We start from the raw sequence: 1,153,433 nt of genomic DNA on the forward strand, positions 1-1,153,433 counted from the left end.
CAGCAGGATGATTTCAGAAAGGCCTGGAAAGACATGAACTAAAGATGAGTGAAATGAGCAGGACCAGGAGATCATTATACACTTCAACAACAATACTATATGATGATCAATTCCAATGGACGTGGCTTTCTTCAACAATAAGATGAACAAAATCAGTTGCATTTGTTCAATAATGAATAGAACCAGCTACACCCAGCTAAAGAACTCTGGGAAATGAGTGTGAACCACTACATGGAATTTCTAATCCCTCTGTTTTTGTTCTCTTGCATTTTTTATTTCCTCCACAGGTTAAATGTACATTATTTCAAAGTCTGATTCTTCTTGTGCAGCAAAATAACTTTATGGATATGTATACATAAATTGTACTTAATATATACTTTAACATATTTAACATGTATTGGTCTACCTGCCATCTGAGGGAGGGGGTGGGGGGAAGGAGGGGAAAAATTGGAACAAAAGGTTTTGCAATTGTCAATGCTGAAAAATTACCCATGCATATAATGCACGTAAATTGTAAATAAAATTTATTGCAAATAAATTTTACAATAATTGTAAATAGCTATTTGTAATTATTGTAAATAATTAGTAAATAATTGTAAATATTGTAAATATTTGTATTTTTGTAAATAAAAAGCTATAAAATACTTTATAAATGTATTTAGTTATGTTTTAACTATAAAGTTCACACTACAAAATTATTTTCTACTATTTACATAGAAATATAATATTGCCTCCATCCCCTTTTGTAATAAATAATTGTTTTACATGGTAATTGGAAAGTGTGACAACTCAATCACCTACTCTCTTGAACAAGAAAACTTCCTGTTCCCCAGATCTGATCAAGAGACTCCTAAACTGAAGGCACACATTCTTATATGTAATTTAAAGCTCTTTATGCTTTGATTTCAAACTACTATATTTGAATGTTTGACTTTGCTGCCATTCATTAGGTCTACATTCCAGAAAAGATGGACTAATCATTATTCCCCAATCCTACCAACCTATTCATGTCTTTGCATTTTGTCATTTATATTATGTTTAATTCCTAAAATACAATTCATCGATATCGATGAATTGTATTTTAGAAATTCCTTTAGAGCCCATCTTAATCACCTGTCCCAAATAACTTTTAATTTTATCTTATTACTTCACTTTTTTCATAAGATACTTTGATTATAGGTCAAGAGCTAAAAATATCCCCAGAAGTCATCCACTCTTTAATTTAATTGATCAGGAAACAGTTACAAAGAGCCTTGTCCAGTGTTATAAAAGTAATATGTATCAAAGGATGGATTTCATCCACCCTTTCTGATTCCAGGAATAGTGCTGTTTTCACTCTACTCAACAGTGAAGGGCCAATTTTAAGCAAAGTAATGTGATACTTTGGAGGTATCTAAAGATGAATATATACCTTTCTTTTCTAGGAGGTTCACATCACAATTTCACAGGAAAATCAGCAGAGAGATTGGCAGGGATAGGCAAATTAGAAAATAATCTGCATAGAGATGATTCATTAGAAATGGATTTGATGAATTCCCTTTTTAATGTCCATTAAGGTTATTCACTTCAATTTATCATGCAAATATTTTGTTTCTCCCATTAATCTGTGAGATGGCTCAGCAAGGTAGGGAGGAAGAAACAGAAGGCGGAAGGGAGAGAAATAGAGAGGAAGGAAAGGAAGGAAGGAATGAAAGTTAAAATTTTTCAATTTCAATATGAAAAAATTGAAACCTAAAAAGATGAAAAGGAGTGGTCAAAATCATAGAAACCATGACCAATACAGTAGAATTTGAAACTAGACCCTCCCATTTTAAATTCAATCTTCTTTATATAACAAAACATTGCCGCTCTCTAACATATATGGATAAATCATAAATATATAGAAAGAAAAATGAACAAAGCCTAGGTAAAATTATTATTTTGTTTTTCTAAATTTGATTTTCCAATACATAAATGTACAATATGCCATGTGTCACTAAGTTTTCAAAGGAATATGAAATATTTGGAACTCTTATTAGACATCATTTTACCATGCACTATTACTATTACACTTTTACTATTTTATTTCTGCCTATGCAATACATCAGTGACCAGTTATCATTATTCCAAGCTCTTAATTAATAACCCTCTTCCTTATGATCTTTATCCTCCTTCTATCCATTTCTTGTTCAATATAGGCTTGTTCTCAATTTCTGAAATCTCCCAGTCATTATGATGAAGTTGCCACTTCATAAACCCTTCTTCTGTAACCAAATCTTGGTGTTTCAAATTCTGGAGTAGCTGGTTTATCTGCTGTGGATGGATGAAAGTGTGAAATGAATGTCTCTTTAGGATGAATTTAAATTCAATCTTCAGCATGAAATGTGAAGGATATAATTATCAGAGAAAAATAACAGATAAGTAGAAATCCCCCTTTAAGGAATTCAATAATATTTTGTCATCAGACTATATCAAGCATAATCCTGAATAAAATATAGTGGAAAAAGTAATTTCTGAATACATTTTGAAACTTAAAACATCCTTTAACTAGAAAAAATAATAATCCAATAGTCCCATGAAAAGAAAATTCTACATGAACAATCTCAACATGTAAAGTTGACAAGTATCTTTTTTTTTTTTAACTTTGAAACCGTAATGGATTAGTGATAGCAATATTTATTTTTATCTAGGACATTAAGTAGTGAGAGTGTCTCTGAAGAGATATATCAAAAGAATGTAAAGATTAACAAAATTCAAGAGTGAGAAAGGCTATCTTCAAATTTTAACAAAAACCCTTCTTACCTGATTAACCCTAGAAAATTAACAATGCACAATGAATGCATACAGGAAATCATATTTCATTTAGTTTTCTTTACTACCATGATCTTTATTTGTAAATTAAAGAAACTGATAAAGCACAGTTTATTTTACAAAGAAGAATTTATTTTTTATTTTTTGTTTCAATACAGTTAAAAGCATTTCCAAATCATTGTATCAAATCAAGACATAAAAACTGCTAATGTGGGCTTTAACTTGAAATAGAAAAGCCATTTGTTAGTTTTAACGATTTTGCTTTCATTTTGCTATTTTAGCCCTATTGTTTACCAAATTCTGATTAATTAGCCATTTTCCTAGTAATTTCAAAATATATTTTATTTCTTTTTAATTTTTTACTTTCCTTAGTTACATATAGAAATATTTTTAGGGAGTTAGACCAGTTATACATGCACATTCTTTTTATTTCTTTTTTAATTTTTAATTTCAAAAATATGTTCCTTTATGAATCATGGTAGGGTAGAAAAACCAAAAAAAAAAAAAAGGGAAAGAGAAAAAAAAAAAAGAAGAAAAAAATGAATTTAGCATGCACTGATTTACATTCAGTCTCCATAGTTCTCTTTCTCCATTTAGATATTTTTCATCCAAAGTTTTTTGGGGTTTGCCTTGGATCACTGAACTGTAGACAAGAAGTACGTCCATGAAGTTGATAATCACACATTCTTGTTGTTGCCATGTACAATGTTTTCCTAGTTCTGCTTGTTTTGTTCAGCATTAATTCATGTAAATCTTTCCAGGCCTTTCTAAAATCAGGCTGTCTACAATTGTTATAGAGTAATAGTATGCTTTTACTTTTGTATATTATAACTTATTCAGCCATTCCCCAATTGATGGGAATCTGCTCATTTTCCAATCCTTTGCTACCACATAAAAAGACTTGCTACAAACATATTTAATATGTAGGTCCTTTCCCCTCGATTATGATTTCTTTGAGTTACAGACCCAGTAGTGGCATTGCTAAATCAAAGGGTATGAACAGTTTGGGCATAATCCTCAATTGATCTCCACAATGACTGGATCATTTCAAAACTCCAGAAACAATGCTTTAATGTCCCAGTTTTCCTACATCTTCTTCAACATTTATCAATATCTTTTCCTGTCATCTTATTCAATCTGAGAGGTGTGAAGTGGTACCTCAGAGGTCTCTTAATTTGTATTTCTCTAGCATTTTTCATATGACTATAAATGGCTTTAATTTCTTTGTCTGAAAATTGTTTGCATCCTTTGACCATTTATCAATTGGGGAATCAAAACATGTTTTCAAAAATATTCATTCTATTTTCTATTTAATATCATTTTGGGAACCCCAATACAAATCAACATATATTTATTGTGTCCACTTTAAGTAGATTGTTATGTTATGTAGTTTAATAAAATAAATAAACATATAGAGTTTGGAAAGGCATAATACCTGTCTTCATGAAGATTAGTAGGAAAGAATATAATAATTGCATATAATTATATTGCAAAGTAATATATGAGAAAGTCATAAAAGAAATTCAAAATAGTTTTATGTGAAATTCAAGGGAGAAAACATCTTTATTCACTGAGAAAAGAAAAAATTTCATGAAATATGGGATTAAGTGATCTGAGAATTGTCAGCAAAAAGATGTTTTTGAATCTTTGAATGCTAATGAGATCATCCATTATAAATGCACATAAATTGTATGGGGGTAAATGAGAAAGCCCAGGATAGGGACATAAAAGTGCACTCAGGGTTTCTAGCTGTGACTAGGTTAAAGTATAGCAAAGAAGACTGAAAAGTGGTAGGTAGTCCAATAGGTATGAGAAGATTTAAGAAATGAAAGTGTCATCAAAATTAGAAACAAGAGAATATCAAGAAGAAGATTATGAGCTTTTCTGCAAAAAGCAGCACAGAGGTTAAGAAAGATATGAATTATTTTTAAAAGATCATTAGATTTGACAATTATAAGATTAAAGGAAATTTATAGAAAGCAAATTTTTGAATGATGAAACTTAAAAGAACAGAGAAAAATGAAAGAAAATGGAAGCATTGACTATAAATAGCCTTCTGAAGAGTTTAATCACTAACAGGAGGTGAAATCGAGTGACTGACAATAAGGATAGTTGGAACAAAGAAAAGATTTTTCATGTTGGTAGAGACATTGCCATATTTGTGGGCAAATAACAGTAAGAGATTGAAGATAAGTGAGAGAGTGGAGGTGATAGCTGGAAATATGAATGAAATCACTTTCCAGCGCAAAATAAATTATAAAACTTCAAGAAAGGTGAGTCTCATGGGGGTGAACTGGGTGTTCAGCCCATTTCAGACAGAGTCTAGGAAAGACAATGAGAGGTTTTTAATCACAGAAAATCAGCAACTGAGATGATCTGTCCTAGTTTAATAGCAGAGGACACCAGTGGGGCAGCCTCCAATCACAGCTCTGAAGGCAAGTTTTTTTGGAAACTAGACTGTTTTCTGAAAAGAGCAGGGAAATCTATCCCCTGCAAACACAAGGGACTTCTCTGTTAAAAAGCCATGGCTAAGAGTTACATGGGAAGCTTGGGATAGCATCCCCTTTTCCCTAGGAGCACAGCTCAACCAAAAAAGTCACAAAAGAGGAAATACAAAAAGAAATGGAAAGAAAAATAACATTGATCACAGAAACCTAGTATGGTAATAGGGAAGACTAAAACACCAATTAAGATGAGAACAACATTTCCACAAAGAAAATCTCAAAGAGTGATATAAATTGGTATCAAACCCAAAGAAGCTTCTTGGAAGTGTTCATAAAATACTTTAAAAGGTAAATAAGAGAAGGAGAAGAAAAAATTAAAAAAAGAAAAGAGTTTGCAAGAGAGAAATAACAACTTGTAAAAGGAAGGCAATTCCTTAAAAAATAAAATTGGCCAAGTGAAAAAAATCCATTGAAGAAAACACCTTTAACAGTTGAATTAATCAAATGGGAAAAGAGAGACAAAAGCCAACTGAAGAAAATAACATATTAAAAATGGGACAAATGGAAGCTAATAACATTAAGAGGCAGCAAGAATCAGTCAAACAAATAAAAAAGAATTAAAAAATGGGGACGAAAAGTAAAATATCTCATTGGAAAAACAGCTGATCTACAAAAAAGATCAAGGAGAAACAATTTAAAAATCAGTGGCCATGATCAAAAAAGAGTCTAGATAGCATTCTTCAAGAGATCATCAAGGAAAACTGTCCTGAGATACTAGTAGCAGAGGAGGGAAGAGTTATTGAAAGAATCCATCAATTCCCTCCAGAAGGAGATCCCACAATGAAAACTGTAATACCCAGACTAACTTTCTGGAGTATCTCTGGATGAGCCTTAGTCTTAGGTGGAGAAGTGATGAAGGTAGGAGAGCCACCACAAGAATGGTCAAGGATGGAGTCTGGAATCTGGGTCTGAGATTGAGCTTGAGCACACAAACTTAAGAATAAGAATAATCAATAATCAAATAATCAATATAATCAAATAATCAATAGCACCTATTTAAACCATCAGTAAGCATCATATGTAATGGGGACAGACTGCAACCATTCTCAGTAAGATCAGGAGTGAAACAAGATTGCCCACTATCACTGTTACTATTTAATATTGTATTAGAAATGCTAGCTTTGGCAATAAGAGTTGAGAAAGAGATTAAAGGAATAAGAATAGGCAATGACGAAACCAAATTATCACTCTTTGCTGATGATATGATGGTATATTTAGAGAACCTAAGAGATTCTACTAAAAAGTTATTAGAAATAATGCACACCTTTATCAAAGTTGCAGGATACAAAATAAACCCACATAAGTTATCAGCATTCTTATATATCATTAACAAAACCCAACAGTTTGAGTTACAAAGATAAATTCCATTTTAAGTAACTACTGATTGTATAAAATATGTTGGAATCTATCTGACAAGGGAAAATCAGAAACTTTATGAGCAAAACTACAAAACACTTTCCACACAAATTAAGTTTGATCTAACCAACTGGAAAATTATTAAATGCTCTTGGATTGGGCAAGCAAATATAATAAAGATGAGAATACTACCTAAACTAATCTATTTATTTAGCATTATACCAATCAGACTCCCAAAAAACTATTTTGATTACTTAGAAAAAATAACAACAAAGTTCATATGGAAAAACAAAAGATCAAGAATTTCAAGAGAATTAATGAAAAAAAAAATCAAATGAAGGTGGCCTAGCTGTACCAGATCTAAAATTATATTATAAAGCAGCGGTTACTAAAACCATCTGTTATTGCTAAGAAATAGACTACTTGATCAATGGAATAGGTTAGATTCAAATGACAAAACAGCCAATAACTTTACTAATCTAGTGTTTGACAAACCGAAAGACTTTTAGGATAAGAATGCATTATTTGACAAAAATTGCTGGGGAAATTGGAAATTAGGATGGTAGAAACTAGGCATTGACCCATACTTAACACCATACACCAAGATAAGGTCAAAATGGATTCATGACCTAGGCATAAAGAATGAGATTATAAATAAATTGGAAGAGCATAATATAGTTTACCTCTCAGACCTGTGGAAGAAAAAGGAATTTATGACCAAAGAAGAACTAGAGATCACTATTGACTACAAAATAGAAAATTTTTATTATATCAAATTGAAAGGTTATTGTACAAACAAAACTAATGCAGACAAGATTAGAAGGGAAACAATAAACTGGGAAAACATTTTTATGGTCAAAGGTTCTGATAAAGGTCTCATTTCCAAAATATATAGAGAATTGATTCTAAATTATAAGAAATCAAGCCATTCTCCAATTCATAAATGGTCAAAGGATATGAACAGAAAATTCTCAGATGAAGAAATTGAAACTATTTCTAGCCATAAGAAAATATGCTCCAAATCATTATTAATCAGAGAAATGCAAATTAAGACAACTCTAAGATACACGCCTGTCCGATTGGCTAGAATGACAGGGAAAAATAATGCAGAATGTTGGAAGGGATGTGGGAAAACAGGGACACTAATACATTGTTGGTGGAACTGTGAATACATCCAACCATTCTGGAGAGCAATTTGGAACTATGCTCAAAAAGTTATCAAACTGTGCATACCCTTTGATCCAGCAGTGTTACTACTGGGATTATATCCCAAAGAGATTATAAAGAAGGGAAAGAGACCTGTATGTGCACGAATGTTTGTGGCAGCCCTCTTTGTAGTGGCTAGAAACTGGAAACTGAGTGGATGTTCATCAGTTGGAAAATGGCTGAATAAATTGTGGTATATGAATATTATGGAATATTATTGTTCTGTAAGAAATGACCAACATGATGATTTCAGAAAGGCATGGAGAGACTTACACGAACTGATGCTGAGTGAAACAAGCAGGGCCAAGAGATCATTATATACTTCAACAACAATACTATATGATGACCATTTCTGATGGACTTGGCCATCCTCAGCAATGAGATCAACCAAATCATTTCCAATGGAGCAATAATGAACTGAATGAAGAGATCCATTCTACAGTCTGGCTCCCGTATCACAACAGATTTTGATGACTGCTGCGTTATAATTAGTTTTAGGTCTGGTACAGGTAAGTCACCTTCATTTGCATTTTCTCTATTAATTCTCTTGACATTCTGGACCTTTTGTTCTTCCAGATGAACTTAGTTATTATTTTCTCTAGCTCCGTAAAATAATTTCTTGGGAGTCTGTGGCACTGGATTGGTAGATTGGTATGGCACTGGATATGTAGATTAATTTAGGCATAATTGTCATTTTTATTGTATTAGCTCCATGTACTTATGGGCAATTGATGTTCTTCCAATTGATTAGATTTGCATTTATTTGTGTGGAAATTGTTTTGTAATAACGTTCAATTCTGATGGAATTCTGACTTTTTCTTTGGTAGGTAACCAACTTTTTATATTATTTAGATTAATTTCAGATAGAATTTCTCTTCGTTTATCTAGCTGACAGACTTTGTTAGTAACATAGAAATGCTGGTGATTTCTCTGAATTCATTTTGTATCATGAAACTTTGGTAAAGTTGTAAATTCTTTCTAGAAGTTATATATATATATATATATATATATATATATATAATAGTATATAATAACATCTACAAAGAGTAGTAATTTGATTTCCTCATTATCTACTCTAATTCCTTTAATTTCCTTTTCTTCTCTTATTGCTAATCCTAGCATTTCTGATACAATATTGAATAGTAAAGGTGATAGTGGTCAACCTCCTTTCATCCTTGTTCTTATTGTGAATGTTTCTAGGTTATCCCCATTACTTATGATGCTTCCTGTTGGTTTTAAATAGATGCCACTGATCATTTTAAGGAAAACTAAATTTATTCCTATGCTGCCTAGTGTTTCATAGGAAAGGGTGCTGGATTTTTTCAAATGTTTTTTTTGCATCTATTTACATGATCATATGATTTTTGTTAGTTGGGTTATAGATGTAGTCAATTATATTAATAGTTTTCTTAACAATGGATCAGCCCCACACTCCTGGTATAAATCATACTAGATCTCATTTTATGCTGGTATTTGAATAACTATTTCACCCTCAGGTTCTAGCACATCTAGCACAATCCTTGATAATTTATTGAAAGATATTGTGTAGGCACTTTTTGCATTATGCTTTTCAAATAGTCCAATAATTCTTACACTGTCTTTCCTAGATCTATTTTCCAGGTGAATTGCTTTTTCATTTTTATTTTTTTGTTGTGTTTGACTGACTCTTCTTGTGTTATCAAGTCATTCACTTCCATTTGTTCATTTCTAATTTTTAGTGAATTATTTCTTCAGTTAGCTTTTATCTCGTTTTTTCATTTGGCCAATTGAACTTTTAAATTAGGTACTTTGTTTATTGGGTTTTTATCCATTTCACAAATTTTGTTTTTCAAGGAGTTGTTTTCTTTTTCCATTTCAGCAAATCTATTTTAAGGAGTTATATTTCTTTTCCCTTTTGTTATATCTATTTTAAGGAATTTTCTTCAGATAATTTTTGTTTCCTTTTCCAAACTCTCTTGCAAAAGTCATATTTTAATGAACAATTTTTCTTCTAATTCTTTTAAAATCCTTTTTGAATTCTTCTAAGAGAGCCTTGTGAGAGGAGACCAGTTTATATCATTCTTTGAGAGTTCATCTGGAGATTTTTTTTGTCTCTAGTGTCCTTAGGGTTTGAGGTCTGTTCTTCCTTGACTCAATAAATGCTATATATGGTCAGAGCTCTTTTTGCTTTCTTTACTTATTTTTTAATGTTGAGGTTTGCTCTTAGAGCAAAGGGTAGATTGCCACAAGGTTGCTTAACAGATGATAGCAGCTTCATGCTGCCCTTGGGCCAATGCTATTGCCTTCCTTTCTGTGCTGGTTGGGATTTTTATGGCCAAGTCTCACATTAGGTTGATGTGCAAGGGCTCACTATTTGCCATCTGTAGTTGTGTTGGATATCTCAAAGCTAGTCTGCTGATCCACTGCTTTCTGAATCAGGAAAGAATAACAAACACTGCTATATTTTGGCTAAGAACCCCCTCAGTAGGTTTCGCCCAATTCAAGAAGGCCACTGTATTCTGGGTCCCTGCCCTGAACCCATGCTTGTATCACCTTGAATTAGACCTTGTTTAAAGTTCTTTCAAAATATCTTCTGCTGGGTCTGTGGAGAAGGAAGGAATTTATGGTCAAAGAAGTACTAGAGTACATTATAAAATGCAAAATGGATAGTTTTGATTATACAAAGTTAAAAAGTTTTTTTAAATTATTTTATTTTATTTTATTTTTTTACAAACAATACCAATGCAAACAAGATTATAAAGGAAGCAGTAAATTTGGGGGAAAATTACATCCAAGGGTTCAGATAAAAGCCTCATTTCCAAAATATGTAGAGACTTGCCTCAATTTTATAAGAATAGAAGCTATTCTCCAATTTATAAATGATCAAAAGATATGAAGACTATTCTCAGATGAATAAATTAAAACTTATTTCTAGCTATATGAAAAGTGCTTTAAATCACTATTGATTAGAGAAATGTAAATTAATACAACTTTGAGGTACCACCACACACCTCTAAGACTGGCTAAGATGGCAGGAAAAGATAATGAGAATGTAGGAAGGGATGTGGGAAAACTGAGTCACTAATACAATTTTGGTGGAGTTGTAAACTGATCCAACAATTCTGGAGAGGAATTTGGAACTATGCCTAAAGGGCTATCAAACTGTGCTTATCCTTTGATCCATCAGTGGGCTTGATACAAGCTCTAGGCTTGTATCCTAAAGAGAACCTAAAAGAGGGGAAAATGTGCAAAAATTTGGCAAATTTGGCAGCCCTTTTTGTAGTAGCAAAAAATTGAAAACTGAGTGGATGCCCATCTATTTGAGAAAGGCTAATAAGTTATAAGTTATATAAATGTTATGGAATATCATTGTTCTGTAAGAAATGATTAGCAGGATGATTTCAGAAATTCCTGGGGCTACTTATAAGAACTGATGCTAAGTGAAATGAGCAGAACCAGGATCATTATATGCAGCAACAGCAAGATTATATGATGAGCAATTCTGATGGACATAACTTTTATCAACGAGAGATGATACAGGCCAGTTCCAACTGTCTTGTGATAGAGAGAGCCATTTGCACCCAGACAGAGGATTGTAGGGCCTGAGTATGAATCACAACATAGTATTTTCACATAGCATTTTGTTTTCTTTACCATTTTTTCCCCATTTGATCTGATTTTTGTTGTGCAGAATAACAATTGTGGAAATATGTATAGAAAAGTTGCCCATGTTTAACATACATTCAATTACTTGTTGTCTGGTGGAGGGGATGAGGAGAAGGAAGGGAGAAGACAATTTGAAACACAAAGTTTCCAAGAATGAATGTTGCAAAATATCTATGCATATGTTTTGAAAATAAAAAGCTGTAAAAATATCTTTGGCTGCAAATTTGTTTCACACTAAATATTTGTGAGTTCTGTCTGTTCAAAACCAGTTCAGAGAGATACATACCCTTTTTTGTTTTTTAAAAGAAACTCATTTTCAGTTTTTTAGTGAGTGAGTAAAAGCACTCTTTTCTGCTCTGGAACTGTGATGAAGTTTCTTGTATCACTGAACCCACAAGTTCTGGTATTCCAATATTCTTCTTTGCCTCAGGATTGCCTCACAGAACTGTAATCTGTGTCAAAGTATGGGCAAAGTAGACGAGTCCTATTACTACTGCTGGCAAAGAGGCCCTTGTAATCTCCATTTGGCCAGTTATTTGGCACCACTCTCCTTTCTCTCTCTGGATCAAGAGCTCTGGAAGCAGTCAATGCTGATGCTGATTTTTCAGTCTTTCCCAGAGCCTTCTGCTTGTTTGCTAGGTCCCTGGTCTGTGTTGGGACAACGTGCTCTGAACTGTTTTCTCAGTCTGGTGAAAGAGACCTTGTCTATTGAGCTTTTAAGTTGTCATTGGCTGAAAAATTATTTACTCCATACTTTTGTGGGTTTTGCCATTCTAAAATTTGTTTTAAAATATTATTTAAAGGTCTTTGAAGAGTGGAAGGCAAACTCAGCCAACTCCTCTTTTCTCCATTATCTTGATGTTTTTCTTTGTTATTTCTTATTTAACTTGTATGTAGCTGATTTATACAACTTTTTGTTATCTTCCACATTAGGTTGTTAGCTCCTTTTAATATTGATTATTTTTTCTTCTTTGTATCCCTATGCTTTTTCTTCAGCAATTAACACTGCATTTGGCTTATATTAAATACTTAATAAATGTTGGTTGAGTGTCTGTTTACTACAATTAGTTTTCTCTAGTCAGTTCTCTGGTCAAAACTAGAACTAATAATTTTAGTGCCTGGGGCAGGCAAGAACTTTGATATGTTCACTCAAATCAGTTCCTGACATGAACATAATATGAGAAATAACTAAGATAAATTCATCTGTGCAGCAGAAGAAATTAGTTATAATATTTTCCATGCTGCTGAAGATAAGCACAAGTTTAATTTTTGTCTTATAAAAGTTGGCAGCTCCTCTGTAATTTATAGTCTAAACATTGAGAAGTCTAGTTTTGTTTATGTTAACATAGATAGTTTGTGTCAGTGAATGGACTTGATTACAGTACTTGACTCTAAAGCTTGTCTTCTTTACATTGTTGGGTCATACTTTTCTGAATTGGTCACAGAAATAAGATGCTTTTTGATAGAGATAGTAACTTTTCCTGTGCTTTTCTCCTAGTAGGACTTTTTTGTTATAAAATGATTTAAGCCTACCTCCATTTCTATATGGGGCCTGCTTTGTCTCTGCAGCAATGTATGTCTCCTTGGTAAATGAGTGATTCAGGTGGTCAGAAAAACCTGCAGTTTTTTTTCCTTTTTCTTTTCTAAAATGCTGAACAAACTCCCACACAGTTGCTTATATACGGTGAGCATCTGGCTTAATATGTCATATTTGTCATAATATTATTTATAATTTATATGCTCTTTGGCGAATAGGAGTGCTATACAATTGTTACTTTTTATACTATCCTATGAAAAAGATAAATAATATTTTGCTGTCTAGCACATAAGGAATCCACGAAACAGGGAGATTAATTGACTTATGTAACTTTGACAGCAAGCAGCAAAACATACTGATAGAGTAGAAGGGGTTGTAATAGTTACAGTTCTCCTGAGGAGTTGGTTCTCTGTCTGGATAGAAATTACCAGGCATGAACACCTTTAGATCCCAGATCTACTCTGCAAAGAAAATATGCATTTTCTGTAATTATTTATAAATATTTCTATACTCAATTAATCATATATAAAACCAGGGAACACAGACTCATTAAAGTATCAACACTCAGACTCATGGTCTACTACATGGTCCCAATAGACCTTATATATTCTAAAATATTTCTACAACTTTCTGTAATTTACACTCTTGTCTAATTTCATACCAAAGTTCCTGGAACCTGAAGCTGTTTATAGATTGATATGGTCCATCTGCCTATGCCCTACTTTCTTATATTCATTTCTGGACATTTGCTTGACTTAACTGCTTGGATCCTATATTTTGACATTTTACCCTATGACTAAAAATTTCAGAGTCAGCAAATACAATATGGAGAAAGTTGCTATTCATGGTGCTGATACAACTGACACAAAAGGCATTTTAGCACCTGGAAGCTACAATCAGACCAATTACAGTTACGGCTACTAAAGAATATTGAAGTGGGGCAATTATTTCATTAGTCATGGCAGTGATATAAACATATATCAGACTATATGAAGCCATAAAAGAACTCTGCCCAAGTCTAGCTGTGATATTTTCATCTACCTTTAGAATGAACATGATTTCTTTGGAGTCTTATTGATGTCTGAGGATAGGTTGTTACTGGATTTATTTCTATGAGGTTTCTACATATGTAAACTCTAATGATGTGGATACCTCTTTTAGTCGCCTAGTATTTTGAAGTTAGTGGTGATAATTGCTGTAATTTTTGTTTACCATTGAAGAAGTATCCTCAAAAATAATCCTCTACTGGTCTGTTTGTGTGTGTATTACTGGGGGATAGACAAAACTGGGATCTGGTTTTAATTTGGTGAGGTTGAATTAGAAGTTCGTATGCATCATATTTTATTCCCTCAATAATGCATACATGTATACACAAATGCATATGTGTATATAGAAACATATATGTATACACCCACCCATATATTATATGTAATATACTAAGCAACATTTATATAACTTATAGAATACATATAATTATAATGTAATAAAATAAATAAATTTTTCAAAATAATTTAAAATTGCCTGAAATTTCTTAATTAAAAAATATTGACTTAAGATTCAGTGATACAAGGACTACCAATATTAATTGAGGCATAACTTGTAACAAAGGCTGGATGATCAAATGAGGTGAGGTTATCAATTAGTTTTCAAAAGAAGAAACTTGAGCTATCAAGAACAACTTTAAATTGCATCAGTTCACTAAGAATAAGGCAAATGGAATTTAAAACTATTCTGTTTCTCTCATACAATCATCAGATCAGCAGTGATCATAAAAGAGAAAGTCTAAATGTTTAATGGGCTATGTGAAAGCAAGCATATAATGTAGGATTGTTAGAGCTGAGTTGTTCCAAATTAAAAAAAATTACTTTGAGCTATATCCCCAAAATCACTAAAACATGTATAATCTTTGTTACAACAATACCCCTTTTAAACCTTTACAACAAAGTGGATACAAAAAGAATAATATAAACTATATGTATGTGTCTCTGTGTATATGTGTGTGTATGTATAATGTACAAATATGGTTTTGAAAGACTGCTGATGAAGCCTGTTTCTTGTAAGTTGGCAATGATGCATTGGAGAAGGGATGCAGAATTAGACATACATTTGAGATATTTCTTTATTATGAATTTAATATAACATGCACAAATGATTTAAAATGTTTGATGTATACTATTGTACACTATTTACATACACTTCAAAGATACTTTGTTAAAGTTTACTGCTTCATAAAAATGTCATCTCTTCTTTGTATCTGGAAATATTCTTGTTTTTTAAATTATATAAGCTAGGGGGGCGGAGCCAAGATGGCAGAGAAGGCACATGCGACTTTCTAAGCTCTCTCTATCAATATTATATGGAGCTTCAAAAATAGTCTTGACTGCTACAATTCGTAAAGATAAGAAGTAGAACAACTCACCAGCCAAAGAAAATCTGTAGTCTCGCCAAAAACGGTTTGTTCCGGGGCCAGGGGGGAGATCAGCACAGACTGGGAGAGAAATTAGGTTCCAAGGAGAGTCTCAAACCAAAAGTGAAAGCTCAGATTTCAGCAGAAGCTTGCAGCCCCAACCAGCAGTATGGGACTTTTCCTTGGGGCAGTTGTGATCCTACACGGCAGGAGGACTCAGCCGGTTAGCCTCCAATCTGCGCAGTGGGGGCTCTGCTTGGGGCCATAGAGCTTTCCCAGGGTTGATTTGTCCAGCAGAGACGCTGGGGCAGAGTTCCGGCAGAGTTCAGTAGAATCGGAGGTCTGCCGTCAGCTGCTAATACTCACAATCCCACAAGAGGCTCTGGCCTGGGGCAGTGACACTTTCACCCTTAGTCTCTAGCCTAGGGCAATCGCTAACCCACACAGACCAACTGGGCACTTCCATAGCTCTGCCAGTGCTGAATCCACCTCCTGTTGGGGAAGGGAAAACTCTCACTCAGAGCACTCCCAAACCTCGGAGCCGGAAATCAGTTTACAACTCTCCCTGCTCTGCAGAGGAAGCTGGTAGCCCCTTACCTAGGAGACATACCGTAAAGGCTTTAAAACATGAATAAAAAGATGAAAAGAACGATTGACAGCTTCTATGCAGAAAAAGAGCAGGTCAGCAAACCTGAAGAGACCACAAATAGCAAAAATGCACCCAGATTGTCCTCCTTTACATGATGCTCTCATAGAAGACACCATTAAAACTCTCAAAAGAGAGTTAGAAGATAAATGGGAAAGGAAGAGAAGCCTTACAAGAGAGCAACAACTTCCTGAAATACGAATTGGAAGAGATAAAAAATTCCCAGGAAGTGCAGGAAACAAAATTTGTGAAATGGAAAAAATTAAAAATCTCAGGAAAGTAAGAATTGTGAATTGGAAAAATAAAGAATTCTCTAGAAAGTAGGATTTGTGAATTTGAAAAGACAAAGAACTAGCAAGAAAGTAGGCTCTCTGAATTGGAAAAGAAAAATAATTCACTAAAAAAATTAGTGAAATGGAAAAAATTCCACAGATCAAAACAATACATTTAAAAACACAATTGGACATATACAGAAAGAAGTAAAAAAGCTAATGAAGAAAATAATTCTTTAAAATTAGAACTGAACAAATAGAAACTAATGATTCATTGAGACAGCAAGAATCAGTCAACAAAAACAAAAAATGACAAACTGGAAAAACCATTAATTATCTACTTGCAAAAATGACAGACTTGGAAAATAGATCTAGGAGAAAATCTGAGGATTATTGGACTTTCAAAAGCTTGTGAAAAAAAGAGCCTAGATACAATTTTACGAAATCATCAAAAAACTGCCCAGATGTAATAGTATCAGAAGGAAAATAGGCATTGAAAGGAATTATCGAACACCTTCTGAAAGAAACCAAAATAAAATCCCAAAATATTGTAAATTTCAGAACTATCAGATTAAGGAAAAATTTTACAAGCACCAAAAAAAAAATTTTAAATGGGTTCCAAAAAAGGATCACCCAAGATCGGCTGCCTCCCATTAAAGGACCAAAGGGCCTGGAATCTGATATTCAAAGGCACAAGAACGGATACAAAAAATAAACTACCCAGCTAAGCTGAGCATTTCTTCAGGGAAGAAGAAGCATTTAATGAAACAAATGAATTCCATTTTTTTTTTTAATTTAATAGTCTTTTTTTACAGGATATATGTGGGTAACTTTGTAGCATTAACTTCCAAACCTCTTGTTCCAATTTTTCAACTCTTCCCCCACCCCTCCCCTAGATGGCGGATGATCAGTGATTTTAAATATATGAAAATATAAATTAGATACAAATAAGTATACATGACCAAAACGTTATTTTTTGCTGACAAAAGAATCAGACTCTGAAATATTGTACCATTCGTGGAAAAAAAAATGCAGGTGTGCATAAATATAGGGATTGAATTCAAAGTAATGGTTTTTAGTCAACTCCCAGAGTTCTTTTTCTGGGCATGCTGGTTCAGTTCATTACTCCCATTGGAAATGATTTGGTTGATCTCGTTCTGAGGATGGCCTTCCGTCAGAACTGGTCATCATATAGTTGTTGAAGTATATAATGATCTCCCTGGCCCGCCATTTCCTCAATCAGTTCGTGTAAGTCTCCAGGCCTTTCTGAAATTATCCTTCGGTCATTTCTTGAACAGTAATATTCCATTATTCATATACCACAATTTATTCAGCCATTCTCCAACGTGGACATCCATTCAGTTTCAGTTTTCCACTACAAAGGGCTGCCACAAACATTTCGTGCACATACATCCTTTCCCTTCTTTATAAGGATATAATCCCAGTAAAACCTGCTGGATCAAAGGGTATCCGTTTGATAACTTTTTGAGCATAGTTAAACACTCTCCCAAAATGGTTGGATTCGTTACCTCCACCAACAATGCATCAATGTCCCGATATCCATCCCCTCAACAATCATCATTATTTTTCCTGTCATCTTAGCCAATCTGACAGGTGTGTAGTTATTTTGGTTGTCTTAATTTGCATTTTTTGATTAATTGACTTGAAGCATCTTTTCATATGACTAGAAATAGTTTCAATTTCTTCATCTGAGAATTGTCTGTTCATTTCCTTTGACCATTTTTCAATTGGAAATGGCTTGTTTTTTTATAAATTAGGTTAATTCTCTATATTTTAAATGAGGCCTTTATCAGAACCTTTGCTTAAAATATTTTCCCAGTTTATTCCCTTCAAATCTTGTTGTTAGTTTTGTTTGTACAAAAACTTTTCAGTTTGGTATAATTGGGAAACTATTTTGTGATCAGTAATGATCTCTAGTTTTCTTTGGTCATAAGCCTTCCCTTCCCCGGTCTGAGGGGTAAACTTTCCTTTTCCTTAATTTTTTAATTTCATTCTTTTGTAGGCGAACCCATTTTATTATCTTGGTTATGGCATTAAATATGGATCAATCTAGTTTCTGCCATATTAGTTTCCAATTTTCCCAGCAATTTTTTATCAAACAGTAAGTTCTTTAAAGCGGGATCTTTGGGTTTCTCAAAGACTAGGTTGCTATATTTATTGACTGTTTTATCCCTTGAACCTAATCTATTCCACTGATCAATTAATCTATTCCTTAGCCAATACTAAATAGTTTTGGTAACTGCTGCTCTATGATATAATTTTAGATCTGGTTTTTTAAACCTTCATTTGATTTGTTTTCATTAATTCCTTAAAATTCTTGACCTTTTGTTTTCCTAGAACTTTTTATTATTTTTTTAAGGTCAAAAATAGTTTTCGGTCTGTTGGTATGGCCTAAATAAATAGTTAGTTTAGGTAATATTGTCATCTTTATTATATTTGCTCCTATCCAAGGCATTTAATATTTTCAATTGGTTAGATCAGACTTAATTTTTTAAAATGGCGTGTAATTTTGCTCATAAAGTTTCTGATTTTCCCTTGCGAAGATTCCTAAATATTTTTATATTATCAGTAATTTTACTTTAATTAATTTCTCTTCGTAACTCGACTGTTGGTTTTGTTAGTAATATAAAGAATCGTGACTTATGTGGGTTTATTTTATAATAGCAACTTTGCTAAAGTTGTGGATTATTTCTAATAACTTTTTGCAGAATCTGGGTTTCTGTGGTATACCATTGTCGTCACAAAAAGGTATAATTTGGTTTCCTCTTCCTATTCTTATTTTAATCTCTTTCTCAGCTCATTGCTAAAGCTCGTTTCTAATACAATTTAAATAGTAACGCTGATAGTGGAAACCTTGTTTCCTCAGATCTTATTGGGAAGGTTGCGTTTCTCTTCATTACATGTGATACTTCTGATGGTTGTAAATAGATTGCTGATTGTTTTTAGGAAAATCCATTTTTCCTATACTCTCAAGTGTTTTAATAGGAATGGATGTTGGATTTTATCAAATATTTTACTGCATCTATTGAGATGATCATATGGTTTTATTAATTTGGTTATTAACATAATTATATTGATAGTTTTCTAATATTGAACCACCCCATTCCTTATAAATCCTACTTGATCATAGGTATTATCTTGTAATGATTTTCTGTTTTTGCTAATATCTTATTTAAAGATTTGAATCAATATTCATTAGGGAAATTGGTCTATAATTTTTTTTCTCTGTTTTCAGCCACCTGGTTTGGTATCGTACCATGTCTGTGTCATGAAGGAATTTGGTGGTCCTTCATTTCCCTATTTTTATCAAATAATTTATATAGCATTGGGCCAATTGTTCTTTAAATGTTTGGTAAAATTCACATAAATATCTGGTCGGATTTTTCTTAGGGAGTTGTTTAATTGCCTGTTCTATTTCTTTTTCTGAAATGGGACTACAACAATTCTTCCTCCTCTGTTAGTCTGGGAAGTCTATATTTTTGGAGGTAGTCATCATTTCATTAGGTTATCAAATTTATTGGCATAAAGTTGGCAAAATAACTCCTTAGTATTTCTCTAATTTCCTCTTCATTGGTGGAAAGTTTCCTTTTCATTTTTTAAGACTACTAATTTCATTTCCTCCCTCCTTGTTTTAATCAGATTTTCAAACTGATCTTTTTTTGCTTTTCTAGAACCAACTCTTGTTTTATTAATTAGTTCAATAGTTTTTTTACTTTAATATTTTTAATTTCTCCAATTTTAAATTTCCAATTTAGTATTTGATTGGGGGTTTTAATTTGGTCTTGTTTTTAGTTTTTTTTTGTTTAAAGAATTCATTAATCTTTTCTTTCTCTGTTTTTATTCAAGTAAGCCTCTGGGATATAAAATTCCCTCTTATTACCCTTTGGCTGCATCCCAAATTTTGGTATGATGTCTCATCATGTCTTATCTTAAGGAAATTTTTGTATCTATAATTTTGCTTCACCCAATCATTCTTTAAAGATGAAATTGTTTAATTTCAATTACTTTTTGGTCTATTTCCTCCTAATTTTTTTTGTTTGTTTTATTGCATCATGATCTGAAAAAAGCATTTTACTATTTCTGCTTTCTTCCATTTAATTTTAGTCTTTATGTCCTAATATATGGTCAATTTTTTGAATGGTTCCATGAACTGGAAAAATTATTCCTGGGGGGGAGCCAAGATGGGAGAAGAACCTGGACTTTCTAAGCTCTTCTCTTACCCTCTTTAATCAATATTATATGAGCCTCAAAAAAATAGTCTTGACTGCTACAATTCGTAAAGATAAAAGAGAACAATTCACTGGCCGAAGAAAATCTGCAGTCTCAAAAAAAATGGTTCGGGGCCGGGGGAGATCGGCCAGACAGGGAGAAATGGGTTCCAGGAGAGTCTCAAACCGAGGTGAAGGCAAAGATCTCAGCACATGCGGAGCCCCAACCCCGTCGGGGCTTCTCCTTGGGGGGTTGTGATTCTGCACGACAGGAGGACCAGCCCAGGTTGTCCCTTCTCGGGGGCTGGGGGGCGATGAAACTTTTCAGGGGCTGTTTGCATTGAGCAGAAACTGGGGCGGTTGGGGGGTCTGATCAGCGGTCTGCGGTCTGCGGTCTTTGGTCTGCGTCGCTGTTCCCGTCCCACCAGTGGCTCCAGCCTGGGGCAGTACACTTTCACCCCTTTGTCTCTAGCCTAGGGCTTCAACCCACTCAGCCCTAAACAGTTTGATAGCTCGGCCAATGCTGAATCCACTTCCTGTTGGGGAAAAAACTCTCCCCAACACTCCCATACCTTGGGCCAAATCGGTTTACATCTTTCCCTGCTCTGGAGGAAGATGGCCCTTTGCCAGGAGACATACCCCTAAAGGCTTTAAAACATGAATAAAAGAGATGAAAAGAATGATGACACTTCTATGCAGAAAAAGAGCAGGTCAAAAACCCAAGGGACCTCAAACAGAAAAAATGTATTAGACTGTCCTCCTTTTACATGTGCTCTCATAGAAGAGACCATTAAAAGTCTCAAAAAGAGTGAAAGATAAATGGGAAAGGAAAGAAATAAAAGGGCAACAACTTCCTGAAATACTTGGAAAAGTTAAAATTCCCAGGAAGTGAGGGAAACAAAATTGGGAATTGGAAAAAATAAAAAATCTCGGAAACTAAGAACTGTGAATTGGAAAAAATAAAGAATTCATTAAAAGTAGGTTTGTGAATTGGAAAAGAAAAGAACTCCAAAGAAAGTAGGATCCATAATTGGAAAAAGACAAAAAAACACCAAGAAAGTAGGATCTATGAATTGGAAAAGAAAATAATTCACTAAAAAAAAAAATTATGAAATGGAAAAAAAATTCCACAGACCAAAACAATACATTCAAAAACTCAATTGGACATTATACAGAAAAAAGTAAAAAAAGCTAATGAAAAAATAATTTTTAAAAATTAGAACGAAAAAAAGAAACTAATGATTCTTGAGACACAAGAAATCAGTCAACAAAAAAAAAAAAATGACAAACTGGAAAAAACCATGAATTATCTACTTAAAACGACAGACTTGGAAAATAGATCTAGGAGGTAATATGAGGATTATTGGACTTTCTGAAAAACTATGATGAAAAAAAGAGCCTAAATACTATTTTACAAGAAATCATCAAAGAGAACTCCAGATTAATAGAATCAGAAGGTAAAATAGCATTGAAAAAATTCATGAACACCTTCGAAAGACACCCTAAAATAAAACCCCAAGGAATAGTGGCAAAATTTCAAAACATCAGATTACGGAAAAAAATTTTACAACAGCCAAAAAAACCATTTGAAACCAGGTCCACAATAAGGATCCCCAAATCGGCTGCCTCTAATTAAAGGAAAGAAGGGCCTGGAAAGTTTCCGTGGCAAAGAACTTGGGATGGCCAAGAATAAATTCGTTGGGCTTTTCCGGGAAGAAGATGGAATTTAATGAAACAAATGAATTCCATTTGTTTCTGAAGAAAAACCAAAAAACAAAAATTTGATCTCAAGCATGAACTCAAGAGATGCAGAAAAAGGTAAAATAACTCTTGGAATTGTATTTTGTTTGGATATACAAAAGAATACATTAAATTTGTTTACTATATAACAAAAAAAAGTAGATATGGAAAACGGATGATAGCAGAATAAGGTGGGAAGGAGGGATAAAGAAACCACATCCCACAAAAGAGGCTAAGGAAACTTATCATACGGGGAATTTAGAGAGGGGAGGAACACTGTGGAATCTTACTCTCATCAGGTTGGCTAAAGAAAAAATAATTGACATTTGTTTTAGTTCCTCTCACCCATTAAAAAAGGGAGGGGGAAAAAAAAAAGGTAATAAGGGAAGGAAGGGGAAAGACTCAAAGGGGGGAGGGGTTATAAAGAGGATAAGTATCGGATACAAGAAAAAAGTTTAAAAAGGAAAAGAGGGTTGGGGAGGCAGAATAAGTAAAAGCCAATCTGGGGTTTTGGATGGCGGAAATACAGATTTAATAATTCCCTTTAAATGGAATGGGATGAACTCCCCATAAAGAGGGGCAGATAGAACTGGACAAAAGTCAGAACCCCTACAATATGTTGTTTACAAAACACATTTAAACGGGGAAAATATGATAAGGTAAAAGGCTGGAGCAAAATCTTTATGTTGGTGAAGTCAAAAAAAGGGGATCCTTATCTCAGATCAACCAATAGTAAAAATTGTCTAATTAAAAGAGAAAGGAAACTACATCCTGCTAAATAATAAACAACGGCAATATTAAACATATTGCCCAAGTGGTATGGCACCAATTCCTAAAGGAGAAGTTAAAGAGTTGCAAGAAGAAATAACAAAAAACTGTAATAGTAGGAGATCTCAACCTTGCACTCTCAGAATTAGACAAATCAAACCAAAAACAAATAAGAAAGAAATTAAAGAAATAGAATATTGAAAAATTGGTATTTGGATCTTTGGAGAAAATTGAATGGAATAGAAGGAATATACTTTCCTCAACATTGAACCTATTCAAAAATTAATATATTGGGACTAAAGACCCAAAATTAAATGCAAGAAAGCAGAAATAAAATGCTTTCTTTTCAGATCATGTAATAAAAGACATTCCAAAAAATTGGGGGAAATAGACCAAAAAGTAATTGGAAACTAAACAATCCATCTTAAAGAATGATTGGGTGAAGCAGCAAATTAAGATACATTAAAATTTCCTCAATATAATGACAATGATGAGACATCATAAAAATTTGGGATGCAGCCAAAAGGTAATAAGAGAATTTTTATCCTTGACTTATTAAAAAAGAAAGAAAAAGTTAATAATTGGGCTTTTAACTCAAAAAAGTAAAAAGACCAAATTAAAAACCCCAATAAAATTAAATTGGAAATTTAAATTAAAAAGGGAAATTAAAATATTGAAATAAAAAACTATTGAACTAATTAATAAACTAAAGTTGGTTCTATGAAAAGCCAATAAAATAGTCACCTTTTAAATCCCATTAAAAAAGGAGGGGAGAAAATGAAATTAGTAGTCTTAAAAATAAAAGGGAGAACTTTCCACCAATAAGAGGAAATTAGAAATACTAAGGGGTTATTTTTCTCAACTTTTGTTTTTATAACCTAAGGAAAGGATGACTACCTCCAAAAATATAGACTTCCCAGACTAACAGGGAAAAAAATTGCTTGAATAGTCCCATTTCAGAAAAAGAAATAGAACAGCAATTAAACAATCCCTAGAAAAAATCCCCGGAAGATGGTTTAAGAATTTTCCAAACATTTAAAGAACAATTGGCCCCAATGCTATATAAATTATTTGTAAAATAGGGAATGAAGAGTCCCACCAAATTCCTTCTATGCCAGACATGGTCATCCTAAACCAGGTAGGCTGAAAACAGAAAAGAAAATTATAGACCAATCTCTAATGAATATTGATGTAAAAATCTTAAATAAGATATTAGCAAAAAGATGAAAATCATCTCCAAGATAATACTATGATCAAGTAGGATTTATCCAGGAATGAAGGGTTGGTTCAATTTGGAAAACTATCAATAAATTGGATAAAACCAAATTAACAAAAATAGATATCTCTAGATGCAGAAAAGCATTTGATAAAATCCAACATCCATTCCTTTAAAAAACACTTGAGAGTATGGGAAAAATGGACTTTTCCTTAAAATAATCAGCAGCATCTATTTACAACCATGTAAGCATCATATGTAAGGAGACAAACCAACCATTCCCAAAAGATCTGGAGTGAAAAAAGTTTGCCCCTATCACCGTTACTTTTAATATTGTATTGAAACGCAGCTATAAATAAGAGCTGAGAAAAGAATTAAAGAATAAAATAGGCTGAGGAAAAAATTACCTCTTTGCCGATAACATGATTATACTTGAGAACCCCAGAGATTCTGCAAAAAAGTTAAAATAATCCACAACGAAAGTTGTGGTTATAAAAAAAATAAGTCATCACATTCTTATATCACTAACAAAATCCAACAGTCAAGTTACAAAGAAAATTCCATTTGTAACTACGATAATATAAAATATTTAGGAATCTATCTGCCAAGGGAAAATCAAAACTTTATGAGCAAAATTGAACTTTTCACACAAATTAAGTCTGATCTAACCCAATTGGGAAAAATATTAAATGCTCTTGGATAGGGCGAGCAGATATAATAAAGATGACAATATTACCTAAACTAATCTTTTATTTGCTATACCAATCAGACTCCCAAAAACTATTTTAATGACCTGGAAAAATAACAAAAAGTTCATATGGAAAACAAAGGTAATTTCAAGGGGAATTAATGGAAAAAAAATCAAATGATGGGGCACACCAGATCTAAAATTATATTATAGAGCAGGTTACCAAAACTATTTTTTGGCTGGAATAGATTGGCAGAATGAATTGGGTTCAAGGGATAAAACAGTCAAAATATAGCAACCTAGTCTTTGAAAACCCAAAGATCCCACTTTTTGGGATAAGAACTTATTGTTTGAAAAATTGCGGGAAAATTGGAAACAAAGGCGAAACTGCTTGATCCATTTTAATGTACAAAAAAGGTCAAAATGGGTTCATGACCGGCATAAAGAATGAAATTATTAATAAATTAGGGACCCGGATAGATTACCTTCAGACCTGTGGAAGCGGAAGGTCTTATGACCAAAGCAAAACTAGAGATCATTACTGATCAAAAAAATAGAAAAATTTCGATTATACCAAACTGAAAAGTTTTGCAAACAAAACTAATGAGACAAGATTAGAAGGGAATAAACTGGGAAAATATTTTCATCAAAGGTTCTGATAAAGGCCTCATTTAAAAATATATAAATTAACTCTAATTTATAAAAATCAAGCCATTCTCAATTGAAAAATGGTCAAAGGAAGAACAGACAATTCTCAGATGAAAAATTGAAACTATTTCTAGTCATATGAAAAAGATGTTCCAAGTCATTATTAATCAGAAAATCAAATTGAGACAACCTAAATACCACTACACCCCTTCAGATTGGCTAAAAACAGGAAAAAATAATATGATTGTTGGAGGGATGGGAAAACTGGGACATTGATGCATTGTTGGTGGAGTTGTGGAATCCAACCATTTTGGTGTTTGGAACTTGTCAAAAAACAAATTTTTTGGGTCAAAGGTGTTACTTGGGCATATCCCAAAAGTTAAAAGAAGGAAAGGGACCTGTTGTGCCGAATGTTTGTGGCAGCCCTTTTGTGGTAAAACTGGAAACTGAATGGATGTCCTCAGTTGGAGAATGGTTGAATAAATTTGGTATATGAAAATTATGAATATTACTGTTCTTGAAATGCCAAAGGATGATTTCAGAAAGGCCTGGAGACTTTAATGAACTTTGAGGAAATGAAGGCCGGGAGATCTTTATACGTCAACATCAATATATTGATGACCAGTTCTGATGGATCAGGCCATCCCAGCAACAGATCAACCAAATCATTTCTAATGGAAGGTAATGACAAAGCTTCCGAAAAAGAATTCTGGAGATAAAACCATTACATTAAATTCCCAATCCCTGTATTTTACCCTCATTTTTGATTTCCTTCAAACTAATTGTAAAATTTCAGGTCTGATTCTTTTCACACAAAATAATTTTGGTCGGTATTTATTGTGTATCTAATTTATTTTTAATATATTTAAATCTAGGTCATCCTGCCATCTAGGGGAGGGTGGGGGCGTAAGAGGTGAAAAAATTGGAAAAGGGTTTTGAATTGTTAATGTGTAAAATTACCCATGTTTTATCATGTAAATAAAGGCTATTAAAATAAAAAAAAAAAAAAGTTTTCATAACATTCTCTAACTAGGTTACTTTGAGAATCAAAGAATAATTTTAAAAGTATTTGTAAATCTTGAAAAAAACCCTCAAGAGACAGATGGTTCAAATTGTGTTGGAGGGGAACAGCTGTAATAGACCGTTCTCCAAACCATTCGAGGCTTCAATTTATATAATCAAGGGATCGAATAGCCTTCAAAGTCGAAACTATAACTCTGGATACCGATCTAAGCCAAATCATACCTTTTTTAAACAACTCATGGATCATTATATTTCAACAACAATACAGAAGTTTCAAAGAAAGATCTAACCGGTCCCAATTGATCAACGATGGATAAACAGCACACCCAAGAAGGAACACTGGAAAATGAGTTAAAGCTGTTTGCTTTTTGTTTTCTTCCTGGGTTATTTTTACCCTCCCGAATCCAATTCTTCTTCTGCAACAAGAAACGTTCTTACGCAAATAATTTTTATCTAGAATATCTGTGACATATTTAACTCGTATGGACTGTTGCCATCTGGGGGAGGGGTGGAGGGAGGGGGGGAAAAATGGAAAGAATGAATCAAGAGATAATTTTTAAAAAATTACCCTATGGTTCTGTCAATAAAAGTTTTATTAAAAAAAAAAAATTATTCTTTCTATTCCATTCAATTTTCTCAAAGATCCAACCCTAATTTTCTTATTCTATTTTTCTTTTAATTTCTTTCTTTGTTTTGTGGTTTGAGTTAATTCTGAGAGTTAAGGTTGAGACTCCCACTATTACAGTTTTGTTATCTATTTTCTTGCAACTTCTTTTCTCCTTTAGGGGTTGGATTCACTTGGTGCATTTTTTTAATGATTTGCTTCGTTGTTTATGCATTTGGGATGGACCCTTCCTTATCTTTAATTAGACAATTTTTAATTTTGGTGATCTGGGTAAGGATGGCATCCTTCTTTTTGACTTCACCAAACATAATAGATTTTTCCCAGCCTTTTACCTTTATTTAATGTATCCCCCTCTTTAAATGTTTTCTTGTAAACAACATTTGAAGGGTTCTGACACCAGTCACTACTTCCTCCTTTTTGGGGGAGTTCATCCCATTCACATTTCGGTTAGTTACTAAGTCTGTTTCCTACCATCCAATAACCCCAGATTTTTTATTTTTCTTGTCCCTCCCCCTCTTTTTTTAAACTTATTTCTTGTATCAGATTTACCCTTTTTAACCCTCCTCCCCCTTTGGGTCTCTTCCCTTCCCTTCCCTTCCTTTTTTTCCCTTTCCTCCCCGTTTTAATGAGGGAGAAAATTTTCTCTAAAACAAATGTAATTCTTTTCTTTCAAACTCTGATGAGGTAAGATTCAACAGTGTTCCTCCCCCTCTAAGTTCCCCAGATATGATAACCTTTTCTTTTGGGGATGTGGTTTCCCTTTTTCCCCCTCCCCCTTTTTTCCAATCAACCCTTTTCCATATCTACTTTTTTTTTTTATATCAGTAACCTAAATTATAATTATTCTTTTTATATCCCAACGAAATAAATTTCAAGGTTATTTTTACCTTTCTGCATCTCGCTTTGGTTGGAATCAAATTTTTTTTTAGTTCTGGTTTTTTCCGAAACAAAATAATTCATTTGTTTCATTAAATTCCATCTTCTTCCCTGGAAGAAAATGCTCAACTTACTGGGTAGTTTTTCTTGTGCATCCCAAGTTCTTGTGCTTTTCGGGTATCAGATTAGCCCTTCTTTTCCTTTTGTGAGGCAGCCAGATCTTGGGTGATCCTTATTTGGCACCTTATTTAAATGGTTTTTTTTTGCTTGTTTTTTCCCTTAATTAATAGTTCTGAAATTTGGCCCAAATTTTCCTTGGGGTTTATATTTTAGGGTTTCTTTCAGAAGGTGTTCGATGAATTCTTTCAATCCTATTTTCCTTCTGATTCTTTCATTCGGTTCTCTTTGATGATTTCTTGTAAAAATAGTATCTAGGCCTTTTTTCATCAAGTCTTAAAGTCCAATAATCCTCATATTATCTCTCCTAGATCTATTTTCCAAGTCTGTCGTTTTGCAATAGATAATTTGGTTTTCCAGTTTGTCATTTTTTTTTTTGTTGTTGATTCTTGCTGTCTCAATGAATCATTAGTTTCTATTTTTCATTCTAATTTTTAAAAATTTTTTCTTCATTAGCTTTTTTACCCTTTCTGTATATGTCCAATTGGTTTTTAAATGTATTGTTTTGGTCTTGGGAATTTTTTTTTTCATAATTTTTTTCTAGTGAATTTTTTCTTTTTCCAATTCACTCCTACTTTCGTGAATTCTTTATTTTTCAATTCACCAATTTTATTTCCCTGATTTCCTGGGAATTTTTAACTTTTCAATTGGTATTTCAGGGTTGTTGCTCTCTTGAGGGCTTTTTTCCTTTCCCATTTATCTTCTCTTCTTTTGGTTTTAATGTTTCTTCTATGAGAGCATCATGTAAGGAGGAATCTGATGCATTTTTTGTGTTTGCTGTCTCTTCAGGTTTGCTGACCTGTCTTTTTTTGTATGAAGCTGTCCATCATTCTTTTCATCTTTTATTCATGTTTAAAAACCTTTATTTCTCCTAGGCAAGGGGTTCCAGCCCTCTGCAGAACAGGGGAGATGTAAACCTATTTCAGGCTCCAAGGTATGGGGTGCCTGAGGGAGTTTTCCTTCCCCAACAGGAAGTGGATTCAGCACTGGCCCAGCTATGGAAGGCCCAGTTGTCTTTGGGGGGGCCCTCATTGGAGACTAAGGGTGAAATGTCACTGCCCCGGCTGGGCCTCTTTGAGGCTGTGGTTTGGCGACCCGACCCCCGAACCTGAGTGTCTTGCCTGATGCAAATTGGCCCTGGAAAAGCTCTCGGCCCGCCAGGCCCCACTGGCAGATTGGGTAACCTGGGCCGTCCCTCTTGCCAGGCGGATCACAGCTGCCCCAAGGAAAACCCCTTACTGTGGGTTGGGGCGGCTTTGCTGAATCTGGCTTTCACTTTCAGTTTTGGGTTCTCCGAACCTTTTCTCCCACTCTGCTGTCCCCCCTGGACCCCGGAACCAACCTTTTTGGGAGATGCGATTTTCTTGCTGGTGGGTTTTCTACCTTATCTTTAAAATTGTAGATCAATATTTTTGGGCTCGATATAATATTGATAAAGAGGTAAAGAAAGCTTGAAAGTCACTGTCTTCTCTTCTGCCCCTCCCTCCATTTTTTTCTGGAAAAACCAGAACAAAACAAAATTTCATTCCAACCATGGGAACTGGAAAAAAGGAAAATAACTCTTTAGAAATTTTTTGTGTGGAATACAAAGAAACATGAAATTTGATCACTGATATAACATAAAAAGGGAAAGAGATATGGAAAAGGGATGATGGGAATAAGGTGGGAAGGAGGGATAAAAAGGAAAACATCCCCAAAAGGCAAAAGGCTTATCATATCTGGGGAAATTTAGAGGGGAGGAACATTTTGTGAATCTTACCTCATCAGGTTGGCTCAAAAAAAAATAATTGACATTTGTTTTAAAGAAAATTTTCCTCGCCTCATTAAAAACGGGGTAGAGGAAGGGAAAAAAAAAAAGTAATGAGGGAAGGAAGGGGAAAAATTAAAGGGGTGGGAGGATCATAAAGAGGTAACATCTTGATAAAAGTGGGGTACAAAGTTCAAAAAAGGGGAAAAGAGGGTTGGGGAGGCAAGAAAAAGTAAAAGCAAAAGGGGTTATTGGATGGCGTACAGATTTATAATTTAACTTAAATGTGAAGGATGAACTCCCTTTAAAAGAGAGGCAGATAAAATTGGATAAAAGCGAACCCTAAAATATTTGTTTACAAAAACCATTTAAAGCAGGGGAGACACATATAAAAAAGGTAAAGGCTGGGAAAATCTAAAATCTGGGTGAAGTCAAAAACAGGGGCCATTATCGGATCAAGCAAAAGCAAAATTTGTCTAATTAAAGATAAAAGGTAACTATTCCTGTAAAGGGCAGCATAAACAAGGGGATATAATTTAAACTTATATGCCCAAGTGATATGGCATCCAACTTCCTAAAGGAAGTTAAAGAGTTGCAAAAAAAAGACAACAAAACTTTGGTGGTTAACCTTGCCCTCAAATTGAAACAAACCCCAAAACAAACAAGAAAGAAATTAAAAAGTAAATGAATATTAGAAAATTAGGAAAGATCTTTGGAAAATTGAATGGAGATAGAAAGGAAATACTTTCTTCTCAACGTTCATGGAACCTATTCAAAAATTGACCAATATTAGGACTAAAGACTAAAATTAAACAAAGAAAGCAGAAATTTAAAGCCTTTTCAGATCATGACAATAAAACTACATTCAACAAAAGTTAGGGAAATAGAAAAAAGTAATTGGAAATTAAACAATTTCATCAAAAGAATGATTGGGGAAGGCAAATTATAGATACAATTAATAATTTCCACAAGTAAGACAATGATGGAGCAGGAAAGCGGTAATGAAATTTTATTCCAGAGGCTTTTAAATAAAACAAGAAAGAAAAGATTAATGTTGGGCTTGCAAACTAAAAAACTAAAAAAAGACCAAATTAAACCCCAATCAAATACTAAATTGGACATTCTAAGAAAAGGAGAAATTAAAATTATTGAAATAAAAAATATTGAATTAATTAATAAAACAAGAGTTGGTTCTATGAAAAAGCCAATAAAAAGATAATCCTTTGGTAAATCTGATTTAGAAAAAGGAGGGGAAAATAAATTGTGTCTTAAAAAATGAAAAGGAGAACTTTCCCCAATGAAAGAAATTAGAAATACTAAAGGTTTTTTTCAACTTTTCCTAAATTTGTCCTAATTGAAATGGATGACTACCTCCAAAATATAGACTTCCCCAGACTAACAGAGGAGGAAGTAAATTGCTGAATAGTCCTTTTCAAAAAAAAAATGAAAGGCAATTAAACAACTTCCCAAGAAAAAATCAGGACAGATGGTTTTAATGTGAATTTTCCAAACATTTAAAGCAATTTTTAATGCTATAAATTATTTGATAAAATAGGGAATGAAGGAGTCCTACCAAATTCCTTCTATGACACAGACATGGTACTGATACCTAAACCAGGTAGGTTGAAAACAGAGAATGAAAATTATAAATAATATACAAATTAATTATTAATAATTAATTATGTATTAATATATAATTATATATGTAATTATAATAATAATAAATTATATAAATTATTGTAAATAATAAATAAAATCTCCCTAATGAATATTGATGCTAAAATCTTAAATAAGATATTAGCAAAAAGACTACAAAAATCATCTCCAGGATAATACACTATGATCAAGTCGCATTTATACCAGGAATTCAGGGCTATTCAATATTAGGAAAACTATCAATAAATTGGCCTATTAATAACCAAATTAACAAAAACCATATGATCATCTCAATAGATGCAGAAAAACTTTGACAATCCCTGTTCCTTAAAAACACTTGAATATGGGAATAAATGGACTTTTCTTAAAAATAATCAGTAGCATCTATTTAAAACCATCAGTAAGCATCAATTAATGGAGACAAACTAACCCATTCCCAATAAATATGGGGTTAAACAATTGCCCACTATCACTATTCCTTTAATATTGTATTAAAACGCTAGCTTTTCAATAAGAGTGGAAAGGATTGGAATAAGAATAGGCAATGAGAAACCAAATTTCACTCTTTTTGCGACATGATGGTATTTTAGAACTCCCAGAGATTCTCTAAAAGTTATTAAAATAATCCACAACTTTAAGGTGGTTATAAAATAAACCCACATAATTCTCCCAATTCTTTATATCACTAACAAAATCCAACAGGTTACAAAGAAATTTTTAAAGTAACCGATAAATAAAAATTTAGGTATCTATTTGCCAAGGAAAATTGAAACTTTATAAGCAAAATTGAAACCCTTTTCACACAAATTAAGTCGTCTAACCAATTGGAAAAATATTAAATTCTTGGATGGGACGACAAATATTATAAAGATGACAATATTACCTAAACTAATCTATTTATTTAGCGCTATACCAATCAGACTCCCAAAAAACTATTTTAATTACCTAGAAATATAACAACAAAATTCATATGGAAAAACAAAAGGTCAAGAATTTCAAGGGAATTAATGAAATAAAAAATCAAATGAAGGTGACTTAGCTGTACCAGATCTAAAATTTATATTATGACGCGTTCAAAACCATTTGGAATTCGCTAAGGAAAGATTGTTGATCAGTGGAATAGGTTAGGTTCAAGGAATAAAACAGTCAACAAATATAGGAACCTAGTCTTTGACAAACACAAAGACCCCAGCTTTTGGTATAAGAACTTACTGTTTGATAAAAATGCTGGGAAAATTGGAAACAAAGGTGAAACGGCATTGATCCCCAACACTGTAACCAAGATAAGGTCAAAAATGGGTTATACCTAGGAAAAGAATGAAATATTAATAAAATTAGAGGAACACAGGATGTTTACCTTTCAGACCTCTGGAAGGGGAAGGACTTTATGACCAAAGAAAACAAGACTTTGTCATAAAATAGAAAATTTCGTTATACCAAACGAAAAGTTTTTTGGACAAACAAAACTAATGCAGACAAGATTGAAGGAAGCAATAAACTGGGAAATTTTTTAAAAGGTTCTATGGTTTTCAAAATAAGGATTAACCAAATAATAAATCAAGCTTTCTCCAATTGAAATATGGTCAAGGTATAAAGACAATTCCTGATGAAGAAATTGAAACTATTTCTATTATATGAAAAGGCCCATTCATTTTAATTGGAAATCAAATTAAGACAACTCTAAGATACCCACACACCTTCAGATTGGCTAAGACGACAGGAAAAAAATAATATGATTGTTGGAGGGGTGGGAAAACTGGGGTTGATGCATTTTGGGAGTTTTGGGGAACAACCATTTTGGAGAGTAGTTTGGAACTATCTGAAAAAGTTATCAAACTTGCATACCCTTTGATCCGGGGTTACTACCGGGCTTATATCCCAAAGAGATTTAAAGAAGGAAAGGTACCTGTATGTGCACGAATGTTTGGGCAGCCCTTTTTGTAGTTAGAAACTGGAAAATGAATGGATGTCCATCGTTGGAGAATGGCGAATAAATTGTGGTATATAATATTATGGTTTACTGTTCTGTAAGAAATGACCAACAGGAAATTTCAGAAAAGGCCTGGAGGACTTACACCAACTGATGCTGAGTGAAATAGGCAGGACCAGGAGATCTTTATACTTCCAACAAACTATATGATGACCAGTTCTGATGGACCTGGCCTCCTCAGCAATGAGATCACCAATCATTTCCAATGGATCAGTATGAACTGAACCAGCTATCCCAAGAAAGAACCTGGGAGATGACTAAAACCCCAAATTGAATTCCCAATCCCTATATTTTCCCACCTATTTTTGATATCCTTCACAATAATTCTTTTAAAGTCTATTCTTTTTTGTAACAAAATAACGTTTTGGTCATTATACTTATTTTATCTAATTTATATTTTAATGTATTTAAATCTATGGTCTCCCTGCATCTAGGGAGGGTGTGGGGGAAAGGGCGAAAAAATTGGAACAAGAGGTTTGGCAGTTGTTAATGCTGTAAAGTTACCCATGCATATAACCTGTAAATAAAAGGCTCTTAAATAAAAAAAAATATATATAGGCTCATAATAAAAAAAGATGCAGAAATGTATGAAGAATTTGCATCATGTCAGTTATGGTAAACAGGTAGACTAGCCATTGTATTCATCAATTAGCAAATTTAGGCATTGAAAATGGACAACATTCTAGTATACATCAGATTGAATAGAAAGAGGATAATAGGGAGAAAGAATGTGGTTTGACATATTGCACCATAATTTTTAATAAAGGAAAAAACAGCAAAAAAAATTTGCTATTAGAAAGACCATGGCATAGTGTATAGAAAGTTAGCTTCAGAGTCAGGAAGATGAGTTTAAATTTCTTATTTACATATGCTGACTTTATGAGTTTATGCAAGGCATTTAATCCTTGAATGTTTTAACTAGCTCTCTAAAGACTACAAAGGGAAAAGGTGTTGATCTATAATGGTGGTGAGAATTTGTTCATTGAATAGTTAGTAATACAGACTAAATTATAGGTAGAATCCCTATGTCCTATATAGAGATATATTTTTAAAATGAGGTTTGTAAAGTGTTTAAATTACTCTTAAATTAATTTTAATAGATCTACGACATGACTACACTTATGTAACATTACTTCCCCATAGATATTATTAAACCAATTTTAAATATCAACAAAATTAAATTCAATGATGAAAATACCTTGTATATGATAACTTGGCTGGAAATTTCAAAAGTCAGATGTGAAGCATGATGTTTCTTTTTAGACTCCAGCAATTCTTTATACCAAAAAGTTCATTCCAAGTTGTTCTATGCTGAAAGTTTATCTCTCTTATACAATATTCCTTAAAGTACTTACTAAAATTCATGAAATACCATGCTTTTTAAAGAATTCAAATCTTGGATCTCATAAAGAAGTTCTGGGAGATGGAAAATATAACATTAAAAGGTTAAATATATATCGATAAGACAATAGTCTTATTAGTAGACAATAGTCTTATGTACAAAAATGTCATAGAATATATTGCCAAGGTAACAAATGAACAGCAGGAATGCTGTTAATTGACTAAAATATATAGCAGATGATTAAATATCTAAAAGGGTTCCCAATAGTGTTGAGCACATAATAGGGATTGGGGTGGGTAGGACATGGACAAGAGTCTCAAAGAATCATAAAGTATATATGGAATATGTTCCATACTACTAGATAGGATAATCACATCTGTGAAGTCTTTGATCCAAAATAGCCTCAAAATATATTTCCCCTATAGCAATGAATGGCAAAATTTATTAATAAGTCTAAGAAGGTATATGTTATTTTTAGATCAAGCAATTGGAACAAAGGAGAACATATTCACCTTCTCTTACAGGAAAAATAGAAGAAATTAAGAGAGATTATGAAATACATTTTGATGTACAGTTCATTAACCTAACATATCTTTATACTTATTCATCTGTGGACACTACAGATACATATTATGTATGTATACAGAAATAAAAGGGGAACTGATTGCATTTTGGAAATTAGACTGCAAATAACACTGAAAATAAGAGGATATAGTACTTTGTGATTTGTGAAATGCTTTGCTTACTGTATATCATTTAATCTTCAAAATATATCAGATGTAGGAGAAAGTAAATGAAAATCTTTCTGAGGAACGGAAAAGAAACTATTTCATAGGTATGCTAATTTACATAGGACACATTTTGTAACATGCATTAAGTTAGCCAAAGAAGTGATTATAATTATATTATTGTTATATTTATAATAATTTTAATTTTAAAATGTCATGTCATTAATCTTTCATTTTATATTTGTAAACATAGATGTTATGAATTTCTGAATTATTTGCAGAACCAAAGGAGGTAAATGTATATAATTTTGATATGGGACACATTTAAGTTTATTATAAAAGATTAATTTTCAGATATGTCATATTCCAGATCATTCTCAAGAAGTTATTTCCATAAATTTAACTTTTTGTTAACTTCAATCAGAATTGAATCGACAATCAGAATTAATCAAATTAATTCAAATTTAATCAGATTGATCTAACATTCTCATACTTGTGATCTAGGAATGTAATTTTTTTTTGTCACATTAAGACCTTTCAAGATTTATTAGAGCAATATATTTTAATTGGTAGAGTTTCATTTGTTTCATGAATTCATATGCTTTTGGATCTAAAAGGGACTTTACTATAAATAAAACACAAAATATAACCTATTCATTTTACAGGTGAATAAACTGATATCCTGAAATATAGTTTACACAAGTTTAGTGAGTGACAAATCCAAAACTCAACCCCAGTTCTTCTGACTCTTAAATCCAGCACTGCATTGAAATGAACACTTTAAAAATATTAAAATAAATGTTATATTAGGAAAATTATTTCTATAATTGAGTGAAGAATATCCCAAAGTAAGGAGTTATGGGAAAAGTGGATACATTATAGAGGACAATGTAGCTTGAATGGCATTGATCATAAAAGTCTGACAGAGTTTGCCATGATGTAAAAATGTGTTGAGGGTAAAATAAAAATCAGGAAAAATCCCATGGAAGAGAAACTCCTGTAAAAGACATTGTATTTTGAATTGCTGAATGAGTAACTTCTGAATAAAGGTCAGTAAGGACATATCTCTTAGTGAATGTTAAGAGATGGGAGAATTTATCTCTCATTCTCAAATGAATGAAAAGAACAGTATAGTCATTAATGCTGACCAATAAACATTTCTCCAATACTCTACCATGAGTAATGTAATTATGCCAGCATATGCTGTCACCTTAATTTCTTTTAGGTTATGTTAGTTAGGGCATATCTGAAAAACTCTTTTTCCTTGATGTAATTAGCTAACATAGCTTGATGACTGAAGTAAAAACAAACAAACAAAAAAACAAACAAACAAAAAACTAAGCTACTTATTCTCTATCTGTATGTGTGTGCAAGTATATTTTCTTTTTCAACTAAATAAAGTCCAGAATCAGCAATCTTATTACCAGTTATTAACAAAAAAGGAATCTGAATGAAAGAAGAAGCTGTAACTTAATCAGAATAAATATAAAGAGAAAAAGATCCAAAATTGTGGGTAACTCAAAGGGCAATGGAGATATACAAGATAATTACAACTAGGGGATGAAACATCATCAATTATGACTGGTGCATAAGATATGGTTTAAACATATATTTTTTATGAAAAGATGAGCTGCTTATGAATGAGTGAGATATTTAAAATAAAGCATAATACATCACTCTATACTTGCAATATTGCAATAAAAAGCTGTCTAGTTTTGCCTCCCTGTTTCAAGTCTCTCTCCATTCAGTTGGCAAAGTGATACTCCTAAAGTATAGGCTTGACTCTTGCCACTCTCTCTTGCATAAATTCCAATGGGTCACTTATTTCTAGGACTGGATATAAATCTTCAATTTGACTTTTAAATCTCTTTATAACTAGGAGCCTATCTTTTCAGTATTCTAACAATTCACTCACTTGGACCTTTAATTTAGAGACATTATCCTCCTTGCTATTCCTCACAAAAGGGATGGGATTACTAATCTTCATACATTTTCACTAATTTTTGAATTAGTAAACTGGAATTCTTGATTTCCTCCTTCCTGATTCCTGGTGTCCATCATGTCTTAACTAAAATCCTACCTTTTGAAAACAAACTCTAGTGCCTTTAATCTATGATTATCTCTAATTTGTTCTGTGCAATCTTGTTTCTACAATTTTATTGCATTAGATTATGAGCACCTTCAGAATAGGGACTGTTTTTGCCTTTCTTTATAACCCTATTACTTAGTACAGTGTCTGGCACCTAAATTCTCCCAGGATTTAGAGTCATCTCTTCAAGGAATTTACGTGTATAATGAAAATAATAAAAAGATGTGGGCTGCTTATTTTATACATTACATTAATTGGTACAATGCCATAAGTTGGATTCCAAGTTATTCCCCGGAATAATAATCAAATTCAGAAAAAAAAACAACTTGAATTATGTGCTTATATCAGAGATTAGGGAAAGAATAAAGGCAAGAGTTTTATTTTTCCCTCTGTTAAATATAGGTGACACAGAAAAAAGGTTGAGAAAAAAAGGTGATGGCAGGAAAAACAAAAAGTTTTAGAAGTGACAGAAAAGATAGAGAGGAGACAATTCTCAAATATATACACAGAAATTCTCACACATGAAACATCTAAAATAATTTCTTCATTTTAAGGGACATGTTATTTTGTCTATGTGGTTACTCTCTTCACTGACACACACTGATTCTTTTCATTGTTAATGACTTGTATCACAACAAACAAAATAATAAGTAAACAATCTATCTGGCTCTAATCATATGATATAGATAAATCTCTAAATTTAGCTACACTGGTCTTCAGTAGAAATTCTGTCTATCACCAGGTCTAAATTTCACTTTTTGAAGTTTGGTGAAATTATTGGTGTTTGTATTCTACTTGCATAGCCTTTCTGAATCAAAACAATTCTTATTATGTGATATTAGTATTGTTGTTATTATAACAATAATGATAATAGGATTTGTATAGTGTTATGGGCCAGAACTTCGAACTTTGTTCAAAGGATTCTTACAAGATGCTAATTCTGTGGAATTGATAAAGACCATGGTTGTCTAGCTTAGCATGGTGATTAATAAGTACTCTAAGTTCAGAATGATTGATTTAATATTACAACAAACAATGGTTTCCTAGAAATATAGTGATTGGTTTATACTTAGTGTGAAGCATATAAGCAGGGATTGAGAGCCATAGAGAAGAAACTTTCAGAGGGCAGAGAAGACGGGCAGGAGCTCAAGTTCTCAGAACCAAGGACAGACATGCATTCGATCTTCAGTCAGGCCACTGGTGGCAGGCTCTCCTCCTGCATTTCTCCACTGAGACCAAGGCTGGTCTGAAAGGCTCTCCAGAAAGCTACCCAGCCCCAGGAAGGAGATAATAAAGAATCTGGACTATAAGAAAGCTAACCGGGCCCCAGAAAAGGAGACAAGACTTTGAAAGAGATAATAAAGGATTTGGACTTTAATCCCTGGCTACTCTTATTGTGATTACTGAACTGAAAAGAAGGCTGCTCCCAGAAACACCCAAAAAACTGAACGAGAAAATATTTCAGTATATCACTTTAATGTTTGCAATGTACCTTACAAATATTTTAGGATTTTTCATCATATGTCCTTCAGAGTAGTCGTGAATCATACTCCTGAGAATAGCAAGGTCATTTATAGTTGATCATCTAAGAATGTAACTATTACTTTGTTCCAGTACGTTTCATTTTGCTTGAGTTCAGGGAGGACTTTCCAGGTTTTTCTGAGAGTATTCTGATCATCATTTCCCATAGAACAATAATATCCTATCTTAAATTACATACCACATTTTATTCAGTGATTTCTCAGTTGATGGGCATCCCCTTAGTTTCAAATTATTTTGACTTGAGAAGAAAGCTGCTATAAATATTTTTATACACATAAGTCCTTTTCATTTTCTTTTGGGATTCATGCCTAGCAGTGGCATTGTTAGGTCAAATGATAGGCATGATTTTATTAGTTCATATCTTTTGATAATTTATAAATTGGAACATGGCTTTTTATATAAATTTGACTCAATTTTCTTTATGTTTAAGAAATGATGCTTTAAAGAAACTTGATTCCAAATTATTTTTATAATTGTTTTTATTTTTAAAATTATTATTGATAACTGCATTTCCTCTCTTTATTCTATTCTTTTGCTCCTTTCAATCTGTCCCTCCTCAAAAGTGTTTTGTTACAGACCACTTCTTTCCCCATTTATCCTCTCCTCTCTTACCCTCCCCCGTCCCCTATACCATCCATCTATTTCTATATTTTCTAGATCCCACTGCTCTATTTTATTGAATTTCAACCTTTTTTGTCTGAAGGATTATAATCAGTTTTGCAGAGCAGGTGATTCTTCATTGTAAAACTAGTTCCATTCCTCTCTGGAATACCATGTTCCAAGACTTATTATCGTTTAATGTAGAAACTGCTAAATCTTGTGTTAAATTTACTGTGACTCCACTCTACTTGAATAGTTTCTATGTGAATGCTTGTATTATTTTCTCTTTGACCTGGTAGTTGTGGAGAAATCAAGTGAGTTCCTGCCTTTAATCCATCATCTTGGCTTTTCCTCCTCTTTAGATTTTTCTATCTATCTTTTTATTTGGTCAATTCTGCTTTAAAAAAAAGTTATTTTTATAAGAGAAATTTTGTACCTCTTTTACCATTTAACCAATTCTATTTTCATGTTGTTCCTGGAATGAGATGGTAAGGATCACTGTTGCAAACTTCAGCATCTTTTACATTGCTGATCAATCTCTAGGCTTTGAAGTTTTTGATGCTTCCACAATGATGTGATTCTGTTAAAATATAGTCACTCTCTTGGTCTACCTTCAGTCTTAACTTAGGAAGGAATTGATCCTTTGGGAGTGAAATTGTTACTACTCCTTAGGAACTCTCCTCTTTTATTGCAATATTCTTCTCTAAAGTGTAATGTTCTCTCGGAGCAGGTTTCTTGGGGGGCTTCTGGAGACAGCCTTTGTTTCACTTCAATAAATACCCCCAAATGCAGCCAGGAGTTAAAAATCCAAATCCTTTAATGTTTCCTGCAAAGTCTTGTCTCTTTTCCTGGGGCCTGGTTAGCTTTCTTAGAGGCCTATGTCTCTCCTCAGTCCCAAGAGCTGAAGCTGCCTTCTCTTGCTTGTGAATCTCCTTGACTGAATGTTGGCTGAGGCTCCGAAAGCTTCTAGTGGGCTTCTATTCTTTGTCCCTGAGAGCTCCTCTTTATATATGCTCTATTAAAGATGTGAATCTTGTGGAATTCTAGTAAGTACTGAGTACATTACTGAACTAGAGAACTGTTAAGTACCATGCTAAATTAGATAATTATTGTCTCTATCAATTCCACTGTCTTAATACTTTGTAAGAATCCTAACACTTTATAACCAAAAATACTCCTCTTTTCCCTTAAATTTTATCCTGAAAGTAAAGATAGGAAATTGACTTTCCAGACAGTATGTACCCATTTGTACAACCAGTGCTAACATAGAAGTCCACTATAATTGCTTTTTGACTAGTTGCCAGTTTCCTCACATATTGTATGACTATGTTTCTCCAGAGTTTGATTTGAGGCATTATTTTAAAATTTTTTTAATGATTATTAGGAGAGCTTAGCTCAATGCTGTATTTACTCTACAATCTTTCACATACATTAGATGTCAACATTAATAAAATATAAAGAGTTTTCAAGAACTCTTCTCTTCATTTAAATACACATTGCTTTATTAATCATGTTAGGAGAGAAAGGTCAGAGCCAAAGGGGGGAGGGGGGAAACAATGGAAGAGATTTTAAAAAAACAGAAAAAAAGAAGTGAACATTGCATGTGTTGATTTATATTCATTCTCCTTATTTTTTTTTAATGCAAATGGAATTTTCTGTCCAAAATTTATTGGAACTCTTTTGGGTCACTGAACCACTGAGAAGAACCAAGTCTTTCATAGTTGATCATCATACATTCTTGCTGTTATTGGGTACAATATATTTCTCCTTCTGCTTCATTCACTTAGAATCAGTTCCTGAAAAATCTTTCCAAGTCTTTCTATTATTTTGATGAAAGTTTTTATTTTCAAAACATATGCATAGGTAATTTCATCTTTGTAAAACCTTTTGTTTTAATTTTTCCTTCTCTTTCCCCCATCACCTCCCCTAAACAGCAAGTAATCCAGTGTGCTAAATGTGTATTTCTTCTACATATATTTTCATAATTATTATTCTGCAAGAGAAAAATAAGATCAAAAGGAAAAAAATGAGAAAGAAAACCAAATGCAAAGAAGCAACAATAAAAAAAGATGAAAAATACTATGTTGTGATCCACATTCAGTCCCCACAGTACTCTCTCTTGGTGAACATGGTTCTCTTCATCACAAGACCATTATAACTGTCCAGACATTTGTGCAAAAACTTTTAAATTTGGTTTATTTAAAGTTGTCAATTTTTCCTTTTATAATGTTCTCTAGTTTTTGTTTGGTCATGAATTCCCTCTTTCTCCAAAGATCTGATAGGTAAATTATCCCTTGTTCTAATTTATTTATGCTATCATCCTTTATGTCCAAATCGTATACCCATTTTGACTTGACTTTGGTATTGGATGTGAGATGGAGATCTATGCTGAGTTTGTGACATATAATTTCCCAGTTTTCCCAGCAATTTTTATCAAATGATTTTTTATTCTAGAAGCTGGAATTTGGGAGTTTATCAAAAATTAGATTATCATAGGCCTTAACTATTGTGTTGTGCCTAATCTATTCCAGTGATCCACCACTATATTTCTTAGCCAGTACCAAATAGTTTTGATGATTGATACTTTATAATATAGTTTTAGATTTGTTAATGCTAAGTCACCATAATTTGTATTTTTTCTTTACTTCCTTGATATTATTGAGCTTTTGTTTTCCAGATGAATTTTGTTCTTTTTTCTAGTTCTATGAAATAATTTTTTTGGAAGTTTGGTTGGAATGGCACTGAACAAGTAGACAAATGTAGGCAGAATTATCATTTTTATTATACTAGCTGAGCCTACCCATTGGCATTTATTTATTACCAATTATTTAGTTCTTTATTTGTTTGAGAAATGTTTTATAAGTGTGTTCATATGGTTCTTCTGTATGTCATGGTAAGCTGACTCCCAAGTATTTTCTTTTGTCAACAGTAATTTAAAATGGAATTTCCCTTTCTATCTCTTGCTGTTTGGCTTTGACAGTAATAAATATAAATGCTGATGACTTATGTGGGTTTATTTTATATTCTGCAACTTTGCTGAAGCTTTTAATTGTTTCTGGTAAGTTTACATATTATTTTCTAGGATTTTCTAAATATATCATCACATTACTTGCAAAGAGTGTTAGTTTTATTTCCTCATTGTCTATTCTAATTTCTTTTTTTTTTTCTTTTCTTATGGTGAATAATAGTGGTGACAATGGACAAATTTGTTTCACTCCTGATCTTATTGAAAATGTGTTCAGCTTCTCTTCATTACAAATAATGATTGCTGTTGGTTTTAGATAGATATTACTTACTATTTTAAGGAAAGCTCCCATTATCCCTATGCTCTATAGTGTTTTTCATAAGAATGGGTGTTGTATTTCATCAAATGATTTTTGAAATAATCATGTAATTTTTGTTAATTTGGTTATCCATATAGTCAACTATGCTAAAAGTTTTTCTGATATTAAACCAGCCCAGTATTCTTGGTATAAATCACATTTGGTCATAGTATATTATCCTACTGATAAAATGCTGTAATCTCTTTGCTAATATTTTACTTAAAATTTTTGCATCAATATTTACTAGGGAGATTGGTCTGTAATATTCTTTCTCTGTTTTGCCTCTTCCTGGGTTAGGTATTTAAACTAGTTTAGATCATATGATTTGTGTCATAAAAAGTTTGGCAGGACTCTTCTTTTTTTTTTTTTTTTTTTTTTTTTACCTATTTTCCAAGTACTATATATAGTATTGGAATTTATTGTACTTCAAATGTTTGACAGAATTCACTTGTGTATCTATCTGGCCCTGGAGATTTATTATTAGCTTTTTTAGTAGTATGTCCAATCTATGGATCTCCTATTTCTCTATTTTATTCACGTACTAATTTATTAGCACATGAATTCTTTCATTGGATATTTTACCTTCTGATTTTAGAACATCAGGGAAGTTTTCTTTGATGATTTCCTGAAAAATAGCGTCTAGGCTCTTTCTTTCATCATGGTTTTAAGGAAGTTCAACAATCCTTAGATTGTCTCTCCTAGATCTATTTTCTAGGTCAGTTGTTTTCTCAAATAGGTATTTTGTATTTTCTTCTGTTTTTTTTCTTTTTTCTTTTTTGTTTTTGGTTTTGCTTGACTGATTCTTGATGTCTCATTAAGTCATTCATTTCCATTTGTTCAGTTCTCATTTGTAATGAATTATTTTTTTTTTCATTTACTTTTTCAGTTCTTTTGTATTTTCCAACTGAATTTTTAAATGAGTTACTTTTTTTTCCTATGGATTTTTTTTTTTTTGCAATTCACAAATTTTGTTTTTTAAAGTGTTATTTTCTTTTTCCATTTCACAAATTCTGTTTTTCAAGGAATTGTTTTCTTTTTCCATTTTGTCAAATCTGTATTTTAAGGAGTTATATGCTTTTTCCATTTCACTAAATCTATTTTGCAGTGAATTTTCTTCAGATAATTTCTGTGTTGTCTTTTCCAAACCCTCTTGCAAAATTTTCATTTCTTTTCCCCATTTTTTTTTCTTTTAGTTCTCTTTTTAATTTATTCTAGAAGAGTCTTGTGTAATGGGAACTGATTTATGTCACCTTTTGGGCCTTCATCTGGAGACAACCTGTCTTTAGTCTTCTCAGGGTTTGATATTTGTTCTCTTTCACCGTAAAAGCTGTCTATCATCAAAGTTCTGTTTACTTTTTACTCATTTTTTTAAAAGTAAGGTCTGCTTTTAGGGTAGGGGAGGTTTTTCAAGCTTCTTCGACAAGCAGTGGCTTCCTCTATAAGCAGTTGGGTCAGTGTTGACTTACTCACAGTGCTGGATGGAAGGGACCAGGTCCCATGAAATTCAGGTGTTTAATGTTTTACTATTTACCTTTTGTGTTTGTGTTGGATGTTTTCTAACTTCTTATCTACTGTCTTGCAGCCAGGGCAGAGTAGCCAACATTGTTGCTGTAGATTGCTTTCTGTATATTCTCGCCCATGTGGAGTATGCACCACCCAAGGCCTCCACATCACCCACAAAGTCACTCTGGGACTCTTTGATGTCTGGGCTGGTGTTGATGGGCTGATGTCTGCTCCTTTTTTGAAATCTTCAAAAAAAGCCTTGTAAAATAGGAATAAGCTCATATATGTTTTTTGGACTTCATCTGGATTTGATTGACTTTTAGGCATCTGAGGGCTTGAGGTATGTTCGTTGTCTCTCTCTTTCTCTCTCTCTCTCTCTCTCTCTCTCTCTCTCTCTCTCTCTCTCTCTCCATAAAAGTTTTCTATAGTCAGAATTATTTTTAATTTTTTTGTTCATTTTTAGGGGCTGAGATCTGCTCTTAAGGCAAAGGAGTGATAGCTGTTTTAGTTTGCCCTGGGGCCAGTGTTTCTGACTGACTTCTGGTGCTGTGTGATCCCAGCCAGGTGTTGAGTTCTTTGTGAGTCAGCTGCTTACAATGTGCCTTTTGTAATTACTTTTGGGTGATTTTACAGCAAATGTGCTAACACCTACTTGCAACCAGGACAAAGTGGCATAAGAACTTCACAAAAGATTTCCTGGTATGTGAAAGCTGCAGTGCTCTGGCTCCCCACCCCAGCTCCTTGCTCAAGAGTCCCTGTGCTGCAGACTGGGTGCAGCAGTCTGTCTCCCTGGCCATTTGAAACAGACCTGTTCTGAAGTTCTTCCAAAATATCTTCTTCTGGGAATATGTTATACTCCAGATATTTGTGGGTTCTGTTACTTCAAAATCAATTTACAAGCTTAATCTACTATTGGTTTGAAAGATGGTCAGAGGAGGTCACAGAAAGTCATGTCTTGTATACATATATCATATTTAGTTTATACTTTAACATATTTAACATGTATTGGTCAATTTGCCATCTGGGGGAAGGGGTCAGGAGAAAGGGAAAAAATGGAACAAAAGGTTTTGCAATTGTCAATGCTGAAAAATTACCCGTGCATATATCTTGTAAATAAAAAGCTATAATAAAAAAAGAAAGTCATGTCTGCTTTCAATCAACTTGGCTCTGCCCCCTCCTCCTGGGATCAATACATATACAAAATAAATTACATATAATCACAGATGAAAAACAATGAAATTTAGGGAGACTAAAGAAAAATCATCTTGTATAATGTAGACTTTGATTTGCCATTTAAAATTAAACAAATCTGGGTCTGGTATAAGAATTGATCAGGAGGATGATCTTAGAAAGGGCTGGAAAGACTTACATGAACTGATGCTAAGTGAAATGAGCAGAACAAGGGGTTATTGTACATGACATTATCAATATTACACAGTATCAATTCTGATGAACATGACTTTTTCCAACAAGATGACTGATATCAATCCCAATGATCTTGCAATGAAGAGAGCCATCTACACCCAGAGAGAGGACTGTAGCAACTGAATGTGGATCACAATATAACATTCTAACTCTTTTTGTTGTTGTTTGCTTGCATTTTGCTTTCTTACTCATTTACTTTCTCTTTTTTTGGATCTGATTTCTCTTGTGCAGCAAGAAAATTGTACAAATATGTTTATACATATTGGATTTAACATGTTTAACATATATTTAACTGCTTGCCATCTGGAGGAGGGAGGAAAGGAGAAAATTTGAAACAACAAGGCTATGCAAGGGTCAATGTTGTCAAATTATCCTTGCACAGTTTTTGAAAATAAAATGCTTTATTAAAAAAAAAAAAAGCTGAGTCTGGGACTACAGTTGTGAACCTGGCTTTGAACCCAGCCTGAACTCTGACTCAATAGCACTACTGGTGACTTCCATCAAAGGGGATTGAGAAGGACAGCAGAAAAGATCTGTTGGACCAGGTTGTAAACTCAGCATGCAAACCCATTGTTGGCCACACCAGTGCAGCCCCAGCCCAGACCCCATTATTAACAAGGTAGGACATCTGAATCTGTCTGCAGCCTTGATGTAGGCTTCTGAATCTCTTGGCCTGGGGACATGGGGAAGACTGGGAATGTCAGCAAAGAGAGTATGTGGCACAAGGATGGAGTCCTGTGTGCAATCCCAGCACAGGCCATATTGATACAGTCGTGATCAGTACAGCCCTCTTCAGCACAAGCCTAATCCCCGTCATCATATTAGGTTTTGCAGATACTGTGAAGAAGGGAGACTACTAACAGCTCCATGACAGAAAAGAATGTTTGTGGTCATGTTTCTGGAAATAGCTGCTTAAAACCTTTGAAGCTTGGGACAATGCACCCTCTGGAAGCAGAAACTACTTTAACAAAATTAGAAGCCAAGTAATAAGCAAGGGAAAAAAATCCTGACCATTGAAAGTTATTATACAGATAAGAAAGATCAAAACACATACTCACAAGATGATGACAAAGTCAAAGTGCCTACATCCACTGCCTCCAAGAAAAATAAAAATTTGGCATAGGCCATGGAAAGCTCAAAGAGGATTTTGTAAATCAAATAAGAGAGATAAAAGAAAAAATAGGAAAAGAATTGAGAATGATACAAAAGGAAATAGAAAAAGCTTTAAAAAGCAAAATTGGTCAATTGGGAATGGAGGCATAAAAACTCACTGAGGAAAATAATTCCTTTAAAATTAGAATAGAGTGAATGGAAGCTAATGACTTTATGATAAATCAAGATAGAATAAAGAAAAATTAAAATAAATGAAAAAAAATGTGAAAAATATCATTGAAAAAACAGCTGGAAAGTAAATCTAGGAGAGAGAATTTGAAAATTATCGTCATGATAAACAAAAGAGTCTGGGCATAATCTTTCAAGATGTTTTCAAGAAAAACTTTTCTGATATTTTAGAACAAGACAGTAAAATAGAAATTGAAGGAATCCACTGAAGACCTTCTGAAAGAGATTTTAAAATGAAAACTCTCAGGAATATTATATTCAAATACAGAAGTGCCAGGTCAAGGGGAAAATACTGCAAGCATCCAGAAAGAAAGAATGCAAGTGTGGCAGAACTACAGGCGGAACACAAGATGTGGCAGATTCTTCATTAAAGGACTGGAGGGCTTAAAATATGATATTTCAAAGAGCAATAGAATTAGGATTACAAACAAGTCTCACCTACTTAACAAAACTGAGTATAATCCTTCAGAAAAAAGTAGTCATTCAATGAAATAGAAGATATCCAAGCATTTTTGATGAAAATGAGGGGTAAATCTGATTTTTAAATATAACATTCTGCAGAAGCATAAGAAGGCAAGCAAGAAAATGATATAATAAGGGATTTAATAAGATTTATCAGGTTACATTTCTACATGGGAATCTGATACATGTACATCATTGAAACTTTCTCATTATTATGGCAATTAGGAGTTTATATAGAAAGAGGTTACTAGTATGAGTTCAATACAAAAGGATAATATTTTTAATGATGAAATTAAGGGGTAAGTAAGGAATGTACTGGGAGAAAGGGAAAGGAAGAAGTGGAATGGTGGAAATCATCTGACATAAAAATACAAGAAAAACCTTTTATAGTGGAGGAGAATATGGGGAAGAAGATAGGGTGAGTGAATGAATCTTGCTCTCATCAGAATTGGCTTAAAGAGGAAATAACATATATACTAAATATAGGTATAGAAATCAACTTTACCCTTCAGGAAAATAGGAGGGGAATAGGATATAGGAAGGAGAGAGGGTGATAAAAAGAGGGCATTTCAGGGGAGGGAGTAGTCAGTACCAAACATTTTTGAGGAGGCACAGGGTGAATAGAGACAATAAATAGGGGATATGCAGGTAGCGATAGTAATCATAAAAATAATTTCAAAACAAGGTTCTCTGTTAAGGCCTCATTTTTTCAAACATAGAAGGAACTGAATCAACTTTATAAAAAGTGATCCAAGATGGTGGAGAGCAGACAGAACTTTCTGTGACCTCCTCTGACCTTTTCTCAAACCAACAGTATATTAAGTCGCTAACATGGTTTTGGAGTCAAAGAACCCACAAATATTTGTAGTACAACACATTTCCAAAAGATACCTTGGAAGACCTTCAGAATAAGTCTGTTTCAAATAGGCAGGGGGACAGTCTGCCAACCCTAGACCACAGCTCAGAAAGATCAGGACAAGAAGCTGGGGTAGGGAGTCAGAGTGTTGCAGCTTCCACACATCTGAAATCTTGAAAATTATTGTCATGGTAAACAAAAGAGCCTGGGCATAATCTTTCAAGACATTTTCAAGAAAAACTTTTCTGATATTTTAGAACCAGACAGTAAAATACCATTGACAGCTTTTACGGAGGCAGAGAACAGACATTAAATCCTAAGGTTCCTAAAGGCAAATCAAGTCCAGATGAAGCCCCAAAGGGAGATATGAACTGGTCTCCAATTCACCAGGCTTAGAAGACTGTATAAAGTATCTTAAAAGAAAGTTAGAAGAAAAATGGAAAAAGAAAATGAGATCTTTGCAAAAAGGAATTGGGAAAGCATATAACTTCCTACAAAAATAGATTTGATGAGATGGGAAAAGCATATAATTATTCAAAAAATAGATAAGAAAAATACTAATTCATTGAAAAACAAAATTTGTAAACTGGAAAAAAAATCAATGAAGAAAACAATTCAATTGTCAAAATATAAAAGGAGTTAAAAGGTACTTGAAGAAAATAATATGCTAAAAATTAAAATTGAGCAAATGTAAGTGAATGACTAAATAAGACTTCAAAAATCAGTCAAACAAAATAGGAAAAACAAAAAAAAATAGAAGAAAATATAAAATGCCTCCTAGGAAAAACAACTGATTTGGAAAATAGATCTAGTAGAGGCAATCTAAGGATTATTGGATTTCCTGAAAGCCATAATGGAAAAAAAAAAGAACCTAGACATTATCTTATAGGAAATCATAAAGGAAAACTACCTAGATGTCTTAGAACCAGAAGTTAAATATCCAATGAAAGAATTCACCAATCACCTACTGAAAGAGATGCCAAAATGAAAACCCCAATGAATATCATGTCTAATTTTCAGAAGTATCATCCCAAGGGAAAAAAAAAAGATTGCAAGAAGGCAGAAAGAAATAATTTAAAAATTGAAGAGCCACAATTAGGATTACCCAGGTCCTAGCAGCTTCCTCCTTAAAGGATTGAAGGACTTGGAATCTGACATTCCAAATGACAAAGGAACTTGGATTACATCCAAGAATAATCTCCACAGCTAAAATGAGCATTATCTTTCAGGGAAGAAGATGGACATTCAATAATATAGGTAATTTTCACCTATTTCTTTTTTTTTTTTTTGTGGGTTTTTCTGGTTTATTTTGTTTTTGAAAACACATAGGTAAATTTAAGAATCTTTTCTTTCTTCCAGAATCAAGTTTTTTTTTTTATTATAAATTATTCAAATGCAGTCTTATTTTATTTTATTATTATTATTATTTTATTTAATAGCCTTTTATTTACAGGATATATGCATGGGTAACTTTACAGCATTAACAATTGCCAAACCTCTTGTTCCAATTTTTCAACTCTTACCCCCACCCCTCCCTAGATGGCAGGATGACCAGTAGATGTTAAATATATTAAAATATAAATTAGATACACAATAAGTATACATGACCAAAACGTTATTTTGCTGTACAAAAAGAAACAGACTCTGAAATATTGTACAATTAGCTTGTGAAGGAAATCAAAAATGCAGGTGTGTATAAATATAGGGATTGGGAATTCAATGTAATGGTTTTAGTCATCTCCCAGAGTACTTTTTCTAGGCATAGCTAGGTTCAGTTCATTACTGCTCCATTAGAAATGATTTGGTTGATCTCGTTGCTGAGGATGGCCTGGTCCATCAGAACTGGTCATCATATAGTATTTTTTGAAGTATATAATGATCTCCTGGTCCTGCTCATTTCACTCAGCATCAGTTGGTGTAAGTCTCTCCAGGCCTTTCTGAAATTGTCCTGTTGGTCATTTCTTACAGAACAGTAATATTCCATAATATTCATATACCACAGTTTATTCAGCGATTCTCAACTGATGGACATCCATTCAGTTTCAGTTTTAGCCACTACAAAAGGGCTGCCACAAACATTCGTGCACATACAGGTCCCTTTCCCTTCTTTATAATCTCTTTGGGATATAATCCGTAGTAACACTGCTGGATCAAAGGGTATGCACAGTTTGATAACTTATTGAGCATAGTTCAAACTACTCTCAAAATGATTGGATTCTTCACAACTCCACCAAGAAGTCATCAATGTCCCAGTTTTCCCGCATTCCCTCAACAATCATCATTATTTTTTCCTGTCATCTTAGCCAATCATGACAGGTGTGTAGTGGTATCTTAGAGTTGTCTTAATTTGCATTTTCTCTGATTAATAATGACTTGGAGCATATTTTCATTATGGCTAGAAATAGTTTCAATTTCTTCATCTGAGAACTGTCTGTTCATATCCTTTGACCATTTTCAATTGGAGAATAGCTTGATTTTTATAAATTAGAGTTAATTCTCTATATATTTTTAGAAATGAGGCCTTTATCAGAACCTTTGACTGTAAAATATTTTCCCAGTTTATTGCTTCCCTTCTAATCTTGTCTGCATTAGTTTTGTTTGTACAAAAACTTTTCAGTTTGGTATAATCGAAATTTTCTATTTTGTGATCAGTAATGATCTCTAGTTCTGCTTTGGTCAAAAAGACCTTCCCCTTCCACAGGTCTGAGAGGTAAACTATCCTGTGTTACTCTAATTTATTAATAATTTCATTCTTTATGCCTAGGTCATGAACCCATTTTGACCTTATCTTGGTGTACCTTGGTGTTGCCTAGTTTCTGCCATATTAGTTTCCAATTTTCCCAGCAATTTTTATCAAACAGTAAGTTCTTATCCCAAAAGCTGGGATCTTTGGGTTTGTCAAAGACTAGGTTGCTATATTTGTTGACTGTTTTATCCCTTGAACCTAATCTATTCCACTGATCAACTAATCTGTTCCTTAGCCAATACCAAATAGTTTTGGTAACTGCTGCTCTATAATATAATTTTAGATCTGGTAGAGCTAAGCCACTTTCATTTGATTTTTTTTTCATTAATTCCCTTGAAATTCTTGACCTTTTGTTTTTCCATATGAACTTTGTTGTTATTTTTTCTAGGTCATTAAAATAGTTTTCTGGGACTTTGATTGGTATAGCACTAAATAAATAGATTAGTTTAGGTAATATTGTCATCTTTATTATATTTGCTCGCCCTATCCAAGAGCATTTAATATTTTTCCAATTGGTTAGATCAGACTTAATTTTTGTGAAAAGTGGTCTGTAATTTTGGTCATAAAGTTTCTGATTTTCTCTTGGCAGATGGATTCCTAAATATTTTATATTATCAGTAGTTACTTTAATTGGAATTTCTCTTTGTAACTCTGACTGTTGGATTTTGTTAGTGATATATAAGAATGCTGATGACTTATGTGGGTTTATTTTATAACCAGCAACTTTGCTAAAGTTGTGGATTATTTTTAACAACTTTTTAGCAGAATCTCTGGGGTTCTCTAAGTATACCATCATGTCATCGGCAAAGAGTGATAATTTGGTTTCCTCATTAGCTATTCTTATTCCTTTAATCTCTTTCTCAGCTCTTATTGCTAAAGCTAGCATTTCTAATACAATATTAAATAGTAACGGTGATACTGGGCAATCTTGTTTCACTCCAGATTTTATTGGGAATGGTTGCAGTTTGTCTCCATTACATATGATGCTTACTGATAGTTTTAAATAGATGCTGCTGATTATTTTAAGAAAAAGTCCATTTATTCCTATACTCTCAAGTGTTTTTATTAGGAATGGATGTTGGATTTTATCAAATGCTTTTTCTGCATCTATTGAGATGATCATATGGTTTTTGTTAATTTGGTTATTAACATGGCCAATTATATTGATAGTTTTCCTAATATTTAACCAACCCTGCATTCCTGGTATAAATCCTACTTGATCACAGTGTATTATCTTGGAGATGATTTTCTGTAGTCTTTTTGCTAATATCTTATTTAAGATTTTAGCATCAATATTCATTAGGGAGATTGGTCTATAATTTTCTTTCTCTGTTTTCAGCCTACCTGGTTTAGGTATCAGTACCATGTCTGTGTCATAGAAGAATTTGGTAGGACTCCTTCATTTCCCTATTTTATCAAATAATTTATATAGCATTAGGGGCCAATTGTTCTTTAAATGTTTGGTAAAATTCACATTAAATCCATCTGGTCCTGGGGATTTTTTCTTAGGGAGTTGTTTAATTGCCTGTTCTATTTCTTTTTCTGAAATGGGACTATTCAAGCAATTTACTTCCTCTGTTAGACTGGGAAGTCTATATTTTTGGAGGTAGTCATCCATTTCACTTAGGTTATCAAATTTATTGGCATAAAGTTGAGCAAAATAACTCCTTAGTATTTCTCTAATTTCCTCTTCATTGGTGGAAAGTTCTCCCTTTTCATTTTTAAGACTACTAATTTCATTTTCCTCCCTCCTTTTTCTAATCAAATTTATCAAAGGCTTATCTATTTTGTTGGCTTTTTCATAGAACCAACTCTTAGTTTTATTAATTAGTTCAATAGTTTTTTTACTTTCAATATTTTTAATTTCTCCTTTTAATTTTAGAATTTCCAATTTAGTATTTGATTGGGGGTTTTTAATTTGGTCTTTTTTTAGTTTTTTGAGTTGCAAGCCCAATTCATTAATCTTTTCTTTCTCTGTTTTATTCAAGTAAGCCTCTAAGAATATAAAATTCCCTCTTATTACCGCTTTGGCTGCATCCCACAAATTTTGGTATGATGTCTCATCATTGTCATTATCTTGAGTGAAATTATTAATTGTATCAATAATTTGCTGCTTCTTCACCCAATCATTTGAATGTAGTTTTTATTGCATCATGATCTGAAAAGAAAGCATTTACTATTTCTGCTTTCTTGCATTTAATTTTGAGGTCTTTAATGTCCTAATATATGGTCAATTTTTGAATAGATTCCATGAACTGCTGAGAAGAAAGTATATTCCTTTCTATCTCCATTCAATTTTCTCCAAAGATCCAACATATCTAATTTTTCTAATATTCTATTTACTTCTTTAATTTCTTTCTTATTTGTTTTGTGGTTTGATTTGTCTAATTCTGAAAGTGCAAGGTTGAGATCTCCTACTATTACAGTTTTGTTGTATATTTCTTCTTGCAACTTTCTTAACTTCTCCTTTAGGAATTTGGATGCCATACCACTTGGTGCATATATGTTTAATATTGATATTGCTTCGTTGTTTATGCTACCCTTTAGTAGGATGTAGTTTCCTTCCTTATCTCTTTTAATTAGGTCAATTTTTACTTTTTCTTGATGGGAGATAAGGATGGCTACCCCTGCTTTTTTGACTTCACCTGAAGCATAATAGATTTTGCTCCAGCCATTTACCTTTACTCTATATGTATCTCCCTGCTTTAAATGTGTTTCTTGTAAACAACATATTGTAGGGTTCTGACTTTGATCCAGTCTGCTATCTGCCTCCTCTTTATGGGGGAGTTCATCCCATTCACATTTACGGTTAGAATTACTAAATCTGTATTTCCTGCCATCCTAATAAGCCCAGATTATGCTTTACTTATTCTTGCCTCCCCAACCCTCTTTCCCCTTTTAAACTTATGTACCCCTCTTGTATCACGATGCTTACCCTCTTTATAATCCCTCCCTGCCCCCCTTTGAGTCTTTCCCCTTCCTTCCCTTATTACTCTTTTTCTTTTCCCTTTTCTTCTCCCCTGTTTTTAATGAGGCGAGAAGAATTTTCTCTAAAACAAATGTCAATTATTTTTTCTTTGAGCCAACTCTGATGAGAGTAAGATTCACACAATGTTCCTCCCCCTCTCTAAATTCCCTCAGATATGATAAGTTTCCTTTGCCTCTTTGTGGGATGTGGTTCCCCCTTTTTATCCCTCCTTCCCACCTTATTCTGCCATCATCCCTTTTCCATATCTACTTCCCTTTTTTATGTTATATCAGTACAATCAAATTATACATGTATTCTTTTTGTATATCCACAACAGAAATACAATTCTCAAGAGTTATTTTACCTTTCTGCATCTCTTGAATTCTATGGTTGGAGATCAAATTTTTGTTTAGTTCTGGTTTTTTCTTCAGAAACAAATGGAATTCGTTTGTTTCATTAAATGTCCATCTTCTTCCCTGGAAGAAAATGCTCAGCTTAGCTGGGTAGTTTATTCTTGGCTGCATCCCAAGTTCTTCTGCCTTTAGGAATATCATATTCCAGGCCCTTCTTTCCTTTAATGTAGAGGCAGCCAGATCTTGGGTGATCCTTACTGTGGCACCTCGGTATTTAAATGGTTTTTTTTTTGTTGCTTGTAAAATTTTTTACTTAATCTGATAGTTCTGAAATTTGGCCACAATTTTCCTTGGGGTTTTATTTTAGGGTTTCTTTCAGAAGGTGTTCGATGAATTCTTTCAATGCCTATTTTACCTTCTGATTCTATTACATCTGGGCAGTTCTCTTTGATGATTTCTTGTAAAATAGTATCTAGGCTCTTTTTTGCATCATAGTTTTCGGAAAGTCCAATAATCCTCAGATTATCTCTCCTAGATCTATTTTCCAAATCTGTCGTTTTTGCAAGTAGATTATTCATGGGTTTTTCCAATTTGTCATTTTTTTGTTTTTGCTTGATTGATTCTTGCTGTCTCAATGAATCATTAGTTTCTATTTGTTCAGTTCTATTTTTTAAAGAATTATTTTCTTCATTAGCTTTTTTTACTTCTTTCTGTATATGTCCAATTGAGTTTTAAATGTATTGTTTTGGTCTGTGGAATTTTTTCCATTTCACTAATTTTTTTTAGTGAATTATTTTCTTTTTCCAATTCACAGATCCTACTTTCTTGCGAGTTCTTTATCTTTTACAATTCGCAAATCCTACTTTCTTGCGAGATCTTTATTTTTTCCAATTCACCAATTTTTTTTCCCTGCACTTCCTGGGAATTTTTTAACTTTTCCAATTCGTATTTCAGGAAGTTGTTGCTCTCTTGTAAGGCTTCTCTTTCCTTTCCCATTTATCTTCTAACTCTCTTTTGAGACTTTTAATGTTCTCTTCTATGAGAGCATCATGTAACGGAGGACAGTCTGATGCATTTTTGCTGTTTGCTGTCTCTTCAGGTTTGCTCTCCTGCTCTTTTTCTGTATAGAAGCTGTCCATCATTCTTTTCATCTTTTTATTCATGTTTTAAAACCTTTAGGGTATGTCTCCTAGGCAAGGGGGTTACCAGCTTCCTCTGCAGAAGAGGGAGAGATGTAAACCTATTTCCGGCTCCGAGGTATGGGAGTGCTCTGAGTGAGAGTTTTCCCTTCCCCCAATAGGAAGTGGATTCAGCACTGGCTGAGCTATGGAAGTGCCCAGTTGGGCTGTGTGGGTTAGGGATTGCCCTCATGTAGAGACTAAGGGGTGAAAGTGTCACTGCCCCAGGCTGGAGCCTCTTGTGAGGCTGTGGGTATTAGCAGCTGACTGCAGACTGCAGACTGCCCGAACTCTGCCCCAGTGTCTCTGCCTGATGCAAATTGGCCCTGGAAAAGCTCTACGGCCCCAAGCCGAGCCCCCCACTGCGCAGATTGGAGGCTAACCTGGGCTGCGTCCTCTTGCCGGGCAGGATCACAGCTGCCCCAAGGAAAAGCCCCGTACTGCGGGTTGGGGCTGAGTGCTTGTGCTGAGATCTGTGCTTTCACTTTCGGTTTGAGGCTCTCCTCAGAACCTAATTTCTCTCCCAGTCTGCCCTGATCTCCCCCCTGGCCCCAGAACCAACCTTTTTTGGCGAGACTGCAGATTTTCTTCGGCAGGTGAGTTGTTCTACTTCTTATCTTTACAAATTGTAGCAGTCAAGACTATTTTTGAGGCTCGATATAATATTGATAACGAGGGTAAGAGAAGAGTTTAGAAAGTCGAGTGTGTCTTCTCAGCCATCTTGGCTCTGCCCCAATTTTCACCTATTTCTAATGAAAAGACCAGAGCTGACAAAAAAATTCTTCTCCATGTACAGAATTCAAGAGAAGCATAAAAATGCAAAAAGGAAAGAACTCTTGAGAACTATATTTCTGTACAAGGATACTTAGAGAATGTAGATATAATTTGATTTTATTATGATAATATGAAAAAGAAAGCTTTAGAAAGGTGATTGTTCTGGAAAAAAAGAGGAAAAAGATAAAATAAGAGAAATTACATCTCATGAAAAAGCAAAGAAGACCTTTTTTAATTGAGGGACAGAAGGGAGGGAGGGTGAGCATTGTGTGAATTTTATTGTCATCAGATTTGGCTCAAAGAGATAATTTCAGCTGTATCTGGTTTCACAGAGTAACATTTCACTTTATAGGGATGTGGGAGGGGAAAGAAAAAGAGAAAGGGAAAAAACTCATAAAAGAGAAAAAAGAAGTAGTAGGGGTAATAAAGGGGGAGGAGGTATAAAGGGGAAGGGTTGTTAGAGAGAGATGGTTATCATAAGCAGGAGGAAAGGGGGAAAGGGGGAAAAAGTACAATTTGGGGTAAATATGATGGTGGGAAATACAGAATTAGTTATTTTAAGTGTTAATGTTAATGGAATAAACTCTCGATAAAAAAGAAGAAAATTGCAGACTGGATTGAAAGCCAGAATACTACAATATATATTTTTCCAAGAAACACATGTAAAGTAGAGTGATATATAAAGAGTGAAGGTAAAGGGATGCGCTAGAATTTATTATGCTTCAGGTGAAGAAAAAAAAAAACAGGGGTAGCAATCCTAATCTCAGATTAAGTAAAAGCAAAAAGAGATCTAATTAAAAAAAAAAAAGTAAGGAAACTAAAGGGAATCATAGATAACGAAACAATATCAATACAAATCACATATGTACCAAGTGGTGTAGCATGCAAATTCCTAGAGGAGAAGTTAAAAGAGATGCAAGAAGAAATAAACACCAAAATTATAGTAGTGGGAGATCTTAACCTGGTTCTCTCAAAACTAGACAAATCCAATCAAAAAATAAATAAGAAACATCTTAAGGAGGTAAGTAGAATTTTAGAAAATTTAGATATAATAGATCTTAGGAAAAAATTGAATGGAGTCAGAAAGAAGTTTACTTTTTTCTCATCGGTTTGTGAAATCTAGACAAAAAATGACCATGTATTAGGACATAAAGACCTCAAAATCAAATGCAGAAAAGCAGAAATAGTAAATTAATTTTTTCAGATCATGATGCAATAAAAATCACATGCAGTATGAGGGCAGGAGAAAACAAACCAAAAATTAATTGGAAATTAAATAATCTAATTCTAAAGAATGAATGCTTAAATCAGCAAATTATAGACAGAATCAACAACTTCAACTGAGAAAATGACAATAATGAGACAACATACCAAAATTTGTGGGATGCAGGCAAAACAGCTATAAGGAGAAATTTTATATCTCTAGATGCTTACCTGCATAAAATAGAGAAATAGAAGATCCAATAACTTGAGCTTACAACTAAAAGAACAAATTTAAAAAGCCTCAATTAAATACCAAATTTTAAATTCTGAAAATGAAAAGGGAGATTAATAACAATGAAAATAAGAAAACCATTTAATTAACAAATAAAAGTAATACTTAGTATTATGAAAAAATCCAACAAAATTGATAAAGCTTTAGTTAATATGATTAGAAAAAGGAAAGAGTAAAATCAAATTGTTAGTTTCAAAAATGAAAAGGGATAGCTTTTCACCAATGAAGAGGAAATTAGAGAAATAATTAGGAGTTGTTTTGTCAAACCAAATGCCAAGAAAGTTGATAAACTAAATGAAATGGAAGAATATATACAAAAATAAAGATTATGTAGTTAACAGAAGAGGAAATAAAATGTTTAAGAATCCCAATTCAGAAAAAAAGAAATAGAACAAGCTATTAATTAACTCCCTAAGAAAAAATTCTCAGGGCTAGATGGATTTACTTATGAATTCTACCAAACATTTAAAGAACAATTAACTCCAATACTATATATACTATTTGAAAAAATAAAAAAGGGGTCCTAACAAATTCCTTTCGTGATGCAAATATGGTGCTGATAGCTAAACCAGCTATGGTGAAAACAGAGAAAAAAAGCATAGAAAAATTTTCCTAATGAATATTGATGAAAAAATCTGAAACAAAATAATAGCAAAAAGATTAGAGAAAGTTATCCTCAGCATGATAATGCATGACTAAGGGGGATTTATACCAGGAATGTAGGGCTGGTGCAATATTAAGAAAACTATTAGCTTAATTGACTATATCAATAACCAAATTAACAAAAACATATGATCATCTCAATAGATACAGAAAAAGCATTTGATAAAATCCAACATCCATTCCTATTAAAAACACTTGAAAGTATAGAAATTAATGGACTTCTCCTTGAAATAATCAGTAGCATCTATTTAAAACCACCAGTAAACATCATATGGGTAATGGGGACAAACTGCAACCATTCCCAATAAGATCAGGAGTGAAACAAAGTTGCCCAGTATCACCATTATTATTCAATAATGTATTAGAAATGCTAGCTTTGGCAATATGAGTTGAGAAAGAAATTAAAGGAATCAGAGTAGGTGATGAGGAAACCAAATTATCACTTTGCTGATGATATAATGGTATATTTAGAGAAAGAACCCCAGAGATTCTACTAAAAAGCTATTAGAAATAATCCACACCTTTAGCAAAGTTGCAGGATACAAAATAAACCCACATAAGTCATCAGCATTTTTATATATCACTAACAAAATGTAACAGTTAGAGTTACAAAGAGGAATTCTATTTAAAGTAACTACTGATAGTATAAAATATTGAGTACTTTACTATATGATGATCAATTCTGATGGATGTGGCCCTCTTCATTTAATTGATCAAATCAGTTCCAATAGCACAGTAATGAATTGAACCAGTTACACTCAGCAAAATAACTCTAGGAGATGACTATGAACCACTCTATAGAATTCTCAAACCCTCTATTTTTGTCCACCTGCATTTTGGATTTTCTTCACATGTTAATTGTACAATATTTAAAAATTGGATTCTTTTTGTACAGCAAAATAATTGTTTGGACATGTATACATATAATGTATATAATTTATACTTTAACATATTTAACACATATTGATTGACCTGCCATCTGGGGGAAGGGGAGGGAGGAAGGCGGGAAAAAGTTGGAACAAAAGGTTTTACAATTGTCAATGCTGAAAAATTCATGCATATATTTTGTAAAAAAAAAAAAAAAAAAAAAAGCTACAATAATAAAAAAAGAAAAAGAAAGAAAAAATATTTAGGAATCTATCTGCCAAGGAAAAATCAAGAACTATATGAGCAAAACTACAAAACACTTTCCACACAAATAAAGTCAGATCTAACCAATTAGAAAAATGTTAAATGTTCTTGAATAGGGCAAGCAAATATAGTAAAGATGACAATGCTACCTAAATTAATCTATTTATTTAGCCCTATACCAAACTCCCAAAAAACTATTTTAATGACCTAGAAAAAATAACAACAAAGTTCATATAGAAAAACAAAAGAATTTTAAGGGAATTAATAAAATAAATCAAATGAAGGTGGTCTGGCTGTACTATATTATCTATATCTACATTATACCTATATATACTTCTAAAAACTATATTATAAAGCAGCAGTTACCAAAACTATTTGGCATTGTTTAAGAAATAAACTAGTTGATCAGTGGAATAAGTTAGGTTCAAAGGACAAAACAGTCAATAATTTTAATAATCTAGTGGTTGACAAACCCAAAGATCCCAGCTTTTGGGATAAGAACTCATTATTTGACAAAAATTTCTGGGAAAATTGGAAATTAATATGGCAGAAAATAGGCATTGATGCACACTTAACACTGTACACCAAAATAAGGTCATGACCTAGGCATAAAGAATAAAATTATAAATAAATTAAAAGAACATAGAATGGTTTACTGCTCAGACCGGTGGAAGAGGAAGGAATTTATGACCAAAGAAGAATTAGAGATCATTATTGATCATAAAAAAAATTTGATTATATCAAATAGAAAAAAAATTTATTTATTTCATATATATATATATGTATGTATATATATATAAAACTTTTTATTGACAGAACCCATGGCAGGGTAATTGTTTTTTACAACATTATCTCTTGCACTCACTTCTGTTCCGATTTTTCCCTCCCACCCTCCACAACTTCCCCTAGATGGCAAGCAGTCCTATATATGTTGAATATGTTGTAGTATATCCTAGATACAATGTATGTGTGCAGAATCAAACAGTTTTCTTATTGCACAGGGAGAATTGGATTCAGAAGGTAAAAATAACCTAGGAAGAAAAACAAGAATGCAAACAGTTAACATTCATTTCCCAGTGTTTTTTTCTTTGGGTGTAGATGCTCCTGTCCATCATTGATCAACTGAAGCTGAATTAGGTCTCTTTGTCAAAGAAATCCACTTCAATCAGATTGCATCTTCATACAGTATCATTGTTGACATATATAATGATCTCCTGGTTCTGCTCATTTCACTTAGCATCAGTTCATGTAAGTCTTTGCAAGCCTCTCTGTATTCATCCTGCTGGTCATTTCTTACAGAACAATAATATTCCATAACATTCATATGCCACAATGTACCCAACCATTCTGCAATTGATGGGCATCCATTCATTTTCCAGTTTCTAGCCACTACAAACAGGGCTGCCACAAACATTTTGGCACATACAGGTGCCTTTCCCTTCTTTAGTATCTCTTTGGGATATAAGCCCAGTAGAAACACTGCTGGGTCAAAAGGTATGCACAGTTTGGTAACTTTTTGGGCATAATTCCAGATTGCTCTCCAGAAAGGTTGGAATCGTTCACAACTCCACCAACAATGTATCAGTGTCCCAGTTTTCCCGCATCCCCTCCAACAATCATCATTATTTTTTCCTGTCATCTTAGCCAATCTGACAGGTGTGTAGTGGTATCTCAGAGTTGTCTTAATTTGCATTTCTCTGATTAATAATGATTTGGAACACTCTTTCATATGAGTGGAATAGTTTCAATTTTATCATCTGAAAATTGTGTGCTCATATCCTTTGACCATTTGTCAATTGGAGAATGACTTAGTTTCTTATAAATTACAGTCAGTTTTCTATATATTTTGGAAATGAGGCCTTTATCAGATTTTTAACTGTGAAGATGTTTTCCAAGTTTGTTGCTTCCCTTCTAATCTTGTTTGCATTACTTTTGTTTGTACAGAAGCTTTTTAATTTGATGTATTCAAAATTTTCTATTTTGTGATCAATAGTGGTCTCTAGTTCGTCTTTGGTCACAAATTTCTTCCTCCTCCACAAGTCTGAGAGATAAACTGTCCTATGGTCCTCCAATTTGTTTATAATCTCATTCTTTCTATCTAAATTATGGACCCATTTTTATCTTATCTTGGTATATGGTGTTAAGTGTGGGTCCATGCCTAATTTCTGCCATACTAATTTCCAGTTATCCCAGCAGGTTTTGTCAAATAATGAATTCTTATCACAAAAGTTAGGATCTTTGGGTTTGTCAAACACTAGATTGCTATAGTTGACTATTCTGTCTTGTGAACCTAAGCTGTTCCACTTATCAAATAATCTATTTCTTAGCCAATACCAAATGGTTTTGGTGACTGCTGCTTTATAATATAGTTGTAGATCAGGTACAACTAGGCCACCTTTATTTGATTTTTTTTTCATTAATTCTTTTGAGATTCTAGACCTTTTATTATTCCATATGAATTTTGTTGTTATTTTTTCTAGATCATTAAATATATTTAATTTCTTGGAAGTCTGATTGGTATAGGGCTAAATAAATAGATTAGTTTAGGGAGTATTGTTATCTTTATTATATTTGCTCGGCCTACCCAGGAGCACTTAATATTTTTCCAATTATTTAAGTCTGACTTTTTTTGTGTGGAAAGTTTTTTGTAATTTTGCTCATATAATTCCTGACTTTCCTTTGGTAGATAGATTCCCAAATATTTTATTCTGTCGACAGTTATTTTGAATGGAATTTCTCTTTGTATCTCTTGCTGTTGGATTTTGTTGGTGATGTATAAACATGCTGAGGATTTATGGGGATTTATTTTATAGCCTGCAACTTTGGTAAAGTTATGAATTATTTCTAATAGCTTTTTAGTAGAATCTCTGTGGTTCTCTAAATATACCATCTTATATCTGCAAAGAGTGATAGTTGGTTTCCTCATTGCCTATTCTAATTCCTTTAATCTCTTTCTTGGCTCATTGCCGCGGCTAGTGTTTCTAATACAATATTCAATAATAATGGTGATAGTGGGCAACCTTGCTTCACTCCAGATCTTACTCGGAAAGGTTCCAGTTTTTCCCCATTGCATATGATGCTTACTGATGCTTTTAAATATATGTTCCTCACTATTTTAAGAAAAAGTCCATTTATTCCTAAACTCTCAGGTGTTTTTATTAGGAATGGATGTTGGATTTTATCAAATGCTTTTTCTGCATCTATTGAGATGATCATATGTTTTTTGTTAGTTTGGTTATTGATATAGTCAATTATGCTAATAGTTTTCCTAATATTGAACCAGCCCTGCATTCCTGGTATAAATCCTACTTGGTCATAGTGTATTATCCTGGGGATGATTTTATGTAATCTTATTGCTAATATTTTATTTAAGATTTTAGCATCCATATTCATTAAGGAGATTGGTCTATAATTTTCTTTCTCTGTTTTCAGCCTACCTGGTTTAGGTATCAATACCATGTCTGTGTTGTAAAAGGAGTTTGGTAGGATTCCTACAATCCCTATTTTTTTCATATAGTTTATATAGCATTGGAGTTAATTGTTATTAAATGTCTGGTAGAATTCACATGTAAATCCATCTGGTCCTGGGGATTTTTTCTTAGGGAGTTGGTTAATAGCTCGTTCTATTTCATTTTCTAAGATGGGACTGTTTAGGATATTTATTTCTTCCTCTGTTAATCTAAACAAGCTATATTTTTGAAGGTATTCTTCCATTTTATTTAAGTTGTAGAATTTATTGCCATAAAGTTGGGCAAAATAATTCCTAATTATTGCTCTAATTTCATCTTCGTTAGTAGCGAATTCTCCCTTTTCATTTTTAAGACTAACAATTTGATTTTCCTCTTTCCTTTTTTTAATCAGATTTACTATGTCTATATGTCTATGTCTTGTACTATGTCTATGACATATGTACTATGTCAAATATATGTCTATGATTTGCTGTTTCACCCAATCATTCTTTAGTATGAAATTATTTAGTTTCCAATTATTTTTTGGTCTACTTTCCCCTGGCTTTTTGTTGAGTGTAAATTTATTGCATTGTGGTCTGAAAAGGATGCATTTACTATTTCTGCCTTACTGCATTTGAGTTTGAGGTTTTTATGTCCTAATATATGGTCTACGTATGTATAGGTTCCATGAACTGCTGAAAAGAAAGTGTACTCCTTTCTCTCTCCATTTCATTTTCTCCAGAGATCTATCATATCTAAGTTTTCTAGTATTCTATTTACCTCTCTCACTTCTTTCTTATTTATTTTGTGGTTTGATTTATCTAATTCTGAGAGTGCAAGGTGGAGATCTCCCAGTATTATAGTTTTGCTGTCTATTTCTTCTTGCAGCTCTCTTAATTTCTCTTTTAAGAATTTAGATGCTACACCACTTGGTGCATATATGTTTAATATTGATATTGCTTCATTATCTATGCTACCCTTTAGCAAGATATAGTGCCCTTCCTTATCTCTTTTAATTAGATCAATTTTTGTTTTTGCTTGATCTGAGATCAGGATGGCTACCCCTGCTTTTTTTACTTCACCTGAAGTATAGTAGATTTTGCTCCAACCTTTTACCTTTATTCTGCATGTATCTCCCTGCTTCAGATGTGTTTCCTGTAAACAACATATTGTAGGATTCTGGCTTTTTAATCCATTCTGCTAACTGCTTCCTCTTTATGTTACCCCGTTAACATTCATGGTTAAAATTACCAATTCTGTATTACTTGCCATCTTGTTACCCCCTGTTTTTGCTTTTCTCCCTTCTCTCCCCCTTAACCCCTTCCCAGTATTAAACTTGTGAGCACCACTTGCTTCTCACAGCCCTCCCCTTTTAGTATCCCTCCTCCCCACCTTAAAGTTCCTCCCCCTATCTTACTCCTTTCCCTCACAGTTTCTGTATTCCCTTCTGCTTAGCTTATTCCTTCCCTTTTCACTTTTCCTTTCTCACTTTTCAATGAGATGGGAGAAGTTTCTCAATAAATTGAATATCTAAAATTTTTTCTCTTAAAGCCAATTCTGATGGCAGTAAAATACCCACTGTCTTCATCCCCCTCCATTCTTTCTCTCAGATATAATAGGTTTCCTTTGCCTCTTTGTGAGATGTAGTACCCCCACTTTACCCTTTTTCTGGTCCAATGTCCTTTCCACCTCTATTTTCTAGAACAGGGTAAAGATGTATTCTTTATACATCTTTACAGAAGGAATATAGTTCCCAAGATTTATTTTACCTTTTTAGGTTTCTCTTGAGTTCTATATTTGTAGATCAAACTTCTTGTTAAGTTCTGGTTTTTTCATCAAAAATAGGTGAAATTCACTTATTTTGTTGAATGATCATCTTCTTCCCTGGAAAAAGACACTCATTCTGGCTGGGTAAGTTATTTTTGGTTGCATACCAAGTTCCTTAACCTTTTGGAATACCATATTCCAGGCCCTTCGATCTTTTAATGTCGATGCTGCTAGATCTTGCGTGATCCTCATTGTGGCTCCTCTATATTTGAATTGGGTTTTTCTAGCCGCTTGGAGCATTTTTTCCTTTGTTTGAGGGTTCTGGCATTTGGCCACAATATTTCTTGGCGTTTTGATTTTAGGATCCCTTTCAGTAGGTGATCGATAAATCCTTTCAATGTCTATTTTACCCTCTGTTTCTATGACTTCTGGGCAGTTCTCTTTGATAATTTCCTGGAAAATAGTGTCCAAGCTCTTTTTTTCATCATATTTTTCTACGAGTCCAGTAATTCTCAGATTGTTTCTCCTACATCTATTTTCTAGGTCTGTTGTTTTCCCAAGAAGGTATTTCACATTTTTCTCCATTTTTTCCTTGGTTTTGCTTGACTGATTCTTTTTGTCTCCTTGAGTCATGCAATTCCATTTGCTCGAATCTGATTTCCAGTGAAGTATTTTCTTCATTCAGTTTTTTTATATCTTTTTCTAATTGTTCAATTTGTTCTGTGGAATGTTTTTCCATTTCACCCATTTTGTTTTTTAGAGAGCCATTTTCTGTTTCCAGTTCACTAATCCTACTTTTCAAGGATTTGATTTCTTTATCCACTCTGTCTTTAAATGAGTGGGATGATTTCCCCAGACTCTCTTGCCAAGCCTCCCTCTCCTTTTCCCATTTTTTTCTAGCTCTCTTGTGAGAGCCTTTTTAATTTCTTCTATGAGATTCATCTGTGCTGAGGAACAGATGATCTCCTCCTTTGGGGATTCACCTGGAGACAGTCTGCTTTTAGTCTCCTCAGGTTTTAGAGTCTGCTCTCTGTCCATATAAAAGCTGTCAATCGTTAACGTCCTTTTCAGTTTTTTGCTCATTTTGTCAGAGAAGAATCAGAGACAAACTAGGAAAGAAAAAAAGTAAAAAACCCAAATGGAATCTGCTTTTTTGGGGGGAGGGGCTGGGTGTTGTTACTGAGCTTCCTCTACAGACTGTGGGGGCAGCAGCGAGGCACTAGCAGGACTGTGCTGGGCCTGAGCTCTGAGACTCCGAGAGCATGCTGAGACACTGTGGGGGAGGGGTGGCCAGGTCCTGAGAAACTTCAGCTGTTTGGGGTTGTATTCTTCACCCCTGGTGTTTTTAACTTCTCTGCTGGGCTACTGACTTGCTGCCAGGGCAAAGTATCCAAGCCTGTAGCAAGGCTCTCCCCACAGAGACGGCTGAGATCACACCCCAACCCCCTCCAGTCTGCTCAGCTGTGAGCTGCCTGTGGAGCTCTTGCTGCCATTGCTGTCAGCCTGTGCCTGATCTAAAATCATCCCACCCTCAAGCAAAAACAGACCTTTCCTGGCGAATCTCAAGGATATCTTCTCTTGGTAATTATTTGTGGGTTTTTTTTTTTCAGTCAGGCATTAATTCAGAGGCTTATAATGAGATGGCTTCTGAGAGAAAATGTGGAGCTTATACAGCTATGTGCCTCCTCGCCACCATCTTGGCCGGAAGTCAAATTGAAAAATTTTTGTACAAATAAAACTAATGCAAACAAGATTGGATGGGAAGCAATAAACTGGGAAAATATTTTTATAGTCAAAGGTTCCAATTAAGGTCTCATTTCCAAAATATATAGAGAATTGAGTCTAATTTGTGAGAAATCAAGCCATTCTCCAATTGATAAATGTTCAAAAGATATGAACAGATAATTCCCAGATGAAGAAATTGAAACTATTTTTAAGCATATGAAAAGATATTCCAAGTCATTATTAATCAGAAAAATGCAAATTAAGAAAACTCTGAGATAACACTACACACCGGTCAGATTGGCTAGAATGACAGGGAAAGATATTGAGGAATGTTGGAGGGAATGTGGAAAAACTGGGAGACTGATACATTGTTGGTGGAATTGTGGATACATTCAGCCATTCTGGAAAGTGATTTGGCATTATGCTCAAAATGTTATCAGACTGTGCATACCCCCTTTGATCCAGCAGGGTTACTATTCAGATTATATCCCAAAGAGATCTTAAAGAAGGGGAGGGAACCTTTATGTGCAAGAATGTTTGTGGTAGCTCTCTTTGTATTGGGCAGAAACTGGAAACTGAGTGGATGCCCATCAATTGGAGAATGGCTGAATAAATTGTGGTATATGAATGTTATGGAATATTGTTGTTCTCTAAGAAATCACCAGAAGGATGATTTCACAAAGGCCTTGAGAGACTTACATGAACTGATGCTGAGTGAAATGAGCAGGATCAGGAGATCATTATATATTTCAACAACAATACTATATGATGATCAATTCTGATGGACGTGGCCCTCTTCAACAATGAGATAAACTGAATCAGTTCCAATATAGCAGTAATGAATTGAACCAAGTACACACAATGAAAGAACTGTGGGAAATGAGTATGAACCACTTCATAGAATTCCCCATTCCTCTTATATTTTTAACATATTTAACATATATTGGTCAACCTGCCATCTGGGGGAGGAAGAGAGAGAAAGGAGGGAAAAAAATTGGAACAAATGGTTTTGCAATTGTCAATGCTGAAATAATACCCATGCATATACCTTGTAAATAAAAAGCTATAATAATAAAGAAAAGAATGAGATTATAAATAAATTAGAAGAAATAAATGGCCAGAAACTGAGAACTGAGTGCATGCCCATCAGTTGGAGAATGGCAGAATAAATTGTGATATATGACTGTTATGGGATATTATTTTTCTGTAAGAAATGACCAGAAAGATGATTTCACAAAGGCCTGGAGATCCTTCCATGAACTGATGCTGAGTGAAATGAGTAAGACAGGAGATCATTATATACTTCAACAACAATACTATGTGATGATCAATTCTGATGGATGTAGCTCTCTTCAGTAATGAGATGAACCAAATCAGTTCCATTTGTTGAATAGAACCAGCTACACCCAGCAAAAGAACTCTGGGAAATAAGTGTGAACCACTACATAGCATTCCCAATCCCTCTATTTTTGTCCACCTGTATTTTTGATTTCCTTCATAGGTTAATTGTACATTATTTAATGTCTGATTTTTCTTGTATTTAACATATACTTTAATATATTTAACATGTATTGGTCTACCTGCCATCTGGGGGAAGGGTGGCAGGAAGAAGGGGAAAAATTGAAACAAAAGATTTTGCAGTTGTCAGTGCTGAAAAATTTCCCATGCATGTATCTTGTCAATAAAAAGCTATAATAAAATGAAAAAAAATATCAGTAGCATCTATTTAAAGCCATCAGAAAGGACCATATATAATTGAGACAAACTAGAACCATTCCCAATAAGTTTAGGAGTGAAGCAAGGTTTCCCACCATTACTATTAATAATATTATATGAGAAATATTAGCTTTGCTAGTAAGATAATCAAAAGATATTAAAGGTATTAAACTAGGTAATGAAGAAACCAAATTATTACTCTTTGTAGCTCATATGATGGTATAGTTAAAAAATCCTAAAGAATCAACTAAAAAACTAGAAAAAAATCCCATTCAAAATTCATAGTATAAAATGTTTATTAGTTCATATTATTATAATATTATAATATATAATATATATAATATATATATAATATATAATATAATATAATATAATTATATAATATATTATTATAATATTAGTTCATAGTATAAAATATTTGATAATCTATCTCCCACAGGAAAGTCAGGATCTATATGAACATAACTACAAGCCACTTTCCACAGAAATAAAGTTAGATCCAATCAGTTGGAAAATATCAAGTGCCCACAAGTAGGCTGAGTGAATATAATAAAAAATGACAATACTAAATTTATCTACTTATTTATTGTCATACCAATCAAACTCCCACGAAATTATTTTAGAGAACTATAAAAAATAATAACAAAGTTCATCTGGAAGAACAGATGGTCAAGAATTTCAAGGGAATTAATGAACAAAAATGCCAATGAATGTGGCCTAGCTGAGCCAGACCTAAACTATCATAAAGCAATAATCATTAAATCCATTTTGTACTGGCTAACAAATAGAATAGTCTGTCAGTCGAATAGATTAGATTCACAGGAAAAAATAATCAATAACTATAGCCATCTAGCATTTGACAAACCCCAAAACTCTGGCTTTTGTGGTAAGAACTCACTATTTGACAAAAACTGTTGGGAACATTGGAAACTAGTATGGAAGAAATTAGGTATTCACTCACACCTAAAACCACATACCAAGACAAGTTCAAAATGGGATCATAATTTAGACATAGAGTGATATTATAAGCAAATTAGAAAAAAAAAACACACAATATTTTTTTACCTCTTAAATCTGTGGAGAAGGACAGAATTTGTGTATGAAGAAAAACTGGAGATCATCACTGATCACAAAATAGATAATTTTGATTATAAACTTAAAAGATTATGTACAAACAAAAATAAGAAATACACTTCTATCAAAATACATCTTCATACAATATCATTGTTGATGTATATAATGATCTCTTGGTTCTGCTCATTTCATTTAGCATCAGTTCATGTAAGTCTCTCCAAGCCTCTCTGTATTCATCCTGCTGGTAAATTTTTACAGAACAATAATATTCCATAACATTCATATACCACAATTTACCTAACCATTCTCCAATTGATGGACATCCATTCATTTTCCAGTTCTAGCCACTACAAATAGGGCTGCCACAAACATTTTGGCACATACAGGTCCCTTCCCTTCTTTAATATCTCCTTGGGGTATAAGCCCAGTAGTAGCACTGCTGGGTCAAAAGGTATGCACAGTTTGGTAACTTTTTGGGCATAATTCCAGATTGCTCTCCAGAATGGTTGGATTTGTTCACACCTCCACCAACAATGTATCAGTGTCCCAGTTTTCCCACATCCCCTCCAACAATCATCATTATTTTTTCCTGTCATCTTAGTCAATCTGACAGGTGTGTAGTGGTATCTCAGAGTTGTCTTAATTTGCATTTCTCTGATTAATAGTGAGCTTTTTATTTTTCAAAACTTAAGTTTTCCCTCCTTTCGCCCACGACCTCCCCTAAATGGCAAGTAGTATAATATATGTTAAATATAGTAGAAATATATGTTAAATACAATATGTGTATACATATTTATACAATTTATACAATTAACTAACAATTTTTCTTGAGAGTTTTTATTTTTATTAGATTGAGAGATCTGTTTTATTTTCCAACTTGACTTTTAAGGAAATGTTTTGCAAGGAAACTATATCAACCAAGATGTTTCCTCAATTCTCCTGCAACTTAAATGAATAAAGAAATGAATGATAAAAAGTAATAAAGTAAAAAAAGGAAATCAGAAAGTAGAGAGCAGGAGAGAGAGAATTCCAGGCATGAGGTACAGATAGTGAAGAATCATAGAATTGGGAGTTCGTTTAAGGACAACCAAGGCCATAACACTGTCACAGAGGACATGAAGGGAAGCAATGTATAAAATAACTAGAAATATTGGTAGGGAACAAGTAATAAAGGAGGGACTTTAAAACCCAACATAGAAGTTTTTAATTAATACTAGAAGAAACACAAATACACTGGAATTTATTCTGTGGGGAAAATGTCTAATATGATCAAACATGTGCTTTATCTGAAAGTTATAAAGCAGAAAATGTTCTGGAGTTGGGAGAAACTTGAAGCAAGTACACCAACAAGAAGATTATTGCAATAATCTAGGGCCTGTATGAAGAGTATTAAGAGCATATGTTATTATTAGTAGTAATTTCTTATAGTCTGATAATGTTGCAGTGTACTTACATGTGGTATTCTTCTTCTTTGTCTATAATATAATCGTTCTCTCTGGGAGCAGGTTTCTTGGCATGGTTTTCTGGAGGCAGTCTTAGTTTCAGTTAAAAGTAATAATCACCTCAAATACAGCCAGCTGATAAAATCCAAACGTTTATTTTCTCCAAGAGCTCTTGCAGCTTATCCTTTGCCTCTGTTTTCTTCAGCCTCCAGCCAGCACAAAAGTGGAAGATGGAATGAATCTGACTGCACCTCTGAGAGTAGGCTTGTGGGCTTCCTCCCAGAGTGCTCCTCTCTGACTCCTGGCAATGTTCCGAACTGACTAACTGACTGAAGCTCCAAGAGTTTCTTATATGTGATCTCTTAAAGGAGGTGACTCCTCCTCTGAGGAAGGGATTAAGCAAGGTGTGAATTCACAAAGTTACAAAGTTAACTTTGTGAATCTCCCATACTTGTGGATTCCAATGAGTACTTATATACATTAGTGAGTTAGAGAATTTGCTAAGTAGCATGCTAAATTAGGCAACTGATTTATCACTTTGTAAGGATTCACTCTAAGGTGTGAACCAATAAGCATTGTATCCAATTCCATTGAGTTAACACTAGGATTCTAATATCTCCCTTGATTTATCACCTTGTTTCAAGTTCTGGCTCATAACACTTACATACCACAATATTTTCCCTTTACTATGATTTTATGAAGTTATGATTTTATTTATTAATTCCCCATGCAATTTTTAATATTTGGAATGTGTCATAATGTTTTGAAACCTCTGTATACTCTTGATAGTCCTCAAGAAATGCTAAGTATAATCAATAAATTAAGTTAGAACCATTCAAGCCCTTTTCAAAATTAAAAAAAAAATAAGAGCCTATGCTGATACCTCAGCATGACATGGGCATGACTTAGAATTTCATATTTCACTTTAATGCAATCTCAGCCATATATTGTGGAGTTTCCATTGGTGGATCAGCCTAATTAAATCCATGGAAGATCATTAGTTTCTTCTACATCTAATTTCTTCTAGTTCCACAGAACTAGAAGTTTAGTCACAAAGTGAAGCTTTTGGCCACAATTCATGGAGAGCATCTACTAATGAGAATAAGGGTCGCAAAGTGTATGATTCAAGGAAACATTCACATTATTGAGATGATTCTTGAAATAGTATACATTGACAATACATTGACAACTAAACTGTTTTATGATCTAAATGTACACTTCATCATGGAAAAGAAGGTTGTGAATATATAATGTAATTGTGACTATAAGTTAGAATAATATAATTAAGATATCTGCATCATTTTAATTTATGAAATTTAGTTTTGCTTATCTCTCTGTCAAATGTTTCATTAGTCTTTGGGTAATATATATTGTAAAATGTGAAATCAATCATTCTACAGCAAAATGGCTATGTATTCCCATTTATAATTCCCTATTCCACATTTTTAACAAATGATAGCTCTGTTTCTTACCTTTAGCTCTCTTCAACCACTGCAGTAATTGCCAGCAACTGTCTTATCAAGTAGGAATTGCTCTATTGGTAATTTGCTTCAGGGTCAGGACCATGGACAGAAAACATTATAAAGGAATTTCTTAGGACTGGTCTTTTCCAGCTGTTGATCATGCAATACATCTGTGTGTACTCATTCCTAAATTACAATAATATTCAGAAGAAGTTAAAAGGTACAAAGAGATGACCACAGATTCATGAATAATATGGTTTAGAAACGAATAAAAGGGAATATGATATAGAGAGTGGGAAGTCAATTGACCTAGTTTTGTGGATTAGCACTAGAAGTACTCAAGTAACTCAAGTGACTCACGTCACTGTCTGTCATTATTTATATATTTAGCTTTATGTTTGTCACTGAAGCTCTCTGAGACTCAGTTTACAAATTCAAATCTGTAAATTGAGGCAGTTGACCCATAAAACTCTTTCTAACTATAAATTTGTAGTCCAGATTTACCCAATTAAGAAATTAATAACACATTCTATGTACCTCACTTTTCTTCTATAAAAAGGTAGCTATCATATCTGCTTTATGTGCTTCATAGGCCTGGAAGGATGAAAGGAGCATACATTTGAAGGTGTTCTGGTAGTTTTAATATTATGAAAAAATAAATTTGTTAGGAAGAGAGAATAGTTATTTAAATAGTATGTATTTTCTTGTTATATAATAGTAATACTTGTTATTATTCATGGAAAAAGGAGTATTGCAATTCCAAAAATGAACAGGATATTACTAGTATAAGACATTGTTTTTAAATGAGTTAATTCAGTTCTAAATGTATGTATTTTATTGTCAAGATGGCCTGAAAAGTTAAATAATATTACCTGACATGTATTTTGTACTTTACATTTTGCAAAGCAGCTTCATATAAATATTTCAATTGATCCCCACAGGTACTTTCTATTACTGAGAAGCATTTTCTCTTACTTCCCCATTTTACAGATGAGTAAACAGGTTCAGAAAGATTGTGTGAGTTTTGAGAAGGAAGGAAAGAAGGAAGGAAGGAAAAGGAAGGAAGAAAGGAAGGAAAAAAAACTATAGAAAAATATTTCTGGGTGAGAAGTCACCTCAATGACTATATATATATATATATATATATATATATATATATATATATATAACTTACTAATAATCTGCATAGAATAATCAGATTTTACCGTATTGCTTAAGTTGTGCAAATGGAACTCTTGTGCTTTCTAAGCTACTAGTCCAGCAGTACAGATGATATCTGAACTCTGAAGTCACTTTGTTTTGGAGTATAGAGAGATAAAAAGTGGACCAACGTTGCTCTGTCATAAAATGCTATGTATCTTTAGAAGAAGGCAAGAACTAAGTGGTTTTGTGTCCTTTTCTTGAAATTCTTTTTTTTTTTTTTAAATTCCTTCTGGAACTGTTTAGCCAAGTCCTTGAATTTAGCTTCTAAAGAATTGAAGCTGGACAGAAAAGGAAAGAAAAATAAAAGAAACCCAAGCTTTGTTCTATTTATTGTACTCTACTGGAGTGTCACATTAATACCTTTAAGTTGTTGACTCTCCACCCCTCCACCCCCCCACCCCGCCTTTAGTGAAGTTCCTAAGATATCTGAATAATGCTCTTCTCAAGTCAGTGTTTTTATGCCTCTAGCTTGTGTGTTGCTGGAGAAGGCATTTGTATTTTAATTATTTCACAGTTTCGGAAGGCATTTACTATAGAAGACATTTGTGTTCTTAGAGACACAGATGAAGTCGAATCCGCCTTTGAGAGACTTTCTATAGACGTTATCTACTTTTCATCACTAAATCTTTCCCCCTCCCCAGGTTCTAGTCCCTGCATCTTATCTGGGTTGGGCCAGAATCCTTTTCTCTGTCAACATCGGGCCAGGTGGAAGGTATTGAGAGCTCTCTTAATAGAAATCGTCAGGCTCACTAGGCAGGGTAGGTCGTGGTGGTAAGAAGACTGCTTTTGCTTTTCGTTGTTGGACTCCCTCCCCCGCCAGCGGCCGCTCTGGTCTGCCCGTCAGGCGGTCAGACTAAGCTATCAGCCCAATCGCGGGACCAGAACCTTCTTTGGGTTCTCCGCCTCCCCGAGCGTTGTGGCCAATAGGCAGTCCGAAGAGGTGGGGGGGGGGGGGACCCCTTCCTCCCGCCTTGCTAGTTAAGGCCGCTGCTATTAGATCAAGCTCAGAAAGAGGACGAGGGGAGAGCTGGAGGGGTCTATGTCTGCGCCGGGCAGAGGCGGCAGAAGAAGGTAGTGCATAGACAGCCAAACAGCTGCATGGGCCAGTGAGAGCCCTCGCAACCAGCTCCGCGCCAAAGGCTAGGCGGCGGCAGCAGTGGCAGTAGCAGCGGCAGTTCCGTGGAGGAGGCGGCTCTAGAGCAGGAGGACCGCGAGGAGGAGGAAGGGGAGAAGGAGGAGGGGAGAGGCGTCAGGCGCTACAGACATTTGAGCAGCGCCTTTTTTTAGCTTTTGCGCGCTGACCGCCGCTCCGGAGTGCCCGCTATGGAACAGGAGAAATATCTGCCTGAGCTGATGGCAGAGAAAGATAGCTTGGATCCGTCCTTCGTGCATGCAACGCGCCTCCTGGCCGAAGGTAGGTAAGACTCCAGTCTGGCGCGTGATGGACAGGCATCAACTGGCTGGCCGGCTCTTGCCTGGCTGGTGTGGTGGTAGGGAAGTGAAGTTAGGGAAGGAGACCTATCTCCTCTTGGCTGCCCAGTACTGGCTTACCTCAAATCATAGGAAGATTAGAGTCATGGTTTGGGAGCATGCAGATGTTTCCCCACCCTCCTCTTCTTCCTTTGCGTTTATATTTTAAACTGGGACTCAACCCAGGAGAGTAAAGCTACCGAGATTGTGACCTGTCAGGATAATGGGTAAGAAGGAAACTGAAAAAGGTTCAAGGATTGTCAGTGGAAGAAGCCTAAAGTGGAAAGGCGGTCTGCAGAAATCAAGGCACTTGGGGAGTGAGAGAAATAGATGGATGATCAGTTGGGAAGTCATTTATGTTCCCAGTAGGATTCCACCCCTGATCTTTAACGAACCTCGTTGCTACCGACCAGCATTTCCGCAGCATTTTGGAAATGATCTGCTGTCCTTTAAGCCAATCAGACAGTCTTTATCATAGCCAATCTAAGTCATGTTACTAACTAAGCTAGATGAGACCACCCATATGTATGTATTTACATGTCGGGAAACATAAGATGGGATGCTGGTAAATCTATTTCAAGGGTGATGATTAGGTGCTGGGCAAGATGTACCCAGACACACTTTCGCCAATTGAACAGCTGTTTTACAAAGTATGCGTTTTCTTTTGTGAACCTATATCGTGAAAGACATTACATTCCCAGGGATGCATGAGGAATATTCCTTAAGGAAGGCTCTTGTACACTGATAAGATTAAAGAAATGGATAAATTTAGTTTCACATAAGGCTTTTCAATTACAACTTATACCCCACAGTGATTAGTAAATCTTATTATAGTGACAATATATTTTAAAACAAGTACAATGGGGGTAATCAGTTATTATTAATTTCTTCATTATTAAATTAGCTAAAACGCAGTTGGGTAGTTTGGGCTGCTGGGGACTAGTGTCACTAACATAAGTGAAAAGTTGTTTATGCTTTTTTATGAAACATGAAAATACATTTATTTTGTTTGTATGGATAATTTACTTTCTATAGAAAATATGCATTCTGCTGTTTCATGCACAATTAAGTCTATTTTTAAAGGCATTTATTTTAAATTATAGATGGATAGAAAGGTAGGTAAAAGTTTGATTAATGCTTGTACTTTCAAAAGTAAAAACAAAACTATTTCTTCATACTTTTACTGTATAAGTTTATTATATTCATAAAGTATATTATGTACATAGACATAAGTAAATATTATATACTATATTAAAAGAAATTTTTGTAATAGTTAATATATATAATTTTAGTAATTTAATTGTCTGAAGAACTAATCTATGAGAAGAATTTGGGAAAGGAATGCTTACATTCATGGTTTCCACAATCCTGGTTATTGAATGAAAGGTTTGAACAAATAAAAGTTGAAAAGGTAATTATTTCTATCCTCTTTCACTCTCCTGTTTAAAAAAAAAAAATCAGGAACAAATAAGGGGGAGGAGTAGAAATAGGACTATGACAAAATATCATTAAATAACTTTAGTGCTTTTATAGTAAACATATTAAGTAATGAAAACCCTCATTTTCATACTTCTTAGATGGAGTAATACAGAATACAGAACTGGCTTAGTTGTCTGTTTCTTGTCCATTTTCTTTTTATAAACTCAGTTTTTATCTGATCTATAATTAAGGGTTCTCTTTGGACAATAGGTTTTATCATTTATGATGTTTTCAAATATAAAGGATCAATTGTAGTTTGACAGTTTATAAGACACACACTTTAAAAACAGATGATTAATTCTACTATGCATGGTAAGATAAGCAAAATACTTAGGGTACGTTATTAGGAATCTTGTCTTGTTTTACCATGTAATTTAATCTTCTCCCAGCAGGGGGAAGCATCTACTGCTTCTCCAAAGGAGTTAGGGGAGAAAAAGCACTGGGAAAAAAATACCAAAAGAAAGAAACAAAAGAGTGAGGCCCAAACCAAATTCAGATTGTAAAGGAAATTGATAGAGTGTATGATTTATTTTTTTCAGTTTCTCAACCTTTGGGCAATGCATATTGTACACATGTATATGTATATACGTTGGGCAATGTATATATACACATATATGTAAAGTGAATGAATGCCATTGTGATATACTCTGAGTTTACTTAGGACCAATGAATATTAAAAACTGGCTAAGGTGAACTATTTTTGGAGTCACTAGGGAATGTTAACATAGATTTCATTCAATATACCTCAAATTATTCTACAAATTGCCATCTGTCAAATTTTCTGGAGATGATTTCAGTCCTTCATAGAGAGTCATTTATGAATGTGACAAAGTTGCTAGTAAAATGTAGTACAGAAAAAAAAAAAAATCTTCCTTCTGACTGTAAAAAAAAAATACACTGACAAAGATTTTCAATGAACAGGAAAGTAAGCTTTCCTGTTCATTTCAGTATTTTGATAGTAAACATATAACAGTGAGATCAATAAAAATGACACAGAAAACCTGTTTCAAAAAATGTTTTTCCTGGATCCAAGTCCTAAATACGGGATGGGGGGGGAATACTTGTTTAAAGTTTGTAATGGAAATTAACTAGCATTCTTTGTTATTTCCATATAATATATGATTGCATATTGGTAATCTATTGCCAAAAAATGAGTTTTCATATTTACATGGCTAGTCCATGAAATTGTTGTGATTTTTTTCCCCCTTATATTACTTATGAATGTTGACACCAGAAAGAATTCTGGGGAAACTCTTGGAGGGATTCAAGCAATACATAAATTTACCCAATACGTAGAAGTGATTTCATATGATTTGTTTTGAAAAGATTGATGTTTTGTTATTTATATACTTTAGGGAAATGATAGTTTACAATACAGTCATTTGACTTAACCATTTTGTTGTTGTGAGCGTATTATTTATCCATTGTTTTAGAAGATAATTTAGTGAACATTGCAAAATGCCAACACAGCATCCTTCCAGTTGAACCTACTGATAAGCTGACTTTGCTTGTTAATTAAGATTTTTCATTTTCCTTATCTGGAGTTTCATATATTTGTTGTATCCTAGCTCTGAAGAAAAAAAAATGAGAGGCACAAATTGCTATACGAGTGTTGAGATATGATACCTCGCTCATACTGGAGAATTCGATTTTGAAGAAAGTGTATGATTTTGATAGGTAATCAAAATTTTGATAGGTAATAATCTACTTTAGGACACATCATTTTAAACATAAGAAACTTCATAAATAGACATAAATATGATAAAGCCTTACTTATAATGGATGGGTGGTGGATAAGTTTGCTGAGTATAAGTTAAAACTAGAAGGGTAAATTTCAGTCATATTGCAAGGGCCTTTGAATAGCAGGAATTGAATTTAGTAATTTATTTCATAGGCAAGAAGTAGACATTGAATATATTTTTTTTAAATAAGGGAGTAATGAGTAGATCAGTATATTACAAAAATTAATCTCCCCAAAATAACAGGAAGTAGAATGAACAAAATGTATCTTAAATATATAGATATTTAAAGTTTTATAATTATATTTAGTATGTATACATTTGTATGTATGCATATATATGCATACATACATATATATTTGAAATAGTGCAAATATATTGTTGAAGCCAGTATTCAAACTTTTGCCTCCCAGTTTAACTGAGTATATCTTTCAACAGAATATAAGATTCTTCAATGCAGGACCTGTTTTGCTTTCATCTTTGAATCCCAAGATTCAGCATATTAATCAATGCTTGTTGAAAGGAGTTGAAATTAATTGTATATGTTATCACCACTGGGCATTATTTATTTCTTTTATGAGCAAAGCACCACCTTGCCAGGGTGCTGAAGATAGAAGGTATATGTTCTATATGTTAGTTTTTTTTTATGTTGGGTTTTTTTTTTTTGGGGGGGTTGTTTTCCCCTCAAGTTGTTTGCTGTCTATTTGTGAAGAGTGAAACATGCTCAAAGACTCCAAAGGATCTAAAATCTCAGTGATTTGTAATTTCTATCCAATGTTGTGAAAAACAAACTTTCCTTATCTTTCTCTACCATGTGACTCTCATCCACAGCCTCCTAAATTAAATTATAAAGGGTTTACTCAGTGTTCTATAAGTCTTTGTCACTTTTCCTCGATATCAAAATGATGTTAATAGAGGCCTCTGCTTGGCATATCAGTTAGGAATTCCAACAGGAATAGAAAAAGATATAGCAATGTTAGGAGTGTACCAAAATTTAGTTGATAGAGTACCAGACTTGGAATTAAGAGGACCCATCCTATCTCTGACACTTATAATTATTAAAAGCAAAGATTAGTTTCATATCCTCTCAAAGTCTCAGAGACTTCTTTAAGACTATAAATTGATAAAAAAGTTTTATATAAATATAACTGTCAATGCACGTATGCATAGACATAAATAAGAACATGATGCCTTAGCACAAATGATTCCACATATTTAGAATGCACTTCCTTTTCACCTTTACTTCTTGAAAAATCTCAGTTCCTTCATGATATATACTCTGTTGGCACCTTCTTCATGGCATTTTTTTTCCAGGTGTCCCTGTTGTTAATGTTCTCTTGAAATTATTTTGTAATTCCTTGTATTTACTTAAATATTTACATAATATATGCCTTCATCACACATAAAATTCTTGGTGACAAAAAACTATCTTATTTCAGTATTAGTTTTAATGTATAAATGTGTAGTAATTAGTTCCACATACTGGGTTGTTGAATTTTGTATGAGATATAAACTTGGTATGTCAAATGAATGGTAAAAAAGTGATGATATCTAAAGAGACAAAAGATTGCCTTACAACAAAATGAAATAAATTGAATCCTGAATGTGAATAGAGGAACCAAATTTGATAATAATTTATCTGTGTGACAGTGAACAATTATAGTAACTTGCTCTAGAGTTAGGGGTGCTATACATTTATAAAATTTCATACAATTATATTGATAAGAAAATAATTAAGCAGAAAGAAGGAAGAGCTATATTTCAAGTTAACCAATATTGATTAAGTGTGATTGACCCTGGTCATATAAAGATTTAGGTATTTTAAGTGAAAATAAAAATTAAAAGTTTTAGTCTAGTAACCACAATAAAGACCTAATGATAGTCACATATTTTATTAAGTTCTGGAAGAGATATGAAACTTTAAAAGTTACCAGTTATTTTCTCATTGGTTATTGACCAATACAGTGAGAAAAAAAAGACATCACATGCCTATTTAAGTGTATCTAAATATAACACAGATAACATTAAAATATATTATAAATAAAAAGTGTATTACAGAAGAACAAAGCAACGTTTCATGTAAAATTCAAGAAGAAAGGTTATCGTTAATGGGGAATAAGAGGGAATTGCTATTGTTGTTGTTGTTGAGAAGATAGTTGAGTTTTTATGGTGAGATGGAAAAGTTCCTGTATTGAAGCAAAATGACCTAAGTTTTAATCTTGACTGATGTTTCTTAACTATGTGATTTTGGGCAAGCCATTTAATAATATTGTGATTCATTTATCTTATTTATAAAATGAAGAATTGACATAGATGCTAAATCTTTTCTTAAGCTTTAAAGCTGTAGTCCTATGAAAGCATCTGAATCTAAAAGAAAGAGGGAGTGAAAGGAAATCATTCAAGGGATAAGAAACAATATAAGCAAAGGCACAAGCTAAGAAATTGTGGTGTTCTTTTTCTTTAAAATAATAGTTTTCACCTTGTTTCAAGTTGAGTTGACACTAGGATTCCAACAAGAAATCATAGGACATATTTGGGAGTAAACAAATTTAGTAGGAGCACAGTAAGAACAGAGATATATAAATAGCAAAATGAGGTTGCTAGTGAAGAAATTAAGGCAATGGGTAATGACTAGTACAAAAGAGAAACAAAGACATGGAGAATTAGAGGAGAGGAGTTGAGGAAGCACACACTGGATAGCTTCAATTTTCTCCCTTCAGATTGTAGTTTTGGAGTTTTGAAAGAATGATTGTTGGGGTTTTCCTTATAAGATTTCCTTCCGAAGGTAATGGATGGATTCTTTCAATCAGTATTCCCCCCTCTGTTTCTAGAATACTGGGGCAGTTTTCATCAATGATCTCTTGTAGAATGCTATCCAGGCTCTTTCTTGGGTCATGGTCTGCAGGTAGGCCAATAATTTTAAATTGTCTCTTCTGGATCCGTTTTCCCAATTGGCTGTTTTTGCAATGAGGTATTTCACATTTTCTTCCATATTTTCATTCTTTTAGTTTGTCTGACTGATTCTTGCTGTCTCACAAAGTCATTAGCTTCCATTTGCTCTGTTCTAGTTTTTAATGTGTGATTTTTTTTCACTTAGCTTTTGTATCTTTTTTCCATTTGGTTAATTCTACTGTTTAAAGAGTTGTTTCCTTCAGACTATTCTTTCCTTTTTCAACTTGTTGACTCTCACATGCATACCTCTCATTTCCTTTCTCATTTTTCTTCAACCTCTCTTATTTGCCTTTTAAAGTCTTTTATGAGCACTTCCAAGAAGCTTCTTTGGCCTTGAGACCAATTCATATCACCATTTCTGATTTCTTTTGTACACCTTCTGTCTTTCTGTTGGTGTTTTGGTCTACCCCGAGACCATCATAGCTTTCTATAGTCAAGGTGCTTTTCTGTTTCTTGCTAAAATTTTGCCTTTTCCTTTGATATTTACTCATTTTTTATGGTTGAGCTCTGCTCTTTCCCAAGCTTCCTGTGCAGTTTGAGTCTTGGCTTTCAACACAGAGACCCCTGTGTTAGCTATGGGTAGGTTTGCCCATTCTTTTCAAGAAACAGCCTCATTTCCCAGAGTTTGCCTTCTGAGCTGGGACTGAAAGTTGTCCCACTGGTTTGCTCCTTTGTTGAAACAGGACTGAAGATCTTCATCGTTGATTTGATGAGATTAAGTGCCTCTCATTGGCTTTCCCAGATTCTGGCCTCAATCTTCTTATTGAAGTAAGTCATATGCTTTTACATTTTAGGAAGTGGAGGGGTGGGAGCTTCAAGGATGAATAAAATATTTCAGTAAAGTAGCTGTACAGAATGTGAAAACAAGATAGTTATTTCATATTAAAAGTATAGGTAAAGTAATTGAAGATGAAATAAAGATGAAGAATATTTTTATGTAAATTATTGGGAATAGTCAAATAACCAAAGGTCACAGATCAAAGAATTTCAGCTTTAGAATCAGAAGGTAAAAGTTGGACATTACCTACTTCAACTAATTAATTTTCATATAGGGAAATTGAAACTAAGAAAAGTTCCCAAGGTCACACAAAAAAGAAGCAGCAGATTCTGAATATGAATCTGGGTAATCAGACTTTAAATTTAATATTATTTTTGCTACATTACTCTTCCCTTTATTGGAATGTGAAATTTCATACTTTAGGATTTTGGAACAAATAAAGTTCTGATAGATATCGAGCTATAAGGTGTAATCTGAGAAATGGCATAGTTCCTTCCTCAACAAAATTATAATCTGAGAAGGCTGGTAATAGGAAGCATATTTCTGTTATAAGGAAGGAATTATTGTCAGGTATTCAAGGAAACAATGGATTTGGATACAGTGGTGAATAGCATTCTATTTTGACATGTACCAGTTTTAGTATAAAAAAAACTGCAGCACAACAGTAAAAGAATTTAACAGCCTTGGTGAGTTTGTATGTACAAGATATACTCTTGTGATTATAGAGTTAATGTGTTAAGTGAAGTGGCATATATTAAATGGTAGTTCAAGGGCATCAAAAAGTCTAATTGAACCTTTTCAAATTTGGAGGGTTTTGTAGCATAAGGATCTTATTCCAAAGTTAATATTTTTTCATGGAGTAAAATAAGAGTGGCCAGTAATTACAATTTTTTTTTCAAATTAGGAATAACTAAATTGGAAATAAGATACAATAAAGGCCATATCAAGAAAAATCTATTTCTGGTGAAATATTAAATTAGGAGTAAAAGTTGAACTTTGTGGTAAATTCATGCTCAATATTAATAGTATGTATTCTTCAATACCTATATGGAATTTCTAGACACTGTTTTAGTAGCAGAAGCCTCATTGTTTCCAAAGCAGAATTTAGTTCAATTCAATAAAAACATGTCATTTGCGTCTACTATAATCAAAACATTGTCCAAGAGATAGGGATACAAGGAGCTTTCCTTACATAATATGGATGCAGAGACATACTTGAAAACAATATGTGAAGAGGGAGAAAACAGACAGAGAGAGCTACACAAAGAGAAAGAGTACTGGAGAAAGACAGAGATAGGTACAAAAAGTCTGAAGGACAATTAATCTCTGAAGAGATCATGGAGTGATAATGCCCAATTTATGTTCTAAGAAAGTTAGGAATTTAAAGAAATGGTAATCAGACCTATTTGATATCCTATGCAAAAACAGAGAAAGATGAAATCAAGTTTTAGGAGCTTATAGTAAGTCAATTTTTTCTGGACCATAGAATAGAATGTAATATCATATAAGTATTGAAAGGAAGACAAGGGCCATAATGTAAAGACTTATAAATACTAGATAAATATTGGTTTGCATTTTATTGAAGGAAAGAAGAAATCATCGAAGTTTGTTTGTTTGTTTGTTTGTTTGTTTTTTGAGATAGGCAGTGATCTGATTAGACCAGTACCTTAAGAATAGTGAGTTAGCAACTAAGAGAAGGTCGGATATAGGGAGAACTAAGAGAAGAGAGATGATAATCATGGAAATGATTAGAGAAAATGTACATTAATATAGACAGGGTTGGTGAATTGGAAAAAAAAGATGGAATCAAAAGGTGCTGAGGGTGGCATCAACAAACTTAACAACTTATTGGATGTAAAGGGTGAAAGACAGTTGATTTAAGGATGATTTTAAAGTTGTATATATCAGTAATGTACAGATACCACTTCAATGGAAATGGAAAGCTTAGAAAATGAGTGTTTCTGCATATTGAGTTCCATTTTGAAAGATAACTTGTGATGGTTAAATAGAAGGTGGATTTAGAATGGGAAATAAGTTCCATTTTCAGTATATTGAATTTGAGATTAAATGTGAGACATATGGTTGAAGATGATCAGTTGGCAATTGTTGAAGAAAGATTTGAAATTAAGAGGAAAATTGGAGTTGGATATATGGAAGTTATTTATCTTTATATAAATGATATTTGACCTCATGAGAGCTATTGAGATTGCTTACTATACATAGAGAGAAAAGAGAACACAAAACAGAATCCTGAAAATAGCCCAATTTTATTAGGTAGGCGTTATATAATGATACATCCAAGTATGTTAATGAGTAAAAGTAATTTAGGCAGGAGGAAACTCTATTATATCACAATAGAAGTCAAAAGGAGATAGCATCTTCTGCAGAAGGTGAGTAGGTTTTTACTAATATCAAAAATAAAGGGGAATTAAACAATAATGAGAACCAAGAGGAAGGATATTAAATTTGGCAGGTTAGACAGCACAGATTCTTTTGTAATGTTTTGTATAATGGGCACCAACTTTAAATGTTAACTTTTATTTTTATAGAACCTACCTCCAAATGCAACAACCATGTTTACCCATACCCCTAGATAGTTTCTTTACAGCTAGGTCAATGCTGAAAAGTTCAAAGAGAACAAATTCAGTGTAGTGACAGTATTGGAAGTTATTTTACAAAGGAGCAGAAAAATAAGTTGGGAGGTATGAAGTAGAATCAATAATGGAAGGCAACTTCAGAAGTTATAATGTAACAAGGAAAAGAAATATAGATTTATTGCTTTTAAAATGTCAATATCATATATAGTTTCTGCCATAAAGATGAGGAAAACCTATGTCCATAGGGAACAGAGAAGGAACAGTAACCAGTGAACTTGAAAGAAATGAAGACAACAAAAGCAAAAGAGGATGAGTGAAGGGTAAATTTCTATAAAATAAAATAAGAGATGAGTTTAAGAATACTAGTCATAGAGGAGTAAGTCTAAAAAAGGAGAAAGACTATTTCTTTTCAAAGATTTCAACATCAGATAAAATAAATGATACAGTGAGTTTTGAAGGGTGAAATAAGGAAGAAGTTAGAACTAATCACAGATGTCTCCATTTCCTCAGTAAAATAGAAGATGAGATCATCATCTAATAGAGATGTGGAAGCAGATAGTTTAGGGGATTGAAGAGAGAAAAGAAGGTTTGAAATAGGTATTGTGAGACATGAGGTAAAGAATCAATCAGGGAAGAATAAAGAAGTTGCCTGCATCAGTAAGGGTCCAGTTGAAATTAGATAACATCATTTTCTAGTTAACACAGTTGTCATGGTTATGAATTCCCCTAGTAACATCCAAGAGAACAAGAATAGAGCAGAGGAGATACAGTTGTTGGGGTAAACCTGTTTTGGAGTTTGGAATGGTGTGGAAGAGGAAGGGCATTTAAGAATAGAGTATAGTGTTTAATTTGTTAACTATATGATCAAAAATATAAAAAGAGAAGAATGAGGCAAAAGTTGAGGTTATTGGAAGAAAGGGGAGTTTTGGAAGGAAAGAAAGTTATAGTGAATATAAGTAACATGGCATTAGTACAGTGATGTGTGATTTTAGCACCTAAGCTGTGACCATGCATGTGGGTGGCTGAGGGAGATGTAAGTCAATGGAGTCGAGTTAACAAACAGAGAGGTGATTTTTTAAGAGGATAGCAAATATAGTGAAGTATAGACAGAAAGCATATCTTGAGGCTCAAGATCATAACAATAACATAGTAATGTGGAGTTGTAGGATCTCAGCATTCATGTGGGTAGAATCTGTGGAGTCAAGATGTAAATCATGGGAGATAATGAATTAGAAGATAAGTTTTCTGAAGGCATATGAAGAGTATGGTAAAGTCCCCAAGGTGGAAGGCAGTGCTTGTGAACAATCAGAAGATTGAAAATTAAGGAATTAATTGGAGGATGGTATATGAATAAAACTATGATAATGGACTTGGTGGTGTCATCAGATGACATGAAACTCAAAGCAAGATGAGTTACTTAGTGATAGTGGCACAAGTTTAGCATGGAATTCTGCATTAGGAGCAAGGAACACAGTTATTCTTTCTCTTGATTCTATTGGTTTTGGAGCAGTAGAGAAGCCTCTTCAGTTTTGGAGAGGACAAAAGACTTAGTGAGATGTAGAATACTTGTTTTATATTTGTTTTCATCTTGGGAACATGCATTTACTTAGTCTGCAATCTCAGGCATAATTCTCCTTTCAGAATGGGTGCTATTGGACTGTCCAAATGCAAAAGAGTCCTTAGAGCAGTATACTTATGATCACAATGCTGTCTGCAAACCAATTCAAACAATTTATCTTAGCACTATCCTTCCTATAGGGAATGACTTTTGATGAAGCAACAAGTATTATTTTCTATAAGTTAATAACTTTAAACTGTTAATGAAATTCAAGAAATACTTCATTTCATTAGAAATAGGCTTTGGGATTTTAAAAAAAAGTATTTATTTTTATTATTATGTTGGCTGAGGCAATTGAGGTAAAGTGACTTGTCCAGGGTTACACAACTAGGAAATGTCAAGTGTCTGAGACAAGATTTGAACTCAGGTCCTCCTGAATTCAGGGCTGGTGCTCTATCCACTGCACCAACTAGTTGCCCCTAAATTAAATTTTCTTTTTTTTTTTCTTTTGATTATATCAATCATCAGCAAAATAATTTTAATATATGAAAAAATGATTCTATGAAAACAACTTCTAAGTGTTCTTTGTTCTTCCTTTCTTTACTCACTCCCACCCTCCTTCCTTCCCTCCTTTCCTGCTTCCTTCCTCCCTTAACTCCTTCCTTCCTCTCCCTTCTTCATTTCTTCCTTCTTCTTCCTTCCTTGTTTCCTTTCTTTTCGCTCCTTCCTTCACTGCTTCCCTTTCTTCCTTCTTTCCTTCCTTCCTTCCTTTCTTCCTTCCTTCCTTCCTTCCTTCCTTCCTTCCTTCCTTCCTTCCTTCCTTCCTTCCTTCCTCCCTTAACTCCTTCCTTCCTTGTTTCCTTTCTTTTCCTCCTTCCTTCACTGCTTCCCTTCCTTCCTTCCTTCCTTTCTCCCTTAACTCCTTCCTTCCTCCCTTCATTCCTTCCTCCCTCTCCCTTCCTCATTCCTTCCCTTCTCTTCCTTCCTTGTTTCCTTTCTTTTTCCTCCTTCCTTCACTGCTTCCCTTCCTTCCTTCCTTCCTCCCTCCCTTAACTCCTTCCTTCCTCCTTCATTCCTTCCTCCCTCTCCCTTCCTCATTCCTTCTCTCCTCTTCTTTCTTTTTACCATTTGCTTGTCCTACAACTCCTATACAAACATAGTTCTCAACTTCCTTCACTAAAATACAATTCTACTTCACTTGTCTTCTTCTAGCCATTAACTATACTATATATCATATCCATTATTTATTTATTTCTCTCTTCTTCTGATTAAAAATACATGTGTTTGTTCGACAATCAATAACATATGCTATAAAGATTACATATATTATACTAATATATGATATATATAGAATATACTTATAACATTTTATTCTTTGATTGATACAGTCATACATACACATAATACAAAGAACCTATTGATTTATAATTATTGACATGATCAGTTCTATATTAATAAAGAGAACTTGAATGATATTTTTCATGTAGACAGAATAAGTGACTATTGCTATACTGAGTCAAGTGTCATACTACTATTTACTATATATATATGAATATATAATATAAGCATAATAAAGATGATAGATCTAAGCTCATTGACATACTTTTACTATCATCTGAAATCTGAAAAAACTATTTGTATTTCAGATCTATATCAATTTATTCTCAATATTATGAAATGAACCATTGAATAGATGCTTTTGATAGTCTACTGAAGTATAATGTGACTGTATGACTTTGATTATCCTAAAGTGCAAGTTCAAACTCATATTCTAATTGAATTGAATATGTATCTTCAATACCATTCAAATAATAATAGGAATGGAAGATTCCAACTTACTTATAGAAATGTTTATATATAGATACTAAATTTAAGAAGAGAGTGCTATCTTGAGTCAGATTGCTATATATCAATTGATCATATGACCTCTAAGACTTTATACATGAAGAAGTTATACTTTCATATCAATACATAGATGTAAATTTCATGGTTTCATTATTTGTCTGAATGTTGTTGTGTATTTGGTTGCCTCAAGTATGTACACATATTTACCCATTGGGACTCCTTACAGCAGAAAGTAGATATCTTCAATGACACAATAGATATTTAAAATTGGTAGTTTTATCATTGCTAATGAAAGAATTGTCTAGTAATGATTATAAAATCCTATAGTACTATGAAGAATATCTAGAATTCTAAGAGAAGAGTTGTATTAAGAGTCAAATTCTGAATCAACCTATGATCAAACTGGACCTCTTGAAGATTTTAAGTAGATGACCAAGGACAGATTTCTTTACCCTTTAAGACTCCAATAACTTGCCAAAGATATAAACTTGACATGAGTGGTTCATTTTGCTTGACAAAAGTTGTTTGTATTCTGAGTTCCTCAAATGAGTACAATCACATATTTACCCACTGCACCTCCCCTCTTTACAGCCAAAATGGATAACTCAAGAAAAATAATTTTTAAAAAGTGTGGTAGTTTTTTTATCCAGTTTTGCCTCAATGAAGAGAATTGGATCAGAGGATTATAAGAGGATCCTTTCTTCTTGTGATATTATCATTTCTTCAGTTAGTTATTGGTTGCCAAACTTATTTTTATTACTAGAAATTATGTCTCTGTGTATATTTCAGTAATGTATTCTAAAATGGATCTATTTTTCTGTGCATCCTGTTCCAATTACAAGTAAGATTTAATGCAATTGCCAAAGACAAAATTTATTAGATATAATGAGCTTTTATATGGTTTCCATGAAAATTATACTATTTTTACAAATATAAACTATATCATATTGCCTGCTGTCTTGGAGATGGGGAAGATAAGGGAGGGAAAAAGAACACATTTGGAACAAAAAATCATAGAAAAATGAATGTTTTAAAACTATTTCTGGTATTTAGAAAAATAAAATAGTATTAAAATAAAAAGTATAATACATTAATAAATGCAAAGAAAAAGTTAATTTTTCCAGGAAAACAATAACTAAACATTGTCAGAATTCCTTGGGGAAGCATATCTGAATCATGATTCACAGATAAACATAAGTCATGAACTGAAACTAAATTAATATGAAAAAGTTAATTCAATACCACATTTTAAAAGTCCATAATATGTCAAAGATGCTGTTTTAAATGATAGAAATTCCAAGACAAAAATTAAATAATCCCTGTCCTCAAATAGCTGACACTTTAATAGAAATAATTAGACTTCCAGTTGGGATAGGATAATACAAAGTTCAGGAGGGAAAATAATTAGGGATGTGAAAATATGAGAACTGTCATATAATTCAACTATCAACTGATACAGATAATTCCCCAGTCTATAAAACTAGTCTTTTTTATTGTCTGAAGTCTAATTCTATATCCTCTATTAGCCTGTTAAAATATTTACCAGGATGTTGTACCAATAGCTCAAATTTGACATATACAAAATTGATTTTTAATTTTTTTTCCCTTCTCTTCTTTTTAAATGCCCTAATTCCATGGAAGATACTATAATTCTTCTTGTCTCCTAGAATAACATTGGAATCATCCTATTTTCTACACATTTATTTCCTCCTCATATTTAATCAGTTTTCAATCTTGTTAATATAGTGTATCCCTTATCCTTCTTTTTTTCTCTCAAGTCATATTACAATGCTCTTAGGACCTGCTCACCTTTCCTCTTACCTGAATTATTGTAGTGGCCTCTTAATTGTTCTCCATCTGTCTAGTGTCACTAACCTAATCCATTGTTTAGCTCAAAATTCTTATTTCCCAAACATAGATCTCATTATGTCATTATTTTTCTCAAGAAGCTTCAGTGATTATCCAAAACCTTTTGCAGAGAGTTTGCAGTGAGGATGCACATTATGGTCTATTTAACACTTTAATTCTTCTAATATGGTTTACATTTTAGTTGAACTGATTTTTTTATTTATACAAGGCATTCTTTCTTTTACAATGCTGACTTTCATAGTTTGTCATGACTGAAATTCCTTCCTTTCTAACTTTTGTCTCATGTAACTCCAACTTTCTTCAAATCTCAAGTATCTTGGAGAAGAAGGATGTCCATATTACCATTGTTTCTAGTGCTGCCAATCACTAAAGTCACTCTTCTTAAACTCTGTACAGAGCCTATATTTATATATCCAACATTATATCTTCTTGAATATAAACTTCTTGAAAGCAGACACTGTCTCACTTTGTATCTTTATCTCTAGGGCACAGGCTAATGTCTGAAACATAGAAGATATTTAGTCACACACACACAAATCAGTAGCATAAATTAAAACTCATTAAATTAATTGCATGTATTACTACCTTATGAAAAGAAAGCATAAATTGGTATTCTCTTCATTCATGGTGTTTCTACTATGGGATCTTTCAGATCCTCTTTCACACCTCCTTCCACATGAACCATACTTACAGTGGTATAATAACAACATTGTCAAAAAATTTCATTTGTCATTGCAGGAGAAATTCTGAAGAATAAATCTATGTTGTAAAGCCATTTTATCTTATCATTATGTTATTATTGGGCTTCAAAGAAAAATTGCCAGGTCCAAAATTTGGAAAGTCAGAAATTCCTTTGAAGTAATCATGAATTATCTTCTTCAGTAAAAAGGGTGACAGTAAAAAATGGGAAAAAAAATTTTCTGCCTGTTATAAATAACCCCTGTTACCATACTATGCTCAATAATAGCATAGTAATCACCCTATATTTATTGAACACTTTGCTGGGGAAGCACACACTTTGTCATATTCTCTGAAAGTGGAAAGACTCTATTTACTTGTATTACCATTTCTAGGTTACATCCTCAAATCACACTTGTACTTGGTCACTTAGTTGCCAAGGGTGGCCATCATCTCAAGATTTAAAAGGTGCACAACCACAAAAGATGGATAATTCATAAGACCTCACCTTCTCATAGCATTTTTCTAGTAGACAACATATAGTCTCGTGCAAAGCTAGAGGAGCCACCCCAAATGTTCATTTGAACTATTTGCATCTGAGCTGTTCCAGAGAATTCTGAACTTGTATTGATCTAATCAGCCACAGTAGATACACTGTAACCCCATTTTAACATAGTGATGTCATTTTGGCCTTCTTCAAGAATAAAAGACAACAACCAACCAATTGAGCAGACAAAACATCATCTTAACAAAAGTATTAAAATACATATGAAAACGAGTAGCTAGTAAATACCCCCACCTATTAACCTAGTTTATATATTCTTATACAAATACTATGAGAAGAATGAGAACAAACTTAAGAGTTCTATCATAGTGAAACATTTTCTATTTTCAGAGTCTTTATATACTTTCTCCCAGATTATGTCTCTCAGAAGTAACTGGTTCATGTGAATTCCCAATGCTTCCTCTTGTCTGTGGCTCAATTCTTTATTGCAAATGATAGTTTGCTTTGAATAGTCAGGTTATTTTTTGCTGCCAGATTTTCCATTCCTTGAAGTTTCTTCTGGCCTTAAATTCATACTTCTTCTTATCTCCTATCAATGTGAGTTTTGTGTCTATTTCCTGTCAACTTGTGTTTTTAGAGTCAGCTTCACTAGATTGGGCTCAAGATGTTTGATTTTTCAACTAGCCAACATAATGTTATTTTTATTTGTTTGTTGTTTTAATGAGGCAATTAAGTTAAGTAACTGCCCAAGGAAGAGCAGCCAATGAGTGTTTTGTCTGAGGTCAGTTTTGAATTCAAGTCCTAGGTTCAGCATTCTATCTACTGTACCACCTAGGTTGATGAGGTGATCCCTCATCAGGGTTCCCGGTCAAGGAACAAAAAATATGATGAGGTTTAGGTTTAGGGCTTCCCTTTCATAGAAAACCAAATGATAAGGTCTAGATTTAGGGAACCAAAATGAGATTAGGATTTCTGGTGGTCAGGGAGTTAAATGATAGTGGCAAGTTTGGGGTTCAGAGAACCAAATGGAGAGGTTTGACCCCCCTGTATCTGTTATGGACCATAACTCTGAACTTGAAACAAAGGATTCTTACAAGGTGCTAAGTCAGTGGAATTGATAGAGACAATGGTTGTTTAGCAGGGTGTTTAACAGTTCTCTAGTTCAGTATATACTTAATATAGTTCCACATGATTCACACCTATGATAAGAGAGCATATAAGCTTGGACAGACTCAGAGAGAGACAGAACTGGATGACAAAAACTGTGATGGCAGTCCTCCTGCCTCTCCCACAGAAACCAAGACACATTCAGGAGGACCTCAAGAAACTGGCAGAGGCAGAGAACACAAAGGACTGGCAACAGGAGCTCAAGCTCTCAGAACCAAGGAGAGAGAGAGAGGCCTCTAAGAAAGTTAACGGGGCCCCAGGAAAGGAGACAAGACTTTGAGGGAGATAATAAAGGATTTGGACTTTACCCCTGGCTACTCATGTGGTGATTACTGAACTGAAATGAAGGCTGTTCCCAGAGACCCCAGGAAAACTGAAACAGAGAACATAGTATGTACCCTCTTGGGATTTGGCGCTAGGGTTGGGAGTTTGGGGAACCCCCTTCTTGTAGCACAGGGATTCTCTGTAAAGGAATTTATAAAACCAAAAACCTAGATTGATAAAAGAGGCTTATTATAGCAATTGGGAAGTAAGGTTAGAAATTCTGACAGAGAGGCATAACGTCTCATTAGGGAAATAGGTGAGGGTAAAGAAAAAGTAACACTGGAAAAAAAATATTACTCCAGTGAGCAGAGGCCTTTTGGCATAGCATGGCATGTTTAGAACCTTTGCAAAGAAAGGATTTTAGATTGGTTCTTTTATAATAGGAGCTTTGGCTACAGGCTGTAAGGGGCTAGTGAGTGGAGTTCCAAGTTGGCTCTATCTACACACTGCATTTCAACTTGAGCTGGAATTTGAATAGAATTGAATAAGTTTCTTTAATTGAATAGGGTTGGAATTCTTTTAGCTCAGGACTGAACCAACCCCACCTAGATAACAGAATGAAGCTGTTTACTTTTTTTTTTTCCTGAGGCAAGGTCCCTCACTGAGGCAGAGTTCAATTAGAATTTCTCCTTCAAGGAGTTTTAGAGTTTCAGGGTCCCTTCTTCAAGGTGACCTTCAAAATAACTTTAAACATATGTTTTATTTCTATATTTTCATTTTATATGACCTATAGTTCCAAATCAAATTTTTCTCTCTATTTTTCTGTTAGTCAATAAGTCTTATTTTATAATAAAGAATGAAAAGAAAAAAAAAACTCAGCAAAAAATGCAAAAAATAACATAATATGTAGCATTTCACACTCTTAATTTAATATGTTTGCCCCCAAAATGGTGAAGGGATAGCCTCTTTTCCCTCCTATTTGGGGCTAATCTTGAAGCATCTGGTTTCAATTGATTTGTTGTTATTCTTTCTATTTGCATTGTACTAAGTCATTGTATTTATACATTTATACATTATACATTTATAAATTTACCATACTTTTTAAAGAAATTCTATTGAAGTATTTAAGTAAGGCACTGATTTACTTTAGTTCTGGATTAAAATTAGTATTAGAAAAGGACATATACTAAGGATTACTCATCAATTTAAATAAAGTTCTGGGTTAGTGAAATTAAAATAGGGTGGCATATATGGTTATCCAGTTTCCTTTCCTTTTATATAACTTTAGTGAGATCAAGTCTAACATACATAAGCAATGTGAGAGACAGGCAATGACTATCCCAAGATGTGAATGTATTTGTGTGTGTGTGTGTGTGTGTGTGTGTGTGTGTGTGTGTGTTTTATGTTTGAAGGAAGTGAGAGATGACTTTATTTCCAGAAGGTAAATGACACTTCATGCCTCATCCTCCTGAGAAAATTGAAACGGGGAAGTGGATAAGTGGACATGAAACTGATCTTAAGAGGCCTTTCCCAATAGGGTTTCTAAATGCATAGACCCTCAGAATAATGTTGTTTTAGATCTAGCTGAGGCAGAATATGTTAGCTGTCTGATAACAGCCTGCCACATTACAAATCTCCACTTGCAAGGTTATACAAGGTGCCTTTAGAAAAAGCTAAATGAATTACCTGAAATAGTATGTTTGTATTCAAAAGGAAATAGCTGGTAGTTTGGGAGTGACAGTCTTTTCTTTTGGTTTCAAAAGGCCCATTGCCATGGTTTACCATTTCATTTGCTGCTGGGAACTGAGTGTCTGCACTGAAAAGGTGAATAGAAGATGTATCCTAATTGAGAAAGAAAGTAACAGAAAGGAGTCTGTGTGAATTATTCACAAGGTCCCTAGTTTTACTATTGCAACATTCATAGATTTTCAGGTTGGTTAAGCTAAAAGCATTTGAAAGTGATGATCTTTAGTTAACTTTTTTTTTTTTTCCTCTCAGCCCACTTCACTCAATTTCCCTTTTCTGTTTATAAGATCAATAGAACATAATTTTTTTGCTGGAAGGAACTTCAGATGTCATCTATTTCAGCCCCTTCATTTTATGATTGTGGAAATTGGGACCTAGAGAAATGTACTGACTTTCTTAAAGAGACACAGCTAGTAAATTTTGGAACTGGCTTTTCTATTTAGATCCTCTGATTTCAAATCTTATGAACTTTTCACTATACTGTACTGCCATGTCTTGCAATACCATGCCTTCCCAAATCTAGCATTCTCTTCATTATACTATACCATAGTCATTTCCCTTTTTTTCTATAATTTGGGATGATCAAATACTTTATGCCAAGTAAATCACTTTGAAATAACAAAAAAGAACAAAAACATTTCCCTGCCTTTCTTCTTGAAGATAGGTACTCTCTTTGTTCCAAGGAGTCACTCAATTAATTTGATGAAATGAATGAAAAAAAAAAAAAAAAAAACAGCTGTCCTTCTGACCAACACCCTTCTTTCCTTCAGTTTATATGGTCCTTTTTGGACTGACCTTTTTAGAGACAATGCTATTGCTACCTTAAATCAAGTTACTACTCACATTTATTAATAAATTTATGGTCAAAGGAAGTACTTCAAAGAAATATTTTTATAAGGTAATTATTGATTGAATAGTGCTCTCTCAACTAAAGTTTTCAAAGTTTCCTGCTACATATTAAAATTTCTTGTTTAAGAACATTGCTTAAGCAAAACTTTATTGGTTCATTTAAGAGTTTTGCAATCTTACTTATAAAAATAAAGGGATTATTTGGAAATTAAAATAGTTGCCGTTTTTTCTGATTTAGTAATTCTAGATTTTCACATTTTTATATGTAATATGTATATGTTTGAATTGAGAAAACAGTTTTTCAAGTGGTGTATGTAACCTGAGGGTATGCTAATGTTAAGTAACAATTTTTAAAGGGATTTGATATTTCATTTAAAAAATGAACCTTGAGTTAAATAATTTGGATTATATTTAGAATATATAGCACGTTTTAGACTAACAAATGTTTATTTTTAAGAAGTTACAATCACCAAATTAAGCCTTTTGTTCAGTGAATCTAGGCTTATGTAGTCCAGGGTAAATATTAACAAAAAGGGTAACTTTTTTTAAGCTCTTGAAAAAATCAGAATTGAAGAATTTGATTTATATCATAAGGATCTGTATTCAAATTCCAGCTATAGCTTATTCATTTGTGTGACTCTGGGCCATATATATATATATATATATATAAATTCTGAATATTTATGCATGTATTTATATATAATAATAAGGTTCAAATATATATATCATCCTACATTTGGAAATACACTCAGGAAACATATTTGCTTATATATGTAAACTCATATGTTACTATATGAATATACATATACATATATGTGTGTATATGTATGTTTTGTACATACATATGTATGTGTATATATAGATTTTTTTTTCTAAGAAAGGCATGTATATTTACGGTCTTAGGAATATATAACTTTATGTGGATATGTATGTGCATATATAAATATATTCACATATATATGTGTATATATATATATATATATACATTATTCATATGTGAATTATCTTGTGTATTAAAACTGGTCCATATTTAGATAATGTTACCCATTTAATAAAACTTCTTTTTCTGACAATAATCAGACCAAATATTTTAATCTTTATTTTACAAAAAAGAAAGTAGTAAAAGAGTTGACCCTCAGAATCCAGTTCTCTTACTTCACAATTAAATACTCATTGTACTAGGTTTTGTTTTGTATAATGCAATAATATTAACTTTAAACATGTACTGATGCTTTTTAACCCTATCCAGTAGGGGCGTGGTAACAGAACTTTCCATGGGTTGTGGGTTGGCTTGTCAAAGTCATTTTTTTTTTCAATAGGATTATTGAGTTGGAGGTCAGTGAACAGGGACTAAGACTGAAGGAAGTGGGAAACAGATAAGAAGTAGAAGAATGTACTAGGATCAACAGAGTTTAAGAAGAGTGACAACATAATAAAAGGGAAAATGTGATGGATTTCAAATCAAAAGACTTGAGTTTCACTTGCACATTCTATGTAATAAGTGTGTCATTTTGTGAAATTCACTTAAATTTTCTCAGCCACAGTTCTTCATTTTAAAATTAATAATTTGGACTAGAAGACTTCTGTGCTTCCTTTTGTTCCTAAATATGACCTTAGCAGTACTGAACAACTATATGGCCAAAAGCAGATAGAAGGAAAAAGTTGAATTCAGATGACCATAGGTTCAAGGTCAGCAAAAAAATCTAAAATCACTCATCCCTGTCCACTTTCTTAAAGTCCCTGTGATTTTGACTGTTGAAACTATTCTGTTCTTCTTTCTTCCTGTGAACACATTTCACTTGGAAAACTTCCAACTACCTCTAATAACATTTCACTTGGGAAATGTCTGAGGAAAAGCAGTTATCTTGTAATATTTTAGAGAGAGCATGTCACACCCATCAGTCAAACTTTAAACAGCTTTCACACTAGACACTTTTAATTGTGTTGCTGATTTGCTTTATCCTCCTTCCTTTTAAATTATGTACATATACTAAGTGATGCATAGTGTTTTATTAATATTGTTTATTACATTTACTGGGAACATTTTAATAAAGTGTCTTATCATGTTAAATATTACCATCTACTAAGCAAATCATAATTCAAGATTGCATTTCTTTACAGTTAAATATCAAGAATGTCTATATTCAAATTTAAGTCAATACTTCCTAGGAATTTCATTTCTTGTGTGAATAACAAATAATGAAATTCTTAGGAAATCCACTACAAATTGATTTAAATACTATATGAATATATATGTGTATGTATATATATATATATATATATATATATATATATATATATATATATATATGCATACACATATACCTAAGTGGTGACTTGATTATTGCCATATGCTCATTATTTGTCAGAGGCATGCTTCAAGGCTTATCTTCTATCTGCTGTACTTCATAGTCTTACAGTGATATATGCCAATTTAAATTTGAGACTTCAGACCTGTTCTAAAGCACAAAAAAAATTATAGATATGGTTTGCATGTGGACATGTGAGAAAAATGATAACTCTCAAAGTATTTCCCATACTTAGTATCTCTCCTGTTTGGAGTAATATCTCTTATATGTATACTTACACACACACACACACACACACACACATATATATAAATATATATATATATATATGAATATGCTGTGGCGTGTTATTATCCCTTATATATTAAAATACCTATATACTTACATGTATTTATGCAAATGCATATATACTTACATGAACACGGTCTATGTATGTATGTATGTATTGTGCAGACATCAACAAATTTCTTCATTTTTATTTTTAATTTTCTCTCTTGTAAGATGTGGGGTTTGGATATACCAATCTCTAAGGTCTTTCTACCTCAATATTTATGATCTTCTTAGTCATTTTTAATATCTTAGTAATAATTTTGTAACTTATTTTAGCAAGAAAAAATATTATCTGGGATTTCAACCTTTAGGTAATGATATGTTTAGAACTCATGCATTTTAGTCTTTCTATTAGAGATATGACTAGGCTCTTTTTCCAAGTCATGTCCCTTTTCTATGGTGGATCTGTCAGTGCCTCATTTCACTGGTATAGTTTTTGAGAATTCAGGACCAGTTTCAAAGCAATATCAAAATAGAACTTGATCAATAGATGCATACATACATACACATACATAGATGCATAGATACAAAGAGGTATCTGTTAATTATATTTCATTACATAAAAATAAAAGCTCAATGTCTTCATTGGTAATTTATTTTTATGTGGTACCACAGTGATGGAGATCAAAACCTTAGTAAATGATTTTCAGGAACTGGTGACATAACACATTTATCCCCTGTTGGTCAATATTTTAGTGACAATATTTTCTGAGCTCAGAAATATTAGTTCTCAGATGATTATAGGGCTGTAGCCTAGAATTGAGCTAAGAAGAATTAACTAATTTTTTTTTGATTTTTAATTGGTTTATCAGTTTATTGGCTTATTAATTCTGATTTAGGAAACTTATCTTCATTCCTCAAAATTCACCTTTTAGAGTACTTCCATATTACCATAACGTTATACTATTCAGCCTCATCACTAGACATCATGGTAAGGCACCAAAGCTCACAAGCACCTTTGAGGTGTGCTGGCTCCCTAATTGCAGTGATTTAAAGTCTTTTGTATCACATAAGCACTAATTACATACCAGTTTTCCTCTGCCATATCTAGTACATATACCATACCAGTCTTAGCATCCATCAGCCTCTCATCTTTCTTTTTCAATCTGTACACACTTCAGGCCAAAGTGGTGCATTTTATATTACATATTTATAAGATTGAAGATGATAAATATTTTCAAAAATAATACCACAGAGTAAAGAGATAAAACAGAAACCTAACTAGTCCAAGCCAATCTTTAACATAATTATTAAAATATAGATACAAATGTTTGAATTCATATTGCTACTTCTTGGCCCTAGTGAAGAAAGAAAATCTTTATTCACAGAGCCCCTTCTTACAGATTTTGCAATTGAGTTCTGTAGCCTCTCAAAATTTATCTTATTCAGTCTTTTAGTAGGAGATTCATACACAGCAAATCAATAATTGTTCTGATGGAATAGTGAATTTGTAGCTAACAATATTTTGTATAACTTAACTCCAAAGAGTTTTGAGTCTTTGGATCTGATCCAGCAGTACTTATATTTTGGAAAGACATGACAGATGGATCACCAGTGTGATCCATAAGTAACAAGGAAGAAGAAAATGGCATATATGGCATATCAGAAACAGTTCAGTATTGACACACACTTAACACCAAACACCAAGATAAGGTCAAAATGGGTTCATGACCTAGGCAATAAAGAATGAGATTATAAATAAATTAGAGGAACACAGGATAGTTTACCTCTCAGACCTGTGGAAGAAAAAGGAATTTATGACCAAAGAACTAGAGATCATTACTGATCACAAAATAATAAAAAAAATTGATTATATCAAATTGAAAAGTTTTTGTACAAACAAAACTAATGCAGACAAGATTAGAAGGGAAACAATAAACTAGGAAAACATTTTTGCAGTCAAAGGTTTGGATAAAGGCCTCATCTCCAAAATATATAGAGAATTGACTCTAATTTATAAGAAATTAAGCCATTCTCCAGTTGATAAATGGTCAAAGGATATGGACATTCAATTCTCAGATAAAGAAATTGAAACTATTTCTAGCCATATGAAAAGATGCTCCAAGTCATTACTAATCAGAGAAATGCAAATTAAGACAACGCTGAGATATCACTACACACCTGTCAGATTGGCTAGAATGACAGGGATAGATAATGTAGAATGCTGGAGAGGATGTGAGAAAACAGGGACACTAATACATCATTGGTGGAATTGTGAATACATCCAACCATTCTGGAGAGCAATTTGGAACTATGCTCAAAAAGTTATCAAACTGTGCATACCCTTTGATTCAGCAGTGTTACTACTGAGCTTATATCCCAAAGAGATCTTAAAGAAGGGAAAGGGACCTGTATGTGCAAGAATGTTTGCGGCAGCCCTCTTTGTAGTGGTCAGAAATTGGAAACTGAGTAGATGTCCCTTAATTGGAGAATGCCTGAATAAATTGTGGTATATGAATATTATGGAATATTATTGTTCGGTAAGAAATGACCAACAGGATGATTTCAGAAAGGCCTGGAGAGACTTACACGAACTGATGTTGAGTGAAGTGAGCAGGGCCAAGAGATCATTATATACTTCAACAACAATACTATATGATGATCAATTCTGATGGACCTGGCCATCTTCAGCAATGAGATGAACCAAATCAGTTCCAATGGAGCAGTAATGAACTGAACCAGCTACACCCAGTGAAAGAACTCTGGGAGGTGACTAAGAACCATTACATAGAATTCCCAATCCCTCCATTTTTATCCACCTGCATTTTTTATTTCCTTCACAGGCTAATTGTACATTATTTCAGAGTCTGATCCTTTTTGTACAGCAAAATAATGGTTTGGACATGTATATTTATTTTTTTTTTTTGGCAGCCCTTTTTGTAGTGGCTAAAAACTGGAAACTGAATGGATGTCCATCAGTTGGAGAATGGCTAAATAAATTGTGGTATATGAATATTATGGAATATTACTGTTCTGTAAGAAATGACCAACAGGATGATTTCAGAAAGGCCTGGAGAGACTTACACGAACTGATGCTGAGTGAAATGAGCAGGACCAGGAGATCATTATATACCTCAACAACAATACTATATGATGACCAGTTCTGATGGACCAGGCCATCCTCAGCAACAAGATCAACCAAATCATTTCCAATGGAGCAGTAATGAACTGAACCAGCTATGCCCTGGTTTATACTTTAACATATTTAACATGTATTGGTTATCCTGCCATCTAAGGGAGGAGGTGGGAAGAAGGAGGGGAAAAATTGGAACAAAAGATTTGGCAATGTCAATGCTGTAAAATTACTCATGCATATAACTTGTAAATAAAAAGCTATTAATAAAAAAAGAAACTGTTCAGGATTTCTGTGATGTCAACTGCTACGTATGTTAAGACCAAACCAAACCAAATTGAAACCAAAACCCTGAGAATTTAGCTAAGAATCTCTGAAGAATAAAAAAAAAAATTCCAATTAGGGCAAAAGAGAATTTTATAGTGGATCCAGAGAAGGTATAACATATTGCTTATAGGCATGATTAGCCATGAAATAATCTAGATTTGCAAATGAGAAAAAAGAAACATCATATAGTGAGAGCAAGGGCAATACATATAAATATATAGACATTATGATACACTATTAGCCATGCAATATCAATAAGTCAAGAGAAAAGTCTCCAGGGTATTAATTCACCATGGATGAAATGTGGATACATATAGACAATAACAATAACAATATCTAACATTCAAATAGCACTTAGGATGTGCCAAACACTGTGCTAAATACTTTTCAGTTGTTAGCTTATTTGATTCTCCTGACAATCCCATGGAAGTTAAAAGCTATTAGTATCTTCATTTTACAGATAGGAAAACTGAAGCAAACACAGGTTAAGTGATTTATCTAAGGTCTCACAGCTTGTGAATATCTAATACCAGATTTGAACTTAGTTGTACCTGACTCTTAACCTAGTTTTCTATCCACTGTACCCCTAGTTTGACAAAAATCACACATAATCAGAAAACATTTCTGGCTTTCTGATCTTCCTTGGTGCAGTGAGGAGGCATTGTTGAGTTAACTAATCTATTAATTATGTGTATAAATATCTGTGTATAGACACTTATATAGATATTAAAATATAGATGCATTGATTTATTTGAATTTTAAAAATATTTATCTTAATTAAAAATTTCTTGGAGATTTAAAAAAAGATAAGCTAGGAGTCATGCATTTCAGGGGAAGATAACATCAAGAAACCTATTACATTTTTTAGATAGTTTAAATTTCTGTTGGAATATAGATCTATAAAAAAAGTTTGGTAAGGAAAAGAGTTTGGATTGTCAAAATTATGAAACATCTGGCTTATGGATTTTATGGTTTCTTTTACAGACCAGAAATATTCATTAAATGCATATTTTCAAACTATTTATTATATGTAGACTACTACCATAGATATTGGGAATGATATAAAATTTAGATAGATCACAGCTCCTGTCCCCCTGGATCTTACATCTAGGTGTGGAAAAGACATAAAGTTAGCTAACTGACACAGAATATTGCATAAATGTATTAGGGAGGGGCAGAGCAAAATGCTTTCAGAGATCCAAAGGGAATACAATAAGAAAAGGAAATCAGCAAAGTGTTCATTGGTAATTTACTGAGAGATTGTGTGTGCACTGAATTTTGTAGGTTTAGCAGGAATTCAGGGACTAGCAGAGAATGGATAGGAGTACATTATAGGCAGAAGGCAAGATTGGATAATGGAGGTAAGTTTAGATAACTCTAATTCACTATATTCCTGTAGGAAGAAAGCAATATGAAATAAAGTTGGTCAAATGAATGGTGTCTGATGATGATGATGATGATGATGGATGATGATGATGGAGACGACAACAATAACGCCATTGGTAGTGATTGTAATCATAATAATGATGAATATGATCTAGCTTGAAATAGCAACAGAAGAATCTGAACTTTATTTATTTATTTATTTTTTATTTAATAGCGTTTTATTCACAGGATATATGCATGGGTCACTTTACAGCATTAACAATTGCCAAACCTCTTGTTCCAATTTTTCACCTCTTACCCCCCCACCCCCTCCCCTAGATGGCAGGATGACCAGTAGATGTTAAATATATTAAAATATAAATTAGATACACAATAAGTATACATGTCCAAAACGTTATTTTGCTGTACAAAAAGAATCAGACTCTGAAATATTGTACAATTAGCTTGTGAAGGAAATCAAAAATGCAGGTGTGCATAAATATAGGGATTGGGAATTCAATGTAATGGTTTTTAGTCATCTCCCAGAGTTCTTTTTCTGGGCATAGCTGGTTCAGTTCATTACTGCTCCATTAGAAATGATTTGGTTGATCTCGTTGCTGAGGATGGCCTGGTCCATCAGAACTGGTCATCATATAGTATTGTTGTTGAAGTATATAATGATCTCCTGGTCCTGCTCATTTCACTCAGCATCAGTTCGTGTAAGTCTCTCCAGGCCTTTCTGAAATCATCCTGTTGGTCATTTCTTACAGAACAGTAATATTCCATAATTTTCATATACCACAATTTATTCAGCCATTCTCCAACTGATGGACATCCATTCAGTTTCCAGTTTCTAGCCACTACAAAAAGGGCTGCCACAAACATTCGTGCACATACAGGTCCCTTTCCCTTCTTTATAATCTCTTTGGGATATAATCCCAGTAGTAACACTGCTGGATCAAAGGGTATGCACAGTTTGATAACTTTTTGAGCATAGTTCCAAACTACTCTCCAAAATGGTTGGATTCGTTCACAACTCCACCAACAATGCATCAATGTCCCAGTTTTCCCGCATCCCCTCCAACAATCATCATTATTTTTTCCTGTCATCTTAGCCAATCTGACAGGTGTGTAGTGGTATCTTAGAGTTGTCTTAATTTGCATTTCTCTGATTAATAATGACTTGGAGCATCTTTTCATATGACTAGAAATAGTTTCAATTTCTTCATCTGAGAATTGTCTGTTCATATCCTTTGACCATTTTTCAATTGGAGAATGGCTTGATTTTTTATAAATTAGAGTTAATTCTCTATATATTTTGGAAATGAGGCCTTTATCAGAACCTTTGACTGTAAAAATATTTTCCCAGTTTATTGCTTCCCTTCTAATCTTGTCTGCATTAGTTTTGTTTGTACAAAAACTTTTCAGTTTGGTATAATCGAAATTTTCTATTTTGTGATCAGTAATGATCTCTAGTTCTGCTTTGGTCATAAAGACCTTCCCCTTCCACAGGTCTGAGAGGTAAACTATCCTATGTTCCTCTAATTTATTAATAATTTCATTCTTTATGCCTAGGTCATGAACCCATTTTGACCTTATCTTGGTGTACGGCGTTAAGTATGGATCAATGCCTAGTTTCTGCCATATTAGTTTCCAATTTTCCCAGCAATTTTTATCAAACAGTAAGTTCTTATCCCAAAAGCTGGGATCTTTGGGTTTGTCAAAGACTAGGTTGCTATATTTGTTGACTGTTTTATCCCTTGAACCTAATCTATTCCACTGATCAACTAATCTATTCCTTAGCCAATACCAAATAGTTTTGGTAACTGCTGCTCTATAATATAATTTTAGATCTGGTACAGCTAAGCCACCTTCATTTGATTTTTTTTTCATTAATTCCCTTGAAATTCTTGACCTTTTGTTTTTCCATATGAACTTTGTTGTTATTTTTTCTAGGTCATTAAAATAGTTTTTTGGGAGTCTGATTGGTATAGCGCTAAATAAATAGATTAGTTTAGGTAATATTATCATCTTTATTATATTTGCTCGCCCTATCCAAGAGCATCTGAACTTTATTTTAATAGCAATAGAGAGCCGCTGGTGGGTTTTGAGTTGATGAATTTGGAAACAATTTAATCTGTCCCTAAATAATTATGTGATTTTACAGGCAATACTTCACCTCTCTCATCATAAGTTTACTCATCAGAAAAATAAAGGTAATAACGTATCTTTTATAATCTTGACCTTATTCAAATTAAAAGTGAAGATACTAATATAAGGTAAAGTGTTCCAAGACACAGAGTCACCCAATGAATAAAGCCATCTTATAGTAAGGAAGATCTGCATTGTAGTCCTGTCTCAGTTACATAGTAACTGTGTAACTCTGAGAAAATTATTTAACTTCTCAGTGCTCCAAATAAATGAATAGAATAATAAATTGTAGAGAAGCTACAGTTTTTCTTTCATAGAGGTCACTTCCTTATTGATTGTTTCTCCTGTTCTGAAATCACAGCTTTGGTTTTATCCTATAGTTTCTCAACTGAAATGTCCATTTCTGAAAATAAATTTTGAAATAGAAAATTTTATGCTGGTGCTATCACTTTTACTAACTCATTAAAACTGACCAAGTCATATCCCTTTCTGGTCCTTAGTTTTCTGATCACTAAAATGATAGATTAGACTGAATGACCATTTTATCTTGCAGCTATAAACCTATGTTCCTATGATTCTACAGGGATTGGGGAAGAAAGAATTATTAGGAAAAGCATAAATCTTTCAGATTTGAAGATATGAAGAAAAATGAATTATTTTAAGCCTTCTTTTAGCTTCCATAACATGTTTGGTGTGCTTGTATGATTGCCTTTCTATTAGTTTAGAAGAACACACAGACATATTTACATGATAACACTAGGATTATCTTTCTTTCTTTCCTTCCTTTCTTGTAAACAAAATTAAGTGCCTCCATAAGTAATGGTTCTAATTTCACATATTATGTGATTCTAGGAGAAGACTATTTCCTATCTAATTTCTCATCCCATGCAATACAATGATAAACTTTCATAAGATAATGTGGGATATTAATCTGGGCATGAATTTTCCATCTCCTGAAAATATAAAAAGCACCATTTCTAATATTTGAAGTAAGTGATCATAAGAATAAACACATTTGATTTCTTTTCTGTGTCCAGAATAGATTCAAACCTGACAAATGAAGCTTTATTTTCTGAGTACAAAATTACAGCCAGTAAATTTATTGCATAAAAGAAGGCATTTTTATGTTGCTCACTGTTCAGTAAAAGGGAAACCCAAAAACAGTGACTCAATCACTTCTTTTCCAAGTTTCCTCTATTTGCAAGAGGTGGTAATGATTTTTTTTTGTTTCACTTTATGAAGTGATAGTGTAATTAATATATCATCACATTTATCTACATAGTTCTCACTTTTGAAAATTGGTACAGAATAATTCGGTGCATATGAAAAAGGCTTTTGATATATACATATTTAAATTGTTATCAAATAAAGATATTGTCTCATGTATAGACCATAAGTATAGAAATTTCTATCTTCACCTTTCAATGGAATTTTAAAAGTTACTTACTTTTAAATAGTAAAAGTAGTATCATAACAAAAAAATGAATATTAGCTAAATTCTGGTCCCCTTAAAGACTAATAACACAACTTTTCTTTGCTTGCTGATACCTTATGATAGGCGCTTTTCCTGTTTCCTGCAGAAAAATATGAATACATAATTTTGCTTGTGGTCATTTAATGAACTTTAGGTATTCATGTATATCAGTGTTGTCTGTTAAGTCTGTAAATTTTCTAGGTTACAGAGTAAAAAATTTGCGCGATACGGTACATAATGAATGAACAATGAGAATATTTGAGAAATGTAATGAATATTTCTTGTCACCACATTAAAAATATTTGGTGAAGATCACAGCAAACTTTCTTGTTTCTATTTTTGGAAAAAAATAACTTCCATTGTTTCGGAGAGAAACATGAAACAGTAAGTGGTCTTTTGCATATGAAAAATATAAGCTTTTTAGGGCAAAAGTTGTTTTATTTTTGTCTTTTCATTAGTAACACGTGGGACATTGCCTATACTGTTGTAGGTGCTTAGTAAATACTTATTTTCTTGACCAAAAACTGTTAATAAATAGGAGTTCCTAGGTTATATTAAAGAGTGTCCTATACCTAGAGATAGAAGTCTTAATTTGAGTTATATCACTTCATAATTGTGTAACTATGAACAAATTGCATTAATCATTTTAGGTTTTGGTTAAAATGAATGATCCAGTAAAATTACCTCTAAGAACCTTTCCAGTTTCAATATCCTGTAGTTTGTATTCAATAATCAACAAACATTTATTAAGTATGTGCTATATACTGGAGGCATTATGCTAAGCAGAGAGATTATAAACATGAATAAGAGAAAAAGTTTTTGTCTTAAAGGAGCTTGCGATGTAATAAGGAAAGAAAATATAAAAAAGAAAGCTAAAATGTGAAAAACGGGTAGGGAAGGTACCTGGTGTAGTATAATGGAGAAGTGAAAGAAATGCAAAAAGTAGTCAGCTGGTGTTAAATGGGTAGATAACTGTTCTGTGCCTCTCCTTCAATGAAGGTTGAAGATTTTGTGTGTCTGCAATACAATCAGAGAAGTAGGAGGTATGAACAAGTTGGGAATACCAAGAATTTTTGGATCTTCCAGGATAATGATGAGATATAGACAGATCATATCTTATGACCTTAAAGAGTTATTTATTTTGGAGAGAATCAATATTAGGCAATCTAGGTTCCTTCAGGAACTACACAAATTAACATTTTTACCTAAACATTTTACCTATGTTTGCTAGTATGATAGCTAATCAGTATACCTGAGAAGCTAGAGGCAGCTTACTTATTTTCTCATATGTGAATTTCTTTTTCAAATCAAATCACAAAACTTGTCATTATATTATCTATTTAAATAACATAAGCCAATTAGCCTGTGGGAATGGTGTTATTAGAATGACAAGATGCATTTTTCTAATGATGATGAAAAGCAGAGATAAGTCATTTGACCAATTATAAGTTGAAATTTGAATTATGCAGTATTATTTAATGGATTTAACATTTACAAATGTGCATGTTAAAAATGAGATAGTCTAAATTACATAGAACTCCAGAATCTTATTAGGGCAACCTTCACTACAGGGAATAGTTTATCTGTTTTTTTTTTTTTTTTTTTCCCCTTCCTATGTGCATCTCATAAAATCCATACTATTTTGAAATGCATGGCCTTATATAGGTAATAGCAAATCATTTATAGACAAATTTCTACTTCTAAAAATAAAAGATAAAAAATGTTAGCTTTTTTCTGATATTGAACTCAAGTGTCAGAACAGTGTATAATTGTTAATTAAAAAATAAGAATGACAATGTGGAGAATGGCTATATCCATGATTATTTCACACATTGGAGAAACCTGTTTTCAAACATGAGTCATTGACTAAATAACTAAATGTTTTGGTAAGGTGAAACAATCTGGACATTTTCCTGAAAATATACTGTATAGTTTTAATTATGGCCTCAAATTTCCAGTATTGACATAAATTTATGTTTTTTTTTTTCACTTTAATGGTATTTTGTTTGCTTTTACTTTCCATATTCAGACAAGAGAAATAAGCCATTTCAGGTAACAATGAAAAGGAGACACTATAATCAACTTTCAGTTACCTAATAATCTTCATTAATTCACTAAACATTTATTAGGAGCCTATTATATTTTAGATACTATTCTAGGTAGTGGATATTCAAAGATGCCAAGGTCTTAATTCCATAAAAGAAAAGTTGTTAAAGTGGGAAAACATTTTTATGAGATGCACATAGGATTGATTAGAAAGGGTAAAAACACTGACAAACTATTGTGTAAGAAATGACCAGCAGGATGATTTCAGAGAGTCCTGGAGAGACTTACCTGAACTGATGCTAAATGATATGAGCAGAACCAGGAGATCATTATACACTTCAACAATACTATATGATGATCAATTCTAATGGACATGGCTCTCTTCAACAATGAGATGATTCAAACCTGTTCCAGTTGTTCAATAATGAAGAGAATCAGCTACACCCAGAAAGAGAACTATTGGAAATGAGTGTGGACCATAACATAGAATTTCTACTCTTTCTGTTATTGTTTGCTTGCATTTTTGTTTTCCTTTTCAGGTTTTTTTTTTTAAACTTTCTTTCTAGATCCAATTTTTCTTGTACAGCAAGATACCTATATAAATATGTATACATATATTGTTTTTAACATATACTTTGACATATTTCACATGTATTGGACTACTTGCCATTTAGGGGAAGGGGTGGGGGGAAGGAGGGGAAAAGTTGGAACAGAAGGTTTTGCGAGGGTCAGTATTGAAAAACCAATGCATATGTTTTGTAAATAAAAAAGTATAATAAAAAAAAAAAGAGAGAAGTTGGAGGTTTAGGTCCAGTTCTGTTGGGTTATAAAGTTGGTCCACTTTACAGGGAATATACTTCCAAGTAAAGGAAAGTATATGTATCCTCCAATTGTATGTTTTTAATAATATAATTCGTTATCATTTATACTGTTTGCACCTTTTTTTATGGAAGTAGAAATTATATAGAGTTTGAAAGTATGGTTACAGTTTATCTCAAAATGTTATAAAGATTTTAATGAATGACAGAGTCAATATGAGTCAAGCCTATGATATGGCAGCTTTTCCTGAATTAAGAAAGACATTACTTTCCCAAAGAATAAGGTAGTTATATTTATTTTTCTATATTTTGATCAGGCTAGATCACATTGGAACTGTCCAGAAGTAGAATGAGATGACTCTGAAAGTATTGTTTTTCTTTCCATTATTTTAAATATCTAATATTTCTTTCCATTGATTTGGAGTCTGGATGACTACTTGTTACATATGGTTTAATGATCATTCTTTTTTATTTTATGAGTTGCATAAGTGAATACTGAAATTATAAGAGATTAAAAGGGGAAATGTGTAAAATTTTAAAAGTATATTATACTTTTAAAAATCACATATTACAAATGTTATAATATTTGAAAAATCAAGTTATTTGTTACCCAGTCAATTATTTAAATAATGTATAGTATTAGATATACACAGTTAATGTATAGGATGCTACAGAGAACAAAAGTATGTTTGTATGGGAAGAGAAAGTATAAAAAGTATTCATTTTGGCTTAACTGTCCAAAAGAATAGCTTTTAGCTAAAACACTTTTTTGACTTTCAAATATTTTCAAATGTACTTTACACTAAAGAACAAAATAGTCATTCATAATCCATTGTGTAAGTATAATTAATTTTATGTACCAATTAACATTTTAGTTTTATAATAGTTTGTATTTCTTACTGAAAATACTATTCAATATTATTCACCTCCTAAGATGCATCATTCATATACTAAAATTCATTCAGTCCTTCCAAATAGTTTGATACTGATATGAAAAACAATCATAAATTTTACTAGTATGATCATTTTTATACATTTTTTTCTTTTTTTTCTAATAGCCTCCTGAGAATACTATCAATAGTAAAGTCAATGAATTACAATAATAATTTATTTAGGGAATGTTCTTATGTAATTACAAAATGTTTTGGAGAAGGGCTAAAACATTTTATGAATTTCTTTGGTATAGAATTTGCAAGCTTATCTTTTAATGGCTTCAGCAAAATTAGGCTTCCTCTGTTTGTATTTTTTCTTTGGAGAACCATATTTTTATAACTTTTTTTAATTTTTAAAAATTTTTATTTATTTTCTTGCTGCTGAGGTAGTTGGGACTAAATGACTTGTCCAGGATTACACAGCTAAAAAGTGTTGTGTCTGAGGCCAAATTTGAACTCAGGTCCTTCTGACTTCAGAGCTGGTACTCTATCCACTGAGCTACCTATCTGCCCCTATTTTTATATCTTTTAATGTCAAATGAAAAAAAAATAATTTTTGTTCACTAAGGTTATTTTTTCCTCTATTTTTGGTAATCTTGTTATTTTTTTTGTAATTATTTAGATGTGTATACCTATTCAATATTCATATGATTTCATGAAAATTTGTACCTTTAAGTGTTATATTTTATTGTTTATGCAACTTGATTATCTCTTTTTATCATTAATATTCTCTGTGATTATGATTGGCATGGCTGGTAAGTTCTCTCTCATATATTAAATCTGTATGAAACTTCATTTTTTTTCTTGCATATAGCAATTTGATGAGTTTTCATTTTTCATTCATTGTTACTCTCTTTCATGCATAGCTAATTTAGCTTAGATTATGTTTTTTCTCAATAAAATGATTTCATTCATTATTTTAATTAACCAAAATAAATAATAACTTCTGCAATGCATAATGGTTGGAACAATATAATTTTGCTCTACTCTTTTTTTTTCCCTCTCTCAGATCAAACCCGAATTTCTGAGTCACTGCACTTTTGATTCCATGAGTTAGGAATAAGGTACAGTGCTAATGAAACTCCTAAAATCTAGAGTGTGTTTTATTTGAAATAATCCCTTCCATTTCTTGGACCTCCTACTCACAAACTTTTCCCCTTTATCCTTCTTATTCATTGTCTTCTACTTTTACTACTATAATATTTTTTGAAAAATACCTTCCTTTGCTGTGCTGACTTGAGATGATAAATAGGACACCATACATTTGTGTTTAAATAGCTTTCATTTATTTCAGCCCTATTTTAAGAATTAGTGAATTCATCTCTTCACCCCTTCCTTTGTTCTTCTCTAAAGTACTTCTTTGCCTCTATTAGTATAGCCTTAAAGTTTTCATTGCATTCTCAACGATTACTAAACTATTTGCAATGTCCACTAGTGTTATTCCTTTATAAACATGAAGTCCAAAATATAATTAAATTTGAAAATGCTTCACCTTTCTCATGTTCCTCTTGTATGCTGCATGTTTATTTTTGATATTGATCAACTCTGGTTTTCTCAAAAAACAATCCTGAGAAGTCAAATCTCATGCTAATTAAGACAACTGAGATTCCATTACACATCTTTCAGATTGGCTAAGATGATGGAAAAGATAATTACTAATGTTGGAGGAAATGTGGGAAAATCGGGAGGCTAATATCCTGTTGGTACAATTGTAAACAGGCCCAGCCATGCCTGAGAGTAATTTGGAACTATGCTTAAAAAGTTATCAAACTGTCTATATCCTTTGATCCAGCAGTGTTTCTACTGGGATTATATCCCAAAGAGATCTTAAAGGAGAAAAAGATACTCACGTGTGCAAAAATGTTTGTGGTAGCCCTTTTTGTGGTGGCAAGGAACTGGAAACTGAGTGCATGTCCATCAGTTGGGGAATGGTTGAATAAAATATGGAATATGAATGTTATGGAATATTGTTGTTGTATAAGAAATGATCAGCAGGATGATTTTAGAGAAGCCTGTAGTGACTTATATGAACTGATGGTAAAGGAAATGAGCAGAACCAACAGATCTTTATACATGGCAACAAGATTATATGATGATGAATTTTAATGGATGTGGCTCTTTTCAAGAATGAGATGATTTAAGCCAGTTCCAATGCTCTTGTGATGAAGAGAGCCTTCTACATCCAGAGAGAGGGGAAACTCTGAGTGAGATATAAGACCCTTCAGCCCAGAAGAAACTTGCTAAAAATATCTGGTTTGCCTCCATTTCCCTTTGGAGTTTCTTACCTCCCTTCCTGAAAAGTCAGAGAGGAAGTGACCACCTGTGTTCTACTTGAAGCAAGGATACTTAAAGCAGGGTTCTTACTCAGTGTGATTGATAAGATAATGGTTCTCTAGTTCACATATACTTAGTATGATATAATGATGTAATCACTGCAGTATGTCAAGTCAAAATGTTTCTACAAATGTAAAATATGACTAAAAAAGCTAAATGGAGTAGAGGAAGCTAATTGCTCCAAAGTTTGTTGGAGTACAACTGTCTGAAGAAGAGTTGTGGAAGAACTTACTCATTTCAGAGCATCAGATTAAATAAAAATGATGGTAGAATAGCATTTTATTTGATAAGTATAAAAATAAATTGAGGGAATAAGAATAATCAAGGAAGAAACAAAATAATTATTTTTGGAGAAGATATGAAAATGCCTTTATGGAAATTGAGTCAACTAAAATTAATTGAAATAATTGAAAATCAGCATAATTGCAAGGTGACACCTATCATCAGTGCTTTTGTATATTACCAACAATTCCAGTAGAAAAAAATCAAAAATGAAATTCCATTTGTATTTAGTATACTTATTTTTTTATTTTTACATACATATTTTATAGTATATGAATAAATTCTTGTTGAATATTTTATATCTGATTCTTATGTATGTATTTTTCCTCCTTGGGAAATATATTTATAATTTATTCAATTCATTTTTATCTGATACTATTTTAAGCTTCTTCCTTCTTGATCTCTTAACCTGGGTATCATATTTTGATAAATATAATTTTGTTTATTTTGCTAAAATTTAGTTGGCCAAAATAATTCTTAATAATATTTTTATATCTTCTCCAACATGGGAGAATTAGTAGGAAAACAATTTTAATTGCTTCAACCATTGAGGTAAGACACCTAAAATATGCCAAGAAACATTTCTGCTGATTTATACTATGTAAGAGTAAAAGAAAAAGGTCCTACACCTTTACCTACCTTTACCTACATGGTAAAAAATAATGCAACAAAATGAAATAAAACAAAAACAATTTATATAAACTCTTCTTAAATGGTAGAGAACTGAAAACTAGGCAGAGCACTCATCAACTGAGGAATAGTTAATGAATGCAATTGAATTCTATTGTTTTATGAGAAAATTTAGAAAGACTTTTATGAATTATTTCAGAGTGAAGTGAAAAGTACTATGAGAATAATTTGCCCCATAAAATTAGAAAAATTAACACTTTGAATACATAAGACCTCTCATCATAATGATTATGATCAATCAAAAAACTGATTATAAGGATTTTTTAACTGACAGACTTGAGAATATAGACATAATTTTGGACATGGTCAATATAGCTTTCTGTTTTGACTATATACGTCTTACAATTTTTTCTATTTATTTTTAAATGATGAAAGTTGGAAGAAAAATACTTGATAATTGAACAAAATAAAAGTAATTATTTCAAAAATAAAAAATAACAGGAAATAATGAAAGAGTCAAAAAATCAGTTATTTCTTGCCGTTATCACAGGGTTGAAATATCTATGTCATGGTCTCATTTGTTATCACCACACAATTTTCATATGAAAAACTTTCTATATATTATCAATAGTCAAATCAATTTTTTTTCAAAAAAATACTGTTTAGCTTCCTGAGAGTCTCCTTTTGATTTTTAGCTGCACATTGAAAATTCCTTGTAAGGCCATATTCAACTGAAAGCTGAGTGAAATATGAGAAAGCATATACTTGATTGAGGAGGTAACAGAATTACTCAAAACTAGAATAGTTGATAAGCATAAATAAAAGTTAATATGATCTTGCAAATAATACACATTGTTGATATGTTTATTGATTTTGCCAATTGTTTTGTTTCCTCTTTATCTTTGTTACTTTTGATAAGATTTTACATATCCCAGTGATTCTGCATGCTGGTAGATCATCATCCAAACCCCATTTCCCTTTTTTTACTACCCTCTTTTTTATTGTCAAACTCCTCATCAACCCACCTCAAAGTTCCAATAATATGCTACCCACCCCTGCTACTATTCTTTCTGGTGAAATATTAGTTTCTTTAACATAACCTCCTAATTCAAGAGTAACTCACACCAACATTTCATTTGTTGAATCCCTTCTGTATATGCATGCTGCAAAATGTAAACTGTTCATGTTTATTGCTTTTGTAACATTCCTTTAAGTATAAGAAGACTACTTTCTAGGAATTGGAGTAGAATCTGTAAGAATGTAAGGTGATATAAGAAAATCTGAAAACAAATAAAGGATCTGTGTTAGCCTTGGACAAGTTTCCAAAGTTTCCTTTCAACTTTTGCCAGTAAATGGAAGCTAGTTTATAAAAGAAGCCTTATTTTAAAATTTATGTCAAAATTTAGCTGGTGAAAATAATTTCTTTACTGCAGCTGTTTTACCTGTAAAATGAAGGTGACTATATGAATTAGGTCAAATGCTTTTTGTATGACTAGTCAATTATTAACATTATTCATTCAACAAAATGTTTGAACATGAGTTTGGAAGAAAGTGAAATTTTGGAAATAGGGAAAACCATTAAACATGGGTTGAGTTATTTTTAAAATATAGAATTAGTAATTCCTTCCCTTTCTTCATTTCTCCCCCAAACCTGCATCAAATTATCTTATTTTAATCAGTTCCTGCAAAAATGGGAGCCTGAATTATAAAGATAATTGACAAAGAACAACCTCTTTAAAAATTTCAACTCATATCATATAGTTTGCCTCATGTGGTTACTTTGTCAATTATTCTTGTTCAAATATTTTCTTTGTTAAAAGGTGGGACTCCACAGGAATAGGTAGGAGTATATTACAAAATTATTGAAAAAGTTTATCAATATGTTAAAGAATCTATTCAATATTGTGTGGCTAGTCAAAGGGAGGAAAAAATGGTTCAGCATGCTTCCATAATAGCTAATCCAAAGGTCATATTTACCTAATTCCGAGTTTATATCTTAGATTTTTTGCATATATTATTTTGTATGATCAGTTATTACTTATTTTTGAACTAGCATTCTTTTTCATATTCTTTCACAGGCAGATTCAAATGTACACACTGCAGTTACAATTGAATAATGCCTAGAGATAAACTTGGAGTCTGGAAGACCTAGGTTAAAGTTCTACCACTTACATGCTTGTTTATGATAATGTGAGGAAGGGACAAAGCTAAGTGACAGTTGTAACCTTTTAAAATCAGTTATTGACTAATAATTGACATCCATGATAAAGAATTCCAAAACATGACTACCAATATTGATAAAGCTATATATCTTTCTTTCCCCAAAAAATAAAAATACTAATAAATGTTAACTTATTTCTATAAAGGAATTTCAAAACTATGTATGATTGGGTTGCAGTATATGAAGGCAAAACTCTATGTAATATCTTACTTTTTAAGTTATAGGCACATTTTTATCAACACAAAATCAGAAAAGCAATATTAGTATGGAAAATATTTAAGAAAAATCATATGTATTTATTGCAAAGAATCAGAGACTATAGTGTGTGTAATATATGGTTGAATTGCCATTTATAAAATAGAAAATGTCTTTTTGTAGTGGTAAATGGAAGAGTTATGTTCATGAACAAAGTTTGAAGTAGAACCTGTTAAAATCATGTTTCACTTAAATTAATTCTTTTTTTTAATAGCCTTTTATTTACAGGTTATATGTATCGGGTAACTTTACAGCATTGACAATTGCCAAATCTCTTGTTTCAATTTTTCCCCTCTTACCCCCTACCCCCTTCCCCCAATGGCAGGATGACCAGTAGATGTTAAATATATTAAAATATAAATTAGATACACAATAAGTATTCATGACCAAACCGTTATTTTGCTGTACAAATAGAATCAGACTCTGAATTATTGTACAATTAGCTTGTGAAGGGAATCAAAAAATGCAGGTGGGCAAAAATATAGGGATTGGGAATTCAATGTAATGGTTTTTAGTCATCTCCCAGAGTTCTTTCTCTGGGCGTAGCTGGTTCAGTTCATTACTGCTCCATTGGAAATTATTTGGTTCATCTCATTGCTGAGGATGGCCAGGTCCATCAGAACTGGTCATCATCTAGTATTATTGTTGAAGTATATAATGATCTCTTGGCCCTGCTCGTTTCACTCAGCATCAGTTCGTGTAAGTCTCTCCAGACCTTTCTGAAATCATCCTGCTGGTCATTTCTAACAGAACGATAATATTCCATAATATTCATATACCACAATTTATTCAGCCATTCTCCAACTGATGGACATCCACTCAGTTTCCAGCTTCTAGCCACTACAAAAAGGGCTGCCACAGACATTCGTGCACATACAGGTCCCTTTCCCTTCTTTATGATCTCTTTGGGACATAAGCCCAGTTTACTTAAATTAATTCAACTATATTCTTTAAGCTCAACAGCATTTGAATAGCCTTCAAAAGCCCTTCCTCCCAAAGAATACAAATAAAAATGGGTTTTAAATTTTAAATTTTTTAAAAAATAATTTTGAAAAAGTTAGTGAAATTTTCTTTCTAATTTTAGAGGATGTGTGATTAATCACAAATTCTCCATTTGTTAGTATTTGGATTTTCATATTAGAAAGAATTATCTTTGAAATATTAAATCAGATAACAGTATTTTCCTCTGGGGAAAAAACCTCTTAATATATACAAATAGATTCATTGCTTTTACTTTTCCCACTTCTGGAAAATTTGCAAATGGTTTTATGTTTTCCTTTTGAAAATTGTTTTAGGTTATAACTACCTGGATCCTGTGTCTCTACCAGACCTATTATTCTCTACTTCTTTAAAGATGAAGATTTAGAGGATTTGTGGAGATCAGAGGAAGTACCATAAACCTTCATTTAACATACTCCTGCAGTCTAACTGATAAAGAATTGTGGGTGCTTATGCTGCTGAAAAAGGAGGTATTAACAATGTAAAGAAAAAAGTATCTTAAAGTGGTATCCTTAGATCATTTTAGGGGCAAAATTTAATTTTTCTGATTACAAAGGAATATAATTTCAGTTAGCCTTTATATCTTGCTGAATGATTCAATAAGCTCTTTTAACAGCACACAACTCCACCCTTGTCCAAATATATAATCATTCACCCTTGCCTGCTTTTTCTCTTGCCCTCCCTCACTTCTCATTTGAAAGCAGCTAGCTGCCAACTGCTACATTATTTAAGCATCTTTTTCTTCTTTGATGCATATCTTCCCCAGATTTAGCAACACCAATATTAGCCCTATATGCGTAATTTTTTGACACTACAATTTATAAAACTATATATAGAATTTACTAGCCAAGAATATAACCTTGTTTGGCATGTCTTTTCATCTATGTTTTTAAGCTGACATATCAATTGTTTTATTTTGATATGCTTTGGGGTCTATGTGTCTAAAAAGTGATAAGACAGAATGTCCCCTATAGTTATTTTTTAATCTTTTTAAGTAAAATGTGTTCCAAGCTTTGGTTAAAGTCATTTATTGGTGTATGTAAAGGATCTTGTGGGGACTTTCTTCATTAAGGTATATTACACCCAGTATATGAAATAGTTCATACATCCTTGGGAGATGCCTGAGGAAAACTAGAGGTTAAATGATTTTCTTAGTGTCATAAATCTGATAAAAGACCTCATTTGAACCCAAGTTTTTCAATTTCAAAACTCAGATTTTGCTATCAACAATGCCTCTTTAAACTATTACACACTAGATGATGTTTCTCAAATCATTTACGAATTTAAGTTGACTGTGTTACTGAATCTATGTTAGAAAACAAAAAAAATCAAATATAATTATCTGATACCAATAAATGAGGCTCATGGAACTTTACCTTGTAAATCATTCCACTCTTATTTCAGGATTCTGAAGAGTTAAAGTAATTGAATGTAAACCAAGAATTACAATGTGTTTTCTAGGATGTAAGTACTAAACAGCTACTTTAAGCTGTAACATTAATTCTTTAGAAAATGAAAAAAAATTGTGAATTAGACTGAACTTTAGAAAAGCAATTGGAAATTTAACCAATATTACTATGACAGAGAAGTGTTTTTTTTTTCTTGGACACATGCATATGATTAACAGGTAGTATGAATATTTATTTTCATATCATAACATTTTGGTTGTCATTAGCAAAACTTGAGAATATTTCTGAATCTCATTTTCAATCTTATGTGGTAATTTTATCCAATAGTTAATGAAAATGCTTGTAGTTATATGGGCAGTTCTTAGTTATATTTTCAGTTTACCAATAGATGTTAGCTTTGGAAATATATTTTGTAAGATAGATCATGATATAGTTCTTTAACATTTCTCCATTGAAGATTCTACCTCCTTGAAAGAATTAGTTGATCTCACTTCTATAGCACAAGTGTCTTATGGCCTGAAGGCCTACTAGATAAAGATGCCTATTTAGAAGGCAGAACCTATTAATTTATTTAATATTCATAAAATGCAGTGATGCTTCTGGTGAAATCATACCAAAAAGGAAAATTGTTCTATCCCAATGAGATTTACAATTCAACAGCAAGAGATTCACATCCAACAAGAATTTACATTTCAAAACTCTTAGATGAAAAAGTAAATAGATATAAGATAATATGATGGATAATCCAACAATCAGTGAATAAAGAAAATGAGGAAGATGATAATGGAACTCTTGTTGAAGCAAATGTTTGATAGATACTTCAAGGTTAAACAAATTAAAAAGAAACAAGATTATTCTAGAAAAAATATGAGGAAAAGATTAGAGTTATTTTTCATATTTTACTTAATGCATTGTTGAATAAAAGAATGAATGGAGCATAAGTCCTTGCTTTGTGCAAAACATTATACTAAATGATAGGAATAAAAATTTAAAAAAAATTAGGAAAGAGTTTGCTCTCAAGAAACTCACATTCTTATGAGGAGACAATCCATGTGTCCCAGTGCTTGTTGGAAAATATGGTGCAGCCTGATTCTTTAGCTTCTTCCAGGATTAAGTAATTTCATATTCTAATATAAAGCCACTACTTAGTCTCTTTATGCCATATTTTCCAAATCTATAATAAACCTTACTATTCTCTAGTACAAATTTTTTTGAGCTTTTTTTTTTGTTGTTGTTGTTGGCCCATAAGACAGGAATTTTAGAACTGGTGAATGAATGGTCATTATAGAGAGAATAATTTCGATACAATTTGAAGAAAAGCATCTCAACAAATAGGGTTGACCAAAAATTGGAATGGGGGCTTTTTAATTATTGAACTCCCAATTATTGGAAGTATTCAAGGAGATTGGATTACAATGCGAGTAACAGTTTTACAATTACCACAATTCCTAGCACAAAGCATTTAATAAGTGTTTGTGGACTTCTGTGGTGGGAATCAATATGAGATGACCAAGAAAAGTAGGGTGCAAAAGTTTAAGGGATTTTACTTAGTAATAAAGACACTGCAGGTTTTGAGCAGAAGAGTGATAGCAGATTCATACAGTAGTATGATTACGCTAGAAACAATATAAGGGAAAGATTAGAGTCATGGCTTAGAAGATGTAAACTATTAAATTTTTTTTTTATTTAATAGCCTTTTATTTACAGGATATATACATGGGTAACTTTACAGCATTAACAATTGCCAAACCTCTTGTTCCAATTTTTCACCTCTTATCCCCCCACTCCCTCCCCTAGATGGCAGGATGACCAGTAGATGTTAAATATATTAAAATATAAATTAGATACACAATAAGTATACATGACCAAAACATTATTTTGCTGTACAAAAAGAATCAGACTCTGAAATATTGTATAATTAGCTTGTGAAGGAAATCAAAAATGCAGGTGTGCATAAATATAGGGATTGGGAATTCAATGTAATGGTTTTTAGTCATCTCCCAGAGTTCTTTTTCTGGGCATGGCTAGTTCAGTTCATTACTGCTCCATTAGAAATGATTTGGTTGATCTCGTTGCTGAGGATGGCCTGGTCCATCAGAACTGGTCATCATATAGTATTGTTGTTGAAGTATATAATGATCTCCTGGTCCTGCTCATTTCACTCAGCATCAGTTCGTGTAAGTCTCTCCAGGCCTTTCTGAAATCATCCTGTTGGTCATTTCTTACAGAACAGTAATATTCCATAATTTTCATATACCACAATTTATTCAGCCATTCTCCAACTGATGGACATCCATTCAGTTTCCAGTTTTTAGCCACTACGAAAAGGGCTGCCACAAACATTCGTGCACATACAGGTCCCTTTCCCTTCTTTATAATCTCTTTGGGATATAATCCCAGTAGTAACACTGCTGGATCAAAGGGTATGCACAGTTTGATAATGTAAACTATTAAATTAATTTATATATATATGGTCAGGGAAAACTTACTAGGGTAATAGGAGTTGATCTAGATGTTTTGTAATGATTGTGATGAATCTATTCATTGGTTAGGAAATTGGGAGCAATTTCCCAGTACTTCTCTAGGAAGTAGTAGATTTCTTTCATGTATGTTTTTTAGAAAGAGATCGTATGGTCTAGACCTAAGATGTCTTACCAAAGATTCAGTAGCTGTTTTTGAGTTTTTTTAAAAATTTATACAAAATATAAAACTTCTTTAGTACAGGAGCTATCATATTTTTATATTGTATCTTAAACACATAACAATGTTTTACTCAAAGTGGACAATAAATGTCTATTGATTTATTGACTAAACAGAATAAGACTCTTTTTGAAAAATAATTGGATATAAAACACCAGAGAGATGAGTAGAAAATAACCCCTAAATCATGGAATTCCCAATTATAGTAAAAAATGCTTAATGGCGATCTTTGAGGAAATATTTTTTTAGAAAAAGAGACTGAACTTGAATTAAAGGGGATAAGTTATTTTTTTTTGGATGCATTGAATTTGAGACCCTAGATTACTGTTTCTCTTATTTACTTATTTGCTTATCGATCTAGCTATCTATGTAGTAAGTTATACATTCAGTCTTACATATTTCATATAGGAAAGAAAAATCAGAACACAATGAAAAATTACAAGAAAAATTATAGAGAAAAGGTGAAAATAGTATGATTTGATCTACATTCAGTCTCTATAGTTGTCTCTCTGGAAGAGAGTGGCATTTTCTATTTAAATGTTATTGGAATTGCATTGATTAACTCAATTACTAAGAAACAAATTTATCGTAATTGATCACACAATTTTGTTGTTGCTGTGTACAATGTTTTCCTGGTTCTGCTTGCTTTCTGTCTTTCCAGACTTTTCTAAAATCATCTAGTTCATCATTTCTTATTGAAAAATAAAATAATATTCCATTACTTTCATATATCATAATATTCATCTATTACTCAATTCATAGGCATCCACTCATTTTCCAATTCTTTGCTAACACAAAAAGAGCTGACAAACTTTTTTGTGCATGTGCATCCTTTCCCTTCTTTTATGATCTTTTCTGGAATATAGATTCCACAAGCAAAGGATATATAGAGTTTAACAATCTTTTCTGAATACATTCAAATAACTCTCTAAAATTATTGGATCAGTTCACAAATCCACCAATAATTCATTAGTGTCCCAGTTTTTCCACATCCCCTTCAACATTTATCATTATCTTTTCCTGACATCTTAGACAATCTAATAGTGCGAGATGGCACCTTAGAGTTGTTTAAATTTGCATTTTTCTAATAAATCAAGTGATTTAGAACATTTTATATGACTATAGATGCCTTTAATTTTTTCATCTGAAAACTATCTTATCATATCCTTTGATTATCAATTAGGGAATGACTTGTATTTTTATACATGTGACTCAGTTCTCTACATATGTTAAAAATGAAGCTTTTATCAGAAACACTGCCTATAAAAATCGTTTCTCAACTTCTTCCCTTTCCATTTTGGTTGCTTTGGTTTTATTTGTGCAAAATATTTTAACTTAATATAATCAAAATTATCCTTTTTGCATTTCATGATGTTCTATATTTCTTGTTTGGCCATGGATTTCTCCCTTCTGCAAAAGTGTGATAGACAAATTGTTCCCTGTTTTCATACTTTGCTTATAGTATCACACTTTGACCTTATTTTAGTATAGGGTATGAAATATAGGTCTATGTCCAGCATCTGGCATACTATTTTCCAGTGTTACAGTAGAAAAATTCTACTGGGCATTTGGTAATCAGAGATGGTATGGTAAAGAGATGTTTGTTTAATGTTTGGAACTAATCTAATGAATATTAAAATGATAGTTAAATCTATGGGAGCAGATCATCCAGAAGGTGAGTATATAGAAAAAAGAAAAGAAGGGTAAAACAAGAATCATGAGGTAAGAATAGTGTAATTAATTTTAAAAATGAGGGCATGGAATTTGATCCAGAAAAGAAGCCTTAAATTGGAGGAATAGTGTGTTTAGGCACAGATTGTGCCAAAGAATTTCTGAGATCATTTCTGATTCTGAGATTTTGGTATTTTATTTTAAGATGGAATTGGCAATAATACTAACTATGGGTGGAATTAGGGATCAAAGGTCATCCCATACTTATCATTTTGAGAAGCAGAATAATGGTGGTTCCACAAAGGAATATGCATAAGTCATTTGAAGCAGATTTAGAGGTAAATATAAGAAACTTGCCTCAAGTTTTGTTTTATTTGAAGTAGCAGTTGATGATGTTCAGTACGCCTTTCAAATGGTGATTCTAGAGATCAGAAGAGTGGTCAAGTTTGAAGGAAAATATTTGGAATACACACACACAGAGATTTTAAAGATATGGAAATGAATAACTTTGTTAAGGAAAAGAGAGATGGTTGGGGGGAAGGGAAAAGAAAGAAGTCAAAAGAAAGGAGAATGAAAAGGAAAAGGAAGAGGGAAATGGAGAAGAAAGAAAAGAGAAGAGTTGGAGAAGAAGCAATGAGAAGAGAAAGGAGTAGATAAGGAGAGAGAGAGGACAAAGGGAAAAGACAGAAGAGTACTGAGGAAGGCAGAACAGAACTAAAAAAAAATGATGCTTGATAAATGTTTTGGTGACAAGAAAAAGAAGAAAATAATTTGAATTTTTTTTATTTTTCAAAACATATGCATTCTGCAACATTGTCTTTGCGACACCTTGTGTTTCAGCTTCCCACCCCCTTCTCCCATCCTTCTATCCTACATGGCAAGTAGTCCAATATATGTTAAAGACAGTAGAAATATATGATAAAGCTAATATATGTTTGCAAATTTATACAATTATCTTGCTGTACAAGAAAAATCAAATCAAACTAGAAAAGAAAATGATGAAGACAATTAAATACAAGCAAACAACAACAAAAAGACTGAGAATACTCTGTTGTGAACCACACTCATTTTGCATAGACCTTTCTCTTAGTGTTGCTCCAAGCCTCACTTGAAAACATCCTGCTTATTGTTTCTTATAAAAATAATATTCCATCACACTCATAGACAATAACTTATTCAACCATTCTCCAAGTGATGTACATTCACTTAGTTTCCAGTTTCTTGCCAATACAAAAAGGGCTGCCACAGCCCTTTTTGTACATGTAGGTTCCATTCCCTCCTTTAAGATCTCTTTGGGATATAAGGCCAGTAAAAGCATGGTTGGGTCAAAGGTATGCACAGTTTGATAACTCTTTGGCATAGTTCCTAATTGCTCTCCAAAATGATCACATCCATTCATAATTCCACCAACAATGTATTAATGTCTCAGTTTTCCCATATCCCCTCTAACATTCGACATTATCTTTTCCTGTCATCTTAGCCCATCCTATAGATGTGTAGTGGTATCTCAGAGTTGTCTTAATTTGCAAGTCCCTGGTCAATAATGATTTCGAGCACCTTTTCATATGACTAGAGATGGTTTCAATTTCTTCATCTGAAAAATGCCCGTTTATATCCTTTGACCATTAATCAATTGGAGAATAGCTTGAATTCTTACAAATTTGGGCCATTTCTCTATATATTTTAGAAATAAAGCCCTTATCAGAATCCTTGAATGTAAAAAAAAAAAATGTTTCCCAGTTTATTACTTCAATGCTAATCTTGTCTGCATTAGTTTTGTTTGTACAAAAAACTTTTTTTAACTTTAATAATCAAAATTATACACTTTGTGATCAATAATAATCTCTAGTTCTTATTTGGCAACAATTTCCCTCTTCCTCTACAGTACTGAGAGGTAAATTATCCTATATTCTTCTAATTTACTTATAATATCATTCTTTATGTCTAGATCATGAACACATTTTGACCTTATCTTCTTATATGGTGTTGGGTTTAGGTCCTGGCTAGTTTCTGCTATACTACTTTCCAATTTTCCCAGCAGTTATTGTAAAATAACTATTAAGCTAACTATCAAGAAATGTTTATTTCTTAAAAGAGAATTACTATCCCAAAAGCTGGGGTCTTTGGGTTTGTCAAACACTAGATTACTATAGTCATTGACCATTTTGTCCTGTGAGCCTAACCTATTCCACTGATTGACTATTCTATTTCTTAGCTAGTACCAAATGATTTTGATGACCATTGCTTTATAATATAGTTTTAGATCTGGTGAAACTAGGTCATCTTTCTTTGCCTTTTTTCATTAATTCCCTTGATATCCTTGACTTTTGTTCGTCCATATGAATTTTGTTATTATTTTTTCTAGGTCTATAAAATAATTCCTGAGGAGTTTGATTGGTATACCATTAAATAAATAGATTAATTTAGGCAGTATTGTAATTTTATTTGCTTGACCTATCCAAAAGCATTTCATATTTTTCCAACTGTTTAGATCTGACATTTTTGTTGAAAGTGTTTGTAGTTGTGTTCATATAGTTCCCGACTTTCCCTGGGATGATAAGTTTTTAAATATTTTATACTATCAATAGTTATTTCCAATAAATTTTCTCTTTGTATCTCTTGCTGTTGGATTTTGTTTATGATGTATAAAAATGCTGATGATTTAAGTGGATTTATTTTGTATCCTGCAACATTGTTAAAGTTGTGGATTATTTCTAATAGTTTTCTAGTTGATTCTCTAAGGTTCTCTACATATACCATCATATCATCTACAAAATGTGATAATTTGATTTCCTCATTACCTTCTCTAATTTCTTTCATCTCCATTACTTCTCTTATTGCCAAAGCTAACATTTCTTAAAAAAATATATATTGAATAATAATGGTGATAGTGGACAACCATGTTTCACCCCTAATCTTACTGGCAATAGTCCTAGTTTATCTCCATTACATATGATGCTTGTTGATGCTTTTAAATAGATGCTACTGATTATTTTAAAGAAAAGTCCACTTATTCCTATACTCTGTATTGTTTTAAATAGGAATTGGCATTGGATTTTATCAAATGATTTTTCTGCATCTATTGAGATAATCATATGATTTTATTATTTTGGTTATTTATATAGCCAATTATGCTAATAACTTTCTAATATTGAACCAACCCTGCATTCCTACTATAAATCCTACTTAGGCATGGTGTATTGTCCTGGGGATGACTTTCTATAATATTTTTGCTATTATTTATGATTTTTTTCCATCTATATTCATTAGGGAAACTGTTATATATATTTTTTCTCTGTTTGCATCCTACCTGATTTAGTTATCACTGTCATGCCTGTAAAATGAAATTATACATGTACTCTCTATGTAGTTCTCAAGATTCTTTTCTTTTTACCTTTTTTTCCTCTATTGAGTTCTAGATTTGGAGGTCACATTTTTTGTTCAGCTTGTGTCTTTTCATCAGAAATTAATGATATTGACCTATTTCATTAAATGTCCATCTTCTTGCCTGAATTGTCTGCATTCCAAGTTCCTTTGCCTTTTGGAATATCAAATTCCAAGACCTTTGATCCTTTAAGGTAGAAGCTGTTAGGTCCTGGAATCCTCAGTATTTTCTGGCTGCTTGTAATATTTTTTCCTTGGCTTGTTAGTTCAAAACTTTAGCCACAATATTTCTTGGAATTTTCATTTTGGGATCTCTTTCAAGAGGTGATCAGTAAATTCTTTCAATGTTTATTTTACCTTCTGATTCTAAAACATTGGGGCAATTCTCTTTGATAATTTCCCGTAGGATAATGTCTAGGTTATTTTTTTCATTGTGGTTTTCAGGAAGTTCAATAATCCTTAGATTGTCTCTCCTAGAGAGATCTATTTTCCAGGTCAGTTGTTTTCCCAATGAGGTATTTTACATTTTCTTTTATTTTTTCATTTTTTCATTTTTTTTTTTTTTTGGTTTTCCTAGACGGATTCCTGATTTCATCACTCCTGATGGAATAAATCATTTCCACTTATTCAGTTCTAGCGAATTATTTTTTTCATATAATTTTTTTAGTTTTTTTTTTAAATATTTTTCCCATTGAATTTTTAGATAAGTTGTTTTGTTCTGATTTTTTTTTCAATTTCACAAATGCTGTTTTTCAGGGAGTTGTTTTCTTTTTCCTTTTCCATTTTCCAATAGTCAAATCTATTTTTATTTTATTTCTTATTAAAGCTTTTTATTTGCAAAACATATGCATAGGTAATTTTTCAACATTGACCCTTGCAAAACTTTCTGTTCCAAATTATCCCCTCCTTTCTCCTAACTCTCCCCCTAAATGTCAGTTGGTCCAATACATGTTAAATATTAAAAAAATATGTTAAATTTAATATAATACATATATTTACACAATTATCTTTCTGCATAAAACAACTGAATCAAGAATGGAAAAAAAACTGAGAACAAAACCAAAATGCAAGCAAACAACAAGAGACTTAGAATGCCTTGCTGTGGTCCACACTCAGTTCATAAAATCAATTTTTAAAGTGTTATATGATTTTTCCATTTCACTAAATCTATTTTGTAAGAAGTTTTCTTCAGATAACTTTTGTGTTTAATTTTCCAAACCCTTTTGCAAAGTTCTCATTTCTTTTCCCCATTTTTCTTCTAGTTTTCTTTTAAGATCCTTTTGAATTTCTTCTAAGAGAGCCATGTACGATTGGAACCAATTTATATCACAGTTTTGGGCTTCATCTGGAGAAGATCTACTTTTATTGACCTCAGAGCTTGAAGTCTGTTCTTCTCTTTTATCATAAAAGCTATCTATGTTCAGAGTGCTTTTTGCTTTTTTGCTCATTTGTTTAAAAAAATGTTAAGATCTGCTTTTAGAGCAAGAAAGATTGTCCAAGCTTTTTCTACAAGTGGCAGCGGGTGTGCTAAGTCAGTGGTGACTGAATTCTGGTGCTGGGTGGGGAAGGCCAGATCCAGTGAAAATTTAGCATTTGGGGGTTGAATTTTACTTTTTGTGTTTTTGTTGCATGTTTTATAACTTTTGTGCTGATATACTGGATGGCAACAAGGGCAGAGTAGCCAACAATGCTGTACATTACTTTCCATAGATTCTCTGGAGCACTGAGCCCACACCATCCTAAGACTGTGTACTGCCTCCACTCTGTGGCATATGTGCTTGTCCTGCTTTCACTTGGCCCACCCCCCCCTCTATGCCAGATTAAAACAGACATTTTCTGGAGATCTTTGAAATTATCTTCTTCTGGTAATTTGTTATACTCCCAATATTCTTGGATTCTGTCTGTTCAGAGCTATGTCAGAGACTGGATTTGCTATTTAGTTGGAGGGTCATTGTAAGAATTCAGAAAAAAAGATACGTGTTCTTTCTGCCATCTTGACTCTGCCCTTACAGAAGAAAAACACAGTTAAGAAAGCATATAAATATTTCAGAAAATAAGTAGAGGACAAGTAGATTATAGTGTTTTAGAAGACAGGAGACAGGAAACTAGTTTTAGTGGAACAAAATCATTTTTTTTTTATCAAATGATACATAGTAAAGATACTAAGGACTCAAGAAAATCAATAGATTTTAAATTTTAAGGGGAGAGTGATCTTTTTCACAAGGCTATTGTGGTGAAGTGTCTAAATCACAAAGGTCTTTGTAGAAACTGGATAGTGATGAAATGAATGCATTGGGTGTTGATGTTTTTAAGGAATTTAGTAGTGAACAGACATTAGCTAAGAAAAGCATTGAAACATTAATATTTTTCATAGAAGAAGTAAGTAGGGAGAGGTTGAAGACTCATAGAAGAGGAGGAACTAAGTACTGGAGTAAATAGATAAAATAGACACTATAATGTATTATATTATAACATGTGTAATCATATAATATCAGAGATCTCATATCAACATTATGAAAGCTGAAAAGCTTAAAATGGAGAGTTGAAAGTGATTTGAGATCCACCTCAAATATATCCTGGTGATATGACTAAAAATATAAAAAGGAAAATATTTTTCTATTTCTTCTCTATTTTTAATACTCTCATGTATATTAGATTGCATATCTTTTTTTTTTTTTAATGGTGGAAGCAATTGGGATTAATGACTTACTTAGGTTTGCATAGTTAAAGATCTGAGTCTACAATTTCACTAAGATAACTCCAGTGTTGGTACTCTATACAATCAGCTATTTAGCTGCCCTACATGGAATATACATATTAGCTTATTTTAATATGTAGCAAAGCATGAGATCATTTATTTATTTTCCAAAAATTTCCAATTTTCCTCACCATTCCTTTTGAAATATACAATCATTATGTGAGGAATTTATATTCTTATTGAATTATGTACTTATTGAACATGGAGCTACTTGGTCAGTTGTATCTTAGTTTTACAAATGCAATCTTTTCTGCTACCTACTTAAAAAACAATGCTAAATTTTATTAACGTCTGATGACATTTGTTGCCATCATTAGGGATCTGGCTTTATCAAGATTCTTTCATTCTTTTTCTTAATACTTATCATTTAAAATATTTTATTATTGTTAGATTTCAACTAACACACATTTTTATAGAATCATTGTTAATGAAGGTATTCATCAGTTTTAAAGTTATTCAGATATTGTCTTTAAATGTAATGATTATTGTAAAATTTTCCCAGTTCTGTTCCCTTTGCATAATTTAAAAAATGTTTTCTTGGAATTTTTCTATTTCATCATTCTAATTTATAATGATATTCCATTAACAATAATTTGTTTAGCCATTTTCTAAAAGGAAGATAAATCATTAGTTTCTTGTTTTTGTTTTTCATGATAATAGCTACTATACAAAATTTTGTGCATAGATGCCTTATTCATTTTTTATGATTTCTTTGGGAGTAAAAATCTAGTATTAATAAATGTATTCAACTTTACACACCTTAGTAATATTCTGGACAAAGCTAGAAATTGCCTTCTAATGTGACTATTTCATAGCTCTTATATTGTACTTTTTTTCTAACAATTTTTAACATTTGTCATTTTTTTCTTTATTATCTTTATCAATTTGATAGGAATGAGGTGGAAACTCAAAGATTGTTAACTTGCATTTCCCAAATTATTATTGATGTAGAATTTAAAAAAATCTTGTTAAATTGGATTCTTTGAACATGTCTAGTGAGGAATAACTTTAATTTTATAAGTTTTAATTAGCTTATACTTAACTTGTATTTGAATTATTATAGGGAGAACTTGAAAAGTTTTCTGATTTACTGATTGCCTTTCTGATTTTTACTGCATTATATTTTTTGTATAAAACTTTTAAGCAGAGACAAAATGGGGGAATGTAAGGTTGCAACTTCTAAATCTCTCCCAAAACATCTTTTATAAAATAATCATACCAAACTCTAAACCCAAAGATCTCTCAGCTTCTGGGATAAGAACTAGCTATTTGACAAAATTGCTGGGAAAATTGGGAAATTGTATAGCAGAAACTAAGTATTGACAAATATCTAACATCTTATACCAAGATCAGTTCAAAATGGGTTCATGATTTAGACAAAAAGAGTGATACTATAAGCAAATTAGGAGAACAAGGGATAATTCATCTCTCATATCTTGGAGAAGAAAGGAATTTATAACCAAAGAAGAACTAGAGAACCTTATGAAGAGCAAAATGGAAAATGTTGATTATATTAAGTTAAAAATTATCTGTACAAACAAAACCAATGAAGCCAACATTATAAGGGAAGTGCAGAAATGGGGAAAATTTTTATTTCAAAGAGTTCAAATAAAGGCCTTATTTCTAAAAGCTATAGAATTATATAAAAAAGGGATAGAGATCCACATGTGCAAACATGGTTACAGTAACCCTTTTTGTAGTGGCAAGTAACTGGAAACTGAGCAAATGCCTATCAGTTGGGAAATGACTGAATAAGTTATGGTATATGTATATTATAGAATCTTATTGTTCTTCAAAAAATGATCAGCAAGATAATTTCAGAAAGGCCTGAAGAGATTTACATGAACTGATGCTAAGTGAAATGAGCATAAACAAGAGAACATTTTATATAGGAACAACAAGAATGTTGGTAAAGGGTCCACTCTGATGGACATGGCTCTTTTCAACAATAGGGTGATTCAGGCCAATTCCAATAGACTTGTAATGGAGATAGCCATCTGCATCCAGAAAGAGGACTGGGAGAACTGATTGTGGATCACAACATAGTATTTTCATTTTTTGATGTTGTTTCCTTGCTTTTTTTTTCTTTCTCATTTTTTCCCTTTTCAATTAAAACTTTTCTTGTGCACCATGATAAATGTGCAAATGTGCATTAAAAAAGACCATGCATTATAACTTTGTTGGATTTATACAGGAAAAAGTTGCTGGTGAAATTTTAGGAAGACTGTAATAATAATTGTCCGTAATAATACAAAATATATGATTATATAAACAGATGCAGAAAAATCTTTTGATAAAATACAAGAGCTATTTCTCTTAAAATAGTAGGAAGTATAAAATTAAAGTATGTTTTATTTGCCATGAGGATAAATTAAAAATTACCCCAGTAAGATTCAAGTGTAAAGAAAGAATGTCCATTATCACCATTGGTATTTCAATATTGTACTATAAATTTTAACCATAGAAATAAATTAATGGAATAAGTATAAACAACAAGAAAACCAAATTATTGCTTTATTCAATTGATATGGTAGGATGCCTAGAGAATCCAAGAGAATTAACTTAAAAAGTAGTCAAAACAATTAAGAACTTTAGCAAAGTTGAAAGATCTATAAGTCCCCACACATTAGCTTTATATATTATGAATAAAGTCTAGAAGGAAGAGATAGAAAATGAAAATAGATTTACATACACTGCAAATTTTATAAAACACATAGAAGTGTTAAAAAAAATTAGAACTAGAGAACATTATGATAGCTGAATGAATTGAAAACCAGAATCCTACAAAATTCTGTTTGCAAGGAACACACTTGAAGAGATGTAGAGAGAAACATGCAGAGTAATGGTAAAAGTTTTGAGGACAAAATATTATTTTTCAGCTGAAAGAAAAAAAATAGGGGCAGAAATCCTGGTTTGAGATAAAAAAAAAAACAAAACAAATTAATTAAAATAGAAAAGGAAGGAAAATGCATCTTGCTAAAGGATTCCATAAATAACTAATATCAGTACAAAACAAATATGCACCAAGAGGAATAATATCTAGATTCGTTGTGGAAAAGCTAAGCGAGTTGCAGGAAAAAATAGATAACAAAATTATAAGAGTGGGGAAATCTCACCCTCCCTCTGTCAGAACTAGATAAGTCTAGCCTCAAAAGAAAAAAAAAAAGTTAAGAAATAAAGAATTTCAGAAAAGTTAACAATGGTAGACCTCTAGAGAAAATTGAATGGGGTTAAAAAGGAATATGCTTTTTTCTCAATAATACATGAAACCTACACAAAAACTGACCATGAATTAGGATATAAAAACTTCACGATCAAATGCAGAAAGTCAGAAATAATAAATGTATCCTTTTCATATTTTGATGCAATAAAAATCACATATAATAAAGAGACATAGGAAATAGCCTAAAATTAATCAGAAATTATGTGATTGAATATTTAAAAAATAAGAGGGTAAAAAAGCAACAAATCATAGAAACTATCAATGATTTCATGCAAGAGAATGACAATAATGAGACAAGCACCAAAATTTGTGGGATGGATCCAAAGTAGTTCTTAGGAGAAATTTTATATCTATAAGATGCTTGCATAAATAAAATAGAGAAAGTGAAGATCAATCAATTGAAGATGCAAACAAAAAAGTGAGAAAAGGAATAAATTAAATAAATAAAAATAAATAAAATATAAAAATAATATAAATAATATAAATTAAAATCTCCAATTAAGCAACAAATTTGAAGTTCTGAAAACAAAAAAAAATTAAAAGGAGTAATTAATAAAGTTGAAAGGAATAAGATTATTGAATTAATAAACAAAACTAAGTTGATTTTATGAAAAAAATAAAATAGATAAATCTTTGGCTAATTTGATTAGAAAATGAAAGAAGAAAACTAACTTACCAGTATCAAAAATGAAAAGGATAAACTTGCCACCAAGGAAGAGGAAATTAAATCAATAATTAGTTGCTATTTTGCCCAATGGTATTCCAATAAATATGATAATCTATGTGAAATGGATGAATACTTACAAAAATATAGCTTGCACAGATTAACAGATGTGAAAATAAACTATTTAAATAGTCTCATTTTAGAAAAAGTAACTTAGCAAGTTATTAATGAAATCCCAAGTAAAAATTTTCCAAAGCCAGATTTAAAAATGAACTCTCCCAAAAGATTAAAGAAAAATTCATTCCAATATTATAATTTGTTTGGGGAAATAGGGAAAGAAGACATCCTATGAAATTCACTTTATGGTCGGAAATTGTGCTGATATCTAAACAATTTGGGGGGCAAAACAAAGAAAGAAAATTATAGACCAGTTTTCCTAATGAATATTGATAAAAATCTTAAATAAAATATTAGTAAAGAGAATACAGTAACTTATCATCAGGATAACACACTTTGACCGACTGGCATTTATACCAGGAATGCAGGACTGTTTCAATTCTGAAAAAAACTATTAGCATAACTGACTATATCAGAAACCAAACTAACAGAAAACATAAGATTATATCAATAGATACAAAAAACATTTGACAAAATACAACACCCATTCACATTAAAAACACTAGGACCATAGAAATAAATGGAATTTTCCTTAAAATAAAAGTAGTATCTATGTAATACCATCAGCGATATTTCACATCCTGGGAATAAATAAGAAGCATTCCCAGTAAGATCAGGGGTGAAAAAGATTGCTCACTATCACCACTAGTATTAAATATTGTACTAGAAGTGTTTTAGCAATAAGACAAGAAAGAAAAATTCAAGTAAATAGAGTAGTTAATTAGAAAAAAAATTATCCCTCAGCATATAATAAGTTGGTATATCCTATATGTATACACACACACACAAAAATTGGTATACACATACACACACACACACACACACACATATATATATAAGTTTTTAGTATCCTAGAGAATCAACTAAAAAGCTACCAGAAACAATTTACAACTTCAGTAAAGTTGAAGGATGTAAAATAAATCCACATAAATCATCAGCATTTTGATTTGTTATCAACAGTGTCCAGCAGCAAAATACAAAGAGCAATTCCATTTAAAATAACTACAGATGATATAAAATATTTGGGAGTCTATCTGCCAAGAAAAAATCAGGAACTATGTGAAAATTATTACAAAGTGCTTTTCACACAAATAAGGTTACATGTAAGCAAGTAAAAGAATATCAAGTGCTCATTAGCCAAGGTAATATAATCAAAATGACAATTATACCTAAATTAATATATTTATTCAATGCCATACCACTCAAACTAACAAGTAATTACTAACTCATCTTGAAGAACAAAAGGTCAAGAATTTTAAAAGGATTAATGATAAAAGCAAATGAAGGTGGCTTGAGCCAGGCCTAAAACTATATTATAAAGCAGCAGTCATCAGAATCATTTGGTACAGCCCAAGAAATCATGCAGTGGATTAGTGGAATTTATTAGGTTCACAAGAAACATTAGTTAATCTAGTACTTTATAAAGCCAAAGATTCTAGCTTCTGGGGGAAAGAACCTATTATTTAACAAAAATTGCTGGAAAAGTAGACAATGGTATGGCAGAAACTAGCCACTGATCAACACTTATAGCATGTAAGATTAAATGAGTTCATAATTTAAAGATAAAGGATGATACTATAAGCAATTTAGAAGAACAAAGTATTTCCTACCTCTCAGATCTATGGAGAAGGAAGTAATTAATGGCAAAAGAAGAAGTAGGGAATATTATGAAATGCAAAGTGAATAATTTTTTATTATATTAAATAAAAAAAGTTTTTGCACAAAAAACCAATGCAATCAAGATTAGAAGGAAAGCAGAAAACTGGAAAAATATCAATGTTTCTGATAAAGGCCCCTTTTCTAAAAGATATAGGGAAATGACTCAAATTTATAAGAGTAAAAGCCATTCCACAATTGAGAAATGATCAAAAGAGACGAGCAGACAATTTTCTGATGAAGACATTAATTCCATTTCTAGATATATGAAAAAAAATGCTCTAAATCACTATTGATTAGAGAAATGCATATTAGGACTGCTTTGAGGTAACACTACACATCTCAGATTGGCTAAAATGACAGGAAAAGATAATGATAAATGTTGGGGAGGTTTGGGAAAACTGGGACACTACTGCATTATTGGTGGAGTTGTGAGCTGATTCTACTATTCTGGAGAAGAATTTGGAACTATGCCCAAAGAGCTATAAAATTGTGCATAACCTTTGATCCAGTAGTGTTTGTGATGAGTCTATATTCCAAAGAGATCATAAAAAATGGAAAAGAACTCACATTTGCAAAAATGTTAGTAGCAGCCCTTTTTTAGTGGCAAGGAACTGGAAGTTGAGTGGATTCCCATCAGTTGGGGGGAATGGCTGAATAAATTAGGGTATATGAATGTAATGCAATATTATTGTTCTATACAAAATGATCAGCAGGCTGATTTCAGAAGTCAGGTGACTAGAACTAAGGGAATATTCTACACAGAAATAACAAGATCATATGATGATTAATTGTGATAGATGTGGCTCTTTTCAACAATGAGGATATTCAAGCTAATTCTAATAGGCTAGTGATAAAAAGAGCCATCTGCATCCAAAGAGAAGACTATAAAGAGTGAATGTGGATCATAGTATAGTATTTTTTGCCTTTTTGTTGTTTCCTTTATTTATTTTTTGCCTTTTGAGCTTAATTTTCTTGTGCAGTAAGATATATGTGGAAATATGTTTAGAATACATGCATATATTTAACCAGTATTGGATTATTTGTTGTCCAGGAGAGGAGAAGTTAGGGAGAAAATTCAGAACACCAGGTTTTGAAAGATGAATATTGAAAATTATCTTTGCATGCATTTTGAAAAATGAAAAGCTATTATTATTTTTTAAAAAAAGAAAATTGTAAAGGATGTTCATGGAAATTAAGTATACACAATTATCTCACACTTTAAAGCATGACTATCTCCGTGTGGCTACTTAATTTAGACATAAAGAGTGACAATTCAATCAAATTTCATGAACCTAGAAATAAATCCTATATATATATATATATATATATATATATATATATATGTATATGTATATATATATATGGAAGAGTTCATCACCAAACAATAGAGAACTCCACAGAAAGTAATATGAATAATTTTGATTATAGCAAATAAAGAAAAATCTTCAAACAAAAGCAAGATAGCCATATTAGGAATAAAGCTGGAAACTGGGAATTTTTAACAGAATTTTTTCTGATAAAATTCTCATTTTTCAAATATATTGGTTAAGATGGCAAAAAAGGAAAAGTATAAATGCTAGGAAAGATGTGGACAAATAAGTGCAGTTGTGTATTGTTGGTAGATCCGTGACTGGTGTAAACTATTAAGGACAACAATTTGGAACAATACTTAAAGAACTATAAAAGTTAGCACATACCATTTAATCCCCAAATACTGCTATATAGTGATTAAAAACATTAAAATAACCATAAGCCCAAAAGTATTTATAGAATTCTTTTTTCTGGGTTGGAAAAAATTTCAAACTAATATGTTTTCTATCAAGTTGAGAATAGCTGAAACAGTTATAAAAGTATTGTTCATTTTTTGAGGTGGACCAGTGACATTATGGGATATCTTGTGTATGAATTAGATTTAAGTGAGGCACGTTATTTTTTTAAGAGTCATTAAAGTCCAGTGGCACGACAAATGTCAGGATGACTGGTGATGATTCTCAGTCTGGTTTAGTATATCTGCTGAGATTATTTAATTGGGTGTAGCCACTGCACATGATAAAGCTTCTTGGACCCATCAATGAGAGTTGGATAAAGGTGGACACCATTGGTGGATGAAGAACCATTTTTGACAATATATGACTGATGGAATACCATTACAATGTAATTCATAATGAAATGAATAATTTCACAAAAAGTTAGGAAAACTTATTTGAACTGATGGGAAGAGAAGTGAATAGAACCAGAATGTACATAGTAATAGAACTATTTTAATGATACATAAATGTAAAAGACTAGCAAATCTGATCAAAATTTTCTACCATAACAAAATAATTCTAATGAGAAATATGATCTCCATAGAAAGAACTAAATGATTCTTGAAGTACATTGAATTATATATGTTTTTGTTTTTTCTTCTGACATGTGTCTAATGTAGACATATGTTTTGTATGGTTTTATATGTATAAAGGGCATTGCAAGTATTGCCTTTTTCAGTGAGTGAGCAAAAGGGTGAAGGGAAAGAGAAAATTTAGAATTAAAAAAAATTAAAATTCTAAAAATTAAAAAAAACACAGAATAGTATAGAGACCAGCTTGACTGAAGCAAAGGTTATATGAATATAGTAGTCAGTTAGTAGTCATCAGTAAGGAGAGTTAAACTCAAACTATAAGTTGCAAGTAGATAATTTTAAAATGCTAGATAACATAAAATACAAGAAGAGAAATTATTTTATTTTTGAATTTGCATTATTTTAAAAGATTTATGCTCTTGATTTTTTCTTAACCTTTTAATGAATGCTTAAGAGCATTGCATAAAGTACATGAGGAAACACTTGGGAGCAAAGGAAAAATATTAAACAGTGAGATAATAGGAGGATAACAGTGAGGATAATAGGAGGAATACTTCTGTATTTATTTAACATACTTATGTGAATTATACAGGGCAAAGAAGCGACCAGAGAGAAACTTTTACATATTACTAGAGAAGATACAAATTAGGGTAGCAGTGGAAATGGAGAGAACTTAGATACTAGAAATAATGAAGAAGGATCATTATACATTTGTGTAGTGGATTAAGAAGAATAACTTTAAAATGGGGAAGTTATAAACATTATTTACTTGAGAATGGTCTTTGGAAATAAATGTTTTGATATCCCAAAACATACCAAGAAACAAAATTTTGAAGACAATTTCCATTTCATCAGATATGGTCATCTCTATCACTCTTTCAGTTTTTCCTATTTTAAATATCTAGTCTATTTTCCTAGAAACTAAAAATTCCCACCTTTTATTTGCATTTTATCTCATGCATGAATCAGATTTCTCTTTCGTATTTTTCTCTTATTTCTATTTGTAAAGCATTGTCTATATTTCCCTATATCTATTCTTCCTTAGAGACCTTTCTTTACTTCATCATCAACCAGTCTTCCATTGATATCTTCTTATTGCCACAATACTTAAAATCATTATCCCTAGCAATGACAACAATATTAAACAATCTTCCTTTGTGCAGACAAGATTGAGATTCATATGATGCCTGTGTAATCTTTCTTATGAATGCTATGTTTTTGTATTCTTCTGTAGACATGTTTGTTTTTGTCCTTTTAATATATGTCTGTGCTCTTCAGTAGAACATGACCTCCTGTTTCTTTCTCTGTGATGGGTCTTGTCAAATGGAGAACAGAATGGAGAGAGAAAAGTGAAATTAAATTGCAAGACCAATTATGTTGAATCTATTAACTTGAAAATGCTTTGAATGAAAATAGATTTAGAAACATTTTAGATATAATCCAATGTAATCCAATTAAGTTTCTATGTGAATGTTAACTGTTATAATGACTTAATATGTTATTCCTATGCATGTGTGCAATAAACACATATGGTGGGGGGCCAATAAAAATCATACAAGCCCACTAGTTTTATGAATTTTCCTTCTGTATCTTATGTACTATCGTTCTTTAAAAACGAATGAATGGTTCCTTAACTAGATGTTCATTTTAATGGCAAACTTTGAGTTATAGCTATCTATTCTCTGTACTGATTATATTAAAAGCTATATATTCTTTACTCTTTACCTGAACAGTTATTGACCACCCCAATGTAAAATTCACAGGGGAAAGGAGGGTTTTGAAAAAGAGGTCCATGTTTCATGCATTGTTCCTTCTATCTCTTTTGTTAGTCTCTGAGGGTGATGTCTGTGGGATCTGACCAAATATATAAAAGGAGAAAGACTTGTCCTACATGAACAACCTGCAGGCCATCTTTTGATTGCATTTTAAATTGTGTCAGTGCCATAAGGGCAGATGTCTTTAAGGAAACAACAAAAGGATTGGTTCTGAGAAAGATTACATTGTTCAGCACACTACTTGTGAAGATGTGGTATATAAAAGAAAATCATTTTTCTTTTCCCTTTCTGGTCACTGAGTATTTTTGAAATACAATTTAGTGGTTTAAGTTCTGGAAAATTGTAAGCATGTGCATGCCTGTGTATTTAACTAGCACTTTTCACAGCATACTGTGTTTTCAAAAGAGAACTACCTCCTTATATATATGAAACTAATCTCCAAAAAAATTTTTTTATTTTTTTCTCTTTTCTTGTTGTGGAATGAAGAAATTAGTTGTTACTATTTTTTCCAGCAGATTTGTTAGTAAGTTTATTATGTGTGTTAGAATTATGCTACTAAAGATAAAAGAAATTTTAGAGGTTATCAAGTTTAATCCCTTAATTTTACAAATGAGAAAACTGAATGCAAAGATGTGAAATTACTTTGCCCAAAGTCACACAGTAGTCAGTGGAATCAGGATTTAAACACAGTTATATAACTTATGTAAAATCTATTGCACTTAGTCAATCATCTTCTTTTGGTATTTATAATTGTTGTAACCTGTCTTCTTTTGTTTCAGATGTCTCTACCTAATCATTTCAATAAAAAGTGTGATAGCTATTTTTGGTGAATTTTTCCCAATATTTTGATGATCCCCTAGTCATTGATTTTGAGAAAAAACTTAAATAGTGTTGCAAGAAATAATGTTACAAGATGGCAAAAGATGGTGGTCTTATGGGAAGATAGGCACATTACTGTATTAGTAGTAGACTTACCTATTACAAAGTGCTGTTATGAAAATAAAGGGGATTAAAATATCCCTACTCTTTGACTCAGAGACTCTACTGAATTTGTATGTCAAAGGTCATATATAGCAAAATATTTATGACATCAGTTTTTTGTAATCCTTAGTAATGAAGTAGGTACTGGGTATGAATAAGCAGAATTAGACATACAAATGCATTGAATTACTGTACTGTAAGAAATTATGAGTTATGATGAAGGCTGAGAAACATTTAAAAATATATATGAACTGATGAAGAATCAAACAGACCCAGGAAGACAATATACAGAAATACAACAATGTAAATGGAAAGAACATTCACAAAACAACAAATCGAAAGTGAATGTCATAAAACTATGAAGAATAAGCATGATTCAGAAGAATTCCCATGAGGAGACATTCCTATTCCACCCCAGTCTTGAGGGAAGAGTGTCCATAAGTATTATATTTCGCATATATTTTTGGGAAATTTTAAATCTATACTTTACCAATTATTTGTTTTCTTTTAGTAGTAGTATTAACAGTGTAGTTTGCTGAATGGTTCTTTGGTATAGGTAAGTAGAGAAATGCTGGAAAAATTATGATGATACAATAAAAAGACAAATTGATAAAATATTACTTTAATAGATTTCTAGGGTGGAAACGATGTCAAAGTAAAGCCAGGAAATTGCTTAAGCTCTCCCAGTTTCCCTCAAATATCGCATAAAACCAAGCCTCTGAATAGAGTCTGAAACTGAAAATCCTCTCCAACTCAAGTTAGACTAAAAACTTCAAGAAAAGTCAGTCTCAGTGAGGTGAAATGGGTGCTCATCCCAACTTAGATAGACATTGATAAAATCAGTGAAGAGCTCAGACCTTCAGTCCTGGTTCAGTAGAGGAGCAAATCATTGGAGTAGCTACCAGTGCCAGCTCAGAAAGCAAATTCTGTTAAACCAGGTTTTTTCCTGAAAAATCCAAGAAAAGCTACCCCACTTTTGAGGGCCTCTATGCATAAAGCAAGGCTCTGAGATTCAGAGATGCACAGGAAGCTTGGGGCAGTGCCACCTTAACCTTAGCAGCAGAGCTCAGACATAAAAGTAAAAAGGAAAAAAAAAAAGAGGAAATATAAAAAGAAAAGGAAAGAAAATGAGCAAGAACAGGAAAGAATCATAGAAAGCTATTATGTTGACCTGACAGATGAAAACAACAACTCAGATCAGGACAAAATGTCCACAGAAGAAATTCCAGAGTGATATGAATTGGTCTCAAGGCCAAAGAGGATTCTTGGAACTGCTCATAAAAGACTTTATGGCAAATAAAATCAAATAAGACAAATAGAAATAGAAGAGAAGTAGAAGTAGAAGAAAGAGAAGTAGAAGTAGAAGTAGAAGAAAAAATGAGAAAGAAAATGACAGGTATTAATGAGAGGGTCAACAGTTTATGAAAAGAAGAAATAAATTGCCTGAATAAAACAAGTCATTAAAAAGTAAAATTAACCAATTGGAAAAAGAAATAAAAAAGCCAACTGAAGAAAATCACATATTAAAAACTATTAAAAACAGGACAAATGGAAGCTAACTGTGAAACAACTAGAATCAGTCAAACTAAAAATATTGAAAAAAATGGAGGAAAATGTGACATATATCATTGGAAAAAAAGCCTACCTGGAAAACAGTTTTAGAAGACATAATTTAAAACTTATTGGCCTACCTGAAAGCTAGGACCAAAAAAAAAAAAAAAAAAAAAAAAAAAAAAAAAAAAAGATCTTGCATGGCATTCTTCAAGAGATAATGAAGGAATACTCCCCAGCATTCTAGAAACAGAGGTGGGAAACCTTCATTGAAAGAATCCACCATTCACCTTTGGAAAGAGATCCCACAAGGAAAGCCCCAAAGGATATCGTTGCAAAGCTCCAGAACTATTATCTCAAGGAAAAAGTACTGCAAGCTGCCAGACAAAAATAATTTAGCTATCAAGGAGCAAAGGCCAGGGTGACAAAATATCTGACAGCTTCTAGAATAAATGATGAGAGGGCCTGGAATACTATATTCCCAGAGGCAAAGGGCCTAAAATTGCAACCAATAATTAATTGCCCAGTGAGACTCAGTATCATCTTTCAAGGAAGGCAATGGAACATCAATGATATGAGACGTTCAGTCATTTCTATTGGAAAAAGCAGAACTAAAGAAAAAATAATAATCTTGAAACAAAGGATTCAAAAGAAGCATAGAAAGGTAAACAGGAGGAAATATAGATTATCTAAATATTAAATTCTTTAGATGGGAAAACAATATGTTTAAAGTATCTGTTACTGAGACAAACAGAGCAGAGAATCACATGGACTGAAAGTGTGGTTGTGAATGGACTCTGATGTGAGGACATAAAAGAAAAAGACATTGAAAGTTGGGAAGGGGTCTGTATTGAAAAAAGAGGAAAGGGGAGATATAATAGGACAATTATTCATATGAAGGCATGCAAAAGACCTATTATAATGGAGGAAAAAAATGGAAGGGGATGAGCATTGTTTGAAACTTGACTTCATCAGTTTTGATTCTAAGAGGAAATAAATCAAATAGTTGGGTATTCAATTTATCTAACCCTATAAAGAATTGGGAGGAAGAAGATGAAAGAAAAGGGAGGTGCAGCATAGAAGGCAGGGCAAAAACACTGGGGAAAATGGTAAGAGTAAAAAGGGGAAGGAATGATAGGACATAAAATAGTTTTTGGAATGGGTTAAAAAAACACTACTAAGAAAAGGGGGTGTGGTGATGTAGAGCAATGGCACTTGGAAAAGGTGTATTTGAATCTAAAACAGCAGAGCACTTAAGGCTAATTACTTATTCAAAATATGATAATGGTTTTATAAACATGATGATGTGATGGCTCTCCTCATGACTGGTGCTTGCTGAATATGTTGTGATGAAGTGATCAGAGGCAAGGATTGAAGGGCTGAGGGAGAGGTCAGACTCTCTGCCACAGCACATTGAGGAGAGAGGACTTCAGGTTCCAGACTCCAGAGTTCAGGATTCATCTTTGGCAAGCTGTGTGCCAGCTTGCCTGCCTCCTTCACTTCTCCTCCTAAAGACCAAGGACTTTGGCTTATCCTGAGGCCCTCCAGAGAGCTACCCTGGACATTATAGGGTGACATGAGATAAGGCAGTGGGTGGAGTTGGTAAAAAATATGATAGCACAGATTGGAAAGAACAAATGTATATACATGAGAGAATATAGGAGGGAGGGAAATGTAGAGGTAGTAATCATAACAGTAAATGTGAATGGGATGAAATCTCTCACAAAACAGTACTAAATAACAGAGTGGATTAAAAAACAATTTCACAATATTGTGAAGAAACATATTTGACATAGAAACACACATACAGAGGAAAAGTAAAAGGCTTGAAAAGAATTTAATATGCTTTACTTGAAATTAAAAAAAAGCAGGGGTAGCAATACTGACAGACAAAGCAAACAAAGCAGACAAAGCAAAAGTAAAATTAGATCTTATTAAAAGATAAAGAAGGGAAGTACTTCTTGATAAAATAATATTATGAACAATTAACTAGCAATGATACCAAATGTGTATGTACTAAGCTGTATTACATCCAAATTCCCAGAGAAAATTTTAAGCCAGTTATAGGAAGAAATATTGAACAAAACCATCCCCTCTCAGAATCAGATAACTCTAACTATAAAATAAACAGAAAATAAACCAGGGAAGTTAACAAAATCTTAGAAAACCTAGATATGATAGACCTCTGGAGAAAATTAAATAAGGACAGAAGAGAATACATATTTTTCTTGGCTGAATATGTAACCTATATAAAAATTGACCATGTGTTAGTGCATAAAAACTCACAATCAAATTCTGAAAGGTAGATTACTAAATGATTCCTTTTCAGAATACAGTAAAAAATGCATTCAATAAATGGCCAGGTAAAGTTAGATTAAAAACCAATTGAAAATAAAATAATTTAATTCTAAAGAATGAGTGGGTAAAACAACAAATCATAGAAACAATTCATAATTTTATCCAAGAAAATTAATATAATGAGAAAACAAAATATATGAGCTTCAGCCAAGCCACTTCTTAGGAGAAATTTTGTCTCTATATAACTTCATAAATAAAACAAAGAGGAGATCAATGAATTAGGAATTCAACTAAAATAAATAGAAAAAGAAGAAACTAAAAATGGCAAATTAAATGCCAATTTAAAAATTTTGAAACTCAATGGAGAGATTAATGAAATAGAAACTAAGAAAATTATTAAACTAATAAATAAAATTGAGCTGGTTTTATGAAAAAATTGACAGAATAGATAAATGTAGAGGGCTCCAGATAATGGAGGAACTCTTGGTAAGGTACAAGACCCTGCAGCCCCAAGAAAATCTTCTGACAATGTCTGGTTTGGCTCCTGTCTCTCTTTGGTGTCTCTCACCCTTCCTGAGAAGTCAAGGAGGGTGTGACTACCTGTGTTCTATTTGAAGCAAGGGATACTTACATTAAAGAGGAATTTACATTTCTATAGTAGGGTGCTTATAGTTAGTACTTGCCCAAAGTACTGTGGTTATGAAGTGATGTAATGGTTCTACCCTTGGCACATACTCAGTGCGCTGTAGTGATGTAATCATACTAGGTATTTGGAGGCTGAGAGGACTTGAAATAAATGGTCTCCATCTTTGACCATCCTCATGGGTCTCCTGGCCTTCATCATTCCTCCACTAAGAACAAAGACTCAGGCTGGTTCCAAAATCCTCCAGAGAGCTAGTTCGGATGGTACATTTTGGCACCCCAATTTGGGGGCTCTAGAAAGCACACTACAGATAAACCTTTGGCCCATTTGATCAAAATAAGGGGATAAAAAAACCAAATCACCAGCATCGGAAATGAAAGGGGTAAATCACCACCAATGAAAAAGAAATTAAAGCAGTAATTAGGAATTATTTTGTCCAATTCTATGGCAGCAAATTTGTTGCTCTAACTGAAATGTATGAATGTTTTAAATGTACATATAAATTGCCCAGTTAATAGAAGAGGAAATAAAATATTTAAATAGTCCCATTTTAGAAAAAAAAAGAAATTAAACAAGTCATTAATGAATTCCCTAAGACAAAATTTCCACTGCAAATGATTTCACAGTTGTACCAAACATTTAAAGGACAATTAATTCCAATACTATGTAAACTATTTGGAAAAATAGATAAAGGAGTACTGCCAAATTCCTTTTATGACACAAATATGGCACTGATACCTCAATTAGGAAGAAGCAAAACAAACAAAGAAAAATTTACAACTAATCTACCTAATGAATATTAATGTACAAATTTTAAATAAAATATTAGCAAAGAGATTTCAACAATTTCTAAGTAGGATAATACACTAGTGCAATTTATATCAGAAATGCAAGGTTGGTTCTACATCAGGTCAAATATTAGCATAAGTGATTATATCAATAACCTAAGTAAGAAAAAGTACATAATTATCTCAATGGATACAGATAAAGCTTTTGAGAAAATACAGCACCTATTTCTAGATAGCAAAGGGATAAAGGGAGCTTACCTTAAAATAATAAGCAGTATCTACCTAAAACCAACAGTAAGTATTATTTGCAATGAAGAGGAGCTTGACACATTTCCAATAAGATCAGGGTTTAAACAAGAAATGTCCATGATCATTAATATTATTCACCATTGTACTAGTAATGTTGACTTTAGCAATAAGAAAAAAAGAGATCAAAGGAATTAGAACAGGCAATGTGGAAATAAATTTATTACTCCTTGCAGATGATGTGATGACATACTTGGAGAATTCTTAAAAATCATCCTTAATGCTACTGGAAACAATTAACAGCTTCAGCAGAGTTACAGGATATAAAACAAACCCACATAAATCATCAGTGTTTCTATATATTACTGACAAGACCCAAGAGCAAGAGATAGAAAGAGAGATTGTATTTAAAATTACTGTAGACAAAATAAAATAATTGGGCTATCTACCTGTGAAGACAAAGCAAAGAACTATCTGAACACAATTACAAAACTCTTTTTACACAAATAGAGTCAGATCTAAACAATTGGAAAAACATCAATTGTTCATGGGTAGGTGGAGATAATATAATAAAAATGTCAATTTTGCCTAAATTGGTTTACTACTACTACTGCTACTACAATGCCATATCAATCAAATTGTCAGTTTTTTTATTATTATTTTAGAATTTATTTAGAAAAAATAAAATTCAACTGGAAGAATAAAGGTCAAGAATATCAGTGGAATTAATGAAAAAAAAAATCCAAAGAATGGTGTCTTAGCAATACCAAATCTAAAACTTATTACAAAGCAGCAGTCATCAAAACTATTTGGTACTGGCTAATAAATCGATTGGTGGATCAGTGAAGTAGATTAAATACACACAACACAACAATCAAGATTACAATAGCGATCTAGTATTTGATAAACCCTCAAACTCAAGCTTCTGGAAGAAAAACTCACCATTTGACAAAAATTGCTGGGAAAACTGGAAAATACTATGTCAGAAACTTGGCATAGACCTACACCTCACACCCCCTACCAAAATCAGGTCAAAATGGATACATTAGATGAGATCATAAACAAATTAAGAGAATAAGGGAGGGATTTATGATCAAAGAATTAGAGAAGAGTATGATGTAAAATGGACAATTTTGATTACATTAAATTAAAGAGGTTTTGCACACATTAAACCAACAGAAACAAGGTTAAAAGGGAAGTACAAAACTAAGGAAAAATCTTAACAGCAGTGCTTCTGATAAAGTTTTCATTTCTAAAATATATAAATAACTATTTTAAATTTATAAGAATACAAGACATTCTGCAATTTATAAATGGTCACAGCATATGAACAGAAAATTTTCAGATGACAAAATTAAGCCATCTATGTTATATGAATTAAAACGCTGTCACTCTTTTTATTATAGCTTTTTCTTTAAAAGATACAGGCAAAGCTAATTTTTCAGCATTGACCCTTGCAAAACCTTCTATTCCAACTCTTCCCCTCCCTATCCCTACCTCCTCCCCTAGGTGGCATATAGACCAATATGTGCTAAATATGTTAAAGTATATGTTAAATACAATATATGTATGCATATCTATACAGTTATTTTGCTGCCTGCCCAAGAAGAACTGGATTTTGAAATAACGGAAAATTAACCTGAGAAGTAAATAAAAAATGCAAGCAGACAAAAACAGAGGGTTTGGAAAAGCTATGTGGTGGTTCACACTCATTTCCCAGAGTTGTTTCACTGGGTGTAGTTGGTTCTATTCATTATTGAACAAATGGAACTGATTTGGTTCATCTCATTGTTGAAGAGAGCCATGTCCATCAGAATTGATCATATAGTATTGCTGTTGAGGTATATAATGATCGGGTACTGCTCATTTCACTCAGCATCAGTTCATGTAACTTTCTTCAGGCCTTTCTGAAATTTCCTGGTGGTCATTTCTTACATAACAATAATATTTCAAAATATTCATATATCACAATTTATACAGCCATTCTCCAATTGATGGGCATCCATTCAATTTCCAGTTTCTGGTTACTACAAAGATGGTTGCCAAAAACCCTTTTTTTCACATGTGGGTCCCTTCTTTAAGATCTCTTTGGGATATAAGCCTAGTAATAACACCACTGGGTAAAAGGGTATACACAGTTTGATAACTTTTTGAGCATAGTTCCAAATTGCTCTTCAGAATGGTTGGATGTATCCACGATTCCACCAACCCTTCCAGTATTCAGCATTATCTTTTCCTGTCATACTAGACAATCTGAGAGGTGTGTAGTGGTATCTCAGAGTTGTCTTAATTTTCATTTTTCTGATTAATATTAACTTGGAGCATCTTTTCATATGGCTAGAAATAGTTTCAATTTCTTCATCTGAAAATTGCTGTTCATATCCTTTAACCAATAATCAAGTGGAAAATGGCTTGATTTCTTATAAATTAGAGTCAATTCTCTATGTATTTTGGAAATGAGGCCTTTATCAGAACTGTTGACTGTAAAAATGTTTTCCCAGTTTATTGGTTCCCTTCTAATCTTGTTTGCATTAGTTTTGTTGTAGAGAAGCTTTTTAATGTGATATAATCAAAATTTTCTATTTTTTTGATCAATAATGAACTCGTCACAAATCTTTCCTCCTCCACAGGTCTGAGAAGTAAACTCTCCTGTGTTCTTCTAATTTATTTATAATCTCATTCTTTATGCCTAGATCACAAACTCATTTTGACCTTATCTTGGTGTATAGTGTTAAGTGTGGGTCAATGCTTAGTTTCTGCCATACTAATTTCCACTTTTCCCAGCAGTTTTTGTCGAACAATGAATTCTTATTCCAAAAGCTGGGGTCTTAGGGGTTTGTCAAAAATTAGATTATTATAGTTATTGACTATTTTGTCCTGTGAACCTAACCTACTCCACTGATCAACTAGTCTATTTCTTAGCCAATACCAAATGATTTTGGATGACTGCTGCTTTATAATATAGTTTTAGATCTGGTATAGCTAGGCCACCTTCATTTGATTTTTTTTTTTCATTAGTTCCCTTAAAAGTCTTGACCTTTTGTTCTTCCAGATGAATTTTGTTATTTTTTCTAGGTCATTAAAATAATTTTTGGGGAGTCTGATTGGTATAGCACTAAATAAATAGATTAATTTAGGCAGTATTGTCATTTTTATTATATTTGCTCAACATAGTTTTCCAGTTTCAAATAAAGATCTGACTTTATTTGAGTGGAAAGTGTTTTGTAGTTTTGTTCATATAGTTCCTGATTTTTCCTTGGCAGATAGATTCCCAAATATTTTTTATTATCAATAGTTACTTTAAATGGAATTTCTCTTCGTAACTCTAACTGTTGGATTTTATTGGTGATGTATAAAAATCCTGCAACTTTGCTAAATTTTTAAATTAATTCTAGTAGCTTTTTACTAGAATATCTAGGGTTTTCTAAGTATACCATCATATCATCTGCAAAGAGTGATAATTTAGTTTCCTCATTACCTACTCTAATCCCTTTAATCTCTTTCTCAACTTTTTTTTTTAAATAACTTTTTATTGACAGAAGATATGTCTGGGTAATTTTTTACAACATTATCCCCTGCACTCACTTCTGTTCCAACTTTTCCCTTCCCCCCGCTTCACCTCCTAGCCTATGTGGCAAGCAGTCTTATACATGTTAAATATGTTGCAGAACATCCTAGATACAATATATGTGTGCAGAACTGAACAGTTCTCTTTTGCACAGGGAGAATTGGATTCAAAAGGTAAAAATAACCTGGGACAAAAAAGAAAAATGCAAACAGTTTGCATTCATTTCCCAGTGTTCCTTCTCTGGGTGTAGTTGCTTCTGTCCATCATTAATCAATTGGAACTGAGTTAGATCTTCTCTTTGTAGAAGATACCCACTTCCATCAGAATTCATCCTCATACAGCATTGTTGTTGAAGTATATAATGATATCCTGGCTCTGCTCATTTCACTTAGCATCATTTCATGTAAATATGCTCTGACTGATGACCTATGTATATTATTTTAATTTGTTGGAAAAATATAAAGAGAAAATAAGAACAATTTAATCAGGTATGTTTTATGCTAAAAACAACATTGAGATTTTATTTTAGTTATTAAAAACAACAAAACTAAGCACAAAAGGCATATGAAAGAAGATACTATGTGCATTCATAAAAACCAACAGAAATATGTATAGAATGATTTACATATATATACAGATTTATTTATAAATAAAAATACATATCTGTATATGCTAGTATATATATGTGTGTATACATATACACTCATGCATATATATTCATGTTTATACATATGTGTGTGTAATAAAGCATGGATTTGATTTTAGCAAGGTAAAATTCATCATTTTATAAGTACAGGCTATTATTAGGGTGAATCCCCATTTTTTATGGAAAATAAACATGCATATATATGTATGAATGTATTCTATACATATTTCTGTTTGTTGGTTTTTATGAATGCACATAGTATCTTCTTTCATATGCCTGTTGTACTTAATTTTGTTGTTTTTAATCTTACTTTCAGTTGGCAATGGAGCTTTGTATTTCCAGGGCATCTAAAAAGTGTAATTTATCATTTAAAAATGCTCCTGGATACATTCAGAAAGGTACATTGGAGAATATATTGCATAAAGTTATTCTTTCAAAAACTGTAGCCAAAAAAAGTGCTACATTTTTTATCTCACATATGTTTTAATTCCTTCATAAAATTCTTAACACTGATACCACATTCTAGTTTGGAGATGTTTCCAGTCTTTCACAGACTATGATTGTAGACAACAGGCTTCTGGTAGGCTTTATCAATATGGGAATCATTCAGGTAGTTGTGAAGTAATAGATTAAGTTTCCATTGCCTGAGAAAATGTCTAGGTAATGACAGAGAGTTTGGCTTTTTAGGGTTTTTAATATTTTTGGCTACAGCAAGTCATGAAAATTGTCTGCTAAGCTGTAAAGAGTTTCTGATCAGTACTGGAAGAGAGAATCCAGGATGATGAAATCATTGGCTTTTCTAGTGTGTTTTAGTTATGTAGTTTTCTGAACTATGATTGTACCTTATACTAAAAATATATCCACATTGCAACATTTACACTTTTGAATACAAAATCCAATAATTTACTCAATGAGGGGCAGGGATTGGTAATTGATTTTTAAGATTTTCATGAAATTAAATTTTTTTTCAATATGCAGAAAGACTGCATTCCTTTTAAAGCAGTAAAAAACTATCTACAGGAAAAGCATTGTAAAGATATATGTTGGGTAGAAGTTAGTACATTGCCTGTTATAACTTGATTATGACATTTTTTTCCTTCTTTTAGAAAGAAGAAAAATCCTTATATGTAAACTATTATACTTTCAAGTTTAAATACAAAATATATTTTTGAAAAGAACTAGATTATAGTTTGTCTGAGGCCATTATCTTATTTATTCTTCAAAATATTCAATATGGTGAAGCACCTAACTTTCATAAGATGGATAAGGTATATTTTATTTTATAAACATACACATATAATCAGAACCCCAAAGGAACTTTCATTCAGTTCCCTGAATTCAACTCCCTCTTTTTACAGTTCAGGAAATTGAAGTCAGAAGAGAGTAATTCAGTTCTCATAGATCATGAAGCTAAAAAGTATGTATGGAAAGATTTCATTCCAGACAGATCTTCATAAATTAGTATTTAGAGACATTTCCTTAAATCTTTCTTTTCATGCTGTACTTAGTTCCTGAAACAATCATTCACTTATGGGTTATGCTATTGTCCCATGAGAGTAAAATTAGACTGTACATTTATTTCTAAAACTCTCTTTTGATGTGTAATACTTTACTCATTTTTTTTTCAAATATGAGGTCAAATGGTCATTAATCTCACACTAGAAACCTACTCAGAATTTCAACGTTTGCCCTATTTTTCTTCGTTTATTATTTTTTATTTTGTGATTTGTGGAATAAAAAAATCATCTTTTATAGTTAAACTTTAGAAAAATATACCTGACTTTGTTAGAGTTGAAAGTGAAGTGCTTGGCTACCCGTGGTAGCACTTGCAATTGAATTCAACTCAAATGGCAATTAATGATTGATATGTGCCAGAAATGTGAAATAAGCATTTCCTTAATATTTGTTTACAAGCTCTGATATTCTAATGAAAATAAAACCCTCCTGCTTACCATGTTGTAAAGCAGTTATGTAGAAATTAGTTTCTAGACTAAGGGAATATTAACATGACTACATCAAATTTAAAAATAGCCTTCCATAGCACCTGATAACAAATAGAGCTTGCTAAATGATTACTGAATGAATGAAACCATAAGTTAATGAATTAATCTATTATATGAATTAATTATAGGAAAATCATAAGAAATTATAGGAAATTTGTTTTCCCCTGTCTACACAGAAGACAATTTTAAATGATGCATTAATCAATCAACTAATTTAGTACTTACTTTTGGCCAGGCACTGTGCTAGACAATAAAGATATTTATTTTATTCATATAAATTCTCTTTGGTATCAAATATGTTAGGATATTGAACCATTTTAATAATTGTTTTGAAATATAGTAGAATTATCTTTTTAGGAATCAGGAAATCTTTTGATAATATATTAAATAATCATTGAATTTGTTACTCATAAGGCTATTTAATTTTTAGTCATTTAGTCCAAACTCTCTGAAAATCTCTATATTTTCTGGAAAGAAAAAACTTATCTAATAGTGTTTGTACTGTATGTCTTTTTATTTTGAAAGATAGTATGGGTACTCCCTGTACTGATATTTAGTCTTTCATCTCTCTGCATCTCATTTGGTATTTCAAATCAATTCAATAAAAATTTATTAAATACTAATTGTGTGCCAGGAATTTCTCTAGACTATTAAAATACAAACACAAATATGGAAAAGTCCATGGCTAGAGGAATCATATATTCTATTGGTGGGCTACACATGCTGGGTAACTATTATAAATGCATGTTGTCTCTTTAGTCCTCCACAAAGAATCTCTCTCTCATGTGTTTAATATTTAAGTGTTCCACTGAACTTACTACTTAGACTTCTTAGATCTGTCACTTGATTATAATTCACAATACATGATCAAGTCACCTTTTTTTTTTCAGTCATAGATATACCCAACTATGACTTTCCCACAATGTATCACAATCACATCATAATAGGCAATGTACTAATTTCTACCCAGCATGTATCTTTACAATGCTCTTCTGGTAGATTGTTCTTTTAATTCTTTTGAGATTTTGTTGTAGTGTGACTTCTAGTCAATCATAGAACTACCATCCCTGTATTCATCTTAAAGGGATAAGTTTTCATAGGATGAAAGTTTGGACATTATCGAAAAAAGACACCATTTCTTTCATACATCACAGATTTATCATTTTTTTCCCTCTTGTTTCATTCGTGGCCCAGTAGCACTTGACCAAGGTACAAATATTGATGGACTAATAATGTGCTGCCCATACAGCTCATTTTTTAATCTGGATAATGTGCTTGCTTCATTTACTTAGCTTTTCCAATAAGATTGGATGCATTGAAATCTCTGAAACAATGTGGAATTTCATTGAAGAGTTTTGTGATCTTCCGAAACTTGATTAAATTAATATAATGTCATCTGCCATTAGCATAAGAATTCTTCTTATCTTTGAAATATTTAGAGCATCAATGACTGATTCCATTTAAGTTGGTTACTTCTAGCAGGATTATAGGATTTTTAGTTTTAATTTGATCCATTTAGTCAGTATTCCAGACAATTTACTGAAATGCCATTAACAATAAAACAATAACAACAACAGCCACAAACAGCTTTATATGGCACTTATGTCTCAGAAAATACAATATGTTAAGTAAACTAATGATTTACAAAGAATGATAAGAAACAGGAATTTTCTGAAGCTTACATTTTAGTATAATTTCTTCACATAGTATATTGGTTTAAAAGTTGATAGTGTATTATTGTTGCAGTTTCATAGCTACTAACAGGAAAATCAAAACTTTCTGTTTTGTTTGTTTCTGTGTTACCCATAAATAATCTTGAGGTAATATATTTAACTATATTTCTATAGGCTTATATTTACCTTTCAAACATTTTAGTCTTTTTAAAAGATAGTATTGCCTATAATTTTTTATCTTTTCTTGTAGTGTTTTATATTAGTTTGTTCTCCAAACAAAAGCTGGCCATCTTTTACTCTGTTTAATGAATATTTAAATATTTGGAATATAGAATAGTTTTATATTAGCTAACAATGATTTTGTAAACAGAGTCAACATATTCCTGTTTATCCATTTCCCATTTGTCTTTATTTACACAATTGTGTGTATTTGCACACAATGCTGTCTCATTTAATTTTCTTTAACCATGAGGTGGTCTGATTCCATCCCTGAAACTTTTGCAATTATCTGGCCTTTAGGACATTACCTTGAAGAACAGTACCACCATTATGGAATACTACTACTTGTGTTATATTAACTCTCAAAAATTGGTTTACTGAGAAAAATCAAAATGTCTTGATGGTGTAGAGAATTTTGTATTTTGTTTTTAAAGGGAAATGAAGTTGCATTGATATTTCAAGTTAACTAAATTTTGGCATTAAAATGGGATTATATACTGTCCTATTCTCTCTTTAAACTAGATATGTATCTTCATTCCTGTAGAGAGAGATCAGTAAAATCTGTTTTCTCCTCTAAGCATCCAAATTTGAATTTGTTTTTTAAGTTACAATTTTAAAGAAGCACTTAGAAATTAAGTGACATGCACAATGTCACATAGCCACCATATGGGGCAGATAAATTTGAACTTAGGTCTTTTTTAATCTTAAGACAAGATTTATATCTAATATGCAATATTGCCTTTCCTTCCAAACTGCATTCCAAATCTTTTATTACTGTTTTTCATAATAGCTTTTCTTAAAAAAAAATTCATTTGAGTCACTAAGTTGCTACTTTAAAAAAATACTTATTGCAGAAATACAACTAAGAATTTATGTACATTGGGCAAGGAAGAATATGGAAGTTCAGTTGGGTTGTAGTCAGTTGATTAACCGATGCCTTTTACAAACAAGTTTTCCACACTGCTGAATTCTGACTGCTGCTGGGAGGATGAGTACCAGAGATATTCTGTGTATAAATAGACTTAAACTGGAAGGATATTGTGAAATTGGGGATTAGTGAGAAGAATCCCACCTGTAATATATCTGCTGAGTATAGACAACATATAACAGGCTCCATCTAAGTTTTAGTAAAATAGAGAAAAGCCTTGGTTTTGCCAATTTTGTTGTGATACTGCTCATGTATCATTTCTAAACCTCATTTCTATAGATTGCTTTTCAATCAAAGGCTATAGCACAATTTTAACTAATGCATTTGCTAAACTGAATCAATATTTATGTTTTCCTTAGGCTAGTCCTTTGAAACTCCAATTTTGCTTTTGTTTTAGTTCTTTTCACTACATTATTTTATTGCAATTGTTTCGCTATTTTTTTTCAGAGCCTGAAAAATTAATCTGAATAAATAAAGAAACTAAAGACTTTGTAAATGATATGACTATCTACATTCAACTTTATATTCTTAGGGCTTGCTAGCTTTTTCTAGGATACCTCAATGATTGATTCTTCAGAAAGACAATTTAAAAAACATTTTTCCATACAATTTTCTAGGACCAAGATGCCCATCCTTTGACAGAAGAATTACTACTTTCAATTCCCTTTTCCAACTTATAGATCATCAGGAGTTAATAGGTGGGTCACATTATTGACAAAATATGAAGAGGGAGCTGAGGCAGGTTCTGGGCTCTTTGATCTAAAAGTCAGATTTGTGTGTCAATCAGTCACTTGGATGAACACATTGAGGTACTTTGTTCTGTGTTAAAAATTGGAGAATTGATTTCTTCTACCTTTCTTTTAAAGCTTTGAAGATATACCCATTTCTTTTGTTTTTTTAATTACTTTTTTTCAAAAGATAAGATGCTCTTCCAAATTTTGAGACAGTAATTCATGAGATATTTCTTCAGATTTTTAATTAAAATAACAAAGAAGTCATTGGTGACTTTGGAATAAATTGATATTTACATTTAGTAGTTCAGGGAAGAAATTATTAGTAGCTAATTATTTAAATATGACTTTCATCTTAGAAACAATATATTTTACTCAGTCTTCCCTGGCTTCCTCAAAAATCAGATAAAATCCTATGTTTTATAGAAAACCTTTACTAAATCATTCTTAATTCTGATGTTTTTTCCTTTATTGATCATTTTCTCTTTATCTTGTGTATAACCTAACAATAAATCATTTTATGTTATCTTTCTCATTATATAGTGAACTCCTCAAAGGCAGGGACTGTTTTTTACTTTTCTTTGCAATGTCATTGTGAGGATAATATGGACAATTAATTAATACTATTCCTAGCCATAGTAAACACTTACTAAATATTTATTTCTTCTTATTATTCAGAGGCTGCTTAAAGCATTATAGTATTATTAGGAGAACTTACATAATTTAAGGGACATAATCATAATTCACATTTCTATGTCACTTTAAAGTTAATAAATATGTAGCTATTGTTTAATCATTTATTGTATCTGAGTCTTTCTGATCTCATGGACTATGGAGGAACTAATAAAGTTTTTTGGCATACTTCAGTGATTTCACTTAATGTTCACTAAAATGTTTTGCCTAGGATCTTTAAACTCAATGTTCTAATTACTGAGCAACCGAAATGTTTCTTATATTTATAAATATATCGTTTGCTACCTTCTACGAAATTGCATAGAATTTTTGTCTCCATTTCACAAGTGAAGAACTGAAACCTCAGAGGTTTTGAATGACTTGCAGGAACAAAATGATAGTTTCTTATCATCAAACACTTAGAAGTTGTTTGTAAAACAATGCCCCATTTATCATATAATACTTCTTCTGGACACATGATTAGCTTATGTCATTGTTCTTTCTTGTTTTATTTTTCCTTTCTAATAGAACATTTTCCTTGTCTTGTTTTATATAGTTTTCATTTAAAAATATTTTAATACTACATTTTAGAGTAATTGTCATTTATAATTTTTTCTTTACCTCACTTCCCTTCATTTGTATCTTCATAGTTTCTCTAGGTCACATTGACTAGACGTCATTAAGTTTCTATTTTAGTAATATAATCATTTGTGTTTCAGGTATTCATAAAGCTCCAATTTAACTCTTTACTCATGACCAAGATATTATGCCAACTGTTCTTGTTCAAAGACAGAACAATGATGAAACAATGCCAACTTGCAGAAGTGCTGAGCATTTTTAACCTTTAATTTCTCATTGCCCCAGAGCCACAACTGATAGTTTTACTAAGGATTCTGACATTTCTGTGCAACTTTTTTGGTGAAATCTTTATGATTTAGGGCTTCTTCTCAAACTGGTGACCTGACATCAATTCAAATTTAACAGGGAATTCTTCAGACTAATAAAGGAAGAAATCTCTCTCACCCTTTCTTACTGCCTCTGCTCCATTTCCTTTTCTTCTCAATGAGATAGTTTTATTAGTCTTCAGTTAAAAAAACACAAGTCTTTTTTTTTTTATTTAATAGCCTTTTATTTACAGGTTATATGCATGGGTAACTTTACAGCATTAACAATTGCCAAACCTCTTGTTCCAATTTTTCACCTCTTACCCCCACACCCCCTCCCCTAGATGGCAGGATGACCAGTAGATGTTAAACACATTAAAATATAAATTAGATACACAATAAGTATACATAACCAAAACATTATTTTGCTGTACAAAAAGAATTAGACTCTGAAATATTGTACCATTAGCTTGTGAAGGAAATCAAAAATGCAGGTGGGCATAAATATAGGGATTGGGAATTGAATGTAATGGTTTTTAGTCATCTCCCAGAGTTCTTTCTCTGGGCGTAGCTGGTTCAGTTCATTACTGCTCCATTGGAAATAATTTGGTTGATTCTTTGCTGGGGATAAATCCATCAGTTGGTCATAATAATATTGTTGTTGAATTATAATATCTCCTGGTCCTCTCATTTCACTCAGATCAGTTCGTTAAGTCCTAGACCTTTTAAAATCCCTTTATCATTTTTTTTTTTTTTTTATTTAATACCTTTTATTTACAGGTTATTGATGGGTAACTTTACGCTTAATTGCCAAACCTCTTGTTCCAATTTTCCCTCACCCCCACCTCCCGTAGATGGCAGGAAAATGATGTTAAATACATTAAAATATAAATTAGATACACAATAAATATAAGGAAAAACATTTTTTGTGATAAAAAATTAGACTTGAAATATTGTACCATTACTTTAAGAAATAAAAGAGGTGGGCAAAATTTGGGTTAATGAATGTAATGGTTTTTAGTCATCTCCCAGAGTTCTTTCTCTGGGCGTAGCTGGTTCAGTTCATTACTGCTCCATTGGAAATAATTTGGTTGATCTCATTGCTGAGGATGGCCAGGTCTATCAGAACTGGTCATCATATAGTATTGTTCTTGAAGTATATAATGATCTCCTGGTCCTACTCATTTCACTCAGCATCAGTTCGTGTAAGTCTCTCCAGGCCTTTCTGAAATCATCCTGTTGGTCATTTCTTACAGAACAGTAATATTCCATAATATTCATATACCACAATTTATTCAGCCATTCTCCAACTGATGGACATCCATTCAGTTTCCAGTTTCTAGCCACTACAAAAAGGGCTGCCACAAACATTCATGCACATACAGGTCCCTTTCCCTTCTTTATATTCTCTTTGGGATATAAGCCCAGTAGTAACACTGCTGGATCAAAGGGTATGCACAGTTTGATAACTTTTTGAGCATAGTTCCAAACTACTCTCCAGAATGGTTGGATTCGTTCATAACTCCACCAACAATGCATCAATGTCCCAGTTTTCCCACATCCCCTCCAAGAATCATCATTATTTTTCCTGTCATCTTAGTCAAACTGACAGGTGTGTAGTGGTATCTTAGAGTTGTCTTAATTTGCATTTCTCTGATTAATAATGACTTGGAGCATCTTTTCATATGACTAGAAATAGTTTCAATTTCTTCATCTGAGAATTGTCTGTTCATATCCTTTGACCATTTTTCAATTGAAGAATGGCTTGATTTTTTATAAATTAGAGTTAATTCTCTATATATTTTGGAAATGAGGCCTTTATCAGAATCTTTGACTGTAAAAATATTTTCCCAGTTTATTGCTTCCCTTCTAATCTTGTCTGCATTAGTTTTGTTTGTACAAAAACTTTTCAGTTTGGTATAATCGAAATTTTCTATTTTGTGATCAGTAATGATCTCTGGTTCTGCTTTGGTCATAAAGTCCTTCCCCTTCCACAGGTCTGAGAGGTAAACTATCCTGTGTTCCTCTAATTTATTAATAATTTCATTCTTTATACCTAGGTCATAAACCCATTTTGACCTTATCTTGGTGTACGGTGTTAAGTGTGGATCAATGCCTAGTTTCTGCCATATTAGTTTCCAATTTTCCCAGCAATTTTTATCAAACAGTAAGTTCTTATGCCAAAAGCTGGGGTCTTTGGGTTTGTCAAAGACTAGGTTGCTATATTTGTTGACGGTTTTGTCCCTTGAACCTAACCTATTCCACTGATCAACTAATCTGTTCCTTAGCCAATACCAAATGGTTTTGGTAACTGCTGCTCTATAATATAATTTTAGATCTGGTACATCTAAGCCACCTTCATTTGATTTTTTTTTCATTAATTCCCTTGAAATTCTTGACCTTTTGTTTTTCCACATGAATTTTTTTGTTATTTTTTCTAGGTCATTAAAATAGTTTTTTTGGGAGTCTGATTGGTATAGCACTAAATAAATAGATTAGTTTAGGTAATATTGTCATCTTTATTATATTTGCTCGCCCTATCCAAGAGCATTTAATATTTTTCCAATTGGTTAGATCAGACTTAATTTGTGTGAAAAGTGGTCTGTAATTTTGCTCATCAAGTTTCTGATTTTCCCTTGGCAGATAGATTCCTAAATATTTTATATTATCAGTAGTTACTTTAAATGGAATTTCTCTTTGTAACTCTGACTGTTGGATTTTGTTAGTGATATATAAGAATGCTGATGACTTATGTGGGTTTATTTTATAACCATCAACTTTGCTAAAGTTGTGGATTATTTCTAATAACTTTCTAGCAGAATCTCTGGGGTTCTCTAAATATACCATCATGTCATCGGCAAAGAGTGATAATTTGGTTTCCTCATTGCCTATTCTTATTCCTTTAATCTCTTTCTCAGCTCTTATTGCCAAAGCTAGCATTTCTAATACAATATTAAATAGTAACGGTGATAGTGGGCAACCTTGTTTTACTCCAGATCTTATTGGGAATGGTTGCAGTTTGTCTTCATTACATATGATGCTTACAAACACAAGTCTTCAGTGATTCATTTGGGAAAGGAACTGTAGTTATATTTCCTTACCACTAATCCAAAATATATATGTACTAATTAAAAATAGTTTATTACAAAAGATCATTTAAAAACAACAACAAAAACAAGTAGACACCTATATATTTTAGAGTGTCTTAGAATGTTTTTTTTCATCCAGTGCTTCATTTTTTCAATGCAATACAATACTCCTTTTTCTTCCAGTCTCAATGGTTTGCAATGCTTATAATACAAAAGGTAAATGGATCAAGATCAATATTTTAAATATTTCAACATTATCACAATATACTGATATTGGAAAAGTAAAGTTTTAATACCTTTAGTCACTTAATGATTTTTATTTAGTGTATTCATTTATTCTATGGACTCATAAGAAAATCTTTAGTTTTGACAAAATTCCTTCAAATAATCAAATTTAGAAATCCAAATACCTTACATATGATATTTGGCATCCTAATTTATACAGAACATAAATGACAATTGGAAAATAGGTAAAAAAATTCCTCAAAAGTTAAAACATTACAAATGTTATATAAAAATATTGTGATCAGATTCCTTCAAGAAACTAAATATATGTAAATATCTTAACCATCCAATATTCACTAGCCTGTACTCATCATAACCTATGTAGAACATAGCTGAAAATTAGGATTTGGAGAGTATAGTTTGAGAAAATAAAATATTTGCTGCAAAATTTATGAACCAAAAACTAGGTATTTTGCTTGGAAAAAAAAGGGTGTCATTATCAATTCACAACTTTTACACATAAACTGGATTATATTTTTCCCTATCCCACAGCAAATTAAAAAAACAACAATTTAGAAGGAGAAAGATGATCAGCTACAAGCAAGAAAAATAATAGAAACAAACACAAAAAATCTGAGAGTCCAAAAACAAGTGAGGAAAAGAGAAATTATATAAATCTATAACAATTCAGAAGACATAGCTATATGGGGTCATTAAGGATATTGGAACCAGCCTCAACTTTGCTTATAGAGTCCTATAGAAATCACTGTATGTTGCTGATTTAAAAAAAAGATATAATGTTCAAAATACTATATTATTAAATCTAGTGGTATAATTTTTTGAGTTTCTATGTAAAATTAAAAATTTGTTAAATTAAAAAAGATTGTAACTCAAGTAGGTAAACCTTAACTGTCTAAATAATTCAGCTCTTTGGAGAAAAAAAAAACTCCTTACCTTAGAATTCCAAAAAGCTGAGTTTTCACTTTAATAGTTACTCAATAAATTACTATTTCTGTGTGTCTGATATTACTAAACAGTGTCATCACTTCTTACTGGAAGGCAGTAAATGTCTACATCTCATTATTGTTTCTCATTAATAATAATTTGAGGGAAAATATTCTGAGATGAGGTTAAGATTTCTTTCCTTAAATGAAGTCATTGTAGACAACATGTACAGTGTTTTGAGCTAGAAGACTTTGGTTTGAAACCTGAATTTTTTTCTTTTTGTTTTTTTTCATTAGGTTTTGTGATTTCATTTATGTTCAGAGTTGCTAGTATGGAAACTGTTTCTATTAATGCAAAAGGAGAGCTTCATTGTATTTTGTAGTTACCTAGAACACTGAGAGGTGACATTATTAGCCACCTCTCATATAGATAGTATGTGGCACAGGCAGGAGCCAAGCAGTCTTCCAAGTTATTAAATTGAATATACATAAATATATATTTAGCTAATTCTCTGACCTTGGATAGGTCACTTAACCTTACTGAGTTTCAACTGCTACAGCAATAAAATGATGGGAGTATGCTAGCTAATCAACTCTAGATCTGTGATCCCTTCATATTTTCTGGTATCTTAAATTTATTAGGGTCACCAGAAAAAACTTTCATGGTAGTTAAATTCTTGATGCCAAAAATATAAAAGTTATATATTAAGAAAAAAAAATGTTCAAATCATAAAATTTATGTCCTATTGCATGGCTTTCTCTGACTCTGTGTCTTTTTCTCTTTTTGTCCCTTTCTATCTGTCTCTTAGCCTTTTCATTAGTTATTAGTGACAAATTTTGTTCATGCAACCAAACACTTGGGAAAAATCTCATATCTTAGAAAGTGTGCTATGGATGTTATGCATTCATTTCTGAAAGAATCAGAAAAAATAGAGTGTTAGATGAGAATATTACTAAAGTATTATGAGTACCATCTTCAGTGGTATCTCAGGAAGAGAGAGGAAAGATGTGTTAGCACTTGGGCAGATTGAGAGGAGTTGGCAGGGAAGCCAGTTGCTGGCTGAGCAGATACTAAGTTTTAGGAAGCTAAGGGAAAATGCAAAAGAGCAGGAACAGAAGCCAAGGTTAATATGAAACTATGTAAGGGGAAAAAAAAATCATCAGCATTTCTTACACCATTTATCACTGAAAATATGTCAGAAATATGAGGTCATCTTTCACTTGCAAACATAAAACAGAAATGGATCATAAGGGAGGCAGCATTATTAATCCCACATGACTATTGATGAATATTTGGTTCTGGGGCTATGTCAGATTTGAAATGAATGAAAATTTTCTAATTGGCAAGCTAGTGAGCATCCCACAAATACAGAGATTAGTTAAAAAAAAAACTTAAGAAAAATTCTTAATGTTCCTAATTTAATCAGCTAAACTTATTAATTTTTATAGTATTGCCTAATTCAGTAGTTAGAAGAGAAGTATTTTCCATAAAGTAGAATGACCTTTCTTGCTTTTAGAGTGCAATTTTTGGCAGTTTCCCACATAGCTGTGCTCTAATTTGCATTGCTTTTATTTTCATTATATCCATTTAGCTTTTGAACCATATGGTATACTGGAAGCTGGACTGAGCTTTCTAGCAGCCCATAAGCTCCTTGAAGGCAGGGATTAAATCATTTATATTTTTGCAGCCCTTGCACTCTCCAAGCTCTTGACTTATTAACTTATGAATCATTCTCTGAGTCAACTTTAATTTTCCTCTTTCCCAATTCCTTCTTCTTGTCTCTTTAACTTTCAAATAGAAAGGATGCATGATGTGATTGAAACAGTACTGCACTGGAAATCAGAATACTTGGCTCTAATTCTACCTTTGACACAACAGATCATTGGATTACCTGAGTTGGAATCCTACCTCTTCAATATAGATTTATGATCTAGAGTAAGTTATCTGAATTTTTTTCTTATTTCAATTTTTAAAAAATCTGAAGAATTTGAGCACATTAATCTCAAAATTAATTTTTAACTTGAAATTCACTGAGCCTACAGGTATTACTTTGGATAAGTCAATTAATTTGCTGTGGTCTTGATTCCCTCATGTATTTGTGCAGTGAGGATTTGTTCTACTCTGAACATTTTGCATTTCAAATAGAGAAAAAAATCCTCTCTTATTGGTCTGTCCCCACACAAGCTTGAAATTAGCTTATATCAAAAGATATTTCCCCCTTTATGTAGTGTCTTCCTGTATTAGAATGTAAGTTGCTTGAGAGCAGAAACTGCATTTCTTTCTGCTTGTATTTGTATTTTCAACATTTAGCAGGGTTCTTGAAACATAATAACTTCTTAATATAATCTTGTTGACTGACTGACTGATAAATGAACCAGTTATTCACTCAACAGTCTGTCAACAAGTGCCAGGTAAGGAATAGCACTGGATTATTTAATCACATCTGAATGATTAAGAAAAAAAACAACAGAACATGTCTCAACCTTCTTCTTGAATAAGTATAATATAATTTCCTTTCAACACTGAACTAATTTAAGTAGTTCTTTTAAAAAATACTTGTGATGAAATTATAGCAAGGTTTTGGTGTAGTGTTTCTGAAACTAAGATGAATGGGAAGAAATTTTCCTATAAAACATTGCATCTCTTTTGGAATCATCAGATTGCTCTCTCTCTAAGCTGGAATAAAAGGCATGAAAACTTAACATTGTAAATCTAAGAGGCTCAGCTTGAAATAGTCTCTGGTATCTATTTTTCATGCTTAATATTGTCGATCTTTTGTGTCACTTCATTATTTCATCTACTTGGTGAGAAAAAAAATCCCCAGGAAAAAGATGGGATAAAGTCAGTGATTTGGAGAGAAAATGTCTTCCCTCTCCGTCTAGGCTTCTGTAACTCCCATTGCAAAGATCAGAACGAACTCTACACAGGTTTCAAATACACACTCTGTGAAGCTGACAGTTACTTAGAAAAAGAAAGATTAGCAATAGAGAATCTTTTTCACTTCTAAAGATTCTAAAATTTGTTGACACAACAATTCTTGTTTCTTTTCTTCTGCACTTATATGAATTTAAAGTTGTATTTTGACTTATTATGCTAATATTATCTGGCCAACTCATGCATCTTATTGCTTCCCAGGATCATAAGTACATTGGAGGAATGAGTCCTCACTACCACTGTCTTTTTTTCCTATGAGAATATTTTTTATGATAAGATGTATTGTCTTTTTCTTAATGCTATATTAAGGCATGAAACTGTCGCTGTGAAATCTAAAATCATATCAGTTCTGATATTCTATAATTTTTATAATTTATATAATTTATAAGAAGAATATAGTGAAGGTGGGGCAGCTAGGTAGGGTAGCAGATAGAGCACCAGCCTTGAAGTCAGGAAAATCTGAGTTCAAATCTAGCCTCATATACGTAACACTTCCTAGCTGTGTGACCCTGGGTAAGTCATTTAACCCTAATTGCCTCAACAAATTATAAATTTTATATATATATATATATATATATATATATATATAGAAAGAGAGAGAGAGAAGGTGAAAAAGAAAAAAAATTAAAAAGTAGACAGTAAATGTAATGAGAAGAGAGGAGAGCATAGATCATGTTGTAAGGGGATGGTTATAAAATTAAATCACTTTTTGTAAAGGAATAATTCAATATAAAATTTCTAGTTTGGAGAGGGAGATGATCTAGAGTGGAGGAAGTACTACCATTGACTATCTATCCTTTTCTTGTATCTACCCATTCTATCCAATGGTGTTGGCAGAAAGAATGATAAAGAAAAAAAGTTTCATTATTTATTGATAAAATTTTGTATTTTAAAACCTCCATGAATAATGGAATAATGCCAAAAATCTCCAAATGCATGTGTGAGGGAAAGCAAATAATCTCTTCCTTTACACAACCATTTAGTTCAACAAATCTTTTGTTTCAGTACTGAAAATACCAATGTAACCATGATTTAATACTTTTCTTATTGAACATAGCAACTGGACGCATGAGAAAGAAAAACAATTTTAAAATTTTTAATCTAGTCAATCATGAATCTATTCATTATTATAAAAATGATAAGCTAATATTTATATGAAATATTTTTAATGCTGCATCATAAGGCATTCATCAGAATGCATGCAATCAAGACAGATTAGTGTCACTTAAGGTATATTAAAACTAGTAATGCTCTTTATTTCACTTTATCACAAGTAAATACATAAAATAAATGCTTTCTGCAAAAGCATATCCTTCAGTGAGCAAGTGCATAAGGAGGAATAAGAATATAAAGGTGTGCATTAGAATTTAAGAGACAAAATGAGTGTGGGTTTCATGTTTTTGGTAATTTGGTTAAAATGAACAACATAATTCATAAATTTTAATGAAATGTTTTACTTAAGAATCTTGCCTTTTTTAGTTTAGAAATTCTGGTTGGTACTTTTTGTTTTTATCTTATTTTATTTTAATATTTTATTATTTTTCCATTTATAAAGGTTTTCAACATTCATTTTTATAAAGTTTTGAGTATTCACTTAGTCCTCCATAATCTTCTCTTCTCCAAGACAATAAGGGATCTGATATAGATTATATGTGTACAAGTAAAATAGCTATATGGACATGTATACTAATATTATATTTAATTTATACTTTAACATATCTAACGTGTATTGGTCAACCTGCCATCTGGGAGAGAGAGTGAGGGGAAGGAGGAGAAAAATTGTTAGAAAAGGTTTTGCAATTGTCAATGCTGAAAAATTACCCATGCATATATCTTGCAAATAAAAAGCTATAATAATAATAATAAATAATAATAATAATAACTTTCATCAGGTACAGGTGAAACTAAATGGGGTCTGAGGCCTCTTTCAACTGTGAGATTCTGTGATTCTTCAATGCAATATTATGTCACAAAATTTAGAATAATAAAATTTTATTATTTCAAGGGAAAAAATAGATTATATGTGTACACTCATTTTTTAAAAAAATTCCATATGATTCATGTTGGGGAAGAAAAATCAGAACAAAATGGAAAGCGTACCAGAAAGAAAAATAAATAAATAAAACAAAACAAAAAAGGTGAAAGTAGTATGCTTTGATCTACATTCAGTTTCCATAGCTCTTTCTCTGGGTGTGGATATCATTTTTTTCATCCAAATTCTATTGGAATTTTCTTGGATCACTGTGTTGCTGAGAAGAGCTAAATCTATTAGAGTTATCACATAATCTTGCTATTTCTCTGTACAATGTTTTCATGATTCTGCTTATTTCACTCAGCATTTGTTCATGTTTTCTGAAATCATACTGTTCATTTCTTATAAAATAGTATTCCATTTTATTCATTTACCATAACTTAACTAAGCCATTCCCCCACTGATGAATATCTACTCAATTTTCAACTCCTTGCCACCACAAAAAGAGTTACTATAAACATGTTTACTCATGTGGGTCCTTTTTTCCTTTTTTTATGATCTTATGATACAGACCCAGTAATGGTAACACTGGATCAGAATATCCACAGTTTCATAATGCATTTCAGATGATACTTTTAAAATAGTTTGCTCTTTTTTATAGGAAACATTGAAATATTTGGAAATCATTGGCTCTACTTTTTTCATAAATCAATTACATCTTTAAAATATCAATAGGAATCTTAAGGAGAAAATTTGAGAATATATCAATATTGATTGATAAAAATATTTAGTTAAAAGCTTTCTTTAGCTTCCAAAATAAAACTAAAACCCAAAAAAAACTAAAACAAAACTAAGATAAAATGTAGTGTTCTGTCTAGGCTAAGAATGTTCAACTTAGGATCCATGTACCCATCAACAACAACTTTCAGGGAGTCCATATCTATGGATTGACAAAAAGAGTAGAACTTTATTTTTACTTGCCTGAAAACTAGCATTTTCTTTAATTTCTTTAATTATTTAAAAACCTGTACTTATATATTCCTAGGATTCACTAGATTACTAAAGGGGTCGCTTATATGTATAGAAAATGTTAAGAGGCTTTGTTATAGCCTCTTTTAAGAGTAGAAAATAATAAATCCAGGCACATTAATTTTGAAAATGTTGTGTAGTTCACAAACATACTGGCAACTGATAGCACAATCTCTGCTGAAATACTTAGGGCTTACTTATGTCAATATATTACTTATCCAAGGAATGAATAGCATTCTGCATTGATAATGATACACCTGCAAAGCTGCTCCAACCACATAATTTGTGCAGGTGTTCTGCTTTCAAATAAATCATTAAGAATGATGAGATCATTTCCCCATCCCAAACTGGAACTACCAAACATCTCCAGTGATATATTCTGGAGTTTTAATTCCAGAGTAATTTTCTTAAGTTTTAAACCCAATACCTTACCACCAATTAAGAGATTTCAGTGATTTAATTAACTTAAAAGTAAAAGAACACCTGGAGAGTCAATCTTCTTGAACTTCTAGTTTTCATGCTATATTTATCATCCAGACTCCTACTGAAACTCATAAGGGATATACACATTCACAATAAATAAGCCTAATAAAATTATTATGTATACATAATTATATATAATAAAACATATATAAATATAAAGTTACAATTGTAAGACATCATTTTTCTTCAAATACCTTCCCCACACAAGAAAGCAAATATTTAAAAACTTCTGAATGTACCTTTGTGAAAAAAAAGATAATGTATATTTGCTTCAAGAACATTTTTCTTCATTTCAATAACACACTGTACATAGTTGGTATTTTGTAATTTACAATAATAAAATTAAAAATCACATGCTGGTTTTGAAAGTAGCAATTAATTGAAATCTAGAACCCCACCATATATTTGTCAATAAATAGTCTGGCATCTTGTAGGTGACAATAGTTCAGAATTTTGCTAATAAAAGTTTCTTAAGCAATTAGCTTTGTAGTACAGGTTAATAAATGTTGATTCTGAGGAACTGTGTCCAAATATCGTCTCTGAAATATGGTACCTGTGTGATGCAATTGACACTTCTCTGGGCTTCAGTATCCTCAAATGCATCATGGGGTACATTGTCTCATTGACATTGTAAACAACTTCTATAATCTAGTAAGCTTATATTTAGACTACACACACACACACACACACACACACACACATAATAGTATCTATGTAATTTTTGTGGATTGAATTACATGCATCTTTTTTTATTTTTTATTATTAATGATTCATTATTTATGACAAAAATATTATCTCACTTACCTTTTACTCCTCTATTTTCTTATTTCTATGTTGCTGTCTGATAAAATAATTGTAGATTTATAATCCCAGAAGTTATGTACTGTCTGATTTAAGAATTGATTTATTCTAGTCCCTAGAAAAGTTCTTTTCATATAGTAGTCCTAATAAATGTTGATGTGGTTGAGTTGAGTTTCATTTGTCCTTCATAATATTGGAATTTTTTGGTCTACAATATTTAATTTCTTCTTTCATCATCAAATTTTGTGCTCTTATCATTTTACTCAGAGTCTGCTGTATTTGTCTCATAACAAGTTTCCATTCCAGTCTTTTTCCCTTGAGGACCATTACTAAATAAAATCATCATATAATTTTATTATATTCTTCTCTTAAACAACCTTCAATAGCTCCTCATTGCTTGCAGATTTCTTTGGTGGTCAAGGCTTCTATAAATTGTCACTAACATATTACTCTCACATGGTAACTTTATTGTTCACTATAGTTTTCATAATGTTTTCAACCAACTTTCTTGTAATATACTTATTCCCCTTTTGCCCATATTTAAACTTTTTCCATACTTCAAGAACCAGGTTGAAGTTTACATCTTTATTTTTTTTCTTTTGAAGTCTTCATTAACTACTCTAGGCTTAAGTAAAAAATTGTTACTCTAAACCTGATTCTTTGCATTATTAATTTGATGTCTTATATAATACTATGCATTGCTAACTATCTTTTAAAATAGTTTTAAATAGATTCATTAAAATTTTATTGAGGACTTTTGGTTTTACATTGTTGTAGTTTCTAAGTCCAACATCTCCATGGATGTACCCCATTATGAAGAAAAATTGTTTATTGAAACTATAAGATAGAAAGACATTAATACAGAAAATCATTAATCAAGTTGAAAGCATATTGATAGATAGGTAGATATAGATATAGATTGAAATCTATAGATAAATGATTGCAACTGTTAAGGGGTAAAATAATTCACTTCATTTGTTTCCTTGGAAAAGTAGTTGACTGCTCCAGAAATGGTGTATGTAGCTAGCTAAGTAGATATAGGTATAGATATAGAAATAGATAAAGATAGATATCCACAGATTTCTATCTGCAATTGGGACAGTTGCAGATAATTCATATTGTTGTTTTTGTTGAGATGTTTCACTTGTGTCCAACTCTTGATAACCTCACTTGGAGTTTTCTTGGCAAAGATATTGGAATGGTTTGCCATTCTGTTCCCAGCTCATCATACAGATGAAGAACTGAGGCAAACAGGATAAAGTGCCTTGTCCCAAGGCACATAGCAAATAAGTGTCCAAGGCCAGATACAGACTCATAAATATAAATGTTATTGATTCCAGACCCATCACTCTATCTCCTTTAACATCTATTATGTCCTATTATTACTTTTTCACACATCTTAATATGCATTTTATGCTTAATCATATATCTTAGTATTTACATTATCATAATTTTTTAAATTTTACTTTTTTATTTTTTCATAATTATAACTTTTTTATTGACAGAACCCATGCCTGGGTAATTTTTTACAACATTATCCCTTGCACTCACTTCTGTTCCAACTTTTCCCCTCCCTTCCTTCACCCCCTCTCCCAGATGGCAAGTAGTCCTATACATGTGTTAAATATGTCACAGTATATCCTAGATACAATATATGTGTGCAGAAACAAACAGTTCTCTTGTTGCACAGGAAGAATTGGATTCAGAAGGTAAAAATAACCCAGGAAGAAAAACAAAAATGCAAACAATTTACATTCATTTTCCAGTGTTCTTTCTTTGGGTGTAGCTGCTTCTGTCCATCATTGATCGATTGAAACTGAGTTAGATCTCGGTCGAAGAAATTCACTTCCCTCAGAATACATCCTCATACAGTATCGCTGTTGAGGTATATAATGATCTTCTGGTTCTGCTCATTTCACTTAGTATCAGTTCAGGTAAGTCTCTCCAAGCCTCTCTGTATTCGTCCTGCTGGTCATTTCTTAGAGAACAATAATATTCCATAACATTCATATAGCACAATTTACCCAACCATTCTCCAATTGATGGGGCTCTATTCATTTTCCAGTTTCTAGCCACTGCAAACAGGGTTGCTACAAACATTTTGGCACATACAGGTCCCTTTCCCTTTGTTATTATCTCTTTGGAGTATAAGCCCAGTAGTACTACTGCTGGATCAAAGGGTATGCATACTTTGATAACTTTTTGGGCATAGTTCCAAATTGCTTTCCAGAATGGCTGGATGTATTTACAATTCCACTAACAGTGTATTAGTGTCCTTGTTTTCCTACATCTCCTCCAACATTCTGCATTATCTTTCCCTGTCATTCTATCCAATCTGACAGGTGTGTAGTGGTACCTCAGAGTTGTCATAATTTGCATTTCTCTGATTAATAGTGACTTGGAGCATCTTTCCATATGGCTAGAAATGTTTTCAATTTCTTCATCTGAGAATTGTCTGTTCATATATTTTGACCATTTATCAATTGGAGAATGGCTTGATTTCTTATAAATTAGAATCAATTCTCTATATATTTTGGAAATGAGGCCTTAATCAGTACCTTTAACTATAAAAATGTTTTACCAGTTTATTACTTCCCTTCTAATCTTGTCTGCACTAGTTTTGTGTGTACAAAACCTTTTAAATTTAATATAATCAAAATTTTCTATTTTGTAATCAATAATGATCTCTAGTTCTTCTTTGGTCATAAATTTCTTCCTCTTCCACAAATCTGAGAAATAAACTATCCTATCCTCTTCCAATTTATTTATATTCTCATTCTTTATGCCTAGGTCATGAACCTATTTTGATTTTATCTTGGTGTATGGTGTTAAGTGTGGGTCAATGTCCAGTTTCTGCCATACTAATTTCCAATTTTCCCAGCAATTTTTGTCAAATAGTGAGTTCTCATACCAAAAACTGGGATGGGTTTGTCAAACGCTAGATTATTAAAGTTATTGGCTGTTTTACCCTTTGAACCTAACCTATTCCATTGATCAACTAGTCTATTTCTTAGCCAATACCAAATTGTTTGGGTAACTGCTGCTTTATAATATAATTTTAGATTTGGTACAGCTAAGCCACTGTCATTTGATTTTTTTTCATTAATATGAAATTCTTGACCTTTTCTTTTTCCATATGAACTTTGTTATTATTTTTTCTAGGTCATTAAAATAGTTTTTTGGGAGTCTGATTGGCATAGCGCTAAATAAATAGATTAGTTTAGGTAGTATTGTCATCTTTATTATATTTCCTCGACCAAAGAGAACTTAATAGTTTTCTAGTTGGTTAGATGAGACTTAATTTGTGTGGAAAGTGTTTTGTAGCTTTGCTCATAAAGTTTCTGATTCTCTCTTGGCAGATAGATTCCTAAATATTTTATACTATCTGTAGTTACTTTAAATGGAATGTCTCTTTGTAATGCTAGCTGTTGGATTTTGTTGGTCATATATAAGAATGCTGATGACTTATGTGTGTTTATTTTGTATCCTGTAAATTTGCTAAAGGTGTGGATTATTTCTAAAAACTTTTTAGTAGAATCTCTAGGGTTCTCTAAGTATACCATCATATCATCAACAGAGAGTGATAATTTGGTTTCCTCACTGCATACTCTAATTCCTTTAATCTCTTTCTCAACTCTTATTGCCAAAGGTAGCATTTCTAAAACAATATTGAATAGTAATGGTGATAGTGGGCAACCTTGTTTCACTCCTGATCTTATTGGGACTGGATGCAGTTTGTCCCCATTGCATATGATGCTTACTGATGGTTTTAAATAGATGCTACTGATTATTTTAAGGAAAAGTCCACTTATTCCTATACTCTCAAGTGTTTTTAATAGGAATGGATGTTGGATTTTATCAAATGCTTTTTCTGCATCTATTGAGATGATCATATGTTTTTGTTAATTTCGTTATAAATATGGCCAATTATATTGATAGTTTTCCTGATAGTGAACCACCTTGCATTCCTAGTATAAATCCTACTTGATCGTGATGTATTATGCTGGAGATGATTTTCTGTATTCTGTTTACTAATATCTTATGTAAGATTTTAGAATCAATATTCATTAGATTGATCTATAATTTTCTTTCTCTGTTTTCAACCTACCTGGTTTAGGTATCAGTACCATGTCTGTGTCATAAAAGGAGTTTGGTAGGACTCCTTCATTCGCTATTTCTTCAAATAATTTATATAACATTGGGGCTAATTGTTCTTTGAATGTTTGGTGGAATTCACATGTAAAGTCATCTGGTCTTGGGGATTTTTTATTTAGGGAGTTGATTAATAGCTTGTTCTATTTCTTTTTCTAAAATGGGACTATTAAAGCAATTTACTTCCTCCTCTGTTAATCTGGGAAGGCTATATTTTTGGAGGTAGTCATCCATTTAACTTAGGTTATCAAATTTATTGGCATAAAATTGGGCAAAGTAACCCCTTATTGTTTCTTTAATTTCCTCTTCATTGGTGGAAAGTTCTTCCTTTTCATTTTTAAGACTTCTAATTTGATTTTCCTCTCTCCATTTTCTAATCAGATTTACCAGAGGTTTATCAATTTTATTGTTTTTTTTCACAAAACCAATTCTTAATTTTATTTATTGGTTCAATAGTTTTTTAATTTTAATATTATTAATTTCTTTTTTTAATTTTAGAATTTCAAATTTAGTATTTGATTGGGGGGTTTTAATTAATCTTTTTCTAGCTTTTTTAGTTGCAAGCCAAATTCATTGATCTTCTCTTTCTCTATTTTATTCATGTAAGACTCTAAGGATATAAATTTTCCCCTTATTACTGCTTTGGCTGCATACCACAAATTTTGTTATGATTTCTCATCATTGTCATTATCTTGAGTGAAATTATTAATTGTGTCTATAATTTGCTGTTTCACCCAATCATTCTTTAAGATGAGATTATTTAGTTTCAAATTACTTTTTGGTCTGTTTACCCCTAACTTTTGTTGAATGTTTTATTGCATCGTGATCTGAAAAGAAAGCATTTACTATTTCTGTCTTCCTGCATGTAATTTTGAGGTTTTTATGCCCTAATATATGGTCAGTTTTGTGTAGGTTCCATAACTTCTGAAGAAATTACTCCTTCTGTCACCATTCAGTTTTCTCCAAAGATCTATCATACCTAATTTTTCTAATATTCTATTTACGTCTTTGATTTCTTTCTTATTTGTTTTGTGCTTTGATTTATCTAATTCTGAGAGTGCAATATTGAGATCTCCCACTATTATAGTTTTGCTGTATATTTCTTCTTGCAACTCTCTCTCTCTCTTTTTTTTTTTTTAATAGCCTTTTATTTACAGGATATATACATGGGTAACTTTACAGCATTAACAATTGCCAAACCTCTTGTTCCAATTTTTCACCTCTTACCCCACCCCTCCCTAAATGCGGATGAAGTAGATGTTAAATTATTAAAATTAACTTAGATACACAATAAGTATACATACCAAAACATTATTTTTGCTGTACAAAAAGAATCAGACTCTGAATTATTACAATTAGCTTGTGAAGGAAATCAAAAATGCAGGTTGTGCATAAATAGGGATTAGAATTCAATGTAATGGTTTTAGTCATCTCCCAGAGTTCGTTTTCTGGGTATAGTAGTTCAGTTCATTACTGCTCCAATTAGAAATGATTTGGTTGGTCTCGTTGCTGGAGGATGGCCTGATCCATCAAACTGGTCATCATCTAATATTGTTTTGAAGTTATAATGATCTCCTGGTCCTGCTCATTTCACTCAGCATCAGTTCGTTAAGTCTCCAGGCCTTTCAAAATCATCCTGTTGGTCATTTCACAGAACAGTAATATTCCATAATTTTCATATACCACAATTTATTCAGCCATTCTCAACTGATGGACATCCATTCAGTTTCAGTTTCTAGCCACTACAAAAGGCTGCCAAACATTCGTGCACTACAGGTCCCTTTCCTTCTTTATAATCTCTTTGGGATATAATCCCAGTAGTAACACTGCTGGATCAAAGTATGCACAGTTTGATAACTTTTTGAGCATGGTTCAAACTACTCTCAAAATGGTTGGATTCGTTCACAACTCCACCAACAAGATCAATGTCCACTTTTCCCATCCCCTCAACAATCATCATTATTTTTCCTGTATCTTAGCCAATCACAGGGTGTGTATGGTATCTTAGGTTGTCTTAATTTGCATTTCTCTGATTAATAATGACTTGGAGCATCTTTTCATATGACCAGAAATAGTTTCAATTTCTTCATCTGAGGAATTGTCTTTTCATATCCTTTGACCATTTTTTCAATTGGAGAAGCGATTTTTATAAATTAGAGTTAATTCTCTATATATTTTGGAAATGAGGCCTTTATCAGAACCTTTGACTGTAAAATATTTTTCCAGTTTATTTCCCTTCTAATCTTGTCTGCATGTTTTGTTTGTACAAAACTTTCAGTTTGGTATAATCAATTTTCTATTTTGTGATCAGAATGGATCTCTAGTTCTCTTTAGTTAAAGACCTTCCCCTTCCACAGGTCTGAGGTAAACTATCCTATGTTCCTCTAATTTATTAATAATTTCATTCTTTATGCCTAGGTCCTGAACCCATTTTGACCTTATCTTGGTGTACGGCGTTAAGTATGGATCAATGCCTAGTTTCTGCCATATTAGTTTCCAATTTTCCCAGCAATTTTTATCAAACAGTAAGTTCTTATCCCAAAAGCTGGGACCTCTTAACTTCTCCTTTAGGAAGTTAGATGCTATACCACTTGGTGGATATATGTCTCGTATTGATATTGCTTCATTGTACCCTTAGCAAGATATAGGTTCCTTCCTTACCTCTTTTAATTAGATCAATTTTTGCTTTTGCTTGATCTGAGATAAGGATGGCTACCCCTGCTTTTTTGACTTCACCTGAAGCATGATAGATTGTGCTCCAGCCTTTTACCTTTACTCTGTATGTATTTCCCTGTTTTAAATGTGTTTCCTGTAAACAACATATTGTAGGGTTCTGACTTTTGATCCAGTCTCCTATATGCCTCCCCTTTATGGGAGAGTTCATCCTATTCACATTTACAGTTAAAATTACTAATTCCTGCCATCCTAATATCCCCAAATTATGCTTTTTTTTCTTACTCCCCTTACCCCCTTCCCTAGTACTAAACTTATGGGTCCCACTTGCGTCATGTCATGCAGCTTTCCCTCTTTAGGATCCCTCCCCCCTCCCTTTGAATCCCTTTCCCTTTATTGTACCCTTTTTTATTACTCCATTTCCTCTTCCCTTTTCCTCTCTCATTTTTTATAAGATGAGTGAATATTTTTCTGTAAAACAAATATGTCAATTATTTCCTTTTTGAGCCAACTCTGATGAGAATAAGATTCACACAATATTCCTCCCACTCTCTAATCCCTCAGATATAATAGGTTTCCTTTGCTTCATTGTGGTATGTAGTTGCCCTCATTTTATCTCTCTTTTCCCTTTTTCTGATACTATCCCCTTTCCATTCCTACTTCCCTTTTTATGTTTTATCATTAAAATCAAATTATACATGTAGTTTTTATGTATATCCACAACAGAAATACAGTTCTCAAGAGTTCCTTTTACCTTTTTCTACTTGTCTTGAGTCCTATAGTTGGAGATCAATTTTTTGTTTAAATCTGTTTTTTTCATTAGAAACAAATGGAATTCCTGTTTCATTAAGTGAACCCCTTTTTCCATAAAAAAAAAAATGCTCAGCTTAGCTAATTGCTAAGCTGAGAGTTTATTCTTGGCTGCAATCCAAGGTCCTTTGCCTTTCAGAATATCAGATTCTAGGCCCTTCTATCCTTTAATGTTGAGGCAGCCAGATCTTGGGTGACCGTTATTGTAGCACCTCAGTATTTGAATTGTTTTTTCTCCTGGTTGCTTGTAATATTTTTTATTTAGTCAATAATTCTGAAATTTGGACACAATATTCTTTGGAGTTTTTATTTTAGGATCTTTTTTAGAAGGTGTTCAATGAATTCTTTCAATGCCTATTATCCCTTTCCATTCTATTACTTCTGGGCATTCTATTCCTAATCTCTTTGATGATTTCCTGTAAAATAGTATCTAGGCTCTTTTTTCTTCAAAATTTTTGGGTAGTCCAATGATCCTCAGGTTATCTCTCCTAGAGCTATTTTCCAGGTCTGTTGTATTTCCAAGTAAATATTTGACTTTTTTTTTGTAATCTTTTTTTTTTTTTTTTTTTTGTGCTTGACTGATTCTTCCTGTCTCAATGAATCAGTCATTTCTATTTGGTCAGTTCTGGCTTTCTTTTCTTCAATAGCTTTTTTTTTTTTACTTCTTTTTTGTATATTTCCAATTGAATTTTTAAATGAGTTGTTTTGCTCTATGGAATTTTTTTCCATTTCACTATTTTTTTTAGTGAGTTATTTTCTTTTTCGAATTCACAAATTCTGTTTCCTTGCACTTCTTGGGAGTTTTTTTCCCTTTTCCAATTCACATTTCAAGAAATTGTTGCTCTCTTGCATATCTTCTCTTTCTTTTCTAGTTCTCTTTTAAGGTTTTTAATAGTCTCTTCTAGGAGAGCCTTTTGTGTTGGGGACCAACAATTGTCTGGAGACTGTCTGCTATTAGTCTCTTCAGGGTTGAAAAGCTGTTCTCGTTCTGTATAGAAGCTATTGATATGCCTTTTGATTTTTTACTCATTTTTTAAAGTCTGTAGGGTCTGCCTTCAGGGCCAGGAGTTTACCAGCTTCCTCTGCAGAGATTACAATAAACTTGTAAATAACCATTGTTATATGGAGGGGTAGCTGCCCTGCTAACTGGCTACAAAAAGCAGTGAGGTACTGGAGTGCTCTGTAAAAGAGTTCCCCACCTGGAAGTAACTCAGGCCTGCAGGGCAGAGCTGGGAAAGTGCCCTGCAAAGAACCCTGCTGTGTTGGTTAATGACTGCCCTGGAACTAGACACCGAGCATTGAAAGTTTAACTACCCCAAGCCAAATTCTGCCCTTTGGCTATGGGTATTAGTGGCTGACCAGTGAATAGCCCTGCAGGGACCAGAAGTGTCTTTGCCCTAGGAAGCACAGTCTGCTGGCTGAGTTCTATTGCCCCAGACTGAGCCCCCCTGCCATGCAGATTTGTACCTGCCTCTGCAAAAGCTCCATACTGCATGCATGAATGTTTGTGGCAGCCCTCTTTGTAGTGGCCAGAAACTGGAAACTGAGTAGGTGCCCATCAATTGGAGAATCGTTGAATAAATTGTGGTATATGAATATTATGGAATATTATTCTTCAGTAAGAAATGACCAACAGGATGATTTCAGAAAGGCCTGGAGACACTTACAGAACTGATGCTGAGTGAAACAACCAGAGCCAGGAAATCATTATATACTTCAACAATACTATATGATGACCAATTCTGATGGACCTAGCCATCCTCAGCAATGAGATGAACCAAACCAGTTCCAATGTAGCACTAAGAACCATTACATTGAATTCCCAACCCCTGTATTTTTGCCTGCCAGCATTTTGGATTTCCTTCACTGGCTAATTGTACAATATTTCAGAGTCCAATTCTTTTTGTACAGCAAAATAACGGTTTGATCATGTATATTTATTGTGTTTCTAATTTATACTTTAATATATTTAACATCTATTGGTCATCCTGCCATCTGGGAGATGGGGTGCGGGGAAGGAGGGGAAAAATTGGAACAAAAGGTTTGGCAATTGTCAATGTTGTAAAGCTACCCATACATATAACTTGTAAATAAAAGGCTATTTTAAAAAAAGCCCCATACTGCTGGATGTCACTGCAGGGCTGTGTTAAGGTCTGCCCGAGTCACTTCTGAGTTTGAGTGTTTAAAGCCAGATATTGTTAGGTTCTGACATTTTTTAGAATACCCTCTGTTTTAGGCTTTAATTTAATTTCTCTGCCAGTTTACTGCTTTGTAATCAAGGCAGAGCAGATTTTATCATAGCTATTTCAGTGATACATCATCCCAAATGGAAGGTTTTTCTTTCTATTAAATATTGTTCAGGGTTTTTTTTTTCAATTTTATGTGTCCTAAATTGACTATTTCTTCTTAATGATATATTCTAATGATAATAATTCTCTTCATATTCTTAGTTGTGAATCATACTTCTTTCTATAATTTAATATTTAGACACTTTAGTCTTTTATATTTACATGTGGTTTTGAAAATTATTTGGGGATATTATAAAAAAGTTACTTTGTCTCTTTACAATACAATGCTTTAAAGTTTCTTATCAAGTTATTCCCCCTCCCAGTATTTTATATTTTAGGGTTTCTTGAACCCTATATTTTTGAGTTCTATTGATTCTGATTCTTACTTATATGATCTAATTAACTGATCTTGTTGATAATCTTTATTAGACTCTAAGATCCATAAAGAAAAGCATTCTTAACCATTTCTCTACCTCCTACAATCCCTAGCCATTTCAATTATATGTTATAAATACTTAGTAATTTTTATTTAGTGCAACTAAACAAACATTAAGTATTTTCAATTTATGAGAATACACTATTGTGTTCTGAAAGACAAAATTCAGACATAATGCATTTCCTACTACATGGATTTTATGGTGAAAGAAAGGACACAAACACTTAATTGCAATGTATAGGACTGACAGAAAAAATGAAAAAGTACTATGAAAGTTCAAGGAGAACATTGTTATGGAATGAATGCTGCAATATGTCTCATGTATTTGTAGCAGTATTTGAGTGTGTGTATGTTTGTGTTTATTGAGAGACAAGAATTTATAAAAAAAAAAACGCTAGAACTATGTGATATTGCAAAAATAAAAGCATAGAGGGAATGGCATAGATAACTGAGGAAAATGATAGTCCATCATGTTGAGAGTATTAATTGCATTGAAGAAAACAATATTAGAATTGGATGGAAATATGGGATAACCTGATGTTATAGATAGACTCAAATACCAGGAATTCTTATCAAGAAAAAATGAGTCCAATCCTCAGTCAGGACAAAAGTTTTAGGCCTCCCTGAAATTCATTCTGTATATAATGTCATGATGTGATATCAAAAACATCTTATTTATGATTTGATATTGAAAACAAGTCCTAACTTTTAAATTCTAATTAAATGGCCTTTTTCTCTTCTACTATCACTCCAGAGAATTTTTAGGCTACTTAATTATCATTGTGAAATTGAAAAATTATTTAATTCAAATCTCAATTGATTTAGCCTCTGAAAACTTATTTTTTACAGAATTGTACTTAAGATTATATCTTGAGAATATAAAATACAATTCTTATTAGGCATGGACCCACACTTAACACTCTACCAAAATAAGATCAAAATAGTTCCATGATTTAAACATAAAGAGTGAGATTATAAATAAATTGGAGGAACATAGGATAGTTTACCTCTCAGACTTGTGTAGGAGGAAGCAATTTGTGACCAAAGATAAACTAGAGACCATTATTGATCACAAAATAGAAAATTTTGAACATATCAAATTGAAAACCTTTGTACAAACACAACTAACACAAATAAGATTAGAAGGGAAGCAACAAATTGGGAAAACATTTTCACAGTTAAAGTTCTGATAAAGGCCTCATTTCCAAAATGTATAGAGAATTGACTCTAATTTATAAGAAATCAAGCCATTCTCCAATTGATAAATGGTCAAAGGATATGAACAGACAATTTTCAGATGATGAAATTGAAACTATTACCACTCATATGAAAGAGTGTTCCAAATCACTATTGATCAGAGAAAAGCAAATTAAGACAACTCTAATAACTATGAATGTTGGAGGGGATGTGGGAAAACTGGGACATTGATACATTATTGGTGGAGTTGTGAACAAAGCCAACCATTCTGGAGAGCAATCTGTAATTATGCCCAAAAAGTTATCAAACTGTGCATACCCTTTGATCCATCGATGCTATATCCCAAAGAGATACTAAAGAAGGGAAAGGGACCTGTATGTGCCAAAATGTTTGTGGCAGCCCTGTTTGTGGTGACTAGAAACTGGAAATGAATGGATGCCCATCAATTGGAGAATGGTTGGGTAAATTGTGGTATATTAATGTTATGGAATATTATTGTTCTGTAAGAAATGATCATCAGGAGAAATATAGAGAGGCTTGGAGAGACTTACATGAACTGATGCTAAATGAAATGAGCAGAACCAGGAGATCATCATATACCTCAACAACGATACTGTATGACGATGTATTCTGATGGAAGTGCATTTCTTTGACAAAGAGAAGGTCTAACTCAGTTTCAATTGATCAATGATGGACAGAAGCAGCTACACTCAAAGAATGAACACTGGGAAATGAATGTAAACTGTTTGCATTTTTGTTTTTCTTCCCGGGTTATTTTTACCTTCTGAATCCAATTCTTCCTTCTGCAACAAGAGAACTGTTCGGTTCTGCACACATATATTGTACCTAGGATATACTGTGACATATATAACATGTATAGGACTCCTTGCCATCTGGGGGAAGGGGTGGAGGGAGGAAGGGGAAAAGTCTGAACAGAAGTGAGTGCAAGGGATAATGTTGTAAAAAATTACCCAGGCATGGGTTCTGTCAATAAAAAGTTATAATTAAAAAATAAATAAAATAAAATGAAATGAAAACAACAACAAAAAATAAAATACAATTCTTAACTATGTAGTTTAGTCAAATATTAAAAAACAAATTAAAATTAAGATTGACTATGGATTTTAAAGAGGAAAAGAAATGAGCTTTATTCATAAATATCTTATGCTATTTGTATGTTTTTCTTAATGCTTTATCCCCCTGTGGCTTCTGACCTTGTGTTTTGTAAACTCAAATTCTTTACTTCTTACATCTTCTGGGTTGACAAGTCTTCATAATATTATGACAGTTGGATTTTATACCACAACTAAAATAAACAAGCTTCCTGAAGAGGTTGATTAGGTAGATAGTCATATTCATATATATATATATATATATATATATATGTAATTTGCACTTTGCAGGATCTATTAATCTAGTTTAACTACCAATTACCTAATTCATAATACTCCCAATTGATTATTTATTTTGAGTTTTTTTTTCTATTTTACATAAGACTCAAAGCAGGCTGTTTCTGAGATTTGTTTCTTTTCCAAACCAGTATGTTATTGAAAATTCTCAGTAACCTTGAATGTGAAGTTGTCACTTCATTTGATGGAGATAATAACTCCAAAAATGCCTTTTAATATTCTATCTTGTGACAGTCCTCATTTAGGATAAGCTTCTGTGACTTGCAGGGGAAAAGGTTAGTCAAGCATTGTAGCTCTTAGAAGAATATGACCTTGGGTCCCTTCCATAACTTACAGGAATATTTATTCAGAATACTCTCTTTAGTTGTGTAGATGTGACCTTTAAAATGCCACAAATTTGACCATGGAACAGTGATTCATAGCTTTAGTTTTTCAACAAATCAATATACATAAAAGGATCTTAAAGGAAATTCTTGAAATTTTCAAAATAAAATAATTTGGGTCATTTTAATATAAGAAAATTAGAGAAAAACACTATGATTTTTTAATTATTTGTTCATTGTGGGAGGGTTCTTATTGTCTTCTAATAGTCAACCTTGAGTACAATGCCTATCTAGCATATTGTTAGAAGTTCAATAAACACTACTTTTTTAATGACTGATTAGCTCAATCAAATTTTGCCCTTTGGGAAAGGTAAATAGTCTCAGAAATAGGATCAGATACATAGAATTTGCTAAACCTGAGTTGAAGTCACCATGGGATGAAACTGATGGTCTTAAATAAGCTTCCTTGAAATAGCTTGTCATATAGGGGGCAAATCTATGAGAGAATCTTTCCTAAGTAATATTTGAAAGCAGGAAGTGAAGAAACAAGACTCAGTGATAAATCAATAATAATAATAACAATAATAATAGCAATAATATAACCACATAAGGACACTATGCTATTGCAGCCATGCTTATCAAATATAGAGAAAAAAATAAAAGAAGAAAATCTTTCCCATTATATATTCTATCTATTTTCACATGAATCATAGAATAATCAGTTTTGCCTGCTGCACAAATATGATAGCTAATTCCATCTCTACCCATTGTAGGAAATGCTGTACAGTCTCTTGACAGTAAGACTATATTCAATCCATTTCCATTTTTGAATTTCAGTTTTATTATATTCCCTACTAAAATAACATTGTAAAACTCCTTCTTAGAAGAAAAAAAAAAGATAGGTGTTCAGCAGGTGCTTAATATATTTTCAAATAAATTATTTTTAAGTAGCTTTAAAGAAAAGAATATATCTAATTGAATTTAATTACTTTAATTTGTAATGCTTATTACAGCATTTTTCAGGGATTTTAGTTTTAGAGCTAGAAAGAATATTATAATTTTTTCTAATTTTATAATTTTTCACATGAATAAATTAAAGTTCAGAGATATTAACCTTAAATGGTGATCTGCATCATTCAACCCTCTCTGTCATTACTAATGGTAGTGTTTCTACCAAAGGGACTATATCAATTTATATGGAAATTTTAGCCTCAAAAGTAAGAAGTAATAAGAAGTACATTACCTATGACCAGGGATATGCAACCATGCCAAAAGGATGAACAAAGGCTCGTGTATTAGTGTAGTTGTCAGACTATATAGGAGCAGAATCTTAAAAAGACTAGCTAAATCATGTTTAATGTATAAATTAATAAACAGGTTAATGACTCTGAGTTAGGCAATAAACCTTCAGAACATGAAGTTCATTGAGTTTAGTGAATCTGACAATTGGATGCTCCATGTAAATCAATGTCTGTAGGAATCTCTTTTAACTGTGTACTGGTTGATGATAATAGGTAGATCCCAATAGTTGATAAGACAGGGGGGCTGAGCAACCAGTTAGTCTAAAGTCTTTATACTGTTCTGAATTTCACAAAATTGTTTTTCTTCAAAAAATTATACCATTCAAATTTTTTACCAATTTATATCATCATTTTCTTCTAGCAGGCATTTTCATATAAAACATAACCCTATGTAATATCATGTTAATGGAAAGGGAGCAACATTGAGATAATGGTAATTTTCATTTCCTTAAACTTAGAATGGTTTTGCTACTGTAATTTTTAAAAGACTACATTAGTGTCTTTCTCTTACTGGTCTTTCTAATAGGTGTTTTGGTAGATAAAGATGATTAGCTTCTCTAAAGTTCTGTATTTTTAAGCTAAAATGAATATCTGTCTGATACTTTTCCCAACCTTCATGCTAGTTTTAATCAGAAAACAAATGGCTTCTGAGAACAGCCAAGTGGGAGAAAAAGCTAACTTTTAAATTGCATGTAAAAATAATTTATAAACTATAAATGTCCAGGCGGAAGAGGTAATCAATCTACCAAATGTCATATGGGGAAAAATAATGTGCCTAAAATTTTTTTTAAAATGCTAACATGACAGATTTGTTTTGGCTCATTTTGTCCATATTTTGATTCATCCTTATGTTTCAAGGTTGAATGATTGGCAATAAGTTTTGTTTCACAAATATTTGGGGTTAGATAGGTTAGAGAAGTCTTACAAATCATCTTCCCTATGAGAAAGAAATACTAGGTCTTTCTTCTCTTGCATTAATTATCTATTTGTATTAATCTTAGGGAATTGATTCTATGTCCAGTGTCATTATGAGTAGGAGGAGCACTGTAGTTTGTGTTACCTGGGATTTGTGGTGAGGACAATGTCAGTTAAAATATCTGAAATTTATTGCTTAATTTTCCAATTAAGACTTTCTTCTTTCAAATTTCTGTTATCATTTGACCTAAAATCATATTGGACTTAATCCTGTTAAGAAAATAACTACTACTAATTTCTCTATATAAAATTATTCTCAAACTCTAATATTTACTCTTCTTCTCTTTCAAACATTGATCAATAAAACCAATTTTCTATTTTAACAGAATAATTTGAATTTGTCCTTCATGTTGTGATCTATACAAAAATATTATTTGGAGAGAAAATGCTTTCCATTGTTAGGTACCAAGAGTGGGAGTGAAATGGGAACAGCTGAATTTTACAAAGAGGGTTTATATACTTCTATATTTCATTTCAAATAATTTTAATGACAAAATAAATTCTGTCCTAAAAAAAAAACACAAAGTTATGACAAAATTGTTTTTCTCCCTCTAAACATCTTAGGAAATAAGGACTTCTTGGTTCTGCTGCCATGGGGCAGTAGCAGCTGGCATGGGGTAAAGAGCAGTACCCACAGTAGATTTTAGAGACTAGCCACTACAAAAGCACATTCTGGAGGTTTCAGGATAAAAATCATAAGGGATTTGAATGACTTGTCAGGAAGATATTAGAGGGGACTCAGTTGGCATTAGCTACAACTGAGAACTGCTTGGTCTATTGCTTAAACACAGTTCAAAGTTCTAGTTACAGGGTGAAGAAGAACACTACATACAGCCTGTATTGCAGTGAAACAGGGGACCTCATCATACTTCCAGGGGCAGTACTTCTCTAGCAAGAGATCAGGAATATTTCCAAGGTATAGAAGAGAAGGCAAACCAGGAAAACAATGGCCATACATTTTCCCTGTTCACACCCCCATTAAAACACTAAAGTGTTTAGTCTCTCAGAATGAACTCCAAAAATAACAGCAAACAAACAAACAAACAAACTCAAAAAAAAAAAACAAAAAAACCGAAAGAAAACAATGACTTCACAGCACAAAGCTCAAAAAAACAAACTTTAATATAAAGTTTAAAATGAAAAAAAAATGGAATGGAAAAACGAACAAACTGCAGCAAAAAAGAACTTAAACATAAAAGCTACTATTGTGGCAGGAAAAAAAAACAAGACACAAATTAAGAGGAAGATAATAAAAAACAGCTACAAAAAAAGAATCAAGTAAAAATAAATTGGACACAAATCCAATATAAATTCCTCAAAAAAGCTAAAGAAAGAGATAAGGCTAGGAAGAAAAATGGAGTAAAATGAATGCTACAAGAAAATTATATTAAAAAGAGAATTAAGAACAGTAAAAGAGATGCAAAAAAATCAAAAGAAAAGGTTAAACAAAGTCATTACATAGCAGAATTGGCCAAATGGGGTGAAAGAGGTACAAAGGTTCACTGAAGAAAATAATTTCAAAAAAATTACAATTGAGCAAGTGTAAAAAATGAAAAAATAGAACAAATGAATTATATCATTTGAAAAAATAATTGGTATGGAAAATAGTTTGAGGAGAGATAATTTCATAATTATTTGGCTAGCCAAAATATCCTTTGTTGAGCAGAGCTTAACTACAAAAGACATAAAATGGGAAAGTGGAAACCAATGACTCTATGAGACATCAAGGATCAGGAAAACAAAATCAAAAGAATGAATAAAACAGAAAAAAATGAAAATACCTAATTGGAAAAACAACTGACTTGTAAAATGCATGCACAAGAGATAACACAAGAAATATTACACTAAAAAGTCATGACCAAAAGTAGAGCATGGGCAGCTTTTTTCAAGGCTCTGTCAAAAGAAAATTGCCCTGATATCTTAAAACCAGAGGCAAAAAAGCCGTTGATAGCATCCATGGATCATCTCCTGAAAGAAATACTAAAATCAAAACTCTAAGGAATATGGAATCCAAATTCCAGAATTGTCAAGTAAAGGAGAAAATACTGCAAGCAACTAGGAAGAAACAAATAAGATATCAAGGAGTCATAATAAGGTTACAGGGAACTTGGCAACTTCTACATTAAAGAGTCAGAGATGTTGGAATAGAATATTCTGGAAAACAAAAACACTTCAATTACAAAAAAAGCAAGTGCCCCAAAAATTGACCACAATCTTTCAAGAGAAAATATGAGTATTCATTGAAATAAGGAATTTCCAAACTTTCCTGATGAAGGGACAAAAGCTGAACAGAAAATTCAGTGTTCAAAAACAAGACTCAAGAAAAGCATAGAAAAGTAAAGCAGGAAAAAAGAAAACACAGAGCTAAACTGTTTACATTTTTCTTCTAAACAACAATACATGTAACTCTTAATAATAGCTTTTTATTTTCAAAATATGCAAAGATAATTTTCAAAATTCAGCATTGCAAAACTTTGTGTTCCAAATTTTTCTCCTTCCCTTCCCTCCCTAGGCAGTAAGCAATCCAATATATGTTCAACATGTGCAATTCTTTTTTTAATTAAAGCTTTTTAGGGGAAAAAAAAAACATGTACAGATAATTTTGTGCATTGATTTTTGCATAGTCTTGTGTTCCAAATTTTCCCCTCCCTCTCCCAACCCCTCCCAAGGTGGAAAGCTTCCAATATATGTTATACATATTAAAATATATGTAAATCAAAAATATATAAACATATTTATGCAATTATCTTGCTGCACAAGAAAAGTCAGATCAAAAAGGAAAGAAAATTAATAAGAAAACAAAATGCAAGTGAATAACAAGAAAAAGAGTGATAATATTATATTGTGATCTACATTCAGTTCCTACAGGTCTCTCTCTGAATATAGATGACTTTCTTCATCCCTGAACAATTGGGACTGGTTTGAATCATCTCACTGTTGGAAAGAGTCATGTTCATCAGAATTATCATTGTACAATCTTGCCATTGCTGTGTTCAATGATTTCCTGGTTCTGCTCATTTCACTTAGCATTAGTTCATGAAAGTCTCTCCAGGCCTCTCTGAAATCATCCTGCTGATTCTTTTGTATAGAACAATAATATTACATAACATTCATATACCATAACTTATTCAGCCAATTCCCCAACTAATGGGCATCCACTTACTTAGTTTCCATTTTCTTGGTATTACAAATAGGACTGCCATAAATATTTTTGATGTGCAACTCTTCTATACATATTCCCACACTTAAATGCTTGTAATGCTTCAGAACTGCGCCTTTCAGAAGAAATACATAAACAGAAAGGGTTGGTGTAAGTTAACTTTATTGTGATGATATGGAAAAAATAAAGAGTGGGGGAAAAGTAGGATTGTACTGGGAGAAAAGGAAGGCTAGAGGTAGAATGTGTTAAATTCCATCACATGAAGAGGCATAAAAGAGCTATTACTACAGAGCAAAAGAAGGAATCCAGAAAGCATTGTTTTAACCTTATTCTCTTTGGATTTTGCACAATATACACTGATAGAATTTTGTCTTTATAAGGAAGTATGAGGGAAAGAGGGATTAAAAGGAGGGAGTGGCTAATAGGAAGGCAGATTGATGGAGGTGTTGATGAGAAGCAAAACACTGGTGAGGAAGGACAGGATGAAGGCAGAAAGAGAGCAAGAGAGAGAAAGATTCACACACACACACACACACACACACAAGTATCAACAGGGGGAAATAGGATAAAGGTAAATAGAGGTTAATAGTCATAATTCTGAATATGAATATAATGACCTCTCCTCTAAAATGGAAGCAAATTGTAGGGTGTATTAAAAAAAAAAAACAACATATAATCCTACAATATCTTGCTTAAAAGAAGCGACAGAGAAATGCTCATGGAGTAAAGGTAAAAAGCTGAGGCAAAATCTATTATGCTTTAGCAGAAGTTAAATAAAAAAAAAAGTGTAGCAATCTGATCTCAGACAAAGCATAACCAACTCAATTTTATTATGAAATAGAAGTCATTTCCCAATTTACATATAGTCAAAGGATATTAATAGGTAAGGTTCAAAGGAGGGAATTAAAGCTGTACATAGTCTTTTTAAAAATCCTCCAAATCACTATTCATTAGAGAAATGCAAATCAAAATACCTTTGACATATCACTTAACACTTATCAGATTAATTAATATGACAGAAAAGAAAAATAAACATTGGAGAAGATGTGAGGAAATACTAATGCATTGTTGGTAGAGTTGTGAACTGACACATCCATTATGGAGAGCAAAGTAGAGTTATGGTCAAAGTAACTAAACTTTGTACACACTTTAATCTACTATAATATTATTTCGATACTATAGTTAGTACTAATACAATATTACTAGAAGACCAGTGTCCCCAAAAATGTCATGTACAAAAGTATTTATAGCAAGTCTTTTGTGAAGACAAAGAATTGGAAATTGAGGAGATACCAATCAATTGGGGAGTGACATAACACATTGTGGAGTATAAATATAATGGGGTACTATTTTGCTAAAATAAACAATGGGCAAACAAACTTCAGAAAATCCTATAAAGATTTCCATGAAGTTATGTTGAGTGAAATGAAATGAACTGGGAGTCCATTTGCAACATCATTGTGCAGTGATCAAATATGATAGACTTAGATCTTATTAGCAATAAAATGATGTAAGATAATTTCTAAAGGATCATGATGGAAAATGCTATCCATATCCAGAGAATGATTTATGCAATCTTAATGTAGATCAGAGCATACTATTATCATTTTTTTTATTTCTTGTTTTTCTCTTTTGAACTGACTCTTCTTTCACAACACAATTAATGTGAGAAAATGTTTAGCATATTTATAAATATCCATCCTATATCAAATTATTTGCTTTCTTAGGAAGGGGGAAGTAGAGTGTGAGTGAAAAATTTTGAATACAAAATCTTATAAGAATAAATGTTGAAAATTATCTTTAAATGTAATTTAAAAAATAAAATATTATTAAGTTGGGTAAAAAAATAAACATATCCACATCTGCAAAAAATGTTTATAGCAGCCCTTTTTGCATTGGTAAAGAATTGGAAATTGAAAGAATGCTCATCAATTAGGGAATATCTGAACAACTTGTGAAATTAAAATGTATTGGAATACTACTATGCTCTAAGAAATGATGGCCAGATTTTAGTAAAACCTGGAAATAGTTAAATGAAATTTTGCAAAGTTAATTTTTAGTGGTAGCAAGAAAGTGCAATAATGAACCATGAATGACTTATCTTTTCTCAGTAATACTATGATCTAAGATAATTCTAAAGTATTGATGATGGAATACCACATTTAGAAAACAAATTGATGAAGTCTTAATGCAAGTAGAAACAGAGTATTATCACTTTTTATGCATTTTTTTCCCTTTCGGTTTGTTTCTTCTTTCACAAGGTATACATAATTGCACATATTGTGATTCATCAAATTCTTACTGTTTTAAGAAGGGATAAAGAGAGAAAAAATTAGAAATCAATTTTAAATGTTTAAAATTTTCTTTATATGTAATTGGAAAAAATAAAATATTATTTTACAAAAGAAGTCCCTAAAATGTTATCACATTATAATTGTGTCTATACAAAGGTATTTTATCCTATGATTGTTTAATTCTTAACTTCAAGTTTCCTGTTTTGATATAGTTTAAATGAAGCTGTCAAATAAATATGAACACTATTTTTAAAATTTTAGTTTTAAATGTCAAACATTTCTTAAGTTTGATTTTGGGGGGATCTTAAATATCCATTGGAATAAAAATTTAAATCTTGTACATAAAGTATTAAATGACATTTCAGTCTCATTTGTAACTATCAGTTCAACAAACAAAATAAAATGAAAACTTAAATAATACTTCTCAGTAGAATTCATGACACAGTGATTTATTTGTAGGCCTTGAAAGACTCATGGCAAGACCTACCAAGTCTCTCTGTTTGAAACAGGGAATATAAAAATCCTTATGAAGTGCATAAAAAATTTACTATCTTGTAAAAGATAATAGACTTTCCAAAAGATGGAGTAATATGAAAATAGCACTAATGAATGATTATAGAGTATTATGAATACTGACAACTAAAAATGTATTTTCTTATTTTTGAATGTATTTATTTAACTTTTACATTTAAAAACATTGAGTTCGAAATTTGGTCCCTCTTTTACTCTTCTCTCTTATCTATGGAAAAGACGATTCTGCAGTAATTATAAATATTATATCATGTAAAATATTAGCATATTCCCCTATTAGCAATTGCTATATAAATGATAAAATCTATAAAGAGAAAAAGAACTATACTTTAATCTACACTCAGTGTTTATTATTTGTCTCTCTAGAGATGGATAATATTTTTCATGATAAATCCAGCGTTATTTTGGGTCATTTTATTGAGTAAAGAAGAGAAGGCCTATCATAGGGACTTCATCAAATCAATATTTCTGATGTCATATGTAATAGTCTCTTGATAGTGCTTACTTTACTCTGCATAAATTCTTATATGTGTTCCCAGATTTTTTGGAAAACACCCTGCTTGTCATGTTTTATAACACAGTAGTATTCCACCACAATCATACTCTAGAATTGGTTCAGTCATTCCCAATTGATGGATATTTCTTCAATATCCATTTTTTTGCCAAAACAAAAAGAGCTTCTTTAAATATATTTGTATGTATGGGCATATATATAATTTCTTGAACTATTTTCTTTGATATCTTTGGGATTATAGGCTGGGTAGTTTTATTGCTTATTTAAATGACATGCATAGTTTTATAAACCATTTGGAAGAATTCCAAATTATTTTACAGAAGGGTTGGAACAATTTAGTACTCCACTAATGGTGAATTATTGTCCCTATTTTCCTTTATCCTTTCCAGGATTCATCATTTTAATATTCTGTCATGTTAACTAATCTGAAAGTTGTGAAGGGATGCTTCACATTGTTTTAATTTGCATTTCTCTAATCAATAATTATTTTTACATTTTTTCATATTACTTTTATAGCTTTGATTTATCTATTAGGGAATGATTATTCAGGAATTTTTGTGTAAATACACACATACATGTATATATGTGTATATATATAACTCATTTTAAAGATATCTTTAAGAAAAAATTAAAGTCCTCTAATTATTTTTAATTTAGTCAAATTTTACCATTGCTTGACTGACATTATGATTGCAACTGTTACATTTTTTATATCAGTACAATATTATATCTTCCCAAGCTTTTTATATTAACTCTGTGCATGTTGTGTTCTGTTTTGTGGCTGCCTCTTAAAAATAACAAATTTTCACATTCTGGATGATGCTCCATTTTACAATCCACTACCATTTTATGAATCAGTAAATCCAATTCAAATTTACAGTTATGATTACTAATTGTATGTTTTCCTTTTCCTGTTTAATTCTATGTATCATTCTCCCTTTCTTTTTTTCAAATGAAAAAAAAGTTTATTTTCCCCTCAACAATATAATATTTTTCCAGATACACATAAAGATAGTTTCCAACATTCATTTTGTATGATTTTGAGTTCCATTGTTTTCCCTCCCTCTCTTATCTCTCCTAAGACAACAACGTGATGTAGGTTTAACATGTATTCTACTTTTAAACATATTTCTTGTTTAATTACAAAAATAAAACAGAACAATAAAAGAAAAAAATAAAACAAGAGAAAATAAAGATAAACAAAAAAGTGTTGAAAATATTAAACTTCAATCCACATTTAGTCTCAATAGTTCTTTTTCAGGATTTAGATGATATTTTTCCATCCCAAATCTATTTAGAATCACTGCAAGTCTATCACAGTTGGCCATCATATAATCTTGCAGTTACTATATACAATGATGTCTTGAGATCAAAAGATATGCTCAAACCTCTCCATGTTTATCATCATCTTTCTTTATCATTTTAGCCAGTCTGAGAGATATGAAGTAATACTTCAGTGGTCTTAATTTGTATTTCTCTAATCAATATTTATTTAGAGCATTTTTATATGATTACAGATGGAATTAATTTCTTCATCTGAAAATTTTCTTTTCATATTTTTTATCCACTGATCAGTTGGGGAATGACTTGTATTATTTTTGCCTCATCATGTTTATTTAATAATAGTTTTTTTCTTATTTTGAAAATGCATGCAAATATAATATTCATCATTTATCCTTCCAAAACCTTGTGTCCCAACTTTTTCTCCCTCCCTTCCCCTCACCATCCTCCCCTAGACAAGTAATACGATATAGTTTAAATATGTGTAATTCTTTTAAGTGTATTTCCACATTTATCAAACTGAACAAGAAATAAATATCAAATCAAAAAGGGAAACAATGCGAAAGAAAAAAAAAGCAAGCAAATGAACACCAAAAGGTTAAAATATTATATTGTGATCCACATTCAGTCCCCATGGTCCTCTTTCTGGATGCAAATGGCTCTGTCCATCATAAGTCTGTTGGGATTGTCCTGAATAACCTAAGTATTGAAAAGAAGCAAGTCCATTACCATTGATTGACATAATCTTGTTGCTGTGAACAATGTTCTTTGGTTTTATTCATTTCACTTAGTATCACTTCATATAAGTCTCTCCAAGTATTTTTGAAATTAGCATGCTGATCATTTCTTATAAAACAATAAAGTTCCATTACATTCATATACCATAATTTATTCAGCCAGTCCCCAATTGATTAGTATCCACTCAATTTCTAGCTTCTTGCTACCACACAAAGGGCCACTACAAATATTTTTCCACATGTGGGTTCTTTTTCCCTTTTTTATGATTTCATTAGCTTTTGAATCAAAATGTATACACCATTTGATAGTCCCTTTAGGTATAATTCCAAATTGCTTTCTGGAATGATTGAATCAGTTCAAAACTCCACCAACAATATATTATTGTCTCATTTTTCCCAATCCCCTCCAACATTCATTGAGCATTATCTTTTCCTGTCACCTTAGCCAATCTGAAAAATGTGTAGTGGTGCCTTTGAGTTGTCTTCATTTGAACTTCTCTAATCAACAGTAATTTAGAATATTTTTTTCATATAATTAGAGATGAATATAATTTCTTCATCTGAAAATTGTCTGTATCCTTTGTAGTCTTATAAATGTAAGTCAAGCCTCTATATATTTTAAAAATGAGGTCTTTATCAGAGCCCTTGAATGTAAAAATTTCCCTAGTTTTCTGTTTCCCTTCTGATCTTGTCTGTATTGCTTTTGTTTGTATAAAAAACTTTTTTAATTTAATGTAATTAAGGGAGCAGAGCCAAGATATAGAAAAATAGACAGGTCTTCATATGAACTCTTCTTGGCCTCCCTCTCATTAGTACCATATCTGAACAGGTTTTCAAGTGACAGAACCCACAAAAATTTAGAGTGCAACAAATTTCCAGAAGAAGATATTTTGGAAGAACTTCAGGAACAGTCTGTCAACCTGGTAGGGAGAAAAGTGGCTCAATGCAGGTACAGCACAGGTATTCAAGACAGAAAGACCTCCATATCATGCAAATCCAGTGGAAGATTCTTAGCCAAAAGACAAGAGCATTGGCTACTCTGTCTTCATTCAAAAGCCAGTGGATCAGTAGACTATCTGTTAGACCTCCAATGCAATTCTAATAGGCAAATAGTGAGCCCCTGAAATTCATCAAAATGTGGGACATGTCCCTGCCCACCCTGCACAAGAAGAAAGCCTCCAGCCCTGGACCCAGGGTAGTGTGAAACTACTGTTACCTGGAGAGGAAGCTTGGGAAAATCTTCCTTTTGCACTATGAACAAACCTCAATCTTTAAAAATGAACAAAAAGCAAAAAAGACCTCTGGACATAGATAGCTTTTATGGAAAAAGAGACAGACTTCAAACCCTGAAGACACTAAGAACAAAATGTGTTCAGATGAAATCTCAAAGGGTGATATGATTTTGTCTCCAATGCAAAAAGGCTTCTTGGAAGAATTCAAAAAAGATCTTAAAGTAGGGTAAGAAGAAAAGGGGGAAGGAAATGAGAGCTTTGCAGAAAAGTATGGAAAAGAAGCATGGAAATTATCTAAAGAACACTCTTAAAATATATTTGAGGGGAGGGCGGGGGCTGAAGTCAAGATAATAAAGTGAAACCAGGAAGCTTTTCAAGTTTTCCCATTTTCGCTTGAAAACCAAGCCTCTGATCAGAGTCTGATGGAATGAAAACACTCTTCAGTTCAAGATAGACCAGAAAAAGTCCAAGAAATGTCTCTCACATTGGGCTGAAAAGGGTGTCTGAGCTCAGCTCAGACAAACTCTAGAAACAAAAGTAGATGAAGAAAAGAGATGAGAAAGAGGAAAGGGGCTATAAAACTGGAGGTTGATTGAGGGAAGTGGTGTTCAGAAGCAGAACACTGAGGGTGACAAAGAGAAGGAAAGGACAGAGAAAAGTATAACTTGGGGTAAATAAGATCACAGACAATATAGAATTAGTAATTTTAACTGTAAATGTAAAAAGGATCAATTCCCCCATGAAATGGAGGCAGATAACAGACTGGATTAAAAGCCAGAATCATAAAATATGTTGTTTACAAGAAACATGGAGTAAAGATAAAGGTCTGGAGCAGAATCCATTGCACTTCATCTGATGTCAAAAAAATAAATAAATAAAAGTAGGAGTAGCAATTCAGCAATCCTGAACTCAGGTCAGGTAAAAAAGGCAAAAAAAAAAAAAAAAAGTAGATCTAATTAAAAGAGATAAGGAAGGAAACCACATTTTGCTAAAAAGTACCATAGAAAATGAAGCAATATCAATACTAAACATATATGCACCAAGTGGTATAGTGGTATGCATTCTAAATATCTAGAGGACAAGTGAAGAGAGAGGCAAAAAAAAATTAAACGGAAAACATAGTAGTGGGAGAGTTCAAACTTGCTGTATCTGAACTAGGTAAACCAAGCCACAAAATAAGAAAGAAGTTAAGGAGGTAAATAGAATTTCAGAAAATTTATGTATTAAAGATCTTTGGAGAAAATGGAGTGGAGGTAGAAAATATATATTTTTTTCTCACTAGTACTTGGAGCCTACACAAAAATAGATAATTTAGTAGGGCACAAAAACCTCAAATTCAAATGCAAAAAGATAGAAATAATAAATGTATCATTTTCAGATCACGTTGCAATAAAACTAAATGTAATAAAGGGCCAGAGAAAAATAGACAAAAAAAATTAATCTGAATTTAACTAATCTAATACTAAATAATGAATGGGTGAAACAACAAATCTGTAATTTCATCAAAAAGAATGACAATAATTGAAAGACATACAAAAATTATCATGGGAAGCAGCTGAAGCAGTTCTTAGGGGAAGATTTATATATCTAGATACATAAAATAAAAAAAGATCAATGCATTGGGCATAAAATTTTAAAAGTTAGAAAAAGAACAAATTAAAAACTCCCAATTAAGTGTCAAATTTGAAATTCTGAAAATGAAAGGAGATTTTAATGAAATTGAAAGTAAGAAAAATATTGAATTAATAAATAAAACTGAGTTGGTTCTATGAAAAAATGAACAAAATAGATGAACATTTAGTTTATTTGATTAAAAAAGGAAAGAAAATCAAATTGAACTTTCAACCAAGGAAATGGAAATTAAAACAATAATAAGGAGATATTTTACCAAACTGTATACCAACAAATTTGAAAATTTTTTTATAAAAGCTTTTTTAGAGGGGGCGGAGCCAAGATGGCGGAGAAGGCACATGCGGCTTTCTAAGCTCTTCTCTTACCCTCTCTATCAATATTATATCAAGCCTCAAAAATAGTCTTGACTGCTACAATTCGTAAAGATAAGAAGTAGAACAATTCACCAGCCGAAGAAAATTTGCAGTCTCGCCAAAAAAGGTTTGTTCCAGGGACGGGGGGAGATCAGCGTAGACTGGGAAAGAAATTAGGTTCTGAGGACAGCCTTAAAATGAAAGTTTGAGATTTCAGCACAAGCTTGCAGCCCCAACCCGTAGTACAGGGCTTTTCCTTGGGGCAGTTGTGATCCTGCACGGCAGGAGGACACAGCCTAGGTTAGCCTCCAATCTGCGCAGTGGGGGGCTAGGCTTGGGGCCATAGAGCTTTCCCAGGGTTGATTTGTCGGGCAGAATTGCAGGGGCAGAGTTCTGGGCAGAGTTCGGTAGAATTGGCGGTCTGTGGTCAGCTGCTAATACTCACAGTCCCACAAGAGGCTCTGGCCTGGGGCAGTGACACTTTCACACCTTAGTCTCTAGCCTAGGGCAATCGCTAACCCACACAGCCCAACTGGGCACTTCCATAGCTCGGCCAGTGCTGAATCTACCTCCTGTTGGGGGAAGGGAAAACTCTCACTCAGAGCACTCCCAAACGTCGGAGCCGGAAATGGGTTTACATCTCTCCCTGTTCTGCAGAGGAAGCTGGTAACCCCTTTGCCTAGGAGACATACCCTAAAGGCTTTAAAACATGAATAAAAAGATGAAAAGAACGATCTACAGCTTCTATGCAGAAAAAGAGAGGGTCAGCAAACCTGAAGAGACAGCAAACAGCAAAAATGCATCAGACTGTCCTCCTTTACATGATGTTCTCATAGAAGAGACCATTAAAAGTCTCAAAAGAGAGTTAGAAGATAAATGGGGAAAGGAAAGAGAAGCCTTACAAGAGAGCAACAACTTCCTGAAATACGAATTGGAAAAGATAAAAAATTACCAGGAAGTGCAGGGAAACAAAATTTGTGAACTGGAAAAAATAAAAATAATCTCAGGAAAGTAAGATGGTGAATTGGAAAAAATAAAGAATTCACTAGAAAGTAGGATTTGTGAATTGGAAAAGACAAAGAACTCGCAAGAAAGTAGGACTTGTGAATTGGAAAAAGAAAATAATTCACTAAAAAAAAAATTAGTGAAATGGAAAAAAAAATTCCACAGACCAAAACAATACATTTTAAAACTCAATTGGACATATACAGAAAGAAGTAAAAAAAGCTAATGAAGAAAATAATTCTTTAAAAATTAGAACTGAACAAATAGAAACTAATGATTCATTGAGACAGCAAGAATCAGTCAAGCAAAACAAAAAATGACAAACTGGAAAAAACCATGAATTATCTACTTGCAAAAATGACAGACTTGGAAAATAGATCTAGGAGAGATAATGGGAGATTATTGGACTTTCCGAAAACTATGATGAAAAAAAGAGCCTAGATACTATTTTACAAGAAATCATCAAAGAGAACTGCCCAGATGTAATAGAATCAGAAGGTAAAATAGGCATTGAAAGAATTCATCGAACACATTCTGAAAGAAACTCTAAAATAAAAACCCCAAGGAATATTGTGGACAAATTTCAGAACTATCAGATTAAGGAAAAAATTTTACAAGCAGCTAAAAAAAAAAAAAAAAAACACAATATAAATACCGAGGTGCCACAATAAGGATCACCCAAGATCTGGCTGCCTCCACATTAAAGGAACGAAGGGCCTGGAATATGATATTCTGAAAAGCACAAGAACTTGGGATGCAGCCAAAAATAAACTACCCAGCTGAGCTGAGCATTTTCTTCGAGGAAAGAAGATGGACATTTAATGAAACAAATGAATTCCATTTGTTTCTAAGGAAAAAACCAGAACTAAACACAAAATTTGGTCTCCAACCATAGAACTCAAGAGATGCAGAAAAGATAAAAATAACTCTTGAGAATTGTATTTCTGTTGTGGATATACAAAAAGAATACAGGTATAATTTAATTGTACTGATATAACATAAAAAAGGGAAGTAGATATGGAAAAGGGATGATGGCAGAATAAGGTGGGAAGGAGGGATAAAAAGAGGGAAACCACATCCCATAAAGAGGCAAAGGAAACTTATCATATCTGAGGGAATTTAGAGAGGGTGAGGAACATTGTGTGAATCTTACTCTCATCAGAGTTGGCTCAAAGAAAAAATAATTGACATTTGTTTTAGAGAAAATTCTCTCACCCTCATTAAAACGGGGAGAGGAAAAGGAAAGAAAAAGGTAATAAGGGAAGGAAGGGAAAAGATTCAAAGGGGAGGGAGGGATTCTAAAGAGGGTGCTATCAGGATACAAGTGGGGTACATAAGTTCAAAAAGGGTAAAGAGGGTTGGAGGAGGCAAGAAAGTAAAGCATAATCTGGGGTTATTAGGATGGCAGGAAACACAGATTTAGTAATTCTAACTAAATGGAATGGGATGAACTCCCCATAAAGAGGGAGGCAGATAGCAGACTGGATCAAAAGTCAGAACCCTACAAATGTTGTTTACAAGAAACACATTTAAAGCAGGGAGATACATATAGAGTAAAGGTAAAGGCTGAGCAAAATCTATTATGCTTCAGGTGAAGTCTAAAAGTAGGGCAGCATCCTTATCTCAGATCAAGCAAAAGCAAAAATTGATCTGATTAAAAGAGATAAGGAAGGAAACTACATCCTGCTAAAGGGTAGCATAAACAACGAAGCAATATCAATATTAAACATATATGTACCAAGTAGTATGGCATCCAACTTCCTAAAGGAGAAGTTAAGAGAGTTGCAAGAAGAAATAGACAACAAAACTGTAATAGTGGAGATCTCAACCTGACTCCTCAGAATTAGACAAATCAAACCACAAAACAAATAAGAAAGAAATTAAAGAAGTAAATAGAATATTAGAAAAATTAGATATGTTAGATCTTTGGAGAAAATTGACTGGAGAGAGAAAAGAATATACTTTCTTCTCAGCAGTTCATGGAACCTATTCAAAATTGACCATATATAGGACATAAAGACTCTAAAATTAAATGCAAGTAAGCGGAAATAGTAAATGCTTTTTCAGATCATGATGCAATAAAAATACATTCAACAAAAGTTAGGGGAAATAGACCAAAAGTAATTGAAACTAAACAATCTCATCTTAAAGAATGATTGGTGAAGCAGCAAATTAGAGATACAATTAATAATTTCACTCAAGATAATGACAATGATGAGACGTCATACCAAAATTTGTGGGATGCAGCCAAAGTGGTAATAAGAGGGAATTTTATATCCTTAGAGGCTTACTTAAATAAAACAGAGAAAGAAAAGATTAATGAATTGGTCTTGCGAATAAAAAAACTAAAAAAAGACCAAATTAAAAACCCCCAATCAAATACTAAATTGAAAATTCTAAAATTAAAAGAAATTTAAAATATTGAAAGTAAAAACAAAAACTATTGAACTAATTAATAAAACTAAGAGTTGGTTCTATGAAAAAGCCAATAAAATAGATAAACCTTTGGTAAATCTGATTAGAAAAAGGAGGGAGGAAAATGAAATTAGTAGTCTTAAAAATGAAAAGGGAGAACTTTTCACCAATGAAGAGGAAATTAGAGAAATAATAAAGAGTTATTTTGTTCAACTTTATGCTAATAAATTTGATAACCTAAATGAAATGGATGACTACCTCCAAAAATATAGACTTCCCAGACTAACAGAGGAGGAAGTAAATTGTTGAATAGTCCCATTTCAGAAAAGAAATAGAACAGGCAAAACAACTCCTATGAAAAATCCCCAGGACCAGATGGATTTAATGTGAATTTTACCAAACATTTAAAGAACAATTGACCCTAATGCTATATAAATTATTTGATAAAATAGGGAATGAAGGAGTCCTACCAACTTCCTTCTATCACACAGACATGGTACTGATACCTAAACCAAGTAGGTTGAAAACAGAGGAAGACAATTATAGACCAATCTCCCTAATGAATATTGATGCTAAAATCTTAAATAAGATATTAGCAAAAAGACTACAGAATATCATCTCCAGGATAATACACTATGATCAAGTAGGATTTATACCAGGAATGCAGGGCTGGTTCAATATTAGGAAAACTATCAATATAATTGGCCACATTAACAACCAAATTAACAAAAGCCATATGATCATCTCAATAGATGCAGAAAAGCATTTGACAAAATCCAACATCCATTCCTATTAAAAAACACTTGAGAATATAGGAATAAATGGACTTTTCCTTAAAATAATCAGCAGCATCTATTTAAAAGTATCGTAAGCATCATATGTAATGGGCACAAACTGCAACCATTCTCCAAAGATCTGAGGAAACAAGGTTGTTACTATCACCTATTATTTAATATTGTATTAGAAACACTAGCTTTGGCAATAAGAGCTGAGAAAGAGATAAAAGGAATAAGAATAGGCAATGAGGAAGCCAAATTATCACTCTTTGCCGACGACATGATGGTATATTTAGAGAACCCCAGAGATTCTACTAAAAAGTTATTAGGAATAATCCACAAGTTTAGCAAAGTCGCTGGTTATAAAATAAACCCACATAAGTCATCAGCATTCTTATATATCACTAACAAAATCCAACAGTTAGAGTTACAAAGAGAAATTCCATTTAAAGTAACTACTGATAATATAAAATATTTAGGAATCTATCTGCCAAGGGAAAATCAGAAACTTTATGAGCAAAATTACAGAGCACTTTTCACACAAATTAAGTCTGATCTAACCAATTGGAAAAATATTAAATGCTCTTGGATAGGGCGAGCAAATATAATAAAGATGACAATATTACCTGAACTAATCTATTTATTTAGCTCTATACCAATCAGACTCCCAAAAAACTATTTTAATGACCTAGAAAAAATAACAACAAAATTTATTTGGAAAAACAAAAAGTCAAGAATTTCAAGGGAATTAATGAAAAAAAAATCAAATGAAGGTGACTTAGCTGTACCAGATCTAAAATTATATTATAGAGCAGCAGTTACCAAAACCATTTGGCATTGGCTAAGGAATAGATTAGTTGATCAGTGGAATAGGTTAGGTTCAAGGGATAAAACAGTCAACAAATATAGCAACCTAGTCTTTGACAAACCCAAATACCCCAGCTTTTGGGATAAGAACTTACTTTTTGATGAAAATTGTTTGGAAAATTGGAAACTAATATGGCAGAAACTAGGCATTGATCCACACTTAACACCATACACCAAGATAAGGTCAAAATGGGTTTATTACCTAGGCATAAAGAATGAAATTATTAATAATTTAGAGGAACACAGGATAGTTTACCTCTCAGACCTGTGGAAGGGGAAGGATTTTATGACCAAAGGAGAACTAGAGATCATTTCTGATCACAAAATAGAAAATTTCAATTATACCAAACTGAAAAGTTTTTGTACAAACAAAACTAATGCAGACAAGATTAGAAGGGAAGCAATAAACTGGGAAAATATTTTTATAGTCAAAGGTTCTGATAAAGGCCTCATTTCCAAAATATATATAGAATTAACTCTAATTTATAAAAAATCTAGCCATTCTCCAATTGAAATATGGTTAAAGGATATGAATAGACAATTCTGAGATGAAGAAATTGAAATTATTTCTAGTCATATGAAAAGATACTCCAAGTCATTATTAATCAGAGAAATGCAAATTAAGACAACTCTAAGATACCACTACACACCTGTCAGATTGACTAGATGACAGGAAAAAATAATGATGATTGTTAGAGGGGATGTGGGAAAACTGGGACATTGATGCATTGTTATTGGAGTTGTGAACAAATCCAACTGTGAAAGTGAAAAGCACCCCACTCTTTAAGCTTCTCAGCATGGTACTTAAGATCCAACTCTCCATGCCTTTCAACTGCTTTGTCAGTACCATCCACCTCCTCCTCTTTCTCCTCATACTTCCATGTCTGGCTGTTCTCCTCAAAACTTTTCCTTTTTTTAGAATTTGTGGGATTCTTTAAAGCCAATTGTATTATATTGAACAAAAGGAATGTTTCTTCAGTAATTAAATCAGGACTCATAGCTTCATAATATTCAATTAGTTCCTCTCCCACTAGTTCTGGCTCTATTTTTTTTTTCTGGCTGTATTTTTTTTTCTTTTTTAGATAGCCAAGGAGGCATGCACTCTAATATATTTATGAGCCCAGTGATCTGCCTCTGAGTTATCAACAAACCTTTCTTTTTTATTAGCCTAACTATACATTCTGCATATTTCCCAAATAGGTTCTTTTTTTTAGTATTTACCCCATTTCATGTGAAAAACTAAAGTGACTAGTTTACCCCTTACCATAATTTTCTGCTAATTTATTTTTATATTCACCCTATTTCAGGGTCATAGGGACTTCTTCAATGAACTCGGCTGATCATATCAGTCGAGGTGATTTGTGCCCTGCTTTGCAATGACCTGAGTTTCTAGGGCCCCATGTTTGGCCACTAAAATGTCATGTCTGGACTAGCTTTCTGGGCGACCTCAGAATCAACTCCAATCCTTGATGTTAGTGGAGGAGTGAAGAAGGGCAGCAGGGTCACCACAAGCCTGGCCAAACATGGATCCTCAAATTTTCTCTGTGTCTGTGTCTAAGAGAGCCTTCTGTGTCTGAGACTCCCTTAAATACTTCAGTAAGATTACATCACTACAGCATGCTGACCACTGGCCAAGTGTTGCCAATACATCACCATATTACACTAAATATTTGCTTAACTATAGAATCAATCCCACTGAGTAGGTGCTTAACTATAAGTACTCTGCTGTCCTTGATTCAAGTATACCTTTTCAGAGTTATGGCACTCTACACACCACCACACTCTCCATCCATATGATGCCCTTTTTTGTCTCCTTCACAGTTCTCAACAATTGCAGATATCATTTTCCCATCTTGGCTTATAAATAGTTTAATCTTTAAATATGTATATGTCTGTGTGTGTGTGTGTGTGTGTGTGTGTGTGTGTGTATTCCCTCTGTTTATCTTTCTATATTTCTCTTGAGTACTGGGTTTGTTGGGTAAAAATTTCTGTCTGTTTTTTTTTTTTTCAATAGAAATGATTGAAACTCATTTCTTTTAAGATCCATCTTCTCCTCTGACATATGATGCTGAGTCTTAGTTAATGGTTGGTTGTATTTCCAGGTCATCTGCCTCCTAGAAAATGGTATTCCAGGTGCTTCAATCTCTTATTGTAAAAGCTGCCCAATCCTGGGTAATTCTAATCATCGCTCCTTGATATTTGAATTGTTTTTGTCTGGCAGCTTGCATTTTTTATCTTGAGATTATAGTTTTGTAGTTTTGCTAAACTATTCCTCGGGTTTTTCCTTGTGGGATCTCTTTCCAGAGATGATTCCATGGATTCTTTCAATGAGTTCTTCCCCTCTGTTTCTGGAATATTGGACCAGTTTTCCTTAATGTCCTATTTGTAGAAGCCTATTCAGTCTCTCTCTCTCTCTCTCTTTTTTTTTTTTTTTTTTTTTTTGGTCATAGCCTTCATGTAAATCAATAATTATTAAATTTTCTCTTCTGAATATATTTTTTCAGGCCAGGCTATTTTGCCACTGAGATATTTCAAATTTTCTTCCATTTTTTTCATTCTTTTTAGTTTGATTGATTCTTGATGTCTCATAGATTCACTATCTGAGCTGAGCTGAACACCTTTTTCACTCCATTGAGATTGACCTTTTTTGAAGTTTTTTTTTTTTATTATTCTATTTTGAGATGGAGTATGGATTCATTCCTTCAGATTCTGTTTAGAGGCTTGATTTCATGTACTTTTCTAGGGAAACTGGGAGCAGCTTTCTGACTTATTCAGCCCTCTTGGCTCCCCACCAGAAACTCTCCAGAAGTTTCACTAATAGGTGAATTCTTTCAATGGCTATTTTACACTCTGGTTCTAGGACATCAGTGCAATTTTCCTTGATGATTATGTGAAAGATAATTTATAGTGAATTTATGTGAAAGATAATTACTTGAAATCATAGATTTCAAGTAATCCAATAATTCTTAGATGACATCTACTGCATCTATTTTGCAAGTCAGTTGTTGTTCCAATGAGATATTTTACATTTTCTTCAATTTTTTTTCATTATTTTTGTTTTGTTTGCTTAATTCTTAATGTCTCATTAAGTCACACACTTCCATTTGTTAAATTTTAATTTTTGGTGAATTATTTTCTTTGGTTAGTTTTTTATCTCCTTTTTCACCTGGCCAATTGAACTTCAAAATGAGTTATTTTGTTCATTGGACTTTTTTTCCATTTCACAAATTCTGTTTTTTAATGAGCTTGTTTCTTTTTCTATTTTGTCAAATCTATTTTGTAAGGACTATGTTTTTTTTTTCCATTTCATTAAATCTATTTTTAAGGATTTTTCTCCAGATAATTTCTGTATTTCCTTTTCTAAACTCTCCTGCAATATTTGATTTTTTTCCCATTTTTCTTCTAACTCTCTTTTAAGATCCTTTAAAAATTCTTCCAAGAGAGCCTTTGAGATGGGGCCCAACTCACATAACCCTTTATGGCTTCATCCACAGGCATTTTGCCTTTACATTCCTCAGGGTTTGAGATTTGTTTTTCTCTGTCTCCATAAACCTATCTATGGTAAGAATTTTTTTTTGCCTTTTTCACTTATTTTTAAAGGTTGAAGCTTCTCTTAGTGCAAAGAAAAGATTATTCTAAGATTTTTCTACATAGTGCCTTTACCTGGGACCACTGGAGTTGATTTCCTTCCCTTGATGGGTGTTTGTGGTCAAGTGCCATGTTATTCTGGACTTCAGGGACTCACTATTTGCCTTTTGTAGTTGCCTTGGATGTCTCACAGATAGTCGATTGATGCACTGACTTCTGAACCAGGACAAAGTAGCCAATACTGCTGGATTTTGGCTAACAGCCTCCTGGTAGATTCCGCTTATATGAAGCTGCCACACCACCCTGAGTTTCTGCTCTGTGATTGTGTTCTACCACCTTCCCCTGTGTCCAATTGAAATAGATCATTTCTGAAGTTGTTTCAAAATATCTTCTCTCAAAATTTCTTACACTCCAAATATTGGATGGTTCTGTCACTCCAAAACCTTTTGAAGTGTGATCTGATGTTGATCTGAGGGAAATCAGGAAGATCTCAGACAAAGACCCGTCGATTCTCTGCCATCTTGACTTCAATCAACATTATTCTTTATGTTCAGAAGGCCTTGGGTTTCTAAAATTATTTTCTTTATTTCTCCTTATATTTAAACATATCCCTACTCATTGCATTTGATGGTTTCTTTTCATTCTTGGTCTACCTGGGACTAGATAATCTGATCTAGTATCCTTGGCATTACAGCAAAATAGGTCATACATTGAAAAATGATGATATCAGTAGTTATTATTTCAATTTTTGTGTGTATTTATTTTTAATTTTTTTATCTTTAACCTTATTCTGAATCTCCTATTCTTTTTGGTGGTCCTGACTCCTTTCTCCATGGAACAAAGCAATATGTAAACAGGGATTCCTGTTTACAGGAATGCAAAATGTCAAAAAATTCAAGGGCATTGATAAAAATACTTAACTTCACAGAAAATCATAATTTTTATGAAGCCATACTGAGGAAGAACATTAAGTGTGATATGAACTCTCACCATATTGAATGTGAATCAGCATATTGAGGTGGCTAGAATAATAGTACTTGCAACAGGGTAACCTGAGTTCATACACATTAGCTACCTTTTACATTAAGCAAGTGTTTACATTTTTTGATCTACCCTTCATATCTTTCTTTTAAAAAGAAAATTATTTTTCCCTTATTTTAGGGAAAAAAAACCAGTTTTTTAAAATTTTTGAGATTAAAATTAACTCACACTTTTCCTTTTTTTCTCTTCCCCCAAATTGAGAAGACAAGCTATTAGATATACATATGAAAATATGTTAAACATTTTCATATTAGTTATGTAGTGAAAGAAAATAGATTAAAAATAAAAATAAACAAAACAAAGAAAAATTATCCTTTGATCTGGATTAAGACTATAATATTTCTTTTTCTAGAGATGGATATAATTTTTTATCTAAAGTCCTTCACATTTTTATTAGATTATTCTATTGCTGAGAATAGCTACGATATTTGTTTTTCATCATTACACAAGATTGTTGTTCTGTGAACAAAATTCTCCTATTTTTTTCTTATTTCACTTTACATTACTTCATTTAAGTTTTTTAGAGTTCTTTCTTTCTTTATTGGTTATTTGTTAATTGTTATTTAATAAAACACAACAGTATTTCATCATCACTTGTTCAGTCATTGCTAACTTGATGAGCATCCTTGTAATTTCTAAACCTATAATATGATTATACAAGTTGCTATACATATATTTGGTAGACATTTCTTTTCACGTTTGGTTTTTTTTTTTTATTTTTTCTGATACATACCTATTAGTGGCATTGCTATTCAAAAGGTATGCATGGTTTTATAGCCTTGGTGGCATAATTCCACATTGTTCTACCCAATGGTTTCATCAGCATACAGCCTGTGCTGCCAACAGTGTAGCAGTGATTCAATTTTTCCTGATCTACTCCAACATTTGTCATTTTTTTTTTATTCAGTAGTGATTTATAAGATTTTCCCACAATTGTAGAGAACTTTGATTGCTTCATCTAAGACTGCCTCTTCATATCCTTTGACCATTTATCAATTGAGGAATGGCTCTTTTTTAAAAATATGATCTAGATCTCTATATATTTGAGAAGTGAGGTCTTTAGCAAAAAACAACAAAAACTTTATTACAAGTTGCTGTTCATATTTATGATTCCTCCACTTGATTTTTCCCTCCTTATTCTACTCTCTCTCTTTTAACCCTATTCATCCTCAACAATGTGTTATGTTTTTTTCCTACCCCAATCTACCCTCCCTTCTATCACCCCAACTTCTCATCCATTTTCTCTTCTCTTTTCTGTTACGGTAATACTGGTTTCTGTACCTAACTTAGAATGTTTATTATTTGTCCTTTGAGCTAATTCTGTTGAGAATAAGTTTCATATACTCTGTCCCCACTACTGCCCCCATATTCTCCTCCACTCTAACTACTCTTTTATGCCTCTTTAATGCATGATATTTTATTTCATTTTCCCCCTTTCCCACTACTATTTCTCAGCCTTTAACTTTATTTTTATGTAATCATCCCATAATATCCAAATCACCCTGTGTCTTTGTATATTTCTTCTAAATGCCCTATTATTGAGAAGTGTTTTTTTTTCCCTTTTGGAAGTTCAGGAATATAAAGAGTTAAAGTTCATTAAAACCCTTATGATTTTTCCTTACTATTTTCTTTTTAAAAGGGGATGCCAAAAAGTTGTTAGCATTTTTAAACTTATTTATTATTTTCTTTCTCCCCCAGAAACATGTAAAAATAATGTTAAAACTCTGAGATTCAAATTCTTTCCTTTCCTCTCTTCCCATCCTCCTTATTGAGAAAGCAAGAAATTCCATATAAGATATACATGTGTAGTCATGCACCAAAAAGCAAGCAAACTAAAAAAGAAAAAAAGAAAAAGAAAGAAAATAAGCATGTGTGTTTTGATCTATATTTTCAGATACCATCAATTTTGAGATAGATAGCAATTTATATCATAAGTCCTTAAGAGTTGTCTTAGATCATTAGTTGCTGAGAATAGCTAAATTACACATAGCTGATTATCTCACGTTATTATTTTTACTTTGCATACATTACAGTTAGTTTCATATTAGTTCATTCAAGTCTTTCCAAGTTTTTCTGAGAGCATCCTGCTAATCATTTCTTTTTGCACAATAATCACATGTCACTATTTGTTTACCCATTGCCAAAATGATGGGCATGCCCTCATTTCTAATTCGTTGCCTTTTCTTTGTTACTAAATTCACTTTTTCATTTTTTGATAGTAGATTTTTGTACCTTTTCTTTAATGTAGCTTATTCCGCTTTTTAAATGAGTTCTTCTCTTTGATGATTTTTTTTATATTTCCTCATTTGTCCAATTCTGCTTTTAAGTCATTCTTCTTCTCATTGGATATGCGTACCTATTTTGCCTTTTTTTTCTTTATTTTTAGATTTTGTTTTCTTCTGAATTTTTGTAAATACTTTACTAATCTGCTGTCTCTCTCCCCACATTTCTCTTCCCATTTTTTCCTCTAGTTCTTTTACTTGATTTTTAAAAATCCTTTTTAAGCAGTTCCATGGTCTGAAACAAAATAATATATTTAAGGATATCTTTGGATATCAGGATATAAATTTGTCATCTTCTTTTTGTATAATAAGAGATTTTTATTTTCAAAATACATAGATTGTTTTCAACATTCACCATTTAAAAACCTTATTTCAATTTTTCTCCCTCTCTCTCCAACATCTCCTTCCCCTAGACAACAAATAATTCAAATTATGTTAAATGTGCAATTATTTTAAACATTTTTCCATATTTATCATGTTGCACGAAAAACATTATGTCCAAGGAGAAAAAATAATAACAAACAAAGCAAGCAAAGTACAACAAAAAAGGTGAAAATACTATTTTGTTCTCCATATTTAGGCCCCATTGTCTTCTCTCTCGATGCACAAGGCTATTAAAATTGCCTTCAAACATCTCATTCTTGGAAAGAATCTCATCTATACCAGTGTATCATCACAAAATTTTGTTGTTGCTGTGTATAATTCTCTTGGTTTTATTTACTTTAATTAGCATCAATTCATCCAAGTCTCTCCAGGCATTTCTGAAATCAGCCTGCTGATCATTTGTTATAGAAAAATAATCCATCAAATCTATATGATACTTGTTCAGCCATTCCCCAACTGATGGGCATCCACTCAATTTCCAATTCTTTGCCACTACAAACATTTTTCTGCTTTTTTATTATTTCTTTGGGATATAGATCCAGTAGAGATAATGATGGATCTAAATGTATTTACAGTTTGAAAGCCCTTTGAGGATTGTTCCAAAGTACTCTCCAGAATGGTTGAATCAGTTCACAGTTTGGCCCACAATGTATCAGTGTCTCCGTTTTCTCACACCCCCTCCAACATTTATTATTATCTTTTCCTGTCCTCTTAGCCAATCTTAGAAGTGTGATGTGGTACCTCAAAATTGTCTTAATTTAAGACAACTCTGAGATACCACTACATACCTGTTAGATTGGCTAGAATGAGAGAGAAAGGTAATGCAGAATGTTGGAGGGAATGTGGGAAAACAGGGACACTTATACATTGTTGGTGGAATTGTGAATACATCCAGCCATTCTGGAGAGCAATTTGGAACTATGCTCAAAAAGTTATCAGACTGTGTATATCCTTTGATCCAGGAGTGTTTCTACTGGGCTTATATCCCAAAGAGATACTAAAGAAGGGAAACTGACTTGTATGTGCCAAAATGTTTGTGGCAGCCCTGTTTGTAGTGGCTAGAAACTGGAAAATAAAGGGATACCCATCAATTGGAGAATGGTTGGGTAAATTGTGGTATATGAATGTTATGAAACATTATTGTTCTGTAAGAAACGACAAGCAGGAGGAATACAGAGAGGCTTGGAGAGACTTACATGAATTGATGCTAAGTGAAACGAGCGGAACCATGAGATCATTATATACCTCAACAATGATACTGTATGACAATGTATTCTGATGGAAGTAAATTTCTTCAACAAAGAGATCTAACTCAGTTTCAATTGATCAAGGATGGACAGAAGTAGCTACACCCAAAGAAAGAACACTGGGAAATGAATGTAAACTGTTTGCATTTTTGTTTTTCTTCCCAAGTTACTTTTTACCTTCTGAATCCAATTCTACCTGTGCAACAAGAGAACTGTTCGGTTCTGCACACATATATTGTATCTAAGCTATACAGTGACATATTCAACATGTATAGGACTGCTTGCCATCTGGGGAAGGGGGTAAAGGGAGGGAGGGGAAAAGTCGGAACAGAAGTGAATGCAAGGGATAATGTTGTAAAACAAAATTACCCAGGCATGGGTTCTGTCAATAAAAAGTTATAGTAAAAAAAATAGAGAAAAAAATTGTCTTAATTTACATTTTTCTAATCAATATTTATTTAAAGCTTTTTTAATATATGACTAGAAATGGCTTTATTTTCTTCATCTGAAAATTATCTGTTCATATCTTTTGACCATTTATCAATTAAGAACATATTATATTATTATAAATTTGAGTCAATTCTCTATATATTTTAGAAATGAGATCTTTATCAGAATCTGTGGATGTAAATTTTCCCCAGTTTTCTTCTTCCATTCCAATCTTAGCTGCATTGGTTTTGTTTGTACAAAATTATTTTTTTTAAATAACTTTTTATTGACAGAACCAGTGCCAGGGTAATTTTTTACAACATTATCCCCTTGCACTCACTTCTGTTCTGATTTTTCCCCCACTTCCCTTCACCCCCTTCCCCAGATGGCAAGCTGTCCTATACATGCTAAATAGGTTACAGTAGATCTTGGATACAATATATGTGTGAAGAACCGAACAGTTCTCTTGTTGCTCAGGGGGAATTGGATTTAGAAGGTATAAATAACCTGGGAAGAAGAACAAAAATGCAAGCAGTTTACATTCATTTCCTAGTGTTCTTTCTTTCGGTGTAGCTGCTTCTGTCCATCATTGATCAATTGAAACTAAGTTAGATCTTCTCTTTGTCAAAGAAATCCACTTCCATCAGAATACATCCTCATACAGTATCATTGTTGAGGTATATAATGATCTGGTTCTGCTCATTTCACTCAGCATCAGTTCATGTAATTCTCGCCAATCCTCTCTGTATTCATCCTGCTGGTTGTTTCTTACAGAACAATAATATTCCATAACATTCATATACCACAATTTACTCAACCATTCTCCAATTGATGGACATCCATTCATTTTCCAGCCTCTAGCCACTACAAACAGGGCTGCCACAAGCATTTTGGCACATGCAGGTCCCTTTCCCTTTTTTAGTATCTCTTTGGGGTATAAGCCCAGTAGAAACACTGCTGGATCAAAGGGTATGCACAGTTTGATAACTTTTTGAGCATACAAGATTATTAATTAGCATAAGCAAAATTATTCATTTTGCATTTTGTAATGTCCTCTAGTTCTTCTTTGACCATAAAATTTTTTCTTTTTCACAGATCTGAGAAGTAGGCTATCCTTGTTTTCCTAATTTGCTTATAGTATCACTCTTTATGTCTAAATCATAACCCCATTTTGACTTTATGTCGGTATATAATGTTAGGTGATGGCTACTGTCTAGTTACTGCCATATTATTTTCCAATTTTCCAGCAATTTTGGTCAAATCAGTGAATTCTTATCCCAGAAGCTAGTCTTTGGATTTATCAAACATTAGATTAATATAATCATTGTAAACCATTCTTGTGAACCCAGTGTGTACCCTTGCTCCACTACACTGTTTCTTAGTTAGTACCACATGGTCTTGATGGCCATTGCTTTATAATCCAGATTTAGGTCTGGTACCAACTTTTTACCTCCAATTCATAGTAACTTTATGTATTTAGGAACTTTTTCTGTTTTCTCCTAATTTTTCTAAACTACTTTTTGACCTCTAATTCTCTGTCAAAGTGTGACTGTGCTTTCAGAGGCAGGATGTACTATGTCTTACAATTCAGCATTTTTGTGGGGTTATTTTCAGAACTTGTTCTAGTGGTCTATAACATATCATTTCTTGCAATACAGTTTGTTTTAAGAAGAGCCATTTTTATAGTTCTTTTAGTCTATGATCTCATCTGTGAATGACATACACACATGTATATACATATATGCATGGGAGCACAATTAAAGCTGAGTTCAGGGTTGACATAGACAGCAGAGACTACAAAGACAAAAATTGTGAAATATTATTTAAAGGTATTTGCTGGGATTTGGAAGGAGGAGAAAGAGGGAAGTGGTGAATGTAAAACAAGAATCTCTTTTGATTTTCCTCTAAAGTCCTTTGTGTCTGTATGTGAGCAAATATATGAACCTCTCTTCTTCAACCTAGAAACCTTCAGCCTTCAACCCTTGCATTCCATCTTGCCTCAGCTTACCAGTTCACATATCCCTCTTTATTAGGAGCCAAATCCACCTCCGATCACAGAATATATAACAAGGAGGAGCAAATGAGAAAGAGAATACAAACACAAAAGCTCAATGTTCCCTTCTCAGCTATCTAATCCAACTACATTTTCCTTTTTGTATTAGCTCTCACTTCAAACTTTACTTCAAGATTTGAGTTATCCTAAAAATTCTGATCTCTCGTTAGATGAAGAAGTGTTAAGACAAAAATATGGAAATGTTTCCCAAAATTGGCACTTACAAGAAAGACTATGATGTCATGCATAAATAATCCTTTCCTCACGTTACCTTCTAGGGTCAGCCTTACATAATATATAATGGTCTGATTTAATTCTTCTTTCATTAGAATCCAAGTTCCTTTAATTATTTTCATTGTCTTTACTTTTTCAATCAATAAGAATTTTATATGTTTGCACATACATTTGTGTATAAATTTACATGTGCATATTGCAGTATGCATATATTATGTTATTCATGCATTATGTGTGAACGTGTCTATGGGAACATGTGTTTATGTGAGTTTATATGTATGCATGCATGTATGTATATATGCATGTGTATAAGGATAGACAATAAGGATAAAATGACTCTGGGCTCACTTTATCCCAATTCCACTGGCAGGGCATGTTCCCACAGTAATCTTATCTTTTATCAGCATTCTAGAGGTACCCTTGAAAAATGGCAGATATATTTCTCTAAAAATTTTTCATAAGTCTCTATCTACTATATTTCTCCCAATATCTTTATCAGCTAACATTTGTTTAAAACCTTCAAAGCAGTGATTAATGCACCACATTTATTTATTTTAAAAAAAAATTTTTATTATACTAACTTTTTATAAATAGAATCCATTCCAGGGTAATTTTTTTAAAACATTATTCCTTGCACTCACTTCTGTTCCGATTTTTCCCTCCTACCCTCCAACCTCTCCCCTAGATGGCAAGCAGTCCTATATATATTGAATATGTCCTAGTATATCCTAGATACAATATATGTGTGCAGATCCAAACAGTTTTCTTGTTGCACAGGGAGATTTGGATTTAGAATGTAAAAATAACCCGGGAAGAAAAATGAAAATGCATATAGTTTACATTCATTTCCCAGTGTTTTTTCTTTGGGTGTAGCTGCTTCTGTCCATCATTGATCAAATGAAACTGAATTAGGTCTCTTTGTCAAAGAAATCCACTTCCATCAGAATACATCCTCATACAGTATTGTTGTTGAGGTACAGAATGATCTCCTGGTTCTGCTCATTTCACTTAGCATCAGTTCATGTAAGTCTCTCCATGCCTTTCTGAAATCATCCTGTTGGTCATTTCTTACGGAACAATAATATTCCGTAACATTCATTTACCACAATTTACCCAACCATTCTCCAATTGATGGGCATCCACTCAGTTTCCAGCTTCTAGCCACTACAAACAGGGCTGCCACAAACATTTTGGCACATACAGGTCCCTTTCCCTTCTTTAGTATCTCCTTGGGGTATAAGCCCAGTAGAAACACTGCTGGATCAAAGGGTATGCACAGTTTGATAACTTTTTGGGTATAATTCCAGATTGCTCTCCAGAATGGTTGGATTCGTTCACAACTCCACCAACAATGTATCAGTGTCCCAGTTTTCCCGCATCTCCTCCAACAATCATCATTATTTTTTTCCTGTCATCTTAGCCAATCTGACAAGTATGTAGTGGTATCTAGAGTTTTCTTAATTTGCATTTCTCTGATTAATAATGATTTGGAACACTCTTTCATATGAATGGTAATAGTTTCAATTTCATCATCTGAAAATTGTCTGCTCATATCCTTTAACCATTTGTCAATTGGAGAATGGTTTGGTTTCTTATAAATTAGAGTCAGTTCTCTATATATTTTGGAAATGAGACCTTTATCAGAACCTTCAACTGTGAAGATGTTTTCCCAGTTTGTTGTTTCCCTTCTAATCTTGTTTATGTTAGTTTGGTTTGTACAGAAACTTTTTAATTTGATGTAATCAAAATTTAATATTTTGTGATCAATAATGGTCTCTAGTTCGTCTTTAGTCACAAATTTCTTCCTCCTCCACAAATCTGAGAGATACACTATCCTATGTTCCTCCAATTTGTTTATAATCTCGTTCTTTATGTCTAAATCATGGATCAATTTTGATCTAATCTTGGTATACGGTGTTAAGTGTGGGTCCATGCCTAATTTCTGCCATACTAATTTGCAGTTATTTGTCAGCAGTTTTTGTCAAATAATGAATTCTTATTCCAAAAGTTAGGATCTCTGGGTTTGTCAAACACTAAATTGCTATAGTTGACTATTCTGTCTTGTGAACCTAACCTGTTCCACTGATCAACTAATCTATTTCTTAGCCAATACCGAATGGTTTTGGTGACTGCTGCTTTATAATATAGTTTTAGATCAGGTACAGCTAAGCCACCTTCATTTGATTTTTTTTCATTAATTCTTTTGAGATTCTTGACCTTTTATTATTCCATATGAATTTTGTTGTTATTTTTTCTAGATCATTAAAATATTTTCTTGGAAATCTGATTGGTATAGCACTAAATAGATTAGTTTAGGGAGTATTGTCATCTTTATTATATTCACTCGACCTATCCAGGAGCACTTAATATTTTTCCAATTGTTTAAGTCTGACTTTATTTGTGTGGAAAGTTTTTTTGTAATTTTTCTCATATAATTGCTGACTTTCCTTTGGTAGATAGATTCCCAAATATTTTATTCTGTCGACAGTTATTCTTAATGGAATTTTTCTTTGTATTTCTTGCTGTTGGATTTTGTTGGTGATGTCTAAAAATGCTGAGGATTTATGGGGATTTATTTTATAACCTGCAACTTTGCTAAAGTTATGGATTATTTCTAATAGCTTTTTAGTAAAATCTCTGGGGTTCTCTAAATATACCATCATATCATCTGCAAAGAGTGATAGTTGGTTTTCCTCACTGCTATTTTATTCCTTTAACTCTTTCTCAACTCTTATTGCCGAGGCTAGTGTTTCCTAATCAATATTGAATAATAATGGTGACAGTGGCAACCTTGCTTCACTCCAGATCTTACTGGGAAAGATTCAGTTTTTCCCATTGCATATGATGCTTACTGATGGTTTTAAATATATGCTCCTGACTATTTTAAAGAAAAAGTCCATTTATTCCTTACCTCTAAGTGTTTTTTATTAGGAATTGATGTTGGATTTTATCAAATGCTTTTTCTGCATCTATTGAGATGATCATATGGTTTTTGTTAGTTTGCTTATTGATATAGTTAATTATGCTAATAGTTTTCCTAATATTGAACCATCCCTGCATTTCTGGTATAAAGCCTACTTGGTCATAGTGTATTATCCTGGGAATGATTTTCTGTAATCTTTTTGCTAATATTTTATTTAAGATTTTAGCATCGATATTCATTAGAGAGATTGGTCTATAATTTTCTTTCTCTGTTTTCAGTCTACCTGGTTTAGGTATCAGTACCATGTCTGTGTCGTAAAAGGAGTTTGGTAGGACTCCTTCAATCCCTATTTTTTCAAATAGTTTCTATAGCATTGTGGTTAATTATTCTTTAAATGTTTGGTAGAATTCACATGTAAATCCATCTGGTCCTGGGGATTTTTTCTTAGGGAGTTGGTTAATAGCTTGTTCTATTTCTTTTTCTAAGATGGGACTGTTTAGGATATTTACTTCTTCCTCTGTTAATCTGGGCAAGCTATATTTTTGAAGGTATTCTTCCATTTCATTTAAGTTGTCGAATTTATTGCCATAAAGTTGGGTAATTCCTAATTATTGCTCTAATTTCCTCTTCATTAGTGGCGTGTTCTCCCTTTTCATTTTTAAGACTAACAATTTGATTTTCCTCTTTCCTTTTTTAAATCAGATTTACTAAGGGTTTGTCTATTTTGTTGTTTTTTTCATAGAACCAACTCCTAGTTTTATTAATTAATTTAATAGTTTTTTTTTTTACTTTCAATTTTATTGATCTCTCCTTTTATTTTTAGAATTTCAAGTTTAGTGTTTGACTGGGGGTTTTTAATTTGTTCCTTTTCTAACATTTTGGTTGCAAGCCCAATTGTTGATCATCTCTTTCTCTATTTTATGCAAGTAGCCCTCTAGAAGTAAAAATTTCCCCTTATTACCACTTTGGCTGCATCCCAACATTTGGTATGATGTCTCATTATTTGTCATTACTTGGGTGAAGTTATTAATTATGTCTATGATTTGCTGTTTCACCTAATCTTCTTTAGTATGAGATTATTTAGTTTCCAATTATTTTTTGGTCTACTTTCCCTTGGCTTTTTGTTGAGTGTAATTTTTATTGCATCATGGTCTGAAAAGGATGCATTTGATATTTCTGCCTTACTGCATTTGAGTTTGAAGTTTTTATGTCCTAATATATGGTCTATGTTTGTATAGGTTCCATGAACTGCTGAAAAGAAAGTGTACTCCTTTCTGTCTCCATTTTGTTTTCTCCAGAGGTCTATCATATCTAACTTTTCTAGTATTCTATTTACCTCTTTGACTTCTTTCTTATTTATTTTGTGGATTGATTTTTCTAATTCTGAGAGTGCAAGGTTGAGATCTCCCAGTATTATAGTTTTGCTATCTATTTTTTCTTGTAGCTCTCTTAATTTCTCTTTTAAGAATTTAGATGCTACACCACTTGGTGCATATATGTTTAATATTGACATTGCTTCATTATTTATGCTACCCTTTAGCAAGATATAGTGCCCTTCCTTATCTCTTTAATTAGATCAATTTTTTGTTTTTGCTTGATCTGAGATCAGGATGGCTACCCCTGCTTTTTTTGCTTCATCTGAAGCATAGTAGATTTTGCTCAATCCTTTTACCTTTATTCTTCATGTATCTTCCTGCTTCAGGTGTGTTTCCTGTAAACAACTTATTGTAGGATTCTGGCTTTTAATCCATTCTGCTAATAGCTTCCTCATTATAGGGGAGTTTACCCAGTTCACATTTATGGTTAAAATTACCAATTCTGTATTACTTGCCATCTTGGTTAACCCTGTTTATACTTTTCCCCTTCTTTTCCCCTATCCCTTCCAGTATTAAACTTGAGGCACCACTTGCTTCTCACAGCCCTCCCTTTTAGTGTTCCTCCCACCTTAGGTTCCTCCCTATCTTACTCCTTTCCCTCACAGTTTCCTATCCCTTCTGTTAGCTTATTCCTGCCTTTTCACTTTTCCTTCTCACTTTTTCAATAGGGGAGATGTTTCCCTTACTTGAACATTCTAAAATTTTTTTCTTAAAGTCAATTCTTATGGCATAAAATACCCTATATTCATCCCCTCCATTTTTCTCTCAGATATAATGGTTTCCTTTGCCCTCTTTGGGTAAGTACCCCACTTTACCCTTTTTCGTCAAGCTTTCCACCTCTAATTTTCAGAACAAAGGGATCATGTATTTTTAACATCTTTAAGCAGTATGTTCAAGATTTCTTTTTACCTTTTGGTTTTCTTGAGTTCTTTTTCAGATCAAATTTCTTTTAATTGTTTTTACAAAAAGGTAAATTTTTATTTCATTGGTGACCATCTCCCCCTGGAAAAAGATGCTCATTCTGGCTGGGTAAGTTATTTGGTTCTACCAGGCCGCCCTTTCGGAAATCATTTCAGGCCCTTTGATCTTTTAATGTGGATGCTGCTAGATTTGGGTGATCCTTTTTTGAGCTCCTCTATATTTTGAATTGGTTTTTCTGCCTTGGATATTTTTTCCTTCGTTTTGGGGATTCTGGCATTTGGACTATATTTCTTGGTGTTTTGTTTTTGGATCCCTTTCAGTGGGTGATCATAATCCTTTCAATTCTATTTTTCCCTCTGTTTCTATGACTTCTGGGCCGTTCTCTTTATAATTTCCTGGAAAATTTGTCCAAAGCTCTTTTTTTTCATATATTTTTGGGTCCAATAATTCTCAGTTTCTCTCCTAGACCAATTTTCCAGGTCTGTTCTTTTCCCAAAGGTATTTCACATTTTTCTCCATTGTTTGTTTTTTGGTTTTGTTATTCTTTTGTCTCCTCAGTCATTCAATTTCCATTTTGTTCTTTTGATTTTCAATGAAGTGTTTTCTTCCTCACTTTTTAATTTTTTCTAATTGTCCAATTTGTTCTTGGAATGTTTTTCCATTTCCCTTTTATTCTGCAGGAGCTATTTTCTGTTTTTCAATCCCTTTTTTTCAAGGATTTGTTTTTTTTCCACTCTGTCTTTAAATAGTGGGATGCTTCTCAGACTCTCTTGAAGCCTCCCTCCTTTTCCCATTTTTCTTCTAGCTCTCTTGTGAGAGTCTTTTTAATTTCTCCTATGAGATTCATCTGTGCTGAAGAACAGATGATCTCCTCCTGTGGGGATTCACCTGGAGATAATCTCTTTTTCTCAGGGTTTAGAGTCTGCTCTCTCTCTGTATAAAAGCTGTCAATTGTTAAGGTCCTTTTCAACTTTTTGCTCATTTTGTCAGAGAAGAATCAGAGACAAACTAGCAAAGAAAAAAAAAAAAGGAAAAAAAAAAAAACCAAATGGAATCTGCTTTTTTTGGGGGGGGGAGGGGCTGGATGGTGTTACTGAGTTTCCTCTACAGACTGTGGGGGCAGCAACAAGGTACTAGCAGGACTGTTCTGGGCCTGCACTTTGAGCACTGTGGGGATGGTGTGGCCAGGTCCCAAGGAACTACAGCTGTTTGGGGTTGAATTCTTCACCCCTGGTGTTTTTAGCTTCTCTGCTGGGCTACTGACTTGCTGCCAGGGCAAAGTATCCAATCCTGTAGCGAAGCTCTGCCCACAGAAACAGCTGAGATCACACATCAACCCCCACCGGTCTGCTTGGCTGTGAGCTGCCTGCCGAGCTCTTGCTGCCGCTGCCCTCAGCCTGTGCCCTATCTAAAACCGTCCCGCCTTCAAGCAAAAACAGACCTTTCCTGGCGAATCTCAAGGATGTCTTCTCTTAGTAACTATTTGTGGATTTTTTTTTCAGTCAGGCATTAATTCAGAGGCTTGTAATGAGATGGATTCTGAGAGAAAATGCGGAGCTTACACAGCTGTGTATCTCCTCGCTGCCATCTTGGCCGGAAGTCCTACCACATTTATTTTTATGATTAATAAATTAATTTAAATTATTCTTTAGAAATGGATATTGAGTGAGGAAATATATCAAGACATGAAATAAAAAAGAGACCCCATCTCCAAACATTAGCTCACTGTTCCCTCTATACCTTGATCCCTGAAGAGAATGAGTTTGATCTTAAACCATTTTTCACATCAGTTTTACTTCTACATGCAGCATACCCAAAGGACAAGTTATTCCTTTGTTGCATGGCATATTGTTTCTTCTATCCAGTTTTATCTGCTGCTGTCCTAGTTCCCACAGATTATACTTCATGGCTTTGTTGGCTCATTAGGCTTAGCTCTTAGAATAAAGAATATTCTATGATGGAATTTAGTTGTTGGATTTTTGGTCACTCATCTGATATTTCAAAAGATTACAAGTTCTTTCCACCTTTGATACTCTTTCTTCTTCTTCACTCAAAATTAATGAGGAAGATCAAAGTACATAAATTTATTATGTTAGAGCTTTACCATGCACTCACAATTCCAATTTAGCAGTGAACAGAAGATTAATCATCACCATAAAGTTAACAGAAAGAAAAAAAAAATCACACAGCACCTAGTATACTTTGAAGAGGACAGTTCTTTGAGGAAATGGATGCAACCCCAGCCCTGGAATCAGGAGAATTTGAGTTCAAATATTTCCTCAGACACTTACTAGCACTCTCATTCTGGACAAATCACTTAATCCTATTTGCCTCAGTTTCATATATATATATATATATATATATATATATATATATATATATATATATATATATATATATATATATATATATTGAGCTGGAGGAGAAAATGGCAAAACAATCTAATATTTTTGCCAAAAAACAAACATCCAAAATAGGGTCAGGAAGAGTAAGACAAAACTGAAACAACTCTTCAACAACACACTAAAGTGGAGGTCAGAGGTCTATGTATTTTTAGTAGAAAGCTGACAAAATCATAATTTGGAACAGGTTAGTAGTTAGAACATCTTCTACAAAAAAACAGGTAGGATGGAATATATAGTACAGTGGAGGGAGGAACAATGTGAAATTATACCTAGAAATTTTAGATAAAATATTTTCTATTTTTCTCCTTTTGGGCTACTTCTGTTTAGGGAAATTGACAGAGGACAGAATAAGCCAAAGTGACCAGGACTTTTAAGTTATACGTTATAGGCTAGACTCATATATCCTTTTGTGACATGAAAGAAAGACATGAGCCTGAGATTTATTTGTTTTCTTTTATTTAAGTGAGTATTTTTTCTTTGTTTTAATATCTTCCTCTTTTGTATGGAAAACACACACACGAAAACAGATGAACAAAAAGTTATATGGTCTTTTTTTGTACAATGTACATATTCATATTTTACCTTTGATTTTTTAAAATGTTAAAATATTTTCCATTGGCAGATTCTTAAAAGATATCTGAAAGTCAATGACTGAAAGTGAACTGATATAATATTCTATTCAGCTTTTACCAAAAGACTTTAATCTTTTCATGTATGTGACATCTAATTTACTATCTATGACATTCTCACCTGGCAGGCCTTTATTTTGGCTTCTCGGCTTTTGCAAATTACTGCTACTCAGCAACTACATTTGACAATTTAATCAAAAAGTTATTCACAAGTAGCTTTAGTCACTTGCTTTTCTAATGCTACCCCCAAACCACCCACCTTCTAAATTCTTCAATGTTAATTAATTTATGCACCAAATACCCACCTATCTATTCTTCTATCCATCTATCCATTCATATATTTATCCATTCAACAATTAACGATTGATCTCTTTCTGTATGCATAGAACTGTGTTGTCAATGAGAGATACCATTCAATTATTGACATATTTTCTGTACACCAGAATTTCTTTTTTTATTATAGCTTTTTATTTACAAGATATATGCATGGGTAATTTTTCAGCATTGACAATTGTAAAACCTTCTTGTACACCAGAATTTCATAATTTTGTTATAATCTTATGAAAATCTAAACACTACAAAAATATTCATGAGATGACCTAGTAATGGAATCAAATGTTGATGGTACATTAGAATGGCCCTCAAGAGAGAGAATCAATACCAGCTCTGCCTTCAGAGAGATAGATTTAGATTGGGTATTATTATTTTTGTTTCATAATTGAAGCAATAGAGGCCCCAAAATGCTATATAGGATTTATTTCCAAATATAACATGTCATATATATTGGTTTAGAGCATGCAGGATATTAAAGCTTATTTATCTTGGGAAGCCTTCTTAGGCTGAACTTTGAATAATGTATAGTAATATGTGCAATAAAATAAAGAATTAAATTTTCTCAGTTATTCTATTTCCTTTTTGTTATTCACTCAGGACATATAAAGTATTTATTATAAGTTGGATATTTTGTTATGCATATATTATGGCAAAGATCATAAAATCAGGCTCCTATCACCTGGGCAATTAACTTAACCTCGCTGTACCTCAGTTTCCTCATTTGAAAAATGACAGCTAGTATCAATGACTTCTAAGATTCCTTTCATTTATAATTCTGTGACTTTGCATTATGAATTCTCACTTAAATTGTTACAAAACCTTCTTAATTGTCTTCCCACTTTCAAACTTCTGCTTAATCCAATCCAATGTCCTTACTACCAAAAGTGATTTCCCCCAAAAAAGATAGGTATAACCGTATTCAAGAAATTTGATTGTCTTGCTATCACCTTATGATCAAAGTTCAAATTCTTCTGTTTGGAATTTAACTTCATATATCATTCTCAGCATAGCTTTGCAAATTTATTGCACATTACTCCCATATAAGAATTCTATTATCTTGCCAAATGGGCCTTTTTGCTTTTCCTCACATACAGCATTTCAAGCCCCTAATTTGTGCTTTTGCACAAGATGTCTCTAGCATTTGGAATTAGACTACTAAACTATCTTTCATAGGTTCTTGAAGTTCAATTTAAATACTATCTCTACATGAGACTATCATAGGCTTAGCCTTAATTGCTAGTCTTTCTAAACTCTATGAAAATTACTCTGTATTTACTGTTTGCACCATACACACACACACACATACATATAATTTATAGTATTAAATACATGTAACATGGGTAATTACGTAGCACAAGACAGAGTACTGAATCTAGAATCAAGAAAACTAATTTTCCTGAATTTGGACCTTGCCTCAGACACTTATTAGTTGTGTAATCCTGAGCAATTCAGTTAACCCCCTGTTTTCCTCAGTTTTCTCAACTGTAAAATAAGCTAGAGAAGGAAATGATCAACCATTCCAGTATTTGCCAAGAAAACCCCAAGTGGGATCAAAAAGAATTGGAAACAACTGAAAAACAATTGAACTGAACACATATACAATGGGTATATATGTTTTAAAATGTATATTTTATTTTATACGCAAAATTATATATTATCCTGCTTTCATTTTTAAAAGATGAGGAGCCTAAAACTCATAAAGATACAGCAATGTGAACAAGGTCACAGGTCATAAGTAGCAAATGAACCTTTATCTTATGACTCCAAATACTAGCTCCTTTTATCATACATCATTGGCAATTATTAGTAGTATTGTCATTCATTAGTTAGTTAAGAAGATATTAATGTATTTCACAATCACTTATATCATAAAAGTATCCATATGGTGATTATATTTGAAGCGTAATTTCTACTTCAGAAAATATAATTTAATGAAATTCAACTTTAGCGCAGATTAGTATGTCAAAAAATTAAAAATTAATGTAAATAGCCTCAGTTCAGTCATACTTCTTGAAACACAAATATGTTTAATAGAAATGCTTTTAAAAACAGATATTATTATATAAGAAAAATTTATTTTCATGCTTTATTTTTCTCTTTTAAAACTTAAAATTTATTCCTTCTTTGAAGATATTGAAATTGTCATTCTTCCATTTACTTTTAAATATTACACATTTGTTATCATAATCTTTAAAATATTTTTATTCACTGTAAGAATTTTTTAAAGTATACTTGAGATGTATAATTCATTCATCTTTACAGTCTGAGATTCATTAAGGACAATTGAAAAACTATTGTAATGAAAGAATTGTCATATGAAAAAATTATTGAGGGAAAAACATTCCCTCATATTCATAGATATGGATTCAAATTGCAGGTCTTCACTTATTATGTGAGCTTAAGTCATATGTATGGCAGCATATTCACAAGGACTCCTGATCCCTGAATTATATTTTGGGTGATCTTGGAATTTAATTCTTGGTATTCAGTGTTTTCTTATGAAATGCAGCATAAAATACTTTTGGTAGTTGTAAGCTAATAGGGTTTAATTTGAGAAAGGAATTTTCTTTTCTAAGAGTATAACCTTTTCTCTGGCATATATTGTCTCCATATTATCTGGTTTTACACCATCTGTAATAAGGATTTCTAGCAGAAATGCATTTAAGCATCATTTGTAGGTAGCTAAAGATGGCTTTTTATGAAGTTTAGTAAATACAATTTAGGGTTTTCCACAGATTTTATTGGATTTTCATTTTCAATGAGGACAAGTTTGCAAAGAGCTGAATAGTAGGCATCCTTCCGTGTTGTAAACTTTAAAGGTCATTTACATTTTATTGACAAATAAGTCTTTTCCTTCCAAGACTAATACCAAGTGTTCCTCCTTTTAATGTGTTCTAAAATTATAGCTTGCACAAAAACATTAATTTTTATTATATTGCATTTTAGGAAATTTATTTTCAAAAGCTGCTTGGTAATTAAATGAATCATTTTGACTACTTGGAGTCCCTTCTTGAACTGGAAATTAAGTATGTATATATTTTTTAAAGTTTGTCCTTGCATATTTTATAAAGACTTTATAGATTTTTGTTTCTTGTAGGTTCCTTTCAAGATCATCTAGTTCAAGATTCTCATTTTAATGATTAGTAGAGTAAGACCCTTTATTTATGAATTGCTTGAAGTTTGTCTAACACAGTATATGTCAATCACTCCATTAACATGCACACAACTGCTAAAACTTAAAATAACAAAAACATATATTAACATCTTAAGGAAAATTTACATAAGTAACAGTACCATTCATGACAAATGGCAACATGTGCTCATTAACAGCTTCTACCAAAAACATTTATAGATTCAACCTCTTATAGTCATGCCTCAGATAGGGTTCTTTTAATTATGATGGACAAGTATGGAGGTGGCAGCTAAGCTATGTTGTATGTTTACTGTCTCTAGTACAGAGTTAAGACCTAAGAAATCATCAAAGTAGGTGTTAATGCTACCAAAATAAAATTTATTTTTTTGTGGAAAGTGTGGAAAGAAAACAAGCAACTAATAAGTTTTAATAAGGAAACATTAGTGAAGGGATGATCATGGAATCAGTAACTGGGTTGCTTCTGACAAATTGCTTCAGACAAATATTAGATGTTTGTTCCTGGCTAAGTCAGATCACCTGACAGTGTCCCAGGCTACTCTCCTAGAATTTAAGATGCAGAAATGTTATCATTCTATTTTGGTGGCAGAATTTTGCCCCTTATGGAATTGTCTCCCCAGAATAAACTGGAGATCTGCACAAAAATAAATGGATTGTAAATATAGTTGAGTATCTAAGGAATTTCTTCAAAAAACTTTGTTTTATACTTATTTTATAATATTTCCAACAAGGATAGTTATGACAGTAATTATTCATAATTTCCTGTATTTACAAATTGTCCTCTTCACAATAAACGTGAAAAGTATGTCATATGTTGTTTTTACTTAACAATTAAGGAAACTGTTATTCAGGATGATTAAGCAACTTGCCCAGGATCTCTCAAGTAGGAAATGTCTAAGTTGTGAATCAAATCTAAGACTCTACTTAAGTTTAATGTTCTTAAAGTACAACTCATTACCTGTTGATTTCCAAGTTATGGGGTTATACGTGTTAGAAAGGACAGTGATATAGTAACCAAGGATGCTGACAATAAGGAAAAAGACCAATTTAGTCAGATTCAGAAGACTTATGGTCTAGTTTTGAGTTTCCCATTAATTGTTTGTTTGACCATTTTGTATAAATCTTGATATATTCATATATACATACACATTTGTACATGTGTATTATATGTATAGATACATATGCATATATATTTATAAATCTAGATAAATATATATAAAATTATGCGTGTGTATATGTATAAGCATGTATATGCATATCTCAATGGTTTTGAATCATCCAGAAAATTTGCTTTAATCAATATACTTTAAGAAAATATGATATAACCAATATACTCTGTTGAAGAAAGAAACTAGGACATATTAAAATTTAGAAGGAATACCATGAATAATTTTTTAAATTGATCTGAAGAGGAAAGAAAATTTATTTGTAGATGAAATAAATTTCTTCCCAACAAATCTAAGTATGTGTGTGAATAAGTTTATTTATAAAAAATGTGTTATCTATCTATCAATTTATCCATTCAAATCCAAATATTTCCTCAAATATTTTCTGAGGTGTGGAATTGAACAAACCCACAATATACTTTCTGAATTCTTTGGCAGACCAACAAACAACACAGTTTATCACTATTTTTTATCAGCTTTAACTTCTTCTATCATTGATTTTAATGTGTTTTTTGTTCACTTATTTTAAAATATTGTCAGGGTGAATGAATGGTACTGGGGAAAATAGCTGAATGGAAGTTTGTGAGTGAACATGATGCCTTTTTGTACATGGTTGTTTGTATATGGTTTGCCTCATTAGACTGTGATGTCCTTAAGAGTAATTGCTTTCAAATTGAAACTATTTCTAGCCATATGAAAAGATGCTCCAAGTTATTATTAATCAGAGAAATGCAAATTAAGACAACTCTGAGCTACCACTATACACCTGTCAGACTGGCTTGAATGAAAGGGAAAGATAATGCACAATGTTGGAGAGGATGTGGGAAAACAGGGACACTGATACATTATTGGAGGAATTGTGAATACATCGTGCCATTCTGGAAAACAATTTGGAACTATGCTCAAAAAGTTATCAAACTGTGCATACCCTTTGATCCAGCAATCTTACTACTGGGCTTATGTCCCAAAGAGATTTTTTTTATTATAATAACTTTGTATTGACAGAACCCACGCCAGGGTAATTTTTTTACAACATTATCCCTTGCACTCACTTCTGTTCCGATTTTTCCCTTCCACCCTCCACCCCCTCCCCTAGATGGCAAGCAGTCCTATATATGTTGAATATGTCCTAGTATATCCTAGATACAATGTATGTGTGCAGAACCAAACAGTTTTCTTGTTGCACAGGGAGAATTGGATTCAGAAGGTAAAAATAACCCAGAAGAAAAACAAAAGTGCCAACAGTTTACATTCATTTCTCAGTGTTTTTTCTTTGGGTGTAGCTGCTTCTGTCCATCATTGATCAATTGAAACTGAATTAGGTCTTTTTACCAAAGAAATCCACTTCCATCAGAATATATCTTCTTAGAGTATTGTTGTTGATGTATATAATGATCTCTTGGTTCTGCTCATTTCACTTAGCATCAGTTCATGCAAGTCTCTCCAAACCTCTCTGTATTCATTCTGCTGGTCATTTCTTACAGAACAATAATATTCCATAACATTCATATACCACAATTTGCCCAACTATTCTCCAATTGATGGGCATCCATTCCTTTTCCAGTTTCTAGCCACTACAAACAGGGCTGCCACAAACATTTTGGCACATACAGGTCCCTTTCCCTTCTTTAGTATCTCATTGGGGTATAAGTCCAGTAGAAACACTGCTGGGTCAAAGGGTATGCACAGTTTGATAACTTTTTGGGCATAATTCCAGATTGCTCTCCAGAATGGTTGGATTCGTTCACAACTCCACCAACAATGTATCAGTGTCCCAGTTTTCCCGCATCCCCTCCAACAATCATCATTATTTTTTCCTGTCATCTTAGCCAGTCTGACAGGTATGTAGGGTATCTCAGAGTTGTCTTAATTTGCATTTCTCTGATTAATAATGATTTGGAACACTCTTTCATATGAATGGTAATAGTTTCAATTTCATCATCTGAAAATTGTCTGCTCATATCCTTTAACCATTTGTCAATTGGAGAATGGTTTGGTTTCTTATAAATTAGAATCAGTTCTCTATATATTTTGGAAATGAGACCTTTATCAGAACCTTCAACTGTGAAGATGTTTTCCCAGTTTGTTGCTTCCCTTCTAATCTTGTTTACATTAGTTTTGTTTGTACAGAAACTTTTTAATTTGATGTAATCAAAATTTTCTATTTTGTGATCAATAATGGTTTCTAGTTCATCTTTAGTCACAAATTTCTTCCTCTTCCACAAGTCTGAGAGATAAACTATCCTATGTTCCTCCAATTTGTTTATAATCTCGTTCTTTATGTCTAAATTATGGACCCATTTTGATCTTATCTTGGTATACGGTGTGGTTCCATGCCTAATTTCTGCCATACTAATTTCCAGTTATTTGTCAGCAGTTTTTGTCAAATAATGAATTCTTATCCCAAAAGTTAGGATCTTTGGGTTTGTCAAACACTAAATTGCTATAGTTGACTATTCTGTCTTGTGAACCTAACCTGTTCCACTGATCAACTAATCTATTTCTTAGTCAATACCAAATGGTTTTGGTGACTGCTGCTTTATAATATAGTTTTAGATCAGGTACAGCTAGGCCACCTTCATTTGATTTTTTTTCATTAATTCTTTTGAGATTTTCGACCTTTTATTATTCCATATGAATTTTGTTGTTATTTTTTCTAGATAAAGAGATTTTAAAGAAGGGAAAGAGATCTGTATGTGCAAGGATGTTTGTGGCTGCCCTCTTTGTAGTGGCCAGATACTGGAAACTGAGTGGATGTCCATCAGTTGAAGAATGGTTGAATAAATTGTGGTATATGAATATTATGGAATATTATTGTTCAATAAGAAATGACCAGCAGAATGATTTCAGAAAGGTCTGGAGAGACTTGCATGAACTGATGCTGAGTCAAATAAGCAGGATCAGGAGACCATTATATATTTCCATAACAATACTATATGATGATCAATTCTGATGGACATGGCCATCTTCAACAATTAAATGAACCAAATCAGTTCCAATAGAGCAGTGATGAATTGAACCAGCTACACCCAGCAAAAGAACTCTGGGAGATGACTATAAACCACTACATAGAATTCCCAATCCCTCTATTTTTGTCTGCCTGCATTTTTATTTCCTTCATAGGCTAATTGTACACTATTTCAAAGTCCGATTATTTTGGTGCAGCAAAATAACTGTTTGGACATGTATACATATATCATATTTAATTTATACTTTAACATATTTAACATGTATTAGTCAACCTGCAATCTGAGTAAGTGGTGGGGATAAGGAGACAAAGAGTTGGAACAAAAGGTTTTGCAATTGTCAATGCTGAAAAATTACCCATGCATAGATCTTGTAAATAAAAAGCTATAATAAAAAAAAAAAAGAATAAGGGCTTTCTCCTTCTTTTCTTCATATTCTTAACAGCACAGTGTTGAGACGTAAAGTTCTAAATAAATGTTTTCTTTTCCATCTTTGTTCCTTATGACAGCCTTTCAAATACTGAAAGTTATCATTTCTTCTCAAAATCTTCTGTTCTTCATGCCAAATGTTCCTAGTCCATTTGATTCATTCTCATGTTATATGGTCTTGAGTATCTAACCATCATTGTTGACAGCATATCATATTCACCATGAATGTTATTCCTAAATTGTGGTGCTCAGGTGTTAATAGTACAATAGCTGATGGTCATATGTAGTTGAACTATCACAACTTTCCTATGTAATGCAACAGACAGAGTACTGGTTAGAGTATTATAAAGACTTTCAATTCTTACTTCAAGACACTATTTGAGTTACTCTGTGAAGTCATTTAACCTCTTCTTTCTGCTTGCCTTAATTTCCTTATGTGTAAAATGGGACCAGCAATAACACCAACCTCTTAGAATTGCTATGGGGATAAAATGATATGTGTAAATCTCTGCCAATTTTAAATTGCTATGTAAATACAGAAGACCTAGCTGATTTTTTGGATGCCATATTCCACAGTGTGCGCGTGTGTGTGTACACATGTGTGTGAGAGAGACAGAGACAGACAGTAAAAGATAGACAGACAGTAAGTAAATGCTGTTTTTTTTTTTTCACATGTGGAACCACAGTCTCACAGGTAGAATCAGTTGCATAGATATTCAGCCTAAACACAAGCATTTCAAATCTACTCTTTGTGTAAATTCCCTTGATACTGAAATTCACACCATCCCCTGATTTTCTTCATATATTAAAGGTTCTTTGGCAGCAAGTGTAATGTTGTACATTATCTAGCATTATCATTGTTGTTAGAACACACAGCCATTTGTAGCTAGCCCGAGGCTAAGCTCAGATGCTTAGGATAATCAATCAGCAAGTATTTATTTTTTCTAGTAAATGTATTTATTTTTCCTACTCATTACTTTATGAATGATATTATCAGAGAAAAATCAGAACAAAAGAGAAAAAATCATGGGAAAGATAAAAAATTATAGAAAAAAGAAGTAAACATAGCATGTGGTGATTTACATTCCTTAGTTTTTTGGATTTTTTTTTTGGGGGGGGTTGTTGTTGTTGTTGTTTTTTCTGGAGGCAGATGGCAATTTCTGTCTAAAGTCTATTAGAATTGCTTTGGATCATTGAACCACTGATAAGAAGCAAGTCTTTCATAGTTGATAAGCACACATTCTTGCTGTTATTGTGTACAATATATTTCTGGTTCTGCTTGTTTTACTCCTTATCAGTTCATGTAAATCTTTTCAGGTCTTTCTAAAATCAGCTTGTTCATCATCTTTATTTGAATAATAGTATTCCATTACCTTTATATACCGCAACTTGTCAGTTATTCCCCAAATGATGGACATCTACTCCTTTTCTAATTCTTTACTACCTCAAACAAAGCTGCTAAAACATTTTTGCTAATGTGAATCTTTTTTTAATTTTTATAATTTCTTTTATAATTTCCTTGGCATACAGACCCAGGCACTGTTGGGTCAAAGGGTATGGATAGTTTTATGGTCCTTTGGGCATAGTTAAAATCACTCTCCAGAACGGTTGCATCATTTCATAACCCCACCAAAAATGCATTAGTGAACAGTTTTTCCACATCCTCTCCAACATTTATCATTATCTTTTTCTGTCATCTTAGCTAATCTAAGAGTTGTGAGGTGGATTCTCAGAGTTTTTACATTTCTCTAATCAATAACGATTTAGAGCATTTGTTCATACAACTATAGATGGCTTTTCAACATATTAAAATTATCTGTTCATATTCTTTGACCATTTATCAATTGGGGAATGACTTGTATTCTTATAAATTTGACACAATTCTTTAAATATTTTAGAAATAAGATGTTTTTCAATCATCCATTTTGTATTTTTATAATGTTCTCTAGTACTTTTTCTGTCATAAATTTCTTCCTTTTCCAAAAATATGATAGGTAAATCAACTCTTGCTCTCCGAATTTGTTTATGGTGTCATCCTTTATGCCCAAATCACATACCATTTATACCTTATTTTGATATGGTGTGTGAGTCGTAGTTCTTTGCCAAGATTCTGACATGTTATTTTCCTGTTTCCCCAGCATTTTTTTTTTTGTTAAATAGTGAGTTTTTACTGTAGAAGTTGGACTTTGAGGATTTATCATATATTAGATTGCTATAGGTCTTAATTATTATGTTGTTGGTATCTAATCCATTCCACGGATCCACCAGTGTATTTCTTAACCAGTGGTTTTGATGACTGCTGCTTTGCAATATAGTTTTAGGCTTGGTGCTGCTAATATACCATCCTTTGTATTTTTTCCTTATTAATTCCCCTAATATTCTTGATCTTTTCTTCTTCCAAATGAATTTTCTTATTATTTTTTCTAGTTCTGCAAAATGATTTTTAGCAGTTTGATTGGTATGGCTCTGAGCAAAATAGAACAATGTACTCAGAAATGTCATTTTTATTATCTTAGCTTGGCCTACCCATGAGCAATTGATATTTTTCCAATTGTTTAGATTTGACTTTCATTGTGCGAAAAGTGTTTTGTAGTAATATTCATATAGTTTGTGAGTTTCTTTTGGTAGGTAGACCCCCAAATATTTTATTTTGTCATCAATAATTTTAAATGGAATTTCTTTTTCTATCTCTTGCTGATGAGTTTTGTCAGTAATGTGTAGAAATGATTATGGTTTGTGTGAGATTATTGCATATCCTATAACTTTGCTAAAGTTGTGGATTTTTTCCAGTAGGTTTTTGGATGATTTTCTAGGATTTTCTAATTATAACATCATATCATCTGCAAAGAGTAAACATTTTTATCTTCATTGCCTATTCTAATTCTTTTAATTTCTTTTTTTTTTCTTATTGCTAAAGTCAACATTTCTAGTGCAGTATTGAAAAATACTGGTAATAATGTACACCATTATTTAATCCCTAATTTTATTGGGAATGCACCCAACTTTTCTCCAGTACAAATAATGCTTTCTATTGGTTTTAGATAGATAACTGCTTTTTATTTTAAGGAAAGGTCCCTTTATTCCTATGCTTCTCTAGTTTTTGTTTTTGTTTTAAGGAACGGGTGCTGCATTTTGTCAAAAGCTTTTTCTGTATCTATTGAGATTGTCATACCTTTTTTTCTGTTGGTTTTATTATTGACATAATTGGTTATGGTAATAGTTTTCCTGTTATTGAACCAGCCATGCATTCCTTATATAAATCCCACTTGGTCATAGTGTATTATCTGACTGATAAGATCCTGTAATCTCTTTGTTAATATTTCATTTACAATTCTTGCATCAGTATTCATTAGAGCAATTCAGTGTAATACTTTTTTTTTTCTGTTTTAGATCTTCCTGCTTTATGTATCAGTGTCATATTTTTGTCATGGAAGGAATTTGGCAGAACTTCTTTGCCAATTTTTCAAAAATGTTTACATAATTTTGGAATTCATTATTTTTTAAATGTTTGGTAGAATTCAATTGTGGATCCATCTGGCACTGGAGTTTTTTCTTAGGGAGTTAATTAATGACTTGTTCAATTTATTTTTCTAAAATGGGTCTATTTAAGTCATTTATTTCCTCTTCTGTTAATTGAGCAATTTATATTTTTGGAAATGCTATCATACAAACGGGCAAAATAGCTCCAAATTCTTACTTTAATGTCTTTTTTATTGGTAGTAAGTTCACTCTTTTCATTTTTGATGCTGGTGATTTGTTTTTGTTTTTTTTTTTTCTTTCCTGATCAAATTAACCAAAGATTTATCTATTTTTTTTCATAAAATCAATTCATGGTTTCATATATTAGATTAATAGTCTTATTAGTTTCAATTTTATTAATCTATTTTGAGTTTCCAAATTTTTAATTTGCTATTTAATTGGGAACTTTTCATTTTTTTCTTTTTTAGTTGCATGCACAATTCATTGATCTCCTCTTTATCTTATTCATGTAACTATTTATAGATACATAATTTCCCCGAAGAACTGTGCTGGCTGTATCCCATAATTTTGATTTTGATTTTGTTTTCTCATTATTGTCATTCTCTTAGATGAAATAGTGGATTATTTCTGTGATATTTTGTTTGATTCACTAATTTTTTAGAATTAGATCATGAATATTCCAATTCGTTTTTAGTCTATGTTTCCATGGATCTCTATTGAATATAATTTTTATTGCCATGTGGTCTGAAAGGGAAAGATTTACTATTTCTGCCTTTCTGCATTTGATTGTGATCTAATGCATGATCAATTTTTGTGTAGATGCCATGTACTGCCAAGAAAAAGATGTATTCCTTTCTGTCCCTATTCAAATTTCTCCAGAGATCTATCTATCATATTGAGGTTTTCTAGAATTCTATTAACCTCCCTAGTTTCTTTCCTGTTTATTTTGTGATTAGATTTATCTGATTCTAAGTTGAGGTCTCCCACTAGTTTAGTTTTGCTATCTATTTCTTCCTGAAGCTGGCTAAAAACCTTCTCTGGTAATTTGGCTCCTTTACCATTTGGTGCATACACATTTAGTAGTGTGACTACTACATTGTTTATGGCAATGTTTATCAAGATGTACTTTTCTTCTATATCTGCTTTAATGAGATCTATTTTTACTTTTGCTTTTGCTTTAAGTTCAGAATTGCTACTCCTGACTTTTTTACATCAACTGAAGCATAATTATTTCTGTTCCATCCTTTTACCTTTACTCTGTATATGTCTCTCTGTCAAATGTATTTCTTATAAACAACGTATTGTAGGATTTTATTTTTTAAATTTACTCTGCTATTGCAGAATGAGAGTTCATTCCATTCAACATTCATAGTTATGATTCTCAGTTCTGTATTTCCCATCATCTTATTTTCTGCCTTGTATTTACTTTTTTCTCTCATTCTACCCTCTCCTTAATCAAATTATTTTTTTTAACTCACCCCATCCACTACCTTACTTCTATCATCCCTTTTCCCCTTGTCTTACCCTAGTGTTTCTGTCCTCCCTTCTATCCTTCCCCTCTGTTTTCTTTCCTCTTTCTCCTCTTACTTCTTTAAAGAGTTAGATAAATTTCTATACCCAACTGAATAATTAAGTTATTCCCTCTTTGAGCCAAAACTGATGAGATAAAACTTCAGATAAAATCATTCCCCTGCCTTATTTTCCTAGATTGTGATAGGTCTTTTTCACCTCCTCATGTGAACTAATTGTTCCATTATATCTTCCCTTTCCTCTTTTTTCTCCATACAAATCTTTTTCCCACCACTTCATGTATGTTTCTTCGATGTTATCACATCAGTGTCCATTCATACACATCCTTAATCCATGTGATGCACCTCTGTTTCTGCCCCATTGACAGATACAGTTCTCAAGAATTACAAATACCATTTTCCCATTTAGGGATATAAAAAGTTTAACCTTTATATAATATACATTTTTCTCAGCAATTATTTATCAAATTCCTAATATATATCTGATACTGTATAATGACACTGTATTATGTCTATTTATTTGTCTCTCCTTCTGCCTTTGTCTCTCTGTCTCTTTCTATCTCTCTGTGTGTCTCTGTCTCTGTGTGTCTCTGTCTCTGTGTCTGTCTGTCTCTATCCCCCTATCTCTATTTCTTTCCCTGTCTCTTTGGCTCTCTGTATCTCTTGCTGTATTCTTATCTCTTTCTGTCTCTCTCTCATACACACACACAAACACACACAAACACATGCATGCACACATGGACATCCCATACAAATCTATTTTGTATTATGACCATGGCAAAATCTCTCCTTTATTTCTAATCATGAACAAACCTTTCTTAAAATATTTATGATGTCTTTGCTCCCTAAAGACTGACCTGATTCATAAATATTTAACAATTAAAGCCTGGAAAAATATCTGACTCCAATGTACATATTCAATATTTACCAACCATTTTTCTTTTACTGCCTACTTTAATCCTTCCAATCAAGGTTCACTAGACACTCTTTTCTACCATGATCATCCAAATTAAAGTCTTTTACTTCTCTAAACTTTTACAAAGAATGGACAGAATCCAGAATTCTGAGTAGTACCTAGCTGAGTTCCCATTTATAAAACTCTTGACACCTATGATAATCCTCATGAGAAAATGCAGAAAAAGTCAAAGCATCTAGCTGAGGGTTTCAAAGGAAGACAGGTACTTTTGTGGTACACTGGACAGTGGTTCAGGACAGAACTTGGGTGATGTAGTGCACCAAAGCAAAAAGAGGTCTCAGACCCATACCATACCAGGGCACTCCTAGATCCATTCTGGAATAATATGGGAGCAAATTGTCAACATTGCCATGTACTACCCAACTCTAGGTCACAAATCCAGAATAGATTCAAAAGGAGTTATTACCATAGAGTTGATAGACTAAGAAGGGTGATCGTGAGGTTTATATAGAGAAAAAATACATGTTAAAAAGGTGGCAAAAGTAGTAGTGTCACTCATAGTCATACTCACAAGAGTGGAATGTCATTAGTATTCAGCACAACCTGCAGAGAAATAATGAGGGCTGTAACAGTGAATCAAAAGTAACACCACAGTTTTGTTAATCTAAACCAGCAGAGCTTCCTGACTGACTGGTAGGAAGTGAATCCATCAATATTTTACTGTTACTCTAAACAAAATTTAGGGCAGGATGTTATAGAGCTCTGACTGGAGAGAGGAAGGGGAAAAACTCTTTACCACGAGTCTGATCACTTTGTATTTGTAAACACTGAAAACCTACATACAGGACCCCAGCCTCTTCATAAAATCCTGGAGTAACATACTACTCAATACTCCAAAAAATAGCAAAAGAACTCAACAAGATCTTCCCTCCAGTAGTATCACAGAACCTACTCTTAATATCAAATTCAAAAGTAGGATATAACCTGGAAGAATGGTAAAATAAACATCAAAAAGAGCCCCACCATAAAGAGCTAATATTGTGGCCAAAATACATAACGCAAAACCAGAAGAGAATGATTCCAAAATATCTATAAGCAATAACTCAGAAAAATGTAGTTTGAGGAAAAAAACTCAAATTAAATTTGTGGAAAAGATGAAGTAAATGTTTAAGGAAGAGTTGAAACAAATTTTAAATAAAATGGGTACTTTAGGAAAGTAGTCCCAGAAGAAATGAGAGCTATGGAAGAAATAATTGGAAAAGTAATTAAAATGCTAATGTAAGGAGTTATAAAAAAAGAAATAAATGTGTAACAATCTATTTTAAGATAAGAAAGGATCAAACAGAATGTTAAAACCAAATTAAAAGATTAACAAATTAGAAAAAATAACCTATCTCACAGCAAAAATAGAAAGAAAAAGATTTTGGAGAAAAAAATTAAGAATCGTTGGAAAATTTGAAGGCCATGATCATAAAATGAACTACAGCATCCTATTTGAAGAAATCTTCATATAATCCCACCTAGATATCTTAGAAGTAGAGGAAAAAGTGAAAATAAGAATCTACTACCCACCTCAAGGAAACTGTAAATGGAAAAACTCCTATAAACATAAGAGCCAAGATACAGATATTCAAGACAAAATAAAATAAAATACTCCGAGTAGTTATAAAGAATTCAAATCTTGAGGCTTCACAACCAAGATGATACATGATTTGATATTCTTCATTAAATAAAAGATCTTGGAATATGATAATATAATAAGCAAAAGAAGTGGACTTCTAATATCTTACGCAGAAAAACAAAAACAAAACAAAATCAAAATTAATGTTTCTAGAAAAAAAGCTCCTTTTAAGAATTTCTACTGCCAAATCCAGAACAGAACTGCATAGAAACTTTGATATTCAAAATTAGGAATTGAGAAACAAACAAAAAAAAATTAATAAGAAAATGATAATTAAGTAAACAAAGATAAATTACTCATATTCAGTGTTCTCTTACATATATGTACATATATATGAATTTGTACATGCATATAGGTATATATGAGACATATATACATACATACATGTACAAATACATATGAAAATATATGCAAATATAATATTTATATGATATGGTCAATATGGAATATGTTTAAATTAATTATCCAAGTTTGTGACAAAGTTTCTTGTTCTTTTGCTCTCAAATTGGGCCAGGGTTAAATTTTGCTAATTAAAAAAAGTATATTTTAAAAATAATATTTTAGTCTTTAATATTGTTTTTCATCATTTATTTCTACTTCTTCATGATACTTTCTTCTGTATAGATAATTTATTTCTTTATAAGCCTATCTGGATTTGACAAGTAGAGTAGAACCTGAATCCCATTTGGTCAGGGATTTGTTTTAAAATTTCTTTGTATCTTTCATTGAATCTATTGTAGCCATGAGAATTTAATAGGTACTTATTAAATACATGGAAAAACAATAAAAAGCAGAAAAGGAAGGATGCATTTTCTGCTTTCCCCTTTTTTTGATCAAACACTTGACTGATTAAAAGAACAGAACACATTCTAATAATCTTGGGAAAAGAAAAATGTTGGAATAGAACATGAAGAAAAATTTGACTAAGATTTCCAAAAGCAGACATTCAAATTAGATAGTTCTTGGAATCTGTCCCAGCATGCTTATGCAATTGGCAAATGTAGTTACAGGGTCATTTCTCATGTGAAAGATTTATTGAAGGTGAACAATTTTATGAAAATAGGGGAAAATAATGTATATATATTTAAGCAAAATAAAAGAGGAATGGAAACCTTTGGAAAGCATATTTTGCTCAGCTTAAAAAATGTCTGCAGAGTTACTGAAATCTATCATTAAACAATGGAATTTCAAATACCAAATGCCAAAGGAGAAAAGTTTGTGAAGAAAACATTCCGTTATAATCCTAAGGTGGCAGGGTGATAATGAAGAACCAATGTGTACAGCAGATCTAGAATGTAATGGGCTTTTCTAACTCTTCCATGTTACAAACTCTTCCAAAAGTAAGAAAATGATTCTATGGATACAAATATCTAAGTAAGAAATTTAGGCACCTTTCAGTGTCAATGAATTCAAGGAAGAATAAGGCCTTAGTAATCCCTGAATTTTCTATTTAAAGATTTTTTTATGGGTGATGTAGATGATAGTTTAGTAGATTAATATAGATTACTATCAAAATAGAGTTATGAGGCAGAATTCTTAGTATCTTGTTGAAAAGTAAGAATCTCATTTCATCTTAACTACAGGGAGACTTTGTTTTATTTTCTGGGGGAAAATTAAGAATATTACAAAACATATTGCTCTGCAAGATTATCTAAAATTACACAAAAAGTAAAATTGTTCATCAAAACAATTTATTTAGGAACAAAATGAGAGACTGGATTAGAAGGTACCTTCTAGCTAAAAATCTTGGAATTAGAAATATTTTAGATTTAGAGCTAGAAAGATCCTTAGACATTTAAAAGTTCATTTTTTTTTATTTATTTAATACCACAAAAATAGGGAAATGGATAAATCAGGCTTTGAGGTCAAATCACCAAATTCCAAATCCAGGACTCATTTCAATGTAACCTGCTGCTTTGCCATCACAGTATCATACTAAAGTGTCAAAATAAATTTGGAAGGTTAAGTAACTGGTGGTTAAAATTACTATAATTCCTTTGTAGGTATAGTTGTAGAATTGCCCTCTTGGCCTAACTTAGGAGATTTAGAGCTAGAAAGATCCTTAGATGTTTAAAAGTTCATTTTTTAAATTTATTTAATGCCACAAAAATAGGGAAATGGATAAATCAGGATTTGAGGTCAAATCACCAAATTCCAAATCCAGGACTCATTCCAATGTAACCCACTGCTTTACCATCATAGTATCATACTAAAGTATCTAAATAAATTTGGAAGGTTATGTAACTGATGGGTAAAAATAACTATAATCCCTTTGCAGGCATAGTTGTAGAATTGCCCTCTTGGCCTAACTTAGGTCATCTTGATCTAGCCAAATTAGACCATGATGTGACTGCTACCATGCATCTCTGTTAACAGGCTGCTGTTAACAGGCAGTTGAATCAAGCTTTTGTCTTAAAACAAAGCAAAACACTGATTTCATTTTGAATTTATGTTCTCCAAATTCATCTGGTTTCTATTTAGTAATATAATCCTTTTATTTCACCATTATTGCTTCCATAGCTCACTCCCTCAGAAGCTTTTTCAAAATTTCTGTTTTTCCTTTCCAAGGTTCCTGTACTTTTCCCAGATATAATTTCATTTGAAAAACTTGACTCTTTATTGAGAAAAAATGAAACTATTCAACATTTTCATCTTTTTCAATTCTGTTGATTAAAGGAAATTTTGACATTACTTCCCACCTTTTTTTCCTTTTTTAATCTGCTGTCACAACAGTGAGGTAGAACTTCTTCCCAAGACATTGAAAAGACATTTTCTTTCTGAATCTACATTCCATTAAATGCCCTCATACCTTCTCAGGATCTTAAAAGTAACTTATTTTATAAAATATTCTCCTTTTCTCTATCACTGCTTTCTTAGATGCCTGAGTTTCCCACTCCTCACAAAAATCAAAAACAACAACAACCCTTTCCCTGGGCTCTACTATCCCCTCTAGCTTTAATCTCACATTCTTACTCTCTTTGTCAGCCAGATTGCTTAGTAAAGTTTTCTATACTCACTGTCTCCACTTTTTTCATTTCCTGTTCTTATTGGTTTTCAGACTTCCAAAATAATCACCATATATATGAAATTACTCTCTGTAAAGTTACCAAAGAGTTCTTAGTTTTGAAATATAGTGTGCTCTTGGTCCTGATCTTTATTTACAGAATTAGACACTAGTGTCCACTTCCTTCATCCACTTCATAGCCTTTATGTCTGACAGCTCATTTTCAATCTTTTTTTTTAATTTTCTGATTCATCACCATTATTGTAATTTTAAATTGTAGATGTTCTCCAAAGTTTTTTCACTGATACTTCTAATACTCTGTCTTTTTTTAAATAATTATAACTTTTTATTGATAGAACCCATGCCTGGGTAATTTTTCACAACATTATCCTTTGCACTCACTTCTGTTCCAACTTTTCCCTATCCTCCCTCTACCTCCTCCCTTAGATGGCAAGCAGTCTTATACATGTTAAATATGTCACAGCATACCCTAGATTTAATATATGTGTGCAGAACAAAACAGTTCTCTTGTTGCACAGGAAGAGTTAGATTCAAAAGGTAAAAATAACCCAGGAAGAAAAAGCAAACAGTATACATTCGTTTCCCAGTGTTCTTTCTGTGGGTGTAGCTGCTTTTGTCCATCATTGATCAATTGAAACTGAGTTAGATCTTCTCTTTGTAAAAGAAATCCACTTTCATCAAAATATATCCTCATACAGTATCATTGTTGAAGTATATAATGATCTCCTGGTTCTGCTCATTTCACTTAGCATCAGTTCATGTAAGTCTAAGCCTCTCTGTATTTCTTCTGCTGGTCATTTCTTATAGAACAATAATATTCCATAACATTCATATACCACAATTTACCCAACCATTCTCCAATTGATGGGCATCTATTCATTTTCTAGTTTCTAGCCACTACAAACAGGGCTGTCACAAACATTTTGGCACATACAGGTCTCTTTCCCTTCTTTAGTAACCCTAACCCTAACCCTAAATTCACGCCCTATAGTAGCACTGCTGGATCAAAGGGTATGCATAGTTCGATAACTTTTGGGGCATAATTCCAAATTGCTCTCCAGAATGGTTGGATTCATTCACAACTCCACCAACAATGCATCAGTATCCCAGTTTTCCCGCATCCCCTCCAACATTCATCATTATTTTTTCCTGTCATCTTAGCCAATCTGACAGGTGTGTACATATTCTGTATTTTTATCTGTAACTCTCTGCATCTCTATTTTTTCTCTCTTTGTCTCTTTGTGTCTCTCCCTCTGTCTGTCTTCCACAAATTTATCAATGTCTGTCAGTTTTATTATCATTTCAATGCATATAACCTTCAAATTGATGTAATCAATTTTTCCTCTTCTGAGATTGAGTACAATTTTCTATTGTTTGTGTCAATCTAGATGTATTGGATATAGCTTAACCTTATCATGTTCAAAAAAGTTATCTCCCTAAACTTCCAATTTTCCAAAATTCTTTATTTCTATAAACAGAACTTCCATACGTCTGTCTTCCAAGTTCATAACATTCTCATTATCCTAGACTTCTCCCTCATTTTACATACCCAATCAGTTACCACATTCTGTTTTTTTCCACTTTAACAATATTTTTTTTCTCATCTGATTTCTGCCCTCTTCTCTTTGTCTACTATCTTACTACTAAAATTTATCACTTCTAATATGGATTTATGAAGATAGTTTGCTAATTGATCATCTTGACTCAAGTTTTTCCTCTTCTTTGGGCCATCTACATAATGCTGTTCTATGTAATTTTTCCTAAACTTGTACTTAAATCTATGACTTTCCTCCTCAACCAATTTTAATCATTTTATATTTCCTGTGGGATAAAATTAAAAACAAACAGACCAACAAAACAAAACAACATCCATTTCTGGTCAGCTTTTAAAATATTTAATTAAATTATTTATATATAAATTTAACTTATTTTTTTAATTTTTAATTTTATTTTATATATAATTATTGTTATAATTATGTTACATACATTTATAATAATATAATTATAAAATAATAATAATAAAGTATGATTATTTAAATTAAATTAAAATTTAAAATATTTGTAACCTGTTCCCAGTTTGGATTTTTAAGCATCATTGAATTTTATTCTTCATCCCAGCCTGTGATTCAACCAAACTGGCTTTCTCACCATTCTTCACACAGAAAATTCCACCTATCATTTCCATTCATGATTTCTACTTGCATTTCCCATTCCTGTAATGTAGTCTCTCCTTATCTCTGCCTTACACAGTTATTTCCTTCCAGATACAGCTTAAGCACCATCTTTTCCTGATGAATTTCCTAATCCCTATCTGCTCAGGCCTTTAAACTCCCACCAAAAGTCCCTCTATTGTATATTTAATTTCACTATGTACATTTTAACTTATTACTTTTATATTTATGCTTGCTCTGTTTAATAAATGTATACATGCATATGTATACATATTGTTTTTCAATTCTCCCTCATTATGAAATTCATGATTAGTGCTTGTTTCATTCTTTGTACTTGAATCTCGAGGTCATGTACCAGTTCCTGACAAATTTGAGGTTCTTAATAAATATAGATTTAAAAATTTTATCAATATATTTCCATAATTAACATTTTTAAAATATGTTGTTACATAGGAAATGCCATATAAGAAAGCACATTGGTCTCACAATTAGGAACCCCAAATTTAAATCTTGTCTTTGATACTTATTATCTGGGTTATAATGGTACTGTCAATTCATCTAAGACTCAGACTCCTTGCCTATGATGTAAATCCTTGTAATTACCTAATCTTTGAGTTTGCTCAGATGAAAGCACTTTGTTTCCTTTACAATGATATTTTAAAGTGTTCTCCATAGACAGGTTCTGTTTCCAGAGCTTATACTACTTACCAGCATATTATCAAAATATCACTGGAAAGCACACATCCCATTATATGCTAGTAGACAGTTAAATGGTGAGATGAATACCCTTCTCATATCACCCATAAAAGGCCTTCAACATAAAAACTGCTGATTATGTCTCTAGTAATCACTATAGGGAAACTTCTTAACATATGCCCTCCTTTAAGATTTGATCTCAGCATTTCTAATGAGTAACAGATATTCCTGCAAATGGTTTGGGAGAAAGGCAAAAATGAAGACTTTTGCTTCCATTTACACTAATATACACAAAGGAGCATTTTGAGGAAACCCAGGCCTTTTCCTTATTTTATATGGAGACAGAAATAAAGTTAAACATGAAAGTAAGGTGTAATATAATTCTACTGCTAGTTCCAGATCACTTTTTTTTTTTTTCCTAAACTTTCCTTTGCTGTGCATAGAAATAATTGAAAAGGAAGGAATAGGGCACAGAAGCCATGTGAGACCTATTCATAGTTGAGCAATGTGTTTCTAGCTAATTTGTTTACATTCAAAACTTAGTCTGTGTTTTCTTCACACACTGTAGTCATTTATTAGGTATTTCAAGCTACCAGGTTCCCTGGGCCTTAAACTCTATTCTAATAGGTTTAGACAATAGTGACCAATAGTAACTCTAGCATCAATGCGGGAATAGTGATATCTTTGGAAACTACATTCCAACTGTTCTAGAAATTAATTTAGAACTGTGCCCAAAAGACTGTATATATATGTGTGTGTGTGTATGTATGTGTGTGTGTGTGTGTATATATATATATATATTATCTCTCTCCCACAACATATACATACACACACACACACACATATATATATATATATATATATGTATATATATACATATGCATATATAATGTCCTTTTTTGGTCGCAAAGAACTGGAAATTATGGGTATGTCCATCAATTGAGGAATAACAGAAAAAGCTGGTATATGTGATTATATCAAATTGTGATTTTGTTATAATAAATGACAAACAGGATGATTTTAGAAAAACTTGGGAATATAAATTCATGCAAAATAAAGTGAGCAGAACCAGGAGAACATTGTACACAATAACACTGGAAGGATGATGAACTGTGAAAGATTAAGCTATTCTGCTCAAGACAATGATCCAAGATAACTCCAAAGGATTCATGATGAAAAATACTTGCCTCCTCAAGAGAGAGATATAGAGATAAATGAATGTAAATTAAATCATATTTTAAAACTTTTTTTCTTTATTTTCAACATAGCTAATTTGGAACTATATTTTACATGGCATGCATAATTATATCAGATTACTTGCTTTCTCAAGGAGGAATGGAAGGTAGAACATTTGGAACAACTTTTAAAAAAGTAAATGTAAAAAGTTATATATCACCTATATGTCTGCCTATTTATCTAAATATATTTCAAATAGATGGAAAAGAATGTAAATTTTATCTTCCCCTAGAAATTTGAATAAACACCACCTCAAATTGGTCAAAAAAAAAGGAAAAAAAAACAATTCTGAACTTTTTTTCCTATTGGGATAAAGGGAATAGAGAATAAGCCTTTGTTACACAAGTTGTAGGATGCTTGCTGTCAGTGATCACAATACCTTAATTGAAATATACACCTATCCATCTATAAATATATACATAAATATTCATATAGGTTTGTATATATATATATGTGTATGTGTATATGTGGTGTGTATGGATATATATGGAAATATGTTTATAACTTAACCTAAAATTATATGCAAAAATGCATATTTTTCAGATAACACCATAGTTATGAAATTGTAGCTCATATTTGAATATCTTTAAAATGTAGAAGCCTAGTAACATGATGGATTTGGTGTCCTCTTTCCACAAACTTTCTACTCCCCCAAATAGATAACTAAACTTTTCAGGAATAGACATGTTTGATATGTATAGGAAAAGAAAGGTCCATAATGTGAAATAGAAAAAACCTGGCAGAAAAGAAGATCCAAAATTTTTACAAACCAATTTTATGCTCAATATCTATTTGATCCCATTATAGCCATTTCACTCAATTCTTTCCTTAGCAATCCATCAATATGGGGAAAATATATTACAAGTATACCTAAAGCTGGCTGTTAATATGAATTTAATCAGAATTTAATTCTTTTGTGGGCTTCAGTTTCCTCTGCCTCAAAATAAAAAGATTTGAAAACATTGATGCTATAGAATATTATGCTTATCTTTTTTTAATTGGTCAGCCTTATTCAAAATCTTATCTAAATTCATAGGAATCATCAATATTACTTCATGTAACTATTGAATTCTCCAATAAAGACTACAATCTATATTAGAAAAAGCCCAGAGAAAAAGAGTCTAGCTTCTATTCTTCAGAAGCTGTTATAATATCTCAAACATTTGGGTTAGTGAAATTATTGTTTCCAAAATATATTTAATCTTCTAACACATCACTGGAGTTTTGATTCAGGGATAACAATGCTATATCAATCAACTACTATGAGATATGTGTAACAGTCATTTAAATTTTATGACAGGATACAAAGTAAGAATGTTTAGCTCCTTCTAGAGAAGAACCACCACCTAGAGCCATCAATGAACCATCATTTAAAGGGAATTTGTCATTAATTAGAATTGTCAATTTGGAGCTGGGATTTCTAAGTTCAAAACAAGGCCATCAAGGATAGGGATGGCGGTTAAGAAGGGGAAAAAAATTGGAACACAAGGTTTTGCAAGGATGAATGTTGTAAATTATCCATGTATATGCTTTGAAAGTAGAGATTTAATAAAAATGAAAATTGACATATAATTAGATCTAAAAATATATAATAAATTAGAAAAAATAAAACAAGGCTCATATATTTAATGACTGTGTGACCCTAGGAAAATCACTTTAAAGTTTCTCTATAACAATTTCCTCATTTGTAAAATGAGGACAATAATAATAAATATCTCCTGGGCTTTGGGAGACAATAAAATAAGGTAATATTCAGAAAGTACCATGAAGTACTCATTGCCATTATACTTACTTACAATGTTTGATTGACAAGAGAAAAATCTCACCCTTCCAAGAGAAAGGAGAAGAAAAAAAGACAAGAGTAAAAAAATAAATTGCTTATTTAAAATTAAGATTTGTCTAAATATACAATTGGTGTAGCAAAGGATAATATCACCATGTTTTGCAACCTCCGAGTCATCTTCAACTTCAAATCATAATACATTTTCCTTTAGTTGCCAAATCTTCTTGAGTCTTTCTCTTTGTTATCATCTTCTGAGGATGTGTTTTGATCTTCCTTGTCATCATAATAACTTTCAATGGTAAGAAAATATTTTTTCTATTGTCTGCTCATTTTCCTACCCTATTACCTGGCTTTTAACTCTTTCTTAGAGTAGGGTTCTGTTTCCAGGTGGAGAGAGGACTGTTCCAAGCTTCAGAGGTTTTGTGCAGCTGTTTTCAGAGATCCTTCAAAGATGTGACCACAAGCCCTTTTTTCTGTCCTGGAACTATTGGGAGAGTGTCCATCCCACTGCAGCTGTAAGATCTAGTTTGCTAAAGCAACAGCGCCCTGCTCTGCTGATGCAAGGCCCAGGCTGGGGCTGTTGCCTGTACAGAGACTGCACACTATCTTCCAGCTTTCAGATGGAAAATGTTTTACTCTGTCTTTTTTGGGTATTGTGTTGCTCTGAAAAAAATTAGAGGCATTATTTAAGGGAATTTGAAACAGTTTGGGGGTGAAATCCTGCCTTTACTCCACCATCTTGACTCTGCCTTATTGCTTGTATCTTAACAATATATCTTGCATTTATCTTGTCTTCAACCAACCAACTTAAGTCAAGAAAGCATCACTTCTCACGTGTAAATTTCCTAATGACCTTCATCCAAGTTATCCACTACCTTTTTTTTTCCTTCTCCACAGCCACCCTTGACATAGTTACCAAAGTGATATGCCTAAAAAAGATTTCAATAGGCTGAACCCCTACTCCAGAGCCTCATTCCCTCCCTAGTAACTCCATAATGAAAAACTCTGTCAGTTAGTTAAAACTCTTAATAACCTGTTCCATTTTTAAAATTAGTATATATTATGGCCAGACCTCAACATATGTGCACACAGACACACAACACACACACACACACACACACACACCCATACACACACACACATACACACACACATTCTGTGACCTATTTTGCTGATCCCCTACAGAGAATTCTATTCCTCATCTCATTACCATGCCATAAACTATCACCTGTGTTTTGTACTATTTGCTTTCTCACTGTTATCACTCAGTTATCTCATTATGCCTTATCTCAAATTGTTGTTCAGTTATTCATTTATGCCCTACTCTTTCTGACTCCATGGATCTTATTGGCCAAGGGATTTTCTTAGCAAAATACTAGAATGGTTTGTCATGTTGTTTTCCAGTGGATTAAACTAAAAAGAGGTTATGTTACTTCAGGATCACATAGCTAAGAAGTGTTTAAGGCTGAATTTGAAATCAGGCCTTCTTGACTCTAGGTCCAGTGCTCTATCACCTGAGGCACTAAACTGCCTCATATCAGGTACTACCTTCTATAAAATATCTTTTTTTTTTTCCATATGCTACAATTGTTCCTCTTTCCCTAATATTATTTTGTATTTATTTTTTATACTTTAAATTTCTGTTTTATTTTTGTTTAATTATCCCCAATATCTGGCACACTGTTTACCACATAATAAGAATGTGATAAATATTTATTGAATTCAATTTAATTGAACAAAATTAACTTGATGACCTGTAAGATCACTTCCATGTCTAAATTTATGCTTCAGTTGATCATTATTACTTTCTCCCAACATTTACAATATTCAAGGTAATATTCATCTATAGAAGGCAATATTGCAAGTGTTTCAAATGAATACTCAAACCAATGTATTGTCGTATTTATAAACATTGTATAATCTAAATCTATTCCCTTTATGGCAGTTCTTGGTTAATGAGAAAATAGCTATTAATGAGGAAGACTTAGTGCTTTAAAATTTGCAGATCACTTTATAGCTCTTCTATTTAAGACCCACAACCACTCTATGAGATACTGTAGGTAACATTATCCACATATTCAAGACGACAAAATGGACATACAGGAAGATTAAATCACTTTTACAGAATTACTCAGACAATACCAAAAACAAATTTTGAGCCCAGTTTTCTTAAATACTGGTTTAGCATTCTAAATATCACCCACCCAACACTGTAAATACTGTAACTTTTCTAAGCAATGCCTTGGTCATGGGTTTATAGCATCTTGTTTTCTTATAGTCACATTATGTAAAAATTGGAAACATATATGAAATGAATACTTATTTCCATACAAAAAAGTAAAATATATAATGTCATGGCAATTTTTTTAATACAAGCAAATAAGGTACATGAGTAAAACAAATTTCCTAAAAGACTCAGAAAGGATTTTTAGATGAACTTGAAATTGTGAAATTGGCTTTATCAAGTTACATAGTTAAATGGCATGCAGTACATTTGATCAATGCTGTTTAATTTTTAAACTGTGTGTGTGTATATATACACACATATGTATGTGCATATATGTATATATGTATGTGTATATATATATATATATATATAATTTTAAGACATACAGAATATAAAGTTAATTGCTTGTTGTTGATTTTGCCAGCATATTTCAATATGTTTCCTAATTAATACTAATACTAATAATATCTAAAATTTTAATTATTTTCTTTGTTATTTCTAACTATGCATTGGCACCTCCATAGAATAGAGATGTCATTATTACCCACGTTTAAAAGTTCATAAAATATCTTGTAATATCGCTCCACAATATTGGTTTTGTTTTATCTAAATAAATTCTATATATCATTCAGCAATTCTTTAAACTATTGAACGAACTTTATTTCAGTGTGAATCATTCAATTCATGTCTCTTTGGATTTTTGTCATTCTAGACTATAATCCTTGGTCAAATTGGTCAGAGAGAACAAAAATATTAATATTTATTTTCCCTTTAATGATAAGCACAACATATAAAATCATCCAATGAAATTATTCAGTGAATGAATGAAACAATTTCCTTTTATTTTCTCAATAGAATTTTTGAAAGAAAATGCAATTTCCTTTAAAATTCCTTGATTTTTCTCTCTCATGCTTAGAATAGTAGAATATGCTGGGAAATTTTCAGTACTCTTAAGAATTTATTCTTTCTTTTATAATGTTTGGATGTTTATTGGACTTTTTGTTTGACGGAAACTACTCTGCCAGGTATCCTTTTATTATTGCTTAGTCCTTGGAGACTGAAATCTCTTTAGAAATAGTGTGATTCTCTACTGAAATCATTCAGTACTATTTTTAGAAACAGATAATCCAATAGTATTTCTGTATGTATGTCACATTTTCTCCTAGCCCTCATCTCAGTTGATTATATTAGGCAGTTTAATAAATGTTTATCAACATTAAATTAGAAAGATAAACATAACCAATGTATCTATTTCAATAATACTATTTTTTAATTTTTTTTTCCTTTTTGTTCCATTTTCAGAAATTGAAAAGTTTCAGGGTTCTGATGGGAAAAAAGAAGATGAAGAAAAGAAATACCTTGATGTCATCAGCAACAAAAATATAAAACTGTCAGAACGTGTACTGATTCCTGTCAAACAGTATCCAAAGGTAATCTAACTAAATTTTACTCTGATTGCTTAAAATATATATATATATATATATATATATATATATATATTTAATGATAAGATGACTTCACTTACACTATATATTAGAAAAGAAATATTTATCATAATTTATCTATGTATGAAAATCTATTTTAATACAAACAGAACAGAAAAGTGGAAATGTTATTTTTGTGGGAAATAGAAAGTAGCTACATTTTCATTTCAGCATTAAGGAACTCATCCTATATGAGATGAGAAAACATAGACACTTGAGGACCAATGCTTAAAATTAATAACATTTCTTTTTATCAATTTGTATAAACTTTCATTTAATTTCTTATGTCTTAGACTACCTTAAAATGCATAAGCATGTGAAATTAAGGTGCATAATTCATAGTAGACAAAGAATAAACAATGATAATGCCTAATGGAAATATCAACATAATATTCACAGGGTCATGTAAAATAGTAGGACATTTTTGGTTGGCAGGTTTAATTTTCCATCAACAATTCTGACAACATTTTCTGGATGATGACAGACTTCTCCATTTAATTTTTTGTAATTTTTTTTGTTATAAAATATGTTGTCATGTATCATTTGCTTCACCATGAGCCTTGATTTTGCCTTTCCCATTTCACTGTGTGCTTTTAGCAGGAGTAGGAAAAAAGTTCAGAGAATGAAAAGTTTATAATAAATGGTAATTCAATGATTTGAATCAATATTTTTTCCTAATAAACCTACAGAACCAAGAACTTAAAATCACATGCCATATATATTATATTACTATACTATGTTTACTTATTATATATTATTGTTTTGTAATTATATGTTATATAGTATATGATGATGTTTATTATATAAATGTATTTTACATATACTACAATATTTCTATGTGTACATGTCTATCGGCATGTATGTATTTTACATAAATTCTTACATATCATAGGTACTATATAAATGGTAGTTAGTGATACTTATGTATATGTATATATTATCATTAATTTATATGTTTTATAGTATTAATATATATCTAAAACATCAAATCTCAAATTATATCCATAAGATATTTCTTCAGTTTCAGATAAATTTTGTGATTACCATAACCCTAACAGGAGAGTGCTTCCTGCACAAAAATACCTTTTATTATATATAACATATACATATATACATGCATGCATATATGAATACATATAAACACACATAGAGATTGAGAGAGAAAAGGAGAAAGAGAGAGAGACAAAGAGACAAAGAGGGAAAGTTGAATGTCCCTATAAATTGTGATTTTCCCCCCCTTGGCACCATAAACTTATAATATTTTGATAGATTATCTAAGTATAATATGTTGGAAAATTCACTGGTAAGCTAGTAACATTAATTAACAAGACTGTACCCCTTGTCTAGAGAACTTAGCCTATTGACCAATATGCAGCATTACAATCAGAGCTCTAGAGTCAGATATATTCAACTATATTGCAATGGTCTGATTTCTCAGAATACCTTCTTGTAATACCCTGAAAGACTTAGTGTAGCTGCAAAATAAAAATTAAATCTATTATCTCTGATAAAATTATCTTGACAAGATAAAACAGGTTTCTAAAGTCTTGCTCATTCTTCAAGTTGTAGTATATGTGGTTTTATATTGATTGTAGATAAAAGTTTATAGTTGATTCCTCAAATTGTGAGTTGAAATAAGACTTAATAATATCGTTTTGAAGCCAAAGTGAAAAAAAAAAAGCTTTTTTGCATTTACTTTACAAATGGAAAGAAAGGTGACCAAAGTATATAGCAGAATTTTGATAAATTTATCAAGCTCACTAAATTCCTTACCAATAAAAAATTTGTTTTTTCTAGCACCATATTATTGAATGTTATTTGTAGAATTTACCTTAGGGATAAATTTGTCAAAATCATTCATTTTCTAGAAGAGAATTTTTGCAAAAATTTAAATAAAATACTAAACAATTGGTTACAACATATGACAAAGATAACATACTATCACTAAACTAAATTTATAGTAAAAATTCAGAACTGGTTCAATATCATTACACCTGTAAACACAAGTGTGCACATTAATATTAAACAATATAAATTATTTGATTATTTTAAAGGAGGCAGAAAAATATTTTTCCTTATTAAAATTTATTTATTTTAATACACATTTCATTATGAATTATGTTGGGAGAGAAAAATTAGAGCAGAAAAGAAAAACCATGGGAGAGAAAAAATACAGAAAAATGAAGTGAATTTAGGATATGTTGATTTATATTCAATCTCCATGGTTCTTTTTCTGAATGCAGATGGCATTTTCTGTTCAAAGCCTATTCAGATTGCTTTGGTTCAATGAACCATTGAGAAGAACTGAATTTTTCTTCATAGTTGATCATTGCAGATTCTTGCTGTTATTGTGTACAATGTGTTGCTGGTTCTGATTTTTTCATTTAACATCAGTTCATGTAAATCTTTTCAAGCAATTCTAAAATCATCTTGTTCATCATTCTTTATAGAACAATAATATTCAATGGTCTTTATGTACCACAACTTGTTCAGCTATTCATTAAATTGATTGGCATATAACTTATTTTCCAATTGTTTGTTATCACAAAAAAGAGCTGTTACAAACATTTTTGCACATGTGGATCCTTTTCCTTCTTTTATGATTTTCTTAGAATACAGAACCAATAGTGGGATTTGATATCAAACTGGTAGACAGTTTGATAGCCCTTTGGGCATAACTTTAGATTGCTTTACAAAATGGTTGGATCATTTCATAACTCCACCAACAATGCATTAGTGTCCCAGTTTTCTCACATCCCCTCCAATATTTATAATTGTCTTTTCCTCTCATTTTAGTCAATCTGAGAGATGAGAAGTGGTACTTTAGAGTTCTTTTGATTTGTATTTCTCAAATCAATAGTGAATTAAAACATTTTCCATATGACCATAGTTGACTTTAGTTTTGTTCATATACTTTGGCCATTTGTCAGTTGGGAAATGACTTGTATTCTTGTAAATTTCACACAGTTCTTTATATATTTTAGCAATGAGACATTTATCAGAAACACTAGCTGTAAAAATACCCCCCAGTTTCTTTCTGATAGTTTTGTTTGTGCATAAAATGTTTTAATTTAATATAATCAAAGTTGTCTATTTTGTTTTTCATAATGTTCTCTTTGATTTTTGATCATTAATTCTCCCTTCTCCAAAGATCTGATAGGTAAATTATTTCTTGCTGTTCTACTTTGTCTATGGTATCATCCTTTATCCCCAAATCATATACCCATTTTGACCTTACTGTGGTATGGGGTATATGGTATATGAGATATAGGTCTATGCAAGTTTCTGAATTAGTTTTCAGTTTTCCCAACAAATTTTGTCAAATAATGAAGTAATACAGAAGCTGAATTATGGGGTTTTATCAAATCCTAGATTACCATAGACCTTGATTATTTTGTTATGTATATCTAATCTATTCCACTGATCTGCTACTCTATTTCTTAACCAGTATTAAATGGCTTTGATGACTGATGATTTATAATAAAATTTTAGGTCTGGTACCAATGGCCATTAATTTTCTTGGTATTTTTGATGTTTTCTTCTTCCAGATGAATTTTGTTATTATTTTTCTAGTTTTATAAAATAATTTTTGGTAGTTTGTTTGGTATGGTACTCAACAAGTAGACCAATTTCAGCAGAATTTTTATTTTTCTTATATTAGTTCAACCTACCCATGAACAATTGATATGTTTTCCAATTGTTTAGATCTAAATTTATTTCTCTCAGAACTGTTTTGTAGATGTATTCATATAATTTTGGGGTTTCTTTTGTCATGTAAACCCCCAAATATTTTGTCTACAGTCATTTTAAATGGAATTTCTCTATCTTTTGCTGATGGACTTTGACAATAATATATAGAAATGCTGATGATTTGTGCGGAATTATTTTATATCCTGCAACCTTGAAAAGTTGTGCATTGTTTCCAGTAGGTTTTTACATGGTTTTCTAGGATCCTCTAAGTATATCATCATGTCACCTGTGAAGAGTGATAATGTTATTTTCTAATAGCCTAGTCTAATACATTTAATTTCTTTTTCTTTTCTTAATCGTAAAGCCAAAATTTCTGGTACGATGTTGAATAATAGTGGTGATAAGGGGTATTCTTGTTTCACCCCTGGTCATATTGACAATGTATCCAATTTCTCTCCATTACAAATAATGCTTGCTGTTGGTTTTAAATAGAAAATTGTTTATTCTTTCAAGAAAAGCTCCATGAGGAGCCAAGATGGCAGAGAGTAAATACATCTTTTTCTGAGTCCCAAAGATCAACAACAGATCAAGCCTCTGAACTGATTTTGGAGTAACAGAACCCACAAACATTGGGAGTGTTAACAATTTTCCAGCAGAAGATACATTAGAATAACTTCAGAAAATTCTATTTCAATCAGGTAAGGAGGTAGCTGAGCATGGACACAACACAGGGACCCATGATGATGTGGTGTCAAGATACCAGGGAATCTACTGGGAGGCTCTTAATCTACTCTGTCTTAGTTATAAGCCAGCAGATCAGCAGATTAACTGGAAGACAGCCAATGCAAATACAAAAGGCAAATTGTGAGCCTTTGAATCCCAGAAAATTAATGGACATAGCTATGTCTACTCTAACATAGTAGACTGGTCAGCACTGACAGCACTGGTCCCAGGGCAACCTAACATAGATGTCACCCCTTTGTCCTAAGAGTAGACCTCAGCCTTTAAAAAATGAGCAAAAAAAAGTGAAAAAGAACTCTGACCATAGATAGTTTTTATGGAGAAGAGAATAATGGATCTCAAATCCTGAAAATCCTAAATGCAAATCATCCCCAGAATAAACCCTAAAGTTGATATGAGTTGGTCCCCATTTCACAAGTCTCTCTTGGAAGAATTAAAAAAGGATCTTAAAAGAGAGAGGAAAAATGGGGAAAGAAATGAGAACTTTGCAAGAGAGTTTGGAAAGGGAAAAACAAATTATCTGAGGAAAACTCCTTAAAAATAGATTTGGATGAAATGGAAAATAGAAGATAAATCCTTACAAAATAGATATGAAAAAGAAATTAATTTGTTAAAAAAAACAGAATTTGTGAATTGAGAATTAAATAAATGGAAATGAATCACTCAATGAGACTTTAAGAATAAATCAAACAAAATAAAAAATAGAAGACAATATAAAATACCTCATTGGAAAAAACAACTGACCTGGAAATAGATCTATGAAAGACAATCTAAGAATTATTGAAATTTCTGAAATCCATGATGAAAAAAAAAAAAAGCCTAGACATCATCTTTCAGAAAATCATGAAGGAAAACTGTTCTGATGCTCTAAAACCAGAAGGTAAAATACACATTGAAAGAATTCACAGATCACCTCCTGAAAGAGACAGCAAAATATAAACCCCAAGAAACATCATGGCTAAATTTCACAATTAGCAAATCAGGGGAAAATTTTGTAAGAAGCCAGAAGGAAACAATACAAATATCGAGGAGACACAATGAGGATTGCCCAGGACATAGCAGCTTCCACTTTAAAGGATCAAAAGGCACGGAATATGATATTCTGAAAGGCCAAAGACCTTGGATTGCAGACATGAATCAATGATCCAGCAAAAATTGAGAATTATCTTTCAGGGAAAATGGTGGTCATTGAATGAAATAGGTGAATTTTATTCATTTCTGATGAAAAAAGAATAGGAAATATAATATTCAAATACAGAACTCAACAGTAGTACAAAAAGGTATAAAGGAAAGAAAAAAACAACTTTCTTTTAAAAGTTAAAAAGCTTATATTCTTATATGAAAGATGATACGTTTAATTTTTGAAATCTGTATCTCTGTTATGGGTATACTTAGAGGGTGTAGGTATAATTAAATTTTATTGTGATGATATAAAAAAAGAAACTGGAGAAGGAATGGTGATTCTACTGAAAGAAGAAAATGGAGTTAAAATGGGATAAATTACATCTCATGAAGAGACAAAAAAGACCTATTGAAATTGAGGGAAAGAAGGGAAAGGGTTGAACATTGTGCAAATCTTACTCTCATCAGATTTGGCACAAAGAGAGAATATCAGACACATTTATCTTTACAGAGAAGTTAGTCTCACCCTATAGGGAAGTAGGGGGAGAGAAGGAATAGGAAGGGGAAGGAATTGTAAAAGGAGAAGTCTGGCTGAGGGAGAAAGTGGTCAAATAAAACTGGGGAAAACAAAATGGCAGGAAATAAAATTAGTAATTTTAACTGTGAATGTAAGTGGAATGAACCATCCAAAAAAACAGAAACATCTAGCAGTCTGGATTAAAAGCCAAAATCCTACATTTTTTTCACAAGAAATACATTTAAAGCAGAGTGATATATTCAGAGTAAAAGTAAAAGACTGGAGCAGAATCCATTATATTTCACCTGAAGTAAAAAAAAAAAAAAAAAATCAGAGGTAGCAAGCCTGATCTCAATCAAGCAAAAGCAAAACAGACCTAATTAAAAGAGGTAATGAAGGAAATTACACCCTTTTAAAAGGTACCATAGATAATGAAGTAATATCAATATGAACTATATATTCACCAAGTGGAATAGCATCCAAATTCCTACAGGAGAAGTTAAGAGAGCTGCAAGGAGAATTAGACAGCAAAACTATACTAGTGGGAAATCTGAACCTTGCTCATTCATAACTAGATAAATTGGACCACAAAAAAAAATAAGAAAGAAGTTAAAAAGTTAAACAGAATTCTAGAAAAGTTAGCTATGATAGGTCTTTGGAGAAAATTGAATGGTGAGAAAAAGGAATGTGCTTTTTTTTCTTGAAATTACATGGAACCTATACAAAAATTGACCATGGATTGGGACATAAAATCCTCAAAATCAAATCCTGAAAAGTAGAAATAGTAAATACACTTTTTCAGATCATGATGCAATAAAAATTTCATGAAACAAAAGACCAGGGGAAAGCAGACCAAAATTTAATAGGAAATTAAATAATCTATTCCTAAAGAGTGAGTGGGTGAAACAATAAATCATAATTGATAATTTCATATAAGAGAATGACAATAATGAGACAACATACCAAAATTTATGGGATGCAGCCAAAGCAATTATTAGGGGGAAGTTTATATCTCTAGAGGCTTATTTCAATAAAATGGAGAAAAAGAAGATCAATGAATTAGGCTTGCAACTAAAAAGCTAGAAAAAGAACAAATTAAAAACACTCAGTTAAAAGAGGAGATTAATAAAATGAAAATAAGAAAACTAGTGGGTTAATAAATAAAACTGAATTGGGTTTTCTGAAAAAATGAACAAAATAGATAACCTTCATTTAATTAGATTAGAAAAAGGAAAAAAAAAAGAAAATCAAATGGATAGTATCAAAAATGAAAAGGGAGAATGCCACCAATCAAAAGGAAATTAGATCAATAATTAGGAACTATTTTGCCCAACTATACCAGTCAATATGATAATATAAGTGAAAGGGAGGAATACCTACAAAAATATAGATTGTCCAGATTAACAGAAGAGAAAATAAATTACTAAATATTCCTATTTTTGAAAAAGAAATAGATCAAGCTATTAATCACTTCCCTAAGAAAAAATCACCAGGGCTAGATGGATTTACATGTGAATTCTACCAAATATTCAAAAATATTTAATTCAAATACAATGCAAAGAATTTGAAATAATAGGGAAAAGACAAGTCCTACCAAGTTTTTTATATGACATAGACATGGTGCTGATACCAAAGCAAGGTAGGGTCAAAACAGAGAAAGAAAATTATGGACCAATTTCCCTCCTGAATATTGATGGAAAAATCTTAAATAAAATTTTAGGAAAGAGATTACAGCAAGTCATACCCAGGATTATGCACCATGACCAAGTCTAATTTATTCTAGCAATACAGGACTGGTTCAATATTAGGAAAACTATTAACATAATTGACTATATCCACAACCAAACTAATGATTATCTCAATAGATGCAGAAAATTCATTTGATAAAATTCAACATCCAATCCTACTAAAAACACTAGAGATATAGGAATGGATTAGTAATGGAATAGTCTTTAAAATTAACTTTAAAAAACCATCAGCATGCATCATATGTAATGGGAACAAATTAGAACCATCCCCAATAAGATACAGGATGAAACAAGGCTACCCATTATCAACATTGTATTAGAAATATTAGCATTGCCAATAAGAAAAGAAAAAGAGATCAAATGAATTAGAGTAGGTAATGAGGAAACCAATTTATAACTCTTCGCTGATGTTATGAAGTTATACTTAGAGAATTCTAGGGCGGAGCCAAGATGGCGGAGAAGTCACACTCGACTTTCTAAGCTCTTCTCTTACCCTCTTTATCAATATTATATCGAGCCTCAAAAATAGTCTTGACTGCTACAATTCATAAAGATAAGAAGTAGAACAACTCACCGTCAAGAAAATCTGCAGTCCCACCAAAAAGGTTGGTTCCGGGGCCATGGGGGAGATCGGCAGACGGGAGAGAAATTAGGTTCCTGAGGAGAGTCTCAAACCGAGGGTGAAGGCACAGATCTCAGCACAAGTGCGCAGCCCCAACCCGCAGTACGGGGCTCTTCTTGGGCAGTCTGTGATCCTGCACGGCAGGAGGACGCAGCCCGGGTTAGCCTCCAATCTGCACAGTGGGAGCCTGGCTTGGAGGCTCATAGAGCTTTCCAGGGCCGATTTGCATCAGGCAGAGACTCTAGGCAGAGTTTGTGGAGGTCTGCTTTCTGCAGTCAGCTGCTAATACTCACAGTCCCACAAGAGGCTCCGGCCTGGGGCGGTGACACTTTCACCACTTAGTCTCTAGCCAAGGGCAATCGATAATCCACTCAGCCCTACTAAGCAGTTTAATAGCTCGGCCAGTGCTGAATCCACTTCCTGTTGGGGGAAGGGAAAACTCTCACCCAGAGCACTCCCATACCTCCGAGCCAGAAATCGGTTTACATCTTTCCCTGCTCTGCAGAGGAAGCTGGTAACCCCCTTGCCTAGGAGACCTACCCTAAAGGCTTTAAAACATGAATAAAAAGATGAAAAGAACAATCTACAGCTTCTATGCAGAAAAAGAGCAGGTCAGCAAACCTGAAGAGACCTCAAACAGCAAAAATGCATCAGACTGTCCTCCTTTACATAATGCTCTCATAGAAGAGACCATTAAAAGTCTCAAAAAGAGAGTTAGAAGATAAATGGGGAAAGGAAAGAGAAGCTTTACTAAGAGAGCAACAACTTCCTGAAATACGAATTGAAAAAGTAAAAAATCTCAGGAAAGTAAGAATTGTGAATTGAAAAATAAAGAATTCACTAGAAAGTAGGATTTGTGAATTGAAAAGACAAAGAACTGCAAGAAAGTAGGATCCGTGAATTGGAAAAGACAAAGAACACGCAAGAAAGTAGGATCTGTGAATTGAAAAAGAAAATAATTCACTAAAAAAAAATTAGTGAAATGGAAAAAATTCCACAGACCAAAACAATACATTCAAAACCTAATTGACATATACAGAAAGAAGTAAAAAAGCTATTGAAGAAAATAATTTTTAAAAATTAGAACTGAACAAATTGAAACTAATGATTCATTGAGACAGCAAGAATCAGTCAAGCAAAACAAAAAAATGACAAACTGGAAAAAAACACGAATTATCTACTCACAAAAACGACAGACTTGGAAAATAGATCTAGGAGAGATAATCTGAGGATTATTGAACTTTCTGAAAACTATGATGAAAAAAAGAGCCTAGATACTATTTTAAAAGAAATCATCAAAGAGAACTGCCCAGATGTAATAGAATCAGAAGGTAAAATAGGCATTGAAAGAATTCATCGAACACCTTCTGAAAGAAACCCTAAAATAAAAACCCAAGGAATATTGTGGCAAAATTTCAGAACTATCAGATTAAGGAAAAATTTTACAAGCAGCCAAAACCATTTAAATACCGAGGTGCCACAATAAGGATCACCCAAGATCTGGCTGCCTCTACATTAAAGGAAAGAAGGGCCTGAATATGATATTCCAAAAGGCACAAGAACTTGAGATGCAGCCAAGAATAAACTACCCAGCTTGAGTGAGCATTTTCTTCCAGGGAAGAAGATGGATATTTAATGAAACAAATGAATTCCATTTGTTTCTGAAGAAAAACCAGAACTAAACAAAAATTTGATCTCCAAGAATAGAACTCAAAAGATGCAGAAAAGGTAAAAATAACTCTTGAGAATTGTATTTCTGTTGTGGATATACAAAAAGAATACATGTATAATTTGATTGTAATGATATAACATAAAAAGGGAAGTAGATATGGAAAAGGGATGATGGCAGAATAAGGTGGAAGAGGGATAAAAGAGGGAAACCACATCCCACAAAGAGGCTAAGGAAACTTATCATATCTGAGGGAATTTAGAGAGGGGAGGAACATTGTGTAATCTTACTCTCATCAGAGTTGGCTCAAAGAAAAATAATTGACATTTGTTTTAGAGAAAATTCTCTCTCGCCTCATTAAAAACGGGGAGAGAGAAAAGGAAAAGAAAAAGAGAATAAGGGAAGGAAGGGGAAAGACTCAAAGGGGGGAGGGAGGGATTATAAAGAGGATAAGCTATCGTGATACAAGAGGGGTACATAAGTTTAAAAGGGGAAAGAGGGTTGGGGGAGGAAGAAAAGAGCACAATCTGAGGTTATTAGGATGGCAGGAAATAGAGATTTAGTAATTCTAACTGTAAATGTAAATGGGATGAACTCCCCATAAAGAGGGAGGCAGATAGCAGACTGGATCAAAGTCAGAACCCTACAATATGTTGTTTACAAGAAACACATCTAAAGCAGGGGATGCATATAGAGTAAAAGTAAAAGGCTGGAGCAAAATCTATTATGCTTCAGGTGAAGTCAAAAAGAGGGTAGCCATCCTTATCTCAGATCAAGCAAAAGTAAAAATTGATCTAATTAAAAGAGATAGGGAAGGTAACTATATCCTGCTAAAGGTAGCATAAACAACGAAGCAATATCAATATTAAAACATATATGCACCAAGTGGTATGGCACTCAACTTCCTAAAGGAGAAGTTAAGAGAGCTGCAAGAAGAAATAGACAACAAAACTGTAATAGTAGGAGATCTCAACCTTGCACTCTCAGAATTAGACAAATCAAACCAGAAAACAAATAAGAAAGAAATTAAAGAAGTAAATAGAATATTAGAAAATTTAGGTATATTGGATCTTTGGAGAAAATTGAATGGAGATAGAAGGAATATACTTTCTTCTCAGCAGATCATGGAACCTATTCAAAATTGACCTATATTAGGACATAAAGACCTCAAAATTAAATGCAAGAAAGCAGAAATAGTAAATGCTTTCTTTCAGATCATGATGCAATAAAAACTACATTCAACAAAAAGTTAGGGAAATAGACCAAAAAGTAATTGAAACTAAACAATCTCATCTTAAAAATGATTGGGTGAAGCAGCAAATTATAGATACAATTAATAATTTCACCCAAGATAATGACAATGATGAGACATCATACCAAAATTTGTGGGATGCAGCCAAAGCGGTAATAAGAGGGAATTTTATATCCTTAGAGGCTTACTTGAATAAAACAGAGAAAGAAAAGATTAATGAATTGGGCTTGCAACTAAAAAACTAAAAAGACCAAATTAAAACCCCAATCAAATACTAAATTGGAAATTCTAAAATTAAAAGGAGAAATTAAAAATATTGAAAGTAAAAAACTATTGAACTAATTAATAAAACTAAGTGTTGGTTCTATGAAAAGCCAATAAAATAGATGTCTTTGGTAAATCTGATTAGAAAAAGGAGGGAGGAAAATAAAATTAGTAGTCTTAAAAATGAAAAGGGAGAACTTTCCACCAATGAAGAGGAAATTAGAGAAATAATAAGGAATTATTTTGCTCAACTTTATGCCAATAAATTTGATAACCTAAGTGAAATGGATGACTACCTCCAAAAATACAGACTTCCCAGACTAACAGAGGAAGAAGTAAATTGTTTGAATAGTCCCATTTCAGAAAAAGAAATAGAACAGGCAATTAAACAACTCCCTAAGAAAAATCCCAGGACCAGATGGATTTACATGTGAATTTTACCAAACATTTAAAGAACAATTGGCCCCAATGCTATATAAATTATTTGATAAAATAGGGAATGAAGGAGTCCTACCAAATTCCTTCTATGACACAGACATGGTACTGATACCTAAACCAGGTAGGATGAAAACAGAGAAAGAAAATTATAGACCAATCTCCCTAATGAATATTGATGCTAAAATCTTAAATAAGATATTAGCAAAAAGACTACAGAAAATCATCTCCAAGATAATACACTATGATCAAGTAGGATTTATACCAGGAATGCAGGGCTGGTTCAATATTAAGAAAACTATCAGTATAATTGGCCATGTTAATAACCAAATTAACAAAACCATATGATCATCTCAATAGATGCAGAAAAGCATTTGATAAAATCAAACATCCATTCCTATTAAAAACACTTGAGAGTATAGGAATAAATGGACTTTTCCTTAAAATAATAGCAGCATCTATTTAAAACCATCAGTAAGCATCATATGTAATGGAGACAAACTGCAACCATTCCAATAAGATCTGGAGTGAAACAAGGCTGCCTACTATCACCGTTACTATTTAATATTGTATTAGAAACGCTGGCTATAGCAATAAGAGCTGAGAAAGAGATTAAAGGAATAAGAATAGGCAATGAGGAAGCCAAATTATCACCTTTGCGATGACATGATGGTATACTTAGAGAACCCCAGAGATTCTGCTAAAAGTTATTAGAAATAATCCACAACTTTAGCAAAGTTGCTGGTTATAAAATAAACCCACATAAGTCATCAGCATTCTTATATATCACTAACAAAATCCAACAGTCAGAGTTACAAAGAGAAATTCCATTTAAAGTAACTGCTGATAATATAAAATATTTAGGAATCTATCTGCCAAGGGAAATTCAGAAACTTTATGAGCAAAATTACAGACCACTTTTCACACAAATTAAGTCTGATCTAACCAATTGGAAAAATATTAAATGCTCTTGGATAGGGCGAGCAAATATAATAAAGATGACAATATTACCTAAACTAATCTATTTATTTAGCGCTATACCAATCAGACTCCCAAAAAACTATTTTAGTGACCTAGAAAAAATAACAACAAAGTTCATGTGGAAAAACAAAAGGTCAAGAATTTCAAGGGAATTAATGAAAAAAAATCAAATGATGGTGTCTTAGCTGTACCAGATCTAAAATTATATTATAGAGCAGCAGTTACCAAAACTATTTGGTATTGGCTAAGGAATAGATTAGTTGATCAGTGGAATAGATTAGGTTCAAGGGATAAAACAGTCAACAAATATAGCAACCTAGTCTTTGACTAAACCCAAAGATCCCAGCTTTTGGGATAAGAACTTACTGTTTGATAAAAATTGCTGGGAAAATTGGAAACTAATATGGCAGAAACTAGGCATTGATCCATACTTAACGCCGTACACCAAGATAAGGTCAAAATGGGTTCATGACCTAGGCATAAAGAATGAAATTATTAATAAATTAGAGGAACATAGGATAGTTTACCTCTCAGACCTGTGGAAGGGAAGGTCTTATGACCAAAGCAGAACTAGAGATCATTACTGATCACAAAATAGAAAATTTCGATTATACTAAACTGAAAAGTTTTTGTACAAACAAAACTAATGCAGACAAGATTAGAAGGGAAGCAATAAACTGGGAAAATATTTTACAGTCAAAGGTTCTGATAAAGGCCTCATTTCCAAAATATATAGAGAATTAACCTAATTTATAAAAATCGCCATTCTCCAATTGAAAAATGGTCAAAGGATATGAACAGACAATTCTCAGATGAAGAAATTGAAACTATTTCTAGTCATATGAAAAGATGCTCCAAGTCATTATTAATCAGAGAAATGCAAATTAAGACAACTCTAAGATACTACACACACCTGTCAGATTGGCTAAGATGACAGGAAAAATAATGATGATTGTTGGAGGGGATGTGGAAAACTGGGACATTGATTCATTGCTTGGTGGAGTTGTGAACGAATCCAACCATTTTGGAGAGTAGTTTGATCTATGCTCAAAAGTTATCAAACTGTGCATACCCTTTGATCCAGCAGTGTTACTACTGGGATTATATCCCAAAGAGATTATAAAGAAGGGAAAGGGACCTGTATGTGCACGAATGTTTGTGGCAGCCCTTTTGTAGTGGCTAGAAACTGAAACTGAATGGATGTCCATCAGTTGGAGAATGGCTGAATAAATTGTGGATATGAAAATTATGGAATATTACTGTTCTGTAAGAAATGACCAACAGGATGATTTCAGAAAGGCCTGGAGAGACTTACACGAACTGATGCTGAGTGAAATGAGCAGGACCAGGAGATCATTATATACCCTACAACAATACTAGATGATGACCAGTTCTGATGGATCAGGCCATCCTCAGCAACGAGATCAACCAAATCATTTCTAATGGAGCAGTAATGAACTGAACTAGCTATACCCAGAAAAAGAACTCTGGGAGATGACTAAAACCATTACATTGAATTCTAATCCCTATATTTATGCACACCTGCATTTTTGATTTCTTCACAAGCTAATTGTACAATAATTTAGAGTCTGATCTTTTGTACAGCAAAATAATGTTTTGGTCATGTATACTTATTGTGTATCTAAGTTATATTTTAATATATTTTAACATCTACTGGTCATCCTGACATTTAGGGAGGGGTGGGGGGTAAGAGGTGAAAATTGGAACAAGAGGTTTGGCAATTGTTAATGCTGTAAAGTTACCTATGTATATATCCTGTAAATAAAAGGCTATTAAATAAAAAAAATTAAAAAAAAATAAATAAAAGAGAATTCTAAGGATTCAACTAAAAAACTACTCGAAAAAATTCACAGCATTGCAAAGTTGCAGAATACAAATAAATCCACATAAATCATCAGGATATTTATATATTACCAACAAAGTCCAACAGCAAAAAAAAAAAAAATTAAATTATATATAAAATAACTGTAGATATTTGGCAGTCTACCTGTCAAGGCAAATTCAGGAACTGTATGAAAACAATTATAAAGCACTTTCCACACAAATAAAGTCAGATCTGATCAGTTGGGAAAATACAAAATGCTCTTGGGTAGGCTGAGCAAATATAATAAAAGCACCATATATCCCTATTTTCTCTAGTGTTTTTAATAAGCTTTTTCTGCATCCATTAAGATTATCATATGATTTCAGTTATAGCTTGTGTATGTAGCACACACGAGATCTGAGATTGCAAGGAACCATTGCTCATAGAAAAGCAATGAAATTTTGTGCCTTTCAGATTTCAGATTTCAGGCCCTTCGATCATTTAAGGTGGAAGCAGTTAGGTCCTAGGTAATCCTTATTGTGACTTCTTGGTATTTTAATTGTTTCTTTCTGGCTGATTATAATATTTTTCTTTGGTCTGTTAGTTCTGAAATTTAGCCATGATATTCCTTGGAGTTATAGTAATATAGTGTTTGACAAACCCAAAGACTCCGACTTTTGGATATGAATTCATATGTGACAAAAACTACTGGGAAAATTGGAAACGAATATGGAAGAAACTAGGCATTGACCCGCACCTAACACTTACATACCAAGATAAGTTCAAAATGGGTTCATGATCTAAACATAAAGATTGATTTCATAAACAAATTTAAAAAGGATAATTTACCTCTCAGATCTATATGGAGCAGGAAGGAATTTGTGACCAAAGAAGAACGGATCATTATTGATCACAAAATGGATATTTTTATTACATTAAGTTTTTACAAACACAACTAATGTAGACAAAATTAGAAGGGAGGCAATAAACTTGAAAAACATTTTTACATTCCAGGGTTCTAATAAAGATTCATTTCTAAAATATATAGAGAATTAACTCAAATTTATCAGAATTCAAACCATTCTCCAATTGGTAGTCAAATGATATGAACAGGTAATTTTCAGATGAAGAAATTGAAACTAGTTCTATTGTCACATGACTAAAAGCCCTCTAAATCACTATTGATCAGAGAAATGCAAATTAAGGCAACTCTGAGATACCACTACACTCCTCTCAGATTGGCTAAGATGACAAAACAGATAAAGGCAAATGTTGGTGGGGATGTAGGGAAGCTGAGATACTGATACATTGTTGGTGGAACTGTGAATGGATTCAACCATTCTGGTGAGCAATTTGGAACTATGCCCAAAGAATTATCAAACTGTTCATACCCTTGGATCCACCAGTGTTTTTACTGAACTTTTATCCCAAAGAGATCTTAAAGGAGGGAAAGGGATCCAGAGGTACTAAAATGTTTGTGGCAGCCCTTTTTCTAGTAGCAAGAAACTGAAAACTGAATGGATGATCATCAGTTGGAGAATGGCTAAATAAGTTATGATATATTGATATTATGAAATATTATTGTTCTATAAGAAATGACCAGGAGGATGATTTCAGAAAGACCCAGAGAGACTTACATGAACTGATGCTGAGTAAAATGAGCAGAACCAGGAAATCATTGTACACAGCAATAGCAAGATTATATAATGATCAATTCTGATGGATGTGGCTCTCTTCAACAAAGATCACTAAGACCATTTGCAAGGGTCTTGTGATGAAGAGATCCATTTAATTTTGAAAGAGGAAATTGAGTGTGGTTCACAGCATAGCATTTTTACTTGTTTTGTTTTTGTTTGCTTGCATTTTGTTTTCTTTCTCATTTTTTCTGGTTTGATTTGATTTTTCTTGTACAGCAAGATAATTTTATAAATTTATATGCATATATTGGATTTAATATATATTTACCATGTTTAACATATATTGGACCATTTGTCTTCTAAGGAAGGGACTGGAGGAATGGTAGAGGAAATCGGTACATATGGTTTTGCAAGAGTTAATGTTGAATCCCAAAGAGGTCTTAAAGAAGGGAAAGGGACCTGTATGTGCAAGAATGTTTGTGGCAGCCCTCTTTATAGTGGCCAGAAACTGGAAACTGAGTAGATGCCCATCAATGAGAATGGCTGAATAAATTGTGGCATATAAATATTATGGAATATTATTGTTCAGTAAGAACTGACCAACAGGATGATTTCAGAAAGGCCTGGAGAGACTTACACGAACTGATACTGAGTGAAGTGAGCAGGACCAGGAGATCACTATATACTTCAACAACAATACTATATGATGATCAATTCTGATGGACCTGGCCATCTTCAGCAATGAGATGAACCAAGTCAGTTCAAATGGAGCAGTAATGAACTGAACCACTGAACCAGCTACACCCAGCGAAAGAACTCTGGGAGATGACTAACTACCATTACATTGAATTCCCATACTCTATATTTGTGCCTGCATTTTTGATTTCCGTCACAGGCTAATTGTACAATATTTCAGAGTCTAATTCAGAGTCCGGTTTGGACATATATACTTATTTTGTATTTAATTTATACTTTAACATATTTAACACGTATTGGTCATCCTGCCATCTAGGGGAGGGGGTGGGGGGAAGGAGGGGAAAATTGGAACAAAAGGTTTGGCAATTGTCAAAGCTGTAAAATTACTCATGCATATAACTAGTAAATAAAAAGCTATTAATTTTTTTAAAAAAAAAGAGTTAATGTTGAAGAATTATCTATGCATATGTTTTGAAAAATAAAAAGCTTTAATAAAGAACAAAATAAAATGAAACAAAAACAAAAACAAACAACAGAAACAAAAAGAAATGAAACTGCCAGTGAGAAAATAGTGAGTTTGATTTGGAAAGAAACTCATAAATGAACTAATCTTGCCTTCCATTCTAAGCAGAAATGACTTTCACAATTAAAATGTAAAATGACAAATGCCTATTTGAGAATAGTATTGTATTGCATCTATAAATGATAAAGTATCTTTGGGTATAATGGAGAAGTACAAGTAAAAATAAATTTCATGTTATAGGGACATATTTGATCTGTTTCTCTTTCATCATGTGTTTAAGGAACAGGTTTTAAACTTCATAATCTCAACAATCTATACTACCTCTTTGATTTTATGATATACTTTCTTTTGAGGTAGAATATGATAATGAAGATATCACCTGTCATGCAGTAAGGAAAACTGAATTTGAATCTGAATCAAATTTTCAGCTATGTTAACTTGAACAAGTATTTAACCTCAAAAAGTTTCAGTTTACTCATTCCAAAATGAGATAATAATAACATTTACATTTGTGATGTTTTTGAGGACCAAATAAAATATTATTTGTAAAGTCCTTAGAAAACCTTTAAAAAATGGTATCAGTTATTATTAAGTAACAAATGTTCTTTTGTCCTCCAGATGAATATACCTTGAGAAAGAGATTTATAAATTTGCATTTATCTATTTAGGTAGACCTTTTATTAGAAAATTCTGTATTAAATTGATCAAAATCCTCTTTTAATATCTTCAAATTACTTCTCTAAGTTCTGCCTTCTGCCTTCTGACAAAAATTAGGTTATTCTTCCACTTTATATGTAATATTCCAAATATTTTTATTTACAGTACAATGGAAACTTTGTGACATATGGAGACAAAATAATTCAATTCAAATTCCAGCTTTGCTAAATTCTATGTGACTGGGTAAATAACCCCAATTCTTTTGGTCTCAGTTTCCTCTTCTGTAAAATTAAGATGGTGGTAATAGGTGACCTACTTCTAAGATCCTTTCTCAAATTCTGATGAATCTATATATTTTAATGTTTCACATATTAACAAATTAACATTAATTTTTAAAACTTTGAGTTCAAAATTCTCTTTTCTGTTCTTACTCTACATTGAGAAAGAAAGCAAGATGAGAAGTGTAAATAACTGTATGCTCTTTCCCCAGAAATAGCAAACAGAGAATTCTGGGGCTAGCAGGCTTACAGGGAGCCTCAGAAGCCAACACATGAATTTTCTCATTCTTGACACTGGGGAATCAGGGGTCTGAGTACATCAAGACCAAGGGATCTTTTGTTGATTAGAATGAAAGAAAAGAAGAAAATATTGAGGGAAAAATTAACTATGAAAAGTGATATAAGGTCTTAAAGTAAAAATTTATCTTGGGCAAGTAGAAGGTATGAGACAAAAAAAATTAGAAAGATTGAAAAAAGTAGAACAGAATTTGAAACTTCTTACAAGAAAAAAAATAGATCTGAAGAATAGATCAAGAAGAAAAAAAAATTATGAATAATTGGATTAGTGAAGCAATGACCCCCAAAAAACAACTTTCATACAATAATGAAAGAATTTTTTTTTTAAAAAAAGTCCCAACGTGTTTTATATTAGGGGAAAGTAGAAATAAAAAAATACAATTAACAATTCAAAGAAATCATTTGTGGAAAACATATAAGAATAGTATTACTAAATTTGGAAACCTCCAGATCAAAAAGAAAATTCTCTCAAAAACAAAACAAAAAAACAATTCAAATATGCTGAAAGTACAATTAAAATTCTAAAGACTTTATCAGTTGGATGTATCTCTCTTCAACAATGAGATGATTCAAACCAGTTCCAATAGTCTGGTGATGATGAGGTCCATCTACACCCAGAGAGAGGACTGTGGAAATTGAGTGTGACTCACAACATATCATTTTTCACTCTTTTTATTGTTGTTTACTTGCATTTTATCTTTTCTAATTTTTTCCTGTTTGATTTGATTATTCTTGTGCAGCACAATTAATATGTATGAATATAACATATTGCATTTAACATATATTTCTACATTTTTAATATATATACTGGACTATTTGCCATCAAGAGGGGGAATTGAAACAAAAGGTATTGCAAGGATTAATGTTGAAAAAATTGTTCATGCATATATTTTGAAAATAAAAAATTTAATAAAAAAAAGATTTTATCAGTAGCAATAATATGATACCACATGTCCTGAAATAATACATATCAACAATCAAAAAAACTAGACCAGCAGCCAAATATATAATATCCAGCAAAACTAATTATACTATTATAATGAGGAAAATGGACATTCAAGGAACTTGCAGATTTTCAGGACTTTCAGGACTAAACTTTACAGAAAATTGAACATATAACTACCAACATCAAGAATTAATTTCTTTTTTTTTAATTTTTCAGCTTTGTCTCTCTTTTTTTATTTATTTAATACCCTCTTATTTACAGGATATATACATGGGTAACTTTACAGCATTAACAATTGCCAAACCTCTTGTTCCAATTTTTCACGTCTTACCCCCCGCACCCCCTCCCCTAGATGGCAGGATGACCATTAGATGTTAAATATATTAAAATATAAATTAGATACACAATACGTATACATGACCAAAACGTTATTTTGCTGTACAAAAAGAATCAGACTCTGAAATATTGTACAATTACCTTGTGAAGGAAATCAAAAATGCAGGTGTGCATAAATATAGGGATTGAGAATTCAATGAAATGGTTTTTAGTCATCTCCCAGAGTTCTTTTTCTGGGCATAGCTAGTTCAGTTCATTACTGCTCCATTAGAAATGATTTGGTTGATCTCGTTGCTGAGGATGGCCTGGTCCATCAGAACTGGTCATCATATAGTATTGTTCTTGAAGTATATAATGATCTCCTGGCCCTGCTCATTTCACTCAGCATCAGTTCTTGTAAGTCTCTCCAGGCCTTTCTGAAATTATCCTGTTGGTCATTTTTTACAGAACAGTAATATTCCATAATATTCATATACCATAATTTATTCAGCCATTCTCCAACTGATGGACATCCATTCAGTTTCCAGTTTTTAGCCACTATGAAAAGGGCTGCCACAAACATTCTTTTTTTTTTTTTTTTTTTTTTTATTTAATAGCCTTTTATTTACAGGATATATACATAGGTAACTTTACAGCATTAACAATTGCCAAACCTCTTGTTCCAATTTTTCACCTCTTACCCCACCCCTCCCTAAATGTCAGGATGACCAGTAGATGTTAAAATATATTAAAATATAACTTAGATACACAATAAGTATACATGACCAAAAATTATTTTGCTGTACAAAAGAATCAGACTCTGAATTATTGCAATTAGCTTGTGAAGGAAATCAAAAATGCAGGTGTGATAATATAGGGATTGGGAATTCAATGTAATGGTTTTTAGTCATCTCCCAGAGTTCTTTTTCTGGGTATAGCTAATTCAGTTCATTACTGCTCCATTAGAAATGATTTGGTTGATCTCGTTGCTGAGGATGGCCTGATCCATCAGAACTGGTCATCATCTAGTATTGTGTAAAGAAGTATGATTCCTGGTCCTGCTCATTTCACTCAAGCATAGTTCATGTAAGTCTCTCAGGCCTTTCTGAAATCATCCAGTTGGTCATTTCTTACAGAACAGTAATATTCCATAATTTTCATATACACATTTATTCAGCCATTCTCAACTGATGGACATCCATTCGGTTTCCAGTTTCTAGCCACTCAAAAGGGCTGCCACAAACATTCGTGCACATACAGAGTCCTTTTCCTTCTTTATAATCTCTTTGGGATATAATCCCAGTAGTAACACTGCTGGATCAAAGAGGTATGCACAGTTTGATAACTTTTGAGCATAGATCAAACTACTTCACAAAATGGTTGGATTCGTTCCAACTCCACCAACAATGAATCAATGTCCCAGTTTTTCCACATCCCCTCAACAATCTCATTATTTTTTCCTGTCATCTTTAGCCAATCTGACAGGTGTGTATGTATCTTAGAGTTGTCTTTAATTTGCATTTCTCTGATTAATAATGACTTGGAGCATCTTTCATATGACTGAAATAGTTTCAATTTCTTCATCTGAGAATTGTCTGTCATATCCTTTGACCATTTTTCAATGGAGAATGAGCTGATTTTTTATAAATTAGAGTTAATTCTCTATATATTTTGGAAATGAGGCCTTTATCAGAACTTTGACTGTAAAAATATTTTCCCAGTTTATTGCTTCCCTTCTAATCTTGTCTGCATTAGTTTTGTTTTGTACAAAACTTTTCAGTTTGGTATAATCGAAATTTTCTATTTTGTGATCAGTATGATCTCTAGTTCTGCTTTGGTCATAAAGACTCTTCCTTCCACAGGTCTGAGAGGTAAACTATCCTATGTTCCTCTAATTTATTAATAATTTCATTCTTTTATGCCTAGGTCATGAACCATTTGACCTTATCTTGGTGTACGTGTTAATATGGATCAATGCCTAGTTTCTGCCATATTGTTTCAATTTTCCCAGCAATTTTTATCAAACAGTAAGTTCTTATCCCAAAACCTAGGATCTTTGGGTTTGTGAAAGACTAGGTTGCTATATTTGTTGACTGTTTTATATCTTGAACCTAATCTATTCCACTGATCAACTAATCTATTCCTTAGTAATACCAAATAGTTTTGTACTGCTGCTCTATAATATAATTTTAGATCTGGTACAGCTAAGCTACCATCATTTGATTTTTTTTCATTAATTCTTGAAATTCTTGACCTTTGTTTTTCCATATGAACTTTGTTGTTATTTTTTCTAGGTCATTAAAATGTTTTTGGGAGTCTGATTGGTATAGCGCTAAATAAATAGATTAGTTTAGGTAATATTGTCATCTTTATTATATTTGCTCGCCCTATCCAAGAGCATTTAATATTTTTCAATTGGTTAGATCAGACTTAATTTGTGTGAAAGTGGTCTGTAACTTTTGCTCATAAAGTTTCTGATTTCCCTTGCAGATAGATTCCTAAATATTTTATATTATCAGTAGTTCTTTTTAAATGGAATTTCTTTGTAACTCTGACTGTTGGATTTTATTAGTGATATATAAGAATGTTGATGACTTATGTGGATTTATTTTATAATCAGCAACTTTGCTAAGTTGTGGATTATTTCTAATACTTTTTTATGAGAATTCTGGGGTTCTCAAGTATCCATCATGTCATTGGTCAAAGAGTATAATTTGGCTTCTCATTGCCTATTCTTATATCCTTAATCTCTTTCTCAGCTCTTATTGCTATAGCTAAGCGTTTCTAATACAATATTAAATCAGTAACGGTGATAGTGGGCAACTTGTTTATCAGATCTTTATTGGAATGGTTGCAGTTTGTCTCATTACATATGATGTTACTGATGGCTTTAAGATGCCATGCTTGCTTTGGAAAAGTCCATTTATTCCTATCTTTCAAGTTTTTTAATAGAATGGATGTGGATTTTGTCAAATGCTTTTTCTGCATCTATTAGAGGATCCATATGGTTTTTGTAATTGTGTTATTAATATGGACAATTATATTGCATGTTTTCCAATATTAGAATAGCCCTGCATTCTGGTATAAATCTATTTGATCATAGTGTATTATCCTGGAGATGATTTTTGTAGTCTTTTTGCTAATATCTTATTAAGATTTTAGCATCAATATTCATTAGGAAGATTGGTCTGATAATTGTCTTTCTCTGTTTTCAAACATACCTGTTTTGGGTATCAGTACCATGTTCTGTGTAATAGAAGGAATTTGGTAGGACTCTTCATTCCCTATTTTATACAAATAATATTTTTTATTAGCTATTGGAGGCCAATTATTCTTTAAATGTTTGGTTAAAATTCACATTAAATCCAATCTGGTCCTGGGGTTTTCTTAGGGAGTTGTTTAATTGTTCTGTTTCTATTTCTTTTTCTTAAATGGGACTATTCAAATGGAATTTATGCTTACCGTCTCTGTTATCTGGCATCTATATTTTTGGGGTAATCATCCATTTCACTTAGGGTTATCAAATTTATTGGCATAAAGTTGGCAAAGATAACCATATTATTTTCTAATTTCCTTTCATTCGGTGGCAAGTTCTCCCTTTTCATTTTAAATGAGCTAATTTCATTTTTCCTCCCTCCTTTTTCTAATCAGATTTACAAAAGGCTTATTCTATTTATTGGGTTTTCTATAGAACCAACTCTTAGTTTTATGTAATTAGTCATAGAAGTTTTTACTTTCAATATTTTTAATTTCTCCTTTTAATTTTAAGATTTCAACATTTAAGTATTTGATTAGGGTTTTAATTTGGTCTTTTTTCAGTTTTTTGAGTTACAATAGCCAGATCTCATTAAGTCTTTTCTTATTCTGTTTTAATTTAATAATGCTCTAAGTGATATAAAATTCTTGTATTACCGCTTTATTGCATCACAAATTTTGGTATGACGTCTCATATTGATCATTATCTTCTGGTGAAATTATTAATTGTATCATAATTTGTATCTTCAAATGCATTGCTTTAAGATGATTGTTTAGTCCAGAATTACTTTTGGTCTACTTCCCTAACTTTTGTTGAATGTAGTTCTTTTTCAATTGATCTAAAGAAAGCATTTAGGTCTATTATCGCAGCTTCTTCTATGGGACATTTAATTTTAAGAGGTCTTTATGTCCTAATATATGGCAATTTTGAATAAGGTTCCATAACTGCTGAAAGAAAGTATATCCTTTCATCTCCATTCAAATTTTGTCAAGATCTAACATACTCAAATTTTCTAATATTCTATTTATCTTTAATTGATCTTATCTTATTTTTTTGATGGATTTGTTTGCTAATTCTGAGAATAGCAAGTTGAATCTCCCATATTACAGTTTGTGTCTATTTTCTTGCAACTCTCTAACTTCTCCTTTAGGAAGTTGGATGCTCCACTTGGTGCATATATGTTTAATATTGATATTGCTTACGTTGTTTATGCCTTTGAGGATTAATACCTTCATATCTCTTTTAATTAGATCAATTTTCTTGCTGATCTGAGATAAGGATGGCTACCCTACTTTTTGACTTCACCTGAAGCATAATAGATTTTGCTCCAGCCTTTTACCTTTACGCTATATGTATCTCCCTGCTTTAAATGTGTTTCTTATAAACAACATATTGTAGGGGTCTGACTTTTGATCCAGTCTGCTATCTGCCTCCTCTTTATGGGGGAAAGAATTAATTTCAAGGGACTCAACAAGGACAAATTATTTATGTTTATTACATGGAAACATATACCATATGTTTAGAATTGTTGTCAGCAATTCGGTTACTCAAAAAAAAAGGTAGGGCAGAGTCGAGTTGAATCTAACTGTAAAAAGGAAAACTTGTCTAGAAAAAAGTTAAAAATACAAGATGGCAAGTAATATAGAATTGGTCATTTTAACCATAAATGTGAATGGGGTAAACTCCCCCATAAAGAGGAAGCATTTAGCAGAATGGATTAAAAGCCAGAATCCTACAATATGTTGTTTACAGGAAACACACCTGAAGCAGGGAGATAAATACAGAATAAAGGTAAAACGTTGGAGCAGAATCTACTGTGCTTCAGGTGAAGTCAAAACAAAACAAAACAAAACAAAAAAAACAAAACAGGCATAGCCATCCTGATCTCAAAGCAAGCAAAAGCAAAAATTGATCTAATTATAAGAGATAAGGAAAGGCACTATATCTTGCTAAAGGATAGCATAGATAATGAAGCAATATCAATATTAAACATATATGCACAAAGTGGTGTAGCATCTAAATTCTCAAAAGAGAAATTAAGAGAACTGCAAGAAGAAATAGGCAGCAAAATTATAATAGTGGGAGATCTCAACCTTGCACTCTCAGAATTAGAAAAATCAATCCACAAAATAAGTAAGAAAGAAGTCAAAGAGGTAAATAGAATACTAGAGAAGTTAGATATGATAGATCTTTGGAGAAAACTAAATGGAGACAGAAAGGAGTATACTTTCTTCTTAGCAGTTCATGGAATCTATACAAAAATTGACTATATATTAGGACATAAAAACTTCAAACTCAAATGCAGTAAGGCAGAAGTAGTAAATGCATCCTTTTCAGACCATGATGCAATGAAAATTACATTCAATAAAAAGCCAGGGGAAAATAGACCAAAAATAATTGGAAACTAAATAATCTTATACTAAAGAATGATTGGGTGAAACAGCAAATCATAGGCATAATTAACAACTTCACCCAAGAAAATGACAATTATGAGATGTCATATCAAAATATGTGGGATGCAGCCAAAGTGGTAATAAAGGGAAATCTCATATTTCTAGAGGCCTATTTACATAAAATAGACAAAGAGATGGTCAATGAATTGGGCTAGCAACTAAAAATGCTAGAAAAGGAACAAATTTAAAAATCCCAGTCAAACACTAAATTTGAAATTCTAAAAATAAAAGGAGAGATCAATAAAATTGAAAGTTAAAAAAATTGAATCAATTAATAAAACTAAGAGTTGGTTCTATGAAAAAACCAACAAAATAGAAAAACCCTTAATAAACCTGATTAAAAAAAGAAAGAGAAAAATCAAAGTGTCAATCTTAAAAATGAAAAGGAAGAACTCATCACTAATGAAGAGGAAATTAGAGCAATAATTAGGAGTTATTTCACCCAACTTGATGCCAATAAATTCGACAACTTAAATCAAATGGAAGAATACCTTCAAAAATATAGCTTGACCAGATTAACAGAGGAAGAAGTAAATAGACTAAACAGTCCCATTTTAGAAAAAGAAACAAAACAAGCTAATAACCAACTCCCTAAGAAAAAATCCCCAAGACCAGATGGATTTACATATGAATTCTGCCAAACATTTAAAGAACAATCTACTCCAATGCTATATAAACTATTAGAAAAAATAGGGAATGAAGGAGTCCTACCAAATTCCTTTTATGACACAGACATGGTACTGATACCTAAATCAGGTAGGTTGAAAACAAAGAAAGAAAATTATAGACCAATCTCCGTAATGAATTTGGATGCTAAAATCTTAAATAGAATATTAGCAAAAAGATTACAGAAAATCATCCCCAGGATAATACACTATGACCAAGTAGGATTTGTATCAGGAATGCAGGGCTGGTTCAATATTAGGAAAACTATCAGTATAATTGGCCATGTTAATAACCAAATTAGCAAAAACCATATGATCGTCTCAATAGATGCAGAAAAAGCATTTGATAATATCCAACATCAATTCCTAATAAAAAGACTTGAGAGGATAGGAATAAATGAACTTTTCCTTAAAATAGTCAGGATCATATATTTAAAACTGTCAGTAAGCATCATATGCAATGGGGAAAAACTGGAACCTTTCCCAGTAAGATCAGGAGTGAAATAAGGTTGCCCACTATCACCATTATTATTCAATATTGTATGAGAAACATTAGTCTCAGCAATAAGAGTTGAGAAAGAGATGAAAGAATTTAGAATAGGTATCACTCTTTGGAGATCATATGATGGTATATTTAGAGAACCACAGAGATTCTACTAAAAAGCTATTAGAAATAATTCATAAATTTAGCAAAGTTGCAGGATGCAAAATAAATCCCCATAAATCTTCAGCATTTTTATATATCACCAACAAAATCCAACATGAAGAGATACAAAGAGAAATTCCATTCAAAATAGCTGTTGATACCATAAAATATTTGGGAATCTGTATACCAAAGGAAAGTCAGGAATTATATGAGCAAAATTACAAAATACTTTCCACACACATAAAATCAGATTTAAATAATTGGAAAAATATTAAGTGCTCTTGGATAGGCCAGGCAAATACAATAAAAATGACAATACTTCCTAAACTAATCTATTTATTTAGTGCTATAACAATCATACTCCCAAGAAAATATTGTAATGACTTAGAAAAAATAACAACAAAATTCATTTGGAAGAACAAAAGGTAGAGAATCTCAAGGGAATTGATGAAAAAAAAAAATTAAATGAAGGTGGCCTAGCTGTACCTGATCTAAAACTATATTATAAAGCATCAGTCACCAAAACTATTTGGTATTGGCTAAGAAGTAGATTAGTTGATTAGTGGAATAGGGTAGGTTCACAAGATAAAATAGTCAACTATAGCAATCTAGTGTTTGACAAACCCAAAAACCCTAACTTTGGGGATAAGAATTCATTATTTGACAAAAATGGCTGGGAAAACTGCAAATTAGTAAAGCAGAAATTAGGCCTGGACCCACACTTAACACCGTACACCAAGATAAGATCAAAATGGGTCCATGATTTAGGCATAAAGAACAAGATTATAAATAGATTAGAGGGACTTAGCGTAGTTTACCTCTCAGACTCGTGGAGGAGGAAGCAATTTGTGACCAAAGATGAACTAGAGATCATTATGGATCACAAAATAGAAAATTTTGATTATATCAAAGTAAAAAGCCTTTGTACAAACAAAACTAATGCAACTAAGATTAGAAGGGAAGCAATAAACTGGGAAAACATCTTCACAGTTAAAGGTTCTGATGAAGGCTTCATTTCCAAAATATATAGAGAATTGACTCTGATTTAAAAGAAATCAAGCTATTCTTCAATTGATAAATGGTCAAAGGATATGAACAGACAATTTTCAGATGATGAAATTGAAACTATTTCCCTCATATAAAAGAGTGTTCCAAATCACTGTTGATCAGAGAAATGCAAATTAAGACAACTCTGAGATACCACTACACACCTGTCAGATTGGCTAAGATGACAGGAAAAAATAATCATGATTGTTGAAGGGAATGTGGGAAAACTGGAACACTGATGCATTGTTGGTGGAGTTGTGAATGAATCCAACCATTCTGGAGAGCAATCTGGAATTATGCCCCAAAAGTTATCAAACTGTGCATACTGTTTGATCCAGCAGTGATACTACTGGGCTTATATCCCAAAGAGATACTAAAGAAGGGAAAGGGACCCATATGTGCCAAAATGTTTGTGGCAGCCCTGTTTGTAGTGGCTAGAAACTGGGAAATGAATACAGGCCCATCAATTGGAGAATGGTTGGGTAAATTGTGGCATATGAATGTTAGGGAATATTATTTTTCTGTAAGAAATGACCAGCAGGAGGAATACAGAGAGGCTTGGAGAGACGTACATGAACTGATTCTAAGTGAAATGAGCAGAACCAGGAGATCATTATATACCTCAACAACAATACTGTGCGAGAATATATTCTGATGGACGTGAATTTCCTTGACAAAGAGACCTAATTCAGTTTCAATTGGTCAGTGATGGACAGAAGCGGCTACACCCAAAGAAAGAACACTGGGAAATAAATGTAGACTGTTTGCATTTTTGTTTTCCTTCCTGGGTTATTTTTACCTTCTGAATCCAATTCTCCCTGTGCAACAAGAGAATTGTTTGGTTCTACTCAGATATATTGTACCTAGACCACATATATTGTACCTGACCTGAAATTCAAATCCATCTCTGGCTGTGTGACATTCGTTAATTCAGTAAAACCTTTCTTGAAGAAAATTTCTTTGTTTCAAAATAAAAGAATTGCATTTGATGATCTCTAAAGGCCATTTCAGATTTAAATGGGAGATGCCAATCTACTAGTTCACAAAAACATATAGATAAAAATTGATAAGAGGGAAAATGAAATAAATGCTTATTTTATTGGGTATTTGTTAAGTTTGTGGTGAAAAATAAAATTGAAAAGAAAGAAAAAATAAGTGAAAAACAAGGGAATTGGCTTAAAAAATGATAAAGACTGTAAGGATAAAATCAGTACATTAATCTGGGAGGAAATAAATGGGAAAAAAAACAAAACAGAATGATTGCAGTGAAACTTGAGAAGAGAGAATAAATGTGAGAGTATTGAGAAAGTAGAATCAATAGCAACTAAGTGACTGTTGGACATGAGGGAAAGAACAGAGGCAAAGGTTATTTCAAAGTTATGAGCCTATCTGACTAGGAGAATGCTAGTGAGAACAAAACAGGAAGAGAAATTAACAGGGAAGAAGATTATAAAAATGATGAAAAATATACATATATGATATAATGAGTGAAATGACAGTGGAATGGATATCAGGTGCAAATAAAACAACAGGCATTTGGGGGGGACAAAACAAGAAAAAATAAACAAAAATTTAGCACCACTAATGTGATGTTAGAGAAAAATGGAAGTCAGAGCTAAGAACTGAGTATTATCTACAGAATGGATCATGAATCTCATAAGAATTTATAAGGTCATCACAAAGGGATGGTGTATAGAAAGGGTCAAAGAGCAGTAGTTTAGAGGACCCATGTTGAAGAAATAAAAGAAAAGAAAAGACATCATTCCTAAGATGGAATTGCAAAATCTTTATTTTTTTGGCATAACCTAAATATATTTTGTTCCAAAATTAATGCATTTTTAAAATTTAATCATTTAGAGAGAAAGGCTGTACATTAGTATAATTGTAGCTGGAATGATCAGAATAGGAGGGTGGAGCCAAAAGGTTTGGCAAGAAAATGGCAGGAACGTGTCCAAGTTCTCCCCCAAACTGCTTCCAATTCTTTTAAATAACAATTAAAATTTTTTGGAGTGTCAGAACACCAAAAAAGACATAGTAGAACATTTTGCAGCCAAAGACCACTTAGAAGATCTCCAGAAAAAATCTCTGGAACCAGGGTGGGAGCCCAGCATGCAATCCCGGTCCAGTTCACCACAGCACAGTCCTGGCCCCAAACCTGGGCCCAGTCCTGACCCCAACTTCAGCAAAATAGAATGTCTGAATCACTGGCAGTACTGGTTGACTTCCAGACCTCTTAGTCATCTTCTGAAAGAAATAACAAAATGAAAACCTCCAGGAATATTGTAATCAAATTCTGAAATTCACAGGTCAAGGAAAAAAAAAATAAAATGGTGAAATTAAAGGATGAGAGAGAAATATATTGGGAGAAGGGAAAGGGAGAAGTACAGTAGTGTAAATTATCTGTCATAGAAAGAAGCCAGAAAAAACTTTTACTGTGGAGGGAAAAAGGGAGAGCAGATGGGAAGAAGTGATCCTTGCTCTCATCAGAATTGATTCAAAGAGCAACTGAAATGCACATTCAAAAGGAGTGTACAAATCTATCTTATTCTATAGGAAAGTAAAAGGGGAATGGGATTTGGAAAAAGAGGAAGGTGATAAAAGAGAAGGCATAATGAGGGAGGGAGTAGTCCATAGCAAAATACTTTTCCGGAAGGACAGAATGTAAGGAAAGAAAGAATAAATGGGGGAAATAACAATAGTGATTGTAATAATAATTTTGAAGTAAGATTTTCTGATAAGGCCTTATTTTTCCAACATAGAGGGAACTGTTTCAAATTTATAAAAAGAAGAGCCAATTGATACATATCAAAAGATAGGATCAGTATCCAAAGGGCTATAAATTCATGGATATCCTTTGACCAAATGACAACAACTAGGCAAGAATAACAAGATATTTACAAATAAGGAAAGTGACCTATATATCCAAAAATTATTCATAGCAGGTTTCTTCTTAGGGCAAAAACAATGGAAATTAATGGTACACTCATCAGTTGGGGAATGGCTGAACAAAGTGTGGTATGTGTTTGGGATGGAATATTATTATTCCAAAGGAAATTATGTCCAGGATGCTCTCAGAAAAAAAAAATCCTAGACAGTCCTCAAAAGTGAAATGTACAGCATATAATGTAATAGCAATGTTCTGACATAACCAGTTTTAAAAGTCTGCTGTTCTCAAGCAGTAGAGTGATCTACAACTCCTCTGAAGGACTTATGATGAAAAATCTTATCCAAACTCAGAGAAGGAACTGATTGTGTCTCAATAGAGTGAAGATTTCTCTGTCTCTGTCTCTGTCTCTGTCTCTCTCTTTCTCTGTCTCTTGCATGCTCTTACTCTCGCGCTCTCTTGCTCTCGCTTTCTGTGTCTCTGTCTCTCTTTGGTTTATTTTAAGTAGGTGGGAGATCTGTTTCCTTTCACAACATGACTTTTATAGAAGTGTTTTACAGCATTTGAACATGGTTTCTTAACTGGGGTGGGAATAAGGAAAAGAAACGAACTTAAAAGTTTTAAAAAGGAATTTAAAATATTTTTAAATGTAATAGGGGTAAAATTAAAAAAAAAAAAAGAATGATCAGAATCACTAATTTGCCTTTTGGGGGCATTTTCCAAGAAGGTGGATAATGCTCACTAGATCTTCCTGGAGATACCTGTGCATTTCTGGGACAATAAAAGAGGTTCTGATTGGTGCCAAATAAATATGACTGTGATTTAAATCATTGACAAAAAAATGAGTGAAAGGAAAGGATTGTTTTGGGGAAAAACCTACTCCTCACATACAAAGATAGAGGAGAAATAGTTCCATTCTTTTGGGGGATTCTTTTCTTACTTACATTTGCTTTCTTGCCCTTGGGGAAAGGGGGTAATTTTGGCAAAAATTGGATCTGATATAAAAAATATTTGGAATGTGCATATGCAAATAAGTGGTTACTTTACTGAACTAGGAAGGATATCATTTTTAAAAAGTGGTGTAAAGTTAAGTGGTTATTATTTCTTCCTTTGTGTGTTCATGTTTCCATCCTAAAAACTGCTTAGTGACCACAAATATGAATCTTAGGCAATTTACCTGAGGGAATTTCCTTTTTGGTTTGAACTAATTGCATTATGTTTCCAATTTCCTTGTTTTAAAATTCTGCCTTTGCCATATCCCAGATCATTGTAAAGATGATTTTTTCTCTCTCTCTCCTTCCTCTAAGTGACATTGGGAAAGTGGAAAAGAAGCACACAGAAGTGTATCACAGGATGTCATGTTCTTAGCTCCCTTCTTAACTTTTGTCCCTTTTTTTTCTGAGCACAGATCAGAAAGCAGTGAATCTGATAATTGGCCATTTTTTGCTTTGAGGTTAATTTTTCATTGGAATCTTAGTTTTAATATTCCTGAGATTCTGAGTTATATCAAGGATCATATCATGTGAAATTTACTTGCTAAATCATTTCGTGCAGGAGAACAGCACTGCTATCAGAGCCATTCTGTAACTGAAGGACTAAAGAATGCCTTTCTCAGGTGTTTAGGAGTTCTGTACCATATAAAGTTTCTTAGAAAGTGCAGATCTAAAATTAATGTACTATCCATCAGTTCCACAGAATTTTCCTTATTTCCAGAGTGAATATAATGTTTATGGTGTTATTTTTTCTTTAATTGTTCATACAAGAATTTTAATGTTACAAAACATATAAAAATATTAAGCATTTTCTTCAGAATGAAGAATATACCTAATACCTAAATTATATATTATATTTTGTGTACCCTTTAAGGATTTAAACCTGTTGGTAATGTTTGGGGGACTTTTAGACATAAACCATACCTAAGTTTTATTTTAGAAATTTTCCTGAAGTTTTATTCTCTGAGGACAGAGCTAGAGGGAGAACTTTACCCACCTTATAGTCAGTGCTCCCAGAATGACCATGTCCAAGTGATACTTAAATCAAGTGTTTATATCTGGGCTACAAATAATATAATTCCTTGAGAATTGGGAGACAGTGGTGTGTTTATTTAATCTTGTATGATTCAGAATAAGTAAATCCAATTCTTCCTCTGCTTTACTTCTGTGTGCTACTTTGTCTTTTGATTATTTAACTTACCCCAATTCAAAGGATCCTTCTCTTCTCCCCATCTCACCCTTTCCCCATTCCAATTAATCTACATATCTTATCTACCTCCTCTTAATCTACACATGCTACAATTCTTCCATATTATTCCCTCTTCCTCTAATTAATTTATAGATCTCAGACTTTTATTCCAATACATAAAATTTTTGTACACACACATAGATAGATATAGACATAGATATATATGTCCATATGCATGTATGCATACTTAGGTCTTTAACCCATTCCCTGTGTAAGTAGGATTTCAGAACTACCAATCCTTCTCCCCATCTAATAATTCCTGTTACAATTCTTCCTTTTATACCAAATTTGTATAACAATTACTCATTTTACTATTGCCTATATGGTTTTTATTTTTAGAATCACATTATACACAACTCTACCCCATTCTTTCTGTTGAACTAGTTAATTATCAATGCCTTATACATATGTTTTACATATTCACATAAAAATGTTGGTCCTTATTGAGTCCCTTGAAGTTAGATTTGATATTTCCTTTGACATTTCTTTTTTGATAATACCTTTTTTTATTTTTCAAATTGCTTTCAAAGATAGCAACATTCGCCCTTGGAAATATATTTTCATTTTTGGAAATAAAAAATGTTTCCAAATTTCTCCCCACTCTTCTCCCCTAGACAGTATCACTTTATATTTCTTTTAGATCTTATATGTCACATTTTCTATTAAGTGCAGGTCTTTTTGCAACAAATCTTCAACATCCGGTTATTCAGTGAATTAGTTTTGTTTTTCCTTTTAGCATTACATTTGACTTTGGTGGGTAAAATATATTTTTTTAATTTTAATATCTTTTTATTTACAAATTATATGCATAGTGAAACAAGGTTGCCCACTATCACCGTTACTATTTAATATTGTATTAGAAACGCTAGCTTTAACAATAAGAGCTGAGAAAGAGATTAAAGGAATAAGAATAGGTAATGAGGAAACCAAATTATCACTCTTTGCCGATGACATGATGGTATACTTAGAGAACCCCAGAGATTCTGCTAAAAAGTTATTAGAAATAATCCACAACTTTAGCAAAGTTGCTGGTTATAAAATAAACCCACATAAGTCATCAGCATTCTTGTATATCACTACCAAAATCCAACAGTCAGAGTTACAAACAGAAATTCCATTTAAAGTAACTACTGATAATATAAAATATTTAGGAATCTATCTGCCAAGGGAAAATCAGAAACTTTATGAGCAAAATTACAGACCACTTTTCACACAAATTAAGTCTGATCTAACCAATTGGAAAAATATTAAATGCTCTTGGATAGGGCAAGCAAATATAATAAAGATGACAATATTACCTAAACTAATCTATTTATTTAGCGCTATACCAATCAGAGTCCCAAAAAACTATTTTAATGACCTAGAAAAAATAACAACAAAGTTCATATGGAAAAACAAAAGGTCAAGAATTTCAAGGAATTAATGAAAAAAAAAATCAAATGATGGTGGCTTAGCTGTACCAGATCTAAAATTATATTATAGAGCAGCAGTTACCAAAACTATTTGGTATTGGCTATGGAATAGATTAGTTGATCAGTGGAATAGATTAGGAATATAGCAACCTAGTCTTTGACAAACCCAAAGATCCCAGCTTTTGGGATAAGAACTTACTGTTTGATAAAAATTGCTGGGAAAATTGGAAACTAATATGGCAGAAACTAGGCATTGATCCATACTTAATGCCGTACACCAAGATAAGGTCAAAATGGGTTCATGACCTAGGCATAAAGAATGAAATTATTAATAAATTAGAGGAACACAGGATAGTTTACCTCTCAGACCTGTGGAAGGGGAAGGTCTTTATGACCAAAGCAGAACTAGAGATCATTACTAATCACAAAATAGAAAATTTCGATTATACCAAACTGAAAAGTTTTTGTACAAACAAAACTAATGCAGACAAGATTAGAAGGGAAGCAATAAACTGGAAAAATATTTTTACAGTCAAAGGTTCTTTTAAAGGCCTCATTTCCAGAATATATAGAGAATTAACTCTAATTTATAAAAAATCAAGCCATTCTCCAATTGAAAATTGGTCAAAGGATATGAACAGACAGTTCTCAGATGAAGAAATTGAAACTATTTCTAGTCATATGAAAAGATACTGCAAGTCATTATTAATCAGAGAAATGCAAATTAAGACAACTCTAAGATACCACTACACACCTGTCAGATTGGCTAAGATGACAGGAAAAAATAATGATGATTGTTGGAAGGGATGCGGGAAAACTAGGACGTTGATGCATTGTTGGTGGAGTTGTGAACGAATCCAACCATTTTGGAGAGTAGTTTGGAACTATGCTCAAAAAGTTATCAAACTGTGCATACCCTTTGATGCAGCAGTGTTACTACTGGGATTATATCCCAAAGAGATTATAAAGAAGGGAAAGGGACCTGTATGTGCACGAATGTTTGTGGCAGTCCTTTTTGTAGTGGCTAAAAACTGGAAACTGAATGGATGTCCATCAGTTGGAGAATGGCTGAATAAACTGTGGTATATGAATATTATGGAATATTACTGTTCTGTAAGTAATGACCAACAGGATAATTTCAGAAAGGCTTGGAGAGACTTACATGAACTGATGCTGAGTGAAATGAGCAGGACCAGGAGATCATTATATACTTCAAGAACAATACTATATGATGACCAGTTCTGATGGACCAGGCCATCCTCAGCAACGAGATCAACCAAATCATTTCCAATGGAGCAGTAATGAACTGAACCAGCTATGCCCAGAAAAAGAACTCTGGGAGATGACTGAAAACCATTACAATAAATTCCCAATCCCTATATTTATGCCCACCTGCATTTTTGATTTCCTTCACAAGCTAATTGTACAATATTTCAGAGTCTGATTCTTTTCGTACAGCAAAATAACGTTTTGGTCATGTATACTTATTGTGTATCTAATTTATATTTTAATATATTTAACATCTACTGGTCATCCTGCCATCTAGGGGAGGGGGTGGGGGGGTAAGAGGTGAAAAATTGGAACAAGAGGTTTGGCAATTGTTAATGCTGTAAAGTTACCCATGCATATGTCCTGTAAATAAAAGGCTATTAAATTAAAAAAAAAATTATATGCATGGATAATTTTACAACATTGACAATTGCCAAACCTTTTCTTCCAATTTTTCTCCTCCTTTCTCCCACCCCCTTCCCTGGATGGCAGGATGACCAATACATGTTAAATATATTAAAGTATAAATTAAAGACAAAATAAGTATACATGTCCAAACAAAGTATACAAAAACAATCGGAGTCTGAAATATTGTACAATTAACCTGTAAAGGAAATCCAAAATGCAGGCAGGCAAAAATATAGAGATTGGGAATTCAATGTAATGGTTCTTAGTCATCCCCTAGAGTTCTCTGGCTGGGTGTAGCTTGTTTGGTTCATTACTGCTCCATTCGAACTGATTTGTTTCATCTCATTGCTGAAGATGGCCAGGTCCATCAGAATTGATGATCATATAGTATTGTTGTTGAAGTATATAATGATCTCTTGGCCCTATTCACTTCACTCAACATCAGTTCGTGTAAATCTCTCCAGGACTTTCTGAAATCATCCTGTTGGTCATTTCTTATCGAACAATAATATTCCATAATATTCATATACTACAATTTATTCAGCCATTCTCCAATTGATGGGAATCCATTCCTTTTCCAGTTTCTAGCCACTACAAACAGGGCTGCCACAAACATTCTTGCATATACAGGTCCCTTTCCGTTCTTTAAGATCTCTTTGGGATATGGGTATAATATTTTTGACTACAACCACAGTTTGGTGATTTTCTATATATATAGGGAACACATATATTCTAATCTCTGTTTTAAAGATAGATAATTGAAGCATAGAGAGGCAACAATACATATCTAAGTTCACACAGTAAGTGATAAAGCCATATTTGAAGCCTGAATCTCTTAATTGAAACCTATCCCACTTCCCACTCTTCTATACTGCCTCTTTTCATGTTACTTCTTTTATTTATCCTTTTATTAATTTTGAAAAACATCTTGAATTTTGTTCTTATAATCTCACCTAATTTTGTGTCAATTATAAAAAGTTCATAATAGGAATCTTCTGTTATAAGTTCTTGCTAGTGAGTCACAAATTTTTACCATAGTGTTCCTAGAAACTGGTCAATTTATTTCATAAGTTGAAGTTGCAATGTTTACCCAAGGTTCAACATAAATATCTTTAAATATGATTAAACATTATGTCGTTAAAAGCAACAGTAAAGTAACTTCAAGCCTATATAATAATTTATGGGGAAATGAGTCTCTAAGGCTAATAGCAATAAACGGGCATTATACATTGATTAAACAAAAAAAGCCCCATTGTCCTCTACAGTATACATGTAACATATAAAAACACAACTCTACTGTATCATAAATTTCTATTAAAAGTAATATGCTATAGATTTAAAACCACCAGTAAGCATCATATGTAATGAGGATAAACTGCAATCATTCCCAATAAGATTAGGAGTGAAACAAGGTTGCCCACTATCACCGTTACTATTTAATATTGTATTAGAAATGCTAGGTTTGGCAATAAGAGTTGAGAAAGAGATTAAAGAAATTAGAGTAGGTAATGAGGAAACCAAATTATCGCTCTTTGCTGATGATAGGATGGTATACGTAGAGAACCCCAGAGATTCTACTAAAAAGTTATTAGAAATAATCCATACCTTTAGCAAAGTTGCAGGATACAAAATAAACCCACATAAGTCATCAGCATTCTTCTATATCACTAACAAAATACAACAGTTACAGTTACAAAGAGAAATTCCATTTAAAGTAACTACTGATAGTATAAAATACTTAGGAATCTATCTGCCAAGGGAAAATTAGAAAATTTATGAGCAAAACTACAAAACATTTTCCACACAAATTAAGTCTGATCTAACCAATTGGAAAAAGATTAAATGCTCTTGGATAGGGCGAGCAAATATAATAAAGATGACAATACTACATAAACTAATCTATTTATTTAACGCTATACAAATCAGACTCCCAAAAAACTGTTTTAATGACCTAGAAAAAATAACAACAAAGCTTATATGGAAAAACAAAAGGTCAACAATTTCAAGGGAATTAATAAAAAAAAAAAAATCAAATGAAGGTAGCCTAGCTGTACCAGATCTAAAATTATATTATAAAGCAGGAGTTACCAAACCAATTTGGTATTGATTAAGAAATAGACGAGTTGATCAGTGGAATAGGTTAGATGCAAAGGACAAAACAGTCAATAACTTTAATACTCTAGTGTTTGACAAATATTATTGTTCTCTAAAAAAATGACCAACAGGATGATTTCAGAAAGGCCTGGACAGACTTAAATGAGCTGATGCTGAGTGAAATGAGCAGGACCAGGAGATCATTATATACTTCAATAATAATACTATATGATGATCAATTCTGATGGACCTGGCCATCTTCAGCAATGAGATGAAACAAATCAGTTCCAATGGAGCAGTAATAAATTGAATCAGCTACACCTAGCAAAAGAACTCTGGGAGATGACTAAGAACCATTACATTGAATTCCCAATCCCTATATTTTTGCCCGTCTGCATTTTTGATTTCCTTCACATCTTAATTGTACACTATTTCAAAGTCCAATTCTTTTTGTACAGCAAAATAACTTTTTGGACATGTGTACTTATTTTGTATTTAATTTATACTTTAGCATATTTAACATGTATTGGTCAACCTGCTATCTGGGGGAGGGGGTGGGGGAAAGGAGGGAAAAAATTGGAGCAAAAGTTTTGGCAATTGTCAGTGCTGTAAAATTACCCATGCATATAACTTGTAAATAAAAAGCTATAATAAAAAAGTAATTTGCTAGCTACAATAAGTAACACACATTAATAACAATTTCAACTGCTGCATTACAATTTAAAAGAACTTTGGGGAGATGATGTAGATAGCCTGACCTTTACAAAAGAAAAGCTCTCCAGAGAAGTTTGAACTGATGCCTTATTTTCCACACCATTAATTTCCTTGTACAAAGCACAGACAAAAACAAAACAAAATAAAACAAACAAAAATCATTAACCTGACGCTATGCCTAATTAAAGATTATCCTTTTAAAAGATTCTTTAAAATACTTAAATATTGGGATTTTCACCGAAAAAAATGTATTTTGATTTTTGGGAGATGAGTCCCTTTAATTTCTCTTTGTTCTTTTCACTTTCCATATTCACTAGCAAATGAAACAAAGTTGATCTGAAAGCAGGAATAAATCATAAAATGGTAGCCTGATGGGCACACTTAAAAAGTAGTGATATTATTGCACTTTTTTATTATAACTTTTTATTGACAGAACCTATGCCAGGGTAATTTTTTACAACATTTTCCCTTGCACTCGCTTCTGTTCCGATTTTTCCCCTCCCTCCTTCCACCCCCTCCCCTAGATGGCAAGCAGTCCTATATATGTTAAATATGTCGCAGTATATCCTAGATACAATATATGTGTGCAGAACCAAACAATTCTTTTGTTGCACAGGGAGAATTGGATTCAGAAGGTAAAAATAACTCGGGAAGAAAAACAAAAATGCAAACAGTTTACATTCATTTCCCAGTATTCTTTCTTTGGGTGTAGCTGCTTCTGTCCATCATTGATCAATTGAAACTGAATTAGGTTTCTTTGTCAAGGAAATCCACGTCCATCAGAATACATCTTCATACAGTATCGTTGTTGAAGTGTATATAATGATCTCCTGGTTCTGCTCATTTCACTTAGCATCAGTTCATGTACGTCTCTCCAAGCCTCTCTGTATTCGTCCTGCTGGTCATTTCTTACAGAACAATAATATTCCATAATATTCATATACCACAATTTACCCAACCGTTCTCCAATTGATGGGAATCCATTCCTTTTCCAGTTTCTAGCCACTACAAACAGGGCTGCCACAAACATTTTGGCACATACAGGTCCCTTTCCCTTCTTTAGTATCTCTTTGGGATATAAGCCCTGTAGTAGCACTGCTGGGTCAAAGGGTATGCACAGTTTGATAACTTTTTGGGCATAATTCCAGATTGCTCTCCAGAATGGTTGGATTCGTTCACAAGTCCACCAACAGTATTGCACTTTTTTCTTGCTGAAAGTTGTTTGAATTGTGGAGATTTTTTGATTGTAATTCTGGTTCTTGATTTCTCCATATCATATGACAAACCCTCCACTCCTTTAACGTGAAAGCTATTATTTTATATGATCTCAACTATGGTTCCATGATATTTTACTTGTTTCTTTCTGAATGCTTTAAGCAACATTCCTTTGACCTAGGAGCTCTAGAATTTGGCTATGAATTTTGTGAGGAGTTTTCATATTGAGATTTCATTCAGGAAATGATTGCTGGATTCTTTCACTTTCTGTTTTCCATTCTAGATATTAATGTCAGGGTAGTTTTATTTAATAATTTATTGATTGGTCTGGGCTCTTTTGTTATAATGAATTTCAAGAAGACTACTAATTTTTAAATGATCTATCTTTAATTTATTTTCCAGGTAACTTATTTTTACCAGGATATTTCCCAATTTCATCTTTTTGCTTCATTGTTTTGACTTTGTTTTAGGGTTTCTTGAAGTCTCATATGATTGATTTCCACTTATCAAATACCAGTTTTTAAGGAATTATTTTCTTTTTTCTAGTAAATTTATTTATTCTTAATACACATTGCTTTATGAATCATGATGAGAAAGAAAATCAGAGCAAAAGGAAAAAACAATGGGAGAGATTAAAAAAAATAGAAAAAAGAAGGAAGGAAGGACGATGGAGAAAATTTAAGACTGTGTCCATGCCTCAAGGGTTCAAAAGGAAGCACAAATTCAGATTCTATCTATTAAAAATAAAATTCATATTAAACAAAATCTACCTACTCATCCAATTTTAAAGTTTGTATTTTATTTTTCTTGAAAATTTCTTTTTCGGGGAAGCTAGGTGGTGCAGTGGATAGAACACTAGCCCTGAAGTCAAGAGAACCTGATTACAAATCTGGTCTCAAACATTTAACACTTCCTTGCTGTGGGAGCCTGGGCAGGTCTCTTCAGCCCAATTGCCTCCAAAAAAAAGGAAAAGGAAATTCCTTTTTCTCTCAATAAGGAACTTTATCTATCAATGAAGATCAGAACGTATTTCTCCAGTCACATAGTCATATGTGTAGGACAGAATATTGTTAATGCAGAGAAATACCTCTTCATTTACTATGCCATACTGAATATCATCTTTAAATACCATCTTATCCTTTTTTGGGGGATTATTGCAATGCCTATTCAAATGTTTTGCAAGTCTCATTGCTCTTTTAAAGTGTGGTTTCTTTTCTTCATATTCTATATTTTTAATATTCCTAAAGAGTTCTTTTATGAACTCCAATCAAGAACAAACCTAAGATTGTTAAGGTGGCAGATTTAGATAGGGCTAATTTTATGCACATCAATGAATGAGACTATATTTGTTTCCTTAGATTTTCTCATTGTTAAAGAAAAAGAGAAGATATATAAATAGGTATGTTTATATGCATACACACAAATATCTATAAAGTGTTAACTATGTGAAGAACTATAGTAAGTGCTTTACAAAATTTATTCAATATTCACAACAACCTTGTAAAATAGATGCTATTATTATATTATGTTATATTAAGTTTAAAATTTGGGAAACTGAGGCAAACAAGGTCATATAGCTGATAAATTTCTGAAGCCTAGTTGAACTCAAGTGCTGGATATTAAACATAGATATTAATACATTGTTGGTAGAGTTGTGAACCAATCCAACCATTCTGTAGAACAATTTAAAACATCAGTGTATATACTTTGACCCAGAAGTGCCACTAGTGGGTCTATATTCCAAAGAAATTATAAAAATGAGAAAAAGACCCACTAGTGCAAAAATATTTGTAGCAGCTCTTTTTATAGTGGCAAGGAAGTGGAAACTGAATGGATGTCCTTCACAAGTAGAATGCTAATATATTCTGTAAGAACAGCAGTATAATTTCAACGATGCCTGGAGAAACTTATATTAACTGATGCTAAGTGAAGTGAGTAACAACCAAAAGAACATTGTATTCAACAAGATTATGTGATGATCAATTCTGATGGATGTGGATCTTTTAAACAAGGCAATTCCAATAAACTTGTGATGGAGAGCCATCAGCATCCAGAAAGAGGACTGTGGAAATTGAATGACTATCACAATATAGTATTTTCACTTTTTTGTTTTTGTTTGCTTGCTTTTTTTCTTACAAATGTTTCCTTGTGATCTGATTTTTCTTGTGCAGTATGATAAATATGGAAATATGTATAGAAGAATTCCACATTTTTCAAATATATTGGAATACTTGTTATCTAAGAGAGAAGGAAGGAGGGAGAGACGAAGAAACATTTGGAACACATGGTTTTGCAAGGATGAATGTTAAAAACCATCTTTGCATGTATTTTGAAAATAGAAAGCTAATATATATTATTCTTATTTTCCCATCCTACACAGCTTTATTCTCTAAACTATAGAAGAAATAATACTATGCAATCAAAGTATTTCCTATTTATATGCCCTCCTGGATCTCAGTTTCCACACCTATAAAATGACAGAATTGTCAATGATGACCTTCTAGCACCAAATCTATGATTCTATGAATCTTTAATCATAGATAATTAGCCTTGTGGAGGGGGGTAGGAAATCACTTTTAGTATTTTTATTTTTCAGCCTTTATGAAATGCCAATGTTTGAAAAACAGTGAACTTTTCTATTCTGCTCATCTATTAAAGACTTAATGTTAAAAATCTTATCTAGAAGATAATAAATATCACCTGTTCAAAATTGGAAATTGAATGAAATTCTGTACATTTTATGTAATGAGACAAATGATTTCTTTGCATTTATTTTTAAAATATTTCTCTCCCTTTATTACTTCCACCAGTTCCTCAATCATTTACTTGATTAATTTTGCTGTTATACCATTCAGGACAAAGAATACATGAGCAGAAAGAGAGGTAGGAATAGGATAATTAAAGGTAAAATAAAGAAGTTACAGGGAGAAAATTCCAGGTTCATACTGTGGTCAGTTGGTTTTTAACAATTTTTCCTGATATTCAGCCATATCATATTCTATAAGCAGACCTAATTTCTTACCTTCATACACTCATTCCCAACAGGGACAAAATAGAAAGAGACATTTTTAGGGTAGGTTTGACTTATAGTTCTCCTCATTTCACACCATATAACTGTTGAAATATGCCTTTGGCTAGCTTTTTCAAAATTATGTGATGGCAAGTTCAGTTCTTATCTCTTTCATAAAGCTTTCCTTATTCTAGTCCATATTAAATTGTTGCTATATGAAAAAAACACATTTTATTGTTCCTCTGTATTGTTCTTTTTATTACTTTTTAAAGTTTTGAGCTTCAAATTTTATTTTCCCTTGCTTCCTTCCCTCCCATCCTGAGATGGTAGGCAATCAGATATAAATTATATATGTACATTCCCCTATTAGTCCTTTTTTTTTTTTTTACAAGAAGTCTAATAAAAAAAAAAAGAATGAGAAAAGAAAGTGAAAAGTAGCGTGCTTCAGTCTATGTTGAAGTAATATCAATTTTTCCTCTGGAGGTAGATAACATGCAATGGCATTAGTTCTTTGGAATTGTCTCAGACCATTGTATTTCTGAGAATAGCTAAGTCATTCATAGTTCTTCATCATACTTTATTGTTGTTATTGTGTATAATGGTATCCTAGTCAGCTCACTTTACTTTAGTTCATATAAGATTTTCAAGTCTGTTTGTTTGTTTGTTTTTAAATAACCATGCTTGTCATTTTTTATAGCACAATAATGTTCCATCACAATAGTATACCATAGCAGTTTAGCCATCCCCCAGTTGATGGACATCCCTTTGATTTCCAATTCTTAGTCACCACAAAAAGAGCTGCTTCCCCCTTTTTTGGATACCTTTGAGATATACACCTAGTAGTGCTATTACTAGATCAATGTACATGCACAGTTTTATAGTCTTTTGGGGCATAGTTCCAAATTGCTTTCCAAAAATGATTGGATTAGAAGTTGGTATTTTTTAAAAATTGGTTTACCTGATGATGAAATCAACTTGTGTGAAATCTTTCTTTCTCCAATGGAAATTAGTAATTCATCTGTAATTTATAATCTTAAAGAGCTGTTTAAGACATATGGAGATTTGCATCATGAATATACAACTAGAGTTAAGGCAGCATATGTCCATGGACATTTCCATAATGCTTAAGAAACTCCTCATGGAATTTTATTGTGAACAGTCAATAAATCAATAAGCAATCATTAGATTCTTACTATGTGCCAGAAACTGTGCCATAAGCTTCCAATATAAAAGCTCTGTCCTCAAAGAGTTTTCAGTCTTAAAAGAAGTATAAAATATAAATAAGGTAATTTGAGAGGGTGAGTAATAGTAACTCCAGGCATCAGATAAGGGTATATCATGTGAATCTGTGTTTTAAGGGAAGCTCAGGCTTTTATGAGATGAAGGTAAGAAGGAAAATAATTGTAGACATACGAATTTTATTCTCAAAACCACAGAAATAGCAAATATAATGTGTTGCACAGGGCACAGCAATTAGGCAGTTTGACTGGAACAGAGACCATGAAGGGAAGTGATATATAATAAGGCTAGTAAGAAAGGCTGGAGTTAGATTGTGAAAGAATATCAATGACAGACAGAAGAGTTAGTCTTTCTTCCTAGAGGTGATGAGAAACTGGAGTTATCTAAGCCGAAAAGTGACTTGGCCAGACCAACACTTTTCATAGAATATTGCCTTGGCATTATCTCCAATGAGATAATGTATATAAAGCATTATGTAAATGTAAGCTACCATTAGAACCCCCCAACATCTAGTACAGTGCTGAGCCCATAGAAGTATTCAATAAATCCTGTTGGTTGCTTGATAGCAGCAGTGGGAGAGCAATGTCTTCTCACAGTGGGATCAGTTCATGAACCTGCAGTGACTGCCATCTTCCTCTTCACTAGATCCTCGGCTTGGTCTGATTGAAAAACAGTGGCATGATTTTATTATTGTTTCTCATTTTCAAAGCACGTCCACAAGTGTAATAAAAAAATAAGTATTAAGATCTATTATCATTTGATTTGGAATGAACACATAACATTTTAATAAAGTAGGGACACTTGTTAATTTAGTTAAGAAGAACAGTTTAGGGGGGCGGAGCCAAGATGGCGGAGAAGACACACTCGACTTTCTAAGCTCTTCTCTTACCCTCTTTATCAATATTATATCGAGCCTCAAAAATAGTCTTGACTGCTACAATTCGTAAAGATAAGAAGTAGAACAACTCACCGGCCGAAGAAAATCTGCAGTCTCGCCAAAAAAGGTTGGTTCCGGGGCCAGGGGAGATCGGCCAGACTGGGAGAGAAATAGGTTCCGAGGAGGTCTCAAACCGAGGGTGAAGGCACGATCTCAGCACGCGCAGCCCCAACCCGCAGTAAGGGCTTTTCCTGGGGCAGGGATCCTGCACGGGCAGGGACGCAGCCCGGTTAGCCTCCAATCTGCGCAGGGGAGCTCGGTTGGGCCATAGAGCTTTTCCAGGGCTGATTGCATTGGGCAGAGACGCTGGGCAGGTTTGTGGCTGTCTGCGTTTCCGCGGTCTGCGTCAGCTGCTAATACTCACAGTCCCACAAGAGGTCGGCCTGGGCGGTGACACTTCACCACTTAGTCTAGCCGAGGGCAATCGATAATCCACTCAGCCCCTCAAGCAAGTTTGATAGCTCGGCCAGTGTGAATCCACTTCCTGTTGGGGGAAGGGAAAACTCTCACCCAGAGACTCCCATACCTCGGAGCCGGAAATCGGTTTACATCTTCCCTGCTCTGCAGAGGAAGCTGGTAACCCTTGCCTAGGAGACCCACCCTAAAGGCTTTAAAACATGAATAAAAAGATGAAAAGAACAATTGACAGCTTCATGCAGAAAAGAGCAGGTCAGCAAACCTGAAGAGACCTCAAACAGCAAAATGATCAGACTGTCCTCCTTACATAATGCTCTCATAGAAGAGACCATTAAAAGTCTCAAAAGAGAGTTAGAAGATAAATGGGGAAAAGGAAAGAGGCCTTACAAGAGGCAACAACTTCCTGAAATACGAATTGAAAAGTTAAAAATTCCAGGAAGTGAGGGAAACAAAATTGGTGAATTGGAAAAATAAAAATCTCAGGAAAGTAAGAATTGTGAATTGAAAATAAAGAATCTACTAGAAAGTAGGATCTGTGAATTGGAAAAGACAAAGAACCTGCAAGAAAGTAGGATCCGTGAATTGGAAAAGACAAAGAACACCAAGAAAGTAGGATCTGTGGAATTGAAAAAGAAAATAATCACTAAAAAAAAAATTAGTGAAATGGAAAAATTCACAGACCAAAACAATACATTCAAAAACTCAATTGGACATATACAGAAAGAAGTAAAAAAGCTATTGAAGAAAATAATTCTTTAAAATTAGAACTGAACAAATTGAAACTTAATGATTCATTGAGACAGCAAAGAATCAGTCAAGCAAAACAAAAATGACAAACTGGAAAAACCACGAATTATCTATTGCAAAACGACAGACTTGAAAATAGATCTAGGAGAGATAATCTGAGGATTATTGGACTTTCTGAAACTATGATGAAAAAAAGGCTTTAGATACTATTTACAAGAAATCATCAAAGAGAACTGCCCAGATGTAAGAATCAGAAGGTAAAATAGGCATTGAAAGAATTCATCGAACACCTTCTGAAAGAAACCTAAAATAAAACCCCAAGGAATATTGTAAAAATTTCAGAACTATAAGATTAAGGAAAAATTTAAAGACCAAAAACCATTTAAATACTGAGGTGCCACAATAAGGATCACCAAGATCTGGCTGCCTCTACATTAAAGGAAAGAAGGGCCTGGAATATGATATCCGAAAGGCACAAGAACTTGAGATGCAGCCAAGAATAAACTACCCAGCTAATTGAGCATTTTCTTCCAGGGAAGAAGATGGATCATTTAATGAAACAAATGAATTCCATTTGTTTCTGAAGAAAAACCAGAACTAAACAAAATTTGATCTCCAAGAATAGAACTCAAGAGATGCAGAAAAGGTAAAAATAACTCCTGAGAATTGTATTTCGTTGTGGATATACAAAAGAATACATGTATAATTTGATTGTACTGATATAACATAAAAAGGAAGTAGATATGGAAAAGGGATGATGGCAGAAGAAGGTGGGAAGGAGGGATAAAAGAGGGAAACCACATCCCACAAAGAGGCTAAGGAAACTTATCATATCTGAGGGAATTTAGAGAGGGGAGGAACATTGTGTGAATCTTACCTCATCAGAGTTGGCTAAAGAAAAATAATTGACATTTGTTTTGAGAAATTTCTCCTCGCCCCATTAAAACGGGGAGAGGAAAAGGGAAAAGAAAAAGAGTAATAAGGGAAGGAAGGAAAAGGCCCAAAGGGGGGGGAGGGATTACAAAGAGGATAAGATCGTGATACAAGAGGGTACATAAGTTTAAAAGGGGAAAAGAGGGTTGGGAGGCAGATAAGTAAAGACAATCTGGGGTTATTAGGATGGCAGGAAAACAGATTTGAATTCTAACTCAATGTAAATGGGATGAACTCCATAAAGAGGAGGCAGATACAGATGGATCAAAAGTCAGAACCCACAATATGTTGTTTACAAGAAACACATTTAAAGCAGGGGATGGCATATAGTAAAAGTAAAGGCTGAGAAACTTTATGCTTCAGGTGAGTCAAAGAGGGTAGCATCCTTATCTCAGATCAACAAAAGTAAAATTGATCTAATTAAAAGAGATAAGGAAGGTAACTTACATCCTGCTAAAGGGTAAATAAACAACGAAGCAATATCAATATTAAACATATATGCACCAAGTGGTATGGCACTCCAACTTCCTAAAGGAGAAGTTAAGAGGTTGCAAGAAGAAATAGACAACAAAACTGTAATAGTAGGAGATCTCAACCTTGCACCTCAGAATTAGACAAATCAAACCACAAAACAAATAAGAAAGAAATTAAAGAAGTAAATATTATTAGAAAATTAGGTATGTTGGATCTTTGGAAAAATTGAATGGAGATAGAAGGGAATATACTTTCTTCTAGCAGTTCATGGAACCTTTCAAAAATTGACCATATATTAGGACATAAAGACCTCAAAATTAAATGCAAGAAAGCAGAAATAGTAAATGCTTTCTTTTCAGATCATGATGGAATAAAACTCATTCAACAAAAAAGTTAGGGAAATAGACCAAAAAGTAATTGAAACTAAAAATCTCATCTTAAAGAATGATTAGGTGAAGCAAATTATAGATACAATTAATAATTTCACTCAAGATAATGACAATGATGAACATCATACCAAAATTTGTGGGATGAGCCAAAGCGGTAATAAGAGGGAATTTTATATCCTTAGAGGTACTTGAATAAACAGAGAAAGAAAGATTAATGAATTCTTTAAATTAAAAAAACTAAAAGACCAAATTAAAAACCCCAATCAAATACTAAATTGGAAATTTAAAATTAAAAGGAGAAATTAAAAATATTGAAAGAAAAACTATTGAACTAATTAATAAAACTAAGAGTTGGTTCTATGAAAAGCCAAAAAATAGATAAGCCTTTGAAATCTGATTAGAAAAGGAGGGAGGAAAATGAAATTAGTAGTCTTAAAATGAAAAGGGAGAACTTCCACCAATGAAGAGGAAATTGAGAAATAATAAGGAGTTATTTGCTAACTTTATGCCAATAAATTTGATAACCTAAGGAAATGGATGACTACCTCCAAAAATACGGACTTCCAGACTAAAGAGGAAGAAGTAAATTCTTGAATAGTCCCATTTCAGAAAAAGAAATAGAACAGGAATTAAACAACTCCTAAGAAAAAATCCCCAGGACCAGATGAAGTTCATGAATTTTACCAAACATTTAAAGAACAATTCCCAATGTTATATAAATTATTTGATAAAATAGGGAAGAAGGAGTCCTACCAAACCTTCTATGACACAGACATGGTACTGATACCTAAAACCAGGTAGGCTGAAAACAGAGAAAGAAAATTATAGACCAATCTCCTAATGATATTGATGCTAAAATCTTAAATAAGATATTAGCAAAAAGACTACAGAAAATCATCTCCAAGATAATACACTATGATCAAGTAGGATTTATACCAGAATGCAGGGCTTTCAATATTAGGAAAACTATCAATATAATTGGCCATGTCAATAACAAATTAACAAAACCATATGATCCTCTCAATAGATGAGAAAAGCATTTGATAAAATTCACATCCATTCCTATTAAAAACACTTGAGAGTATAGGAATAAATGGACTTTTCCTAAAATAATCAGCAGCATCTATTTAAAACCATCAGTAAGCACATATGTAATGGAGACAAACTGCAACCATTCCAATAAGATCTGGAGGAAACAAGGTTGCCCACTATCACCGTTACTATTTAATATTGTATTAGAAACGCTAGCTTATAGCAATAAGAGCTGAGAAAGAGATTAAAGAATAAGAATAGGCAATGAGGAAGCCAAATTATCACCTTTGCCGATGACATGATGGTATACTTAGAGAACCCCAGAGATTCTGCTAAAAAGTTATTAGAAATAATCCACAACTTTAGCAAAGTTGTTGGTTATAAAATAAACCCACAATAAGTCATCAGCATTCTTATATATCACTAACAAAATCCAACAGTCAGAGTTACAAAGAGAAATTCCATTTAAAGTAACTATGATAATATAAAATATTTAGGAATCTATCTGCCAAGGGAAAATCAGAAAACTTTATGAGCAAAATTACAGACCACTTTTCACACAAATTAAGTCTGATCTAACCAATTGAAAAATATTAATGCCTGGATAGGGCGAGCAAATATAATAAAGATGACAAATTACCTAAACTAATCTATTTATTTAGCGCTATACCAATCAGACTCCCAAAAACTATTTTAATGACCTAGAAAAATAACAACAAAGTTCATATGGAAAAAAAAAAAGGTCAAGAATTTCCAAGGGAATTAATAAAAAAAATCAAATGATGGTGGCTTAGCTGTACCAGATCTAAACTATACTATAGAGCAGCAGTTACCAAAACTATTTGGTATTGGCTAAGGAATAGATTAGTGATCAGTGGAATAGATTAGGTTCAAGGGATAAAACAGTCAACAAATATAGCAACCTAGTCTTTGACAAACCCAAAGATCCCAGATTTTGGGATAAGAACTTACTGTTTGATAAAAATTGCTGGAAATATTGGAAACTAATATGGCAGAAACTAGGCATTGATCCATACTTAACGCTGCAACCAAGATAAGGTCAAAATGGGTTCATGACCTAGGCATAAAGAATGAAATTATTAATAAATTAGAGGAACACAGGATTTTACCTCCAGACCTGTGGAAGGGGAGGTGTTTATGACTTGAGAACTAGAGATCATTACTGATCACAAAATAGAAAATTTCGATTATACCAAACTGAAAAGTTTTGTACAAACAAAACTAATGCAGACAAGATTAGAAGGGAAGCAATAAACTGGAAATATTTTTACAGTCAAGGTTCTGATAAAGGCCTCATTTCCAAAATATATAGAGAATTAACCTAATTTATAAAAATCAAGCTATTCTCCAATTGAAAAATGGTTAAAGGATATGAACAGACAATTCTCAGATGAAGAAATTGAAACTATTTCTAGTCATATGAAAAGTTGCTCCAAGTCATTATTAATCAGAGAAACAAATTAAGACAACTCTAAGATACCATTTACACACCTGTCAGATTGGCTAAGAATGGGGAAAAATAATATGATTGTTGGAGGGGATTGGGAAAACTGGGACATTGATTCATTGTTGGTGGAGTTGGAACGAATCCAACCATTTTGGAGAGTAGTTTGGAACTATGCTCAAAAAGTTATCAAACTGTGCATACCTTGATCCAGAGTGTTACTACTGGGATTATCCAAAGAGATTATAAAGAAGGGAAAGGGACCTTTGCACGAATGTTTGTGGCAGCCCTTTTGTAGTGGCTAGAAACTGAAACTGAATGGATGTCCATCAGTTGGAGAATGGCTGAATAAATTTGGTATATGAAAATTATGGAATATTACTGTTCTGTAAGAAATGACCAACAGGATGATTTCAGAAAGGCCTGGGAGACTTACACGAACTGATGCTATGAAAGAGCAGGACCAGGAGATCATTATATACTTCACAACAATTAGATGATGACCAGTCCTGATGGATCAGGCCATCCTCACAACGAGATCAACCAAATCATTTCTAATGGAGCAGAATGAACTGAACTAGCTTATACCCAGAAAGAACTCTGGGAGATGACTAAAAACCATTACATTGAATTCCTAGTCCCTATATTTATGCACACCTGCATCTTTGATTTCCTTCACAAGCTAATTGTACAATAATTCAGAGTCTGATTCTTTTGTACAGCAAAATAATGTTTTGGTATGTATACTATTTGTATCTAAGTTATATTTTAATATATTTAACATCTACTGGTCATCCTGCCATTTAGGGAGGGGTGGGGGGTAAGAGGTGAAAAATTGGAACAAGAGGTTTGGCAATTGTTAATGCTGTAAAGTTACCCATGTATATATCCTGTAAATTAAAGGTATAAATAAATAAAAAAAAAAAAAAAAAGAACAGTTTATAATTCTGCACATTTTAATGAAGCGTGAGAATATTTTAAATAGAAACATAAAGTCAAATACTCATTGCAGCAAATATTCTAATGATAAGATCTTTTTTTTTCTTTTCATTTTCTACACTGACAGTATGAAGATTAAGAGACCTATTATCCTCTAAGGGTTGATACATCATCTTTCTCTACTTTATCGTACTTAGTATGGTGCTATTAGCATAGAAGATACTCAAATATTTGTTGAGGGAGCCATTCTCCAATTGAAAAATGGTCAAAGGATATGAACAGACAATTCTCAGATGAAGAAATTGAAACTATTTCTAGTCATATGAAAAGATGCTCCAAGTCATTATTAATCAGAGAAATGCAAATTAAGACAATCTAAGATACTACTACACACCTGTCAGATTGGCTAAGATGACAGGAAAAATAAGATGATTGTTGGAGGGATGGGGAAAACTGGGACATTGATGCATTGTTGGTGGAGTTGTGAACGAATCCACCATTTTGGAGAGTAGTTTGGAACTATGCTCAAAAGTTATCAAACTGTGCATACCCTTTGATCCAGCAGTGTTACTACTGGGATTATATCCCAAAGAGATTATAAAGAAGGGAAAGGGACCTGTATATGCACGAATGTTTGTGGCAGCCCTTTTGTAGTGGCTAGAAACTGGAAACTGAATGGATGTCCATCAGTTGGAGAATGGCTGAATAAATTTGGATATGATTATTATGGAATATTACTGTTCTGTAAGAAATGACCAACAGGATGATTTCAGAAAGGCCTGGAGAGACTTAACGAACTGATGCTGAGTGAAATGAGCAGGACCAGGAGATCATCATATACTTCAACAAAATACTATATGATGACAGTTCTGATGGACCTGGCCATCCTCAGCAATGAGATCAACCAAATTCTTCCAATGGAGCAGTAATGAACTGAACCAGCTATGCCAGAGAAAGAACTTTTGGGAGATAACTAAAAACCATTACATTGAATTCCCAATCCCTATATTTATGCCCACCTACATTTTTGATTTCCTTCACAAACTAATTGTACAATCTTTCAGAGTCTGATTCTTTTTGTACAGCAAAATAACGTTTTGGTCATGTATACTATTGTGTATCTAATTTATCTTTTAATGTACTTAACATCTACTGGTCATCCTGCCATCTGGGAAGTGGTGGGGGGTAAGAGGTGAAAAATTGGAACAAGGGGTTTGGCAATTGTTAATGCTGTAAAGTTACCCATGCATATATCCTGTAAATAAAAGGCTATTAAATAAAAAAATATATATATTTGTTGAGGGAATGAAAGGGAGTCATGCAAAATTCCAATAAATAGTCTTTTCTGAATCAGGGATTTAAATATATAACATAAAGTCACAATGAAAAATAATTTTTCCTTCCATTTTATTTGATGGTGTTAAATTTTTTTTGTCAGTTTTGGTTTATTAGTAGAGATGAGATCTAACATGTGTTAATAACAATTGATTATGTGTTATGTGGATATGATTTTTTTCTCTTCTATGCATAAAATAGAAGTAACTTTGTTTTTGATATCTGGATACAATGATGGGTTGCAAGTATTCAGAAAGTTATAATTCACTAATAATCCATCCATTGAACATTTATGATGATGATTTATCTTAGAAAACTTTGAAACAAACTTTTGAAATATGGTCTTAAAATATGTAGTTGAGTGTTTATTCTATCAAGCAAATTATAAAATTTGAAATATTTCAATTTTTTAAAAATCTATACCAAAAATCATTTTGACCCTTGCAGCCATCATGTGTTTCTCCTACTTTAAGTGACAATGGAATGTCATAGGTGAGCATCATTATTTCCCTAACCCAGAACATTAAGTGAAAGTGAAATATTTAACTTAAAAAAACCAGTCAGATTGCCAATGCTATTTTTATCTTGTGACCTGATTGATGTTCTCATGGATTGTTTATCATGCCTAAGTTGCTTCTTAGTTATTCCTAAAAATTAAGACTGTTGGTGAAAAGCAGAAATAAAGAAAGAACATTTTTGTCAGCCTTCTCTACAGAGCAATCAGGTGACAAAGATACAAATGAACCATAGAGCAGTATAGAAGATATTAAATCCTTGATTATTGATTTTCATGTTCTTGATAAACTTATTAATTATTCTGTAGAATATGGATGAATTATTTCTTCTGCCTATTATAGCCCATTGAGGTATATGTCAATCCTTTTATTTGTGTATGTGAATACTCCAACATTTAGAGAACATAGTGGAGTTTAATATAAATTAAAACCCTATTACGCAGTGTCTTTACAATCAAAGTTGATGAATTTCAATCTGCCTTTTTTTTCTATCATTTTGATCCAGCACTGCATTCAATGGATACTTGGTATGATGTAGATGGTACACTGTACATGGTCTCTCAATTGTCAGCAGATTTGCTATTTTGCTTTTTGAACCATATGTAATTGCTGTTTCAACTGGACCATATGTTATAAAAGAAAAACCAGTTCCATATCATAAATAAAGTGACTCTATTTCTGAGCATTTTAATTATTTACTTTTTTATTCATTTTAGTCAGATTTACTATCATTATCATTAAATGATATTAAAGAAAAGCTTCTCTCTTTCAATGAAGATCAGCACTTTCTCTTAAATATACTTGCCTAAGACAAAAAGACTTTAAATAACTTGTCCAGGGAAATAGAGACATCATGAATGTGTGCCATTTTGTGCTCTGTAGCTATGGTGTTTTAACTAAATTATACTTAGCTGTATCTTCAAATCTTCATTTTATTTCATTAAGTGGATGCCCATCAGTTGGAGAATGCCAGAATAAGTTATGGCATATGAATGTTATGGAATATTATTGTTTAATAAGAAATAATCAACAGGATGTTTTCAGAAAAGCCTGGAGAGATTTACATGAACTGAAGCGAAGTGAAGAGAACACTGTACACAGCAACAATAAGATCATGCGATGATCAATTCTGATGGATTTGGCTCTTTTCAAAAATGAGGTGATACAGGACAACTCTAATATATTTGTGATAGAGAGCTGTCTACAGCCAGAAAGAGGACTGTGGGGACTGAATGTGGATCACAATATAGTTTTTCACTTTTTGTTGTTGTTTGGTTGTTTTTGTTTTCTTTATTATTTTTTGTCCTTTTTGATCTGATTTTTCTTATATAGCATGATTAATGATAATATACATAGAGGAATTGCACATGTTTAACATATATTGGATTACTTGCTGTCTAGGGAACAGGGCAAGGGGAAGGGAGAGAGGAAAATTTAGAACACAAGATTTTGCTAGGGAAATGTTGAAAAGTACTTTTTGCATATATTTTGAAAATTAAAAAAAAAACTTATTAAAAAAAAACTGTTGCACATGTTTAACATATGTTGGATCACTTGCCAATTTGGAGAGCAGATGGAGGAAGGGAGGGAAAAATTAGAATACAGGTTTTTGTAGAGGTGGATGTCAAAATTTATCAATGTATATATTTTGAAAATAAAAAGCTTTAATTAAAAAAACAATCCTTCACATATAAAAATAAATAAATAAATGGATGAATGAATGAATAAGTGATTAAAAAGAATCTGGTGGAATCAGGTCTCCACCAATAAATACCTCACTTTTACATTGCTTTCACCATTTGGCATTCTCCTTCTTGTCCTATTAAACAATATAACAGGGATGAAGTAGTACCTCGGAATTGTTTTAATTTTTACAGCATCCTCCAATCAACTTTTACAGCATCTTCTCATACAACTACAAATAACTTTTATTACTTCATTTGAAAACTTTACCCATCCTTAATCATTCAATAATTGGAAAATGGCTCTTTTATTTTATATAAATATGCCTCAGTTCTCATATCTGAGAAGTGAGGGCATTATCAGGGAAGTTTGGTTCAATTTTTTTCAAACTTATGAACCAGTTCTGTTGGGTTTGAATTGCTCATTTCTGTACATATGCCCCATTTTCCCCTCTACTGCAAAAGCTTTTAACTTTCTCTTTTTTGTAAGATAATTTACCCTATTCTACCCTTCCTTTTCTATTTCTCCCAGTGCATTTTTATTTTTCACCCCTTAATTTCAACCTCAAACCCTCAATTTACTTTAGATACCATTCCTTTATATTCAACTCACATCCTATATACTCCCAAGTGTCCAAATAATAAGAAAATTTTATGGGTTATAGGTAACATCTTCCCAAGTAGGAATGTAGAAAGTTTAACTTTATTAGGTCCCTTATGATTTCTATTTCCTATTTCCTTTCATGCTTTTCTTGATTCTTGAATTTGAAAGTTAAATGTTCTATTTAGCTCTGGTCTTTTCATCAAACATGCTTGAAAATTTTTTATTTCATTGAATATCCTTTTTTTCCATTGAAGGAATATATTTAGTTTTACTGGCTAGGTGATTCTTAATTGTAATCCTAATTTCTTTGGTCTCCAAAATATCATATTTCAAGCCCTCCAGTCCTTTAATGTATGGGGTGCTAAATCTTGTGTTATCCTGACTTTGGCCTCAGAATACTTAAATTGCTTGGTTCTCGTTCTTGTTTTTGTTTCATATTTGGCTGCAATATTCCTGAGATTTTTTTCTTTGAATATTTATCAGGAGGTGATTGGTTGATTTTTTTCATTATGTTTTTTCCCTCTAGTTCTGGAATATCATATACCTGATATTCTTTTTTGGATAGTTTCTTGACAGATTACTTTTAGGCTCCTTTTTTGATTATGAATATTAGGTAATCCAGTTATTTAAAATTTTTTCTCCTGAATTTATTTTCCAAATCAATGACCTTTCCAATGAGATATTTCACAATGCATTTTATTTTTTCCAGTCCTTTAGATTTTTTTTTTGTGGTTTGTTTGTTTCTTTGTTTCTTGATTTCTCATAAAGACATTAGCTTCAATTTGTTCTATTCTAATTTTTAAAAAATACTTCAGTGAACTTTTATATCTCCTTTCCATTTGGCTAATTCTACTTTTTAAGAAGATTTTTTTTTTCTTTTTAGTTTTTTGTCTCTCTCAATTTAACCAATTTAGCTTTTCAAAGTATTCTTTTTTTTCATTTTTTATATTTCCTTTACCATTTATCCTGTATTAATTTTTTTCAATATTTTATTTTCCTCAATATTTTATTTCCTCCAAAAATTTCCTTATTTTTGGTGTCTCCTTTACTAAGTTTATTTGTTTTTCATGATATTCTTGCATCAATCACATTTGTCTTATCAATTTTCTTCTGCCTCTCACAGTTGATCTTCAAAATCTTTTCTGAACTTTTCCATTGCTTGAGACCAATTTATATTTCTCTTGCAGTCTTTGGATTTTGTAATTTTGAGTTTTATACATTCTTCTGAGTGTACGATTTCATCTTGTTTGTTGATTGCTCATTTTTCCAGTCTAATTTTTTTTTTTTTTTACTTTTAACTCTTTTTTTAAGATGTGGTTTTGCTTCCAGGTTGAAGAGTGCACTTTTCCAAGTTTCAGGGGTTTTCTGCAGCTGTTTTCTAAGATACTTCTAGGGATCTATAAGTTTACATTTCATACAAGGTTGTATGATCTAAGGAATGATGTGTTTACAACTTCCTGACTTGTGTTCTGTTCTTTGAGTGATCAAAAGCTCTCTTTTGTGCCCTGAAACTTCAAGGAGGGTCCCTGTTTCACTGTAGCTGCAAGCTGTTGAGTGCTTGTTCTCCTCTTCTTACCAGGATTGTCTCCCAAGTCTGTGACCCCCATTGAGTATGGACAAAGCAACAAAGTTTTGCCCTTAGTGCCTACAAAGAGACCCTTGTATCTCTTTTTGATCAGTTGTTCAAGCTCCTTATCATCTGTGGCTGAGGGCCCTGGAAGCAGTTGCTGCTGCTGATGATTCATTGGCTCCAAGGCCTGCTACTGGTTTTTTGGGACCAAGTCTGTGTTGGCATGTTCTAAGTTGGACTATGTGCCACTCTCACTCATACATTTCTTGTATGTATACAACATCAAAGTTGTCTTTGGCTAGAAAATTATTTAGCCCTGGCTTTTGTGGGTTCTGCCAATCCAGAAATTGTTTTATGGCATTATTTAAAGGTATTTGAGGAGTCGGTGGGAGATCTCAAGAAATTATCTTACTTCTCTGCCATCTTAATTCTACTCTGCAAAATCATTTTTAAAGAACTTATTAATATAAAAAATACCAGATCAAATTCTAGGGATACAAATAAAGGTTTAAGACAGCCCAAGTTGTTGAGGACTTTACATTTTATTGTGGAAAACAAAACATTTGCAGGACTTCAGCTTAAAAGTCATTTGAAAAAAAAATTATGGTCCCTAGAGGATCATATATATTCCTTAATGTAATTTCCACTTATTAAATTTTATCAGTTTCTGATGTCAAACCACTTGACATTATCAAGGACTTTATTAGCAATAACATTCTTTTCTGAGTCATCACAGGTTATGGCTGTTTTACAAGTGGGAACAAATGCTGCATTTCTACAGCAGTTACTTCCAAGGATGATAACAACTAAGATTATGTTCTCAGAAGATTACTTTGGAAGCTTGCTGTCACATGTTTTTTAAATATAAGAGATATGTATATAGGTAGATAGATATTTTTAAAAAAGGAGAATCAATTAAAAAAGAGATGAAAAATATAAGATGACTTTTTCTTCCAATCTATATAGGTGACATTGTAGGCATTTATTAAATGTTTATTGACTAAGTGGAATTGTCATCAGAAGAATTAGGACAAGAAAAACTTCAGAGAAATTTATGGAAGAAATGGAATTGGGGCAAAATTTCAAAAACTTTTATCACTTAAAAAAGAATAGGAACATAATAATAATGGTAATGCAGCTTCATATATCATAAATTATTAAGACATACATAAATACTATAATAAACGATGACCACATCCATAGCCTGGTGCTGCTGAGCTTCTGATTCATATTACAAGAATAATTTGGACAAGTAACAACTCTAGGACCTGATTCATGAGGTAATGAAAGAAGGCTTTGGGTAGAAAAAAATGTGGGGAAGCCCTTCTCTGTCTACATACTCTACTAGGTCTACATATATTATTCATGTAGTTTATGTGTATTTATGCATGTATATATCTGATTCTATGTATTATATATGTATGTATATGCATATGTTTATATAAATATATGTATATATGTACATGTATATTTGTGTATGTATAAAACTTCACCTTGACAAACACCTGGATTTGGTTGGTGAAAGTGAGTGTCATAAGGGTTGTAGTGTGAATGTTATTGTGAATTGGTTCAGTTTACTACATTTTCACTGTTTTAGGACAGCAGCAGAAGTAAAACAAAATTATCATTATGCTCAAATTTTTCACTAATACGTTAGTAACATTGACTTTAACCATCATAGGCAGGCAATGATGAATGGAAGATCTTATAGAAGTCTTAAAATAGAGCTGAGGATGATTGACAGACCATGTAGAAAATTAAGACTTCTTGCTTTTTTATTTTTAAAGATTATGTACCTTGAATGTCTATTATTTTAACCCTTGAATAAAGTAGTCTGTCTTCTGACTTCATATAATCATAAGGTCATATATATATTTAATATAATCTAATTTTCCAGATAGGGAAAGTGAGGTCCAGCGGGATTAAGTAACAGGGTCAAATGGTTAGTAAGTGTCATAATTGAAATTCTCTATATTTTCTATGCTTTCTCTATGCTATGTTTTCTAACTCCAATTCCAGCTAATTTCTAGATAAAGTTTTCATTTATTTCTATGCCAACCTAGTAATGGAAAAGTGAAATTATACTCTTGTTATATTTGTAATCATCAATTACCATGTATTAAGCAATTTATAGCACTATATGAGGAACTATTAAAAAGATACCAAATTAAAACCAATAATAGAGACATGAGTGAAAATTAAGTATAGTTTCCTCTGAAAGATTATTTTTCTCCTTTAAAACCTCAAAGTATTTTGTCAAATCACAAATATTGAATCAAAATGAATCAAAATATGAGTAATCATAGCCATTTTTAAAAAACATCTATATATCTTCTACCTTCTTGGCTTACAGTATCTCATTATTTTTCTTTTGAAAATTTTGAAGTGTTTGTAAAGAAAATAAATTTGAGACACATCTTAAGAGATTATTTACTTCTACTGTACAAATTAAAAATCCGTCTCTAGAATCTTAGAGTTATCTGAGGGCAGTGAGGAGTTTTCAATCAATTATTAAACACTGATATGTGCCGGGACATATATTAATTACAGAAATTTTTTAAAAAGAAGAAACAAAAATGTAGATAGCCTGTGCTCTCAAGAATTTTACATTCTAAAGGAGAAAGACAACACATAAAGTATCTTCAAAGGTGGTGGGATATATGAAGAAAGCACCATGTGAGGGGCTATTTTAGAGAAAATCCTATGCAAAGAAGTCAATGGCAAAGCTTAAAAAGGGATGAAGAAATCTTTGAGCTGGATCTTAATTTTAATTTCTGGAAAGAACTATCCAATTAAAAAATAAAACCAGAAGGGTAAAGAGTATTTAAGAGGTGAAAGGTATTTTAACTGTAGAGTGAAATTCCAGGGTGAAGAATTTTCTTCAGCATAGCAAATAAAGTTCAGTGCCAGGCCTGTAACTTGAACCTAGGATATAGGTAAGATAGCATATATAGAACTTCAAAGTACTTTTGAGTGCTTCTTGACCAATAATTTTGTGCTACAGGAGAGAAAACAGGCTTAGAGGAATTACATGTAATATCCAAGAAAATAATTGTTAAGTTGTTAGAGGCAGAATTTGAACGCAGGTTTTTCAGGCCCTACTGCTATTCTATCTATTGCAACATGATATTTTCATTCAAATTGATCACAGCTTACGTTTTTACAAAGTATTATTTTTTAATCGAATAAAGAAATGTATTTCTTCACACTTATCCATTCATTACATGGACACATTATGATGTTGCACTATCACTCTAGCAATGTAAAGAAAAGGAACATTAAAAATTCAAGTACAATTAACTGTATTTAATGTATAACATATATTGTGTTGGGTAAACAATGCCCACACTCAATGATTTCATTCCTATTTTTCTTTAAATTTTATTCAATGATCAACTCAATAGCCAATGTCTGTAGAGTTTAATGGGTTTTTAATTTCAGTTTACAAGCAATTCCATACTGAAACATTTCTAAGTTTAATCAACCTCTTCAATGATCTCAACAAGCTTCAGTTATTCAGTTATTCCCATTGTCTTTCAACAGATGTGATATTTTAAGATTATGTGTAAAAAATGCAAAGCCTCACTGTAAAAGCATAGCTTTTGTAAGTTAAGTTATAAAAATTTAAAATGGATCACAGTGATAACAACACAGTGGTCTGTGTGGTACTTATTAGACTAGTAGACTTGGAGAGGAATGCTTGATTTATAAATGTCAAAGATGTGAAAGATCTGTACATTTGTGGTTGGAGTGGTCTATAATTTTTTTCTGTGTGTTTGTGGCAGGAGGTGGGGTGTATTGTGGAGATACCTCTGTTTTAACTCACCTATTAGAGAGTTGTCTTAAGGACACAAAAGTCAAATAACTTTTTTCAGAATTTCATAGCTACTGTCACAGGCAAATTTGTTCCCAGAAATTTCTGTCTTCAAGTCTAACACTTCAAGTGATCCCCTAGTCCACACTCACTCTCTTTACAGATAATTAAAATAAATACACATAAATCATATTTAACAGTATTTACCCAGAAATGAAAGTAATTTGAAAAAATAAAGCTGTACTTTAAAATTAAAGATTTTTATCTGGAATATGCTTTATAAGTTATAAAGTCTAACCTTTTAATTTTAGAAATGATAAAACAGATTCAAAGAGATAAGATTATTTGTCCAGGATTACCCAGGTAGTCAGTGGCAGAAGCAAGCTTTCAACTGATACTATTTGACTTCAAATCTCATAGGCATTGTGTTACATATTGAAGTTATTTCTTTAGCAAGGTTAGAAGAGTCAAAATGTGTGTGAGTGGAAAAAATATATAAGAAAAATAAGACTAACGATACCTAAGATCTTGTAAGCAACAGAACTGAAATCTAGTTAGTTCATCACAGATACATTCAAATATATCACAGTAAAATAAAAAGAAAGAAATGGGGGGTGATCATTTTCTGCACTTAGTGTGACTCCAAGTTATGTGTAGAATATAGTGATCAATCATGATAGGAAATGATAGACTAAAGAGTCTACCAGCATGCCAGTTATTAAAATGTTTTCTGTGAATAAGGATAATGAATAAGTAGAGGTAGTGAACAAAGGAACTGTATTGTCAGCTGCAGGCAACCACTAGACAAACATAGACAGAAAACACATTCATTTTCTTTTGATGACTAATCCCAGAATCACAGCTCTATTTGTACAAGATATACAATTTGAGAACTCTATGAGGAAATTTATATTCATCCAATGTTAGAACCATCAAAGTGCAAGCTGGTTGACTCTATTTTTGAAATTTTCTGAGTGGTTCATCTTTAACTCAAATGATTTATGATCTCATCAGTTTGAGTTGCTTCTCATATACAGATCCCAACCCTGACAGTCTCTTGTTCATGTTCTCTATTCAATGTTTATGAGAGTGTCCACCCAAGATACAGGAAAATCTTAATTTTTCTGGATATCCAGAAGATACCTGGGAAGCACTCTGGTCATCAGTCTAAAATCATTCTTCCTCAAAAAGTGATCCTTCCATTTTCTATTTTTTCAAGTATAGTAATAATGATAACAATAAAATGTTTGTCTGCCCAATAATATATACCCTCATTTGTTATGGAACAGTAATTTCATATGAAGACTACCAATACTGAAATTAAATTTTGTTTAAAAAAATTAAAAATTGTGTAATTCTTAACACTGTTTCTTTTTAGCAATGCTGCTTCAAAGGTGCAAAAAAATTAGTAGTAATAGTAATAGTAGTAGTAATAGTAGTAGTAGTACTAGTAGTAGTAGTAATTATGCTAAGTATGACTGAATGTTTAAAGCCAAAATTTTGGAGAAATCTTTGATCTTATGAGATTTGTATTATCTCAAAATTAACCTTGAAAATACATTGGTTTTCAATACTCTGATTTTACTTTATACAACTCAAATAATTTTTTTGTTTCTTCTTCCTTGTCATTAGTATATAAAAAGACTGAAGAACCATAAATATCCATATGAATAGGGGTAATCCAGATTGCAAGCATAAAAGCCTATTTTCTAGCATTCTGTGGTCAGGATATTGCATGTACTTCTTTAATAAGGGAATTACATATAATATTGAAGATATTATCTTCTTATTTCCAATGATGATACTTGAAAAATGAGGAGAGTAGGTTAGCTTAAATTTTGAGTTCAGAGTCTGTTTTTTTTTTTCTTTCATGCCAGGAAATAGCACATAGGAGACCAATAATTGAAAATAATTAAAAGTTAACTGATTCAGACAAAGCAAAAAATAATAAACAGATAAAAGAAAAGTATCATTGATTTAGATCTGGAGGTACAAAGAGCAAGTTTTAAATTGCAAGACCTTTGAAGGACTAACCCAGATGTTCATCTATGAAGTTACGACCACTTCTAATCATCATCATCATCATTTGATAGTAGATTTTAATTTGGAAGTAACCAAAAAGTCAAACATTTAATTTTATTGTATTTTTTCTAGTTATACATATATAATATATATGAACTTTTATTTATGTTAGCAGGGTTAAATCAGAGCAAAAAGTAAAAACCACGAGAGAAAAGCAAATAAAAAATAAATGAACATAGCATGTGTTGATTTACATTCAATAATCATAGTTCTTTTTTCTGATGCACATGACATTTTCTATTCAAAGTTTATTAAGATTGCCTTGGACAACTGAAGCACTGAGAAGAACCAAATCTTCCATAATTGAACACTGCACAATCTTCTTGTTATTGTGCACAATGTATTCCTGATTCTTCTTGTTTCACTCAGCATCAGTTCATATGAATCTTCCCAAGCCTTTATAAAATCAACTTATTCATCATACTTTGTAGAACAATAATATTCCATTACTTTTACATACCACAACTTGTTAGCCATTCCTCAAGTGATGGGCATTAACTTATTTTCCAAATATTTGGTACCACAAAAAGATCTGCTAAAAACATTTTGCCTGTGGGTCTTTTTTCCCCTCCTTTATGATTATCTTGCAATACAAACCCAGTAGTAGTATTGCTGTATTAAATGATATACACAGTTTTATATTCCTTTGAGCATAGTTCCAAATTTTTTTCCAGAATGGTTGGATCATTTCACAATTCCACCACAATACAATAGTGTCCCAGTTTTCCCACATCCCCTCCAAAATTTAGCATTATCTTTTACTATCATTTTAGCTGATCTGAGAGATGTGAGGGGGTATCTCAGAGATGTTTTAATTTTGTCATCTGAAAATGGTCTGTTCCTATCCTTTCACCACATTTCAGTTGGGGAATGACTTGTAATCTTTATATTTTATATAGTTTTCTAATATATTTTTAAAATGAATTTTTTTCAGAAACTTTCAGAAACACAGAAACTATAAATTTTCCCCCAGCTTTGTGGCTCCCTTTTAATCTTGTATGTGTTAGCTTTTGTTTGTACAAAAATGTTTTAATTTAATGTAATCAAAATGCTCCATTTTGCATTTCATAATGCTTTCTATTACATCTTTTGTCATAAATTCCTCTCTTCTCCAAAGATCTGATAGGTAAAACTCTCCTAATTTACTTATGGTATCAGCTTTTACACCAAAATTATGTATTCATTTTAATCTTATTTTGGGATGAGATATGAGATGTGGGTGTAGGGTGAGTTTATCATATTTTATTTATTAAATAGCACATTTGAATCCCAGAAACTGAAGTCTGGGGATTTATCAAATAGTAGGTGACTGTTGTAATTGTTTATTGTGTCATATATTCCATTAATCCAGTAATCTATGTTTCAGCCAATACCTCTGCTGCTTTATGATATAATTTTAAGTCTGGCACTGTTGAAAAACCATACTTTGCTAAACTTTTTTTTCATTAATTCTCTTGATATTCTTAACCTTTTGTTCTTAATTTTAGCTCTATAAAATAATTTTTGGTGGTTCAATTGGCATGGCATTGAACATGTAGACCAATTTAGGTAGAATTATCATTTTTATTATATTAATTTGGCCTATCCATGAGTAAGTGATATTTTTTCAATTGTTTAGATCTGACTTTATTTGTGTGACAAGTGTTTTGTAATTGTGTTCATACAGTTCCTACATTTGTCTTGGCATGTGGACACAAATATTTTATTTTGTCTACAGTTATTTTAAAAGGAAAGTCTATCTCTTGCTGCTGGGCTTTTGTCAGTAATACCTAGAAATGCTGGTGATTTCTGTGAGTCTATTTTATATCCTTAAACTTTGCTAAAGATATTGTTTCAAGTAGGTTTCGGGATGATTTTTAGGATTCTAAGTATATCATTATATCATCTGTCAAGAGAGATAGTTGTATCTCATCACCTATTCTAGATGCTTTAATTTCCTTTTGTATTGTTAAGGCCAATGTTTCTCATACAATATTGAATAATAGTGGTTATAATGGGCATCATTGTTTCACCCCTGATTTTATTACAAATGCATCCAGCTTCTCTCCATTACAAATAATGCTTGCTGTGGTTTTAGATACATAGTGCTTATTATTTTAAATAAAGCTCCCTTTATCCTATGCTCTCTAGTGTTTTTAATAGGACTGGGTGCTATATATTTTCAAATGCTTTTCCTGCATCTATTGAGATTACCATATATTATGTGTTGATTTTGTTATTGCTATGGTTGCTTATGGCAATATTTTGCTGATATTGAGCCTGCCCTGTATTTTTTATATAAATCCTACTTAGTCATAGTGTATTATCCTGCTGATGAGTTGTGCTCTCTGTGTTAATATTTTATTGACAAATTTTTGCACCAAATTTATTGGAGAGATTGGTTGATAATTTTCATTCTCTGTTTTGGTTCTTTCTGATTTAGGTGTTAGTACCATATTTGTGTCACAGAAGGAATTTTTAGGGCTTTTTTATTCATTTTTCTAAATACTTTACCTAGCATTGTAATTAATTGTTCCTTAAAATGTTTGGTAGAAAGAATTCACTTGGTCCTGGAAATATTTCTTAGGCAGTTCTTTGATGGCTTGTTCAATTTCTTTTTTTCTAAAATGGAATAATATGAGTATGAGTAATTTATTTCCTCTTTTATTAATCTGGGCAATTTATATTTCTGTAAATATTATCATTTCTATTAGATTGTCAATTTTGCTGACATACAGGTGGGCAAAATAGCTCCTAATTATTGATTTACTTTCCTTTTCATCAGTGGTAAGTTCAACTTTTTCATTTTTGATGCTGATGATTTGGGTTTTTTCTTTCCTTTTTCTTATTAAATTGACCAAATGGTTATCTATTTTGTTTTGATGTTCTCCTTGTGAGTTCTTTTCAGTGATGATGGATGGATTCTTTCTGTTATGGGCCAGAACTTGAAACAAGGTGCTAACTCACTGGAATTGATAGAAACAATGTTTATGTACTTAAGTTCACATCTTTAAAAGTTGACACATTAGTTCACACATTAGCATTCAAGATTCACAAGTCAGGATTCAGTCAGGAGATTCACAATTCAGGAACCCACAATCCCAGTCTCTCAGAGGAGGAGTCAACCTTTGAGTTCATACCTTTAAGAGATCATATATAAAAAGCTCTTGAAGCCTCAGCGAGGAGTCAGTGAAGGAGATTGAGAAGCCAGAGACTGCAGTTGGGCAGAACTGAGGCTGAAGCTGGCAGAGGCAGAGGCAAAGGCAAAGGACTAGCAACAAGAGCTCTCGAATCCAAGGAAAGCTTACCAGGCTATTTTGGAAGAGACAACAAAGGACTGTACTTTAACAGCTGGCTGCATTTGAGATGATTGTTGATCTGAACTGAAACTAAGGCTGCCTCCAGAAGCCCACAAGAAATCTGCTCCCAGAGAAGAATTATATTTTAGAAAAGAAGAAAACAACTATCTAGTAACATCTTAACATGAGATGATATAGCCCCATGAAGAGTGCAACTCTTTTTCAAATCCTTAATTTTTTTCCAAATTAAAAGGAGTGTATCTTCTCCTTTTTTGACCTGAAGAGTCAATCTCTTCAATCACAAGGTATGGATTTGTAAAATCAGATACATCCTGTCCTTCATTCCTTTTCTAATCTTGTCACAGGCTGCTTCATAGGTGGAGCTGATTGCATTAGTGCCTCTCCCTGTCCTCCTTCTCCCTCCACCCATGAAGGGTTAATTGAGAGAATTTCTCCCTCTGTTTCTACAATATCAGTAAAGTTTTCCTTGATGATCTCTTGAAGAATGGTATCCAGCTTATTTTTTTTGTTGTTGTTGTTCATAGTCTTCATGTAGACCAATAATTTTTACACTGTCTTTTCTAGATCTATTTCCAGGTTGGTTGTTTTACCAGTGAGATAATTTACATTTTCTTACATTTTTTCATTCTTTTCAGTTTGACTGATTTTTTGGTGTCCTATAGTCATTAACTTCCATTTACCTCATTCTAGTTTTTAATATGTGATTTTCTTCAGTTAACTTTTGTATCTCTTTTTCAATTTGATTAATTCCGCTTTAGAAGGTGTTTTCTTCTACTTTTGTATTCGGCCAATTATAGTTTTTTTAAACAATTGCCGTCCATGCTGTTGATTCTCTCTTCCATACCTCTCATTTCCTTTCTTATTTTTTTTTCTACCTCTCTAATTTGACTTTTAAAATATTTTATGAGCACTTTTTATTAAAGCTTTTTAATTCTCAAGAAATATACATGGACAAGTTTTCAACAATCACCCTTGCAAAACCCTGTGTTCCAATTTCCCTTCCTCTGCCCACATCCCCAAATAGCAAGCAATCCAATATATCCCAAACATGGTAAAAATATAAGTCAAATACATGCATACATATCTACAGAATTATCTTACTATACAAGAAAAATTAAATCAAAAAGAAAAAATGGGAAAGAAAAATAAAATGAAACCAAAAAACAACGAAAAGAGTGAGAATGCCATGTTGTGATCCACATTCAATTCCCATAGTCCTCTCTCTGGCCAGAGATGGCTCTCTTCATCACAAGATCATTGGAACTGGTCTGAATCATCTAATTGTTGAGAAGTGCCATGTCCATCAGAATTGATCATTGTATAATCTTGCTGTTGCCATGTACAAGATATCCTGGTTCTGCTCATTTCACTTAGCATCAATTCATTCAAGTCTCTCCAGGTTTCTCTGAAACCATCCTGCTGTTTGTTTCTCATAAAACAATAATATTCCATAACATTTATATACTATAACTTATTCAGATATTCTCCAACTGTTATGCATCCACTCAATTTCCAATTTGTTGCCACTATAAAAAGGTCTTCCATAAACATTTTTGCACATGTAGGTCCCTTTCCTTCCTTTAAGATCTGTTTGGGATGTAACCTCAGTAGAACTACTGCTGGATCACAAGTTATGCATAGTTTGATATCCTTAGGGCATAGTTCCAAATTGCTCTCCAGAATGGTTGGATCTGTTCACAATTCCACCAGCAATTTATTAGTGTCCCAGTTTTCCCACAGCCCTTCCAACATTCATGTTGTCATTTCCTGTCATCTAGCCAATCTGATAGGTGTGTACTGGTATCTCAAAGGTGTCTTAATTTTCATTTCTTTGATCAATAATCATTTACAGTACCTTTTCATGTGACTAGAAATGGTTTTATTTTCTTCATTTGAAAATTGTTCATATCCTTTATTAATCAATTGCAGAGTGGCTTGAATTCTTGTAAATTGGAGTCAATTCTCTATTTATTTTGGAAGTGAGGCATTTATCAGAACTTCTGAAAGTAAAAATGTTTTCCCAATTTATTGTTTCCCTTCTAATCTTGTCTGCATCAGTTTTGTTTGTACAAAACCTTTTTAACTTAATATAATTTAAATTGTCTATTTTGTGTTCAATAACGATTTCCACTTCTTCTTTGGCCACAAATTAATTTCTTCTCCACAAATCTGAAATGTTCTTTTAATTTGTTTATAATATCACTCTTTATGTCTAAATCATGAACTATTTCAATCTTATCTTAGCCTAGGATATTAGGTGTGGATCAATGCATAGTTTGTCCCATATTAGTTACCAATTTCCCCAGAAGTTTTATCAAATATTAAATTTTTATCCCAAAAGCTGTGGTATTGTGGTTTGGCAAACACTACTTTATTATAGTCAATGACTTTTTTGTTCTGTAGACCCAACCTATTCCACTGATCAGTTACTCTATTTCTTAGCCAGTGTCAAATGGTTTTGATGACTGCTGCTTTTAATATAGTTTTAGATCTGGTATAGCAAAGCTACCTTCATTTGCATATTTTTTATTAATTCCCTTGAAATTCTTGACCATTTCTTCTTCTGGAAGAATGTTGTTATTATTTTTTTCTAGATCTGTAAAATGATTTCTTGGGAGTTTGATTGCTATGGCACTGAATAAGTAGGTTAATTTAGGTATTATTGTCATTTTTATTATATCAGCTCGGCCTACCCATGAGTACTTGATATTTTTCAATTTAAATAGATCTTACTTTATTTGTGTGGAAAGTGTTTTGTAGTTGTGTTCATAAAGTTCCTAACTTTGCCTTGGCAGGTAGACTCACAAATACTTTATATTATCATTAGTTATTTTAAATGTAATTACTCTTTGTATCTCTTGCTGTTGACTTTGTTGGTAATATATTAAATGCCAATGATTTATGTGGATTTATTCTATATCTTGCAACTTTGCTAAAACTGTATATTGTTTCTATTATTTTTTAATTGATTCATTAGAGTTCTTTAAGAATATCATCATATCATTTGCAAAGAGTGATAATTTGATTTCCTTATTGCCTATTCTTATTACTTTAATTTCTTTTTTTCTCTTATTGCCAAATCTAATGTTTCCAATACAATACTGAATAGTAATAGGGATGGTGGGCAACCTTGTTTCACCCTTAATCTTATAGGGAATGGTTCTAGTATGTTCCCATTACTTATAATCCTTTCTGATGGTTTTTAAAAGATGCTACTGATCATTTTAAGGCAAACTCCATTTATTCCTATACTCTCTAGTGTATTAAATAGCAATAAGTGTTGGATTTTATCAAATGCTTTTTCTGCATCTTGATTTAATCATATGACTTCTGTTAGTTTTGTTATTGATATAGTTGTTATTGATAATAGTTTTCCTAATATCGAACTATCGCTGCAGTCCTGGTAAAAATCCTACTTGGTCATGGTGTATTATCCTGGGATGACTTGCTGTAATCTCTTTGCTAATATTTTCTTTAAGATTTTTGCATCAGTATGCATTAGCAAGATTAGTCTATCATTTTTTTCCTCTGTTTTCATCCTACCTGGTTTAGGTATCAGCACCATGTCTGTGTCATAAAAGGAATTTGGTAAAATTCTTTCATTCCCTATTTTTTCAAATAGTTTGCATGGTATTGGAATTAATTGTTCTTTAAATATTTGGTAGAATTCACATGTAAGTACAATAGGCACTGGAGTTTTTTTCTTAGGCAGTTGAATTATACCTTGTTCTATTTCTTTTTGTAAAATGGGACTATTTAGTAATTTATTTCCTCTTTCATTAATCTGGGCAATCTATATTTTTGTGGGTATTCCTCCATTTCACTTAGATCATCATATTTATTGACATAGTTGGGCAAAATAATTTCTAATTATTGCCCTATTTTCTTCTTTATTGGTGGGAAGTTTTTCCTTTTCATTTTTGAGAACAACAATTTGATTTTTTTTTCTTTCCTTTTTCTAATCGAATTTACTAGAGGTTTATCTATTTTCTTGTTGGTTTGTTTTTTCATAAAACCAACTTTTGTTTTTATTTATTAATTCACTAGTTTTCTTGCTTTCAATTTTGTTAATCTCCCCCCCCCCCTTTATTTTCAGAATTTCAAATGAGGTATTTAATTGGGGGTTTTCAATTTGTTCTTTTTCTTGCTTTTTTTAGTTGCAATTCCAATTCATTGATCTTTTTCTGTATTTCATGCAAGTAAGCATCTAGAGATACAAAATTTCTTCTAATAACCACTTTGGCTTCATCCCACAAATTTTGGTATGTTGTCTCATTGATATCATTCTCTTGTATGAAATTGTTAATTGTATCTATGATTTGTTGTTTCACCCACTCATTATTAAGAATTAGATTGTGTAGTTTCCAATTAATTTTTGGTCTATTTTCCCTTGGCCTTTTATTGCATGTGATTTTTATTGTATTATGATATGAGAAAAATGTATCTAATATTTCTGCCTTTTTGCATTTGATTTTGAAGTGTGGGGCCCTAATACATAGTCAATTTTTGTATAGGTTCCATGTACTGATCAGAAAAAAATGGTATATTCCTTTCTGTCTCCATTAAATTTTCTCCAAAGGTTTATCAAAGCTAACTTTTCTAGGATTCTATTTACCTCCTTAACTTCTTTCTTACTTATTTTTTGGTTTGATTTTCTAGTTTTGAGAGAGCAAGATTAAGATCCCTTACTATTATAGTTATGCTGTTTAATTCTTCTTGAACTTCTCTTAACTTCTCTAGGAATTTGGATGATAGCACCACTTGGTGCATATATGTTTAGTATTAATAACGAAAAATACTTCATTATTTATGGTACTTTTAAGCAGAATGTAGTTTCCTTTCTTTTCTCTTTTAATTATATGTTCTTTTTTTTTATTTGATCTTAGATCAGAATTGCTACTACTGTCTTTTTTTTTTACCTCAGCTGACACATAATAGATTCTGCTCAGCCTTTTACCTTTACTCTAAATGTATCATTCTGCTTTAAATGAGTTTCTTGTAAACAACATATTATAGAATTCTGGATTTTAATCTAGTCTGCTATGTACTTCTGTTTTATGGAAGAGTTCATCCCATTCATGTTCACAGATAAAATTACAATCTCTGTATTTACTGCCATCTTGTTTACCCCCAGTTATATTTTTCTCTTCTGTTTCCTCCTTTCTCTCTTCCCCAGTATTTTGTCATTATCACCACCTCCCTCAAACAGCCCTCATTTTTGCAGCCTCCTTTTTTATAAGTTTTCCCTTTTATTTCACTTCTTTCTATTAGCCTCCCTCTTTTCTTTCCCCCTTCCCATCATACTTCCCTATAGGATGAAACAAACTTCTTTGTGAAGCTAAATCTGTCTGATTATCTCTCTTTGAGCCAAATAGGATGAGAGTAAGATTTGCACAATGCTCTCCCTCATGAGATTTAATGTATCCTATTTTAACTCAATTTTCCTCTTCTTCAAGTAGAACTTATAATAGACATTCAGATCTCAAGAGTTAAACATATCATCTTACCATATAGGCATATAAGCTTTTTAACTTTTAAAAGAAAGTATTTTTTTTTTCCTTTCTACCTGGCTCCCCACTTGGGCTTCCTGACCCAGAGTGTGTGCTGCAGTCTGGGCTTGGCAGCTTCTCTCCCAGCCAGATTTTAACAAGCTTTTTCTGAAATTCTTCCACAGTATCTTCTTCAGAAATTTGTTGTGCTCCAAGTATTTGTGGGTTCTGTCTGTCACTTCAAAACCAACTTAGGGGCTTAATCTGCTTTTAATTTGAGGGAAGCTTGGAAAAGGTCAGAGAAAGCTGTGTCTGCTCTTCACCATATTGGCTCTGCCTCCTTTATGAACACTTTCAAGAAACCTCTGTGGGTTTGAGTCCAATTCATATCACTCTTTGAGATTTCCTCTGTGGACATTTCATCCTTATCTGAGTTGGTGTTTTGGTCTTCCCTGTCACCATAGTAGCTGTTTAGAGTCATTTTTTCTGTTTCTTACTGATTGTCTTTCCTTTTCTTTTTGTATTTCTTCTTTTGTGACTTTTATGGTCCTAGGCTAAACGTGGTGCTGTCCCAAGGTTTTTGTGCAGTTCTGAGCCTTGGTTTGAGCACAGGGGCCCCTTGTGTTTATAGGAGGTAGCTTTGCCTGCTCTTTTTCAGGAAACAGCTTAGTTTCCAAGAGTTTGCCTTCTGAACTGAGACTAGAAGTTTTCCCACTGATCTGTTTCTCACCTGAACCAGGGCTGAGGGAGGGTCTTAGTTGCTGATTTGCTGTGATTAAGATCCTCTCACCTGATTTCTCAGAGTCTGTCTGAGCTGGACTGCATACCTTTTTCAACCTAGCAAGACTGACCATTCCTAAGTTTTTTCAGTCTATCTTGAGTTAGAGAGTGGTTTTATTCTATAAGACTCGCCTTAGAGGCTTGGTTTCATGTGGTTTTTGAAGGAAACTGGGAAACAATTTTTTGTCCTGATTTTATGTGCCTTGAGTGTAGTCAGACAAAGGTTATTGGCAAGTGTTTGTTCTCAGCTGGAGAAAGACAAGGTTCCCCAAATGACCATAACTGTTCATTGTAATGGAGAGGATAGACTGATCTCACGATGAATGTGTGCCCACACATTTTCATGTGTCTGCCATATGCACTGCTAGTATTTCTTGTTATTATCAAACTTTATACAAACCTTTTATTCCTAGAGGAAAACAGGAGAATGAATCATTTCACAACCTCATTTTTTAAAAAAGTCAAACAAACAACAGTTTAAGTGGGGCGATTAGATGGCACAGTTGGTAGAAAACCTGCTCTGAAATTGTGACTATCAGAGGTAAAATCTGGTCATAGATTTTACTTATACTTATTAGCTATGTGACTCTGGGCAAGTCACTTAACCCTACCTGCCTTGAAAAAAAAAAAGAGCTAAACTAATCTCACTCTATAGCAATGTATTTATTATAGGATTAAGCAGGGAATTAACTCAATAAGGAGTAACAGCAAATATATATATATATATATATATATATATATATATATATATATATATATATAAAGACATTAAAAGAAGAATTAGTACTTTTAAGAATTCGTTATATTGAAGGGATAATAACATTAATCCATTAAAATCAATTGATGAAGAAGTACTTTGTTGCTTATTATGTGTTTATGTTTGAAATGATTGTTTTTGTTTTGCTTTATTTTGTTTTACTAAATTGTCAGCCTCATTGGTGTAGAACATTCACCATGAGGGACACCTTCTACCTAAGCAGGTAACTACCTGCTTTACTTTTTATGGACTTAAAGAATTCTGTGGCCCCCTAATGACTATATGTCACAGCTGGGACTTGATCTCAAGTCTTTTTCACATTAATAGCAGTTTTGTACGCCTTATGCTACACTCATTTTCTGTCTGAAATAGCATATATTATATTATATATATATATATATATATATATATATATATATATATATATATATTATATAGTATATATTATTATTTTTTATAAAACCCACAAAATATCAAATCAGCAAATTCCTGAATATTGTATACTGGATATCACAGAATCTTAAGAGCAACTACAACAATATTATTAATAATAATTGTTGCCATTTATTCAGCACAAGTTAAATAGTCCATTACATAAATTATCATTAGAAAAAGTGGTTTTCAAAATAAACAATATTATTTTGTTTTGTATTTATGTCTCCAACATTAGACAAGTGCTATATTCATAAGTGTTTACTGGATTTTGGAAAAAATGCCTTCCAGTTCTCTTGTCATCTTTGAAGAACATACTGCTCACTTGGAGAGAAGACATAAGAAAGTTAAAAGAAAGATTTATGGGCAAGCTCTGCAATTTTAATACCTATGTGACCTCAACAATTGACTTCTCCTTCATAAATCCCCTTTTCCTAATTTGCAAAATCTGGGAGTGGTATTAGACTTTATAGTCACTTCTCATTCTATAATTTTATGATTTTTTTTAAAAAGGTGATCACAGTGTTAGTTATGATAGCTTTATTAGATGAGTTGTTCAAATAATAATTACTGAGAATTTCAAAGTAACTCCACATCATTATGGATTAGAGTGGTCAGGGAAAGTTTTTGTGGAAGAAGTGAGTGGAGAATCAGAAAGAAAAATTCTTCAGACACAACTAAAATTTTGATATCTATATGACTGTTTTTATATGTCCCATTTATAGTTTAAGTGACTAAAAAATGGATATTTTAATTATTTTGCTTGTCTTTTATGTAAATACTTAAGCTCTATTAAAGTTGAATGTTCATGGTATTTTCAAATTATTGTGTATATTTTTTCACTGCTTTCAACGAGGAAACTAGATGTGTAGCTCAAAAATGTTTTCTCCTTTCTGAATCCCTGCAATAATATTTCCAGTTGTTTCAGTAATGATAGTCTCTTCTATCCAGTTTTTACCTCCTCTAGGAAAAGGTCTGTGTCTGTTGTTGTACCTTAGAGTTAGGTTCACTACACCTGCTTAGAAAATACATTTTTATTTGACTAGTAACTTCAAAAAATTTCACTTAACAAATATTGATAGGATATAATATACTTATAGCTCCTGATAATTTGTGTAAGCTCTTTCATACATCTATATTTAATGCATTGAATTCCTACAATTAGAATGCTTATTTAATTTGAGGTCTGAATATAATAATGCAAAAAACAAAAACAAAAACAAAAAACAAAACAACTAACAACACAAACTAGACTGTGAGTCAAGAGACCTGGGTTCCAGTATGAGCTTCTTTCTTGGAATCAGTTGTTATAAAGAGAACATTTCTTTCTTCCTTTCTTTTTGGCAAGGGAATTGGGAATAAATGGCTTACCCAAGGTTACACATTCAGTAACTATTCTTCTGAGTCCAAGGAGGATGTTTTATCTACTGTACCATCTAACTGCCCCCATTTATTATTTTGAATGATTTTTAAAGTAAGTTTTTTTTTTTTCCCAAATAACATGGAAGTCTTAACTTTTGAATTTGCTAATATTTGAAAACCTTCTTGATTTGGTAAATGTTTCCACTAATACAGTTTTGCAACTTTTCTAACTCATTATCTTAGAGAGTTTTCTGAGAAATGAAGTGACTCCCCCATAATCATATCACTAGGATTTATTACAGACAATACCTTGAATCAAATATTTTTGAAACAGAGGTCTTCCCCTTCTCTACTCTAAATTGCTGTTTTTCTAAAGTCTTAAATGTATTTTAATAACATTTTAGATATACTTTTAATTTTTCAGTTGTTCTCTCAGTATTGATGTGATATTTAGACAATGGTATTTCTTGTATTTCTTTAAAATATAATTTATACATCACTCTAAGTCACTATTCCAAAGTTCAATATATCCCTACTTTCACCTTAGAATTATGATTTAGAGGTGAAGGCTAAAAAAGATATATTCATTTTTTTGGATGAAGAGACTCAGGTCCAGAAAATTAAAGTGATGACTTAAGGTTACACAGTTAACATAGAATTATTGAAAGTTCTTAATCTGTTTTGTTTTTCCCCCATTAAATTTTATCAAACTTATGTTCATGAATGTAATTTGTACCTTAATACTTCTACTGCTACTTGTTTTTTTTTTTTTTTTTTTCCTTTCTTACCATAGCAGACTATTGTTACAATTTGGATTTTATTTTTCTTTATCAGCTATGAGATATTGCCATTGTACCCTGATACTTGAACAATCACATGGCACATTCCTATTAAAACACAGACTAGCATGTCTTCAATAAATGCTTAATCTACTAAAGAATTTGATGGAGGGCCTTAATAAAGTTGTAAACACAGAGAATGTAAAGTCACCATTTAACATGCACGATTTTCATTTGTAAAACAGCAAAAAGTGGTTGTTATCATATCCATCTGCAGCAATAGAGAGTAATTCTAACAAGCTTTAGAATAAATACATTAACTATGATGCACATTTTTCATTTGAGTCTGACATCTAACTTCATGAATAAAAAAGGTGCCATTTATCATACTGTGATAGTGACACACATCGTATTCATCATGCTTCTAAAGGAATGAGTTGTTTCCTGATACCATTTTGAGGTATTGCTTAGTAATTATGCCATACAAATATGTCAAGATAATGTTGCTTTGTATGGTGTAGAACACAACTACTTGCAAATTATCTTTTATTTTATATTAACTTTTATGCTGGCTGGAATGTGATAAAGAATGTTGATATGTTGTATGCACATTTAAAGTGGATTTTATACTGGATGTAGAAAGAGTCCAAGTTATTATTGATTTTGCAGGTAGTAGGTATGTCTTTTAAATTTGACATCTGGGACACCTCATAATTGTTTGTATTTTTAATAAAACCCAACTTTGAGTATATATTAGAAATGTTTTTATACTGTTTATACGGAAACTAAAGAAGTCATAAACAGGCTAATGAAATTAAATTATTCAGTAAAAATCTAATGACTTTCTTTTTCCTATGTAATACAGGACTTGAATGGGGAATTATTAATTTAATAATAAGTTTTGCTGCCATCTCCTCCATCACTTACATCTAATACAGGATGGGGGATACCTGAGATTACAGTTATTGGGTTTTTGTTTGCTGTTGTGTTTTATTTTTATTTAGTAGTGCAAATTTATATTTTCTCCCACTTAACAATATTTTATTTTTTGAATTACATGTAAAAATATTTTAAATTTTATTTTATAAGATTTTATATTCCAGCTACACCCACAGAAGGAACACTGGGAAATGAGTGTGAACTGTTTGCATTTTTGTTTTTCTTCCCAAGTTATTTTAACCTTCTGAATCCAATTCTTCTTGTGCAACAAGAGAACTGTATGGTTCTGCACACTTATATGATATCTAGAATATGCTATAACATATTTAACATTATAAAACTGCCTGCCATCTAGGGAAGGGAATGCAGGGAAGGAAGGGAAAAGTCGGAAGAGAGTGACTTCAAGGGATAATGTTGTAAAAATTACCCAGGCATATGTTCTGTCAACAAAAAGTTATCATAATAATAATAATGAAGAAACAACCAGCAGGATAATTTCAGAGAGACCAGAGAGACTGATAGGAACTGATGCTGAGTGAAATGAACAGAACCAGGAGATCATTATGTATAGCAACAACAATACTATACGACAATCAATTCTTATGAAAATGGATATCTTCAACAATAAGATGATTCAGGCCAATCCTAGATGGCTTGTGATGGAGAAAGCCATCTGCACCCAGAGAGAGGACTGTGGGGACAGAGTGTGGATCACAACATAGCATTCTCACTCTTTTTGTTGTTGTTCATTTGCATTTTGTTTTCTTACTCATTTAATTTCCTTTTTTGATCTGATTTTTCTTGTGCAGCAAGAGAATTGTATAATTATGTTTATACATATTGGATTTAACATATATTTTAATATGTTTAACATATATTGGATTGCTTGCCATCTAGGGGAGGGGGTGGGGGGAAGGAGGAGAAAACCTGAAACACAAAGCTGTGCAAAGGTCAGTGTTATCAAATTATCTATGTATGTTTTGGAAATAAAAAGCTTTATTTAAAAAAAGATTTTAAATTCCAAATTTTCTCTCATTTCCTTGCTTCCCCCTTCCCTAAGAGAGCAAATAACATGATATAAGTTATACATGTACAACCATGTTAATCATATTTCCACATTAGTCATGTTTGAAAGAAGAATAAAAACAAAAGAAAAAAACACTAGAAAGAAAACCAAAAAACAAAAAAGTGAAAATATAAGCTTTGATCTGTATTCAGATTCCATGGTTCTTTATCTGGACTTGGACATCATGTTTTCTCCTCTTGGAATTGTCTTAGATTATTGCATTAATGAGAAGAGTTAAGTCTAGCATAGTTAATCAACACAATGTTGTGACCATGCACAATGTGCTCCTGGTTCTTCTCCCTGCAAGGAAACCTTTCCAGGTTTTTTCAGAAATCTGCATGCTCATCATTTCTTAGAACACAACAGTATTGCATTATCTTTATATACTACAAATTTTTTCAGCCATTCCCCAATTGATGGAAATTCCCTCAATTTTTAATTTTTTGCTACTATAAAAAGAGCTGCTATGAATATTTTTGTGCATATGAGTCCTTTGCCCTTTGTTATAATCCCTTTTGGATAAAAACTTAGTGGAGATGTTGCTTAATTAAAGTTTATGGACAATTTAGTTGCTCTCTGAGCATAATTCCAAATTGATCTCCAGAATCATTTATCAGTTTACAAATTTATCAACAATGCATTAGTCTTCCAGTTTCCCCATATTTTCTCTAACATTTATCATTTTTTTTCTTTCTGTCATATTAGCCAATCTGATAATTGTGGTTATGGAATGTGGTTCTTCAGAATTGTTTAAATTTATGTCTTTACTCAATAGTGATTTAGAGCACTTTTTCACATGACTATAGTGTTTTAATTCCTTCAACTTCAAATTACCTGTTCATATCCTTTAATTATTTATCAATGAGGGAATGATTTGTATTTTTATAAATTTGACTCAGTTCTCTATATATTGAGAAATGAGGCCATTATCAGAAACACTGACTATAAAAATTTTCCTCAACTTTCTGCTTTCCTTCTAATCTTGTATACAGTGGCTTTGTTTGTAAATGCATTTTGCGTTTCATAATTCTCTAATTCTAGTTTAATTTTTTTTCCTTTTTCATAGATCTGACAGATAAAGTCTTCATTACTCCCTTAATTTGCTCATGGTATTATCCTTTCTGTCTAAAGCATATACCCGAGCTTATTTTGTGAAGATGATAAAGTATATCAGAAAATTCCAGGCTCTCCAAAATTTCCCCCAAAGCAAGAAAAAAAATGCACATCAATGAGAATATAGAATAGTTAAAAACAATTAAGAGTTGGGGCAGAAGAGTGCTACTCCTGGGACAATTATAGAAGATTTGTAGAAAGATACTTGATATAGGTTATACATGTACAACTACATTAATCATATTTCCACATTAGTCATGTTTGAAAGAAGAATCAAGACAAAAGAAAAAACCACTAGAAAGAAAAACAAAAAACAAAAAAAGTGAAAATGTAAGCTTTGATCTGTATTCAGATTTCATAGTTCTTTCTCTGGACTTCTCTGGTACAGAAAGGTTCAGTCTTTCTGAAGTATAAACAAACACCTCCAGTCTAGTTTTTCTGAAATAGCAAGAAGCAAACCGTAAGTTTAGCTTAGTTGAGAGATAGCCTAAGTCCCAACCACAGGTGTTTCATCTCCCAAACAGAGTGAAAAGTCAGGCATATGAGTTAGAGAAGATTGAGGAAAAGTTTACTAATAAATAATGTCAATCACAGCGCTGCTGCTGCGATGTGGCCTAGAACAAGAAAGAATCTCCCTTGAAATTGTAGTTCTGGAACATCACAAAAATGTTCCCTGGAGTTTTCCATCTTGGATCTCTTTCTAAAGGTGATCATTGGATTCTCCCAATCAGTGTTTCCCACTCTGTTTCTAGAATACCAGGACACTTTTCCCTGATGGTCTCTTGAAGAGTGATATCCATGTTGTTTTGGGTCATGGCCTTCAGGTAGTCCAATCATGTCTCTTCTGAATCTATTTTCAAGGCTATCTGTTTTTCTAATGAGATATTTCATATTTTCTTCCATTTTTTTCATTCTTTTTAGTTTGTTTAATTGATTCTTGCTGTATCACAAAGTAATCAGCTTCTATTTCCCTGTTCAAGTTTTAATGTGTAATTTCCTTCAGTTAATTTTGTATATCTTTTTTTCTTATTTGGTTAATTCCACTGTTTAAGGAGTTGTTTTCTTCATAGAATTTGTTTTATTTTTTTCTTTCCTTTTACAAGATGTTGACTCTCTCATGCATACTTCTCATTTCTTTTCTCATTTTTTTCTTCTTCCTCTGTTATTTCTCTTTTAAAGTCTGTTATAAGTACTTCGAAGAAGCTTCTTAGGGCTTGAGACAAATTCATATCACTCTTTGAGATTTCCTTTGTGGACATTTTGTCACCATAGTAGCTTTATATGGTCAAGATACTTTTCTGTTTCTTGCTCATTGTCTTTTTTTTTCTTTTTTTTTTCTTTTCTTGCTTTTTTCTTTTTTCTTTCTTTCTTTTAAGGTGGAACTCTGCTCCTGGAGTAAAGGGAACTCTGTCCCAAGCTTCCTGTGCAGTTCTGAGCCTTGGCTTTGAGCACAGCACTTCCTTGTGGTTGCAGGGGGTAGCTTTGCCTGCTGTACCCCCTGCTGCGCTCTTCTACTAAAACAGGATTGAAGGTCTTAGTTGCTGATTTACTGTAATTAAGAGCCTTTCACAAGTTTTCGGAGAATCTGTCTGAACAGGGCTGAACACCCTTTTTACCCCAGTGAGACTAACCTTTCTTGAAGTTTTTCCAGTCTATCTTGTGATAGAGAGAGGTTTCATTCTTTCATACTCTGTTCAGAGGCTCAGTTTCATGTGATTTTCAAGGAAAACTGGGAGAGCTCAAGTAGCTTCCTGGCTTTACTCTGCCATCTTGTCTCCACCCCCAGAAGTTCTAATCCTATTTTCTGGATATGTAATCTATGTGTAATGATGTTCCTAAAGTGCCCAAGTATAAGCAGTCATTATTTCTTTGTAATTTTTTTTCTGAGGCAATTGGGGTTAAGTAACTTGTCCAGAGTCACACAGCTAGGGAGTGTTAAGTGTCTGAGGTCAAATTTGAACTCAAGTCCTCATGACTGAAGGGCTGGCATTCTATCCACTGTACCATATAGCTACCTTATAATGTTTTTTTTTTTTTTTTTTAGTGTGGAAAATTCAATTATAATTTATGATTGGTAGTTTTGAGACCTTTTTTATTTGATTCACTGGCCTATGCTCTTAGTTTTCCCCCAAATTAATTTTTATATGTTTTATCTTCCTATTTATACACACTGTGCCCTTTTCTCAATTAGTAGAATATAAACCCCTTTAAGGCAAAGACTTTTATCTTTAATGTCCAATACAATCGTGACTTGTGAGAGATACTTAACAAATAAATGTTCATTTGAAATTGATATGAATTGAATTTCCCTTATATACATGATGTCTTAAGATTGAAAAAAGGTCACTAAAATAATTTCTTTCCTAATAATTTTCATTCAAAAGTTCATTCCATTTTTTTTTTTGCTACAGGAAACACTGCAACATCTTTTCTGCATGCTCAAAATCCCCACTTCCCACCAGGGTTTGCCTTTTTGCTCTAATAAATACCAAATGAATTTACCAAAAAATAGGGTTTTCTAGAATTAGAAGTATTCATAGTTAGCCTTTCAAAATTCTCAAAAATAATACCTATATTTTCAGAATATTATTGACCCTATTATTATAGTTCTTATATATTTCTTTGTATTCAAATTTGTATCACTAATTGTTTATATTCATATTTATGTTTTAATATTTACAAAGAAGATTATTTAACACCACTATTTAAAGAAACATATCACTTCGAAATTAGTATAGCAGAAACTAGGTATTGAACCACACTTAATGCAGTACACCAAGATAAGATCAAAATGAATTCATGATCTAGGCATAAAGAATGAGATTATAAATAAATTAGAAGATAAAATATTTTATCTCTCAGACCTGTGGAGAAGGAAAGAATTTGTGACCAAAGAAGAACTGGACATCATTATTTATCACAAAATAGAAAATGTTTATTATATCAAGTTAAAAAGTTTTTGTACAAACAAAATTAATGCAGACAAGATTAGAAGGGAAACAATAAACTGGGAAAATATTTTTACAGCTAAAGTTCTGCTAAAGGCCTCATTTCTAAAATATATAAAGAATTGACTCTAATTTATAAGAAATCAAGCCATTTTCCAATTGACAAATGGTCAAAGGATATAAACAGACAATTTTCAAGTGATAAAATTAAAACTATTTCTACCCATATGAAAAGATGTTCCAAATCACTACTGGTCAGAGAAATGCAAATTAAAACAACTCCGAAATACCACTACATACCTGTCAGATTAGCTAAAATGACAGGAAAAGATTATGATGAATGTTGGAGGGGATTCGGGAAACTGGGACATTGATGCATTGTTGGTGGAGTTGTGAATGGATCCAACCATTCTGGAGAGCAATTTGGAATTATACTCAAAAATTTATCAAACTATGCATACCCTTTGATCCAGCAGTGTTACTATACTGGACTTATATCCGAAAGAGATATTAAAGAAGGGAAAGGGACCTGTATATGCAAAACTGATTGTGACAGCTCTTTTCATAGTGGCTAGAAACTGGAAACTGAATGGATGTTCATCAATTGGAAAATGGCTGAGTAAATTGTGGTATATGAATGTTATGGAATATTATTGTTCTGTAAGAAATGACCAGCAGGGGGGCGGAGCCAAGATGGCGGAGAAGACACACTCGACTTTCTAAGCTCTTCTCTTACCCTCTTTATCAATATTATATCGAGCCTCAAAAATAGTCTTGACTGCTACAATTTGTAAAGATAAGAAGTAGAACAACTCACCGGCCGAAGAAAATCTGCAGTCTCGCCAAAAAAGGTTGGTACCGGGGCCAGGGGGGAGATCGGCGCAGACTGGGAGAGAAATTAGGTTCCGAGGAGAGTCTCAAACCGAGGGTGAAGGCACAGATCTCAGCACAAGCGTAGCCCAACCCGCAGTACGGGCTTTCGTTGGGTCAGTTGTGATCCTGCACAGCAGGAGGAGCAGCCAGGTTAGCCTCCAATCTGCGCAGTGGGGACTCGGCTGGGGCCATAGAGCTTTTCCGGGCCTTTGCATCAGGCAGAGACACTTGGCAGAGTTGTGCGTCTGCGTTCTGCAGTGCTGACTAATACTCACAGTCCCACAAGGCTCAGGCCTGGGGCGGTGACACTTTCACACGAGTCTCAGCCGAGGGCAATCAATAATCCACTCAGCCCTGCTAAGCAGTTTGATAGCTCGGCCAGTGCTGAATCCACTTCCTCTTGGGAAAGGAAAACTCTCACCCAGAGCACTCCCATGACCCTTGGGCGGAAATCAGGTTTACATCTTTCCCATTCTCAGAGAAGCTGGAACCTGCCTGGGAGACCTACCCTAAAGGCTTTACAACATGAATAAAAGATGAAAGAACAATCGACAGCTCTATGCAGAAAAAGGCAGTCAAGCAAACCTGAACAGACCTCAAACACAAAAATGCATCAGACTGTCCTCTTTACATAATGCTCTCATAGAAGAGACCATTAAAAGTCTCAAAGAGATTAGAAGAAAAATGGGGAAAGGAAGAAGCCTTACAAAGAGGCAACAACTTCCTGAAATACGAATTGGAAAAGTTAAAAAATTCCCAGGAAGTGCAGGGAAACTAAAATAGGTGAGTGGAAAAATAAAAAATCTCAGGAAAGTAAGAATTGTGAATTGGAAAAATAAAAATTCACTAGAAAGTAGGATTTGTGGTGGAAAAGACAAAGAACTCGCAAGAAAGTAGGATCCTGAATTGGAAAAGACACAAGAACACGCAGAAAGTAGGAACTGTAATTGGAAAAGAAATAATTCACTAAAAAAAATTAGTGAAATGGAAAAATTCACAGACAAACAATACATTCAAAACTCAATTGGACATATACAGAAAGAAGTAAAAAGCTATTGAAGAAAATAATTCTTAAAATTAGAACTGAACAAATTGAAACTAATGATTCATTGAGACAGCAAAGAATCAGTCAAGCAAAAACAAAAAAAATGACAAACTAGAAAAAAACCACGAATATTCTACTTGCAAAACGACAGACTTGGAAAATAGATCTAGGAGATAATCTGAGGATTATGGACTTTCTGAAAACTATGATGAAAAAGAGCCTGAATACTATTTACAAGAAATCATCAAAGAGAACTGCCAGATAGCTAATAGAATCAGAAGGTAAAATAGGCATTGAAAGAATTCATCAACACCTTCTGAAAGAAACCTAAATAAAAACCCAAAGGAATATTGTGCAAAATTTCAGAACTATCAGATTAAGGAAAAATTTTACAAGCAGCCAAAAAAACCATTTAAATACAGGTGCACAATAAGGATCACCCAAGATCTAGCTGCCTCTACATTAAGGAAAGAAGGGCCTGAATATGAATTCAAAAAGGCACAAGAACTTGAGATACAGCCAAGAATAAACTACCAAGCTAAGCTGAGCATTTTTTCAGGAAGAAGATGGACATTTAATGAAACAAATGAATTCATTTGCTTTCTGAAGAAAAACCAGAACTAAACAAAAATTTGATCTCAAGAATAGAACTCAGAGATGCAGAAAGGTAAAAATAACTTTGAGAATTGTATTTCTGTTGTGGATATACAAAAGAATACATGTATAATTTGATTGTACTGATATAACATAAAAAGGGAAGTAGATATGGAAAAGGGATGATGGCAGAACAAGGTGGAAGGAGGGATAAAAACCACATCCCACAAAGAGGCTAAGGAAACTTATCATATCTGAGGAATTTAGAGAGGGAGGAACATTGTGTGAATCTTAGTCTCATCAGAGTTGGCTCAAAGAAAAAATAATTGACATTTGTTTTAGAAAATTCTCTCGCCTTATTAAAAAGGGGGAGAGGAAAAGGAAAAGAAAAAGAGTAATAAAGGAAGGAAGGGGAAAGACTCAAGGGGAGGAGGATTATAAAGAGGATAAGTATCTGATACAAGAGGTAATAAGTTTAAAGGGAAAGAGGGTTGGGGAGGCAAGAATAAGTAAAGCACAATCGAGGGTTATTAGGATGCAGGAAATACAGATTTAGTAATTCTAACCGTAATGTAAATGGGATGAACTCCCCCATAAGAGGAGGCAGATAGAGACTGGATCAAAGTCAGAACCCTACAATATTTGTTTACAAGAACAACATTTAACAGAGGGATACATATAGAGTAAAAGTAAAGGCTGGAGCAAAATCTATTATGCTTCAGGTGAAGTCAAAAAAACAGGTAGCCATCCTTATCTCAGATCAAGCAAAAGTAAAAATTGATCTAATTAAAAGAGATAAGGAAGGTAACTACATCCTGCTAAAGGGTACATAAACAACAAGCTAATATCAATATTAAACATATATGCACCAAGTGGTATGGCACTCAACTTCCTAAAGGAGAAGTTAAGAGAGTTGCAAGAAGAATAGACAACAAAACTGTAATAGTAGGAGATCTCAACCTTGCACTCTCAGAATTAGACAAATCAAACCACAAAACAAATAAGAAAGAAATTAAAGAAGTAAATAGAATATTAGAAAAATTAGGTATGTTGGATCTTGGAGAAAATTGAATGGAGATAGAAGGAATATACTTTCTTCTCAGCAGTTCATGGAACCTATTCAAAATTGACCATATATTAGGGACATAAAGACCTCAAATTAAATGCAAGAAAGCAGAAATAGTGAATGCTTTCTTTTCAGATCATGATGCAATAAAAACTACATTCAACAAAAAGTTAGGGGAAATAGACCAAAAAGTAATTGGAACTAAACAATCTCATCTTAAAAATGATTGGGTGAAGCAGCAAATTATAGATACAATTAATAATTTCACTCAAGATAATGACAATGATGAGACATCATACCAAAATTTGTGGGATGCAAGCCAAAGTGGTAATAGAGGAATTTTATATCCTTAGAGGCTTACTTGAATAAAACAGAGAAAGAAAAAGATTAATGAATTGGGCTTGCAACTAAAAAAACTAAAAAAGACCAAATTAAAACCCCAATCAAATACTAAATTGAAATTCTAAAATTAAAAGGAGAAATTAAAAATATTGAAAGTAAAAAAATATTGAACTAATTAATAAAACTAAGAGTTGGTTCTATGAAAAAGCCAATAAAATAGATAAGCCTTTGGTAAATCTGATTAGAAAAAGGAGGGAGGAAAATGAAATTTGTAGTCTTAAAAATGAAAAGGAGAACTTTCCACCAATGAAGAGGAAATTAGAGAAATAATAAGGTTATTTTGCTCAACTTTATGCCAATAAATTTGATAACCCTAAGTGAAATGGATGACTACCTCCAAAATACAGACTTCCCAGACTAACAGAGGAAGAAGTAAATTGTGAATAGTCCCATTTCAGAAAGAAATAGAACAGGTAATTAAACAACTCCCTAAGAAAAATCCCCAGGACCAGATGGATTTACATGATTTACCAAACATTTAAAGAACAATTGGCCCCAATGCTATATAAATTATTTGATAAAATAGGGAATGAAGGAGTCCTACCAAATTCCTTCTATGACACAGACATGGTACTGATACCTAAACAGGTAGGCTGAAAACAGAGAAAGAAAATTATAGACCAATCTCCTAATGAATATTGATGCTAAAATCTTAAATAAGATATTAGCAAAAGACTACAGAAAATCATCTCCAAGATAATACACTATGATCAAGTAGGTTTATACACCAGGAATGCAGGGCTGGTTCAATATTAGAAAACTATCAATATAATTGGCCATGTAATAACCAAATTAACAAAACCATATGATCATCTCAATAGATGCAGAAAAGCATTTGATAAAATCCAACATCCATTCCTATTAAAAACACTTGAGAGTATAGGAATAAATGGACTTTTCCTTAAAATAATCAGCAGCATCTATTTAAAACCATCAGTAAGCATCATATGTAATGGACAAACTGCAACCATTCAATAAGATCTGGAGTGAAACAAGGTTGCCCACTATCACCGTTACTATTTAATATTGTATTAGAAACGCTAGCTATAGCAATAAGAGCTGAGAAGAGATTAAAGGAATAAGAATAGCAAATGAGGAAGCCAAATTATCACTCTTTGCCGATGACATGATAGATACTTAGAGAATCCCAGAGATTCTACTAAAAAAGTTATTAGAAATAATCCACAACTTTAGCAAAGTTGCTGGTTATAAAATAAACCCACATAGGTCATCAGCATTCTTATATATCACCTAACAAAATCCAACAGTCAGAGTTACAAGAGAATTCCATTTAAAGTAACTACTGATAATATAAAATATTTAGGAATCTATCTGCCAAGGGAAAATCAGAAACTTTATGAGCAAAATACAGACCACTTTTCACACAAATTAAGTCTGATCTAACCAATTGGAAAAATATTAAATGCTCTTGGATAGGGCAACAAAATAATAAAGATGACAATATTACCTAAACAATCTATTTATTTAGCGCTATACCAATCAGACTCCCAAAAACTATTTTAATGACCTAGAAAAAATAACAACAAAGTTCATATGGAAAAACAAAGGTCAAGAATTTCAAGGGAATTAATGACAAAAAATCAAATGATGGTGGCTTAGCTGTACCAGATCTAAAATTATATTATAGAGCAGCAGTTACCAAAACTATTTGGTATTGGCTGGAATAGATTAGTTGATCAGTGGAATAGATTGGGTTCAAGGGATAAAACAGTCAACAAATATAGCAACCTAGTCTTTGACAAACCCAAAGATCCCAGCTTTTGGGATAAGAACTTACTGTTTGATAAAATTGCTGGGAAAATTGGAAACTAATATGGCAGAAACTAGGCATTGATCCATACTTAACGCATGACACCAAGATAAGGTCAAAATGGGTTCATGACCTAGGCATAAAGAATGAAATTATTAATAAATTAGAGGAACATAGGATAGTTTACCTCCCAGACCTGTGGAAGGGAAGGTCTTTATGACCAAAGCAAACTGAGATCATTACTGATCACAAAATAGAAAATTTCGATTATACCAAACTGAAAAGTTTTTGTACAAACAAAACTAATGCAGACAAGATTAGAAGGAAGCAATAAACTGGGAAAATATTTTACAGTCAAAGGTTCTGATAAAGGCCTCATTTCTAAAATATATGAGAGATTAACTCTAATTTATAAAAAATCAAGCCATTCTCCAATTGAAAAATGGTCAAAGGATATGAACAGACACTCAGATGAAGAAATTGAAACTATTTCTAGTCATATGAAAAGATGCTCCAAGTCATTATTAATCAGAGAAATGCAATTAAGACAACTCTAAGATACCACTACACACCTGTCAGATTGGCTAAGATGACAGGAAAAATAATGATGATTGTTGGAGGGGATGTGGGAAAACTGGGACATTGATTCATTGTTGGTGGAGTTGTGAACGAATCAACCATTTTGGAGAGTAGTTTGGAACTATGCTCAAAAGTTATCAAACTGTGCATACCTTTGATCCAGCAGTGTTACTAGTGGATTATATCCCAAAGAGATTATAAAGAAGGGAAAGGACCTGTATGTGCACGAATGTTTGTGGCAGCCCTTTTGTAGTGGTTAGAAACTGGAACTGAATGGATGTCCATCAGTTGGAGAATGGATGAATAAATTGTGGTATATGAAAATTATGGAATATTACTGTTCTGTAAGAAATGACCAACAGGATGATTTCAGAAAGGCCTGAGAGACTTACACGAACTGATGCTGAGGAATGAGCAGGACAGGAGATCATTATTACTTCAATAACAATACTAGATGATGACCAGTTCTGATGGATCAGGCCATCCTCAGCAACGAGATCAACCAAATCATTTCTAATGGAGCAGTAATGAACTGAACTAGCTATACCAGAAAAAGAACTCTGGGAGATGACTAAAACCATTACATTGAATTCTAATCCCTATAGTTATGCACCTGCATTTTTGATTTCTTACAAGCTAATTGTACAATAATTCAAGTCTGATTCTTTTGTACAACAAAATAATGTTTTGGTCATGTATACTTATTATGTATCTAAGTTATATTTTAATATATTTAACATCTACTTGGTCATCCTGCCATTTAGGGAGGGGGGAGGTAGAGGTGAAAAATTAGAACAAGAGGTTTGGCAATTGTTAATGCTGTAAAGTTACCATGTATATATCCTGTAAATAAAAGACTATTAAATAAAAAAAATAAAAAAAAAAAAAGAAATGACCAGCAGGATGAATACAAAGAGGCTTGGAGAGAGTTACATAAACTGATGCTTAGTGAAATGAGCAGAACCAGAAGATCATTATACACTTCAACAACAATACTATATAACGATCAATTCTGATGGAAGTGGCTATCTTCAAAAATAAGAGGATCCAAATGAGTTCCAATTGATCAATAATGAACATAGAACCAGCTACACCCAGCGAAAGAACACTGGGAAATGAGTATGGCCCACAACATAGCAATACATTCTTTCTGTTATTATCTGCTTGCATTATTGTTTTTCTTCCCAGGTTATTTTTACTTTCTTTCTAAATCTAATTTTTCTTGTGCAGCAAGATATAAATATGTATACATATATTGTATTTAACATATATTTTAACAGATTTAACATGTATGGGACTACTTGTCATCTTGGGGAATAGGTGGAGGGAAGGAGGGAAAAAGTTGGAACAAAAGTTTTTGCAAGGGTTAATGTTGAAAAACTATCCATGCATATATTTTATCAATAAAAAGCTGTATAAATTAAAAATTAAAAAAGCATATCATATATCATACTTTACTGATCCCATATGTTTTTTTTTTTACTTAAAGATCTCCAAATTGAAAAGCCTAGTTTTCAATTCAATAAGCCATCATATTTTCCTCACCTGTGCAATTAGAAGGCAGAAGTATGTTTTGAAAAATGTCCTGTATTTGAAATCAGAAGAAATAGGTTCAAGTGTGTGATATTCCCTGGAATTCAGTTTTATGATAAATACTTTGAAAGGCTTAGATAACATAATTTCTAAGGTCACATTTAATTGTAACAGTTTGTGATTATTTCAATTTGTATCCTGGAACTACCACTTTAGATCATAATATTATATATAGAAAACTACAAATGAACTATGAGGTCATCTAGTTTAATTCCTCATTTTACAATAAAATATATAGGTTCAAGGGGGTAACATTATTTGCCCAAGGGCAAATACATAATAAGAATCAGAAAACTCAAGAAACAATGTTTTTTTTTCCCCAGTAACACAGGTATGTGATCTTTAGGCAAGTTACTTAAACTGTCTCTGAGTCTCTGTTTCCACACTAATAAAGTTCCAGATGACAGATCTTTCTACCTCAAGCAATTAATATGAAATTAAAATCGTTGTTATATTTTGTAATGTCTAAGGTTACTAAGTAAATGTCAGTACTCAAATAATACATCATATTTTCTCATATAAGCAATGTACTTAGTACAAGAATGATCTCATTTTTGTGGAAACTGGGGTGAAAGACCTTCAGCAATTACACTATAGAAAGTCCTAGATTTTAAGATCAAGCCTTATGGCTATCAAACCAGTCATCTCTTTCCTTTACGATGTTTCCTTTTAAAACAATAGTTAAGGATGTTAAACTTCCTCTTCCCAAGAATATTTCATGTCTTGCTTACTGCATGAAAACCAATTGAGTTAAGAAAAACTATGAAAAACTTATTCAGAATTTCTACAGGTAAGATTTAAAATGATAAGCAAGTATTCCTGAGTTGCAGTAAGGAAACACATGTGCATGTCTTCTTGATTCATTTAGCATGCTTCTAACAATGTAGGTCCTCAACTTTCATCTGCTCTGATTCCCAGTTATTTGCCAATAATCAATCTCTATTAGATTCCATAAAAAAGAATTCATTGAGAAATATCAGTAAAAAACAAATTCCTTCTAACTTAGTCTAATTTCTCTTTTCACACATAAGTTTCCCAGGAAGAGAGTGGTTAACTATAAAATGCAAAATGGTAATGAAGCACATATATAGAGAAAAATGAATTAATGCTTGGTGAACAGTCATTTTAAAACAGAAGTCTTACCGATGCAGTTATTTATATTATGTTAATTGCCTCATCATGCAAGCTGGTCTTTCTCAGTGCCAACCAAGGCATAAATTTTAGTCATAGTATTATTCAGGAATATTAATCTCAGCTGAAGAGCATGTTCTTTTCATCTTTTATGTAGACTCTAATGATCTTAGACAGCTGCCACTCCTTCAGGACACAGTTATATTTATATGAAATATTAAAAATTAGTCACATTAGACCAATCTTTTTCAACATCTAATATGTAATATCATCAGGTCCAAAAGCTGCATTGTTGCAGCACTTCAAGAACCCCTGTTTTAGTACGAGTGAATGATTTCTGGAATGGGATTCATATAACAGCTGTGGTAACATAACTTTGAACCAGCCATGTAAAAGTGTGGGAAATTGATATTCTGGTCAAAAACTTCTTTAGAATATATATTTGTATGCATATATATATATATATACATAAATATATGCATGTGTTTAATAGTTATGATCGATCTGACATGCTCTTTAGATCTCATGGGTTATTTCTAACAAAACATGAGGCCAGTCAGTGCTATACAAAGAACTAGGCTTTTTTCTTCTCAAGGGATTGATATTTATGCTTGAAATTTATCTAGATATCATCACTGTTAAAGTCCTTCTACTCATTCTTGATAAAATCTGATAGAATATTTTGAAATTCTGGTTATTTTTATAATTCTTATAATCTACAATCCATTATTTAAATTAATATGTATATGTACATATATATGCATATATACCTATACATATTGCACACAGATGGAAGCACATTTATGTACATATGTGATATATATATGTGTGTGTGTCATATCACATATGCACATGTGAATGCTTTCTTGAATGGGTATTGAATGTTTTTATATATACACATACATACATACATATATCTAGTTTCCAGGAAGACATTCATGGTATGAGAAATCAAAAAGATGAATGGAACAGAATAGTCCATTTTGTACATCAATTTCAAGATCAATGACATTGATAATTCAAGTATAGTTACCTACTCAGACAAGATATGAAATGGTTGAGAGAAGTATATAAGATCACAAGCTATATCTAGCACAGCTATTTACATTCTCCAAAATATGGTACCTAGTAGATTTAATTTGAGGGTGGAACAGCAGTAGCATCAAAAGAACCAAGAGCAACTGACTTTATTGTCAGGCAGTACTAGGATGAAGCCATTATCTTCTCAAAAGTTCTAATTCCTATCTTGAATTATACCTCATTACTAGTCTCATCTTATCATAAGCTCCTATCTTTATTATCCCTTTCTTACAAGCACCTTTGGATTGCTTTCTGTGTCTGCTTTATTCTGTTCTGGGTCACAGTCTTGTCTTACCATCTTTGATTTTCTTCTCTGCTACCATCACTAAGGATAAGCCTCAATTCCCAAATGATATCATATTTTTGTTAATGGTCCTATTTAATGTAGTATTGTTATGGAATTAGAAGTGTCTAAAAATATACCAGACAACTCTTTTCATTTAATTGATAATATTATTCTTACTTCACTTCAACAAATAGGCATCTGTTATTACTTAGGGTTTCAGTGATAAAAAACAAACCAGACTTTGCTTTCAAGAAATTTAGTTTTACTTAAACTCATATCATTATTTTTTTGGTTTTGAATTGGATAATATATCTTAATTAACAGTTAATTTCTGTAACCATGATGAGGAAAAAAAGAACAACAAAACCAATGAAGAGGAGTAGCAAGAAAAGGAGGGAGAGGAAGAGTTGTTATTTCTCTCTTCTTAGATGTTGACTAATTGTAATATCCATTTTCATTTTTAAAAAAATTTTAATGAACATACTGTTTTCTTTTCTTTTTTTTTCTATTTTCCCCAGTTACATGTAAAAACAGTTCTAACTACCTATTCTCTACTTGTAGAGAAAACAGCAATTGTATATAGGTTATACATGTGTAGTCATGCAAAACATTTTTATGATAGTCATTTTGTGAAAGAAAAGATACATCAGAAAGAAACTGAAAAAATAAAAGAAGGGGTAGTATGTTTCAGTTTCTATTCAGATTGAATACTATCAGCTTTTTCTCTCGGTATGTATATATATATATATATATATATATATATATATATATATATATTTGTATATATATATATATATTTGTATATATATATATATATAGATTGTATATATATGTATATATATAGAGATTAGATATAGATATAGATATGTATATGTATGTGTGTGTGTGTTTAATTTCATTGTCTAGAATAACTATTATGCTTAATAATGGCAATTGAGATGGAAAGCTGGTTGCGTCTAAGTGAAGTTGTTGTGTTGCTTAAGGAACATTACTTCATTATATATTTATCCCAAACTAGAGAATTATCCTTTTTATTCATATACATTTTAATAGTACATATAATAAATCATCACAAGTAAGCATTTGGATATTTTTGAACATGAATTTAAAAACAAAGAGGTACAATAAATCATATAGATGTTATTTATTCTTTTCTTTTCAAATTATAGTTTCCATATAGTATATGATGCTGCACTATCATAATTTCTAATCAGAGATATCATTAATTGTGTGCACTATAATTCTTGGGATTACATAATATTTGAGGGGGTAAATTTACAATTTAGGAGTGTCTCATTACTCCTGTTGAAAAGGTTTTAATTAGTTACAGTGAATCTTTGGAATTCTGGAATCAACTTCTTTATAAAGCCTGGTGTTGAAGCAGCTACAGATCTAGAAGTAGCTAAAAAAGAAAATGGTGAAGAGAGATTCCGGTGAAAATCAATACTTCTAAATATAACAACAAATGAATATAGCTGAAAGCTAAAAAAGCCAATTCTACTTCAGAACTTTAGAGATTCTGATGTTAAATTAATTCTTTGAGATCGGTTCTAGTTTCAAAAGGAAACAAGTGGGTGCACTAAGACCTAGTAATGTGATAGTGAATTGACTCTAGAAGGAGAGTTCTTGGGTTGGATTTCTAGCTAAGCTTCTTATATCGATATGGCTTTTAGCAAATCACTTTATCTTAATGGTGTCTCATCCTAAAATCTAAGAGGTATAGAATCTGGCAAACCAGCCTGTCCAATCTACCTGCCTGAAGGCAGCCTCTGGTTTAACAAATGTAAACACCCTTTGAAGCAATTCTAAAAAAAAGAAGACAAAAATAACTTCTGTCTGATGTGCTGGATCAAAAATTCTGGACTTAATTAAGACCTGGTCTTCAAAGAAAGCAATTTGATGTTAAGCAAGAAAACTTTTTTCTTAACTTTGTTATTTTCAAGCTGAGAGGTTTGAGAAATTAGAACGGGTTTATAAAGGGAACTATGTCAAGATAATGAAGTACAGGAATGAAGACAATGGAAAAAATAGTGGCTATCAAGAACTTTTTGAAGAGTCAATATGATAAAAATGTATAAATCTGACAAAAAATTAAATTAAAAAAATTAAAGCAATTGAGGCAAAATAATTTGATGAATCTCTGGAAGTGGATAAGAAAAAGGAACAAAGGTATATTGCATATATGAACCGTATTATGAACCATATTTTTCTCAGTAACTTAGACAAATTTCTAAATGGACTGGGAAAATTAGTAGTTCAAAATGATATGTTTTAGAATTTGTCACAATAACAATATTATACACAAAGTCAGAGAAAAACTGATGTCCCAGTCATAATTGGTGAAACTGAGTGGCTTTGGATTTCCTTAGCTGTTAGGAGCATCTGGGATATATATGTTGATTATGTGGCACCAAGTGATTCAAAGCTTTAGAGCTTTTAGTTGTAAATATCATGTGTGGCATGGCTGTTGATGTATGGATAATTGTTTGTTGAATGAAATTTTCAGAGTGATCTAATTTTCCTGGGAATTTTGGTATTTTCAGTGTTTTGCATAATGAAATGTTTGGATAACAATTCTAAGGCATCAAGAATTGTTCTATGAGAACCCAGTCTTAGTGTGAAATTGGATGAAGTCAAAGAAGCTGAGTCTCTTGAAAGCTGTTGTTCTACACTCCTATTAATGGTGATCAATATGGCAAAGAAATATTTACAGATTGTTCCTGACAAAAGGCTCTTCTTTGATGCATTCCTGCTCCATGACTTCTTTAATCAGAATTGATTTGCTGAGAGGTTTTTTTCAGAAGCCAAAACTAAAGATTCAAAAATATACAAGAGAACTTTCTTTATCAAAAATATCTAAAGTCAGTAAAAAAAGGAAAAAGGATGATTCTTGAAGTGAAGAAAGAAAAGCACTTGTTATACAGATTGTCAAAGCTGGGGTTTCTAAAGTCAGCAAAATCTGCTAGTGAAAATATTGAACAATCTACCTAAGTTTTTGAACTGGATTGTCAGAAGATTTTCTCCAGTCACTTTTGCAATCATCCAGAACAATACTGTGAATCATCCTACAAATCCCAGAATAGAGATTTTTTTTTCAATTATACAAAATGTTTCTGGCATTGATTCCAATGTAAATTCAGAAGCGGGGATGATGGCAATAAATCATTTTTTCAGGGTCGATGAACTATATTCCATTTTTATATTCCATCCAGGTAGATATAATCTAACCAATCATTGTAATTATAACCTGATCTCTTCAGTCTCTAATAAAAAGAACATTCTTCAAGCAAACAAAAAAATTCAGAATTCTTTAAGACATTTATTTGCCTGAACTAAATTATAATTATTTCCCTGAAGTCAAAGGAATTAAAAGTATTGTTCAAAATTCTAGACTGCTAAAGAAAGAATCTGATTTTCTTTCTGGCTGCTTTTGAGTTGTACCAACTCAGTATGGTCTTACATAAGGTACCAAAGTCCTACCCGCCAGATGTCCTAGAGGACAATTTCCCTTAAATAGGCTACCCAAATTGAAGAACACTGGGTATTTGTATCATGATTGTACTCAAAAATTCAGGAGAAAAGATTTAGGATTAAGATTTTTGACATCCTGGGAGAAAATTGACATACTGTAGAACTCATTTAATTGCCCTTTTTTTCTGGAAATAACATTGTGGAAATAAAAATGAAAGAAAAAAAAAAACAAACAAACAAAAAACCCACAATATTTTTCTAGTGTATACAACAGAAGTTCAACATTTCTTCATGATCGCAGAATACTTTCCCCACATACTTTCCACCTTGGTATTTGTATTTCATAATACATCTGAATAGAAAGGACAGCTTCTACATGCATGAATAAATGATCATTTGCTAGCAATGAAGAAGTAACTTAAAATTAATAAATAACATCGGGATTGGAGAGAGTGAGAATAAATGGGGATATGTGAAGAAAAAATATGTATTTCTAAAGTAAATGTTACTAATGTGTTGAAGTCTAAATATTGTCAGAATAAATGTATGTATTTGTTTGCTGTAAGATTGGTGGAATGATATCAAAGAGTGAAAGGTTATATTGGAAAATGCCTTCCTACCTTTGTTCTATCTATATATAAATTGATCTCAATACCAAAGAGTATTCTTGGAAAAGTTCATAAAAATTTTTAAAGTTAAATGAGAGAGGTAGAAAAAAATTGGGAAAAGAAATTAAAGGCATGTAAGAGAGAGTCAACAAATTGGAAAAGGAAAATAATTCCTTAAAAAATACAGTTGGCCAAATTAAAAAAAAAAAAAATCTGCTGAAATAAACAGCATCTTTAGAAGTAGAATTAATAAAATAGAAAAGGAGAAATAAACTCTAATTAAAGAAAGTTGTAAAGTAAAAACTAGAATTTGCCAAATGAAAGCTAATGACTGATACATCAAGAATCACTTAAACAAACTAAATATAGTGAAAAATAGAAGAAAATGTAAACTACCTCATTGGAAAAACAAGTGACTTGGAAAATAGATATGTCAGAGATAAATTTTAGAATTAGTGAACTACCTGAAAGTGATTATTTTTCAAAAGTCATTCTGTACTGTGGAATAATAGATAGAATAATTTTTTAAGGAATAATAATAGAATAAATATTTGAGGTTTATAATGCTCTCACATGTGATTGATTTTTTGAGTAGGTGCTATATACCAGTGGGAAAAAATGGTATATTTCTTTCTATGGTATCTTTTCTTGCTACCTTCAATTTCAGCAGGCTGCATTTGAAGTGATCATTACTCTGAACGGAAACCAAGGCAGCCTCCTGAAAACCTCCCCAAGAAACCTGCTCTCACAGAGAACCATCTTATATTATACAAAAAGAAGAGAACACCACAAAGGAGGCAAATGGGTAGTTATCATAATGCGAATGAGAATGAGATGAACTCTTCCCCGAAATTGAAGGTAGCAAGAAGATTGAATTAAAAAACCCAATCCAACAATACATTGATTATAACATGTTTGAAACAGAGAAACACATGCAGAGTAAGAGTAAAAGACTGGAGCAAAATATATCATGCGTTAGCTGAAGCAAAAAAAGCATGTATACCAAATACTGATCTCAAACAAAGCAAAAGCCAAAAAAAAATTAATTTAAAGAGATAAGGAAGCTGCATCTTCTAAAAGATACCATAGATAATGAAGTGATATCAACAATAAACACACATGCACCAAGTGGTACAGCATCCAAATTCTTATAGATGAAATAAAGTCAATTACAGGAAGCTATACACAGTAAAACTATACTAGTGGGGGGGTCTCAACCTCCCCTTATAAGTGGATTAAGATAACCACAAAATTAACAAGAAAGAAGTTAAGGAAGTTAATAGAATCTTAGAAAACTCATATATGAGAGACTTCTGGAGGAAGCTGAATGGGGATAGAAAGAAATATACCATTTTTTCCCACTGGTATATAGCACCTACTCAAAAAATCAATCACATGTGAGAGCATTAAAAACCTCAGAATCAAATGCATATGCATTAAAATAGCATACAATAAAGGACCAGGGAAGGAGAGACTAAAAACTAATTGGAAATTAAGCAATTTAATCATAAAAATGATTGGGTCAAACAACAAATAATAGAAACAACAATTTCATCCAAAATGATGACAATACAAGACAATATGCCAAAATTATGGAATGCAGCCAAAGCAGTTCTTGGGTAAATTTTATATTTCTAAATGCTTACATAAATAAAATAGAGGAGTACAATGAATTAGGCATACATTTTAAAAATCTAGAAAGAGAAAAATAAGAAAGTAAAAATTCTTAATTAAATACCAGATTAGAAATTCTGAAAATCAAAGGAGACATTAATATAATTGGAAATCAGAAAATTATTGAACTAATAAATAAAATTAGATTTTGTTTTAAAATAGTATGATTGAAGCTCGACATTGACCAAAATTTAACATCCTTTACCAAAATAAGGTCGAAATGAGTTCATGATTTAAACATAAAGAATGATACCATAAACAAACTAAAAGAACAAAGGATAATTTAACTCTTAAATCTGGAAAAGAAAGGGATTTGTGGCTAAAGAAGAACTACATCAAGAAATGCCAAATGCATACTTTTGATTACATTAAGTTTAAAACTTTTTGTACAAATAAAACCAATGCAGACAAAATCAGATAAGAAGCAGAAAGCTGGGGGGAATTTTTTTTACAACTAAGGGTTCTAATAAAAGCCTCATTTCTAAAATATATAGAGAATTGACTCAAATTTCTAAGGATACAAGTCATTCTCTAATTGATAAATGATCAAAAGATATAAACAGATCATTTTCAGAAGAAAAAGTTGAAACCACTTCTAGTCATATGAAAAAATGTTCTAAATCACTATTCATCAGAGAAATGCAAATTAAGACTACTCTGAGGTAACACTACACACCTCTCAGATCTGCTAAGATGACAAGAAAAGATAATAATGATGTTGTAGGGGATGTAGGAAAACTGGGGCACTAATACATTGTTGGTGGAGTGGTGGAGTTGTGAATTAATTCAACCATTCTGGAGAGAAATTTGGAACTGTGCCCAAAGGGGTGTCATACTGTACATACTCTTTGATCCAGCAATGTCTCTATTGGGCTTGTATCCCAAAGAGATCATAAAAAGGAGAAAATAACTCACCTGTGCAAAACAATTTGTAGCAGCCCTTTTTTGTGGCAAGGAAATGGAAACTGAGTAAATGCCCCATCAGTTAGAGAATGATTAAATAAGTTATGGTATATGAATATTATGAAATATTATTTTTCTATAAGAAACAATCATCAAAATGATTTCAGAAAGGCCTGGGGAGACGTGCATAAATTTATGCTAAGTGAAGTGAGTAGAACCACATATATATTGTACATAGCAACAACAAGATTATATGAAGATCAATTCTGATGGACATGGCTCTTTTCAATGCAAGATGGTTCAGTCCAGTTTCAATGGTCTTGTGATGGAGAATCATTTGCACAGAGAAAGAAAACAGTGGGTACTGAATATGGATTATAATATGGCATTTTCACCTTTTCTGTTGTTATTTGCTTTCTTTCTGTTTTTTTTTTCTCATTTTCTTATTGATCTGATTTTTCTTGTGTTGTGTGATAATTGTGGAAATATATGTAGAAGAATTATATGTTTGACATATATTGAATTACTTGCAATCTAAGGGAAGGGGTTGCAGGAAGAGGAGAAAAATTTTGGAACACATGGTTTTGCAAGAGCGAATGTTGAAAACTATGCATATAGTTTGAAAATTTAAAAAAAGGTTTGATTTTATAAAAAACAATATAGATAAACCTTTGGTTAATTTGATTAGAAAAGAAAAGAAGAAAATTAAATTACTAGTATCAAAAAGGACAAGGGTATAATTATCAATAGTAACAAAGAAATTAAAATGATTAGAAGCTATTTTGTTCAATCATCTTGCAACAAATATGAAAAGTAAAATGGATTAATATTTACAAAAATTATAAATTGTCCAGATTAACAGAACAGGAAACAAAATATTAAATAATCCTATTTTTAGTAAAGGAAATTGAACAAGCCATCAATGAGATTCCTAAGGAAAAAAAATCATTATTGATTAGAAAAATTAAGATTAAATAATTTTAGAATATAATTTTATACTCAGCAGATTGGCTAAAATGATAGAAAGGGAAAGTGACACATATTTGAGAAGATTTGGAAAAATTCATTGTTGGTGGAATTGTGAACTTATCTGACCATTTTGGAGACCAATTTTGGACTCATGCCAGAGTTATAAAATGATCTATACCCTTTTACCTAACAACAGCACAAATTGTTCTATTTCCAAAGATGATTAGGGAAAAAGGAAAAGTTGCAATATATTATTGTGATAGAATACCACTATGCTTTAATAGATGATGAGCAGTACACAATACAACAGTTAATTACTATAGTAATTTACTGCTTTATAAAACTAAAGACTTCAGCTTCTGGGATAAAGCATTATTATTTGACAATACCTACTAGAAAAACTGAAAAATAGTATGGCAAAAACTGGAAATTGACTAACATCTTAAAGTAAAATAGGTACATGATTTAAATCAAAAGGGTAATACCATAAGCATATTAGGAGAGCAAGGGACAGTTTACCTGCCAGATGTATAAAAAGGGAAGAATATATGACTAAACAGGAGATAGAAAATGTGATGAAATAAAAAATAGATAAGTTTGATTACATTAAATTAAAAAGAGTTTTCACAAACAGAGCCAAAGAAACTAAAAATGGAAGAGAAGCAGAAAACTTATGGAGGTGGAATTTAAAGTCAATGTTTCTGATAAAAGTCCACATTTGTAGAATATATAGAGAACTGAGTCAATTTTATAAGAATACAATTTTTATAAAAATTGATCAGTGGTCAAAGAATATGAACAGGCAGTTTTCAGATGAATTCAAAGCTATCTATAATGCACTAAATAACTTTTTATTAGAGAAATGCAAATTAAATTAACTCTGAAGTACCAACTCATAGCTATCATTTTGGCTCATATGACATAAAAGGAATATGAGGGTAGCTAGGTGGCACAGTGGATAGAGCACCAGCCTTGAAGTCAGGAGGACCTGAGTTCAAATATGGCTTCAGACACTTAACACTTCCTAGCTGTGTGATCCTGGGCAAATCACTTAGCCCCACTTGCTTCAGAAGAAAAAAAGTGAATCAATCCGTGTTGAAAAGAATGTAGGAAAATTGGAATGCATTATTAATGGAGTTGTGAACTGATTTGGAGAGCAATTCAGAATTTTGCCAAAGGGCTATAAAACTGTGTGTGTACCCTTTGATTCAGCAACATCACTACTAGGTCTATATCTAAAAAATATCATAAAAAGGGGGAAAGTCTCACATGTACAAAAATGTTTACAGCAATTTTGAAGAAAAATATTGGAAATTGTCTGTGTGGGTTTGCCCATCAGTTGAAGAGTGGCTAAACAATTTGTGGCATATAAATTTAATGGAATACTATTGTTCCATATGACATGATGAGCATGCAGATTTCAGAAAAACCAGGAAAGTCTTACATGAACTAATGATGACTGAAGTGTTAAAGCAGATTGAAGTATACTGTTTTCACTTTTTTTCTTTCTTTTGTTTTTTTTTCTTATGTAATGATTCTTTTGCAACAAGATGATCAGTACTTGTATCAAGAACTGAGAGAAACAAGGTAAAACTAGACAAGTCAAGCAGTGTTAGCTTTAGTACTTTAAAAAAGGTACAGATACTTTAAGTACAGTCAAAAGATACAGCTAAGGAAAACTTCATTAGGATCCTGTAATGAGAGAATAAAGAACTTCTAGTAACCAATAACTATGAAATAAACTATAAGGATGTTTGTTCTCTAAGTTTAAGCATAATCTATTCAAAAACCTTTTATCTGGGAGAGTATGTCACTGCTTTGGGAGGATTTTTTTTATTTAATTACACATAATTTTCTTAAAGCCATTTAATTATGTATGGTAAAGTGATAAACAATGACCAGAACACAAGGGAGAGCTCATGAATAATAATATTTTTTAAAAAACTACAGCCAATTAAAAGTTTACCTATAGAAATCTGAAGAGACAAATAGCTTTCTAATGGAGACACAGGCTGCCTGTGCAAGTGAAAGTTAAAAGAATAATTAAGATAGCTATTTGGAAAAGTGGATAGAATGTTAACCTATGAATAAAAAAAAAAAAACTCAAGTTCAATTCTGCCTCAGATTAATTGTAAAACATAAAGTGGTATAGAAATGCTAGTTGTTGTTTGGCAAGAACATTGTTTTATTTATTCTTTAAATTAACCTACCCTCTCATTCCAAGCACTATATTCAAGATTCACCAAATCAAAACCTCCCTTCTTTGGCCCCTATTTACTTAGAAATATCAAATTTCACTATTAGAATGTAAACTATTTGAAGACATAGACAAACTCACTTTTTATTTATATCCTCCTGTATAAATAGCATTTAAGTAACTTATGTCCATTCACTCATTGATTCATTTATTTTTGTATTCTTGATCACTAACAATAATCCTTTGCAAATAATTTTGAAAATCAGTCATTTCTGCTTTTTTGACTCTCATTTGGGGTTTTCTTGCCAAAGATACTGGAGTTATTTTCCAATTTCTATTTCTAGTCTATTATACAGATCAGGAAACTGAGACAAACAAGGTTAAGTGACTTCCCTACCTTCCATAGCTAGTAAGAATCTCCAGCCAGATTTGAACACAGGAAGATATCTTTTTTACTACAGGACCAGTTCTCTACCCACTGTGCCATTTTGCTACCTTTTGCAAATAATTATATTATAATAAATATTTGTTATATAAAATTAGAAGGGAATTTATACTAGATATATCTATACAGACTGCTGGAAATTTTTCTGTGCTACCATGGATAGGTTTTAAATAACTCAGTGAATGTGCATGCTTTCAGTCCACATAAAGAACAAACCTTTTGAAATATGTTCTCACAATTATATCTGGGATTGCAGATCAAGTTTCTACCAAGGAATTCAAATAATGAGAACAGAATTCAAAGTATTTTCTTTTTCTGACAGTCTAAAATGGTATTATTTGGTTGTTTGTGCTCATTCTTTTGGTTGCTTTTTTTTCCTTTTTTTTTTTTTTTTTTATTAAAGCTTTTATTTACAAACCATATGCCTAGGTAATTTTTCAACATTAACCCTTGTAAAAGCTTCTGTTTCAAATTTTCCCTTCCTTTCCCCCACTCCCTCCCCTAGATAGCAGGTAATCTAATACATGTTAAATATGTTAAATTAAATATATGTATACATATTTATACAGGTGTCTTGCAGTACAAGAAAAATCAGAGCAAGAAGGGAAAAAATACCTGAAAAAGAAAACAAAATGCAAGCAAACAACAAAAGAGTGAAAATGCTATGTTGTGGTCCACACTCAGTTCCCACAGTCCTCTCTCTGGGCATAGATGGCTTTCTTCATCACTGAACAATTGGAACTAGTTTGAATCATCTCATTGCTGAAGACAGCCACATCCATCAGAATTGATCATCATATAGTTTTGTTGTTGCCATGTATAATGACCTGCCATGTATAATGGTTCGGCTTATTTCACTTAGCATCAGTTTATGTAAGTCTCTCCAGGCCTCTCTGAAATAATCCTACTGGTTGTTTCTTATAGAATAATAATATTCCATAACATTCATATACCATAATTTATTCAGCCATTCTCCAATTGATGGACATCTTTTCAGTTTCCAGTTTCTTGCCACTGCAAAAGGGTTGCCACAAACATTTTTGTACATGTGGGTCCCTTTCCCTCCTTTAAGATCTCTTTGGAATATAAGCCCAGTAGAAACACTGCTGGATCAAAGGATATGCAGAGTTTGATAACTTTTTGAGCATAGTTCCAAATTGCTCTCCAAAATGTTTGGATCTGTTCACAGTTCCACTGACAATGTATCAGTGTTTTTGCACATTACCTCCAATATTCAGCATTATCATTTTCTGTCATCTTAGCCAATCTGAGAGGTATGTAGTGGTATCTCAGAGTTGTCTTAATTTGCATTTCTCAGATACATACTGATTTGAAGCACCTTTTCATATGGCTAGAAATAGTTTCAAATTCTTCATCTGAAAATTGTCTGTTTATATCCTTTGACCACCTATCAATTGAAAAATGGATTGAGTTCTTATAAATTTGAGTCAATCCTCTATATATTTTAGAAATGAGACCTTTATCAGAAGCTTTGAATGTAAAAATGTTTTCCCAGTTTATTGCTTCCCTTCTAATCTTGCCTGCATTAGTTTTATTTGTACAAAACTTTTTTAACTTAATATAATCAAAATTATCTATTTTGTGATCAATAATGATCTCTAATTCTTCTTTGGTCACAAATTCCTTCCTTCTCCACAGGTCTGAGAGGTAAACTATCCTATGTTCTTCTAATTTGTTTATAATAGATTCTTTATATCTAGATCAAGAACTCATTTCAACAAAAATAGAAATAGAAATGGAAAGCTGACTATTTGTCTCTTCAGATTTCTATAGGTAAACTTAATTGGCTATAGTTTCTCTAATACTATTACTCATGAATTTGATTAATATATGATATTAGGTGTGGTTTAGTTAAAGCCTAGTTTCTGTCATACTAGTTTCCAATTTTCCCAGAAGTTTTTGTCAAATAATGAATTCTTATCCCCAAAGCTGGGGTCTTTGGGTTTGTCAAACACTAGATTGCTATAGTTGTTGACTGTTTTGTCCTGTGAACCTAACCTATTCCACTGATCAACTACTCTATTTCTTAACCAGTACCAAATGATTTTGGTCACCGTTGGAAAAAAAAAAAAAAAAAAAAAAAAAAAAAGCTTTAGATCTGGTACAATTAAGCCACCCTCATTTCCTTTTTTTTTCTTTCATTAATTCCCTTGAAATTCTTGACCTTTTGTTCTTCCAGATGAATTTTGTTGCTATTTTTTCTAGGTCAGTAAAATAGTTTCTTGGGAGATTTATTGGTATAGTATTAAATAAATCAATTAGTTTAGGTAGTAGTGTCATATTTATTATATTCACTCGACCTATCCAAGAGCACTTGATATTTTATCAATTGTTTATATCTGATTTTATTTGTGTGGAAAATGTTTTGTAGTTTTGCTTATATAATTCCTGACTTTTTCTTGGCAAATAGATTCCTAATATTTTATATTATCAATTCTTATTTTAAATGCAATTTTTCTTTGTACCTCTTGCTATTGCATTTTGTTAGTGATGTATGACATTGCTGATGATTTCTGAGGATTTATTTTGTATACTGCAGCTTTGCTTAAGATGTGATTTGTTTCTAGTAGTGTTTTAGTTGATTCTTTAGGAATTTCTAAGTATACCATCATGTCATCTGCAAAGAGTGATAATTTGGTTTCCTCATTACCTGCTCTAATTCCTTTAATCTCTTTTTTCTTATCTTATTGATAAAACTAGCATCTCTAACACCATACTGAATAGTAATGGTGATAGTGGGCAACCTTGTTTCACCCCTGATTTTATTGTGAATGGTTCTACTTTATGCCCATTACATATGATGCTTACTGACAATTTTAAATAGATGCTACTGACTATTTTAAGGAAATCAATGTATTCGTATACTCTCAAGTGGTTTTAATGGGAATGGATGTTGGATTTTGTCAAATGCTTTTTCTGCATCTATTGACATAATCATATGTTTTTTTTCTTACTTTGGTTGTTGATATAGTCAATTATGCTAATACTTTCCCTAATATTGAACCAGCCCTGCCTTCCTGATATAAATCCTACTTGATCATGGTGTATTATCTTGGGGATGGTTTTCTATAATCTCTTTGCTAATATTTTATTTAAGATTTTTCCATCAATATTCATTAGGGAGATTGGTCTATAATTTTCTTTCTTTGTTTTCTTCCTACATGGTTTAAGTATTAGTACCCTGTCTACATTGTAAAATGAATTTGGTAGAAGTTCTTCATTTCCTATTTTTTTTTCAAATAGTGTATATAGTATTAGAATTAATTGTTCTTTAAATGTTTGGTAGAATTCACATGTAAATCCTGGGGATTTTTTCTTAATGAGTTAATCAATGGCTTGCTTTATTTCTTTTTATAAAATGGGAGTATTTAAGTAATTTATTTCCTCTTCTGTTAATCTGGGAACTTTATATTTTTGTAGAAATTCCTACATTTCACTTAAGTTATCATATTTATTGACATATATTTGGGCAAAATGACTCCTAATTGTTGCTCTAATTTTCTCTTCATTGGTGGAAAGTTCTCCTCTTTCATTTTTGAGAATAACAATTTGATTTTCCTCTTTCCTTTTTCTAATTGATTTAACTAAATGATTATTTCTTTTGTTGGTTTTTTCATGGGACCAACTCTTAGTTTTATTTATTGATTCAATTTTTTTTACTTTCAATTTTATTAATCTCTCCTTTTATTTTTAGAATTTCCAGTTTGTTATTTGATTGGGGTTTTTAACTTGTTCTTTTTCTAGCTTTTTTAATTGCAAACCCAATTCATTGATCTTTTTTTCTCTATTTTATGCAAATAAGCACCTAGAGATATAAAATTTCCCCTTATTACCTCCTTGGCTGCATCCTACAAATTTTGGTATGTTGTCTCATTATTGTCATTGTCATGGATGAAATTATTAATTGTGTCTATGATTTGCTTTATCACCCATTAGTCTTTAGGATGAGATTATTAAATTTCCAATTACTTTTTGGTCTATTTTCCCCTGGCCTTTTTTTGAATGTATTTTTTATTGCATCATGATCTGAAAAAAATGCATTTACTATTTCTGCCTTTCTGTATTTGATTTTGAGGTTTTTATGTCCTAATATATGGTCAATTTTTGTATAGATTCCATAAACTGTCAAGAAGAACATGTACTTTTTTCTGTCTCCATTCAATTTTCTCCAAAGGCCTACCATACCTAACTTTTCTAGTACTTTATTTACCTCTTTGACTTCTTATTTATTTTGTGGTTTGATTTATCTACTTCAGAGAAAATAAGATTGGGATCTCCCACTATTATAATTTTTCTGTCTATTTCTTTTTTTGGGTCTCTTAACTTCTCTTTTAGGAATTTTCATGCCATACCTCTTGGTGCATATGTATTTAGTACTGATATTGTTTCATTATCTATGGTACCTATTAGCAAGATATAATTTTCTGTCTTATCTGTTTTAATTAGATCAATTTTTGCTTTTGATTGATCTGAGATCAGGATGGCTACCCCTGCTTTTTTTTTTTTTTTTTTTTAACTTTACCTGAAGCATAATAGAGATTTTGCTTCAGCCTTTTACTTTTTCTCTGTACATATTGCTTTACTTTAAATGTGTTTCTTGTAAAAACATATTATAGGATTCTGGTTTATAAGCCAGTCTACTATCTGCTTTTGCTTTCTGGGAGAATTCACATTTACAGTTAATACTACTAATCCTGTATCTTCTGACATCTTATTCACCCCAAATTATACTTTTCTCCTTCCTTTTCCACTTTCTGTCCTCCCCAGTATTTTACTTATGAGCACCACTTGCCTCAAGTAGCTCTCCCCCTTACATCCTCCTCCTTTTTTATATCTTTCCCCTACTATTTCTGTTTTCTCTTTTATTTAGCCTACTCCTTCCCTTTTCTCCTTTCCCCTCTCACTTTTCTAAAAGGTGAGAGAAGTTTCTCTGTGAAACCAAATATGTCTAATATTTTCTCTTTGAGCCTAATCTGATGAGAATAAGATTCACACAATGTTCATCCCCCTCCCTTCTTTCCCTCAATTATAATAGGTTTCCTTTGCCTCTTCATAAGATGTAATTTCCCTCATTTTACTTCCACTTTCCCCCTTTTCTGGCACAATCCCATGTCCACCTCTAGTTTCTTTTTTTATAGTATAACAGTAAAATCAGATTACACATGTACTCTCTATGTATACCCTTAACAGAAATACAGTTCTCAAGAGTTCTTTTCTTTTTACTTTTTTATGCTTCTCTTGAGTTCTATGTTTGGAAGTCAAATTTTTTGTTCTGCTCTGGTATTTTCATCAGGAATAAAATTTACCTGTTTCATTGATTGTCCATCTTCTTCCTTGGTAGAAAATTCTCAGTGTATTGGAGTGGTTTATTCTTAGCTGCATTCCAAATTCCTTTGCTTTTCAGAATATCAGATTCCAAGCTTTTCAGTCCTTTTTAAGGTAGAAGCTGCTAGGTCCTGAGCAATCTTTTTTTGGTGACTCCTGGTTACTTGAATTTTTTTTTCTGGCTGCTTATCATATTTTTTTCCTTTGCAGGTAGCTCTGAAATTTAGCCACAATAGTCTTTGTACTTTTAATTTTTGGGTCTCTTTCAGGAAGTGTCTAGTAAATTCTTTCAATGGCTATTTTACTTTCTGATTCTATGATATCTGGGCAGTTCTCTTTGATGATTTCCTGAAAGATAGTTTTTAAGCTCTTTTTTTCATCGTGTTTTTCAGGAAGTCCAATAATCATTAAATTGTATCTTCTAGATCTATTTTCTAGGTCAGTTGTTTTCCCAGGTACATATTTTATATTTTTTCTATTGTTTATTTCATTTTTTTATTTTGCTTAATTGATTCTTGATGTCTTATTGAGTCTTTCATTTACATTAATTCAGTTCAGATTTTTAGTGAATTATGTGATGCATTTACTTTTTTTTTTACTTCTTTTTGCATTTGTCCAGTAGGATTTTTAAATGAGTTGTTTTGTTCTATGTTTTTTTTCCCATTTCACAAATTCTGTTTTTCAGGGAGTTGTTTTCTTTTTCAATTTTGTCAACTCTATTTTTAAAGAAGTTATATAATTCCATTTCACTATCTATTTTGTAGTGAATTTTCTTCAGCTAATTTCTATGCTTTCTTTTCCAAACACTCTTATAAAGTTTTCATTTCCTTTCCCCATTTTTCTTCCAACTCACTTTTAATATCTTTCATAATTTCTTCTAGGAGAGTCTTGTGTGATGGGGACCAATTTATATTTACTTTTGGGACTTCATCTGGAGATGATCTGCTTTAAATCTCCTCAGGGTTTGAAATCTGTTTTTCTCTTTCACCATAAAAACTATTTATGGTCAGAGTTATTTTTGCTTTTTTACTCATTAAAAAAAAAAAAAAAAAAAAAAAGTTGAGATCTGCTTTTAGGGTAAGGTATGTTGCCCAAGCTTCCTTGACAAGTGGCAGTGGTTGTGCTGAGTTTGTGCTCACTCCCCTTGCAGCTAGGCATGGCCAGATTCTGAGAGATTCTGGCATTTAGGTGTTCATTATTTATTTTTTGTGTTTGTTTTGGATGTTTTATAACTTCTCTGCTGAGCTACAGGATTTCATCCAGGGCAGAGTAGCCAACACTGTTGTAGATTTCTCCCCGTAAGATCCTCTACCCTGTGGAGTCAACACCACCCCAGATCTGTGCTGTCTGCACTGGCATCTGTGCTCAGCCTGCTTGTACATGGACCACCACCCTCTGCGCTTGATTGAAACAGACCTTTTTTTGGCAATTTTAAAAACACTCTTCTGCTGGTAATGTGCTGCACTCTCAATATTCATGGATTCTGCCCATCCAGAGATGATTCAAAGGCTGATTTTGCTAATTAGTCTGCAGGTAATGGGAGAAGGTCAGAAAGAAGTGTGTGTCCTTCACCTTTCCCATTGTTTTTTTTTTCATAATGTTTTCTCTTCCCCTCATATTACCAAATTCTAAATTGCCATAGAGTGTTGCATGCAGGTTAAAATAATTCATTTTGTAGTTCAAGGTATCTGAGTAGTCCCTACTATGCTAGTTTTCCTCTTAGAAATTTGACTAGGGACACTGAGAGGTTAAGTGACTGACCTAAGTGTATTTCCAGTTTGTGTGTCATACAACCCAGATTTTGCTCTGAGGCTAGATCTATTTCTTTTAGATTTAGGGATTGTTTTTTATGCAATTCCTACAAATATACACTCATGATAAGCTGTGATTTCTAAAAACTGAGGAGGAATGAGATGACTTCCAAAGACTCAGTCCAAAATTCTACCATGCTTGTATCCTTTGGAACAAGGCTTTTATTTCAGTTTTCAATGTGTAATTTCTGTAATTGTTTAAAAATAATTAGTCCCATTCAATTTGTAAGATTCAAGATGAAAAATTCATATTCAGTAAATATAATTTAATGCAGCATTATGTGGATTTACAGTCACTATCTTGAGTTTCTCAAATAATTCCTCAGCTGAAATACAGTACTCTAAGTACTAAGTAGTTCATTAAATTTATTTCCTCCATTAAGGGAAAATGACTTTCATGAAAAATTAGATTACAATTGTTTGTCTATTCTTTCAAGAAAGATAAGTGGTCCAATGAATTCCAGAATCTCACAGCCCATTCAGATGATATTGAAGGCCTATAAAAATAATTATGTTAAAGAATTTTGTATAGGGAATTGAAAAACATTTCTAGCAGTGCAATAGTGCTAGAAGTTGGCATCAACCTTAAATTCCTTGAAAAAAAATGCTTTATCCTTTAACTTCCTACAAGTGTACTGAATTGTTAAGTAATATAAATACACCCTTTGTTTAAAGGATAACAGTAGTAAATAGTCTGGCAAAAGCAATACATTACTCAAGAATGTTGTCCCTGAAAGGTTAGGAGTAATTTTTATATGAGGCCACATCATATTTTTTTTTTCCGACAATGGCTATTATGGCACATCAGAAGTGGTTGCAACCAAAGATAGATATTGCTCAGTGATCTCACAGGTAAGCAAAAAATATGTGGGCAGAAATGGCTCATGATCATCAGCAAATAATATTTATTGAACAATCATTATGAGCTTGGCAACATTCTCTGAATTACACAAACTCATTATTCCATTGCAAAGCTAAATCCCTAGTGACATAGTAATTGTATCATAGAACAGATGCAACGTATTTGCCAATAATTCACTGTGATTTTAGGGGTATTGGTGATTCATGTTTATTGAGCACTAGCCATGTATAAAGTGCCAAAGAGAACAAAATGTTCTTATGTGTCAGACAGAACATAGCTCTCCTTTTTACTCTCCAAGATCATCAGAATTTGACAGAATTGCAAGTTTCTAAAATAAAAATGGGTCAAAATAATTATTTTTGTATGCAATATTTTGCCAGGCTGAAAACCTGAGGTCCAGAGAGATGAAATAATAGGTTCAATTTCACACAGCTAGAACAAAAATTGGGATCTATCATTCTGCTCCCTAACCCAATGCTTATAAATATATGTTGTTCAATCATTTCATTCATGACTGACTTTTCAGGATACCGTGTAAGATTTTCTTGGCAAAGATACTGATTTGCCATTTTCTTTTCCCACCTTATTTACAAATGAAAAAACTGAAGCAAACAATTTAAGTGATTTTGTTGCCCTGGTTCACACAGCTAGTAAGTGTCTGAGGCTAGTTTTTCATTGTACCAATTAATTGCTCTAAATAAATGAAAATATTTACAACAGGAAGAAATCTCAGAAATTAGATAGATGAAGCATTTATTGAGCATTTACTATGCATTAGGCAATATACTAAACATTAGGCAGACAATGGCATAATCAGTGCTTTAAAGGAGTTTACATTCTAATAAAATAATAAAAATAATAAATTAATACATAAATGAGAGGTAGAAAGAAGAGGGTATAATCTTATTTACTTCTTAGATGAATTTATGTCACTTCTTGGATACATGAGCACATAAAAATGTTCATCCACATACAGTGATAACCTTAAAAGTTGTGGTGTCCCAGTACTATATAGGTCACCATATTCTGTCCAACTAGCTAAATTCTTTAATATTCAGAGACAAGAGAGGCCATGTCATCCAAAATTAATTTTGCCAGTACCTTTGTTAATATTCTTTTTATGCTATATGTAAGCAAGCCTTTTTTAGCTGTTGACTGTCCTCTAAGTATATATTTCAGTACAATATTAAATCTAAATAAGCAGAAGACTGACAAGCCAAGCTTGCCCATTATACAGGTCCTATAGTTTTCTCTTTCTCCCTTTATTTTTCAGATGAGGAAAGTAAGGCACAGAAAGGTTCCTGGACATACTTGCAGGCATCCAGAGTAAATAGTAGAACAGGTGTTTTAATCTAGGTCTTCTAACTTCAAACCCAATATTCTTTCTTTGAGAGAGTATGACTATATGATTGGTAGATTAAGTTAAAATTCCTTTAAAGGTAAGTGCAAATTCTGAATATAATTAAAATCCCACATTTTCTAATACACGGTCCTAATAAGTAAGTCATATTGACTTTTAAAATTAATATTATTATTATTCAGTTCAATAGACATTTATTAAATTCATTTGTTATGCTTGAAGCCTATGCCAGCTCAGGACCCAAAATTTATGATTTCAGGGTTTTTACATAACATCTGCAATGGAACCAAATTTCATAATAAAAATAATATAATACAGAGTATCATGATGAACTTCATTAAATCATCACAAATCTTATATAGTTAATATCTCATTGGAAATCATCATTTTTCAACATTTCTCCATTAAATTAGTAATTTTATATTGTACACAAATAAAACTAATTCCATATTAATAATATGTTAAATAATTTGAATAAAAAATTCCTTACTTCAATAAAATCATTCCTATTGTTAAATAAATAAATGGGTAATTTTTGTTTATTTTTATTCTTAATTTTTGAAACTGTCGACTCCCCCCAACTTTTATTTAAAAAGTAGTAGAAGAACAATCAATAATTTACAATATTATAAATCCATTTGTATCTAGAACACTAAAGTAAACAATGATCATAGCTACTGAATCATGTAGTTCAGGCAATGTTTTCATTTTTAAAGGAATATCAAAAGAATATTTAATTGGGTAGACAATTAACTACAAATATGATGACTTATTTAAGTCCCAAAACTTGAGAAGAATAACTAAGGTCATTTTGAGTTTCAAGTCTGCAGCTCTATTGTTAGAAAGATGAAAGAAAGAACATAGTAGTGTAGATGACTGAAGGGTGTTGTTTTTTTTAAATTGAATCGATGGAAGACTTCTGTTAAATATATTACAAACACAAATCCCTACTATCTTAATTCATTCATTAAATAATTCTATATACAGTCTTCTCTGGATTAAAAAACAAACAAGCAAAACACAAAATAAGTAGTACTCCTGACATAACTTCAGATGTTCTGTTTTGACTCTCTCCTAGTAATATAAAAATTTGCCATACTTGAAGAAATATCGTTCATAATCCTCATAGCATTTCTAGCATCCATCCTTTCTCTTTACTTATGCAGATATCATTCTAGTTCAAAATATTACTACTTCCATATGAGAAGTATGAACTTCTCATATGGACTTTTGCAATAGTTTCCAAAATAGATAAACAGCCTCAAGTTTTTTTCCTCTCCAATCTATATTCTAAATAACTGCTGAAGTGATATTCCAAAAATCCACTGATCAACAAACTCCAGTGCTTTCCTTTAGAATATGATCCAGCCAAATCTGTATGTTTGCTGTAATATGGTATTGCATTTTAGGCCTCTCAGAATATGTAATTTCCTTCAAAGTTCAGCCAAAGTACCACCACCTATGTAAAACTTCTTTTCTGGTCCTTCAGCTACAACTAATCTCACACTCATAATTATCATGTCTATATTTTGTATGTATTTTTATTTCCTGATCTGTGTACATATTGTTTTTCTGGTAGAATGTGAGATCTTTGAGAGCAGGAAAGATTGGGTTGTTATCTATGTACTCACAAGAACTAGAACAGTGACTAAATCATAATAAGCACATAATTAATACATATTGATTGACTGACTAATTGAGCAATTGCTTTTCTTCTGTTTTTTTTTCATTTTTTCAATCAATAAAACAATAAACATTTATCAAGTACTTATAAATAATCATAACAAGACTTTGGCCAAGTCATAAAACAAAGCAGTTCAGGCAAATTAGGACACTGTTGATTATACATCTCATTTCTCTATTCAGTTGCTTCCATCAACACTGAATCTTTTCCATACCCCTACCTCCTCTACTTCTTCCCTCTTTGTGACTGTATTTCAGATTCTAAAGGAAAAATTAACATCCCTAACATCAATTTCACTCCTTTTCTGAATCCCATTTTTAAAAATCCTTACTCTTTATACCTTCCACTCTCTATACTAGTATAGTCCTTCTACTGAACTTATTTGGAAATAAAGTGTTCCTGCTTTGAGGATGTGGGGTAATAAGATATAAACCACATACTGATTTTACTTTATATCTGCTTGGAACTTCTCTGCCCTCTGAAAACCCTTTTTCATAATTAACAAACTGATTTTCCTTTGAAACTTCATATTTTCTAACTCTTTGCATATCCTGGTATTCTTTGAAATCTTAATCCTGTTTGATCACATTACATCCCTGGCCACATTATGTTTATTATTATCAATAAGCATTTATTAAGCACCTACTATGTTCCAGGTATCAAGGTAGTAGAATGGATAGAGGGCCTAGCGTCAAGAAGATGCTTCTTCCTGAATTCAAATTTGACTTTAGATATTTACAATTGTGTGACCTGGGCAAGTCACTTAATCCTGCCTGCCTCAGTTTCCTCAGCTGTGAAATGAACTGGAGAAGGAAACAGTAAACTACTCCAGTTTGTTTGTTTTTTTTTTGTTTTGTTTTTTTGTTTGTTTGTTTTGTTGTGTTTTGGCCAGGAAAACCCCAAGTGGAGTCATGAGAGTTTTGATTTTATTGAAGATGATTTAACAACAAATTGCAGGAGCTGTGCTTAGACTAGGGATATGAAAACATGCAAAAGACAAGATGAGGAGGCAATTTTAGGCATAGGGAGATAGCCAGAGATGATTTAAAAATTATGGTTTATACTAGAATTGAGCTATGTCTTAGTTATGGAACAATAAAGATATGATTATCATTTGATCAGAAAGTTTTGAGCATGGAGTAAGGCATAAGAAGATTTGAAAAGGTAGTGTAAGAAATACTTCTTACCTCCCAGTACCATTTTCAGCATTTCCTTCTATTGTCCTTAATTTAGAAATTTTCCTCCTTTGAGATTCATCAAAACAACATTGTCTTCCCTAACCATTTTTGTTAGCAAATAATTACTAACCCAAAACGCACTCTACTTCTTTTCCAGTGAGTTCAGTGATTGAATAAATCGTCCTCCTCACATTTTCTTCCTCTGTCATTCTAGAGAATTTCAGCATTCTTACAGATTATATCTAAAATTCTTAAAATTATTTCTTTAAAGATCAATTTATTTTCAGCTTCAGATTTGCAATGTTTTTCAACACATTGAGAAGGCAAAAAATGCACAAATTGTAATAAATTTTTATTAATAAAAAAGTAATTTCTTCATTAATCAAAATATGATTCAGTTTGCACTCTGAGTTCATGGAGAAGGAGAGTACTTTTCTCCATGACTGTTTTAGGAATTATAGTAGTTTATTATGTTGATCACAGTTAATAAGTTTCACACAGTTAATGACACAATATTGCTGCTATCTTGTATGTTGTACTATTCTACTCTCTTTACGTTGCATTAGATAATGTAAATCTTTCTAAGTTTTTTTTTATTCCCTTGATAATTTCTTAGATCATAGTAGTATTCTATCACATTCATATAGCATAACTGGTATAAATATTTATGTATTTGTTCATCAGTTTGAAAATGGTTTTTAGTCTTATACATTAGGCTCACTTCCCCATATATTTTATAAATGAGCTTTTTGTAAAATAAAACATAATAAACAACTTGCTGCAAGGAGTTTTTTTTTTTTTTTCATTCCCTGCTTTCTTCTAATTTTAGCTGCATTGGTATTGTTTGTGCAAAAACTTCTCCCCTATGTAAAGTACTTCATTTTGTTAAGTAGGTTATTGTTGGTTGCAATGCTAGGTACTTTATTTTCTAGAATATCATATTCCAAACTCTCAACTCCTTTAAAGGAATGATTATTAATTTCATGATGCTAAATTTCATTCCATGTTAGAGAAGACTTTCTTGCTATTTGCTTACAGTATTTTCTCCAAACTGGAAGTTTAGGATTTTGGTTTTACTGTTGCTGGGAGTTTTCAAGATTTTTTTAAGGAGGTAAATGATGGATTCTTTTCATTTCTACTTTGATCTCTGGATACAAGATATCTGGTTATAAAATATTAAAGTTTTATTTATATTTATTTAAATATAATGTATATTCTCTTTTTGTAATGGCTGTTTTTTGCAGATGTAAGATGATTCAGTGAAACTTAATTTCTCTCTCTTCTGTCTATTTTTCAGGTCAGTTGTTTTTCCTATGAGATATTTTAATTTAATTTTAATTTTAGTTATGTGGCTTTCTCTTACTTTTTCTTGCTGTTTCATGGAATTATTAGGTTTTACTTGTCCAATTCTAAGTAAAATTTTTTTATTGTAGCAAGTTAATTTATTGATTGATTGATTGATTGATAGTTTTCATATGACTTTTCTTTTTTTCTTCTTTTTTTTTTTTTCTTATACCTTTTTATTTACAAGTTATATGCATGGCTAATTTTACAGCACTGACAATTACCAAACCTTTTGTTCCAATTTTTCCCCTCCTTCCCCCCACCCCTCCCACAGGATGACCAGTACATGTTAAATATATTAAAGTATAAATTAAATACAAAATAAGTTTACATGTCCAAACCATTATTTTGCTGTACAAAAAGAATCAGATTCTGAAATATTGTACAATTAGCCTATGAAGGAAATTTAAAAAAAATTATGCAGGCAGGCAAAATTATAGGGATTGGGAATTCAATGTAATGGTTCTTAGTCATCTCTCAGAGTTTTTGCGCTGAGTGTAGCAGGTTCAGTTCATTACTGCTACCTTGGAACTGATTTGGTTCATCTCATTGCTGAAGATGGCCAGGTCCATCAGAAATGATCATCATATAGTATTGTTGTTGAAGTATATAATGATCTCCTGGTCCTGCTCATTTCACTCAGCATCAGTTGATGTTAAGTCTCTTCAGGCCTTTCTGAAATTATCCTGTTGGTCATTTCTTACCAAACAATAATATTCCATAATATTAATATACAATTTATTCAGCCATTCTCCAATTTATGGGCATCTACTCAATTTCGAATTTCTGGACTCTACAAAGAGACCTGCCAAAAACATTTTTGCACATACAGGTCCCTTTCCCTTCTTTAAGATCTCTTTGGGATATAAGCCCCGTAGTAACACTACTAGATAAAAGGATATACAAAGTTTGATAACTTTTTGAGCATACTTCCAAATTGCTCTCCAGAATGGTTGGATGTATTCACAATTCCACCAACAATGTATTAATGTCCCTGTTTTCCCACATCCCTTCCAACATTCCGTATTATCTTTCCCTGTTATTCTAGCCAGTCTAACAGATATGTAGTGGTATCTCAGGGTTGTCTTAATTTGCATTTCTCTGATTAATAATGACTTGAAGCATCTATTCATATATGGCTAGAAATAGTTTCAATTTCTTCATCTGAGAATTGTCTGTTCATATACTATGACCATTTATCAATTGGAGAATGGCTTGATTTCTTATAAATTAGAGTCAATTCTCTATATATATTTGAGATGAGGCCTTTATCAGAACCTTTCACTGTTAAAAATGTTTTCCCAGTTTATTGTTTCCCTTCTAATCTTGTCTGCATTAGTTTTGTTTCTACAAAAACTTTTCAATTTGATATAATCAAAATTTTCTATTTTGTGATCAATAATGATCTCTGGTTCTTCTTTGGTCATAAATTCCTTCCTCTTCCACAGGTCTGAGAAGTAAACTATCCTGTGTTCCTCTAATTTATTTGTAATCTCATTCTTTATGCCTAGGTCATGAACCCATTTTGACTTTATTTTGGTGTACTTTGTTAAGTGTGGGTCAATGCCTAGTTATTGCCATACTAGTTTCCAATTTTCTCAGCATTTTTAATCAAAAACTGAGTTCTCATTTCAAAAGCTAGGGTCTTTGGGTTTGTCAAACACTAGAGTATTAAGGTTATTGACTGTTTTTTCCTTTGAACCTAACTTATTTCACTGATCAACTAATCTATTTCTTTTTTTTTATTTTTTTTTATTTAATAGCCTTTTATTTACAGGATATATGCATGGGTAACTTTACAGCATTAACAATTGCCAAACCTCTTATTCCAATTTTTCACCTCTCACCCCCCACCCCCTCCCCCAGATGGCAGGATGACCAGTAGATGTTAAAAATATTAAATATAAATTAGATACACATTAAGTATACATGACCAAAACGTTATTTTGCTGTACAAAAAGAATCAGACTCTGAAATATTGTACAATTAGCTTGTGAAGGAAATCAAAAATGCAGGTGTGCATAAATATAGGGATTGGGAATTCAATGTAATGGTTTTTAGTCATCTCCCAGAGTTCTTTTTCTGGGCATAGCTAGTTCAGTTCATTACTGCTCCATTAGAAATGATTTGGTTGATCTCGTTGCTGAGGATGGCCTGATCCATCAGAACTGGTCATCATCTAGTATTGTTGTTGAAGTATATAATGATCTCCTGGTCCTGCTCATTTCACTCAGCATCAGTTCGTGTAAGTCTCTCCAGGCCTTTCTGAAATCATCCTGTTGGTCATTTCTTACAGAACAGTAATATTCCATAATTTTCATATACCACAATTTATTCAGCCATTCTCCAACTGATGGACATCCATTCAGTTTCCAGTTTCTAGCCACTACAAAAAGGGCTGCCACAAACATTCGTGCACATACAGGTCCCTTTCCCTTCTTTATAATCTCTTTGGGATATAATCCCAGTAGTAACACTGCTGGATCAAAGGGTATGCACAGTTTGATAACTTTTTGAGCATAGTTCCAAACTACTCTCCAAAATGGTTGGATTCGTTCACAACTCCACCAACAATGCATCAATGTCCCAGTTTTCCCGCATCCCCTCCAACAATCATCATTATTTTTTCCTGTCATCTTAGCCAATCTGACAGGTGTGTAGTGGTATCTTAGAGTTGTCTTAATTTGCATTTCTCTGATTAATAATGACTTGGAGCATCTTTTCATATGACTAGAAATAGTTTCAATTTCTTCATCTGAGAATTGTCTGTTCATATCCTTTGACCATTTTTCAATTGGAGAATGGCTTGATTTTTTATAAATTAGAGTTAATTCTCTATATATTTTGGAAATGAGGCCTTTATCAGAACCTTTGACTGTAAAAATATTTTCCCAGTTTATTGCTTCCCTTCTAATCTTGTCTGCATTAGTTTTGTTTGTACAAAAACTTTTCAGTTTGGTATAATCGAAATTTTCTATTTTGTGATCAGTAATGATCTCTAGTTCTGCTTTGGTCATAAAGACCTTCCCCTTCCACAGGTCTGAGAGGTAAACTATCCTATGTTCCTCTAATTTATTAATAATTTCATTCTTTATGCCTAGGTCATGAACCCATTTTGACCTTATCTTGGTGTACGGCGTTAAGTATGGATCAATGCCTAGTTTCTGCCATATTAGTTTCCAATTTTCCCAGCAATTTTTATCAAACAGTAAGTTCTTATCCCAAAAGCTGGGATCTTTGGGTTTGTCAAAGACTAGGTTGCTATATTTGTTGACTGTTTTATCCCTTGAACCTAATCTATTCCACTGATCAACTAATCTATTCCTTAGCCAATACCAAATGGTTTTGGTAACTGCTGCTCTAGAATATAATTTTAGATCTGGTACAGCTAAGCCACCTTCATTTGATTTTTTTTTCATTAATTCCCTTGAAATTCTTGACCTTTTGTTTTTCCATATGAACTTTGTTGTTATTTTTTCTAGGTAACTAATCTATTTCTTAGCCAATACCAAATGATTTTGGTAACAGCTGCTTTATAATAAAATTTTAGATCTGGTGCAGCTAGGCAGCCTTCATTTGATATTTTTTTTCATTAATTCCCTAGAAATTCTTGAACTTTTGTTTTTCCATATGAACTTTTTTGTTATTTTTTCTAGGTCATTAAAATAGTTTTGGGGAGTCTGATTGGTATAGCGCTAAATAAATAGAGTAGTTTAGGTAATATTGTCATCTTTATTATATTTGCTCGCCCTATCCAAGAGCATTGAATATTTTCCCAATTGGTTAGACCTGACATTATTTGTATGGAAAGTGTTTTGTAGTTTTGCTCATAAAGTTTCTGATTTTCCTTTGGCAGATAGATTCTTAAGTATTTTATACTATCAGTAGTTACTTTAAAGGGAATTTCTCTTTGTAACTCTGACTGTTGGATTTTGTTAGTGATATATAAGAATGCTGATGACTTGTGTGGGTTTATTTTGTATCCTGCAACTTTGTTAAAGATGTGGATTATTTCTAATAACTTTTTACTAGAATCTCTAGGATTCTCTAAGTATACCATCATATCATCAGCAAAGAGTGGTAATTTGGTTTCCTCATTGCCTACTGTAATTCCATTAATCTCTGTCTCAAGGACAACCTTGTTTGACTTCTGATCTTATTGGGAATGGTTGTAGTTTGTCCCCATTACATATGATGCCTATGATGGTTTTAAATAGAAGCTACTGATTATTTTAAGGAAAAGTCCATTTTTTCCTATACTCTCAAGTGGTTTTAGTTGAAATGGATGTTGGATTTTATCAAATGCTTTTTCAGCATCTATTGAGATGATTATATGGTTTTTGTTAATTTGGTTATTAATATGGCCAATTATACTGATAGTTTTCCTAATATTGAACCAGCCCTGCATTCCTGGTATAAATCCTACTTGATCATGGTGTATTATCCTGCGGATGATTTTCTGTAGTCCTTTTGCTAATATCTTATTTAAGATTTTATCATCAATATTCATTAGGGAGATTGGTCTATAGTTTTCTTTCTCTGTTTTCAACCTACCTGGTTTAGGTATCAGTACTATATCTGTGTCATAAAAGGAATTTGGTAGGACTCGTTCATTACCTATTTTATCAAATAGTTTATATGTTATTGGGGCTAATTGTTCTTTAAATGTTTGGTAGAATTCACATGTAAATCCATCTAGTCCTAGGGATTTTTTCTTAGGGAGTTGATTAATAGCTTGTTCTATTTCTTTTTCTGAAATGGGACTATTCAAGCAATTTACTTCCTTCTCTGTTAATCTGGTAAGCCTATATTTTTGGAAGTAGTCATCCATTTCACTTAAGTTATCAAATTTATTGGCATAAAGTTGGGCAAAGTAACTCCTTATTATTTCTCTAATTTCCTCTTCATTGGTGAAAGTTCTCCCTTTTCATTTTTAAGACTAACAATTTGATTTTCCTCTTTCTTTTTTGTAATCAGATTTACTAAGGGTTTGTCTATTTTGTTGTTTTTTATTCATAGAACACACTCTTAGTTTTATTAATTAATTCAATAGTTTTTTGGGTTTTTTTTTTACTTTCAATTTTATTGATCTCTCCTTTGATTTTTAGAATTTCAAGTTTAGTATTTGACTGGGGGTTTTTAATTTGTTCCTTTTCTAGCATTTTTAGTTGAAGTCCAATTCCTTGATCTTCTCTTTCTGTATTTTATTCAAGTGAGCCTCTAAGCATATAAAATTTCTTCTCATTACTGCTTTGGCTGCATCCCACAAATTTTGGTATGATGTCCCATCGCTGTCATTATCTTGAGTGAAATTATTAATTTTGTGTATAATTTGCTGTTTCACCCAATCATTCTTTAAGATGAGATTATTTAGTTTCCAACTACTTTTTGGTCTATTTACTCCCAAGTTTTTGTTGAATGTAGTTTTATTACATCATGACCTGAAAAGAAAGCATTTACTATTTCTGCCTTCTTGCATTTAATTTTGAGGTCTTTATGTCCTAATATATGGTCAAATTTGAATATGTTCCATGAACTGCTGAGAAGAAAGTATATTCCTTTCTGTCTCCATTCAGTTTTTTCCAAAAATCCATCATTATCTAATTTTTCTAATATTCTGTTTACCTCTTTGATTTCTTTCTTATTTGTTTTGTTGTTTGATTTGTCTAATTCTGAGAGTGCAAGGTTGAATTCTCCCACTAACACAGTTTTGCTGTCTATTTCTTCTTGCAACTCTCTTAACTTCTCCTTGAGGAAGTTAGATGCTATACCATTTGATGCATATATGTTTAGTATTGATATTGCTTCTTTGTCTATGCTCCCGTTTAGCAAGATATAGTTTCCTTCCTTATCTCTTTTAATTAGATCAATTTTTCCTTTTGCTTGATCTGAGATAAGGATGGCTTCCCCTGCTTTTTTGACTTCACCTGAAGCATAATAGATTTTGCTCCAGCCTTTTACCTTTACTCTGTATGTATCTCCCTATTTTAAATGTGTTTCCTGTAAACAACATATTGTAGGGTTCTGACTTTTGATCCAGTCTGCTTTTCGCCTCCTTTATGGGAAAATTCATCCCATTTCACATTTATGGTTAAAATGATTAATTCTGTATTTTCTGCCGTCTTGCTATCCCCAGATTATGTTTTTCTGTAACTTTCCCTCCTAACCCTCTTTCCCAGTTTTAAACTTATGTGCCCCACTTGTGTCACACCACTCACCCTCTTTAGGATACTTCCCTCTCCTCCTTTGAATCTCTTCCCCTTTCTTGTACCCTTCCCTTATTACTCTTTTTTCTTTTCCCTTTTCCTCTCCCTCTTTTAGATGAGGTAAGAGAAGATTTTCTGTAAAACAAGAATGTCAATTATTTTCTCTTTGAGCAAACTGATGAGAGTAACTTTCACATAATGTTCCTCCCCCTCTCTGAGTTTCCTCAGATATGATATGTTTCCTTTGCCTCTTCATGAGATGTAGTTTCCCTCTTTTTATCCCCCCTTTCCCCCTTTTCTGACATTTTACCTTTTCCATTTCTACTTCCCTTTTTTATGTTATATCAGTAAAATCAAATTATATATGTAATCCTTTTGTATATCCACAACAGAAATACAATCCTCAAGAGTTCCTTTTACCTTTTCTGCTTGTCTTGAGTCCTATGGTTGGAGATCAAATTTTTTGTTTAGTTCTGGTTTTTCCCTTAGAAACAGATGGAATTCATCTATTTCATTAAATATCCATCTTCCTCCCTGGAAGAAAATGATCAGCTTGGCTGGGTAGTTTATTCTAGGCTGCATTCCAAGTTCTTTTATCTTTCGGAATATCAGATTCCAGGACCTTCGATCCTTTAATGTGGAGGCAGCCAGATCTTGTGTGATCCTTATTGTGGCACCTCAGTATTTAAATTGTTTTTTTCTGGCTGCTTGTAATATTTTTTCCTTACTTTGATAGTTCTGAAATTTGGCCACAATATTCCTTGGAGTTTTTATTTTAGGGTCTTTTTCAGAAGGTGTTCAATGAATTCTTTCAATGCCTATTTTACCTTCTCTCTATTACCTCTTTGATGATTTCTTGTAAAATAGTATCTAGGCTCTTTTTTTTCATCATAATTTTCGGAAAGTCCAATAATCCTCAGATTATCTCTCCTAAATCTATTTTCCATGTCTGTCATTTTTCCAAGTAGATATTTCATGGTTTTTTCCAATTTATCTTTTTTTTTTTTTTTTTTTTTTGGTTTTGCTTGACTGATTCTTGCTGTCTCAGTGAATCATTAGTTTCTATTTTTTCAGTTCTGATTTTTAATGAATTATTTTCTTCATTAGCTTTTTTACTTCTTTTTGTATATGTCCAAGTAAGTTTTTAAATGAATTGTTTTGCTCTATGGAATTTTTTTTTCCATTTCACTAATTTTTTTAGTGAATTATTTTCTTTTTCCAATTCACAGACCCTACTTTCTTGCGAGTTATTTGTCTTTTCCAATTCACAAATCTTACTTTCCAGAAAAAAATGTTTTTTACTTTTTTCAATTCACAAATTCTGTTTCCCTGTACTTTCTGGGAATTTTTTACCTTTTCCAATTCATATTTCAAAGCTTCTCTTTCTTTTCCCCATTTTTCTTCTAACTCTCTTTTGAGACTTTTAATGGTCTCTTCTATGAGAGTATTATGTAAAGAGGGACAGGTAACATTCCCCTTTTGGGGTATTGTCTGGAGACTGTTTCCTATTAGTCTCCTCAGGGTTGCAAACCTGCTCTTTTTCTGGATAGAAGCTACTGATTGTCTTTTTAAATTTTTAATCATTTTTAAAACCTTTATGGTCTGCCTTCAGGGCAAGGGGGTTACCAGCTTCCTTTGCAAAGCAGGGAGAGATGCAAACAGGCTTCAAGCAGTGACGTGTGGGAGTGCTCTGGGCAAAAGTTCCCTCTCCCTCAACCAGAAGTGATTCAGCACAGACAAGCTATGGAAGTGCCCAGTGGAGAACCCCACTGTGGGGTTTAGCAACTGCCCTAAGGTTAGAGACTAAGCAGTGAAAGTGTCACTACCCAAGACCAAAGCCCTCTGTGGGGCTGGGGCTGTTAGCAACTGACCAGCAAATAATCCATCTCAGACCATAAGTGTCTCTGCCTAGAAGCAAATTGCCCTGCAAAAGTTCTTTTGCCCCAAGCTGAGCCCCCCCCCCACTGTGCAGATTAGAGGCTGCCCCGGACTGTTCCCCCCACCATGAAAGTTTGCAACTGCCCCACGGAAAAGCCCCATACTTTGGGTTGGGGCTGCAAGCTTGTGTTGTGATCTGTGCTGTCACTTCCAGTTTGGGGTGCCGGTCAGCACAATATGTTAGCCTCTAGTTCTCTCCCTGCCTGTGCTGATCTTCTCCCTGGGCCATCAGGACGAACCTTTTCTGATGAAATTCCAGATTATCTTCAGCTGGTGAGTTGTTGTACTTCTAATATTTATGAATTTTAGCAGTCAAGCTATATTTTTGAGGCTGAATATAATGTTGGTTGTGAGGGTAAGAGAGGAGCTTAGAAAGTCGAGTGTGCCTTCTCCTCCATCTTGGCTCTGCCTCCCAAGTTTATTTATTTTTAATACGCAAAAGTTTACTTTTTATTGGTGTTTTATGTCTGTTTCCTCATTTGGACAATTCTAATTTGAAGCCATTATTTTTATTTTCATTGGTTTTTAATCTCTTTTTATGAAGTGATTACTCCTATTTTCAAAATCTTGTATAGCTTTGATTTTTTTTCTTACATTTTTCTACCACTTTTATTTCATTCTAAATTTTTTTATTCTTTTTATCTATTTAACTCTTCTAAGAATTCTTTGGTTAAATAGTATTTTATTTTTTCCATTGTTACATGTTAAAAGAAATAGCATTAATTTTTATAAGATTTTGAGTACTGAATGTTTCTTCCTTTTCTCACTTCCAAAGATGGTAAGCAATTTGATATAGTACATAAATATGCTACCTTGTATAGCATTTACTTTTTAGTCATAATTGTGATAGAAGAAACTGATAAAAGGGAAAAACAGAAGAAGAATAAATTAAGTGAAATAAATCAAGTTTTGATCTGCACTCAAAGTTCATCAGTTGTTTCTTTTATTTTGTTTTGTTTTGTTTTTGGTCGTTCTTGTTTTAATCTGATTATGGAGAGGATTTTTCTTCATGACTTCTTCATATTTGTCTTGGATCATTGTATTGCTAAGGAGAGCTGAGTCAAAAATAATTGATAATCACATAATACTGCTGATACTAAGTACAATGGTTTCCTGAATCTTCTCATTTCTCTGAGGTTCATTTGCATCTTACAAGTTTTTCCTTTGTTTTCTTCTGAAATCTGCCTGTTTGGAAGACAAAGGCAAGATGATGGAGAGAAGCCAGAAAATTGTTTGAGCTCTTCACAGTTTTCTTTACAAGCAACATTTACTCAAACCTCTGAACAAATTCTGAAGACAGAATTTGAGATACTTTCAAAGGAAATATCTATCTCATTTGGGTGAGGGAAGCAAAGGGAAGCAAAACCCAGCAGAGATGCTGTTCAGGAAAACCAGCCAATGTTTAGAAGTTCTGAGCCACAGCAGAGATCAGGAACTGAAATCCCTTAATCATTGCTCAACAGAATATGGATACATATTATATATGATTATATTAAGTTAAAAAAAAACTTTTGTACAAACAAAATCAATGCATAAAAGATTAAAATGGGAGAAAAAATTGCATTCAAAAGTTCTGATAAAGACCTTATTTTGAAAATATATAGTTAACTTAAATTTATAATAATTAAAGCCATTCTCCAATTGATAAATGGTCAAAGGATATAAACAGGCAGTTTTTTGATAAAGAAATTGAAACTATGTCTAGTTATATGAATAAGGATTCTAAATCACTATTGATAAGCAAAATGCAAATTAAAACAACTCTGAGGTACTACTACATACCTCTCAGATTGGCTAAGATGACAGGAAATGATAATGATGAATGTTGGAGGTAATGTGTGAAAACTGGGACATGGATGGATACATTGTTGATGGAGTTGTGAACTGATTCAGCCATTCTGGAGAGCAATTTGGAACTATGCCCAAAGGGCTACAAAACTGTGCATACCCTTTGGTTCATCAATACCACTACTAGGTCCATATTCCAAAGATATTTTAAAAATGGGAACAGGACCCATATTTACAAAAGTATTTATGGCAGCCCTTTTTCTCTTTGCAAAGAAGTGGAAATTGAAACCATGCTCATAAATTGTGGGATAACTGAGCAAATTATGGTATATTAATATATTGGAATGCTGTTGTTCCATAGGAACTAATGAGTATTACAAAAAGCAATAATGAGCATAAGGATTTCAGAACCTTTGAAAGATATATATAAACTAAAATTGAGTTAAGTGAGCAAAAAAAGAAAAACATTATGCAAAGTAATAGCAACATTTTGCAACTGCCAACTGTGATATATTTAGTTCTTCTCAGATATACAAAAGATAATTCCAAGAGATTCGTAATGAAAAATACTGTTGACATCCAAGGAGATAACCATAGGGTCTGAATGAAGATCAAAGCATACTATTTTTCTTTATTTTGTTATTTTGTTTTGCTTGGCCTTGCAGTTTTTCTATTTTGTTTTGATTTTTCTTTCACAATGCGACTATTGTGGAAATATGTTTAATATGGTTGTAAATGTATAACCTTTATCAAATTTCTTTCTCTCTTTCCATTTTGGTGGGGAGAATGGGAAAAGAGGGAAGAGAAAATGCAAATCAAAAGCTTATAAAAACAAAAGATTAAACTCTCTTTGAAAATAATTGAGAAAAAATGCCACTAAGTTGAAAAAGTGAAATTAACTAATAAAAAATATGTCTGCTCCTCATCTCTTATTGTACGAGTAGTACAGTTTATTCAACCATTCCCTAATTGATGGGAATACTGTCAATTTCCATTATATTGCCATTACAAAAAAGGGCTTCTATAAATATCTTTGCACCTATTGGTTTTTGTAACTTACTTGTAATCGTTTTTAGATATAGGTTTTGTACTGCTATTGCTGGCTCAAAGGATGTGAACAGGATTGTTACCCTTAGTGCATATTTTAAAATTACTCTTCAGAAGGAATGAATTAGTTCACAGTGCGAATTTAGGGTTAGGGTTAGGGTTACCATAGTTTTAATTTGCATTTCTCTGATCAAAATTGATTTAGACCTCTTCTCCATATGCCTTTATATATCGTTGATTTTTTTCATCTGAAAACTGTATACTTATATCCTTTGGCTATTTATCAATTCAGAAATCGCTTGTACATTATTTGATTCAGTTATAAATATATCTGAAAATAAGACCTCTATGAGAGACACTAAAGATTGCTTCCCCACTTTCTGCTTTCCTTCTAATCTTGATTGCATTTATTTCATTTCTTCAAAAATATTTAAATTTAATATAAGCAAAATTATCTATTTTGCATTTGAAATGTTCCCTATTTCTTGTTTGGCCATGAATATTTCCCTTTCCCAAAGATCTTAACAGATTATTCCTTGCTCTTGTAATTTACTTATTGTGTCTAATATTCCTATAACTCATTTATCTTCTCCTTTAACAATTTAATTACAAATGGTCAAAGGATATGAACAGTTTTCAGATCAAGAAATTGAAACTATTTCTAATCATATGAAAAAGTTCTTTGTAATGTTCAATGTTTCAGTTTCCTTGGGGGTCTCTGGAGTTAACCTTCATTTCAGTTCAGTAATCACCACAAGAGTAGCCAGGGATTAAAAGTCCAAATCCTTTATTATCTCTTTCAAAGTCTGGTCTCCTTTCCTGAGGCTCTGTTAGCTTTCTTATAGTACAGATCCTTTATTATCTCCTTCCCAGGGTTGGGCAGCTTTCTGGAGAGCCTTTCAGGCCAGTGTTGGTCTCAGTAGAGAAATGCAGGAGGAAAGTCTCCACCAGTATGCTGTGAGATGGATGAGTCCAAGGGCTTGTGCTCCGTCCTCCAATCTTCTGTCCACTTCTCTTCTTTGGCTCTGTCTCTGAGGGCTTTCTGAGTCCCAGCTTTTATATTACACTGAGTATAAACCAATCATTATATCACTAGGAAATCATTATTGTAAGTTTAAATCAATCATACTTTTTATGGTCAGATTCCTGTTTTGGTTGTATTTTAATTTTTCCAGACACTTTTTGGCTTTAAATTTTATGTTAATGTTTAGGTCTTATCATTTCTGAGAATAGGAGTTGTCTGGTATAAGATTATGTCTTTTATATCCTACTATTTTTTTAATTTATTTTTCCTCACAGCTTAGTCTGGAATAGGATCACTATGTGTGTGCTGGGGAGAAAACATGTGGAATGAGAGGAACAATTGGAAGAGAAGGAAAAGATGAAATTGGGGGAGTTATTTTGTCCTATGAAATTGAGATTTACAGTGTCATAGGGATAGGGAGATTTTTTTTTTTTGGAAAAGAGAACATACAAATCACTAGAAAATGATTAGAGAAAGAGTACCAATAAGGTCTGCTGAAGAAGGGAGAGAAATCAAATTATAAGGGTTTGCAACTTGTGGTGGTAGAGATCTTGTTTTCTGATCTGGTCTCTTGCTATGATTTAACAAATTCTCAACTTATGATTCTGGTCTCATTTTACCCTTGGATTGGTCTAAAATCAAATGTAGATTGTTGGAGTAGTTTGCTAATAGGCCAGATCTATCAAGTAAAAGCAGGTCTAGGTGAGTTTTATTGTTATGGTGATGATATTGTTTGTTTGATGTATATATTTGTGCATGTATGTGTGTATGCATATGTATATGTGCTTTTTTGAATAAACAGAAGTGCACTAGGGACAAGCCACATATTTATTTACTAGAAACAGCAAAACAGAAGACTAACAAAACTCTGATTCATGAATTTACTAATTATTTTTCTATGCCTTGGGCACCATCCAAAATTTCAGTGTTATACACACAGAGAAGTCATTGATTGTGACAAATGGATGTCTCTAGAAGGTATAAAATTAAAAATCTCAGAGTTAAAAGTGACTTCAGAGGTTTTCTAGGGCACAGCCTACCAAACATAGGAATATTCTCAGGATGGGGAAGATGAATCTTTTTATGTGTCTATGAATAAATACAGTTTCTATAGAAAGTATTGATCTCTCCAGGTTTTTGTGTGGAAAGTGCTTTGAAAAAACTTCAAATTTTATCTTTTTTATTGTTCTTCCCACATTTTATTTTTTTCATACACTGCAATATGATGTATTTGAAAGAGTTCTAGACTTAGGGTCAAAAGACCTAACTTTGAATCCAGACTTTTATTCTTGCTTTCTCAGTGACTTTAAGGAAATTGTTTTCTTTCTTAAAAATAATTCCCTTTCCTGTTGAAATGACTGGATTGAACTAGATAATCTCTAAAATGGCTTTGAGCCCTAAAATTTTGTAATTTCCTGAATATTAATTTTGCTTTTCACTTACCAATTTAACTCTGAACAATTTACTTGTCTTATTTAATGTTTAGTTTACTCATCTATTAAATGGGGGTAATAATAGTTGTAACATCCATTTTAGAAGAGTAGTGTATGACTTGAGAGTATAGGAATAAATGGACTTTTCCTTAAAATAATCAGCAGCATCTATTTAAAACCATCAGTAAGCATCATATGTAATGGAGACAAACTGCAACCATTCCCAATAAGATCTGGAGTGAAACAAGGTTGCCCACTATCACCATTACTATTTAATATTGTATTAGAAACGCTAGCTATAGCAATAAGAGCTGAGAAAGAGATTAAAGGAATAAGAATAGGCAATGAGGAAGCCAAATTATCACTCTTTGCCGATGACATGATGGTATACTTAGAGAAACCCAGAGATTCTGCTAAAAAGTTATTAGAAATAATCCACAACTTTAGCAAAGTTGCTGGTTATAAAATAAACCCACATAGGTCATCAGCATTCTTATATATCACTAACAAAATCCAACAGTCAGAGTTACAAAGAGAAATTCCATTTAAAGTAACTACTGATAATATAAAATATTTAGAATCTATCTGCCAAGGAAAATCAGAAACTTTATGAGCAAAATTACAGACCACTTTTCACACAAATTAAGTCTGATCTAACCAATTGGAAAATATTAAATGCTCTTGGATAGGGCGAGCAAATATAATAAAGATGACAATATTACCTAAACTAATCTATTTATTTAGCGCTATACCAATCAGACTCCCAAAAACTATTTTAATGACCTAGAAAAATAACAACAAAGTTCATATGGAAAAACAAAAGGTCAAGAATTTCAAGGAATTAATGAAAAAAATCAAATGATGGTGGCTTAGCTGTACCAGATCTAAAATTATATTATAGAGCAGCAGTTACCAAAACTATTTGGTATTGGCTAAGGAATAGATTAATTGATCAGTGGAATAGATTAAGTTCAAGGGATAAAACAGTCAACAAATATAGCAACCTAGTCTTTGACAAACCCAAAGATCCCAGCTTTTGGGATAAGAACTTACTGTTTGATAAAAATTGCTGGGAAAATTGGAAACTAATATGGCAGAAACTAGGCATTGATCCATACTTAACGCCGTACACCAAGATAAGGTCAAAATGGGTTCATGACCTAGGCATAAAGAATGAAATTATTAATAAATTAGAGGAACATAGGATAGTTTACCTCTCAGACCTGTGGAAGGGGAAGGTCTTTATGACCAAAGCAGAACTAGAGATCATTACTGATCACAAAATTGAAAATACTCCAATTGAAAAATGGTCAAAGGATATGAACAGACAATTCTCAGATGAAGAAATTGAAACTATTTCTAGTCATATGAAAAGATGCTCCAAGTCATTATTAATCAGAGAAATGCAAATTAAGACAACTCTAAGATACCACTACACACCTGTCAGATTGGCTAAGATGACAGGAAAAATAATGATGATTTTTGGAGGGATGCGGAAAACTGGGACATTGATGCATTGTTGGTGGAGTTGTGAACGAATCCAACCATTTTGGAGAGTAGTTTGGAACTATGCTCAAAAAGTTATCAAACTGTGCATACCCTTTGATCCAGCAGTGTTACTAGTGGGATTATATCCCAAAGAGATTATAAAGAAGGAAAGGGACCTGTATGTGCACGAATGTTTGTGGCAGCCCTTTTGTAGTGGCTAAAAACTGGAAACTGAATGGATGTCCATCAGTTGGAGAATGGTTGAATAAATTGTGGTATATGAAAATTATGGAATATTACTGTTCTGTAAGAAATGACCAACAGGATAATTTCAGAAAGGACTGGAGAGACTTACATGAACTGATGCTGAGTGAAATGAGCAGGACCAGGAGATCATTATATACTTCAACAACAATACTATATGATGACCAGTTCTGATGGATCAGGCCACCCTCAGCAACGAGATCAACCAAATCATTTCTAATGGAGCAGTAATGAACTGAACTAGCTTTGCCCAGAAAAAGAACTCTGGGAGATGACTAAAACCATTACATTGAATTCCCAATCCCTATATTTATGCACACCTGCATTTTGATTTCCTTCACAAGCTAATTGTACAATATTTCAGAGTCTGATTCTTTTCTACAGCAAAATAACGTTTTGGTCAGGTATACTTATTGTGTATCTAATTTATATTTTAATATATTTAACATCTACTGGTCATCCTGCCATCTAGGGAAGGGGTGGGGGTAAGAGGTGAAAAATTGGAACAAGAGGTTTGGCAATTGTTAATGCTGTAAAGTTACCCATGTATATATCCTGTAAATAAAAGGCTATTAAATAAAAAAAAAAGAGTAGTGTATGATCCAGTTGGATAGAATATATATAGTGCTGTGTATAGATCACACACACACACATATATATATATATATATATATATATATATATATATATATATATATACACACACACACACACACATACTGAAAGCACTACTATTTAAATGGCATTAAGATGCTTTGATATATTGTAATCTCTTTAATAAATGAGGAAACAATATCTGAGAAAATAATTGCTATGTTAACACAATTAAAACATGACTTGTTGGGGAGCTGGAAATTAATCCTATTTTCTCTGATTCTAAATTGCCTTTCTTAAATGATCAATCCATACTACACAAACTGGGGAAACTGGAATTAAATATTTACGTTGCTACTTTAGTTATAACATTATTTCAGATATTCAAAAGAATTTGTTAGGCAGAAAATCCAAATAGATTTGTCTATGGGTCTTGGTTCAGATAATGTAACTTGCAAGAGGCAGTGACTTATACTCTGTTAGAAAATGTGTTCCATTTCTTTTAAATATGGAAAGCAACAGTCATAAATTAATAGGAAACAAATGTTGAGTTACAGCAAAGAGTTTCTTAACTACCTCTTTATAGCAGATTTAACAATCATTATTTGGTTACTAGCATTTTACAATTACATAGAATTTAATTATACATTATAACTCCTTAATGGTAGAAATAGTTTCAATTTCAACTTTGTAGCAAAAACAGTGCCTTATACAATACGTTATTAATAAATTCTTGTTCTTTGATTATTTATAATAGGCACCCTTAATTGGTTAGGAATTGAAACCAAAGAGTTACTGATAATAAAGCAATAATGGTGATGATAATAGCTGGCATTTATACAGCATTTTAAAATTTGCAAAGTGCTATAATAAATTATTTTATTTAATCTTTATTATATTCATGGGAAGTAAGTGTTTTTATTAGCCCTACTTTGGAGATGAATAATAAAGAAGAGTGTAAATGATTTTCCTAAGAAACGTCTAAAGTAGGATTTGAAGTTGGGTCTTCCTAATTCCAGCTTCAAAAAAATCTAACATTTCACCAAAGCTATCTAGACGTTTAAATGATATGTATGTGTTTCTCTGTGGTGTCTCTTGTGAAGCACCATGATAAAGTGATTTTTATTTTTATAATATACAAAATTAAAAATAATTATCACTAATAGTATAGTATTCCCAAGGTAATAATCAACAATATTTAGTTGAGAACTGAAAGATTTATTATCATTTTCTAAATTTTATAAGAAGCCCCTCTATAACATCCAAAATGTTCATTTATTCTCTGATTAAAAATTTCAATCAAGGAAAAATTCACAATAAATCTCATCCCATTTTCTTTTTAAACAATTCAATACATTCACATTATAACTTAGAAAAAAACTACCCCCCCATAACTTCTACCCATTTGGTCTTAATGATGTGGCTGATGTAGCAAATGATGTGGCACCAGATGATGTCCCTTAGAAGCAGTACCAAATGTTGGGATTTGATCATGAAGAATTCATAATGTCCATTCTCTTTGCCACAAGATAAGTTTATTTAGTACAAGAGATTATAGAAAAATGAAAAGATACAATAAACACTAGGATTGGTAAATATGAAATAATGTGGGAGAGCATATAGCTAACAAGAAATGAATTTTATAATGATGATTGTTGGAGGGGATGCGTGAAAACTGGGACATTGATGCATTGTTGGTGGAGTTGTGAACGAATCCAACCATTTTGGAGAGTAGTTTGGAACTATGTTCAGAAAGTTATCAAACTGTGCATACCCTTTGATCCAGCAGTGTTACTACTGGGCTTATATCCAAAAGAGATTATAAAGAAGGGAAAGGGACCTGTATGTGCACGAATGTTTGTGGCAGCCCTCTTTGTAGTAGCTAGAAACTGGAAACTGAATGGATGCCCATCATTTGGAGAATGACTGAATAAATTGTGGTATATGAATATTATGGAATATTATTGTTCTGTAAAAAATGACCAACAGGATGATTTCAGAAAGGTCTGGAGAGACTTACACGAACTGATGCTGAGTGAAATGAGCAGGACCAGGAGATCATTATGTACTTCAACAACAACACTATATGATGACCAGTTCTGATGGACCTGGCCATCCTCAGCAACGAGATCAACCAAATCATTTCCAATGGAGCAGTAATGAACTGAACCAGCTATGCCCAGAAAAAGAACTCTGGGAGATGACTAAAAACCATTACATTGAACTCCCAATCCCTATATTTATGCCCACCTGCATTTTTGATTTCCTTCACAAGCTAATTGTACAATATTTCAGAGTCTGATTCTTTTTGTACAGCAAAATAATGTTTTGGTCATGTATACTTATTGTGTATCTAATTTATATTTAATATATTTAACATCTACTGGTCATCCTGCCATCTGGGGGAGGGTGTGGGGGGTGAGAGGTGAAAAATTGGAACAAGAGGTTTGGCAATTGTTAATGCTGTAAAGTTACCCATGCATATATCCTGTAAATAAAAGGCTATTAAATAAAAAAAAAGAAATGAATTTTAATAATTAATGATGGAAAGGGAAGTTCCCTAATGGAACCCACAATAAGCCAGGGAAAGAAAACACCCCATGAAATTGGGGCATGCACTTAATTGGTAAGCCAAATCAAATAGGGAATTAGCACCCTAAAATTGTTAGCTATAAGGAGAAAGATACCATAAGATATAGTGGAATTTGAGAGGAGAGACACCACATGAGATGAAGAGGGGATGAAGGGAAAGACACTGTGGGGCAGAATGTCATGGTGGACAGACCCAGGGGGTTCAGCAAAAATGATAAGAGCCATGGAAAGATTGTATAGGGAAAATTTAACTCACGGACATAAGTGGGATTTCTGTCTGGACCTAGTTGGACAGCTCACAACTTCCACAGAGGGTGTGCCTCAGAAATTTGACATAATTTGCATATATTGGCTGAATACAGTAAAGTGAGATTATAAAAATAACCCCCATCAGTGCTCTTCCCTGTTTGCCTCAGGGCAATACTTCAGTCTTTCTTTGCCAATCTCACTCAGACATCTAGAACCTCATTACTAGTTATGAATTAATGTGTTTTATAACATTAAATTAATCTATATTACATATGAAAGGCTTTCAATGTTAAAAGTCAGGCATTGTGGCCAATTAATTTCTCTGTTTTTAAGCTAAACATAACAAGTTCCTATACTTCTTTTTTTATGTTCATGAGATCAAGAATTTGGAACCAAAAAAGAATATCAAAAGCATCAAGATTTACATTTCAACTTTGAGGAAATAGAGTTGAAAAAAGTTAAATAATTAGCTCAAGTCACACAACTGGAGATTATGAAAGGCAGTATTTGAACTCAGGCACTCTCCCCTACAATCCATTTTCACATTAATGTCTCCTCTAACTTTGATCAGTCTCATCTACCCATTATTGGCATACCTTAAATTCCCTTCCATGTAATCTTTGAGCCGCTGACTCTGGTTTCTTTGCTATAACTTGTACGAGACATTCCAACTCCTTACATTGTTTTACTGGCCATCCCCATGCCTGGAATTCTCTCTCTATATCACTGACTCTTGGGTTTCTTGTTTTCTCAGCTTCTTGAAACTTTATCTAAAATTTCATCTTATGCAAGAAGTCTTTTTTGTTTTGTTCCCCTTAATAATAATCTTTTACTTCTCAAATTATTTACAATTCGTCTTGTATATTTGTAAGTGGTTTTTCCAAATTCCCCTCACTAAATTAGATCATGATTTCCTTGAGATTGGGGACTTTTAAAATACTATTCTTTATAGCCCTATCACTTATTATAGTGTCTGGCACAAAGTAAGGCTTAACAAATACTTGTTAAATTTACACCAAATGCAACACTTTTTCCTGTGTTCCTTGCTACCTCTGCATCTTTGTCAACTTCTGTATAATTTTTCAATATTAATTCTAAAGTGGGATGCCCAGAAATGAATTGATTTGACCAAGACAGTGTAAAATACTAATGCAATCCTTGACTATGAAACAAAAGACTATTGACATTTGGGGAATATTTTCACACATTGAGTTTAATGATCGTTGAAAGTCCTTTGCATTTCTTTTTTTCTTTCAAATAAGCAAATATTCCTCCATTCTCCATCCTTTTGAACAATGTATCTATAAATTTTTATCATATCTATGTATCCATATCCAAATAATTTAAATTAGTTTGAGATTTTACACTAATACCAATTATGTTATATTTTGCTAGACTAGGTCCATTGTTTTATCCTATTAACAGCTCTTGGGATCATAATTTTACCATTTAAAATATCAACAATTTATCTCTGTTTTATGTTGTCCACATATTTGATGAACATATTATTTATATAATAAAATTAAATGACAAAAATGTATAACAGATAAGGGACAAAGACAAAACTATCATCCTGAAACAACATCTTGCCAATATAATACTGGCTCATTTATCAAATATTTTTGAATATCAGCATTAAATGAAATATAAATCTACTTCACTAAACTACAAAGCTATTATAAAAGAATTAGCTACATAAATTGCTGAAGTTCAGAAAACAAGAATGATCCTAGTTCCTTGTCATCCCCTATAACTAATATGTAACCCCCCCCTCATTCTTCCCTCTTTGACTTCCTCTTTTCCCTCAAATTTCATCTCTTACAAAAGAATTTATTTTACCTTTCAAGTTTCCATTGTTTAATCATCAAAATTGCTTTACGTATATTTTGTATACATTGATATAGGTATGGGGTCCTTTCCCTGATCAAATGTAAGCCTTTTGAGATCCAGGACTATTTAATTTTTGCCTTTATAACTGCTGTATTTGCATTGTTGGTGGAACTGTGAATACATCCAACCATTCTGGAGAGCAATTTGGAACTATGCTCAAAAAGTTATCAAACTGTGATCCAGCAGTGTTACTATTGGGCTTATATCCCAAAGAGATAATAAAGAAGGGAAAGGGACCTGTATGTGCAGAAATGTTTGTGGTAGCCCTTTTTGTAGTGGCTAGAAACTGGAAACTGAGTGTATGCCCATCAGTTGGAGAATGGCTGAATAAATTGTGGTATATGAATATTATGGAATATTATTATTCTGTTAGAAATGACCAACAGGATGATTTCAGAAAGGCCTGGAGAGACTTACATGAACTGATGCTGAGTGAAACGAGCAGGGCCAAGAGATCATTATATACTTCAACAATAATACTAGATGATGACCAGTTCTGATGAAACTGGCCATCCTCAGCAATGAGATCAACCAAATCTTTTCCAATGGAGCAGTAATGAACTGAACCAGCTATGCCCAGCGAAACAACTCTGGGAGATGACTAAAAACCATTACATTGAATTCCCAATCCCTATATTTTTTGCCCACCTGCATTTTTGATTTCCTTCACAAGCTATTTAATTGTACAATATTTCAGAGTCTGATTCTATTTGTACAGCAAAATAACGGTTTGGTCATGAATACTTATTGTGTATCTAATTTATATTTTAATATATTTAACATCTACTGATCATCCTGCCATCTGGGGGAGGGGGTGGGGGGTAAGAGGGGAAAAATTGAAAGAAGAGATTTGGCAATAGTCAATGCTGTAAAGTTACCCATACATATAACCTGTAATAAAAGGCTATTAAATAAAAAAAAATAACTGCAGTATTTGATATATAGTAGGACTTAATAAATACTTTTTTAGATGTTTACTTAATGATATGGTACTCTTATCAAAATGTTAATTGAGGTTCATTTAAATTATAGGTTTGGTATCTGGAAAGGACCTTTAAGATTACATGATGCTACCCTACCATTTTAAAAATTAGGAAATTGGTATCCTATACTTAAGTAACTTAATATTAAATAATATAAACATCATTTAAATTTTAGTCCTTTCATTCAAAGTCTAATGCTTTTTTCCAATCCACAAGGACATTTGAAACCTGCTAATGATCAATTCTTCGCCATATGATATAGAAAGAAAGCATAGAAAAATCACTTAATCCATTTTGGAAAAGAAAATAAATATGATAATTGCATCTGGATTACTCTCTGCTTTTTTAAAGCAATCAGAGGAATCAAAGATAGAAAGAAACATTTTATACATGGTGGACAGTTATGTATAATTATGTGATAGTTTCTACTTATCCCATGTTTTATTGTATGCTTTCAGACATGCTACACTATTTTTTTTCCAGGAAGTTTTTTTTTTTTTTTTTTTTTTCAGATTGCTTACTTTAATTTTCAAGGCAAAAAGGACTGTGATTTGCTTTTGAAAAACTGAAGCATTACAGTAAAGTTTCAGGAATAGAGATCACTTTAAACTAGAGAACATTTCTTTTCAAACAAATCTTTCAACAATGACACATGATCACATTTCCTTTTAGTAGCAAATGTAAAAAATATTGATTGTCTCTAAAGCATGTCATTTGGCATTTTGTATCAAAGCACTTTAGAACCTTTTAACACCACAGAAGTAGAAAGCAGAGTAAATGTTTTCTTTCCCTTCCTTTTTTAGAATATTAAAGGGTCTTTTATGCAGAATCTAAATAATTGTTACATTTAACTCAGATTCATACAATTTAAGAACCATATTTCTAAAACCTTGTCATGTGTTCTATGGTATAATTAGCCTTTTCTACTCTGAGATGTGGAAAAGTCAGTTATATATCACCTTATTCCCCTCCTATAAAAAAGTTACATAAGAATTTTGGTAACATGAGGTTGAAATCTTATTGTTTTGGAAATCTTATTAGTTAAATAAACAAATGAATTTTAGAAAGCTAAAATTTTAAATGTATATTTTTTTCCTGTCAAAAGAGGATTGTTAAAAACACAGATAATACCCTAAGGGAAATAGTATAGCTAAATAGAAGAGATGTTAGTATTGCTTGATAAGAAAAAGATGGGTACTTTTAACACACATCACTGATTTCATTTTTGTATTTATATATAAATTTTAAGCCATAATGATAAGGTTCATTCAGAATTTTCTCAATACCTCATTTACTTATAAATTGCATTTTGAAATATATTGTATCTTCAAAGTTTTATGTATTTAAATATACTTTTAAAACATTTATTAAGCACATCTTATGTTTAAGGTATTGAAGCTATATAGACAAAAATAATCTCTTACCTTAAAGAGATTATGTCCTATGGAGTTGAGGACCTGGTGTTGGAATATAACATATGCAGTACTAAATATAGTACAAATGGTATTAAGAAACAAGAGAACATTAAAAGGAAAAATATATGAAGGAAATAATTTAGAAAACAGAATCACATAATAGCTCAAGAAAAAGTAATTTGTGATTGAAATGTGGAAGAATAGGAACTATTGAATCTAGGAGATGGCTGGTTGTCTATCCCAACTCAAAAAGTAAAGTTCATTAGCATAAACAGTATAATATTAAAAAATTACATTGTGAAAGAAGAGGAAGAATTGGAAATTTCCTTCTTGGTACTTTCCATAACCATATATCACTGGATTCATCTTTGGACTTTTTTTTCATCACAGTTGATTTTATTGTAGTGGGGGATTTCTGGAATATATACTTTTCTGCAACTTATTAGTCTTAGAAGCTTCCCTGGAATGCTAAGAGATTGAGTGCTTTGATTGTGCTTACATAGAAAGTATGTGGCAATCAGATGAAGGCCTGAATACAAGTTTTCATCATGTCTTTCCTTTATATCTACTACATCCCCAAGCACCTAACCTGCTTTAAATAAATGAGGAAAAGTTAAGATGAGAAAACTTCAGAAGTTTTTTTATTCTTTTGTCCTCTCAGTTCTTTATCTTATGTGATTTAGAACCATTTGAATTATTTTTGTTTCAAAATACATAGTATGTCATTCTTTGGTTGTAATGTTGAATTTGAAATGTGAAATTAATGTTGAAAATGTAACATGGTGAATAAAGGTAGAGACTCACCTAAACTTTCCCCCAAACCTCTCCAAATACCTTTACAAATGACCATAAACAAATTCTAAAGCACAAAAGTACATAAAAGGAAGTGAAACATTTTTCCAGCCCAAGACAACTTAGAAGATCAGAAAAAAAGTCTGAGAATGAAGCTTAGTCTATTACAGGCCCTGCCAGCATAGCCACAGCCTTAGCAAACTAGGATCAGGCCTATGGAGTGCCCAGAAATCAATGGAAACAGAGGTAGTTTCCAGACCTCTCAGCCAACAAACACGAAAAATAACTAACAAAGTCAGCAGAAAAGCTTTATTATACCTGGGTAAAAGCAAAATGCAGTCCAATGCAAGTCTCACCAACACAGACCCAGCCCGAGAAAAAAGAGCAGACTTTGGGAGCCACTAAATCAGCAGTAGCAGCAGCTGCTTCTGAAGCTAACAACTCACAGATAACTGATCCCAAGGAAATTATAGGGGGTCTCTTTTCTAATACTGAGACAGGACTCTGTTGCTTTGCTCATATGTGAATCCAGCTCACAATCTTGGGTGGTATTCCCAGGGTAAAGAGGAACACTAGCACAGCAGATCTCACAGCCACAGTGTAAAGAAACTCTTCACAGTTCCATGGCAGAAAAGAATGCTTGTGGTTACTCACAGAGCAATGTACAGGCAAGGAGAGCAGTAAATAAACCTTTCCTTAGATCATACCACCTTGGAACAACTTACAACTTATAAGTGTCTAAAAGTATCTTTGAAAATAGCAGCACAAAGCTCCAGGAGACTTCACCCTAGAAGCAAAGTCTTACATTATCAAAAAGTTAAAGTCAAATAATATGCTAGGGAAATAAGCAAATAACAGAAAAACATTCTGACTATAGAAAGTTACTATGGTGACAACGAAGCTCAAAATACATACTCAGAGGCTTGCAAAATTAATTATCCTATACCTAATTTTTCAGGAAATTGTCAAGGAAAATCGCCTCGGTCTAGAACCACAGAGTAAAATGGAAAGAATTCACCAATTGTCCCTTGAAAGAGATGCCAGAATGAAAACTCCCAGGAATGTTGTAGCCTAATTGTAGAGCTCTCAAGGGGAAAATATTGCAAGCAGCCAGAAAGAAGCAATTCAAATATCATAGAGTTATGGTCAGTATAACAAAAGTTTAACAGCTTCCATATTTAAGAATCAGAGGGCTTGGAATATGATGTTCTAGATGATAAGGGAGCTAGAATTACAACCTATTATCACCTACCTAGTAAAATTGAGTATAATTCTTCACGGGGAAAAAGGAAATTCAAATTCATGAAATAAAAATTTTTCGAGCATTTTGGATGAAAAGACAAAAGATGAATGGAAGATGTGACTATCAAATTCAAGACCCTAGAGAAAGAAAAAAAGGTAAACAAGAAAAGAATATCATGGGAATGTAATAAGGCATTATTATGTTTACATTCTTACATGGGAAGATGATACTTGTAACTCAAAAGAACTTTCTCATTATTGGGGCAATTAGAAGGAATATGTATAGACACAGGGCACAGGTGTTAGTTAAATGTGAAAATGATATCTTAAAAATAAAACTAAGGGATAAGAGAAGAATGTGCTAGGAGGAAGGGAAAGTAAGAGGTAGAATGCATAAAATATCACAGATGAAAGAGGCAAAAAAGGCTTTTATAGTGAGGAAAAGTAAGAAGTATGTGAACATTATTCTAATCAGAATTGACTCAGAGGGGGAACAACATATACATTCAATAGGGAATAAAAATCTATCTTGTCCTATAGGATGGTAAGAGAGGAAGAAGATGAGGGGATGCTAATGGAAGGGAGGGCAGATTATGAGAGGGTGGTGGTCAGAAGTATAACATTATTGAGGGGGGTAAGATGAAAGAAAAGAGAGAATAGAACAAACAAAAAGAAATACAGTTAGCAAGAATGATTATGGAAAAAAAAGTTGAAACAATTTTATCTGATAAAGTCCTTTTTTCTCAAACATATAGGGAACTGAATGAAATTTACAAAAAATAAGAGCCATTCCCCAATCATCAAAAGATATGAGCAATTTTCAGATGAAGTGATCATAGTTATCTATAGCAACATGAAAAAATGCTGTAACTCACAAATGATTGGAAATATGCAAATTAAATCAATTCTGAAGTTGCAAATTAAAACAATTCTGAAGTATCTATTTGCCCAATAGATGGCTTAATAGGATAGAAAACGAAAATGACAAATGTTGGAGATGTATGGAAAAAATAAGAGAATGCACTATTGGTAGAGTTGTGAACTGATTTAGCAGTTCTGTGGAGCAATTTGGAACTATATCCAAAAGGTTATAAAACCATGCATACTCTTTGACTTAACAATACCTCTACTAAGCCTATATCCCAAAATAGATTTGAAAAGGGAAAAAGAACTTTCTGTACCAAATATATATATATATATATATATATATATATATATATATATCAGCCCTTTCCAGAGGGAATGACTTGGAAACTGAGAGGATAAGCATCAATTGGAGAATGGCTGAATAAATTATGGTGTGTTTTTATGGTAGGATGTTACACTATAAGAAATTATGAACAGGATCCTTGCAGAAAAACCTGGAAAGACTTCCATGAGCTGGTGAAAAGTCAAATAAACTTTGTACAAAGTAACGGCAATATTATAAGATAATCAGATATGAATGATTTGGCTATCCTCAACAATACAATGATCCAAGGTAACTCTGAAGGACCTATGATTAAAATTCTATCTATACCCAAAGAAAGAATTAATTATGTATGAAAATAAATTGAAGCATGCTTTTTTTTTCTTTTTTACATTAATTTTTTTGGGGGGAAGTTTTTGACGGGGTTTATATTTTCTTTCACAACATGACTTTTATGGAAATGTTTTCCATGAATATATTTATATAATGGATAGTGAATTGCCTGCATTCTCAATGCGGGTAGGGTTGGGGAGGGAAGAAGGGAAAGAAAATGGAATTCCAAGTTTTAAAAAGAAATGTTAAAATTTGTTTTTACATATAATTGTGGAATATAAAATGAAGAGGGCTATTGCTTTTAAAATGACAGTCTACTGTTATTTTTGCTTCACCATTTTAATTTGTTATAAGAAATTTGTAATGGGGTATGGGTCATCTAGTAATGTTTGTAATGTAACAACAAAACAAGTCAATAAAACTTATCATTTCACCATTCTGTTTTTTCTGCTCTTCTTGTTCTTTACCTTAGCAATAGCATTCTTAAAGTGGGTTACTCAGAAATGAATTTTAAAAAAATAGGGACAGATAGTTGGTGTAATGGATAGAGAGCAACATCCCTGAAGTCAGGAGCACCTGAGTTCAAATTTGACCTCAAATAACTAACACTTCCTATCTGTGTGACCCTGGGCAAGTCACTTAACCCCAATTGTCTTCATCTGAGAATTGTCTGTTCATATCCTTTGACCATTATCAACTGGAGAATGGCTTGATTTCTTATAAATTAGAGCCAATTCTATATATATTTTGGAAATGGGGCCTTATCAGAACCTTTGCTAATAGATCTTTATAGACTAGAAAATACTGATGGATATCATAAGATGAAATTAAATGTATAAATGTAAAGTTCACAATTAAAAAATTAACTTCCCAAGTGTTAGCCCAACCTCTAGGTTAGCAAGACTTGCTAATAGTCATCAGGCGCAAATTAGTGGAAGAATTATTTGGAGTCCTCGAGTTAGGATCAGGGTTTGGCTGTGAATGCATTCGTAGTTGGTATTGGCTAGACAAAAAAGTATTGAGGAAGTGAGTCCGTGGGTGATTATTAGTACGGTGGCTCCTATGAAGCCTATAGAGGATTGTATGAGGGCTACAATGATTACTAGTCTTATATGACTGACAGAGGAGTATGTGATAAGTGATTTGAGGTCTGTTTGTCATAGGCAGATAGAGCTTGTTATAATTATGCCTCAGAGAGAGAGGATTATAAATGGATAGCATAAGGTTGTTGTGTTCGGTTCGGTGAAAGCTGTGATTCGCATAATGCCATAGCCTCCTAGTTTTAGTAGAATGGCGACTAAGACTATGGAGCCCTAAATAGGGGCCTCTACATGTGCTTTCGGCAGTCAAAGGTGGAGGCCATATTGTGGTATTTTTACTATGAATGCTGTTATGCAGGCATCTCGGAGTAGGGAGGTTGATATAGAGGTGTCTAGGGTGGATGAGACTAGTGATATGTACTTAAGTGAAGCAGTGGTTAGGCAGAAATGTGTCTAAAATAAAATTTTATTTTAATGCAAACTTGGGGTGCCATTAATGTGATATGGCAATCAAAAAAGTCAGTTTAATGTTGCATTACCTTAAGAGGGTTATATAGAATTTATAAGAAATCAAGCCATTCTCCAGTTGATAAAGGTCAAAGGATATGAACAGACAATTCTCAGAAGAAGAAATTGAAATTAATTCTAGCCATATGAAAAGATGCTCCAAGTCATTATTAATCATAGAAATGCAAATTAAGACAACTCTGAAATACCACTATACACCTGTCAAGATTGGCTAGAATAAAAAGGAAAGATAATGAGCAAGGTTAGAGGGGATGTGAGAAAACAGGCACACTGATAAATTGTTGGTGGAATTGTGAATACCTCTAGCCATTCTGGAGAGCAATTTTGAACTATGCTCAAAAAGTTATCAAACTGTGCATACCCTTTGATCTAGCAGTATTACTACTAGGCTTATATCCCAAAGAGATCTTAAAGAAGGGAAAGGGACCTGTATGTGCAAGAATGTTTGTGGTAGCCCTCTTTGTAGTGGCCAGAAACTGGAAACTGAGTGGATGCCCATCAATTAGAGAATGGCTGAATAAATTGTGGTATATGAATATTATGGAATATTATTGTTCTGTAAGAAATGACCAACAAGATGATTTCAGAAAGGCCTAAAGAGACTTACATGAACTGATGCTGAGTGAAATGAGCAGGACCAGGAGATCATTATATACTTCAACAACAATACTATATGATGATCAATTCTGATGGATGTGGCCCTCTTCAACAATGAGATAAACCAAGTCAGTTCCAATAGAGCAGTAATGAATTGAACCAGCTACACCCAGGGAAAGAACTCTGGGAGAAGACTAAGAACCATTACATTGAATTCCCAATCTCTCTATTTTTGTCTGCCTCCATTTTTGATCTCCTTCACAGGCTAATTGTACACTTTCAAAGTCTGATTCTTTTTGTACAGCAAAATAACTTGTTTGGACATGTATACTAATATTGTATTTAATTTATACTTTAGCATATTTAACATGTATTGGTCAACATGCCATCTGGGGGAGAGGGTGGGGAGAAGGAGGGGAAAAATTGGAACAATTGGCAATTTTCAATGCTGTAAAATTACCCATGCATATAACTTGTAAATAAAAAGCTATGATAAAAAAAGATTTATTGGAATCCTGAAATTATTCAAAGTAATATCAATCTCTCCCCAGTTTGAATCATCAGAAAATTGAGGAAAATGTTTTCTATGCCTTTATTGATATTATCAGTAAAAATCTCAAACAACAAAAACCCAAGCATATATTCTTGGAGTGTGATACTAGATATCCCCCATGAAGCTGACATTAACCACTGAAGAATTCTTTTTAAGTATCCCAGTTCAACCAATTCCATATCAATATATCTGTGTTGTCACCTAGTCCCCTATCCCCTTGTCCTCAATTTTTTTCTTTAAAAAATCATATACTCATTATATACTTTACATCAACAATGCTATATGCAAAGAACATAAAAAGTATATGGCAGTCAACTTCTAAAATAGACATTTTCCATATGTGTTTTTCTACATGTATGTATGTGTGTATGTATCAGTACTTTTTGGGTAGTAAGTAATAAAAATCTTAATAGAAAACTAAAAGGATACCTATCAATTGGGGAATGACTGTCGAAGTTTGGGGTATATGAATATGATAGAGGATTAATGTCCTATAAGAAATGATAAAATAGATATATTTTTAAAAATAAAATTACCTGGGAACTTATTGAGGGGTTTAAATAAAACAAAAATGATTTAGACTGCAAATTTAATATTTTTAAAATTAATAATTTTAAGACTTTATTAACTGATAGCAAATTGATTGAGAAACCAAAACAGTTTATGCATTAACAACATTGTTAAGACAAATATCTTTGAAAGTTGTAAGAACTATGATCAATAAGAAGACTATTCAAAATTCCAAAGGGCTGATGATGAATCTTACTATTAATTACAAAATGTTTTGGATTTGGAGTACAGAATAAGACATGACATAGATTTAGGGTGTATAATATGTCTATGTGTATATAGATACATATATTCATGTGTACATATATATTTATATATGTAAAATCACATGTATATATATGTGTAGGGTGGGAACATCTGGCCTATGAGCCATATAAGGCCCACACAGTCATTTGTGGAGGCAAATTCAGGCAATGATGAGCTGAAACTAAGTTACAACAACCTCCCACTGCTTGAGTTTTATAAGCTGATAATTTTGTATGATGTTATGAGTATACAAAGGGCCCTTGGCAGGAAAAAAATGTTCCCCACCCTGATATATAGATATAAACACACCCATACATGTTTGTATGTGTGTGTGTGTTTGTGTATAGCTAGATCAATAGATAAATTGATTGATGTAGAGTTGGAAATATATATATAGGGATTAAAACATTCAAAGAGTATGTTTCATGTAATTAGGCATGTTACAAGAAATTGATTTTCTTTTTTAGCGAAGTAGAAGATTATGAAGGAGAGAATAATTTCTATTATAATTAATACTTTTTAAAAATGTTTTTAATTTTAAAAAAACACAAGTAGTATTATAGATGTGAAGTATGAAAAGTTGTATACACTTTCATTTGAGATCATTGCAACATTGGATTTACTTAAGTAATTTACATCTCAAGGAGGTGGAGCCGAAGTGGAGGAGTGAAAGTAGGGACTCTCCTGAGTTCTCCCAGACTTCTCCAAATACCTTTAAATATTGATTGTAAACAAATTTTAGAGTATCAGAACCCACAAGAAGATAGAATGGGACAATTTTTGAGCCAAAGCCAGCTTGGAAGGTCAACAGGAGGAGACTGTTGCATTACAGTGAGTCTGTAGTGGAATTGCATTGCAGGCCATATTAGCACAGCCAGGTTCACAGGAAATTAGGAAGGAGAAACAACCTCCAGACCTCTGAGCCCATAGAGGTCAATTCAGCAAAACATGTTTGGCATTTGGTTGTGTGGGACCCCCATCCCAGGACTGGGCTTTGGAATGCACTAAATCAACAGCAGTGGAAATAGCACTGCAGTAGAAGCAGCAACCTCTGCAATTACAGTGCCAGTGGTGGCTTCAGATCTCAGTTTATAGGCCATGGTGGAGGAGGTCAGAACGTTTCCTTTATCTGAGATCAGAGTTGGTAGGCCTCCTTTTGGTGCTTTGGCTGAAGTGTAATAAATTCTGCTCCAGCCTTATACCTTTATTCTCTATGTATCTTTCTGTTTCAAATGTGTTTCTTGTAAACAAAATATTGTAAGATTCTGTTTTTTAATTCACTCTGCCATCTGCTCCCATTCACATGCTCTATATTTCTCTTCATCCTATATTCTCCTTTTTATATGTTTTTGTTCTTTCTTTCTCCCCTGTCCCTCCTTAGTAGTTTGTTTTTAATCCAGCTAGACCTCAACCTCCTCTCCCTTCTATCACTCCTTCTCCCTTTTCTTACCCCTTCCTCTTAGTGTTTCTGCCCTCCCTTCTATCCAGTCCCTTTTTCTTTCCCCTTTTTCTTCCTATTTTCTTATAGGTTAAGATGCATTTCTTTACCCAACTGAGTGAATGTGATTCTCTCTTAGAACTAAAACTGATGAGATTAAGCTTCAGAAAATGCTCATACCTTTTCCTTCTCTCTATTCTGTTGTAATAGACCTTTTGGCCTCTTTGGGTGATCTTATTTATCCCATTTACCTCCCCTTTCCTCTTGTCCCAGTACAATTATTTTTTCATCCCTTAATGTCTTTTTCTTATTCTATAATCACATCAGAATAAATTCATACTCACACCTTCCATTCATGTGTGTCTTCTTTTGCTGTCCCAATAAGAGATACAGTTCTCAAGTGAAAAGTATCATTTCCCTATCTATGGATACAAACAGTTTAACCTTTAAATAATATGTATTTTCCCCCTATTTACCATTCTATGCTTCTTTTGAATCCTGTGTTTGAATATCAAATTTTCTGTTCAATTATATTTTTTTTAACAAAAATGATTTAAAGTCTCTTACTTTATTGAAGACCCATCTCTTCCCTTGAAAAATGATGCTCAGTTGAATTGGGTAGTTTGTAAAACCAGTCCTTTGCCTTTGGGAATATGATATCCCAGATCTTCCAATCTTTTACTGTAGAAGCTACCAGATCCTGGGTAATTCTGACTGTTACTCCTCAATACTTGAATTGTTTTTGTCTGGCAGCTTGTAGTATTTTTGAATTGAGATTATGATTCTGGAGTTTTGCAATAATGTTCCTTGGAGATTTCCTTGTGAGTTCTCTTTCTGGAAGTGATCAATGGATTCTTTCAATGATTCTAGTTTAGCAGCAGGCCAATTTTCTGTTATGATGTCTTGAAGAAGGCTATTTGGTCATAGCGTTTAGATAGATCAATATTTTTTTTGAGTTGTCTCTCCTGGATCTATTTTCCAGATCAGCTATTTTCCAATGAGGTATTTTACATTTTCTTCTATTTTTTCATTCTTTTTTTTTTAACTTTCTTTGACTGATTCTTGAGGTCTTCTAGAGTCAGTAGCTTCCATTTGCCTGGTTCTAGTATTTAATGTGATTCTTTTCAGATAGCTTGTATATCTCTTATTTCCATTTGATTAATTCTACCTTTCAGTCTTACTTCAGTGGGGTTTTTTGCATTTGTCCAATTGCATTTTTTAAGGATTTGTTTTCCTTTTCTAACCTGTTGATTATCTCTTGCATACCTCTCATTTCTTGAGAGGTTTTTCAATTTTTCTTTTACTTCTCTTTTGAAATCTTTTATGAGCTATTCCAAGAAGCCTCTTTTGACTTGAGATCAATTCACATCTCTCTTTGAGATTTTCCATGTGGGTATTTTGTCCTCATCTGAGTTAGTGTTTTAATCTTCTCTGTCACCATAGTAGCTTTTGGTAATTAAGGTTCTTTTCTGTTTCTTATTTTCTTTCTTTCTTTTCTTATTGTTTCTTACTTTTATGATTGAGCTCTGCTTTTGGGATTCAGGGATTGCTACCCCAAGCTTCTTGTGCAGCTCTGAACCTTTGGCTTTGAGCACAGGCCCACTTGTGTTGGTTACTTAGTCACAGCAGAGAATAGCCCTATCTGTTCTCTTCAGGCAATATCCTGATTTCCCTGGTTGCCAAATTGCCTTCTGGGCTGAAACTAGCGGCTGTACCACTAGTCTGTTCTGCTACTGAACCAGGACAGAGAGTCTTAGTACTTAATATGCTGTGATTAACATCTTCTCACTAGCCTTTCCATACATTGTCTGAGTTGGGCTAAACATCCCTCTCACTCCAGTGAGATGATCTTTCTTTCTTTTTTTTTTATTTAATAGCCTTTTATTTACAGGATATATACATGGGTAATTTTACAGCATTAACAATTGCCAAACCTCTTGTTCCAATTTTTCATCTCTTACCCCCCCTACCCCCTCCCCTAGATGGCAGGATGACCAGTAGATGTTAAATATGTTAAAATATAAATTAGATACACAATAAGTTTACCCGACCAAAACGTTATTTTGCTGTAGAAAAAGAATCACACTCTGAAATATTGTACAATTAGCTTGTGAAGGAAATCAAAAATATAGGGATTGGGAATTCAATGTAATGGTTTTTAGTCATCTCCCAGAGTTCTTTTTCTGGGCATAGCTAGTTCAGTTCATTACTGCTCCATTAGAAATGATTTGGTTGATCTCGTTGCTGAGGATGGCCTGATCCATCAGAACTGGTCATCATATAGTATTGTTGTTGAATTATATAATGATCTCCTGGTCCTGCTCATTTCACTCAGCATCAGTTCATGTAAGTCTCTCCAGGCCTTTCTGAAATTATCCTGTTGGTCATTCTTACAGAACAGTAATATTCCATAATTTTCATATACCACAATTTATTCAACCATTCTCCAACTGATGGACATCCATTCAGTTTCCAGTTTCTAGCCACTACAAAAGGGCTGCCACAAACATTCGTGCACATACAGGTCCCTTTCCCTTCTTTTGTAATCTCTTTGGGATATAATCCAGTAGTAACACTGCTTGGATCAAAGGGTATGCACAGTTTGATAACTTTTGAGCATAGTTCAAACTACTCTCAAAATGGTTGGATTCGTTCACAACTCCACCAACAATGCATCAATGTCCCAGTTTTCCCGCATCCCTCCAAAATCATTATTATTTTTTCCTGTCATCTTAGCCAATCTGACAGGTGTGTAGTGAGTATCTTAGAGTTGTCTTAATTTGCATTTCTCTGATTAATAATGACTTGGAGCATCTTTTCATATGACTAGAAATAGTTTCAATTTCTTCATCTGAGAATTGTCTGTTCATATCACTTTGACCATTTTTCAATTGGAGAATGGCTTGATTTTTTATAAATTAGAGTTAATTCTCTTATATATTTTGAAATGAGGCCTTTATCAGAACCTTTGACTGTAAAAATATTTTCCCAGTTTATTGCTTCCTTCTAATCTTGTCTGCATTAGTTTTGTTTGTACAAAAACTTTTCAGTTTGATATAATCAAAATTTTTCTATTTTGTGATCAGTAATGATCTCTAGTTCTGCTTTGGTCATAAAAGACCTTCCCTTCCACAGGACTGGGAGGTAAACTATCCTATGTTCCTCTAATTTATTAATAATTTCATTCTTTATCCAAGGTCTGAACCCATTTTGACCTTATCTTGGTGTACGGCGTTAAGTATGGATCAATGCCTAGTTTCTTCCATATTAGTTTCCAATTTTACCAGCAATTTTATCAAACAGTACGTTCTTATCCCAAAAGCTGGGATCTTTGGGTTTATCAAAGACTAGGTTGCTATTTTGTTGACTGTTTTATCCCTTGAACCTAATCTATTCCACTGATCAACTAATCTATTCCTTAGCCAATACCAAATAGTTTTGGTAACTGCTGCTCTATAATATAATTTTAGATCTGGTACAGCTAAGCCACCATCATTTGATTTTTTCTATTAATTCCTTGAAATTCTTGACCTTTTGTTTTTCCATATGAACTTTGTTGTTATTTTTCTAGGTCATTAAAATAGTTTTTTGGGAGTCTGATTGGTATAGCGCTAAATAAATAGATTAGTTTAGGTAATATTGTCATCTTTATTATATTTGCTCGCCCTATCCAAGAGCATTTAATATTTTTCAATTGGTTAGATCAGACTTAATTTGTGTGAAAAGTGGTCTGTAATTTTGCCTCATAAAGTTTCTGATTTTCCCTTGGCAGATAGATTCCTAAATATTTTATATTATCAGTAGTTACTTTAAATGAATTTCTCTTTGTAACTCTGACTGTTGGATTTTGTTAGTGATATATAAGAATGCTGATGACTTATGTGGGTTTATTTTATAACCAACAACTTTGCTAAAGTTGTGGATTATTTCTAATAACTTTTTAGCAGAATCTCTGGGGTTCTCTAAGTATACCATCATGTCATCGGCAAAGGTGATAATTTGGTTTCCTCATTGCCTATTCTTATTCCTTTAATCTCTTTCTCAGCTCTTATTGCTATAGCTAGCGTTTCTAATACAATATTAAATAGTAATGGTGATAGTGGGCAACCTTGTTTCCTCAGATCTTATTAGGGAATGGTTGCAGTTTGTCTCCATTACATATGATGCTTACTGATGGTTTTAAATAGATGCTGCTGATTATTTTTAAGGGAAAAGTCCATTTATTCCTATACTCTCAAGTGTTTTTATAGGAATGGATGTTGGATTTTATCAAATGCTTTTTCTGCATCTATTGAGATGATCATATGGTTTTTGTTAATTTGGTTTTAACATGGCCAATTATATTGATAGTTTTCCCTAATATTGTACCAGCCCTGCATTCCTGGTATAAATCCTACTTGATCATAGTGTATTATCTTGGAGATGATTTTCTGTAGTCTTTTTGCTAATATCTTATTTAAGATTTTAGCATCAATTCATTAGGGAGATTGGTCTATAATTTTCTTTCTCTGTTTTCAGCCTACCTGGTTTGGTATCAATTACCATGTCTGTGTCATAGAAGATTTGGTAGGACTCTTCATTCCCTATTTTATCAAATAATTTATATAGCATTGGGGCCAATTGTTCTTTAAATGTTTGGTAAAATTCAGATGTGAATCCATCTGGTCCTGGGGATTTTTTCTTAGGGAGTTGTTTAATTGCCAGTTCTATTTCTTTTTCTGAAATGGGACTATTCAAGCAATTTACTTCCTCTTTTGTTAGTCTGGGAAGTCTATATTTTTGGAGGTAGTCATCCATTTCCCTTAGGTTATCAAATTTATTGGCATAAAGTTGAGCAAAATAACTCCTTATTATTTCTCTAATTTCATCTTCATTGGTGGAAAGTTCTCCCTTTTCATTTTTAAGACTACTAATTTCATTTTCCTCCCTCCTTTTTCTAATCAGATTTATCAAAGGCTTATCTATTTTATTGGCATTTTCATAGAACCAACTCTTAGTTTTATTAATTAGTTGAATAGTTTTTTTACTTTCAATATTTTTAATTTATCCTTTTAATTTTAGAATTTCCAATTTAGTATTTGATTGGGGGTTTTTAATTTGGTCTTTTTTTAGTTTTTTGAGTTGCAAGCCCAATTCATTAATCTTTTCTTTCTCTGTTTTATTCAAGTAAGCCTCTAAGGATATAAAATTCCCCCTTATTACCGCTTTGGCTGCATCCCACAAATTTTGGTATGATGTCTCATCATTGTCATTATCTTGAGTGAAATTATTAATTGTATCTATAATTTGTTGCTTCACCCAATCATTCTTTAAGATGAGATTGTTTAGTTTCCAATTACTTTTTGGTCTATTTCCCCCTAACATTTTGTTGAATGTAGTTTTTATTGCATCATGATCTGAAAAGAAAGCATTTACTATTTCTGCTTTCTTGCATTTAACTTTGAGGTTTTATGTCCTAATATATGGTCAATTTTTGAATAGGTTCCATGAACTGCTGAGGAAGAAAGTATATTCCTTCTATCTCCATTCAATTTTCTCCAAAGATCCAACATACCTAGTTTTTCTAATATTCTATTTACTTCTTTAATTTCTTTCTTATTTGTTTTGTGGTTTGATTTGTCTAATTCTGAGAGTGCAAGGTTGAGATCTCCTACTATTACAGTTTTTCTTGTCTATTTCTTCTTGCAACTCTCTTAACTTCTCCTTTAGGAAGTTGAGTGCCATACCACTTGGTGCATATATGTTTAAATTGATATTGCTTCATTGTTTATGCTCCCTTTAGCAGGATGTAGTTTCCTTTCTTATCTCTTTTAATTGAGATCAATTTTTACTTTTTGCTTGATCTGAGATAAGGATGGCTACCCTCTTTTTTTGACTTTCACCTGAAGCATAATAGATTTTGCTCCAGCCTTTTACCTTTACTCTATATGTTTCCCCCTGCTTTAAATGTGTTTCTTGTAAACAACATATTGTAGGGTTCTGACTTTTGATCCAGTCTGTATCTGCCTCCTCTTTATGGGGAGTTCATCCCATTCACATTTACGGTTAGAATTACTAAATCTGTATTTCCTGTCATCCTAATAACCCCAGATTGTGCTTTACTTATTCTTGCCTCCCCAACCCTCTTTTCCCTTTAAACCCATTATGTACCTCTTGTATCATGATACTTATCCTCTTTCTAATCCCTCCCTCCCCTCTTTGAGTCTTTCCCCCTTCCTTCCCTTATTACTCTTTTTCTTTTCCCTTTTCCACTCCCCCGTTTTTAATGAGGCGAGAGAGAATTTTCTCTAATACAAATGTCAATTATTTTTCTTTGAGCCAACTCTGATGGAGAGTAAGATTCACACAATAGTTCCTCCCCCTCTCTAAATTCCCTCAGATATGATAAGTTTCCTTAGCCTCTTTGTGGGATGTGGTTTCCCTCTTTTATCCCTCCTTCCCACCTTATTCTTCCATCATCCCTTTTCCATATCTACTTCCCTTTTTTATGTTATATCAGTACAATCAAATTTTACATGTATTCTTTTGTATATCCACAACAGAAATACAATTCTCAAGAGTTATTTTTACCTTTTCTGCATCTCTTGAGTTCTATGCTTGGAGATCAATTTTTTTGTTTAGTTCTGGTTTTTTCTTCAGAAACAAATGGAATTCATTTGTTTCATTAAATGTCCATCTTCTTCCCTGGAAGAAAATGCTCAGCTAAGCTGGGTAGTTTATTCTTGGCTGCATCTCAAGTTCTTGTGCCTTTCGGAATATCATATTCCAGGCCCTTCTTTCCTTTAATGTAGAGGCAGCCAGATCTTGGGTGATCCTTATGGTGGCAGCTCGGTATTTAAATGGTTTTTTTTTTGGCTGCTAGTAAAATTTTTTCCTTAATCTGATAGTTTTGAAATTTTGCCACAATATTCCTTGGGTTTTTATTTTAGGGTTTCTTTCAGAAGGTGTTCGATGAATTCTTTCAATCCTATTTTACCTTCTGATTCTATTACATCTGGGCAGTTCTCTTTGATGATTTCTTGTAAAATAGTATCTAGGCTGTTTTTTTCATCATAGTTTTCAGAAAGTCCAATAATCCTCAGATTATCTCTCCTAGATCTATTTTCCAAGTCTGTCGTTTTTGCAAGTAGATAATTCATGGTTTTCAGTTTGTCATTTTTTTGTTTTTGCTTGACTGATTCTTTGCTGTCTCAATGAATCATTAGTTTCTATTGTTCAGTTCTAATTTTTAAAGAATTATTTTCTTCATTAGCTTTTTTACTTCTTTCTGTATATGTCCAATTGAGTTTTGAATGTATTGTTTTGATCTGTGGAATTTTTTCCATTTCATAATTTTTTTTTTTTTTTTTTTTTTTAGTGAATTATTTTCTTTTCAATTCACAGATCCTACTTTCTTGCGTGTTCTTTGTCTTTTCAATTCACTGGATCCTACTTTCTTGCAGAGTTCTTTGTCTTTTCAATTCACAAATCCTACTTTCTAGTAATTCTTCATTTTTTCAATTCACAATTCTTACTTTCCTGAGATTTTTTATTTTTCCAATTCACCAATTTTGTTTCCCTGCACTTCCTGAGAATTTTTAACTTTTCAATTCGTATTTCAGGAAGTTGTTGCTCTCTTGTAAGGCTTCTCTTTCCTTTCCCATTTATCTTCTAACTCTCTTTTGAGACTTTTAATGGTCTCTTCTATGAGGAAGCATCATGTAAAGGAGGACAGTCTGATGCATTTTGCTGTTTGAGGGTCTCTTCAGGTTTGCTGACCTGCTCTTTTTCTGCATAGAAGCTGTCCATCGTTCTTTTCATCTTTTTATTCATGTTTTAAAGCCTTTAGGGTAGGTCTCCTAGGCAAGGGGGTTATCAGCTTCCTCTGCAGAGCAGGGAAATATGTAAACCGATTTCCGGCTCCAAGGTATGGGAGTGCTCTGAGTGAGAGTTTTCCCTTCCCACAACAGGAAGTGGATTCAGCACTGGCCGAGCTATCAAACTGCTTAGTAGGGCTGAGTGGGTTAGCGAATGCCCTGGGCTAGAGACTAAGGGGTGAAAGTGTCACTGCCCCAGGCCGGAGCCTCTTGTGGGACTGTGAGTATTAGCAGCTGACCACAAACCGCAGACCGCAGACCGCCCGGAACTCTGCCCTAGTGTCTCTGCCCAATGCAAATCGGCCCTGGAAAAGCTCTATGGCCCCAAGCCGAGCTCCTCACTGTGCAGATTGGAGGCTAACCCGGGCTGTGTCCTCCTGCAGTGCAGGATCACAACTGCCCCAAGGAGAAGCCCCGTACTGCGGGTTGGAGCTGCGGGCTTGTGCTGAGATCTGTGCCTTCACCCTCGGTTTGAGACTCTCCTCGGAACCTAATTTCTCTCCTCTCTGCACCGATCTCCCCTGGCCCCGGAACCAACCTTTTTTTGGCGAGGACTGCAGATTGTCTTCGGCCGGTGAGTTGTTCTACTTCTTATCTTTACGAATTGTAGCAGTCAAGACTATTTTTGAGGCTCGATATAATATTGATAAAGAGGGTAAGAGAAGAGCTTAGAAAGTGGCGTGTGTCTTCTCCGCCATCTTGGCTCCGCCCCCCGAGATGATCTTTCTTGAAGCCTTCCTAATCTTGAGTTTGATTTCATCAGGCTCTGTTCAAAGATTTGATTTTCTGTGATTTTTAAGGGAAACTTTTAAACCTCAAACAGATTCTTGGCTTCATTCTACCATCTTGTCCTTGATATCTACGTTTTCTTTTTGCAACATGACTTTTATGGAAATATTTTGCACAACTTCACATCAGTCTTTTCAGTGGGAGGTGGAATGAGAAGAAAAAGGAGAATCTAGAACTCAGAATTTTAAAAACAAATTTAAAATAATTGTTTTACATATAACTGGAGAAGTTGTTTTTAAAGAGTCATCCCATAAAGTCAGAGTAATCTGTAAATATTTCTGAGTCTAATAAATCAATATAAAGTTTTATAATTATTTGTTAAATTTAAAATGATAGAAACTTACATTCTCTATGGAATTTTTCAAAGAGGTGTAATATTTGATAAAAGAATCTACATATACAAAAATAATCATGATAACACTTTTTTTTTTGTTTTAGCAAAGAGTTGGAAACCAAGTGAGTGACCATCAGCTAGGGACTAGGCAATCAAATTAGGGCATATGATTCCTCAGAAATAATTTTTTTGATATAAGAAATTGATGCTCTCTTTGTATTTCTTAGAAATTTTTTCTTTTCTTTTTTTGCATCACTTTTATTATCTCTTAATGCGTTCTTCTAAATGAAAGATCTCCCCATTAAGAAGTAAATAGTAAAGCAAAACAAATTGGCACATAAGCTGTGTCTGAAAATTTATGTCATTGTACCTCCAATTGGCCAGTTCTCTGCCCAGAAGAGAAAAAGTACTTTTTACATTATCAATTTTCTGAAGTCATGATGAAATATGAATTGCATTTTAAAGACTTAAGATACATTAAGTTCTTTTGCCTAACTTCATAATAATTATTACATAAATATTTCTCATGATTCTGTTCAATTCACCAATCATTACTTCGTACAAGGCTTTCCAAGTTTCTCTGAATCCATTATTTTTGTATTTCTTACAACACAATAATGTTCCATTATATTCACATGCTTTAATTTATCACCCATTCTCAATTAATGATAATCCATTAGCCCCAATTATTTGCTACAACTATAATTGCTACTGTAAATATTTGTTTATGTATGAATTCTTTCCCTGTATCTTCTATAACATTTTTCTATATTTTCATTCACAGTATCACTGGGTCAAAAGTTCTTTAATTTTTCAGAGTTTAGTTCCAAATTTGTTCATCACTTATCTCTCAATCATTTTCAAAGATGCTAAAATTTTGGGTAAATGATCCTCAATATGTGCAGAAAAAGTAAATACAACTAATCTGCTATGTTTTCTCTTTTTAATTACCACTTTCTTTACTAAATTTTCACTGCTTCTCTTTAATCAACTGTCCTATAATTTTCACAGGAATTGATAGTAAGCTAATGTATCTATAGTTTGCAGGGTCTACTCTCTTCCTGTTATTGAAAATGGCTCCTCAGTGGTCCTGTGGTACCTTTTCTCTTTTCCATAACGTTTCATATTTCAACGAAAGTGACAGATTTTTTAAAAATCACATCTATCAGTTTTTCAATATTTTATGATATAGTTCATCTGGATCAAGTTACTTTCAATTCATCAAAGAGAGTTACACATGTTCTTATTATAGTCTATTTTTTCTTCTTCACCAACTAATTTTTAAGCTTTCTTTTTGTTGTCATTTATGCTGGAAATATATGGTATATGGGTTCAAATAATGCCTGCAATGGTTGCCAGTTGTCATTTTCAACAGCTTAAGCTAATGGAGCCCTAAATTCCTTATGTATAAAATGGGGATAAAAGTAACTCTGTATAAGCTTATTGTGTAGATTAAGTAATTCTTAAGGTTCATTAAGTGTTATTAAATGTGCTACATAAATGACTACTATTATTATTACATTAATGATCATTCATTTTAAAATTAGCTCACCAAACATTAAAATCTATATTGGATAAGTCATTTCATTAATATAGGGAACTTCCTAATTGAGGAAATTTCCTCTTCTAAAGCTGGTTGACACTTTTTTTTTTCTTGTCAGTTGGTCAGGATACTGAAAAATTAACTGACTTGCTTAGTCAAGTTGTGAGGATTGTCAATGGTAGAATATCATTGTCCACCTTTTAAAGATTTTTAAAATTGTTACTCTTATTTTGTTATTTAACTATTCTTTTATTTAACTATTCTTTTTTCATATTTATGTTTCCTCTTACTAAATAAATTGCAAATTCGTTGAGATTGAAGTTGTGCCTTATGGTTCTTTGCATTCTTAATAACGAGCAGGGGTTGAGGTGTGGGAAGAGAGATTTATTGACTTTAATTTCATTTGAAGGGAAAAGAAAAGGGAAAACTCTTAAATAAATAAAGGGGGGGGGCGAGGAAAGAATCACAGCTGGTAGTCAAAACTAATAGTAAATTATTCTCCTGTATATAGAATTAATCCTGTTTTACTTGGATTTTTGTATACCCAGTGACAAGTTGCCTAGCACATATTAGGTGCTTAATATGTGCTCCTTGGTGGATTGACTGTATCACAATTCATTAACTTTGTCATGGTCATATCTGACCATTGTTAGGAGCCTTTACAGTAGATTTAGTGATTCATCTCTTTAATCAATGAAAAATATTTTTCAGTAATACTTTCAGCTTAATGCTTTCCATGACAACTAATATTCAAGTTGTAACTACATTATTTTACAAAAAGATCAGTAATTTAAGCTTCTTCATTTGATTATATTCAACAAGTATATACTAAATAACTACTTTGTTCTAGGCATTGGATATAGTACTAGGAATAGAAAGATGAAAAAGAAGAAAAAAATAGTTCTTTCCTTCAAGGAACTTACTTTGTTTTGGGATAGGGAGCCCCTGAACACAGGTAAAAAAATACAAAGAGGAATTGAGAAAAACCTCATATAAAGGATATGTTGAACTGTGGAATTCTAGAGACTATACAAATATAAGAACGACTGTTTCTTTATCTTTTTTTATCTCCAATACCTTGTATATAGCTAAGTAATATTTAAGAAATGTTTGTTATATACAATAAAACTTAATTAGGAAAATCCTGCCATATTCATTTCCTAATGTATTTACATTTGTTAACATTCACTTACATCACTGCTTGAGAAAGTCAATCATGTAAAAAGTCTGGGTTACATACATAGTTGTAATTTTCCTTTGTTTTTGAAGCATACCAGTATTGAACACTTTTAATATATATCATGAAACCTTAATTAGATTCAAGTTAGAATTCTTCCAGAAATTAGCATCAAATAAACTTAGAGAAATTATGTCAAGTATACTGTCAAGGGAATTCCTAGCCTCCCCAAATTAACTGTAAATCCTTCATTTAAACATTTCTTCTAATCTTGTGAAACAAGTTAATATTTGCAAATTAAATGAGTTTCTTTTTAAACTTATATAACATTTTGTAACTTTGAAGTTTTAAAAAATGTTCCTTTTAACTAATTTTAGCTGTGTCCTTTTCTTTACTATTATCATTTTCATGAGAGAAGTGAATGGATTGAAAAATCAAGTGTAGTGAAGAGAATCACAGTGAACAATATTTTTGAAATCAGGGTTTGATTTCCAGTGTCAATTCTGCCATTCACTTCTTAATGTGACTTTGGGTAACTCATTTGGGGCTTATATCTTATTTTGCCTAGATTCAGTTCTCTATCTTGCTTTCTTGCCATCTCCTATCTGTCTTGCATCTATTCCCTCCCAATTTCCTCAGGAAGCTTGGACTCTGAACCTAAATTAGGCTTTGAATCTTATAGGTTAATTTTTATCTTATCTTTTCCAGATTTAGGCCTTCACTTTACTTATCCATCATTAAATCATTGCTCCTCTTTTTTGTTGTCTTTAAGTTTTTTGAATTTAAGTTCTTCACCTGTGTGTGTTACTACTTGTTTTTTTATCCTTAGATTTTAAGGTAGTGCCTGGAATGAATAACTGCTTAATTAATGTGGCTCAGTGGATAGAGCACCAGCACTGAAGTCAGGAAGACCTGAGTTCAAATCTGATCCCAGACACATAAACTTCCTGGCTGTGTGACCCTGAGCAAGACACATAACTCCAATTGCCTCAGCAAAACAAAGTATTGTCTTTGGTACATGGGATGATCCATGATTACTGCCTTCAAGTGTTTAAATAACTGTCAAGTAGATTTGTTCTGCTTAATTGTAGAGGACAGAACTGTCACTCAATGGGAAGAAATTTTCAAAGATTGTCAAATTAAGCTTGATAGGACAGAAAAATTCTTTACCATTAGAATATGTTTTGTCATAAAGGAAAGATTTTCCCTTTCTTCATAGAGTCCTTAAAAGAAAGGCAGATTAAGTATTACCAGTTGTGCTGTAGAGATGTTGTTTTTCTAAATGTTTCTTGGATTTATACCAATCTCTGATAAATCTTTGAAATTTAAAAGTATATGATTCTTGATATAAATACAAATATAAAAACCTCTTGCCTTTAACCAACTTAGATTTTATTGAGAGTATACATTATATTCACAAGCAAATAAATATCATGATACTTTTAAATTAATTGAACAGAAAGTTGTTTTTTCAGATGTTGAGTTTCTAAAGGCAGGGTGAATATTGAATATACATTAGTGTCATAATGTAGATGATAATGATCAGTGACAAAAAAAAGTGCCTTATAGGAATAAAATCTTAATGGTTGTTTTTACTACTTCTACTACTTCTCTTAATTTAATAATGTTTGAAATTTAGAACTCAAAAGTTCCCAACCTGGTTATTTAAGTACCCTTTGTCCATTATTTGCTGAAGTTTAGAATTAGCTATATTAAAAGTATCTCTTAAATTTTTCTGCTCAGTTTGAAATGATGTGAAATTGTGTTATGTATTTGCTTTTTCTGGGAAATATGCTTTCCTACCTTTAGAATTCCCCTGAATATATTATTTGATTTTTTTTATTCTTGGCAAAATATGAAAATCCATTTTTAGAAAAAAGACTGATTAAAATTTCTCAAAAGGCTTCTTGATGTAAAACAGTTATTACAAAATCACCTTTCATTGATTTCTATCTAAATGAAGCTAACACATGGGTGAAACTTTTTAAAATTAATTTAAGAAACTTAAAAACTGAAAACAGCTGGATGTGCTTTTTTAAAAGCATAAAAAAACTTGAAATTTCTAAGTTTCTCATTTGTGGAAGAATGTACAGTAAGTTTCTGTTTAATTGTTTGAACAATTTGTGAAATATTCTGTTATGTTTAAAAGAAAAAGGTTAAAACTTTTGGTGTAGTTAGGTTAAAATTTAACTTACAGAATTTCCCATTATTTAAAAAATAGCTTAAAATAGCTCTTGCTTTCTTTATGGGTATATGAGATATTTGAAACAAAAACTTAAGAATGGCATACTTCATTCTCATGTGAAAATACCCTTTTTTGAGGAAAGGATAAATGAGAAATTTGGGGGCCTAGAGTAATAAACACTCTTTATGTCTATTGATTTCAGATTTATTTGGAATTAACCATGTATTAGAGAACATGATTTGCCACATTAAGATCCACAATGTAAAATGTTCTAAACCTGGAGTCAAGAAGACTCCTCTTCCTGAGTTCAAATTTAACCTAAAACACTTAAAAGATATGTGACTCTGGACAAGCTACTTAATTCTGTTTTCCTTAGTTTCCTCATTTGTAAAATAAGCTGGAGAAGTATATCAAGAAGTACTCTAGTATCTTTGCCAAGATTATACAAAACGGGATCACAAAAATTTGAATATGACTGAAATAATTGAACAACAAGAATTGAACATGCTCACCTAAAATCATGCTAACTAATCATAAGTTTGATAAATTAAAAAACACATAAAAAAGTCATACTTATCTTTGATGCTTTCAATCTCAAGCTGCCCTATATTGCTGAGCCTACAGATAAAACTGTTGGATGCTGAGTTGAATTTGCATAAATAGATTAGAAAATTAAAGAAAGGGTGCAAATCGGTTTGAAAATATAAAGTATGCCCAAATATAGCTGGTTTGACAAAATAACAATTGTAATTAGTGTATTTTGGACACAGAAAATATTAAAAGTACATAGATTTTTATTGGTTTAAAATTGTCCTCTAATTCATCATCAAATCCAGGCAAATTATTATATACATTAGAGATACATAATGGGAAGAATTCTGGATTTTTAGTCAAAAGATTTGTTTTTTATACCAGTTTTCTTATTCTCCTTATTTCCTAAATATGTCACTTTACATCAGTCAATCTGTCTTACCTATAAGTGTTTCAGTCAAAAAAGATATATAAGATATAAGCATTAAGGTCCTTGCCAATTAAATTCCAAAATATTTTTACTATTATTACTTTCAAATAAAATGTCATATTATTATGTCTTTGTTTTCATGTGTGTATTGGTTACATAATTGGGGTTAAGTAACTTATTCTCAAGCTACACAGTTCATAATTCTTAAGTGTCTATAGTCGGATTTGAACTCAAGTATTTTTGACTTCACAACCAATATCCTATCCTCTGCTTCATCTGTCTTCCCTTGCTTTTGTTTTGTTTTGTTTTTAATACATGTGGTTTTACATCTCTTAATCACTTTAACAGTCCCCCATTTTGGATTTCCATTTACTTAAGGACAAATTCTAGATATCTTTAGTTATGTGTGTAACTGGCCTTCTGTGTACCTTTGGACAGATATCTTGTCTTTTTCACTTGAATCACTCTCCTATCTGTGTTAAAGTCTTTGAATGTCAATTGACCAGGATGAGGTTAAGAATGACTATAGATCATTAAAATGTTATACATTACTCTCACATGAGCAATCACAATGATTTGGGGATTAAAGTATTCTTGTTAATATAAAACAGCTAACTGAAAATAAGGCTGAAGTCACAAAAGAAACCACTTACAAAGTGACTTTGGAAATGACACTGGAAAAGAAGGAAGGAGTAATCTGACTTCCTAACTGGGAACAATTAGGCCAAGGGAGATTAAGCCCAAAGTCATGCAGATATTATGTTGCCAAAGTCCCAAAATAGTTCAGTGTAATAGAAAGAATGACTATTGCTATAATAATATTAAGATTTGGTATGAAAATATGATCTATTTTCAAAACACAACTGTAAATCTAACTACATAAACAATGAGTCTCAGTTTTACTTTCTGTAAGAGGGGGATAATAATGGCATCTTTCTCACAGTATTATTATAAGGGTCTAATGGGATTATATGCCTTATCTTTAGGCAGAAATTTATGCTATTTATATGTTAAATTATAAATTAATATGTGATTTAAAATATCTTCTATTTTATGTAACCAATGATGATATATGATATAATTATAAATATTTTATTAAATTTATTATTATTATTATAGTTTTATTTTTTATTAGTGTCCAAATAGTCATAACTATATAGAGTTAGAGTCTAGACTTTTTATTTCATGATACAGAGGACCCCTGAAAGAAGATCTTTCCCAGCATCATCTCTCCCATTTATTATTAAATTGTCTAAAATCCAATGAGAATAAGTGACTTTCTTAGGATCTTAAAATCATTTCATGTAATAGAATGTGAAGCAAGGTTCTTTTCATTCCAAATCTGGCACTAATCACTAAATCAATGCTATCCCATGTTTTGTTACAGTGGATTTTAAAAACAGCTTTCTACTATAAGATTCTGTACTTGAATATTTGAAGTTCTCATAGCTTCTCAGAATTGATGTAATTAAATTCTTGATTAAACATTTTCAACTTTTTTTTCTTTAAGAAATGAGAATATTTTCTCTTTTGAGATTTTGTGGCAAAACAGTTCCATCTAGTGGAATATTCTTCAAATAACAGACATCAGGACCCTTGGACTGAGGAATAATTTGTAAGGGGCTTCGCCGATAGTCTCAAACTATTTGTATGTTCAAACAGTACTCCATTTTATAATTCTTTTACATTTTTGCTTTTGCATCATCATATAGAAAATATGTTAAGATTTTGTCATAAGACAATAGGTTAGACATCATTTTTGAAGGGCACCAAAGTAGATTTTTTTTCTTTTTATTAATAATTATCAATTTGGAAATAGCTCCCTATGTATGCCTTTATTTATGTTTTGAAATTTATACAGTAGGGAATCTTAATAAAGGAGTAACACAGGTGTAATGTACAGCTTAATTCCATTATAAAATAAATAATTCCAATATAAAATAAAATATTAAATTATAATAAATTTAATCTATGGAAGTTACAATATCTCATAAAAATGTATTTAAAACACAAAAGCCAATAAACATTTAGCAGACTTTTTAAATCTTCACTGACCTAGAAAAAATTATTTATAGTTTATTTGAACATATTAAGAGTCCTCATGGGTTTTTCATATAGCACAGAAAACATCTTAGTTCTATAATGAATATGCAAAATTTTGCATAACTTCACAAATGCAGGAAACAGATGCTCAGTGACTTTAGACAAGTATCTTTCACAGTTGAAATCTTTGAGGAGATTGAAATTATTCTCCATGTTTCATTAAGTCAATTATGTTAGAATAGTAAAAGCTTTTGTCATTTAGATAAGATAATTTAAATGTCTTATAGTATGAAAATAAATTTTCAGATAAATTCAAATAATTGTTCTTAGTCTCCAATGCACTTTGGCTTAACTTAATTAAATATGATTTTTCTAAACAATGAACCTATATTTCCAGTATTATTGAACACATTAAATATATAAAACTCAATTGTTTCTTTTACTTCATATTGTCAGTTACCAAATCTTATCAGTTCTTTCACATTTTTCCTATTCTTTTTTCCATTACTGACTCCTTGGTTCAAGACAACAATATCTAAATCAAGTACTGTTGCAAACTACATCTATCTGTTTGGCTCTTTGCTTCCTCTCTGCTCTAATTCATAAATGCCAAACAGCCAATATTTATTTTGTTTTAAACACAATTTGGATCATACAACTCCACTGTTCAAAATATTTCACAGGCTCTTTATGAGCAACTGAATAAGGCTTAAATTCTTTAGACTGACATTTATAGCCTTTCACAAAATGTGCATCCAATCCATTTTGGAAAGAAATAAAGAAATATGTGCAAAATCTCATTAAATTGTATCATTTGATCTGGTGATTCCATTGCTCAACCTAATCAAATAGATATAGAAGAATTAAAAAAAAAATTTAAAAATATGTTAATAGTAGTATTTTTTGTTATATCAAAGAACTGAAAATTAAGAGGCTGCCTAATCATTTGAGAAATTGCTGAAAAGCATACATATATCTTATGAATTTAATGAAAGATTATTACACCATAAGAAATTATGAAATTTGAGGTTTAAAATCAAATTAGGAAAACCTAAATTAAAGGAGGCAGAGTGAAGCAAATAGTCTTAGAAAACAACCTCTGCTCAATGCAGTGACAATGCAAGATCAAAAGGACCAATGAGATAATATAACTAACCCATATGATGACAGAGATATGATGGACTTCAAGTGAAGAATGAATCAGGCATTACATGATTGATGTGGGAATATGCTATTGGCCATGAATGTTTGTTATGAGTTGTTTTTCTTTTTTTCTTTTTAAATTTATGAAGGATAAGATAGATATCTATGTGTTGGTTTCCTCACAAATGAAATAAAAATACTAATAGGAGATTATTACTGAACCATATTTTAAAGTTCAGAACAAAGTAGCAGAAAAGTCATAAAAATACAGAGAAACATAAAAATTTTAATTCCACATTGAAATTATTACATGTGTAAAGAATGACTTCTTTTTACACCACAATTAAATTAATCAAGCAACCAAGGGATTAGATAAAGTTTTAAGCATCAAAACCAACTGATTTTCATTGCATTATATTTTCAGAGTATGAAGATCTTTCACTTGGTCAAGAAAATTTGATTGGCTGAAACAATAAACCATGATAATTAAGGCTATATAAAGGTAATGATAATCCCAAACTATTCAAGTCAAATATGTGTGTGGGGAAAGAATTTAGAATTCTAGTTTGAACCAAATCCTTGAGAAGTCCCTGCTGTTGAACATTTCCTTATGATTTTTATGTGAAACTTCTCATTCATCATTCTCTAGGATGTGAGCTTCTTGAGAGTAAGAACTGTTTTATTCTTCTATTTAATTCCCCAGAACTGAACACACAGCTTTGTACATTAATAAACTTGATAGTTTGTAAATTTACATTTTCCCTTTCCCCATCTACCTTTTCTTCTTTTTTGTATATCTACCCCATCTCTTCAAGTTAATATTCAGTGATACAACCCCAAAGTGCTTAACCTAATGATTTGCATTGTTTAATAAATGCTTAAAAAGTCATTTTAATAAATGAAAAGATGAACAAATGAATGTGTGTGTGTGTGTGTACATATTTAGTACCAGGCTTTAGACAGGATTTGCAGCTGAGTCCAAAGTGAGTGTGTATCTGCATCAGTTTTCATTCTGAATCCAACATAATTTTATTTATCCATTTATGACTCAGACAAGCAGGAATTTTTTTTCCCTAGACATGAATTCAGAAAAATGAAAATAGACTATGATGAGAAATAGGCATATATTTACATGAGTGATTATATTTTCACCTAAGCAACAAGTTATACTATTGTGGGAACAAATAATAAAGTTTTTTGACTTTTAATGTAGGAGAATAAAAAAAAAGAAAGAAAATATTCTAGGACATAAAATTCTCAGTTACTAACAAAAAATTTAATCCTACTGTGGACACCAGTAAATCAATCTGTTGACATAATCTTAGAGAGTCTTCTAAAACTCAAGAAAGGTAGCATGACATACAGTTATAGAGCTAATAAATGCTAGAAATGGGTTAAGTAACTGACACATTGGAGGATTTAATAATTTTTTAAATTATTAATTGTTTGATTCTAAGGCTATTTCTAAAAAATGAGAGTTTTCCAATAGTAAACACTATATAAGCATGATGGGAATTTTCATTAGATTTTGATTATCACCAGTAAAAGGATATGGATATGATCAATCCCTTGACTCTTTCTTGATATGAAGAAACATTCTATTTACATTTATATGGGGGAAAATATAATTTCATTTTATTTTACATGATCATTAACTTAATTTTATTTTAAGAAGCATGGATTTAGTGTCCACAATATGTTAGTCATTATCCTAGGTTTTGAGGATAAAGAGAAAATCAAAAATAGTTCAGGCTATCATAATTGAAGGAAAGAGAGATAATTACCAGAAGAATCAGGAAAGAGTTCTCCAATGAAGGGGATCATAAGTAAAGCCTTGAAGGAAATTCAGGTTTCTGGGAGATAAATGTTAAGATTGAATTTATATCAGCCATAGAAAACAGTTTGCACAAAAGATTAGCGACAAGGGATGTAAGTGAAAATGGCCTACAGAACTGATTATAAGTCTTAGAGATGACATCCTTAATGTTCAATTACTCTTGCATAATTTTCCATTGAGGATTATGCTACAGCTTGTTCATACCCACAATGAAGTCATCGATTTCATTTTGAGTGACCTGAAGCCTTAACTCTTTGGTTCATAGTCTTATGGTTCATAGGTCTTAGTTCATAGCCATTAAATAATTCACAGGCATGTCATTTGGCATCACTGGTAGACTACTGATCTTTTGTATCACCCCCACCTTGCTTTATACACATTCATCCTATTTGAATATAAGCTCCTTACATGCAAGGATAATATTTATTAATCATATAACCTTAACACAATGTTTATCACATATTAGGCACATATTAGCCCTATGTTTAGCACATATTAGGCACTTAATATATATTTACTAGGTTGGATGGAATATTTTAAAAATGTACTTTTTTGAAAGGATAAATTAAATGCACTATAAACCTTATATAATTCTTCCATTCTTTTAGTACCCCCAAATAAGGAGAGATCCAGACTGTATAATCTATCCTCTTTTATTCTGAACATAGTTTGTTGTTTGTCTACAGTTTTGGTAGAATATAAATATACTAATGTATGAGTTCTATGGATTGACTATCCAAGTTCACATCAAAATCTGAATAATAGGCATTTATTCTCTGTTTTTCTGTATAGAAAGATCTAACAATTTTATGTATAAAAATAACTCTAGTAAGATATCATTAAATAATTTGATATAAATAATATAAACAAGTGATATAGAGCATTGAAATTAAGTACTCCAAAATAAAAATAAATGCTTTGCAATACATTGGCCTCAATTTGTGGGATTTGCCTTCCAGTTATAATTAATTGTCTTCCGGTCAGTAATACAATGAGTTTAGGTCCTTTGAACATATACTCAATAAAGCTCAATAAACTTGACTTTATACTGAAAGAGTAAATTGTCTAATAGTGAGAAAGTGTCTTGAAATGTGCTAGGTATCAAAGGAAAGCTAACCTTGGTTGTATATCATCCATAAACTAAACAAAATTAAGACTGACTTAAGATCATAGTTAAAGCTCCTATATGAACAGCAAATTAAAAGATTAGAGAGATTAATTTGTCCTTGACTACCTGCTTATTGATTTTGTTTTCTCACTAGAGACTTTAGATACATCAAGGAAAAAAAATAACCAAGAGTTAGGTTTTTGTTTTGTTTTGTTTTCACAATTAAAATTTTTCTCATAATTTTCTACTGAATTTCTCCCCACATTTTATTCCAGAATATTCTCCCTTATATGAAAGAATACAAAAAGATGGAGAAAAAAAGTTTGGCAAAATCATTCAACATATTGATAAAGAGTGATGTTCATCATAAGCAGTGTTTCAAATCCATGATTCCTCACTTCCATAAAGAAACAAATAGAAATGTATTCCAAGAGTAAGTTTTTAGAGTAAAAGCTAGATTACAAGTATAATTAATCCCTGACTTATATTTCAACAAAAGTCATTTAGATATACTATAAAGCTTGTAATATAGGCAGTCATCACACAGATTTTGGGACTGTCAAGCATATATTAATATCTTATATCGAGAATTGGGGAAGGTAGAAGTTAATTATCAAATGAGTAGATGCTAGAGCCATGAGTAGTGATAAAGAGCAGGGCTTCTTAAACTTTTTTTCTATTTATAGCAACAACACAACACATATCTGATTCTCCTTCACTATTGTATCACAATTATTTATATTGTCTTTTTAAGTAATCAATATGCATGGTCTTGCTAAATACTTAAAAGGAAGATATTTATCTGCTCATATAAGAAATTTAATTAGACATAGGATGAATAATAACTCAAAAAGTTTCATCTAAGATCCAGAATTCTGACAGTTGAAAAAAACAAATAATTTACCAATCATGCATTAAAACAGTTGAGGAGAATTCGTGAACAATATATATTTTAATTGAAGAATGAAAAGAAAGATGTTTGCCTAATAGGTGGGAGTGTGAAGATAAACACATTTTTAAAAATATATTAGAATAATTATGGTGAAAAATTGCTGCAGTCATCAATATATTTGCATAGTTTAGGGATATTGACTGCCCAAAATGCAAATGGTGGGAAAACAAATTCATCTCATTGATAATGTGATTTTTAGGATGTTAATGCAACTATAGAAAATATAATTCTAAGTGCTAGTAAAGAAAAACTGAGTTAGACTGAAGTATTTTAAATTGTAGAATGTAAAACATATAAGGAGTTATTAATGACTAGAAATTTATTTAAAAAACAAAATATTGATTTTAATGTTATAAAGTATCTAAGAAAGACTCTCACTGAGGGAGTATGATACAATGATGATCAGTTAGACTGGTCTAGAAAATTCCAAGAGAAGTTATGTCATGAAACAAAAGAAGAAAAAATAAAAGGAAGGGATGCCTCTCTTTAAAACAAAGAAACCTGGTTTCATGCTTGATAAGGTTGCTTAGGCTCCAAAATGTAGATCTGTGCATAAATACTGATAAGATTTGATTATAAATTGTAAGTGAATATTATTCTTTGTCTGTCTTGGGTCCAGGCAATTCAAAACTTGTGGGGTATGTTCCTGAAATGGAGTCAAGCTATGATGAATCAGATTTTAAAACAAACAAAAAAGAATGAAAATAGAAAATGATATTTCCAACCAGATGACTGACAACAAACTTTCTTTTTCCCACAGAACTGATGACAAAACTATATTTAACCAATTATATATGATATTCCTGTGCATTCCATAATATCAAACTTTCTAAGTTGCATAAAAATAATCAGGATAACATGATATAAAAGCACATCTAATTGCATTTTATACTAACTTTGAAGAATTTTCGTTTCAATAGTATAGCCTACCCTCCCAACAAATGCCCCTGTATGATTTGTTAAGACATCTTTGTGTTTTGCTATAATGGAAAACTTCATCACTCTGTGACCAAATTGTTGATGATACTCACACATGCAAAAAAAAAATCTACTTCTCATAAATTTAACTACACTTACCATTGGATGGCAGAAACAAAATTCATTACTAGATGCATATCTGAAACATTTCCATCTCTTTATGAATAAGAATTTTAAAGCCTTCTTACTATTTAATATAAAGTTGTTGTCTAGCCATGCTTCTAATATATTTTATTTTTGCAATTCATTAAACCAAAGGACTTTAGAACTGATTGGTCAGTTATATACAGGAGGCTACAAAACTTGGAATTAAAAGAAATTAATTCCAATTCAGATATTGACATTTACTAATTTTGTGACATGAAAAACATCAATGAGTTTCTCTTGTCTTCAGTTTTCTTATCTGTATGATTACGATAAGGAAATATTATTGCTACATATATAACAGGAAAATTTGAGTAAATTGCTTTGTAATTTTTATGACTAACTATCCTATATGATATGACTATGACTATTCATATATAAACACATATATATGTACTTATACAAATATATGTATTTAAATATAAATAAATGCACACACATACACAAATACAAATACATATACAGTAATCCTGACTCTTTTCCAAATTTGATTATTCATTTAAATTCTGTGCAATCTACAAATCTGAGAAGATTTTGATTTGCTTTCTAGTTAGTGATGAAACTTTTGCCAACATAGAGCCAAAGACTGTTTCCTGGATCATTCCACTAGAAAACTTCTTCCAAGTCAAAAGATTCATTTTTTGTTCTTCTTTCAGTCTAGTTTTTGAAGTAACTCCAGAATGTACCTAGCTGATTTAGCTTGCTGTCCGCAGCTCCATATTTTATCATGAGGATTTCATGATAGATATTCTTGATAGCTATCTGGTATGGACTTTGTCAACAGCTTTGATAAAATGCAGGTATGCCATGTCTATGGCATTGTCCTAATCTTCACATTCTGTGAAAATATTAATATAAAATGCACTATCAGGGAATTGTATTAATATTAAATTAGTCTACAAGAATTTATTTTATTTTATTTTCTGCATGCTCTATACTTTGATACATTTTTGTTTTAGGTTTTATTATATTATTAGTATAATAAATCTATTTTGATGCAAAGTTTAACCAAATTTTAAATATCATATTTTCTTATAATTTCATTTTGTCTTAAAAAGATTTTTAATTTATAATTTGTAAATGTCCATTTCTCCCTTTGAGAAAGAAATTGATCTTTTTTTTTTTTAATTTGCTCCATCATATTACAAGGATACCATTTAATGCACAGGAAGTTGTGTTTTACTGAATACACCTCAGAGACCTAAAAAGATCAAATAACCTCCCTAACAAAATAAGTATCTTCACAGTGATGTAGAGCTTTTTTTTTTAATTCTTACTGCACATTGTCTCTTTACTCCATCTTAAAACGGACTTTTTATTGATTTTGTTTCCTAGTTCAATTTTGTGGGGAAATTGCTTGGACCAAGAGGAAACTCCTTGAAGAGACTACAGGAAGAGACAGGTGCTAAAATGTCTATCCTGGGGAAAGGATCAATGAGAGATAAAGCAAAGGTACTGAACTTTGGGTTTTGTTATTTAACACCTACAGAAGATTAAATGTCATGTGGATTGCCAAATTTACATTGCTGCTGTGAGCTTCTCACTTTCAGTCTCTCATTCTTCCTCCTGAGCCTAGTCTCTGTGCTCTCTAATGTCTCCTTTGCCCACAACTCAATTATTCATCCCACTTCCCCAGATATCTTTCCCTCCATTTTTTCTTGTTCTGTGTATAGATTACAATTGGACCGTTGTGTCCTTTTTTTTTTTTTTTCTGTTTCCTGCAGTGTTTCTCCTAGTGTTCATTTTCTCTAATGCCCTAAATAGAAATTATATATCACATAACGATTTTCATTGTAGTCTTCTCCCATTTTCATGTCTTTGTTTTATTTCCACTTTGATCCTCTCATCTAAAATATTTTTCCTACCTATGTACAAATCCAAAAGAAACTGACTTTTTTCTTGAAATATTTGAGCCAAAATGACACCTCCTTGACCCCCCAAAAATTAATCCAAGAAATATGACAACCTTTATAGATTTTTCTATATAGTATCTATATTTTTCCTCATTATATTGATTCCCAAAGTAGTAGGATCTTTCTGTTGTTTCTATTTAATTCAAACCCTTCAATAAATAGCTTATCTTGAGAAAATTTTCTCTTATTAACATTTTCAGAAATTGATTATAATCCATTGTAAAAACTGATCTTTAATTATAGTATCAAAGTATTTATTTTTTATTATAGAGGAATTTAAAAGAAATTTAATGATTTTTTTTACCTTGAATCATTAGTAAATAAAATGGAATTGAGGTAAAGTTGGGGTTTTTTTGTTTGTGTTTCCCTATTCAGTTGTCATTAAAGAGATGAACATCCCCTACAGTAAACATTTTATTTATATTATCAAAAAAAAATAAGGATTTGAAATTAGACCAAGGAAATGCACAGGGACAAATCAATTTAAAATTTAGTCAGCAGTCATTCATATGTAATTTGGGAAGAAGGATGTTTGTTGAGTAAAGTTTCAATTTATATGGTTTCTTTGTCATTCTATTCTTATACATATTTTACTTTTTGATTACTTCTTTGCCAGTTTTTCCCATCTTCTCCCTTCTAGTAATGCCTCTTCAAATGGTGATTAGTATCTTTGCCCATCCCATTGAACACTCTTTGTTTAATAATTAGTGAAAAATTATTACATAGGAATACCTTATATTCATTTTTTAATATTCTGTTGTATATCATTTTATGCTTCATTTTCTACTCATGGAAGGAGAATGTACCAATTTCTTTCATGTATCCCAAAAATAGAATTGGGAATATTCCTTTGTTCCTTTATATAAATAGAAATGTGACTACTGGGATTTATACAAATTAATTTGAGAGTTTTATTAAGTTTGTAATACATGAATTGTAATTCTTGTCTCTCTAAGAATACATTAGGTGTATGAATAAATATTTGCTTATCTAGCAAGTTAAAAAAGCTGTTTTATTGAAATTATGTTATTTGTAATTTACTATTATCTCTTATTTCTTCTAACCCTACTACAGCTAATTATCTTGTACTTGGTTTACATTCCAGTTGGCTATGATTTTAATGACTGGATTTTCACTTTCTACAACATAAAGGAATACCAAATAAGCTGTTAAAAACTATAATTCATGATGATATCATATGTTTCTTAGAAAGCAAACAGACAAAAATATCAACATAATATCCTATGAAGAATTATGAAGAGATGGATTAGTAAAAGAAATCACTTGTGTTGGCTAAAGTTTAGACCTCCGTGCTCAATCCACTTCTAGTGACATGTGTTCTCGCCTCATCTGTCTTTTTATACCACTATAATTCTGATATCTATATTCAAAAACTATCACCTCTCTGCATTTAGGTCATGCTGAAATAAAATATTCTGTTGAGCTAAAGCATAAAATAAGAAGTTGCTGAACCCCCTTGAGAGAGAGTGCTAAGGGAATGTCTTGCTTTTACAAAAAAAAAAAAAAGTCCAAAATTATACCATTTCCCAAGGGGGAAAAATGAATCCTTGAGAAATTGTCAGAATATTTCATGCTAAAATGAATCAGTTAGCAGATATTCTGCATATACTTACATTGTGCCAAAAACAGTGTTAAGCACTATGAGGAAATTTTAAAAAATAAGCCCTAGAAGTGATTTATAGTCTCAAACTAATTATACTTTATTTCAGCTATGCTTTTTTTTTTTTTTTACCTCACTTGTCTGGATAATCAAAGAAAGTATGATTGCAAGGTAAAGCAATAATAGGAAAAACCCAATATCTGGTCAATTCTGACTTGTGTAGGCAGCCATAAAATTCTGAATATCATGTTTTAGCAAGAAAAAATGACAATTAAGGAAAGAAAAGTTTTAGGTAGTTGATAGCATAATGCAATCTTAGGCCTTAAAATCCAAGAGTTTAACAAGTTGTTTTTTTTTCCCTTTAATTATTTTGTTTGTCTGTTTCCCTTCTATTTCTTAACAGTAAAACTATTCAAGTAGCCTATAAGCAGAGATAAAAATACAAAAACAAAAACATGATATAACTAATAGTAATAGTTCCTTCATCAGAATCCTTATATTCTTTGTTCCATATACATCCACAGTCTTGACAAAGTTAATATCCAACTCTGGTTGTTTTCCATTTATGTGATGATGTGTCTCTCATCATATTATCAATGATCAAATCTTTTAAGTTTGTTTTATGGAGAGGAGTCAGTCCTGGAGAATAGTAAGGAGGAAAATGTAAAGGAAAATATAAAAATACAAAGCAAAATATTAGACCATTTTTAATTAAAATAAACTTTTTAGGTACATCAGGAAGTGAAATGGCAGCAGAAAGATAGCTTCAAAATTCAGGTTCATTGTGTACCATATGGTCAGTTCCTTTGAAAGAACCACACAGCTTGCATATTTCACTGGCAGTTAGCTCCTCAGGAGTCTTTGGGGTAGCTTACAGTAGTTTCAGATACAGTGTTGCTATTTTTAGTGGTGCTAATGGCAAAATTTGGTGAGGGAGAACAGGGAAGGTGCTGATTCTATGGGCTTCTTTTTGAAGGAAATATATAAGACTTGCATCATGCTATCCTAAGCCACTGCATAGAGATATAGAGGGAAATGATGAGTGTCTCTGGCATGTTGAATTAAGATAATACCTATCATATAAACTACTAATATGGAATATATTAAGAAAAGGCATGACATAGAGGAAAGTGAGCTGGATGCTCTGAGGACCTGGTATGATCTGATGGCCTTGGCCCAAACACAATCTCTCTGTACCTAAGTTTCCTCATGGATTTGGACTGCATGATGCTAGAAATGACTTCTGGTCCTTAATTTGTGTTTTTTTTTATTTCAGTTCAATTAAAGACTTAATGCTTTAATATGTCTGTGATTTTCAGTGAATCAATCAACTACCCTAGGATTCAATTTCTTCATCTATAAAATGAGACTATTAAACCAGAAGACATCTAAGATTCTTCCCACTAAATCTGTCTTCCTATCAAAGTAAAACTAACTAATGTTATTACTATCATTATAGGCAAAAAGTAATATTCACACTTTGATTATTGATCCTGATTCATCAAATAAGAGGATGTTGCCTTGAACTATGAAAATATTTTTAAATTTTTGGTTGTGCTAATAGAGAATTTTGTTTTAAAAGTCAAGTGAAGAGTTCTCCCATCATTTATATGCAATTGCATATGTATAATTCTGTTTGTAATAATAATTGTCATATTTCTCCAGCATTTAAGTTTTGAAAAGATCTTTATTCACAAATGCCTTATAAAATAGGTAATATTGTCAGCCTCATCTCTCATATTAGAAAATTGAGATACTGCAAGACTCAGAAACTTGTTTATTATGATAGAGGTGATGTTTCTCCAAAATGTTGTAATGCTTCTCAATTTATATTTATTCCTACATTAGATGTGTATATATAATTCGCATGCATATATAAATATATCTGTGCATGTCTTTCTACATTAAGACATATACATATATCTCCTGCTCCAGTCTCTCCCATGATCTTCATTCTTAAATCAACAGTTATTGTCTTTTTTAGTATTTCAAAACATGTTCTGGGGGCAACTTGAACTTCATATATTCATAATTGAATTTATTATCTTTCCACCAAAATTCATTCTTCTTCCAATTTTTCCTTTTTTGTAAGAGACATCAGTTTTTTCTTAATTCCCAGATTTGTAACTTCAAAAGTAGTATCATACAGTCTTCACTTTTTCTGACAGCACACATCTAAGAAGTTGTCAAATATTGACATTTAAGTTTTCATAATATCATTTCCATTGCTTCCTTTTCTTCATACAGATGCCACTTTCATTCAGGCCATCATCCCCTCTTTCTTATAAAGTTGCCTCTTGCACTTTTTTACCCTACACATGCTACTTCCAAAACAATTTTCCTTAAGTTTAAATTTGATCATATGACCCTCCTACTCAATTAATTACAGTAACTTCCCCTTGCCTCTAAGATAAAACTTAAATATATCTATTTAAATTTAAAACACTATACAACTTATCCTCATTCCCTCCTTTATAGTCTTACTGGACATTATTCCCTCTTTCACTGTATGATCCAGCCAAACTGACTTTTTATCTGTTCTTTATTCATCATACTGTTACCTTTCTCAGTGCCTTTATATGGATTTCCATACATGCCTAGAATATCCTCATCCCTTGCCTTGTCCTCCTAGCTTCCCTCTTCTTTAAGATGCAGTCCAAGGACCATCTTCTCTCTTAAATATTTCATGATTCCTCCACTTTGTAAAGTCTTCCTTGCCAAAATAATTTGAATTTAAGCATGTTATAATTTAGATTTATGCTACACTTACTTATACTTGTCTCTCCCATTGAACAGGATGGGGAATCTTTTTTTTTTTTTTTTTTTTTTTTTTTGCGCCAAGAGCCTTTTGAATATTTGTAACATCATTCACAGGTCATACAAAGTTATCAACTTAAAAATTAGTCTGCTATATTTGGTCAAAAAATTCAATTAACTCATGCACAATTTAATGGGATGGCTGTAACTGCTTCTTTTTTTTTTTGTAAAGCATGTGATGGTATTGATGCTCTTGCTATTCACAACAGCCTGTCCAGATTTGGGTTGATCAGTCTGTAGCATAGTTAACATTTGCAATGTTAAAAAAAAAAAAAAAAGCTGCTTGCAGCAGTTTGTTGTTCCAAATACAGGTGCATATTTCAATGCATGTTTCCTCAAAGTGGCAAATTATGTAACATTTATAGAACTCAAGAGGTTGTTTTACCTAGCTTTCAACTCATTGTTGCTTTACAGCTGAATGATTTCATATTGTAGGTTATCAAGCATATCAGCTGGTTCTACATTGAATGGTGCAGCAAAGATGTTCAATTCCATTTGTTTAATTTTCATTCTTAAATCTTTCATTAAATGCTTCAATTAGTTTCACATATTCAACAGAATATTCAAGTATCATAGAGGATTTTGTCTTTTCAGAGTGGAGAAATGAACTGTTATTCCTTTTAAGTTGTACTTTCTACAGTCTTAATTTAGCTTCAAATGATTCACATTTAAAAGACTCCTTGGGGTCTTGCAGCTTGAAATTCAACTCTGAAAGATACTTGGTAATGTCCACCATGAATGCTAGATCACACGCAGCAACTTTCTATTGTTGAATTTCCTGGCAGGTTTTCCGTTCATCTCCATGAACTGCTTGGCTTCATCCTGCACTTTGCAAAACCTCATGAGCATGTTCTCATCACTCAGCCATCACACTTCACAGTGATAAACAAGATCACTGTACTCCAAATCAAGATCAATCAGTAATTCCTTAAACCCTCTTAAACTCTCTTAAAGCTCTTAAATCCTCTGCTTTTGACAAAATTTACAAATTGCACTACTGCTTACATCACATTGTTGAGCTGCAAAGACAGTGCACAGAGACTTCCTTGGTATATGATGCATTCCCATAGCATTAAATCTCTTGAATTAAGTATAAGATGATTCAGTTCTTTCTTGTTTCATCATCACTGCATCTCCATAGTTTCTTAATGTGTATACTCCCACTTTAGTTGACACTGACTGTCCTCTCAGTCACTGATATACAATAATTGGCAGCCAACAAGGAGTATATGTGTCTGTCCCATCATGTACTAATAAACTCTTGTTTATCCTGTAATGTACATTGGAGAAAAATTGAAACACAAATCCTTATAAAAATGAATATTGAAAACAATATCCCCATGTATTTATTAAAAAGACTATTGAGAAAAAGGCCAGTAAAAAAGTTCTCCTATTTCATAAAAAGACCTTCCCTTCACCCTCCTTTGAAAGTCTGACCCACAGGGGGCGGAGCCAAGATGGCAGAGAAGGCACACCTCAACCTTCTAAGCTCTTCTCTACCCTCTCTATCAATATTATATCGAGCCTCAAAAATAGTCTTGACTGCTACAATTCGTAAAGATAAGAAGTAGAACAACTCACCAGCCAAAGAAAATCTGCAGTCTCGCCAAAAAAAAAGGTTGGTTCCGGGGCCAGGGGGGAGATCAGCATAGAGAGAGAGAAATTAGGTTCCGAGGAGAGCCTCAAACCAAAAGTGAAAGTACAGATCTCAGCACAAGCGTGCAGCCCCAACCTGCAGTATGGGGCTTTTCCTTGGGGCAGTTGCGATCCTGCACAGCAGGAGGACACAGCCCGGGTTAGCCTCCAATCTGCACAGTGGGGGGCTCGGCTTGGGGCCATAGAGCTTTCCCAGGGCCGATTTGCATCAGGCAGAGACGCTGGGGCAGAGTAGAGTTCCGGGCAGAGTAGGGTAGAATCGGCGGTCTGCAGTCAGCTGCTAATACTCACAGTCCCACAAGAGGCTCCGGCCTGGGGCAGTGACACTTTCACCCCTTAGTCTCTAGCCTAGGGCAATCGCTAACCCACACAGCCTTACTGGGCACTTCGATAGCTCGGCCAGTGCTGAATATACCTCCTGTTGGGGGAAGGGAAAACTCTCACTCAGAGCACTCCCAAACCTCGGAGCCGGAAATCGGTTTACATCTCTCCCTGTTCTGCAGAGGAAGCTGGTAACCCCCTTGCCTAGGAGACCTACCCTAAAGGCTTTAAAACATGAATAAAAAGATGAAAAGAAAGATGGACAGCTTCTATGCAGAAAAAGAGCAGGTCAGCAAACCTGAAGAGACAGCAAACAGCAAAAATGCATCAGACTGTCCTCCTTTACCTGATGCTCTCATAGAAGAGACCATTAAAAGTCTCAAAAGAGAGTTAGAAGATAAATGGGGAAAGGAAAGAGAAGCCTTACTAGAGAGCAACAACTTCCTGAAATACGAACTGGAAAAGATAAAAAATTCCCATGAAGTGCAGGGAAACAAAATTTGTGAACTGGAAAAAATAAAAAAATCTCAGGAAAGTAAGAATTGTGAATTGGAAAAAAATAAAGAATTCACTAGAAAGTAGGATTTGTGAATTGGAAAAAATAAAGAATTCACTAGAAAGTAGGATTTGTGAATTGGAAAAGACAAAAAACTCGCAAGAAAGTAGGATCTGTGAATTGGAAAAAGAAAATAATTCACTAAAAAAAAAAAATTAGTGAAATGGAAAAAAATTCCACAGACCAAAACAATACATTTAAAAACTCAATTGGACATATACAGAAAGAAGTAAAAAAAGCTAATGAAGAAAATAATTCTTTAAAAATTAGAACTGAACAAATAGAAACTAATGATTCGTTGAGACAGCAAGAATCAGTCAAGCAAAAACAAAAAAATGACAAACTGGAAAAAACCATGAATTATCTACTTGCAAAACTGACAGACTTGGAAAATAGATCTAGGAGAGATAATCTGAGGATTATTGGACTTTCTGAAAGCTATGATGAAAAAAAGAGCCTAGATACTATTTTACAAGAAATCATCAAAGAGAACTGCCCAGATGTAATAGAATCAGAAGGTAAAATAGGCATTGAAAGAATTCATCAAACACCTTCGGAAAGAAACCCTAAAATAAAAACCCCAAGGAATATTGTGGCCAAATTTCAGAACTATCAGATTAAGGAAAAATTTTACAAGCAGCCAAAGAAAGTCTGACCCACAATTGAACGTAATGTGAATAATCTAGAATATAGCAGAACTGTTGTAAGAGTCCTTTTATGAGTGAAGCCCAGTGCAATAGGAGGTTTAAGTGGCCTGAAAGTAATTTCTGTGGCTAGGGACTGCCCCATGGGTGGGATGCTGGCCATATCCAGGTAGCTTCGTAACAGGAGACAGCTCCCTCTGTGATTGGCTGTGTGTGACCTCACAGACCGTTTTTAAGCCCACCACAGCAGGAGGTTGCTCTCTTTATCCTGGGGTTACTGAGCCAGATGGATGTATAGCTGAGAGAAGTAAAGAGCTTGATAGTGAACACATGGGTCTCTCTCTTTTTTTTTTTTTTTAATTTAATAGCCTTTTATTTACAGGTTATATGCAAGGGTAACTTTACAGCATTAACAATTGCCAAACCTCTTGTTCCAATTTTTCACCTCTTACCCCCCACCCACTCCCCTAGATGGCAGGATGACCAGTAGATGTTAAATACATTAAAATATAAATTAGATACACAATAAGTATACATGACCAAAACATTATTTTGCTGTATAAAAAGAATCAGACTCTGAAATATTGTACAATTAGCTTGTGAAGGAAATCAAAAATGCAGGTGGGCATAAATATAGGGATTGGGAATTCAATGTAATGGTTTTTAGTCATCTCCCAAAGTTCTTTCTCTGGGCGTAGTTGGTTCAGTTCATTACTGCTCCATTGGAAATGATTTGGTTGATCTCGTTGCTGAGGATGGGCAGGTCCATCAGAACTGGTCATCATATAGTATTGTTGTTGAAGTATATAATGATCTCCTGGTCCTGCTCATTTCACTCAGCATCAGTTCGGAACACATGGGTCTCTTACAGACCAGGTGTTCACTTTAACAAGTCAGGGCATTATGTGAGCAAGTACAATAAAGACTTTAAGTGTGCACATGGCTTTTCTTGAGCATGCTATTGGTTATTAAACTATGATTCAAGAAATCATAGCCAGAGACCTCTGAAGGCCTCAGAGGAGGTGAGTTGGGTAAAATTAGTTGACTCTGCAAAGATTAGTTGCCAGAGAATTCTCTGATCCTCTAGGAATTAGGAGAGCTTGGCAATGTAAAATACCGAGTAATGCTAGCTAGGTCATTGGCAAATGAAGTGACTGCCCAGGGTTAAGTAATAAATGGTATTTTACAAACTATTACTTTTTTCTTCTGAAACTGACTACCTTCCCAATGTAACCCCTTATCATAATAGTTATTTTTGACTTATGTCACACATTTGTTTCATATTGAGCTTTCAGTCCATTAAAATATTCAGTTTTTTTTTTTTAATTTTCAAACTAACTAGGAACAGAAGACATGGTTCAGACAAATAGCTAAGAAGTGGATTGAAATATTTTAATACAGTGGAACTATGTATAAATTAGTTATTGATTCCTTTGTCATTTTCATTGAATTTCAAATTTGAAAGATTCATAGAAACAGATAGATGACAATTGATAGATCCTGGGCTATTCCACTAGAGACTCCATTCTCTATTGACATCCAGCCCTTTTGGTTTATGTCAAAGAAGATGACTGAATCCCTATAATGCACCATCATCTAATCCATATTCTCAATCTTATTCACAAAAATAACATGAAAACCTTTGTTGTATATTTTGAGAAATTATAGTTAAGCTGTTTTTAAATCTACAATTCCATTTTCCCCATCAGAATGATAAATTCAATTAGTTTGACATGACTTGTCTTATGAAGTTTTGCTGTCTCTTTGTGACCACTGTCTTGTTTTTACTAAATGATCATTTAGCTTTTCTTTTATTTGGGAGACAAAAAGCAAGAGAAAAATAGAGTTAATGTATTTTCTTTCTTTAATCAATTTTCATTATTCCCTTCACATCAATTGTGGTCCTATTCTTTCTCTGAACTATTCATTATCTAGTTAACTGCTTTTCTCTAATCTGACTTTTAAGAAAAATACAGATTCTTGTCAATATTGCACCTCATATTTCTCAATAGAAACAGTTTATTCTACCATTTAGCTCTTTTACTACCATTTTTACAGATATTGCAATCTTTTATATTCATCCTGTGTTGCTTGTTATTACTTCTATGTTTTAGGCATATAGTTTAAAAACCAGGTTGACTGATAAGATCCCAATTAGCCCCATTAGTCTCACTATAGATCTATCCTTTTCTGCCTTACTAAAGTGTTTTCTTACATACTCAAAAATTCATTCATGAGACAGACTTGTCTTTTCTGGTTTGACCTCTATATCAATGGTACATTACCTGCTATTTATCTGATACCTTTGAAATCTCCCACATAATCTCAAATGCATGTTATTCTCTGCTCAGTTTTCCTTTCCTTTGTCACTAATGTTAAGATGAAGCATTCACTTGCCACAAATGCCTTCCACTACTTATACTACAGTAGTTAATTCCTTTCTTTTTAAGTAGAATCAAGACTAGAAGGCCAGTTCTTTCATGATTTCCATTATCTTTGAAGGATAAAATTATCATTCATTAAGACCAGTAAAACACCCTTGTCAAAGAGAGATATTTCCTTACATTTTTGTTTTGATAAAGCAGAACTTATATTTGGTATGTCTTTTTCCTGCATTGATAATACAATCATATTTCAGTAGTTTTTTCTCCCTTTAATTCAATTTTTTCTCATTTACCTATAAGCCAAGAATAGAATGGAAGGATTATATGCCAATGGTATAATTTTTTTTGTTTTGAATGTGCATACCATGCAATGGAAAAAAAAAACTGTTCATATGTCTACATTTAATTACTTTATACCATTCATGTTTACTATGGTAATAATAATTTTTACACCAAAAGTTATTTAGATATTAAATTTTTAATGGATAAGATAAAGGTGAAAAAAATCTTAAAGTAAATGGGGAGTTATTAGAGTTTATTGAGTAAAGAAATTATGTGGTCAGACCTTTGTTTTAGGGGGGGGAGCATTTTGGTAGTTCTTTGATGAATAAAATGGGTAAAGAAAAAGATACGAGAGATTTGGAATGTTATTATTATAGTTCAAGTGAGGTGATAACTGTCTGAACTAGGTGATGTATGTTTCATTGTAGAGAAGAGAACTGATGCAAAAGACATTGTAGAAGAAGAAATTATAGTGTTTGGCTATAGACTAGTTATGGGGTGAAAGAAAGTGAGAAGTTTAGGAAGGCACCTAGGTTAGGAAACTAGTGCCCTAGATGGTAATAAGGAGGATTTTTTAAAGGGGGTAAACATAATGACAAAGGTAATGTAAAGATATTTTTTAAATGTAGAATGCTATTCATCTGTGCATGTTCATCCTATGCAACTCGTGTTCTACCCAACATTTTAAAAGTGTCTTTGTACAATGAGAAAATTCTTAATTATTAGTCACTTCCCTAGAACATAAGTTCTACCTTTTGAACGTTGTAGCCCTAAGGTAATGTCAGGAATAGAAGGTGAATATGCTATGTGGAATGGAGTGGGAAAAGATGATATATATATATATATATATATATATATATATATTCATGAAATATACATATATGTGTGTAAATTAAAAATATAAAAATGTAAACTAAATTAAGGCATATAATTTTTATATTTGTATATAGATAGATATAAATTTAAAAGGATGAGAGATATACCAATAGTAACTTTTTGTTTCCTGATTAGAATTTGAGAAATGCAATCATTTAATTCAAGTATCTGAGTGGATTTTCTGATATTTAGAAAATGAAATGAAACATGAAGATTTTCTTGATTTCCATCTCTTAAATTACCATTCCTATCAAAATTAGCTGTAGGTTTTGCAAATATTTGTACGGAAATGAAGACATGCATGTTGTATATTTATGTAAAGAATAAACTACTATTTTTTTTTATTTAATAGCCTTTTATTTACAGGTTATATGCATGGGTAACTTTACAGCATTAACAATTGCCAAACCTCTTGTTCCAATTTTTCACCTCTTACCCCTCCACCCCCTCCCCCAGATGGCAGGATGACCAGTAGATGTTAAATATATTAAAATATAAATTAGATACGCAATAAGTATACATGACCAAACCATTATTTTGCTGTACAAAAAGAATCAGACTCTGAAATATTGTACAATTAGCTTGTGAAGGAAATCAAAAATGCAGGTGGGCATAAATATAGGGATTGGAAGTTCAATGTAAAGGTTTTTAGTCATCACCCAGAGTTCTTTCTCTGGGCGTAGCTGGTTCAGTTCATTACTGCTCCATTGGAAATGATTTGGTTGATCTCGTTGCTGAGGATGGGCAGGTCCATCAGAACTGGTCATCATATAGTATTGTTGTTGAAGTATATAATGATCTCCTGGTCCTGCTCATTTCACTCAGCATCAGTTCGTGTAAGTCTCTCCAGGCCTTTCTGAAATCATCCTGTTGGTCATTTCTTACAGAACAATAATATTCCATAATATTCATATACCACAATTTAAGGAATAAACTACTATTGAAACTATTTCTCGTCATATGAAAAGATGCTCCAAGTCATTATTAATCAGAGAAATGCGAATTAAGACAACTCTAAGATACCACTGCACACCTGTCAGATTGGCTAAGATGACAGGAAAAAATAATGATGATTGTTGGAGGGGATGCAGGAAAACTGGGACATTGATGCATTGTTGGTGGAGTTGTGAATGAATCCAACCATTCTGGAGAGTAGTTTGGAACTATGCTCAAAAAGTTATCAAACTGTGCATACCCTTTGAAGCAGCAGTGTTACTACTGGGCTTATATCCCAAAGAGATCATAAAGAAGGGAAAGGGACCTGTATGTGCACGAATGTTTGTGGCAGCCCTCTTTGTAGTGGCTAGAATCTGAAAACTGAGTGGATGCCCATCAGTTGGAGAAGTATATGAATATTATGGAATATTATTGTTCTGTAAGAAATGACCAACAGGATGATTTCAGAAAGGTCTGGAGAGACTTACACGAACTGATGCTGAGTGAAATGAGCAGGACCAGGAGATTATTATATATTTCAACAATACTATATGATGACCAGTTCTGATGGACCTGGCCATCCTCAGAAACGAGATCAACCAAATCATTTCCAATGGAGCAGTAATGAACTGAACCAGCTATGCCCAGAGAAAGAACTCTGGGAGATGACTAAAAACCATTACATTGAATTCCCAATCCCTATATTTATGCCCACCTGCATTTTGGATTTCCTTCGCAAGCTAATTGTACAATATTTCAGAGTCTGATTCTTTTTGTACAGCAAAATAACAGTTTGGTCATGTATACTTATTGTGTATCTAATTTACATTTTAATATATTTAACATCTACTGGTCATCCTGCCATCTGGGGGAGTGGGTGGGGGGTAAAAGGTAAAAAATTGGAACAAGAGGTTTGGCAATTGTTAATGCTGTAAAGTTACCCATACATATAATCTATAAATAAAAGGCTATTGAATAAAAAAAAAAGAAAGAAATGATGAAAAAAATTTAAAAAAAAAGAATAAACTACTTAAGAAGAAGAATTATTTTAGTCTTATAAACGTATCCCCTAACCCTAATATCATGTTTGACAGATGATAAATGCTTCATTAATCATTATTTATTAATATGGAATATATTTTAATAATTCATCCATATTAGCAATAATTGATTTGAATAATATTTTACTTTAATAGTGATGTATTTATGTGTATGTATATATATGTATACATATATGAGTATGTTTGTGTGTAGACAAATACACACACATAATTTAATTTGATCCCTACTTTAATTCTGTGAAGTAAAAGCCACATCCTCATTTTACAGAAGAACAGAGTCAGAGAGGTGACCTGATTTATCATTGGTTATATAACTGGTAGATATCAGAATCAGGATTTCAACTCACTATTCTTCCATTCATCAGTCTATCCATTTATTCATCCTCTCATTTATCCTTATATAAAAGATATCATCTAAGAAAATTAAGAATATTTTTTGGTGTGGTGAACATAAGAGCATAGCGTTCAGAAGGAAAGTGGTAGTAGCTAGAGATAGTAAATTTGTTATGAAAATGAATCTCTCTATACAACTCTAAATATTTCCTACCAATGGATTCCTGAAGTGGGCTAATATTTCCATGTAATTAACAGTGGCATTTTCAAAATGGAATAACTAAAAGGCTAATTTAACCTTCTTTGAAGAATTGCATTCTCTGGGGCAGCTACTTTAGACAATTACATTGTTCTGAGGGGCCACTCACCAAAGAATGACATCAGGCTTTGAACAGATGCTGCAACAACCCTGTTTTATTGCTGGTGCACCGCAGTGGTGATATTAAAATCTTCATCTCCTCCCTCGCATCTGATGTTAAAACAGACTTTCACATTTCTCAGCTCTGACAGTTTAGTGGTAAGCCTCATGTTACTGTTCAAAGAAATTTAAAAACACATCAAGACAACTGTTTTCCTTCTTTTTTTTCTTACTGTAAAAATTAAAGTAACTCATTAAGTTAATTTTTTATAAGCACTATAAGGAGTCTTCACCTCTAATGGTTGGTAAAGGACTAATTCCAGTGGATGTATTTTTCTTTTTATTTCTCCTAACATGAAAAAAATAAAAACTTAGTCATTTTAAATTTTTCAGCAGGCAAAATCTAACACCTGTTTACAGGTCTAATTCGCTTTTATCTGTGTTATTAGTAATCCATTAGTATTATGCCTCATATACTCATTGCTTTATTTGGGATTTATTCAGAAAGTTCACAATACTCTTAATAAGCCATATTCTCTTTTTATTTAACTTCTCCTCACTTATCTCTGATTTTTTTTGTGTAGTATTGATAGTATTGAAAGCTGATGAGACCCTAAAGAATATAAGGGAAGCCAGACATGTTTACATAAATAGATATTTGTCTCCCATTGTTGATTAAATATTTCACAATCCCACTTTTTCCTATATAATCTTCAAGACAGATGATATGTTTGCTTAAAAATAAAATACTTTGATCTTTTTGGTAAAGCACTGTTCTTATGAACCACAACACATAAGCCATGAATTTGTTGAAATGTTCACAAGATGTAGAATGCTAATATTTAGGCAAGAGCGCAGGATCTCTATGAGAACAGATTTAAATTTCTAGGAACAGAATAATATTTGTTGTAATGTAATATGACAATAATTTTTAATTTTGTGTGTTTGTGTGTTAAATGTTCACTTCAGTATTTATTATTTGGAAGAAAGTATCTGGTTTATTATTCTGTATGAGAAAAAGGAAAATAACCAATGAATATGGCTTGTGGTCTGAGAAAAACATTGCAAATGTGAAAAAGAAAATTTTATTTTGTGCAACAATTGCCTAGAGAAGATTCTGGGAAGATGGTGAACTAAGTCAAAAAATTCTAAACTACCCAAATTTCCTCCAGATAAAATAAAATTATACCTCATTGTGAACACAGAGCATTAAAAAATACAAACAAATGAAACAGGCAGAATAGGGGTATTCCTAGGACCTGAAGAAAGATTCTAGGATCTAGGTACAATCGAGGTAAAGCATAAGTATTTCCAGGAAAGCCCTGCTGAAACAGCAAGTGGGGGCCCTAGGAATAGCTGGGTTCAAAGGTAGGCTCAGCCCCATCTCCCAAGACTGGAGGGACTTGGGAGTCTGAATATGAGAAGACTGAGAATACACTAACAAAAATAAGATGCTTGATGAGGATTAAGATACCTGATAAAGAACCCCACGAACAGTTTGCTGCAGAGATAGGACTTGGGCAAAAAGAAGAAGCAATTCAAGTAACTTCAGAAGCAGTGGGGTGGGAAAACTGCTGGTTGTGGTAACTTATAGGATGGTAGAATTATTCATTGAGGTTCCAGGCCAGAAGTGAAAAATAAAGTAGAGCCAGACTCACTATACCCCTTACCCCAGAACTAGAGGTGATTGCACTAATAAATTATCATTTTAAAAAATGAGCAGGTAAAGGAGAAAGATCTCAACCATAGAAAGTCATTTTGGGAATTGGGAAGATCAGGATTCATCTTCAAAGGAAGATTTTGAAGTAAAAATAGCTTTCCTACCCCAAAGACATAAATAAAGTTAAATATTTACCTGTTCAGAAAGAATTTATTAGAAGAACTTTTGCATTTGCTTTGGATGCCTCACAGCTAATATGATGATCCACTGACTTATAATCAGTATAGAATACCCTAAGAGTCTCCCAGTAGATTCCCTAGTGCTGAACTTCACAATGTCCTAGCTTCCTGCCCTGGCTCCCTGAGCCGCATCTATGCTCACCCATCTCCCACCCTGCCCAATTGAAACAGACCTTTTCTGAAGTTCTTCCAAAATACCTTCTTCTGTAAATGTATTATACTCCAATATTTGTGGATTCCATCACTCCAAAACTAGTTTTGCTGTTGATCTGAGGGACACTAGGAGGAACTCAGATAAAGACATGTCTATTATCTGCCATTTTGGCTCCATCACCTCAATTCAGAGTCTTAAAGAAGAAAATGATACTTTGAAAATTAGGATGAAGAAAGGGGAAAGCAGTGAAGCTATAAGAAACCAAGAAATGACAAAACAAAATATAAAGAAGGAAAAACAGGAGAGAATATGAAACATAAGGAAAACAAAAACCTGGAGAACAGATCAAGAAGAGAAAATATAAGAACAATTGGATTACCCTGAATGCTATGACCAAAAAAAAAGAAGAAGAAGAAGAAGAAGAAGAAGAAGAAGAAGAAGAAGAAGAAGAAGAAGAACCTTGACATAATAATGCAAAAATAATCAAAGAAAATTGTTCTGAAGTGATAGAAGAAAAAGGGAAAGAAGAAATAGAAAAGAGACTACTAATTACTACCTCCAAGAGATCCTATAAGGAAAACATATATGAACATTATTGATAAATCTCAAAACCCCCAAATCAAAGGTTAATCAAAGAGAAATAAACAAACAAATAAAAAACAACCACATAATTCAAATATATTAGAGCAATAATTAGAATTGTACAGGATTTATGATCAGCTACAATAAAAGACCACAGATCCTGCAATATTATATATTGACAAGGTCTGCAGCTGATATTATATGTTGCATAATTAAGTAAAATATTGAATGAAAAAAATAAACATTCAGTGAACTGTCAAATTTTTAGGATTTTGTCTCAAACACACCTGAATTCAAATAAAATTTTGACATTTAAAAGCCAACATCAAAGATTAATTTCAAGAGACTCATCAAAGACAAAATGTTTATGTTTTATATATAGAAATATAAACCATATTTTTCAAATTGACACTAGTAATTGAATAGAACAAAAGAAAGATTGGGACAGAACTGAATGTGAGTTGACTCTCAAAAGCAAAATCTTTAGAAAACATTAATGAATTTTATTAAAGAATTAATAATCAATAGTAATTATACTATATAAATGAGAGGCAGAGGAAGAGTGGGCACACAGTAATTAGATGAGAGAATAAGGAACAATATACATATACACATACATATCTATATTATATAATATTAGGGCAAAACACCTCCAAAATATATAAAAATAAGGGAAAAGGAATAAGATAACGTGGAGTATAGAAAGGTGTGTAAATATATAGGAATGACATAAGTTGAGATTATTTGGAATGGAATAAAGAAGGAGGAAAAAAGTAGAGGAAAAAAATAAGGGAATGATCAATGGTGTAGGAGAAGCATAAATAATAAGGTAAGTTAAGGAATAGAATTAAAATGAAAGTGTTATCTGTGTTAAAAAAAAATGATATATACAACTACAATAACAATGATCAGAAGTAGAATTTATTAGGAAAAAAGTCTGAGTATAACAATTGATCTCAGACAAAGTCAAAGTTATTCAAGAGAGAAAAATATATTTTATGTCAGTAATATTAATATTATCTTACATACATATCTGTGTATGTATATACCCATTGGTGCATAGTATACTGTATGTATGTTTGTTTATGTATGTTTGTTTATGTATGTGTGTATGTTGATATATGTGTTCATGGGTGGGTGTACAGGGGTATATGTGTCTGTGTGCCTGTATGTATAAGTGCTTCATTTTAGCCTGCTTGGGAAAGTTGGGGGGGATGAAAGAGGAAACAAAAGAATAAAGTAAAAAATGCACAGCATAGAATAAAAGGAAACTTATAAGAAAACAAAGAAAAGATAGACAGTCATGAATATCTTCTATTATTATATATGCTTCCTTGAAATGGAAACCTCTCATTACATGTTTTGAATTCTCCCTGATGTTTTGGTATCTTTACATGGAAATTTTATTGTTGTTGTTGTTGTTTTTCCCTTTTTATGTCTTTCTTTTTCTATTTTTTCCTCATTTTGTATTTTTTAAGTTAAAAAAAAAACAATTGCATACAAAGACATAAAATTCTGTATTGATTACATATTTATGAAAGTATACATGAATGTTCTACTATATTACACAGAGATAAATGATAAAAAGATAGATTATGCACAGATACATAGATAAATTTAAGAAAGAATTTAAGTTATTTTACAATCAAATCCCCTTATTTTACAAATGAGGAAATTGAGAACTTTAAGAAATTAAGTGACTTATCCAAGATCTTACATGGAGGAAATGAAAGAACTAGAATTTAAGACCGATTAATTCTAAATTCAGGATTGTTTTTTTTTTTCCAATCTAAATGTGGATATTGTAGAAAAATATCACTCATGTAAATATAGCCCCTTCTGCACTTCCATCAAGAAATTATAAAAAGGAAATTAAAAGGTCTATTGACTCCTAGGTCAAAAGCAGAATGGAAGATAGAATTTTTTATATTTATATTTATGCTATATTGTCCAGGAATCCCAAAGTATTGAGGTTTAGAAAGGGCATGTGTCACATAATATTGTATCCCTGCACTTCCAGAATTTTGTGCAATGATCAGAATATAATAGATTCTCAATAAATGATTGTTGAAATCAGACTGAAATGAAGAATGTCTATTTATTAAAATTAAGGTTTTAACATATTAACACATTATTATTATTATTATATTTGATGTTTGCGATAGCACCCACCACAGTTATACACACTCAGGATGTTTGATAAATTTGTTAAATTTGTTAAATAAATACAATTCAGAATGTGAGAATATCTTTAATTAATGAAAATAATAAAGTTTGACATTGAGATCAAAAGTAAAAGTCATATTTAGAAAACATCAAAGTTAACATCTGAAGGATCCTTAAAAATATATGTATTAATTAAAAACACTTGAGAGTATAGGAATAAATGGACTTTTCCTTAAAATAATCAGCAGCATCTATTTAAAACCATCAGTAAGCATCATATGTAATGGAGACAAACTGCAACCATTCCCAATAAGATCCGGAGTGAAACAAGGTTGCCCACTATCACCGTTACTATTTAATATTGTATTAGAAACGCTAGCTTTAGCAATAAGAGCTGAGAAAGAGATTAAAGGAATAAGAATAGGCAATGAGGAAACCAAATTATCACTCTTTGCCGATGACATGATGGTATACTTAGAGAACCCCAGAGATTCTACTAAAAAGTTATTAGAAATAATCCACAACTTTAGCAAAGTTGCTGGTTATAAAATAAACACACATAAGTCATCAGCATTCTTATATATCACTAACAAAATCCAACAGTCAGAGTTACAAAGAGAAATTCCATTTAAAGTAACTACTGATAATTTAAAATATTTAGGAATCTATCTGCCAAGGGAAAATCAGAAACTTTATGAGCAAAATTACAGACCACTTTTCACACAAATTAAGTCTGATCTAACCAATTGGAAAAATATTAAATGCTCTTGAATAGGGCGAGCAAATATAATAAAGATGACAATATTACCTAAACTAATCTATTTATTTAGCGCTATACCAATCAGACTCCCAAAAAACTATTTTAATGACCTAGAAAAAATAACAACAAAATTCATATGGAAAAACAAAAGGTCAAGAATTTCAAGGAATTAATGAAAAAAAATCAAATGAAGGTGGCTTAGCTGTAACCAGATCTAAAATTATATTATAGAGCAGCAGTTACCAAAACTATTTGGTATTGGCTAAGGAATAGATTAGTTGATCAGTGGAATAGATTAGGTTCAAAGGATAAAACAGTCAACAAATATAGCAACCTAGTCTTTGACAAACCCAAAGACCCCAGCTTTTGGGATAAGAACTTACTGTTTGATAAAAATTGCTGGAAAATTGGAAACTAATATGGCAGAAACTAGGCATTGATTCATACTTAACACCGTACACCAAGATAAGGTCAAAATGGGTTCATGACCTAGGCATAAAGAATGAAATTATTAATAAATTAGAGGAACACAGGATAGTTTACCTCTCAGACCTGTGGAAGGGGAAGGTCTTTATGACCAAAGAAGAACTAGAAATCATTACTGATCACAAAATAGAAAAATTTCTGATTATACCAAACTGAAAAGTTTTGTACAAACAAAACTAATGCAGACAAGATTAGAAGGGAACCAATAAACTGGGAAAATATTTTTACAGTCAAAGGTTCTGATGAAGGCCTCATTTCCAAAATATATAGAGAATTAACTCTAATTTATAAAAAATCAAGCCATTCTCCAATTGAAAAATGGTCAAAGGATATGAACAGACAATTCTCAGATGAAGAAATTGAAACTATTTCTAGTCATATGAAAAGATGCTCCAAGTCATTATTAATCAGAAAATGCAAATTAAGACAACTCTAAGATACCACTACACACCTGTCAGATTGGCTAAGATGACAGGAAAAATAATGATGATTTTGAGGGATGCGGAAAACTGGGACATTGATGCATTGTTGGTGGAGTTGTGAACGAATCCAACCATTTTGGAGAGTAGTTTGGAACTATGCTCAAAAAGTTATCAAACTGTGCATATCCTTTGATCCAGCAGTGTTACTACTGGGATTATATCCCAAATAGATTATAAAGAAGGAAAGGGACCTGTATGTGCACAAATGTTTGTGGCAGCCTTTTTTGTAGTGGCTAAAAACTGGAAATTGAATGGATGTCCATCAGTTGGAGAATGGCGGAATAAATTGTGGTATATGAATATTATGGAATATTACTGTTCTGTAAGAAATGACCAACAGGATGATTTCAGAAAGGCCTGGAGAGACTTACACAAACTGATGCTGAGTGAAATGAACAGGACTAGAGATCATTATATACTTCAACAACAATACTATAAGATGACCAGTTCTGATGGACCAGGCCATCCTCAGCAACGAGATCAACCAAACCATTTCCAATGGAGCAGTAATGAACTGAACCAGCTATGCCCAGAAAAAGAACTCTGGGAGATGACTAAAACCATTACATTGAATTCCCAATCCCTATATTTATGCACACATGCATTTTTGATTTCCTTCACAAGCTAATTGTACAATATTTCAGAGTCTGATTCTTTTTGTTCAACAAAATAACATTTTGGTCATGTATACTTATTGTGTGTCTAATTTACATTTTAATGTACTTAATATCTACTGGTCATCCTGCCATCTAGGGAGGGGGGAGGGGAGGGTAAGAGGTGAAAAAATGGAACAAGAGGTTTGGCAATTGTTAATGCTGTAAAGTTACCCATGCATATATCCTGTAAATAAAAGGCTATTAAATAATATATATATATATATATGTATATATATATATACATATATATATATATATATATATATATATATATGTATGTATGTATGTATTAGGGCAAATAAGTGGTACAATGGAAAGAGCACAAGCCCTGAAGCCAGGAATAACTGAGTTCAAATCTAACCTTAGACACTTAACACTTTCTAACTGTGTGACCCTAGGGAAGTCACTAAACCTCAACAAAAACATTAAAAAATGTATCCTAAGTAACTGAACATCTGAGTAGCTAGTTATATATTCAAGATAATAAAGAATCAGAGTAGTTAGTGAATGTTTGCAAAAGAGATATTATGAAAAATCTCAAAGGCAGAGAAATGTAACTATGAAAAGCTCTTCTATGCCTGCCAATCTCTTTATCAATCTATGTCTTAGTTGCACAGTCCTTTGAATAATATTCTGCTTAGTTTTACAAAACTTCCTATATATGAGAGGAGAGGAGAGGAAAAGGGAGAGGAGAAAAGGAGAGATGGTAAAAGGTGGGGGGGAGGGAAAAGAAGGAAGGGGAAGAAAAGAGAGAAACATCGAGAAAAGGGAAGGAAGGAAGGAAGGGGGGAGGAAAGAAGAGAGGGAGGAGGGAGGAAAGAACGATAGAGAGAAGGAGGGAGGGAGGGAGGACACAAGAAAGGAGAAAAGGAGAGAAGGAGGAATTCTAATCACACAAATGCTGATTTAGTTCTAAGATCATGTATTAGGCAAACAAGATTAGTTTGTGAGAATTAGTCTATATTATTCTCTGGTGTGATTTTTCGATTGATTTTTCAACTTCAGAAAAGGGAGGTTTTGTTTTTGTTTTTTGTCGCAAGAATTTTATTGACTTGTTTTGAATTATGTAAAAATGAGTTATTTTCCTCTTTGAGTGTAGCTATTATTCTTGCTATTTTACATACAGATAAATGCAGAAAGCTTATTTGAATTATTTTTACCAATTATGTTAAATCTCAGTTTTCCATTTGTTGTGGTGCTCTTTCTCCAGAGGATCATGATAAATACTTTTAATATATTTTAATGGGCCACTGTTACAGAAAATTTTGCATAGCCACAATAGTATTAGATGCCATTTACATTAAATTAAATTATAATGCAAACAATTAAATTGAATGCTGAAAAAAATCAGACTTAAAACAACAGCATTTTGGAGACTTGGAAAATTGGATTCCTTGATAAACTGTATGAGAAGACAGTGTAGAAAATGTAGATAGCTAAACTAGATATTATTTTGCTTGCAATATCTCTATCAGGAATTAATATTTTTTCACTAAGAGACAGTGATTAGTTTCTAGGTTATTTTTCTTCTGACTAATTACAATTCTATTGCAATGTCCTTTTTTCATATATCAAATAAGAATCAATATGACTTGATAGCTATAACTTCATCTTGGCACAATTATGGTGCAATCTACATTAATTTGTGCCTTCTCAGTTGCATTTTTAAAAGATAAATTTTATAGTCTGTTACTCCACTTTGTCACCATAGGTTGATGAGAAAGTATTCTCTCTACTTCACTCTCTTCAGATGAGAACAAAATCTTTATGTAGACTAGTAATGTCAATCTTTCCAATAGAAAAAAAAATGAAAAAACTTAAAATTTAACGGAAGATTAAACAACTTTGATTTTGCTGTTATACTGAGAAAACTGCTTAAAATTTAATTTCTTTGTGTATTGTTATGATGAATGTCATTCGTTTTATTTAAACTAAGATGGGAAAATTCAGGACATCACTTGTGTTTCCAATTCTTTCCTAAAATTCTTTTTTAACACAAATGGTTATTTCATTTTGTCAAAAGATTTTTCTACATATACATGTACTATCTGTGTGTGTGTTTGTGAGTATGTACAAAGTGATTCTTTTATTAGCACATACTTATATTCTGAATATGGATTTTGAGTCAGGATGATGGTATAAACTAAAAGGTGAGGTCCTTTGTAGTCTTACCATCATTTCCTGTAATTATTTAAAGCTGTATTCTTCAAACACATTAGGGGCAAATAGTTGTAAATTTTTAGGGCCTTAAGTGATCTGATCTAGTGAGAAATCTAATTATTGCTTTTCCAGTATTAACTTTTCAGGCTCTCCACCTTAATCTGGCATTATGAAATACTGGTAAAATCTTGTCCTTCATTGATATTCCAATTGACAGTGACTGATTCCCATGCTTTTCACCATGTAAAAGGCTTCAAGGGTGAGAACAAGAGAATTTCAAACTCTCTATTTGTTCTTGTTTCCTGCCAAGATACAATGTTACAGATTGCAAAATACCTTCACTGGAAAGATCTGCAAATCCTATGGAGACTAAGAACAACTCCATTCTTTACCAATGTCAGAGTTCCATGTCATTGTTATATGGTTATAGATGATAGCCCCAGTCTTCATACTATCAGACAAGAAAGCAAGCACTTGTTGGATGTTTTTTCACATACCCACAGGAGTCTGTCTAGCTGTTATGACCTGATCTAGGCCAAAAAAGGTACAAGTTGTAATGTCTCCCTAGAATTTATGATTACCACTGATCTTATATACTACTACAGCTTTTGCTGGAATATTTTTTGGGGACAAAGTTTAGTTATGTTGCTTCTTAGTGTGTCATCCTTGTTGGTCTCATTTTTGAAAGAATATGTGTAGCTAATTCTAATGAAGTACATTTTTTAGAATGAAGAAATAAAAAGAATAATGTTTCCATGTGAAATTTATTAGTTCAAAATCATTGTCATTTAATTATATAAGCATAATATCCTTTTAATGAATTTAGTGAGGAATAGTTTGCAGTATATCATTAGAAATGTTAATCCTTAGGATTCTTTTATGATGCTAAAAAACAGTTTCCCTATGAATCTCCCAAGGTATCCTAAATTCTCATTTGCCTGGATGTGTGGTATTCCCATTCTTTCATATAAGTAAAGGATTTGCTTGGTTCCTGTTAAAACAGTTATGCTGTCATCAGATTATGTCAACTATCATTTTCCTGCCATACAAGAAAAAAAAGACGTCATTGCAATATGTCATATACTATTAAAATCAGATTTTTTAAAAGTTCCTTTGTGTCCACTGCCCAATGATTTTTACTTTCATCCTATATGACTTGTAGAACTATGATCTCCTCAACAAGGGAAGATTATAGTATGGAAGCTTACTTTTTCATTGTCTATAGGCAACTCTTTTATAATTCATTGTCTTAGAGAAATTCTGAGACTTCTCTGTGATGACAAAGTTAGTACACATGTAATGAAGAATTAAAGTGATCTCTACCATTTCATGTATTGCTACAAAATCAATAAATAAATCTCAGAATCTAATTGTGAATTACTAAATAGATATTTAATTCCTCCAAACTTTACAAACACAATGAGGTCTTAATGTATAAATGGCATTTTTCTATGCTTTGAAACTTTTATAAAATAAAGACTCCTCTCAGTTGCTTAAAGGAGATAAAGTGACTTACTGAGTAAATCATTATCCATTAAAGCATTGAAATTTCAAGCTTGGAAGTATTTTGCCTATAACATGAGTCAGCAAAGGGAGAGGGTAGAGGTGAAATTTTTCTTCTCTCTGCCTATATAAATAACATCCTTGGGATTGCCAGAGCAGAAGGAGACAGTGTTTCCAACCAGGAGAAACTTATCTGAATACAGACACAGATGTGGAAAGAAAATGATCTCAGGGAAGAGAAATGTAAATTAGTACTCAAACTATCAAACATTCAAGAAAGCTTCACTATGAAAAGTGGAAATCAGCATAAGAAATCAGGGAACCAGATCAAAACCAAGGAGACTTAAACATCTCATTCAGAGGAGGGAGCCAAGCTGGCAGAGAAGGCACACGGGACTTTCTAAGCTCTTCTCTTACCCTCTTTATCAATATTATATCGAGCCTCAAAAATAGTCTTGACTGCTACAATTCGTAAAGATAATTAGTGTAACAATTCACCAGCCGAAGAAAATCTGCAGTCTCGCCAAAAAAGGTGGGTTCCGGGGCCAGGGGGGAGATCAGCATAGACTTGGAGAGAAATTAGGTTCCAAGGAGTCTCAAACTGAAAGTAAAAGCACAGATCTCAGCACAAGCTCGGAGCCCCAACCTGCAGTACGGGGCTTTTCCTTGGGGCAGTTGCGAACCTGAACGGCAGGAGGGCACAGCCCGGGTTAGCCTCTAATCTGCCGAGTGGGGGACTCGGCTTGGGGCCATAGAGCTTTCACAGGGTCGATTTGCAATTGGGCAGAGACTGGGGCAGAGACATTGGAGCAGAGAATGCTGGGCAGAATTCCTATAGAATCGGAGGTTTACGGTCAATGGCTAATACCCACAGCCCAACAAGAGGCTCTGGCCTGGGGCAGTGACACTTTCACCCCTTAGTCTAGCCTAGGGCAATCGCTAACCCACACATCCCTACTGGGCAGATCAACAGCTCGGCCAGTGTGGAATCCATCTCCTGTTGGGGGAAGGGAAAACTCTCACTCAGAGCACTCCCATGCCTCGAGCCGGAAATAGATTTACATCTGTCCCTGCTCTGCAGAGGAAGCTGGTAACCCCCTTGCCTAGGAGGCATACCCTAAAGGCTTTAAAACATGAATAAAAAGATGAAAACAACATGGACAGCTTCTATGCAGAAAAAGAGCAGGTCAGCAAACATGAAGAGACTGCAAACAGCAAAAGTGCACCAGACTGTCTTCTTTTACATGATGCTCTCATAGAAGAGACCATTAAAAGTCTCAAAAGAGAGTTAGAAGATAAATGGGGAAAGGAAAGAGAAGCCTTACAAGAGAGCAACAACTTCCTGAAATACGAATTGGAAAAAGTAAAACAATCTTAGGAAAGTAAGAATTGTGAATTGGAAAAAATAAAGAATTCATTAGAAAGTAGGGATTTGTGAATTGGAAAAGACAAAGAACTCGCAAGAAAGTAGGATCTGTGAATTGGAAAAAAAGAAAATAATTCACTAAAAAAAAAAAAAATTAGTGAAATGGAAAAAAATTCCACAGACCAAAACAATACATTCAAAAACTCAATTGGACATATACAGAAAGAAGTAAAAAAAGCTAATGAAGAAAATAATTCTTTAAAAATTAGAACTGAACAAATAGAAACTAATGATTCATTGAGACAGCAAGAATCAGTCAAGCAAAAACAAAAAAAAATGACAAACTAGAAAAAACCATGAATTATCTACTTGCAAAAACGACAGACTTGGAAAATAGATCTAGGAGAGATAATCTGAGGATTATTGGACTTTCCGAAAACTATGATGAACAAAAGAGCCTAGATACTATTTTACAAGAAATCATCAAAGAGAATTGCCCAGATGTAATCAAATCAGAAGGTAAAACAGACATTGAAAGAATTCATCAAACACCTTCGGAAAGAAACCCTAAAATAAAAACCCCAAGGAATATTGTGGTCAAATTTCAGAACTATCAGATTAAGGAAAAAAATTTTACAAGCAGACAAAAAAAAAAAAAGAATTTAAATACCGAGGGGCCACAATAAGGATTACCCAAGATCTGGCTGCCTCCACATTAAAGGGCCTAGAATCTGATATTCCGAAAGGCACAAGAACTTGGGATGCAGCCAAGAATATACTACCCAGCTAAGCTGAGCATTTTCTTCCAGGGAAAAAATGGCATTTAATGAAACAAATGAATTCCATTTGTTTCTAAGGAAAAAAACAGAACTAAACACAAAATTTGATCTCCAACCATAGAACTCAAGAGATGCAGAAAAGGTAAAAATAACTCTTGCGAATTGTATTTCTGTTGTGGATATACAAAAAGAATACATGTATAATTTGATTGTACTGATATAACATAAAAAAGGGAAGTAGATATGGAAAAGGGATGATGGCAGAATAAGGTGGGAAGGAGGGATAAAAAGAGGGAAACCACATACCAAAAAGAGGCAAAGGAAACTTATCATATCTGAGGGAATTTAGAGAAGGGGAGGAACATTGTGTGAATCTTACTCTCATCAGAGTTGGCTCAAAGAAAAAATAATTGACATTTGTTTTAGAGAAAATTCTCTCTCGCCTCATTAAAAACGGGGGGAGAGGAAAAGGGAAAAGAAAAAGAGTAATAAGGGAAGGAAGGGGAAAAGATTCAAAGGGGGTTAGGGAGGGATTATAAAGAGGGTAAGCATTTTGATACAAGTGGGGTACATAAGTTCAAAAAGGGGAAAGAGGGTTGGGGGAGGCAAGAAAAAGTAAAGCATAATCTGGGGTTATTAGGATGGCAGGAAATACAGATTTAGTAATTCCAACGGTAAATGTGAATGGGATGAACTCCCCCATAAAGAGGAGGCAGATAGCAGACTGGATCAAAAGTCAGAACCCTACAATATGTTGTTTACAAGAAACACATTTAAAGCAGGGAGATTAAAAGGCTGGAGCAAAATCTGTTATGCTTCAGGTGAAGTCAAAAAAGCAGAGGTAGATATCCTTATCTCAGGTCAAGCAAAAGCAAAAATTGATCTAATTAAAAGAAATAAGGAAGGAAACTACATCCTGCTAAAGGGTAGCATAAACAACAAAGCAATATCAATATTAAACATATATGCACCAAGTGGTATGGCATCCAACTTCCTAAAGGAGAAGTTAAGAGAGTTGCAAAAAGAAATAGACAACAAAACTGTAATAGTGGGAGATCTCAACCTTGCAATCTCAGAATTAGACAAATCAAACCATAAAACAAATAAGAAAGAAATTAAAGAAGTAAATAGAATATTAGAAAAATTAGGTATGTTAGATCTTTGGAGAAAATTGAATGGAGATAGAAAGGAATATACTTTACTCTCAACAGTTCATGGAACCTATTCAAAAACTGACCATAAATTAAGACATAAAGACCTCAAGATTAAATGCAAGAAAGCAGAAATAGTAAATGCTTTCTTTTCAGATCATGATGCAATAAAACTACATTCAACAAAAAGTTAGGGGAAATAGACCAAAAAGTAATTGAAACTAAACAATCTCATCTTAAAGAATGATTGGGTGAAGCAGCAAATTATAGATACAATTAATAATTTCACTCAAGATAATGACAATGATGAGACATCATACCAAAATTTGTGGGATGCAGCCAAAGCAGTAATAAGAGGGAATTTTATATCCTTAGAGGCTTACGTGAATAAAACAGAGAAAGAAAAGATTAATGAATTGGGCTCACAAGTAAAAAAAGCTAAAAAAAGAACAAATTAAAAACCCCCAATCAAATACTAAATTTGAAATTCTAAAGTTAAAAGGAGAAATTAAAAATATTGAAAGTAAAAAAACTATTGAACTAATTAATAAAACTAAGAATTGGTTCTGTGAAAAAGCCAATAAAATAGATAAGCCTTTGGTAAATCTGATTAGAAAAGGAGGGAGGAAATGAATTTAGTAGTCTTAAAATGAAAAGGAGAACTTTCCACCAATGAAGAAGAAATTAGAGAAATAATGAGTTATTTTGCTCAACTTTATGCCAATAAATTTGATAACCTAAGTGAAATGGATGACTACCTCCAAAAAATATAGACTTCCCAGACTAACAGAGGAGGAAGTAAATTGCTTGAATAGTCCCATTTCAGAAAAAGAAATAGAACAGGCAATTAACAACTCCCTAAGAAAAATCCCCAGGACCAGATGGATTTATATGTGAATTCTACCAAACGTTTAAAGAACAATTGGCCCCAATTTATATAAATTATTTGATAAAATAGGAATGAAGGAGTCCTACCAAATTCTTCTATGACACAGACATAGTACTGATACCTAAACCAGGTAGGCTGAAAACAGAGAAAGAAAATTATAGACCAATCTCCTAATGAATATTGATGCTAAAATCTTAAATAAGATATTAGGAAAAGACTACAGAAAATCATCTCCAAGATAATACACTATGATCAAGTAGGATTTATACCAGGAATGCAGGGTTGGTTCAATATTAGAAAACTATCAATATAATTGGCCATGTTAATAACCAAATTAACAAAAATCATATGATCATCTCAATAGATGCAGAAAAGCATTTGATAAAATCCAACATCCATTCCTATTAAAACACTTGAGAGTATAGAATAAATGGACTTTCCTTAAAATAATCAACAGCATCTATTTAAAACCATCAGTAAGCATCATATGTAATGGAGACAAACTGCAACCATTCCCAATAAGATCTGGAGTGAAAGAAGGTTGCCCACTATCACCGTTACTATTTAATATTGTATTAGAAACACTAGCTATAACAATAAGAGCTGAGAAAAGATTAAAGGAATAAGAATAGGCAATGAGGAAGCCAAATTATCACTCTTGCCGATGACATGATGGTATACTTAGAGAACCCCGAGATTTGCTAAAAAGTTATTAGAAATAATCTACAACTTTAGCAAAGTTGCTGGTTATAAATAAACCCACATAGGTCATCAGCATTCTTATATATCACTAACAAAATCCAACAGTCAGAGTTACAAACAGAAATTCTATTTAAAGTAACTACTGATAATATAAAATATTTAAGAATCTATCTGCCAAGGGAAAATCAGAAACTTTATGAGCAAAATTACAGACCACTTTTCACACAAATTAAGTCTGATCTAACCAATTGGAAAAATATTAAATGCTCTTGGATAGGGCGAGCAAATATAATAAAGATGACAATATTACCTAAACTAATCTATTTATTTAGCGCTATACCAATCAGAATCCCAAAAAACTAGTTTAATGACCTAGAAAAATAACAACAAAAGTTCATATGGAAAAACAAAAGGTCAAGAATTTCAAGGGAATTAATGAAAAAAAAATCAAATGAAGGTGGCTTACCTGTACCAGATCTAAAATTATATTATAGAGCAGCAGTTACCAAAACCATTTGGTATTGGCTAAGGAATGGATTAGTTGATCAGTGGAATAGATTAGGTTCAAGGGATAAAACAGTCAACAAATATAGCAACCTAGTCTTTGACAAACCCAAAGACCCCAGCTTTTGGGATAAGAACTTACTGTTTGATAAAAATTACTGGGAAAATTGGAAACTAATATGGCAGAAACTAGGCATTGATCCACACTTAACGCCGTACACCAAGATAAGGTCAAAATGGGTTCATGACCTAGGCATAAAGAATAAAATTATTAATAAATTAGAGGAACACAGGATAGTTTACCTCTCAGACCTGTGGAAGGGGAAGGACTTTATGACCAAAGCAGAACTAGAGATCAGTACTGATCACAAAATAGAAAATTTCGATTATACCAAACTGAAAAGTTTTTGTACAAACAAAACGAATGCAGACAAGATTAGAAGGGAAGCAATAAACTGGGAAAATATTTTTACAATCAAAGGTTCTGATAAAGGCCTCATTTCCAAAATATATAGAGAATTGACTCTAATTTATAAAAAATCAAGCTTATTCTCCAATTGAAAATGGTCAAAGGATATGAACAGACAATCTCAGATGAAGAAATTGAAACTATTTCTAGTCATATGAAAAGATGCTCCAAGTCATTATTAATCAGAGAAATGCAAATTAAGACAACTCTAAGATACACTACACACCTGTCAGATTGGCTAAGATGACAGGGAAAAATAATGATGATTGTTGAGGGGATGGGAAAACTGGGACATTGATGCATTGCTGGTGGAGTTGTGAACGAATCCAACCATTTTGGAGAGTAGTTTGGAACTATGCTCAAAAAGTTATCAAACTGTGCATACCCTTTGATCCAGCAGTGTTACTACTGGGATTATATCCCAAAGAGATTATAAAGAAGGGAAAGGGACCTGTATGTGCACGAATGTTTGTGCAGCCCTCTTTGTAGTGGCTAGAAACTGGAAACTGAATGGATACCCATCAGTTGGAGAATAGCTGAATAAATTGTGGTATATGAATATTATGGAATATTATTGTTCTGTAAGAAATGACCAACAGGATGGTTTCAGAAAGGCCTGGAGAGACTTTACACGAACTGATGTTGAGTGAAATGAGCAGGACCAGGAGATCATTATATACTTCAAGAACAATACTATATGATGACCAGTTCTGATGGACCTGGCCATCCTCAGCAACGAGATCAACCAAATCATTTCCAATGGAGCAGTAATGAACTGAACCAGCTACGCCCAGAGAAATAACTCTGGTTGATGACTAAAAACCATTTCATTGAACTCCCAATCCCGATATTTATGCCCACCTGCAGTTTTGATTTACTTCACAAGCTAATTGTACAATATTTCAGAGTCTGATTCTTTTTGTACAGCAAAATAATGGTTTGGTCATATAAACTTATTGTGTAACTAATTTATATTTTAATATATTTAACATCTACTGGTTATCCTGCCATCTGGGGGAGGGGGTAGGGGATAAGAGGTGAAAAATTGGAACAAGAGGTTTGGCAATTGTTAATGCTGTAAGGTTACCCATGCATATAACCTGTAAATAAAAGGCTATTAAATAAATAAATAAAACATCTCAACCAGAAGTACAACAAAGTACAAAATTTTCAGTTGAAGAAAGCTCCAATTGAAGCTGGAGAGATGAGTAATACAAAGAAAATACTATTCAGTATAAAAATCAGCACAAATGTAGAGATTCTGCCAAAAGAAGATAATTCCACAACTACAAAGACACAAATTAAAATGGATATTCAACAGTGTCCACATGAAAAAAATAAGATAAAATATAGTAGAAACACTAGCAGAAAGCATTAGGAGAATAAGTATTTTCAGAAATAAAGTAATAAAATTTACCAAGAAATTAATTCCCTGAAAATCAGAATAAATCAAATAAAAAATAAATGTTCTATGGCACAGCTAGAAATACTAGTCAAATGATTAAAAAGGATAAAAGAAAAATGCCATTATCAGATTTTTAAATGACCTATGTAATGAATCAAGAAGCATTAAAAATTAATGGGCTACAATAAGATCAGGAGTGAAATGCTAGCTTTGGCAATAAGAGTTGAGAAACAGATTAAAGGAATTAGAGAAGTCAATGAGGAAGCCAAATTATCACTCTTTGCTGATGATATAATGATATACTTAGAGAACCCCAGAGATTTTACTAAAGAGTTATTAGAAATAATCCACACCTTTAGCAAAGTTGCAGGATACAAAATAAACCCACATAAGTCATCAGCATTCTTATATTTCACTAACAAAATCCAACAGTTAGAGTTAGAAAGAGAAATTCCATTTAAAGTAACTACTGATAGTATAAAATACTTAGGAATCTATTTGCCAAGGGAAAATCAGAAACTCTATGAGCAAAACTACAAAACACTTTCTACACAAATTAAGTCTGATCTAACCAACTAGAAAAATATTAAATGCTCTTGGATAGGGAAAGCAAATATAATAAAGATGATCATACCACCTAAACTAATGTATTTATTTAGCAGTATACCAATCAGACTCCCAAAAAACTATTTTAACGACTTAGAAAAAAATAACAAAGTTCATATGGAAAAAAAAAAAGATCAAGAATTTCAAGGGAATTAATGAAAAAAAAATCAAATGAATGGGGCCTAGCTGTACCAGATCTAAAATTATATTATAAAGCAGTGGTTACCAAAACCATTTTGTATTGGCTAAGAAATAGACTAGTTGATCAGTGGAATAGGTTAGGTTCAAAGGACAAAACAGTCAAAAACTTTAATAATCTAGTGTTTGACAAACCCAAAGATCCCAGCTCTTAGGATAAGAACTCACTGTTTCACAAAAATTGCTGGGAAAATTGGAAATTAGTATGGCAGAAACTAGGCATTGACCCATATTTAACACAGTACACCAAAATAAGGTCAAAATGGGTTCATGACCTAAGCATAAAGAATGAGATTATAAATAAATTGGAAGAATATAGGATAGTTTACCTCTCAGACCTGTGAAAGAGGGAAGAATTTATGACAAAAGAAGAACTAGAGATCATTATTGATCACAAAAATAGAACAATTTGATTATATCAAGTTGAAAAGTTTTTGTACAAACAAAACTACTGCAGACAAGATTAGAAGGGAAGCAATAAACTGGGGAAACATTTTTACAGTCAAAGGTTCTTTTTTTTATTTTTTTGATAATAACTTTTGATTGACAGAACCCATGCCAGGGTAATTTTTTACATTATCTCTTGCACTCACTTCTGTTCCGATTTTTTCCCTCCCTCCCTTCTTCCCTCCCCCAGATAGCAAGCAGTCCCATACATGTTAAATAGGTTACAGTAGATCTTAGATACAATATATTTGTGCAGAGCTGAATAGTTCTCTTGTTGCTCAGGGAGAATTGGATTTAGAAGGTATAAATAACCCGGGAAGAAGAACAAAAATGCAAGCAGTTTACATTCATTTCCTAGTGTTCTTTCTTTGGGAGTAGCTGCATCCTTGATCAATTGAAACTGAGCTAGATCTTCTCTTTGTTGAAGAAATCCACTTCCATCAGAATACATCCTCATACAGTATCGTTATTGAGGTATATAATGATCTCCTGGTTCTGCTCATTTCACTCAGCATCAGTTCATGTAGGTCTCACCAATCCTCTCTGTATTCATCCGGATGGTCATTTCTTACAGAACAATAATATTCCATAACATCCATATACCACAATTTACTCAACCATTCTCCAATTTATGGCCATCCATTCATTTTCCAGCTTCCAGCCACTACAAACAGGGCTTCCACAAACATTTTTCACATACAGGTCCCTTTGCCTTCTTTAGTATCTCTTTGGGGTATAAACCCAGTAGAAACACTGCTGGATCAAAGGGTATGCACAGTTTGATAACTTTTTGACAGTCAAAGGTTCTGATAAAGGCTTCATCTCCACAATATATAGAGAATTGACTCTAATTTATAAGAAATCAAGACATTCTTCAATTGATAAATGGTCAAAGGATATGAACAGACAATTCTCAGATAAAGAAATTAAAACTATTTCTAGCCATATGAAAAGAAGCTCCAAGTCATTATTAATCAGAGAAATGCAAATTAAGACAACTCTGAGATACCACTGCACAAAAAGTCAGATTGGCTAGAATGACAGGGAAAGATAATGCACAATGTTGGGAGGGGATGTGGGAAAGCAGGGACACTAATACATTATTGGTGGAATTGTGGATATATCCAGCCATTCTGGAGAGCAATTTGGAATTATGCTCAAAAAGTTATCAAACTGTGCATACCCTTTGATCCAGCAGTGTTACTATTGGGCTTGTATCCCAAAGAAATCATAAAGAATGGAAAGGGACCTGTATGTGCAAGAATGTTTGTGGCAGGTTTCTTTGTAGTGGTCAGAAATTGGAAACTGAGTGGATGCCCATCAATTGGAGAATGGCTGAATAAATTATAGTATATGAATATTATGGCACATTATTATTCGGTAAGAAATGATCAGCAGGTCATTTCAGAAAGGCCTGGAGAGACTTAGATGATGCTGATGCTGAGTGAAATGAGCAGGACCAGGAGATCATTACATACTTCAACAACAATATTATATGATGATCAATTCTGATGGACCTGGTCATCTCCAGCAATGTGATGAACCCAATCAGTTCCAATAGAGCAGTAATGAATTGAACCAGCTACACCCAGCAAAAAAACTCTGGGAGATGACTATGAACTATTACATAGAATTTCCAATCCCTCTATTTTTGTCCACCTGCATTTTTTATTTCCTTCACAGGCTAATTGTACACTATTTCAAAGTCCGATTCTTTTTGTACAGCAAAATAACTGTTTGGACATGTATACTTATATTGCATTTAATTTATACTTTAACATATTTAACATGTATTGATTATCCTGCCATCTGGGGGAGGGGATGGAGGAAGGAGGGGAAACATTGGGACAAAAGGTTTGGCAATTGTAAATGCTGTAAAATTATCCATGCATATAACTTGTAAATAAAAAGGTATAATAAAAAAATAAAAACAAATAAATAAATAAAAGGAATTAATGGCTACATGAAAACCATGTTGAAAAAAATAAAACCCAAAATATTCAGTTTCAAGAAGTTATATATGAATGCTGGCTAGCTCTATTGGAACTATAGGGCAAAGCAAAAATAAAAAGAATACTTTGATCCTTTTTTGAAAAGAACCTCAAAAGTACAGTCCAAGTCCAGACATTATGTCAAGAAAAATAATGTTGTGGAAAGAAGTGTTTCAAGTTCCAAGGATCTATCTTCAGCAGGACATGAAGGAAAGTATTGAGGAATGGTAATAACAGTAAAGTAATACTCATCACTAAAGTTCAAAGAGATGAAATAAGAAAAACAAAGATCTTTAATCTAATAGTAAAAGTCTGTTTCAATATCCAGTATGAGACAGGGCAGAGCCAAGATAGTATAGAGTAGATAGGTCTTTATCTCAGCTCTTCCTCGTGTTCCCCACATCTGTTAACACCAAATCAAGTCTCTGAACTGGTTTTGGAGTGACAGAGCCCACAAATATTGGAGTGTAACAAATTTCCAGCAGAAGATATTTTGGAGAAACTTTATAAAAGGTCTCTTTTATTTCAGCATGGAAGAGTTTTTATTCCAGCATAGGGCAGAGCACAGGGACCTAGGGCAGTGTGCTATCCACATACCAAGGAATTTACTGGGAGACTCACAGCCAAAATACCAAAGTATTGTTTATTCCCCTGATTCAAAAGACATTAAATCAGCAGATTATCTGTGAGACATCAAACACAAATATAAAATGAAAATAGTGAGTTTCTCAACTCTGGATATGTGGGACTTGCCCACACCCACCCAGCAAAGGAAAGAAGTCAGCATCACCAGGCCAGGGCAGCCACTGTTGCCTGTAGATGAAACTTGGGACAATCTTCCCTTGCCCTAAGAGCAGACCCCAACATTTAAAAATTGAACAAAAAAAGCAAAAAGAACTCTGATCATAAATAGCTTAGATAAAATAGATAGAAAAAGAATAGACCTGAAACCCTGAGGACACTAAAGGCAAAACATTTCTAGATGAAGATCCAACTGGTAATATGAATTAGTCCCCATCTCACAAGAATCTCTTAGAAGAAGTCAAAAAGAATCTTAAAAGAGAAGTAGAAGAAAAATGGGGAAAGGAAATGAGAACATTACAGGAGAGTTCGGAAAATAAAATACAAATTATATGAAGAAAACTCCTTACAAAATAGATTTAGCAAAAACATATAACTCCTTACAAAATTGATTTGACAAAATGGAAAAAGAAAACAACTACTGAAAAACAGATTATGTGAAATGGGAAAAAATTCCATTGAACAAAACAACTCATTTACAAATTAAATTGGCTAAATGTAAAAGGAGCTAAAAAAAAAAACTGAGGAAAATAATTTATTAAAAATTAGAATTGAATAAATGGAACTGAATGACTCAAAGAGATTTCAAGAATCAATCAAACAACTCCCCCCCCCAAATAAAAGAAGAAGAAAATGTAAAATATATCACTGAGGAAACAACTCACCTGGAAAATAGATCTAGGAGAGGCAATCTAAGAATTATTGGACATCCTAACAACCATGATGAAAAAAGGACCTAGACATCATCTTTCAGGAAATCATCAAGGAAAAATGCCCTGATGTCCTAAAACTAAAAGGTAAAAGAGCCATTGAAAGAATTCACCAAGAGCAATAAGAATTCACCAAAGAATTAACTTTCTGAAAGAAACCCCAAAATGAAAACCCTAAGGAACATCATAGCTAAGTTTCAGAATTATCAAATCAAGGAGAAAATATTGCAAGTAAAAAGAAACAATTCAAATATTGAAGAGTCACAATCAGAATTGCACAGGACCTAGCAGCTTCCATTTTAAAGGATCAATGCACCTGGAAACTGATATTGTGAAAGGTAAAGGAACTTGGATTGAAAGCAAGAATCAGCTGTCCAGCAAAATTAAGCATTATCCCTCAGGGGGGAAAATGGACATTCAATGATACAGGAAATTTGCATATTTCTTATGAAGAAATCAGAGATGAACTGAAAATTTGATTTTCAGGTACAGAATTTAGGAAAGAACACACTTCAGAGAAACCCAAGCAGTATAAGCTACTAAGCTAGGTCTTAGTATTATTCATTTGAAAAAATAGGGGGTTGAAGTAGCTGGTTATTTTTTCCCCCTTATTCTACATACAATTCAATAAACTCAGTGTGATATGGCCCTTTTTGGTGTGAGGATTGAAAAATGATTTCAAATAAAAATATTAATTTCACAAAATTCTTCTATTGCCAAGATTAAATTCCTATCACAAATGAAGTTATTAGATTTCTTTTCTCCTTTGAGTGAGATGGAAACTCTCAACTCATGTAGAATCAGCTCCTTGCCTATAAATAGTCTGTAATGATGTAAATGGTATCACTAAAGGTCCACCAAAATTTTACTCTTAGCTCCTCAATGAGAAAAGTAATTGTATTTTGATTTCTCTAATGGACAAGGCCAAAGCCAAGATAATCTTTCCGTTTCAACCAAAAGAAGGTTGTTTCTTCAAAGATTTCAATTCTATTTCTGTTAGAATTTTAATTAGAAAAAAGAACCCACTGATCAATTAGAAATCAACAAAAGAGCATTAAGAGAATAAAATGAAGAGAATAAAAAAGAAAGAGAAAAACAAAATGAATGATAGAGTGGAGGTGCAAATTCTGAGAAATAATTACCAAAAAATGTAATAAATAAATACTGTGAGTACTTTAATAATGAAGAAAGACAGCTTATACAAGAAAAATTGTGCTTCTGCTATTTATTTATTATATTTATCTATTTTAACACACATTACTTTATGTGTCATGTTGAGATAGAAAAATCAGAGCAAAACAGAAAAACCATGGGAAAGATAATGTTTTTTAATTAAAAAAAAAAAAAAAAACAGAAAAAAAGAAGTGAACATAGCATGTTCTTATTTACATTCAGTCCCCTTAGTTCCTTTTCTGGATGCAAATGGCTTTTTCTGTCCAAAGTCTATTGGATCCAAAGTCTTTGGATCACTGAACCGTTGGGAAGAACTAAGCCTTTCATAGTTGATCATCACATATTCTTGCAGTTATTGTATACAATATATTCTTGGTTCTGCTTGTTTCTCTCAGTAGCAGTTCATATAAATCTTTCCAGGCTTTTTGAAAGTCAGCTTGTTCACATTTTTGTACAATAATATTTCATTACCTTTATATATCACAACTTGTTCAGACATTCTGCAATACATGGTGTTTATTCATTTTCCTATTCTTTGCTACCACAACAGAACTGTTATAAACATTTTTGAACATATGGGTCCTTTTCCTTCCCTTATGATTTCTTTGGGATGCAGACCCAGTAAAGGCACTGCTGGGTTAAAGGTATGCATAGTTTTACAGCCCTTTGGGTATAGTTACAGATTGCTCTCCAGAATGGTTGGATCATTTTACAACTTCACCAACAATGCATTAGTGTTCCAGTTTTCCCACATCCCCTCCAACATTTATCACTATCCTTTCCTGTCATCTTAACCAATCTCAGAGGTATGAAGTGGTGCCTCAGAATTCTTTTAATTTCCACTTCTCTAATCAATAATTTTAGAGCATTTTTTTCATATAACTATAGATGACTTTAATTTCATCATCTGAAAATTGTCTGTTCATATCCATGCTTCTGGTATTTCAATTCAGCAAGCATTGAAGTGTCTATTATTTCAAGGAATAGACACAAGGGATAAAAGGGAAGAAAAAAGAAACATTTGCTGCCCTTGTGGAATTTATATTCTTCTAAACTAATCTAATATTTATATGGATAGATATAACAGTAGACCCCAACTTTTCGAGAAGGATAGGTGTGGCCTTTTCCATTGAGGATCCTCTCAGTTGTGTGCTAATTGTTATTTTCGAATTTGCTAAGAGGATAGTTTGGTCTCTAAAGAAATGGGTTAATATTTTTTGGTTATCTCTACTGATACTCCATCCTGTAGTCACATAGAGAATTGCTTAAAGGTAAGAACAGTTGTTTTTTTGTTTTTTTTGTTTTGTTTTGTTTTGTTTTTGCCTTTTCTTTGTATGATCATCACTAAACAGTTGTTGGTACCTGATAAGTTTTTAAATGCATTTGTTGATAAATGATAAAGAATAGTCTATGTTTAATGGGTTGTGGGCAGATAGGTTCAGTCGTGCAGTAGTCCAACAGGGCTAACAACACTCCTGAATGGTTTTCTAAGTCAATATGCTCTTCCCAGAAACTTCACATACAGTGTAGTTGCCAACATTTCTCTCTGAGCTTGACACCACTGCTACATTATATCATCAGTATAGGTGTGAATTAGTACAATTATGAGAGAAAAAAATGTAAGGTTATAAAAATAAAATAGGTAGTTGAAGAGAATTAAAGTGTTTATATGCTTGTATTTGCACATTCCACAAATGATATATTTTCCAAAGAAATCCTTAATAAAAAGAAAGTCCACACATACACTATAATCTTTTCTAGTAGTACTCATTTTGTAAAGCCAAGAGCTAGCAACCAATTTCATGCTTATTTATTTGGGGAATGACTAAAAATAGTTAAAATATGAATATAATGGAATATTATAATACTATAAGCAACTACAAATATGATGAAATATGATGTATTTATATGAAGTAACATACAGAAATAGGCAGAGCCAAGAATATAGAAAATAATTATTACAATTTAAATGGAAAGAAAAAGTCACCATAAAAACAATCCAAACTGAATTTTGTAGAATTATGAAGAATAAGTTATTCAGTTTAGGGGTTATCCTGGCAAAGACACAAAGTGTTATTTCCTTCTCTAGCTTGTTTTACACTTGTGTAAAATGAGGCAAAAAGTGATTTCACAAGGGTCACAAAGCTAGTAACTGTCTGGGACCAGATTTAAACTTGCAGAGATGAGTCTTCCTGACTTTAAACTTAATTACCTAGGTGACATTATATAGACATATGAGAAGACATCTCCACCAATTTCTTTTCTAGAGAGTTGTCCATGGATATGGAGTATTGCATACATTCTTAGACTTTTTTGATGTACAGTTTTATTAATTTTTCCTTGTTATCCTTTTTTATCTTTAAAAGTAATCTGTGGTAGGGGATATGTCTTTGGGAGGAAAAAAGGGAAAAGATACTGAAAGATGTTAGGTGATGTAAAAACAAAGATATTTATTAAAATGTGTTTTTAAATCTTTTTTGAATGAACAATGAGATCAGCCTAGGGTTTCTTTGAACAATATTACAAAGGTACTAATTTAAATAAGGATAAATTTAAATAAAGATAGGATGGTTACATATATGTTAATGCTTTTTATCTTAAGAGGATTAATGATATCACAATGTTGGCCTCAAGATACAGTGTCTTTGACTGTGGCAAGTCAGTCGAATTTGAGCTCAGAAGACTTTACCACAGATTGATTCAAGTAATACATTAGAGCATTTAGGATGGAGATGACTCTGGCCTTGCACATCTCATGTTTCCTTTGTGCTACTGCAATTTTGTTTTGCTAATGGAGCACAATGACTCCATGCACAATGATGTGAGTATGCCATGCTGGGTGGTCCTGTTCCAGGAGTTTTATACCTCACAGTTGATAATAAAATTCTTCAGAAAGATCTTGAGAATATCCTCATACAGCTTCTTCTGACTTCCATAGGAGCATATTCCTTCTGCTAGTTCTCATCAAATAGACTTTTAGGTAAATAATTGTTTGGCATTTTAGTTATCTGATCAGCCCATTGGAGTTGAATTGTCTAGAGTAAAGTTTGAATGCTAGGCATTAAAGAGAGGACCTCAGTATCTGCTACCTTATCTTTCAAGGTCTTCAAAATCTTCCTAAGACAATTCAAATGGAAGAAGTTTGATTTTCTAGCAGGGTGCTGGGAGACTTTGTACATAAAGAAAAATTGACTGAAAAAATTGCTTAATACATAAAAGAGCCCTAAGTTCATTTTGACAAAAATTTAAAATATGAAACAGTACCTATGACTCTGGTTAACTCTCTTAAGTTATTAATGGTTGAAATATTGAAAGGAAGCATTTTATGTCACTACTGGAAAAAATAATTTCACCTTCATTTTGGAGCTATGCTTGCTAAACAATTCCCTGAATTTTTCAAATGGGAAGCCAGACTAAAGCTTGGACTCATCCTTGTGATAGTATTTTTATTCTATGAGAAAGGATTGGGAAAAGCCTCTTACTATAGTCATCTCCAAATAAGGAATGTAGAAAGTCTTATTTTCTTAAAGTCACAAGTTAGTCTCCAAGGCTGGAAGTGACCCTTTCAGAATTGTTGTTACATCATATAAGTTCATGGAAAGAAAGAAAAAAACAGAAGAAGCAACAAGGACCCTGAGTTTTAGCATTAAGTTGTCTAGACAGCACGTGTCTATTATCATGTGTGACTAGCCACCATACCTAAAAGGAGAAATGGGACTTCATTTCAATTTACATCAGGGGAAGACCAAAAGGAAGCCTCTCAAGTATCTCCACATTTGGAAGATGGGAAGAGAAGGATCACCAGTGGGATTTTATTTCTACAAGTCAGCCATTCTTCCTGAATCAGCAGTCTTTAATTTTCACACAAAAACCCATCATGAAATGGGAAGAGGTCAATAAGATAGTAAGACTAATGACCCCTAATAGGGTGATTGTTTCATCGTCCCAAAGCACAGATTTATTATTGATCACATATACCTCCTATGTGTCACAAGTGCTCAGGAGGACTCAATGTGTATTCCTAAGGATGACAAATTCAGACCATCCCTGCAAATGTTCTCATGTATGATGTCTGAAATGAAAAAAAAATATGCAAACTCCTCTAGAATTATATGACAAGGAAAAGAACATAGAACCTTCATGGTAAATTGAAAAAAATATTCATGACTCATAATACCTGAACAGATCCTTGAAGGAAGGTAGCCATCTAGAAAGTGAAAGTGAAGAGCAATTTCATTTGTACTTTAGTTGTATTTTTTAAACTTACTGAGATAGAAAATAGCATTTTGAGACAGTGGTTGGAATTGGAGGAGGGAGGGGAGTGTGTGTGGAGGGGGTGGGGAAGGTGTTGATCCATTTTAGCTGAAATATAAAAAAAGAATGTGATATAAGTATAAATATTGTAGCTTGAAGAAAATCAGAAAGAACCTCAAATGACAAACTGAGTAATTTAGGTTTTCTGCTAGAAAAAATAAAGAACAAATAAAAAGGTTTAAAAAATAGAATGAAATGTTCATATCTGTATTATACAAAGATCATTTGGCAACTGTCTGAAAGAAGGTTTGGAAAGCTAAGAGATATAGGAAGTAAAATTAGGATGGTATGAAACTAGTCTCGATAAGATGAGTAATGAAAGACTTTGGAGTAGAATAATGATAAGATGAGTTGGGAAAGGACAAAATGCAATAGATTCACAAAAAAAAATTAATTTGAGGTATGATTTAGACTTCTAAGAGCAAACCAATAAACAACTGGAAATGAGGACCTAGAATTCAGTAAAGAGATTGATCTGGGTATATAGATTTGAGAATTACTTATAAAAAAATGAACAATGAACAGAGGAATGGTAATTTTGATGATAGGTTTAACCAAATTATGAATTTGGATAAAGATTGTAAAAGATATTTAACATTAAAAGTCATATTTAAATAGACATGATATGATTTGGTAACGTACTATGCACTATAACACTAAGTACTTAGATTGAAAGGATAAATCAAATGATGTCATTTCTTGTCAGTCATACAATAGGCACAATGAGAAGAGATATTAGAAAATGAGATGTCCTTCTGACCCAGATGATTAACTTTGTTTAGCACACTGCCTTTGGCAAACCATGAATGCTTTAGAAGAAGTGGAAACCATGCTGTTATTGCCTAATTATGCTTTTTTTTTTTCATTTCATAGAAGTAAAATTCTTTCCAAACTCTGTGGGCAATTATCCATTTCATGAAACATAACAATTGATCTCATTTTTCAAATTTATTGATCTAAGTTTGGAGCAAATATTATTCTTTGTAGTGCATGTATCTAATATTTTTTCTAAATATAACTCAACTGTTTGTCTCAAGGATTTCTTTTGCAAATAGATATTGTGGTTTGAATTCTTGTTATTTTCTCTTTACCCAGTTTTAAAATATTGCCTTTCATTTCACAGAATTTGACCTTGTTTTTGTTCTAGTGACAGTAGCCCCTTATCAATCTTGAAAGGCTTGTTTTCTGCCCTGTTGTGATCTACTACATTTAATTCTTTCTCTTGTTCACACAGTACATTTTTAATTTCAATTCAAAAGCCTAGCAGAGATGTTAGGTATATTTGCCTAAGATCAGAATTTGATGACATTAATAGTATAAATGCTTCTTCCATTTAACAGAATAGATAATAAGTATTGGTCATGATTATCCTGTCAAAAAATATGGCATGGCAATTGATTGAAGACCAAATGTCTTTTGTGTATAAGGATAATGTTATACACACATACATAGAAACACATACATTCACAATTCATTTTACTTGTTTTATTCAGGGTGTTTGATATCATGAATTTAGAGAAATGATAGGGTAAAGAGAATTTGAATATAACTGTACTTCTTTTTACATGGCGTATTTTTAGATTTCTCCTGGTCAAGAATTATTTTGATAGATCTTACACATTATTAAAATATTTACATTTAAAAAAAATATTTACATTTATTATTGTTGGAATGCTTTAAGATCACTCACTTTTTTCTTCCTTCTTTTTCCCCCTCCCAACATAACCATCTTTACATTAATGAAAAGTGAAAGAAATATTTTAAAAAGCATATAAAAATCATATTTTATTTTTTTCTTAAAGAATTAAGCTAAGAATACAATAGAAGACATACACAAATTTTTTCTGACTAGGAAAAAGTGTAAAGAAGAAGAGATAACTTTTGTTCTATTAAGAGGCAACAAGGTATAATGAATAGAAATCTTTCTCATCCTGTATAATTGTCACCTCCTAAGTGCTTCTGGGCAAATTCTTAAGGTTATGTGTCAGAATTTCTGTTAATCTGGATAAAGGGATGTGCTAACTTAACATCTCCCCATCGAAATTGAAGCTCTAGTCCAAAATAAATAAATAAAACAAAAAGAGATGGGGAGGGAGAAATCTAACAATATTTTCTTAAGACTTTAATCCACATTTTATTAACAAATATGTTTTGCCTATTCTAATGGTAATTTGAGAAATTAATATCTAAAAATATGATTCAGTGCTATTAGAAAAAGGTAAGATAAACCAATAATTATCCTGATAGGCATAAAATTGTGCTGTAATTCAGCTATCAAACATATGAATTTCATTATACTTCAATATATAATTTGTTCCATGATCTGCATGGAAGCTACCTTTGTGCTAATTGAAGCCATTTAGGCTTCATCAACCTATGTGATTCTCTTCTGTATATCTCCCATAAAATCTCTGCAGGAAATCTTTTTGTTGTTCAGTCATTTCAATTATGTCAGACTCTTTTTGACTCCATTTGGGGTTTTATTGGTAAAGACAGTGGAATGATTTGCTATTGCCTTCTTCAGTTCATTTTACAAATGAAGATTAAATGACTTGTCCAGGGTCACAGAGCTAGTAAGTATCTGAGGCCACATTTCAACTAAGGTCTTCCTGACTCCAAGACCAGCACTCTATGCATTGTACCATGTAGATGTCCCCACAAGAGATCTTACTGACATAATACAGATCTTGTCTATTTCTGTTAACTTTTCATGTACAGCAGCATATTATAAGACAACCTAGCTTCTTTTATTAATTGAATTTTTCTTATGATCCAAATTTATTTCTCCCAACTCCCCCCCTCAAAGTAAAACAGCTGCCTTCAAGAAATGTACATGTTAATGAGGGGAACAATATGTAAACATACATATATATATACACATATATATATATATATATATATATATAATATTCAAAGTAGATATGAAATAACCTTAGAAGGAAAGGTAAGAGCAACCGTGGAACTTGAAAGGCAAGGAGGCACAAGTAGAAGGTAGCAAGGATAGCATTTCAGGCCTAGGGGACAGCCAATGAATAAGCAAGAAGATAGAAGATGGATTGTAATGTGGAAAGAACAACAATTCTAGAAATAGCTTAATAATATGATTAAGATGGAACAGTAAAGTAGAATGCAGTGACATAGAACCTAAGCCATTCATCAATTAGTATAACTTGTGCTATTTTAATATTTTGGAATCACTATCTCATTTGCCACTTGTACCACAGTTTCTTCCAGCTTTTACGTCTTACCACCTTTCTAAAAAAAGATATTAGACTACATTTTGTCTTCATATCCACTTCCCATTGGCAGCTCTGCTGGATTTGTACTCCAGAAAACAAGATGCCCCTTCAAGGATAAGCTAATTACTTCAGATATGATCACTGGGTTGCTGACTCTGGAGAGCTCAACACCTTCCACCTGCTATAGGATCCCTTACTTTTAGATAGGAGGACTCCTAAGGTGGAGTACTAAGCACCACCCAAAGTTGTTCTTAACAGAAGGCTTTGATGAATGTGACTAACTCTTGAATTAGCATTCCCTTCAGGGCAGGAGTCTTCTTTCTTTGTTACTTTTTTTCTTTTTCTTTTTCTTTTTTTTTTTTTAATATCCAGCATTTAGTGCCTGACATATAGTAGGCATGCAATTAGTAAAGCAGTCTTTGCTTTATCATAAATACTCCAAATCTGCTTCCACTCATATGGGGAAACATGTTTCTCTCTTTTTTTTTTCCTCTGTGTGTGTGTCTGTGTGTCTGTGTGTCTGTGTATGTGTGTGTGTGTGTGTGAAAGAGAGAGAGAGAGACAGACAGACAGACAGACAGACACAGACAGACAGACACAAAGCACAAAGATGGAGAGAAAAAGAGACAATAAAGAATAATCCTTTTAGTGTATGAAATAAATACAAAGGCTTACAAAGAAAAATCAATATTTACATTGAAAACAGGTCCTTTTTTTAATTATTTATATATTTGTTTTTGTTTTGGGTGGCTTTTTGGCGGGTTCACAAAACTTAGCTAGAAGATATTCTGGATTAAGAACATTGTAAATAGATGTCAATTCATCTCTTTTAATGGTGCTTAATTAAATTCTAAAGAATATAACTAGTATATACCTATGTTGAGTTAGCACCAGTCATTTAAATTGTGCATTATAAGCATTGTCCTGAGAGTCAACATTGGAGAGCTTAAGCCAAAATTAATAAAAGCTGGATAACAAAAAAATCCAAAAATAATCTGTGTTCTTTTTATTACTGGTATCCAAGAATGAGTACAATGTTAGAGTGAAACAATGGAGATTGTGTAAAACTTTGAATGTCATATCAGCACAATATTTTTATGAGAGATTTTTAAACTTTTTATGAAACAAAAATTGAGAAATATACACATTTTCAGAATATTTCCCCCCTTTTTTGTCTACTATAAATGTTTTCAATCAATTTAAAAATATAAAGGCACTAATTTTATTCTCTTAAAAGTAGTTAATAGACTGTGATGAAAGTTGATATTGCAAAAGGCATTCCAGAGAACTAATATGTTTTATGCTAAATAGTGAATTATATATTGTATGCTCTGAATTCTACCATAAACCTTTCTTCTTAGTTATGGACACCTTTGGCATTCTAATGAAGCACATCAGTCTCTGTTCAAGATACTGTTTGCTGCCTATATTCATTATTGAAAGAAATGTTAAATTTCAGTTAGAAGTTAATGAAAACAAAGATGTCATCTTTCTACATTTCATTTTACAAATCCCCTGAAATCTATCTTAGAAGAGTCAGTGGACTAACATCTGGTTAAAATGTCTGACATAAAGGTTTATGCTTTTTGTGGAAACATGAGACATAATAATACTAGTTAGAAAACCTGGGCCTTAGAAATGAATTTATCATTTATTACACAGATGACTAACTTTTCCTAGAACATGTAATGTCTTTGGTCCAGGATTTTTCCTATTACAAATTGAAGAGATTTTATTGGATAAGATAAATTTTCTCCAAAATAATAAAAAAAGAAATAACTACCTTAGGTGAAAATGCCAAAATAACATCAAGAAATCAGAAATATTCAGAATACAACCAAGGCTTAACCAAGAAATTATCTACATACTATGACATAGTAGAGAAAGCACTCAGCTGAGTTATCTCAATCTTCCCCTCCAAACAACTTTAAAAAACATATCAAATCAAATTCTAGAGTGGCAGAGTCAACAAAATGTCAGAGTATGATATTCTTCTAAACCAAGATAGGATAGGTAGCTAGAAAGAGAAGTGGGAGGTGAAGTCTGACTGGTAGTTTATTTGAATGAAATACCAGTGGTGAGACTAAGTGGTAATTATGTTATCCTTACACTAGCATTGACTGATAAATAGAAGCTTTTTGCAACTACATTGCCTATTGTCATTTCAGAGTCGTAGGTCAAAAGCAGAGAGCACTTTCATTAGGTTTGAAGGGTTAGTGTTTGGCAATTGCATCTCCTCTACCTACTTTTGGGTCATAGTACAAGGGAAGACAGGAACATTTTGGTCAAGAAGGAATGGGAGCCATGAGGGCAATATCACTTCTTGTCCATAGGGAGAGAGCCCCTGAGAAGCATTATTCATTAAGATAACAAGGAAACAGGGACCCTTCTTGGATGAGGACCAGGGTGGAAACTAAGAGAGCAAAGAACACATATTTCCCCAGATCCCTAGAAGTGCTGAAACTTCCCCACCCTGAGAAGTAGCTCTGAAAACATCAATGCAAACAAATCTGAAGCTTGAACAGTGCCTTTCTTATCCACGTGCCCAAAACAGAGCCTAACATTAATGTAGTGTGCTAAATAAAGAAATAATGAGGAAATAGAAGCACTATCCCCTCTCCTGAACCTTCCAAAAATCTGATTGTAAAAAGTTACTATGATGAAAGTGAAGACCAGGATGCAAACTCAGAAGAAAACAACTAAATCAAAACAGCTACAAGCAGGGCTTTAAAGAAAAAGAGAAACTGGATACAAGCCAAACAAAAATTCCTGGAAGTAGTAAACAATAATTTTCAAAATCAAATAAGATTGGCTAAGGAAAACTGCTGTAATAATTATAAAGTTTTTAGAACATACATATAGATATAGATATAAAAAACATTCTCATATTGAAAGATGAACAGTTTAATATTATTGAGCTGCTAATTATTTTTCTTTCATGTTTTCATGTAGGTAAATAGCAAAATAAATGAGTAACCAGAATTCAACAATATGTTTATAAGAAACACATTAGAAATAATGAGGCACATACAGAGAATAAAAATAAAAATCTAGAGTAGAATCAGTTGAAATTTCAAAATTACAGCTTTGCAAAAATGATCTCAAAAAAGGAAAACCAAAGTAGACTTAATTAAAAGAAAAAATTGGAAAATCACAGCTTTCTAGAAGACACTATAAACAATGAAGTAAAATTAATCCTAAACATACATGTGCCACATGACATAATTCTTAAAGGAAAAGATAAATAAATTATGGTAAGAAATAGACAATAGAAGTATACCAGTGGGAAGAAAAAGGACAAAAACTTTCCACCCTCAAAGATAGACAAATCTAACACACAAAACAAAATAAAGGAGAAAAACAAGAAGATAGAATTTTAGAAAAGTTAGCTATATTACATTTCTAGAGAAAACTGGGAACAGTGAGGAATGTATCATTTTCTAAGCTATACATGACACCCACACAAGCATTGACCACCAATCAGGGGATAAATACTTCACAACCAAATATAGAAAAGCAGAAATAACAAATTATTGCTTTTCAGATCATAATGAAATAAAATTATATCCCCTATGGAAGGGGAACTTACATTAATTCTAAAGAATGAGCAAGTCAAAGAAACTATCAATTATTTCATTAAAATGCAAAAGAAATATGAAACTATATTCCAAAAATTCAGGGATGTACACAATTCAGTTCTTTTAAAGACACAAATATGGTTTAGGTATCTAAACCAGAGGAGGAAAAAACAGAAAGAAAATTATGTGCCAATTTCCTTAACAAATATTTTTTTAATTAAATAAAATACTGTCAGGAATTACAGAAATATATCACAAAGGTCATATAATATGAACAGGTGGGAGTTATATTAGGACAGGAGGACTAGTTCAATATTAGGAAAACCACTGGCATCTTTGATTATATTATTTTACTGAAATGCAGAAAAAGCCTTTGATATAATGAAACATGTATTCCTACTCAAAACACTATAAAATATAGGAATCAATAGAATTTTTCTTAAAATGAGAAGTAATATTTATCTAAAATCAAGAGTAAGTTTTAAAGCCTTCCCATGAAGAACAAAAGTGAAGCAAATGTGTTAATTATAACCATTATCCAATATTGTACTAGAAATGCATCTACAGCAATGACAAGAAAAAGTAATTGAAGAAAAATAGGAAATTGGGAAATAAAATCATCACACTCTTTGCAGATGTTCTGATGGTATACAGAGAGAACCCTACAGAGTCAACATAAAAAAATATTTGAAATAATGAGCAACTTCAGCAAATTTATAGGATATATAAGTAAACTCATACAAATCATCAATATTTCTATATATTATCAGCAAAGTCCAGCAAAAAGCCATATAAAGAGAAATTCCATTTAAAATAACTGTGGCGGAGCCAAGATGGCGGAGAAGGCACACGCTACTTTCTAAGCTCTTCTCTTACTCTCTCTATCAATATTATATCGAGCCTCAAAAATAGTCTTGACTGCTACAATTCATAAAGATAAGAAGTAGAACAACTCACCAGCCAAAGAAAATCTGCAGTCTCGCCAAAAAAGGTTGGTTCCGGGGCCAGGGGGGAGATCAGCACAGACTGGGAGAGAAATTAGGTTCCAAGGAGAGTCTCAAACCGAAACTGAAAGCACAGATCTCAGCACAAGTGCGCAGCCCCAACCTGCAGTACGGGGCTTTTCCTTGGGGCAGTTGTGATCCTGCACTGCAGGAGGACAGAGCCCCGGGTAGCCTCCAATCTTCCCAGTGGGGGGCTCAGCTTGGGCCATAATGCTTTCCCAGGGCCGATTTGCATCAGAGACGCTGGGGCAGAGTTCAGTGGAATCGGCAGTCTGCTTAGTCTCTAGCCGAGGGCAATCCCTAACCCACACAGCCCTACTGGGCACTTCCATAGCTCGGCCAGTGCTGAATCCACTTGTTGGGGAAAGGGAAAACTCTCACTCAGAGCACTCCCATACCTCGGAGCCAGAAATAGGTTTACATCTCCCTGTCTGCAGAGGAAGCTGGTAACCCCCTTGCCTAGGAGACATACCCTAAAGGTTTTAAAACATGAATAAAAAGTTGAAAAGAACGATGGACAGCTTCTATGCAGAAAAAGAGCAAGTCAGCAAACCTGAAGAGACAGCAAACAGCAAAATGCATCAGACTGTCCTCCTTACATGATGCTCTCATAGAAGAGACCATAAAAGTCCTCAAAGAGAGTTAGAAGATAAATGGGAAAGGAAAGAGAAGTCTTATAGAGAGCAACAACTTCCTGAAATACGAATTAGAAAAGTTAAAAATTCCCAGGAAGTGCAGGAAACAAAATTGGTGAATTGAAAAATAAAGAATTCACTAGAAGTAGGATTTGCAAATTGAAAAGACAAAGAACTCAAGAAAGTAGGATCTGTGAATTGAAAAGAAAATAATTCACTAAAAAAATTAGTAAATGGAAAAAATTCCATAGACCAAAACAAACATTTAAAACCAATTGACATATACAGAAAGAAGTAAAAAGCCAATGAAGAAAATAATTTTAAAAATTAGAACTGAACAAATAGAAACAATGATTCATTGAAACAGCTAGAATCAGTCAAGCAAAACAAAAAATGACAAATTGAAAACCATGAATTATCTACTGGTAAAACAGCAGACTTGAAAATAGATCTTAGAGAGATAATCTGAGGATTATTGGACTTCTGAAAACAATGATGAAAAAAGAGCCTAGATACTATTTTACAAGAAATCATCAAAGAGAACGCCCAGATGTAATAGAATCAGAAGGTAAAATAGGTATTGAAAGAATCTATCGAACACCTTCTGAAAGAAACCCTAAAATAAAAACCCAAGGAACATTGTGGCCAAATTCAGAACCATCAGATTAAGGAAAATTTTTACAAGCAGCCAAAAACCATTTAAATACTGAGGTGCCACAATAAGGATCACCCAAGATCGCTGTTCCACATTAAAGGAACGAAGGCCTGGAATATGATATTCCAAAAGGCACAAGAACTTGGATGCAGGCAAGAATAAACCACCCAGCTAAGCTGGAGCATTTTCTCCAGGAAGAAGATGCATTAATGAAACAAATGAATTCCATTTTCTGAAGAAAACAGAACTAAAAAAATTTGATCTCCATAAGAACTCAAGAGATGCAGAAAAGGTAAAAATAACTCTTGAGAATTGTATTTCTGTGGATATACAAAAAGAATAATGTAATTTGATTGTACTTATATAAAACAAAAAAGGAAGTAGATAGGAAAAGGGATGATGGCAGAATAAGGTGGAAGGAGGATAAAAAGACGGAAACCACATCCCACAAAGAGGCAAGGGAAACTATCATATCTGAGGAAATGAAAGAGGGGAGGAACATTGTGTGAATCTTACTCATCAGAGTTGGCTCAAAGAAAAATAATTGACATTGTATTAGAGAAAATTCTCGCTTCATTAAAATGGGGAGAGGAAAGGAAAAGAAAAAGAGACAAGGGAAGGAAGGAGAAAAGATTTAAAGGGGAGGGAGGGATTATAAAGAGGGAAGCATCGGATACAAGTGGGCACATAGTCAAAAGGGAAAGAGGGTCAGGGAGGCAAGAAAAGTAAAGCATAATCTGGTATTAGGATGCAGGAAATACAGATTAGTAATTCTAACCGTAAATGTGAATGGATGAATTCCATAAAGAGGAGGAATAGCAGACTGGATCAAAAGTCAGAACCCTACAATATAGTTTATAAGAAACACATTTAAAGCAGGAGATACATATAGTGTAAAGGTAAAAGGCTGAGCTAAATCTATTATGCTTCAGGTGAAGTCAAAAAGAGGGGTAGCTATCCTTATCTCAGATCGCCAAAAGCAAAATTGATCTAAAAAAGAGATAGGAAGGTAACTCACATCCCTGCTAAAGGCACTAAACAACGAAGTGATATCAATATTAAACATATATGCACCTAGTGAGTATGGCATCCAACTTCCTAAAGGAGAAGTAAGAGTTGCAAGAGAAATAGACAACAAACTGTAATAGTGGGAGATCTCAACCCTGACTCTCAGAATTAGACAAACTCAAACCACAAAACAAATAAGAAAGAAATTAAAGAAGAAATAGAATATTAGAAAAATTAGGTATGTTAGATCTTGAGAAAATTGAATGGAGATAGAAAGGAATATATTTTCTTCCTCAGCAGTTCATGTAACCTATCTCAAAATTGACCATATTAGGACATAAAGACTCAAAATTAAAATGCAAGAAAGCAGAAATAGTAAATGCTTTCTTTTCAGATCATGATGCAAAAAACTACATTCAACAAAAGTTAGGGGAAATGGACCAAAAAGTAATTAGAAACTAAACAATCTCATCTTAAAGAATGAGGTGAAGCAGCAAATTATAGATACATAATACCAACCAAGATAATGACAATGATGAGACATCATACCAAAATTTATGGGATGCAGCCAAAGCGGTAATAAGAGGGAATTTTATATCCTTAGAGGCTTACGTGAATAAAACAAAGAAAGAAAAGATTAATGAATTGGCTTGCAACTCAAAAAACTAAAAAAAAGACCAAATTAAAAACCCCCAATCAAATACTAAATTGGAAATTCTAAATTAAAAAGGAGAAATTAAAAATATTGAAAGTAAAAAACCATTGAACTAATTAATAAACTAAGAGTTGGTTCTTGAAAAAGCTAATCAAAATAGATCAGCCTTTGCAAATCTGATTAGAAAAGGAGGGAGGAAATGAAATTAGTAGTCTTAAAAAAAAAGGGAGAACTTCCACCAATGAAGAGGAAATTAGAGAAATAATAAGGAGTTATTTTGCTCAACATTATGCCAATAAATTTGATAACCTAAGTGAAATGGATGACTACCTCCAAAAATATAGACTTCCCAGACTAACAAAAGAGGAAGTAAATTGCTTGAATAGTCCCATTTCAGAAAAAGAAATAGAACAGGCAATTAAGCAACTGCCTAAGAAAAAATCCGCAGGATTTTTATTTAATATTGTATTAGAAATGCTAACTTTAGCAATAAGAGCTGAGAAAGAGATTAAAGGAATAAGAATAGGCAATGAGGAAACCAAATTATCACTCTTCGCCGATGACATGATAGTATATTTAGAGAACCCCAGAGATTCTACTAAAAAGTTATTAGAAATAATCCACAACTTTAGCAAAGTTGTGTTATAAAATAAACCCACATAAGTCATCAGCATTCTTATATATTACTAACAGAAATCCAACAGTCAGAGTTACAAAGAGAAATTCCATTTAAAGTAACTACTGATAATATAAAATATTTAGAATCTATCTGCCAAGGGAAAATCAGAAACTTTATGAGCAAAAATTACAGACCACTTTCACACAAATTAAGTCTGATCTAACCAATTGAAAATATTAAATGCTCTTGGATAGGGCGAGCAAATATAATAAAGATGACAATATTACCTAAACTAATCTATTTATTTAGGCCATACCAATCACACCCCAAAAAACTATTTTAATGACCTAGAAAAATAACAACAAAATTCATATGGAAAAACAAAAGGTCAAGAATTTCAAGGGAATTAATGAAAAAAAATCAAATGAAGGTGGCTTATCTGTACCAGATCTAAAACTATATTATAGAGCAGCAGTTACCAAAACCATTTGTATATGGCTAAGGAATAGATTAGTTGATCAGTGAATAGTTAGGTTCAAGGATAAAACAGTCAACAAATATAGCAACCTAGTTCTTTGACAAACCCAAAGACCCCAGCTTTTGGATAAGAACCTTACTTTTGATAAAAATTGCTGGGAAAATTGGAAACTAATATGGCAGAAACTAGGCATTGATCCACACTTAACACCGTACACCAAGATAAGGTCAAAATGGGTTCATGACCTAGGCATAAAGAATAAAATTATTAATAAATTAGAGGAACACAGGATAAGTAAACTATCCTGAGAGGTAAACTATCTCTCAGACCTGTGGAAAGGGAAGGACTTTATGACCAAAGCAGAACTAGAGATCATTACTGATCACAAAATAGAAAATTTCGATTATACCAACTGAAAAGTTTTTGTACAAACAAAACGAATGCAGACAAGATTAGAAGGGAAGCAATAAACTGGGAAAATATTTACAATCAAAGGTTCTGATAAAGGCCCTATTTCCAAAATATATAGAGAATTAACTCTAATTTATAAAAATCAATCCATTCTCCAATTGAAAATGGTCAAAGGATATAAACAGACAATTCTCGATGAAGAAATTGAAACTATTTCTAGTTCATATGAAAAGATGCTCCAAGTCATTATTAATCAGAGAAATGCAAATTAAGACAACTCTAAGATACTCACTACACACCTGTCAGATTTGGCTAAGATGACATGGAAAAATAATGATGATTGTTGGAGGGGATGTGGGAAAATTGGGATATTGATGCATTGCTGGTAGAGTTGTGAACGAATCCAACCATTTTGGAGAGTAGTTTGGAAGTATGCTCAAAAAGTTAACAAATTGTGCATACCCTTTGATCCAGCAGTGTTACTACTGGGCTTATATCCCAAAGAGATTATAAAGAAGGGAAAGGGACCTGTATGTGCACGAATGTTTGTGGCAGCCCTTTTGTAGTGGCTAGAAACTGGAAACTGAATGGATGTCCATCAATTGGAGAATGGCTGAATAAACTGTGGTATATGAATATTATGGAATATTACTGTTCTGTAAGAAATGACCAACAGGATGATTTCAGAAAGGCCTGGAGAGATTTACACGAACTGATGCTGAGTGAAATGAGCAGGACCAGGAGATCATTATATACTTCAACAACAATACTATATGATGACCAGTTCTGATGGACCTGCCCATCCTCAGCAACGAGATCAACCAAATCATTTCCAGTGGAGCAGTAATGAACTGAATCAACTATGCCCAGAGAATGAACTTTGGGAGATAACTAAAAACCATTACATTGAATTCCCAATCCCTATATTTATGCCCACCTGCATTTTTGATTTCCTTCACAAGCTAATTGTACAATATTTCAGAGTCTGATTCTTTTTATACAGCAAAATAATGTTTTGGTTATGTATACTTATTGTGTATCTAATTTATATTTTAATGTATTTAACATCTACTGGTCATCCTGCCATCTAGGGGAGGGGGTGGGGGGTAAGAGGTGAAAAATTGGAACAAGAGTTTTGGCAATTGTTAACGCTGTAAAGTTATCCATGCATATAACCTGCAAATAAAAGGCTATTAAATAAAAAAATAAAATAAAATAACTGCAGACAATATAACATACTTAGAACTCTACTTGTCAGGATAAACCCAGAAATTGTGGATCAATTTATAAAATATTTTTCACAATAATAAAAATAAACCTAAATAATTAGAGAAATGTGAATTGATCATGATTAAGTTGAGTCAATATAATAAAAATGACAATTGTACCTAAGTCATTTTGCTTATTTATTGCTGCACCAATTAAGCTACCAAATAATTATGTTGTACAATTAAAAAGAAAAAAAATAAAATTTATCTTTAACACAAGATCAAAAATATAAAGAGAATTAATGAAAAAAATGTTATGGAAAGCACTTTATGTTTACAGTTTGAAATCTAGAACTTTTAAGTTTTCAAATAAAGATGAAATGAACTTTTGTTGAGACTATTACAGTAGAGATTTTAAAGTGATTTTGAACCTGTTCTCTTCAGGTACTTTAACATTTCTTGGTTCTGTGATTCTGTATGATTCCCCACAAGAAGCCTATAATTTAGGTACTATGAACAAAAATAGCTTCATTTTGCAGAAAGAAAAACTGGTGAGAAATTTAAATATCGTGCTTATGGATATAGCTTTTCACAATTAAACAAACATTTAACTGCCATCTCCATCCTTATAACTCTTAACTCAAAAAAATTAATCAGATTGTAACCCAGGCATCCTGATTTCAAATTTTCGACCTTTCATACCAGTCCAGTTTCTAAATAGTCTTTTCTCTTAAAAGCAAGTATACTGTGGAGAATGTTGAGATTAATATATGAATTCATGAATAACTAAGCAATAAAATACTCAAAAGAAACCCAATTTGTCTTGATTAATATTATTTTATATGTGTGACAACAAAAACAGAAATGGCCAAAGTATCACTTCCTCAAGAGGAAATATAAATAACGGGCTCTATCAGAGATGTTCAGGCCAAACTATTCTGAAAAATATTTGAATTTATTTCAAGGTGACAATAGCGAAAGATTATGTACAAGGCTGGATATAGGAGTTCACTTGAAATATTTATTGGTCTTTTCTTTAAAGTTCTGGATAAAAAATGTCATCTTATATTATACTAAACCAAAGTGGTCTAAATCTCATGATTTAGCTTAACTTGACTTAGTATGTAGATTTTTAGACCAGCTCTTATGTATATGGTGAAGACCCTTATTTAGCAATCATTAATCTAGTTTATAGATGTTCCTTTTCATAGTCAATGATTACAAATTCCTTCTTCCTTGTAATGACTGTATAAGGAAATAAGCTATGAATCAAAGATAGTTTTATCTGAGACAGTGTTAATTTAATCAGAAGTTTATTATATAGCACCTCTTTTGTCAAGAAAGAGAAAAAATACATTTATTTGAAACTTACTTCAATTAATTTAGGCTTCAGATTATATTTTTAAATGATGACTATTATAAAATATTAATTTGTGGAAATGTGTCTACTACAAACCTTCAGCAAACTGTATATATGACTGTACTAACCTCTGACTATATATATTTTCCCAGACCATCTTCCCATACATTAATTAAAGAAGAATGATAGTAGGAAAGAATCTCTAACCTCCAGGGACCCTAAAAGAATATATGTTACTATAGAATACTTTTTTCCTCAGCTTTCTTTATTTTTTTTTCCTTTTTTTTTTTTTTGTTTCAACTAATCCAAGAATTTCTCCCTAATACCTGACATTAACTTTTGTTGAAATATTTCAAAAAGGTAGTTTTCACAACTTGGTTGAAATGTTCCACTAGAGACAAAAAGGAAGAAAAATGTCATAGAGAAAAAAAGAAAGATGAAAACTGTAGTTAGAATTAATTGAAAATTAATAAGCAAGTCTTAGTTGCAATTTGAGCTCTAAAGATGATCCAAGGCATGCATATTTATGAATGTTAATGCAAGTCTAAACTCAGTATCCATCCATACAGCCTTATATAACAAAATATATAAAATGGCTTGGAACTCCACTTAAAAGTATTATTTCTCCGATTATCAACATTGATGGCATAGAAAATCATTAACATTCAGGTTTAATTATGCTAGAATTATTTTTTCCTTTCCTTTTCAAAATTATAAAAGAATAATCCCCAAATAGAGTATGTTTCTTTGTGCATCATGGACAGAGAAGTTAGATTTGGCAAAAAACCAAAATTTGTTCTCAACAAGTTCTACTAAGAGATATATGCTAATTAGGCATGTATTACAATAAATTAAAATTTATAGTGTTTAGTACAATATTCTGTGTTGATTAAATTTTTATGCAAGAAAATGCTTCACATCCCACATCACCTTCTTCTAGTCAATTTGGAACTATCTACACATCTTTTCGTATTTGCCACTTCTGCCCTCACCCCTTCTTTATCCCTCTTTTTTCTAGGAATATCATTCAAATCAATATTCCCTTTTATTTTTTAGTGGAAAGATCATGGTCATCAATTGCCATATGACTTCTGAAACTAGATAGAAGTTAAGATTCTTTATCTTCAAGTAGGAATATTTGTACCAGCAATCCTTTTTTATACTTCTGAACAAAACTCGTTGTAAACTTAGATCACTAAGAAAATGTGATATTAACATCATTTTTATATTTTTTTGTTGAGCTTCCCATGGAAATGATCAAATGCTTGATTACCATTCTACTGTTATTCAATAATCTGTGAGCTGATATTCAATCAGAGAAGCTAAGGAAAAGGAGATAAATATTTGTGTAGTATCTACTATGTTCCAGGTACTTGTACTAAGCAAAAGTTTTGTGCTATCATTATCTCCATTTTACAGTTGTAGAAACTGAACCAAATAGAAGTTAAATGACTTGCTTTGAAAATACATAGCTAGTATTTAAACTCATGTTTTCCAGACTTTGTGCCCAGTGTCTTAGCCACTTCACCACCAATATTTCAAGTGAATGTTTTTTTTTTTTAAAAGAAAACACCCAAAGGGTTATAAAACTGTGCATATCCTTCAACCCAGCAGTGCCATTAATGGGTCTGTATCCCAAGGAAATCATAAAGGAGGAAAAAAGGACCCACATGTGCAAAAATATTTGTAGCAGCTCTTTAAGAGTTAGCAAAGAATTACAGGAGTGGATGCCCATCGATAGGTTAAATCCTGAACAAGTTGTGGTACATGAAGATAATGGAATATTATTGTTCTATAAAAAATGATGAACAAGCTGAAAGATTTATGTGAACTGATGGTGAGTGAAGCAAGCAGAACCATGAATACATTGGTCACAATAACAGCAAGAATATATGATAATCAACTAAAAAAGTTTTGGTTCTTCTCAGTAGTTCAGTGATCCAAAGCAATCCCAATAGACCTGGGGCAGAAAATGCCATCTGCATCCAGAAAAAGAACTAAGGAGACTGGATATGAATCAGCACATGCTATGTTCACTTATTTTTTCTGGGTTTTTATAATCTTTCCTATCATTTTTCTGTTTTGCTTTGATTTTTATCTCCCAACATGATTCATAAAGCAATGTATATTTAAAATAAACTTCCTACAACAAAAATAAAGGAAAGAAAACAAGTAAATTCAACTTCTTCCCAAGCATATTTATAACATACTTGCAGTAAATAAAATGTCAGGAATTAGGTGTTTTTACTATTTTTTTTCCTTTCTACCAGATCTCTATATTTTAAAAATCTTCCATGCTTTGGAATTTGGAAATTAAGAATGTTCATCATGACAATATATCAAAAGTTTTGTGAACATTTTTCTTTTAATATGTTAGTGATTATAGGTAGCAATTCTGTCTGTTCTTCTCTACTAAAACTAATTTTTTACTTCTTCAGGATTTAGGAGAAAGAGTGCATAATGTCTTTGTTTATAAATAGTAGAAAGAATCTAGTGTATAATTGTAGTCACATATTCTTTCCAGGTATACAGTACATAATATATATTTAAAAAATAATTTCTCTGATTCATTGTATGATCTATATTGATAAATAAATTTTAACTCAGTAGACTATGAAAGAGGTTCCCAGAAGACAACTTTCTCAATAGAGGTTCCGATGGCTGCCATGGATACTCAGAAGAACTTCTATTACCAGTATCTACTCATAACTGCATTCTGTATGCTGGAATCCTAGGAGAGGACTGTTGATTTCCCTTGTTGGAATGACATTTTACACTAGATACATTTTCATGCTTCAACTTGGCTTGGTAATATTATACTACTTTAAAATTGTATAGTCAACACAATTTACTCAAGAAGCAACTGACCAGAGATCCATTAAAGGGAAGAAGCAACTTTTTTTGATGAAATGAAACTTCAGCAGATTCTATACATATGTTATTAACATAAAATTCCATATTAATAGGACAAACAATCCTAATTCATGTATTGTATTCCTTATTCAAATATTCTCTTCTATGACAGATCCCTTTTAGAGTTAAAATAAAGGAATACATAACCTTTTAATAGCTGACCCTATTTCATGGATTTCTCATTGACAAAAACTTTGGAAAAGTAATTAACTTAATTAACATCATTAATTATGGAATGTTGACCTAAAATACTAGTTTCATTAAAGTACTAAAAGATTTCCCTAAAGGGAATTGCTTTAAAAAAAACTAAGCAAACAAACAAATAAATAAATCTTAGCTCACTAAGAATCACTTTTCCACAATTAATCTTAGCAGTTACCTACTCCCCATTATATTAAATGCTTCAATTTCTATAGACAAATATTCATGATCAGACATTTGTTAGATACCTCTTTTTCATCATAGTATTAGTTGACATCTTGAGGTTATAGAACATGGATCTCTGTCTTTTGATTCTATCTTCACATCTTCATGGGAATCTATCCAGAGAGAAAGGATTTTCATTTATATTCAATAAATCCAGTGATGTATTTTGGCTAGAAATCTTTACCCCATACTTTGTGAAAACTGTGTATTTGTTCCAAGAGTATTTCCAAACATTTGTTATCTATTATTGGGTCCTCTTAGTATATCTAGCAACTCTGTTCTTTTTGGTAAGGAAGTATTATTCTTATTACTTTACATTTCATATTGGGGTAGTGAGTCCTGTTTTACAATAAAAATGTGAGAGCTTTTATTTTGACAGATTCTAAATCTGTTTTTTTTTTACCAAGTAAAAAATATATAATGACATGAATATTATATGCATGCAAAATGTTCTAAATGAATTATTCCCTATAAGTTTTGATGTAGGGATGCCAGTTAGTCTTAATCAAAATGTATAGAATCATATGATTTTCTTTCTCCTTACTTTTTTGTTTCCTGATTGGATGAAGAACAAGATTTTTATAATTATTTATTTGATTCATCCAATCAATTTGACATCTAGATTTAACCTAAAACTTTAAATTTCATATTTAAGATTTTGAGAAAACCTTAAAACTTCATCTTTAACTAGACATAGCATTTTGATATCATTGGGGAAAAAAGTTTCCTTGAAATGAAATACTTGTTTTATTACTTTTTAGTGGTCATAATTTTGTCTTTCCCACATATCAAATAATTACTACATTTTTTTGCATGTACCTTTATCTTGCACATTACATTTTCTTCTATTCAGCAACAATAGCAACAGAGTTAAGGCTAGCACAACCGTAGGAAATTTTTTTTTTTAAAAACACCATGATTTATATAAATTGATCTGGCTATAATTTTGTTGGTAGAATTTCTTCTTAAACTGATTTTTTTCCAATGTGGACATCAAATAGTCTAATATTCTCATCATGCTTAGACCTATTATTTTAAGAACTTAACCAAGAAACTGAGTCAAAATCGTTTTTAAAAATCAACTAAAGCAATGTATACATTTTAGAGTTTTTGAATAGCTTATTTAGCAATAACTATCTATAATGAGCTATTTTTTGATCCCTTTATTTGTTGCATATCTTGCTCCTTTAGCAATGTGTCATTTTCTTTTAGATGTTTAAACCACAACTATGTACTTTTAAATTAGGCTTCCCTCAAATGTACTAATTTAGAGACTTTAATTTTTAAAAAATATTTTATATAAAAAGCAAAAATAAAAAGAGAAAAGCAATACAAAGCAAAATGAAACAAAACAAAAAAGAACTTCATATATGCCCAGCAGAACATGAGGGAAATTTCAAAATATATGACAACAAATATAAATATTGAAATATCTTAAAAGAAAAAACAAGATCTCCAGATCTGTTGTTTTTTCTTATAAAATATTTCATATTCTGTTCTATTTTCTCATTCTTTATAATCAGTTTTATAATTGGTTGTTTTTTTTTTCATAAACTTATTTTTCTTGGATGGTTTTAATTTTTTCTTTGGTTTTTCCTCAATGTCTCTCATTTGATTTTGGAATTCTTTTTTGAGATTTTTTTTTAATAAATGCTCTCTGGGCAGAGAGCCACTTCTCATTATTCTTTGGGGTAGAAGTTTTTTTTCTTTTTTTTTTTTAATAAAGTGTTCTCTGAAGATGAATCCCAGTCTTCTGTATTCTCATAATATATTTCAATGGTGGGGTTCTTTGTTCTTTGCTGGTTCATTGTTTTAATAAGAAGTATTGGTATATCCTTTGATCCAGCAGTGTTACTACTGGTCTTATATCCCAAAGAGATCATAAAGAAGGGAAAGGGACCTGTATGTGCATGAATGTTTGTGGCAGCCCTCTTTGTAGTGGCTAGAAACTGGAAACTGAATGGATGCCAATCAGTTGGAGAATGGCTGAATAAATTGTGGTATATGAATATTATGGAATATTATTGTTCTGTAAGAAATGACCAACAGGATGATTTCAGAAAGGCCTGGAGAGACTTACACGAACTGATGCTGAGTGAAATGAGCAGGACCAGGAGATCATTATATACTTCAAGAACAATACTATATGATGACCAGTTCTGATGGACCTGCCCATCCTCAGCAAGGAGATCAACCAAATCATTTCCAATGGAGCACTAATTAACTGAAGCAGCTACGCCCAGAGAAAGAACTCTGGGTGATGACTAAAAACCATTACATTGAATTCCCAATCCCTATATTCATGCCCACCTGCATTTTTGATTTCCTTCACAAGCTAATTGTACAATATCTCAGAGTCTGATTCTTTTTGTACAGCAAAATAACGGTTTGGTCATGTATACTTTTTGTGTGCCTAATTTATATTTTAATATATTTAACATCTACTGGTCATCCTGCCATCTGGGGGAGAGGGTGGGGAGTAAGAGGTGAAAAATTGGAACAAGAGGTTTGGCAATTGTTAATGCTGTAAAGTAACCCATACATATAACCTGTAAATAAAAGACTATCAAAAAAATAAAATAAAAGTATCCCAGTAGTACATCAAAAAAAAAAAGTATTGGTATAAGCATCTATAATTGTGGGGTAATGTCTCAAGCTTCTCTACAGTTCTCCACTCTGATCAGGAACCCCAAATCAAAGGCTCCATCACCCTGCAAGTACCCACAGACAAGTGCCCACTGCTTTTGCACTGACTACATGTTTATTAATTCTCACCCAGTGTTGCATCTCAGCAGCACTATTGGATCTGGTGTTCCCAATCAGCTGTGGTTCACTCTGTCTTCCCAGATTCAAACCCCACTTCACAAGCAGTTCTGAAAGTGAAAGTGCCTAGTTCCTGGAGAGGCTCCAGCCAGACACAGCTAGTTTAAGGGACCTTCACTTAATGTTTCTGAAGATCTAGCCTAGAGATGTTTGCACTTCAGACAGGTTAATTCCTGCCAAGGATCTATCTTCTTTTCTGGTTGAATTGTATTTGAAGGTCCCTTGTTCTGCTGGAAGTCTTCTTGGTTTTTCACCAGTTTATGTTCATAATGGGGAGCAAATTTGTTCTATTTGTGGGGGAAATTGGGAGAGCTTTAAATTTACTAATCTACTCTGCCATTTTCCCAGAATTCTCTCCTTAATTTAGAGACTTAATTCTGTTCACTATGGCCACAAAAAAAAAAAAAAAAAAAAAAGAATTTGTGATGGGAATTTCAAATATTGCAATCCTGGAGTTTTCTGGTTAAAAATGTGTCAAATAGCAACACACTGAAAATATGGATGTACTGTTTCTTTTTATCTTATTGGCCAACAATAAATTCAAACAAATAATAATTGTCCATAAACTTTTACAAAATGGATTATAGAGGTTCACGTTCAACCTCTTTGTTGTATTTCATTGTTTTTCAGCAAATCAGTCTTTCACACACCATTCAAGCATCTAGCCAAGAAATATTACCAGTTAAAAAACATGCATTTGAAAAAAATATATAATTTCTGTTTTGATGACCATGTCATGGTTTATGCACATACTTTTTCAAGTGTCTAGGCTATGATGTTTAAATACATTTTACATCGCATTTTCATTGTTACCAATCAAATACACACACACCCATTCACACACAGACACAGTTACAGATAGATACATAAATATATAGAGAGATGATCTAAAGATACAGATTGACATAGATCTGTATCTGCTCTCTCTCTCTCTCATATATATATTTGACACCGCTCATTATCTCTGATGCCACTGCAGTAACTCTAAATACAGGCACAATTAGCTAATTTCTTAAAAAATAAAGTTTAACAAATTAACTTTTTAAAGGTAAACAGATAATGTCCCTTTTAAAGTTATTGATCTGTAATTTTTTTTAACATTCAGTAGCTATAACTTTGATGCTGCCAGCAGAAACTGATTAACGGAATTTTTGATAGATTCATTTTTATGATTAGTAAGTAATGAAATGGAATTGTGCTTTTTCATTTAATTTCAATGAAGGGATTGGGTTTTCAATAATAGTTCTCAAAGGCAAATTTGTTTTTCAAACAAAATCAGCTACAACTTCTCCTTCTCCTACCTCATTACTAAGGAAACAAAGTTGCTTTTTTGAGTAGTCACATAATGACAAAATTATTTGACATATTTTCTTTCTTTACTAATTTATCTTTTACTAGAAAAAAACTATAAACTAATATATTATTAACAATTTATTGTAACCACTGAATCAAGTTTTAAGCCATGTAATAAGAAATATGAACCTAGTCCTGCCATTTGACATTAAATAAGATGAAGTTTATGTTGGCTTAGATAAAAAAATTAACATGGATTACTTCTAAAATTCTTTCCAATTCAAAATATATCATGCCATTTTCTAAAGTCCAGCTATATCCTTAATATCAAATATGTAAATTTATTTGTTATTTCTTCAATTTTGATATTCCCTCCAGTAATATAGTCCACCATCCAAGTCTACAAATCCTGTAGTACTTTTGTCCATGTCCTTTCATACATTTATTATAGAAGGTTCATCTAAATTTATGTTATTTAAAGAAATAAAAAAAAGAAAAATAGAAAAGGAATACAAAACAAAATGAAACAAAATAAGGGAACGTGGTCATGATGCCGTTCTAGTGGAGTGGGAATCCCCTTTTGGTCAGAGGTGCAGGTCCTTCATGAAAGAATTCCCGAAATCTTAATGCCAAAAAGGAAGTTTTAGTGGCACTACAGAAGTCAGCTTTGCTAGTAGACTGACTTCCTCAGTGGCAGAGAAATAACAAAAGGTTTTTTGCTGAGAAGAGGGTCTCTTCATAGTGGGCAGGAGTCCTGACAGGCAACCATGCCAAGAAGTTCCTTGACAAGGCATAGTCCTACTTTGGACATTCTAGAAAAATATGGAGTTTAGAATCATCCTTCATAGGAGTCTGAGGCTCAGGTTCAAGTTGAAAAGAAAGCCAATATCCCCAGTCCTAGATACATATCAATATCAGATCCAAATCTCCCAATTGAATGAAAATCACTTTGAAGGCTTAAGAGAATTTGCAATTTCCTGAAAAGGGTAGGAATCCCCAAAAGATCAATTGGGGGCAGTGATTTACTTTAGAAAATCCCAGTTGAATGATGCTACTTAACTTGTTTTGGGGAGATATGCTTCCCCAGGAGGGCCTGAGACTCGAATCTCCCTTTTTTACAGAACAAAGGGTACACAATTTAGAGGACACAGTTTCACCCCTATCAGTTATACCCAATATAACATCGGGAGAATTCAAAATATAGAACAACATATACTAGTTCAAGAAAGTGTGTGTGTGTGTAGAAGAAATTTTATTCATGAGTGTCCATCTTTACTTACTTGTAAATTCTGCTTTTATTCTTTCCTGTGCATCTTTTTACTTTATTTTTTTTCCCCTTTCCATCCCCCTGACCACCCCCAAGCAGACTATAGTTAAGAAAGGATATATTTAGATATACATATGTAGATATATACATAGACATACATACACACACACACACACACCCATACTCCCACACAAAGAAATACACATATCTTTCCTATCTCTGCCAACGCTTTGCTTTAATTTTGCTTCTAATTTGCCTTGCTATTATTTAATCTCTGCCCACCCATGGGTCCCCAGCCTCGTCTTCTTCCCTCACCCTCTGCTTCCCTCCTCACCTATCTCTAACCCCTTATTTCTTTATAGATTTTGGAGTATGCTTTATGTTTCCTAGTATATATGTAGTTTTTTCCTATTTAATCCATATCCAATGTGAGTAGCTTTTCAGAATTAAAATCCCTCTTCTTCCCTTTAATGCTTCTGTGTCTGTTCTTCCTCTGCTCCTCATTTGTATGACAAAATCACTATTTTTACCTTGATTCTGCCCAATCTTTCTTTTGAGCTGTCATATTGTTGATGACAATCTTAAACATACTATAAATTTCCCATGTAAAAAACAAAAGCAAAACAATTAAATTTAGCTTTTATATTGATTCTTATATGTTAAATTTTCTAATAAGTTCAGATTTGGTTGATAGAAAGTTCTGAAAATCTGCAAGTTCATTGAATGTTCATTTTTTCCATTCAATATTATAGATAATTTTGCTGGATATTATATTATTGGCCACAAGCCTAATTCTTTTGGTTGTCAGTAGATTTGCTTCCAAGATCTGCTGTCTTTTATTATGGCTGCTGACAAATTCCTGTACAATTCTAATTGTAGCTCCAGCATATTTTTAATTTTTTTTCTTGTTTATTGCAAAATTTTCTCATTGATCTGGGGGTTTTGCAATTTGGCAAAAATGTTCCTATGTGTTTTCCACAAAGTATCTTGTTGAAATGGTTATTGGTTAATTTTTTTTCTATTTCTACTTTCCTTTCATGTTCTATCAGTATATGATAAGTTTCTAGGATCATTTCTTGCATTCAAGCTTCTTTATTTGGTCACAACTTTCAGGCAGTCCAATTATTCTTATATTTTCTCTTCTTGATCTATTCTCAAAATCCATAATTTTTCTTATGTTTCACATTCTATTCTATTTTTTTTTCATTCTTTATAATCTGTTTTGTTATTTTTTTGGTCTCTCATAGCTTCACTGGCTTCCCCTTTCCCAATTCTAATTTTCCAGAGTTATTTTTGTCTTTGAGATTCTGTATTTCCTTTTCTAGTTGGTCAAGTTTTTCTTCCCATGAGCTTCTTGTTTTGTTTTGTTTTGTTTTGTTTTGGATATTTTTACTTTTTCCTCAATATTTCTCATTTGATTTTTAAATATTTTTGAGTTCTTTGATAAATTCTCTCAGGACAGGGAACCATTTCACATTATTCTTTGGGGTAGAAGCTCTTTTTTTATTTTAGTGTTCTTCTCTGAAAAATGAACCCCACTTCCCTGTTCCCATAATATGTTTCTAGGATAGGGTTCTTTCTTCTTTGCCAATTCATTTTTTTTAAATAAGAGGTATTAGTGTAAGCACTTCTAATCCTGGGATGGGGTGATGATGTCTGGCTTCACTTCAGCTCGTCCCTCTGACTAGGAGTCCCAAACCAAAAGCTTCATCCTCCAGCAAGTGCCCAAAATCAGCAGTGTATCTGCCCAACTGCCTCTGCACTCACCCAGTGCTAGTTCCTTCTCACCCAGGGTGGGTCTCTCAGAATAGCTGAGCCTGGTGTTCCTAATCAGCTGAGGGTCCCTCAGGCTTTCCAGACACAGACTAGGATTCCACAAACAATATGGGAAGTGAAAGTTTCTGTGTTTCTTGCTGAGGCTCCAGCCACACCTAGATTGCCCCATTAGATTGCTCTCTATTAGATGCTTCTGCCAGTCTAGGGCAGAAGTATTTGCAGTTCATTCAGGTTAATCTGAGCCATGGATCTTTCTTCAGATCTTGTTGAGTTGTTTCAAGAATATTCCTGTTCTACCCCAAGTCTTCTTGATTTTTTCACAAGTCTATGCTCACCCTAAGGCACAAATTTGTTCTGTTAGTGAGGGAAATAGAGAGAGCTTGATATTTACTAACCTAATCTGCCCTCTTCCCAAAATCCTACCCTAGAAGGTCCATCTAACATACTTCATGACTTTATTTTCTCCTAATATGCAGAAGAATATAGTGGCATTGTTCTACTGTTCATCTGCCATACCTTGCTCTCTCCACATGACTAGTTCATCTTATCATTTTCATCATTATGTAACATTAAAAGATCATTATTCTAGCAAACAATGATTACTGGAGACAAATTTGTTGGGCAAAATTACTATTTTATGCTTTTATAGATGATTGTGTGAAACAATGTCATTATTGTGCATGCTTTAGAGCTGATATCAAATAATAGAGAGTTCTGGAGTCTTTTAATGTCTTAATAGTCTTGAATATCTTATCTTTCCACTTGTCATTTTTATGCCCACCCCCAAAAAAAAGCTGTTTGGTATTTTACCAAGTTTGGTATTTTACCATGGTTCATCAACATGGAATTTAATAAATATCACTATTTGTTGTGCATAGAGGAAAATATATTGAAATCCATGTTTCCTAGTTGTCCATGATGATTTTCCACTTGGGAATAAAATTTAGCTTTTTAGGAAGTTCTTGCATTTTTCTTTTTTCCCTTATCTCCTTCCTCATTAAGACAGCAAGCAATGTGATATAGGTTATATGTGTGTAATCATGGAAAACATATTTCCATCTTAGTCATCTTGTGAGAGAAGAAATTCAAAATTTAAAAAAAAACAATTATCTTTTATTTGCGATATTCTATGACTGGAAAATTTGTAATAGGAAATGAAGTTTTCTTCCATTGATACTTTATATTCCTTCAATATTATGCGAATTAGAGGTATGTTATCACTGAGATCCAGTCAAGAATAAATAGGAAAATAGGTACAAGCAAATATTAGAGGAAAAAGGAACAATCAAAGGACAGTGTTTTATAATAGTAATCACTTTTTAAAAAATTATTTGTGAATTTCTATTGTTGAAGCATCTTTCACAAAGGAAGCACTTAGTTCTAAGCATTGTCTCACTCAACTTGTGTTCAGTTATCAAATTATGATAATTGTTTCTAATTAGAAAAAAGTGGAAAAAAGAAACTTGAGAAAAGGAATGTGAAGTGTTTAAAATATTGTAGTTGGAAGGACAAATGCAGAAGGAACATCTATGGAAAATGGGAAAAAAAATGCTCTCCTCTCTTTTTCACATTTCAAAAAATATATAACTAAGTTCTGTTTTTTATTTTTCCTTAGTGGTCAGCAAGCATAAACGAATAAGCACTTATTAAGTACCTAATATATGTCAAGCAATGGACAAAGTCTCAGGGTGCAAAAATTAAGGAAAACTGTCTCTGCCCTCAAGAACTTATATTCTAAAAAATTATGCATACACACACATACACACATGTAATAGCATCATAAGAATGCAGTTTTTCCTTGAAGCAAGAAAAGGAAGAAAGATTGAACTTCATGGGTCTATGATTTTGGCATTTTAAAAGCCTTTTCAAAGCTTATTCTATGATATCAAAATAAAACCAAATTATTACTGTTTCCCTTTGTAGTGTGACCACCTGTTAAAAATAATTTCATTCAAAAACTAAATAAATGATAATATTTCTCAAATTGTTTGGCTATTGATTGATCTATACAAGCTAGCTTCTTATTTGTGAGGGAAAATAAATAAAAATATTAAGGTCCCAATAAAGTTTTTACTATTACTTAAGACTGAGATATTATTCAACTAAATTTTATTTTAGAAAGAAAAAATATCTAACTTTTATTTTGTTTAAATGACAATGTTATGCCTCTTCAGTGCTAGTAAGTCTGAATTATCTTTCTTATTCTTTTTCTGACTCACAGTTTGTCTAGTCAATAATGTTATAAAAACATTTGTTATGTCTAGACTTCTAGGTAACTTAAATGTCATTTAGTTATTTATAGACCAATTTGAATTTTGCAATTTGACACATCAGAATAGCCACTTGATAAAGCTAAAATCTTAATTAAAAAGAAAAGTGATAAGAATAGAAAGAAAACCTTTTTTCAGTTGACTCTAGAGAAGGCAGATTTCTACCATATTTATTTTTTTGTGAATAACCTTTAAAAAAAGAATGAGCCTTTGTAAATACAAATGATCTTTTTAATTTTAGAAAATCAGAAACAAGTGTTACCAAGGTATTAGATATAGATAGATAGAAAGATAGATAGATAGATATTTTCTATAGATAGATGTAAATTTATGTAAAGATTTCACTTTAGGAGACCAAAATGAGATGGAAAAATTCCATTTTTATCTACAAACATATATTATGGAATAGTACTGATTAAGCAACTATTCCTAGATTTTAAAAGCTTCCTTTAAAAAGGACAAAACTGACTGCTAATGGCACATAATCTGACTGTGGCTTGCCTCTTTAAGATCTAGTATCTTTTGAGATCATGAAAAATGGACAGAGAATTGACCTTAAAGTACAGAAGACCTATGTTCAAGTCATTACTTTGGTCCACTGTGACTATGGGCAAGCAATTCAATCTCTCCCTTATCCAGGGTAGTTTCAGACTATAAATTGCAAGTGAATTTTAAATTGATTTCTGAGGAATGGAGTACTTAAGAATAGAAATATTTGTTCATGGCTACTCAGCTAATGTTTATCTCAATTCTTTTTTTTTTTTCATTTTAAAACCAGATATTTTTGTGACATTTTCATGTCTTTCAGTGACTCCCTCCACATTTCTTCACCAAACACATCTTATCTGATGCCACAAATGACAAAATGACTTGCCAACCTCAATTTCCCCTCCTATTAAATGAATGATTGACAGAATGTTCAATTTATAAATGTTTACTACAATGAGCTCCCAAACTAGAAATTTGTACCTACTCAAGGGAAAAAAATGCCTCTTTCTAAAAATTCTCTTACATTTGCCACCCATATCACCTTTATGCCATTGTTTTCAACTAATAGGTTAAGGGTTGAAAATAAAGTTAGGTGGCATGGTAAATAATAGAGCTCTGCGTCTTTGGTTATCACAGGTCTTCCTCAATCTCTCCAAACGCACCTCTCAAAAAAAAAATAAAATAAAACTAATCAGCCTTACCTATGTGACCTGAACAAACCACTTATTTTTTTGTTCGTTTTTTAATTCATCATTTATAAAATAATAAGGTTGTGCTGAGCTCTCTCTAATTATCCCTTGACTTGATGTGGATTTAAAAGTGAAAAAAAAATTCTTAATCTTTTTTGTGTATCGTGGTTCTCTTTGACAGTCTGGTAAATTCCTCAAAATAATAATACTTAAATAATACAAAATAATAAATAATTATATAATAATTTGTTTGGTTTATAATAGGATATACAAATATATACAATTTATATAATAAGTAATTAATGAATACTCAAAATAATAAGTACTTAAGGTAAATTCATGTGATTATAATGGATATCAATTGTATTAAAATATAAAGATATTTTTAGAAGATCATGGATCCACAGCTCATAAACCCCTGCTTTGAGAAAGAAATAGCAAAGACACACGCACTCACCTTAATTTTTTTTATATTTCAAAATCTTAAAATGCTCTACCAGGCTTTTAATTATGGTTTTTTTTTAAGTGCAAAAAAGTGAAGACATTTTAGGTTCTGAAACATATTATGAACATATCTATGTTTTGTGGTGTTAAGAATTCATGAATACTCATATTGTAGCTAAAAAGTGCTGTTTGAAATTTCAAGGTATGTAATCATATCCTGGGCCATAATTTTATCCCTGAATATATAATATATTAGTTTATATAATATAATATAATTTATATAATAATAATTCATGATTTGATCTAGAGCCAAATAGGTTTCAAATGCTGAGTTCCAAAGTATGCACATTTCTGAAACTCAGTGTGTCCTTAAAACATATGTACTCTGTTAAAACTGCAGTAGCAGGGGTCTGTGATGGCTAATTCAAATTAATTCAGGAAATGCTCAAAGCTTTTAATTTGCATTAAAGTTCAATATGAATAGTAATGAGGCAGACAAATCCTTCCCAGATGATACTTTTGTAAACATTAGCATAAAGGTCAAATAATTGAAGTAGAGATTACTTCTAGAAATTTGAGAATTGTGTCTCTTGACAGGAAGGAAGGAAGGAAAGAATAAATGGAAAATTAAATGTTTTAAGGTGTTAGATTTTGTGATGATGTTGATGGCAATGACACTGATATCTGGTATATAGAACTTTAACATTGGTAAAATCTTACACGAACTGACACTAAGTGAAGTGAGTAGGACCAAGAGAACATTGTACACAGAAACAACAAGATTATAGTATGATCACCTTTGATGGATATGGCTCTTTTTGACAATAAAGTGATTCAGACCAAATCTAACAGACTTGTGATAGAGAGAGGCATCTGCATCCAGAGGGAGGATTGTGGTGACTGAATATGGATAATAACATATTTCACTTTTTCTCTTGTTTGATTGTTTTTTTTTCTTTCTCTTTTTTTTTCCTTTTTGATATGATTTTTCTTGTGTAACATGATATATGTGGAAATATGTATAGAAAAATTGCATATGTTCAAAATATATTGGAGTGTGTGTTGTCTAGGGGAGGGAATGAAGGAAAGGGTCATAGAAAATTTTCAAATACAGAGTTTTGCAAGGGTGAATATTGAAAACTATTTTTGCATATATTTTGAAAATAAAAAAAGCTATTATTAAAATAATAATTTGTCATCATCACTAGCTTTAGTATCATTGCATGGTTCTGTTTTCACTCAATGTTTAGGTAATAGCTTAATGTTGTACCTAGGTATCATAATGAATAACAGAACTTTGTGTCTAAAGTGTAGAAGATTTGTAATCAAATCATGGGAAAAAAATTATTTTCTGTGTGATTCTGAAAAAGTCATTTAGCTCATGTTTGCTTCAATTTCCTCAACTGTGAAATGGGAATCATAATAACATCTACTTCCTAAGGTGGTTGTGAATATCAAATGAGATATATTTATAAATCATTAAACATAGTGGCACTTTAAAATACTTAGTTCCTTCTTTTTCATGCTTCCATTTGTGAAGAGGGTGGCTTTCAAAAGCCAATTTCACTGTTGACATTTTATCACATTTAAAAATAATGAGGAAAATAGAGGGAAACATCCTAATCTCCACAAGATTGAAGTGATAAAAGTGAAGAAGTATGGGAATGCTGGATTTAGAGCTTGAAGGAACCCTGGATAGACCGTGGTCTACCCCTTGTGTTTTATAGATGAGGAAACATACCTGGAGAAATGACAAGTATTGCCATCATTAAAATGTAGACAACAAATATGAATTTTTTTCATTTCTTTCTTTCATTAATACACATTATTTTGTGAATCATGTTGGGAGAGAAAAATCAGAACAAAAGAGAAAAATCATGGGAAAGAAAAAAAAAAACAGGAAAAAGAAGTGAACATAGAATGTGCTGGTTTACATTCAGTCTCCTTAGTTCTTTTTCTAGATGCGGATGGCATTTTTTCCCCAAAGCCTATTGAAGCCCAAAGCCTGAGAATAACCAAGTCTTTGATAGTTGACTATCACACATTCTTATTGTTTTTGTGTACAATGTTTTTCCTGGTTCTGCTAATTTCGCTCAGCAGCAACTAAGGTAAATCTTTCTAGGCCTTTCTAAAATCAGCTTGCTCATCATTTTTTAAGAACAATAATATTCCATTACTTTTATATACTATAACTTCTTCAGCCATTCACCAATTGATGGGCATATACTCATTTTCCAATTCTTTGCTCCCACAAAAAGAGCAGCCATAAATATATTTTGCACATGTGGGTTCTTTTCCCTTTTTTATGATTTCCTTAGGATACAAACCCAGTAATGGCACTGCTGGGTCAAAGAGTATGCACAGCTTTAGGCAATCTGAAAGTTGTGAAGTGGTACCTTAGAGTTGTCTTAATTTGCATTTCTCTAATCAAAAGAGATTTAGAGCATTTTTTCATGTGAGTCTAGATATGGCTTTAATCGCATCATGTGAAAATTGTCTGTTCTTAGACTTTTAGTATTTCTCAATTGTGGAATGACTTATTTTCTTATAAATTCAACACAGTTCTTTATATATTTTAAAAGGGAAACTTTTATCAGAAACACTGTAAAATTTTTCCCCAGCTTTGTACTTTCCTTTTAATCTTATTTCTCTTGATTTTCTTTGTAAGAAAGGCAAAATCTTTTTTAATTTAATGTAATCAAACTTATCAATTTTATATTTTATAATATTCTCTAGTTCATTTTTAGTCATAAATTCTTCCCTTCTCCAAAGATCTGAGAGTAAAGTATCCCTTTAAACGTATCCCTTGCTCTCCAAATTTGCTTATGGTCTCACCCTTTATGTCAAACTCTTGTTTTCACTTTGACTTTATTTTTGTATAGGAAGTTAAGGACTATGCCTAAGTGAAGGAGCAGGTCAATTCTCTGAGAGAAGGAGCTGCAAACCAGCCTTTACTGACACAGGTGTTGCTTGTGGACTGGGGATGACATAAACTGGAGACAGAGGGAAGAGGAAAGAGGTCAGACAATGCAACTACCCCTCAGTGGAGAGCTCAGAGAACAGCAACTGCCACTCAGTCTCCTTGTATCATCTCATCCTCTCACATGAAGAGATCCATTCTAGGTCTGAGTTAGACCTCCAGCAGCCACTGGCAGGTGGCTCCCAAATCAGAACAATGGGATTTAAGATGTAGGTCTATGCCAAGTTACTGATATATTATTTTCCAGTTTTCCCAGCAATTTTTATGAAATAGTGAGTTCTTATTACAGAAGCTGGAGTTCGGGGTTTCATCAAATAGTAGATTACTGTAGGCCTTCATTATTAGGTCACGTGTATCTAATCTATTTCACTGATGCACCACTCTTAGCCAGTACCAAATAGTTTTGATGATTGCCGATTTATAACATACTTTTAGGTTTGGCATTGCTAAATCACCATCCTTTGTATTTTTTTCTTTAATTCCCTTGATATTCACCTTTTGCTCTTCCAGATGAATTTTATTATTTTTTTCTAGATTTATTTTCTATAAAATAATTTTATGACAATTTGATTGGCATGTCATTTTTTTATAGAGCTTTTTATTTGCATGATACATACATGGGTAATGTTTCACCATTGACAATTGCAAAACCTTTTGCTCCAATTTTTCCCCTCCTTCCGTCCACCCCCTCCCCAGATGGCAGGTAGACCAATACATGTTAAATATGTTAAAGTATATGTTAAATGCAATATATGTATACATGTCCATACAGTTATTTTGCTACACAAAAAGAATCGGACTTTGAAATAGTGTACAATTAGCCTGTGAAGGAAATCAAAAATGCAGGTGGACAAAAATAGAGGGATTGGGAATTCAATGTAGTGTATAGTTCTTTATCTATGTAATGGTGCATATTCATTTCCCAGAGTTCTTCCACTGGGTATAGCTGGTTCAATTCATTACTGCTCTATTGGAACTGATTTGGTTCATCTCATTGTTAAAGATGGCCAGGTCCATCAAAATTGAGCATCATATACTATTGTTGTTGAAATGATCTTCTGATTCTGCTTATTTCACTCAGCATCAGTTAATGTAAGTCTTTCCAGGCCTTTCTGAAATCATACTGCCGGTCATTTCTTACAGAACTATAATATTCCATAACATTCATATACCACATTTTATTCAGCCATTCTCCAATTGATGGGCAGCTATTCAGTTTCCAGTTTCTGGCCACTAGAATGAGGGCTGCCACAAACATTCTTGCACGTACAGGTCCCTTTCCCTTCTTTAAGATCTCTATGGGATATAAGTCCAGTAGTAGCATTGCTGGATCAAAGGGTATGCACAGTTTGATAACTTTTTGAGCATAGTTCCTAATTGCTCTCCAGAATGACTGGATGTATTCACAATTCCACCAACATACCTAGAGAAATGAGAAATATTCCCATCATTAAAATGTAGACAACAAATATGGATTGTTTTTCCATTTCTTTCTTTCTTTAATACACATTGCTTTAATACAATGTATCAGTGTCCCAGTTTTCCCACATCCCCTCCAAAATTCAGCATTATCTTTCCCTGTCATTCTAGTCAATCTGACAGGTATATAGTGGTATCTCAGAGTTGTCTTAATTTGTATTTCTCTGATTAATAATGACTTGGAGCATCTTTTCATATGGCTAGAAATAGTTTCAATTTCTTCATCTGAGAATTCTCTGTTTGTATCTTTTGACCATTTATTAATTGGAGAATAGCTTGATTTCTTTTAAGTTAGAGTCAATTCTCTATATATTTTGGAAATGAGGATTTTAACAGAACCTTTAACTGTAAAAATGTTTTCCCAGTTTATTGTTTCCTTCTAATCTTGTCTGCAGTAGTTTTGTTTGTACAAAAACTTTTCAATTTTATATAATCAAAATTTTCTATTTTGTAGTCAATAGTGATCTCTAGTTCTTCTTTGGTCATGAATTCCTTCCTCTTCCACAGGTCTGAGAGGTAAACTATCTTATGTTCTTCTAATCTATTTATAATCTTTATGCCTAGGTCATGAACCCATTTTGACCTTATCTTGGTAAGTGTGTGTCAATGCCTAGTTTCTAACATACTAATTTCCAATTTTCCCAGCAGTTTTTGTCAAACAGTGAATTATTATCCCAAAACTGGGATCTTTGTGCTTGTTAAACACTGGATTATTAAAGTTATTGACTATTTCGTCCTTTGAACCTAACCTATTCCACTGATCAACTACTCTATTTCTACCATGGCATTTTTTCAATTGTTTAGATTTCAATTTAATTGTTCAGATTTAGATTAGATTGTTCAATTGTTCTAAGTTTATTTGTTTCAGAAGTATCTTGTAATTATGTTCATATACTGTTTGGGTTTGTCTTGGCAGGTAGATCACCCAAAGTATTCTATTTTGTCTACAGTAATTTTAAATGGAATTTCTCTTTCTATCTCTTGCTGATGGGCTTTTTCTGTAATATATAGACATGCCAATGATTTGAGTGGGTTTACTTTATATCCTGCAACTTTGTAAAAACTGTGAATTGTTTCCAATGGGTTTTTAGAGGTTTTTTCTAGATTTCTCTAAGTATATCATCATATCATCTGCAAAGAATGATAATTTTACTTCCTCGATGTCTATTCTAATTCCTTTGATTTCTTTTTATTTTCTTATTGTTAAAGACAACATTTCCAATACAGTGTTGAACAACAATAGTGAAATTGGGCATTCTTGTTTCATTCCTGATCTTATTGGGAATGTGTTCAGCTTTTCTCCATTACAAATAATGCTTGCTGTTGGTTGTAGAGGGATATTTATTATTTTAAGGGAAAATCTCTTTATCCCTGTGCTCTCTAGTGTTTTTAGTAGGAATGGATGCTGCACTTTGTCAAAAATTATTCTGCATCTATTGAGATTATCATATAATTTATTATTGATATGGTCAATGATGGTAATAGTTTTCCTGATATTGAATTAGCCCTGCGTGCCTGATATAAATCCTACTTGGTCATAGTGTGTTATTCTGCTGAGGAAGTTGCTACATTCTCTTTGCTAATATTTTGGTTAAAATGTTTGCATCAATTTTTTGCATTCATTAGGGAGATTGGTCTGTAAATTTTTTTTCTCTCTTTTGGTTTGTCTTGGTTTAGGTATCAGTACAATCTTTGTCACAAAAGAAAATTGGAAGTGCTCCTTATTTACTTATTTTTAAAAATAATTTACATAATATTAGAATTTATTGCTCTTTATATATTGAGTAGAATTCACTTGTGAATTCATCTGTACTAGAAGTTTTTTCTTAGGGAGTTCATTAATGGCTTTTTCAGTCTCTTTCTCAAATAGGACTATTTAAGTCACTTATTTCCTCTTTTGTTAATCTGGGCAATTCATATTTTTGTAACTATTCATACATTCCAGTTAGATTGCCAGACTTGCTGCCATCAGTTGGGTAAAATAGCTCCTAATCATTGCTTTAATTTCTTAGTCATTGGTGGTAAGTTCACCCTTTTCATGTTTGATCCTGGTGATTTGTTTTTTCTTTCCCTTTTCTAATCAAAATAACAAAAGTTTATGTATTTTGTTAGTTTTTTCATAAACCAATTTTTAGTTTTATTTATTGGTTTAATAACTTCCTTGGTTTCTATTTTATTAATTTCTCACTTTATTTTCAGAACTTCTAATATGGTATTTAATTGAGATTTTTAATTTGCTATTTTTCTAGCTTTTTTAGTTGCATACTCAATTTATTGATCTCTTCTTTCTCTATTTTATTCATGTGTATGTTTGAGCTCAGACTCAGACTGCAGACTGAAGACTCCAGAGTCCATTCTTGACCATCCTTGTGGTGGCTAGTGCAGACATTACATTTTGGCATCCAAAATGCGGGGCACTGAAAGAAGCACACACCCTCTCACTCATTCTCTCTCCTCTCACTCTTCCTGTCTCCAGTTATCTCAGCCCTTAAATACCTTAGTACAATTACATCACTACAGCACACTAAGCATGTGCCAATTGTAGAATCATCACATCATCATACTAAGTACGAAGTATATGTGAACTAGACAACCATTATCTCATCAATCTCACTGAGTAAACACCCTGCTGTAAGTATCTTTGCTTCAAGTAGAACACAGGTAGTCAAGCCCTTCTTGACTTTTCAGGAAAAGGTGGGAATACCAAGGGAAATGGGGAGCCAAACCAGATATTGTCAGCAGTTTTCCTCTGGGTTAAAGGTTCTTATATCTTACCCAGAGTTCCCACACTATCTGCAGCCCTCTACGCTTAACCAAAAGCATTTCGATAAGGATTTAAAAACAAAAATTGATAGATCTTAGCAATGTTGCTGTACAAGTTTTATGATAGAATTGAAAATCTCATGAGGATGAGATATTGTCCTAAATTGTTTTCTTTTTTATGGTCTGTTACAATTCTTTTTTATTATTCATATATTTTTTATTAAAGCTTTTTATTTTCAAAACATATGCATGGGTAATTTTTCAATATAAATCTTGTAAAATCTTGTTTTTCAAATTTCCCTCCCTTGAATGCATCCCGTCCTTTAGATGGTAAGTAATCCAATATGTGTTAAACATGTTAAAATATGTCAAACCCAACATATGTATATATATACACATAATTATACAATTATCATGCTGCACAAGAAAAATCAGATCAAAAAGGAAAAAAATAAGAAAACAAAATACAAAAACAACAAAAACAGCAAAAATGCTATAGTGTGAGTCACACTAAGTTCTCACAGGCTTTTTTCTGTGAGTAAATGGCTCTCTTCATCAAAAGGTCATTGGAACTGGCCTCAATCATCTCCTTGTTAAAAAGAGCCACATCCATCATAATTGTTTATCATACTATCTTGTTGTTGCCTTATACAATGACTCCTCATTCTGCTTATTCCACTTAGCATCAGTTCATGTAAATCTTTCCAGGCCTCTCTACAATCATCCAGTTGATCATTTCTTATAGAACAATGATATTCCATAACATTCATATACTATAATTTATTCAGCCATTCTCCAACTTATTGGCATCCACTCAGTTTTCAGTTTCTTGCCACTACAAAAAGAGCTGCCCCAAACATTTTTGCACATGTATTCTCTTTCCCTCCTTTATGATGTCTTTGGGATATAGGCCCAGTAGAAAAACTGCTGGATCACAGGATATGCACAGTTTGATAGTCCTTTGGGCATAGTACCAAATTGCTGGATCAGTTCAAATGGTTGGATCGATTCACAACTCCAACAACAATGTATTAGTGTGCCAGTTTTCTCACATCACATCCAAAATTTATCATTATCTTTTTCTGTCATCTTAACCAATCTGGCTGGTGTGTATTGATGCTTCAGAGTTGTCTTAATTTGAATTTTTTTGATCAATAGTGATTTAGAACACCTTTTCATATGACAAGAAATGATTTAAATTTCTTCATCTGAAAATTGTTCGTTCATATCCTTTGACCAATTGTAAAATGACTTGAATTCATATAAATTTGAGCCAATTCTCTATATATTTTAGAAATGAGGCCTTTATCAAAACCCTTGAATGTAATGGGGTTTTTTTTTTCAATTTACTGTTTCCCTTCAAATCTTGTTTGCATTGGTTTTGTTTGTACAAAAAATTTTAACTTAATATATTCAAAATTAAATATTTTGTGTTCAATAGTGTACTCCAGTTCTTTGGTCACAAATTCCTTCCTTCTCCACAGATCTGAGAAATAAACTATTCTTTATTCTTCTAATTTGCTTATAGTATTACTCTTTATGTCTAAAGTGTGGACACATTTCAACCTTGTCTTGGTATTCAATGTCAGATGTGGATCAAGGCTTAGTTTTTGTCATAATGTTTTCCAATTTTCCCAGCAGTTTTTATAGTGAATTTTATCCCAAAAGCTGGAGTCTTTGGGTATCTCAAACACTAGATTATTATAGTCATTGACTATTTTGTCCTCTGACCTGATCCATTCCACTGATCAACTATTCTATTTCTTAGCCAGTACCAAATGCTTTATAATATATTTATAGATATGGTACAACTAGACCACCTTTATTTGGATTTTTTCATTAATTTTAATTTTTCATTAATTCTCTTGAAATTCTTGACCTTTTGTTGTTCCACGTGAACTTTATTATTATTTTTTTTCTAGCTCTGTAAAATAATTTCTTGTGAGTTTGGTTTGGCACTGAATAAGTAGAATAATTTAGGTAGTATTGTCATTTTTATTGTATTAGCTTTGCCTACCCATAAGCACTTAATATTTTTCCAGTTGATTAGATCTGATATTATTTCTGTTTACATTGTGTTCATATAGTTCCTGACATCGTTCCAGGTAGACTACCAAATATTTCATATCATCTACAGTTATTTTAAATGGAATTTCTTTGTATTTCTTACTCCTGGACTTCATTGGTAATATATAAAAATGATGATTTATGTGGATTTATTTTGTATCTTGCAACTTATCTAAAGTTGTGAATTGTTTCTAGTAGTTTTTTTTAATTGATTCTCTAGTATTCTCAAAGTATTCTCAATCATAACATCTGCAAAGAGTGATAAGTTTTCTCATTACCTACTCTGATTCCTTTAAATTCTTTTTCTTTTTTTATTTCTGAAGCTAACACTTCTAATACAATATTGAATGGTACTGGTGATAGTGGGCAACTTTGTTTTATTCATGATCTTATTGAGCATGTTTCTAATTTGTCGCCATTATATATGATGCTTGCTGATAGTTTTAAATAGATGTTACTGATAATTTTAAGGAAAATTCCACTTATTCCTATATTCTCTAGTATTTTAAATAGGAATGAATGTTGGATTTTGTCAAATGCTTTTTCTGCATCTATTGAGATAATCTTATTTTTTTGTTAGTTTGCTTATTGACATAGCCAATTACGCTAATAATTTTCCTAATATTGAACCAGGCCTGCATTCTTCATATAAATTCTATTTGGTCACAGTGTATTATGCTGGGGATGACTTGCTGTAATCTCTGCCAATATTTTATATAAGATTTTTGCCTCAATATTCATTAGGAAAAATGGTCTATAAATGTCTTTCTCTCTTTTGACCCTACCTGGTTTCAGTATCAGTATTATATGTGTGTCACAAAAAGAATTTTGTAGGTCTCCTTCTTTTCCTATTTTTCCAAAGAGTTTGTATAATATTGGAATTAATTGTTCTTTAAATGTTTGTTAGAATTCACATGTAAATCCATCTCGCCCTGGAGATTTTTTCTTAAGGAGTTGATTAATAGCTTCTATTTATTTTACTAAAATGGGACTATTTAAATAATTTATTTCTTGTTCTGCTAATCTGCACAATCTATATTTTTGTAAGTATTCCTCCATTTCACTAATATTATCAGATTGCTTGACAGAGAGTTAGGCAAAATAGCTCCTAATTATTTCAATAATTTCCTTTTCACTGGTTGAAAGGTCTCCTTCATTTTTTATAGTAAAATTTGATTTTCTTCTTTCCTTTTTCTAATAAAATTAATCAAAGGTTTGTCTATTTTGTTATTTTTTCATAAAATCAACTCTTAGATTTGTTTACAAATTCAATAGTTTTGTTACTTTCTATTTTGATAGTCTCCTCTTTTATTTTCAGAATTTCAAATTGGGATTTTTATTGGGACTTTTTAATTTATTTTTTCCTTAGCTCTTTTAGTTGCAAACTCAAGTAAGCATCTAGGGATATAGAACTTCCTCTAAGAACTACTTTGGCTTCATTATATAAATTTTGGTAGGTTTTTTCATTATTGTCATTCTCTTGGATGAAATTATCAATTTTGTTTAGTTGGTGTTTCAGCCATTTATCTTTAGGATTAGATTATTCGGTTTCCTATTAATTTTTGTTCTATTTTCCCCTGGCCTTTTATTGAATGTGTTTTTATTGCATTATGATTTGAAAAAAAATGCATTTACTATTTCTGCCTTTCTGCATTTGACTTTGATACTTTTTATGCCCTATTACATGTTCAATTTTTGTATAGCTTTCATGTACTGCCAAGAAAAAGTATATTCCTTTCTGTCTCCAAAGGTTTATCACATCTAACTTTTCTAGAATTCTATTTACCTCTTTAACTTCTTTTTTATATATTTTCTGTTTGTATTTATCCAGTTCTGAGAGAGCAAGTTTGAGATCCCTCACTAGTATAGTTTTGCTGTCTATTTCTTCTTACATCTCTCTTAACTTCTCCTCTAGGAATCTCCATGCTATACCATTTGGTACATATATGTTTGGTATCAATATTACTTCATTATCCATGGTACTCTTTAGCAAAACATAATTTCCTTCCTTATTTCTTTCAATTAGATCTGTTTTTGCTTTAGATTGTTGCAAGATCAGGATTGCTACCCTGTCTTTTTTATTACTTCAGCTGAAGCATAATAGATTCTGCTCCACTTTACTCTGAATGTATCACTCTACTTTAAATCTGTTTCTTGTAAATAATAAGTTGTAGGATTCTGGCTTTTAAACCAATCTTCTTTCTGCCCCCATTTTATGGAAGAGTTCATCCCATTCACATTCACAGTTAAAATTACTAACTTGCTTTTCCTGCCATCTTGTTTTCCCCCACATTATATTTTTGTTTTTTCTTTCCCCCTTTATCTCCTCTCCAGTATTTTTCTTCTGGCCAGCACCTCCCTCAAACAGCCTTCCTATTTTACAGCCTCTACCCCTTTTTTATACCATTCCCCTACTCCTTATGGTCTTCCTTCTTTTTGCCTCCCCCTTTCCTTTCCTCTTTCTCCTCCTACTTCCCTTTAAGGGAGACAACCTTCTCTGTGAAGCTAAATGAAGCTAGGTCCTGGATAATCCTGATTGTGGCTTTTTGATATTTAAATTAGTTCCTTCTCACTGCTTGCATTTTTTTTTTCCTTTATTTGATAATTTTGAAATTTAACTATGATGTTCCCTAGAGTTTTAATTTTGGACTTCTTTTAGGAGGTGGTTGGTGAATTCGTTCAATGGTTATTTTAATCTCTGGTTCTATGGTATCAAGGCAGTATTCCTTGATGATTTCCTGGAAAATGATGACTAGGCTTTATTTTCATCACAGTTTTCAGGAAGTCCAATAATTCTTAGATTGTCTCTCCTAGATTTACTTTACAGATCAGTTATTTTTCCAATGAGGTATATTAAATTTTCTTCTTTTTTTTTTTTTTTTTTTTTCATTTTTTGATTCTATTTGATGGATTCTTGAAGTCTCCTTGAGCCATTCAATTCCATTTGGCCAATTTTAATTTTTAGTGAATTATTTTTTCTAATTAGCTTTTTATCTCCTTTTGCATTTGACCAATTGAACTTTTAAATGAGGTGTTTTGTTCACTGCATTTTTTCCATTTCACAAATTTTATTTTTCAGAGAATTGGTTTCTTTTTCATATCTATTTTATAAATATTTAGATGCTTTTTTTTCCATTTCTTCAAATCTATTTTTAAGGAGTTTTCTTTAAATAATTTGTTTTTCCTTTTCCAAATTTCCCTGCAGTGTTCTCATTTCCTTTCGCCATTTTTATTTTAATTCTCTTTTAAAATCCTTTTAAGAAAGCCTTGTGAAATAGAGACCAACTAATATCACTTCATCTGGAGATGATTTCCCTTTAGGATCCTTAGGATTTAAGGTCTGTTCTTATCTTTCTGCATAAAAGCTCTTTATGGTCAGAGTTATTTTTGCTTTTTTTGCTCATTTTTTTCAAAGGTTGACTGTTTTTAGGACAAAAAGGTGACAGCCGCTTTAGGTTGCTCTAGGCCAGTGCTACTGACTGACTTCTAGTACTGGGTTTTTCTGGGTTTAAGAGGCTCAATATTTGTCTTTTGTATTTCCTTTGTATGTGTCACAACTAATTTTCTGATGCACTGACTTGTAACCAGGATAGAGTAGCCTAAGGGCCTCCCAGTACATTTCCATTGTATGGAAGCTGCAACATTCCCTGCCATATCTCCCTGCTCTGTGTCTGTCTTTAGTGACCTTCCCCCATGTCTGATTGAAGTAGATGTTTTCTGAAATTCTTCCAGAGTATCATCTGCTTGAAATTTGTTACTCTCCAAATGTTTGTGGGTTCTGTCACTCCAAAACCAGTTCAGAGGCTTGATTGTGTGTTGATCTGAGGATCACTAGAAGGAGATCAGATAAAGACTTGTCTACTTTCTATTTTCTTGGCTTGACCCCCTGCTGTATTATTTTCAATAATATTTAATTTTTAAAAATTCACAGATAAATAAAGTGATAACATATGGTTATAGTACATAGAAAATTTTGTATAGCAGTACTCACACCTCATCAGATAATATATAAATGAGTCATTCTGATGAATGAAGCTTAATCTTTTTAGCAATGATTTTTACAGCATAATTTTACCCATTGTATTTCATCCATTCATTTGTAAGCCACAAATCTTTTTCAAACATAGTCTTCTTTGTCTTGCCTTACAAAAATAAAGTGTAGTGAATATAATGTAACATTTTCTTTAAGACTTAGGGTCAGGAAAATATTATTTTATTAAATGGTCAGTTTTCCTTCCTGCTCTAGGAGTCAGAACCCTAAGATCTGAATCCTTTCTAAGCTGTTTATGATCAGTGTGACATCAGAGAAATAATTTGTTCCCTAATGAGCCTCAATTTCTTCATTAATGTAATGAAGGATTTTTAATAGAAGACCTCTGTTTACTTCACTCTAAATGATATAACCCTAAATGGCCTCCAAATTCAATAATATAACATGTATTTATTTTTTAATTTCTTTTTCCCCTCTCTGAATGATTTTTACAATCAATATTCCATCATTTATAGCCTTCTTTCCCTACTCTCACTTTTAACATTTATATATCACAATGTATCCAACTATTCTCCAATTGATGGGCATTCATTCATTTTCCAGTTTCTAGCCACTACAAACAGGGCTGCCACAAACATTTTGGCACATACAGGTCCCTATCCCTTCTTTAGTATCTCCTTGGGGTATAAGCCCAGTAGTAGCACTGCTGGGTAAAAGGGTATGCACAGTTTGATAACTTTTTGGGCATAATTCCAGATTACTCTCCAGAATGGTTGGATTCGTTCACAACTCCACCAACAATGCATCAGTGTCCCAGTTTTCCCGCATCCCCTCCAACATTCACCATTATTTTTTCCTGTCATCTTAGCCAATCTGACAGGTGTGTAGTAGGTATCTCAGAGTTGTCTTAATTTACATTTCTCTGATCAATAGTGATTTGGAACACTCTTTCACATGCCTACTCTCACTTTTAAACACTGAGTACTTATTTAAAATAGACGGGGGAAAGATATAGCTGAGATTATAAAAGAATAATGTCAAATTAAGTCCTCTTCTACTCAAAATGTATCACAGGTTTTTCAGTAATTCAGATTCTTCTAGAATTTCAGGGTTTTTTTTCTGTAAAGGTAAGTCTGCTAGTATGGAAGAAACAATTTGCTTTGTTTTCTTTTCCTTTCTTTTCACTTCCTTTTTTCCCCTTCCTTTCCTTTTCTTTCCCTTCCTTTCCATTCCCTTCTTTTCCTATCCCTTCCCTTTCTTTCTCTTCCTTTCCCCTCCTTTCTTCATTTCTTCTATTCCTTTTTTCTTGCCCACTTATTTTCCTTTCTTCTTTCTTTGTGTTTTCCTTCCTTTCTGCCCATAATCCTCAATTTTTCTTGCATTCCTTCCTTCCTGTTTTCCTTCTAGTAGGTGATAGGTTCCAGAGCTATAAAGGTAAAAGGCAAAATAATATCTACTTCCTAAATAAATATATTTAAATTCATAAATGTAATTAACTGCTTGATATAATCTAGCAGTTGTCAAATTCATAGTACAATATTATTCTTTGCTCTGAAGAATCTTTGCATACCAAATATGATCATAAGTATGGCAAATCTGTTGGAAGTATAATATGTGTATGGTATTGCAAGTGTTAAGTTCCAACCAATTTTAACATACCCAGTAAATCTTATAACTTAAAGAGTAGCTGGCATATAGTAGGTGCTTAATAATGTTTATTGACTGATTCATTTGGGAGAAATTGTAATTTTGTAGGGTGGAGCACACCATTTGTGAAAATATACCTACTTTACAAATTGCAATTTTTAAAGTTTTCTTGAGACAGTGGAGGTAAAATGACTTGACCAAGATCACCCAACCAGTATGTATTAGAGGCTGGATATGAACTTGACAGGTCTTACTGTCTCCAAAGCTGATTATTTTCTTAGCCACTAGATAATATTTTATTCTAAAATAAAATAAGCAAGTTTACAAGTGAGCTAAACTGAGGTTCAGGGAGGCTAATAATATGACCAATATCACATAACCATCAAGGAGTAGAGCTAAAATTAACCTATGCTTTTTTTCAGAATTGCAATATGCTGCTTCAAATAACAGCAATGCACTTGCTTTCTTTTGTTCAGTCTTGTTCAGTCATGTTCAGTCATTTCCAACTTTCTGTGGCCCCATTTGGAGTTTTCTTGACAGAAATACTGAAGTAGTTTGCCATTTCTTTCTCTAGCTCATTTTACAGATGAGAAAATTGAAACAGAGGGTTAAGTGACTTCTCAAGGATCATACAGCTATTAAATGTCTGAGCCAAGATTTGAACTCAGTAAAATGGATCTTCCTGACACCAGGCCCAGTACTTGGTCCCCAGAACCATCTAGATACTCTATTTATTTTTTTCCCTTCAGCATGAATTTAGCTTGTGTGCATTCAGCATCATTTACTTTTATTTGCTCAACAGGTCTATCTCAATTTAAGTAAGACAATTATTGGATAATCACAAATCTCAACAATGTGAATTTTTATTCCAGGGGAGCAAATTACTGGCCATCCACATCTTCTTATCCTTTGTGGCTCTATTCATGACTTCCCATAAATCCTTCATAAAAAGCTAACTCATCATTCTAGAAACTATCTAATAGATCTTTATCATGATGGTGTCTTTTATGTCACTTCCTTTGTGCACTTTATCAATGTGAATTTTCAGGTGCCTACTTATTCCTGCCATGTAAACCTTTGTCCTTTGGGTCACTCATATTCTAATTCATCAGAGACTCTAATGTTCCATGATCCACAGCCATATGGCATCCCTGAGAGAATATTGGTGTTAGAAAGATGGGTTTTTATTTTATGGAGCAGCTTGGGACCATTAAAATATGCAAATTAGGCAAGTATGATCCAGTCTGCTCCCTTTCTCCTCTACAATTCTGGGCCAACTCATTCCCATCTGTGCTATTTATCCAAAATATGCATACTGGTGGGAAAAAGAAACCCACTAATACTCTTTCTATTATATTGTTTACCATCCTACTTGGTACACTCCTATTGGATCACTCCTAATATGATACTCAATTTTTTTTTTTTTAAATAGGGAATTTCTTTGAGAAGAACACTCATCATAGGGTATTTCAAGTGTTTCCTTATTACCTTTTTTTGTATTTTGTTTATATGTAAATAATCAAATCATACACTGGCATTTATAATATATGTATGTATATATATATATATATATGTTTGTATATGTATATACACAAATACACATAGACATATCATATGGAAGAAATATACCACTAAAGTCTTGATATTTTTTTATTGTTAACTTTATAGTTAAAATGTCTGACATTATGTCTTAAGGAATGAGTGATATCAGTCAGATTGTAAACCTTCAATATTTAGAGATGCTATATAGATCACTATCATTATGTACCTCAATCCTCTGTGATTTAGATAAGCCTGCAGGATATCTGAAAGAATATAAATGGAACAACATAGTTTAGGCAAAAAGGAATGGATTCTAGTTCCAGCTGATGTGACTTCAGATAAGTAAGATCTCTTAAGTCATTTTTCTCCTCTCCAAAATAAGGAACTCATTTGATATCACTAACTGTTTTCATCTCTATTATTATATTATTCTTCAAATTCATGACTTTTCTAAAAAATACGAATATGGACTAAAATGCTTCTCCCAAGTGCACTAAGCAATGTGACTATGCCTCATCTAATTTATTCCATGTCTACTTGCTTCTAGTATAGCTAAGAATGGTAGGCACAATTCACTATCAAATTTTTAAAAATACTTATAAGATAAATTCTACTTAATGTGCAGCATGAATGCAAATGCAAATGAATATACTTTTAATCTAAAAAGAGCACATTTTCTATAAACTCTATTCTGTTATTAAGTTTTTTTCTATGGCTGAATGTCACTATGTTTGGATAATTGTTTACTTTGGGGTATTCATTTTCATGGTACATAAACAATGTCTTATTGCTTTGAAATGTTGATTCTTAGAATAGTATTCATGTTTGTAAATAATGACATTTGGTTTTAATTTCATGACAGGTTTTTGGGAGCATTATATGGAAGAATTATAGAATATATTTCTACCTGGTTCATTCTGCATTCCAAGATCCTGTTGAGTTCAGCATTTGTGATTCAGAACAGATGGTACAATGCTGTTAAGATCAATTCTAATAATTTCCTTCACACTAGCATATTAAGATTCTAAAAGGAAAGGAAATTTTAGATTGCACATTTTTAGTAGAAAATGAAAATTATATCCAAATGGCACTCTTGTTATATGCCTGATTATTATTTAATCTAAAAAAAAAACTGCTGCTTAAGGCATATAAACTTGAGCCTTATAGAGGAAATTTGAAAGACAGTTTGCTAAAATCAGAATTGGAGAAAAAGGGCAACAATGTGAACTTTCTTTTCAAAGTATCATATTGTCTTATTTTTTTTAATATAATTTTTTACAAAATTAGATTTCCAAAAAACACACATTTAAAATGACAAATCTAGAATTGGGTTGCATAATCAAAATATTATGAGAATATTTTAATTTAATATTTTATTATTAATTATTATATATTACACATATGTTATATATTGCATATAATTATTAAAATTAATATTTAAGCCTTTTTGAGGCCTCTGTTATATTTCTCAATAATGACTGATAGTTTTAAGAGCATTTTATAATGCTAATCTCTTGTCAATAACATATACATATATAGAGATTGAAAAACATTTTTATTTAATTGGTGTGGTTGAAGTTTTTTGCCTCTCACATAGCAGCTGCATGATCTTGTGCCAATTCATATTTAACCTCTAGTTCCTTCCACCATCCAGACAACTTTATAAAATTAAAAAGAAGACATTCTTGACTTCTTTTGGTGTATAGAATTTCCAAACCAAGAATTACTACCCTCTCCTCTATCCAAAAAACAAACAACAAACAACAATAACAACAACTAATAAATAACCTTACCTTATAGAAATGAGTAGAGAGTCCAATCTTATGATATTTGAAGTTTACTAGTTATTTTTGTTTTATGAGATCATATGGATTAGTTTCATAGAGAATTAATGGGCAGCTATGTGGCACAGTGTCTAGAGTGTGGAACCAAGAGTCAGGAAAAGTCATTTCAATGAGTTCAAATCTGACATCAGACCCTTACTAGCTATGTGACCCTGGGTAATTCAATTAACCCTGTTTGCTTCAGTTCCTCGTCTGTAAAATGAGCAAGAAAAGGAAATGAAAAATTCCTCAAGAGTATCTTTGTCAAGAAAACCCCCAAAATGGTTACAAAGAATTGGACATGACCAAAAGATAATTAAATAAGGAGAAAATGAATGTAGAAATAACATTATTAAGTGAACTGCTACTATAAAAAAAATCCATTTTATTGTTTTGTGAAACCATATATTTTCATTGTAAAAAATGATTGACAAAACTGATTTGAGCATTTGTTTTGGAAAAATATGTGATCAACAGTACTTCAAAATAATGTTGGCAAATTTGAAATATAGTTAGCAATTTCTATATTTTAACTTTCCTCATATAATTCCTATTGCTTAAAAAGTCATTATCTGGTCATGAAAATGTCATTTTCTCAAAAACTCTCTACCTGAGTCCTACAGGGACTCACTCATATAATAAGTCCTCCATGTAGTCTTCTCTGACTATTCCATTGATTTTTCTTCCTTTGATTTTCATTAGTATGTCAGTAGTATATTGTGTACTATGTTGTATTTTTAAAGTATTATTTAACATACTTGCTTCTATCATTATTTAATTATCTTATTATTACTTTTCTGTGATTATCTCTAATCAGGGTTTGGACTTTGCTTTTTAAATGTGCGTACTCTATTTTGTTAATTTCTTCCATAAGTGTTCAAACCCCAGGGAAATAAATTCATAATAATCAAACATATAAAAGTCTGAGTGATAAAATTTAGTATCAGGATATATTACCTTGAAATATAAGACTACCAGGTAGATATTAAGGACTTGTCCCTTCCTTGAACTTTACTAGGGAAATAAGTGTTTGTCTTTATTTAAACTTCCTTCAGGCCACTAATCTGAATTTAGGTTTGTGAGATTGGATATATTTCCAAGATTACAGTTTATTTGTTAATGCCTAAAGTAAATGAAGACCAGTATTTCTGTTTCTATTTCTCTTTCATAATTTTTCCAGGTTACAAATTCCTTTTTTTATACTTACTTTGATTTTTTTTCTCTGATAGGATTTGTGAGACATCACGGGTTTATCTACAAAATATTTTCTAGAATCTTTACATTTGCTTATGAATTATCTTTTTATGTTAAGCCTTATTAGTTTTAATTATAGAGTATACTGTTTAACCTTGTCCCAAATTCTAAACACATATTATTTTGGACTGGCATCCTTCTGTCTCAATAAAAATCCTATGTGAATACCTTTTCATGTCACAAGATAGAGATAACATTGCTTTCTAGAGGAATGTGCATGCATTGCCTAAACTGTGGCAGGTACTATCATCAGCTTGAAGTAGAGGAAAATGATCAATAATATTCTATTTTACAATGACTATACCTATCTATAATCTACTCCTCTAGCTCTCACAGTACTGATCCTAAAGAAATGTTCCCTTATAGGTTTTTGTTGTGTGTTTTTTAACCTTTCAATTTTATTATCTATATCTGCCATTCTCTGTTTAGAGATATTATTGTCATAAAGTGTTAAGTCCAAACTAGTTCCCTGGAGGTCTCAAGATCAGCCAGAATCAGGATAAGTAAAAGCCCTTGGTCTTTAGGGAGAGAAGTTAAAGAAGCAGGCAAACTGCCAGGAATTTTGCTAAAGATCTCTTCTTGATTCTGGAGTCCAGAATCTCCATCTTTCTCCTCCTTGTCCTGCCGTCAAGTGAGTCTGGCTTGTTTCACCCCACCCTCTAATCCTTGCCTATGATTACCTTAATCCCAAACATTGAGCCAGCACCAATGGTGAGAAGGGCCATTTTTCCAAACATATGCTAATAGAGTCATTGTTTAATGTTAAATAGGTAATTGGCCTTAAGTGCTCAGCTGTCTGATTCAAATATAGCTTTTAAGAGTTTCAGCGCTTTACAATGAAGACTTACTATATAAGCTATACTGCACTGTCATGGAGACTTGCAACAAAGAGACAAGGCCATGGAGACAATGCGATATAGGTATATCTATTTAATTCTTTCTAATTCCTATGTAGAAAAATATAGCTACAGATGTATAGCTATAGATAAAGATATAGATACAGATAGATATAGATTAAATACTGGTATTGATAAATGTATTTTATATATATATATATATATATATATATATATATATATATAATTTTAAAGAAATTTGATAAATCTGTGATATATATCAAAACATGTGTATATACATGTATAAGTACATATTCACATATGCATATGTGTATATATGCATACTATGAAAACATACATATAAATTCTCAAAGAACAGACACTATGTGATTTTGATCTTGCTTTCTCCTCAGTGACTAGTATAGTTTTATAGGTAGTAGATAGTAAATAAAAACATATTAAATCAAATCGATAGGGACATGTATATGTAAAAGTATGTCTTTTTCAAAATGTAATTTTGCTTATTTTAATAAACTTACTGAATGAATTTTTATTTCAAATTCTTAGTAATTTCGATAATTTAAATCAAGAGCCATTTGGATTATATTAATAAAACAAAAACATTTTTAGTTCTATAATTTTATTATTGTCAGGAAGTTTTAGTAAGGAAATTCCCTATACCATAACAAATTGGCAACTGATATCTAGACAATAAAAATAAAGTTATAAAACTAAATGAAAACCTTTTCTTAATCTTTTTTTCCAATTTTTTTATTCATTTTTTTTCTTTGTTGACACTTTGTTTTTCTTTTTTTGTTTTCTTTGGGGGTTGTAGGTGAGAAAATTGGACTACATTTTGTTACAGTAATATGTATAAGGATATTTTTAGGATAGCCATTAATCCATAATTTTCTTACCATTAAAGTAGTTTTATTTTAAGAGTGATGAGTATATTTTTCCCAGTTCTCATATATATTTTTGTCTACAAAAAATTATTAGTATATTGGAAAAAATAGAATGAACCAAAATGGACAAAGCTGAATAACATGTGCTGTGTTCTTCTCTAACTTGAGTTGATTTAAACAAACAAAAAAAAAAAAAACTATGTTTACAACTTTACCTAATGAAAATAAAGGTGAATATCCTATGGCAAATATCTAAGGGTTTCAGTATATTTCACTTTCTTATTGTTTAAAGAAACTGCCTGAGAACTCTTAAGCAAAGAACTTTTTTTTCTGGTTTAACAAGAACAGGGTAAAAACCTACTTTGGATGTTTCATTTGAAGTAAATGTGGTATCATATTATATTGAAATTTAATTTCCTCTTTGACGTCCTTTTTCAAATGTTTTCTCTAATACCTCTCCAGCATCAGAACCTCTGTTAGGTAATCCACATCTGTACAACAGAAGAATGATTTGAATATGTCAGAAGAAAGAACAGGGGAAAAAAAAAGAAAACAAAATCCAGTAATCTAATATCATATTTTTCCACGTTTGTATGTTGTTTTGTTTTATTTTTGTGATTCACTATCTGAGTGTGTTATAGATATTTTCAAGACTTATGTTTTTTTTTTTTTTCCATCAGGGTATGCATTCACTGATGCAAAGACCTAATTATGTAAGTGACTCAATAAATCCAATAAATAAAGTCAACACAACTTTGAAATAATGTACTCTCGACTGATGTTCACTAGCTTGGAAGGACTTAGGATCTGATTGGAACTTTATTTTTTAGCCAACTTCGAATTAGTATTTTTGAAAAATCACTCCTCCTTAGTTTATTGATAAGACTGTTATTTTTCCAAAATCTACATATCTTTCCTAAATTCTCAAAAATAATAAAGGATTATTTAAGTACTTGTTTGATGATCTACTGGTGTTTCTTCTTTCTGTTATTGCTTTAAAATAAGTTCTTTTGCCATCTTTACAAAAACATTCATCAACATTCTCATAATCTTGGCTAGACCTCCTATAGACAATTTGTGAGCAGGCATGTCAAAAGTTTTGGATGATAGACAAGCATAATATAGTTACTTTCTGAATAACTAGAAATACTATATCACTGAAATCACAAATCAATTTTGAATAATTAAATTAGGCCATAGTTGTGTTGAGTGAACATTTAATGATGAACTTATTGTAGTACATGATAGAAGATTGAACAAGATGAGAAGATATGGACAGGTTGTAATTCTTATTGTTGGACGAAATAATCACACTAATGAAATTATGGATGATATTAATTACTGGTCTATTGATATTAAACCTCTACTCACTTCAATGTAATTTGATTCATTACTATCAAAGTAATAAGATAGTCTATAATGATAATTTGGTCATTGGGGTTATTGACAAAACTTTGCAATTCCATTCAACTGGCCATTTAGATGTCTATTAATCTTATCCTAAATCCTACAAATGAATAGATGGGGCAGGGTTAAATATAGTCTATTACTCCAGAAATGTAAAGCCTAGGAGAAGATTAAAATAAAAACATAAATTACTACAATTCATGTTATAAAATCTCCTTAGAGAAAATTCTTAGAGAAATTTCAACATAATGCATGACATTAATGAGAGAATATCTAAATTGTATTAAATAAATACATTACAACATTACTGTGTTCTAATAAAGAATAAATATGATAGATACAAACAAATCTAGGAAAGACATGTGAACTGATGTTCAGTAAGGAGAACCAGGAGTAAAATAAACAAAGGCTATCAAATTTCATATGAAAGAAAAACAACAAAAATGGGGAAAATAATAACACCTATCTCCCAGAGTTGTTGAGAGGATCCAACATAGAAAGTACTAATAAATACTTGTTTATTTGTATCCTATTGAGATATTTTAAAGTAAAATATAAAATATTGCAGTGAATAATATAATAAAGATTTCATTCACATTATCTTCCTTGAACTGCCATGTGTTAATAAAGACAAATTTGAGGAAAAATGCATGATCCTGTCACATTGATAAATACAACCTTAAAAACAGAGAAGATTATGTAACTAGAGAAGATATATAAATAGAGAGGAAATGAAGAAAACCATAATTTTGTAAAGAACAGCCTAATTGCTGAGAGGTTTATTTAAAATTGAGATAAACTCTGTCACTAATTATATCATTATCTTATAATCTTTTTGACTCTCACCAGGTAATAGTGTATTATCCCAGTGATAGATTTCTGCAATTTCTTTGTTATTTATTTTATTTAAAAATTTTGCACAAATATTCATGGGAGAAATTGGTGTATAACTTTTTTTTTCTGCTTTAATTCTTCCTGGCTCAGGTATCAACACCATTTTTATGTCATGCCAGGAATTTTATTGGACTCCAACTATTTTCACAAATAATTTATGTAGTATTGGGATTAATTGCTCTTTAAATGTTTTGTAGAACTCATCTGTAAATCCATTTGGCCCTGGAAACTTTTTCTTAGGGAGTTCATTGATGGCTTATATAATTTATTTTCCTAAAATGGGCTCAAGTATTTTAATACCTTTTCTATTAATCTGTGTGATTTATGTGTTTAAATATTTATCTGTTTCAATGAGATTGTCAGATTTATTTGCATAGTTGGGCAAAATAACTCCTAATTATTCCTTTTGTTTCCTCTTCATTGGTGGTTAATTCACTCTTTTTCATGTTTTATAAAAATATCATTATTTTTAAATGAAATAAGCCAAAAGTTTATTTTGTTATTTTTAATAAAATCAGCTCTTATATTTATTAGTTCAATTTTTTTTACAATTTTATTAATCTCTCCTTTGGCTTTCATAATTTCTAATTTGGCATTTAATTGGGAATTTTTAATTTGTTCTCTTTTTAGGTTTTTTTAGTTGATCGCCCAATTCATTGATCTTCTCTTTCTCTATTTTTCATCTAAGTATTTAGAAATATAAAGTTTCCTTTTAGAACTACTTTGAGAGTGTATCATAGGCTTTACTATATTGTTTCATTATTGTCATTCTCTTTGATGAAATTAATGATTGTTTCTATGATTTGTTTGGCCGACTCATTCTTTAAAATTATATTATTTAGTTTCCAATTAATGTTAGTCTCTTTCCATGGCCCTTAATTATTATTATTATTCATAATTTTATTGCATCATCATCTGAAAAGGATGCAATTAGTATTTGTGCCTTTCTTCATTTGATTATGATATTAATATACCCTAAAACATGGTCATTCTTTCTGGAGATGCCATTTACTGCTTTCTATTTTGTCTATCATATCAAAATTTTCTAAAATTCTATTCCCCTCCTTAACTTAATCTTTACAAAAGTTTTTTTTTTTAAATTTCTTACTTATTTTGTGCTTAGATTTATCTAGGTCTGAGAGGAAGAACTTGAGGTTTCCCAACTCACCTAATTTTATTGTCTATTTCTTCTTGTAACTCACTTAACTTCTCTTAGAATTTGAAGTTATACCACTTGTTGAATGTATTTTTAGTATCATTTATGGTACCTTTTAGCAAGATTTAATTTTCTTACTTAGTTCTTTTATTAATATCTATGCTTTTTTCTTTGTCTGAGAACAGAATTGTTACCACTGTTTTTTGTGTTTTTTTTTTTAATTTCACCTGAAGCATAAGATATAGGGCTGTGTTCTTTCATCTTTACTATGTGTATATCTCTGCTTCAAATGTGTTCTTGTAAGTAACATACTGTAGGTTTTATATATATATATATATATATATATATATATATATATATATATATATATTTAAATCTATTCTGCTATTTTCTTCCATTTTATGGGAGATATCATCCCATTCACCTTTACAGTTTTGATTATTAACTATATTTTCCTCCTTTCTATTTCCCCCCCATATTTATACCTTGCTTTCTTCTTTCACTCTGTGCCTCCTCACCAGTGTTTTGCTTCTCACTACTTTCCTTAAACTGATGTTCTTTCTATCAGCACCTCTTTTTTTCCTTTTCTTGTCCCACTTTGGTTCTCATTCTATTAGCTCCCTCCCAGTCTTTTCTTTCTTTCTTTTTTTTTTCTTTCTCTATAGGGTAAGATATTTCTATATGTAAATGAATATATATGTTATTCTTTCTTTGAAACCAAGCCTGGCTCCATTGTAGCTGTTATACCAGGGTTCTAGAACTGGAAGTTTGCATTTTGTGCTGAGACTGGAGGCATCTCAGATTGCCTCTTTTGCCAGTGGTGTGTTGAGCCAGGAAGAAGAGGCTTCAATTGCCTATCTGCACTTTGGCTAAAAGCTTCCTGGTAACTTATCTTGACAATATCTGCATTGGGCTTCACTCCCCTTTTACCCAAGTGAGCCAGACACTAAATAATCCTAAAACAGAAAATTTCTAAATGGATTCTTGTTATGAGGCAGAACTTGAAACAAGGTGTTAACTCACTGGAATTGATAGAAACAATGTTTAAGTTTACGCCTTTGAGAGTTCACACATTAGAGTTCACAAGTCCAGAAGATTCACAGTTACATCTCCTACAATCCCACTCTTGGAGGAGGAGTCAACCTTTGAGTTTACACCAGATTCTGGAGCAACATAACCCACAAACTAAGTAGGGAAGCAACAAGCATCTGAGGTCACAAAACAGAAAGTCGGGAGAAATAGTAAAATGATCACAGTCCCCTTGTTCCCCTATCATAGTCAATGTCATTTTCGTGAGAGTAGACAAATATCATACATTTGCGATTTCCAGGGTATAATTGGTGTCTCTCTACATGTTGAAATTTCAGAGATCAATAGGTATATTAGTCAGGTCCTACATTAAGATCCTCAGGTCAGTGGAACCATTAATTTTTAATTTTTAAATCCTGTTCAGCTACACAGCTTCATCTATGTTAATTATCAATTGATTAAACAGTACTCTCCAATTCCATTTGTTTTCCACTTATGCACTGGAAACTGAGAGGTTTCTTATAAAACATTGTATTTCCAAATAGTTTCTTGGAGCTCAGTAGCCTAAAATTCATGGAAACAGACTTCAGTTTGAAAGGAGAGAGAGTGATTTGAGGAATTGGGACTGAGTATTTGAAATGTGACACACTGTATGATGATTTTATATTGCTTTTTATATTTAATCAAATTTTTACTCATTTAAATAAACTATTGCTTAACCATTAAAGTATAAATGACTGAAATAAACACTGGATTTATAAAAAGAAGAGAATATGGTAAGGAATCATTGAATCAATCATGTCTTTTTTGTGACTCATAGATAGTTTTTGATTTAGAGGTCTGTACATAATAAGTGTCAAAGTGCTGGGTAACAGAAAGCCAACTGCCCTGTGAAAAATAACTGCTAAATGGAAAAAAATAATTAATCTTCCTCCTCCAAACTTTGATTATTGAAATCCTATCTTGCCCATAGGGTAGCTAGGTGGTACAGCAGATAGAGTGCTGGCTCTGGAGACAGGAACATCTGACTTCAAAATCTGGCTTCAGACACTTATTATCTGTACAACCCTAAGCAAGTCACTAAACCCTCAGTTTTCTCCTCAACAAAATGACCTTGAGAAGGAAATGGCAAATCAATTGGTATATTTGCAAAGAAAACTTGAAATGGTATCATGAAGAATTAGATATGACTGAAATTACAAAAAAAAATTCCTTCTTTAATGTGAAGTTAAATCTTTCAAATTTAGGCTAGCTTTCTTACAATATCTGTAAATTTAGTTAAGTGAATTATCCAGTTACACAGACTTTATGTGTCAGAGGCAAAACTTGAACCTATGTCCTCCTAGCTTAGACTGTCTCTGGATCCACAAAATTTCAGTCCTATATGACATGCTGCAATACATAGATATCTTTGCAATGCACAGAAAATAGATGTAGATATTTGGTAGAGAGGGGATCTTATAAGTCTTACAAAAACAAAGAGTCAGCAATTACTTCTTCACACATATACTCACACTGTGGGCAAGTAACTCACCCCAGGCTTCATTTTCCTCATCTGTTAAACAAAGATATAAGACTAGGTCATTCTAAGATCTCATCTGACTCTAGACCCCTGATTCAAGGATCCTTGAAATTTCTAAGTAAATATTTTTCACTATAACAAATAGCTCAATATACTGTTTCCTGGTTTCAAGTACTTTCTGTCCATAAGTCAGACATTTTAGAAAAAAAATATTTACTGTTCTCCTTCTTTATCCCAGGAAAAGAGCCTTTATTTTGAGTGAACCCCTTCATCACAGATCCTATAATTGTGTACTATATTGATCTTTCTGTTACTTTTGTTTCCTAGTAGGCAATAGCAATAATATACTGTTTGACTATTTCCAGCAAGCTTTATGGGATGTTTTCCTTGTGTTCCCTCTCATTTCCTCTTTCTTCTATTTATTCTCCTATCCATCTTTTTACTTTCATGCACAAAATAAGAACTATTTGAGTTGCTCCTTTTTATCACTTCCAAATATTCAGTTCATTAAACCTTGCCCTCCACAATTAAATCCCCAGCTCTTATTTTTCTTTTATTGCTCAATGTCTTCTTGATCTTTGGAATATATATGTGTTTACTTTCCTCTTATTAGCAAGCAGTGACAACTTGATCTTCCTTTGCCATGGGCTTTAGAGGCTAGACTAGAAGTTTGCTGGACTAAAGATGATCATACTGAGCTTCTTTCATTTATCTTATTGGCTTCCTTTACTTTCTAATTGGCTCTTCAGTTTTTCTACATTTTCTCCTTTTCCCTTTGTCTTATTCTAGTCACAAAATGCATTTGTCAGATTTCTCTAATGCTTCCTTTCCTTAGGAGTAGTTCTTGAATAGGAAAATTGAAAGTATATGTTCCTAACAGGAATACATTTTGGTAAGTGTTTATGAAACTATTTCATCTTCCATTTTTTCTTTGTGTCTATTTTGTATTTACTTTTATTCTCACATATTTATGTGCAATTTCTCCCTTTATTGGGTAAGAATATTGAAGGCATGAACTACTTCATTTATGTCTGTCTATTCTCAATGCCTAGAATACTGCATGGCATACAGTACAGTAAGACATTAATTAAAGCTTTGTGATTGATTGACTTCTTTGACCAAAAACTTTAATTTAATTTATTGTGGTTTTTTTTGCTTAAAAACATTGATGTGCAATGATGATCCATTCAAAAACAGAAACACTTCTTAAAAGATTGACTTATTCTTCCATGTGAATTAAAAGTCTTCCTCCTAAAAGATAGCTTACAAAAATATCCCCAATAATCTAAAATTTGATTTATTGAAGAAATATAATTGGCTTAACAATTTGGAGTAATATAGATAAATTATGCAATATCCTTTGTTCCAAAATATGATGCACCAGTCTTTCTAAGTCCTACTGACCACATGATAGCAAATAACAATTTATATTATTGAAATAAAGGAATTAAATTAGCTCTCCCTTAGAAGTTAACTATCCTTAGGAAGGAAATTAAATCTCACTAAAAGGTGCCATAGATAATGAAGTAATGTCAATATTAATGTATATGTGCACCAAGTGATAGAACATCCAAAGTCTTAAATGAGAAGTAAAGTGAGTTCAAGGAAGAAATAGAAAACAAAACTATACTAGTGAGGAACCTCAACCTTCCTCTCTCAGAAACAAATGAATCTAACCACAAAATAAACAAAAAAGAAATTAAGGAAGTGAGTAGAATTTTAGAAAAGTTAGGTATGGATAGCACCTAGAGAAAACTGAATAAGTATAGAAAGGAATATACCTTTTTATCATTAGTATATTGCACTTTTATAAAAACAGAACATATATTAGCACATAAAATGCTCATGATAAAAAGTAGAAAGGCAGACATATTAAATGTATACTTTTCAGGTCATTATTCAATAAAAATTGCCTGTAATTAAGGCCCACAGAAAATAGACCATAATTCATTAGAAACTAAATAATTTAATACTAAAGAATGAGTGGGTCAATCAGAAAATCAGAAACAATACATAATTTCACCAAAAAGAATGACAATAATGAGACTATATATAAAAAATCATGAGATGTTGCCACAGTAGCTCTTAGAGGAAATTTGATATCGCTAAATGCTTATAGGAAGAAAATAAAGAGAAAATCAATGAATTGACCATGCAACTAAACAAGATGTGAAATAACAAATTAAAAAAAAAAAACAATTAAATACCAAATTAAAAATTCTGAAACCAGAAAGGTAAGAAAATTGAACAAATAAAATTAAAAGTTGATTTTATGGAAAAAAAAAAACAAAAATATATCATACTTTGGTTAATTTGAATAGAAAAAGCAAAGATTAAAAACAAATTAGCAATATCAAAAATGATAAGCATGAACTGACCATCAATGAAAGTAAAATTAAAGCAAAAATTAGGAATTATTTTCCTTAACTGTATGCCAATAAATCTGACAAGTTAATTGTAAAGATTGAATATTGATAACAATGTAAACTGCCCAGATTAACAGAAGAGAACATTAAATACTTAATTCCATTTTTGAAAAGGAAATTGAACAACTTGTCAATGAACTCCTAACAAATAAACAAAAACAAGCAAAAATCCATTCTACAGATGGATTTACCAGTGAATTTTACCAAATATTTAAAAAACAATTAGTTTCAATACTATGTGAATGATTTTGAAAAATAGGGAAAGGAGTCATATAAATTCCTTTTATGACACAGATTTGGCACTGATACCTAAACCAGGAAAAGCCAAAACAGAAAAAAAAATTTATATACCAATTTATTAAATTAATATTGATGCAAAATTTTAAAATAAAGTATTAGCAAAGAGAGTACAGCAACTTATCACCAAGAAAATACACTATGAGTAAGTGGAATTTATTCCAGGAATGCAAGACTGGTCCAATATAAAGAAAACTATTATCATAATTGACCATATTAACAAAGATTAACGGATATCATATCATTGTCTCAATAGATGCAAAAAATTGACAAAATGTAATATTTATTCTTAATAAAATACTAGAGAGCACAAGAATAAGTGAAGTTTTCCTTAAAGTGAAAAGTAGCACCTACCAAAAACCATCAGCAAATATTATGTGTAATGTAGATAAGTAGAAGCATTCCCAATAAAATCATTATCACCACTATACTGTACAACAAATGTTAACTTTAGCAATAAGAGAAGAAAAAGAAATTGAAAGAATCAAAACTGTCACTCTTTGCAGATGATATTATGCTATATTTAGAGAATCCTAGAAAATCAATTAAAAACATTTAGAAACAATTAACAATTTTAGTAATGTTGTAGGATATAAAATAAACCCACATAAATCATCTGCATTTCTATTTATTACCAACAAAGCTCAGAAGCAAGAGATAGAAAGAGAAATCTGTTCTAAAATAACTGTAGACAATATAAAGTATTTGGGAATCTGCTTGTCATGACAGACATAGAAACTATATAAACAAAATTATAAAGCAATTTTTGTACAAATAAAGTTAGATCTAAAAATTGGAAAAAGATATTAATTGTTCTTGGGTAGACTGAAAAAATAAAAATGACAATTCAACCTAAATTAATCTACATATTCAGTGCCTTCTTAATTAATCTATTAAAAATACTTTATAGAGCAAGAAAAATATAATAATAAAATTTATCTGGAAAAAATTGGTCAGGATGTCAAGAAAATTATTTTTATAAATGCAAAGGAAGGTATCCTAACCACAACTTACTGAAAATTGTACTATAAAGATGCAGTCATCAAAATCACTTGATATTGGCTAAGAAATAGAATGCTATATCAGTGAAACACGTTAGGTACATAAAACACAATAATCAAAGACTATAATAATCTAATGCTTGATAAATCCAAAGACTTGGGGAATAAGAAGTCACTATTTGACAAAAACCTCTAAGAGAACTGGAAAATCATATTGCAGAAACAAAGCACAGAACAACACTTCACACCCTTTACAAAGATAAGGTTGAAATGAGTTCATGATTTAGACATGAAGTTGATAATGTAAGCAAGTTATGAGATTAAGGGATAGGTTATCTGTCAAATCTTTGGAGAAGGGAGGAATCTATGACAAAAGAAGAATTACAAAACAAAATGAAGTTCAAAGTGAATTATAATGATTACATTAAATTAAAAACAAAGCATTAGAAGGAATTCAGATTAGAAAGAAATCAGAAAATTAGGAAACAATCTTTAAAGTCAATGTTTCTGATAAAGCCCTCATGTCTAAATTATGTAAAGATGTTTATATGTAAAGAAATTTATAAGAATATGCATCATTTCTCAACTGGTAAATGGTCAAAGGATACGAACAGAAAATATTCAAATGGAGAAATTAAATCTATTTAGAATCATAGGGAAAAAATTCTCTATATCTTTATTGATTAAAGAAATGCAAATTAAAACAACTCTGAGGTACCATCTCACATCTATCAGATTGCCTAAGCTGATAGATGTGAAGACCACGTATTTTAAAATCAGCCGGAGTCAGGAATTCAGGTTAGGGAAAAATTGTCAATCTTTATTCTCAGTGAAGAAAGATTGGAGGTGGAAGAGAATGGGTGATAACAATGAGTGCAGCTGACTCAAGAAGCTAGCTAGACCAGCAGTCACATGATCAGCAGCTACAAGCATCAAATCCAGGCCAATCTCTCCCAGCCTCTCTTCCCCTCTCTCTCTGCCTCCACCCACCAAAATCATCATTTCCTATACAACACATCAGAACTTGCACAGAGAGTGGGCGGGAGCCATTCTTTATCCAAGCATGTATATTTATATAGTCCAATTACTATTTAGCCTCACGTGCTTGGGACTTCAGTGCATCAACTCAAGCCTCAGCCCATTACAGATAAGGAAATTTTAATAATAAATATTGGAAGGAATGTGGGGAAATGATGACACTAATATATTGTTCTTGGAGTTTTGAACTGATCCAGCATTCTAGAAAGCAATTTGGAACTACGCCCAAAAGGCTATCAAACTGTTCATACTCTTTGATCCAGGAGTGTCACTACTGGTTCCATATTTCAAAGAGACTATAAGACAAAAGGACCTACATGTGAAAAAATATTTGTAGCAGCTCTTTTTTGTGATGGTGGCTAGAAATCAGCCCATCAAGTAGGATATGACTGGACAAATTATGGTATATGAATATAATGGAATATTATTCTTCTATAAGAAATGATGAGCAGGTTGATTTTTGAAAAGTTTGGATGGACTTACATAAACTGATTCTAAGTGAAGTGAATAGAACCTGGAGAATATTGTGCATAGTAACACCAAAATACATAGCAGTTCTCAGCAATGTAGTGGTCCAATACAAATTTGGGATGAAAAATGTCATCCACATCCAGAGGGAGAACTATGGAGACTGAATGAAGATGAAATCATAATATTTTCAACCTTTTTTATTGTTGTTGTTTTGCTTTTTCTTTCTTATTTTTTTCCCTTTCTTCTGATTATTCTTTCACAACATGAAAAAATATGGAAATAAATTTAAAATTATTGTACATATACAATCTAAATCAGATTGCCTCCTTTCCTAGGGAGGGAGAAAGTAAGAAGTAAGAAGAAAAAAGATGAAACTCAAAATTTCACAAAAATGAATGTTGAAAACTAAAAAATACAACAGTTTATATAGCTGTCTCTTTGTTCATTTTGTTTTGTTGAAGTTATTTGGAAGTATCTTCTTTTTAAAAATATTTCCCTAATAACTGGAACAATCACTAGTAGTTCATATTTCTATAGTGTCTTGAGGTTTTCAACCTGATTCTCTCATGTTCACCTCATGGTACAGGAAATTAAGTGTTTTGTCCATTTTTTTTTAAATATGAGGAAACTAAGATTCAGGGAAGTGTGGTTGAAATAAGATAACACAATTAAAGAGTTTCATGAACCTAAAAAAATAAAAAAGTTAAATATGTAAGTATTAAAATGAAATAAATAATTGTTTGTAAGATTACAGCAATTTATACCCAGGACAGTACACCATTATCAATTACCAGGAATGCAGAGCTGGTTCAATATTAGGGAAATCATTAGCATAATCGACTATATCAGTAACCAAAGAAACAAAAATCATATGATTATCTTAATAGATGCAGAAAAAACATTTAATAAAATCCAACATCCAGAGAATATAAGAATAAACTAAACACTAGAGAGTAGAGGAATAAATGGAGTTTTCTATAAAATGATCAGTAGCATCTATTTAAAACTATCAAAAAGCATCATCTGAATTGGGGATAAACTAGAACTCTTCCCAATAAGATCATGGATGAAACAAGGTTGCCCACTACTACTGTTACTATTCAGTATTGTATTAGAAAAGTTAACTTTGGAATTAAGAGAAGAAAAAGATTAAAGGAATTAGAATAAGTAATAAGGAACCAAATTATCACTTTTTGCAGATGATATAATGATATAGTTAGAAAATCCTAGAGAATCAACTAAAAAACTACTAAAAATAATTCACAACTTTAGGAAAGTTGCAAGATACAAAATAAATCCACATAAATTGTCAACATTTTTATATGTTACTAACAAAGTCTAACAGCAAGAGATACAAAGAGAAATTCCATTTAAAATAACTGTACACAATATAAAATATTTAGAAGTCCGCCTGCCAAGATAAAGTCAGGAACTATATGAACATCATTACAAAACACTTTCCACATGAATAAAATCAAATCTAGTCAATTGAAAACATATCAGGTGCTCATGGGTAGGCCAAGTTAATGTAATAAAAATGACAATATTATTTAAATTAATCTATTTATTCAGTGTCATACCCATCAAACTTCCAAGTAGTTATTTTACAGAGCTAGAAAAGAATAATGACAATATTCATCTCAAAGAACAAAAGGTCAAGAATTTCAAGATAATTAATGAAAAAATGCAAATGGAGGTGTCCTATCTGTACCAGATCTGAAACTATTATAAAGCAGCAGTCATCAAAACCATTTGGTACTGGCTAAGAAATAGAATAGTCAATCAGTGGAATAGGTTAGGTTCACAGGACAAAATAGTCATTAATTATAGTAATCTAATGTTTGAGAATCCCAAAGATTTAGGAATAAGAACTCACTGACAAAAACTACTGAGAAAAATGGAAATTAATATGGTAAAAATTAGGCATGGCTTCACACCTAATATCCTATACTAAGATAATATGAAATGGGTTCATGATTTAAACCTAAAGAGTGATATTACAACCAAATTAGAAGAACAAAGGAAATTTTCCCTCTCAGATCTGTGGAGAAGAAAGGAATTTGTGGCCAAAGAACTGGAATACATTATTGAATACAAAATGGATAATTTTGATTACATTAAGTTAAAAACTTTTTTGAACAAACAAAACCAATGCAGACAAGATGAGGAAGGAAGCAGTAAACTGCAAAAAAAAAAAAAAAAAAAAATTACTTTCAAGGGATCTGATAAAGGTCTCATTTCTAAAATATATGGAGAAAATTGACTCTAATTTTTAAGAAATCAAGCCATTCTCCATTTGATAAATGGTCAAAGGATATGAAGACACAATTTCCAGGTGAAGAAATTAAAAATTTTCTATCCATATGAAAAGATGCTCCAAGTCATTATTAATCAGAGAAATGCAAATTAAGACAACTCTGAGATACCTCTACATACCTCTCAGATTGGCTAGGATGACAGAAAAAGATAATGTTGAATGTTGGAGGGGATATGGGAAAACTGGGACACTGATACATTATTGGTGGAATTGTGAATATATCCAGGCATTCTGGTAAGAGACCATATTATTTCAATGATGAGGAAACTGAAATCCAGGGAGAAGAGATGACAAAGAAAAAATATAAAGACAAAGATGCAAGAAATGTTTCTAAGCCATTTGAAGGAGACATTCAACTATTCAATCTCTAAGTACAATCTAGTGTAAGTTTTGTCTTTGTTATATGCAAAAATATGCACGTGTATTTTTAAAATTCCTAATTGAAAAGATCCTCCTAAAACCTTCCACCACCACAAATTTCATTTCAAGGGTCTACTCCGTCTCTCTCCAATGGACAAGGTGAATATGGCTCATTGGCACCCATCTGATTCCTTCTCCATTTGTGGAGATACAAGCAAACCCTCTCCCCCAAGCAATTAACCTATCTGGTCCCTTCCATTCACCACTTTCTGATTATCTTCACATCATCTGGCGATTATCTAATGATAGTGGAGCTACTTGCACTGGACATTACCCTTCCAGGGTTATAAAACTTATCTGCCGGACCCAGTGCATCTTTGTCAAAAATCAAGAAGTTAATTGTATAAAGAGCTAAATTTAGAAGTTCTCTAGGATTACCTGTGGCTTTCTCTTTCTTTTGTTTTTGGAGGAGTGTCTTAATGTCTCTCTTTCTCCTCCCTACTATTGCCTGTCCTTGAGGATTAAAAGGCATGCCAGTGGTGTGTAAAATCTTATACTGTGCATAAAAGTGTGCAAAATGTTTAGAAGTACATGCAGGTCCATTATCTGTTTTATTGCTTGTGGCACACCCATATTTGCAAATGCTTGTATAAGGAATTCAGTGACCACTTGGGCTGTCTTTGCTGCTGATATTGCAAAAATGAATCCTGAAAAAGTGTCTACCACAACATGGATAAAAGACAGACGACCAAAAGATTTATAATGAGTCGCATCCATTTGACAAATTTTATTGGGTCTCAAACCCAATTGGGTCTCATGAGGGTTCTTCTCTGGAGGGAGTATAGGAATGTGGAAATGAACGCAAGATGTACAGGCTTGCTCCTAGCTCCTCTCTTGTTATTCTAAATTGTAAATGTAAAGCTTGAGAAGCCTGATGATATTTAGAATGAGATTCTTGGGCTTCTTGAAATAAATGAGTATTGGCCAATATAGTTAGAAGGCTATTTGCCTTTGAATTACCATCAAAAATAGGACCTGGAAGTCCACTATGAGAATGGACATGCAAGATATAAATCTTACCTGGATGCTTTCTCACTTGCTCTTGAAGTTCCTTAAAGAGCTGATATATATTGGAAGCTACAAATTTTATTTGGGCTGTGGCAATTCTTTGTATCACACCGTCTGAATAGGCCAAATCAGATATTATATTTATATCTCCTGGATAATAAGTAAGAGCTAGAATGATTGCATACAATTCATTCTGCTGAGTGGCCTGAAAAGGAGTTCTGACTACTCTTTTTATAGTTATGTCATGAGAGTATACAGCACAAATATTATTTTTGGATGCATCTGTAAAGATAGTTTGTTCTTTAAGAGGAACTTTAGAACCTTTTCTTCAAGAATCCATGGCCAATTATGTAATAGTCTGATTATATTTAATGGAGACCTGTGTGTAAAATTTGGAGCCGTGGCTAATAAAATTTGGCACTCTGTGATAGTTTCACAGCATACATTAATTTGTGCATTCATATAAAAGGTGTATATCTGGTCAGGTCTTATCCCGGATAATTGTACTACTCACTTTATGGCCTTTAGTAAAATTCTCCAGAAGCACTGGGTAAGGAGTAAAGCTTTGTTCTGGTTGTACTAGGAGGTTCACCCACTCTATCACATTGTCTCCTTGATAAAGGATTGCTGTGGGTGCCTCTTTTGTAGCAAAAAACTGATATTTCCAAGGGTTTTGGAGTCACTCTTTCAACCACATTGGATAAAGCCAGTTCAACTTCTCTCAAAGCCTCTTGAGCTTCTTTTGTAAGCTGGCATGGTGAGTTTAAAGCACTGTCTCCCCTTAAAATGTCATATAATGATTGCAATTGATAGGTAATAAAGCCTAACACTGGACACATTGGATATCTCCTATCAATTTCTGAAAGCCATTTAAGGTGTTTAGCTTCTCTGTTCTTAAGGAAAGTTTTTGTACTTAAGCACCTTAGGGTATATTTCATATCCTAAATATTGAAAAGGAGAATGTCTTTGAATTTTTTCTGGAGCTATATGCAATTTGTAGTTCCTTAGTGTTTCTATGGTCTTTTGTAGACATGCTTCTAACATTTGTTCTTCAGGTGCACATCGCAATATATCATACATGTAATGTAATAACATTACTTTTGGAAATACTTTTCTTACTGTAGTAAGAGCAGCAGCAACATACAATTGACACATAGTAGGGCTGTTTTTCATTCTCTGTGGCAAAACTGTCCATTCATATCTTTTATAAGGCTCAACTAAGTTAATGCCAGGCACTGAAAAGGAAAACCTTTTCATATCCTCCTTATCTGGAGGGATAGAATAGAAACAATCCTTAATGTCTATAACCCCAAAAGGCCATTCTCTAGGCAATGGAGTAGGAGTTGGAAGTCTAGGCTGAAGAGTTCCCACAGTTTCCATTTGTTCATTTACCTTTCTTAAATCAGTCAACATCCTCCATCTCCCAGATTTCTTTCTTACAACAAATACAGGGGAATTCCCAGGACGTAGAGAAGGTTGTAACTATCCTTGGTCAAATTGCTCCTGTACTATATCTAATAAGGCCTGAATTTTATCTTTGGCTAAAGGTCACTGTTCTATCCACACTGATGGATAAGTTTTCCACTGAATAGGAACAGGTGAGAGTGTTGGCAGGTCTTCAACAGCAGCCTTGCCTAAAAAAAAAAGTACTCATTTGTAATCCTAATTATTGTAAAATGTCTTTCCCACAGATTGATGGGAATTTTTTCAACTATAAATAGAATAAAAACTCCTGTTTCGCCTTCAAAAGTCCATCTCAAAGGGGTAGCACTAACTTCAGCTGCTATTGATCCTCCTACACCAGATATATAGGTGTCTGCCTTAATCTTTGGCCAGTGACTGGGCCAGTTGGCACTTCTAGTGACTATCTGCACCTGTATCTACTAATCCTTCTAATGGTATGCCATTTATATAGATAATGAGCACAGGTTGGTCAGCTGTAATTGCTGCAGTCCAGAATATTCCTGGATTCTGTTACTTGGAGTCAGAATCTGGACAGTTATCACCAGATTGCTTATTAGGAGTCTGTATCAGTAAACCTGATGCTACTACTTCTCCTGGTTGATAAGTCATACATTGTCTACTTGTATTAGGGACTGGGATATTAGCTACACATTGCCCAGTTTCCCACATCAGTGTATGGATGAATACTGTTTTATAAGTACTCTCAGGAAGTGAAATGGTCAAGCCCACTGTGCCTGGAGGCAAAGGATCCATAGGCTGGAGAGGAACAGATTTCACCTCTCCAGGGGGTATCTCAGTTGTCCCAGCTGCATACAACTCTCTTCTTCCCAATTGTAATCCCTTTTTCCCATCATGTTGCTTCCTGGCTGATTGATTATATAATCCCTTTCTCCCATCAGATTGTTTCCTGGCTGATTGGTCATGTCTGGGTATTGAACTTCTAAAGGCTCTCTGGGTGCAGCATTAGCTGCCATCATGCCCCTAATATTTTTGGTTTGGGGCCTTGGGATTGGGCCCCCTCATCCCGTTTCCCTCAATCAGTCTACATTCTGATGCCCAATGGAAGCCTCTGTTGCTTTTGGACATGGGAATTTGGGTCTTGTTCTCCCACCTTGTTTTTCATTCTGTCTCTGTGCCAACATTGTACTTTCAGATGCCCTACTTTACCACATTGAAAGCATTGATGAGTCTCTCTAGAAATCCCTTGCCAAAAGGGACCTATCTTGCCATGTTTGGATCTTGGGAAGCCTATATCATAGCCTGGCTATAGAAGGTATTTGTGCCCACTGTGGCACAGCGTCTTATGATCTCCTCCAAAGGAGCATGCTTGTGTAGTTCTAGTATAATTCTTCTGCAAACCTCATTAGCATTTTCTTTAGCAAGTTGCCGTATCATAATTTCTGTTGCTGCATTTTCACCAATAGTTTGTATGACAGCTGTCTGCAAATATCCCACAAAATCAGCAGAGTACATTTGGCTTTTGTGTTATTTTTGTGAAGGCCTCTCCTTTGTCCTGTTTACATGGGATAAAACCCATGCTTTGATAGCAGCAGAAGCAATTTGCTCATATGCTGCTATGGGTAATTAATCTGTATTGAAGTGTCTGCATAAGAACCTACACCTGTTAGTTGATCATTGGTGCTGGAGTATTAATTCCACTCTGACTATTTTGTTGGGCTTGTATCCTGCAGAGCTCACTATTTTCAAAGAGCCACAAGTTTTGTCCAGGTTCTAAGCATGTCCTTGCTATAGATTTCCAGTTAGTAGGGGTTAAAATTTCATAAGCCAAATTCTGTAATAACATCTTAACATAAGATGATGTAGCTCCATAAAGAATGCAAGCCTTTTTCTTTTTTTTTTTTTCTTTTTTTTTTTTTTTATTTAATAGCCTTTTATTTACAGGATATATTCATGGGTAACTTTACAGAATTAACAATTGCCAAACCTCTTGTTCCAATTTTTCACTTCTTACCCCCCCCACCCCCTCCCCTAGATGGCAGGATGACCAGTAGATGTTAAATATATTAAAATATAAATTAGATACACAATAAGTATACCTGACCAAAACGTTATTTTGCCGTAGAAAAAGAATCAGACTCTGAAATATTGTACAATTAGCTTGTGAAGGAAATCAAAAATGCAGGTGTGCATAAATATAGGGATCGGGAATTCAATGTAATGGTTTTTAGTCATCTCCCAGAGTTCTTTTTCTGGGCATAGCTAGTTCAGTTCATTACTGCTCCATTAGAAATGATTTGGTTGATCTCGTTGCTGAGGATGGCCTGATCCATCAGAACTGGTCATCATCTAGTATTGTTGTTGAAGTATATAATGATCTCCTGGTCCTGCTCATTTCACTCAGCATCAGTTCGTGTAAGTCTCTCCAGGCCTTTCTGAAATCATCCTGTTGGTCATTTCTTACAGAACAGTAATATTCCATAATTTTCATATACCACAATTTATTCAGCCATTCTCCAACTGATGGACATCCATTCAGTTTCCAGTTTTTAGCCACTACAAAAAGGGCTGCCACAAACATTCGTGCACATACAGGTCCCTTTCCCTTCTTTATAATCTCTTTGGGATATAATCCCAGTAGTAACACTGCTGGATCAAAGGGTATGCACAGTTTGATAACTTTTTGAGCATAGTTCCAAACTACTCTCCAAAATGGTTGGATTCGTTCACAACTCCACCAACAATGCATCAATGTCCCAGTTTTCCCGCATCCCCTCCAACAATCATCATTATTTTTTCCTGTCATCTTAGCCAATCTGACAGGTGTGTAGTGGTATCTTAGAGTTGTCTTAATTTGCATTTCTCTGATTAATAATCTTGGAGCATCTTTTCATATGACTAGAAATAGTTTCAATTTCTTCATCTGAGAATTGTCTGTTCATATCCTTTGACCATTTTTCAATTGGAGAATGGCTTGATTTTTTATAAATTAGAGTTAATTCTCTATATATTTTGGAAATGAGGCCTTTATCAGCACCTTTGACTGTAAAAATATTTTCCAAGTTTATTGCTTCCCTTCTAATCTTGTCTGCATTAGTTTTGTTTGTACAAAAACTTTTCAGTTTGGTATAATCGAAATTTTCTATTTTGTGATCAGTAATGATCTCTAGTTCTGCTTTGGTCATAAAGACCTTCCCCTTCCACAGGTCTGAGAGGTAAACTATCCTATGTTCCTCTAATTTATTAATAATTTGAATGCAAGCCTTTTTCAAGTCTTTGATGACTTCTAGATCAAAAGGAGTGTATCTTTTTTCTTTCTTCATCTGAAGAGTTAAACTGTTGAATTACAGGATACGTTTCTATTCTCAAATCAGCTGTATTCTGCCCTTCCTCTGTGGCTTTAAGTAGTGCCTTTTGCAATGAAATCATAAGAGGGAGTGATTTTGGGGAGAAGGGGAAACTGGTTATATCACTGCCCCTCCCACTCCTCCTCCTCCCTCCTTCCAGGAAGAAGAAATTGATGGGGGTGGGGAGGGATGGGGGAGGGGGAAGGTCGAGAGTCTGCTCTAGTGTAGGTGGAGTTGAAGCTGGGCTATGAGAGTGAGAATCACCATACCCTTCAAGTTCACTTAATTCCTCATGCCCTCTGGCAATATTACTTTTAATCTGTCCTTTGTCTTCCTCTTTTCCCTCACATTCCTCATCTGGCTGTTCTTAAAACTTTTCTTTTTTGTATAACTTGTGAGATTCTTTAAGGCCAATTATATTAAGTTGTACATATAGAATATCTCCTTGGAAATTGAATCAGGACCATTATCATTGTAATATTCACATAGTTGATCTCCTATTAGTTTCTAATTATCTGCCTCTATTTCTTCTTCCTTGAAGAACCAAGGAGACATGCATTCTAATGTATCCACGAGTCCATCAATCTGCTCCCAAAGCTACAATCAAATCAAACCCTGTCTCTTTATCAGTCTGAATCATTCTGAGTATGCTTTCTGTAGATCTCCTTCGGGGTGGGGTTGGGAGTGGGGGTGTGGATAGGGGAGAATTTTTTCCTAATATCTGCCATTTCAGCTAGAAAATGAGAGTTAGTAGTTTAGCTTTTAACAAAGTAAGTTCCCTGTTTGTCTATTAAAATACTCACCCTATTTCCTGGTCACCTGGGACTTCTTCAGTGAAATTAGGGTCCTTAGTTCACATGTTGGGCGCCAAAATGTTAAGTTAGGGTTAGCTCCATGGAGTCCTCAGGAACAGCTAGAGTCAGGATAAGTAAAAGTCCTTGGTGTTTAGGGGGAAAAGTGAGGGAGATAGGCAAACCACCATGAGGCTTGCCACCAACCTTTCTTCTTGTCATCCTGCCTAAAAGTGAAGTCTGCCTTGTTTCACTCCATCCTCTAATGCTTGCCTATGATTATCTGTATACTTCAAACACCAAGCCAGCACAGAACAGTGAGAAGGGCCATTTTTCCAAACATATGCTAATAGAATCATTGTCCAATAGGTAATTAGCCTTAAGTGCTCAGTTATCTGATTCGAGCACACCTTTTAAGAGTTTCAGCCCTTTACAATGTGTATGTCCTTTAGGCATATAGTTACAAATTGTTCTCCAGAATCATTGGACCAATTCACAATCTTACCAAAAATTTATTAATGTACCTATTTTTTAGCATACTTTCCAGCATTTGTCATTTCTGATTGGTGAGGTGACATCTCATAATTGATTTAAATGACATTCCTCTAATCAAATCAGGTTCTTGCCCTAACTTCCCCATTTCTATTAATGACCACAGCATATTCCCATTCATTTAGTCATGTAAATTTGATGTTATATTTGAGTTCAAGAAACATTTATTAAATATTCACTATATGTGTTCAATTTATACCATATAATTATTTACTAAATTCTCAGTATGTATATTGTGCAGTGTTGAAAATACAATTACCACAACAAATAACAGTCCTTGTCATCAAGGAGCTTATATTTGAACTAAATAATAATATGTATATAAATAGGTATTAAATATTTGCAAAGAAAATTGAAGGAATCAGGTATGTGCTGAAGTCAGTTCTAGTAGGACAACTCATTAATAAATGTTTGGTGTGAGAATTTCCATTTTGAAAATCTGCAAGTGCTAAAAGTCAGGACCTGATTTAGTTTTAATTTATTTTCTAGGCCTCAGAAATTAATAGAAAAAATTAACAATAAAAATTAAACAAATGGATTTCATGGGAATTTTTTTCTTTCTCTTCCTTTATTTCTCCTTTTGTTCTTTCTATGGCTAAGTATTTAAAAACAATATTTCATTTTTTTTCTTTTTATTCTCCTCTTTTTTCTAGGTTTCATTGATCTACTTATCAACTTTCAGGTACCTCCCTGCCTTTTTTCCTTTCTTCCTTTCTTTCTCTTCCCTTTTCCCTTTTTTCTTCTTTTTTTATTTATTTCTCTTCCTTCCTTCTTTCTTTCTTCCTTCCTTTCTAGATATGGTCATGCTATTCTTCTATTCAAAAGTTTCCATCACCTTTGAATTACCTGGCAAGTAGAGAACAAAATATTTTATCTATCACTAAAGGTCATACCTGGCACACAACCTTTCAGGAAATTTCATATTGTTTCCATTCATATACTTTATATTCCAGTCAAACCAAACAGTACTATATCTGAAATACACATTGGACTCTCATTCATGTCTGTGCCTTTTTTTTAAGGGGAGTTGGCTGTACTTGTCCTCTATCACCTTGTTCACCTGTTAAATCTCTATTCTTTAAAGTCCAATGCTTCCTTCAACAAATCCTCCCTGATCCCTCCAAAAGGGAAACGTATCTACCATTTTTGTAAGTCTCCAATACACTAATAGTGGATTATTTTGCCTTATCATGTACTCTTTGTTGGTATCTTATTCTAGGTTGTAAGCACCTTGAAAGCAGGGACTATTTCATATCTAAACTTCATGTCTCTCTTAGTACTTTGCACAATTCCTTGTATACCATAAATACCTGATATTCATTTGCTGTGTTAAAAATGAAAATAAATAAATACTGCCTACTTCCCCCCAAAGAAAGTTATTTTCTACTCTGATGCTACTGTTGAGTTGCCTTGACTTATATAAACAGAGGAGCAACTCAGTTCCCTAATATTAGCATATTCAAGTTTAAATCATTTATTTTTCTGGAGTTCATCTTTAACAACAAACATGCAGCATGTCTACTTTGTAAAAATCACTATGCCAGGTCAAGGGATACAGAAAAATAAAAAGCAAGATGCTCAATTTCAGGGGATTTAAAGTCTAAATAAGGAGTTAATAAATAATTGCTGAAGTGAATTACACTGAGTTAAAATAAGAGAGTAAGGGACTTAACAGGATGAAGACCATTCTCCACAATAGAGATTTGAACCCATTATACTTCTCAACTTCTTTTTCATCACCTAACATATAGGTGAGGGGAAGCAGAATCTTCTAGATCTCTTGACATTATATGAGTGTCAGCAAGTCACAGTAGCTACCCTTCAGTTGTTCCCTTTCCTACTACATGACTAGCTCATCTCTTTCCCTTGTACATCTTTTCAATTATGTCTTGTGTCAGAATTCTTCATTGGTGTTATGTGTGTGTGTTTGTATATATATATATTCCTGCTATTCATTTCTCCATTGCCCTTTGGAGAACCGACAACTGCAATTCACTAGCAACTTTGATATCTCATGATTTGCAACCATTTAACATCAATGGAAAATTATTGGAGAACTCTGCACATTTTCCATAATGAAATATATTATTTTTTTCTCATCCTTGCCCCTGCCCTTATTCCATTCTTAACATAGTTCATCATCAGCCTTTGGTGTAAGAAATACCCACACGCACGCAATCATATATATATGTAAATATATAAACACATATATTCATAGATAAATATAAATTCACACACACATACATATATTTATATATACACATGTGTTTTGTTGTGTATAAATATAGAAACATATATACACAGACATATATTGTAAATGATTATATGTTATTCAAAAATTCTTAGTGCGATTTTAATAACTAAAATATTTTTAATAATTGAAGACAATACTAAGATTTTTTGAAAACTTTGATATATATATATATATATATATATATATATATAGTATAGTATAGATAAAATATACACAGATAAATTGATCACTAGATAGAAAGGGAGAGAGAGGGAGAGATTCTGTGTATTCCACTACATATAGTAGTCCAGGCAATAGCAATTTATCATCCTCTTTGTCTTTCCAATGTGCATCGTTAAGCCAAAATAAACTATATGTCTCAAGGCTTGAGACAATCCATGCAATGTAATATATAAATCAGAACATCAAGAAGAACATGTAGTTTATACAAAGAGCACTGGGAAATGTAGTTGGGGGAGCTAAGCACATATCCTTATTAACTGTGTAACCTTGGGCAAATCAATGAACTTTTATATGCCTCAATTACCTCATCTTTGAAATGAGGGATTTGGAGTAGATGACTTCCAAAGTCTCTCGGCTTTAAATCTTCAAAAAATATGAAGTCACAATCTGTAAGTAATATATTCTTATATAATACACTTATGTAAGCTGTTATACTGGCTGATATGTATAGAAAGTACTTTATGTGGATGATTTTGGACAACTAACTTGTAGTGGCTAAAAAGATTTTCTCTTATGCCTTTTAAACAGAATTCAGACAAATTCCATTCAAACCTAAGTATAAATAATATATGTGTGTTTATTTGAATTTCTTGATGCTGAAAGCTATGCAGACAATAGATATTTATTTCTGAAGAGGATTTATGTTAAAATGAGGGTTCCCTGGGGCATTAAGAAGAAAAAAGCACACAAAAAGCACTCTACTAAATTATAACTCTGAACATAAAATATGACAATTATAATTGCTAAAGTGTACCCAATGTGTGAAAGTTGAATATATTTCATGTCATGGTTTTGTAACTTTTTCATCACTTATTTAAACTGTTCTTATCTGAGAAAGATCCTGTTCAAATGGAAACCAGTCATTTCAATCTCACTCTTTTTTTCCTTGCCATGAATTATTTAGGATAATGAATCACTATCATTTAGTGCATGGTCAGGTAGACCTGAGATCAAGGCTCTTACTTGTTACAAGTACTGTTTGGTTTACCAAAGCTCTCTGGTTTCCAAATAAATCTCCAAAATTATAACAGCAAATCTGCTGTAGTATAGAGAGTTAGATTCCCAGGGAAATTCATACACCAAAGGAATTATAGATGAAATAATGATGAAAAAGACTGTGGAATTTATAGTAACTGCAAATTTAATAAACTACTATCATGCCTATTTTTTATTATAGCTTTTTTTATTGACAGAACATATGCATGGGTAATTTTTAACACTGTCCCTTGCAATCACTTCTGTTCCAACTTTTCCCTTCCTTCCCTCCACCCTCTCCCCTAGATGGCAGGCAGTCTCATACATATTAAACATGTTAAAGTATATCTTAAATACAATGTGTATGTACACATCCATATAGTTCTCTTGTTGCACAAGGAAAAATTGGATTCAGAAAGCTAAAATTAACTTGGGAAGAAAAACAAACATTCAAGTAGTCCACATTCATTTCCCAGTGTTCTTTCTTTGGGTGTAGCTGGTTCTCCCCATCATTGATCAATTGGAACTAAATTGGATCTTCTCATTGTCGAAGATATCCACTTCCATTAGAATATATCCTCATATAGTATTGTTGTTGAAGTGTATAATGATCTCCTGGTTCTGCTCATTTCACTTAGCATCAGTTCATGTAAGTCTCTCCAAGCTTTCTGTATTCATCCTGCTGATCATTTCTTACAGAACAATAATTTCCATAATATTCATACACCACAATTTACCCAACCATTCTCCAATTGATGGATATCCATTCAATTTCCAGTTTCTAGCGACTACAAAAAGGGCTGCCACAAACATTTTTGTACATACAGGTCTCTTTCCTTCTTTAATAATTCTTTGGGTTATAAGCCCAGTAGTAACATTTCTGGATCAAAGGGTATGCACAGTTTGATAACTTTTTGAGCTTAGTTCCAAATTATTCTCCAGAATGGTTGTATCCATTCACAACTCCACCAACAATGTATCAGTGTCCCAGTTTTCCCACATCACCTCCAACATTTGACATTAACTTTTCCTGTCATCTTAGCCTTTCTGACAGGTGTGTAGTGGTATCACAGAGTTGTCCTAATTTGCATTTCTCTGATCAATAGTGATTTGGAACACCCTTTCATATAAGTAGAAATAGTTTCAATTTCATCATCTGAAAATTCTCATATCCTTTGACCATTTAGCAATTGGAGAATGCATGCCTATTTTTAATGGAAAAAATAAACTTTATAATTTAACCTCATAATCATTCTTGACTTTTCTCACAGTGCTTCAGCTCGAGTATCATCTCTTCTTTGAAATTATACTTTGTGTACCAAATGCAACGGTTTTTTCTGCAGTTTTATATATTATTACTCTCTGTATGATTCTCTTTTGATTTTGTCACAATATATCTTTCATAACAATTTGTGTAGTGATTGCTGTCCCCCATTAGATTGTAATTTTCTGCAGATAGAAACACTTTCCATGTCTTTTTGTTTTCAATCTAAAATATAAGAAGGCATTTAATAAGCTAGCTTATTTTACTATTGCAAAGGCATCACCTTTTCATTATATTTAAAGTAAAAACCTGGAATATTAACTTAATAACAACTGAATTGCCTGATAATATTGTCATTCAGTCTCTTATTAAATCAGGAGCATATTGAAGCATTTTGGATGCATTTTCTTTTAAATTTTACTTAGAAGAAAATATTTGCTTCCAATATACTTCCATATTTTGCAGAGATATTGCTTTTTAAATTTAATTAACTTTTAGTTGCTTTAAAATACAGTGTGTGATTTCTTCTGGAAAAGAAAATGTCAGAAAATTTTCTTTATCAATGCAGAAATTCTAATATAACATATAGCTTTGTAGTATAAAGAAATTACTCCAATTTCCATATTGAATATTTTGTCAGACTTTATCTGTATTTTCTAATACATGAACTAGATTTGTGAATTATTATTATTATCTAAATTAGCAATGATCAATAAGATATGAATTCAGTCACCCTACATTTGTTTAGTAAAGGAAAATTGGAAGATGGAATATAATTGTAGACCAGTTCTGAAAAACCTCACTGATTAAGTCATTATTGTGGAACTTTTGAACTAGAGGGGACTTTGGAGAACAGTTAGTCTAGTATCTTTTTTTGTTGATCAGGAAACTGAGCTTAAAATCATATACTTCATAGGATCAGAGGCTGAATTATGACTTTAAAATTCTACTTAGGAGAACTTTCTGTTATGCCAGACTTTCTGTAGGAGTTTAAAGGAAGCCACTGGTTTAAATATTTCCCTCAGTATATTGTTAAGGTTTATTAATGCCAGAGTAATTGATAGCTTTAGGAAACAAATTTCCAATTAGGATAAAATCATACTAAAATGCTGACTTTGGAGTTAAAGGACTTGGGTACAAATCCTGAGGGGAGACAAGAGTAATAAAAGAAAAAAATTTTCCTTGATTACTCTCAGTTTCTTTTGTGTAAAATGTCAGCTATGTAAGTACGAGAAGTGCTTTTAATTATTTGTTTTCATATTAGATATGTTCCTATAGCCTAGTAGTGTATTTCTCTCATATTCTTCTCACTTATTTAATAAGTAGTTCTTAAATCTAATTAAAATGTCTGATGTTTTAGAATTAGAGTTTGGGAATTCTTAGGTTAGGTTATAGTCACTTTAGGTCTAATATTGTTTTTACATATCCATTAATAAATTAACAAAGGGGCGATAGAGCCAAGGTGGTAGAATAAAGGCAAGAATTCACCTGAGCTCCAATCCAAACAGCTTTGAATATTTTAAAATAATGTTTCTAAAAATATTAGAGGAATATATTGGGAAAATAAAAGATGGAGTGAAGCAATTTTCCAGACCAAAACAACTTCAGCTGGCAGGACAGGTCTGTTTACCCAAGTGAAAAAACTGTACAGTCTGGGCCTCAATAAACCAAAAATAGGCATCTAGGTGACTGTTGCAGCAGTTGTAGTTTCCATCCCTCTTAATCCACAGAATGTAAGGTGGATAGCACAATGCACAAGGGGATTTTCAATGTTGGATTCCTGGGTCTTAGTCCAAGTAAGAGGAGCAACACTAGCAAGTTCCAGGGTTGAAACTAGTGTTTTTGGTTGTTCATAAATCAGTGAACAGTTCAGGAGAGGGCCTTTCCCTAGATCATACAACCAAGAGAGAGTAAAAATCTTACAGATCCCCAAGATTACTTCTGAAAAAAGTTGCACAAAAATCATGAAGTTTGGGACAGTGCCCCCGTCTTGGGAAGCAGAAACCAACTTTACCATAAAGTTAAAAAGTCAAGAAATAGACTCTAAAATGAGTGCAACAGAAAAAAAAATAATTCTGTTCAGAGAAAGTTACTACAATGATAAGGAAGATCAAAAGAAACTCAGAAGAAGATAACAAAGCCAAAATTCCTGCATTCAAAGCTTCAAATAAAAATATTAATTAGTCTCAGGCAATGAAAGAACTCAAAATTGCTTTTAAAAATCAACTAAGACACGTAGAGAAAAACTGAGAAGAGAAATTAGAGTAATGCAAGAAAATCATGAAAAAAAGTCAAAAACTTGATAAAGGAAGCAAAAAAAAAAAAAAACAGAATTCAACAAATGGTAGAAAAGAGGCACAAAAATTAAATGAAAAGAAGAATGACTTGTAAAGGAGAACTGGCCAAATGGGTAAGGAGGTATAAAAAGTGATTAAAGAAAATAATTCCATAAAAGTTAGAATTGAACAAATGGAAACTAATGACTATGAGATATTGAAAAACATTTAAACAGAATTTAAAAAAAAATGAAAAAAAGAGAAAAACAACTGACCTGTAAAGTAGAACCAGGAGAGATAATTTAAGACTTAATGGAATAGCCTGCATTTCTTCTGCAGATATTTCCACAATTATCATACAATATAAGAAATATCAGATAAAAAAAAAAAACATGAGAAAGCAATGCAAACAACAAAATGCAAACAAACAACAAGAAAAGTGAAAACACTATATTGTGGTCGACACTCTATTTCCACAGTCCTCTCTCTGCATGCAAATGGCTCTTTTCATCATAAGATTATTGGAACGTACCTAAATCATCTCATTGTTGAGAAGAACCATATCCATCAGAATTGATAATCATATAATATTGTTGTTATCACAGACAATGATCCCCTGGTTCTGCTCTACTCTTAGCATCAGTTCATGTAAGACTCTTCAGGTCTCTGTGAAAACATCCTGTTGATTGTTTCATATCCAGCAATAAAATTCCATAACATTCATATACCAAAACTTATTCAACCATTCTGCAACTGATGGGCATCAACTCAGTTTCTAATTTCTTGGTATTACAAAGGGCTGCTACAAACAGGTTTGTGCATGTGGGTGCTTTTCCCTCCTTTAAGATCTTGACCTTATCTTGGTATATGATGTTAGGTGTGGATCAAGGCCTAGTTTCTGCCATAATTTCCAATTTTCCCAGCAGTTTTTTGTCAAATAGTGAGTTCTTATCCCAAAAGCTGGGGTCTTTGTGTTTGTCAAACACTAGATTATTATACTCATTGACTATTTTGTCCTGTAAACCGAACCTAATCCACTAATCGACTACTCTATTTCTTAGCCAGTCCCAAAAGGTTTTGATGACAACTTCTTTATAATATATTTCTATATCTGATACAACTAGGCAACCTCCTAGTTGGCATTTTTTTTTCATTAATTCACTTGAAACTTTTGACCTTTTGTTCTTTCAGATGAATTTTATTGTTATTTTTTTCTAACTCTGTGAAATAATTTTTTGGAAGTTTGATTGGTATGGCACTGGATAAGTATATTAATTTAGGTAGTATTATCATTTTTTATTATATTAGCTTAATGTACCCATGAGCATTTGGTATTTTTTTCACTTGGTTAGATCTGACTTTATTTGTGTGTAAAGCATTTTGTAATTGTGTTCATATTTTTTCATGACTTTACCTTGACAGGCAATCTCCCAAATAGTTTATATTATAATTGCTTTTTGTATCTCTCACTGGTGAACATTGCTGATAACATATAAAAATGCTGACAATTTATATGGATATATTTTGTATCCTTCAACTTTGCTAACATTGTGAATTGTTTCTAGTAATTTTTTTATTTAATTCTCTAGGTTTTTCTATACCATCCTATCATCTGCAAAGAGTGATGATCTGGTTTCTCCATTATGTATTGTAATTCCTTTAATCACTTTTTCTTTTCTTATTGCCAAACCTAACATTTGTAATATAATATTGAATAGTAATGGTGATAATGGACAACCTTGTTTCATCCCTGATCTTACTGGGAATGGTTCTAGTTTATCCCCATTACATCTATATTTGTGAATGGCTTTAAGAAGATGTTACTTATAATTTTTAAAATCTCCATTTATTACTATAATCTCTATTGTTTTAATAGGAATGGGTGTTAGATTTTGTCAAATGCTTTTTTTATATTTATTGAGATAATCATGTGCTTTTTTTGTTTGGTTATTGATATATTCAGTAATGCTAACAGTTTTCCTAGTATTGAAACAGCCCTGCATTCCTGGTATAAATCTTACTTGGTCATGTGTAATGTTCTTGGTGGTTTTCTGGAGGTCTCTGGGGCAGCCTTCTTTGCAATAAATTAATCACCACAAGAATAGCCAAGTGTCCAAAAGTCTTTATTGTCTCCTTCATCTGGTGCTCAGCTAGGTTTCTTGTAGCCTTCAGAGGGAACTTGGTTTCAATGGAGAAAATGCAGAAGGACAGGCCTGTCACTACAGGGTGTGAGATGGGATGAATGAATGTGTCTCTCAGTCCCCCAGCTGAGCCACCAGGAGCCTGACTGAAAAATGATGGAATGAATCTTATCCAGTCCTTGCTGGCTATTATAAACTCCCTTATGATAGGTGTGAAACTTGTAGAACACTATTAAGTACTAAGTACATGTACTGAACTAGAGAACTATTAAGCACCATGCTAAACTGAGTAACCTTTGTCTTTATCAATTCTACTGACTTAACACCTTGTAAGAACCCTTGTTTCAGAGTTCTGGTCCATAACATCTCCCACTTTCTTTCGTTTTAGAACATAAGGGTCACACCCTCCTTGATTTCTCAAGGAGATGAGAACCCCAAAAAGGAGGTGATCATGCCTTCCCTGACGTCTCAGGGAGATAAAAACACCAAAGGTAATAGAGAATTAAATCAGGTTAGTGGGTTTCTGAAGGGTCTCACTTGAAACAGATATACATAAATCCATCAACATGAGAGGTATTACATAACAAACAACATTAATCAACATGAGGAATCATACATGTCCATAAATCCTAGAAATAGTCCCAAACCAATGTATTGTCCATCACTTCATGTGTCAGGAAATCCGATAATTCCTGCAAATTTCAGGGAATCCAATGATTTCTGCAGATCTTGAAATCTTGCATTAGTCTTATCAACAATTTTTCATCTCAGGGAATCCAATGATTCCTGTGGGTTTTGAAGTTCTGTAACAGTTTTATTATCAGCCATGCTCTTTCAGTGTCAGATGTTTCTTAGGTCTTCTCCTTTGTTTTGAGATTTCTCTCTTTTTCTTTCTCTCTCTGATAGACAAGGTGAATATGACTCATTGGCACCCATCTGATTCCTTCTCCATCTGTAGAGATACAAGCAAACCCTCTTCCCCAACCAGTTAACCTATCTAGTTCCTTCCATTCACCACTTTCTGGATCGCACCATATCACCTGATGATTATCTAAGTTTAGTGGAGCTGTTTGCACTGGACAGTGCCCTTCCAGTGGATTATAAAATCTGTCTGCTGGAGCTAATGCATCTTTATCAAAAACTAAAAACATTAATGGTATAGAGAGCTAAATTTAGAAGTTCTCTAGGGTTACTTGTGGCTCCCCCATTCTTTTGTTTTTGGAGGAGCATCTTAATGTCTCTGTTTCTCCTCTCTACTATTGCCTGACCTTGAGAATTAAAAGATATGCCAGTGGTGTGTAAAATCTGATATGTGCCCCAAAATGTGCAAAATGTTTAGAAGTATATGCAGGTCTATTGTCTGCTTTTATTTCTTGTGGCGCACCCCTGATTGCAAAAGCTTGTATAAGGAATTCAGTGACCACTCGGACTGTCTCTGGCTGCTGATATATAATGTTCTTGGTTGGTTTTCCGGGAGTTCCAGGAGCAGCCTTCTTTTCAGCAGAACAATCAACCACAAGAATACCCAGGTGTTAAACTCCAAAAATCTTTATTGTCTCCTTCTCTTGGTGGTCAGCTAGCTTTCTCATGGCCTTCAAAGGGGACTTGGTTTCAGGGGAGAAAATTCGGGAGGACAGGCCAGCGACCACAAGGCTGATGAAGATGCAAAGGAATCTCTCTCTCTCTCTTTGGCTCCATGAGCTTGAATTCCTGTTTCCAGTCCTTTGTCTTCTCTGGCTCTAATTCTGAGTTCAAGGGCTTTTGCTTCAGCTTCCAGCCACCACAATGGTGGATGAAGGAATGAATCTGTCTCTGCTTCCTTAGGCTGAGTTGTCTCAGCTTACATGCTCTACACTGAGTATAAACCAATCATTATGTCACTAAGAAACCATTATTTGTTGTAAGATTAAATCAATCATACAGAGAACTATTAAGCACCATACTAAACTAGATAATCATTGTATCATCAATTCCACTGACTTAACATCTTGTAATAATCCTTATTTCAGAGTTCTGGGCCATAACAGTCATGGTGTATTATTCTGGGAATAACTTACTGGAATACATTTGCTAATATTTTATTTTAATATTTGCATCAGTATCCATTAAGGAAATTGGCCTATAATTTTCTTTCTTTGTTTTGACTCTATCTGGTTTAGGTATTAGCACAATATCTGTTTCATTTTTTAAAAAATTGATAGGATTCCTTCTTTCCAATTTTCCAAATAATTTGCATAATATTGCAATTAATTATTCTTTAAATATTTGGTAGAATTCACATATAAATCTTCTGGCCCTGGAGATTTTTTTCTTAGGGAGTTGATTAATAGCCTGTTCTATTTTCTTTTCCAAAATGGAACAATTTAAGTAATTTATTTCTCACTCTGTTAATCTGGGAAATCTATATTTTTGTAAATATTCATCCATTTCACTTAAATTATCACATTTATTGGCATACAGTTGGGCAAAATAGCTCCTAATTATTGCTCTAATTTCCTCTTTGTGGAAAGTTCACCCTTTTCAAATTTGATACTAACAATTTGATTTACTTCTTTTTTTCTAAATAAATTAACTAAGATTTATCTATATTGTTTCTTTTTTTAATAAAACTAGCTCTTAGTTTTGCTTTTTAGTTTAATAGTTTTTGGGGTTTTTTTACTTTCAATTTTATTAATATCCCCTTTTATTAGAACTTCAAATTTGGTATTTACTTGGGGTTTTTAATTTGATGTTTTTGTAGTTTTTTTTTTCTTAGTGGCATGTCCAATTCATTGATCTCCTCTTTCTCCATTTTATGCAAGTAAGCATCTAGGGATGTAAAACTTCCCATGAATTTTGGTAGGCTGTCTCATTATTATCATTCTCTTGGATGAAATTATCATTTGTGTCCATGATTTGTTGTTTCACCCACTCATTCTTTAGGAATAGATTATTTGTTTCTAATAATTTTTCATCTATTTTCCCTTTATTACATGTAATTTTTATTGCATCGTGATCTGAAAAAGATGCATTTACTTTTATTGCTTTTCTGCATTTCATTTTGAGGATTTTATGCCCTAATATATGGTCAATTTTTGTATAGTTTCCATGTACTGCCAAGAAAAAGTATATTCTTTCTTACTCCTTTCAATTTTCTCCAAAAGTCTATCACACCTATCTTTTCTAAAATTCTCTTTATCTTCTTAACTTCTTTCTTATTTATTTTGTGGTTGGATTTATCTACTTCTGAGAGAGAAAGTTTGAGATCCTCCACTATTATAGTTTTGCTGCCTATTTCTTCTTATAGCTCTCTTAACTTCTCCTTTAGAAATTTAGATGCTATATCATTTGGTGCATATATGTTTAGTATTGATATTACTTCACTATCTATGATACCCTTTAGCAAGATATAGTTTCTTTCCTTATCTCTTTTAATTAGATCTATTTTTACTTGTGCTTGCTCTGAGATCAAGATTACTACCCCTGGTATACTTAGAGAACCCCAGAGATTCTGCTAAAAAGTTATTAGAAATAATCCACAACTTTAGCAAAGTTGCTGGTTATAAAATAAACCCACATAAGTCATCAGCATTCTTATATATCACTAACAAAATCCAACAGTCAGAGTTACAAAGAGAAATTCCATTTAAAGTAACTACTGATAATATAAAATATTTAGGAATCTATCTGCCAAGGGAAAATCAGAAACTTTATGAGCAAAATTACAGACCACTTTTCACACAAATTAAGTCTGATCTAACCAATTGGAAAAATATTAAATGCTCTTGGATAGGGCGAGCAAATATAATAAAGATGACAATATTACCTAAACTAATCTATTTATTTAGCGCTATACCAATCAGACTCCCAAAAAACTATTTTAATGACCTAGAAAAAATAACAAACAAAGTTCATATGGAAAAACAAAAGGTCAAGAATTTCAAGGGAATTAATGAAAAAAAAATCAAATGATGGTGGCTTAGCTGTACCAGATCTAAAATTATATTATAGAGCAGCAGTTACCAAAACTATTTGGTATTGGCTAAGGAATAGATTAGTTGATCAGTGGAATAGATTAGGTTCAAGGGATAAAACAGTCAACAAATATAGCAACCTAGTCTTTGACAAACCCAAAGATCCCAGCTTTTGGGATAAGAACTTACTGTTTGATAAAAATTGCTGGGAAAATTGGAAACTAATATGGCAGAAACTAGGCATTGATCCATACTTAACGCCGTACACCAAGATAAGGTCAAAATGGGTTCATGACCTAGGCATAAAGAATGAAATTATTAATAAATTAGAGGAACATAGGATAGTTTACCTCTCAGACCTGTGGAAGGGGAAGGTCTTTATGACCAAAGCAGAACTAGAGATCATTACTGATCACAAAATAGAAAATTTCGATTATACCAAACTGAAAAGTTTTTGTACAAACAAAACTAATGCAGACAAGATTAGAAGGGAAGCAATAAACTGGGAAAATATTTTTACAGTCAAAGGTTCTGATAAAGGCCTCATTTCCAAAATATATAGAGAATTAACTCTAATTTATAAAAAATCAAGCCATTCTCCAATTGAAAAATGGTCAAAGGATATGAACAGACAATTCTCAGATGAAGAAATTGAAACTATTTCTAGTCATATGAAAAGATGCTCCAAGTCATTATTAATCAGAGAAATGCAAATTAAGACAACTCTAAGATACCACTACACACCTGTCAGATTGGCTAAGATGACAGGAAAAAATAATGATGATTGTTGGAGGGGATGTGGGAAAACTGGGACATTGATGCATTGTTGGTGGAGTTGTGAACGAATCCAACCATTTTGGAGAGTAGTTTGGAACTATGCTCAAAAAGTTATCAAACTGTGCATACCCTTTGATCCAGCAGTGTTACTACTGGGATTATATCCCAAAGAGATTATAAAGAAGGGAAAGGGACCTGTATGTGCACGAATGTTTGTGGCAGCCCTTTTTGTAGTGGCTAGAAACTGGAAACTGAATGGATGTCCATCAGTTGGAGAATGGCTGAATAAATTGTGGTATATGAAAATTATGGAATATTACTGTTCTGTAAGAAATGACCAACAGGATGATTTCAGAAAGGCCTGGAGAGACTTACACGAACTGATGCTGAGTGAAATGAGCAGGACCAGGAGATCATTATATACTTCAACAACAATACTATATGATGACCAGTTCTGATGGATCAGGCCATCCTCAGCAACGAGATCAACCAAATCATTTCTAATGGAGCAGTAATGAACTGAACTAGCTATGCCCAGAAAAAGTACTCTGGGAGATGACTAAAAACCATTACATTGAATTCCCAATCCCTATATTTATGCACACCTGCATTATTTTTGATTTCCTTCACAAGCTAATTGTACAATATTTCAGAGTCTGATTCTTTTTCTACAGCAAAATAACGTTTTGGTCGGGTATACTTATTGTGTATCTAATTTATATTTTAATATATTTAACATCTACTGGTCATCCTGCCATCTAGGGGAGGGGGTGGGGGGGGTAAGAGGTGAAAAATTGGAACAAGAGGTTTGGCAATTGTTAATGCTGTAAAGTTACCCATGTTTATATCCTGTAAATAAAAGGCTATTAAATTAAAAAAAAAAAAAAAGATTACTACCCCTGCTTTTTACACTTCAGCTAAAGCATAATAAATTCTACTCCAGCCTTTTATCTTTACTCTGTATATATGATTCTGCTTTAAATGTGTTTCTTCTAAACAGTTGTAGGATTCTGGGTTTCAACCAGTCTGCCATCTGCTTCTGTTTTATGGAAAAGTTCATCCCATTCACATTTATTTACTAATTTTTGTTTCTCCCAAATTATACTTTTTTTCCCTTTCTTTTCTTCTTTGTTGCTTCTGACCACCACCTCCCTCAAACAGTCTTCCCCTTTTACAGACCCTTCACCTTTCTTATACCTTTCCCCTACAACTTTTGTTTTCCTTTCTATTATCCTTCCCCTTTCTTCTCCTTCTTTACCATAGGGTGAGACAAGTTGTTCTGTGAAGGTAAATATCTATGAAATTCTCTTTTTGAGCCAAATCTGATGAGAGTAAGATTGATTGTTCATCTTCCTTTATTCTTTCCCTCAGTTGTAATAGGTTTTTTTTTGTCTCTTCATGAGATATAATTTACCTCATTTTACCTCCATTTTCCTCTTCTTCTTATACAATCTCCTTTCTACTACTAATTTCTTTTTTATATTATCACAATAAAATGATATTATATCTTCACCCTCTTAAGTATGCCCATAACAGAAATACAGTTTTCAAAAGTTCTTTCCAGTTTACCTTTTTATGCTTCTCTTGACTTCTGTTTTTGGAATCACATTTTCTGTTCAGCTCTGGTCTTTTCATAAGAAATAAATGAAATTCACTTTTATCATTGAAGGTCCATCTTATTTTCTGAAAGGTATTCCTCAGTTTTGCTGAATCGTTGATTTTTGCTGCAGTCCAAGTTCCTTTGCCTTTCAGAATATCAGATTTCAGGCCCTTTATTCCTTTAAAGTGCAAGCAATTAGGTCCTAGGTAACCCTAATTGTGGCTTCTCAATATTTGACTTGTTTCTTTTGGCTACTTGCAATATTTTCTCCTTGATTCAATAATTCTGAAATTTAGATACAGTATTCCTTGGAGTTTTCATTTGGGGCTCTTTATTATTTCCTTTTCCAAATTTTCCTGCAGTGTTCTTATGTCTTTTCCCCATTTTTGTTCTAGCTAGTTCTCTTTTAATATTCTTTTTGAATTCTTTAAAGAGAGTCTTGTGAGATGTGAACCAATTCATATCACCCTTTGGGGCTTCCTCTGGAGATAATTTGCTATTAGTGTCCTCAGGATTTGAGATCTGATTGTCTCTTTCTCCATATGGTCAGAGTTCTTTTTTGCTTTTTTTTGCTCTTTTTTTAAAGGTTGCTCTTAGGGCAAAGGAGAGATTGTCCCAAGATTTCTCTACAGGCAACTGTAGCTGCACTAGGACAATGCTGCTAACTTCTGCTGCTGGGTGGAAGTGGTCAAGTCATATAATATTCTGGTGTTCAGAAGCTTACTATTTTCTTTTTGTATATTGTGATGGATGTCTTCCTGCTAATCTGCTGATCCTATGGCTTGTAACTAGGACAGAATAGCCAATGCTGATGTAATTTAGTTAATAACCTCTAGTTTCCCAGCACATGAACACCACACTGCCCTCCTCTCTGTGCTTCACCTTTCCTTGGTCATTTCTCCCAGTCCACCTCCCCCCCACTTCTTCAGCTTTACTGAAATATACCTTTTCTGGATTTCTTCCAAAAATATGTTCTGCATTAAATTCTTTACACTCCAAATATTTGCGGGTTCTGTCACTCCAAAATCACCACACAGGTTTGATTTGGTGTTGATCAGAGGGATGTCAGGAAGAACTCAAATTAAGATGTGTCTCCACTCCACCATCTTAGCTCTATCCTGTATTTCTGATTGTAGGTCTTGAAATGTAACATTCTGGAGGGCAAAATAAGTAGAACTATTCAAAAATTACCTACCAATTGAAACTAAGTATAATCCTTCATGGTGGAAATGGATATTTAATTAAATAGAAGACGTTTAAATATTCCTGATGAAAAGACCAAAGCTGAATAAAAAAACTTGACTTTCAAATACAAGAAGCAAAAGAAGCATAAAAACATAAAAGAAGCCTGAAAGAGCTTTTGCAGTGGAGGGGCAAAAGAGGAAAAAGGGAAAAAAGTACATGAATCTTACTCTCATCAGAATTGGCACAGAGGGAGAATAATATACATGCTCATTTGAATGTAAAATTGTATCTTGCCATATCAGAAAGTAGAAAGGGAAGAAGATAAGAAAGGAAAGTGGAGCTGGTAGAAGAAAAGCAGGTTAGAGAAGATAAAGTCTGAAGCAAAACATTTTTTGAGAATGGACAGGGTAAAAGGAAAGAGAGACAGAGATATAGACAGAGACAGACTGAAAGACAGAGAGAGAGAGAGAGAGAGAGAGAGAGAGAGAGAGAGAGAAGGATAAATGATGGAAATAGGATTGTGGAAAATATTAATGATCTCACACTTGTCAGACTGGCTAATATGACCAAAAAAAAAAAGAAAATTATAAATGTTAGCTTTTTACTTAATATTTTAAAATATATATTTCTTTATGAATCATCTTGAAAGAGAAAAATTAGAACAAAAGGGAAAACCACAGGAAAGAGAAAAAACAGAAAAAAGAAACAAACATAGCATGTGTTGATAAAATTTGGTTCTGATATGAAAAACTGAAAACACTAATGCATTTTTGGTTGAGTTGTGAACTAATCAAACTAGTCTAGAGGACTTATACAACTAAGCCATCCTACTAGCCTCTGTATCCCAGAGATAAAAAGTCAAAGAGCAAAAGGACTTACATCTACAAAAAAAAAAAAAAATAGCCACTCTTTAAGTAATGATGAAGAATTGGAAATTGAGGGAATGTCCTTCAATTGAGTAATGTCTGAACACATCATTGTATATGATTTTAGTGGAATACTATTGTATTTTAAGAAATGGTGAGCAGCATACTCAGAAAAAGCATAGAAAGACATGAACTGATGCAAAATGAAGTTGAACCAGAATAAAATTGTAAAAATTAGCAGCAATATTGTATGATGATTTACTATGAAAAACTTAGTTAATTTTAGCAATACAGCAATCCAAGACAATTTTGTCAAACATATTCTCTCCATCCCCAGAGAAAGAATTTCTAGATCCTGAATGCCAATCAAAGATACTTTTTCTTAACTATTTTCTTTTTCTTTTTTGGATAGGGGAGAGAGGTCTATGATTTCTTTTACAGAATGATTTCTATGGAAATGGATTTTACATGACTACAAATGTATAACCTATGTCAAATTGCTTGCATTCTCAATGTGGGGAGGGAAGGAAGAAAAAGAATTTAAAACTCAAAATTTGAAAAAGAAAAGGAATGTTAAAATCATGGTACATGTAATTGAAAATAAAATATTAAATTAGATAGAAAAAAATTAATACAAATGACAAAGGAAAATACGAGGTAGAATAAAATATCCTTGATAAGTTTCACAAGAGGTAAGAAATAAAGGAAGGAAAATGAAAAAAAGAAGAAAGGAAAAAAGAAAGTAGGAAAGAGGGAAGGAGGGAAGAAAAAAGGAAGGAAGGGAGGGAGGTGGTAAGGGAAGAAAGAAGGAAGGAGAGAAGGAATGGAGGAATGAAGGGAAGTAAGGAGGGAGGAAGAAATTTTGTAAAAGTATACCCTGACATGTTATCTTTGTCCTTGAAAAGAAATACTATGAAGATGGTAAACTGTTGGTTTCACATTTATGTTGGTGCTAAATGAAATTAGAAAGATCTATGTATTGCTCTAAAAATTATTCATTTCTCCCCTCTGTTCACTGAATGCTTTAGCATTCAGCAGATGTCCTAATCAAACACTAAAGCACTTGTGATGTCTTTGTTACTGAATATAGCACCTTCTATTCCCAAGTGCTCAGTACCTTAACATTCAATCATTAACATTTAAAGACTAGTTATAGTACACTCATCACAGTGCTAGGTACACTCTGGGAAGAGAAAAATATAAGATATGATCTTCATTCATATTCTACCTAGAAAGGCAATATATGAATTGGATAGAAAATAATCAAAAGTCACATAAGGTTATTTAAAATGAGGCAGTTGGACTTTCAGAAGTGGAACCACGATGGCAGAATGAAACCAAGAAATTCCTCAAGCTCAACCAGCTTCCCTTGAAAACCACATGAAACCAAAGCTCTGAACAGAGATGGACAGAATGATACCACTCTCCAGTTCAAGCTATACTCAAAAAACTTCAAGAAAGGTCAGTCTTCTTACTGGGGTGAAAAGGGTGTCCAGACTATTTCAGATAGACTCTGTCTACACCTTCTAATGACAACTCAGAAGGCAAATTCTGGGAAATAAGACTATTTTATGAAAAAGAACAGGCAAAACTACCTCCCTGAAAATACAAGGGTTCCCTGTGCTCAAAGCCAAGACTCAGAGTTGCACAAGAAGCTTGGGAAAGCACCTTCTTAATTCAGGAACAGACCTCAACCATAAAAGTAAGTAAAGAGGAAATGCCAAAAGCAATGAAAAAAAAATTTAGCAAAACCATAAAAGAACCTTAACTATAGAAAGCTACTATGGAGTAGACCAAAATACCAACTCAGACTAGGACAAAATGTCCACAAAAGAAATCTCAAAGGATGATATGAATTGGTCTCAAGCCTGAAGAGGCTTCTTGGAAGTGCTTATAAAAGACTTAAAAAGGCAAATAAAAGAGGTTAAAAAAAATGAAAAAGGAAATAGAGGTATGCCTGAGAGAATCAACAGCTTGGAAGAGGAAGGGAAAAAATTGTCGAAGAAAACAACTCCTTAAAAAGTAGAATTAACCAAATGGACAAAAACATAAAAAAATTAACTAAAGAAAATTATACATTAAAGAAAAATATACATAGAATTGGACAATTGGAAATTTATGACTATGAGAAAGTAAAAATCAGTCAAATAAATGAAGAAATGGAAGAAAGTGTGAAATACTTCATTGGAAAAAAGAGCCAATCTGGAATATAGACCTGAAAGAGACCATTTAAAAATGAGTGGTCTACCTTCCTGACCCAAAAACGAGACTGAATAGCATTCTCCAAGAGATGATTAAGGAAAACTGCTCCAATATTCTAGAAACAAAGGGGGAAATTTCAGGTAATATCTGGTTTCTCTTATCCATCTTGGTCCTGCTTCCATCTATTTATCTTTTTATGTTTCTTATGAGTGTTGGAATGTCAACTTTTCTAATCAATTCTGGTCTTTTTTATTTAATAAGTTTATTTACTTTTAATACACATTGCTTTATGAATCATGTTGGGAGAGAAAAATCAGTGCAAAAGGAAAAAAAAACATGGGAGAGATTAAAAGAAGAAGAAGAAGAAGAAGTGAACATAGCGTGTGTTGATTAACATCCAGGCTCCTTAGTTCCTTTAATGAATACAGATGGTATTTTCTGTCAAAAGTCTATTGGGATTGCTTTGGATCACTGAACTATTAAGAAGAACCAAGCCTTTCATAGTTTATCATCACACATTTGTGCTGTTACTGTGTACAGTGTATTCTTGCCTCTGCTTATTTCACTCAGCATCAGTTCATGTAAATCTTTCCAGGCTTTTCTATAATCAGTTTGTTTATAGCTTTTCATAGAACAATAATATTCCATTATCTTCACCATAACCAGTCATTCACCAATTGATGGGCATCCACTCCTTTTCCAATTCTTTGCTACCACAAAAAAAGACACTACCAAACATTTTTGCACATGTGAGTCCTTTTCCCTACTTTATGATTTTCTTGGGATATAGACCCAATAGTGGCATTGAAAAGGGGTATGCACAGATTGATAGCCCCTTGGGTATAGTTCCAAATTGCTCTCTGGAATGGTTGGCATTTCACAACTTCACCAACAATACATTAGTGTCCCAGTTTTTCCACACTTCCTCTAACATTTTATCATTATCTTTTCCTGTCATTTTAGCCAATCTGAGTGCTGTGAGGTGGTACCTTGGAGTTGTTTTAATTTGTATTTCTCTTATCAATAATAATTTAGAGCATTTTTCATATGCCTTATTGATGACTTTAATTTCATCATCTGAAAATTGTCTGTTCATATCTTTTGAACATTTATCAATTGAAGAATGACACAATTCTTTAAATATTTTAGAGATCTTTGTCATAAAGACTAGCTGCAAAAATTTTTTCCTAGTTTTCTACTTCCCACTTAATCTTGTTTCTGTTGGTTTTGTTTATGCAAAAAAATTATTTTGTTTAATATAAACAAAGTTATCCATTTTGCCTTTCACAATGTACTCTAATTTTTCTTTGGCCATAAATTCCTCCCTTCTCCAAAGATCTCTATAAATCGCTTGCTCTTCTAATTTGCTTATGATATTGCTCTTAATGCTCTTAATGGTATGGGGTATGAGATGCAGGTCTATGCCAAATTTCTGGTTTATTGTTTTTCAGTTTTACCAGCAATTTTCATCAAATTGTGAATTCTTATCCCAGAACTGGAATTTGAGGAATTATCAAATACTAGATTATTATAAGCCTTGATTATTTTGCCATATCTACCATTGTATTTTGTAGCCAATACAAAATGGTTTTGATTATTGCTGTTTTATAATATAGTTGTAGGTTGGTACTGCTAAACCACCAACCTTTGTATTTTTTTGTTAATTCCCTTGATATTTTTAACTTTGTTTTCTTCCAGATTAATTTTGTTATTATTTTTCCTAGTCCTATAAAATGTTTTTAAGTCATTTGATTTGTATGATACTGAACAAGTAGACCAATTTAGACAGAATTGTCCTTTTTGTTGTATTAACTCAACCTACCCATGAGTAATTGATATTTTTCCAATTGTTTAGATCAGACTTTATTTGTGGGAAGTGTTGTTTTTTTTTTTTTGGGGGGGGGGTTCATAGAGTTCTTGGGTTTGTCTTGGCAGATAGACCCCTAAGTATTTTATTTTTGTCTACAGTTATTTTAAATGTAATTTCTCTTTCAATCTCTTGGTGATGGGTTTTGTCAATCATATATAGAAATGTTGATGATTTGGTTTTGAGCATAGCTCCTTGTTTTTGTAGGGAACAGCTTAATCTATTCCTTCCAGGAAACAGCCTGGTTTCCCAGATTTTGTCTACTAAGCTGGAACTGAAAGCTGCCCCCTGGTCTCCTCTACTGAATCAGAACTGAGGGTTTCAGTTGCTGATCTTCTGTGGTTAAGATGCTCTCACTGGCTTTCCCAGCCTTTGTCTGAGATGGGATGAACCTGCTTTTCACCCTAGTGAGACTAACATTTCTTGAAGTTTTTTTTTTCCAATCTGACTTGAGCAGGAGAATGGTATCATTCCATCTTACTTTGTTCAAAATCTTGGTTTCATATGGCTTTCAAGGGAAACAGAGAGCTCAAGTAGCTTCCTAACTTCCCTCTACCATCTTAGCTAAATTATTTCTTTTTAAAATAGCAATAAGTTTTTTTTTCAAAACATGCAAAGATAGCTTGCAACATTTTTGCAAAACCTTGTGTTCCAATTTTTTCTCTCTCCAGCCATACCTTTTCTCTCCTCTAAACAGCACATAATTGAGTATAGGTTGGACATGTACAATTCTAAACATATTTCCACATTTTTCATAAACAGGAAAAATCAGATTAAAAGGCGAGAAGAAAGAAAAATTAAGCAAGCAAACAACAGTGACAAAAAAGGTGAAAATACTATGTTGTGATTCACATTCAGTCCCTACAGTCCATTCTGAATGGAGATGGCTTTCTTGATCACAAATCTATTGAAATTGCCCTGAATCATCTAAATTATTGAAAAGAGCCAAATCCATCACAATTAATTATCACATAATTTTCTTCTTGCTGTGTAAAATGTTCTCCTAGTTCTACTTACTTCACTTAATATCAGTTAATATAAGTCTCTCCAGGCCTTTCTGAAATCAGCTTTCTAATCTTTTCTTAGAACAATAATATTTCATTACATTCATATACCATAATTTTTTCAGCCATTCTCCAACTGATGGACATCCACTCAGTTTCCAGTTTCTTACCACTACAAAAAATACTGCTACAAAAAACCTAGTCCACTGATCCATTACTCTATTTTTTAGCCAGTACCAAATGGTTTTGATGCCTCCTGCTTTATAATAGTTTTAGGTTTAGTAATGCTGTGCTACTATCATTTGTATTTTTTCATTAATTCCCCTAATATTTTTGCACATTTGTTCTTCCAGATGAATTTTGTTATTATTTTTTCTAGTGCTACAAAATAATTTTATGGCTTTTTTATTGGTATAGAACTGAACAAATGCTATTTCCAATGCAATATTGAATAGTAATGGGGATAGTGGGTAGCCTTCTTTTGCCCCTCATCTTATTGGGAATGATTCTACGATTCTACTTTATCCCTGTTACAGTTAATGCTTGGTGATGGTTTTAGATAGTTGCTATTTATCATTTTAATGAAAATTCCATTGATTTCTATGTTGTCTAGTGTTTTAAATAGGAATGGGTATTGTATTTTGTCAAATGTTTTTTCCACATCTATTGGTATAACCATATGATTTCAGTTAGTTTTGGTTATTGATATAATCAATTATGCTGCTAGTTTTCCTGATGTTGAACCAATCCTCCATTTCTAGTATAAATTTACTTGGTCATAGCATGTTATCCTATTGATAAATTGATGTAATCTCTTTCTTAATATTTTATTTAAGATTTTTGCATCAATATTTCTTAGAGAAATGGGTCTATAAATTTCTGTCTCTGTTTTGGCCTTTTCTGGTTTAGGTATCCACATCATCTTTGTCACAAAAGGAATTTGGTAGGCCATCTTCCCCTATATTTCCAAATAGTTTGTATAGTATTGGAATTAATTGTTCATTAAATGTTTCATAAATTCACTTGTCAATCCATCTGGCTCTGGAGATTTTTTCTTACAGAGTTCATTAATATCTTATTGAATTTCTTTTTCTAAATTGGGACTCCTTAAGTAATTCATTTTTTTCCTCTTTTAATGTGGGTAACATATTTTTAAAGTATTTTTCCATTTCCTTTAGATTATAAAATTTATTGACAGTTTGGTAAAATAGCTCCTAATTATTGTTTTAATTTCCTCTTCATTGGTGGTAAATTCACCTTTTCATTTTTGATACTGGTAATTTGTTTTTCTTTTTTTAATCATATTAACAAAAGGTTTATCAATGTTATTGCTTACCCCCAAATAAAAAAATAAAGTAATTCTTAGTTTTGTTATTAGTTCAAAAGTTGTTTTTTTTTTAACTTTCAATTTCCCATTTTGTTAATCTTTACTTTTATTTTCAGAATTTTCAAATCTGGTATTTAGTTTGGGGTTTTTGATTTGTTCTTTTTCTAGCATTTTTAGTTGCATGCCCAATTCATTGGTCTTCTTTTTTCTATATTTTATTTATGTTAGCATCAAGAGATAAAAATTTTCCCCAAGAATTTCCCCTAAGAACTGTTTTAGCTGCATCCCATAAATTTTGATATCTTGTCTCATTATTGTCATTCTCTTGGATGAAATTATCAATTGTTTCTATGGTTGTTTCATCCACTCATTCTTTAGAATTAACTTATTTAGTTTCTAATAAACGTTTAGTCTATTTTTCCCTGAACCTTTATTACATGTAAATGTACTGCATCATGATCTGAAAAAGAAGCATTTACAAGTTCTGCCTTTCTGCATTTGATTTTAAGGTTTTTATGACCTAATACATAGTCAATTTTAGTGCAGGTTCCATGTACCACATGTACCAGAGAAAGAAGTATATTGTTTTGTATTCCCATTTAATTTTCTCCAAATAGAATTTTAGAAAGATTAGATATGATGAACCAAGGTCTATTTTTTGTATCAATTTATCTAATTCTGATAGGACGAGGTTGAGATCTCCCACTAGTGTAGTGTTGCTGTCTATTTCATCTTGCACCTCTCTCAACATCTCCTCCAGCAACTTGGTACATATATATTTAGTATTAATATTACTTCATTATCTATGGTAGCATTTATCAAGATGTAGTTTCCTTCCTTTTTTCTTTTAATTAGATCTGTTTTTGCTTTTGTTTGATCTGAGCTCACAATTCCTAACCTTGCTTTTTTTTTTTAACTTCAGCTGAAGCATAATAGATTCTGCTCCAGACCTTTACCTTTTCTCTGTATGTATCTGTCTATTTCAAATGTATTTCTTGTAAACAACATATTATAATATTCTGGCTGTTAATCCACTCTGCTGTGAACTTCCATTTTATGGGAGAATTTGTCCCATTCACATTCAAATTCAAAATTAATAATTTAGTATTTTCTTCCATCCATTTTCCCTTAGTTATACTTTTCTCTCTCCTTTCCCCTTTTCCTCTGATGTTTTCCTTATATCATCACATTAAAATCAGCTTATATCTATGTTCTCTTATATACCCCTGACAAAGATACAATTCTCAAGAGTTATATGTATCATCTTACCTAAATTTTTACTTTCTAGGAATTTGCAACATTCCTTGATGTGGGAATTCTGGGTTTTGATGGTAATATCCTTGAATTGTTTTATCTGAAGTTTTCTTTCAGGAGGTGATCATTGGATTTTTTTTTTCAATTTCTATTTTGCTTTCTGGTTCTAAGATATTGGGGGTACTTTTCCTTTATAATTTCTTGGAAGTAAATGATGTGTAGAATCTTTTTTTAAAAAAAATCATGGCTTTCAGATGATCCAATAATTCTTAAATTATATCACTTTGAGCCAATTTTTTCTGATCAGAGTTTTTATTTTTATTTCCCCTTTTCACTTTCTTTTAATTTTTCAGTCTTTTGATTTTGTTTTATTGAAACAATTTATATCTAATAAAACCAATCACCTTCACCTGATTAATTCTTACTTTTAAGGAATTATTTTCTTCAAAGAAATTTTTTATCTCTTTTAACAAGTTGTCATTTCTTCTATCATTTCTTTTCCTCATTTCTTTTCCCATTTTTTCCACTGATTATATTATTTGATTTTTTAAATCATTTTTTTAGAAGTATCTTTCACTCTGCCACTCTGCCATCAACATTAATGAAAAAGAAATGGAGAAGAAATCTTAGGATCCACTTTTTTAAAACTCATCTGGATTCTTGTCGGACTTGTTTCTACTCTTCATTTTCTCTTGTAATAATTTATTACAAATATTTAAAAAATAGTAGTCACCTGAATTCCTATCTTGAGCTTGCCTGTCATCATTATAAAATTTTTTAACATTAGCTTCTTTTTTGTTTGAGGTTTTTTCCCTGCTTATTTCTTCATTTAAAATTGTAATGTTAGAGTTGGGGTCTCCTCTTCTCCATAAGTAGTGTTGAGAATATCTGGTCTGAATTTCTGTCTTTTATGAACTTTTCCTTCTTTATCAACTCAGTGGGTGTCATTAAATTTTTGATGCTTCCAAAATCATATAATCTGGAGAAAGGTGTCATCTCTGACCTTAAGGTCTGCCATATAATGCTTACACAGACAGAACTCCTGCTTCCTCATGTCTTCAATCATTCCTTTCTACCCTGGAACTATGACCTGAAATTGGATAATTGGTTATAGAGCTTCCAAAAGGCAATTTATCCTGCATTTAGTGGTTGTCCAAAGGTTCTCTGTGGCCTCTTTCTTATGAGGTATTCAACTAACTCACTATCTTTGGGAATTTGATGCTTCTACTACTGCCAGCCCATAGCTGGTATGAGAAGTCTGCTTCTCATACATTGCTCCTGGACATTCCCCAGTCCAGAATGAACAAACTCTCTTTCTATTTTCCTAAGTTGTTTTGTGCTAAAACAAACAAACAAACAAACAAAAAACAAGCTCATGCTGAATTTTTTCTTAATTTTTCTTGGAAGAATTTGGTTCTAGACAATTTAAGCTATTGTATATGGATGTATTGTATTGAGAAAGATCAAAAGATATTTATTTCATTCTGCCATCTAAGCTCTCTCTCCAATTCCCCAATTCCCTAAAAAAAAAAAAAATTTGGTAATTTTTTTGTAAATAGACAGCTGACTGGAATAATTCTAATTTGTAACAAGTCAGTACTGATCTGTTGAAGTATAATCAACTTCTGCATGTTTATTTCTGTGTGTATGAATGCACACATGTGTGTTTGCATGTGTTTTTCATGCTAAGTATCTTCTAATTCCATCATGGGAGGAAATATTGATGATGAGTAGACATCAAACATCCATCTCATTGCTTTTTTCTTTCCTTACTCCTATACTGCATTTTCATATTAATCTTCATGTTCCCCTTTAAGTAGATGTCATCAAGAATGGAATGACTTATATAAAGTACTTTGTCACCCTGGAAGTATTATATAAATGCAACTGCTAAGTCAAAACAATTTGAAAAATGTTTGTTTTTTTTTTTCATTTTCTTTCTAAAAGAAACTTTAGGAATAGCTATAATTGCATATGTTACAATTCTTTTCATATTTTTTAATGAGTCATCTATACTGCAATATCAAATGTTCCATGGATCAGTGTTTCTCATTATCATTAGATGCAGAATAAAGACATGTCCCCAAATTTGTTTATTAATTTCTCCAATGTGAACCTGTGTGTTCTATTTCCATTTTGTTGTAACTTCCTCCTCATTTTATTTATAATGATAGCAATGTAAAATGATATGATTTTGGTTCATTAAATAGTATGTATACTGATTAATCATTAGACATGGATTTTAATGTAGAGTTATAATAGCAAAATTAAAAGTTTACATTTTTTAAAAATAAGTGTTAGTACCCTTCATTCTATTTTTCCATCACTAGCATCATTAAAGAAAAAGAAAGGGAGAAGAAAAGAGATACTGGATGCTACTCTTGGAGTAAACTTGAGAAAAATTATCAAAACCTGAAAAGTCAAGAAGGATTAGGATTCAGTAAATGTTATTAGATTTGGTAATTAAGAGATGATTGGCAACATGGAAAGAATAGTTTCAGTCAAATTATGTAGTAGAAAGCCAGACAACAGATGATTTAGAGAAAGTAAGAGAAGGAAAGGAAATGGAGTCTCAGTATGTAAGCTATTCCCAAAGAGCTGAAAGTTCCAGAATGATATCTAGCATGGACAGACAAATCAGATGAAGACACTTTTTAGGTATGCAGAAAGACATGGGTGTGTCTACAGACAGCAGAAAAAGTAACAAGAAAATAGTGAGAAATTTCAGCTTACTGTGGGAATGTAGATAACATGGGGCAATATTTGGAGAAGATTATATGGAATTAGATCAATAATGCAAATAGAAGTGTTCTCCATGGCAAGAAGTGGGGCTATTTAATAATGATAATAATAGTAATAATAAAAAAAATTAGACTACTGGTGATATAATAGATTACTGGGACTAGAGACAAAAAAAAAAGATCTGAGTTTAATTCAGACTTCAGATACCTACCTTTGTGTTTTTTTGTTTGTTTGTTTGTTTTGTTTTGGGCTTTTTGCTGTGGCAAATGGGGTTAAGTGACTTGACCAGGGTCACACAGCTAAGAAATGATAAATGTCTGAGACCAGATTTGAACTCAGGTTCTGAATTCAGGCCTGGTGCTCTATCCACTGTGCCACCTAGTTGCCCCTTAGCTGTATGATCTTGCACAAGTCATTTAACAACTGTTTTCCTCAGTTTCCTAAATTGTAAAAGGGATAAAAATGTTTCTTATTTTTATTATGATCAAGAAATGAGATAATATTTATAAAAAAAAATTACATTTAACATGGTTCCTGGCACAAGAAAAGAGTTTTATAAATGCAATAAAACCAGTAATGGGTAATATACATTTAAATAGCACTTTAAAATTTGCAAAACATTATATACATATATATATATATATAATTTCTTTTGAAATTTAAATAACCTTGTTAAGTAGGTAATATTGTTACTTATATTTTAAAGACGAGGAAACTCAAACTGAGATATATTGCCTTTACAAGGACCACACAATACATAATTGTCTGTGGAAAGATTTGAACTCAGATCTTCCTGTCTCCAACTCAGTAAGCCAAACTATCCTGTTTGGTCTAATGAGTCTTAATGTTAGCAGCAAATTCTAATTCTTCTAAAAGAAAGACAAAAGGAACAGATCATAATTCTTCTACTTTTAAAAATAAAATTGTAAATGAATATTCTTTTTGTGTGTTGATATCTGAGAGAAGTAGGTCAAACTGTTGATTATTCTTTCAGAGAAAGATTGGAGTTCTAGTGCAGATACTTAAGATATATTGACAGCTAAGGAAGTAACAGTGATGTCAAATAGGCATGTGGCTGGAACCAGGAATTCCAGCTTTTAGGTAGGAGGAGGGGCTTGCAAGAAGGCAAAAACAAACAAACAAACACAAACAAAAAAACAAAAACAGATATGGCACAGAAAGTGGGGAATGGATAGTCCCTACTAAAAGAAAATAATTTGAAATAAAGAAGTTAAACTTTTCCTATGACCAGATACATGCTCTTTTTTCCTATAATATTCAATCCTGTCATACTTTTGTAAGTATACAGGTACATCTTTAATATGGCTTCACATTCAAATTTCCTTATAGTTCTTTCTAAGGACATCAGATGGTTTCTTCTTTATAACATAATGAACTGGTTTATAATTACTTAATGGATACTGTCATGTTACTGAGATTTTTTAAAGCTTATTATATGCCTATTTTCTTTGAGGTGGGAGGCTCTTAAAACGTATAGATAAACACGTAGACATACTGACACTCAGATTGTCACTTTTTCATGAATATATAAACTTAGCCTTATTCCCTCCCCAAATAGAAATTGCATAATAAAGATACAATGATATTTCTGTAATCATTTTGAGATATTTTGAATTTATAGAGTGCTGATTAAAATCTGTTGCAGATGATAATTGTGCCAGATTTATCACTCAAACACTCAAAAAATGATTTAAAAAGATCTTTAAGAGGCTTGTACCAGATTTTATTTCTCAAAGATCTTCCATTTATGGAACATTTGATTAAATTATGCCCTTTTGTCACATTCTCTGTAAATGAAAAATCACTGGAAAAAAAAAAGTAGATTTTTAGTTCTAAAAATAACCTATTTCACAGGAAGAAGAACTAAGGAAGAGTGGGGAAGCCAAATATGCCCACTTGAGTGATGAACTTCATGTGTTAATCGAAGTCTTTGCTCCACCTGGGGAAGCTTATTCACGTATGAGTCATGCATTGGAAGAGATCAAAAAGTTCCTTGTTCCAGTAAGTGCTGTTGCTCTTTCCTTACAATTGAATGTTATTTTGATATTACCTTACATTTACAAAACAACTACCATCCATCAACATTAGAGTAAGTCTGATTAAAAGGAAGAAAAACTAAAATTGAAGTGAGAGAACTTAGGTTTGTATCCCAATTCTGACATTATTATGTGTGACCTTAGCCAAACATAAAAGTTTTTATAGGCTTCAGTTTCTTAATGTGCACAATTGAAGGGCTTGCATTTAACTCTCTGAAGATCTTCCAGCTCTAAGTTAGTTATCCTTTGGTTTATATTTAGTTTTAATTTCCAGGTGTCCTAAAAGGTTTAGGTATTTAGTAAATTATTTTAAACAAATGTTTGTTGAATAAAATGGAATTGTATTCCTAGGATCATAGATTTTAAACTAGAAAAGGAAGTTTAGAGAGAGGAAACTGAGGCTCATAGAAATAAAATGTTTTACTCAGAATTACAATTAATAAATGTCTGAAGTTGGGTTTCAACCCAGTGGAGTTCCACACTAGGCTGAGTTAAATGAATTGATTTTATGTGATTATATCAAGTATGGAAACACATGCATATGTGAGAAACTGGGAAGAGGGAAAGAGAGAAGATTATCAAGGTTTGGTACTCATTCTTTTTTGTAATGGACTCAGCAATATACTGTTTTTTTTGAACTTCGAGCACTTGACAAGGAATGTAAATCTAAAATAAATTTCATTGATGATTTTATCTGTGGAAGTCTATTGATTGCTGTGTGGTTATTCTGCTTGTTTGTTTGTTTTACATTGAACATTGTCAGCACTTGAATTCAGTCTCAGCTTGATGGGAAATTTCAATCTTTCTTCAAGATTTTCTTAGAAAAATTGGGCTAGAGCATCATGGGAAATTGACACATCTTCTTTTCAGAGGTGTCCATCTGTTTTACCATCAATCCCAAATATTCTGGGGCATAATCAATGCTTTAAGTTCCTTTTAAGGCTTTTATGAAAGATGCCATCAATAAATCCCAATAATATACTCAAAATATATATTGACAGTATTTTTATTAAATAAGAGTGTTAAGCAATAAGGACTTATAAAGTAACATATTCATAAGCATTGTACTGGATTTTTCTGAGGATATAGTCATAATTTCTGGTCTCTAATTCTGTTTTCTTATATGAAAGATGAGGCTTTTTAATATGTTATTTGATTATTTTCATTGGCTCCATCTCATGTATTGACATCTATTATAGTTTGGATCTAGGTATTAAGTAGAAAATTGAAACAATCCTTTAGATAATTAAAACACAAATTTCACAGAGTCCTTAATTATTCCCTATATTTACTAATGCAATTCCAATGAAAATCTCTATAGTAAGTAATTTAGGTTAATACATTATGAAGTTCTTTTTCACTCATAGTCTACAACTGCCCTATACAACTGCCCTAATTTCTTTTCACAATGTTATTGAAAAACTAGTCATGTAGAATGATATTATATTGCAGAAAAAAATATCTTGTTATTTGAGTCACAAATAGGCTTATAGTTCATAAATGTCATCTTATAATATTTCAAATTCAACAAAATTTATATGATATGCTACATACTAACCCATACACATTAGAGGGGTTAATGTTATCATAGGTTAGCTCTACTATAGAAGTATATTACAGAAGTCATTTATTCATTCATTCTATTAGCTATCAAGCAACCCAAAAATATGTGCTGGGGTTGTTTTAGCATAATTGAGAAAATATTTGTGAGTCTAGATAGAAATGAAGAAGCTAGATCTGAAGGGAAAAAATATAACAAATGCATTATTATTTATTGAAATTTATTATGAAGGGTATATCAAACTATTTGTCCTGCATTACTAGAGTTTATGGCTTCTAATGGATACTGTTAGTATACAGAAAAAAATAAATTAAAAAGGAAACTTTAATCAAGTGTATATTATCTCTAAACAACCAGTTAAACAGATTTAATTTGGTAATAGACAGATTAGAAATTATATGTTAAGGCAACTTTCTAATCATTTTCCAATAGAGGGGTCACATTTCAAAGGGTTTTTGAATAACAAAGGAAAATAATTTGGCAATTAAGGGCATGAATTGAGACAAATTTTCTAGAAAGAGATAAGTTATGTGTATGAAATCATGGAGAATTACATTGTCTAGGGTCATTTCTTAAACTGTGGTTCATGAATTGCTATGAGTTCCTGTAATTCAATGTGGAAGTTGAGAAATTATTATATATTATCAGTAAATATTTAGAGTCCCTGATCTAGGGTACTTAGATAGAAAACTTGAATGTAGATAATTCAGTTATGATCCATGTGATCAAAAATTATTTGAGGAATGTAAATAAAGGAACAAAAGTATAAGAATAGAAATGGCAATTCTAATACTTGAGCAAAAGCATGGAAAAGTGATCAAAGGAAGAACATTAAATTGATGGCTTGGATAGGAGAGGAGTCCAATTGAGAGTGATGCTTTCATTTTCACAGTATTTCCTTAAATATTTTTTTTCTTTCACATTCTTGTAAATCGCTCTGAAAGGAAAAGTATCACATTAAATTTGCATAATGGGATCAAATCTTGCATATTTTAATATTTCTTCTCAGAATAATAATATCCAACTCTATTCCATTACTCCAACTCTTCTCATCAATTATTGAAACATAATAATAATGAAGATGCCTTACATTATATATCATTTATAACATATAGTATTTTATAGTTTACCAAATCCATTGTCTCATTTGAACCTCATAGAAATCATTTAACTTTCCAAAATTTCCAAATTTGCTAACCAAAGTGTTTTTTGTGGTTAAACATAGAATAAATGTTCAGTCATTGTTAACTGAAAGATTAAATGAAAGGATTAAATTTCTCCTATGGAAAGCAAGTGCTATGAAGATACTGTCTATAATCATGTATAGCTTTGAGATGTTAACTAATATAAAAGCTCAAAAAAAATAATGTAATGTAATGGATAGCCTAGATGTTATCCTCTACTCCATCTCTTTCATCCTCATATTCAATCATTTTTAAAGGTCTTTCAATTTTAACTTGGTAACATCTCTATCATATGTACTCTTCTCTTTTCTGGCACTTCTTTAGCCATTGTGTAGGTTTTTATTACCTCATGTCTGAACTATTGTAATAGCCTGCTAGTTGGTCTGCCAGGTTTATAAGTCTCTCTCCATTTCAGTACATTATCCAGTCAACTGTCTAAGTGATCTTTCAAAAGGGCACATTTGACTACATTAGTGCTTATTTAAACTCTGAAGGCTCCCTGTGACTTTAAGAATTATTTATAAAAATCTCTATTTGAAGTTTAAAGTACTTCATAACCTCTTCCCTAACCTTTCCAAGTTATTCATACTATCCATAGTGCTGACTTCTCCATTCTAACATACTCAAGCAATGTGATCCAATGACATTGTACTTTTTTTCTCCCCTCAAACACTGTACTCCATTTTCCCACTCTAGGTATTTCCCCATGCCTGGAATTTTTGGTCTCCCAGCTAAAATTCAACCATTTATAGTAATTCTGTCCTGATTACTCTTACTTCCAACAACCTGATTATTTTCAATTTACCATGTATGCAGCTTATTTGATATAATTATTTGCATATTTCTTCTCCATTAAGTAGTAAGCTCCTTGAGAATATAAGTGCTATTGGGGCAGGCCCAAGATGTCAGAGAGGACATACCTGCCCCTCTAAGCTCCCCTTCTACCTTCATTACTAATTACCAAATTCAGCCTCAAAAATAATGCTTGATTGGTAAAATCCATGAATATTTGGAGTACAACCTGCTGAAGATAATCTGGAAGATTTCCAGCAAAGGTTTGTCCTGATAGAGCAGGAGGAGGCCAGCACAGGTAGAAAACCAGAGGCTAGCACACTGAGTGGACCAGGGGTGGGGGCAGTCTCTATGTGGAGAATTTGCAGTAAGGATTCTCCCACAGGTTGGCTGCTCTACTTTGGTTGCAAAGTAGTAGATCAGCAGAGAAGTTACATAAACACCAAAGGTAGAGTGCACTCCAAAAAATGCCAGTATTTAACAGGACCTGGCTACATCCACCCAGCACCTGAAGTGACTCAGCACAGATCACAGTACAGCTCTGCAGCCCCATTCTGCAGCCACAGGGCTTTTGCCCAGGGCAGCCACACTTCTGCGGGGGAAAGGGGGAGGGCTCTGCCTGGGGTACTTCCGCAGTTCAGCCACTTTTTGCAGCCTATTTGAAAGACAGCTACTGTCCATCTATCTATCCCTGTTCTGTAGAGGAAGCTGGTAACCTCCTTGCTCTGAAGGCAGACCCTAAGGGTTTTTTAAAAAATGAGTAAAAAAGCCAAGCAAACTCTAACTATAGATAGCTTCTATACAGAAAGAGAGCAGGTTTTCAACCCTGAGGAGACAAATAGCAAACAGTCTCCAGACAAAACCCCAAAGGGGGATGTAACCTGGTCCCTATCACACAAGGCTCTCCTAGAAGAAATTATAAAAGATCTTAAAAGAGAGCTAGAAGAAAAATGAGGAAAGAAAAGAGAAGCTCTGCAAGAGAGTGTGGAAAAGGCATATAATTAACTAAAAGAAAATTTTGATAAAGTAGAAAAAGAAAAACAACTTCCTGAAATGTGAGTTGGAAAAGGTTTCCCAGGGAAACAGAATTTGTAAATTGGAAAAGATAAAGAACTCCCAGGAAAGTAGGATTTGTGCTTTGGAAAAGATAAAGAACTCCCAGGAAAGTAGGATTTGTGAATTAGAAAAAGAAAATAACTCAGTTAAAAAAAAAAATTAGTGAAATGGAAAAAAATTCCATAGAGCAAGACAACTCATTTAAAAACTCAATTGACATATATAAAAAGAAATAAAAAAGCTAATGAAGAAAATAACTCATTGAAAATCAGAACTGAACAAATAGAAATGAATGATTCATTGAGACATCAAAAATTGGTCAAAGAAAACCAAAAAAAAAAAAAAAAAAGAAAAAGAAAGAAAGAAAGAAAAAATATCTACTTGAAAAACAACACAGACCTGGAAAAGAGATCTAGGAAAGATAATCTGAGGATTATTAGACTTCCTGAAAATTATGATGAAAAAAAGAGCCTAGACACTATTTTACAGGAAATCATCAAAGAGAACTGCCCAGATGTAACAGAATCAGAAGGTAAAATAGGCATTGAAAGAATTCATCGAACACCTTTTGAAAGAGACCCTAAAATAAAAACTCCGAGGAATATTGTGGCTAAATTTCAGAACTATCAGATCAAGGAAAAAATATTACAAGCAGCCAGAAAAACAAAACAAAACAAAACAACCAAAAAAAAAAAAAACAATTTAAATACCGAGGAGCCACAATAAGGATCACTCAGGATCTAGCTGCTTCCACATTAAAGGATCAAAGGGCCTGGAATCTGAGATTCTGAAAGGCAAAAGAACTTGGAATGCAGCCAAGAATAAACTACCCAGCTAAGCTGAGCATTTTCTTCCAGGGAAGAAGATGAACATTTAATGAAACAGAACAATTCCATTTGTTTCTAATGAAAAAAACAGAGCTAAATAAAAAATTTGATCTCCAACTATAGGACTCAAGAGAAGCAGAAAAAGGTAAAAAGAACTCTTGAGAACTGCATTTCTGTTATGGATATACATAAAGAGTGCATATATAATTTGATTTTATTGATACAAAATAAAAAAGGGAAGTAGAAGTGGAAAGGGGATAGTATCAGAAAAAAGGAAAAGGGGAGATAAAAAGAGGGAAACTACATCCCACAAAGAGGCAAAAGAAACATATCATATCTGAGGGAATTTAGGAAGGGGGAGGAATATTGTGTGAATCTTACTCTCATCAGATTTGACTCAAAGAGAAAATAATAGACCTATTTGGTTTATGGAGAAACTTCTCTCGCCTCATAAAAAAGTGGGAAAGGAAAAGGGAAAAGGAAAGGAGTAATAAGGGAAAGGTATAAGAAAGGGGAAGGGACTCAAAGAGGGTGGGAGGGATTCTAATGAGAGAGAACATATAGCACTGGGGAGTGGGATAAGGGAGGAAAGGAAAAGAAAAGCATAATCTGGGGATAATAAGAGGGCAGGAAATACAGAATTAGTAGTTTTAACCATAAATGTCAATGGGGTGAACTCTCCCATAAAGCAGAGGGGGATACACTAGATCAAAAGCCAGAATCCTACAATATATTGTTTACAGGAAACACACCTGAAACAGGGAGATACATACAGAGTAAAGGTTGGAGCAAAATCTACTATGCTTCAGGTGAAGTCAAAAAAATAGGGGTAGACATCCTAATCTCAGATCAAGCAAAAGCAAAAATTGATCTAATTAAAAGAGATAAGGAAAGGCACTATATCTTGCTAAAGGGTAGCATAGATAATGAAGCAATATCAGTATCAAACATACATGCACCAAGTGGTGTAGCATCTAAATTCTTAAAAGAGAAATTAAGAGAGCTGCAACAAGTAATAGACAGCAAAACTATAATAGTGGAAGATCTCAACCTTGCACTCTCTGAATTAGATAAATCAAACCACAAAATAAATAAGAAAAAAGTCAAAGAGGTAAATAGAATACTAGAAAAGTTAGATATGATAGCTCTCTGGAGAAAATGAAATGGAGACAGAAAGGAGTACACTTTCTTTTCAGCAGTTCATGGAACCTATACAAAAAGAGACCATATATTAGGACATAAAAACCTCAAACTCAAATGCAGTGAGGCAGAAATAGTAAATGCATCCTTTTCAGACCACAATGTGATGAAAATTACATTCAACAAAAAGCCAGGAGAAAATAGAGTAAAAAATAATTGGAAACTAAATAATCTCATACTAAAGAATGATTGGGTGAAACAGAAATCATAGACATAATTAATAGCTTCACCCAAGAAAATGACAATAATGAGACTTCATACCAAAATGTGCAGGATGTAGCCAAAGCGGTTATAAGGGGAAATTTCATATTTCTAAAGGCCTAATTGCAAAAAATAGAGAAAGAGAAAGTCAATGAATTGGGCTTGCAACTAAAAATGCTAGAAAAGGAACAAATTAAAAACCCCCAGTCAAACACTAAACTTGAAATTCTAAAAATAAAAGGTGAGATCAATAAAATTGAAAGTAAAAAAAAAAACCTATTGAATTAATTAATAAAACTAAGAGTTGGTTCTATGAAAAACCCAACAAAATAGACAAACCCTTAGTAAATCTAATTAAAAAAGGAAAAGGAAAATCAAATTGTTAGTCTTAAAAATGAAAAGGGAGAACTCGCCATTAACGAAGAGGAAATTAAAGCAATAATTAGGAGTTACTTTGCCCAACTTTATGCCAATAAATTCAACAACTTAAATGAAATGGAAGAATACCTTCAAAAATATAGCTTGCCCAGATTAACAGAGGAAGAAGTAAATATCCTAAACAGTCCCATTTTAGAAAAAGAAATAGGACAAGCGATTAACCAACTCCCTAAGAAAAAATCCCCAGGACCAGATGGATTTACATGTGAATTCTACCAAGCATCTAAATTCTTTTTTTTTTTTTAATTTAATAGCCTTTTATTTACAGGATATATACATGGGTAACTTTACAGCATTAACAATTGCCAAACCTCTTGTTCCAATTTTTCACCTCTTACCCCCCCCACCCCCTCCCCTAGATGGCAGGATGACCACTAGATGTTAAATATATTAAAATATAAATTAGATACACAATAAGTATACCTGACAAAAACGTTATTTTGCTGTAGAAAAAGAATCAGACTCTGAAATATTGTACAATTAGCTTGTGAAGGAAATCAAAAATGCAGGTGTGCATAAATATAGGGATTGGGAATTCAATGTAATGGTTTTTAGTCATCTCCCAGAATTCTTTTTCTGGGCATATCTGGTTCAGTTCATTACTGCTCCATTGGAAATGATTTGGTTGATCTCGTTGCTGAGGATGGCCAGGTCCATCAGAACTGGTCATCATATAGTATTGTTGTTGAAGTATATAATGATCTCCTGATCCTGCTCATTTCAATCAGCATCAGTTCGTAAGTCTCTCCAGGCCTTCTCTGAAATCATCCTGTTGGTCATTTCTTACAGAACAGTAATATTCCATAATATTCATATACCACAATTTATTCAGCCATTCTCCAACTGATGGACATCCATTCAGTTTCCAGTTTTTAGCCACTACACAAAGGGCTGCCACAAACATTCGTGCACATACAGGTCCCTTTCCCTCCTTTATAATCTCTTTTGGATATAATCCCAGTAGTAACACTGCTGGATCAAAGGGTAAAGCATCTAAATTCTTAAAAGAGAAACGAAGAGAGCTGCAAGAAGAAATAGACAGAACAACGAGATTAGTGGGAGATCTCCACCTTGCACTTTCAGAATTACATCAATCGGACCACTAAAAACGTAAGAAAGAAGTCAAAGAGGTAAATAGAAGCCTAGAAGAGTGAGGTACCATAGATCTTTGGAGAACATTAAATGAAGACAGAAAGGGGTACACTTTCTTCGCAGCAGGTCATGGAATCTATACAAAAATTGACCATATATTAGGACTTAAAGACCTCAAAATTAAATGCAAAAAGGCAGAAATAGTAAATGCATTCTTTTCAGCTCACAATACAATAAAAATTACATTCAACAAAAAGCTAGGGGTAGATAGACCAAAAAGTAATTGGAAACTAAATAATCTCATTCTAAAGAATGAATGTGTGAAACAACAAATCATAGACACAATTAATAATTTCACCCAAGAAAATGATAACAATAAGACATCATACCAAAATCTGTGGGATTCAGCCAAAGCAGTAATAAGGAGAAATTTTATATCTTTAGAGGCTTACTTGAATAAATAAAGTCAGATCTAAGCAATTTGAAAAATATTAAGTGCTCTTGGATAGGTTGAGCAAATATAATAAAGATGACAATAGCACCTAAGCTAATCTATTTATTTAGTGCTATACCAATCAGACTCCCAAAAAACTATCTTAATGACCTAGAAAAAATAACAACAAAATTCATCTGGAAGAACAAAAGGTCAAGATTTTCAAGGGAACTAATGGGAAAAAAAAATTCAAATGAAGGTGGCCTAGATGTACCAGATCTAAAATTATTATAAACCAGCGGTCACCAAAACCATTTGGTATTGGATAAGTAAAAAAGACTAGTTGATCAGTAGAATAGGTTAGGTTCACAGGATAAAATAATCAATAACTTTAATAATCTAATGTTTGACAAACCCAACGACCCCAGCTTTTGGGATAAGAATTCACTCTTTGACAAAAATTGCTGGGAAAATTGGAAATTAGTATGGCAGAAACTAGGCATTGACTCACACTTAACACTGTAACACCAAGATAAAGTCAAAATGGCTTCATGATCTAGGCATAAAGAATGAGATTATAAATTAATTAGAAGAACATAGGATAGTTTATCTCTCAGATCTGTGGAGGAGGAAGGAATTTGTGATCAAGAAGAACTAGAGATCATTATTGATCACAAAATAGAAAATTTGATTATATCAAATTAAAAAGCTTTTGTACAACCAAAACTAATGCAGACAAGATTAGAAAGGAAACAATAAACTGGGAAAACATTTTTACAGTCAAAGGTTCTGATAAAGGCCTCATTTCTAAAATACATAGAGAATTGACTCAATTTATAAAAAAAAAAAAGCCAAAGGATATGAAGACAATTTTCAGATGAAGAAATTGAAACTATTTTTAGCCATGTGAAAAGATGCTCCAAGTCATTATTAATCAGAGAAATACAAATTAAGACAACCTGAGATACCATTATACACCTCTCAAATTGGCTAGAATGACAGGAAAACTGGGACACTAATACATTGTTAGTGGAATAGTGAATACATCCAGCCATTCTGGAGAACAGTTTGGAACTATGCTCAAAAAGTTATCAAACTGTGCATACCCATTGATCCAGCAGTGTTACTACTGGGCTTATATCCCAAAGAGATCTTAAAGAAGGGAAAGGAACTTCTATGTGCAAAAATGTGTGTGGCAGCCCTTTTTGTAGTTTTGTAGTTTCTAGAAACTGGAAATTGAATGGATGCCCATCAATTGGAGAATGGCTGAATAAATTGTGGTATATAAATATTATAGAATATTATTGTTCTGTGAGAAATGACCAGCAGGATGATTTCAGAGAGGTCTGGGGAGACTTATATTAACTGATGTGAAGTAAAATGTGCAGAACCAGGAGATCATTATACACTTCAACAACAATACTATATGGTGATCAATTCTGATGGACGTGGCTCTCTTCAACAATGAGATGATCCAAACTAGTTCTAATTGTTCAGTAATGAAGAGAATCAGCTACACCCAGAGGGAGAACTATGAGAAAAGAGTATGGACTACAACATAGCATTTCTACTTTCTGTTATTGTTTGCTTGCATTTTTTTTCCTTATCAGGTGTTTTTTACCTTCTTTCTAGATCCAATCTTTCTTGAGTAGCAAGATAACTATATAAATATGTATACATATATTGTATTTAACATATTATTTAACATATTTAACATGTATTGGACTACCTGCCATCTAGAGTAGGGGGTGGAAGGAAGGAGTGGAAAAGCTGGAACAGAAAGTTTTGCAAGAGTCAATGTTGAAAAACTGTCCATACATATGTTTTGTAAAGAAATAAAAAATAAGCTATAATAATAAAAAAAATCACTTACCTCATCATTATAGGACAATACCTTTCCTTCACCATCATATACCACAACTTGGTCAGTCATTCTCCAGTTGATGGGCATCCCTATAATGTCTAGTTCTTTGCCACCACAAAGAAAAATTCTATAAATATTTTTAGAATATATGGGTTCCTTTCCTTTTTCCCAATTATTTTTTGAAATTAACCAAATAGTGATATTACTGGGTCAACTGGTATATGTAATTTAATAACTCTTTGGGCATAATTCCAAATCATTCTCTAAAGTAATTAGATCATTTTACAATTCCACCAATCATGAATTTAGTGTCCCAATATTTGCACATTTCCTCCAATATTTGTCACTTTCCCCTTCTATATATCTTGTCTATATATTATCATCAGTCCTTTACAGGAGTTTATTCCAACATTCTTGGGATTTTCCTTTAGATCCCTTGACCCTATATGTAAATCAATGGATGTGTAATGGATATTTACACAATTTGTAAACCAATTTATAGAATATTCATAGGTTATCTTATAGAATCTCTACATTTCTTTTTCCAGGTGAAATCTTTGTCATAAAGAGCAGTTTAATGGGTAGTAGAGCTGGGAAGAATACATGCTGGAATTAGAATCTGGAAGACATAATTTCAAAGACTGGTTTAGGAACATTTTTTCTCTGTGACTCTTGACAAGTGATAACATCTGTCTCATTTTCTTCATCTGCAAAAATGAGAGTTTTAGACTAGGTAACCCCTAATGTTCTTTCAAACTCTAAAACTGTGACCCTATGATGCATTCAGAAACAAAGAGGATATAAAAACAAAAGGAATCAATATTTACTAAAAAAGAATGACTTTGAGAGCAGCTAGGTGGCGCAATGGATTGAACACCAGACCTAAAGTCAGGAGGACCTGAATTCAAATCTGGTCTCAAACACTTAATGCTTCCTAGCTGTGTGACCCTGGGCAAGTCACAATTCCCTCAGCAAAAAAAAAAAAAAAATAATAATAATAATAATAATAATAATTACTTGTACCCAGTAATTTGAATATCTCTATAGCTGTCATGATGCCACATTGATATTATTGACAAAATTTTATTAACAAGTCTTGCATACTTTGTAGAGAGAGTTCATGTTATTTAGAATATTGTTCTAGAAAACTATCTAGAAATAGATATTTAGAATATCTATTAGAAAAATATAGGTAGTACCTTTGCTTTATTTGTCTAATCTATAGCTAATGCCAACCAAATTCTTCCTTAGTCCTGCATGTTAAACTCCTGCTGTTAACTTCCTGTATCCACCTTGGTAGCAATGCTATTTACTTATCTGCTGGTGCATATTTGGCTATTTTATTATTGTTTTTTTCTCTCTCAATTGCATCTACAACAGTGAGAAACAATATAAAGAACTGTGACCAAAGTATTTTTGCTACCTACTGAGAAGTTCAGTGAGGAATTTTCAGCTTTCATCTTTAGCTAGCCTTCTTTGGGAATGAGTATCAATGATTGAATCACATAATGCTTGGACTTTTCTGAAAAAGAAGAGGGGGAAAAACCCATAAAAACTTTACTATGAGCAAAAAGACACTGATTTCCCCCCCCCCTTTTTTTTTTTCTCCCTTTCATTACTTACTTTTTATCTTATTTGCAGTCCTAATTCTCTCTTTTCAGATATTCAGGGACTAGCATCATACCCACTGAAAGTTGAAAGGGAGGCAAGGAGTCCATCTGTCGCTGTCACAAGGTGAAGGATTCTCTTTCATTGATAGACATTCAGTAGCTTTTTCTTTATTGCTTTCCAGCATCCCAAATTTAATACACTGAGCATTGGCAAAGAGAGGTGATCTGATTATACTTAACATAATATACTTAAGTGTATTATTGTTAATTTAAAAGTCCCTCAAATAAGAGGATAATATGTATCAAAATCAAAGATTATATCTAGATTCATCCATCCTAGAGCTCTTTGTTATGGCTGAAATCCATATACCCTAGCGCTCCCTGTTATGGTTGAAAAACAATAAAGTATGCTCTGAAAGTTTTTTTTAGGAATATTTTTGGAGGAATAGAAATAGAACAGGAAAATATGGGTGAAAGGCAATTAGTTATAAGTTAAGTGAGCAGGGTTCAAGTATCAGCTCTGTCATGTGAACATTGTGTTACAGAAGCTTTTCTCTAGTAACTTTAATTTGTCAAAAGTACCATCTGTTATCAATCCTTCTTACAAGATGATTTTTTTTTGATATTGACAAATTATATGGTCAGATTGAATTTATTCTTCTCCTAAAAGGGAAGGAAAATATATCCAAGATTTTACTGTCCCAGAGAACTGAGAGTTGAGGATGGCTTTCTTAACTTTGATGAAAAGAATTAGCCTAGCCTACACAGCCTATTTGTACTTTAGTAGATATTGTCATTCAAATGATGGCAAAAGTCCCTGAGTGTGATGTTAGAGGATAGAGAAAAAAGGAATACCTTGAGCATGAGCTGCATCATTAAAAAAGTCTGTTTGGGTAGATCTGATAGAAGAGCAAACAAGGATGGGAAAGAGATTGCGTGGGCTTTAAATTAGTTCAGAATTTAGGGATGATACTATATACATGGCCTGGAAGGGCAGTAATAAGCAAGATACATGTCTATCCATCTTCCTACTCCTGAAAGTCAGTAAGGAGGAAGAAAGGAACAGGTTGTAAGGAATATGGTATCTGTCAGAGAAGTGTGTGTTCTCTGAAAGCAAGATGGAAGGAAAGTTTTTTGAATTGTAAAAGCTATAAGAAAGTGTTATGGGTATAAAGCAGGTGTTCCAAAAGGGACAGTGGACAGTGAGAGCAAATTATAAAGGTAGAAATAGGAAGGGGCAAACCAATTAGAAGTGAGATTATGACAAGAAGTAGTATAGGACATCTTGCTGGAATGTAAGAGAGGGATGCTGATTGATTAAGATTGAATTGCCAGTAAAAAGGAAGTAAGATGTGTATGGTGTACTCAGCAGCTGAAAGATATATATAGTTAATCCATCTTTGAATTGCAAATAAAATGAGGAGTGAATGGTAATATTTGAGTATGTGTCCCCATGAGGTTTCTTTCTCAGCTGTGCCTGGATACTTGATAGAGGGAACTGAGCTGGGCAGGGAAACAGGAAGTAGGGAAGTATTGCCTAACTGGTTTTAGTTCTCCTATTTTCTCTATCTGTAATATGGGCAGAGACTGCTTGTGCCTTTAATTTAAGTATTCAAGCCAGCTTCAGTTGCTCTTTAGAGAAAGCTCCAGGACATGAGATTCCCAGAGTATTTTGCACCTGGACATGGGTTTGCATCAGGCAGATATGAACAGAAAAGTGAAAGCAGCTGTGTGGAGGAAAGCCAAGAGAATGTGAATAGGGAAGAAGAGAACAGCCATGTGGAGGAAGAGCAGCAGGGATACCCTGAAAAGAATAGATGGCAGCTGCCTAGAGAGAGATAACAGTCACTGGAGACAAAGCAGGCAAGCACAGATCTGGAAGAAGTAGATACCAGCCACATTGAGCAGTGATTATAAGAGATAATAAGAGCTGATCAGCAAAAGAACTTGTGGGTGCAAGCAACTGCACTGCAATATCCACTGGGAAAACAAGAGACCATGAAGCCTGGCAGTACTGTAATGTTTCAGATGCTTCAGTGAATGTCAACTGGCTATAAGGCTATACTTTCAACTCCAGAAGCATTAAACATGTGGCCCATACAACCTTAATGAAATGAAAATATAATAGTGAAATATTAGTCAAAATAAATAATAATAAAATAAAACATAGATAATGTTAATGTGTATGTGTGTTTTTTTAACATCAATATCTGTGCAGCAGGGATTTTTTTTTTTTTTTTTTTTTTTTTTTTGCTGAGGCAATTGGGGTTAAATTATTTGCTCAGGGTCACACAGCCAGGAAGTATTAAATATATGAGGCTAGATTGCAGCAGTCTTTTATGGACAGTTTAGTGGCCTTTATTTCTATCTGAGTTTAACACCACTGATACAGACTACATAACTGGGAATAGAGAAAGAAATTCAACAGGGATGTGGGATTGGAGCATATGCTTCACCAGTGAGGATGTGATTCTAAACTACCTACATCTTACTATGATGAGGGGAGCAGAAGGATACAATGAAAAGCTCAGATACATAATACTCATTTGGTGCAAGAATATAACAAACCAAAACTGGGATTCATGTCCCTATGATTCATTTCCCTATTCTACTTCAATTAAATGATGCTAGCATTTAAGTGCTGTTCATATATTATGACTTAGAGATATATTAGTAAGGACAAAAAGCTTTTTTTTTTTTTTTTTTTTTTTTTTTTTTTGCTGAGGCAATTGAGAGTTAAGTGATTTGCCCAAGGTCATACAGCCAGGAAGTGTTAAATGTCTAAGACCAGACTTGAATTCAGGTCCTCCTGACTTCAGGGCTGCTGCTCTATCCACTGTGCCATCTATCTGCCCCAAGACATAAGCATTTTAAAAAATCAGTAATAATGCATAATTACATACAGAACCTGGAAAGTCACAAAATTTCTGAGATCACTGGGGTATAGATTTAATGTTGGAAAAGCTAGAATGGATGCTATAAGTTATCTACTTTAATCCTCATTCTATAAAGGAGGTCCAGAAAGGTTAATATAATTATGCCCAAGGCAGAAAAGCCCAGGTAATCTGACTTCAAACCTAGTGTTTTTCTTCCTGTGTCATGTGGAAACTCTTGGAGATCCAAGTCTATATATTATAGTCCTTCTCACTCTTAATTCTGCCCATCTTTTTATTTATATCCCAGAAATAATATAAATAATGTAGTCAAATATCTCCTCATGGCTAAACATATAGCTTATATGTTTCTGCAACTAAACCTTTAATAATACCATTCTGGCTTCCCAGAATGAACTCTAGGGAATCTATGCCTAATTAAGTCATTTTCATCCTTTAAAACACAGCTTAAATACCATCTTTCCCATGATGACTTCATTTTACATCTTTGCAACTGTCATACCACTTGTGTAATATCATACCATCTAGCGGTACTTTCAACATAACAAGGACTCCAGAAATATTTCTGAATAAAAATGAATAAATGAAATAATAAAAATTAGTAGTACTTTTTTCTCTACTGTTAGAATCCTTACAAAGTGTTAATTCAGTGGAATTGATAGAAACAATGCTTATGTTTACACCTTTGAGAGTTCACACATTAGCTCACACATTAGTTCACAAGTTTGAGAGATTTCAGGATTCAGTATGAGATTCACAAGTTTACACCTCCCACAATCCCACTCTCTCAGAGGAGGAGTCAACCTTTGGGTTCACATCTTTAAGAGATCATATATCAGGAGCTCCTGGAGTCAGTTGAGGAATAGAACCAAGATTCAGAGAGAGCTGGAGGCTAAAGCTGGCAGACAAGCTGCAAGACCTCTTGAAACCAAGGAGTGAAATAGGCCTCTAAGAAAACTAACCAGGCTATTTTGAAGGAGACAATAAAGGATTTAAACTTTTAGCACCTGGCTGCATTTGAGGTGATTATTACTCTGAACTGAAACTAAGGCTGCCTCCAGAAGCCCCCTGAGAAACCTGCTCCCAGAGAACCACAGTAATTTAGAAAAAGAAGAGAACACCACACTATACCACCTATTTTCTTTTATCAAAATAATTTGTAAGTTCATCTTATTAAACATCTTGGGACAGTAAAATCTTCATCCTAATTGCAAGTTGTAAATGGCAAGTGTTCACAATTAATTCAGTGTTAACAAAACTTATTTTAAATTATTATTGGATTTATATTTACTCAAGATTCCTTAAATATTAAATATGTGTTTTCTTCTGGTTTCATATAGTTTTCACATTCCTCTGGAGTGAGAGGTCAGTAAGAAATAGAGGCATAATTTTGGGTTATAAGTACCATTACTTTAAAAGGTGGCTGACAAGAAAATCAGTTATTATCACTGATAGTGATCCTTAGCCCTATCTAGTAATATAGATGATAAAAAAGATTATCAATAAAATGGACCTGAAGTTCAGAATACCGAGTTTAAATCTGGCCTCATATACTTACTAGTAGAGTGAACCTGGACAAGTCACTTTACCTCTGTCTTTTCTCATCTGTATAGTGGGAAACTGTTTTGCAATCTTTAAAATGCTATATAAACAGTAACTATTACTATTAAATTTTTTTAAAATAGGGCAGCAGAAATGACTCATGATTTGCAAAAATTTCCACTGCCCCTTTTTATACACCATAATTTAATAGAAAGGAAGTCTCTGAGACAAATGGGAATCAATTATTTAAAGTCACAAAATACAAAAACAAAAACAAAAAACAAACAAACAAACAAAAAGATTGTATTAGTGTTTATTTGCCAAACTTATTTCTTCTAGTCTTTTAGGCTCATTGTCTCAAAGAAAAGAAAAGAGAGGAGAGGAGAGAATAGGAGAGGAGAGTAAAAGAAAGCAAGAAAATCCAGACATCACCTACTTTCCACATTATACATGATCAAGAAAAGCTGCTGAACCTATTTTTTTCTGAAATCAAACTATTAATTGGGGAAAACTTAACAAAGGGAACACTAGGTGTCACTGTGCAGTTCTTGGTAGTCTGGATGACATTTTTCCTTAAAAGAAGAAAATTCAAGGTTGAAGTTTCCATTGACCCAGAGTACTGAGTTTCTCAGAGGGGAGACTCTCTTTTGGTCCCTCTTCCTCCTCCTTTCTTTCTTTTATTTTTCTTCAGGATCAAGGACAAGGACAAGGAAAGTATTTAGTTCAAGGACACTTCTTCTTGTAACCTTCTCCTTAGTAAATCACCAATGAAAATGAGACTGTTTAATCTTAAGGAATGAAAGTTTCTAAATTCTTTAAACATTTCTAATTTTGAAAGTTTGTAAGAAAAAAAATACATAACTGGTAAAATCTGATCTGATTTAGAGGGTTATTCTCTAACATAAGTCAGGATTTAGAGTCCTGGTCCTGAACTAAAGAGTCATTTATTTGTTTTTCTAGTCAAATTTTTGTATCATTAGAACTGTCCAATCATGCGCATATTTCTTGAAGAAAAAAAAAAACACTGTTGTTTATGAGAAACAAAAATAAGTCAGTTAAACATATACAACACATAGATACAGCACAGTAAAGGAACATGTTTTAAAATGGATTCTGATCCAAGGTAATCCCAATAAACTTTGGATAGAAAACTCCATCTGCATTCAGAAAGAGAGCTATGGAAATTGAATATAAATAAACATGTTGCTATGTTTACTTCTTTTTTCTGTTTTTTTTTTTCTCTATTTTTTCCCTTTTGTTCTGATTTTTCTTTCCCAACATGATTCATACAGAAATGTGTATTAAAAAGTTAATATACATGTTTAACTAAAAAAAATAAATAAATAAAAAAATTGATAAGTGGGATGGTTTTAGAAAATCTGAAGACTTATATTAACTGATACAAAGTGAAGTGAAAAGTACTGAGAACACAGTACACAGGAACAATATTGCAGCACTACCCTGTTCTGTGATTTGTAATCTTAGAATATGCTTTAAGTATATTGATAAGTTAAAGGTTATTTGCCTAATAATACAGAAATTTTATTTCAAAAGTATGATATAAATTCTTTCTAATGCAAGGCTATTTTGCTGTCCACAAAACCTTGTTGCCAAATAAATCTGAAAAGACATAAAAATAAATAAATAAAATGGGTTCTGGCTGCATTTAGATGAAAGAAATGGGGTAGTTTAATAATCCTTCAGGCATTTGCTTGTAAGCTTCAGCTAAATGGGAAAGTTGCTAAGATAGATCAGAGCATATTATGCATTTCTTGTAACTCTTTCTGTCTTCTCTGGTACACCTCATGGGCTTAGGAAAGTGAATTATATTTTAACTTTTGCATTTTATGCAGAAATTTTTAAATTGCTTTAGTCACTTTCCTTCCATCTTTGTTGCTTCCACCTTCTGAGAGGATAGTCTCACCCTCTTATTTGCTCCCTAAGAGATGAGAGTGTTCAACTGGAGTTGTACAGAAAATAAGAGCAGCACATTTCCCCAGTATACTCTTAAAGACAAAGGGTTCCCCCCCCTTATCGAGAAAATAATTGATTATTATCAATCAATCAATCAATCTTGATGACAATGTCATTATGGTTAAGTTTTCCACCATGTCCTTTATTTTAATAGACCTATGAATTTTTTGGTTTGGGTTGTCTCTCTACAAATGCAGAGTGCAACCCTCTATACCTTTTTATTTATCAGATTCTTAACCATATATATATATATATATATATATATATATATATATATTTTGTTTGTGTTTTGTCATAAGTCCTCTATAGAACATGTTAAATTTCTGGAATACTTTTGTTCATAATTCAAGAGTAGCATTCAGTCTCTTTATAGATTACCTCATAGTTTTGCTATAATATCCTCTTCCCTGACACCCCCTAATCCTTATCCTAAAAAAGAAAAAGTTCTTTATGACAAATCATGCATCACTAGTAAAATGGTATATTTTAGGTTATTTGTAATTGTAATTTCTTTTAAATTTCATTTTTTGATGATTCTGAGACATGTAGTATATAATCAAGAAGACAGCTGGGTGGTACAGTAGATAAAACATTGTACTTAGAATCAGAGAGTCATTTTCATTAATTCAAATCTGGCTAGAAATTTGCTAGTTGTGTGACCCTGGGCAAGTCACTTTATTCCTCAGTTCCTCATATGTAAAATGAGCTAAGGAAGAAAATGATTTCTTTGCCTGGAAAACTCTAAAAAATGGGGTCGCAAAAAGTCAGACAACTGAACAACATAATCAGGAGAGTAGTGATATTAATGAGGTAATATTTGTTTGCTGTGGATATTCAAGATCACTGAAAAAACTGAACATTTTTCCAAAAGCCATCCAGGTTGCTTGGCTATCACGCAATTCCAGATGCAGTTTGTTGTCCATTTGGAATACCTATCTAAAATAGTATCTCTTGATGTGAATTGGGAACATTTTCAAATATCTTTACTTTTTTTTGTTGTTTTGTTTTTTTAACAGACATTGACCAATCTCTCTCATAAATCAAGTATGTTCTATTTAATTGTAAATGAAAAAGAAATTAAAAACTATGTCATCAACAAGAATTCTTTATTTTATTTTAAAACGTATCCTTAATTCTGTTTCTCAATTCATTTGATGTCAATAATTAATTCACCATTTAATAGCATTCTGTTTATATTCACATCTGTCATAAACATATGCTTTTGATGTATATGAAGCAATGATCTTAAAGGGGATTTTTAAGGTTCAATCTTGCTCTTTCTTTTTTTAATCAATGAATAGTAAACAGAGTAGAAACTTACATTCTACATTTCTCATTCAAATATAGAAAATCACTTAAAAAAAAACTTGTTTCCTTTTCATGTTTTCATAAAGTGAATCTGGATGAAGAATTAGAAGATCCCCAATTTTTATAGGAATAAAAGCATAAACATATTGTTCCATTTTTAACTTTCTACATACTTAGAAAAAAGTTCAAGCCACAATCTATATCTATATTTTTTTAGAAATATGTCTCCTTTCTTTAAAGACTTTGAAATTATTCAGTAACTTTACCATTAAATATTTCAAGCAAAAACTTTTGTGCATATTTTGACAACAATTTCTGATGTCAACATTTTAACTATTTTTTTTTTAGTTATTTTGCTAATATAGCAAATATAATCTTGACGTAGCTCCCCTACTCTTCCTATAAAGAAGACATTATTGCTGAAACTGAAATTAAGTTGATTCAAATTGAATCTATTACCTTTCTTCTGACTTATACTGTAAATATTTTGGAGATGATTTCATATTGCTGAATCTCACACTAAAATCTCTCTCTCTCTCTCTCTCTGTGGCATGTTCCATAATGCTTTTAAATCAGATTATAGTCTAAATAAGCTACCAATGGCTGAATTTCATCTCTGAGTGTTACATAAATTATATATTTGTGAGTTCATCTGGTTTCTTCTCAGTCTATTCATTTTGACAATTATTTTTACATTGCAGTAACTTCTCTTAAACTGTCAGTGCCCTAGGCAGCTTTCTCAGATTGTAATGTGTATAGAAGATGCAGATATGTATTGAGAAAATCCAAAGGAGGAGTCCTAAACCAGTAAAATTTCAGACCTGATTAACAAAGAGACAAATGAAAATCTCTTTAGGAAATGGTAATAGCTTGAATTGATGTTGTTGCTTTTATCTATACCTCACTTTTTGTAGTTTACACTTTTAAAATTTTTGCCTCCACAAGAGCTGTTGTAAATTTATATATTTATTCACACATACATTACATATATATGTATGTATGAAGCCTTTTCCTTTCTTTGATCTTTTTGGGGTATGGAATTAGTGGTGGTATTGGTTAATCAAAGGCCATGCATAGAACTTTTTTAAAAAGTGTATTTCCTACATTAATGCAATTATTTTCCCACATCTCTTTAACATTTGCATTTGCATTTTCCATCATTTTAGCTAATATGATGGGCACAAAATAGTACTTTTGAGTTTTAGTTTATATTTTGCTATTATTGTTATAAGAATGTTTTTATATTATTATCTGTATCTTTAATTTCTTCCTCTGAAAACTATCTACCCATATATTTTGATTATTTATCATTTGGGGAATGATTCTTATTCTTATAAATTTGACTCAGTGACATATATAAAAGTGAGACTATTATGAGAAAAAAATAGACAATTTTTCCAGTTTCCTTTTAAAAAAAAAAATATTAGCTCACCTGGTTTGTGCAAAATCATTTAACTTGGCATAATCAGGGGGGCAGAGCCAAGATGGCGGAGAAGGCACACTCAACTTTCTAAGCTCTTCTCTTACCCTCTTTATCAATATTATATCGAGCCTCAAAATGTCTTGACTCAAATTCAAAGATAAGAAGAGAAAACCACCGGGAAAAAAAATCCAGTCTCCCAAAAAAAGGTTTTCCCCAGGGGGAGATGCACAGATAGAGAAATTAGATTCCGATGGAGAGCCTCAAACCGAAAGGAAAGCAAGATCCGATAAACTTGCAGCCCCAACCCGCAGTACTGGGCTTTTCCTTGGGGTAGTTGTGATCCCAGCAGGAGGCACAGCCCGGTTTCCCTAACTGCAGTGGGGGCCGGTTTGGGGCCATAGAGCTTTGCAGGGCCAATTTGCATCAGGCAGAGACACTGGGGGAGTTCGGTAGAATGCTGGTCGTTGTCAGTCCACCAAATAAAAGGCCCGGCCTGGGGCAGGACACTTTCCCCCTTGTCTCTAGCTGAGGGCAACGCTAACCCACAGCCCAACGGGCCTTTGATAGCCCCAGTGCTGAACCACTTTGTTGGGGGAAGGGAAAACCTCACCAGATAGTCCCAAACCTGGAGCGGAATTGTTTACATCTCCTGCTCTGGAGGAAGTTGAACCCCTTTGTTAGGGAGACATACCCAAAGGCTTTAAAAATGAATAAAAAAAGATGAAAAGAAAGATTGACAGTTTATGAAAAAAGACAGGTCAGCAAACCAAGAGACCACAAACAAAAATGCACCAATTGTCCCCTTACATGATGTTTCCAGAAGAGACTGAAAAGTCCAAAGAAGAAATAAATGGGAAAAGGAAAAGAAGTTTTAAGAGAGACAATTCCTGAAATACGAATTGGAAAAAAGTAAAAAATCTCCAGGAAAGTAAGAATTTGGAATTAGAAAATAAAGAATTACTAGAAAGAGGATCGGAATTAGAAAAGACAAAGAACCTAAAAGAGGATCTTAATTGGAAAAGACAAAGAACCCCCAAGAAAGAGGATTATGAATTGGAAAAAGAAAAAAACTAAAAAAAAAAAAAAATTAGTGAAATGAAAATAAATTCCACAGACCAAAACAATACATTTAAAACCAATTGGACATATACAAAAGAAGTAAAAAAAGCAAATGAAGAAAAATAATTCTTAAAATTAGAACTGAAAAATAGAAACTAATGATTCAGTGAGAAGCAAGAACACAAGCAAAACAGAAAAAATGACAAATGGAAAACCATGAATTTCTATTGCAAAAAACGACAGACTTGAAAAATAGATTAGGAGAGATAATCTGAGGATTATTGGACTTTCCAAAACTATGATGAAAAAAAAAGCCTAGATACTATTTTTTTACAAGAAATCACGAGAACTGCCCGATGGGTAGAACAGAAGGTAAAAATAGGCATTGAAAGAATTCACGAACATCTTCTGAAAGAAACCCTAAAATAAAACCCCAAGGAATATTTGGCCAAATTTAGAACTTTCAGATTAAGGAAAAATTTTAAACAGCCAAAAAAACAATTTAAATACCAAGGTGCCAATAAGGATTACCAAGACTCGCCACATTAAAGGACTGGGACCTGAATCGATATTCCGAAAGGCAAAGAACTTGGGATGCAGCCAAGAATAAACTACCCAGTGTTGACATTTTCTTCCAGGGAAGAAATGGAATTTAAGAAACAAATGAATTCCATTTTTTCTAAGGAAAACCAGAACTAAACAAAAATTTTGATTCCAACCATAGAACTCAAGAGATTCAGAAAAGGTAAAAAATAACTTTTGAGAATTGTATTTTGTTGTGGATATACAAAAGAATACATGTATAATTTGATTTTACTGATATAAATAAAAAAGGGAAAGATATGGGGGATGATTAGAATAAGGGGAAGGAGGGAAAAAAGGGAAACCACATCCCACAAAGAGGAAAGGAAACTTATCAATTAGGGAATTTAGAGAGGGGAGGAACATTGTGTGAATCTTATCACAGAGTTCTAAAAAAATAAGACATTTGTTTTGAGAATTTTCTCCCTCATTAAAAGGGAGGAAAAGGGAAAAGAGTAAGGGAAGGAAGGGGGTTTAAAGGGGGGGGAGGGTTTTAAAGAGGGTAATTGATACAAGGGGTTTTCAAAAGGGGAAAGAGGGGTTGGGGAGGCAAGAATAAGTAAAGCATAATTAAAAGGATGGCAGGAAAACAGATTTAGTAATTCTAACTGTAAATGTGAATGGGATGAACTCCCTAAAGAGGAGGGAAGGGGACTGGATCAAAAGTCAGAACCCTACAAATGTTGTTTACAAGAAACACATTTAAAGCAGGAGAAAGATAAAGGTAAAAAGGCTGGAGCAAAATCTATTATGCTTCAGGTGAAGTCAAAAAGGGTAGCATCCTTATCTCAGATCCAAAAGCAAAATTGATCAATTAAAAGATAAGGAAGAAAACTACATCCGCAAAGGGACATAAACAACAAAGCAAATCAATATTAAACATATATACCGTTAGCATCCAACTTCCCAAAGGAGAAGAAGAGAGGCAAAAGAAATGACAACAAAACAGTTAGTGGGAGATCCAACCTTCAATTTAGAATTAGACAAATCAAACCAAAACAAAAAAAGGAAAGTAAAGAAGAAAAATATTAGAAAAATTAGGGTATGTTGATCTTTTGAGAAAATTGAATGGAGAAGAAAGGAAAACTTTTCAGGTTATGGTACCATTCAAAATTGAAATTTGGAATAAAGACCCAAAATTAAAGCAAGAAAGTGAAATAGTAAATGCTTTTTTCAGATCGATGCAATAAAAACAATCAACAAAAGTTAGGGTAGACCAAAAGTAATTGAAACAAAAACTTATCTTAAAGAATGATTGGGTGAAAGCAAATTATAGAACAATTAAATCACCAAGATAATGACAAATGATGAGAATCATACCAAAATTTGTGGGATGCAACCAAAGGGTAAAAGAGGGAATCTTATATCCTTAGAGGCTTACTTGAATAAAACAAGAAAGAAAAGATTAATGAATTGGGCTTACAACAAAAAAACCAAAAAAAGACCAAATTAAAAACCCCAACAAATACTAAATTGGAAATTGTAAAATTAAAAGGAGAAATTTAAAAATTGAAAGTAAAAAAACATTGAACTAATTAATAAAACTAAGAGTTGGTTCTATGAAAAAGCCAATAAAAATGATAAACCTTGGTAAATGTGAAGAAAAGGAGGGAAAAAAATTAGTAGTTTAAAAATGAAAAGGGAGAACTTTCCACTAATGAAGAGGAAATTAGAGAAAAAGGAGTTATTTTGCTCAACTTTTAATAAATTTGAAAACCAAGTGAAATGGATGATTACCCCAAAAATATAGACTTCCCAGACAATAGAGGAGGAATTAATTGTTTGAATATCCCATTTAGAAAAAGAAAAGAACAGGCAACAACTCCCAAGAAAAATCCCAGGACCAGATGGATTTTTAATGAATTTTACCAAACATTTAAAGAACAATTGGCCCCAATGCTATATAAAATTATTGATAAAATAGGGAATGAAGGAGTCCACCAAATTTTTAGAACAGAATGGTACTGATACCCAAACCAGGTAGGCTGAACACAGAGAAAAAAAAATTATAGACCAATCTCCCTAATGAATATTGAGTAAAAACTTTAAAAAGATATTAGCAAAAGACTACAGAAAATCATCTCCAAGATAATAATGATCGTAGGATTTATACCAGGAATGCAGGGCTGGTTCAATATTAGGAAAACATCAATATAATTGACTATGTTAAACCAAATTAACAAAACCATATGATCATCTTCCAATAGATGCAGAAAAAGCATTTGATAAAATCCAACATCCATTCCATTAAAAACACTTAAGTTAGGAATAAATGGACTTTTCCTTAAAATAATCAGCAGCATCTATTTAAAACCATCAGTAAGCATCATATGTAATGGAGAAAACTGCAACCATTCTAAGATCTGAATGAAACAATGGTATTATCACCGTTATTTTAATATTGTATTAGAAATGCTAATTTAGCAAAAGATGAGAAAGAGATTAAGGAATAAGAATAGGCAATGAGGAAACCAAATTTACTCTTGCCGATGACATGATGGTATACTTAGAGAACCCCAGAGATTCTACTAAAACGTTATTAGAAATAACACAACTTTAGCAAAGTTTGGAAAAAAAACACAAAGTCATCAGATTTTATATATCACTAACAAAACCAACAGCGAGTTCAAGGAGAAATTCCATTTAAAGTAACTACTGATAATATAAAATATTTAGGAATCTATCTGCCAAGGGAAAATGAAACTTTATGAACAAAAATTACAGACCACTTTTCCCAACAAATTAAGTCGATCTAACCAATTGAAAATATTAAATGCTCTTTATAGGGGCAGCAAATATAATAAAGATGCAAAATACTTAAACTAATCATTTATTTAGCGCTATACTAATAAGAGTCCCAAAACATTTTAATGACCAGAAAAATAAAACAAAAATTCATATGGAAAACAAAAGGTCAAGAATTTCAAGGGAATTAATGAAAAAAAATCAAATGAAGGTGGCTTATAAAAAGATCAAAAATTATATTTAGAGCCAGTTACCAAAACTATTTGGTATTGAAAGGAAAGATTAGTTGATCAGTGGAATGATTAGGTTCAAGGGATAAAACAGTCAACAAATATAAACCTAGCCCACAACCCAAAGACCCCAGCTTTTGGGATAAAACTTACGTTTGATAAAATTGGGAAAATTGGAAACTAATATGGAGAAACTAGGATTGATCCATACTTAACACGACACCAAGATAAGGTCTGGGTTCATGACCTAGGTAAAGAATGAAATTATTAAAAATTAGAGGAACAAGGATATTTACCCTCTCAGGCCTTGGGAAGGGAAGGTCTTTATGACCAAAGAAGAACTAGAGATCATTACGATACAAAATAGAAAATTTCGATTATACCAAATGAAAAGTTTTTAAAAAAAACTAATGCAGACAAGATTAGAAGGGAAGCAAAAACTGGGAAAATATTTTTACAGTCGGTTCTGATAAAGCCCTCTTTTTCCAAAAAATATATAGAGAATTAACTCTAATTTATAAAAATCGCCATCTCCAATTGAAAATGGCGGGGATATGAACAGCAATTTCGATATAAATTGAAACTATTTTAGTCATAGAAAAGATGCCCAAGTCATTATTAATCGAGAAATGAAAATTAAGAAACTTAAGATACCACCACAACCCTCAGATTGGCTAAGAGACGAAAAAATAAGATTGTTGAGGATGTGGGAAAACTGGAACATTGATGCATTGTTTGGGGAGTTGTGATCGAATCCAACCATTTTGAGAGAGTTTGAACATGTCAAAAAGTTACAAACTGTGATATTTGATTCCCAGTGTTACTACTGGAATTATTCCCAAAAGATTATAAAGAAGGGAAAGGGAGTTAGGGCACGAAGTTTTGGCAGCCCTTTGAGGGTTAAAACTGGAAACTGAATGGATGTCCATCAGGAGAATGCTGAAAAATTTGGTATATGAATATTAAATATTATTGTTCTGTAAGAAATGACCAACAGGATGATTTCAGAAAGGCCTAGAGACTTACAGAACTGATGCTGAGGAAATGAGCAGGACCAGGAGATCATTTATACTTCAAAAAATACTATATGATAAAGTTCTGATGGACCTGGCCATCCTCAGCAACGAGACAACCAAATCATTTCCAATGGAGCAGAATGAACTGAACAGCATGCCCAGAGAAAGAACTTGGGAGATGATAAAACCATTACATTGAATTCCAACCCTATATTTGTGCCCACCTGCATTTTTGATTTCCAAGTAATTGACAATATTTCATTGATTTTTTGTACAGTAAAATAACGTTTTCGTCATGTTCATTTGATCTAATTTATATTTTAATGTACTTAACATGCATTGGTCATCCTGCCATCTGGGGGAAGGGGTGGGGGCTAAGAGGTGAAAAATTGGAACAAGAGGTTTGGCAATTGTTAATGCTGTAAAGTTTCCCATGCATATATCCTGTAAATAAAAGGCTATTAAATTAAAAAAAAAAAAAAACTTGGCATAATTAGCATTATATACATCACCTAATGTGAACCTCACTATCTCTCATTTGGTTATGAATTCTACCCTTAACTATAATATGGCAAATATTTCTTATGTCCTCCCCTATTTTGCCTATGGAGTTACCATTTAAGTCTAAATCATTTAGAATATTTTGGTACATGGTACGAGATGTTGGTCTGTATCAAAATTTTGCCAGATTGCTGTCCAATTCTCCTAGTAATTTTTGTCAAATAGTAAGTTCTTACCATAATAGTTGGCACTGTTGGACTTAATAGTTTGCTTTGTTCATTTGCTTTTGTATAATGTGTACCTAACTTGTTCTTTTGATCAATCATTCTATTTTTTTATCCAATTATCTTGAGGATTTTTATTTCATAATATAAGATTCATTACTGCTAGGGTCCCTTCCCATACCTTTTCCATTATTTTCTTTTATTCTTGATCTTTTCCTCTCTCTAATTTGTGGGGGGTTTTGTTTGTTTGTTTCATTGTTGGTTTTTAGTTCTATAAAGTATTAAGCAATTTGAGTAGTTTAGTACTGGATAAATTAAATAGAATAGTCCTTTTTATTATATTATCTTGACCTATTGATGAACAATACATATTTCTCCAGCATGTAGTTCTGTCTTTATTTTTAGAAAAAGGCTCATATTGAACAAAAAATGGTGATGATGATTATAAGGACATTTACCCTTTATCTTATTGAAAAGGTTACCAGCCTTTCCCCATTAAAGATAGTGTTTGTTGCTTGTTTGCTTTTGCTTTATCTGAGATAAAGTTGTACTTCCTCTCTTTTTCAACCTGATGCTAGTAGATTCTATTCTCCTTATTTTAACTCTTTTTATATCTTTCTGTTTCAAGTGTGTTTTTTGTAAACAATCGTATTATCTTATCTATATTCATCTCATTCTTATCCATTGTCCTTGTCAATGATAAGTTTTTCTTCTAACCACTTTCTTTCTTAATCTATTCTCTCTCTTTTTTACCTCAAACTCTCCCTTCCCTTAACTCCTTTTCCTCCACTTTCCCTATTGGAAAAGATGAGTTTCTCTAACTGTGTGAACTGTATTCTTCACTTCTTGAATCAGTTCATATGAGTGGTTCAAGCACTGCTGCCCCCCTCATTTTTCCCTTCACTGTGGAAATTCTTTACATGTTCCATTTATATGAGATAATTTCCCTCATTCTTCTTCACTCTTTACTCCCTCCCAGTTGATTTCCTTTTCTCATCCTTCTATTCTTCTTTTGAGATATTTTCAATAATAGGATCATACCCAAATCTTTTATCTAATTAAACTCTATGATCCTTGTTGATGACATAGTTCTGAGAGATTTCTGGTATCACCTTCCTATTTATAAACAATTTATCCTTGATTTTTATTTACATTTTTATATTTTTCTTGATCCTTAAGTTTAAATGTCATGGTTATTTTATTAGGAATGTTGGAAAATGCTATATTTTATTAAATGTCCACCCATCCCACCCCCCTTGGATTGTATTCATATTGTATTCTGTATTGTAAGTGAGCAGATTATTCTCAGTTGCTTTCTGGAATATCATATTCTGAGCTCTCCACACCTCTATAGGAGTAGGTGCCATATCTTGTGTGATCCTAACTATGTCCCTATGCTCTCTTAATTTTTTTTTTTTTGGCTATTTGTAGTATTTATTCCTTGACCTTAGAGTTTTCAATTTTTATTATACTATTCCTAAAAGTTATGTGGAGTGTTTTTTAGGAGCTAACATGCATTCTTTCAATTTTTATACTTCCTTCTAATTCAAAGATATTTAGACAGTTTTCCTTTCTTATTTCTTGAAACATGATGTCTAGGCTCTTTTTTTGTTTCTTTGTTCATGACTTTAGAAATTAGTTCCACCAAGTTCAGATCCACAAGTCTCTGGAACTTGCATCTTGCTCTTTTTATTGGGGGAGGAGGGGGAAAGGAGGAGAAGGGAGGGGTTGCTCCCTCATGACCACTTCTCTATACTTTAGAACTCTGATCCGGGACTCGAAAATGTGCAAAGAAATGAACCATTTCTGCTCCTCTGGATCTCTTTCTGTCCAGATGCCTTTAGATCTCATTTTCAGTCCCCTTTTTGTTCCTGAGCATTGAATAGGTTCTCTCTCTCTCTCTGTATCTTTCTCCCTCCCTCTGTATCTTCAGATTTGATTCTGTTTCTAAGAAATCTTGAACAGGAAAAATGACTTTTTTCTTGGCTTTCCTAATCAGAATTCAATCTAGTACAATTTTCATGTTATTGTAAAGGACATTGAAGGGGAGCTAAGGCAAAAATGGTACCTCTCACTTTCCCAATCTTAACCTGCTCTAGGACAGAGTGCCATAAAACTCAAAGCTGTGAACTTCAAGTGTCTCCATCTGAATGCTGTTTTGCTGTTTCCAGACTGTTACCATTTTTGTATCTCTTCTGAGATCTATGCTATATTTTTTATTTGTTTGTTTTATCACCTCAGAAGTTTATGGTATTCTTGAATCTTGCTTCCCGGTTATAGATTCTTGAAAGCTAAAACTTTCACTGGTCAATTTCTGCATTTACTGCTGGTGGTCTTTGTGATTGGCCTCCTTTTCTACTGTCCATGACATTCTTGCTATCTTTGTGTATTTGGGAGCTGAATAAAATCCATGTATCATCATTTTTCATTGAATATTCTTTTGGTCTATATTTCAGTTTCTACTGTCCAAGGTATGTGGGAGCTGGATTGCCTGCCTCCTTGCAAATGTGGCTCCATTTTCCCCCTCCATGGTGGTTAGTTTCCCTCTAAATGAATTTTACAAATATATCTAAAATGGATATAGATCTAAGAATACACGGAAGATATAGAATTGAAATTGAACTTAGAAGCTAAATATCCCAAACCTTTCATTTAAAATAAGCTGAGTACTAATGATATTAAATGATCTGCTTATGCTGAGCATTTAGTGAAATAAGAGAACTAGGATTCAGGCTCTGCTTCCTTGCTTACAAATCTACTCCAAACACACTCCTCATACTTGCATTTTACATCCCTGGCTTCCTTTAAGACAAAACTGAGCTGCTACCTTGACAGGTGAATTTTCACAGTCCCAACTTAGCTTTTATTACTTTCCTCTATAAAATTGCCTTTCACTTTTCTCTATATTTATGTGCATGTAGTCTTAGAATATAAGAATAGAATATAAGCTAGAATAGAATATAAGTTTCTTGAGGGCAATGATTGCTTTGACTTTTTTTTTAATTTCTAGCATGTAACATAGCACTTGTACATTATAATTACTTAATAAATATTTCTGATTAATAGACACTCTTTCACCCCACCAACTGCCTTTGAATGTCTGCCACAAAGAGTATACACATATAAAGCTTCTTCATTTTGTCCTAATAGAACCTGTGCTTTACTGGCATAGTCTTTGAAAGCCAAAGTCACATCTGTCCCACAATAAGATATCTGAATAGGCCTTTAGTGGATTTCTATGCACTGTGTCAGCACATTAAAAGAAATTTCAGTTTTGTGATTTGGTTGCTGAGAGAAAAAAAAAAAATCTCAACGGGTTTTATTGCTCCCTATTTCTCTCAAGGTCAGCAATAATAACAATAAACAAGCTACTACTGCCTTAGCCTCCAGTCAATCAGCTTTTGGGAGATGTGCTCAAAAGTGGCCTTCAGATCACTCATCTAAGTCTAGCATAATACATCTTTTTATCATGGGGAAAGCTCTTATTTTTTAATGACTTGTCTATCTCCCTTTAAGACCCTATCTCATTATTCTCAATTTATATATTTATGGCTGGATTCCAGAGTACTCCTGGTCCCAAAAAGCAATGCTAGCAGTTTTGAAATACTTGAACTTCCATATCTAGATAATGGATCATGATTATTTAGTATCTCTATTTTGTTATCTTATTGAATAGTTGAATTTCCACAAATTTAATTCCATAGTATTTACAACCATAAAGTCAAAGTACATATGTAAAATCTAAAGCCTAGTTATTCAGCTCATGTTTATATGTTTATATGTCGTTGTATAAACAACTACCATTATTAATATTTAATGGATGGGAAAACTGAGACTAAAAGATAAACTAAGTTAAATTTCCAATGCTATTAAATAGAAGTGGCAATATTCAAACTAATTTCTTCTGTTTCTAACTCAAATATCCTATGGCTACTTCTTGGCCACATAAAGATCTATCTTCATCTGACTATATATTTTTGTTCTTAATTATCTTTGACTTAGTATTTATTCATGTTTTATTTTACATAGTCCATTAATTCGTTCACTTTTCTTAAGTTTTTGTTTACAATCATCAATTATATTGATTTTTTTTTTTTTGGGGGGGGGGAAGAGGGAGGGCTGGACCTACCTGAGATTTCTTTGATATAAGGCAATTTTTGTTGAGGTATGAGAAATGAGAGTTGAGAGATACCCTGGCCAGTGTCACAGGGTTTTTTTCAAAAGAATTTGCAATTCTAATTTATCAAAGTTTGTGGGTTTATTAAACTGAGAAAAGTACCTCCTCTACTCCTAGGATTTAAATGTGTGATAAATGCACAATAAAGACATGAGTTGAAAGCATACATGAAATCTTTATGATTAATATTCAAAATAAAGAAGATAGTATTTTACCTCTGATAGTTACTGCATGAGTGGCAGGGAACATGTCAGTAAACAGGGTTAGCTTCTGTTCAGTGAGGTTTCTTCCAAATCTCAACAAATGATTCTATGTTTTAAAAGTCAAATATGGATTATAATTCTTTATTTATTTATTTATTTTTTTGCCTTACTCATTCTTTTTAATTTTTTTTAATAGCCTTTTATTTACAGGTTATATGTATGGGTAGCTTTACAGCATTAACAATTGCCAAACCTCTTGTTCCAATTTTTCACCTCTTAACCCCCGCCCCCTCCCCAAGATGGCAGGATGACCAGTAGATGTTAAATATATTAAAATATAAATTAGATACACAATAAATATACGTGACCAAACCATTATTTTGCTGTACAAAAAGAATCAGACTCTGAAATATTGTACAATTAGCTTGTGAAGAAAATCAAAAATGCAGGTGGGCATAAATATAGGGATTGGGAATTCAGTGTAATGGTTTTTAGTCATCACCCAGAGTTTTTTCTCTGGGCATAGCTGGTTCAGTTCATTACTGCTCCATTGGAAATGATTTGGTTGATCTCATTGCTGAGGTTGGCCAGGTCCATCAGAACTGGTCGTCATATAGTATTGTTGTTGAAGTATATAATGATCTCCTGGTCCTGCTCATTTCACTCAGCATCAGTTCGTGTAAGTCTCTCCAGCCCTTTCTGAAATCATCCTGTTGGTCATTTCTTACAGAACAATAATATTCCATAATATTCATATGCCACAATTTATTCAGCCATTCTCCAACTGTTGGGCATCCACTCAATTTCCAGTTTCTAGCCACTACAAAAAGGGCTGCCACAAACATTCATGCACATACAGGTCCCTTTCTATGGATTATAATTCAATCATTGACATGGATGAACAAGATCTTGGGCATGATTTTTATAATTAGTTTATTCTTGTAAATTGAAATTTTGTGTGTGTGTGTGTGTGTGTGTGTGTGTCTGTACTTATATGTATATATTCTCTATTATTCTTTAATGGTTTAAAGAGTAATGGTGTTGGAGTAGTTAGATGGCTTTGGAGTAGTTAGATGACACAGTGGATTAAGCACTGGCCTTGGAGTCAGAAAGTCCTAAATTCAAATCTGGCCTTAGACATTTAACATTTGCTAGCTGTGTGACTCTGGGCAAGTCATCTAATCCCAAATTGTCTCACCAAAACAAACAATGAAGAGTAATAGTGTAGTTCTTATATGTCTTCAAAAATTTAAAGAATAACATCACTGGTTGACAATAGTGGAAAAAGTCATTATTTTCCCCATGCCATCTTGAGAAACTATAATAATTTACATATTCAGCTAAATTTTGAAAAATCTATTCTTTTCCATAGCATCAGATTAGCTATAAAAGGGAAACTATACATGGAAACTGTGCTAATGTTACAAATTTCACAATTTGGAGAAGGTATACATGTCAGCCAATAGTCAATAAACATTTTTAAAGCAACTACTTTGTACCAGGTACAAATATTGGAAACAATAAGAAAAATAAGAGATAATCCCTGCCCTCAAGGAGCTCACATTGCAGTAGATAAATTAATACTGTCTTCCTATCCCAAGAGTACGACAATTAATTAATCCCTAATTAATTAAGGGATAGAAAAGCCAGGTCTGTAGTCAGGAAGACAAGATTAAATCCAGCTTCATACATCTACTAATTAGGTGATACTAGGTAAGTCACTTAACTTTTTTTTTTTCATTTTCCTCATCTCTAAAATGAACTGAAAAATGAAATGGCAAACCACTCTAGCATCTTTAGCAAGAAAAACCTAAATGAGGTCACAAAGATATGACTGAAAAATCACTGAAATCAGAATCATCCTAAGAGAGTTTATTTAAATTAAGATAACTAGATATTTGACAAAGCACTCAACCACAATGAATGAGATCTGCCCCTCCCCCCTCATTTACTTGGAGTTACTCTAGTCTTTTCATTTTGATTAGAAAAGAATTTGCTCTCTCATCACTCTAAAACAATTTACTTTCCAGGGAAAAACTAAATGCTTTGATAAATCCTATAGATCTTATTATATTCCTTCCAGGGCTAAAATTTTCAATTCATGAGATTGTATTAGTTTGCCTTCCTAGCTATGTGGTTTGTTTCTCTTCTAGGGGAGTCCAAACCACAGAGGAATTTTATAAATCTAGAGAAGTATTTAGATATGGAGGTTAGGAAATGAGACTCACCAAGGAAAGGAAGAATTGTATTGATGATTTTTTTTTTTGGCCTTGTCCTACCAGAGATTTCTTTGCCATAGGGAACATTTTTTAGGTGTGAGAAATGAGGATTGAGTGATCTCCTGGCCCTTGTCACAGGGTTTTTGGGAAAGAATTCATAATTTTGATTCAGTGAAATTGATTACATTGAAAAATAATTTCCTCAGTGGGCTAAATCCTGTTAGGATTTTTAGCAAAGGTAGATTTTTTAGCAAAGATGGATTTACACTGAGAAATAACTTCCTCAGTGAGCTTTCCTGATTAGGAATCAGCAAAGGTTTGGGATTCAGCCTTTGATTATATATATATATATTTTTTTTTGTGGCCCGAAGCTAGGGAGTGATCTCCAGATCATTCCCAGGGACTAATTTTCAATTCAATAAAGGGTATTTATTATGCCTCAGGCCAAGATCTCCATTAAATTGCAGGTGGAAATCATCATCTGGATGCTTCCCCTAAGAACAGGAGGGTAAGGAGGGTAGGGCCCCTCCCAGAGGCCAGAAGGGGTTGAGATTTTAGGGTTTCTACAACCCAGGTCCACCCTGCTCAAACATCACATTCAGTGAGGAAATTAACTTTGCTAGTGAAGATCTGTGAATGTTATGCATCTTTCTGTCTTTGGAAATCTGAATAGGTGTGAAGTTTATGAAAGAAAGTGGAGGAATTGGGGTTAAATAATCCATTAATTCCCTTGCTTTTGTTAAATTTAAATTGTTTTTGTTAAGATAGTAGGGACTGAGAACAAATTATGTAAAAATGAGGGAATAAAAAGTGAAAATGTATTCAAAGAAAGAATTAGGATGGCCTGCAATTGTAGACAGTCTATATAAAAGAGGATCTGGTTTTATTGGTCTAATTCTTTATCCTGTTTTTTATTTTGTTTTGTTTTGATTTTCTGTCATTCTTTGGCAGATTTCCCATCTTTCTGTAGTATGATGGCAGGAGATATTATACCCAGCCTTTCCCTGCCCTTGGCTCTTTAGAACTCTTTCCCAAACAAACTGTAATACCATTCATGGTATGTATGATTTTTATATTCAAGTTACTGCACCTTATGTTCCATATAACATAATGTTATGCCAATAAATATTGGCATTTGTTTTCCCATTTTGTTTCTGCAAATCAAAATGAAGTATGGCAGTCAAATAAATGACAGATCCTCATTCACTCTGTAAAAATCAGACCTAAGAATGAAGAAAAAAATAGATAAATTTAATTTATTTCTTTATTGTCTATTTCTCTATATCTTTGTCTCTATCTCTCTATTTCTGTCTCTATTTCTCTATTTCTGTCGTTTTGTGTCTTTGACTTCATTTCTGTCTGTCTATTCCTTTCTGTGTCTTTCTGTCTCTTTGTACATGAGAGTGTCTCTGTTTCTTTCTCTCTCTCATTTGCTAAAAGCAATGAACTCTAACACTTTCAAGGTAAGTAGTCATCTATTGATTTCACCTCCCTATTGTTAGAGATGAAAAGATTGAAGCTTAAGAAGATGAAGGCATTTGTCCCCATTATTTTGTTGCAGTCAGAAATCAGATTTCTCCTGCCTAAGAAGTGATCCTCTGCTACACTGGTGTCAAACTTAAATAGAAATGGCATACACACTCTAAACCATATATAAGGTTTTCTTGGAGTAGCTAATTGACTTAGAAAACTCCATATTTTTATGTATTTCTTTTTTTGTTGTTTATTTATTTTGTTAATATTTCCCAATATATTTTAATATTGTTTGGACTTCACTTAGGAGTTTTATCCACTAGTTTTTTGTTTGATCTCTCTATATTACTCGTTCCTTTCTTCTTATTCTGACTGTTTTAGAAGTGGATAAGCTGTGACTTTTTTAAAGAATGTTCAATTAACATCAATAACATAATCACAAAACACAATAGTATGATATAAGGTTTACAATGTATTGTCTTCAACATAATTTATGAGTCAGGTTATATTTTTATACCTACTTTGCAGATAAGGGAACTGAGGCTCATATGCCACTCTAATAAGTGTATAAAACACAACTTGAGCCATCTCCTATTTCTAAGTTCACCCCTTTATCCTCTATAAACATGCTATATTTTCACACTTGATACTGTTAATATATCAAATAATCCAGGAATGAAAAATTACAATCAGAAACAAGCATTAATTAAACAAAAAACAACAACAACCAACAAAAACCCTAAAAAATAAAGGAGTAACTATGATTAACTTTGTATAGCGACATAATTATTTGCTTTCATTTTTGACCTATCCCAAAGCTAGATGCCAAAAATATATTTTAATTTTGGCTGCTGAAATTAAGCATGACAGGCAGCAATGATGGACTGAGTTTCATAAAGACCAGTGTTCAAGTCCCATCTCTCACAATTACTAAATGGGTGATCTAGCCAAGTTACTGTGACTCCAGTGACTCCTCAGTTCTTACCTTAAGCCAATAAGTTATTTTCCAGGCAACAACTTTGTTCCAGATGTCTTCTCTTTCTTCAAGGAGCTCACATTCTATCAAAGATAATGACATACAATCATTTCTTTTTGTCTATTAAAATCTATCATAATCTGACTTTGCTCTATCTTTCTTCACTTATTAGTCTTCTTCATGAATTTGATCTCGGAGCTCATGTAATTGGTCCCTCACCATAGCATTTTATCTGACTTTTCATTGTTTTGTTTTTCATTTGTTTTCATTGTTGTTAATTTATTTTTTCTTGTTGCAGGCATTCAGCTACAATGGATGAAATCTGGCCCTTCTCTATTACTTTGATTATTCTAGTCATTCTATTTTCATCAGAAGGAAATTTTTTCCATCCTTCCCACATTGCATGTATGTAGAACACATTTAGACATATGTATATATTTATACATACATACATATATATATATATATATATATATATATATATACATGTATATGTACAACACCTACAGATATACATGTATGCTTGTTTGTCTGTGGATATTCAGAAGTCATATTGATGAGGTCTAGATTTGGAGTACCTAAATGAAATTAGGGTTTAATTGAGGTCTAGTGACAGGTTCAGGGTACAGGGAGTCAAATAGAGCTCCCCTGCAACCCCATTAGATTTGGCACAAGGGTGGAGAGTTAAATAAGGTCTTGTAGCAGCACAAGAGTCCCCTGTAAAGGAATTTACAGACCCAAAAACCTAGAGTGATAAAAGAGGTTTATTGTGGGGTTTGGAAGTAAGGTTAAAGTCTAATTAAGGAAATAGGTGAGGATAAAGAGAAAAGGGCACTGGAAACAGGGTTCCAGTGGACAAAGGCTCCTTGGCATGCCAGGTGTAAGGCTGGCATGTTTGGAACCTCTGCAAAGAGAGGACTCCAGCTTGGCTCTTTTATAATGAGAGATTTAGCTTAAGGGGCCTGTGGGTGGGGTCCCAAGTTGGCTCAGATCCAATGGGGCCTGGGGCAGGCCTGGATATCCTATTGAAATTCAAAGGGATGCTTTTGACCAGAATTTGTGAATCAAAGGTCCTAGCTTCCTGAATTGGTAATGCCTCAGCTAGGAGGGGTTGGGAATCAGAAAGGAATAAATCAATCTGAAAGGACTAGTTTCTTAAAGGGATCTATATAAACATACACATACACACACACACACACACACACACACACACACATACACATATGCAAATTACCTATCTAGATATCTATTACCTGTTTCTTGATACTCTAACCCTTGCATCTCTCAGAAAATGGATAACATTTTTCATCATTAGTCATGTGAAAATTTTGTTTTTCACGATACTACTCAAAGTTGATGTTTTTCAATTTTTTAAAACTTACTAATATTGTTCTCGTCATATAAATTCTATTTCTTTTTTTTCCCCATTTTATCCTGCTTCAGTTCATAGGGGTCTTCCAAAGTTTCTCTAAAACCATTTTCTTAATGATTTCTAATAGCGCAGTAGCTTTCTATTAGACTTATATGTCATCATGGTCCTGTTGTTGAGGTGTGAGAGTTGAGGGTTGAGAGATTTCTTAAAAGCAATGGGATTCCTCCTTGGCAGGTAGCAGGTTTTGTGAAAGAATTCGCAAATCCAATGAATACAGGCTTGGAGGTTTGTGGCAAGAATGGGTTTATTTAAGCTAAGAAAACAGTATGATAAGAAGACAGCTTTCTTAGCAGCCAAGATCCTGTTAGGACTATTGCAAAGATGGACTTACACTGAGAAAGACCCAGTAGGCTAAATCCATAAGGGCATTAGCAAAGATTCGGGGTTCAGAGTTGTTTTATTAGTTTTCTGAGGTTTGAGGCTGAGGAGATTAAGGGCTAATTTTTTTTTTTTTTTTTTTTTGATTCAATGGATGGCTGTGATTATGCCCCAGGCAAAGATATCCAATTAAATGGGATTACTTATCTGGGAGTTTCCCTTATGGATAGATAGGTCCCTCCCCTTTCCAGAGGCGGAAGGATTTGAAAGCCTGTAGCACCTTTCCTCCAAAGATTTCTTTCTGACCCTTCTGCCAAAGATTAAAGGGGACACAGTTTACATCACTGTGTTCTTCTTAAATTATTGGTAAGTCTTTTCTTCCTCCCTCCCTTCCTTCCTGGAATGGATGGGCATTTTTGTTTGTTTCCACAGTTGTGAAGGTGGAATTGAAGAAAGGGACTGGAATTGGAAGATTGAAATCCACAGGGACATCAAAGTATAATGGGGGTTGGAGACTATTCCCCAAAAAAATGTAAACTCCTCAGGGCCAGGACTGGGTTTTATAATCAGAATTGGTCTGAGATTTGAAAAGAAGCTTTTGTTCTTTGTCCTTCTGCTTTCCACTGTTATCTTCCCTTTCTAGAATGAAAGCTCCTTGGGGATAGGGACTGGATTGAATGGAAAGTACCCTGCCTTGTTAGATATTTGATAGACCCTGGCTTTTTTATCTCACATTTTTAGAAACCTTGCTTTAGAAATCCCAGCAAATGGAGAAAGGGGGTTAAGGTAGGAGAACTCACCATAGGGAATAAAAAGGGACTGCCCCTTGCTTTTGCATATATGTCTATCTTTCTCTCAAACCATGCTTTGCCTATCAGAGACTGCACACAGTTTCTCATGAAAAAGAAATAAATGTTTTCCTGTACTCAGACTCCTGATTATATTAGTGGTAGCTACCTCCCACACTCTCCCTTCCCTCCTTCCTTTCTTCTCTCCCTTCTCTCCCTCCCTCCCTCTCACCTTTTTTCCTCCCTCTTTCCTTCCTTTTCTCCCTCCCTTTCTCCCTCTTTTCTTCTGTCCAGATAAGAAATCATACCCTTATCCACAGATGCTCTTAAAAGCACTGTTTTTCTCTTGCACTTCTGAAGCCTTCCAAGGTATCTTGGGGTTTAGTAGCTAGGTTTCTTTGTTAAGGACTATGCCTTAAACCAAAACCAGTCACATTCTAATTGGCCACCTAGGTCCTAGGCCAAGTAATTATTTGGGTTCTGATTGAATCAAATTGAATAAAAATAGTAGTCATTTCTAATTTGGCCAGAAACTTTGAGGATCTTCCCCTCCCAGATTTATTTATTTATTCATTTGATTTTTTTTTTTTTTTGGACTAGGTGAAAGAGAAGATTCTTTGCCTCAATTGCTACCTTGTCTTAATAACTAAACGGGTACAGCTTCAGTCAAACTGAACCTGTTGGTTTCATCCAGGGCCATCTCTGGTCATTCTGATCTACATCTGGCCACTGCACCCAGATGGTTCTTGAGGAACAAGTGAGGCAGATGACCTTTCACAGTCCTCCTTCACTTAAATCCAATGCTCTTGCATATTATGGCATCTCCTCCTTGATGTGATGGTTCTCTTCAAGAGTGAAGGACAGCAATTACCCAATTTCTGGGCATCCTCTCAATTTCCATTAGAGTTTGTTTTGTTTAGGACTATTCCCTCCCTTAATCTTCATTTTAATTCCCTCTTTTCTTTTCTACCTTTTTTTTCCTCTTTCCCTATTCAGTGAAGTGAATGTTTTTGGATCCAATTTTGTATATGCATACTCCTTTCCTTTTGTCAGTTTAGAGAAGAGTAATGTTTCATTGCCAGCTGTTTCCCCATCCCTTCCTCCTTATTTGTATAGACTTTTATTTTTGCACCTTGACTATATGAAATAAATTTACCTAATCCATCCCTATACTCGTGTATTCCATTTCTCTTCCCATTCTGTTTTTCAAGATCATTAACAGAATTATTTTTAGACCTTTTTAAAATAATTTCCTCTTTAACGCCTGATAATGATAGAGGCCAGAAGACATATATCTATCATCTTTCCAAATTAAAATATAAGTACTTTATCTTCATCTAGTTTCTCATATGATCATGGATTAATGTTTATCTTTGAATATTTCTATTGTCTCCTGTTTTTGAATTTGAAAATTTCTATATAGCTTTGGTCTTTTCATCAAGACTGTTTGGAAATTCCCTATTTCTTGGGAGACACATTTACAACCCTGTAGGGTTATACACAGTTTTGGAGGGTAAATTTTTCTTATTTATAATCCTATATTTTTTTCCTTCTAGAATATCACATGCTAAGATCTCCATGTCTTTGTAATGCTATCTGCTTTCTCAAGTGTGATCCTGACTCCTCAATACTTGAATTCTTTTTTTTCTCTTAATGAATGTTTACAATATTTTCTTCTTTGACTGAAAGTTCTGTATTTAAATTATAATATTCCCGAGATCTTTTATTTTGGAGTTCACCAATGGATTCTTTCATTTTCCATTCTGGTTCTAAGAAACCTGGAAAATTTTCTTGTAAGATTTCCTGAAATATTATGTTTATGTCTTTTTTTTTTTTTTTATCATGAGATCCAACTAGTTCAGTGATCTTCAAATTTTCTTTCTTCACTCTGTTTTACAAGTTAATTACTTTTACTATAAACTGCTTCTATTTTTCAGTGCTTTGAGATTTTTTAAAAAAATATTTCTTTCTGTCTAGCATAGTTATTAGTTTTTAATTGGTTTTTACATTTTCAAGAATTTTATTGAACAGGCAAAGTACAAAATGTTGGATGAAGCAGTTAATTCCCTCTCTAACTCATTCTTTCATTTTTTTCTCATTTCCTTTCCATATTTCCTCTAACCAGAGGAAAATCATTTAATCATTAAATTATTTTGTTAACTATTGGGCTCTTTGGTTTTGGCAAATAAAAGTCCATTTGTTTTTGGTTTTGTTTTGTTGTTTGTTTTTGGTTTGTTATACAGATTATTCTTATAGATATTCTGAAGTCATTCTCTTCTTGGTTTGTGTGTTGAGCATCCTTGTCATAATAGATTTTATGATGATGAAGATGATCATAATAATGATGGTGACAATAATTTGCTTATTCCCAGTGTAGATATTTGTGTAAAGACAGACTCTTGTAGCCAGCTCAAGCTGGGGATTTGAAAGCTTTCCATGTTTCCAAGAACCTCGGATTCAGGAGAAGTCTGATGAGTGCTCCATTGGATTAAACTCTGTGAGTTACTAACCAGAGTTTGGACCTGAGCAAAAGTTTATGGTCTTGCCTCCTTTGGAGTTTCACTTGGCTGATTCAACCACTATAAACCATCTGGAATGTTGTATTGCTTCAAAGCAACAGTCTCCAGTTATAGTCTTCACTTTGCTTTGAGATTCTTTCATTAGATAGTCCTCTGTAGAATGCAATTTGAAATAGTTTAACTGAGTTATGTCCCATATTTGAGGTCACAGTCATATAATAAATCTTTTCTTCTAAACTTTCTTGTTCACTGTACACATAGGTACAGATCACCTCAATTAACCATGCATTTGTGACCTGGAACTGAGAAGTAAACAACAAAGTTGCTAGTTGGAACCTGTTCCTACAACTGAAAGGAGGTTGTGGTATTTAGGTATGGATTTAGGGTCTCACCTTGTTCCAGTACACAGTCTCCACTTTTGTACTGAAATGCTAAATACAATCCTGTCCAGATATCACCCCCTCTATCCAAAAAAGTATTTTCTTTATCTTCTAATCAACTAGAAAATTACTTATTACTTCTTTTTCTTGTATTTTTCTATTGGAATTCAGTCTGATGTATTTTATAGATCTTTCTAAAGCACTATTCTTTCTTTTTTTTTTTTTCTTTCTCTTCCATTCTTTCTTCTTTGCTTCATTTCTTTTCCTTTCTTCCTTCCTTTATCCTCTTTCTCTTTTACTCTTCTGACTTATTCTCACAATTGTTAGTATTTTCCCTCCCCTGGAAATAACTGTTGATATTTGAATCTAATTTTCTATTTAGATATGTTTTTTTCCCCAATATATATATAAAGTTCTTGAAAGTAGGGCTTTTTATTTTTGTATCCAGAACTCCTAGAATAACATCTCACCTTTTGAAGGCTTTTGAATGAGTACATATTGAATTGAAGTGAAGTTCAAACTCTGTTGGTAAAAAGAATTTTTACATCAAAAACTCACCACAAAGCCAGAGGCACAGTCTTCTTAAGGTCCTTCAAGGAAGACTGTAAATTCTGAAATCAAAAGATTTCATTGTGGTTTAATTACTAGACTATCTTGGCCCCATTTTCTTTAAAAGCATTTTAAATCACCACAAGGGATCACAGCCTATAAAATTTCATCCTTAAAGATATCATATTGAAAGACTCTAAAGACCGGTGGCTCATAGTGGCCAGGTCCCAGCTCTAAAAATTAGAGCAGGTATCTCAGATTTAAGGATCCCCAGATACATTTCTGACATCCACACAGAGTTCCTATGACTCTCAGGGCCCAAGATTAATTGTCAATGAAATATATCACTCACTGTTATGTGTCTCATTTCTTCTTTAATTATTGATAAAAGATAATTTGAAAAGTCTCACATTCTCTACTCTTGTGGATTTTCTGGTCATAAAGATTATGTTTGCATTCAGCATTTGTACTCACAGACAAAAACCAATTTGCAGAGATTAATAGTATTCAGTGTCACAGAGAAAACGAAGGGAAATATTTCCAATGGCCATTTACAACTGAGTTTTTAGTTCCTTTAAGGACATGTATCGCCTTTCATTGAGGTGGTACAAATACAATCTTTTGCATTTGTTTCATATATAGGCCATCAATATAAAGGAAAAATGTTGCCATTGTTCTGAGATTGCATGCATCTGTTGCTTCTGAAATAGATAATTATATCGTCAGATATGGCATTGTGAAAGTTTTAATGCCTTAACATTATTGTTTACATTAATATCTGTTTAGGTATTTGTAATATAAAAATCATTTTATTTTTATCTTTTGATCTACATTTCCTACTATGCTTCATCACAAACAAGAAATATGCATGGAAAAAATGCTTTCATTGATTAGTAGTTTAAATTGATATACCAATAAAGTGACAAAATTTGATGATATATTTAATATACTTCTTCCATAATGGATGTATATATGTGTATGGATTCTGTTTATTTTATTATTATTTATAACAATCCTACTTTCAAATTCATAAAATCATGATTTATTTATTGTAATGATGTCCATTCAACATAGCACATGTGAGAATAAACCTATGACATATGCATTACAGATTTAATAAAAAATTATATATAATCTTTTAATTGAATGACAATTAAAAATCACAATAAATGATGATGCTGTTTCTTGAAATCAATCATTGAAGAGATGGCATGTGGTAATATTTAGAGAGTTACCCTCAAAGATGAGAAAATTTAGGTTTAAGATCTGCTTATGACACATTCTCATTATGTGATCCTAAGCAAGTCACTTAACTTCCCATTGCACTATGCTACTATACAAAACTTGTAGAAAAATTGCAGTAATATTGCAAAACAGTTACTGATTGACTAGGATAAAGGATTTTTCTCATAGCAGAATTCTTACAGAAATAAAATCAAAGATTCAGAACAAAAGACAGAGAGGTTAGCCATATATATTAGCTTTTTCAACATTAACATAATTTACATATATATGAGATAGATGTCTATGTAATAGATATATTGTTATTGTTTATAGTGTTTAAAAATATTTAAAGATTCATTGATAAAGACTTTTAAATATTATTATTAGAGAGAGTAATCACCAGTTTCCCTAATTGGTTAACTGATAATTACAATTGTTAGCAATAAAAATTGTTGACTAAGACTAGGTCCAGATGTGAAATTCTCAAATAAAGTAAATTCAATCACATTTTCATTCATTTTAGGCATTGATGACTATTATTAACAGATCCTCTTAAATTAAATTAGTCTTTTCATTAGATTTAAAACAAATCCTAAATTACAAACTTTGTAATTGTATTCTCCTACAGTAGATTTTAGATAGCATTCTAAGACAAGCTGCCATTGCTCTGGGTTTTAGGCAGCAACAAGATGACTGGCCAGATGATTAGACCGAAGAGGTACTTTTATGGGCAAAGATCATGACTAACAGATCAAATAAGAGAGAAAGGACATGTAAATATCAAAAGTTGAGGAAATCAAGGGGATCCCATATTCCAGAGTATAGCATGGGTAAGGAAGAAACAGATTCAGGAAGGTAGACAAAAATAACCTTGACACATTTTCACTGTCTCTTATGGTCTTTTTTAGCCTTAGAAATGGATGAGTTTAGCTCATAAGTGCTTGCAAATAGGTATACCTGATTGCAGGAGCAAAGTGTAAGGGTGTGATACTGTCAGTAGAATACTAACTTTAAATATTTTGCATCAGGGCTAAGAGGAAATTATGACAAAATAATAGGAAAATATCTTGAACCACTTTGTAAGTTTATGTTTAAAGTGTATAATACAACTCCATCAGAATTTAAGGATTTTGGGGGTGCTGTATTTATTAGTATGCTTCTTACTATAGCCTACAATTAATTGAATATATGAATATAGAAGCAGTGAATCCTGTGATGCATCTCATGCCTTTATTTTTCCCTTACTGTAACTATAAAACTACACTTTATTTTTTTCTTGTGCTAAAAATAAAAGCGGGGGGGAAACTAGTTTTCTATTATTTTTATATCCTCTTTTGTGCCTGATCTTATAATTAAGAATAGTAGAAGTACCTAGGAACCTCATGGCAGAAACTCATGAAACCCTTAATGGACTTTCCTATTAACTTTTCCAATTTCACTACAGAAATTATTTCTATCGATATTTTAATTTCATGTGAGTTGAATGGCAGGAAGTAAAGAGATTTCAGCAGATGGCTGCCACAACTACAGACTGCATTTCAGAATTAGTCTACAAAACTCGGAGGCTTGGCACACTGTGGCAGAACATTTTACTGCCTGTTAATGCCAAAAGAAATCTGGCTGAAATGTGTGTGTTTTCCCAGTTTAATTTATTTCCAGACTTTATTAAGGACCAACAAACTTGATTTACTTATGTTTTGTTTTTCCATAAATTCATATTTATAAAGTTTATTGATCACTAAGTCAATGTTTCCATTCAACATTAAATCAAGTTTCATAACCTAAAATATAAAGTATATTTATAAATTTTATAATTTTATATAATTTTATAAATTATCAAAAGTTTTAAAAGACATGTTTATTTTAAAGAATTTTTTCAGTAGATAGTACATGAATATAAGCGATAACAAATAGTAAAATACAAATTGCGATAATATATTGTAATGCTCGGACTAGATTTCTGGAGGTCCTTCGGATGGGCCTTGGTCTCAGCAGGATAGACACCACGAGAATGGTCAGGAATAGAGTTTAGAGTCTTTATTATGGCCCAGACTTAATCTTAGTGGAGGAGTGCAGCAGGCAGGAGAGCCACCAAGAGGATGGTCAAAAGTAGAATATCTCATTTCTAGTCCTTCTCAGCCCTTAAATACCTTAGTATGATTATATCATTACAGCATACTGAATATGTGTAAACTAGAGAACCATTATATCACTATACTAAGTACTAAGTATATGTATAATAGAAAACCATCATCTCATTAATTCCACCTTGTTGTAAGTATCCTTGTTTCAAGTATATTTTTCCAGAGTTTGGCCCTCTACAATATATCATATTATATGTCATGTCTTTTTTTTTTTTTATTTGAAATAGCATTTATCTTCTAAAGTGATTTTGGGTACACTACCTGCACTATTAGCTATCAGATATTGGGATTCCTCTGAGTAATTTGTCTTCCACAACTTTAGAATAAGCAAAAAAGAGACTTCTTATATTATTTATCATTACTCCTTACTCAAATTAATATCAAGTACTGGTATAATAGGAATCTACTACTATTACCAATGAGATTAGAATGCTGCAGAAATGTTGTCAGATCTGATCTATTTGATATCAATTTGTTGCCTTTCAGTTCAGTCAATAAAGGTTAAAGATATATTATAGGAAATATTGATTTATCCTTTACTGGAAGATTTTTAAGCAGTTAAAGAATACTTTTCTGGTGGTAGGGAATATTATTGTAGAAGGAAGTCTATATGATACAGAAGAAAAAATGGATTTGTAGACTTGTATTTCTGGCTAAACTATTTATCTGTATCATTTCAAGCTATTTACTTAGTCTCTCTAAACTTCAGTTAATTCAACTATAAAATAAGGAAATAAGATTAGATAATCTCTGAGAAATATTCTATTTCCAATCCATAATCTGACGTACAGATTAGATTATATGATTTGAGACACTAAGATTCTTTGATTGTGTCCAGAAAATTTGGCATTTAACTAATGAGGTTTCTTAAACATGATTTTAAGTATGTATTCATTAATTATGACCCAATAATTATTATTATAGTCCAAGTCCAAATGATGGTAATGACTAAATTGATATAGAGATGATGTTTATCTTTCTGTTGTGAAATGTGTGTTTTAGCATGCATAAGTTTTTGTTCTCTAAGAACATAATTATAAATAAAAGTAAAATTTGAGACAGAAAATGTTGTTAAGTTTAGATAGCTTCATGAAGCATCTATGTGATGCGGTAGAGAGAACACTAGCCCTAGAGGGCTAGGGTTAGGGTTAGGGTTAGGGTACTTAATACTTAACACTTACTAGCTCTGTGATTCTGGGTAAGTCACTTAACTCAGATTGACTTGCAAAAAAATATTCAAATGTAATATTCTTCATATGGAAATTCAGTGTTATAATTTATGTATCTGCTTTAACATCATTAATTGGGGAAAGCATCTTATTTTTAAAAAATCAAATAGTCTCTTACATGAACTGATGTTAAGTGAAATGAGCAGAACCAGGAAATCATTATACACTTCAAAAACAATACCATATGAGGATCACTTCTGATGAAAGTGGCTATCCTCAACAATGAGAGGATCCAAATTAGTCCCAATTGATAAGTAATGAATAGAACCAGCTACACCCAGTGAAAGAACATTGGGAAATGAGTGTGGATCATAACATAGCATTTACACTCTTTCTGTTATTGTTTGCTTGCATTTTTGTTTTTCTTACCAGATTATTTTTACCTTCTTTCTAAATCTGATTTTTCTTGTGCAGCAAGATAACTGTATAAATATGTATACATATATTGTATTTAACATATACTTTAACATATTTAACATGTATGGGAATACCTGCCATCTAGAAAAGGGGATGGAGGGAAGGAGGGAAAAGTTGGAACAGAAGTTTTTGCAAGGGTCAATGTTGAAAAATTACTCATGCATATATGTTTTTTCAATAAAAAGCTATAATAAAAAATAATAAATGATAAAACTAAAAAAATCAATTAGTCTCTTTACAACTCAAGACTTTTTTTGGGGAAAAGTAATTATAAAGTAATAAAAAATGTTACTCTCACGTCACTTTCAGTCTGCAGGGATTGAAAATCAACATAATTGATACTGAAATTTAGTATTATTAAAGTTCAGGGAATAATACTAATGTACCTTGGGTTCATGGAAGAATTGGATTTTGAACTTCACATTTAAAAATGAGAAGAAATTTGGTAGGTGGGAAGAATAGTAGAAGTATTCAAGGAAAAATATGCTATTTTGGATTACTGTAACATTTGCTTAGGAATATTGTTGGAAACTCTTTTATTAGGATTTGGGAGTTTTCTTATAAGGGATTTCCTATACCAATGAAACCACAGATTCAGTCCCTATTTATCTATCTATCTATCCCACATATAAACATAATAGATATCCTAAAACACAGAAATTTTATAATGAAAGACATAGGCCCTGAAGATAATGAGAGAACTTGACAGGGGATTGGTAATAAGAAAAGAACCATTTAAATAAAATAGAATTATTAAAAGATAATGATTAACTTGTTAGAATTTTTTTTTGATAGGAAGAATCAACATTGAAATGTTTGCAAGTGATTGGGCACACATTTATACTTATTCAGTTACTACATGTAGATATAATATATACTACACCACACTATTTTAATTCCAGATGTGAAATTATTATTAATTATATAATAAATATAATAAAGGTGATGAAAGACCTTAGTAAAGCACAGAAATGCAAAGAAATGAGACAAACGATTGTATCGCATTCTTCTGTGCTTTATAGTATATCTCAAATAAATTGCTATTTCTTTGTATGATATCTTCATAGGGGAAACATGATGATGAATTAATCAGTACTTAACCAAATGAGGGAAGACTATTATATAATGGCCAATATAATGGCTTTGGACTCAGGACTAGCATTCATGTCTTTCCTATGATATAATAACTATGAACAAAACTGTAAGATCATGAATTAAGACCAGTTATTTTTCTACTTCAATGGAGGAAGTTGCTTAATGTTCATTCATTCAATAAACATTTATTAAATGAATACTGAGTGCCATCCCAGGGAAACTAGTTGGCACATTGGGTAGAGTTCCAGATTTGGAGTCAGGAAGACCTGAGCTCATATATGATCTCAGATATTCACTAGCTGTGTGATCCTTGACAAATCACTTAACCCTATTTGCCTTGGTTTGCTCATCTCTAAAATGAGATGGAGAAGGAAATGGTGAACTACTATACCATCTTTGCCAAGAAAGTCCAAAAAAGGAGTCACAGAGAGTCAAAAAACAGCTAGAAACAGCTAAATAATAGCAATGTGCCAAAAACTATAATATATACTTGAGATACAGAAACAAAAACTAAATAGCCCTTACATTCATTGAGCTTAGCTGTTACTGGGGGTTGGTGAGTACCAATTTCCATCTCTAGATAAAATCACAGATCCAAGTCATCCTGCATATTATATTTATTTTTGTTTATTTTTTCATGCATTTGGAATGTTCTATGTTCCCCTTCATTTATCTATGATTTATATCCTAGTGTGGCACAATGTATCAAGAGTTGAACTCAAAGGCAGGAAAACTTGGTCTGAAATCCTCTCTCTGAGTTAAAATAGCTATGTAACCCTCAGCCTGTCCTTCAACCACTCAGAACCCATGGCAATTCTCTTAAGACTATACATTGCAATTAGGTAAATATTAACACTAATAACAACAGTTTTTCAGCAGTATTCTATATTGATGGGGAAAAATAGTTCCATACTTACTGCCCCCCCCAAAAAAATCTACTATTTTTACTAAAAGCATCATGAACTAATCTTGATTTATGTCTTTCCTATTTCCTTGCTTAGTTCTGTGCTTGATGTAAATGTTTAATAATTATTCGCAAAAAGGTAATTAATTATGTATTGATGTGAGAGCATTCTGCAGAATGTACAGAGAGTTGTTTTTGTACTAGATGAACTAAGCTTATACACTGTGACACAGAGACTGTGTGATCCTGGGCAAATTACTCAGCCCTTTTATGGTCTAGTGACCCGGCAGGGGTCCTCAAACTTTTTAAAAAGGGGGCCAGTTCATTGTCCCTCAGACTGTTGGAGGGCCGGACTATAGTAAAAACAAAAACTTTGTTTTGTGGGCCTTTAAATAAAGACACTTCATAGTCCTGGGTGAGGGGGATTATTGTCCTCAGCTGCTGCATCTGGCCCGCGGCTGTAGTTTGAGGACCCTGGCAGTTCTCTTAGATTACAAGTTGCAAAGAAAGTGTTAACCTACATTGGTAATGGGAATTTTCTCACATTATTTCCTATACCATTGAAACCACACATTCAGTCCCTATATAACTACCTACCTACCTACCTATCTATCTATTCCCACATATAAACATAATACATATTCTAATACACAGAAATTTCATAATGAAAGGCAAAGGCCCTAAAGATAGTGAGAGAACTTGGCAGGTGTTCCATGGAACAGTGACATACCACCAAAGCATATTCCTCAACATTATGCCTGATGGCATTTGAAGAAGCCTGTAGAGTCTCACTCTGCCAGAATATTTCTCTGTTCTTATTTGACAGAACTTAATTTTGTGGCAACTTTATACCTTATGTCTTGTTTATTCACTTGTAGTATTGTGAATGCCATCTGTTTCCCTTCTCAGTTCTATCCCCGCTTTTACCCCTTTCTCAATCCATAAACTTATCTTAAGTCTTCTTTAACTTAAATGTGCTTAGTGGTTTCTTTTTGTGCTCTCCTGGCTGTAAAGTTAACTATGCTGTCTGGCTTTGGTTTCCCTTTTTTCTGACATATGCCCTTATTCGAGCTTTTTGTGAGTCATTATCTAAATTTGTTCTCTCTCAGGCAACACTTATATCCTTAAGTAGACAGAAGGACAACAGCATCCACATCATTTCAAACAACATCAGCAAACTGTTTGTGCTACTGGAGCATGTCTGGGTCATATGTTTTAGGGTTTTTTTTTTTCCTTTCTTATCTTTTTTCCTGTAGAAGACATGGATTCTACAGAAAATAAAAGAGAAAAATGCATCTTTTTACAATAATGTTCTTGAAAGTAGTACTTAATAGTTCTAATAGCCAGCTCTTTAAATAAGATGCTGAAGAACATCATTGTGTTGTTGGACATAGAAAGTAGTAGCCAAGAGCAGAAGTTAGGCAATCTGGGTGCATTTTTTTCCCAGCAGAGTTGGCATAATTGCTAGCAATATTGTTGCATTGGAATTCTTGTTTTCTTGGGCTAATTCAGTTGAGAAGGGAATTAGAATGTTAGAATGCTGATCAAGTCCATTTCCTAACAGAAGCTATCACAATAACTAAGTACATAATAAAAGGCATATTTAAGTCTAAAATTAATGCCTAGTGAGCTTTCAGTTAATGAGTCAGTAAGAAACCTACGGACCAACATCAGAAAAAGATCTTTTAAAAATTATGCTGATCATGCTTGTGTATACTTTCCTCCAAACCACTCTGGCCACGTGTCAAAAAATGATCTTTAGTAGTGAGAAAAGAGAGGTATCACAGTGATCGAAACAACAAATTGGAGTCCTAGAGCCAGGAGAAGGAGTAGGGATGTAATGAATAATGGCATAAACTGATTGAGGTGACTATAATACTATGATTTTGGAGGAATAGTGATCCTGAGGATGGCTTTATGGAGAAAATATGTCCTCATCCCACTAGATTGGTAGAATGGATCAAAAATGAACTCCATCTGTCTTAGTTATGACTATATTTTCCTCAAATAGGTAAGACTAAGAAAAGTAATGACTTTAGTGACATACTTTCTGTTTATATTTGATTGTATTCTGTTTTCCTAAGTGCATGGCAATGGTGGGAGCATCAGTCCATAAACAGAATGATGTCAGAATGATGCGAATTAACACATTCTCTTCCACTTTTTAGTTTATTAGATGAAAAATTTGAAGGGAATGTTTGTTTTATAACATTCTTGAACCCCTCAAAATTTAAAAAAAAAAGTGTTTCAAATTTGTATTGGGAAGTCAGTGGCATGAGAAAATTCAAATAATATTCTATCTATATAACTGTCTTATTTCTTTTGAAAATAATATATGCCAAAGATAAAGAAAGACTTTTTTCACTCCTGTCTCCTACAAGATCTCCATTTCTTCATTTGCCAAGTGGGGTTATAATAGTTAAAAAACCCAAAGCAGAGATTTATTTGTGTGTGTGTGTGTATGTATATGTATGTGTTTATAAAGATATATACCCATATACTATACACACAAGCACTCAAATATACATGTATATGTGTACATATGTGTATATCTGTACCTATATACAAACATCTCTCTGTGTGTATGATTATAATTCATGCTTGTGGTTTTATTGGGGTGAGCAATACTCATTTTTTAAATACTCTCCACCATTACAATTATCTGGGGCAATGAGGAATCAAGTAATTTGACCATTCCATAAACTAGCATATTTCCAAGGAAGAACTTGAAGTTATATCTTCCTAATTCCAAGCTCAGCCTTCTATTTATTAGCTCACACTATCTTTTAAATGTTGTATAAAAATTACTGGATTATTTTATTAGGTTACTTATCTTTGTGCTCAGTCATCATTCTAGCAAAGTCTTCTACACATTGAGTGCTTAACATATTTACTGGAAAAAGGATTGACTTTAATGTATTCAAGAGTGTAGGCCAGCCCAACTTTTGAAGATTTTCCATACTGAATTCTGCCTAATACTTTTAACACACTCTTGGACACCACATTGCATATCTTTGCAGCAGGAGTTCATGCTACACAATCAATTACATTATAATATACTAGGCATATATGTAAATATATGTCTGTACGTATATTTGTAATATCCAGACCTTTAATTTCAGTGGTATAGGGAAATCCCAATGAGATTTTCCAATGAAGATCAGTAACCTTTTTACAACTTAATACCTTAAAGATTTACCTAAAGAAATGAGAGATAAAGTGGCTTGGCCAGTGTTACAGACAATATAGCTTAGAACACAACTTCAATCTAACTATTTTCAACATTAAAGCCAGCTCTCTATCCAGTATAAATGCTATCTCTATGTGTAATCATATTACATTGCATATATTTTTTATTCATTCATTTATTTATAACTAGCATTCACTTCCAAATATAATGCCTGAGAATAGTCTTCTAAAATGCACAAATAAATATGATCATTCAAAATATGAAAAATTAAATTAAATTAAAGACGTTAATGTTCATTTATTTTTAAGTGAACCAGGTGAAATAAACTTTAAACTATTTAGAATATAGTTGATCTGTATATTCTGATTTTGTTCTGAATACTATTTATTTATCTATCCAAATAAATGCATATATGTACTCATATATGGGTATATACATGCATATTTATATGTATACATATGTACATAAAACATATATCTATAACTTTTTCATTTGCATATATTGGGCCTCGATAGAAAAACATTTTGGTCACTTGACCAAAGGAAGATGCATCTTCCTTGTAGATCAAAGAAGATACATCTTTGATGATAAAGATAATGCTTTGCCTCACTTTAGCAAGCCAGTTGGAACTGCAATAATGTTAATTATAGAGCCTTCTGTGATGACTTTGTGAACTTTCCTTAGAGAATGCCAAAAACATACAGCCCCAACAACAACAACAACAACAAAATCTGATTTGTGCAGATGATGATGGGATAAATGCCTTTTATCCACTTAAAGTTAAATTGAACATTTTAAGCATGACAGTAAATAGCTCAGTCAGGGTCACTTTATGGCAACTAACCCAGCAGAAATGTTCATTATGTGAAAGTGATCAGTTACACTGTATGTGAATTTTTATAATCCTATTTTTGAACACCTAAAGCCTATGAGGCTAATCTACTTAAGATATCTGGATGAGAGACTCATCTACACATGTGAGAGAAGTAGAGTCTTACATTATCTAAATTAAAATGAATTCCTTTAGCTTTGGATATGTTAAAAATAAAGATAATAAAATAATAAAACTCATTCAAGCATAATTCTAGTACAGCACATATTGACAAAATCTATGTGGATTTTTTGAGAGGTTATTTATCTCATATTATACATGTCACAATACCTCTTGGAATTCAATGTCATTAGAGTTTCTGTGGCTGAAAACTTCATCATGATAAGACCAAGCTGATAATGGCCCTAGCTAAGGATTTAATTAAAGCCTTTTTCCATTTGGTAAGAGGCAGTACAATAAAATGGGACCCCACCAAGTATATTGTATTACTCCAAAGTGGGGTCAAGGGAATCACATGGGAAAGAGTTTGCAAAGTGTGAAAAGATATAGATTTGTGTTATAACCTACACCATTGACTGAAATCTTCCACATCTTTGATCCAACAGATTCAATGGAATTTTGAGGAAATAAATGTCACTGAAATGGATATGGGGACACAAAACAAATACAAAAGCCTTTAATAATGAAAAAGTTCAAAAAATGTAACAAAATAAAAACAAAATGATAGATTTTTTAGCATCATTAGGTTATTTGAAAAGATGTGTGACATTCAACTTTACCTAAAAGAAAATCAAGGAAAAGGATAATAGCACTTAAAAATCTCAGTGGATGGCATACTTTTCTATTGTTTGAAAAGACAAATGATCCTGCTTCAGGGAAGGAGAGAAAAAAAAACATAAACAAAAATCCCTAGAAACACTTCAGATCAGAAACAAATAAAATAATCTAGAAAGAAAAAGACTGAGCCATTTTTTTTTCATATTCAGTTGAAGTATGTTTACACAAGATAATCCAGATGATCATATGAAGACTTCAGACTGCTCTGGGAAACAGAAGGCAGCTTACAGATAACTCTATCTATATCTGAAAGAAGCAAGAAGGCTTAGGATTAAAAGAGTATTGAACATCTGGAATGTTAACTTTTAATGAGTGCTTCAATACTCGACTATCTTAATTCAGGAAATTCATTTCCCAACATCTGTTTCAGAAAGAAGCTGGTGATAGCAGTAGTGATTACTATACAATTGTTTGCACCAGAGTAATATATTGAAATTTCCACATCAGCACTTACTGTTAAATAGCAAACCATTCAAATCTTGGAGCTGTACAGTACCCAGGGAGGGAGAATTAAAATGTAACAAAATAGCAGTTTCACACATAGAGTACTTCTGCTAGTGTATCAGCTGTCACCTGAAAAGCTTGCCAAAGACATCTATTCCCTGCCATGGAAAAAGAGCTACAGACACCCAGGTATCTACCCCCTGCCATACAATGTTCCTGGCTTTCTATGAAAACAAGGGAATATTTGATGTCCAGACATGTTATCACTTTTCTTCTGATTTAATGAGTCTAATAGAATACAACATTATAGTATTGAACTTCATACAAATGGACTTTCTGCTGTCACATGGAGTACATTTAATTTTTAAAAAGTGAATTGATGTTAACTATACTTATTTCCATTTACAAGTCTGTAAAAGTAGGTAAGAAACTAGTGAAGAAAAGACAGGAATGACAATGATTTTTTCTATGAGAAATATTCTATTGGATCTTGAAGAAAATTTATATTCGAGGATCTAATGAAAGGTGTGTTTGCTAGATTGGCCAGCCATTTAGTAAAACTGTGTTGATAAAATAGGATAGAAGAGAATGGTAACTAGAATGGTGATTTCATTAACATAGGGAAATTATGGATGAATAAATTTCTTCTATCAATGCAGGTTGGCATCTTCTTTTCAATTTATATTCTTAGAGAGTTGGCTAAAATATTGAGGTGCTAGGCGACCTAGGGTCACATATACACAATGTGCCTTTCAGCATTAAGACTTGAAGTACAATCTTGCTGCTTTGAAAGCCAATTTCCTTCACTATGACCAGTTGGTTATTCTATAGACAGTTATAGATTAAAAACACCTCTCTTTATCACTGTACCTTAAAACCATGAATTAAAAAAAATAGTAAGATTAATAATCCTCATATGCTTTCACTAGAAATTTTCTTTTCAAGATAGATTCAAGATAGATTATGTTTATGGACACAGAGACACAGTGGATATGTGCTGACTTTGATTCAGGAAGATCTGAGTTTAAATCCCTATCTTGAGTGCATATGAGCTCCATGGTCTTCAGCAAGTCACAAAACTGCCCTTAACCTGTTTCTTCATCTTTGAATGAGATTAATAAATAGCACCTATTTCCCAGAGTTATTTTGAGTCTTTCACAACACTATACTTCTAAAGTGTTTGCCAACCTGAAAATTCTATATAAATGATAGCTGCATTATTTTTACTAGCTTAAGAGTATTCCAGAAACCCAAACAGCATGGTAGAGTAGTAAGGATGTTACATTTGGAGTCAAAAGACCTTGTTTCAAATCCTACATCTTTTCCTTAATATATGTGTGACATTAAGTAATGCACTTAATATTTCCCAGCCACAGATTTCTCATCCATAATTCTTATGACTCAAGCAAAAGTAGTTATTGCTCAAAATATATGGTCAAGCAGTGGCATTCATTCCCAAATTGACCTTATTTCATGTGTAAAGTTAACCTAGAATTAGATAATTTGGTCAAACCACAGCCAATGGTACACTGATTATTGCTCCTTTAGTCATCTTTATGCTTAACTCATATTTAGAACTTGAGTTTCCATTACATGAAGGTTGTACAAGTCAGCCACATCTACAGGAACAACTTGTGTAATGATCTTAGCAAAAGACAAATCAGAAGAAGTGGTTTGACATACATATCCTGTAAGTGTGTATGGGTTGAATCCAGTGTGTAAGAATGCCTGACACATAGTAATGGGTGCTTCATTGATGCTTTATGATAGTTCAATTCATCCATACAGATCTTGCTAAGTTGCTGAGACCTTGCTTGTTTAGCTTGTGGGAGGTATCACTAGATGGCACACTTGGATTTTTGATAGCATATACCAAAATTCTGTTTCTCTTTGTGTTGGTGGCTATAGCCAAACCAATATTTTATGTTAGATTTTAATGTAATTAATCATTACGCAAATATAACTCATACAACTACTTTTCTAGGACAATTTATGTAGTAGCAAAGGAATTAAATTAAAATAGATGCCTGGGAAAGCCTTAAACACATTAAAGTACAGAAATGTAATGAAATCTTAAGGTACTATGAGAAATAATGAAAATTAAAAATACAGAGAAGCAAAGAAAGATATATAAACGACTGCAAAATAAAGTAGTGGAATCAAAAACCAATACTCATAATGATTAAAAAATTTGAATAGAATGACTAATAATAACAAAATAATCAAAATTAAATGTTATGAGGAAAAAAGACATATTAGTACATTCTTGGTAAAGCTGTGAATTTGTCCAATTTTGTAAAAAAAAAAAAAAAAAAAAAAAAAACAATTTGGTATTATGCCCAGGAGGTTACTAAACTGGGTAAAATATCCTTTGACTCAGCAATATTACTACTATTACATTCAAAGAAAGAGGAAAATTATCTATAAGTATGAAAATATTTGTATCAGCTCTTTTTTTTTTTTTTACAGTGTCAAAGAATTGGAAAATAAGAAGGTTCCTATCATTTATGGAATGACTGAAAAAGTCACAATATAAAAATGTAATTGTACCCTGAGCATTGACAATAGGAGTGTCTTGGGGACCCCCAAGAAGATTTATATGAGTTGATATAAAATGAAGTGAGTAGAACAAGAAGAACAATTTATACAATAACAATATTTTAAATGTATAAAAACTTTGCTCAATGAAATAAACAACTAATGATAATATACAACTAATGATAATGCATATTATTGCCCTCCTAACAGCAAGATAATATGCTCAAAAAGCAAGATTATGCCCACACAGAAATACAAATTTGCAAACATGCACACACACATATATGTGTGTGTGTTTGTGTGTGTGAACATAGTAAGTGTGGGAATTCACTTTGCTAAAGTATACATATAATCGATTTTGGTGAAAATGCAAACAGAATTTTTTAAGACACAGAGTAATATTTCATTGCAGTATTTTTACAAAAATAATTTGCTTTTGCATTTGTATTATTTTAAAACATATATCCTTTAATCCTCTTTTCATGTTTTTAAGATAGGACAAAGCTATTCTGTCTAAAGACAGTTGGTGCAAATCTTTTTGAAAGGTATTGAAGTATTTAAAAATAATTAATGCTGTATCTTTAAGTGGGTCCAAGGAAATGAAATTCATTTTAAATTAAAAAGTCCAATGTGAAAGAGCATGTAATAGTGAAAAGAGTGACTTTGGAGTCAAAGGATATGGATTTTGCTAATTATACATTGTGTGGACTTGGCCAAATCATTTAAATCAGCCTAGAGCTAAATTTCCTAATCTGTAAATTGGGAAGATTCGGATGCATGATCTGAGTTCCGTTTTAGTTCTCAAGCTATAAGTCTATATTTAATACCCATTTGTTAAATTGCTAAACAAAAACAGCTGGATAACCATTTTACCAGTAATGCTCTCTTCTCCACTCCACCTACTGATGTCACTAGCTTCCTATAAATCCCGTTTAAGATACCTTCTACTACTTCTAATACCTGGCTACTATATCTACCTATTTCTATTTATCTCTCTATGTCTCTATAGCTCTATCTATCTATCTATCTATCTATACATATATAGAAATATATCCAAGATATATGTGTGCATGTATATGTGTATCTAGAGAAAATCTAATTTGTGGTTCACTCATGTCAGACTCTTCATGACTCCATTGCCCATGGCATGTCAGGTTCTTTTATTCTCCACTATCTCTCAAAATCTGCCCATGTTCATGTTTGTGATTTCAATGACACTATCTCATTCTCTATAATTCACTTTTCCCTTATCCTTCAATCTTTTCCAATATCATAGGCCTTTCTAATGAGTTCTGTCTTATTATGTTGTACCTGGGCAAAGCATTTAAGCTTCAACTTCAGTATTTGACCTTTCACTGAATAGTCTAAACTAATTAATTTAATGATTAATGATGTACAGAATTTAACTATTCTGGATAGAACTATAAATGAGGTCATTGAATCAGTAATGCATAGACAAATTTGATGATTTAATCAATAAACATTTATTTGGCATCCACCGTATGTCAGGTACTATAAGATCTGTAAATACAAAAATAGATAGAAAGCACTTGACTTCAACAAATACCCAATTAAAGGGGAAAAACATCAAACAAACAAATATACCCTTTTTTTCTTATTCCTCTGGCTTGAAATTTGACCTCCCTAAATTATTTCCTATTAACTAAGCAAAAAGATTTGCCCATAGTGCCTTTTGGGGGAATTACATGTAGTGAAAACCTTATTTAATTGTCAATTTTTAGGAAGATTTGTCAACTTTCATTTTTATTTGAACTGTGGCGGTTTGGGTGTTCTCTCTCTCCCACCTCCTAAGATTATCATTTTACATGAATAATTCCCTTTGGTGAATTGATGAAATTATTCCACAAATTCTTACACATCATTTCATGTGTTGCACCTGATTTTCCTTATTCTCTTTAATTATATCTAACACATCCTGATTACTTTTAATAGGATTTGATTTTTTTAATGTAGAAATAATAGCAAAAAATGAAAATCAGGAAAAGATTTATGAAATTAAAGCCATAGAAATATGATTTCTATGAAATAAGGAGCAATACATTGCAAAGATAATAATTTTAAATAAATCAAAATTACTTATAAATGCAAATATTTCTACTGTGTAATTATGTATTTAATTCTGTTAAATGAAGATGTGTTTGAATTTTGCATTTTTTTTCATAATTATAACTTTTATTGACAGAACCCATGCCTTGGTAATTTTTTACAACATTATCCCTTGCACTCTCTTCTGTTCCGATTTTTCCCCTCCCTCCCTCCACCTGCTCCCCCAGATGGCAAGCAGTCCTATACATGTTAAATATATTACAGTATATCCTAGATACAATATGTGTGTGCAGAACCAAACAGTTCTCTTGTTGCATAGGAAGAATTGGATTCAGAAGGTAAAAATAACCCAGGAAGAAAAACAAAAATGCAAACAGTTTATATTCATTTCTCAGTGTTCTTTCTTTGGGTGTAGCTGCTTCTGTCCATCATTGATCAATTGAAACTGAGTTGGATCTCTTTGTCAAAGAAATCCACTTCCGTAAGAATACATCTTCATACAGTACCGTTATTGAAGTATATAATGATCTCCTGGTTCTACTCATTTCACTTAGCATCAGTTCATGTAAGTCTCTCCAAGCCTCTCTGTATTCATCCTGCTGGTCATTTCTTACAGAACAATAATATTCCATAACATTCATATATCACAATTTACCCAACCATTCTCCAATTGATGGGAATCCATTCATTTTCCAGTTTCTAGCCACTACAAATAGGGCTGCCACAAACATTTTGGCACATACAGGTCCCTTTCCCTTTTTTAGTATCTCCTTGGGGTATAAGCCCAGTAGCAGCACTGCTGGATCAAAGGGTATGCACAGTTTGATAATTTTTTGAGCATAGTTCCAAAATGCTCTCCAGAATGGCTGGATGTATTCACATGAATTTTGCTTTCTTGACTGATACTTTTTTTTAAAAAAAAATTGTTCTCCAAATTCTAAATGCAAGTAAGGAAATCACTTCTGGTTTCTTAATCTATCACATTCTGTGCTGCATTTTAACCACAATTAGAAATTTTATAGGAGTATAAGATGATGGAAATAGGAAAGTTCTCTAAATCTAAATATGCATTTTCCAAATAATCCTCCTGCCAATTCCAGGTGTACCACATTAAGTACACTCAATTTTATATAATTTCCTAAGTGCTTTTGGAGCATTTACTCTGCAGAAAACTATGGTCAAGGCATTAGAGGAGATAGAGAGAAGAGTAAGATGCAGAGACACAGGTCTATTTGTGTTCATAACTGTGAAAATTTGACATTAAGCTAATGCAGGAGTTATTAACCTGAGGGTCTATTTACTTAAAAAGAAATATTTGAAAACCAACTAATAATATTCCTTTGCAATTCTATATATTCTATTTCATGCATTTAAAAATATCATGATGAGAAAGTTTCTATAGGCTTTACCAAATGACTACAGGGTCTCTCTCTCTCTCTCTCTCTCTCTCTCTCTCTGTTTTTCGCACACACACATGCACACACACACACATACACACACACATTGATAAGAACCTCTGACTAGTGAGACATGTTCTATCAAAATCATTTTGAATTTTGTTTATGGTTGAGAAGTCTAAGAATGGAGGTAGAAAGTAGAAGAGGAATTAACATGATAGGCTTGCACTAGATTGCTTTATTAGACTGGATTTGTTTGTTTTTTCTTTTTTTGATATAGATAATTGAACTTGTGAAATCACCTACATTCTAATGCCAATTTTTGAGGCCATTCATTGTTCATTAGTACCTTTAAGGTCATTAGATTTCTTCTTATCACTGAATAAATTGCCTTTCTAAAGTGCAATATCTTAATTGCACCAGGAAAGTCATTTTCATGTGATTTAGCAAAACAACAAAGTTTAACCCCATTCTTCAAAGCTTATAAGGACAGGAATCAGTCACACCACCTTACTTTGTCCATATAATTTTTATCTTCTAGAGGGTGGGGTCATTCCAAAGAATGACTGGTTGATGGGAGAGGGAGATTGGTTGACTTAATTCCCACCCTTACACCTGTTAAAAAAATCTAGAAGTTTTGCAAGCAGACTTAAGGAGCCTGGTGGAAATGTGTTTAGAGGTAGAGATGAGTAATTTCACATACACAGACAAAGAAAGGTTAATGTAGATTTGCATTATTTCTGAATATACAAATACTAAATTTTAATAGTTCACTGTGATATCTCTTTAGAAAAGGTCACCTTGCTGGGACTATTTTTTTTTTCTTTCAATTTTAAACAGTAAGATTAAATAAAAGGGAAATTTTGCATAGTAGCTTTTGAGTAGAATTTTTTCATAGACAAAAGTGACTGCTTGAGGCCACACCACTGTGAAGAAGTTAGCTATTCTGAGATGGAGGAAAATTCTTTGTATACGAATTGATTTGCGTAGAAGACACACACACACACACACACACACACACACACACACACACACCTATATATTAGAAAATCTTCATAGTTTCTAGTGATTCCTTCCATATAACTTCTTACAATGAACCCTAATTTCCATCTAGTTAACTTTAAAATAAATGGAGTATTCAAATCCTCCCACCTTCCATAGGAAAAAAACTGAAACAGAAGTGTCAAACCACCTACTGATTGATTATGATCCACAACAATCCCAAATAAGGCTATAACAGACTAAAATATAATTGGAAAAAATTAACAAAATAAATAAATATGCAGCAAACAAAAATCACATTAACATGTGAACCTCAGGAATTCTTATGCACAGTTTAGTGGCTCCTATTTCTATTTGTGTTTGACATCACTGATATAATGGACAACCCTCAACAACTTGGGTTCAAGTGTTTCCTCTGTAACATACACATTGTGTGACATGGGTCAGATCACTTAAACTCTCCAATTCTCCAACAAACAGATTGACCTGCATTGATAGAGGCATTTCTCATAGCAGTAATATGAAAGATTACGTCCCTATTTCTATTCTCAGAAAATTTTTCCTGTAGTGTATTTAATTTTTATTTTTCCTACACATAACAAACAAGCAGATATTGTAAATAACTGGTCTTTTACCACTTTATTTTTAAGTAATAAACATCCCCTTTGTGGTTTAATAGTTGTTAAAGTATCTTATAAATTACATCTTATTTTTTTATATTTGTTTGAAGTATCAGAATAAAGAAATATATGCTGCTGATTCCTTCCATTTCATCTTGAATCATAGATTTAGAACTGGAAAAATGTTAGAGAATATTTTACCTACTTTTTAAATTTATGGTTAAGGAAATAGAAAACGTCCCACCCCCACTTCCAGAGTTAGAATGACTTGCATAAGATCACCAAGCTATTCATTAGGCAAGCAAGGATTTGAATTCAAGTTCACTGACTCCAAACCTAGGTTTCCCATACTGCTGCCTTCTTTATAATTGATTCTTTAGTCTTAGTGTGTCTATCTTTACTGTACTAAAATGGAAAAAATAGAATCATGAGGGAAATTATCATCACCCCCTTGAGCATTCTCCTTCCTTCATTCATGTCACATGCTGTATTTTTTCTGTCTCTAAATAGTATTAGAGTCCATGCTGCCACATTTGAGTGAAGTCTAAATCTAATTTTAATTCTCACTTTCACCCCGGGTCATCCCTTTTCAAAGATGACAGATGCTCAGACCCTCTTGAATTTAAATAGTGACTTACTTGTTTCCTTCCTACAAACATTTCAATTCATGACAAACATATATTTAGGAATAGAACTCTATCTGAATAATTGATGATTTTCCAGGATTTTGTTTGCTACTGAATTTTAAGTCTCATAAACTATCAACTGAAATGCTAAATAGAATAATTGTTATTTCCACTTCAAATTAGGTCTTAATATAAAAGATTTTTCTTTTATTTGAATCTGCAGAGTTTAGCCCAGGACTTGATACAAAGTAGATACATAATAAATACTTTGCCCATTTTTTTCAAATGTGAAATGAATGAATTATCAATTGACTTAAAATTACCTCCATTTAACAAACATTTACTGTAGGTAAGGCATTATGCCAGGCATTGGGTGATGTTTCTGAAATGAAATTTTATAATTTCATTGTTGTAAATTTAAAATCCATGTTCTTAAGGTATTCATAATTTATCTCATTGACTTTATCTCCTCTTCTTGGATACTGATTCATCTTTGAAATTCAATACTACTTTAACATCCTGAATTGTCAGTTATGAGCATCCTACTTATTCCAACATATGCACTTTTTCAGTTTCTCTCTGTGTCTTCTCCCCATTGGATTATAAAAATATAGTAATGATGATAACTTTTAAGTGTTAGTTTTAGAAAGTGTCTTACAAATATTTACAAATATTCTTGCAATAAAGCCAGAAGATAACATCATCATTTTATACATGAAGGATCTGAGGTAGATATATATTTGCCTAGGATCACATAGCTAACAAATATCTAAAACTGGATTTGAACATGGGTCTTCCTAATTATAGATTCAGTGGTTGTCTTTCTTTTTTCTTATTTGTATTCTAAGAATTTACCATAGTGCCTAGAACTCAATAGGCATTTAATATATGATTATTGACCATTTACTATTAAGAGATAATATAATTCACATAAAAAGCAATACACACATGGAGAAGTGGACAAAATGCTAAGTCTGGAATCAAACTGACCTGAGTTCAAATCTGATCTCAGACATTTACTAGCTGTGTGATTTGGGGAGCTTAACATCTATCTGCCTCATTTTCCCCATCTGGAAAACATGAATAATAATAACATTTACCACTTACCCTTGTAAAGTATTTAGCACACAATAGGTGTTATATAAATATTATCTATTATTAATACTGTTATCCTATCTCAGAACTTGTTAATTATGTGTATTCTGAAAGCCATTTAAGTTCTCTATACCTTGTTGTAAATATTACTGATTCTTAAAACTGTTTGGGCATTGTTGTTAATTTTTATTATCAATTTATGATCCTGTGATCCTAGGTTTGTGATATCGTATAGAATTTGATAAGTGCAATGAAAATACATAGAGTTGCATGAGAAATTAGGGATGAGAAACTTTTTTTTTTTTATTTTGGAATACAATGGAAGCCTTTATGGAAAAGATAACAAGGTCCAGAGAGGGACCTTAAAAAAAGAAGACATTTCAATAGAAGAATAAGTGGATTGTTTACATATTACAGACTTAAAGAATAGCTTGCTTTAATGAACAAAGGCAGGAAAATGCAAAAGAAAATAGCTATTAGTACAGGTTGGTTAACATTCAGGATACATGATGGGAAAAGTGTATGAAATATGGCTAGAAAAGGTAATTGGATTAGTTGAAATGTCAGTCAAACTAAATAATACAAAAATCATTAGTGAATATTCATTGTATGCAGCATAAAAATAGTTTATTAATTTAGACAAATCTTTTTTTTTTAATTTAGTCATCAATTTTCACATAGCCAGTATTGGGAGAGAGACATTTCTGTTTAGTATAGAGCAGTACTTAACATAGTGTCTAGCACATAAGAGTACTTTATAGATACTAGCTGACTGACAAATGGAATTGGAAAGTCATGGATATAGATTCCAATTCTTACATATACTGGCTGTGTGATCTCTGTGGCACAAGCAACTATTTAAGATTGTTAAGTTGCAGAGTTGGTATTGATCTGCAAAAAGTCACTCTTTTGGAGTTCCTTACTCTGGTGATATCTGAATTCTATACCAAAACAATAGCAATCGAAAAATATTAGAAAGGCTGGCCACATTTTGATTCTTTGAGAGACAACTTAAAAAATTGAAGGGAATAGATACAGACAGTGACAGCATTTTTTCCATCATTTCAGGCAATTTGCAAATATTAGGCAGAGTAAAGAGTCAAAAGAACTGAAGAAGGAACCTATTTCTTTCATAGAGGAGCTGACTATCCTATTTTTGTTAACCTCCTCATCATTCTCCCAGCTGGAAGTGTTGAGAAGTTTCTTTTTCTCTAGACCTTATATTCAATGGATCAGTAGGTCCTGTTAATTCTTCCCATCTATTTTATATTCCTACCTCTTTACATATTTTTTAATTACCACTATTCTAGACCAGACTTTAATTAACACAAATCTTTTTCTACAGTATACTCTTTCCTTGAAATATTCCCTTTCCTAAAACATAGTTTTATTTAGTTACTGCCAGTACTCAAAATATCTTGCATAGCAGACAATAAAAATTATATAGAGGAAAAAATTCAAATTCCTTATCATAGCATTAAACAGCAATCATAGTCCTGATAAAGTACATGTTTACAAATCTATTTCACTAGCCCTCCTCACCTTTGTCAATAGAAACACTCTAATTGATAGAACTTATCCATATTTACCTAATTTGGGATGTTTCTTTACTCATATCTACTTGACAAAGCAGCTAGGCACTACAGAGTAATAAAACATAAATTGAGAAACAGGAATATAATTTTGAATACATTCTTCACCACTATTCATATAACACTGAGCAAATCACTTAATCTATGTCTGCCTTAGTTTCCTTAACTGTAAGATAGTGATAATAATAGCACCCACCTCCCAGGGCTATGAGGATTAAATAAGATATTTGTAATACTTAGCACAGTGTCTGTTACAAAGTTACCTATGTTAGAAATATTTATTCCCTTACCTCCATTACCTATGATATTTATACATAAATATCAACATATAGGTATGGTCACATACTTAAGCTAAATACTTCATAATGATTTGGGTTACACTTCTAAAGCTAGCTAACACAGGAATTTCCTTGGGACTACATCATCCTTTGGTTACACAATTATTTTTCCCCCTTGGGACTGTCTTTGTACTATAAATCACACAGCTATTTTTTATCCAAATGATTGTAGCTAATAAAAGATTAGCAAGACAATACAGAGTAAAGCATTCAGTGTATTAATTATTGACTTTTTCCCTTTCAGTTGATCAAAATGACTAATAACTGAACATTTATAAAGTGTTTACTATGCACCAAACACTTTTTCAAACATTTTACTATTATCTCATTTGATCCTTAAAACAACCCCTGGAAAGAGGTATTATTATTATTACCCTCAACTCATTGTTGAGGAAACTGAAGGAAAAAATTTAAGAGACTTGCTCTATACAGCTAATAAGGATACAAGGTTGGATTTAAATTCAGATCTGATTCCAGCCATATCCACTGTACCACCAAGTTACATCATATCTTCACAGTCACATACTGGATTTTTTTTTTTTTTTTACTTTTTGCTGAGGCAACTGGAGTTATTTGACTTGCCCAGGGTCAGGGTCACACATTTAGGAAGTGTTAAGTGTCTGAGATCAGATTTGAACTCAAGTCCCCCTGACTTCAGGGCTGGTGCTCTATCCACTGTGCCACCTACTTGCCCCCATACTAGATTTTAAAGGACAAAAGAAACATAAGTTTTTACTTTCTTGATTATTTGGCATATAATACATTGAAATACATTTACTGAACTGGAACACCATATGGTTTTGGTGGCCCTTCTCTAACAGAATGAGTCATAGTTAAGCATATTTGAATAAGAGCATTAGATTTTGAGTCAGCAAGATGTGAAATAAAATCCTATGGCAGACACTAACTAGTTGTGAGAGTTTAAGCTAGTCCCTTCACTTTTCTCAGATTATTTCCTCATCTGTAAAACAGGGATAATAATATTCACTTCATGTTTTTTTTTTTTTATGAAGGTCAATTGATATAGTTTAGTTTGCAAACCTTAAAGAATAATATAACTATCAGCTGTTATTTTTATTACTACTATATTGCATAAAATTTTTATTTATTAGATTGCTTTAATTAAGTATCCTACAATTGAAGATATATTCCACTAGTAATTTTATTTGAGAACACATACTTAATGTGATAAGAAATTGCCTATTTAATTTTATTAAATTAAGTGAGCATTTCAATGTGTACCTACTATGTGTAATAAAATGTCAGTGCCTTTGGAACAGGGACTTTATCGTGTTTTATTTTTATATCTCAATGACTAGATATACAAAAGGTAATTAATAAATGCCAAATGAATGAATTGCTGGATGGATAGTTGAATACAAGACTCTGTGATTACGCTTCCACCTATTAAGGAGCTTAATGTCTAATATTAGGCAAAAACAAATATACAAATTAAGTATTTGGTAGCATGGGATAAGTGAAAACTGCTCTAGACAAAATTCTATTAGATATCTAAAGAGGTAGAAATATGATTCAGCTAGCAGGCTTTGTGGACTAAATCACTACCTTACCTAGCTCTTAAAGGAAGAAAAGGATTGCAATGGATGTAGAGCTCAAAAAATAAATGTAGTCATAAAAGATAGATGGCCTCTCCCAAAGCTTGGAGTCCTAAGAAGGTAAATTAGGTTAAAGTCCTCCTAGTGGTGAATAGCTACATACTATGTATGTAGCCAGATGATACAGTGGATAGAATATAAGGCCTAGAGTCAGGAAAACTACCTTAGATATTCCTTTAGCTCAGGGACCTTGGGAAAATCACTTAGTCTTAATTTGTCTCAATTTCCTCAACTGTAAAGTAGACATGATAATAGTACTTAATTCCCAGGAATGTGGGAGGTCAAGTGAATTAATATTTTAATTAATATTGGCTCTCAGCATAGTGAATGGCATATAGTAGATAATAAAGGGGGTAAAATGCCAGGTATTATAATTATTAATACTGAAGTTTTAACCTGGGGTCCATGACTTTTAACAGAGTATACACACACAAACATACATATGTGTGTGTATGTGTATAGTATATGTATGTATATAGTATTTATAGATATATACTATGTTTATAGCATATATATAAAGAGTATATATATATATATATATATATATATATATACGTATATGTGTGTATATGTATATGTATATGTCTGATATATTTATATATGTATATCTGTGTATGTGTAAATATGTATATATAAACCTACATACATACAAATATAATATATACATACACACACATATATATATATATGTGTATTAGCTATATTTTGATATAATTTATTACCTTCATAATCCATTATATACTCTGGCATGCATTTAAAAACTTAACTGAGAAATGGTTGATAGGTTTCATTAGATTGCTGAAGGGGCTAGTGTAATTTCTTGTTTGGTTTTCTGGAGGTCATGGGAACAGCCTTCTTTTCAGCAGATTAATCACTAGGAAAATAGCCAGGTGTTAAAGTCCAAATTTTTTATTGTCTTCTTGCCTGGGGCTTCAGCTAGCTTTCTGGAGGTCCTTCAGACAGGCCTTGGTCTCAGTGGAGGAAATTCAGGAGGATAGTCCAGCCACCACAGTGGTATGAGATGAAGTGAATGAATCTGTCTCTGAGTCCGAGGGCTTGTGCTTCAGCCTCTAGCCACCACAAAGGTGGATGATGGGATGAATCTCTCTCTCAGTCCCTTGGTGGCTGTTATATACTCTATTATAATTACATTATCATAGGTGTGAATCTTGTGGAACTATATTAAGTGCTAAGTACATGTACTGAACTAGAGAACTAAACTAGATAACCATTGTAATTCTGCTGACTTAACACCTTGTAAGAATCCTTGTTTCAAATTACAGAATTCTGGCCTATAATAGGCTGGACCATTACACCAAGCAAATTAAAAAGCTCTAATGAATCTACTTCTGAGAATATAAACAATTAAGTTATTTGGCTCACCTATTTTATGGTCATTCTTTAGTGTAACATGAGGCCCCACTCTAACTCCTTATAGGATTATCAACACATTGTACCATTGTTATCCAATTAACATCTGTTTCTTAGTTCAGAAAAAGAAAAGCAAATCCTTGTTTGGTATAATTTTCTCATAAGTCTTGCTGGTTCATTGAACTTTAGTAATTTTCCAGCACTATAAACTTATAACAATCAAGCATTTATTATGCTCCTACTATGTTCCAGGTTCTATCGTAGATAATGATATGAAAATAGAGAAACCAGATGTAAAAATCATATAAAATATGAAAAAAATTATTAATACATTACAGTTGTAAATACACTACCATGTAATTTGGTTGGGGAGAAAACACATGCATCTGAACGGCATCAGGACTATAAATATTATGAATAATCAACATAGTTTAATCAACTCTATTAACAGAAGTAAGTTCATTCTGAAAAGAACAAAATGCTATTAGCTTGATGGCCTTTTACTTTGAGTTCTACTTCTGATATAAACTGTGGTGTCCATTAAATATCTTTTGAACAAGATTTAGAATTGTTGGTGGCACAAGGGAATTCTTTCTCTGCATAACACTGGAATTTCTTAATAAATGTTAGGCATTAATGTCTTTTCACTAAGCAATTTTCTGTCTCCCCATGATACTTCTCCAAATTGCTAATATTGTTCTGTATGTGAGGAAATTTTTCTCTTCTTTGTAAGCTGAACATGAACCAATGAAGTGGTCTTAAAAATCCTTAGCTATCCAGATGGCACAGAAAGCATGTAAGCTGCATTTGATTATAATGTTATTAAGATGGCTAAGTAATGGAATTTACATCAAAAAATATCCTTAGGCCAAAATCATCACTGTTAGAGGAGCTGATATAGTTTCCTTTTGATCTGTTTCCTTATTTATCTAAGGATAATTATAATTGACAAATCTGAAGGTTTGCACCATATATCATAAAAAATAGTTACACTAATATGGTTTTATTTGATATAATTTATTTTACATCCAGGTCATTTCTAATTTGGAAGGATGTCCAAGAGGTCTAATACTCTAATTTGAAAAAGAAAAAATATATTTCATTTTATAACCTGGATTAACATTTTAACATAGAGCAATCAAGTGATGCTCTCAGTATTTCCTGGACCACTCCCCTCATTCATTCAAGTGATCAAATCCCTTCCATTGATGTTTTAATCCTTCCTTAATGTAGAAGGGTAGTTTCTATTTCCAATTACTTTTACTGAGTGGATAAAAATATTACTAGTAATGAATACAATAATGAAATCAGTTTTCAGACTCCAAATACAGCAGTATTCCTGCTGCACCACATTGATGCCTCATATTCAGAGATTAATGGTGGCAATCACTGCTGAATTAAATATCTAAATAGGACTATTTTAGCAACCACAACTTGAAAACAAGATACATTCAGCAAGGTACATTTTGATGGCAGATAGCAAAGTAATCTATGTTCTCTGCCAAGAAACTGGCCCTTGTTCCCATAAAATGAAAAAATTATGAGTTCCAATTTCTAATTCCAGATAACTGGTAATTTTTTAGTTTAGCACATTTACACTTCTTCACATTCTTTCTTTCCCCTCTCACCCCACCCTGAATTATTGGAAATGAAAAAGACTGAATGTGCAACATATTCAACATTGTTGAGAATTTTTTGTTGTTTTTAATAAAATGGGATTCTTTCTTTCTTGTGTGCATTATTTGGAACTCTTGTCAGCCTGCTTTAAGAGCAAGAGTATTGTTTCTAAAAGAGGTAATAAAAAAAAATGTTTCTATTAGATGGCATTTGGTATAAGGGCAACATTTGGTTTCCTGTTTTAGTACCAGAAAACTGCCAAGAGAATTTAGAAATAATAGCAAACAATATAACTATAAGAATGAGAAAGAGAAGCAGCTAATTTTACCATAGGATCGATGTACACAATAACAGTGAAAAATTCAGATCCCACCTCCATCCACAAAATGAAGCCCCAATAGCCTTCCTGTACTTCAGTAGTAGGAGAATTATTCTAACTGCCTCATCTTTCCTCTTTATTTAACTTGTTTCCACACAGCTATTCTATCACTTTATCTATGAAAACAATGTTTTTCTCCTCTGGGGGCAGGAGAAGTGTAAATTAGAGAGTGGAATAAGGGATGTTTTCCTCTTGAGTTGGTTTACATTCCACATATTTTACACAAAGTAATCTTAAATGACTGTAATTTCTAAGAAAGAATAAGCATATGTAGGAAAGAAAAAGGACTTGTTTAGTTGCTAAACGATGAATAAACTCAAACAAACATAAAATGGATTCATAGGATAAATTTCCAGCTACAAAAGACTTAAAGAGTTAGATAATTAAATTCTATATTTTATAGATGGGGCAACCAACATCAAGAGTAGGCAATTAACTTAGCTAAGGAACAAGTTAGTAAGAGCAATTATGAGCTAATATTTATGTAACACCTTAAGATTTATAAAACAGGGGTTTCTCATATCATCCTCACAATAGTCCTAGGAGATAAGTGTTATTGTTTTCCCAATTTTATGCATGTGGAAACTGAGGCAGACAGAAATGAAGTGATTTGTCCACAATTTCACAGGGGGTAAATGACTGAGGCAGGATTTCAAGTCTAGTAATTTGTCTATTAAGACCTATAGCCCCTGGGTCCACCCGTCTTTTGTAGTCATGCATCTTCATTTACTTTTTATTTTGTATCATTTTTGTCATTTTTTTTTCCTTATGAAAACTGGGCAAGTGATTTAAACCATTTTGTTCTTTTCTAAAATGAATTGAAAAAGAAATTATCAAACTACTTCAATACCTTTGTAAAGAAAACCACAAATAGGGTCACAAAAAGTCATACATAACTGAAAAATAACAAAACAATAACATAATACATTGTAACTGATTTTACTTAAATATGTGTCAAAAGTTCTTAACCTTTTAAATAGACATCCATTGTACAATATAGATATAAACCAATCTTTATTTCATTATATAGAAAATCCCTAAGATGCAAAGAAGTAACAGGAACCATTGAACAAATATATAAACATAAAGCTTTAACAAAACCAGTTATAACTCTTTTTCGATGGTAAAAGCACTTTGGGATTCTGCTGAACAATATTTATTCCCCATTTACCATAGACATGTAACTTCTGGAGAAAGTCATAAACAGAACATGGTTGTAAAGGTCCATATCACTTTCCTATATTAAATTTAATCATTCAGTTGCAACACTTGAAGGCAGTTGAAGAAATTTTCACCTAAAAGATAACTGAAATTCTTGGAAGTACTTGGTTCCTTGGGAATTCTAGAATTTGCAGGGAAGACTGTTCTTAGAGTTTAATTTCTATCTGTGCACAAACGAGGAAAGAGAAAGCATAAGAAGAAAGCCAGGAATCAGATGACCAAGAAGTTTACTTCTTGAGGGAAAAACTCTCTTTTTACTCTTTGTTTCACTTCAGTTTGGAAGGTGGAGGGACAGAAATCATGGGAAAAGGAAAAAGGTGGAGAGATATCACAGATTATTTTATAAACCACAGGGAAAGGGGACCACTTTAGAAAGGGGATCTATTTTCTCTGATTCTCTTACTAGTTAGCTCGGTAACAATCCTACTTACTGAAGAATAATATGTAGGAGTTCTATGAGTCTTCAGATCAAGGTAGTAGGATACTTAGGTGTCTTTACTATCAAAGTCTATGTTTTAGAATTCTTATCAAGATTAGTGGGGAACAGTCATCAAGTTAGTCAGCTATCTCCTAATCACTTTTTACACTAAGATCTCTTCTATTTACCAATTATAAATCTATTAATGGCTAGACTTTGAAAATGAAAACATTACGCCCACATTTTTTCTAATGCAGTCTAAGGAAAGCATATTTTATTGCATGCATTACAGTTAACTTCCTGGAAAATCATAATAAAATAAATTCATACATGTCTTCAAAGAGCTGAGTTCAGAATCTAATGATTTAGAAGAAACCCTGGAATTAAATCTCTGTTCTGCTACTTGCTTTATATGTCCCCTTTAATATGTCACTTAATTTTGTTGGATTTTAGTATCTATTTGATCCCAAATTTATAATTGAAAAGGAAATTAAAAGTTAATTAATCCAAACAATGTACTTTCCACTTGAGGAATCTGAGACTTAGAGAGTTTTGCAGGGACATGCCCAATCTCTCACATATTATAATAGCGGCATCAATATTAGAGTTGTCTTTTCATGGTACCATTCTTCCTTCTTAGAATGGGATAAAATGAGGAATTTGCACTAGATGATTACTAAGATCCCTTCGAACTCTAAAGTCTATGTAGGATTCTCCTTCCTTATACACACAGGCTGATTTGAGAGGTTAATCTGTTTCAAGACAGGTGCTTGGTTGGGGACATTAGGTAAAAATGATCTTTGTCAAAATTTTTAGAAATAAGGAGTCTCCCTAGTAAGCCTAAGGGATTTGGAAATCAGTTAGGCTTTCCTGATTTGGATAATATTCTAATTAACTGGCTTCTGAATCATTCAGTGTTTAAGGAACATGCCATAATGGGTCAGTGCTTGATTTGATAATCAATGACTATAAATTTTAACCTAGCATTTTATTTTGTGTTTTAAAAGAAATTAGTTAACATTAATCTAGTAGATATTCCCAGGAAGAAGAAATCAAGAAGGTTTGGGATCAGAAGTACTGGAACATTTATTGTTAAATAAATGTCAAATTTTCACTAGTATTTTTTATATTATCTGTCTGGGTACCCCTTCAAAGCAAATCACAACTCAACCACACCTTCCCATCCTGTGTGACTTCTTACATGTCCCCCAATATGTTCAACCTTGGAGTTTTGTCCAGAATGCTTTTCCCCTAATGTCTTGAAATCTGAAGGCTCCAAAAAGAGCAGAATGATTGTTCATAGGCCAGGCCTTAATGTTTCTAATATAGTCAATCCTTTTTCTTTATTCTCATGCATTTCTTTAGTTGTATCTTTTGCTGTATCTCTTCTTCAAAATTTGTATTTGTAATATATTATAATACATTATAGTCTAATCCTTCCATCCACTACAAATATTTTTGTTACTCTCTTAGTATATCTACTTTCATTGTTTCACAGGCTATAGTGTTCCATCTGCTACAGTTATATAGAAATACTGGCAGAATATTTTTATTAAAAATATGAGGATCTACTTCAGGAAGAAGTTCAGAATAATTAATAAAACTGTAATTTCCCAAAGCCAGAGAGTTCTTAAGTGAAAGCAGAGTCAAATATTTCTGTATCTAGGCTAATCTTCAATGAGAAAAGTCATCATCTTATTGCCTTAATCTTTATATCTTGCAAAGTACTTCCAATAGTCTATCTGATCAAAAACACCTCTCACTTTACATATTCCCTTATATGTATTTTCTTCCTTATTGAAAGTAAACTGTTTGAAGGTAGGAGCTATTTTGTTTTGTATTTTTATCCCCAATACTTAGCATGGTGATTTGCAAGCAGTAAGATGTAGATAGATAGATAGATAGATAGATCACACATATACTGCTTTTTCTTAAAAATCTCATGCTCTTTCTTATAGGAAGTTATTCTTTCATTTATTATTATTAGTCACTGATCTTTTAAACATACTCTTTTCCATTTAAGGTAATTGTGATTGTTTTCAGACAATTGGGGAAAATATTGAATAGCTCATCACTGAGAATAAAATGGTCAAACCTAAACCAGTGACCATGATTGTTGATATTTTATCTGAAAAATGATTGAACAGAAATCACATTCATTGCCAGCTGTCAAATCCAAATGAGAAATTTATAATTTTCTTTTTTTTTTTTAATTTAATAGCCTTTTATTTACAGGATATAAACATGGGTAACTTTACAACATTAACAATTGCCAAACCTCTTGTTCCAGTTTTTCACCTCTTACCCCCCCCCTCCCCTAGATGGCAGGATGACCAGTAGATGTTAAATATATTAAAATATAAATTAGATACACAATAAGTATACCTGACCAAAACGTTATTTTGCTGTAGAAAAGAATCAGACTCTGAAATATTGTACAATTAGCTTGTGAAGGAAATCAAAAATGCAGGTGTGCATAAATATAGGGATTGGGAATTCAATGTAATGGTTTTAGTCATCTCCCAGAGTTCTTTTCTGGGCATAGCTAGTTCAGTTCATTACTGCTCCATTAGAAATGATTTGGTTGATCTCGTTGCTGAGGATGGCCTGATCCATCAGAACTGGTCATCATATAGTATTGTTGTTGAAGTATATAATGATCTCCTGGTCCTGCTCATTTCACTCAGCATCAGTTCGTGTAAGTCTCTCCAGGCCTTTCTGAAATCATCCTGTTGGTCATTTCTTACAGAACAGTAATATTCCATAATTTTCATATACCACAATTTATTCAACCATTCTCCAACTGATGGACATCCATTCAGTTTCCAGTTTTAGCCACTACAAAAGGGCTGCCACAAACATTCGTGCACATACAGGTCCCTTTCCCTTCTTTATAATCTCTTTGGGATATAATCCCAGTAGTAACACTGCTGGATCAAAGGGTATGCACAGTTTGATAACTTTTTGAGCATAGTTCTAAACTACTCTCCAAAATGGTTGGATTCGTTCACAACTCCACCAACAATGCATCAATGTCCCAGTTTTCCCACATCCCCTCCAACAATCATCATTATTTTTTCCTGTCATCTTAGCCAATCTGACAGGTGTGTAGTGGTATCTTAGAGTTGTCTTAATTTGCATTTCTCTGATTAATAATGACTTGGAGCATCTTTTCATATGACTAGAAATAGTTTCAATTTCTTCATCTGAGAATTGTCTGTTCATATCCTTTGACCATTTGAGAAATTTATAATTTTCAATAGAAATAACTGATTATGGAATAAGTTTAAAATTATTTCAATTTTATTCTTAGGGGGAGAGGGGTGTTTTATATCTCTAGTTCCCTGGGTATTTGTTTAATAAGATCCAAAAAAATTAAAATATCTTCTGGGTGAAGAAAAGAAAATAGGTCTTAGTAAATGCTAACCTAATTACAAAATACTTGGTTTGGTTGGAAAGGTTATAGTAACTGTGATTAAACTTTGTTAACAATACCTGAAGATCAGCTTAAACATGGTTAAAGTAAATTTTTGAATTTCACATAAATCTTGTGATTTATGAAAAAATAGTAAAAACAATCTAATTAAACAAAAGAGAATGAAGAATTTTTATGACCTTTTCTATATCAAGATATTCATGAAAGTATTTTACAGTAGCAAATATTGGAAACAATGTAGATGTACATTGCTTAGGGAAAACCTAAGTAGTTATAATATCAACTAATAGAAAAATATTGTAAATGAATTGAAATGGAGAAATGAGAAATTATGATGACCAAGTTAACTCCCCCAAAAAAGACATATTTATCACCACTTAAATGTGATAGCAGAGGACAAAAATTATTTTAAACAGAATTCCTATGGTCTATTTGCACTGTTATCATAGAGATTCACATAAAAATGCTAATCTGAAAAACCAAAAGATTCTTAGGAAAAGGACTTGTACAATGGAATGGGGCTAGATTTGGAATCCCCAAAACTTGAATTTCATATCTTGCCATTGGCATTAACCAGTAGTATGACCATTCCCAAGTCCCTCAACTTTTCTCTTCCTCAGATGATCACCAAACATCTATTAAGTGCCTTTCATGAGCTATACATACAGATATAAAAACTTGGTAATTTCTGCTTCTAGAGAGAGCTTGTAGTCTGCTGCTTTTATTTCTTTCTCTTTAAAATGAGAACTATAATTCTTGATGTGCAATGATTAAAACTACATGCCTAGAATCAGGCAGATCTGAGTTCAAATATGGCTTCAGACATTTACCAACTGTTCACTCTGGAAAAATAATTTCATCTCTATTTATCTCAATTTCCTCAATTTTATAGTAAGGATAATTATAGTACCTATTTTTCAGAAAGATGTAAGGGACAAATGAAATAATACTTTTTAAAGTGCTTAACAGAAAGGCTAAAACATGGTAGGTACTATATGAATGTATGTTCTCTTCTCTTTTTTATTACCTGATTTTTGAATATATTGTGTGGAGTACTATGTAAATGTAAATTGCCATTAAAGAAATTCTGTGAAGAAGCCAAGTATTCCATTAAATTCATGAATTTATCATGAGAGCTAGATAAAACTGGAAAGGGTCGGTGCATGTGTGTATGTATTTACACATAAACATATATACATACATAATATATATACATGATATATATTATATATATACACACACACGTGCATACACACAAGCAATATACTTATTGTGTTCTTCACCCTATGATCTTGTCTTGAAATTTAAAGTTACCACAAGCTAAAGAAAACAAAAGTTATAAATTTTATGGACTAATGAGCTTATTTTTTTATTCTTTCCATTATTTTTACATCTTTCATGAATTAAATGACCTTTATATTATATTCTTTTTTATTTTTTCAATTTTTGTATTTTTTTTTTACTTTTCAAATTTTCTTTGAATTTCTTTTCCTTGGAAAATAATTATGGTTTATATTCCATGTTAACTCCTTTGGCTTATGTTGCCTTTTTCCTATTTTTATTTTTTAGGAATACATTTCCAAAGTAGGCTCTTCTTTGTCACAAGCTTTCCATTTTGCTTTTTTCAAACTGCTAATCTACAAATTCTCCTCCTTAAAAGTTCAATATATTTTTTTTTACTGCCCATTCTTTGAACCTTCATCAACATTTTATACCCTGGAATATTATGATCTCTAAATCTAAAATATTCTTTGGCATCAAATATCCTCAAGATTGGCTTCTTTCCAGTTTCCCAGCCCAGAATAGCTTCAGACTTGGCTGAATGTTAAATAGACTGGTCTAAGAAGCAAACCTAGACTAATATATGGACATAACTGTTTGTTTCTTTTTCTCTGAATTTTTAAAATCACTTTGACTGAAATATAATCTCAATGATATTCTTAGCCCATCTGTCAAGAATAATAGCTAAAGATTTTTTTTATACTTTATAATCGCTTTTAATCCAAAAAGGCATGTTTGAAAATTAAACTTCAATTAAATATAAATTCCTTGAGGACAAAGTGTTTTTTTTTTAATCTTTACAGTAGAACTATATTGAAACATGCATTTGTAGCACACCATCCAAACCTTCTCAGACTAGAAATTCAGGTCTCCCAAAAAGGATAGTTATATTTCTCATCAGGGTTCTAGGCATTTCACTCAAAAGCTCCCATCAAGTGTAACCAACAGAATTAATCACCAATAATTACGTCCCAATATCATCTTGATCTAGTGAAATCTTTTGATTGCCAATCAATAAGTTAACATGTACTGCAAAGACATAAGATAAATCAAGGTATAAAACTTCTCAAACCAGGAGTTCACTCTTCTTTCTTACTTCAGCCCCTGAGATAAGCTCCAAGTTACATTGATGATTTACCCAAACACTCTCTACATTGAGCTTTATTAAAAAGTTTTCTTCTCAGTATGGCATAGCTGACAGATGAGTAGCTCCCTTATTCTCAGAGGCATGATTAATTTCTGTACACAATAATTAAAGCCTATGTAATATTTTCCTAAATCCCCAAACTCTAACCACTGGTATAAGGGCTCACTATTTGAAAAAGTTGCTTAGAAAAATGGAAAATAGAATGTCAGAAACTCGGCATAGATCTACATCTCAAACCCCATTGCGCAAAATAAGGTCAGAATGGGTACATGATTTGGACATAAAGTATGATACCATAAAGAAATTAGGAGAACAACGGGTAATTTACCTATTAGATCATTAGAGAAGGGCGGAATTTATTACCAAAGAAGAACTAGAGAACATTATGAAAGGCAAAATGGACAACTTTGATTACATGAAATTAAAAAGCTTTTGCACAAACAGAAACAACACAAACAAGATTAAAAGGAAAGTATAAAGCTGAGGGGGGGAATGTAAAGATAAAGATCTCATTCAAAGGTAAAGATCTCATTCTAAAACATCTAAAGAACTCTGTCAAACATATAAAAATACAAGTTATTCTCCAATTGATAAATGGTCAGAGGATATGAACAGACAATTTTCAGATGACAAAATTAAAGCCATTTATAATTATATGAAAAAATGTTCTAAATCACTGGTAATTAGAGAAATGCAAGTTAAAACAGTTCTGAGATAGCACCTCATGCCTCTCAGATTGGCTAAGATGACAGGAAAAGATAATGATAAATGTTGAAGGGGATGTGGGAAAACTGGGACAATAATACATTGTTAATGAAGTTGTGAAATGATCCAACCATTTTGGAGAGAAATCTGGAACTATGCCCAAAGGGTTATAAAACTGTGCATACCCTTTGACTTAGCAGTGCCACTACTGGGTCTGTATCCCAAGGAAATCATGAAGGAATGAAAAGGACCGACATGTAAAAATGTTTGCAGTGGCTCTTTTTATGGTAACAAAGAATTGGAAAATGAGTAGATTACTTTTTTTAAAAAAATTTTTAATAGCTTTTTATTTACAGGTTATATGTATGGGTAACTTTACAGCATTGACAATTGCCAAACCTCTTGTTCCAATTTTTCCCCTCCTTCTCCCCACCCCCTCCCCCAGATAGCAGGATGACCAGTAGATGTTAAATATATTAAAATATAAATTAGATATACAATAAGTATACATGACCAAACCATTATTTTGCTGTACAAAAAAAAAATCGGACTCTGAAATATTGTACAATTAGCCTGTGAAGGAAATCAACAATGCAGGTGGGCAAAAATATAGGGATTGGGAATTCAATGTAATGGTTTTTAGTCATCTACTAGAGTTCTTTCGCTGGGTGTAGCTGGTTCAGTTCATTACTGCTCCATTGGAACTGATTTGGTTCATCTCATTGCTGTGGATGGCCAGGTCCATCAGAATTTGTCATCATATAGTATTGTTGTTGAAGTATATAATGATCTCCTGGTCCTGCTCATTTCAAATGAGTAGATTCCCATAAATTGGGGAATGTATGGAAACGTTGTAGTATTTGAAGGTAATGGAATATTATTGTTCTATAAAAAATGATGAACAAGTTGATTTAAGAAAGGCTTGGTAAGATTTAAACTATCTGATGCCGAGTGAAACGAGCCCGACCAAGAATACATTGTACACAATAATAGCAAGAATGTGCAATAATCTATTAAGGAAGGCTTGTTTTTTTCTCAGTGATTCAGTGATTCAAAGCAATCCCAACAGACTTTGGACAGCATCCAGAAAAAAGAACTATGGAGATTGAATGTAAAGCAACACATGCTATGTTTACTTCCTTTTTCTGTTTGGTTTTTTTTTTCTTTCCCATGTTTTTTCCCTTTTGTTCTGGTTTTTCTCTCCCAACATGATTCATAAAGTAATGTATATTAAAGTAAATTAATTAAATTTTAAAAATCTATTTCTTTGACATGTCAAGTTGCTCCTCAATGCTGACTCACCAGACTCAGTTCCTGTATCTAAAGGCATATTCTACTATAAGCTCCAATTGTAGAAAATTTTCTGATATTTTGAAGCTGACATGCACACCAGGAAGAGTTTTTGGGGGAGGCCCACAGTTAGTGTGCCTGGCAATAATTAAGAACCAGCAAAAGAGATTTCAATATACCAGTGCAACAAGTGAAAAAAACAAGGGAAAAGAGTGCCATGAAAGCATAGAGAGATATATAGGAATATGTGAGTAGCAATGTCAAATGCTACAGAGATATCAAGAAGAATGATCAGTCTACAGTAATATTTTAAAGTCAGGTTAGGTCAAATCAAGTCAACAAGTATTTATTCAATGCCTGCTAGCCAGTTACTATGCTAATCACTGGTCATAGCAAAAAAGGTAAAAATTGGAGGAGGGGAACTGATCTCAGAATTGAGAGTAATGGAAAAAAACAATATAAAATCACTATGTCTTTTTCTTGTTTTGTTTTTGTTTTTGTTTTTGTATTTTGCTCAGAATTCAGTTTGCACATCTTTTACGATGTTGGGTAAGGGAATGAGTTAGAAAAGTTTGACAAAGATGCCGACTTTACTACATAATCTTGTCTCTAAAATAACTTTCTTACACCACATAAAACTAGCTCCTATAGATCCTAACCCTAAGATTCTTAGTAGACTGCATTAATTTCTTGAGCTATTTTCCATGTAGTTTTATTTTGTTTTGTTTGTTTGCCTTTAATGCCAGCATTAGTTAGAGAAAAATCTACAAATCTCATTATGTTTAATATCAAATGCCTCGATACATAATCTTACTAGTTAAGTTAAGAATTCTAGGATAATACAAATACTTTAGGACTGGAGAAATAAACAATTGTCACAAAAGGCTGATCAAACCGGATATATTATAACTTATCCTTCATGCACTCATCTTTTGCTGTGATACAGTTTTAATCTTATAGTCAAAATCCCTATTCTAGAAGCTGGATTTCTGACTTTTTCTTTGTCTCTTACATTTTAGCACTTTATAGGAATTCTGGTAATCCCTTGATCGAGCCATTAGAATTACACATGAGCAAATACTTGTTCAAATCCCTCATTTCTCTGCAAGGAGGGCCTGCTGTTCTTTTAGCCCAGAAATTGTCTAATAACCAATAAATACCCAGAATTTCCCCTGCTGAACACAATGCTGAAAAAAATGTGCTCTGTTATAATAGTTCTGCTAAGAAAGCAGCAATAATTCAAAAAATATATCGCTCCTTTCAGTAATCATATTTCTTGACTAATATGTGTAAGGTAGAACTGAGGATAACAGACTTTACCAGTACCACTGCTTTCTAGACAAGGTTGCGATTAACTGCAGTCAAAGAACATTGAGGAAACAAATATCTTTAACTGAATTAGAGATGAGCTATCCAAGGCAGTTTCAAAATGTATTTTTACTACTCAATTCCTGCTTACAAATTGTCTTACGTATATCACTTAACCTCTAAGTATGTAAATGGGTTTAAAATCCTTGTTCCCTTCATCATTCACAGAGGTGCCAGCAACATGAAGTTTGATAATGTTTGTAATGCACATAAGACTCTTTGGAGATCCTGTGTTTCTTTTATATCAGGTTTTAGGATTTTGATAATTTTGACAAAAAGAAAGGCTCCCCCTTGTTCAGCATTATGGATATATATATTTGGAGAAGAAAAAAAAACTTATTTGATATTTCATTTTAAATACAAATTTAATCTAGCATGAATGTTCTTTAAACATTATTGGTATGTGAGACGTTAATAGTTATAATCCATAATTTCATAGTTATTGGAAACTCTTAAATAACAAAGCTTCCTGAACCAATGAAGTTTAGCAAACTCTCTAGAACCCACAGTTTTAGAAAGTCTCCTGGAGTACTAAAATATTAAAGATTGGAAAATAGTTTTTATAAAGTGTTTTAAGCTTCTCCTCCTCCTCCTCCTCCTCTTCCTCCTCCTCCTTTTCCTTCTTCTTCTTCCTTTTCTTATTTTCATCTTTCTTCTTCTTCCCCCTTTGTGCCTTGAAGGGAGAAAAAAAATAGATATTTCTTACATCTTCCTTCCATCCTTCTCTAAAGAAGACTTTTATTCGTGCCAAGAAAAAAAGCAAGAGATTAATTCCTGAGACGTGCACACAAATGCACATACACACACACATACTTACACTTAAACACACAGAGTCCCTTTAATATAATTCATCTAGGGGATTAATCAGATTGTATTTAATTTTGGATTATTTTGTCATTTGGAGGAAAGGAGAACCTCAAGCAATTTGTTTCTAAATTTAGAAAAATTTTTCCCATCTGATATAATTTATACAATAAATGCACCGACTAAATACCAAAGAAACCTATTTATACAAAACATAGCAAAAACTGAAATCAAAAAAGTTTAACAAAGGATTATGTATATCAGATAATCTGGAGTGAAAGAGCTCTTACATTGGGAGAGAAGGTCCATTTAGTTTAGGATTTAAAGTCTATCACATTTGACTCCAGACAAAAGTAAATCCTTATTTCTCATTATCTTCTCTTCCCCTGATATCTGCTTGTGAGTTTGTATGCGGGCATGCATACATGCACACACACACACACACACACACACACACATGCCCCCCACACACACACACAATTTTAGCCAAAATTATCTTTTAAACTATTCCTCATTTGCCTTTTTTGGACTAAGACCAAGAATTATCTCCTTCAAATTCTTCCCCAATTATATTAGTTTTCTTCCTGCCCAAATTGTTTTATTTAGTGTGTATCTGTGTGTTTTTGTGTGTGTGCATGTGTGCGTGTGTGCGTGCATGTGTGTGTGTGTGTGTGTGTGTGTGTGTGAGACTATCACTGATTTGAGCAGAATATTCTGTGATGGTAGGGACTTTTCATCTTTGTCCTCATATCCTCATCCTTATCACAGTGCCTTGAACTTAGACAATTAATAAATGCTTGTGGATATTAATGACATTTAATTGGATGAACTAGAATAATTTTAGATTTTTACATTTTAATATGCATATTATTCCTAATAGAAAAATTTATTTTCTATATTATCCCCCCAAATATCTCCTATGCATAAATTTCTAACCTATAAATTACCTTGAAGATGAGAGAGAAGAAAGAACCATAGATCTCTGCTATACTTAAAGACATTGTGCAAGCAATGCTTACAGTAGTGGAGAAGATAGTCAATTAAAGGTTTTTGAGGTTCACTAAATGCCTGAATAAAGTTGAGATATTTAATAACCACAAAAACCATTTATTACAAGTAGTCTCCTAATACCCTGATCATGATTTCTATTAACAAAACATTACATAAATTTCTTTTTTAACAGATTTGTTTTCTTCTAGATAATTTGTTGTTTTCAGAATTATTTGTCTATAATATTTCTCCTTTTCTCCCAGTAACTCTGCATCTAAAGAATAACAATAAATGGGTGGAATGACAAAGTAAATCTATCTTTTACAATATGATTATCTTAGAAAAAAGAGAATCAAGGAAAGCAAACTTTGCTTCCTATTTTTGTAGTCAAATAAGGCTGGAGAGAAAAAGAAAGGAATAGAACAAGAAAAATTGAATCCCTGGATTTTGGATTTTATCCTTACAATTTACAATCTCTCTCTCTCTCTCTCTCTCTCTCTCTCTCTGTCGCTATCTTTCTCAACACCTTACTATGTAATAGGCTTTGTGCTAGGCTTTGGGATACAAATTGATAATGAAATAATTCTTATTCACAAAAGTTGAGGAAACAAAAAGCATATTCAGTTGTTTTAAATAAAACTAGTAAAATAAAAATAAACTGTACAAAAACTAGATTATTATCACAGACATAGCTATTATTCACTGTTCACTGATCACTCAAAGGAGTGATCTACTCTTTTTTTGTCTTGTAAACATTTATTTTTAATGCACATTACTTTAGGAATCATATTGGGAAAGAAAAAGGAAAAAGCATGGGAGAGATAAAAAAGAGAAAAAAGAAGTAAACATAACATATATTGATTTGCATTCAGTCTTCTTGGTTCTTTTTCTGGATGCAGATGGCATTTTCTGTTTAAAGTCCATTGGAATTGCTATAGATCACTGAACCACTGAGAAGAATCAAGCCTTTCATAGCTGATCATCACATGTTCTTGCTGTTGTTGTATACAATGTATTCCTGGTTCTATTTGTTTCATTCAGTATCAGATCATGTAAATCTTCCCAGGCCTTTCGAAAATCAGCTTGTTCATGTTTATAGGACAATAATATTCCATTACTTTCATTTACCACAACTTGTTCAGCCATTCGTTAACTGGTGAATTATCTATTCATTTTCCAATTATTTGACCACAAAAAGAGCTGCAATAAACATTTACGCACATGGGACTCCTTTTCCCTCCTTTATAATCTCCTAGGGATGCAGACTCAGTAGTGTCACTGATGAGCCAAAGGGTATGGACAGTCATATAGTCCCTTGGGCATAGTTCCAAATTGCTTTCCAAAATGATTGTATCATTTCACAACTCCACCAATAATGCATTAGTGTCTCATTTTCCCCACATCCCTTCAAATGTTTATCATCTTTTCTTGTCATCTTAGCCAATGTAAGAGGTGTAAGGTGGCAATGCAGAGTTGTTTTAATTTGCATTTCTTTAATAGTGTTTAGAACATTTTTTCATGTAATTATAGATGGCTTTAATTTTGTCATCTGAAAATTGTCTGTTCACATCCTTTGACCATCCATCAGTTGAGGAATGACTTGTATTCTTAGACATTTGACACCCTTCTTTATATATTTTGGAAATGAGTTTTATCAGAAACAGTAGCTATAAGATTTTCCTCCAGTTTTGTATTTCCTTTTTAATATTGTTTCTGTTGGTTTTGTTTGTGCAAAAACTTTTTAATTTAATGTAATCAAAGTTGTCCATCTTACTTTATATAATGCTCTATAGTTTTTCTTTGGTCATAGATCCCTCCCTTTTCCAAATACCTGGGTAAATTATTCCTTCTCTTCTAATTTGTTTATAGCGTCATTCTTTATGCCCAAACCATATACCCATTTTGACCTTATTTTGGTATGAGGTAAGTCTATGCCGAGTTTCTGACATATTATTTTCCAGTTCTCCCAGCATTTTTTTTTCCCAAATAGTGAGTTCTTATTCCAGAAGATGCAGTTTGGGGGCTTATCAAATACTTGATTGCTATAGGCTTTGATTATTGTATCATGTTTATCTAATCTATTTCACTTTTCCACTACTCTATTTCTTAACCAATAACAAATAGTTTTGATAACTGCTGCATTAAAATATAGTTTTTGCTTTGATATTGTTAAGCCACCATCTTTTCTACTTTTTTTTTCATTAATTCCTTTGATATTCTTGACCTTTTGTTTTTCCAGATGAGTGGTCTATTCTTTATAGATTATAATCATATTAGATGTGCATAATCTCCAAGCTGTGTAAAATGAAAAGTTTTCAGAATGTAAAGATTTAGTAAAAGAAATCAAGTAATGTGGGAATAATATCCCACATAGTAGCCTGTCTGTTACCATAATAGTCTCAAATATGCTTTCAGTATGACTACAGAAAATGAGCTTGCACCTCAATATTTTAATTATGAAAAGCAATATTTTGTTGTCCAATATAATAGTCAATTTAATATCAATTTTGAATAAATTCTAGAAGGATAGAAACTCATCTTAGAGTGATTTTTATTGAAATTGCTGAAGATGAAATGAATAATTATAACAACAGAAGCAAGAGAAGCAGCAACAACTCCCTCAAAGTTCAATCTATTGTCCATGGGGATTGAGGGGATTTCAATGGTAGCTTACAAGTGATCTGAAACCAATAACTTCATGTGCCCCAAAATAACTGTAATAAATTTATGCCTTGGTAGGAACCCCATTAATGAAAAAGTCAAATGTGATAATGAACTGATTCAATTAATGCTACAGTTAGTACAATATATATTCTTCTGAGAGTCCAGTGGAAAAGACATACTAATGCTGTATGCTGGCCCTAATTGCAACGTTCAGGGTGATATGGAGATCAACACAACAAGTAGTGTTCCTTTTTCTATTATCAAAAGAAGCCAAACTATAAATATATATATATATATATATGCATATATATATATTTTTTTAATGCCAATATCCCATGTACTAGAAGTGCTTCAACAAAGATTGTCCTGATCACTAAGGTAGGCAAGAACTTGGGGGAAAAAAAAAACTTGAAAATGAAAAAAAATAATAAAATTTAGAAATTAGAAATCTTCATTTGATCTAAATTCTATAAATGTTACGTGATAACAAAGAAATGACTCAAATAATCCCAATGTCACAAATGATTTTCAAGAGAAGACAGCCATATAGGAATATTAAAAATTCATTTTTCAAGTTAGTATAAATCCATCTAGCAGATCAGTTATACTAAAACAGCATTCAAGTGAGATAACATTTGCTAGAACACCATGCCCAAATGTATTTCCCATAATATTTGAAACTACAACAATCAAGTGTGTTATTTTATATACAATTTAATTTTTAAATAATTTACAATCATTTTTCTGTCATAATGAACTTTAAATACAAAAAAATTCAAGCAAACACTATAATTTTACTTTGAAATAAATATTTCCCCCATACTATGTCTATTTCCTTTGCCTTTTGGATAGAATATTGGATGACATGAGTTTATGACACTTAATCCTTTGAAGTATTCTTAAGATTTTGTCCTTATGTTGACAGAATATGTAAAATAGTCCAGACTTTACATGAACCAATGTATCCATGGTGTTTCTTCTATATACTTTTCTTGTCATGATGTAACTTTTCCTTGGTGTCAGGAACTATAGTCACTTCATTAAATATGTGTAGATCCAGTAAATATTCCAGTCACAAAGGAAGGTATTCTCACAGAAAGAAAGGGAAAAAAATGGTCACTCACTGTATTGAATAGACCATCTAACTAAACCTGTCCTTATCTGGCACCTATGCACAAATGAAATAAGCTTCCCATTTTGTATGTGGGCATAATGCCATTGTAACAGATGGACATGAGTGTAGGTAACTGGGAAATTATGCATATACATTAAATATGGGTACTAAGAGCATGAATCCTATCTAGGAACATGAAAACATCTGTTGGTTCTGAGACATTGTGTATACCGTTAGTACCATATGCCATCTCAGTGGGAGGCTCATGTAAGATTGGCAAAAATGAGTTCTCATGAATTTCATGTAAATTGTTTCACTGGGTGCATTTTCCTCACCACAGGCAAAAGGAGTATGGAACAAGTATTATGAATAAATTACATATGATTGAAAAGTAATACAAACAAAGGAAAAAAAAGGAATAATTTTAGAAATTACAAATTAAGTACGCTGTGATATCCTGGAATACATAAAGGAATTTTACATGTTATGTCTATTTGATTATTTCTGTATGTAATCCATAATATTACGTATAATACATACCCATATTCATTAACATTAAATTCTATACATTCAAATATTTTGTTTTTACAGATGAATATACATTTTAATATTTTATCCCATGTCACCTACTAGATTAATATTATTTTATGTTTATAGTTTTATTGTCACAATTTTAAACAAAATTTGAAGAAGTAAACTATTTCAGGGACTTCTTTATTGATTTATTTTTACTGGATGATTTTTTTTTACATTAGAAGCAATTTCTCTGTTATTTGAAGGTTTTTTTTTTCCAGTATGGTGATATTCATTTTATTTTATTTTTTTATTATAACTTTTTATTGACAGAACATATGGATGGGTAATTTTTCAACGTTGACCCCTGCAAACACTTCTGTTCCAAATTTTCCCTTCCTTCTCTCCACCCCCTACCCTAGATGGCAGGCAGTCTCATACCTGTTCAACATGTTAAAGTATAACTTAAATATGATATATGTGTATATATTTATACAGTTCTCTTGTTGCACAAGAAAAATCAGATTTAGAAAGGTAAAAATAACCTGGGAAATGAAACAAAAATGCAAGCAAACAACAATAGAAGGAGTGTAAATGCTATATTGTGGTCCACACTCATTTCCCAGTGTTCTTTTGCTGGGTGTAGCTGGTTCTGTTCATCACTAATCAATTGGAATTGAATTGGATCCTCTCATTGTTGAAGATATCCACTTCCATCAGAATTGATCCTCATATAGTATTGTTGCTGAAGTGTATAATGATCTCTGGTTCTGCTCATTTCACTTAGCATCAGTTCATGTAAGTCTCTCTAAGCCTCTCTGTCATTTCTTACAGAACAATAATATTCCATAACATTCATATACTAAAATTTACTCAGCCATTTCCCAGTTTCCATTCAGTTTCCAGTTTCTAGCCACTACAAAAAAGGGTTACCACCAACATTTTTGCACATACGGGTCCCTTTCCCTTCTTTAATATCTCTTTTGGATCTAAGCCCAGTAGTAACACTTCTGGATCAAAGGGTATGCACAGATTGATAACTTTTTGAGCATAATTCCAAATGGTTGGGTCCATTCCCAACTCCACCAACAAAGCATCAGTGTCCCAGTTTTCTCACATCCCCTCCAACATTCATCCGTATCTTTTCCTGTCATCTTAGCCAATCTGCCAGGTGTGTAGTAGTAGGAGATATTCATTTTAAAGAAATAATAAGTTAATCTATTAACATGTTTCATTTTACCATTTTATGATTCTTGTTACCATTCGATTAGAAGTGTTTCACCTTCACAAACATTTTATCTTTAACAATGCTTAGCAATAATGAAATTTCGGGAGAAATGTATAAAAATTGTATGGATAAGAGTTATTTCACATATATATATGTATATATATATATATATATATCTTTAGCAGTCTGGTGAAATCAATAAATTTTTCAAAATAATATTTTAAAAGAATAAAATAAAATGCATAGATTTACAAATAAAATGAATTAAGTGTAATTCTAACAAGAAATCTTTATTAAAAGTTTATGCACCTCAATTTGAGAATTTCTGGTATAGAAGCAATATAACAAAATAGAGTTTGGGACTTAGGCTCAATCCCAACCTCATATACTTATTAATTGGCTGTGTGACCCTGGAAAAGTTTGTTAATTTCTCTTGACCTATTTCCTCAGCTATAATAGGTGGGTTTAGACTTGATGACCTTTAAAGTTCCCTTTGCTCTAAATCTATAATTTGTAAATATTTACAAATCAAAATACATTTCCCCTTAAATTTGCCAGATAATAGCAAGCATAATATGACTTCATTTCTAATAAATTTTTGAACAGACTTAAAATGTTAGCATTAAATTTTTTTCCCAGTAACTAATTGACCATTTAGATTACTGGATATACATGCCTAAACTTAGGAATGTAACTATAGGGAGTGACCATTTCTCCAAGTCTAGACTTGATGTGTATGTGCACACATGCATTCAATATTAACACAGAGATATCTATACATGTACACATATAGGCACACAAAAGGTCTGCATCAGAACAAATAATCACTTTATATAATTTATCTAAATATATATGTATTTTTATCTATCTATATACATACACACACATATATATGTATTTACACATACACACACATATGTATGTGTGCAAGTAAACATATATAGTGGATTATTACCAAATTTACATCTACATTAGTAAGTTTGATTTATGAAAATAACATAGTTGATGAAACCATAATTAAATACTACAGTATAATTAATGAATGACAGAACTATTTGGAAATACCAGGCTATTCAACAATCATTTAAATATGGGGAATCTAGTTTCATCAGATGTTCTATCCAATCAAGAATACTGCCTTTGTAGTCATGTCTTATATTTATTTTCACATATACTTCAGGATTTGGTATATCTGAATTATCAACAACTTCTTTTTAAATATTAAATATGATACCTAAAACTGACAGAATTAAATATCCAATAGGATGTTCTGTCTTCAACTAAGCAATGTAATAGTTATAAAAGATTAATTCATTGCTAGCTTAATGAAAAAAATTAAGTAAGCACTGCAATATAAAATTACAAAATTGTTTTAGATTATATTTTTGGTATCTGAGAGAATTTATTTACAGAATGTATACAAAGAAAACTTTATATATGTGTGTGTATGTGCAATGTGCATAATTTATATCTCTATGCCATCTATTTATGTAATCTATGATCTGGTCATAGATTTAATCAGCCCAGAAGTTTTAAGTGAGGATTTTGTGTGTGTAAATATATGTGTATTTATATGAATATATATAATATAATAATATACCTACAATGCCTACATATATAGGCATTTACATATATACATATACATAAGAACATATGCATTGTTGTTAAAATAATTTGTTGAAATCTTGAATCTTCTCATTAAAGATCCATAATCATGTAAAAAAGCATCATTCCATAGTAAAGAAAAAAAAAAAGACAAGGGAACCATATAGCCAATGTATGACATGCACTTTAGTAAGCAGCCTAATCCATTATTGTATATATCATTAGTACTACAGAATGACAACGAAAAAGGTTCAGAATTGAATAATGAGAGGATTGGGCTGAGTTTCATTTGAGTAATTGGTCAGCATTCCAGTGGTCTCATGCTGTTCTTTTTGTTTCTTTCTGTATATTTGAGTAGGCAAAAACTCTTGTAATTATCTCTACTAATGCAGGTTTTAGCTTTTTTGTGTATATTTGAGTTGGCATATAATTTTGTCACTATCATCACTAATGTAGAGTAGAGCACATTCATTTCTTATAAGCCTGAAGGATTCTTTCTGTAAGTTTACCATTGAAGATACTCAATAATATGGAGGCCTTCCTTAAATTCATTAAGCATTTGCTGTCACAACCTTTAAATTATTTAGCTGTTAGTATTTTCAGGATAATGATAGTACCTTTTTACTTCTTTTTTTTCCCCATTCCTACATACTTTCTTTCATTTTTCATATTCTGGTTGTTGGCAATATACTGAAACTTCCCTAGCCCAAATATGCGTATTTTGGCTGCTTCTTATGCTACATATGGTTCATATTTTTTTGCTTAATTGTGATAGCTCATAATCTGTAGCCATGTGTCACCATAAGCAGATGATTAATGTTAAAAAAGATGAACTTTTGTGGCATAGGAGCACTGAAAATGCTGCCCATTTTCTCAAATGAAATCCAGCTTCATCCTGTCTTGTTATTCAACTCTGAACCTTTTTCCTTGTCCATCTGCAATACATGCTTGTGATATGCATAATAATAGACTAGGCTACCGATCAAAGTATATGTCATAAAGTTGGCAATATGTTTTACTCATCTATTTTTAATATGGATTGCTATATGGAGCTGTTTTGCATGACCATGAATCTTCAATGAGGAGATTCTATTTTACTCAGGTTTCTAACCAAAATGACAATAATGACAATATTAATGATATAATATTACATACTAGTAAATTATTATATCATGTTTTAAAGTTTTCAAAATGCTTTACATGGATTATCTTACTTGATCATATAACAATCCTAGAAGGCAGGAATTATTTTTATGACCCTTATTTTATAGATGAGGAAACTGAGTCTGACAAATATTCATTGACTTCTCCAGAGTTACAGAGTAAGTTTCTGAGTCAAATCCAGTGTACTAGTCAATCTAGGCAATGTCTCATATTTGATATAATTAAAATAATAGTAACACAGAAAGAAACTCATCATTCATAGTCAATCTGTAATTTGTTTGTGTTACACAGGACATCCTTCCTGATACTAGCAGATACTATTTTGGTAAATCTTATTAGTATGATTAACACTAACATTTTCTATAGACATTATTTCTTTTCTATTTCTTCCTTTCCTTATTTATTCTTCAAATTTGATATTGATTTTGACCTATATTTTGACATATGTGTGCAAAATAATATATTTACATACTTATCTGATTCTGACCTATCCTGATAGTAGCTTGTCATTTCCTATCTATTAAGATGTAGCTAATTTTTTCTTTTGGTGATAGAGTCCTATACTTACCATGTCAAGCAGCTTTTGATTTATGACTATTAGTCTATGATAGTCTCTGTAATCTTAAAACTTTGTTCTTCTTCACTTTCTTCTTTATTACATTTTAATGTGTTTTTGCCCTCTTCTTGGTATAGTTGAACCAGTTTGAACCAGTTTAGAAGAGCCAACTGTCAAATTTTCAGTCTTAGCATTTATACCTTGAAAATAAACACAAGATACAAATCAGTGTTTGATGTATTTTATAGTCCATGTGTTCACCCTTCATTCTTGAGGAGGATCAATTACATAATAAGTATGAATTCTTGACTTGTAAATGAATTGAGTTTGAGTGAGGCAGAACTACAGTTCTTCCTCTGCTCTTCCTCCAGAATCATTAGGGCCCACTAAAAAGACAAAAGTCAAGAAGTCTGGTGATGGTCCAGGATGCAGTAGGTGTAAGAAAACAGTGGAGGAAATGTTAGTATTGTAGTTTTGTACTTTTTCCAGAAAATCAGTTCTTAAACATTTACCAGAACATCATTGTGTGCACTCTTATATATATCCTAACCTTAAATATTGAAGATGTTAACTGACTTGGTTTGGAGGAGTTTGTCACGTTCTTTAGAGAATTTCTATCTTTCTTCATTCCCTGCAACAAATTTGGGCACATAAGCTACCATTATCTTTTTGGGAGGCTTTTTTCTTAGGTCTTTTATGGGAATTACAAGGCATTATGACTGAATATCCCATAGATTGTTTTATAATTGCCCTATGACATATGAGAAGCTAATTCATTTCTGAAAGAAAAACAGAAAACTGTGATAATTTATTTCCCTCTTCATTCAATTTATAAGAATGTCAACATGATTGTTGCCATTCTGTGAGTAGTGCTCCAGCTTTGACTGAAGGAATAAAAATTTAACATTAATAACAAAAGAAGTTAAATCAATAGTTATAGATGATAGGAAAGGTTATTCTGTCCCATTTTACTCCATATACTAGTATCCCTGTAAAGGTGAACTATATGTTCCTGAGAGCCAATTTGTGTAATTCATCACACAGAGACCAATCTTCTGGTGATGAACATCTGTGTACTTATACTAGTTCCTAAACATCAGTGTATTATTCTATTCTAACCTTTCCAGTTTGGCAGAAACCACCAAGCATTTTGTTCTTTTGGCATAGCCTTGAAAAGCCTAGAGTAGAATTTGGCAAATTACATCTTGAGGGTTAAATCCAACTTGATGCCTATTTTTGTAAGATTCAGAAGCAAAGATATGTATTTTTTGACATTTGTTTGTAAAAATGTACAAAAACAGGTAGGAATCTGTATTTGGTTTGTGGGCTGTCATTTACTGAATCCTGCTCTTCACCATGCCTCTGAGAAGAATGTAAATAAGGACTTTTGTGATAGAATGCAACTTAATAAATATGCAGAGTATATATATATTATGACAGCTATTTTTGGACAACCTCATTGTTGGCAAACCGATTTTTATTAACATTTAGGTATTGAATTTGGTATATCAGTTTTTTTCTGATTAAATTGAAGACCATAAAATTAAATTTCTAAAAGTATTTAGAGCTTTGTCACCTGTAAACATTATATTTCTGTTCAAAAAAAATCAAACAAATGAAAGAATTTCAGCTTACTTATAGAGATATTGAGATTGCAGTGCCTCTAGGGAAAATATATAAACAAATTATCAATAAATATTGCTTAATAACCATTCTTAACCAGAGGTTACAGTTGGTTTCCCTATTTTTTTCTCATCCTGCACTTATTAGATAAAACAAATATATAAACTGAACTTTTCTGCTTTTTATGAAGCTCCAGGGAGAAGGAACCATTTGTCTATTTATTGGTCCTCGACAGTCACAGTCTTATTTCTTTTACCTTTTTAGCTTTGCTTTTATATACTCTCTTACATTTCATTGTTCCAGATGAATTATGCTACTTAGTATCATTTAAAAATGCTTTATTCTCTCCCATATCCATGATTTTGTTCATGATCTTCCTTATAACACATAGTTTATAGAAGCTCTGAATTGGAAGTGACCACAGTGGCCATCTGTTCTAAACTGAATTCAAACCAAAAATGCCATCTATAATACTTTCAAAAATGGTAGTGATGACTTTGCTTAATAATCTCCAACAAAAGGGAATCTAATACTTCTAAACTACTCTATTTAACTTTTAGATAAATTGAATTAGTATATTTTGTACTAAAACCTAATGCAAATTTATCTCTTTACATCTTCTACCCTTTGCTTCTATTTTATCCTCTTGAATCCAGCAAAACATGCCTAATACAGATTCCACATGACAGTTTGTCAAATGGCAGCTATCATTTGCCCATTCTAAAATTTAATCTCTTCAGATGAAATCTTTTCCATTCATTTAGATGAAATATGTGTGACATGATCTTAAGATGCTTTACCATCCTCTTGGCCCATATGTAGTTATCCCCCAGCTTGCTTATACCTTCCTAAAGTTTAGTGCCCAGAACTGAACTCAATACTTCAAATATAGTCTGACCAAAGCAAAGTAGAACAACACTGTTATTTACTTGATCCTAGACATGAAGTTTTTTCTTAATGTAGTTTAATTCAATTAAATATGCATTAAATCTATCATATGATAGGCATGTATTCAATGTTGCAGAAGCAACAACAAAACAAAAGGATGCTTGCTCACAAGGAGACTGAATTTCTTCCAAGGAACACGTTGACAGTAAAACAAACATGTGTAAAGTGATTTGCTGGAAGGGAACATAACTGGAAGGATATCCAGGGTCTCATATAATTGAGGTCATTTGCTTGAGCCTAATATCTCATTACCTTAAATGGCTAATATATCACATTATTGACTTGTTAGTCTCACAATCTACTAGACATACCCAGGTTTTTCAGACGAGAAAACTGCTACCCAACCATGCATCACCCATCATGTTTTTAATGTAATTATTACAACCTGCTAGTTCTGGCTTTTTATATCATCACTACTTTAGATAACCATTTTATCCATGCATTTGTTTGAGCTACTAGTAAAAATGTTATACAACATAGAATCAAGTGCAGATTCCTTTGCATGTATACTAAATACTATTCTCCATTAGTAAATGCTCATTAAATCTGGTTTTTCAGTTAGGTTGAAATGGACCTAATTGAACTGTGCTCTAGGAATGATAATTCTTTACATTGTTTATAAGGCTAACATGACAGTTGGTGGCAATTGCTTTATAAAAGTGTATTCATGGCAATCCTCAAATGTAGTTTTGTAACCTTGTCCAGAAAGAAAACAGGAAAAAATAGAAGTCAGTGAGGCACAACCTTTTTTTTTTTTTTGAAAAAAATTCTTTACAACATTATCCCTTGTACTCACTTCTGTTCTGACTTTTACCCTTCCTCCTTCCACTCCTCCCCCAGATGGCAAACAGTCCTATACATGTTAAATATATCACAGTATATCCTAGATACAATATATGTGTGCAGAACTGAACAGTTCTCTTGTTGCACAAGAAGAATTGGATTCAGAAGGTAAAAATAACCCGGGAAGAAAAACAAAAATCCAAACAGTTTACATTCATTTCCCAGTGTTCTTTCTTTGGGTGTAGCTGCTTCTGTCCATCATTGATCAATTGAAACTGAGTTAAATTTTCTCTTTGTCAAAGAAATCCACTTCCATCAGAAGATATCCTGATATAGTATCATTGTTGAAATATATAATGATCTCCTGGTTTGGCATTTTCACTTAGCATCAGTTCATGTAAGTCTCTCCAAGCCTCTCTGTATTCATCCTGCTGGTCATTTCTTACAGAACAATAATATTCCATAACATTCATATACCAAATTTACCCAACCATTCTCCAATTGATGAGCACCCATTCATTTTCCAGTTTCTAGCCACTATAAACAGGGCTGCCACAAACATTTTGACACATACAGGTCCTTTTCCCTTCTTTAGTATCTCTTTGGAGTATAAGCCCAGCAGTACGACTGCTGGATCAAAGGGAATGCACAGTTTGATAACTTTGGGGTATAATTCCAGATTGCTCTCCAGAATGGTTGGATTCATTCACAACTCCACCAACAATGCATCAGTGTCCCAGTTTTCCCGCATCCCCTCCAATATTCATCATTATTTTTTCCTGTCATCTTAGACAATTGACAGATGTGTAGTGGTATCTCAGAGTTGTCTTAATGTGCATTTCTCTGATCAACAGTGATTTGGTACACTCTTTTATATTAGTGGAAATAGTTTCAATTTCATCATCTGAAAATTGTCTGTTCATATCCTTTGACCATTTATCAATTGGAGAATGGCTTGATTTCTTATAAATTAGAGTCAATTTTCTCTATATTTTGGAAATGAAGCCTTTATCAGAACCTTTAACTCTGAAAATGTTTTCCCAGTTTGTTGCTTCCCTTCTAATCTTATTTGCATTAGTTTTGTTTGTACAAAGGCTTTTTAATTTGATATAATCAAAATTTTCTATTTTGTGATCAATAATGATCTCTAATTCATCTTTGATCACAAATTTCTTCCTTCTCCACAAGTCTGAGAGGTAAACTATCCTATGTTCCTCTAATTTATTTATAATCTCATTCTTTATGAGGCACAACCTTTTGAAAAAGAAAGTATTCTGAGACTGAAATCTTCAGTGACTGCTTCTGACAAAATATGAAATATTTTGCTGTAATAGTCCCATGTATCTTAGCCGTAAAATAAGAAATGGCTTATTATCTTTAAGGCAAGGTCATCATGATTTTTAGGCACTACTTTCTAGTTTGCTTTCTGGAAGTCTTGTACCAGCCTTCATTTCAGCTTAGTAATCACCAGGAGAATAGCCAGAGATAAAGTCCAAAAGTCTTTATTGTCTCCTTCTCAGTCTGTCTCCTTGCCTGGGGCTTGGATAGCTTTCAGGAGGCCATTCAGACAGGCCTTGGTTTCAGTGAAGGAATGAAGGACAGGCCAGCCACCACCGGTGATGGAAGATGGAGTGTCTCTCCTTAGCTTCGAGCTTGAGGTTCAGTCTCCAGTCCTCTGTCTTCTCCAAGTCTGTCTCTAGGTCTGACTCTGACTTCTTAAATATTCTATTACAATTAAATCCATTCATCATAGTGAATATCAACCAATCATTATATCACTAGGGAACCATTATTCCTTGTAAGATTAATTCAATCATACTGAAGTAAAGAACTATTAATCACCATGCTAAACTAGATAATCATCATCTCATCAATTCCACTGAGTTAACACCTTGTTGTAAGAATCCTTGCTTCAAGTACACTTCTGCTGAGTTCTGGCCCTTTTAAATGATATTTTCAAGCACATTCTATATTATATTATTTTCATTCTTTGCTTTATTCTCCCTATATTAGTCATAAAGATTATCTCTCAAAATTCCTCATACTCCTCAATTTTTGCCAACCAATAATATTCCCTTACATTCACCAAAAATATTTTTAAAGCCATTCCCCAGTCATTGAACATTCACTTTTTTTTTCTAACTTTTTGGTAACAAAGAGTATTGCTATGGATGTTTTGTTGAATATTGGACTTTGAGGTATACTCATCAAGGATAAGCACCTGATAAAGATATACCTGGATGAAATAGTATAAACAATTTTATCACTCTTTTTTCATAGTTCAAAATTCACAGTCAAAATATCTAGAACAAATTAATAGTTTTGTCAAAAATGCATTATTGTATATTTCTTCCCACCATTCAACTAACTTTCTTTAAAAAAAAAAAACTATTACTTTTATTTTGTTTGTTTGTTTTTCAAAACATATGCATGGACAATTCTTCAACATTTACCTTGCAAAACCTTGTGTTCCAATTTTCTCTCCCTTCCCTAAACTAACTTTCAATGTTCCTCTTTTTTATTATTGTTTAAATTTTAAGCATTTAATAAAACTAAATTTTAGCATGAGGCAAGGCTTCAGAAATATTTTAAATTGTATTTTTCTTACTGGTAGATATTTTGAATAGGTTTCAAATAAGCAGTTATAATATGTAATTATTCTTTTGAAAATTATTCAAATTCTTTAAATATATTGCTACTAGAAACAGGCTCTTTATCACATATTTCTGTTAATTCTCTATGTATCCTGGATATCAGATTTTTAAAGGAAAAAGATAATAAATATTTCCTCATTTGAAGATTTCTTGCCTTGCAGTTTTCATTTAATTTATTAGTAAAAGTTATTTTTTTATTTTCTTAAAGTTGGTTGTTACATGCTTTCATCAATGTTCCTTGCAACAGAATGGCTCTTATAATCATCTTTGTTCTTCCTAATTCTCCGTTTTTTTTTCAAAGTCAGTGAATTTTTATATTCAGACAATATATCTAATTTAAGTTGACTGTGATAGATGGTGTAAAATGATAATCTCAACTTGATTTCTATCAAAATACTTTCCTTTTTTCTCCCAGGCAGTTATTTTAAAAGGAATGTATGTACTTGGCTAAGTATGACTACTGGTTTTAATTGATTTTATTTCTTTCTAATAAATATAGTCTGATCCAGTTTTCCATTTTTAAGCCAATGCAATGTATTGCAATACCTACAGCTTTATGATATATTTTGATGTCTATAAACACTGCCCATTTCATTCATACTTTTATGTTTTTAATTCTTTTGAAGTTTTACTTAGGCTTTTATTGCACCAATTGAATTGTTCTTCTTTCTTTCTATTTCTATTAAATATCCATTTAGTAATTTCTTTGACATATGCCAAATCTATAAATTAATTCAGATAATATAATAATTTTCTTTATATTAGAGCAATACTCAATCATACCTCTATTAAATCTTCCTTGGACATGGGAAGGGAGGAGAAATAGTGTTTTCTACAAACATTTATAAAAATCTTTCATTGTAATTTCAATGAAACCTAAGCTATCTGAAAATATAGTGTTTTGGTGGGTAAACAAAAGAAATACTTTATTCATCCTGTGGTAATTTCTAATGTAGTATTATTATTATCTCCCTTTTTTATTTGTTTTTCTCCTTGTTATTTATATAAATAAACATTAATTATTATTGTAGATTTATTTTGGTTTCCTGCTAATATGATGAACCTGTTAATTCATTGAGATTTTCTAAGTATGTAGTAATGTCCTACAAAATACAATCATTTTGTCCTATCTTTGCCAATGTTTCACTATTCCAATTTTGGTTACTTGTCCTATAATGGATTTCCTAGCATATTCTGGATGTTCCAGAACTCTCTCTCTCTGTTTATATATATATATGTGGGTGTGTGTAAGTATGTAGATATGTATGTATAAAACAAACTATGGGGAGTTTTATTTAATCAATTTTTATGAAAAAATTAAATGTAATATTTCTCTCTTGCATAGAATGGTAGTGTTAATATTAGATATTGTATAGGATTTTGATTATAGTACAGAAGGAACACTCCATCCCTGTTTTTTAGAGTTTTAATGTGAGTATTTTATTCTTTTAAAATATTTTTATAACTATGGCACTATGACAAATACTTTACAAATATCATTTTATGTGATTCTAGTATCTTCATTCATTCCCCTCAGCTCACAAGTTGAATTTGGGCAGTCTCCATACTTCTTGCTTTCCATTGCTACTTTAAAGTTCTTCCCTCACCTCCATTACTCATTAATCTTTCTTATTTTAAGGTTCACATACAGTTAATATCTACCACCCAGTCTAATCTTAGTAGCTATCATCTACAGACCTCCATTATCATTCTCCTTCTTTATTGAGTTTGCTATCTGGATTACAATTTTCCCCTTCTTAACTTTTGCCCTTATACTTGGGGACTTCAAGATACAAACTATCTCTTTCAAACATGCTAACAATTAACTTAACCTACTAACCCCCCATGAATTGCTATTCCACCCTATTCACACACAAAGGTAGTCAAAGCCTTGATTTTGACATGACCCATAAATGCATCCATTTCCATGTTTAAGAATTCCATAATTCACTCATCTGATCATAATCTACTAGATTTCAAGTCTCCCCCCAATTTCTCTTACCATAGCATATTGTTTATTTTCACCATAACCTTTAATCTCTCAACCCCCTCAATTCTCACCCACATTGCCAACCTTGAACTAGTCATTGTCTCTTTTTTTCCCTATCTTGAGTTATTGATGAACCAATTCAACTTTACAGCATCTTCCTTTGATTCACTACTCTATTATCAAACAGTTGATTGTATTTTTCCAGGCCTTATTTTGGATCACTTATATCATCCACTACTTTCGTGATCACACACATGCTCTTGAATAAAAGCAGAGCAAATCATATAACTGTTCTGATAGGTCTAGCAAAAATGGGTGTTACATTATCTGAGGTAGACCCTCATTGCTGCTAGGAAATCCTATTATTCTTTCCTTATCAATTCACTTTAGAGGAGAAAAGGAAATCATCTTTCAAGAGCTCCCTCTTCTACCCTCTTTTATCTCATATCATTTATGTGCCTTCTTCACCATCTTCTTCTTCATCTGCATCCCACTAAAGAAGTTGTCTTACACATTTACAAAGGCTAACACTCCTACCTGCAGAAGTGGATCCTGCTTGAGCCTATCTCTTTCTACTAATTGCCTCCTCTGTTACACCATTTTATCACTTATTTTTAATTTCTTCCTTTCTACTGATTGCTTTCCTACTGCCTACAAACATACTCATACTTCCTCATTATCAAAAAAATCATCATTTGATTACTCACTTATTATTTTTCTATATCTCTTCTGACTTTGTGGCTGAACTTATTGAAAAAGCTATTTAAGGGACTCCATTTTCCTTTTTTTTTACACTCTCTTTTAATCTTGTAACAATGTTATTTCTGACCCCATCTTTCCACTGAAACTTTCTCCAAAGTTAACAGTGATATCTTAATTGCTAAATACAAGGGCCATTTCTAAATCCTTATTTTCCTTGATTCTCTCAGCCTTTGACACCATAGTTCATCTTCCTCTTCTAGAAACCTTTAATTCTCTAGTTTTCAGGATACCATTCTCTCTTTGTTCTCTTTTCTATCAGATTATTGCTTCTCAAGATCCTTTGGTGGATCCTTGCCAATACCATACTCTCTAAATAAAGATATCCCACAGGGTCCTATACTAGGTTCTCTTCCCAACTCTGCATTGTTTCAATTGGTGATTTCATTATTTCCCATCATTTTAATTACTGTCTTTTTGCTGATGATCCACAAATCTGTCTATCCTGCCATAACCTTTGTACTCACCTTCAAACTTGCATATCCAACTACCTTTTCAGATATATCAAACTATATTCTAGTAGACATATTTAATTCAACATGTCCAAAACTCAATTCATTATCTTTCCTCCTATATCCTCCCCCATTTACGTCTCTATTTATGTTCACAGCAACATTCTCCTCCTAGGCCTTCATACTCTCAACTGAAATGTTATGCTCTATTCCTCAATACCTTTCATACCCATATGCAATTCATTTCACCTGTCAATTTCACCTTTGCAAGATTTCTTGAATCTTCCCCTTTTTCTCCTTTGACATTAATACCATTCTGGTACAATCTTTCATCACCTCTTGCCTGGACTATTTTAAGTCCTAATAAATAGATAATAATAATAATAAAGTTCTAATAAAAGTACAAATTTCTACAAGAAGCCTTTTACAGCTCCTCTTGATTCCAGTTCCTTCCCTTTTAAATTACACACACACACACATTTGTAACACATAAGTATTACATATATACTCAGAGTCAATTTACTTATATTTCTTTGTTTATGGTCTTCTCTGTTAGATTGTAAATTTCTTGAGAACAAGAATTTTCTTTTGCCTCTTTTTGTATCCCCAAATCTTGCCAAAATGCCTAGTATACAGTAGAATTTTAATAAATATCTGTTGACTGGCACTATCCTCACAACAGTCTTGGAAATTTGGTGCTATTATTAGCTCCATTTCACAGTTGGGGAAATTGAGGCAGGTAAAGTTTAAATGACTTATTCAGGGTCATATAGCTAATACATATCTGACACTATTTGAACTCAGGAAATCCTTACTCCATGGGCAGCAATCTATCCACTGTTATCATCTAATTGTCTATATATATATACATATATATATATGTATATATATATATGAATATGATTAATTGTTATAGGATGTTGGTTATAAACCATTGATAGACCTATTTTTGATTTGAATTCCTCTTATTATATCCTGATATGATCATCAGTTCCCTCAATAAAGAAGCTTTAATAATGTCTTTGCAGAAATCTTTCTAATACATCTTTTCTAATTAATCATTGTAAGTGGTTTGTGGGCTTAAAATTCCATTTTTGTGTTCAATCATTCCACTGTGATAATTCTACCTAGTTCCTACTCCTAACAGATTAATATAAATGCTTCCCTTTTTAAACAAATTCAATTACTGTTTAAGTGTAAAAACTAGACATAAAAGTGAATAATATTTGACTTAATTAGAAATACTAATTATCTAGTGTATGGGCCTACAGTCAATTGTGTAAAAGTCTATTTTTTATCATCAGATACTACAGACAGTAAATAAAAAAGCAATGTTGTGATTCAGAATAAATAAGTAAATCATGTGAAGCAAGATTTATTTTGAAGAAAAAACTATTTCTGGAAGACAGGTTTAAGAAACATGGTGACAAAACTTAATTTTGAACCCCTTGAAAAGCAAAAGAAAGACAAATATTAATATTTATATATGTGTACCTATCTGTTCATGGTACCTTATATCACTCTTTAGAGGCAATGAGTATAAACTTATAAGATGCCTCAGTATTCACATACACACTCACACACACACACACACACACACACGCACGCACACACACTATGTTCTTCAAAATATAAAATTCATAGCTTTAAATCCAGAGGGAGCTTTGAAGTTCATATAAATGCCCTCATTCTACAGATGAGGAAATTGAGGCAAAGTGACTCTAGTATCATACAACTGGTAAATATCTACTATCATTGTTGTGAAAAATAATGGTGATATATAGGCAGCATTTTGATACTTATTACTTCTTTTTTTTAATGAAAAAGGTAACTCAAACACTATGAATGCATGCATTGATTGATTATGCTACTTTACAAATTTCTTAAAAACCAAGATACCAAGCATACTAAACATATCTTTAATAAGCCTATTTCTATTATATAGCATTAAATTTCCCCTGTTTCTTAAACTTCTTTAGCTAATGATGATAAGAGCTATAACTAAAGTGGGACAAGCAGTGTCTTGCATAAATAAAATCATAAATCTAATCTCAATCTTACATCCATCCATACAAAGATGTTCTAAGCTGTGTCAGGTTGAAATTTGCCAATAAGAGATAGAAAAAAGAATCCAAAAGCCATAGACTAAGGATCTTCCTTGCACTTTACAAAGCATTTTTTATCTTCAGGAATTCCATATCATAATGAGGAGTGAAAAAATATGTATTAAGTGATTATGACATGTTTTTAAAAAGGTGATACATTGGATAAAGCCCTGAACTTGGAATTCGGAAGATTTATCTTCAAGGTTTCAATCTAACCAAAATTGAAAGCATACAAAAGCAAAGCAAAACAAAAAAAGAAACCAGAATTTTAAATTTTGTACAATTTTAGCATATAACACTGTTTCTGACACATAGTCAATGCATAAAAAGGGTTTATTTACTTGAAATGCTTGTAAGTTTTTTTTTTTTTAATAGAACTTCTTTGTTTTCCCTTTGCTATCATTTTTCTTGCTTTGACAGCAAAAGAAAAATTTAGCAAGCAAAAATCTCTACCATTTGCTTATGAATGCTGTGCTATGGCAAGTGTCAAAAAATATTCCCAGGTTTTTCAATTTTTTAAAAAAATTTGTACTTTTAAATAAAATTTATTTGTTAATTAAAATAGTCTATATTATTTAGTAACTGTTTTCATTTTAAAAAATAAAGTAAAATTCTGTCAGTGCACTTCTTAATCTGAGTGTTTATTTTTGCTTGCTAGCTACATGACAAATGATAAATGACCTCCCTGGATCTCAGTTTCTTCATCTATAAAATGAAGATCTCTATGATTTCAATAACCTAGAAGAGCACTTGTAGGTCAGCTAGTCCAAATCAGAATCAAAAACTGAAAGCCTGAGAATTTTAATTGCCTTGATCCATGTGTAGTATGTGCTAGAGCACAAATATTAACCCAAATTCAACGCTCTGTCCACTGTACCACTACACAGTCACAAAACTGTTATTCTTATTGTAAGGTATTTTAGAACAAAAAAGTTTAGGAAATGTACAAATTATTTCTATTATGGTTTATGTTTAAAACTCTAAGACCTTCACATCAAAATTTTTAATTTTGTTGTCTTTTTTTTTCTTTTCTTTTTTTTTTTTTTTTTTTTTTTTTTTTTTTTTTTTTTTTTTTTTTTTTTTTTTTTTTTTTTTTTTTTTTTTTTTTTTTTTTTAGGATTACAATGATGAAATTCGCCAGGAACAATTGCGTGAGTTATCTTATTTGAATGGCTCAGAGGACTCAAGTCGTGGAAGAGGTATTAGAGGAAGAGGAATCCGAATACCTCCTACAGCTCCTTCAAGGTACTTTTGTTCATTTTGCAATCAAAAATGAATTTAAAGATTGACATATATAATTTGACTCTGGACAAATCCCTAAGATTATAAATTACAGTCTGTGGTATCAATTGCAGAAAAGGTAGCAACCTGAATAAGGAGGAGTTATCTGATTCAAGATTTTCCTATATAAATGAAATTTCACTCTTATAATCTTGATTGCAAAGATGTTCCAATCTGTCAGGTTGAGGTTTGCAGATGAGAGCTAGAAACAAGATTCAAAATCCATAGTCTGAGTATTCTCCTTGCATTTCACAAACCATTTCCCATCTTTGGGATTTCCACAAAACATTGAGGAGTGAAAAAAAATTTATTAAGTGATAACCAAATGTTAGGAAAAGAGCAGCCAGATGATACAGCGGATAAAGCCATGAACAGATTCAAGAAGACTTATTTTCAAATCTGACTTTAGACACTGACTAGTAGTATGACCCTAGATCAGTCCTTAAAAACCTATTTGCCTAAAATTCCTTATGTGTAAAATGACCTGGAAAATGAAATGACAAACCATTTCAGTGTCTTTGCCAAGAAAACCTTCTAAGGGATCATGAAGATTCAGATATGATTGAAAGGTTACTCAACATTCAACTATTAAGATGCTAAGAGCTTGGTAGATATCTCATATAATTTTCAAACAATTTTGTGTACTATTATTCCCATTTTACAATTGAGGAAATTGAGATAGAAAAAAGTTAAGTGAGTTGACCAACCTGGCCAGGTCACAGTTTATAAGTATACAAGGCCAGATTTATATTTTAGTTCTTCTTTAGTCAAGTCTCATTACTCTACCCCACTGCCCAGTATATCCACTTAACATCATCATTGGTAACATGAGAAAGAAAATTATTGCTGTGACATGAATTACTATGCCAAGAGTATCTAACAATAAAAATGTGTTAGTGGAAAGAATACTGAATATGCTTGTATTTGAAAATGTTACTGAATCGGTATAGATTAAATAAATATATTGACAGAAACAAGGTCAAAAAGTCAGAAGAAATGCTCTTTTCATATATTGTTGCTAAAACTCATTGGAAATTCAGATATATTTCATCTTGTAAAATTATCAACAATCAAGCAGATACTATGGATATTATAATATTGATATTATACTACTGTGTTTGGGTGTTCAGGGAAAGCTAATAACTCTAATGTAGGGATTGCCAAGCCCAAGAATGCTAAGCAGACACACTTAAATAAACCATTTCAACAGATGAGCTAAACCAGCTTGAGGAAACCAAGGGGATGTTAAACCTATTGGTGAGCATTATTTCTAATGGAGAGAAACTAGATATATTCCCAGTAAGATCAGGGGTGAAACAAGGATGCCTGCTATAACCACTGTTATTCAGCATTGTACTAGAAAGTTGGCTTTAGCAATAAGAAAAAAAAAGAAATTAAAGGAACTAAAATAGGCAATGGAGAAATAAAGCTATCACTCTTTGCAGATGGTATGATGATATACTTAGAGAATCCTGGAAAATCATCCATAAACGTACTTGAAACAATTCAAAACTTTAGCAAAGTTTTGAATAACCCACACAAATCATCAGCATTTCTATATATTACTGACATAGTCCACCAGCAAGAGATAGAAAGAGAAATTTCATTTAAAATTATTGTAGACAAAATAAAATACTTGGGAGGGTCTATCTGCCAAGACAAAATCTATAGGAACATAATTACAAAGCACTTCTCACACAAAGTCAGTCTAAACAGTTGAAAAATATCAATTACTCATGGGTAGGCCAAGCTAATATAATAAAAATGACAATTTGGACTAAATTGGTCTACTTGTTCAGTGCCATACCAATCGATTACAAAAATTATTTTATAGAACTAGAAAAAATGATAATAAAATCCATCTGGAAAAAGAAAAAAGTCAAGAATATCAATTGAATTAATAAGAAAAAATGCAAAGGATGGTGGCTTAGCAGTAGCAAACTCTTTTATAAAGCAGTGGCCATCAAAGCCATTTGATACTGACTAAGAAATAATATGGTGGATAAGTGTTTGATTAGACAATAAAGAGACCAAGGACATCCACTGTATTGTTATTAATGGCAAGAGTCTTGACTTTCCACTGACTCATTGATTCTGATCTCCAATAATTCAGAAAGAGGGAGTGAGGCCAACAATTCATGCAGCTTTGTCACATTTAATTCCAATATATGGACAAGTAAGAAGACATTCCCTTAGCATTTTACAATTTTTACTTACCTCAAAGATCTAAGGTGGTGGACAAGTTAAAAAGCAGAGGTGTATATGTGTTATGAAGACATGAAGTTCTTCATCATCAAAATGCCAAAAGAAGACAAGCTTGTAATAGGGTAACAAACATCAGAGTAGACATAGATTATCAGATTATCAGACATGGCAGGGAGTCCTTGTGAGAAATGAAGTCAAAAACCACAATAACATTGATTATTTATTGGTAAAGATTTGTGTCTCATGAACTTTCATCATCAACATTATTTTTCCTTTATCTAAATGCAATAAAATTTGAATACACCCTCACAACAAAAATTGACATTTACTGGACTATGTCATTATAAAAAGAAACATACAGCATGTGAACAAAGGTGATTATATGATGCAAGTGAACCAATCATAGGTTTAGATTCCATAAGCTAAATATTCACATTCAAGAAAAAGAGTAGTACCAAAGTAAGATGACTACCAAAAGATATAATGTCAAATGATTAGAGTGCTTCTCCCTAGGAGAAAAATGTTGCTAACTTGGAAGAAAAAGTAAGTGAACATATGGCTGGCAACAGTGGAGCAGAAAAGGAAGAGGCAGATCTTAGATATTTGGTATATAGACTTGCGTTTATTTACCTGGGCAAGGACACACAAATATCAAGATTTGTTTGACCAAAAAAAAAAAAAAATGGGAAAAATTCAGAAGATGCTAAATGAAACTGGAAAATGAATTTGGAATAAGCAAAAAACAGAAATCAACCTTGACCATAGAAAGTACTGTGATGGCAGGGAAGACCAAAACACCAACTCAGACAAAGACAAAATGTCGACACAGGAAATTTCTTTTTTTTTTAAAGCTTTTTATTTACAAAACAAATTGTGTGGGTGATTTTTCAACATTGACCCTTGCAAAACCTTATGTTCCAAAATTTTCCCCTTCTTCCCCCAACCTCCTCCCCTAGATGGCAGGTAATCCAATACATATTAAATATGTTAAAATTTATGTTAAATCCAATATATGTATACATATTTATACAGTTATCATGCTACACAAGAAAAATTGGATCAAGAAGGGAAAAAAAGGTGAGAAAGAAAACCAAAAATGCAAGCGAACAACAACAGAGTGAAAATGCTGTTGTAGTTCATACAGTTCCCACACTCCTCTCTGACAAAGGAAATCTCAAAGAATGATATGAATTGCACTCAAGCCCAGAGAGCTTTTTTGGAACTGCTCATAAAAAATTTCAAAAGGAAAATGAGAAAGATAGAAGAAAAAAAATGAGAAAAGAAAGGAGAGCTATGCAGATAGTCAACAGCTGGGAAAAGGAAGGCATTTTCTTAAAAAATACAATTGGCCAAATGCCAAAAAAAAAAAAAAAAAAAAAATCCACTGAACAAAACACCTTCAAAAGTAAAACTTGATCAAACAGAAAAAGAAATACAAAAGCTAACTGAAGAAAACCATACAATAAAACTAGAACAGAGCAAATGGAAGCTAATTATTCTATGAGACATCAAGAATAAGTCAAACCAAAAAAAGGAAAAAAAAAAAAGGAAAATACTTCATTGGAAAAAAACAGCAGTCCTGGAAAATAGAGTTGGGAGAAACAATTTATTATTGGTCTACATTCTGGAGAGCAATTTGGAACTATGCTCAAAAAGTTATAAAACAGTGCATACCTTTTGATCCAGCAGTGTTCTACTGGACTTATATCCCAAAAAGATCTTAAAGAAGGGAAAGGGACCTGTATGTGCAAGAATGTTTGTGGTAGCCCTCTTTGTAATGGCCAAAAACTGGAAACAATTGGTGAATGGCTGAATAAATTGTGGTATATGAATATTATGGGATATTATTATTATTATTCTGTAAGAAATGACCAACAGGATGATTTCAGAAAGGCCTGGAGAGACTTACATGAACTGATGCTGAGTGAAATGAGCAAGACCAGGAGAGATCATTATACACTTCAACAACAATACTATATGATGATCAATTCTGATGGACCTGGCCATCTTCAGCAATGAGATGAACCAAATCAGTTCCAATGGAGCAATAATGAATTGAACCAGCTACACCCAGCGAAAGAACTCTGGGAGATGATTAAGAACCATTGCATTGAATTCCCAGTCCCTATATTTTTGCCTGCCTGCATTTTTGATTTCCTTCACAGGCTCATTGTACAATATTTCAGAGTCCGATTCTTTTTGTACAGCAAAATAATGATTTGGTCATGTATACTTATTTTGTATTTAATTTATACTTTAATATATTTAACATGTATTGGTCATCCTGCCATCTAGGGGAGGGGGTGGGGGGAAGGAGGGGAAACATTGGAACAAAAGGTTTGGCAATTGTAAAATTACCCATGAATATAACTTGTAAATAAAAAGCTATTAAAAATTTAAAAAAATTATTGGTCTACCTGAAGGCCATGAACAAAGAAAGAGCCTGGATAACTTTCTTTAAGAGATCATCAAGGAAAACTGTCCTGATATTTTGACAATACAGGGGGTAATGATCATTGAAAGAATCCATTGATCACCTTTGCAAAGAGCTCCCACAAGAAAAACCAAAAGAAACATTGTTGCAAAACATCTACAATCTCAAGGAAAAAGTACTGCAAGGTGCCAGACAAAAGCAATTCAAGTATCAAGAAACAGCAGTCAGAACTATCTAAGATCTTACAGCTTTTACAATAAAGAAGGGGAGGACCTGGATTATCATATTCCATAAGGCAAAGGACAGGACCTGGGATTACAAGAATGAATTAACTATCCAGTGATATTGAGCATTATCTTTATCAATAAAGTAAGAGACTTTCAATTATTTCTATTTAAAAAAAAAAAAAGCAGAACTAAACAGAAAATTTAATCTTTAAACATAGAAATTAAGAGAAACAAAGATAAAGAAGGGAAAATATAAATTATTTTCCCATGTTTATATCACTAGATGGGAAAATAATATCTGTAACTCTTGAGTATTATATCTCTTATTGGGGCAGTTAGAGGGGGATATCCATGTGAATGGTCTCTGGTGTGATGATATCAAAGAAAAAGACATTGAGGAATGAAAAAGAACTGTACTGAGAGAAGAAAAAGAGGTATAATGGGACAAATTAAATCACATGAAGAGGCACAAAAGACCTATTACAATCCAGGGAAAGAAGGGAGGGGTGTGAATACTGTATGGAACTTAATCTCATCAGTTTTGGTTCAAAAAGAGAATAGCATAATTATTTAATTGGGTAAAGAAATTTATCTTAATCTGTGAAGAAATAGAAGGAACAAAAGGAAATGTTGGATAGAAAGGAGGGCAGAAACACTAGGAGATAGGGGTAAAAGAAGGGGGAAAGAGAGATAGAAATAGGGCAGGTAGTGGACAAGGTGCATTAAAACACTACTAAGGAAGGATGGTGGAAAGAAAGAACAAAGGTATATAAAGCGGAGAAAATAGAATGGAGGGAAAGACAGAGCTGGTAACCTGTGAATGTGAGTGGGATGAACTCTTCCATAAAACAAGAAGATAGAAGAATGGGTAATAATAGAACAGTGTATTTAAAAAAAAAAAAAAGAATCCTACAATATGTTGTTTACAAGAAACACATTTGAAAAAGAGAGAGAGTGAAGTTAAAAGGGTGGAGCAGAATATGTTATGTTTCAACTAAAGCCAGAAAAGTAGGGGTAGCCATTCTGATCACAGATAAAGCAAAAGTAATAATCAATTTAATTAAAAGAAATAAGGTAGGAAAGTGGTGTGTGTGTGTGTATATATATACATATATATTTGTTTCTAGTGAATGTATTTATTTTTAATATGCATTGCTTTATGAATCATATTGGGAGAGAAAAATCAGCACAAAAGGGAAAAACCTAGGGAGAGATAAAAAAAAAAAAAAAAAAGAAAAGAAAACAAGTAGAGAATATAGCATGTATTGATTTACATTCAGTCTCCTTAGTTCTTTTTTTTTAATGCTGATGGCATTTTCTGTCCAAGGTCTATTGGAATTGTTTTCAATCACTGAACCACTAAAAAGAACCAAGTCTTTCATAGTTGATCATCACACATTCTTGCTATTATTGTATACAATATATTCCTGCTTCTTCTTGTTTCACTCACCATTAGTTCTTGTAAACCTTTCCAGGCCTTTATAAAATCAGCTTATCATTTTTACAGAAAATAATATCCCTTTACCTTCATTTGCCATTTATTCAGTCATTCCCCAATTGATGGACATATACTCATTTTTCAGTTCTTTGCTACTACAAAAAGAGCTGCTATAAAAGTTTTATGAAATCGGGAACCTTTTCCCTTTATTATGGTTTCCTTGGGATATAGACTATTTTTACTTTGCTGAAGCATAATAAATTCTGTTCCAGGCTTTCTTTTGCCCTTATTCTATATGTGCCTCTCTCTTTCAAATGTGGTGTGTGTTTTAAAAAACATATTGTAGGACTCTGGTTTTTTTAATCAACTCTACTCTTTGTTTCCATTTTTTGGGAGAGTTCTTCCGATTCACATTCATGATTATGATTACCAAATCTGTATTTTCCCAATTTTCTCTCCTGTATATATATATTTGTTCTCTTTTTGCACCCTGTCCTTAATCATGTTTTTTTTTATTCATCCCACCCACTGTCTTACTTCCTTTCACCTCTCTCCCCTTCTCTTATTAGTGTTTTTTTTTACCTACCCTACCCACAACCTTGTCATCTATAAACATTTCCCCCTTCCTTTATCTTTTTCCCTAGTGCTTCTGTCCTCCCTTCTATCCTGCCCTTCACTCTTTTTCCTCCTCTTACTTCTTTATAGGGTTAGATAAATTTCTATACCCAACTGAATGATTAAATTATTCACTCTTAGAGCCAAAACTAATGAGATCAAGCTTTACACAATGTTCATCCCAATTGCTTCTTTCCCTGGATTGTAATAGGTCTTTTGCACTTCTTCAGGTGAACTAATTGTCCCATTATACCTCCCTGTTGGTGCCTTTGTTCTTTAAAAGGTGGTGTTCTTTTTCCAAAACACAGCCAGGTGATAAAAGTTCAGATTTTTTATTATGTCCTTCAATATAGCCCAGTTAGCTCAGAGGCCTATCTCTCTGCTTGGTTCTAAGAGCTCCGCCTGAATGTCTCCAAATCCAAAGGTTTGTCCTTCCGACTCCAGCCAGCACCAAGGTAGAAGATACAATGAATCTCTGTTGCCTCGAAGATGGGGCTTGTGGGCTTCCTCACAGAGTGCTCCTCTCAGACCCCTGGGAATGTTCCCAAATAACCCTCCCAAGCTCTAAGAGCTTCCTATATATATATGATCTCCCAAAGGTTAACTCCTTCTGGAGAGAGAAGGATTCTGGGTTATCTCCCAGAGTGCTCTCTGGCCCTAAAAACTTCAAGGGAGGTGTGAATTCGGATATCTCATGCTAATCCCTGAAATCTCCCAAACATGTGAACTCCATTGAGTACTTAGATACTTATGAGCTCTCTAAACATGTGAACACAAGCATCATTTCTATTAGTTGTACTTAGTACCTCGTTTCAAGTTCTGGCCCAAAATATCTCCTTCTAATATCAAATCAATCATATTGAACCATGCCAAATTAGATAATTATTGTCTCTATCAACTCCAATGGCTTAACAGTTTGTAAATATTTCAACACCGCCCTTTTCTTCTTTTTCCAGTACAAACCTTCTTTAACCCTTTAATGTCTTTTTCTTTGATGTTATCACATCAGAGTCCATTCACAACCATACCCTCCATCCATATGATGCTTCTCACAGTGTGTCTCATTAACAAATACAATTCTCAATAGTTACAAATATTGTTTTCCTATCTAGGAATGTTAAATAATAACTTTAATATATATTTTCCCCCTGTTTACCTTTCTATGTTTCTCTTGAATCCTATGTTTAAAGATTAAATTTTCTATTTAGCTCTGGGTTTTTTCAATAAAAAATGATTAAAAGTTTGTTACTTCATTGAAGATCCATCACCTCCCCTGAAATATGAATGCTGAGTCTTGCTGGATGGTTAATTCTTGATTGTAACTATAGATCTTTTGCCTACCAGAATATGGTATTCTAGGCCCACCTAATCTTTATTTAAGAAGCTGCCAAATCCTGGGTAATCCTGACTGTTGCTCCTTGCTCCTTGGTATTTCAATTCTCTTTGTCTGGCAGCTTGCATTATTTTTTCCTTGAGATTGTAGTTCTAAGTTTTGCAACAATGTTTCTTGTGGTTTTCCTTGTGGAATCTCTTTTCAAAGCTGATTGATAGATTCTTTCAATGACTTTCCCCGCCTCCATTTCTAGAATATTGGAGTTTTCCTTAATGATCTCTTGAAGAGTACTACCTGGGTTTTTTGTTTTTTTATTTTTTTGGTTATAGCCTTCAGGTAGGCCAATAATTTTTAAATTGTCTCATCTGTATCTGTTTTCCAGATTGGCTGTTTGTCCAATGATAGATTTCACATTTTCTTCCATTTTTTTTAGTTTGTTTGACTGATTCTTGCTGTCTCCCAGTGTCATTAGCTTCCATTTGCACTGTTGTAGTTTTTAATTTGTGATTTTTTTCAGTTAGTTTTTGTATATTATTTCCCATTTGATAAATTCTACTTTTTTAGGAGTTTTCTTCATACAATTTATTTCCTTCCTTTTCCAAGCTGTTGACTAATGTTGACATACATATCATTTCCTTTCTCATTTTTTTCTATCGCTCTTATTTGTCTTTTAAAGTGTTTTATGAGCATTTCCAAGAAGCATCTTTGCACTTGAGACCCATACACACCATTCTTTGAGATTTCTTCTGTGAACATTTTGTCCCCGTCTGAGTTTGTTTTAATTTTCCCTATCATCATAGTAGCTTTCTATGGTCATGGTTCTTTTCTGTTTATTTCTCTTTTTTTTTCCTTTTCTTTTGGCATTTCTTCTTTTATTATTTTTATGGTTATGTTCTGTACTTAGGATAAAAGGGGTACTGTCTTAGGCTTCCTGTCCAGCTCTCAGTCTTGGTTTTGAGTACAGGGGCCTTTTGTTTTACAGTATCTTCTTGAGCTTTTCAGGAAACAGTCCGGTTTCACAGTTTGCCTGAGCTGAGACTGGAAGCTTACTCACTGATTTGCTCCTCTACTGAACCAGGATTGAGCATCTTGTTGATTTGCTGTGATTAAGATCCTTTCACCAGCTTTCCCAGAATCTACATGATCTACATGGAGAGTGGTTTCATTCCCCAAGACTCTGTTCAGAGGTTTGGTTTCATATGGTTTTTGAGGGAAACTGAGAGAGCTTGAGCAGCTTTCAGCTTTATTCTTCTATCTTGGCCCTAACTTCAAAAGTCAGGAAAGTATATTTTATTAAAGGGTATTAAAAACAATGAAGTAGTAACAACACTAAATGTATATACAAGTAGAGAAGCAAAATATCAAAAGAAGATATTTAAATCATTTACAGCATGAGAGAGCAAAAATATATTGGTGAAGCACCTCAACTTTCCCCTCTCAGAATTAGACAAATTTAACCACAAAATAAATAAGAAAGTAACTAGGGAGTTACTAGAAAATCTAGATATGATAGATTTCTACAGAAAATTGAATAGTGACATAAAAGAATATACTTTTTTTTTTGCTATCCTACATTTTTAATTAAAGCTTTTTTATTTACAAAACATATGCATGGGTAATTTTTCCAACATTGACCCTTGCAAAACCTTTTGTTCCAAATTTTCCCTTCCTTTCCCCCAACCCCTCCCCTAATTGGAAAATAGTTTAATACATGTTAAATGTTGAAATACATGTTAGATCCAATATATGTATACATATTTATACAGTTACCTTGTTGTACAAGAAAAATAAAGTCAAGAAGGAAAAACTGAGAAAGAAAACAAAATGGAACCAACTAACAACAAAAAGAGTGAAAATGCTATGTTGTGTTCCACACTCAGTTCCCACAGTCCTCTCTCTGGATAAAGATGGCTCTCTTTATCACTGAACAAGTGGAACTGGTTTGAATCAACTCACTGTTGAAGAGAACCATGTCCATCAGAACTGATCATTGAATACTCTTGTTGCTGCTGTGTATTTTCACTTAGCTCATTTCATTTAGCATCAATTCATGTAGGTCTCTCCAAGCTTCTCTGAAATCATCCTGTAGGTCATTTCTTACAGAACAATAGTATTCCATAGTTTTCATATAGTATAATTTATTCAGTGATTCTCCAGTTCATGGGCATCCATTCAGTTTCCAATTTCATGCTACTTCAAAGAGGGCTGCCACAAACATATTTTGCACATGTGGGTCCCTTTACCTCCTTTAAGATCTCTTTGGTGTATAATTCCAATAGAAACAATGCTGGATCAAAGGGTATTCACAGTTTGATAACTTTTTGAGCATAGTTCCAAATTGCTCTCCAGAATAGTTAGATTCTTTCACAATTCCACTAACAATGTATCAGTGTCCCAGTTTTCCCACATCCCCTCCAACATTCATCATTATCTTTTCCTGTCATCTTACACAATCTGACAGGTATATAGTGGTATCTCAGAGTTGTCTTAATTTGCATTTCTCTGATCAATAGTGATTTGGAACACCTTTTCATGTGGCTATAAAGTTTCAATTTCTTCATCTGAAAATTGTCTGTTCATATCCTTTGATCATTTATCAATTGGAGAAAGGCTTGAACTATTATAAATTTGAGTCAATTCTTTATATATTTTAGATATAAGGCCTTTATCAGATGCTTTGAATGTAAAAATGTTTTCCCAGTTTATTGATTCCCTTCTAATTTTGTGTGCATTAATTTTGTTTGTACAAAAACAATTTAACTTAATGATCTGTAGTTCTTCTTTGGTCACAGATTCCTTCCTCCTTCACAAATCTGAAAGGTAAACTATCCTATATTCTTCTAATTTGTTTATAATATCATTCTTTATGTCTAGATCATAAAGCCATTTCAACCTTATCTTGATATACAGTATTAGATGTCAGTCTATGCCTACTTTCTGCCATACTAGTTTCCAATTTTCCCAGAAGTTTTTGTCAAATAGTGAATTCTTATCCCAAAAACTGGGTCCTTTGGGTTTGTCAAATACTAGATTGTTATAGTGATTGGATATTTTGTTCTGTGAACCTAACCTATTCCACTGATAAGTTTCTCTATTTCTTAGCTAGTACCAAATGGTTTTGATGACAACTGCTTTATAATATAGTTTTAGATCTGGTACAGCTAGGCCACCTTCATTTACTTTTCCCTTCACTAATAAGGAATATATCTTTTTTTCTCAGCAGTACATGGAACCTACACAAAAACTGGCCTTATATTAGGGCATAAAAACCTCACAGTCAAATTCAGAAAGGTAGAAATTGTAAAAGTTTCCTTTTCAGACCAAGATGCAACAAAAATTATATTCAATAAAGGACCAGGGAAAGATCAACTAAAAAACAAAAATTAAATAATCTAATTCTAAAAAATGAATTAGTTAAAAAACAAATCAAAGAAACAATCCATAATTTCGTCCAAGTGAATGGCAATAATGAGACAACATACCAAAATGTATGAGATGCAGTTATTAAGGGAAATTTTATATCTCTATAGAACTATATGAATAAAATAGAAAAAGAAGATGAATTGGGTATGCAACTGAAAAAAGCTTTAAAAAGAACAAATTAAATAGTGATTCATACCAAGAATATAGGACTGGTTTAATATCAGAAAAACTACTGCCACAATCAATCATATCAATAACACCAACAGAATTCATCTGACAATTTCAATAAATGCAGACAAATTACAGCACCCATTCCTATTAACTGGAGAGCATAGGAATAAAGGGAGTTTTCCTTGAAATAATAAGCAATTTGTAAGTAAAACCAACAATAAGCATTATTTGTAATGAAAAGAAACTGGATGCATTCCCAATAAGATTGGGGTGAAACAAGGATTACCATTTATCACCATTATTGTTCAAGAAATAAATTAAAGGAATTAGAATAGGAAATGAGGAAATAAAACTATCGCTCTTTGCAGATGATATGATTGTATACTTAGAGAATGCCAAAAAATTATTCCAAAACCTACTTGAACCAATTACCAGTTTAGCAAAGTTACAGGATATAAAATAAAACCACACAAATCATCAGAATTTTTCCATATTATTGACAAAGCCTAGCAGGAAGACATAGAAAGAGAAATTCCATTTAAAATAACTGCAGACAAAATAAAATATTTGGGTGTCTAATTGTCAAAGCAAACCTAGGAACTATATGAATACAATTACAAACCAATTCTCATGCAAATAAAGTTTCATCCAAACAATTGGAAAAATATCAACTGCTCATGGGTTGGCCAAATTAAAATAATAAAAATGACAATTCTTCCTAAATTGCTCTACTTGGTTAGTACCATACCAATTAAACTGCTAAAAAGAGCATTTCATAGAGCTGGAAAAAGTAATAACAAAATTCACCTGGAACAATAAAAGGTCAACAATATAAAGGGAAATGATGAAAAAAATATATACAAAGAATGGTAACCTAGCAATACCAGACTAAAACTCTATTATAAGGCAGCAGTCAACAAAATCACTTGATACTAACTAAAAATATAATTGTGGATCTGCGGAATAGGTCAGATATACATGACACAATAATCAGTGCCTATAGTAAAGTAGTATTTGATAAAGCTCCAAACTCAGCTTCTAGTTTAAGAACCCATTATTTGATTAAAAAAAAAAGATTTCCTGGGAAAACTGGAAAACAGTATGTCAGAAACTTGGAATAGATCTACCTCTCACACCCCATACCAAAATAAAGTCAAAATAGGTAAATGATTTGGGCATAAAGATGTCCATCTCTATAATGAAAAAGGAAATAGCTTGTCCAGTGAAAATCATAGGCAAAGAAGGATGAAAGTAGAGGTTCTCTCTCTTAGTAATTGCTGACATGATTCTTGGCAGAGACTTTCTTAAAGGCTAATTCTTCATCTGGATGATGATCATTTACCAAAGAGCCAATGGAGCTTCAGTAAGGACCTAGGAATAGTCAATATAATATTTGCTGCCTGACAACTACAGGAAAAAATTTTCAGGAGCAGAAGAGAGTTCTGTGAAAAAAAAATTTTTTTTCAATCTTATCAAGGCCTTTGATATTTTTGGTAATGATGGTTTGCAGAAAATCATAGCAAAATGTAGTTGCCCAGAGTTCATCAATATTGTTCACCAATTTCAACAACTGGATAATGCATGATACTATTGCATTTTCCCAGTCCTCAGTGGAGTGAAGGAGGGATGTGTGTGCTTACTTCCATGCTTTTTAGTATGATATTTTCAGTGGAGTTGTCAGAAATCTTCAACGAAGAGGGAAAAAAAAATGTCATCAAGGTCAGCTACCACATGAATGGTAATTTATTTAACTTTAAAAGGCTGCAAGCCAAGACAAAAATGGAGGGAGAGTTGGTGAATGACTTATTGGCAAACAACTGTGCACTCAGTGCAGTCATTGAATATGGATCAATTCTCTGGATCTTGTGCTAATTTTGAACTAATTTTGAACAGCCAGAAATACACCGTCCATATGTAGAACCTTCAATTACAGCAGAGAAATTTTGAATGCCATGGATAAGTTCATTTTCTTTGGCAGTACACTTTACAAAATTTCATACACAGATGACAAGATTGATGCATGTTTTGTTTGATGAAACACTAAGTGGAAGGCAAGTATGGGAGAGAAGACATATTGGGCTGCCTATCAAACTGAAGATCTTACAATGCCATTGTGCTAACCTCATTGCAGTAAGTTTGTGAAATCTGAACAATACACTAGTGTCATGCTAGGAAACTGAATTGCTTCCATTTGAACTGTTTAGAGATTCTGAAGATGACCTGATAAGATAACATACTGACCGTTGAGGTCCTTTCTGCGCTAAATTGCCTAGCGTTCAAACTCTATTGCAGGGAAGGTAGTTCTGATAATCTGGACACATAAACTGAATGCCAAATGTATGCTTGCCTAAAAGATTATTTTACAGGGAACTCCCACAAGGAAAACTTCACATGGAGGTCAGAGGATACAAGGACCTAGTCAAGGTTTCTCTGAAGAGCTTTGGAACCAATGGGAACCAAAAGAGCTTTGGAACCAATGGGAACCAATTTGGAAACATGGGAGACATTGGCACAGGATGACCCATCATGACATATCCACAATAAAGAAGGCTGAGTATTCTATGAGTAATACAGAATTACAATAGCCCAAAAGAATCACAAGATGCACAAATTTAGAAAAATCGCCACTCTTAATGTTCATACAGACTATTTGTGCCTGATCTGTGGTAGACTCTTTTGAGCTCATATGAATTGGTATGATCAGTCATAGTCAAATGCTGTACATAGTGATATCATTTTGGTCCTTGAAAGAAGGATAACCAATTGTTCTTGGAGAGTGAAATCTCTTATGGTTTGTAGGATTATTTTTTAAAAGATTTTTTTAAAAATCACTTTTTTAGAGAATCAGAATATCAAGTATATCTCTTCACAGACAACATTCGCAGAAAAAAAGCATATTACATGTATTCTTCCAACAAATGGCTTTGAAATCCATGAAGATGGATATATAATAAATTATTTTGCATATTATGTAGAAAAACCCCTCAAAATATATTAACATAATATGCAGGTTTAATCCAATATTCAAATTTTCTCCAAGAATATTTTTACTTAACTCTTAACAGCTTGTATAATTTCCTTGTAATAGTGTAAGTTTCTAATTTAAACATCATTAAAGTTTAAGAAATACAAAGGAAAAATTTGACATTTGGGCAACTTAGAGCTGACCAATGTGAAGTTTTCCTGAAATATTCTGCATTTCAATTTTGTATTTCATCTGAATAAAAAAAAATGGGGGAAAAAAAGACAACCGCTGTTTGTTCTCCCTGTACAGAACTGATATATTAATAAGTCAGTGGCAACTGTAACCTGAGGAAGGGTATATTATATATAACTCCAGAAAATCTGGGTTAAATTTCATGCTGTGCCACTTATTCATTTTGTAACCTTTCACATGGCATTTCACCTGGCTGAGCCTTTTCTTCATTTGAAATTTTTTGTTTTTTTACTTACTGCAATCTATTTCAAAGATTCATGTGCTATGAGAAAAATTTCTTAAGCCTTAAAACACTATGTGAATGTGAATAATTCTGGCACAAAGTAAGGGTCAGGAAGTAGATGTGCATTACTTGAAAAAAGACCAAACAAATTGTAGAATATAGGTTTAATGGAAAAATCATTGAACTACAGGAAATGATGAATATGAAAAATACAGAGATGTGGGAAGTCAAATGAACTGATAATATATACAAGTTTTACAATAAGAAATAGACATTTCTCTATAGAAAATAGAAATAGAAAAGAATGAAAATAATAACAAAAACTGGTACTGAATACTGTGCCATCATTCTAACGACTAACCTTGGCCTTAAAGAAGAGATATAAAAATTTAACACCCTATTTTTTTGCAGAGACAGTGAACTGTAGGTGTGGAACAATGTATAACCTGCCAGACCTAACTGATGTGTTAGTTGTGCTTAATTTGTTTTGTTTAATAGAATGGATTCTGACTGAGAGATAATGTGAAAAAATGGAAAATGAAGGTGATATAACAACAAAAGTTATCAGTCCTCCCTTGCTTTCCAAAGAGTAAGAGCAATTAACAGAGAGAACTTACTTAGGAACATCTAAACATACAGTTGTACTATAGATTCATTCATAGCAATATTTATTAAATACTTGCTTGTGTGAAGTCTCTGAGTTAAAGGACTTTATAATCTGATGAAAGAAAACAAAGTGCAAGAGGAAGTTGAACTTGGAAAGGTGTGTGGGAAAGAGAGAAGGGTGTAGAAGTTGGTTAGAAAAGTCCCAAAATAGTACATCCCAATAGAAAATGAGCTGCTTTATTTTGGCTTTCACAAGTTAGAGGTTTGTAATTCATGACCCCACTCTCTAATTAGAGAACTAGAGGGTAATCAAGAGAAAGAATTCAAAGGCCAACGTGATCTTACTAGATGATGGGGTTACGAACTTTCTGAGGAATAGTGGATAAATCTTAAAGTAGTATAATCAGATGAAAAATCATATGCACTCAAGTGAATAACTGCTAAATTCAACATAACTTTAACAATTTAGGAAGAGAATACACCCAGATATGATATTTTCTTTCTGAAATAGATGGCTTTGTATTGGGAGTAACAGAAGAAAAGACTTTTGTCCATGAATTTCTGCTTTTACACTTTATTTCTTAGAAACAGAATTACAATTTTTCAATATTATATTTTTCTAGCTCATTGAAAATGTTGTCAATATATGAATACATATTGCTACCTTAATGGTGCTCTTTAATTTAAATATCACTACAGATTGAAGTGAATTACATAATTGCTTTAAAATAAGTAAGTTAATTTTCTCTCTGAATCTGACAAATTCCAAATTTGGTTAGCAATATCTCAATGAATTTTCATTTTTAAATATTTTCCTAAACAACAATTTTCTTGCAAATGTTTTTGTTTGCTTATTTGTCAAATAATTGTATAACATCTACTTACTTGCCAATAAGAAAAGGGACTCAAAGTTAAATATTTTGAAGAAAGTTTCATTAAAAAAAGAGAAGCAATATAATATTTTACAACAATTATCTTAGAGTGATCCAGGGTCCCCTAAAAGTTTTCTGTGTCTATTTTTCAAGTTCATTTTCAGTCCTCAGGTGAGGAGCAATTTTATAGAAGGCAATTCCACTGCTCACATAAACAGAAATGTGTATATGTGCCATATGTGTATTTTTCTTCTTTTTCAGTGTTTTTGCAACATTGTCCTCTTTATCAGCTGATGTTTTCTTCTAGTAAATATGTCTTGGGAATGAATATCAAAATTTCCCTTTTGAGATTTCCAAGATGGTAGAGTCAAGAATGAATCCCCTGAAGCTTTTAAAAATTCCCCTCCAAACAAATAGAAAATTACATTAGAATTGATCTAGAAGCAAAGAAGCAAAATGCCAGCACAGCAGGAAAAATCCATCTCACTGAAATTAGTAGGGGGAAAGATCTAAGAAGAGCAGCAGCAGCCAGCCAGCCAGCCTCAAAGCAGAAGGCCTTCAGCAAAGCTCCAAGTCTGGGACAATCCACCAAAGAAGCCCTATCCTCCTAAAAACCAACAGCCTGCAAGCAAATGAGCAGTCTGTGCAGCAGCAACTAATTCCTACACCAGTAACCCCACCCCCAGCAAGACCACCAACAAAGCCTTAATTTAAATTCTGACCAGTAGTAAAACCTTTCCCCAAAAGTAGCCAACAGTAATACCCTGCCTTTGGAATGTACAAACAGGGAGATCCTGTTTCTAGCTGCATTATTGCAGCTCTGGGACTGACAAACAACACAATTTCAACTAAAATGAGCCCTATTACCCCTTAGTGCAAGCTAGGAGCATGATCTTCCCTCCAGTAAAAGCAAATAGCTAAATTTGGAAGCTTAGCAAAGCCAGAACTAAGACTTTGAGTTCCAGCAAAAAACAAAAACAAAACACCTTGGGATAATGCAGGGCCAGAATCCAACTCTCACATAAAAACATTGTCACAAAATAGTAGGGAAAAAATGAAGTAAAAAAAGAAAGAAAGAAAAGAAAAGAAATTGACTATAAAAAGGTATTATTGTAACAAGGAGAATCAAGGCACACACTTAGAAGAGAACAATAGTATCAAACTACATGTGAAACTTCTAAGAAAAATGTCATTTGATCTCAGGCTCAAGAAGATTTCCTGGAAGAGATGAAAAAGAAAATTTAAAAGCAAATTAGAGAATTAGAAGAAAAATGGGGAAAGAAGTGAGAGTAATGCAAGAAAGTTATGAGAAAAGAGTCAGCAGTATGGGAAAAGATTCAAAAATTTATTGAAGAAAATAACTCTCTAAAAAAAATTAAATTCACCAAATAAAAAAGGAAGCACAAAAGCTCACTAACGAAAAGAATTCCTCAAAAATTAGATTTGAGCAAATGGAAGCTGATTACTCCATGAGGCATCAAAATACAACAAAACAGTCAAAAATGTTTTTTAAAAAGTAAAATAAAATTTGAAATATTTCATTGGAAAAACAACCAACCTCAAAAATAGATCCAGGAGAGACAATATAAGCTTTATTGGACTATATGAAAGTCATGATTAACAAAAAATTAAAAAACAAAATAAAACAAAGCAAAAATCCTGGACACCTTTTAAGAAATTATCAAAGACCAACCTGATGCATATGAACCACATGACAAAATAGAAATTAAATGAAACCACTGATGACCACTTAAAAGAGATTATAAAATAAAGCTCCCAGGAACATCAACACCAAGTTCTGAAGCATATATTAAAGGAAAAGAACTGTAACCAAACAAAAAGTCAGGATTGCATAATATTTGGAAATGTAAAGATCAAATGGGCTTGAAATATAATATACCAGAAAACAAAGAATTAGGATTACAACCAAGAATCACCTACCCAGAAAAGCTAAAGATAATTTTCAGAAGCAAAGTATTATTTAACAAGATAGAGAACTTACAAGCATTAAAAGACCAGAGATGTATAAAATTGTTTATGTTCTCTAAACATAAGACTAACGGGAATCATGAAAAGGTAAAACAAGGAAACAGTAAAGAGAAAACATAAGAAATTCAATATGCTTAAAGTGTTTCTGTTTCTACATGGCAAGATAATAAATATGTCTAAGTCTTAAGAACTTTATTACTACAACAGTTAGAAGGAGTATATATAGACAAAGGTTGTGGATGTAAAATGATTTTGATGAGGTAAGAAAAATTATATTGAGAGGAGTGGAAGAGATTGAATGGGGCAAATTATCTGAGGAAAAAAGAGGCATGAAAGAGCTATCATAATAGAGAAGATGAGCAAAATTTAAATCTTAATTTCATAAAAATGGGCTCAAAATATACCCAAAAATAGGTACAAAGAGTTTATATACTCAAAGTAACATATACACTCAGTTGGATATAGAAATTGATCTTACTTTTTTAAGAGTAAGATCCCTTATTCCAGAAGCAGAGATCAACCATAAAAGTCACAAAAGAAAAAATATCAAAAGAAAAGAAAAAATGAGCAAGAAACAGAAAAGAATCTTGACCATAGAAAGAAACTAGGAAAGAATAAAACACCAATTCAGATGAGGACAAAATGTCCACAGAGGAAACCTCAAAGACCAGTATGTATTGGACTTAAGCCCCAAAAGCCTTCTTGGAAATGCTCATAAAAGACTTTAAAAGGCAAATAAGATATCCCAAAGAGATTATAAAGAAGGGAAAGGGACCTGTATGTGCACAAATGTTTGTGGCAGCCCTTTTTGTAGTGGCTAGAAACTGGAAACTGAATGGATGTCCATCAGTTGGAGAATGGCTGAATAAATTGTGGTATATGAATATTATGGAATATTACTGTTCTGTAAGAAATGCCCAACAGGATGATTTCAGAAAGGCCTGGAGAGACTTACATGGACTGATGCTGAGTGAAATGAGTAGGACCAGGAGATCATTATATACTTCAACAACAATACTATATGATGACCAGTTCTGATGGACCTGGCCATGCTCAGCAACGAGATCAACCAAATCATTTCCAATGGAGCAGTAATGAACTGAACCAGCTGTGCCCAGAGAAAGAACTCTGGGAGATGACTAAAAACCATTACATTGAATTCCCAATCCCTATATTTATGCCCACCTGCATTTTTGATTTCCTTCACAAGCTAATTGTACAATATTTCAGAGTCTGATTCTTTTTATACAGCAAATAATGTTTTGGTCATGTATACTTATTGTGTATCTAATTTATATTTTAATATATTTAACATCTACTGGTCATCCTGCCATCTAGGAGAGGGGGTAGGGGGTAAGAGGTGAAAAATTGGAACAAGAGGTTTGGCAATTGTTAATGCTGTAAAGTTACCCATGCATATAACCTGTAAATAAAAGGCTATTAAAAAAAGGCAAATAAGAGAAGTAAGAAAAGAACTGAGAAATATGCAAGAGGGAATCAACAGCGTGGAAAAGGAAGACAATTCTTTAAAAAATATAATTGGCCAAATGCAAAAAAAAAAAAAAATAGAAAAAAACAACACCTTCAAAAGTAGAATTATCAAATGGAAAAAAAGATACAAAAGCTAACTGAAGAAAAACATACCATAGAAACTAGAATGGAGAAATGGAAGCTAATGACTCTATGAGACATCAAGAAGCAAACTAACTAAAAAGTATTAGAAAAAATATAAGAAAATGGAAAATAGCTCACCAGAAAAATAACTGATCTCAAAAATATATCCAGAAGAGACAATTTAAAAATTGGTCTACCTGAAAATTATGACCAAAAAAAAAAAAAAGAGCTTGGGTAGCACTTTTCAAGAGATCATGAAGAAAATCTGTCCTAATATTCTAGAAATAGAGGGGAATATAGTCATTGAAAGATAGACTGATAACCTTCAGAAAGGGATCCTACAAGAAATATTGCTACAAAATTTCAGAGCTACAATCTCAAGTTAAAAATACTGCAAGCTGCCAGACAAAAACAATTCAAATATCAAGGAGTAAAAGTCAGGATTACCCAGTATCTGACAGCTTCTACAATAAAGGATCAGTGAGTCTGGAATACCATATTTTGGAAGGCAAAGGACCTGGAGTTACAACCAAAAATTCACTACCCAAAGAGAATAAGTCTCAGCTTTCAGGGGAGGCAATGGATCCTCAATGAAGTAAAACACTTTCAATCATTTCTATTGAAAAAAAAAAAGTTACTAAACAAGAAAAAAAGCCAAAACAGAAAAAGAAAATTAGAATCAACTAAGATGCTACGTGAAATTATTAACATTGGGACATAAAATAATACCTTATAATTTATCAGCATGTCTGTTACCAAAAGTACAGCAATAGAACATAGAAAGAGAAATTCCATTTAAAATAAAAATAGATAATATAAAATACTTGGGAGTCTGCCTTATAAGACAAAATCGGGAACTATATAAACACAAATATAAAACACTTTGCATGCAAATAAAGTTTGACCTAAAGAATTAAAAAAAATATTAATTTTTGGTAGATATTCCAAACTAATATAATAAAAATGATGATTGTACCTTAATTAATCCATTTAATTAGTTACACACATATCAAATTGTCAAAATTCAAAATAGAAGTAGAAAAAAATAAAATGCATCTGGGAAAGCAAAACTTCAAGGATATCAAGGGAACCAAGAAAAAATGCAAAATCTCAAACTGTCTTTCAAAGAAATAATCATCAGAACAATCTGGTAGTGACTAAAAATAAAGTGGTGGAATTGTGGAATAGATTAAGTACAAATTATAATATAGACCATAGTAATTCAAAGGAAATAATAAACCTTCAAACTTTTGGAACAGAAATTCATTATTTGACAAAATCTTCTGGTATAACTGGAAAACAGTATTAGAAAAATTAGGTATAGTCTAATATTACACACCATACACCAAGATAAGTATGGAGATATGAGTTACACATAAAGGATGATGATATAATCAAACTAAGAAAGCATAGATTAGTTTCTAATCTATTAGATTTATGGACAAGGGACAAATTTAGCATCATAGAAAATATATTACATTACAAAATGTAATTATTTAAAATGATCATATAAAGTTTTAAGTTTTTGCTCTAACAAAACAACTGCAACCAAAATTCTAAGGAAAGAAGGGCATTTGCAACAAATATGTAAGATAAAATGCTCATTTCTCAAATATATAAAGAACAGCATTAAAAATATCAATCATTCCCTGTAATGTCTGGACTAGCTCTCTGGAGGACCTTGGGATCAGCCCAAGTCCTTGGTCTCAGTGGAGGAGTAAAGGAGGCAGGAGGGCCACAACTAGTCAAAGATGGAGTCTGGAGTCTAGCATCTTCTCTTGTGTCTGTGGCTGAGAGCTGTAGTTGAGAGTGGTGGCTGAGAGAGCTCTGTATCCTCACTCAGCCCTTAAATACTTCAGTATGATTATGTCACTATACCATACTGAGCATGAGCCAGCTGTAGAGCATTACATCATTACATCACATTAATATCACACTAAGTATGTATTTAGCTAGAGAATCATTTATCTCATCAATCATACTGAGTCTTAAGTATACCTTTTCAGAGTTTCGGCTCTCTACAATTCGCAAATTATTAAATGGCCAATTTGTGGTTTGAGGTCTTCCCTGTCTCCAAAAAAATCTATCTAGAGTCAGAGGTTATTTTTTGTTGTTGCTTTTGATTTTTTGCTCATTTTTAAAGATTGAGGTCCGCTCTTAGGGCAAAGGGGAGATTGTCCAAACTTCCTCTATAGGTGACAGTGGCTTCACACTACCCTGGGGCCTTGCTGATGGATTCCTTCTTGTGTTGGGTGGATGTGGCCAAGTCCCACTTTTTATGCTAGCATTCAAGGATTCTCCATTTGCCTTCTGTAATTTCATTGTAGTTGTTACAACTAGTCTGCTCATGCACTGGCTTCTTATCAAAATAGATTTGCAAGCACCACTCTGGTTTGGCTATGAGACTCCCACTAGATTTTCCCAGGGTATTAAAGCCTCTCAGTTCTGAGTGTTTTGGCACTGTGCTGTGCTGCTCTTCACCTGGGCTAGGCTGCAGATTGCTCCTTCTACCCCCTTAACCATTCTCCCCTTGCCCCATCTGATTGAGTAGACCTTTCCTGAAGCTCTTCCAAAATATCTTCTGCTGGAATATTTTTTTCTGGACAGAACTCCAAATATTTTTGAATTCTGTAATTCCAAAACCCATTCAGAGATTGATCTGGTGTTGATCTGAAGTTAGCCAGGAAGAGTTTAGACAAAGACTTGTCTGCTTTCCACCATTTTGGCTCCATCCCATAGTCAAAGTTTATGTATAGGCAGATTGCAAAAGAAATAAAAGCTCTTTATGATCTTATGAAAATGCTCTACATAAGTATCAAATAAAAAATGCAAATTAAAAAACTGAAATGCAATGGCACACCTATCAGATTGGTTAATATGACAAAAAAGGGAAGAAAAATATTGGATTTGGGAGGGTATGTGGGAAAACTTGTTCATTAATGTATTTCTGATGAAGTTGTAAAATGATCCAACCATTCTGGACAGCAGTTTTGAATTATGCTCAAAGAGATGTTAAACTGTGCAAATCATTTTACTCCCCTACTAGGTCTATACTTGATAAACATCCCATAAAAGGGAAAAGAACTTATTTCTATGAAAAATATTTAGCAGCTCTTTTTATGGTGGTTAACAATTGGAAATTGAAGAAATACCCATCAATTGGGGAATGACTGAACAAGTTGTGCTATAAGGTGCAATGAAATATTATTGTATTATAAGAAATAGCAAGCAGGATTATTTCAGGAAAACCTCAAAAAAGGCTTAAATGAACTGATACATAGGGAAGGAAACAGAGCCAGGAAAACATTGTATATAGTAACAGCGATATTGTTTGATGAAGAATTATAAATGACTTAACTATTCTTGGTTGTACAATGATCCAAGACAACTATTAAGGACTAATGCTAAAGCACATTATCTCCAGAGGAAGAACTAATATTATTTGTATAGAGATTGAAGCATGCTATTTTTCTTTTTCTTTCATTTTTTTCTTATTTTCAAATCTTTTGTCCAAAATGCTATACTTAATTGCACATTTATGGCTTTTATCTATTTGCTGACCATCTCAGCTAGGAGTGATTTGAGAAAAATAAAGAGAGGAATAGAATTTAGAACTCAAAACTTTAAATAAAAATGTCCAAAAATTGACAATAAGTATGGGATGTTTCAAAAGTGTCATCTCACAGTAGGTCTTTTGGTACCAACACAGCTTTTAGGAACACTCTCTATAAATGACTAAATTGCATTGTTGTATTTGGAAGAAGAAACAATATAGAAAATACTTATATTGTTTAATAATGTGTCTTATTTTACAAGTGGAAATGTAAAGAGAATAGATGTAAATTTTTATTGAAATATTTTGTTATTTTTGATTTGTTTTATTGGTTATGTTATTAAATTTATAATGCAATAAAAAAGAATTTTTAAAAATTTGCTTTCAATGTAGATATCACATCACCAATGCTATTTACATATCAACAAGGAAGCAAATGGAGTAGAACCATGTTCTTTTGCAAAACAAAACAAAATAAAAGATTTCTGATTATTGAAAATGAGAAATAAAAAAATATCATCTTCATGCTTCAAGCCAAATATTAGAAAAAATAGATATTACAAAATACCATATATCATTCAACAATGCAAAATAATATTTTAAAATATTAGTTTAAACATTTACTAAATCATTTCTTAAATATCATTTATCTTACAGCATTTTTTATAGTATTCCATATAAAAAGTCTAATATTTATTAATGCTGCCCAAGAGACAACCAAGTGTGGACTACATATGTTAAGGTAATATGTACTACATAGTTGATAAAACCATAATTTGACAACTCTTCAAATAACTTTTAAACACATTTCTCAAAGTATTTTTCATCAAATGAAAAATGCACTATTGCTAGGTGAAGAGGTTTGTAACTTTACTCAGCATATAGCACTTCAAAAGCATATTTATATTTTGCAATTGGAAAGATAAAGCATGATGGATAAGGTAAGACAAGTGAATCAAACACATGGAATTTTAGCATGAAGTATTCTGACATTTTCTAAGTCACTGAACTTTCCACAGCTTGAAAGAACCATTTATATCAGCTCATCAAACTCCATTCTTTTTACATATAAGAAAATGGAAGCCATCTTTTGAAAAACAATGAAAAGAAAAATTATCCAAGTCCTCCCATATGTTTTAGAGGAATGCTGAACCTTTCCAGAGGCATCTGAATGTCACAGAATTTTGCTGATTTCATTTGATCATCTGCATAGCTTTTGTGTTAATTCCCATGGCAAAAAAAAAAAAAAAAAAGCATTTAGTCATTTTCTTTACCTCTTATGTTGATGAATTTCTTCAACACTTCGATTATAAAATGAGCTGTGGTTCAGGTTATGTCTTTAGATGGCAAGTGACAACAGAGAAAGCCCCTAGGAGAGAGTTATATTAAATAGAATTTCAGATAATTAGAAATATATTGCAAAACAATGTAAGTAATTTTTACTGATTGATCATTAGAAACTTTTATAATTTTTTTTAAAAAAATTTATTAAATTAAAGGTAGTAAAAAAATGTTAAGTTTTATAAAATTAAGGCTAGTAAAATGTGAAAGGCATTGTGGTAGAGTAGATAGCCTCAGAGTCTAGAATACAACTTGAATTCACGTTATATATGAATTATCTATTTATTCCTAAGTAATCTGATTAACCTTTCCAGATTCCAGGAAATTTCCTTAAATTATAAATTGCATGTATATCGGACTGCTTACTGAGGAAGGGTGAATGGAGGAAGGAAGGGAGAAAAAATAGATGTCAAAATCGTTTAAATGTTATAAGTAAAAAAAAAAAAAAACCAAAGCGGGGATGGGGAGTTGGATCATTCAATCTGGCCACATTACAAAAGGAACAGATTAAAAATCCCATATTGATCAGCATTTAGATTGGGATCATCTACTTCCAGCCTTGGGAAGATATTGCAGATTCTGAAGAATAAAAGGTGGAGGAAAAACATGAAGAGGGGAAAGAAAAAGAACAGGGGAAGAGGAAAATGGAAATAAGGAGGAGGAGAGAAAGGAGGGAAATAAGAGAAAGAGGGGTGAAAAGGAGGAGGATAAAAAAAAAAGAAAAATATTGAAATAAGAAGTACAGGGCCTGAGTTCTCTCAACTCTGATATTTAGTACTTGAATGACCATGAGCAAGTCACTTCATCTGTAATGCTGTTGATTACATTTTTATCTGATTGGACTAGATTGATGGGTATCTTCCAGCTCTAGACCTATCCTAGACATGTTATTTAATAGTTTTTATCATGTATAGTCTTTGCTTACTCTTATGTATAATGAATTTTATTTCCTAGGGGCCGTGGGGGTGCAATTCCTCCTCCCCTACCACCTGGAAGAGGTGTTCCAACACCCAGGGGGACAACTGTGACACGTGGTGCTCTTCCAGTACCCCCAGTAGCAAGAGGGGTTCCAACTCCTAGAGCAAGGGGGGCTCCAGCTGTTCCAGGATATCGGCCACCCCCTCCCCCAACTCATGAAGCTTATGAAGAATATGTAAGTACCATTAAGGCCCTGACCATTATTGTCAGTTAAATTTATTGAATAGTAATGAAATAACTTGGATATTCAAGTTAAGAATAGATCATTTAATGTCTATATTTAAACCTGATTTGCATTGCTTAGGGTTTATATGATATTTAAAGCAATATAATCTAAAAGGTTGTGATTTAAATGATTAGAGTATTTTAAAATAAGCTTTATTTTTCCAAGTATTCATGTGCTTCACACCTATCTTAGGCATAAACACCTAGTTTAATAGTATTAGATGGCATTATTAAGCACTAGATAGCAAAATTCTTATTATGTGCAGCAGAAAGTGTGATGTTTCAAAGTAGTAAGAATGAAGCAAGGCATAACTGTGAAGCATTCTTTTCTTTTCTCATGTCTTCTCTTATTTTCTTTCTCTTCTTTCTGTGTATGTCTTGTCTCTATCCTATTCTGTCTGTCTCTCTGCATATCTGTCTAAAGACTGTTTCTCTGACTGTCTGTCTCTGTCTCTGTTTGGTCTCTCTGTGTCTGTCTCTCTGGCTTTCTATCTTTCTCTGTCACATATTAATACGTTAATTTATACAGCTTCTTTTTTATTTAAATACTTTTGATAGCTTTACCTTTATTTATGCACAGAGCAGAAAGAGCTTTAACATTCCTAATGGTGAAAGTTTATATGTAAATAATGCCACAGGTAAGATTTTACGGTGAAAAAAAGTCTTGAGTTTCTATTGCTTTCTAGAAAACAAAAATTTCCCAAAGACTGAAATGATAGGAAATCCACATTTCATTAATTCTAAGCCATTTGTAGGGGGTGTTTATATTAGATTCTATGTGAGAGATTTTGAAAGAAATATAAAAGATATTTTGTGTCTATCTTTGAGAAGATTTCTCTAACAGTGGTCTCCCAGACATCTCTTATACTGCTTCAACACTGTATAATAGCCTTTATTTTCCATCAATTCTTCCATGGGCTCTTCATTTCAGCTGGATAAAGTATCTGGTCATTCTCTAAAACAAAGAATATTTCTCTTTGAGAACTTCATCTAATAGCTTAAAAAATAAGAAACAGAACTTTTTTTATTCACTGATCCTCCCTCAAAACATTACCAGAAAAGTTTATTTTGTCTATGCAATTGTCCTGAATAAAAATGATACAGATGATTTATTTTGCTACTTCTTTTAACTACTGTGCTCCTTTATTTCCCCTAACACCAAGTGTACATTTTGACCCAATAAAAATAGCTGACATTTATATTAGTACTTTAAAAATTTCAAAGCACTTTTATTATGGCATTTACTTTGATCTACCAACAACTAACTGGCATAAAGGTTAGAGGTATCATCATGGTCATTTTACATAGGAATCTTAGAGAGACAGCTGCTGGTTCAGTGGACACACTGGACCTGAAAGGAAGATTTGAGTTCAAATCTAGCTTCATCTCCTTCTTAGCTTTATTACCCTGGAGAAGTTACTTATGTTTGCTCAGTATTCTCAACCATAAAATGATACTAATAATACCTACCTTGTAGAGTTTTTGTTAGTATCAAAAAAGATATTTGTAAAAAAAAAAAAAAAAAAAAAAAAAGGATTTGCACAGTATATAGTAGATACTATATAACTGTTTATCCCCTTTCCTTTGTCTGACTTGCCCGAGGTCACAAAGCCAGTAATTTAGTCATATGGACCAAGTTCTTCCTGACACCAAAAAAAGATTATTTAAAAAATCATATTTACATCACTGATTAACACATCTGTATTATCCACTTTTTGTGAATGTTCTCAATATGTTTGTTATAAATATTTATAATAATAACAGTTTCATATGTCCAAAGCACTTTCCTTAGAATAGTCTTTTGAGGTAGTAGTACTTATATTCAAATGAAAAAACAGATGTTTAGATTGGCAAATAGCCACATTTATACATCATCTTCTAGTGAATAATAAAGCTATAATTAAAATTGATCTAGTCAATCACCAAGTCCCAAATTCTTTCAACTATGTTTATATTTATTAACATTAAAACACAATGTTAATTTTACAAAGGAGTTGGCAAACTACCACTAACAGACCAAATCAGTTCCATTTCTTGTGCTGGTATTACTTAAAAATTAGAATGACTTTATGTGACAGGTCCTACAAAAACAGACCATTGCCCAGATTTGACCTTCAAGCTATGAGTTTGTTGACCTTTGAATTAATTTGCAAAAATAAAAAACTTACTAATGTTAGCACATATATCTATATATGTATATATATATATATATATATATAGTGTGGGTGTCTATACATATATACACATCTATCTATATATGTAAATATTCATGTTTATATATAAAGACTCATATATTTAGGAATTCAGATATGTTCAATATGAAGTTAAATTTATAACTGATATGTAAATAGAAAATTATATTGGAAAGGATTTTTACATTGTTTAACCCTTTTATTGGTGCTAAGGGTGATTTTTATGTTACATTTATAATAAATATTTATCTTGTTTTTAACATTCTGTCATGATATGCTTTATTGAATAGTGAATTCATTAAAATGATGGATCTTATCATCTTATATTTTAATAACTCCTACAGAATTGTCAGTGTCATATATGTAGTAGGTTATTAGTTGGTACTAAAGGATCATTAATAAATAAAAACAACTAACATTTTTGCTGTAAGAGACCAGAGTGTGCAGACATTAATAAAGCATATTTGTCCTCCAAAAAATAAACTGATAGAAGGAAAAAATCCTGATCAAAAATTCCTAAATGTTTAGCATTTAGGAAAGATCCTGAAGAAGATCATGTAGCAATTAAGAATAAAATACAATAATTCCTTATTACTAGAACTATTCTTACACTATTATCTCTGTAAGAATTAAGAAAAGCAAAATAACATCAAACATACTGAGTTAAGAAGAAAGTATCACAGATATTCTTTATTTTACAATAAAGTCACTAGGAAAGTTCCCTTTATTTTAACTAACATCACCAACCAATTTCCATCTTAGATTTTTTCATTCTCCCCAGTTGGACCTCAGAATTAAGTTTCTGACCACATTGCAAGTATACAGATAATCAAATCCATGCTTTCCTGGGCAAGAAAACATCTTACTGTAATTGTGGCTCTTTGGAAAAAAAGAAGTTTAGTGTCTGAGACTCAAAAATTGTGAAATTTAGTTTGAATTAGTTAAATTTAACAAGCATTTTTAAATACCTATTAAATATAGGGCAATATACTAAGTGCCAGGTAATATAAAGGTGAATAATTACATAGTAGATATTTGTTGTGTCAAAGAGATTTCAATTTAGAACACAAATATGATACACAATGAGAAAGGTGGAAAGGAGATGCCAGTAAACATGAGGGTTTTGGAGAGGGAGGATCTTTTCTAAGTAGGCAGATCCTAGGAGACCTCATGAAGAAGCAGTGAATTCCCAACCTATGTTTTCAAATGGGATAGGAATTTTTAAAAGTGGATGTATGTGTCCTAGAATATGAGCAGGGAGAAAAAACAACAACAACAACAACAACAACAAACGTGAGGAGACAAATTATTCTAGAGATGAATGATGACATACAAACCCACAAAGTAGGATAAGGCACTAAGAGGCCCAGAATAACTTAGCAGTCTATATTGCCTGGAATGTAGACTCCAGAAAATTGATCATATAAAATAAATCCAGAGTTTAATTAAAGCAGAGCCTTAGAGATGATCTATGGTAGGACAAATAATATACTAAAAAACACAGGCCACATTAGTATGCTTGATACATTTGGAAAACAACAGATATTACACTTTTTTGGAGGTAGAGAGTTTGGATATTGACTTGAAAAGTGGCTATATAGCATATTTATCAAATTTACAGATGAAATGAAGTTTATAGAGAAAATTAACACATTAAACTATAAAATCAAGATCTTAAAAGATCTTTGTATTTTTTAGGGTTTTCTAACTTTGACTTTCTGTGATATTCTTGAGTAAAACAAAAAAAAGTTAAGATGAAATTTAATTGTGATAAATATAAACTCTTCCTTGGATTAAAAAAATAAATCTGAAAGTAAACAATGAGATAGGGATCACTCCACAATATTTAGTTTTATAAAGTTTTTTAGGTATTTTAGTGGATTGTAAAAACCAATCCAAATAAAAATCTGCGATGGCAAATAGAAAAGGAATATAATCTTGAATTGCATGGGGAGAAGAAGCAGATCATATTCTTGCTATAACCTCTCTTGATCAGATTTTGTCTAGAATACTGTGTTTTGTACCCTTGTTTTACCATGTTTTAGGAAAGGAGAGAATTCACAGGAGAATGAACCATAGCAATGGATCTTAGAATAAGATCCCATGAAGACTGGTTGAAAGAAATGCATGTGTATAGCCTAGAAAAAAAAAAAAAGAAAATGGGTAAACTGAGAGATAATATAAAATATTTTAAAGGCTATATTGAGGGTAAGGGATTATTTAGATCTGCCTTTATTTAAGATCCAAAAGATTCCTAATTCAGTGATGGATATATGAAGTTGAGCAAAAAATATGATTCTGATGAAAGGACAAAACTAAAATAATTAGATTTATCAAAAACTGGAATTAGCAGATTCTGTGTTTTCTTACTGGGAAGGGCCAGAGTGTCTACTTCCCAGAGTATGAAGAAATCTTAATTGCACAATGAACTACAATCTTAGATAACTGGGGTCCCTTAACACTTAGATTCCATGATTCTGTTTTTAAAGAAGGAGAAAGAGACTGGATTGTGGAAAGCTTTGAGTGCTATGTTAAGAAATTTTCTTTCATCCTTTTTTTAAAAATTATAATAACTATTTATTGACAGAACCCAGGCCAGGGTAATTTTTTACAACATTATCCCTTGCACTCACTTCTGTTCCGATTTTTCCCCTCTGTCCTTCCACTCCCTCCCCTAGGTGGCAAGCAGTCCTATATATATTAAATATGTCACAGTATATCCTAGATACAATATATGTGTGCAAAACCAAACAATTCTCTTGTTGCACAGGGAGAATTGGATTCAGAAGACAAAAATAACCCAGGAAGAAAAACAAAAATGCAAACAGTTTATATTCATTTCCCTGTTCTTTCTTTTGGGTGACTTTTCTGTCCATCTTGATCAACTAAAAGAAATTAGGTCCTTTTCAAAGAAATCCCTTCCATCAGAATAATCTTCCCACAGTATCGTTGTTGGTATAAATTATCTCCTGGTTCATATTTCATTTAGTATCAGTTCTTAAAGTCTCCAAGCCTCTCTGTATTCATCCTTCTGCCAAATTTTCTTACTGCCAAATAATATTCCATAACATTCATAACCAAATTTACCCAACCATTTCCTTATGGGCATCCGTTCTTTTCCAGTTTCTAGCCCTACAAACGGGGTCCAAAACATTTTCAATAAGGCACCTTACCCTTCTTTAGTATCTCCGGATATGATAGTACCTGCTGGATCAAAAGTATACAGTTTGAAAACTTTTTTGGGCAAATTCCAGATTGGTCTCCAGAAATGATTCATTCAAAACCACCGACAATCATCAGTGTCCCATTTCCCCATCCTCTCCAACATTCATCATTATTTTTCCTGTCATCTTGACAATCGCAGGTGTATAGTGTATCTCAATTGTCTTAATTTATTCTCTGATCAATAGTGATTTGGAACCTTTTCATATGGTGATAATAGTTTCAATTTCATTTTTGAAAAGTCTGTTCATATCCTTTGACCATTTATCAATTGGAGAATGGCTTGGTTTTTATAAATTGGTGAATTCTCTATATATTTTGGGAAAGAGGTCTTTATCAGAACCTTTAACTGTGAAGATGTTTTCCCAGTTTGGCCTTCCCTTCTAATCTTGTTTGCATTAGTTTTGTTTGTCAAAGCCTTTTTAAATTTGATGTAATCAAAATTTTCTATTTTGGATCAATTGGTCTTAGTTCATCTTTGGTACAAATTTCTTCCCCTCCCCACAGGTCTGAGAGAAAAACTAGCCTATGTTCCTCTAATTTATTTATAATCTCATTCTTTATCCAAATTATGGAATTTTATCTTATCTTAGTATACGGTGTTAAGTGTGGTTATGCCTAATTTTCTGATACTAATTTCCAATTATCCCCAGTTTTTTGTCAAAATAATTCTTATCCCAAAAGTTAGGATCTTTGGGTTTGTCAAGTACTAGATTGTGTAGTTGCTGTTTGTCTTGTGAACCTAACCTGTTCCACTGATCAACCCAATCTATTTCTTAGCCAATCCAAATGGTTTTGGTGACTTCTTTATAATATAGTTTTAGATCAGGTACAGCTAGGCCACCTTCATTTGATTTTTTTTTTCATTAATTCCCTTGAGATTCTTGACCTTTTATTATTCCATAATATTCCATATTCCATTCTGTTGTTATTTTTTAGATCATTAAAATATTTTCTTGGAAGTCTGATTGGTATGATAAATAAAAATTTAGTTTAGAATATTGTCATCTTTATTATATTCGCTCGCCTATCCAAGAGCACTTTATTTTTCCAATTATTTTAAATCATTTTTATTTGTGGGGAAAGTTTGTAATTTTGCTCACATAATTTTACTTTCCTTTTGATAGATTTCCAAATATTTTATCTGTCGACAGTTATTTTAATGAATTTCTCTTTGTATTTTTTGCTGTTGGTTTTGTTGGTGATGTAAAAAAATGTAGGATTTTGGGATTTATTTTATATCCTGCAACTTGCTAAAGTTATGAATTATTTCTAATAGCTTTTTAGTAGAATATCTGGGGTTCTCTAAGTATACCATAATATCATCTGCAAAAAGTGATAGTTTGGTTTCCTCATTGCCTACTCTTATCTCTTTCTCAGCTCTTATTGCTGAAGCTAGTGTTTCTAATACAATATTGAATAATAATGGTGATAGTGGGCAACCTTGCTTCACTCCAGATCTTATTGGGAAAGGTTCCAGTTTTTCTCCATTGCATATATGTTTTGACAGTTTTAAATATAGTCTGACGATTTTAAGAAAAAGTTCATTATTCCTAACTTTCAAGTGTTTTTTATTAGGAATGGATTTGGATTTATCAAATGCTTTTCTGTATCTTTGAGATGATCATATGGTTTTTTAGTTTGGTTATTGATATATCAATGATGCTAATAGTTTTCTAATATTGAATCAGCCCTGCATTCCTGGTATAAATCCTACTTGGTCATAGTGTATTATCCGGGATGATTTTCTTAATCTTTTGCTTATTTTATTTAATATCTTGCATCAATATTCATTAAGGAGTTGGTCTATAATTTTCTTTCTCTGTTTTAGCCTACCTGGTTTAGGATCGTACCATGTCTTTGTGTCATAAAAAGGGTTTGGTGGATCCTTCAATCCCTATTTTTTTCCAATAGTTTTATAGCATTAGTTAATTGTTCTTTAAATGTTTGGTAGAATTCCAATAAACCATCTGTTCCTGGGGTTTTTTAGGGAGTTAGTTAATAGATTGTTCTATTTCTTTTTCTAAGATGGGACTTTTAGGATATTTACTTCTTCCTCAATTGGGCAAGCTATATTTTGAAGGTATCTTCCATTTCATTAAGTTTTAATTTAGGCATAAAGTTGGGCAAATTCCTAATTATTTCTAATTTCTTCTTATTAGTGGCAGGTTCTCCCTTTTCTTTTAAGACTAACAATTTGATTTTCCCTTTCCTTTTTAATCAGATTTACTAAGGGTTTTCTATTTTGTTGTTTTTTTCATGAACCAACCTTAGTTTTTTAATTAATTCAATAGTTTTTTTTACTTTCAATTTTATTGATCTCTCCTTTTTATTTTTAAATTTCAAGTTTAGTGTTTGCTGGGGGTTTTAATTTGTTCCTTTTCTGCATTTTTAATTTACAAGCCCAATTCTTTAACTTCTCTTTTTATGCAAATAGGCCTCTAGAGATTAAATTTCCCCTTACCACTTTCCATCCCCACATTTTGATATGTGTCTCATTATTGTCGTTTTCTTGGGGAAGTTATTAATTATGTCTATGATTTGCTTTTCAAATCATTCTTTATAATTATTTAGTTTAATTATTTTTTTGAACTTTCCCGGCTTTTTATTAATTAATTTTTTATTATCATGGTCTGAAAAGGATGCATTTTTTTCTGCCTTCTGCATTTTTTAGTTTGAGGTTTTTATGTTCAAATATGGTCTATTTTTGTATAGGTTCCATGAACTGCTGAAAGAAAATGACTCCTTTCTTCTCCATTTCGTTTTCTTCAGAGATCTATCTATCTAACTTTTTCTAGATTCTATTTAGCCTTTGACTTCTTTCATTTATTTTGTGGTTTGATTTATCTAATTCAAGAAAGTTTGAGATCTCCGTATTTAGTTTTGTTTTTTCTTTTGCAGTTCTCTTTAGAATATCCTTTTTAAAATTTAGATGCTAACCATTGGTGCATATTTTTTTTATATTGCTTCATTATCATGCCCCCTTTGAAAGATAGTTTCCCTTCCCTTACTCTTTTAATTAGATCAATTTTTTGCTTTTGTTATCTAGATGGATGTCTCCCCTCTTTTTTTACCACCGGAAGCATGGGTAGATTTTTCTCCCATCTTTTATCTTTCTCTGCATGCACCTCCCGTTAGTGTGTTTTTTAAATAAATATTTAGAATTCTGACTTTTAATCCATTCTGATAACCTTCCTCTTTTGGGGGGTTTACTCCATTCAATTTATGGTTAAAATTACCAATTTGTTTCGCCATCTTGTTAATCCCTGTTTTGGCCCTTCCCTTCTTTCCCTTACCCCTTTCCAGTATTAAACTTTGGAGCACACTTGCTTCTACAGCCCTCCTTAGTAGCCCTCCCCCAGAGGTTCCTCCCCTACTTACTCCTTTCTCTCACAGTTTCCTTTTCCCCTTCTGCTTGCTTTTTTCCCTTTTCCTTTTCCCTTTCCTTTTCAATGAGGTGGGGAACGTTTCCCATAAATTGAATATTCTAAAATTTTTCTCTTAAAGCAATTCTGATGGCGTAAGATACAATATTATCCCCTCCATTCTTTCTCTCAGATATAATGGGTTTCCGTTCCTCTTCAGGAGATGTAGTCCCCCACTTTACTCTTTTTCTGGTACAATTCCTTTCCACCCTAGTTTCTTAACAAGGGTATAATTTTCTTTATACATTTTATAGCAGAAATATAGTTCCCAAGATTTCTTTTTACCTTTTTAGGTTTCTCTTGAGTTCTATATTTGTAGATCAAACTTTTTGTTAAGTCCTGATCTTTCATCAAAAATAGGTGAAATTCGCTTATTTTGTTGAATGACCATCTTCTTCCCTGGAAAAAGATGCTCATTCTGGCTGGGTAAGTTATTTTTGGTTGCATACTGATTTCCTTAGCCTTTTGGAATATCATATTCCAGGCCCTTTCATCTTTTAATGTGGATGATGCTAGATCCTGGGTAGTCCTTATTGTGGCTCCTCTATATTTTAATTGGGTTTTTCTAGCTGCTTGCAGCATTTTTTTCCCTTCCTTTGAGGGTTCTGGCATTTGGCCACTATATTTCTTGGTGTTTTGATTTTAGGATTCCTTTCAGTAGGTGATCAATGAATTATTTCAATGTCTATTTTATCTTCTGTTTCTATGACTTCTGGGCAGTTCTCTTTGATAATTTCCTGGAAAATAGTCTCCAGGCTCTTTTTTCTTCATATTTTTCTGGGAGTCCAATAATTCTCAAATTGTCTGTCCTAGACCTATTTTCCAGGTCTGTTGTTTTCCCAAGAAGGCATTTCACTTTTTTTTTTCCCCATTGTTTCTTTTTTTTTTTTTTTTTTTTTTTTGGTTTTGCTTGACTGATTCTTGTTGTCTCCTTGAGTCATTCAATTCCCATTTGTTCGATTTTGATTTTGAATTCAAAAATAAACTCACTTTTTTTATATCTTTTTCTAATTGTCCAATTGAGTTGTTTTGTTCTATGGATTTTTTTTTTCCATTTTGCCAGTTTTATTTTTTAGAGAGCTATTTTCTGTTTCCAGTTCACTAATCCTATTTTTTAAGGATTTGATTTATTTATCCACTCTGTCTTTAAGTGAGTACTATAACTTTTCCAGACTCTCTTGCCAAGTCTCCCTCTCCTTTTCCCATCTTTCTTCTAGCTCTCTTGTGAGAGCCTTTTTAATTTCTTCTATGAGATTCATCTGTGCTGAGGAACAGACATATCCTCCTTTGGGGATTCACCTGGAGACAGTTTGTTTTTAGTCTCCTCAGTCTGCTCTCTATCCATATAGAAGCTGCCAATGGTTAAGGTCCTTTTCAATTTTTTGCTCATTTTGTCAGAGAAGAATCAGAGACAAACTAGCAAAGAAAAAAAGGAAAAAAAAACCCAAATGGAATCTGCTTTTTTTTGGGGGGAGGGGCTGGGTGGTGTTACTGAGCTTCCTTTACAGACTTTGGGAGGGAGAAGGGGGGGGGGGCAGCAGCGAGGCACTAGCAGGACTGTGCTGCACCTGCGCTCTGAGACTCTGAGAGCATGCTGAGATGATGTGGGGGAGGGGTGGCCAGGTCTTGGAGAGACTCCAGTTGTTTGGAGTTGTATTCTTCACCCCTGGTGTTTTTAGCTTCTCTGCTGGGCTACTGACTTGCTGCCAGGGCAAAGTATCCAGTCCTGTAGCAAAGTTGTCCCCACAGAGACAGCTGAGATCACACCCCACCCCCCTCTGGTCTGCTCGGCTGTGGCCATGAGCTGCCTCCCGTGCTCTTGCTGCCCCTGCCTGCCCTTAGCCTGTGACCAATCTAAAACCATCCCTGCCCTCGAGCAAAACAGACCTTTCCTGGCAAATTTCAGGATGTCTTCTCTTGGTAACTATTTGTGGGATTTTTTTCTCAGTCAAGAATTAATTCAGAGGCTTGTCATGAAATGAATTCTGAGAGAAAACTCGGAGCTTACACAGCTGTGTGCCTCCTCTCCACCATCTTGACCGGAAGTCCCTCTTTCATCTTTTACATTAATCAGTCATTGAAACTCATGAGGCAAATCCGGTTTTGAGCAGCAAGAATTGCTTTAGGAAAATTATGCATTGTCAGTACTAATGCAAATGAACAAGAAAGACCAGAACAAGAATATCAAAATGGAGACTATCAAAAAAGATAGCTTTTGGGAGATGAGGGTCTGAATTAGTGTAATTACAGTGGACATGGAGAAAAAACATAGTTATTAGAGATGTAATTTAAAATAATTTTTGAAAATTAATAATACATGCTGTTTGAATATGTGAGAGATGATAGGAAGAAGCTGAAGATAATTCAAATATTTTGAGGTCAGGAAACTATTTGGTACCATTAATTCATCAAGCGGGATTAAGATAAGATTAGGAGAATAGATAATGATTGGCTTAGGACATATTGATACATTTAGTGAATGCTCAATGTACCTGTGGATATGTGACTCTTTAATTTTATGACTGAATGGGAGGATTAAATATATTATTATAAGTAGAATATGTTTTAATGTAGAGGTTTACAATTTGATTTCATTCCTTACAAAATGTTTTTTGGGAAAAATTATCTATACAATGACAATTTCCTTTGACTAACATGCCAGTATATCACAAAACAAAATAAATAAATAATAATAAATGTAATGGAAGAAGCTGAGCTTTTAACTTTTCTAAAAAATGTGCCTGTGATTTTTTTTTTGTATTTTCACCTTCAGGTAATATAAAGATATCAATAAAATATACTGATATACAACTATACATTCAGAAAAGGAAATGATTAAAGTTCATTTCAACCCAACATAAGAAACTCTGGCTTAGTATAATCACTCATGCTAACCTAAAATTCATTCTGACAAATTTATAAGGAGCTTTTCTTCTCATTAGTCATAACAGCCTGTTGGTATTCCACCCCATCCTATCATCTAATTCAGGCTCAGCAGCCTCCTTCCCAGAACACTATAAGAACTCTGCAATTCACTGATAAATCAATAGCCTTTAAAAGTTTTGTACATGAGTACAGGCATGCCAAATTTCAGTTTCATTATGAAATGAAATAAAGTGAAGTGAAGTGAAGTAAAATTCAGTATGATTTTTAGATAGGAGAAGGAACTACATATTAAATGATAGTTGAAATAAATTCTTCTGTCTTTTTTTGTGAAAGGAAATATTATGATTTTAAGCTATAATATATTTTGTGGAGTGCCATAATTTGTGGCTTTTTTATGAAATAGCCACTTAGCTCCAGAGGACAGAGTTTTAATTAGGCTGGATTATATCTGTTGACTGTGTATATTATTTCCTTTGAGAGTTTTACAAATTTGTTTTTCTTCATGTATACTTTTATGTTCATGAAAACTTAAATTACCATTAAAATATATCCATATTACTCAATATCTGTATGGCAACCTCATTGTAAGCTATATCATGATGATAGTGGATATAAGTAGGCCTATGAATTTAAGACTATTCGAGTTATTTTGAAGAGTATGAAGATGTATTATGATATAATGAAAAAAATGTCCTCAGATCCAGGAAGATTTGGGTTATTACACTGCATCTATAATATGGCAAATAGATCAGATGGCCCTCAACAAGGCACTTAAATTCTCAGTGTTCTATACACTCACTAAAACTATAAGCTACAGAGATGGTGAATGTATTGATAGAGGGAATTTCTTTATGCTAGAAATCTGAATACCAATGAAATAAAAAAACTATTACTATTACTAAGGATCATTTCTCCAAAATAGCATGTCTTGCCATCTTTTGAGGCAGCAAGATAGTACAGTGAATAGAATACTTGGTCTAGAGTCAGAAAGACTAGAGCTCAAACTTAGTCTCAGAGCCTTATTAGAGGTGTGATCTCAAGGAACTCATTTAACATCTATTTGCCTCAGTTTATTCAACTGTAAAATGAAGAGAATAGCAATACCTACCTTGCACAGTTATTGTAAGAATCAAATAAAATAATGAATAAAATGTTTAACACAATGCCTGGCTCATAATAGTGTAGTATAAATGTTTATCTGTTTCCCCTTGAAAATATGTTCATTCTTCTTGTTTCTTTTTAATTTGAAGACACTGTTAAAGAAAATTCTCTTCATCAAACATCATTTCTCTCAGAGCTAATATTTCATTAGCACAGAGGCATTTGATTCTTTTACACAGCACTCATAATTGAAAGTAAAACTGGCCCCTTTGCTCTTACCCACTTTGCTGACCCATTGCCATTTTTCATTACAGAAATAATATCAATTTATTGTCTCTGGCTCAAGGAATTAATACAAAGGTTACTAATAAAGTATAGTTTGATTTATTTTTTACAGTAAAACTCTCTAAAATATTTTGTGTAAAATAATTTGTTGTGTCAAATTATTTTTCCATGTGAATTTTTATTCTTAATTTCAGACATTCCCAGCAAAAGAAAATCTGTCCTTCTATAGATATAATTTGGCCTGACTTTTTTTTTCACTTGAGACAATATAGTTTAACTTGTCTTATCATCTCCTTATAATTTTTACTAATATGAGTCAATTTGGGGGAAGGGAATAGAATACATCTTTACCTTATCAGAAACTTTTGTTTTAATACAATTCAAAGTTGGAGACTAAATTAAAGCCCTTTAGTGACACTCTCACAACTTCCTATCCAAAAGAGGATTATGGAACCTTACTGCTCAAAAGAATTTTCTCTAGTTCAATCCTCACATTAAATAATTCCTTCCTTCTGTTTTTATGCTACTTTCATTTCTGAGTGTGTATGTTTACATACTCACATGCATCCATATGTATATACATGTAGACACATACGTGCATGTGTGTGAATGTTTGTATATGTGGATGTACACATATATACTTCTCCCTTCCCAGTGAACCATATCTTTGACAAAAATTTACAAGATACTTTAGTAAATATAATCAATATAACAACTATTACTGATGTTATTTACAATGTTTCCATAGTGAATCATTACTTTTACCTCTACCAAAAAAGGAAAGGAGGTACATTTTCTCAACTATTGCCTTAGACTAAATTTAAAATTGCAAAGATTCTAGTTTTATCTATTTAGAAAAATTTGTACCATTGTATTTATTATCCTGCTTCTACTAGCTTTCTACTGCTTGTTTTCCCATCTTTCCATACTTCTATAAATTTTTCCATGTTCATTGTTTCTTATAAATTATTATTCTACTTCATTCATATATCACAAGTGGTTTCTCTCTACCCCATATAATTAGTATCCATTTTCCTTCAATTCTTTGGTACCTCAAAAAAGTGCTACTATGAATATTTGGTATATATTGAACCCTTTGACCCTTTGAGTTATCCATAGCAAGGACACCTTGGAGTGAAAAAGGATCGACATTTTAGTAGTTTTCTTTGCATAATTTCAAATTGCTTTGTCAAATGGTTGCACTAATTCACAGATCCCTTAGGAGTGTATTGGTGAGAATCTTTCTAGAATACTTCCAATGCTGATATTCTTATCTTTATAGATTTTCTAGGTGTGTCATGAAGTCAAAAGGATATAAAATCATGCATACCCTTTGACCTAACTATGTCACTACTAGGTAGGTATCCCAAATGAAATTTTCTTTAAAAAAAAAATGGATCTATATGTACAAAAATACTTATAGCAGTTCTTTTCTCAGGGCAAAGAATTGGAAATTTAGGGAATATTCAGCAAATGGGGAATGACTGAAAAAATTATGTTTTTTGATTATGATGAAATTTTATTGTTCTATAAAAATGATAAGCAGAATAGCTTCAGAGAAATATGGAAAGTTCTCCATAAGCTCATGCAAAATAAAATGTACTGTGTACAAAATAATAGCAATGTTGTGGGATGAGCTATGAATGACTGCTTTTTTCAGCAATACAATGATCCAAGACTACTCTGAAGGGTCAATGATGAAACATGCTATCTTATATCCAGACAAAGAACTGATTGTTTCTGAATAGAGAATGAGCATAATGTTTTTGATATTTTGTTTTACTTGATGTGTTTTTTTCTCTTTTTTGGATGGAAGTCTATATTTTTTTTTTGCAACATGATATCTATGGAAATATTTCACATGTGCCTTCTCAATTAGGGCAGGGTGTGAGGATGGAGGAAGAAAGAGAATCTGGAACTCAATTTTAAAAGCAAATGTAAGAAATTACTTTACATGTAATTGGGGAAAATAAAATATTAAGTCAAAAATAAAACAAAATATGAATGCCTTGGATGTATAGTTTGAAAGTAGGTGGACCAACCTAAAGATCAGTATTTTCTTTTTTTTAATGTTATTTCTTGGCCCAGAACTGTATAAATATGGCTTTTGAAATTTTTTCTTCTTTTTAGAGTACGCAGTGGCAAAAGGAAAAAATATGCCATATAAAGATATTAATGCTTTTCATTCACATGATTCAGTACCAGAGATATAGATTGCACTACTGTAACAGAGAAAGATCTTTAGAATCAGTATTAAAGTCCTGTTTCTGATATACAATTAAAAAATGACCTTGGTCAAGTAATTTAAACTCTCATTGTACCTAGTTAACTCTCTAAGATAATGGTTTTGAATCTTATGGTCTTAAATTTAAAAAAAAAAAAATTGGAGAACACTCTACAAAGAACTTTTGTTTATCTATCAGAAATACAAACTAAAACATCTTAGTATTGTGAAAATAGTTCTGGCCTCCCTGAAAGAATCTCAAGGTAAGTTAAGGCTCCCCGAACTGCACTTTGAGAACAATAATTTCCACATTGATAGTCATTTTCTACATTAAATAATCTGTATAAAAAGGAGTTTTCTTTACAAACTTCCCTATATTGTTGAAATCATTGCTCTATACCAAATTTACTTCTCACTCTGTATTGTAATATTACATGATGACAACATATCTTGTGTTTATCTGTATTTCCAGTAGTTTCTGTGTTAAATAAAGCATTTGGATAATATCTTCTTTGTAGAAAAATCACTACTCAAAAACCAGGGCTGTTTCACTTTTGCACTGGTAAAAACATAGTTCAAATACTTAGGAAAAGAAATTTCTGCCAATTAATTAAATTCAGTTCCAAGTTAGTCTCCATGGAAAATACTTTCTCACTAAAGCAGATGTTTGAGTCAGAGGGTGGCATCATATCCCAACTTCAGTCTGCCACAATTTTATTTGCAAACGCTATCACTCCAGCATTTCCAGTTCTCATGCTGCTAATTCTACTGTGTTCACAATCTCTCTAACTTTCTACCCACCTCTATGAAGATGGTGAGAAATAATATGGCTGCCATTATTTTATCATCCTTTTGTCTTTAGTATGAAACAACAAATAACAAAAATCAATCAAAACTTTCTGTTCAAAAAATCATATGACCAGTGATGGAAGGAACTTCAGAAGTTACCTAGGTCAAGATGTCTTCAAACTTTTTGATCATGAAACTTTAGCATTAAAAATGTACACAAATCTTCAATAATTGTATTTTACTTTTAACACATTATATAATGTAGTATTATACTAAGCATAGCATGAAACTTAGGAAACAGAGAATTATTTTTTCCTGATGCATTCGGGGTTAAGTGGCTTGTCCAGGGTTACATAGCTAAGACATGTTAAGTGTCTGAGATAAGATTTGAACTCAGGTCCTCCTGACTTAAGGGCTGTCCTGAATCTCTATCCACTATACCACCTAGCTGCCCCAACATAGAAATTTTTTAAATGAGTTATTTATATTTGATCTTCAAGTCAGTAGTGAGACTTAGAAGCTTATCTAATGGGGGAATAACATGGTTAGACATATGCCTTAAGAAAATTATTTTAGATGTTGTATGGGAAATGGTTTGGAGAGGGTGGGGGAGATATAAAGCAGAGAGCTTTTGTAATACTCTTTGACAAGAATTCTCATATGTTTTTATTTCAGGCAGGACCTTATATTCTTAAGATTTATTGAGGACAATCTAAACAGATTTTGTTTAAGTGACTTGTAGCTATCTATATCTGGACCCTTCGAAGTTAAAATATCTTAGTATTATTGTGAAAACAGTTTTAACTTCATGCACCCCTTGAAAAGGTCTTAAAGACCACAAGTTCCCTGTACCACATTTTAAGATTTGTTGACCTAGGCAAGAAGTTTTGAGGGAACTAGCAAGTGGCTATGTAAGAAAGAGCCAAATGTAAAAGATATCATGTAAAAAAAAAATGACAAAATTTAGTAACCAATTTTACATGTTGGAGTAAGAGAGCAAGAAGTCTGAGATAACAATGAGATTGCAAATTGGGATAACTAGAAAGATACAGTGTTCTCAACAGTAACAAGGTATCTGGAGGAAATGATGATGTAATGATATCTGCAATCTATACTTGCTCATCTAGGATGACTCACTTTATCACACCAAAATAAAAAAATCATATATATATATATATATAGTGTGGAAGAATAGGACAATCTTTAATATGCAGGTCTTCCATACAGGGACACTTACAAATTTTTATGTGGGGTCAGGGAGGATGACTCATGGCAATGGAGTAGGGGATTTTGTTTATATAGCTCTCAGAAAATCTGGGTCCTAATTAGGTGATAACCACCTAGAACAGTCAATACATAGATCATTAATGTAAAGTGGAAAGGTGTAGAGTAAGAGAATGTTGTGTGGTAATGAGTAAAGGAATGGCATAATCATGTTGTATAGAAGGTGTCACTGAACTATTGAAGGGATAGTAGTATGCAGTTTTTGTTTATTTCTTCTGATTGGTTGATCATACCCCCTAAATTTGGACTCATTTTATGGCATCTTTTGTGTTCAACTGGATTAGATGACTAAAGGTCACTTTCCACTCTAAATAATTCAATAAAATAAAGGTAAGTTTTCTGTCAAGTAAAATTTAAAATGTAGGCAATAGAGCAAAATTAGTTAAACATGATATATAGACTATTTAGTTCCCTGAACTTCAGTTCAGTACCTGGCATCTAATAAATGTTTAACAAATTGTCATTAATTGAGTAATTGAAAAACTCCACCAAATCTTCTTCAAAGGAATCTGCCCTGAGGTCACCATCCTTAAAGAATTTATATTCTAATTGACAGATAAGACATGTAACCCAAAATATGATATAAGATAAACTATATTAAGAGTAAAAGATGGTTTAACATATTCTAAGAAAATTTGAAAAGGGAAGGATCATTACGGTACCATAAATTAAGGAAGTCTTAAAGAAATAGCTTGTAAATAAACTGAACTCTGAGATCTCAATTAGTGTATATGTAGAGGGAAAAAATGTTCCGCATTTGAACAAATGCATGTAAGTGGGATAAGTTGGGACAAGATTTAAAACAGATAGACAGAGAGACAGATATGGAGAAAGAGAGAAAGAGAGATGGAGGAAGAGATAGAGAGAGAGAGAGAGAGAGAGAGAGAGAGAGAGAGAGAATATATCAACAATTATTAATTGTCTAAATATTCCTGTTGCTGGGGAAACAAAGAAAAGAGAAAAAAAAATATGGTCTTGCAGAATTCATGATGTAATGGAAGAAATGATAAACAAACAAATATATACAAACCAGCTATATAAAGGATAAATAAGAAATAATTAACAGAAGGATGACACTAGAATTAAGAATGATTGGAGTAGGCTTTCTGTAGAAGGTAAAATTTTAGCTTGGATTTGAAGGAAGCCAATTAATCTAGAAGGAAGAGAAAAAAGAAAAAAATAAAGGCATGAGTGACAATGTTAGTTATAAAATAGCAAAAAGGACAGTGTCACTGTAACACAGAGAACAATTAATTCAGTTGAGCTGTAAAATATAACGTGAGAATAGGATTAGAGGGAAACAAAGCAAGAAAGATAAATTAGAGTGAGTTTTAAATAGCAAATTAGAAATTTTTACTATAACTTCTAAGCAATTAAAAAGCATTATATTTTGGCAAATATTTTGATATCTCACTTTAAAAGTTTAGAAAGCAACATGGTCTAGATAGAAGGCTTGGGTTCTGGTCCCACCTCTAACACCAACTAATGATGGGAACCTCTCATAGTTGTTACCTTATCAGTTCTCAGGCCAACTCTTTGAAACCTTTAAGGGTGTTAGTTTGAGTAAAGAGAAAGGTTTGAATATAGGAAATATTTTGGAGATAAAATTCAGTGATACTTGGCCACTTATTGGATAGAGAAGGGTAGAATGATGAAGGAGTCAAAGTTTACTGCCAATGAAACTAGAAGTAGGATAGTTTTTAATCACAAAAAACAGGAATCTTGAAAGTTAAAAAGGGAGATAGTGAATTTAATTGTGGACATATTTAATTATAAATTCTTGAGGAACATCCAGATGGAGATAATCAGCAGGTACTTGGAGTTGGAGGAATAGAGATCAGGGGAGGGATTGTAGCTATATAAAAAAATTTGGAAATCATCTGTACAGAGGTAATAACTGAAGCTATAGTTGCTGATAAGAATCAGCAGGGGATAGAGTTTACAAAGAGAGTAAAAGATCTCAGAGAACAGAGTGATGAGAAATATTCTCAAGGCATAACAAGATAAGAATAAATGGAAGAGATTTAAAGGAATAGAATGGTTTTCTTTTAAAAATGTATCACACATATATGAAAAATGTATATATATATATATATATATATATACTCATATATACATGTATATATTTAGATATATAGATATTATCTGTGGATGTATGGATGTATATACATATGTGTATTTTCCTATGTATATAATAGAGAGTTTGGGAAATTGGCTTATCTAATTTTTGACCGGGTATCAAACATACATTATTGACCATGTTAGGCAAATATCAAATCCTTGGGCCTGTCTGTAGATTGACCTAGGTTATTGCTGGGCAAAAAGAATATTTAAAATATTGCTAATTTTCAGTTACAGAAATCAGAACTCATTGTTTTTTTTAGCCAGGACATTTTCTCAGTAACAAATTTTGCTTCAAAATCAACTATGCTTAATAACCTAGAAACAACTTAGTATAGTGAAAAGCAAACTGAATTTTGCATGAGATCCTGGGTTTAAATTTCCTTTCTGTCACTATGTACTTGTAGCAACTGAGAGATCTTTTTAACCATCCTGTTCTTTGTTTCCTGATTTATAAAATTATGAGTTTGGCTTTATAAAATTATGAATTTGGCCTGGATAACTTCTAAGTGCCCTTCTAACTCTAAACCTATTGTGATTCATTGTGGATTCATTTTCCTAGTTTGGCCATGGTTGAAAAAAATCTCAGTTCTTTTTGGAATGGGCAATTAGAAAGCAAATTAGGTTTTTCATCAGGCTTTCCTTAATCATTTTTTTTTCCCTTTGATGATTGATTTTATAGGACATTGGAGAGAAAAGAGAAAAATTTATCCACTCATCTTCTTAGATAGTGTTCACAGATGTTTCTGATTATCAAATTCAATGATTTTACATGGGGTAAAGAGAGGTATTTTGTCTTTGGAACATTAGTTATTATCACTCTGACCTCTAGCTTCCATATTTTTGGAGCAGCAATTAAAAAAAAATGTCTTCTTCTCAGGTTTGTTGTAAAGATCAAATGAAATAGTATATGTATGGGCTTTGCAAACTATTAAGGACTCCAGAAATATAACATAATAAATTATAGCAAGACAGGTCTAGAATCAGGAAGATATGAGTTCAATATGGCTTCAAACATTTACTAGCTATATGATCCTGGGCAAGTTACTTAAGCTCCATTTGCCTCAGTTTTCTCTTCTGTAAAATGGGGTAATATCTACTTTGCAAAGTTATTGTGAGGATTAAGAGATAATAATTGTAAAGTCTCTGTCTCATAATAAATGCTTTATAAATATATAGTGATAAGAAGAATAAGAATATGTTAAGGAAAGTATTCTACATTTATGAATGATACATTTATCTGTTTTGAATAAGAAGATACTTGAGAGGTGATGGCATTCCATTCTATTGCCTACTTGTGTGACATGAGGTATGTCATTTAACATCTCTAGGTGTTAGTTTTTTCATCTGTGAGAATGAGGATGGCTTCTAAGGTGACTTTCAGCCTCAAATATGTCATCTAATAATGCTAGTCCAACCCTAAAATTTTTAATTTGGGAATTGACATGTAAGGATGTGAGAATCAGGATTAAAACCTAAGTTCTCTGACTTAAAATCCATCATACTTTCTAATATATCTATTTTTTATTGTATATGCTTATAAATATATATAGCATTTATGTAAATAAAGTATATGTATGTGTTTATATGTGCAGATCTAAATATATAAATTCATTGATACATATGCATGTATATATCTTTTATTTGCATCTGCTTGTATTATGTAAATATATATGTAGATTAACACATGTTTATGTTCCTCTATCTAGTAAATAGACAATCATCTTTGAGGTATATATGCACACACATATATATATATATAAATATACATTATTTGTGTCTATTAATATAGATTAAATACATACCTCAGAAATCATTTTACTTTATTTATGCAAATCTAAGAATATACATAGTTTATATATTTCAAATGAAAATAAATTGTATATAACAAACTTAAAAGCTACTTTGTGCCATTGAATAATGAAATGTAAATCCTCATTTTCATCCCAATATTAGTAGCCCTTTTGCAATTTTGAAAATTATAGTATCATTGTGTAGTTACATTTTCAATTAAATGCATACATTTAAAGTGAAATGTCAAATAGTCCAAGGTGACTCATTACCACGTCCATTGTGATCTTATGGATAGATTACTAAAATGAGAGTCAGAAAGATCTGGATTCACATCTTGCCTCTGATTCCTACTAATGAAATGAGCACAGTCAAATCACTGACCTTCTCAGAATCTCAGGTTTCTTATCTGAAACATGGAGATAATAATGCCAGTAATGATATCTCCCTTACAAAAGACTCAGAAGGATTAGTCTATGCATTGGCAAGAGTAAATTTCAAAGTCTCTATAACTGTCAACTACAATTTTTTCCCTTATCCTTGTATGGAGAATTATAAAATAATGAGTCATTTTTAAAAGTATCAGAACCATCTTCCTTTTGAAATAAGTACTGCCTTTCAAAGCTATAAGGGGACAATGGCAATATTTCTATAATTATTCTAGGAATGTTCTGGTTATTCAAAGTACTTTTGACATTTGAGGAGCCAATAAAGTTAGGTATAAAATAAATAATTTGGGGGCAGCTAGGTGGTGCAGTGGATAGAGCACCAGCCCTGAAGTCAGAAGAACCTGAGTTCAAATCTGACCTCGGACACTTAACACTTCCTAGCTGAGTGGCCCTAGGCAAGTCACTTAACTCCAATTGCCTTAACCAAAAAAAAAAAAAAAAAAAAAGGATAACTTTTTTTTTCATTAAATTAAAAGGATTGTGTACAAATACAACCAAAATTACAGGGGAAACAGAATGTTTGGGTGAGAGGAGGATTTTATAGACTTTATCAGTTAAAGATCATATATCTAAAATAAATATTAAAACTGTCAAATCTCTAAGAACACAAGTCATTATCCAACTGAAAGTGGTCAAAGGATATGAGCAGGCAGTTTTCTAATAGAAAAAAATATCAAAACAATTTATAATCATATATGAAAGTCTCTAAATCATTGATTAGAGAAATTCAGATTAAAACAACCTTGGGATTCTCATTTTACACCTGCCAGATGGGCTAAAATGATAGGACGGTAAAGTGGCAAATGTTGGACAGAATGTGGGAAAGTGGAACACTAATTCATTGTTAGTGGCATTGTGAACTGGGAAATCTGGAATTATGCCAAAGAATAATTAAACAACCTATACTTTTTGACACATCAATATCACAACTTGCTCTATTTCAAAAAAAAAAAAAATGTTTATAGGAAAAGGAAAAGGAATTATATTGTCTGAAATGTTTATAGCAGCTCTCTTGGTGGTAGTAGAGAATTGGAAATTACAGAAATGCCCATCAATTAGAGAATAGCTGAACAAATTGTGGTACACAATTACAGTGTGATGAGAATGATGAGCTCAGGGACAGAGCCAAGATAGTTGAGAGGAGATAGGAAGTTGCTTGAATTCTACTCAGTTTCCCTCAGAAACAACATTAAAACAAGCTTCTAAATAGATTTTGTAATGACAGAATTTATAAAAAGATAGAGTAAAACAACTTTTCAGCTTAAGACAACCTAGAATGAATTCAGGAAAAGTCTATCTCACATGTAAAAGTGAAACCCAACCCAGTACAGCTACAATGTGAACAAGCCAGGGAGAGGCTTTTAGACATAGCCTAGATCAACAGCTGAGACTCCATGTCTTGGTTTGACAAAACGGTGGTATAGTAGGGCAGTGATGGAGCCTTTAGCCCAAATGCAAAAGGCAAATTGCCAGCTGCAGAAACCATTCAACAACAGACACAAATAAGTGGGCTATCCCAATGCACTAAGAGAGTTTCCAGTTCCTGATGCCCTAAAATTTAAAGTCAATGACCCTACCTGTGGCTCTCAGTACAAGAAGCTTGGGAAAGAGCCTTTCCAAACTAGGAGCATGCCTCAGATTTAAAAAGCCACAAAATTCTCCAAAAAAAAGAAAGAAAGAAAGAAAAGAAACAAACAAACAAAAAAGAACTTTGACCATAGAAAGCTACTATGGTGAAAGGGAAGATCAAAATGCCAACTCAGAGAAGGAAATATACCTACGTGTGAAACATCAAATGATGGATAAAAATTGCTCTCAAGCCCAAAAAGCTTTTTGAAAATAGCTCAAAAAATTTTAAAGTCAAATAAGAGAGGTAGAAAAACAATTGGAAAAAAATTGAAAGTATGCAAGAGAGAGTCAAAGTTTGGAAAAGGAAGGACAAAAATCCACTGAAGAAAATGACCCCTTAAAAAGTAGAATTAGCTAAATGGAAAATGAGGGTACAAAAGCTGGCTGAACAAAATCATTCCTTAAAAATTAGAATTGGGCAAATAGAAACCAATACTCTATGAGACATCAAGAATTAGTCAAACAAAATCAGATGAAGGAAAAAATAGAAGAAAACATGAAATATAGAAAAACAACTGACCTTGAAGACAGATCCCGAAGAGATAATTAAGAATTAGATTTCAAAAGAATGGCCAAGGAAAACTGCCCTGATATCCTAGAATCAGAAAGTAAAATAGTCATTTATAGAAACCACTGAATACCTTTTGAAAGAGATCTCAAAAGAAAAACTCCAGGGAATATTGTAGTCAAATTCAAGAATTAACAGGTCAAAGAGAAAATATTACAAGCAATCAAAAAAAAAAAAACAATTCAAATATCAAGAATACACAGTTATGATTACCTAGATCTTAGCAGGTTTTACGTGAAAGAATTGGAGGGCCTGAATAATAATATAATATTTCAGAAGACAAAAGAGAATGAACTACAACCAATAATCAATTACCCAGCAAAACTGAGACTAAACTTTTAAGAGGATAAGAGAGATACTCTTTGAATTCTGAACTGAACAACATCTCAGGTGAGTATAGAGATTTTTTTTTCTTATTAGTAGGGAAGTAGAGGAGAAAGTGCTAAGAAAGGGGAGAGGTTGGATAGAGGGGAAAGCAGAAGTAGTAGAGGAAAAAGAAAAGAAAAAAAAAAAGGAGAGGGGAGCTCAAGGGGACAGAGCCAAGATAGTGAAGTGAAGCCAGGAACATGCTCAAGCTCTCCCACTTTCCCTAGAAAACCACACGAAACCAAGCCTCTGAGCAGAATCTGATAGAATGAAACCACTTTCCTACTCAAGATAGATTATCAGGACTTCAAGAAAAGTCAGTCTCACTGGGGTGAAAGTTGTTCAGTTGAGCTCAGAAGTAATATGAGAAAGGCAGTGAGATCTTAAATTAGCAACTAAGCCTCACAGTCTTGGTTCAGTATTATAAGATTCTTTATCAGAAACACTGGCTATAATTTCCCTCCCCCCCCCCCAACTTTCTACTTCCCTTCTAATTTGGGCTACATTCATTTTGTTTTGGGAAAAAAACTGTGTAATTTAATATAATCAAAATTATTAATTTTGCATTTCATAATGTTCTCTAGTTCTTCTTTGGCCATAAATTCCTTCTTTTCCCACAGATCTAAGAGGTAAACTTTCTCTTGTTCTCTTATTTTGTTCATAGAATAACCCTTTATGCTTAAATAATGAACTTTTTTTTGACTTGATCTTGGTATAGGGTCTTAGGTGTTGGTCAATGCCTAGTTTCTGCCATACTATTTTACAGTTTTTCCAGCAATTTTTATCAAATAATGAGTTCTTATCCTAGAAGCTGGAGTCTTTGGGCTTCCCAAACATTAAATCGCTGTAGTCATTGACTATTGTGTTTTATGAACCTAACCTATTCAACTTATCAACTATTTTATTTCTTAGCCAGTACCAAATAGTTTTGATGACCACTGCTTAATAATATAGCTTTAGTTCTGAAAAAGTTAAGTAACTTCATTTGCAGTTTTTTTTCATTACTTCCCCTGAAATTCTTGACCTTTTGTTCTTCTAGGTGAATTTTGTTGTTTTTCCTAGCTCTATAAAGTAATTTCTTTGCAGTCTGATCGGTATGGCACTGAATAAGTAGATTAATTTAATAGAAATGTCATTTCTGTTGTATTAGCTCACCTTAACCATAAGGACTTCATACATATTTTTCTAGTTCTTTAAATATAACTTTATTTATGTGAAAAGTGTTTGTAATTGTGTTCATGTAGTTCCTGGCTTTGTCTTGGTAGTAGACTCGCAAAATATTTTATAGTATCTATTGTTATTTAAAATGGGATTTCTCTTCAAATTAAGACAACTCTGAGATACCACTATACACCTGTCAGATTGGCTAAGATGACAGGAAAAAATAATGATGAATGTTGGAGGGGATGTGGGAAAACTGGAACACTGATGCATTGTTGGTGGAGTGGTGAACAAATCCAACCATTTTGGAGAGCAATCTGGAATTATGTCCAAAAAGTTATCAAACTGTGCATAATCTTTGATCCAGCAGTGCTACTACTGGGCTTATAACCAAAGAGATACTAAAGAAGGGAAAGGGACCTGTATGTGCCAAAATATTTGTGGCAGCCCTGTTTGTAGTGACTAGAAACTGGAAAATGAATGGATGCCCTTCAATTGGAGAATGGTTGGGTAAATTGTGGTAAATGAATGTTATGGAATATTATTGTTCTGTAAGAAATAGCCAGCAGGATGAATACAAAGAGGCTTGGAGAGACTTACATGAACTGATGCTAAATAAAATGAGCAGAACCAGAGATCATTATATACTTCAACAACAATACTATATGAGGATGTATTCTGATGGAAGTGGATTTCTTCTACAGAGAGAAGATCTAACTCAGTTTCAATTGATCAATGATGGACAGAAGCAGCTACACCCAAAGAAAGAACACTGGGAAATGAATGTAAACTGTATGCATTTTTGTTTTTCTTCCTGGGTGTATTTTTACCTTCTGAATCCAATTCTTTCTGTGCAACAAGAGAACTGTTTGGTAATGTACACATATATTGTATCTAGGATATACTATAATATATTTAACATGTATAAGACTGCTTGCCATCTGGGAGGGCGGTGGAGGGAGGGAGGGGAAAAGTTGGAAAATTATTTTTAAAAAAAAGTAGTTTCTTTCCATTTTTCAATTAGTTTAACATTATAAAAATGTTGGCCTTGTTAAATATCATTTTTAAAAGTCTGCTTGCTCTGTATTAACATACTCTCATCAGATGTGTCCTTAATTTGCATATGAATGATGGTTTTAAATATTTTATATAAATGGGAAAGTTGTCATAAATAAATAAAAATAAATAAAATTATATTTCTCTTTCATTTGTTGCTGGTCTTTGCTGAAACGTATAGAAATGCTGAAGATTTATATGGGTTTATTTTATATTCTGCAACTTTGCTAGAGTTATTTGTTTCTAGTAGTTTTTCGTTAATTCTCTAAGATTCTTTAAATATACCATCATATCATCTGCAAACAGTGAGAATTCTGTTTCACCCTTGATCTTACTGGGAATAGTTCTAGCTTATCCCCATTACATATAAAGCTTGCTGATAGTTTTAGATAGATGCTACTTTTCATTTTAAGGAAAATGCCATATATTCCTATGCTCTCTAATGTTTTAATAGGAATGGATATTCTATTTTGTCAAATGCTTTTTGTCATATTCACCCTTATTTACTAACTATATCCCACTTAATTTCTGTCTGCCTCAATTTTTATGACTGTAAAATGACATAATATTTATCACCTACTGCCCATGTTGCTGTGAGGATCAATGAGAACATTTGTTAGGCAATGTCAGGAAATAAGAGGTTCCTAATAGATGTTTATTCCTCTTTCCATTTTCTCTGAAATAATCTTTTTTTTACATATTGATAATTACTTACTAATAAATGGGCCTGATCCTACCTCTTCTCAAGGGGGCAGAGAGGGCAAGCCTTTACAAGCCTCAGTTTTGATTTTAAAGCCATATAAGAAAATCAGTCAACTTAATTTACACTTAGAGCTTTTTCATTCCCAAATAGTGTATTATTCACTTTTATCAGTTCCCCGCCTTCACAATTCATTATACTTTGCTTCAAAAGTATTTTTTTTGCTCTTTTAAATATTTATTTCATCCTCTCTGAAAAAGATTCTCCATCAGTAGCAATACATCTAGATCCACATCTATCATATCCAATCTACATTTATATCTATCTGCATCTATATTTACATCTATATCTATATATTTGTTTGCATATGTATGTTCATGTGCATGCATAATTATACTTTGGCCCTTAAGACAGTTATTTTGAGTTCTGAAGATGCTTTAAGCAGTATTAGAACTGGATATCCAGCTCTAAGAGGTGCCTAGTTTATAAAGTGGCATTCCTGATGTGTTTTTGTGGAAAATTAATTTCACTAATTTTTAATTGAGGCACCTACAGTATTTCTACATCTTCCTTTAATCAGTGACCTCCAATAAGTCCTTGCAGAATGTACCTTAGTATCTCAGCATGGTTTCTGTCCTTCTATTAGACCTTCTTCTCAAAGGAAAGCAGAATCTATCGTTGCTCTGTGGCGTGGTATGGTGACATTGTTTTTATATGTATGCTAATTGAAAGACTCTAAATGCCAAAAACTTTAATGATTCTTCCTTTCTCACTTGAAATGGAGGTCTTGATTCTTCTTATGTTTTCTTCTATGCTGTTCTTATGTCAATTAATGCTGCTTTCACTCCATTGAAGTTAAGGCTTTAGATGGCTTGCATTCATTATCTTGAAAAGCCAGCTGAGAGATGAATAATGACTTTGTGCTACAAAATTAAACCTTCAGTTCAGTTCAATTCAGTAAACATTATGTGGAAGTGGCTTGATATCATGGAATGTGAACTGACTATAAAAATGCAAGAATCTGGGTTCCAACTCTCCCTCTAATGTACACCATAGTAACTTGCTTCCCTTCTCTAGACCTCATTTTCTTAGTATACGAAATGGGAATGATAATTATAAGAACACCCATTTGACATGTATTTTTTTGTTTGAGAGTCTCCCTGATTGTCTATCTCTAAGGAATTATGCACATAGATTAGCAATGCAATGTGTAAACATGTTTACATACACACATTATTATATTCATCATACATGTACATATATTTGACCAAATAAATAGAAAGGCAATAAACTTTCATAAAAGAAAAAGTATGGAGGAGCCAGCTATTATTATAAAAAATTCACCGGTACCCCATAAACACCCAAAATATTTTTGACCCATATAAGAAAGTGGGGATGAAATGTATAGAAAACATGTTTTTGGATGTTAAAGAATTAAAGAGAAGATTGACAATATAGCTGTTTAATTTGGGAACAAATTCAGATTTTATTTGCTTAGTCCCACAACACAGAACTGCAAGAGATAGATGGAAAGTCTGAAAAGGCAAATTTCTGTTCCATGTTATTATATTTACCTAATAGTCTCAACAAAAAGTAAAATGAGCTTTCTTGAAATATCTATGCTCTCAAACAATATAGACCTTGAAGCAAAACTAAATAACCATGATATCTTGTTGGTGTGCTACAAATGAGATTTGCATTCAGGAATACATAGGCTAGACAAGACAACCTCTCAAGTTCTTTTCATTCTGGCTTCTGAGATTATAAATGGTATCAAGAATAATGGCATTTCCTCATACAAGTTTTATTTTGGTTCCTTGTAACTTTCTATTAAAAGTTACATATAATAAGGAAGGTGGTTATGAATTCTAAAAAAATCCATGATAAAACCAGATTTAGTTCTCAGATTTAGTCATTTCAAATAGATTATTTTCCTATCAAACCATATTTGCTTTCTTTTTAATTAGAAGGAACACATTGTAGAATGCATTGTTCAAGTGGAAATAGAAGCATGTTATTTTCAAACAGGACCAATGAATGGTGATTGACATACATATTGTACAGGTGAATATTTGACTAAATGATAAATGATCTTTCTAATATTTTTCAGCAGATTTCAGGTACAGGAATAATAAAATTTTACAAAAGCTACTAGTGCTGATGACAGATTCTCTAATGTCACTACTCTAGAATTCCTCAATCTATGACATTTTCAGTAATATGGTATTTTCAGTTCACAGATACTTATAGAAGTACATGACTTGTTTCCTTCTGAAACATTCTGTGAGCCATTATGTGTTATAAAACCACAAAATTTAATGCACTTTTTTCAAAATATGTTTTTCATTATAACAAAAAGGTTGTGGAAATTGCTCATGATCTAAAATTTAGCACATTAGATTCAACATTAAGGCCACTTAGAGAATTTAGTAATCAGTAAATCAGAAAGAGAATAACTGAATTTAAAGGCAGAGGTCATACAATGAGAAATCCAAACATGTTTCAGAAGCTGATAATTCCCTGTGATAATTGTCAAATTGTCTTGTTCTAGGATGGTAGACAACAATAAAGTAAAACAAAATATCAGAACTTTCCTTTCTATAGTTTGAATTTGGGAGAATCAGCAAGCACTATGAATCTTTTGCCTAAGTATCCAAGTTTCCCCGAGAGGAAAAATCAAACCAAAAGAAATAAATTACAAAAAGAAACAAACACATTAAAAACCAAAGTAAGCCACCTGGCTTTACACCTCTTCTCATACTGAGCATTCTACTCAAACTAACTTAGTTTTTGTTCCTCCAATCTTCAGTTTTCTCTTTCACTTCTATACCTTAGCTGAGGCTATCTTCCCATGTTTAGAATCCCTCTAGGTTCAGTGGAGAGGTACCACTTTCTAAAGGAAATTTTAACTAGTTCCACATTTTGGTAGTATTTCCTAATACTTTGTGTTTATTTATTTATGAATATATTATATTTTTTCCCCAGCACACACACATAGACACCACACAAACACATAAATGTAGGTTCCTTGAGGACAGGAATTTTTAAAATTTGTTTTATTATTGATTCCTTTGAATGTAATTGAGGCTTCAATAGATGGCTGCAGAATCTTAGGGGTCCATACAGGACAATCTGCACTAAATCATGATAAATGCATATACTTCAAAGAGATGATTTCTTTTGACTTGAGGAATGAAAAAGCTCAGAAATGCAAGCTGAGAATTTGGGATTAAAAGAATGTATATGAAGAATTGAATTAACTACCATACTGACAAGAGGGGAAGAGGTTAAAAAATTAACTTTGCAGTTTCTATTTTTGAAAGTGAGACTACAATGAGCATGGTTAAAGCAAAAAACATCATTTATTTTTCTATTTTCTAACTATATATATTTTATCTTGGAATAGGATTGTATTTTCATTGGCATAGAGAATTCCCATTCAAAAAACTGCATCTCCCATTGCATATTGACACTCTCTTTAATAACTGATAGTCTGAAAAGAAGGGGCTCTCAATGCAAGTCTATGATGTCATATATGCTTATATACACATACACATAGACATACACATGTATAATGTATATGATAGTATTTAAATTAATTTCCTTTATGATCATGTATTTTATTATATATTTTCTTAGAGGGGTTCATAGACTTAACTTTACTGTCAAAAGGTCCAAGATAAAGAAAAACTTAAGAAACTATGTTTTAAAAAGTTACCTAGGTCCTGAAAGGTCAAGTGGCATATATAATATATGTATGAATATATAGATATATAAATGTGTGTACATATACACATATTGCATATATACATATATAATACATGTATATGTAAACACAGACACAGTCAGTACATATCAAAAGCAGATTTTAATCCAGCTTTTCCTTACTCTAAGGTCAATTTTCTATCTATCACATCCTGTTGCCTTTCAGTATATTACAAAGCTATAAAAACCCAAGTAATTCCTCATTAGCCCTTGATTGAGAACAGATAGCACAATGAAAATTAATGATTTAAAAGTCCAATAAACCAATATATTCTTCAGAGTAAAGTAAAAATTATTCTTGACAAAGCAATAAGTATGGTTTCAGGATCAGACCATGATCAGATGATATTCAGTTCAATTCAAGAAGGATTTATTAAGTTCCCACTCTGAGTCATGTACTAAGTACAAAAATAAAGCATAAACCCAAAAAAATTACCTGCCTTCAAGGATCTTATAATCAATAACATTTTCCTGAATCTAAAATTCAGACTTAAGTAAAGCAGTTTTCATTGACTGGTCAGTTATCCTAGCTTCTTAGGGAATTTGAAGACTCATCCAATGTGGATAAAAACAATTCCTTCTCCTCTGAGACCATTTTGAGCTTAGATGAAAACTTGCACTCTAAGCATATATTATTCAACTTAGAATTATTCTCCCAACATTCTTAATCATGATATATTGCCTTGAAAGAGAGTAAGATCAAGTAAAAAGAACTACCCTTATCAGTCAGACTGGAGTCAGGTAGCTAGAAATGTCCTGCATCCTTTTCTCTGGATCTCTCTTCCCTTTTTCCTTGTTCTCTGCTTTCCTCTCTACTATAAATTGCCAAATCTCTACCATAAACTTCCAAATCTCTTAGAAACTCAAGATGAGAAGGCAAAGACAAGATGGCACAGAAAAGGCAGGTACCCTCCAAAGTTCTCCTTCAGATCCCTCCAAATACTTTTAAAAATTCTGCAGTGACAGAAATTTAAAAGATTCAATGAAACAGTTTTCTTCCCAATGACAACTTGGAAGATCTGCAGTGAGAATGGAGTATGATCCACCACAGACAATCCTGACCCTAGAAGATCAGGAACAGGCCTTGAGAACTATTGAATCAGAATGGCAATGGCTGCTTCCAGAGCTCTTAGATCACAGACAGTAAGTTAATTGGAAAAAGATTACTGAAGGTTTTTTTTGCTAGCACTGTGCATGCTTTGCCTATACTCAGAATCAAATTTATTAAAATAAGAGCCATTACCAAATAGATAAAGATAAAATATACAAACCATTTTAAATGAAGTAATCAAAATTATCCATAGCTATATGCAAGCAAACAACAACAACAAAAAGGTGAAAATATTATGCTGTGATTCATAATTAATTCCTATAGTTCTCTTTCTGGATGCAGATGACTTTCTCTATCATGAGTCTTTCGACTTGCCCTGAATCATCTTGTTGAAAAGAGTCACATCCATCAGAATTGATCCTCACATTATCTTGTTGCTGCTATGTATAATGTTCTCTTGGTTCTACTCACTTTATTTAGCATAAGTTCATATAATTCTCTCCAGGTCTTTCTGATGTCATCCTGCTGATTATTTCTTTTTTTTTTTTTTTTTTTTTTATTTAATAGCCTTTAATTTACAGGATATATATACATGGGTAACTTTACAGCATTAACAATTGCCAAACCTCTTGTTCCAATTTTTCACCTCTTACCTCACCCCCCCCCTCCCTAAATGGCAGGATGACCAGTAGATGTTAAATATATTAAAATATAACTTAGATACACAATAAGTATACATGACCACAACATTATTTTGCTGTACAAAAAGAATCAGACTCTGAATTATTGTACAATTAGCTTGTGAAGGAAATCAAAGATGCAGGTGTGCATAAATATAGGGACTGGGAATTCAATGTAGTGGTTTTTAGTCATCTCCCAGAGTTCTTTTTCTGGGTATAGCTAGTTCAGTTCATTACTGCTCCATTAGAAATGATTTGGTTGATCTCGTTGCTGAGGATGGCCTGATCCATCAGGACTGGTCATCATCTCTGCTGATTATTTCTTATAAAACAATAATATTGTATAGCATTCATATCCCATAAATTATTCAGCCATTCATTAACTGCAGGGCATCCACTCAGTTTCCAGTTCCTTGTCACTACAAAAGGGCAACTATAAACATATGTGCACATATAGGTCCTTTTCCTTTTTTATGATTTCATTGGCATAGAAAGCCCATTAGAAACATCAATTCAAATTTATAAGAATACAAGTCATTCTGCAACTGATAAATGGTAAAATTTATATGAACAGACAATTTTCATATGAAGAAATTAAAATTTTTTCTAATCATATGAAAAAATGCTCCAAATTACTGTGAATTAGAGAAATGCAAATCAAGAAACTCTGAGCTACCACTGCATACCTCTCATATAGACTAAGATGACAGGAAAAGAAAATGATAATATTTGTGGGAAAACTTGGACATGAATACATTGTTGGTGGAGTTGTGAACTGATGCAAACATTCTGGAGAGGAATTTGGAAATATGCCCAAATAGCTGTCAAACTGTGCATACCTGTTGATTTAGCAGTGCTTCATATTCCAGGAATATTCATATTCCTTTTGATCCTTTAAAGTGGAAAGTACTAGACCCTGGGTAATCCTGAATGTGGCTCCTTAATATTTGAATTGTTTCTTTCTAGCTGCTTGCAGTATTTTCTCCCTGGCCTGATAATTCTGGAATTTTGCCAAAATATTCCTTGGAGATTTGATTTTGGGGTCTCTTTCAGGAGGTGTTTGGTGGATTCTTTCAATGACTATTTTACCTTCTGGTTATAGAACATCAGGACAGTTATCCTTGATGATTTCTTGAAAGATCTTGTCTATGCTCTCTTTTTCATCTTGGTTTTCAAGTATTCCAGTAATTTTTAGATTGTCTCTCCTAGATCTATTTTTCAGATCAATTGTTTTTCCTATAAGATATTTTATATTTTCTTCCATTTTTTCCATTTTTTGGCTTTGTTTGACTGATTTTTGATATCATGTTGAGTAATTCACTTACATTTGTTCAATTCTAATTTTTAGTGATTTTTTTCAGTTAATTTTTTTACTTCCTTTTGCAATTAGCCAATTGAACTTTTAGATAAGTTGTTTTGTTCATTGGATTTTTTTTCCATTTCATTAATCTACTTTTTAGGAAGTTGTTCTTTTTTTCAATTTAACCAATTCTGTTTTTCAAGTTGTTTTCTTTTTCCATTTCACCGAATCTATTTTTAAGCAATGGTTTTCTTCAGATAATTTTTGTGTTTCCTTTTCCAAAGATCTCATTCCTTTCCCCATTTTTCTTCTAACTATTTAAAAATCCTTTTTTTAATTCTCCCAAGAGCTTTTTCAATTGGAGACCAACTCATAGCAATCTTTCAGGCTGTATCTAGAGATGTTTAACATCCTTCAGGTTTGAGGTCTGTTCTTCCCTGTCAGTATAATAGTTAGCTATGGGCAGAGCTCTTTTTGCTTTTTTGCTCATTTGAAAAGATTGAGGTCTACTCTTAGGGAAAACAGAAGACAGGCCCAGGCTTTTTCTACAGAAAGAGAAAAAGGGCCTCATATTGACCTGGGGCCCAGCACTGCTAGCATCCTACTTATAGTGGGTAGGTGTGAGCAAGTCCCATTCATTATGCTGGGGTTCACTATTTGCCTTCTGTAGTTGCATGGGAGGTCTCACAGCTAGTCTGGTGATCCACTCGCTTCTGAACCAGGACAGAATAGCCAATAGTGCTGTATTTTTTCTAAGAGCCTCCCACTAGATTCCCCTAGCAAAGAGGTCTACTCTGGGCCTCTCTGCACTGTGTCTGTGTTTGGCCAGGTTCTCCACTGCCTAATTGAGACAAACATTCCCTGAAGTTCTTTCCAAATATCTTCTGCTAGAAAGTTGTACACTCCAAATATTTATGGATTCTGTCATTCCAAAACCCATTCAGAAGCTTGATCTGGTATTGATTCTGAGGGTTGCTAGGAAGAGCTCAGGAAAAGATCTGCCTATTTTCTGCCATATTGGCTCTGCCCCCACCAAAACACATTGTAAAATACGTATTTATTTAAAACTAGAAAATAAGAAAAAATCAAAAAAGAAAGAAAGAAAAAGGAAAAAGCAGAACATCAGTGAAGATTCAAAATATGTAACAATAATTTTCCATTTTAAAAAAGCATATAATATAATAGAAGACATTATATTCATCATTGTCCATTTTTCCTTTCTTCTGGTTATCCTTTTGTTCTTTTCTGTGCACTTTTTACTTTATTATTTTTTTACATTTTTACCCCTCCCATTTTTCAAACAAGCTACAGCTAAGCAAGGATATATTTATACATACATATATATTTAGATTTTTATACTCACACATGGAAATATATATATAATAGATTTCTCTCCTGATTGAATCTTCAAGTTTAACTTTGACATCAATGATTAGTAGCTCTACTTTTTTTCCTAATAATTTCAACTCCTGATCCTTGTGTATAGCATTTATTTCCTAGTGCTGCTAGGCAGAGAGGCCTGGAAAGACTTACATGAACTGATGTTGAGTGAAATGAGCAGAACCAAGAGATCATTATACACTTCACCAACAATACTATATGATGATCAGTTCTGATGAACATGGCTCTCTTCAACAATGAGATGAACCAAATCAGTTCCAACTATTCAATAATGAAGAAAACCAGCTACACCCAGCGAAAGAACACTGGGAAATAAGTGTGGACCACAACATAGCATTTTCACTCCTTCTGTTTTTGTCCACTTGCATTTTTGTTTTCCTTCTTAAGTTATTTTTTACCTTATTTCTAAATCTGATTTTTCTTGCGCAGCAGGATAACTGTATAAATATGTATACTTACATCATAATTAACATATACTTTAACATATTTAACATGTGTTGGACTACCTGCCATCTAGGGGAGGGGGGGCAAGGAAGGGAAAAATTGGAACAGAATATTTTGCAAGGATCAATGGTGAAAAATTACCCATGCATATGTCTTGTAAATAAAAAGCTATAATAATAATAATAAAAAAGAATGTAAATTTCTGGAGAGCAGAACTGTTTTACTTGCTTGATTTGTATGCCTAGCCCTTAGCAGAATGTCTATCACATAGTAAGTGCTTAATAAATACTTTTCCATTAAATCATTTATGTGTATATGGAAGGGGGAGGAGTCTATGCATAAAATTACATGGAGTCTCCTTAAAATAATAATAAAAAAGATTAATCATAGTTCCAAGGAGTAATTCAAATATAGGAATTCAGAGAATAATGATGATAAAGAATTACTACTAGACTATTGTTGACCCATTTTACAGAAGACATAATTTAACAAAAGAAAGATGTAAGACTGTTGCCCTTAGATTTGTTCATTCATCCTTTCATCCCCCAGGTCTATTCATATGTGTAGATTTCCATGGCAATGGCTGATGTACTATAGGAACATAATTTAAATGTATAATTTTAATAGGGTAGTCAATTAAATAAAATATGTATAAATACCCCACATACACACACACCCCACATACACATATACTCACACAAAAATAAAAAAATGCCATTTATCTTTGCTTAAAAGGGAAAAAAAAACTTCATGTTGTACTCAATCTTTTAGGGAAATGGTTTATTGGACATCTGAGCTTCCAGAGGTTTTTGAGAGCAGACAATTTAAAGTGGTGTCAGAATCACCCTCCTTGAGGTTTATGCAATGCTATTTTTCCATCAGTTCTGAGACTTTCTAGGTTGTGGCTCTCAATGTTGCTTAAAGACATAATGATCACCTGTGAAGATCGTGTATTTTTAAATCAGCAGGAGTCAGGAATTCAGGTTAGGGGAAAATCGTCAGTCTTTATTCTCAGTGAAGAAGGATAGGAGGTAGAAGAGAATCAGTGATAGCAATGTGTGTAGCTGAGTCAAGAAGCTAGCTCGACCAGCAGCCACACAACCAGCAGCTCGGAGTCTCGAACCCAGGCCCAATCTCTCCCAGCTTCTCTTCCTGTCTCTCTCTCTCTGCCTCCACCCACCAAAATCGTCATTTCCTATACAACACATCAGGACTTGCACGGTGAGTGGGCAGGGACCATTTTTTATCCAATCATGTATATTAATAGAGTATAGCCCAATTACTATTTAGCCTCACATACTTGGGACCTCAGTGCATCAACTCAAACCTCAGCCCATTACAATCACCCAACAGTATTTCTTTTTTCTTTTTCTTTACATGACCAAACCATTATTTTGCTGTATAAAAATAATCGGATTCTGAAATATTGTACAATTAGCCTGTGTAGGAAATCCAAAATGCCAGCAGGCAAAAATATAGGGATTGGGAATTCATTGTAATGGTTCATAGTCATCTCCCAGAGTTCTTTCGCTTGGTGTAGCTGGCTCAGTTCATTACTGCTCCATTGGAACTGATTTGATTCATCTCATTGCTGAAGATGGCCAGGTCCATCAGAATTGATCATCATATAGTATTCCAACAGTATTTCTGATGGGTTTGAATATTATTGTTCTGTAAGAAATGATCAGCAGGATGACTTCAGAGAGGCTTGGAGAGACTTACATGAACTAATTCTAAGTGAAATGAGCAGAACCAGGAGATCATTGTACACAGCAACAAGATCATTATATACAATGATCATTTCTGATGAACATGACTCTCTTTAACAATTAGATGATGCAAATCATTTCCAATTGTTCAGTGATAAAGAGAGCCATTTATACCCATAGAGAGAACAATGGGAACAGAGTGTGGAACACAACATAGCATTCTCACTCTCTCTGTTGTTGTTTGCTTGCATTTTGTTTTCCTTCTCAGATTTTTTTTTCTTTTTAGAACCAATTTTTCTTGTGCAGCAAGATAACTGTATAAATTTTGGATTTAACATATATTTTAACATATTTAACATGTATTGGACTACCTGCCATCTAGGAAAGAGAGTAGGGCAAAGGAGGGAAAAATTTGAAACAGAAAGTTTTGCGAGGATCAGTGTTAAAAAATTACCCATGCATATGTTTTGTAAATAAAAAGCTTTAATAATAATAATAATAATAAAAGACAGAGAGACCAAAAAAATGAAAAAAAAAAGACATAATGATCCCATTTCAAATGGTACCCACTAAATAGTGAATGAATAATACTATTGTCTAGCAACCCTTAAAAGACTGAATTTTTAAGTTCCTACTAAGTTTCAGATACTTTGTCTAGCACATTGTAGGCACTGAAATTACAAAGTAAAACAACATACAGCTCTTGTTTTCAAGAAGCTTATTGTCAGAACTTGGAATCAGGTTAACTCCTCATTCTCTAGTTATTTCCAAACCATATGACTGCCCTAACATCTGTCAATCAAGACTCAGGGAAAATATTTGTGAAAAAAAAATTTAAAAGGTATTTAATGCTATTGAACAAACATTTATTGTGTATTTTATGTTTTATACATGTAAGACTGGAGGTATCCTGGAATAATGAATAACAATAAGGAAAACATTGAAAGTGAAGTCTGAAAAAATATGCATTATAATTGTGTCTCAGATTTTTGCTAATTGTCTGATCCTGACTCCATATAACCTCATTGTTCAATTTCCTCAGCGATAAAATAGGGTAATAATAATATCTGTATCACAGGGTTATAATAAGGATAATATTAGTATATATATATATATATGATAATATTAGTATATATATATATATATGTGTGTGTGTGTATATATTATATATATAATGTGTCATTATTAGTCATTTTAGTTATTACATGTGATACTTATACATAATATGTTAGTTAAGATATATAGGTATATATGTGTATACTGTGTATGTGAAAACATAAAGCACTGTAGCTATCAATATGTTGTATGATTTAGAGAGTTAGACTTGAAGCCAACAAAACCTGGCTTTAAGTTTGGAATCATACTGGCTCTGTTACCCTGGGCAAATTACTTAACCATTCAGTATTCTGTATGGTTAACTATTCAGTATAATTCTGTTACACCTCTGTTTCAGAGCTGAAAACAACTTGTTTTATTAAAATAGTATCTCCTCACCTGGGAGTTCCTGACCTCTGAAATCACAATTTTAGTCCCTATCCCTAAAGCACTACAAAAATGTGAACTATTTCAATTATTATAGTCCACCAGACTTTTAGAAATCAGAAGATGTGGGTTCATTTTCTGCCTTTGATAAATCCTGGTTGTGTGAAGAAGTTATTTAACTTTTCTGTGTTCCCATGTAGCACTTTACAAGAATAAATTACCAAATAGATTTTCTGTTCTGTATAACTGGAGGAGTTTCCAAACCAATTGATTAAATCAGTTTGGATCCAAGTACTAAGTATTGATTTGTTCTACCCTACTCAAATCTGCAAAGCAATGTGCTAGACCCTAGGTATATATAATTTCTAGGTAAATATCATTTGCCATTTATATATTTACCATGTTTATTTGGTTTTGTTTTACATATGATATTTTATAATATATCATGAATGTATGTGGATGACTCATGATATTTTCAAAGATAAGAATGTAATTTTCTATATTGCATAAAATTACCTTAAAAAGCTAAAGGGTTGTTAAACAGTTTCCCCCTAGACTGCAAGACACATTTTAATGGACTACATGGAAAATTCATAGCATACTAGTTATTGAAAAGTTCTGCTAGGAATATATTTGGGTATGCTGCTCAATCTTTCAGTCAACTTGTTATGTCCTAGGAAATCAGTGACCCATTTTGGTGTTCTGTATAGTACAATTAGTACAATATGATTAATATAAATAATTAAATGCCTAAGTAGAACCAGTACTAAAATTTACTTTGCTTCTTCCCTTTGGGATGTAACTAATAACCATATTTTATATAATTATAAGTTTGAAGAGTATAGATTTAAATTCATGTACTACTTCAAGAGAATTCATTATTTGTACTAATCAGAACCTAGGTATAAAGAAATATTATCAGATCATAACATTCTAAAAAGTGAAAAGTCATTAATCCCTCTCATTCTCAGACTGAAACTATAAACAGGCAAAGAAGGACTAAAAAAGTTCATTCATTATATCTCTAGCTATAGGATAGATATATCCTATATATGCCAACCCCTCCCTCCCACAAAATAGAATTTGACCCTTTTCAGAGCCTGAAAATTTCACTTGGTTTTTGCCTTTGACGTCTTAGAAAGGTCAACACACCAGAACAAGAAAGCATACCATAAAAAAATAATAAAAAAGAATGGGGGGGAAGGAGTGGGAGAACAGAGCAAATTTTAAAAAAGAGAGAAAGAACGGTGATTACTCCCCACCATGTGACAAAGAAATATAGATACAGTGACCTTAGAAAGTAGGATAACTCTTTAATATTCTGAATCTACCTTCTTCCAAAACTTAGTGAGGAAAAACAAAAATCTTTAAAAAATGAAAAAAAAAAAGTTAGGTTTTGCACTGAATAGAAGGAATAGGCTATAATCACAACAATTTTTAGCATATTTGGAGACTAATTGGTTATCAACAACCTATTAAATCTTTAACTATCTATCAGTCTTAACAGAACTTTAACATCCTTCAAATACAGCCATTTCCTTAGTCCAAAATTAAATTGACAAATGACTACTGTCAAGAAACACAGATGTATTCAAGTTGTTTAATCAGCTTGGCAGAGTATCCAGCTATGATTCAGATAAAAATCATGAAACTTTTACTTTCTCAAATCCCATTTTCTTATAGTAGATCTTGAAAAGTATAATAGAACAAATGGATGTAATTCCATATAGATAATGATCTCTACTACTGGGTATAGAAAGAAGTCATGTAGCAGCAATAGAGAAGAACCAAGTGAAGAAGGCTGAAAGTAGGACACTGACATTGAGATTCAAAAAGCTACAAGACATGTGAATAAGAATATATTGATATAAATTTATACGTAGTTTTTAAAAGACATCAAACAAGAAACGTAAAGTTCATGTTACAAGGTGAACATATACAGAGGGTGAGAACATATGTCACTGTGCTACACGAAGAATGAAGAAAGCTTGTGAACCAGGAAAATCTCTGTATTTGACATGTGAATCTCTTGTATTCATTGAGAATGCATATAGTGAAAAATGTATTGCACCAGCAGTCAAGAGACATGGATTTTAACACTACATCTTACACTGACAAATTGTTTCATTATGAGAAGGCATATATTTTCTCTGAGGCTCATTTTATCCATCTGTAATATTTTAAATATTGGAGAACTGGTTATTATTTAACCTGGAAAAGAAAAAACTGGAAAATGCTTTTTAAATAGTTAAAACAAAATAACAAAACAAACATAACTTCTTGTGAGTGTAGTAGTAGTAGGAATATATATCTGTGTATATGCATACATACACAAAAAACACATATTTTTAAAAAATCAGTCTTTAGTAGAAAATAGAGGGAGATCGGTGAAAAGAAAAGGAGGAAAAGGATTTTTTTTTCCCCAAAGGAAATAAGTAAATAACATAGTACTCTCAAAATTTATTTGTGTATACAAAGATGTCTTGATTCTTAATGATATTTACAGTTTTTTTCAAGGAATCTGGATGAAATTTTTTTTAGTGACTTTGCAAGACTACATGATGAGTAGTTAACTGGTACAATGGATAAAGTTAGGAAGACATTAGTTCAAATCCAGTCTTAGACTCTTAGTAGCTATGTGACCCTAGGCAAGTCATTTAATTCTTTTTGCCTTAGTTTCCTTAACTGTAAAATGAGCTAGAGAAAAAAATGGCAAATTGCTCTGGTATCTTTGCATATATACACAATATAGGGGGTGTAGTTATGGGTGGTATATGGATATGGCAGTATATTTACCTTAATTTTGCAGAAGAGGGTGATATAAGTTAAATGATTTATCTGGGGTCACACTTCTAATAAGTGTCTGATAGGGGATTCAGATTCAATTATTTTTGACTCCATACTCTATATGCAGTACTACCTTGCCTCCTATGAACTTAATGTTTTATAAATAAGGAGGCTAAGACCTAGAGAGTTTAAATGACTTATTCAAGTTTACCAAAAATCAGGATTCAAACTTGAGTTCTCTAACTCGAATCCAATGTTCTTTCTGCTGTGCTGTACTAGTTTCTGGCAACCACAGCTTTGAACATATAATGTAGACTACACCAATATGTTGTGCTTGAACATTTTGGAATTGAAAGAAAAATGTGCACTCATTGCTAAAATCTTCAAATTTAAACTCATATTAGCTTTCATTTGGGAAAAAATCCAAATGGGAGACTAAATGGAAGATTAACAGAAGAATGTCATCATTATCTAAGTATAGGATGTATTGATAAGTCATGTAGTTTTAATGGAACTTTGAACATTCATTTTTCACCAGCATCAACCTTCTGTCTCCAAAGCTATGCATTATGATTGAAAACATCATTCATCTTGTCATTACATAAGATTGATTCTTGACTGTAGTAGATGCAACTCCTAGAAATACAATTGATGATATGGCAATTATCTCTAAAAGATGGACACATCAATATCATCCAGGCAGATGCAGTCAGAGTGAAGTGTTGTTGGGGAATTGTTTTCTATCATATCCTCAAACACAATGTCATTACAAGAAGTCTAAAGGGAAAGAAAAAAATGCTGATTTGGTAAATATTTGAAAGATATTCAAACAAAATTTAAGAAGTTTGATCAATGAAAATATTGAATTTTGTGCTTGATTTGATAAAACATAATTTTTCAGAAGAAAAAAATCCCAAGTATATATATATATATATATATATATATATATATATATATAATGACCTTATCATAAATTGAGTCAATGCTACTCCACTGAATTCAATCTTTGTTTTTAGAATCATCTTCTCAGGGATTGTATACCCAGGTACTAACTTTAACCATATCTTTTCATTTGCCTACCACATGAAAATATCAATATTTTTCCCAATTATTATACTCACAAATCTTATCTTTAAAGCTTTTTGTCTGTGCACAGACTTTAGCAAACAATGTCTTTGGTCCAGGTAACACATATGAGGTAAAGGAACCTTAGTTTGCTTCAGCCAATCTATTCAATTTATATTTCAGGGCTAAAGGTAAATATATTGTTATAATGACAAATACTGAACCATGGAGGTAATATTGTATAGAAGGTAGTGGACCTAATCATGGAGTCAAGAAGATGTGTGTTAAAGTCCTATCATTTATGCATGCTTACTATAACACTCTATGACCATGAAGCCATGGATAAATAATATCTCAGTGACCCACTCAAAAGTTATAGACAAGTTGTCATTATTCATAAGTGGAGGAAATTTTTAAATACAGATATAAAGATGAAGATTTCATTGACTTTTTTCCTATGTATAGTTACTTTTAGTTAATTACAAATAGACTATCTAAATGATAATTAGTTGAAATTCTGTGTTCTTCCCCAGATCCTCCGACTTGATTTTGATTTATTCATCCAAAGAAACAATGGAAATTTAGCCTTAGGCTGCAGTCATCTAAGGTGAATAATGTGATTCTTTAGCAATGCAAACTCTTTGTATGGTAGAGAGTTTTCTATTCGAGCCATAAGGTTAATATTAGTTCTATTAAACCTTTTAGCACAAGGGACACTTTAAGAGTTCTTTATCCTCTATAAAAATTCTAAAGAGGTTTAATCATGGCCTATGATTCATATTTATAATACTTTAGAGCCTTCATTGAAATCTCCTTCTGTGTCTTTGGAAAGGATTTAGGTTTTTTTTCTTTCTTTTTTTAAAAATGTCATTTTTGTGAGGGCATTTCTTGTCAGCACATTTATAATCCAAAGTCAATGTTAAGGACAATTATAATCTCTTAGTGGCTATAAGTTTACAGGAAAAAAAAATATTTTTTTTCTCATTGATAATTAGTAGAAAAGTACTAGGTGATAGTGTTTTCTGTTTTAAGGTTTGTTTTTTATACCTTGTATATATAAAGTATATAAGCACTTGGTTATATTGCCTTCTTCTTTATAATATAATCATCTTAAAGACTGGGACTATATTTCTTTTTCTTTATAATCCAAATTCTTAGCACATTGTCTTACACACTGAGGGATCTTAAAAAATGCTGTTAATTGAATGACCCTTAATTTTTATTTGTGCCTAAGAGTATTTTAATCTACCACATCTACTCAAAAAAGATACCCAGTCTAGAAGTAATTATGGGAGGGCAAAGTCAAGATGGCAGAGAGTACATAGGTCTTTATCTGAGCTTCTCCTGATGTTTTTTAGATTAACAATAGATCAAGCCTCTGAACTGGTTTTGGAGTGATAGAATCCACAAATACTTGGAGTAAAACAAATTTATAGCAGAAGATATTTTGGAAGAATTTCAGAAAAGGTCTATTTCAATCAAGAAGGTAGGGGGAAGACCGCTGAGTGCAGACACAGAACAAGGAGCCAGGGTGGTTTGATGTCTGCATGCTAGGGAAACTCCTGCAAGGCTCTTAGTCAAAACACAGCAGTGTTGGCTACTATGTCCTGGTTACAAGCCAATGGATCAGCAGATTAGCTGAGAGATATCCAACACAAATACAAAAAGCAAATAATGAGCCTCTGGCCCCAGAATAATGTGGGACCTAACCACACCCACTCCACACTAGAAGTCAGTTAGCCCCAGCTCAGGACAGCCTAAAACCACTATGTCCTGTAGAGAAAGCTTGGGACAAATCTCCCCTTTGCCCTAAGAGAAAACCTTAACTTTTTTAAAAAAACGAGCAAAAATGCAAAAAGAATTCTGACCATAGGTAGCTTTTATGGAAAAAGAGAAAAAAGACCACAAATCCTGAGGATCCTAAAGGCTTTTTCCAGATGAAGCCCCAAACTGTGATATGAGTTGATCTCCATCTCACTAGGCTCTCTTTGAAGAATTAAAAAAGAATCTTAAAAGAGAGGGGGAAAAAAAGGAAAGGAAATGAGAACTTTGCAAGAGGGTTTGGAAAAGAAAAAATAGAAATTTTGAATTCCTTAAAAATATATTTAGAGAAGTGGAAAAAAAGCATATAACTCCTTAGTAGATTTGATGAAATTGAAAAAAAATACTGAGGGATAGGGTAAGTATATGAAATAAAAATATAAGTTCAAGATTGAACAAAGTTCAACTTAAAATAAGCAAATTTGCTTAAGTGTGGGAATAAAAATAAAATTCATTTCAAAAGTCACCAAATTATTTTGCATTTTTTTAAAACAGAATGGCAGAAATTGTCATTGCATTTTAGGGCCATTAATTCATTAGTTCATTCAACAAGTGACCTATATGAAAGACGTGATACCAGTTAGTATGCCACGTGCTGCTCCCAGTCAAAAATCACTTATTCTAGTATGAAAGAAAGATGTACTTTTAAAAATCTACAAATTCTAGGCAGAATATGAAAGACAAAAAAGAGCAAAAACAAAAGAAAAAAAAAATGAAAGCCCAGAGGAGGGAGAAAAGAATTATGGCAGGGTCAAAATGGAAAACTTCAGAGAAAAGTTTAATTTAAAGATTTGACAGGATTTCAAAGAATGCAAATTGTAGGAATGTTTTTCAGGTGGAAATAGTGTAAACAAAGGTGGGGAATGGAAAGTATAAGTAATCTCAAGGGATAGTAGGGAGCTATGGAAGGTTATTGAGAGGAGGAAATGGCATGATCCAAGTATCTCCATGAAAAATTAATCATAATCTTAAAGCTGTTAAGAACAGCATTAGGGGCTACATAGTTGAACCCATATCTGAACAAAAATTCACTCTTTAGCACACTTAACAAGTGATCATCCAGTATTTATTGAAGACCTCTTCGTGAAGGGAAGTCACTGCCTTCTGAGGTAGCCCATTCCATTTTGTGAATTGTAACATAAAGCCAAAATGTACTTCTTCACAACTTATTGCGATTCTCCTACCTCTGCTCTTTTAGACCAAATAATGTTGATCTTTCTTATATGTGACAGTACTTCATGTGTGGGAAATTGCTATCATTTCTCTTCTCCAAGCTGAACACCTTCATTTCCTCCAAGCAAACCTGTTATAATCTCATAGTCTCTCCTCATAATCATGTCTCTGTAGTTTATCAATGTCATTCTTAAGTTTTGGGACCTTGATTTGGAAAAAAAAATATGCTCTAGATGTGATCTGAAAGTACAGAACCAATATCATCTCCTTGCTCTTGGATGCTATTCTCACAAAGTTATGAAATATCTTAGCTTCTTTGCTGCTATAGTATGTTGATTACTCATATAAAGTTGCAATCTACTTTTTTTAGGCAAATTATTAACTAATAAAAACCTCCATCTTATGCTGATGAAGTTGATTTTTTTAACACAAGTTCATAAAGGCATAAAACTTATCATATTATATTTCATTTTCTAAAATTGAGTACAGTGTTCTTGTCTGTCAAGATATTTGGATGCTGAATATGAAATCCATCATGTTAGTCATCCCTTTTCAATTCACATCATCTGCAAATGTGATAAATATTCTATCTATGCCTTTGAGTCACTGATAAATAGAAAAGTTAAACAGCACTGTGCAAGCATCAATCCCTGAGGATTTCCATTTGAATGATAGTACAAAAGAGCTGTCACATCCCTAGCTCTGGACATTATGATTCTCTTAATTCAGAATTAAGTTAGATTTTCTAACATGAGTATTCAGTTTGAATTGGACAGAAGAATGATGAGTCAGGAAGGTCAATTAAGAGACTATTGTAGTAATCCAGGCATGATATCTTGAGCCTGGACTTGGCTGACAGCATTTGGAACAAAAAGAAAAGAACAATTATAAGCATATCTATTAAATATTAATTTTGCCTCTGTAAGTGATGGAGAAAAGTATTCTCACATGCCCAGTGAAGTTAGCTTATAATAGTAAATAAATAAGTTCATACAGAATACATAGAAGGAATAAGAAAGAATATGCCACAGTTTCCAGATTCACAAACTTTGCAATGGATTGTGTAAATAGGTTAGAGAATTAATGGGAGAGAGTACCACTTAGAAAATCAAGCTTCAATTAAAAAAACAGAATATAGAAAAAGGAAATTTGCCTACATTCACCTCTCAGCAAGAAAAAGAAATTATTTGAAAATAGCAACTGTCAACAAATAATCATAATCTTTTGAATAATGATCCTAAATATAATCATAAATTTATGATACTCCAGATCTTGCTCTCTTACCAAAAGGTAAACTGACACAAATTGAAATTATCCCATTTTTTTCTAATTCTACATTATGTATCACGTAGTCATAATTTATTTAGTGATTAAATGACATTATTCCCTAAATTAATTTATTCTCCTTAATAGAAAAATTGCTATTTCCATTTCTATTAATTAATTGAGGTCACCTACTCATCAAGAGTATCATCAAATAATGTTTTCCTAGAAGAATATACATATGAGATAATGAATTTTATTTGGTTTCTAAAAGGAACCAAATCCAATGTTTGTCTGTATAACAGTATGAATTTAATAGACTTTTTCAAGAACTCTTGTAGTCTTTGGAATTTAATATGTTTATTAGAAGTTTAGGGGGTGGTGTTGCCACTATCCAAGGTCCATAGAGAATATCTCACAGATTGTAAAAAACATTGAATCACAAATCAAATCAAATCACATTGCTTAAAGCCAATGTGATAATTATAGAATTTCTTAGCAAAGGTTGTAAATTACATTTGCAATCAATTTATTTTATTTCTTAATTTCTCAACTTTAGTTTTCAAGTATAAAGTACCCTTTTCAGATAGAACTAAGTTAATTATTGAAACTCAGTATAACTCAATTCTTTAAGTTTGTTCCCTGGGTCTTGACCTAAGCATGCTGTGAAATAACTATTAAGTGAATGATCACAATCATAAATTCCCACAAATGAATGCAGTAGACCATATTTATACCTTAGTAGATGCTTAATAAATGTTAAATTGAACTGGATTGTTCCATCTCCAAGCATTTTTCCCTGGTTAAGAACAACATGTGATTGAGGGCTGGTAGAGATACATATGCAGATAAGAGGCACTGTTCTTTGTAGTATATGTATTGACCATGTGCTATATGTATCTCTTTATGATTTATGTGGGGTTTACACAGTATTTGAAAAAGATCAGTGGAATATTGCTTACTCTACCCTATTCCATAAAGCTCTCCCTCTCCTCTTTCTCTCTCTCTCACTTTCTCTCTCTCTCTCTATTTCTCTCTCTCTTTCTCTCTCTCTCTCTCTCTTTATGTGTGCACACTCATACTCATGCACACATGCATACTATTTGTATGTCAGGGTATCTCTTCGTCTCTGTCTCCATTAGTTCTTGAAAAGGGCCTGGAACCACACATATCCTACCTCAAAGCTAAACTTAGGAAGTATATACTAGGTTCTCAGGGAACTTCATAAAAACATGCAGTTATCTTTTTTGTAACTGGGAAGTTTCTTACAATTCCAATAGACTTGTGATGGAGAAAGTCAACTGCATTCATAAAGAGGACTATGGGAACTGAATGTGGATCACAACATTGGCTTCATTCCTTAGCTGGAATCTCTCAAAACACCATCAACAAGGAATAACAAAACACCTGAAAGTCAGCAACCTAGATTTTGGAATATTTGGAATATACATACTATTTGTATTTTTTTTGTGCTAATTCCCCAATCTTACTCAAGATTATCACCCTTCACTTAGGCCTATCCAAGAGCGCTTAATATTTTTTTCCCGTTGTTTAGACCTGATTTTATTTGTGTGGAAAGTGTTTTGTAGTTTTGCTCATATAGTTCTTGACTTTTGGTAGATAAATTTCCAAATATTTTATACTATTGACAGCTATTTTAAATTGAATTTCTCTTTGTATCTCTTGCTGTTGGATTTTGTTGGCGATGTATAAAAATGCTGAGGATTTATGTGGATTTATTTTATATCCTGCAACTTTGCTAAAGTTGTGGATTATTTCTAATAGTTTTTTAGTAGATTCTCTGGGTTCTCTAAGCATACCATCATATCATGTGCAAGGAGTGATAATTTGTTTTTTTCATTACCTACTCTAATTCCTTTAATCTTTATTTCAACTCTTATTGCTGAAGATAGTATTTCTAATACAATATTGAATAGTAATGGTGATAGTGAGCAGCCTCGTTTCACTCTTGATCTTATTGGGAATGGTTCCAATTTATCCCCATTACATATGATGCTTCCTGACAGCTTTAAATAGATGCTACTGACTATTTTAAGGAAAAGTCCATTTATTCCTGTACTCTCCAGTGTTTTTAATAGGAATGGATGTTGAATTTTATCAAATGCTTTTTCTGCATCTATTGGTTTTTGTTAATTTGGTTATTGATATAGACAATTATGCTAATAGTTTTCCTGATATCGAACCAGCCCTGCATTCCTGGTATAAATCCTACTTTGTCATGGTGTATTATCCTGGGGATGATTTTCTGTAATCTTTTTGTTAATATGTTATTTAAGATTTTTGCATCAATATTCATTACGGAGATTGGTCTATAATTTTCCTTCTCTATTTTCAACCTACCTGGCTAGGTATCAGTGACCATGTTTGTGGCATAAAAGGAATTTGGTAGGACTTATTCAATCATTTTTTTCAAATAGTTCAAATAACAAGGCTAACTCATTGATTTTCTCTTTCTCTGTTTTATGCAAGTAGGCCTCTAGAGATATAAAATTTCCCCTTATTACAGCTTTGGCTGCATCCCACACATTTTGGTATGATGTCCCATTGTCATTCTCTTGGGTGAAATTATTAATTGTGTCTATGATTTGCTGTTTCACCCAATCATTCTTTAGGATGAGACTATTTAGTTTCCAACTATTTTTTGGTCTATTTTCCCCTGACATTTTATTGAATGTAATTTTTATTGCATTTTCATCTGAAAAGGATGCATTTACTATTTCTGCCTTTCTGCATTTGAATTTGAGGGTCTTTATGTCCTAACATATGGTCAATTTTTATATAGGTTCCATGAACTGCCAAAAAGAAAGTGTATCCTTTCTGTCTCCATTTCATTTTCTCCAAAGATGTATCATACCTAACTTTTCTAGTATTCTATTTACCTCTTTAACTTCTTTTTTATTTATTTTGTGATTTGATTTATCTAGTTCTGAGAGTATAAGGTTGAGATCTCCCACTATTATAGTTTTGTTGTCTATTTCTTCTTGCTTCCTTTAAGAATTTAGATGCTATAGGACTTGGTGCATATATTTTTAATATTGATATTGCTTCATTATTTATGTTACCCTTTAGCAAGATATAGTGCTCTTCCTTATCTCTTTTAATTAGATCAATTTTTGCTTTTGCTTGATTTGAGATCAGAATGGCTACCCCTGCTTTTTTAACTTCACTTGAAGCATAGCAGATTCTGCTCCAGCCTTTTATCTTTACTCTGTATGCATCGCCCTTTTTCAAATGTGTTTCCTGTAAACAATATATTATAGAATTCTAACTTTTAATCCAGTCTGCTATCAACCTCTGTTTTATGGGGGAGTTTATCCCATTCACATTTATGGTTAAAATTACTAATTCTATATTTCCTGCCATCTTGTTAACCACAGATTATGTTTTTCTCTTTTCTTTCCCCCTTACTCCTCTCCCTAATATTAAATTTGTTTGCACAACTTGCCTCATGCAGCCCTCCTTCTTTGGGATCCCTCTCTCCACCTTAGAGTCCCTCCCCTTTTCTTAAACCTTTCCCTTATGATTTCTGTATTCCATTCTGTCTAGCTTACTTCTTCCCTTTTCACTTTTCCCCTCCCACTTTTCAATGAGGTGGGAGAGGTTTTTCTGTAAATCAAATATGTCTAATAATTTTTCCTTCAAGCCAATTCTGATGAAAGTAAGATATATATTATATTCATTCCCCTCCTTTCTTTCCCTCAGATATAATAGGTTCCTTTGCCCCTTTGTGAGATGTAATACCTCCACTTTTCCCTTTTTCTAATTCTATTTCCTTTCCACCTCTAGTTTCTTTTTTATATTATAAAAGTAAAACCAAATTATATGTGTATTCTTTATGTATATTCATAACAGAAATATAGTTCCCAAGATTTCTTTTTACCTTTTTATGTTTCTCATCAGTTATACATTTGGAGATCACACTTTCTGTTTAGTTCTAGGGGTTTTTTTGTCAGAAATAGATGAAATTCACCTATTTCATTGAATGTCCATCTTCTTCCCTGGGGAAAAATATTTTTTGGCTGGGCAAGTTGTTCTTGGCTGCATACCAAGTTCCTTAGCCTTTCAGAATATCAGACTCCAGGCCCTTTCATCCTTTAATGTGGACATTGCTAGATCCTCATTGTGGCTCCGCTGTATTTGAATTTTTTTTCCCTAGCTACTTGTAGTATTTTTTCTATGGTCTGATAGTTCTGGAATTTAGCCACAATATTTCTTGGAGTTTTGATTTTGGGATCTCTTTCAGTAGGTGATCGATGAATTCTTTCAATGTCTATTTTACCCTCTGTTTCTATAACATCTGAACAGTTCTCTTTGATGATTTCCTGGAAAAAAAATAGTGTCTAGGCTCTTTTTCTCATCATAATTTTCAGGAAGTCCAATAATCCTCAGATTATCTCTCCTAGATCTATTTTCCAGGTCTGTTGTTTTCCCAAGTAGTTATTTAACATTTTTTTTTCTATTATTCGGTTTTGCTTGCCTGATTCTTGGTGTCTCCTTGAGTTATTCATTTCCATTTGTTCAATTCTGATTGTTAATAAATTATTTTCTCCATTTGCTTTTTTAATTTTTTTTTGTAATTGTCCAATTGAGTTTTGAAATGAGTTGTTTTGTTCTATGGAATTTTTTTTCCATTTCATCAATTTTAATTTTTAGAGAGCTATTTTCTTTTTCCAGTTAACTAATTCTGTTTTTTCAGGGAATTGATTTCTTTATTCACTCTATTTTTAAATGAGTAGGATGACTTATCCAGATCCTCTTGCCAAGCTTCCTTTTCCTTTCCCCATTTTTCTTGTAGCTCTTTTGTAAGAGCCTTTTCAATTTCTTCTATGAGAACCTTATGGGTGGGGACCACAGCATATCCTCCTTTGGGGTTTCATCTAGAGACGATCTGTTTTTAGTCTCCTGATGGTTTGAAATCTGCTCTCTATCAATATAGAATCTATCTATAGTTAGAGCCCGCTTTAAGTTTTTACTCATTTTAACAACAACAATAACAACAACAACAACAACAAAAACAAAAAAAAACTTCAGTCTGCTTTGGGGCAGTGCAGTATTACCAAGTTTCCTCTACAGACAACAGGAAGTAGCAATGAAGCAGCAATGGCTGCTCTGGGATCCAAATCTACGCTGGTATCAGTGGTTGTGCTCTGAGATTGTGCTGAGTCACTCCGGGTATTGGCTGGTTGTGTCCAGGACCTGAGAGACTTTAGCATTTTGTGGTCACAGTCTTTATCCTTTGAGTTTATAGCATCTCTGCTGATCTACTGGCTTACTGCCAGAGCAAAGTAGATCACACTGTGGTAAAGTTCTCGCCACAAATTTTCCACTGGCTGAGATCACACTTCTCCCTCCCCTCCATTCTGTTCAGTGTGAGCTGCCTTTCTTGCTCTCACTGCCAACTTTCCTGACACAACATCTGTCCTAACCATCCCCACCTGAGAGCATAAACAGACCTTTTCTGCTGACTTTCAAGAATATCTTCTATTGGTAATCTGTTGTACTTCCAGTATTTGTGGGTTTTGACAGTCAAGCACCAATTCTGAGGCCTTTCATAAAAGAAGTAGTCTGAGGGCAAGGAAGAGCTTAGATAGATGCATATGTCTTCTCTGCTATCTTGGCTCCGCCCCCATATCTGTATTATTGAAGAAAGTATTACAGACTAATTATACCACAATCACTGAAATATTGAAACATATTTGGTAGATTTTTATTTTGCTAATTTTCTAAATCACTTCCTAAATATTAATTTGATCATGTTGTTCCTGTTTTCAAGAAGCTTTAGAATAAAATGCATGCTCCTCTGTTTGATATTTAAAATCCTTTGTGATCTGGTTCCAGCTAATCTTTCCAGACTTTTTGAGTACTATTCTTTATCCGACAATCTAGACTCCAGCCAAAATGATCTCCTTGATTTTATCAGTTCAATAGATCCCATATTTCTTTGCCTTTGCAGTCTGTCCTTATTTCCTAGAAAGCTCTCCTTCCTTACTTTTGTTTCTTGCAACTCTTAATTCCTTCCCTTCAAAATGCATTTTAAGCACCAATTACTTCAAAAAACTTTTTCTGATTTCCTTTAATTCTTAGAACCCTTTTTTTAAATTGGCATTAACCTATATTTATTTATCAGGCAAAATACTGTATATTTCTTGAAGAAAGGGATTAGTTCACTTTTTATTTATATTTCTAGAGCTTAGTAGAAAGCATGGCACATAGTGAATAAGTGAAGTTTTTTGACTGATTGATTCCTATCTTGAATTATCCTCATGTAGTTATATTCTCATAGAAGTTAATTTAACTTAACAGAAATAGTTTGAGAGTAAGAAAGATATAGTGACATATAAAAATGGTTTCATAAACAATGAACATTTGGGCGTGACTTCATTTTATTTTTATCTAGATATGATTTATTTGCAATGAATATTTTTTCTGAGAATGTGAAAATGTCAAAGCAAAGCATCTTAAAGTATGAATCATCTAATCTAATTTACATCCCCCCCCAAAAAAAAATTCTAATGTTGTCTTAGGCTCTATTAAGGGAGACATAATTCCTAGAGTTAAGATGGTGGTCTTATCCTCTGGCATGGACACACCACAGCTGTCACATTGTATTAATATCTGGGTGTTCTACTTTTACATGGATGCTGATCAGCTGGAGAGAATTTAAAGAAAGACAGGATATTAAGATAAAGGATTTGGGTTGCATGTGACGTAAAAAAGATGTATGTTACATATGATTACTATCAATGTATTTGAAATGCTGTCACCTGGTTGAGGAGTAGACTTCTTCTATCTCAGAAGACATAACCAGAAATAATTGTAGAAGTTAAAATGAAGCAAATTTAGGCTGAAATCAAAGAAATGTTGGATCCAACCATTCTGGAGAGCAATTTAGAACTGTGATCAAAACGTTATCAAACTGTGCATACTCTTTGATCCAGCAGTGTTACTACTGGGCTTATATCCCAAAGAGATCATAAAGAAGGGAAAGGGATCTGTATGTGCATGAATGTTTGTGGCAGCCCTCTTTATAGTGGCTGGAAACTGGAAACTGAGTACATGTCCATCGATTGGAGAATGGCTGAATAAATTGTGGTATATGAATATTATGGAATATTATTGTTCAGTAAGAAATGACCAACAGGATGATTTCAGAAAGGCCTGGAGAGACTTACACGAACTGATGCTGAGAATGAGCCGGGCCAGGAGATCATTATATACTTCAACAACAATACTATATGATGATCAGTTCTGATGGACCTGGCCATCTTCAGCAATGAGATGAACCAAATCAGTTCCAATGGAGCAGTAATGAACTGAACCAGCTATGCCCAGCAAAAGAACTCTGGGAGATGACTAAGAACCATTACGTTGAATTCCCAATCCCTATATTTTTGCCTGATTTTTGGATTTCCTTCACAGACTAATTGTACAATATTTCAGAGTCTGATTCTTTTTGTACAGCAAAATAATGGTTTGGTCATGTATACTTTGTGTATCTAATTTATACTTTAATATATTTAACATCTACTGGTCATCCTGCCATCTAGGGGAGGGGGTGGGGGGAAAGAGGGGAAAAATTGGAACAAAAGGTTTGGCAATTGTCAATACTGTAAAATTACCCATACATATAACTTGTAAATAAAAAAAAGCTATTTAAAAAAAAGAAAAAAAATAAAGAAAATGTTGGCCATATTGAATTTTTTTTTTTGTATGGGACTGAAATAGGTAATAGTTGAGGCCTTTACCACATTTTTAAAAACCTTGTAATATAGGAAAATCCTTGCAAGTTTTCATTTTACTCATTGCACGATTTCAAAAATCTCTTTCCAATTAGGTAACACTTATTACTCTTCCATGGCTTGGATTTGGCAGATTTATTATGGAAAATGGAGCAGTTAGAGTTTTAAAAGTAGAAAAAAGTTTTATTAATAACTTGTTTTTGTTCTGAATAGTGGTTACTTGAACTACATTATTTTCTTTTCATTAATTTGTAATCTGAGATTTTGTAGTTCAAAAAGTATTTGAAGCTTTAGATCATCAACAAGAGAAATATTGCTAACAAAGGAATGGGTTGTCAAAGGAATACTTTAGGTCAATAGAAGTGTTGCAGTTCCCCACATAGTTACTTCTGGTACTCAATTTAAAAACAATATGTGTGTCAATGCACATGTGTGTGTATGCATATTTACATGTATGCATACAAGTGTACAAATGCATGTGACTATACACAGATCAGACCATGCTAGTGAATTCAAGACAATTAGACTATATAATTGAATTTTAAAAATATCTGCATGAGCATTAAAAATCATAAGCATTAAATAAAGTCCAGTGGATCTACTATTTTATCATCCTTACAGTGATGGAAGTAACAGTCCATTCTTGCCTGTTCATTCTGTGCAAATCTCATCCATATTGTTCCATAAATTCAACCAAAGAGGTCCACCAAATTCTTGAAGGTCCTTTTTGATTTTTTCCCATTGTATAGTTAACACAGGAATAATGTTGATCACTTTCCTTCAATTTGACTACTTGAACCAAAGCAGTTTATTTTCTAATCACATTGATTCTAAAGGTATCCTTTATAAATGTTTCTTCTGAATAAGTCATTTGTGATATCTTTTAGCCTAACCATGCTTATAATGTATCTCTCCATTGCCTGATGAGTTATTCTTTACTTCACTTCTCTGCAAATAATAAATTACATTACAAATTTTTATGTCTATTTCAGATGCATTTGTCAACAGAAAAACTCTATACATTACCTACTAAACTATATATAATAATCTAGACACAATAGAAATTTTTCATCTACTTGATTTTTCCTAACTAGATAGTTAAAGTGCATATGAACACAAATATTTAAATGATACTGAAAATATACCATGTTCTACATATAGCATACAAAAAGCATAAGACAATGAAAATCATACTATTTTGTTACTGGAAATGACTTTAAAATAATTTAAGCCATTTTGTGGATGTGAGAAAGAAAACTTAAAGTTAAATAATTTGTGCAAAATTGCATAAATTTTTAATAAAAATACCAGAAAAATATCACGATAGAATCATAGATCTAGAGTTGAAAACAGAGACCATGTATTTTATTTTTTAATAACAATTGAGGAAACTAAGTTTCTAAAAGTGTCAAAAGGAGAATTTGAACCTACTTCCTTTTACCAGAGTCAGAATAATTTTCTCTACATACTATAATATCCAATCCTATGAATTGGAATCTTCATTTTCCCCCTAATATATTACATAAAGGGGAGGTGCATTTCATATAGAGTTATCATAAATAAAATTTAAATTGGCTAATTATACTTAATCTACAAATGCAAAGGCATGCTACTATTGTTTCATACTATGACTAGTGTCAGCAAAGTTAAAAGTCTTGAAAAACTCAGGTATGTGAAATCCTTAGACATCTGAAACTGCTCCCTTTTTTATGGGCCAAATATGCAAAGTTAAAATTCTGAGTTATTGTTCAGAATAAGTTTGGAATGTAGTTTATATTTTATTCAATCCAGAAAGCATGAATCACACAGCTCTGATCCCAGAGTCTGTAAGCAAACACAGCAGTAACCAATTTCCTTTTCCACACATGTCACTGGGATAGTGCATAAGTAATAGTCATCCTGCTCTTTGCACTGAATGGGTGTTCCGACCTTGTTTTGTCATTAGTGGAAGCATAAAAAACCTGAGCTGCTTTCTGAAAGGGAAGCTGGGTAAACACTGCCTCCCATTAGAATCCAGGAGGAAAGTAATAAGGAAGCAATTTCAGATGTCATAAGAGCCAAGAGCACATAGAATAAGGTACATTCTCTTATCCTGGCAAGAACATAAAAAATAGACAGTTTTTACCTATAGGATCCCTAAAAACGATGCTCAAATAGCTTATCATTGTTTAAGGCTCATAAACAGCAACAATAAATCAATAAATTAACTAATGATTGCCTCCAGGTGGTATTACATGATGAAAAACAAATGCAGAAGAGTACTCAAGCATTGCATTTAGAAGAAACTTTAAAAATTAAAATACCATCTCCAAAAAAATTCAAATACCAAACCTGTTTACAGGGACTTGAATCTTGGTAGCAGAATAATTACTGATCCAAATGAGCATGTTTTGTAATAATTATTTCTATGTCAGATGGACTTTTCCTTAGTAACTATTATCAATGATTCATAAATTTCCCACAAAAAATATTGTATAGCATAGAACTAGTAGCAATAGAATTTAGAGTTGAAAAAACCATCTACAGGGAGCAGATTTTTGCAAAATACTGAGGGGACAATAAGTATTTCATAATGATGAAGCTGAAAACATTAATAAGAACATTAATGTTATCTCTAACTTTCTTAATATTGACTATTTCTCTGATTTTTTGCTTATGTCTTGTTATCAAACTTTATTTCAAAACTTTAAGTGTAATTACATTTATTCAATCATACAGCAACACGGTATAGAAGAAATAGCATTGTGTTTGGAGTTGCAGAAGATATACTCAAATTCAAACTCTTATTTTCTACTCTCTGTATGATCTTGAGATAAATATTTATCCATGTGTCCTTAAATTTTCTCATCTTCTTCCCTTAAAATATGGGGATTGAATGAGATTGACTTTGTGACAGAGTTGAAGTTTAAAAAAAGATTACTCTTTGAAACCAAAAAATTTGGTCTCAAATGCCACCCAAATACTATATAAATGGCCATGGTCACATCATGGTCACTGTATCTCAGTTATCTCATGTCTAAAATGAGGGGATTGAGGACAGAAAGTGAGAACTGTGCTCTATCTTGTCTATGGATCTATAATCCTGTGATCACTAAGATTCTTTCCAAAATAAAATAATTTCATTTTACAGAATTATTATTTCTCAAGAGACATTTTATATAACATAATTACATTGCCATATATGCATATCCATATATATATATATATATATATACATATATATATATATATATATAAGTATGGAGGTATATGTGTGTGTGTATACTTTCTAAGGTTATAAGTTATTTTATATACATTATCTAATTTGATTTTGACAGCAATTCTATAAAGTCCATACTATTAACATTTTACAAATGAAAAAACCTGAGACTGAGAGGTCAAATAATTTGGTTAGTGTCATGGCAAATTATGTATCTAAAATCAAATCTTTCTGACTTTGTGCCCACCTCTTACCTCTTAGTGTCTTATTCATCTCATACTGAATTACTTTCTTCTATGTAGATTGATATATAGATATATACTCTCCATGTATAATTAATTATATTCTTATAAGTTATACATGTATATAGTTAAAATGATATAAAATATCACAACTGGTCATATTTACACATATGTGTTTATTATATATGTATTATTTGTAGAGACACTTAAATCATAAAAAAATATTCTAAATAGTACTTGAGTAGCAAATATTAAATCTATAAATAGTAAGAGTATTTTTAGTGGTTAATAGTAATAGACATTCTTTTGTTTGTAGAATTACTATGAAGAGGATTTTATGTCTTGTCATACAATCTAGATGTCTTTTCATAAAACACAAACTTCTCTCATATATTGCAATATCTATCTATAGTTACCTGTTTATCTAGATATACTTAATAAAATATACACTTATATGTGTATCTACATTACACATATTTCATATAATGCATACACACAAAATGTATATGTGTATATTTGTACATATATATTAATGTATACATATATGTGTGTATAAAAAATATATATACATAGCTAATTATGGTTTCCCTTATGATCCACACACACATACAAACATAATGCATATACACTTACATATATATTAAAGGAAATCCTGATTTATCATAGGACAAAATGAAACAGTATCACTGTGGCTATTCTTCATTCTTGGACTTTAATATCTACATTTGAGGAATATTATTTTCCATGATGATATGGGAAAATCACTAAAGAGACAGCTATAATTTTCACACCAGGATTTCAACATAGCCATGAAATTACAGAAATGGACACAAAAAAAAAGGGAAAATCATTTTTCTCTCACTATAGACACAGGATTTAAATATCCCTCATATAAAATATCTGTACTACAAGCCTGAATGTTATCCTGAAGATTCACAGTGGTACACAGCTGTAGAATAAGCCAACAATTACATCTCAGTCATTACCATATGCCACTACACATGGCACTTTGGCTGAAAAAGGTCTCTACTCCCTCTGTTTGAGTGGGCACATTAGTTGTTTTATGTCACTATTGAGGCATTACCTTATAGCTTTAGACACTGAAAAGAAAGTCAGCTCTTTGTAAGCTTTTCATGTCTGAATATTTTTGTTCTAAAATACCTTGCTGGAACAGAATGGAAAGTCTTATTTTTTCAGATATCTGATGCAAGACCATATCTTTGAGATTATCATGAGGATAACTAACAAGTAGAGTTATTTCTCAGAGAGAAGATATTTTCTATCAAGTCTAGGTTTTGACCATGTATACACAATGTATTTTATTGTAAAGAGAGGGACTGCTGGTATTTTAATGTTTTAATAAAACACAACCCGAAAGCTGCCACCAGAGGTAATATGTAGTGTGATATAGTGGAGTCTTGGGAAATATCAACTGGGATGTACAAGTAATTAAACTAAATCAGTTTTATATTAGTCTGTTTTATAAGATCAAAAGCCATGGTATTTAACTATGTCAAAAAAAAAAAAAAAATAGGAGCCCATGTACAACTTCTCCATTGCTGACAAATCAGATAGTAAGTATTGACACAAACCAAAAGGTTTTTTTTTCCCCTATAGCCATAGCTAATATCTTTTAAAAGGCACACATAATAGCATTATTTTGTGCCAAATCCATTTGCTGCTTAAAAATAAAGTTTTTTGCTGTAAAAATTCCCCCAAAATATCTTGGAATTTGAGTTTTTCATGGATTGTCTTGAATTGGATATGTTTTTGTTTGTTTTTTATTGTGTAAGAAATTCTGTATGTATCCTATTGAGTAAGGCTATCTGTAAGCTTGACTGCTTGTTTGCTACTAGTGCAATGTTATGAGATTGATTCCTTTTTCTAATAGAAAGAAAACAAGTTGCATTTTAGCGATTGATGAAGGAACAATGAATAGATTATTTTCTTGAAATAAATTTGTTTGCCAATGTAGAGAAAATGGAGAAAATATCTACTTGCATAAAAGTCTGTCCCTCTTCACTCCATGAAATTATGCTTCTCACTGAACATTTTTCTCAGGATTCTAAAGTGGGAAAGTAAGTTGGAATTGACTAACTTGGAATTTGTGATGATTCAGTTAGAGGTTATGCTGGAGTTTACCTTTGCATTCTCAGTGAGGAATGTGTTTGTTTAAAATTATGAAACACAGCCATAAACAAAATGACAAAGAAGAATATTTTAACTGCTGAAGAGAATGTAGAACTTTTAAAGAACCTTATTAGTATATACCGAATGACCATAAAAATAATCAGAGTATAAGGTACAACCATAAAATTGCCTTCACAAATAGTGAGGCACAAATAATAGTTCTCTATTGTAAAAGCATGCTGCTGAAACTAAAAAGGATTTTTAAAAATTATTTATTTTCCCCCAGTTTCATTTAAAACAATTTTATTCTTTAAAACCTTGGAGTTCCAGAGTCTTTTATTCCCACTCCCAGCCCCCATTAAGAAATTCCATGTAAAGTTATGCAAAACATTTCAATAAAAATTATATTGTGAAAGAAAATAGATGTCCCATTCTAATAAAAGAAAAAGTCTCAAAAACTAAAGTAAGAGAGAGAGGAGTGGGTGGAGGGGAAAGGGAGGGAAGGAGAAGGAGAAGAATAAGAGGAGGAAGAGAGAGAGGGACAGAATGTTTCAATATTTTTCAGTCACAATCAGTTCCTTCTCTGTGCACGTATAAGATTATTCATTATATGTCCTTCAGAGTAGTTATACTGCTGAGAATAGCAAAGTCATTTACAGTTGGTTATCCTAGAACATAGCTATTACTTTGCATATAGTACATTTCACTTTCCTTGAGTTCATGGAGGACTTTTCAGGTTACTGCTGTTATTGTTGTTTCTCAGAGAATCCTAGTCATCATTTGCCAAAGAACAATACCATTCCATTGCAATTATATACCACGATTTATTTAGACACCCCCGCAATTGAAGGCCATTTTATTTCTTTTATTTTTCATTGACAAGAGAGCTGCTACAAATATTTTTGTGCATATGGGTTCTTTTCCTTTTTTAAAAAAAAACAATCTCTTTTGGCTTTTATGCTTAGGAGTAATATTTTAGGTAAAGGATATGTATGAATTTTCCTTTTTTTAAAAAAAAAATCTCTTTTGGCTTTTATGCTTAGGAGTAATATTTTAGGTTAAAGGATATGTATGAATTTATATCCCTTTAAGGATAGATCATATCTTTTGATCATTTCTCAACTGGGGCATGGCTCTTATATTTTATAAATTTGACTCAGGTCCCTCTGTATTTGATAAATAAGGCCTTATCACTGAAACTTGGTTCAAAATTCTTTTTATACTTACTATTACTAACTGTATTTCTCCCCATTTATTTTATTCCCTTTCCTTTCACCCTGTCCATCCTCTAAGTGTTTTGCTACTGAACACATCCCTTCTCTTTAATCATCCTCTCCCCTTTCTGTATCCCATTCCCCTCCTAGTTTCCTACAGGGTAAGATAAATTTCTATACCCATATTTAGTGGGGACTTAAATAAAAGATTACATAAGTGTAAAGGAGGGACTATCAGACAAAATAAAGTGAAACTTAAGAGATAGATAACTGTACAGATATGTATCAACTAAAATACAAGCTACTTGAGAAGAATATAGGCTAGATGTGTTTGTTTGTTTTATTTTTATTTGTTTGTCTTTATATCCTCATAATCTAGCACACTTTGATGCATTTAGTAGACATTTACTAAATATTCATTGAATTAAATTTGTTTAATTGAATTAAAACTGATTTTACAAGATACAATTGAAAACGAGTCTCATAACTTTCATCACGGCAGAAACTAGGCATTGACCCACACTAAACACCATAAAACAAGATAAGGTCAAAATGGGTTCATGACCCAGGCATAAAGAATGAGATCATAAATAAATTGGAAGAGCATAGCATAGTTTACCTCTCAGACCTGTGGAAGAGGAAGGAATTTATGACCAAAGAAGAACTAGAGATCACTATTGACTACAAAATAGAAAATTTTGATTATATCATAACTTTCATCACCAGTTGTACACACTTAACATGTTAATCATATCATTCTTTAAAAAAAAATCGAATGTGGGGGCAGCTAGGCAGCACAGTGGATAGAGCACCAGCCCTGAAGTCAGGAAGACCTGAATTCAAATCCAGCTTCAGACATTTAACATTTCTTAGCTGTGTGACCCTGAGCAAGTCACTTAATCCCAATTGCCTCAGGAAAAAAAAAGTCCAATGAATGAGTCCATCTAGCTCATCCTCCAAGTGAACAGAAATTCCCTCTCCAACAAAATTGATAAGTGATCATCCTCCTGGGTTTCATGATTTATGTCTGCAATCCCAACTACCATGGAGGCTGAGGTTGACATTGTTCTTGAGTTCAAGAGTGTGAGCTGCAGTGGACTATTTTGATTGCATGGCCTCAATAAGTTCTGTATCAGAATAATGAACCCCTTGGAACACTCTATTACCTAAGGAGTGGACTATCAGACCAGATGGGAAACAGAAGAGGTCAAATGTATTATATTGATTAGAAGTGAGATCAATCCAATGAGTATAACTCTTAAACCGTTTCTGGATCAGCTTCATGAGACCAAGGAGAACAAGCTTCATTCCCTTTCCTGCTTTCTTATTATATCTCCTGAGGGCTATTCTCATAGACTAATTGTCTTATGGAGCTCTCACACTGGATATTCAATAGATATCTCAGATTTACAACATTCAAAATAGAACTCATTATTTTTAACTTCAAAGCCTTAGATTTTCTAAATTTCCCTCATATTTAAATCATTCTTCCAAGTCATCCACGCTTACAAGCTTGGTGTTATCTTTACCTTATACCTGCTTAACACACATGTAATCAGTTGCTAATTTTTTTTGCTTTCCCTGTCTCTGTCTCTGTCTCTCTCTCACTTTCTTTTTTCTCTTTTTCTCTTCTTTTTTCTCACATAAATGCACATTCATAAACACACATATACACACACACATGATGTATAATACATTTACTTAGTTACTTGTTCTCCTTTAGAACATGAGATCCTTAAGGTTATAGGATATTTACCTTCATCTATGAATTTCTATTGCTTAACACAATGCTTTGAACATAATAAGCACCTAATAAATGCTACCTTACAGATTGAGTTAAGCTATATATTGCTTTATCAGGACATTTAAAAATATATGTGTATTATTTTAGATAGTTGTAAGCAATGAAACTGAATTTCACTTTTAGTCTTTTTTGCAAATTCATGCATCTCAGTTAGTTAGAATCAATGAAACCCCCTAGTATGTATAATGCCTATCCATTGCTTGGTTTTTAAAAATAACATTTTATATATAAAAATTACCAACACAAAAAAGCACAAAGAATCTAAGAAGGAAAAGTTTTTAAATTATCAAATGAATAAAAGGGGTAATATATGAAGTTAAATTAAAATGGCTATGATTCAGTCATGGAAAGATCAAGTCTTCATCATCAAAGTAATGATAAACACATATCTAGCAAGCCTGCATTTCCTCAGATGCTGGAAGATTAAATGTAAGGGGAACTCTTGGAGGATGAAAGAAGAAAACTTAAGAGTGAGGAAGTGTTATAGCTCCCATTCCCACTTTTTTTCCTCACATCTGGAGGAAAAACAGGCACAGGTAAGTGACTTTTTTGTATACTAAGGATTAAAGCATTTAAAAAGATTCTTATATTAAAATTAAATTGGGTGATTTCAAAGAGGAAAATTTCCAAAAGAGTCAATGGTAAAACTAGAAAGCCAGTGGCAAAAAAAGACACTATGTTTGGGAGAAACTCAAAGTATTTTTTCCTTTCCTTCTTCTCCTTCCTTTTCTCTTCTGTATCACTAGAGATGGCTTTTCTTGTGTATTTCCCAAATATTAGAATGCTACATCAAAGATAGCTATCATCATCTTCTTTTTCCTATTATTATATATTAATAATTATTAATATTATTATTCACCATAAAATGTTTTAGTTCAGCCACAGAATTTCCCAGATTTAGGACAAGAAAATAAGGAGAAGAAAGTTGAAAGGAAATCTATTAATTAGATTTAGTACATTTCAGATTTGATTCTGTTACTAACACTTTTGCTACTAATCCAATTAAATTTACTCAGTTCAAATACTGAAGATGGAAATATTCAGTGTGTAGAAGGAAAGACATGATAGATATCTTCAAATATTAAAAGAGTGGAAATTTGTAAGAGAAATTAGATTCCTTTTCCTTGACCTCAGAGAGTAACATCAGGGACAATGGATGAAAGTTACAGAAAGTCTGTTTTAAACTTCTAATCAGAAAAAAAATGTAGTAACAAGTAGAGAAAGACTTAGATTGAGGGGTGGGTTGCCTTCTTTGGAGATCTACAAACTTACTGATAAAGTTCTAGAAAGGATTCTGGTTGACATATGTATCTGATTTTACAAACTTCAAACTCTTTCACTTCTGAGATTCCATGAGTCTGTAAATAGTCTACATTAACTTCTACTATTCCTCTTCAAAAAAATCCTTTTGTTTTTGCATTCTTCTTGAAGTTCACACTGTACCTGGGCCTGGTTCTAACATTCTGTGAGAATTCAGTGAATTCTCACATTCATAGTTAGGTTCTTAACTTCTGGTCCATGGATCTCTAAGTAGTCTGTGCTAGAAGAACTTGCAATAGAAAGATGGACCAAAAACATTTATTATGTACCCATTATGTATTAGGTACAAATAAAAAAAAATCCTAACTCTCTTCAAATATCTTAAATTATAAGTGGGGAAATATATATATGTATACATATATATACACATACATGCACACATACTCATGTATTAGGAAAAATCATATTCCATATTGATAATCTACATATAATTTTAAAATATATTAATATGTTATATATACACACACCCCAAAAGTAGCTCTAAAACTGTTTATTTTTACATTCGCTGATTGGCAGTCATTTCCATTTGGTATGATGTTCACAATGAAAAGGTTGGACTAAAATACTTCCAAGGCTTCTTCCAGTTTTAAAATCTATGTCATATGATTTTAGTTTAACACCTTTCTCTGCTATTCTAAATGGAAATAATTCTGACAGTGTAAAAACTTGAATTTCATATTTGATCAAACCTTAAAATAGCAAACAATTCATTTTCTTGTATTAAATATTTTTTGGGGGAAAAGCATTAGTAATTTGATTTACTTTTTGGATTAATAGTAGGTACATGACAATTTTGCAGTCTCTTATACCTTTAAATCTGTGATCCTCTCATTTGTTACCTCCTGATGCTAATGTAGGTATACATAGGCAGACTTCCTAAAAACAAATCTATATTCTGGACTGTGAGATTCTCAACATGGTAGCTTTTGTTGGCAATTATTTCTGTGTTTAAGTTGAAGGCACTTTTGGAATTCTACGTAATTAGAAAAAGACTAAGTAAAGTAATGCTATCATCAGTTTCAGTCAATTGACACTTCAGCCTTACTTAATAATTGAAGAGAGGTCATAGAAACTCATCTTATTCCTCCTGTTAGTTGTGTGAATACAAATTAGATTCATTTCTTACGAGTCACTGCAAGGCAGTCACAGGATTTTTCATGATATAGTCACATTTCTCTTATTTATGGGAAACATTACAAGTATGTCCCAACTAATTTTAAATGAACAGATAAATAATAAAACATGAAAAATATAATGAAAGGAAAAATTGCAGGATGCCTGAACCTCTGGTAACTTAGCCACATTCTCTTTTTCTGTCCATTACTCACATATGTTTTTTTATGTAAAGATCAGATTTTCTTTACTTGGATTTCTCATAACGAATGTGTCTAAGGAGGTAAAAAGACATCTTCTCACAGACAGCAACCATTGTAACAGATGTGCTATTCAGATGTTTCTTTTACTATAAATGATTTCTCTGCATATTTTTCCCTCTACCTTTTGATCTGACTAAATACACACACACACACACACACACACACACATATATATATAACCTTCCCTTTTAGATAGTATGATCACTACATGTTCAATAAAGAATTCCAAAATGGTGAACAATTTTCTATTGCATGGATAGACTACCTGTTATTGTTAACCATAAAGTTCAATTAAATTATGTTTAGGTTTTATTAATGTTTTTCAATTTTTATTTCACAAAGATTTCCTGATATATCCTCCCAGCTAGATACAGAACTGTCTTATCATATGTACAATATACCAAACCTCTCTTTATGTTATCACAAGAAGTGTTTATTACATTATGTCACTGAATTTATTGTGAATACTGTATTTTATGTTTCTATTTATTTAACTTTTCATCAGTTCATAAAACTCTTCCTATGATTCTCTTAATTCCTGACATTTGCTGTTTCTCAAGTGACATCTCATATTCAACATGTACAAAACATAATTCATTATCTTTCCCCCAACTCTCTTCTGAAGTTTTCTATTTCTATTAAGTCAACCAGGTCACAATTTTGTCTTCATTCTCAGCTCTTCACTCTTAAAAACTTCAATATTTAATCAATTAATTATATTATTTCTATCTTCCCAACATGTTTTAAAAGGGTCTTTTCTACTCACATAACAGCCACCCTGGTTCAGAAACTTATTACCTCTCATAAAAAAAAATTAGTGTTCCCTTTATTGGATTGCTTTTCTCAATCCTCCTTCACTGATAATCTAGCCTACATGTAACTTCCAAAAGGATTTTCATATAATGCACTAACCAATGTATTTTAGGTGTTCCCTTCTGTCTCTAGGCTCAAATATAAACTCATCTCTGTAGTATCTCTGTACACCCTAGGCTAATTCTTTCAATCTAATCTAAGTGCATACTATCAATCACATCCACATAAGTTCTCATATCTTGCACACTGCACTCATACTAGTAATTAACCTTCTATGCAAGGCATAGGAGAACATATAAAGAATGAATGGGGGAAGGGTGGAACCAAGATGGTGGAGTGTACGCATTACTTTGCCAGAACTCTTCCTGGCTTCCCTCAGATTTAACACCAGATCAAGCCTTTACATGGGATTTGGAGGGACAGAATGTGCAAATATTTGGAGAGTAATAAATTTCCAGCAGAAGATGTCTTGGAAGGACATCAGGAAAAATAGATGGGTGGGAGTGGGAGTGAGGGGACATGGTCCAGTGCAGGCACAGGACAAGGAAATCCAGTATGGTGAAGCTAATGGGAGGCTCTTAGCCAAAATGCAACAGCATTGGCTACTTTATCCTGGTTCAGAAGCCAGTGGAGTAACAGTCTAGCTATGAGAGCTCCAACACAAGTCTAGAAGGCAAATAGTGAATCCTGAACACTAGTGGTTGGTCATAACCATCCAGCATGGAAGGAAACTATCAACCCCAGGGCAATGTGAAATCCCTGGCTTTCATCCTATAGAGGAAGTTCAGGACAATCTTCCCCTTGTCATAAGATTAGATCTCAACATTTAAAAAAGAGCAAAAAAGTAACAAGAGCTCTTACCATAGCTTAATATGGAGACAAGAAAGAACAAACCTAAAACCCTGAGGAAACTATATGCAAAAGGTCTGCATGTGAAACTACAAAGTTGGTCTCTAACTCAAAGGGCAGTCTTGAAAAAATTCAAAAAGGATCTTAAAAGAGAGTTAGAAGAAAAATGTGGAAAGGAAATGAGAGCTTTGGAAACAGAAACAGAAATTGTCTGAAGAAAACCACTCATAAAAAAAATAGACTTCGTAAAATGGGAAGGAAAAAAAAACAGTTCATTAAAAACAGAACTGGTGAAATGGAAAAAAAATCCAATGAACAAAACAATTCATTTAAAAGTTCAATTGACCAAATTCGAAAGGAGATAAAAAGCTAACAAAAAAATAATTCATTAAAAATTAGAATGAGTAAAATGAAGCAAATGACTCAATGAGACATCAAGAATCATCAAACAAAGCAAAAAAAAGAAAGAAAGAAAGAAAGAATAGAACAAAATGTAAAATATTTCATCAGAAAAACAACTGACCTGGAAAATTGATCCAAGAAAGGCAATCTAAGAATGATTGGACTATCTGAGGACCACAATGAAAAAAAGAACTGAGACAACATCTTTCAAGATATCATCAAGGAAAACTGCCCTGATGTCCTGATAATTTACAAGTTAATTCTGCCAAACATTTAAAGCACAATTAATTCCAATACTATGAAAAATATGTAGAAAAATGGGGAAAGGAGGAAACCTACCTAATTCCTTTTATGACAGACATAAGGTGCTGATACTTAAACCATATAGGGCCAAAACAGAGAAAGAAAATTAGACTAGTTTCCCTAATTAATAATGATGCAAGAATCTTAAATAAAACATTAGCAAAGAGATGACAGTAAATTATCACCAGGATAGCACACTATTACCAAGTAGAATTCACACTAGGAATTCAGGGCTGCTTCAATATAAAGAAAAATGACAACGTAATTGACTATATCAATAACTCAAACTAAGAGAAATCATGTGATTATCTCAATAGATGCAGAAAAAGCATTGGACAAAATCCAACACTCATTCCCATTAAAAGCATCAGAGAGCATAGGAATAAATGGAGTTTTACTTAAAATGATCAACACCATTTATCTAAAACCATTAGCAAGCATCATATGTTTGGGGATATAAAGCATTCCCAGTAAGACCAGGGGTGAAACATGTTTGCCCACTATCTCCATTATTGTTCAATATTATATTAGGAATATTAGCTTTAGCAATGAGAAAAGAAAAAGAAATGAAAGGAATTAGAAAAGGTAATAACCAAAAAATATTATCACTCTTTGCACATTATATGATGGTATATTTAGCAAATTCTAGAGAATCAATTAAAAATCTCATAGAAACAAGTCACAACTTTAGCAAAGTTGCAGTATACAAAACAAATCCACATAAGTCATCAGAATTTCTATATGTTAGCAACAAAGCCAAGCTGCAAGAGATACAAAGAGAAATTTCATTTACAATAACTGTAGATAATAAACAATTTTGGGGAGTTTACCTGCCAAGAGAAAGCCAAAAACTGTATGAACAAGTTCATTAAACTTTTCACATAAATATAGTTACATATAAAAAAATTGTAAGATTACCAAGTGCTCGTAGGTAAGCCAAGCTACAATTCTACCTAACCTACTTATTCAGTGCCATACCAATCCAACTGCCAAGAAAATTCTTTACAGAGCTGAGGGATTAATAACAAAGTTCATCTGGAACAACAAAAGCTCAAAATTTTCCAATGAAAAAAATGCCCACCAGTTGGAAAATGTCCAAATGAGTTATGGTATGTGAATGTTATGGAATAATATTGTTTTACAAGAAATGATCAGCAGGATAATTGCAGAAAGGCCTAGAGAGATTTACATGAACTGATGCTAAGTGAATTAAGTAGAACCAAGAGAACACTGAATAGAGCAACAACAAGATTACATGATGATCAACTCTGATGGACCTGGATCTTTTCAACAATGAGGTGATTCAAGCCAATTCCAATAGACTTTTTTTTATTTCTTTTTATTATTATTATTTTTTTTATTGACAGAACCCATGCCTAGGTAATTTTTTTTTACAACATTATCCCTTGTACTCACTTCTGTTCCGACTTTTCCCCTCCTTCCCTTCACCCCCTCCTCCAGATGATAAGCAGTCCTATACATGTTAAATATGTCACAGTATATCCTAGATACAATATATGTGTGCAGAACCGAATAGTTCTCTTGTTGCACAAGAAAAATTGGATTCAGAAGGTAAAAATACACCCAGGAAGAAAAACAAAAAATGCAAACAGTTTACATTCATTTTCCAGTGTTCTTTCTTTGGGTGTAGCTGCTTCTGTCCATCATTGATCAATTGAAACTCAGTTAAATCTCTTTGTCAAAGAAATCCACTTCTGTCAGACTACATCCTCATACAGTATCATTATTGAGGTATATAATGATCTCCTGGTTTGGCTCATTTCACTTAGTATCAGTTCATGTAAGTCTCTCCAACCCTCTCTGTATTCATCCTGCTGGTCATTTCTTACAGAACAATAATATTCCATAACATTCATATACCATAATTTACCCAACCATTCTCTAATTGATGGGCATCCATTCATTTTCCAGTTTCTAGCCACTACAAACAAGGCTGCCACAAACATTTTGGCACATACAGGTCTCTTTCTTTCCCTTCTTTAGTATCTCTTTGGAGTATAAGTCCAGTAGAAACTCTGCTGGATCAAAGAGTATGCACAGTTTGATAACTTTTTAAGCATAGTTCAAAATTGCTCTCCAGAATGGCTGAATGTATTCACAATTCCACCAACAATGTATTAGTGTCCCTGTTTTCCCACATCCCCTCCAACATTCCACATCCTCTTTCCCTGTCATTCTAGCCAATCTGACAGGTGTGTAGTAGTATCTCAGAGTTGTCTTAATTTGCATTTCTCTGATTAATAATGACTTGGAACATCTTTTCATATGGATAGAAATAGTTTCAATTTCTTCATCTGAGAATTGTCTGTTCATATCCTTTGACCATTTATCAATTGGAGAATGGCTTGATTTCTCCAATAGACTTTTGATGGAAAGAGCCATTTGCATTCAGAAAAGGGACTGTGGGGATTGAATGTGAATTATAACATTCTTTTTTCACCTTTTTTATTGTTGTTTGCTTGCTTTTTTTCTTCTTTCTCACTTTTTTTCTTTTTGGTCTGATTTTTATTGAGTACCATGATAAGAATTGTACATATTTAACATATACTGGATTACCTGCTATTTAGGGGAGGGGGTGGAGAAAGGGAGAGAGAAAAAAAATGCAAGATTTTGCAGGGATGAATATTGAAAACTATGTTTACATATATTTTAAAAATAAAAACATTATTTAAAAAGCATATAAAAAAGAATAAATGGGCAAATATACAACAAAGAGAAAATGAGAAGAGACCATGAAAAAGCATTAATAGAAAGCATTATTTCTGGTGTCATAGGACTTGTGTTCAAATTTGTCCTTTACCATTAACTATCTGTATGAACTTGAGCAACTCCATTAGGTATCCTGAATTTTAATGCAAACATCTGTTACATGAGTGGATTTGATTATATGGTTTTTCAGGTTCTAAGTTTGATTTTTATGATCTTATTACTCCAATCAGACTGAGTAAAAAAGCATAAAGAAAACATTAATTTATGTTATATAATAATCAGAATTTTGTTTATTCCTAAAGATTCGACTATGTTGGTAGTTTTAGAAATGGAGAGCAAGAGTTTGATCCAGGTATTGAAGGAAGAACCAATAGGAGGTGCTAGTCCACTAAACATGGGTGGTCATAAAGATAATAATGAATTTTAATGACTATGAGCTAACTTTTGAGTTTGACCAAGAGATAATCTTTTAGAGTAGAGTTTTGAAAATGTAAATGAAAATAATGAAAATAATCATGGATGTCAGGAGGCAGAAAAGAAATCGAGAAATTGATATAGGAAATAATAAAGAGCTAGGTGTATGTAGAAAAAATTCTGGCACTGTTTTGTCATAGCTTCTTAAAGTATATGTCACATCTCTTATATAACCAATAAGACCTTCCACTCTACTTATGTCTTCCCTCAAAATAATTTTCATATGCTTTGGGTTATGATTTTCTCAAACCTGTTCTACATGGTTTTATTAACTACAAGAACTTTGGCAGATCCACCTATAATCATCTGTTTTAAATGTAATCATTTTTAAGGATATTGTCTTGAAATTGAATAATATATAAGAAATAATTACCATTGAGCAAGAATTGAAAAATTAGTTGTGTACAATTGCATTTGTTTACATATATGCATGAACACACACACACATATGTACATAAATGTGGAATAGGAATATTTATATAGGAATTATGTCAATATTAGTAGGGTCAATAAACACAATATCAACATAACAATATTCTAATGAAGATAGAGGCTACTACTTGTAAAATCAATACTCTGAGCACAGAAATGTTAATGTAATGTATGCTAATGCCAAAATCGCATAATTATAGACTTAGAAGAAACCTTAGTGTCCCTCTAATTCAACCCCAAATTGCCCATAAAAATTTCCTCTACAGCATGAGAAATCTGAAGACTTGTAAAGGTAGGAAACCCATGAGTTTCTTCAGAGTTGGGTTTAGCTCTAATTGTTAAAAAGTGTTTTAGTTACATCAAATTTAAATCTATTTTTTCAACTTTTACTCATTTTCCCTAGTTTTTATTTCTGGAACAAATGATAGCTCTTCCATATAATAACCCTGAAAATAATTGATGGCATTTGCTATGTCATTGCTTATCACTGTAGGCTAAACTTTACTAGTTCAAAGGTTTAGAGATCACAGAATTTTTGTCTTAGATTTGTAATGGACTCCGGAGACTACCTTGTCTAATTCTTCATTTAATAGATGGAGAAGTCAAGCACTAAAGAGATTTAGTAATTTATTCAAGGTCATTCAAGTGATAAGAGGAAAAATCCAGATTTGAACCTAAAACCTACAATTCATTGCTTTTTCCATAGCCAAGTCTATTAATGTGTGATTTCAAGGACTTTCACCATCCCAATTATCTTTTCATACATGCTTATTAGATATCAAAACCTCTCTTAAAATAAGGATAAAAAGATTCTACATCTCTACCCTTTTTTCCTTAATAATTGAAACTGAACCCAATGTGGGTAGGATGTCTTGACGTGATATGAAAAGGTCCCCAACTTATTTTGTACCTCTGGACCACCCTCTCTTGCCCAACATGAGGAGGCAGTCATAGTATGACCTTTCAGTAGAGATGACCCTTCTCTTGCCTCATTGAATACATTTATTGCACACAATAATTCCAGCAAGTGTGTTCTCACCAAGGAATATTTAGCAGCACTAAAATCTCCTATTTCCTGAATGCTATTCTTCCACTAAAATGACAGCATAAAATGTTTTATCTTTCATTGGCTCTTTCGTTTCCCTAACAGGTATTATCACAGCTATTATCCGAATAGTATTTATCATATGACAATTATAGTGGTTTTCTTGGCTACCATATCTCAAGTACTGACTCATAATGATGTTCTGAAGTCTACCAAAATTCCAGAATCTTTTTTTTCTAGGTAAATTTTCTTTTGGCAATAATTACCATACCATTTATGTTTGAAATTGGATTTTTAAAAAAATCCAAACTCAAAACTTAATTGATTTGTATTGAAGTTACTTTATCAGATTTTCTAATATCCTACTCTGTTCTTAATAACCATTCTGTCATCTAATGTCTCAGCTACCTTTCTAAACTTTGTATCATTTATAAACCTGATGAGGATGAAATCTGTGGCCTTATCTAAGTCATTTATAAAATTTAATAGCACAGGTCCCTAAAGTACTTTTGAAGTCATTGTTACAAATTGACATTGAAATATTAAAGATTATATTTTGATTTTCTATATATACTTGCTTCTATCCACTCTATGGTCTAGTCATTCTGATTTTCTTGCTTTGTTTCCTTAATGATGAGCTAAATTCTCCTCTCTATACCTTTGCACAGTTGTACTTAGAATGTTATTTCTCCTTACTTCTGTCTCTTAGAACCCCTGGTCGTCTTCAAGGCAATTAAAATGCCCAGTTCTGCATGAGATATTCATAATTTACCACCACCACCGCCACCACCCTCTCCTCCCCCCCCGCCTCTCCTAGAATAAGTGCTTATGAGGTCCAAAATGCTCAGTCAGCAATTTAAAAAAACTGAGCTAGTAGCATTTTGTCAAAGGGACCTGCGCCCCTCTAATGAAATTTACCTCAGATTTTCCTCATAATATGAGAGGTTCTACATCCCTAGAACCTTACTTTTATAGTACTTGATACTTAGATATATAACAAAGGCACAAAAAAAATCTCATTGGTTAATAGATTTTGCTCTTGACCCTCCAGGAGGGCCAAAAATGATGCGACTGCATGGGTGGTCCACATACAAGATGGGCAAGAGAAGGGTCATCACCACTGAAAGGTTATCCTCATGTTGAGCAAGAAAGGGTGGTCCAAAAGCACAAAATAAGTTGGGGAACTTTTCATATCATGTCATGTCATATCATATCATAACAACCTACCCACACTAGACTTAGTCACAGTTACTAAGCAAAAGAGAGTAGAGTCCAGAGTTCTTTCATCCTCTTACCCACATTGGTATTGATCCCACAGGCCAAAGGGTAGAATTCTCCTAGTCAGCATTCTTGTGGTTAGACAAGTGAATATTATAACAGGTTATTGAACAATGAACTTAAAGTTTTAGTTTAAAGCTTGGGACTTATTATAAGAAAGAATTTATTTTACCTAATTATCCCTTAATATAACATATGTAATATGTATATATAATTCTTATGCTAATATTAGTTGCTTAGATTAGCCAAATATATGTTATTATATAATTAATAATAATTTACCCCTATGGAACCATACTAACCTGATCAGTACTATTGGAATAAAATAGGAGTCTAATTAAAATCATCTCAAGCTAAAGTAAAAACTTTATGGTTACTGATGGGAAACATACTTTCTCAGTGTCAGAAATGAACTTCTCTAGTACAGGAAAGGGAAGAAATATGTCATATTCTTCAAAATATGACAAGGAACCACTGAACATGTAAATGATAATAATAATAATAAATTTTTGCCTTCATAACAGTAGCTCTTATTGAAGACATTTCACAATTATCTCATTAGAAGCTTACTGGAACTCTGTGATGCAGATAGTGTGCATACATTTATACCAATTTTATAATTTAAAATGAAGTGAATAAAATTATTTATCCAAATTAGTACAAGTAATTGATAACTTGTGATCACCGCGTATTTTAAAATCAGCCAGAGACAGGAGTTCAGGTTAGGGGGAAATCGTCAATCTTTATTCTCAGTAGAGATGAAGAAAGATCAGAGGTAGAAGGGAATCGGCAATAGCAATGTGTGCAGCTGAGTCAAGAAGCTAATCAGACCAGAAGCCATCAGACCAGCTGCCACCAGAACAGAACCCAGCCAGCCGTCAATCTCTCTCCTTCCCTTCCTTCTCTCTGCCTCCACCCACCAAAATCGTCATTTCCTATGCAACACATCAGGACTTGCACAGAGAGTGGCCGGGGGTCATTCTTTCTCCCAGCATATATATTAATAGAGTATAGCCCAATTACTATTTAGCTTCACGGGCTTGGGACCTCAGTGCATCAACTCAAGCCTCAGCCCATTACAATAACTAGGTCACCTGATTTTTGCCCAGAGCCTTTTCTTGACACTACAGTAAGAAAATAAACCAATAAAAACATCTGTACACTCCTCACTAAGATTTTTGTCTTAAACAGGCTACCCCAAATTCACGGTTCTCTGTAAATTAACTTTCATAACTTTTGACTAAAAGCCTTTACTGATGCAATTTTACTGCAATTTTACTCCTCAGTCAGAAGATGTAAGTAATTCAAAATAAATTTAATGAAATATCAAAATAAGAAAACTATTCTTGATATTCCTTCTTTCTACTAGTCTCATATAGCATACAGTTTATTTCAAGTGTGCAGTAATTACCAGGTACATACACATGGCACATCTATTCCCAGCTATTTTTTAGGGTCACTATCAGATGGATTGTTACTGGTCCTGTGGTCACTGCTCATTTCTACCAATATAACATAAATATATTATTCAAGTTTACTGAGCTTCTCTCTGTTTCAGACTCGGGCTTCATTTGAAATAAAAAAAAAAACTGAAAAGGAAAAATGAATGGGGGAAAAAACCCTTCCTCTTAAAAAGAAAGGTAGACCTTTCTAATTTTTTTTCCAGTTTATGTTCCAGGATTATAATCTATACTTATTTTAAAAAATAAAAATAAAATAGGATATTTACACACAGAGGAATAAAATAAGGGAAAAAAACCACAGCAACTTTTTTTTTTCCTTTGTAAGAACTCTTTCAGTCCACAAAGCCTTGACTATAATAGACATTACTTTTCAAAAGGTGATGTCTCACCTTAAGGGGCCATGCTCTTAAAATTTAGAGCACTCAGGCATCCTAGCTTTAAAATAATAAAATAAAAATAAAAAAGGAAGGAAAGGAAAGAAGATAGCACTAAGAACTACTTAATAGATAGTGATTGCTTGCTTGCTTGCTTTCCTTTTTGTTTTTAAATGCCCACTTTGTGTTTACTAAGAGGAAAAAATGTCTTAGATCTTTAGCTGATCTAGTCTTTGAAAATCTTTGTAACTGCCTGCTTAAGTTGATCTGATTTATAAGAAAATAGGATTATAGATAGATCTAGAACTGAAAGATGAAATAGATCTCAAAGGCCGCTAAGTCAAGCCACCTTTTTTCAGACTGGAGACTCTTTGTGGTCATATATGTATTAAATGAATGGTAGGAATTAAAGGAGCATAGGATAATATATTGATTTAGAGCTGAATGGGATCTTAAAAGTCATAGAGTTCTACCTCTTCATTTTATAGATAAGGAAAGTGAGACTCCAAAAAGCGTAGTGCCTTATCCAGGATTACTTAGCCAATAAGTATGTGGGGTAAGATTTTAATCCAAGTCCTGGGCCCTATCTATTGTGCCTAAAAAAGCAAAAGCCCCCTTAAATGGACATTTTTCAAGCAGCTAAATCTGCCTCATTTACCTCAATCCTTTGTTCAATGTTCCTGATTTTATCGTTCCTATATAACTGGCATCAAACATTTTCAGGCTCAAAGGGACATCTTATACAGGAAATATTGACATAAGTACAGTGGGGCTGCTTTTACCTTCTTTGTTATTACAGAATGAAGTTACAGCCTCCACATACATTAGTCAAAATGTCAGGAGTGCATTTTGGCAGCACCTCTGCAGATTTCAAAATTCCAGAAGTGCAAATGATCAAGTAAAGTGCTTTTTCTACTTTGTTCATCTAATATCTAGCCATAAACACTTGACAAGAGCCCAAGCTGAGACAAATGCAACTGGCAGAAATTCAGAGAGGTATCCTAATTAAGAGAATCAATGAAAGAAAATGGAATCTTTCTTTCAACATCTCATTTATTATTTCTATTTTTAAATTTTTAAAAGTTGTTTCAATGAGTCAAATTTTTAGCAAACCTTATGCCTAGAAACTATTGATTTGTGTTATCAGTAAATGTAAAAGCAATTGCTTTCTCTCTTCTACTTATTTTCTTTTAAAGGTACTTCATGTATCTTATCAAAGAACTAAATATTTGTAACTAATTTAATTAATATCAATAGAGATAGATTAAAGAACACAGTTGGTTATTTTTGGTGTTAATTTCTTGTATCAGCTATGCATTGATAATTGTATTTGTGTGTGTTTTTTTTTTTAAGTGAAGGGATAACAATTTCAAACGTTATTCTTTGTTTCCCCATTTGCTCATAATTTATTTTATTTAGTTTCTAGTTTTAACTTTTATTTATTTTTAATGTTCTCTTATATTTTGATTTCCAAATTCTCTTCCTCCTTTCAGCCTGCCCCAAACCCATTGAGAGGGCAAACAATATGATAGCAATTATACATGTGAAGTCATGTAAAACAAATCTCCTTATGAGCAACATTACAAAAAAAACCTGAAAAAATAAGGAAAATAAAAAAGGTACGCTTCAATCTGCATTCAAAGTCCATCATTTCTATCTCTGAAGGAGGATAGTATTTTTCATCATGGGTCCTTTGGAAATATCTCGGATTATTCTGTTGAATAAAATTAAAATATCTTTAGTTCAATCCCTTGTTTAAAAACAATTTATTATTGTTAGCTACTCAGTACAATGTGTGTGTGCATGTGCAAGCACACATATGTATGTGTGATAGTGCATACTTATGTGTGTATAATTCATTGCTTTTCATAAACATAATATGCAAAAAGAGGGAAGAGTAAAGCAGTAATATTATTCCATGGGACGGCAATGACTATACATGAAGTGAATGTCTATGTGAAAAAAATGAAATGGTTAGGGCTGTTCATTAAAATCAATCTGTTATCCAAGTGTGCAATAGAAATCAGTTTACCAGCATTGATTGTGTTAATGATTGAAACAAATGGATCCACTTTTGTTATACATCTGTACATGAGAACAAGCTAGTGCTTGGTGACATAGAAAAAAAAAACAAAGAATAATTTTGGAAAGTATAAATTCAAGGAAAAAGAAAACAAACATTTTTTTAATGTGGAAAAAATCAGCATTCTTGAGACTCCTCTAAGGAAACGTGCTGCACTGATAATATCTCAAAAAAGCAAATTTATTTTTCTATTGGGATTTCTGGCATGAATTTACTATAACCATAGTATATTTCACACCAAAATGTCTGAAACTAGGCTTGCCCTTGGACCAACTTTATTGAGTCCTTAATAGCTGTCTTGTCCAAAACCTTGAATGATGATCAGGGAGTGTATGCTTGGATCTTATTTAATTTGTATTTGGATAGTATGTTACATCTTCCAAATAAACGCTTTGATTATTGATGGCAAATGCTGTGAGATAGAAAATTTTTTGAATTGGGGATATATGATAGAAACTGAACATATGATATTGTATAAGAAAGGAAAGTCTTTCAAAATGTGTGAATGAAGTAGAGTTTTCAAAGCTATTTCAAAAATATTACATTTTGAAATTGTAGCAATCCTCTGTCCTAGAATTTAATCAGCAACAGAAGTCTTGAAAAGACTCCAGGACAAAGAAGGTGGATAATGTGAAAAATGTCATTCAAGCCAGAAAGCATTACTAACAAATTGTCAAGTCTGGGAAACAGGTATCATTTGCACTGGTGTCAAGTAATGGCTACATAAATAGCAATTTCATAGATGTTACAAGATGTCAAATGTAAACAACTTATCTATTCAGTTACATTCATACCAAGTGCAATGCAGTATTGTAAAGGAAATGGTATTTCATAACAAATTCATAGCAGTCAGTCTTTGAGTCACAGAGAGTAAGATTATTTTGAACATGTGAATTACCATTAGTTATATCTATCTTTCCAGAGACTACCTGGGAAAGGATCTAATTCTTGTAAAAGAGATTTAATTTCATTGCTTTTTAATTAAAAATAATAATAAAATGAAATCTAATTTTTATTCTGCTAAACCCTTGATACTTACACCCTTCAGCAGCTCCAGTGCCCCATTAAAAGGTAGATGTATCCCTATGATTAGCACTTGTATTTGACAACAAAGGGCATGACTTCTAACCATGAGCCTCTAATTAAGTCATAGTCAGGGTCAATCATGCAAATACAATGGATTATCTGCTATATTACCTGATTTACATCCCCCTATTTCAGACATTCCAGAGTGGTCTAGTTTTCAGCTGTTCCTAATCTATGATAAAATAGTCACAAGATTTTTACTATTCTACACCACCCCAGAGTTTGCATGAGGAGATCTCTCATATGAAATTATGACTTTTATTTTATAAAATTTATCTATGTTAAATTTAATGTGAAATTAATAAAACCAACTTGCTTGTTTGGCTTATGGTAAAGGGAAGTTACCCTTTCTCTTCATGAAAATAAAGAGAAAAAGCTTTCAAAATCCAATAAAAATCTCTTTAAACAATACAAAAAGCTTTTTGTGTGCATCATGTTAGCTTTTCCCAACATATGAACAGCATAATATTTTAAATGTGTAAATAAAATTGAATACAGAGAATTAGAAATGAATTATTTTTAATTTACAAATTTAATTTAAAGAGACTCTATTCTTGAAAAATATACTCTTTAACAGTTGTCAGGGAACATAATCTCAACAAAATGTTCTCAATCACTAAGTTCCTCAAATCATACCATGTAGATGGTTATCCACATTTTGCCTAAACTTAGGTAGGAAATAATGAATTCTTGGCTTAGAGATGAAAGAAGTTATGAAATTCAATTCTGTAATCTTAAATATGAGGAAACCAAAGTCAGAGAGTATAAGATACTTGTCCAAGATCACATAGGCAATAAATAACAAAGATAGCATTTGAATTCAGATTTTCTGACTGCAGGTTGTACTTTTTTCACGGTAATTCCATATTGTCTTTTCCATGTACATGAAATATATACTTCAAAAGAATCAGGTTTTAATGAGAGTAGATTATCCCTGCACTAATTCAAATTAGAGTTCATGATATTTTGTGTTTGGAAATTTGTTATTTGGTGGTCAACTTCCTATATTTTTAAAATTAAATTATTTATTTATTTTTATTACACATTACTTTAGGAATCATGTTGGGAGAGAAAAATCAGAACAAAAGGAAAAACCATGAGAGAGAGGGGAAAAAAAAGTGAACATAGCAAGTATTGATTTACATTCAGTCTCCTTAGTTCTTTTTTCTAAATGCAAATAGCACTTTCTATCCAGTCTGCTGGGATTGCCTCGGATCACTGAACCACTGAGAATAAACAAGTCTTTCATAGTTGATCATTGCATATTCTGGCTGTTATTTTGTACAATGTATTATTGGTTCTGCTTGTTTCTTTCAGTATCAATTCCAAAATTTTATAAAATCAGCTTGTTCATAATTTTTATAGAATAATAATATTCCATTACCTTCATGTACCAGAACTTTTTTAGCCATTCCCCAATTGATGAGCATCTATTCATTTTCCAATTATTTAATATCACAAAAAGGCAGCTACAAAGATTTTTTGCACATGTAGGCTCTTTTCCCTCCATTATGATTTCCTTGGGATATAGACCCAGTGTTGTCACTGCCAAGTCAAAGAGTATGTACAGTTTTTTGACCTTTTGGGCATAGTTTCAAATTGCTCTCCAGAATGGTTGGATAATTTCACAACTTAGTGTCCCAGTTTTCCCATATCCCGTCCAACATTTATGATTATCTTTTCCTATTATCTTAGCCAAACTGAGAAGTATGAGGTGTTTCCTCAGAGTTGTTTTAACCTGTATTTCTCTAATCAAGTGTGATTTAGAGCATTTTTTTTTCTTATGACTATCGATGCTTTAATTTTGTCATCTAAAAATTGCCTGTTCATATACTTTGACCATTTATTTATGGTTTATTTATTGTTGCTTTCATTTCTTTTCATTGTTGGTAAATTCACCCTTTTCATTTTTGATGTGTGTAATTTTTTTTCTTTCCTTTTTCTAATCAAATTAATTAAAAAATTTATCTATTTTGTTTTTCTTCATAAAGCCAACTCTTAGTTTTATTAATTCAATAGTTGTTTTTTTTTAGTTTTGAATTTTATTAATCTTTCCTCTGAGTTGCAGAATCACTAATTTGGTATTTAAATAGAGGATTTTATTTGTTCCTTTTCTAGATTTTTAGTTGTATGCTCAATTCATTGATTTCCTCTTTCTCTATTTTATTGATATAGCTATTTAGAAATAAAAAATGTTCCGTAGAACTGCTTTGGCTGCATCCCATAGGATTTAATATAATGTCTCATTATTGTCATTCTCTTGCATGAAGTTATGGATTGTTTCTGTGATTTGCTGTTTAACCCATTCATTCTTTAGAATTAGGTTATTTAATTTCCAATTGGTTTTTAGTTTTTCTTTCCCTGCTCCTATATTGAGTATAATTTTTATTGCATTATGGTCTTTAAAGGAAGCATTTACTATGTCTGCCTTTCTGCATTTGATTGTGAGGTTTTTATGCTGTAATACATGATCAATTGTTGTGTAGGTGCCATGTACTGCTAAGAAAAAGATGTATTTCTTTCTGAGCCCATTCAGTTTTCTCCAGAGGTCTGTCATATTCAGATTTTCTTGTTATGGGCCAGAACTTGAAACAAGGTGCTAAGTCACTAGAATTGATAGAGACAATGCTTATGTACTTAGTTCACACCTTTAGAATTCACACTTTTAAGAGAGTTCACACATTAGAGTTCACACCTTTAGAGAGCACATATAAGCTAGGAGCCTCAACGAGGATTGACTTTGGGAGATTTACAAGTCAGGATTCAGTCCAGGAGATTCACAAGTCAGAAGCCCACAAGCCCACTCTCTCAGAAGCCAAGTCAATTCATTCCATATTCCACCTTTGTGCTGACTGGAGGTTTGGATTCAGAGGGAGCTAGAGACAAAAGCTGGAAGAGACAAAGGACTAGCAGCAAGAGCTCTTGTAAACAAGGAGAGAGATAAGCCTCTAAGAAAGCTAACTGGATCCAAGGAAGGAAACAAGACTTGAAAGAGAAAAGAAAGAATCTGGACTTTAACTCCTGGCTGAATTTTAGGTGATTATTATACTGAACTGAAAAGAAAGCTTCCTCCAGAAGCCCCCAAGAAACCTGCTCTCAGAGAACATTATATTTTAGACACGAGAACATTACATTTTCTAGGATTCTATTAACCTCCCTAGTTTCTTTATTGTTTATTTTGTCTGATTCTGAAAGGGGAAAGTTGAGGTTCCCCCATCAATATATTTTTGCTGTCTACTTCTTCCTGTAAATGGCTTAATATCTTCTCTAGGAATTTGCATCCTCTACCACTTGGTGAATATACATTTAGTATCATCACCATTTCATTGTTTATGGTACCCTTTAACATGATTCCTTCCTTATCTCCTTTAATTACTTCTATTTTTACTTTTGATTTATCTGAGGTCAAAAGTGCTACCCCTGTTTTTTCTTACTTCAACTGAAGCATAATAAATTCTGCTCTAACCTTTTACCTTTATATTATATGTGTCTCTCTGTGTCATATGTGTTTCTTGTAAACAACATATTGTAAGATTCTGTTATTTAATCAACTCTGCTATTCAGTTCCATTTCATGGGAGCGTTCATCCCATTCACATTGAGAGTTATTCAATGTGATTTTATGGTTATGATTACCAGCTCTGTACTTCTCTCCATCCTCTTGTCTTCCATGTATATACTTTTATTCTATCTTTCTATCCTGTCCTTAGTTGTTTTTTTTTTTACCCACCTCATCCAATACCTTCTTCTATCTTCCCTTATCTTTTTTTCTTAGTTTTTCTGCTCTCCCTTCTATCTAGCCCCTCCCTTTTCTTTCCTATTTCTCCTCCTACTTCTCCCTCCTCCCTTAGATAGTAAGCAATCTACTGTAAATTATACAGGTTCAATTATATAACAATATTTCTATATTAATCATTTTATGAATGAAAATTCAAACCAAACAAATGCATAAATATAAAAATAAATGAATAAGTAAATGACATAAAATATAGTATGTTTTGAGCCAAATTCAGACATTATTAGTTATTTCTCTGGTAATGCATAATTTGTCATATGTCCTTTGGGATTGTCTTAGATCATTATATTTCTGAAAATAATTAAGTCAGTCACAGTTGTTCATTGTACAATATTGCTGTACCCATTGTTATTCCCTCTTTGAGCCAAAAACTTATCAGATCAAGCTTCAGACAATATTCATCCCCCTCTCCTCTTTCCCTTAATAGTTATAGGTCTTTTGTGCCTTTTCATGTGATCTAATTTGTCCCATATACCTCGTTTCCCTTTCTCCCAGTACAGTCCTTTTTCTACCCTTTAATGTATTTTTCTCTGGTATCATCATATCAAAGTCCTTTTATAACCACACCCTCCATCCATGTGATGCCTCCCTCTCTCTTCCCCAGTAACAGATACAGTTGTTAACAGTTGCAGATATATATTTTTTCCTTCTAGGGATGTAAACAGTTTAACCTTTAAATAATATGTATTTTTCTACTATTTACTTTTCTATGCTTCTCTTAATCCTGTGTTTGAAGATTAATTTTTGTTGAGTCCTATTTTTTTTCCAATAGAAGTGATTGAAAATCTCTTACTTCAATGAAAATCCATCTCTTCCCATGAAAGATAATGTTCATTCTAGCAGGGTAGTTAATTCTTGATTGTAACCCCAATTCTTTTGTCCTTTTGAATATGATATTCTAGGCCCTCTGATTTTTATTGTAGAACCTGCCAGATCCTATGTAATCCTGACTATTGCTCCTTGATATATGAATATCTTTTGTCTGTCAGCTTGCCATAATTTTTCCTTAAGATTGTATTTCTGGAGTTTTGCAACAATGTTCCTTGGGATTTTCCTTGTAGGATCTCTTTCCTAAAAGGTGATTGTTGGATTCTTCAGATCACAATTTCCCCCTCTTTGATCTTTTGATGAGTGCTATCCAGGCTCTGTTTTTGGTCATGGCTTTCAGTTAGACCAATAATTTTTAAATTGTCTCTTCTGGATCTATTTTCCAAATTGGCTGTTTTTCTATTGGGGTACTTTAGTTTTTCTTTCACTTGTCTTATTCTTTTTAGTTTGTTTGACTAATTCTAAATGTCTTGTAGCTTCTTGTATTTTCATTTACCCTATTGTAGTTTTTAAATGTTTGATTTTCTTCAGTTAACTTTTGTATCTCTTTTTCCATTGGATTAATCCTACTTTTGAAGGTGTTATTTCTTCAGTGGATTTTTTGTTGCATTGGATCAATTATATTTTTTAAGGAATTGCCTTATTGATTCTCTCTTGCATATATCTCATTTCTTTTTTCCCCCTATCTCTCTTATTTGCCTTTTAAAGTCTTTTATGAGCACTTCCAAGAAACTTCTTTGGGCTTGAATCAAATTCATAGCACTCTTTGAGATTTCCTCTGTGAACATTTTCTCCTTATTTGAGTGGTTGTTTTGGTTTTCCCTATCACCATAGTTGCTTTCTACAGTCAAAGTTCTTTTCTGTTTCATGCTCATTTTCTTTCCTTTTCTTTTGGTATTTACTCTTTTGTGACTTTTGTGGTTGAGCTCTGTTCCCAGGGTGAAGGAGGCATTGTCTCATGCCTCCAGTACACCTTTGAATCTTGGCATTAAGCACAGGGGCCCCTTTTGTTTGCAAGGGGTAGCTTTATCTGCTGTTTCTAGGAAACTGCCTTGTTAGCCACAATTTGCCTTCTGAGCTGGGACTGGACGCTACCTCATTGGTCTGCTTATCTACTGAGACTGGACAAAAGTTCTCAGTTGCTGAACTGCTATGATTAAGAACTTCTCACTGGCTTTCTCAGACTCTATCTGAGCTGGGTTGAACACTCTTTTCATCCCACTGAGACTGACCTTCCTTAAAATTTTTCTAATCTACCTTGAGCTAAAGAGTGTTTTCATTTCATCAAACTCTCTTTAGAATCTTGGTTTCATGTGGTTTTCTAGCAAAACTGTGAGACCTCAAGAAGCTTCCTGATTTCACTCTGCCATCTTGGCTCCTTTCTGGCAATAAATATTTTAAATAATACTTTCTCCCAATTACACACCATTAAAAAAAAATTTACATTCTAAATCCTCTCTTTCTTTCCCTCTTCTCCTTCCTTCCTGAGATGGTAACCAACCTGATATACATTATGCATGTTCAATTATATAAAAATAGTTTTATATTAGTAATTTTGTGGATGAAAATTCAAACCAAACAAATACATGAATAAAAAGACTAATGAATAAGTAAAGAAAATTAAATAGAGTGTGTTTTGAGCCAAATTCAGACACTATTAGTTATTCCTTTGGTAATGTATAACATTTGTCATAAGTCTTTTGGGGTTGTCTTAGATCATTGTATTCCCGAGAATGATTAAGTCATTCACAGTTGTTCATTGTACAATATTGCTGTACCCAATATTATCCTGCTTATTCTTATTTTACTTTGCATAAGTTCATGGAAGTCCTTCCAATTTTTTCTGAAATTATGCTGCTGAACATTTCTTAGAACACTATACTATTCCATAACAAACATATACTACAATTTGCTATTGTCATTCCTCAATAAATGGACATCCCCTCAATTTCTAGTTCTTTGTCACCACAAAAACGTTTTTGGTACTAATAGACCATTTTTTATTTTTTATTTTATCTTTATGAGATACAAACCTAGTAATTGTATTTTGGGATCAAAGAGCAGTTTTTAGGCATTTGGATGTAGCTTAAAATTGTTCTCCAAAATGGTTAGATCACAACTCTCTGATGATGAACTTTACTATATCTCTCTTGACTTGATCCTGGATGTAATCCTGTAGCCCATCACCATGACATTAGTCTTTGTCATTTGATAGGCCATTATAAGATTATTGAATTTAGAACTTGAAAGTACTCTAAAGATTAGAAAATTTCCAATATAAAATATTTAAGATATATATATTTTATATATATATATATATATATATATATATATATATATATAATTTCAGAGACAATTTGTATTTACATTTCTTGTTTACAAAATAATTTACATAAATTTTTCTTTTATTCAGTAATTCCCACAGCACTCTTCAGGGATTAGAAATGGTAGGTTTTATTATATCTATATTACAGATGAGAAAACTGAGGGTCAGAGGGTTGAATGACTTCATAGTCACACAAGCAACATGTCAATCAGAGTTTTCTTGACTTCAAATCCAAAACACAATGTGTTGTACTACATTCTATTGTCAGTGGGTCTCTAAAAGATGTGTGTGTGTGTGTGTGTGTGTGTGTGTGTGTGTGTGTGTTTGTGTGTGTGTGTGTATGATTGCCTACAGAAGTACAGAAGAAATGTTTTAGGGAAATGTTAGGCAATTAAGTTATCCTTGAATTTATTTCATCCAAGGCAATCCTAATAAACTTTGGATAGAAAACACTATCTACATCCAGAAAAATAATTATGAAGCATAAGTGTAAATTAACATTTGCTATATTCACTTCATTTTTGTTTTTTTTCTCACAAGCTTTTTCAATTTTGTTCTGATTTACCTTTTTTTTTTTTTTTTTTTTTTTTTTTTGCTGAGACATTTGGGATTAAGTGACTTGCCCAAGGTCACAAGCTAGGAAGTGTTAAGTGTCTGAGACCAGATCTGAACACAGATCCTGCTGACTACAGGGCTGGTTCTCTATTCACTGTGCCACCTAACTGCCCCCTGATTTGTCTTTCCCAATATGATTCATAAATAAATGTGTATTTAAAAAGTTAATATACATGTATAACCACAACAAAAGTTAATAAAGGAAAAAAAGAAGCAAATTGCAGAGTTGGGATTCCAGTCCATATCTCTTAATAACCAATAAAGTGTGTGTGTGTGTGTGTGTATAATTATTTGATTAATTTATGTTTGGTATATATTTTTACTATGCTATACTGAATCATGTAGCTTTTTGTTGTATTTTTTTGTAAAACCACTTAAAATCCTAAGGTGTGAAGACCGTGTATTTTTAAAATCAGCAGGAGTCCGGAGTTCAGGTTAGGGGAAATCAGTCTTATTCCAGTGAAAAGGATCGGAGGTGGAAGAGAATGGGATAGCAATTGTGCAGCTGAGTCAAGAAGCTAGCTCGACCAGCAGCCACACAACCAGCAGCTCAGTCTCAACCAGCCCAACCTCCCAGCTTCTCTTCCTGTTCTCTCTTGCCTCCACCCACCAAAATCGTCATTTCCTTATAAAACATCAGGACTTCCGGAGAGTAGGGACCATTCTTTATCCAATCATGTATATTAAAGAGTATAGCCCAAACATCTGCCCCTCATGTCGGGACCTCAGTGCATCAGCTCAAACCTCAGCCCATTACATCTCCCACTTTCTTTTATTTTAGAACACAGGTGGTCATGCCATCCCCAACTCCTCAGGGAGGTCAGAGCCCCCAAGGGGAAGTGATCACAGCCTCCCTAACTTCTCAGGGAAGTTGGTGAAAGCACCGAAAAGGAGGTGATCACAGCCTCCCTGACTATTCAGGAAAGGTGGTGAAAGCACTAAAAGGAGATGATCACCCCTCCCGGCATCTCAGGAAGGGAGATGAAAAAGCACCAAAGGGAACCTTCCCTTTGGGGTTGCTAGGGTTTCTGGGCTGAAAGGTCTTAATGCACAAACCCACAGCATGGGAGGTATTACACAAGCACATAGCAATAACAAAGAGGTATTAGGGGATGCCTCCCCACAGTCAGTCAGGTTCGAGTGGTGTAACAAAAAATTGTACATCAAGTAGCGGCATAAAAAATATAAACAACATGGTGTTGGAAAAGACCCGAAGTCCTAGAAGGAGGGTATGTAAACAACAGTCACACATACACCTTTTCAGCAGCCAAGAATGTCCAAAACCAATCTACTGTTCATTGCAATGTCAGGGAATAATGATTCCAGCAGATTTTAAGTCCTGTAACAGTCTTATCATTTCCTCAGAGAATAAGTTCCTGAGGTTTTCAAGTCCTGTCCCAGAGAATCCAATGATTTGAGAGTTTTCGTCCTTGTCCAAAGAATCCAATGTTCCTGAGGGATTAATCCTATGTCTCAGAGAACCAATGATTCCTGAGGGTTTCACCATGGCTCAGAGAACCCAATGATTCCTGAGGGTTTTCGAGTCCTATGGCTCAGAGAACCCAATGATTCCGAGGGTTTTTGTCCCATGTCCGAGAATCCAATGATTCCTGAGGGTTTTGAAGTCCAACAATCTTTGATGTCCATGAGTCAAACGCCATAACTGGTTTTTCAATGGGGAACCCAGCAACAGACCATCTGATATTTCTTGGGTCTTCCTTTGTTTCAAGGTCTGCTCCATCTCCTGGATGGCAAGGTAATATGGCTCGTTCACCATCTGTTCCTTCTCCATGTAGAGATACAAGCAAACCCTCTCCCAAAGCAGTTACCCTATCTGGTCCTTTCCATTCACCACTTTCTGGGTCTCTCCCTATTGGGGTTATCAAAGATGGGAGGTTTATGGACACTGCCCTTCCGGTGGGTTATAAACCTGAATTGGAGAGCCAGGCATCTTTTAAAAAATCAAAAGTTAAATATAAAGAGTGATTTAGGTTCTCGGGTTACCTGTGGCCCCCTTTCTTTTTTTTTTGGAGGAATGTCTTAATATTCTGTTTCTCCCTTCCACTATTGCCTGTCCTTGAGGATTAAAAGGATGCCCGTGGGTGTAAAATTTTAACTGTGCACAAAAGTAAAAATGTTTCAAAGTATAACAGGACCATTATCTGTTTTTATTGCTTGTGGCACCCATAATGGAAATGTTGATGAGGAATTCAGTGACCCCAGGTGTCTCTTTTGCTGCTGGATTGCAAAAGTGAATCCCAAAAGGTGTCTACCACAACGGGATGAAAGACGACAACAAAGATTTATAATGGGTCACATCCATTTGCCAGATTTCATTGGGTCCCCAAACCATGGGGTTCTTCCCTGAGGCAGGTGGGAGCGTGGAAGGAAGGCAACCGTACAGGCTTTACTATGCTCCTACTTCCTCTTGTTATTCCAAATTGAAACGTAAAGCTGAGCAGCCTGATGATATTTAGAATGAGATGCCTGGGCTTCTTGGAACAAAGGGGTATTGACCAAATGTTAAAGGCTATCTGCCTTTGAATTGCCATAAATATGGGACCTGAAGTCCACGAGAAATGGACATGTAGATTTACCTGGATGTTTTCACTTGCTCTTGAAGTTTTTAAGTGATATATAATAGAGGTGCAATTTTATTTGGGCTGTGGCAATTCTTTGTACCCCACACCTACTGAATAGGCCGAATCAGATATTATATTTATGTCTCCTGGATAATTTAAGAGCTAGAATGATTGCATACAACATTCTGCTAAGTGGACTGAAAAGGAGTTCACTACCTCTTTATAGTTAGATCATGAGGTACACACCAAATATTATGTTTGGATGCATCCTGAAGATAGTTGGTCCTTTGGGGAACTTTTAGAAACTTTTCTTCAAGAATCCATTGCCAATTATGTTAGTCTAGTTATCTTTAATGAGACCCGTAAAAATTTGGAGCCATGGCTAATAAAATTTGCCACCTGAGATGGTCTCACAAAACACATTAATTTTGTATTGGTATAAAAGTGTATATCTTGTCAGGTCTTGTCCCAGATAATTGTATGTTTAGTGGCCTTAATAAAATTTTAACAAGCACTGGGGGGTGTAAGGCTTTGTTCTGGTTTGGCGGGAGGTTCACCCACTTATCACACTGTCTCCTTATAAAATTGCTGTGGGTGCTTCTTTGTGGAAAACTGATAACCCAAGGGTTTTGGGACTTTTCAACTACATTGATAAAGCCAGTTCAAAGCCTTTTTAGCTTATTTTGTAAGCTGGCATGGTGAATTTAAAGCCTGTTCCCCTTAAAATGTCATATAACGGTTGTAATATAGGTAGTCAAACCTTAACACTGGTCCATCCATTGGAATCTCCTATCAACTAAAATCATTCAATGTGTTTAGCTTTTCTGTTCTTAAGGACAGTTTTTGAATTTAAACACCTTGGGTATATTCATATCCAAATATTAAAAGGAGCATGTCTTTGAATTTTTCTGGGCATGCATAATTTGTAATTTCTTAGTTTTCTATGGTCTTTTTAGACATGTTCAACATTTGTTCCTCAGGTGCCATCCCAAGATATCATCCATGTAAGAATAGATAATTTTGGGGAATGCTTTTTTACTGGAGCAAGAGGACAAAACATACATTTGACACATATAGGGCTGTTTTTCATTCCCTGTGGAAAATTCCATTCATATCTTTTATAAGGCCGTGTTAACCAGGCACTGAAAAGGTCCATATCCTCCTTATCCAGAAGGATAGAATAAAAATCCAATATCTATGACCCAAAAAGGCCCTCTAGGGAACTGGTGGAGATGGGTCCAGGCTGAAGAGTTCATAGTTTCCATCTGTTCATTCCTTTTCTTAAACGTTAACATCCTCCATTTTCGATTTCTTTTTACAACAAACACTGGGGAATTCAAGGATTTAGAAGGTTTAAGTGTCCTTGGTCAAGCTGCCCTGTACTATATCTAATAAGGCCTAATTTTTCTTTATTTAAGGGCCACTTTCTATCCACACTGGTGTATCAGTTTTCCATTGGATAGGAACAGGTGAAAATATTGGCAGGCCTTCAACAGGCCCCTGCTTAAAAAACCAAAGTACTAATTTTTAATCCTAATTGTTTAAAACGTCCTTCCCGATTGATGGGATTTTTCAACTATAAAGAAAAACTCCTGTTTTGCCAAAAGTCCATCTTATAGGGGCAGACAATTCAGCTGTATTATCCTCCTACAAGACATTAGGTGTCGTTTTAATCTTTGGCCAGTGATTTAAATTATTTCTAATGATCTGATCTGCACCAGTGTTACCAATCCTTCCAATGGAAGGCCATTTATATAGATCGTGGAAGGTCAGTTTTCGCGGTCCAATATATTGCTGGATTTTGTGATCTGAAACGGAATCTGGGGTGACTATCAAAGCTGCTTATTAGGGATTTTGTAAGTAAACCTGATTACTTTTTCCTTGATAAGTCACACATTGTCTCCTGTATTGGTGTGATATTATCTAAATTCCCAGTTTCCCACATCAATATGTGGTGGACACTTTTTGGGTTTACCTCGGGAGGCATGGTCAACTTACTGTGCCTGGAGCAAGGATTCAAGGCGGGAGGAAAATTTCACCTCCAGGGGTATCTAGTCTCAGGTGCCAACTCTATTCTCCCTAATTGTAATCCCTTTCTCCCATCAGGTTGCTTCCTGGCATTGATTGTGTAATCCCTTTCGCCATCATATGGCTTCCTGGCTGATTGGTCTTTGGGGTTTGGCCATCTGGGCACCTCTGGGTGCCCTTGGCTGCCATCATGCCCAAATGTTTTTTGCCTGGGGCCTGGGGTGGGCCCCTCATCCCTTTTCCCTGAACCTGTTAATTCTGAGGCCCAATGGAAGCCTCTGTTGCATTTTGGACATGGGGGTATAGGTTTGTTCTCCCACCCGCTTTTCACTCTGCCTCTATAAAATTGAGTTTCAGATGCCTACTTTTACCACTGAAAGCATTGACGTGTCTTCTAAAGTTCCTTGCCGGAAGGGACCCTTTACCCATGTTGGGATCTTGGGAAGTCTGCATCATAGTTCAATAAAGGATTTGTCCCCCTGTCCAGTGTCTTATAACCCTCTAAAGGAGCATCCTTGGGCAGTCCTAGTATAATTTTCTGCAAACCCTTGATTTTCCTTGAAGTTGCCATTAAAACATCTGTTGATGCATTTTCCCAAGAGTTCTTGTGTGAGTCTCAAACATCCCAAAAGTCAAAAGTTCATGGCCCTTGTGTTATTTTTTGTAAATCCCCTTTGTCATTTTTTTGTAATCAAGTCCACCCTTTGATAGCATTAGCACAATTTGCTCATATGCTGCTACTGGATAATTAATTTGTGCGTGCTCTATGGACCCATACCGTTAGGGTCATAGGTACCAGCATGAACACATTTGACTATTTTCTTGGGTTGTATCCTGAGCCCATTTTTCAGAAAGCCACATGTAATTTTGTCCAGGTTCTAGGATACTTTTTAGATTTCCATATAGGAGTCAAGATTCAAAAACAAATTTTAATAGATCTTAACATAAGCTGATGTAGCCCAAAAGAGTGCAAGCCTTTTTTGGTCTTTAGATTTTATGTTAGGATATTTTCGATTTATTGACCAGGATTAAACTGGAAAATTAAGGAAAGATATTGGTTGGTTTTCTCACGCCCCGCCCTTTTCTTTGGCCTTCTTAAGTCCTCTTGTAATCACTAATGATATGGGATGCTGGGGGAAAGGGCGGTGCTGTTGCCCCCCCACTGCCCCTCCCCCTTCCTAGGGGTGGGTTGATGGAGGAGATTCAATCACATGCCCTGAGGGGGGATGAAGCTGCCTCCTGAAGTGGAAAGTCACCACACCTTGCTCACTTAAGTCTCCATGCCCTGTGGGGATATGGTCATTAATCTCTTCATTGTCTTCCTCCTTAATATCATGGCTACTCTGAGGAGCAGGAGCAACAGGGTTTTTCTTTCTTCTAGGGATAGGGTTTCTTAGTGCTAACTGAATTATATTGTATAATTAAAATGCCTCGATGGAAATTGAATGAGGACCGTTTTCACTGTAATACGTGGACATCTCTTGTCCAACCAGGGACCAGTTCTCTCGAGAGATCTGCTCCTGCTCTAGGAACCATGGGGAGATGCGGTTTAATGTACCCAGAAGTCTAGCTACCTGTTCCCAAGTTATAAGTAGCCCTTGTCCTTCTATCAGCTTAAGCATGCTTTCTATAGCGCCACTCGTGGGTGGGGTTGAAGGGGTTGAAGGGGTTGAAGGGGTTGGGGGCGGGGATGGAGAGGTTTTAGCTAGGATTTGTCCCATTTTAGCCAAAAAAAGATTACTGGTTTAGTTTTTAAGAACAATACTCACCCAAGTTCCTGGTCACCGGAGACTTCTTCAGTCCTTGGTTCCCACCATTGGGCGCCAAATGTGAAGATCAAGTATTTTTAAAATCAGCAGGAGTCCAGAGTTCAGGTTAGGGGAAAATCATCAGTCTTTATTCTCAGTGAAGAAGTATCGGAGGCGGAAGAGAATTGGCAATAGCAATGTGTGCAGCTGAGTCAAGAAGCTAGCGAGACCCGCAGCCACACAACCAGCAGCTAGAAGAATGGCAATCCAGGCCCAATCTCTCCCAGCTTCTCTTCCTGTTCCTCTCTCTGCCTCCACCCACCAAAATCATCATTTCCTGCACAACACATCAGGACTTGCACAGAGAGTGGGCAGGGACCATTCTTTATCCAATAATGTATATTAATAGAGTATAGTCCAATTACTATTTAGCCTCATGTACTTGGGACCTCAGTGCATCAATTCAAGCCTCAGCCCTAATGGGCTAAGGCACTTCTATGCTATCATAAAACATGAGATTAGGGGAAAGTGCGATATGATTCAATGGACTTGGATTAAGAAGACCTTCATTCAAATCCTTTTTTTTCCTCCTTAACTATCTTTGTGACCTTGGATAAGTCACTTCACAATCCAACAGCTTGGTTTCTTCATCAATAAAATGAAGGAATTGGACCAAATGTTATCTAAAGTGTTTTCTGCCAATAATAATCTATTACATTAATTATTTGTTTATTTAAATATGAATAAACATAATTTTGGCTTAATAGTATGACTTCTTATTCAAATTTATAGTTTGGCCACATTTTATAAAGGTTAGGATTCTTCTTAGAAATGTTTTAGGGAAATGTTAGGCAATTAAGTTTTTTTTTTTTTTTTTTTTTTGTTTTGTTTTTTTTATTTAATAGCCTTTTATTTACAGGTTATATGTATGGGTAACTTTACAGATTAACAATTGCCAAACCTCTTGTTCCAATTTTTCACCTCTTACCCCTGCCCCCCCCAGATGGCAGGATACAGAGATGTTAAATATATTAAAATATAAATTAGATACACAATAAGTATACATGACTAAACCGTTATTTTGCTGTACAAAAGAATCAGACTCTGAATTATTGTACAATTAGCTTGTGAAGGAAATAAAAATGCAGGTGTGCATAAATATAGGGATTGGAGAATTCAATGTAATGGTTTTTAGTCATCACCCAGAGTTCTTTCTCTGGGCTGAGCTAGTTCAGTTCATTACTGCTCCATTGGAAATGATTTGGTTGATCTCCTTGCTGAGGATGGCCAGGTCCATCAGAACTGGTCATCATATAGTATTGTTGTTGAAGTATATAATGATCTCCTGGTCCTGCTCATTTCACTCAGCATCAGTTCGTGTAAGTCTCTCCAGGCCTTTCTGAAATCATCCTGTTGGTCATTTCTTACAGAACAATAATATTCCATAATATTCATATACCACAATTTATTCAGCCATTCTCCAACTGATGGGCATCCACTCCAGTTTCAAGTTTCTAGCCACTACAAAAAGGGCAGGCAATTAAGTTATCCTTGAATTTATTGCATATTTGCATATATTGAATAGATAATTTCATTTTCATCTATAAGAAACGCCTTCTGAATTACATGATTAAATTATACTAACTACAGAATCAAACATATTTAAATTTTTTTATCATTATGGTTACATTTTATATAAATTGTATATAAAATTATATATTGTACAAATAAATCTAGAAAGGCAAAGGACAAAAAGAGAATGATTGTTGACATTAGTGTCAGGAAATAGGAGTTAAATAATGACACTGACTTATTAGCCATGTAATAGTAAACAAATTCTTTAACCTCTTAATCTCAGTATCTTTCTCCACAAAATTTGAGTGATATTTGTACTGCCTTTATCACCTATGGTTGCAGGAAGATGTTTTATAAATTTTAAAGTATGATGTGATTCACTGAGGGAGTAGTAGTAGTAAGTTGTAGTAGCTATAGTTGACTAATAGTTTATAATCAACAATACTTTAAGCAAAAGCGCCAAAATATAAGTGGTTCAGTTTTTAACTACTTAAATTTGTTTAGGTTACAAATAATAGTTAGACAATATATAGCCTGCAAAGTGATTTATAAATATTATCTTACTGTTTTATCAAAATAGTTACAGTACATGGGTATTATTATTGTGCTATATTTTACAGATGAGTAGACTGAGAGAAGTTAAGTGACTTGCCCAGGAAAACACAGTTAACAACTATCTTGGAAAGGATTTGAATTTCCAAAGTCCTACACAGGCTACTATCTACCTCTAATATTTAAGAGATTATTCCTAAGAAAAAGGCTAGATAGGCTATTTGGTAATCTCATAAAAGTAAGAAGAAAAAACATTTGTTTTCACAATAACTTATTTTTGAAATTTTTAGAAAAATCATCTTTAACATTAATATAATTTTTTGTTAAAAAATATTGAATGTACTCTGCCAATTTTTAAAAAGTATGAACTATTAATGGCAACAAAACAGTTCTATTAACTTTCACAGGGACAACTTTGAATTCTTATAATTTGACTATGGTTTTCATACAACTATGAGTTTATAGGGGAAAAAAATAAAATTTATCTGCTCTATTTATTCTCAAGTGTGTGGATTATTCAAATCCATTGCTGCTTTTTCCCTCTGACTAGCCAGCTTTAGGCCATTTTACTGCTCATTAAGCCAGAAAAGGAGGATGAAATTTAAATTAATCAAAGTAGCTACTGGTTAGCAACTTTTATCAAGGATTTGTCTAAGGGGAGGAGTTAAAGTTTTAAGAATTCGTTTCAGTGATCTGATCATGTACACATATTATTCCTAGTTCTGATTTGTGAATAATCAAAAGTTTAAAGTGTATAGTTACTGATAAAATTTAATCAATTCTGGTCACTTTTTCTAGCAAAAAGAGAAATAAGAGACTGGATTAGATGATTTCTAATTTACAGTTGAGAACTGAGTTTTAAGTAAGAGTCAGGCTACAAATAAAATAAAGATAATATAGAATTAAGCCCGTTAATGGGGAAGGGATAAAAGGAAAGAATATGCATAATTAAGGTTACTCAAGTATATTGGAGAGAGATTAGAAGATAATTAAAATAATTTGGTGTAGTAAAATGTACATCAGATTTGTCAGAACAGAGTATAGAAACATTAGATTTGAACAGAAGACAAAAATTCAAATAATCTCTTTTCCATAAACCATTTCTATAGCTTTCAGTGAGATGCTTAATCTTTTATGGGTCTTACAGCTTCCTTATCTATGAAATAAAGAGTTTCAATTTGATGATTTTTAAGGGTCCTTTTGGTTTTAAAGCTATGAGTCATTTTCACAATTCATTGTCTATTTCCTTTAATATATTTCTGCTTTTTAACTTCTGGGAACATAAAAGAAAAAGAGGAAAAAGACCACCATTGACTTTTGTATATTCCAGGACCATAAGTTTAAAACTGAAATTAACCTCAAAAAGCACAAAATTCCTCAACAGGCCTATTCAGAGATGTTTACAAGATCATCTCTTGATCTTGCTTTTCTTTTCCTATTATCTCTTCTGAAATGCTCCAACAATCTCTTCATACATTCATTTCACAAGGTAATCAGTACTGTGGTTTGGTTCTCTCTGTGTCAATTAGAACAACTTACCACCATTCTTCAAGTAACATTTTGACTGCAGTTACAGGGCTACTAGTCAAGATAATGTCCCACTCAAGCCAGGTGAGTAGAGATGTTACATAGACACAAACCAGATTGCACTCCAATGTTGGCTCTCTCTAGTTCTATCAAAATAAAGAAATAAATATTATTCTATTCTAATAAACAGTGTTTAACACATTTTGACACATTTGCATATGTCTTTTTTTATAAATCACATCTATGACTTAATTGGTGTAAAGGATTTCTGCTAAGGAGATTACTTTTACAAATACAAGTCAACATCTGCTCTGCAATCTGTAGTCTTAGAAGATTGTCCAGGCCTCTGAGAAGTTGAGTGTATTGTCCAATGTTACACAGTCAGTATTTGTCATAGACTCCCAGAAATATATAATTTATGCAGATAGGTTTTTATATCGAGGTGGAAGCGACAATGAATTTTCCTGTAATTTTGAAAAAAAAATATCCATTACTTCTCAGCATCTAGATCACAGAGGGACCTTGGAAATGACCTATTCCAATCCATTCTCTTTTCAGAGCAAGAAACTGAGACTTAAAGGTTATAAGATTTGCCAGAAGCATTTCAAAAGACCACGAGGGAAAATTTTGTAGGTAATTTATTACTACCACTTTTTAAAATTTCAGCCTTTTCCTGAAAAAAAATATAAATTATATGTGTAGGAATTGCAGAGATAAATAGAAGTATTTTCAATGAAAGTGAAAGTTAGGAAATGCATTTTAAAGCCCTATTTTTTGCATTATTTTACATTCTAAAAACTTTTAGTTTAGTCTAAAAAGTTAGGAAGATCATGTTTTATTTTTAGCAAGGAAGGTAATATTTCACAAAGTAAATTTCAGCAAGGCTGCAAAACCAAATCTCTTAGCATGAATGATCTTTAAATTGCCACCAGAACATGCTCAGCATTACCTAAGACAATTTATTGTACATTGTAAGCAATTAAAATTTTGTGGAATGAATGAATGATGATGTTTTAAATTAATTTATTCTCATCCCCATATTAATTTCCTGGTATATTAGACCATAACTGAAGCATAAACTTATAATTCGATTTTGTCATCTTTTCCTCTCTTATGTAGCACTTTCTACTTATGAACAAAATCAGAATGAAGATTATTTCAATTTAAGTAAACAAAGTATTTATTAAATGTAATGTTTGGTATCAGAAACAGAGATTAACAAATGAGGTTTGGTTGTTTTAAGGTTGTTTTCAACAAATGAGAAATAGGCAATTTTTACTGAGATATTGGAAATTTAGCTTAATGTATCTATTATCAGTCCCAGAGATTTAAAATTTTAGACTTTTTTTTTCCACTTTAGTAATACTATCTCAAATGATAATCTCCTGTATTTTCATAGAAGAAAGAATGTGCCTACTGTAGAATGTGATTGATTTCATAAATAGTATTTAAAGATTAGAATGTCAATTTATTAAAAATAATTCCTAGTTTAAAATCAATTAAATTCCATACTACAAATATGAATTATTCCCTTTTCAACATGCTTTAGCTTAATGAAACAATTTATGCATTGATTTCACTTGAAATATAATAAGTATTGAATTAAAATTACAAAAAAAAAAAAGAGAGAGAGAGAGAGAGAGAGAGCTGGATCTTTATAAAAACTTTCAAGATAAGAATAGTATAGCTTCCTTTTTTTCCTGACACGTAATCCAGTTTCATAATGTCGGGAACTAAATATTACAAACAACCATCTTTTCTAATAGCATTACTTTACTTAAAGCATTCCTGTCATTTTTTTAGCAATACACTTGTAATAATAATTTTTGTTAAGTTTAGCATAGCCAAAAATACAAATATACAACTGATTCATTTTTTTTTCTGATCATAAATTTTCCTACTGATATCTTTTCTGTTTTCTTAGTAGATATTCAGAAATGCCAGCTTACTGATTAATAAGACAACACAATTCAGCATATTCAGAACTTTATATACTAAAACTCACATGTTGGACTCACTAAAACTTTAAATTATTTTGAATGTTCAAAGAGAAATTAATTGATGTGTCTAACAAATTAAAAAGCAATTTACCAAAAATTTCTACACAATTTAAGTTGGGCTTCAGGTCTGATACATTAAGTGCTATATAGAAAGCTCTATTTCTTCTTTAGCAAAATAACACACATGTTTTACTGGTCCCCAGTTCCAGTATTAATTTTCTCAAACTTATAAAACTTATTTTTGAAAACTTTAAGTTGGAAGAAACATTATCCTAATCACATTGAAAATAAAAACTAGTCAGCCTAGAGAAAATATAAGTTGTTGGGCATGGTGCTTGCCATCAATGACAAGAAAAAAGATGCACAGGAGTCTATGTGTAATAAGTCATTAGCTTATTTGACACCTTCTTAACATTATTAGTCCTGATGGTTGTCCTTCTTTAATTGAATCTTATCTGCTTTGGAGAATTCCATGCTTTGTTCCAATCTAACATCAAATTCTATCTCCTATGGAAACTTTTTTCTGGTCTGCCCAGGTACTAGTGAATTTCCTCAAAAAATTACTTTCTTTTATATTTTTTATATATTTGGTGTTTATATATTCTGTGTGCCTGTATAGGTTAAGTTTTCCAGTGTGATAAAGTGGTTAGAGCAGGCACTAGTTACTTTTAAATCTTTGTATATCACATGTACCAGGCATCTGATGAATGAAATAATGTTTTTCACTCATATAATATATACAAAGCACTATGCTAAAACTAGAGATACACAAAGAAAATTAAAACTGCTCCTGTTCTCAAAGAACTTATAGTCTAATGGGGGAGGCCACATATTTAGGAGATTTCAGGTATAAGATAAAAAGAAACTTCCCTTTCTCTTTAGGGAATAAAGACAAAAATAATAACAAAACATCTTTTTAAATGTAATTTCCACTGATTAAATGTTAGTTTATGATCTTGAACCATTTAATAATGCCTAGGATTATGGAGGTGAGAACTTTCTCTTCTGGATTTTCAGTAGCTATGGTTGCAGTACCTACAGAAATAGTTATCAGACCATATTGCATGGGAATCACTTTTTGTGGTGATCATAGAAAGTTGAATTGGTGTTGTTCAAGGTGATTGATAAATAAGTGTTGATGATAATAACTTTAAGTAACTTTCAAGTCCCTAACATTCTCTCAGAATGATGAAATAATGAAAAACTTTCTATTAATTTGAACATGCAATTAATATCATTATGCCTTTTCTAAATCAAATCTGAAACTATTGAATAAATTCTATTTGTCTGTCACATTTCCTTAAATACAGGAATATTGTGACCCTAGCATTAATTGTATGTTCTCCTTTTTATTCTAAAGTATTTTATGAACTTTGAACATCATATCTCCTAGTTTAACTTATCTTTATTTCTTCCTTAAAATGAAGCTATAGTTTAGAATTTAGAGTTTTCATTATAAACTATAAGCACACTAGCAAATAACAGTCCAGAAAGGAAAAATTGTTTTCGAATTGTTTAAACTATAGGTCATGTTAATGATCATATTTGATTGTCCTCTTGATTTCCAATAGACTGAAAATCTTGCCCAGGATAAATGATTCAGAGATGTGATCAGATTTAGCTGAATTTTCTTTGCCCTGGCTTTTGTGCTTGCTGCTTGGAGTGGTTCCAACTTGGAGTTGATTAGAAAGGTCTAACTCATAGTACTGAATGCAAATGAGCTCTTCTCCCATGGACTTCTGGAAGTTCTCTTACAATTTATGGATGTATTTGGGGGATGCAGGGATGACCATAGAAAAATCAAGGCTGTCTTGCTAGAGTCATTGGCAGCTGTTGGGTACTTTGGTAAACATCTCAGTTTGTGCTAAGCTGTTTGCAGTTACTAAAGCAGGTTAGCAAGGCTACCTCAGAGCAGCAGATACTGGCAGCCCCACCAAAAATACGCTATTATCATAGCCTAGAGATGATTCAGTGAGTGAATTAACCAATCAAATAAATCAGCCTCTCATATAACTCTATTTTTCTTACTCAATCTGATCAATTTCAATAATATCAAAGTGATGACATACCTGATTAACATTGCACAGTTTAAAATCCTATCCAACACAAAAATAGTGGTTAGATAGGGACTTAGGGCATAAAAGCTATAAAATAATAGTTTATTTGTAATGTTGAAGATTGAATTATATGATGTCAGTGGTTCCTATGGAAAACTATAAAAAAACTAAATTATATCAGTTAAATCACTCTCAGTGAGCCAGGTGTTCTTTACGTGACTTGTGTATGATCACCCTGGCTCTTTTAAAACTAGTTGCTAGTATAAGCAGTATCAGTATCAGACAGACGTAAACAAATATATCAGATTTCAGTAGATTTTTTTTTTATTTCACTGATCTGGCTATTGTCTTCAATGGAATGTGATAATCCCTCCAATAGAATGTATACTCTCTCTCCTATATATTCATGCCCATTTTAGTCTTTATTCCGGCTTCTTCTAGGTCCAGATTATACTCCATTCTCAATTTTACTTATGGGAATCCCTGGTTTCCAAGATGTAACTCAAATGTCATCTTCTACATGAAACCTTTGCTAATTCCTCTAAATTTCTATTGCCTTTCCTATCCTAATCACCTTCTGTTCTTGCATTTCTCATTTGTAGATGTGTATAATCTGGGCCTCCATCTATAAGGTAAATTTATGCAATATGGCCCAGATTGAAGATGTTTATGATATGGCTTATGTTTTTTTCCAGTTAGAAAGCAGAATTTATTAACAATGGATTGGGGCTTAAGCTTCCTTCCAGTCTTGTACTAAAAAACATCCCTTGCTCTTGAGGATTTCCCATTACTCTTCCATATCCTTATGTAGCAAATAAAGAATACTAGATAATTTTAAAACACAGTTGCTTATAAAATCAGTTTTTAAAATATAGGAAATGTAGTTTTCAAACAAAATTTATGAATAAGTAGAAATAATTTGAGATATCACAGGACCTCCTTTTCCTCTTATCAGATTTTTCTTCTGAATATTTGCTACTGTAGGTTAACTTCTCCCCTTCATCACATACTACTTTTTATATGTCATTTCTCGGCTCTAAAAAAGAGAATGCAGATGTCCTGATTACTGGCTTCCACATTTTTGCTGCTATCATTATACTCCCCTCTCTCTTCTTTTCTCATGTTCCTCTACCTCTATCTAAAGTCAATCCCTAATTCTTCAGTTCAAGAGCTCATCTGATGATAGTTGGGAGACTGTGGTCAATCCAACCTTTCCATATGTGTGTGTGTGTGTGTGTGTGTGTGTTTATATACATGTATATATTTTGTACATGTGTACTTATATATGTATGCATCTTTGGATGCATGTTAGTATAAATATATTATGTTTGTATGTGTACATGTTTGCATATGTGTTTGTATGTATGTGTATGCATGTATATATGCGAGAGAGGAAGTTTAATCCCAATTAGTGCAACTAATTAAGCCCACAAAGTGTTCAGATATATTTAAATCCATATTATTTCAAGTTATAATCATGTAAAATACGATAATTCATTTCATTGCATTGAAAATATACAGTGTGATTTCAAACATGATTTCTTCTTTGAATTAGAATTGGAATTACTTGTAAATATAGGCTCCTCCATTAAAATGGTTATTCAAGAGGAAACCAAATTATCACTCTTTGCTGATGATATGATGCTATACTTAGAGAACCCCAGAGAATCTACTAAAACGTTATTAGAAATAATCCACAATTTTAGCAAAGTGCTGATTATAAAATAAACCCACATAAGTCATCAGCATTCTTATATATCACTAACAAAATCCAACAGTCAGAGTTACAAAGAGAAATCCCATTTAAAGTAACTACTGATAGTATAAAATATTTAGGAATCTATCTGCCAAGGGAAAATCAGAAACTTTATGAGAAAAACTACAAAACACTTTCCACACAAATTAAGTCTGATCTACCTAACTGGAAAAATATTAAATGCTCTTGGATTGGGGGAGCAAATATAATAAAGATGACAATACTACCTAAACTAATCTATTTATTTAGCGCTATACCAATCAGATTTCCCAAAAACTATTTTGATGACCTAGAAAAAATAACAACAAAGTTCATATGGAAAAACAAAGGTCAAGAATTTCAAGGGAATTAATGAAAAAAAAATCAAATGAAAGGTGGCCTAGCTGTACCAGATCTAAAATTATATTATAAGGCAGCAGTTACTAAAACTATCTGGTATTGGCTAAGAAATAGACTAGTTGATCAATGGAATAGGTTAGGTTCAAAGGACAAAACAGCCAATAACCTTAATTATCTAGTGTTTGACAAACCCAAAGACCCCAGTTTTGGGGATAAGAATGCATTATTTGACAAAAATTGCTGGGAAAATTGGAAATTAGTATGGCAGAAACTAGGCATTGACCCACACTTAAACACCATACCAAGATAAAGGTCAAAATGGGTTCATGATCTAGGCATAAGAATGAGATCATAAATAAATTGGAAGAGCATAGGATAGTTCACCTCTCAGACCTGTGGAAGAGGAAGGAATTTATGACCAAAGAAGAACTAGAGATCACTATTGACTACAAAATTGAAAATTTTGACTATATCAAATTGAAAAGTTTTTGTACAAACAAAACTAATGCAGGTAAGATTAGAAGGAAACAATAAACTGAGAAAACATTTTTACAGTCAAAGGTTCTGATAAAGGACTCATTTCAAAATATATAGAAATTGACTCTAATTTATAAGAAATCAAGCCATTCTCCAGTTGATAAATGGTCAAAGGATATGAACAGACAATTTTCAAATGATGAAATTAAAACTATTACTACTCATATGAAAGAGTGTTCCAAATCACTATTGATCAGAGAAATGCAAATTAAGATCAACTCTGAGATACTATATACACCTGTCAAATTGGCCAGAATGACAGGGAAAGATAATCTGAAATGTTGGAGGGATGTGGGAAAACAGGGACACTGATACATTGTTGGTGGAATTGTGAATACATCCAGCCATTCTGGAGAGCAATTTGGAACTATGCCCAAAAAGTTATCAAACTGTGCATACCCTTTGATCCAGCAGTGTCTCTACTGGGCTTATACCCCAAAGAGATACTAAAAAATGGAAAAGGACCTGTATGTGCCAAAATGTTTGTGGCAGCCCTGTTTGTAGTGGCCAGAAGCTGGAAAATGAATGGATGCCCGTCAATTGGAGAATGGTTGAGTAAATTGTGGTATATGAATGTTATGGAATATTATTGTTCTGTAAGAAATGACCAACAGGACGAATACAGAGAGGATTGGCGAGACTTACATGAACTGATGCTGAGCGAAATGAGCAGAACCAGGAAATCATTATATACCTCAACAGTGATACTGTATGAAGATGTATTCTGATGGAAGTGGATTTCTTCAACAAAGACAAGATCTAACTGAGTTTCAATTGATCAAGGATGGAGAGAAGCAGCTACACCCAAAGAAAGAACACTAGGAAATGAATGTAAACTGCTTGCATTTTTGTTCTTCTTCCCAGGTTATTTATACCTTCTAAATCCAATTCTCCTTGAGCAACAAGAAAGCTGTTCGGTTCTGCACACATATATTATATCCAAGATCCACTGCAATCTGTTTAACATGTATAGGACTGCTTGCCATCTTTGGGGAGAGGGCGGAGGGAGGGAGGGGAAAAATTGGAACAGAAGTGAGTGCAAGGGATAATGTTGTAAAAAACTACCGTGGCATAGGTTCTGTCAATAAAAAGTTATTAAAAAGAGAGAGAGAGAGAGAGAGAGAGAAGTGGGAAAAAAAATGGCTATTCAAGGCAGTCTTGTTTTTGTCTTTGTTTCTCTAGTACTTGTCTTAGTTTATAACCCAGAGCAAAATCTTAATCTGTTAATCTACTATCAAATTTCCATAAATTCAACACAAAAGAGTCTGTCAGGGCATTGGGCCCTTCCCTTATCTTTTTATTTTGTATATAGTATTGGAGTATTTGAGGACATACTAATAATTTAACCTTAGTAAAGGAAAGAAAAAAGGAAGGAAGGGAGGGAGGGAGGGAGGGAGAGAGGGAAGAAGGAAAGAAGGAAGGGAGTGAGGAAAAGGAAGGAGGGAGGGAGGAAATGAAGGAAAAAGGGAGGAAGAGAAGGAGGGAAAGAGGGAGGGAGGGAGAGAGGAAGGAAGGGAGGAAGGAACTAAAAAGGGATCTCTTTCTAATATAACAGATTAGCAAATTTGTAAAGCAGTAACTGTAGTGCATGCTGGAAAAATTTTTGTTTGTTTGTTTGGGTTTATTTGGAGAATCAACTGTTTCAGCCTATTGAAAAAAAAAAAAAAACAAAGAAGTTCAGACTATAGAAATTGTTAGTCTTTGATACAAGATGCCATATTGATAGCCTTGGGCACATCAGTCTCCTAATTATACAAAATCTGCCTCTTCACCAGTATTTTAACACTTGATTCGTTTTCTGTGCAATTTGTTCAATAGAGTCAGAATTAATTGCTTTTCCAAATGAGTGTTAAAAATATGAAAACCTTGCTTCATTAAGGGGTAGCTATACTGATTATGAATGAGTAAGTAATAAGTCCATGTAAAGGTTAGTGCCGTACAATTTCAAGGCTTTGGGCACAAAATCATATATATAGATTCCTGATATGGCTAATAATTGATGAATGTCCATCTGGAGTTGATGTCACAAGTTTAAAAAAAAATTGAGAGAATTTATGTGAATCTAAAATACCTCCAAACCAAATATACTTAAATAGGCCTTCTAAAAGCATTACATTGCCTCTTTTGAATCAAATTTATTTTATTTTGTTTAGGAAGAATCATTAGATCATTTATGCAGCAGGAAAAAACAAAAACAGCAAAAACTTTGCTTGTATCCAATTTTTTAGTTTCTAATAGAGTACTTAGAATCTCTATAATCTGCTTTCTTCTGCACTGCAGCAATAATTATAATAATTAAGCAAAAACTTAATGCGGTACTTTGCACAATAAGTGACACATGGGGACATAAACCAAAAAGTTAATGTTCATTTGGTATATTTCTGGCTACCTATATGGACACACATATACACAAATACAAGAATGATTTCTATCCTGCCACTTTTGGAAATGTTATTTATTTGCTAATCCAAAAGTCATCCTTTGTGTTTCTGGTTTCATTATTGCCCAATATATTTCTCAAAAATGTCATCAGCTTATTGTCATAGAGCTAACAAGCTGGGCTGCTATTCACTTTGTTTCAAAGAATCAAGAAGATTTATTCTATGTATAATTCAGGGGGAAATTTTTTTGAGGAAAAAAAGATGTCATCAATGAGTTTAAGTTCTCATTCTCATACACCAAATTATAATTTTTAATTTACAATGTCAAATTGGAGCAAGGACTTCACTGGAGTGCTTCAGATACTTACTACCTGTGTGATCTTGTTAACCTAATTTGCCTGTTTTCTCATGTGCAAAATGAGCTAAAGAGGAAATGGCAAACCTCTCCATTATCTCTGTCCAGAAAACTTCAAATAAAGTAAATAAAAAGTTGGAAACATATAAGAACAACTGAACAATACATATCTTTAGAAAGGTGGTCAGGATGGTAAAGATCCACAATCAACATATATACAATTGACTGTAGAAAAAGCAATAAATTTAGATTTCCTGGGTTTTGATTCATCTTTGTTCCTCCACTTGCCACACAAATGATTTTGAATAAGGAACAACTTTTTTTTTCTTAATAGTCTTTTATTTACAAGTTATATGTATGGGTAATTTTAAGGCACAACTTTTTTGGTCTTTGATTTTTTTCTTCTATAAAATGAAGCACTGGACAAGATGGCCCCTGAGGTCCATTACATATCTAAACTGAGGATCCTATAATCTTTAATCCTTTGAACTGGAGAAGTTTAGCCTAGAAAGTTAGGCAATGGCATAGTAAATGTCATCAATTATTTATAAGCTTATTATCACATGAAAGAGGGATTATATTGTTTCTCTTTAGTTCCAGAGAGCAAAAATAAGAAATATGAATAAAAATTGCAAAAAAACACAGATTTAATTGTAATGTGAGCAAAACATTTCTTAACAACTAGAGTTTTAAATTAGCAGAGCACATTTCCTAAAAATGTCATGGATTTTCCCTCATTAGAGGTCTTCAAGAGTCATGCATTAATGGAATTCTTGTCGGGAGTACATGCTGAACTAGAAAGCTAACTGTCTTCCTTTTAGGTCTGTAATCTGTGATTCTATATATCATGCAGGTTAACATTTCTGTGCTCAAAGTAATTATCTATTCAAGTAGTGGTTTCTATCTTCATTAGGAGATTATTAGAATGTTATTATTGTGCTTATTGATCCTACCAATATTGATGAAATATATCTGTGCTGAATTTTTGACCCCATGTTAATTGTCTTATGTATTTGGTGAACAGGAAAGGAGAAAGAATAAGGGTGATGAGAAAGGTTTTTATATTACTTACAATTATTTTAATCCCTAAATAAATTTTTTTGAGGAAATTGCTTTCCACAGTGTCACACTGTACTGCTTTTCCAATTCTTGTGAAATATTATTTCTTGGATATTATGTAATTGATAGACATTATTCTTATATATCATTACATTTACATCATTATATATGAGAATAAGGAGCTTGCTAAAGTGCTTAAGGTAAATAAAACTAGATAGAACAACATTAAAAAAAAAAACATGGCAAAAGGCAAATGAAAATTATCTTGAGGATAGACATAAGAGTAAAGAAATGTTCTTATTGGTTATATAGGTGGCATAACTCCTATCTAAACAGCTAGAATTGAGAGAGTTGACAATGTAATAGCTTTTACCACATATATCTAGTTCTTTGGATGTGATGGCAGTGGATGCCAGACTCAGAGTCAAAAAAAAAACTCTTCTTGAGTTCAAATATGGCCTTAGATATTTACTCTCTCTGTAACTTTAAGCAAGTAATTTAGCACTGTTTGACACTCTTTTCCTAATCTATAAATTATCTGGAAAAGGAAATGGCAAGCCATTCCAATATCTTTGCAAAGAAAACCCCAAATGAAGTCATAAAAAATTGAACATGACTGAAAATAACTTACCAACAATTAGTCATTTGTCTTTTCCTATCATTTCTTCATTTCTCACATACCAGCTGATACTTATGATTCAATGGACTTCAAACTGACCTTGTTTTTTTTTTTTCAGTACTTCACCTTAAAAGATAAACTCCTAGCCAAATGCAAAGTAACTCATTATCACTAAAAATTTATCATTAATTCAATGGCCACCCATTTCTAGTCCACTACCAAATCCTACTGATTTTTCCTGTACTAGTCGACTGAAATTCTTGCTTTCCATTTCCAAAGTCAATGCCTTGGTCAAATCCTAGACACAAATAAAATTCTAATATGATATTTGAGTTATATGATCATGAAACTAAATCTGGAAAAGAATTGCAAAATTATCTTGTCCAATCCACTCATGTTACAGATGTTCAAAGTAAGGCTCAGTGTATTTGAGGAACTTGTCTAAGGTCCCACAAGTAGCTAATGTCATAGCCTAAACTTGAACTTCAAGTCCTTTGACACCAGAGTGAAAGATCTTTGGATTCATTTCTTTTCATCCACTTACCTTTTATATATCCTTATATGTCTTACGTGCATAACTCATGATGCTTAACTGTAAGTATAAATGAGTACCACATGCAGAATGTGAGAACTTTTGTGAAAACTTGAATGTAAGTGTACATCAGATTGAAAATTAATATTGGGTATGAAAATCTATATTAACAATCCCCAAAGTTATATTTTAAAACCCAATATTTTTCCTAAGGAGATCTAATCTCTGTTTTCTTCTGGGTATCACAAAATCTAGTGAATTGGTACACAGCTGTGTCATAATTATCTAAAACTATTTGTATGTGTGTGTGTATAAAATCTCTATATGGTGCTAGTGCTCTATCTTAATCACTCTGTGTATATGTGCAGACACACACATATATATGTTACACACACTTTAATAATGTTATATAAATTAAGTAGCTTTTAATGTTTAATAACTTGCTTTTTTATGATTTAAAGGATTTTAAATATGTTATGACATATTATTTTACAATATTCTTGAACAAATATCATCCCCATTTTACAAACATAGAAACTTAAAACTCATAAAGGTTAAATTATTTTATCAAAGTCACCTCACAAGAATGTGATTGTTATGGTCCAGAACTCTGAACTTGAAACAAAGGATTCTTACAAGGTACTAAGCCAGTGGAATTGATAGAGACAATGTTTATCTAGTTGAGCATGGTTCAGTATGATAGATTTAATTTTACAACAAATAATGGTTTCCTAATGATATCATGATTGGTTTATACTCAGTGCAGAGCATGTAAGCTAGAAGCCTCAACCAAGTAGATTTAGAGAGATTCAGAGGACAGAGAAGACAAAGGACTGGCTGCTGGAGCATAATCTCTCAGAACCAAGGGGAGAAATTCAATTCGATCTTCTATCTTCCTGGTGGCTGGCCTGGCCTCCTTCACTTTCCCCACTAAGACCAAGGCCAGACTGAAAGGCTCTCCAGACAGCTGTCCAGTATGAGGCAAAAAGATAATAAAGTATTTGGACTTTAACACCTGGCTACACTTGTGGTGATTACTGAACTGAAATGAAAGCTGCTCTCAGAGACCCCAAAGAAACACACCAAAGAACATTATATGTGAGCATATTTTTTTCTTTTATTTCCTCTTTTAAGTTTTTAGTATTCTGTTAAACATTAATCATGAATAACTTTATGAGCTAAACACACATACACATACACACATATGTATATATTTATATACATATATGATAGTACTTTTACATCAAAACTCTTTTTATTCCTAACACAACAGCTCCCATAAGCCTGGAAGCTTCTCATATGATGATAAAATTCAAAATATTTGGTGATTAATCATTCAGAGCACTTTTCCATTATTTAGCTTTTCAAGATAAGTTACTGCATAGAAAATGTTTGCTACATTTGGTCATAACCTTATCCCTCAAAGTGTCACTCAAACCTACTTTCCTAGTATCTTATAAATTACTCTCTTTTTATACTCTTTTTTTTCTAGCCTATGTCCCCTACTTTTTGTTCTCCATGCTTGGCATTGTCATTGTCTTATAGTGTCCACCTCTTAAAATCAGCTCATCTTTCAAGCTCACCACATACATAATGTCTTTCTTAATCTCCTCAACTGCTAGTGTTTCCTCCATTCTTTCATAATTGCATTTTATTTGTTTATGTGTGTATTTTCCCATAGATAGAATGTAAGCTTCATAAAGGCAAGAACTAACTGTTTTGGGTTTGATATTAAATTTTCAATGCCCAGAAAAGTGCCTGACATATAGTAGGTTCTTAATACATACATATGAATTGATAGGAAATAAAGCGAGAGAAAATAAAGTACACCTTAATGATAGTATCTTCAAAAAGCTCTCATCAAAAGTTATTAGGCAAGTTTTTGAAACTGAAATTTCTGAGGCATAATATTTGAAGTCAACATTGGTTTGCAAAGTATAATTAAAAAAAAGATTTTGCCAGTTACATTAAGCAAGGAGGTATCAATAAAACATTGACTTGTGACACCATTAGTGATTTGCTGTCAACGGATTCCAAGCAAAGCAATTGAAGGTCACTCTTTTCTTAAGGTAAACTTGTAAGGCCTATTTTTACTCGTCTCCTTTATATTTTGAGCAGTTAGATTCCCTTGCATGACAAACTTGCCCAAGTTTCTAGCTAACTAAATGTCAAAGTACATACTTGGGCAGTAAACTAATTGGTAGCAAATCTCATTAAGAATTCTGGATGCAGTAATAGCTTTTCTTCAATTGCTTCTACACTTAATGAGAAGCAGCACAACACAAGTCACATTACTGGTCTGACAATTTGTTCTATTGATTTATTATGCCTGCTTTACTGCTGCCTACATGAAAGGACTACAGAGCACTCTTCTGATATTAGTGCATTTTTGACTTCTATTATTTTGGCAAAAGTAGAATAGCCTTTAAGTATAAGAAAATTGCTGGGTATTTATGCTTGGCATACAAAGTAATACTATTAACAGGACCACAAAATTATGGGATCATAAAGTCAGTTGGAAAGCAAATAGAGTTCAGTTATTCCAATCCCCTAATTTTAGAGATGAAGAAACTGAGGCTAGAAAGGTTAAGTGACCTCCCCAAGATCATACAAATAGTTATCTCTAGTAGAATTTAAAATCAGGACTTTCTATGTAAACAAAGTAATGATAGGAATGAAATTCAGATTTAGGAAGTTTGAATTTGAATCATGCTAACTTAGACTACTCACTTGATTCCCCTTTAAGTTCTTATTCAGTCTGTTACACATTAATCCCATATAATGTTATAAACTGAACATACATACACATATGTATGCATATATATAATGCTTTTATATCAAAACACTTTTTATTTCTAAGACAAGATCTTCTATAAGTCTCAGTTTTCATATCTGAAAAAAAGGGGATAATATCATCTACTTTTCAGGATTATTGTGAAAATCAAAGGAAATATGATTTGTAAACGTTTTGAAAATCTTAAAATTTTCTATAAATGTTAGTTGTTTTTATTATTATTCCTAAATGTAAGTATAACAATCTTATCGACTATAGTTTTTTTTTTTAAGTAGCTAATAAGATGCATATATCAAATCAAGGTTTACAAAATATTTAACAACCTGAAGAGGGTTTAAGGATTTCATAAGACCTTCATAACAATCCTGTAAGGCTCATTTTACTGTGACCTTCATTCTATGGATGAGGAAAATGTAGTTCAGAATAGTTATGTGGTATGCCTAGCATCACATGACAAGTTATCAGGCAAGATAAGATTTGAATTCAGATCTTCCTAAATCAAAATCGCATATCATATCACTTATGCCATAAGTCATCAGGTTATAGAATCTCAGGAAATGCTTTACAAACTATAAAAATCTATGTAGAAATACATTTTATTGAAAATTGTGATATTTTATCATCTTTTCAAAATTATTACTATATTACAAAGGAAGTTAATGTTATAGATCTAAAATATTTTTTTAAAAAACCTCTTGCTAGAAATGTTAAAAATAGACCAATATAATTACATTTTGGTATAAATTAGTTTAAAGTATTTATTAAAATTATTTTATTCCATTTTTTTCTTTTGTTTCTAAATAGGAATCTATCTTATCTTTTCTTGAGCTTATTATGAATAAAGTGTCCATATATCCTAGATTTTTCAGCACTATCCCAATTTCAAGAAGAAAAACTTTAATTTTAATTCTTGCCAAATGAATTTTTATTTGGCCCACAATAAGTATTTACTAAATATTTGGAAAACCAACTGTACTTAAAAGGGCCCCGAGAAAACAACAAAAGAAGCCTTTCATCTCAAAACTGAACACAGATTTTTGAAATGAAGTACTGAGTAAATCTGTATAATTTCCCACAATCAAATACCCGATCTTCAATCTTAAAATATCTTATTTTCCCTTTAATTACAATTATCCTGAGTAGATTACAGAATGGTAGACTCTAATCAAAATCAACAGCTAAGAGAGAGAGAGAGAGAAAGAGAGAGAGATCTCAAAGAATGTATCTCTGACATCCATTTTCATCTTTAATAAATACACATTGTAAATAGGTGCCTCCTAAAATGACCCCTTAGGCACCTTTTTATAGGCTTATATTTAGTAGGAAATGGATCTTGGGATTGAGAGAAATCACATTTGGTCCACACATTTTTTTTTCCCTTTAAAAATCAAATGGTAAGTTTCAGTTTCATTTTAATTATACTGGTTTCAAATAAACTCAAAAAATAGTCCTAAGACATTTTTTGATATAGATTCAATTTTTCCATACAGAAGTTTTTTGAATTATAAGGTTAGGGTTTTTTTTCATTATTTGTTTTTTGATGGTATCTTTGAATTCTCCAAAAAGATGCTGAGGCAGCTTTTCTGTTGGATGGGAATATATATGTATTCTCTTCCATGTGTATGTCTATGAATGTAATCAAAGGAAGATAGCATAATTATGATCTGAACTTTTTTTTTAAGTGTTCTCCCAAGACTATTTAAGAAGTGGCAAAAACAATCCTATAAATAGAAACCTTAATGGTGAGCCAACTTAAGTTTCTGGTGTTTTGGTTTTGTTTGTTTTTTTAGTTCAATTTTATGTAGAATGATGTATTACTGAAATCATGAAATAAATACATTTGCTGGAAATAAAATTCTTTCTTGATTAAGACACCTACTGAGTTGATGAAATAGAACCATTGAGCCAGCATTTAAACACAAGCTTTATTTGAGTGACTGGATGGGAATTTAATTTGTTCTTCAAATCTCTCCTTTAAGACAGTTGCTTTAATATTGTTATCAACAAGAGATCTTCAGTCTGTATTGTTTATAGTTCTCTATAAATTTCTTATTTTTAAGTGGCATATGTTGGGCTTGAGGAAAATTAGTATTTTGTAGGAAAAAAATATGTATTTCATCTTAAGGAAATGATGGACCACAGTTAATACATTACCTAGATCCCATTAATCACAAAGACATTTTTACAAAGATGTTTATAAGTCTCTGCTCTTGATCAGTGTAGAATATAAGCCATACATCTGACATTCAAAAAGCAAACAAACAAAAAATGGGTACTAGAAAGGATTTAACTTCCTGTTATTTCAAAACTCCAAAAGAGTGGTCATATTGAGAATATATTTTCCATTTGAAAAATGATGTCAATTATAGTAAAATATTCACATAGGATATGTTTGAACTATTGGGAAATCAGCAATGTATACATATTTTATTTGTATAAATAAACAAGTTGACATTTATATAGCACATATGCCCAGCATTGTATATAGTAATAGTCACATTTTTTTTTCTTATGAAAGCTCTAGTCATATTAAAAACAATCTTAGAATTGGGGAACCATATAACATTTAAACATAGGAATTTCATATTATATGAAACCAGTGGTCCATTTAGTCTAGCAACTTATTTCTAATGGTGAAACTCATGGGCATGTTTATTTGATTGTACTATAAAAGTTTTAGAGACCAAGAATGTGCCATTTTTTGTTTTGTAGGGACTTGGCACAATGCAGTTAACATAGTATTAATTTAATAAATGTCTGTGTGAGTTGATTTTAATTTAGAAATATTTACTTAAATGACAAAGTCATAGATTCCATTAGATATAGAATCATATAACTCAACAGGACCTTTGAAGTCATTGACTACAGCTACTTCATTTACAAGGGAGGAAACCTAAATAGAGAGATGTGACTTTGTCATACAACAGTAAGTTTGATATATAGTTTCAACCCAGATCTTATTTGAATACAAAGTTCTAACCATTTCATCAAGCTATTTTATTAATTCCATAGAGTTTGTATTGGCTAATATTTTGTCTATATTTCCACAAAAAAAAAATCATGATGATGAAGAATTAGGTTAAGAGAAAGAGAGAGTGTGCTATGCAAGACCATGTAGATATTGTATATTAAAGGTTGCTTTCAAACCCTCATTAAACTCCAGACTAAAGAATTAGCCTAAAATACTTCTAAGATCAAAGTTATGTAGCTCTAACATTTCATGATCAATTGAATGATGAGAAAGAATTGGGTCCAAGATGACAGAAGAAAAGCAAATTTTTATCTACAGGAAAAAAATGGTAAATCATATTTTGTCATCATAGAAAGTCAATCTAAAGCATGATTTTAGAAACATTACTTTTTATTTATTATAATATCATTCCTTATGCCCCCCCCTCACATATTTAATTATCTACATAGTTAGTTTTTATTTACTGAAGATAATATGTTTTATTGGTTAAGGATAAATAAAATAAGGTAAATCAAAAAGAATTCATGAACTAGAATCTTTCTCTTTCTCCTCTGCCTTCTTTTTCTTCTTCTCCCTCTCCCCCTCACTGGATTAGAGTTAAATGTTCTGGATTGAAATTCCAACACTGTCATTTTATATGTGAATGACCTTGGCAAGTTACTTATATTTCCGAGCTTTAGTTTCCTCATCTACAAAATGGGCAAGTTACCTAGGTGAACATTAAATTATTAAAACTTAACCATACTTTACTTGTATATATAAACAATGTAAAGAAAATCATCAAAGGATATTTAATAAATTTTTCATCCTATCTCAAATTTCTTTTTAATTTAAAATTTAAATTTTCTACTTCCTCCATAAAGTATCTCTGATCCAAAGCAAAAAGACTAGAAAACTGATTCCCCCCCCCAACAATCTCATCTTATCCAAAAAGACAAGAAATTGGTGGAAGAGAGGCACCTTGAGAATCATGAAGGCAAGCATGATTCTCCTCAAAATGTGCTCATGAATTATAATTAGAGAGGGAAAAACACATTTCATTCTTTTTTGGAAGTGGTAGGGGATTGGGGGGATAGTATTTTGAACCTGTTATATTCTCCATTCAAAATGATTTCAAGGAATAGAATTAGTTTGTAAATAAGCCCATATTACTATGTAGCATCACCATTTTGTGAATTCAATATTCTTCATACTTCATTCAGGAGTCTAAGATTTTCCAATATAGTCAACTATCAAGAAAGTGATTTTTTGCAATGTTTTTCAAAAAGAATTTCCTTTCTATGTCTCCATTACTATCAAAAATGAGTACCACAATGAAACATATCTACAATTGGAATTTTTTGAAATAAAAAACAAATCAAGGCTCATGAGTAGGTTCAAAAATCATCAATTTACATGCAAAAATATAGCATGAAATATAATATTTTATACAACTCTGGTAGGACTATAGCATTATAATTGCAAAAAAAAAATTTTTCATCTGAAATAGAACCAAACTAAATAAAAGTAAAGGTATATTTTGGATATGTTTGTTGTGGGAAATAATTGGAAATGGAGAGGATGTCCATTAATTGGGTAATGGCTGAACAAATTGTGATACTAAATGCAAAAGCAATGTAAGTGTTAATAAGAAATGAAGAGAGGATGCTGTCAGAAAAACCTGAAAAGACTTGTATTAACTGATGAAAGATGAAGTGAGCAGAAGCAGAAAAACATTGTACAGAGTAATAACAACATTATACAATAATCAGCTGTAAATGACTTAGCTATTCCTTTTTAAATTGTTTTTATTTTCTGATCATACATGTACATTAATTTTTTAAATACACATTTCTTTATGAATCATATTGGGAGAGAAAAATCAAGACAAAAGGGAAAAACTGCAAGAAAAAAATAACAGAAGAAAAAGAAAAAATGAACATAGCATGTGTTGATTTACATTCATTCTCCCTAGTTCTTTTTCTGGAGAAACACAGATAAGTGGTTTTTAATCCAAAGTTTATTGGGATTGTCTTGAATCACTGAACCATTAAGAATCAAATTTTCCATAGCTGATCACTTCACAATCTTGCTGTTACTATGTACAATGTATTCTTGGTTTTACCTGTTTTGCTCATTATCAGTTTGTGAAGATCTTTCAAGATCTTTCTAAAAATCAGCTTATTTATCATTTTTATAGACCAATAATATTCCATTACTTTTATATACCATAACTTATTCAGTCATTCCCCAATTGATGGGCATCTACTCACTTTCCAATTCTTTGTCACCACAAAAAAAGCCGCTAAAAACATTTTTGTACATTTGGGTCCTTTTCCCTCTTTATGATTTTCTTGGAATTCAGACCTAGTAATAGCATTGCTGGCTTGAAGGATACATATCGTTTTATAGCTCTTGGGGCATAGTTACAAATTGTTCTCCAGAATGGCTGGATCATGACTTAGGTACTCTTAACAGTACAATGATCCTAGACAATTCCAAAACAGTTTCATAAGGAAAAATGTGATTTACATCCAAAGAACTGATGGCATCTGAATGAAGATTGAAACATACCGTTTTTCCATTAGTTTTCCATGGTTTAATTATTTTTTCTGATTTTTTTCCGTAGCATGATTAATATGGGAATATTTTACATTATGTTGCAAAAATAGCCTATATCAAATTACTTATTGTCTTAGAAAGGGGAAAAGTAAAGGTGGGAGACAGAAAATTTGGAACTCAAAATTTTGTAATGAATGTTAAAATTTGTCTCAACATGTAATTAGAAAAATTTTAAAAATATATAATTAAATATAAATTCAAAAAGTATATGTCTGCTGTCCTTTTTCAACATTGCATATTTCAGAATATAAGTGTATAAAAAAATTAAAAATTAGATCAATATGCAATGAAAATTAACATGCTCTAAATTCTTAATGAACATTTTAAAAAGAATATTTAATTTTTAAACACAAAACACATTATGCTACCAATCAAAGCCACAACAATGGCATAAATGTTGAAATTTCTATTATTACTATAATATGTTACATAAATACTCTCAATGGATTTGTGCTTTTGTTGGTGGGAAAGTTCCTTCCAGTGATACAGATTGCAATTCATGCCTTCTCAATATTCCTTCTCAATATCTACTCAATGTACTATGTATCTCTCTTACTTTCTCATATCACAAAGATATCCGTGTAGATACTCAGTTCTGAAACTGTTCACTCTTAACATGTGACCATGCCCTCCTCCTTCTCCTCCTCCTTCTTTCTCTCCTCCTCTTTCTTGTTCTTCTGTTCCTCATCCTCATCCTCATCTTCTTACTATCCCTCCTCCTCTTCCTGCTCCTTTTTATTATTCTTCTGCTGTTTCTGCTTCCTCTTCTACCATTTATTCCTTGTTGATATTCTTTACTCTAGTCCTTCTTTGGAGTTTTTATTTATAATATGTTAATATCCTCTCTAACCCACCATGCTCTTGTTTCATTATATCTTGAATTATATTCATTTTGAAGCCCTTCAAACATTACAGTAGTATTTGATCATTTATAATCAGACAATAAGGCTAGAAGAACAGATACAAAAAAAAAAAAAAAAAAAAAAGGATGGCTCTTTGTTCCTAGAATAAATTTGATGTCTATTAGGATTATTGCTTTCAAAAGCCTGACTGTTCTTTACTACTGCCTTCATCTAGGCTGTCCCTTAGGCTTATGTAGATGATTTGTAAATATAGAGGGAAATGGAAATTATAGGTTCATAAATATTTGCTGAGTTGACTTTTTAGAGGAGTAAGCTTTATATGACTTGTGATTCCCCCATACACATATAGTTGATGTCCTTCACTCTTTTAAATAGTTTGATAATGTTAGTAAACATGCAGAAAAACTTTAATGATTAGAGATAATTTTTCATGTGTTAACTCATTTATGCCTCACAACAACCTAAGGTGGTAGGTGTTGTTAATATTCCCATTTTACACCAGAGGAGGCTAAAGTAGAGATGTATTAAATGACTTGTCTAGTATCATAAAGCAAGTGTTTGAGGCAGAATTGCATTTAGGTATTCCTGACTATAGTCCTCCATTCAATTTACCTTCATGAGCACTTGATTAAATGAGAATCAGAAAACCTGGTTTTGAAACTTACTTGCTCACATCTGCAATCCTCAGTTGTATCATGTAATATCACTGATATATTTATTATAGCCTTAGAAGTCTATGAATCTAACTCTGAGTCTACATAAGATTTACATATACCCATATTCATGAGATTACAATACATTTGGAGAAAATGAGCAATGAAATGGACTGGATGTAAGTCAGATATCATATAACTTCATTTAAGAAAAGTCCAATGCTGACTGGAATAATATATTTTGGAATAAACCATTGCATCATTGAATCTCTGTTGGAACAATTTGTCCTTCTTTCTGTAACTGTATTTTTGACTCTGGGTTTGTCTGGCTTTCTGTCTGATTGTTAGTCTCTATCTACGTGTTCTGTGCCTTCCTGTCTCTGTGTCTATCACTCTCTCTTTTTTTTTCTTCCTTTCCTTCCTTCTTTCTTCCTCTGCCTGATTGCTAGTCTCTATTTATCTATGTGTTCTGTGCTTTCCTGTCTCTATCAGTCTCTCTTTTTTCTTCCTTTCCTTTCTTTTCTTCCTTTTGTCATTTCTCACTCCCTCCCTTCTTCTGTCCCTCCCTATTTCTCTCTTTCTCCATCTCTCCTTCCCTCTCTCCCACCCTCCCTTCCCCCATCTCTGTTTCTCTGTTTCTGTCTGTCTTTGTCTCTCTCTGTGTCTCAATCTCTCTCTGCTTTGTTTTTCTCCCTGTCTCTCTGCCTCTCTCTGTCTCTCTCTCTGTATCTGTATCTGTCTCTCTCTCTCTCTCTCTCTCTCTCTCTCTCTCTCTCTCTTTCTCTCTTTTCTCTCTCTTTTCTCTCTCTCTCTCTCTCTCTCTCTCTCTCTCTCTCTCTCTCTCTCTCTCTCTCTCTCTCTTTCTTTCCTTATGTTAGAACATTCCTTTGCCGTAAGGTTAGGGTCAGGTTATTAGCATTTAAAGAAGCATAGAAGGTCTGTAAAAAAGAAGCATAGAAGGTCTTTTAAAAATCTTTTTCACAGACCTCTTATGCTTCTTTAAATTCTAATAACTTTATTATATATTATATAAATTCTAATAACTTGACCCATATATGTGTGTGCATGCCAATTAGAGTTAGTTCATAAAATACTAAATGTGACAAAAAAAGTTATTAATGATATATCCAAAAAAGGTCATACATATGTTTTTTTTTTGTTTCATTTAAAAAGCCTACATATGTCTTTACATTTTTTAGTGTTTTGAGATCATTGTTTCTTTTATATATAATGATGGTAATAATGTTTGACAACCTTACGAAAAGCAAATTTTATTCATCAAAATTATTAATTTTGGAAGAAATATGATAATCTTAGAAATGAGGTGAATTTTCTTAGTTAGAATCATTAACAATCCACAATAAAAAACAGTACATATATTCTAAATGATGGAAATATATTTTAAGAGACATTTGAGTAGCATATCTTTGTCAGCTTATTTCTAATGCTATCTGCATAAATTTTTTTTTAAAGATGACTCTAGACAGATATCTTATGGATAAAAAAAGCTGCAGAGTTTGAAAATACTGTGCTATGATCCATGATTGATTCTGTGAGGCATAGAAAGTTTGTAAGTTTATGTTCAGAGTTCAGAGTTTAGGCTTTTTCACTTGTTCCCATGACTCTTTTTTGTTCATTCACTCAAATACTCTGGGTATTAAAATCAGATGTTTCTATATTCTTCCCTCTCTTTTTTGTATACTTCCACTAATTTTCCTTTTTTTTGTCAAGAAATTCTCAGCCTATAGTCAAACAGTCTTTTTTATATATTGATCAATTTATTTCAACATAATTGCTCCCTTTATAATCAAACATATTTTGTGAATTTTATATTTATGATGAAGTCTAAAGGTTTCATCTTATAACCAAAAAATGTCTAGAGCACAGAATAAAAGATTAGAAACCTTTTCTCTGTTTGAATCGGCCATTTAAAATTATTATTTTAGTCTTTTATATATGTTAATCTATACATGAAATTGGAATTATTTGTCTTTTTTAGCAATCTGTTTATTCAATATGTTTTTCACATCAAAAGCTTACCATTTTCTGTTTTCTGTTTGTCTCTGTTGAACATTAAATAAACTAAAATGCCTCATTAGCCAAGAGATGAATATAAGCATAAAAAAAGATAATTATTTGTTTTTATAGGGCAATTGTGGTAGTTAAATCAAATAACTAACATTTACAATTTAGAGCTCAACTCTGAATAGCATAAAATTGTGTTGGGTGTTTTTTTTTTTCAGATCAAATAAGTTAAAACACATTAACTCTAAATAAAGTTTGTTTATTTTTCTTCTTAAATGTTTCTTCTAATGCTCCCTAACTACTCAACAAATCCTAAATGATTTCTTTAATGAACTCATATGGCTGTAGACTTATTCTATCATTATAGAGCATGTAGAAGTAATATGAATATAACTTTTTCAGTCAAAAACATTGCTAAAACTTTTGCATGAGAAAATCCTACATTTTCTTTTTTTTTAATAACTTTTTATTGACAGAACCCATGCCAGGGTAATTTTTTACAACATTATCCCTTGCACTCACTTCTTTCCGATTTTTCCTCTCCCTCCTTTCACCCCCTCCTCCAGATGGCAACCAGTCCTATACATGTTAAATAGGTCACAGTATATCCTAGATACAATATATGTGTGCAGAACGGAAGAGTTCTCTTGTTGCACAGGGAGAATTGGATTCAGAAGGTAGAAATAGCCTAGGAAGAAAAACAAAAATGCAAATAGTTTATTTACATTCATTTCCCAGTGTTCTTTCTTTGGGTGTAGCTGCTTCTGTCCATCATTGATCAATTGAAACTGAGTTAGATCTTCTCTCTGTTGAAGAAATCCACTTCCATCAGAATACATCCTCATATAGTATCGTTGTTGAAGTATATAATGATCTCCTGATTCTGCTCATTTCACTTAGCATCAGTTCATGTAAGTCTCTCCAGCCTCTCTGTATTCATCCTGCTGGTCATTTCTTACAGAACAATAATATTCCATAACATTCATATGCCTCAATTTACCCAACCATTCTCCAATTGATGGGCATCCATTCATTTTCCAGTTTCTAGCCACTACAAACAGGGCTGCCACAAACATTTTGGCACATACAGGTCCCTTTCCCTTCTTTAGTATCTCTTTGGTGTATAAGCCCAGGAGTAACACTGCTGGATCAAAGGGTATGCACAGTTTGATAACTTTTTGGGCATAATTCCAGATTGCTCTCCAGAATGGTTGGATTTGTTCACAACTCCACCAACAAAGCATCAGTGTCCCAGTTTTCCCGCATCCCCTCCAACATTCATCATTATTTTTTCCTGTCATCTTAGACAATCTGACAGTTGTGTTGTGTAGTGGTATCTCAGAGTTGTCTTTATTTGCATTTCTCTGATCAATAGTGATTTGGAACACTTTCATATGAGTGGAAATAGTTTCAATTTCATCATCTGAAAACTGTCTGTTCAGATCCTTTGAGCATTTATCAATTGGAGAATGGCTTGGTCTCTTATAAATTAGAGTCAATTCTTTATATATTTTGGAAATGAGGCTTTTATTAGAACCTTTAACTGTGAAGATGTTTTCCCAGTTTGTTGCTTCCCTTCTAATCTTGTTTGCGTTAGTTTTGTTTGTACAAAGGCTTTTTAATTTGATGTAATCAAAATTTTCTATTTTCTGATCAATAATGGCCTCTAGTTCATCTTTGGTCACACATTTCTTCCTCCTCCACAAGTCTGAGAGATAAACTATCCTATGTTCCTCTAATTTATTTATAATCTCATTCTTTATGCCTAAATCATGGGCTCATTTTGATCTTATCTTGGTATATGGTGTTAAGTGTGGGTCCATGCCAAATTTCTGCCATCTTAATTTCCAGTTATTCCAGCAGTTTTTGTCAAATAATGAATTCTTATCCCAAAAGTTAGGATCTTTGGGTTGGTCAAACACTAGATTGCTATAGTTGACTATTTTGTCTTGTGAAGCTAACCTATTCCACTCATCAACTAATCTAGTTCTTAGTCAATACCAAATGGTTTTGGTGACTGCTGGTTTATAATATAGTTTTGGATCAGGTACAGTTAGGCCACCTTCATTTGATTTTTTTTTTCATTAATTTCCTTGAGATTCTCGATCTTTTGTTCTTCCATATGAATTTTGTTGTTAGAAAATCCTATATTTTCAAGGAAAAAAGTTTTCATAATATGTTCTTACCTTTCCTGAAGACTGCTCCTATATAACGCCAAAACATAATGTAACTTCAAGGATTCCTCCCCAAATATTTTCTACTTTTATTACTAATAAATATATTCTCTTTGAATAATTCATTGAAGATACTTCTTCAATGTACATATATTCTTTGGGAAGTGTTATGAGAGCAATCTTCTAGTGGCTATTGGGGATCTAATTCTGACCAGCAGAATAGATCCCTTCACGTGAGAGGACAATACCAATAAAAGGAGACTGAGAGGCAATTGCATCCTCTGACCTCTCTCTTCTTCCATCTTGCCTCCAATTTATTTCATTCCCAAATCACAAACAATATCTGTAGCAGTAAAGGCTGAGTTGCAATTCTTTCATGTGCGTTATGACTCACAGCTGTGGGGGCTTTCAGAGAACCATGCCTTCACACTTAGGCATGGTCCTTAACAGAGAAGGAGAGAATATCTATAAACACCATCTTCCCATCACTACCGCCACCACCATTTTTTCAAATTATAATAAATTATTTATAGCACTTTTATAATTATGGAATGGGTCACAGAACAGTTCAATTATCTTTTGAATGATGAGGGAGGACACAGCTTGGTACATGAACTTTGGGGGAAAGGTCAGTTGGTGGGGGAAGGTTATAAGCTGGGATCCTAACAGAATAATGAAAAGGAAGCAAAAAAGAGCATTCAAATTATAGCTGACTTTGCTCTATTCATGCCACCTTCTCTTTGGAAACAGTCCTCCCTTTCCCCAAAATCAGCTAAACAGTTGCAAGCTGAGTATTCATTTTGATACCAAAATTATTAGCATGCTTCAACTTTAATGTATGATATCATTCTAGATAAATTCATGTTCTCAATGTTAATATTGCTAAATTCATATGATAGATCCCTATGTTTCCCATTATTCTGTACATTTCCAGAAGTTGGTAGAAAATTTCTATAAAGCTTTGTGTCAATTTAGTCTCCTCCTTTAGGTCTCCCCATATTCTCATTTTTCAATTTCAGTTCAATTTACATGTATATGCAAGTCAGTGTACTCAAAGGATTGGATCAGTGAAATCAGGGCATTCTGAAAATCTGACAATTGCACCAGATTGCCTACTATCAACTAAATTGTTTTCACAGTCATCCTTGTATCATGAAAGCAACATGAAAATTTGTATAATAAAGAGTCTTAAATGGAAGCCTGAAGTATACTTTGAATTGCTTGGAAAGAACAGCAGTTTCTTCTTGTGAATCTTGACGAATAGAAAAAAAGCAAAACAAATAGCTTGGAGAGTGATTCAAAAGTCAGACATTTATTATCATAAAGAATAAGGCTACCAGATTTATTAACTATTAAATCTCTACCAGATTAATTAATCTGAAGAGATGCTAATATTATTATCCATGATTTTCATATAAAAATAAAATACAGGTAGCTTGGGAACCCAAGTTCATTATCAATATTTGTATAAAGCAATAAAGAACTAACATTAAATAATGGCAAGCCCTCTTTGCTTACTTTAAAATGTTATCATCTGGTGATTATAAGCCAATGTATTAATACACAAAAAACAGGACCAAATCATGATCCTTTGAAACTATGAAAAATGTATTACAGACTTTTATTAAAAATACCCCATGTACATTTCAAAGGTTAGATTAAGAAGTCAATTGTTTACTTCTTGTATTGAGCACTTTTGCCCATGTACACAAAAATGGAGGGCATTAGTTTAAAAGTATATTTCCCATTTCCACAGACATCTATCATGGTTCCCCCCTCATAATCTACTATATTTTAGAATTATTGCATTTTCTTATCTTTATGTTTAGTAGTGTATTTAAATAATTTCAAACTAAATTAAGCCAAAAGGGGAAACCCTGGAGTTAAAAAAAAAAAAAAAACATGCATACCAATTGTTTAAATCTATCAGAAAGAATTATATTATGTCTTGAATATCATCAATAAATTAGTTTTTCATTAAATGAGAAAATAAGCAAATTCACATGTTCCTGGAAATTTGTTTAACTTATTCAAACAAAGTAATTGTCATTTCCATTAAGGAAGAGACAAGAATCATGCTTTGAGATTGTATTTTGAACTTCTCTTTAAGCATGGCTATGTCTGATGATGCCTATGTTTTGAGAATTTACATCAGTTTAAGGTACAATAATACACTGAATCTGAATCAAACAGAGTAAAAAAGATATCTACCTTCTCCTTTGTACTTTATAGCATAAACTTCCAAACTATTCTATACTGGTAGTTGAAACACTAATTCATTCTCCAAAAAGTAAATAGTGTCATTCAAAGATGTCAACAAAGCAAGTTAAGTTGCAGCTCCTGGATAATAGGATTGAAAGTGATATTTCCATTTGCTCTGGATGGAAATACAAATATGTACAACATAAACATTGATAAAAGAGAATAGTTGAAACTTACCAAGGAGGAATAAATATCTTAGAACTTGTAGTTGATGGTACAAGGCATCTTTTTTGTCCAGAATTGTGATTTTTAGTAGTGTAAGGAAACAGTAAGAGATACTTAAAAGATAAATAAATAGCTAACCCAGGAGGCAGGAAGGCTTATATTCAATGCCTGCCTCTCACATAAATTGTCTGAGTGACTCTGATGAAGTCACTTCCTCTTGTAACAGCTAAGGCAACTGTTGCAGAATTGGTACATATTTGATTTGGGAAAAGAAGTTTCCTTACTGTAAACTCCCTCTACTAATGAAATCATAGTAACATTCAAAAATGGGGGAAGTACTTAAAATTAAAAACTTAAAATTAAAAACTTAAAATTAAAAACTCATAAGCGTCATTATAAAATGAAAGGGCAGTAAAACCAGATTAAAGAAAATGAGAATAGCCTTTTCCCAAAAATAAATAATGATGGATTTTATCAAAAAGCCAAACTTGTTAGGAAGATTATAAATATGAGATAAATTAACTTGGAAAAGTAACAAAAAATAAAGGGAATTCTACCATGACACTGTTGGGGGGAAAATAGAGAAAAAATAACGAGATCCATCTTACTGATTTCTTCTTTGACAACAATTATCATTTTTTTTAGTAGACTTTAGACTTGCACCATTCTTCAAGTTAAATGGAAAATGAGAAGCAGGCATGGCTTGGTATTTGAGAGCAGAAGAGGGAGATACAGCCAATATGTTGGCTGTATTTAGCAAATAGATTCATGAAAGCAAATAACCCTAGAACTGTTCTTTGAAAGAAAGACTAATTCAGGCGATGATGACAATACAGGTTTCCTCTTTTTGTTTTTGTTTTTTTGAGTTCCCTTTATATTTCACTTGAGAGAATGTCATCAAGTGACAGTATTCCTAAGTAGAGCCTTTGCAGTGGAAAAACTGTTGGATTAGTAATGAAATTACTTTAGTTCAAATACAATCTCTGCTACTGGCTGACTGACCTAAAGCATACCTCTTAACCTTTATGGGCCTCAGTTTCCTCACATTTAAACTAAGATATTTGTCAGCAGTTCTTAACATTAAATGTGCAATGCCAAATTCAACTTAATTCAACTTTTCTACTTTTTTTCTACTTTTTATTAGTAAAAAAATTGGCTTCACTTTAAAAAAATTAAATAACATAAATTACAACTAGTTTGAATGTATATATTTGTTTATTCTACTAAGCATGCTATAAGGCCAGAATTTGATATTACTTAGTTCCAGTGTAGCATTTTTTCCCCACTGTTAAAGCACTCTAGAATTTGAGAGTTCATATTTTCTTAAGACTGTTTTAACATATTCTGTACATAAAGTAAATTCATGTTCACTTCTCATGCAGAATTCAAAGACTGAATTTGAATTATTCAACCAGGATTGAACCCATCCATCTTGTATAGGTGAATTATTATTGTCATGTGGTTTCTTTTGGTTGCAATACATAGCATTACCGTCCTTCTTATTCAAAGACTATATCCCAGATACCGTTTATCTATGTGTCCCTGAAAAGACAAGTGTAGATTCACTAATTACAGGTCTTTGATACATCTGTTTATATTTAAAAGAATTCCCAAGTTTTGATTTTGATTCTCTCTAAATATATGCAAAGTTTCGTGGGTTTGTGTGTGTGTGTGTGTGTGTGTGTGTGTGTGTCTATAGCTTGTGAATTCTTTGTTGAGAGAAGTTTCTGTTCCAAAAAACTAACATCTCTTTAAATCTGAATGTTCTCAAGCTAGGTTGAGTCTCATTTATGCTAGTGGAATTTATAAATTCAATGATGTAAAAACAGAACAGAAGAGAGAAAGGAGAGATAGAGACAAATACTGGAAGACAGAGACAGAAAGACAGAGAGAAGGAGGAGGGGAGGAGGGAGAAAGGAAGAAAAGAGAAGAGAAAACAAGGAAAGAAGGAAGGAAGGAAGGAAGGAAGGAAGGAAGGAAGGAAGGAAGGAAGGAAGGAAGGAAGGAAGGAAGGAAGGAAGGAAGGAAAGAAGGAAGGAAGGAAGGAAGGCAGGCACAAAAGGAGTTAGAAGAGGCAGAGGATTTCAGGGAAGAAGGAAAGCAAATTAAATACCATATAGAGAGATCTTGGGATCAAAAGATCACAGATGTGGATGAAGTGGATCAGCCTCAATTTCCTACTTTTTCAAAAACTTCTTTTTAATAATACTGGTACCACATCTTTTTCTGCTATCAGCTTCTTTATGCTTATTTATTTATTCTGTGTTCTTATTTAATCTAAGGAAATCTTCATACAATCTTTGGAATGCTTTTTTTCTCTATTTCTAATTAGTGTTTATGCTCTCCTATCAGCCTCAATTTCCTACTTTTTCAAAAACTTCTTTTTAATAATACTGGTACCACATCTTTTTCTCCTATCAGCTTCTTTATGCTTATTTATTTATTCTGTGTTCTTATTTAATCTAAGGAAATCTTCATACAATCTTTGGAATGCTTTTTTTCTCTATTTCTAATTAGTGTTTATGCTCTCCTATCTATATCTACAGTTTTCCCTATTGATTATCCCATTTCTTCTATACCTGTAGATTATTTCTATCCTTTTCAACTTCAATTTTTATGCACTCTCTTCCCTTTTCCTGCCTCCTTTCCTTTTTTTATAGTGTTTTTAAGCATCTCTATTTTTTTTTTTGCTATTGTGGGTTCTAATAATATTCCTTTCGATTAATTTGTTGTTTTGCCACAGTAAGCATTCAATGTATTTATTGCAATTGTATATCTTTGTCATGTACAAAGAATAGATTGTTCTATAATTGATACATTTTAGCGGTCCATTTCTAATATACATTTATATTTATTATGTTAATAAATTCATTAGAACTGTGTAGTATGATAGAAAGAACATTTTAGAATATTGGGGTTCTAATCCCTGTCACTACCTATTTGACTTTATATAAATCACTTGATGTCTCTGAGGTTTATGCTCTTCATCTGTAAAATAAAGGGACTGCATTAGATGGCCTGCAAAATTGTCTTCTTGTGCTAAATTCATGATCCTGTAATACAAACACACTATTGACCCAAAATTCATATTTTAATTGGACACAGTATTTTAATTGGAACAGAATGAACATGATTTGAATATAAGTCCTCTAGAATCAATATAATTTTTAAAAATGAAAGAAAAACTAGTTAGAATTTTACATTCAAATAAAATGATTTCCTATGAATTTACTCTATAATAGAGTTTTACTTCATTAGATATCAAGTTGTCTATCATTGAGAACAAGGGAATATTAAATTTGCATAAGATATTCAAGCCTGTATAGCAGAAACAAAAGAGCAATAATTTTGAAATACCACATAAATATCTCACAATTAGATGTCAAGCAAATACTGACAAACATGCAGATATATACACAGTGTTTTGCATGATTATAAAAGTCTACATTTGAGCTCCAGCTGTGGGGGTAAGAATTATTTTCTTAAACTCATTAAATTACAAAGATGTTGAGCAATTGCTCTGCCTTCAAAAGACAGTAATCTAGGAAATAAATACTGTAAAAATCAACTATAACAAATGAAATTTTCAATATATTTGGTTTCAAAGTTCTTCCTTTATAAACAATCACTAAAATTTCAAACCATAGGTAGCAAATATTACGCAGGAAAACACTGCATGAATAAAACTCAAGGGAACTTTTATGTTTGATCCATTTTATAAAGATTTCAATTTTGCCTCAGACCTAAAATGATTATTTTACATTTCTCTACATCTGCTGAGAGTGACCTGGAATTAATTTAGAGCTAGCTTTTTCTTATACAAAGGTGCACATTTTCCTTTTTATATCACTGATGTAATCAGTGTTATTCTCTCTAATGATAACACTACACAAATGAAAATGTGGATATTCAGAACTAGATAATGAAGAAAACTATTGTAAAAAAAATTTAAAAAACCCAACAACAACAGGAAATTCACACTTCAACATTTCCCTGCATTCAGAATAATCTTCAAACACTTTTCAGTTTACCTAAGATTAAATGGCATTGTAGGATAATATCTCTAGAAAATTCTACATGCTTTCCAATGCAAAAAGCATTTCTGAAGCAATATTTTTTAAAAACTGATCTTTTGTTTTTATGTCTGACTGAAGATTAAATGGCATTGTAGGATAATATCTCTAGAAAATTCTACATGCTTTCCAATGCAAAGCCTTATTATTTATTATTTAAATATTTAAATAAATAAAAAATTATTTATATTTGAGGAAGGGCGGATGTGACTTGTTCAAGGTTCACACAAGAAATAAGACTAACCTTATGTCCTAGGATTCAAAAGCCAGTTATTTTTCCATTGCATCTATCACTTTACTATCAAAATGAGAAATAACCCAGAAGTCCCTTTATTCAAAAAATAAAACCATAACATTGTTCTTTCCAAGCCAAAGGAAAAAAAGAAAGAAAAGAAGAGGAAATAAATCTCTGGTCAAAAAGAATGTGATTATTAAAATTGGAATAAGGCCAGAACAAAAATTAAGAACTTGACAATAAAGCATAATGCTAGGTGATCTTTTATGATAGTAAGTAGTCAGATATGCTTTCAAAAAGAAAAAGACTTTCTTCAGTAAAAGGAATGTAGGAACCCTTCATTTGGAGCCTTTGAAACTTGTCATGAGCTGCAGAGATAAAATAGAGCAATTGCTTCCTTACAGACTCAGTTCAAATCAAAGGATCTGTAACAATCTCATCTTCTCATATGACTTTCCATCTATTCTAGATATATTTTGTATATAACTAGCTTTTTAAACATCATCTCCCCCATTAGATTGTATGCTACTCTAGGGGTAGGAGTATATATGTATCTTTGGTACTTATAATAGAAAATAACACATAACAATCACAGCAAGCACCTAATAATTGTTTTTGACTGACTATCACTTATGAATTCATTCATTCATTTATTCAATTAAATTATCAGGGTTTGTGCATTGGGGAGTTGTTTTTTACTTGTTTTATTAAGTATGCTTGTTTTAATTTTTAAATCTGGAGCCAGTTCAGGAGATAAGCATTTATTAAATAGTACCAGTCAATATATAATATGCTAGTCTGTTCACATACATGGGCTTAACTTAATAAAATGGAATTTTAATGAAAGATTTAGGGAAGGCAGGTTGACATTGACTTCCATGTCTATTGTATATTGATCTCAATTTCCTTTTCATTCTTCTTCTATGTTAAATCCTCACTCTTAATTCCTCTCTTGTGTCCCATCCCCAACTTGTCACAAATTTAAAAATACATACACAACACACAACTTATTTTTTGTGCTTTTTGTACCACTATGAAACTATGTCCTTGGCTATCAATGTAGACAATTGACATCATGTGATCCAGGATTGAAATATATGGGAATGTGAGAAATCCAAAATTCTCCAGATCTTTTGAAGCTCAAAAGTTCCTGCTCATGTCCACAAAAATGGGAGATATAAAAAGTATATCCATTCTGGAATCAAATATGAAATTTTTCTTTCTTCTTCCATTCTCATCAAGTAGTTTTGATGTGCAGGGGAAGGTTATTAGAAAACAGTACCAGTTCTAATATCTAGAATAATTTTGCAGGCCTTACTTTGAATTTGAATTTGAAACAATAAATTAGCCATCTATTTCTTATTATATTCTTATTTATTTTCATTAAATATTTTTCAATTGCATTTAACTCTGGTTGGGAGAGGAAGCAAAGGAGCTTTTCTTTGTGCCATGTATTTAAATAAATCAACTAGCTGATCAAAATAATTCCTAGACAAAGTCATTCCAGTTTCTAGGACTTCTTTGCACTTCGTCTAAAGCATATGATTAAGACTGGTTGATTAGACTTGTTCTTATATTTTTAAAGTATGAGGACATCTTGTGATTTATTCTAAGTGGAGGTAGAGTTATTTGAGTGATTTAAAATATTATTTAATTTATATTATATATATTATATTATTATTATTTAATATTTAATATAATTTAAAATATATCATAATCAAATCTTACAACAATGTTGGAGAAACTTCCCTCTAACAGCATTTACCTGAAATAATCAATTCTAACATTTTTTCCTATAGAATTGACTTTCCATTACAATATTTCCTTTATTATTATTATTATTGTTATTGTTATTAAATAACAATAGTAAGCAAAATATGCCTGAATTTGAAACCTATTGGAGGTTTCTATTTAAACTTGTTTCCCAACATTACTAGCAACTCTGTAAAATGCTTGTTTCCTCATACTTAAAAGATATGTGATTTCACTGGCATTTGTATGGTTTTCTTCTAAAACCAAATGAAAATTTAGTGTATAGAGCATGATACAGTTGGAATTAAGAAGATTGTATGTCCTCTGGTATTTTTTGGCTGTTTAACATTTGAAAATTTGCTTAAAAGCAATTTTTTGGGTATAGAGAATAGGTATAGACTGTGTCTCTGAAGAATAATTCTATTTTGGACAATGAATTAATAAAACTATATTAAGTTCTTACAATGTACAGAGCCTTGGCAATACAAATAGAAAAGAAATGCATTTTCAAGAAGCTTGTTTTACAAATGGGGAATAATCCATAAAAGATACATAAGCTTCAAATCAGAGAAGATACTCAAACTTTAAATTTATGGTCCTCAGGGTACAGCAAGGAAAGTGAAAATGATGCATTTTCTTTAATATCATTTTTACTAATAAAACCATATCTGTTTGTGATGTTAAACCTTTTTACAAAATTAAAGATTGTAGTGGCAAGAATTTTCTTTTTCTGGGTATTCCACAGTTGATACTGTTAAGGAGATAGCAATTGTAGCACCTGCAGAAGCAATAGCCAGGATGTGACTTTAGATAATGTCTAAGAGTGCTGCCTAGGCAGACTCTTACAAACAATTTTCTACTGCACACCATGTCTTTATCATCATAATATTGATGGAAAGTTCCAGAGAATAGGAGATCCCACTGTGTTTACTGTTTTTTGATTACAAAAAGAAATAAGCAAAACATTTTTTTTTTTTTATCCAGGAGAGGAAAATGAAGCCTTTAAGGCTTTCATTCAACAGAGTCTTGCCTAAAGCCTACAAGATTTTTTTAGTAAATGAAAACAAAAAGACAATTCATTTCACTAATCTTCTAATTGTTACTCTCATGCAAGCATAGAATGGGAAGACCAAGATGTACACCATTATTAGGAAATATGTGCTTGATTCAAACAAAATGAGGGATTAATTCCTTTTTGTTGGTGTGGGACCACAATTAATCATCTTTATTTTCCTCACTGTATTACAAAGCTTTGCCATTGAGCTCCAAAATTACTCAAAAGATATTTCCTAACAGTTTAGAAAGGAAAAATCTAAATGGTTGAAAATAACCATTTTGCAGATGGGTGATAAACAGTTGAATGATTAATCCATCTGTATATATGGTAGAGGCACTGCCAATGAACTGGCACCTTAAGCACTGAACTAATATCCAAAAAATGTAAACATCTTGAGGAAAGTGAGCATTTTTATTTGTATGGGTAAAATAGGTAAGTCCTCTACACAAAGAAAACATGGCAAGAAAATTGCATAGAATGAAAAACGAAGGAAAAGTTGCAATCTTTACTGATGGACAGAATATACCACTTTGATCTTAGATATATCTATTCAGTCTTGTGGATTGTCATCTTAAACAGTTTTCTGGTGCACTACAAGAATAAATTATTTGCTCAGGGTTACACTTCTAATATGCTAATATAGACTTGAATCCAGGTCTTTCTTACTTCTTACTCCAAGTTCTACCCAATATCCATTTTATCATGTTGGCACAGTGTCCTCAAGCAACCCTCTAATTCTCTCTATTACAGATGAATTGTTTATTTTCATCAGTGGAGAAAGTGGCAATACTAAATATTCAATTCCACTAATATTAACTCATATAGAAATGAGAGTCATTAGACCATACATACAGATCCCTCAGGACTTTTTAGGACACATATTGAGTTAGAAGACCACATATTAATATTATCTATGCTTTATTGTATGTTTATTTTGCTTAATATTTTCCTACATTTTAATCTGATTTGGTTTATACTCAGGAGGATTATGAGCCATATGTTACAGATGGCTACCTGTTTGACACCTCTATTCAATACTATAATTAAAGTACTTACCTCCTAGGATTGATGAGATAATATTTGTAACTTATTTAGCAAAGTGCCTCACATAAAATGCTTTTAGATATTTATTTCCTTCCTATATATTGATGAAATTACTTATCTGGACATGTGTGGGTGATCAAATATATAAAATATTTGTTTTAGTCACACAGTTCATCAATAATTAGAAATTCTCTGGTCTGTTAATAAATAAATATAAAAATGCATAAAATGTACATATATGTATATGTATGCATACATTATAGTACAGACACATTTATAATAAACTTTAAAGCTGAAAATATTACCTATTCAATTATTTAAATTTGTGTTGGTCTCTCACACAGAATTTTAAAAATACTGATATTCTTTCTTCACCTCTCCACATAATGGCTTAAAAAGCTTAAAATGTTGTGCCTTCACAGGAGGCCAACTATAAAATATAGGATGAGAAAGACTAAACTTTTGTGAATGAATTTGAATGGAGTACATAGCTCATGTCTAAGCAGGATTCTCAAATACAGCAATAATTAATATAATAAATGCTTTCCTGATTCCTAGTTTTCATCCAAAAGATGAAGTTATAAGACAAAATTCACTGACTGTCAGAAGTCTAAAATCTTTGGGGATAAACTGACTTTTGTTAATTTATCAATATTTTTAAAAATAAATCCTAGGGTCTAAATCCTCAAATAACTGCTCATAAAAGCTATTTTCTAATAGCTTCTCCTATTCAAGAACTTTTTAAATTCTTAAATATTCTATTGGAGGATTTATAAAATAATTATAGCATTTAAGTGTGAGGTTTTTTTAATTCTGTAAAAGCAAAACTATACCTGATATAGTTTTTTCTTTCTTTTAACTCCCATTGAAGTGAAGTATTGAGGCTTAATTATCTCCAGGACGAATTCATTTAGTAATTTTAAAGTGCAATGCTCACTTGGTATTAGCAACCATAATCCTTGACAGTCACAGATTTGATAGTTTATCTTTCCAATTTATGTAGTTTTTTTTAATACTTTGTATATTATTAAAAACAGAGACTATGTTTCTGTAGGTAATGCCTACTTTTCGGAATTGTCATATGTTCTAGAATATTTTGAATGGGTAATGAGTTTTGAGTATTAATGTGTACATATACTTAAGACATCACTTTTTTTAGGAGAAGAGAACATATAAAATTAAAATATGGCAGAACTGGAAAATCTGAAGAAGTATGAAAATAATTCTTCTTGGAATGAAAATCAGTATGAAACCAAGTAATAGGTTGTGATTGATTTTATAATTCTTATTTGTCACTAGTCCTTAAGAGAGATTATATTAGAGGATATTAATACAGAATTATTAGTGTTAAGCAAACTAGGATTCTAGTTCTGGATCTGGTACCTACTCATCATAAATTTTTTGGGACCAAGTTTCTTTATCTATTCAGTGAAAGGGTTGAACTCCCCTATTTATACTGAGTACTATCATCTATCCACTACTCTACTCTACTCTAAATTACCCAGCTTAAACCTCTCAATTCTCCACTCTCCCTAATCTTCAATATTCAATCAGTTGTCATGTGAACTCATTATGTTACTTCAATTCTTTTAAAGTGTCTATTATGGGCAACTCATATGGCCCATTGGATTCTGTGGTAATTTTATTCATAGCAGGTTTTTAAGATGTTCTCTCAAATAGTTCATATTTTCCTACAGACAAATTAATTTATTCTAAATCTTTCCCCAAAATGGTTGGGATTTAATGAATTGGATTTATAAATCATTCCTTAGACATATCTCACATCCTACTTGTACATTGAGAACATATTTGTTCTCTTGCTAAAAAATGCTCCTTCTACTTCTCTGGTTCTAAGATGTCCCCCAAAATCAAATTTCTTTAAATCTATCTTAGAATTAGAAATGCTTGGTCTCTATGACAACTGTTCACTGTAACAACTTGACTCCATCATTCTTATGACTCTGTGTAAACTGCATAGATGTTTACAATGTGCAAATATTGACTCGCACACCCCTGTGTCCTAAGTAGATTGAACTGGGTTCTAATCAGAGTTGACACCCCATTTACACAGGATGTGTCTGAGCACACCAGCACCAAAAAGCTCATTGCCTTATTGATACCAGCAATATCTTTGGAGAATTTAAAAGATGCTTCAGTGCATCCTATACATTGATAGCTTTTAGCACACATTCTTTCAAAACCAAAACTTTCAAAAGGTTTTATTGTTACTTTCTTCAATATTTTCTTCATAAAATGACTGAAACACTTGTCACTTGTGTTCCACTATTTAGAGTAGAAGTATAATCTGTATTCTCAGTTTTCATAGTCACCACCTCAATTTTCATGAGGACCTATAAGTCTTAATGGGAGGAAAAACAAACACAAATAAAAACAATGGGAATAGCTGACAATTCTAAAGGTGATATTTACAGAAATGGAGGCCATACCTTTCTCATACCTCATCTACTTTTTACAAAATCAATCCTAGAGCTCTCAACTTCTGTATCACAAAAATCATATTTTCTTTTTAATGTGTGTATGGTTATCTTCTCCAGAATTTCAATGGAAGGAATATATGCATTTATGTATTTCTTTTGATGGTGATGTTCATGTAATAGGTGGGTTTGCTTTCCAACCCTTTTTCTTAACACTTTTCCATGTGGAATGATTTGTCTCTAGATCCATCTTTCCCTGTAGGGAGTTCTTTCATTTGAGTTAATATCAATAAGGCTGTCCCTATTCTAATTTTTTTTGTATCACCAGTAGAATAAAATGGATTTAATATGGTTAGACGTCAAGTATTTTTCATATCTGGCATTTTTAACTTATCATCTATCTACAAAAATAATCACAAGCCAATATTCATTTCAGTACTATGAAAGCATTTATAGATCCTTTCAGTCTGACTCCAAAGGTTTGAGCTTACTTGGATCTTTTTGGGCAAAATCCATGTTCTCATAGGTTATAACCCTTCTTGCCAAAAGTTGGGTTAAGTGATTATCTATCCAAAATAGAAATTCTAATGGCAGCTTCCTTCTTCATTGATGTTCTTTTTTTCAAACTCAGTCTGAGGCATTATTTCCATTTGTTTATGGTCATAGAATAATTTGAGTTTGTGTAAGGATCTCAAAAATGTGAGTATACTATTTCATTTCCTTACCTTCTCCAAGTGTCCAAATGTAGGACCTTTAGGGTTCTCCTTTAAGCAATACATTTTGCCATTGTCAGAGGCCCATTTCTAATGAGCAATAAAGTTGTCTATAGCAATGGTTCTCAGTTTGTATTTTATAGTCTCTAGCAGATTCCCAAGATTTTTTTAGGTGATCTCTGAAGTCTAAAACTATTTTCCCAATAATATTAAAATAGTATTTTTCTATTAAAATGATCCTCTTTCTCCAACTACTTTGTAAGCTTTGCAAGGCCAAATTTTCTTCAGGTAACTTGAGCCAAAATTACAGATCATCACATAATAATAAAGAAGCACATATAATCTAACTGACTTTTATCAAGCCAAACATTAGAGATTTCCCAAAATATATCCAACAATGGCGCATTTTTTCACTGGAAAATATAGTTATTTTTCATTAAAAATGCAATTTATATTAGAATATGGGGATTTATTCTATTACTTTAAGTGAATTAAATATTTTGAATTATCAATTTTAAATTTTAATATGGTTAATATCAGTCTAACTCACATAGACAAAAAGTTCTTTGAGGTCCTCAATTGTTTTTAAACCTAGAGACCAAAAGTTTCTTTGGAGTCTTTGTAAGGTGATCAAAGAAACTTCCACTGTAATTATGTGTATAGTTCCCAATATATCTCCAGGTAAATCTTTTTTGTACCTTTCAAAATCTCAAGCCATAGATTGATGGAGATGTCTGCCTACCATGGTGGAACTATCTTTGAGTATTCTCCCTAAAGTCTCACTGCTATTTGAGTTAAGGGAGTTTGAGAGTAATGAACATCTGGTGGTAGTAGGGGAAATATCTTTAGCTTACAGAGCATAGAATCAGCATCAATCAAACATGTTTCTTCCAAGTGTAATACTTCTATAACCTTCTTTAGAGTTGAAATCTCAAATCTATTTTCAAAACCAATCCTTAATTGTTGGATTATTATTATTTCCATTCATTTATTCTGCAATTTTATTAAGACTAGCAGAGACCTCTGACAAAGAGAAATATTATAATTTAGATATTATAGGATAGGAGAAGATGCGTTGACCATATGGTAAGAAGGAGAAATGACTGGTGAACAACTAGACTGGTGTATTAGTAATACTCTTGTAATGTTGGAAGAAATCAAGGAAGGCCCCTACTATGTTGAGTATATCCTTTATGGCAAATTTGAAAAGATATCAACAAAAGTCTCATAAGACAAACAGGTATGAGTAGGTTATCATCTACATCTTTGGAGGGAACACCCATATCAATGACATCAAAGATCACTTTTGATCAATGATCAATGATTTTGTTTGAATATTTCCTTATTAATTTTGTTCTACAACAAATATTTTTAGTAATTAGGAATTAATTTTATCACAGTGATATTTTATGTTTTTATTTTTTTAAACCATAAAAATCCTGATACTGCTTTCTTTAGAGTGTATGATATACAGAACTTTGGGGCAGAAGTCAATCCTATAATTAATTTTAAGCAGATATATAACTTCCCATCAGAAATTGTTATGATTGAGAGACTGAAATAGATATTATAAAATATGCAAAACAAAAGAAAAACTGCCCATACAGTTGAATTTTTATTGAATATTTTCAAGCTATTTATTCTCAGGAAATGATTGATACCTATAGAAATCTTTGTGTCAGGATGTGAATGGTGTTAAGATGGATCATGTTAATATTTAAACATATAAAATAATGGTCCTTCATAATATATCTTCAACTAAAATGTTGTTCTGATATCTCATCATGACATAGAGGTGACCCTAACCCAGTAACCCTTCTTTCAAACACTATTATAGCAAAGCATAAGCTCTGTAATGAACTCCCCCCAGACCACCATTTCAGGAAAAACCAATGTGATACTTTATTTATTCAATGCTAAATCCACTATTGTTAGTGACTTCCCCTTAAGATTGACTCCAAATGATTTTTCTTTGTACATAGCTGTTTGCTTGTGAGTTCCAGGAAGGAAGGAAGGAAGGAATGTCATTTTTCCATTAAATGTTTGATATCCTCAGGACTTATAACAATGCCTGGAACATAGTAAGTTCTTACTGACTCAGCTTCTCTCTGTTCTATTGTCAATCTTGTCTTTCTTTCTTCCCTCAATCCTCTCCTTTGAAATTATGAACCATAATTTTTTAACAAATACAAAGCTCTGGAATAAACTTTGGAAAACCTAGTCCAAACTCAATGTAAAAGAGTCTGAACTTTATCCAGTAAGCAATCTGTCTTTTTGGATATCTCTCTCTTTAGCAATTCTATCTAGAAATTTTCCTTCTTTCTCTATTTCTCTGCCTCTATGTTTATCTTTGTCTTTCTCTGTCTCTATTTCTCTCTATCTCTCTCTGTCTCTCTGTGTGACTCTTTCTCTGTCTTTCTCTCTTTCTGTCTTTTTGACTCTTCTGTCTCCCTGTCTCTTTCTTTGTCCTTCTGACTCTGTCTCTATGTGTTTCTCTGTATTTCTCTCTCTCTCTCTCTCTCTCTCTCTCTCTCTCTCTCTCTCTCTTTCTCTCTCTCTCTCTCTCTCTCTCTCTTTCTCTCTCTCTCCCCCCATGTACTTGTGAATCTATAAATATACATACATACATATGTACACAGAGATATAAAGATAGTAATAGATACATGAATGGATGAATAGATAGATATAGGTACCCATTATATCTACATTATATATTGGTAGATATGTAGATGTGTATATGCACTGCATATTCATATATACACATATACATATACATTCATATATACATATATACACACAGCCATGTATTTATAGAATCCTTCAAGTTTCACAAATTTTTTTTTTCTTTAAATAACTCTGTAAAGCAACTAGTGATTATATCAATATATTCATTTTATGGATAAGGAATCAAGCTCAGATCTATGAAATGACATCTCAGTTCATACAGTTAGGAAGTTTCAGATTTGGAATCTGAACATAATTTCCCTAACACTAATTCTTTCTACTATATTCACTAGCTCCCATATTATTTCTTGAGAAGATGGCACTTTTCTTTGAAGGAAGAAGGAAGAATCATTTATGTTTACATCTACATTAAAAGATTATTCCACAATAAGTTTTATAACACATCATTGCTATTTTCTCTTAAGTCTTTCCAATTGTAATTCCAGCTACTTTATTTTTTTTTCAAAATAAAATGGTTATTCTAACTCTTTTACATTCCTTTTAATCTACCTTCTGTGATTAAATCTTTTTCTGCCTCAGATTCAACAGTAACTTCAGTCTTGGATAGACTAACCATTGACTTTTGTTTATATATATATATATATATATATATATATATATATATATCCTCATTTGTTCTCTGATCACAGAGACATATTCTAGTAAGTAACTTTTCTCCAAGAGTATGAAAATAGATATAAAATTCAAATAAGTTTTTCCATGACAGCTTTGAAATATCTGTTTCTTGCCTTTCAGAGAACAGCCCAAGAATATTGGAAAGATATCAAACATATGGTTTTATTATATTCCTTCCCAAATTACAGAAAGACTTTCTTTTCTTTCAGGGTCTTATCATAAGAAAACATAGATGTGTTGAGTAATATGTATCTTCATGGGTCTCTGAGGATATTTTTATTGTTGTGTCACTATAGTTTTAATGAGTTCTTGTAAAATTAATACAGAGTGGTTAGTGGGATCTGTTGCTGCCCCCAGTTCAAAATTTCTTGGCAAAGTATATACTCATATTTATTTGCTAATGAGAAGCAAAATGGCTTTTTTCTCCTTGCAGTTGATAGCCTCAAGTATTGCTACTTCTAATATACTGGCTTCATATTAATGGACATCATAGTAAAACACTAGAAATATTTCTTACTTGGGGCTTCTAATTAAAATGGTCAAGATTAATCACTTTAGAAATTCATAGAAGATTGATTAGGGCCATCATCGTTAAGAAAACCTATTTGAAGGAGGTAAAATTTGAAAGAACAGTGCTTAAAAAATCTTTCAGTAGAATTTATATAGGCAAAGAGAAGCAAAAAAGTTTAGTAAAGAAAAATAACAGAAGGAAAAGTCATGAAGGTTGGAACAATTATAGCATGTTAATTCAAGGTACAGAAATAATGTTAGTCTGGTTCAAGTGAAAGGTATTTGTAGAGAATTAGTACTGGAGAATACTAATAATAAGAATTAGATTGGAAATGCAAACTAGGCAGTCACTAGTTAATTTAAAATTTCACTTGATAATATATTGTGGCAAAGAATTAAAAATCAACTAGATGACTCATTTAGGGGACAAAGTATAGAACATGAATGTAATGGCCTATTGATATACTGTGATAAATGAATACAGAAAATACAGGGAAACATGAGGAAACTAATATTGACTGATACAGAAATATGTAGAACCAGGGAAACAATATACATAATCACTGCATCAATGTAATGGAAAGAACAACAAAATAATTGAAGCTGAATTCAACAAAATTATAATGATTAAATCTGTTCCTAAAGAACTGCTAGGAGAAAATATCTCTCCCCATTTTTTTTTTTTTTTTTTTTTTTTTTTGGTATATCTGAGAGTCTCTGGGAATGGAACTTAGTATATTGCATCAGATTTTTTTTCTTTTTAAAAAATATATTTTTTTATTTAAAACAAATACAGAATAGAAAAAGGAAAAATAACAATCATCATATGCACAGCCAAACATAGGGAGGTACGATAAATTTACATTTCAAGAAATCATATATAAGAACAGAAGAATTTGTATTCAGAACTGTTCATCTTTACTTCCTTCATAGGTTTTCTTTTGTTCTCTGCTGTGCCCCTTTTACTTTATTCTTTTTCTCCCTTTTCCTCTGCCCCTATCTTCCCCAAAAAGGCTACAGTTAAGTACAGTTATATTTATGTATACATACTTACATACATACATACCCATCTATAAGCATAACATCACACATGTATAGAGACACAAATACACATATACACACATATTTATAAAACAATATTAATATGGCTGATATAATATAGATTTCTCTCTTGATTGAACCTTTTTTAACTTTGATTTTGTCTAAGATCAATAATTACTACCCCTATTTTTTTTCTCGTAAACTCTACTTCTGATCATTGTTATTGTGTGTGTGTCTATTTTCTATCTCTGCTAAATCATCTTGTTTGCTTCTACTCATTAATTTGCTTTGCTATTACTTAGCCTCCCCAAGCCTAAGAATGCCTCCCTTATCTTCTCCCCCTATCTTTTCCTTCCCTCTTTATCCCTTTACCATTAATCTAAACACCTTATCCAAATATCCTTAATGTACACACCCTTCTGTAATCTCACTTATCCTTTTCTCTCCTCCTCATATTTCTTTATAGATATTGGAGATTATATATACACTTTATAGATATGTGTGTGTGAACATATAGAGTTCCCTCTTTAATCCATTCCTTATATGAGTTGGATTTTGGAACTACCAGCCCTCTTCCCCATCTAATTCTTCTGTGTTGGTTCATGCTCCCACGCCTCATTCTTTTAGCATAATTAATGTTTTTACCTTTTCCTCAATATTTTGCTTTTTAGTGTCACATCATATTCAGTTCTATCCCAGTCTTTCTTTTGGGCTATTATTTCTTTTCCCTTTTTTCTCCCTTTGTATAAGGATTGGCTTCCTGGGAAGAAATAGGAAGGTATAACTAAATGCTGTATAGCAAATATAATAATTTTAATTGTATAGATGTGTGTAGATATATATGTATATAGTGTATGTATATGTGTGTATATGTGTATGCATATAAAATGTTGTGCCAAACACTGTACTAGATTTTCTGGAATATATAAAGGAAATCTATAACATAGACCCCAATATAAAATTGCTTAAAGTCTTGTTGAATCAACAACTAATTAATCAACAAATATTTAATTGATATATATTGTAGCCAGGTATTGTGCTAAGCACAGGGAATACAAAGAAAGACAAAAATGGTCCCTAACCTCTAAGAATTCACATTTGAATGAGGGAGATAGCATATATACAATATGAAAACAATATACATAAATGATATAGATAGATGATCCCAGGAGAAAGAATTGGTAGTAGAATTAGAGAAGGAAACTGGGAAAAGTTTCTTATATATGATGGGAAATGACCTTAGTCTTAAAGGAATACAAGGATGCCATGAATTGAGGTAAGAATAGAACATTCTAGACATAGGTAAAATATAAATCTTTATTATGAATTATTCAAATGAGTAAATATAGCCAGAATCAATCATAATACAACTTCCATATATAAGGAAATTTATAAACTTCAGGGAAAAGGTTTACCAGAAAGCTAAGGTATATTGTTCAAGGTTGACACAAAAATATTAATACTCAGGATAAGGATAACAAATAGGATGCCAGTGAATTTGCTTACTGGAAAGAGTATATTCTCACTTTTACTTTGAATTTCACTGGCCCATGACTTCTGGTACTGTGATAATACTTCCTGTAAAAGGATTTTTTTTTTCATTGCCTCTTTTAATACGTTATTCAGGACTGTTCTGTTCCATTAGAGAAAATGATAAGCAGGAGAAAACAGCAAATATTTAAACACGCCTGGAAAATAAAAATGTTCATTCAGGTTGGAACAAGACAAAGAAATATGATCTCAAAAGATTTCTTTTTTCACTTTCTTTTCTTCTTACCTCTCCCTTCACCCCTACTCCCACATCCCCAAAAATGCATTATATAAAAATGGACCATTTTTAGTCTTCTAGTACTTCACACCAGAATTGGGTGTCTTCCTATTCTTTTAGACTGCACTTTTTTTGTGTGCTCTTTTTTCATGCTCTGAATAGCATGCACCATGTTTCATAGGTCCCTTTCATAATGTAAATAATCTTTATTGGCATCTACAGATAACTTCTCCTGCTTTAGTAAATGCAAAGTATATCGGCTCCTCTCCTATGATATTATATCTTAGAGAAGTGAAAAAAAATGATGATGATTCAGTGGCATTATGTTACAATACTTTGAGGAAAATATCCGGTATTCTGATATTCTAATCAGTATTGTCAGATACTGTAGATCAAGTTGAAAACCAAACCATATGAGAGCATAATGTTTATGATGTGTGCTGGTAGAGAATGGATGAATGTTTTACATGCTCATGGTTTTAATGTTTACTAATGCAAAAAAGAATCCTAAACTCCTTTCCCAATCATGTATTCAAGAAAAATATTATTTGGTCTCTATTTTTTCTGATGGATTACAATTAGCAGTATTAAGTATTTGTAGTAATTTCTTCTAAGATTTGACAATGATAGACTTTTCATTTAATATTTCTGATCTTAGTTTTCCTTATCCATAAAATGGACATTAACTTATTACCTGACTCACAAGATTGTTGTGAGAGTCTATGGAGATAAAATTTTAAAATATGTTGAATAGGCCTTAAAATGCTAAACTTATATCAACTATTTCTTTTTACAAAAATTATGACCTTTACAGAGATAAACAAACCTGAACATTTTCTCAAAGAAAGAATAGAAAAGGATTGTACATGACATTTTGAATCTTTATCACATGCAATTTAATTCTTTTGTTTTTATCAATATATTAAAATTGTCATGTATTTGTCTGAGTTCCCTTCTGAACTCCCTTCTGTTCTCTTCTGTCTTTGTTTAAGCTTAATTAATACTATTTAGAGAAATTGAATAATTACTATTCCTACAACTCTGCATCTCCCTCCCAAAAAAGAAAAAAAAAAAAAGAAAAAGTATAACAAATGGGCCTATTTGAAATCTAAATAAATCCACACATTGGGTATTTGTAAAAAAAAAAAAAAAGTTATTTTTCATTTCTATCACCTTTATACCAAGAAATGGGCAATATGTTTTATTATCAGTTTTCTTGACTGTTTTATTTTTTCTTTATAGTTATACAACTTAGGGTTGAATTTGTACATTTTTTTCTTATTATTAAGTTTAATTAACTCCTAGGTTTCTTTAAGTATGCTCATTATTATCAAAGCTGATTTGCCAGGACCTTTACTTTCCATTTGTCATTTATTACATAATTAAAAATAGCTTTACATACATGTGAATTAATATGTCCAAAATATCTTAAATCCAAATTAATCATTAGGGAATCTTATTGAATTTTATCATTAACATTTTATTTATTTATATTATCATAGTTATATCATATTACATTTGTCATATATTAATCATATAGGTTAGTTAGCTCAATAGATAAACTCAGTGGGATATGGAGAAAGGAAAAAAAAGCTACCTGAATCCAAATCCTGCCTCAAATACTTAATGATTGTATAGCTGTGAACAACTCACTTAATTTGCCTGCCTCCTTCACTTTCCTCAACTGTAAAATGGGAACAATAATAATTCCTTCCTCCAAAGATTTTTGAGAGGATAAAATGAAATTATATTTGTAAAACATTTTCTAAATGTTAACTGTTATTATTTGTTTATTCTTATGGATCAGAGAATGTTCTTGTTCTGTGATTTTATTAGTGTAGGGAATGCTCAGTATGAAAACTTTCTCCACTAGTTCAGATCTGCAATTCTTTTATCTTACAGAATTATCCAGAGGTTAAATGACTTTCCTAATGTCACACAACTGATGTATTTCAAAAGTGATACTCAAACTCAGGTTTTGCTGAGTTATCTAAAGCTCACCCTCTCACACAATTAATACTGTACTATCCTTCACATGTGGTTTAGAAAAAAAAAATTCCCAAAATTCAATTTATTCACTAAGGAACATATAAACACCTATCAAATATACTTTATTATTATTATTTTATTAATAGCTTTTTATTTACAAGTTATATGTGTGGATAATTTTACAGCATTGACAATCGCCAAACCTTTTGTTGCAGTTTTCTCCCTCCTTCCCCCCAACCCCTCCCCTAGATGGCAGGATGACCAATACATGTTAAATATGTTAAAGTATAAATTAAATACAAAATAAGTATACATATCCAAACTGTTATTTTGCTGACATACATATTATTATTGAAGGGAAGGAGAAGGGGAAGGATAGACAGAGAAAAACAGAGAGACAGAAACACAGAGAGAGACACAGAGGGAGAGAGAGATGCCAACAGCACAAAAATCAAAATCAAATATATGTTTAAGCACATAACTAACTTAAAAAAAAAATTCTTGGTTTCTCAAATATACAAATTCACTGCCCTGTGTCAATCAAGCTTTTTGGTTAAATTCAGAGGCAAGAAACCTGGATGGATTCCAAAGAGGTCAATCACAGTGACTGACAGCACCACTTCCGTCATTGCATTCTCATTTGAATTATACATCACATGCCATTCTTTCGATGACTGGATATTTTCAGATTTAGGAAACAGTTTTACCAGTTGTAAAACACTATGTTTTCCCTAAAAGATACCTGAATCAGCTACCTATTCTGGCATGTCCATGAAATAAAACTATTAAAATCACTGCTGGCCAAGTAGACATTGTGAAATTTAAGCTGCTACAAATTTCATTTCTAATATAATTCAACTCTGCTCTTTGCATAAATAGCCACCACTAAAAATACCTTTGATACGAATAACAAATAACATGTGAAGCAGGATTCTTAAGGGAGATAACTTCCAAACCCACTAAAGTAAGCTTTTCTTCTTGACATTTTGGATTATAGGATCTTCATGCATCAATGTTATAAGGCAGCATATCTTATAACTATTAGTATCTTTGGATTTTGCACTTAATAGCAAAAGTTTTGCTGATATGTAGAATTTGCAAGATAATAATAATAATAATAAAATACCATTTAGTAGTCAACAAGCATTATTATTATGAGGCCAAATTTCCCATCTTGACTCTGACACTTGCTGGCTGTGTGACCATGGTAAAATAACAAAACCTCTCAAGCAAGCCTCAAAAACTCTAACTTACCAAGTTATAATTACAAACAAACAACAAAGGGATTTCCATATGGGGAAGTCCCAATATGGATGAAATCAAATATTAGGCAAAGATATAATAAATATTTAACCATCTTCAGAGAGTGTATTCATTTGCTTAAATAATAAAAGTGATGAAAGGGAATTATTTAACATCTATATGTATATCTTTATCAAGCTGATTAGTTTGCTCTTAGAAATATTTCTCTATCATCTGCCCGCAAACTAATTTTTGTTCTTGTATCTGCTTTTATTTCCACAACCATTTGCAGTATTTCTTTAAAGAAAACCTTATTGAGGCTTTTGTTTGTTTGTTTGTTTGTTTGTTTTTTGGAGGGGGGGTTCAATTTCTCTCTATTTTACTATCTACTATTTATCCAAAGACTTTCCAAAAGATTTTTTAAGCATAACCTCCCCGACTAAATAGCCTAGTTATACAATGATGTAGCTTGAATTTTAAATAACTGTTTGTTCATTTTATAAAAAGTTCAATAATACATCATGAAGAAAGGGAAGAGGTGAGAGTTGTTTTCTAAAGCACTGTGTTTTTGTTTGTACACTGTGTTGTACACTTCATGTGTATTCCTCTATATCTATAGATAAGATAAATTTCTTTCAAATCTGTCATAAATGTTATTTAGCATCAGCTGGTCCAAAGGTCCAGAGTCTAAATTAATTTTTTTTTCAAAAATTAGTTATTTGAAGTTAAACCAAATCTACTATATTCCATATAATTTTAATTGATACTATTATTAAAAAAAACCCTGATACAATATAAACTCCTTGAGAGAATAATTTCATTTTTTTAAATATTTGTATTTCCAGTTCCTTGGAAATGGAACTATGAAATGGAAAAACTATGAAAATAAAAAGTACTTACTTAATAAATAGTTATTTTGTTGTTGCTATTGTGATTTATTCAGATTCTATCCATGTTTAAGGTATACTCTTTGGGATGATTATAATTAGATATTTTGATGTCATTCATTGAAAGAAAAAGCTGATACTTATTATCTGTGTAATCTTGAATAAGTACTTTGATCTACCTGGAATCTACAGTTTCCTGATCTCTTAATTATGGGATCTAAACTAGATGACTTCCAAGGTGCTTTACAACTTTCAATCTGTGATCTTATGATTTTATGGATTTTTTTAAAACATGACACTGTTTTCAAAATCAAGGCCGTGATGATTTCTGGAGTCTTTGTGAAAAAATTTACAAAATCCAGCCAGACAGAAATTATCAATCTCAATAAAATTTAGAAAGATGATTAAGTATAATAAGTGAGATACTAGAATATTTCTGGGATGTTTTTATGAAATGTTGAAAGTTTGATGCCCATTTATTTGGGTATTACAAAGAAGTAAAGAACAGGTAGTTTGTCACAAATTAGCTAAAAATAACTTATTTCAAATAAAACCAATTGTGGCTAAATGGAAAAGAAAGCAATTAAAATAACAAGGGAATATAAATGTATTTAATGTGTCATTGTTAGTTAAATTATTAGAAAGCTGCTTACACAGCAGATATAGTTGGGAAGTTTGATATTCTATTCTCTTCTTTAAACACATGGCATTAGATGAATATATATTTATGTTTCCGTTCTACCTTAAAAAAAAAATTAGGGTCTTTTGACAGCAAATCCTCTATTTTTCAAAACTTACAGTTTCTATTAATATTCTAGTCATAGGACCTACCTAATAATAATAATAATAATCCCAGGATTATTCATCCTCCTAATTACTCTACCCCATTATTGAAGGAGAAAGGCAGGGTCCACAAATGTGGAAAGTGAGATAAATTACATTGTTTATTTCTAATCACATAGTCAGTCCCAGAGATAGATTCTCTTCACTTTAATGTTCTTTTTCTTTTTCTTTCTCTCAAAAGTCTTAAAGTCTGATTTATCATCTAAAAGAAAGTACAATTCTGCCCAAGTAGATATAGATATTGACCTATCATGTTTATTGTGTGCTTTTTAAATCATAATCTTTTATTATTCCTTTTTTCTTTACTCTTTCCAACACTAACCCTGAACTTGAGCTTTCCCATGGCCTCTAATCCTTTCAACTCTCAATATTTTCATAGCTTATCATACTGGCCCCTCTTAGCTCCCTTTCCTTTCTCTATCTTGATTCCTTGGTAAATCAATTCAACTCTAAAGAATCCTTCATTTTTTGCCCCTTTATCTTATTGCATATCCATATTTTAATTAAGACCATCATGCCCCTCCTTATCTCCTATTCACATTCTGTGGAATGGAGTTGAAGAAAAGCATAAAATCATGCTGAACCAAAACTGCTATATAATTATTATTTCTCTCTCAATTATGTCCTAAAATCATGATTGATTGCAGTAAGGCAAACATTTTGTACCTTTCTAATTGCTTTATCTTTTCCACTCAAGCCAGTGGCTATTCCAGTTTTTTTTTTTTTTTAACTTTTCCTCATGCCTCTGATGATTACCCCCACTCCAAACACTGAGACCTTTGATTCATACTTTATTCAAAATATTGAAGTCATTTGTCAAGATCTTCCTCTTTTCTCCACTTCCTTATTTTGTATCTCTCACATATCTTCCCCCCACAGTTTCCTTATTCATTTCTCTCTTATACAAAGGAATAATTCTCTTTTCTGCCATATCAAACTATTGAAATTCAAATTTGATCCCCTGACCTCATATCTTCTCTAGCAGATTGGCCTCATTGTCATCCCTATTTTCTGTAATCTTGTTTTCCTAATTTCATTTTCTCTGATGTCCCACAGACAATCTCATATCATCCCCATCCAAAAAACAAACCAATAAAAACTTGATCCAACCATCCCCTATAGCTATTTTCCTTTATCTTCTCTTTTTCAAGTAAATTCTTTGAAAATGTCAAAAATATTGGTTGGCTCTATTTTCTCCCTTATCACTTCTTTAAACCCTCTTACCTCATTATTTAAATGAAACTCTTTTCTCCAAAAATATCAATGATCTTTTAATTTTGGAATCCATTCCCATTTCTTCAGTCTTTATCCTTCTTGGTCTCTTTTTATCCTTTGAGACATTATCAATCACCATGACCTTCTGGATGTTTTGTCCTATCCAGAATTTTATGACATAATTCTCTCCTGAATTTCCTCCTATATAACCACTTTATCTGCATCCTTTACTAGATCTTGACCCAGGTGACAACCATTAATTTAGGCTATCTGTCAAGATTCCATCAATAATCTTCTCTTTTCCCTCTATACTGTCTTGCCTGATAGCCTCATCAATAACAAGTCAAACTGGTAAGTCATCTGGAAACATTTTGTACATTTTTAAAATTTATATACTTGCCAATATTATAAAGTAAAGAAATGACTGACTATTAGGACAGCTAGGTGACAATGCATAACATTAAACTTAAAGATAGTAACATCCAAGCTCAAATATTTCCTTGTACATTTAATAGCTGTATGACCTCAGACAAGTCAGTTTGCTTCCCCTAAACTCAGTTTTCTCATCAATAAAAAGGGGATAAGAATAATACCTATGTCACAGAGTCATTGAAATGGTATAGTTTTCTAACCCTTAAGAACTATGTAAATGTGAACTTAATTATTAGTATTTAAATTGGTGAACTTCTTTATAAAAATAGATTCCATGCAAGACCTAATACTGAAAAGTATCCCATTATTTCCATTCTAGCAACCTGTTTCCTTCCAATCAAGGATTTGATAATTCAAAAAGTAATTTTCTATTTTTCAATTCCTCCACTTTCTCAAGGATAAAATAATCATTAGGAATATTCAAGAAAGCATCAATTCCTTTTATTTTGACAAAGAAAATTCCAGTAAATATGCATAGCTAATTAAAGAAATGCATCATGATAATATGATGCCTCTTTGGCCAGCTTCTGATTTGTTTCCCAAGGTGATTGACAATACTACTTCTACTTTTGTTTCAATACTCTGCCTCAATATTCACCTATACTTTCTCTATCATAGCTCCACAGTCTAGTTTCTTAAGTACTTCAGATAATTGTGCCTTCTTATTAACCAATCAACCTACATTTACTGAACACCTACCATGCTTACACACTGTATGGATTTTGAGGATTTAAATAAATAAATTAAAAAAAAAAAAAAGAAATATGTCTCCCTACAAGGAGCTTACATGAAAATGGAAAAGAAAACAAGTTATTATAAATTTAAAGAAAATAGATAAAAAGTAATTTAAAACACTATAATTTGAGAGAGGAGACACTAGCAGTTTCATATTAGGAAAGCTATCATGTTGAAGTTGGTGCTTGAGCCACATCTTGAAGGAAGAAAGGAATTCTATTGGGTAAAGGTGTTGTATGCAGATGTAAGGGATAGTCAGTGCAAAAACATAAAGATCCTAAATAGATTGCCACCTATGAGGAACAAGAAGAAGGTAAATTTAGATAGGAAAATGTAGGAAGGAGAATAGTGTCCAGTAAATGTGGGAGGGTGAATAATGTCTGGTAAGATTGGAAAAATAATTTGGGATGAGGATATAAAGGGTATTATAAGCTAAACCAAGTATATATTTTATCCCAGAGGCAAGGGAGTCACTGAATTGATTAAGGAAGAAAGTAACATGATCAGATCACTTTTGGAAACTTGGAGAATGTATTGGAATGGGAGAGATGAAACAAAGAAAACAATTAACCTTGAAATAATTTAGGTGAAAGTTGAAAATGTGAAGTTAATTAAAATTAATTAAATTGATGTTAGATTTAGGTGATAACAGGGTCACAAAATGCTTCTTTTGCCCTACCCCAAGTTTAAGTACTGTTTTCTGTTTAGATAAACTTCCTACTCATGGGTCTTAACTAACCCAAGTCCCAGTGATATCTGTAATGTCAGAGTTGTCTTCTTGTGTTGGGAACTATACTTTGAATTATCTGCATATTTACAGGATTATCCTGTATATTTGTAGATAAGTATTTCCTACATCAATTGTCTGATGCTTGTGTCACTTTTGGTCTGACAAGAAACACCAGCCAGCACTACACCATTCACATGTGAAAAAGCCATTGGTCAAAATAAATGGAGAAATTTTGAGTGCCATGGATAAGTTCACTTACTTTAAATGTGTACTGCAATGTTCTGGTTAGCTTTCTGGAGGGTCTTTGGACCAGCCTTGGTTTCAGCAGAATAATCACCACGAAAATAATCATGAATAAAGTCCAAAGTCTTTATTATCTCCTTCACAGTCTTTCTCCTTCACTTGGGGCTGGGCTAGCTTTCTGGAGACCCTCTGGAATGGGTCTTGGTTTCAGTGGAAGAATGCAGGAGGCAGGAGAGCCACCAAGATGGTAGTCAAGTCTTCTCTCACTGTGGCTGAGTTTGTCCCCAGTTTATATACTCTATTACAATTACATCATTGCACTATATGATGACCAGTTCTGATGGACCAGGCCATCCTCAGCAACGAGATCAACCAAATCATTTCTAATGGAGCAGTAATGAACTGAACTAGCTATGCCCAGAAAAAGAACTCTGGGAGATGACTAAAAACCATTACATTGAATTCCCAATCCCTATATTTATGCACACCTGCATTTTTTATTTCCTTCACAAGCTAATTGTACAATATTTCAGAGTCTGATTCTTTTTCTACAGCAAAATAACGTTTTGGTCAGGTATACTTATTGTGTATCTAATTTATATTTTAATATATTTAACATCTACTGGTCATCCTGCCATCTAGGGGAGGGGGTGGTGGGGGGGGTAAGAGGTGAAAAATTGGAACAAGAGGTTTGGCAATTGTTAATGCTGTAAAGTTACCCATGTATATATCCTGTAAATAAAAGGCTATTAAATTAAAAAAAAAAAAAAAAAAACAATTACATCATTGCAGTATACTGAGTATAAACCAATCATTATATCACTAGGTAACCATTATTTGTTGTAAGACTAAATCAATCATACTGAACTAGAGAACTATTAATCACCATGCTAAACTAGATAACCATTGTATTATAAATCCCCCTGAGTTAACACCTTTCTCCAGAGTTATGGCCCATTGCAGTATACTTTCCATAGATGCCCAAAGAGTTGTTGAGATTTGTGGCACACATTGTCAAAGCATTTAGGAGGCTTTGAAAACAATGTGAAAAAGAAAAGGTATACCAAACTGAAGTTCCACAAAATGTTGTGCTGACTTCACTGTTATAGGCCAGTGAAACTTAAAAGGTCTAACAGCATCATGCCAGAAAACTTAACCAATTACACTTGAATTGTCTTAGGGATACCTTCTAGGATGAGATAGTGGACATTGAATCTTCTTTTCAGCTGAATTGCCAAGCGTTTAAACTAACGCAGAGACACAACTCAAAAAGGCTAGCCATTTAGTCTGAATGCCAAACACATGATTATTTAAAAGACTACACACACACACACACACACATATATATATACACACATTAAATTTTATTGTTTTATTACTGCTTTTTTTATTTTCAAAACATATACATGGATAATTTTTCAATATTGATCCTTGCAAAACTTTGTGTTCCAAATTTTCCCCTCCCTTCCCTTCCTCCCTACCCTAGATGTCAAGTAATGCAATATATGTTAAAAATGTTAAAAATATGTTAAATCCAATATATGTATACATATTTATAAAATTATCATGTTGAACAAGAAAAATGAGATCAAAAGGGAAAGAAAATGAGAGAGAAAAAAAAAACAAAATGCAAGCACACAACAACAACAAAAAAAAATGAAAATGCTATGTTGTGATCCACCCTCAGTTCCCACAGTCCCCTCTCTGGGTGTAGATGGCTCTCTTCATCACAAGATCATTGGAACTGGCCTCAATCATCTCATTATTGAAAAAAAACCATGTCCATCAGAACTGATCTTTGCATAATCTTGTTGTTGCTGTGTACAATTATCTCGTTGTTCTGCTCATTTCACTTAGCATCAATTCATGTAATCTCTCCAGGCCTCTCTGAAATCATCCTGCTGGTTGTTTCTTACAGAACAATAATATTCCATAACATTCATATATTATAACTAACTCAGCCATTCATTCTCCTATTGATGGGCATCCACTCAGTTTCCAATTCCTTTACACTACAAAAAGGGATGCCACAAACATTTCTGCACATGTAGAATGTAGAATGAAAGAAGGAAGGAAGGGAAGAAAAGAATTCTTTACTTTCTGCCTTCAAGGAGCTCTTACTTGGAGATGGGAGAAGACAATATATAAAAGCAGGCTGGAAATGTAAGGGAGAAGTGGCTTCTTGTATGGGACAGGACATACATGGGCCAGGAGTTGAGACAAGGTAGATCTACAAGAATGAATTGGATTGAACTATAAGTCCAAATTCTGCCCTCTCTAAAGGAAGGCTTATGGAAGGTTAATACTCCAGTCTTCAACCCTTCAATAAAAGGTTAAGGAAAGATTGATTTAGAAGCATGGTGATGAACTAGAAGTGACAAGTGAAGTGAATCTTGGGAAGTGAATCTTATACTTGAGATTTTAAGGCACATACTCCATCTATGGTCAGGACGATTCAAACTCTAAATTTTAAGTTTCATTATCAAATCTAAATAAACCTCTCTCAATAAACAAGCTTCTTAACTACCTTTTCATCTCTCAAATTATTTTTCCCTTTTCTCTCTCCATTGTCTTCCATAGACAAAAGTGAGAAAAATAAAACTTGTATTTTTATAATCTTCAGTTTCTTATTAGAGAATTTAAAAATTTTGGAGTACTTAATAGGTTTTTTCTGCTATTTTTTTTTTTAGCTTGTAGTCCATAAATCAATTGATGAGATAATTATATCAATAATTATCACATAGGAAACACTTTAACATTTTCAAAATGCTTTATATTTTTTTCAATTCCAGACAAAGGGACATTAATGTTAGTCAAAAAGAGGGAACATGAGAGGTGTAGAATACATGTAACACAGCTTACTTTAGATGGTATGTCTAATATATTTTGGTGAATAGTACAAGATGAAGTTGGAAAGATATGATAGTGCCAAATTTGGTATAGTCAATGTCAGAAAGATTAATAAAGATGATGAAGATGATGATCAAAACCACTTATATAGCACTTTAAGTTTTTCAAAGCATTTTATATAGGTTATTTAATCTTTGCAATCTTGTGAAAAAGATGCTATTATTATCTTCATCTTATAAATTAGAAAACTAAGAAGACTAGGAGAGGTTCAATAACTTATCACGAGTCACATATCTAGTGCTAGTAAGTATTTTAGATTAAAATAGACTTTAGACTTTCCTAAGACCAAATCCTTTAATCTATTCACTATATTACTTATTTGTGTATTTGACATAGCTAGATGCATTATTTGAAACTATTAACCACCATTTCCGTCATAGAACTCTATATAATATTGACTTCTGTGACAATCAACTTCTTCCATGGTTTCCTCCATATCTCTTTTAAAATAATTTTAGTCTTTCTTCCCATCTATCCTCCTATAAATAACTAGTCCTAAATGTCATACTATCTTCTTTCTTTTCTTCTTCATGCACCTTGATCTCATTATAATAATTCATCTTCAGAGCTGCAACTCTGTGGATAAATCTCAAACCTATCTCTAATTGAACCCTCCTAAGATTCAAGTGACTATTTTCAAATGATGCCTCTGCCTGAATGTCCCATTATTATCCCTTCAAGAACAAAATGACTGAAACCCAACAACCTTTCTCTCAAAACCTATTTCCCCCCTCATTTCAGTATTGCTACCACCACTCTTAAATTAGTCAGGCTTAAAACTCATATGTCATATTTGACTTCTTCCTTGTTTTCCCACAGCCAATGAGTTGCCAGGTCCTGCTGTTTGAACTTCACCAGTATGTCTCAAATCTTTTTCCTCCTTTATATGCCTTCTGCTACCCCCTAACTCAGACCCTATTACTTCTCATTTAACCTGTGCAATTGCTTTCTGACCAATCTTTATCACCGTATTTTCATCTAATTCTCATATAAACCTGCCTTGATTGATCTTTCTAATGTGCAAATTGGAACATGTCAACCCACTGCTTTAGAATGTCAATAAATCCTCATTTCCTATGAAATTAAGTTCATTCTCATTAGTCTTGCATTCAGAGTCTTATGCAGTATGATATCAATCAACTGCTGAAACTATTTTCCTGACTACATTCTAGGTCCTAGGTAGTCTGTACTACTTCCATTCCATAAACAGTTTCTGTATATTCTCACCCATTTTGACATGCTTTTGACATGACACCTATTGAGAATCAACTGATTTCTTCAAAGCTCACCTCCAATGCTACCTAATGCCCTGGTTGTGTTACCTCACTCATTTATCATACACATTTATAATACTGTTTTTGTTTGTGAAGGAGCGAGAGAGATTGTTTTAAAGTCATTGGGTGCATGTTTTATCTCTCCTGCCAGATTATAATCTTTAAAAAATATGTAATGTATCATTTATCTTTGTATTTTTGTACATATTTTGCCTTTAACAAATGCCACATAATTATTTCTAAATCCCCATGACTATTGTCTTCTTTTCATTTTAAAATACTTCCCCCATCTCCTAAAATAAAAAAGTATCTTTTTAAATGAATATCATATAGAATATCAGAATTAAAATATTCCATATGTAATCTCTTGAAAGTCTTATAGATGATAATAATGTAATGTGTAGCTGAATTGGGAGTCAGGACATTTGCTACTACCTGACTTGGGAAAGTCACAGTCCTCTGGGACTCAATGAAAATGAAAGAATCAGAATAGATAATTTTTAAGATTCTTTCTATTTTTAAAATTATTGATATTATATCTAGATTTTTTAAAAATACTGATTTTATCAATTGTATATCATTTGAAAGTCACTTTCAGGATAGAATATAGATATGTAGCAAAGATATCATCCTATTAATTAAAAAAAAAAAATGAAGGCTACAGGAGCACTGCTAACCAAATGATATATTCTTTGAATAGAAACCTTATCATCAAAGATAATTAAGACATATGGGTTTAAACTTTTTACTCTTCATTTTTATTATTTCTTTAAAATGATTATGCCAAGGACAAATGTCATTTCCAGATCAAAAGCAATATACATTCCATTTTACTAAATCTCTGGTTGCTTCTTCCTGCTGTTATTATTTGTTTGCATACTGAAATCAATTTTTTTTTTTAAAAAAGACAACTGTCACTAATGGTATTTTCAGTTCACTGTGTGAATGAGGCAGAAGTGAATCATGAAGGAAAATACTCTCTGAGAGCCCTGAGCTTTTAGTTTCTTGGATATAAAGAAGAAAAAAAAAAAAAAGGAACTACACTCAAAATCACAAAGGGAAAAAAATCAAGGGTAATTTCTGCAATAAGAAAGATAAAGACTTGGGGGAAAACATTTCAAAGGAGAACTCCATTATTGCTATCAAAATTGACATCTTTTGCTGTATAAATCCCAGTTCTATAGCAAAGGACCATCTTGAACTAAAGAAGAAAATAGGCTTCTTAGAGAATAAAAATAGCAATAATAAGCAGGTGGGCCACTATTGTTATTTCTTTTCTGTCTATTAAGCTACAAATAAATTGTGTAAATGTGTGAAACACAAAATGAATTTGAACTTTGTGCTTGCAATTGCTGTTGTTGTTCAGTCATGTCTTATCCTTCATGGCCCCATCTGGGGTTTTCTTGACAAAGCTGCTGGAATAGTTTGTCATTTCCTTCTGCAGCTCATTCTTTCCCAGAAAACTGAGGCAAATGGGGCTAAATAGCTTGTCTAAAGCCACAAAGCTGGTAGGTATCTGAGGCCATGTTTGAACTCATGAAGATGTCTTCCTGGTCCCAAGAACAATGCTTTATCCACTGAGTCACCTAGCTGACAGTACTTAACAATGACATATGCCTATTTGAAAGAGTGGGAATGAAGAGGAAGGGGCTTAGGTGTTAGAGAATAGAAACTTCATCTACCCTTCTTTGAGAATCCAGTGGGTATTTGAGTTCCATAGTGGAGGAGGAAAGTTTCCAGTATGAAAGGATCATTTTTGGTAATGAGTGGACCAAATTGTTCACCAGTAAAATGTCAGCTTAAAGACTGGCCCTTAGCCAGAACATCCAAACTTCAGGATATCAAAAATAAATTTATTATTTTTCTTTTAAAAATATGACCTTTTTCTCACAATATTAGAATAAACTGCCTTTCTTACCTTTAATAACATATTTCTCTTTAGACCTCTGTTGGAAGCCACATAAATCAACACCACTAAAGGAGAAAAGAACAGTTTGGGCAAACGATACTGAATGGCTATAAATACCTGCATTAAATAGTCATGACCTAAATTTCAGAGAGAGAGAGAGAGAGAGAGAGAGAGAGAAAAGAGATTTTTGTATACTTTGTGTGTCAAAAAGGGGAAAGATAAATGGAAAAATAAGTTATTTTTCAAGCATGGAAATTGAGTTATGTCATTTTAATAAGAGGGATAGATCATTTTTACAGGAAAGAAGTCATTCTATAACCAAACAATATTTAAAATCACTTTATGAATTTTTGTAAATGTCATGGCCTTTGATTTTACTTTCCCATGACTATATGACAAAATATTTGCCAATATGCATCAATGGAAAGAGTTTCTACACTGATCATTTCCTATCTGCTGAAGTCACAGAGATAAAAAAACAAAGGATAATCAAGATTAGAAAGTATTTAGAATTTTAGGCAAATGACATACAAGTATTAAATATTTACATGAAATTATCATAATCTTTGTATCATTGCAACAGGTTCCCTTCTTAATCAACATTTTCTTTTCAAAATTGCAGCAATGTTTGATGAGAAGAATATCAAAACTTTGTGTATAGTTTTGAAATTATATGTGAGTAGATATATCTTTCATTTCACACAGATCACAAGGCTATCCTAAAAGCAAAAGCTTTTTAGGATTTATTTTCTTACAAGCTAAAAGAGCATTTTAACACAGAAGAACCAACAGTTGAAGTAGCAAGCATCTGTTTGAGCTCAAATGTCTGTTCTCTGAAAAATATCTCACTTTTAAGTGCTTTACTACTAGGTAAATCATTAGAGAATCATTAAGAAATGGGAGTCTCCTTATGTTTATGGACAGCCCTTGATTCTGAATTTTATAGATCAGGAGCTATCTTTTGTTCTGAAACTTGCTCCTATTCTTTATTAGTAACAACAGCAGCATTTTTGTCTTATTTCTTTGTGGTGAGTTCAAAAAGAAAGCCTTGGAGATTCTTACAACCTGCTAACTTAAAAACCTTTTAGTTCGAGTGCTTTTTCAGAATAATAAAGGTGCCTAGCTTGGGAAACTTACAGAAATCAGTAAAACATTTGAAAGGAATATATTGACAAATTAGCACTGAGTATAGTTCTCTAAATTGGCACTTTATTTAGTGTTATATAGGCCTTTCCAAATGGATTTAATATATTACTGTCTCATATGTTAACTTAGATGTCATATATGTGTATTTTAAAACCCTTATAAAATAAGCTTTTAATGATTAAATTAGATCAAAATAAGTTAGAATTTAAAAAAATAATAATCATACAAAAAGGGAGGAGGAGGGAGGGAGAGAAAGGTCAAGAACATAAAAGAACATGTATGATGTGTGTGATGGAGAGAGGGGTGATAGTTACCCTTACCCAAATCAAAATCAAAGACTCTCAAGGTAAAAAGCAAAAAAAGAGAAAAATGCAAAACACAAACTGCAAAACAAAAGGTTATATAGATCCTAAACAAAAACAACAACAACAAAAAAATCTCCCTTTTGATCTTTTCTGCCATTGGCTGGAGAATCCAGACTTATATTCTAATTTAAATGTTTACCCCAGAAACAAAGAACACTAATCAGTAACATGCTCTTTACTGTATTAGGTACTTAAATGCTAATAAAAAGTTGGGGAAGGGGACAGAAGGGGAATGTAATTTTATCTAAGATAATCGAACACCTGCAGCTTTTAACCATAGCTCAGACTTGTTAGGGCAAAATCTCAAGTCATAATTAGGACAAACATGGAATCCACATTCTTAGAAGTCTCCATTCAGTTTATGCCATTCAATCCCTCTCAAATTGAAGACCTCTCACACTGTTCTTGATACATTTCCTCAAACATCTATCTCATCCTTAGTCTCCAATCCCTCTGAACCTGGTTTTTCTTTTTTTCTGTACTGGGGAACATCCTTGTCCTTTTAATACTCCATGTCTAACTGGAGTTGTTCAATCTTTACCACCCTGACTGTTTGCCTACCCTTGGGATAAAATGTATCACACAGGGGATGCAGACAGTGAATAGCAGACTACTTAAAGCTATCAGCAGGAACCAAAGAACCTGTTTTTACCAGCTGCCTCTAGACCAAGACCTCCAAGAAGTATTAAATGGTGAGAAGCAGGTCTGAAATGGGACATAGACCAATTTTTTGATTTATTTTCTGATGTCTTGGGCAATTTCCTTCACTACCCTTCACTATCACCAATTTTCACACAGCAAGTAGATAGATTAATTTCCTATAAACTCCTCCTTCTTCAGCCAACAAGTAGTCAATACCAATCTGTGCTGGAGTACTGCATCTCTAGTCTGAGTGGGCTGGTCTCCTAACAAATCCAGTGCCTTTGTTGTCTGGTTAGTAATTATTTTGACCATGGCCTAGAACCTAATAAACCTTGTCAGTATACGAATTGGGGTTCTGTACCCCCAATTCCCATCTGGGGCCCTCTATCAATCCAACCATTTCAGTCCCCAGTAATGAGAGTATGTAATCATTCATAAATAAAGATGCCCATCAAGAAAATCAGCAACAACAATAATGCTAAAAGAAACAGACAAATGCTTGCATCTAGCAACAGAGAGATGACTAGATCAAATATTTACTTACCCACTTATTTAGGATATAATATCCACATATTTTCAAATAGGAAACTGTAAGATCTTACATACTTAAATTGTGCTCATAGCTTCTACTGACCAATTTTCCTGATTATAGAAATTTGCTATAAGAAGAAAAAGCAAGGTTTTATTATAATATAAAATTGGCCCTTTAGCCTCAGCCAGGGAGCACATACATGACAAGATAAAGTATCCTTAGTTCAGTTTGACTTTAGATAATCATATGCAATAATGGTTCCACCTTATAACCAGACTCAGGAATAATCAGGTGGGTTTTCTAAAGGAACACCACTGGGAAACTGAGTCAGAAGGATCCCATCTTAAATAGAGGCCAAGTTTGTCCTCCCAAATCTTTCCCAGATACTAACTTCTATCTGTAATAATTCAGGATCATATTCCTTTGTAGTAGCTTGTGGCATATTTCTTTCAGATGGCAGATTACTGGCTTGATAAGCCATCAAACAATTGTATCTGAATTTAAAACTCCAAATAATATCAGCTATAGTTCCAAGATATTTTATCCCAAATAGCAAGTCTCAGGAATCGAGGCTTCAGGTGAACTGAGCTTCAGGTGAATATAGTCAATAAATATTGACTATAATTTTATGTTGATAACAGTAATAGATTCATCCTAGAAAGTTCACAGCTTTTCATATCTAAGTATATGGTTTAAATTCAATATTACACAAATAATTTTATTTTAAGATGATCACTAACCAATCTATATCAAAACATATTCAGGTATTAACTCTGTTCAAAGGGACAAAGACATAGAGCACTGTTCTCAGAATCTCCCTAAAAAATGGGAATACCTCTAAGATGACTCAGTTCAACCAATTAAAACTCACATAGAATAAAGAACATACTATCTTAATTTTGCATTAAAGAACCTTATCAGAATTAACATTAATCATTTCTTCAACTTTTCTGTAGATATAAATAACAGGTACAACACTAATATTGGTAAAAATTCTTCTAAGTACAATTAATCTCCCCTCTTACCAATTTCTAATTGCCCTGGTGAAAATCAATTTTACAGGTTCTAAATTATCCTTAATAGTTGGAGGAACCATGGAGGTTCCTCCACAGGTTCTTTTACCTGGAGTTCAGCTTTCAGACTGTTGAGTCACTTATCTATAATATCTGGTATAATATCTGCTCCTTCCAGGACTTAGTAAGCCCCACTCTCCTGGAACTGCAAATTCTAATTCCTGGAACTGTCTGGGCCAGCAATCCTTACTTCCAAGGGCTGAAAGGTATGAGGACACTGGCAGTAGATGCTTCTATAAAAACTCATCTTTTGTTTCAAAAGACAGTATTTCTCTTTCTTTTCCCCCTCCCAAATAAAGTAAACCAAACAGCATCTCAAAGTGCCAGATCACTTCTGGGGACAGTTCTAATTCTTTAACAAAGAAATAGGCAAACATTTGGTCCAAAATAATTTACTATTTAACGTCATTTTAGTATCTCATTTCTTAGGAATCTGATTCATTCTTTTCACTTTCCCTGATGAAGGCAGATGCCCTGGTTTATGGAATTGTCATTCAATTTGCAATCCCCCCTCATTATTTCTTATTCTGTAGCCAGGTTCCCTCAATCTGGAGGGTCATCTCCTCAATACCTTTTTATTTATCTTTAGACGTATTACAACCTTTTAGATACAATTTGTTTTGCAATTACACATATCCCTATGCACCAGATTTTCTTGATTTTGTTTCTTTGTTAAAGGGAGAAAGTAAGACAAACCTTAAATTAATATTCTAAATAACTTTGTATCAAATTTTGCAAAATTTATACCATATATCCAGCAGGACTGACAAAATGGTAAACTACAGCTTATACGATTTTTACAAATTGCCCAATATACAATTTTGACAGCAACATGGTAGTTTAAATATATTTCATCTAATTAGGAGTTACAAATGTGATTTCTTTAGGTAAGTTACCAGAGAACTTTGTTTTAATACCCAATTTTTTAAGTTTAAAATCAAATCAAATATAGATTTAAATCTCTAATAGCAATACTTCAGTATTAATACATAGATATTTCTAAAATCTCACAATTTTAGCATATACTAATTAATAGTGATTATCTAGAGGAATATCCAGAGCTCCCACTTCCTGGGCAAGGGCTGTAAGAAAGGCTGTAAGAAATTGGCAGACTTTAGAATTCTGAGTAAAGAGTCAGAGAAATTTGGAGCCAGGTGTTCAGTTGCAAGAATGTAGCCCAGTGACTAGCCCCCTCTCCATGTCAGAAATGCCAAGGAACCAAGTAGAAGAAGTTGCTACACGAGCACAAACTCCAGATGAATCCAGGCCAGCCAGGGACACCAGCCTAGCCAGAAGAGATTCCACAAGCCCCTCTAAGGGAGAAAAATATGAAAAATCCAAAGACTATTAAAGAACTCTCCTGAGGATGTCTGCCCAAGGATTCAGGATGAGAGAGACCCCTCACAAACAGGAAATATCCTAAACAAGCCTCCAGAGTTGTATGGGACCGCAACCCTTACCCAAAATAAAATCAAAGATTGTCAAGGCAAAAAACAAAAACAAAAACAACAAAAAAATTATTTTGAGCTTGTGAAAAAGTTGTGCACTCCCAACAGAGAGGAGTGCAAAGGACAAACTGCAAAACATAGGATTGTATAGACCCTAGCAGAAGCCCTCATCTCCTTTCTGACCTTTTCTTCCATTACCTGGGGATCTAGGGTTGCATTCTATTGTGGCAATCTACTCCAGAAATAAGAATACTAATCAATATTATTAGGTACTTAAATGCTAATGAAAAAGTGGGGAGGACGGGAGGAGGGGAATGCATATTTATCTAAGATAATGGAATACCTACAGCTTTTAGTTAATAACAGCTTGTAATTTCAAAGTCTCAATTCACAATTAGAACTAGGTTGAGCCACATTCTTATGGGTTGTCTTCACTCAGTTTATTCCATTCATGTGTTTGTATTTGTGTGTGTGTGTATGTGTGTGTGTGTATGTGTGTGTGTGTGGGTGTGTGTGTGTGTGTGGGTGTGTAGTAAAGTATGTAGCTTAAAAGATTAGATAATAGAATCAAAATTTCGTAGAAAACATGTGCTGTACATAACCCTTCCCCTTCTCTGTTCCCTTGTCTAGGAAATACAGGCAATGTTTTTATTTCTTTATTTATGTAGGAATTTATGTTTTAAGTTTCTTATCAGTTTTTCCCCCATGTGTTTAATAGCTGTCAATTTACTCTGCATGGCTAAGAATTAAACTATTTGAAGACCCAAATCTCATAAAATGATTTTGATTGCCAGAGAGAGAGGTTTAAATGGGCTTGGGGATAAGTAAAAATTTCTAAGGAAAGTCTGAAAAATGCGTTCCACTAAAAGACAGGCAATTTCAGATACAGTGATGGAAAAGATAAGTCTTCTACATCCCTTGGTGAGTCCATTTTAAAACATGATTATCTTTTAGGAGATGGTCTGTCCCAGTTGACATTGTTTATAGCTGCTATTAGTAAGGATTATTGGCTGGCACACCCCTTAGGTAAACAGTGAAAAAAGTTGTATTTGTAACCCAAGGTAAAACAAAGAACTGGAAAGACAATCCTCTGTTGTCCAGAACCAAAATTAATGACACCCATTGTTACCTGGTGAGACAGATACAGAATATTAAATAAAGAAAGGAGATTCCTGATTAGTCTGACTTTTCTTACTAACCTTTCTTAAAACCCAGTCTAATGATAGCAGTAATAGGAAGGAATTATGTAGACCTTTAAGTTTTGCAAAGCACCTTGCAAATATCTCATTTGATTCTCACAGTAATTCTGGGTTGAAGGTTATGAATTAACCTGTGAAGTTATATTTTCTTCATCCTCCAATACAAGTAATATAAGTTTAGGAAGATGGGTAAGAGTGAATGAGAATACCTAAGAAATTTATATGCATTAATTTTGGTCACTTTCCAAAAAGCAAGCTGAAGAGGAAATAATCAGAAAAGTGAGGGCAAGATTATTCAACTCCACAGTCGTTCTGGGTATAACACATACCCATTATGGTTACTCTATAAATATTTGGGCTGAATTATATTTGAAGTAGACACTAACATTAACTTTCCTTCACTAAGTAAGTTTCACCCTTATCAATTCATTCAAATCAACACATATTTACAAAATTCCTACTATGTACAAACCATATAGAAGATATTAGACATATGTTTGTTAGACATAGAATATAACAAAATTAAAATATATATTCCCAACTCTCAAAGAGTTTACATTTTTTTTCTGCCTAAGTACCTAGTTTTTAGTCAGTGTAGGAACATTGGACCCAACAGATCATGGAACTTGGAGTCAAGAAGATTCATCTTTTTTAAGTTCAAATCTGACCTCAGACACTTAGTAGCTATATAATCCTGGGTAAGTCATTTAACCCTGCCTTGGCTACTTCATCTCTACTATGAATTGGAGAAGGAAAAGGCAAACCATTCTAATAGCTTTGTTAAGAAAATTTTATAGGGTAATGAAAAATTGGAAATGAAAGCAAATAACAGTAGGGGAAAAACTAGTGCAATGGTAAATATTTAATAATTGGCTGTGTGAGAAAAGAATGTATTCAGAACAAAATTTTAAGTTTAAGCTCTATTATTAACATTTTGTCCATCATTTCCTTTAGAGAACATAAGAAATCAATTCCTGTTGTGTAACATATCCCAGGTTCTGAAGTATTTATGCACCCGTTGAGAATTTAACAATTGGTTCTGGCAAGTCAGTTTAAACTTGTTGAAACAATCCATAGGCAATAGAATTTTTGTCTTTTAAATATCTTTTGTGTATTGTATGGCAATACCATATACTAGAGTTTTAGTAAGGAAGATGGGTTCAAATCTCACTTCAGTCACTTAATAGATGTCTCTGTGATCATCTAAATTATTAAATAGTCTAAATAAAGCATTTTAAAATTTCATAACTATTAAAACAAATTTCTAAAGCCATCATATGAAAGAGGTTTCCAATAGGGCATACATGGAACCAATAACTTATTCCAGTCTGTGGTGGGCTTAGGAAGTTCAGAATCCAATTCCATTAAACAAATATTAATTAAGCTCATGAAATAAATGCACAAGGTTTTGCAGTGTTATTGGTGTGTGTGTGTGTGTGTGTGTGTGTGTGTGTATGTTTGTGTGTGCACTTGTTCCAGATTTGTAATTTCATCTAGCAAACTTATGGTGATGAATTTTTTTTTTTTTTTAACTAATTAAGATTAGGAATTGTTCTGCAATTTATAGTCTTAGGAATCTGTCTGAGAGCCATAAGGACTTGTGATTTTCTCAGGGTCCCAAACTACTGTGTATCTGAATAGGTTTAGAAGACAAAAAAAATAAAAGATTTTTATCAGTGAGATAAATTCTAAGATCATGAAAAGCATAGTTATGAGTGATGAAGAGGTCAAGAGTATGATCATTCCTGTGGTCATTACAGTCAAGTTTTATAAATTTCAATGGCAACAAACAAAATGGCAACAAAAGAAGAAACAAATAAGCACAGGTTTCAATATTCATTTAAATTGGAGGCACTAAAAGTTTGTCCTATGTATTATATATTATTTGAATAATAGACTTTTTTTTCCTTTGGAGCTATGATTTTACATTATTTTGTCACATAATTCTATCTATGGTTACAATTACAGTGTTGACAGACATAATTATGATAAGAATTTTTGGTCCACTTTGACTTTTAACAAATAGTTTAATTCCTGAGATGATCAAAGAGGCTAAATGAAAAACTGACTCTCCCACAAATTCAGTATATAAAGGAAGTTGTGAGATAGATTTTTTAAAAAAGGAAAAAAAACCCACTGATTTAACAATAATTGTTTTGAAAGAAAAAGGTTAGCCTCAGAAACAAAGAAATTTTACGTAAAACTAGCATTCTTATTCATTTTGCTGCTGAAATAATTAACTGAAAATAAGGCAAGCATATGCTTAAACATTAGCCACACTTCATAAAGCAAATAAAATCTCAGGTTTCAATCTGATCAGTTAATTTTCTTCAATATTGTTAAAGGTCAATGTATGCAAATCACATTTGATTTTTTGGGGGGAGTGGGGAATGGGTAGGAGGAGGAGTTATTGTCTTTATCCAAGTATCTAAATTGCCTCTGATTCTATCTGAAAATAGCTTTGCTCATTCTTAATTCTGATTGCATGTTTCCATTCTTTTCCTATTACAAAATACACAGAATTTGTTTCATATATTTTTTCTTATAAATAGAGCTGACCAACTATGTAAAGATAAAATACAAAATAAGAACATTTTTCTATTGTTAATTTGTCATGGAGACCTGTCAAAACTATGTGTTAGAATGAAGTACACAGCAATGTTAAATAAAATCCTTGCCCTAGAGCTTTAGCCTATTGAGTACAGGGACTACTTTTTTTTTCCACTTGTAATCCCTGTGTCTAACAGTATCTGGCACATAATAGGTACTTTAAAATTTTTAAATTAAATTAAGTTGAACTTCAATTCCAAGTGATTTATTTATCTCGTGGCTATTTAGGAACTTCTTAGGCCATAAGGACTTATAATTTATAATAAAATGCAATAATTATTTATTAAACAAGTACTATGTACCAGGCACTGTACCAAGCACTGGAGAAAAAATAAGAAAAAGGAAAAAAAAAATAGTTCTTGCTCTCAAAAAAGTTCACAATCTCATGACAAAACAAGCAAAAGAAGCTGAAAATCATGAATGAGCCTAGTATACCAGAGATACCCAAATTCAGAATATTTTTAGTAGAGTCCAAACCAGAGTTGTTGATAGAAAGTAGAGTTAGCTGTAAAGTTCCTATCCCAGCCCTCTTTTTTTTTTTAATTATAATAACATTTTATTGACAGAACCCATGCCAGGGTAATTTTTTACAACATTATCCCTTGCACTCACTTCTGTTCCGATTTTTCCCCTCTCTTCCTCCACCCCCTCCTCGCAGTATATCCTAGATACAATATATGTGTGCAGAACCAAACAGTTCTCTTGTTGCACAGGGAGAATTGGATTCAGAAAGTAAAAATAACCCAGGAAGAAAAACAAAAATGCAAACAGTTTACATTCATTTCCCAGTGTAGCTGCTTCTGTCCATCATTGATCAACTGAGTTAGTTCTCTTTGTCAAAGAAATCCACTTCCATCAGAATACATCTTCATACAGTATTGTTGCTGAAGTATATAATGATCTGCTGGTTCTGCTCATTTCACTCAGCATCAGTTCATGTAAGTCTCTCCAAGGCTCTCTGTATTCATCCTGCTGGTCATTTCTTACAGAACAATAATATTCCATAACATTCATATACCACAATTTACTCAACCATTCTCCAACTGATGGGCATCCATTCATTTTCCAGTTTCTAGCCACTACAAACAGGGCTGCCCACAAACTTTTTGGCACATACAGATCCCTTTCCCTTCTTTAGTATCTCTTTGGGGTATAAGCCCAGTAGGAGCACTGCCCAGCCCTCTTTTAAAGGAAAGCTTTAGAAAAGAGCTTAGTGCTGTATCCAACATCTCTCCAATTAAAAGGGAGAGGGTATCCAAAACTGAGCCAATCAGAATGATGAAATTGATGAGTAACATGAACTGGGAATATAGATATATGTGTATGTATATATGTAGTTTTGTATATGTATGTATACATATACATTTATGTTTGTGGGGGGAGTCAGTGTCTGCGTGTATTTTAATTTTTTTTCATCAGTAAGAGTATGAATGTACCTTATAGGATACAAATTTTGGGGTTTGCCTAGATGCTGCATTTGATTCTCTATTGAATCTCACACATAGGTTGTTTCTAGAATCCCCCACAATACCCTTTCTACCAACCTCTCAAATGAGGAGTAATTTAAAAAAATGTTTGTTTTTTTTTTTTACAAGGCAATTGTGGTTAAATGACTTGTCTATGATAACACAGCTAGTAAGTGTTAAGTGTCTGAGACTGAATTTGAACTCTTGTCCTCCTGATTTTAGGACTGATATTGTACACATGGTACATCTAGCTGCCCCTCCTTATTTCTTACTTTACTGAGACTGAATCTTGTTTCTCCCTGTACCAGAAGCAAGTTGTAAAGTAGGGAATAAAGTGCTGGACCTATAGGCAGGAAGACCAAAATTCATTAGAGCAGATGCAATATTCAATTTATTTGTAAAAGCACTTAACACAGCACCTGACATACAGTAGGTGCTATATAAATATATATTCTTGTTCTTTCCACTCTTCCCTTCCTCCCTCAAATAGACTATGTCTGCTTAATAAATATTTATTGATTGAATTTTATTGTGAATCATAAGTCCTTATAGTCTCAAAAACTCCTAAATAGCCATGAGATAAATGAGCCACTTGGAGTTATAGTTCAATTTAATTTAGTTTTAAATTTTCAAAGTGTCTACTATGTGCCAAATACTGTGTTAGATAGACATTCTGTCTTTTCCTCTTCTCTGCATCTGAAAATCTCTCATCACTAACCACCCTATTTTCCTTTCCCCTAGTCTCTTACAATGAAGTGTTCCTTCTTGTCAAGATCAACTCTCTGTAGGTACCTTTGATCCTATTCTCTCCCCATCTTATCCTTCAGATTTCTCTTTCAATCATTCCCATCTTTGTTCAGTCATTTTAGTCTAACTCTACACAACTCCATTTAGGGATTTCTGGGAAGAGATTGTGCTATGGTTTTCCATTTTTTTCTCCAGCTCATTTTTTCACAACCCCAGATAAGGAAAAAGAAGTAAACATGGTTAAATGACTTGTCTAGGATCACACAACTAGGGAGTGTCTAAAGTTGCATTTGAACTCAGAGCATCCTCTGTCCAGACCTGGCAATCTATTCCTTGTGCTACTTAGCAACCTCTGTCTTTAATTCCTCCCTTTCTAATAGTTCCTTTCCCACTACCTTCAAAGACAACCATACCCTGATCCATTAAAAAAAAAAAAACCTTCACTAGACTCTATTTTCTCAATCTATTTTCCTATATCTCTCCTGATCTTTTTTCAGCTAGATTATTAGAAAAAGCTGACCCTATTTGTAGTCTAATTTTTTTTTTCTCCTCTCACTTCTCAATGCTTTAAAATATGATTTCCAGGCTTATCACTTATCTAAAACTGCTAATAACAGAATAAGAGAAGGTTAAACATTGAGTCATATACTTTTATATCCAATGGATCAAGAAATCACAAGATAATTATCATGCTATTCTAGAATTCTTAAGATGACTACGGTTCCTACCTCTTCAATAAGATAATGGGAAACTTAGAATCCAGAGAAAAACTGAAAACTGTATAAATCTAAGATACAAATCCTCTGGGTAAAGAAAAGACTCAAAGGAACCATGGTTATTTGTCCTAAGGAAGAGAAGCCAGGAAGAAACTTTGTAATGATCTTTAAATGTGTAAGTAAACTTTACATTAATGAGGGAGAGTTGCTGTTTTGTTATTCTGCTTTTATATAAATGCATGATTTTTCTAATCTGGAATTTTTTATTTTAAAAAATCATTTCTTAATTTTATATAGAGATAGATTCAAATTGAAATTGGAACTCATGAAAGTCAAAAAAGGATAAAAATGGTGCAATAGTCTCTGAATGTAGTATTAACTTTAAATATACAAATATGCAAACTTATGTACAAATGTATATATGCATGTATCTATCTCTATGTATACACACAAACGCACACACACATATATATAGATGCATATGTGTATATGTATATGTACATATACACATATGCACCTATAATACTGGATCAATATTGAGTTGACAATATTTTTGCATCCCCATAGTTTAAAATAGCTAAAAATACTTTTTTTTAAGAGTAAATATATAGAGTTCCTTTTGATATCATAAATGAAACACTAGTGCTTACCAGTTTTAGCAATGTTAATGTTCTTTTTCTTTTAAAAAGCATTTATTTTTTGTTATTTATGAACCAGCTAGATTGAGAAAGATAAGTATTAGTCTATTGTCTAGGCACTAGAGCATGGTGTAATAGAATTTATTTTTGCATAAAACAGATCTCACTGGCATAGTAGAGATAATAGAGAGAATAATTATTCAGAATTTTTGAGAAGCTATGTGATTAGCCAAACTTCACAGTAAGAGCATGTGTATGTGTACATATAAGCTCACATATATAAACATATTTACTATATAAGACATATATAGACATAAATACATAATAATCTCATATATATATGTATATACTCATACTGTGCTACATTATAAATATGTATGTATATATATATATATATATATATATTAATACATATATACCTATATTAGGAACTTTGGCAGACTGGTTTGCTCATCAAATATAATATAAAAGAAGTAATTACTATAAGTGTGCTAATAGACTGGAATCATCTGTAGTCATAAGACAAAATTTCACTAAAGGAAAAAAGCAGTATGGAATGTTTTAGGGGAAATAAATTTTATGTTATTTTATGCTGGTGCTGGAAGAGGTGCTTTAAGCCTTGGCCAATCACATTAATGTTCACCAAAGCATTGTGGGTCATTTTAGACAATTTCTGCTCTGCTTCGGGAGGCTTTCTGGCCTCTGGATCTTGGGGTTTGCCTCCAGGATCTGGGTCATCATATAACTGTTCATTGCCAGAAGGCTCCATCAGCACACTCTGACTAGGCTTATTTGCAGACTCATAAATACCGATGTTGCCTGTCTTTAAATTGTTTTTTGTTTAATACACATCAATACTGTCAACCAAAAGTGGAGCAACTGCTTCAACTGTGCCTACACATGCAGCTGTGCTAGGAAGGTCTCATGCTTATCTCTTCCATTTTTCCTTAAGCATAACTAATGTGCGAGGATCCTCTTAAGACAGGAAGCTCCTCACAATGCCAGCAAGAGATTTTCCTTCTTTGCATAGATAGAGGTGCAGGTTTCTTCCTTCTTATCCAACTATTTGTAGTCTATTTTCTGATAATAACTGGCTTATAACATGTTTTATATTATTTACATTGGTCATTTAAGATTTTTTAAAAAGTCACTTTTTAGTTCTGTCTCATGCTTTTCCTATGAGAATTGATGACTGATTCACAAGTCGAATAAAACAGGAAAAGGTCATTCCTAGCTTATCCTCCCATTTTGTCTTCCACAATAGACACATCCATTATAGCACTATTGCTTTTGATGCTTCATGAAATTCTGGGTTGCCACCAAGGGTTCTGCTCTGTTGGTTTTTAATAGTTGCTAATAAAGTACAGATGAGGAAGCAAAATGTCATAAACTTCCACATACTTGAATAGTATGATAACTATGTTGTCTCTTGCATACAAAGATGGCTCTTCCACTTTACCATCTTCAGGTCAAGCATTATAGATCATTTATTTTTTCCAGCCACAGTGAGGGCTCATTTCTGATCCACCTGTAAACTCTTGCCAACTCTGTTTTCTGACTTGTGGGACATAATTAAAAAGGCAGAGGCCATAGTTAAAGGTAAGGTTAAGGCCTTGAAGTGACTCATATATTGTCAACTTCCACATTCTGAAAAGAAAAGCTATATTAGACTTTGAATGAATATAAAAATATTTATTAAATACTTAATACAGACCAATCACCGTGTTCACTAAAATGCATACAAAAACAAAAGGGAATGAGGTTACATCAAAATAGGATAGATTATACAGATTATCATGCAAATCATCAAGGGCCAGGATAGAGAATTTTTAGTTTGGAAAATGATGCGGAATGTACCACACAGGAATAAGTTGACAAAAGCTTTCCATTTGCAATGACAGTTATTGATTTGATTATGGTTCAAGATAGTGAAAAAAAGATATTGGGGGAAAACAAAAGGAATGCAAATATTTGGAAGATAATTGGTGAGATGATAAGAGCATAAATTGAAGACAGCCACATGGTGGGTATGAGGCATTCATTGATCAGACCTTAGAAGTCCTAGAGCAAGACTTCCTAAATTGAAAGCGTTTTCTTCATAGTGTTAGTCTGTGCTCAGTAGTTTTTTTTTTTTTTTTTTTAATTGCTTTGTTGTTGAGCTATGCCTGACTCTTTGTGACCCTGTTTTGGAATTTTCTTGACAAAGATACTAGAATTGTTTCCCATTTCCTTCTTCAGCTCACTTTAAAGATGAAGAAACAGAAGCAAAAAAGGTTATGTGACTTGCCCAGGATCATATAGCTAGCAAGAGACTAAGACCAGATTTAAACTCCGGAAGAGTAGAAACTACCTGATTCGAAAACCAGTGCTCTATCCTAGATGAGCCTCCCCTCTCCTTCCACCAAAAAAAAAAAAATTTTACATTATAACAATTGAATTGTTTTTAATTCAGTTTAAATTCTGATCTTTTGGGAAGCAGTAGAAAGTATACTGAATCTAGAATAAGAGAATTAAGATTTCACATGTGACAAAACCACTTATTACTTGGATAACCTTGGAGAGAATAATTCATTTCCCTGGGCTATAATTTTCTCCTCTGTAAGATGAAAGTGTTGGACAGCTTGGCCTCTCAGGCCTAATATGATCTTTTCATAAATAATTATCATTAAAGGCTTAGAATAAATAGTTAGCAAACTCTTTTTGCTTATTTCTTGCTGTGAAGAACCTCAGTAGGATGAATTGTTTGATCTGGAGACAAAGAAAGGTTCTCAGGCAATTGTGACTCTAGACTCATAACCTAGACTTTAATATTTCTCACCTCTTCTTCCCTCTCTGACAATTTTACTTTGTTTTTTTCTTTATTTATCCAGGTTGCAAATTTTAGGCTTATATATGATCTTTCAGCCAGAAAAATGTAAGACAATAAACTGCAATTGAGGATGGGAGCTAAGGAATGTAGAAATCTCAGAGTGTTTGAAGGAATAATGCTGGGGGAGACACAAGGATTAAAGAGTACAATTTGAAATTGATAAAATTTTTCAGAGGCATCAAAAAGACATATATAGTGGATAGAGAATCTGAACTGGACTCAGAAAGATTTGAAGTTAAATCAAACCTCCCACCTCTGTATCGCCCCAGTGTCTCTGTGATTCTGGGCAAGTCTTTGTTTCTCATTTTCCTCAAATGTTACATGAGAGAGTTGGATGTAGGATCTAAGGTCCTTTTCAGATCAAATTCTATGAACCTATGAGTCTCTTGTATTTGAGAAAGACTTTTTTTTGGGGGGGGGAGGGAAGGGAAAGGAATTCTGATGTTTCATAGCGGCAGTTATAATATCATTAGGAACCAAATTTAATGAGATTAATGTAGGTATCGTATAATTTATTATGTTTGAAATAGATATATAGAGAGAAAATTTTCATCAAACCCAGCAAAAAATATAATATACTAGGGCTTCAGTGCATGCTTCGAGAACCAAAATCCTAAAAACAAACAAATAAAAAGTAAAAACTGTTCATTTATTTCCATGATTATTTACAGAAATGACTTTCTCTGTCTCTTTCCTAAGTCTTGAACACATGTTAAAAGTAATTGATCATTATGGTTTCATATTTAATCACAATATTCTTAATGGAATTGTGAGATCATTATTGTTACCTCCATTTGCTAAATTCAGACTGTTCATTGAAATGACATATACTTAAATCAAAACTTAAATACTTTGGCAACATACTAAAAATACTCATTGGAAAATATTCATTGGAAAACTCTGATGTTGAAAAAGATTGAGGACCAAAAAAAAAGAAGGGAATGGCAGAAGATAAGATGAATGGATAGTGTCATGGAAACAATGAACATGATTTTGGACAGAGTTGGAGACATAGTAGGAGATAGAAGGACCTGATTTTCTATGGTCCATGGCATGATGAAGAATTAAATAGCAACTATTTACTAATCTTATTGACTTGTAGTTTATTGTTGTTATTATCAGTTTGTCCTTCATATTTGAAGATAACCATGACATCAGGGAAATGATGCCATGACATGCTAGTGAATTGGATTTATGTGAGAAAGGACTGTGCAAAGTCACCTGCTTCAGCAAAAGAAAACATACCTTACTTACATTCCCAAAATTGCCATTAAGTTGGCACAGGTATTTCAGACTGCTCCAGCTACTTTGGGAAGTCTTAGAGATTTCTAGAAGCAGAACGACCAATGTGGCTACATTTTACATTACACAGGGAAAGAAACTTAACTTTAGACACCTGGGAAGGAGAGAAATCAAAAATGTGGAGATAGAGCACCAGTCCTGAAGTCAGGAAGACCAGAGTTCAAATCTGGTCTCAGACACTTGACACTTCCTAGCTGTGTGCAAGTCACTTTACCCCAATTGCCTCAGCAAAAGAAGAAGAAGAAAGAAGAAAAAAGAAAAAAGAAAGAAGAAGAAGGAGGAGGAGGAGGAGGAGGAGGAGGAGGAGGAGGAGGAGGAAGAGGAGGAGGAAGAGGAGAAGGAGGAGGAGAGGAAGAAGAAGAAGGAGAAGAAGAAAGAGGAGAAGGAGGAGGAGGAGGAGGAGGAGGAGGAGGAGGAGGGGGAGAAGAAGAAATAATAATAATGGAGGAAGGAAACATTAAGATCATTGTCACCTGAAAGATAAATTGGGGGGGAGCATTATAAACAGTATTCTGACTTTGGGTGTCATTATCTTCAAGAAAAAGAAGAATATCCCAGTTTCCACTCTGGGACCCTGTTTAGACCAGGGTCTTCAGATTTGGAAATTTACCTATCCAACCTATGTCTGGGGAAACAAAACTAAATACTAAGATACTAATGATAAGTTGTCATCTTGCCTTTGCTTAAAGATCCTTAGAGAGAAGAAATTTTATCTTCTTAGGTAATTAATTCTATTTTTGGAAATCTCCAATGTATCCAAATTTTTTTTTTCTGCTTTCTAACTTAAATTTGTTTCTTGCATCTTCTAGTCATTGCATCTAGCTGTCCTCTAGAGAAATAAAGCAAACAAAACCAAAATAAAATAATAATAAAATTTAAAAAGCACAAGAAAAAAAGGGAAAATTGAATTACTCTTCCCCTTGACTTTCACTTTTTTAATGTGGCCTATCTGGGCTGTCCTAAAGTAAAGGCTAATAATTACCAAACTGATAAATAAGACCCCAGAATTCATAAGGATGGGTGGAGTCATACTTAGAATGAAAAGATAATAGGATCAAAGATTTAGAGATAGAATAGAATTCAAAGAACATATAGCCTAATCCCTAGAAGAACTTCTTCTATTATGACATGTTGTTACCAATACTTTAGGAGCAAGAGAGGTTTCATGTATAGAAGATACAGGTTTCTAAAAACTGGATAAGACAATGGTACCAAGAAGGAGTAAAATTCTCTCCAAGGCACAAAAAGTATTTGCACAAAGTAACTTGAGGCAAAAGTAGACTACATCCCCAAACAAGAGGGGTTTTTTAGACTATCCCAATGGCTCAAAATTCTAGATAAACCACAGGTGTATTTCTATTATGTGAGGCATAATAGATTTTATTAATCAATAGATAATTTCCAAATGTATAATATTTAATCCATAAAATTCTACAGTTGGGTTACATGCACTTAGTATTCTAATATAATAAGTACTATGATCATTGGGAAAGAAGGAAAATATCTACCCTCAGGTGGCATTTTATATTACCTCATTAATGTTGAATTAGAAACTCCTGCAAATGGATTTTGATGAACTCTTTCTTTTTTTCCCTTTCTTTAGGGATATGATGATGGTTATGGGGGTGAATATGATGACCAGAGCTATGACGCTTATGATAGCAGTTATGCGACCCAAACACAAAGGTAAGATTTGAATTACCTGACTAATGGATTTCAAAATTCAATGTAATTTTAAAAAAAATTTCTTCAACTGACTGTCAGATATATGACCTAGAATTATTTGATAATGTATTATGAATCAGGTAGTCTTTTTACTTCATTGCATAAGGGGGCAAAGTGGCTAATCTTTCGCAGTCAAATTAAGAAATAGCAGGACTTTTTTAAGCATGAAAATCATCTTAACAAAATTACTGTCCTGCTGGTGCTAAAAAAAAAAAAAAAAAAAAGCAAATGCTTTTGAGAAGAATATGTAAATGAAAACAAATTATATTTTCATGATGGACAATTTTGACTTTAAAACAATGCCTTAGTTATTTTTGGTAGACAAGGGGTTACATTTGACATGAACAATTTAGATTTTCAAGAAAATAGAGTATTGATTATATTTTTCCTACCCTGTTAGTTTTTTTGTTTTTCTTCTGTTCCTTAAAAGTAAGATGGCAACAAATATATACACTCCATTGCTGCCAAAGAAAGAGGCTCTTGAGACATCTTAGAGAATAAAATCTGTTTTTTCTTCCCTTATGTGACTCTTTGAAACTATTGGGTATACCATTCTTTTGATTTCATCCAAAACATGTAATCCTACAATAATGATTTTGTTGTTGTGGCAATTTGTTTTGCTTTTTAGCAGGTGGGAGATTCATTTACATTTTTCCAGAAAACCACCAACAAATTTCCATGCAAAAAAAAACTGTAATGGAAGTATAAATATTGTTCCACATGGCAATAATATTTTTTTGAGAAAAAATGAAAACTAAATTTAGGGTGTTTCTTCACAGTAAGACATGAAATAGTGAACAATGAGAGCTAATTAATATAAATAGATAATAGAATACTCAATGTTTATAGTATTAATTATTCATAAACATATTTTATTGGCATTTTAGTAGACTAGGCTGGATTAAAGCCATAAAGATAAGAATCATCTTATCACATCTGATAAAATAGATAGAAATGTGATTCACATAGAGCCTCATGCATCATAAGGTTATCTGAAGCATGGAGAAAAAAAGCATGACCTTTATAGAAAAAATATATTCTTCCATAACTGAGGGAGAGGATAGGGACTGGACCTGTGATTTCATTGGGATGGGGAGCTCTTAGATTAGTGAAGTCCCTCAATTAACATATATCTAGAACCTTCTCTTTAATTTATAGCTTTATACAGTTGCCTACAGCAATGAAAGACTATAAAACTTGGCTAAGGCCATATCAGCAGTTGTCAGAGGCAGGCCTTGAATTCAAATTTTTCTGGCTCCAGGGCTGGCTTTCTATTCACAATGCTTTGTCTTATTTAGTGAAACACCTGAGGACTAGCAGAGGAAAATATTCAGAAGTAGACATGAAGAAAGCAATGGAAAGGTGTATTTGAGAAGAATGAAGAATAAAGCTAATATTGAGTGTAAAAGATAATTTAGATCAAAGTGTACTGGCCCCTTTAAATTGGAGTTCAATGAGTATTGAAGTTTCAGGTAAATTGGACAAATTGAAGACATTTACATACAAAAGAAATGTGCTCAATGTTCCTTTGGTTGTGGATAAAATTCTGTTGTTTCTAATTATACAATTTAAACAGTCAACTTTATTATTTAGGTTAATTGGAAAAGTTTGCATCATAGGTAATGAATAGATTAGTGTATGTATATAAGTAATATAACAATCTACCTTTTCCATTTAAATATCTAGTTCATCTCAAACATCAGTAGGAACAATATAAAGTCACGCCTTCCACAAGATGGCTTTCTCCATCATGGTTTCACTAGTATCAAGGGTTGGCAAAAAAAAATTAAATGAGAATTTTAGGGGGATTTTATGGAATTGCAGATGTGAGGGCCAACAGATGACCAGAAAAATTTTACAAACTCAGAAATGCATAAAATATATGTATAACATAGTATAATATCAATATATCTTATTTTTTAATACTATAGTAATTCAGATTATTCTTATTATGTGGATTTTTCAGATCACAGGGGAGCCATGTCCCTAATACCTGAAATGTGAAAGGTTTACCAAAAACATACACACACACACACACACAAATATACATGTTTTTATGTACATATGCTTTTATATACAGAACTTTAAATATCATGTTAAAATAATGAAAATGCACTAGAAATAAGGAAAGTATTTAAGCAGTCTAAAGGAACATACAAACCATTTAGAATACTACTGTAATTCTGGAATGAGATTCAAAGGATAATGAAATTGAGTTTTCTCTTTCCCCAATCTGTCAGGTGAGAAGCTTAATGAGCAATGCACAGTGAAAAAGGCAAAGGTAGCCTGAAAAGAAAGGAATGAGGAAAAATAAGGGACCTTGGAAACTCATTCTTGCCAATTATTAATTAGCTTTAGAGTTAGAGAATAAACAGAATCTATGCCAAAAATAAGTGAATTCTTTATATAAGGATATGAAAATGATTTTTTTTTAATTTCATAATGACAATTTAAATTGCAAGGGATCATCTCTAGTCTACTTTTCATCCTTGATCATTCATTCATTCAGTGGGTGTAATACTGGAGAAACTGAGCGAGATAGAGATTAGAGAGTATTTAATAATTTATTAAATGGAGAGATTTACTGGGATCAAATGGATCCATGTTTGGTCCCAGGGCTGAATGAGACTATTGTCTCAAAGAATCTAACCTGGACTATGGGATACAAGATTCTTTTATAAGGCAGCAAGAACAATGACATAATGGGGGAGGTACCTGGATGGGGATGACCTAATAGGGGGAGGCACCTAGGATGACATAATGGGAGGTACTGGAGAGGCTCCTGATATTCTAATAACATCTAAAATGGATAAAGACCTTTATCCCATTAAACATTAAGAGGGAATAAGTATAGCCTAAGGTCTAAGATTATAAGACCTTTATCCTATCAAACATTAAGAGGGAATGGTTATAACCTGAGGCAGAGTAACTACATAGGACAATTAGGGAAACTGGGTCAGGACATTAAAAGAGAACTGTGGCAGAACATTGGTACTTTACTAAGTGTCAAGAAATTTCATGATTCCAAAGAAATAGAAAACAAAAATGATTTGGCCCTCATGCTTAAAAATTGGTATAGATATACTGCTTTGGGAAATATTAGCATTTTCATCCAAATATTTATCTGTGGAAAGACATTCAAGGTCAGGAGAAAAGTCAAGCAAACATGGGTTAGTTTTGTAAGGCCGGAGAAACTGAGCAAGACAGAGATTAGAGAACAATTTAATAGTTTAATAAATGGAGAGATTTTCTGGTACCAAATGATCCATGTTTAGTCCCAGGGCTGAATGAGACTATAGTCTCAAAGAATTCAAGCCTGCACAGTGGGATACAAAATTCTTTTATAGGATAACAAGAACAATGACATAATGGGGGAGGTGGGGGAGGTACCTGGATGGGGATAACCTGATGGGGGGAAGCCACCTAGGATGACACAATGGAGATACTGGAGAGGTTACTGATATTCTAATGATGTCTAAAATGGATAGACCTTTATCCTTTCAACCATTAAGAAGGAATGATTATAGCCTAAATATATAAAACCTTTATCTCATCAAACATTAAGAGGGAAAGGTTATAACCTGAGGCAGAGCAACTAAACAGATGAATGGGGAAACTAGGTCAAGACATTAAAAGGGAACTGTGGCACAACAGTTTTTGATTACAAAAGTTAATAGGATCTGCAACTATTATTTGTAAAATCCATGAGAGGTAGAATATACAAAAATACAAAAAGTAAAACTACAACAATTAATAGTATAACTTGTTTGATATAGTACTTAATACCCAGTTGTTGTTTTTTTCTTCCATAGGGCATTGCTGGAAGTTGTTATATAAAGTGCTAAAACCACAGCTTCAGTATTACAAATAAGTCTTACCCTAATTTCAAAAGCAGATTTAGTGAATTTAATAGCCTCAAAAGTGGAAAGGTATTCCTTTTTTTAAAAAATATCCTTATTTTCTTCTCAATATTGAGTTAGACCCAAGAAGGGTCTTGGTCTAACTTCAAAAAGTTAGGTCCCTGAACTTCAAAAATAGAGAGAGAGAGATAAGTGTATTTTAGTTGGTTTTATTTGCAATTCTACAAAAGTTTACTTTAAGCATTTAAATATTTTTCTGAGGAATCAAAATTGTAATTTTCTTGAGTACTCATTTTATTAACTCATTGATTAAATTTTACATCTGACTGAAGGGTCTGACTTCAATAAAACTAAATTCTTAGAAATCTTCAGTAGAGTAAAAATAGTCCTGAATATGGAGTCATAAAAATAGTATTCAAATTCCATTTAGTTTGCTACTTATCACCCATCTAACCTTGAAAAATCCCTTTACTTCCTTAAAATAGCACCAGATGGCCAAAGACACCAAAAAATAAATAAATAAATAAAATAAGAACCATTAAATTACTATAATATATAGAGTGGAGAAACTTTCAAAGAAATAGTATTTGTACAAACATTTGTACAATGCAAGGGAATATAACCTCCATGGTAAATAAGTAGGCAAGGATGAATCTTTTTATCCATGCAGTGGGAGCTGATTTGGACCCTAAAGAAAGAATTTGAAAGAGAATAAGAGACAAAGGAAAAAGTACCCATAGTATGAGCTAGATGGCACAGTGAATAGAGTGTCAAGCCTGTAGTGAGGAAGACTCTTTTCAAGAGTTCAAATGTAGCCTCAGATATTGACTAGTTGTATGACTAGAAAGTCACTTAGCTTGTATGCTTCAATTTCCTCATCTATAATATGATCTATAGAAAGAAATTGAAAACTCTCTAATGTCTTTGTCAAAAATAAAATGAAACAATAACAATAAAAACATAAGTGGGGTAATAATGTAATTAATGGTCAGATATGACTGAAATACCTCAACATCAGCATGAGCAAAGGTTTATTTTTTTCCTCCAACTTTTGTTAGAATATGTGGATTTTTCTCTTGAGATTTCTGGCGTATGCTACATCTAAAGTCACAGGTACAAACTGTCCATAATATATCTTTAACTAATCATATATTTATAATTTAGTAGAATAAAAAGAAACATGACAATTTTATCTTTACAGAATGTTACTTCCCAATCCAATTCTCTAATCAGGTGAACATATATTTGTAGAGTTTATAAAGTAAGATTTGGCAGGTGCCTAAATTGAATAATTAGATCATCCCCAAATAATGATTCTAAAGGAAGTTCATGAGATAACATCTCTACAAAAAGTTCACCTGAAGTTCAGAAAGTATAACAGCTTTAATTAATTCCCAGTTGCCCTATAAGATATCATTATCTCTAAAAATTTTCAAATAGATGAAAAAAGAGCCTCCATTAAAAGCTTTCTCAAGAGGCAGCTCAAATGAATGACATTTTAATGAAACCTAAAATTGACAATGAATGCAAGATACTGATATTCATCGTTTTTTTTAATAAGTTCCTGCGTCATATACAGTCTGGAGTAAGACAAGAAAAGAAAGTTTATTATAAAAGCTTTCTTTTGCAGGTTAGGATTATATTTTTCTTAGAAGCTCAGTTTCTTAAGACCATTGACTAAAACTAGGCTTCCATTTTGTTCTGACACAAGAACATGTCTTCAATAAAGCTAAGTATTTAAAACCCTTGTTTTGGCAGAAATAGCCCTAAATTTAGAGTTATAGGAATTGGGTTCAGATTCCACTTATTCTGACACTTTCTACCCATATGACCTTATAAAAGTTTTTTTTTTTTTTTTTTTTTTTTATTTCTCCAGGCCTTCTTTGTAAAATTAGATCAGACTATATGACCTTTAGGGGGCCTCCCAACTCTAAATCAATAATCTTATCTTATGCTGAATTCTTTCCAAAAGAAATCATTTTCTAAGTAGAAATTAGTCTTTTCTCATCTCAGCATGAAGAAAGATGTGATCTGAGCCAAAAAACACATAGTCAGGAAATCAGATTCAAATCATATGCTATCTTTATGTTGTCATTAAAAAATATATATTTTTTAAAAATATGAGTCCTATTTTAGGCTATCATTCTGAAAAAAAAAAAAAAAAAAAAAAAAGCTCTTGCTATGGAAACTCAAGTGTGAGGCATTGCAGTAACCAGATAACATAATAAAACATATTTCATTAAGTATATAATAGCTTGTTCTATTCATTCAAGTGGCATTATTCCCTGCAAACTAACTCACCCTCATTTTGTAATCTAATTCTGTTATGTCTCAAAATTATATTCAAGCATTAGATTGAATTTACAATAGATTATTGAATTTGGAATATTTTTCTTCAATTATCCTACATCTTACTAATATTTTTATGCCATCTACAGACTCTTACATGCATAAACAGCATAATGACTATGCTTAGATTTATTTAAATAGAAAAAAATTCTAGTTCACAGCCATCAGTACTTTTTCCTTTGTTTTACTAATTATTTGAAAAACTTAAAATGTAATATAAATACTGTGGCTATGGCTACTGAGGAGTATCCAGAGAGTTGAGTGGGGAATTCAGTAGAGTTTTAGTATGTTTTTGCTTACTTTGTTAATAGAAGTAATTTGGTATATGATGTCAGGTGAGGTTGAGATCTATGAACATTCATAGACATAGAGAATTTAAGATCTGAAAGTGGCTTTAAATAACAGTATGAACAAGCATCATCATAGTTGATATTTATATTGCATTTTAAGTTTTACAAAGTTCCTTAAATACATTAACCCTTGCAGGCCAGTGTTTTAGATATTATTGTCCTAATTTTAGAGATGAGAAGACTGATTCCTCAAGAGTTTACTTGCCCAAAGTCATGTAGCTACTAAACAGAAAAGGCAGAATTCAACCTGGATCTCTTCTGACTCTGAATCCAGCACTCTAGATCATTTAGTTTAAATCTTAATTTTTAGAGATGACAAAATTGACACCCCCAAAAGTTAAAGATGTTGCCTAGTAGTATGCAATGAGTCAAATTCAGGCTAAAAATCAATGTCTTCTTAGTTTTAAGGCCTGCATTATTACTTAATATTGTTATCTATAGAGTACAAACTTCAATACTGTTTCTTTTTGACATTTACCCAATTCATGCTGGATTCAGAGTCACGGGACATTCAGCTTTGAACTCATCTTTTTCTATTTAGTAGCTGTGTGATTCTGGGCAAATAATTTTTGGGATCTCACTATCCTCATCTCTAAAATGAGACATTACCTAACGGTACAAGGACCCTTTCATTTTGTGTTTTGATCCTTAGTGTTACACACATGGTAAGTGCTAAATAAGTGTTCAGTTATTGATATCTTAGCTGTATTTGTTCAAATTTTCATGGAACTTCAAGGACTTACTCATATAGTCTGTGCTTAGAATCTGTGTATATTTCAATTAATTTAAAATTATAAAACTATAATTATAGGATTCTGGAGGCTATATATATATATATATATATATATATATATATATATATATACCTTTAGAGGCACCTGAGTCATCAAAGATAGCCTAGGGAAATTTTTAGAGTTGGTAAGCTGCTCCATAGCAGTCATTCCTATTATAAAAGATATGTTAGTCATCCTTTCTTTTACATAAGCTGTTAGCTGGAGCCATCCTTCAAATTGCAAATAGAAACTTATTGGTGTCTGAAGAGAAAGTATACCTAGAAACAGGCAGGGCCAGGGAATTAATTCCAGCTATTGAAGACAGCAAGAATAATGCAGATGAACTTCTTTTCTTCTACCCCTCCTTCCAATCAGCTGTCCGATCCTGTTGGTTTTTAACCTTAGAGATGTTTGTCAGATCTATATGTTCCTTTCCATTCCTACTCATATGAAAAGTACTGAGACAGAATGGATATGGCATTGCATTTGGAGTTTAAAAGCCTTGGGTTAAAACTCTGTTTTTAGAGACTCAATGAGTATATTATCCTGAGTAATTTATTTAACTTCTTTAAGTATCAATTTTTCTCATGGATAAAAAAGGAGGGGATAGTGGAGTTTTAACTTGTTGGTCTCTAAAGTCTCTCCCAACTTTAAATTTATAATTCTACATCTGCCCTAGCCTAGATAGGACACCTCTATCTATCAATCAATAAACAATTATTAAGTGCTTACTAGGTGCCAAACACTGTGCTAAACATTGGATATATAAAAAGAAGCAAAAGATAATCCCTGCTCTTAAGGAGTCTATAATGTAATGGGAGAGAGAACCTGCAAACAATTGAAAAATATATTTGTTCAAAATAAAATAAACTATATACACATAGGATAAGTAAGAAATAACAGAGAAGGTATTAAAATTAAGAGGATTTGGAAAAGGCTTCTTGTGAAAGATGGGATTTTAGTAGGGACTTAAAGGAAACAGGGAAGTCAGTAGGTGATGAAAAAGGTAATCATTCTAGACCTGGGAAACACCTCTCACTGATGGGAATTTAACAATACTTTTAGCTAATTTCCCTGATCCAAGTAATAAAAGGGAGCCCATAATTTTCTAAAACTCTTTACCAACATGTTCTACTATAACTGCTAAGGCCTCTACTTCTTTCAAGAAGTAATATGGAGATAAATATGTCTCCAGATATATATATATATAAAACTCCAGATATAAGTCTGACTCTCAGACTTAACAACTTGCAATTCATAATCATTTCACCAGCAGATAATAGGATGTTTTGTTATCTATAATACAATTAAGATTATAAATTGTTAAAAGTACTTTAAAGGCCAAATAATCTAATCCCCTATGAGTGAAGCACAAGAAAACTTTAAGTTGTTGATCACCGTAAATATTTACAGAGTACTGAGAAGTAGAATGACTAAGATTCAAATCAAGGTGTTCTCTTTCCAAATCTAGAACTTTTCCACTGAACCAAAAGAAAGAATATTTATAACCCAGACATCTTTTCAGTACTAAGGGGTAGTGGAGAAAGAGAAAGGAAGGAAGAAGAAAGGTGAAAAAAGGAAAAGAATAAAATGATGTTTTATTTTTAATTTATGGAATTAAATAATTTCATAAGAATGTAATAAAAGATGATTGCTCATGGAATTAAAAATCTACTATATAACACTTGCTTCTTCTTTTAAATATATTATAAAGTTATCCTGTAAATGTCTATCTTTTCTTTTTGTTTCTTCCCTCCTTTCTTCCCCTCCCCTTATCAGCTGATTATTAGTAGATACAATTATATAACTATACATATACAAAACTTTACATACATGTACATATATGAAAATTATTCTATACATACTTCTAGTTAGCCATTCTTTCTCTGGATATAGATAGCATCTTTCTTCATTTGTCCTTTGTAGTTAATTTGAGTATTTATAATAGTTAAAAATAGTTAAAATAAAAAATAAAATAATTAATTTATAATAGTTAAAATGCTCAGTTATTCTTTAAAAAATATTGCTATTCAATATTTCTTGATTCTCTTTATTTCACTCTTCATTGTTTCATGGAAGTCTTTCCATTTTTTTCCTAAAATAATTGAGCTCATCATTTCTTCTAATACAATAGCATTCCATTACAATCATATGCCCCAACTTCTTCAATCATTCACCAATTAATGGGTATCACTGCAGCTTCCAGTTCTTTGGCACCATGAAGAGAACTACTATAAATACTTAAGAATATATAGGTTCTTTTCCTTTTTTGGGAAAGCCAGTGGGAGCCAATGTCTTCCATTACATTCAGGGTCATCTCCAGTTGTCCTGATGTATATCATGCCACTGGACCCAATGGTTCACTTTCATCTCCAGAGCACCTTTTCCTCTTAAAGTCTGCTTCTTAGCAGTATGGTGTGGTATACAGAGAACTAAACTTAAAAGATCGGGAGACCTAGGTTAAGAATCATACTTTAACACTTGCCCAACCTAATGCCATACCCTAAACCAGGAATTATTAAATCTATTATATGAAAATAGAAAAGTTAGTCAGTGAAATAATCTAGATAAGTGAGACTGAATTGGATACTGTTAGTGTAGTCTCTTCTTCAATAAACTAAATAATACAAATTATTTGAGAAAAGGATCATTTATTGAGTAACAACAAAAACAGTCAAAACTGATAGGAAACCTGAAATGTACTTAGATAGAAAATTGTTCGAGCTTAACAACTTAAAGCATATGCTATCAAAACTACCAAAGGAATACATGAGATGAATCTTAAAAATCACATAATTAAAATTTACTAGGTAACAAAGCATTACATTGCATATCATTTTAAAGCATCTATTTTATTCATTTTTGTTTTGTTTTTATATTACATTACATTTCCTCCTGTATCCCTATCCTTAACACTTATTAGAGAGCTGCACCCAATAACATCTTCAATGAAACATTTTTTTTTTCTTTTAAAAAGAATAAAAAGAGGAAGAAATGCCAAAATTGAAACGTACATAAGAAAAATCTGGAAGTATATGCAAAATGCCATGTATATAATTCTCTCACCTCCCTAAAGAAGTTGGGGGATGGAGTAGATGACTTCTCACATCTCTTCTTTAGTAAAATTTGTTATATCAACTTTTACAATATTCATCTTTGATTGATATATGGTTGCTGATCTTTCTATTTACATTCTTGTAGTTATTGTGCATATTGGTTTTTCTTTATTATATTTATAGCACTTTGAATGAGTTCAAGTAAGTTTTTCTATGAATTTCTGTATTCATCATATATATTTCTTAAAACATAGTAATATTCCATTATGTTCCTGTACTACAATTTCTTTTTGCCATTCCTCAATTGTTTTCTTTTTTTTTTTTTTTTGCTATTACCAAAAGAACTGCCACCAATATGTTACAGTATATAGAGTCTTTTTTTAAATTACTATTAGATTTTCTATGACAGCAAATAAGGATATTTTAACCCTTTTATGTTCATAATCCATGTGTATATCTTTATACCGTTGAGGTGATAAATTTGTAACCAGCCACAATTCAGAGAATATAAAGACAAAGAACTTTTTTTATTCTACATTTGCTATAAAATATCTAAAAAATAGTTTAACATTTCAGAAAGTATGAATAATTGACACAAATCTTTAAGGTAAAGAATGAGTCCCTGTAGAATATATAATCAAAAAGATATAAAGAGATTTCTTAAAAAAGAAATAGAAACTAACACCCATTTTTAAAAAGTTCTCAAAACAGAAGTTATAGAAGCTCATGTTAAATCCACTCTAGGAAATTATTTTATTTAACAAATTATAAAAGATAGTGAAAGATGGAAAAATATATGTTTGCATGAACTCCGCAAAAGACATCATACTATACTGATTTGCTACAAGAAAACTTCTGAATTAGTCCCGCATTTTGGGGAAAATAATCATGCAACTATGCCAAAAAAGGGATAAAGTTGTTCAGATGCTTTAACTATATATCACCTACATGGAGATTATAGAAACTATATAGTTAAAAATACCTATACTAATATACTAAGAATATTCAAAGCATTATTTTTGAAAATAGTGGCTCTAAATTATGAATCCAGTGGTTGTAAAATGACTAAAAAATATATGATATCCATGAAGATAATGAAATATTTCATTGCTTTATTTTGCATAATAAGGAATGACAAATGTATAGAATTAAAAGAATACTCCCTATAAATAACTGAGACTAAAAGAAATCTGGGAAGCCACATGTCTGAGTTGATATTTTAACACTTTTATGTTCATAATCCACTTGTATATCTTTCTACTGTAGTGAGGTAACAAATTTGCAACCAGCCACAACACAGAGAATATAAAGACAAAATACTTTGACTATCAAAAAAAAAAAATGAAATGCCAATAAAAATGCTCAGAGTTAGGAAATGGATTATATTTGAGGAATATGAAGAAGTTATTAAAATAATTTTGAAAAAATAATTTAATAAAAATAATTTTAAAGGGGAAAAATATGTTCCTCCTTTCTGATTTCCTTACTGTGGAGGTAAATTTAAAAAAGCATGCTTTTTGTTCCTTCAATATTTAATTCATCCCTCAACTCATTAAGAGAATTATACTTCATCATATTGTCCAATGTAATGGAGATCTATCTATCCTTGCTTATGTACCTCCTTTTGAATTTTTGGTGAATATATTCATAAAGCTTTCTGTGGGTACACACACACACACACACACACACACACACAAAAAAAAAAAAACATCCTTATCCATTAGGTTTATTTATGATGATCATATTTTCAGGATTTCTTTTTTTTTTTTCCTATTTCTAATTCTTCTTTACTTGTAAAGTCCAAAGCTATAATCTGTTCTTGGAACATTTTTCAATCTGTTTTCCTTAAGTTTAGGATAGTAAGTCTCATTGGCCAACATTCCCTTGCTTCACTGTTGTGTACTCACTCTAAGGTGATATGGTGACTTTCTTACAAAAGTCTTATCATTTCCACATCACTAAGAACTTTCTTCTTGTTGGTCAGAAGTTTTCTCTTCTTTGTGAGAAATGAAACTGTCAGCAAGTCAGGAATTTACCAGATATTTTGCTGTTAGTAGACTGAGTCTGCCAATTTTTCAATAGTAAGAAAGACCCCAGTACTACTTGATTCATTGCTGTTGTTTGCTAGAAATTATAGCTTTAAATATCCAGATCACATTCTGCAAACACCAAAATGAATTAAAAAGAGACATCAATATAAATATTGAGGTGAGAGAGTGGTTTATGCTGAATTTGGACTCAGAAGACTTCTTGTTTGAATCTTAGTTCTACTATTTCCTAGGTATATGAAATCTTGGACATATATTTGAGCCCTCTGGGCCTACTTCCTAGATCTATAATATGAGGATCTGGACTAGGTTATTTTATATTTCTTCCTAATTCTAAATCTCATTCATTTATATTAGTCAAACATGATGTGACTTTTATGCCTTTTCTTGAACTTGACAAGTTCCAACTTCTGTTGATATTCAATTCAATAAACATTTATTAAATTTTGTGGTCTGGTCATTTTTTCAGTCATATCTGATATTTCATAATCCCATTTGGGAGTTTGGGGTAAAGATAATGGAATGGTTTGTCATTTTACAGATGAGGAAACTGAGGCAAAGAGAGTCAAGTGACTTACTAGGGAGTATCTGAGGCCAGATATCAACTTAGGAAGATGGATTTTCCTGACTCCAGGCCCAACATTCTATCTACTGTACTACATAGTTGTCTTATTTATTTTAAAAAAATATTGTTATTTACTAAATACTGTCATATTTTAGGTACTAAGTTAAGTGGTAGTGATATAAAGATAAAATCATTCAAGAGAAATAGCATTTCTCTTAAGGAGTCCACTTTTTTTGAAGAGGAATATATATATTCAGTAAAAGAAAAAGATTTCTAAAATAATTATGCAAAGTAAATTCATGAGAGGAGGGATATGTGTGTGTGTGTGTATATTACTGAGAAGAAGGGAAGAAAAGTTTTCTCCCATGACATTACCACTTCTGTGACTATGGACAAATGATTTAATTTCTTATACTTCAGTTTTTTATCCATAAAACTAAGTGGATGAGACAAAGAAGGAAAGGTAAAAAGTAGCAGAGAAAAGAAGGAATGAAACAAGGGAGGGACAGGTGAAGGAAGGGACAAGACAAGGGAAAGACAGGATTAAAGGGCAGGAAGACTCAGATAGAGTTGAGGATTAAGGGTGGGAAGGATAAGATTTATAGAAATAGGAGTGGCAAAGGACCAGAGGCAGTAGAGAGAGACAAGCTATGGAGGGGAAAAAAGAATAAACAGATATAAGGAAGAAAAAGGACTGGGGAAGAGGGGGAATAGGGTGGACAGAGGAAACTGAGAAGAAAAAAAAAAGCGTCCTTGGGGAAGACAGGAATGAGAGACAAAGGATATGGAGAGGAGCTGGACAAAGTCTGAGGGGAATTGGAAAGATCAATGATAGGTCAGTGCAAACATTATTTAGCACCTAGCAGGAAATCTCATTGTTTCTGTACATGAACTAGTTAACAGCCTCCCTAATTAACTCACCCACTGACAGAATCTAAATCAAACTGTCTGCATTTCTTCAGATTAGCAAAAAAATCTTGGCAGGCCTGAATCATATGCTTGTAATGCCTTTATAAAGCAATATTAGCTTTATTTTAATTTACAAAACCTATTGCATGATTATGACCTTGTAATAAACCAGCTCATACAAATCAGACTTGGAACATTCTCCAAATGGGAGAGATTTATTTCTCTGGTGCTTTAAATGAGGAAAAAGATAAATCAGTGTCAGCATACAACTGTAATGTAGTTTGAAGCAGTTAATTCAGGCATTATGTCTACTAATCTCTCAGTATTAGAATAATTAGAAATTATACTGATATTTATAATACTAGAAATATTATTATTGTGATAAATTATAACATGGCCAAAGAAACATGAACATACAGTTAAAATTATATCTGTGCTGTGTCAGGGTTCAACAGCTCTTCTGTTTATGTACAAAAGGCATGTAACAGATCACTTAGTAATGGCATGTCCCCTTGGGCCTAATTAATCAGTCAGCTAAAGGTCCTATTTATGGAAAATAATTGCAATGTTGTAACGATAATTCCACACAGTAAAAGAAGATTAATGTTTTGTGGTAAAATTGCTCACCTCTCATTTAGGTACTAAGGGTCAGAATAAGTTAAACAAAAAACACACATTCACTCTCACATATACACAAGCAATCAAAGTTGCAAATACATAATTCAAGAGAATTCAGAAAAGGAAATGGCTAAACATTTACAGTGGAAGGAAGAGGAAGAAAGATGTGGGGAGAAGAAAGAAAAGAGAAACAGATAGACAGAGATACAGACACAGAAAGAAACAGAGATAGAGACAGAAAGGAAAGAAGGAAGGAAGGAAGGAAAAAAAGAAGGAAGGAAGGAAGAAAAACAAAGAAAAAAAGGAAGAGAGGGAAAGAGGGAAGAGGGAGGAAAGAAGGAAGAAACAGTGAAAAGTGAAGGAAAAGAAAGAAAGGAGAAGGGAAAGAGAGAGACTATTTCTAGAATATAATCATATCACTTTTAGGCATTTCATTCTTATCAAAAATAACATCCACTAAAGTATACTTCATACCAAATTTAGTGATGAGGTGGTAAATTTCCATTTACTGTGAGGGGAGTAGCAGCAGAGTTGATCATAATTCTACATTAAAAATTCATGTACTGGGCAAATATGTCACTGTCCTTACTTTTAATCAGCATATATTTTATCCTCCAATAATTAAATACTGTCAGTTAAAACTTAAGATAACTTGCAGAGTTGCTGAATATTTAAAAAAAAGAAAATTTATTTGAATCATATAATATTTATGAATATGAGCAGTTATAACACCTTTCAGTGATATTGTAGTTAAGGAGATATATGTTTGTACTTCATCATACTGGAGATAGCACAAAAAGGACCAATGTCATCTTTAGGAATTTGGTTTTAGACTTTTCAATTGAATATTTCTTGGCTTAAGGATATCAACAGACAATTTTCAGATGAATTAAAACCATTTGTAATCATATGAATAAATATTCTGAATCTCTATTAATTAGAGAAATGCAAATTAAGACAACTCTGAGGTACCACTTCACATCTCTCAGATTGGTTAAAATAATAGGAAAAGATAACGATAAACGTTGGAGGAAATGTAGGAAAACTGGGACACTGATACATTGTTGGTGGAGTTGTGAACTGATCTAGCCATTCTAGAGAGCAATTTGGAACTATGCCCAAAGTACTATCAAACTATACATACCCTTTGATCCAGCAGTGTCTCTACTGGATCTATATCACAAAGAGATCATAAAAAAGGGGAAAAGGGACACACATGTGCAAAAATATTTTTAATAGCCTTTTTGTAGTGGCAAGGAACTGGAAACTGAGTGAATGCCCATCAGCTGAGGAATAGCTGAATAAGTTATGGCATATAAATGTAATGGGATATTATTGTTCTATAAGAAATGATGAGGGGGCTGATTTCAGAAAAGTCTAGAAAGATTTACATGAATTTATATTAAGTGAAATGAGTAGAACCAAGAGAACTTTCTATACAGCAACAAGGTTATATGATAATCAACTGTGATGGACTTGATTCTTTTCAACAATGAAGTGTTTCAAGGCAATTCCAATAGACTTGTAATGAAAAGAGCCATCTGTATCCACAGAGAGAACTGTTGGAGACTGAATGTGGATCAAATCATGGTATTTTCACCTTGTTGTTGTTTTGTTGTTGTTGGATTGGCATTTTTCTTTCTCATTTTTTCTCTTTGATCTGATTTTTTGTTTTTTTGGCACAACATGATGAATATGGAAATATGCTTAAGAAATTCACATGCTTAACCTATATTGGGTTGCTTGTTCTAGGGGAAGTAGCAGAGGAAAGGGAGGGAGAAAACTGTGGAACATGAGATTTTGTAAAGGTGAATGTTGAAAACTATCTTTGTATGTCTGGAAAATTAAAAAGCTTAAAAAAAAATATTGCTAGGCTTGTTCTTATTGAGGAGCACCTAAATGGTACAGTAGATAGGGTGCCAGGCTTAAAGCCGGAAAACTCATCTTCTTGAATTCAAATCCGTCCTGAGACATTTAAGAACTAGGTGATCTTGGGCAAGTTACTTAACCCTATTTGCTTCAGTTCTTTATCTGTAAAATAAGATAGAGAAGGACATAGCAAACCACTGTAGCATCTTTGCCATGAAAACCTCAAATGGGATCACTAAGAGTCAGACACAACTGAATACAACTAAATAACACTATATAAAAACATACAATGGAAAGAGATGACTGGTTATCAGGAAACATGGTTTCAAATATTACTTCTGACACTTCCTACATGAGCAAATCACTTAATCTTTCTGCTCCCTGGATTCCTAATCTGTAAAACAACGAGGTTGGTTTGTAATGTTTCTGAAGTCTTGTCCACATGTATTTCTTGGATCTCATGATCCTAATTAAATACAAAATATATAAAAAAATAAATGCAATTTCATGAAGGCCAAGTATTAGCAACTACAGAGAAGAAGAATTATGAAATTCTTCCTGAGATAGTGATGCTACAGCTGAGCCTAGAAAACCTAGAATTCCAAGAGACAGAAGTTAGTAGAAAGGAACATTTTGGAATAGGGAACATCCTGTGGAAAGGCATAGCAGTGGGCAGTGAAATCTTGTGCATGGGTGTCAGACAGCAAGTAGATTCATTTGTCCAAAACATGTATTATGCTAAAGGGATAAAATTAAAATTCTGAAGAAATATGTTCTTATAAGGCAGGCCTGTATGTCAAAACCTGAAGTAAAACTGGCTAATTATCTATATAATTATCAATTATGGAGGGCAAAATTCCTTTACAAATCAATATGAGGTATCTGGGAATGTTCATTCAGGAATGCAAAAAGTGATTGAAAGTGGCAGTGAGGAAATTCTTAAAAATGTAAAACAATTTTGACCTTATTTCAGAGTCACTTTGAAAACATATTACTGTGTTTACATCAAAATATTAACATGTCTATTCAGTTGTTAGGGTTCTAGAAAAACAATCAGTCCTACATATAATTTGATTTTTTATTCTGCTGCAGAATGTTTTTATGTTTAGGAAAAAAAATAGACTTTCTTTTCTCTTCTAAATAAATTGTTACTAATAGGGATGGGTACTTTAGTATATGTGGTGGGGGTTTTTTAACCATTTTTTTTACTTTAAATGGAAAGAAGATACTATTCAAAAATGACTTTTTAAATTAGCTATGATTAAATTTTCTGCCAAAATAATTCTATCAAACTTGATTAATATCAAGATGCTGAATTCTCAATTAAATACCCAATAAGATTTGTGTTCCTCATTCCTAATGTCATAAGACAGTTTTGTTTTTATAGTTATTGCTCTTGTGCTTTTTTTTTCTTTTGAGATTTACATTTTCTGATTTCTGTCTCATAATTTATTTTTAAAATCTACTTTTTCATTATTTTTTTTTTTGTCATCAAGGCAATTGGATCACATAGGGAGAAAGTGTCTGAGGACAGATTTGAACTGAGTTGAGGGTCCACTGCATTATCTAGCTGCCCCTACTTACTACTTTTGAAATTTTGATGTACTAATACTATCATCTGTTTTTTGCTGCTGTTGTATTTTAATTTATGAAATAAAACGAGCATTTCCATAACATAGTATTATAAAAAAAAAAAAGATAATTGCACATGAAACTACAAATTTGTAATAAAGTTATTTTTCTTTTTTTCTCCCTATTTCACCTTAGATATGACCACCATTAGACACAAATAGGGGTGTCTGTGTGTATGTGTGTGTGTGTGCATGTGAAATTATTCTATACATATTTCTATTTATCAGTTCTTTCTCTGGATACAGATAACATCTTTCTTCATATGTCTTTTATACTTAACTTGAATATTTATACAAGTCAAAATGACTTATTTGCTCAAAGTCATTTTTAAAGTATTATTACTGTTACTATGCAATATTGTGTTGGGTTCAGTTCATTTCACTCTTCGTTATTTCGTGCAATTCTTTCCATGTTTTCCTAAGATCATTGAGCTCATCATTTTTCTTATAGCACAGTAGTATTTCATCACAACCATATATCATAATACATTTAGCCATTACCCAGTTGATAGGAAAGCCTGCAATTTCCAGTTTTTTGCAACCACAAAAGATGCTCTCAACATTATAAAACACATAAGCTCTTTTCTTTTTTCCCTATTCATCTTTGGAAATAGATATGATAGTGGAATTGCTGGGTCTAAGGTATTGAATACTAAGTTTCATAATGTCAATGATTATAAAAGGAATAAAAAATATTTAAATGAAATCCATTTAAAGTGACAATATTTGGTGTTTTTCCCCTTTTGTACACTTCCCTAAGATGTCTGGAATACATCATAATTGTATTTTTACAGCTACCTGTTTATGATGATTCAAAGTATTTCATTTCTAAACCACTGAAATTAATCAAATCACCAAGCTCTAGAGATATGATTTTATGAGTCTTCACTGCAATCTCCTTAAGGTATTAATCATCAGAGAGCAAATTCAGAAGTTACTGCTCATTTATTCAATTCAATTACCAAAATTCAAACAAATTCAGCTCCTCAGAAGAATACTGGTTCCTTTAAATCACTATGTTGCCTTTTTTTGTACAAGTCTGTTTCTCCCCTTAGAATAATAAAATTTCACTATTTAGATAAAAACATGTGAATTATTTTGCTTTGACAATGTTAAAAATCAGTTTAATAGTTATTCTTCCTGGAGCCATTTTCCATATTGAAAATCGTGCATGATTTTTTAGTGGAAGTTTTTATTTTTTAATGACATTATTTGTAGAATCCATATCTACCAATAGAATGTCACTTGCAAATAACATTACTGCTCTTGTGTATATCTATCTTTGTGTATATGTGTGTGTGTGTGTGTGTGTGTGTGTGTGTGCGCGCGCTTATGATCAGTGTTTATATCTGTAATGTGTTTTCTCTGGCCCTTTACCCAAGAATTTGTGCTATCTCTCTCCATTATGATTAGTATATACCTTAAGAGGTTTTTGGGTGTTTCTTCTGTACCACAATAGACTTAAATGTTAGGGTGTGAAGACCATGTTAGCACCCTGCATACCTTAGAATCAGCCAGAGTCAGGATAAGCAAAAGTTCTTGGTCTTTATTCTTGGTCTTTAGGGGTAGAAATGAATTGGATGGACTCAGGATCTCCATGACTTCTCCTCTTCATCTCCCTCCCAAAAGTGACTCTGGCTAGTCTTACTCCACCCTCTATTCCCTCCTACAATTCTCTGTATATACCAATTATCAAGCCAGCACAGATTAGTGGGAAGGGCCATTTTCCAAGCATATGCTAATAGAGTATTGTCCAGTCGGTAATTAGCCTTAAGTTCTCGGGTGTCCAACCTTGATGTATCAACTCAAGAGTATCAGCCCTTTACATTAGGGGTTTCTGATTAGAACACTAGGTCCATTTAACTCCTAAACATCAGTCAGCTTTTGTAAAAGGATATTTAATTCAAAGATATAGCAAGATCAAAGTACAAACATTTTTATCCTTACCATATTGGTTTCTGTGGGAATATGTTCTACTTAGCCAGGCTTCCCCACAATTTTGGTCCTACCAAGTTTATATCTAGATATGGAGCTCTGCCAAATGTTACTATTTGCTTTTCAGGGCACCAACACTGAACTTGCTTCAGTGCCTAACATAATTCTGATCAAAGAGTTTTTATGGCTTGCTCTTCCAATTTTTCAAAAATTCCTAGTGATGAAGACTTTGCTCTTTTCACTATGTACCAGAAGCAAAAGAAATACTGAGATTCTCCCTATAGCAAATGAGGTAACCCCATTCCCTCCACACACACACACACACACACACACATACACACACACACACACACACACACATAGAGTGATTGAAGTTAACAAGTTTTTTGGAATATATACATACCCAATGAAAAAATCTTTCTACCATATGGTTGAGTCCAGAACTAAGTTAAAAAAGAAAAACACAGTTACATGTGTTATTCTTTCCAAGACCCTTGTCTTTCCCATCATTGCAGTCCCCATCCACCCCCCAAAAATAGGCAAAATACAGTCCTTACTCTTGAGGACCTCATAATCTATTAAGAAGATAGCAGACTAATAAGTATATACAAAACAAGCTATGTACAAAGTAAATAGGAAATAATTAATACAGATAGCAAATTCAGCCTCCAAAAATAGTTCTATAACTATTGCTAACAAGATTTTTTTGGGGGGAGGAAAGTGTAATTTAAGAAAAAGTTAGATAGATTTCTTTTGAAAGCTAAGAAGATGAGTTTAAGATTTGCCTCTGACACCTACTGATTAAGTAATCCTAACTATGTCACCTAACTTTTTAGTGTTCTAAGTTCCTCTCTTAGATGAAAGTTCTTAACCCTTTTTTGTGTCATGTATTCCTCTGGTAGTCTGGTGAAGTTTATAGATGCCTTCTGAGAAAAATTATTTACAATCTTTATTGAAGAAAATGTGAGATTTCATCTTGAAGTCAGCATAAAGATGTATTTTTTTTAATCTATTTAGGTTCACAAATCTGATGATATTTATTGACAGATCTCTTAGGGAGGTCTAGTAATCCAGATTGTGATTTTTTTCTCTAGAACTATAATTTGAAGCAAAGATGTTAATGTGTACCCAGGGAGTTTCCTCAGTTTCTTATGCCAAGACAATCACAGGTCTAATATAGAGATAGATGGATAGATAGATAGACAGATAGATAAGTGTAGAGATCCATACACACATACATATACATACATATAAATACACACATTATATATATGCATGTATATAGATGTTTAAAAATCATTAATGATTTCTATCTGTAATATATATGTATATGCATTGCATATTTGTGTACATATTCATATACATATATTCATATGAATCAGAAAACATTGAAAGTACCCATCTACCCACAAATCATTGGTACACTAATGATAAAGCATTCTTATCTGCATTTTATAATAACTTTATGAAATGCTTCAAAGTTTACACTATACTTTTTTCAAACTTTTTTATGTAAGATCATACAAATATGATTATGGCCCATATTTTTTAGAAGTATGATTTCATTGTTATATAGAACTTCCAGTGAGAGAACTTACTTTACCAGTGCAAATCTGGAATTGTTTCACAACCTAAAGCTTATTTTATTTGCTAAGAGTACTGAAGGATTAAGCAACTACCACAGAATCATATAGCTCTTATGTATGAGGGAATTCAAATGGACTAATATCTTCCTGATTCTAAAACTACTTTTCTCATCAATATAGGCCTTTTTATACCTGAGGAAGCTGAGTTCAAGACCTCAACTCTGTGACTTGTTCACGGTACATCAAAATCCAATCCAAGTTTTCTAACTTAGGTCCAGGATTCTTTCATTCTACCTTACACTTGCTACCAAATTTTTTTTTTTTTTTTTTTTTTTTTTTTTTGTATTTCAGATTTACTAATTCAGAAGGAAATCAATGAGGCATGGACACAGAATGTGCTCCCATAATGAATCATCCCATTTCTTTCATTGATACTACCTTCTGTCAGCTCACCATGCTAAAAATATTGTAATAACATTTTATTAATTCAATTTTCCTTCAAAATATTCCTATTCATAGCTCACTACTGTCATCTTAGTAAAAATACTCAACACTTCTAACTGTATTTATGCAACTCACATAACTCCAGGGAAAAGTACATATGGTAAGACTGAATAAAAAGCAACAAAAACAACACATTAAATATCTCTTTCCTTAAAATTTTGCAGTATCTCCTCCCAATTTGTTGCTAGATAAGTCCTAAAAGAGGTAGCTGATGATACCATTGTAGAGTTGATTTGTGATTCAGTATATTAAACCTTAATCCTGAAATCAAGAATACCGAAATTCAAATCCAGCCTCAGACACTTAATAGCCTTGTGACCCTAGGTAAGACACAACCTTTGCTTGTCTCACTTTCCTCAAATGTCAAAAAAATAGCATATGCCTCAGATTTGTTATGAGGATAAAATGAATTATTATTTATGAAAGGGGATTACAATAGTAAGTGTTGTATCAATGCTTATTTCCTTTTCCTTCCTTCCACCTGAAAAATGGGATAATGAATAGAAAGCCAAGTTCACTGAGGAAATAGAACTATTTATTATTCATTATCATATATTCAAAATATATGAACAAAATTGTTCCCCTCTATAATCATTGTATAATCATTATAATCATATAACAAATATGTTTTTTTATCATTTTATCATTTCATATCAGCTTGATCATTTCCTTATTTTCTGTATCAGATAAAGACCACAATAAATGGCACCTTAAGCATTCAAAAGTGGTGATTTGCATTGAAATTTGGGAATCTTTATTGCCATTTTTAACATGGGATTTGGGACAAGTCTTCTGGGTTTTAGCTGTTTTTGTACCATGTGAAATTGTAAAAGATGTTTGTTTGTTTTATGTCTCACTGGGGAATCTATCACAGGAAAACAGAATGTGTAAAATGAAACTAGAAGAATGAATACCGCTGCCACCTATTTGTGTGATCTTGATACAATCACTGAATTTCTCTGGGATTCAATTTCTTCACCTATAAAATGAGGGACTTGAATTAAATGATCTGTGAGATTTTTTCTCACTACATGATTCAGTCATTATGTAGATAAAATAAATAGTTATTTTAAGTTATTCAGTCATTTACTTAAGCATCCCCCAAAAGTTCAATGAAACTGACTTGTATCTCTAGTCTATATCTTAACAATGACTTTTATAATATTGCCAATCTTCACTGAGATATAATGATGATTTAGTATATGGTAATAAAATACTTTGCTAAATTGATTAGTCACTTTGAATTTTGGGTAGGTATGCTATCTATGTGATTTCTCTGAACAGCAAGTGGTAGATTGTGTGAATCATTACAGAAATGTAAGCACTGTTAAAATGCTGAAGTTAGAATCACTGGAAATTGGTTTAAAAAAATAGACCTTGATTATGATGAACATAATATTTTGGGCTCCCTAGACTAACAATTTTATTCTAATTCCTGTCTCCTGAATTTATTGTTAGTAGTTCTTCATCATCCTGATAACTTAAAAAGGTAAATGCCAAGCTAAAATGTCCAACTGAGGAAATTAATTTTATATTCAACTTTAATTCTTATTTTCTAATGTCTCCACTCCTAACCCCAGCAGGATATAAGTTGAATAGTTCTGCTATTGAGTATATACTACCCAAGAACCTTGTTTCTTTCGTGGATTTTGTAGCTAATGTTTAAGACATTACATTGCATCTCAAAAATATCTTGTAGGGGAAGCTAGGTGGTGCAGTGGGTAGAACACCAGCCCTGAAGTCAAGATGACCTGAGTTCAAATCTTGTCTCAGGCATTTAACAACTTCTAGCTATCAGACCCAGGATAAGTCACTTAACACCAATTGTCTCAGCAAAATAATAATAATAATAAAACCATTTAAACTTTCTTAATCTGTAAAATTGAGGGCTTTAGATTAAGTGATTTATGTGATCTTTTTGATTTAAAGCTATAATTCTACAGTATACATCATAATGAAACGTGGATTGTTGAAAATTATGCATTTGGGATGCACCAAGAGGTTGTGAATAAACACTGGATTAAATTTAAGTTATAGAGTTTTAAGTAAAGATTCACTTATCAATGGCTACAGATGAATCGATTACAACACAAAAAATTCTACAAGAAGTCAGACTTAAATCTATTATTTTTTCATATAAACTAATATCTCTCAGGTTTTTCCTGTATTTTCCTTGTTCTCTTCATGAACATAAAACACATCGCTCACATAAAAGACCATCAAATGTTGTTCTGGATTTCACTGACATCCATAAAAATTAGGTACAGAGCTTGGTTCACTGGATAGAGATCTCTACTCAAAACCAGAAAGTTTAGGGTAGACTTTTTTCTTACTTCTACATGCCAGTTATGTGACCCCCAGGCAAGTCATTTAACCCATAAGTACTCTAGGTAAATCAAGTTGGAAAAAAAGCAATAACAAGCATTAGTATATAGATTATTCACCCAGGGATTCCTTATGTCATTGAAATCACAGATCTAATCCTTATCCTTTTTTTCACTGACCCCTATTACTAAGGTCTTCCTCCCTAACAATTTTTTATTCAGTTGCCTGGTATTTATTCTCTTTATGTGTATTTATAGATACTTAATATACTTACCTGCTGCTTCTTTGCATCTGGATAGCACAGTGACTAAAGCTCCAACCTGAGATCAAATTTGGTTTCAGACACTTATACTAGCTGTGGTACTCAAGCAAGTCATTTAACCTATTGTTGGCTTCAGTTCCATTATCTGTAAAATGAGCTGAAGAAGGAAATGCAAACCACTCCAGTGTCTATCAAGAAAAATCCCAAATGGGTGCCAGAGAGTTGTGCACAACTGAAACAACTCAACAGCAGTAGCAGCAGCAACTACAATATTATTTCGCCTGACAAAATATTAAGTCTCTTAGGAGTGGGGATTATTCAATTCTTTGTATTTGTACCTCTATTATCTAGTATAGTGCCTGACATGTTAGGTATTTAATAAATGTTTGTTGATTATTGATTGATTGATCACCCATCCTGCCTCAGATAGTTTTAGTATTTCTGCTTGAAGGAAGGGAGCTAACCCATCTATTTTAAAGCACTTTGCTGTTATTTTCTAATGTTGGATTTTAGAGGAAGTAAAAATTCTTGAACCTGGTATTTAATCTTCCCCAATCTGAATTCCATCTGCCTTTCCCATCCTATTTTATTGACTTTGCATCCCAATTAAACTAGACTATTATCTGCTTCCAAAATCAAAACACTTCCACTACAGTCTCTCTGTATCTGTACAATCCATCCCTTTTGTCTAGAATGTTTTCTTTTTTCATCTCCACCTCTTACAATAGTTGTCTTCAAAGCTCAATTCAGGTGTCACCTCCTTCATTACGCTTTCCCTTTTCCTTTCCTTCATTTCTGCTCCCCTAATCCTTTCTTTAAGCCTCTCTAATCTAATTGATTTACATTGTACTATACCTATTGTCTTTGTTGTCCTCCCCAAAATCCCCAGAGGTTTCTAAACGCTTTAAGGTCAAGGATTGTATCATGTACACATTTCCATTGTTTATCAGGGTCATCTCCTGTTGTAGGTGCTTAATGAATATTGGTTTCAACTGGAATAACATTTTCCATCATTAAAAAAAAAAAATTCTTTAACCTGATCATCTGAATTCTCTTCTTCCAGAGAGCCTATGATTTCTGATATGTATATCTCTATTTATTTGTTTCTTTATTTCCTCATTTTTTACAATCTTTATCCGTCCCCATCTCATATTTTTTGTCCTCTCTTTTCTTGTAAATAACCCTAAAACCTGAATTGTAAAGCATTAAAGGGACCATTTGACTAGGGGTAGTAATGTCAACCATGAATGAGATGGATAAGTTTGATGCCAGGTCCTTCTATTTTCCTCTTGTTTTTTTATTCTTTGGCACTTCCATTCCCTTTCCCAGCCCTACTAAAGAATTTGATATTTATCATTAAGTAATTTGCCATATTAGAAGCATTTCTATGTGGAAATTTCTTTCAATGTGTCAATGTTTATAGAGGAAATAATTTAATTTATAAACTAAATTCATAAAAAGTAGCATATCTGAGAGTTTTCTTGAGACAATAGTTTTATTGGACCTAAATAAGAGCAGTGTGTGCGTGATTCAATGTGTGGATAATTTCTTATTTCCCATATAAGTAATTCAGAGATGGGTTCAGTAATGAAACACTATGCCAAGCTGAAAGAGGTATCCTTCTTTTGAACCATTATCCATAAGGGTGTATCTTTGATGTGATGCTTCTGTAAGCAGTGAAGGGAATGTTTTCTTAAAGAAAGACATTTATGGCAGAGTCATTGAAATATGGAAGTCTCTGAAAAAATTCTGAATGAAAGGAAATCACTTTTATGATTGGAAAGTAAATAGATATCATCTAGAAAATCAGAGAGAAGTATAAATATTATCTCAGTGTTTGAAGGTAAGGATAAGATGGATGCACATTTCTTAAGGAAACAGTATTAACAATCATGCATGATTGACCACATTGTCACCTCTTAGCTCCTTTTTCATGGAAATGGGACCTTTTATAACCATCTTCTTGACATACTTTTAAAGAATTGTGCTTGGATTGTAGAAGTTTGATTTATAAAATTGGAGGATAGAGGTAAAGATATAGGGAGAGATGAAAGGAGGAATGAAACAGTATAAAAAAATCATGGCCCTTCTTGTCAATACCCTCTACTTTTATTAGTTTTTTTTTTTTCTCTCAAGGATCATGTTTCATGTCTAGAATATACTGAGATATTATCCTACCACACATTTTACCTTTATCTTCTATATGAACTGTTTTGGGATGAAACTTTCTGATCCCAGTTACATTGATTGTTCTCTGAATCTATTGTAGTGTGCCTGAATATTATGACTATGGTCATGGAACAAGTGAAGACGCCTATGACAGCTACGGTAAGATCTTTTCTATCTCAACAAAAATTGTGAAATCAAAAAAACAATCAGTCACTGACAATGCAAAAATTACCTCTGTCTGTCCTTTTCTTTCATTTTTATGGAAGCCCAGACTAAATTGATTTGTATAATTCCAGGGTGATATTTGACTTATGGAGCTAAGACTAGAAAATTGGACAGATCAATTTTGATCAAAATTTCAAAGACAATTAATCACAGTCAGAGATCAATTGCAATAGCAACAGAGAGCATTCTGCTTAGTGTCTTGTGTATTTCCCTAGGCCAGTTGTCAATCTTATTGATTTGATAACAGTGGTATGTCCTTCTGCTGTCATATACATCAAAAAGGGTAATAAGTTTAACTATTCAAAAGATTTCACAGCAGTAATTATAGTTATTGGGATATTTATTTATTTAGATAACGCATTTCTCAATACCTCTACCAGACTTATATTGGGTTCCATGTGTAATAGAAGTTTAATCAAGTAATATTATATTGGAAAAGTTTCCAGTGCAGAGCCAGCAGAGCATAGAGAACTTACAGTTTGTAAATTCCATCTGCAGAAGCAGATCAGCAAATTAATTGCAATTTACACACCATGAAAATTATTTGGGACACTGAAAAGTTAAGTAACTTACCCATGGTCATATGGCTAGCACACTCAATAGAAAAATTCAAGCTCTAGTCCTCCTGACTTAGGGTAGACCTTAAGATCTAGTCTCTATTTACTACATTATGTTGCATCTTATTAAATTCAAAACTTTTAATTAAAAAAAAGTTTTAATTATACCACATAACTAAACCTAAATGGGAAGCATAATTTAAACTAGAAGTTAAAGTTTTAACCTCAACAAATATTCCGGGAAATTCCACCTTTCATCTTTTTTATCTTTAAAAAGAACAGATCATTGTTGTGCTAAACATTAGCTTATACATCTACAATTTTTTCTAAACCTTTTACTCTTTCAAAATCATTGACCTTGTTCAAATAAGTAAGATTATAGATTCTAAAGGTGTATGTATTTAAATATAAAGTTATTAACCCTCTGCTATGTATGTATACATTATATAAAAGAAATATATTGGGAATAAATTGATCACTTCTTAAGATGGCTTTTAAGAGTTCGAATGCCATATATGTATGTGTATGTCTGTATATTACTTTTATACATCAAAACATATAAGTAAAAAGTTCTGATATTTATTTTACTTTTAAAAATCAATGTGTATCATGTGTATACATATGTACCATATGTGAATAAAGAAAAGAAGAATTTAATGTTTAACTGGAGTTTTCAGACTTCAAATCAGCTAAGATAGATGAACTGCCCCCATTATATAGGGAAGGTGGGAAAGAAGGGAAAATGAGAATGTGTATGTGTTCACCAAACTGACTATGCTTTTTGCCAAGATATCAGACTGCTGAACCAAACTCATTTCTAAGTATTCACTAAGACAGGATTCCCATCCTGTGAAACATATATCCTTAATGAGTACAAAAAATCATATCAGTAAGGTACAAGGAATTTGGGAGCCAATGTTATCCTACTGAAATTGTAGAAGCTCCAAATTGGTTTCTAATTCATGAAGCTACAAAAATTTTGATATGTTTTTGGAGAAGAACAATTAATGAATCTGTTTACTTTATATGGGCATATTCCTGGTAAACTAGAGTTTATTTCCATTGTCTTGAGTAGGAAGTATGGAGAGATTTATCAAAAAAACAAGAGATATAATGACTGAAAATTATTGGGAACCCTTGGGCTAAGAGATGTTGTGGGAATATACTTCTCCTTTTACTTATAAAAGTAGCCAATATGCATTGAGTATTCTGAAGAAAATTCCCCTCAAAACCATTAGCAGACAATATATGATAAGATGCCAACTTTATTGGGGTGTATTATGGTACTTATTTGTCATTATAGTAATTATATTATGGTATATGCACAAAAACCCAAAATAGTGAGTCATGAGACGAGGTCAAGTTTGAGAAAACCACTTAATCTTACCTTTGCAAATTACATGTGGCTTGTCATCCATTTTAAATAATATGTGCCATTTTAGTTCAGAGAAGGAACCTCATAATGTGTTATCTATTGATAACAACTTTTTTTAATGACTTTTTCAAATTTATAATATATAAATGCTCAAATGCTTGCCACAAATATGTGAACGAAATAAGATCTAATATCTTTATAATGTGATAGAGAAGATTGAATTCTTAGAATTATATGCATAAAAATTAATGGAAAAAGTGAATTGGATATCAAAGCTTCTAATGGGGTGTGGTATGTCACAATGGATAAGATTTATGCTCTTTTCTTTGTAAATTATTTGGATTTGAAAGCCATAAACGCTGAATTAACATTGCAACAGGGAAACTTATAAAAACAGATAATTGTTTCTAAACATTCTTTTGAGCTACTCCAACTCTAATTCTGAGAATAAGATGAGGACTCTAAGGTGACAGAGAAAGAGACCTTACTTTTAGTTGTTTTCTGAGGCCCACTAGATTATATAGACTCGGTACTAATCCCCCACTGTGAGGATTTTTCACCAAAAAAAAAAAAATCCACCCTACTTTAAAAGTCTTTTCTGCTAATTAGCCCCAGATTGCACACTGGGAAAATAAGCAAAATAAATGCTTGTTAACTAAGTAATAAAGGAAATGAGAAAAAAGAGACTAACTGTGTAGACAGCATAAGTAATGTGAGTTAAAATGTAAATTGCAAAGGCAGAATAAAATTTTGGCTGACCCAATCATTTTTACACTCAACTCTTTTCAAAGACAGCCTAAATAATGCCTAGAACTGGGGCAGCTAGATGGCACCATAAATAGAGAAGCTACCCTAGAGTCAAGAGGAATGTTTGGAACTGTACTTTTTTTTTTTTTTTTTTTTTTTTGGTGAAGACCTTATTTCATTATCTGATTCTATCCTTCTACCAGGCTCTGAATGCCATTTTTCAAGGATTTTGTTACTAGGATATAGCTAACAATTGGGTTTTTTCACAGTAGTCTATGAGCCTTGCTCACCAATAAAAAAACATAGTTTTCTTTACCTAGCCACCTCCTTCTTCTAAGTACCATCTATTAATGTTTTACTTTGTGAAAATGTGGAAGCTACAGATATTTCACTTCTCATCCTATTTATTTTTCCAATATGCTATCTTCTTAGAATCTCAATGAATTTTCATACATGTAATCATCATTAAATACAAGCTTTTTTTCCCCCAAATAGTAAAGGTGAGGCTATTCTATATAACTGTAAAGCCAGTGGGGGTCTAATGTAATGAATTTTGGATATTTTTATTGCATCCATTTCTTACAAAACAAGAAACAAATAGCATCACTTTTTTATAAAAATTCTAGGATACTGAGTATAAAAAGACAAACATGAAACAACCCATGCCTCTGTTCTTAAGTAGTTTATATTCTGCTTGGAGAGGAATAGGTTACCACAGATGAGTACCTGAGAATATATTCAATATATAAAATAACTGGAGAAATCAAGAAAGTTTTTAAATGGAGTTAACATCAAGGATACAAAACTATTTCAAGCTTGAAAAGATGTTTCTTTTAATTCAACAGATGGACAACAGAAGGATGATGAGGGATAAAGGAGTAAAATAATTTGTGATAGATGATTAATTAAAGCCCTATTTTATTGAATCTCTATTTCATTGAACCTCTATGTTATGCTAATCAGTATTAATCAGTATAACATGATTCCATAAAGGTGGTTATTATCAATATTAATAGTAGAGCTCAGAGCCGTGTACCACAGATTATAAATTCACTTACATAATCATAGGAAGCTAACTAAAGAACCTCTACCCTTGTTTTTTTCCTGTTTTGATGACCAAGTACAGCAAGGAGAAGGTGACTCAATTACATGAAAAGCCACCAAACTATCTTTTTTGCTCCTTTATCCCTCATCATCCTTCTGTTGTCCATCAGGAAGATGCAAATGTAAGCACCTAGGACAACAGATGACCTTGGCTGCCTGCCTGCAGTCTACTTTTTTTATAGGTCCCTCAGTCAATATAGATGTTTTCACATCTGTTTATCAACCCAGCCCATGGGTGTGCTCATGGATTTGGTAGGAATTCCTGAAAGGTCAAAATAGGTCTGGCAAAGTCTGTACATTAGCCCATTTGTAACCAATGCTATCTTGTACAGGTGTACAACTTCCTGGGAGGTCAAGGACAAGCTCTATCAATCAATGAGATTGTGTATTTTTAAGTAGTTTCACCCTATTATCTGAGTATCAAGCACTATAAAATTAAAGTCCTAGAGAAAGGGAACATTTTAAGTAATGAAGATCTTCAGTCTACTTTATTAGAAGGGCCACAGACCCCCTCTATATATCTATACATCTAATAACGTGCCATTGGCTCAGAGCTCTGTTTCAGTTTCTTTTATTGTAGGTTAAAACCCCACACAATTTAAAAACCCCATACAATTATTCTGCCTATATTTTATGTGAACATACTTTTTTATACATCTCCCTATTAGACTGTGAGGTCCTTGAGAGGAAGAACTTTTTGTTTGTTTTTGAGTTTCTTTGCCTTTCTTCTATTCCGGCACTTTTGGCATAGTGTCTGTTACAAAGAAGTTGTTTAAGAATACTCATTGAATGAATGAAAATATATATATACATATATTTTTAAAAATTTGTAATAATTATTATATGTAGAGGTTACAAAACTGCAAAAGATTCCTTATGATGAGGTACAAGTTACAAAGGTGGGGAGTTGTCTAGAATGAATTCACAGAATCAAATCATCTCCAGGTCAAGCTTTATTATGATGAATTACTAATAATCATTCAATTAAAAAGGAGGAAGGTGAAACCTTTTATGTGAAAGGATCCAGAGCAAATTTCATGTCTTCTTTTTATGGAAGAGGTAACTGAGATCCAAGGTTATTCAAGAAGTAAGAATTTGAGTGATATTTAAACAGGTGTGTTAAATCCAAAACTAGTCATCTTTTCACTGTTTCTCTTTGGCTTTCAGATTTATATTACACAAGATATTTTCTTCTGAAATGTATGGCTTAATAAGACATTCTATCAGATTTATCTCATTACTATACATGAATATCCATTCCTGATGAAATAAAAAAATAAATTTATATTCAAAGTATATAGATGAAAATATTTGACTGAAAGGTTTTTTTTCCCCTTTTTCTGGAGTTCTACAACAGGTGCTGCACATTTATGGAAGGCACAGTAATTGATCTGGAAAAATCTGGAAAAGAATATAATCTTCTAAGAGTGAATTCCAAATGTGGCACATAAATCATAATTGTGACCTATACAAAGTGTCAGATATGAATTTTCCCTAAGATGGGCAACTTATAATGGATCATGATATTAAAGTTTCAAATACATTGTTTATTATAAACAGATATTGAGTGGATGAGTTGAATAAATTATTACATACCCACTCTTAAGTGATCTTTTAGATGACAACTCCATAGAAGAACTTGAATCTCCTGCCTGGAAATAAAGGAAGGAAAAGGGAAATTTTAGCCTTTATTCCTAGACATTTAAATGTTTCACTGCAAATCAATTGCAGTACATGCTTATTATCCTCCCAATTTGAAAGAGCGAGAGAGACAGAAAGAATATAATGTTGATAAAATCTGTGATAGCAACAGAGCAAAATGAAGCCAATATGAATAATCATGCCAACTTAGTGGCTGAAAGTTCACACATTAATTGAAAAAATTTATTTATTTTATTTTTTAAATAACTTTTTATTGACAGAACCCATGCCAGGGCAATTTTTTACAACATTATCCCTTGCACTCACTTCTGTTCCGATTTTTCCCCTCCCTCCCTCCACCCCTTCCCCCAGATGGCAAGCAGTCCTATACATGTTAAATAGATTACAGTATATCTTAGTTACAATATATGTGTGCAGAACCAAACAGTTCTCTTGTTGCACAGGGAGAATTGGATTCATAAGGTATAAATAACCTAGGAAAAAAAACAAAAATGCAAGCAGTTTACATCCATTTCCCAGTGTTCTTTCTTTGGGTGTAGCTGCTTATGTCCATCCTTGATCAATTGAAACTGAGTTAGATCTTCTCTTTGTCGAAGAAATCCACTTCCATCAGAATACATCCTCATACAGTATCATTGTTGAGGTATATAATGATCTCCTGGTTCTGCTCATTTCACTTAGCATCAGTTCATATAAGTCTCGCCAATCCTCTCTGTATTCATCCTGCTGGTCATTTCTTACAAAATTGACCACTTTAAATGGGAAAGAGAAGTGTACATTGGAGAAATTTTCATATTTATAAAGGTGGCAGAGTTTCACTGAATAAGGACAAATTCACCCATGATTTCCACCAGAATATAGGTACAGACACAGTTGTTTCTGGGAAATCAGGTAATATATGTTGTATGTTTTAAAAAGAAAGAGATGAAGAGAAAAGAAAGGTATTGGATTGTTTTTGTTTTTTCTCCAATTTGTGTTTTTTTTTTTCCTTTTAGAAAGCAAGATATAAGCCATTATAGATTTCTAATACTTTGTAAACTATTTGAAAAAAAAATGTAACAAAGGAGTCCTGTCAAATTCCTTCTAGAACATAAATATGGTATTGATACCTAAACCAGGCAGAACCAAAACACAGAAAGAAAATTATAGACCAATCTCTCAAATGAATATGGTAGAAAAATTTTTAACAAAATATTAACAAAGAGATTACAGCAACTTGACAGCAGGATAATATACTATGAAGAAGTGGGATTTATAGTAGGAATGCAAGGCTGGTTCAATGTTAGGAAAACTATTACCATAATTAACCATATTAATAACAAAACCAACAGAAATCATATGATAATATCAATAGATGGAGAAAAAACTTTTGACAAAATACAGTACTCATTTCTAATAGTTAAAAAAAAACACTAGAGATCATAGGAATAAAGGGAACTGTTCTTGAAATAAAAAGTAGTATCTATCTAAAACCAACAGCAAACATTATTTGTAATTGAGAGAAGCTAGATACATTTGCAATAAGATTAGGGGTGAAATAAGGATTCCCACTGTCACCACTATTATTCTACATTGTATAGAAATGTTGGCTTAAAAAAAAAGAAATTAACAGAATTAGAATAAGCAATGAGTAAATAAAACTATTACTTTTTGCAGATGATATGATGATATACTTAGAAAATACTAGAAAATCATCCAAAAACCTACTCAAAAAAATTAACAACTTTAGTAAAGTTGCAGGATATAAAATAAATCCACACAAATAATCTTCATTTCTGTACATTACTGACAAAGCCCAGGAACAAGAAATAAAAAGAGAAATTCCATTTAAAATAATTGTAGACAAAATAAAATATTTGAATGTCTACCTGCCAAGACAAACCCAGGAACTATATGAATACAATTACAAAACACTTCTCATATACAGTCTGATCTAAACAATTGAAAAAAATATCAATTGCTCATGGGTAGGCTGAGCTAATATAATAAGAGTGACAATTCTGCCTAAATTGTTCTACTTATCCAGTGTCATACCAATCAAACTGCTTAAGAATTACTTTATAGAATGAGAAAAAATAATAACAAAATTCATTTGGAAAAACAAAAAGTCAAGTATATCAAGAGAATTAATGAAAAAAATAAAAAGGATGGTGGCTTAGTAGTACAAAACCTAAAACTAAATTGTAAGGCAGCAGTAATCAAAATCATTTGGTGTTGGTTAAGAAATATAATAGTGCATCAGTGGAATAAATTAAATAAACAATACACAGCAATCAAGGCCTATAGTAATCTGGTATTTGATAAACCCCCAAACTACATCTTCTGGGATAAGAACTCACTATTTGACAAAAATTGCTAGGAAAACTGGAAAATAATATGTCAGAAGCCCAGCATAGACCTACAACTCATAACCCATACCACAATAAGGTAAAAATGGGTACCTGATTTTAGGCATAAATGGGGTAATAACATTAGCAAATTAGGAGAGCAAGAGATAATTTACTTATCAGATCTCTGGGGAAGAGAGGAATGTGTGACCAAAGAACGAGAAAACATTATGAAAGGCAAAATGGACAACTTTTATTACATTAAATTAAATAGTTTTTGCACAAAAAACAACAGAAACAAAATTAAAAGGGAAATACAAAGCTCGGAAAAAATTTTACAGTCAGTGTTTCTGATAAATTTCTCATTTCTAAAATATTTAATGAACTGTGTCAAATTTATAAGTATAAAAGTCATTTGCCAATTGATAAACAGTTGAAAGATCTGAACAGACAATTTTCAGATGAATAAAGGTGTTTCTAATCATGTGAAAAAAATTGCTCTAAATCCCTATTGATTGGAGAAATACAAATTAAAATAATTCTATAAAATTCTATAATAATATATATTATATAATACATGCATAATAATAATTCTATAAAATATTTCTGACATATCACACCTCTCAAGACTGATTAAGATGATAGGAAAAGATAATCGTAAATTTTGGAGGGGGTATGGGAAAACTGGGACACTACTGCATTGTTGATGGAGTTGTGAAATGAAGAACAGTGATATAACCTTTTAGACATAGTTCCAAATTGCTCTCCAGAATGGAGAACTATGTCCAAAAGGTTATATCACTGTTCTTACCCTTTGAGCCAGCAGTTTCATTACTGAATCTGCATCCCAAGGGAATTATAAAGGATAGAAAAGGACCCACATGTGCAGAAATGTTTGTAGTAGCTCTTTTTGTTTTAGCAAAGAATTGGAAAATGAATAGATGTCCATCAATTAGGACTGGATAAACAAGTTGCGGTATATGAAGTTAATGGAATATTATTGTTCTATAAGAAATGATGAACAAGCTGATTTTAGAAAGGCCTTGAAAGATTTACTCAAATGGATGCTGAACGAAACAAGCAGAACCAGGAGTACATTGTACAAAATAACTGAAACAACATGTGATGATCAATTATGAAAAATTTGGTTCTTCTAAGTGTTTTAGTGATCCAAGGTGATCCCAATAGACTTTTAATAGAAAATGCTATCTGCATTCGGAAAAAGAACTATGGAGACTGAATATAAATCAACACATTGTGTTCATTTTTTTTCTGTTTTTTTTTTTTTCCTCTCTCCCATGGTTATTCTCTTTTGTTCTGATTTTTCTCTCTCAATATGATTCATAAAGCAATGTGTATTGAAAATAAATAAATGAAAGGTTTTTTTTAAAGCAAGATACCAGCGACCCAATAGAACTCAACTTTTAAATTATTTTTGAATAACATTCTGAGAAATAAAGAAAATGCTTTTACTTTTCCATCATTCATCTCTCATTCAGTCAGAAATGCCAGTTGGGCTCAACACACTTTTGAGGAAGAAAAGGAATATTTTACAAAATTCTTTGATTATAATTTTTAAAAGATTAAATATAATATAAATATAAATTAAAAATTGAAAAATCCAATTTTATGCCAACTTCATCTGAATACTTTTAATAATATATAATATAAATTCTTGAAAGACAGGGACTATTTTATTTTTGTGTCCTCATTTTCTAACACACTATCTAACATTCAGGTAACATTTAATAAATGCTTGTAAAATGACTGAATTATAATCTGCCAGACAGATAAGTAGATAGACAGACAGACAGATAAATAGATAGAATCCTCTACTAAATTCCTAATATCTCACTCTAGAAGATAGATGATGAGAACAAGTTTTCAGAGTTCCTATCAAGTTATAAAGAGCCTCTCAAAAGAAGATAGTAATATCAGTAGTCTAAAGGACAGCATATCCAAGTATAGGTAAGTTTATCAAAAGGCTGGTCCTGAGGCAATAATCTTTTCATATCTATAGTAAATCATAAAGACTGTCTTTTGAAACATGGAAGGATCGTAATTTCTTTCCCTGAAACAACTATGCACAGAGTTGCCTTTTCTCTTTTCTGACTTATTGAAGTTTTTTTATATATTTATATTTTTATTTATTATAATGTATTTATATTGTTTTGTTTATTTTTTTAAATTTACTAATTATTATGTACATTATTAACACGTGTCCATTAAGACATAGCATGGCAATATATAGAGATCTGGTCTCTGAATCAGGAAGTTCTGGATTCAAATCTAGTATTTGAAACATTAATAAATTAATAAATATTTGGAAAGTGCTGGGTATATCCTTGCTATATACTTTTGGAAAATTTCTGAATGTTATATTGTGTCAAGCAAATTTAAGATTTCTACTGTTGCACCTGGTTGTTAAGCTATTTTAGCAGAGGGAATCATTAGGAACTTCCAGTGAGGAAATGTTATCTACCTTTATAACTAGGCAACTGTTCTGCAACATCAAGAGAATATTGCACTTACTTTTTAAAAAATAGTTAATATCTGCCTTTCTATTGATTGAAACAAATACTATATAAGTAATAGGTAGCATTTTAGTAATAACTATATCTTCTCTTCAAAAAGCCTTTTGTGGGACTGAATAAGTAAAAGAAGAATGCAAAGGGGCTCCCATAAAATTCTGAATTAGCATTAGTAAATTTATTTATAAGAAGAATAGTAATTGTTAGCTGAGAAAGCAGAAAGAATTTATGCCTGAGGAATTAGAGAAAGAAGAAGAAAGCATCTTATTAGAAAGTCCTATGGAGGACAAAAGAAAGTTTTGAATGAGGAAGGACAGGGAACTAAAGTACCAGTAGCCAAAGGAAGACCTAGGCTTGAATAATTTGACTACCATAATAACAAGAATCATGTTATTGTAGCAAAAGGAACTTTTACTGAATGAACCCAAGCTCACATTTCCAAAACAGAAAGAATTGTAGTTATAGATCCTGAAAATGGCAGTATATAAGGTAATCTGCCAGCATCAATGGGTTGTTCTTGATAAAGGTTTCCATTAAACTAATTTGAGTGATTCTTTTTTTTTTTCTTTCTTCCAGACAGATACTGAGTATGCAGCCTAGAAAATCTTATAGATCACAAGTTGTGAGGGCAATACAGGTGGAGAGTAGTGAGGCCTTCCTCTGTTTATCAGGGATTCACACACAAGTTACAATTTAGTTGAACAAGGTTCTTACATAATTCCAGACCTGGGGTCAATATTTATGGCTTAAAAGCTAAAGAGACTTTTTGTTTGACTTATATTTTCTCTTAAAGTTTTGTGTAAATTCCTTTTCTTCTCTAACCCAGGAGAAATTATATTCTTGGCCAGCATGTTGGCAGGAATATTAGAGATCTGTTCATATTCAAGTTTAGCAATTCATTTATTACATAAACTACACATGGGTACAGACATAATCACCCATTATATAGTCTAAAAAAGAAATAATTTATTAATAATGTCCATAAACAATGAAGTTTGCATAGAGTAAAATTTAAGGTTCAGAGAGATTAAGTATACAAATAGGACATGATCAGGAAAATTCCCATGGCAAGAGATGAGATAAAATAAGGGAGGGACCCTTTAGTTCATAAGGATATAAAATTTCACATACTGTTAAGATAGGGTCTATTTATACTTGATTCTAACTCTGAAATAATATCAAAGATTAATTTTTTTAACAATAAAGTTCTCTAATTTTAATCTAGGTGGCAGAGTTGGGTATAGCAATGGAGCTGGAGTCGGGAAGATGAGTTTAAATCCTGTTTCATGTATTTAAAAGCTGGGAAAGTTATTTAACTTTTTTAGCCTCTGTCTCATTAACTATCCTTACACAACAAGTATAATAACAACAGCTCGCAAAAACATTGTAAGAATCAAAGGAATATACATACATATATATATATATATATATATATATATATATATACACACACACATAAATATTAACATTCTTATATAAAGCACATTGGAAATCATAAAAAGTGTTATAATTATGTAAGTATTGCTGTTTTCATTATTATTATTTAATTTCAAGCAATTAGAGAACTTTACAGGTTGTGTATCATCAAATATCTAAATTTAGTTAAGTACTTATTGAATGTGTTTCACATGGATTAGCTTCTTCCTCAAAAAGATACAGATGATTACTGACTTCTCGAGCTTAGAAAATATTTCCATGTTTTTTTACCAACAGCTAAATTTTATGAATTTTTTGGAACAGTGCTAGAAATTTGGAAGAGTTATTTTTTTGTGGTTTTGTACCAAGAGAAAGTTCCTTATCTGATTTTTATAGCCCAATTCTAGTATATTATATTTCTCTGCACCTCCCTAAACATTCCCAACTAAATAAAAGTGATGATAATAGTTACTCAGCACTTACTAATACAAGGGCCTTTTCACATCCCTTGCCATCTTAACTTTATTGGAAGAAAGTACATACATACATATATATATATATAAATAAAACACCTAATATTCATATACTATTATTAAGCATTCAAATGTTCATTAATTAAAGGTAAAAAAAAAAAAAAACAAGCCAGATAGGTTTAGACATGAAAACATATTTGATCCATGATTATAGAAGGACCTGAAGCAGTGAGGAGAAAAACTGAGAGCCATCTGGCCCTAGCTAATATAAGTCACAGGAAAAGAAAAGTTTTCATAGTATGCAACTAAAATACTGACAAGAGGCTAGACTCATTTCTTCTTAAATAATCATTAGCTATAGAACAAAAAGAGAACTTTGATATTAATAACAAGTCCTGTCATTTTAGAAATAAAGAAACTCAAGTAAAGAGAAGCAAATTGATTTGTTCATATATTGACCTAAACTATGAAAATGAGCCAGTTTGGGGCTCAAAACTGCTAAATTTGTTTGCTGCAATTTGTATACTATCAAGAAATTGGCATCTTAGAATGATTTCTTTGCAATAACTTTCACCTACCACAATTTTCATTAATAGATGCTCCCTGATCATAGTATTCTGTGACTGTTTTGAACAAGGCCTTATGTACTTTTTCTATATCTTATATCATTTGCAAAAGTTTTAAGTGTATATCTCTCAAATTTTATCTCCCTATATAGAATGATTGTAGTGGTAATATAGTGTACTTCTTCTCTAGCCATTCTCAGAAATTTCTAGTACAATTTCTACCATTACTTGAAATTGATCTTTATTCTCTTTTGCCTTGTCCTTAAGTTCTCTAGTTTTTAAGTTTCATCAGCATATGAAAATTCTAAAGGCATATAAAGTTATTTGAAAATTAACTGAAGAAATTAAATGTAAAAAATACCTAGATCAATTAGTCAACAAAATTATTTACCTTATGTCAGGTCATATGGGAGATATTGAAAACATATAAGAAGTTTAATTGGAGCAACAAGACTAATACACATAAAAGAATAACTTATAGTAAAGGAATCATTAAGTACTAAATCATGTGACAGTTCTAAGTGATATAAAAATTCAAAGCTAAGAAATCAATGAATTCTAGAAAAAGGGAGGAAATCTTATGGGAGAAGGCAGAATGAATTCTGGAAAAAGGGAGGAAATCTTATGGGAGAAGGCAAGACATGGAAATGTTGCTTCTTCTTTTTTTTTTTTTTTTTTTTTTCCTGAGGCAATTGGGTTAAGTGATTCATCCAGGGTCACAAAGCTAGGAAGTGTTAAGTGTCTGAGAACAGACTTGAACTCAGGTCCTCCTGACTTCAGGGCTGATGCACTATACACTATACCACCTAGTTGCACCATTACATGTTGCTTCATGAAGGAAGTATAATACTGGAATAAGTATGGAATGATGAAATGGAATAATATTCTGGATGAGTAGCATACACACCATAAATGAGGGAAAGATTTTCAAAGTGAAAACTGAGCTGAACATCTTTAGTATTGGACATAATATGAGAAGATATAGATACCATCCTAGAATATTAGACAACAACATTTTGAGCTTATAGCCCCTGACATTTATATAATGCTTTAAAAGTGACATATCTCTGTATTATCTCAATTGATCCTCACAACAACCTTGTGAAGCAGTTGGTATTATTTTTCTCATTTTTTAAATGAAGCAACAGAGAATGTGAAAGCTAAAAAGTATTTCTCTTCCCAGAAAAATCAAATTGTCATTTGAAAACACGTTCAAAATATTAGCCACTATCAAGAACCAAAATAAAGTCCCAAGAACATAATTGATTTTAATGAATTTATAACTGGCAATCTTTGTGGAGATATAAAGTACTTTCTTTATCTATTTGAAGAAATTGAAGCTAGCAGTTTCCCAGGCCTTTATTTTTTTAAGTCTCTCATTACTGAAAGAGCAATCAGCTATCTAAAGTGTGTTTTATGAGGTAGGGATTTTTTCTCTCTTTAAGGTAAATTTTTTAAAATTAAATTTTAAAATAGATTTCTTCCCTTTCTGTACAGTTTTGGTGTACAAACTTGAAGCAAACCACTTTGAAATAACAAAAGTAATGGATAATAATTACATTACTAGCTGAATGGATCTTTGATCTCATCAGTATGGTTACTTCCTTTACAGACACAGATTACAATTTATCTGTTTCCTATCAGTGTAAACGGTTCTGGTTCATGCTCTCTAACAAATATCCCAAAAGGCTTGTATCCAACACTCTTCTAGATATCTTACCTTTGCATGTATAACAATGTATAAAGTATATGTGGGCTGTCAATTGATTATTCTTCCCTTTTACACCTACCCCTTTTTTTGCTGGGCTTCATCAAAATAGGAAGCTCCTTGTGAAGAAATAGATTATATGCTGCTTCAAAATTACTAATGTAAGAGAATTTTTAAAATGCAGAGGAATTTAGGAATTTACAGTCATATAGCTCGTATTTGTAAGAGGTAGGATTTAAACACAATTTTCCCTGACTTTAAAGCTGACTATTCACTATGCCAAGTTGTCTCTCTATCACATAATAACCAATACATAATAAACATGGATATAATTTATGAGATATAAAATATTTGTCTTTCTGTCATTCCATTCCATGAATATGTTTTTAAAATTTTAGTGATATACAAAAATTCTATTTTCTCTTTGTACCAACAAATCACTCATTAACACCTTAAATTGAATCAGCTCAAATTCACTGACAGAATGAAAATAGTTAATTAGTTAATTAATTAAATGCTGTGGGAATGGTTATTTATTATGGAAAACTAGGATTTTGGCCCAAGGTATAAACGAAATTAAACATTTTTTGGAAGAAGGACAAATGGATTGAATGTTCTCCTTTCAGATAAATGTGTACAGAAAATAAAGCAATAGATGAGGGTTATACATTTCAACATTCTTTGCCGATAAGTAGCCACAAAACAATCTCCAACTATACTTTTGAATAGCTACATTTACATAAAGTGATACCCTTAATAGATACAGGAACTTATCCTGGAGAAAATAAACTTAATGGTATAGAGCCAATGTAAATTTTAAGTAACAGTGCTAAAATAGCACTATGTAATTGACAGACCTAGATGTTTGTGGTTTGAGATAATAACAATCACCCTGAGTTTTCCTTGCTAGTTGTGGCTTCTCTGCATTGATTCAGAGTTTGCAAATCATAAATTGAACAAATTATCTATCACACAAGTAGAAAAGGTGCTAGATTTAGAATCAGAGGATGAGTTCAAATCTGATTCCCTACTTGTGTGACTACAGACAAATCAATTTACCTCTCTGGACCTCATTATCCTCTAGATAATGAGAGGTTTGTACTACATGAATTCCAAGATCCCTGCCAGCTCTAAATCATTGATTGTACAATCTTCTTCTCCTAACTAGCTCAGGGGATAGTATACTGAGTCTGAAAGCCAAGAAGAGCTGAAATCAAATATAGCCTCAGACATTTATTAGCTGTGTAACCCAGAGCAAATATCTTTAATTTCTGTCTCAGTTTCGTCTTCTGTAAGAAATGAGGATAATAATAGCACACACTTTCCGTGATTGTGAAAATCAGTGAGAGAATACTTGTAAAGTCCTTAGCATAGTGCCAGAACATAGTAGGCACTTAATGGTTCCTTTCCTTCTTCCTTTATCTTAAAAAGATTATAATCAAGAATACATAAATGTAAATAACTAGTTCTGTATTTCTAATAAAATGTAAACATAATACCCATTTCTAGAATTTAGTGCTCCCTCTGAAAACATCTCTGAAATTTATCTTTCCTAAAGATAATGATTTAGGAATTAATCTAGTAAGAATCTATTTAAAGACTCCTTTATCTTGTACTTAAATTGGCCTCTAGTCCTTGTCTCTACTGAATTTTCTCAACAACCTCTGTACTTAAAGTATGTCAGCAACAACCTAAGAATGGCATTTTGCAGCCTCAAGAAGACATTCAGATTTTTCATATAAATTCTCAACACTCCCAAAATGCATGATCACAGAGAACAAATGAGGACAAGTTGAGAAATGCTTGCAACTTAATAGGCCTGATTCTGCTGAAAGAGAAGAATTTAGAGATACAAAAGCTTTTGAGAACACCAGAGTAAAAAAAATACACTAAAAAAGTTATCTGGATAATTTAATCCTCTATCAAAAGAAGAATGATTCTCAATGTTTAGAGTAGTGGTATTCAGGGAAATTACAGGAGTCTATAAAACTTGACAAACTCAGAAGAACTAGGAGAAGGGTCAATCTCAATTAATGATAAATACAAATTATAGAATTTTAGAAACAGGAGAATTCCTCATAATCTATGAAAACCCTCATATTTCTAAGAAGGAAACTGAGCTGCAAGGAGCGAAAATTAGTTTGCCCGAGGTCACACAGGTAGAAAATTGCCTATCCAAGACTAGAGTTTGGGTCTTCTATCCCAGGAACCCAGGAATTTCCACCACACCATTTTGCTTCCCTTTTTGAAAATATGATCTTATTAATCTAAATAAACTCAGGAAACCTTACAAAGTGTTTTCAACTTAAAAGACAAAGCATTTAAAAACAGCAACACTATTTGCTTATAATCATATAATCGTGACAAAGCATATATCTATAATTTATTTCCTTTACTTGGTTAACAATGTTTCCTCAAGTTAATACTATTCAAACGGCTTATTTATTCAAAGTAAGGGTACAAATAAAATTCTGAGACTTTGGAAGGAAGAAGAAAACATTTTTGATGTGAACAGTTTAAAGTATGTGTTTAAATCCAATTCCAATGAATCAAAATTCTAAATTAATGAAGTAAAAATTAATGATTATTTATTGCATACACAAATTAGCTATGATACAATTTTCACTATTTAAAATAATCATTTTGACTTACTGATTATAAAAAATATCTAATTCCAATTTATTTTAATGAAACCATGAAAAAGGAGCATCAGACCAGTGTGATAACTAAAATAAATTTTAGTTCAATTCAGCAAAAAATTGTTTAACACTTACTTTGAATAAGCTACTCTGTAGCATACAAGATACAATAAGCTACAGCCTTTAAAGAACTTAACAATTTAATAAAATGTACATCTGTTTTGACTTTTGTTACTTTTAATGCTTTCCTTTTATACATTTCAGACCTCAAATCAGCTTCCAAATTTTTCTTTCCAATATCTTTTGCATTTTTTGATGCATTTCTGAAGTTTATTCCAGATCTGAAACTGTGATCCAAGATTTATTTCCACTGACTTCCACCCTAAAATGGATCTTATTGCCATCTGCCTGAACCCTTGTGATAGTCTTAAAAGGGTGATTTCCTTGAATTAAATTGGATTTCTTACTCACCTATAATTTTTAGAGGATTTTTACAAAATGGCTTTGAATATATTTACAATGTAATCTAATGACAAGAAAGCAGAATAAAGAAGGATTATTGATGAAATATGCATAAAAATAATTTAAGCTTTACCGATTAATCAATAGATTAGATGGATAGATACATACATGCATACATACATACATATATAAATAGATAAGAGTAAATAATCTAACTATATTAAAGGCAACATGGCTGAAAACATCCTTGTTTCACTCCATTGGTGACTGGGAAAGCTTGAGAGCCTTGCTCACTATCCAGGACCTGGGTGAACATGGCATCATGAAATTTACATACTATACTGATGAACTCTGAGCAACTGAATTTTGACACAAATTTCCATAAGCCCTTATGCTTGATATTATCAAAGGCCTTGGTCAGATCTAACAAATGTTATATACAGATCTCAGTTCTGTTCCTGGAACTTTTCCTGGAATTGTCAGGCAGTAAACACCACATCAACTATTTCTTGGCCCCTTCAAAAGCCTCACTGGCTCTGAGATAGATGACCTTAAATTACATTAAAGACCATGTCATAGACTTTGATAAAAATAACATATTTATAGAACTATGTTCTTTGCTAGTTGATGAAAATAATTTCTTTCTGAACCATATTTGCACAGTAAGGTAGGGCTTGAACCTAGTATTTCCTTATTGGAAAGCAAATTCTCTATTACAACTCAAGGTGACCTTCTGAATAGACATACCGTGTGTGTCTGTGTCTGTGTGTCTGTGAGATATCACTCAACTTTTTAATTACTTGAAATTAATTAAGGCTTTAGACACTGATACTCTTTTAATTCTAGAATTCTTCAGCTCTTGGTCCACATAAAAACCTTAATTAGGATCCAAATATGAAGTAATCTGCCCCATTCCCAATATATACACAGATACAGTTAGTTTATAGTATAGCAAATTCTCATGCTAATAATAACAGCATAATCTTCCAGAAACTAACTTCTTCCTCCTTCAAAATATTTTCCTTCTAAGTAGCTCCTTCTGTTCTTGTATTTGAAAAAGAAATACATTTTGAACAAGAAAAACATTTTCTCTGGAAAATGTTCTACAGTCCTACTGCTCACTAGTGAAGATCAGTAGTTTAAGCCTTTCAGAGTGTTAATTTAATTTTTCCCCTTCTTCACCAGGAACTGTGTCTACTATTCCATTTGAAAGTGAAAAATATTACATGTATTTTACTGTCTTTCTTTTATCTATAGCACAAGAAGAATGGGCCCCAACCCGTTCCAGCCTAAAGGCACCACCTCCAAGGGCAGCCAGAGGGGGATACAGGGAACACCCCTATGGTAGATATTGAAGGTCTTCCTCATCTGTGACCTCACCTCAAAGACAATTAATAGCCTGTGGTCTCCACATAAACAGCAACAAGACAAGTAATAGTCCATTTCTTTTCTATCCTAGGGATTACTGCTCATGATTACCCCCTGTACTTGTGTATTTCTTCCTATACTGTTGGTGTGACATTGACATTAGTATTCTTTTATAACACGGACTTAAAAGACTTTGACAAGCATTGTCTATAAACCATTCAGTAGGATGATATACTCTTGGTTGTTTTCATTGTTGTGTGTATTTTATTTCATTTTATTTTTTATTAAAAGAAAAAGCATGAAGCTGTTACCAGATATTGAGTTTCTACCAACTAGCTGAGGTTGAGCTTTGTTTAGGGTTGCTAAAAGATTGTAATATGATTTTTGAACTAGATGATAATCAAGATGTAGATAAGCTGTTTTAACCTGTCTTTTAATATATGTTAGTTAGATGAAGATGTTCGATATTCAGTTTGTAAATTTAATTTTAAATGCTGTTTTAATGGGGTTGAAAACAAGCAGCTACTGTATGTATGTAGCTAACTGAATTTGTTCAGTGTTTTAACCTGTATTTGTTAAAAAAGAAAAAACCACATAAAGTTCCATGTGTAAGCTTCTCTAAATAGGAAACCACAATTTTGTCAAATATGTTTGCCATAATTTGTCAATAAAGCTGAAACCTTTTGTAACAAACTAAATTTGGAATTACTTGTTTTCTAGCTTTAAATGCCTGCTTTATTTCTTCTTCAAGAGATGCCTAAAATGTTTTCTATTTAAATTTACAAAAATGAACCCAAGTCTGTTTTAAGAATTTTGTGTAAGCCTTTAAAAAATTGTATTAATAACTTCTGGTTGTTAAATAATTTAAAAGTTAACAAACTAAACTGTTACATGAATCATGGTTAGTAAACACTAATGTATAACATGTTAATGGAAAAACTGGATTTAGAATAATAAATGGATTTTAAACTATCCTCTAAGCTTTATCTTGCTAAACACAAACTCTGATTGACTTGTTTGTATTAGCATGTCTCACGTGAGAATGTAATGGAGTATAAAGAGGTAAGATTACCACTTACCACTGTCTAAATGCCTAGTTCTTCAACCTTTGAGTTTCCCCGCACATTAAATATCCCATTCAACATGTAAGCATCGCATAGATTCACGTTCTTGTTTTCACTCTGAGGAGTGTGTTGATGGCATTTGCGTAGTTTCTAATAATTTGTTTTGACAAACAAATCATCAGTGTCACTGGCCAGTTGTTGCTATTCAACCTCAAAAACTTTATTTGTAATTTTCAGTGCTAAATATCACCGCCCTTGAAGGCAGTTTAGAGGGCTGATATTTCTTTTGAGACTATCAGACTTGATGGCTGATGATTATTAAGGAAATATGTCGCAGGACTCAAAGGATGACTAAACGTTAAACAGGTAACACTAATAGTAACTCTGTAATTTTGAGTATGCAACAGTAATGTTAAATATTCTCAGTTATTAAGTTACTGATAGTTAAAAAAGTAAACCTACAAAAATATAACAAATAGGTTTATAGGCTATTAAAACAACTAATTAACATTAACTAGAGGCATCAAAATTATTTTACAATATATAACCCTCAAGGTAATAAACAGAACTAAAATTAGCAATAATAGTAATGCAACTCTTGCTAACATCAAATATATAACCTAAATTTTGATGGAGAAAAAAAAACTGTGAAAGACTTGATGGTAGGGATAAATGCCAAAACTGTTAATCTTTTAAAATACAGTTTTTTTGTTTACAGTGGCTTTTTGTCAATGTGATTGGTTTACTTTTTTGATGCGAATAAAGCATAGACATATTGCTGTTCAGTTTGTGAACAAAAATCTCTTGCAGCTGGAGTTGCATGCTAATAGCTTTATGAAGCGTGTCCTGTCATCTGAAAGTGAATTTTGGTAGTATTGGCTTTGGTCAAATACTGTTGGGTTACATTTACTTTTATTCTGTGTTACTATTCCAGGTTTCTACAAGGAAAGGGCACATAAATGGGCAGCAGATGTGATGTGTTAGGAAGTGTTCAGGTAAGCTTCCCCTCTTCCCTTCTACTTAAAACATGCCTTCCTCAGCAACAGAAAGTCACAGCTGGATATGGCAGGAAATGTGTACATTATAGCTTGCCTGCTACAGTTGAGATTGCTGCGAAATAAACAGCCGTTTCATATATCCTTTAAAGTCATTGATCTTTTCTAAATATTTGGGCAAATTAAGTTTAATATTTATTGAGATCAGTATTCTGCACATACAAATTTCGTTGTCTTAAAGTCAATGGTTTTTAATAATCTGATTCATATTGTTCTATGATAATAGAATAATAAGTGGATTTTAAACTATCCTCTTGCCGAGAAAAGGCCAATGAGTGATGTGCAAGATTGAAAAAAAAAAAAAAAAAAAAAAGACCTCTGGTATAATTCAGTATAAGGAGAATTGGCTCTGGAATCAGAGGCCCTGAGTTCAAATTCAGACAATAAGGTTTATCTACTGTGTGACATTGGCTAAGTCACTTAAATTTTCTGGACTTCAGTTTCTTCTTCCATAAAATCAGAGAGGTGAACAAATTGAGTCTCTTAGGTCCCTTCCAGTTCAAGATCTGGGATTCTATGATAAAGAAATGGTAATAGTTGTTTAAAATAGAGTGACGAGGTTGACCCTTTCATGTTTTTCTCTTAGCTCCAAGCTTAGTATAGATAGATCTTCAATTAAAAGCCATCTCCATTCAACAATCATTTAAACCATTTCAATAGTTATGCTTTTACTGAAGATAACCCCAAGATGTTTTTTAAATTTGTTTTTTACCAAGAAAGGTGCTAACAAAATTAAAACAAAACAAAACAAAACAAAACATCAATTTCCCCCTTGAAATATATTTATTCCTGAAAAACCTCAGAAAAACATTTTATGCCCTCTTTTCCTCTTTCAAATTGTTTATAGACTGAAAAGAAAAAGGAAAATATCATTTGCTTTTTCACATGATACTTTTTTTCACTTTTCTAGCTTGTTAAAATACTATTTTATTCATATGTTTCCAAAAAATCATCTCTGCCTTAGTACAGAAAAAAAAAAAAAAAAAAAAACTTCCAAAGTCAAAGAAGGTATTCATCATGCATTGGAAAAAAAAAAATTTTTTTAAGTACTTCCCTAAGTGAAGCATGAAAGCTAAAAATGTGGTGTCAACCCTATCCTTAAACATTAATGGACTCATTTTCACAAATCTATTTTGGGGGAGAGGGTAAAGCTTTAAAAACAATATCATATCAGAAAACATTGATTTACTTGATTCAGTAGAGGACTTGACCCACCTATTGCTTTCAAATGCTAGTCTTCTAATCATTTCTTAGGTGTGGAATTAGACTTCATGAAAGAAAGTAATTTAGAGAAAAGAAGAGTCATGTTTTTGATTCCTGCCTATCCCCAAGGCAACAGCATACTTGGGCAACAAAAGACAAAGATGACTGTAAGATCTTCTGGGAAAGGGCAAAAAATTCAGATTAATTTGATTACATTTTTTCTTTCCAAGCAAGAAATTCCATTTCTGACTTAGGGTTTTTTAGTACTTGGTCTGATCCAGATCAATCCCCCAGATTGATAAGCCTAACAGATAAGCCTAAATTCTCATAGCCTATGACTTCTTATAACTTACCTAAAAACATTATCAGAGATGGAATGGAAGACCAATTATGTGTGGTACCTTTGGTGGATCAATGAAGTCCTCCTAAGATTTCTTTCCTCTATACATTAACCCCCAGATTGAACCCCTAAATGAAATAATGAATGTCATTGAACATAATACTGATAATACTAGTCATACACATACATGGACACTCACAAACATATACACATATGTATGCACACATATGAGAGGGATTTTGGCATAGTTGAGAAATACCTATCCTCAAAATCTGGAATATACCTCTGTCCAAGAGGGCTTTTGACACATATTGGCTATGTGATCCTAGGCAATTCATTTAACTAAACTTCTCAGCCCCCCCCCCCCAAAAAAAAAGGTGGGGGGGGGATGAGGAGGAGAAGAAATATATATTCAACTGTAGCATTTGTGATCTCTCTAGTTTTGGAAATCTGCCCCATTATAAAAACTCCTTCTGCCTATGCACATCCATAATTTAATACTCCTAAAAAATTGTCTGGGGTATTGAGAGTTAAATGATTTGCCCAGGATTGCAAATTTATCAGAGGTGGTCTTTAAACACAGATGTCTTTCTGACACTGAGACCTTTCTGCCTATCTGTCTCTCTGTCTTTTTGTCTTTTCAGTCTTTTCAGTCATCCTTTCGTTCTTTGTCTCTTCTCCTTCCTTCTTTCACTTCATCCTTGCTTCTCTCTTTCCCCTTTTTTTCTTTCCTCTTCCCTCTCCCACACCATAATTTCAAATCTTTTTGAGAGGGCTCCTTATTGTCATACAAATGATTTTTTAAAAAAGAAACCATATTTAAAGGGGTTTGTAGCAGTCATTACTAAAAACAGGGAATTGAAAATCTATTGCTGACAATGTTGTTCATCATTCTAAACCTAAGGTTCAGACTGCATAATTAAAAACAAACAAACAAACTTATAACCAAATAAGATTCTGTAAGAATTTTGTATTTGTTTTTTGGGTTTTTTTTTTCTTCCAGTTATGGATAGGCAGTGAAACTAGTGGTAAATGCTCTAAACCTTCAATCAAAAACCTGGAATTGAATCCTAACTTAGACAAGTAATTTTAGCTCTCTGATTCCTTGTTTTTTCATCTGTAAAATAGGAACAAAAATTATTTTGGAACCTACATCAGAATATAATTTGAAGGAAATCTAAATTATACATGTAATACATATGTTATTGTTATGAAACTATTTGTAGATGAAAAATTATTTCTGTAGTTAAATTTATGTAGTATGTCTGTGGATACTATGTGATCCCTTTTAAGCAAAAAGGCTATTATTCAAAATAGTGACAGTTACTAAATTCCCCTAAGAGAAAGTGATTAAATAATATTTTAAAACTCAAAGTATTATTCATTGTAAAATGTAACCAATTAAAATATTATTTGGTATAATTTACTCACCTAGACATGGAGGGACATTTTTAAGTCCTCAAAGTATTATTTAGAATACATTCCAGTTCAATTCAACACACATTTATAAAAAAAAAAAAAAAAAAAAAGCTCCTATGTACAGAGCATGGAGCAAGGGATTTTGGAATCAAAGGCAAAATGCAAAAGAAAAAAAAAGTTCTCTGCTCTCAAGAATCTTACTTTCTACTAGGAAAATATATGAAAACAGAGAAGTAGACATATCATTCTATCTAATAGTAGATATATCATTTTATATTATTTTAAGAGGATAGTTTATTCTGATGTATATTACTATGGTATCTTGCATATCTTCAGTTTAAACTTATTAAATTGGAAATATGATTTTCTTCCTTAGAGAGTCTATATACATTTTTTATATTATCATTATTCCACATTATATTATTTTACATTTTTCATTTAGTCTAGGCCAGCATTTTTTGCTAAGGCAATTGGGGTTAAGTGACTTGCCCAGGGTCACACAACCAGGAAGTGTTAAGTGACTGAGATCAAATTTGAACTCAGGTTCTCATGACTTCAGGGCTGTTGCTCTATCCACTACACCAATAGTTGCCCTAGCCAGCATATTTTTATATCACTATACCCACTGTAATCTGGTCAAGATTCATGCACCTTGAGGGCAACAACTGTGCCCTTATTACCTTGTATCTAGGCTAGCATCTGGCATGGTGCTATGCATATAGCAGGGCCTTAATAAATGAGGAATAAATAGCTGAATATATAAATGAAGGAGACAAATGTGTGTTGAAAAGAAACAATATATATATGAGACTCTATACTTTAAAAGTGCTTTTAGTGCTTTTTTACTTGCAATATAAAACCTGTAGTTGATAACCTCAAATATTCTATATACTCTATGATTTTGTCAAACCACCAAGTAATTACAAGTTTGCTGCATTTTAAGCGCATCGAATGTCACATTCTCTTCATTCTACAAAGGCAATATATGAGTCTAAAGTTCTGTCTAAAATAGCTGCATATTTATCAAATTGTATGCATCCTATCTTGTTAAAGTACTACAAACTAAATTGGCTAGAAATATATAAATTTAGATAGTGTCATATAGAGTAACACTTCAATATATGACTAAATTACTTCCCACAACTCAAAAAATAAAGAAAAAATCTCTTTAATGGACATATTTTGGAAGCAATGTTTGGGGGTTGGGCAATTAAGGAAAAGAAAATGATGTTTTAGCAAAATAGCACATACAAAATATCAAAATAGTACATCATTATTAGAAAGGCCATTCTTTCTCAAAATACAATGAATTTTCACTGCATCATATAAATCATCTATTAAAAGAACCATCTTATCATTTGTTTATGACAGCTCATCAAGGGGATCTGTTTACTTTCATTTCTAAATACTGTAAGACTGGTCTCTATCATTCTCATTAGATATTCAGTTTTTCTCATAAGAAGCTAAAATTTATAGTCTTGAAATGTTGGCCATATTAGGAAGTATATGGACACTTTTTGTGCTAAGATAAAAGTTTTCTGAGAATAAGTATTGTGTCATCATTTATGCTCATATCCCCACTGCCTAACACAGTGTCTGGCACATAGTAGCTGCTTAATAAATATTTGTTAAGAGTAGATAAATGACTAATATGCTATTTTGAAAGTTTAAATATTTTAAAATATCTTATTGCTTTATAGTTAATTAATGTAGTTATATAGATCAAAATTAAGTATCATACAATAAATCTACAAGGGTTGCAGACTTGAAAAGTATTACATGCTTGTGAGAAAGTTTCTCATCTCCAACTTAATGAACTGGAATATTTTATTTGAAAAGGAAAAAAAATTACTTAGTGGGCTATCCATTATTATACCACCCCAACTTTAGGATCTTTTTAAATTCCTTAATCTTTTTCTTTGGATTATAGCCATGCAAAATTTTACTTATAATTTAACTTTAATATAAAAGACAAATATCCTTTTTAAAAAAAGCTTTTGAGTGGAAGTCACTTATATAGCACATGAATTAACAGTATTCTATATTCAAACTAATCAATGTTTTACAAAAAATCCTCAGTCTTTTACTTCTTTTTCTCTCCTCAACTCTACCTCTTGGTTTGCCTGGCTTTCTTAACATCTTGGCTAAAATCTCACTTCTGCAAAAAGCTTTCCCAGTCCTTCACAATTCAAGTGCTTTCTTCATTTAAATTATCTCCAAATTATTTTTTTAATATCTTGTTTGTAACAAGCTATTTGCATATGGTATCACTTGTTAAGACTATACATTCTTAGAAAAAAGGAATTTGTTTTGTTTTGTTTTGTTTGTATCCTTAGCACAGTGCAGGTCACTTTAATAGTTGCTTAATACATGCTTGTTAATTTGACCATTTGAACTAGCATCACAGTATCTGTTATAAACCAGATATAAGTATAGATACCCTCCTCCACTAAAGAACTCCTACTTTTCTTCATTATGGAATGAAGATGATCTGGGGTTCTCAAGGGCTAGTCCAGGAGTCCAGGAGATCACAAAGTCTAACCGATCCTACCAAATAACCAAGTCCAACAGTAGAGGTACAGCAATATTTCATAACTGTAGTTGAAGAATGATACCAACTAAGTTGAGAAAGACATTGTCACATTGACCATGGAGCAATATTTGTTTTGGAGGGATTTTTTTTGCCAGATTTATCTAAGATAATCAAGTAATTTAACTAGGGGTTTTGATTTATATGAGTTGAAGAAATAACCACACTGATGAAAACATAGATTCAAGAAAGTAGAGAAGTATAGTAACATTTCATTATGGTCAGATAGTGTGGTCTCATAGATTTTTATGAAAATGATAAATTTCTAACATATTACAATCATGTAGAAAATATAGATAAACTATAAGCATTGGTTATAATTTGTTAGAATATTCTTTTATGGCTCCTCAGAGTTGATAAGTCTTACCAAGGCCCAAATAAGAATACCTTCTACAATGACATAGTCATTAATAATAATATTTACATAGTATTTTAATGTTTACAATGCACTTTACTTACATTATCAAATTTGATCCTCACAGCAATCCTTTGAGGTAAATAGGAAATTGGGGCTCAGAGAGATTAAGCAACTTGTCCAGAGGGATATAGCTCATGATTTTATGAAACAACATTTGAATTTAGATCTTCCTGATTTGGGATTCAGCACTCTATGTGTGCCATTGTGTGCTCAATAGTGAACCCACCTTTGCTTGAAGACATCCAATAAGAGGGATTCCACTCTCTCCTGAAGCAGTGTATTCCACTTTGGGATAGTGTGTGTGTCTGTGTGTGTGTGTGTGTAATTCTTCATAAAATGTTCTCACATTTAATCTTATCACAGTAACACTGTCAGAGCAGGAGTGAAAGTCTTGTTTCCTTCATCTTATAAGAAGGAAAACAATGACTTGGAGAGGTGGTGACTCAGTAGAGATTACATAGGAAATCAGTGAGTGGTAGAATTGAATTTGAACCCAATTCTTTTGATTTAAGTGGTATAGGACATAGAGTACTAGTGCTCCTAGTCAGGAAGACTTGAGTTCCAGTTCTGCCTTACCAGCTATGTAACCCTGGGCAACTCACCCAACTTCTGCTTGCCTCAATTTCCTCATCTTTAAAATAAGAATAATAATAGCCCATCCTTTCCAAGAATGATGAGAGGATTAAAGAAGATAATGTGTGTAAAGGACATTGCAAAACTTCAAAGCTCTATATGTATGCAAGTTATGTTCAAATCTAGTGATATTAGAGAGTTGTGATATCATAGTTTTGGAGCTAGAATACCCCTTAGCTGAAAGAAGAGATTTTGAGCTCTAAAATCTTGTAGACACTACTTCCACAGCATCTCTCAAGTGTATCTCTAATATTCTGTAAATTCTACTCTATATTAGCACTTCATGAATGGATATGGGATAGATCTAAATCACAGAATTTTTTCTTTCTTTCTGCCTTCTATCTAGCTTAAAAATAACATCATTTCAACACTAAAAAATACTTCTAGAAATGTTTTCTGGAGTCAAGCAGACTAAGAAAAAAAATAATCAAATCTTTATTGCATGTGATATCTTTTCTATGTACTTGTTAGACAGCTATACCATCCCACTCCATTTTTTTTCCTTATCCAGTCCAAATATCACTATTTTCTCCAACAATCTTTTTATGGTTATTCAACATCTTGGTAATTTTTCTTTGGATCTTTTCCACTTTATGATTGTTATTCTCAAATAAAGTCTCAATCCCATAATAGAAAACAAGTATATAAATGTAATATAACCAATGAAAGGTAAAGCAGGATTTCTCTATATATTTATGTATGCATATGGTGTGTTCCCCAATAGATTATGAGCTTCTCAATACAGTTCCTGGCATATAGTATATGCTTAATAAATAGTTCTTGATTAATACTCTAAACATGAAAACTATGCCTCTTTTAATAAAGTGTGATTGTTTTATTTTTGCTGTTTTTTTTTTTATTTCTGAAAAGTGCCAGTTTAAGTGTAGAAATGGCCCCTAAGAACTGACCATAAATGCTTAAAAAATGAAAACATTTTTTAAAAATATCCTATGGTGAGTTTGGTTCCATAGTTTCAAATCTGTGAAATGATATCTGAACAATTCTCTTCTCATATCACAGTCCATTCCCTCCTCATCTCCAAAAAGTCAGGGTTCATAATTATTTCATTTAGTTCTTCCAATGACAATTTAATTTAGTTATAAGACACTATTCAGAGAGTTAGATTAAATATTAGATTTTTTTATGCTTAGGGATTTTTTTTTAAAAATCCATATGTAAAAATATTCTATTAAATTAAATTTTTAGGATTTGTGTACAACTCATAGTCTAGTGAGTATTAAAGAGCATTAAAGCATTCTAATTTTGGCAAAACAAGATGCTGAGTCATTTACCATCAGTAACTAAATGAGTCCCAGAATGATATAACCCTTTATTGACTTTTTTGAAATATGGCCTGTGCTAGGTATCTTTACCTGCTACTTTATAATCCATTGGTATCTCAGATACAGATCATTCTATTTCTGATTTGGGATTCTACTAGGCAACCTAATTATTTAATTAAGGACATCTTTAGCCTAGGTTTCTTAAAACTGAATTTGTGTTCCAGTACATTGAATCACAACTCATGTTGTTAATTCATTACTGTAACAATTCCACACTCCTCCCAAATTCTATCTGTAACCAGGGAAGAATCTCCACATCTTAGAATTCAGTGCATACCTAAGTTAACAGAGACTCATTCAATTTATCTGGACACAAAAGCTTGTTTTTTGTTTTTGTTTTTGTTTTTTGTTTTGTTGTTGCTGTTGTTTGCTTCTTTGATTTTAATATAAATTTGAAGATGTAAATTTTCAAAATAGATTTCAATTTTTATTTTTGCATGTAAACCACAGTTACAACCTTTTTCTGGCTTTTTGAATAAAATTTTCCTACCTTAATGAGAAAAACCAATGACAGATTTATTAATTATAGCGATTGGAATACTTAGTAATACAAATCAGGAAAACTACATAATGTGAAATGCAAATTAAGTGGTGAGAAGGGTGTAGACGAAGGGGAAAGACAATTTTTATATGATTCATTTTTTTAAGAACAGCATGGAATCTAATATGTTGTGAGGGAGATGACCGTTTCAATTCATTGTGGGTCTTTTTTATCCCTCCACAACTGAAGTATAAGAATGAAAGATCTAGTTAGTTCCTGACAAAAAGTTCCAGTAAATTTTGTGGACTGAAAAATTCAGTATACTGAAGTGGATCAAGGAGTGTGTGTGTGTGTGTGTGTGTGTGCGCACGCGCGTTAGTACCCATGCACAATGACAGAGACAGAGATAGAGGCAGAGAAAGAGAGAAGGGGCAGGGAGAGAGAAGAAGGATGGTAGACACAGACAGAAAGAGACTACTTATGACATTCTTGTCCTTTTTCAAGTGCTTTTTATACTTATTACATTTGATCCTCACAACAACTGTAAGAGAAAGATGCTATTATTATTATTATTATTTCTATCTTATTTTGGAAGAAACTGAGATAAAGATTAAGAGATTTACCCATAGTCACATAGCTTGTAAGTGCTTGAGGTTAAATTTGAATTTATACCTTCTCAATTCACGCTCTATCAGCTGCCTCTAATTAAAAATTAAATGTATGTGTGCATGTGGGTAGGGGGATGTTGGGGCGGAAAGGAATAGGGAGATCCACACCTCTGATTCTTCAAAAGTGAGAACTCCTTATGTAGAAATTCCCTCAAAATCACTAACTCATCTGTAATATAATTTTTGAGACTTGGTCAAGGGGAACTAAGAAATTAGTTTGGTAAGACAGCTAGTGCTAGTACATGATAATCAATCAACAAACATCTATTAAGTGCTTCATATATTCCTGGCACTGTAGTATGTGAGATATATATATATATATATATATATATATATGATGTATTAAGCAATTCCCTTGACTTTTCTTTTTTTTTAAACTAAGTCATCCTCTATTGCCTTGGCTTGAATTGCAAGGACTACTCAGGAAGCCCATTTCCACAACTAACTGACTCCAATTCTGACCTGATTTGCCTCTCACTGGGTAACCTGGTGGTCACTTCCTTTTCCCAGGATCTCACTACATCGATACAGAGTCTATTTCAGAAAGTGTTCCAGGTTTAGTCCTAATATATTTCAGAATCCTGAGCTCCAGAGCTCTACCAGCTTCAGCTTCCTTAATTAACTGGGAACAAATCCCTAGTTCCAAAGCTCTTGTCTTCTGTGAGCAAATTGATATAAAATAAGTTATATGTAAAGAGAACCATGATAGAGACTAAATTTTTGACTTTATTGGTATGAGAAATTCTGGATGAACTAATTTCCTCTACCAATATGATTTGGCACTTTCTTGGTATTTATATTCTCAGACAATTGCATGATTTGCTCAATCACATAGACATATGTGTCAGACATAGATCTGGAATATAGATCTTTCTGGATTTACAGTCAGCTAACTATATACTGCACTGTGCTATAAATATAGACAAATACTTGATGGGTAAATACAAAGTATTTGGAGGGGCAAAGAAAAAGACACTAGCATTTGAAAGGATCAGAAAAGGATTCATGTAGAAGTTGTGAAGCTTGAGCTGTCTTGAGGGAAGAGAGGAATTTCCTGAGAGAGACAACCAGAAAGTGCATTCCAAGCATGAGGGTTACCCAGTGCAAAGGGTCAGAAATAAGAGATGGAGTGATGATTGTGCAAAACCCCAAAAGGAATCCTTTGGTTCCCTAAAACACAGAGTGCAGTGGGTGGAGAAATGTAGATGAAACTGAAAAGATATATTTGGTCAAAGTTTTGAAGGACTTTAAAAGATAAAGAGTACTTTATAATAGAGATAGATAGAGAGATAATAAAGTTTGTTGATTAAGATAATGACAAACCTTAAGGAAAAGCTCATTAGCTGGACTAGAGTGAAGAAAGACTAGAGGCAAGAAGGTCAGTTAGGTAGATCCCAAAGGCACTATTCCACCCACTACTTCATATTTCCTCTTTCGTCATCTTAAAGGATGATAAAGAAAAGGATAAGAGAGTGTTGACAGTAGGAAGCAGTTAGGTAAGTCAGTAGGTGACATCATTGAACTTGACATTGGGGAGAATTGAGCTCAAAGCCTACCACAGATGATTACTAGCTTTGTGACTCTGGCCAAGTGACAACCTTTCTCAGCCTCAGCTTTTCATCTGTAAAATGGCGATAATAAAAGCATCTAACTCTCAGAGTTGTTTCAGGGATCAAATGAGATCATAAACGTAGAGGACTTTGTAAATTTTAAGGAATTATACAAATAAATAGTAATATTAGTAGCATCAGCAGTAGCAGCAACCGTAGTAATAGTAGTAGTAGTACTAGTACTAGTGGGAGTGGGTGTGAGAGGGTAGTAGTAGTCTCCACTGTACATTGACCTGGTCATAGCATATCTGATATATTGAACTCAATAACATTTTGCAAAGGGCAATGACAAAGTGAAACACATCCAAAAGAAGATGACCAGGATACTGAGAGCTCAGGACACTAATCATATGTGGATTAGTTGAAGAAAGTAATTTTATTTAAGTTGGAGAAGACATATGACAAGAGCAACACATTAACTGTCTTCTGTTTTCAAGAAGGTAGCTTAGAATACTCTTCTCTAGATTCAAAGGCCTTTGAGTCTTCCAACTTTTATGATATTGGACAAGTCATTTTACTTCCCTGGGCTTTAATTTCTGCATCTGCTAAATGAATGAGTTGGACCAGATGGCCTCTGAGGTCCAGTCTACATTTAGATCTGTGAATTTATGATCCTAAATATTTAATTTGTTTGTTTAACAGAATTTTTGTTTAATAGAATTTGATTTGTTACTTTTATTGGTGAGCAAGATAATTTAAACCCCATAGCAGAAAAACATTAGAAGAATAGTCCAAAAATGAAATAGGCTATCTCATCAACTCATGGCTTTCCAAGAGATTTTCAAGTCTAGATATTCAGTTCTTGGATTCTTCTCCATATATAGATTGGATTGGGTGATCTCTGTAGTCTCTTCTACTTCTAGGATTCTATGAAACACACAAAAATACACACAAAGATTTAACTATAATAAATTGTTTACATTCATTTTTAAAATATTCTCTTTCAGTAAATGCATGATTTCTGATCCTCACAGCATAATTATTATGAAGTCTTACTGTAAAATGTAGACTTAGATTAGAAAACTAAACACAGTCTAAGTATTTAGTAACATACTGTGGTTATTTTTTTTAAAAAAATCATTGGAAACAAGAGAAGTATTTACATTCAAATTCTTTAACATATCTCTGAAATTATGATCTTTCCATTGTGGACTTTGAGATCAAAAATTTAAAAGCAACAACATTATTTCCTAATCCTTAGTGAAAAAAATAAATATCCCAATAAAGGAAAAACAAGTAAATCTAGTGTGTTCTATTTTATAGCTTAAAATTGAAAATGATTTAGATTTGTCTTATAGTCAAGAGGACAAACAGAATTAATCTTAGTTTAACTGATCCTATTCTCTAGTATCTAACCTAAACCTACATTACAAACATCTTTAGTTACTAAAAATAATGAAACATTTAAAAGAAGTTGAGGTGATAAACTAAGGAAAGTGAAACAGAATTATATGTTATGTTTTTTGACCTTCCAGCTCTTTCCCTACAATATCAATAAACACTAATGTTACCTTTATTCCTCTCTCTCCACCTCTAGGACCCCTGTTACTGTCATTGTTCAGATATGTTTGACTTTCTGTGATCCCTTTTGGGGATTTTTTTGGCAGAGATACTGGAATATTTTTTCATTTTCTTCTTCACCTTATTTTATGGATGAGGACTTGATACAAACAGGGTTAAGTGACTTGCCCATAATCAATACAGCTAGTAAGTATCTGAAACCAGATTTTAACTTATGAAGATGAATCTTTCTGATTTCAAGTCCAGTGCTCTATTCTCTGTATCATGTAACTGTCCAACTCCCTTTTTAGCTCACTTTAAATTGTTATCTTGCTTATTAGAATGTAAGTTCCTTGAAGGCAGGGACTATCTTTCTTTTTGCTTATTCTCAGGATTGTCATACTGCCTGGTGACTAATAAGTGCTCAAAAAATCTTGTTTGCTTTTTGATTTGAAATTCAAGTTCTATATTTTGTTAAGTGGTGATTTTGTTGCTAGTTGTTATTCTCAGCTCTGGAAAGATAAAAAGCTCTTATGTTTTAAAGAAAAGTAGGTGGTACAGTGGATAGTGTTCTGGGCCTAGATATTTAGAAGCTCTGTGACCTTAGAGAAATCAATTAGTCTCTGGTTGCCTTAAATTACTCATTTATAAAATGGATATAAAAGCATCTACCTCCCAGAGTTGCAATGGTTGATTAGTTGATGCCTTTCTTTCTCAAAAAGAACCAAAATGACATCCCTATGTTGGGATTAAGGTACAATGTGTCTGACTGTGGCTGATCAGACTAATAAGAGCTCAGAATGCTATATCACAAGTTGGACACAAAAGGTCCCTATTTGGAGTGGAGATGTCTCTTAAGTTTGCACATCTCACATTTCTTAAGAATGACTGAAATTCTGCTTCACCCATAGAGCACAGAGCCTTCTTTGATGCTGAAACACCATGGTGGGTGGTCCTTTTCCAGTGTCTCCTATCTTTCAAATAGACTCCAAAGTTCTTAGAGAGTTCTTAAGAGTGTCCTGGTATTGTCTCTTTTGACTACAATATGAGTGTCTACTTGTATGAGTTTTCTGTAAAACAGTTTTAGGCAAACAGATATTTGGCATTATAAAAATGTGCCCAGCCCATCAGAGTTGTACTCTCTGTAGTAGAGTTGGAATGCTTGGCTATTTAGCTTGAGAAAGGATCTCAGTGTCCAGTAATTTATCTTACCAGGTGATCTTAAAAATCTTCCTAAGACAATTCAAATGAAAGCAATTCAGTTTCCTAGTGTGGTGCTGGTATACTATCCAATAATGAGGTCAGCATAACTACTCTGTAGATCTTCAATTTGGTAGGCAGCCTAATTCCTCTTCTCTCCCACACTTTCCTTTGGAGCATCCCAAACACCGAGTTAGCTGTGGAAATGTTTATATCAATTTCATCATCTATATGGACTTTCCTGGAAAGTATACTCCCAAGGTAAGTGAATTTTGTAAAGTATTTTGCACAGTACCTTGCACATAGTAGTCATTGTATTAAATTATTACTGTTATGATGATGATAACGATGATATAATTTACAGGCTAGTAAGAGGATGACATTTACATAAATAGCTATAATAAAGCTCAATATATGTTAAATATAAAAGAGTGTTATATAAGATCAAGGAATTTCTTTAGAGGAAGGAGAAAATGAGTTAACCTTCAAAATTTTATAAAAACTCATCATATATGTTGAGTTGGAGAAAAACATTTCAGAATATAGATAGTAAGTTACATGAGCAAAGACACAGGAAATCTGGGCATAAATGGAAGAAAACAAATAATCTAAATGGGTTTAAGGGTGATTAATATGGACAATAATTATATAAAAAAATATAGAAATATCCAGTTAACTTCTTCATTACTCTTTAACAAGCATTTACTAAGTGCCTACCATATGTCTGCAACTTTGTCAGAAACTAAGGATACATGAAAAAGGGGAAAAAAATCAATTCTTGCTCTTAAGTAGTCCACAATATAATGTGTAAAATATAATGTGGAAAATGCCAGACCAAGAAATTTTGAACTTTACTTTGTCAACATTAATAAACCACTGAAGAATTCTTAGTCCAGCGGGTTTGTTCATAACTAGCTCTATGCAAATGAATGATGGCAATACTGGGGTTGGATCACAGGGGAAAAGCATGAAGTTGGAAGGCTCTTAACTCAGGTAAGTGATAACAAGTGCTCATTCTATTGAGGTAATAAAGAAGTAGAAGGAAATAGGAGACATATTTCAAGGAGAGGAAAAATTAGCAGGATTTCATAATTGACTGGACATTAAAAGTGAGGAGATAAAAGAGTTTAAGATGGCAACAAGATTTCAAATATGAGCTATAGAGTGATGATTGATTTTACTGAGACAAATAACTAAATAATAATGACTCACCCTTATATCAATTTTAAGGATTTGCAATATGCTTTATCTTCATTATCTCTGAGCCACCTAACAGTCTTTAGAGGAAATAATTAGTTTTAGCTTCATTTTGCAGATGAAGAAATTGAGATTGAGAGAATTTATAATAATAAAATAATCATTTTTCTGATTTTTCATCTGAATTGAAATTTGAACCCTTTTTTAAAAGATTTCAAATCTAGTACCTTATCCACTATAAAATACTGTCGTTCAAATCAGAAGACTTTTAGTGGAAAGATAATCAATTCATTTTTGAAAGCATAGAACATAAGATTCTAAAGGGAATCTATATGAAGATAAAGTCTCATATAGCCTGAGCTGGGCTTTTAGGGTTCTGGAAAATAGTCATGACTTATTTGATAGAGATTTTTGATATTTGCACAAACTATATTCAAATTCTTTAATTTAGAAATTAATTAATTTAAAATTTAATGATTTACTGCTAATAGAGTATTGGATTTTTTTTAATGATTAATTTTAATTTTAAAAGGGTCTGAAGATATCATAGAAGTTACTGAATGTGGTGATACATGACATTAATCACAGCTACTTGGGGATACTACTGCTAGTAGATCATTTGAGTTTGGGAGTTCTAAATTGTGGAAGACTAATAGTCGATAGTGGAACTAGACAAATGACTGGTAAATGCATCACCAGCCTGGGCAAGAGAAAGCCAATCACCCTTATCCCCTCCCCCCAACACCCCCACAAAAAATATTTACAGATGTTTCAGATTCGTTGAAACCAAATTTTAAAATAAGTGATCCCTGTGGCAAATTCTACTCCAAAGATGACATTTTTATATTAAAACTAATATTGTGAATTACTATATTAAAAGAAATTAGTCATGGAGTAATTAACAAAGGATTAAAGTACTTAATAGTATGGTAGCAAGGGTGCTTGTGGGGTTTCTGAATGGTTTAGCAAATTGTGTTTTCATGAGGTTATGATTAGAATACTATTTTCTGTTTATGTCCCATGTTCCTCATTTTGCAATATTGCCAATTTAAGTCAAAAGTGATGCAAATGAACATTTTAGTCTAGGTTTCCTTAACCAGATCTGTAATAGAGGGACTTAAGAAAATTTTTCTCCAAAATAATTTAAGAGAAAATACATACACTTGAATACCTTTACTTTTTGTATTATAACATCCATAATTCTTTCTAAGATTTTATTTTAATGCTAGTACCCTGCACATTTTTTAAAGCATAAAAGCATCCTTTTATGAAAAACTTGAATACATTTTAAATCTAAATTTTATTTTAATGTTAATCAACTAACCATTACTTCTCAACATTTAATAGTTTAAATGAGCACAAGCAAATTTTAGCCTTTCATTTTTAAATCTATAAATAAGAGCACAGGTTTGTAGAACAAAAGTCAAATTTAAAGTAGTGCTACCTTTGTATCAAACAAGCAGTCATGTGCTAAAAGCAGAAAATGAAGGCAAAATCCTATTTAACATGATCACAAACAAAAATTTGCTTTTTCACTGATAGCAAGACATTGTAGATCACTTGTCAACATTTTTCCTATTAAAATATTTGAGTGAGCAATGAGGTGGGTGTACTTATTGACACTGCTTCTCTTATCATTTATGAAGTTTAAATAGTCTGACTTCTTTCTATTCAAAATGTATTGTTTTATGGCAAGTAGTTTGTTTCTGGCAAAAAGGGTATTCCATTTGAAATTCATCTTCCATTATAGTATTCATCCTGAATTCTGATAAAATTTGGGAGAATTAGAGAAAAGAATTACTAAGTCACACTATTGGTTGCTTTAAATATGGTGTGTTTTATTTCCCCTCATTTTTTTTCACCAAATGAAAAGATTTAAATGTTTAACGATAAGCCATGTATATTTTATGGTTTTTTCTGTAGTCACTTAATGTTTTGATTTGCTTTCTATGGATCATTTTCCTCTAATTTACTTGCTAAAGATTCATTTTCTTAGTGATCCCTAGATACCTATAATGAGCAAAGAATGAAATCATGCTGTTCAGTTGTTAAAGCAGAAGCTGGGCATAAAATTGTTGATAACATTTTTCTTGTTTATTATTAGCCCGTCTTCTCTGCTTATCTTTGAGCCTCTTCCTAAAATGGGGGAGATCTGACAAAATACTATTAATCCAGAAGCATATTCCAAGAATCAATTGTGTACAAGGTGCATACTACTTAATAAGAATGTAGAAAAGGTCTATCCTACTGCTTTTTTTATCCTTAGGCATTAGAATCATAATCTAAATACTTACCTGATTGCCTTTCCAAAGAAGCCATTATTTTGTTTTGAAACCTTTCACCTTGCCCTAAAATATCCCATTTCCTGTCTTCATACAAAAAGGATCAGACACATTTTATTACTAGTTTAGAAGATGGTAGCCTGATATTCGAGTAGATATGTAACTGAATATGGACAAGTCACTTATCTTTCTAAACCTCAGTAATCTCATGTCAAAAATGAATAATAATATGTATAATACTGATGATGCTAAGCTGTTGTAAGACATAATAAAATAATGTATTTTCCACATTTGCTCACATGACATGTAACATATGTCTAATAAATATTTATTTATTTACCATAAATGGCAATACTTATTATCACATAATCTTTATCAAGGTAGTTATTTTTGCCTATGTTAAATAGTTTTCTCTTTTGTTTACTCTTCCTCTTGCCATTCTTATAATAAATTGATTTTCATGAATCTAAAATATTGAGTCTCTGTCAAGATTTTGTGAAACTGCATGCTTTTCTGCAACTGTTAGATTGATTATTGAGAGGGAGTATAGTTATTAGAAATAATCCACAACTTTAGCAAAGTTGCAGGATACAAAATAAGCCCATATAAGTCATCAGCATTCTTATATATCACTAACAAAATCCAACAGTCAGAGTTACAAAGAGAAATTCCATTTAAAGTAGTAACTACTGATAGTATAAAATACTTCGGAATCTATCTGCCAAGGGAAAATATGAAACTTTATTAAATGCTCTTGGATAGGGCGAGCAAATATAATAAAGATGACAATATTACCTAAACTAATCTATTTGTTTAGCGCCATATCAATCAGACTCCCAAAAAACTATTTTAATGACCTAGAAAAAATAACAACAAAATTCATATGGAAAAACAAAAGGTCAAGAATTTCAAGGGAATTAATGAAAAAAAAAAATCAAATGAAGGTGGCTTAGCTGTACCAGATCTAAAATTATATTATAGAGCAGCAGTTACCAAAGCCATGTGATATTGGCTAAGGAATAGATTAGTTGATCAGTGGAATAGGTTAGGTTCAAAGGACAAAACAATCAACAACTATAGCAACCTAGTGTTTGACAAACCCAAAGACCCCAGCTTTTGGGATACGAACTTACTGTTTGACAAAAATTGCTGGGAAAATTGGAAATTAATATGGCAGAAACTAGGCATTGATCCACACTTAACATCGTACACCAAGATAAGGTCAAAATGGGTTCATGACCTAGGCATAAAGAATGAAATTATAAATAAATTAGAGGAACATAGGATAGTTTACCTCTCAGACCTGTAGATGAGGAAGGAATTTATGACCAAAGAAGAACTAGAGATCATTACTGAGCACAAAATAGAAAATTTTGATTGTACCAAACTGAAAAGTTTTTGTACAAACAAAACTAATGCAGACAAGATTAGAAGGGAAGCAATAAACTGGGAAAATATTTTTACAGTCAAAGGTTCTGATAAAGGTCTCATTTCCAAAATATTTAGAGAATTGACTCTAATTTATAAGAAATCAAGCCATTCTTCAATTGATAAATGGTCAAAGAATATGAACAGACAATTCTCAGATGAATAAATTGAAACTATTTCTAGCCATATGAAAAGATGCTCCAAGTCATTATTAATCAAAGAAATGCAAATTAAGACAGCTCTGAGATACCACTACACAGCGGTCAGACTGGCTAGAATGACAGGGAAAGATAATGCAGAATGTTGGAGGGGATGTGGGAAAACAGGGACACTAATACATTGTTGGTGCAACTGTGAATACATCCAACCATTCTGGAGAGCAATTTGGAACTATGCTCAAAAAGTTATCAAACTGTGCATACTCTTTGATTCAGCAGTGTTACTACTGGGCTTATATCCCAAAGAGATCATAAAGAAGGGAAAGGGACCTGTATGTGCACGAATGTTTGTGGCAGACCTTTTTGTAGTGGCTAGAAACTGGAAACTGAGTGGATGCCCATCAATTTTGGAGAATGGCTGAATAAATTGTGGTATGTGAATATTATGGAATATTATTGTTCTGTAAGAAATAACCAACAGGATGATTTCAGAAAGGCCTGGAGAGACTTACACGAACTGATGCTGAGTGAAACGAGCAGAGCCAAGAGATCATTATATACTTCAACAACAATACTATATGATGACCAATTCTGATGGACCTGGCCATCCTCAGCAATGAGATGAACCAAATCAGTTCCAATGGACCAGTAACAAACTGAACCAGCCATGCCCAGTGAAAGAATTCTGGGAGATGACTAAAAACCATTACATCAAATTCCCAATCCCTTTAAAAAAAAAAAGGGAGTATACAAGGAGAGTGATAACTAAGAACAAGGTGACTGGGGCTTTCCTCATGGAATTGATAGTCCTTATAGTCCATTTACAGAATAGAAACAACTGAGCTTAGCATTAAATTAACAAAAAATAACTTTAAAAATACCAATTGATGAACTTCTTCCCTTTCTCCATTACTTCAATCAAGCTAGCTAAATTAGCCATATTCATGGACCACTTTACTATTCACCCATTATTTATTGAACACTTCTCTTCTTCTCCTCTTCTCCCTTCTCTCTCCCTACTCTTCCATACTGAAACTATCTTTTAAGAGTTCATTTGAGAGCAAACTACACATTTTGGGGAGCTGCCTATGACTGCTAAAATTGTGAGGGAGTTACCTCTTGGGGAAATGAAGGTCTGACAAAATCTATAAAACAGGACATAAAGTCATACTGAAAGAGTGAAGAAAATACTCAATATATTGAGGTTTCTTATTTTTTTTTTTTTAATTACTGGACAAAACTCCATCAAACTTAAACACAATTCAGGTTAATAAATTTTATTATGCACATTACCAAGACCACACATTCCTTAAGAAAGCTTCCTTTCAGATACTGAAAATAAATGACTTCAGAGCCACAGAGGTTGTACCAACTGTTAACTCTGAAAATACCAAGGAACTCACAGAGATTATACATCAACTATCGACCCTGGCAATAAATAAATAAATAAATGAACCAGAGAGTTACAGAAGTTAAACACCAATTGTTAATTCTGAAAAAAATAAAACAAAAGTAAAAAGCTCACACAGGTTATAGGCCAAAAGTGTCATTGGGAGAGGGAAACTAAGCCACACTTGCCAGGATATCCCCTAAAACTAATGAGGCCCAAGATAATTAAGCTAAGTAAGTCTTCATGACTAAAATGTGATTCCTGTAGGTGCATGTTTGAACTTAGGGATCACGTTGGGCTGATTTGAGCCAATTCTGCAGCAGAGTTCATTCAACGGGTCTATGTCAAATTCAGGTCACCATTTGCTTGCTAGACTATAATTCTGGAAAGCTAGATGTCTCCTAATAGTAAGAAAAGAGAGGCATGAAAAAAAATAGAGTGGTCTTGGGATGCGGGTCCAGATATTCCTAAAATTGAGTTTTTCACTTCCATAAGAATGTCAACATAGCTTTAATAAGTCTTTTAAAATTAGCTATTCATTGAATATCCTATAACATACAGAAATTTCCTCATGATGATTAAATATATTTATCAAAATCAACATGTGCTATAATAAAATGCGGTTTGAAATGCTTTCATTTTGTAATTCTAGGATTCTTATAAGCATGCTTATAAAAGTACATTTATTTTTAAGTGGCTAGTCAAAACATTTCTGGAAAATGAACTGATAATGGAAAATTAACATAGGATCTTATGATTTATTGTAAAGGATCATAAAAATTATCTAGTTTAATCTTCTCTCAAATAAACCAATGATTCCCAGAAAGTATAACCAATTTATTCAAGGTCATATAAGCATCAGGTGAGCAAGTTAAGGACTCTGGCTTCAAACCAATATTTTTCCCACTACCCAGGCTACCTCTCAGATATACTTTTATATCTGTACCTATATTTATATCTGTGTCTGTGACTATATTAAAGGCATATAGATATACTTTATATATGTGTTACTTATATAAATGTATGGATTTTTATAAAATTTCATCTTAAACTTCTTTAATACATACATATAGGTAGAGGGATTATATATAGATAGAATAATGATAATGATGATAGATACTTTGCAAACAACTGTCAGTAAAATTGTAATTGAAATAGAAGACAAAGGAAAAAAAGGAGCATATTACCTATTATGTGCTAAGACCTTTATAAATATTATCTCATTTGTTCTCACAATAATCGTGCAAGGTAGGTATGTTATTATCCTCACCTTACAAATGGGGAAACTGAGGTCACATAGTAGGTAAGTCTTTGAAATCAGATGTAAACTAAAGTCTTCCTGATTCCAGATCCAGCACTAGATCTATTATATCACCTATCTGTCAAATAAATTTTCCTAAGTGCCCTCATGAATTTTAACACTATATCACTTTACATTAATTCAGAGAGTGTTAGTGTTCTAAAAGCTATTGTTTACAGATTTCACAAAGTAATTCACCTGTTTTCATTTCAGTAAACATTCATTAAATTATCACTATCTTCATAGCACCATGCCATACTCTGAGGATATATACAGATCCTTGTAATGTCCTGACTAACTTTCTGAAGGTCTTCCAAATGGGCTTTGGTCAGCAGAATAATTATCAAGTTAATAGTCAAGAATAAAGTCCAAAGTCTTTATTATCTCCTTCACAGTCTGTCTCCTTCGCCTGAAGCTGAGCTAGCTTTCTGGGGGATCTTCAGATGGGCCTTGGTCTCAGTGCAGGAATGCAGAAGGCAGGAGAGGCACCAGGATGGTGGAAGATGGAATGTCTCTCTTCCAGTTCTTGTTGAGTCTTATATACTCATTACAATTACATCATTACAGCATCCATTCATGTGTGAATTTAGAGAACCATTACATCACCATGCTAAGTACTAAGTATATGTAAACTAGATAAATTGTCTCATCAATTCCTCTGAGTTAACACCTTGTTTCAATTATACTTCTCCAGAGTTCTGGCTCTCTGCAGATCCTAAAAGACATCTTCCTTTCTATACTACCAAATTATAAAGAAAGTCACAAAATCATAAAAAGAAGAAAATGCTATTGCTAAGAAAATTTAAAAACAAAATAAAACTTTGCTTCTTATAACTTAAATCTTTAATAATGGGATTTGTGTCTTATTTTAGCTATAATGAGAGATTATGGTAACCAAAACACTGTACTTTAAAACTGAATTTCTTGGTCATAGATTTCAGCTGATGTAAACTGTAAAACATAGATGCAAACTATAACTTTAATGATGAGCCTCATAGTATTAATATGATCATTTATTGATTTCCTACTTATGTGAAAGACTGTTTGCCTAGCTGTTGGTGATAAATATGAAAGATAAAACATAGTCTCTGTCCTCAAAAATCCTTTAGAGAAATTTATATTAATACATGACCAGGGTTAAAAATTATGTTAATTAGAAGATGTTTACTTTTTGTTCAATTGTTTTTCAGTCATATATAACTTTTCTTGACTCCATTTGTGGTTTTCTTGGCGAAAGTGCTGGAGGATTGCCATTCCCTTCTCTAGTTCATTTTATAGAAGACAAACTGAAGTAAACAGGGTCAAGTGATTTATCCAGGGTCACACAGCTAGTAAGTGACTGAGGCCAGATTTGAATTTAGAGGGACAAGTCTTCATGACTCCAGATCCAGCATTCTATACATTGTACTATCCAGTTGTTTTTAATCATTTCATAAGACCTACATTAGAATTTAAAATCTTAAAGAGTATTTTGTACATTTGTGTTTTCTTAATCTAGAAATAAGGGACTCCTAAGGATGAAATTGTTTTTGAACATGGTGGACAAAGTCAATATTGATATGAAAGGTCAATGAAAACCATCTCTAAGCTAAAAAATTTCAGCTTGTATCTTCTCCAGATTGTACAGGAAATGAGGCTGTAGTACAATAGCTCATAAGCTTCCAAACTTCTTGATAGCCTGTTTTCATATACATATCTACTCCTGAATGAATGGAGGCAGCTTATGTCTTTCTAAGGGTAGATTGGCACTCACTGAGGTTTTTGGAAATATTCCTAAAAAGTATTTATTATTAATAAATGCCCAAGAAAATGTATAATAAATAGTAATAATCCTTCATTTTCTCTGTAAGAAATTGTAATATCTACTTATTCATTTACTCAAGATAGGATGTAATTTGCTGAACTGCCCCACTTTGTATGATTGCTGCAGTAAAATGGATTTTCCATTTCCTTTCTCTCAACCCATGTAATTGATGCCTACTATTGGTTTGGTATTCATTTTAAATCAAATAGTCAGATATTGCCATGTAGATCGATTGAGGAAGAGATTAACATTAGGGGCAAAAAAGAGGAGGAGAATGAAGACAAAATGTTTGCAAACATAGAATAGTACAGGAGAAGGACTAAAGCAGGTGACAACATGAAGGAAATAAGAGAAAGTAGTGGTTTTCTCAATTCATACTATAATCTTACTGATATTATCTAGTTGCTATTTCTGTTTATCTTTTTGTAGCTGAATTTTAAAAACCAGAAGGGTTTCCTGATGGGTTAGCCCACTCAGTATTCAAGTATAAAAAAGATACTTTTAAAAAATGCTACAAGGATGTCAGGTAGACTCTTAGGCAATCTTTTTTTATATATATTTTTCAACCCTAAGAGTATTATTAAAGGTTAATCAATAATAACAAAAAGTTAGCAGCATGGGATGAAATATCATGTGCTATAGAAAGAGTTAAACATAGTCTTAGTTTTTTTTGTTATTTTTTTTTTTTTAAATTCTGGCTTTCCTAATTACTACTTGCCTGACCTTGAATAAGTCACTTGTTCTTTCTGGGTCTCAGTCACCACATCTATAAAATGTAGGTAGATATACTAAGTGATCACTAATGTCCCTTACAACTTTAGATTTATAGTCTTGTCAGTTAAAGTGACAGAGATTTGTCAGAAAAAGCCACAATTTTCCCTACTAACATGTCATTCAGTCAATATATAAATTCAACTATTATTAATATTTAAAATAAAATTCAAATATCCAAATTCTCTGCCATTTTCTCTTTCTGAATTCTACTGGTTCACCATCAAAAAAAAAAAATTAGTCTACCTTAATGTGGAAATAAGATTGGAAATGACACCAACTACTCAGTCACATAAATGTCTCACATATAGAAAAAAAAAATTGTCTGACATCAGTCACAAAGATGTCTCATGGAGGGAAAATGCTTACCTGGTGACAAATGAAACAATAATTACCCAATTTAATTTCATATAAGAGAAAAAAAAGAAGACATCTGAAAGAAAAAAACAAGCCAGAATAGAAGACAGAAGAAAGATATAGCTCCAAGTCTACATATGGTCAGAAAACATTTTGAAAAGGTCAGTTAGATTATAGTTTCCTAGCAGTCAAACTTGGCCTACCTCAGAAATCTTTCAACAAAATGTTTGTTCCAAAAGAATTCATTTTTCTGTTTGGATAAGGGGAGTTCTTAGGGGAAAAAAAATTAGTTAAAGAATATTCAGCTCTGAGCCTATTTTATTCTTATTTATATATTGGGGACTTCTAAGTGGCACAGTGAATAAAATGACAGCTTAGAAGTCAAGAAGATATGTCTTCCTGAGTTCAAATGTGACCTCAGACCAAAATGACTGAACAACAAAAATGTATTGAGGGAGGATAAGCATGTCATCATAGCACTGGAAGAGAGGCAGAATAGAAATTTCTAGCTGCCCACTTCTCCCTGACTTCCTTCTTTAAGAGAGATTTTAATTCTGTACAGGAGGATAAGAAGATTAAGGTCAGAAGCTTGGCTACCCTATTCTCCTCAGATGGAGGATTTGGAATTCTAAAGGTTTGGAATATCTAAAGGTTCAAGTGTTTCATGCAAATAATGAATAATCATTAAGTGAAAATAAGGTATGTAAGATTTATCATTTATCACATCTCTGTAGGTTCAGGAAAAATGCCATATATTATATTATATTACATTTATTTATTTATAACCTTTTTATCTCATAGTTAATTGTAAGACCTAATAATGCAAACAATTAGTACAGCATTCTATATAAAGTTAAATATTATTATATAACACTATTTAAATTGCAATTTTCACTACTTTTGCAGTACTTACTACTTTTGTTTTAATTTAGGCTCTTAGAATCATATGTTTATTACTAAGCTCAAATTCAGAAGTCATTTAATCCAATTGCCTCATTTTCCAGTAGAGAAATTGAGATCCAAATAAGTTAAGTGACTTGTGACATGTCATACAGTAATTATTGATATAAAGGCAGAATTTTAATTCTGGTCCTTGGCCCCTAAAATCCACTACTCTTTGAACTATGTAAACAATTCCTTTGCAAAAAAGTCATTTGCATTTTTTACATGCCATGCTGCTATATTGTATCATTAAATACTCAAACAACTACCTGGGATAACTAGTATAAAAATGTTTTCTTTCTTTTATAGATGAGGAAACGAAGACTCAAATTTAAGTGATTTGCTGTAGATTATATAATTAGCAAATGGTAGAGTTCATTCCAAATTTAATAATAATAATACAGACTGAAACATACAAATTTTTACAAATAAAGATTTGTGAAATCTTCATCATGAGTGACTATTGAAGGCATTATTAAGTACATAAAACTTTTTTTTAAAAGTATATTAGATCTTAGAATTTAAATCTTAGAAGAGACTTTTAATTCCTCTAGTCCTGGTGTAATATGATTTTGGGGCCTCCCTTCCCAACCTCAACAATCCAACATCCTCATTTTACAGACCACAAGAATATAGATTTAAAGCTAAAAAGGGAACTTAGTCATAAAGACATTTATTCCAATTTTCATATTTTATAGATGAAGAAACTGAGGCTCAGAAGTTTAAGGACTTGCTGCAAACAACCCAGATCACAAATGTCAGAGCCAAGTTTCAAACCTCTTACCTTGATTTACTGTAAACAATCTAAAAACCTAGCTACTACCTAAGGTAAAGAGGTAGAAGAATGGATAGGATTATAAGTGGACCTATTTTGATTTTGATTAGACATTTTTTCTTTACCTTTATTACAGGCCCTCCCCCCAAATAAAGGCTTCAGGAAGAATTCTAAGCTGAATTCTTTGTACTGATAAAACCCCATAACTCCACAGTTCCTGCATCCAATCAGAAAATCAAGTTATATGTCAAAATCCCAGGCTTTCTCCTATAAAAGACCTGTTTATATGGTAGACAACCCCAACCCCACCCCACTGCAAAACATCACCATAGCTAACTTCTTTTGGATTTAGCCTGCTCTAAGCAGAATAATAAAATTTTACCATTTGTGGAAAAAATAAAATCAACACTCTTTTTCATAACATGATGAAGAGGAAAAGAGAGAATGAAGGCCTTAGCTAAGATGATAGCTATGGAAAATGGATAAAGGAGATTCCATGAGAATGATTTTGTGAAGGTAGAGAAAGCAGTATTGAGGAATTGATTGGATATGTGGGTGAAGGAGAATGAAGATTCCAAGATAATGTCAACATTATTAATTTGAGACATTATCTTGGAAGGCAAAAATAAGGAAGTTTGGGAGAGATGAGAGTTTAGAAATTCTGTCTCAATGCTGTTTACCTCCAGAGAGAGAAACTGATGAATTCTGAGTTCAGATTGAAGCATACTTTTTCACTTTCTTTTTCTTGCTTTTTCCCCCTTGCATATCTAAGATGGAAATATGTATCACATGACTTCATATGTATAATTGATGTCATGTTGCTCATGATTGTCATGTTGTTCAAATACTCTGGAGTATTTGAAACTCAAAGAAAAATAATAATTGAATGTCAAAAATAAATAAATACAAATTAAAAATAGATTCTGTTTTTGGTATTTTGAGTTTAAGATGTCTCTTGGAGATAAAGGTTCAGTAGGTAATTAAGGATCTGAGAACAAAGCTAGGAGCAGAGAATTACATATGTAGATATGAGAGTCATTGTGTAGAAACAATAGTTAAAAACATGGAATACAAGGAGGTTAAAAAAATAAAGGTCCATGATGGAATCCTGAGGAACACCCACAGTTAGGAGTATAATGTAGACCAGTGGTTCTCAAAGTATGGTCTAGAGAATCCTGGGGATCGCTGAAATCCTTTTAGAGGGTCAACAAATTCAAAAATAGTTTTTATTTCCAATATGGTAAATGTCTATAAATATAATCCAGATAAGCAAAAACACTTTGGAGATATCCTAATTTTTAATAGGATAAAGATACTGAAAACAAAAGTTTGAGAACCACTGATGTAGACAGTGAGCCAGCAAAGCCACTGAGGACTGGTTAAATAGGATGGAGGCAAACTCAGAGAGAACACTGTTACAAAAGCCCAGAAAAAAAACAGAGTCCAGGAGGAAACAGTGGTCAATATTGTCAAATGAAAAAATAAACTGATTAGTATTAGCATTAAAAGCAACAAAATAAACATTAAAAACCAAAAGATTTGTTTATTAAGAAATTATTATATAGAGAGAGCAGTGGTTAAATGAAGAAATCAAAAGCCAGAATGCAAATGGATGAAGAATGAGTGATGAGCAAAAAAATTAGAAATACTGAGAATGAGCACCTTTTACAAGTTTAGCTGAGAAATGGAGAGAAATATAAGATAATAGCTTGAGGAAATGGTAGTATCCAATTGTAAAGGGCTGAAACTCTGAGTTGATACACTGAAGTCAAACAACTGAGCACTTAAGACTAATTACCAATTGGACAATAGTCTATTAGTATATGCTTAGAAAATGGCCCTTCCTACTATTCTGTGCTGGTTCAATCGTTTGGTGTATACAGAGAATTGTGGGAAGGATTAGGGGGTGGAATAAGACAAGCCAGAGTCACTTTGGCGGTAGATGAGGAAAAAGGAGGTTGTGGAGATCCTGTGTCCATCCAATTCACTTCTACCCTTAAAGACCAAGAATAAAGATCAAGTACTTTTGCTTATCTTGATTCTGGCTGATTCTAAAGTATCCAGGGTACTAAATTGGTCTTCACATCCAATAAAAACCTTTTTTTTCCCTTGAGTATGGGGAAATGAATATATTTAAGGAAGTTGATAAGAAGAGATTGAAGATTTAAGAGAGAGGGGGGGATAGTTGAGGATGTAATCTGCTGGAAAAGCAGGAAGGAATGAGGTGAATTGTAATTATATAGGTTTGGTCTTAGCAAGGAGAAGGACCACTTCTTCATAAGAGATTAAGAGAAAGGATGAGAGGGTGGGGTGACATGTTAAGAAATTTCAAAAAGAAAAGAAAAGAAAAGAAATTGTCAAAATTCTATGATTAAACATGAAGCAACAAAACTTTATATTAGGACTGTTATGGTAGAATCATAATCAACCTCATTTTATAGATGAGGAAACTAATGTCCAGGGTATTTAAATGAATTGATCAAAGTCCCATAAATGAAGGAGTTTGCCAAATCAAGATTTGAATTTTACCTCACACATATTAATTCACTATTGTGAATTGTATATAAAGTTATTTGAAATATTTTCATGGAATCAAATGAAAAGTTACAGCAATTTTTGGGAAAATTTTTTGGGGAAAAAAGTATATATATATACTCTACTCTTCAAAACAAAATAAGGCTTGGGTCTGAGTTAAATCAGCTGTTGACTTTAATTGAATTTATTGAGCAGTTGTTCAACCCTCCATGTCACTTAGCAGAAGACATAGACAGATTAAATTTATGGCTGCAGATGAATCAGACAGATTCACAACATTTGCTCTGATTCATTGCAGATCACCTTTATGGCTGCATGACCCAGCAGGGTCTGTGAAAGAACCATTTTGTGGAATTAAGCCAGCTTCCAGTGAATCAAGCTGAAGATATTTTACTGTCCCACAGCAAATTCACCCAAATTATACTGCTGCGTATCCTTCTTTATTTTGAAGATAAAGGCAATCAGTCTGAAAAACCTGAACCGACCTTAAGGTATCTCAAAAAATACCAATCAGAAGAGCTTTCAAACTCTGTATTTTTGGCTCAGAGTCATGTGCTGAAATAACTAGGCAGGCATCATATACTATCAGTTCTCATGTGTACAGAACCATATGAATGCCTGATTAATTTGTGAGATAAAAAAATGGATTTCCTTCCTAGACTAGCATAGGTAACTAATTAAAATATGAAGACTTAGTCTATGTAAACAAGATACAACACCTAAGTTGTTAATGACAAAATAGTCTCTATGCTCTTGGGGATGTAAGGCAATCTTGTACAAACCAAGACAGAAGGGGCTAGATGGAGCAGTGGATAGAGTACCAGCCCTGAAGTCAGGAGGATCTGAGTTCAAATGTGGTCACAGACACTTAATACTTCCTAGTTGTGTGATCCAGGGCAAGTCACTTAACCCCAATTGTTTCAAGGGAAAAAAAAAAAGACAGAATACAAAATCACTTCCCTTTGCTCTGCAGCCTTCTCTATAATAAAGTACAATAATGACATCATGCAGGCATTGTCTAAAGTATTCTCTTATTTCTATTATCCATATTTCTTTAACAAATGCTTCACCTTCCTGGCTAGATCTGTTGATAGAAAAATATATTATCAAAAGTACTTAATTTTTTTTTTCTTTAGAGTTCATTTATAAAATTATGATAAAAGCATGTTATCTCTTAGATGAAAATAACTTTTAGAAATGTAAGTAGAATAAGTGTGATAGCTAAAATCAATTAATAATGTCAAACAATAATTAACAAATTAGAATAGCATTACTTTGATTCTCCAATGAGCTGCTATGTATGAATGTATGTATATATATATATGTGTGTGTATATATAGATGACATATATGCATACATAAATACATATTTGTGTATTAGCATATTTTTATTCTGAAAAAGCATCATTGCTGTCTTTACTAGCATCCAAGGATCATAGCTTTAGAACTAGAAGAGGTGTCAGTACATAAACATTTATTAAGCATCTACTGTGAACCAGCCTTTGTGCTAAACACTGGGAAGCTGGCAGTCATTTAATACAACTTTCTCATTTTGCAAAGGAGGAAACTGAGACTTAGAACATCAAAGTTTCACATCTAAGATCACAAAGCTAGTAAGTACAGAGTTGACACTTAAGCCTTACTCTTCTGATTTTAAATTCAAAGCTCTTCTCATTGTAATATTCTGCATAAAGCATCTAGAACATTAAAACAGTGACACACAGCTAAGCATAACTATTCATTCCCTAAGGTGATAGTTATTTATAAACTCTTCAATGTGCTCATCATCCTCATCAATAAAAAAAAATCATTTGAGAATAAAAATTTCATCACTACATATATTATCTATACATATATTTATGTAGTAAGTTATAATCTATTAACTTGCTAATGATTAATAGCTCATTAATCACATAAAAGGCTTTAGTTACAGCATTATGAAATTAACAATTGAAGCTCAAAAATTAGGTGATTCAAAAAATTAACTTCTATTTATTCTTAAAGTCGAAAATGAATAGGGAACTCCTCTTTATATTTTCTAAATTACAACTCTAAAAAAATTTTGTAGCAATAAGTGAAACAATATGATAGAGTAAAAAAAAAATAGCTAAAGTATGACCTGTGTCATTTAGTACTTTTGTGACCTTGAACAAATCACTTTATCTTGAATGACCTCAGATTCTTAATTTTAAATGTAATTAAATTAGAAAAATAGTTTGCATTTACATAGTTTTTTTTTTTTTAAGATTATGGAATTCTCTTCCTTCCATGTCTAACTTTCCATGAATTTAGTTTGTGTGTGTGTGTGTGTGTGTGTGTGTGTGTGTGTGTGTTTAAGGAAGATGATCAATCTGTAACAAAAATTATAAGCACTAATTGAGTTCTTAAATATTCAACACTTGAATAAATCTGTGATCTGATTCTAGAGTCCCTTCAGTGCTTCCAGTCATTTTATTCATATTTGTCCAATCTGCCTAACTCTTATCCATATTTTCAAAGCTTTCCATAAGGTTCACCCGATATGTTGGAAATCTTCCCTGATTTCTCCTGACATCACGAGAGAGTTAATGGAGTCATCTGGCTGTGTACCTGCCATCTAATGAGCTGATTTTCTTTTCCTATCTTTTCTTCATGATATTTTCACTCTTTCTCCTTAGAACTCCTCATTAGTTTTGCTTACATCCTCTATTTTTATTTTGTTAAAAAGTAGTTTTTTGTGGGGTTTTGTTGTTGCTTTGTTCTATTTTTTCCATAATCATTGCTTTCAAAAGTGGGCTTTACGAGATATATCAAATATACACTCTATAGGCTAAATATGGCCTGCAACACTATCAAGTGTAGTCAAACCAGATTAAAATGTAATTAGGGATATTTAACAAAATAAATTAAAATGCAACAAAACAAATAATATTAAATAAAAAAATAAAACTAAATCGATATTTGTTCTGCACTGATCTAGCATTGTGTAAAGACACAATGGCTATTCTTTCACTCTAACACTACTGGTATAAACAGATCAAAGCCTTACTGTCCTTCAGTTGTGTCTGATTCTTTATGAATCCATGGACCATATCATCCATGGGCTTTTCTTGGCAAAATGATTGGAATAGTCTGCATTTCCTTTTCCAGAGGAATAAGGCAAACAGAGGTTAAACAACATGCTCAGGATCATGCAGCTAGTCTGAGTCATTATTTGAACTCAGATCTTCCTGACTCCAGGTTCACCACTCTTTCCATTGCACCACCTAGCTGTTTCTTATCAAAGCTTTAAAGTAACTTAATTCATTTTAATAATTTTCTATTTCTCAACACTCTCAACTAGATAGAATGCAGTTTTCTGAGTTAATCCTACAAAAAAAAATATTGAGTTCAGAAAAAAACCTGAGAAGCCATCTATTATGGCTTGTTTTATGAAACAAAAAACTGTTCCCTCACAGTTTTAAGGGCTTGTCCAAGGCCACACAGCTAGTAAATGTAACAAGCAGAATTTCAACTCGGGTCCTTTGCTCTCTCATAATTAAACTTAAGAATTAAATCATTATTGTTTAAATATACTTTATACCCTGTAATTAAAGTTGTTTCTGAATTGCTTTTAAAATTAGCTCAGTTCCAGAAATTGAGTGGATGCCCATCAGTTGGGGAATGGCTGAATAAATTATATAATATGAATGTTATGGGATATTATTGTTCTATAAGAAACTATCAGTAGAATGATTTCAGAAAGGCCTGGAAAGACTTAAATGAATTGATGCTAAGTGAAGTAAGTAGTGGAAAGACTTAAATGAATTGATGCTAAGTGAAGTAAGTAGAACCAAGAGAACATTGTACATAGCAACAAGATTGTTATTTCATTGTTTGATTCAACAATGAAGGACAATTCCAATAGACTTGTGATGGAGAGAACCATCTGCACCTAAAGAGAGGACTATAAGGACTGAATGCGGATTACAATATAGTATTTTCATCTTTTTGTTGTTGTTTGTTTGCTTTGTGTTTTCTTTCTCATTTTTTCCTTCTTGATCTGATTTTTCTTGTACAGCATGATAATTGTGGAAATATGTATAGAAGAATTGCATGTATTTGACATATATTGAATTACTTGCTGTCTAAAGAAAGGAGTGGGAGAAGTGAGGAAGAAAAAATTTGAAACATAAGGTTTTGCAAAGGTGAATTTTGAAAATTATTTTAGCATATATTTTGAAAATAAAAAGCTATTAAAAATTATTTCAGTTCCACATTTAATTCTTGTCTTAGGAGAGTTTTTTTTTTTTAATGTGTAGAATGGACTCATTTATTAAATAACCTGGTTTCTCCAAGTCATCCAGAAAAAATGTTCTGATTGATAAGTCCACTTCATAACTTCACAAGTTGTGAAAAAAATCAATCTTTCAAATAGTTCTTCAAGGATACATTATATCTTGTTCAAAAACATCATAAAATTAAGGTAACAAGACCTAAGTTATTGAGACATTCCAATGAATATCTTATTACTCACAAGAGCTTTTCATATTTTCTTGGTTAACCTCAAGATCAGAGTCCAATTGTTATTTCATTTCTGCCTTTTTTTTAAAAGAAATAATAAAATTCAAAATGCAAGAATGAATAAAGGATGTTTTGCTTTCTTAGCACTGGGAAATTCCAAAGCTGGAAATCCCATAGAGATCAGGCCCTATTACTTAAAGCCTACAGAGTGGCTTTATCCAGGTTCATATAACTAAAAGTAAGATGCAGGATTTGAACTAACACCTTTCCAACTCTAAGCCCATCCAATCTATCCACTAACCTAGGCTGTTTATTAATTATTCAATATCTGGGTCATGATACTTTTTGGGAATGTTTTGTTTTTGTTTTTGTTTTAATCTGGATTTATGATTTATTTATTGGGGGGGAACTTGGTAAAAGTTTTACCTCTAATGAAGAACAGGAATTTATCTATAACTTTAACTCTTTGGGAGACAATGGTGGCCCAAAGAGATTAAACAACTTGACAATAATTCCAAATTTATTACAAGTCAAAGGAAGGACTACAATTTTGATCAGCCTAACTTTAAGCCTGGCTATTTTGCCATAATACCTTTGTATAGTTGAATGTGGGGATTTTTGCTTAGTATGTTAGTGGGTTTTCTTCCTATTGTTTTCCTTCTAAAGGCTTCCATACCTAATATACATGAGGTTCTGTACCAATTTTGAAATGATGCATGAGAAAGAGCCTGGTAAATGCTATTCAAATAAATCAACACTTCTGATTTCAGTTATGAAATCTACTTACTTGACAGTTACAAAGCACTCCTCTATTAAAAGCACAGAAACAGAAAATTTTGATTATTGTTATTGTTTCTGTGAAGCTTCTGAAATAAAGAAGTTTGTGAGATTATCAATTCATATCTGAGAAGGTGGAGAATCAAATATCAAATAGGCTACACCCTGCTAAGTTATATAATGTGTTTCTTAAGGGAAAAAAAAGTCAAGCAATAATACATAAGAAATAAAAATAAGTCAGTCGCTCTGCTAAAATGTTTCTTAATGTGCTACACCACCATAAAACCTGACTTTATTTATTACAAAAAATAAAACTGTAGAGTTAAACTAATCAAATTCAAATCAGTTCAACAGCATAATTTTCACTTGAAGAGGTGCTTAGGAAACGCCAAATGAACTCGGCAACGGAAGGCTCATTGCCTCTTAATCAAAAGCAGTCAGCTTTAAACATCAGCCAGCCAGGTGATAAGTTTGTCATTTCTCAGCTCTGTTCTTTGCAGGAAGTTTTGACAGCTCTTAAACTTGACACCTCATTTGTCCCTGTTTATGAACTTCATGTAGATCTACAAAAACTGTTAGGTGGGAAGATAGAGAACAATGACATTTTTATTAAAATGGATATCTATACATATGTCTTCTTCATGTATATGCACACATATATTTACATACATATTCATATAAACATACATGTCTGTATATATTAATGACCATATACTAAGTGATAAAATGTGTATATGTATATGTATGTGTCTATGTCTGTGTATATGTGTATAGGTATATTGGCTTCTAGACACTATAATGATGGACTGCCATCCCTATAGACAGGAGAATTTGAGTTCAAATGTGAGTTCAATTTCAGAGACTTTGTAACTATATTATTCTAGACAAATCACTTAACCTTATTTCTCTCAGTTTTTATCATCTGAAGAAGGAAATAGCAAACCATCACAGTGCCTTTTCCATGTATAGATAAATAGAGAGATAGATAGATACATTAAAGGTAAATATTGTGTCTATGTGTCTATGTGTATGTATGTATATGTATATACATATGTATATGTGTGTATATATTTATTCTGCTGTATGCAACAAATATCAAACAGGGCTTATGATATAAAAAAGATGCTTAATTTTTTTTTTTTTTTGGCTGAAGCAATTGGGGTTAAGTGACTTGCCCAGGACCACACAACTAAGGAAGTGTTAAGTGTCTGAGACCAGATTTGAACTCACGTCCTCCTGACTTCAGGGCTGGTGCTCTATCCAGAGCACCACCTAGCTGCCCCAAGATGCTTAATTTCTAAAAAGAAATTGTAAGCACCTTTTTCTTCAGCTCTAGTTTTACTTTTCCCCCCTTATGTCTAATCGTGTCCAATTACTTTAGAGAACTGAGGAATATTAATGATTAATAGTCTTTCAGAGAAACACAGCTTGTAATACATCATTAGGAGCCAGAGATCAGAGCTCTTGAATTAGAAGGAGAAGATATGGAAGAATATATTAGTGCTCCATACAATTAATTTATACCAGTCAAAAATCAACTCCTTTTAGAATTAGAATGCCTGCTCTGCAATGAAAACATATTTGCAGGAAAGTTGCACGGTTCTTTACAGGATTCCTTCCAAAGTATGAGAGATGAATTAATATGCATTAAACAATTGACTAGAAACCCATCTTTGTTCTACTTTTGGAGTGGGGGCTGGGGAAGATAGACATTCACAATAAGGAAGGCAGAATTATGAACAGGTGAGTATCAGGTTAAGGAAGGCAATTGAGATGTAAAGGATTGGTTGTGTAGTGGGATGAACCACCTGACCTTTATTTGAATTGATCTAACTCAATCATCTCTATTTTAGAACTGATTTGATCTGCTATTTCAAGGCAACAAGGTTGAAGATACACAGACCATTTGCTTTTTTACAGGTTTGATTTTTTTCTTTGACAATTAATAATGAAAACCAAAAGCAGGAAGTGGGCAAGGGAGAATATATATTGAATCTTGATGAATATTTTTGGCTATGATGGAGTATATCTCAATTAAGCTGCCAGGATTCTCAGAATTGGGGGAATGTTTGATGTGAGTTGGGGTGCCCATGAAACTTGATTTTTACATGCCTTCTTCAAATACATTCATCAAATAATTCAGGGGATAAAAGTGGCCCCATAAACATTAATTGAACAGCCATTAAGCAGGATAGCTGTTTGTTTAGGGTTGATGGAGGACATAAAGCTTCATACCCTGTGGTAGAAAACAATTAGGTCTGATGATGAACACGCCATTAAATGTACTATTACCAGTCTTCTATCTGTCTAACTTTATAAAATAGCAGTCAGCTGTAGTCAAAAGCCTGCACAAGCAATAGGAAGTCATATTTTTACTGTCATGTCATCACCCGTTATAAATATTGTAGTGTTTCTAATGCTTTATGCTAATGGCAATGACTAATGGTAGTCATTATCTCCATTCAATCTCATAAAAAAAAACTTCCTCAAGAGAGACTGCTCATAACTAGAATGCTGTTTAAAATTAAACTGTTTCTAAAACACTGAAAATAAAAAGCACTTAAATACAAGAGGGTGGATGGCTAATTTATTTTGTTTTGAGTATGTTTGACAACTGCTGCCAACATTAACTTTGCCACCAGCCAAATTGATATTCCACACCATACTGCCTTATATACTCATATGTATATGTATGTGCATGCATAATGCCTTAAAGTTTGGTAGAGTTTTTTGCCCATTTGAGAATCTAAGTGAAGATTTAAGATAGGTAAACAGATGGCTTGAATAAATTTGATACTGGCCCTTTGGAGATTTGGGTATTTTTAACATGGAAGATGATTCTCTCATCTATTTCTGATTTCAATTATGAATTCTGTTTACTTGACAGGTACACAGAACTCCTTCATTTTCAGAACAGGAACAGAAATATTTGAATGAATGAAGCTGTCTTTGCATCTGATCAGTGCTAAAGGAGATGTTAAATTTATTCCCCAAAAAAGTAAGTGTTCATTTTGGTTTCATTATAAGTGGTCATAGGAAAGTCAGAATGTGGTGACTTTCACATGCCAGAACCCTTCATATTTCTTATAAAATTTCTCCTTCAAGATGTATATGTCCATATTCTGAGATTACCTAATGTATGTGTATGTGTGCTGCATATAATATACATATGTATATATACCCAAATAGATTTACCTAAATACACATGCAGTATACTTTTATATGCATGATTCTAATCAGTATAGTTTAATCAGTTTAGAGTCATAATTTTTCAGATAGCATTATTTTATTTGGGATAACATGGAATAGTGGATAGAGTGCTAGGTGTAGAGTCAGAAAGATTTGTTTCTAAATCTTTTATCTTATGCTTACTAGGTCTGTGATTTAACTTCTGTGTTCTTTGTTAATGCCAAAGAATTTGTCTACTAGCTAAGAAATTATGATGTGCCTTGAAGATGCTGAAATTCTAGCAATAAGGAGGAAGATGTTGAGTCTTAAATTTCACCAAACTCTGTGCTGAACAATTTCCGTATCATTTTCTCCATTGTTGTCAAAGAATAAGTTCCTAAAGAATGAAGTTATTGCCCATTCAATGTATTAGGGCTTTATTATCATCTGGGAAGTAACTGTGGATATATAATTTATATTTGGGACCAAAACAGCTCCAAATGGTAAAGATGTTCCAATGTCATTAAGGTTTCATCTAAATAATGCTAATTATGTTGATACTAAAAAAAGTACAAGTTTTGTGGAGGAAAAAAGTTGATAATGTGATTCAGGAAAGGGGGTTCTTTCATGAATTTTGAATTTTCATGAATTAAGAAAAATTTTCCAAAATTCTACCTAATTTTATATAGCTATACAAATATATTGTGTGTCTAAAACATTTTGTACATTGTACAGTTTCAGGAATTTGAGGAAATTTAGGGGGAAGAGGAAAGTGTTTGGTAGGGATACTTTAGTCCTCTTAGTAACCCACACCCAATCTTCAGACCTTCATTGTGCATTGGATCATTCCTAAAGATCTCTGAAAGTTTAATTGCTCTACATACTGGTTCCATTCTATTACAAAACTACATTCTGCTAGATATAGGACAAATTAATCAGTGATGCTATTGTGTTTAGTAGGTGCTAATAAACACTACTAGTTTTAACATGTTGCTTCCCTAGATAAGATATTTATAGTTTGTCTGGGGCCCTCTGAGAATAAATATACTATTCAATGTAATAATTTCAAAGGTGGATGACTCAGGAAATGTGACGTGCTAGTGGAAAAATTGGGGACTGAGGCTGTGGAGGTGGAAGAAAGAATGGTCTTCTAAGTGGTCATAAAATCATGTTATATAAATGGTTTTTCTTGGTTTCTTTGTAGTAGGCCTCTAGTTTTGACTTTCTGCAAGAAAGAAATGTTGAATGAAAGGCATTAATGATAACTTCTATGTATAGAGTCCTAAAAACAAAAGTATGATTATCCTCATTTTACAAATGAAGAAAATTATATTCTGGGAAGTTAAAGTGACTTTTCTAAGATCATTCAACAAAATATCAGAGCCAGTATTTGAATTCAAATCTCTGAGCACAAAGACCAATGTTCTTTTTACTACAAAATTTGTTTCTCCTAAGTCTGTTTCTACCAAGTACAGATTAGTTTCACTACAGCCAAAAAGAAGTGAGAATGGAGAACCAGGAAGGTTTATAGTAATATTTTTCACTGTTTTCATATCCATTCATTCCTTTGCAATTTTTTCTAACACTTTACATCAGCAAGTCTTAGTTAGCTAACAATTCAGAAATATCTATCTATCTATTCATATATCATTCACATCTATCTCTAGATATATATATACATCATTTCTATCTATATGTGCATATATTTGTAGAGGAACATGCAGAGAGAGATTAGAGAAAGAAGGCAGATATAGAAAAAAAGAAAGACAGACAAAAGAAAGAGAGACATGTAGGAGGCAGAGGATTGTACTTAGATAAAAGGAAAAAAAAAATGAATCCTATTCCATCTCCAGAATTTACTAGTTCATCATTGCCACTTTTTGAAGTTTAATTGTCTTATTTATATGATACTTATAGTCTGTATCTCCCAGGATTGTTCCAAGGTTCAAATAAGAAAATGATATGCACTCTTATTGAGAGAAGCAGACTAGCATACTGGATAGATGTACAAGAGTCAGGAAGAACGAGGTTCAAATATTTCCTCTGACACATACTTGCTGTGTAATCCTGGAAAGGCAGGATTCCCAGGCATATTTCAAGATTGCATTTCATAGATAAGTAACTGATGTGTCTTGTTAGTTAGTTCCCAATTCTAATACAGTCATAGGTCTGTCTGTCTTCTTATTAATGTGTTATATATGTATTATATATGTATATATGAAACCTATTATTATCATGTATTAATCACTATTAATCATGTTTTAATTACCATCATAATAATGGTAGCTGGTATAGCATAGAGGCAGTTGTATGTATGTGTGTATGTATATGAAAAGAAAATGAAACTGTCTTTTATACAAAAAGATATACAGTGAATATATATATATATACACATATCTATATACATATTTACACATATATTTGAATATAACGTGAACAAGTATTAATTTCAGCTGTTATTATGCAAACAAGGAAATTATTGTCACTACAGAATAGAAGGCTGGACTCAATGTCAGGAAGACCTGGATTCAAATCATTTAACCATTTAAGTATTCTAGTCTTTAATATTATGTTACAAAGAAGATGTCAACGTGTATTGGTAGAGGAATTTTTTTTATATTAAAATCATAAGTTCCAACCCAGTAGATACATACATATATGTTGTTATGTCTTGTCCTTCATTCTTAAAGAGGACCATGGTATCAGAGAGTGGATGCCATAACATGCAAGTAAATTGTATTTAAGTGAGGGCTGGGCGAAGTCACCTGCTTCAATTGCCCCTCCAGACTTATTTGAGTGCAGTGGCCCAATGTAGATCAGAATGACTGGAGATGATCCTAGTTGCAAATGGGAGATTCTGACCTTTTAAAGTGAAGGTCTTCAACAGGTCTCAATTTGACCAAGGCAATACCCATTTAGTGATTAAGGCTAAGTAGCAATTGAGGCAAATAATCTTTTCTTTCATCCAGTCAAAAAAAAAAAATCTAAATAAATAAATAAGCAAATCTGGGAGGGGAAGACTCTCAGGGTTTCTGACCAAAGCAGAAAAGATTGTTATTTACTTTCTATCTGAGTCAATCAAGACCCAAACAATTTCCAAATGGGGATAGGCCTGGGACCTATTCAGTGAGAATCAGAGTGGTTTGGATTTAAGGAATAATCTTTAAGAAGGAAATCTAACCTAACCCCCAAGATATATTGGGAGGATTTAGAGACCCAAAAGGGGAAAAAAAAAGCTTTTAAGAGCATCTGTAATTAAGGGTTTGATACTCTATGTGGATAGAGGGAGGGAAGAGAAGGAGGGAAAATGAAAAAGAAGACAGGAAGGAAGTGTATTGGGCAGCTCTACTCACAGAGGTTGTTGTTTATCCTTCTTTCTTTAGGAGTATCATGATATCAGGGTATAATGTATGTTGAACCCTATCATAAATGCACTGAAATAAAAAAATTGTTGTTCAGTTTTTAGTTTTTTAACTCTATAGCTAAGATTACAGATGAGGAAACTGAAGCAAAAAGAACTAAATGACAACTCAAGGTCACACAGCTAATATGGCCAGTTGAACTAAAAAAAAAAGGAAGTCTTTTTGATTCCAGACCTAACACTATATCCACTGCTACCTAATTTCCCAGAATGCAAAAATAAATAAATAAACCACCAGCAGAAGAGAGATCTTCCCCCCACAAAGTATACAATTTAACTAGGAAAAAGAATATGAAGGGGAGATAGATATATAGATATTACACAACTAGAGATAATGGATGAATGGATAAGTATGTAAATAAGTCAGTGGGGAGAAAGAGGTGGGAAGAAAAGAGAAGTAGAGGAAAAGAGGGAAGGACCAAGTGAGAGAGGGAGAGAGATGAATGATAAAGAATTTATTAAGTACTTATGTTCCAAGAAGTGAGTGCAAGGGATAATGTTGTAAAAAAAATTACCCTGGCATGGATTCTGTCAATAAAAAGTTACTATAAAAAAAAAAAAACGTAATTGAGAAATGTTTAATGAAATAAATAAAAATGCAATACAATACAAAACAAACAAAAAACAAACAAACAAAAAAAAGTACTTATGTTCCAGATCCTATATGAAGTACTAGGGAATAAAAAAAAATAAATACAAGCAAGACAGTCAAGAGTTTATATTATAAAGAGGAAAGACAGTATCAGAAAGATTGATATGGTTATGGTCTGAAATTAGCTGGAAAGAAACATGCCCTGGTTTGTGGAAGCATGAGGTGAAAGTTCACCTCTCAGAACCTTAGAAGGAGAGAATAATGTTCTATGAAAGAAGAATGAGGAAATGATGGAGAAGAGGGGAACAAGGAAGATAGTAGTCATAGTCCATAAGTATATATGTGTATGTGAATGTAGATATATACAAATATTTATATATTAACATCCCAAGTGTATATCTATATGTATATACCTATGCATCATGATTATTAAAAGTCCATATGTATATTAATATATTTTTGTTGACACTAATAGACTTTACCCAGTGAAACACTAGAATACTAAATTTTGTAGTATAGGCAATTAGACAATGATAGAATATTATAAGACAAAAATTATATAGGACAAATGACAAGTTTTTGAAGACTTAGATAAGGGACAAATCAGTGTAGAATGGGATTTTAAGGGAAAGTTTCAAGGAAGAAATGGACCCAGATAGACTACTGTTAAGCAGAATTATACAGTTTTTTATTTTATTTTTCTGTAATTCAAAAATAAATCCAAATCAGTACTTCCCATATGTATGTCTCTGTGTTTGTGTATTTCAGATTCCTAGAGGCTTTTCACTGAAGCACTTTATTACATCATTAAGATTTTTATTTGTTTTTTGACAAAGTTAAGGTGAGAATTTGTTTTACTTATTTATACATACTTATAATAGGTTTTGGTTTTCTTGCTTTTTTAATAGGGTAGAAGAGATGATAGGGATGGAATTTTGAAGCCTAAAATAAAATAAAAATGATTTAAAAAAAAAAAAGATGGCACTAATAAATTTTTACTGTGCTTGCTAAGTATTTTCTCTAACCTCACTTAAAGCTTTTTGGTATTTCAGCTCTCAAGTCTGCATATTACTTGATTTGAAACCTAGTTGAAAAGATAAAGTGCTATGGCATTTTTTTTGGTCATGAAAATTGGATATAGGCTTCAAATTCGCATTTATAATAAATAGACTTCATTGTGACAATTTTATATTCAATGACATAGTCTATTCATTCTGAATTCTTTAAACATTGTAAATGTGAGTCAGCTTTGAAAATAACTTTATTCTTTACTTCTGAATATACAAATTAGAAGGGGAGAACCAAGGGAATGGCCTGTTATATAAAATCAATTAATATGTCAGAACTGAATAACTCTTCAGCCTCCATATAGATGGATAGATAGATATTATATATATTTTTTTCAACATGGAAAATTATTCCAGAGAGTTAAATAATTTTCCCAAAGTTACATAAGTAATGAATATCAGATTTAGGATTTGAATCAGCACATACACACACAAACACACATAAAAATCCAGAGTTAGTGTTCTTTCCATTTAATATCTTGTCTTCTTGTTTCTACTCCCCTTTTGGTTAGTTCTAAGATAGTAAAAATGACTCTAGAAAGTCTTCTTCAAGGTTTGCTCTAGAATTTTATTCGAGGTAAGTTCTTGGGACAACAGAAACAAGAAAATCCAATATAAACTTTTAGGGGTAATACCAAGTATAGGATAAGTAGTCTTGGGATTGAGGGTAAAAACCAAGCATAAATCTGCATTTTCATCTTTATCTCTTCCTCTCCTATTCCTGCTTCTCTATCTCCTCTTTGTCTATCCCTTTTTCCTCTTTTTGCATGTCTTCCCTCTTCTCGGACATCAATTTATTTGAAGAAAATGAAATACAAGTAATTTGTTTGATGGCTTCTCTGCCTAACCCTCCCATTATCAATCTGTCAAATTATTCTCACAAAAACCATACTTTTGTTCCTTTAACATATTATTCTCAGCAACAGATGAAGAAATAAGTATGTTTATATAAGTCTTCATAAGCACCTGCTGAAAACAACTAATCTTATACCTTGTGTTGAATATAAATAACTGAAAACAAAATGAAAAGGTCTTTGGGAAATAATTCAGGAGTTGAATTCCCCCACCCTGATAACATAGTCAGTTTTCTTCAAGAATAATTGTAGTTACACCCACATTATCAGAGGGAAGAATAGACTCAGTTGTGAATAGTTGACTATAATGAAGAGAACAGGGAAGTGAATAAGACAGAATACTACTTTACTAGAATTTAATATTTAGCTCAATAAAACAGAAGAATTCCTGAAAGAAAATCAATTAGATGGAGTCGGGTTGCCATTTTCCTCAATTTCCCCTCTATGTATTCTTTGGGATTTCTATTATTGGAAATCCTAGTATGATAGAATTAGGGAAGTATCTGTATCTTTTCATAATATGAATGTAATTAACACAGTTGTTGTGACTCCCAAATAAGATAGGAAATATATATGTGTGTACATATATATGTATATATAGATAGATAGATAGATACAGATATATGTAGATACACACACATATATATGTAGTACTTTGCAAACTTTAAATGCTTTTTATAAGTTCTAGCTATTATTATATTATGATTTGTAAATTCTTTGTTCAATTTTTCCAATTTGATTTTTTGTAACCCCATTTGAGGTTTTCTTGGAAGATACTAAAATGGTTTGCCATTCATTGTCTTCTCTAACTCATTTTTCAAATGAAAAAATTGAGTCCCCAACTTTTTAAAAATACTTCTTTTTCCTCTAGAGATAGAGAAAATCTGCTTGCAATTTAATATAAACTAAATTATTTCTTTAATGATGAAATAAAAATCTGAAGACATGAGAAAGTATCAATTACCCCCCACCCCATAGTAAGTAACAATTGGGTATCTAGGAATTGAGTTAAAAATTGTAAGAAGGACCCACACAAAAAACCACTATTGACTGAATGATTTTATATTTTTAAAAAAGAACACTTTTAACAGCACACTGAAAGCATGTCACACAGCAATGGTATGTTCCTCTTTGTAAAACAGTCTATATTATAAAACCAAAATTTTTTAAACATTAAAGATTTTCAAAATTAGATGGTTCTCTTAATTTATATGATTCATTAAATAACTAATCATTTTAAAAACCCTTTTCAGAGTAATAAGATGTTTCAGAAGTAATGAATTATACATCAAAGACTGCATTACTCTGGAATTCAGCAGAAAAGCAACACAAAGGATTTCTTTAAGAGGGGGGAAAGAATCATTAGGTTCAGTTTTCAAATGTGTAAAAAAGAAGAGTTTCAAGTTTAAACATTTAGATTTTTACTTTTTTTCTAGAAAGATGTAATTTATGTTAACACAGAACCAATATAGCTTTTTAGAAGGTATTCCCAATTTTACCTAAGTTCTGAGAAAATAGCAAAGATGAAGTTAATGAACTTCATTATTATTCCAGATATACAAAAAATTTTCTTAGAATCTGAAATTAGTCAGTTCTGAATATTCTATTAAAAATGAAATCAAATAATCTGTCCTAGTTTATGTAAATCATGATACCCTTGAGTTACGTTATATCTAATTTCCTGATATGATTGCTTCCAATTGTTTTCCAGCTAGCTTGCTTAGAGCCACTTCAAATAAATAGTTGCTTTACACAGTTACAATTTAACAAAGTGTAAAATGCGCTATGTTTTTACTTTTTTATTGTTTTTTATTAAAGTTTTTTATTTACAAAACATATGCATGGGTAATTTTTCAACATTGACCTTTGCAAAACCTTTTGTTCCAAATTTTCCCTTCCTTCTCCCACCCCTTCCCCTAGGTGGCAAGTAGTTCAATATATGTTAAATATGTTAAAATATATGTTAAATCCAATATATGCATACATATTTATACAGTTATCTTGCTGTACAAGAAAAATCAGACCAAGAAGGAAGGAAAAAATAACTAAGAAAACAAAATGCAGGCAAACAACAAAAAGAATGCTATGTTGTATTCCACACTCTGTTCCTGTGGTTTTCTCTCTGGGTTTAGATGTCTCTCTTCATCACTGAACAACTGGACCTGGTTTGAATCATTTCACTGTTGAAGAGATCCACGTCCATCTAGAATTGATCATTGTATAGTTTTATTGTTGCTGTGTATAATGATCTCCTGGTTCTACTCATTTCACTCAGCATCAGTTCATGTAAGTCTCTCCAGGTCTCTGAAATCATTCTGCTGGTCATTTCTTACATAACAATATATTCCATAACATTCATATACCATAACTTATTCAGCCATTCTCCAATTGATGGACATCCACTCAGTTTCTAGTTCCTTGCTACTACAAAAAGGGTAGCCACAAACATTTTTGCACATGTGGGTCCTTTTTCCTCCTTTAAGATCTCTTTGGGATATAATCCCAGTAGAAACATTGCTGTGTCAAAGGGTATGTATGCACAGTTTGATAACTTTTTGAGCATAGTTCCAAACTGCTCTCCAGAATGTTTGAATCCATTCACAGTTCCACCAACAATGTATCAGTGTCCCAGTTTTTTCACATCCCCTCTAACATTGGTCATTATCTTTTCTTGTCATCTTAGCTAATCTGAGAAGTGTGTAGTGGTATCTCAGAGTTGTTTTTGTGTGCATTTTTCTGATCAATAGTGATTTGGCATTATGTTTTTAAAATGAAATTTTCACCAAATTTTCAAAACAAGGTTAAATCTCAAATTCCAACATCCCAAGTAATTTACCTTTTAATTCTAAGTGTAAAATATTATTACATCATCCTTAGCAAATCATGCCTAAGAATAGGGAAAAAACAGAAATTAAGAAATTTATAAAATATTCAAGTTAAACTTCTCAGTTATGATCTGACTTAGAACTGTTCAGGAATTTATGAAGCCCCTTACTTTGAACAGGTATGGTACTGATTCAAAATTTCAAATGTACATGGCTAATGCTTTTTTCACTCAAATAATTCCTAAATAATTTTTATTCATTACTTTTATCAAGTAAGACCCACCCAAATAGAAATTTAGAACCATGGCAAGTATTTCATTTGGGGAAGAAAAATTGAGAAATACTGACTTCTATAAAATGTTCTGGAGAGGGAGATATCAACATAGAGGAATAAAGGAAGAAAAAGAAATTCTACTAAAACTCTGTTTTCCAAATATAACTGTGCTTCACATACATGAAATGTTAACTAAAAAAATTCACTAAAACAATTATGACCTGAATCATGCAAAAATCATTTCTACTTCAATTCCTCAGGAGGATTCAAGTGAAGAATGAAATTGGCCCAGTCATAAAAAGTGACATTTTATTCTTACAATGTCACACTAAAAATCCCACATATATAATACATAAGGAAAATATACACACACATATATACAGAAGCACCTTTGTACACTTCTTGTATTTCCTTTTTTGGTATTTCAAGTCACCCACAATTCCACTTGCCACTGGCAGGTGACTATTCCCATTATGACAAAATAGAGGCACAAGTATTGGTATTATTCATTGAATATTATTAATGAGTCTCCATTTTTAAAAAAATGAAACAGCTTTCTTTCCATCCTTCTGAACATGATCTTCATTCATCTTCTTTAAACTTTTATCTCATCCAGGAATTCAACTTCATTATCTGATATTATGTTTAAGTCTGATACAGAATTGAAAAGGTCTCATTAACCAAGGACTTTACCTATTCTTCCCTCATGAAAAAAACAAACAAACAAACAAACAAAAAAAAAACTGTGATCCATTCCTGCAACCTCAAAAACAGAACTCTGCACCATGAGGATGGATCAAGTCCATCAATCAACCAGGCCTTTCCACCATGCTATTGGATGTTGTACTACCTTACAGCCAAATCTGAACTCTTTGCAGGTCTTTTCTGTCAGTTTCACACTCTCTTGCCAAGCAAAAGGAGTCCTTTGTGCATATGATAGATTTTCAAATATTGAAGACAGTTCTCATTCTCCAATTCCCTCACCCAGTTCTTTTCTTCTACAGGTTAACAATCCTCAATTCTTCCAGTTGATGTTCACATGACATAAGCTATTCTTATAGCCTCCTCTGAACGTCTTTCTTATCTCCCCCTAAAATGTAGTAACCATCACAGAACATAGTATATAGATGTGATATTATTGAGGAAATTACAGTCCTTCTGGATTTTATGTCTCCCTAAGTATGGGCCAAAATTATATTAAATTTAATAGCTCTACTGAAATAATATTGGACTGATAATGAAATCACAGTTCACTAAAACTCCTAGATGTTTTTGAGAAAAATTTACATATAGCAATATCCACTCCATCTTATACTCTGGAAGTTGATTTTTGTAAGCCAAGCACTAAACTTCATTTTTATCGTCCATAATTTTTTGATGAATTTTATTCATTTCAGTGTTTTAAGATTTTTTTTGAATTCTGACTGCTGTCTAATGTTACAACTTTGCTAATACTATCATTACTTCTAGCTTTCATGGAAAGACTGCAATTTGTTTTTATAGGTTGCACAGTGGGTAGAGCACTGGGTCTAGGTCAGAAAAAAACATGAATTCAAATCCAGACTCAGACAATTACATACTGTGTGACCCTGGGCAAGTCATTTAATTTTTATCTGCTTCAGTTTTCTCAGCCATAAAATGAGGATTATTTTAAGACCTATCACCTAAAGTGGTGTGAGTATCAAATTATATAATATTTCTAAAGTGTTTCATGGCATATAGTGGATGCTTAATAAGTTCATGTTTCCTTTTTTCTTTTATGAGGTATTTCTCCTTCTTGAATAGTTAGAGTCTCTAGTTTGTGATGCAAGACAGAATTTTCCAAAAAACTACATTCTCTCTTAATAGTTAAGAGTATCATAAGATTTCTCAATATTTATTACACAAATCACATAGAGGAGTTGGAGAGAACGCTTATAATGGGAAGAATAGGAGCTGCTTCTATCTTTGGTCTTTCTTACATTTTAGAACTCTTCATCTAGTTGAGTTAGAATTCTTATTTTGGGCATATTCTGTCTAATGTCAGTTGAGAGAAGGGGTAAGATATAATTCATCCTCACACCAGAAGACTCAGGTTTGATAATCTACACTTTCTCAATTAGTTTTAGTGTTTGCCCTCTCTGGATGACTGGAGACACTGTACTAAATTCCTCCAAAAGCCATTCTCACAACCTTCCTGGAAACTCCATTTTCCATCAGCTACTCTGCTTGGCTCTGATTCCATGGAACATCATTCCCCACTCACCCATCCCAGCCTTCTTTCACATTGCTTTTGTACATTGTTTTTCCCCATTAAATTGTAAACTCCTTGAGGGTAGGGACTGTCCTCTTTTTTATTTTTTTAATTAAAATCCTCAGTCTTTAGCACAGTACCTGGTAACTTGTAGGCACTTACTAGATGTTTTTTGAAGTGAAGTAGGGACAGAAGTTTTTCCAGGTATTAACTGAAATAATTTCTATAAACATAAATGAGCCTTGGTTATTTGTATAATTTTTTTTCATTTTTCTCCTAATATCCTTGAATGAAAGCAATCATTTTTTTTTGATTGTTTGTTTCTTTGCTTGTTTTTTGCTATTGTTGCTATTATTTTTTAGCTCATTATTCCAGCCCAAGCACTATTTTGGGATATGTGGGGCCATACAAGGACAATGTGACCTCTCTTACCTGAAAAATCACATAGCTTAATAAGAACTAGAACCCAATTCTAATTTAATCTTCTGTAAATGGAGGGAGATGGACAAGATAGCTAAGTGCTTTCTTTCAGTTCATTTTTAACATTCTCTAGGTTTTAAACAGAGAAATTGGGTCATAAAACAAGTAGACCATGTTAGAAGGTTTCAATTCTGTTACAGAGTTTTAAAATCTCTGAAAAATTTGATTGTGAATCCAAGATAACTAGGCTGAAGGAAGTTGAACTAAATACACAAAAATACTTTCATAAAGAAAATATTTCTTTTCTTTTAAAAATAATATTAGTATATAGCTAAGAAAATTCAGGTCTAATGGAAGATGAAAAGATACAAATGAAAAGAGAAAATTATACAAATGGCCTCTTTCCTATTAGACTCATTTTTTAAAAATTCTGCTCACTTATCAAAAAATGTCCTTGTCCAACTTGTGTCTATTTTGTATTTGTGTTAAATGTTTCTACTTTTAAAAATACTTTCACATAAGAACATGTATTAAAGCAGAGCTTTTTTGTATGTCATGAATACCTTTGGTAATCAAGTTAAATCAATGGACCTCTTCCCAAATAAATGTAGGGGTTTTTTTTTTTTGTTTATTTTTGTTTTGTTGTTGTTTAAATGAATATGTTGAAATTCTGTGGAGTATTACAAAAGAAACACATTTTATTGAAGTACAGTTATCAAAATATTTTAAAATCACAGCCCCTAGAATAAAAATCATTTTCATATACAGATCTTGTACAAAAACAGATTCTGTACATGTCTATAGTTTACAAGTTTAAATACATCAAAAACAGATCAAACATGGAAGAAATGAAACAAGCATTTATTAAATGTGTACCATGTGTCAGACATTGTTATAATTTCCTAACAGATATTACTTATTTGATCATCACAAGCTTGAGAAGTAGGTGCTATTCGTACCTCCATTTTGTCAATGAGGAAACCAAGGCAGATAGAAGTTGAGTCACTTGTCCATGACCATATATCCTGTAAGTATTTAAAGTCTAATTTGGCTTCATGTCTGTCTGACTCCAAGACCAATTCTCTAATCTATTGTACCCTCTAGCTGCCTTTAATAATCAGATTTTGAATTTTCTTAACATAAGCAGCTAAGAATTATAACAGTGAACTGAAGTCATTGAAACTTTAGGTCACTCTAACAAATATCAGAAGGAGAAAGAAAAGACAGGCTGTGTTGACTTTTTTTTATAATAAATTATTACATCCTAGAGCAGAAAACTAGGACCCATCTCCTCCTTGCCCCCAATTTGATAAATTATTTAGGAAAATATAGAACAAGCTATTTCATTTAAAAAATATTATGGCCGTATTGCTTATACTGATGAGGTCTGCATCCCCTTGATTCCCAATGGTGATGAGGTTAGTGGCAATAAGAGAGTTGTTAAAATCCCCTTCAAATGAAAGAATTCATTATCCAGAATTATAATTGCAAAAATGAAAGTTTATTGTTGGATAGAAACCAGTTTGCTAAGAGATTGACTTCCATAGTAGCAAAGTCCTATTAGGGAAATGTAATCTGGAACTGAGAAGAGAATGCCTTCTCAGCAGTTGGAGGGCTTAGCAAATTGCTTGGGCCTCTGCAAGGAGTGAGTTTAAGGAACCTGTTATATGGGTATCTTGGTGGGGAGCTGGGACAGCCTGAGCTGATCAGACCAGGATTTCTCAATTGAATAAGAATTTAAAATTTCAAAGAGATCAATGGAAGTTGATTTGCCCTTGAATATTGTTGCTTTTCTCATCGTGGGAGGATGGGCCCTCTCTTTAGACTCCTTGGAGCTTGGGAGATCCAGATCTCTCAGATAAAAAAGAGGACACAATTTTAATTTTAAAGGGAACAGTTTCCCTTCCAGTTCAATACCAAATAAATTAAATCAAACTAAAATAAAACAGACATATAATTGGAGTTATAATCCCAAGAAATATTTCCATGACTTCAAAGTACTTACACCTTTATGTCACCTCGTATTTATTTTACCAAAAAGTCTCTTCCTTCATTGAAGTACTTTTCTAATACCTCATTCTGATATGATGATACTATTTTAAAAAGCTATGCCTAGGAAGCTCATTTCTGGCAAGTCCTACAAAAGTACAAACAAAATTAAGGCTTTAGAACAGTTGTATTCTCAAATATAAATGTTCATAAAGAACAGCTACAGAGGACACCAAAGAGTTGTGTTCTGTTTTGCTCATGGGAGTGCTGATACCAATGAAATCTTTGGTCACTGGAGTTAAAGTAAGTGACCCATGTTAACTTGATTTTATAATATCAATACTAAGTCTTTATAACTTTCCAATGGCACATGTATATGTTAAAATGATAATTTTAGTATAATAGTCAATAATTTAATTAAAAAATAATCTGAAACCATACAAAGGTATATGAAATATACAAAGGTATACCCAGAAATAACTATATTTCAAATACACTATATAGAACGGAGAGTGTAAAAAGATTAACCCCAAATTATTCTGTGTGTACTTTATACATAATAGTTTTCACATAGTCTCCCTCAATAGACTATGAGTTCCTTAAGGACAGAAACTATTTGGATTTTGCCTTTCTTTATATCCCCAGTGCTTAATACAGTGTCTGAAAAATAATAAGTGCTTACTAAACTATAAGTGACTGAATGATTCAAGTAGGTAATAATCTTCATTGCTTACTATTGGTGTTTTTTCCTTTCTCTTGGTTTTTTCCCCTTTGATCTGCTTTTTCTTGCACAACATGATGAATATAGAAATATATTTAGAAGATTGCACATGTTTAATTATATTGGATTATTTCTTGTCTTGGAGAGGAGGGAGAGCACGTAGAGCAGGAAAAAAATTTGGAACGCAAGGTTTTGCAAAAGTGAATGTTAAAAACTATCATTACAGGTATTTGGAAAAATAAAATGCTATTAATTAAAAAGTGGGATAAGCAGTGAGGGAGATTATGACAAATCTGCCAATCCTTCAAGTCATTCCTCTCTCTTTCAAAGCCAAGCTCCTAGAAAATGCTTCCTACTATCATTGCCTCTACTTCACCTCTCACTGTTTTGTTCATTGTTTGTAATTAGGTTTTTGTCATCATCCATGATCCCTTAATTGATAAACCAAATGGCCCTTCATTAGTTCTCATTATCCTTTATCTCCCTACAACCCATTTTTATTACCCTTAACAATTCTTCCTGGATATATTCTCATTCTCTCTCTTTCTTCCTCCTTCCTCTTTGTATTTAAACCTCTTCCCACCTCCAACTTTCAGGACATTGTTCTTTCATAATTTTTGTCATGTCTGAGTGATGATTCTTTCTCAATTTTCTTTGATGAATTACTTTAGCATGAGTTTCCTACAACCCAAGCCTACTTCAACTGCCATAATTCTGGGCTATCATCTCTCTATATATATACTTTTTGGATTGATGATCCCAAAAACTCTCATAGGTTTGGTTATTATACTCATACCTATGACTCCCATACATATCTGTGTGTGTGTGTGTGTGTGTGTGTGTGTGTGTGTGTGTGTGTGTGTGAAAGAGAAAGAGAGAGAGACAGACAGAATTTGTGTTTGTTGAGATAGTAAAGACTGAATCTATATTTATATCTACAGTAGGAAAGAGTAATAAATCCTAGACTTTAGAATTTTAGAGCTGTCTTGACAACAAATTTCAGTGTGTGAATATACTATCTTACTTGCTGCTATGCAATGCAAACAAAATTAAAAAAAAATTGTGAAAATTCAAATACTTTTAAATTATATTCACTGTTTGACTAGTGATTCTAATGAAGTCAAATGACCATAATTGAAAGAAATAATTGGATTTAAAAATAGAAGCACAAATAGGCCCCAAGTTAGTAAAAATATTCTCTTTGTTCTTCTATGCTAGAACATTTACGCAGAAGAGTTCAAATACCTCAGAAAACATTATAGTTACATGATATATAATGGAGATTTAATGGAAATAATAATATATTATGTTCTGGAGATGTGTTGTAAAATGTTCACTACTCTGTTAAGCCACCTAGAAAATTAAATCTCATACTAAATTGGTACTGACAACTTACCTATTTGAATACTTAAAGAAAGATAATATGGCATTATGGAAAGAAAATTTGATTGGAAGTCAGGAGATATAAGTTCTAGTATCAGTGGATAACATGTAATGTTAATAGAACTAGAGGAACTCTTCCCATATTCACGTTTTATCATGTTCTTTTTTTGTTGGAATTGTAGTGACCTAAAACAGAGTGAAGTCATTTTATGAAAGAGCCAATGTAGTTTTATGAATTCAGAGATTACTTAGTAGTATACAGATCAAATACAAAGATCATAAATCCTTGGTTCTCTCCTGGTGAGGGAAGAAAAGTTCAAAAAGAATACTCTACTGAATACTTCCCCTAGTTCCTTGGTGAATAAGTGTCTAAAATTGTTTTAAAATAAGTTTAACCTGGATCTGCTACAGAAGATAAAGTAGGCATAAAGGGTAGGGTTTTATTTAGAATTGTTGTAACATATAAAAGCAAAGATTATATATCTCTACCCTCCAGCCCAAACCAAAGAATGACTTAAGAATCTGAGATAGTTAATTGGTTTTAATATTTAAAATTGTGAGACTGTCCTAAGTGTCAATGATCTTTTACCTCACACTTCCTTATATTCACCTTGTATACATCTCTCTCACATACACACATTTACACAATCTTCAAATTGTCTCCTCCATTAAAATACAAGCTCCTTAAAGGCAAGAATTATGTCAGTTTTGACTTTATATCCTCAGTCTTTAGTACAGTATCTTGGATATAATAAGCACTTAATAAATACTTGTTGACTGATTGATTGATTGGTAAGTTGAATCCCTAAAAATTATGTTGACTATTTCTAGTCAAGATCAACCAAGAAATCCTTATGACCAATAAATATAGATGCATTGCATAGAGGGCTGTGTAGATTGTAACAGAGAAATAACATAGACTATTTTTACAACTCTGTCCCATTAGCTCTTTTATTGAATTGTAGGCATACTTTTCCTCCTAAAAGTCAAATATTGAATTATGATTCTATATTTGAATGTAATGTGACATTATGAGTTCAGAAAATACAGGACCTGACTGTATCTTCTCCTGCTGCCAAAGGATTCTGCAATTAAGTAAACCCAGAGAGAAAAATAGCTGTTTTCCAACCTTAATAAACCTGAGAAAAAAGATGTCTTATTACTACTACAACTGCTACATTCAAAAATATGCATTTTTTTCAATCCCAGTTTGATAATTCTCTTAGATTTACCAAGGACTTCCAAATCTTTCAAGAAGCTCAAAGTTCCCAGTTCTTAGTCACTGATAGCATTTTCTCCCCAAGATATCAGGAAATAGAGATAGAGCAATAGGCAAGTCATAAGAAGCCAGAGAATAATGGATTAACCACTTTCACCCATCACCTCACCCCAAAGGGAAGTAGATTACTTTCCTCAGGGCAGGAGATAATATTGTGGGGACACAGAGCCTTTATATTTACATGAATACTTAAGTCAAATAGCAAATGCTATTTTTCAGTTAAATATTTTACTCTTGTGGTTTAAGGAATCTTTCCTTAACATTTTCTTCTAAGATGAATAGTCTTGATTACTTTTTTCCCTTGATATAAGTGGTAGAGTGCTAGTGACTAATGTTTATTTTTCATAACAAATGGATGTCATAAAGTTTTGGTTCTTATGACAATCTTATTCAGAAACAAGATTATAAAGCTCTGTAGAAGTTCATAGGAAAGAAAGAATGCTTTCCAATCATATAATATAAAGAAGACTTCATGGAGAAGGTGCAATTTGACTTGAATTTAATATTGTCATTCCCTTACCAATTGTAAAAGTAATATTGATCCGCTTAGTATTTCCTGAGCAAGGGGTACAAAGCTGGGTAGTCAAGTAACAGGAAATATGGGGAAGAGAGTAATCACAAGAAGGGTTCAGGGCAGAAAGTGACATGTTATCTGCTGTCAGGAGTTGAAGAATGTGAAGCATGATCTGAAACTAGCAGTATATATTTATATCAAAGACTATTAGGCATCATATAAATGTAGAAATGCCATTAGCAAGCCAAAAAAAAAAAGGGAATTAGTTCATAATTTTCCCTCAAATTACTACTTATAAATTCAAGCTGCACATCCATTTTCAAATATTTATAACAGATCGGCAAAATAGTTGAGGGCTTTATTTGGCTTAATAGCTAGTTGCTTCACTTATAGAAATGAAAGCAAATTAAATTTCTTATTTGATTCATGAATGTTTGTGGTCATCCTCATATTACTTGTGTAAATTCAAGGAGGATGATATAAGCCCCAAATTTCTTTCAAGTACTGCCTAAGAAATTGTGTATTTGAGACAGACTTATTGAACAAAACATCTACAGAATTCAAACATGAAGCCATTATATAGAAAATTTAATTGAAATGAGTTAACTTTTTGATGGATTATGCTCTGATATTTCTGTGGCTCTAAGATTTCATGAATTTGGAACTCTCTCCACTAGTGTTTATTATATTTTATCCATGTCACTTTATACTGTGCAATTTTTATCCATATCCTTCCTTTAAAGCACCCATCATTTCTCTCCTCACTAATCTTTAGCTGTCAAATGGCTATTTCTTAAGTACTTGTCTAATAATCACATCATTGTTCTGTCCTAGAAGTTCCAATAATTTACTATTGTCCCTGATATAGACCATAAACTCTTAATTTTGGCATTGAAAAACCCTTTATAATTTGACTGTAGTTTACCTATGTAAGTTGATAACATATTCTTTTCCTTTATCCATTCTGTGCTTCAGCTAAAATGATCTACGTTTTCTCTATACCGTGGTGCAGGCTCTGCCCCAGGCCTGGAATTCTGTCCCTCCTTATTTCTACATCTTAGAAACTATAATTTCTATCAGGGCTCAACTCTAAGTTCCTTCTCCTTCAAGAAAACTTTACTGATTCCTCCAGTTGTTGATATCCCTTTTCTCTTCCCAAAACTTTGCATTTTTTCCTTAAATAGCCTCTCTATATATCTATGAAGATAGAATATTTTATGCTCTCCCACTAAGATGAATAATTTCCTAATGTGGTGTCTGACTGATTGATCTCAAAGACCATTTAATTCAATCTAAAGCTATTAAGTGACATTTCCAAGATTACACAAGTAGTATTTAACAGATTTTGAACCCAGATTCTCTGATTCCAAACCCACTATACCCAGCATATCAAGAGATTGTAAGTTCCAGAAGGGCAGACATTATGTTTTATCTTATCTTTCTACAACTTTATCTAATCTACAAAAAGGTAATTAATAAATATCTCCTGAGTGGATCCATGTTGAAAATGGGACAAGAAATTGATAACAAATACATAACAAAGATAATGGAGAGAGAATTGAAGTGGGAGGAAATAATAGAAAAAGAAAGAGGAAGATGAAAGGAAATTATATTAAGGAGAAGAGAAAAAAGAAGAAAGGAGAAAAAATAGACCTCCCTCTACTATATTTGGTTGCTTTGCAAATATTTCCTGAAACTAGCTTCTGTATAATAGGATTTAATAATTCATGGCTTAAGCTAATTGGCAGGTCTGTTTGGGTCCCTTGGGAAACAATTCATTGGGGGATGGGAAGGGAAAATTTCACTATTATTGCAGAAATATTTCTTCAGAATTGCCAAGGCAATGTTGTTTCAAGGGTGACACCATTCAAAATGCAAAATATCAAATTATCCAGAAGCTAAGAAAATTCAACATGGAACAAGTTCACATATGCCAATTTTTAAAAAATATATACATCATTCTAGTATTCATTCCCAAATAAATTTTGTAAAGCTTCCCTTCCTCTACACTTACCCATATGTTCAGTGTCCAAAAACCACAGATTCTCTACCCCATGAGGAAAATGTGGAAGGAAATGCATTTGCTTATTTTTTAAATACATTAATGTTTTTTACTTTTTAAACCATAAAGCCATAAGGTTATAAATCAAGTTCTAGAAAGGATCTTATGGGCCATCTAGTGCAATGCCTCCATTCCCTGCTATACGCTTTTCCCTTCAAATCCTGTTAGCAATGAAACACAGATGAGCAGAAAACAAAACAAAACAAAAACAAACAAACAAACAAAAAAAAAAACAAGGCTGTATATCTGACAGTGTAATCAATATCCTGTTCCCTCATTCCCTTCTCTCTGAAGGGTGTGGTTTCTTGTCTATATCTGAGTCATTATAATTAATATGATTACAGAAGCCTTTTAATGCCATTTATATTTGTGTTATAGTAGTCATTGTGCTTAATTCTCCTCTTTCTTTTGTCTTCACTCTAAATCAATTTCCATGAGGGAATATTGTAGGTCTGATTCTGTATGACTTCATTTTATATGTAAATGCCATATTTTGAACAAAGAGACAAAATGTATAAAGGCTTAAATTAAAATTTGGGATAGCTCGGTGGCACAGGACATACAGGACTGAATTCAAATCCAGCCTCAGACATATAATGTTACTATACTGACTCTAGGTAAATCACTTAATCCCAGTTGCCTCACACACATTCCTAAAAAGTAATTTATATTTAGTACACTGTTACCACATTGTCCACAGACATTCTCTTTACAGAGATAAACTGTTTAGCTTCCTAAAGCTCATTTTTTCAAAAGATTGGGAGTTGATGGAAGTAAGGAAAACATAAAAACCTTTAACAGCTACCTTCTTTCTTTCTCTCATTGCTTATTGAAGTGGACCTTAATAGTGTAACTCACTCTCCTTCTTTCTGTCCCTTCTCTTTCTCTCTTTCTCTGTCTCTGTCTCAGTGTCTCTCTGTCTCCCTTTATTTTCTCTCTCATCTCCTTTTCTCTCTTTCTCTTCTCTCTCTTCCTCTCTCTTTTCTTTCTCTGTCTCCCTCTCTGTCTCTCTTTAGCTCTCTGTCTCCCTTTATTTTCTCTCTCATCTCCTTTTCTCTCTCTTCTCTCTCTTCCTCTCTCTCTTTTCTTTCTCTGTCTCCCTCTCTGTCTCTCTTTAGCTCTCTGTCTCTTTTACTTCTCTCTCTCTCTTTCTCTCTCTCTCTCTCTCTCTCTCTCTTTCTCTCTCTCTCTCTCTCTCTGTGTCCATTTCTGTCTCTCTCATTCTCTCTCTCTTTCTTTGTCTCTTTCTCTCTCTGTGTGTGTCTCTCTCTGTCTCTCTGCCTCTCTCTATCTCTCTCTTTCTTTGTCTCTGTTTCTCTGTCTCTCTGTCTTTGTCTGTATGTCTGTCTTTCTGTCTCTCTCTCTGCCTCAAGCAATTCTACAAGACTATAAATTGCTAAAAATTGGTAGAGATTTTCCTCAACAGAGACCCATTTAAAAATAATTAACCTTACACATGGTCTAGGCCCATTAGCTCAGGTTCCGTTATCACAGCTTCTCTAAACATACCTATAGTCAAGAGACCTCAGAGCACCTAGATGCACTTTTATACAAATACTTATCTAGGAAACTAAAAGGTGAGGGAATAGGGATTAGGAAACTTGGTGGATTACTCCTAATGTTAAACTGAAACTTACATTGGATATGCACTTATTAAATACAGTCCACACAACACCCCTATTAGGTGTAAATTGAGGGGGAGCATGTAGAGGGTGGAAGTGGCTAACTGCAGAGATAGAAGAAATCCAATCTAATATTATGAAAATGATTACTGAAGGTCAGTGTCAAAATGTTTGCTTATTTCTATTTCTACTATAGTTGATATATTCCATACAGAGAAACCATGAGTCATAGGTGTGTGATGCTACTTTTTCCCTTTACCAGAAAAGCAATTTTGGAACAAAGGACAGGTAGATTTCCTGCTTTGTGACTGGCCTCCTTATCTTAGCCATTGGAAATTTCTTTCTTTTTTAATTGCTACGAAATTACTGCTTATCAGGCTTGTCCAAGATAGCAGCCCTATTGGAGAGGAGTATCCTTTTGTCCCTGTATAGGCAGATCCTACAAAATATGCTTTTGAGTTGTGATCATCATTATATAGAAAGACCTGTACTTTGCAGTATATGCTTTGTAGTGTTTCACTGTCCCCTTGTGTCCAATCTTGGGCTGTTTAAAAATATGAAAGTGATGATTCTCAGCATTTTGTGGAACAGAGGAGAGAAATGTAGGATAATCCTCCACCAACCTGTCAAAGACTATATCTGTCTCAATCACTAGAGAATTGAAACCCATCAGACCAGTAACAGAATCATTTCATTTAATAAATAAGTGTGTATGCCTGTGTCTATGTGTGTATGTATTCCTGCTGTGAATCAAAGCAGAGTAAAGTAAGCAGAGGCTGGAAAACAAGATACCCAAAGAATAAAAACGAGCTGAACTCAAATTTATTGTGATGACTAATCTTGGTCCTTAAATTCAGATAACAGAACATATTTCTAGGTGATGGACTATGGGGACAAAATTTTAATTGCATTGACAAATTTTGTTTTTTTGTTTCATGTAGCTTTTTTTCTTTGTTATAAGGAAAGGGAATAGGACAGACATACCTCACTCTATTGTGCTTCAAAAATATTGCTTTTTTTTTCTTTTTTTACAATTGAAGGTTTGGAGCAACCCTCTGTTGATCAAGTCTATCAGTGCCATTTTTCAACAGCATCTATTCACATTGTCTTTATGTATTACATTTTGGTAATTTTGAAATATTTCAAATTTTTTAATTATTATTTTATCTCTTATGATCATCTGCAATAAGTAATTTTTGATGACACTAATTGTTTTGAATTGTCAGGAACAGTACTGATTTAAGATAGTAAACTTAATTAATAAATGTGTGTGTTCTGACTATTCCACTAACCAACTTTTCTTCTCTCTCTCTTCCTTTCCTTGTGTCCCCTTATTCTCTGACATTCAACATTATTGAAAAATATTACATAAACTCAAGACATAAAAAGCAGAGCCAGGGCTTGAGAGGAGTGACTGCAATTTTGAAACAAGTTCTACTATGTGTAAAATTCTATGAAACAGCATCCCATGCTACAAATAATCTTTCATGAAAGGAAAAATCAATCAATATGGCAAACTTCATTATTGTCTTATTTTAAGAAATCATCACAATTACCCCATCCTTTAGAAACCACCACTCTGGTCAGTCAGCAGTCAACAACAATAAGGAAAGACCCTCCACCAGCAAAAAAAAAATAAAAAAATAAGAATAATTAAAGGCTCAATAATGGTTAACATTTTTAGCAATAAAGCATTTTTAAATTAAGGAGGGTATATTATTATGTGGGTTTTTTAAGATATGATATTACTGTATATGTAATAGACTACCATATAGTGATAAACATAATTTTTATATGCATTGGAAAATCAAAGACATTGTTTGAATCATTTTATTGTGATTTTTAATTTATTATTATGGCCTGAAACCTAACCCACAATATCTCCTAGATAGGCCTATAATTTCTAGCATTTATATATTACTTAGTAAAAGCTGGGCACTGTGCTAATGCTTTACAATTTTTATGTCATTTGAACCTCAGAACAATCCTGGGAGATAGGTACTATCCTGACCCTCTTTTTATATGTGAGGAAAATAAGACCAATGTATTAAATGATTTACTCAAAGTCACACAGCTTCTAAATGTCTGAAGCTAGATTTGAATTTAGGTAACTTCTTTCTCACCCCTGGCCTAGTGTTCTATCCATCCTGTCCCCAAAAGCCCCCCAAAAGGAAAGGTATGTGTATCAGTTTACAGCAAGTATACAGAACTGTAGCTCTGAAGAAATATCAGTGACCATCTACTCCAATTGATAGACATAATAGATTTCCTTTTTCAATACAAATAAGAAATGATTATCCAGGATGATCATAAAATGATAAGAAATATTTATTATTAAAGGTGAAAGAAGTAGCTTCTTGGACAATTCTTTCCCTTTTTTGGAAAGCTTTAACTTGTTAAGAAGCTTTTTTGTTTGGTTTTATTTTGGGTTTGGGTTTAGGGTTTTTGTTTGTTAGTTTTTGGTTTTTAGTTTTGTTTGTTTGGTTTTTTCCTTGACATGCAGAGACTGCTTTGCAATTTCCATCCATTATATTCCTCTGTCTCCATTCTGAAGCCAAACACAAGAAGTCTAATAATCCCTCTTCCTAATACTAACCTTTTAAATAATCAAATACAGCTGTCACCTCCTCTTTAAGTCTTCTCTTCTCTAGAATAAATATTTCCACTTCCTTATAATTTTCCTCATATATGGACATTCTGTATCTAATGAAGAAGTATTAAGGGACTATTATCTGCTTATGCAAGTTGTGGTGACTCTCCTAATACATCCCCAAAATAAAGAAGGGGAGTATAGGAGAGTTATCAGTAGTAAGTGCTTCCTTTGAAGAAGAGGTTTATGGTCATAAATAGAGAAAGTAAGACAAAGAAAGATGTATATGGATGGATGTATATACACACAAGAACATATATACATGTATATATGTGTACACACATATATAGATCTACATATATACAATATACACATATCACATGTATTTAGATATATATGCAACAGTGTGTTGTTATATATGTATATGTATGTAAACATATTGTGTTTATATATACACATATATGCATGACCTTATATGTATATCTATTTACATGTGCTCTTTGAGAACACGGGACTGTTACATTTACTCTTTTTATATACTTAGAATTCAGCACTGTTCTTCATATGCTGTGTCCTACTCTTCATGAGTCCCATGTTATCAAAGAGCTTTCATTCTGCCAGTGATGCACAAAATAGTTAGAATACAAGGAAAATTAAGGAGAAAGAGAGTCTCTGTAGTGGGGGAATAAGGAAAGGTTTCCTAGAAGAGATACTCCTTGAGCTTAGTTTTGAAGTAGACTAATTCTGAGAGACAGAGGAGGGAATGCATTTCACACATGGTGCTGGTGATAATGGTATCTGTGATAGATTTTCTAGCCTTTTTTTCCCCCCATGACATTTGTACCAGTAATACTCACCTACAGTTGGCAGGTGCTTCCCCTAATTTTGTTCTGTAAGATGAATCCTGAAGAAATTCAATTAAAAATTCTTGTGCCTCAGTTTCTTCATTTCTGCAAAGTAATAAACATCCTAAATCCCATGACATAGTATCGAAGCAGACACTAAAATGGAAGAGCTTATCTGTTCATTCTAAATGCTGGATAGAAGCATATTTAAAAGGTCCTACCCTTCAGTTATGTGAAAATTTTATTTTTCTACAAATCAAACCTTGGACACAAGATTATTTTGCACTTACCTTGCAAATATTACCAAGTTTTGATGCTGTCTTGTTATCTCTTTCAGTTTATAGGAAGATCTTGATATGATGAGCTTCTATATTCTCACTAGATGTTACCTGGGGAAAATGGCAGCATAAATCTATAAGCTTTCACTGACTAATTTGTATACATCTATTAAATTTAGGTAGGATATAGCATTATTCTTCACTTTTTCTTCCATTTAGATTCATTGGAAAATCTGATTTAGGTATTTTTGTTGTCATTGTTGTTGAGTTTTTTAAATGGTTCAACTTCCTAAAATCAAAGACATTTGATTTGGAAAGTTTCCTTCTGAGTCAGTTGCCTAACTTACTTCTTTTCTTCCCTCTTTTTCCACTAAACAAGTGAGTTTGTGATTGGTTCATTTTCTTGTCTGGCAATGACCTCTCTGTTCCTGGAAGGGGAAAAATGAAATAAACAATACAAAACCAGATCTTGAAAACCTAAAGTGCATTTTCTGATTCAGTATGTAGGTCAAACTTGTTAAATTCCAAGTATATTAAACTTCTGGGAAGCTTCTGTTTTTTCCAAACTCTGGGCAAGCTAGCATTAAATATAAAAATGGGATATATTGCACTGCCTGTAAGCTTGTATCTATGTAGTTACATACTTTTTTTTTTCTTTAAGCCCTAACTCAAATATAATTCTAAAAGATAATGAAAAGATAAGATAGAATATTTGAGAGAGAATATCAGATTCCATGCTTATTGGCTGCAGATTTGTAACGGTCAGGTTCAATCATGAACCTGAAGTTAGAAGCCACGAATTGCTTTCCCAATAGGAAAGAAAGAAATAAACTGATCCAATCCCATCCTTGGCAGATCCTTTCTGATCAATGTCTATAGCTATTCAAAGTTTGAAATGTGATCTGTGATCATGGGACCAGGGCACTTACTTTTAGGGAAAATGAACCAGTAACCTGATTTCAAAAATACTGTGCTTTAGCCATATGACTTAATCCACAAGTATTACACTATGGCAAAATTCAAGAAACATGAACTTTCAGGAGCCTACCTAAATTTAAATTACACACACATGTGTGTGTATATATGTTCATATGTATACACATATACATGCACATACATGTATGGGTGAGTGTATATGTGCTCATAAAAGTGACCTTGGGTTTATTTTTTATAAGTGAATCAACTTTCAACAAACATTTATTAAGTTCTTAGCATATGCCAGATACAGAGATAAGTATTGATATACAAAGGTAAAAAGAAAATAATACTTGCCCTCAAGGAGATTACTTTCTGACAGAATATACATAATATAAATACAAACTAGTTGTGGAAAAGAACTAGGACCTTGGGAGATCAAGAACAACTTCATGGAGAAAGTGTTGTTTGAACAGCATTTTGTAGGAAACATGGAATTTTAATAGATGGGGATAAAGAAGGAATGTATTCTAGACATGGGGGATAGCCAGTTCAAAGATGCTAAGATGAGAGATACAGTATGAGTAAAAACAGTAAGAAATTCAGTTGGACTGGATTATAATGTATGGAAAGAGAATTAATATATGATAAAGTTACAAAAGTAGTCTTGTGGAAGGATTTAAAAGTCAACAGCCTTAAATGAGATTGATTTTTTTTCTCCTTTATCAGTTTTCTAATATCAGCTAATTAATCAGTTTCATCAACTAATTAGGGTGATAAGAGAGTTAAAAGAAAATAAGGGACGGAAACAAAAAACAATTCTAAACTTTCAATTCTAATATTCTTTGAATAATTACCTTGTTTCTATAACCCTTCTATGGGTTTTTCGATACAATTCTCCAAGTATTTATGAAGCATGGAACAATAAATGTGTCAAGTACTGTCAGGAATTAAAGATATCAATACAAAAGTCCATAACCCCTGTACTCAAAGACTATGTGTTTCAAGGAGAAATGTAGGAAATTGCACACATAAAGAAATATAAAATACGTACCTATTAAATATAAAATAATGGAGAAGAGAGAGTGTGACCCAAGTAAGGGATGTGATTATTTTAAGTATCATTAATGCTACCATTTTTAATATTCCAATGGATCTATGATCTCATCAATATGAATATTCTGAATGAAGCAAATCAAAATCCATCTATGCATTCCCATCTTGCTCCACTTTTGTTCATATTTTTTCATAAATCCATCACAGGGAGACTTTAAATTTGCTGAAGATCTTCTCTTGTTTTTTTTTTTCACCTTACATGCCTGGTGGAATACACAGTATGTCTATTGATTACTTAAGTCTGGCAATGGAAAAAAATGATCTTCTTCAATGAAAAAGTCAAGAACAAGCTTCAACATATTGCAAAAGAAGGATCACATGGAAGAAGGAGAACACAAGGGAGGAAAAAAAAACTTTCTCTTACATGGACTATTAAAATCAGTCTTGTAACTCATTTGTAGGAATCAATAGACTTACAGAAATACCTGTTAAATTAGCTGTTTTGCAATTGAGTCTATCCCCCCTTTTTTCCATTGCCACTGCCAGTGCTAGAATACATACAGACAGGACAGATAGGACAGAAGAGGGGATAATCATAGTCACAGGCAGTGTTGCCTGCTTTATGATCATAGACAGCAGACAGAAAAATTGCTATGAAGAGATGCTTTAGTGCAGGCAGAGAAGCATTGTCCAAATATAGATGGGAAAGCAAAAATGTTTAAAGAGAAAAACAAGGTACCCCTTCCTACTATGTAATCATAGAGGACAGACAGAACAATTAGGGAGAGGGATGCTACTGGCTGTTCGATAAACGCTTGTTCTCACTTCATTCCTACACATAACACCAAGACACCATCCCTGACACAGACAGGATGTAATAAATATCCAGCTCAAAAATATTAAAAGTATGTCAATGTAGGCATTTCATAGTGTGATAGCTATGGGTTTGATAAATGGACCCTGAGGTATCTTTATTATCCACAGGGATGGATCTGCAGCTGGAAGTTATCATCAGAGACCATATAGTCCTACCTTCTTTATTTTCTAGATGAGGAAACTTAGACCCAACGAATTTAAGTGACTAGCCCAAAGAGTCCGAGATAGTAAGAATCAGAGGTAGTATTTTAATTCAGATCATCTGTCTAAAGCCAGTATTCTTTACACTGCACAGTGCTGCTTCCCTTTCCCTAAAAAGGTTCTTTTGTGGGAGTTTTATATATCTTTCTGGAGCCTGATCTTTACTTCAGGACTGAAATTAATTTTTCTAGAAGGTTCTGTTGGTTTATGTTCATATGTGGCCAAAGGAAAGAACCCAGAAACCACGCTGAACTGACCATGATTCCCTAGGGGAAAAAAATGAATAAATAATCTCACAATTCCTTCAGGAAGTGTATAACTTATGACATGGTTTTTGAGCTTCCATTTTTTCTCACCTTGAAAATATGTAATGGGAAAAAGAATATTTCCTCATATTCACTGTTTTCCCCATCTTAGTTATCTTATTTCTTTATAAGGCTTTGGTCATCTTAATTATGGTTGAGTTCTCTCAATGTGTCAGTAATAGAAAACAAATAATGAATGGGAATAGTCCTTTCATAAGATGGTAGAAAGTAGCAGCACTTTAATTGTGGAGTCTAATTATTATTTCTAGTTTCTTCCTAAATCCCAGCAAAGGTTTCCAAATCTAGTTTTCTAGGTATATCATCTCCATTGCATTATAGGCTATTCATGTTTTTTTTTTTTAATTATTATCTTGTCTAGTATCCTTTCTAAATTAGAAATTATCCTGTATTTATCTTAGATATACCTTTATCCTTCATAAAATTTACTTCCTTTTTGTATCCCCAGTGTCTGGTAGAGTACAAATAGCAGGTACTTGGTAAACATTTATCAATTGATTAACTATTATATAACCAATGGAAAGAAAAACAGAAGAAAGCTTGTGATAGCATTCTGGACTTGAAGTCAGTAAAGCCTGAATTTGAATCCTGCCTTTAACAATTATTAGCTATGTGACCTTATGCAAACAATTTAACAAGTAAGGGATGTGATTATTTTAAGTATTATTAATGCTTCAGTGTCCTTATTTAAAAACTTGAAAATCTCTGGGATACCTTTTCAAATATAAATCTACGATCCTATGAAGGCATCTATGTGTTCTCTAAATCTTACTCCTTCTATCCATTTCTAAAACCAGAACCCTAATTCTGACCTTCCATTATTTGCTATTTGGATTACTAATTACCACCAGCTCCTAGTATATTTTTGTATCTGTAATATCTTCCCTATTCAACCATTCTACATATAAATGCTAACAAAAACTTTATTAAATGTGGTTTTAATCCTAAGAGGCAATCATAATGTAACATATATGTACATGAGATATATAGATATATAGGTATAGATATATGCATATATATGTACATATATATATATATACACACATGTACATATGTATTTTTAAAAAAAATTATCACCACCATATCCCAAGACAATAGAGTGATTATATAGTACATGAAATCCAAACTCCTATCTCACTATTTTATATCCTCCCTCAACATAGACCCCCACATTATAGAATAAGCAAACATATATGATATCAGCCACACATTAATTGCTCTCTTCTTCTGTATGGGTCATTTGCACTACCTAAGATGCTATCCTTTCTTCCACAAAAAAGGCTACATTGTTTCTGTTTATCCTAAATTCTTTAGAGCTCTGTGGAATGCTTAACAATAGATCTAAAAAGCAGGGATAAAATGTTAAAGGGAATTGACTTTTCAATCACTGGGCCATTTTGTACGTAGGGCAGTCCCTACAGAACTTTATTGCTGCTTCCTATTTCTTTGGGTTGAGAGGAGTTAATAAAAAAATTTTCATGCTGAGCATTTTGAAAATGCTTATTGACCTGCAAACCTATAAATGGTGGAAAGTACTATTTGAGAACAGCCATTAATCTACAATTTAGGAATACAGAACCACTAGAAGATTATACTTGCCATAGCAGGATCCGTTAAAATGTATTTCCACTGACAATAAGTAAAAATAATGTGAAATTGTTCAAGGAGATTGGAGATTTATCAGATAGAGCTTTACAGAGAAGTAAGTTTTCACCATTCTCTTCATCTGTGTTTTCAAATACATTTTTCTTCATTCTCAGATTAGATTTTCAGTACTTCAAAATTCAGATTTATAACCTTCTAGTTTGGGGGGATTGTTATTGATCAGTCAATCCAGGAGCATAAAAAACTTTTTAAAACAATGTATAACTTGTGTTTCAGAAAACATTAGCCCAATAAGCTTGGTAAACTTTAAATATCCACTCCTAAAAACTTACCCAGAATTTATATTTGCTCATAAAAGGAGCATTTCTTTGTTCCCTTAGGATATGACTATACTGAAGGAATACGTTAATTCAGGTTGACAATTGAAATCTTGGATTCATTAATTTAGAGCCAGAAGGATCCCTTGATCCAATCTAACCCTTCATTTTAAAGATAAGGAGGCCAAAATATAGAAACAGTAAATAATATGCACAAGACCACCTTTGTAATTAGTGACTGAAACAAAATTTGAACCCAAATCCCCTCTAAAATCCACATTCTCAATATACTATAAAGGCAAGTCACTTAACCTTGCTTGCCTTAGTTTCCTCATCTCTAAAATGAGCTGGAAAAGGAAATGGTAACTCACTCCAGTATCATTACCAAAAAAACATAGAGTTGGGTATGACTGAAAAATAATTATTTATTTTAACATTATTTAAGTACTTAGGCACTGTGTTAAGCAGTAGACATACAAAAAAAGGCAAAATGTCTTTGATCTCAAAAAAAGCCTGCATTCTAGTGGAGGGGATATCATGTAGATCCACTCCTCACACAATATCCACTTTCTACTGAAGATTATATCATATTTGGAGAGAAATGATAGCTCTTTAAAAATCATTCCTGTGCAATTCTGCTTGGAGTTAGATGGGTAGACCAAATTATAATTTGAGGTTCCTTCTAACACTCCTGATCTGTTAAGATCGTGTATTTTAAGATCAGCACGAGACAGGAATTCAGGTTAGGGGAAAATCGTCAGTCTTTATTCTCAGTGAAGAAGGATCGGAGGTGGAAGAGAATCGGCGATAGCAATGTGTGCAGCTGAGTCAAGAAGCTAGCTCGACCAGCAGCCACACAACCAGCAGCTCGGAGTCTCGAACTCAGCCCAATCTCTCCCCACTTGTCTTGCTCCCTCTCTCTCTGCCTCCACCCACCAAAATCGTCATTTCCTATACAACACATCAGGACTTGCAAGGAGAGTGGGCAGGGACCATTCTTAATCCAATCATGTATATTAATAGAGTATAGCCCAATTACTATCTAGCCTCATGTACTTGGGACCTCAGTGCATCAGCTCAAACCTCAGCCCATTACACTGATCATAAGATCAAACATGGGTTTGAAGTGTCAAAGGACCTCAGAATAATATTCCAAAGCCCTAGTTTTACAAATGATAAAATTGAAGCTCCTTATTGTTAAGTGACCTTTCCAAAGGTCACTTTAAAATTTGAGAAATTTATTAATGTTTTTATTATTTTGAAATAAAAATTGTATGCATCTTTACATAGATACTGATAAGTAGTTAAAATGCTTTACTGTTCCATGCACAAGCCTTGTCATTCCCACCTATACTTTATTCAAAACAAGCCATATCCAAAGCTTGTAAAGAATCACAACTAAGGCAAAGAGACCAGGGATTTGTCCTAAATCAAGGACATCTAAGAGAATTCACTTGCTCCTATGGTGGGCTCCAATATGAAGTTCCCATGCTTCACATTTCACTGATAATTCACACTATAAAATGTCATATACCCCAGATTTCTATTTTTTTGGCATCCATTTCCTAGGATCCAAATTCCACCACTACCACTTTCATTTGTCCCACATATACCTCTTCCTTGAATTGGGCTATTTCCTTGCCTAGTTTGTCTATTCTTTATCAGGACTGACTATCTTATATATAGAGAGCTTCATATATATCTATACACACTCAGTTGAGTTTTTTTGGGGGTATAAATATAAAAAAAATTGTCTCTTTTTTCCTTTTAAGATGAAGCTAAATCTACTTCTAATATAAATCTTTTTTTCCCTTTGATTCCCTCAGTTAAAACATGATCTTACCTTCCATAAGATAGAAACTGTTTTTGTTTTGCCATTTTATCCCTAGCACTCAAATCAACACTTTGTTCAGGATAGATACAGTTAAGTTAATCACTGAACTAAATCGAATTAAATTCATACAATCATATGTATATATTATATTCTATTTTGTAAAATTATATGCATAAATCATATACCCTATAAGACTATTAACCTCTATGAGGGAACTGATTCTCCTATATCTTACTGATTTTTTTTTTAATCTTGCTTAGTTTTTGCTTAGTTAGAAGTGTGATTGAATGGGAAATGATGAGATATCTACTCAAAGTGCCCTCCTAATATAGAAGAACAAAGAGGATTTCTGTGCTATTATCCACCCTTCTCCATCAGAGGGAGGGAGGGACCCTGGAGTTTCAGGATTCATGTGGTTTTGCAAGATGATGAAATTCTGAAGTGCATGATGAAGTACAGGAGTGCCACTTTGTTGGAGATTATGGCAGGAAGTTCTTTGTCAATGTTTTTCCAACATACTTATTACATTCTTACATGGATAGATAGGAAAGTTAAGACATGACTATCCCTTTTTAATTAGCTTAGAGTGGGAGGGAATTTAGAAATGTTACAGGACTACTACAAATATATAAGAAAATGCTAAAATGTGCAATATATATATAATAGTTTTTAAAAGGGAAATATCAATGTTGGCAAGAAACAAGAAAGCTTCTTAGAGGAGAGTTCCTATATTGATCCTTGAAGGATAGGTATAAATAGGACAGTGGATGTTTGAAATATAACATAGACTTGGCTTTTTTTTAAATAACTTTTTACTGACAGAACATATGCATGGGTAATTTTTTACAACATTATCCCTTGCACTCACTTCTGTTCCGACTTTTCCCTTCCTCCCTCCACCCCCTCCCCTAGATGGCCAGCAGTCTTATACATGTTAAATATGCATAACATAGACTTGTAAATTAGAATGGTATGTATAGAGGAAAGCAAAGAAATTTGCCTGATTTACCTTGGATGATACATTAACAGGAGTGATAGAAAAACTGGGAAAAGTTTTTTGAATTTGAAGAAGTAGAAAATGGCAAAATATTTTTACATTCCTAAGCAGCTTCACTAGATGGTAAAAGTAACAGAGCATATGTCAATGTATACTATCTCTCAGAGCCATTTAGAGAAATACTAGCAGTGGCAATTGAATTTTTCCTAAGCCATCTTGACACTATAGACTTTAACCCAGATACTACATTTTATATCTTTTATATATTCATTTTTATCTCTAAAATATTTAGAAATACTACATATGGTCAAGGAGACCAGTTATAGAAAAAATAGCCAATCATTTTCCCGGGCTCCACTGTATGCATATAAAAGACTTAGAAAAAACTTTAAAAACAAAATAACAAAAACCAAATTCTATCAGCAAAAAAATTTTTAAAAAAATCATGAGAATTTTAGAGATTTCTCTTTTTAAAATGTAGTGCCTAGATACTGTGTGTTAGATGTGTGCTAGATACTGAGAATACAAAAAGGATTTATGCTTTAGTGGTATAGACATGTTTTTTTTTGTTTTTTTTTTAATTCAATGCCAAATGAATGATACAGATATGAAGTATCACAGAAGTGCAGAGGAGGGATGTATAGGATGGGTCTAAGTAACAGATGTGGAGTCAGAAAAGACATTATGGAACCTGAACCAAACCTTGAAGAAAAACGTAACAGACAACAGAGAGGAAAAAGACATTTTAGAATGAAGGAAACTACATGAGCAAAAGAGAAAATGTGCAAAACATAAATCTGTATATACTGAATAGCTTGGATAGAACAAAAGGATAAAGAAGTTGTGACTCAAGAAATTGATAAGATTCATAAGTTAGAGATTCTTGAAAGCCAAGACAATGAAGTTTTTTTCTATGTGATGGAAAAATCACTGAAAATCATAAAATAAAATTTAAGTGTAGAATAAATTATAGAGACAATCTAGTTTAACTTCTTCTTTCAGATGAGGAAATTACATCCAGGAAGTCCAAATAGGAAATAAGCAGCAAAACTAGGGTTTGAAATCTTTTTAGTCTGATTCAGTATTTGATCACCTAAGTTATTCAGACAATGGGAAGCACTGAAAATTCCTAAATACAAATTTTATTGTCCTCATTTTATAGCCCCAAATTTGTTATCAGAGAGTCACACAATCAGAGACGCTTCAAATCTCTAACCCAGAAGATCAGTAGAACTGACTAGATAAAAAAGAATTATAAACAAATTAACTCAGTGAACAAGCATACAGTGAATCTGAAGAAATAAATTACTTGAAGAATTCCATTTTTGGTAAATGTTGCTGATAAACCTAGAAAGAAGTCTGATAGAAGGTAGGGCTAGATCAACATCTTTAAAAACATACCACAATAAGTTCTAACTGAATATTCAACCTAAATCTTAAACAACATGAATTTTTTTAAAAATAGAAAAATATCAAAAGAGTTACCTTTCACAGATACACAGCAAGGGAAGAAATTCTTAATCAAATAAGGGTTAGTAGTGATCACAAATGTTAAAGTAACAATTTATATTTTATGAAATTGAAAACTGTTAGCATGAACAAAGTCAGTGCCATCTTTTTTTCTTAATCAGCACCAGTCATTTTGATTCATTCCTACTTTATAGTAATATTTGTTTTGATTGTTTGGAACAACATTAAATCTGTAAATTAATTAATATAATATTACTATTTTATTATATTGGCATAATCAAACCAAGAGCAATGAATAATCTTGCAAATATTGTTCACTATTTTCTTTAATTGTTTTGTAATTATATTTATATGTCTTGAATACAAATCGATGGATTAATTCTTAATTACTTTATTTTACAATTATTTTGGATGGGTCTTCTTTTGTCTTTCCTTTTGAATTTTGTCATTCTATAGAAATGATGCTGGTTTTTGTGGATATCTTTGTATCATGCTATTTTACTGAAACATTGATCCTTAGTTTCTGTTCTAATTCTCTAGGGTTTTTTTTTGTATGTTGGTTTGTTTTTTGGTTTTCTTGCTGATTCCTCTGTCATGAGAAAATAAGGATTATTTTAGCTTCTCTTCATCTTTCTTCTACCTTTAAATTTTTTTTTTTACCTTACTGCCATTATTATCATTTGTAGAAGTTAATCAAATAACAATGGAGAAAGGTAGAATTCCTTTTCTTATATTTGTTCCCAGAGTTACTGGTGAAAGTTTTTAGTGTTTGCCCATTCTAAATAAAGCTAACTTTTGTTTTAAGTATATCTTTTGTGATATGAAATGGACCTTCTCTACTTTTGTTTTCAAAGATCAGAGAACTGTGATATCATCTTTATGTACAGAGAAGAAATAGCCAGGAGACAGGGAGGGAAGCGAGAAGAGAGAAGAAGACAAAGAAACAAAGAGATAGTCAAGAGACTACTATAAATGGATTCAGAGACAGAGACAGAGATAGAGATAAAAGACAGGGAGATAAATAAAGACAGGGACCAATAGAAATAGAAACACAGAAATAAAGAGATACAGACAGGCAAAGAAATAAATAGAGATGGAGATGGAAGGAGATGGAAAAAGGGAAATAAAGAAGGGGGAAGAAAGAAAGGAGAAAGATGAGGAGAGACTGAAGATTTGAAAGGCATTATTTAATGGAACAAAGAACTAATTAGAGATGCAAATGCAATTGAGAGATGAAAGAAAGAAGAGCAGAGGAGTAAGAGTATAATGAAACTGTGATATTAGAGTGAAAGTATGATTTTTGAGTTGTTGAGTAATTTCAAAATGATGAAGAGGAAGATAAAGTTCTTATTGGATGACTTCAAAGCAGCACATAAACATACTATACATACATATATATATATATATATATATATATATATATATATCACTGTTATTATTTTTGTAGCACTTTGTAGTTTACATTTTTCACACTACAACCTTAGGAGAGACCTAGAGGACATAGAGGCAGGCCTATATCCCTTAATTCCTAATCAGTTTGCGTTCATTCCACCAAGGTAACACAACATCCCTTCCCTAATACTTGCTTAGAATGTGATAGAGTTGCTGTTTCTCTATCTGGCTGCTCATCTAGAACTCCTGATCAGTGATAAAATTGTATGTCTGCCATCTCCATTATTTTGACTGGAACTCTTAGAGAAAATAAGAAGCAGCTCACACAGGTATATATGAGTTCCCCCTAAGAATATAAACCCAAACAGAGACTGTGTTAGAGGAGGTTCCTGATCAACAATGTGATGAGACTGATGATCTTGGGGATCCCTTTCAACTCTAAAGTCCAATAATTCTATTAAATCATTCCCATTTTATCCAAGATAAAAATTGCAGCATTACAAATGTGATCAAAATGCAATGTTCAAAAAGCTGACCCATTTTCTAACTCTAGCCTTCTCAATGTGATCTTGGTGTCCATTAGCTAATAGAAGTTTCATTTTTCATTCTATTATAAAACATAAACTTAAGCATGATATTTTCTGTTTTCCTTGATACTGGAAATATTTTCCCTTCAATACAGGACTAAACTCTAAGACATATTTACATCTAAATTTCAGGTAGAAGATAAGCTCCTTGAGAACAAGGACCAACCATTTCTTTCAAAACCTTGCATATAACAGACACCTACTAGATATTTATTCAATTTAATAGAATTGTTGAAAAAAATGAGCATAAGTATGATAATATTATATTACATATAATGTAAATTATATTAATAATATATTAAATATATTTCTGTGCAATTTATATTGGGTTAATTTAATCCTGATTATGTCAGTAAAGGTGATGTCATCAGATTTCCAAATTGTAGGATTATTAAAAGGTTTTTGCTGCCCTTCTTAGCATTTTCTCTTTTTCTTACTTTTACTTCTTTATTTGTCCACAGATTATTTGAAGTGTAAGGGAAGAACCAATCAGAAACCCATCAAAGAAATTCCAATAACAGAAACAACAATTCCCAAGAGGCTTCTTCTTTGGAGAACATCAGACCCAAGAAAAGAATGGCATCTTTGCTTTTTTATGACAATGATTGCAACACAACTAAAATTATCCACAAGAGCTTTCATTTTATCATTTAGTCCATTCTGACTCTAACTCTTCTTGTGGACTCAGGGATAAATAGCATCAGATAATAGCTGGCATTTTATTAATTACAGAGCTGCTTGAAGAGTAAAAAGGAAATGTTTTCTTATGAATAGTCATATTCATCTGGTCCTATTTTGTACTTCTCTGATCTCAGATTTTGTATGTATATGATTCTCTATACAATAGAGTATTTCTGTGTTTAGAGAATTAATTAATTCTGTCCTATAAAGATAGATTATAGTGTGTGTGTGTGTGTGTGTGTGTGTGTGTGTGTGCAGGAGGTTTTAGAAGATAGGCTGTAATATGAAGTTTGAAGAATAACATTTAAAGTTCTCACATCAGATATTAAATTTCATAATTCACAATTAGTAGCTTCTGTTTCTATAAACAATCAAAATAATTTGTGAAAGGTCATAAGGGATATTTTTGAGACACATTGAGCAATGAGTTTAAAGTATTATGATTTATTCAAAAAGATGGAGACATGAAACACTTGGACAATGAAAGAATAGCTAAAAGAAAATGCTTGACTTTACCATTCATCTTTAGATTTTTTAAAATCATATAATAAAATTCCTCAAACATTAATTGATCTAACATTCTAAGTTACCTCAAAATTAATTGAGTTCCCTTTCCAAAAAAGTATAAGTTTCAGTGTAAGCATATGGCCTCAGACCTCTGTCAAGGATGATCCCAAAATCATAGATTTTGATCTAGAAGGAACCTTAAAATCCATTGGGTAAAATCCTTTCATTTTACAGGAAACTGGGGCACAATGATGTTAAGAAGATTGCCCAGGATCATATAGCAAGTAAACATCATATATGCTATTTTCCTGACCCCAAATCCAGTACTCATTTCACTTAATATAGATGCTTTCTTTTGATAAAGTGTAGAGTTTACACTGATGGACAAATGCAATGCTGCATTGACCCCAAATGTCTTTCTATCCACCAATTTTAGGACTCAGAAATCAAATTTTTTTTTCTCCCTTTGTTTAATTTGACATAATGGTTTGCAATATCAAAAGGTTTCAGATGTGGTGGTATTTGAAGTGTGGGGCCTTTATTTTTGTGATGACTACAATTTTTGAAATAGCTCAAGTACCACCTAATTTAAATGTTAATAAAATCTAGAACCCATAAAACATCTTGGCTATTTAAGAGGAAAAGTAGTTATGTATGTTATACATTTTAACCTTAGACACATGTTAAGAATTTTTAGATAAAATATCCTATTAGTTATACTGACTTTGCAAAAAACTAATACCTGCTTTACTTTTTCAATATTGATATTTATGCCTAGACAAAGAGACCATAATGACTAACAATCCATCAATAAGGCACAATGTATGTAGTTCATTTCTCCATAATGGTCATGAATTTGTATTTCTCAATCTTTATCATTCCACCTATCACTCTTGTACCTCTGCTGTGTTTACCATGTCACTTAAATAGGATTAGACAAGGTAGCCACAGTCTTGAAATAGAATAAATCTCATTGGTCTATTTAGGGTTTGCATATTTATTCTTGATCTCTTCACCAACCTATTTGTGTCATAGTCTATCCCAATGAGTTCATTGACCTAAGAGTGAAACAATGGACTTACTCATCGTTCAAAGAATATATATGTATATTGCCTAAATTCAATCAGGTATTAGAGGGGCATAATTTGAACCCAAGTTATTTATCTCTGGAGCCAAAGTTCTTAACACTTTGCCACATTGATGCATGCAACAAATTAAACTAGATAATATATTAAAAAGCATTTTAAAAACTCCAAGATTATATAAATTTAAAAGAGGTCTATATAGTCTGATATGGACATATTCTCAAGTCAAGTGGACATTTCTCAAAAATCTCCAAAGTTTCTGAGTAGTGCTTTCCTGTATGTAAACCAAAGATACTATAAAGTATAGTTTCAGTCATGTTTCTCTTCATTGCCATTTAATATGGAAATTTAACTATTAAAAATGTATTGTTTACCATAAAATTTGGTATGCTAGTCATATGGCTGGAAAACTAGTCTCTCATGCAAGAAATGGTAAGTTGATATGTGGAGAGACTATTTCTACTAAAAAATATTAAAGAGCTTATAGTTCAATACCCAATGGTGTTTGTTTTCAAATGAATGCATTGATTGGTTCATGTGTCTAAATATCATGTAATAGTTACTTCACTGTGCCTAAATTTATTCATGGGTTAGTAGGGTTGGGCACTGAATTCCCTGGACATGTCTTACAACTTTAGTACTATATTCATTGATGTGTATTATGAATGTGTTACTAGTAATGACTGATATTCAAAAATACAAAAAATGGTGGGGGGTGAGTTATTTAATTTGTATAAAAATAAATTAACATTTTACTTTATTTGGTTGTTTCATGTTTACATTCTGTTAAATCATTAGACCTGTTTGGGTCTCTCAGTTTATCTATAAAATAAAGAAGTTCAACTAGATGTCCTATAAGATTCCACCAGTTCTAAATCTTTGATCCTTTGAACCTCACATGCCCAGAAATGGTCCTGGAGAATAAAGAGTAGCATCAAAAGAATGTCATCTAAACAAATTTGTTGCTTTGACTGCATAAACCAGACAATACAGATGAAGGGCCCAATCTAAGTTTTTAGAGTCATAATATTGAAATGCAAGTTAGAAAACAAAATACATTTATCATTAAAATACTAAAAATTAATGCACTGGTCAAGCATAAACCTTACTTTTATTTATTATAGAACTTTTTAGTAAGATTCCCATTTGGAATGAAATTGACAGCACTACCGATTTACTCACAACAGAAACCTAGAATATGTTCTGGAAGGCACTTTAGAACTAATTAAGCCCAATTTTCTTACTTTACAGATAAAAAATAGACAACCAAAGAGTCTTACATGTAAATACAAACATGTATTTATATATAGGAAAAATGTAATGGTTAAAATCTATATAACAAATTTGCATATATATGCATTTATGTACATATTTTTATATGCGTGTATGTATAAACATGTGTGCACACATATCCAACAACTAACACGTGTTTCATTATGGTGAAACTAAAGTGAAATCACACAAAATAAGTTTTAGGTGGTTAAAAAAAAGCCAGCCATTTTTTTTATCTCTCCATTTTCCTACTTACTTCTGAGCTTTGAAGGCTTCTTAAACTGACATTTTGTTTTTTAATATGTTTACACTTTCATTATCATCCACAAATGAAGCTACTTCTCCATGAAATAAGACTAGAATATTGAATATTTTCTCAAAACATTTAACATTTAGCTAGTGCCCATATGGCCCAAACTCATTTTCTTATGATGTGCATTGAGTTTTTTTTTGTTTGTTTTTTGGTGTATTTCTTTTCTGAAATAGATTTTCATAATAGACTATAGCAGATGTTTTGGATTCATAATAATAAATCAAGAAAATAAACTGATTAAAACATTCAATTGACTATTTTTCTTATAAATGTTACAAAGTCTATGAATAATTTTAAAGCTCACTGCAGTTTATATCCACATCTTATTTTCCTTTTTGAATGGAACCTTACTGTGCTTGTATTGGTCAATATTTTCTTTGAGGCAAATTTGTAGATCGGATATTCTTTTGAATTCATTTCCTTCTTTTCTTAAAGAGTTACTGATTGCTTTGAGGCCTCACGCACACTTTAGAATTTCAAAGGATTAAAATTTTACTTAGCAATAATCCTTTTTTAATTCTATCACTTATTTTTTCCCTAGATATACTTTTCAAAAATTTCACAAACAATAACTGCTTCTTGGATATTAGAAGAAGCAGTGAGTTAATTGGCAGGTTATAATAATTATTGGATTAATAGCTGAAAACATACATTATCCTGGGAGATTCTTCTCAGATGAAAATGAGAATGAATTTTAAATTAGTCTTCATGGTTCATTTATTAGAATTGGAAGGGACTTTATAAGTCATCTAATTACACCTTTGCCTAGAGCATGAATACTTTCTTCAATATCATTGACAAGTGATTGAAGAGACTCAATGATTTCCAATGACAATGAGCTAATGACTTATCAAGATAGTGTATTTTCATTTTTGTGCAACTCTAAGTGTTAAATTCTTCCTTATATTGATCAGAACTTTGCAAATCTATCCAGTCATAGTTATAAATTTGGGCTTCTATGACTAATTGGAGTATGTATAAGAATAAATATATTTATTAAAAACATATTCCCTCACCTACATGTTCTCAAAGATGTATAGCATGTTTTTCTACATTTTCTTTTCCATGAGGTAAAACTACTTCTTATATGTCATGAGAGGCAGCATGATAGGGTATAGTAAACTAATGTCAGGCCTACAATTAATAAAGAAGGGAGGGAGGAAAGAAGGGACGGAGGAAAAAAGGGAGGAAGAAAAAAAGGAATGAAGGAAGGAAAAAAGAAGGAAGGAGGGGAAGGAAGAGGGGAGGAAAGAAAGAAGAAAATAAGACTGTTTTTGAAATCAAAACTTCATCTCCATACTCTTCATATTATTTTGATTATTCATTCTAATATGAAATGTCCCAACCCATCCAAATCTTCTTATTCAGTGGGGATATTTTATATAGTATACTTATAAATCCTCTATAGGAGTTTCTAATGTGATTGGGCCTCTATTAACATTGTTTGGTACGTGAGTAGTACTGAACTGTCCTTCAGTTATCCTGGACTCTTTTGTAAATCATTGGTTGATATGCTGCTATTTCCTTGAGTTTTTTTCTTAAAAAACAAAACAAAACAAAACAAAACTCATCAAATCCCCTCACCTATTTCAATTTTTCCATTTGGTAGTAAATGCCTTTCTAAATGAGCAATTTTATGTTAATTCATGTTAGTAAAGGAACATTTTTCTTTTCCTTGTCTTCAGTCACTATGTCTATTGAGAAGTTGGAAAATTGTTGGCTGCCAGTCTGCACCTTGTGAAAGAATTGTTTCCCTGCATTACATCTATAGGAGCCATGCTAGAAACAACCTTATTTGTCTGGAAACTGCTATTTCCATAGTTCTTACTTTCCAGTCAGTTACAGTTGGTCTTGGTTGACATTGTTGGTGTAGAGTTAATGAGCTCCTTTTCCACAAGAATTGCTCCCCTCAGAGATAACTGTGGGAGATAAACTGGAAGCAGATGGCCAGTCCACTTGGGCTAATAGTACTGCTGTGCTGTTTTTACCAGAATTTGAAGGGAAGTGGTAGCTGTTGTCATTTGATGTACCTAGAATATACTGTCTCCTATATTCTCTTTCTTGAAATCTAAATCCAAATGCCTTACTGCTTTAGACAGCCTTTATTACATACCCATAGATATCAACTGCTTGTGGTAGTGGTGGGGTGGTAAGTCCCATTTCTATAAAGGTTATCCCATTTTAAGGGTTAATTTGTGAGCACAACTAATGGTTTGGAGAATATTGCTGTTTTGGGGCTCATAATGTTCATGTCCATTTCCATTTAATTCCCTTTTGGCTGCTCAGAGTCATTCAGCAAGGGGATAGAAAAGTCTGTTGTTTGTGACCCCAGGTTTTATGGGATCATATGGGGCAAAAATTGGGGGTATGTACCACCTTCCTGCTTTTTTAAGGAGAAAAAATAAATAATTAAAACTTCCCAGGTGCTCAAAAAAAATAAAATTTTTAGACAGGGGATATCTCATTGACTAAATGACAGGGGAGGTATCTCATTGGCTAAATTGTTTAGCCATTTACAGGAGCATAGCCTTGGACTCTTAATTGTAGTGACAGGACAGAGTTGTGTTATATTTGAATGCTAAGCTACATAATGGAGAGTGGGAGAGAAAAGTGAAAAATACTTTTTGTGAAGAAGAATCCTAATATTAATTATTATTATAATTTCATATAAATGTGTGTATATACCTATATCTATATCTACATCTATATCTATCTACCCATCTCTCTATCTATCCATCTATATGTATTATTTAGCAAGCAATGTAAGCATATTTGCATTTCTGAAGGAGGAATGACATTTGCTGAATCAAAAATTCCAAAATATAAAAGTTCTCTTATGCATCAGAAGAAAGGTCATAACAACTACAAACCAGATATCATGAAAAGGATTGTAGCAATCAGAGCTTAGGGGGCCCTATAATATTGATCCTCTTTTTTCTCAGTAAACCTTTCATACAATAGTGCTTTGTCATTTTTTCAATTACTGATCAGTAATATTTTTCTATTTAATCATATCTACTATTAACATTTACATTGTCTTTTAAGTGACCTGAAAGTTGAATTATTTGGAGGCTGTAGTGTTCTATGATGTTTTCACCCCCCCAAAATATTGATACTATAAAGATGATTTTTTTTTCCAAGGAAGAAGTTTGGGGATCATGATTTCCTAGCTACATTCAACCTCTTCCCTCCTCCAATGCAGAGGCAGTTAATAAAGTGAAGTGAATGTTGGGTCTGTAGTCGGAAATATAGGCTGTAAGACCCTGGACAAGTCATTTCATCTCTGTTTACTTCAGTTTCCCTATCTGTAAAATGGGGATCATAACTCATCCTACAGTTTTGTGAAGCTCATATTACATTCCTCAGGTAATATTAATAAAAAGAAAATCATCAAAATCATCTTTATCATTATTCTGTTCATGAAATCACATATGTGTAGGAGAGATCTTTTTAGAGGTAACCTTTAAAATGATAATTTGTGTAGTGAAATAATTTGCTTTTTTATAATTAACAAAAATAAATAGAATAGAATTTCACATCCTCCAACCCCTTAGATCAATTATGTATCAATGAAAACATGTTGTAAATTTGAATAACAATTTAGAAAAGATAGCATGTGCATAGATTACTACATGTAATGGGCTGAGGTTTGAGTTGATGCACTGAGGTCCCAAGTACGTGAGGCTAAATAGTATTTGGGTTATACTCTATTAATATACATGATTGGATAAAGAATGGCCCCCGTTCACTCTCTGTGCAAGTCCTGATGTGTTGTATAGGAAATGACGATTTTAGTGGGTGGAGGTAGAGAGAGACAGGAAGAGAAGCTGGGAGAGATTGGGCCTGGGTTCCATACTCCTAGCTGCTGGTCATGTGGCTGCTGGTCTAGCTAGCTTCTTAACTCAGCTGCACACATTGCTATCGCCGATTCTCTTCCACCTCCGATCCTTCTTCACTGAGAAAAAAGATAGACAATTTTCCCCTAACCTGAATTCCTGACTCCTGCTGATTTTAAAATACGCGATCTTCACAACTACATGTGTAGATAATTTTAATTTTTATAAAAATGGGAAATTAAGCAAACATTAATAGTTGTTAGTACTGTTTTGATCATATTTTATGATAATACTGAATAAAGTTTGATTTTTTAAAAATTTTTCATTGAACCCTTTTTCTGTTACTTCACAGGAATCTTACCTTCCACCAATTGAATGCATCTTTGTGAATAACAGAAAATAATTGAGCCAAAATATCTGATAGGGAACCCATATCTAAAAATATATTCAATATTTTATCTTTGTAATCCCTTATCTCTGAATGGAAGAGTAGTTATGATTTACTCTGTTTCCTGGGAGATTCATTGTTTTGTTTTTCTGAATTCTACTTCCTTTAATACTTTATATAGTTCCATTGTTGTAAGTAATGAGTTGATTTGCTTATTTTATTTTGCAACAGTTAATGTGCATCTTATAAACTTCTTCAAAGTATTGATCTTTATGATTTCTTACTGCATAAGAACATCCTATTATTCTGTGGGATAGTTGTTTTTCCCCCATTTCTCAATTGGCAGGTTCCTTCCTTATTTCCAAATATTTGTTACCACAAAGGATTTTACCATGAATATTTGCTGTATAATATTTGATATTTGGTTCCATCTTTTACTTGAGACATTGATTATTGATCTTTTTCTTTTTGTGAGAGATGATTTCTTTGGACCCCCACTCTTATTTCAATCAATATTCATCAATTTAATAGAATCATACCAAAATTTTATAAATAAGGTTCCATAACTATAAGCTGCAAATTTTAAGTTTACTTGCTTCACTATAGAAAGTTAACTAGAGGCCTTTCACCCTCATTTTTCCTTGTATTGGTGACTGCACTCAGAATGGCAGAGATAACTACATGGAAAGTCCCTCAAAATATATTTTTATCTTCAAACCAATCACTTATCAATAGGAACAAATGACTATCTAACTTTATGACCACTTAGCTCACTGGTTATTATAGCTTGTACCATTTCCTTTTGCCAAACTAAGGAGAAGCTTGTTGATCTTCTATGGAAATATTTCTTACTTCTCCCAACTTGTGACTGTGCAGAGATATTATTTTGCTTATTTTAGCTTATACATCACATGTCAATCAATGGAATTATTCTGTCTTTGGTATAATTGTTCTGGAATGACTGCCCTATCTAGCCCTGTAAAAATCAACCCCTGGAAGGAGGAGGCATCTCAGATCAAGAGGAAGAGCTGAGATCCTTTTCATTAGAAGGAGATCATGGCCCTTTAATAAAGTGCCATTGGTTCATATTGGTCTCAATTTCTTTTATTTTAGGTGGGATAATTTTAATCCTCACACTTTCAATGGTCTAGAAGTGTCTTGGTTCATTCCAGTTCAGAGCATGAAGCAATAGACTAATGTGTCATGTTAGTCTTACAATAAAATTCATGAAGTTTGCTCCATAACTATTTTCTCATTTTACCTATAGGTTCCATAATTACATTTTAACAGTCAATATTCCCTAATGAATGTTAGAAATTAAAATGTTGCTTGCTCTTTAAAGTAACATTAATTTCCATGGCTAAAAGCATAAATATTAGATCAATTGACTAACTTACTAGGAAAATTTAACTATCAAGTTTCAGTTCTCCATAATATAAATTATTAGCTTTTAAGAAATATAGATACTAAATTTCCAAAAGAATCAAATGATTCATAGTTATTGTGCAGGGAAAACTAAGAAAAGATGGACCTAAGTTCCAGGGATGGAGCCAAGATGGTGGAGTGAAATCAGGAAGTAGCTCAAACTCTTACAGTTTCCCTTGAAAACCACATGAAACCAAGCCTCTGAACAAAGTCTGACAAAATAAAACCTCTCTCTGTCTCAAGATAGACTGAAAAAAATTCAAAAAAGGTCAGTCTAACTAGGGTGAAGAGTGTGCAGCTCAGACAGATTATGGGAAAGCCAGTGAGAAGGTCTTAATGACAGCATATCAGCAACTAAGTCCTCAGTCCTGGCTCAGTAGAGGAGCAGATCAATGGGTCAGCCTCCAGTCCTAGATCAGAAGCAAAGCTGAGAAGTCTCTACCTGGGAAACCAGGCTGTTTCCTGAACAGAGCAGGCAAAGCTACTCCCTGCAAACACAAGGGGCCCTGTGCTCAAAGCTAAGGCTTAGAGCTGCACAGGAAGCTTGGGATAGTGCTCCTTTACCCCAGAAGCAGAGCCACAACTTAAAAGTAAAAAAAAAAGAGAAAATATCAAAACAAAAGGAAAGAAGATGAGCAATAAACATAAAAGAACCTTGACCTATGGTCAAGAGAACCTACTATGGTGACAGGGAAGACCAAAACACAAACTAAGAAAAGGACAGAATGCCCATGTAAGAAATCTCAAAGAGTGATATGAAGTGGTCCCAAGCCCAAAAAAGCTTCTTGGAAATGCTCATAAAAGACTTCAAAAAGCAATAAGAGAGGTAGAAGAAAAAATGAGAAAAGAAATGAGACATATGCATGAGAGAGTCAACAATTTGGAAAGGAAGGGAAAAAATTATATGAAGAAAACAGCTAATTAAGCAGAATAAATCAAATGAAAAAGAGATACAAAAAATAACCTTAAAAACTAGAACAGGGCAAACAGAAGCTAATGATTATAAAACAGCATGAATCAGTCAAACAAACTAAAAAGCAGAAGAAAAGATGAAATACCTCCTTGTAAAAACAGCTGACCTGGAAAATAGATCTTAAAGAGACAATTTAAAAATTATTGGCCTACTTGAAGGCCATGATAAAAAAAAAAAAAAAAAAAAAAAAAGAACCTGGATAGCATTCTTCAAGAGATCATTAAGGAAAACTGTCCCAATATTTTAGGAATAGCAGTGGAATTCTCATTGAAAGAATCCATTGAACACTTCTGGAAAGAGATCTCACAAGGAAAACCCCAAGGAACATTGTGGCAAAACTCCAAAACTAAGGGGCAGCTAGGTAGCCCAATGGTTAGAGTACCATCCCTGAAGTCAGGAGAACCTGAGTTCAAATTTGGCCTCAGACACTTAATACTTCCTAGCTCTGTAACCTGGGGCAAGTCACTTAACCCCAATTGCCTCAGCAAAAACAAAAACAAAAACAAAAACAACAACAACAACAACAAAACTCCAAAACTATAATCTCAAGGAAAAAATACTTCAAGCTGCCAGACAAAAATAATTCAAATATCAAGGAGCAGTCAGGACTACCCAGGATTGGGCAGTTTCTACAATAAATAATCAGAGGGCATAAAATACCATATTCCAGAAGGCAAAGAACCTGGGGTTACAACCAAGAATTAACTACCCAGTGAGATTCAGCAGATCTGAGGAGATGGAGAGTAGGAGATGGAGCTTCAATGAAGTAAGAGACTTTCAATCATTTCTATTGAAAAAAAAAACAGAACTAAAGAGAAAATTTAATCTGCAAATATAGTACTCAAGAAAACCATCAAAAGGAAAACAGAATAAAAATATATATTTAAAGGTTAAACTGTTTACATTCATAGATGGGAAAACAATATCTGCAACTCTTGAGAACTGTATTTGATACCGGGGTATTACAGGGACTGAGGAGTGGTTGTAAGTGGACTTTGATGTGATGACATAAAGGGTGGAAAAAGGTCAGTACTGGAAAAAAAGGAAATGGAAGTTATAATGGGGCAATTAGTTCACACCAAAAGGCTCAAAAGACCTCTTACAATTGAGGGAAAAAAGGGAAAGGGATGAACATTGTCTGAAGCTTGATCTTATCAGTTTTGGCTCTAAGAGGAAATAATTTAATCATTCAGTTGGCTATAGGGACAGAATAGAAGGGAAAGCAGAAACACTAGGGAAAAGGTAAGAGAAGGTGGGTGGAGTGGATTAGAAAATACATATTAAAGACAGTGCAAAGAGAACAAAAAAATTTATTTACAGGAAAAAAATAAGATAGAGGAAATAAAGGATTGGTAATCGTAACTGTGAAGGTGAATGGAATGAACTCTCCCATAAAACAGAAGAAAATAGCACAGTGGATTAAAAAACAGAATCTTACAATATGTTGTTTAAAAGAAACACATTTGATATGGAGAGACACACACAGAGTAAAGGTAAAAGGCTGGAATAGAAGTTCTTACGCTTCCATTGAAGTAAAAAAAAAAAAAAAATGGGTAGCAATTCTGACCTCAGATAAAGCAAAAGTTAAAAGAGGTTACATCTTGATAAAGGATACAATGAAGTAAGAATGATACTGTTGAGGTTGAGAAAAGGGGGACCTCAAAAGTCCCAGACCAGTGTTGCAAGGTGTCTCAAAAGAATTTGCAGGCTTGAGCTCATCTCTTAGTCAGGGGCAAAAATTTTATTAAAAGCAATGTGACACCATTACTGTGTAGACTGAATTCTAAGAACAAAATCTAGAATTCAGCAAAGATACTGAAGCAAGGAGATACACTTATACAGCTTTCAATCACAGATATGTCAATTTTATGACACAAGAGTCAGGCTAGGAAGTAATCTCTAGATGAATTAAGGGTGGTTTTAAGATATGTTGGGTGTGCTCAGTTTCCTGAAACAGATTCCAAAGCCAGAAAACTAAGGACTCAATAGAACAGAAGCTCCAAGGTCAGGGGACCCCAAAATCACATAACATCAATACTAAATGTGAATTCATCAAGTGGTAGAACAGGGAATTTTCTAGAGAAGATTCTAAGCCAGTTACTAAAAGAAATAAACAACAAAACAATTCTAGTGGAGGAACTCGTTTCTCTTCTCAGAATCAGACAAATCTAACCATAAAGAAACAAAAAAGAAAGTAGGGAGGTTAACAGGATTTTAGAAAACCTAGATATGATAGGCATCTGTAGAAAATTGAATAGGGACAGAAAAGAATACAACTTTAAAAGAAAAGGAAACAAAATACTTAAATAGTCCTATTTTAGAAAAATAAATTGAACAAGTCATTAATGAATTCCCTAAGAAAAAGTCTTCAGGGCCAGATGAAATCACAAGTAAACTCTACCAAACATTTAAAAAACAATTAATTCTTATACTGTATAAACTATTTACAAAAATAGGTAAAGAATGAGTATTGCCAAATTCCTTCTATGACACAAATATGACACTGATACCTAAACCAAGAAATACCAAAACAGAAAAAGAAAATTACAGATCAATATCCTTAATGAATATTGATGTAAAAATTTTAAATAAAATTTTAGCAAACAAATTACAGCAACTTATCAGCCAGATAATATATCATAACCAAGTAGGATTAATACCAAGAATGCAGGGCTAGTTCAATATTAGGAAAACTATTACCATAATTGACCATGTCAATATAAAACTAACAGAAATCATATAATGATTTCAATAGCCGCAGAAAAAGCTTTTGAAAAAGTACAGCACCTATTTCTATTAAAAACACTGGAGAGCACAGGAATGAAAGCAGCTTTCCTTAAAATTATAAGTAGTATCTGGCTAAAACCTACAGCAAACATTATTTGTAATGCAGAGAAGCTGGACACATTTGTAATAAGATCAGGGGTAAAACAAGGATGCTCATTATCACCACTGTTTTCAATATTTTATTAGAAATGTTGGCTTTAGCAATAAGAAAAGAAAAAAGAAATTAAAGGAATTAGAATAGGCAACGAGGGAAAAAAAACTATCACTCTTTGTAGATGATATGATGATATACTTAAAGAATCCTAGAAAATCATTCAAAAACCTATTAGAAATAATCCACAGGTTTAGCAAAGTTGCAGTATGTTAAAAAAAAATCCACACAAATCATCAGCATTTTCTATATATTACTGATAAAGCTCATTAGCAAGAGATAGAAAGAGAAATCCCATTTAAAGTTACTGAAGACAAAATAAAATACTTGGAGGTCTATCTTCCAAGACAAACCCAGTAGTTATATGAAGAGTTACAAAACACTTCTCACACAAATACAATTAGATCTAAATAATTGGAAAAATATCAGTTGTTCAGGTCTAGAATGAGCTAACATAATAAAAATAACAATTCTGCCTAAATCCGTTTACTTGTTAAGTATTATACTAATCAAATTGTCAAAATACTAGTTTATAGAAGTAGAAAAAATAATAAAATTCACCTGGAAGAACAAAAGGGCAAGAATATCAATGGAATTAATTTTTTAAAAATCCAAAGTATGGTGGGTTAACACTAACCAAATCTAAAACTCTATCATAAAGCAGCAGTAATTAAAACCATTTGGTACTGGCTAAAAAATAGAGTGGTGGATTGATGGCATAGATTAGATGCACACAATACAATAATCAAGGCCTGTAGCAAGCTAGTATTTGATAAATGCCCAAACTCCAACTTCTGAAATAAGAAGTTACTATTTGACAAAAATTTCTAGGAAAACTGGAAAATAATATATCAGAAACTCTGCATAGACCTACATCTCACACCCCATACTGGAATAAGATCAAAATGGATACATGATTTGGGCATGCAGGATAACATCATAAACAAATTAGGAAAACAAAGAACAATTTACCTATCAAATATTTGGAGAAGGGAGGAATTTATGACCAAAAAAGAACTAGAGAACATTATGAAAGGCAAAATAGACAACTTTGATTATATTAAACAATTTTGCACAGACAAAACAAACAAAAACAATATTAAAAGGGAAGTACAAAGCTGAGAAAAATCTTTACAGCCAGTATTACTCATTTCTAAAATATATAAAGAATTGTGTCAAATTTATAAGAATATAAAACATTCTCCAATTGTAAATGGTCATTTATAGTTATTTGAAAAAAAAATCACTAATCACTATTCATTAGAGAAATGCAAATTAAAACTACTCTGGGGTATCAGATTGGCTTTTCAGATTGGCTAAGATACAAGAAAAAAAGATAAATTTTGGAAGGGATGTCAGAAAAACTGATATACTGATATATTGTTGATGAAGTTATGAAATGATCCAACTATTCTGGAGAGCAATCTGGAGCTATACTAAAAAGGCTATAAAACTGTGTATACCCTTTGACCCAGCAGTGCCATTACTAAATCTCTATCTCAAGGAAATTATAAAGGAGGGAAAAGAAGTCACATATACAAAAATGTTTGTTAGCAGCTCTTTTTGTAGTAGCAAAGAATTGGAAAATGAGTAGCTGCCCATCAATTGGGGAATGGCTGAAAAAATGGTGGTACATGAAGGCAGCAGAATATTATTGTTCTTTAAAAAATGATGAACAAGCTGATTATAGAAAGGCCTAGAAAGATTTCCATGAACTGATGCTAAGTGAAACATTCAGAACCAGGAATTCTTTGTACACAGTAATAGGAAGAATGTGTGTTGATCAACTAGGAAAGACTTGTTTTTTTTCTCAGCAGTTCAGTGATCCAAAGCAATACCAATAGACTTTGGACAGAAAATGCCATCTGCTTATAGATAAAGAACTAAAGGGGACTGAATGTAATCAATACATGCTATGTTCTCTTATTTTTTCGTCTCTCATGTGATTTTTCCCTTTTTCTCTGATTTTCTCTCCCAACATTTTTTTAAAAAGCAAAGAAAAGATGGGCCTGCATGGTGATGATAGAACAAGAGTATCATTCTTGCTCCTGGAGAAAGCTAACACTTGTAGATCACTTGAATTTTAAAATCCCTGGTATAGTAGGATGCTGAGGCCTTCAGGAGTGGATGACCAACAAATTGCTGAAAGGGAGTCCCTGAGTCTCATTGGAAATATCAGGAGTGGGATCAGGTTTCTGAGTGGCTATAGTACTTCTAGTCTGAGTAATATAGAGAAACCTAGGCTAAAAAATCAAAAATAAAATTTAAATTAAAAAATGAAGGGCCTAGGAAAATTATACATGACACATACTAAATTCCTCTTCTGTGTAAAGTATTTTCCTAGACACCATACAATCAAAAAGTAAGGCACCATTCAAAAGAGAAGAGGGGAGAAAAGACTTTAGAGAAACAGCTTAATTTGCTCCACTTTGAAACTTCTTTCCTGAGCTTGAGCAGCCTTAAATAATAAATAGGTGCCAATTCATCTAAACCACTACATCTAGCTGACCTCAGACAAAACTGCCTTAATTTTTTAATCTGAAAATTGTTCATATCCTGTGACTATTAATTGGAAACTGACTTTTATTATAAATTTGACACAGTTTTATATATTTTTCTTTGAGATTATAGTTCTGGAGATTTGCACCAATGTTCATTGGGGTTCTCCTTGTGGGATCTCTTTCCAAAGATTATTGCTGAATTCTTCCAATAATTATTTCCTCCTCTGTTTCTAGAATATCCCTGATGATCTCTTGAGTGCCAACAGGTTTTTTGGGTTTTTTTATCATGTCGTTCAGGTAGACCAGTGATTTCTAAATTGTTTCTTCTGGATCTGTTTTCCAGGTCAGTTCTTTTTCCAATGAGATATTTTACATTTCCTTCCATTTTTTCATTCTTTTTGGTTTATTTGAATGATTCTTGATGTCTCAGTGTCATTAGCTTCCATCTGCCCCATTCTAGTTTTTAATGTGTGATTTTCTTTATTTAACTTTTGTATCTCCTTTTTCATTTGATTTATTCTAATTTTGAAGGTATTGTTTTCTTCATCTGGCCAATTGTATTTTTTAAGAAATTACCTTCTTTTTTCAGGCTTTTTTCTTTTGCATATCTTTCATTTCTTTTCTCATTTTTTCTTCTATCTCTCTTATTTGCCTTTTAAAATCTTTTATGAACACTTCTAAGAAGACTTTTTGGGCTTGAGACCAATTTGTATCACTCTTTGAGATTTCCTCTGTGGACATTTTGTCTTCTTCTGAGTTATTTTTTTTTCTGAGCCAAGTTTTCACTTTATTAATAGTATTTTTTACTTTTTTTGTTTTTTTGAAATAATGAAATAGGTGCAATGGATAGTGCGACTGCCCTAGAGTCAAGAGAAGTTGAGTTCAGAACCAGTCTCAGACACTTAATGCTTCCTAGTTGTATGTCTTCCTTGTCTTCCTTGTCACTATAGTAACTTTCTATGGTCAAGGTTTCTTTCTTTTTCTTGCTTATTTTCTTTCCTTTTCTATTAGTATTTCCTTTTTTTCTTTTAAGATGAAACTCTTCTCCTGGAGTAAAGGAGGCACTATGCCAAGCTTCCTATGCAGCTCTTAACCTTGGCTTTGAGCAAAGGGTTCCCTGGTATTTGCAGGGTTAGCTTAATTTATTCTTTTCAGGTTAGCAGAATTTGCCTTCTAACCTGGGACTAGAGGCTATCACACCTGTCTATTTCTCTACTGAGCCAAGACCCAGTGTCTCAGTTGCTGAAGTTCTGTGCCCTCTCACTGATTTTCCTAGGTTCTTTCTAAGCTCAGCTGAATACCCTTTTCACCGCAGTGAGACTAACCTTTTTTAAAGTTTTTCCAATCTATTCTGAGCTGGAAAATGGTTTTATTCCATTAGCCTTTGTTTAGAGACTTAGTTTCATGTGGTTTTTGAATGAAACTGGGAGAGTTTGAACAGCTTCCTCATTTTACTCTAGCATCTTAGCTCTACCCCCAGAAGTTCTATTCCATTAATTTCTTATTACCTCAAGGATACAAATAAAGTCCTCATTTCGGCTTTCAAAGACCTTCTTATCTCCACTATTTTTGGTTTTTCCAGTTGTCTTACACCTTACTTCCCTCCATGTACTCTGAGATCTAGTGATAATGAATGCTTGTTTTCTTTTGCATCAGATGTAGGATCTCCCAACTCAGTACATTTTTAATATTCTCTCCTATGTGAAGGGCAGGAAATTTGGAGAAATATACTTAAAGCTCAGTATGATTGATTCAAACAAAGTGTTAACTCATTGGAATTGATAAGACAATGGTTATCTAGTTTAGCATGTGAGTTCTCTAGTTCAGTATGATTGATTTAATCTTACAACAAATAATGGTTCCCTAGTGATATAATAATTGTTTTATACTCAGTATACTGTAATGATGTAATTGTAATAGAGCATATAAACTGGGGACAAATTCAATCAGAGAGGGACTTCAAGATAAAGACTGTTCTGGTGGCTCTGCTGTATTTCCTCCACTGAAACCAAGAGTCATTCTGGCGGGTCTCTAGAAAGCTAGCTCGGGCCCCAGGCAAGGAGACAGACTGTGAAGAAGACAATAAAGATTTTTTTGACTTTATCCTTGATTATTCTCATGATGATTATTCTGCTGAAACGAAGGCTGGCCCCAAGACCTCCAGAAAGCAAACCAGAACATTATACCCCATGCCTAGAATTTTCTCTCCTTCCCACCTCATCTCTGTCTTTTAATTGTTATGGCTTTTTTCAAGTATCCACTAAAATCCATATTTATTTAAGTCTTTTTCATTCCTCTTTAATCATGATGTTTTGCTTTTGTATGATCCCCAATTTATCTTGAACATAACTTGCTTGTACTTTGCTTCTCTCCCAATAAACTATGAGCCTCTAGAGAGCAGAGACTTTTTTTTCTCCTCCATCTTTATTTTGCATGCTTAGCACAGAGCCTGGTAGACAGTATGTATAGAAAGAATGCTTGGGTTTATTCTAGTATGTTATAGAAACATTTGTTTTATTTCATTATTTTTCCTTTTTCTTGCTTCTTCCTTCTTCTCCTTTAGTTTTTTTTTGCAAGTCAATTGGAATTAAGTGGCCAAAGTCATACAACTAGGAAGCATTAAGTGTCTGAGACTGGTTCTGAACTCAACTTCTCTTGACTCTAGGGCAGTCGCACTATCCATCGCACCTATTTCATTATTTCAAAAAAACAAAAAAAGTAAAAAATACTATTAATAAAGTGAAAACTTGGCTCAGAAAAAAAAATAAGAAAAAGTGCTTCTTGACCCACTGATCCCAGTTATTTTCCTTGGTGGTAGATTGCTGATGTGAAATATTTATATTATAGTCAACTTAGATTAATGGGTTTGTTGGGTTTTGTCTACTATTTGTTTTTAATAGCATTTTTTAAAATAGCATTTATAATAGCATTAAATAGCATATATGTGGTCTTCTAGGTAACTTGGTTGTGGAGGAAGGACCTTTTGTTGAAAGATAAAATGTGTGTAGTATGTAAAGGATATAAAGGATGATTAAAAACAAAGAAATACAAATTATCTCTAACTATATGAAATAATATTCCAAATTATTAGTAATAAAATAAATTCAAATTAAAACAACTAGGTAATTTCTCTTCACATCCAGCATATTAACAGTGACATTCATTTGTTTTTTTGTTTGTTTGTTTGTTTTGTTTTGTTTTACGTGAGCTTTGATTTCATAATTATAGGAGTTTGTAGTGAGGAATTTCTACCAATTTACTAAATGTTCTTTCTTCATCCTAATTAAATAAGAGAACACAGAAAATCTGCACTTTGTTAGCTTTCATCTAACCTTCAATAATAAAATTATTTTTTTCCACATATTTCTGAAGGCTAGGTATAGTATGAAATGCTGAACTGATTCTCTTAAACAAAACCACCCTGTGATGCACTTAGAAATTTGTTTCTAAAGAAAAAATATTTTCAAAGATGCTTTTAAAGTAGAATTAATTGAATGTGCCCCTGAGTATAATGGCGGTATTCTCCAAACTCTATAATCACACTGTTCCTTGTGTTGAATAAGGAAGTTAATATTTGTATCAAGTTCCCATCCAAGATATACTCTACAAAAATTTACCAGTCAAAAACTTTAAATTAAATGATGTGACCCAAGATAGTTAGCAATAAGTTTCAGCTTCTGATGCTGACAGTTTTGAGTATAAACACAGGATTAGGAACAAAACTTGTATGGGATATATGTATTGTTCATATAGTCTCTTCTCTGTTGCATGTCCCTATCCAAATGTGTTCCCTGTATGTATTCCCCAGCTACATAATATATTCCCTCTCCCATTTGTGATGTTTGAATTAATAGAATATATTTTGCCCTATATGTGGTGGTGGCAATGAGGAAGGGAGGAAATTCCCTTGTCAATTATTTTGCCATATTGTTTAATTAAATATTTTGTTTTTTGTTAATATAATAGTTGCAAGAATTCAGAGTTATGGTTTTCGGTGAATCTTAAATATCATTTAGTACTGGAGTAGCTTACAAATGGCCTACAATCAAGGAATAATGAAAAGAAGGAGGAGGAGGGGGAGAAAAAGGGGGAAGAGGAAGAAAAGAGGAGGAGAAAGAGAAGGGGAAGGAGGAAAAGGAAGAATGAGGGACATGGCAAAAACCTTGAAAAGAAGTTTGGACTTTATCTTTATAAGAAGCCAATGGGAATGCTACAATCAGAAATGTAATCACAGCATTGGATTAATGAAACTGCCCTGCTAGCAATGTGTAGGAAGAGTTTAAAGGTAACAGGGAGGGGAAAAACTGAACTCTCACACCAGTTAAGAAATCATTACAAAAAATCTGCACCAGAAACAACAACAAATAAGGATATGAACATGTTTGATTTAGTAAGAGTAAAAAGTTAAAATTGGATTCAAGAGACATAAGAGCAATAGAATGAATGACTAAGAGGATAAAAGGAATAAATTCAAGAGAGAGGAATTCAAAAAACCTTGAGATTTTGAATCTGGAGAAATAATGATGTTATTGATGTTTATTGTGTGACAACATTTATTTGCATGGTAATGCAAATTGAAAATGCTATTAAGTGCAATTCTTATAAAAATAAGAAACTCCTTTAACTATAAAGATTTGCTATGTATACTTGATGTTCATAGTAAATGAAGATGATAATTTCAAAACCAATTACTCATAGAAAACAATCTCTAAAGCTATCTAAAGAGCAGATTTTTTTTTTAGTACCTATCACCTATAACCTATAACATATCACCTATAACCTATAACATTGCACTAGAATAAATCATGTAATCTATTGGTTACTTGCTAACTTGAAGTTATCGCATTTATTGAGAACAGTAGTTCCAGAGTAGAGATGATAGGTTCCAAAAAAAAAAATGCTGGCTGAGGACTTAGTTTCATTTATAAAAATAAAAGCCCTCCTACAGTGCTAGAAAACTAAGCATGGAATATTTCAAAATCACCTGAATATTTCATCATGCTTTTATCATGGAGCTGCTGATACAAGTTTGTCTTTTGGATGGAGGGAACTATTATGTTTCACTAGAAAAAAAAATACCAACCAAAAAACCTCTAAAATGGTCCTCAATTTAATCACTGTGCAGCTAGACAGCTCTGCTGAACTATTGTTACATACATTTTGTGGTACTATAAAATGCTTTCATCACTGAATAAAGGGTTATAAATGATGGAATCCCATTTTTCTTTATTTTATGCTTTTTAAAGGCCTTTTAGCCAAAAAGATCTGATAAAATAGTTTCTCTTCTTTTGATGGAGTCATTTCCTCCTCTTACCCCATACCATTTAGAACATTTGATGAAAGATGGTTTCAGGAACATCTTCACAATGGCTTTTAAATAAAAATTATTAATATTGTGAAGAGTAATACTGCATCGGAGTTGCTTTATCTGCAGTTTTTCTGTAGATACACCTGAATTGTGATGTTTATGCCAGAGGAGCTGCATTATTGTAAAAAGTAGTATGAGAATAGATCCAAAGCAAAGCTACAATGTAGAAATAAATTAATTGAAACTGAAAGGAACATTCCAAATCAAGGTCACTATCATCAACACACAAAAATATTAGAATTTTTTTTCTTTATGAAAAGCAGAACCTGTGAAGTTCTTCAGGGCATTGTCTAGTCCAAATTCTTACACAATGGCCTTTGCTGAGGTTTCAAGTAAATCCAGATGACTATGCCAAAGGGATTAGTATTACATTTATTAAATAGGATGAAGATTTGAAAACCTTTACTCATTAGTTTAACACTTTCACCTTCCAAAATCCGGATTACATTCTACATCTTTAGCCCAAACTGAAATTAATCCAGATTCACATCTATTGCTATCCCAATTAGCAATTCTATTCAAAAAAAAAAAAAAAAGTGAGAAAACTATCTTGAAAGAGTTAAAATATCTCGAAGGCTATTTCATTTCTAGATCTCAAAATCAGAATAATGAAGTTTTTTCAAGTCCTACAGAGATATACATTTACTTTCATTTATGCTTATGGATAGATATGTATATCTATGCATACATATGTACATATAAAAAATCTAAATATAAGCCAACATCTTTACCAACTATTCCTATAATAATTACACCTATATCAATTGCAACTCTACATATGTCTATACCTATACCCATGGCTAAAACTACAGCTATATATGAGGAGAAAAAGCAGATGATAGTGGATAAAGAGTCATCTTTAGAGTCAGAAGGCCTGAGGTGTATGACATAATTTGCAAAAACAGGGCAAATTTCACTTCTGCTCAGCTATGTGAAAGGGTAAAGGGTGGGGACAGCATACCGTCTTCTGCCTAGGGTGATTTTTAAGGTAGGAACTTAATCTCTGTGAAGAGCACCTATACTACCCTCTCCAAATCCATAAAGAAACAAATAAATACTGATTTAAATCAGTAGAGAAGGAAAAGCAGAAAATCTAAAGAAGGAACTATGGACAAGGACTGACATGAGTAGATACCCAAAGTCTGAGAGAAAGGGATAGAATAGTATGGAACCAGTCCTGATAGGCTTCTAAGGAAAAGAACCCAATGTGAGACTCCAAATTCCAATGTGGGAAGAGGCTGAAGAAACCTTGTAATTTAACCCTGACTGTATATCTGCCACCCAATGATGTCAAAATAAAGTAAATTTGATATAGACTCAGAGTACAAAGAGATAAATCAATGGAGTCCTAAAATTAAAAAGATAAGTAAGTACCAGCGAGGTTATAAAGATTAAAAGATAAAGAAAATTGAATAAATGCTCAATGAAAGAGAAGCATTGATAGACCCAAAAGTATATGGAATATCAGAAAGAAATTGTGGAATTATTCAGAAGTTAATGAAATGCACTAGAAAGAATTCATGTAAAAATATTTCTGAATGCAGAACTTTGAAAAGAACAAACAATCAGCCTGATTCTAAGTTCAAGAATTTCTCCAAAGAACTAAATGAGAGTGAGAAATATGGAATATAAAACTGCTGAAAAGGAGGAAAAATCTATAAGAAGAGAAGCAAATAATAGTGCTGAAAAATTAAATGATCACTGGACCAACCATGGTCACTGATGTCAAAGACATCATGGACAGAAACAACTTCATAATCATAGATCACATGATAAGATTTTTAAGAACATGATAATATTTTTAAAATGAAGGGGAAAAAATCTGACAAGTATCATGCAAGCAATATGAGATAACTACCCAGAATTTCTGAATTCAGAAAATTAAAAAAAAAAATCAAAATATAGATTTTCCAAAAAGGAAAAAAGAAACTTGCATTTTAAGATGCATATTAAACTTGATCATTTGAATACCAAATAACAAATTTTGCATGTTATATGTCCAGTAAAAACTAGTAAGAAATCAAATAGAATATTCTGAAAAACAAAAGAATTTGAGATGCACCCCAAAATGACATACCCTGAAAACATGAGTATAATCATAAATGAAAAATGAGGAGCACTCAACAAAAGAGGCATTTCAGGCATTACTGAAAATGATGCAAAGAAAACATTTGACTTGCAAATATTCAAATGTGAACTCCCCCCAAAAAGAAATAATAATTAATTATCATAGAAAGAATAAATAATTAAATAAGTGACTAGAGTACTGAGGTGTTGTTATTTTTAAGAGAAAGACAAAGACCTACAAGGAAAAAAAATAAAATCAGTGATAAAACTTTTACTACATGAGAAACAGAGTGAGATTAAAGAAATAATTAAAAATACAGACTAAGTGTAAGTTAATAAATTTCAAAATAAGCAGGAAGGGAAGAAAATCAAGGATGAGAACAAAGCTAAGAAGTACTTATTAAAATAAGGTAAAATAATTCCAAAAAGAAACTGGAAGAGAAGAGAAGTAATATGAAACTAACCACTAAACCAGGGAGAAAAGAAGGGGCAGGAGGAAGAGGGAAAGAAACAGATAATTAGATGAATAAAAGAATGAAAAATAAATCAATAATTTTAATGAATCTGCCAAACAGGAAAAAGCTTGACAAATTGGAATTTTCCAGGGAAGGTAAATTAGAAAGCATAAAACCTATAGAATTAAAAAAAAAAAAAAAACATTGAAAGTTGTTTCTTTGAAAAGACTAAAACAATTGATAAACAGTAAACTAAACTGCTTAAAAAAAAAGAAAGAAGGAAATCAAATGAATAATATTTTTTAAAAATAAGGCAAAATTGCTTAAAAACTCAGAAAAAATAAAAAAGGATTATATGAACCTACTAAAGACAGCTATAGGCCAATAAAACTAAAAATTCAAAAGAAAAAGGATTATCTACCAAAAAAAAAAATAACTAAATTAAATTAACTGAACACCAAATAAATATCTTAGCTGTAAAGGAATCACCAAAACAAAGTGAAGGAGGGAATATAAAAAAAAAGAAAAAAAGACACATCCTGGCTCAAATGGATTTACAGCATATATAACATAAATTATTCTTTAAAACTGAGAAAACCCTGCATCTAGTTCATTTTACGTTACAAATATAGTCCCAACACTAGAGCTGTTTAAGGATGAAAAAGCAAAAGGGAAAGATGAAAGGAATGGAGAGAGACAGAGAGAGAAACAGAGAGAAAGAGAGAGAGGAAAAGATGGGGAGGGAAGGAGAAAGGCAGGCAGAGAAAGAGAGAGAGAACTATTGTTTGTTAATGTTAAGATTCAAAAGTTTAAAATAAAATACTGCCAAAATTGAAGCAGTTTATCTGATATTGTTTTACAATTATAGTTTCACATTAGGAAAATAATTAACATAATTAATCTCATTAAAAGAAACCCTCCCAGCTGCATGATTCTATCAATAGATGTAACAACAACAACAACAACAACAAAAATCGTTGGACAAAAGGCAGTAAAGAAGTATAGTAAAAATCAATGAGAAATTCCTTGGTTAAATTTAAACTCATATCAATTTAACAAAAAAATATTAATTCCTGTTTAGTAGAGGTAGCATGGAACTGTGCAAAGATTTAGATCAGAGGACTTCAGTTCCACTTCCAACTCTGTCTCTTACTTAGGCAAAGCTCAGATTCCCTGGGCCTCATTCACCTACATAATTAGTGACTTGGACTTGATTGATCTCTAAGCATGTTGTTCTATTACTCAATCTCAGTTCAAAGTGCCAGTACTAGGTATTTAAATGGGAGACAGCAGAAAAGGAATTATCAGACTTCCTATTAAAATGCTATCATGAAAAGCCATAAAAAACCCAGCTCTTTCACAAAAACTCCAGCAAATATCTGACTCGAGCACACAGACAACAAAAAATAATACTTTGAAACCCCTAAAGACCAATGATAAAATAATCTAAATAGATTATTTTAGGTTATTATTACGTTGCCAAGTGTGCAACCTAATAGTAGACACTCAATCCAGATTGATAGTGATAGTGCCATTTACAGCACAAACATGACAGGAACAAGCAACCTATTCAAGAGGGGCACAACAGACAAGATTGAGTACAAAATTTCAACCTAAAAATTAAAGCTAAAATAATCTGTATGTGCCGAAGAAAACACCAACTACAACACAGAAATATAGATTAAGAGAAACCAAAATAGCAAACACAGAAATTAAAAGGACATATTAAAATGTTTATACTGCATAGGAGAAATAATTAGCAGGATGGAAAATTTTGGTGAGTTTATCCAAAAATGTAAGAGCAAAATATTTTGAACAAAAACACAAGGAAATTAAAAATAACCAAGAAAAAGACAAGTAATTGCTAATAATTCTAAAAGAGTATATGATCATACAGAACAGATATATAAGCCATTGATCATAAAGGTAAGATAGTAGGGCTGCCAGATGGTACAGTGGATAGAGCACTGGCCCTGAACTCAGGAGGACCTGAGTTCAAATAGGACCTCAGACACTTAATACTTTCTAGCTGTGTGACCCTGGACAAATCACTTTAACCCCAATTGCCCCCCCCAAAAAAAAAATTAAGGTAAGATAAAAAGAAGCAATTTAAGTGTCATATGACAAATTAAAAAGCCCAAACATCCTAATTCTGGGAAGCAATAACAAAATCTTAATTAAAAATATTATAAACAAAAATGGAGGAAATAATAATAAAAACAACAACAACAAAAAAAAAACCCTCTCAAGATGGATCCATGAACATAGTAGTGTTCTTCCCCAATTCCATTTATTCCTTAATTCTGTAGCTGAGCCAGAGCAAGTTCTTATTTTTTGATTTTCCATGGTACTGAGAATGGATGGTAGAGTTGAATTCTGTTGTAAGCCATGGGGTTGGACTGTGCAGCCCTGCCAGAGCATGGTGAGAGGTGGGAAAGGAGATCTATCTTTAGTGGTTAAATATTAGTCTTTTCTGTTGTTTATTCACTGGGTAAAACTATTGGAGTTCTTGATAAACTGGATGATGAGAATAGGTGAAATTACCTTATGTCCTGCACATAGTTCCATTTTTGAGAGATTTAAGAGGACATAAATAACAGAGGGAAAAGTGTGGCTCTCCATCATGTTGTTCACATGTACTGGAAAGGTTTGTTTCAGTCACTTACTATTGGTGCATATCTTAATCTCTATATGCTTTCTCTTCTTCATTTATATGAGCAAGGATGAATCCTTAAACTGAATAAGTGATAGAGACATTACAAAAGATAATATAATTTTGATTACATGAAATCAAAAAGGGTTTGTATAAATAAAATTAATACATCTAACATAAAAAGAAAATGATCACTTGTAAAATAATTTCTTTCAATATCTATTATCAGCATTTAATTTCCAATATAGACAGAAAAATATTTCAACAAAAGCCATTCTATAACAGATAAGTGGTCAAAAGTTACAAAGTTATTAAGAGGAGAATTAAAATTATTAATAACTATATGAAGAAAAACTCTTAAATCACTAATAATAGTAATAATTATAGAAATATAAGTCAAATAACCCTATAATTTTACCACAAACTCAGATTTTTTTAATGTGAAAAATGGCAATAGTCAATATAGGAAGATATGTGAGAAGTCAGACAGAATGATGCATTAATTTTTTTTTAGAATGATGCATTATTGATGATGTGATTCATGAATTGTTATAACCAACCATTCTTGAAAGCAATTCAGAATTGTGCAAATTAAATTAGAACAATTTTTCATATTTTATTTAAAGATTGAATGCTAATGAATATATAGAAAACTTTGATTTTAAAACAGAATATATCAGTAACATATACTTTTTAAAAGAAATATTTATATAAAGAGAACCAATAGAGAGTAAACTTTTTGGAAGGCATCTGAATATGCTTAGCAGAATGTCTGGTTGATTGATTGATTCCATAATAATAGTAGACTTCTGGCAATTTGTGAAGTTTTCAAAAAAGGTCCAGAGAATAATTGGAGTCCTTACAATTATAATATGTCAAAACTATCTATCTATATACTACAAGACTTCCTGAGAAGAAAGAAAAGAGATGTGACAGCCAAAAAGATATTACACACACACACACACACACACACACAAACAAAAGATGGTCCCCTCACCAAGTACATAAAGACTCTCTTTGATAGATAGTACTTTAGATGACAATGTGCCATATGAAGACAATTATATTTTTGTTCATACCTGTGGTAAAAGCAGTGTTGGTTTTTTACACCTGTTGTAATGTTTTCTTTGCTGTTGCTTCTTTTGGTGGTCCCACATATGTAGAAGGTAGGAGGGCAATAGAGACATTGCTGGGAAAGTATTTGAGTATATCCACTCTCCCTCAGTTTCAATCTAGTACCTTTTTCTTTCCTTTTCTATTCTTCCTTGTTCTTTTCTCTCTTTTCTTCTTCCCTGTCCAAGGCCCAATACAACAGCAAGCAGTGATGTTAACTTCTACATTGATCCCTTAAGGAAGTGGTTTCTTTGCCTAAGATTCTAAGGCTTACAAATACTCATCCAAGTATCAATTAATGCCATAGATTAGTGATATATATATTCTGTTACTCTCCAGAAATTCCTTGCTGACCTAGCAGACTCATTTCTCTGTTGAGTAGAAGAGGGAAGTAGTCTTTCATATAAATTTTAGTTTTGATGTTGTACTCTTGATCTGAGATTAACAAAGATGTTATTACATTTTATGGTATTGTGTCTCATTGCATTTTAACACTTAAACTTCAATTACTGGATTGTCAAAGGTTGGGCATGACTTAGAATACCACCTACGGGGCAGGGAAATAATCTCTATATGTAGCCTACCCAAAGGGACCCATGTTCAAATAGGTGAATTACAAGTCACTCTTTTTTATTCTAGTATTTCAGATGTGGGGACTGAATTTTGGAACAGATTGCCAACATAGAATAAAAGTATCATGATAGCCTGCTTATATATAGCTTATATATTATATAGCCTGCTCATTAACTCTGGTTTGAGACAGTGAACCCAGTAGAACTTTGAGTGCTAACAGACAACAAGATAATTCACAAGTTCAAGAAAATATAGTAAAATTTCCAATCTCTTAGACTGGGAGCCAAGTTTCTTTAATATTTAGGAGAAATAAGAGAACTAAGTAACAGATAATATCCAGTGTGAAACATAGTCTCTGTCCACATCTGCAAGAACTAGTATTATGTGCTGAATAAGAAATGTTCATTTGCTACATTAATATCTTTTCATTTACTTTGTATTAAGCTCTTTTAATAAATTTCCTTGTATGCAATGATGTGCATATACTATTGCTGAATTGTATGTAGTATGTTTCTGTAAATGATTTACATATTTGCTTGTGGCATATGCTAATATGAGTCACAAGCAATCCTAATGTGAATATCATGGAGTAGATTGCTAAATGTGTATTGTAGAATGTGGTTGTGATGATTACTTGTGACTATGTATGTATTAAATTATGATGATTCTGTTGTATGCTCATAGATGTTGAAGTATTCTTTGTAAAATTTCAAGGGATTGCAATAATTTCACTAGTAGGAGAATGTAATAGGCATCTTTCAGGGAATTTCCTTTGTAGAGAAAAGAAAGACATTGAGCCTGAGGCATCCTCTTATTTATGTGCAACAACTTTGCTATAACTGATGTTGAACCCTTTGTGTCTGATCCATTTAGCTCTAACTGGTGGACATGGTACTGCCTGGAGAAGTAAACTGAATACAATGCAGAATGTTGTTGGAGTCAAGGATCTGAAAATGGTATCTCGTCTTCTGAGTACTGAATTACCTCAACTAACTGAACATTTACAGACTGAGAGATTTTTTTTCCACAAGTGAAGTGAGCCCCAGGGCAGACACATGCTAGCTCCCTGAAACTTGAAAAGTAATTGAACTCTGGTTTAGAACTGCCAATAATCAAAGAGGAACTTTGAATCTGAGTACCTGAAGTAGGTTCTTCACCCTCTAGCATGCGAATTTGAAAAGAATGGAAAAGAGCCATATGGTATTAGCATAGATGAATATTTTAGGTATTTGGTTTTTGTTCACTGTTTTCCTGTTGTAATGAGTAAAGAATTGCATATAGCTATGCCATTATGTGTATGTGGGTGTGAGTGTGGGTATGTATGGGTGTGTATGTATGTGTGTGTAAATTCCACTGACATCCAGTCAGATCAGAAAAGGAGACTTGTTTCCCAGTAGATGTCAAGATTCTGATTAAATGTATCTGCACACCCTAAAACTTTAGGCTAACTGATTAGCTTTGCCACATAACAAAGAAGCCAAACAATTAGAAAAAGATACTTAGTATTCTAAGATACAAAAAATACTTGTTATTAGCTGAAAGTACTTCTGGTATTGGGTGGAGAGTCTAGAGATAAGCATATTATGGACAGAATTTATGCCTTACCTGAAGTAGAGTCAAGCATGTAGTCATCATTGCCCTCTATTGATTAAAATTTCAAACTTGGAAAACATTATAAAATTCTACTGTAAAAATCTCACTGAAATGTACCATTTCTTTATTAAATATAAGATTAATATAAGTGAAAATCCAAAGAATAAAATATAAATATTAAAGTTGAAGATTATATCCTATATCCGATTTAAAAACACAAAGCAAATTATTTTTATTATTATCTATCTTTAAGCAGTGTTATACAAAAATTTCTTGTTTTCATTTATTCTATGACAGTTCATTGGGCATAACTGCCATCTAAGAACTAGCATATGAAAGGAAGTACATGTCTTCTCTATAAAAGACAATTGGGAGAGAATTCATCACTGTCACACATTTGTCTTTAACCACTGGGTGGAAAAATAAATTTTCCTATTTGTTATATGAAAGGCTCATTCAAAATATTGGCAAAGCATTCTTTCCAAACATATATTTTATTCAATAACACTTTCTCCTCACCTCCCTCCAATTCCAACCCCCAATCCCAAAAGTTAGTTTGTTAGTGTAATTTAGTTTACAGAAGTGTCTTTATCCCATGAGTTAGCAAGTGAGTTTTCATCATAACAGCTCCAGGTAACATGAATTTCTCCTGCCCATTTGTGAAATGAAACTATATGCAATCTAAAGTAAAGAAATAAATACTTAGAGAGCAAATTATACATTGTGTTTATTTACATAATCTAAGAAAAAAATGGCATTTACTTTGCTCTCTGTGGTTCATAGCTTAACTTTCTCTGATTTTTCTTTCTAAATAGCACAAGAAAATGAGAATGCATAGCTAATATTCCAGAATTATTTGTATCTATAAAATTTAATTATAGGAACTATGTCCATTGAATTTCAATATCACCACGTGTTGGTTTTTTTTTTTTCCCCCATTACTATACAACCTCACTAATTGGGAGAAAAGTTTCACTTGCAATTTTTTTCAAAAGAAAAACAGCTTTATTACTATCAAGTATGTATCATAATAGGAACAGGACTAACAAAGGTGGAGAAGAAATAGCCTTGCTCTAATGAGCAAAGACAAATTCTTTGCAATTAGCACAAGAAATGGTTTAGAGTAATGAATGTCTTTGAAATGGTTGGAAAGTTTATTCTTTGAAGTGTTTAAATATCCCCCTTGTAGATTTGGTACAAACTATTTATTTAGTAAATCTTTTTTTCCCTGCAACATGAAAATCAATTTGAGTCCTAAACTTATCTTAAGTATCAAAAATTCAGAATTAGTTAAACTTAAAACAATAAAGAACGAATGGCAAACTAAATATTACCATAAAAAATCCATTTGGGGATGAAGTTGAAGATGACTAGCAAAAAAAAAAAAAATTTCAATCTTTCCAATAAAATAATAAAAGGAAATTTTTTATCCCTTTCTTTTCTCTTGAAAACAGGAATTACTTGAGAAATAGTATTTTATATTACAAATTTGTTCTATAATAATTTCTTTTTTCATTACTTGCAGTCATATTGTGTTTTTTTATAAAATTTGGAAGTACTTATATTATCTCACTCTGAATCACAGAATCCATCCTCTAATTCCAGTCTTTCTAGTCTAGTCTCTCTCATTTCAATAACATAAATCTATCACAGAAATATATTTTAGAAAAGAGAATAAAATGATGTTTTTGGAATTTCTATTTCCAATGTTTCTTAAAAACTAAATATAAGGCAAACTTGTCTAATTCCTTTTACCCCCAATCCTGTAATTCAAAGCTAAGATAATATTTCAGAACAATAATAAAAATCTTTCCTTAGTCTTAATGGCAAACAATTGCTCTACAAGAAGATTGTACTAATGGCAAGACACTTGAAATAAAAAATGACATGTCAGATATAGCAATATTTACCTCTTAGAACCATGATCCTATAAAATAATAAAACATTTATCATATTGTCTCTTGACACAATAATATTGCTATATATAGAATGATAGATCTAATACCAGAAGGAACATCAAAAGTTATCTCATTTTAGAATGTAGATTTAAAAGATATCATAAATTTAGACCTGGAAAGCATCTGAGAAGCTATGTAGTTCACTGATAAGAAAACTGAGACCCAGGGAGACTGAGTGACTTGCCTGAGAGCATGTGCACATGTGCTAAATGGCTGTATTTGAACCTGTATTCTCCTTCTAATTATACTACATTGCTGACCAAGAGAGTGGCTTCATTGTATAAACAATAAAATGAATTTAATAGTTATAACTACCTACTGTATGAAAACCATACTAGTCCCTGAAGTTTCAAAAATAGATATATTATGGCATTTCTTTTTCTTCAAGAAGATTACAGTTAAATAAGTAAAGAACAATACATCTTGGAGCCCAACCAGGAAGAAAGGAATAGACTTCAGTAAATTTGGAGATTGAACAAAATTATGCCATAGTGGTATGCATGAGAAATATCATTCAAATAAAAATAAATGCTCATTTATTTAACATGACTTTTTAAGCCATTATTTGGGGCTTAGTGGAAGGAAAAGGTGATAAAGTAAAAATAAATTAGACTATAGATTATACATCAATTTATTCACAAGCAGCAAGTATATCAAGTGGCTAAGGTGTTTCAGCCATTGGGATATTCTAAAGATACAAGAAAAAAACTAAAAGAGCTTTTTCTCATGGAATTTACATTTTTAAGAGTTTGGGGTGCCTCATGGAAGCACATGATACCATATAAAATAGGACAGAAGTAAAAGATTCAAACAAAACCCTCCAGAACATTTGAAATATAAAAGACAAGTATAAGGAGTTGTTATTCCCAGAATATGTGCCCAGAAATGTAATGATGAGAATCTGTACAAGAGTGCAATAATTAAAACAGAAAGGAATGGTGCAAGAGACTTTAAAGAGACAAAATCAAGAAGATTTGAGAACTGATTGGATATGAGAAGTGAGCAGAGGAAAGTCTAGAGGACCATGATGTTAAGGTACTACATATAGAAATCCTACATACAAAAGTCAGAAAGAAGACCAAATATAGGAAGAAAGATGATAAATTCATATTGTGATTAAGGAGTAAATTTGATATCTAGATGGATAGGACTTTTAGATAGCACAAATATAGGTCTAGAGCAGGGGTCCTCAAACTATGGCCCACAGGCCAGATGCGGCACACTGAGGATGTTTATGCGGCCCACCAGATTATGGCAAAATCAGACTAGAAGTGACGTTCGACCTAAACTAGCTTTAGCAATGCACAGTTCCGGTCCTGGGCTGAGGTGGTGGAGACAGAGTGTGAGGCAATACCAAGGTGAGGTGAGTTCCCAGGCCAGGGTGTGTGGTGTGGGGAAGGGAGAGAGATACAGAAGACGGAGAACTGATGGCCTGCGGCCTTGTACAGTAACGGCAGCCACCACAACAGACAGACGTGGGGGATGCACAGTGCATGCTGCACATGTCACGGCCTCTGCAGGGGGAATTCACTGCAGCAGTGAAGGTCGGAAGCAAGAGCGCGAAGAGCAGGAGAGAGAGTGCAGAAACGGAGGCATCACAGCACAGAGGCAGCTTGGAGGAAGTTGGGCATTGCAGTCTGTATATCTCTGTGTGGGCAAAGTTATTGCTGGTATATTGTTTTTGTAGCACTGTATATATATATATATATATATATATATATATATATATATATATGTATGTATTTTACTAATAGCAATTTGGAATCCCTAGGAAATAATGATGTCAAGAAAGAAAAAATTACTCAGAGTGTAGGATATTCAAAGAACAGTGGACTTATGATTACTTTTTCATGCAGTACAAGGAAAGAGCTGTATGTCTTATATGTCAGAATATAGTGTCTGTGTTCAAAGAATATAATTTGCATTGACACCATGAAACTCAACATAAAGATAAATATGATTGTTTGGTTGCAGAAGTGAGAAAAGATAAAATATTAAAACTGAAAAATACATTGACAACTCAGCAAAATACTTTTGTGAAGCAGAAGCAGCTAAATATTTCATCACTGTGAGCAAGTTTTCAAGTTACCAAGCTAATAGCATGCACTGGCAGACCATTTGTGGAGGGAGAATTTGTTAAAGAATGCCTTCTTTCTGTTGCTAAAGATATGTGTCCAGAGAAGGCCGATTATTTAGTACAGTGAGTGGGAGACAATGTGCATCAGCATTTGCAAAACTCCATAAAAAATTTCATATTTTTCCTTGGCACTCGACAAAAGCAATGATGTTCCTGATTCTGCACAACTTCTATTTTTATTCGTGGGACAAATGATTATTTTTGAAGTCATAGAAGAGCTTGCTGCCCTGCAAAGCATCAAAGGAACAACTACAGGAGAGGATATCTATGAAAAGGTTTGCCAAACTATGAATAGTTTGGAGCTGGACTAGGCTAAACTAGCCAGCATGGCAACTGATGGTGCTCCTAGCATGGTGGGGTCTAAGAAAGGAGTAATTACTCACATTAACCAAGAGATGGACAAACATAACCATTCTCATCCAATAGCCATAATACTGCCTCATCCACCAACAAGCGCTGTGTAGTAAATCACTGAAGTGGGACTCTTATGAAAATTGAGGTATCATGTGTTAACTTTATTAGAGCTAATGCACTAAATCACAGATGATTTTTCAGGAATTTCTGTCTGAGCTAAATGTTAAGTATGAAGTATGAAGATGTTCTATATCATACAGAAGTCCATTGGCTGAGTCAAGGGAGAGTTTTGAAACATTTCTATGATTTACTTCCACAGATTGCAACTTTTCTGATTTCAAAAAATGAAAGAAATACCAGAGCTCAATGATGCAGAATGGAAATGGCACCTTGCCTTTCTGACAGATGTAACAGAGCTACCCAACAATTTCAATATGCAACTTCAAGGAAAGGGGAAGCTCATCTGTGATATGCAATTACATGTCAAAGTATTTGAAGTAAAATTTTAAAAAAGTAAAAAATTAAAAAAAAAAAAAAAAACTTCTCATCAAACAAGTGAAGGAGGAAAACTTCTGCTATCTCCCCACAACTCAAAATCTGTTAGCAAAAAAACCACTGATTGCATTCCCTAACAAAACATGTGTGGATTCACTGGAAAAATTGCAAAAGGAGTTCCAATTTAGATTTAAAGAGCTTCATCTCCATGAACAGGACATACAGCTTTTCCATAACCTATTTTCTATTGACATTGAAAATGTGGATTCAATTTACCAAATAAATGGAACTGGCTGAACAGCAGAATTGTGACTCTCTGAAAGACGCATTCAAGTCAAGCAGCCTTCATAATTTCTTTTTTTTTTTTTCTTCATAATTTCTATGCATCTCTCCCCTCTCCCCTATCCTCATCTCAGGAACCATGCATTCAAAATGCAACCATCTTTGGCAGCACTTATGTCTGTGAACAGACTTTTTCTAGAATGAAACATTGGAAATCTCCAACCAGATCAATACTAATGGATGCACACTTGCATCACCTGTTATGACTAGAAGTGACAAATACGAAACCAGACATTGACCATCTCATTAGCCAAAAGCAGGCCCATAATTCCCATTGAAATACTGGTAAGTTTGTTGATTTAACTTTACTTCATTTTAAATATTGTATTTGTTCCCATTTTGCTTCTTCATTTCAAAATAAGATATATGCAGCATGCATAGGAATTTGTTCATAGTTTTTGTTTTTACTATAGTCTGGCCCTCCAACAGTCTGAGGGACAGTGAACTGGCCCCCTATTTAAAAAGTTTGAGGATCCCTGGTCTAGAGTCTATCATGATGGAATAAATATAATAATTTCCAAAGGATAGAATAGAAATAAGAGAAGAGACTTAAAGATACTACATTAGAGAATGTTTCCAGGTAAGAGTAATTATGTCTGCATGTAAAAGCAAGCTAATTGCTTTCTTATTTTTCATCCTAATAGTAAAATTGATCTTCCATTTTGTATTTGGTTGCTTAAATATGATGATGAGGTTCTTGAAGGCCGTATATTTTGTTTCTGGTTCTAAATTATCCACAAATGTCATTCAGTAGATTCTAGAATAGACCAGTGCTTGGGTAATGCATGGCAATAATGAGTCATGCACAGAAATCATAACTAGTACAGATATAGGTTTTAAACTAGGTTTTAAACATTTGATGTATGTGGGCAGAAGAGGGAGAAGGATTCACTACATTTAAATGCTTTTCAATCCTTATGGTATGGCAAATAATAGCACAAACTACAATTTTAAAGTGATTTTTCAATAGCAGTGACTCTGAAGTACATTGATTTCTATTATTCATTAGTATTCTCTCACAGCTGTATTAAGATCTCCTTGACTGCTCACAAATAGCATCACTGGAAATTTCCAAATTAAATCATTACCATGTCCATCAAACATCTTTAGAAATGTAAATGCAGATATAGGAGTTGCTTGTCTGCTCCAAAACTACCAAAAGAAAAGAATCTAACAATGTGGATGATTCTATTGTATATTCTCATAGATATGGGAATCATTTTATTATAATATGAATTTGATTTTGATATTCAGGTGTATTTCTCATAAAAATACATGCAGGTTTTAAAAATAATCATATATCAAGAAGTTTTTTCAGTTTTCCTATTCATTTCAAGAAGTATCTATTAAGAGTTTACCATGTACAGAGCATTGGGAATCTAAAGGCATAAATCAAATCATCCATCTTCTTGAGGAATTTACATTTTAATGGATAGAATAAATAATAATAACAATAATAAATAATAGAATTAAATCATAATATGTCATTCAATTCTCAAGTTCAGAAAAAATGTTAAATCCCAATGTCATTAAAAAGATTGCTTTCTTTCACTTACAGGCTCTCATTCTGTCATGGTGTCATGAAGTCATATATTAAGACCTGAAATTTTAGTTCTAAATGATCTTAAAAATCATATAGTCTGATACACACTCATTTCAAAAAGGTGTGTTTTTTTTTTAACTTGGGAAGATTTTTTTTTTTTTTTTACATTGTGCAAATGAGAAGTTGCATCAAGGTCTCAAGGAAATTGAAAACCAAGTCTCAGATATGGGAATGTCATGCCAAAGTTCATATTTTTGGAAACTTACTCCAAAATCAATGATCTTTCCTTTATACCATGGTGCTTCCCAGATAATTTTACCAAATATGTTACCAAAAAAGCTACCGATGTCACAATACAATAGAAATAAAGACCAATTTAATTAGGGATGTACTCTCTAGAAAAGTAAAAGAAACATGATTACATTAATTTGGGATTATCCTCTCTGCTACAATGAGGCATCAGAATAGGTAAGACTTAGAGGTTGAGAACAAGTTTTTCATGACAGAAAATTTACAAAGCTTAAGGCTAATGACATACTCATTTATGAAAGAATTAAATGACAAAGAATAGTAGCCAATACTGAAGCAATAGTAGGTAGTTCAAGTTTTTTTTTAAAGGCTGGCTTGATTGAAGAAAGTTATTTTTTATGGATACTGAGTCAGAAATAAAGTTGATGAGATATGATGGAATCAAATTAGGAAAAACTTTAGTTTTTTCCTCTACTCCTCAGTCTCATACCTAGTACTTTCGCTTCTCCAATTTTAGGTTTCAATTAAAGCTTATATTACTTTGTACTAGACTCTGTCTTCCTGTCCTTTTTGCCAGAGAAGCATAGGTATCAAGCGGAAACCTATGGATAGTGGATAAAGCACTGGGTCTGGAGGCAAGGAGACGTAATTTTAAATTTGATCTCAGCTACTTTATTAATTTTTTTTTTTACCTTCTTTTCTTTTTTATTTATTTATTTTTTTAAATAGCCTTTTATTCACAGGTTATATGTATGGGTAACTTTACAGCATTGACAATTGCCAAACCTCTTGTTCCAATTTTTCCCCTCCTTCCCCCCATTCTCTCCCCAAGATGGCAGGATGACCAGTAGATGTTAAATATATTAAAATATAAATTAGATACGCAATAAGTATACATGACCAAACCATTATTTTGCTGTATAAAAAGAATCGGACTCTGAAATATTGTACAATTAGCCTGTGAAGGAAATAAAAAATGCAGGTGGGCAAAAATATAGGGATTGGGAATTCAATGTAATGGTTTTTAGTCATCTTCCAGAATTCTTTCACTGGGCATAGATGGTTCAGTTCATTACTCTCAGCTACTTTATAACAAGCAAATTATACCCTTCGTCATTTTCTTCATCTATAAAATAATAATAATAGGACCTGTATCCCAAGCTTGTTTTGATAATAAAAGAGGGTATCACATGTGAAGTATTTGGCATAATGCCTGGCACATGGTTTAATAATTGCTTCAATCCTTTCCTTTTGATATGAAATAATTTACTAGTAACAGAAAATGTAAAGCATTTTGAAAATATAAAATGTCCAACAAACTGAGAAATTCTGTCTAAATGTTAAAAAAAAAATCGAAATAGCTTTGAATGACACAAAGAGGGAACCATTCCTCTTTGCATCACCCTCAATAAATTGGAATCTTTTTCATTTAATTGGTCAAATAGTGCTATTGTCCAAGTTTCTCACTGTAATCTCCTTATCACAAACAGTTCTTGAAATGATAATTTTATCACCTTGAAAGTACATTATCATCCCCACCAGTACACTGCAGAACCAAAGCCAGTTTCACTTCTTAGGTATTGAATCCAATTTGTTTTTTATAAGACAAGTTTTTGTTGGCAGATAAATGTGCTTTTAGATGAATTGGAGAATACAAGGGCAATGATATTAAGAGTACTTTATCGACTACAGGCTTTACTGCTCTAGTAATACCAGTTGCTAACCTAATAAAGCAGAAACTTACAAAATTCCTTTAATAAAAATCAAGATTTTATAGCTGAACTGCATTTTCCATTCCAAATGTAATCATGACATAATTTTCACCATAATCCTATGTATGAGTGTGCATACATGCATGCTCTCTGAAAATAGCACCATATTTTGGAATATTCATTATGAATCCTGAATATTTTATCTCTTAAATTCTCATGTCTCCAATGATTTTAGGGGTGGAGGGAAAAGTCTAGGGTGAAACTAGAAGATTAGATAAAAGTTGGAATTTCATCCATTTGGAGGAGATCTACCTCTAATGTAGATAAGCAATTCTTCAATAATATAAGGGGGGATGAAGGGAGGGAATGAGAGATCAAGTGATTTGCATGGGATAGCTTGGCTAGTATTGTGTACATCAGAAGTAATACTTAAACTTAAGTTTTCTTAAGTTCAAGACAGGATCTTTGGTCATGATCTCAGGCTATCTCTGACAACTGAAATATATTTCTTTTTTGCTTTTTTTGGCCCTTGCCTAACTCATCTGTATAAAAAGTTTCTGGTGAGGAAATCTTCTATTCTAAATCAGATAATCACCTATTCTCAAAAATTATAATCTTAGAGAGAGTTTCCTGGGGGACTAAGAAGTTGTGACTTTTTCTAGATCACATTGTCAATATTAGAAATGGTATTAGAATCCAGTCTGTCTTAAACCTAAGCCATAACATCATGGTATCTCAATATACATATTAATATTATTAAACCATAAAGGAAAACTGGTTAATTTTCCTATGACATATCCTTAATGATCATCTTTACCTTGTTTCAAATTTTGTTTATTCATACTTTGAATCTACTATCAGCCCAATGTCTCCCCGATGTCACCTGCTACCATCTTAACTTCAAATTAGTTAAACAAATGATTTAACAATTTTTTTTCAGAATCAAAAACTGAAGTTAAAAAGTTGTTTTCATTTAAAAACACAGAGAATGGAGTTTTATTATTGGAGAATTGAATACTTTTCCCAAAGCGTCTTCCTAGTCATTTTCCCCATTACCTGTGATGGTATTCATTTTGCTGTCAGATTTAGTTTTTACTAAATTGTTATTAAAATAAAAGGTCTGGGAAAATTACATTATTTGACCAAAAGGCTTAAGACCTCTTTGAAAACTGAATATTATAATGACATATTTAGGTTTCCTTGAAACATTGTAATTAGCCATGAGAGAAAAAAAAATCTTCAAATTGAATGTCAGGGACACTTCTAAAATGGTATTTTTTAAATGAAGAATCATTTCCTGCAATTAAGGGATTATGTAAATAAAATATTGTTTTAGATATCACAAAAGTTATGCAATAATGTTAATTGGAGTTCCCTTAAAAATGAATATTTGTCACACACTAAATTCTATAGCTGAACAACCACACATTTGTTTATTCTAGCAATTTAGATAATTTGACTACTCTAAGGGATGCCTATTTTAGAATTTTCTTATTGATATTAATATGCATGGAATTTTTCTTGATGAATATTATTTCTTAGAAACAAAGGGGTCTGTGTTAGCTCTGTCCAAGGTTTGTAATGCAGGAAACATACAATGCTTATTCTTCTTGGCCTGAGACCAAAGTAAGACCAATGAGTAGAAGTTACAAATTGGCAAATTTGAGTTAAATTAGGTTATAGGGGAGAAGAATGCTTTAACAATTAGAACTATCCCAGAATAGAATGGACTGCCTTAGAAGAAATGGTTCTCTTTTATCTGAGGCCTTTAAGCATTAATAGATACTGGATATGACTAGGGAATATATCTTTGATTTCATTGACACTGACAGTTTCTAAGTGAGAAAGAAACTTGCTATCAATACCGATGAGTAACTCTTTTGAAACTTAGTTTTAAAAGGGTTGCCTAAAGCTCTGAGGTGTTATTAAATTTTCCATCATTGAAGGTTTCCACATAGTGTTTGGATGGAGATTTTGTTTGATATTATTTGGAAGAGATTAACATTTCAGGTATGTTATGGACTAGATGTCCTCTGAGTTTTATTTCCAAACTGAATTCTAAATGTATTAAATGTATTAGAATGTCTATCTTTACAAAATTCTCTATAACATGTCATTTTTTTTTCATTTTTGACAATTTACAAGATATAAAATGAAACTTCAGAGTTTATTATTAGTAATTTGGAGCATATTGTATGTGGTTCTGAATACTTTGCAGTTCTTTGAGAAGTGTTTATGTCCTTTGACCATTCATTTTTTTTGGAAAATGGCTATTAGTTTTACATATTTATTGTCTATAGTTTGAATACCAAAACCTTATTAGAGAAATTTAATGCATTTTCCCAACTTGAACACTTCTCTTTTTACCTTATGTGTATTAATGTTGTCTCTGCAGAAGCTTTGCTATTTTAAGTTCTTTCTGTTGTAAACACAGTATTATATTTCTTCATTGATTTTAATCTTGTTTAAGATGTCCGGGTTCTCAATGACTCTTCTCACCATTCCATTCTCATTTCATATTCCCTCTTATCTTCTCCCCTCAAGCCAGTCCTTAGTTCTAAAATTTCTATTCTTTTCACCCATTTCCAAAAAAGATTTCACTCAATATTATCATTATCAATCTTCTTTCTGTTTACTCTAGACTTTCATTCTCTGATTCATGAATCCTACAAGTATCTTTCTTTCCATTTTCTCTGTATTGTTCCTACAAGGCATTTAAAGGATTCATTTTAGGATATTCCTGTTAGGGGCTTTCTACTGCTACATTGCAGGGCTTGATTCATGGATTTTCTTTTTCCATTATGCGTCACTTCCAGAACAGTGACAATTGGTAAACATGTCAGAGAGATTACTGCTCTATGATAGGTCAACTTCCCCATTCTGTCTCTGATTATGTAGCCCACCACTTCTCTATACTTTCTCTTGTTGATCTTTCTCCCCCACATATTTGTATAAATTTCTTTGATGGTCCATGCTCCAAACACTAATGTTCTTTCTCCCTCCTTTCTGTGTGCCAGGACAAATAGATTTTTCAAGAACCAAAACCCCTTTGTTTCATTTAGTTTAAGATTCTCTTACTCAGACAATTCTCTGTAGGTTCTTCTTTTTCTGAGACCACAGAGGTCACTTTTCAATCATTAGTAACTCTTTTTTTGAAGTTTGCACATAACTCATTCATGTCTATACTCCTGCTTGTCTCCTCTTTCTTTATATATTTTCATTTTGTAATATAGTTTTTAAAAAATACCAAATTTTGATTCAATTGTAGCAGGATATTGCCAGATTCTATCCATAATATTCTATGTCCACTTCTTAATTTTTTTTTGTCTTTCCTCTGTCTCACTCTAATTTTCATTTGTAGTTCTGCTTGGTTTCAACTCATGGAACAGGAACAGGTTGCCTCTTAAAGGATAAGATGATCAGTTTAAATCTCATCATCATGTTGCTAAGTCAGTCTTTAATATTTAAACTCCCTCTACTTTCCTCAGTCTCTTCTCTCTGATTCAAAGACTCTTCCTAAAATTTTCCTTTATAGAGGTTTTGGGATATGAATTTATGAAGTAATTCTCCACTTCCTGTCAGCAATTTTGTTTCATTTGGACTCCACAGAATCTTATGCCCCTAAAACACGTACCTTCTGGAGATTCCTGCTTCTCAGTCTTTTTGTATGTTTATTATCTTTCCTCATTAGATTGTAAGGTTCTTAGGGATAAGGAATGTCTTTCTTTTTCTTATTTGTATTCCCCAGTAAACATTGTTTGGCACATATTAGGTATTTAATAATTGTTTATAGAATTTAATTGTAATTGATCTGTCTCAATGTACATTTAGGAGGAAATTTCTTACTAGTTTCTCTGATGTCACTCTGTTGCTGTTAATATCATTTATCCATTCATTCATCCTGAATTTCTGATGTTTGAAGTGTTTAAGAGGCAAATACTCTCTTCAGTTACTATTTTCTTTCTAAAAGTTCAAATGTTTTTTTTCTTATTGAACACCCATCTTTTGTTCTACGTAGTTAAGCTCTGATTTTCAGGACAGTTCACCCTGGAAAACATCTAGAGCTTCATTATTCTTCTGAATATATTATTCCATTCACTCTTATTTCTAGTGGAAACAGAATAGGCTTGCATTATCCCTCCATGATGTTTTGTTATATTTTTGTTTTCCCTGTCATGTTTTTCCAGGAAATCTCTAGTTTGTCTTTTTTCATCCTGTCTTTAAGATCAGTGTGCTTTGTTTGAATAGTGAGCAAGTTTTCTTTAATTATTATTATTATTATTATTATATTTGCTTTTCTTCTTCTAGGTTTTCCTTCACTTCTGTGTATTTGCATTTCAAATTCATTTCTACCTATATTGTTCCTTTGGTGAGGCTTGCCATTGTAGATTCAAGTTTTTCTATTGAATTCATTATCTTTGCTAGGCAGTACACAACTTCTGTTCTCATAATTTTTATTACTCTCTAAACCCACTCAGGAATAGAATGTTGTTGTTTCATGTTCTCCTTAAATTCCACAGAGTTCTCTGCTTCATCAAGTGTTAGATCATTTTCCTCTATTTTGCAGTAGTTATTCAGATACTTAAGCTCATTTACTAGATCTGGAGACCATATTTCCTCCTATTGGAACTTCTTTTCTTGTAAACTTATCTGTTCACATTCAAAGTCTGAGTTTTCTTCTTCCTGAAATCTTTTAAACTACCAAGCTTCCCTCACCCCTACTCCTCTCAATTCCTGAAACCATTTCTCTGATTGTGATTTCTTTGCAGGCTGCAATTCAAAGCCTCTGAGTCTCCTCCAAACTAGGAAATTCATGCCATACCAGACTAGATTCTTGACTTAAGTGACTTTTGGTAGGTCAGAATGGTCCCTTCCTGGATACTATTCTCTTTCCATTAGACTTGGATTGCTGCTCAAGCCTCCCATGCCACTACAGCCCAACTCCTACCACCTATATGCCTAGCATTCTGTGCAAATGACTTGCTCTAGTTGCTCTGTCCTTTAGTTCTCTAGCCTGAAACAGGCAGTTTAGAGCCTAGTTTCATCAAAACTGGTAGTTCAGAACTATGCAGCACTGGTGCTTGCAAGTTGCTACCTTTGTCAGCTTTGCTCCTGAATGGCTATGATCAAGCAGACTATAAAGGCCCAAACAAACATCCACAGCATGGAGTCAATGTTACCATGGCACTAGAAAGAGGAAAGGTGGGCCAATTTATAAGGGTAGGTTTTGACATAATGTCAATCATGTCTTCAGAATGGTTAGTTCAACATGATTACCACTAGCATTGGAGGAAGGAGAGGGATGCTGAGTGAGCTCAGTGCCAATGAATATCCTTGTTTCAATTTTAATTTGTTCCACCCCATGTAGTTAGCTAAAGTTGTTTTTCTTTGGGATATGATTTATGTTTTAGAGAGATTTAAAAGTTTGGAAGAATCTAAGAAAATGTCTAGTCTGTCTTGTTGCTCTCATGACCCAGAACACACATGGGGAAATTACGAATAGATATTTTTTGATGATCAATTACTTAAGTATTTATTAAGTGACTTTCCCAAGGAAATGGAGAAAGCATATTTCAAAAGCAAGACTTGAATACAGGTTTCCATAAGTTCAACTTCAGGTCTCTACCTAATACTATCTCTTCTCTTGCCAGCTATTATGTATTTTAGTCATTTGTCAAATACTGGAAACTAAATTGCCTTTGAGAACTCTTCCAAATCTAAAATTTTATGATAGTGTTACTTTTTTCAATTTCTAGGAATTTGTTTTAAAATAAATTAATTTTTCTTATTAATCATATACAATTCTTTCAAATCCTCTTTGAATTTGTCTGCTCTGCATATTTAAGCATCAAGTAAAGAGACTTTTTAAAATATATTTATACATTTGGAACTACAACTTGAATGCTTTTTGTTCATTTATATAGTGCCAAATGATCTGCAATACCCAGACACTTAACACTTCCTAGCTCTGTGACCAAGTCACTTTACCCCAATTGCTTCAGAAAATAAAATAAAAGAAAAGAATGAATGAATGATCAAACAGTTACCAAATGCCTACTCTATATGAAGCATAGTGCTCAGTTCTAGAAATACAAATAAAGCACAAGGTGAGAAAATTTCTGCCTTCAAGAAACTAATCAATAACAATAACTAATATTATGATAATGATAATAATTCTAATGTATTTAATAATTTGAAATTGTACATTTTGTATGTTTTCTTATTTGATTCTTTAAAGGGAGATACAAAAACAGAAATATTAATTCTCATTTAGAGAACAAAATGATGCTATAGTCACAGATATTATGACTGGAGGTATAGGAGAGTACATTTTCATATTCCTTTCAGTAGCATTGGCAGCATCAGTTTGATTAATGCTACCAAAATGTGGAGGGAAGAGCAGGGGAAAAGAAATGTTGGAAGTGGGGATTATTGTTGCTATTTGACCTTCATTTCCAAAGAGGACCAATAGAATTATGGCGTTATATCTTAATTTGCGCATGAATTAAATTTAAGTGAGTCAGAGTTACATAAAGTAATCAGCATCATTCTTTTTGTTACTGAAGTCTATGGGCAAGACAAAAACCATGATGACTGGAAAGGGTCTGGGATGCAGTGATGACCTTGACATCTTTGATGTCTCCAAGTTCTAAACACGCCACAGTGTTTGCTTTAATCATCATCATGATCAATTGGAACAAATTATTCCTATCTGTCCATTCTGCCTGAGGAGAAGTTGTCTCGTGCTATGGGTGAATATCCCCCTTAATTCATCAGCAAGTTTGATACCTGCTAATTACCCTCAATCTGGTTTAGCCTATTTGCTGAAATTATTTTACCTAGATGTGGACAATGCACATTATTGGACCATAAATGAAAATTGGGGAATCAGATTGACACCAAAAGTAGGTGAATAGGCCTGGAAAGGCTCAGCAAGCCCTCAAACTAGCAGTATTAGTCCTACTCTTGGTGGCAAGGCAGATGATTAGAGATCAGAGTTGTGCAAAACCTGATTTCTTGGTGAATAACTATATATGATATAAAGCATTAACTGGGGCTGGTTAGAAATATTGAAGTAGATGGGTTATAACTTATTCACCCATTTTTATATCTCAGCCATACATCATAGTAATAAAGTAGATTAACTTCCCACCCTTCCTACTCATAGGTTAGTCATTTTCTTTAAAAATATTGATCCTGAGGATCACTGTTTCTGTTCAGAAGAATGTCCTTTTGGTACTTCAAACTCAACTTATCTAAGATCAGACATCTTTTCCCAAAGTTTGTTCTTCCTTCTGATTTCTCTAATTTTATTCCATTAAGCTCCATGTTCATATCCTCAATGATATTTTACACTCCTTCCTCTCTATTAATTCTCATATCTTATTAGGTATCAATCAAGTTCTATTGATTCCACAACAGTATCATTCAGATCTATACCCATTTCCATTACTTTCATAAGAACCTCATTACCCCTTATTTGAATCACTACAATAGTCCATTTTTCATACTTACTGCCAAATTATTCTTCATTTGTGAATATAAATAGGTCTGATGATGTCTTTCCTCTGCCTAAAAATCTCCAGTGGGCTTCTATTGCCAGTGAAAATATTTCACATTTCAAATTTTCTAATAGTCACATATAAAAGCTGATATTAGTTACCTTTCTAGCCTCATCTATGCATTTTGAACTAGACTATTTTTTTATCCCGAGAACATGGGTCTTCCTTGTCTTGATTCTGGATTGTTACTAATGTTATTCACTTTGCTTGGAATATCTCTTTATATGTTGAATTCCTAATCTTGTCCTTTAAAAGTCAATTCAAATGCTGACTCCTTTGTTAATCTTTCCTAGTTTGACTTGTTGATATCCATTTTAAATTCCTTGTATCTCATATGGAATTCTAATAAATTTAACATGTATTTAAAGAATAGTTATATATATATATGTTATTCCCTAATTAGCTTCTTGAGGGAAGGCATTAGGTTTTGACTATAATTTGATGGGAGTTTTCCCTTAGACCTTTGAACATCATGAACTAAAATGCTTTTGAATTGAAGTCGTTGAACTGGATCTAATTCCAGACTAGTTTCATAGTACTTTTCTTCAAGAAATCTCTGTTCTTGATAACCTGACATCTTTGCTATTCTCCAAATTCAACATTCCATCTGGCCTATGGACCTTTGAAGTGACTGTCTTACATTCCTGAAATGCTCTTTCTTAGAGAGAGAGAGAGAGAGAGAGAGAGAGAGAGAGAGAGAGAGAAGAAAAAAGAGAGAAAGAAAAGAGAGGGAGGGAAGGAAGGAGAAAAAGAGGGAAGGAGTAAGGGAAGCAGTTCAGGAAGCAGGGTAGAAGATTGAAAGAAATCATTAGAGACTAAAGATCCTGTTTGCCAGCATGGCAAACTGGGAATAAGGACATGCTTGAGGCACCAGCTCCTTTAAATGTTAGCTTTTTTTCAAAGACTTTCTCTCCTTCCAGAAAACTCTCCCTGAAGAGCAAATGAAATGATATGAATCCCCCCCACCCCCCGAAAACCAGGGGGAAAAGGAGGGAAAGTGCTGTTTCCCCTCTATTTCACCAGCTCCTACCTACAGAAAGCATTAAATAATCTTTCTTTTCATCAATGAGAAGAGTCTTATGAAAACCGAAGGCTTCATCCCTGGGTTACATTCACATAGGAAATACAAATTAATTTTGCATAAATGTAGAACTAGCAACTGGAAAGGCCATGGAAACCATCATATAATAGGCAGCACTTAAATGGAGATTTAAAGAAAAATTGTGATTCTGAGAGTAGGAAAAGTAGGAGTATATGGGAGACAGCTTGTACAAAGAAATAGAGTCAAGGAGATGGATTTTATAGGAGAAAAGCAAAACAGACTAGTTTGCCTAGATCATAAGATGTTTTGGGGGAACATATATAATAAATCTGGAAAGTCAGGTTGGGGTCCAATTGTGAAGAACTTCTAATGCTAACAAAATGCTTTGTTTCTTTCAAGTTTAACTCAAGCACAACCTTCTATAGAAAACCTTTCCTGATTCTTTAGTTCTTAATACTTTCTTCCTCCTCAAATTATGTTATATTGATTTATCTAAATTTCAGCCATTCAGTAAAATGTAAAGTACTTAGGGAAAGAACTATTTTTCTTTCAATGTTTGTTTCCCAAGCACTTGGAATAGTCCCTTATTCATTTCCATTATCCACAGGAGTGGATAAAAGGAGTAGCAAAAGTGTGGTCATGACTTTACATTTCACAACTGTAAAAAAATCAATATTTTTTTTTCCACTAATACAGATCAAGACTAAATTAAGGTCCAAGGAAAGTACTTGTTTGGGTAGCAGAGTTTAAGTAACCTGCATGGAATTACCCTTTTCTAAAGTCAGTTTACATAGAATATTGGGAAATGCATTGAATTTAAAATTATATTTCACCATCTTTTTTATGTGTCATAAAACTTTTGGGGAATCTAGTGAAGTTTAAGAAACTCATTTCATAATAATGTTTTTAAAATACATAAAATAAAATGCACAGGATAACAAGTAGAATCAATTATATTGAAATGAGGACATAAAAATATTAAATTCATGAACACCGAGTTAAGAATCTCTAACTTAGAAATATAAGAATTAAATTCAAATCCTGGTTCTGCTATTCACTACCTGTGTAACCTTGAATACTTCCAAACTTTCATAGTCACATATTATTCGTTAGATAAATGAGATTAGAATAGATGAATCTCTGAAGTCTTTTCAGGAGTAAGTTAAAACTCTCAACTACTTCTGCTTTATACATTTTAAGCACTTAATTACTTGTTAGGTCGTTTTTCATTTATGTCTGACTCTGTGACCGCATTTGGACTTTTTTTAAAAGCTTTTTATTCTCAAAACATTTGCAGGGTTTTCGACATTCACCCTTGCAAAACCTTGTGTTCCAATTTTTTTCTCTCTCTCCCTTCCCCCACTTCCTCCCCAGATAGCAAGTAATCCCATATATGTTAAATATGTGCAATTCTTTTATACATATTTCCATGATTATCATGATACACAAGAAAAATCAGATCAAAAAGGGGAAAAAAAAGACAAAGAAAACAAAATGCAAACAAACAACAACAACAAAGAGAAAATACTATGTTGTGACCCACACTCTGTCCCTCTGGGTGCAGATGCCTTTTTTCATCACAAGACCATTGGAATTGGCCTAAATCATCTCATTGAAAAGAATCATGCATTTGGACTTTTCTTGGCAGAAAACCTGGAGTGATTTGCCATTCCTTCTCCAACTCATTTTATAGATGAGGTACTGAGGCAAAGGTAAATGACTTGTCCAGGGTCATGCAGCTTGTGTTTGAGACCAGATTTAAACTCATAAAGATAAATCTTCCTGACTGAGTCTAACACTGTACCACCTAGCTGTCTCCTTTTAAGTATCTAATAAACGCTTATTAAAGCAAATTCCTCCTTTGCCATTTATATATACAATCATTCAAGGAAGGTAGAGGTAGAAGGAGTCTTAGAGCTTATCTAGTCCAACCCCTTCATTTTATGAGGAAAGTGAAATGTAAAAAGTTTTGGTCCAGAAGCATTTGCCTTGTTCCTGAGCAGACTTTTCCAGGGCTAGATAGAAAGAATTTGCCTAGCATGCATCTTGTTTGACATTACTTCTTTCCTCCCCATAGTTCCCTGCTCTGATGTTCAAGTAAGTTACCTGAAAGTTTCATGAAGAGCACAGTGAGCTCTTAAGAGGAAAGGTGCTCCATCAATCAACTAATAAGTAAATATTTGATAATCTGTAGAGAGCTAGTCAGCCATGTCCTATCTGTCAGCAAGTATAAAATCAACAGGATAGAAAATCAAATGACCCAAAGGGAATCACTCCTAGCCCCATTATAAATACGGAGGGCTCAAGTAAGCAATAATTGGATCATGCCTGGATCATGTCCTTAGGTTCCAGTCTTGTGTTCCTTTTTATAAAAGCCTCTCCATTGCAGCAAGAGACATGCACACTTTCATTATTGGTATGTGTGCTCTAAAAGCTGTTTTCAGCAGCTATAGAGCAATTCACAGTGGGAAGAAAGAATCATCCATCTTCTCTTCTTTCTGATGGTAGAAGAGGGGTTTTATTATCTTCCATGTTTCTATTGAAAGTCAAGACCACAATTTATGTGTTGTGTGCCTCCACATCTTGCACCCTTCTACCTCCCTACTGGATCATTAAATTCTTCTAGATGAAAAAAAGATAACTTATAGGCACATCCATACTAGCAATACAAGGACTCGTCTTCCTCTCTCAACAAAATATGGGATATTTGTGCAAGGTAGGAACAGACATAATACAGATTCAAGAGTATATTCCATGTGTGTATAATTTAATCAATTAAGTACTCTCATTTCAGTCAATATAATGTGCACCAGATGGGGCATAGAAGATGTTATCCTGTAGATTAACTGAAAATATCACAAAGAAATAGAAATACATAACTTGATCAGTGGAACAGATTAGGTACATGGTACAGAGAAGAAATGAACATAGTAGCTGAGTATTTGATAAATCCAAAGATTCACTATTCAGCAAAATATTATTAGGAAAACTGGAAGCAGTCTGACAGAAACCAGGTATAAATGAGAGAACCTTAACTTGGAGTCTGATTTTGTTTCAAGTTAAAATATTTTAATTGTATTTTAATAAAAATTATTTTCCTTTGTAATCTTAAGTATTTTACTTTTATTAATTCTATATATTCTAAGGTTAGATTTATAGACTTTACCAGACTGCCAAAAGGATATATGATACAATATGTTGAAGATTGCCTGTCTACAACATAATCTCACAACTTATACCAAAATGAACTCTGAAAGGATATATTTCTTAGATATAAAATGGAGCATCATAAATAAATAAAAGGAAATGGGAAGAAATTATCTTTAAGATTTCTAGATATGGCAATAGTTTATGAGCAAACTAAGAATAAAGGGATCACAGAAGATAACACGGATAATCTAAACTTATTTTTTTAATACCAATAAAATGAATGCAGTTCAGAGTTGAAGGAAAAGAAATAATGAGAAAAGTATTTGCTGAAAATTTCTCTTGTATTGATATCAAAGTCAAAATAAAGAAAAGATTCAAATTTATAAAAACAAATTGATAATCCAACTAATGAATGGCCAAAGGGTGTGGACAAAATGTTTTTAGAGTAAGAACTCTAAACTATCAAAAACTATATTTAAAAAGTGCTGTAAGTCAGTAGTGTGAAATTTAAACAGGAGGGGGTCATGAAGCCACCAATTCCTACATATTGTATTTTGAGTTAGAAAAATATATTAGTATTATCCATGTTTTAATATGTTTTTTACTTCTTTTGTTAAACATTTCTCAATTATATTTTAATTTGATTTGGTCTGGACTCATATGACCTATGGGGACGTGTTTAATATTATCTGCTTTAAATAACCAAAACTTAGAGAAATATAAATTAAAGCAATTCTGAGGTTCCATTTCACATTTATCAGATTGTCAAAGTTGACAAAAATGGAAAATGACTCTTGTTGGATGAAGGAATTAGAAAGGAATCAAGAATATAATTTAACATTTGTTAAACTCTTGATTGTTTTAACCATTCTGGAAAGCAAAGAGGAAATAAAAATAAAAGAAAAAAATAAGATCATTGTGGCATCCTTTTTTTAAAGGGGAGAGGAAAATGGAAGAGAAGAGAGGAAAGGAGAGGGACTAGAATGAAATATATTTAAGAATGACATCTTTGAGAGCTATAGGATGAATTTATATTTACAGAATCAAACTATATATAATTAATATCCACAGTCTCATGTAAAATTCTCCTTTTTTGTTTATTTTTTGTCTTTGTCACCTCATCTTCCATATCCCTTAAGGTTAAAAAGAGTTTTTCATGCCATATTCAGGGAGATGTCATATTCAGTCCTGCCAGTTATGTAATAATAATAACTCTGACTGCATACATACATAAATACGTAAATATATGTGCATATACATACATTTTTATTTGGTATTTGGTAAAATTTGATGGAATGAATATTTTTTTCAAGAATTGCAAAGAAAAAAGTCAGTAGACTAGTAGTGAAATAAAAGATATCTTTTTTATTGGTGATTTCTATTAATAATTTATTCTATTATTTATTTCTATTAATAGTAATCAAATTCAATCCAAATTTCAATCAAATAGATTATAAACTATCTATAGGTCAGAACCCTGTCAAGTGAACTAGTTTAAATCTATTTTATACCATTATTGTGCTTAGAACTGAGTTGTTGTTTTTCTGCCTTCAAAGAGCTCACAATCTGATGAGGGAATCAACATTTAAATCATGGTTATGGTAGAAATTTTGGAAGCTTGGATTCTGAGCAAAAATTAATTTATTAGTAATACTTCTAAATGGATATGTTGCCCTCAAAAACCAAAAACTTTAAATGGGGATTATAGATCATTTTATAACAGAAAAAATAAAAGAATAAGGATATAGAATCTTAATTTGTTTTGGTATATATCTGTTTGAATTGAGCTGCAGCATTTACACAAGCATTCAGCTCTACAGAAATTAGGAGCTTAATCTCTCATTACAGTGATTATATATTTCCTTAATCTAAAATCTATCTGAATTAGGCCTTATAAACTAAAATAAATCAGTAAAATAATCAATAGTAACTTAATTAAGAATTGTGTTTTTCAAGTCATCCCTTTGATTCTTGAGGAAATCAATTTCTTCATTGATCACTTAAGCAAACTACCAAATTCCTTCATTTGACCCAAGATCTTTATGACCAATTGGCCTAAAAGGTCTATTTGACCTTGCATGGCTAGTTAGTTGTCCAATTTCTACTAAAGTTCTTTGGATGCTTGTAATAATGTAGTAAAATTTCCCAAAATCTCAGCTGCTTAGTTTAAGAATTGATCTTTATCTAGTGCTATTCCCAGTCTAACTCTCTTACTTATATCCATACTAGCCTGGAAATATTTCTTAATTCTACATACTGAAACATTTCTTTTATTAACTCTATTGATTATCAAGTATTGATTTTTTAATGCAAAAGCAGGACCTTTTTCCAACATGTCCTTCTAAAAAAGACTTTACTGCTGCTAGATACAATGACTCCATAATGAAAACCAAAAGCAATGTCATGCATTTAAGAATGAACTGAATTTTAGATGGTTGATAGTTTGAAGGTAGAATCTCAGGAGTCTCAAGAGTCTTATGACCAAGTCCTCTGCTGAATAAGATGAAGATGGGATCAGAATCAGAATTTGAAGAGCTTTTGGATGGCTTAAAGTTTCTGGAAGTATCTTTAAAAGTGTTGTACTTTTTATGTAACTTCTAAGAAAATGGGAGACTCAAATAGTTATCTCACAATATATTTTTTTGGCTGAGGCAATTGGAGTTGTGACTTGCCCAGGGTCACACAGCTAGGAAATGTTAAGCATCTGAGTCACATTTGAACTCAGGTCTTCCTGACTTCAGGGCTGGTGCTCTCTCCACTGCACCACCTAGTTGCTCCTAACGTATTTTAACATAATTAAAAAACCATAATTAAACAGGAACATTATAGAAACATTGGCAAAAAGGAAACTTCAATCCTAAAGCCTACAACTATAAAATTAACTATGAATTTAAAATATTGGACATAGGTTGATTCAGGAGGAACTACAAACATATATATGGATTTAGCATCATGAAGTAGCATACTTATTGTAGGATTCTTTTAACAACAACAAAAAAAAGTGCTACAAAGGCTGTAGCAGCAATTCATACAAAGCCAAGTTAGGTTTTCCCAGATAAAAAAGAACCCATTTTATCATAATGTTAAAAAGTTCTCCACCAGAAAAGCAAACTGCTATCCAAGAAAACCAAAAAAGATTTTACCATTAATCAGAGCCAGTGAGTTTCATTTGTAATGTGTTGAGTATCACTTATGATTTTCTTTTTTGGTAGATTATGGATATTGATGATAATTTTCTTAATGTAAGAAATAGCAGGCTTGATTAAATTGGCTAATAAAAGGCTAGGCCCTTTCATGTGCAGCAGTGACAAGCAGTACTAATTGATGTTGGAAAGCAATTTCTTTTTTTTTTTTTTTTGCTTTGATAATTTTATCGACAGAACCCATGCCAGGGTAATTTTTTACAACATTATCCCTTGCACTCAGTTCTGTTCCGATTTTTCCCCTCCCCCAGATGGCAAGCAAGGCAATTTCTTTTAATGAGTTAAGCTCTATTTAAAGGAAGAGGACTGAATGTCTCACCAATAGCTTTAGTTGTAGCCTGAGCAAGTAACTTAATTTCTATAGAAATGTTTCTAGCAGATTTGATGACATAAGTCATCAAATGATTGGGAATGGAGCCCAGAGAACTCTTTGTCCAGAGAGCAAAATCAGCTTCAGGGTTTGTAATGGCTGATCTCTTCAGATGTCTGTGCCATCAGACACCTAAATTTCCTGTATCACCCTTGTCTAGTAAGTTTATAGAATGTTTATAGATTAAAACTAGATAGGCTATTTCACATGTCTCATGCTACCCAAGGATAAAGGAAGAAAAATCTAACCCATCACAAATGAAAAATTGACCTAGAGTCACCAACCTTAATGGCAATTTAGCAATTTCTATGTCATTATTGCTAAAGATAATTCTATTATTATAAGGAAGGGTTGTGAAGGATAGATTTCTACAATGTGAATCATTTTTTGAAGTAAAAAAGGTAAATGACTCTGGTTTGTTGATCTCAGAGATAGGAAGAATGAGTTTATAAATTCCATCATTTCCAAAATCTATTCTTATATTTTCAGCCTTCTGTAAATAGAGAGGAAACATTTTGAGGTTTTCTGAAAGAGAGCAGTGATATTTTATCTTTATATATCTCATAATTTCTTATACTGATTATCAAGATCTGCATATCATTGAAACTGGGACCAGAAAGAGGCTAGATTGTCACTGAAATTGGTACTGTCCAGTTAGCTGGACTCCAATTAATAGCAATAACTTCACAAATGAAGTGAAGAAGGAAGTGGCAAACTACTCCAGTATCTTTGCCCTAAAAGGGGTCATGAAGACCCACACATGACCAAAACAATAAACGACAATAACAGGGACTACCATAGGTACCTAACTACTCTTTGACCAGTAGGTTTAAAAAAAAAATGGGTTTTTTCTGCATTTGATGCCACAAAGGTATCATTAGTTACAACATGGATGCCAACCACCATTAAACCATTAAATTGTATAGTTATTCCAATAAAATATTCCTGTCTCATTAGTTCAATTTGACAATAAAAATGCCTCCTTTTGAATTTGAATATGCATTTTAGAAGAACTTCCAACTCTATAGACAAGGCCCACTTTTTCATCTTGCTGTTGTTCACAGATACCACTATTTTAACTTTTATATACCACTAATATTATATATCAATATAATAATATAAATATAATACCACTAATATTAACTTTTAATATTGTTCTCTGCAGGAATCATATAACTACTACTTCAGCCAACTTCTTCACAAGCTTCATTAGTCTTATGTGAAAAGTCCTGCCTTTCTCAAAATAATTCATACTTGCTTAATAATTCATTAGCTTAAAACCAATGGGTAGTCACAGCAAAACTAAAAGAACACAGAAAGAGTAGTTTGGGATCCTACTTCTGGTCTACATATCCTACAATTATAATACTAAAGACCGCAAGGCCTAATTAAAATGGCACACCAAAAATTATTCATTATTCTATAAATATTTCATTTCTACTTCACTCATCAGAAAAGTTAATGTGACTTATCAGAGGAAAAACTAGTAGTTTTTGTAGTAGTGATTGTTTCATTCTTTTCCTTCAAATCTTTAGTACTCAGTATAGGGATTGGAACATATAAGAAACTTGAAAAAATGTCTTGATTGAATAAATTATAAATTAATAAATAAAAAATACATCTGTTAAAAATTTACTACTATGTCCTGTCCTCCACATTGGAGATACACATTCAAAAAAACAACATAGATTCTGCCAGCAAGAAGGTTATATTTTAATAAGTGAAGACAAGTATATATGGAAGTGATGACCAGGCATGAGAGTTCAGGGAAGTCACAGAGATAGTGGAAATCAAGCAAACAAACAAAAGGCAAATTCTTTGTAAAAGGTTGAGGATAACAAGAGTCAGAGGCAAGTCTAGTAAACAGGGATAAGGAAACACAAATACAAAACATATATATTTCCTCGTATTTGCTCAGGTCAATTAATAGCTAAGATATACAGATACTAAAGAGACAGGAAAAACAGATGAGAGATGTCTGAATTGAGAAAACTTTGATTACTTAGGTGATCTTGGGTCAGGTACCTTAGCTTCTCATTAACTTTCTATGAAAACAAATGTAAATTTCCCAACATACCTAATTGCGATGAATGTAAAGGAAAAAAAAAAAGTAAAAGTGAGTTTGGGAACCTAGCTGGGTGACAGAGGGCAGACTGATATACTTTTCTTAAAGTGATTGAATTCTGATTGTTTGATACAATAATTGCTCCATTCTGACTGAACCCAACTAGAGATACAAATAAACTTGGGAATTTTGAAACAAACATTCAATTTTGTTCACTGAAGTGAAAGAGATATTTCACCACAAAATTATTTGTTCATAGAAATGCATACGGCAATCCACTGACCCCTCTTTTCCCAACTCTCCTTTCATGAATCATAGTTGTCCAATTATAATAGTCTTTTTATTAGATCAGAAACCTAGGCATCTGATATTTCGATTACTTTACTGGAAAGCAGATCCCTATACAACCATTCAAACATGGTTTGTTCCACATTCTATCACTTCAATCAGGAAACACCTCAGTAAGTCTGATTTGTCAAGACCAATAGAGTTGACAGCTGATCCTCTATCACATTCAAGTTCAATTTGAAGGAGAAATGCTTCTTTATCTACTTTATGAATTTATCATTATCACTTCATCTTCCATATCCCTTAAGGGTAAAAATTTCTTCATATCAGCCTCAGTGAGGTGCTGTAGCCAGTCCTGACAACTAGGCCAGAATGATAACTCAGACTGACATTGTGATTTACAGCGAACTGCAAAATACTTTCAGATAAGTTATATATTTCAATCTCAGAATGTCTCTGATATGGAGTGATAAAGTTTAGATTTAGATGGAAAGGAGTTTTGAAGCCATGAAGACCCTCTGTTTACAAGTGGGAAAAAAAAGATTAAAAAAAGAGAGAAACAGAGAGAGAGAGAGAGAGCGCAACAAAGAGAGAGACAGAAACACACACACACACACACATACAGAGAGAGAGAGAGAGAAAAAGAGAGAGAGAGAGAGATTAAGTGATTTAGCTAGGCCATATAGTCTGTTGGTATCTGAGGCAGAATTGAAATCCAGGTCTTCCTGATTTCAAGTCCAGTATTCCACTTTTCCACCCAGATCTGCTTATATATAGTTGAAGTTCAACATAACAATAAACTTTTTAGATCATATTAATGAATATGAAAATCAATCAATCAATAGCATTGTAGATACAAAAAGAGGCAAAAGACAGTCTCTGTCCTCAAAGAGTTTACAATCTTAGGGTGAATAGGGTAGATACAGTTCTAGACATATCATCTCATTTTCACTAATATACCAGTAATAATATTTGCTATGTCCTATTTCCTTAGTGACCAAATGATATATGTTGTACATTTTCCATAACAAAACTCTCCCCAAGTATTTTCAAGATGTGACTCTTCACTTAGGTGAAAGCTTGTTATACATTGCTCCACCTCATTTACCATATCCAACCAAATTGGTCTTGCTGTTCTTCACATATGGCATTTCATCTACCATCTCCTTACTTTTTGACAAATTGTTCCCATATCTAGAATTTATTCCCTAAAATTCATTTCCAGAAATTAGGAAACCTTTGCCCCTTATCATAGCTATTTTCCTTCAACTTAGGTCAGAAATTGCCTTCTGTAGAAATCTCCACCCCCAAAATGATTACTGCCTCTAAGATTACCTTGAATTAATTTTGTATATATTCTACTGCAGGCATAATTATATACCTATATTTCATCTCCCCAATGAAATGAATGCCCTTTGAGGATAGGTATTATTTCAGTTTTATTTTTGTAATCTATTATGGAATTCCTATGTTCTTATTCCTATTCCCTCTTCTTTACCAAGTCAAATCCCCCTCTTCTCTGCTTATTCTTTCATTCTCTTTTTAACATAGTTCTTTATGGTCAGTCCTCCAAAATTAATGTGTGTTGCTTATGACTATTCCCTCTCCAAGACTGTCCTCCCAAACTTGAACTCATCTTTTGTTTTTCTTTACAATATGTGTTTCTAATTTTCTTTATGTGAGTCAGACAAGAGATAATGACATACTCATACCTATATTTTACCTTTCCTCCATATTTATGTGTTTTTTTCATGCACCCCATTTTATGAAGGACTGTCTATTCTCATTTCCTTCCTGGCATATTATTTTTATGTCCCTTTAATTCTACAAAACAACAAAACAAAATGAAATCACACTCAAGTCAGTTTTTGACTCCCTTTGTAGGTGATGAGATTACAAAAAAACACTAGTTCCTTCTTCCACTAATAGAATCATATATTTCCCCTTCATTTATTTTCTTCTATAGGCTCAAATGAATTCAACTTTCTAGGTTACTCTTGACGTCTGTGTTTGTCTTTCAAAGTTTCTACACAGATCTGGCTTTTTCATTAGGAAAGTTTGAAAGCCCTTAGTTTAATGAAACTCATTATCAAGCTGGAATATTATCCTTATTCTCCCAGGGCAAATTGTTCCAGATTATTTGCTTTTATCTCTCATGTTTCAGATTATTGTATTCTTAGATTTTCCTTTTTTGGGGGGTAGTTACATCATAGTCTTGCATGATCACAACTCTAGATTTGAACTTTATTTTTCTTTAGATATTTTGGATATTTTTTCATTGATTTGGAAGTTCTGATTTTTAGTATTTTCAGTTTGTGGTTACTTTCCAGTAATATTCTATTGCACTTTATTTTCTTTTTACCCTCTGGTTCTACTAGATATGAGCAGTTTTCTTTAATGATTTCATTTAGTCAGTCAGCCAGTCAATCAATAAGCATCAACTAAGCAAATTCTGAGCAGCTAGGTGGCACAATAGATAGAATACTATGTCTGGAGTCATCTTCCTAAATTCAAATCTGGTCTTAGAGACTCAGTAGCTATATGCCTCTGGCCAAGTCACAACCATGTTTGTCTCAGAAGAAAAATGTAAAACATTACATCTTGTTAAGCAAACTCCAAATGGGGTCACAAAGAATTGGACATCATTGAACAATAACAAGCACATACTTTGTACCAAGCACTGTGTAAGTACTGGATTTCTTGAAATATGGCTGCCAAGATTTTTGTTTGTTCACCATTTTCATGGAGCCTGAAAATTGTTAAAATCTTTCTCCTTGATCTATTTTTAGATAAGTTGGTTTTGATAATGGAATCTGGATATTATCACCTATTTTTCAACCCTTTGATTTTATTCTAATATTTCTCCTTATCTCACGGAGCCTCATTATATTTTTATTTTTATTATACTTTTCAGGGAGTACACTACTTGGGAAAGGTTTTATGATTTCTATTCTAAAATATTTATTCTCCCTCTATTTTTTCCTCAGGGTTCTAATTTCATTTATAATTTCATTTTTTTTTTTTTTGGTCTCTTGACTTACTTCTTTTAGATCACTTTATAGTGCTTGTTGACAAGCAATTTTTTTTAACTCTGGCATTTATGTATCTATTGTGCAATTATTATCTTGTTCTGAGCTTATCTCTTAGGCTTTTCTTAAATATTACCAATCTTTTCTAGCCTTAGTTCTTGGATTTGGACTTTGTAAAAAGCCCAAACTTTCCCCTTCCTAGCCATCTTCTGTATGATCTTAAGACTGTCCTGTTTTCCATATTCTTTCTGTAGTATAGATATCAATCATTGCTGTTCCAAATGTGTTGATTGGTTCTAGCTCTCAGACTCTGGCTTTAGTATTCTGATAACCACTATGGTTGCTGGTCCTAGATTTTGTTTCCTTTTCTACTGTATTAATGATAATCCTAGATGAGAAGATGGAGATCATACTGATCTCAATCCTCCTACAAGCCCTTTACCAGAACAACGAGGTGGAGCACTGGTTAGAGCACCAATCCCAAAGTCAGGAGGACCTGAGTTCAAATCTGGTCTCAGACACTTAACACTTCCTAGCTGTGTGACCCTGGGCAAGTCACTTAACTCCAATTGCCTCAGGAAAAGAAAAAAAAAAAAGACCTCTACCTCCAAAACACACACACCTTAGCATGAATACCAATGCTGTCTTCTGCTATGCTTCTGAGTATTCTAAAAAATGCACAGACAGAAAAGCCTATCTACATAATGAATTACACATATATCACTCATTCTCCTTTTGGTTCTTATGGGTTAAACCTGGGATTTGACATTAGACCTTTTTTAATCAGAGCTCCCACTGGCTTAAACATGCTCCAAAAGTGCTTTTCTTCAGAATTTTTGTGATCCCTTTTCCAGAGTTGGTAAGCTTCAGATCCAATTGTCCAGGTTTGATCTTGCTTTCTTGATGCTACCATAAACCGAGTGCTACCAGAGTTCAGATGTGTTTATTGAAGTTCATTAGGCTTCCCTTTTCTCCAAGACACTACTAACTCCTGTCCATCTTTTCATTCTGTTCTATATTCATTAGAGGAATTTGTATTTGTTTCTTTTTGTTTTTTTTTTTCTTTTCTTTTTTTTTGTGGAATTCTTTTAAGATATTTGCTGGAGTCTATGTGGGCATTTCTTTAAACTTTCATATAATCGTCTTAATTAGATATCTAATTGTTACTTTAAACAGCATCCACCATTGACTGCATAAGTCAGTTTTGTTTGTTTTGTTTTGCAACATGGCTAATATGGAAAGTGTTTTGCATAATTTCACATGTATGACTGATATATTGCTTGCCTTCTCAGTGATTGGGAAAGAGTAAGAGGGAGAAAATTTAAAACTCAGTTTTTTAAAAATGAATATCAAAATAAATTTAAAAATTACAAAGAACCCTGCTCAAATCAGATCTGACTTACAGAGAGAACCATATATACCTTTATAAGGGAATAAAAGTCTCAAATTTATTTTAAAAAATAAGAAGGTGAGGGAAAAAAATAAAGGGGATATAGAAGAGTGTAGAGATCAATGGGAATGATATAAAGAGGGAAGAAACACATACATTATATATATTTGTATTTGATAGGCAATAAAAGTCTACAAGATTCATATAGAAGCAAGAGGGCAAAGGAAAAGAGTGGGGAGAGAAAACAAGAGAGGGATCTTTGGAAAGGGGTAGATTAAGTAATAAGAGGGCAAAGTAAATGGTAGAAATAGAGCAGAAGAATCAGGAAGAATGGGAAATAAGAAAATCATAAAGATCAGAAGTTGAATTTATTAGATAAAAACGTGAGTGCATTAATTATGATCTCAAAGTTAAAATTAAACTAGGGAGAAAAATGGGGAAACTTCTCTGTATGTCAGCCATGTTAATCAATATTTTTTCAGACTATTTAAAATTTAAAATAATTAGTATAAGGTTGGAATTGTTCTGTGATGTAGGAAATGATGAGTTGGTAGATTTAGAAAAATATGGATATATTTGGACTTATAAAGGAAAATGCTACCCACCTTCAGAGAAACAGGACAAACTAGCATAGCATTGTCTTACATAGATGTGTATGAATGTATATAATTGAATAATTATAGATATCCATTTATATGGATATATGTAACTATAAGTCTATGTATATATACATATATATGCATGTGTATATATATATTTTTACATAATATATGTGTGTATATTTATATGTGTATTTATCCATGCTTTTAACTGCAGCCTTCTTGGAGGAAAGGAATTGGGGAAAAGGGAAGTTGAAAACACTCAACAAAGAACAAAAGAAAACTTACAAGGAAATAAAGAAAAGATGAACAACTCAATGTGTGTATTTATTATATAGACTTTCTTGAAAATGGAAATTTATTGCTTTATATTTTGAAACTTCTCATGTTCTGCTGTGCACATGACAATGATTCCCTCCATTTTGGGATTTAAGTTTAAAATAAATAAGCACAATTAATTAATTAATTAGTTTTAGAAAAGAATGGTCAAAGCCACTTACAGCTCCATCAATGGTATATTAATGTACTTATCTTCTCATAACCTCTATAGCATTGGTTATTTCCAAAATCTATTATCTATGTCAATATGATGTGTACCTAATAGCTTCAATATTGGATTTCTTTAGTACTAATAAGTTAGAGTATCTTTATATGGCCATTAATAATTTGGATTTCCTTTTTATCAAATTGTTCATATCTTTCTACCACTTAAAATGTGGAATGACTCATCATTAGTCTATTACTTAACTATAGATTCTTATCATGGATGTTTTGTTTCATGGATATTTTAGAGGGTCTTCTCATTGTTGGAGATTTTCTCCTTTATATAGGTTTTTCATATCTATTTTTACTTCACAGAATTTATTCATTGCAGTGGAGTCTCATTTTATCTGATTATTGATTTTTAAAATCTCTCTGGTTTTGTTTTTATGTAATATTCTCCTTGCATTGAATTCTTTCCTATTTTTCTTTGACATTTTTAATTTTATTTGATATGTTTCTTATTATGTTGTGATATGGAGGGGAACTAGGCTTAGATATGATCCCTGAATTAGACATCTTGACCGAAGACTGAATCTTGCACTTTCTAACATTGGTATGAATGGATATTGGGGGAAGGGGAACAGTTAAGGGTTGAGGATGGATGGTAGTAAGCTGGAAAATAAATTTTTCAAAGAATGAACTCTCCTTTTATCTTTCAATTCCAACCATGACACAACATTGTGAAATAATGGCATATGTATGGTATATTTTATTAAAATATTTATTAAATTAAATTAAAATGATGTATCCCCATAATTTAAGTCAGAAACAAATGTCTGAATGATCTTTGCTAAATTTAGCTGGGAAAGAATTGGCGGGCTTATGCTTAAAGTATTTAAAATAGTTCACTATTCATTGTTTTCAAAGTAGTCACCCCTAGCCTAATCTCAGTAATCACATACATACTGTAAATCCCTCTTCTTGACCTTAATTTAATGAAGAGCATATGGAAAATTGGACAGACTATTGGCTGCAGCATTTGGTCCAAGGGCACAATCTGCATTTGAACTCCATTCTACTACTTCTGTGTATATCACATCTCCAAGGTAAAGTAGAGAAGCAAAATGTTCATTTATGTGCAAATGACCCTCAAAAATGCTTCCTCAGATATTGTATTGAACTGCCCTTTGGTGTTCCAAGTTAACATCCCACACTCTTTCTTATGTTCTAACAGCACAGTATAATGTATTCTTTTTTTCTGACTGGAACTCAGTAATCATAGCTTTTGAATCTATTTTAATACACATTTCCCTGTTCTATTATGTCTGGAAAATATAACTGAAAGTGGGTTTAAAAGCAAGTTTTCTAACTTGAAGGCAAAAGTATTCTGGGTTTTGTTTTGGGTTTTTGGAGTGTTTTTTTTTTCTTTGCTACAACTCACTATTCCTTGATCTGTGAATCTTATTTGGATTCACTCACCTTCCTTACACCAAAGTGTGACATTAATATAGCTCTATTAGGACACTGTATGTAACTCTGAATCCAAAAGGTCAATGATCCATTGTAAATGTATGTTTAAATGACTGTTAAAATTTCTTTATTTTTCTTCTCTAAAATATGACCATTCTTCCTATCAAGCTCTCAAAATATATTAAATCATTCATTTCTTTTTGATCTTTATCACAACTAATTTAGAAGAACAACAAAATGCTGTATCCCAGAATTCTAATTATCTTTACTAACTTAATAGGAACAATAATAGAATAGCTAAATACAAATAGAATGTAAGCTTCAACTTCAGTTGATCTATCATTAAAGAAAGCTGGCAACAATTTATATTTTGTGCCACTTACTCAATATTTTTTTCTTGATCCTCCTTTCTTGATCTTCCCATTTTAGGTTCCTCCCACCTAAATTATTTTGTAATTGTTCTGCACAAAATATAAGATATATAAATTGTTTGAGTACAGGTACCATTTTAATTTTGTCTTTATATTCCTGAAAGCTTGTAGAGGATTTGGCATATAATAGATACATCATAACTGCTTATCATAATAAACTAAATTGAATATTTTCAAGGACACCAAAATCCAACTGGGAATAAACAAAATACACCGTTAGTCAAAACAAAATATTTCTTTTTAAAGAAGTACAACATGAGAATAATTAATAAAGTATTGGCCCTACTCAACATTCAGAGCAAAATAAGATTCAAGTACTTACAAAGATAGTGATGGACGTGTGGAATAAAGGAAAATAAATGAAGATTTTTTTCTTTAAAACTGGGAATATATAAATGGCATTTAAAAATGAATCTACATAGCACCACAGTAAATCTGTGGTTGGTTTGATTAAGGTAGACAGAAAGATGAGATCATTCAGGCCAGAAATTCCACTGGGATGACCAAATTGTTCATTTTTACTGTCTATCCTAATGAAATTCTCAGTCAAGTTCAGGCAAGGCTAGATAATTTCTGAGATTCTTTTCACCTCTGAGATCATGAAATCATTGAAAATAATCAGATAATTGTCAAATCACTAAAATGCAAACTCAGGTCCTAAAGTTTCACATACTAGTCTTATAGTTCACTTCATTATAGTTCATAATAGTAATATTAGCAGCAGTCTCACAGACTGACAGAAAAGAAAAAAAATAAGAGTAATTTTCACTGGAGGAGAAAGTTGACTAGAGTGAAATTTTTTAGCTCTTTTTTTCTGGCAAAAAAAAAAAAAAAAATCAGTAGGCCTTCAGTAACCCAGGTGTAGATTTTTGTGACCTTTCATGTGACAGTTGTGGAATCTCGGTCTCAGATTTGAATAGAATGTGAAATAGAGCAAGAGAAGCAATGACCCACACAGCACTTCTCATCCTGACTGACACACTTGAGAAAGTACAGGGATCTTCTTAAGGCAATGAACTGGAACCACTTGTTAAAGATACCCTTGCTCAAGCTGTCAAAACAGATCAAAAAAGAAAAGCTAAAAATGTTATTATTGGCAAATGATATCAAAGCACACATGTAATGTCATAATTATTAGCAATTTATTTTATAAGTTGTTTGCTCTACACCAATATTAGATAGGATTGTATTAATTGATTGTAATAGTATGATGTGACAATTATAATTCACCAATGAAGTAATGGGAAAATTTGATAATGATTCAGAAAACTAAACTAGAATATCAAAAAGTCCTTCCAGGGAACATCCATTCACTGATGAAGTAGTTCTTCAGCTCTGACAAAGAACAAATTAATAACACAAGATTTATCTCATGCAGCCCCTTGAGCATATGCAGTGACTATAATGATACTTGGTCACATCCAGTAATTTTTTTCCCTTTCATTCATTTATCTAAACTCTCTTTGCTATAACTTTAACCTATTATTCTTTTTTTTTTTCTTGCTGAGGCAATTAGGATTAAATGACTTGCCCAGGGTCACACAGCTAGGAAGTGTTAAGTATCTGAGACCACAGTTGAAATCAGGTCCTCCTGACTTCAGGGCTGGTGCTCTATTTACTGCACCACCAAGTTGCCCCTCAACCTATTAATCTATTTTCTATCAACTATTGCAATAATTTCTCCTTATTCTCTTTTTAACATCCCTTTATAGACCTGAAGATTATAATTTCTCATTCAGTCTACTTAAACAAGGGTATTTCCTCTAAACATAACTCATATTTTCCAAACTTTTATGGGTTTTTCAGCTTATTCTGAGTGTGGTGGTAAATTTATATCGTTTACCCTCCTCCTTAAGCTATGCTGCTCCAAACTTGTAGTTAGACTGTCTCACTCAAAAATTAATTAATTAATTGAATTATGAGGTTGTTTTGTTTTGTTGTTTGTCCTTTGTTTTAGAAGAAGACCAATGATATAACTAAAGATGCCTTGACTTGTGTGTGAATTGGATTTAAATAAGGCAAAGTTGCACAAAATTATCTGTCCCTTTCTTTCTTTCAATGGCTCAGGATGTAGTGGATAACCTTGCCATCTTTGATGTCTGACCAAGCTCCAAAAACTCCATAGTGCCTTTTACACTGTTGGAACAGTGTTTACAGATGTTGTTCTCATCCATTCATTTACTAAGAAAGTCTTCACATTCCTGGGGTAAGCATCCTCCTAAATCACAGATGGGTTTGAGACTAAGTAGTTGCCTTCAACCTGGTTTAGAATATTTGCTGAGAAGATTTTACTAGGGTGTGGATACTGCACATGTTCCAGCTACTTGGAGTCAGTCACAGGTGCTGATCAACTAAATGATAGTCCAGCTCTGTCGTGTAAGAGACGGAAAAACTGAAGCTTTCAGATATTAATGATTTGTTTGAGATCATACAAGTTTTGACAAAGTCAGGCCCTTAATTCAAGTTTTGTCTTATAAATAATAAGGCAATGTGCTATAAGATCCTAACACAAAGTTATGGTATATCAGTCTGGACATCAAACAGAGGTAAGTAATTACTGAACTTGTTTTATGGAATCATTAATGTTCTAAAATGAGCATTGAGTATTTGAGGATAAGATTGAATAGACATGCATACATATATGCATGAATGTATAGGGATGTGTGCATACAGATATGTAGATGGCACACACTTGTGGGTATGTCTTCTGATTTAATTGCCAGAGATTTTCATGGGGGCATTGAAGATTACATATTTTTGTTGTTGTTCAGTCATGTCCAACTCTTCAGGATGGTTTGGGATTATCTTGGCAAAGACACTGGGGAGGCTTCCCATTTCCTTCTCCAGATCATTTTACAGATGAGGAAACTGAGGCAAATAACTTGCCAAAGTTACAAAGAAAACAAAAGTCTCATGAAAGGAGAGAAGAGAAGAGATAGGATCAAAGGGAAGGGGAACAAAATAATACACTTAATTTTTTGTTTACAAAAATGTAAAAATTGAAAATTACTGTAATGCCTAAGATTTGGGAAAAAAAGTGACTAGAATGTTGAAGGCAGATGATTTTCTTTTCTCCCCTCTCAAATTCAATCTTTGTATTCTTCCCATCTAACTCATCTTTCCCTGTCACTTTCCTTATCTTAATGTTTTTGAGCTTACTTCTCTTCCTCTCTTCCCCTTGTATCATAAACATTCAAAATATTAACAATCCCTGAATTTTGTTACTGTTTTGTATCTTGGTACTGAGAATCAGAAGTATAGAGCTGAAAGAGAACTCAGAAGCCATTTCTTCTAACCTTTTCATTTTACAGAAGAAATATAAGGTCCAGAGAAGTTAAGTAGCTTGTCTGTTGGCGCAGAAGTAGGAAGCAGCAGAAAAAGGATTCGAACCTAGATCTTTTGACAACTTGTGTTCTTTTTACTGTATTGTGCAATTTCTCAGATAATAATAAACATAATACAATTTTATTGTCATCATTATATAAAAAACATATTATACCACCCTCTCATTTAAAAATATATATAATATAAAATATAAAATACTAATAATTATTAGTTTATATTTATATAATATAAAATATATAATTTTGTAAAGCATTAATCATATTAGTTGATATATTGTTATGTAATGAATAAGAATATTGTGATATATTTATTTAATGAAATTACTTCAGTTATTAGAATTTATTTTTATTCTTATAATTGTTATTATTATAGTTAGGGATTATAAAATACATAGAGAGTTTTGATCTCTGAATGAATTACAATCTCTGAATATAACTTTGTCACATAAGACAAAATTTTACATACTTTTAAACTTAAAGAATCCAGTCCAATGAGCATTAATCTTGAAGACTGAAGTCCTGGCTTCTAATGCTAACTCTAAGACTTACTCACTATCTGATTCAGGGCAAGGTACTTAATGTTAATGTTATCAGAACAAGATATATATATGTATGTATAGGTAGAAATTTGTATATAATTTATATGTATATATACATACATATATATATATATATATATATAATATTTTTTTAATCATTGAGGGGATATTTTATTCTGGAACTTACCATAGTGCTTAGCATATAATAGACACTTAATAAATGTTTACTGATTTATTGATTCATTTGGCTCTGCCTATTTGTTACAAAAAAATTTCTTTTTCTTTTTTTATCAATGAGTTGGGAAAAAAGAAAATTGATTAAATTGATTTATTTAAATTTTTTAAAATAGAAAGGTATGAGGTATAGAATAGTGTCTTCACTTTCAGATAATGTCATTACAGTTTTACTTAAATGCTTTATTTTGTTACCAGAAACCCCTCACCTAATGGAGGTACTCTGGACGTGTTTGTAATATAAAAATAAAAACATCAATTAAACTTTCTTTTTAAAAGACGGCCTCTAAATGAGGACTTATATTATACCTATGCATGTTCTACTATGGAATACAACTTATAGATATCTTTGTTTCCTTCTAATATCCTCATCATGAATATGCATTAGTACCCAGGAACTACATTACACAATTACAAAACATTTCTTACACAAGTAAAATCAGATCTAAACAAGTGGAAAAAATATCAGTTGCTTATGGATGAGCCGAGATAATATACTAAAAATGACAATAAATGATCAATTTGTTCAGTACCATACCAATCAAAGTGCCAAAAATATTTTTATAGAGCTAGAAAAAATAATAACAAAATTCATATGAAGCAGTCACTATTTGCAATAGCTATACTGGTACTAGTACAGAGTGGTGAATCAGTGGAATAGGTTAGATCTCTTGACACAATAATCAAAACCTTTAATAATCTAGTATTTGATAAACTCCCAAACTCCAGCTTCTGGGATAAGAAGTCACTACTTGACAAAAATTGTTGGGAAAACTGGAAAATATTACATTAGAAACTCAGCATAGATCTACATCTCACAACCCATACCAAAATAAGGTCAAAATGGATACATGATTTGGGTATAAAGTATGATACCATAAAAAAATTTTGAAGAAAAAGGGATAATTTATCTATCGAATCTTTAGAGAGGGGAGGGATTTATGACCAAAGAAAAACTAGAGAACACTATGAAATGTATAATGGACAACTTTGACTACATTAAATTAAAAAAGTTTCTGCACAAACAAAACCAACAGCAACACAATTAAAAGGGAAGAACAAAACTGTGGGGAAAAGATTTTTACAGTCAGTGCTTCTGATAAAGGTCTTATTTATAAAATATATAAAGAACTGGATCAAATTTATAATACATCATTCCCCAATTAATAAATCTTCAAAGGATATGAACATACAATTTTCAGATGACAAAATTAAAGCCTTCTATAGCCATGTGAAAAATGATCTAACTCACTATTGATTAGAGAAATGCAAATTAAAACAACTCTGAGGGACCACCCCACACCTCTCAGATTCGCTAAGATAACAGGAAAAGATTATCATAAATATTGGAGAGAATATGGGAAAATTGGAACACTAATGCAATGTTGTTAGAGTTGTCGAATGATCCAACCATTTTGGAGAGCAATTTGGATATATGCCCAAAGGGCTATAAAATTGTCCATACCCTTTGACCAAGCAGTGCCATTACTGACTGGGCTTGTATCTCAAGGAAATTATAAAAGAGGAAAAAAGGACCCACATATGCAAAAATGAAATGTTTGTTGTGCTCCTTTTATGGTAGCAAAGAATTGAAAATGAGTAGATATCCATCAATCTGGGAATGGCTTAATAAATTGTAGTATATGAAGGTAAGGATTATTATTGTTCTATAAAATGATGATGAATAAGATGATTTTAGAAAGGCCTGGAAAGAATTACATGAATAAAACAAGCAGAACCAGGAATACATTGTACACAATAACAGCAAGAATGTGTGATCATCAACTATGAAAGACTTGGTTTTTCTCAGTGGTTCAGTGATCCAAGTCAATCCCAAAAACTTTGCCATTTGCAATCAGAAAATGAACTATGGAAATTGAAGGTAAATCAATATATGCTATGTTCACTTCTTTTTTCTGTTTTTTTTCCCACTCCCATAGTTTTTCCCTTTTGTTCTGATTTTTCTCTCCCAACATGATTCATAAAGCAATGTGCATTAAAAATAAATAAATAAACTGCAAAAAAAAAAAAATATTCATTAGTTCCTCCAACAGTATGTCTATTCATTGGTCATTTGACAATGAATCAACATTTAGAGTGCCAACAGCTCAGTTAGAGTTTAAAAATGTGTGATATCTATTGTCTTCTGCCTCTGGAGAGGCAGAAGAAGGCAGCATAGGACTGTAGGTCACATTGTAGTTCTCTTTGTTTCATGGCCAAAGGTTTATTATCCAGGGGTCAGTTTACTATTATAGGATGAAAGAATCTAAGACTAGAAGTTGTCTTAGAAGCCAGATAGTGTACTTATCTTATTTTAAACATAATATATCTGAAGGCTTAGCGCCTCTGAGATTACCTTACATTGACTCTCTCTCTCATTCTCTGTCTGTCTGTCTGTCTCTGTTCTCTGTGTGTCTCTGACTCTCTCTCTCTCTCTCTCTCTCTCTGTGTGTGTGTGTGTGTGTGTTTATAAAATAGATAGGAATTTTTTTTGCAAATTCTGTTCTCCATTAGAATGTAACTTCCTTGAGGATACCAGCAATCTTGTGACTTTTCTTTCTAATGTCAGCACTTAATACAGTGCTTGGCACACAATAAATAATTTATAGATGCTTATTCTACCACTGACTAAAGTATATCAAGATAAAGTGATTTGGACAAGGTCTCACATTTTCAAGTTTGAATTATGTCTTTTAACTGCAGAATAAATGGTCTTTCCTGGAGATCTTGTCTCTGAAAGCTGCTGAGGACTTGGAGATCAAAGACTCAGCAGCATTGAGCTCCCCTAGCAAAAGCCTTCAAAACTGGACTCTGCTCTTAGACATAATTTTTTTGAATGGCATACCTTTCCTTTTATTGTATTTCCCTTCCCCCTCCCTGGGCCTTGTTTCTATCTAAGACATGGTGTGGTTCATCAAAGAATGATCTGGAGAGCACTGCAGCACAAGAACTGAATTTTAATTCCAGCTTCCAATACTTTGGAATCTTTGTGACTTTGTATAAATCACTTATTCTCCATTATTATCAGTGTTTCCATTTTGTATGTTGGTACCTTCACTAATTAATTTCATAAAATTTCTTTAAGATAATTATTGCCTGGTACATACTCTCATGTAAAACTGTTGGTCTTTACACTTATTATTTTAAAAAGTAAAAAGAATGGAGACCGAGCCAAGGTAGCAGAGTAAAGGCAGGGACCTGCCCAACCTATCCCAGAAACTGCTTCAAATTCCTTTAAATAATGAATTTAAACAAATTTTAGAGCATAAGAACACACCAAAAGATGGAGTAGAACATTTTCCAGCCAAAAGCAACTGAGAAACTCAGCAGAAAAGGCCTATGACATCATTGTGAGATTCCCTGACTTGCCCTAGACTAATTCGGAGTCTCTGGCTGGGCTGGATCTCTGAATCAGTGGCAGTACTGGTGGCCTTCAGATCTTTCATTCCAAAGACACCACACAGGAGATGGAAGGTCAGCAGAAAAGGCCTGTGGAACCAGAGTAGGAATTCAGTGTGTAATCCCAGTGCAAGTCTGGCCATGGCCCCAGCTCCAGCCCAGACCCAGCATCAGTGATATAGGATTTCTGAATCAGCAGCAGTGCTGGAAGCTTCTGAACCTCTCAGCCTGGGGACACCAGAGAGGACTCAAAAAGTCAGTGGAGAGATTCTGTGGCAACAAGGTAGAAGTCGAGTGTGCAGATTCAGCACAGCCCAGATCAGGGGAACTCCAACCCCGACCATCAGAGTAGATCTTTCAGCTACTGTGGGGCAGGGCAGAAAAGAGTGCTACAAGTATTTCTGTTAACAGCTGCACAAAACCCTGGAAGCTTAGGACAGTGCACTATCCACCCTAGAAACAGAGCCCTCCTTTAAGAAAGAGTTAAAAGCAGAGTAATAGTCTAGGAGAATGAGCAGAGATCAAAAAAATGTTTCTGACCATTGAAATTTATTGTGGTGACAAGGAATTTCAAAACACAGACTCAGAAGATGATAACAAAATCAAAGCCCCTACATCCAAAGCCTCAGGCCATGGAAGAGCTCAAAAGGAACTTTGAAAATCAAGTAAGAGAGATGGAATAAAAATTAAAGAAAGAACTGAGGGTGGTGCAAAAGAAAATACAAAAAAAAAAAAAAAACTGAGGGGAAAAATTCCTTAAAAAACAAAATTGGCCAATTGAGAAAGGAGGTCAAAAGTTCACTGAAGAAAATAATTCCTTTAAAAGAAAATTGAGCAAATGGAAGCTAATGACTTTATGAGAAATCAAGATACAATAAAGCAAAACTTTTTTTAAAATGAAAAAAATAGAAAAAATATGAAATATCTCACTGGAAAAATGACTGATCTGGAAAATAGATCCAGGAGAGATAATTCAAAAATTATTCATCTATATGAAAATCAGGATCAAAAAAAAGATCCTGGACATCATCTTTCAAGAAATTATCAAGGAAAACTGTCCTGATATTCTAGAACCAGAGAGTAAAATAGAAATTGAAGGAATCCACTGATCACCTCCTGAAAAAGATCCCAAAATAAAAATTCCCAGGAATATTATAGCCAAATTCTGGAACTCCCAGATCAAGGAGAAAATATTGCAAGCATTTCAGAAAGAAACAATTTAAGTATAGTGAAGCCACAGTCAAGATAACATAAGATTTAGAAGTTTCTACATTAAAGGATTGCAAGGCTTACAATGTGATATTCTGTAGAGCAATGGAGCTAGGATTGCAGCCAAGGATCACCTACCCAGAAGTGAGTATAATCCTTCAGAGGAAAAGGTTGTCATTCAATGAAACAGGATTTTCAAACATTTGTGATGAAAAGACCAAAACTGAATGGGAAATTTGATTTTTCAAATACAGGACTCTGGAGAAACATAAGGAGATAATTGAATGTGACTTAATAAGGTTTATCCATTTACATTCCTATGGGGGAGGATGATACTTGTAACTTATTCGGACATTCTCATTATTATGGCAGTTAGAAGGAGTAGACAAAGGGCACAGGTATGAGTTGAATATGAAAGGATAATATCTTTAATTATTGTAAATTATCTGCCACAAAAAAAAAGAGGCAAGAAAAAGCTTTGGAGGGAGGGAGTGGAAGGGAAGAGGGAGAAGAAAGTGAGAGTGAATGAACCTTACTCTCATCAGAATTGGCTCGAATAGGAAATAACATACATACACAATAGGGATATAGAAATTTATCTTATCCTTAAGGAAAATAAGAAGAGGATGGAATATGGAAAGTGGGGAGGGTGAGAAAAGAGAAAGCATATTGAGGGAGGGAATGACCATTAGCAAAACACTTTTGAGGAGGGATAGGGTGAAAGGAGAGGAAGAAAAAGTGGAGGATAATACAATTAGCAATAGTAATTGTAAAAACATTTGAAAGCAAGTTTCTCTGATGATATATTATTTTTTTCCTGGAAAATGGTGAGCAAAATGTTCTTAGGGAAAAAAAAAAATCCTGGAAAAGTATCAACAAAGTGAAATACACTGTGTACAAAATAATAGCAATGTTCTGGGATGACCAATTGTAAATGAATTTGTTCCTTTCAGTAATATAATCATCCAAACTGATTCTGAATGACTTATGATGAAAAATCCTATCCATACCCAGAGAAGGAACTGATCAAATCTGAGTATACATCAAAACATTCTCTATTACTCTATCTCTCTTTTTATTTTTAATTTAATTTTTCTTGAGGGTTTTTATCTTCATTACGGTGGGAGATCTATGTTTTCTTTCACAACTTGACTTTTATGGAAAAGTTTTGCATAACTTCACATGTGATTTCTTAATTGTGGGTGGGGATAACGGAAAGAACCTAGAAATCAAAACCCTTTTTAAAAAATATATTTTTTAATGTTTTGAATGTAACTGAGGAAAAACATTAAATAAATAAATATAAGAAATGAAAAAGTAAAATGAATAAAGTAATAAAATACATTAGGTGGTATTAAAAAAAGTCATTTGTGTGAATTGATTGCCTCATTTAACTACTTTACACTTTATCAGAGCAGGTAGCACATAGGTTATATATTTTATCAAATACATTTGGTTAACTTTGTGGTAAATTATATTTGGTTGCAACAGTTTTTTCTTTCTTTCTTTTTTTTTTTTTACTCTGTCTTCATGATTATCTATTCACAATGTCAAAATGAAATAGAAGAAACACTGTTAATAATGGTCGATTCCCTATAATTATGAAAACATCTATTTCTTTCCCCCAAGAGATTTAAAATATATGCCTACTTTACAATGTTTATGAGGCCAAACTCACCTACCTGACAAGATTTATAAGTAGGCTAATGTATGAATTCCTTTAAAGAAATATAAAGCAATCTCATTTTCATCCTTTTTTTTAACTTAACAATATGCATCTGAAATCTGGCAGAAGCTTCTGTCAAATTGAACTATTGAACTTGGGGTGCTAAAAGTCCCTCCCCGGGCAAGAGATTTAAATCATTTTCAAAGTTAATTTCCTGCTCCCAGATGGAGAACAAATCCAATTGGGTTTACTTCATTCTTCTGATGAACAGGAAAATGTCAGTTGCATACTCAAAGGGAGAGTTTCCAGGAGCAGGCAGTCTGCAGGTATACACTATTGCAGACAAAGAAGGTGATTCTTAAATTTAATGGATGGGCATATTCTGAATCTGAATGCAGATTTCAGTTTAATCTAGTCAAGTCTCTAAGTCTTTCCTTCCAACCTATTTCTTTTCAGATATTGTCCTGTTTACAAGTGGCAATAAACATGTGTATCTCTAAAATCATGTTCATTTTAAAGGAAGAAAAGCCTTTTCTTAAATCACAGAGGGAGTTTGAATAACATGCTCAAGCTTTCTCAAAGTGAAATGAAGTTGGGACCTTTCAAAGCACATTAGAACTTTGGGGTATTGGCAGGAACTTGCTCTATCTTGGCTCTAGCTTAAAAATAAGACAGGGCAAGTTAACATTTGAATTACCAAATAATAGAACTATGGGAAGAAAGAAATAACCAGGGTTCATGTTCTTCATTTAAGAGCCTTTGGGATCTATTTAAAGCTGCATTTCTATAGACCTGTTAGAAAGGATTTAAGTCAGTTGTCAGGTAGACATCGGGTTCTTACTTGCATCTCTCAATTGCATTCTTTCTTAATAATAAAAGTGTATCCAGTATAGTAACAGATATATCATTAGGGCTCCTTGGAGCAGGTTAACACAGGTTGGGCATTTCTTTCCTTTTAAACTACCACATGTAGCTTTCCTGTTGAAGAAAGCTAAACAGTATGTTAAACTCTGAAATGTCAGCAATTTTCTCAAATAACCACTTCCCCCTTATCTTTGCTTTAAAAGGCAAATTATCATCAAAATCAACAGTGCAAAGAAATTATTTTAGAGAGGTTTGCAATGGACTTAGAGAACTGTATTCTAAAGCTATTGTTTCATTTAATACAGAGAAGAATGGCCAGATTGGTGCATCACAAAGTAAAATGAAGAAGGAAAGACAGAAAAAGAGAGGGAAGGAGGGGGAAGAGGAAGAGGAAGAAGGGGAAAGAGTAAGAGAACAAGAAGGAGAGTGGGAAGGAAAGATAGAAAGACAGACGGACAGAGAGACAGAAAGGTTCATAGACACGGAGAGAGATGAGCTTGGAAATACTCTGAGAATGGATAATTGCTAAACATAAATTGATTCTCTTAGCTTAAGAATCCCAGTGAAAAATATGTAATTGAAAAATTAGAATAAATCATTATGCATGGATTTCAATGAAAATAAAGAGATTTAAACAGTCCAATGTACATTCTTTAAGAAAGATACAGGAAATGACATGCAATTTAAAGTAAAAATTAAAGAAATTTAACTTCCTTTGACATGGTCCTGACTGATTTCTCTTATTTGTTTGACAATTTTATCACTTTAATATACAGTTGCTAACCTGCTCTTATCTCTCCCTGGAATCTGAATACTCAGCAGCTCTAATCATATCCTGTAGTAGTAGATGATGTTGTTTACATGCTGACCCAGATGCTCTTGTGCTTTGAGGCTTAAAGCATCAGAGAAAAGCAGATCCTTCCCTTAGGATTTGAGTCTTTGAGAACAGTTCACACCCTGTAGTTTATCTGCTGACCCAGCTGCTCTTGTGCTTTGAGGCTTGAAGTATCAGAGGTAAGCATGAATAGCCCATTTCAGATGTGGGAGAATTGTAAAGTTCTGGAATGCTGGAACCGAAAGTTTTCATTTTATTGACTGCTGTACTTAGATTATCTCCCTATGCTCCCTGCTATTCTTACTGGGATAGATTAAAAAAAAAAAAAAAAAAAACTTGTTTCCCAGATGATCCATACCAATATTACTAAAATGATGATAGTAGAATGTCTGGTCTCCTTGTGAATTTGCCATAATGTCAAAATTATCCCTCCTCAAATCTACTTCATATTTATTTTATGTCTTCTTTCTATCCTCAGTTTGCAATAGCTTTATCAATATTACATGGGATCAAAGATTTGGAGCTACAAGTGACCTCTTGGAAATTATCCATTCTAATACCTTCATTTCATGGCTGAGAAAACAGAGTCCCATAGAGACTGTTACTTGTTTAATGTCACCTAAGTAGACAATGGCAAACACAGGGTTCACAACCTACTCTAAATCCAGCACTCTATCACGCTATGATGTCTTTATTATTTTGTCATTTTTGTCAGAATTCCTAGTATCAATCTTGCTAAAATCTCTTTTTAAGACTCTAAATCTAAATATCTAAATTTCTTAAATCTTTTTGCAATAACTGAACTGTCATTCAGTAGTTTCTCATTCTTTGCAACTCCATTTGTTATTTTCTTGGCAAAAATAGTTATTTGTCACAGTTTTCTCTAGTTTCTTTTACAAATGAGGAACTGAGGCAAGCAGACTTAAGTGATATACCCAAGGAAAATTAATCTTCCTGACTCCAGGCCCAGCATTTTGCCACTTAAATGAATTTGGAAGCTTTAAAATTCAACAAAACATTACAAGAGGTTTTTAAGTATTCACAACAATAGTTTTCCCACCTGGATAGTCATTCCCTAAAGCTCAGTTTCTTAAACTGCCATTTATGACCCCATATGGGTCTTGTAATTGAATATGAGGTTTATGAAATTATGACTTATTATCAGTAATTGTATGATTTGTATATTATTTTATATATCTATGTAAACATAGTATATATAAAATATTATATATATAATAAATATATCTAGGGTTACATAAAAATTTCTTGGGTGAAAAGGATTTGTAAGTGGAAAAAAAATTTAAGAAGACCTGTCCTAGAGTATATCTGAGTTACTTTACAAATTTTTAAGGTCTGGAATTCAGTTCAGTGAATTTCTCCAAAGAGAATTATACTGAAGATTTGAATTCTTCAGGACTTAATAATCATCTCTAGCTAGTCCATGGAGGCTTTTTATCAGAAGACTGATACTTTTTTTGGCCACAAAAACTCATGAAATTATATATTAAGGCTTCATGGCCTTGTATTCTGAATCAGTAAAGGTAATGCTCAGAGTGAAATCTTTTATCGTCTTGAAGGAGATAAATGATGTAGAAATAAATGAAGGAGGTATCACTTCAGTAGTTTGCCTAAATAGAAAAGGAATTTATCTTCTGGAGAGGTGATGTGCCAGTTTAACTGTCTTTTAGAGAATATCTAGTAAGCATTTAAGTCAAATATACATTGCATAATAAATTTGGATATAGCTTCACTTAGAAATTCAACTTTTCAATTAAAAAGAAAAAAGTAGAAAAACCTAAAATATATATCTTTAAAGATCAGCATCAAAGTTTGGGGAACTGAGCTGGAAAATAGTACAACTACTATTTCATTCACATTATTAGTCAGTGATTAAACATGAGAGTAGTTATAGCCATCTATGTATGTACTCATGTTATCTATGTACTCATGTACAATGGGAATCACAGTCTCTTGAAAGGTCTTTTTTGTTTTTTGTTTTTTTAGAAAGAAATTAACTGGACTAAAGGATGTGTCCTAGAACAGGTAGTTTTAAATTGAAGGAGCAAGAATACTATTGAAGTCTAAAAGGAAAAGTATTAAAATGACCTCATAAAGTTGAAACAAATAATATTATAACAATTTAATTAAGATAAAATTAAAACCTGAACTTAAATTTAAAATATCAGTTCTATAATGACAAGATTGACTGATCTTGGCTTTATTATTTTCATATGAAAAATACTTGGTAGAGCTCAAGTTGACCCTAAGCTCAATCAACATCATCCAAGTGTATGATGTAGCTGCTAACAAATCTAATAAAAGCTTAATCTGCTTTCATTATATACTATAGTGTTCTTGCTCTAATTCCTCGTTGTGTCATGGAGGTAACAATGGCATAAGTCTCATGCAAGTGAAGTAAAAGTCTGGTCTTACCAAGATGGGAAAGTTTCCAGAATGAATCACATAATGGAATATCATTAATGGATCAGATTACCATGAGGCAGAAGCAGATCTCTTGCCTGAAATTACACTACTAGGTATTAACTCTTTTTTTCCCACTTTTTTTTTTTGGTATATAACAATTCATTAAACTTCTTATTAACATATGAAAGGTTTCACAACATTCTTTAGTAAAGGGAAAAAACTGATGATATCATGGGTCATTTTTATCACTAAAGAAATGTCATGATAAAAGGCCAAAACAATTTTGCTATTTATAATCGTATCTGAGGAAATTTTGCCTGAATAAGAGAAACCTTGAAGGAATATGATGAATACTTTCAAAGGCTGCCATTTGGAGAAAAGGTTTTAAAGGTTTTGGTTAGAAACCTGGAAAAACTAGAAACCATAAGAAGTAGATTTCAGCTGAAGGTGAGGAAGAAAAAACAGGGGAAGTATAATAAACACTGAATAAAGAGTGAACAAACCAAAATTCAAAACCTTGTTCTAGAACTGCCTATGTGTATAGCCCTGACAAATCATTTAAGCTTCGGTGGCTTCCATTTCCTTATCTATAAGATTTTTTAAAATATTGGAATAAGTATTTTAAGATGTCTATTAGCTCTAAGTTTATAATTCCATAAAAATTATAGTTCTCTTGAAGCTCAAAAAATTACCTTGTTAGGTAATGAATTTTCTTTTTTATCTTCTTTTTATTGATATTTTCTGTTTTTATTCAACCTTTATTACCAAATGCAGCACTTTCCTTCTGCAAAGATTCTTCGTAATGAAGATTTTAAAAATAGAGAAAAAAAGAAAAATCATCAAAAAAAATCAACACATCAACATGATAATATATACGTAATATTCCACATCCATAGTTCCTCACTTCTGCAAAGATGTGAAAAGAGGTTCATTTTTTCAATTCTTCAGTGAGCTCTCTTTCAGGAAAGATTTTCAAGTATGGGACCAATCATTACTTTTTAGAGATATTATAAAGGCAAATTTTTGTTCAGAAACTAGCTAGACTACCTAACCTCCAAGATTTCTTCCAAATATAAGATTCTATTGTTCTAATTATAAAACAATTGTTATGGTTTCTGTTGCCACTGCAACAGGTTCAATCAATAGACCATCTATATAGTCAATTCTTGCCCTCTCACTGTCACTACCTCCTCCCTAGAGATATACTAATTAGACAGAATAGCTAAAATTTTCAAGGATCATTACACATACTGTTCAATGCATGTAAAACTTTTCTACTGCTACAAAAAGCCAGCATTACAATGAGACCCACAGGCAAATAGACTCTGTTCTTTGTTTTGAGAAATGGCTGTGAACCTTTTATGTTACAAACAAAACACTAAATAAAGAAATCTAGTGCATTTGGAAATGACAAAACTGAATATCAGCCATATAGAAACCTGTAAAAGTCAGGGATATATGAATATGGGAAGACAATCCTTCATTCAATTACTGCCTCTTATTAAAGGCCTTTTCTACCACTCCATTTCCAGCTGCCCTTTCTTGTCATTAGAATGTCCTTGAAGACAGGAACTGATTTTTTTTTTTTGGAACTTTAGAATTTAGCACAGTGCCTGATAACCTTGGAGAGGAACTGGACATATATAGTAAAGCCCTAGATAAAGAAACTTCATCCACCAATGCTATTCACCACTTTTCTGCAACTTGGAGAGTTGCTTAGAGATCTGATAGTCTTAGTGATTTGTCCAAGGTCACAGAGTCATTGTGTAACAGAGACAGGACTTGTACCTATTTTTCCTGTCTGCCCAAAGCTGGCCCTCTATTCCCTACATAATGGATACCTTTCACTGAGTATGTGGTAAACAAATGCACTAGCAATGAAACTCACATTTTCTGAGTCCCTTCTCCTCTCTTGGGTGCCTTCCTACTACTGATTTGGGAAAGTAGGCTATGAATATAAGAGAACTCTTCCCAGATCTTGCATCTAAAGAGAAGGTCTGGGACAGTCATCTTATAATTTCCCAGTAGAATGTAGGACGTTAGCACAATCCCTGCATCCAACCAACTCATCCTTATATATCCCATTTTACAACTTCTTTTTATGTTTTGTCTTTTCCCATTAGATTGTAAACTCCATGAAGTTAGGAACTATCTTTCTTTGTATCCCTAGCTTTATTACAATTTCTGGCATGTAACAAATATTTAATGAATGTTGAATGACCATTGATTATTATTGGTAGGCTGCTATAGAAATTTCCTTTTTTTCCTATGGCAATTATTACAAATAATAGAAATTTATCTCGTAATCCAAGTAGTTAGCACATGAAATTATATAAATATTTTGTAAATTAAGTTTAATTTACATTAGAGAGTATTAACATTACTAATATATATACACATATATATGCATGCACATATGTGTGTGTACACATACACATATATACATCTGCTTGATTAAGGAATTATTGAAACATTTAAACCTGGGAGCAAGAGAATAAAAGAAAGGCAGAATATTTTATGTCCTTTTGACAAAAACAAACAAACAAAAAGAAGCAGCTTTTTGATATATTCGCTCTAATCTTTAGCAATAAAAAAACTCAATTATATATACATAACTCATGTTCAATATGAAAAGCATTTTGCGTACATTATTTCATTTACCCTTTAAAGCAGGTATGATTATCATTATTCCCATTTTACAGATGACTAAACTGAAGCTTACTGCTATGAGTAGACTTTCTTAAAATCATATAAATTGTGAGTGATAGAGCCATCTATTAACCCAGATCTTCCGGTGACAAGACAAGTCCTCTACATTTGAGCAAATTATTTCTTTGACAGCAATAGAACTTATTTGTAATATTTTATCATTATACTTCTTAGAATAATTTTTTAAAAAATTATAACAATTATACATAGGAGAAAATTTTATATATGTTAAACTTCATATGTTAATATAATGTTTCATATAATATAGTTTTTAAATAAACTTTATATAATAAATAATTTATTCCCTCCGTTCCCAGCATAATAAAAATAGTTTTAGTGTACAAAATAATTAGGATGCATATAATCTATCATAATTCTTCAGGATCAAAAAGAATGACAATTTTCTTTCAAAAATCAACTTAAAGGGATCTTCTCCCTTTCTATCTTTTACCTCATAAAGCTGGATTTTTATAGGATCAGCCTTAGAGAAGCAGCTCAGTGTGATGGCAAAGACATAGAATTTGAAAACAAAAAACCTGTGGTTAAGTCTCAAAGATGCTATTTTATAAGCTTTGTGCTTTATTTATTTTTAAGTTAAAAAGTTGGTTTTTTTTTTCCCACACACCAAAGCAGAACAGATTCAAACTAAGCACTGTTTTTATAGTTAGAAATAAGAAGCTTCCACATGAAGCCAAAGATATTTTGATTGGGTCATTTAATCATGAAGAGGTAGGATAAATGCCACCTCAGCTACTCTCTACATTTCAAATGAAATGGGGTCATTGAACATATGTGGCACTTGCTGCAATATACTTATTATAAGGAGATGTGATTTTACTAAGGAAATATGATTAGAGCAGATGAAGGAGTCCTCTCCTGCAGGATCACCCTTTCCAGAGTCAAGCAAGGTAAAACATGGGGTCATTTCAGATTGACTAATTAGTGACATATTTTACACAATATTCTCCCTTTGGTGCTGACCATAGTGATAGTGCATCAACTTAATTTGATCCAATTCATTCCTCTATCCTCAGCTGCATAAACTTAAACTCTGCTGGAGTCAAATCTATTTGAGTAAGCATTAGTGACTATCAGCTAGAAGAATTAAACTTAAAACAACTAATATATGTACTTGACCATAAGTATTACTTACAATCCTAATCTCATATTTCCTCAAATGTCAAAAAGTTGAATAAATTTAATTAACCAGTCATAATCCCATATATCCCTTAAGGAAACAAATCTTGCTAAGTAGACTATAGATAAACTAATTCAGGCTACAAGTTAAACTACTTAGAGGGTTCACTATATATTTGTACCTCACCAAGATGACCCCCCCAAAAAAAACCCCAATAAATATAAACACCATGAAACAAAAGGCCAAAGTGATATGATAATGCTCATTACTATTATATAACATTGGCTTCTTATAACCTGACAACCCACTCCCAATGTCCATTTAACAAGAGGTTCCATGTAGTCACTAAGTTCCTGGAAATGTCTTTCCCTGGACATTCTGCAATGGAACTCATCCTCAGGGCATTTCTGAAAGGGAGCTCCTTCTAGTAGACCTGCTTCTCTGGTTCCAAGTCTGCCTAGTTCAGATGGTAAGAACTAACTCACACTTTATGGATCTAATCTTAACAACAGAGCTATAAGAACAACAAATTGGGAACGCATAATTCACCTGCAACTTTAAAGATTTCTATTTTTACATGCCGTTTGTTTTTCCCATCTTTATCCAAATACGGTATCTGATATATACAACGTCATCAAGAGACTAAAGAATCTTTAAAAAAAAATCCATTAGCACCTGACAATATTACCTTAATAATATCTTAATATGAATCTTAATATTATCACAAAGGGACTTCAAACAAGAAAAAGGGAAATAATTTAAAATTCTTTAAAATTATTAATATAATTTTATAATTTAATATAAATTTATAAGCATACAGCTTAATCCAATCTTGAGAACTTATTACTAAAATATGTTAGGCCTATATATAATACTAGAACATTTGGTAACAATTAAATATATATTTTCCTTAGATATTTAACAGTTTAATATTGTTGCTTTCTCAAAGTTGGCTACTCCATTAAAATTTTTAACCTTTATACCTCTATATTTTTGAGGACATACACACATTATTCTCATATCATCTTAAAAGAATGTGATACTTTAAGAACTTAATTTTACATGTCTATAAGTACAATTTTTTTGGAATGCTTGATTGATATGGCACTGAATAAGTAATTTACTTTAGATGGAATTGCCATTTATATTGGCTCTACCTATCCATGATCAATTAATATTTCTTCATTTGCTTAGATAAATTTTATTTATTTGAAAAATTGTTTTGTTATTACATTTATATAGTTCCTATATTTATCTTGGCAAATAGACTCCCAATTATTTGATATTTTCTGTGGCTATTATAAATGAAATTGCTTTATCATTTCATTCTGGACTTTGTTAGTAATATAAAATGATTGATGACTTTGTGGATTTATTATATATTCTTCAAATTTGCTGAAGTTATTTCAAACAGTTTTTTAAATTGATTCTTTAGGATTCTCTAAATATACCATTATATCATCTGCAATAATTGATAGTTTTATTTCCTCATTCCTATTCTAATTCTTTCACTTCATTTTTCTTGCCCCACATATTCATCTCATTATAGAAGCTCTTCCTTTTATATCTCTTTGATGTGACATAATTTTCCCATTCATCCTTCCCTCTTCTCCCAATACATCCCTCTTTCTCACTTTTTTATCTTGTTTTTGAAATCAAACCCTGATAATCATCTCACACTCTGTGGTCTCTATGTTTACTTTTGTAGTTTCTCTCATAATGATAGTGTTCTTAAAAATATTATTATCTTTTTCCCGTATGGGACTAGAAAGAGTTTAACTTTGTTGAATTCCTAATGATTTATTTTTGCTTTTTATTTTTTTTTTTTTGTGCTTCTCTTGTGTCTTGTATTTGAAAGTCAAAATTTCTATTCAGCTCTTGTCTTTGCATAAGGAATGCTTGAAAATCTTCTATTTCATAAAATATCTATTTTTCCCTTTCAAGAATTATATTCAGTTTTGCTGGATAGTTTGTTCTTTATTGTAATATTAGCTCTGTTATCTTCTGGAATAACATATTCCAAGTCAAATGATCATTTAATGTGGAAGCTGCTATGTCTTGTATGAACTTGACTGTAGTGCTATAATGTTTGAATTACTTCATTCTGACTGCTAGTATTTCTCCTTGACCTGGGAGTTCTGGAATCGGGGTATAATAAAATGAAATAATAAAAAAAAATTATGTCTCAGATATTTTTTTTCAGTTATGACTTTCAAGTAGTCCAATAATTTTTAAATTATCTCTCTCAATCTGTTTCCCAGGTCAATTGTTTTTTCCACTGAATTATTTCTCATCATCTTTTATTTTTCATTCTTTTGATTTTATTTTATTGCTCCTTGGTGTCTCATAGAATCATTATTTTCCATTTACCCAATTGTAATCTTTTCATGTTTGAACATTTTATTAAAATATTACATGTAAAACTTTTTTACATTTGTTTTTAAAATTTTAATCTCCATATTCTCCTTCTTTCTCCCCGCACCCTATCATTGAGAAGGCCCATGTGAACTAGTGCAAAACATTTCCATAAAAGTCATGTTGCAAAAGAAAACATAGTTCTATGTCCATAAAAAAAACCTTTAAGAGGGGAAAAAAAAAGTATTTTTTTAAAGTATGCTTAAGTTTATATTCAACCTCAATCAATTCATCCTCTGGGTATGGATGGCATTTTTCAAAATAATTCCTTCATCGTAGCCTTGGCTCATTGTATTGCTGAGAATAGCAAAGGCATTTACAGCTGAGTACTCTACAATGATATGTTATGTATATAGTACATTTCATTTTGAGTTCATATAAGAATTTCCAGGTTATTTTCTCATAGCATCCTGCTCATCATTTCTCATAGAACATAATGTTTCTTCATAATCACATGCCACAATTTATGTAGCCATTCCCCAGTTGACAGGCATCCCCTCAATTTCCAATTCTTTGTTCAGGGAAAAGAGAAGTTGTAATAATTTTTGAACACATAGGTTCTTTCTCTTTAAAAAAAAATATCTTTGAGGATACATGCCTAGTAGTGTTATTGTTAAATTAAAGGATATGTATGATTTTATAACCCTTTGGGCATAGATTATATCTTTTGACCATTTATCAACTGGAGAATAGCTCCATTTTATATATAAATTTGACTCAGTTCCCTATACATTTGAGAAATGAGTCCTTCACCAGAAAAACACTTCAATTTTTTAATAATTACTATTACTAATTATAGTTTCCCCATTTATTCTCTCTTCTTTCACCTTATCCCTTCTTGAAAATGTTTTGCTTCTGACCAACCCCTCCCCCAATATATTCTATTTTCTATTACCCCTCCCCTTCTGGCATCTCATTTCCCTGCCACTTGCCTGCAGGTTACGATAGATTTCTATATCATATTAAGTATAAATGTTATCTCCTCTTTGAGCCAATTCTGATGAAAGTAAGGTTCACTCATTCTTCCTCCCCTGCCCCACTTCCCCTCCATTGTAATAGTTTTTTCTTCTTTTATGGCAGATAATTTTCATCATTCCATTTCTCCCGTTCCTTTTCTCCCAGTATATTACTCTCTTAACCCTTGATTTTATTTTTTATATTGTTCCTTCATATTCATCTCTCTCTCTCTCTCTATATATATATATATATAGTACATATATGTGTAACTTTATATGTATATATAGAGTGTATATACATATATAGTACATATATATGTAATTTTATATATATAGAGAGAGAGTACATATATATGTAACTTTATATATGTATATAAAGTTACAAGTATCCAAGTATCAGTCTTCCCATGTAGGACTGTACACAAATAAACCTTAAGTCTCATCATTTTCTTTTCCTGAATACTCCTTATGCTTCTCCTGAATCCTATATTTGAAAATCCATTTTTTTTCTATTTAGCTCTGGTCTTTTCATCATGAATGTTTGAAATCCCTCTCTTTCATTGAATGTCCACCTTTTCCCCTGAAGAATTATACTTAGTTTTGCTGGGAAATTGATTCTTGGTTGTAATACCACTTCCACTGATCTCTGGAATATCATATTCCAAGCTTTCTTATCGTTAATATAGAATCATCTAAATCTTACATTAGATTGATTGGGTTTCCACTATATTTGGATTGTTCTTTTTCTGGATGCTTGCAATATTTTTTCCTTGACTTGGGAGTTCTGGAATTTGGCTATAATATTCCGGGAGTTTTCATCTTGGGATTTCTTTTAGGAGGTATTTGGTGAAATCTTTCAATTTCTATTTCATCCTCTGGTTCTAGACTATCAGAACAGTTTTCTTTGATAATTTCTTGAAAGATGATATCTAGTATCTTTTTTTAAAAAATTTTATAAAGCTTTTTATAAATAAAATATATGCATGGATAATTTTTCAACATTGACCCTTCCAAAACTTTCTATTCCAAATTTTTCCCTCCTTTCCTCACCTTCTACCCTAGATGGCAGGTAGTCCAATACATGTTAAATATGTTAAAATATATGTTGAATCCAATATATGTATACATATTTATACAGTTATCTTGTTGCACAAGAAAAATTGGATCAAAAAGGAAACAAAAACCTGAAAAAAGGCAAAATGTAAGCAAACATCAACAGAAAGAGTGAAAATGCTATGATGTGGCCTACACTCAATTGCTTCAACTCTCTCCCTGGGTGTAGGTAGCTGTCTTGATCACAAGATCATTAGAACTGACATTAATCATCTCATGTGGAAATCCATCATTCAAGAGATGGACATCTCATGTTCATCAGAATTAATCATTGTATAATCTTATTATTATCATGTAAAATGATCTCCTCCTAGTTCTGCTCATTTCACTAAGCATCAGTTCATGTAAGTCTCTCCAGGCCTCTCTAAAATCATCCTCCTGATCATTTTTTATAGAACAATAATATTCCATAACATTCATATGCCATAAGTTATTCAGCCATTCTCCCACTGATGGACGTCCATTCAGTTTCCAGTTTCTTTCCACTATGAAAAGGGCTGCCACAAACATTTTTGCACATGGGGGTCCCATTTTCCTTCTTTCAAATTTCTTTGGGATATAAGCCCAATAGAAACAGTGCTGGATTGATAACTTTTTGAACATAGTTCTAAATTGCTCTCCAGAATGAGTGGATCCCTTCACCACTCCACCAACAATGTCCCAGTTTTCCCACTTCCCCTCCAATATTCACCGTTGTCTTTTCCTGTCATCTTAGCAGATCTGAGAGGTGTGTAGTGGTATCTCAGAGTTGTCTTAATTTGCATTTCTCTGATCAACAGTGATTTAGAGCACCTTTGCATAAGATAAGAAATAGTTTTAATTTCTTCATCTGAATATTATTTGTTCATATCCTTTGACCATTTGTCAATTAGACCAATTATCAATTGGATTCTTATAAATTTGAGTCCATTCTCTATATATTTTATAAATGAGGCCTTTATCAGAACTTTAAATGTAAAAACGATTTTCCAGTTTATTGCTTCCCTTCTGATCTTGTCTGCATTAGTTTTATTTTTCTAAATTTTTTTTAACTTAATGTAATCAAAATTATCTATCTGGTGTTCAGTTCTGAGTTCCAGTTCTTCTTTGGACACAAATCCCTTCCGTCTCCATAGATCTGAGAAGTAAACTCTCCTATGTTCCTCTAATTTGCTTATAATATCACTCTTTATGTCTAAATCATGAACCCATTTAGATTTTATATTGGTATGTGATATTAGGTGGGTGGAATCCTAATTTCTTCCACATTAGTTTCCAATTTTCCCCTGCAATTTTTGTCAAATAGTGAATTCTTATCCCAAAAGCTGGGGTCTTTGGATTTGTCAAACACTAGATTACTACAGTCATTGACTATTTGATCCTGTGATCCTAACCTGTTCCACTGATTGACTAATCTATTTCTTAGCCAGTACCAAATGATTTTGCTGACTGCTGCTTTATAATATAGTTTTTGGTCTGGCACAGCTAGGCCACCTTCATTAGCATTTTTTTTCATTAATTCCCTTGAAATTCTTGACCTTTTGTTCTTCCAGATGTTACTATTGTTACTATTTTTTCTAGATCTATAAAATAATTCTTGGGAGTTTGATTAGTATGGCACTAAATGAGTACATTAATTTAGGTAATATTGTCATTTTTATTATATTTGCTTGACCTACCCATGAGCACTTGATATTTTTCCAATTGATTAGGTCTGACTGTAGTTGTAAGCATTTATTTCCATCCTGTAACCATAACTAGAGTCCTTGATCCCCTGAGATCATACATGCTATTGGTCTTTTGGGCTCTGAGACAGTGACCTGGAACTGCACATAAACAATGCAAAAAGGCTCTGCACCCAGCACCAGTGAGGATTCCTCTACATTCTCCTTATCACTAGTTTTTTTTTTTTTTTTTTTTTTTTTTTTTTCCCACTTCACCCCCACCCCATCATCTCTGGGCTGAGACCTCTGGAAGTTGCTGAAGTTGCCAATGCTGCCACTGTTCCCTTGCCAGAATGTGATCTGTTTCTATATTTTCTACCTTATGCACCATATCCACCTAATCACTGACATGGTGAAATAGATTTTTCATGGTGACTTCCTCAATTGTCCTGGAATGAAAAATTGTTTCACCAGGCCTTTTTTTCTGCTGCTCCAGAATGTGATTTGAAATGTTATTTTAGAATTGTTTGGAGAGAGGGCTTGGTTGAGTACTTCTCTAATTTACCATTTCATCTTATTTTTAATCATATTCTTATCTATATTTCACTGAATCTCCCCTATACAGATTTCATTATACAATACTGACTTTTACTCCTGGAGTTGCATAGTATATTTCAATTTAAGTAACTTAGGTACTGCTTTACTTAAACAGTTAAATTCTGTTGAATCATTTCTAAGTAGATTTAATTCTACTTATTCTCTAATAAATAAAATAAATTTATATTAAAACAAAAGTACCTCTCACTCTCTAGAAAGGGGAGAGAATTATGTTCTGTTTTAGTGTCTCTTTTATAATGCCACAAATTTCTTCAAGTTAAAAAAAGAGATTTCTTTCTTTTTCATGTTTTTTTTTTTTCTCTTTAATCTTTAATTTGGTCAGAGTTGTAAAGGCAGACAAAAGGAAAAATCTGTTACCAATAGATGCTAGAGCTCTTTTGTAAATACAACTCTCTAAGCTCCCTTTCTGTGCTTCTCTCACGGCAGTTGGGGGTGGGATTGTAAGTGCCCCCCTTCAAAGTCCTCTAAGGTTAAAAAACAAATAAACAAAAAATGAACAACCTTTATATACTAGAAAATTTCCATCAAGCCCACCTAGTACTTACTTCCTTCTCTTATAATTTCCCACAAAAAGTTGCTTCTTAAGAGTTCTATGGGCTTTTGTTTTTCTTTCATGTCTTTTCTTTTTTTTCTCCTACGTTCTAGGTTCTTCAAGTTTAGTTTTAAAATCTGAAGTTTATAATAATCAAATGTCTTATTACTATGTGTCCAAATTTGTTTCCCAAAAGTATAAACCTTGGATACTAAGTCTCATCTGTGCTATCAAACTGGTAGTCTTTTTTTTTTTCCCTTTGACTAAATTTTTAACAGCTTGTCTAACAGGATAACAGGAAGCTTATTTCTGTTCCCATAGTGCCCATGTTGGTACTAGCATTCTCTTAACCTTTTTGTACCTAGGCAACCTAATGTTGGGTGAGGACCTATAACACACCTTAGTTATAAATATTATTATAGATGAATTAGGGTGTTTCAAAGGATTAAGAATTTTATGCTTTCTACTACTATGGGATGTGATTTCATCCCAACTTATTATTCTTAATCAGATTTGTCTCTCTAAAAGTCATTTGAAATTTTAATTTTGCAAGCATTCATGAATCACTGAGTTTGATTTTTTAAAGTTTCTGTTTTTTACTATGATGCCTATCCAAAAGCTTTACCTTAAGGCAAAAGGCATTTTCCATAAGAATGATAAGAACAAGAATACTGATACTTTTTTGACCAAGAATTCAAAAATCTTTTAAATCAGATTATTCCATATAAGTAAAGATCCCTAAATCTCCCCTTTACTATATATATTGCTATTTATTTACATTTATTTACCTATATATTTTTTAAATATTTTACCTATTTATTTACATGTCTTCCTCATTAGAATGTAAACTTTTGAAAACATCGACTGTTTTTGCTTTTTCTTTTGATCTCATGAATTTACTACAGTGCCTGGCATATATTAACTGCATTTTGTGATTGTGATTGTGATTTTATTTACACTATATCTACATATATACATACACACACATATAGCATATCTATATAGTCTGAGGAACTTGACTTGTGATTTTATTGTTGTATGAAATTTTCAGTTGAGAATATAGGTCAACATATTCTCTGAAATTTATAATCTTAGACCTTTGTTGAGTGACCTACACAGCATCACATAGCCAGTATGTTTAAGAGGCAGGACTTGAAAACCGGTCTTCCCAAATTCAAGGACAATTCCCTTTCCCCTATACTAAACAGCCTCTAAAGTTATAGAATTATTGGGGAATAGAGGAAAAACCAGTAAAATTCAGTAAAAGCATACTATACAGTAGATATTGAATGTCTGTCAAATTAATACTATAGTTACACCTTTGTATACATCATAATTAATGCTGCAATCTAAGTAACAACTCTGCTAAAATTATTTTGTTATAATTGAAACACAATTATATTTCCACAAAACTCTCCTCCATTGCTGCATCATGTCAAGAAGCTAACTCTGCATCCTTAAAGAGCATTCCAGTAATGGATAGGTTGAAAGACTGTAAGATTCTAAGACTGAGTCTACTCTCCTTCCTCATTCTCAGGTATGGAAATTCTTTCACTTAAGATGCAGCTCAAGCACTACCTTTGATGAGAGGCCTTGTTTCCCCTTTTCTATTCTAATTATTTTTCTTCGATTTTATCTATTAGATATATATTTCACCTTTTTAAAATCATTCTTCATATTTATTTTATTTTTAATTTTATGCTCATTATCAGTCCCCCTCATTTTCTCTTCCCCCAAAATAAGCTGAAAATCAGTTTTACGTACTACTTCAATTAATTCTCATGATAGCCCTCTGAGGTAGTTTTAATCCCCATTTCATACATGAGGGAAGTGAGGCAGAGAAAAGTTAAATAACTTGTCCACTTTATTTTTGTGGTGAGTTGGAATTTGAATGCAAGTCGTTCTGATTCCAATAACAGCATTCCATGTACTGTGATTTCTAGCTTTCATAAAACCTTCCTAATAATCCTAGCTACAAATGAATTCTCTCTCTTCAAGTTTCTCAAGTGACTTTGTGTGGATTCCTTCTCTGAACATAACATATTCCATTTTATATCATAGTTATTTGTATATTTGTTCTTTCCTCCAGTGGGATTACAGATCTGGAGCTGGAACCAGTGTAATCAACAATATTTCTGAAGTCCCTACTACATGGCAAGCATTGGGCATAGGGCACTCTGAAAGATCTAGTCCAAACCCCTCATTTTAAAAAATATTATTTCCCCCAATAACAGAAAAAGCACTTTTTAACATTTTTTGTTTGAATTCCCAATTCTATTTCTCTGTACCTCTTCTCCTCTCTCCCTGTAAGCAATATAATTGCTTATATTGTAAGCAATATAATATAGATTATACATATACAATCATGTCTTCCATGTTAGTCATTTTGTGAAAGAAAATTTGAACAAAAAAAGAGCAAGCGAAAAATTGTGTGCTTTAGTCTGTATTCAGATATCATCAGTTCTTTCTTTGGTGGTGGTATATAGCATTTTTCATTATAAGTCCTTTGGGACCATCTTGGACTATTGTATTGCTAAGAATGATTAAATCACTCATAGTTGTTTATTGTACAATATTACTATTACTGTGTAAAATGTTATTTTTTCCCCTAGTTCTGCTCATTTCACTCCTTATCAGTTCCTGTTAGTCTTTCCAAATTTTTTCTGAAAGTATCCTGCTCATCATTTCTTAGAGTACAATATATTCCATTATGATCATGTACTATAACTTGTTCAGATATTCTGATTGATGGGCATCCTCTTAATTTCTAATTTTTAGTTAGCACAAAGAGAGATGTTGCAAATATTTTTTGGCACATAGATTCTTTTTCTTCTTATAAAATCTCTTTGGAATATAAAAAACTTAGTGGTATCACTGGATCAAAGAATATGCACAGTTTTATAACTCTTTGGGCATAGACCAAAATTATTCTCCATAATGGTTGGATCAATTCACAACTCTTCCAATAATGCATTAGAAATTATGAGTTTTCCTTTCACATATCCTTTTCAGTATTTATCATTTCCTTTTTTTTTTTGACATATTAGCCAAACTAATGCAATCCCTTCATTTTATAAATGAAAAATCTGAAACTAATGGATGTTTAGTAATTTGTTTAACATCATATGGACATTAAGTATAAAAGGTAAAATCTAAACCTAGATCCTCTAAGTGCTTTTTTTATTAATTGTTTTATTTTTTCTAGTCATGCATGTATATTAAATTTTAAAATATACATTTCTTTTTTATAACTTTTTATTGACAAAACATATGCATGGGTAATTTTTCAACATTGACCCTTGCAAAAACTTCTGTTCCAACTTTCCCCCTCCTTCCTTCCCCTTCCATAGATAGCAATACATGTTAAACATGTTATAATATATGTTAAATACAATATATGTATACATATTTATATGTATACAACAACATAGTTGTCTTGTTACACAAGAAAAATTGGATTTAGAAAGAAGGTAAAAATAATCTGGAAAGAAAAACAAAAATGCAAGTAAACAATAACAGAAAGAATATAAATGCTATATTGTGGCCCACACTCATTTCCCAGTATTCTTTCACTGGATATCTGGTTCTGTTCATTACTGATCAGTTGGAATTGATTTGGATCCTCTCATTGTTGAAGATAGCCACGTCCATCATAATTGATCTTCATACAGTATTGTTGTTGAAGTGTATAATGATCTCCTGATTCTGCTCATTTCACTTAACATCAGTTTATGTCAGTCTCTCCAGGCCTTTCTGAAATCATCCTGCTGATCATTTCTTACAGAACAATAATATTCCATAACATTCATATACTACAATTTACTTAACCATTCTCCAATTGATGGGCATCCATTCAATTTCCAGTTTCTAGCCACTACAAACAGGGCTGCCACAAACATTTTTGCACATATGGGTCCCTTTCCTTTCTTTAAGATATCTTTGGGATATAAGCCATAAGTGTAGTAGCACTGCTGGATAAAAGGGTATGCGCACTTTGACAGCTTTTTGAGTATAGTTCCAGATTGCTCTCCAGAATGGTTGGATTCGTTCACAACTCCACCAATGATGCATCAGTGGTCCAGTTTTCCCATATCCCCTCCAACATTCATTATTATCTTTTCCTGTCATCTTATCCAATCTGAGAGGTGTGTAGTAGTATTCAGAGTTGTCTTAATTTGCATTTCTCTGATCAATAATGATTTGGAACACCTTTTCATATGGGTAGAAATAGTTTCAATTTCATCATCTAAAAATTGTCTCTTCATATCCTTTGACCATTTATCAATTGGAGAATGGCTTGATAAAATATACATTTCTTTATGAATTATGTTACAAGAGAAAGATCAGAACAAAAAGGAAAACCACAAGAGAGAAAAAAAAAGAAATGAACATAGCATATGTTGATTTACATTCAACTTGCATAATTCTCTTTTGGGATGTAGATGGTAGTTTCTATGCAAAGTTTATTGGGATTGCCTTTGGATCACTGAACCAGTGAAAAGAACCAAGTCTTTCATAGTTGATCATTGCACAATCTTGCTATTATCTCGTGCAATGTATTTTTGGTTCTGCTTGTTTTGCTCAGCATCAGTTCATGAAAATTTTTCCAGACCTTTCTAAAATCATCTTATTCATCATTTTAATAGAACAATAATATTCTATTATCTTCATATATTGCAACTTATTCACCCATTTCCCAATTGATGGGCATTTACTCATTTTCCAATTTTTTGCTACCACAAAAGTAGCTACTACAAACATTTTTGCACATGTGGATCCTTTTTCTTCCTTTATGACTTTCTTGGAATAGAGGCCCAGCAGTGCCATTGCTAGGTCAAAGAGCAAGCACAATTTGATAGCCCTTTGGGCAAAGTTCCAAATTTGTCCCCAGAATAGTTGGATCATTTCACAACTCCATCAACAATGCATTAGTGTCCTAGTTTTCCCACATTCCCTCCAACATTTATTATTATCTTTTCCTGTGATCTTGGCCAATCTGAGAAGTGTGAGGTGGCAATTCAGAATTGCTTTAATTTGCATTTGTCTAATTAATTTGATTTAGAATATTTTTTCATGCAATTATAAATGGTTTTAATTTCATCATGGAAAATTGTTCATATCCCTTGACTATTTATCAATTGGGGAATGACTTGTATTCCTATAAATCTGACACAATTCTTTATATATTTCAAAAATGAGACCCTTTTTAGAAATACTGGCTATATAAATGAGTATTCTTCTCACTGTACTCCATTAATTTCTTTGAGTTGTTGCCCTTTGTCATATTTAATCTTTATATTCCCATTTACCTAACAGAAAAAATTTATCAGAGTAGGTTTTTAATAGATCCTGATTGAACTACACTGAATTAAAAATACATGAAACTGCATGGAAAAATATATAACATGCATATAAGCATGTGTTACACATATGATATGAAAATATATACATACATTCATTTTAGATGGATAGTGCAGCAATTAAAGTGACCATTTGTGTGAGTTTTGTCTAAAACATCATTTGCTTTCTTGACCCTGCATATACTGAGTGATACTTAGAAGAGAAAGATACCAATAGAGAAGATAACTTTATAAACATGATAGAGGAGACTGAAAAAGTATAGCCCATCTGCTCCAAATGTGATAGAATTACATGAACAAATGTTGATTTTAACAACAAAAAAAGAGTTTTGTCTTACATAGCATTTTCATATATTAAATAATCACAAGGGTTTTTTCATCCAGTGGGTTAACATTCCATTAGGAACCTTTGTGGGTGTTCCATAACCCAAAGTGATATAAATTAGGCTTTGTAAATGCTGACTATGTCTATTTGCTAGTGGCAATACATCATTGGTTATACAAAGGTGAACCACTCACATAAAAATAGACAGAGTTTTTAATATGATAAAAAGTGCCAATTGCAATGACATTATACTCTTGTCCATATAGCAGTCAGAGTTTTAATGTGCAACAAAATTAACTCGACAGACTTTCATGACTACATTTTTCAGTTCCTTCTGAGTTGCCACACCCAGTGGGAATCAGTCTAGCTTTAAATGACTAAAGCTATGAGGTTTCTACCCCTTCCCCTGGGAAAGTAATGTACAGCCTAATAGACTGTTAGGAAATTGTTCCTGATATGCAGCCTACATTTTCTTTTCCTTAATTGCATTCCATTATAGACACTAAACAATTCTTCCTCCTTTATATTCTACAGATTCTTGTCTTGGACCATTGCAATTTGGTCAGGCTTTATAAATGGAATTGTTTTTGTTCTTTGTTTCTATTATAAGAGAAGATTTTTTTATTTAACTATTATAAGAGAAGTTTTTTTTATTATGTAACTATTAGCTTGCTTCTTTCTTACTTCCTTTTGACATCTATTTAAGGTTTTCAGATAATACTAAGCACTGAATGTGATCAGACCAGAGCCACACAGGGAAGAAATACATCCTCTTGCTCAAAATTTAGCTCAAATAAATTTTATCTTTTTAGTTAAAAAAAGACTTATTGAGCAAGGAACTACTCCATGATCTAGTAATGAAGAAATAAAAATAAAACACTCTATGCCCTCAAGAAGCTTATATTCTTTTGGAGATAGGAATAAACAACTTATACACTAATAAATAAATACAAAGTGTATTTCAAGAAGTAATTTCAAGAAGAGGAGCAGTAATGGATGAAATGAGGAATGTGTCATAAAAGAGATGGTCCCTGACCTGTAGCTTGAAGGAAATCAGAAATAGAAGAGGCAAGGGAAAAAATGTTTTTATCTATATTTATATTATAGAAATCACCTACTGTGGTCTATTTGTTTTACAAATATAAACTTACTTGATTTTCATAACAGTATTTATTTTGTAATTGACCAAATAGAGAGTTAACAGAGACTGAATGATTTGTCTGCATGTTAGAGGTGTCTGAAGCAAAATTGGAATTCAGGTTTTTCTCACACCAGCACCAGTGCTCTATCTACTTTGTTTCCTGCATGCCTAGAATTTCACCTGCCTTTGCAGTTTTATAAAGCAGGATCATAAAGTTCAAGTGGAGAGTAATCTTTGGGGTTATCTATTCCCTTCCCTTCCCTTTATATTTGAGCATCCTGAAACCCACAAAGGTTAAGTGAATAGAGGAAGACTACCTAAATAGCAGAAGCAAAATAGAAATCCAGGATCACTGATTCTAAATTTAGCACTTTTTCTTTTGACTTACCACTAGAGTGAGACAGATGACTTTGTGCAACTCTGTTTCACTTAAATTTAATTCAAACACAAGTCAAGATACATCCCTTGTATTGCCATTGGTCCTCTTCAAAAATGCACAAACAAGTCCACCCTTTTTCTCTTTTTCCTTTTTTTTTTATGCTGTATCATGCTAATGCATCATTACCAAGCCTGTTCTCCATTAAAATAGTCCTGAGCTCTCAATTGCTCTTCCTTCTAACTTAGTATAATGTAAAATAGTTTTCTTAGACATGAATCAGTTATTTCTTTGAATTCATTTTTTTCTTTTTATTACAAGGTTTTTCTTTATATAGAACCCAGGATGCTCCTCCTTTGAGAAAGATACCTCAAACTCTAAAAAAAAATGTGAGAAGGAATTCTCTTTAAAACATAGATCAGAAAAACCCATCCAAAGTAAAAGTTTACTTTTAATGTTGAGCAAGGAAATATATTTAGTTCAAAATTTTAATAATATTATACAGTGACAAAATAATAACAGATCATTAATCTAATCTAGGATTTCACTCTCTAAGGAATATACTAATTTTCAGTGGATCAAGTGGATATGAATGCATCAATTATATAATAAGAGCTTACTATTTACCATAGACTGTTTTGGTTATAGAAATGCAAGTATGCAAAACAGATTTTGATTTGATTGAGTTTATATTTTAATGGGAGATGGTAGCCAGAAAGTTATAGTTACAGATATGTCTATGATGGTACATTTTGAAAATAGTCATCAAGTGAGGTGGCAGTCTATTTTGGGTAAAATAAGGCAAAAACTCATTATCATATCCTACTGTCTGAGGGTCACCATTCAAAGTTCCCATTCAAGGGAGATGTAGAACATGGCTGCAATGGAGATGTTATAATATAGAAATGACAGGGATATAAAGAGTCATATATAAGACAATACATGAGAAACACATGTAAAAAAGAACTAATAGAAGGACACACATAAAAAAGGGTAATACATGTAAGATACTATGCAACTCATGGCACAATGGATTGAGTGTCCAGCCTGGAGTTAGGAAGATTTGGATTAAAATCCTGCTTTAGATATTTACTAGCTATATGAACTTGGGCAAATCACTTCACCCTGTTTGCCTCTGTTTCCTTATCTGTAAAATGAGCTGGAGAAGGAAATGGCAAACTGCTCCAGTATCTTTCTCAAGAAAACCTCAAATGGGATCACAAAGATTTGAATACAACTGAAATGATTAAGAACAAAAACCTTGAATGCTAGAGATATCTTTTTAATACATATTTGCCTTAACTTCTAGTAGCTATGCTCCCCATCAGCTATTACATCTCCAGTGTTATCTGCAGGGTATCTCATTATCACAAAAGATTACTTTTTGCTTTTATTTGAGACATTTTGTCTCTGCCACTTTCTTCTGAGCATCATGTTTCTGATCCAGTTTATTTTTCAACTATACAAGGTATCTTCAATGTCAGTTAATGGTACTGTAGTGCTATCTTTTAGACAGTAGGAGGTGTGGGAAATGGAATAGAGGGATTCTTTTGTTTCTTTTATCTTACTCTTTTATCTAACTGCTATGAAATATATCCTCTCAACCAGTTTGCACCAAAAGTCCCATAATCACATTCCTCCTTGGGCCTTCTACTAATTCTGGACTGCTTTCTCCATCATTGTACCTACTTGTCCAACATCCTTCCTCAAGACTGCTTTTCAGCTCCTTTTTAAACATTTTCTTCCCCATTAAAATATAAGCTCCTTGAGAACAGGAATTGTCTGTGTGTGTGTGTGTGTGTGTGTGTGTGTTTTAATTTCTATTTGTATTCACAAGGCTTATCAGTGCCAGACAGTGGCGAATGCTTAATAATTACTTTATGACTTGACAATTACTCTTTAAAAGGTTTTCTCCTCTATTATTTCTTCTGATTTCTTCAGTTCAACTCTCATCTGATTTATGTTCAGAAAAAGTTTTGGTTCTTAATTATCATATGGCTGTTGGCTTAGTTCTACTTTCTCAAATGGACAAGGAATTAAACAATGCTATTTTTTCCTTCACCCTCCACTTCACCATTCTGTTCTTTTCTATGAAAATCATAAAGACTGAACTAGTTTCAGCTGCTATCCCATACCCTAAACTTCATCAAGAAATGGTCTTTCTCTGGTCCCTATTAGTTCTTCAACCTTGCAAGTTTTTCAATAGATCATTGCTTATAGGAAAGTTTTAAATGAACATAAAGATTAGCTTCTTTTTAACTGCCAATAAAATAAAACATGCCCTAAAACAAACCTAACAGTATCTCCAAAAAAACTCAAGCCTATTATTAAAACCCATTATTCTGTTTTTATGACACATTAAGTACTCTTTATTAGACTCTCAAATGTGAACAGTTGGTGCTGTAAGTGGCAAACTCAATCTCTATGTAATGGACTAGAGGTTTTAATTTTATCATTCACATCAGGGACACACCCATACAAAATTACTGATACATCCTATAGGAATTTGAGAGAGCATGCTAATATGTATATTTTATAAGAGGCTTAGTTTTTGAATTTTCAGACATCTTCAATGAATTTAGAAATGAAAAAGCACAGAAATAGCTTTTTTTGTACACAGAAAAGAATTAGTTAATTTCTGTGGGGAAACTATACAAAAAGCACAATTCATTTTATTATTTCATAAAAGCCAAAAGAAGAGGAATTACTAAAGTAGAATGTTTCATCAGTTACTAGGTTTTGTTTCTCACTAAAATATTTGAAATCTATAAAGTACTGTCAAATAAACATCACAAGAAAAACTTTCAGATACTCATAGCATGGAATAATCTAATTTTGATAGATATTATGCTTTAATATTTTCAAAACACTATGAGTTAGATTGTTTGGTTACCATTGTCCCCGTTTTAGGAATTTTAGAGAACAGCTTCTTCTAGTCATTGTGATACAAAGATAAAAACAAAACCATCCCTGACCACGAAAAAAATTACATTATACTAGAGCAATAAAGAAATTAATTAAAGAAAATTAAATATGTCATATAGATGCATTTAAATATATTCATATATACATATAATATACACATAATTAGGAAGAGTGAACAAGCATTTATTAACTACCTACTAAATGCCAGACATTGTACTATTTTTAAAACATTCATTCATATGATTTTCACGATAACCCTGTTAGATATGTGCTATTATGATTTCCATTTTACACTTGATTCATGCATAAATTGGATTTAAGGGAGGCAGAGTTGCATGAAGTCATCTGCCTCTCTCTTCTAATATCACCAATATCCAGTGTCAGGACAGAGTTAAGATAATTATTGATGACTTGAGATGCAATGGATGACCTTGGTGACTTTGATGTCTAACCAAGCTCTATGTGATCAACAACACCTGCTTTACCTGCCTTTAAAGCTGTTGGAACAAATTGCTCTCACCCACCCTTTCCACCTGGCGAAATCTTTACATGCTAGGGACTTGAGACCCTAAATAAACCTGATTTAGCCCACCTGCTGCAATGATTTAACAGGGTATGGCTGCTGTGCAAGTAACAGCTTTTTTGGAACTACAGGTGAAAATTAAGAGAACAGGTGGATACCAAAGGTAGATAACAGTCTTGTAAAGGGCTTAGCGGCCTTCACAAAAGAGGTGCCAGTTTTCCCTGAAAATACCCTATATCCCACTTAAAGAACCTGAGACAAAGTAATGGTCAAAGGACTTGGAAGATGTCACACAGCTAATAAGTGTCTGAAGCTTTCTACTCAAGTCTTCCTGACTAGGTCTAGCTTTCTACCCAATGGGCCACTTAGGTATCTCCACAAGCTTGTCCAATAGTATGTATGCTACAGATCAGTGGTTCTCAAAGTCTGGTCTAGAGAATCCTGGGGATCTCTGAAACCCTTTTAGAGGGTCTACAAATTCAAAAATGGTTTTTATTTCCAATACGGTAAATGTCTATAAATGTAATCCAGATAAACAAAAACTCTTTGGAGAGCTCCTCAATAATTTTTAACAGGATAAATATACTGAAAACAAAAGTTTGAGAACCACTGCTATAGATAAATAAAACCTGGGGATTACCTCAGTGTTGAAAAGGAGGAAGAACCTAGATCATGTTCAATTAACAGCACAGGATTTTTGCCGAATCCAAGCTTGCTATAAAAACAAAAGCCCATCTTTTTAACACAAACATTTTACTGTTGTTACTTAATGTCATGGAGAGCTAGAACACTACTGCCTCTGAAGATTTAAAGATTAGCATCACACCAGAGCAATTAATAAGTGACTAATGAGTGTGAGTGGCTTGTAACATATAAGCAATGAAAGACTGAAGAACTAGAGTAAAGGATGCCATCAAAGAATTATAAGATAGGAAAAGGAGATAAGCTAGACACATTGAAACATTATTAGATGGCCATGATGTTGAAAGAAAACATTAAGGGAGTCTAGCAAATTGGATGACCATTCTATTGGGAGGATATAGAAGAGATTCGCACAAGATGTAGAAGAATTAATGTATTGAATCGATATGATTACAGATCAGTTTGAGTATATACAAATAAATTTCTAGGAAAAAGGTAGTAGCAACTGGAGGGATAAAAACATTATTTTTGCAGGAAATTCTGTCAGTACTGAGATTTAAAGGAAGTGAGAGAGTCTACAAGATGAATGGGAACTAAAAAGTGTATTCAGGCTTGGAAGATAACCTGTGCAAAGGCACAGAGCTAGAATGATGTCTATAGGAAAACATGACAGTACCAACTTAGTGTCCAGTACTCAACAAATATTTATTAAATGCTTGCTATATTGTGGACACTGTATTAAAAGCTGGAAATAAAAAAGAACAAAACACGATGCCTACTCTTAAAGAGTTCCTTTTCTAATGAGGAAATCAGAAGCTAAGGAATTTGCTCAAATTCATATGAAAGGTAAAGAAAGGTAAGAACCAGTCAAAGCAATACAAGTCTTCAATTCAAATGTCAGAATCAGTCCTTTCCCCACTATGTCATGCTGGTCCATCATCTATCATGAATAATTCCAATATTATTTAGCACCTGTTGCCTCTCTTCTTAAATAACATATTAATTTAGGAATGACTAAGTTGGTTAAATAACAATACTAATGATACCGCAATTACATTTCCCATATTGGTCAAACCCTACTTTATTCCATGGCCACAGACCCTGATCTACTTTGATACACAATTTCAAACTCCTTTTCATAACTTTCATAGCCATAAATCCTGACCTACCACATTAAATGTGTATCCTTTTAGTCATAAGGATAATACAGAGGTAATGAACAGAAATAAACCAGTATAAATCTACCACCAGATTTTTTTTTTCTTCTACCACCAGATTATAGAAGAAAAAAAAACTAACACTTTCAAATCATATTCAATTGATATAATTATATGATCTCCATATATAAAGGGCAATATCATTCCAGAGGAATAATAGACAAAATGATAATTATATTCACATTTAAATTCAAGCCTTGACTAGCTGAGAGATATTGGGTAAATCATTTCACTTCTCTGGGATTCACTTTCCTCATTTGCAAAATTAAAAGTTAAACAATATAATCCTTCATATTCCTTCCAGTACTTTGAGTCCAAAATTTTACTGACACTCCTATCTCCCTCCAGAGCTATAGTATTTATGATTTATCTTTAATGATTAGAAATTGAGTCTCTGTACCCTTGAAAGAATTTTTTTTTAGAATTGATCAACCCATATCAAAATCCTTAGGACAATATAAGTCGCATTCATATTCATCAGTGCCCTATCCACAGTTCCATATTGTTTCTAATATTATTTCTGATATGTGAATAAACTCTAGATGCCTAAATTAATAGACAAATAGAGGCAGTGGTGAAATGAATATTTTTATAGCACCTCTATCAGGCTTTGTGGTAGGCGCTTTTTAAGTATTGTCTCAGTCTATCAGAAAGTCAACAAAATGCCCTGAAAATAGTGAACAGAAAAGACAAAGAAATAAATGATTTTCAGCCCAAGGCTCAATTTCCTTTAGACCCATTCTGATTTCCTTTAAGGCAGGACTATGAAGGTTAATGATTATTTATATGTTGTGTCTTCATTTGCTCCTTGTTGCTTGTTTTTTCTTTCAATTCCATTCCCTTTTGCTCTGGTAAGAGATTTAAAATAATTGCCAAATGGTTCAATTAAATTCATTACTCAATTCCCTAATGGATTTGGAACCTATAGTCTCTGATTGTGCTGACTTTTATACTTTTCAAGTATTCCCTCCTGGATCCCTCATGAATAATCTTTTATTGGCAAGGACTTGATTACTTTCTAATTGTCTATCTTACTTTTTTACTATTAAAGGCTAATTTTTAAGTAAGGAAAAAGCAGTTTTGAGACACAAGTATTTTTAGTCCTGCCCCAATCAAGAACTTGATATGAACTTTTAGAAGCCACTTTACAACATATTGATGAGAACGTAAAAGTACATGAACACTTCTGATTGCAAGCATGTATATGTATGTATGTATATATACACATACACACATATAATATGCATAAAGATATATTAGAAGTGTTATATGTATATGCATTGTATAATACACATTTGAATATGTATAGTCATTGTAATATGAAGATGTATATAAATAAATAACATATAATGTTTAATTAATGTGATTATATATACATGTAATGAATATCTATGATTATATAGGTACATATACAAGCATGTCCATATTTGTAAATTATGAACATATGCACAAAAGTGTGTGCACATTTGTATATTCATATATGAAAATTCATAATAAACAAAATTAAATACATAAATTTATACATACATACGTGGTTACATACACTCATATATATGGGTATATATATATATTTACATACAATTATCCCATTTATGTAACTGGGGTTAGGGGAACAGCAGCACCCCCAATCTAGAAAATCTGCATAAAAATTTTGGACCTCTTTTGGTACCAGAGAAGAAGTCTGAATAATTATGATTTTAAAAGTTAATCATTATTTATGTACTTCTGAATTTCTAAACTTTTTCTGTGTCATCTGCTGGCCATTTCATATCCTCTATATCTTCAACAAAACTCCCTCCAAAGTTCTCTTTATTTTCTTATTATAATTTGAGATATATCAAAATCAGAATGGGAAAAGTCACACTGTGGAAGTGATAATTGTATATATTTGTGTTTGTGTGTGTGTGTGTGTGTGTCTGTGTGTGTCTGTGTGTGGTATGACTGATGATTTCATTACCTACACTCTACACTCATAATGAGAAAATTTCCCTCATCAACATGGACTGGCAATTGCTTTTTTTAAATTAAAAAATTAAATTTACAATTTAAAATTACAATTAAAGATTGTAAATTCAATCTTTAAGCATTGGGTGTGAAATGCAGAGTTCCATTGAGTTGACCAGTATCATATAAGCAGTATGCTCCAGAGGAGGGACTAAGATTGATGTCTTCCTGATTCTGGGATGTTATCCATAATGTTATCCATCAAATACACACACATGTTTTTGTGACTATAAATATAGTCGAGATATATGGTTTTATTTGTATTAGGAATGTGAGGTGTGGAAACACTCTTATTCAGTACAGAATGGCAACTTGTTTGCAACTCATAGTTTTTAGTTGTGAGGCATGGCAGAGACATGACATGAGTGTAGGTAGATCTTCCACTTACGGTGTACTCATTCATAAAGGTATATGAATGTGATGGAATACTATGTAGAATAAGAAATGATAAAGGGTGTGGTTTTGGAAAAACTTAGGAAAATCTGATATACTGATAGAAATTGAATAGAACTAGGAGAACAATAACAACAATATTGAAAAGATAATCAAATTGAAAAATTTAGTAACTGATCAATTCAAAAACCAATCAATGAATAGGGGAAGAGAGAAAATTTAGAACAGAAAATAAAATTAAATTTAATCTTTTTAAAAGGATATGATTGGATTGGAATACAGTGATGAAAAATAACTTACCCTTGAATTAGGCACCAATGTATACATGCTACGTGGCTATAACTGTTTTGATAATCCTCTCAGAGGATATTCAAACACAATAATAACAAAATTTCAAGACATCATGTATTTCCCCTCCTATACCATTTATCAAAGAGTAGATTGTACTTCTTTCCTTTTCTACCTCTCATTATATTTTGCAAGCCACTCATAAACTGGAATCTCCAATTCTGCACTTTTTTGACTGATGAAATTAAAAAATAATTTCACTTAATATAAATTATATTAACCTAACATACATAGTATGGTAAGCACTACATCAAAAAATAAACTAAATTTGCCTGTGACTCACTTTATCAAATCTTCACTTACATTGGACTTTGAACTCATGATGAACAAGGCCAAAATGTTTGTTTTTCTTGAAAGAAAATTGGGCAATTTTGAGAACCTGTACTCTATTATAGCATTCCCCACACTAATGTTAACAACAACAAAGCATGAGAACCACTATCCTTAGCCAATATAAAAAATATTGTGGTTAATTGGGAATAATTTTCTTCTTAATTGAAACAATTAAGTTAACTCTTAGATATGTCACTTCCTTTTCCCAAGATGTTCACACACTTTTCCTTGCTTCCCAGATTTTATAACAAGCCTAAATGGTTAAATCATTGTCTCTGAAATTCTATCCCTTGAGACCCCACTATCCTGATTGGTGAGTAGTCTGGACTATATCTAAATCAGTACTATCATTATCATTCCAAAGTGTGTGTCAATCTACTCTCCCATGTTTTCATTTATGATGCCTATAACTTTCCAAAACAATATTCCTGCCTTGATAATCTTGAAGCACTAGGAACTAATTCATGGTTCTTTTGTTTTAAAGAAAAACAAACAAACACAAAGAACAGTCCCTCATAATTTAACTATTATTTTAAGAATTTTATTTAATTTCTGAATCATTGTTTTGACAGTAAAGTAAAAGATTATCTAATATTTCTTTTTATTCTTCCCACAGCAGATAAGGATCTCTTTATGTGTTATAACCTTCAGTTAAAGATAAATTCTTTAAGGGCAAAGGCTGTCTTCACCTCTGTATTTATATCCAAAGCACTTAGTATCTTTGAGAAGGAGGTGAAAATACTATATAAATGCTTTTTCATTGATTCATTAATATGATCTCAGAATTAATAGTAAACTCATTAGTACTAAAGTTATCTAATTCCTTTGCTTTTTTGGAAATGAGAACATCTGCATTTCTCTAGTCTTTTCCCAACTCTTCAGCACTAATGGGGCCATATTGATTAGTGATAGGGACTGGAAAGATGAACTGAACACATCTGTAGAATTTTCAACAAATCGTCATTAAGCAGTGCTGAAACCATTGATCATATATCTCAGGTTGAAGTTTGTCCCTCTCTAGCTGAAATTCCAACCAAAGAAGAGTTTTCAAATTTCATTAGGCTCTTTTTCTGTGGCAAAGCTGGTTCTGATTCTATTGTGTCAAAGATTTAAAAGGCAGTTGGTTCACACTCATACAAAAATTGATTGAAAATTTCCAAATTATGTGACCAAAAAAGTTATCCCACAGGATTTCAAGGATGTCTGTTGTCTATCTCTGTGAAGGAAAAGAAAATACATTGTCTTGTAACAATCAGAAGGTGGGGAGAGGGTCTCTCTCAGTCATTGCCAGTAAGATTCTTGCCATAAACCTTCTTAATGGGTTGATCCTTTACCTGGAAGATGGTTATTTACCAAGAGACAGTGTGACTTCAGAAAGAGCCAAGGTAAAACTCCAGGAAAAATGTCAAGAGCAGAAGGGTCTGTGTACAACATTTGTCAACCTGACCAAGGCCTTTGATGTTATCAGTTGTTAGAGCTTGTCGAGACAAAAGTTGGTTGCCCAGAGAAGTTCATTTGTATTGTATTCTAGTTCCAAGATAGCATGCTTGCATGGAATTTGGAAAATAGATGATGCTCTCACATTTTCCCACTCAGTGATGGAGTGAAGTAGAGTTGTGTATTTACTCCCATGTTTTTTAAGCATGATTTTTTCATCAATGTTGTCAGTAGCCTTCAGTGAGGATTAAAATACCATCATGGCCAACTACTACACTGCTAATTATTTAACTTTATACAAGTCAAAATTGAGGTAGAGGGAAATTTCGTGAGCAATTTTTTGTTCACAAATGATTGTAAACTCAGTGAACTCTGAGACAAAATGTAACAGAGTATGGATCAATTTTCTACTACTTGTGCTAATTTTGGCCTGACCAGTAACACCAAATAAACAGAGCCATGCATTCATACATAGAAGCTTTGGTTACAACAAATAAAAAATTTTGAAAGTAAGTTCACTTACTTTGGTAGTATACTTTCCAAGGTGGTACATATAGATGAGGAACTGGATAACCATGCTGCCAGAACTAGCTTAGTGTTTGGGAAGCTCTTAAGGAAAGTGTAATTGTTTCTACTGGGCTTATTATATCCCAAAGAGATAATAAAGGAGGGAAAGGGACCTGTATGTGCAAAAATCTTTGTGGCAACCCTCTTTGTAGTGGCTAGAAACTGGAAACTGAATGAATACCAATCAGTTGGAGAATGACTGAATAAACTGTGGTACATGAATGTTATGGAATATTATTATTGTTCTATAAGAAATGATTAGCAGGATGATTTCAGAGATGCCTGGAGAGACTTACATAAACTGATGCTAAGTGAAGTGAGCAAAACTAGGAGATCATTATACACTGCAACCGAAGATTATGTGATGATTAATTCTTATGGAAATGACTCTTTCCAACGATGAGATGATTGAGGTCAGTTTCAATGATCTTGTGATGAACAAAGTCATCTACACCCAGAGAGAGGACTGTGGGAACTGAATGTGGATCATAATATAACACTCTCACTCTTTCTGTTATTATTTGCTTGTACTTTGTTTTCTTACTCATTTTCTTTCCTTTTTGATTTGATTTTTCTTGTGCAGCAAGAGAATTGTATAAATATATTTATACATATTGGATTTAACATATATTGGATTGCTTGCCATTTAGGGGAGGGGGTGAGGGAAAGGAAGGGAAAATCTGAAACAAAAGGCTATACAAGGGTCAATGCTGAAAAATTATCTGTGCATATGTTTTGAAAATAAAAAGCTTTAAAAACAAAAAATTTAAAAAGGAAAGTGTGAGAAAGAAAAAGTATTGAATTGCCTATCAAACTGAAGGACTTTTTAGAGCCATTGCTCTGATTTCATTATTGTATGCCTGTGAAATCTGGAATCATGCAAGAACATGACTCACTTCCATTTGAATTGTTTTAGGAAGATCCTAAAGATCATCTGGCAAGAAAAGGTACGGAACACTGAGGTCCTTTCTTCAATTAAACTGCTAGGTATTCAGACTCTACTGCAGAGAGTATAATTCTGATGGACTGGCCACATTGTTAGAATTCCAAAGATATTTCAGTTTAAAAAACATATATTTTATGAACTACTCACACATGCCTATTTCTGGGATGTCAACCTTTGTTCCTCTCCAGTTAATTTCTCTGGCTATTTGAACATGGACACAAACTTAAATCATATGTTTGTAGTATTTCATAGAAATACTCTGTCAAGGTAATAGGAAAAGAAATATCATTTGTTAGGAATATCAATATTTATAGCACACATATTTATAGCATGAGTAGGTTAAACTTTCTTTTTGTTGTTGTTTATTTAGCATTATATATGACCTAAGTAACATTATAAATAAATTAAATAAATTGTTAAATAGTTCTTTTTCCTCCTCACCTATGATTTTTTTAAAATTTATTTTATTTTTAATTTATAGAATGAGATAAACATTTCTATAACAGTGTAATTTTTTAAAATATATATATTGTACATGAACTGCAAATCTACTATGTATAACTTGTTATGGCTTTAATTATCACCTCAATTGAAGGTCAACTTTAGATCCATCTTTTATTTTTAACTTAAATTTAATTCTTAAATTCATTTTTTTGGTCTGATGTTTCCACTCAGCCATATTTTATTTACTGTTTTGTAACCAAATGATTATCTGATTAACTAATATCATTAGAGCATAGAGCTAATAAGGCAATGATCATGTCCACTTAAGCAAGTTAGTCACTCTCCTCCAAAGATATAGTCATCCTCTTTACCTGGTATCATGAATGTGTTCTATAGGCCATCAATGGAATTAAATTCCAAGATGGATTAAAGTAAATTATCTACTCCAGTCCTGCAAAAACAAATCAAAGACAAATTAATAATATTATCCTAACATTTAGTTCAAAACATCTAATAGAATATAAAAAATCCTTTAGTGGCAGGAATTGTTTCCTTTTTTTTTTTTTTTTTTTTTTTTTTTGTCTTTGTGTCCTATCTGGCACATGATCTGGTACATAGCAAGCAGTTACTAAATTTTATCAATAAATCAATAAACAATATATAAAGGCTCAAGGAAGTCTTAGCAAAAAAATCATAATTAGAGGCAGACTTTAATTTTGGCACTTTTATTGACATCCATGGCCTTAAATTTAATATGTACCTGTGATTATTATTTTAATGCCAATAAATGTATTTTCTTTTTTATTCTTATTTTGGCACCAAAACCCTCATTTTCATTGCTTCTACACCTTTTGAAATCTTTTATTTTCCTTCAAGATTCAGCACAAATATCAACTCTTCTTTTAAATCATCCCATATTATCATTACCTAATGCCCAATATTAATATTCTTTTCCTCCTTATATTGCCTTATTTTTATTTAGCTATGTGGATATTGATTTTACTTTCCTGTCATAGAATGTAAGTTTTTTGAGGTCAGGGACCTGTTATATGTTTCCTCTTATTAATACTAACTAAAATAGGGCAGGTATTTGATAAATGTTTGTTGTTGAAAACAATAAAACTTTACAAATTCAGAGTCCTCTTGGACCCCTCCTTTTAATTGACCCTCAAATTCAGTTAGCTAATTCTGTTGCTTTTGCTTTTGTTTTGCCTCTAGAACAAAAGCCTACGTTCTATTTTTATGATCACCATTCTGGATCCTGTTGTATAACAGATAATTTATTTGGACCCTACTCTATTCCAATCAATATCAATCAATTTGACAGAATCATATCGAAGTGCTGATATAAGACCCAGAACTGTGAGTTGCAGATTCCAAGTTCATTTGCTTAACTATAGGAAGTTAACTAAAAGCTCCCCATCCTTGCTATTCCTGGTAATGGTGACCAAGTCCAGCATGGCAAAGGTGGCAACTAATGGAAAGTCACCTCAACTATTTTTGTACCTTCCAGATCAATTGTTTGACCAATAGGAGCAGGTTACCACCTTATGACCACATAGGTGCCTGACTGTTATAGCTTGTACTATTTCTACCTGCCCAACCTAAGAAGTAGCTTATCTACCTTGTGTGAAGGTATTCCTTGTTTCATCCAACTTGTGTCCCTGTTGATATATTATTTTGCTTATGTTAGCTTATGCATCACATATCAATTGATTGAATTATTCTATATTTAGTATAGCTGTTCTTGGACATCTAGCCCTATAAAATAGGACCTTGAAAGGAGGAGGTATCTCAGATCTTGAGGAAAATCTGAGATATATTTCATTGAAGAAAACCATGGACCTTTTAATTAAATGCCATTGTTTCAGAGCTCTTTTATTGTAGATAGAATAATTTTAATCCCCACAGTTGCCTAAACTATTACAATAGCCTCTTATCCATTCTTCTATTTTTTCAAAGCCATCTTATAAACCTGACAAAATTAATCTGCCTAAAATTAAAAATTCATAATGTCCTTCCCCTTCACAAACAAATAAAAACACTTTTATGGGGCCTCCATTGCATATAAATTTCAAATAATAATCATGGTCTTTCATAAACCAGATCTAGCTTAATTTTAGATCTTTACTCCATTTCTTGAATTCCCTGATCCCTTCACATTCTTAACACAACTAAGAATCTCAGGCTATTCTTTCTTCCCTTTGTACTTATGCTTTTACCTTTTCCCAGAATTTCCTCCAACATTCTCTCATGATCTATTTCCCACTGTAATATTCCACAAAGATCTGTCAGTTTTTCCATTCATCAATCAAAAAGCATTTATTAAGTTTAGGCACTAGCAGAATATGAGGACAATGAATTAACAATATCTACTATCAAGGGACTTATGTATTAATTGATGGAATTCACACATGACACATATAGTCTGTTCTCTCATGTGGCACCTGTAATAATCCATATTTACACAGTACTACATTTTTACAATATTTCTTTCAATATTAAGAAAATATTTCCCTCTTAATAGCACCATGATTTATAGAATTATGGCCATTTTATATAAGAAGAAGCTGATATTCAGAGAGATTTAAGTGCCTTGATTATTTAATTTTAGGTGTCCAATCAATATTGCTTTTACATTCTTTTACTATCTCTCATATGAAGCTGATTAAAATGATCTTTTGATTTATATAATTTTTATATCAGAGGTTGTCATTAACACAAGGGCCTAAGTACACTTTGAGAAATTTTCTTACTCTTTTGACTAATAGCTTATAGCAAAAAAAAAAAAATTAATATAAAACTATTTGAAGTGTAGTTCAGGAAGCTGACAAACGCAGCAATACAAATGGTGTGAATGAATAATAATAATTGTCATTATTATTTAATACTAATATAAGACTTTTGAGATTTGCAAAGCATTCCACACATATATCATTTCATTCTCTACAACTATTTGAATTATGTGCTATTATTATCCCTATTTCATAGATGAAAAAAGACCAAAATAAATTAGATCTCTTCTCTAGAATCACTGGTTCCAAGTCTAACACTCTATCCACTACACCACTTAACTACTTTACCTTGCTAATTGATCCAGTACAAGAAATCACTAAAGTCTTTGTGCAGCCTTAAATTTTGATAGCTCTGATAGCTTAAAGCCACCCAAAGATTTTGGGATCATCATGTATAAACAAAGGATTTATTTAACAGTTAGAATACACCTCTTAAATACAAGATAAAGATACATAGTGAAAAATAGCAATAACACCAGTTAATGGATAGATTCCTTATGTCTCTGTAGCCCCTTTGTATCCTTTGCTCCATGTTCTAATTTTAGCAACTAGCAGGAGGTGAGGGTCCTTACCAGGCCTAGGAAAACTGCCCTATCTCTGTCATTGCTTTTATTCTCAGGTGTTAAATTCTACATTGGATTTGATTGGGCAATAATAAAGATAGGGTCTACCTGATTTTAGACAAGTCTATTTTCCATTTTACAACATTTTTTTCCTGCTCCCACCTTATTAAATTCTTACTATGTAATGTAATAAGATGGTAATTCTGTGAAACTGGCAAAAATATTATTTTGTAGATCTAAAAAAAATAACAAAATTCATTTAGAAAAAGAAAGGGTCAAGGATATGAAGAGAATTAATGGAAAAATGTAAAGGATGGTACACTAGCCGTATCTGTATTAGTACAAATCTATATTATAAAGCAGTAGACATCAAAATTATCTGGTATTAAGAAATGGAATGGTAGATCAATGACTATAATAACATATTATTTGATAACCCCCCAAACTCCAATTTCTGGGATAAGAACTTGCTATTTCACAAAAATTGCTGGGAAAATTAGAAAATAATATGTCAGAAACTCAAAATATAACATCTCATACTTCATATAAAATAAGGTATGTGGTTTAGGTGTAAATGATGATACTATAAGCAAATCAGGAGAGAAAAGGATAGATTACCTATCAGATGTCTAGGGAAGGAATTTATGACCAAAGAAAAATAAGAAAACATTACAAAATGCAAAATGGATAATTCTAATTACATTAAATTTGAAAGTTTTTGCATCAACAAAACCATTGTAGCCAAAATTAGAAGGGAATCAGAAAGCTGGGAAGAAAAATTTTACAGCCAGTGTTTCTGATAAAAGTCTCATTTCTAAAAGATATAGGGAACTGATGCAAATTTATAAGAATACAAGCCATTCCCCAATTGATAAATGGTCAAAGGATATAAACAGAAAATTGTCAGATAAAGAAATAAAATCATCTATAATTATATGAAAAAATGTTCTAACTCACTAGTGATTAGAGAAATGCAAATTAAAACACTTCTGAGATACCACATCACATCTATCAAATTGGCTAAGATGAAAAGAAAATGTAATAACTGTGGGAAAATTGGGACATTAATGCATCCTTGGTGGAATTGTGAAATAAATCAATCATTCTGGAGAGCAATTTAGAATAGTGCCCAAATGGCCATAAAATTGAGCATACCCTTTGATCCAGCAATGCTACTACTGGGTCTGTATACCAAAGAAATAATAAAGGAGAGGAAAGAGCATGTGTATAAAACTGTTTGTAGCAATTCTTTTTATGGTGGCAAGGAATTGGAAAATGAGAATATGCCCATCAATTGGGAAATGTCTGAATAAGTTATGGCATATGAAAATAATGAATATTATTTTTCTATAGAAAATGATGAACAGGCTGATATTTAGAAAGGCCTGGAAAGATTTGCATGAACTAATGCTGAGAGAAACAAGCAGAACCAGAAAAACATGGTACACAGCAACAGCAGGTTTGTGTGATGATCAACTGTAATAGACCTGGTTCTTCCCAGAGGTTCAATGATCCAAGGCAATACCAATGAACTTTGAATGGAAAATGCCATCTGCATCCAGAGAGAAAAAACTGTGGGGATCAACACAAACTATTTTCAGCTTCTTTTTCTTTCTTCTGATTTTTCTCTCAAAACATTTCCATTCATATGGAAATATGTAAAAAATGAATGTACATGTATAATTAAAAAGTTTTTACATGTAACTGGGGAAAATAACAAAACAATAATAAATACATCCAAAATAAATTATTACTATACTCACTGTTTTGAAGATAGTTTTCTATGTATAACAGTTCACCTCAATAAAGGTTGCATCAAAACCATTATGATACAGCACCTCCAGGAATTATTGAGACCTCTCTTGCTTCGCAATATTATAATTGAAAATTTTATTAAAAGAGTTGAAAACTATCATGTGACCTGAACAAGATGGTAAAGTAACTATTTTATGCAATCTCAGCAACTCAAAAACCTCAAAAAGAAGAAATTATTTAGCAGACATAGAGTAACAAGCTAAATTCACTAGATATGAGGAAATTTTGTACATGGTTAAAACACAAGAAATAATGGCAGAAAAGTTAAATGCTTAGAAATCTCATTTAGTGTATTTACTCCCATTTCAAGTCACTCTTCATTGAGTGAAAATAAGCAACCTAGTAGTGTTTTTATTCAGAATTCATGTATAGGGATCGCTTTCTAATCTCCCCATTTGAGTGTCTCAGCTTGAACCCCATACTACCTCATAATATGGCCAAAATGACCAGAAATGGAATAATGAAGTTTGGATGTTTAATCCAGATAGTCACAAACATTATGTTTCACTGCAAAACTCTATTGGTACCAAAGAAAGGTAAGATAAAAAAAGAAAGAAAGAAAGAAAGAAAGAAAGAAAGAAAGAAAGAAAGAAAGAAAGAAAGAAAGAAAGAAAGAAAGAAAGAAAAGAAGAAAGAAAGAAAGAAAGAAAGAAAGAAAGAAAGAAAGAAAGAAAGAAAGAAAGAAAGAAAGAAAGAAAGAAAGAAAGAAAAAGGAAGGAAGGAAGGAAGGAAGGAAGGAAGGAAGGAAGGAAAGAAGGAAAGGAAGGAAGGAGGGAAGAAGGAAGGAAGGAAGGAAGGAAGGAAGGAAGGAAGGAAGAAAGAAAGAAAGAAAGAAAGAAAGAAAGAAAGAAAGAAAGAAAGAAAGAAAGAAAGAAAGAAAGAAAGAAATACAGGGCTCCTAATCTCAAGGATCTCATATTCTAAGAGGAGAGAAAATGTAAAAATTACTAAGTACATATAAGATATGCATAGGATGAATGGCAGTCCTTTTTCAGAGCATGCAGTTTGAGTTGAGTGTTGGAGGATTCAGAAAACCATGAGGGGGAAGTGAGGAGAGGGCATTCCTCTGAAAAAGATAGGATTTGGGAGGAACAGACTGAAGCTAGGAAGCTGCTTGAATTCTCCTACTTTCCCTTGAAAAATCACATAAAACCAAACCCCTGAACAGAGTCTGGAACAAGAAAGTCTACAAAGAGAAAAATTTCCAGTTCAAGTTACATTGGAAGGATTTCAAGAAAGGTCAGTCTCAATGGGGTCAAAGGAGTATGCAGTCTAATTCAGACTTTAAAAATGCAGATAAGTTATGAATTGTTTCTAATAGCTTTTTAGTTGATTTTCTAGGGTTCTCTAAATATACCATCATATCATCTGCAAAGAATAATAATTTGATTTCCTCATTACCTACCCTTTAATCTCTTTTTCTTCTCTTATTGCCAAAGCTAACATTTCTAATACAGTACTGAATAGTAATAGTGATAGTGGACAACCTTGTTTCACCCCTGATCTTTTTTGGGAATGGTTCTAGTTTGTCCCCATTTCATATGATGCTAGCTGATGGTTTTAAATAGATGCTATTGATCATTTAAGGAAAATTCCATTTATTCCTGTTGGATTTTATCAAATGCTTTTTCTGCATCTATTGAGATAATCATATGGTTTTTGTTAGTTCAATTATTGATATAGTCAATTATGCTCGAATTCCTAGTATAAATCCTATTTGGTCATGGCACATACAATAAAGATTCTCTAGACATATTTATTGACAAAGGCATTTGTATGAAGAAAATTTTAGAAAGTCTAGGGAACTATAATCAATTTTAAAATAACACTTTAAATAGTAAATTTGTAAAATTGTAAAAAAAAAATAATTCTAGGCTAAAATGACTGGAAAAAACAATGAGAAATGTTGGAGGGACTATGTGAAAAGTGGGACACTGATGCATTGTTGTTGCAGTTGTGAAATGATCCACCATTCTGGAGAGCAATTTGGAACTATGCCCAAAGGGCTATAAAACTGTGCATAACCTTTAACCTAGCGGTGTCATTACTGGGTCTGTATCCCAAGGAAATCATAAAGGAAGGAAAAGTACACGTATGTGCAAAAATTTTTGCAGCAGCTCTTTTTGTGGTAGCAATGATTTGGAAAATTAGTATGATGCTCATCAATTGGGAATGGCTGAACAAGTTGTGATATATGAAGGTAATGGAATATTATTTTTCTATTAAAAATGATGAACAAGCTGATTTTAGAAAGGGCTGAGAGAATTTATATGCCCTGGAGCTGAGGGAAACAAGCAAAACCAGGAATACACTGTACACAATAACAGTAAGAATGTGTGATGATCAATTATGAAAAACTTGGTTCTTTTCAGTGGTTCTTCAAATAAATTAATAAATTGATATTAATTTAATCAATCTTATTTATTAGTATTGATTTATATATTATAATAATATAATTAATTCATAATTAATTAAATTAATTAGTGATGATATTAATGTTAATTTAAACTTAAATTAAATAAAAGCAATTCCAATAAACTTTGGACAGAAAATGCCCTCTTCATCCAGAAAAAGAACTAAGGAGACTGAATGTAAATGAACACATGCTATGTTCACTTGTTTTTTCTGTTTGTTTGTTTTTTTATCTCTCCCATAGTTTTTCTCTTCTGCTATGATTTTTCTCTTTCAGCATGATTCATAAAGTAATATAAATAATTTTATGAGAAAAAAATAAATAAAATTAAATACTAGATTAAATATCCTATTTATGATTGAAGTTCCCTCATGGTATTTTCTTTCTCCAATGAAAACAATATAACTTACATGTGTAGTGATTACATTAAGAAAACATGGTCATATGATTATAGTTCTAAAAACTTGGTTATATTCATTTTCTCATTTGAACCTCAAAACATTCCTGAGGGGCAGCTAGGTGGTGCAGTGGATAGAGCACCAGCCCTGAAATCAGAAGGACCTGAGTTCAAATCTAGTCTCAAACATTTAACACTTCCTAGCTGGGTGACCCTGGGCAAGTCACTTAATCCCAATTGCCTCAGGGGGAGAAAAACATTTCTGAGATTCAGATTCAAGGATGAATGTTTCAAGGATTACCATCCTCAATTTGCAGATAAAGAAATTTCATTCTGAAAAAAAAGATAAACATCTGTGAAAAATAGCAGTCAAGACCCAAATTCAAGTGCTCTTCCATGCTACCATGCTATCTGCTAAAAAAAAAACTTTAGAAATTTTGTACATCATAATATGACTGAATCTGGGCTTAATTTTTCATTCAATGCCCTAAAATAAACTGGAAACATGTATCTGTCAAAATGACAGATTGGTTATGAATTTCAAGTAAAAATGCTTTCCTGCTTTTTTCTAACACTTCAGACTTTCATTCACCCCAAGCCTGAGATGCAAAGTAGCTCATTCATATTTTAATTCCACAAAGGAGAATATAAATACAATTGAAAACTTCCTATGTAGTTGATCCATGAATTTACAATAGCAGTTGCATAATTTATAAGTTGATGGGACATATTTCCAAAACACCTGAGTATGAATGATAAAACAAAGCGTTATAGTTCAGTAACTGAATATCAAACATAGCTACAGGGGCTGATTTCCAAATTATTGAATTTGTAATGAATATATATGTGAACATTCTAGGTGGTTCAAATACAAATAATTTAAACAAGGAATATATTCTCCACTAATAGGAAATTTTACTGGCACAATCAAATGGGGTAAAAAGACATTATGTAATTGAATTTTCATTTAGAAAATCTCATCCAACAACTGGGTTTTTCCTAATTCTACAAAATTCTAATAACCCAAATCACTCCAATAATATTTAATAAGGTATGCACATGTGTATATATCATATCTTTGCATTTAAAGCCATTTAAGATTTACTTCTAACTTTTCTTTCCAAAATGATTTTCTAATATAGTATAGGTAATACACACTATATTCCAGCCAAACTTGTCTACCTGACCTCACTGTATATGAAAGTCTATCTTTCACCTCAGTTTCTTTGCACAGGTTGTCCCTCATACCTAAAATGTTTACCTGCTTTCATTTTGTTTCTTATACTCTCTATCTTCCTTCAATATAGAACTTAAGTGCCACCTTCTACAAACATACTGTTTTAATTCTCCTACTTGTAAATGTTCTCTTTCACTTCAAGTTCATTTATATTTATTTTGTCTAAATATGAATATTGAGTATATGCTGTTTTTTCCCTAAGTAAATGTAAATTTCTTGAGGAAAGGGTGTGCTCCATTTTTAGTCTTGTAAATAACATACTGCCAGGAACATAGCAGGTCCTTGAAAATATTTATTTAATTTAATTGATCTTAGCATATATGTATGTGGGAGGGGTACTGGCTCTGGAGTTTCTAATCTAGGATTTAAATCCTGCCTCCGATTCTTATTATCTGGGGCAGTCCAAATTTCCCTGGGCTTCTGGTTCATCTGAAAATTGAGAGGGTTATACTAGAGGACCTCTGAAGTTCCTTCCTACATTTTTTTAGGATCCTTATGATATTAGAAAGACCAATCATGGTTAACTAATAGAATCAGAAAATGTTTAAATAATATTTAAATTACTCAAATAGTAAGAAGGAAAAATAAATCAAGGAACCTATTCACAAACCTCAATAATCACAGAATCTCAAAATTAGAAGGAACCTCAAAGATCATGATCAAAGATAATTGAACAATAATTACTTCTACACCATTGTCAACAAATAGCCCACCTCCTGAAGTAATCTAGTATACCTTTGGTTAGCTCTAATTTTTAAACAATTTTTCATTACTACCTGCCTGAATTTGCCCTTTTACAACCTACCTCAATTGCTTCTAATTATGCCCTCTAGAAATAAACAGAACACAGATTTTCTTCTTCTCTAGAATAGGTCTGTTCTAGATAATACAATGCAATTCCTTTCTGTTAGAGCTGAGGAAAATAAAGTCAAAAAGGCTAGATGACTTGCCCAAGATCACATTAGGCAAAGTATGAGAACCAAGATTCAAACCCAAATCCTTAGATTTCATGCTTATCCATTAGTTGGATAGTCAGTCTGCTATCTTGCCCCCCCCCACCAAGTTTGTTTTTTCCCTATAGATTAAAAATCTCTAGTTCCTTTAGATAATCCTCACATGATATAATACTCAAAGGTCACTACCTTCTTAAATACCCTTTTTAAAATGGCACCAAAACTTAACAAAATATAGATATGGTCTGATCAGGGGAAAATATAGGACTTAAAACTGAATAAATGATGACTTCCCATTCAAGCTACAATGTGTACAACCTTGGGCAAACAGAGATCTAAGAAACCATATGCACAAAAAATGAGATATCTGAAAGCAAAATAGAACAAACCCACAATTGATTGTATCCTTGCTTTTGAAGCAGCTTACCAGAGGGGCAAGTATAATGGGTTTGAATCTTGGCACTGATGCTTACAATTTTTAGGATTTTAAACAAGTAAAGTCAAGTCATTCACAAAATAAGGGCATAGGTTTGAAAGACTTAAGAATTCTATTTAATGTAATGATCAACCATGGTCCCAGCAGATCAGTGATAAAGTATGCTGCCTACCTCTTGACAGAAAAGTAATAAACTGAAAATACAGTATGAGACACATCTTTTTTTTAACATTGACAATGCTGAACTTTATTACTTGACTATAAATATTTGTTGGGGCTGCTTGGTGACACAATGGATAGATCACCAGGCTTAGAAGCAAAAAGATCTACTTTCTGAGTACAAATCCAGCCTCAAGCACTTACTAGCTATGTTAACCTGGATAAGTCACTAACCCACATTTGCTTCAGTTCCTCATATATTAAATTACCTGCAGAAGAAAATGCCAAACCACTCCAGTATTTTTGTCAAGAAAAAGTTACAGTAGTCATGAAGAGTTGGACACAATTGAAAAACCTCAACAACAAAAATACATTTGTTACTACAGATTTTTTTTTTTTAATGGGACTCACGGGGAGGAGAAAATAAAATTTTATTAAATGAAAAAGATAATTTGGTTTTTAAAATGAAAAGGTAGACTTAAATCATATCTAAGATTCATTCTAACATTCTATGTAGGCTATTGTGAAATAGGTATTGTGAAATGGCTGGTATGGCTCTCTACATATAAAGAGAGAGTACATGCAGGGGTCCTCAAACTACGGCCCGCGAGGGCCAGATGCGGCAGCTGAGGACAATTATCCCCTTAACGCGGGGCTATGAAGTTTCTTTATTTAAAGGCCCACAAAACAAAGATTTTGTTTTTACTATAGTCCAGCCCTCCAATAGTCTTCGGGACAGTGAACTGGCCCCCTATTTTAAAAGTTTGAGGACCCCTGCATGTGAGAGCAAACAGTGCAAAAAAAATGAGTGTATCAAATTGGTATTCTCATCTTTTTTGTTGTTATTTGCTTGCTTTTCATTTTCTTTCTCATTTTTTCCCTTTTTTGACCTGATTTTTCTTGTGCAACATGATAATTGTGGAAATATGTATAGAAGAACTGCACATGGAATTGCTTGCTGTCTAAGAGAGGAGGTGGAAGAAAAAGAGGGAGAAAATTTTGGAACACAAGGTTTTGCAAGTGTGGATTTGAAAACTATTTTTGCATATATTTTGGAAAATAAAAGGCTATTATTTTAAAAAGAAAAATGGGTGTAGTATCATGTGTGAGGAGAAGGAAGAAGGCCTGATTGACTTGATTTCAGAATGCATGAAGAGGAGTAATATGTAATAAACCTGGAAAGGTAGATAATAAATAAGCTGTTATGGCCTTTCAGAGGCAAACATCTGAGAGGAGACAGGAGCTGTCAGGATGAAAACATAAAAGTTCAGCTTGTCTGAAACATCAAATATTTGAAAGGTAAGTAGCATGAAATAAGAATGGAAAAGACTTTGAATGTTAGGATTAGAAGTTTTGGATTTATGTTTTATTTAATAGTCTATGGTCCTGCATGATGGCTATTTTGGAATCTTAGGATCTCAGAGATAGGAGGAAGCTCAAAAATCACTTATTCCAATGCATATCTTGGTGAATGATCCCCTCTTATCCAGTCTTCACTTGCAACATGTAAGACACTACTCAGTTCAATTTAATAAAATATGAAGTTATGAAGTTACAATATAAAGTACATCATTTCACCAAACTTTTTATTGGACCCAATTCCTTCAAATGAAATAATTAGGGCTACCATCTTGAAGACTCACTTTTCCATGCCATTTGTTTCTATACATAGAATCTTGACTTTCAGAATTGAAATAAATGGATTTTTTAAATTAAGGCTTTTTATTTTCAAAATATATACATGGATAATTTTTAACATTCACCCTTATAAAAACATTGTGTTCTACTGTTTTCCTTCCTTCCCTTTCCCTACCCTCTCTCCTAGATAGCAAATGATCCAATATATGTTAAACATCTGCATATAATATTTCCAAAATATTCCAAAACATATATTTCCAAAAATATCATGCTGCACATGAAAAATCAGATCAAAAAGGGAAAAAATAAGAAAGAAAACAAAATGCAAGCAAACAACAAAAACAATGAAAATAATATGTTGTGATCCACATTCAGTTCCCACAGTCCTATCTCTGATTGCAAATGACTCTATTTCATTACAAGATTATTGGAACTGCCCTGAAATATCTCATTATTGAAAGGAGCCATGTCCATCAGAATTGATCATCATATAATCTTGCTGTTGTTGTGTATAATGATTTCCTAGTTCTGCTCATTTCACTCAGCATCACTTTATTTAAGTCTCTTCAGCCCTTTCAGAAATCATCCTCCTGATCATTTCTTATAGAATAATAATATTCCATAACATTCATATACCATAATTTATTCAGCCATTTTCCAAATGATGGGCATCCAGTTTCTTGCCACTACAAACAGGGCTGCCACAAACATATTAGCACATGTGGGTCCCTTTCCCTCCATTAAGATCTCTTTGGGATATAAGCCTAGTAAAAAAAAAAACTGCTGGGTCAAAGAGTATGCACAGTTTGACAGCTTTTTGATCAAAGTTCCAAATTGCTCTCCATAATGGTTGAATCTGTTCACAATTCCACCAACAATGTATCAGTGTCCCAGTTTTCCCACATCCCCTCCAACATTCATTATTATCTTTTTCTGTCATCTTAGCCAATCTGACAAGTGTGTAGTGGTACTTCAGTGTTCTCTTAATTTGCATTTCTCTGATCAATAGTGATTTAGAGCACCTTTTCATATGACTAGAAATGGTTTTAATTTTTTCATCTGAAAATTGCCTATTAATATACTTTCAGCATTTATCAATAGAATGGCTTAAATTCTAGTAAATTTGAGTCAATTCTCTATATATTTTAGAAATCAGACCATAAAAAATAAATTCAAAAAGTATTTATGAAGTATTAATTATGTGCTAAATACTGAGCTCTAAAGGATTTCAGATTACTATTGGAGGCAAAAACATATAACAGAAGATTCAACTATAAAATAAATGAAAAACCCCAGTAATTTTTAAGGTATATCATTAGATTAGGTAGCAATGTAAAGAAAATAATAAAATCACATATGATAAAGTCTCTGTCTTATCAAAAGAGTTGTAAATGGTGACTCTTTTATAATCCAAATAGTCTGAGTGGCCATGTTTATACATGAAGGTGAAGGCTAACAGAGACCAGCCCAACACATTGTAAAAGAGAAAGTTTCAGAACTTGAGGTGGAGTGTCCTTGGGGACTCTGCTTTCCTACCAAAGAAATAATGATGACAGTCAGTGTCTTTCCAGGAAATGAAATAGGGAATAAAATATTGTTGTGAAAGTTTGAGGTAAAGGTTCCCTGAAATATCTTCAAGTATTATGTCACCTACTTGCCCCTATTCTCTATGCTTAGAAGTGAGTAGGGCTATAGTGATTAAAATAGGAGCACTCTTCTCCTCACACAGGTACCTAGGTGGTGCAGCAGATAGAGGCTAAAGTCAGGAAAACTCACCTTCCTAAGTTCAAATCTGTGTCATGCTGGGGAAGTCACTTCACCTCATTTTCCTCATCTATAAAATGAATTGGAGAAGAAAATCCAGTATCTTTTAAGAAAATCCCAAATGGGATCACAAAGAGTCAGATATTACTAAAAAGAATAAGCAACTTCTCAAGCATCTTATACTCCATTTGGAAAAATGATAGAAATCAAAATAGAACAATAACTCTCTTGTAATTCAAAATATCTGAGTTCTAGACCTGACCATAACAACACTGACCTAGCTGGGTGATTTTGAGCAATTCCTAAACTCTTTAAAATTTTCCCATCTGAAAAAGAAGATATTCAATGTCAGGTAAGAGAAGAGCACTTTCAAATGAAAAAAAAAAAAAACCCTTATTCATTTGATATTTTTTAAATCACAATTTTATAATAGTATCTGTTTGAGCCAGCAAGACATCTTACAAGCCATATTTTTCAGATATATAGATGGTCTTCTTTCAGGATTTGTCATATTATTGAACAGTAATATTAATATCAATAATCAATATCCAATTCTATCAACAATCAATAATATTAAACAGATGAAAGTAGAGGTGGAGAGCTTTTTTTTTTTTGCCAAAGGCCATTTGAATATTTACAATACTATTTGCAGGCCATAAAAATTATCAACTCAAAAATTAGCCTGATATATTTGGCCAAACATTTAACTCATCCTTAATGTGATGGCTGGAACTGCTTCTTTTGGAGAGGCATGTGATATTAGCTGGTATTGATGATGTGGCTACTCACAACTGCTTTTCTGGGTTTGCATCAGTTAGTCTGGAGCACAGTCACCTCTTTGTAATGTTAAGTTTCAATGCATTTCTCCTCAAAGTGGGAAACTCATCACTGTTTATGTAACATTTACAGAACTCAAGCTGTGGGACATTGTTGTATCCAGCTTTCAGCTCATTATCACTTTGCCACTGAATGATTTCATGTTGTAGGTTATCAGGCACATCAGTTTGTTTCCACATTGAATGGTAGCAAAATGTTCACTTCTATTTGTTTATTTTCCATGTCCTTAAATTTTTCATTAAAAATGCTTCACCAGCATATTCAAATGTTATAGAAAGCTTTTGTCCTTTAAGAGTGGGGAAATGCAACATATTATTCCTTTTAAGTCATACTTTCCCCAGTCTTAATTTAGTTTCAAATTATTTCACATTTGAAAGCAGGGAGCTTAGAAGTTGTTTCATATTATTATTATGATTCACTTAATATAAATTTATGTAGTTATGAATAAAGCTCCTAGATTTATTGAATTTCCAGTCCTGACTATGATTGCCTTGGTAGGTTCAGAGCAAATGATCTCCTGGTCTGTGAATTAGACATTCCCCATTCCTTCATTAAAGGAATAGCTTAATTCATGGAAGAAACGTTAATCGTATTTAATCTAACATATCCAGGAGGATATTGGTTTTCCATAGAATAGATTCAGCAAGAGCTAGATTCTTTTTCAAGGTTGAGATAATTTTTTCATTCCCTTTATAAATACATTTACCCCATTATCTCCAATAAAGACTAGAAGCTGCTCCCTCATTGCCCCTTCTTTTGAGATGCCCTAGCTTCTTTCAAAACCAAGTTTGAGGTCCAATTCCTTTTTTTTAAAAGAGACTATTTTCCTTATTCATTTGCCCAGTAATTTGCATTTCTTCACTTCTGAAATTATTATGTATTACTTTCTAGTCACTTATCTGTGTACATATTATAGCTCTATCCCCAGTAGAAATTAGACTACTTTAAAGTTTCTTTAAGATTTTCATATTTGTCATCAACCACCAGTGTACTTAATAAATTGGCTCTTAATGTTTATTGACTTGAATTGCTTCTAACTTTGTTCAGTAATTGAGTCATGTCATACTTTGTGATCCCCATGGACCATACTATCTATGGACTTTTTTGTTTTTGTTTTTACTGTGTGTGTGTGTGTGTTGTTTGTAGTTTGTTTGTTTTTATAGATGTTACAGAAGAATAATTTCAGAAAAGCGTTAGTAGCATAAAAAATGTGATGCTGAAGTCAAGCTTTCATGCAAAATTTTTAAAGCAAACTGATTATTTGATGAGTTGTTTAATTTTTTAACCAAATGTGTCCTAAATTTTAAAGTAGACTGAAAAAAATTGCTGGCAATTCATCAGAAAAGTAAGTATAGAATACACCTCTCAAAATATGTAGGGAATAGGCACCAACCACAAGATGTTCATACCAGTAATGGGATCAAAATAGAAGTAGTTAAAAGAAGTAGGAGTCCCCAGATGTCTGTACTCTGACACCAATTAACAAATTTGTAATTCAGGAGCAGGTGCGACATTTCCAGAGCAATTTTTTCCCCATAAAATTAAACACATCATGAAGGGAAAAGTTCTAAACTCAAAGTAATGTGAAACTAAGGAGGCTGAGGAAAGAAGAAGTAAACTTTTTCTCTGTTTCCTATGCCATAGCTATGATTTTTTAAAAGACGATTTATAGTGGTATAATTATTATCCTTTCCATGATTTAGTTGGCTCTACAAAGGGAATCAAATTACATTAAAAAAATTTTTTACCATATTATTCAAACTATTGTGAAAGGGCAGTTAGTAGTCTTTCAGAATCTACTATTTAATCAATTAACTAATAAAACTGAAGAAAAATATTATTGATAGAGAAAAGAGTCAGGAAGATTTAAGTTTGAATTTTACCTCAGATACTTATTATCTGTGTGATTCTAGGGAAATCACTCAACTTCTCTGTACCTCAGTTTTCTTATCTGTAAAATTAATATAACAGTAGTACCTACCTTCCAGAGTTTGTGATGATCAAATGAATTAACATATGTAAAGTACTTTTCAATCTTTAAATACTATAAATATTATTTTGTTATTATGCTATTATTGTTACACTGAAATTAGCTGTTATTCTTTGATCTATTCTTGCTTATTCTTTACCAAAAATCCTTATTTAAGTCTTTAAAGTTGGCCTAATTATATTTTTCATTTTTAATGAAAATATTCCTATAAGTTGGTCAATATTTTTCTTTTCTGTTTATATTTTTAATCTTTGTGGAAACTTAACTTCAGAGATTTTGTCCATATCTTCTTCATAGTGACGCAAAGAAAACTAAAAACACTTACACTAAAGAATTCACATTCAAAAGGGGGAAACAATGTGCACATTAGAAACACAGAATCTGTGGCTCTCTGTGGAATTTCTGTGGTGACTGGCAGCTTAAAATAATTGGCCCATAGGTTCTGGTTTTCTGTTAAATAAGGAATCCTTTATGAAATGTTTTAAGATTTAAACTTAAGGGCAGTAACTATTTCATCTTTATCTTCTTATCCCAAGTGACTGTCACAGTGCTTATCACAATCTCAATAGATGTGTTTATTTATTCAATGAATATCATGATGATGGTGGTCTTAAGTTTTAGAAGATTTTACCAATGGAATATAAACTCTGACTGGTCTTCTCTGCCAGAAAGGCTTTGTATAGGATTCAGCCTAAATTCAGAGAAGCTCCACATCACTAAAATCAGTCACTCTTTTAGGCACTGTGGATATGCAGACAAACATGAAATAGTATCTGCCTTCAGGAACCGTATATTCTATTTGACAGATACAAAAGACAGACATGTAGATATCTACCAAATAAATAATTTGGCGATAGCTCAGCCAGTGATGAATCCACCTCCTGTTGGGGGAAGGGAAAGCTCTCACTCAGAGCACTCCCATACCTCGGAGCTGGAAATCGGTTTACATCTCTCCCTGCTCTGCAGAGGAAGCTGGTAACCCCCTTGCCTAGGAGACATACCCTAAAGGCTTTAAAACATGAATAAAAAGATGAAAAGAACGATCGACAGCTTCTATGCAGAAAAAGAGCAGGTCAGCAAACCTGAAGAGACCTCAAACAGCAAACATGCATCAGACTGTCCTCCTTTACATGATGCTCTCATAGAAGAGACCATTAAAAGTCTCAAAAGAGAGTTAGAGAGCAACAACTTCCTGAAATACGAATTGGAAAAGTTAAAAAATTCCCAGGAAGTGCAGGGAAACAAAATTGTTGAATTGGAAAAAATAAAGAACTCGCAAGAAAGTAGGATTTGTGAATTGGAAAAGACAAAGAACTCTCAAGAAAGTAGGATCTGTGAATTGGAAAAAGAAACTAATTCACTAAAAAAAAATTAGTGAAATGGAAAAAAAATTCCACAGACCAAAACAATACATTTAAAAACTCAATTGGACACATACAGAAAGAAGTAAAAAAAGCTAATGAAGAAAATAATTTTAAAAAATTAGAACTGAACAAATAGAAACTAATGATTCATTGAGACAGCAAGAATCAGTCAAGCAAAACAAAAAATGACAAACTGGAAAACCATGAATTATCTACTTGCAAAAATGACAGACTTGGAAAATAGATCTAGGAGAGATAATCTGAGGATTATTGACTCTTCCGAAAACTATGATGAAAAAAGAGCCTAGATACTATCTTACAAGAAATCATCAAAGAGAACTGCCCAGATGTAATAGAATCAGAAGGTAAAATAGGCATTGAAAGAATTCATCGAACACTTTCTGAAAGAAACTCTAAAATAAAAACCCCAAGGAATATTGTGGCCAAATTTCAGAACTATCAGATTAAGGAAAAAATTTTATAAGCAGCAAAAAAAAAAAAAAAAACATTTAAATACCGAGGTGCCAACAATAAGGATCACCCAAGATCTGGCTGCCTCTACATTAAAGGAAAGAAGGCCTGAATAGGATATTCCGAAAGGCACAAGAACTTGGATGCAGCAAGAATAAACTGCCCAGCTAAGCTGAGCATTTTCTTCCAGGGAAGAAGATGGAATTTAATGAAACAAATGAATTCCATTTGTTTCTGAAGAAAACCAGAACTAAACAAAAATTTGATTTCCAACCATAGAACTCAAGAGATGCAGAAAAGGTAAAAATAATTTTGAGAATTGTATTTCTGTTGTGGATATACAAAAAGAATACATGATAATTTGATTGTACTGATATAACATAAAAAGGGAAGTAGATATGGAAAAGGGATGATGGCAGAATAAGGTGGGAAGGAGGGATAAAAGAGGGAAACCACATCCCACAAAGAGGCAAAGGAAACTTATCATATCTGAGGGAATTTAGAGAGGGGAGGAACATTGTGTGAATCTTACTCTCATCAGAGTTGGCTCAAAGAAAAATAATTGACATTTGTTTTAGAGAAAATTCTCCTACTCATTAAAAACGGGGAGAGGAAAAGGAAAAGAAAAGAGTAATAAGGGAAGGAAGGGGAAAGACTCAAAGGGGGAGGGAGGGATTATAAAGAGGGTAAGCATCGTGATACCAGAGGGCTACATAAGTTTAAAAGGGGAAAGAGGGTGGGGGAGGCAAGAATAAGTAAAGCATAATCTGAGGTTATTAGGATGGCAGGAAATAGAGATTTAGTAATTCTAACCGTAAATGTGAATGGGATGAACTCCCCCATAAAGAGGAGGCAGATAGCAGACTGGATCAAAAGTCAGAACCCTACAATATGTTGTTTACAAGAAACACATTTAAAGCAGGTAGATACATATAGAGTAAAGGTAAAAGGCTGGAGCAAAATCTATTATGCTTCAGGTGAAGTCAAAAAGGGGTAGCCATCCTTATCTCAGATCAAGCAAAAGTAAAAATTGATCTAATTAAAAGAGATAAGGAAGGAAACTACATCCTGCTAAAGGGTAGCATAAACAACGAAGCAATATCAATATTAAACATATATGCACCAAGTGCTATGGCATCCAACTTCCTAAAGGAGAAGTTAAGAGAGTTGCAAGAAGAAATAGACAACAAAACTGTAATAGTAGAAGATCTCAACCTTGCACTCTCAGAATTAGACAAATCAAACCACAAAACAAATAAGAAAGAAATTAAAGAAGTAAATAGAATATTAGACAAATTAGGTATGTTGATCTTGGAGAAAATTGAATGGAGATAGAAGGAATATACTTTCTTCCTCAGCAGTTCATGGAACCTATTCAAAATTGACCATATATTAGGACATAAAGACCTCAAAATTAAATGCAAGAAAGCAGAAATAGTAAATGCTTTCTTTCAGATCATGATGCAATAAAACTACATTCAACAAAAAGTTAGGGGAAATAGACCAAAAGTAATTGGAAACTAAACAATCTCATCTTAAAGAATGATTGGGTAAAGCAGCAAATTATAAATACAATTAATAATATCACTCAAGATAATGACAATGATGAGACATCATACCAAAATTTGTGGGATGCCGCCAAAGCGGTAATAAGAGGGAATTTTATATCCTTAGAGGCTTACTTGAATAAAACAGAGAAAGAAAAGATTAATGAATTGGGCTTGCGACTCAAAAACTAAAAAGACCAAATTAAAACCCCCAATCAAATACTAAATTGGAAATTCTAAAATTAAAAGGAGAAATTAAAAATATTGAAAATAAAAAACTATTTAACTAATTAATAAAACTAAGAGTTGGTTCTATGAAAAAGCCAATAAAATAGATAGCTTTTGGTAAATCTGATTAGAAAAAGGAGAGAGGAAAATGAAATTAGTAGTCTTAAAATGAAAAGGGAGAACTTTCCACCAATGAAGAGGAAATTAGAGAAATAATAAGGAGTTATTTTGCTCAACTTTATGCCAATAAATTTGATAACCTAAGTGAAATGGATGACTACCTCCAAAAATATAGACTTCCCAGACTAACAGAGGAGGAAGTAATTGCTTGAATAGTCCCATTTCAGAAAAAAGAAATAGAACAGGCAATTAAACAACTCCCTAAGAAAAAATCCCCAGGACCAGATGGATTTACATGTGAATTTTACCAAACATTTAAAGAACAATTGGCCCCAATGCTATATAAATTATTTGATAAAATAGGGAATGAAGGAGTCCTACCAAATTCCTTCTATGACACAGACATGGTACTGATACCTAAACCAGGTAGGCTGAAAACAGAGAAAGAAAATTATAGAACAATCTCCCTAATGAATATTGATGCTAAAATCTTAAATAAGATATTAGCAAAAAGACTACAGAAAATCATCTCCAAGATAATACACTATGATCAAGTAGGAATTATACCAGGAATGCAGGGCTGGTTCAATATTAGGAAAACTATCAATATAATTGGCCATGTTAATAACCAAATTAACAAAAACCATATGATCATCTCAATAGATGCAGAAAAAGCATTTGATAAAATCCAACATCCATTCCTATTAAAAATACTTGAGAGTACAGGAATAAATGGACTTTTCCTTAAAATAATCAGCAGCATCTATTTAAAACCATCAGTAAGCATCATATGTAATGGAGACAAACTGCAACCATTCCCAATAAGATCTGGAGTGAAACAAGGTTGCCCATTATCACCGTTACTATTTAATATTGTATTAGAAACGCTAGCTTTAGCAATAAGAGCTGAGAAAGAGATTAAAGGAATAAGAATAGGCAATGAGGAAGCCAAATTATCACTCTTTGCCGATGACATGATGGTATACTTAGAGAACCCCAGAGATTCTGCAAAAGTTATTAGAAATAATCCACAACTTTAGCAAAGTTGCTGGTTATAAAATAAACCCACATAAGTCATCAGCATTCTTATATATCACTAACAAATCCAACAGTCAGAGTTACAAAGAGAAATTCCATTTAAAGTAACTACTGATAATATAAAATATTTAGGAATCTATCTGCCAAGGGAAAATCAGAAACTTTATGAGCAAAATTACAGACCACTTTTCACACAAATTAAGTCTGATCTAACCAATTGGAAAAATATTAAATGCTCTTGGATTGGGTGAGCAAATATAATAAAGATGACAATATTACCTAAACTAATCTATTTATTTAGCGCTATACCAATCAGAGTCCCAAAAACTATTTTAATGACCTAGAAAAATAACAACAAAGTACATATGGAAAACAAAAGGTCAAGAATTTCAAGGGAATTAATGAAAAAAAAATCCAATGAAGGTGGCTTAGCTGTACCAGATCTAAAATTATATTATAGAGCAGCAGTTACCAAAACTATTTGGTATTGGCTAAGGAATAGATTAGGTTCAAGGGATAAAACAGTCAACAAATATAGCAACCTAGTCTTTGACAAACCCAAAGATCCCAGCTTTTGGGATAAGAACTTACTGTTTGATAAAAATTGCTGGGAAAATTGGAAACTAATATGGCAGAAACTAGGCATTGATCCATACTTAACACCGTACACCAAGAAAAGGTCAAAATGGGTTCATGACCTAGGCATAAAGAATGAAATTATTATTAAATTAGAGGAACACAGGATAGTTTACCTCTCAGACCTGTGGAAGGCGAAGGTCTTTATGACCAAAGCAGAACTAGAGATCATTACTGATCACAAAATAGAAAATTTCGATTATACCAAACTGAAAAGTTTTTGTACAAACAAAACTAATGCAGACAAGATTAGAAGGGAAGCAATAACCTGGGAAAATATTTTTACAGTCAAAGGTTCTGATAAAGGCCTAATTTCCAAAATATATAGAGAATTAACCTAATTATATAAAAATCAAGCCATTCTCCAATTGAAAATGGTCAAAGGATATAAACAGACAATTCTCAGATGAAGAAATTGAAACTATTTCTAGTCATATGAAAAGATGCTCCAAGTCATTATTAATCAGAGAAATGCAAATTAAGACAACTCTAAGATACCACTACACACCTGTCAGATTGGCTAAGATGACAGGAAAAATAATGATGATTGTTGAGGGGATGCGGAAAGCTGGGACATTGATGCATTGTTGGTGGAGTTGTGAACGAATCCAACCATTTTGGAGAGTAGTTTGGAACTATGCTCAAAAAGTTATCAAACTGTGCATACCCTTGATCCAGCAGTGTTACTACTGGGATTATATCCCAAAGAGATTATAAAGAAGGGAAAGGGACCTGTATGTGCACGAATGTTTGTGCAGCCCTTTTGTAGTGGCTAAAACTGGAAACTGAATGGATGTCCATCAGTTGGAGAATGGCTGAATAAATTGTGGTATATGAATATTACGGAATATTACTGTTCTGTAAGAAATGACCAACAGGATAATTTCAGAAAGGCCTGGAGAGACTTACATGAACTGATGCTGAATGAAATGAGCAGGACCAGGAGATCATTATATACTTCAACAAAATACTAGATGATGACCAGTTCTGATGGACCAGGCCATCCTCAGCAACGAGATCAACCAAATCATTTCCAATGGAGCAGTAATGAACTGAACCAGCTATGCCCAGAAAAAGAACTCTGGGAGATGACTAAAAACCATTACTTTGAGTTTCCAATCCCTATATTTATGCACAACTGCATTTTTGATTTCCTTCACAAGCTAATTGTACAATATTTCAGAGTCTGATTCTTTTTGTACAGCAAAATAACGTTTTGGTCATGTATACTTATTGTATATCTAATTTATATTTTAATATATTTAACATCTACTGGTCATCCTGCCATCTAGGGTGGTGGTGGAGTAAGAGGTGAAAAATTGGAACAAGAGGTTTGGCAATTGTTAATGCTGTAAAGTTACCCATGCATATATCCTGTAAATGAAAGGCTATTAAATTAAAAAAAAAAAAAAAAGGGATTATTCACCCTGTTTTGTGGTGTCTTTTCCTTCCCCTCCACAATGACACATGCTGTCTCTTCTCTCTTCCTCTCCCCACAATGTCTCATGGTCTTTCTCCTTCTTATAGCTAACTACCTCTTTTAGGGAGATAAACTTCTCCACAGATTTAGCCTGCCAGCTAAGGAAATAATCCATTCTCCCACTTAATTGTAAATTCCACTAGGAAACTTGTCTTTTCCATCATTAATTGTTAAGATCCCTTTCCTTGTTAACTATACACTCTTTCAACTCTATTTCATATTTGCCATTCCTGCTGTCTGTTGTATCTCTTCAGTCTGTCTGTAATCTTTTCTCCTAAATAAACCTACCTTTTGCCAAAAAAAAAAAAAGAAAAAGAAAAGAAAAACAGGGAAAAAAGAAAACAAATAAGGGATTATTATGTGAGTACCATTCACTGTGAAGTAGGTGGTACAAGCTTTTGATAAACTCAAGTATTTCAAGAAGACAAATATAGTAGAGTCTCATGAATCCTTCATTCATCAATCTATGAACCTATTAATTCTCAGAAGAACATTGGAAAGTTTCTGAGCAAAGATTTAATAAAGAGAAAAAGACTTTTTACTACTATTTTATCACTATTGCACTTTCACAAGTTGTACTGCAGGATATTAATCAATACATGGCTAAATTTTATTTAATTTCATTCTTAAAAGCATTGGGTCCCATGATTATAGATCAGGATCTGGAGGGAACAATAAAACCCACCGAGTCAAGAACTCTCTTTTTTACAGATGAGGAAACTGAGGTCAAGAGAGTTAAAGCAAATTGACCCAGGTCATACAAGTAACAAGTGGATGACATTGGATTGAAACCCAACTATTTTGAAAAATAATACATTTTTTCTACTAACCATGCTTGCCCTTACTATTTATGTCATCCTGTCTAAGTCAATTCAGCTATACTGATCTCAATTTTACCATCTGTAAAATGATGTTATTTTATTGGTTGAACTCTATGATATATTTCTGTTCGAAATCAATGATCCTATGTCATCAAAATGCTACTTCTTGACTAAGCATATGACTGCTGCTGCACTGACAATGGGGTTATTAACTTTGTTTTCTGATTTTCAAAACTATTTGCTTCAAAAACGCATCCATACAATCATAGCCTTTTGAAAATGAAAAGAACCTAAAATGTCTATTAATATAATGCGTTCATTGAATAGTATCTATTATTTGAACCTAAAAATTTATTGGTGAATGATGCAGGTGATTTGAATTATTTTTTATTTGATTATAAATGTACCTTATGTATATCTACTTATATGTATAGGTATATGTATGTATACATATGTGAGGATATGTACAAAGAATGAATAAATGAAAATGCCTTTAATAAAGATATTAAAAACTTGGCACTTTGCTGAGTGAAAGTAATATCAATACAAGCAAGCAAAGTATTCTCTACATTTAAAAGTAAAATTCCTAATAAATAGGCAGTTAGTTAGTTTACTGCATAACACACTGCACTTGGATGTAAAACAAGGCATAAATTGAAATCTTTCTTCAGAAGACTTATATGAGCTGACACAGAGTGTTGTAAGCAATACCAAAAGAAATAAATTATAAATATAAATTAACAACAGTGTAGAGACAATTTTGAAAGAATTATGTGATATGTTATATCTACGTAATAAATGTGATAACTAATTCCAGAGGACCACAAAAATGCAGCATAGTACTTATTTCCTGAGAGGTCATGGACTCAGGGTGAAAAATGAGGCAAATTTATTTTTTGACATAGCCAATGTGGGAATTGTTTTGCTTGGGTAGACATATTTGTTAGTAGGGTTTTGTTTTGTTTTATTTTTCCAATGGGAGAGAAGAGCAAGAAAGAGAAAAAATATTTTTATTAATTAAAATAGTTTAAGTATCACATTTATATTGAATATTTAAATATTATAACAAGGAAATATAACTCATATAGAGAAGTTGTGGACAAGGGAGTTAGTGTTAATGTGATTACTGTATTCACAGCCAGAGTTGGAAAAGGGGAGCTCAGAATACTGGGATGAAAGGCAAGATAGCCCAGAGCTAAGCAGTACCCATTTGGAATTAAGACAGATTTATAGATTTCTTCCTTCTTACCACATGATCTTCTAAGAGAAGAGATCAACACCCCCAATTTATATATTAAAAGATGGTAGCTCTTCAAATTTATGTCAGTTCTATTTCTTTGAATATGTACAGCAAGACTGGGATAGAAAGGAGAAAAACCTGGAAAGTAAGTTGATTTTCATTACTGAGGTTTTCCAAAATCAAATTAGAGCTGCCTGAGCAATTGGGGATCAAAACAACTATAAATTTAACAGAAAAGAGAGTACATTGAAGGCAAAAAGAAAACAATATTTGAGGTTAGATTTTCTCAAGGCTCCAGGCAGTAAAAACAAACAAACAAAACATGGATGGGTTGAGCAAATAACAATGGCTGGGAACAGCCATTTTTGACACAGTGAATTGAAGGGAAAATCTCACCCCTGAAGAGTAGGAAGATGCTAAGAACACTCCACCAGAAAACGCAGATAGGTATAAATTGTTGGAAAATAAAGCTATATGTCCCTTCAGGAAAAAAGCAATTCTTCCCCATCCCAAGCTAAGAGATTATTAACATTTCAGTCTTGCCTATTTTCTAAAATGAGCTGGTAGATTTTATATGGAACTGGAGTACAAAATATGAGACTCTCTTTTTGTTAGGCCTCTGAATGAAAGGCTGAATGGAATAGGAGAGAGAAGAGCTTCACGCTCTCAATCTCCTTCCCTAAATCCTTCCCTAAAGGTCTCTTCAAGCTCTGCAATCTCTTCAGGAGCTTCTGGCTTCCAGGTTGAAGAAGGAAAATGGAAGAGACCAAGCTCATTTCAGTTTATTAAAGGGAATAAAGACTATGGGAAGAAAGTGATGTAAAAGGAGTTGGTGGTTTCCATCAAGTTCCTAACCCCATATTGCTACTCTAGATACTTTGGGGAATGTCCCCTTGGATGAGTTCTAGAACTTATTTCTCTGGTTGAGTTGAATTGAGCTAGGAAAGGTCTTTTATTCTGTATAGTATTGATACAAATTATCATATTATATATATATATATGTCAGAGAAAGTATATATATATATATATATATATATATATATATATATATATATATTTTCCCCCTGATTTCTGTTTTATTATCAATTTGGATAAGTGGGCTTATTAACTACCTATGTGTGTTGGTTTTACAACTACTGTTTGGTGGGAAATTAATAAAATTTTTTGAACTATGAAACAAAATGTTTGGGAAGGGTAGAACAGAGAAAAAAGGATTGATTCTAGAATTGTATGATCTGGGATTAAATTTTACCTATGACACTTATGCATCCTTAGGCAAATCAAGTTAATCCTTAGTTTCCTCCTTTGTTAAATGAGGTTGAGAGAAGTGGTCTCTAAGGTAAAGGCACCTAGATAACTTGGAGGTTAAGAGTGCTGGGCCTGAAGTCAGCAAGATTCAGTTGAAATACAGCCTTAAATTCTGATTAACTGTATGATCTTAGGCAATTCATTTAAACTCTGTCTCCCTCATTTTCCTCATCTATAAAAAGTGTACAACAATTGCATCTAAGTGTAGCAAATGAGATATTTGAAAAGTACTTAGCACAGTGCCTGACATGTTGTTGTTCAGTCATTTTCAGTCATGTTTGACTCTTCGTGATCCTATTGGAATCTTTTTGGCAACAATATTGGAGGGCTTGTCATTTATTTCCCCAGCTCAGTTTATAGATGAAGAAACTGAAGCAAACAGGGTTAAGTGAATTGTCCAGGGTCACAGAGTTAATATTTGTCTGAGACCAGATTTTACCTCAAAAAGATGAATTTTCCTGACACTAGGCCTGATATTCCAACTACTGCATCACCTAGCTGCTCTTACATAGTAGGCATTTAATAAATGCTTGTTTCCTTTTTCTTCTAAGCATCCTTCTAGCTTTTTGTCTATGATATTATGATTGATAAGATTAATTAAATAGAACAATTAACAATAAATAATCTTTGGTCTTGATCTATCATAGACATTTCTAAGTCAATCTATAGACTTCAGGAGGGAGAAAAGAGAATGTGACATGGTTATGAGAATATCAGTAGCTCAAGTACAAAAACAGTCAATTCAAAAAAATAAGTGACCCTAGAAGTTGATAAATCTCACTTACAAGAGCAATTTTTTTCCTCAAGGGCAGAGGCTATCTCCTTTCAATCATTTTTCTTTTCCATGACTGAATAAGATGCCTTATACAGTAAATGTTTAGATAAATGTTCAATTGAATTTGAACTCTTGGGATCTTTCAATGTTAGATGGTGCTAAATGGGAGAAAGGGAGGAAGTTAGAATACAGTAACTTGTTCCTGTTTAATAATGGATCCCAAATTCCATTTGTCATTCAATTTAACATCAAAAAAGGCTCAGAATTGAATGAGTTGGCTATCACTTGTAATAAGCAGCACTTTGGGGTGAATGAAGTAAAAATTGCCTTTGCCATTTGACTCACTCTATGAGAGATCTTGTCCTCTGATTGGAAACCAGATCATGCCTTCCTTGGCATTTATCCAGTTGAAATCTGGCATGAAAGGTTAGAGAAAGAAAGTACACACATCTCTGCCACACAGACAGAAAGGCCAATGAGTCACTTACCTCCAGTGCCCCAGCACAGAAAATTCTATTTGCTGCAGCTTCTGATTTCTTTCCATTGCTATTGGAAAGAACACCTTTAAGAGAGTCACTCTATGGAACAGTTGGAGAGTGAGAGTTATTTCATCTTTAAAACTGCTAAGGATTAGCAAAGATAATTGAAGAACTAATTTTTTATTATGTTTATGGATAATGCCTTTTCAAAGTACAACTAGAAAATATCACCATATCCATTTGATTTGCACAAAAATAATAAGGAGTCTGAGAATATGTATTGGAGCTTCTGGTGGGTATTAGAAAAAGACAACGCGTTGGTATTTGCTCAATAAAGCTATCTTTCCTTTGACTATATATGGATCTCAAAAAGTTCTGATTTATAGGAATCTTCCTCATTATAGTGACAAGCAAGTAATAATTTAACAATGGTGCTAAATTTTTCAAATTATATAAGGCTTTAAAAATAATAACATTGTTTAAAAATAGGAGATTTTGAAAGATTTAGAAGTTTCATATGAGATGAAAGCCTAAACTACACATAATTTATACCAAATCTCCTGGCAAAGTGGATTGGGAAATGCTTTTTTTTTTTATTGTTGTTGTTCAGTTGTTTCAGTCATGGACAACTCTTCATGACCCCATTTGGGGTTTTCTTGGCAAAGATATTAGTTTGCTATTTCCTTCTCCAGCTCATTTTACACATAAGGAAAGTGAAGTCTTTTCCACATAGTTCAGTTTTCAGTTAGTTCTGAAAATCTCACCTAAGAATTCATCATTGGATATACTAGAATAAAATGTAACTATATCTTCATTTAAATGCATTTAAATGGCAATTTTAGAAAATCCTTAAGCTATTTGAAGACATTTTTGCTTATGTTTTTGATATCTTTTATGTTTAATTATTTACCTTATATTTAATGGGCATGCTCCATTGAACTCTTTTTAGATTAAAGCCTCTCTCAGAACAACAAAAAAGTCTCTAATGATGTACAAAATATTCTGACCTAACAATTTTTAACTTTACTTACATAAGAAATGAAGTATATTTTATTATCTCCTTTCTGAGATTTTTACTAGTTTTTCTTTTTTAAAAGTTGAACATTTTTAATAGTGATCTTTCATTTACCATATTGTTAAGAACATTGTTATCCCAAATATTTATCCTTAGTCTATTTTTTAAGCTGTCCCATATCACCAAAAATGAATTTTAAAATGATTAAAATGAATGGCCTATAGAAATCTCAGACTCAAAAGAGAGTTTTTTGTTTTTTGGGTTTTTTGAGTTTTTTTTTCAACAAAACAGAGCTCTCTCATTATCATTTTCTCCAATGTTTTCCCCTCACAGCCAAATATTCATATTTCTGTCAAGAGTACTGCTATTCTTTCTGTCACTCAAGTTTACAACCTGAGTCAATCTTGCCTCCTCATTCTCACTCACCTTACATATATTACTAGTTGGCATGTATCTTTGATTCTCCTTCCCTATCACCTCTTGATCCATTCCCCTAACCAATACTCACATGGTATGAGTATGTAGTTATGGCCTTCATCACCTCTGATCTGCACTATTAAAATAGCAATCAATCAATTGATTTTCCTTCCTCACTTCACTACTGTCTGCAATCCATATTCCATTCAGTTGCCAAAAGTATATGGTATGATTCTACTAGAATCTGGTGCTTAATGTTGTTTATTAGTCATTTACTATCTCCAAGATCAAATACAGACTACTCTTTTTAGTATTTAAGTCTCTTAACAAATTAGATCAAACCTACCTTTTCAGACTAAATTTCAGGCCCTTTAAATTCAGACTACAATTCAAACAAACCATCCTTCTCACACATGACATTGCTTCTCTCTCCCATGCTTATAAAATAGTCATTTCTCATTCCTGTTTAGAATTCATTATTTCCTACAAAGCTCACCTCAAATGTTACTTCGTTTTCTAAGGCCTTTCTGATCACATAGCTATGAGTCTCCTCTCTCACCATCTATTTATTTTGTATATGTTATTTTGTGTACATATTGCTTCCTTCTATACAATACAAGATCTTTAAAGACAAGGACTTCATTTTTATCATTACATATCTAGTGCTTAGTATAGTAGTTATAATAGCAAAGATAAATATATAATTTATACAAAACAAAATAATAACATGTAATATATTATGTATTTATATATTAAATAGCAAAGAAAAGTAAAGATAAATATATTGATTAATTAAATGGTCTTTTAATTGATTTTGCTTATTTTGTTCTGAATCAATTCATACATATTTTCTCAAGCGTCCCTAAATTCTTCATATTCTTTTCATTTCTTACTGTTTAATAAAATTCCTTTACATTCATATGTCTTAGTTGTTCATTTATTTCTCATTGGGAACTCACTTTATATCCAATACTTTGCTGCCACAGAAAGAAATTTTACATTATATGTAGAAGGTCACTATAATAATGCCCAAGTGCTAAAATTGTTCCCTAAATCCATCTAAGAATTGAAGGGCCTGCAAGGAAAATATGGTAATTCCATTATACTACAATAGTTGAGAAATAGAGTGTTTTAGTTCATAAAATGTTCTGCTTACCAGAGATTAATCATATACATATCTATTCATGTGATGGTTTCTCTTTAAGGGAAACTGAATATCACAATTCTTTTCAAGGAAGAGTCAGATTCTACATTCTATTTATTGTAATGTTCTTTATAACATTTTTGTATTTTTCATCATTAAAGTTGTTTATCCATGATATGAACTCATATCATTTCCCTAATATTTACTTCCATCATATGATAGATTTGTCTCTAATTTTATATGTGGCTACTTTCCTCCAGAGGTGCAGATGAACTTTCTAACCTGTTTCCATGTCTTCTTCTTGTTGTTCATCTTTCTTTCTCAAAAAGAATCAATTAATTCATGGGATGATGTCTTGACTTAGCCATGAATTGAATTTAAGTGAGATAGAGTTGTTAAAATTTATCAATTTCATTCTCTTTTTTAGAATCATCAAAATCTACTAGTAGACAAGTAAAGATAATTGATAAAACCTGGGATTCTATGGGTGAACTTGGTGTCTTCTGTATTTGATTAAATATTCAGTGCTTCATAGCACCTGCTTTAGCCACCTTCATGGCCTCTGGACCAATTTATTCTCAGTTGCCCATTCTATCAGAAATCTTTACATGCTTGGAATATACATTCCCCTTAAATGACTGATAGGTTTGAAGGCTATTAGTTACCCTCGGTGTGATTTAGCCCATTTGCTCAGAAAGTTTTACTGGGTCTGACAATTGCATGTGCTACAATTTCTTGAAGCAACAGATGAGAATTTGGTGATTGTTTGGACACCAAAAGTGCATTACCTGCTCACCAAGTCTTTACACCAGAAGTATTATCCTCCCTCTCTAAATCCAAAATCTACATAGTAAGATCACCCACTATAGGGCCTTTCCCTTCATCTCTTGATATTGGATGGAGAATAATAGAGGTTATAGATCTGCTTCCTTTTCTGGTACACAATGCCCCAATATGTATCTTTTATATTAGATAGCTTATGTAATTTATATTGATATATTGATTATTCACAGCCCCCAGGACTCTCCATTGAACTTTAAGCAATTTCTGAGTAGCTAAGTGGCACAGTGGACAGACTTTCAGCCTCAGAATAGGAAGACCTGAGTCCAAAACTAACCTCAGACTCTTACTAGCTATCATTTTGTCAAGTCACTTAAACTTGGTCTAATAATTTCTTCACCTATAAAATGAGGAAAATAACAACACATCTCCCAGATTTGCTGTGAGAATAAAATGAGATCATATTTGTAAGATGATTTTATAGACTTTAAAACACTATTTAAATACTAGCTATACTTATGATTACCCTCTACTTTAATTTTTAATGTTTTTAATATTAAATCTATACTGAGCATAATTTGATTTTTCTTCAAATCTTAAGGGATCCTCCAGCATATTGAGTCTTTTGAGGTAATTAGTATGAACTGGTTTTAACTGGGCAACAAGCATTGTGAGAGGAAATCAATTACTTGAATTTCTGAGTACTTATATTCTGAATAAAGATGAGTTTAATATTCACACAAAGAATTCTTATTCCCTTCCATTTTTATTCCTCTCCTTTTTACCTAGAAGAGACATGTATCCATTTCTAAATATTCTTCTTTATTCTGCTTTAAATTTTGTTTTACCATGCTAGGTTTACTTCTATAAACATCTGTAGTTGATTGAGACATGAGTGAGTATAGGACATAGTGATCTTTTTAGCACAGGTCTGGGAACTCAGTTAGAAGCCCACTATTAGAGACTTTATAGCTGGGAGCATAATCAGAAGCCACTTCTGTATTTTAAAAAATCCTCATAAGGGAAGAATTAAAGTGGACCTAGGTTTTCCTTTTAGTCTGTCCTTTAGACTATATTCCTTATAAAATCAGTCCCAAGCAAGAATGATCAGTGGGTATTTCAATCCTGCCCTTTTTTCTGATCAAAAGTGGTAAGTAAGGATCCATAGAGACACCTAGAGTTACAAGCAGGGATGTGTACTGCTAAATATTTTTAAATAGACTTTCCAAGGAGAAAATATATGTATGACAGACTTTTAAATTTAATCCCCTTTAGTAATGTTTTCTTCATCCCTTATTAAGTATATGCAATCAACAAAACAATAAATCAAGATCTGATCAGTAACATTTGCCAGTTTAAAGATGAGAATTTAACAATTAACTTTTGCAAATCAATATAAGCCAGTTCCACTACACCATTGGAAAAATATTATAAAATTTTCAGTGAGTGACAAATAGATTCTTGCTTGCTGAAGAAACACAAGCAGGTTTTATGAAAGGGCTAGCCCCCTAAATTGAACTCTGAAATTTAGACACATACCTTCTAAAGATTCAAATTGAGTGCAAGAACACACGTGCTGTGCTGTGAAAAAATGTTTGTGTCAGCCCTTTTTGTAGTGGCTAGTAACTGGAAATTGAATGGATGCCCCTCAATTGGAGAATGACTGAATAAATTGTGGTATATGCATGTTATGGAATGTTATTGTTCAATAAGAAATGACCAGCATTTCTTCCTGACCAGCAGGACGAATACAGAGAGGCTTGGAGACACTTACATGAAATGATGCTAAGTGAAATGAGCAAAACCAGGAGATCATTATACATTTCAACAATAATACTATATGAAGATCAATTCTGATGGACGTGGCTCTCTTTAACAATGAGAGGATTCAAATTAGTCATGATTGATCAGTAATGAATAGAACCAGCTACACCCAGCAAAAAAACACTGGGAAATCAGTGTGGACCACATCCTAGCGTTTACACTCTTTCTGGTATTGTTTGCTTGCATTTTTGTTTTTCTTCTCAGGTTTTTTCTTTCTTTCTAGATCCAATTTTTCTTGTGCAGCAAAGTAACTGTATAAATATGTATACATATACAAATTTAACATATACTTTAACATATTTAATATGTATGGGACTACCTGCCATTTAGGGGATGGAGTGGGGGAAAGGAGGAGAAAAGATGGAACAGAAGGTTTTACAAGGTTCAGTGTTGAAAATTATACATGCATATGTTTTGTAAATAAAAAGCTATAAAAAAAGAACACGTGCATTTTCAGCAGTCAGTTAAAACAACTTTTTGAAAATAAAAATAAATTTCTTATAACCTAGATTAGATTGGAATCCAGAACTTTCAAATACAGACGAGTACAATAGCATTTTTCTGCCCAAAGCAAGTTTAGCAAATTATTGACCATCAGATGTAATTATTTTTATTCCTTCGCAGATGCTATAATAGACATATTCTTATTTCTCACTCATCTTACCAACCATTAGATGTCATCCTTTTATAAGTATCAAATATTTTTCATGATTGCAAATAAAATTTTACATTATATTTAAAAAGCATCTAGTTGCTTAGGTCAGCCTTCTAGTCCAAGCATTCTTCACCAAAATTAAATCAGAAGCATCAACTATGCAGTCCCAGGTCACATGCAGCCTCAACACTCCCAAGAACACTACCAAGTTTAATCTGAATCAGAAAAATATTTAACAATGTATATATATATAAATACAATAATACACAAGTACCAATTCATTTTAAAACTATGTCCATAAGAATTGATCCATGAGAATCTTTCAGTGTAAATTAATGACTTTCATTTAGATTTAAATTTGACACCACTGTCAACATATGTAGATATTGTTATCTTATGTCAAGATAACATATGTAATGAAAGAACCCTGATTTTACTTCCCAAGCACATCAACAAGGGATAATTACCTTTCAGAATAAAACTTAGTTGTTTGTGGTAACTAACTCTTTGCAATCTAAAGATCTGGATGCCTTTATACCCACAGGAACCAAATGCATTTCCCCAGGTGACCTTTTATGGTTTTCTTGTCATTTTAAGGCATTCTGAAATATGATAAAACAATCTTCAGGTGGAAAAGGAAAGCCTAAGATGCATGTAATGTAGCGCACAATGGATTTTTATGGGCCTCAATGGAATTAATTACTGAAAACTTGCACATGTACTAATTAATTTCATGCAATTCAGCACCATCTGCAGATGCATTATTTTCTTTCAAAGCTACTGTAATTTGATGGAAAATTCAAATTGTTAGGAGCTTTTAGAAAGCTTAAATCCCTACATCTTGTTTATCCTAAACAATCTAATAAGGGAATTACACCTTCTTTTAGGAAATTGTTTTTAAAAATACTGAGTGGTTCATCTGTTACCACTGGAGGCAAAAAATAAAATAAAATAAAAACAAATGGAATAAAACAACAATCCCAGCACACATACTCACATAAAGACACCATTTTGATCAGAGAAATCCCCAGAGCTAGAAGGCACTTTTAGAGATCCTTTAGTCCATCTTCTACCTTGAGGCCATGTGAATACAATCCTGCTATGGCAGTACAAAGATTTTTCTTTTAAATTCCCAATCTTATGAAATCTTGTGAAACGTGCAACTTTGTACATTACAATCTCCATTTAACAGTCTTCTATCTCTAGCTACTACTCCCATCTCACTAGGCTAGGAGAAAAAAAAAAACTCTTATACTGCCAATAGTCTCAAGAAATCCTTCCCATGAGTCTTATGAAAAGCTAATCAAAAGGGACTGAGGAGGAGAGGGAGAATATAGTACACTTGTTAGTCCGATTGACTGCTTCTCATTAGATTTCCTAGTGTTAAAGCCTCATGCAGTCTCATTCTAATTTGTTTTGGGCTCTAGGCATGTGTAAGTGCTATGAGTTTTCATGATAAATTTAAATTTACAGGTAAATCCCGTGTTTGAGGACCCAATACTATGTAAATATTTCAATGCATGAATCATATAGAGTCCTCAAAAAACCTTGCAATAAAAGTAGTTTAGAATCTCCACTTATGTTGGATGTTCCTTGATGTGTCCCTGGCTAGGGGAGAAAAAAAAAATTTGTCTTGATGTCAGAAGACTTATATTTGAGTCTTAATTTTGCTTCTTAGCAGTTGTACACTATAACAAGGTCATACAATTAGAGTAGCAAGGGAAAACAGAGACTATGTTATCCAACCTACTCGTTTTACAAATGAGGAAATTGAGATAGAGAGTAGGGAGTAGGTAGGTGATATAGTGGATAAAGCACTGGTCCTGGAGTCAAGTGGACCTGAGTTCAAATGTGACTCATAGTTGGACACTTCATAGTTATGAGAACCTGAACAAATCATTAAGTCAGAAAGAGAGAGACAGAGACACAGAGAAAGGCAGAGACAGAAAGAAAGAGACAGAGAAACAGAGAGACAGAGACAACAGACAGACAGAGACAGAGAGACAGAGACAGAGCAAGTCCTCTGACTCCAAAGAAAGTACTTTCTCCAAATGTCAATTTTCTTAGCTAGCACTTTGAAAGCAGAAATAATTTCTTATTCTTGTATCCTTTATAGTGAGCACAGTACCTGGGACAGAGCAAGTGATTGATAAATGTTTATTGTTTCATTAATTGGACAATCTATAAAATGGAAATTGTAATATCTATGCTTCCTAGATTGCAGGGCCGTTGAGAAGATAAAATAAGACATTGTGTGCAATTCTCTGCATATGTATTACAAAATATTGAAATATTTGAAGTGTTATAAAATATTGAAAATCAAAGAGGAAAGAGATTAGGCCTGTGATTTCAATAGCAGAAGAAACTCCCAGGCAAGGAAACCTCCTCTAACAATGCAAGACAAAAAATTTATAGTCTTAGAGAGTTGCCTACAGCACAAATGTCACTCTAGCCAGAGCCAAACATGATTAAAATGTAATTGGGAAATACTTGACAAAATAAATAAAGTAGAATAAAACACAGCATTACATTTTAAAAGCTAAATTAACATATGGATAAATGGTTCCCATTTCTATTTGAATTTGGTATCTCTTCTCTGGGGTCAGCTAGGTGGCCCAGTGGATAGAGTCCCAGAACTGAAGTTAGGAAGATTCATGGTGCTGAGTTCAAATCCAGACTCAGTCACCTACTAGTGACTATGTGACCCGAAGCTAATCACTTCACCCTATTTGCCTGTGTTTTCTCATCCATAAAATGACCTGGAGAAGGAAATAGCAAACCATCTAATACCTTTACTAAAAAAGGCCCAAATGGGTCACAGAATTGGACACTACTGAAATGACTCAACAACAACCACTGATCTAGAGCACCAAGAGATTAAACAAATTGAGCAGAAGTGATGTGTCAGTGGCAGGACCCACAGCTAGATCTGCCTTAGTTCCAAAGCAAACTCTTATATAAACAAAACCAAGTAGAAGCTCAAGTTAGAGTCTTTCTAATATCTAATCTTGGTCCTGGAGAACAAAGGATGAAACATCCAGGTGTGGAATTTAATAGCAATATACTATGTATAACCTTCAATTTCTAGTCTAGTATTGCCTTTTCCCTCTTCTTACTCTCCTCGTGCACTCCATGATCCAATGACACTATTCCCTTTGCTGTTTCTGAAACACAATACTCTATTTCTTGATTCTGAGCCTTTTTCACTGGTCCCAGTTGTTGAAAGCATGAGAGCCAATTGTTAAATTTTTAATATAAGCATTTACACCTGGAAAACTGGCAAATTATACAAATCAAAGCTGGAGTTATGACTAGATTTAAGAAAATGAAGAAAATATATTATAAATTAAACTTAAATGCGCATCCTATGTACATTTTTGCCATTGAAGTGTTGGTTGCATAGCTCAGTTTTGCCTGGAATTCCCTCCTCACTTTTTCCTAGCTTACCTTTTCAAATATCTTGTAAATGCTCATTTACTATAAAAATTTCTTCTAGTCTTCCCTAATCTTAATGCACTCCCTCTCTGACTACATACTAATTTATCATATATATATATATATATGTATAATATATATTTTTATATGTGTGTACTTATATGTGTTTGTGTGTATACACACACACACATACATATTTATTAGTAGTTGTTTGCTTATTGTAAGCTCCTTGAAGGCAGAGACTTAGTACAGAGCCTGGTTTTAGTAGATGATTAAGAAATGTTTATTATTTGATTGACATTGATATGTATTTAATTGCTTTTTAATTTATATATATATATTTATTTTGTAAATATTTACGTTTATTAACTTTATATTCATGATTTATAATTCATGTTGCAATTTATGTTCTCCTTTAAAATATGAAGTCACAGGAAGTAGAGATTCTTATATTCTTTCCTTTTATCTTCTGTGCCCAGCATATTACATCACATTTCATATCAATTGATAGATAAGGTTATTTTGTCACTTTTTTTTCCACAACAATTTTCCTTTATTTCAAGCGAAGTTTTAACATGTGTATCATTTGTGCATGTGTATGTGGTAAAAAAAAAAAAAAATTATGTGGAGTAAAAAGTAGAAGTGATCAATAACAGAACAAATAGTAATAAAACAAATATAAAATGACTGGGTATTTTTAGTCCCTGGTGGTTGTTTGATACAACAGAAACTTCCATTTGCAGACTGGTAAGGTTGTTCTCAGATGTACCCAGCTCCATTTAGTTGTTATGTTTCTCTCAGGTCATATGTCACTAAGATAGAGAGAGATAGCATACTGCATTTAGAATTACAAGACCAATGTTTGAAGTCCAGCTTTGCTACTTCTACTGAGTGATTTTGAGCAAGTTACTTCTCAAGTCTTTAGGTTTTAGTTTCTTAATCTTTAAAAATGATAGAGTTCCAAGTTCAACTCTCAATCAACTCTCAATCTCTGATCCTTCCCAGCCACACACATTCTATGACCTATTGTCATTAACACAAACTACTTGTGGGAAATGGAGGTAGATACCCTGAGCTCTTTTTGCTTCCATAATGTATTCTATACCTGATAAACATTGAGCTCCTTATCAGAAACCAGGAAATTTTTGCAGGAAACAATGTATTTTTATTATAACCAACATTATCTCCCCTGGGAATTAATGCAATTCTATAGAACCTATGATTTGTTTTATAATGTATTCATTTACATTTTTCCCAACTCCAGAATAGTTTTCTCTCCTATTAAATAAGATGTGACAGTATTCATGTGCCCTAGGAAAAGTAACTATTTACAACAAAATTTGGGTGTATTTTGTTTTATCATATTTGTTAATATATTGTTAAAATTTTATTGGAAAAATTTCTGAGATCTTTTTCTTATGACCACAGGGGAAAATTTATGTCAACAATAAAATAAAATGTGGTGGATCAGAGAAAACATTGCATCACCTGGTCACAATCATTCCTCCTTTGTATCACATACACTTTCTTTCAGTTGCCATTTCTTATATATAAAAAAGTTGTGTGTGTGTGTGTGTGTGTGTGTGTGTGTAAGTACTCACTCTCATTTGTAAAATGGAGATAATGAGACTTATCCTCCATACCTCACAAGGTCATAGAAGAGAAAGGGCTTCATAGTGCTTCCGAAAAGGATCACAGGATTGTGAATTGTTATCATTGTCATTATATAATTCTTACAGGATAAAAAGTTACTGAGGACTGAAGGTAAGTAAAAAGAAAATTGACATTAGCAAATTCTGGGTCTCATTCTGCTATGTATAGAGACCCTACAGAAACTGCCTTATGACCAGGGTTTGCCATCTGCCTAGTAAGGGAAAATCATGATGCAGTTTTTTTTACCTGAAAACCTCAGGACAATGAAACATAGTAAGTCATCTATTTCTGTTTCTATAATTTGATCTTTATCTCACCTTTCCATACTGAAATGAAGTTTTTTTGTACTATCTAGAAGGACTGATAAGGTTAAAAGGAACTTTAGTCGTTCATGGGGCCAATTCTCTGTGAGGGCTTGATAAAAAGCATTCCTAGAATATACTAGTGTCATTAAGAAAATATGATTGTAGCTAGCACTGATTTGGGAGTGGTAGTGGAAAGTTTGGGAAATAATTTGGCTTCTAAAGAAAAGCACGTATATGTTGGTGACTTTTAGTTTGGTTTTGTGACCTCATAAAAACAAGCTTTAAATATGGCTTTTAGATGGGATGGTACCATATTTATAAATTGGTGTTAAAGGCCCATCAAAGTATTCTTGTTATAGTGGACAGGATTATGAGATTGGAGTCAGGATCATAAAAATCATCTAGCCTAGCCCCCTAATTCTACAAATGAGGAAATTGAGGGCCAAAAAAAATTATGTGGTATTCTAAATATCATACTTGAAGTAAATGAGAGTTAGAGCTTGTAGCAAAATCCTTTGACTCTTAATTCAGTGATACTTTTACTTTATCACACATTTAAATATCTAATCTTATCTCTGACTTAAGGCAATTTGTATTAGATAAGCCAGAATAATATTTCTGAGTTTAAATCTGCCCTCAGTTATTTACAAGCAGTGTGACTCTGGGCAAATCATTCAACCCTATTTACTCTAGTTTTTCATCTGTAAAATTGGCTGGAGAAGGAAATAGCAAACCACTCCAGTATTTTTGCCAAGAAAACCCCAAATGGGGTCACAAAAAGCCGAATGTAATTGAAACAACTAAACAATAACAAAAATAACTTAAGCTCTTTGGACCTTAGTCGATTGCCTGGGACTCATCTAATAAATCAATAAATAGGTTGTGGTCATCTTTGGTATAGTGGGCAAAGATCATTCATTCCTGTTAAGCATGCTTTTCTTCTTTACACTTTTTTACAATATAGTTTTATGAGTAACTACAGATAGAATAACACCCCAAATTTTAAAGTAAAAATGTTCATGTATTTTGGCCAACAAGTGTGTCTTTTTTCCAACTTTAAAATGCACACACACATGTTTTACATGAGTATACACATGAGTTTACACATACATGAGCATATGTGTATATATGAATTGTTTTTTGTTAATACTACATGAGTGTATGTGGTATATATATATGTATATATAATATATATATTATATACACACATATGTATATGTATATGCTCTTGTATTAACAGGAGACAATTCATTAAGAAGAGAAAGACACTGAAAATGAAGGTAAAAAGAACATTAAGAACCAAGAAGTCTTTTTGATATGTTTGCCTGTCTCATATCAAGAGAAATATACTATAAATCAAGTTACTTGAGGGTAATGTGTACAAACAACACTGACCAAATTACTGTTACTAACAAAAAGTAAATAGCATCTTCTAGGGTACTGACAGATACAATCAAATCTTTAAATTGTGAAGCAGTAACACTGACTTTTCACATAAAAATGTTGACTAAAAGAACTATAAGTCATATTTTCAGAATTTCCAATTCACTGCCTATGTGGGGGAAAAAAATCTCAAAATTAGATTGAATGGTTGTAAGGATGAATGTGAATGTCATTTAGAGAACATGAATAGGGCAATATGACTTCCCAAAGGGTGATGAAATTATATGCCTAAGAATGCTACAAGAATGGGTTATTTTTGGTACTATTTCCCACTATCATTATAGTCACTGACAGGAACAGAGATACATTCACTGACAGAAAATGTTTGGTGGGGGGTGGTGTTTGAAGACTGAATGGAAAGATAACTTCCCATTTGCAGTTTTCAGATAGGCAGACAAATGGTTTGAATATATTCTCCAATCCTTATTCCAGGCATTGTTATCACAATACTAGATTATTTTAAAAGGTTTTGTGGTTGATAATGTTTTGTGGGGAGTGAAGAGGGAAGAATAATTCCAATTCTCCCATCTGGCCCTATTCCTGACTTAGCTTTGAAATCATGCTCCTGCCACTGTTTCATTCTTTTCTCATGATCTTCTTTGCCCTAGAACATTCAATGTTCACTATGGCTTTCTTGACCTAGAAATATCACTGTAAAACTCACCCTGTTCTCCCATTGGTGAATGTTTCCATTATATAGCAGAATCCCCTCCTAGCTTTGTGTCTAGATTCCAGACTTAAAAAATATTCTCTTTTTCTGGATACCTTTGTTCCCATCCTTTCCCAATTGCTCTTTTTCAAATTTTATTTGTATGCTATCATTCTCAATTGGAATGTAACCACCTTGAGGATAAGAACTATGTTTTTGCTTCAATCTATATCCCCAATATTTATTTATATGATATATGCTGTTTTGTCATTTTAGTCATGTCTGATTTTATGATCTCCTTTGGGGATTCCTTGGCAAAGATACTGGAAGGGTTTGCCATTTCCTTCTCCTGTTCCTTTAGAGAAGAAAATGACTAAGGACTAAGTCATTTGCTAGTAAGTATATAGTCAGATTTGAAGTCAGGAAGAGTTTTCCGGACTCCAGGTCCAGCACTCTATCCATTGTATCACCTAACAGCACACAGTAAGTGCTCAATAAATGCTTCTCTCCTTCATTCAAAGTTATCTTACTTTTTTTTTTTAACAAAAGGAGATAGAAAAAATGAAGGTATCTTTAGTTTATATTTATTTTTATAAAATTCATTTTCAGTGTAAATACCTATCATGTACTATGAAGAAATAAATATTAGGAAAAACAAATTTCAATATTTAAAATGGTTCAGTGGAAAAGTGTGCTGGATTTGGAATCAGAAGACTGCCGTTCCTTGGATATTAGGTTTAGAGTACCTTATATCTAGTCCATCCCTTTCATGGTGCAAATGAGAAAACTGTGGTCCATATGGGCCAAATAACTTAGCCCATTTTACACAAATACAAAGTGGAAAAGCTGGGATTTGAATGTATACCTTCTAATATTAGGTATAATTTTCTCTCTCCTTTACTCCATGTGCCCATCTATATGTTCATATTCTGGCCTTTATATGTTCTTTGACAACATGTTTAACTCCTTTGGACTTCAGTTTCTGAGAGGCTTAGACTAATGGATATCTGATGTCTCTTCAATTTCAAAACCTGTGATCCATAGTCCACATGGACAAAACATTACAGATCCATGAACTTGTTTAGGAACAGCCTTATAAGATATAAGCAACTGACCTCTGAAGGATTTCATCTTAATAATTTATTAATTTAATGTTTTTTTTTGTTACTATCAGAAAAGTGGCCTCCAGCTTCAACTGGATAATCTAATGCACAGACTCAACTCTGATTGTTCTGTCATTTAGCAATACTGAAAACTGCAAGTACAGGGAGGATGACCAATATACACTTAGAATTTTATTCAAGAAAATTAAAGATTACAAATTGATTTTCTGTGAATTATTATGATGATTATTTCCCAGTTCTTGTTTAAGATCTTTCTCCAACATGGAATAATGGAATTATTAATGTCTGGAGCTGAATAATCATTTCAATGACTAACTCTGTTAATTGGATTGTATTTTCACTGGCAATTAATACCATGTGCATTGTTCTGTAGGTGTAGCTTAAATCATTCATTAGCTGAATTCATGGCCCTGCTTCATTTAATATTAGCTGTCTGGGGCTGATTAGCTCATTTGGTTCAAGTATGATGCTAATGAGGTGGAGACCAGAAGCTTGATTCCCATGTGGACCAGTTAGTCATCTCTTATTTATGATGATAGATGACAACACCAATCTTGAGCAACCATCAGGAAGAAAAAAAAAAGTTCCATTGGTCACAAAGGAGACTAGGTAAAGGAGTATGAATTGATCAATTGAAATATTTCACTGGGAAGGAAGGGAGGAATGAAGGAAGGAAGGAAAGAGGGATGAATGGAGTAAGGGAGGGAGGGAAAGAAAGAGGGAGAGGGGGAGGAAACCTTGTATTTTAACATCATTTTGATATACAAAAAAAGATATTTATGGCCTCTATCTTTCCCAATGTCAAAAATAGAAAAAAAAAAAAAAAGCTGGTATCATTGAAACATTTATGGATCATTGGAACCAATTTTATATTAAATTTAAGTTTTAGATTATCCCTTCTCTCTAATATGTAAAGCAACTAATTATAATCTTTTTTTGGACATTTCAAGTTTCTGGTAGAATTAAAATCAAAATAGCTAAGCATGTACTAATTTCTGTGAGAAGAAAGGATACACACATATTTTTGCATCAATCTTAATAAATTATAATAATCATTTTGCACAGTCTTCGTGGAATTGTGTATAAATAAGACTATACTGAACTATATAAAGAACGCTGATTACTTGTCAACATAAAACTATATTTTCAATAGCATGTGTGGCAAAACACAATAGTATTTGTCAAGAAATTTTGCTGCAATGAAGACTGAAATCCATCTTTGACTTAGAATAATGGGACTTCAGTTAGAGAACTGGCAAAATCCTTAGAGATTATCTAACCCAATCCTCTCATTTTAGAAATGAAGCTGAGAATCAAGGTGGTAAAATGAGTTGCATTCCCATCCACCAGAAAAAAAAATAATACTAAGTGGCACAGCTGGAATCTGCTCTCAGAAATTGATACTTCAGCATTCTCTGACCACTAGTCTTAGGGAGTTATAGTTAGTAAAAGGGACCTGGGGGAAAAGGAATTGAACTCAGCTAGTTCTGACTCTAAATCCAGTACTTTATCCCCTCTGTCTGTGTATCTCAGAAATTAAGTGATGTCATGAGTTTATTCAATTCAAAAATGCTTTCTTCTTGATTAGTTGTGTTTAAAAACTGAAGATCTTGTTCACCCAATAATCATAAATTAATATTTATGATTTCATGATATCTTTTGAGGCAGTCTACATCCTTTAGTATTGCTGAATTGTGTAGGCTTGAGAGGATCTCTGACTATTGGGGAAGCTGATGGTGGAATGGATAGAGTACTAGGCCTGCAATCACTAAAACTTGGGTTAAAATATAACCTAATCATTTACTTACTAGTTCTGTGATCCTGGGCTAGCCATTAAACCTCTGCTAGCCTGAAATTTCTTAACGCTATAAAAGAGATAATAAAAAATAACATTTGTAAGAAGAGTTTAGCACAGTGCTGGCATATACTAGGTGTGATATAAATGCTTATTCTTTTCCTTCCCCTTGCTTTGCCTTCCTTTCTTGATCTGTTTTGCCTTGTTTTCTCTTCCCTTGCCTTCCCTTTATCTCTGAACAAATTAATGCTAGTAATAGTCAAAATAGGATTTTCCTACATCAATTACATTGTAGAAATGGTCATCTCCCCCATCTCTTTCCTCCCAAAAAATAATTGTAGTTCAATAAATCAGCAAACATTTATGAAACACTGTGCTAAGTTATGTGCTAAGCACTCTGCCAAGTTATACTGGCTTTGGATGTACCAAAAAAAAGTAAGAATTCCTACCTTTAAAGAATTAGCATTCAAAATTAGCATACATATATATATATATATATATGTATATGTATGTACAAGATTCATACAAAGCAGATACGAGATAATTTTAAAGAAGGAAAACACTTGTAGCTACAAGAGGGTAGTAATGATTGGAAGAGTAAGATTAGTGATTGTGGTACACAGGTTGAGTCTGAAAGGGAGTTATTATCTGTTGTTCCCAACATAAAACCATTGTTTTTTCCAAAGCATAAAGGATGAGAGTGGGGACAGTATCCCTTGCCTCTTTTCCCATTTCTTTTTTTGTCATTTAGGTTTCCACTGATTCAATTCTATCATTCTATCCATATGTCACCCCTATGGCAGAAAAGCTGTTATTACATGCCTTTCCCCAAACTGATGTAATTGAAACCAAATATATAGACTTCAAGAAGATGTACAATAATGATAGAATCTCTAACTCTGTGACTAACAGCCATCTCCTTTCAAGCCCTTTTACAGGAACCTGAAATTATCCTTCTTTTTCTTGAGATATAAACTAAGGCTTAAAAGTATAACCAAGGTTATTATTCCCAACCTCAGGAATGGACCATTTTTCTTTTCCTAGTCTTTAAGTATAGAATAAGATGAGTTTCTACAACTATAAGGAAACCAACTTTAAAAGTGGTTTTTTTTAAGAATCCAACCCATCTACATGTCATTCATCAAAATTGATGTTTGATTCTTTTTCTTCTACCAAACCTTATATTACTGCATAGTCTACAAATTTCCAAAGCTGCTTCCCATAAGTGCTTTTCTACAAATGCAGGAAAGAGTCACATTTCCTATAGACTGCAGACATTTCTCTGGCTGGTATATTTGACAAAAGCCAGACAAAGGAAGCTGCCTGTGGGTTTACTCTAGTCTGGGGAGAATTCTCATCTATCAAGGCCAAAGTATCTGACACAGGAAAGTTTTTTCTCCCTAATCTAACCTCAGAAGACTGTTATTCCCTGAAGATCTGAAAGGGAATGATCTTGAAAGATCAATGATTCCATTAATTGCTAGTGTACCTCAAAAGAAAATAAAACACATCATATGCCACATTGCCGAAGTAATCTAATCAATAAAAAAATATGAGAGTATAATTAAAACAGCAATTTTATATCAAAATGGAAAACTAAAGAAAAAGAACAATCCAGTACAATGGGATATAAGAGCAGAAGGAAGGCAATAAAAATAAAGGTAGAAAAGAGAGGGGGAAAGAGGGTAGCATGGTAGTTAAACAAAGCCTGGATGTCTAAAGAAAAAATAAAGATTAAAGGTCAAGCTATTAGTTTAAAAAAAGCAATTAAATGGGAAAGAGATGTATAATGGACGGAAGGAGTAGGGTAATATAGAATGGAGGGTAATCAAGCTGATGGATGCTACATGGAAGAGAACAATAGAAAGACAGATATAAAAATAGCTCCATGTTAAGAGATGCAAGGGGAAAGAAAAGAAGACAGTGGAAAGAAATTGATTGATCAAGTAAGAGTAAGAGGGACCTAAAAAAAATAAACAACCAAGGTAACTTAGGACATAGCCTTTCATACAAAAACTGAGTCAAATTTTAGCACTCCTGAGATTAGAGAAAAACCATCCTTGCCTCTCTAACTTTTTGAAGCAAATCAGGAATGTAAAAACCAAAAGGAAATATAAATAAAAGTTTTTTAAAAGCCCTCTTCATATTTACTTTACTTAGAGACATGAAAGGAGAATTTCTGCATATTTTCTTCCCCTAAAACATACACAAAAACTCACAGGAGTAGAGATAATAAACAAATTCAAAACTAAACTTAAAATTCTGGAGGTCAGAATAGTATTTTCTGCTTCTCTGGTATTTCCCCAGAATGCACAGGTGAGCCCACAATAGATGAGAAATAAATGCTTCTTTGACTGAGTTGAAGAAACTTTGCCTGGTCAATTAATCAATCAGTTACTGACTCCTTATTTCCTCATAGTACTCCTGCTAGGACAGAAATACTGCATTCCTTTCTATGCTTATATGTGTATAAAGTAAGAATCCTTTAAAATGCAGCCTTGACAAATACCCATTTGTTTAGATTTACTCAATATATCCCAATTTGTTTTTTGGAAAGAGGGGAAGGATTTGATTCAAATTATATCTTTATGTAGATAACAGTATATCATACTATTGAGCAGAATAAGAGGAATGAATGTGTAACTAAGGGAATGAGTTATTATTTTTAAAGAAAAATTATACAGATGGAATCTAAACGTTCAAAATGCTCTGTTTTATACTAGGGGCTCCATAAATGCAAATTAGAGGAAATTAATCTTGATGGGTATTGAGAAATGCATAATTAAAACTAACTTGTCCTTCCATTAGAGTTTATAATGCAGGCATTCTGATTAAAAGAGAACAAAAATAGTCTTACTTAGTACTTTTTAATTTAGTGATTTCAAATCCCCCTCCAATACCATTTTATTAAAACATTTTATTTCATTAGTAATGTAATAAACACTTTAGAAATTTCCATTAGGGGAAGGTAGCTGCATTTAACCATAAATAATTCATTTCATGATCTTTTTTTTAAGCTGAAAAATTAATATTTCCATAAGGTTATCATTATATGATCTTTAGACTATGAACATAAAACAATGATATGCTTACTTTTCTAAACAAATCACTCATTGCAAAGGAGAATCCAAAAACAGAATAGGAATTATGAATCTGTTTGGGGGAGGGAGAAGAAGCAGTTGTGGATTAAGAGATGATAGGACCTGTTATGCCGCCCAAAAAAAAAGAGAGAAAATAAATACTGGGAATTGGCAGTTCAAGCAAATATCCTAGTATTTCTGAAGAAGTAATCCAAGAAAAAGGCACAAAGGACCTTGTGAAGGAGCTATACTGTTTGCACAAGTTAGCACACTCTGGAATGATTCAGGGATAGAATCATCCCATGTCAGCACCAGGAAAGTCTTATTTGCCCTAACATCACTATAATTCTTTCTAAAAGTCACCAGCAACAAATGAAAGAATACTAGGAAGTTACAGATTTCTAATATAAATTAACTAGAAATCATATTGTTATTTAATGGATTGAATGTTGAATCTTAACACTGACAAACATTTTTTTAAAAGTAAAACTGTCTCTAACGAAAGCTTTAGAGAACATGGGAAACATAATGTGGTTTAAAAAAAAAAGCTGATGGGATAGAAAATGCTATCCACATCCAGAGAGAGAACTACAGAGTATGTATGTAAGCATAGTATTTTCACCTTTTGCTTGTTTTTTTTTCTCATGTTTTTTTCCCCCTTTTGGTCTGATTTTTCTTGAATAACATGACAAATATGGAAATATGTTTAAAAGAATTGCACATATTTAACCTACATCAGATTGATTATCTTGGGAGGGAGTAGGGGATGGGAAGGAGGAAGAAAAATTTGGAACACAATGTTTTACAAAAATGAATGTTGAAAATTATCCTCACAAATATTTGGAAAAATAAAATACTATTAAAAAAAAGACTTTAGCTTTCAGGAGAGGAGAAATTGAATGAATGAAGGTATACTAAGAGTTGAGTTTGAACTCTGATTCTATCAGAATCCATAGATCTAAGGCAAAAATTTGATCCCTGGATATCAGTACGGTTGCTCAGAACGACCTTTCCCTTTGTTGCAAAGCCTCTTGGCCTTACATTAATAAATGAAGATAATGTTGGAATAGTTAACATTCCTGGAGTTGGACTTCCTGAATAGAGTCATAGACAGGAAGGGTTGTAAACCTTTAGTTTTAGAAATGGCAACTTCAGAGAGAAGAATCATGGAATTCTAAGAGTGGAAGGAAACATGTTTGACATATTGTAGTGACTGGGGAAAACAGTGAAATGGTTAGAATTTCTGAATCCTGAGTCTTATTGAAGTGTATTGAGAGATCTTGGAATCAATATCTGAATGATTCCCCTACAGAGAAAGAGTAATTTTTAGACATCTTTAGAATTCTGGTATTATTTTAAATAAGTGTATTGCCCTAGAACTAAAGGATCAAGAAAGGAATGAATTACAATATGGGAGAACAGAGACTGTCCAGTCCATGGAATAATAGATTTAGAATTGAAAGAAACCTTGAAGTCATCAAATCTAATCTTTTCAATTTATACTTGAGGAAATTGAGGCCCAAAAATAATCTATAATTTTACCAAGATCATATAGCTTAAAAATTGTAGAGGCAAGATTTGAACCAAATTATCTGTAATTCCAAATCTAGCACCTTTTCATCACACCATGATTCTGGAAACTGGTTCCAGAGACAATTTACCCTAACCCAAGAACAATGTGAGCAAACTGAAATAGGTTAAGTAAACTTTATATCAGTAACAATATTGTTTCTGATTGTACTTTTAATAGCTTTTACTCAAATATTTCTACCATACTTGCCCCTCCTATTTCCCAGATTTATAAATTTGGAAAGATATTTTTAGCTAAACAGATTTTTAATTTGCTAGATGTTCCTTGAATGATTTTATCTCCAGTATGTATTTCATCGCACAAATGATCCCTATTTGAAGAAAATTCTTTCTCCTTGCTCATAAAATCCTTAGATTTCTTCAAATTTCATTAAGGGTGCCATCTCATTTAGAGATTTTTCCTGATCCCCTTAATCTTTGGTCATTTTTATTTCTTCCTCAAATTCTTTTTGTTTTTCTTAATTCCTTTAAAATTATTTTAATAGTAAATTCTTTAAACACAAGCACTAGATGGAGCAAAATCAGGAAGCAGCTTGAGCTCTCTCAGTTTGTCTCGAAAACTAAATGAAATCAAGCCTCTGAACAGAGTCAGACAGAATGAAATTCACCCTCCAGCTCAAGATAGACTGAAAAAATTTCAAGAAAGGTCAGTCTCACTAGGAAGAAAAGGGTGTTCAGGCCAACTCAGACTGGGAAAGTCGGTGAGAAGGTCTTAATCACAGCAAATCAGCAACTAAGACCCTCAGTCCTGGCTCAGTAGAGGAGCAGATCAGTCAGGAAGCTTCCAGGTCAGAAGGCAAACTCTAGA

General features: G+C 32.6%; 1 protein-coding gene and 2 long non-coding RNA genes across 4 annotated transcripts; 2 read left to right on the forward strand and 1 right to left on the reverse strand.

The window, feature by feature from the left end:
* The first annotated feature begins 74,733 nt into the window (after nucleotides 1-74,733).
* Nucleotides 74,734-922,368, forward strand: KHDRBS2 (KH RNA binding domain containing, signal transduction associated 2). Of its 2 annotated transcripts, XR_004233669.1 has the most exons (10): nucleotides 74,734-75,518; nucleotides 248,181-248,308; nucleotides 421,126-421,242; nucleotides 565,311-565,457; nucleotides 670,792-670,919; nucleotides 697,171-697,369; nucleotides 873,459-873,541; nucleotides 900,490-900,548; nucleotides 919,439-919,612; nucleotides 921,548-922,368. XR_004233669.1 is itself a non-coding variant. In XM_031964686.1 (9 exons), the coding sequence occupies exons 1-9, from the start codon at nucleotides 75,428-75,430 to the stop codon at nucleotides 919,534-919,536; spliced, it is 1,050 nt and encodes a 349-aa protein (XP_031820546.1). In that variant the 5' UTR covers nucleotides 74,734-75,427; the 3' UTR covers nucleotides 919,537-921,263. The 2 variants fall into 2 exon arrangements, 1 of the variants encoding a protein (XP_031820546.1); XM_031964686.1 differs by lacking the exon at nucleotides 921,548-922,368 and having other exon boundaries at nucleotides 919,439-921,263.
* LOC116423180 lies at nucleotides 576,252-578,442 on the reverse strand. Its single transcript, XR_004233670.1, has 3 exons — nucleotides 577,764-578,442; nucleotides 577,568-577,662; nucleotides 576,252-576,759 (listed from the first exon to the last, which is right to left on the reverse strand). It is a non-coding gene; the product is annotated as an uncharacterized LOC116423180 (long non-coding RNA).
* A 34,189-nt stretch (nucleotides 922,369-956,557) lies between the features above and the next one.
* On the forward strand, nucleotides 956,558-963,599 carry LOC116423692. The gene is made up of 3 exons (XR_004234199.1): nucleotides 956,558-957,190; nucleotides 958,158-958,268; nucleotides 963,220-963,599. It is a non-coding gene; the product is annotated as an uncharacterized LOC116423692 (long non-coding RNA).
* Nucleotides 963,600-1,153,433: the final 189,834 nt, after the last annotated feature.

This window comes from Sarcophilus harrisii, chromosome 4 (assembly GCF_902635505.1).
Source record: "Sarcophilus harrisii chromosome 4, mSarHar1.11, whole genome shotgun sequence".
NCBI lineage: Eukaryota > Metazoa > Chordata > Mammalia > Dasyuromorphia > Dasyuridae > Sarcophilus > Sarcophilus harrisii.

What these genes read in the sequence shown, in the direction of transcription:
- KHDRBS2 (XM_031964686.1), top strand. Translation starts at nt 75,428, where the DNA reads ATGGAACAGGAGAAATATCTGCCTGAGCTGATGGCAGAGAAAGATAGC. An exon ending in CCTCCTACAGCTCCTTCAAG is followed by an intron (nt 670,920 to 697,170) that starts GTACTTTTGTTC and finishes TTTATTTCCTAG; the next exon opens with GGGCCGTGGGGGTGCAATTC. An exon ending in ATGAAGCTTATGAAGAATAT is followed by an intron (nt 697,370 to 873,458) that starts GTAAGTACCATT and finishes CCCTTTCTTTAG; the next exon opens with GGATATGATGATGGTTATGG.